At 38.0% G+C, this 968614-nt stretch overlaps 4 protein-coding genes, 1 long non-coding RNA gene, 2 other non-coding genes and 1 pseudogene across 16 annotated transcripts; 4 read left to right on the top strand and 4 right to left on the bottom strand.

Annotated features, from left to right (window-relative positions):
• Window positions 1–20551: 20551 nt before the first annotated feature.
• LOC116591298 lies at window positions 20552–25895 on the top strand. The gene is made up of 3 exons (XR_004285935.1): window positions 20552–20801; window positions 21304–21477; window positions 25604–25895. It is a non-coding gene; the product is annotated as an uncharacterized LOC116591298 (long non-coding RNA).
• Window positions 25896–40125: 14230 nt separating this feature from the next.
• MIPOL1 (mirror-image polydactyly 1) lies at window positions 40126–358906 on the bottom strand. Of its 4 annotated transcripts, none has more exons than XM_032344073.1 (13): window positions 358760–358906; window positions 292734–292872; window positions 292072–292150; window positions 273132–273351; window positions 271190–271325; window positions 269729–269834; window positions 253202–253331; window positions 240645–240678; window positions 240215–240385; window positions 202398–202505; window positions 142661–142755; window positions 86372–86602; window positions 40126–40928 (listed from the first exon to the last, which is right to left on the bottom strand). In XM_032344073.1, the coding sequence occupies exons 3-13, from the start codon at window positions 292088–292090 to the stop codon at window positions 40862–40864; spliced, it is 1317 nt and encodes a 438-aa protein (XP_032199964.1). In that variant the 5' UTR covers window positions 292091–292150; window positions 292734–292872; window positions 358760–358906; the 3' UTR covers window positions 40126–40861. The 4 variants fall into 4 exon arrangements, with proteins under 4 accessions (XP_032199964.1, XP_032199962.1, XP_032199963.1 ...); XM_032344071.1 differs by lacking the exon at window positions 358760–358906 and adding an exon at window positions 343906–344008; XM_032344072.1 differs by lacking the exon at window positions 358760–358906 and adding an exon at window positions 343898–344001.
• Window positions 284473–284625, bottom strand: LOC116592190. Its single transcript, XR_004286363.1, has one exon. It is a non-coding gene; the product is annotated as a small nucleolar RNA SNORA62/SNORA6 family (small nucleolar RNA).
• Window positions 337219–337351, top strand: LOC116592100 (annotated as a pseudogene).
• On the top strand, window positions 358847–852003 carry SLC25A21 (solute carrier family 25 member 21). 4 transcript variants are annotated; one of them, XM_032344079.1, is made up of 11 exons: window positions 358847–358935; window positions 664396–664444; window positions 725956–726039; window positions 799242–799308; window positions 806163–806222; window positions 809585–809692; window positions 823742–823906; window positions 844681–844862; window positions 845865–845917; window positions 848903–848960; window positions 850587–852003. In XM_032344079.1, exons 1-11 carry the CDS (start codon window positions 358866–358868, stop codon window positions 850588–850590), a joined length of 900 nt encoding a protein of 299 aa, XP_032199970.1. In that variant the 5' UTR covers window positions 358847–358865; the 3' UTR covers window positions 850591–852003. The 4 variants fall into 4 exon arrangements, with proteins under 4 accessions (XP_032199970.1, XP_032199972.1, XP_032199971.1 ...); XM_032344081.1 differs by lacking the exon at window positions 850587–852003 and adding an exon at window positions 507664–507708 and having other exon boundaries at window positions 358870–358935; window positions 848903–849742; XM_032344080.1 differs by lacking the exons at window positions 358847–358935; window positions 850587–852003 and adding exons at window positions 503695–507068; window positions 507664–507708 and having other exon boundaries at window positions 848903–849742.
• On the bottom strand, window positions 450498–450605 carry LOC116592117. The gene has a single exon (XR_004286310.1). It is a non-coding gene; the product is annotated as a U6 spliceosomal RNA (small nuclear RNA).
• PAX9 (paired box 9) lies at window positions 851994–883559 on the bottom strand. 4 transcript variants are annotated; one of them, XM_032344075.1, is made up of 6 exons: window positions 883349–883559; window positions 867783–868176; window positions 866399–867025; window positions 863240–863382; window positions 853320–853542; window positions 851994–852541 (listed from the first exon to the last, which is right to left on the bottom strand). In XM_032344075.1, exons 2-6 carry the CDS (start codon window positions 867784–867786, stop codon window positions 852450–852452), a joined length of 1089 nt encoding a protein of 362 aa, XP_032199966.1. In that variant the 5' UTR covers window positions 867787–868176; window positions 883349–883559; the 3' UTR covers window positions 851994–852449. The 4 variants fall into 4 exon arrangements, with proteins under 4 accessions (XP_032199966.1, XP_032199967.1, XP_032199969.1 ...); XM_032344076.1 differs by lacking the exon at window positions 883349–883559 and adding an exon at window positions 872276–872560; XM_032344078.1 differs by having other exon boundaries at window positions 852448–853111.
• A 54808-nt stretch (window positions 883560–938367) lies between these two features.
• NKX2-8 (NK2 homeobox 8) lies at window positions 938368–940407 on the top strand. The gene is made up of 2 exons (XM_032344065.1): window positions 938368–938869; window positions 939535–940407. The coding sequence occupies exons 1-2, from the start codon at window positions 938713–938715 to the stop codon at window positions 940092–940094; spliced, it is 717 nt and encodes a 238-aa protein (XP_032199956.1). The 5' UTR covers window positions 938368–938712; the 3' UTR covers window positions 940095–940407.
• The last annotated feature ends 28207 nt before the right edge of the window (window positions 940408–968614 follow it).

The raw sequence follows: 968614 nt of genomic DNA, 5'->3' as shown, positions 1-968614 counted from the left end.
GCTGGCAGAGGCCACTTTGGAAACCTGCCTGAAAAGCTAGCATGGTGGGTCGCGGGGACCTGGTTTCGTGGGCTTCTCGCGCGCTTTTCTGCCACCTCTGAGCAGTAAAGCACCTCCGGACACCTTGAGCGCGTCCGGCCGCATCTGGGCGACCTGCGCCCGGCGCGTTAGGAAGGACGCCCACGGGGGCCCGGGCGGGCGGTTGCCGGGGAAGAGGAACAGAGCAGGACCACAGGCATCTCGGGGTGACAAGTGCAGTTAGTTCTGTATTGTTTGGGCATTTTCCCCTCCTAGCGAATAAATCTTCTGTCGAGCCCGAGACCTAAAAGTCAACAAAGAAGGCCAGGCGTCGCTTTACCGCTCCCGCGGCCCCAACGCCCGCGTTGCCGCGGCGGCTCCCGCTGCGTAATCCCTTCCTCGGAAACCCGGACACACAAACGCCGCAACGCCCGGGGCTGGGGCGCCGCGCCCCAGGGCCAGGAGGAAAACATCTGTGGTTCCAAGGGAGTGCTGCGACGACCCTCCTCGAGCGCGCCGCCTTCCCTAGCCCCCGCCCACACCCCTTTTCGTCTTCAAATTTCTCTATTTCTTCATCTCAGACACTCGTTCCTGCAGATGAGGGCGAAAAGGGGATGCTGACCGCTCAGCCGCGGTCCACCGGGTTCGCTTCATTGAGGATTTTCCCTCGAGATGGGGGAGGGGTCTTCGGATGGGGAAGGAGGGAGGGGAGAAGAAAAAACCTTCCTTGCAGATCTTGTAGTGCAAAGCTTCCAAGGCTCTCCGATCCAGTGACGACGCCACTACCGAGCACTTTTAGAAAAAAAAAAAAAAAAAAAGAAAAATGTTTTGGGAGTCAATTCCTGGGGAAGAGAACTTCACATGTTAACTTTCACCTTGTTCCGGGACTGACACATTTTTTAAATTGATAAAAAGAGAAGATACCTAGACTCAGCTAGGGGGAAAGCTCACCAGAAACTACACAAGTTAGAAGTGTTCCCAAGTAAAAGGCAGCTCGGTCTGTTTTCTACGTGATGGTTATTACACTGTTTACGTCACAGATAAAATTTAATTTCCATTTGTCCCTTCGTGAACTCTTTATAGCAGAATAAACTGGTGAGCATTATTAAGGGAGGAGGGATTAAACAAACAATCCTATTAATGTTCTTAACTTCTGTTTTCATTTTCTGAAGCCTAGAATACTGGACTTCTTTCACTGAAAGCATAAAAAACATTATTTTTCTCAGGAGTCTAACAGATTTGAATGAGCCATAGCAAAAAAGAATTCCTGGAGTGATAATATTAAAAAATCTTGTTGTTTTAGTACTTTAAAAATGATTTCAATTCCACAAAAATGCTTACTAAGTTTCTTTGCAAAAATTTTCTGCGATCAATACAAATTCTTTTCAATGCAGACCAAAGTAGGAGACCTGTAGCCCAAATTAATTAACCTTTCCTCAAGATCAATTGGTTTTCTGTTGATTTAGCAGTAATATTGTAGAACATTTAGCTATAATGTATTTTAATGTGATACCTCAATATGTCAATATCTCATTGAAAAGATAAAATTGATAAAATTGCTTAAATTATTTAATAGATGTTTAGTAATTTTTCAAAAATCAAATCTTAATTGCTTATTTGTATTGTAGTATAATGTGTTTTGCAACTAAATGGACTTAAGATAATGTCTAATTAGTTCAAGATAATTACATGCAAAAGTTGATTATTCTTAAGCTACCTTGGGATAAATAGGTCATGAAATTATGCTGAAATTTAGAAATAAGATTTTCTCAAACAGAATCATGAACATCAATAGAAACTCATGAGAGTAAGAATGTAATAAAATGAAACAACTTAGAAGACTTCACAACCTTAACCGTTTAGAAATAGAATCTGGGGAGATATAAGTTTTGGTTTTTGTTTTTAAAGCAGCTATTTCTGCAACTTTTATACTCTACCACTGATCCTATTTGGTATATCCAAATAACATTTGATAACAGATTACTTTCAATGTTCTGGTTTTCTTCTTCCAAATACTTACATTTAAGACCATAATAGTTTCATTGGTGTTTCTCTTTTAGCTCCGGGTCAAGCTAGGTTCATTGAACTTTGGACAGCTCAGACTGCAGCACTCACCTTCCCACTGCCCCCTCCAGTCGTCATTCTAGCAAGCAATAGGGAGCTGGAAAATACCCATCCATTTCAACTTTAACTTGTAAAAGGCATGCATTTTCCTACTATAAGCATTTTTTTTAAAAATCTGACAAGGGGGAAATCCTCACTTGCTACCTTTCTTTTTTCTAGCTTCCTCATTTCTCCAATTATGTCAGCTGTGACTACACAGTGTAAGAGCAAAGCTCATGGTGAGCATAAACTTCCCCTTTGTAGTCCCAGAAAGTGAGAAGCATCCCTCCTTCTAGATGCCACTTCATGATATTTTGGGGTTCTCTATGTTCTACTCAATGTAGAGTATACAAGAAGAATATTCTGCCTCAAAATCTGGGAAGAAAAGGGCTTAAGTGGAATAGGTGGTTGAGAACCTCAGAATTCAGGTGGAATGCTGGTCAAGTCACATCAAGATGGAGTTCAGGACCACCAGGACTAGGGCAGGCCTGACTGGGTGTTCTAAGTGTGATGTTTCCTTGGGTTGATTTTCTACCTCTTTCCTCAAGACTACATCGGGGGCTTTTTAAGAAAAATCCCTGAAACCCAGAAGAACAACCTGGAAATACGCACCTCCCGCCAAAAAAAAAAAAAAAAAAAAAAAAAAAAAAAAAAACCACCACCACCAAAGACCTGCTTGGAAATAGGGAACATTGTAATCAACGGGAAATCTCTTTCGTTTCTTTCCCTTCTCTCCCCAAATTTTAGTTACTCCTCTGCTTGTCTAATCATGTCCCAGGTCAGTTTTTGTTTGTTTGTTTGTTTGTTTGTTTTCTCTCACACCAAAGAATGGTTATTTTAAGACATAAAACATAAGCAACTTATGAGAAAAATGTAAGGGGTTTGTGGTGGTTTGTTTCGTTTATGTACTTAATCTAGAGGACCCATTATGCACGAGGGAGGAGGGAGGCTCCCCTCTAGCGCTACACTCAGCTGTGATTTTCCCTGCCCGATGCAGGTGACGGGTGCGTGTTTGGAACGTTCCCCCAGCTCCGAGTCCCACCTGGGAGCCTTGGGCTTCTTCACTCCCATAGCCCGGCTGCAAACGCCAAACCCAACATCAGCTCTGTCCAGTGCGCCAGCTCCCACCGCGTCTTTCACCGATTTTGCCTAGGTGGAGGCCGATTCGAGAGCTCAAACTGCACTGAGCCGTCTCGCAGTGCGGGGCACCGGCCAGGTTTCCTCACCTTTGCCTGGAGTCACACCGCCTTCTGCCGACACGCGCTTCCCTTTGTTATGCCTGGCTAGTGTATTAATGGGGCGGGTAACCCGGATCTTTTGGTGGTTGGGGGGCGGGGTGGGTGGCGGGGGTTGGGGACCAGGCGGGGAACCGAAAGCTGACCCTCCGGCTGATGACTTTAGAGCAGAGAGGCCTGGGGCGGGCGGGCGGGCAGGCGGGGCGGGGTGCGGTGGGGGGGGGGGGAGGAGAAACGTCGCGGGATGTGAATCGAGGTGGGAAAAGTTCATACCGAGGGCACGGAAAGTAAACTTAATTAAATGCGTGCACCAAGTTTTTGGAAAAGGTGATCTGATGCTCATGTTCTGTCCTGGGTTCAGAACTGCGAGGCGGGACGCCGCGCACGCTGGAGAAACTGCCCTGCCGGCGTGCTGCTGAGGGACTGCTACCCTCCGCTGGTGTCCTCACCCCCGCCCGGAGCCCGGTCGCGCTGCGCCGGGTGGAGTCACAGGCGAAAAATCTTAACTGCGTGGGCACGGATGCCCCTCTCGGAGGGGTCCGCCCTCTCAGACTCCTCAAGCTCTAAGCCGGCCACCTTAGCTGCTCGGTTCCAGTGGTTTAAAAATAAAGACTTCCAACCACCCTGGCTGGTGAGCTCGCGAGACCCCTGCCTTCCCCACCGTCACCTCTAAAGGGCTGGGCTCCGGGTCACAGGTCTTAACTGATTAACCACAGACGATGGAGCCCCTGCGTGGAGCCACGAAGTGGGCGCGAGAAACCGAGACCTCGGGCCGGAGGCCTTGGGGCCCCGGGAGGCGCTGCTACAGGGTGCGGCCTGGTGTCTGGTCCCTGCCTCCCAGGCCGATCGCGAGGCGGAGCCCCCTCCCCGCCGGGCCTGCCGCCCCGCCCGCCAGACGGTGCCCGGGCGCCCCGAGACATATGCTGCCCGCAGGCCGCGCGGCCCGACGTGGTGCTCATTGCTGAGGCGGTTCTCAGCCCATCAAAAGCCCAGGCTTTCTTCAGCCGTATGGGCCGCGAGGTGAACAACAATGGCCGGGCCCCTTCACTTCAAAAGCGGCGATCAGGGGAAAGGCTCCCCCAGAGAATTTTTTTTTTCTCTCCACAGCCTTTCATTCCTAGTTTTAAAAAAAAAAAAAAGGCATCAGCAACTCCAGGGCCCGGGCGAGCCTAATGCCCTTTGATGGGGATTGAATTCATTATCTCCAATAACACAATTGTGCTTGGCCAACGAAAAGAGCAAAGCAGAGCTCTATCCCGCCCGAGGGGCCCGGCCGGGCGGGGCGGGAGGGCGAGGCGCGCTCCTGGGACCCGCTCCGAAGCGCGGTCTCCGACCGCCTGGCCCAGGCTGCGGCTCCCTCTGCGCGCCGGGGGCGCGAGGAACGCGGGGGGCGCGGGCCCGGCGGGAGGCTGCAGGACGGGTGGCGCCGCCCGGGGAGACAGCGCCGGGAGGGGGCGGGGCGGCTCTCTCGTTTGATTTATTTTTCGTGTCTCCCTTTGCAATCATTCCCCGAGGGCCGCCCCGAGGGCCGGGTGTTTACTCTCTTCCCTCCCGGCCTCCAGTTGCGGAGCGGTCCCTGGCGCCCGGGGCGTGCGGGCCGCAAGGGTGGAGAAGCGCCCGTGTCTGAGCGCGAAGGGTCCCCAGCATCCCAGCCGCGCCACCCAACTCGGAGAGCCCTCGGTTCGGAGCCAGCTTTGCTCGCACCCTAGGACCGATAAAACGGGACTTTAACTCGCCCCTGCTCTGGAGTCCTTTCTGCTCAGGCTCTCCCGACTTGCTCTCACGCCAGCCATCCGCGAGGACTGCGCGCACAACAGCGCTCCAGGGGCCTGGGCCAGGATGGCGGGGGCACCACGTCCTGCATCCGGACGAAGGGTCCGGGTGCCGCGAGTGCTGTGCCACCCGCTTTGTTTCCCCCTGGGTGGACGCTGTCCCGGACCATGACCTGGACCACGGCGCCTCCTCCCGGGTTCCACCGCCATCCTTGCCCTTTCAGCCACCTCTAGCCCTTGCTTCTCTGCTCTCCTGAGTGAACGGAAGTGAAAAAAGACACTAAAAACAGGCAGTATCACGTGCCTTCACCCCGTCCGTGTGGGGATGTGTGTGTGTGAGAGAGAGAGACAAGAGAGTAGAGAGACAGAGAGACAGAGGGAAATTCTCTAAGAATCATGATCCAAGAAGACCTCTATAGCTTAGTGTCTAAAATACAGGTTTCAGTCATTTCATTACTGGCTCTACCTCCTACACAATCCATTGTGCCTCTCACCCATTACTGAGGAAGTTATGCATTGCGGTTTTATTTCAGTCAGACAAAGAATAATAAGCAATTTAAAGTTTTTTGTTTTTGTTTTGCAACAATACTTATGGAATCTGCTATGGCAGAATTATGGATCAGGACTGGTGGTTCCTTGCCAATTAGTCATGACTATCCCAGTCTTCAAGTGACCAGTTCTTCACCTTTTTCTCCAAAGAATTACACACACACACACACACACACACCCTAGAGTATACATGTGCTGGCTCTGATATACACAGTGTACACATACAATTAGATATCTGATTTAAAGGAGCATCCATGAGACCTTGCCATCTACAAAATGTCCCCAAAGCATGAAAGCAATAAAGTGGTCAATTGATTTGAGGAAATCAAGCAAAGCATTTCAGATTTAAGATATCCACCTATGCATTATTCTCATCACAAAATATAAGAATTTATATTTAATTTATCATCAAGTGGAGTAACCTTTACAAATTTAGCCCCTACAACTCTGATCACTTCAATTTTTAGGCACTTGGGGGAGGGAGAGGAGGAAAAAAATCCAGCGTGGTAGGTAAGATTAAAGAGAAGCCTTCAGTTCTTCCTACCTTCATCTTTTTGTCTTATGGAACAGCATCCTGAATATAACTCATGTTAAAACATATATTTACTTTTGTGAAATCTTTTTCATTTACATCAAAAAGGATATAAAACACTTACCTTGCCGATATTCTGATACTCTAAGGAAGAAGTTCATGGATAGCACTATTCTTTAGATGTCATTAAGCTCCAAATACTTATAACAAGTTATTGAAGAGTGAGTGCCTTCTCTTCTGGACATTTACCCCACTTTTTATTAACCTATTAAAGAAAAGATTTAAATTTCAGTGACCAGTACATTTTGAGTGTGGGTCATCTTTGTCATTAGTTGTGACATGCTCTTCCACATGTGGTGGATAGCTGCTTCCCTCACATGTTTAGAAATGTTGGGGAGAGAAATGCATTTATACAGGGTGAGGAGGGCAATGGTTTATTTAGATTTTACTGATTAACAACTTGAATATGAATTTAAGACAATGTGTATGACCAGAACAAGTTCTGTGTAGGTAGAGATAGCTGGGCATTAATTTTTATGATATTTTGGGTACTTCAGAGTAACTACATTCTGGATGTAGTCTAAGAACCATTCTGTGAATAATAATATGTTCCAAACAACTACCAAAAAGCTTTAATTCTGACATATATCCACCAGACCACAGAAACTACAGGACAGTCCCATGGTTTATCACATAAACAATTTGTCTAGTGCCAGAGCACACATAAAGGATTATGTGACTTCAGGTAAGCAGGGCACCATGGGATGGATGAATTATTAAATAAAAGATACCATGATTTTCATGTGGTTGTCTTTGGCTATGAGACAAAATTGGGAGGGAAGGAAATGTAAAACATCTCAATAGAATTGAGAATTCTGTGTTATCTAAAGTACAACTCCCAAGTACACTTAGCCTTGAGATTCACTGAATCATGGGGCCATAGAATAAGGTGATGGAAAGGACTTGTTTATTATGTTTTCTAGTCCACTCACCTGCAAGATTATCCCCTTCAGCGTTTCTCCAGGCCAGGTCCAGAATAGATTTAAATGTCAAGAATTGAAGGACTCCCATTTCTTATCAGCGTAATGGAGAAGCACTATATTCACAACACAAAACCTTTTGCCAATATTTTCTCTGATATTTAAGTAAAATGCCTCTTTGAGGATACATTTTTATTAGGTCTAAAACCTGTTTCAGACAGCTGAATGCCTATTAGTCAATCTGTATACATTTACTCGCTTTAGTACCTACCTAATATTGATCCAAATTAAGTGCCCTAGGTGGGAAAACACTGTTAGTATGTATAAGCTTTTGATTTTTTTATTCTTAATTCTGAGAAGGGGATAAGAAAGTTAAACCTCATTAATTTACTTAAATTATACCAGATAATTATCAACAGGAAACTTGGTCCATCTGTGAGATACCATCCAATGCTAGGTCATGCAGACTCTTCACATTTTAAGTATGACTATGATAAGTCAATTTCTCAAAATGTGGAAGTGTTTAAACTATATGTAAGTTTTTCCATTTCTCAAAATGTGGGAATTTATGAAATTATAAGAAAAGAACCTAGAAACTAACTTGGCGGGGGTGTTTCATTGAAAGGAAATACTGTTCCTTATACTAGAGTGAGTTTAGAGTATTTGTGAACTTGTGACCCACCGATTTACATGTGGCCTATTAGGAATATATTATGCCAGAGTTTTATATAGTAAAGAGACTGAGGAAGTTCATTAGAAAACTTCTAAAGAGAAGTTAAATTTTTAAATTTCAATTTCAGGGACAGAGGGTAGAGCTTCAAAGTTGTATTATGGTTTGGAATCTTAGACTCAAAACTCTTCTGGGCTTCCATGGCTCTGAAGGATTCACCCACTTTCTCTTCAGTGACCACTGGGCCATGGTATGGTGAGGATTAAGACTCTAGACCACACCTGTGTCTTAAGTTACATCTCTACCGAGTCAGGCAATTAGAAAGGAAATTCTTACAGAATCTGACAAATAATTCACTTTGGAAGTGTAATCACAGTAAGAGGAGACAGAGGTAAGTAGGGAGAACAAATGAGAAATGATCTTCAATGCATTCTACTCATCTATCTTATAAAACAGAAGGGGTGAAAAGGAAAATTGGAATTGTAATCAAAACGAAAAGTTGTAAGGCCTCAGATGACTCAAAGAGTAATATTCAGAAGTTGTGTAATAACATTATAGTCTATAAATGCATTAGATACAAGATTGCAAAGATAACAGTTTCTGCCAAGTAAGATTGTGTGACGGGCAAGTTCCACCCAATTCTTGTTTCATATAGTACAAGTGACGATGCTGGGTTTTATTTATGTCTCTGTATAGTAAGTATAGCATTTTAAATATTCAAGAGCCTTCTTAAATAGAAGGAGGTCTGCGATGTTTCAGGACATATTTCAAAGTCTTACATTCACTTACAGTTGTTACCAGATGAGACTGCTTGAGGAATAACTTGAGATTTTAATAAGCACAAGTTAACAGAATAAACCATAGTCCTTTTTATTTCAGCCTTATCTTCAGCCACAGAAAGAGTGGTGTAGTAGCCAGTGTTAAACCTGGAAAAAAAAAAAAGAACCCAGTGAGATCCTTCTCCATTATACTCAAGACCATTAAAAATGAATTTATCATGAAGGGTAATTAGCAGTGACTCTTATGCTGTAACCCCCGCCCCTTCTCCCATTTTTTAAAAAAATGTTTTCAACTCAGGGGGTAAACTTGTTTTCAAGAGAAACAAGAAAATGGGGATTGGCAAGGGAAGTAATACAGGATGAAATGATGGAAGAGAGTGAGGAAGAGATGCCATGGCAGAAAAAGTAGATAGTACTGGGTCTTCCATAGACTCCCAGACCAAGGGACAGGGGCAGTGAGAGAGGGGATGAAGGCGAATTAATGGCTGGACGGAGCTAGACAGAGTGTGCTGGGGAAGGGCCAGGCGTGAAAAGATTTGGTGTCGTCATAGCAACGGGCTCAGCCCTGCTCCCCCTGAAGCCCATTCAGCTCTGAGCTGCCGGAACACGTTTTTAATTAAAGCGTATAAAAGTTGTTTTGTAAGGACTTCTCCTCATCCGATAGATTTCAAAATGGTTAATCAGGCTTCATCTCCTTTTGATGCTCACAAGAGCATGTGCTCCGGCGGGCACAAAAACTGCCGCGGCCGCTGCCGGGTGAGTTATCTCTCAATCACACCTAATACCAGGAAGGAGCCGGCCAGCTCGTTATTTAGATACACGTAAACAGAATTCAGCGGAAAGTCGGGGGTCCATGTTTGTAAATGAAAGTGGAAACGTTAATTTTCTTTGCTCTAGATATTATGGAATTCACCCTTCTGGAGCGTTATTGTTTCTGGTTGATGTTCTCTCTAGCTTTTGAAAACAGCAGGATTTTTCCCCCCCTTTGGGAGAGACAGTATTCAAAAGCTCCCCAAAAAGTTACAAATTATTTGTGTCAAGTAATATTTAATCTAGCATGGATATACCAATTAAAACGTTTCTTTGGACCACTCTTTTGTCGGGAATAAAAGGGCTCTCACTTCTAAATCCTCTGTAAATTCATAAAATATAGCAACAGTTGCATTTTCTTCTTTAATAAAATGGGTGACTTAATAGAAAAATGGTATCTTTTGTTTATTTACTAAACAACTTCTTAGCAGATGACCGGAACCTTCCTTCTCCAGGCTTTTGTGTCTCCCTTTCTCCTTTGCTAATGATCTTAGTTTCTAATTTCACTGAAAAAGGAAAAGGGAAAAAAGATGATTTTGCTTGTCATCCATTCCCATATCTACCCCATATCCCAACTCAACATTTCTATTTCTCTACCAGTACAATCTCTGCTACATCCAGGATGTGAAGGAGCCCTGCCTTCTCTCCAGGACAGACACACGTCCCAAAGTTCTTAATCTCAGACCCCTCTCTGTTTTCATTGCTTTACTAGCATCTTCACTGTTGCAGTTTCCAATGGCTCCTTCTCCTCAGCTTCAAACATGCAGTGGTCATCTCTATTTTAGGGCGAAAAAACTCCTTTAATTGATTTCACAAAATCTTCTAGTTAACATTCCCTTGCTCTCCTTTTCACTGCCAGACTTTTCAAATGAGTGGTCTTTACCCCCAGTATCTCCTTCTCCAAAGCCTTGCAACTTGATCTGTGGCCCCTTATCTTCTATCTTGAAAAAAAACAACAAAAATCCTCCCCAAATTTCTGTCTTGAAGATCATCAGTGATACCTTGATTCAATGATATTTTTACTCCATTTCCCCCACCGAGTCTCAAATTGTTCTAAATACCCTTAGTAATGTTGACTACCCTCTCACCAAGGACCTCCTGGCACCAGCCTATCCTTGTTCTCTACCTTTTCATGACTGCTTCTCTATCTCCATTACTATCTTTTCTGCCTATTCCAACTTCCACTGCTCTTTCCCAAGGCTATGTCCGTTGGTCTGAGAGAGAAAACCAACCCCTCACATTTGGAAAATAGCTTGACACTTGCAGCTAGGCTATGGTATTTTTAGGAGTAGGCCTGGGATTCACAGGCCTAGGTGTTCTGTCAAATATAAACTATTTTACTGAACACCAACATTAGACAAGGACACTCTAACTGTAGAGAGGTGAGACAAAAGACCCCTATGTAGTTTTGTCTAAGTATAGTTGAAAAGCAAGTCACTGAAAACCACAAAGATAGCAAACATTGCTCATGTTTATTACACTAGTAACTGTTGCTTCTTTACAAATTACAGCTTTAGCTTTATTCCAGTCTTCCCTCTTTCTAGATAAGATTTCTTAAGGTAGGGTGCCTGGATGGCTCAGTGGGTTAAAGCCTCTGCCTTCAGCTCAGGTCATGATTCCAGGGTTCTGGGATCAAGCCCTGCATTGGGCTCTCTGCTCAGCAGGGAGCCTGCTTCTCCCCCACCCCATCTCTGCCTGCCTCTCTGTCTACTTGTGATCTCTATCAAACAAATAAATAAAATCTTAAAAAAAAAAAGATTTCTTAAGATACTCAATCATAGAATTACCCCACATCCTGACAGTAACCATTTCAAAGTTCTACTGTCTTGAATCCTTCCACAAAGCATCTAGCTTAAACCCCAATCCTATAATAAGTCATTTCTAACATCCTCTTAGTCAAATGCCGCACAGTTCCCTATGGTGTGTGGTCTTATTTGCAAATAAGCAATAAAGCCATTTTGCTCAACCACAGATATATTCCTGACAGTCTTTGGCTAGAGCACATTGATAGGCCTTTGTTCCCTTGTCTTATGGCTTGAGCTACCATGTATCAAGCTAAAAGTCCATCCCTGTCCTCCAACAAAATCTCCCATCTTATTTTTATGCCTATCTACAAGTTATTTCTATGAACATCTAATACATTAAATTATAGCAACACATTTCTTTCAGTAACAAGGCATGTGTCCCGGCTTCCATAGTTTTCTTGTTTACTTTGTTACTAAGGCTTGAAAGGTCATAGTCATCATTGACTCATCCTTCTTATGACCCATATGTCCCAAACTAGTTAATATGCCTTATCAATAGCTCCATTACCCCAACCTTTCCTTCTTTGACATCCCAAAGGTCACAATTTTAGGCCATACTACTGTCCACTATTTGTCCAAATAGCCTCCAGAATCCTGTCAACCAAATTTAGTTTGTAAAATTAGGAACTACATGTGAATAAATAGCATGGTTTTCTCCCCTTATAAAAGATACATGTCATTGCTGTACACATGGAGTGGGGAAAGCAAAAATGCCTTGGTAATTATAGGACTTTGTTTCATTTGTTGGGATCTTTTTCAGAGATATCAAGAAAGTGAGGTACATGTAGAAAATTCTGGGTAGAGGAGAACTGGACTACCTCCTGTGAAGGATGGTTTAGACTGGGGATGTTTGGTTACAGAATAAAACATTTCTGTTCCATTGGAGGGTACTATAATTAATTCAAACATATGTGAGAAAAATAAGAATTATTTATGGTATATCATTGTAGAAGGCAGAATTAGGGCCAGAAGGCAGAAATTCAAGAAGATGATAGATTATCACTCAATATAAAGACATTTGTAGCAAAGCTAGAGTAGAAAATAATGAGCATCTCAACATTAAACTCAAGTGTAGACTAGACGAGCACCTGGGTTAAACATTTTTTTCCTCAAATTTGTGCTTTATTTAGCTGTGATTGTTAAACTTTTGATATTAATAGATTTTTTCTTTTGAACAAAATGAAATGTTTATTACATGCATTCTATTTTTCCTTAAATAGTAAATATTCACTTACCTTATCTCACACATTTTCCCTTTCTAGGGTACTATGATTCCATCTGCGATCACATCACTTTCCAGTTGCCTAATAAACTCTCTTTAGGATTTCTTTTAGTGGAGCTCTGCTTATGATATTTTCTTATTTTTTTCTGGATATTTGTTTCTAGGTTGTTGATTAGTTACTCTCAGCACTTTAAGTTTTTCTTTTTCATTTATTTCATTTTATTCCAGTTTCTATTTCTCTGAGAAGTTAACTGTGACTCCTTGTTACTATTCTGAAATTAATGAATTAATATATCTCGGGCGCCTGGATGGCTCTCGGTTGGGAGTCTTCTTTTGGCTTGGGTCATGATCCCAGGGTCCTGGGATTGAGCCCCGCATTGGGCTCCCTGCTTGGCAGAGAGCCTGCTTCTCCCTATCCTTCTGCCTGCTGCTCTGCCTACCTGTGCTTTCTCTCTGTCAAATAAGTAAATAAAATATTTTAAAAGTAAATATATTAATTAATATCTCTCTTTATGCTTCTTTTTTTTAAGTCTGATTATTCTAACATCTGGGTCATCTCTGGGTCTGACTCTATTGACTATCTTATCTTTTCACATGGTCCTTTTTTCTTTTTAAGACTTGTATCTCATTTTTTGTCTGTTTGTTTGTTTGAATTAAATGTCAAATATTCTATATAAAGGAGCAATTTAAACTAAGGTAAATGTCCAAAATGGTAATATCTCTTCTTTCGCAGGTCATTAATGTGGGCATTTGAGCAAACTTAGTCAGCATTTGAGGTGAGTTGGGTCTTGTGGTTGCTATAGTTATCTTTAGTGTACCATAGATTTAAATTTTTTCCAGTAATGAGCTGGGTTGCCACTATTTTGTGTTCAGTGTGAGGCTTGTAGAGCTGGAGGCATTTTTTTCCCCTCAGTTTCTCTGCTCTACCCTCAGATTTTAGCAGGTTCCCTGTGTCTGCAGCCTAGGGGGCGTCTATTCTCATGTTTTTATTTTCCTCAGAAGTACATGGCTTTTACCTGCTACTAGATGAGTGGATCATGGTGGGACAGGGGAGGATTTCTCTCCAGCTCCCATGTTAGTCTTAGGCATGCCCTGTGCACATCCTCCAGTGGCAGGCAGCCTCCTATTCAGTGCAAGGTCTAGAACACAGGCAAATTTCCTTCCCCTTCCTCTAAATTCCACTTTGTATTGGTGGGTGTTTTAGGTGTGAATTTGGGGAGAACACCTTGACATAGTGGAAGTTACTCTATTTACAATTTATCTTTATTCCTGTGGCATAGCTTTTCTAGGATCTGATTCAAAAGCTGAGTCTCTCCTCTTTGATTGCACTTCAGTTTTTGTCTCTCTAGCATTGTGGGACTGGAAAATTAACTTCTTAGTTCTTTATCTTTTTAGTAAATGTTTTTTTACTTGGTTTTTCTGTGAGTTTGTATTTTGTCCAAGTTTTGTAGTTATTCTCAGTGAATGAACTAATCTGATTTTAGCAACTCTATTATAGTCAGAAGCAGAAGACTTTTCCTTATTACATTCTAAACCCTAGCCCCTAACTATCAAATCCTGGCAATTCTTGTGATATCTCCTTATTATCTTGTATTCAAGCCTCAAATTCACTCCCTTACCCATATTTTAGGAACTGGTGTTATGGAAGCATTAATTTTTCTGTAAGTTTTGGTTGATTAGTCAATAAAGATCATTTGGTTATATTGTAATTCTAGAAGAGTTGAATATCAATGTACTATTTAATCCATTATATTTGTTTTACCAAAAGGCCAGAAAACCACACATTAATATCATCACGAAGAGCAAAGCTTCACATTAATAATACAGATCAGTGTATTACACTATTTGGATTAGATACTATCCTTAACAGAGGACTCTGATAGGGAGGCAAGTTGGATAAATATTATTTGATTCAAATTAATTTAGTGACTGAACAATATATAGAAAATCAGTATAGTGATATACAAATCTAGATTAATTTAAAAAGTTCCCTTAAAAACAGATTTTAAGCTGGGTTCTAGAGAGCTGGAGTGATAGTAAACTATGCTGATGGGAGTGAAGAGGTAGAGTGTTCTAGAAGTGAAGCGCATTTTATTTTTATTTTAATTTTTAAAAAAGATTTACTTATTTATTTGAGAATGTGTATCTGTGAGTGCACATGGAGAGAGAAGTGGCAGGGGGAGAGGAAGAAGTTGCAGAGGAAGAGGGAGGGAGGGAATCTTAAGCAGCCTCCACACCCACTGTAGATTCTGTCATGGGGCTCAGTCTCACGACCCTGAGATCATGACCTGAGACAAAACCAGGATGCTGATCCTTAACTGACTGAGTCACCCAGGTGCCCCAGTGAAGCACATTTTAAGCTAAAGATTGTTGGCAAATAGCAAGAAGATGTAAGATTAGGGAAGAAATGGAAGTGTATTAATATTGAACCAGTTTTTTTTTTTTTTATTAATGGCCACAGAAAGAGGAAAGATTTGAAAAGAAATATAATCTGATTTTAAATTCACAGCTAACTTATGTAGGATGGGTTAAAAGAAGGAAGTAACTCTATTTGAGTGACCCTTCTTTTTCTTTTTTTTTTTAAGATTTTATTTATTTATTTGACAGAGATCACAGGTATGCAGGCAAAGAGAGAGAGAGAGAGAGAGAGAGAGAGAGGAAGGGAAGCAGGCTCCCTGCTGAGCAGAGAGCCCGATGCAGGGCTCGATCCCAGGACCCTGAGATCATGACCCGAGCCGAAGGCAGAGGCTTAACCCACTGAGCCACTCAGGTACCCACTCAATGTGGTTTTGATTTGAATCTGCCTGATGGCTAATGATGAGGAAGAAAAAAAATTTTTTTTGAAATATTTAATTTATTTTTTTGAGAGAGAGAGCAAGGGAGAGAGGGAGAGAGAGAAGCAAACTCCCTGCAGGGAAGACAGCCTGACACAGGGCTCAATCCCAGGACTCTGGGATCATGACTTGAGCTGAAGGCAGGCACTTAAGGGACTGAGTCACCCAGGCACCCCCAGTGACCCCTTTAAGAAGGAAGTTATAATATGGTCACCAGCTAAGTGAGGTAGTCAAGGAGGTATAAGTGGAAGGACTTGATTAATATTATAACTTCTGGAATCTTTCAATGGAATATATGGAGCTGAAGATGGAAGAATTTAAGAGAATACAAGGATGCCAAATACCATTTTTTGAAAAATGCCATTTTAAGACAGTTAAGTTGAGGAAGTGACAAATTGCATTCTTGCAGATAACGGTAGGAGAGAACTTCATGGCAGGGGGGATAAAATTCTTGGGTGCTATCTTTGTTTAACAGAATTTCAGGGGATGGATCTCCATTTGAGATTAATTTATTCATTAATGCAATCAACACATTTATTATATAATTACTAGTGTAAAACACTGTATTAGATATTTCCAGAGCTGTATTAGATGATTCTTGATATCAAAGAATTTATAGTCTGATAGGAGTGGTGAGATAAAATAGCGACTCAACTGTGGAAAAGAGTAGAAAATGGTCTTTTCGGTGTCTGGCACATAGTAGGTACTCAGAAAAGTTTTGTTGAATGAATGGCATAGAGACACACATATAAAAACTGAGGTTGAGAAGAAAAGTAGTATTGTGAAGATCCAAAAAGGCTTTTATAGGAAATATGACAACTAAGTAAGACCATAATTATATGTCAGACAGGATTTAGACATGAGGTTGCAGGAAGGGAGCCATTCCAAATGAAGGTAACAGTGTCCGGAAATGGAAGCCAGAACGTTCAGGGTGTACAGAGAGGAAGGTGAAGTTGAAGATGAAAGAGGAGGGTACAGGAAGACAAAGCTAAGAAAGTGGCTGGAACGAAAGTCTGGAGGGCCTTGAACGCTCTAAGAAATTTGGTTTATTCAGTAGTTGGTGTTTGGCGTTAGAAAGATAAGTGTAGATAATAAAATATTTGAATCACTTGAGGATATATGGTTAGAGGTGTAAGAGAAATTATGAGAAAGATGGAAGGGGCACCTGGGTGGCTCAGTGGGTTAAAGCCTCTGCCTTCAGCTCAGGTCATGATCTCAGGGTCCTGGGATGGAGTCCCACATCGGGCTCTCTGCTCAGCGGGGAATCTGCTTCTCCCTCTCTCTCTGCCTGCCTCTCTGCCTATTTGTGATCTCTGTCAAATAAATAAATAAAATCTTAAAAAAAAAAAAAAGAAAGATGGAAGAGAGGGAGGAAAGAGAACATTTCACCTAGGTATACTTGGCAATCGAGACTGAAACTCCAGAATAGAAAGAAGGAACAGAAGAACTGAGAATCAAAGATACCATAATGCAAAGATGTAGATCTGAACCTCCTTTAGGTAAGGCTCTTGCTGGAAGGATTCATGTTACTGAGCTGGTACAAAGGGAGTTCAATTTATTCACAAACACGGAGGGAAAAAAATCCATTATTAGCAATAGCATTAAATTGTGCTGTGCAATGTGAAATTCTTTATTAAATCTATTCACAGGTAGCAAGTAAGAAGTGTTAGAAAGAAATTTCCTGGGAAAAGTAGTCTACACTCATTGTCTCCATTTCTACATTTTTTCATTCACTTCTTAATTATCTGCAATTTGGGTTTTGTGTCTTATTAGAGTAGAAATTGCTCTCATTAAAGTCACCATGGACTCCTTAATTGCCAATCCCAATGGCACCTAACTCAAACACCATCTCCTCTGGGAAGCATTCCTTAATCTCATAGGCAGGGCAAGATGCCCTTTCACCTGTTCTGCTAAAGCATTCTGAGCCTACCTCTATTATGGCACCTACCATACTTTATTCTAATTATTTATAGCTACATCATTCCCTCTGGACTCTGATTTCCTTGAGGGCAGAAACTGTCTGATTCGACTTTGTATCTTTAGCACCCTGGTATGGTTTTGTCTGAATTATTGATAAACACAAACAATAAAACCCTCTCTAGTATCTCTTTCAATCTTCTCATCAAGATGTAGTTTTAGAAAAAACTGAAGACTTCCACATATAAAGATAGAAACATTTCCTCTGAGAACACTACTTTCACCTTCACTTGTATTTTAAGTTATCTGTTAGTCATTAAATGATTAATATATTAATAAGGCTTAGATGTTTTACAATCTCTCTTACTCCCTAACCCTCATCCATTGCCACAGTCTGTTATCCACACTTCTTGTGACTCTATCGCAGTGTTATTTCTTTTGGTAAGCATTATTTTGAATTAGCTAAATATTTCAAGTGTCTCCTATGCTCAATATGTGTTAGTGCCGGTTTCAAAAATAAAAATAAGGATTAATAAAAATAAATACCTTCCATGGGATTTATGGTTTTTTAAAAATTATTTCTAATTTCATTGAACAAAGTTTTATCTAGTAACATAGCTTGTGGTCAATAAGGATGCTTCAATATTTTATTATTCTATTTGTTACATCCTTACACCTTTAAAATTTGATTTGTGAAGACCACCACTGTCTACATTTTTATAAACACACATAATCTCTTTTACTCAATTTTACAAATATTTTGGGATTTTACCAACATTACTTCATGTGGCAGTTTGGAATTATCTTTGCTTCTTTCTCACCCTTTTACTCCTTTATTTCAGTTTTTCCTAAATTGTTTCTTCCCATAATTTACGAAGTCCACACTTCTATTTTTTCCTTTGATTCTGATTAACATCTGCCTTTTCAATCTTATACTTAATTATCATCACTTCTCCCATTATTTTTTTCATCAGTATTTTGACCATTTTACTGCTGTGAAAGATCTTTCTATGGCTATCTTATGGTAAGACCATGGGTGAATGATATAACTATATAGGCATCTATATATATCATGAAGATAGTGATCCAAAATCATCCTCGGAAAAACTGAGGCAGGGCACAGCATTTAGTAAGGCAACAGGGTGTATAGTCCTGTTACCTTTTAAGAAAGTTTTATCAAATCAGCATCTAATTGCAGTGCGAAGTCCAAGAGAACTAAGGAGTTGAGTCTGAGAGGTAAATTAAAGTATTCCGATTGTCAACTCATTGTTCCCTGTGAATTTATAATTTCCATGAAAAATGATACATATTATGAATTTAAACAACTGATGGCGTGTAAAAGTATTGAGTGCTAAAGACTAACCTTCAATCCAGTATGAGGGTTGGTTGGGTTGGAACCAATAAATGTAGCTGGGGCCGAGGTGGAGAGCAATGATGAAATGATTTGATATTACTTGTGATAAATGTTCTAATGTCCTAAATGTATTATATATATTCCATGTTTTTTTTTAAAGGATTTTATTTCTTTGAGAGAGAGAGACAGAGATAGTGAGAGCACAGGCAGGAGGAGAGAGAGAAGCAAGCTCCCAGCTGAGCAGGGAGCCCGATGTGGGTATTGATCCCAGCACCCTGGCATCACGACCTGAGCTGAAGGCAGATGCTTAACTGACTGAGCCACCCAGGCGCCCCTATATTCCGTATTTTTTTAAAAAAGTATCCATCAAACTAATTTCAATATTATAGTTTAAATGAAATATGCTGTGTGATAATGAAATACATGACCAATTCACAAATACGTGAATTTTTTGTTTTGTTAAGAAATTTTCAATTTAAAAATACCGAAGATAGTTATTTTTTTAAGACCATTTTTTTTCAAAGATTTTTGTTTTTTAAGTAATCTCTACATCCAACATGGGGCTCAAACTTACAACCACTAGAGATCAAGAGTTGCATGCTCTACTAACTGAGTCAGTCAGGTGCCTCAAGAACATAGTTGTTTTGAGCAGTGGATGAGTATGTGTCCATTTTATTTATTTATTTATTTATTTATTTATTTTTAAAGATTTTATTTATTTGAGAGAGAGAGAGAGAAAGAGAGAGCATGAGAAGGGAGAGGGTCAGAGGGAGAAGCAGACTCCCTGCCATGCAGGGAGCTCAAAGTGGGACTCGATCCCGTGACTCCAGGATCATGACCTGAGCCAAAGGCAGTCGCTTAACCAACTGAGCCACCCAGGTGCCCATATGTGTCCATTTAAAAAATTATGTTCTTCACTGGGTGTTGTATGCAACCGATGAATTGCTGAATTCTAGCTCTGAAACTAATAATACAGTATATGTTAATTAAATGGAAATTAAATAAAAGATTTAAAGAATAAAAATTATGTTCTTTTAATAAACAAAAATCTAAGTTATATTTAAAATTTAGTTTGTGATTTTTTCCTTAATGTAACAAAAGTCAATGAAAGAAAATCATTTGGACAATTATAAGTTTGTTGGTAGACACTATTAAAGAAACAAGCATTCGTATAAGCAGTATTTTTTTGAATGTCAACTTAAATATTTTTTTTGGAAATAGTTTCCTTGTTGTTTATAAAGAAGTAATCTGTTATGATGGGGAAAGCAGCAATAAAGTTTTTTGCTTTTGCTTTTAATAAAGAGCATTGGGACATCTGCAGATTTAGATACAGTGAAAGCAAAGACTTCGCAAACTGAAAGAAAACAAAGGTCTTGAAAATTAGTTTTTCAAATGTACCTTATTATCATTCCTAATGTGGACTTTCCACTAATTATTTTTAACTTCTAATAAAGTATAAACCATGCAAACATGGCAATGCTAGTAAGAGAATCTTAGAGAAGATTTTCAGGAAATAAGTTTTTTTAGGAAATAAAATATTCCTTACAATATGTCATTTGTTCAAACTACATATGTGAGTATAAACTGGCTATACATGTATTTAATTTCAAAGATCAGAATTAACATGTTACATAAAATCACCTATCCTTAAAACAAAGCATAATTGTTTGCCACGATGATTTTAATACATTTCTCTACTGAGATGAATGTTAACCTCAGGAAAGCAAGGTTTGGAATGGGAAGAGTTAAAAAACACGAAGCAACAGTAACCCCATTTAGATAAGGGATAGATGGGTGGAGCAAGGGAACAATACACTAAAGTGCTTTTCTTTCACAGATCTTGGTTCAAATTAAGGTTAAATTCCAAAGGAGGATGTGTTTTCCCCATATGGAGTCTTAAAGGACATGCCTTTGTTTCCAACTTCCCAGCGAAGATATATGTTAACACAAACAAAGTATTTCATAATAAATTTAACTTTTATAGAGTGACTAATGCCCTGTGAAGATAAGGTAGACTCTCAGTCACCTGTGTTTTAATCCAGGCTGAAGAAATTATGCCAAAGGCACACTGACAAAAACTTGATTCCTTTGGAGAGGATGGCAGTAGCTTGGTGGGGAGCAGAAAGGGTCTTGATTTTAAAAGTCTCATTGGAATGACTCTCCCTTCCTCACTGTGAACACAGTTTAGCATTTATGTACTTTGGAAGGACAAAGAGGTGAGGTAAGCCTGCCAAAATTTGAACCTGTGTTTCTGGGAACCTGTTAGTAGGTCAACTGTTACAAATGTAAGAGAAACTGCAAAGGAGCGGTGGGTGCTAGAAACTTGGCAATTGGACTGCATATAGCTTTATTAAAGCCTGCATGCTGTTCCTTCCAGATCTCAAGGGAGGTGACATGAAGTTAAAATGCCACGGAAGATCACTATTATTCAATCAAATTAGATTTTGGTGGGGAGTAGGGGTAAGAGGTAGGACAGCATAGAAAGAGACAACTCTTTTCAGTTAGAAATATTTACTTTACAGTTAACAGAAAAGGTTATCTTTAAAAATGTACTTGCTAACAATAATTTATTAATCCATCTTTTCCTTTTAAGAAAGATTAGTTATGTATATACCTCTTTTCTTTCCTTTTGCCTTTCTTTTTTCTTTATATTATTCTTTATTAACTAGAGACTGAATTATTAAGTCCTTATTCTTGCAAAATGTCTCTGATTTTGTTTGTAGGTAATTTACTCCTTAAACATATACAACCCTATTCCATGTGCAAATTCTATTAACTTCAGCTGAAGATGTAAAAAATTAGTCCTGCGGCATGTGAAGGGATTCCTTTTTAAGAGAGGGAAACAAAAATGTATTTGTGCCAACTGTGTCAGACATATTTTACTACACAGAACACAGGTGTTTTTTATATTTACAAATTCATCCTTAATGAAAGGCTTACAAAATCTATTTAAAATTTAAATAAGATAGAATACCATTTTCCCTTCTTTCTTCACTCACTAAAAAAGGAGACACTGACATAGAAAAAACTTGATTTTAAGTTGCTCTATGAGAACTTTTGAAACGTGTCTTTACCTTGTCAATCTGCAGGCCACTGATATTGATTCGAGACAAAATTGATTTTCATCACTTATTCCAAGCAACATATTTCTTGCCCAATTTCCTTGTGTGCTGAAACAAAAAATCAAAAAAACTCACTACACTGTTTTCCTCTTCTTGTGTTAGCCAGTGGCTAAGAGAAGAAAACTTTTCTGACTCTAGGCTGCAAGACAAGAGTAATTCTCTTTTCAGGATATTTAATACCAAGTCCAAATTTCAGAAATCAATTAACTATTATTCAGAAAGGAACACCACAAGGGGGCAGGTGAATCCAGGCTAGGTCCTAGGTGAGAGGGTCTTAGTATCGGGAATACTGGTCAAAGGAGGGGAAAGATGAGATGAAATTAGAAATAACACTAAAGATAATAGTTCTTCATGAATGTTAGCACTTATATCTGGACCTTCCAAGTGAAATCTTACTTAGAATATATCCAAAGATATTAATTACAATATACCAAGGAAATAAATGAAAGAGACCAAATCAATATAGTAATACTGAAAGTGATTCTTATATTTACAAAGGCCAATAGCATGGTTTTACCAAGAAGAGAAAGACTGTAGCTGAGAATAAATGTAAAATTTACTACAGAGCAATTAGGGTATTCATTGAAAATAAATTATAACCAGATAGACAAAGAATCAAATAATTAAAAAGATATATGAGAAGATGCCTTGGCTTCAAAGCGATTTTAATAACCAACACTTTCTGTTCGTCTCAGAAACGTAAACTTTGAATAATAGAGCTGTAACATTTTTCCCCCACACAAAAGTTGAGAAATTAATTTCAGGTACTTTAGAAAAAGATAAACGCTGCTTAAAAAGATTATTTAAGAGTCTGCTTTGATTCCCACTGGAAATTAAACTTAGCCTACCAATAGGAGGCGAAAATGGATATTAAAAAATTAGTTCTTCTAAACAAATATTTAAAAATTGACGCCAGACATCCTCTGTGAGAATGTCAATGACAATGTCTTCAACGGCCAACATATATACATACCTACTACGCAAAGTAGCCAGGATTAATTCTATTTGGTAAAGTTGGAAATTACCACCAGCTTCCCTTTCAAGCTTCACTAAGGAAACACATTTAATTATTTGATGTGGTATGATAGTATGTTATTTATCTTTTACAGATTAACAAAATTAAATGCAGAGGCTATTATAGCATAATATGTAGTATAATATAGTATAGTACAATATACAGTATAAAATGGTACAGTACAATAAGAGAATAATATATAACATAATAAAGTATGTACGTTGATCTCTTACTGGTAGTTTTTATTTAGTTTATAATAACAATTAGAACCTTTACAACGAGCGTCCAAGTGTCTTCTCTTACTTATGATCGAATTAACTCCTTACTTAGGATCCTACAACAATTTGCTATAGTTGTAACATAGAAGTCACTTCTACCGTAAATCTATTGATTGAGGAGGTCATCTTCTAATAGATTTTAGGGCAAGCTAGGTTTTAGAACTTCAGTCACCAAGTTGAGTGATCTTTCTGTTATACCATGATACATTTTGGTTTCATTATACCATAAGACTTAGTGTTATGTAACACTAACCAGACGGTTAAGCCTATTTCTAAAGCAAAGCTCTGAACTCAAATGCAAATGCCCATTCTTATGTCACCTTAACAAAGTCTACTTTTCTCAATTCACTCATTCTTCTCCTCGTGTGTATATTAATATACACACACATAAAATACACTCATGCGCTAAGTTCTTACACACTTACATGTATATACACACATACATACATGACGCAATCCATCGGTGATATTTTAGGTTAGTTTTTCTCCTCTTTTCAGCCTGTTAATTAGATTTCTCTTCCTTGTCTTTCTTTATTCCAAGTAATCCGGAGTCGTCATAGCCTTTGTCACCTAAAGGACATGGAGGCAGTTTCTGCAATGCTTGAAATAATAATGCCTGGATTTGTCAATGTGAAAAGTTGGATGGCTTTTAAAAGCTGACCAGTCCAGGGCTATTTGCACATAGTAGACATTCGATAAATATTTGTTGATTTGATTTATTCTAGGGTAAAGAACTGGGTAACAACTCTTTTTTTCTTCACTCATGTACTATGGTTAAGCCTGTGTACAAATGCATTTATGAGTAAATATTAATGGTCATGGTCATTAAAGATGTTTTAGAGAGAAAAAAATCTAGGTCTTCAGGCTTTAAAGAATAGCGATGATTGGGAGTATGTGTGATAAAATACTCTAAGTGGTTATCAAATAATAGATGACAGACACCATAAAGTGGGGGGGTCTAACTAAAGGGAATATTGATAAATTATTTGGAACAAAGTAGGTACTCCATAGCTTTTGAATCAACTACATGTTGAAGGATTAAATTTTTGATTCCGCATACTAAGGCAAAGGACCTTATAATTTAAAAATTTCAGAATAATATTTTTATTATAAATTTAGTGAGCATATGTAAGCCACATAATATTTTCTTTGGATATTCTTCCTTGTGATAGCATGTGTTCTTGTGTTTTATTGACAGTTGAGAGGCCCTGGACATACAAAATGAATATTACTCCTAAATTTCAAGTAATGTATAACACTTAAAGAGTTAAATTCTATACTCCCATCACTTAGAAGAGAATAACTGATTTGTTTCCTTTTCTGGTCACTAACAGTAAAAACTCTGAGCTTACAACATGTTAAATTTTGGCTCAAGGCAAATTTACAACAGCGGGATTTATGATAAAATCTGTCAAAACATTAACCATGATGGCACAAGTTTAAGCTCTTAACAGAAACAGGGAAGCAGGAGCTTAGGAATGGATACACATCTGTACTTGAAAATGCCTGTTGAGGTCACACTATAAAAATTATTCAATTCCTTTGTTCTCATTTTACCCAAATGTGAAAATTCCATGAGGTGACTATGTGTTTTAATTAATTGGCTTCAAAGAGATGGGAGGCTCTTGGGACTAAAAATATACTTCTAAGTAAAAAATTACTAGCTAAGAGAACTTCAGAGATTCAAGATAAAAGCTAAGAATCTATAGCATCTTCCATTTCCTGTCTGATGAATATCAAGGAAGATTAAGTCTTAACATAGCTAGTGTCTTAACCTTTTGCTACTTTTAAGACAAAGATGAACCATCTAGCCGCATGTCAGCATTTGAGCACTATTCATTATGATTTTAGTTTGTCAACATGGCAAACAACATTGGTAGTTTGGGTTTACTGTTGCTTGATGAGTAAAGGAACTGTATTTCCCAGAAAATTACAAACAAGATACTGTTATTGAAAGTGAATTGCTCTGCCAGCAATCCATTATAACCAAGATAGTTAACTTTGTGTGTGAGGTATATACTAAAAACAATTTCAGAGGACATACTTACTTGAAAATGTAATTTGGTTAGGCACAGCCAGGGTAGATTTATGAGAAGAAAGTCTTCTTTAAGGAACTTAAAGATTTTTAGGGTGTTAATGTCGTGGTCATACAAGTAAATGCAGTGACTATTCTATGCTTGAGTGTTTCAAAAAGCCTCGGATATAACTGACCTATTTATTGGAAAATGGTGTGCACTTTTTAAGCTTTAGGATTTTCACTTAACAAGCTGCCTGATGAAAATTGGTGGAGAATAAAGTAGAGATAAAGTAGAATTAGTGACTAAGTATTAATTTTTGAAACTGTAGCTTGATAGGAAGTGTTCATGCCCAATTTATTTGTTCACAAATATTTTAAAATATGGCTTAGGTATTGAAAGAATAATATATAACCAGAAGGTAAAATATCAGGAAAATTTATCTTAATAATCAGAATTCAGAAAATTTTACTTTTCAGAAATGAGAAATCATTGAATTTGAAATCATGATTTAAAGTAGATCACAGCAATATCAGAAGGCATCAGAATATATCACACTGGTTTATACATTGCTTATCTTCTCTCTCTGACAGATTTTTGACACACTTGGCTCCAGAAAGCAATTTAATTATTACTGTTGACCAGTAAAGATTTAAATGGCCTATTTTGGGGTCTGGAAATTTTGTTTCAACTTTCCAAGACAATGGGACCTTGCCTTCACTTTATCACAAAGTGAAACTTCAAACTTTGAACTTTCTAGGACCAACATTTAACAGCTACACAAGAAGTCCTGATTAACAAACGAAACCTATATCAGAATCACACAAACAACAACAAAATCTGCAACTCTTCATTTTAAACTGATTATGGTTAAAAGTCGAAGTCTTCAGGTAATCATGTTTCTTCTGGTGATATGCCAGGTGATAAATAATTTGGCATGCTAGTACATTTTAATACTTAGGAAAGGATACTCAAATCTCCTATCTGAAGGTCATATATATATATATATATATATTTTTTTTTTTTTTTGGAAAGACAGGTCATACAAATGTTTATAAAACAACAATATAGTTGGAAGATTTAGGTTTCATCATTAACTCTTGTTAGTCTTGATAAATGACTATTTATCAGGTTTTACCTGTGCAAAGAAACATGAACAACGTCTGACCTCTGGAAGCTGCACTCTAATGGGAGATAGTACAGGGATACTGAAACAAGGGGAAACCTAGTAAGTGCCCTAATAGAGATGAAGAAAGAGCTATAAGGCCTACAGAAGAGAGATTAGCCGTGGCTTGGTGGTGAGGTGGGGGCGGGGAATTAGGGAAAGCTTCATGAAGGGGGTGGTGCATAAGTATTCTTGAAGGATGAATTGGATTTAAACACATGAAGGTGGATTTGACCGAGTAGAGGATTAAAAACGTAAATGAATTAAACAACGAAAATACAGGGTAGGAACTGAAATGGGAGAGTAATCTTGGAGCATACATAGGTCAGATGTATTAGTATGACAGAAAGTTACTTTTATTAATTTTCTTTAATCCATATGAAAACAAAATAACATGCCAAAATTTCCAAGTATGATTTGTGCATTTTTTCCCCTTAAATCCAATATGGAACCAGAAAACTTTCCTAAAATCTATAAAACAAACACCCAAACAAAACTGTACACATACACTTCATTCTTTGACTCTTGAAATAATAAAACCAGTTTCTCTCACTGTAACTGAAAGACAGTAATATCTGCAGTATTTAAAATTTCAGTCTAGAATATAGCTATATTTCCAGAATGAGTTGTTGCAATTTTATAAAAGCAGAAATAAAGTGATGATTTTGACAAGACTGAAGTTTTGAGACTTGATTTCAAAAGGTTTTCTTCACTTTTTTTGACAAGCAAGATTACATATTCACTTAAATGAAAGTATGTCACTATGTCACCTAAATGAAAGTATTCAGCTCCTCTTTATAATATGACCACAGTTTAAGAAAATAAGATGCAAAAAGCAAATCTAATTTCATAATGTGAAAAGACTCTGATGTAAGACATCAGAAATCAGTGCATACATTCAAGTGTAGAGTAATTCTTCACAGTGATTCTTCAAACTGAGACATTTCATGTCACATTACATATCATTGTTCAAACTATACTTAAATTTTCTCATCCAGAATTATCTTCACAACTAGTTTCTGAGTTGGAGAAGAAATTCAGTCTTCTCTCTTACAGTCACCTGTTTATTTCAAACAGCACGCTTAGAAGCAAAATGAAGCCTAGAGATTTAAAATCAAAACTTGTCTTTAGCGAGCCAGTGTGTACACAATCTATATGGGTCTGAGAAACATTCTTTGTGACGTTATCAAGAGGCTCTCCCTAGGCAACAACAACTGTTGGCATGGAAAAAAAGGGCCACATGAGACAAAGTATACTTGACTGGTGTGTTTGGCAGCACTCACCTTTGCAAATATTATGTAAGTCTGTTTCCTTTATTTTAGGCAAAGTTCCTAAGCTTTAAAACAGGTCTGCATTTTGAAGTTTTCCTAACAGTAGGTGAGGTTTTTGAAATGAAAGTCAGTTCTTAATTTAACTTTCTTAGATGCACCTTGGTTTATTTCTTTATTTTTCACACATATTATGAAGGCTGCTTTTGGGGCAGCAGTTGGGACTCAATAGGCCAGGGCAGCTTACTTCCTAAAACACAGAAATCATATGATTTTAATTATAAAACCCGAAATGTTGATTGCTGCTCTTTTCTAAGTCTTGTTTTACATCCAGCCGGTGTTAAAAGTTCGTTAGCTAGAGCTTAACAACACAATGGCCGAAAGGAATGGAGTTACCACACAAGTGTTTAAATTCCATGCCGGATCCCTAGCTACAACGGAGAAGAAAGTTCAAACAACAAAAACAGAGTTGCAAGGTCTGAACTTGCGTGTCACGGATACCTCTTACTCATCACCAAGCAGCTCTGATTCAGGGCAACCAGGCCCTCCCAAGCAACATGGTTAATTGAATAAGGATTCTAAACCTTTTGGCTGCAGATAAACCAAAGTGGCACATGGCTCATAACTCAAACATTTCATTTTAGGCAGCTGTTAGTTTTCTTGCCCAGGCTAATTTGGATTATTCAATCATTTTCTTTTCTTTAATGAAAAACTGCTTGTAGTTACTGGTGGGGACAAAGAGCTGCAATTACGGATCTTGGAAAGTAAATTTATTATCGACTCATTTTAATCATGTATACAAGTGATGTTAAATTTGGAACTAAATTCAGAACATTTTATTAGTAGTACAGTTTTATCTGTGTGTGTGTGTGTGTGTGTGTACACACATTTAATAGCATTCAGCCCTGACTACTGTTTCCTGCCATGATGAACCTGGAACCTCTCTCAGTAATCAACTAAAAATGCTGGATAGAAAATGACAAACACCCTCTCAAAAGCTATCAGTAACTTTGCTAGTTGGTGAGGAATATTCAGAGGCCAAAACCTAAGGAAAACTTGGAACCTTTGATGGTAAGTAGAGTACAAAAGGCAGTTTTTACCTTGAAAGAATTTGCCTTATGACGGGATGAAGTTGAGCTCTGGTTTTCATGGACCTCCAGGGGAGCAGGGGATAGGAGACAAAGTCCAGAGCCCACACAAGGAAAAAATATTGAACTCAGGCTATGAATGTAGAATAAAAAAGTATTTCCTCTATGAATTTTTTAGGATTCCACATAAGAACAAGACCATACAAATTTGTCTTTCTCTGTCTGACTTATGTCACTTAGCATATTGCCCTCAAGTTTCAACCATGTTATTACAAATGGCAGGATTTCTTTTTTTTTTTTTTTTAACGGCTGAATGATATTCCACTTTATATATATATACCACAGCTTCTCTATTCATCTGCTGATGGACACTTATGTTGTTTCCACGTCTTGGCTATTGTAAATAATCCTGCTAGAAACATGACGGTGCAGCTGTCCTTTTCACATCTTTCAGATATATTTCCATAAGTGGAATTCCTGGATCATACGGTAGTTCTATTTTTAATTTTTTGAGGATCTTCCATATTGTTTTCCATAGTGGCTGTGCCAATTTACAATCATAACGATATATGAGGGACTTCCCTTTTCTCCACAACCAGGCCAGAATTTATTTCTTATCTTTTTGATGATGGCCATTCTAATAGGCATGAGGTGAGATTCTTTTGTGGTTTTGATATGCATTTACCTAATGCCTGGGGATGTTGAGCATCTTTTCATATATCTGTTGGCTCTCCACATATCTTTTTTGGAAAAATGTCTATTTACGTCTTTTGCCCACTTTTAATTAGATTATTTTATGCTATCAATATTTCTTTATATATTTTGTGTATTATCCCTTTATTAGATATATGGCTGCAAATATTTTTTCCCATTATGCAAGCTGTCTTTTCACTGCCAATGGTTTCTTTTTCTGTGCAGATTTTATTTATTTTTAAGATTTTATTTATTTATTTGAAAGACGAAGATCACAAGTAGGCAGAGAAGCAGCCAGAGAGAGAGAGAGGAGGAAGCAGGCTGCCTACTGAGCAGAAAGCACGATGCGGGGCTTGATCCCAGGATCCTGGGATCATGACCTGAGCTGAAGGCAAAGGCTTTAACCCACTGAGCCACCCAGGTGCCCCTCTGTGCAGATTTTTAGTTTGATATAATCCCACTTATTTTTCATTTTATTGCTTGTGTTTTGGGTGTCATATCCAAAAAAACCAGTGCCAAGACCCATGTCAGGGAGCTTTGTTCTTATGTTTTCTTCTATGAGTTTCATGCTTTCAGGTCTTACATTTAAGCCTTTAATCGATTTCAAGTTAATTCTTGTGAGTGGTGCAAGATAGGGGTCGAATTTCATTTTTTTACACGTGAATATCCAGTTTTCCCAGCACCATTATTGAATAGACTGTTTTTTCTTGAGTATTCTTGGCTCCTTTGTCAAATATTAGTTGACAAAATCTGTTCATCTGTTTTTATGCTAGTACTGTACTGTCTTGATGACTATAACTTTATAATATAGCTTGAAATCAGGAAGTGTGATGCCTCCTACTATGTTCTCTCTCAGGATTGCTTTGGCTATGTGAGGTCTTTCGTGGTCCCATATAAATTTTAGAATTGTTTTTGACACTTCTGTAAAAAATGCCATTGGAACTTTGAGAGAAATTGCATTGAATCTATAGACTGCTTTTGGTAGTATGGATATTTAGTGATATTAATTCTTCCAATCCATAAACATGGGACCTGCCATGAGTTTTATAATCCTAACTTAGAACTCAGATGGGCTTCTGACCCAAACCCAAATTACCATCAATAAAACTGGCCCAGTACAATTCAGATTATGTTTTTTTTTTTAAGATTTTATTTATTTGTCAGAGAGAATGAGCACAGGTAGAGGCAGGAGCCCGATGTGGGACTCGATCCCAGGGCATTGGGATCCTGACCTGAGCCAAAGGCAGCTGCTTAACAAACTGAGCCATCCAGGCGTCCCTCAGATTATGTTTTTTTTTTTTTAATTTATTTATTTGACAGACAGATATCACAAGTAGGCAGAGAGGCAGGCAGAGAGAGAGAGGGGGGAAGCAGGCTTCCTGCCAAGCAGAGAGCCGGATGCGGGGCTCGATCCCAGGACCCTGAGATCATGATCCGAGTGGAAGGCAGAGGCTTTAACCCACTGAGCCACCCAGGCGCCCCTCAGATTATGTTTATAAAGTGCTCTAAGGCTGGTACATTCTCCCAGAGGGCATTAACAGAAGCAAATGTGAAGCCTCTGCTGAGGCACTGTCTTCAAACCAGGACTTGAAGAGCCCCACAGATGATAATTCTAAGACAGATAGGCTCACATTCATAAATCACCAAACATCCAAAGAAACAAGATAGCATAAATGTAGCTGGCAGACATAACAGCAAAATTGGAGCTGGAAATACCTGAGCTATAAAATGACTCAGAAGTTAAGTACGGAATAAGCATGTTTAAAATGTGTAAGATCAAAAGGGACTGAAAATATGAGATAGGAACAAGAGACCATAAAAATGACCAACTGGATTTAGGAATGAACAGAATACAATGTGCAGACATGAAAAAATATTACAGAAATGAAAGACTCACTGAAATTCTGCTTCTAGACAGAAGACAGTAGTTTGTGGCAGATAAATGCTCCTGTTGAAAACAAGTAAAGCTGGGTAACTTACAAAAAGTTATTTGCTTAAGGAGTATCAGAGACAGGCTAAAAGAAAGAGGAGAGGGACTAGGATTCTAAAAAGAGAACAACAGAGGTAAACTGATGATCTGCAGCAGCTTTTCCCCTGGAGGCATTTGCTGGGTTTGGGTGAAGGTGAGAGAAAGATAATCTGGGCTTTGTCCTAGCAGAAGACTGCTGCTAGAGACAGAGGAAACAGCTTTTGGCCATCTTGCAAGGCTGGAGGGATAGACCTGGGGAAGCAAAGGGCCTGAAACACACACCCAGTTTCCCTTCAAAATACTCAAAATACTTGGCAAATTCGGAGCTGTCTTAAGTTGATTAAAAAACGCTCAGAAGAGGGGGGCTTGGGTGGCTCAGTCCATTCCGCCTGACTCTGGATCCCAGCTCAGGTCATGACCTCAGGGCTGTGTGTTCAAACTCTGCTATGAGCTCCGTGCTGGGCATGGAGCCTACTTAAACAAACATCCCCACCACCACCCCCCCAAAACTCAAATGAGGCTATCTCAAAGGGCCCCCGTGAAACTATCACTTGCACCACTGAAAGCCTGACTGAGCTATGCCATTGGAAGAGAGGCAAGCCAGAGAAAATGGAGGCTTACTCAGGATATAACCCAGCTACCACTCAGCACAGTACCTGACTGGATTAAGGTGATTAGCTTCCCCTCAATCTTCCTAAGACAGGAAAGGCTAAACCCTCTCCGGAGGAACACAAAATCATCCAGAGGGTCATGATGTCTTATATTGAGTCAACAATTCATAGGCATGCCAAGAGAGAGGACCATGCATCTAGAAAGCAAAAAACAAACAGACCATGGATGATTCAGATACTGGAGTTAGCAGACATGTGGATATAGCCTTTTAAGTATATTCAACTAGCATATTCAAAAAACAGAAGCAGAGGGGGAGACAATATATTTAGAAAGATGAGCATTTCACCAGAGAATTGCAATGTAGCAAAAAAACAAAACAAAAAAACAAAATCAAAACTAAAACCAAAACAAGAGGAAACTGTAAAATTGAAAAGCATAGAATCTAAAATTCAGACCTGAATAGATAGGTTTAATAGCAGCAGACAGGATTAATGAAATAAAAGACAATTTTTAAAACTCACAACTACTGTACCTAGAGGAAAAATAGGAAAATACAGAAGAGGGTTAAAGTGGCATGTGGGAACATAGAGAATAAATATAAAATATATACAATTGGAGTCTCCAAAGGAGGAGAAAAAGATATTCACCAAAGATTTCCTAAAATTAAGAAAAGATACTTAGAGATTTAATAAGATGGATGAAATCAAGCAAGAAATACACAAAGAACACCTCAGCTAGGCACAAAACTGTCAAAAACAAAGAAAAAGATGAAAATGTAAAAAATATAAGAGAAAACAGAGACTTTACTTTCAGGAGAAAAATGTTAAGACTGACAGCTAATTTCTCAATAGAGAAGAGGGCAGCTAGGCATTAAGAAGATGACATTTTAAAAGAGTTACAGGGTGACTTATAGTTTTGGTTATGATGGAGTCACTGGGACTACGTTTATCCCCTAACTTTAAAAAAAAAAAAAATCACACCCCAAACCAACTACGACAACAGCAAACAATGGTGAAAATACATGGATCAATGTTTTTGGACTTTGGACAATAGGCAGCCCAGGACAGTGATCCCTGAGAGAAAGGAAGCGTATGAAGTGAGCTCTACGATTAACCCAGCTTACCATCTGGAGAGATTACAGAGCAGAGGGCAGGGAGGAACAGAACCTGGCAGCCTCCCTGAGTTGAGAACACAGAGCCGAGAATGTGAGGGAGGCCGAGGTGGCTAGGATCTGCAGGTCAGAGTACGGAAGAAGAGGGTCTGCATGCAGTGGGTAACATGACACAGGGAGAGTCCATGAGAGCGGTGGGGTGTAGAGAATGGCCGTGCATACCCTGACTTCCTCTCTGTACTGATCCAGCATAAGTGACAGTAAGCTACCAAGTGAGGGCAAGAACTACCAGAAAGGAGCAGGTAGGATAATAACTAAAACTCACACAAGGTTGTGACCAGTCAAAGAAGAGAAGCTCCATTCTCCACAGGTAGTGCATTCAGAGGGGTGTTGCCTAAATTGTGGGGAAGAATCAGCCTGATATTAAAGGTACCCGATCCTGCTAATAAGCTTAAAAAACCCTTGTAAGGATCAAACTGTTTCCAAGTAGTGTAACTGTATCACTGAACAAAGTTCAAAAAATTTTAATAAAAAACAAAAAAAAACCCCAATGCTCAACAAGTTAAAATACACAATGACTGGCATCCAAAAAAAGTCAGCAGGCATGCAAAGCAGGAAAATATAACTCATGATGAGGGAAAAAAAATCAATAGTGAGAGACCTGGAAATAGATTAACAGACAAGAACATTGTAACAGTTCTTATAAATATTTTCTATATTCCAGAAGATAACATAAGGCATAAATAAATTCAGGAGAGAGATAAGAGAAATTAAAAATACACAAATTTAACTTTTAGAGATAAAAATACACCTGCAATGAATAAGGCTCTGGATGGAATTAAGAACATATTAGACACTACAAAAGAAAAGATTAGTAAATTTGAAAATAAAGCAATAGAAACTATCCAAAATAAAACAGAGGAAAAACAGCCTGAAAAAAGAGTAAATGAAGCATGAAATAGCTTAAGGACAACTTAAAGTGGCCTAATATATATTGAACAGTAGTTCCAGATGGAGAGGAAAAAGACCTGGGGGACAGAAAACTATTAAAAGAAAAATGGCTGAGGGATGCTCGGATGGCTCAGTTGGTTAAGTGTCTGCCTTTGGCTTGGGTCATGATCCTGGGGTCTTGGGATCAAGTCCCACATCAGGGTCTCTGTTCAGCAGGGAGCCTGCTTCTTCCTCTGCCTGCTGCTCCTCCTGCTTGTGCTCTCTCAGACAAATAAATAAATGAAATCTTCAAAAAATGGTTGAAATTTTTTAAAAGTTAGACTACAAACCCACACGCCAAGAAACTGAACAAACCATGAGCACAGAAGCATGCAGAAATCTATACCATAATATATCCTTTGGTTGAAAGAAATGACAAAGGGAAAAGTCTTTAAAGCAGCTAGAGGACATTATTATATAGAAAATAAAAATAAAAATGACAGTGGGAACAAAGCAAGCCAGAGACAAAAAAGCAACATCTTGAAAATACTGAAAAAATTTTATCCTAAAATTCTATATTCAGCAAAAAAACTTTTTTCACAAAATGAAGGCAAAGACAGACATTTTTCAGACATGAAAAAGCTAAACGAACTCATCACTCGTAGTCCTGCATTGTATAAACGATAAATGCTTCAGGAAGAAGGAATAGGACAGTGGGTAGAAACTTGGATCTACATAAAGAAGAGCCTTGGAAATGGTAAAAATACAAAATAATGTTCTTACCTTTTAAAATTTCTTAAAGATTGTTCTTTAAAGCAAAAATAATAACGATGTTATTATTGTGTACAAATGTAGACGTAAAATATGTAATAATATCGCAAAGAACACGCATGCTGAGACAATTTCTGTAAACTGTGATGTGACAGTTTAGACATGAACAGTTTATAGAATCTTTGCCTCAAAGATTCTTACTGTCCACCCCACCCTGGTCCTCCTTAGGCCGTGTACTTTAAACTTCCAATTCCAGAGATGCCTGCGTGGCTCAGTGGGTTAAGCCTCTGCCTTCGGCTTGGGTCATGATCTCAGGGTCTCCGGATCGAGCCCCACTTCCGGTTCTCTGGTCAGCGGGGAGACTGCCCCCCCCCACCCCGCCTGCCTCTCTGCCTACTTGTGATCTCTCTCTCTCTCTCTGTGCGTGTCAAATAAATAAATAAATAAAATTAAACTTCCAGTTCCAAGTTCACTACGTTCCCTGCAGGTATTATGTAGTGTATGTAAGGTATTTACATTACCTTACCCTGACTGAACAATTTTTTTTTTTTTTAAAGATTTTATTTATTTATTTGACAGACAGAGATCACAAGTAGGCAGAGACGCAGGCAGAGAGAGAGGAGAAGCAGGCTCCCTGCTGAGCAGAGAGCCCAATTCGGGGCTCGATCCCAGGACCCTGGGTTCATAACCTGAGCTGAAGGCAGAGGCTTTAACCCACTGAGCCACCCAGGTGCCCCCTGACTGAATAATTAAACAGAATAGAAGCAGTTTTTAGATTTCAGCTACTGGTTACAGCAAAATTCCATGTAAAATTACAAAATTAAGTAGAGGTGCTTTGCAGTAGATTTCAACCAGTGTATTATTTTTTCATTACGAGACCTAATCTCGGGGCACCTGGGTGGCTCAGTGGGTTGAAGCCTCTGCCTTCGACTCAGGTCATGATCCCAGGGTCCTGGGATCGAGCCCCACATCCAGCTCTCTGCTCAGCGGGTAGCCTGCTTCCCTTCCCCTCTCTCTGCCTGCGTCTCTGCCTACTTGTGATCTCTGTCTGTCAAATAAATAAATAAAATCTTAAAAAAAAAAAAAAAAGAGAGAGATACCTAATCTCAGGGCGCCTGGGTGGCTCAGTGGGTTAAGCCGCTGCCTTCGGCTCAGGTCATGATCTTAGGGTCCTGGGAACGAGTCCCACATCGGGCTCTCTGCTCAGTGGGGAGCCTGCTTCCCCCTCTCTCTCTCTGCCTACTTGTGATCTCTCTCTGTCAAATGAATAAATAAAATCTTAAAAATTTAAAAAAAAAAAAAGAGAGAGACCTAATCTCCCTTCCTAGGTTCTTTCTTCTCTTCCCTTTCCTCCCTCCCTCCCTCCCTTTCTTCTTTCTTTCCTTCCTGTCTTAAGATTTTATTTATTTATTTGAGAGAGAGAGCACAGGCATGAGACGGGGAGAGGCAGAAGAAGAGGGAGAACCAGACTTCCCTCTGAGCATGGGCCCAATGTGGGGCTTGATCCTAGGACCCCAAGATCAAGGGGTCCTGAGCCAAAGACAGACCCTTAACCAACTGAGCCACCCAGGTGCCCCCTTAGGTTCTTCTAACCATATTACCAAAAGTAATGTTTATCTTTAATATTTTATTGCTATTCTTTTTTTTATATCTAAATAGTTTTTAAAGGTTCTTATGATACCTAAAAATTTGTTCATATCAATTTCTATCTTTATTAAACTTGTTAAGGAAGTCAGACACAGTTTGATGGTGAACCTAATCAGTCTTGCTACTATAGTGTATTTTATAGGCATGTCCAGTATAGGATCTTCGGGATTGTACCACTCTAAGTTTGATTAAGATCAATGTATAATATTTGCATTGAAATGTGTAGGATTTGCAGTAGTGGATTTTATATGAATAAAAAATAAATATATATTTTAGATATTTGAGTTTGTGCATTAAAATGCATCTTTGTTAATAATCAGACAGTAAGAAATTAGTGGCTTCAAAAGTACTAGTGTACTCCAAAACTATGCTTAGATAACTATAAAATTAAAAATAAGTGTATTAAGATGTCTGCAAAGAATTATCAATGGCATACAATATTTTAATGATTCTCAAAAATAAATACTCATCGTTGTCTTCTTCTTTTATGAAATCCTACATTAAAAATAATAACTCCAACCTCTATAAATTTAACTTAAAGTACATAATAAAAAAGAATAGAAAAAACCTTTCAAAAAAGGTTATTCTAGTAAAAGGATTACAAAAAGTTTGGTAACTTGAGAAGTTATTCTGGAACGTATGCTACTAGTTCAAATGTGCAAGCTCCAACTTAACAAATGTTTAAAATATTTGAGTTTTTAAAACAGTGCCAAAATAAACCACATCTTTTCTAGAGATGACATATTTAGCTAAGCATGAGCAATATAAATCTTTCAACCATTCCATGTATTTGTTTAAAGGCCTCAGAAACCATGTGCATTTCTAATAAAACATGAACAAAATACTGAAGTCACTGGAGCCTAACAGTGGACTTATAACACAGATTTTTAAAAAGGAAAATGTATTTGTGTGTGTGTCAGTGTGTATATATCTAACTACATAGAATATACATGTATATAGATATGAATAGGTCAAGAGATAGGTTCGTTGTAAATAATAGTTATCAACAACAAAATAATGTCTTGGGGAAAATCTGGGTTCTATGCAAACATATGTGAGAAGATAAAATGTGTAAGCCATGGTTTTTTTTTTATCACTATAGTGACTAATTAATCATGAGTACTTGAAAATAGAAATATAAAAAATACCTATGATCTTTAAAGATATGACATATGAAAATGCTTTTCTATGCAATTATATCCAATAGTAAAACTACAGATTTTTAATATTCTAACATTTTTGTGAAGTTAACTAATTCTATTAGTAAGTGATTGACAAGATTCCTCAGTTTATTTGAATAAAGATATATACAAAGGATCACGTTTCTTATTGAATAAGGAAAATATTTTATTAGATAAAATACTTCAAATATTTTAAATAATTTTAACATTAATGGCTTAGTCATAAGGGCAGAATTAAAATTTCTCGTATATTAACAGTTAACTAATAACTTTGCTCTAACTGCCCATACCTTGCTTATAACTAGCAACCTTGCTTATAACTTGTCTATAACCAGTTCTGTCTCTAATAGTTGCACTAGGTGGTAAGGTAAGCCTTGAAGTTCAGACCACCATTTGATAAAACTACACTGTCAGGTTTCAGCATCAGGCCAAATTAACAGTAGTACAAAGCAACTCAAGGTTACTTTTTACTAACAATGAGTTGTCACTCTTAATGAGTGAAGCCTCAGGCAAAGTGTGCTGCTACTAGAACACAATAGAGAGGAGGTAATAATGTGAGGCTATTACCCATGCACTTCCCATGATTGTACTTCAGTGAAAGAAATACATACCGTCTCAACTGTTAGCGAATTTATATATATATGTGTGTAGAAAAGAAATGACACAATAACAACAAAAATTGCCAGAGTTAAAATTTTCAACTTTTTTTTTCTTATAGGAAGATTTCAGGAAGTATTGCTGAGTCGAGTTTAGTCGTAGGACCTCAGTTGTAAGTCTTAGCCAGTCCTTGGCGAACTCCTAGCCCCTCTGACTCTATTTCCTCATCTGTAAAATGTAACAATAATAACGATATAATTGCAATTATCATCATCGTTATTATGTGGTTGATATATATGTATATATAATCTACTATTATTACTATTATATGGCTGTTGATAGGATCAAATAAAAAACACTGATGTGAAAGGATTTTATAATAAATCATTAAGTGTTACACATGTTTGTATTATCTTTTCTGCTTTTCTTCTGAACTACTTATTTTTACAATGGTAAGTGAATTCTCATGTTACCATAGGAATTGGACTTGATAATATTCAAGGCAAACTCAAAGCAACATCTCTGGGCAGCATGAAATACATCTGAAATTGCATTATTACCGAATATGTGGAGAACTGATCTTCAGTGAGTTGGGCCATTCCTTCGCGGACCAAAACCAACAAAAAGCCCCACAACAATGTAAAGACTGTTCGCAACACTGTTGGTGGACATTTTTAAGTGTAAGAAGTCAATTGATAAGATCTAGCTGGAATACTTGGCATCTGCAATTTTGTACACAAGTCATTTTCAAGGGGATATGATGTTTTGATGGAGATTACCTGTATTCACAACAGTAAATGTTACAATTGTTTTACAAATACAGCTTCAAAATATCCAATTCTTTAAAAGTTCTGGATATTAATTACAGGAACTGGTTGCCCTAATCTGATCATTTAGGGACAGAAAGAGATGTGTGAAAACTGTAAAATGTCCTTATGTTTACAGTGTGTTTTATCAAACCCCAAGCAGAAAAACACAAGAGACATCGGTCTCTTCTTCAGGACTAAACTGAAAATTCAAGTTTACTTGTGATTTATTTGAAGAGGATTCAGGAGTAGACTATTTTGTGACAGGAACTGTTCCTCTTTACTTACCTGTGTGACTTGAAAGGCACTGTTCCTTCACATAGGGAGCTGCCACATGTTTCGATTAGAGCCCAGAGACCAAATTATTTCAGGTTTCTCTATTTATATAGTCACGGGCCCATGAAAGACTATAATTCTCCTTAGGGCTGTACAGGAAATCCAGTTAGCTTATTTCTAACCCCTGTTGTTGCTTATTTTCTAATTCTAATAGTTTAAAGAAAAATTAAAAGCAGGCAACATGAGTAAATTCTAAATTTGAACTCAATGGGGTTCTAACTGCCAGTTAATTTAATAAATTTAGTGAGGAAGAAGTTGAGTTTGTTAACATCATGATTCTTTTGTCACTCTGTGATAAAGCACTGCACATTTTCCTGCAGAGTTAAAACAACAACAACAACAACAACAAAACACACGAATAATCTCCATTCGTGTATGAAAGAATAGTGCAATAAACTGTCCTGTTTTTGTCCCCAAAACAAGCAATGGTAGTTAACTTAGCTCCATTTCAAAGTTCAATTAAAATACGGTATGGACTTAGAAAAATTTATACTTTCCTACAAAATTTTCACTAATTTGATCGCCACTTGCCTATTTCATCCTGTTCCAGGCATAGTCATCTTCTACTGGCCTCTCACCTATTCAGTCTATAAAAAAAGAAGAAATTTTTCCTATAGCCAAATATATAAATCCTAGTTTTATTCATAATTTCATATGGTTAGAAGTGACTGCCATGCCATAACTATTTCAAATTATCTTTTAAATAAAACAGTAGGTAACCAAATTGCCAGTTTTCTTTTTTCCACATCTTTATATTTTTACATTACAGTTTTATTGAATATTGGGTTCCCTCCCTCCTAACAAAAATTCAAGTGATAATCTAGATAAAGATAACAAAAAATAGTACTTAACATGTTTGATGCCTTCTTGTCTTTCAGAGTCATGCTAGCACATGTTACTTTTCAAGCCAAAGGTGTCCCAGCCCACGAGACAGACTTGGCCATTTCTATAGCTTAAATAAAGTTCAGTTATTCAGTCACAACATTAAAAAGTGTTGACAATATGAATCTAAAAGTAAGCATAAACAATTTCCTCTTTTTTATTGAAAACAGTTTGCATTATTTGTAGTGAAACAAAAATCATGCCTTGATTAATGTAATTTTAAAATATCAAACTCTCGTTAGAGCTAAGTGTACATTTGATTCCTGGTATTTAGACTTAATATTTTTTAATACCGACAAAGATTATGTGAATGCATTGGAGGAAGACTATACACTCTCACGTCTGAGCTCTCATCAGTTAAGAAATAAATTCTATATTGAAAAATGCATGTATTTGAAGTTTTGACCTAACACAGTGGATTACGGTTTAGACAATATTTACTTTGCTGTATTTTGATTCAGAAAGGGCTGTATGCGAAGATATGACCTATAATGGTTTCTCCGTAAAAAGATTTATATTCAATACAGTGAGATATAAAATAGTTACAAAATAAGCTGCAACTTTATAGCTACTCACTGGTAAAAGTCTGTAGTGAATACATTTGGATAAATAACTCAAGTCAGCAGCAAAGTGGTTAAACATTTGTGATTTGATTTTATCTCAGCTTGGAATGTGGTTGGAGTGTCCCACTTCTAACAACTGTTTGCTAAGTTAAGGCTTTAGTGTTTACACAGTGTTGAATGAAGCAGCCTGGTCACCAGATGTGATTGCTTCCCCAGACTGTCGTTTTTTCAGTCAGATCACTGTCCTCATGGTCCCTGTTCCAACCTTCTTCCTCAGGACATCCACCAGCCTTTCCAACCTAAGTCGGGGGCAGGAGGGCGGGAAGGGGAAAAAAAAAAAAGAATACAAAAGGTGCAGTTATTGTCAGGAATGTTTTGGCTGAAAAAGAACAGTTATTTGCCTGTGACCAAGCAGTGCTGGTAGTCACATTAAGAGACAAAGCATTACTGTCAGCAAGACACACTGGTGCAGAGTGCCAAGTATCTGAGGTTAAAAAAACAGTAACAACACAAACTTTAACCTAGATCTTCAGATTATGTCAGCTTTAGAAGCTACATGAAAAATATAACATACTTATTTCAATACATTTACCTGCTTGCGTTAGGTTGCAAATGAATCATTTACTATGCAATGAGAAGACGGCACTTGACATGCACAGCAGTTTCAAACTGATTTTTACCTGAGAAGTACCTATTCCATACAGAAATACCATCGCTCTTACACCTGTTACGTAGCTACATAAGTGATACACTGGTATGTTACACACTTCTGACACATTACATTTCTTCCTTCCTCATAAAGTCAGCTGATGAAAATAATTAGGAATTAGCTAGCTGGAAAAAACCTTTTAGTGGCATGAAAATAATTTAAATATACACAAATGATTTGATGCTAATAAAACCAGACTTTCTGTACTACATTTAAAAAGGAGTTTCTATTCTGATTAACATAAACAGGCAAGAGGGTTTATAGTTTCTAGTCAAAGATATGTGATTTTTTTTAGTTGATTAAAAACCCACGAATTATACTGAAAATAAAGTCAAAAGTTCAGAAGTCCATTTCGTAGTGTTCTTAGGCTACTCTACGGGTGGGAGATGACATTCATGTGGATCAGTGAGATTTTGCTTGACAGGAGATGATGGAATCCGACCATTAAATTTTTTTTTTTTTGCTGAAAACATAAAACCTCAACAAAAAAATCCTGTTTGATGTTACACACAGAGAAATCTTCCAGTTTTCATATATACAATCTTCCTCCTGAAAGACTGGTGAGCGACATAGTCTAGTCTGCTCCAGCTCTGCCTCATTTATATGGATCCAAGCATGAGGGTCCTTTGCAAATAAACACAGCACAGAGCTAGACACTAAAGGAATGAGGGTATTCTTAGCGTCATACACACTGGTTTACACGGCTAATCAGCTGCACGCAACACTGAAAGCTAGCTCTAGTTTATTGGATGATTTTGTGTATGCTGAGTTCTGTTCCCAGAAAACAAGAGGATGAAACAAAATAATTCAGTGCATCAAAAATCTTTGCTTTGAGAAATGGTAGTCATTAGAACAGATTCAGCTACTGAATAAGAAGATTCACTAGACAATTCACGATGTTCACAGGTCAGTCTGTATTAGTTGATTTTTCCCTAATGACAAAAGCTAGTGCTACCTTATATACTCTGAAAATGGTGACTTATAGGATTAATAAATTCTTATTTTATTTTTTAAAGATTTTATTTATTTACTTGACAGACAGAGATCACAAGTAGGCAGAGAGGCAGACAGAGAGAGAGAGGAGGAAGCAGGCTCCCCGCTGAGCAGAGAGCCGGATGCGGGGCTCGATCCCAGGACCCTGGGATCATGACCTGAGCCAAGGCAGAGGCTTTAACCTACTGAGCCACCCAGGTGCCCCTATAAATTCTTTTTTTAAAAAAAATTTTATTTACTTATTTGACAGAGAGAGATCACAAGCAGGCAGAGAGGCAGGCAGAGAGGGGAGGAAGCAGGCTCCCTGCTGAGCAGAGAGCCCGATGTGGGGCTGGATCCCAGGACCCTGAGATCATGACCTAAGCGGAAGGCAGAGGCTTAACCTGCTGAGTCACCCAGGCACCCCAGGATTACATAAATTCTTTTTTTAATTAATTTTTTTTAACATAAATTCTTTAAGACAAAGTTTCACTGACCTAAATTTTGGAGGAGGGGCAAGAAAACTATCAGTCTGAAAATTTGAATGTATTTTTAAAATATGATAATCACCTCAATTAACTGTTAAAAAAGGACTCGACTACTAAAGGAAATATTGACAGGCCACTTAAGAGCTTTTTTTAAAATTTTGGCATACATTGTAAAAAAGCCAGAAAACATTACTTTTAAGTTGGTTAGCTTTATCCCAGCACCATAGTATCACTTATACTACAATAAAAAACAAACAAACAAACAAACAAACACCTTCTTCATATTGTTAAGGTAAGATGTACTCTGCAGAGTTACTATTATTACTACGAATTCAGAATCAATGGAACCCCAAATTACTGAGATGAATCGGTGTGCCTCTTTTGACTTCTGCTTCACTAATAGGCTCACCTACTTTAGTTTCCTTTTTATACATTAGGACATACTTCCACTTAGAACTTTTATATCTTGCTAAGGTAAGAGGTTAGAAGGAAATACTTAAATATCACATCTTACGCTCTCTTTCCTATGTTTCAACAATTACGAGATCAACCACATTCTCAGTTTATCCAGGTTGAATGATGTATGAAAATTTGATCTCAGAAATGAAAAAAAATGTCAATTACTTGGTTCTGTAAAAGCTTACTGACTTCTGAAACACAATGAAGCACCTATTCCTTCCTGTAAGGAATGGAATACACCTGCCAAAGGTGGACGGTGCCAACAGGAAGGGAGCTGTGTGCGGCTGTTGAAGCACCTTGCAGGATTCGCCCGCAGGCAATTCTTTACCATCCAAATCGACACTAGCCTTTAAAAAAGTATGTAGCTTACTCAGTTGGTTCCAACTGCTTTACATGTTGCTCAACGATAATTTCCCAAGGCTTCATGAAATCGGAAAGGGGTTAGAGCTGGGAGTAGGATCTCTCCATTTTATTTTTATTTATTTATTTATTTATTTATTTATTTATAAAAAGATTTATTTATTTATTTATTTGACAGGCAGAGATCACAAGTAGGTAGAGAAGCAGGCAGAGGGAGAGGAGGAAGCAGACTCTCTGCTGAGCAGAGAGCCCGATGTGGGGCTCGATCCCAGGACTCTGGGATCATGACCCGAGCCGAAGGCAGAGGCTTTAACCCACTGAGCCACCCAGGCGCCCCAGGATCTCTCCATTTTAAATATGAAGAAACAGAAGCACAAGTAAACCCTTCTACGGGACCTGCAGTAAAACAGTAACACCTCTGGGCCTGGTTTCCTTGTTTGGAATTCAAAGCTACTTCCAAGAGGGCTTTGGGTCACTGGGAGAGCCACAGGTTTCAGACTATAGTTTAATGGATTATTTGGCTTCATTAAAAATTTTCTCAAGTTCTGGGCGCCTGGGTGGCTCAGTGGGTTAAGCCTCTGCTTTCGGCTTGGGTCATGATCTCAGGGTCCTGGAATCAAGGCCCGCATCCGGCTCGCCTCTCAGCGGGGAGCCTGCTTCCCCCACAACCCCGCACCTGCCTCTCTGCCTACTTGTGATCTCGCTCTGTCACATAAATAAATAAAATCTTTTTTTTTTTTAAAGATTTTATTTATTTATGTGACAGAGAGAAATCACAAGTAGTTGGAGAGGCAGGCAGAGAGAGAGAGAGGGAAGCAGGCTCCCTGCTGAGCAGAGAGCCCGATGCGGGACTCGATCCCAGGACCCTGAGATCATGACCTGAGCCGAAGGCAGCGGCTTAACCCACTGAGCCATCCAGGAGCCCAATAAATAAAATCTTAAAAAAAAATTTTTTTTTTCTCAAGTTCTTACTGAAGTCAAATTGGGAAGGCATTTGTCAGTGTATTTCTTTCTTTCTTTTTTTTTTTTTTTAAGATTTTATTTATTTATTTGACAGACAGAGATCACAAGTAGGCAGAGAGAGAGAGAGAGAGGGAAGCAGGCTCCCTGCTGAGCAGAGAGCCCAACACGGAACTCGATCCCAGGACCCTGAATCATGACCTGAGCGGAAGGCAGTGGCTTAACCCACTGAGCCACCCAGGCGCCCTGTCAGTGTATTTCACCTGCTATTTTAGTAACACATTAAGAAAGTAAAGTAATGACAGTGCACAGAATAAGAAATAATAGTTACAAACTAACTTCTGCTATGGTACAATTTCTATATAAACTTAAGAAATACACTTAAAGCTGTATTTTTAGAAAACTTATTTTTAAATTAACATTATTTTTATATTTTCTAGGTATTTAGATAATATACATGTACTACAATGGAATATATACTTTTCCAATAGGTAGATGAACATAGTTATTTACCAATTTTCCTAATCAGTGTACTTATATTTTTCACTCTTAATGAATAATGTGATCTATTTTAAGTGGTAACTCTTTTTTTAAAAATTATTTCTTAACATCAATTAATTAATTTAATTTTTAAAGAAAGAGATTGCATGAGTGAAGTGGGGGAGGGGTGGAGGGAGAGGGGGAGAGAAAATCTTGAGCAGGCTCCAGACCTAGTGTGGAGCCTGATGTGGGACTCGATCTCCCCACCCTGAGATGATAACGTGCTGAAATCAAGAGTGGGATGCTTAACTGAGCTGCCCAGGAGCCCCAAACGGTAAGTAATTCTTAATACTGACCGTGTGCCAGGAATTATAAGTAAATTATGCACACACTTTATTTGCATGATAACTCCATGGAGTAGACAAAATTGGCTGACAAAACCAAAACACAGAGACAGTAATTTGATCAGAGCCCCACTTTTAGTGAGTTTTGGAGCTATGACGTGATACTAACTCTAATTACAACCTCCCTGATCTCTCTGATGTGCTATACTGCTTCCAAAAGCACTACAACATTTAAGGCTTATTTCTAAATTTTGGTAGGCTTGAATTATTCTTGCTGATTTTATATATATATATATATATATATATATATATATATATTCCCCCCCCCAACAGAAAAGTACCAAAGAAGTCTCACTGTATGTTCCACTTTTGAGAGTAATTTTTATATCTGTTAATGTGAGAGTGGAAATTCTTCTTGGCTTGACGATTTTCACTCCAGAAAAATTATACCTGCTATTTTAGGCAATGAGGTTATCCCATCAAACATATTTGCCTTTAAAATTTTTTTTGTTCAAGGAGAAAGAAATAGGGAAATCCAAGAGAGATAGATAACAACCTCCATCCAGCAAAGGAGATAGAAAAACCACTTGAAATGTGGGGTTACCATTAGTATCAAAGATCTTGCCTGCTTTCAACCATGGCAGCAGGGTGAGAAAAAGACTTTAAATGTAGTTTTTTTCTTTTAGGATTATGGCTGTTCTTCCTCTACTGGTCATTTTAATGTGGATTTATTTTATCATCTTTTTCTTTATGCTTTCCATACTTTCCTCAAAAAATGTTATTCGGGGGTGCCTGGGTGGCTCAGAGGGTTAAGCCTCTGCCTTCGGCTCAGGTCATGGTCTTAAGGTCCTGGGATCGAGCCCCGCATCAGGCTCTCTGCTCGGCCGGGAGCCTGCTTCCCCCCCTCTCTCTGCCTGCCTCTCTGCCTACTTGTGTTCTCTCTCTCTGTGTCAAATAAATTCAAAAACAAAACAAAACAAAAAAATGTTATTTGTTTCCTTGATTCCATCTACATGCTTTTACTTCCAAATACATAGCCCCCATCCCAAAACTCCCTTCTGAATTTCAGACTCACATACCCTACCGCCCTCAAGACGTCTCCTTTTGCTTATTGCACTGGCATATGACACTTAGCATATCTAAAACAAAATTAATTTTGCTTCCCCTCAATGTTTCAGTATTTATCTTGATTAATGTTGTCTTTCATGAAGTTGAAAAAAATCAGAAAAACTTTGTCTATTTTATGTATGTATGTATGAATGTATGCATGTATGTATTTTTCTCATTTCAGTGTGGACCTGTGAAAACTTTGTGATGAAACCACTAATGCAGACAGTAGGAAGTAATGAATAGATTTTAACTCATTTAGTAACATCATTTGCACTTTAGGAAGATTACACAGGCAAAAATGTAGGGATGGGATGGAGGCAGGTTACTCTATAGGTAGGAAGCCCAGATAGTTCCTGATTAAAATAATCCTAGTGAGCACAACATGAGAATGTATTTAAGGCCATACAACTGTGCACTTAAAAATGGCTTAAATGGTAAAATTTTATGTTATGAAGATTGGCCATAATAAAAAAAATTCCTTGTAAAACTGGAAGCCTTGAACTAGAACTGCAGCAGTGCAAATGGAAAGAAGGGGATAAGTTTGAAAGATATCTAGGATATGGAATCCAAAGGACTTAGTGACTTTTGAGGGTAGGGTGGGGGGAAATGGGGTGGGCAAGGATGTCTGGTTTTGGTTATTAAATGGATAGTGGTAACCAAGACAGTGTAGAGGAAGATTAGAAGAATTTGGTGTGTGTGTGTGTGTGTTCAGCTTAGTACATATAAATTTGAAGTGTTGGTGGGACATATGAATGGGAATGTTAAGTAGATACCTGGATGTAAGAGTCTGTGTTAGAGAATTCCAGCTTTATGATATGGATTTCAGTTCAATCAATAAGTACTTGTTTGGTAACTCCTATGTACCAGGTATTGCTCTAGACATTGATTATTCAAAAAACAGGACATGGTCCCTCCTTATAACCATAATCTGGGGAAGTAGATCTTTACATAGGTAACTCAAATAAGTTATTAGTAGATGCTGTAATAAAACACAGATATTAAACAGAACGTAGTTTGGGTAGGGGAGGATAAGGGAAGGCACATGAAGTCTTCCTGATTTTGTCTGAGTTAAGTCTTGAAGAATGAGAAGGAGACAGACATCTTGAGAAGGGTGGGAGTGGAGAGGGGGAAGGATGGGCATTAAAGACAGAGGAAATAATATCTGTGAAGGCACAGAATTATGAAAAGCATGATATGGGTCAAGTCCTATCGGGAGTAAGTTTTCTCAGGATCATGAAGTAAGAGGTGGAGAACGGTAGGAAATGAGGCTGAAGAGGCGGGTCACAACTAGATTGCTCTAGGTTGTAACTGAAGCCATGGGAGTAGATGGAAATGCTTAGAAAGATAAATAAAAAAGAAGAGAGGTGGGAATAAGAAAGAAACTAAATGAAAACAAATATTTAGAGTAAAGAGATTGGCAAAAGAATTTGAGGAAATAGGGAGTAAAGATGAATCAAGAACAGGTAATTGTTACAGAATCCAAAGGGCATTTGAAGAAGGCAGTGATCAACAGGGTTAAGTACTTAAACAAGATCAAAGTGAAAAGTGCCCATTTGATTTGGGAATTGGGAAAAATGACAACTTTTGGGGTCAGTTTTAATGGCATGATGGAAGTAGGAGGAAGCCTGAGAGGAATGTGAAAATTGAAGGCCAGGGGTGCCTGGGTGGCTCAGTCAGTTAAAGCATCTGACTCTTGGTTTTGGCTCAGGTCGTGACCTCAGGGTCATGGGATCATAAGCACAACTTATAGCATTATCTTAAAAAATACAACTGGACACCTTTTCTTGGAGATTAAGGGGAAAGAGGTGGGAAGAATACAGCCGTGGATAATTTAGGTATGGAGGAAGTTAACCAATAGAACTTAAGTCTGCTAGATTCAACTTTCCCCATAGAGTAGGAGGCAGAGTTCTCTGCTGAAAGCAAGGGTAAAGAAAAAAGGTAGAGGAAGATGCTAAAGTTTAATGTGACAAGAAAGGGAGGTGACTTGGAATATATAAAAGAAATATTAGGTGAGATTAATGATATAGCTACAGCTAGAGACTACAAATTTGTAGGAGGTACTGGTCATCATAGTATGATGTCATCATGACTTTTGTTTTCCACATCAGGTCTACACTTTGGGGATAAATTTGGAGAGGACAAATAATAGAAGTAATTGAGAGTTTATGACTTGTAAGACAAAACAAGAGTATAACAAGACTGTGTCCTTGAGAGAAAGTGATTAAACTTAGAATTGAGATTGGGTAGAGAAGAAAAGTGAGTCTGTAAGGGACTGTTAGTTCAGAAAAAAAAAAAAAAAAAAAAGTGAAAGGAGCAAGGGACCAGATGTCTTGATCTGTGATGAAGCTAAAAAGCATGAGTAGTTGGAATAAGTCTGTGGTTATTGTGAAAGAGGCAACTTTGATCTTAGGATTTCAGATGTAGAAAATTCTGCCTACATCCATTGTAGCTGAAGTGGATAAGAGATAAAAGTCATTAGCATTCAAGAGACAAAAGAATAGGGTACATTACTGACATGGATATTGAAGTTTCTTAGCGCGAATGTAGAAGTTGGAGTAGAGAGGAAGACACTGAGTCAGATGCCTGAAACATATTTTAAGGGAATATCACTGATCAGATCAGTAGATAACACTAAAGAGGGAGACAGTGGGTGAGAAAGCTGGATGGTGTAAATCTCAAAGGAGGGAGGGTTTTTACATCATTGCAGGTCTGAAAGCAGCAAAGGGGAACCAGAAGAACTCTCCTTCATAGAATCTGGGTATGGGAAAAAGACTGGTGTTCAGTGGGCTGCCAGAAAACAAGTGTCCTCAGTAAATTCAAGTTTCAGGTAGAATGTGTGTGTGAAACACTCAGTGTAGAAGTTGTGGATAGATGCGAGGTAGTAACAATGGAAGGAAGGTTCCAGAAAGCAGACTAAAAAGAGCTAAGATAAGAGGAATAAAAAGAAGGAGAGAAAGATGGGGAGGGAGGAAACACAGAGCTATGAAAGAGAAGAGCTGAGGGGCGCCTGGGTGGCTCAGTGGATTAAGCTGCTGCCTTCGGCTTGGGTCATGATCTCGGGGTCCTGGGATCGAGTCTCGCATCGGGCTCTCTGCTCAGCAGGGACCCTGCTTCCCTCTCTCTCTGCCTGCCTCTCTGTCTATTGTGATCTCTCTCTGTCAAATAAATAAATAAAATCTTTAAAAAAAAAGAAAGAGAAGAGCTGATGGTCTGAGTGTGTGCACTCTCCCATGTATAAATTATAACTGATAAAGTAAGAAGTTCTCTGTTTTAGCTACAAAATGTAACCGAGGAATACAGATTAAGATACACTGATGCTAATAAAAATGGACATATACACATGTATTTGTAAATATAGAGAGACATGCTCATATCAATATGGATCATCAATTTCATTTTTCTTCACAAAAGAACACATAAGAAATAAGTAAATAGCCTATGAAGAAAGAATGAAGTTGAAAAAAGACGACTATTTACATTTGAAATACACGGAAGAAAGTTTGTAAGTGAAAAGGTGAGGATAGGAGTAGATAAGAGAGCAGATTGAAAAATCATGGTGAGGAAGGTAATAATAAGACTTGGTAGACAGTAGTAAGAATGGGGAATTAAATAATTATATGGTCAAAAATCATTCCTTATTTTAACTGGAAACTGCCTCCTTGAATCTTCTACTCATCTACCCAGACCTACCCTTTAAATTGTTGCCCTATTTGATTTCTGTAGGAGGTGCCGTCAAAATGTTAAGAGAGCTGTCATGTCCTTACGATATTTTATTTACACTTCCAGTCTTCAGATGGCTGGTATCTTAAAGTTAGTAGACGACTCACTATTATTCATATTTTTTGTGCATGTTCTCTAGTATGTCCAGTTTCTTTAAAAATATTGGACATGCGGTGCCTGGGTGGCGTGGTCAGTTGAATGTTCAACTCTTCATTTCAGCTTGGGTAGTGACCTGAGGGTCATGGGATCAAGTCCCATGTCAGGCTCCACACTCAGTAGACTCTCTGCTTGAGATTCTCTCTCTCCCTCTGCCTCCCCCCTCCACACTCTTTCTAAAAGAAATAAATAAAATCTTTAAAAATTTTGCCCCTATGTAATAACCCAGTTTAATCATTATAGAGGGAAGTTGGACTGATATCTTCCTTGATTTAGACTTTTACTTCTGTTTCACTACCCCTACTTATACTAATACTCTAACACTAATACTGATATCACCAATACCTAGCCTGCTTTGTCTCCCATGCCACGCCAAGTGTCTCCTATTTTGGACATATACAATTAATATTTCTTCTCCATTTATTGCTGTACAATAAACCACACAAAACTTGGTGGCTTAAAACAGCAGCTATTTTATTTAATTTTGTCAACTTGGAATTGGAGTAGCTGGGTAATTCTGCTAGCCTTTCCTGGCATCACTCATTCAGCTATAGTCAGTTGGGGTGGGGTGGTCATGTGCCTGACAGGTAGTGCTGACTTCTGCTAGGACTCTCTGTTTCTGTGGTATCTCATTCTCAAACAGATAAGCCCAGACTTATTTACCTAGTGACCACATCGGTAAGAGGGGGATGCTGAAATCACTACGGCCTCTTGAGGCCTTGTTTAGAAGTTGTACATCACTTGGTTTATTTTATTGTTTAAAGGGAGTCACAGGCCAGCCTAGATTTAGAGGGTGGGGGAAAAATTCCACCTTTTGACAGAAGCCGGTGCCAAAAATTCAGGGTCATTTTTTTTTTTTAATTTCTTTTCAGCATAAAAAAAAATTCATTCAGTATTCATTGTTTTTGCACCACACCCAGTGCTCCATTCATGGTCATTTTTATTGCACAATATTGATCTTAAGCAGAAGATTCTATGTTTATCCATGTCAGACTTCATCTTGGTAAATTTATTTATTTATTATGTACTTATTTATTTATTTGGCAGAGAAAGCACACACAAGCAGGGGGAGCGACACACAGAGGGAAAGGGAGAAGTAAGCTCCCTGCTGAGCAGAGTCCAATGCGGGGCTTGATTCTAGGACACTGGGATCATGATCTGAGCCAAAGGCAGATGCTTAATGGCTGAGCCACCCAGGCACCCCTTGAGTTTATTACTTTTTGTACTTATGGTACTTTAACTTAGGTATTAAAAAATGTTGAATAAAAAAGTACTGAAACTCTTAGATATATCCCTACACGTCATAATATGTATTCCTATTAAATTAGCATGAATTCTCTGAAACAGAGAATTGCTAGTTGTGCAGTTAGCAAACTCAGTGTTAATAATAAATTGTGATTAATTTGGAAATGGGCATAATTTATTATCTGGGACAGGATATTATAACATTAACAGTTAAAATAAGATTTCAAATGTAATTATACTAGAGAGAATGAGGTAAAAAATTGATACTGGCAGGAATGTACTAGCCAAAGTAATTATACTCAGGACAATTTACTGAAGGAAAGAAGTTATAGGACAATTATTTACTATTTAAATTTATACAAAATATTTTGAAGAGGACATCACAATACGTCATTATAATTAGATAATAAATAAGAATTCTAGATGAGCACCAATTTTAAGATTTTATTTATTTATTTTAAAGATTTATTTGAGAGAGCACACAGAGGGAGAGGGAGAAGCAGATGCCCTGCTGAGCAAGAAGCCAGACATGGGACTCAATCCCAGTACCCTAGGATCATGACCTGAGCCAAAGGCAGATACTTAACTGACTGAGCCCCTGGACATGCCTTGATTTTAATTATAAAAACAGATTTAAAAGATATTAATCTTTTTCTTAGAAAATATTACCAATGCAAATGACTGGGAAACTTAAAAAATCTTGACAAAAGGTTGTGTTAAAAATCGGCCTGGGGGTTCCTGGGTGACTCAGTCAGTAGAGCAGCTGATTCTTGATTTGGGCTCAGGTCATGATCTCAGGGTGGTGGAACTGAGCCCTGCATTGGGCTCTGTGCTCAGAGGGAGTCTGCTTCTTTCCTGCTCCCTCTGCCCCTCCCCCTCAGTCACCCACCCTCTCAAGTAACTAACTAACTAACTAAATAAATAAATCTTTAAAAACAAAAATCTCAGTTTGGTTACCATGTCATTGATAAGTTTACATGGATATACTGTGACAATTAGAACCAAGCATTTGCCTCCCCTGTTAATCCTCGTAAAATCTTTGAGATTAAGTAGAAACCAAAATATGCATGTAATAAGGGTCTCTTACTACCTACTTCATTCACTGTGTGTTCAGGTCTCTCCAATATTTTATGACTGTCTGAGATTTAAGAATTCCCATCAGAACTGAAATGTTGATAAACTTATAGCCTACGTAGGCTGAAGCAGAGTACGTGCCAAGGTTTTGTTCAAATATATTTAGTAAAAATGCCTACATTCAGCAAAAACTGCATTCTCACTCTAGTTTTGACTTAAAAGTAATTTTCAAATCAGTAATGTAAATTGAGTATACATAGTTTTCACAATCTCCACTATTCCAAACACAAGATGATACACAGGAGATAAACTACCAAATTATTATAGTTCTCAAAATGATTTTGGGTCATGTCTTCCCTACAGGCATGGGTTACAACTGTAAGAGTGGCGAAGTCTGCCTTTATTTCTCAAAGAGCTATGCCTAAAATAATTTGATAGGGGCGCCTGGGTGGCTCAGTGGGTTAAAGCCTCTGCCTTCGGCTCAGGTCATGATCCCAGGGTCCTGGGATAGAGCCCTGTATTAGGCTTCCTACTCAGTGGGGAGTCTGCTTCCTCCAATCTCTCTGCCTGCCTCTCCCTACTTGTGATCTCTCTCTGTCAACTTTTAGTAAGATTTAAATAAAATCTTTAAAAAAATAAAATAATTTGATAATGATAACTATTAAAACAGAATTCCACCAGTAATATAGAACTCTAGAGAGACAATCACAACCAAAACCCAAAATTAAATCCAATGCTGAGCAGATAATGACCCAATGGCACTTCTTTTGCTTCCCATTAAGATCCAGCCTCTATGGGGCACCTGGCGGGCTCAGTTGGTTAGGCAGCTGACTCTTTGGGTTCAGTTCACGATCTCAGGGTCCTGGGACAGAGCTCCAGGCACTCAGCAGGGAGTCCACTTCAGGATTCTCTCTTTCCCTCTGCCTGTACTTCTCTCCCACTTGCTCACTCTCTCTCTCTAAAATAAATAAATAAATCTTTAAAAAAAAGGGGATCTAGTCCTCTCACATTGTCCTCCCTTTGACTCTTAATACTCTAGCCTTAAAAAAAATTTTTTTGAGGGACAACAGGGTGGCTCAGTTGGTTGGACGACTGCCTTAGGCTCAGGTCATGATCCCGGAGTCCCGGGATAGAGTCCTGCATCGGGCTCCCAGCTCAGTGGGGAGTCTGCTTCTCCCTCTGACCTTCTCCTCACTCATGCTCTCTCTCACTGTCCCTCTCTCAAATAAATAAATAAAATCTTTAAAAAAAATATTTTTTGACAACAATGTTATATGATTGAAAAAAAGGCTATAAGAATATCTGCATTTTATTATGAAATAAACCCAAATCTGTGAATTTCTGATACTGAAATTTTAGATATAAAATTATAGACAGGTATCAAAACATATATTTTGGGGATTGCATTATTCCTTAAATGAAAACCAGGATATGTGACTATTATCTCTCAGTCTACATATAAAATTGTCCCTGTTTGTTGTCAAGAGGTATTTTTGGCTGGATCTGTATTACTAAAAAAAAAAAAAAGAAAATGAAAACAACAAATTGGGTACATACAGTCAACAATATTTAGTTTTAAAGCATCATTACTAACCATTTACTAATTAGCTTTTTGATTTCTTGTACAAATTTCAAAATAAATCTGATTTAATCATTTTCTCTAAACTATTTTCCTGTATGAAAACATATTTCAAGTAACTAGAACAAAGGATACAAATAATATGGATAGATTGATTTAGTTCCTCAGATATGTCATTATATAAAGCATTATCATTTAGAAGATACAATTGTCTTTAAAGAATATTATTCATTCACTCAGAAATTAAGCAGTAAATTTGGGATTTATCTCTGAGATTAAATAGAACATAAAAAATCTTAGCACAAGCATACTCAGCTATACTTAAATTAGATATAGGACATTCCTTATTCAATGTCAGTAGTATCTAAGGTAAACAAGGTGTTAAAAGGTTACCTTACTTTTTTTTTTTTTTAAAGTTCTCATTTACTTAGGGGCACTTGGGTGGCTCAGTGGGTTAAGCCTCTGCCTTCCGCTTAGGTCATGGTCTCAGGGTCCTGGGATCAAGCCCCGCATAGGGCTCTCTGCTCAGCGGGGAGCCTGCTTCCCCCTCTCTCTCTGCCTGCCTCTCTGCCTACTTGTGATTTCTCTCTGTCAAATAAATAAATAAAATCTTTTAAAAAAGGTAAAGTATATTAAAAAAATATTTCATTTACTTATTTTGAGAGAAGAGAGAGAGCGAGTATGAGCAGGGGTGGGGCAGAGGCAGAGTGAGAGAAAGAATCTCAAGTAGACTCTGTGCTGAGTGCAGAGCCCTACACAGGGCTCCATTTCATGACCCTGAGATCATGACCTGAACCTAAGTCAAGGGGCAGATGCTCAACTGACTGAGCCACCCAGATGTTCCATACCTCTATTTTAAATCTAGACTTACATTTGCTCTGTTCTACGTAACCCTGAAAATATCAGGCTTGTCAATCAACTATAATATCATTTTATTACTTTAGAAGACTAGTAAAAATAAAAGTTAAACATATAACAAGATATGTAAAACTTTGAATTCTTTACTTTTGTTTCACCTCATTTTAAAATTAGAACATGGAGAAGGAATAGAACTATATTTCCTTTGTTATAGTATCTCTAAGGTAATTTTATTTCACATTTTGGATTTAAAAAAAATAATTTTGGTATAATTTTACCCAGGGCTTAATTAAGACTTTGTTAGTAAATCAGATGTCTAGATAGTCTGTTGGATTCCAATTAGTCTATGGCAGCACTATTAGAGTGGATGATACTATTAGGAAAGTACTTACAGAAGATAATAGAGTATTTCGCTTAAGACTTTAACTTAACATCAGAAAGTGATTGAGATAATAGGATGAATTAAGATCAAGTGACAATTTTATTGGACTCTTTCACTTTGTCTATGAGAGGATATTCAAATCATATGTAAGATTCCCAAGAAAACTCAATACCAGTAACAAGCCCATGAGGCTCCATGAGGGCAAATATAAAATATGTTTATCACTGATACTTGGTAACTAGCAGAACAGGCTCTCAAAAATCAACAGGATGTTATCTGTTTATGAATAGATATTATATACACATGTACACACACAGGGAATGAAGAGTAAAGGAATTTCATTTACAATCTCAATTCTAAAAAATGGATTGAAATTCTGATGACCCCCTAAAAGTAGCTTTCAAGAATAAAAAAGCAAGACTTCTAGTAAAAGTCTAGTAAAAGTTTTCTAGTAAAAGAACCATGAGAGACTATGGACTCTGAAAAACAATCTGAGGGTTTTGAAGGGACGGGGGGTGGGAGGTTGGGGTACCAGGTGGTGGGTATTATAGAGGGCACGGATTGCATGGAGCACGGGGTGTGGTGCAAAAATAATGAATACTGTTATGCTGGAAATAAAAATAAATAAAAAAAAAAAAAGAAAAAAAAAAGTTTTATTTAGTCAAGGCCCTTACAGAAGAACATTAAATAATAAAGCCATTATTTATTTACTTGACAGAGAGAGAAAGCACAAGCAGGGGGAGTGGCAGAGGGAGAGGGAGAAGCAGGCTTCCCGGAGAACAGGAAGCCCAATGCAGGGCTTGATTCTAGGACCTGGAGATCATGATCTGAGCTAAAGGCAGATGCTTAACCTACTGAGCCACTCAGGTGCCCTAATTCCTCCCATTTTAAATGGAGGGAGTTTGGGAGCTTGATGAGAAAGATCTTAGATGAAACTTCACCCTAAGTGAGAACTAAGTTAAGGTTATACTTTCTGCTTCAGGAAGGATTTAGTTAATGTGATAACAACGAATCACTGATTCTGAAAACCAGCATTGTCACCTCTTCTTTTTGATTTCATAACTTTTAAGGAGACAAAAATGAAGCATGTAAAGGAATGAATGAATGAATGAATGAATGAATGAATGAAGTTGCCATGGATGTGGATTACTGACGCATCATCTTTTTTTTTTTTTTTTAAGATTTTTATTTATTTATTTGAGAGAGAGATTGAGAGAGAGAGCATATGAGCAGGGGGAGGGGCAGAGACAGAGGGAGAAGTGGACTCCCCGCGGAGCAGGGAGCCTGATAGAGGCTCCACCCCAGGATCCTGAGATCACAACCTGAGCTGAAGGCAGACACTTAACTGACTGAGTCACCCAGGCATCCCTATTGATGCATCTTCTACAGGAGTAATAAAATTAAGAAAACAAATTGATAACAAGGTGAACCATTTTAATTCATTAAAAACTCTTGATTTCTAAGAATTGAAACAGGGTATGATAGTGGTATATTGAAAAAGGATGCAGATTTGTGTAAAGATTCCTCTTCCTTTTCTTATTCTGGCTTTTGTGTTCTGTCCCTGCTCCCCAGCTTCTAGGACAATCCATATGAACACTTCCTTAAGTTACATCTGAAAGTACAGAGAAGTTTTTTATTTTTTTTAGACTGAAATGGACTGTCTGTTGGTATATCATTGTCATATTTAAAATATCAGTTTCACTATTTCAGAGTGCCTTCTGTTTAAAATTAAGAGCGAGAAGTCATTTTGAAAACTGCTCAATTACATTGTCCTTAAAGTTTTTTTTCCCTATGGACAACTGATCCTTGGTTTAAAAATAAGGATATAGTAAATAGAAGTTGGAGATTTAATCTCATTCATGATATTATTAGGCTGCTAGGTAGTCATTGCTAATTTCTGACAACTTAAAAACACTATGTTATCAGACTCATATCTTCTATATAGAATCCTAAATCCTTATATAAATAAACCAATCTTCCTAAAACATCAAAATTTAGCAAAGTAATATAACCATGAAAAGGCAGATTTCTCTGAGAAATTTATAACACATAATAGTGATAGAACATACATTACTTAACTAAAACTGCCATCAGAACAGCATATAAAAGGCAAAATGTTATAAACATCAACACCACATATATAAAAGAGGTTTAGGGGTGCCTGGGCGGCTCAGTCGTTAGGCTAAGCCTTTGGTTCAGGTCATGATCCCAGGGCTCTAGGATAAAGCCCCACATCAGGCTCCCTGCTTGGTGGGAGGCCTGCTTCTCCCTCTCCCACTTCCCCTGCTTGTATTCTCTTTCTCACTGTCTGTCTCTCTCTGTCAAATAAATAAATAAACCATTTAAAAAAAAATAAAAGAAGTTTATACTTTCATCTATCTCAAAAACAGTGTCTATTCCAAACACATACATTTTGTATTTTATAGATAAGGAATTCTGGATGCACAGAAAGATGAGATTTCTGACCGATTTTCATTTCTTTCTGATTTCTGATTTTTATATGCCACTTGTAAATGTAATTTCCATTATTTAATATCCATTCACTTCACAGTTAATACTTTTCAAGCACCACAGAAGACTTGAAATTAAATCACATACATCTTTCTTATATGTGTTAAAGTATTATATTAGGGATTAATGGGCTTTATTCTCTCTATCAGGATTATTCATTGGTAGTATGTTAGTGACATAGGGACACATTAACTCTTTTGAGCTGACAGGACATTAGCAAACTGCTTCAGAGACTGAATTACAATGATCTTAAATGTGAATTATGCTTATGTTCTAATTTATTTACGGTAACTTATTCACCAGGATAGATTCTTCATAGGATTTCCTTTAGACTTACAGTATTTGCACTGTTAACAATACATACAGATTTTTTAAAAAAGATTTTTATTTATTTATTTGACAGACAGAGATCACAAGTAGGCAGAGAGGAAGGCAGAGAGAGGAGGAAGCAGGCCCCCTGTGGAGCAGAGCCCGATGTGGGGCTTAATCCCAGGACTCTGGGATCATGACCTGAGTGGAAGGCAGAGGCTTTAACCCACTGAGCCACCCAGGCGCCCCCAGATTTTTATATTGTAGAAACTACCGGATATTTGAGAGCAAAGATAATAAATAAGGTCTTATATATTTATAATGATTCTGATTTACTAAGTACCAGAGAGTATTTATTTTTTTTTAAAGATTTTATTTATTTGACAGAGAAGAGAGAGAAAACATGAGCAGTGGGAGGGGCAGAGGGAGAAGCAGCCTCCCTGCTGAGCAGGGAACCAGATGCAGGGCTCCATCCCAGAACCCTGAGATCACGACCCGAGCCAAAGGCAGACTCAACCAACCAAGCTACCCAGGCACCCCACACACAGCAATTTGTAAGGCCAATGAAAACTATTCTTTATCTGATTGGTAGAGCAATTTTCATCTGTGTAAAATCTCCTGGTAAAATCCTAAAAGTTTTCCAAATATTCTATAAAGAATGATACTTAAATTATAATCTATTGTTTTTTTCCTTAGATATATTTAGGTTTGGGCAAAAACCATTTACATCTTTTTGTATGTGTTTTGTTACCTAAATTTGGTAGAAATATTTCTTTGACATGGTTCCTGGGAGGCTCAGTAGGTTAAGCATCTGCCTTCAGCTCAGGTCATGATCCCAACGTCCTGGGATTGAGTCCTGCATCCAGCTCTCTGCTCAACGGGGAGCCTACTTCTCCCTCTCCACCACTTACTTGCGTGCTCTTTCTCAAATAGATAAATAAAATAAAAAAAAAATGAATACTTCCTTGAGTAAGTAACCTAGATGATATGAATGAATAATTTTTGTAAATCTGTGCTAATAGCCTATCTTCACTGTGTGCATTTTGAAGCAAGATAATTATAAAGATTTTTTTCTATATACTGCTCTCAGCTGCTTACATCTGGACTTTGAAATATTTGCCCACCAGCCTGGTTCGGAGAATTCTGACATCACCCATGATATCACCTCAGGAACTGATCTACCGTTTGCCCAGTGGGAGTTACATATTGCTGTTTGAATAATGACACCTCAAACCACAGCCTTGACATTTGGCCTATCTTTGAATGGCTTCTGATACAGCTCTTAAGAATAATCTTTACCATTCAGAATAACTTTGGACATTCTGACTTTTAGCACTAAACTCCACATAAAGAGTTTAATTATGTGGGAAATAGGGTTATATAATCTAAATTGTTATCATTCCAAAGACATTCTCGTGGGTATTTCTATTATTCCCAGAGAAGAATCCTTAGAAGCCTTCCTTTCTTTTGCTTTTCAGTTTCTGGAAGCCAATTTTGATGAGTTTTATATCTGCCATCCTACAGTACTGGTCTCAAACCCAACTTAATATTTTTTCTCATAAGTTTATAAGTTAGGGTTACATAAAAAGAAAATGAAATTAGTTCTTAGCATTGAACTAAAGACATTCTACTGATGGCACTGTGTCGTTCCTATCTCTTAGCCAGAAAATCTTAAAATACCGACTACTTCTTTACCCGTCACATCTCTTTAGTCACCAAATCATAGTTTTTCTCTATAGTGTTCCTGATAGGAATCCCTTTCTTCCGTTCTCCCTGCTACCAGCCTACACCGCACACCAGTTGTCTGTTCTTATTTTACTGTATTATTATCATTGCTTCTTAGCTGGTACTTTAACTTCTAAAACCAGCCTGCTTCAATTCATTTTCCACAGTGCTAAGTGAGCCTGATGTTCCTCAAATGCTATTTCTTTCAAGTAAACGTTGCTGCTTTCAAAACTCTACATTGGTTTCTTACTCCCTATCACATGAAATCAAACTGCCTTTGTATGCCTGAGAAGGCTCTCAGTAATTCAGGCTGCGCTGCCTATCTGATATCCCACAGGGCCTAAGTTCCTGCCGGGTTGACCTCTCTACGATCTCCACTCACAAAATATATTCACATGTGTACTTGTGCTTCATTTATGCTGTTTTTCTCATCTACACTCTCCTTTCCTCTCTGCTTATTCCTATCCCACTCATTCCAGAGGGCCAAGTTCAATTTCTTTGAGGCCTCCCTTTTCCTTGTATTACCTGCACGGAACAATTAATAGGTTATTCACTACCATTCTATTCTAAGAAATGATTTTTTAAATAAAGATTTTATTTATTTATTTGACAGAGTGAGAGATCACAAGTAAGCAGAGAGTCAGGCAGAGAGAGAGAAGGAGAAGCAGGCTCCCTGCTGAACAGAGAGCCTGATGCGGGGCTTGATCCCAGGACCCTGAGATCATGACCTGGGCTAAAGGCAGACACTTAACGCACTGAGCCACCAGGCACCCCCTAAGAAATGATTTTTAAGAAACAAGGCGAAATATATATATATGAATATACGACTAGCATTATATACAGATACAAAATGTCATATTGTTTTGCACCCATCAATTCCACTTCCAAGAATTTGTGCCCTCTCTAAATTTTTAGCTAGAAGTATGTTCACTGCAGCAATATTTGGGAACAACTAAATACCCATGCCCTAAACTACCTATGGGCAGGAGCCTTAGAGCATTCTGTTTATTTACACCACCAAATTTAATAGAGTGCTAAGTACATGATACAACGTTTTTGTATGTGTGTTTGTGTGAGTTTTTACAAAGTCTTTCCCTGTATCTTGTAATAACAGTAATAGATGGAAATAAAACCCAAATTTGTTGCTCCTCCCCACATTTCTAAAATCCCATATCTTTTCAAGAAGAAAGATTTATTTTTTACTCCATGTAGTATGTAGTCAGACCAAGAAACCTTTTAAGGCTGACAATGAAACGGTTAGAAGGAAAGGTATTACCCGCTGTAAAGGAACAGTTGAAGGAGTTCATCTTACTCATGATTGTTAACTTTTTGCCAAAAAGTTTTCATAGGCGACGTGCTTCTAATGCTATGTACATACACCCAAAGTCTTAAATCATTCATATTAACCTGTCAAAAGTGCTGGTCCACTATTTTGACATGCTTACTGAGAACAGCAGATGACTTACTATCCTCAAAGCGAGCTATTAACTCCTGTCTAAACTTTTTCAATTGGAACTATTGTAAGGCAGCTCTTTGATGGGATATGCATCATTCTGCTCTATTAGGCGCCAATGTCTTTGAAGACTATAAAAAAGCCATATTTTGAAAAGTATAGAAATTGCATTTTATTTAAGATTTTATTTATTTATTTGACAGAGAGAAAGAGACAGAGAGAGAGAGGGAATATAAGCAGGGGGGGCAGAAGGAGAAGCAGGCTTCCCGCTGAGCAGGGAGCCCGGTGCGGGGCTCAATCCCAGGACCCTGGGATCATGACCCAAGCTGAAGGCAGCCACTTAATGACTGAGCGAGCCATCCAGGTGCCCCAAAGTGTAGAAATTTTAAAAAAATTTTCTTAGTCCTTGAACCATAAGAAGTATGTCCAAATTAATTTCCTGCTATCACTGTATATCCTTATAAATACAGCTTTTACAATTTAGGTCATTCTTACCATAGGAAGTATTTATGGTAATGTATTTTATTATTAGAGGACAAGATGAAATATTATCTGTCTACTATAAAAAACTCAGCACCATATTTCTCACTTTTCCACGTACCTGAGAGATTTAAAATCTGCAGTTCTTCAATGGCATGTCTAAAAATAGTCTAATTGTTTTTGTAAAATAGAAACCTTTTCTAGCAATCCTAAATACTTTCTAACTCAGTAATTCCACTTTCAGGAATTTGTGTCTCTTGCAATAACTGCAGATATGTGCAAATATTTAGCTGCAAAGATGTTCACTGCAGCAGTATTTTAAATCAACTCAATAGTAATAACAGTGAATTAGTTAATTATGACACAACCATACAGTAGATTTAGAGCCATTTAGACCATATAGTAAAAGATCATACATAAAGTTTAGACATAGTTATTCATCATATATTAAGTGAATTAGGTTATAAAATTGTAATACATCCAAAGAAATGAAATCTTGCCATTTGTGACAATGTGGATGGAACTAGAGGGTATTACGTTTAGCAAAATAAGTCAATCGGAGAAAGACAACTATCATATGATCTCCCTGATATGAGGAAGTGGAGATGCAACATGGGGGGTTTGGGAGGTAGGAAAAGAACAAATGAAACAAGATGGGATTGGGAGGGAGACAAACCATAAGAGACTCTTAATGTCACAAAATAAACTGAGGGTGGTAGGTGGGGGGGAGGTAGGGGGGTAGGGAGAGGGTGGTTGGGTTATGGACATTGGGGAGGGTATGTCATATGGTGAGTGCTGTGATGTGTGTAAACCTGGAGATTCACAGACCTGTACCCCTGGGGCTAATAATACATTATATGTTTATAAAAAAATTATATTAAAAAATTGTATGTAATGTATGAAGACATCTTGTGAAAATGCCAAGTTGCTTAGTGATATTTCAGTTTTTTTAAAAAATTAATGTAAATTGTCTCAGTAATTTGAAAAAATATATATTATGATTAAAAAGCATTTTTAAAATGTGTGGCCTATCAAAACAATATTAATAATATATCTCTTAGTAAAGATGAACACATGCACATGACTATTAAAGTGAACATGGGGACATTTAAAAGAGAAAAATGTAACCTCTTTCTTTCTCGTCCCATTCTCACTTATACTCTCCCCAGGTGTGGGAATTCTATATGACTGACAGAGAGCTTAAAAGTTAATGTGTGGCTGTAAAGTATTTACAGTATTGTAAATTATTCACAATTTTATAATTTTCTCAAAGCTAGAAATCTCCCAGAAAAACAAATTAAGGGGATATATGCTACACAAAGGTTTATTCCCATTGTTTTTAAACATCCCATATCAAGGCTATACAGTTTTGTTAAGTATTTACAATATTGAAAAAGACGATTTGAATTGAAAGAGACAGATCTCCTTACACAGTGAAGGCTCTCTCAGGTACTTCACTTTCATCTCCCACACCCTAATGACGCCAGTCCGGCATCTAAGCGTTCAAGCCTCCCACTGTGTTTTCATCCTGTTTGTTCTAACCATGCAGGATATTTACTTTGCAAGGGGAGATTTATGGCTGAAGAACAGTGACTAAATAGCTTATTTGTGAAGATAAACCAACCTGAATTAGTATTAAGGTATAAAAACCGACTGGACTACTAATTAATAAAAATAATCTTTTGTTTAAAAGAAAAATAAGAACACAAAGATCATGGCTATAAATATTTCTAATGCTTTTTCTAGGCAGATAATCATAAATAATAATAATAAAAAACCTTAAATAAGCAACTCAAGAGAAGGCAAGCTGCCTTAGTTATCATACAATGCCACAATATAAAAAATCTGACACTGTAAAAGAAAAAAAAACACAACTTCTCTGTCTGTTGAAAAAAAAATGTAATAAGCAAAGTTTTAAACAGTACATTAAATAAAAGGCTGATATATTTACTATCCTAAAAGGTCTTAAAAATCAATAAACAATCCAATACAGAAATGGGAAAAAGTCATGAACAGGCAGTTCAAATAAAAATAAAAATATACTGTAAATAAAAATATAAAAATCTGCTTAACTGTATTCATAATTAAAGTAGTGCATATTGAAATAAGATGTAATTTTTTTCTTTCAGATTGGAAGGTTAAAAACCTTAATAATACTAAACAGTAATAAAGCTTGGGGAAATGGCATTCTTATAAATTATTAGTTGTCAATATAACTTTTAAAAACAACAATTCGGCAATCCTTAGACTTAAAAAGGCATACTATTTTGAAACTTACATTTTTCATTTCTAGAAATTTATCCTATCAATCTATTGAAAAACTACATATAAATATGTTTAAAGGAGGCTGCTCACTTGTAACATTGTTTGTAAAAGCAGACTTAAAACAAACAAACCCAAATAAGCAAGATCAAATTCTTTTCTCACAGAATTTACACTCTAGTCTTGTAAAAGATAGATGCATAGAGCAGTTTTTAAAGATTCAAATTGTAACTTTATGTTTTGCATTGGCTGGAAATTAACAATCAGTGTTTATATTTCTAAAAGTCTATAAGGAAGTTGATAATATTTTAGAGACTATACTTTCAAAGTTAATTTTCTTTAGCATTTGAAAACTTACAGGGGCGCCTGGGTGGCTCAGTGGGTTAAGGCCTCTGCCTTCGGCTCGGGTCATGATCCCGGGGTCCTGGAATCGAGCCCCGCATCAGGCTCTCTGCTCAGCAGGGAGCCTGCTTCCTCCTCTCTCTCTGCCTGCCTCTTTGCCTACTTGTGATCTCTGTCTGTCAAATAAATAAATGAAATCTTTAAAAAAAAATAAATTAAAATAAATTAAAAAAAAGAAAACTTACACATTTGCCTTCACTTTTCTTGCACACATTAATATAAATTCTTATTCATGATAGGCAAAATGCTTTGCTTAGAACAGTGATCACATTTACAGAACTGTGAGGAAAAGTCTTTAGGGAGGAGGCCAAAACAGCTTTGCATTTGGGTTCCAATGAAAACTTGATGCTCTAAAAAATAATCTGAATTGTTTCTATAGTTTGTCTTCTCCTTTAGTGGCCCATCCCTGAAAGCTAGCTGCAGCTTGTAATAAAAGGACATCTTTTCCAGATAAAACCACAAAACCACAAATCCCTCTTTAAAAAATCTTTTTTAATGTGTGTTCTTTTTACTTAACCCAACACTAATAGGTGGTTATGCATCTCACTAAACATGGAACTTAACTGACTTATGAAATTCCAGGAAAAAACTTTAACTACAGTGAAATAAAGTTTTGGAGAAAATATTGAAATGTAAAAAAAAAAGAAAAAAAAAGTTCCCAAGTTGTGACAAATTCCTGAAAATAAACTCAGCCTAGTCCATTAAGTTCCTGTACCCACTGGTATTATATAAAACAGCATATATGCTACAATTACTCTGACCAGAGCTTTGGCATAAGTATTAGCTTGGAGACAGTCATATCCAGTAAAATTGTTAAATTCCTATTGAGAAGTATAAAGTAGCTCTCACTCTTTTGTGATTCTTCTGTCCCTAAAAATTAATCAACTTTTGATAGGCCATAATCTCTTAGATATACTCTTTTAAAGAAGCCATTAGAAATATTCTCTTCTTTTTTCCATCGATTCTCCCCACTGCCGAGGGATAGTCAATACACCATCATAGAGGAGTGGTTGAGATCTTTCTCCTTAATTTCAGTGATCGGTATCAAAGGTATAATAATAATGTAAAGTCTTCACCAGGCATTCTTTTTGTTAACTTATCAGGTCTATCTACCTTTTTATGGAAAAGGAAGCTATATTCACATGAAATCCTCTAACGTTTAATTCCAAAATTCATAAAGCTCCTAAAGCCGAAAGATTTTTATAAGTTTGCTGCAAACTCATGTACCAGGAAAACTAATCGAGGGTGACAATTCATATATTTCATTACATTGTGCTTCTCTAGAACAATCAGTGTTACATAATAAAAGAGAAAATATATATCATATTACCTTTATAAAATTTGAAAAATTCTAAATTCTGAAACACAACATATAGCCCCAAGGGCTTTAAATGAAGGATGTGGATCCATTTAAGTTCTGTGTTATTTCTTTAGTCAATGAAACTTCTACATATGCAATAGCATATTTGATACTTCAAAATCATATTTTGGGGAAGAGGCTGAATCTTCAATTTTAGACCATTTTCTATAGCACGTTCTTCTAACTGGTAATCAAGAGTAGAAGCATGGGGGAATCTGGGTGGCTCAGTTGGTTAAGTGCCTGCCTTCAATTCGGGTCATGATCTCAGGGTCCTGGATCGAGTCCCCCATCAGGTTCCCTGCTCAGCAGGGAGTCTGCTTCTCCCCCAGCTTGTGTTCTCTCTCTGTCACATAAGTAAATAAAATCTTAAAGAAAAAAAAAAAAAACAAAAACGATGAGAAACACAACCCACTGAGTTAAAGGAACATTCATGCTTTTTACAACTATAAAACCTTCCCTGACCGACCCAAGTTTTCCCAGTGCCCCTAAAGGACCATATATTTCTCCTACTGTAATTACCATTTACTTGTCAATACCCCTTCCTAGATTTTAAGAAACTCAGTCATGGCAGATGCTGCTGCCTTAATCTTATTTACCTGTGATATCTACTGGGTAGGTATCCATTGTCTATTGCAAGCTTGATGAACAGTATATACTTGATTAAAATAATATTTGAACGGGAGAGCAGAAGAAATAGTTTCAAAAAATTTTCTAAGTACCTTCAGATAATCCAAGGTACATAGAAAAGCACAGGTACTACTCTCTGATTATTTAAAGCTCTTTTAAATATGATTTTACCAAAATATTTTAACAGCTGTCCATTCACTGACATTTCTATTGTGGTAATAATCACGCTTTTTATTATTTCAGTTTATTTTTTGTAATCTTTCACATTAATTACTATAATTCTTTGTCATTTAAAAATAAGCTTCAGTATTTAAATGATTATATTGGATAACTTAATATTTTGCTGAATTTCTATTGCTACTGAATTTTTTAAACTATGCTTAACATCATAGTATCAATATAAAAAACAAATGGATTTGAAGTGCCAATGCAACTGCTACACTTCAACATACATTCAGAGAATAATGACTGGTTTTCTACATTTACCATAGTTGAGTGCTTCCCCTAACCCCTGGTCCATTATTTTTTCTTGTTTTTACTAGTAGGTCTGGCTTAAATCTTGATTCAGATTCTCTGTATTCATTTTCATTTAAAGGAAGTAAATATCTAATTCCTCCTTCCTCGTTTCTTACATCAGCTAGCTGCACTTAGAGTTTTAAACTTATAATTCATAAGTAGGAAGCCATCTAGAACTAAGAACACCACAGACGGATCCAACTAACTGCCCTGTTCATGATCTATGAGTTTCTGAATATGTATGATCCTTGGTACTTAATTTTGGGTCAGACTTTGGTTTATTTAGACAGGCTCTTGTAGATTTTCAGAGGATTGTGATAGTATCCTAAGGTCAGACTGTGGTTGTGCATTTTCCCATAACTGTCCCTGCTCATAAAGCAATATGATTAACTGAGTGTCTTGCAGACCACCAATTTTCAGCTACATAAGGCCCAATAAAAGTAACTTAACTCTTTTTTAAAAATTTATTATGGACTCTGAAAAACAATCTGAGGGTTTTGAAGGGACGGGGGGTGGGAGGTTGGGGTACCAGGTGGTGGGTATTATAGAGGGCACGGATTGCATGGAGCACGGGGTGTGGTGCAAAAATAATGAATACTGTTATGCTGGAAAAAAAAATTTATTATTATTATTTTTTAAAGATTTTATTTATTTTATTCGACAGACAGAGATTACAAGTAGGCAGAGAGGCAGGCAGAGAGAGAGGGGAGGAAGCAGGCTCCCTGCTGAGCAAAGAACCCGACGCGGGGCTCGATCCCAGGACCCTGGGATCATGACCTGAGCCGAAGGCAGAGGTTTTAACCCACTGAGCCACCCAGGCGCCCCAAAGTAACTTAACTCTTAAAAAAACTTTGTGGAAGGCAACTTCTGACACGGCTCTCAATGATTCCTACCTTCTGAAACTCATACCACGGTGTAATATCCTCCCCACTGGTGTGGACTGGACCTCCTGATTTGCTTCTAATGAAAAGAATATGGTGAAAGTGATGGAATATTACTTCTGTGATTAGGTAACAAAAGGCTAGGACTTCCATTCAGTTAACTTACTCTCTTTCTCTCTTGCTCCCTTGCTTGTACTTTTGGATAAAGCTTCCTGTTATGCCGTGAGATGCTCTGTGGAGAGGCCCACATAGCAAGGAGCCAAAGGCCTTGAAGTCTTGAGTGTGGGAGGAACTGAGGCCTTAGTCTAACAGCTTGTGAGACTTGATCTTGACAACAGCCATGTGAATTACCTAGAAAGTAGATCTCTACCAGTCAGGCATTGAGCTGATGGAGTCTTGTGAGGGACTTGGAGTCAGAGGACCCAATTAAGCTGCACTAAGATTCCTGACCCACAGAAATGGTTAAATAGTAATTGTTTTAATCCACTAAATTTTGGGGTAATTTGTTACATAGCAATAGAAAACTAAACGAATATAAATCTCAAAAGCAAAACATTTTTTTTGTTCTGAAAAAAAATTATGGTTTCAAATTACATACCTGTCTGGTTAATATGTACACATTTTATTTTTTAATATGATACCAGTTCATTATTGGCAGGAGATACAAATAGTAAAGAAGATTTCTGGCACAAAATATTGACATATGTGTGAATGACAGAGTTTTAAAAACTAAACTGATTCTTGGCAAGATGGTTCAATGAAAACTTTTAGATAAAAATGATCTATGCCATTGGAAGAAAAAATACACTAATTAGTGTTCTTGGATCATGCCTGGTATTGTAGACATCAAACACATCACAGGACATTGGCTGGCCTTATATAGTCTCAGGGTACAATTAACATACAAGAGAATTGCAGGTTATTCTCTTCTCATTAGAATTTTTTAAATAATAAATATAACTAATATAAATCCCAAGTATTTTCTTAAATGGACTTACACACAATTTGAAGGATTATCTGTTATAAGGGTAAGTCTTTGAGAGAATAAGATATCAATAAGGATACTATTGATACTTACTTGATATCTCACACACAACTCAAACTTGTTAAAAATGTCTTTCCATTTCAACTCTGTTCTTCCTCTAGTCTTTCCAGCCTTAATAAATAGTATTTCCAACTATCAGGTTGCTCAGGACAAAAATTTGGGAGCTCTCCTTGATACCCTGCATCTCATTCAGAAAGGCTACTCTCTGGATGCCATGAAGCTCTCAAGTCCCTCTTCTTTCCGTCTCCAAGGACACTCCCCGGTCCAAGACACTACAGTCTCTCCCCAGTGACTTCCTAATGAGTCTTTCCTAATGAGTCTTTCTTCCTAAGGAGTCTTTCTCATTATTCCTTCCTAATGAGTCTTTCTACTTCCACTTTTGTCCATTGCAATTTATCCTTCACAAAGCAGCCTTTAAATCTTTTAGAAATGCAAATGAAAACATGCCCTCTGATTAAAATCTATCAATGACTTCCACTGCTTGTAAGATGAAATTTAAAGACGGAAACTACTGGGCGCCTGGGTGGCTCAGTGGGTTAAAGCCTCTGCCTTCCGCTCTGGTCATGATCTCAGGGTCCTGGGATGGAGGCATGGATTGGCCTCTCTGCTCAGGAGGGAGCCTGCTTCCTCCTCTCTCTGCCTGCCTCTCTGCCTACTTGTGATCTCTCTCTCTCTCTCTGTCAAATAAATAAATAAATTAAAAAAAAAAAGATGGAAACTACTGGAGAAAAACAAGGGTCTCGAGGTTCTTCAAGCTCTGACTCTGCACAGAACTCCATCCTCCTTTTATGTTCTAAGCTGCCTTCTGGCCGCAAAGATCTTCCTTCAGTGTATAAAAGGTGCCAAGTTCTTTGCTTTGGCTTCCACATGGAAGCTTTTCACCTGGCCAATCCCCACTTATACTTCTGGTCCCATCTTCTTCTCCTAACACTGTCACTGCATGATATATGGTAGCTGTTTAAAAAATATTTGTTGAATAAAATTTGTTGAATATTTGTTGAATAAATAAAATAATAAAATGAAGACATGAACATGAATAGACATAAAGACATGAATAAAATTGTTCAAGATCATGCTATTATAATTGGGAAAATATTTAAATGATGGTCTTTCATTCATTAGGAATATTCTCTTTCTCCTTTTTTATTTTATTTAGAATGAAATACATCAGCTTTGAGATCAGAAAAAAAAAATCCATTTATATTTGGCCTGGCTATAATAACTCATCTGTTTATCTCCTCAACCAACCCAAATATAATGGCTTATATTTAGGTTTTCACTTTATAATAACTAATTAGGACAACTACATCAATTAAACCAATAATAAATACAATCAATCACTAGTTGGCAAAAGGGCTATTTCTGAAAGGAATAAAATTTTTCAGGAAAACAGTATCAAAGCTATGCTTTATCACAGAAGTACAGTCTTAGTCTTGATCAAATTTCATTGAGTAATGAAACATTACATTAAACAGGAATTATTTAAAAATGAACAAGATGACATTATTGCTAAAGTAAATTCTTCAGTGCTTTCATCTTATTCTCTTTCAAACACATTTACCTAATCAAGGTAGAGTTTATAGTGTTTAAGATGTTACTTAAATGTTATCTAAAAGTTTTTAATGCATTTTTGCTATCTATCATAATATGATACAGAAAATATATGAAACTAATATAAAATTCAATTACTAAGGATAAAAATTTTATTAACAGGTCTCAGTTTCATTCCCTAACTAAGAAATATGATTCATATTTATTAATTTGTTCAAAGATACCACTAACATGTTGCTCCTCAGAATAATTAAAGTGTATTCCTAGGATATAAACATTTTTATTGTTTTACTATTCACTGGATTTATTATTAAAAAAAATTATGAGCAACACTATGACCAATTTATACCACATAATAAATGCTGTATTCTACAAAAGACAAATGTTTTCAGAGTCAATATAATCACAGCATACTTTCTTAGACTCATGTGTTCATTTATAGTTTGCTTATAATTGCTTCATGGAGATAGGAGTTTGTACATTACAAAAAGGCTTTATTGATTTATTAGTTACAGAGTATACTAAGCATACTCAGATACTGGAAAAGTTAGCTCTGGGGCTAGTATCACATAACAGCAAGTTGTAGAATACTGCAGAGCAAAAATCAGAGTGTTGGCATAGGAAAGATAAATGGTACAAGCTGGACTAGCAAAGACTAATATTTAGTAAGTCCACTAACACAAGCAAATCAGGTCTTAGAGTTGTATACTTTGCTCATGATGAGAAAAACATTTACTTAATTTTAAAAGCATACAGTTAATTATTCTATAATGAACTATTAAATTTCCTTTTTTGAAAAAGTTCTGGTATTTGAAGATATGTAAAGAAACCATTATCATTTATTTAGTGTGCTCCAACACACTTTTCCAACAAGGAATTCTTTTCTTTCAATAATTTATACCCTAATTTAACTAGTTCAGGTAATGTATTTGACTTTGTGTTGGGGGGACGGTTGATAAATAATGAAAGTATTTTAAAATTATTTTTTGAGAAAATAAATGTTTTGTAAGCAATATAAAGTGTGTTAAAATCGACAAGAATAAAAAAAAGGTGTGCAAATCACTATATAATGAAATTCTCTAAAGCATGATTTGTTCCTTTTGTAATTTAAAAATTCATAGATCATGGAAGTCAAAGGTGGTAATGTCTGAGTTCCATTTTTGAAGTCAAAATATAGAATTATTATTAAACATTTTTGCCTTTTATACTATTTTATTTTGCCTTTTAAAGTGGATTACTTTGGTAACTTGTGAGCACATATGAATGAGCTAGGTGGAGATTAAGCAAAGACCAGCATAGCATGTTCATGACTTAATCCCTCAGTTGAGCACAGCTGGTCAACATGTTGTTTTTGACTCTATTTTTTTCTTCTCAGTTGTAAATTGTTTAATTTCCACCCTTAATGGACAACTGAATACTTAGAGGAAGGAGAAAGTATACTGATGCTGAGACACAAATTAATGTGGGGCACAAATCTATAAATTTACCTCAAGATTCTCTTTACCAGCTCCTTTGATCAAACTACTCATATCACCTTATTTCGTAGGTATGACTTAAAGAAAACAAAGGACAACAAATATTGTTTAACTAATTAAGTTAAACTTAATTAGTCTTTACTTACATGGAAGTAAAGACCAAAATATCTGTAATGTGCTATTTGTGGAAATATTCCAGCAAATGGATGCTGAGAAACCTCTATTATTTCCTTTTAAAGGTAGAATGTTAAGAATTCCAAATATCACCTCACAAGCAGTTATTTAATATTACTAAATTTTAATCTATTTTTAAATATGTATTTATCCTTAAACCAAACAATACACCATAATAAAACTTAATAAATTATGCTATTTCCTATATGGTTGAAGTAAGTCACATATCATGTGGTGATACATATTATGAGTATTAAAGATTGTACTTAAATAAAATTATAAATCAATGCTTATTAACTTCTTTTTCTTATAACAACCAAAAGACATGCACACAATTCTACTTAGAGAATATGTTTTACTACCAAAGGGATTCAAGAGTCAAGAAAGGCTGGGAAACACTGCTGAGTTTTTTTTCATCATTTTAAACCCAGAAAAGTTTCAATTAATGATGGAGGAAGCAAGTCACTGATATTCATACTGCCAACTGAAACATAGCAAGCTAGAATAACTGGTTAGTTTTATTAAGGTATCTTATTAAGATGGCTTATTAAGCTACTCACTATTGTTTTCATAGGGCTTTAGGCTGATACTAAACTTTAAAATGTAGGATTCTTTCCTTCCTAACTTTCATAAAAGTCATATATAATTAGCACTGAATGAAATTTTCTAATGTCAACATTTCAAATTTTGATTAACAGGGAATACAAATCAACCTTATTCAAGTTTAATTCAAAAGACTGGCAACATCCTTTGGGAGACTAGTGGAGATAATATTCAATGCACCTTCAAACTTCACACTAAGCCAAGGGCCTACAAAGTAAAAGTAATATTCAACTTATTAAGCTAGCATCGTCACAGTAATTTTCTCTACCTGAGTTATGTTTGATTCATAAAAGCCATACGTTCCCAGATTGAAATCAACATTTCGGGTCTAGAATCAATCAGGACCACCCCACTGTTGATAGATATGATGACTGATCTACACAGATGATCAAAATAAAGACAAAGCAACAGTTGACAGAAGTGGTGCGGATAGTGACATAAGAAACAGACATTTCAGACAATGGTAGACATTCTGGATAGTATACAGTGAAAAACCTGGTGACATTCCACGGGGTGGAAGAACCACAGTTCTATTACAGAACTATCATTTCTGAATATGAAACATCATTCAGTAGAAATCATACAAGCTAGGGTAACTTAGTAAGTTTTCATTCTTATTTTTTAAATAAAGGTAAACCAGGAGTGTTTTCTTTTTTCCTCCAGCAGTATCTTTTCCCCTTTTATGGACTATTCAGGGCTACAACTAGGATGAGATGAATGAAGCACTCACTTCAGGTGAAAAATTTAAGGGGGTACGAAAAGCCTCACTAATAAAACTGAATAATATTACAATCAATATTTAAAAAAATTAAAGTTAACACAAATTTTTAAAGATTTTATTTATTTGACACAGAAAGAGAGCACAGCAGGGAAGCAGCAGGCAGAGGGAGAGGGAGAAGCTGGCTTTCCACTGAGCAAGGAGCTAGATGCGGGACTTGATCCCACGATCCTGGAATCACGAACTGAGCAAAAGATAGATGCTTAACTGACTGAGCCACCCAGGTCTCCCAACAAAAAAATTTCTTCATAAACAAAATTTCAAAATTTAAATAAAGAAAGGATGAGTGTCCTCTGATACTCATAAAATTTCCAAGGCAAATTTGTGCCAAATTTGGTCAGTGGGAACCTTTCTAAGCTGGCTCCTGTGTCCTTTCGACATGACCCCATTAATCTTGCTTTCTGGTACAAGTACTTGCTTTCTGGTACAAAAGGATATTCTGGACTCATTATACTTTCCCTTCTCCAGACCCAGGAGCTATCTCTTTCCCATCTACCTCCAAAGGCCAATAATTCATTAGTTGTGGGTTTATCTTTCCTATTACTTTTATGCCTATTTTTCATATAAAAGGTAGGATATTATAAGTACTTGATTTTTTTTTCTCAGTTAGGAATATGTGCCCTGAAATCACTCAGTATCAGTTTATAGACCTTCCTTCCTTTCTCTTTTTCACAGTTGTACTGTATCCCACTATACGAATATGTCATAGTTTATTAAACTACTCTCCTATTTGAATTTCTTTTGTTTGCTATTAAAAACAATCCTGGGGCCCCTGGGTGGTTCAGTTGTTATGTGTCTGCCTTCGGCTCAGGTCATGATCCTAGAGTCCTGGGATAGAGGTCCTCCCACTACCCCGCCCCGGGTCCGGCTCCCTGCTCAGCGGGGAGCCTATTTCTTCCTCACCTCCCAGCTCCTCTCACTCGTGCTCTCTGTTGTTATCCTTGTCTCTCTCTCAAATAAATAAAAAATCATGTAGGGATGCTTGGGTGGTACAGTTGGTTGAGCCTAACTCTTGGTTTCAGCTCAGGTCCTGATATCAGGGCCCAGCATCTAGCTCCTCACTCAGCATGGAGTCTGCTTGAGATCGTCTCTCCCTCTCTCTGTCCCACCCCCACTTGTAGTGTCTCTCTCTCAAGTAAATAAATAAATCTTTAAATAGCAAACAAACAAAAAAACCAATCCTGTAATTCCTATGTTGCTTCATATTCATGGAGGAATATATTCAGGATGGATTCCTAGAAGCAATTTTCCTTAGTCAAAGTGTAAGGGCATCAGTAATTTTGTTAGATATTATCAAATTCTCCTCCACAGGGGTTTTGTTATTTTGCATTCTTACTAGTAATGTATGAAAATGCAAAGAATCCTTTTTACTTCCAGTTTCCAAGATCTTTGTGAACAATCTCTTTTTCCAAAGTTACATGGTATTTATTTTATGTCTCTGAGGTTAAATTTATTATTTTTCTCACTTACTATTTCTAGCTCCCCAAAAGGTTTTTATAATTTTTTATTTAAAACATTTTTATAACATTTATTATGAAAACATACTCTTTAGTCAATGTTTTATATTTATAGAGCACATTATACTTTTCAAAATACTTTAATGCACATGCATCTTATTTGAGCCTCACAGCCATATTCTGAAGTATAGGGCAAGTATATTAGTTCTAATTCCAGTTGAGAACACTGAGAAGAAACACAATTTCATGTCTTCTACATCATACTCAGTTAATGACAATTACAGGTCCTGTTAGACACTGATATCTCTACTAGATAATAAGCTGCCTCCCTTTTAACTTTCAATTCTAATGCTTTATTATATATTAGTGTCACTTATTAGATTAAAAAGTATTAGGCATACAGACTTACTAATTATATTTACTTCACAAGTAGTAGAAATATGAAAGCTATTAATGAGTTATTTAAGGTTCATATGTTAAGCTTATTTTGGATAATAAAGCTTAATTTTGGGGGGTTTAGCTCAAGAATTTTATAAACTATAAAGTGCTAATCACCTCTAATAATGTAATTTATTCTGGAAAAATATACCACTTTTTAATTCAAAGTATGATTCAGTTATATAGGCAGTAACAATGCACAATGTATTCCAACAAAGTTGGAATACAGTGAATTACCTTTTCACATATAAGCAATTATTAGGAATTTGTAAAATTGTAGAAAATCAAACACAAAGTAGCAAAAATGTAATTTCAAGGCTGCATTAAAGTTCAAAGGCTTCCTTTGTACTAAACAATGTCTCTTAGAATTCTCTGAAGAGATAGGAAAAAAAGTTCTATTTCAAGTATAAAATATTTTGGCCTAAATTTTTAATTAGATTGATTCATCCTTCAGAATGGTAATATATATTTATCCTATCAAGTGGGCCTCAAGGAAATATTAAAGGATGACCTTAACAGACATTATAAATTGAGAATCCTCAAACAGAAGCAATGAAATCAGTAAATGTAAATATAAACCCTGATTTTGGTCTCTTTTTAATAATGTAAACTCTTTTCCATAAAACACAATCTGTATGTTAAAGATGTCATTTATTTTTGAAGTTGAAAAATAACAAAAAGACTTTAGACCCACATATAAAAGGTACTCTTTTTATCCTTTTCTGAGACATTGACCTGTATACTCATTTAAAAATGAACACCACATCTTTACGTTATTAAATCTTTGTTTTGATCTATTAGTATTCACCAAAGTGCCATTTTATAAAACCTCGCACTGAATAGACAAGGCTGGAGGTGACCATCTGCAGCTTTAGAGTCTGCGTTTGAATTGATGAAAAGAGCTTTGTGTTTTCATTGCCAAGTTTGATTCTTCCAGTCATTAGGCATTCCCCTCAGATCGCATCAATGAAGCCGTGCTCTCTTACACCCATGTGTTAAATTCTCTTCTCCTCATGGTTTCCTTTGCCAGCTCTACTCAAGAATGACTATTGGGTCTTAGCCACATTCTTCTCACAGCTGTGTTAAAAAAGAGCATCAGAAAGTCTTCCTAAAACCCATATGTGTATCTGGTCAGTTCTCTGTCTCAGGGTCACCTCACATTGTGGTGTGATTATACAGAGATTCATTCTTGTTCTTGAACTGTGCTACTCCTACCACTCTGGGAAAGATTAGGCCCTCCAGTCAGTAGTAGAGAACTTCTTGGAAGATTGATGTGAAATATACATGGCTCAGAAGGCAAATTAATTTAAGGAAGAAGATAATTCAAGATTTTAAATGTTTTGCCATTGTGTAGCTTGTCAAATAGCAAAAGGGAACATAAAGAGAAATAATATACACTTTCATACACTTTCAGGATATTGCTAAACGCAGCAAAAGAAATAGTCAAAAGATGATGATGTCCCAAGGACTATTAGTTTGAATGGTATAAATACCAAAACAATTAAAAAATTAAAATTATTAAGTTTAGTAAGTTCCAAAATACTGTTCACTATGTAATTTCTGGAAACATTTTTCTTTCTTTCTTCTTCTTTTTTTTTTTTTGAGTGTATAATTACTTTTTAAAAAATTTTTATTTATTTAAAAAATTTCCTTAATTTCACTTTTAGTCAGTCTTTATAAAGAAACACCTGACAAAGTAATTGATAGTAGTGGAACCCTTTTTTCTTTATACTTAGGTTAAGAACTAAAAAAAACCAGAAACTATTTGTAGAGTTGCCTGAGAATATATAACAATATGAAAAAGAAAGAAGATCAATTCTGCTGCTACTACATAATATATTGTTATAGAATGATTTTTTTTTAACTATAAATGATCAAGAGTGAAGTTTATGTGTGGACAATGTTTATGATTTTACTGCCAGCTAAAGCTCACTGAAATAAGCAAAAGATTCTTTCTTTCTTTTTTTTTTTTTTTTTTAAGTAGGCTTCCCACCCAGTGCGGAACCCAGCGTGGCACCTGAATTCATGACCCTGAGATCAAGACCTGAGCTGAGATCAAGAGTTGGACTCAACTGACCAAGCTGCCCGGGCCCCACAAAAAATCATTTTATTCTGTATTTTTTGAGGGCCAAATATGTACATGGGAAAATCTCTGACTTAGTGGGGAGAAATAACCAAGCATGGAATGTTAAAATCCGAATAAAATTGGCATCTCTACTTATTCTTGGGTTCAACTTGGGTTTTTTCTAATTACATTTTGTGACTAAAAGCTATACCTAGTAAGGAAGTATATACCAGATTTTAGATGAATATACTGAGGACTTATTAAAAAAAACACCAGACCTTGATTTATATAAAAATGTAGACCTTTCTATACTAATAGATACATCACATTAAATTTTTCTATGTGTTTTAGAATAGGGAAAGCAAAGGAGGAGGTTCTGAGTGAGCTGTCAAGCATAATGAGGCTGAGCAACATCCAAGCAGGCATAATGAAAATTTCTTAAAAATCAAATTTTTACAATAGCTTCCCTCTTCCCTTTATTACTACAAGAGTAGACTAAAGTACACTGGTGGTCAGTGCTATTAAGAAAGAAAGTTAAAATCACTTTATATATCTTGTTTTAATCGTTTCTAAAACTATCTCAGGTAAGATGGATGAATGAGTTCTCCTGCCCTCACAGAAGTGCCTGGGAGCGCTGTAGCCTGTCAAGGACTAAACAGTAAGACGGCTTTAACCGGAGCTAGAACAGAACCAAGGAAAAGGATGCTTGTCTGATCATATGCCCATTCTAAGGAACTCACATTTCATATAAATGTGTGAAAATCACATTTGAATGTTTATGGAGCAAAGAACTCCTGTTTTTTGTTTTTATGTTAACCTGTCAAGTTCTGGTTAAAAATATTTGATCATTGTTTAGTGGATCCTATAATTCTCCTAATGTAATAGGGACATTATCTCTTTTAATTACTATAATATTGGGGTTGATGAAAATCATCAAAAATTCCTACATTTTATTTGGCCTTAAACTGAAATGGCATGGATCTCTCCCACATTTTATTCTTTTGTTCTTTTACTTTCATCCCTTTCCATTGTACCCATTTGAAACATGTTTTATTTATCTTACTAGGCAAAAATGTGTATTAGCTCAACTCTAGATCACCTATTTGAAGATAGGTTCTGAAGTGAAGAAGTAAATAAAATCTAAGCAGCTGTGTTGCAATTTCACTTTTTAGTCCTTACTTTCATGATCCTTATGATTCATTCCAAAAAGTTAACTATACAAGGGAACTTACCAGAGAAAATGCAGAATGCAGATTCTTAGGTTTAGAGAATTTCTTTTCTTAGTCTGCATCCTTTACTTTCCACTTCATTAGAATTTCTCAAGTTTTGGGTTAGGCTTCAATTCCAATAATCCTACATTAATCCTCTAGTAGAGAGGAATGCCATAGAAAATTAACACCATATTTCTTTTTTGTTTCAAAGTGAGACTTTCCCTAAAGATAAAGGTGTAATTTCAACTCTTCAGCTTTTATAAAGAAATGGATATAATACTTATCTATCAAATATGACAGGTATCTCTCCCTCTCTCTATATATAATAAAAGTAGCTCTAAAGAAATCTACTTTATGTACTCAATGGATGAGAAAGGTGATCCACTATACAAATATATAATGGAATTAAATTTTTTATAAAATACATACTTATTTGATAGTGTGTAAGAAGACTTGTATTTCATAAGTTAAATATGCATTTAATTTAAAAATGTGTTATGATTTACAAATCCAGAATATTAAATTCTTAAAAAGCAGATTATGTGCTTAAGAATAAAAACTAAGCATGTTAGATGCTGTACATCTTACAATGACTGCTTAGGAGTCATCTGAATCCATCTTCCACATATATATGACAATATCTAACTGGATCTAGATTTGGAAGGTGCTTTCTAGAGCTGATTGAGAAATGATTTGTACATAAACTATCTTCAATAGGGGTGCCTGGGTGGCTTGGTCATTAAGCTTCTGCCTTTAGCTCAGGTCATGATCCCAGAATCCTGGGATTGAGCCCCGCATCAGGCTCCCTATTTGGCGGGAAGCCTGCTTTCCCTCTCCTAGTTCTTTGGCTTGAATTCCCTCTCTCTCTGTGTCTCTGTCAAATAAATAAATAAAATCTTTAAAGAAACAAAAACAAAAACAAATCATCCCAGATAAATTATTTGACTCATTATGTGCTGAGGTATATATGATATTTTACAGAACTTTTAAATCTCGAACACAAAATAAATTTTGAAGAGCAATTTCCAGAAGTTTTAAATCCTCCCATTTATTAATAATATTAATAAAGTCAATTTTCAACTTTATATTAGTGATTTATACCTTATGCTGAGTTGAGAATTGTGAAACTTATTCTTTGATTTAATCAGCATTTATCAAGTGTTCAGACATCTGTACTATTGTCGTGCTACTTAAAGTCCAACCAAGAATTTATTAAAAAAAAAAAAAAAACCACAGGTAAAATTGGCAAAAAGCAGAGTAATTTTAGTGAAAAGGCAATATAATTTTAATACCTTTTGTATTTGACTATGTAAGGATAATTTACCACAATTTGTTTTCATTATGGTTAAAATCAGATTCCAGAGCCAGCAACAAAACTACAAAGTTTAGTGATATCTTTTGATGAAAAGAAGGCAGTTTGTTTTTTTTTAACCAAGAAACTGTGGAAATGCTCTGTTCCCCTTCCCAGCACTCAGAGTCATCTACCCTGTTTTATAATTCAACCTGCAAACAGATTAAGCAGCTGAGTTTGTGGAAAGTATGTTTGCTCTACGCGAAGAAACCCTGCGTGACACTATGGTGACTCCCCTGACACCTCGAAGGGAGCTACAGACAGTCCTCATCAGCAGGGAAACCAGGCTGAGAATTCACAATTTCTTTGTGACCTCAACTTCTTCATAGAAATCAGTATTTGACCAAGAGGCAGGAAAGACCTTCTTGTTAGCTTACATATACTCCTCCTCCTCCTTTTTTTTCCCCTGTTAATACCTCTCAGAAGCTTGGGATACCCTATATTTCAAAAGGAAATGCTTTATGCTGATCTTTGATGTTTTAATTATGCAATTAGAAATGAGAACGCAAGTAAATTTTAAGTAACTGATTTTTTTAAAGTATGAAAAGAAAGAAAATTTTATTTTTTTATTTTTATTTTTTAAAAGATTTTATTTATTTGACAGAGAGAGACACAGTGAGAGAGGGAACACAAGCAGGGGGAGTGGGAGAGGGAGAAACAGGCTTCCTGCTGAGCAGGGCACCCGATGCAGTACTTGAACTCAGGGCCCTGGGATCATGACCTGAACTGAAAGCAGCCACTTAAGCGACTAGCCATCCGGGCACCTTAAGAAAGAAAATTTTAGATAGTGATATATTCTTTCTTGAACATATGTTTAAAAGTTTAGAATTTTTGTCCTTTGTCTTTTTGTCTGATCTACTTATTATACAGTTACGGTTTATGAGGGATTTGAATCATATCAGTATAAATCTGGCCCATAGTAAAGATGGTTATGTGACCCCCCCAAAAAAATCTAGAAGCTTCTGAGAGCTTCTAACCTTATAAGTCTAGTTGTAAATACTTTTAAGTAATTATGTGTAGCTTAGGTACATTAAGTATAGTCAAATATATTTTTAAAATCCTTCAGAAACCTTGTGTTCTAAGCCACAAGAACCATATCTATAGACAGAAAGACAGATGGGAAATAAAATATATCATAAAGAACAACAGAGTTTTAAATCTCTTGTGATGATAAAAATATCCCTTAATGGATTTGTGTGTCAGTTTTCTCTTTAATAAACAAGGATTATGCATGGTCCTTAGCAGAATCATTAAGAGAAGTTTCTCTTACAAGTTCCTATGCTCTTCACCTGCTCTTTAGTTCCCTCTACTTCCACACGGCTCACCAAAACTAAGTGTATCCAGGATCAGCCAAAGAGCAACCTAAAACCGAAAGGACAATGTGTTCTTCCACAAACATACACATTTTTGAAACACAGGTAACTTAACCTTGCTTAACCCAAGGGAATGGATTTCCACTAGTGAAATTTTAGGCTTTTTGACATCTGGACTAAGAAGCAATTTCTGGACAATGAGGTCTGGCATTCTTCACACTTTCTCCTATCAGTGTTTCTACCTATATATATTGGCTAGCTTATGGATGGTAATTCTGCACCTCTTTCTTTTTCAGGAATACTCCCACAGACTAAAAAATTTTAAGAAATTCATTTGACTCGGGGTGCCTGGGTGGCTCAGTGGGTTAAAGCCTCTGCCTTTGGCTTAGGTCATATCCCAGGGTCCTGGGATCGAGCCCCGTGTCAGGCTCTCTGCTCAGCAGGGAGCCTGCTTCCCTTCCTTTCTCTCTGCCTGCCTCTCTGCCTACTTGTGATCTCTGTCAAATAAATAAATAAAATCTTCAAAAAAAATTCATTTGACTCTAAAAGGAAATAAAATATAAATTTAAAATTCTATAATTACTAGACATAGCATATAGTCTCTCCACCATTACTGAAGATTTCAGATCTTTTAAATGTAATTGAACTTGATGGAAGCTGGTGCATAGAAAAAGGGCTAAAAGCCCAATAGAAAGTCAGACACCACAGGAGTCGTGGTGCCAGTGAGGGAGGCAGGCAGGACTGGCCACAAAAGTCATACTTTTCTACGAAATTCTTTTTTTTTTTTTTTTTTTAAGATTTTATTTATTTATTTGTCGGAGAGAGAGAGCACAAGCATGCAGAGTGGCAGGCAGAGGCAGAGAGAGAAGTAGGCTCCCTGCTGAACAAGGAGCCTGATGTGGGACTCGATCCCAGGACCCTGGGATCATGACCCAAGCCGAGGGCAGCGGCTTAACCAACTGAGCCACCCAGGCGTCCCCTTTTCTATGAAATTCTTGTACTAGCATAGGGTACTGGGTTGGGATAAATTTTTTTTTACCTAGGGCCTATAGCAGATCAGAGCAGATTTGAAATTTTCCTGTGTATTCCTGACCTGACCAGCTTTTACTTTATTCTGTTATCCCATCAACCTTTTAAATTGCTCTAGTTTATGTGTTCATAGTATTTACACAGTACCTACTTTATAGCAGGCATCTTAGTGAATATTTGGAGGCGATATGGATACAAAGATGAAGGGAACACTGTTTATGTCTTGAGAATGCTCAATGATGGGTAATTTTGCAGGAAGTAGACAGGAAAACAGATAAAGCAATTGTAACACCTAGATGATTAAGACCTTTAACAAAGATATGGATTAGGTACTATGAAAAAATAAAAACATAAAGAAACATCACAGAAGTGACATTAAGACTAGATTTTAGTGAGTAACAAAAATTTGGTACTAGAAGGGAGGAATATGCTTTAAGAAGAAGAAATAGCTTGTGTAGAGATACTGTGGTTGGGGTGGTGGGAGGAAATGATACCAGGGAATGGGAGAAGGCCAGATAGGTGATAGGCCTCATATACCCTGCTCAGTTGTTTATGCTTTTGCGTGTAGGGATGAAGGGCCCTGAAAGATTTCAAATAGGAAAGTAATAGAACCTGATTTCATTTTAGAAAACTTCCCTCTGGCGGCAGCGAGTAAAACATACCTGAGAGCTAGAGGCAGATAAACTAGTCTTGTGATTATTTCAGATTAGTTGGAGGATGATGAGGTCCTGAAATGATGCAATTAACAAGTGAGGATGGAATAGAGGAAATCAGGTGATTCTTCAGCAGCACAGAAAAACCAGAGACTCACGGCAAAGTGAATGTGAAAAGTCAGAACGAGTGAGGGAATAAAGATGGTGCTGACGCTGCTGAAGACCATTACTGAGATGGGAGATACAGGAGAATGGCGAGGACTTTATTTTCAGGGGAGGAATCCTTAACAAACATACTATGACAACACAGAGAAGAGAGCGATATTTAACTTTCTAGGAAGTTGAAGAAGCCTTTGCAGAGAAGAGATACTTGAACAAGTCTTGTCAGTTGCATGAGTATGATTATACTAATAATTTATAACATACTGAAAATAAAGTAATTGGCACTGAACTAGGTATCTTACATGGTATCCAGTCTATCACTCATATCAAACCTGCCTGTGAAGGCCGTAATACTGTCTGAATTTTTCAACTGAGGAACTTTTGCTTCCGGGGGTTAAGTAACTTGCCCCAAATCTCACAGGTAATAAGTAGGAAAGCAGGGATTGAAATACGGGTCTGTCTGACTTGACTACAAAGCCTGCCTCTATCCTCTCTGCTGCACTGAATCTCATAGGATGAGTAAGTTTTTCATGAGGGAAAGGGTAAAAGGCTCTAAGCAGAGGAACCCACATATATAAAGGTATTTGGTCTGGAAAAGATAGAGCCCTTCTGAAGAATGGGATATTACAGTGTGGAGTGAAATGGCAAGACAAGGAGGGACGATGCAAGCTGCATTGTTCTAAAAGCATTACATGCTTATCTCATCTAATTCTTACAACATTATGAGTGGGAGTATTACTAGCCATGTATTATTATCTGCAGCAGCACAGTGTTTTTAAAATAAAGTGTACAAGTTCACGTACATATATATTTTGCATCCAGATTCTGAGCTTTTAAACCACTATGAGTTAGCAAAGATATGGGAGCATCCTTACCTATTGTTTACCATGATCATATGTTAGTTTTATAATAAAAATATAATTAGAAATGTGCCACTGAATTTAACAGGAAATTGCTGGTAATCTTAAAAAGAACTGTTTCAGTACAAAAGCTAGCCATAGTGTATTGAGTAGCTCTGGAGTAAATGGAATTGAAAAATTAGATGCTGAATATAGATCAGTTATTCAAGAAATTTAGTTGTGAAAGGAAAAGGACAAATATGCACCTTTATAGTTCACCCTGTAGTTACTGCCTGGAATACTGACATATTACAAAGGACCTTCAAAAATAATTGCTACTAAGAGTAATTTCAGATTATATGGAGAATACTAATACCATCTAACAAAGACTTTTAAGCTGGTTTCCTGGAAGGTTAGCCTCTTAAATGCTATAAAGTAGGTTGATGTCCACATTAACTGCAATGAAGGTACACTGCCCCATTGAGGGCAACTAAAAATATAGCGGACTGAATACAAATAGGAGAGCCTCATCGGATTTCATCTAGGTCTTATTGCTGGAAGTAAGAATAAAAGATTCAACATTCAAATTGAAATTTAACATTTAAATGACATAATTGTTTCACTTAAACTCTGTCCGTTGATTGGTGTCATTCCATTAAAACCTTTTGATCTGCCCATGGTTAAATGTGAAGACTAGGAAAATATAGTAAGTTTCTCAAAAGGTTAAACTTATTCAACTTAAAGCATTATCTGAGGTGATCTTTCTACTTCAATATTGATATACTTCTATAACAATACAAAGTATTTTTAAAATTATTTTTTATAAAACAATAATAATAGTTGATGAGATCTAAAAAATAAAAGCTTGACATTTCCAAAGATTTTACAGAAATTTAATTGGTCTCTGGGAAGCACTGTTTTAGGGAATTTTAGTCAGGTATATAAATTTCAAGAATTACATGTAATGAAAATTTGGATATTTGTCATTATTTGTAGACTTTAAGCAAACAGAGCTAACAGACCCTGACTGTCAAAAGGTACTGATTTGTAATTTACAATGCAATGAGACCTACCTGTGTATCTTAGTGTTTTTAGAATGTTAATGTACACTGTAAGTAACTGGATATAGCTTCTGACTGAACATAAACGTAATCTTTAAACCTATAAAAAATAGAATACTTACTATAAATCATAAATTTCAAGATACCCTGATTATATAAAGATTTTAATATGCATAATTCCTGATCTCTTTTAAAAGGGCTCTTAACTACAGATTTACCTGACCTTGGGATACCATTCAAAATGTAATTTCAGGGACACTGGGGAAATGGTTGAGATGATTTATTTTCAAATAAAAAGTGGTAAGAAGTAAGAATTTTGAAGTTAGCACTACTTCATATTGTGAGACTGAAAAAAATTAAGGAAAAAGTATCTCTTAGGAACTAAAGGTAATTAAGTGTATGAATGGCAAAATGCTGTTAACAACACATGAAGATGGGATTATTTAAAATGACAAGTTCCATTCCATTAAAGTTGCCTTAGGAAATTCTGCTACAGTGTTCAAGTCCCTTAAATTAACAAATTATCTCTTTGTATGATATGCCCTAGGACTGATTGTTTTTTGTAGCTTTATTTAAATTTTAACAAAAATGCAAAGATCATCGAAAATAAAGTAATGTAATTATGCACTGTGAAAAGCTGCCCTGAATACTTCAGAAGAACCACACATGCAAATTAAGTCCACTGTAACTATTCCATGTGCCTAGAGGTCTCAGACTGCAAAATCACAGATGATCTCAACTCAAGCAGGATTATCACAAAGCTAAGTGAGTAAAGTTGGTTACTTGACTGCCTCTTCCCCTTGCCAAAACTTTACCTACTACCTATGAAAGGATTTTAATGGTATGGCCTCCAGGAACTAATAAAGATCAGTTATTAAATAAAAGTGGTTTGCTCTCAACAGTAACCACGATTCCCAAGTGAATGACTTTTTTGACCCCCAACTATGGGCACGATAGTCAATCTAAAAAATAAAAAACTCCATTTGGCTCAATCTACTTTTGTCATAACCCATTAACAGCATGAATAATAAATAATCTATTATTTACTGCAAAAAAGGTGTTCTTGTTTTGTTTTGTTTCATGCTTTTGAAACCATGCAAGATCATTTTACTTACTTCTGCACTTTGTCATTGGCTGCTTGTGAGGCCTCCATGGCGTGCTGAAGCTCTAATTCCATGTTTGCTCGATCTGTCAGAGCTTGCTGCAGTTGGGTAGCCAGTTCCTCATTCTCTTGTTGAGTGATGGACACAATGTTCTCTCTACTTTTTAAAGCTTCTTCGTATGTGCTAAGGGTATGGTTAAACTGATCCTTCAGATTTTCTTCTTGGGACAAAGATTTGTGTAAACTGAGAAAAACATAAAAATAAATAATTGAAACATAAATATGCAATATTTATAATCTATTTAACAAAAATCTCCATAAGAAACACCCACTTCTAAAAATCAATGAAGACCCACTTAAGTGGATAAATAAAAATAATTTTTATTATCACAATATTATCCTTGATAATTATTCTATTTCGCTGCTTCTAGGCTGAAAGCTACCCAAATGATTATTGATGTTACCCAAGCAGGCAAGAAGATGCTGCAAGATGTTAAATTAATGACATCAGTGTAAGTATTACATTCAGTTTTCTTTAAAAGGAATAGCAGAGAATTGGAAAAGAAAGCCTCTCTAGGTAAATACAAGAATACGACAAGCTGACTGCGAAGAAGTGAGAAGAGAATGGGCTTTGGTTTAGCAGATCCAGGCTTGCTTCAGCTGAGCACTTAATGAGAATGAATGAGGGCTATACGAGCACTGGTCAGCCCATACACAGATATAAATGAAGTTAAAATCACTAGTCTGACTGCACAGAAATAATACATATTCAGGTACCTTTTCTTTTTGTTAATGAATCTCATGCCAAATATATCCACTCATTAAGTCATACAGAGAAATAGCATATAAATTAAGACTAAATGAATGCAGAAGAAAATGCAGACAAATAGAACCCTAAAATGCTAAAGGTCAAATCTTTGATATGTCATTACACCTACCGCCTGAGGTTATTTTGAAATGGCACCACACACCTCACTCAATTAAATAAAGACATTTTGAAAATATAAATATTTAATAAGGGAAATTTAAAATCCACACAGGAGATGTTCTTTTTTTATTAAATAAAATCATTTCAGTATATGCATACAAAAGAAATGTCGATTGGAGACTTGAAGTAAAACAACCTAACAATATAAAACAGATTGATGATGTGAAAGAAAGTAATATAATTCTGAATGCTTCAAAAAGCTTGTCAGGGAACTTTAGCACTGGCTGAATATCTAGCCTGATACTTTATTTAAAACTGTTCAAACCAAGTAATTATATATTTCTTCTTTCTGTTTAAGTAACCTATAGATCTCTCTAGTGTGCTCACTTTGTGGAAGGTGTCACACAGAAATAAGAAGGACATGAAACAGGGACAGTCAGCACACCAAAAGACATCATTTCAAGATCCAAATTAGTTCTTAGAAAAAAAGACCGCTACTAGACTGCGGCCAGTTGATTACTACGTAAAAATAAGAAAGGTGTTTAGTGCTGTATTTGTAGAGTGCAAAGAAGAATCTTTCTTTGTAGTTTTCACCTTGGTATCTAACCCTTATTTCATTTTTTCTAAGTTCTTTCGACCAATCCATATGCCCAAAGGTTCCCATCTCTTGCCCCTTTTCCGATCCTTTCTATGTTCTTTCACACTTTCTGATTCCTCTTATTCCATGTTCGTTTCCATCAAGCCACCTCTTTGGCTACTTGAAAGATCCAAGAAAGAAAGAAACAAAAAACAAACAAAACAAAAAAGCTTGGGGAAAAAAAGTCTCTTTATGTTCTTTACACTTAAGAGATTATTACTTACATTTTAATTGTTAATTATATTTTAAATTACACAGAGTACACAAATCCAAAGAATTCAGCTTGACAAAATGTAAAGAACAAAATATGTAATAAACCCAGAAGATTCCCCTCTGTTCCCTTTGAGTTAATTCCCCTTTCCCAAAGCAATCACTTATTCAACCTCTATTCAGATTAGTATTGTCTGTTTTTGAACTTTTGGTCTGGCTCATTTTATTTAATAAGGCTTATGAGATTCATCCTACTGTTGCATGTAGTTCACTGCTTTATTGCTATGAAGTATTCTGTTATATAAATATACCACAATTCATTTAATCATTCCACTATTGCTATTAATATTGTTGTATGTTATCTTTTGATGGACCTAAGTACTCATCGCCCCCCCTTCTCTGAAATATAATGGACATAAGTACTCCTTTCTGAAGTAAGAGCTGCTCTATAGGGTGTATGTATGTTCAGATCAAGCAGATGCTGAGCAGAACTTCCCCAAAGTGGTCCTACCGATTTATACTCTCACCAGTAGTATAGGGGAGTCATAATTACTCTACATTCTCCCTTCGAGTATTCTCCCTACTGGTAAACTATAGTCATTCTTACAGGGGTGCAGTGCAATTTCACTCTCTTAATATTGCCTTTCGATGAATATTAAGTTCTTAATGTGAATGAAGTCCAATAAATCATTGTTTCTTTAATGGCAGTGCTTTTTATAACCTATTTAAAAAAATCTTGGCTTAACTCTTCCTTTATGTTTTTCCCTTATGCATTATGGTCTTGTTTAAAGTTCACAGGGGACAGCTTCGTTTGGGAATTCTGCATTTGTCTACCATGTCCATAACACTAATCAGTATACTCTTGCCAATTAAAGAATCAATGACGCGGTTTTTAAAATCTCACCTTTATTAAAACCATGGCATCCATCCCAATTTTAATTTCCTAATCATTCATCACTTTCTGGTTGTCTATCCTTTAATTTTTTTTCAAATTTATATCTCATTTTTCTCTGAGTTGGACCTGTGACTGGGATCCCTAACTCTCAAGCTCAAAACTCTACTCATCATTCAAAATGCCTTGGAAACCTTTAAATACCCATCAAGACTTTCTCAAACAGAAGCAGTAGCTGGAATGATGTTTTAAAACAATAAAACAGATAATGCCACTTAAAATCCTGCAGGGCCATCTCACTGCACTCAGAACAAATCTCTACAAATAACAACAAATTGACTATTTTAACTCAGTAAACCTCACAACAACTTATGAGAGAAGTCCTATCAATATTTTTTTTAATAGATGAGGAAATTGAAGCAAACATAGGGCAGTATTTTAGTTAATCTCACACAGCTAACAGAACCAGAATCTCAACCCACAGTCTTTCTCCTGTGCTGAAAGGTGAAACACTCCTCCCAGCTGGCCATGAACCACAGAGCCCCGTATCATTTGTTCTCTCTTCCTCCTCATCGTCTAGCCAGACATTCAGTTTCTCAAGTACATCAAGCTTTTCCTGCTTGAAGCATTTGTTTGTAATGTCTCTCTCCTCTCCCTGACAAACTTCTCATTCATTTGGTCTCAGCAGGAATACTGCTTTCTCAGATAAAGCTTTTATGACGTTTCAACCTAAATTCTGGTGTTCCTTCTTTGTTATTCTGTCTCAATGACCCTAGTCTTTTTCTTCTTAGAACTTACAATAATTTGTAGTTTTTTTCAGTTTCATCTTGTGATCTACTTCCCAATTTTACACTCTATTTACAAAGGGCAATTTTTAAAAATGGGGACACATTCCTTAGTAACTTCAATAAATCAAAATGCGGATATTTCTAAGGACACTTTCTTATCAGAATAAAGATGAAGCAGAGGGGCTAGATTCCTAGCATATATAAATCTCTACCATTTAAAGTTTATTTTTGTTTTAATACTGTTTTATTTTTCCCTCAGAGTGCTCTTCCCTAGGGCCACCTTGTTTAGCTTCCTTCATAGAGTCAAATCACATTTAACCTCTTTTCAAAGTTATTGATTTTCTGATGCATTTCTAGCAATGGCAGCAGAATTACAGTTTATTGGTCTTAAATGACGTCGTTTTGGAAAATACTTGAATTTTAGTAAGAATAAATGATAAAACAACAGCAGAAAAGAGCCATTAAATCAGTCTCAGAAGTTCCAAAGCCTGTGGCTCATCCAGTATTCACAAAGAATGGCAATTATTTACATTTATCATGAAACTAATGAGGTAATATCTGCAAGGTTTCCACTCACTCTTACAGTTTTCAAGTGATGTAATTATTTTTTAAATTTTTGTTATTATAGAAAGCGAGACTTTGAAGATATTTTTACTTGGTAATTTTTCATATTATAATTCTAATCCAAAGCAAATGAGACCGTACATTGCCTCTTACGCTGCTCACCACATTGAGTCCGACAGCAGGCCAGGGTTGAAAATACCCTTGGATGGGGCACTGTACTAGTAAGCAGCATGTAACAGATTTCCTTTCTGGGGTGGTTTCTTTTTCTTTTCTTTTCTTTTTTTTTTTTAAATTTTATTTTTTCAGTGTTCAAGATTCATTGTTTATGTACCACACCCAGTGCTCCATGCAATACGTGCCCTCCTTAATACCCACCACCAGGTCCTCCAAAGCCCCCCCCCCCCTGGAGTGGTTTCTGTCTTAGTTTCAATTCCCTCAAGTCCGTGGTCGTGACTTTTCTTAGTCCCTGACCCTCTGAACTGCCTCAGCTTAAACTACCTTGGAATTATCAAGCTTATGACCCACTTTTATGTTTTGCTTGCAGATAGTTATGTTCTCCTGAGCTTATCTGCTTTCCTGCTTGCAGAACTTGCTTTCTCTCAATTGTAATGTCACACGTGGATTCAGCTTATTCTTGCAACTAGTACTTTTCCATTTATACCAAGTGTTAATGCTACTTTTCCTGGCTTCCTCTTTTGTCTCCACGATCAGGTATTAACTTAAATCCTTCATGAGTCACTTTACTCAGCATCCTACAATATGCACTCATCTTCTGCTCATTCTTCTTTTATTTACAGTAATTGCTCAATCAATCAAGTGTTTTATATATGTTGCTTTAATTGGATAAATATGTTCAAATTAAAAATTTACAGGTGAGGTACCACTGTATAAACCAACAGTTATTACCTAGGAGTGATCTTGTCCCTCAGGGGCCATTTGCAACATCTGAAGACATTTCTAGTTGTCATGACTTGAGGAGGGGAGTACGACTAGCATTTAGTGGGTAGAGGCCAGAGATGATGCTATGCATCTTCCATTGCAGGAGACAGTCTAATGTGTCAAAAATGCCAAACCTGGAGTACGTGCAAAGATTTTGGCTTTGGACTTTGAAGAAGATTCAAATTTCAGTCCTGTCATTCACTCTGTATGACCTTAGGAAGATACTTTACCTTTCTGAGTATTAATTTCATCAACTCAAGAACAATGAGAAAAATTTCATGGAGTTCACATGAGAACAAAATGACGTGATCTAGCTATGTGAAAATACCTAGCACAACACCTGGTAAAGAACGGGCACTTACCTTGTGTAATTCTTTTTTTTTTTTTTTTTAAGATTTTATTTATTTAATTGACAGAGAGAGAGAGAGGGATCACAAGTAGGCAGAGAGGCAGGCAGAGAGAGACAGGGAAGCAGGCTTCCCGCTGAGCAGAGAGCCAGATGCGGGGTTAGATCCCAGGATCATGACCTGAGCCGAAGGCAGAGGCCCAACCCACAGAGCCACCCAGGTGCCCCTACCTTGAGTAATTTTTAAAAGAAATAATTTATCTCTAATTTTGAATGATATCTTATACAATACTCAGACATTTTACAAATAGTTTGATGAAAAACAACTGCCTGTTTCTACAGGTTTTTCATGAATTGGGAGAAATAACTAGTTTTCTTAACCTTTATCACTTACTGATAACATTCTTAAATCATTCTGAAAAACAAAAAAGAGGCAGGTTTGGCTTGTTTTACCAAATTAAAATAAATAGAGACAAAGCAAGTATGAAAGGCAGAAGTATGTGCTACCCTATCCTAAGTGTACATTTTCTGAGACGATAGTGTCTGTATTTACTTCCTGGTTTACTGCATCAGTTAGTTTGATCTGAATTTCTGACCTGTGATTTGCCTTCTCTCTGAAGAACTTCTTTTAACATTTTCTGCAAACAGGTGCACTGGCGACAAATTCCCTCGATTTTTGTTTATCTGAGAAAGTCTTTATTTTCTTTTACTTTTGAAGGGTAATTTTCTGGGATACAGAATTCTGGGTTGATGTCCCAGGTTTTAGTCTGACATTCAAGGTAGTCCAAAATTCCATTCTACTTTTCAGATTTCATCCTACAAACTCTATCAACATTTTTATTCTCGCCAAATGGAAATATAAATTGTTCTTTGAAAATGCCGTCACACTTTCCCCTTTGCATTATTGCTCACGCTGTTGCCTTCACTTTTCCTTTCCCTCCCCCATCACCACGCTTCAAAATCTAGACTGCAACAGCTGTCACGAAGTTACCCCCCATACCTTCCTGCCCAAGAGGACGCTTCTTCCTCTGAGCTCCCATACCCTTTCTATATTCCTTATATTATATTCATCACTTTCTACTATCCTCTGTAGTTATTATATACTTGTCTTCTTTCCTACTAGGTTCTAATACTATTGAAAGAGGGAATAATGTTTTATTCTTCTTTGTTTCCTTCTAGGGCCTAACTCAGGGGCTTCTCTACAGGAGGCATACAAAAAGTTATTTACTGGATGTTGTTGCTTAAATTCTCTATTTGAACAAGTGGCCTCGAGTATTGTAAAAGGATCACATCAATTTCCTTTCCTTTTCTCTGTATCTTAAGGTATAGCTCCATATGTTCCATAGTTTACCTTTACTCACGCTTCATTCCATTACTTTTTTGGGGATATTTTAAAAATAAACTCTTCGTTTTGAGATCATTGTAGATTCACATGCAGTTGGCAAGAAATACCACAGAAAAATCCCTGTTGTCCTTTACCTACTTTCCCACAATGGTAATATTTTATAAAATTATGGTATAAAAGCACCACCAAGATAGTGACATTGATACAGTAGAGACAAAAAACAGTTACATCACCACAAGGATCCCTCATGTTTCCCCACCACTCCTTCCCCTTCGGAAACGCTAACCTCTAATCTGTTTCCCATTTCTATAATGTTGTTTCAAGAATGTTTTATAAGTGGAAAGGTTGCTTTTGGGACTGTCTTTTTTTATTCAGCATAATTTTCTGGGGATTCATGTATCAAAAATTTTTTGTTGCATGTATCAAAAATTTGGGCATTTTTTTTTGAGGAAATGGTCCATTACTTTAAAGTTGTGCCATTTTTATGTGTGTAGAGTTGTTGACAGTAATCCTTATTTTTATATCTGTAAATTCTATAGTGCTATCCTCTGTTTCATTCCTGATATTGGTGAAGTGTCTTTTTTCTGCTCTTATATGCTTCTTTCTGTTATCTTTATTATTTCTTCCTCCTGCTTATTTTGCATTTATTTTTCTGTTCTCTTTCTAGATTCTTGATGTAGGGGCTTAGATTATTGATTTGATATATTTCCAATTTTCCTTAATGGATTTAGTATTCTCAGCACTAATTTAATTTCATCTCTGCACTGCTTTAGCTGTGTCCCACATATTTTGGTTTGCTGTATTTTTATTTTTACTGACTTCCATGTTTTTAAAAAATTTCCCTTCAAGAGCTTCCCTGTGACCCTGCAATTGCACTACTGGGTATTTACCCCAAAGGTACAGATGTAGTGAAAAGAAGGGCCACCTGTACCCCAATGTTTCTAGCAGCAATGGCCACAGTCGCCAAACTGTGGAAAGAACCAAGATGCCCTTCAACGGACGAATGGATAAGGAAGATGTGGTCCATATACACTATAGAGTATCATGCCTCCATCAGAAAGGATGAATACCCAACTTTTGTAGCAACATGGACGGGACTGGAAGAGATTATGCTGAGTGAAATAAGTCAAGCAGAGAGAATCATTATCATATGGTTCACTTATTTGTGGAGCATAACAAATAGCATGGAGGACAAGGGGAGATGGAGAGGAGAAGGGAGTTGAGGGAAATTGGAAGGGGAGGTGAACCATGAGAGACTATGGACTCTGAAAAACAATCTGAGGGTTTTGAAGGGGTGGGGGGTGGGAGGTTGGGGGAAGGAGGTGGTGGGTATTAGGGAGGGCACAGATTGCATGGAGCACTGGGTGTGGTGCAAAAACAATGAATACTGTTACGCTGAAAAAAAAATTAAAAAATTAAAAAAAATTTCCCTTGAGAATTCCTCTTTGATTCATGGATTATTTAGAAATGCATTGTGTAGTTTTCAAGTGTTTGGAGATCTGTCTTATCTTTCTGTTACCAATATTTGTTCCGATTCTACTGTGGTTAAAGAGCATACACTGTATGATTTTAGTCCTTTTAAGTCAATTGAGGTTGATTTTATGACTTAGAGTATGATCTCTCTTGGTATATGTTTTGTTGGCATTTACAAAGAAATATGTATCCTGCTCTTGTGCAGAATGTCTAAAACTGTTGATTTGATCCTAGTAGTTGATGGTCATGTTGAGTTCTTCTGTATCCCTGGATTTTTTTTTTTTCTGTCTAGTGAGAGGAAGGTGTCAACACCTTCAAACTGTAGTTGTGGGTTTGTCAATTTCTCTTTTCAGTTCCATCAGTTTTTGCTTCACATATTTTCAGTTCTCTTGTTTGGTATAAACATATTTAAGACTGCTATGTATTTTTGGTGGACTCTTTTTATAATTCAATGCCCCTTCCTGATAAATTTTTGTTTTAAAGTCTACTTATAAAATACCAGTATAGCCATTCTTGTTTGCCTTTGAATTGTGTTTTCCTTTCCTTTTCCTTTTCCTTTTACTTTCCTTTTACTATGTTTACCATTACAGAGAAAGCACAAGAAGGGGGAGAGGCAGAGGGAGAGAAAATCAGGCTTCCCAGTAAGCAGGGAGCCTAATGCTGTACTCAATCCCAGGACCTGGAGATCATGACCTGAGCTGAAGACAGACCCTTAACCATGTCAACCACCCAGGCATCCCCCCTTTTGTGTTTTTATCATTTTAATTACATTCTTTTATTTCCACTCAAAGAATTCCATTTTGCATTTCTTGTAAGGTAAGTAATAAACCTGGTAATGAACTCTGTTGTCTTTTTCTTGGGAAAGTCTTTATCCCTCCTTAATTTCTGAAGGAGAGCATATAGAATTCTTTTCAATTCAAGTTATAGAATTCTTGGTTGACATTTATTTTCTTATAATATTTTGAATATGTCATCTCATTCTCTCCTGGCCACAGAAATTTCTGTTGAAAAATCCATCCATAGTTTTATTGGGATTCTTTTGTATATAACTTCTCTCTTTTCTCTTGCTGTTCTTAAAGTTCTTTGTCTTTGACTTTTGACAGTTTAGTTATGTGTCTCCGTGTAGCCCACTTTGGGTTCAACCTAGTTGGGATCATTTGGGCCTCATGGATCTGGATGTCCATTTACTTCCCCAGGGTCAGGAAGTTTTATTATTTATAGTTTTTATTATTTATATGTTATATACAATATATATAATATAGTTTTTATTATTTAAAAATAATTTCTATCTCTTTTTCTTCTTCTGAATTTCCCATAATGTGAATATTTTTTCTTTTCATTGTGTCCTATGATTCCCATAAGCTTTCTTTACTCTTTTCATTTTTTTTTTCTTTTTGCTCCTCTGACTGGGTAATTTCCAACATCCTATCCTCTAGGTCACTGATTTCTTCTTCTTCTTCTTTTTTTAAATGTGTTCTTCCTCATAAGTGAATCTACTTGTGAAACTATTGAATTCTTCAGTTCAGTTATTGTATTTTTCAACTCTAGGATCTCCCTTCTTTCCTTCCTTCCTTTCTCTTCCTTCCTTCCTTATTTCTATCTATCTTTTGTGGTTGCTATTTCCTTGTCCAATTTCTTGTTCTTCTCATGCATTGTTTTCCTAGTTTCATTTAGTTTTCTATGCTTTCTTATAGTTCACTGAACTTCTTTAAGAAGATTATTTTGAACATTTTGCTTGATAGTTCAAAATCTCCACTTCTCTAGGGTCAGTTATTGGAGCTTAATTAGTTTCCTTTGGTGATGTCACATTTACCTGATTTTTTGTGATGCTTGATTCCTTACATTGGTTTTATCCCATTTGAATAATGGGGCTCCTCTTTCAGACTTTACAGGCTTGCTTTGGCAGAGATCTTTATTAGTCAGCTAAGTTTGGGTTCTGGGTGAGTCTGTTGGTAATGTTTTGGGCATGTGGGGTCTGTTATTGCCATCTACTTTTAGGTAACTACTTGAGCTCTGAGGATGGGCATGGAAAGGTAGGTTGTACCATTGGCTGAGACCAGCTGGATAGGACTGCTGCCTTGGTTTCCTACCCAAGTGAGGCTGTTGGGTTGGCTCCATGGTTGCCTGAATTCACTGGTCAGGTTTACCAGATGGTTGGGACTGGGTACTACATTTAGTAGCAGATAAGGCTATGAATTAGCTCCCCAGCCCAGTCAGGGCAGCAGATCGGAACTATATATGTCTTATATAGGGCCTATATAGATCATTTGGGCTCCTTAATCAGGCCTGAGCGTGCATTCAATTCCCTGGTCAGATGAGACTACTGCTTTTGCTCTACAAATGGGGGAAGACATAGGCTGTGCTCTCTGTTCAAGTGCCACTGTGTGCAGGCCTCCTGAATGGGTTACACAGTTTCCCTTGTGCTCTGGTTATGTTCACTGGTTGAACAGACTAAAGGCTGCATTCAGCAGAGCTATAAATTAGATTCCTTGCCTGGGTGCAGCCGTAGAAAGAGCTCTACAACTGGCAAAGCTCTTTATTTTCTTAACTCAAGCTGACCTGCACCCCAAGTTCCCTGGCCATAAAGGGCCACTGGCTTCTCTCTACACTATTAGTTCTGTCTTTTCTTCTCTTGGCTTGCGTGCTGCTGGGATGCACCACTTTCAGGTGTTTTTGCCAGCCCTTCTGGGTCAGGTGGGTCTGGAAGATATTCTCCATAGTCAGTAGCTCTCTGTCTCATCTTCCTTGCTTGGGGAGGAGGACGAAAGGGGCTGCTCTAAGGCTATTCTCAGTTTGGCTATGGATTAACCTCTCTGCCTGTGTATAGCAGGGGGATGTCTCCAAACCCAGTACTGGCTTTGGTTTAGGGTGATCAGTCCCATCCATTTGCTTCTCAGCTCAAATGCTGTTGGGCTACACAGCTTCCAGAAGTTGTTGCCAGCCATTCTGGTCAGGATTGGGGCTGGAAGGGATTCTCTACAGTGGGTGGGGTTGTGATTTCTGCTTGGGTATGGGCAATCTGGACTCTAGGATTGGTATAATTCCTCATTAGAGGATAGGAAACAGGCAGATCTGTACCTCACTGAGTTCTCTGGTCATAATGTGCCCCTGGCTTGGTTCTGTAGATGAGCCAAGGCACTGGTTGGGATTACTATTTGGGCACTGTGGATAGAAACTCAGTCTGCCAACGTCTGTGAGCTGGCTGTTAAAAACCCATCCTCCCGTTTCTGTCAGATTCCCAGTGGCTGTCTCCCAGATAATCTCTGTGGTGTAAGATCAGAGAAGAGGCTCCTACAAAGTGACCTACAATGCTGGGGGAGAGTTGTTGTCTTCCCAGGTTTTCTTTTCCCACTGGAGGAACTGGTGTCTCAGGCGAGACCTCTCTATATGATGCTGTGCTATACTGGGGAAGGGGCAATGCAGCCAATATGTAGCTACTTCAAATCTTCTCACTCAGTCTGTTTTCTTGGTCTTTGAGGTGCAAGGGGGTGCTTCAGCCTCATCCCTGTGTTGTATGATTCTTTCAGTGGTGTCTTATTCTTGAATAGATATTAGCTGTTCCTCTTGTGAAGGAGAGTAGAGAAGGAAATGATCTATGTCACAATCTTGGTGATGGCACTCAATTAAATTTTTTTTTTTTCTAATGGATTTTTAGAGTTAATGGAATGATTGTTACATTTCTAATCAATGAATTCAACAAATACTTAGTGGCCACCAGTTTGTATCATAAAAGGTAGCATCCAGGAGTGTTTCAATAAATATCAATAAATATGTTGATCATACATCAAGTAAAATTCTTGAAAATTTAAGTTCAGAATTAACTGACTTAGTTTATAATAAAGAATTTATTTATTTCTGAAATAACTTTAACAAGTTATTTTATCAAATAAAACCAACTGAGACAACAGAAGTAACAAGTCAGTGGAATCACCTCACTGTCTGATTTACATATTAAATCTCCTCAACCACATTCTTTACTGAATGCATTTCCCTATAATTGTATGTCATTCAGAACTAAGGCCTATTATACCAGAGCATAAGCTGATTTCCTCAAAAATAAGCAAGGAAAGTCAACTATTATTTGCCTGAAGGAGCAAACTGATAGCTGGAAAATCCCAAAGTATCTGGAGATTCAACAACACACCTCTAAATTACACATGTGTCAAAGATGAAGTCTCCAGAGAGTGTGACAAATATTTTGAACTAAATGAAAGTGGAAATACAACTTATCAAAGTTTGTGGGACACAGCAAAAATAGTGCTGAGAGGAAAACTGATAGGACTGAATACATATATTAGAAAAGAAGAAAGATCTAAAATTAGTAACACAAGTTTTACCTTAGGAAATTAGACAAAGAAGAGTAATGTAAATTTAAAGCAAACAGAAGAAAAAAATACAATTTAGGTCAGAAATGAATGCAATTGCAAACGGGAAATCAATAGAGAAAATCATCCATATCAAAAGCTGATTCCTCGAGAACATCAGTGTGTTAGTTTCCCAGGGCTGCCATAACAAATTATCATGAATTGGTGGCTTTAAAAAATGGAAATTTATTGCCGTATTCTGGAGACCAGAAGTTTGAAATTGAGGAGTCAGCAGGACTACAGTCTCTTCAGAGGCTCTATGGAAATTTCTTCCCTTGCCTGTTCTAGCTTCCGACGGCTGTATTTCTTTGCTTATGGCTATATCACTCCAATCTCTTCACAAGGCTTTCTCCTTTGCCTGTCTTTCTCAAAACTCCCTCTGCCACTCTCTGATAAACAGACATCTGATTGTATTTAGGACCACCTTGATTGTATTACGTTCCCCCTTCCAAGTTCCTTTACTTAATCACATCAAAAATTATTAAGGAAAAAAAAAATTGTTAAGGTAACAATTCACAAGACAAAAAAAGGAAATAAAAGGGTATATAGATCAGGAAGTTAGAAATAAAATGTATTTGTTTAGAGATGACATGATTATCTCAAAGACTTATGTATACTTTGAGATATGTAAAAATATCTCAAAGACTTAACAAAAACAAAACACACCAAAACAAACAAACAAACAAACAAACAACCCCCATGGAACTCCTGGAACTAAAGAGCAAGGGTGTAGGGTTACAGGTTAATATAAAGCCAATTGCCTTCCTACAGTAGCAGTGAACAACTTTAGTTTAAAATTAAAACACAATACCATCCCTCCCCTCCGGTGAAATATTTTAGGTATACATCCAACAAAATATGTACAGGATCTATATGAGGAAAATACTGATGAAAGAAATCAAAGACAGCCTAAATAAATGGAGAAATATTCCACATACATGGATAAAAAGACTTAAAATTGCTAAGATGTTAATTTTTGCCAAATTAATCTCTAGAGTCAATGAAATTCCAATCAAAATTCTAGCAAATTATTCTGTATATATTGACAAACTGATGCTAAAGTTTATATGAAGAGACAAAAAATCCAGAATAATCAAGTCAACATAGGAGAACAAAATCAGAGGACTGACTCTACCTAAATGCAAGACTTACTATAAAGTTACAGCAATTAAGACAGCATTATATTGGTAAAAGAACCGACAAATAGATCAAAGGAAGAAAAAGAGAACCCTGAAATAGAGCCACACAAATAAAGTCAACTGATCTTTGACAAAAGAGCAAAAGGCAATTCAATGGAAAACTGACAGCTTTTTTTTTTTTCAACACATGGCACTGGAATTGGATGCCCATATGAGAAAAAAAGTGAATCTAGACAGAGAATTTTCACCCTTCACAGAAAATAACTAAAAATGGATGATAGGCTTAAAAGCAAAACACAAAATACAACTCCTAGAAGATAACACAGAAAAAAACTGAGTTGACCTTGGGTTTGGTGCTGAGCTTTTAGATATAATACCAAAAATATGATCCATAGGGACAATCTGAGTGGCTCAGTAGGTTAAATGTCTGCCTTCAGCTCAGATCATGATCCCAGGGTCCTGGGACTGAGTCCTGCAACAGGCTCCTTGCTCAGCTGGGAACCTGCTTCTCCCTCTGCTAGCTTTTCCCCCAGCTTGTGCACACACTCTCTCTCTTTGACAAATAAAATCTTAAAAAATAATAATAATAAATTAAAAAATGATCCATGAGGAAAGTAGATGTTAGATCTTATTAAAGTTAAAAACTTGTATTAACGCAAGACATGCTGTTAAGAGAATGAAAAATAATCCATAGACTGAGAGAAAATCTTTGCAAATATGTCTGATGAAGGACTAGTATGTAAAACATACAAAGAACACTTAAAACTCAACAATAAATAGACCACTCTATTAAAAAATGGACAAAAGTTCTAAATAGCTATCTCACCAAAGAAGAATTACAGATCATAAATAAACATACAAAAAGATGCTCAACATCACATAATATCAAGGACTTGCAGATTAAAACAATGAGATACAACTATACACACATGGGAATGGTTAAATCCTAAAAAAGTAATACCACCAAATTCTGATATATATACAGAATAGCAGGATTTCTCATTTACTGCTGGTGGAAATGCAAAATGATAGAACCACTCTGAAAGATAATTTGGCAGGTTCTTACAAAGCTGAACATAATCTTACTATTTGATCCAGTGATTGTGCTCCTAAGTATTTACCCTACAGGAACGAAAACCCATGCCTACACAAAAACCTGCATATGAATGTTTATAGACTTATAATTAATTTATAATTAATTTCCCAAATTGGAAGCAACCAAGATATTTTTCAATAGATGAAAAACTAAAACATAAAACTGTGGTAATTCATATAATGGAATAATATTTATTAATAAAAAATGAGCTATCAAGCCATAAAAATATATGGAAAAATATATATCCTTAAATATATATTATGTGGTGAGAGAAACCAGTCTAAAAGAAGCCAGTCTGGAAGACGATACGCTGTATGATCCCAATTGTATGACATCATTGAAAAGGCAAAAACTACAGAGACAATAAAAAGATCAGTAGTTGCCAAGGGTCGGGAGGGAGGTGGACAGGGGTAAAAAGACAAAGTACCTGGGTTTTTATAAGTGCCAAGACTATTCTGTTTGATACTGTTACAGTAAATACGTGACATTTTGAATTTTTCAAAACCCAAAGAACCTTACAACACAAAAAGTGACACTTAATATAAACTACCAACTTTAGGTAATAACAATGTACTGATATGGTGTCATTAATTTTAACAAATGTGCCACACCAATACAGAACATTAATACGGGGCAATCTGTGTGTGTGTGTATGTGTTTGTGTGTGTGTGCGCATGCACATATATAAGGAGGTCTCTACTATTTGCTCAGTTTTATTGTAAATCTAAACTGTTGTAATAAATAGAAGTCTATTAATTACCCTCCCCACCACACCCAACACACACACACACACACAATAGGAATGAAGACAGGCTAAGATTGGTTTGGTAGGAATCAAAAATGACGAGACACAAAGAAACAAGGGCAAGCATACCCAGCAATGATATAGTCTCCATATCAGACCTAATCACACCTGAATTTGGCTGTCTGTAATAATTTATAAGTGAAAAATTAAAGTACCTCCATGGGAGGGCTTATCAGGGAGGATAAACCTTACTTGTGGTCAGGTATCATTATATTTATGTAGTTGCTAGATAACACCTCTTAAAAATGGTATAGAAGAAATCTTTGCACAATGTTGACGCTTGGATTCAATTATCTCTATATAGAAGTGATCTTGCAATGCTGAGGCCTAGTTAAATGCCAGATATTACCTGTCATCCTAACTCTATTGATACGGGGTATTTCATCTAAGAACAGTCCAAAAGGAAGAATATTATCTATATAAGGATCAGTTCTGGAGAAGAAGACTTTTGAGGACCTTTGCACACACTATGCCTAACCAGTTTCCTAGTAAATGGCTGAGAAGTTTGCTCAGCGATTGAAAGTTATGTCTCATACCATCTGCATGAATAAATGATTATCCTAAAAATGTAGGAACGGCAAATAACCAACTATTCTTACATAGGATATATATTTTTCAATTTTATTAAGGATCCTAACTAACCGTCTTTTAAAAAGTTAGGGTCTATGAAGCACAGAGTTTCATTTCACATTATATAATACTGCTTAGGAGATGAACTGAGGCCTATCTCAGATATGAGGTCTAAATAAACTCTACAAGACTACTGCAATGCACACTGCTCGATACACTGCTGTTGCTGAACAGCTATTAGGTTAGCTGAAGTGCTGAATGGAGGGTTCAGTCAGTATATGCGTACTGGAAGCATGTGCTTTGTTTTACTTATGGGGGGTTGCATTGTGAGGCTCAGGGCACTCTTCCCTTCCTCACATGAATGAATGACTACTGAGTGCTGGGCACTTGGCTAGAACTAGAGTGGGGACTACACACACTTGTCAAATTATTACAGATACTGTAAAGGAAGGGATGTGACGTTTCAGTTGAAATGTAAAGCTAAGAGTAGGTATTAATTAGAAGGGCGGAGGAAGAATTTCAGGCACAGGGAAGAACACACACAAAGGCCTTACAAGAAGAGAAAGGATGGCTCAGGGGCCAGAGGAAGCCCAGTTCCGCTAGCATTCATGTTCCATAACCAGTGAAAAAGTGGTTGGGACCAGATCATATTAAAGATGTATTTATTTATTTGACACAGAGAGAGAGAGTGAAAGACCGAGCACAAGCAGGAGGAGCAGCAGGCAGGCAGGCAAGAGGGAGAGGGAGAAGCAGGCTTCCTGCTGGATCCCGGACCCTGAGATCATGACCTGAGCTGAAGGCAGCCACTTAACTGACTGAGCCATCCAGGCGCCCCAGTATTGGGCCTTTTTGGTCTTTGTCCTGAGAACAATGAGAAGTTACTGAAGGACTTTAAAGAGAGGGCAATAAGATCTGCCTTTTAAAAAAACTGCTAGGTCTAGGAGGTGTTTTGTGTGTCTTTATTACCTGATAGGACAAACAGCCTTTAACAGGTAAGACTCACCTTGCTCCCTGTCCAACTGGGTCAGCTCTGGAATTTCAAGAAAACATTGAACTATACTAAGACTCAAATATAGGATATACAATAAAGTTTTAGGACCTGCCTTTTATTTAGTTGGGCCAGATATAATAAAGATTTTTTTGTTTTATTTTCTACTAAGAGATTTTTTAAAAAGATGTATCGATTTATTTGAGAGAGAGAGAGTGAGAATGAGTGTAAGCGGGGGAAAGGGCAAAGAGAGAGAGAGAGAGAGAATCTTTTCTTTTTAATTTAACTTTAATTTTGCAGTGTCCCAAGATTCATTGTTTATGCACCACACCCAGTGCTCCATGCAATACGTGCCTTCCTTAATACCCACCACCAGGCTCACCTATCCCCCCCACCTCAAGTGAGAGAATCTTAAGCAAACTCCCCACTGAGTGGGGAACCCAATGGTGGGGCTGATCTCAGACCCTGAGATTATGACCTTGGCTGAAATCAGGAGTCAGAGGCTTAACCGATTAAGCCACCCAGGCACCCTTCTACTAAGAGATTCTAACTCACTAAGTTCTAAAGATATATTCTAAAGATATATATCTATATCTATTTTATATATATATATATATATAATTCTTATGTATTTACTTGACAGAGAGAGAGAGATGTCACAAGTAGGCAGAGAGGCAGGCAGAGACAGAGAGAGAGAGAGAGAGATGCAGGCTCCCTGCTGAGCAGAGAGTGCAATGTGGGGCTCGATCCCAGGACCCCGAGATCACGACCTGAGCCGAAAGCAGAGGCCCAGCCCACTGAGCCACCCAGGCACCCCTAAGTTCTAAGCTACTAAGTCTGGTAAAAAAGATAGGATTTCTCTTGGATCTAGTTAGGAATCAACTAATTTAGAATTAAATAATCTGTACTTTCTGTCAGTACCTTCTCAACTTCTCTTCAAGGCTCTGCAGTCCACTTCATCTAAAACTGCTTCAACGATCTTGTTAAATGTAAAAGGTACTTTTCAATCTTTGTCTTATTTGACCTATGTGAAGCCAATTCTTTCTGGAAATGCTTTCCATGAAAATACAGTTCTGCTGTTCTGCTTCAATAAAAATATTTCCTGATGCTTCTCAATCTCCTTTGGGGGCTTTTCTTCCTCTACCCAACACTTAACTGGGTGTCTTCTCTTCCTAATCGAACCACTTGATTTCAACCCACTCCTATAGCTTCACTTAATTGTCTATATAGTTTCTTTATAGCTTAGGTTTCTTCCCGATCACCAGATCTCCATAACCACCTAGTACAGACACCCCCACCTGACCATCCTACAAATATCTACAACTCAGTATGTCTAAAACTGAACTCATAATCTCATGGTATGCCCTCTCCAAATCAGCCCTTTCTCTCCCTCTCGCCTCCCTGGATATCAGCGTTCAAGCCCAAATCCTACATATCGTCCTTGACATCTCTCTCTCTCTCTCTCTCACCATAAGATCGAATCGATTCTTTTGGTTTAAACTTAAAATCTCCTTTGCAGCTATCTCCTTCTTTCTAGCCCCATTATCATTATCTTAATTAAGAGTACCTTCTAATATTTTCTTAAGTGGTTTTTCCTTGTCATGAGTGAGTTTTCTAAAGCACAAATACGACTATCACTAACTGGAGTTAAATCTCTTCAACGACGCCTCCCTGCTCCTAGCATAAAGTTCAAATTCCTTAAATATCTTTCACAAAGCTCTTCATGGCTCTCTTTCCAGCTCATCTCTCTTTATTCACACATTTACTTCTCTGCTGCAGGCAGGATGAACAACTTCCACATTCCATAGAACACTGACCCTATCCTCTTTTTTAACTCAACCAGCTCCCATTCATCCTTTAGATCTCCGCTTGGAAGGAGTTTCTCCAAGAAATCAGACTTGTCAAGATTACATGGACCTCTCGTGTGCTCCCACAGTATTCTGACCTCTCAACTGAATAGATGTTAAGCAATTGTTCTTGTTTCACCATCCGATCTCTAGTGTCTAGAAAAGGCTTTAATAAATATTTGTGGAATTGATTAATTACCAGTTCCTTAGTCCTGCTTCTTGTGTGGCTCTTAACTTTTTTCTGTTGTAATGGCTGACTAGAACCTCTGTGATTTGTATGCACCCTGCAGAATATAAGCTATGGATATCTAGTACTGGTTAACCAAAGTGGCTTGCAGACTGAGTACTTTGTGAACACTAAGAGTAATAAAAAGCCTGAGATTTAAAAAGGAAATGAAGAAAAGAAAAGCAAGCAGAAATAACTTCGATGATTTATTCTATTCTGAAGGGGGATTTTAAATGGGCTCTCATTAGCAAAGCATCATTGTGGACTTCAGCAGTTTTCCTGGAACAGGAGGAAAAGTGCTAGTGGAGGCCCCCTGGTGGCTGAGTGAACATTTGTTTTTAGTGACCTAATCCTTGAAAGGAGTCATTCATTTATTGAGCAACTATAGCTATACAGAGTCAAGCAACAGTAAATGGTTGGGGATACAATACTCACCAAACCAGACAGAATGTCTGATCTTACTGAGATTTTGCTCACCATTTTATCTTTAATGCCCAGAATAAGTGCTTAATAAATATGTGAATAAATGAATGAAGTTTTCTTAAGGCCTCCTTCTAGTCTGAACATTCTGTACTTCCTTACAACTTGCTGGCCTTCCACTCAAAGGTGGTGCTGCATGGCAGATCTGTAGATGAAGAAGGAGGGCTGTGACACCATTCTCTTGGGGGTAACCTCTCCATCTCCCGTATTTTACTTCTCTCATTTTAAAATCATTTTACCATTATGTAGTGTCATTGACAATAAATGTTTGTGAAATATAAAGCAGTTCTCTTTATAGTTCTCTTGTGAAATGTTAAGCAGTTTTCTCATAACAGAGTTATGAGAAATAATCTTTTATCATAATTTTATTGATGATTTTGGCTGTGGTAAATTCTAGGGAAACTTAGTCACATGTACCAGGATAATTCCTTAATTTTAGCAAATTATACATGAACTTCTATATATTTGACTGGAAAGGAAATTAGTTTGTTATTTATCTTGTCATTTGTTTTAGCAGTTTCTCTGTATGATATGTGAAAATGGAAAACCTGAATAAAATCAGTGCAAGCTTCTATCAGACGGCTTTATCTACATGTTTTAGGGATTATAAAGATAAAAGTGAGGCTGTTTCTTTAAGAGCTCAAATACTCAGTGAGGCATTCATTCAGCTTTCTTCTAAAGGGAATACCTGGTTTATCAGCAGTCTGATAACACTGAAACACGCCTTACACCACATCCATAGGCGTCAGAAATCTTTTTTAAAAATGTAGCTAATAATCAGGATGAATGTCATTTACTTCTGTTTTGGTCTCCAGGGATTATTGTTTACTTTGCTTTAAAATTTATGTGAGTCATTTTGGTTATATGCCTTTTTTAATTAGCTGCAAGGAAGCAATCACTGGGGAGAAAGCGGAAATCAATTCTGATCCGATATTGATAGCTACTGTGCTGTAAACTGTGTGTCCTTTCTAATTAAATGTAAACATGTGCAGTTCTAAAGTCCAGCAGCAATGACAACAGTCACTAGGAAAGATTGCCTAAGTACCGCTCAACTGATTTGCCTGGCCTTTCTTTCTTTCCTAGCTGTGCTTGTGCAATCATTGCTGGGGTGCATGCTGGTTGTAACTGACTTTTTTTAGGTCATCTTCAGAGAAAAGATTCGACAAGAATGTAGAGTGCTCTGTAATACCTGAAGTTACTTATTAACTATGTCCTTCTGATAACTAATCAATGGCATTGCAGAGAGTCAAATTTGTTGCACTAAACTGCCCCCCCTGCCCAAAGCCAAGTCTTGGTAAATATTTAATGGCAGTAAAGGTGTTTTGCCACTTATCCAACTGATATGTTAAAGGACTCTTAAAAGCAACTTTATCTTGCCTTCCCTCCATACATAATTTGCTCAGCAATATAGTGTGTAGGTGTAAAAGCATTTGGATTTCATCTCATTGAGTATCTTGCTTAGAAGAAGACCAAATGAGAATTAAGATTTTTAAAAAAAATGCTCATTTTCATCAGTACTGTGTCACTTAAATTAACAGGGAAAAACAAACCACTGCCAAACTTCTCTCCTTGGTAAAAGGCCAATTCAAAGCATTAAACAACCCAGCCCCCTTCATTTTATTAAACACTACACCAGACTTGTTCAAAACCCATTGTACAGCTGCCGTCACAAGGAAATGTTATAAAGTTTGTTGTTATAGAGTTGCCACATGCTCTATAAAAATCAGAAGACATATGGATTTTTGCTTTTTATTCAACACAGTAAAGGTTGGGTTTTACATCTTTACCTTTTAAATTATCTATTGAGTTTTAGGCCCTCTTGTTTTCACTTCCTGTAACTCCTGGCTCGGCAGGAAAAAATGACAGCCTTATTTTTTAAATAAGGAAGAAATCTCTTCAGACTTAAGCTTTATTAGAATACTTGTTAATTCCTAGGACCTTTCTAGAAATGAGGCTTATTTCTTTAAAGTTACACTTACACTTATTTCAGGTAACACATTTCTTCTATTCTGGCATGTATTTCAGTCTAGAAATTTAATACTAAATACTGACTTATGAAGTATGAATTTTTATAGCCTAGCTGTAGAAGAGCACAAATTATTTTTTTAAGTATCAAATAAGAGCTGGTGACTTAAAGCACTGTACTGAACTAATGATCCTTCAAGACACATTCTATATCAAAAAGGATAAAACTAAAAAAAGAAAAAAAAGGTCAAAATAAAAAGGTTAAAGTTAGGTTCTCAAAATGGAAAAATATTACAGATGTGCCAGACTTGAGGTAGAAACACTGGATTTTGCAATACTGGGATGATCTGTTTATTTTATTTTGTGGTGGTCTGAAAGGAATGTTTATATATATTTTGCCTGACATAGCTGGTGTATGGAAAAAGAAATAGTCCCCTTACTATCAGTGACATATGAAGTTAATTTTTAAGGTATTACTAATGGTCCCATTGGTGTGAAGGCAAGGTTTCTAAATTTTTCATAAAATCTTCTCTAAGAGTTAGTTAATAATATGGTGTACACTTTCAGAGAGAAAGGTATCATGGTCCAACTTCAAAAGAAGTTTGATGTATACTGCTGTACATTTTAATATATCAATATATCAAAGTTTGAAAGGTTGGCATAGAATATGTATGTTTTCAAATTAGTATCTCGGCTTTATGTTTTGATGACATGCCTGTCTATACTGATTTTGAACTTTGAAATGTTATGTGACACAGTATTTCCCTACTTCTCAAATTTTGGCCAGGGATCCAGGTCATATTAGAACTAGGGACAGGTCAGCAGGTACATGCCTGGGGCCTCAATTTAAAACGGTCACAAAGGAGTGCAATTGCAAAACTAGGTATTTACTAGGTATTTTATTTGCAGATATAGTGAAAAGAAGGGGCACATGCATCCCAATATTCACAGCAGCAACGTCACAACTGTGGAAGGAGCTGAGATGCCCTTCAACAAATGAATGGATAAAGACGTAGTTCATACATACAATGGAATATTACTCAGCCATCAGAAAGGATGAACAGCTACCACTTGCATGGACATGGATGGAACTGGAGGAGATTATGCTAAGCAAAATAAGTCAAGCAGAGCAAGACAATTATCATGTGGTTTCACTCATATGTGGAACATAAGGAATACTGCAGAGAGCCATAGGGAAAGGGAGGGAAAACTGAATGGGAAGAAATCAGAGAGGGAGACAAATTATGAGAGACTCTGGACTCCAGAAAATTGAGATGAGATTTAAGAAGGGATGAGAATAAGAAGGGCACATGCAATGAGCAGCACTGGGTATTATATGCAACTAATGAATTGCTGAACACTACATTAAAAACTAAGGATGTACAATATATGTTGGCTAATTGAACATAATAATTTAAAAAATGCCCAAAAATATGGTCACAAAGGGGCACCTGGGTGACTCAGTTAGGTAAGCATCGCCTTTGGCTCAGGTCATGATCTCAGGATCCTGGGATCAAGCCTGTGTCACGTTCCCTGCTTAGCAGGGAGTCTGCTCCCACCGCAACTCTGTTTCTCTCTCTCTCAAATAAATAAATAAAATATTAAAAAAAAAATGGTCACAAAAACCTCACTGGAATAAATGTAAAATATGGCGTTAGTTAACTCATGTGCATCGGTAACCAGTTACTTATGCAAACAGAAAGATGTAAATTGGATGTACTACTGCTGAAATAGATACTATCTCAACTGGAAACTTAAAACATGCTTTTTTCTGGCTAATACAAAATTGCATATTGTAATATACAATGACAAATTGTATTTTACCACCCAGCTAGCTGGTAAAATAATATCTGGGTCATGCCAGAGGTGATTTAGTTCTTAATCACTTAATATGTTTCTTCAGAAACTGTCTAGTTTGGAAAATTGCAAAAGCCAAGCAGAAGAAGCTATTGGGAATGTACAACAGAGGCACCAAATTCAGATCCAGGGATGGTTGGGGGGTATACGGAGCTTCTTGGAAGACAGGATATGGAAGCTGAGTCTTGAAAAAGGAGTCATAGTTGCTCAATCAAACAAGGATAAATAAAGGGTGTTCCAGTGAAAGAAGGTCACGTGTATCAGCACGGAGGTCTGAGGAAAGCTTTGCTGAAAATATTTAACAATTATGGGCTTGCAAATGTGGCTAGTCCTAAACAGAGGCCTTCAGATTTCGTAAAGTGGTGAAGGGAGAGATTATCTTAAGAGAAAAAGAGTGTTTTCTCTTACTTTCAAGTATTTTCTGACAAGCGAGAGAGAAAGAATAATTGGTGCTCTGACTTCCGGGAGGCCAGTGTGTGGAAACTCTTGGGTCTGGCTGACCACACGCTCATTTTTACTGTCATCATTCACTCATTCAACAAATGTTTACAGAACACCTACTTTGCGCCAGATGGTTCTAGGCACCAGGGATAGAGAACTGAATGAAATAGACCAGGATCTGTACTCTTGTGGACCTTTGAGAAAATGAAGTTGATCTAGCTTTTAGCAAAGACATACCTGACAGGTCTCCCTTTCTGGAGACCTAACCTACAGCCCTAGTCCAAGAGGCTCTATCTCTCACCTATTTTGCATTCTGTCCTCTGTATCTTCCAGACACCAATTCTTTGGTTTTTATAACTAATACTTTATTTCAAATTTTCTATTTGCATGATGAGTCCTTTTTTGCTCTTGTATGTTTCTCTGGAATAAACTTCCTGCCAACAAGTATATATTGCTATAATATATTCTCTTAAGTAGTAAAGATAAATCTAAACACTATGCAAATACCAGAAAGAATATTAGTTACAATTTTTAGGAACTAGTCAATTGTAAAAATAAGTTTTCATAAATCCGTGTTTAGTTTTCAAAAGATCTGATATTCTTATGAGGAAAAACATTAGGATGAACTGAAATATTCTGATATTAAAAGATTTGAAACATAAATACTAGATTTTGTAGTACTTCAATATCTCTATCTACATTCTGGTGATCACTGCCTAGAAGAGGTTTACTTTTGGGAGTGACAAATACAACTATTAGATCTCTCTGAAGCAAGTAAACCATCAAAACAAACAAACCAACCAATCCAACAAACTAACAGCTAAAGGATATAGCAGGGAAATTTTTATTGTCTTTATAGCCCAATATTTAGCTAGCTTTGGATTGAAATAGTGGATTAGGGCAAGATGATACTGCTGCTGAGCTTACTGTAAGAAAGAACGTTAGATTCCTTTCCAATAAGCACAATTCCATTTCCTTTACCTGAAATATTCATAGCTGCAACACGCTTGTTTTTCATTTAATAAGTTCCTATTATGGGTATGTATAGAACTTATCTGTAAGACAAGTACAAACATGGTTCCAACTATAATTTGTTCTTCACTTGGGGAATATACTATGGGTAAATATCACTTACCTATATTTATTTAGGGTGAGGATTAAGCATCTGGTCTTGTTTGCTACTCAAGAAGATATGTGCTAATTGAAAAATAGTTTCAAGTAGGAAAAAATGTAAAAAAAAAAAAAGACTGATTTGGATGGGTAAGGAACTGAAAGCTGGTCTTCAGCTTATTTATTTTATTCCGTTTGTTCCTGCTATGGGTATAATGAATTCACAAATAGAAAGCTACCAATATTATTGTCATGTAGAAAAACCTATATTTTCACCTATATAATATTAATGAGACAGGGCTTCTGCAATAGTTTTGGTAGCATATAATGTTTTTGTTCTTCACTGAAATACAATGCAAAATGCAGTATAATAAATAATTAATTTCAATGAAAAAAATGACAAGAAAACAGGAAAGATCCAATTTAATAAACATGAATCGACCAAGTTTGAGCTATTAAGGAGATCATTGATATCACAATGAAATAAATTAAAAAAATTAATAACATGTTGTTTTCATGAATAAGAGAATTTCTAAAAGTGCATGCATTTCAAAGGTGTCTGTCTATATTACACCAAATGCACTAGCAGTCCTCACATTATAAACTGAGTTAAGAAAGATCATCTCTGCCCTTAAGAAATTCAGAATGCAGTTGAGAAGACAGATAGTTATAGTACAGAGAGGAGGCTAATTTGACTGGTCAGTGGGAGGGAAGGATGGCAATTGGTTATGTAGAAAAGAACAATTCCTGGGGGAGGGGGAAGCACGAGACAGCATAAGCAAAAGCAGAGTCAGAAGAAAAAAGACTAGCCTATGGTGTTTGGTTTGGATGAGGCCCCAAACAAGTGACAGGGAAAGGGCAAAAGATGAAGGTGAAGAGGCAGTCCTGGAGCAGATCATGAAGAGCCTTAAAAAGTGTGCCATTCTCTTGTAGAAATGGAGGACGATTACTGAAAGGTTTTAACGAGGGAAATGGCAGTCGGGAGTGGAGAATGGATCTGAAGAGAACAAAACTGGCTGCAAAGAAGTTATTTAAGAGGCCACTTCAGTAGCTCAATTGAGAAAAAATGAGGATTTGTATAGGTGTTGGTAATAATGATAGAAAAAAGGAAACAGATTCAAGAAATATTTAAGAAGTGAAACAGATTTAATTTGTTGACTCAGGCTTTCAGAAGAAAGCACAGGTTTTTTTTTGTTTTTTGTTTTTTGTTTTTTTAAACAAGCCCCTGCCCTCAGTTTTAGACATTCTGATTTGGGGTACCCATAAAATATCATCTGGAAATGACCAGCATATAGTTTTCATATATAAACTGCATATATATATATATATATATATATATATATATATATATATATATGCAATCTGGGCTGCATATCTGCATTTGGGAGTCATTAGTATATAGGTGGGAGTTAAAATCAGAAGAATGAGTGGAGGCAGTCCAGGGAAAAGACTTATTGAATAATTACTATCATAAAAAATGGGGAAAAAAAACCTGCTAAGATAAAGTTACAATAGTATCATAGTAAAGCTTTTTTTTCCCTAGAGGAGATATTTTCTCATATTCTAAATGAAATAATGAATAAAAAATATTTATCAGCTGCCTCCCAGGTGCTCAGTCCTGACAGAAGTAAGAAAAGTGTAAGACCAATGCCCCAGCACGCACTTGACAATATTTCTCACATGGATTTGTATATAGATGCTCCTTCCACAGAGCTCTCATATTACAGCACAGGACTCTGATATTTTCATGTGTTGTTATCTTAGGACACTTCTGTTATCATTTGTCAGCAAAAGAACTGTGAGTGGTGACTGAGAGATGAAAAGAATGTGGGGTTTGTGGTCCAAGGACCTGTGCTCTTCCATTTATTATCTGTATGACTTCGAGCAAATTATTTAACTTAAGTTTAGATTCCTCAACTGTAAGAGAGATAATATTGCTTACTTCACACAGTTGTTATGAGGATCAACTTAGACGATTATTATGAAAGAGCTCTGCCAAAAGTAAAGCTTTCTGTAAGTATTAGCTAACACCTACTACTATCCCTTCTGAGGCGGATCACCCAGACAGTATGCGAAATGGTGAGAGGCCCACGTGGAGGCCGGTAAAGACTGACTACTGGCCCCAGAGAAGGCCAAACTTGGGAAGCACCCAAAAGCCTATAATTGAGAGGGAATAAGGATCTGATGCTACAAACACAGTTCAGGTCAGGAAGCGCACAGAGTCATAAAGAGAGGCAGCAGACAAAACATAAGGTTCCGGGGATCAGCAGATACTCACACTGAGCCAAGTGTATGACCTAGTGTGGAAATGTCTTCTGTTACTTAGTCTAGGTCATGGTTAACTCAATCGATTTTACAGATTCTGATAAATGGCTATTGAAAAACCTCTCCTGATTATAACAGAGTTTGATAGGATCTCTTTAAAAATAACAGGATCCCTTCAGTCACACATAACATGAAAAAGAAATCTGAGATTCTGACTTCCGTGACATACTCAGATCTTGAATTTGGGGGGGGGGAAGGAAAAGGAAGTGATGATATTATTGAGAATTAGGAGTTTTGCCAATGAACAATTCTTACTAAATAGTGTGGACAATATCAATAATTAAGAGATAACACTGGATATGTGAAAAATACAGGATCTGGATAAAACACAATCCTAATTCCATCCTTGCCAGTAACATGCCATGTTACCTTTGCTAATCCTGTTTAACTATTTTAGGTCTGACTACAAATCTATAGATAAGAAATCTGAGATTCTGACTTCCGTGACATACTCAGATCTTGAATTTGGGGGGGGGGAAGGAAAAGGAAGTGATGATATTATTGAGAATTAGGAGTTTTGCCAATGAACAATTCTTACTAAATAGTGTGGACAATATCAATAATTAAGAGATAACACTGGATATGTGAAAAATACAGGATCTGGATAAAACACAATCCTAATTCCATCCTTGCCAGTAACATGCCATGTTACCTTTGCTAATCCTGTTTAACTATTTTAGGTCTGACTACAAATCTATAGATAATAGTAAAAATGATGCCTATTGTTTTATTGATTAGCCACTCTTTGGGGCACTCTACATATATCACATCTAATCTGTATTATAACCCTGGAAAGTAGTTATCATTTTCATTTAAGATGAGAAAATGGAGGCTAGAGGTTAAATAATTTACCCAAGCAAATAAATGGTTGAGCCAGGCTTCTAATCATAATATATCTTCTTCCAAAAATTACGTCATTTTTGTTTTATAAAGTGTGATTTTCTCAGGACTTTTTTAGCCTTAAAATTTTATAAAACCAATGTTTAACCAAGTATAATGAGTACAAGTACACATTCTAAAATCTGTTACAGAGTATAACAAAGATCAGTTATGGGATCCTAAGAAAACTACTAAGCATCTTCCTGTTTCACTTTTAAAACCATTTTTATGAAGATAATAATTCACACTATTAATGTTCTCACAAGAGGTGGGAAATAAAAAGTGTTAGGACTTTGGTATGGAAGATAAAAAGAATATACATAATAATATTACAATTGCCTATTATATGTCTAAGAAAGCTTTAGAAACTTTTTTCTTTTTCTTTCTATTTATTTATTTGTCAGAGAGAGAGAGAGAGACAGACAGACAGAACAAGCAGAGGGAAGTGCAGAGGCAGAAGGAGAAGCAGGTTCCCTTAACACTTAACTGTCTGAGCCACCCAGGCATCCCTAGAAACTTTTAAAAATAAAACAAATTATAATTCTAGTGCTCTATGCATGACTTAGTAATAAAGATTATCAGATGGGAACTGAAGGAAGTTTCTTCCATTGGTAAATAAAATGTATACACTAACATCATTCATTTTCCAATTGATTACTGCTGCTTTTTAATACCACTGCTGGTTTCTGAAAGGCAATTCCTCAGGAGGTCACTTAACCAAAAATACCTAAGGAATAAAGCTTAAGTAAGAAAGAATGAATATCCTTCTACTTGACATTAATCACATTAACTCAGAGTACCTAACAGACAGCTACATTACTCCTAGCTGGAAGACAATGGAATTAAAGCATAGGGCTTTAAAGTTAATGGGAGTTACATAACTGAAACATTGTACATCAGCTTGATAATATGCCCCTAAGTTACTGTTCATGGGTAGCGCCATTCCTCTGTTTAATCAAGAGTTAAAGCATGAGCAGTAATTCCATATTTTCACAATATTCTTTCTGACAATAAAGATAACAACTACGAGAACAGTTTTTAGCCAGCTAAACCTGATGTACTGGTTTTGTTAATAAAAAATTCATGACAATTAATGAAATGGATCTATTAAGACAGTTCCCCAAAGTAGTACAGCGGCCCCACCTACAAATGAACTTCTCATGACCTATATTATTCAGAAAGAACTGTAGTAACTTGCTCTAAAAACTGTTACATACAAAAAAGGTTCAAACCCAAATCAAAGCATTACTCAGGAGCTGGCAAGATAATTCAAGTGAAGAATGTTTGATATGGCTACCTTTAATCATGTTTTCATTTGCTGTTCATATTCATAAGACTATTTCTGTAATTCATGCTTTACTAGTGTATTAAATTTTAATAAATGCAAATCTACATTTAAAAATCATTTAAGATATTAATAACAGTTGGCTGAGTTCCAGATTTCATACTTTGTTATTTCAACTGCATTGAAGAGACACTATTGAGCAGCCATATCTCTTTCTTTTCATCTCAAGTCCTCAGGGCTCAAGTGCTAGGCAAAGAGAATGGACGAAAGAACTTTACGATTCATAAGGGTTTGTTTGATATGCTTTGATAAATACAACCCAGCAGAACATGTATTTTATATAGTTTTCACCTTAAAAATAATCTTTTGCTTTAACTAAGTTATACTTCGATTTTTAAAATCTATTGGAAGTTAATTCTTTTTCATATGTATGTATATATCCTAACATATATACACACATATTCTTTCATTAAACAAACCCATACCTACCAAGGGAGATAATCAACTCCATTTCCACCTACAAAAATCAGAGTCTACACAGCAAAGCTCATTATTCAAAAATGACAGGCCTGATTAAAAGGCAGGTGAATGTGCTACCCATGATGAGACCATGGTAAACTTACTGAATACAATCTTTCCTAAACCTAAAAATCTCACCATATTTAAATCTAACTTTGAGTAAGCAACTGAAAAATTATTAAAATCTCAAATACACACAAGCAGAAGAAAAAGTGGCCCCTAAGACACTTAATTATCAGGCTATCATAATAACATTTCACAAATGTTAGTTGAACACCTATACCATGTGTAAGACACTGGAGATAAGGTATGGAGATAAATAAGACCCTGTCAAAAAGCTTAAGTCTAGTGAGAGGTGGCAGGAGAACAGTTAAGGAGAAGAACTGTTTTTGTATTGTGACAAAGTGCAGAGTACAATGGTAATGTGTACAAAGCAGCTAATATTACCTTAGGGAAGCGGTGTCAAGAACTCCGCAGAAAATATCTGTTTTGATGACTAATTATGTCATGTCGAATTTAGAAATAAAAATTTTTACAGTAGTTTAAGGAAACAAATCAATATTCTTTTTAAAAACTGTAATTTTATAACCGAATTCATTTGGTAGATATAGTTGTAAATCTATTTTATGAATTCATTTTACATATTGGGTATAAAGCTTCTTAATAAATTCAGGTATAAGTAAAAACCTACATTCAAATCACATATATGTAAAACATATTCAAATGTCTACAGATAATACTTACATGCTTTGATTTTTAAAGCAGTTGGATTATTAATATTTATTTTTTGCTTTTTTCATCATTATTATTACTTTATTATTGCCATTCATATCATTATTAAGAAAGCTCCATGCCCAATATGTGGCTTGAACTCATGAACAGAAGATCAAGAGTCACATGTTCTTGGGAAGCCTGGGTGGTTCAGTTAGTTAGGCGGCTGACTCTTGGTTTCAGCTCAGATTAAAATCTCAGGGTTGTGAGATCAGCACCGAGTCCACTTAACCCTCTCCCTCCCTCTCTGCCCCTCCCTCCCCCACCCTGCACACACACTCTCTCTCTTTCTCTCTCTAAGAAATAAATAAAATTTAAAAAAAAAAAAGTTGCATGATCTACCAACTGAGCCAGCCAGGTGTCCCTATTACTATTTTTTGTTGTTGTTGTTGTTAGGGTAAGAGATGTTCATTCTGCCCTGTAAGCACCTCACTATTTTTAATAAAATAAATCTCAAAGCAACGGAGTCCTTCTTTACCTTAGAAAGAGTGTGTTTTTAATAGAGTGGAGAATATGAATTATCTCTCGAAGTCATTAGTCTATTCATGGAAACTAAAAGATACATATATTACAACATGCATTTATCTCCCATAACATCTAGGATCACACAAAAATAAAAGCACTGCAGTTTAAAAAGATATAAACCCATAAAAGGGAAGAGAAGAGAGGTGGGAATGAGGTGGTAAGTACCCCCAATGAGAAATTTTAATATATTCCAGAAGACAGAAAGTGATGAATATGTCAACAGATGAAACAGACAGAGAAAGAAGCATCTCGGAATATACTACACAAGAACTCTATAGAGGAGGAGGCACTATAGTTCTGGGCTAACAGATAACAATACGAAGGAGGGCGGGAGTGAGAAATGGAGGCTTTAAACAGGAGGGTTAATTGAAAGTCTCTATTTGAGACTTTTTCCCCAAGCAGACAGGGTGGCACCTTGATGTTTACCACCAATAAGCTAAGAGTCTTTCATCTTTAAAGAAAACTACTGAACTGCTTAAAAAAAAAAATGAATTCCCTGGAAGAACCTAATTAGAATATATACTCCCAAGTCAACTATTCCTTGTTTTGTCACAAATATTATTACTTATTTACTGGATCAAAATTAAAGTGAATCCCACTGGTTTATGTACTCTATTCTATCCCATACAATATTCTCCAGCACAATTCCCATGCAGGTGAGATACAGATCATTACATAATAGCAAATGAAATACATATCAGACATCCAGCTTTTTAAAAATGATTTAAACTACTTTTTTAAAACTATAAACGTTTTTAAACCACAGAATGAAAGAGAAAGAAGATGGTTAAGTAACCAGAAAGCTTGATTCCTCCAAAGGAACAGTTAGACAACAATAATTAGAAAAGAAATTAATACACAGAGAAAAGAGACATTGTTGATTATGCAAGACCAGAATGCTCTGAAAAAGGAATAAAAATGAGATAAACATTTTTAGAGAATAAAAATGCCATTGGCTAAGTTAAAAGTTAACAGAAGAAAGACTCAACAGCACAAGTGAATGTACCTAATGCCACTGAGCTGTACACTTAACAATGGTTAAATTGGTAAACTTTGTTATACATTTTACAACTTAAAAAAATGAATGTATGGGCTTTCATGCAACTTGTTAAATGGGAAAATATTTCCAAGAAAAGCTCCTCTTAGCCAATAGCTATGGTGAAAACTTTGTATCTATAGACAACTTATTTTTATTCTTGGAAATGGAAAACTTAAAAGCAACAATGGGAAGGTAGACTTATACAAGTAAATGTTTCAAATCTATTTGACCAAACAAACAAACAAACAAAAACCAAAATTTGAAATGAAGTTGAGAAAATTTCTAAACCACATAACAGAAAGTTAAAGATTTAGAAAATATAGAGAAAAATATGGAAGAATCAGCTGGAAATCAGAAAATCAGAAAGAGGGGCGCCTGGGTGGCTCAGTGGGTTAAGCCTCTGCCTTCGGCTCAGGTCATGATCTCAGGGTTCTGGGATCGAGCCCCACATCGGGCTCTCTGGTCAGTGGGGAGCCTGCTTACCCCTCTTTCTCTCTCTGCCTGCCTCTCTGCCTACTTGTGACCTCTCTCTGTCAAATAAACAAACAAAATCTTAAAAAAAAAAAAAATCAGAAAGAGACACCAGAAAGAAAGAAAAAAGAAAGGAGGAGAGCAAACTAGCAAATAATCTTAAGGAGCATTTCTCGGATACGACAGCAAGAATCTTAAGACTGGAAGCATCTATAAGAATAGAGTGCAATAAATTAAAGAAGATCCACTCTAGGACCCCTCCTCAGGAGACTTCAGAATACCAAGGTAAAAAAGTTTAATATCTCCCAGGAGAAAAAGTCTACAAAGTAAGACTAATTTAAATCATTCTGGGATCAGTTACTCTGGGAGCAGAAAAAGAGAAGAGTAATATCTTGAAAGTTTTGAAGGAATGTACTTTTCAAATCTGAATTCCATGTTCAGAAAACTCCTCTACCATCTACACTTTGTTTGCAGGTTACTTGTAGAGGGAACAAAGCCAGAAAGAAGACACAAGATCCCGAAATAGTGAGACCAAGACCACTGGAGCAGCGGAGAGAAATCCTAGGACGAGCTGTGCAGGACTCCAGAGAGCCGCCAACAGGGCCATAAGAACAGGAGGGACAGAGGGCTCTGGTGAAAAAGGGAAATACATGAAACACAACGTAAGGGTGACAAGATGGAAAAAGCTGAAATAATAAAGCACAAGGTCCAAGAAAAAGAAAGGTAATCAGAAATTTGAGACAAGATAAAACAACTGTATAAGAAAGTCATGGCTCAAGTAAGAAAAGAAACACAAAATACGGTATGATTTTAAGTACTTGATGGAATGAAAAAAAATCCTTTTGTCTTGATCCAAAACATTCTTCTCCTTTGGCACACGGGTTGACAAATTCAATCCTAAGGAAAGGAACTGTAATTCCTGAACTGTACATGGCCAACACAGTCAATTTCAAATAGGAAAAATTATAAATCTTAATAGTAGTCTGTACATAAAGAATAATTTCATTACTAATTCCACTTAACGACATATAAAAAAAGAAAACAAAATTCAAAATTCAAATTCTTTACCTTCATTTAACTTGCTGAATACTATTTAAGACAATTCGAACAATAAGAATTCTTTACAGATCTATGAATTTGCTATTTCAATGTTTTCCAGAAGCCTATATTTAGTTGGTGTTTATACTGATAAACATAATTATTTAAAATATAATCTGAATGTATGTATGCCTCACTTAAGTATTTTGACAATTCTGTGAATTATCTCTGCCAAAGATTTCTTCTATTTTTTAAATTGGTAACATTAGTTGCAGAAGCCATTGATAGGGAGATGAAAAGAAAATGTAATAAAGCTATTGATTCTTAGACATGACTTTAATATGGCCAAAATTTCAGCAACCTGTCTGATCAAGTACTGATATATGCAATGTCAAAAACACTCCCCAGGTGACAGAAGAAGAATGCAATCTTGTGGTATTCCCCTTGTTGTTGGCATATATCAGAAATTATTTTAAGGTAGTCTTTGAGAATGTCTGTAGTGTAAGAGTTATGATTTAAATTAGTCTTACTTTGTAGACTTTTTCTCCTGGGAGATATTAAACTTTTTTACCTTGGTATTCTGAAGTCTCCTGAGGAGGGGTCCTAGAGTGGATCTTCTTTAATTTATAAAGATATAAACCTAAAGAACTTATACTTGAAGGCATAAAGGAACGTGTCTGTCATGGAATTGGAACAACTATTAATGAAAGCAAAATCTCTAAGTGATCTTCATGCATGTGAAAGAGTCAGCAGAATACTGATTTTCCAGTTTGAGAGCCTGCTGTTCTTTTAGTATAATTAACAGTATACAGGAAGACTTTCAGTTTTCTAAGTTCCCTTTAGGAACATTTTTACCCCTTCCGCCCTCTCGCTTAACCCTACCCCACTGACTTTAAAAGGTGGCAGCACAGCATGTAATATTAACTTCCTTGTAAAGATTTTAAGACTATTTAATATTTAAGGAATACAGTGAACTATAAAACTTTGAAAGCTGCTAATGACTTTGCTAGTTACTATTAGTAAGTATTTACTGGCAAATATAACAATCTTTAAGAAAGCTAATATAGTTTAGTCAAATCAAAAGACCTTTGCTATATATTAGAACTTATTTATAAATAATTTCCTACCAGTGACACTGTGGGCACACTGTAAATAAATTGCTACAATGCTAGAACTCAGATGACTTTCGAACTAAGCAGCATATACAAGACCCCTTGCTTCACACTCTCATTTCAGAAAACATGCTGATTTTGCAATGATACTTTCCAGTCTTGTGTTTGGCACACAGTGGCTATTGCTACTACTGCTAGAGTATGGCGACTATTCCTCTTCAAAAGGATGATTAGTAAGGATTGAAGAATTCTAAGAGACAGAACATAACTGGGGCTTTTCTTCTGGTGAGTCATTGAAATAGTATCACAAAACATAAAAGCTTCTAAGAAAAGCATTTTTCTTCTGTTGATCAAATTTGTTTTGTTTTTAACAAAATAGTTTGCAGCTATGTGATAAGGGAGGTATTTATAGTATAGTCTATTCCTTTAAGAATAAAATTAGCCATCAGGAGTCCTGACTTTTTGCTTCCACTCTTGTTCTGCTGTGTCAAGAGTAACCTTACCTCTTTAGTTCAGCCCATCAACATTAATCACTATCTGCCTGTACAATGAAGATCAGCACCAGTATCCTCTAACTTCTTTGAGCAAAATAAAGTCACATTATAACTATGTTAATAAAAAAAGAGAGCTCACTGGAATTAAATATTAGGATAAATGAATATGTCATGTTGACTCTAGCTGCCAGTGGGACCAAAATGCAAATCAGCAGCATCAACAAATAGTATTGAATTATCTACAGACATATATGATTGTTCTGCGTCTTGTTACTCTATTTAAGTTTACCATGTTTTTATTCTTGTAGTTCCTAATATATACAAATGCAGTGACACAAAGAAATATCTATAAAACTATCATGCACTTCAGTGCCAGGTGAGGAATCTGGAAGCTATGACTGAAAAGCTACCCAGACTGACAGTGCAATGAGGGAACCAGAATATCTTATTGAAGTGAAACTGAGGAATTTGTATAGCCTTTTAAATGTGTGATAAGCGGGGCACCTGGGTGGCTCGGTGGGTTAAAGCCTCTGCCTTAGGCTCAGGTCATGATCTCAGGGTCTTGGGATTGAGTCCCGCATCGGGCTCTCTGCTCAGCGGGGAGCCTGCTTCCCTTCCTCTCTCTCTGCCTGCCTCTCTGCCGACTTGGGATCTCTGCCTGTCAAATAAATAAGTAAAAAATCTTAAAAATAAAAAAAAAGTAAAAGTGTGATAAGCATCTCTCACTGAGGCCAGAACCAGAAAACAGAACTAAAATCTAATCATTTTATTTATCATACAAATGATTATTCAGCACCTACTATAAGCTGGACAGTATATTAGATATTGGAAGAAAATTCAATTAGACGAAGTCCCTGTTAATTTTTGTGATTGATTTGAGGTAAGAGTTAAAATTAATTTTTCACAAATAGCTATACAGTTTTTCTATTACTGCTTGTTGAATAGGTTTTACTTTCCCTATGAATTGCTTTGCCCTTGTTGAAAATAAACAGACCATATATGTGTGAGAATCTTTTTTAATCTGATGATATACATGGTCCTTTCACATTACTAGCATGTTGATATTTGTGATTTTATGGACTATACCTTGAAATCAGGTGGTAATTTTCTTCCAACTGTTTCTTTTGTAAAGTTGCACTGGGAATTCTAAATCAATTGCATCTTTATGTAAAATTTAGAATTAGCTTTTCAATGTTGATAATAAAGTGATGTAACTTTTACCATAATGTTAAATCTATAGATCAATTTGGAGAGAATGACTACTTTAGCAATATGTGAGACTTAGAAAAGTCTTCCCATTGATGAGCACTGTGTATTTCTCCATTTACTTAGGTCTTCAATAATAATTTCCAGCAATATTTTGTAGTTTTCTAGGGTACAAGGTTAAACTCATCCTCAAGTTTTTCTTAATTTTGGATGTGACCATAAGAGCAACTGAATTTTTTTATCTCATTTTCCAAATGTCTATTACTAACAGATAAAAATGCAATTGATTTTTGTATAATGACCTGAATTGAGTTATTCTAGTAGCTTTTTTGAAGATTCCTTAGGATTAGTCATAGAGAGAATTATACTGACTGTAAATTCAGGTAGCTCTATTTGCTTTTAGTTTTCAGTAATTATGACTTCCTGTAGGAAGCTGAACTGAAGTGGCAGTTGGACATCCTTGCCTTGTTCCTAAGCTTAAGTTTGCCCCCAGATGTTCTTCGTCAAACTGAGCAACTGAATGTGTTTTGAATTTTATTACAAGCTTCTTCTGTACCCATTGAGATGCTTGTTTCTTCTCTTTTATATTAACATGGTGAATTACACTGATTTTTAAGTGTTAAACCAAATCTGCACTACGACTTGGTCATAACGCAGTATCCTTTTTATATATTCTTGTAATAGACTTCTTAGCTTTGGTTGAGAATTTTTTTTGAGTCTGTGTTCGTGAAGGATGTTTCTTTGTAATTTTTGTTTCTTGTAATGCCTTTGCCTGGTATAAAATCAACCTTATTAACTAAGTTAGGAAGTATTCCTTCCTCCTCTATTTTCTGGGGAGATTGTGTTGATTGTTACTGTGCTCCTTAAATGGTTAACAAATTCACAAGAAGCAACTTAATAATACAGTCTTCTCATCGATGACCATGAGATGTTTTTCTGTTTACTTTGATTTTCTTTAATCTAACACTATATTATAGTTTTCAAAATGTAAACTTGGCACTTATTGTTAAGATTGCAAGACTCCTCAAATTAATTTACAGACTCGGCATAATTCCCGTCAGAATCCTAGCTGTCTTCTTTGTGGAATTACATATGGAATTGCAAGGGACCCAGAATAGCAAAAACAATCTTGAAAAAGAACAAAGTAGGCAGCTAACTTACTACAAAGTATATTAATTGAAACAGTGTGGTAGTAGCATAAGGATAGGCATCTAAATAAATGGAAGAGAATGGAGAGTCTAGAAATAAGCACATACCTGATAAAAAAAAAAAAAGAAATGGAAACTCTGAACAGCCCTATACCCATTAAAGAAATTGAAATAATAATTTAAAACATTAGTCAAAGAAACTCCAGGCGCTGGAAGTCAAAGGTAATTCTGGTGAGAAAGCAGACAGGCAAAACATGTCTTTGGAAACTGGAAGAAACGTGACCTTGCTTTAAAGTGCTAAACAGCATGGATGAATTGTTCTAGTGTTCTGTGGAAAGTAGAAATTGTAAGTGATCAACTTAGATATTTAATGGAAGAGATTTCGAATAAGCAAAGTATTGAAAGTGCCGTCGGGTTTCTTCTTGCTCCTTACAGTAAAATGTGAGACGAGAAAGATAAATTAAATGGATTTTTAAGCAAAAAGGAACTGAAGGAAGATTTGGATAATTCTCAGCCTATCCATATTGCAAAAACTGGGAAACTAAGAGAGAACACTATGAGGAGACAGCAATCCCATAAAAAGAGTATGGGTGTGACCCATGGATCTAATCAGCCATCTCTATAGAAGCTAGAAATAGACCTGGGGTTGTACCAGGAGATATGTTGCCAGTTTGGACTAAAGTGGACAGAGACAAAATGAAATCAGTCTGTTGGACTTCTGGGATCTACAGGACGAGACAATAGAGATACCCATCCTGCTATACCCATGTGTCATCCTTCAAGAAAGAGAAGAATGGCCCTGAAGGTGGCTCAGGGATCTACAGGGTAGCTACTCTCAGCACAGGCCCAATGGGCAAGGCTGTCTCCTCCTTGGTTTCAGGGCAGGAGTGCTTCCCAGAGCCAGTGGGTGACTGCTAACCTGTGGGCCTGGAAGGTGATGCTGCTACCTCAATGGGCCCAGCAGACAGAACACTGAGCCTATGAGGATTATCCTACAGCCTTAAAATCTGACGAGTCTTCTCTGATGGTTTTGGACTTGAGTGGGAACTGTGACCCTTTCTTCTTCCTGATTTCTCCCTTTTGGAATGGAAAGGTCTATCCCATGGCTGTCCCAGCACTGTATTTTGGAAGCAGATAACTTATCTGGTTTCACAGCTGGAGGGGCATTCTACCTCAGAATGACTCATAACTCAAGTTTTATGCATGCTTGATTTAGATGAGACTTTGGACTTGGAGGGGATGCAATAGCGGGTTAAGACTTTTGGGCTGTTGGATTTGTGGTGAATGTGTTTTACATGAGAGGAGGACATGAATTTTGGAGTGTTCTGGACTGAATTGTGTTTCCCCAACCCAATTCACATTGAAGCCCTAACTCCCGGTACCTCAGAATGTGACTGTTTTTGGAGAGAGGGCATTAATGAAGTAATTAAGTTAAACTGAGGGCATCAGTGTAGGCCCTAATTCAACCTGACCGCTGACTTTATAAGAACAGTTGAAGACACATGGAGAGAGACATGAGGGATATGTATACACAGAGGAAAGGCCATGCTGCAACACAGAAAGAAGGTAGCCATCTGAAAATCAAGGAGAAAGATCTGACGCGATACTAGGCATCTTGCTGACACCTTGATCTTGAACTTCCAGTCTCCCAAACTGAGAAAATAAATTTCTATTATTTAAGCCACCTGGTCTCAGGTATTTTGTTATGTCAGCCTTAGCAAACTAACAAAGTATATTCCATTTCTTGATTTTCAGATGTTAATCCAACTTTACATTGTTGGGACAAACCCTGTTTGGTCATGGTAAATAATTCTTTTTCTATGTTGTCGGGTTAAGTTTGCTAGTGTTTTGGGTGTGTGTGTGTGTGTGCTTAAGAATAAACATAACATAAAATATACTTTAGTGACAGTATATTCATAATGTTATACAACTATCATCAATATTTAGTTCCAGAACATTTTCATCATCCACAAAGGAAACCTATGTCCATTAAGTGGTCACTCCCCCATTCCTCAGGACCTCCACCCCTGGAAACCACTAATCTGCTTTCTGTCTATGAGTTTGCTGATCCTAGATATTTCACATTAAAAAAAATCACGCAAAATGAACATCTGTCTCTGGCTTCTTTCATTTAGCATGTTCATCCATGCTGTAGCATGTATCAGTATGTCATTTCTTTCTATGGTTGAGTAATAGTCTGTTGTGTGGATATATCATATTCCGTTTATGTATTCATTAGTTGATGGACATTTTGATTTTTTCCACTTTTTGGCTATTGTGAATAATTCTATTATCAACACTAGTATACAAGTTTTTGTTGGAATACCTGTTTAGAATGAAATGGAATTGCTGGGTAATATGTTAATTTCCAAGACGCTATATCCATAGGCAATTCAGGATCAAACTTAAACACATGCTAGCTTTCAAATTCCTCCAACCTCCTCTCAATTCCATAATGTAACACATTATATGCATTACAACTTTTTCACTTTTGTTTATTCTGTTCTTGCAGACTAGAATGCTCTTCCTTCTCCTCCTCTCTTTCTATCAGAATCCTGTTTGTTCATACTTCAATTCCCAAGCATTTCCTAAAACACCATCTATTTCAGTCTATAATAATTTCTCCCTTCTGTGAGACTGCACTGTCCTTAGTATACAGTAGGCTCTTGATAAATTCATATTAAACTAAACATGGCTATTTGGCTAACAGTTATTTCTAGTATGGTTAATGTTACATTAGTGATTGTGCTAGAGCAGTGATAAAACAATACAATACTACAACATGCAAATAAAATAAATGATTATGTGGATAAAATTACTTTCAGGCACAGTATTTACCTTCTGTAGTCTGACATACGATATAATGCTAGAGCTTAAAGGTTCTAAAAAAACTCAGAGGTAGTCTATTTATAAATCCAGACACTGACTGCGGTTGTAATTTGTATAGTTCAGTTGAACACAGACAAAGACCGTTAAACTCCTAAGCAGGTCAGATTCTTTCACCGTTTTAACTTGTCTTTAACGTGGCCTGAGAGGTGTGTTTAATGTGACAAACCTATCAAGCACATCCAAATCAGGAAAATAATGCTGAAGTACCAGTTTAGCCTCAGCTAAACTCAGTTTTTTTGAGAGAGGCGGGGCTGGGGGAACTGTCCAGTACACAAGTAAAAGGCCCAAGTATTAGATGGGTCAGGTAATAATTTAACTTCTGTTACTGGCCCTGATGTGACCCAGGGTAAGTTCAGGCTCTGTGCTTCAGTTTCCTCATCTCTGAAAAGGGATAATACCTCACAAGGAATGTTGAAGGGATTAAGGAAGATAACATATGTACCAAACTCCAAGATAAAAGATAGAAAAATAGATTTAAAATTCCATATTTATTATTTTCTGGGGTAGTTTTTTATTTTTATTTTTTTAAGATTTTATTTATCTGTGAGAGAGAAAGAGAGATAATGACAGAGAGTACAAGCAGGGAGTGGGGAGAGGGAGAAGCAGGCTTTCCACCAAGCAGGGAGCCTGAAGAGGGCTTTGACCCCAGCACCCTGAGATCATGATCTGAGCCAAAGGCAGATACCCAACTGACTGAGCCACCCAGGCGTCCCTGAGGCAGATGCTTTAATAGAAAACATTGGGAGAAACAGTGTATTTTGAAAGTGAACTTTATAAAAATATTTTTAATAAGGTAGAAAAAAAATTATTAATTTTTCTAATTCTCAATAGATTTCTCACCATTAAAATGTTCCTGTATGAACAAACAACTCCCAAAAACAAACTGTTCATTTAAAAAAAGAGCCAAATCTAAGTTCAAGCACATCGTTTTGACTAAGTATTTTCTTAAAGTATCCCACAACAAGGAAAAAACAAGACCTCTAACTCCAGTGAAAACTTGTTCCTAAAGAAAAACCAAGCAATTCCATATTACAGTCACAATATTGTATTTTGAGTCAAAAAATACTAAAAAAAAAAAAAAAAGTGGAAATATATTAACAGAATTTCAAAGAAAAGTGAATGACAACTCAATATAAACTCAGCATGGAGATTATAATAACAATGGTTCACATTTATTAAATACCTAAGCCTGCACCCAGCAACTGTACAAAGCATTTGGCATGCATTATTTTATTTGATTTTTCTCAAAAATAATATGAGGCAGGTAATATTACAATTTCAGTTTTACAGTTTAGAAACTTGAGGCTCAAACAGGTTAATTACCTGTCAAAGGTCACTTAGAATCTATACCATCTGCCTTACTATAATGTCAGCTCTGAATTAAAACACTGTATAGTACAAAAAATGCAAAATAAACATATAACAAATAAAATAATAAACAAAGATCCAATTAAATCAGATTTAGAATAAATGAAGTTTTCTTCAATGAATTATAACTCAAGTCTATTTGTCACCTTTTCATCATGTTACTAATCATAAATAAAAAGAAGTAGCTATTAAAAAGACTAATACTACTTGACTCCTTGGTTTAACTTTAGTTTTCAGGTAACAGAGTAGAAAAACTAGATAAATGGTTATTTCAATTCTGAATCATATACAACAAAACAAATTCAAAAAAGTGAAATCAAACCAAACAAAATCAGAAAACTTCCATAGCTCAATTATGAACCAATGGTGTATTCAACTTTCAGAACAAAATCTCAATTTTCACATTTTTTCATATAAACAAAGTTTCAGAAAATTTTCATTTTTTGGGGAACAGCTGGCCTAGCTCTATAGGACATCTAAACTTCCCACGGATTAATGTACATTAAAATATTTATCAGATCAACAATGTCAATAACACTAAAGAAAATCCCTAGCATGATTGTTTCCTGTAGTAACAAGTATTGCTTATTTCTGACCTAATGAGAAGCAGTTATTTGGGAAGTGACTGGAAGTATATTAATAGAATACTGACAATCATAAAATAAAACCCTTCCAAGCCCAAAGGAAACAAGATACACGGTACAAGACTTAAAACTTAACAACTAAGCAGAATAGTAAACTATAATAATAAACTCAGGCATTTCATAAATATCTTGAGTTTAGAATTATAAGAGGAACAAAATATTTTTATATTGACCTGAGTTTATAAAACAATTTTTTTTTTTTTTTTGAATAACGGGAAAAATATCCAAGTAAGCCTATGTGGACCTTTGCAAACATTTGGAATACCAATTTAAACCTCAGAGAAAAACTAGTTTGTGATTTAAGGAGTGAAAACTCGAGCTACTTCGTATATAATTGAGACTGGATATTTACACATTTAAATGCCTAACTGCAGGTAAACATTTGTCCTTTTGGGAGAGGCCCAGGTGGAAAGGACCCAAGGCAAATGACAATAGTAAGTCCCGGATCTCGGCCTGGACTGCCAGCGCCACACAGTCTTAAAAAATACTGTGGGATCATCCTCATCCTCAGTCAATATTTACTAAGCTTTTTATGACAACAGTGGCATTAGAAATCAAGAGTAGCTCCAAGATCTCAGTATATTATGTCTTGTTCTATACATTATCAAATCATTATTTATTGTTTTCATGGTTAATGAATCAGAATGTTTCTGAGGAAATGTTTTCGATTATTAGCTATTATTTCCATTTGTCAAATATTTTAAACTAGTTTAGATTGAATAGAACTTAAAAAAAAAGCTTAAAAAATATTGAATAAAATTTTTAAAGTATCCTTTAAAGCATTAAGACTATCCTTTAAAGTTTCCTTTGAAGAATTAATAACATACATATATATGGCATGTATAGGAAGAGAAAAACATTTGTAATTCAAATATGCTAAATTAAGTCTAATTGTACTCAGTGAAGTCTTTTGAAATAGGAAGTAATTCTCTCCTTTCATTGTCAGTTCTGGCCATAGCTAATGTTCATAGGATTGGATTTTTTTTTTTAAGATTTTATTTATTTATTTGACAGAGATTATAAGTAGGCAGAGAGGCAGGCAGAGAGATAGGAGGAAGCAGGCTCCAGGCTGAGCAGAGAGCCCTATGTGGGGCTTGATCCCAGAACCCGGGATCACAACCTGAGCTGAAGGCAGAGGCTTTAACCCACTGAGCGACCTAGGCGCCCCAGGATTGGATTTTTTTTTTTTTTTTTAAAGGCACCTGTTTTCTTACTAACCTGCCATGGGCCCCTGCTGCTACCAAGTGGCAAGAGAATGTTTCAGTTAATACATTTTTTAAAGTTGGTAGTTTTTCAATTTAATATATTATTCTTTAAAAGTGTTTGAATTTCTGGAATGTAAAGTACTTGAAAAATAGTTTGAAATATTTGGCAAACTTAAAACATAAGTGAGGTTAACATTCATAGAAACGTATTCCATAATGTAGATTCATAATGAATTCATAATGAATCTGCTCTGGATTTTCATTCTCTTATATATCTTATCTTTTTGTAAAGCACACCATTAATAACATCTATTAAAGAAAATGAATTCCTGTCACACACACATATGTGGGCATTACAGATCTAGATTTCAGAGATGGATATTTATTTCTAGGTATCAAATTTATATTGTTTAGGTTATAGATAAAGGTGTTTTTTTAAATTAAATTCATTTTTTATGCAAAAGTAATGCATACTCATAAAAGCTTCAAATACTTTATTAGGCCATGAAATGCAATGTAAAATTTCCTCTTCTTTCACTTACCAGAGAATAAATCTGTTACACTTAGTCCCATTTCCTGGATGACCTGTTGTTAAGTTTCTAACATATTACAATGTTTACACATACATTCCTATGTTCAGAAAACTTCTATTGACCATTAAAGATATGCTAAGAACTGATTCAGATGTAAGATACAGTGGTAAGCACACAAAATCCCTGTCTTTGCAGAATTTAATTCTAGAAGACCATCCACAAAGAGAGTATAGGGTCATTTGTGACGGTCTATTACAAAGAAAATCAGTAGAGGGTAATGACATGATACAGAGAGGAGGTAGGCTATTTTAGATGGTCAGGTACATTTATCATTATTTATTTTAAGATTTTATTTATTTGAGAGGGAGAGAGTAACAGAGAGAGAGCACAAGAGGGGCAAGGGTCAGAGGGAGAAGCAGACTCCCTGCTGAGCAGGGAGTCTAAAGTGGGACTGGATCCTGGGATTCCAGGATCATGACTTGAGCTGAAGGCAGACGCTTAACCAACTGAGCCATCCAGGCACCCTGGTCAGGTACATTTAAACAGAAAGCTGAACAAAGTGAAGAAGACTTGCAACATTTGGAGGGTAGATCAGTTGAGGCAAAGAAAAAAGTCAAGGCTCTGAGAGGGCAGTATTCTGAGAAGGTTTATGATAATAAGGGAACTAGGATAGCTACAGCAAGAGTGGAAACATGTTAATAAATGAGGTTAAAGAGGCAGCCAGGAGACAGTGCATTTGTAATAGGTGGACAAATACTCCTTTAAATAAGGAAGATTACAACATACATCTGGGGTCACAAACTTATATACCTATATGAATGTGGCAATAGTCTGAAATGCATGAAGTAGGCATGATCGGAAATATGGTGAAATAGAGAGTGTGTGCTCTTTTTAGTGAAAAGTAGCTTCTACTTAGTCCCAGCTGATTGCTGAATGCACAGGTGTGGTGGTTAATTTTGTCAACTTGGCTAGGCTATGGTACCATACGTTCATTCAAACATCAATCTAGATGTTGCTATAAAGTTTTTCTTTCTTTCATTCTTTTTTTTTTTTTTAACATACGATTACTATTTAAGTCAGTAGACTTTGAGGAAAGCAGATTACTCTTCATAATGTGGTGGATCGGGTGGAAGCTCGTCCAATTAGGTGAAGGCTTTAAGAAAAAGAAAGCGCTTCCCCGAGGAAGAAGGAATTCTGCATCTTCGGATTCATAACAGCAACATCAACTCTACCCAGGCTCTCCAGCCAGCTAGCTTACTTTGCATATTCTAGACTGGCCACCTTCTACAAATGCATGTATGTATACAGTTTCTGGGTTCTCTTGCTCTGGAGCACCCTGACTAATTAATTAATATACACACCATGATATAATCATTAAGGGTCCCATGTTGGCAGATCTTCCAGTTTTTTTGTTTTGTTTTTTTTTTTAAAGATTTTATTTATTTATTTGACAGAGAGAGAGGCAGAGAGGCAGAGAGAGAGAGGAGGAAGCAGGCCCCCTGCTGAGCAGAGAGCCCGATGCATGCGGGACTCGATCCCAGGACCCTGAGATCATGACCTGAGCCGAAGGCAGCGGCTTAACCCACTGAGCCACCCAGGCGCCCGAGATCTTCCAGTTTTTATTTTGACAATTAACTTAATATTTTAAGATAATGTATTGACTAAACAAAATATCCATAGGAAAGATTCTAACTTATTTTTTCACTGTAAGAAACAATATTGGAATGAACATGATATATGATAATAATATTGCTTCTTCAGTTTTTAATTGTAAATTTAAAAAAAAAGTAAAATTCAAACAAGTATTTCTAATAACAGTTTTCAAGTTTGAACACTGTTGGCCTGGGAAAAAATAAACTTTCCTGTCAGATAACATACTCTGTTACATGGAGACCCTGTTTTGCCCCACACAGATGCAGATGATTAATCAAGATGTTGGACTAGGTCCATACTATTTCAAATATTTAATTCATCATTGAATTCTAATTGTATGCATTATACACACACTACTACCCTAAAGAAAATTTTCATCATAAGAAACTCAATCTAGTGTTAAATTTCATTGTTTATTCATTTGTTTGGCAAATATTTACTGAAGGCCTGGGTGTACATAAAGAATAGCAGCCCTGGTAGAGGAATTAAGAGAAATAGTCATAAAACTATGATATAAGTAAGCATGAAGTATGTGTTGTGAGAGCCATTGTGAAGAACTATTAGTTAATTAGTTAATTTTTGGGTAAAATGAGATCATTTCCGGTTGAAAATATAAGAAAAAGATTAATAGAATAATTGGTATTTATATTGTGTTCCAAAAGCTCCATAAGAAGGTCATAGGCAGAGATGGAGTATTCCCGGAGGAATAGGAGACATATGGGAAAGCACTGGAGTGGATGTGTTCAGGAAATAGTGAACAGTTCATTTTGGGAGTGCAAATAATAGTCAATTCAGTACAACAAATATTGATTGGGTTCCTACCATGTGTGAAGCAGTGTACTGGCACTGGTGACCACTGACAGGAATGAAACCAGCAGGCCAAAAGATGATGGGTGAACAGTAAGCCAGACATAGAGGAGGCAGAAATAACAAGGGTTCATGAATGTTAGGTTACAGTTTGGAATTTATTGTATAGCTAATGTGGTATCATTAAATAGTGTTAATGGCTGAGTGAGAGGTTGAAAATAATGTTTCAGGAATCTTAAGAGGAGTAAGGAATGGAGACAAGTAGATGAAGTAGGAAGAAAAGCCTGGCCAGGAGATTGTACAAGCCTTATGTAAGGTAGGAACTGTGGGAAATAAGAAGGCAAAAGTAGTGGACACTGCAAGGAAAAGTGTAGCAGAATTTGGCCACTGATTACATTTGTGAGAAGGGACAAATGAAAGATCACCTATGCATGAGGCAACTGGCACCTGTGGGGCTATAAAATGGTGATTCTGTGCCAAGATCAAGGGAAATACTACTTTTTTATCCAACAAACTCTAAAATTAAAATTTTCTTAAGCTAATAGAAATAATGTTAATAGATGGCAAACACCTGGAGAAAGCCCATTTTAACTCTGGGCCCTTTGCTAACTACGATGATTAAACGACAAAATATTTTGTTAAATGCTCTTAAAAGATGAGTAAAGGTCATTTGGTTGAAAAACAAAGACCAGCAGAATTACACTTGATAAGTAAGTTTTGCTTTTTAACTTGTTAGAATAAGGCCCAGCAAACAGTGAAAACTGACAATGCAAAAAATAGCCTTCTGGATACAGTCACTGAAGCATAAAATATTTCACTAGAAATGGACTTTTACTAATTTATTTTTTAAAGATTTTATTTATTCATTTGACAGAGATCACAAGTAGGCAGAGAGGCAGGCAGAGAGAGAGAGAATGGGAAGCAGGCTCCCTGCTGAGCAGAGAGCAGGATTCAGGGCTCCATCCCAGGACCCTGAGATCATGACCTGAGCCGAAGGCAGAGGCTTTAACCCACTGAGCCAGTCAGGCAGCCCACTTTTGCTAATTTAATAGCTGTCTTACATCTGAGTAAAGCAAAACTTTTAAAGTAATTTTATCAGCAGACTATTAATTTATTTTCTTGAACAGTGCTTTACAGTTTTAAAAAACATCTAAATGGTGGCGCCTGGGTGGCTCAGTGGGTTAACCCACTGCCTTCGGCTCAGGTCATGATCTCAGGGTCCTGGGATCGAGTCCTGCATTGGGCTCTCTGCTCATCAGGGAGCCTGCTTCCCTCTCTCTCTCTTTCTGCCTGCCTCTCCATCTACTTGTGATCTCTCTCTGTCAAATAAATAAATAAAATCTTTAAAAAATCTAAATGTATTTTCTCACTGATTTTCACAGTAAGTAGGTCAGATATCCATTTACAGGTGAAGTAACTGACATTCAGAAATAACTTACTAAATGTCACATTCTATAATTTAAGAGAAGGGAGGAAAAAATCTTTAATAACTATATTCCAAATCACTGGACATACAGAAAATACAAACTTTAAGGTTTTTTGTTTTTCAAACTTCGTTTTAATTTTCCTTTTGTTTTGCATCCAGAGCCACCAACAAATATATATGGTGGTTTGACTAGTAAAGATGAAGCCAACTGTATGTTAAAAAGGCCCTGAAAACAGGTGCAACTTAATAGTATAAGACAGTTTTTGTGTCTTTTTTTTTTTTTAAAGATTTTATTTTTAAGTAATCTCTACACTCAACATGGGGCTTGAACTGACAACCCTGAGATCAAGAGTTGCATGTTCTATTAACTGAACCAGTGCCTCAATAGTTCTTGATTCTAAATAAAGAAACAAACAAATATCACTAAACAAAAATTTAATCTACCTCATATGAAAGGGCGACAAATTTCACAAAATGTTATTATTAACTACAAAAGCCCCTTGTGTCAAAGTTTGAAAATATGAAACACAGGGGCGCCTGGATAGCTCAGTTATTAAGTGTTTGCCTTTCGCTCAGGCCATGATCCCAGGTCCTGGGATCGAGCCCTGCATCAAGCTCCCTGCTCAGAGGGAAGCCGGCTTTTCCCTCTCCCACTTCCCCTGCTTGTGTTACCTCTCTCACTGTGTCTCTGTCAAATAAATAAAACAAAATCTTAAACAACAACAACGACAACAACACCTGAAACACAGAAAGTTTGGGGCTTGTCTATGTTAAAAAAAAAATCTGATTAATGGCAAAAATGGAAGAACTCAGGTCTTTTGCTCTTTTTATTACTGCTTTAGCAGTATGGTACTATAACACAGCTTCATGGATAGTTAATTCTTATCAAAAATACTATGTGACAGAATTTTTTATGTCATTGGGCAGTCCAATTAGCACAACTGATTCGAACGCTGAACAAATGTGATCAGGATCAAGTGTTCAACCCCTCTCATTGAGGGGTTGCATTGAGAAAAATGCCGGTCCTGGCTAGAGCCTGCATGCCATAGTCATCGTCTTATCAATGCATAGTTCTGAGAGTATGTATGGTTCAAGAACACTTATCATCACCACTAAAGAAACAAAACACCAGATCTTAGTGACAGTAATGCTTTTGATTGCTAAGCGTGGCATATACACAGAGAAAAAAACGTAACTAAGAAATAAAAGACTCATACTAAATAAAATTTAGAAAAAGAATGCAGAAAAAATAAAGAATCTCTTTTTATTTTCAGTATATTTTACATGTGCTCTATATTATGGCCTCTAAACTTTGAAATGCATATTACGAACCAGTTAGTAGGGCTCATGTTTAGTCCAGTTTTCACTATGTCAAACATGTAAGTATTCTACTAAGAAATGATTTCGATGATTAAGAAAATACCAGTACAATCATGGGAAACATACCACCTTAAAATATGGAGCATTCTATTCAATATTTTTGGTCTAAATGTGGAATGTAAATTCCACAGGTTCTGAAAGGCATCGCAACTTCCAACACGGAATTACACAAATATAATATAAACTTAAAACATAAACTGCTGTTATTATAAATATTAAATCCTAGTTTACTGGCACTAAACAACAGGATCTAATTCTTATCTATACCTTGAACTTCCACTTTTTTAAGCAAAAGGAAATGTAAGGAAGAACTGTAAAATCAGCAAACACTGAAACTTAGGCATTCTCTCGATCAGAAAGAGGTGGTTATTATTATGCCTCCTGAACTGAGGAATGCAGCTCCACAGGTTTATAATAACAGGAAAGAAATCATTACTAAATACAAATCTAAACCTTACAAGTTTAAGATCATTCCCTGGTGAAGCTGTTTAGACTGAAACTAATGAAGCTGTTGCAAATGAATTTAGCATTTAGCACAGCAATGAGGAGGTACAATGCTTTACTAAAAACTTTTAAAATAAGAGAAATTTGGGTGCCTGGGTGGCTCAGTCATTAAGCATCTGTCTGCCTTTGGCTCAGGTCATGATCTTGGGGTCCAGGGATCGAGCCCCACATAAGACTCTGGGCTCGGCGGGAAGCCTGCTTCTCCCTCTCCCATTACCCCTGCTTGTGTTCCCTCTTTCTCTGTGTCAAATAAATAAATAAAACCTTAAAAAAGATTAAGTGAAATTTATTTTAAGTCTTCCTATTGCTATTCCTCTGTTATGCCTCCTGCTTTAATATGAAAGAGCTGTCAATTATAATGTCTAGGTTGAGTATCTCTATCCAAGGACCTCATTGACCCAGTCCCTAAATGGGCCAAACAAAATGAAAGCCCAACATTTCTCTTCTTAGTACTCAAAATCTTCTAAAACTCAAAGGACAACAGACAGAATAGAGAAGCTCAGAAAAATATAGTTCCAAGTTCCTTATTTCCATTCAGGGAAATGGAATGGTTATCGTAACAGTAGCTCTTAGTGCACATAAAATTTCCAAAATTATTTTTGGAAAAGAACTGAAAGAGAATAAGGTCCTTATCACTAACTGACAGAACTAAAGGAAAGGCAGAATGAAAGTCATCAGCATATTTTAATCTACCTCTAAAACTGATAACTGATCAGCCAAAGACATCCTCCCTGTCTTTGGCTGTTGAAAAGCTGAGAGCCAGACTTACTCTTGAGGTTTATTCATTCTTTTGCTGTTTTGTGGTATAAACATACAAGCTGTACTCAGACTTGCTCCTGACTCCAGCTTACTGTCCAATTTCTTTATTTTTCTTAGCTTATTTTTTCTTGGTTGTTGGTGAATAACTTTGTCTGACATGGTAATATACACATTGTGCATACGTGTGTGTAAAATTGACTTTAGAATAACTGAAATGTACTTTTTCTCAAACTTCGCTACACAAAATTTATTATCTAGGAATTCTTTACACACAGAGATTACAGAATTAGTCTGGGTTTTCTTCACATAAAAATGGAACTTTATCCTATCCTCTATAACATAGGAAAGTGAGAAAGAAACATATCTCTATGAATACTCATTGTGTTTCATGTATGGATTTGTAACCACCATCTATTCAAGTGACTAAGAAATACTGTTTACTTCCATTTGAATCCATTAAATCAGAAGCTCCCATAAAATTTTACCTTTGTTCTTTTTGTAATTGCCTCTCCTTTCCCAGAGTCTAATATCCCAGGGATTTACCCTATTCTATTTTAAATAAATTTCTGTATACCCTCACAGAATGTTCTTTGTTCATTAAAAACAAAACTAAACAAAACAAAAACTGTGGAAAGATAACCTAAAATTTATCATTTTAACCATTTTTAAGTGTACAATTCAGTGGCATGAAGTACATTTACAGTGTTGTGCAACCATTACCACTATCTTATTTCCAGAACATTTTTACCATCCCAAACAGAAACCTCTCTGTACACATTAAACCGCAACTCTCCATTCTCTCCTCCCCTAGCCCCTGGAAACTCCCTATGCCCCCTTCCTGCAGCCAGTGGTAACTCTATTCTACTTTCTGTAGCTATGAATTTACCTATTCTAGATACCTCTGGCTTCTTCTACTTAGCATAATGCGTTTATTCATGTTGTAGCATGTATCAGAATTTCATCTCTTTTTATGGCTGAATAATATTCCACCATATGTATCTAACACATTTTGTTCATGTATTTATCTATTGATGGGCACTTGGCTTGCTTTGTTTTCACCTTTTGGCTAATTTGAACAATACGGTACGGACACTGGTGTGCAAGTATCTGTTTTTTTGAGTCCTTGCTTCCAGTTCTTTTAGGGTATATACCTATGTGTGGAATTGCTAGATCACGTAGGAACTTCATGTCTAATTTCGAGGAACTGCCAAACTGCTTTCCAGAGCACACGCATCATTTTCTATCCCCATCAACAATGCATGAAAGTTCTCTGTACCTTTTTGATAGAAATATGGGTCTTCTTATATTCAAAATATTGTATGTTTCCACTTCTGTGAAATATCTAGAAAGATGCAACTTTCCTCATAGACACACACATTCTCCTGTGCATCACACACCATACAGATTTCTTCATTTGATATGATACAAATAGCTGTTTATTTCAACATGCAGCTTTTATCTCTCTACTTTTCAGTTATTTGGCATTACAGTCATCGGCACTTACAGTGAGTACCCAGTATTTTCAGACAATATCCAAAATGGGTATTCAATACTTTAGTGTCATTAATCTTTCACTTCTTTCTACCTACTGACCCCCTTGCTACTCTCCATTTCATCTACTTCTAAGGCAGTGCTTTTAATACGGTCAGTGCTCAGACTGAGTGCTTCACCTCTGAGATCTTAAACAGCAACATTCCGCTTTCTGCCTACAATCTCTGATCCTTTTAGCTCTTGAATTTTCTAATTCCCACTGCCTTTGCTCTTTGATCTCAAGATTTAGGGTTTCTTGATTCCTCCTTTTTTTCTCTTGGTATATACATGTTCTTTCAGTTTTATTTCCTGCTCTATTTAGTTTAGACTATCATTCATCATTTAAACAACTTTTTGCTGGTTTACTTTCAACCACTCTCCTCTTCACCGTTTCAGTCCTGCAAACTTGTAATCCTGGATCATTTCAATCCTCTCCCTTCTGTGCTACTACACAAGATAGTTGAACTTGTTAAGTTACGCAGCTGTACAAGCTGGAACTCATACTCCTCGGTAGCATCTTTGCCCAGCTGGCTCTTCCAGACTGCTGGTCGTGTTCTTCTTGCCTTAATTCAGTTCTCTTTCCCCCTTCTCTTCAGTAGCTACTCTTTCCCACTCCCTTTCAAAGCCTCCTGCCCTCTGCACAATGAACTTCACTTTACAGGAAAAAGTGAAACTCTTAATTGTGAACTGAAACTTATTTCTATCTCACAGCTTATCTCCTTGAGTCCTGTCTGTGAGCCCAAGGTGACCATCTTCCTGTTCAAGGAAAACGCTTTGGCAGATTCTAAATTCCACCTCTTCCTATTTCTGTAGGAACCCTGTTCCAGCCATAACAATTCTCTCCATTGGCTCTTTCCAATTAATCATATGCAGCCTCAGATATCTGCCATTTTTCAAAAAGAAAAAAACAAAAGTCCTTAGCCTATCTTCCTTTCTTCTAAGCTACCATTAATGTCTTTCTTATTCAAGATTATTCTTCAAGGACCGCTCTATTGTCCAAATTACTATGCTTCTTGATCTCTAATCTTCAGTTCACAGAACACTGTCTTCTGTGTCCATTGCTTTGTTAAAATTCTGTGAAGGTTACTAATGACAACCTAATTTCAATAAAAAGGACACTTTTTCTCCTTATCTTCCTAACCATTTAGCAACCTTTTTTTTTTTTTTTTTAAATCTCCTTTGGCTTCAGTAATATACATTTTGATTCTACTCCTACCTCACTGACATTGTTGTATAAAAGTAAATTTATCTTAACGTTGGTTGAGCACTAACAATAAGCTAAATACTGTGCTAAGAACTGTATATACTTGAAATAACTCTATGAGGTAGGTGCTATAATTCTAATTTCATAAAAGGAAATGGTGTTGGAGAGGTTCATTTATATAAGTCACAAAAGGCAGGACTGTCTTAAGCGCAAATCCCAGTAGCTTTACCACGCTCCTAGCTCTTTTTTTTTTTTTTTTTTTTTTTAAGCAGCAGTGACAGGGGTACATATAAAGTGTATCTTGGAGCCAACAACTGTTAACTCTTTATCTAGAAGAGAATGTTTAACTCTGTTATATTCATGTAGATTAAAAGTCTTTGGAAAACAAGTATTTTAGCATTACAATTTTTAAAAACTCTTTCAGTAATCTTCTGTAATTCAGTAAAAAGAAGGAGCATTAAGAACTGATATCAAGGTTCGTTTTTCAAGAAAAGAATGCCTGTTCATGTAAGATTATCATATGCTTCTCAGAATTATTGGACACTGTCACTTTATCAACAAGAATTTGCTCTCCTATCTCACAAGGATGGCAGGAGAAGGTTCCCTAAAAACCCTCCCTTACCAATAGTGTGAAGCTATTTCATATTGCACTGCAAATATCCAAGGGCACAAACCACACAATATTCATTAAGTCCTAGTAAAGGGTTTAATATATGCCTCTATTATTCTACCAAGACCCTAATTCAATGTAGCTACCTGAAATGCATTTGTAAAGCAACATCCCTCAAACTTGAATACATGTGGGAATTTTTAGGGAACTTAAAACACACTGACAACGTAGTCCTACCTCAGGAGACTGATGTAGTTGGCCTAGGAGGAGATGGGGATTAGGATTTTGAGAGGCTCCTCACGTGCTTCTAATGCACAGCTATAGTTGAGAATCCATTGGTGTAAAGTATGGAGGAAGGGTTTTCATATCCACTGTATAGTTACAAAAAGAAAAGGGTGAGTGGCTGGTATGTCTTCATTAGCCAACAAGCTTCTGTTTACCCACATGATCACACACAGACATTGCTTCTAACTGCAGACAAATGATTCCCCAGTCAGTCATCAATCAAACATACTTCATATTATATAACTGCACTAATTCCCAAGACTACTATAACATGAACCACAAACTGGGAGGATTAAAAGAGAAATTTATTGTCTTACAGTTCTGGAACCTACAAGTCCAAAATCAAGGTGTCGGCTGGGCTATGCTCTCTTTGACAGCTATAGGTGAGAATCCCCCGAGGCCTCTTCTACATTTTGGTGTTTACTGCCAATCTTTGGCATTCCTTGGCTTGTGGATGCCTGGCACAAAGTTGTCTTCTCCCTGTGTCTTTCTATAGACTTCCTCTATGTGTGTGTCTGTGTCGAAATTTCTCGTTACAGAACATCAATCATACTAGGTTAGAGCCCATGCTAATGACCCAATTCTACTTGGTTGCTTCTCTTAAGGACTTACTTCCAAATGGTCACATTCTGAGATTCTAGGGGTTATGACTTCAACATATCTTTTTCGAGGGACAGAATTCAACTCATAATAATAAACCAACTACAATATGCCAGTAACATTGCTTTAAAGCAGGCATTCTCAACTTGGGATGAGGAAAAAAAAATTCAACTTTATTTTTCACTCTTGTGTAAACTGTATTTCTTACAATTATGAACACAGGCAACAAACTATAGCAGTACTGTGTAGCAGTTCTTGAAAATTTGCATGCATTGGAACCACTGGTGTTTTCACATCACATTTCAGGGTTTGCAGTTATCCCAAAAATACCATTACAGTCATCACTACTTTGAAATTATAGTTAATAGACTTGCTGTTAGACATACTAATTTTATGTATTAATAATCATGTGTGAATATAGTAATATATCATGACATAATACTTTCATAACTATTTCAGTAAAACTGATTTTTATTTAATTGCATTTTTTGGTACTTAACAACATTATTCTGAGAAGGGGCAAAATTAAAAGAAAATTTTTCAATAACTCACAGCCCAAGTTAGTGAATTCTTACACTTTAGACTTGAGGGTTTTTTACTCTTATTAAGTATCAGAAAACATACAGGATATTGTATATCATTTTTCAACCCCCCCTTTTTTTTTTTTGCCATGATCCACTGTGAAAATATATATATTTTATACAAAACCCAATACACACAACTCTCACACAACACAAAACCGAAACAAAAGTATCACAAAACAATATTTACCCTTACTGTAGGAGATGCACTCTGACATTTTCTATTCTAGTTCTTTTCATTAAAAAATGTCAGTGTGACCTACTGAATTAATTTCACAACTACTCTTGGAGCATAAATTAAGTAAGTGTTAAAAATCCTTCAGTAGCATTCTTTATAAATTTCTCATATTATATTATAATTGGCAAAAGGCTATTATTACTGTTATTCATGTACTATTTTAAAAATATATACCATTTCAGAGGTGGCATTTAGATGAGGAAATAGTTCAATAGGGCCTGACCAACAACATTTGTTTATGCCCAGGTTAAAAAAGAATTTTACCTGTAGTAAACTCGAAGTGTCTGGATTTCTTCTTCCAGTTTTTTGTACTGTTGAATTGCAGTCTCTCTGGCTTGCTGCATAGCCAACAACTTTGCCTGCAAGTAATTAATACTTTAAGAAATTTAATATTAGTTTTGGTATGTTAGAATACAGTATTGTAGTATAAATAGGAGCCTTAAATTAGTGGTAGTTTTAAAATCTATCAGGTATTTTTAGCAGTGTCTCATAATTTCCCACAAAATAACCAAATTATATTAATAGCAGACATATTGAAGACAAGAACATATTAAATTTACCAAGTTTGCTTATTACTCAACTTCAGCCTTATTCATCTGTACCATCAGATATATGCCCTTCTGCAATGTTTAACTTTATACACAGAATTCAGAATGTGGAACATGGGTTCAGAGCAATATCTATAGCAGAGATAAGCACAATGGGTGTTTCACACACAAACTTAATGTGGCTCTACCACCTGATCACACCAGATTTTCTTTTAACTTTATTAATAGTAAAACCCAGAAAATTCTAAATATGTTGTTAAGCTATCTTTGATATTTAATGTGAAAAAAATACACAGGACTATAATCTGATTCTTACAGATAGGACTTAACCTTTTCAGTTCCTTTTCTACAGGACAAAAATCTCTCAAGGAAGTATGACAACAATCTTTGAATGTTAGAGGTATTTTATTCAAGGGATGTTATTATTTTTCTCTGCCTATAGTACTCAAATTTAAAGGGACTGTAATCAGTTTTTTGATAGAGTTCAAACTTATAGTTTTAAAAGAATTGATAACTTCCATCTTTCCCACTGGGTTTCAGGCATAGCCAAAAAATTTTCAACCGAACTTTTAAAATACAGTATTGGTAAGTCAGTTTTCAGTTTTGTTTATTCAACATTTGATTTGTATGAAAAGACTGTCTTTCACTTCAAGTGGTGTTTGATAGGTAACACAGAGCAAATTGTTATCAAACACCTCACAAATTACACTAATGGCAATAATTAAAAAGTGATTTGAGTTTGGAGGCAGAAATTCACTAATTTTGCTAAACTCATATTATTTCACTGGGATTATTTTCTTGCGTAAGAATAAAGTTATAAGACACATTGAAATCCTGACCACAGGAAATTTAATTAGTGTAATGTAAGTGAACACTGGACAATGCCACTTTACTATTTTAATAATAGAGAATAATAAAAACAATGCAACAATTCATGTCTTTAGATATAACTTTAGGAACGAGGTTAAAATAATTTATTCTCTATCTGGCTAGCAAACCTAACAAAGAGTTACTTCATCATTAAATTTAAGATGTTTGAGTGCTTACTTTAACATGTCACATTTTAGAATTATAGGTAAAACATTCTCAAAAATTATTAAAAAGCATCTGAAAATAGTGGCTGGCTCTTTATGTCAAAAATTGACAGGTTTGTTAATCTTCAATAAAGTATAAAATGTGACTGAAATGGTAACATGGAAGACACAGGTACCCACTGTGACTAATGGTCAAAAAGAACCACACAAAAAGGACCTATCACATTCAACTTAAAAAATGTCAAACATCCTTTTGCATCTATTTAAGGATTATCAAATATGGACAGGTAATAGAGAATTTGATAAATATATGACAATGCTAAGTACCTTAGATGATTATTTTGAAGGTTTTTTTTTGGTTTGTTTGTTTTTAACCTGGTACTTCTGCAAAAAACAAAACAAAACCTCACCTCCCAAACCAAAAACAAAACCAACTATAGTCTGGTAGGAAAACACCATAATGAAGATTTCTGCCTCAGAAATTTCTGCAATAAGCTTTGAAAAAAGCTTCATTTTCACTTTTGTTTCCTTTGCCTTGGGAGACCTATCTTGAAAGAAGTTGCTGTGGCCGATGTTGAAGAGGTGACTGCCTATGTTTTCCTCTAGGACTTTGATTCCTGCCTCACATTTAGGTCTTTTATCCATTTCGAATTTATCTTTTATCCATTTCGAGTTGTTTTTTTTTTTTTTTAAAGATTTTATTTATTTATTTGACAGACAGAAATCACAAGTAGACGGAGAGGCAGGCAGAGAGAGAGAGGGAAGCAGGCTCCCTGCTGAGCAGAGAGCCCAATGCGGGACTCGATCCCAGGACCCTGAGATCATGACCTGAGCCGAAGGCAGCGGCTTAACCCACTGAGCCACCCAGGCGCCCTCGAGTTGTTTTTTGTATGGTGTAAGAGATGGTTGAGTTTCATTCTTCTACACATAGCTGTCCAATTTTCCCAGCACCATTTATTGAAGAGGCTGTCTTTTTTCCACTGTAAATTTTTTCCTGCTTTGTCAAAGATTAGACCATAGAGTTGAGAGTCCATATCTGGGCTCTCTACTCTGTTCCCCTGGTCTATGCACCCGTTTTTGTGCCAGTACTATGCTGTCTTAGTGATCACAGCTTTGTAGTAAAGCCTGACACTTCATCTTAGCCAAAAGGCTGAGAAGTGATTGTAGTAAAACTTGAAATCAGGCAACATGATGCCCCCAGTTTTTTCTTTTTCAACATTTCCTTAGCGATTTGGGGTCTCCTCTGGTTCCATACAAATTTTAGGATTGTTTGTTCCAGCTCTTTGAAAAATGCCAGTGGAATTTTGATCGGGAAGATACTGGAAGTATAGCTTGGTCTAGGCAGTATGGACATTTTAACAATGCTTATTCTTTTGATCCATGAGCATGGAATGGTCTTCCATTTTTTTTGTGTTTTCTTCAATTTCTCTCATAAGTGTTCTGTAGTTCCTTGAGTACAGATCCTTTACCTCTTTCATTAGATTTATTGTTTGGTTTATTATTTGGTTAGGTATCTTATGGTTCTTGGTACTATAGTAAATGGAATTGATTCTCTAATTTCCCTTTCTGTACTTTATGTAAGTTGTACACACTATATTATATATACTACATATATATATATACACACTATATTATAATTTATATACACGATAAATAAGCTGCCAAACTTGCTACTTAAATTGATGTAACTTGAAAGCACCTGTGTTTAACTATAATGCCATTTGTTGAATGCCTACTACAGGTTAGGCATTTTATCAAGTGCTTGAAATCCTATAGTCTATCCACACAATCAACCTATGAGATAACTCCAATTATCCTTATTTTATAGGTGATAAAATTGAAGTTCATGAAAATTAAGCAACTTGCTAGACTATATAACATTCTGGAATATACATATGTAAATATATGTAAACATTTAACAGATATGTTTACACACACATACATACACATATGTGCTAGGCTCACCTGTATTCTCAAGAACAGGACAGACAAAAGTATTTACTTAGGAATTTGATAAATAATACCAATGTGTGGGTTCACAAGCACTTGATTAACTTTCATACATCTTAGCCACACTTGCAGGGAAAAGGACAAGCAGAGATGTACCAGATACTCTTGAGAATGCTGCTTTTTTATGTATCAATCAAGCCTTTCCACATTTAATTGCTCTTTTTGTTCTTTATTCTAATTCCTCCAAAACTTCACCTAAGTTTTTGGCATGGACTCTTGTAACTGGGAATCATGTATGTATTTAGTCTTAGTAATGGGAACAACTGAGAGTTAACATTGTATTTAGTCATTAGCTGGATCTTCTACTTCTTAAACTGTGTTGCTGGTTCATCTCTCCCTAATAGTAGTTAATATAAACATTCTGTTGTTTACTCCACCAAAATTTACCTATTAAAAACACTTGTCTTCTTGACTAAACTATGGCCTCCTAAATCCACTAATTTTACTATTGTAACAAATAATTTTTCTAAGCATATATAATCACAATTATATTTTTACAACTCTCTAAACAAATCTTATGAACTTATCACCAAATTTCATTGAATCTAAGATACTACTGACTTTAAAACACTATAATTTTATGCAGAAAAATCATGCCAATAATGCTTCTAAGACACCATCCATTGTAATAAGCATACAGCAATGTTAAAATGTGAAATGAGTATTTTAAATATTTTATTTATTTTTTTAAAGTAGGCTCCATACCCAGCATGGGGTTGGAAGCCATGATGTTGAGATCAAGACCCTGAGATCAAGAGTTGGATGTTCTACTGACTGAGCCAGTCAGGTGAAATGATTTTTAACCTAATATATTCCCCTGCTCCAAAACAATAAAATTCCCTTCTTAGCAATACCAAAATATCTTTTTCTGGCCTGCGGCATGTGTTTTAGATTTTTTCCTCATCTCCTCACTCCACTCACACACAAAAACCATACCTTGTCCTTTTCTTATGAATAAAGAGAACTCTAACATTCTTGATCCTTTCTTTTGTTTTCTATATAAGGAAAACTTTGAAATTTTCATTGGAATCTTCAATGGTATACTCCAGAATTTTATATGTCCTCCAACTACCTTTCATACTTATTCCCAACCTATAAAAGGTATTGCTTAGAACACCTGGGATAAAAAACTGAACTAATTCCAGGTGAAGCAATGGAATCAAAATATCACTTGATAACAGTTATTGATAATAAATAGAAATTTACAGAAAAATCACTGTGTATTTTATATCTTTAGTATCTTCTCCTTACACCTCTTTTTCCTTGTACCATTATCCTTTTTTTGTTCATTTCCAGTTTTACTGAGATGTAACTGACAGTTAACATTGTGTTAGTTTTAGGTTTACAACATAATGATTTGATGTATGTATATTGTGAAATGATTACCACAATAAATTTCATTACCATCCGTCAACTCAAATAGTTACAGATTTTTTCCTTGTGATGAGAACTTTTTAAGATTTACTCTCTTCGCAATTTTTAAATATATGATACAGTACTGTTAACTTTAGTTACTATGCTGTACATTATATACCCAAAACTTATTTACCTTAAGTGACTGGAAAAAGAGTTGGTTAACTAATGTTAGGTTAGTCTTATAATTGAAAAGCTCATCCTAAAACTATACATTGAGCAATGCCATCTAAATAGGAAAACCATTTGTATTGCTACCAAATTAGAAATGAACTTCATTGTTTCCTTAGACTCTTATCTAGTACTTTAGAATGATAGACAAAACAGTACACCACCTACATCACTGAACAGAATTTGTTATGGATATTGTGGAGAAACCATTTCTATCTTACTTCAAAATCTTAGTGTTTTTTAAATGTGTTTTTAATTGTAACAGTCTAATATAATTAAGCCTTCCTTTGGTAACTCCAAGACCATTAATGGTAATCTGGTTTTATCAGAGAACCAAGGCATTTGATCTTAAGTGTGATATCTGCTAAATAATGAAACAGACTGTACAAATTAAATCACAGAGCCAAATAATTTTAGACCTGAAAAGGATCTTAGAGGTAATACAGTCCCCAACTTTATAGGTGAGAAAATTGTTGTTAATATATATTTAATGAAACATTTGGAAATTGTCCAAGATTTCATAGTTGGTTAGAAGGAAAGCTGAAACTAAATACAAGTATCCAAAAAACACTGGTTATTCTACCATACAAGACCACACTTCAATATGGCATAATTTAATATATGTTAACCATTTTATTTTATTTATTTATTTTTTTAATACTTTTTTTTTTTTTAAGATTTTATTTATTCATTTGACACAGAGAGATCACAAGTAGGCAGAGAGGCAGGCAGAGAGAGAGAGAGGAGGAAGCAGGCTCCCCGCGGAGCAGAGAACCCGATGCGGGACTCGATCCCAGGACCCTGAGATCATGACCTGAGCCGAAGGCAGCGGCTTAACCCACTGAGCCACCCAGGCGCCCCATGTTAACCATTTTAGTAGAATTGTTTTATAGAGTAATGATAACGTATAGACTATGTTACACTATCGGACACATTTGTAAGGAATCTAATTAGATATGTTCCAACAATACATCAAATTAGAAAATTGCTTAATAATATGACTATAGCCATCCTAGTATTTGGCTTTTTACCCTCAGAAGCAGGTTATAAATATAGTAAAGACATGTAACTAATTATCATGCAAAAGGATATAAAAAATTGAAAGGTACTATGAAAAGGATAAAAATGACTGGATTTCAATTACACACTCTCTTCATAGGAAAACTAGGATTGCTTACCACAGTATATTACCGTAGTGTATTGCTCTTTAAAGACAATTCCTAGGGCCGCCTGGGTGGCTCAGTGGGTTAAGCCTCTGCCTTCAGCTCAGGTCATGATCTCAGAGTCCTGGGATTGAGCCCCGCATCGGGCTCTCTGCTCAGCGGGGAGCCTGCTTCTCCCTCTCTTTCTCTGCCTGCCTCTCTGCCCACTTGTGATCTCTCTCTCTCTCTGTCAAATAAATAAATAAAATCTTAAAAAAAAAAAGACAATTCCTAAGATGTTATTACATCTTTGTCTTACTGAGATAACTTTCAGACCAAGGATGATCAGGTTCCAGACTCAAAAGCAGTCTTTCTTATATGCAGTGTCTAGTCATCTATGGTCCGACATGAGAAAGGGAACAAAACAGTTTGTAATTGGAAGCAGAAATCAAAATATTCATAAGCAGACAATGTTCTTTGAGGGGTGAGCTGAGTTCAAAAAACAGAGAAGGGAGGTGGAGAGGAGTATTCCAGAAAGAACGCAGCACAGCTATTATGGCAAAGTTAGGTTTGGCTACCAGTAAGTAGTTCTATGACTCTGAATTAGGGCCTCTGAACGTCAATTTTTTCATTGGTAAAATGGGGTGGATAATATCCATCTCACATGACTATTAGGCAATGATAAAATGAGATAACTGATCATTTGAAATAGCCATATCAGAGTGAACAAGTATGTAAGCTGTATAATAGACTCTATTGAACTATGGATGTAAAACTATTGTGGAAATAACTGATGTCAGTAAGAAATAGCACTGTACCAAGTAACAGGTCAATAAAATGAAAAAAGATTGTGCTTAAAGTATCAGTTCGAGTTATATGGTAGTCTAGAGTATGATCATTGAAGTCCAGTTAATATGTTTTAGACTTGTGGGCCACTTGCAACTACTCAATTGTTGTTGCAGTGTGAGAAGAGCCTTAAACACTATACAAGTGAATGGGCAAGGCTTATTCCAATAAAACTTTATTTACAGAAACAGTCATTTGGTTCAGAGGCCACAGTTTGCAGATTACAGATCTTGAGTGTCAGAGATGACAGGTTTACACAGACCCAGAATACATGTTGGTCTATATAAGTTTTTGGTTAATGTTGTCAGATAATATTGTTAGAATGTCAGATAATGTCAGAAAAAGTGAAAAATGGAAATGCAACAACATGTTCAATACATTTGATCTGTCTAAAATGAATAGTTTCTAAAGACAATGAGACAAAATATCTGAAATCAAGTTTTAGAATAGGTTCTTCAGGGCATATAATGAAAGAAAGGAAAAAAGGAATTAATAGTGGTTAATGGCAACTGTGTGCTTGCATGGTAACATTGCAGAGTACAGGAAACCACCTTGTCAAGGAGGCAGGATTTCACCTATTACATATAAAGCAAAGCAAACAAATAAAAAAACCTTATAGGGACACTTGGGTGGGTCAGTTGGTTGAGCCTCTACCTTTGAGTCAGGTCCTGATCCCAGAGACCTGGGATCAAATCCCACATGGTGGGGGGAGTGGGGAAAAGTCCTTGCTCAGCAGGGAGTCTGCTTCTCCTTCTGCCAACTTTTCCCTCTGCCTGCCACTCCCCTTGCTTGGGTTCTCTCTCTCTCTGACAAGTAAATAAATAAAATCTTAAAAACAAAACCCAAAAAACCTTGTAGTTTTAAATTATATTTTGCCTGATATTAACATAGTTTTAAGAACAATCTTTTGGGGCACCTGGGTGGCTCAGTCAGTTAAGCAGCTGCCTTCAGCTCAGGTCATGACCCAGGGTCTGGTGATCAAGCCCCACATTGGGCTCCCTGCTCTGCAGAAAGCCTGCTTCTCCCTCTCCTTCTGCTTGCTGTGCTGCCTACTTGTGCTCTCTCTCTGTCAAACAAATAAATAAAATCTTTTAAAAAAACAAACAGGAAAAAAAATTTAAAAAAGAGCAATCTTTTTATTAGCTTCGACATGGCATAGCTTTTTAATATCCTTTTGATTTCAATCTCCTTTATATGCCTAGGTTTAGAAGTGACTATTGTAAACAGCATGTATGATTCTTTTTTCTGTCTGACAGACATTTTTTAACTCAAACATTTGATCCCATCACATTTAATGTAATTACTGATAAATTTGTGCTTAAATATGTAATCCCATCATGCTCTTTTTGTTTGATACTTACCTTTTTTCTTTTTATATCACCTTTCCTTATTATCTCTTGGATTCTCTTATTATAATCATCCCATATCCCCCTCTTTACTTTAAATGTTATACTCTCCTTTACATCCTTTTAATGGTTATCCTAGGAACTACAAGAAAAATATGACTTATCAAAAACCTAATATTAACACTCCTGGACAATAAGAGGACCTAAAACCCTTTATTCTCTACTCTCCTCCGAGATTATTTATTACTGTTTATTTCTAATATATTCTAATTTATTTAGGTTTAAACCTCAAAGAATATCAGTATTATATGTTTTTTGAGTCACTGTGCATTTGTCACTTTTCTTTTGTGTTTTATTCCCTTCTGGTTGGAAAAAAAAACAAAAACAAAACAGCTTTTTAAAAAGTTTACTAAAAAGCTTAAATGACTTAATCAATTTTTAGTTGCCTAAAAATATGTTTATTTCATATTCATTCTTTGAGATATTCATTTTGGATATATGATTTTAAATTAGCAGGTATTTTCTTTCAGCACATTGAAAGCATTATTTCAATATCTCCTGAAGTCCACTGCTCTGTTGAGAAGTCATCTGTAAATCTAACTGTTGCTCATTTGAAAGCAATCTTTTTTCCTTTGGCTGGACACTTTTATAAGTGTCTCTTTGATGTCAGAATTCTATTTCATTATAATGTGATTTAGGTGTGGATATCCTTCTTATCTTGCTTTGGAAGAATATCTTTCATCAGCTTTAGAAAAAATCTCAGTCATTTTTCCAGTCTAATAATGCTTTTCCAGGATTGTCTGTATTCTCGCCTTTTGGGAGGAGCCCAATTAAAGGTTTGTAGGACTATCTCACTCTACATCTCTAATATTGGTTTTATTTACTAGTGTTGTATTATGGGTAATTTTTCAGATACATTCCAATTAATATGTCTTCCAGCTCCCTAATTCTTTCTTCAGCTGTATATAATCTGACATTTATCTAGAGAGTTTTACTTCAAAAACTTCTTGTTTTATTTTGAACTTGTGTATGATTCTTTTCCAGATTTGCATGGTATTTCCTAGAAAATGCTTTTGATTTATTCATGGTTGTGATTCATACTCTATCTAAGTATTTACTGAAGCATTTCAAACATGGCTATTCTATATTTTTTAGATGGATTGTCTGTTGTATTTGTGTGTTCTTTTTTGGAAGTTATTGTATCTGCTGACTGTCATTAGCAAGGGTTTTCTTCCTCATGTGTTTAATTAATCTTTGGTTGGGATTTAATGTTTTCCTGGTAATTTGTGGGATCCTACTGGACTAAGTTAAGGATACCTTCCTTTGAGGACTTGTGCCTATTTCATCAGGAAGCCAGGAGAAACAATTCTTAATAAAGTTCAAGAAGCCTGAATTAATGCTGGAATTTCTGGCTCAGTGACCTAGTCTTCCTGCTCTAGGAATCGGGATCCCAGCTAAAGATGAGAGTATTTCTATAGATGTTTGTCCTTAGTGCAGCTGTGGACCAGCTGTTTTCTTACTGTTGGAGAGGGGTTTGTCTCTGGTTCTACTCCCAATTTTTTTGTGAAGTAAAATTTTTGAAACATTTCCTTTATTTTCTGTGAGTCTCGTAATGCACGAAAATTAGAGTTTTTCCAGGACCTGCTAGGTTAACAGCAAAAGTGTCCCCACGCTTTTTGGATACACTGCAGGAAGGATAAGTTTACATTGAAATTTAGCACATCTTATACCATCAAAAATAGACCAATCTGTTTTTTCACAATTTAACATTTAGAATTCTTACATTCAGTATATTAACTGGATTTATTTATTTTCACAATATTCCTGACCTGCTTTTAAATAGAAATAATTGAGGTTTCAGACTGCATTTGCAAGCTTTTCTTTGAAAACAACCTACTGTAGGGTTGTCTAGTCTAAAACCAAATATATAAAGAATAAAGTAAAATTTTGGTTATAACCATTCTTACGGTATTTTTTTTCTTTTAACACTGTTTTATGAAAGTACTGGAAATGTAAAGGTTGTCTATGTAAGAATTTTGATCACATGGCTAGAAGTTAAGATGGGGGTGGGTAGGGGACCCAAATTTTGCCTGGTCCCTGGAATTTAGCTAGTTATCAATCATTCTGAACACCTGCAAAATCAATGGGAGGCCTGAGAAAAGAATTGCTGCAATTCTGCAAGTAGAAAAGCTACCACTTTTTGCAAAATAGGAGGTATGGAGATGTGAATCTGGGGCACTATATTGGAAGATAAACCTCAGTGAGGAGGGAGCTCTTAAGCAGTCTACTATAAAGTATTATAAAGTAGTGGAGCACAAAATTGGACATTTTAGAAGTTTGCTACAGATGGGGATGTCCCTGGCTTAAAGATGCTCAGGTGATGAACCGAGGTAGAATTCTAGACAGGACAGTGTGGTCTCAGGACCCCTAGGGTCACAGAAAGAATGGGGTGCCTGAATGTGGCAGAGTATCAGAGCAGGAAGCAGGCTGAAAGCAGTGAGTCCAGGTGCTTAGGCCCTGGCTTTCCGCTCTATGTTCCCATAAACTGAACCACTACATGGTCCAGTGACTGCTCTCTAGGCAGAGGTCCAGCAAAAGGAAGATGTGTGGCAAGAACCCCTCCTTCCCTGGAAGGAACAGCATGGGTCCATTCCACAGAAGTCTGTAAAGTTTGTAGACTGGAGACTGGTTCACATGCCTGAAATAAAAACACTTGGTCACAGGATGGGTGAACAGAGAGTTAGGATGAAAACCAGGGAGATAAGAGTGATTGACTGCTTTTCTGTGAGGGCTCACTGAAGGGTGGGGGTGGGGGATTGGGAGGTGGGGAGTGGAGTGTGTGTGTGAAACTTCAGCTCCAGGGCTAGAGACTGGCATGCTATCATTTTCATCCCTCCCCCAACCTGGGTGCTGAAAGCCCTCAGGGAGTAAAACAGTGCCACAGAGTGCAATACAGAGCTGCTTACACACAGCCTGGTCCCTGGCGGTGGGGTGGGGGGGGTTGTGTGTGCAATTCCACCAGGGTAAGGAAACCTGAAAATCAATACAATAGGTCCCTCCCCCAGAAGAACAGCAGGAACAACTGGCTAACACCAGGTTTACGGTTCATAGAGAACTGCAAAACTTCAGCTCTTGGGGAAAACAGTATATAGAGTTTGTGGGCTTTTTGTTTTTTTATTCTTTAGTCTTTCAGGTTGTTTCTCTGCTATTTTCTTATTTTATCAATTCCTTTTTAATTTCTTTTTTAATTTTAACTTATATATATATATATATGCCATATATATATATATAATTTTTGTTTCCTTTCATTGTATTTTATTTTATTTTTGTATAAATGTTTTTCATTCTTTCCTATTTAGGGATCTAGTTCCTTTTAATAAACAGACCAAAATACACACAGGCTCTAGTTTATTGTTTTTTCTGTTTGACTTCTTGTTCGATTTTTTTTCCTTATTGTATTTTGTCTGCTTTCTTCTGGTTTGTGTTGTTTGTATTTCCCTGGTGTTGTTGCTTTTTTTTTTTTTTGGTCTTTTCTCTCTCTTTCAGCTGTTCTTTTCTGGACATAATGATGAGATGGAGAAACTCATCCCAAAAGAAAGAATAGGAAGAGGTACTCACTGCCAGGGATTTAGTCAATATGGATATAAGGTAAGATGTCAGAACAAGAATTTAAAATGATTATAAAGATACTAGCTGGGCTTGAAAAAAGCACAGAAGACGGTAGAAAATACCTTACTGTAGAAATAAAAGAGCTAAATCTAATCAGGTCAAAATGTAAAATGCTATTACTGAGATGCAGTAAAAAAATGAAGGCTCTAACTGCTAGGATAAATGAGGCAGAAGACAAAGTCAGTGATATAGAAGACAAAATGATGGAGAATAAAGAAGCTGAGAAAAAGAGGGGGAGAAAACTGCTGGATCATGAAAAGAGAATTCAAAAATCAGCAATACCATAAAGCAAAATAATATTCAAATACAGGGGTCTCAGAAGAGGAGGAGAGAGAGGGGCAGAAGGTTTATTTGAACAAACTATTTTGAGAACTTCCCTAATCTGGGGAAGGAAACAGGCATTCAAGTCCAGGAGGCATGGAGAACCTCCCTCAAAATCAATAAAAATAGGTCAACGCCTCGATATAATGCTTGTAAATTTCAGAGATAAAGAGAAAATCCTGAAAGCAGTCAGGACAAGAGGTCCTTAACCTACAAGGGTAGAAACATAAGGCTGGCAACAGACCTGTCCACAGAGACTTGGCAGGCCAGAAAGAACTGGTATGATACATTCAATGTGCAAAGCGGGAAAAATATGCAGTCAAGAATACTTAATCCAGGAAGACTGTCATTCTCAGCTCAGGTCATGATCCCACAGCCTTGGCATTGAGCCCCATATCAGGCTCCCTGCTCAGCGGGAAGCCTGTTTCTTCCTCTCACTATCTTTCACTCTCTCTCAAATAAATAAATAAAAAGTTAGTGTTAGAAGCAGAACTTGAACTCAGAACTATTAACTACCAGTTTAGTAAATAATCCTGAGTCTGTGCATTAACTACTTCGCCAACCTCTTCAACATTAAACTTGCCATTATATCTTATTGTGATGACTCCAGAGATGACACAATTTACTCCCAACTCCTAGCTCTTTTACCATTCATCATCATTCACTGAGAAAACTGTATTTTCATTTTTAGTTTATGATAGCATTCACTTTTTAAGACATAACTAATTTAACCTATTTGTCTGGAACTATGTCTTTATCCATTAATTCAGACTGCAGAGGCTTTTTCTTTTCTGTTGAATGAATTCTATGTCAGAAGATATTACCTTGACTTAAGATTTGTTGCTAGTTAGATCCAGTTAGATGTTCGATCTCTGAGACTTCCTGACTATACCTCTGAAAGCTATTTATATTAATATATGTGAAACCACTAACTACCTCACTAGCTTCACTAAAACTCTATGCATCATTTAACAAGATTTCTCTCTTCTAACATCCAGAAAACAGGTTCATCATGTAGTAGTTATAGTCTTCAGAGAATACCTATTAATTCACTGAATTTCTGTCTACTACGCCCCTCATTTCTAAGATCATTTCCTCAGGAAGAAAAATCACATGTAGGAAAACACTTAAAGCATCAGCTGGAATGTGAGTTTCCCCCAAAAGTGCATTTTCCTTTCTCGTGGTATGATACATTCCTTTCACTAAGCTTGCTTTCTCTTGAACTACCTAAGAACATGAGCACACAGAGAAAATTAAATTCTTATTTAAATTGAAGAAGCAAACATTTCCCAAAATGACAATATTCCCCTCCATTACACTTGAGTCATAAACATTTCTCTACATGTCAGTTGCCCTCCTATTTGTTAAAATTTTAGTCAGCAGTGTTTTGTTTATTTGTTCAGGATCTTTTTTTTTTTTTTTTTGGTTTTGTTTTTTTACTACATCTATACTATACTTTATCACCTGAACACCTGCTGAACTAAACTTGTCTTGCCAACAAAAAATTTTGAAATTATGCAATCTGCAATTCAGTCCATGGCAAGCACTTGGGTAGAATTTCTTCTATATCTTTCAACATACCTAACAACAATTAAAGAACTGCCTGCACAGAAATATTGCCAACTGAGAAGTAAGTGAAGCAGGATTAATCAAGTGAACTTCACTAACATTTTAGCTAAGGATTTTTCAGACACTAATAAGTACCATAATCATTATGTGTCAAATTAATTTTGACATTAACCTAAAATTTTGTGAATGTATTAAAAGGAAAATCAGTACAATTATGTGATCTTCAATTAATAAAGTTCTCATTCATCAAAAAGTTTTTTAATATAGGCCATAAAGAAAACATAAAAGACTATGAAAAGACCATTACAACTGGGAAAACATTCTTGCAGAAAGGAACATAATTGGTAAATGGAAATTTTCAAAATAAGAGACAAAGAGATCTTTAAAACATGTAAACATATATAACTAGTAAAAATTATAATTATAAAAACATAAAGCTTTATAGCCAAGGCTATATGAAATATATTTTTATTGAAGTAGTTCATAACTAAATAAGAGTGCTAAAAAAAAATCAAATAAATGTTAATTCATAAATTTCCCGTCTGTGAAACCATTTTATTCAGGTTTCTATGACTAATCCAGTAAATTTCCTATTCATTTATTATAAATAATCAACAAGAAATAACTGAAGTCATGTGAACTAAAGGAAAATTTTTAAAAAGACCAAAACACATTCCGAAGAGAAACAGACCAAGAAAGATTTCATAAAAAAGTTTTCCCAAATACTTTAAGTTGACTTACAGGCATTAAGAAAAGCAACTACATTTTAAAGTTTTCTTTTTTCTTTTTCTTCCAGTTTTTAGTTTTCAATCAAAGGAAGAAAGATTGCTAAGTCAAAGGAAGAAGGACTGACTTTATTTGTGGTAATCAATACATGTATATAGTGATTTGAACAAAAATTCTGTGTATGAATGTGGAATTATTTAGGAGCTGTGTCTAAGCATGTGAAAAGCATAAGAAAAGAGAATTCCCTGTTTCCTTTTGGATGCTGCAGACAACAGCAACACAGCCTAGGGCACACTGCTGCGGATTTTAACTGTTGTATGGAACTACTCAAAATGCTTTTGATCCATTTTATCTTGCAAGTTAGCAAAGAAATGTTGCAATAAGAAACACCAACAAAGATCTGAAAAAGTTAAGCTCTGGATTACCATATTGTGTTCTCCTGCCATTCAATGCTTCATACAAAGGCAGTGGTGTTCAAAGTAAGAAAAAAAAAAGTGGAGGGAGAGAAAAAAAAGAGAAACTGGTCTCAGAAAGTGCAAAGCACAAAGTAAATAATATTCTTCTACATCCCTTCTTTTTCACAGATTGGATGTTAAAAGAGTTGCAGCAATTAGGCTCTTGTTAATTACCAGCTGTTGAAACAGATGTGTTGACTATCCTTATTAGTCAACAGCTGGGTGAGGAGAACAATTGATGCTCCCTAAAACCAACAGCCAGCTGCTCTGCAGTAATTATCTCCAATTAATAATACAGGTGATAAAGGCAAAAAGCTCCTATCCCTCTGTTTCAATATCTTTGGCAGTTTCAATAACTATGGCTTTATCATTACAGAGTAATAGAGAATACATTTATTACAACAAGTAAGGTTGTATATTAGAGTTGCATTAACTCTATGGTAGTTTCCATTATGCAATTTCTGAAGAAGGAATCAGAGAAGTGCTAAAAGTAGAAGCAGACGTTCTGTAGGCTTTTATTTATCATATTTCAAATGTCACTGCCAACTTACTTCTCTAGTACTAACAATAACAGCTAAGCACTTAAGTTCTTTGAAAAAGAGAAGCATAACTAAAATCTGTTCTTTTTGATTTCCAGGTGTTTCACTGATCATGTTTTATATTCAGTTCACTGAAGCAATATATTTCCTCTTGGTATGCCTAAGTATCAGTGTCTTGTTCCCTAGCTTACATTTCCTAGGTGACTGGTATAAGCAATTTTACCAAACCCAAAAAGAATTTATTTCATAGCAGTAAACATTATTTTATGTATACAAAGAGATCAGCAAAATAAACAAGCAAGCAGGAAAACAAAAAATAAAACCATATTTTATTTTAGACAGCATTGTATGATATATAATATTCAAGTTTCTAATTATGATGATGTTAAAAACAGAAATAGGACAATGGAGCATATTAATAGCAATAATTATGTGTATAAATTACTTTTACTATTTTCTATTGTTAAATGTTCATATCAAAATTTCACTTAAATGTAAAACAAAGATTTAAACAAGCCAGGCATCTATCTCCGTCCTACAAAAGAGGTATCTACAAGAATTTACAACCATATCTATTCACTAATTAGAGAACACTTAAAGACACTGCCTTTCTGAAAACAAGGATTAGAGCTGGATGAATACACCCCTTTCACAAACCTTCCTCCTGTCTCTGTTGGGTCATCATAAGCAGCTTGTTCTTTCAGCATTAAATAGAAAAGCCTACCGATTATCAGTTCTGAACGCCTCAGTTAGGCATCAGAACAATTAATAGGGACAGCAACTTTAAAAACATGTAAATACATCGTTTCACCGAAAGAGGTTGTAATAAAAAAAAAAAAAAAACTGACAAAAGCAAACTTTCTAAAGCAATACTATTTAGGCTGCCTCTTGTGCACAATGCTTTCTAATATGAAAAATCAGCAGCTAGGAAACTCTACCACGTTCTATTAGATTATGTTTTCTAAAACAGGAATTTGAACATTTACATAATTACAAACAAGACAAATAAGCACCACCAAAAAAATTTTTATCCATTTCAATGAAGCCAACTTCCGATGAGAGTTTGTAACATTTAAAATTCTAAAATTTCTAAGGAACTTCCTGATATATGGAAGCTAGCAAAATGTGTAAATAGTGGAACAAGCTATTAGCTTTTATGTTTGAAAATCTGTATTGGGCCATAGGACTTATTCTGTGATTTCTCAATTCTAAGAGAAGACCTAATTTCTCAGCACAGTAGCAATCAAAGCAAATCTCTTCTACCCTGACACTAGGACGGTCTTTTCCCTGAGCTCTACACAGGAATACCAGAAAACTACACAAGGAATAGCACCTGATCATACTTTTCTCTTCTGTGTGCAAATGGACACGTTATGGGCACCATCTAATAAGTCCATCATGTTGAGTTTCCTTACCCATGAGGGCAGCCATGGCTACTACTGAAGCAAAGGGCTGTAATCCCTTTATGTCTTATGTGACCTAAACCAGGAAGGCAGAAGTGGTTCCTCAGCTCACTGTTTAAAAATATGCCAAGGAATTTATATCCTCTTTCCTTTCCCAAAAAACTAATGGCAATACGTAGTGAACATCTATTGTTGTACACAAATCCTCAAAATATTGTCATTTTTAAATTAAAAAATACCTAGGCATAAATCGTAGGAGTACTGAAGTATGCAGAGTTGCTTTCAACAGGTATTTCATTTTCGCACCAATTTCAATACATTTAAATTTAAGAGTTTCATTGTATGATCTAGTTACCTGGGATGAACACTTGCATTTTCTTATCCATAAGCTATGTTCTCACTGTTCAACATACCTTTCCCACCTTGCTCACTGGCAGACCCAAATTTCCTCTCTGTCAAGTCCTTCACATCTTCCCCAAAGACTCTTCTTTTCCTATGCTTCACTTAACCTTGTATATATATTTATTATAGCTTTCATCTAAATATATCTGCATTTTTCCCAGTAGATGGCAAATTTCCTTTTTGTACTTCCAGCATGTAGTATATAAGCTTTTATTAAACATTTTCAATAAATGAATATTAAAAAATAACACACCTTTCATATCCTACAAAGATTAGTGAATAGATATGGTTGTAAATTCTTTCATTGACTTCATGTATATCCATGAATTGGAAAATCTATCCTTTTTTTTTTTTAAGATTTTATTTATTTATTTGACAGAGAGGGATCACAAGTAGGCAGAGAGGCAGGCAGAGAGAAAGGAGGAAGGAGGCTCCCTGCTGAGCAGAGAGCCCAATGCGGGCCTCGATCCCAGGACCCTGGGATCATGACCTGAGCGGAAGGCAGAGGCTTTAACCCACTGAGCCTGGTGCCCCGGAAAATCTACCCTTTTAATCAAAATAATCAACTTGGCTATACTGATTCTCTTATTCAAGATACTAATTTAAGGTTTATATCACCTCATAACTGACATATCTAATAAATAAAGGAAGAACTTTAAAAGCCAAAATAAGATTTTTTTTTTAAAACCTCTATGTTCTTCACCTACCACTCCTACAGTATACATCGAATAGTTTAAAAGTGTAGCTTCATGCCATATTGGATTTTTCTTGTTATATATAACATATTTTGAGAATCCTTTCTCAACACATCACAATTAAAATTATCACTGCTTTAAAATTATTTATAAATTTTTAAGGTATGCTGGCCTCCACTGATTCTTACATGCTGTCCTTTCCTTTTGGAGTTGTATTTTATTTATTTATTTATTTTGGCTCTAATAATTCTTCAAGTAATTCCTCCAGAAAGTATAAATTGGCACTTTCTTAGCTTTACATGTTAAAAAACAAACGTCTTTGTTTTGCCCTCTTGTGTAAATGATATTTTGGCTACTATAGAATCTTTACTTTTTAAAAATATTTATTTACTTATTTGAGAGAAAGAGAGAAAGAAAGAGAGGGCATGTGCATGTGTGGGGAGGGGCAGAGAGAGAATCTCAAGCAGACTCCTTGTTGAGTGCAGAGTCCCACAGAGGGATCAATCTCACGACCGCAAGATCATGACCCGAGCTGAAATCAAGAGTCATATGTGGAATCGACTAAGCCACGTAGGCACCTGTAGATATAGGATTTTTAAATTGTAGTATTTTTCCATAAGACTTATAAACAGAGTTGCACTGTATTATTTTCCGGTTTTGTGAGAAATTTAATGCCAGTATGATGCTCTTTCCTTTGCAAATAATCAACTTAATACTAGAAAAGCGTTTTCTCTTCATCATTAGATATTTTACCTAGATATGCCTACACAATTAACATGTGTATGTGTCTCTGTATATATAAATATACATATATATAAATTTACATACGTAAGTATGTAATGTTAGAAATTTATTCCCCCCAGTCCTTATTATGTATTTTCATTTTGATAACTTGAGTTTTTCTTTAGTTCAAGTTAGTTTTTTCTATTATTTCTTTGAATGTGGTTTCTCTTTCACCTATTCCTTTCACTTCTAGTTACTCCTGTTTTCACATACTAGGTTTTCTCTATCATTTCACACCATCTCTTTTATTTTTGCTTAGTGTGTCTCTCTTTGTTCTTCCAGGTCACTAGATGTTTGTCCCTGATCATTGTTATTCAAATCACCTATTACATATTCTTAAAATGTTGGTCTATTTTGATCACCCTTTCAAAACATCTCTTTGACTCTCCAGAAGAAGTCTTATTTCAATTTAAAAATTTTTCTACAAGCAATAAAATAGCCTCAATTGGATCCAATTGTGTGAAGAATGTGGTCCTTCTATGCAACCAAATTCCCTGAGTTACACATGGACTCTCAAGCCATTCATATCAGCTGGTGTGGGTTCCCTTAGCACCTTTAAAAACGCAGTATTTGGATAGAGGTGATAAGCACGAGTGAGTAGTACATAGTCGCTTCATTAGGCAGATTAGCATGTTTCTCTCAGGGCACATCACCATTGGGGCAGAGACAGTTTCTTTTCAAGATAAGAGGATCTACTGAACCTCAGGTAGGCAGGGCAGAAACCACCTTTATTTCATCACTTCTTTTCCTGTTATTCATTCAAAATTTTCAAAGTTTTATTTGTTTTACTTTTATTCAAGTGTGGGAGTCCTCCTTTTAGATCATCATATTAACTCCATAAGGAGTTTGTATTGGTCCTACAGTGTTCATTGAAGTTTTTTCTGTCCTTATCAGTGAGCTACAGGCCCAGTATTTTCTACTAATAATCATATATCTACCTTATGCACTTCATTCACGAGATATTCTAACAGCCTCCAAATCAGTGATTTCCTATCTTTGTATGCCTGCCCTAATTAATTCCATTAAAACCTATTAGATTATTTTCTTTCCACTGATATTATTAAGTCATACATTTTATCAGTCCTTAACAAAGAAAAAAATTTTCAGAGCTTCTGTAATTTCTATTTTACCAAGTATAAAATCTCCTTTGTATCACTTTCAATAGCACACTCTACTTTACAACATCAGAGATGTCCACAGAGTGACCAACCATTTTGGAAACTCCTCACCGGGATTAAAGTTCCAGTCTGTGGCAATGGATGCAGAAGGTTGGGGGGAAAGTAAAAATTCATATAACAGCTCAAAAAACAGGGCTAAAAACAACACTGGTTTTAGTGTCTGATGGATATAGAATAGATTACTTGCTTCCTGAAGTTGCTGGTTCTTTCCCCTGGCCACTAATGTTAGCAACCATGACTTGTGCTTCACAATCATAGATTATCCATCGCTGCATCTTTCCTGGTACTGTAACTTAAGTTCAACATAAGTACACAGTCACTGTACTGTTCTTGGTTCATCTTTGCCTTTGTTCATTAACAGCTGCGCTTTGTATCAACATAGTGCTAGTTTAATTTTTAGCATTGTACATATTATGAACATATTTTCTAAGAGCTCAGATAATGGAAATGAGAATGACAGTACCAATGCCAGCATGATCTACACATCGCCAAATATGAAGGCTAAATGGAAGGACACATACAACGGTATTAGGGAGATAATCAAAACAGAGGATATTGCAAAATATGAAGAGAAGAATTTGGGGTTGTAAAAGCTGGAGAAGGAGATATGAAAGCATATATGGAAACTGAATCTCACAATTCTCAATGAGGTAAGCAAGTATTTCTGAAACAATCAAAAGTTTTTATTTTTAATTTTGTCTCCCAAAATTATATCAATAGTAGCTGCTGAATTAGTATAGGCTTATCACACAGAACACATATTATGGCATTATTTCCCTGACTGTTCTATGAAACTGAGTTTCATATATCTTGTTTCATAGATTGCAAATAAAATGTCTTATTGAAAAGATAATGTCTTATTGATAAAGAAAAAAGTAAATTTTTGATAAGAGATGTGCTGGTCCCTTATAGGGTAAAGATGATTCTGTTAGCACTTAATAGCATTGTACTTTCTATAGATAGTATAACAAATAATGCCAGCACTTAGTAACAATCATGACTTTTATAGCGCATCAAGTGATGTGCCAAATCACAGCAGCAAAAATAATTTCTTGTGCCTTTTAGGTACTTTGATTTGAAAAATGGTATTTTCCCTCTATCTCTACTTTGTTGAGGGTTTTAATCCAGAAAGGATGCTGTATTTTGTCAAATGCTATTTCTGTAGCCATTGAGAGGATCATATGGTTCTTTTCCTTTCTTTTATTAATGTGGTATATCACATTGATTGGTTTGTGGATGTTGAACCACCCCTTCAGCTGAGGAATAAATCCCACTTAGTCATCATGGTGAATAATCCTTTTAATATACTGTTAGATCCAATTAGCAAGTATCTTGTTGAGAATTTTTCTATCTATGCTCATCAGGTATATTGGTCTGTAATTTTCAATTTTCGTGGAGTCTTTGTCTGGTTTGGGGATCAAGGTAATACTGGCCTCACCGAAGGAGTTTGTAAGTTTTGTTCCATTTCTATTTTTTGTAACATTTTCAGAAGAATAGGTATTTTTTCTTTAAATGTTTGGTAGAATTCCCCTAGGCAGCCATCTGGTCCTGGACTCTTTGTTTGTTGGGAGATTTTTGATTACTGATTCAATTTCTTTGCTGATTATGGGTCTGTTCAGATTTTGTATTTCTTCCTGTTTCAGTTTTGTTAGTTTATATGTTTCTAGGAATTTGTCCATTTCTTCCAGATTGCCCAGTTTGTTGGCATATACTTGATCATAATATGTTCTTATAATTGCAATTTTTTGGTATTGGTTGTGATGTCTCCTCTTTCATTCATGATTTTATTTATTTGCATCCTTTCTCTTTTCTTTTTGGTAAGTCTGGCTAGGGGTTTATCAATCTTGTTAATTCTTTCAAAGAACTAGTTCCTAGTTTAATTGATATGATCTACTATTTTTCTGATTTCCCTATCATTGATTTCTTCTCTAATCTTTATTTACCTTCTCCTATTGGATTTAGGCTATATTTGCTGTTCTTTTTCCAGCTTCTTTAGATGTAAGGTTCTGTTGTGTACTTGAGATTTTTCTTGCTTCTTGGGGAAGGTCTGTGTTGCTATTACCACCAGGTTTTTGTTGTTGTTGTTTGTTTGTTTGTTTTTTCTTTTTCAGGATTGTTTTGGCTATTCTGGATATTTTCTGATTTCATACAAATTTTAAGATTGCTTGTTCTAATTCCATGAGAAATGCTGTTGGTATCTTGATAGGGATTGTATTAATCTGTATATTGCTTTGGGTGTTACATTTTAACAATACTTATTCTTCCAGTCCATGAGCGTGGATGTCCTTCCATTTGTTTGTGTCATCTTCAATTTCTTTCATCATTGGTTTATAATTTTCAGAGGACAAGTCTTTCACTTCTTTGGTTAAGTCAATTTCTAGGTATTTTACTATTTTTGGTGCAACTGTAAATGGGAGTGTTGTCTTAATTTCTCTGTCTGTTGCTTCATTATTAGAACATAGGAATTCAATACATTTCTGTACATTGACTTTATGTACTTCAACTTCACTGAATTTATTTAACAGTTCTAGTAGTTTTGGTGGGGTCTTTAGGGTTTTCTATATATTGCATCATGTTATCTGTAAATAGTGAGAATTTTACTTTTTCCTTATCAATGTGGATGCCTTTTATCTCTTTCTCTTGACTAAATGCTACAGCTAGGACTTCCAGCACTACATTGATTAAAAGTGCCAAGAGTAGATATTCTTGTCCTGTTCCATACCTTTGGGTATGATGTTAGTTTTCCAAGACTGAGGATGATGTTAGCTGTGGGTTTTTCATATAATGCGTTCATTATGTTGAGTATGTTCCCCTTAGATCTACCTCATTGAAGGTTTGTAGCATGAATGGGTATTGTACTTTGTGAAATGATTTTTCTACACCTATTAAAATGATCACATGGTTTTTACCCTTTCTTTTATTGAATGTGATGCATTACACTGATTGGGCAAATATGGAACTCCTTGCAACCTGGGAATAAATCCTACTTGATAGTAGTCAATTTTTTTTTTTTTTTTTTACTGTATTGTTGGATTTGGTTTTCTGATACTTTGTTTAGGTTTTTTTCTCCTATGTTCATCAGAGATAATTGGCCTGTAGTTCTCTTTTTTTGTGTGGTGGTATTTATCTGGTTTTGGAATGAAGAATGAATTTGGGAGCTTTCCTTCTTTTCTATTGTTTGGAAAAGTTTGAGAAGATTAGGTACTTTAGAAATTTAGTAGAATACACCTTTGAAGCTATCTAGTCTTGCAATTTTTTTTCTTTTAAAAAAAATTTTTATTTATTTATTTGAGAGAGAGAGGCAGGCAGAGAGAGTGGGGGGAAGCAGGCGCCCCACTGAGCAGAGAGCCCCATGTGGGGCTCGATCCCAGGACCTGAGATCATGACCTGAGCCGAAGGCAGAGGCTTAATCCACAGAGCCACCCAACACCCCGCAATTTTGTTTCTTGGGAGTTTTTTTGTTACTGATTTAATTTCATTGTTGGTAATCAGTCTATTCAAATTCTCTATTTCTTCCTGTTTCAGTTTTGGTAGGTTATAAGTTTCTAGAAATTTATCCATTTTCTTCAAGGTTGTCCTGTTTTCTGGCATACAATTTTTTATAATACTTTCTTACAATCCTTTGTATTTTTGTGGTGTCAGTTGGTATTTTTCCTCTTTAATTTCTGATTTTGTTTATTTGACTCTCCCTCCTTAGGATGAGTCTGGCTAGACGTTTATCAATTTTGTTGATCTTTCCAAAGAACAAACTGGTTTCATTGCTCTTGTTTTAGTTTCTCTATCACTTATTTCTGCTCTGATCTTTATTGTTTCCTTCCTTCTGCTGGTTTTGAGGTTTTTCTTCCCTTCTTTCTCTAGTAGGTGTAAGGTTAGGTTGTTCATTTGAGATTTTTTTGTTTTGCTTCTTGAAGTAGGCCTCTTCAAGACTTCCCTCTTTAGAACTGTTTTTGCTTCATCCTGAAGATTTTGTATTGTTTTGTTTTCATTTTCATTTGTCTTCATGTATTTTTTTTAATTTCCTCTTTGATTTCTTATTTGACCCATTCAGTGTTTAGTATCATGTTATTTAACTTTCACATATTTGTGTCCTTTCTAGATTTTTTCTCATGGTTGATTTCTAGTTTCATTACACTGTGGTCAGAAACGATGCATGGTATAACTTTGATCTTTTTGAAATTGTTGAGACTTGTTTTGTGAGTTAATATGTGATCCATTCTGGAGAATGTACCATTAGCACTTGAAAAGAAAGTGTATTCTCCTGTTTTAGGATGGAATGTTCTGAATGTATATATTAAATCTATCTGTTCCAGTGTGTCATTCAATACCAGTTTCCTAGATTTTCTGTTTAGATGATCTGTCCATTAATGTAAGTGGGGGCGTTAAAGTCCGCTATTATTGCTGTGTTACTATAGATTAGTTCCTTTATGTTTGTTAATTAACTGCTTTACTTGGTGTTCCCATAATGGGTATATAAATATTTACAACTGTTATGTCTTCTTGTTGGATTGTTCCTTTAATGATTATAGTGTTCTCATTCATCTCTTGTTACATTCTTTGTTTTAAAGTCAACTTTGGGGGCGCCTGGGTGGCTCAGTGGGTTAAAGCCTCTGCCTTCAGCTCAGGTCATGATCCCAGGGTCCTGGGATTGAGCCCCGTATCGGGCTCTCTGCTCAGCAGGGAGCCTGCCTCCTCCTCTCTCTCTGCCTGCCTCTCTGCCTACTTGTGATCTTTGTCTGTCAAATAAATAAATAAAGTCAACTTTGTCTGATATAAGTATTTTCTTTTCACATCCACTTGCATTAGAACTGTTTCTCTATTCCCTCACTTTCAGTCTGCAGGTGTCTTTAGGGTTGAAGTGAGTCTCTTGAAGACAACATATGGATGGGGTTTGTTTTTTTAATCTATTCCATCACCTTATGTCTTTTTATGGAGTACTTAGTCTATTTAGATTCACAATAATTATTGACAGGTACGTATTTATTGCCATTTTGTTATTTGTTTTGTGTTTGTTTCTGTGGCTCTTCTCTGTTCCTTTCTTCCTTTGCTCTCTTCTCATACCATAAGTTGGTTTTCTTTAGTAATATACTTGGATTCCATTCTCATTTTTTTCATATCTATTACTTTAAAAAAAAAAAAAGGTTTTATTTATTTATTTGACAGAGAAAGAGAGTGAGCACACAACCAGGGGGAGAGGAAGAAGGAGAGGCAGGATCCCCAGTGAGCAGGGGGCCAGATGTGGGGCTCAATCCCAGGACCCTGGATCATGACCTGAGCCGAAGGCAGACATTTAACTGACTGAGCAACTCAGGAACCCCTATTACTGACTTTTTTTTCCCTATTATTGACTTTTGATTTGTTGTGGTCACTAGGTTTGTGTATAGCATCTTCTGCATATAGCAGTCTATTTTAAGTTGATGGTCGCTTAAGTTTTAACCTCTTTTTTTGCTTCTCTCCTTCTCATATTTTAGATATATGGAGTCATATTGCCTTTTATTTTGAGTCTCTTAGCTGAGTTTTACAGAAATACTTATTTTTGAATAATACAGCCTTGCTGGATATAGTGTTCTTGGCCATAGACTTTTTTCCTTTCAGCACTCTGAATACATATCACGTCACTCTATTCTGACCTTACAAAGTTTCTGTTGAAAAATCTGATGATAGCCTTATGGGGTTTCTCTTGTATGTTACAGTTTTCTTTTATCTTGCTCCTTTTAAAATTATTCCTTATTGCTTTTTGCCATTTTAATTACTATGTTCCGGTGTGGACCTCCTTTATTTTTTGGGAGATCTCTGTGCCTCCTGGATCTGAATTTTTTTCCTTCACCAAATTTGCAAAGTTTTCAGCTATTATTTCTTGAAAATATTTTCTGCCCCCTTTCTTATCTCTTATGGAATCCTTATAATGCTAATGTTATTACACTGGATGGCATCACTGAGTTCTCTAAGTTTATTCTCACTGGGCATAGTTTTTTTTTTTTTCCCCTCCCACCTGGTCAGCTTGAGTACTTTCCATTACTGTGTTCTCCAGATTGCTGATTCATTCTTCTGCTTCTTAAATCCTGCTATTTATACCACCTAGTGAATTTTTCAGTTCAATTATTGTATTCTTCAGCTCTGATTGCTTCCTTTTTATCTCTGTGTTAAGGATCTGAATGACATTCACTACTCTTTTCTAAAGTCCAGTGAATATCTTTATGTTATTCACTTTCAATTCTCTATTAGGCATACTACTTCTATTTCACTTAGGTCTCCTGCCTTGATTTTTGTCCTGTTCTTTCATTTGGAACATATTTCTGTCTCTTCATTTTGCCTAATGCTCTGTTTCTGTGTGTTAGGCAAGTCAGTTACGTCTCTTGCTCTTCACAGTAATGGGTGGGGTGTGCACTTTTAAGAAGGCGCTGCTTTCACTCTTCCACAGCGGATGTGCAGCTGCTGTGGAGACTGAGGCCGGCCAGTGCCACTCTGCAAAGTGCATACAGGCAGGAAGTGTGGTTTTAACAAGGTGAGTGTATACCTCATGGGAAGTGAGCAGTCTCCAGGACCAAGGCCCTATAAAGCCTGCAATTGGGAGACAAAGTATTGGCAAGGTTTGTGCTGATCTTCTGGGAGAGGGGACCTGCAGTAGCAGGTCTGAGGTAGGTTCCACCGGAGTAGGCAGAGTGTGTGTTAAAAGTTAGGTAGTGAATGCTGGTGCTGAGGAGGTTTCTGCAGGTGGTGTGTATTTATGTTGTGGTGGGGGAGGAAATGGCACTTACCAGCTCCTTAGTTCCTAGCGAAGTTCCTCTGTGAACTCTGAGCTTAGTGATAATTCTCCTTCCTGTATGTCCCAGGCATTTTTCAAACTGTTGTGTCCATGCTGTATTTCCCTGGGCTGCTTGTTGTGTTGCCTCTTTAAGGGCAGGAATACAGCTTCCTATGGCCCTCCAGGCTCTTCCAGAACCCAAACCAATAATTTTCAAAGTTCCAGGTTTTAAGTTCTATTTGCTGTAAGAACTCATAAAATTTGGTCCCTCTGATTTTCAGAGCCGAATGCTATGGGGACTCATCTTCCTTGTGCGGGCTCCCCAGTACGACAGTCTCTCACCCCTCTCTGTGCCTGTGGCTCACTCTGTCCCTCCAGCAGCCAGATCGGAGAGGTTTAGTTTCTCACCATGTCTGTGACATTCCTATACTCTTTGATAAGACCTCCTCTCTACATTTAGTTGTGGAGTTTGTTCTGCCACTCTTTGGGTAATTTTCTGAGTTATTTACACTAATGTGAGTGTTATCTATTTGTATTCATAGGACAAAGTGAGTTTAGAGTCCTCCTATTTCACCGTCTTCCCTGAAAGTCTGTGGTCTTCTGGTCTTCCTCAGCATAGAAATCCTTGAAAGCTCTGAGTTCAGTAAGTGCTGGGCAGCACCGTGTGGGTTCTCCAGCAAATTATTTTAGTTTTCTTGTTTTTAAAGTTTCTTGAAACTTGCTTTATGCCTAACGTAATTTATTTTTGTAAAATTCCATGTGCATTTTAAAATAATGTTGAGTATAAGTTCCCTCTCTGTGCATCTCTTTCTCTGTGTGTGTATGAATTAGGTTAATTGTAATGTCCATATCTTCTATATCCTTTCTGATTTTGATTGGTTTGTACTATCAATTATTTAGAAGGATGTGTTGTTAAAATCTATCAATGATTATAAAGTCATCTGTTTTTCCTTTCTATTCCATCAATTTTCACTTTATATATTCTGGAGCTACTACTGGGTGCACAGAGATTTAATATTATTATATCTTCCTAATGTTTATTGGTATTAAATACCCTTTATTTGTAATAATGCTACTTGACTTAAAGTTTACTTTGTTTGCTATGAGTATAAATACCTCATTTTCTTAAAAAGACAAACAAAGAAAGACTCAAATAAAACTGGTGGTTCCCAGAGGGGTAGTAGATGGGAAGATGGGTGAAATAGGGGATTAAGAATGTACTTTTTGTGGATGAGCACTGAATAATGCATAGAATTGCTGAATCCTGTATTATACACCTAAAACTAATATGACAATATATGTTAACTATACTGGAATTAAAACATTAAAAAAATTATATTTTTAAAAACAATTGCATAGTATTTCTTTTTTCATCATTAACTTTCAACATTTTGTGCCATTATAATTTAAGATGTATTCTTATAAGCAGTACCTAATTGGGTTTTGTTTTATTATATAGTTTGGCAATTTTTGCTTTTTAATTGGAAGATTTAATTCTTTTGATTAAACAAATTATCCTGTCTTTACAATTATGTTTGCTATTTTAATCTTGGTATCTATCTGACCCATGTTTTTTGTTACCTTTTTCTCTCCTTCATTTTCCTTTGTATTATCTATACATTCTACTATACCACTAAACCCCTCTATCAGTCCCTAAGTATATATATTTTTAACATCCTTTACATGATTTTCTTAGAAATCCTAACTTGTTTTTGTGACTTTTAACCAATATGAATAGTTAATTTTAGCACTTCTTCAGTAATGCTTAAAACATATTAAGTCCATTACACACTTCCAGGCCTTAGGGTGATTTTTTTGCCATGCATTTACATACATTTTAATCTCAGAAGATGCTATCATTATTGTCTTGAATGGGCTACATTAAGTCAAATTTTAATATTTGCCAATACATTTATCTTCTGGTTGCTCTTCACTCCTTCCTACATTTCTGTGTTTATTATCACTTTCCCTTTGAGAAGAACTGCATTCATTATTTCTTTGCATGCACATATGCAAGTTACTAATTCTCTGTGTTTGTTTGTCTGTAATGTATTTATATTTTACTTTCTATCTTGAAGGATATTAAACTGGGTACAGAATTCCACATTGGTGATTTTTCTCCCCAGAGCCTTAAAAATGTCATTCTGCTTTCTTCAGTTTTCCATTGTTTCTATTGAAAATGCAGCAGTTTTACTGTGGTTCTTTGAAAAACCTTTTGTTCTCAGCCTGCTTTTAAGATTTTTCTCTGTATCTCTGAAGTTTATCACTTTTATAATGTTGTGCTTATGTAAGGTTTTGTTAACTTATCCTGCTTGGAGTTCTTAAAACTTCCTGACTTTGTGGTTTACAAGTCTTCCATCAGTTTTGAAAAAATCTAGGCCGTTTTCTCTTTAATTATTGCTACTGTCCCACTGTCTTTCTCATCTCCAATTGCACATGTACTGAACTATTTACATTCCACCTGTCTTCTCAGCTATGGTCCCCCCTCCCCACCACTGCCCAAATACCTTTTTATTTCTGTTTCAGTTTGAAAATTTACTGTCAACCTATTATCTAATTTACCAATCCTATCATTTACTGCTAAACCCATTTTAATAAGTTAGTTATTTTAGATATTGTATTCTTTGGTTTTGGGATTTCCATTTGATTCTTTGTAATTAGAGAGATTCTTTTTTGTGGGTGAAATGCTTAATCTGCTTTTCCATTTTTTTCTTCATGTCTCTTACCTTTTTGAATATTTTAAACATAACTATTACAAAGTCCTTGCCATTCAACTCCCAACATATACATTAACTTTGAGTTGGTTTTGGTTATGGCATCTTATCTTTTCATCTTATCTTATCTTTTTGTGCACCTAGTAATTTTCAGTTGAATGCCTACCATTGTATGTAAAATAATGGTAGAGATTCCACATATTATTAATTCTGATGACTCAGGCTTACCTATCTATGCCAGGCAGACGGAGTAGGGCTAATCACTTCAACTTAAACAAGAACCATGCGATGTAGATGCCAGTTTGTAGGCTCTGGTTCTCATAAAACAGCTGTAAAGTACAGCCTGCTTTTCAGAAACTATTTATATTTTTAACCACCTAAGTTGTGCAACCCCAGATATCCTAAAGGTATTACTGGATGTATGCTTAATGCTCCCCTCCTCTCATATTAACCCCCCAAATCTGCTGATTTTCCTATATTCTAGCAATGACCCTCCATGAGTAAAAAGCTGAAATTTTCAGATTTCTGCCTGTATATAACAAATGCCTATGGGTAAAAGTGGCTGCAAAAATCAGCTCCCTTGGTTTTTAACTTCCACTGTCTTGGACACTCTAGTTCTCATTGCCCCAAAGGCTCTCTGAAATAAATGATTTTCTTAGTTGTTTAAAACAGATGGGTGTGTGTGTGTGTGTGTGAGCAAGAGAGAGAGAGAGAGAATAAAAGGTCAAGGCTCAGAAGACAAGACATAGATTACAACCCATAAAAATACATGGGAAAAAGGATAAAGAAAGACCTGGATTACCAAATTGCCAAAGAATCAAGTTTAAAAAAACACATATATATTCTATATCAACCATGTGAAAGGCCACAATATTCCTGTATATACATAAATATAGGAATGTGTATACACACATACATATGTTAAATTTGAGATTTTCTTTCTTTAAGAGATAAATAAAAACTAAAATCAGTTTTACTACATGCTATCATAAATGTTTTTAGTCATATGTTATTATAGTGGAATCCTGTTTTTTGTTTGTTTTACTGACCCTTAATTCTTTCTTGGTTCTTTTGGTAAAATAATATTTCTTTCTTTTTAACATTTGAAAAAAGTTTTAATTTAAATTCCAGTTAGTTAACATACAGTGTAATACTACTTTCAGGTGTAAAATTTAGTGATTCATCATTTACATACAATACCCAGTGCTCAACATAAGTGTTCTTTAATACAAGTTACCCATTTCATCCATCCCCTACCCATCTCCCCTCCATCAACCCTCAGTTTGTTCTCTATAGTTAAGAGTCTGTTTTATGGCTGTCTCTTTTGTTTAACCCCCTATGTTCGTCTGATATGTTTCTTAAAATTTCACATGAGTGAAATCCTACGGTATTTGTCTTTTTCTGACTGTCTTACCATACTTAGCGGTGAAATAATATTTCAAATATCTTTTGGAAAATCATCTGTATTAGTCCAGGATCTCCAGAGAGGCTGAACCAACAGCATTCTAAGAAATCCCACAATCTGCCACCTGCAAATTGGACACCAAGCAAATCTGATGGAGTAGTTCAGTCTGAGCCTGAAAGCCTGAGAACCAGGGGAGTCAATGTTGTAAGTCCCAGCCTGAGTCTGAAGGCCTAAGACCTAAGAGAGCTAATAGTGTAAATCCCAGTTCAAATGGAGGAGAAGACTGATTGATATCTTAGCTCAAATAGTTAGGCAGAAGGAATGAATTCTCCCTTTCTGCCTTTGGTTCTATTCAGGATCTCAGTGGACTGGATGGTACTCACCCACATTGGGGAGAGCAGTCTGATTACTGAGCTCACAAATTCATATGTTAATCTCCTCTGAAAACATTCGCACAGATGCATTCAGAAATACACTTTAGCCAAATATCTGGGCAGCATGTGACTCACTCAAACTGACACATAAAATTAACCATCACACCATCCTTCCCCACTCACAAACTAACTTTAGGGACTGACCTAGATTGTCCAAAGGAAGTCGGTATACTGCATTCCTTTGTGAATAAGCACATGACGCCTGTAGTACAATCCAAGTTAATAAGACTCAATTCTAGAATTTCTCTTTTTGGTAATTTGTTTCTTCCCCTAGAATTCAATTGGGAAACATACAGGCTGAAATTTCTACCTCCATATAACCTGAAAATTAAGCCAAAACATAAAAGAAAGCAAACAAAAATCCAGAGGCAGAACAAAACCTTGTGGGTCCTAAGCAAGTCTCTTCTGAAGTTAAAAAGAGATGAACTACATACATACCACAGGATGAATCTCAAAATCATCATGCTGAAATAAACCAGATGTAAAAGAATACATACGGTATGATTCTATTAATATAACATTCTAGAAAATACTAATAAATTTATAGTGACAAAAAGCAGATCAGGGGTTACTGGGACCAGTGGTGGAGAGACAGATAGATTGGAAAAAGAGAACAATTTTTTGGCTGGAATGAGTGAAATGCTCTTTATCTTCATTACTGTGTGGACATGTATCTTATCAAAATGCATTGGACTGTATATCTTTGAGGGACACAATTTACTGTACAGAAATTATACCTCAGTAAAGTGGACTGAAATGAAGGTTAACAAATAAATAAAAAGTAATCTCTGGAAGTTAGCCCTATTCTTGGTCTCTCAGTAATGTAAGTAATAAGTTTTATTTTTGTTTAAACAATTTGGGGTATGGTTTTCTTTCCCTTGAAACAAGTAAACCCTCACTGATACAGTTATGTTAGATTTACAAATTTTACTATGGTAAGCAAATGTATTAATACAGTTTTGAAAGACAGTCAATAATGGTTGAACAAAAAGACTTACAGGTGCTTAATGATGCACCTTTCCTTTAAATAAAAAGGATGATTCTCCAATAATGTTGATTAATTCAAGTTTTTTTTATTATTTTTATTTTTTTTTTTTTAGATTAATTCAAGTTTTATTTTTAATCCTTTCTAAGAGGAGCATCCAACATTTCTTAAGGTATTATACTGCTTAGGAATTGTTACTTAATGATTTTCCTGATCCCTGATTTAGTAGTTTTTTCTGTTCATACTTCTTTATAATTGGAATAAAATAACAGATAATTCTTCAAGTTATATTTTCATACACTTGCATAGTTACAGCCTTATCTTCTATTTCTCTCTTCTTGGTTCAGTTATCTTAATTTCTATCTTAAGCCTTAATTGCATTTTTAAAACACCTTTCAGATCTTAACAATTTCTGTATTTCCCCTTTAAAATTCATGGGAAAGTATTAGTTTTAGAGAAATATAAATTTTAAAACACTCAATACTTTAGAATAAAGTAAATACATTCCAAACACAAGACTGATAGTTCAAGATTCAGGAAATATACCATGTATGTATTGAGAATCATGGTTTTATAGCTATGGAAGTTGAAAGTGTGCTTGAGTCACATACACACATTAAATTTTCAGTAAGGAATTAAAAATCTTTCATAATATGTAACTATACATGAATTATGCTGAAAGTTAGGTCACAGAGATATACTACTTACTATCTGAAGACAACTGCCCCCAGGACAAAATCAACACACCCAATACAAATCCTGTATCAAGTTTCATGATTTAAGTTATGCAATTTGAGAATTTCTGGAAGCAAATGTACTAACAGCACTAAACTATCTTTTCTCCCTTTTACTTCCTCATCAGTGGTCACAGAAAATGAAAATAGAAGGCTTTAAATAATTCTTTATCTCAGTAGTTTCATCTGACCAAAATAGTTCTTCTGATGTATGTTAAACTATACATAACATAGTATTATTATAAATCATTGTATAAGTATTTTAGTTATTTGTCATATAATTTATGCCACTTAAAACAATTTTACTGCTGGGGTGCTTGTGTGGTGCAGTTGGCTAAGTGTTGGACTCTTGGTTTCCACTCAGGTTGTGGTCTCAGGATCATGAGCAGGAGCCCTGTGTTGGCTCCCTGCTCAGTGTGGAGTCTGCTTAACACTCTCTCTTTTCCTCTGCCCCTCATCCTCTGCATGTTCTCTCTCTCTCCCAAATAAATATATCTTTAAAAAATTTTTAAAAAAGAATTTAACTGCTTTTCCTATGTTTAAAACACTTTAACTGTTTTTTCCTAAATGCTTCCATATTTTAAAAACTCAATTATTACACTATTTTCCTCAAATTTTCATTATCCAGGTGACACATATTATTATTATATATGATTCCTTTAGGATACTGTCTGTAGCTGAGCATTATCTACCTAGATGGAAGCATACATCAAAATGATTCAGTTTTTGAGATGAATATAATTTTTATAATTTTTTTGTAATAATATTAGCTGACTTTATCTTTCAATAATAAAATAGGTATATAGTGAATTCTTTTTATCTAGAAAATGAGATAATTATCAATTTTATTTCAAATCCACACCAACATATGTGCAGTCATTATAAGATATGAAGTATATTGTTAAAATACTATGCATATTTAAAGCTGATAAAAATCAATTACTGCTCTTTAAAAAAGATTTTATCTGTTTATTTGGCAGAGAGTGATACAGCGAGAAAGGGAACACAAGGAGTGGGAGAGGGAGAAGGAGGCTTCCCGCACAACAGGGAGCCGGATGTGGGGCTTGATCCTAGGACTCTGGGACTGTGAGCTGAGCAGAAGGCCGACACTTAACCGAGCCACCAGGCGCCCCTCAATTACTGCTTTGTGTTACTCAATTCCTACATGATGATTTGTACTAACTTAGCAGTTAAGATTCTGACTCAATGATTCTCTGTGATTTATCAGGTTAACAATTATCTAAACAACTACCTAAAAAATTAACATTTTCTAAACAAAAGAAGACCTAGAATAAGGCTTTTTAACCTGGGGCACACTGATGGGCTTGGAAGGGGAATAAACTCTTTGAAATCATATGCAAATTTCTACGTATATGTGTTTTCCTAGGGAGAACATTCAAAATTAGCACTGGCTTCTATTAAACAATAGATAATATAACTAGTTATACGGAGAAACAAAGACCAGAAATCTCTTAACAAAAAATGAAATTATTCTTTTTACACATCAAACAGGCTTTGACATTAACTATAATCTTACAGAAATATCCTACTACTCTAATTAAGAATTCATTTTAAAAAAGCACAGAATATATGACATTTGGCTTCTACCTACTGTAAGAAACAGGAAGTGTGAAAACAAAAAAAAAATTGAAACAAATCTGCAAAAAGTAAATTTTATTAAACTAAACTGCCATAGCTAGGAATATCTCCATTCTGAGAATAAAGTTTATATAATGGTAGGTGTCATTTGAATATTATGAAATAAGAAATGTACAAAATAATTATTTAAAAATCATATCTATAAATTGGAAACACTGAGCATTAAGTAATGATAGGTAAGTGGAAACATCAACCTATATTGAAATCATTAAAGAATGACCTCGCCTAAAGAAGAAATCACATTTGTCGGTTTACAAAAAATGTTTCAAAAACTAAACCCTCTAAAGCAAAAAATATAAACAAAAATTGAGAAATAGCTACTAGTAGATAATAAATTAACAAAGTAATATAATAATTGTTAGGCCAAATTCATTTCTCTCCAAAAAGGTATTTGAATTTTCATGTTTTCACTGGCTTCAAATTATGAATGAAAACACATTTGTATGAAGTTGAAAACTTATCCATTTTTTGCCAGCTTTTTCTAGTTAGGGAACAACAACAAGGAAAAATCTATACAAATAAATGCCTATGTTATGTTCTAATCTATAGATTATATAAATAATGCATTTTCTAATGTGCACATGAAGTATATAGATGAAGTGTAAAATGTATAAGAGAAGTAAATGCTTGCAATAGAAAACTGAAGTACATGGTTTAGTTCTTCCATGTATTAAAAAAAAAAAAACCCAGCCATCATGAAGGCCTGTGACATTCTTAGGCCACTTTCAGGCAGATTCTGAAAAGCTGGAAAGTAAACACAGGTGTTTTAAAACTAGAGCTGCTGTCACGGACAACCACAGACACTCTTAACTCTGATGTTGCAACGCCTCTTTCCCGCCCTCTGTTTTTTAAAGCAATGCCCGAAAAGAAAATGTCAAATGTTTCACCTTTCAACACCTCAAAATAAGTAAGAGCTTAAAGTATTGTTCCACAAATACCTAACAAATAGATATTTTTTTCACTACTTTTAAGTGTAACCAATTAAATATTACATAAAATAGAAAGTAGAATTTCCTAAAGAATTAGCACCACCTCCAACTTTACAACCCCTCTTCTACTATGTTTTATGGCAGTTTCTTTAGTTTCTGAGAGTAAAATCTTGTATTTGACCACATTTAGTTAGATTATTCTATTATGTAAATTTTAAAGTATCTGATCTATTCCTGTAAGGTTTAACACATAAATCAGAAATGAATAAGAATCTTTTTTTTTTTAAGTAATTAAGTAGCTTTGGTGACCATGCAAGAAAAGATTTAGACTTAGAAAATTCAAAGCTTGAAAATATGTAATTCTCTTTTAGAAAACTGTGTCTTAATGGACACTTAAATAGGAGTAGAAATCGTTTACAGAGAAAAACAAAAAGCAAAATGATTTCCAAAATGCTACAGACGTGGCACCTATATTAAAAAAATAGAATAAATTTTCTAATACTAAAATATTAGTTAGTCTCTACAATTGTATAATATAGTCCCCCAAAGCAAGGATAACATTCATTAATAATTGATGAGCTACTACCTAACTAGTGAATATAAAAACCAAAGTGAATTAATTATTTATGAGCATCAAGAAATAGGTGCTGTTAAGAGAATGGCCAAGTATCTATGAGTTCCCAAATAAAACTTGGAGGTTATTTTGGGAGGTTTAGTCCTATCTTCAGAATTCCACATGTAATTCCTTTGTTCAATTCATATAAGAACTGTCCCATATAGTCATACTTGTGTATTTGATTATTCATAATAAAACACCAAGAGTTTCTCATTGCTCTAAGTTTTTTATAAAAAGAAATGTCTGCCTTTAAAAATAAGAAAGTGATAAAAGTTAATAGGAGTAAAAATTAAGAGTAAATAACATCTTTTTAAATCAGTATCTATACTTCTTCAAAAATTTCTTCAGATATTTTATAATGTTCTCTTGTATTATCTTTATTCAAAATGTAGAGAAACTAATATTAGAGCTGCATGATATTTGCTAATCAGAGGCAATCAACTGTAAATGAGAGAAAAGCAAGTTCAGATCCACGCATGCATAGCTTCATCTCACATGTGAAGTACATTATATAGCATTAAGAGACAAAATAATAATGTTAAGTTGTGACATAAACCAATTAAGTAAAGAAAGAATTAAGTCTGACAGTTTCTAACCGAGTCCACTGTACTTTGGTATTACCATACACATATGATACCTATAGGCACAAAGGAGCAAGGAAAGGGCACTGTGTTAGAAGTTAATTTCCTCGCTTTTGTTGGTTTATATTACCATCTAATATTACGTAAACAATCCGTTTCTAGGCAATTTATTTTCTCCTCTGCCATGATGAGCTGAGCTCATTTGGACACTAAACATCTTTCAACATATAAAATCTAGTCTAACAGCAATGGCAACGAAAGACATAAAAGAATGCCCTTCAAAAATAAAATTTACAAAAATATATGATATAGAATATTTGTTTAACTAGAAAGAACATTATTACTCAAATTTTATCACCTTTAAAATGTGAAGGTAATAGCACAACAGAATTTATTAATGAACAAATTATTTACCTCAGAATACCTAGGGCTTATCAGTAAGTCTTATTTCACTTTCTAAAAATAAAGTGATTACCTGAAAACTTATGGCTCTAGATAAAAATCATCATAAGTGACTAACACAAGTTAAGAGTCCAAGAATTAGAATATTAAGTGAATTTTTGGAAAGGCATCTCTGAGTTCAAAGCTGATCATCATATAATGGGGCAAAAATATAGTGGACAAATGTACTTTTCGATCACTGTGATCATGAGTACATTTCATCATCCTCTTATTCCAGTAAAAACAAATAGTCATTCTAGTATTTAAAATGAATAATCTATGTAATAAGTTCAATCTTAAAAATTAGCATTCCTAATAACGATGGCAATGCTTATATATCTTTAGTGTAATATGTACAAAAATGATTCTGAACTTAAAATATCAAGTACTAAAAGGAAATGAAGACTTACTAAAGATTCATAAACTATATATAATAGTGGAAATAGGATACTGGATTATACTGGAAACACTCCATGGAATATGTAAAACCACACTGTATGATTTTGTAAAATTAAAGAAGTAGAATTACAAGATAATATAAATATCATTTGGATACAATTATGATTGTGCAAGGTTCAAAGTTAACATTTTCTAAAGAAAAGGTTCCAAGTTAGCAAAACTCCTAAAGCTGTGCTCAGAGTTTTTCAAGACTATGAAATATATTCTAAAATACATATTTAACATGGCTGTGAGATAATAAACCTATTAGTGATATGCTTTTTATATTTCATTTTAAATATTAAGCAATAAATTATAGGATCTTTTAAAATGTGTCTATGAGTCACTAGGCAAGAGTGATTTTTCAAGATGCTTTTTTTTTTTTTTTTTTTTTTTTTTTAGTTAAAATTAAAATCCATGCTGTCTAATCCTTGGAGTCAATTTGTAATTAAGGGGATTTGATGAGAGACCAGGCGCTGAATTAATGATAAAATTTAATATCTGTTTTAATGCATCAACATAACAGAAAAACTAACCAACACTGAACAACACAATAAAGTCATTTTGGTATAGAAGACAAACGACAGCTATGTCAATTTGCTAGTATTCATTTTCTTTAATAAAGTGCACATGCTCAAGTTCTGTAGATGCATTACTAAAAACTACGTGTCTAAAAAAAACTCATGTCAAGTATGCTACTAGAACAAGGATTTGCTTGGTACAGGAAACTACATTGTTTAATGTAGTTAATTTTATTGAGAATTTTATGTAATCTCTAATGAAGTATTTAACTGCTTTCCATCATCATGCCTCAAATCACAAATACTTTTACTTAGTAGCCAAAGTAAATTAACTATATATGATAATCTAAAGTTTGTTTTGTAAATATAAATTTTTAGCCTGGAAAGAATATGTAATTTTTAAAAATCAATCAAAACAAATTTCATAGTATTTTAAATAACCATCTGGATTTTTGCACTATATTTTTCAAAGTTTTAGTATACCTCAATTCATGGGAGAATTTAATACGTCCAAATTATTCCAAATCACTACAAGGTATAAACTTGTATAGAATCTGATTACGGGAAACACTAAAAATGAAAAAGAGAACTTTCATTTGGCCAGCACTCCTTATTTAGCTTCATCTAGCTTATCTCTAAAATGCAAGAAAGCACTTCAAAAAGACATAAAATTGAAAATGCCACCAAAATACTAACATTAAGTCAGTAGTGATATAATCAGTAAAAAAAAAATCAAATTAAAAAAAAAATGAAACAACGAAAATTGAAAGCACAGTGGGCAGAAACAAATCATCATTTTCAGAAACAAAAAAATCCAAAGGCCCAAAAAGAGGTTGGGGAAATATTTTGTCTCTATTTTACTTCCAAATACCAAGTTTATCTACGTCAGCTATAATTCAGTGTTAAGATTTTCTAATTCAGAATGCTTTGGGTCAGGCCCAGATTTATTACTTTGCTAACATTCTTTTGATGATTCTAATGCATGCCTCTGTCAAGAACCATTAACCTATATTCATTACCTAACAACCAGTCAAGTGGACCTTTATTGCTTTTAAAGCTACCCAGGGTATCGTTTCCAACTATGTAACATGAATAACTTCTCTTCTATGTCCTGACCCACCGTAATAGCAAAACTCAATAGGCTAGGAAAAAAGGGGAGGAGATACTGAGGTGAGAGTAGGACTGAAGGTACTGTTCATGTGACAGAGATAGGAAAGGTCTGGAGGAAATCCTGGCAGCACTGAGTTTCTCACATACTCCATTTCTTTTCAAATCAGTGCTTATTTTGATATTAAGACAATTTCATCCTACCATCCAAATACCTCTCTGGTTTGATGCCAGAGAAGAGGACTGTGGCCAAACTGAAGACAGGATGAGTAGATATTATCTGGGTAAAGGAGGGAGGGCAATAGGTGATGCAGGACATTTCAGTCAAAGGAAATACCAGTTCCAAAGATAAGGTGATACAAAGATTTAAAAAGGGTGCCCAGATCAATCTAAAGTCAGCTCACGTAATGATAAATCTGCCTGCTGTGCTTAATATTCAGTCCCCTACTGAAAGTTTATGTCATCATTCAAGTATTCATTTTTATTTTTATTTTTTTGTTACATCTTATACATTACAAAATGTACAAGGCAGGAATACACGCAATGTAATTTCTGTAACTATGTATCAAAATAAAATCTGAAAATCCTAAAATAATATTATGAAATTCAAAGTTAGAAAAACACTGGCATCCAATGTTAAAGAGCAATTAAATGTAAGAATTCACAAGTATTGCTTTCGTGATTTGCCAATGATAATCTCCACTGATAATGTACAGTTTCCCAAAGAAATTCAGTATTCCTTCCATGTAAGAGGTTATAGTTCACAGTTGTTTCATCTGAACCTCATCAATTTTTATTGTGTCTTGATGAACTTACACAGACTTTGATGATTTGGCTCTACCTGGTGCTGGAATCCACAGACCCACCCTTCAGCATTAACTGTGGCTTTCAGAGAGGCTGTAATGAATGCTGTCATAGCAATTCCCCATTTGGTATGCAAAGACCGTAAACCTGGTCTAGCTGCCAGTCTTGCGTGTTGTAAGGAAAGGCACTCTCTCAAGGAAAAATGTATTGTGTGAAAAACAAAGTCTGGTATGGGAACAGAATGCTGTTAGGAATCAGTGCACAATTTCTCTCCCCTTCCTTCACTCAGAATGTTGTGTTTTAATACACCGGCTCTGACTTTTCCAACTGGCTGCTTCATAACTTCAGATTCCACACGGCCTATAGCAGGCTACCTGGCCCTAAGGCTACCTGAGGATCACTGGGCTCAGCATTCAAGACCGACTGGCCCATTCCCTCTCAGTTTCCCAATTCCAAATTATTAAATTATTATCTGACTAAGCAATCTTTCTGAACCAGGACATACAGGCTGCCATTAGCTAGCTTGAGGTTAGACAGCCACATATCGGACTTCTGACACAAGGAAAAGAACCGAGAAAATGTTTGCCATAATTTCCATCCTTTAAAACAAATCATCCCGATGTTCCATTCACATTACGTTCTAACCCTTGCACTTTTAGTTCACAAATAAGCACCTCAAAAAATAGTTTATACTTTTTCTGACTTTAAACTTTCCAATTACTTGGCAGTTCACTAGATTCAAGACCACCACCACAACCGCTAAACTGGAACTACAGTGACAAAGCTACCTCTGCCCTCCTAATTGCCAAATCAAATGGATACTTTGATCTTATTTGACCTCTCTGTAGCATTTAACACTGTGAACCACTCCCTTCATGGAGTTTTACTCTATTCTGAATTCTGTCATAACATAATCTCTTGGTCATCTTCTTATCTATTTCTTCTCAGTCTCCTCTGTGAACCTCTTATTTCTGTGTACCAAGAGTCAAATGCTGGAAATCACTATTGTTCTACTTATCTCATGTCTTCTAAATATGACCTCTGAGTATTCCCATATACTTCAATAATTTGAACTACAACTTGTACAAGATCTGGTATCATTCTCTCCCTTCTCAAACTAATTTCCTGCCACTATATTTCTCACTATGTCACTTATGTACCAAGTGATATATTGATAAATCACTCTATTTTTATTTAAAATACACTAATAATAATATATATATATATAAAAAAAAGGGCCTGGAACCACAGGCTTCCAGTGATACATAACCATTCCAATTCAATTTAAACTTGTTAAGACCGCAATTAAAAGTAGAAATTATGGGGCGCCTGGGTGGCTCAGTGGATTAAAGCCTCTGCCTTTGCTCAGGTCATGATCCCAGGGTACTGGGATTGAGCCCCGCATCGGGCTCTCTGCTCGGCAGAGAGCCTGCTTCCCTTCCTCTTTCTCTCCCTGCCTGCTTCTCTGTCTACTCGTGAACTCTCTGTCAAATAAATAAATAAAATATAAAAAAAAGTAGAAATTATGCCATTCATTAAGCTACTAACATTAGCATCAAAAATGACACAGCTAGAACAATCTTTAAAAAACAAAAACAAAGTTGGAATTAGACCCAGAACTAAACTCTCATGTATGTGGTCAAATGACTTTTGAGGAGGGTGTCAAGACAATCCAATAGGGAATCGTTTTTTGTTTTTTGTTTTAAGATTTTATTTATTTATTTGACAGAGAGAGAGAGATCACAAGCAGGCAGAGAGGAAGGGGTAAGCAGGTTCCCTGCTGAGCAGAGAGCCTGATATGGGGCTTGATGCCAGGACCCTGACATCATGACCCAAGCTGAAGGCAGAGGCTTTAACCCACTGAGCCACCTAGGTGCCCCATGGTTTTTTGGTTTGTTTGTTTGTTTGTTTCAGCAAATGGCATAGAGACAACTGGATAGCCACATGTAAAAGAAAGCATTTGAACCCTAACTTATACAATATCTCCTAATTGACTCAAAATTGGTCATAGATGTAAATGTTAAGAGTTAAAACTATAAAACCCCTAGAAGAAAACACAGATATAAATCTTTGTGATTTCAAGTTAGGTAAAGCCTTCTTAGATCAGAACCAAAAGCGTGAACAACCAAAAGAAAGAAATAGATATACTGAATTTAATCAAAATTAAAAGCTTTTGTTTGTTAAAGAACACCATCAAAGAAAGTGAAAAGACAACCCACAGAATGGGAAAACTATTTGCAAATCATACATCTAACAAGGGGCTTGTATCAAAAATATATAAAGGAAGTCTTCTAACTCAACAATGAAAAGACAATAACCCAATTCAAAAATGGGCGTAAGACCTAACAGGTGTATCTCTAAAAATACAAATGGCCAATAGATACATGAAAAGATGGTCAACATCATTACCCATCAGGGAAATGCAAATTAAAACCACAATGAGATACCACCTCACACCCACTAGGATGGCTACAACAGAAGAGACAAGACAATGTTGGTGAGTACATAGAAAATTTATACACGATTGGTAAATATGTAAAATGGTGCAGTCGCTTAAAGAATGGTTTGGAAAAACTTCAAAATGCTAAACACAGAGTTACCGTATGTGACCTAGCTGTTCCACTCTCAGGTATGTAACTAAGAAAAATGAAAACATATGTCCAAATAAAAAATTGTACACAAATGTTCATAACAACATTATTCATAATAGCCCCAAAGTAGAAACAACTAAACGTCTATGAGCTAACAAACTGATAATGGTATATGGTATACAACGAATATCATGTATCAATAGAAAGCAATGAAGTAATGACACGTGCTATGACATGCACAGACCTTGAAAATACTATGCCAAGTCAAGAAGCCAGTCATAAATTATCATATATTGCATGATTTTATTTACAAGAAATATCTACGATAGACTGATCTAAAGAGATAGAAAGCAGATTAGTGGTTGCATAGGACTAGGAGGAGGATGTTGAAAAGAATGGGGAAATGACAGCTAATGTGTGTGAGATGTTATTGGCTTATTTGAAAATTTTCTAAAGTCAGTTTGCAATGATGGAAGAACAACACTGTGAATATACTAAAATAGAACACTTTAAAGTGAATTTTATGACTTATGAAATATGTATCCATAAAGTTGTAAAATGCAAAAAAAAAAACAAAACAAAACTCAGGGACAAAGGACCAAGAAAAAGCAAACAAAAATCAAGAAAAAATGAGGAAAACGTATAAATAGACAAATACATAGACTTATTTATATTCACACACACACACATTCACTGGACATATAAAAAAAAATTCAAACTCATTCTTAACAAAACTCTGACAGCAAAAAACCAAAACAAACAAAGCAAGAAGCTCCAGGTTAATTTAAATTATTCTTCAAGAGTATAAATTCTGGAGAGAGTTCAGATCTGTCGGGGGCTACCAATTATTACTAAATATAATATTGGTTAAGTTAGTTAAACCATATTCCTCAGTTTCTTCACCTATAAAATTAGTAATAGTCATAACACCTATCTCAGAGGATCACTTTGAGGTTTAAGTACTTTAACATATGTATAGTATTATTAAGAGTGCCTGGCACTAAGTGAATGCTACAGGAGGGCAGATGATTATAAATACAATTTTTAAAAATTCTCAAAAAAACAATGACAAATCAAATCCAATAGTTTATTCTTCAAGGAATTGTTCCAACAATTTGAACAATTTGAATGATATGAAAAACAATATGAAACATTGTTTCATATGAAACAATATGAAAAACAATTTGAACAATAAATTTTATTGAGTTTGAATTGTTCAAACTCAATAAAATTTATTATATCCACTAATACAAACTAAAAAAATTCTAGAAAGAAGCTAGTTGAATATGACAAAACAGTATTTATCAAAATCCAAGTAGAGGTAATGCTCATGACTATGATGTAGAAAGCTACAACTGTCATTCTATGTAAACTATAAGAAATGTTGTATAATGCACGGAGTCATAAAGTTTCTAGAGCTTATTAGAGAGCCACGTTCACAAGGTAACCAGACAGTCTTAATTTCAATGAGGGACAAGACTCTAAGGAGAAATAGGATGCAGACTAGCTTACCTTGGGCAGAACCTGGGAAGAATGGCCAGCTATCACAGATAGCCCTCAGAAATCCCTGACAAAAGGGGTTTGGACTTATCAGTAGGCTCTTGCCCACATTGCTCCACTAGGTATACATGGAAAATATCAAGGCCAGGGTAGGAAATCAAAGATAGCTTCCCTCAGTGTTGTACACATGCAAGGTACGTAGGAGCACAGACTGGTTGTAGCTATGGAAGGAGCAAATTCCTTCCCACCCGGCTCCACCTCCTAACTCCACCCACACCTTTCCAAGGACAAAGCGAAAGCCATCTATAGCTGAAAGAGCAGCCAACAGGATACAGGGAAAAAACCACTGCTTGGGAATGGTAAAAGAAAGAACTCCTATTTCTGGGTCAGTGGCTGGAAATAGACCTGCCTCCAGGATTTTACACCAATACCATTAGATAGCTTCTAAAACTTGGTATAGGGCAGGAAGGTCTCTTCTACACAATATCGCCCAGAGATACAAGTCACAGTTTGGCTGCCACAGAAAATAATTCTGAGAAAGCCCCACTCCAAATCCCAAGCATAAAGGGACTGTCTAAAGTTGAAGCAGAGGACTCTGATTCCTCCTACATCAGACTATAAATGGAATTTTACTGCTGGACAAAAGGAAAAAGGGTAGAGTGAGACACTTTCTGAGGTGTAAGCACATAGATTCAACTGAAAACGAAGGGTAGAACATAAACACTGAGAAAAATCCTCCAGCATCTGGGCTTGCATCTTGAGCACCAGGCAGCAGCAACCTGTTACTAGAGCAATTTGAAACCTATGATGCACTAACAGTAACAATGCAACAACAAGCACAAATCTAGCTCAATTTCTGAGTAGATGAACTCAATGCTCATTTTACTGGCCTGAGAGAAAAACTATTATTCTACTGATAATGCCTAGCATTCAGTAAAAAATCATGAGGCACAGGAAAGCAAAAGCAAAGCAAAACAAAACAAAAATGTAAAGCAACAGAAGAATCACAAAACTAGACTCAGAGATGACCTACATTTTGTAACTATCAAACTGAGACTATGAAGGAAAAGGGAAAATCCCAGTGCAAATGTCAAACTAATTTAGCATGATGTAGAATCCATCCCCACTAAACTCAGGTAAAAGACAAGGATATCCACTATTGTAATTCCTGGGATCGAGCCCCATATCGGGCTCTCTGCTTGGCAGGGAGCCTGCTTCCTTCTCTCTCTGCCTGCCTCTCTGCTTGTGATCTCTCTCTCTCGCTGTCAAATAAATAAATAAAATCTTAAAAAAAAAAAATGTTCCTTCTTAAAAAAAAAAAATTGTTCCTTCTTATTGTTGAGTCACAGATGTGTCACAGTTTGTGTCAAGATTAATCTGGCAGGTCTGGGAACCATGAGAGGAAAAGGGGGTTGTTATTAAAGTTTTCTTTATATATTTTAGCATTTATTTCACTGGCTATGGCGAGCGTGTATAACTTTTCAAGTAACTTCCTATTTCTGCAATAATTCAAGGCCCACGAGAACCTGCAAAGAGTACAGAGTTCCTGCATAGCCTTCATCTAACTTCCTTCAGTGATAGCATATACGCACCATACTATATTGTGAAAACCAGGAAACTGACATTGATATAATACTATTAACTCAGATATATTACCTTATGTGGCTTTCACCTGTTTTTGTATCTTCCCTCCCAGCTTACCTTCCTGGTATATAATTCTATGACATTTTAATGTCATAAAATTTGACTACAGAGCTGTTATAATACTACACAGAAACTCCCTGTTAGACTTTAATCGTCATACTAAAGCTCTTCCATCTAACTCCAAGAAACCACTGATCTGTTTTCCATCATAATGATTTTGTCACTTTAGGACTGTTATATAATTGGGATCATACAGATATAACCCTTTGATACTGGCTCTTCTCATTCAACATAATGAGAACCATCAAAGGTGTTGTATGTATCAGTAAGTTGTTCCTTCTTGGGGCGCCTGGGTGGCTCAGTGGGTTAAAACCTCTCCCTTCAGCTCAGGTCATGATCTTAGGGTCCTGGGATCGAGCCTCACATCGCGCTCTCTGTTCGGCAGGGAGCCCGCTTCCCTCTCTCTCTGCCTGCCTCTCATCTCTCTCTCTGTCAAATAAATAAATAAAATCTTAAAAAAAAAAATAAGTTGCTCCTTCTTATTGATGAGTCACAGTTGATTTGTGTGGATACTGATCCACTGACCAACTAAAGGATATTTAGCTTCTTTCTAGTTTTGGTCAATTATAAATAAAGCTGCTGTGAACATTTCTGTACATCATTTTTGTGAATATAAATTTCATTTCTCTAGCATAAGACCCAGGACAGCAATAGCTGGGTAATATGTTAAACATATTTCTTCTTTTAAAAAAAATATTTTATTTATTTATTGGTGAGAGAGAGAAAGAGAGAGAGCACACGAGAGTGCACAAAAGTGGAGGGGAAAGACAGAGGGAAAGGGAGAAGCAGACTCCCCACTAAGCAGGGAGTCTGGCAAGAGACTCGATCCCAGGACCCTGGATCATGACATAAGCTGAGGGCAGATGCTTAACTGACTGAGCCATCCACATGCCCCTGTTAAATACATTTCTATAAGAAACTCATAAACTGTTTCCCAAGATAGCTGTATCATTTTACATTTCTACCAGTAGTGTATGAGAGATTCAGTTTCTGTACATATCATCAACATTTGGTATTATGAGTGTTTTTTTATTTAGCCATTCTAATAGGTATGACACGGTATCTCACTGTGGTTTTAATGGATGTATAAATTTTAGAAGAGAAATTCAATTTTTAGAAGTTTTAAAAACAATAAAAATTTTAAAAAACCAATATAATTAAAGTACAAGCTTTTTGGTCAAATATTATGCTTTGGTAACCCTGAAAGTGAGCCTAGGAATATAAATTTAAATGTTCATCCTGTTTTTCAAATACTCTGCTTCTAGAAATCTGTTTTGAAGAAATACCATAGAGTCTTTAAACATTTCATTCCTATGTATCCTTTCCCAGGAAACTATAAGAAAGTATTCTCCATCAGAATGAAAGAGCATGACAAGCAGGAGAAAAATGAGATATAGGAAAGCAGGTGATCCAACATAGAAGAAACTAAAGGAAGCCACAGAATTACATTGAAGGTAGGTTCCAAGACCAGTAATGTCTTATAGGATAATCAGTTCAGATCATCAAAAAAAAAAAAAAAAAAAAAGTAATTGCTTTAGGTCACCTGAAACATTGAATGTATTAACAAGATATTTATATCTAGTAGAGAATGTGTGGGTGTAATAGTGATGCATAACATACAAAGAAATCCAGACTATAATTCTGAGGAAGACAAAATATTGAAAAAGAAAGGGTGTGAAGGATGAAATATTTTATCCTACTTGGAGGCTAACAAATTCATCTGCCAGTTTCATGTATGTTGGCAGAAGGCAAGAATTCTGCATCCCAAAGAATTTTACTTAGACAACACTTAAGCTTCATGTTTGTATTGGTGGTCTTAGCTTCCCAATTCCCACGGGGGCAATGTGGAAGGGAACAGCTGGATACTGCACACACAGTGAGACTGCATTTCAGCTGAAGAAATCCAAACTCAGGGAAGCCAAAGTTTTTATAATATACTGCAAGCAAACTTACATAACCTCTGCATCAGAGGGAGACTTTGTTTTTATTATATCGGACAGTAAACAAATCTGCCTCTGCTACAGAGGGAGACACTATCTCTATCTTCCAAGACTGTTTGCTAAGCAAATATCCTCTAGAACACGTTTTAGAACTGCACTTCTGCTCACAAAACATGAAGAAACACAAAAAGCCCATGGGAGAACTGTCATTTAGACAGTTCTAAACTTTAATTTAGAAGATCACAACCAGCATTAGGTTTCAAAAACAAGTTAAACATATTTTAAAATGTTTGAATACAAATATGTCAATAGAGTATGTATTATTTCCTTACATTTTACTTTCCTTCAGTTTGATACCTGTATGTTTGCATATTATCTGGGTCATGACATCAAATATAATTCTTGCTGAGATGTCTGAAGAATACTATATAGTCAGTTATGAATATTATTATAATGTAAATCCTAAGCACTAATCTAACAGAAAGTTAAACCTTCATCTGCACAGGAGGGAGTCAATTAATAAAAATAAAAAATGAAAAATAACTATAAGCTTTCCACTTAGAAATAACAGTACAGATACAGAATAAGCAGCTGAAAGAGTTGAAAGTGATTTTTTTTTCCTGTGGAGCAGAAATCAGGAAAGTAATGAAAGACTCCCTTATTTTTTATTAGAAGACTTATAGAATCATTTGGCATTTTTTTAAGGGTGGTGGGCCAGGGAGAAGGGCGGAGAGAGGAGAGAATCTTAAACAGGCTCCATACCCGACGCAGGGCCGGATCTCACGAGTCTGAGGTCATGACCTGAACTGAAATTAAGAGTCAGATGCTTAATTGACTGAGCCACCCAGGTACCCCTAGAATCATCTGGCTTTTAAAACTATCTGCTTTACTGAGGCACCTGGGTGGCTCAGTTGGTTAAGTGTATGCCTTCGGCTCAGGTCATGATCCCAGGGTCCTGGGGTTGGGTTCCCTGCTCAGCAAGGAGACTGCTTCTCCCTCTTCCTCGGCCCCTCCACCTGCTTGTGGTCACTCTCTCTCTCTGTCAAATAAGTAAAATCTTAAAAACAAAACAAAACAAAACTATTCACTTTACTGAAAATCAAAATTTGAAAAATAAATTATTTGCTAAATATGATTAAATATAAAAATACACAAAACATTTAAAATATATGAAAATATTTTTCACAGTGATATTCTGAAGAATGCAAAGCACAAACAACCTAAATATTCAATATTAAGGGAAGAGTTAAAATTATGATGCATCTGTGCACTGCAAATTATGTAGTACATTAAGGTGATATTAATAGAGTGAGTATACTGGAAAATGCCTATGAAGTGGTAAGTAGGGGAAGCCAGATACTAAGTTGCATGTGTGGTATTCATTCACTTAAGAGATATTTATTCAGTGGCTACTATGTATACTTGTAGGAGATCCAATCAGAGGAGGTTTTCAGCTACTATACATGGGAACAGCCATACAAATTATTGACAGTTGGCATCTTTTATGGCTGATCAGTATCTCTGATTTACTGTCAGATATTTTTTACATCATCAATAGATACAGAGGTGTACAATGTAAACAAAAATCCTTGATCATGGAACAGTCATTTCTATCGAGAAAATGCCTAATAAATGTACTAAGCAAAATGTATACTTCCTTGGAAGATAAGTTCTCTGGAGTAAAAGCAGGGAAGGGGACAGAGAAAATGCTTGTAAAGACCTCACTGAAAGGAGGCATTTGAATAGACTTGAAAGAGTTAAAAAGCAAGCCATGTGAACATTTGGGGTGGGGGGGCAAGCAATGCTTGGGAATGGGAACAGCAAGTACAAAGGCCTTCAGATGCAAGCATGCCTGGTATATCTGTGGGACAGCAAGAGAGTAGTGTGACTAAAGTGCAGGGTGGTACCAAGGAGGAGGGCCAAATCAAGAAGTCTTGTAGGTTTATCCTGAGTGAAATGGCAGGCCACTTAAAGGTTCGTAGCAGGGGAGCAATGTAATCTAATTTATATTTTAATAGTATGGTCCTCCAGGCTGTGTTCAGAATGGAGAAGGTAAGGATGGAAATAAGAAATCACTAGTAGGCTTTGCAATAATCCAGACAAGAGATGATGGAAGCCTGAAAGACAGGACTAGCAGTCCTGGGAAGAGACTGATTCTTGATATGTACCAAAAGGAGAGATAAGAGAATTTGTTTACTGATGGAATAGGGGGTGTGTGTGAGAGAGAGAGAAATCAAGGCTAACTCCAGGATCTTGGCCTAAGCCGCCATTAAGGTGAAGATGCTCTTTTCAGATAGAGCCTGCAGAATGAGCAGATTTTCAGGGTAAGATCACGAGTTTGGTTTTGAGCATATTAAACTGTGGTGTTTCCATACATCCAAGCTGTGATAGGCAGCCTTTAACATGGCATCTAACAATCCTCGCCTCCTGGTGTCCATGTCCTCGTGGAATTCCTCTTCTTGAGCATGAGGTGGATTAATGACTCACTTTTTAAAAAATGACTTTTTATTTTGAAATAACTATAAACTCAAAAGAAGTTAAAGAAAAAAGACATATGCACAGATCCCGTGAACCCTGTATCTGACCTCCTCTGATGGTTATTATCTTGCATAATAAGAGTATAATACTTAAACCAGGAAACTCACATTGCAGTACAGCCCGTGCAGCTTATTTAGACTTCACCAGCCTCACATGCACCTGTGTGTGTGTGTAATTCTATGCAATTTTATCACATGCAGATATACCCACCACCAAAAGCAAAGACACAGAACTGTTCCAACACTACAGGATCCATTGTGCCACCCTCCCTTTGTAGCTACAATGCTTTTTTTTTTTTAAGATTTTATTTATTTATTTTACAGACAGAGATCACAAGTAGGCAGAGAGAGAGGAGGAAGCAGGCTCTCTGCTAAGCAGACAGCCCGATATGGGGCTCGATCCCAGGACTCTGGGATCATGACCTCAGCTGAAGGCAGAGGCTTTAACCCACTGAGCCACCCAGGCACTCCATGTGCTGGTATAATTTTTAATGATATTTCTTTTATTCTAAAAGATGTCTTCAGTTAAAGATAAATTATATTGTTCATACTACCTAAGACCATACTAGCTAAAAATGGACTGCTCTTTCCTTAATGCAGACACTGTGTGGGCCTGAATTCATCATCCCATAGATATAGATATATATAGAGAGAGATATAAATGTATACATATATACAATACTACAAATTTATAAAATCACATTTTCTAATTTAAATGACTCTGAATGTTACTTAACCTCCTTGTTTTAAAGATGTAAATTAATTTAAAAATCATACAGTTGGTTTGTGATACAGCAAAGACAAAAAAACAGGTGTCTGACATCTACACAAATGTTCTTTCTACTACCACACCATATGGAATGATGTGTCCTACTTTATAGATTGTCCATACATCTTCTCAATTATACAATATATTTGCTGTCATTATCTTACAAATGTAGAGATCAATGCTCAGACTTTCGCTATGCTATATAGCTAGTAAATGGGGGAAATTTGGGATATTAAATTCAGGATCCATGACTGCATTTTCCACTAGAAAATAATCTAAAGTCGTACCTCACAGACAGTTGAAAGCTAGTATCACCTGGGCATATCAAAGATAGTCCATTAGCATGGCCAATATAGGCACACGACTAATAACTCATCTCATATTTGATTTCATTGTAAGAAATTATATTATTATTTACTATCAAATGTAATTAATAGTGCTTGCTATTTACTTAGTCCTTAAAAGAGCTTATCCTGCAGTGAACTCTAAATAGCAAAGAAAAAAAAAGGCATAAACAAAAATCTCTCCTATTGATATTTTTAAGCCAATAGTGAAAGACTAGAATTCCTGACACTGGATTATTCAATTCATGAATGAAGAAACTTTAGCACAAGACAGAAACCTTTCTAGAGAGTTTTAATTGGGCCCAGTTAGTGACTATGAAGGTATTATTCAGGAATAATTTCATATTCTCTATGTCTTGAACTTATTTTATACTTAATAAATATGTGGACTTCAACTATGATACATTAAAACTAATTTCTAATTTCAAAAACTTATTAATGTAATGAATTCAACAATGTGCTAAATTCCAAGAGAAAAGCAACCTGAAAAGGCTGTAATCCCTATGCTCAAGAAGTTTTTGATTTATCTATCTATTTATTTATTTATTTTTGAGAGACAGAGTGAGAGTGAGAGAGAGAGCATGATCGGGGAGGGAGAGAGAGGGAGAAGCAGACTCACCTGCTGAGCAAGGAGCTTGATCCCAGGACCCTGGAATCCTGACCTGAGCTGAAAGGCAGACACTTAACAGACTGAGCCACCCAGGCACCCTGAAGTTTTTGATTTAGAGATGGCACATAAGCAGTCAACTGATACTAGAGACAGAATTAAATAAAAGTCATAAAAGAAGTAAAGACTAGAGGAAATTAAAGAACCTGACACTTTAGGAAGTAGTGGAAAGATGGTTAGGGTGTATTAAGACTATAAAGAGAGAAATAGTTAAAAAACCAAAAAGTAAAGTAAAAAAGAAAGTAAAACAAAGAAAACAGAAGTAAAAAAACAGGCTAAAATTATAGGGTGGAGTCTTAAATTCTTAAGTCTTTTATTAGGAGGTTTGGATTATACTCTGCACATAACAGAAAGTAACTGAAGTTTTTTTTTTTTAATTTATCTGACCATTATTTCAATCTTGCTCTTGACAATTAATTTCTCTCTGCATATTTAACAAATTATTCCTATTGTTGCTTTCAGGGTATTTAAGAAATTATTCTATTATTATTATTAAGAAGTCAGTGAGTCTAAATGCCATTCCTTTGTTAAATATGTCTTTTCTAATGATTGTTCTTAAGAGCTTTAACTTCAATGTTCTGCAGTTTCTCCTAATTTGTCATAGTTGGAATTCATCCGGTATCCCTAGATCTAAGGCTTTCGTCATTTGACAATTCTGGAAGAAGCTCAGTCATGATTTCTCTGTATATTGTTTTTTCCCTGTTCCTGATATCATCTACTCTAGAATTCTAAACAATTTATTTTAGATCTTTTCACTCTATCATTTGTGTCCTTTTAACATCTATTTTATAAGTCTCATTTCTTCATCTTTCTGGCTTCCATTTCCATAGTTGGTTCGGATCCATCTTCCAGTTCACTAATAGTTTCTTACATTGAATGTAATCTGCTGTTAAATCTATCTGCTGTTTGATTTTAATTATTTTATTAATTTCTGCAAATTCAATCTCATTAGTTTTCCTAAATTCACTTGATCATTTTTGGTCATTTTCCTTGCTGCTATTTTCAAGGATCTATTTTTAAAGATATTACTTAAATACTTGTGTTATATTCTGTGACGAATAATTAAAAAACCTGAACTATTTGTGGTTAAAGTATATGGTTCTGCTGCCTATGTTTTCACTAACTTTCACTAGAAGTCCTTCTATGTGTTTTTTGATAGCTCTGGGTCTTTGAAATTTTATCTATAAGAAATATTAAAGGGTAAATGGAAGGTAATTTGCTTTGGTTTGTTGTCTGTGGGCCCCTCTAGGATAGGACTACTTTAATTAAATCCTCAGCTTTTAGAACTACACATATATCAAGAATTCAGGTAACCTGTGTGGTTCTAAACCTGCCTACCTGAAAGCTGGCCAAGGAAGACAGATGAATTCTCAGCGATTTCACTCCCTTCACAGTCAAGAAAGTCAAAGTCCTTTGTTACCTTATTTTGTAGGAATGGCTTGACTCTTGTTCACCTGAACACTAATGGTGTGGCCATTAAGATACCAGCTTCAAGAAAGGCTATCTTATTACACTCTCTGGCTTAAACAGGCTCCAGGCTCTATCTCTCTTTGTCTTGCCCTTGAAACCATTAAAATGGAAAATTCACCAAGGTTTGACAAATGCTCTCAGGGTGAAAAAAAAACTTCAGGTAATCACTTACTTCTCATGTTCCCCTCCCCCCACCTCACCCCCATTTCTACTTTGTTTTAGGCCTTTGTAAATTCCTTATCTTCTGCCTTCTTTATAATGTTGTTGTAAAATATACTTAAATTGTAAATTTTAGCCATCCTTTTTCATTTTTTTTTAATCAGAAGGATCATTCAGGATATCTCTATTTTCTCATACTGTTGAAAATGCAAGACAGTGAAAGTTTCTGAGTAGCAAAGTGTCACTTTTGTTTTAGAATGATAGCAAATGAAAGTGACAACTGGTTAAAGAGGTAAGAAACTGAGGACAGAGAGTCTAGGAGGGAACAGATAGACTTCAGAAACATTACGTGTTTGGTTCTAGACCTCTGCAATAAAGCGAATATTGCAATAGAGCAACTCAAGTGAATTTTTTTTTTTATCTCCCAGTGCATATAAAAGTTATGTTTAACTATATTATAGTCTATTAAGTGTGCAATAGCATTACGTCTAAAAAGACGAAATGTACATACATACCTTAATTAAAAAATACTTTATTGTTAAAAAATGATAACCATTATCTGAGCTTTCAGTGAGTTGTAATCACTGATCACAGATCACCGAACAAATATAACACTAATGAAAAAGTGAAATATTGCACAACAGTTACCAAAATGTGACTCAGAGACACAATGAGCAAATGCTGTTGAAAAAATGGCTCTGATAGCCTTGCCTGGCATAGGGTTGCCACTAACCTTCACTTTGTAGAAAATGTATTCTATGTTAAGTGCAATAAAGTAAAAGCACAATAAAATGAGCTATGTCTGTACTACTATCATCTAGATCATGAACCCGACATAGGGGAAAGGTAAGATAATAAAAATAGGGAAAATAGAAGAGGAATCATTATTTCAGAATTGAAAATACTGGAAGTTCCACTGATTTATGGTGGCTCACAGCGTAAAAAGAATAAGAAAATTATGTCAACTGTATTGGTCTACATGTGATTATTAATTAATTATTAATCTATTATCATTGATTAATGGATATTAACTGATCAGTTTGGAAGTAAATACTGGAAAACTATTAAGAGCAATTTAAAATATAGGGTATGTCTATCACCAGAAAAAGAAATCAGGGCATGGGTGCTTAATGTTCTCCAAGCGGCTCATTGGCTAAGGGGCTCAACTGATGTTAATGGCCAGCTTCCCTTGGCAATTTCTTCATGGTTATAAAATGGCTACTGCACTTCCCAGCAGCAAGGAAGTGTTCAAGGTAATAAGAAGAAAAGGAATGGTGCCTGCTACACCCATCCTATGTGAGGAAAACAAAAACTTTTCCAGGGACACTCTAACATCTCTCTCCCCTGCTGCAGAATTCCTCTAATGCTACACTGGCAAAAAGAAAGGCTAAAAAAGTGTTTAACTTCTTCTGCTTCTATAATAAAGACAAACAAAGGAGAATATGATTGGGAATAAATGTTAAGTTATAAAGTCAATAGTGTTAGTAGTCTCAGGTCCTTACTTCTTTCCAGGGAGAAAAGGCTTAGGGAGTCAAATTAGGGATTTGTTTTCAAACTCATTGAGGTTAAGGAAACATTAAGATATCTAAGTGGAAGGGCAGAAGAGGTAGTCATTAGGATATAAATAATAGGTGATATTGTAGGAGTGGATGAAATTGGAACAAACAAGTCTACAATAAAAGAAACTCCACAAGCTAATGAGAAAGTGCAACAACAAAAACTCACTCATTACTGGAAGGAATGAAAAATGATACCGCTACTTTGGAAGACAGTTTCGTAATTTCTTACAAAACTAAATATATTCTTATCATACAATCAAGCAACTGCAGTCCTTGGTACTTATGTAAATGAGCTGAAAAGCTATGTCCAAAAAATTCTGCAACTGGATGTTCATAGCAACTTTATTCATATCTCCCCAAATCTGGAAGCAACCAAGATATTCTTCAGTAGGAGAGCAGATAAATAAACTGTGTACACCCAGAAAATGGAATACCAAACATTAAAACAGATGAGCTACAAAACCATCAAAATGTATGGTAAAAGTTTAAATGAATACATACTGTATAAATGAATACATACTGTATAATTCCATGACACTGCATGACATTCTGGAAAAGGCAAAACTATGGAAATGGTAAAAAGATTAATGGCTGGCAGGTATTAGGAGGAGAGGAAATAAATAGGTAGAGCACAGAGGATTTTTAGAGTGAAATGGCTGTGTATGATACTATAATAGTAGATAAATGTCGTGTACATTTGTCAGAATGTGTAAAAGAATGTACAGACTAAGAGTGAACCTTAATGTGAACTATGGACTGTGGGTTATACTGATACAGATTTGTGAACTGAAAACAAATATACCACTCTGGAGTTGGGTGCTGGGGGCATATTCACGTGTGAAGGCAGGAGGTCTGTGGGAACTCTGCACTCTGCTCAATTCTGCTCTGAATCTTCAACTGCTCTAGTTTTGTTGTTGTTGTTGTTTTTTAAAGAATAATAATGGCCTAATCACATAACTTGGGAATAGGTAAAAAGGAGGCACCATCTAAAGCACAACAGTCAAAGAAAAAAATGATGAGTATATAGCAATAAAGAACTATAGGAAAGTTTTCAAAAGAGCAGGGCCAACAAAATGGAAGTGTGTTCTAGTTACATTGACAGAGATACTGAGTAGGAAAGATAAGAAGTTTCACAAGTTTAATCATCAGAGGTCACTTAAAATCTAAGAATGAATGGCTTTCAATGGAATTACAGTAGAGAAGCCCAAATGTAGGAAGTTAAAAATGTATGATAAAGAAGATAAATAAATAATACGAAAAAGGAAAAAAGGCAGTATATGTGAAATTTCTTATTAAGTCTGATGTCTGTATATTTATGATTAATGTAAATTTATTTAAAAACAGTAAATGTCCAAAACTGTGTGCTTCAAGAAACCAATTTTTTAACCTAAATAAGTAAAATTTATTTATTTGTTTGTTTTTAAGATTTTATTTAATTATTTGACAGACAGAGATCACAAGTAGGCAGAGAGGCAGGCAGAGAGAGAGGAGGAAGCAGGCTCTCCGCTGAGCAGAGAGCCCGATGCAGGACTCGATCCCAGGACCCTGAGATCATGACCCGAGCCGAAGGTAGAGGCTTTTAACTCACTGAGCCACCCAGGCGCCCCAGTAAAATTTATTTTAAATGAGACAATAAGCTCTTTTTTTTTTTCTTAAAGTAACTCTCAAGGTATAGACTAGTATCAGTATAAATTTAGTCCTTCATCCCATATGTACCATTGTGTTTTACTTTGTAGAGAAAACTGCAAACATTATAAAAATAGGGGAAAATGCCATGATAGCAAATTTAGCTAGTATAATTCCATGCTACTTCAAAAATAATGTTTACATGATCACCAAAAATCCAAATTTATGCTCAGCCATAAAAATAATTTAGAGTTTCCAGGTGACTAGAATAATTTAAGATTTATTATTTGAACCGCACTATAATATTAAAAAGTATTTCCTTGTATGATAATCAGGTATTTGTCATAATCAATTGGAAAGTTCTATATAATATATGATCATTAGCTTGGATTTTTCCCAAACATTTCTTTTATGAAATGTTTCCTTTATGAATTTCAGCATTATACAATTAAATAAAGCATTAATTTTTCAGCTCTTACCCTAGTCAAATTTACCTTTTACTGATATCAATAACAGTATTATTCATAATAAAATACTAGAAATATTATTGACTGACTGAAAGCTCCTAGAGACAGTGACTCTTTTTAAAATTTCTTCATAAAGCTTATTTAGATACTAACTAAATATTGAATGAGTTAACAAAAAAAAGATAAGTGGACTGTAAAAGACAGGCATACTGCTGAGAAAGGAGACGAAGAGATTCATCAGATAGCTTGGTAATACACTTATTATTCAGAAATTATAAGGCAACTTGAAAATATCAGTGTGCAATAACAGAAGCACCAAATAAAGAACATTATCTCTGGAAGGTAAGAATAATTTTAAAAAAATGATTGAGAATAAAGCAGATATAAATATATAATAAATTTGAGGTTTCTCATGAGAAAGTATAGCGTTAAATAACTAAAAAATGATTCAAAGCCAGTGTTATACAAGACAGACATTTTTAAAGAGCCAAAATGAATACTAGAGCTTTAAAACGGATTAAATTGATGAGTTTTTAAAAATTCTTTCTCCCATCCTTACTCTACAAAAAGCTTAAGTTGGCTAGTGAATGGATAAAGACAACAGGAAAATCTGACCCTTTTGCAGAAAAAGGTGAGATACTAGAAAAGATTTTAAGACAGTATATTTGTCAGGAGTAAAAATTTAGCTTTTCTTATATATTGTCTTATATAGTCTATAGTTTATAGAGATTCCTATTTTACAGGGATTTTGTTTTGTTTGGTTTTGAACTTCCTGGTTTTTTGGTCTACATCTAACCTTCTAATTTTAATGACCTCATAGAAATGTGCATTTCTTTCTCTCCATAAATAGCAGGTGCCATTTAATTCAATTTAACACAAATACACAAAAAAGAAAGTGAGAATAAGGAGTGTGGTATTATCATGTAGTTAACAAACTAGAATTTTAATTCTAGGTCTGTTTTTATATGGAAATAGCCATGTTACATACAGCACATGAAATCTGTCCCCTGATGCTGATAATAAATTGGCACTATTAGTGGAAGCTGCCTTTAAAATAAAGTTACTTTTGATCTGCAAGTATACCTTTGAAAAAAATTATACTAGATTTTAATCATATCATGGTAAATTCCTTATAGTAATTAAAAAGTGATCAAGAACCTTCATTTCCTTTCCTTCCAATTTATTGTTCTAGTCTGTAAATCTGAGAGAAAAGAAGAGAAAGCACATTGAACAATGGTAACAAAGTTACTATACCTTCCTAACTATTCACTGAGAATTTAAAAATGAAGCTAAACACATTTGTAGAAAAATCTGATTTCAACCAAACTTCACACTTTTTGGATAGATGAAAAATATTTTCCACTCCAAAATGTCACCATTATTCTCAATTTTGGTGGGTAATTCTGGTTTAGTGAGTTACACTGCTTATGCCATAATAGTCTCCTGTAATTTGTAGCAAAAACGGATTTAAGGCAACAAAGTACAATACAATATTCTTGATGGCACATTATTTCTTACTGCACAATCACAACAGGGATGAATCTTTTCTGTTTCTTGTGGATATGGCTTTGTTTTTATTTTTAATCAGTTATTGAGAAAGTAAGCACCTTGAGGGCAGGAACCACTACTATGCCACAGGTGCTATGCTAGGAACTGGGACAGAGACAAAGAAGGAGAATAGAAAGTCATAAGTACCATAAGAAAAAATACGTAATTAGTAGAATCAAAGTGATGTTCTTTTTTGTGATTATTGGATTTCTGTTAAAATGAAACAGAATCTCTTGTCATGAAACATACACTTCACTTGTTTCAAGTTCTACCAGACTATATTTTCTTACTTTTCTTGTAATAAGTAACATTTTAAGAACTATTTCAATTCCCAAACATATTCACATACCCTTCAGGGATTGTCAGTTTGTGGGTGAATAATATCACAAGATTAGTGTAATAAATATTGATGTGAAGAAAAGGCTCATGGTTTAATTTTCTTCCCTTTTAGTGTGGCCACTTTTTACTAACTACAAAAGAGTATGGGACATCATAAAATCAGCAACAGAATGAACACATATCCAAAGTATTAATATAGCACCACTCAAAATTCAGAAAATATGTTGTTTTCATGTACACATACACGAAATAAAATAATACCATAACAGAAGGGTGCTGTATCTGTGTTTAAAGAAGGGGTTGTTGGCAAACACCACAGCTCACTTCTGCTGAAATGTACACAACTGATATATGCAGCCCAGAAAGCTGGCACCAAGGGCTTACAACCTTAATTTGCCTGTAAGAAGGAATGGAGATTTACCTTCAGAGCACGTTCCTGATTGTTTTCAGCAGTCAGATGTCTCATGTTGTTTGCTGAAGTCTGGTTCTGCTCTTTCAGATGATGAAGCTCCTGCTCTAGCCGTTTGCACTGCCACAGGGGAAGAATCCCATTAAGTAAAGGAGTTATAGCATTTTTTTTTCAAACAAGCCACATGAATTAATGTAAATAATACCACTGCATTCTCTAAAAGACAAGGTATCTTTTGCAACAAGAATAGTAAGTTAAAAGTAATGATGATTATGAACATAGGTTTATGGTAGTCTGGTAATTCAGCTGCAATTCCATTTGTCTTTTATTAATCTAAATACTACCATAAGATTAGAAAAATTCTTATTTTTTCATAAAATTAAGGTCACCCTACATTGAAAAATATTTTCTTCACTAATCAAATGGTTTTTATTGTATATCTTGGCTGAATAAACCATGCTTCTAAAAAGCAATTGGGTTCCACGTAAACCACATTATGGTATTCCGTGATGAATTTTTATGAAGTTTTTAAAAATAACAATTATCCTAATATATACAGTAAGAGATTTTTCAGATTTTTAGAAACATCCAAAAGCATAATTGTGTACGGAAAAAAGTAATGACTATATAATGTTACAAGGTTTGGAAACAACTAAGGAAATAAGTGTTTTTAATTTCTATTTTGACTAAACCTTGTTTTTAACTAAAACAAGTGATAAGAAACATGAAATGACATTTTGACTTACTGGGAACACATGAAAATATAATTTTAAAAATTTTAAATAAAAGCATAAATGGGCAACTATGTTGAAAAAATAACTAAAATGCCATGCCATTTGAATACAAGATCTTCATAAAAATACAACAAACATTTTATACAATAATTGTACAGCACATAAAGTGATGTGTTGTAAGTCAGACCTACATGAAGATATTTGGGGGATTAGCTAGGAATACAGTACTAAACCCATCTTTCAGGAAAAAGTTAACAATCACTCCTCAAGTCATCTATTTTTAAATTAGAATATTTAAGGACTGCCTGGCCAGCTCAGTTCGATGGAGTATGTAACTCTTGATTTTGGGATCATGAGTTTGAGCCCCAAATTGGATGCAGAGATTATTAAAAAACAAAACTAAACTAAACTAAAAATTAGCATATTTAAGTAACAGCCAATAAGTAAATACACATACTGATTCAAGACCTAGATAAAATTTTAGATGATTTGAAAAATGGCTAGTTGTCCTAATGAATTAAAAATCATTATTATGTCACATTCCGGATACAGTCATAATCCGAATTGGCATCTGACATTGATTTCTTTTGCCTCTGACCTGTATAATATTCTTTAGTCTATATCAGTATTTCTCTTGCTTGAGTAAGATATAAATCCATTTAATAGAAAAAGTTTACCAAACTGGTGATACTGACTTACACAATGATGTTTTAGAACTCTAACACAGAGTATACATGCCTGCACATGTAATTATAAAACCAAAATACATTCATAAATGAAGTAAAATAATCACAAAATGAAGACTTTAAAATATTAATTTAATTTAGCAGATAAAGTTTTATTGAAATTAAGTTCTGTAAATACAATAAAGTATTAACTGATATGGTGGTAGACCATTTCAGGCTGGGTTGCCGTATCTATTCCAACATGTGCTGTGTGACAACTAAATTCACTTACCACATTTTAAAAAATTATTTGAGTGAAACCTTTATCACATGACATCATCTGGCCCTTATTTGGAAGGGACACATTATTTTTTACAAGTTAAACTCTATAGCTCCCTTTTAAGCCTATAACAATTCAAATATTTGGTCAAATGCAGCCAAAATACAAATGTGTTTTGTGAAGACACAAGTTATGAGGCATGAAAATGAATTAAGACATAGCAGTGAGCATCACAATCTAGTAGAAGTATTCTTTGCTAGAATTATCCTCTACATTTTCATTAATTTTAATATGAAATTATTACATATTAAGTACCTAAATGGAATGACTAAACATGACCTATGATGTTACAAAGGTAGGGTAAGTAATTTGGCTATGGAATAAAAGAATGTTTCATGGAGCAGATGACATCTGAGTTGGGCTTATTTGGGGAACATGATTTTATAAGCTGAAAGAGGAGAAACAGGAAGAATACAGGAGAAAATGCAGAAACATCAAGAGTCTATCTGGAGAAAGTGAGAAATCATGGTTACAAGTCATCTGACCATCTATTTTTTATGTTCCTAAGTAAAAGACAAACAACCCAAGGATAGAAACTTTTTTCCTACCTACATATACACAAAATGTGAAATACTATAGCCAAACAGAGAAGTATGGACAATAAAGCTATTTTTGAACCGAGGACATTTGCCCACATTGGATACTTGAGCTCAGTTTTCAAGGCCATGAAGTACAAGAGGGATAGAAAATTAAGGTCCAGGTACCACTCAAACTAGCAAGTGTCCTAAAGGGTTACACATTCAAGTGTTTAGTGATCCTACCTACTTTTATGAATGAAAAGAAACAAGACAAATGCTAGAGAAAATGTATGTCCTTAAATCAAGAAATATATAATTTGGGGGCACTTGGGTGGCTCAGGCATTAAGTGTCTGCCTTTGGCTCAGGTCATGATCCCAGGGTCCGGGGATCGAGCTCCACATTGGGCTGCCTGTTCAGCAGGGAGCCTGCTTCTCCCTCTCTCACTCCCCCTGCTTGTGTTCCCTCTCTCACTGTATCTCTCTCTGACAAATAAATAAATAAAGTCTTTTAAAAAAAAAAAATGTTTTCTTTTTATTTATTTGACAGACAGAGATCACAAGTAGGCAGAGAGGCAGGCAGAGAGAGAGGAGGAAGCAGGCTCCCCGCTGAGCAGAGAGCCCGATGCAGGACTCGATCCCAGGACCCTGAGATCATGACCTGAGCCGAAGGCAGAGGCTTTAACCCGCTGAGCCACCCAGGCGCCCCAAATAAATAAAATCTTAAAAAAAAAAAATATATATATATATATATATATATAATTTGTGCTATGGTTTTAGAGTTTCATTTTGAAGTAACATAATTAAAAGTAACACAATATTTTCCTTGGTCATATTCTGCCAAATATTAATATCCTTAAAAGTTCTAGTGAATAAATTGAGACCTAGGAGGTTTCTGACATTTTTTATATTTTAAAATTTTTTAATTTTTATTTTTTAAAAGATTTATTTATTTTATTTTACAGAGAGGGAGAGGGAGAGAAAGCATGCTTGAGTGGGGGGAGGGATGATAGGACAGGGAGACAAGCAGACTCCCCTCCCTGGCGTGCAGAGAGCCAGATGTGGCTTGATCCCAGGACCCTGAGATCATGACCTAAGCCAAAATCAAGAGTCAGATGCTTAAGCAACTGAGTCACCCAGGTACCCCTTAAAAAATTTTTTTTAACACTCAAATTGAACTTAAGTAAATGCTATCAGTATACTGTAACAGAGTCCTTGAGAACTAGAATTCTTATCATATGAGACCAAAGATAAAGATGAAAGATAAAACACCTTTTAGTTCAGAATTTGAACTGGAAGCGTCAGTACAAGGATACAAAGAATTTTATCTTTAAAAAATGTGTGTTTATGTATTTCCTAGTTTTGCCCATTGAAAAGGGTAGAAATAACAGGTAACCAGTAGCAATGAGCACTCCCAGCACAATATCATGTGGGTCTGAGTACCATTTTTTTTTAAAGATTTTATTTATTTATTTGACAGATACCACAAGTAGGCAGAGAGGCAGGCAGAGAGAGAGAGGAGAAAGCAAGCTCCCCGTGGAGCGGAGAGTCCAATGTGGGGCTCAATCCCAGGACCCTGGGATCATGACCTGAGCTGGAGGCAGAGGCTTTAACCCACTGAGCCACTCAGGCGCCCCATCGAGTACCATTTCTTACTAAAGATATAGGACTGGATATATGGCTGACTCCAGCTCTGGGACAAGAAATGTACAATATGATCCAAGAATACGTGTTCTTAGCAGAAGTTTTGTATTTAAAAATCAGTACAGAGTGCCTGGGTAGCTCAGTGGGTTAAAGCCTCTGCCTTGGGCTCAGGTCATGATCCCAGGGCCCTGGGATCCAGCCCTGCATCGTGCTCTCTGCTCAGCGGGGAGCCTGCTTCCTCCTCTCTCTCTGCCTGCCTCTCTGCCTACTTGTGATCTCTGTCAAATAAATAAAGTCTTTAAAAAAAATCAGTACAAAGGAACTATCAAAGAGACTCAGAAAGGACTCAGGAGACAACCTAAAAAGTCCCCCACCAGCTAAAGAGAAGAGAATATGATCCTATAAGGATAGTAACTGAAATACATTGTAACACAAATTATATGTTTAATTAGAGATCATAATGACAATAAAAATTTTAAAAAGCTAATTATATCACTGTTGGGGAATACTAGTAAGTCAAGAATTTATCTTCTATTTCTTATATAAACATTACCACTAGGTAAACAAACAATAGGTAAGAATATCACTACACAAGTATTCAAGCTAATAAAAAAAAGGGAATGTTAGAATACTACAATTCTGAAATCATTCCTATAATGAGATCATTAATATAACACTGAAACTGCTAGTAACATAGTTCTTTCACAAACCAACATGTATTCCCAGATAAAACTCAAAACCTCCTGCAGTCTTGGTAATAAAAATTAATCTAAATCTGATCAAGCTATAGATCAAATTGCCATACGTATAGAATAGAGAGGAACATATTAAATGACACTAAGGAGATGCAATGAATAAACACAGTAACTCTACAAGAAAAATGACTTGTTTTGTTTAAAAAATAAATTCCAAGGGGGTGTCAGTGTGGCTCAGTCAGTTAAGCATATAGGTCTTTATCTCAGGATTGCGAGTTCAAGCCCTATGCTGGGCTCCATGCTGGGCGAGGAGCCTACTTTAAAAAATAAATAAATAAAATTTTAAAATTTAAGGGAAAAAAGAGATAGAAGGGGAATATATAAATTAAAAATAGTGTTAAGAATCAATTCAATCATCTGCAGTGTGTAGTTCCTATTAAATACAGATTCAAAATAAAGAGGAAAGTTACAGTATTTATGAGATCACTGGAATTTGAAAACTAATTGGATATTTCACAATATTCTTTGTTAATATTTATGTGATAATGAAGTTATATTTTAAGCAACAGTTGATATCTTTTAGAAAGACACAATAAAATTTAGAGACAAAAAGGATATTATGTCTGGTAAAGTTCCTTCGAAACAACTTGAGAAGGAATAAATGAGTGGGGGATAGAAATAAAAAAGCTGGACAGTTGTAGCAGAGTTCAAATATGTCAAGGGCTCGGAGATCTATGGTTACTAAGTTCACTAATAAGAAAAGCATTACATTTTTCTCTACAACCAAAACTAATTCTACAATGCAAGTGAACTAAACATACAAAACATAAAAATTGATAGCAAATTTTTATAAACTGAATTTGGCCCGTATTTAATATAAGATCTGTTTTCAACAGAAATTTCCTCTTACTTGCTATTGTAAATTTTGAAGAAGCAGACAATACATTGCTATGATTGTTTTTACTTTATGTGTACTTTCTGAAAGATTACCATGCCTTAAGTTTTTAACAAAAAGTTCTTTAATATTGTGTAAGTTTTTAACAGCTGCCATTTCTCCTGTGCAATCTGCTTTCAGTCACAGATCATTTTGATTGCACACAATCAAATGTCTTCCCCCCTGGATGCTACGCAATTCTTTCCTTTGCAGACAAAAAATAATACCAGGCTCTTCCAGTCAAAACAGAAACTACACTTTGGTGTCAATGTGAATTATGTACTTTGAACTGCAGATGTTTAGAAGCACTTAGGATTATATAAATAAGTTTTTATTCTTCTTCATTTAGAAGAATCTTTCAAAATCACTTCATTTTAGCTTTAAAAACAATAACTAGAATGCATTTCTCACACTGCAATAACTTGGAATAAAGAGTTTTCAAATTCAAAGAGTAACTTGTTTCTTCAAAGCTCTGGAAAAGTATCAGTAACTTGGTTTAAATGAATATTTATACAATATTCAGAGGTTTTAAAATACCAACGATTAAAAAAGAAAAACAATAATTATGTGAATGAGTCTCTAAAACCACATGTACTGTAGAAGATGTGTACATATATACACAAATGCACACACATGCAAAACATATAGAAAACATAGTTATTCAGCAAATATTCATTGAATACCCACTAGACAATATACCAGCACCCACCAGGCAACATGCCAGGAAATGACATGTTGCTACAGATTTATACATATAAGAACCTTAATTACATATACATATTTCAAAAACACCATAAGAAAGTAAATAACTAGGGATTTAAAAACAAATACACTAATTCATACTCTCTTTTTTTAAAGCAAGCTCCACACCAAGCGTGGAGCTCAACACAGGGCTTGAATTCACTACCTTCAGATGGAGACCTGAGCTAAAATCAATGGTCAGATACTTAACCCACTGAGACACCCAGGTGCCCTCATACTCATTTTGAACTACTGAATTATTTGAAAAAAGATTAAAGAAACATTTTAAGTCACAAAGTAAAAAGATTAGTAAAATGACAATTATTTTCAAAGGTATCAACATGCATGTAGGTATTTATTTAGTATGCTGTTATTAAAATATAATTTTTTAAAAAGGTTTTATTTATTTATTTGACAGAGACACAGTGAGAGAAGGAACACAAATAGGGAGTGAGAGAGGGAGAAGCAGGCTTCCAGCTGAGCATGGAGCCTGGTATGGGGCTCAATTCCAGGACCCTGGGATCATGACCTAAGCTGAAGGCAGATGCCCAATGACTGAGCCACCCAGTTATTGCTAAAATATAATTTTTGTAATATTGTTTATTACATGAGTTATATTCATAAAAAGCTATTCATTTGAAGAAATCATGGTTTGCATCTCTATATCACAATAAAGATTAATACACATAATATTAATGATAGTCACTCAACTCTTAGTGAAAATTAGTATGTGCCAGGCCCTGTCCTAAACACTTCATATGTGTTAATCAGCAAAACTTCATGTGGACCCTCTGAGTTAGATATCATAATAATAGAACAAAAGGAAGTAGAAGCAGAGAGTAAAAATAACTTCTTCAAAGTCATGCAACTAATAAGGATTCAATGTCATGCAGTATAATTCATGCAGTGTAGTTTCTCACAAAAATGTGTAACATGCACACATATGTCCCATAGCAAAAGGACTACAGAAAAAGTTAAAGATGATGACATTTTAAAATTGAACGTTGAACAATTAGAGATACAGATAATTTTTAAAGTAGTACATAGATCTGACATAAGAAAATATTCAATATAGATCAGAATGGAATATGGACTAGCCAGTATGTAGAATTATTATCTTTTTAAAAAAAATTTTATTTATTTATTTGGCAGAGAAAGAGAGAGAGAGAGATCACAAGCAGGCAGAGAGGCAGGCAGAGAGAGAGAGGGAAGCATTCTCCCTGCTGAGCAGAGAGCCTGATGCGGGGCTCGATCCCAGGACCCTGAGATCATGACCCGAGCAGAAGGCAGAGGCTTAACCCACTGAGCCACCCAGGCACCCCTAGAATTATTATCTTTTAACACAATTCATTCATACCTAATGAGTACATGTGTTTTCAGGTTGCATCTCAGAGCTAATAAATATTTCAGAGAGCTATTTCTAGAATACATCTCTGATTAATCACACTAACTCCTACCTAACATTTTGGTATCCTTTATTGGGTCTTCCATTACTTCCAGAATTAAAACCAAGTTTGGAAAATAACAGCAGAATTTCATGGCCCAGATTCATTTAATATTTTCTCATTCCTCACCAACTGCACACTTTGGTCTAATTTGGATATGCTAAATTCTCCATCTGATTGGCACTGTCCCTCACATCCACTTATGATCCTGGGGCAAACCTAACACCTTGTTCATTGAAGCTATCTAATGCATGTTTATTAAATAAATAATGTGAATTTCATTGAAAGAATTCTAATTTTTACATATTAATTTCCTTTCAAAATTAAAGGCATATGCGCTAAACAGTATTTAGGCAATCATATACCTACAAGCATAAATGCAGCATAAAAATATCTGAAAAAATCAAAAAAAGTATATAGAATTTAAAATAACTAATTTCTAAAATATAGAGATAAGAAAAGTAGCATTATTTGTGTTTCCTAAGATGAGAAATTATAAATGTAAGCAATGACTATTTAACAATATGCCTTTCAACTACCTCCCAATTAAGAAGCATAAAGTCAACATCTTTAAAAGTCTGGGATACAGCAGCAGTATGGTAATGCAAGTAGGGTCATAATAAGGAAAGAATAGTAGTAAGAGACCAAGATGCTAGATAGTTAAACAGGGCCAAAAAACCAGAGGAAAAAGGACAGGGTTTTATTTTAGATGAAATTTATATAGAGCAAAATGCACAGATTTCAAGGGAATACTTCATTTATTTTTAGACAGATTTATAAATCTAGACAAATTTCAGCTAATCTACATTGAGAGCCATAAACTACCATTGTTTTGTTTTGAAATACCATGGATCATTTCACCTATTCTTTAACTTCATAAAAAACAATGTAACTTTTAAGTCTGTAACCTTTTGTTTGACTTATTTCAATCAACTATATATTGTTAATTCATATATGTTTGTATGCCTCAATAGTTCATTCTTTTCTTGCAAAACAGTATTCCATTTATGAATATACTATAATCTACTTTTCTGTTAACGAAATGGTACTTGAGTTGTTTTCAGTATTTGGATATTTTGAATGAGCTCCTATAAACATTCCTCTAAAAGTCTTACAATGTACATTTTTTTCATTTTCCTTGGGTAAACATCTAGAAATGGAATTGCTATGTTACAGAGTGGATATTGTTCCACTGTATAAGAGACTGCCGAGCAATTTTCAAAACAGGTTGTACCATCTTATACTCAGATTAGCAATGGTTTAGAATTTGGTTGCTGACATCCTCACCAGTATTTGTTGTCAATTTTTAAATTTCAGATGCCATAGTATATGAGATAGAGTATCACATTTAAATTTATATTTTCCTATTCACAAATTATAATATTTTCATGTGTTTATTGGATATTTGTGAAGTTTCTCCTCTGGTCTTCTGCCCATTTTTTTGGGGGGGGGTTGTTTATCTTCTTATTATCTATTTGTGGGAATTATTTAAAATTTAATATAAGTCCTTTGTCAGATATATGAATTATAAATATTTTCTCCCAGGTATGGCTTACCTTTTCATTTTCTTAAACGTTGGCCTTTGAAGAGTATTAATTTTTAATTTTATTAAAGGCAGAATTATCACATTTTTTCATTATGTTTAGAGCTATTTCCATCTTTTAAAAAATGTCTGGCTATCCCAATGTAATAAAGACATTTTTCTAAAGTTTCTAACTGTATCTCTCAAGTTTTAGCTTTCTTGTTTAGCTCTACAATCTACCTTGACTTTATTTTTGATTACAGCATGAAGAGTCCTTTTTGTTCCATACTGATATCCACCTATTGCACCACTATTTGCTGACTTGCCTCTCCTCAGCAGACTGACCTGATGTCCTGGTCTAAAATCAATCAAGTGCCACAAGCAAAAGAATGAAGTTAGACAACTTCTTAAGACATACAGAAAAATTAACATTGATCACAGAACTGAATGTAAAAGCCAAAACTATAAAAATCTTGGAGAAAACACCTTGAGAGTAAAAATTTATCTTAAGATAAAAAACTTAGGAGTAAATCTTAGTTGACACTGGGTTAACCATAACCTTCTAAGCCCTCAAGTGACATTAAATAAAGAAATATAAAATGGACTTCATCACAATAAAAAACTTTTTGTCTCATATATCATAAAGTGAAAAATTTTACAAATGCTGTATGTGATAAAAAGCTTACATGTATAATATATAACTCAATAACACAAAGAATAAACACATAACTAAATAATGGTCAAAGGATTAGAATACAAACATTTTTCTAAAGAACATATACAAATGGCTAATAATATAAGACAAGACAAGACATCATTAGCTATTAGGGAAATGCAAATAAAAACCACAATGAGAGTGACTTCTGCAAGACGGTGGATTAAGAAGCTCCAGGCCTGAATTCTCCAATGGAATCCAAAACTAAATGTGGGAGTTCCAAAAGCCAGTTAAGGATCAGCAGTTAATGACCAACCAAGAAAAAGACACTCTCAAACTATAGAAGACTTTGTGGCATTTTTACTTGCCTCTCCTGGACTGTTTCTCTGGCACATCACAGTGATGTTAGTCGAGAGGAGACTGCCCAATTCCTAGCTCCTTCCTTGGATGAGACAAAAAAGAGGGACTTTTCCCCAACATTCTGGCTTATCTACAGGCTGTCCAAGGAATTTTCTGCCTTGTCTGATGTGGAGTGCTGATGGGAACAAGGCATAGCTTGGCTATTAAGTTGAAGGTTGCTGAAAACAGTAGTAGACACCATGGCTAATGAGAACTACAGGAGAACTGCAGAGCCTTAGACGTGTGGAATCAAGAAATTATTAGCAGAATACAGCTATAGATATCTAAGGCCCTACAAAGAAGCAAGTGTGAGACTCAAGGAAATTAAGGATGTTTAAAGCAACCAAGTACAGGGAAAAATTGTTGTTGTTTTTTTTAAAAAAAAAAAAAAAAAAAAAAAAGCATATATAGGCCCAGAGAAGAGGCCTCTCCAGAAAAGGCCCAAGAAAACTTGAGACGTCACCTCATCTGATTAGCATAGAGCCAGTCCACAAAGACTGGGAGATATGCATATTTATTCAAATGATCAATTTTCAACAACAAAAAAATCAGAAGGCATTCAAAGAAACAAGGAATCATGGCCTACTTGAAGGAACAAAATAAATCCTTAGAAACCAACCCTAAAGAAACACAGGCCTTAAACTTATTGGGCAAAGACTTTAAACAACTGTCTTAAGTATGCTCAATGACACAGAGGAGAACATGAAAAGAAAACAGTATCAGTACAGCAATATATGAGCAGAATGAGGATACCAACAAATTAAAACAATTACTAAAAACAACAACAAACAACACAAAACAAAACAGACATTATGGAGCTGAAAAACACATTATCTGAATAGAAAAATGCACTAAAAGTGTTCAACTGCATACTCAAACAGACGGAATAAAGAACCAGTGAACCTAAACAAAGTTAATTTGAAATTATTGTCTGAGGAGCAAAAAGAAAAAATAATAAAGCCTAAGGGATTTATGGTCCTATCAAGTGGACTAGTATATTATAGGATTCAAAGAAAGTGGAAGGAGAGAAAGGTGTCAGAGGGTTCATTTGAAAAAATAATGGCTGAAAATCTCCCAAATTTGAGAAAATACAGGATGTTAAAAATTACAGGAAATTCAACAAACTCCAAACAGGAGAACTCTAGAGAGACCCATACTAAGATTCATTATAATCAAGCCACTGAGAGTAAAAAACAATCTTAGAAGCATCAAAAAAAAAAAAAAAAAGAACTCTTTGTGTACAAGAGATGTTTAATAAGATTACCAGTAGGTATTCTTGCAGGCCAGACAGAAAGCAGTGGAATGATATATTTAAACTGGTAAATGGGTGGGGGGGAAAGTCCAATACCCTGTCAAGTAAGAATTCCATATCTGGCAAAAATGTCTGTCAAAAATAAGGACAATAGGGGTGCCTGGGTGGCTCAGTAGGTTAAGCCTCTGCCTTCGGCTCTGGTCATGATCTCAGGGTCCTGGGATCTAGTCCTCCATCAGGCTCTCTGCTCAGCAGGGGGCCTGCTTATCCCTCCCCCTCTGCCTACCTCTCTATTTGTGATCTCTCTCTATTTAAAATAAATAAATAAAATCTTTAAAAAACAAAAAATGAGGACAATCTAAGACATTCTCAGATAAACAAAAACCAAGGAAGTTAATTAACATTAATCTGCCCTAACAAGAAATGCTAAAAGGAGTCCTTCAAGATAAAATGAAAGGACACTAGACAGTAAATAAAAGGCCATATGAAATCATAAGTTCTCTAGTAGAGGTAAACATATGGACAAGTACAAAAATCAGTATTACTGTAATTTTGGTTTGTAAACCTACTTTTTTTTCCTTTTACAGAATTTAAAGACAAAAGCATAAAAATAATTATAAATCTAAAAATAATTATAAATCTACCTTTTATTCTTTTACAGAATTTAAAGGTAAAGCATAAAAATAAATTTTAAAAATTAATGAGTACCTGATATATAAAAATGTAATGTGTGACAACACAAAGTGTGGAGGCAGTAAAAGCATAATTTCTACTGAATGAGGTTATAAATTAAATTGCTATAACTTTTTAGAATACTTTATGTAATCACATGACAAACTAAAAAGAAAATATCTACAGAATTACACACAAAAGGAAATGAGTAGGGAATGATTTATTTTCATTCCCTGAAAACTAAGGCAGGCAGTAAGAGCGGAAATATGGGTTGAAGAAACTATAAGCCTTTTAGAGAACAAGGAACAAAATAGTAACAGTGCGTCCTTCTCTATCAGTCATTAGTTTAAACATAACTGAAATAAATTCCTCAATCAAAGGACATTGACAGAATGGATTTAAAAAAAAAAAAAGAAAAAAAAAAGCGACAGGACCCAACTATGGTCTGTGAGAGATTCACTTTACATCTAAGGACATAAAAAGGCTTAAAGTGAAGATGTAGAAAAAGATATTCCATACAAATAGGAGCCAAAAAAGAAGAGCACTTTATAATGATAAAAGGGTCAATTCACCAATAAGACCTAACATATGCTGATTTCAAAACTCATACAAGGCTACAATAATCCAGAGTGTGGTACTGGCATAAAGGCAGACATGTAGACAGACCATAGAGCAGAATAGAAAGTCCAGGAATAAACCACTGTATATACCATCAAATAATCTTTCATAAGGGTGTTAAGACCATACAGTGGAGGAAAGGAGAGTTTTTTCAAGAAATGGTATTAGGAAGACTGGATATCCACATGCAAAATAATGAAGCTGAACACTTACCTTATACCATATACAAAAATCAACTCAATACAGATCACATACATAAATGTATGTAAGAGCTAAAATTACACAACTCTTAGACAAAAATATAAGGGAAAAGGTTCACATTAGGTTTGGCAATCATTTCCCGGATAGGATACCAAAAGCACATGCAACAAAACACAAAACAGATAAACTGGACTACATCAAAATTAAAAACTTTTCAAAGAACACAATCAACAGACTGAAAAGACACTTCATGGACCAGATGAAAATATCAGTAAATTACATATTTAGTAAGAGATTAGTATGTAGAATATTTCAAGGACTTCTATAACTCAAAAACAAAAAAATACATCTGATTAATAAGTGTGCAAAGAATAGGAAGATATTTCTCCAAAGATGACATACAAATGGCCAATATATGTATGTAAAGATGTTTACCATCAGCAATCATTACAAAATTTCCAAGCAAAACCACAATAAGATACTATCTCACACTCATTAGGATCGTATTATAAAAGAAAAAGAAAGAAGAGAAAGAAAGAAAGAAAGAAAGAAAGAAAGAAAGAAAGAAAGAAAGAAAGAAAGAAAGAAGAGAAAGAGATGAAGGAAAGCGAAGGGAAGGGAAGAGAAGGGAAGGGAGAGAAAGAAAGGGAAAGAAAAGAAGAAAGAGAAAATAAGTGTCACTGATGATGTGGAGATACTGAGAGGCTTGCGCACCGTTCATGAGAATATAAAATGGTGTGGTCATAACAGTACTGCAGTTCCTCAAAAAAGTAAAAACAGAATTACTATATGATGCAGCAGATCCACTTCTGGGTATAAACTCAAAAGAACTAAAAGCACAGTCTCAAAATATATTTGTACACCCATGTTCCTAGCAGCATTTTTCACAATAATCATAGGTAGAGGTAATCCAAGCGTCTACTGGTGGAAAAATAAACACAATGTGTTATGTATTACCAGTGGAATATTATTCAGCCTTAAAGTGGAGGAAATTCTGATTCCTTCTACAGTATTGAGCACATTACAGTAAAAAGTGAAATAAGCCAGGAACATAAAAACAAACAGTAGCTCATCAAAATGTCATACATACATAACTCTTGTTACTGTATGATCCAAAATTTCTACTGCCAGGTATATACACAAAGAAAATATATCTCCACACAAAAACTTGTAAATGGATGTTCATGGTATCATTACTTAAAATAACCACAAAGTATAAGTTCAATTGTTCATCAACTGACCAATGAATAAACAAAATGTGGTATGTCCATTTAATTATTATTCAGCAAAAGTATTAATTTAACAATTAAAGTACTAATACATGTTACCACATGGATGAATTTTAAATACATTATTTAAAGAGAAAGAAGCAAGTCACAAAAACCACATACATGATTCCATTATATAAAATGTCCAGATTAAGCAAATCTATTGGGACAGATAGCAGCTTACTGGTTACATAGGTCTGGGGGAGGAGTAATTGGGGGGAATTAATAGGAGTGACTAACAGTGGGTATGGGGTTTCCTTAGGGATTGATCAAAATATCCTAAAATTGTGGGAATGCACAATTCTGTAAATAAAATAAAAAATATTGAATTGTACATGAAATGTGTAAATGGCATGTGAATCTCAATATAGTTATTAAAATGAAAAAAATTAAGTGATTACATGTGAGTAGTTCTATTTCTGGGCTCTCTACACTGTCGTACTGATTTGTATAGGCACAAGACTCATCTTGATTATTGCATTTTTTTAAAAAGATTTTATTTATTTATTTGACAGACAGAGATCACAAGTAGGCAGAGAGGCAGGCAGAGAGGGGCATGGGGATGGGGGTGGGAAGGGTTGGGAGCAGGCTCCCTGCTGAGCAGAGAGCCCAGGTGCGCTCCTGGATCCTACAACTCTGAGATCATGACCTGAGCTAAAACCAAGAGTCAAACATTCAACTGACTGCGCCATCCAGGTGCCCCTGTAAGCTTGTTTTTACCAAATTTGAAAAGGCTTCAGAAATTTCAAATATTATTCTGCCTCACATTTTCTCTTCTTCAGGGACTCCATCTGCGCACATGTTAGACTGCTTGATATTGTACCACAGACCATTAAGGTTGTGTTCTTTTATTTTCATTTTTTCCTCTTTACTTCAGGTTGGATAATTTCTATTGACTGGTCTTCAAGTTCATTAATCTTTTATTGTACAGTCTATAAATTTCTAAGTTTGTCCACTGAATTTTTTACTTCAGATATTGCAGTTTTTACAGTTAGGTTCTTTCTAGAGTTTGTTTCCTTGCTGATATTTCCCATCAATTCACTCATTAGGATAATCTTTCTTTTCAGTCTTTGAAGAAATATAAAATGAGTACTTGCAATTTTTAACATATTTAAGTACGTCAAGATTTACTTCTATGGACTATTTTCTCTAGATTATGAGTCACATTTTCCTGCTTCTAGTATTTTTAATTTTATGCTAGACATTGTGGATGGTCTATGGTAAGACATCTAAGATATGCAGTTACCTCTCATTTAATATCATCTGCAAATTTCAGGTGCTTCAAGTACATAGATTTAATTTTCTTCCTTAGTGCAGTAATGCCAATGCTCTGCTTGAGCTCTACCTTCCTGAGTCAGGAAGAGTGACTGTAGGCATAATACCAGAGGAATCACTGAGTTCACTCTGTGAATTTCTGTGCTGCCTGTGGTTCAGACATTTTTTCCAATTTTATAATTGTTTTTTGAGGCATGGCAAGATTAGCAATAATGACTCTATCCTGGCAAGAACCCTCTACCATTTTTCAAGACAACAAAAGCAACTTTTCCTATTGAGAGAAAAATTGCTGCAAAAAAGAAACTGAATGATAAGTTTCATTTGTTCCAAATTGACGGCAACCAATGGAATATTTTTTTCCTTTCCAATTTTCTATAACTTTCAATATATCTTTTCTAATATCTGTGAACTTAAATTTCTAGAATGGTTAATAGGAAATGGAAGTGTGTATGCAAATTTCTAAACACTTCCTCAGCAGTGAACTCTTCCTCCACAGTGTGCCACAATGTGTTAGTGATAATAATTACTAAATTACAAGTAAATTAAAAATAAATTAGTGATGGTGTTTAATTACACAGCATCTAACAACTAGACAGTGCTAACCTATCAAATGTAGTTAGTCTGACAAAATACAGTTATTAGAGACTGCTAATTTACCAAATGTAGTTAGTCTAGCAAAGCAGAGAGTTATTAAATCACCATTTTCAGATTTTAATTAGAATACATTTAGAAAGGATTCATAAGATATGAGCTGGTAGTAGCATAAAGAGCTAAAAGAACGTAAAAAATTCAATGTTTCGCAGATATCTGCTCCATTTTAGCTCTTTAAATGCAGCTAACACTTCCCTAATCACAAAATACAGGCAACACTAACTTATCACTTGTCCATTAAACCTACCCCTTTTTGATCTCTCTTTCCTAGTATCTCAGCTAATTCTATGGCTATGTATTATGGCACCTGGCTCTGGGATAAAAGAAAGGAAAGGCAAGGAAATAATCTAAACAGGTTGCCAAAAAAATGAAATAGGGCCCAAAATAAACACCACCACAGTCCCTTGATTTCAGTAGTAGCTATTGTTCTGGCAAGAGGCAACCTTTTCACCATGCCCACATTGTCTCAGGATCTCAGTCTGCTAGGGTCCAAGAAGAAAATGGCAATCTAAACACCAAGATTATATCTCACATCTAATGTATAGCTTGTTAGTTACAAATTATATGAATTCATAATTATACTCAATACATTAAAGCTGAATTAGAAATATGTTTGTATAAAATTTAATACTTGGTAGTATCAAGATGATCAGGATGGCCATCTAAAATCTTAAATAGACTTGAGATTATATAATTCTAATAGTTTAATTAAGACTTGGCAATTCATTAAGAACACTTTCTCTTCTATTTCAGTAACAGTTTCTGTAACTTCTACATTTTTGCTTTGATATGAATTATATCAGAAAAGTACTGAATTTCTGTAGTTTAATATGAGTAACTGGCAAGGAATTAAAATATGTAACAATATTTTATAACTAAAATAATATTAAAAATTACCAAATAAAAGAGGTCTGATTTAAGTTTATTTATTTTCTTTAATCTCTTCAGTGCTATAAAGACATTTATTTCTAAGATGATGACTTTACTTCTCTAGCTAATGCCACGGCTAGGATGTGGTATTTTGATCCTTTTTGTACAGTTATAACCTTGCAATGTTGAGCCCTGTAGTTAGCTAATAGTCAGGAAAACAAAATTCAGTAAATAATACCATTGTAATGAGTTGGTTCTTAAGTAAACTTCAGTAGATTTTCTCAAAATCCATAAACAAACAACAGTATAACCTAAATGTTAAGTTGGCAGTTATTGCACAAAAGGACAGGGATGCTTCTTACACTATTATAAAACACAAAGCAGAGTTCAGGAAATAGTAGTCACTGGATGATAGCCACAGTTTATAATACTTTATTAAGCTCTTTTTCAGTTATTGCATTCCTAGAATTACAGATGCCTCTTGGCTTGCAAACTTTGTTTGCTATTATAAATGCTGTAATCTCACTAGAGCTGTCAATTACTTAAGTGTTCATTCTTACTATTCTTCTATAAAATGCATTGTTCAAACATTTTAAAATTCTAACAGAAGCCAATCCAACTTCTGAGATTACAACAGAATAAAAACTAAAAAATTGTATGACAAATAAAAGTATCAACAAGTTGAATATTCCTTAAGAAATAAGACTTTAATTACCTTTGAGTATGTAAATACAATAACTAGTATTCTCTATAGGACCCAGTAAATACTTGTGGACTAATTTATTAAATACTGTAACAACGGCTTTGGAAACTTGGGACAGTTCTCAGGAGACTCTCTACTTTTTCAATGAAGTCAATCATTTACACGTATTTTTTATTTAAATTTATAAATGTTCTTGTAATTGTTTTATTGATGTGTATATGCAAGGCCAGGAACATCTTCCAAATACAGTGATTAACTTAAGAACAATCTCAGTGAAAAACGGTACTATATTCAACTTACTAAAATCAATGAGACCTCTAATTTTCTATTCGCTTAGCTCTCTCTTACCTACCCTCCTTGCACTTTTGAATCTGTGGCCTTTGGAGGTACCTTTTCATTAACAAGATACTTCCATTACAATCTTAAACTTAATCTCAGCTCAAAATGGAAACCACCCAACTCCCAGTGATGTGTTCCTCTGAACCATCTGAGTGTACTCCTTTCACATACTGTTATTTCAGAGGCAAGAAGAAGGGACTTGCATTTTCCTGGTACCCAACTGTCAGTTCTATTCATATTAAACAATCCTTTCAATTTTTAAGTTTCTGTTATCCAGTTAGAATGTGGGATCCAGGGGCTAGAAGTACTGGTTTGAAACTGACAGCAACATGAAGGTAGCACTAAAATTCAGAGGAAGCAATTAAACATTTTATAGAAAATTCAGAGCAACTGCACGGATGTTTGAATCCAATAACAACAACAAAAAAGGCATGGCTAAATTTTGCATCTATTTACTTTTTCTTTTTGAGTTTTTGGTAATTCATTTTATTATTCATATTTATTATTTTATAAAAGTAATGATACATAACATATTTTAAAATATTTTTTTAAAAAACTGGTCCTTCACCAGACAGTTTGAAAAGCACTGATTTGGATAACTTGCTTCTCAACTGTGATCTTACAAACAAGGTTACCTTCTCACATTTTAAAAGAAAATATCCTTCTAATATTTTAGACAAAAGCAAGAGTCACCCATATAACACTCTTCCCTCACAATTTCTTTACTTGTTTGTTCTAATAATATTTATCTTTAAACAATACCCAAAGCAGTATCTAGTTCGCAGTTCTCTTAAATCTTCTAAAACTCTACTCTTGAATTACAAACTTTTATTTTCTACTTTATTACTAAAACTGCACTTTACTGTTCTTACTGGAATTAACACTTTCTCTGAATATAGATTTGCCTTCCCTGAGTGCAGTGCTTATGCAAAAACAACCATCCATGGACTTAAAGAATACCACATGTACCAGCTCAGTATTCCACACAGCATTGTTCTGGTCAAGGAAATCATTTCACAGAAATCAGCAAATGAAGTACGGCAATATGGGTCCATGCTCATGGAATTCACTGATTTTACCATGTTTCCCCAACAGCTTGACACAGCTGGCTTGATAAAACAGGAATGGATTTTTGAAGACTTGGTTGTCATGTTAGGTGGCAATATCATGTGGAACTAGGGCAAGGTTCTCCATAACAATGTGCATGCTCTATATCAGAGTATTATATATAATGGCTTCTCCCTTCATAGCCAATATTCATGGGTCAGGGAATCAAGGGTAGAAATGGGGGAGGGGCTCATTCACTATTACTCGTAGTGGTCCACTAGCAAAAATTTGCTTCCTATCTCTGCTAACAGAGGTTCTGATAATCCACAGGTTTTAGCTCTAAAAGGAGAAAAACTTCCACTTAATAGACATAACAAGAATTCAATTAAACTGGAAGCTGAAACTGCCACCTGGTTGCGTAGGGCTCCTCATGCCTCTGAATCAGTACGTTAAGGAAAGGCGTTACTGTACTTGCTGGAGTAAGTGATACTGACTACCAAGGGGAAACTGGGTTGCTACTATACAATGAAGGTAAGGAAGAGTATGTATGGAATACAGAGATCCCTTAGGGGATCTCTTATATTTATCTTATAATATTATATCCATCTATATCTAGTGAATATATCCTTAAAAGATGAGGGTGTAATAAAGATATATTCAGATAAATGAGAAATGAGTTCAACAACCGATGTGTATTAAAAGAGGAAAAAAGGGAAAGGAGGAGGGAGGGAGGGAGAGAAAAGAAGAGGAAAAGAAAGAAAATGCTAAAACATTCAAGTTTTTTGTTTGTTTGTTTTCCCCCCTCTTCTGTAGGAAAGAAATAAATGAAACTAAGATTCTTACAATTAAACCATAGTAGTAAGCTTATTAGAAAAAAATATGAACAAATTCAAATGTCGGGAGAATGAATAAGAAGTAAAATATGGAATATTATATGATGGAATATTACTTATCAACAAAAGAACAAACTATTGATACAGAGAACAACATGGATGAATATCACAAATATAATGTGATCACTGTATAACTTGCACTTGTATGAAGTTCTAGAATAAGCAGAATAAATCTATTTTTTAAAATGTCAGAAAAGTGGTTTTGGTGAAGCTGAAGCAGGGATGATTGGCAGGGAAGGGAAATAAATGAGAAGACCGTCTTGGATTATGGAAATGTTATAGGTATTTGTCAAAACTCATCAAATTGCAGATTTAATATTTGTGTATTTTCTGTGTAGGTTTTTATATAAAACCAAAGTTGTCAACAAATAAAAGGTAAACATCAACAGTGGAAAAATTCTCAATTTTCAATGATCACTAAACCAAAACAACACACTCATAAAAATCTATAATATGCATATCTCTAGATATACTTATTGAAAAAGTGTACAGATAAATTACAATTTAAAAGCATATTTTATGATATTTAACCTACTTATAAGATCATAATTTTTTACCAAAATAGAATAAAAAATATTAATGATGACTTAATATATAATTATATAATTTTTCAAGGTATTATAATACTAAAACAGGCTACTAGGAACAATTAAAAGCATTTCCCCCTGAATTTTTCAAGGTATCAACATTAAATATTTAAATTAATTCTGAAAAGTGGTTTGGGAATCTGATCTTTTGTGATCTCAGAGCTTAGTATTATGACAGATGAGTCAAGTAGCAATTAATCAAACAAACCTGTATGCAAATGTACAAGCTCAGTCACAGAGTCACTTTCAGAAGAAGAATGAAGGCCTGCTTTGATATAGTATGTTGACATTGCAAGTTTTATTTTAAAATGTCCCAAAGAAAGTAAGCAAATAAATGAATAAATTAATGAATGAATAAATAATAAAGTGTCCTAGCACTTTGGACTAAAAAGATAAGGACTTTGCTGTAAATGATATATTCAGGTCTTTACATTCCTCCTATAACATCTGTGTGAGCACGGCAGATAAGCTATTTATTTGCATGTACTTCTGTAAAATTTAGCATAAATAAAAGTCCACTACAATGTTAACTGAAAAAATCGTTATGAAATTGGAGATGTACTAAAGAAACAAATCCATGGCAATTTTAATTTTTATGCCCAAATGATAATTCATGAAACCATCAAGTAGTTTTCTAAGGACGCTACTATAAAATTTCAGTTTCCTTTTAAAAAGTCACTCTTTATTATTTTTTTAAGATTTATTTATTTATTTTAGAAGGAGAGAGAGAGAGCATGCGCAGGAGGGGAAGAGGGAGGGGGAGAGAGAATCTCAAGCCGACTCCACATGGTGCCTGACGCAGGGCTTGATCTCACAACCCTGAGGTCACTGCTGGAGACGAAACCAAGAGTTAGATGTTTAACCAACTGCACCACCCAAGTGCCCCTAAAAAGTCACATCTTCAGAATTAAAGGTACTTCCAAACCAAGAAGTTTATAATATAGGTTCCCAAGACTTAGGGACATCTAGAAATTACCAAATGTTTCATAATGAGTTTATGGGTTAAATTCATATTTCTTGTAATCTTGCTACTAGAGAAACACTCCTTCTGGGAAATCAGAATGGGTTCACTATTACACTAAAGAGCAACCTATTAAAAACCATGGTATTATGTACTTAATACAGTTTAATGTATTTTATTTTATTTATTTTTTAAAGATTCTATTTATTTATTTGACAGAGATCACAAGTCGGCAGAGAGGCAGGCAGAGAGAGAGAAAGAAGCAGGCTCTCCGCCCAGCAGAGAGCCCAATGTGGGGCTCGATCCCAGGACCCTGAGATCATGACCTGAGCCAAAGGCAGAGGCTTTAACCCACTGAGCCACCCAGGCGCCCCTTGTTTAATGTATTTTAAATAGTGTTAGTCATAATGCTAGTGAAAATTAACTTTCTGGGAAATAATTTCAGATTCTCATATCTTAAGATGGCAAAATGATAGAAGAACTATAGAAGTAATCATTCTAATCAAATGACCTGCAGGACTTAATACAAAGAAGAATAATAAAACTCCTAGAATACTTAACAAAGAATGAAGAAAATCTTAAAAAAAAAAAAATAGTCCTTAAGGGCAAGGTACACAAGAATGGGATACAAGCTTCAAAAAAGGTACATTTCTTACCTAGAAGAACAGTACACAGGAGTAACTGTGAACATCTTAGATATATTGTATCCCAAACACATGACTTTCTAAAAAAAGTATAACTAATTATTGATGTAAAAATATCAGATCCGTGATTGCTAGTAGGAGGTGGGAACATGAACTAAATAGAAAGAGCATGAAGGATCTTTCTGGGGTGATAGTAGTTACATAGCAGTATGCATTTGTCAAAATTTAGTGAAGGTATAATTGATGATTCTATATTTTGGTATAAGTTTTAAATCACAAGGAAAAACTGTAAAAGTATTGAACTCTAGTTAATGATTTTTTAAAAAGATTTATCTTAGAGAGAGGAAACATGCATAAGTTGTGGGGGGCAGAGGGAGAGCTAATGTCACGCAGACTCTATGCTGAGCACAGAGCCCGACACGAGGCTCAATCACTCGACCCTAAGATCATGACCTGAGCTGAAACCAAGAGCTGATTGCATAATTTGACTGAGCCACCCAGGAGTCCCTCTAGCTATGATAGTCTATGCCAAAGAATTTAGGGACCTTTGTACTTAAGCCTGCATCTACCTGAAATGCATCAAGTAAATGAGATAATTTGATAGAGGGAAGGATGGATAAATGCAGAAATAATGTAATAAGTCAAGTTTAGAAAAATATTAACAATGGATTCCAGGCAGTGGGTAAGTAGATGTTTGTTGTAAAGTTCTTATGACTTTCCAATATGTTAGAAATATTTCATAATAAAATGCTGGAGAAAAAAGTATGAAAGTACAAGTGAAAAAGGTTATAAACTAAGATACTTAAGTAGACTTTAAGGTAAGAAATATAAAAAAGATAACAACATGGATGGATTTAGAGATTATTATTCTAAGTGAAATAAGTCAGTCAGAGAGAGACAAATATCATATGATTTCACTCATAGGTGGAATTCAAGAAATAAAACAAATGAACAAAGGGGGTAAAAAAAAAAAGAGAGAGTGAGAGACAGATCAAGAAACAGACTCTGTTCCCAGAGGGGAAAGGGGTAAAGGGATGGGTGAAATAGGTGGTAGGGATTAAGGAGTGCGCTTGTTGTGATGATCCCAGGTGTTGTACGGAAGCACTGAATCACAAATTATACAACTGAAACTAATATTACACTGTATGTTAACTGTACTGGAATTAAAATTTAAAAACTCAATAATAAAAATGAGATAAAAACAGACATTTCATAATAATAGGAAGAGGAAGATACAGTAATCCTAAAGATTTAAGTACTTAACATGGCTTCAAAATAAGTAGGACAAAAGTTGACAGAATTAAAAAGAGAGAAATTCATCATCGTCACGTGATAGTTTTATTTTTAACATCCTCTTTTTCTTTTTTTAAGTGGGCTCCACATCCAACATTGGGCTTGAACTCATGACCCCAAGATTAAGAGTCACATGCTCTACTGCCAGCCAGGTACCCTACCATTTGATAGTTTTAACATGTACCTCAGAAACTGATAGGACAAGAGACAATGAATCTATAAATACAGAATTGAAATACATGATTAATCTACTTTGCTTAAATAACCTATAGATAACAATACGATTTTCAGCAAATGCAAAATACACATTATTTTAAATAGTACATATCTAACAAACAGCCCATTTTGGGTCCTAATGCAATTGTCAAGTTTCTAAAAATTGAGATCGTTTGGTTTGTTTCCCCACCACCACATAACTAAATTCCAACTCAATGACAGAAAGATAAGCTCAAATTTCCTAATGTTCAAGTATTAAGCAACACATTTCTAAATGATTCATGGGTAAAGGAAGAAATCACAATTGGAAACTAAAAAAAAATATTTTGTGGTATATAATAATGAGACACAACTTATCAAAAACTTGTGTGATGTAGCCAAAGCAGTGTATAAAGAAAAATTAATAGTTTTCATGAAAAGGCCAATGGTTTGGAAGGCTCAATACTGCTAAGATGAGAATCTTCCTTGAATTGATCTTTACAGTTAATGTAATTCCCATCAAAATAGTAGCAGATTTTTTTAATGGAAAAATCACAAGCCGAATAAAGAACACAGAATAAGGAAAAACTGAAGAACAACAACACAGAAATCAAGACTTACTATAATGCTATAGGAATTAAGACACAGTATAGTATTAGTGCAGGTACAGAAAACTATACCAACAGAACAACAGAGTTCAGAAAGAAACCTGCAATTATTTCCTGTAATTCACTGGAGACAGCAGGGCAGTACATGATCTTTTTAATACATGATGTTGGGTCCAGTCAAGTGGGTATCCATATAAAGAAAATTATATACCTTGATCATATGAAAATTAAGTTGAAACAGATCAAAACCTATGTGAAAGCTAAAATCATCAAGCTCCTAGAAGAAAGCATCCCAGAGCACATTCATTACTGCGGGAATAACAAGGGTTTCCTAAACAGACACAAAATGCATTAAGCATAAGAAGAAAAAAATGATAAACTTGATTTCATTAAATTAAGAGCCTAGAATCAATAAGAGAATAAAAATGCAAGCCACAGATGACACAAGTATCTGTATCCAGTTTATATAAACCAATAAGAAAAAACAGACTACAGAATTTAATATTAGGCAAAACCTTGAACAGACAGACACTTCACAAGGAAGGAAATCAAAATGGTCAATAAGTATATGAAAAGGTGTTCAACACCATTAGTCATTAGAGAAATGCAAATTAAAGCCTCAACAAAGACTATGAATCCAATAAAATGACAGAAATTAAAATGAATAAAGATACCAAGTGTTGACTCTCACAACTGAACGCAGCTCTCTAACACTGTTGGTATAAACTGGTATAACATTGGGAAAATGTTTGGAATTACTAGAGCTAAATATATGGAAGATACTCTCCTATGAACATGTCTATATATGTACCAAAAAGATTAAATTTTAACATCCACCAAAAAAATACAAGAACATCCAAAGTACTTCAACCATAATAGGTCAAAATTAAAAACAACCCATATTTCTATCAACTGTTGGATATGTAAATAAATCAGAGTATAATCATACAATGGAACATAACACTGTAATGAAAAAGATAAACTTTGATAATTTTAACAATACAGATAAAAAATACAGGCATAAATATCATTGGGTGAAAGAAGTCAGACACAAAAGAGTACAAGGCATGATTCCTTTCATAAGAAGTTTAAAAACATGTAAAATGACCTATGGTGTTAGAAAAGAATAGTGATTATTCTTGACAACAAATTCTGACAGAGAAGAGATATGAAGGAATCTTTTGGAAAGTTAACAAATGTTCTTTTATATATATATTAAAAAAACATTATATTACATTGTATTTGGTTTTTCAAATTATTTTTTTCTTGTAATGAGCACTTTTAAGATTTACTCTCTTAGGTGCAGAGGGAAGTAGAGTGGAAAGGTAACAGGTGTCTCCTGCCCTGGGGGGGCGGGAGATCCAAGCAAACTGTGTAACAGCTTTTCCGCCTCCCTGTCAGCAAGGGGGCTAGAGACAGACCCAGCACCCAGCTATAGCCCTGCGTTAGCCTCCAAATCCCAGGTGCCAACACAAATCCCAGGTGTGTGACCAGCTAAAACAAAACAGAGCACAGCAGAGTGTGTTCTCTGCAGGGACACTCACTTGAATGGAGGTGAACCAGTAAGCTTAGTTATTACCAAATTTACCAAACAGGCAAATCAGTCCATCTCCCTAGAAATAGTATTTTTAAGTAATCTCTACACCCAACAAAGGGCTTGAATTTACAACCCCAAGATCAAGAGTCACATCCTCTACCAACTGAGCCAGACAGGCATGTGGTAACATATTATCAATACTTCATTTCTTATTGCCAAAAAATATTCCATTGTGTCAACATACCACATTTTATCTGATCATCAGCTGATGGATATTTCAGTTGTTTCTACTTTTTTACTGTTGTGAATAATACCATTGTATAATCATTCCTATACAAGGCTTTTTTTCTTTTTTGGACACCTGCTTTCAATTCTTTTCAGTATATACCTAGAAGGTGGAATTTCTGGGTCGTAAGCATGTTTTTCACAGTTGTCATACCATTCTACATTCCCATGAGCAATGTATAAGGGTTCCAGTTTCTTGGTCTCAAGGTATTAAGTGGTATTTCATTGTGATTTTGATTTGCATTTATTTCCCTGATGGCTAATGAGCATCCTTTCCTGTGTTTATTGTCTGCTTGTATATCTTTTTTGGAGAAATGTCTATTCAGATACTTTGCCTGGTGGTGGATGTTAAGGAGGGCATGTATTGCATGGAGCACTGGGTATGGTATATAAAAATGAATCTTGGAACAGAAAAAATAAAATAAAATTTTAAAAAATATTCAAGAAAAAAAAGATCCTTTTCCCATTTTTAAATTGGATTATTTGTCTTTTCATGGAGTTGTTAGTTGCATTATTTTTATACTCAGAAAAAACTTTAGGGGTGCCTGTCTGGCTCAGTTGGTAGTCAGATATATGATGTGCAAATATCTTCTCCCATTCAGTAGACTGCCTTTTCATTTTGTTGATGCTTTTCATTGCTGTGCAGAAGCTTTTCAGTTTGATGTAATCACACTTGCTTATTTTTGCTTTTGTTGCCTTTGCTTTTGGAGTCAGATCCAAAAATTCATAGCCAAGACCAATGTCAAGGACCTTACTGCCTATGTTTTCTTCTAGGAATTTTATGGTTTCACAATGGTCTTACATTAAAGGCTTCAATCAATTTTGAGTTAATTTTTATGTATGGTATAAAACAGTAGTTCAGATTCATTCTTTATGATGTGATTGCCCAGTTTTCCCTACATCATTTATTTGAAGACACTGTCTTCTCTGCATTATATATTGACTGTTTTAATTGATCATTTATGTGTTGGGGTACTTTTGGGTTCTCTATTCTACTGAGATTGAGCCATTGTGTTCTATGTGTCTATTTTTATACCATTACCATACTGTTTTGAAAAATTGTAGCTTTGTAATATAGTTTGAAATCATGGACCACAAATGTTCTATATCTTAATCTGAGTAATGCTTTCATGGGTATATACATACATAAAAATTAATCAAATCTTTCACTTAAGATTTGTGCACTCTCCATTAACATTTTTTTTAAAATACATGCTTGCTTTTTTTTTAGATTTTATTATTTATTTGAGAGAGAGAGAGAGAGGGAGAGAGAGGGAGAGAGATCACAAGTGAGGGGCAGGAAGAGGGGAAGCAGGCTCCCCACTGAGCAGGGAGCCCGATGTGGGGCTTGATCCCAGGACCCTGAGATCATGACTGGAGCAGAAGGCAGATGCTTAACTGACTGAGCCACCCAGGCACCCCTAAAAATATATGTTTTCCTTCCACTGTGTTCATATCTATTCCTCTCTGATTTTTCTTGTTTAAACCCCCATCATCTCTTGTGTGAATTACTATAATCGATTCCCAACAGTCTCCTCAGCCTTAGACTTAAACCTCTGAAGGTATACACTGGTTAGAGAATAAATTCTAAATTCCTTAGCATTTTATTCACTTAAAGCTCCCTTGAAAGAAACCTCAAGTAACATTTCTAGGTACATTTTTTTATAAAAGGGCAATTTGAAAATATATACTTATTTTTAAATGTTTATGTTTTTTTAATCCAGTATTTCTATTTCTAGGACTTGTCTCTAAGGAAAAAACAGATATGCATAGAAATTTAGCTATAAAAGTTTTCACAGTATCAAAAAATAGAAAAAAAAATACCCAGCCAAACAGCAGATGAGTCTGACAAATCTTAATATATCCAAATTATAAAATTATAAGACTTTCTGACAAAATATAATATCAAAGAGAAAAATTTGGTTATCAAGTAGTATGTATAATATTAATTAGAAAAAGAAAATTCGATATTATTTCTAGGAAATGAGTTTATAAGCAAATTTTACCTTCTTTTCTATCAATACTTTCCAAAGTTATGTACAGTTTGAAAAAGTTTGTAAAAATTTTATAGTAAGAACTAAGCAAAGTTATTGGAATAGATCAAATATAAATAAGATAATTTAGCAAGATCGACTGGAAAGAAAGAAAAAACACGCACAGGCAAATAATTATATGATAAGACAGGGAAGAAAATTAACAAACTGACAGGGGAAAAAATTAATAAAAATTTCCCAGTCACTATAATAAAGAATGTTAAACACGTTTTCTACTTTTCCTGAAAAGTAAAACCCTAAATGTTATGATTTATTTTTTCAAGGATGAGCTTTTTGTCAAACTTCTTTTTATTTGTTTATTTATTTGACAGGCAGCCATCACCAGTAGGCAGAGAGGCAGGCAGAGAGAGAGAGCTGGATGCAGGCTCCCTGCTGAGCAGAGAGCCTGATGCAGGGCTCGATCTCAGAACCCTGGGACCATGACCTGAGCTGAAGGCAGAGGGTTTAAACACTGAGCCACCCAGGCACCCCTTTTTGTCAAATTTCTAATAACAAATCATTATTTTGAATCTATTATATGATAGGCACCATGCCAATCATAAGGAATACAAAGTGAAGGGAACACTGACACCAGACAGGTTAAGAAACAAGGCTATCCTTTCCTCTGTTAATGTGGAAAGTCACCTTTGATGCCTATATCATTGGCCAAGATTTTGGTTGTCCTCTTCAAGAGGATTTGTTAATTTATGCTACATTCCCTAATCCCAGTCTGCTTTTCGCAGTGACTTCTGCTCACACAGAATATCAAGGGATAAACTCATAACCAGGCCAAGATTATTCTAATGTGGACTTCTAGACTATGTGATACAATAAAGGGAGGGAATTCTATTTTCTAAATTACTTATACCTTTCCTTCAAATGTATTCCCATTCTTTTCCTGTTTCTGAATCTGTTTTGCTGTGTGTTTAAAATATCCAACATTTAGGGCGCCTGGGTGGCTCAGTGGGTTAAGCCGCTGCCTTCGGCTCAGGTCATGATCTCAGGGTCCTGGGATCGAGTCCCGCATCAGGCTCTCTGCTCAGCAGGGAGCCTGCTTCCTCCTCTCTCTCTCTCTGCCTGCCTTTGCCTACTTGTGATCTCTCTCTGTCAAATAAATAAATAAATAAGAAAAAAAAAAAGATTTTTTTTTTTTAAATATCCAACATTTAGTCCCCACACCCTCTTAAATCCATATAAAATTACACAGAAAAACATCTGAAATATATTGACTCCACTAACTATAATACCTTCAAAATCTTTATTTCAAGGTTCTTTTTCTCTTGACTGTAACTCATTCCCAGGAACAGCACTCCAAGATGAACAAAGAACTCCGATATATGGACTTAGCAGAATTTTGCAGTTCAGGATCCTGCCTTCTGTGACAATATAGTTTCCTTAGTACCTTTTACATCACTCATAACCCCTCCTCCTCTTTATGGTAGGGATAGTCTATAGGCATCACTGTGGACTTCCTGGTCTCTCACCCATTATAACCCCAACTCTTATTAAATATCAACAATACCACACTGCGCTCAAGATGTGAATATTCCTAGAAGAAATCACACAACTTTCCTGACAGGTTTCCCTTTAAATTCCTTACCTTAATTCTCAAATGGGCATTCTGCTTGCTCTACCTGGCCTTCTACATTTTTCTAGTTATATTTATTCACAAATGGACCAAGGTGACTATTTCAAACTATCTCCTCTTTACAAAAATATTCAGCACCATCCATAGACCCTGAGAATCTAAATTCAGACACGGCCAACCACCCCTAAACTTATCAACTTGCCAGCATGTGCAACCACCCCAGTTTTTTGTTACAGTGTTTTCTGTTACAATGAAAGCAGCTTCCCAGTTTCTAAAGACAACTCTTCCACTTACATTCAATCCCCTCTCAATCGACTTATCTACTCCAGGACCTTCCTACTACAATGATTTTTTTTCTCTCCCTTAAAATCATCTTTTCTTTTTTCGTGGTTCATTTCTATCAACATACCAACAGCATGCCCTAGAATCTCCCATTAAAAAAGAAAAACCCTCCCATGAACTGTAAGCCCCCTCTACATCTACTGCCAATTTCTCTAGCTCCATTACAAGACGTGCATTCACGTCTTCACTTTCACACTCGTAGTCTCTCATCAAACTGCTCCAATGTGGCTTCTGTCCTGGACAAAACTCTTGTTAAAGCCCTCAACATCTTCCATGTGGCCAAATTTGTAAGTAGCCATTCCATCTTCACTTTGCTTGACCTCTCAACACCATTCAAGGGAACTGATCACTCTCATCTTTAACAATTAACAAGCACTTTCTTGCCTTTTCTGGTACCACATTCTCTTCACTGTCCTACCTCATTCACCATCCCTTCCAGTCTTCTATGTGGGCCCCTTCTATTCTGGCCAACTACTAAATGTTGGCACATCAGAGAACATGGTCCTAGGCCCTGTTCTTTCTCAATGATCTTTTCTCTGGGGGAGCCTGGGTGGCTCAGGGGGTTAAAGCCTCTGCCTTTGGCTCAGGTCATGATCTCAGTGTCCTGGGATGGAGCCCCGCATCACATCGGGCTCTCTGCTCAGCGGGGAGCCTGCTTCCCCATACCTCTCTCTGCCTGCCCCTCTGCCTACTTGTGATCTGTCAAATAAATAAATAAAATATATTTTTAAAAAAATGATATTTTCTCTGTTTCATTCAGTCCCAAGCTTTAATTATGTACATGTTGATGGCTACAAGAGTCAAATGCCTGCTCAATATTTCCACGTGATTTTTTTTAGGAATCATCTCAAATAGATCTCCTCTGAGACTATGTAATTTCCTTCCCAAAATATGTGGACTACCTCCCCCAAGTTTGCCCATCACAATAAATGATGCAATATCTATAGTCTTCAAGTCCCAAATATTGGAGTCAGCTTTGATTTTTCCTGCTTCCTTATGCCCCAAAACAATGTGCCTTCAAGTTCTACTCACTGTACTATTGAAATATTTCGCACTGTCCACTTCTCTAAATCTACACTTGTTCATCTGAGCCATTATCAGTTTCACTTTTTGCATGGACTATAGCAACAGCCTTTTTCTTTCAATATTTTCTGCACTTAGATACACTTGTACTCCTTACCATGGCCTACAAGACTTTACAGATTTGTCTGCTGCCTATCTCTTCTACCTCATCACTTGTTACTATCTTTCTTCGCTCACTGTACTTCAATCACATTTAAATCTGGTAGTGTGTTCATATCAGTGTCTAAAGCACACTAAGCTTGTTCTCCCTCTCAGGGCACTACTGATATATTATTTTCAGATGGGACACTCTTTCCATGGTTTTTTGCATAGCTAGATCCTCCTCCTCTTTCATGTCCCAGTTCAACTACATGTTGACAAAAAGGCCTGTCTTGCTCACCGTATTTAAAGTAACAACTCCACTACCAACTGCGGTCACTCTCCACTACATTACTACCACCACATTACTATCTGAAAGCATTTTATTCATTAGGTTACTTACTACCTATAGATTTCCATATTAAGATAAAAATCTCATAAAATAAAGAACCTTCTACTAGGAATTGCTGAATTCCCAATACATGGCACATTACAGGTATGCAATAAAATATGAATGAATGAATATTATTTTACTAAATTCTTTTAGTACTGTGTACCTTGAAATTGATTTTAAATAACTTCAGCTTATTCATTAATTTAACAAACATATATTAAGTGTCTACACTGTCCTAGGAATAAAACTGTGACAGAAAAATATAAAGAAAAATAGTTTTCTATCTTCATGCTAGTAGGGGAGATAGTGTAATGTTGTGTGACAAGTACTTAAGTAGTAGTCTGCTTCAAATAGATGAGTGAGCAACAAGGAGAGAGAAAGCATGTCCCAGTGAGGGGGAAACATACTTAACTGAAGGCAGAAAGAGTCATAAAACAACAGACCAATTATACTTACTGTATGTTGGCCAGCTATCTTCCTAGAATTTTTTTTATTATATTATTGGAATGGATTCATATCTTCATCTTATTTGGTTTATTTTTCATTCTGCTGTAGCTGTAGCTTAGTGCTTAGAATAGTCTACAGACTACAGAGAACAAGGAACCTGACTACTGAAACATTAAATTGAGTTTTTTTTAATTACTCTGATGATTACCCCTTGGTCTTTCCATGCTTTTTGCATTTGTCAGTTTTGGACCTGAAGGACTTCAGGATCTATACTTTTCATTATAGCATGTGATAAAAATGAAAAAGGTGTGCTAAGTATTAAAAGAGGCATATAAATGTTTCAGAAATACTTTCAACAAAAAACAATAAACAAAAGTGAGCAAATTAAAAGGACAGTTATTGATTTTAGATATTTGTAATGACTCAATTACAAAAATAGTGGTGAATTAAGATTCTCTACATGGTGTTCAGGTTATAGAAATTTATGTCACTAATTCAGCCTTGACAGATCAACAACACAGTGAAACCAATATCTAGAAGACAACAAAGAAAAGGAAGCCCACGGAAAAGACAAAGGATATTGCGATGTTTAATCTGGGAGAGACAAAACAGAGCTAGTATCTGCTTTTGCCTGCCTATGCGCTAACCCTAAGTTTTTACTTTACAAGCTCCTTTTTACATAGTTTCATTGATCAAGCCTGGCAATACAAAGTCTGATTCTTATCAGTAGGTGAGAATTAAGTGAGTTCAAGATCCATAAGCATATTATCCATTATGCCTGGAATTGATTCCAAACACCCACATACATAGAGAATTTACCAATTATCTTTGTTATATTCTAACTCTTTATGACAAGTCCTCTGCTTTGGTGTTTTGAATATATTTTGTCAATGCCCCTGGCCCATTTGGCCGAAGTCCATATCCCAACCTCCATACCCATGCCTAATTTATTCAGGGCCCCTCACCTACATCCCAGGTACCAGCTGGGGTCCAATAAATGAAAATCTCTGCAGGATTATCCTATCAACTATAAGTATCAATGAGGCCCAGCGGCCTGATGCTAGGCCCTGCCCATATCTATGCCTGTACTTGGAAATCAAAAGTCTAAACTAGCCCAATTTAGCTAGACTGCCCTCCCCAATGTAAGTGGGCTTCCACATTCAATCCAATTGGAGGCATGAAAAGAATAAAAGATTGAGTAAGAAAGAATTCTTTCTCTCTGATCTTTAATCTGGGATATTGGTCTTCTCTTGCTTTCAAACTTAGACTTGGACTAAAACTTACATCTTCAGTTCTCCTGGTTTCTCAGGCCTTTGGACTCAGACTGGTATTAATCATTGGTTCTCCTGGGTATCTAGCTTACTGACCAAAGATGTCGAGCTCCTCTGTCTCTATAATCGCACAAACCAACTCTTTATAGAAATCTGTTTATATATATGTATGTGTATATATATATACACATATGTATATGTATGTATATGTATATGTATGTGTGTGTGTGTGTGTGTGTGTATATATATATATATATATTTTTTGGGGGGGGGTCTGTTTTCCTGGAGAACCCAAACTAATACAAATGATTATTTGATTTACTCTAGCTTATAATAAGGTCAGGCCTCAAAGCTCATGAGTTGCCAATCCTGGCCAGTTCTATTCTGCTGCTTATTGATGTCCAGCCTGGACTCAACTGTGCCTCTAGCTGTATGTGCCAGACTAGCTGTATGAATTAGGACATTATTGCTCATGTAGATATTTGAATATAGTTGATGCAATATAACTTATCAGTCAAATGTTCTGAGGCTAATATGAGTACCAAAAGCAAGACATGAAGAGGAAATGAATATTTAGCTAAATCAAAAATCAGTCAGAGATAAGATTCCTCAATACTGGGTAGTTTAACTAGATAGCTTCTAGAGTTCTATGAAACTTAAGATCCCAGAAAAGTTAGTGAAGAAATGGAAGTTTCTAGCTTTATCCCATAATAACATGTATTTCTGCTATTTAAATAAACTATATGAGCACTAATGGGCCAAAAAATGATGAAGAAAAAATTAAAGATTGGTTGGTAAGATAATTCTTTAATCAAACAAATGCAAATTACAATTTTAATTTATCCTATAAAAGATTTTAAGGCACTCAGTTCTCAGCTTGTGATAGAAAATATATGGGAGAAGAATTTGAATAAATAAGAGTATTAGGATTTATCAGAAAAAGATAAGATTTTAACAAGGCCAGTTCAAGTAAATAAATGATTTTAACTTGATTTGAAAAACAAAGTAAATTAGATTTTTATATACAAAAATCAAGAAATTCTCACTGAATCTGAAAATTTTTAGTAGCTACATAGAATGGGACTAAGGTAACCCTAGCACTACACAGCAGATAGAGTGTAATTAGAAAAAATTTGATGCCAAATAGCAGCTCTAAAATTAAGGTCAAATCCCTATGGAATTCTTTTCCAAAACTCAAAATCTCAGCCAAATCGTAAGAAAATCATCAGATAAATCAAATTTCAGAGACATTCCACAGAATATCTGGCTAATACCCTCAAAACCGTCAAGGTCTTAAAGGAAAAAACGTTTTAAAAAAAGGAGTCCTAAGCCGTTACAGACTAGAGGAGACTGGAGAGACCTGGCAATTAAATGCAATGTGGTATCTTGGACTGAATCTTTAACAGGACTTTAATGGAAAACTGATAAAATCTGAATAATGTCTGGAGTTCGTGGCAATCTACCAATGTGGGTTTATTCATTCTGACAAACTTACCACAGTCGGGAGCAATGGCAAAAGCAGGGCAAACCAAAACTGGGTCAAAGGTATAGGGGGACTCCACATTACACTACCTTTGAGACATTTCTGCAAATCTAAAACTGTGCCAAAATAAAAAGTTAATTTTTTAAAAATTAAGGAAAAAGTTCCCATTCAAACTATAAGTCAGTAATTCAAAAGTTCAATTTTGGAATGATTATGACATAAAAATTAGGATAAATACTATTGAGGCCAGAAAGCTTAAAAACTATGCAAATTAAGTTAATTAAAATAAACTGCTTCATAAAACAATAACGACATGCAATAGATAAATAGATAAATAATAAATACACTGCAATGATGGATAATATCTATTTATAAATAAAGACATGTTGGTAAATATTGCCAAATGTTGATTTCTTGATGTATCCTGAAAGGCAGCAGGCAAAGGATAGAGAAAGAAGGAATGGGTAGCAGTCAATATTTAATTATGTTCTATGTATTCATTTTTAGTTAACCTAAGAAAATAAATGATTAAAAAAAAAATCAAATGTTTGAGTTCACACTGTAATTGCCTCCAAGCACTAAAAACCAGTTTGGCTATCTCTTCAACAATACACTGAATGACTCAAGATTGCATACTGTTGGTAGGATACAAAATGGTAAAAGAAGTTGCTCATTTTAGAAGCTTAAAGACTTTTTCCAAATCTAACCTGAAAATAAATGTCAGTTCTCCACATCCAGATAGGATGAAATCATTTGTGGCAAAACAGTGCTCCAGCCAAAAACAACAAAAGCCTGATTAAATTTAAAAATCCAGTTTAAAGACATCAGAAGGAGGTGGCTGTGACAATGAATGGAGTGGCCAAGATTCTGAAGAGGGTGGTTTGTAGATCTGGAAGTATTCTTTCCCCCCTTAGTTTTAAAGATCCTGGGCCTGGGCAAGGGCCTGGGAAGCAAGGCTTTGCACACAGGGCTCGTGTCGCAGGACAGAAAAATCATCGAAGATTTAGGTAGCTGTGCAGGGTGGAAGTGACATAATTGGAGGTTTGAGACTTGTATCTATCTCAGATCATTTGATAAATCCCAAGCCTGTACAGGGATTGAAATTAAAAAGCTAAGCCCAAAAACCTTTGAAAAGCATAATGGAGTTTTCTACAGTCTTACAATGTTGAGGACATAAACACTGGAGTACAAGCTTTGCCAGGAATAGGGTGGTATTGAGTATCAGCTCTGTTTGGGAAGTCTTACCAAAAGGACCAGGCTGAGCCACAAGTAGACCAAGACTTATCAAAACTTCTATCCATTCTACATGGGAGACAGTAAAGCATCTTAGAGAGTGATGAAAATGAACTAATAGTAAAAAGTTTATGAAGTAGGAGAGAAAAGGGGCAATGATTAGGTGATAACCTTAAGCAAGCAAGAAAAGACGGGAACTAATACAGAAATACGTTTCCCTTAAACAAGGGCACGTACTAAGTAAGAAATAAAATACAAAAGGCAGAGTATATGGGTACAAATGCAGGTAGGCTGGTAGATTAAAGTGGTCAGAAAAAGCAGAAGTTACTTTTTATACTGGAGAGGAGAGGTTGGATATCTAAGGAGCAAAAAGGGAGATAAAAGAGTCCTTTACAGGGGAGAGTTGAATGGACTAACAAAAGGCCAGAAAAATGGTGGGCAACATCAAGGGCCTACCTGAAGACAGTAGTCATGAATTTAAGGGTTAGCTGGCAAATCTGTGTGATACTCCTCTCTATATAAAGCTGTGAAGGTGTTGAACAGGCAGAAGTTAAATTTATAAGGTTGAGGTTTTGCTTGGTGAGTAGGACAAGGGGCCAAGAGAACTGAGGTTATATTAAATGCAAATTGGTGGTAATTAGGTGAGCCCTGGAATCCAAGCTAGTTAAAAAGGAAAGTGGGAACAGGAGAGGTTTGAGAGAATAGAAAAACAAGCGGCAAAATCAACAGAAATGGGTGCCAGTGGAGCTGAATTTGCTAGTCAGAGTTCTGGAGTTAAGTGGACTGGAAAGACAGCAAGTGCTGGTCAGAAACAGGATATGACCGTAGGGCAGATGGCAGAAGCAGAGCAGAACACAGGATCATGAGAGGAGAGAAATGCAAGAAGATGAAGAGGCCAGAACAGTGAAAGAATCATCTGTAGAGATATTTAAATCACCAAGAATTGTTTTTCATAATTCAAAACCACAAGAGTAGGCTGAAGAAAGAGACCAGGAAATACGTCCTAAGATCTTCAAGAAGTGAGAGAAGCATCACAGAAAGAAGTGTGCACAGGACTGTAACGGGAGGGCCTACTGGGCGGTACAATCGGGTGTGCGAGCTTCAAAACTAGAGGTGTTTAGAGAGGGAAAAGGAACAGTGATGTAGAAACACTAATGCGGAACAATCCTGTAAGCCCACTGGTGTAACTGCTGTGGGAGGGAATACAATCACTACTTGGGAGGACTGTAAGTAGAAGCAGTATCCTCAGGGAGGTAATCAGGTTTCAGGTAGAGCAGGACGGTGTAAGTCATGTTCAGAAAAGAATACACTAATAATTTGACTCATTTATCAGTGTTTACTAAAAGGCACTGAATTAGGCACTGGGAATAAAACAGTAATAAAGACATAATCTCAGCCCTCACAAAACTGCGACTCAAGTAAGGAGTTTCATATAAAAGTGATTACTTTAAAGAATATAACTAAATTATATAACTAAATTTCTATAACAACCTAACAGTTTTATTAAGAAACGAGGATGCATGTATTTGAAGAATGGTCTAACAAAATTTGTGACTATTTTAATGTATCTAATCATCGTGGTATTAATCATATGCTGAAAACTGTTTGAATTAAGACCATGTGGGGAAAAGTCATTTTTTTAACGGTAAAGAAACAGGCGAAAATGCTTTGACAGATACATGCAGTTACCTGAGACAAAGCAGCATCCCGCTCTTCTATCACTGCGTTCATTTCTTCTGCAGTTATTCTCTTTTTACATTCCTTGGTCTTGTAGATTCTATCCACAATTACAGCTCCATTCTTCTGAATAGCTATTCCTGTGTCTGCATTGTTTATTCTGTTCAGTAATTCCTGTAATGTCTACCAACACCATTATATGTTAGTCAGACATGAAGTTTTAATATATTTTATTTAATATAGGGTTTTAATTAATAGGCACATGTGAATTGTAAATTGACTGAGTGAAGTTATTGAATTTTCATATTGCAGCAAAGATGTACATTATTAGTGTGTCAATTCTTCTTTTTCCCACATCTTAGTTCTTGAAACCCACTCAATTGAACTTAAGCCTCTAAGATATAAGACTGACATCAAGAAATCTCCTCAGAGAATGGCTTACCATGTCATTTTCTTCAGGGTTAATATTTTCTAGCCTAGAAAAAAGGGACACAGAAAGCCTGATCAGTAGCATTTCCTTAGTGCAGCAAAATGAGTTCGCTTTTTAAATCTTTAGAACCTCAAGTAATTTCATTCGACTAGTCTTTAGAGTCAACCATGACACTGAACATATTAAAGTGCCACCTGCTCGACTCCATCTTTCAATAATGCTCCATATCTTCTGCACTGACTTCAGACTGTTAAGTTATTAATGTTTACTGCTATATATGACTACAAGGATCAATTGTTCATATGTGCTTAGATGAGGAAAGTTCCCTAGTGATAGAAGCACTACTTCTCATCATTATATTTATTCCTGGACTTTCAATTCTTACCAAAAACTGTATTTCCTCTGGTTTTTTGGACTTCATCACAAATAAAACAAGGCAAGTATTTTTATTGCAAAGTTTAACTATGTTCCCTCAAAAGCAAAGACAAATAATGACCACTAAATTTGAACTGAAAATCTCCTGCTGCTATTTGTTAAAACAAATACACTGTATAGAAAGGCTGACCAAAACTAGAGCACATGTTTTTAGATGACTAATGTTATTTTTCTCTTTCAATACATACTTAGAATTATTCAATCTAAAGCCTAAGGAAGTAAATTCATTCCTCTCATAAATGCATTTTGTCTTAGAAGAGTCATTGTGCTTACTGAAATGTTTTTTGATGTTGGTGAATTGAACAAATGCAGGAACAATAAAGAAAGAAGCTCTAAATGAGTATCTTAGAAAATGCCAATAATGTAATTTAGGCAATCATTAAATTGGGTAAGTTAAATGAAAATCTGTAATGGATATTAATAAAATGATGTCGATTTTAGAAATAGCTCCATTATTTTTAAATTGTACTAAAATGTTTAGATATATAAGTTCCTGTTTTCTCATATCCCCAATTTCTGGGCTCCTACAATTTAATATTTACCACCATAAAAAAAGGTTACTTGGAAAAGATATAGAGAAGCAACAAATTTATTATAAAGTTTCCAAACTATAGTTCAATGAAATTGCTACATTCATGAAGAGAAATTTAGAAGACTGCATTTTTAATAGGAAAAAAATAAACATACATAAAAAACTATTTTTTAAAGAATTAATTTATTTTAGAGACAAAGTGAGAAAGAGCACAAGCAGAGGGAGTGGCAGAGGGAGAGGGAGAAGCAGGCTCCCCACTGGGCAGGGAGCCCAATGCTGGCGCTTGATCCCAGGACTCTGGGATCATGGCCCGAGCTGAAGGCAAACGCTTAACCAACTTGAGCCACCCAGGTGCCCCATCAAAAACTATTTCTACACATTCTTAAGTGGTCTAAATTTACAGTATGACACAGCAATTTTGAATTATATATACTTAATATATCTCAAACTAGTAATGTCCACTTAGATTCACATTTCTTCCAAAATAAATCAACAGTTCTCAAATTCCTGCTTCATAAAAGCTCGTTCTACAAAAACTCTGAAGATAATAATTTTTAATCAATTAAAAAACAGTGAAAAGCACAAGATAACAAAATTCTTACACTTAGGGATGCTCGCGTTAAAGTATCTGAAAAACATCAATAGTACTTAAACATCATTTTTAAGGAAGTCATATGTAGTGAAAAGTATTTACCTTAATGTTGTTCTTTTTAGATGAAATCAGACTAAGAGCTAATTACAGACTAAGAGCTAATTACAGCAGTTTCCAAAGAAGACTCAATTTAAATTCTTATAAATGTCATAATTAACTTATTAAATTCAATAATTTAAAATGAAAAGATACATGAAAGTAAACATTCAGATTAACAGATTACTGGAAATGCTTGCAAAAAAAAAAAGTTTAGATCTCAAGGTTATAAATCTCCTTTTGTTCCAAACAACTTCATATATGATTAGGAAGAAAATAACAGTATAGGAAGGATACCTAATTTGTACATTCAAAATAATCAACACAACAAAGAGTGTATGCAATTTCTATGTGATAACCTGTAAGGTTTTTTTAGGCATTGCAAGGTGAAGAATTATTACTTTAAGGAGAGACGAATGAGTCTGAATGTTTTAAATTATTATCTTTCAAGAGGGTATGGTTAAGAGAGTTATATTAGTTAAGATAGTTGTATTTAGTCTACTAACAAACTTCTCTGCTAACAAATAAAATTTTTTAAAAAATAAAATTTTCTTGTCAAAGGTTATATTAAATCCTTTCCACATAAATTTAGCATTGCAGATATAAATAATGTATATGATTGCCCTTAGAAGTACATAATGTATAGTGATTTATCATTTTGCTGATGAGTGAATTTGAACATGTTTTAGTAGGTGTGCCAGGTTTGACATGCAGGGCATGAGGTTTAAGCCAATCATTTAGCATTTATTTAGATCTCAGTTTTGCTTTACTATTCTTCATAACTTTCTTAAAGATTTTACTATTTTGAATAACACAGAGGACTTTGGGTGAAGGAGAGGAGAAGTGAGTTGGGAGAAATTAGAGGGGGAGACGAACCATGAGAGACTGTGGATTCTGAGAAACAGGGTTTTGGAGGGGATGGGGCTCGGGGGGTTGGGAAGGCTTGGTGGTGGGTATTAAGGAGGGCATGTATTGCATGGAGCACTGGGTGTGGTGCATAAACAATAAATCTTGGAACACTGAAAAAATAAAATAAAATTTAAAAACAAAACAAAACAACAACAAAACTTTTACTTATTTATTTGAAAGAGAGCAAGCACAAACCAGGGCGGGGGAAGCTGAAGAGGGAGAAGCAGGCTCCTGCTGAGCAGGAAGCCCATTGTGGGACTTCATCCCAGAACGCCGAGATCATGACCTGAACTGAAAGCAGACGCTTAAACAACTGAGCCACCCAGGCACCCCTAAACTTTAAAATTGATCTCAATTTTGCTCTATGGTTATCCCTGTAAGTACAGTGATAAATGGTCATTAAGAGAAAACCAAAACTTTAATGAAAATGAGCAAATGGTTAATCTGAGATACGAAAAATTCATACAAACAAGTAACTTTCAATATAAACATGAGTCTGGGAAGAGAAAAGGCTAATATTTATATTTTTCTATTTGTATTTCTTTAAAAGCTTCAGGAAGTACTTGTCATGGATATCAAAGATTAACTGCATCATAATTTAGTCTCAACCAGATTATTTACAGCAGAGATCAGCAAACTTTCTGTAAACAGTCATATAATATTTTAGACTTTGCTGTATGTTCTCTGTTGCAGCTACTAAATGCTGCCTTTGTAGTACAAAAGCATCCAAAGATAATATGTAAATGAACAGGTGTGGCTGTGCTACCATAAAACTTTATTCACAAAAACAACAGGAAGGATGGATGTCCACCACAGGTCTTTACTTTGCACATCCCTGATATAGAGCACTGGAAAATGGGACGAGATCTTTGATGTTAAAACACTGTTTAAGTGCCAACTGTGACATATTTTTCTGAGTTGGATCACTCAATACCCAGTTAAAGACTAATCACCTAAAAATTTGGATTTTACAAAATAAAATTCAGTCTTACTAGTACATCACCTACTGTATTACTTAAGAAAACATAAAAATTAGACAAAAACCTACTTTTAGAAAAAAGAAGATAATTTGAAACAGTTTACCAGGTTTTCTATTTTCTATATAAAATGACTTGTTAGAGGTTTAAGGTTTATTAGCAGCATGTGTAACATATAAGGCTTTACTGGCTTAATAAAGACTTAAAGTAATAGTTGATGTTATATGTAATACAGCTAACAAGCTATAAATTATATATCATTAAATGGAAATTTGCAATTATACAAAAGAATATCATCCTTTTGGAAACTAAATTATGCCTTTAACAGTCTAACCAGACATAGTCATGATAATGAGTAAGAATTTTGCTGAAGTAAATGTCCATGGGCTCAAGTTTCAATTGATTTCCTATACCTTGCATATTCTGACTGACACCCCTGCACGCTAAGTGAAAAGACCCATGCATGAAATGTCACATTTCTTGATTTATCCCTAGATCAGTCGATATCGTGTCTTTCCTTTCTGAATCTATAGTCATTCACCTTGTTCAATGGGAAGAAGTTAAACTTTGAACTCAAATGATAAAAGGAACTAGTGATCACCCTAATCAAAAAACTCTGAATTGTTTATTTTTATTCTCTTTCATTTTTACACAGTATCACCTTAATATGTTAAAAAGAAAAACTGAAGACACTGAGTATCACATGACCTCAAAAGCCGGAATATACATACACAAATGTATCTGTATTAGTAAGTAAATTTTAGTCATTTTAACTTGAATCCTTTTTACTATTTTAAGAATTTATGCAGTTATTTCTTTAATGTCTGTCTTCTCAAGTATACTAGGATCATAATGCTGCATTCTGAGTAACCTGACAGTACACAGTCAATAATTTTTTTTTAAAAGATTTTATTTATTTGACAGACAGAGATCACAAGTAGGCAGAGAGGCAGGCAGAGAAAGGGGGAAGCAGGCTCCCTGCTAAGCAGGAAAGCCCGATGTGGGGCTCGATTCTAGGACCCTGGGATCATGACCTGAGCCGAAGACAGAGGCTTTAACCGACTGAGCCACCAAGGTGCCCCTCAATAAATATTTATTGAATGGATTAAATAAACTAAAAGAAAAGGCTTGGGATTGAGTGTTTTTCTTTTCTCCCTTTCCCACTTCTCCCTTAATACAAATGCTACAAAGAACAAATGATAAAGGGTCTGCCTTGGGGAACCTTAATTTTAACATATTATAATAAAAACTGGAAACAAATGTATGCACAAATTAAAGTAGACAATTGAAGGTTAAAAAAACAGAAAAATAGAAAGAGAGATTCAAATTAAATTGAGCCATCGATTAAAGAGAGAATGAATAAAACTAAGAGACTAAATCAGTAGAGGCTCTAAGGAAAAAGTTTTGATTTGGGTACGTGGGCAGATGGTTGGGACAAGGGATCAAGGCAAAATAAGGTTTTTAAAAATGAATTAATATTTCCATTTGGTAAGTTTGAGTCACCTATGCAAGTCTGAGATAGATAAGTCCTACAATGTGTAATTGACTTTGACTCCTTGGGCAAGTGGTCAACCACTCAAAGTTTTTTCACCTATAAAGTATAAACATCATCCCCTTGAGGAGTTGACATTGTATAAAAAGCTGATTTGTTATCTTTGGGATGTGATTTTGATTTCTGAAAGAAACAAAATCTATTTAGAAGCAAATTTCATGAATAAAATTGGTAATGGGGATGCCTGAGTGGCTCAGTCAGTTAACCATCTGCCTTCAGCTCAGGTCATGATCCCAGAGTCCTGGGATAGAAGCTGAACAGGGAGTCCGCTTCTCCCTTTGCCCCTGCTCCTCTCTCCCACTCATGCTTTCTCTCCCTCCCTCTCTCAAATTAATAAATAAAATCTTTTAAAAAATTGGTAATCAACCGAGGTAACAAGATTCACAGTCATGAATTACATGTAAATACAGCACTGTGCAGCAGGTGATAAACTGAATGTAATAGTATTTCCAAATTTCCAAATTCCCAAAGAAGAGTCGTAAAGATATAATGGAAGTACTGAAATACTGAAAGTACTGAAATAAAAAAGGCGTCTACTTTTTAAAGTTATGTTTAAAAACATTTGGCCCCGGGCTCCTGGGTGGCTCAGTCAGTAAAGCATCTGTCTTTGGCTCAGATCATGATCCTTCTCTCTTTGCCTGCCACTTCCCCCGCTTGTGCTCTGTCAAATAAATAAAATCTTTAAAAAGTAAATAAATAAAAACATCTGACCCCAGCAAGTGTTTTTGTAGATATAAATAAACTGATTTTAAAAGGCATATGGAGGGACGCCTGGGTGGCTCAGTGGGTTAAGCCTCTGCCTTTGGCTCAGGTCATTGTCTCCGGGTCCTGGGATCGAGTCCTGCATCCAGGCTCTCTGCTTGGCAGGGAGCCTGCTTCTTCTCTCTCTCTCTCTCTGCCTGCCTCTCTGCATACTTGTGATCTCTCTCTCTCTTTCTCTCTCTGTCAAATAAATAAATAAATAAATCTAAAAAAAAATAAAAAAATAAAATGCATATGGAAAAGTAAAGGTACTAGAATAGCCAAAACAATTCTGTAATAAAAGAGCAAAATTAGATGGCTCAACATTATCCGATTTCAGACACTATAAAGATTCAATAATCAATACCATGTGGTATTGGCAAAGGAACAGATGCACAGATCAATGGAAGAGAAAATAAAGTCCAGAAATTAATCCATACAAATATAGTCAACTGAGTTTGAAAAAGGTGCAAGGAAACTTAATAGAGAAATGATGGCCTTTCCAACAAATGGTACTGGAATAAATGAATGTCCATATACAAAAAACAAGTACCATCTACCTTACACAAAAATTAACTCAAAATAAATCACAGATCTAAATGTAAAACATGAAACTTATAAGCTATAGAAGGATTTCAAAAAGCCTGTATAACCTTATATATAGCAATGAGTTTTAGATTCAATACAAAAGTACAATACATAAAAGAAAAATAATCAATAAACTGAATTTCGTCAATATTTAAAACTTATGTTCTGCTAAACACATCGTTAAGAGAACAAAAGCATTCACTGTTGATGGGAACACAAAATAGTGTAGTATAGCTACTCTGGAAGATATTGTGGCAGTCTCTTCTAAAGTTAACATAGATTAAATAGAGGCCCCAGGAATTATGTTATTAGGTTTAGCCAACTGATTTGAAAGCATATGTCCACACAAAAACTGTATGCAAATACTTATAGCAACTTTATTCAAATCGTCAAAAATTAGAAAAAAGAAAAGAATCACCAGGAGGTGAGAGGATCGTAGGATAGTATGAAGACTATGAAAAAGTGCCTGAGTTTATTACAAACTATATTACATAACTTCACTGAAGCATGTGGAAGGAAAAAAGAAGAGCCATTCTAAGTAACTTCGGAAAGTGGTACTTTGGAAACTGTAAGATTAAAGACTAAAGGAACTATATATGAACAGTGTACTCTAGGAAGAGAAGTTGTTTCTCATGGGGGTATACGTTAATGATTCTGAAAGAGTTATAACGTATATTGGGGTCGAAGAAATAAGGAAATGATGGATGGTGGAGATGGAAACCAGGTTTCTTATTGTTGGAGGAAATTATGCATAAGAAAAAGGAGAAAGCCAAAATGAACTATGTAGCACTGGATTAGTCAGAGAAGTAAGTATAAACTCAAATTTAGCTTAATAAAGATCCAGATAGATACATAGGTAAATATTTCATATATGTGCATGTATATCAATTAGTATACATATATATAAATTTTGTAGCTCTTTCCACTGATTGGGACTAAAAGTAGTCAGTCACACCAAGTAACAATGAGCATACCTAGCATCCCAATCTTGGTTTCTAATACCATTTTTCAATAAAAGGAATCACAGCCTTTTGAGGAATGGCTGAGTTTATGGATGAGGTACATCCCTATACATCCCTACACATCCCTATAAGACATGACCCCAGGGGCATTCTGTGGTGCCAGAGAAGTAAGTGTTTAAAAATCAAAAGGATGGGGAATGTGTCAAAGGGATATGGAGGTCAACCAGAAGAGCTTCCAATGGCCAAGCTGCAATACTTCAAGCGACAAAATAAACAACACAGTATTAGATTATAATCCAAAGTATTAAATGAGTACCCATGAAGTCTATACTAATACAAACAAACAAACAAAATAAATAAATGAAGGAGAAGAGACAAATCTCTTGTACTGAAGAATTATAAATAATTTGTGTAGATATTTTCCGTGAGGGAAGTAGAGCTCAATTAACATCTCAATCCACACCCCTTATCCCCACCTCAGAGTACAGGCTGCACTTAAGTAATCTGCAATTAAGTAATCTGAAATCTTTCATATTTCAAAGAATATGAAAGGGGAATGTTGGTAAGTAACATGGAGAAACATGGCAAGCACTACCTTGGCTAGGTGACCAAGATTAACATCACTGATGTTAAATCATGTTGATAGCATAATGTTGAAATAATATGATGAGAATGGCACTTTAGTCCTGTACTCTTGGTCTCCCCCAAACCCATACCTCCGTCTAACCATGTGAAAAAAATTCCTAAAAACCCAAATTGAATAATATTCCATCAAATGCCTGACTAATAATCCTGAAAACTGTCCAAGTCATCCAAAACGAGGGAAATCTGAGAAAATATGACTAGACTAGGCAAAGGAGACATAGCAACTAAGTTAATATGGGATCCTGGATGGGATCTTAGAACATAAAAAGGACATGAGAAAAATTAGTGAAATCTAAAGAAAGTGTAGAGCTTTAGTTACTAATTATGTACCACTGTGCTTTCTCAACCCTGTGACATATGTAACCATAATAATGTAAGCCATTAACAAAAAGGAAAACTGGAGAGTGGTTGTATGGAAACTCCCCTGTACTATCTTTGCAAATTTTCTGTAAATCTAAAAGTATTCTAAAATAAAAGTTTATTGGGGAAAAAAAGGAAGTCTAAGTAAAGACTGTGGAGTGAAATCTGAACACAGAAATCTGCCACATGAACAGAAGATAAAAAATTAGTCAAACAGTAAAGGAAGTAAGACATCACATGGTAATTCTTAAAAGTAGGATAGAGAAATGATGATTTGGGCCAAGTTCACCAAACCTCCCCTTTTATACCTAAAAACAGGTATGGAGAAAAGACAATGAGTTCACCAAATCCTGAGAATTTTTCACTAATACCGCACAGCTTAGAAATAACCTGAGAGACCAATGAGTTGTATAGATAGCCCAGAGAAAAGTAAAATCCTTCCTGAACAGAAGAATCCTGTATTGCAGAAGACTCTTTACAAAGGAAGGAAGAAGCATCAGAGTGGACCATTTTACTAATACCGCACAGCTTAGAAATAACTTGAGAGACCAATGAGTTGTATAGATAGCCCAGAGAAAAGTAAAATCCTTCCTGAACAGAAGAATCCTGTATTACAGAAGACTCTTTACAAAGGAAGGAAGAAGCATCAGAGTGGACCATTTTCCACTACACCAGCGGAACAAATAAAAGCCCAAAAGTAATACTCCCCAGAACCTAGATATACACAAGAACAGGTAGAGTGAGCCCGTGGTCCACTGCAAGACACCCCACAAAACCCCTCAGGCAGGGCAGAACCTGCAACAAAAGGGGTATATAGCCTAAGGGAGAGTTTCCCATGCTCTCCACGCATCCCCCAACCCAGCCCATTGCCACAAGGACTGTACAGAAAGGTGACCAAAAGCAATGCCTTGCCAAGAAACTGTAGCTCTGAGGAGAAGGTAAATAGGTTTCAAATAATATGAAACGTTTATCGAGGAAATCTCACTTGCACTATATCAGAACAAAGAAAAGTTCTTGACAATTTACATTATGAGCAAGATGAAGAGAAGTGACAAGGAAATTATGAATACACTACAAACACATGATAAATATAAAAAATAATATAAACCAAAGAAGAAAAATTTCCAATCAGCGGTTGGTATCTTAGAAGAACATAATAAGAACATGAATTCAAGAAAGGAAAGTTCCAAGAGAAGATGCCAAACAAAAAAGTGAATGAAATGGGATGTTGAAAACTTAAGGGAATGTGCTGAGAACCATAAACAAATGAATATATAAAAATTTAATAAATGAACTAGAAAAAAAAGGGACAGGAATAGTGACAATTGGAATTACTAGTATAAAGAAAAGGCCTGAGATGATCACAGTGAATGCAGAGGAAAAGAGAGTGATTCAAATAATTATTGAACAGATAACATATAAAGACAAAAGTGCCCCAATATACAAATAACTAGAGTCTCTAAAACAACCTAACAAATAGAATACAAACTTCACAAATCTAAAATTTCCATAACTAAAAGAAGCATATAGCCCTAGGAGAGGCATGCTGTGGGTTCCAAATATGTTATGAAAGACAAATCAAAACGAATACCATGATTAAGTTCTTCTACTTCAAAAACAAAGAATCCTTCAGGTATCCAGGCAGAAAATAATCAAACACCAAAAACCAAAACAAGTCATGATAAGGGAAAAAAACCTGTGACCTGACTTCTTTTTAGCCAAACTCAATCTCAAAAAATAAAGTAACATTTTTACAATGTTTTTTTTTTTTTAAAGATTTTATTTATTTATTTGACAGAGAGAGATTACAAGTAGGCAGAGAGGCAGGCAGAGAGAGAGAGGAGGAAGCAGGCACCCTGCTGAGCAGAGAGGCCGATGCGGGACTCGATCCCAGGACCCCCAGATCATGACCTGAGCCGAAGGCAGCGGCTTAACCCACTGAGCCACCCAAGCGCCCCCATTTTTACAATGTTTCGAACAAAATACTTAACTCAATAACTTTATTCATAACCAACTTGAATATAGGAATAACACAAAGCCAGTCTGAAGCATGCTAAATCTGAGAATAAAGTATTTATTAGCCTTTCCTCAAAAAACTGAAAATGAAATTCAGTTATCCAGGGATTTCCCAAATAAAGAAATCAGGTATAGGGGCGCCTACATGGCTCAGTTGGTTAAAGCCTCTGCCTTCAACTCAGGTCATGATCTCAGGGTCCTGGGATAGAGCCCCACACAGGGCTCTCTGCTCAGCAGGGAGCCTGCTTCCTCCTCTCTCTCTGCCTGCCTCTCTGCCTACTTGTGATTTCTGTCTGTCAAATAAATAAATAAAATCTTCAAAAAAAAAAAAAAGAAATCAGGTATAAAATTTCATGTATAAAAAAAGTTGCAGATAATAACCATTCAACTATTTTAAATACAAAATCAAAATAAACATCAGGGGGATATTTTGGCTATAGAACCCAATATAATTTCTACAAAGATTTTAAAACTAAAACTTATAAGAAAAAAAGGAGTTTAAAGGTTATTTCATAGGTGAAAGTTATATGATACTGTTTAACTGAAACACTGCATGATTCAGAAAACTGAAAAGAACTAATGATTCCAACACCTTACTGTTTTTCAGTCTCTTTTCTTAAATTCTGAAGGATCTTTGGGGAATTAATACAGTTTACTATAAGAAAACTTTGCATGAAGTTCAAAAATTTCTTCGTTTCATTTCAATTATTACTCCCAAATTCAAGTTAACACACAGTACCAGCTATGAACCAGGTACTTTTCAATATTTATTAAATCATTTAGTCCTCATAACTTATACAAAGCAGGCACTATTTACCCAATTTGTAGGCAAAAAATTGAGTCCCAGGGACTCTGAGTAATTTGTCCACAGCTACACAGCTAGGAAGCAACAAGGTCAAGATTCAAATACAGATGTTTGGATCTGGATTCTGTGCTGTTAACCTCTACATGATATTGCCTCTCAAATAAAACAGCATGTAGAAAATTACATGATTTTTATCAAATTAGTTCTATGTCTACATCCATTCAACCACCAACCATCAACCATCCATTCTGGTAGATAGTAGTATTTAACTATATAAGCAAAGAAAATGTTTGGAATAATGTTTCTCTATTGATAAAGATAGTTATTTGGTAGTAGGTACTGGAGAATTCACGTAAATTGTTTTGCTTTCTTTGTTTCTATTATTCGATGAGTTTAATGCTTTATAATGACTATCAGTCTTCAAAAAAAAAAGGAAGCCATTAATCTAAACAAAAAACAAACCACATTACCTAATCACAACTTGAACACTGTCATGTTAATTATTTAATGACTTTTTGTCTCCCTAATGAGCAATGTTTTAATTAGTACTTTACTATAATCCCCCAAAGAGCCTAGCACAATGTTGGGCAGAGCAAACACTCAATAAATATATTGATGGATCATCATAAAATAATACATTACTTTATTGTACCTATCTTACAAGTAGTATATTTCTAGATGCTCTTGAGTCTTGACCTAAATCTGACTCCTTCGACTAGCATCATTTACATTATCAGGGAGCTTGAAGAAAAAGAGAATCTTAAGCTCCACACCATACTTACTAAATAAGAACGAACATTTTAACAAGATTTCCCAACTGCTTGAAGCCATACTAAAATTTGAGAATTTCTAGAGCATTATTTATCTAAGTGTGGTCCATTATTTACCTAAGTCAGAATCACCTAGGTTGCTTGTTAAAAATGTAGATTCTCGGGCTCTACACTATTTCAAGTATCATTAGAGTTTATGATACACCTAATAAAAGTAAAAAGTAGTAACGAATAGGAATGAGCATATTAAGCAGAGAGCAGTGGTAGAACCCACATAGTTTAAATAAATCAAGAAAGTGATAATAAGAGAGGGAAGAAAAGAGGCATCGCTAAGGAAAGTAGAGTAAAGATATCAAGAGTAGGCTATGAAGAAGTAGAGTCATTGTACAGAGTGCTGTGCATTCCCCTGAACTCCCCTCTTTTTTTAAACTGTTATCCTGACATGCAAACTACTACAGCATGATTGTGGGAATGTGGAATTTACCCATGTATGCAGCAACCAATAACTTTTCTTAATATGTAAACACCACATAACGCATGCACTTATAAATGTTCCAAAAGTCACATATAGTTTTAAATGTATACTTACACTTTCAGAGACATTTCCATATGCTTGGCTCGAGCAATTGCTTCATCTCTCTCCTCATTGGCTAACCGCAGTCGAGACATAATAGCTTCATCACGTTCCTTCTGTGCAAAATACACTTCTTCAACCAGAGCTACCAAAATATATAATCCATAATTAATTAGAGAAAATTTAAAAATGCATACTTTCAGTAAAAATAAAAAGCAAAAACAATTCTTATTTTACTAAATTAAATTAGTTTCAATTAATATTTGGAAAAACATTTTTAAAAGCTACTACAAAATTGAGATACATTTCGTACCCATAAAAACACAAATTAAAAGGCCAAATAATAACAAATACTATTAGCTCATGAAATAAAGAAACTCACGCATACACTGCAGATAGGCATATATATTTCTACAGCCATTTGAAGGGCCATTTGGCAATATTTATTACAGTTAAAGATTTGTCTATAACCTGGCAAATCTCCTCTTTCGTATGAGGCCTAGAGAAATTCTTGCACATGTGCACAAGGAAACGTATATAAAATGCTTATTCAGCATTATATTATAGCGAAAACTGAGAAGTAGCTCAAATGTCCAATAACAGGAGCAAGAATAAATAAATTACTAAACATTCAAAGTGGAATACAATGCAACATTTAAAACGAATTAACTATGGACAAATGGACATATTTCAACAATAAAATTATGGCAAAAATTGCAAGGTACAAGGCAAAACAACTCTACCTATCATTTATGGTCAATTAGTGAAAATACTAAAATAAATATGGCAATGATAATCATCAACTTCGGGACAGTAGTTATGTCCACAGCATAGTGAAAGGAAAGGAAAGAAAATGGGACCAAGGAAAAGGAAATGGGCAGAGCTGACCTCTTTAGCACTGAGCATCTCCAGGAGCATCGTTTATATAGATGGTAATACAAATGGCCTCATCTAAATTTGCACAGCTCTATATAGGGAGATTTGATGTTATCTGAAATTGTCATTGCTCAAGCATAATTTCTACCTGAAATCTTAACATAACTTTTAAAGTATCACTGCAACATTAGACAAAAAGGGGTTCAAATACCTAGGTCACTGAACCAAACTCTATTTACACTGTCAAACCACAAAATAAACATAGGGAAGATGTTTGAAATGTTCTTGCTAACATTTGTCATAGATTATGCATAGCTAATCAAGAGTTATTCTTCTATTATTTAAATTATAACTGGTAGAAAAGAAACCCTGAGAGAAAGTCAACTATATATTTTCCATAGTAGAAGATAAGATGGAACATGTAACACAAAGCTAAAGTCAAAACCATTTCCAAGAAAGTGAGCCTGGGGAAAAGAGATATATTCATTCATTTTTTTACTCATCCATTAATTTATTCTTTCATCAAATATTTTTGAAATTCCTGTGTCAGTCACCTATCCAGTTTAAAGCAGTAGGACTACCGCATTCTAAAAAGTCCTTACCTTCCTGGAGATGTATACATTCTATTATAGAGAGACTGACAGTAGAGAAAGAGCAGAGCCAAAATTAAACAGGAAGATAGATAGAAGTTAAAGTTTTGAAGGAAAATAAGGGTGTGTCAGAGAAAAAAAGAGTAATTTGGAAGGTGGGAAAAGAATAAACTAATTTAGAAAGGTGGCCAGAAAAGGGCTTTTTAAATAAATGACATTTCAATACATGCATGCATGTGTGTGTGTGTGTGTGTGTGTGTGTATTTGAAAGTAGACTAATAAGCAGAATAAAAAGTAATACAAAGGCCCTAAAAGTATTAGACAAACAGCAGTAAGGCCAGGGTGTCTGAAGCACAGTGAGAAAGGGTGAGAGCTCTGGGAGATCAAATATATATGCCATCCTAGACTGGAGGAGATTATGCTGAGTGAAATAAGCCAAGCAGAGAAAGTCAATTATCACATGGTTTCACTTACTTGTGGAACATAAGGAATAGCATGGAGGACATTAGAAGAAAAAAAGGAAAAGTGAATTGGGGGAAATCGGAGGGGGAAACGAACCATGACAGACTGTGGACTCTGAGAAACAAAGAGAGTTTTGGAGGGGAGGTGTGCCTGGTGGTGGGTATTGAGAAGGGCACGTAGTGCATGGAGCACTGGGTGTGGTGCGTAAACAATGAATTTTGGAACACTGAAAAAATAAAATAAAATAATAAAAGTTGAAAAAAAAAGATGACGTAATAGGATCTGGATTTGTCCTTCCACTTAAATCAATTTTTTAAAAAGATTTTACCTATTTATTTGAGAAAGAGAGAGAAAAAGAGAGCGTGCGCACACACTTGGGGATAAGGACAGAGAGAGAGAGAAAAGAAGACTCCACACTGAGCAGGAACCCAATGCAGGGGCTGGATCCCAGGACCCTGGGATTACGACCTGAGCTGAAGGCAGACTCTTAACCAACTGAGTTACCCAGGTGTCCCAAAACAATTTTTAAAAATGGACAAAATATATAGAATGACAGCTTTCAAGACTGTAAGGAAACAAAGAACAGTGAGTGACATGAGGAAACAAATGAGTTGAGCCTATGATTGGCCCTGCTTAATACCCTGAAAGAAATTCCAGAATATGACACAGGAAAAGAAGAATCGAGGACAAGCCCAGCTGATTCCACAATTTTGGAGGGTAGAGATATAATATGGGGAAACCAAAGCAGCTGAAATTCACAAGAGACTATTAGAAGAAAAACAGTGGCAAAGAAAGAAAATTTTGGAGACGTCTTCCTCAAAAAGTCAGCTGAACATGTGTGCACGTGTGTAAGTAAACTACTCCATACAGGGAAAGAGAAACCTGAGAGGATTAGAGGCAACAGTGCGCTGGGTGCCACAAAACTAGATATAAAGTATGTTGTTTCCACCAGCCAGATCAGAAAACTACAAGATTCATGAGGTACTGCATAGAGTACTCAGAAGGGTCTTGCCTCAGTAGTGGGGATTAATTAACCCTAAACACTGCTCTGGTAACTTCTAGCATATCTTTAAAGCAAGACCCAAAAGGAGAGACCTGTTTCCAAAAAACATAAGTACAACTGATAAGAAAGCTCAAAAATATTTTATAAGAATACAAAATAGCTTCCAAAATGTTAAAATTCATCATGGTATCCAAATGCCAGGCATGCAAACAAGCACCAAAATTAGGACAAATGACAAAACAAAAATCAACCAACTAATACATAACCCTGTTTTACATGTGTTTCTGTTTAAAGATACTTGTTTAACATATACTATTGATTTAATAACATTGAATCCAAAGCCAAGAGCACTGTATAACTCATTCCTGAACAAAGCTTACCTATTACATGTTTTCTCCATAACTCACGTCATAGCCTTCTTGTACTCAGGGAACACTAGACAGGATTTCAACACTACACTTGGGGGCTGTTTGAAACTGGGAAATCACCAGGAAAAGGCACAAAAATGAAGTAATTCTAACACTAAATAAGCTTTAAAAAACCCACTAATTTATAGGATAAGAGCTGAAACAAGAAGGTAGCATATGGCTTTGAATGGGATTATAATGGCTTTGCTTTTCTTAGTTTGTTATTTTAGTAATTTTTATTAATTTTAAAAGGTAAAATAACCTTTCATTCCACAAGATGAATACAAAGTCTAAAACTATAAACAGTCTGGGAGAGAACCATGAATTTAGGTAGGTAAAGCTTTCTTGACCATAGTACCAAAGCATAACCCATTTTTAAAAATCGATAAACTGGACTTTAATCTAACTCAATTAAAAATCTCCACTCTTCAAAAAACATGGATAAGAAAGTTAAACAAGCCACAGAAAGAAAAAGATCATTGCAAAGCATATATCTGATAAAAGACTTGCATCCAGTCATAATTTTTAAAACTCTCAAACCTCAGTAATAAGAAAACAACAACAAAAAAAAAACCAAATTAAAAATGGGCAAAAGCCTTAGACACTTTATCAAAGCAGACATACTGATGATAAATAAGCACAAGAAAAGGTGCTCAACATCTTCAGTCATTAGAGAAATGTAAATTAAAACTACAAGATAACTACCACATACCTATTACAAAGGCTAGAATGAAAGCATGATTAAAGCTGCTGGGAAGAAGGGAGAGCAAATGAAATCCTCATTCACTGCCCATGGGAAGACAGGATGGTGCAATCACAGTTGGTCGGCTTCTCAAAAAGTTAAACAGGCACCTACTGAAAGACTCAGCTATTTAACTCACAGGTATTGATCCAAGACAAATTAAAGCATATGTCCATACAAAGACACACAGATATTCACAGTGTCTTTATTTATACTAGCCCCAAACTAGAAACAAAAATTTCTATCCACAGATGACTAGATAAACAAACTCTATGGAAAACTGTGCTAAACTAACTGGATATCCACTTGCATAAAATCAAAAGCTTTTAATCAACAGTTAGATAAGGTTAATAAATACTTGTTATGAACATAGCTTTTAGAAGAACCTGTACTTTCCAGCACAATTTTCATAGGTTTTTTTTTTTTAAAGGTAGTATCATTGATACTATGAGGCTTTCTGTAGCTCTACTCATTCTGCGCCTATGTATGTATTAATTCATCAAACAGAAGTTTCTATTTTGAAAGAAACTTCTGCCCATGATATACTATATAATAATGAGTTTTAATCCTCCCTGATAATTGTATGCAATTTTCTTCCAGGAAGGATACTCATAACAGCCTAGAGAAAGCAACATAGTGTGTTAGGAAGAATGTGGGCTTTGATTCAGATCCAAAGTGTCAACATACTAAAGTTAGGTCACCTGCTTTTGTGTATTTTTAAGTTATTTTAATCTCAAAGCAGGTGCATAAAATGTATATGATACCTCTATTTATGGTTGTTAGGGAAAAATTAAGTGAGATAATATATGAAAGCTCTTGGCCAAATAAGTAGATTCTCAACAAACACTGGTTCCATGCCACCATTACCATTACCACTCTCAATCCACAGATGCACCATGTGGCTCATTTCTAGACATATTAAAGAGATGATTTTGATTAATTTGGACCATCTATATACAGGTATGTATACCTATATATACCCATACACATATGCATATATACATATATGTGCATATTTGTTGGCATTCAAAAATTACACATGGGAACTGAAAGAAAAATTATTTAGAACTCATTCTATATTTTATATTGTGCACTATAATGACATAATAATTTGTACAAAACATCACAATATTCTAAGATATTTCATATTATAAAACACTTCTAATTTCACTCTTATGTTTACTGCAACATTATTTATAAAACCCAAGATATGGAAGCAACCTGTGTCCAGTGATAGATGAATGGGAAGGAAGATGCGTGTATATATATATATATATATATATACACACACACATACACAATGGACTATTACTCAGCTACAGAAAAGAATGAAATCTTGCCATTTGTGACAACATGGATGGACCTAGAGGGTATTATGCTGAGTAAAATAAGTCAGAAAAATAAAGAACAAATATCATATGATTTTACTTATACACAGGATCTAAAAACAAAACAAAATTGGAAAAAAATTAACAAAAACCAGAAATGATTCCATTAACAGAGAATAAACTGGTGGGTACTAAATGGGGATGTCATGGGAGAATGGGCAAAATGGGTGAAGGGGAGTGGGAGATACAGGCTTCCAATTATGGAATGAATATGTCATAAGGATGAAAGATACAGCACAGATAATGTAGTCAATGGTATTAGTGGTATTTAATAGTGTTATATGGTGAAAGATGATAGTCATTACTTGTGGTGAACATAGCATAACATGAAGGGTTGTTGAATCACTATGCTGTACACCTGAAACTAACCTAACATGTGTCAACTACACTGTAATGAAAAAAAAATTTTTTTTAACACTGCCAAAAAAAAAAAAAATCTACTTCTAATTTGTAGGTCAGTTAGGATGGACAAAATGATGCTACACAATGACCTACGTACAGATAAACATGTATGTCATGCCCTGAAATATTCTGACATATCAAAAGGTTAAAATACTAATTACTAAACTTTAAATGCCAACAGGCTTCCTATCGCTTCTGTAGAGTATGATAAGATGTTACAAAGTGACATTTAATGTGAGCTGGGTTCCACTTTATATATAATAACACTTTAATGAAAGAGGTAGGACTAGCAAAGTCAGGGGCTTGAAGAGTAAGTATAGTTATCTCTATGCTTAAACAATTTACACCAAGGTCTTATTTGGTCCTGTGTTAGTCAACAGAAAACATTTTTTCCCTCTATAATGCTATCAACTCTAAAGAGGTAAATAATGTGTATATTAAAGGAGATTGCCCACTGGTTAAGTTTTAAAGTGCCATAAAGCACACACACATAAAATCTGATTACACATTTTATAAATGCTAAGAAGTATTTCCAAAATTAATTTTTTAACATCTATCAGGTTATATGTGAAATTTGATTATGAAAAACCTGATTCTTTCTAGAATTCAGTACTTTTAAAGGATCAATATGCAACTCTCAAACATTTTTAGTAAAGAAAACTTAATTGTAAACACTGAGCTTTTCCAAGGTAGATGACTATTACAAAGTTCACTAGAAAATCAATATAGCATTTTAGTTGGAATTTGCTCATTAAACACCCACAGCTCTAATGCAAATTATGATGGAATGAATAAAGCAAATACGCATGCTTCTTTCTTTTTATTAAATGTAAAATCTACTGTTAATTGCATCTCGTATGTCATACAAACTTTTCTCCTTAACTATTAAATAGAAGCTTTAACAAAAGTCATTAGAGATTCTCTTTCTTTGACTTGAATAAATTTCAATATTTGTTCAGTAAAGGTTCACAGCAGTTAAATTACATTAACAAATATTATTAGCTACTATGTAAGCCAACCAAGTAAAATACTTATATTGTAGGTAAAACAAATCATTGGGTGTTTACAATAATATTTGGATATCTCCATTTTTAAACATGGTTATCAAATATCCTATAATTCTTAGGCAAATTCGAGGAAGATTCAGAGAGGATCACCCCCCCTCAACACCAAATACTCAAATTTGTTTAGTAAGCTAATTGTTTTCTAATATGGGCAAGAGTAAATATGAAGAAGCTGAACCATACCAAGTATGAGTTTATTGAGTCAAGACAGAGTACATATTTTCTTAGTAAAACCCGAGTCTATTGACAATCCTATATTCTACACTTCTCATACTACTTTTAAAATACAATAGAAGTGAGACAGTGTATTGGAAAACATTCTAGTTTAAACACTGGATCATGATTCCCTAAATAACATAATTTGGAGGATAGACATTTACCAAGAAAAAGAATCCATTTGTTAACATCCTCAAGGTAGTTATATAAATAGAGAAAAGGCTGAACTAAAGTGAAGGAAAAAGATATCATCAGGATTTGAAACACAAAATAATCACTCATTATAATTCATGTTGAAAAATTCTAAGCAACAAATACAGACATGTCCTATAAAAGACAGGTTTTTATTATATTTGAAACAATTTCAAATTGGCTGGATATCTATTTCTTTACTTGTTAAATGGATTCCTTGCAAATATGCTTGTGTTTTATGAAACCACCAATATATATTCTAGAACCATAAACATTATACTATGTCTTTTAATTTCCTTAGAAATTATAATTTCTCTCTTTGCATAAATCAGTTATTGGAAATTTAAACATAGATGGTAAATACTCTACAACAATGGAAAATTAACCAACCTACTCCGAGTAGTTTGATGCTTCTATTTTTGATGCCTCTATTAAAACAGACCAGACTATTAAGTTTTTCTAAAACTGTATTTGAATGTTTATATGATATTCTATAAATAACCTTTTCTGATTAAAATAATACAGGCTCACTGTAAAAATATAGAAGACAGAAATAAGTTACATAATCTTGTAACTTTCTGTGTATACTTAAACAGAATATGTTCCTATATTCTTTAGTATTATTTATAAATATGAAATAGTACCTGGGATTTTATCATTTAGACATGCCATATTTGATAGAACTAAGATGCTCCTAGTATTAGATTTTACACTGTTCTCACTTATTCACTATATAAATAAAACTGTAATGAACATCTTTGTACAGAAATTTCTATGTATATACACAGCTAAATACTGAGGAAAATTCCAAGAAGTATGGTTACTGCATTAAATAGCAGCTTCTTAAGCTCCTAACATACACTTTCCAATTTTCCTCTGTAAAGTTGCTAATACGTTTATACTTATCAACAGTACAGAAACTGTTAAAAATTCATTAGAAAAATATACAAGTAAGTTTTATTAGCAAAATTATAAAATAAGAAATTTTTTTGCAAAACACTGAATTATTATATACATGTACTTAGTGCAGAAAACTTAGAGTATATAAAAATACTTTCTAAGAATATCCTATTTACATTTAAACATTAAATATATCTGAAACTAGAGCTAAAATTGTTAATGTGAAAGAGATAAGCTTATTCCAGAAGTATTAAAACCACTATCAATTATTTTATGTACTTCTGAAATACAATTTTAAGAGGTACTTACTTTTTGCATAGAATATCTACTTTAAATTTTAATTAAATACCAATATGAAAATTCTATAAAATATAACTGCTGGAGCCCCTGGGTGGCTCAGTCATTAAGCGTCTGCCTTTGGCTTAGGCTATGATCCCAGGGCCCTGGGATTGGCCCCATATCTGGCTCCCTGCTTGGCAGGAGGCCTGCTTCTCCCTCTCCCAGCCTCCCTGCTTGTGTTCCTCCCTTGCTGTCAAATAAATAAATAAAATTTAAAAAAAAACATATATATATATATCTGCTACCTAAGTTCTTCCGGGGCACCTGGGTGGCTCAGTAGGTTAAGCCGCTGCCTTCGGCTCGGGTCATGATCTCAGGGTCCTGGGATCGAGTCCCGCATCGGGCTCTCTGCTCAGCAGGGAGCCTGCTTCCTCCTCTCTCTCTGCCTGCCTTTCTGCCTGCTTGTGATCTCTCTCTGTCAAATAAATAAATAAAAAATCTTTAACAACAACAAAAAAAGAATCATTTTCTGCAAATTTTTATTACTCTAATTAGATGATATGCTCTCAACTGCTTGACACCACAGTAAATTTCATAGTATACTAGACCTAATTAAATATTTCAATTGTTGGTTCATTGTTATGCATAATGCTTTCTTTGTTCACCCAATGTTTATTTCATTTTTTCTAGAAAAGTACAAACTTTCCTAGGAATAGAGCTTACAAAACTGGCCATATTCTACCCTCAAGCATTATTTCACTTGGCACTCATCATAATCCTGATTCACAACCAAAGGATTCCGCAGCCAAAGATAATATAATGAACACTCTACCCATCAGTATTTCTAATTGCTATATTTCACAGAATTGGGCTTTTTGTTTTTATCTGAAACAATTGGTCATATTTTTGAAATCCTTTTTCCTTCCAAACTAAAAGATGATATGGATATGAAAAAATTGATGTAGGGGCACCTGGTGGCTCAGATGATTAAGCCTCTACCTTTGGCTCAGGTCATGATCTCCAGGTCCTGGGATCAAGACCCATGTTGGGCTCCCAGCTCAGTGGGGAGTCTCCATTTCCTTCTCCCTCTGCCTCTCTCCCTGCTTGTGCTCTCTGTCTCAGTCTCTCTCTCTCTCAAATAAATAAAATCTTAGAACAAGACTGATATATGTGAACTGCTCCATTATAATACTGTTAATACATCTCAGTGTTAAAGGCTATCATATTTTAATAATGCCCATTATATACACAGAAAAATAGTATTCTAACATGTACTTTTTTAAACTACATATTATATTATCTTCCTTTGATATATAAAACTCACTCTTGCTCTTAGTCATTAGATGGTCAATATCATCTGAGTTATGGTATACAGTAATGAATACTTATGAAAAGAGAATAATGTAAATGTTTTCTATGACACAACTTCTATTTTTCAATGTTAACTGGCTGTAATGTCTTAATGTACTTGCTATAATGGTTACATATCTATACTTTTTAACATTTACATGTTAACCTAGAAAAACTTAAGTTGCAGGTTTCACGGATTCTATGTTCTGATGCTTTGGGCAATCACAATTAAACTCCTCTCCTTCCTACCAAAAACAAATGAACACTCTCTGTAATAAGAAGAGCTTGACAATATATTTTTTTTAATTTATAAAATATCAGTCTAAATTTGGGTACAGAGAAAAGAATCTATATTTAAAGAGATAAGCTGTAAAAAGCAGATTAAATGCCTGCAGAATCAGTATAGCAAGATAAGCAAATTATGTAGCCATTGAATTATATGTAAAATGTAACTAAGATAGATAGATGGACGGAGAGAGAGAGACAGAGAGAGAGAGAGAGATTTATAAACACAAGACTTAGGAACTAAGGCGTTCTTTTGGCTAAAACCCAATATTGGCCTTATTTCAGTTTAATTGGAAGAGGATCTCAAATTCATCTTCTCCATGAGATATCAGGAACCTGGATTTCTCTTTGTACCAAAGGTTAATAAGAAATGTGTCTGCAAAAGTCAAACAGCATTAAATACCAAAAACTGATTATTATTCTACAGGAGTTGTTCTGTCATTCATAATCTCTCCATGCTCCAACCTTCCACAGCTAATCTTTAATGGATGACATGCAAGAAAGAAAAATAACTAACATATAAAGCAGACTCTAAAGTGAGCATTTAAGAAATAGAAAAAATAAGGCTTTTAAAGAAATATATTTTAAATATCGCAAAATTACATAAAAAACTAAATATTCTTATGTATAAAATTTAAACATCATCTGTATTCTGTAAATGGAATACAGTAATAAAAATTAAGAGACATTACACTACATAATGCCCACTGAGCCTATTTAGGAAAACTGAAAGATTTAACTAAACAAGCTATTTATAAACTTATAACTACATTCCTGACCTAAGAGTAAATTAATGGTTGCAACAGGCCAGGCAATACTATCTGTCACTGTCAAACTCAAAACAAATTTTGAAGTATTTGTGATCTAAATATTCTATTTAGATGAAAAGAAATAGAAAAAAACAGACAGTCAATATTTCTGCTGTGCTTCTCTAAAATATCCCGTAGTATTTAAAGGTCATATATATCAATAATTTTCAAATACTCTTATCCACATGTACAATTTGGTGAGTTAAACACAGTAAAAAGTCCTAAATAGCTCCAATGAGATAAATTTTTCCCAGTGTTAATAAATAAGGAATGACGTGGTCATTTCATCTTTTGTTAAGTAATTAAGACTCACTTACTATATATTTTTCCTTTCTTTTCTTTTTTAAAAATATTTTATTTATTTATTTGACAGACAGAGATCACAAGTAGGCAGAGAGGCAGCAGAGAGGTGGGGGAAGCAGGCTCCCCACCGAGCAGAGAGCACGATACGGGGCTCAATTCCAGGCCCCTGAGCCGAAGGTGAAGGCAGAGGGTTTAACCCACTGAGCCACCCAGGTTTCCTTTTTTCCTTTATTTTCTTTTTCGTAAAGATTAAAAAAATTTTCATATTCTCAAACTTTTTAAGTAAGGTTAAATCTTAAGATCAAGAGAAATTTGAAAACTGTGGGGATAAATGAAATAAAAATACTTGGTAAATTTAAAAAAAGAAGTATTTATCAATCCTTTGAGAAACAAAACCATATATAAATAGTTGTAAGTATATAAGTAACTCCTTATATAACTACCTATATAACCGTATAAGTAACAACTTATATTGGGTACATTTGAATATATCCCCTATTAAATCAAGGAGTCTTGAAAAAACAAGATGACGGCATCATCATCTTATCTATTGAGTGCCCTCTATGGGTTAAATGCTTCATAAACATCATCTCACTTAAATGTCACAGTAACCTACAAAATAAGCTTTAACCAAAGCTTAGAGAGGCTGTCACTTACACATGATAAGTGGTAAAAAGATTAGAACAAAGGTCTGAATCCAAAGTCTGAACAATTAACCACTACCTATCTCAATAGTGTATTATGAAGGAAAAGTGACTGCAGTCTAAAAGAAACCTCTGAAATCCCAAATCTTTCTTATTTGCAGGGCCTAACACAATACCTAGTACATAACGACCCTTCAATAAATATTTCTTGTTTGACTTTTAAAGAAGCTAGTTTAGTTCCTATAAAGTGCCTAATAAAAATAGTAATGATGGTAATGGTGATATCAAAAAAGAAGAGGAGGGTAAAGGGTCAACCATTTGAGATTTTATCACAATAGAGGAAACAACTGAGTTTCAAACCCTCCTGGGATTACATCAGAATGACAGTATTCCCATTATGTAAAACCAACAGGGAAGTAAAGGAAATAGGCATAACACTATTTTAACAGATTGCCTGAAAGTTTATTATAGGTATACATTAGATTAAAGCCCAAATCATTTGTATCCCATTTCTTTTATTTTGGATTTACATTTAAGTAAAATGTATTTTAATTAAAAGCCACAGAACAAAAATCTTTTCATGACTTCTTTTTTTTTCCTTTATTTTATTTATTTTTTTATTATAAATTTTTTTCATTTTATTTTATTTCTTTTCAGTGTTCCAGAATTCATTGTTTATGTACCACACCCAGTGCTCCAATGACTTATGATTATTATTAAAGATTTAAGAATTTTATAAAGCTAGAAATAACCAGTATTACTATTAGCTGCAACTTACTGAGTACCAGTTATATATTAGGTGCTTTTATAAATTATCTATAATCCTTAAAATTATCTGGTAAATTAGTTAACATTTACATCTTACATGGGAGAAAATAAACCTGATGAAGCTAGTAAGTAACTTGCCCAAAGGCACAAAACTGGTATTAAGTATCAAAGCTGTGATTTGAACCTCGGTCAATTTGACTCCAAGACTTTTGGATTTCCCATTATTTCAACGTGTCTTACAGACAACTGGGCACCTTGTTTTATGTGGTTTTGACTATGCCAGATTTTTTTTTTTTTTAAGACTTTATTTGTCAGGAAGAGAGAGAGAGCACAAGCTGGGGAGCGGCAGGCAGAGGTAGAAGTAGGCTTCCCACTGAGCAGAGAGCCCAATGTGACACTCAATCCCAGGACCCTGGAATCATGACCTGAGCCAAAGGCAGACGCTTAACCACTTAACCGACCAAGCCACCCCAAGGAACCCGACAACACCAGATTCATATTCTTACATTCAATCAGGTGAGAAGAAAAGATGGACTAATACATACATAAGTTACATAATACACATATAGACAAAAACAAATGAGAAAATCTGAAAGACAACAAAAATGGCATAGGTAAAATGATAAGATTTGATCACAGCCATCATATTAGATTTCATAAAACTTTGGTTTATGTGGTCTTTATATATCAAACCTATCACAGGAGTCATTTTTAGATTAGAAAGCAAGTAACTTTTTAAAAAAAAATCATATCTTTAGTGATTAGTAATACTAATCTCTAATCATAGTAGTACTACTAAATCTAATCCACAATCATTCTAGAAAACCTGAAAGGGCAGAAAACTTAATCGAAACATTAATATATCCATTAATACTACCAAAATTTGCCTTTGGTTTCATATAACACACATGTATAGATATATTTAACAAAATTAAATTATAGTTTTCCTCTACTTTTCACTTAATGTTGTCATGAAGATTTTCTCATTGCACCAATTATTCAGAAATGGTTTTTAGTTACTTCATGATGTCTGACAGTATAAACATATCTTAATTTATTTAATCATTCTCTTAGTGTTTGATTTTAACTTTTGGCTATCATAACCAATACTGATATAAATATTCTTATATAGAAATGGCTCCTAATTCTTTTGAGTACCTCATATATTAATTAGTATTTTATTTGAAAAAATCTATGAACATACATTTTGTATCTTATTTGCAATTTCCAATGTTTAGTTTAGAGGTTTTTTTTTTAAATTTTATTTATTTATTTGACACAGAGAGAGAGATGACAAGTAGGCAGAGAGGCAGGCAGAGGGGGGCGGGGAAGCAGGTTCCCTGCTGAGCAGAGAGCCTGATGCAGGGCTCATCCCAGGACCCTGAGATCATGACCCGAGCCGAAGGCAGAGCCTTTACCCCACTGAGCCACCCAGGCGCCCAAGTTTAGAGATGTTTTTGCATGTATTTCTTTTTATGTGGGATATCTTCATTTTTTTAAACATTTATATTCTGCTTAAGTACATTATAATACATAAATGTGGTACATATTCATAATATACTTAACTAAGTACACTTTTTATTTTGAATACAAAAATGAGCAAATGATAGAAACAAACATTACTATTTATGTGGATTTCTTTGTTCTTGTTATATGGATTATTATCCTTCCATATGATACTAAATAAAACATTTTTCACATGTAATCATATTCCTGTAATGTCCCTCTTTCTATTAAGGTACTGGCATAGTTGTTTTTGTTACTGTGTTTTGCTTTTTGACTACACTTATAACCAGTCAGGAAATAAGCTATTTAAGACTGTATGTATGAAAAAATATGAAAGAATCATGAGTCTATCAAGAATCACTTAATAAATTTCTTGTAGTTTCAAACTAATGGATTTCTTTTTTTTATTTTTTTATAAACATATATTTTTATCCCCAGGGTACAGGTCTGTGAATCGCCAGGTTTACATACTAAACCAATGGATTTCTTAAGCAATTCAGTTTTATAAAAAAATTTGACATATTACAATGATTCTCTCTAATGTCATATGTAAAATATCTTTAATCTTTTTTAAAAGGTAGAACTGAAACATTTAAAAGATACACACTGAAAATTTATACTTTCAAAAAACTTCAGAGGATTTTCATTTTTGTCATTTTTGTAACTAAGAGGTTGGATGTATCTCTTTTAACTAGATTGCTTTGTTCCAGAGAAACTATAGCACTGCTATTTTCATCAACTTAGAAGGCTGCAAAAAAATACTACACATTTCAAACATTTACTAAAATAATATTGTATAATTAATGAGAAATACGTGATTAACAAGAATCATAAAGTGATCAAATTCTTTCCAATTTATGTATGCATGATTCATACTATTTAGTCAAGGGGAAGTCTTAAATATATACAAATAAGTAAATATTTGAAGTAGATGATTAGCTATATCATACAGTAGTTTTAAGAGTAGATAACACTATTTAATGACTTTTCCCCTCCAACACATAAATGATCTATGCAGACATAACAATTCATGCTTTTCACCAGTGAAATGGCCTAACTGGCCTAAATCTTACCGAATTCCTCCTATAAGACGCATGCAAAGTCATATTATGACACAAACACCTTCAAACAAATGTACTTCTTATAATACCTTCTTAGCAGTTAGTATATACATATTTGATTATAAAAAAACCAAGACACTTCCAAATTGTTCCAAATTTATATCTGAATTATTCATTTTTAATGTATGTTTAATTTCCCTTAAAATATATTAGCCTCATATTTCTCTACTAAATAAGAAACAAAACATCCATGGTTCTTGAACATTAACTGAAAAGCAACCATTTGTTATTTTAGCTCGAGTATTTATTTATGGTAATTTTGGTTATATTTTCATAGTGATGTTTAGCTGTATTTTGCATAGTGATATTCTAAAGACAGGCTCTACCAGTGAATGTCTCTGACCTAAGATACCAGAATTCTTCCATATATGCAACCAGCTTAATGTAGCTCATAAAATATGACTATAGCTTCAAACTAATCATGAAATACAATTTTTCTTAAAATCATTCCAATTGATAAAAAACACTAAAATAAATAGCCTTTAAAATGCCTCTGCATGTTAATTTCTATTATACTGTGAGATTTCTATCCTTAACATAAAACAGTGTGAGGAAGAGAGTAACAGACTATTGACAATCATCTGATCTGATCTGTAATATATCACAGATACATTAAAAAATATTTCTCCTTGCAAATACCTGTGAGTAAAGATAGACTCCAAAACATATTTAAGGCAGTCATTTATATTCTTAAACTCTGGCAACCTTTCATTTTAATATTCTCAGTGAAAATACTAACTCCATCATCCACATCATCAGATGAAAATTTATTAATTGCACAAAACAGATTTTTGAATCAAATATAGGTTTCTATTGGTAATGAATATATGACTATCTTCACACAGAACAGAAGTATTTCCTCTCAACGAGCTAAAACAATAAGTGGTATTTGAACTGCTGGTTGAAAGGTAGAGGCACTGGTAATCATTATTTCCCCTTGTTTGTTCAGGCCCTTCCAACAAAACAAACAACCTTTTTGTGATTGGATTGACATGGTGTTAACAATGCATTTAATGCCCAAATCAGTATGAATACAGGTAAAGCTCTCACTAATACCAGTACCAGGATGTTAAAGCCACCTATTTTCTATGCAGCCAAAAAAAAAAAAAAAAAAAAAGACGGAGCCTCCCCTCCTTTGGCAAATAAGCTAGTATGCTAGTATTCACCAAAGCCACCTCATATAATAACCTCATGTATGATTCTTAAGACTGTATGTTAATAACCATCTACTATACCTGCTGTCTTTTCAGCAATATGAGCTTCTGTTGCTTTCTCCTGGAGTTCCAGCTTAAGCTTTAGTTTTCTCTGTTCCTTATCTTCTTTAGTCAATTTTTCCTGAAGCTGAAACACATTGAAAAAACACAGATTCCTATTTGATAAATTTCCTGCAGAAATAGAATTAATCCCAAAGTAGAAATTATTTTTTTTCTAAGCCCTTCTATATTACATGTAATTGCCTAAATACATAACTCTGAGGTTGGGGGGGAAGAGAACCCCATAATATTTAAAATTTTAAGACATCTCATAAAGTAATAATTACCTATAATGATATAGAAATTATAAAAACATTATGATATACACTTAATTTGTATGTGTGTGTAGAGGCCAATGAAATTAAAGAAGTAATGACATAATTATTAAAAATAATTATTGCAAAAAGCAATCTGATCTGTTCTTTTGTCTTAAAGCAAAGGACTTGGAAGGCACTATCTTAATAAAATAACGAACAGCACAGCTTTACAGCTTCTCTTAGTAATTCTAATATTTTGAAACAAAATTAATTAAGATAATAATCTTAATATGTGAAACAAATCTCCTTTGAGAATGCTATCCCATCATATTCCATTTAAATTGGCGTTGGTACCTGATTTATAACGGGCATATAATAAATAATCGCTAAATGAAAATACAGAAAATATCTCCTACTTTCATACAGAACCCCTCAACTGTTTTTTGTTTTTTTTTCTTTCAATTCCTCCCTTGGCTTCTGTCATTTGTGTTCTTTTCTGTCAGGCATGATCAATATTCCTAACATCGCGCTTCAGTATGATTAGGTCAAAAAACTAGAATATTAAAATCAGAAAGGTATGTAGAGGTATGCAGAGGTTAAAAAAACAGAAAACATAAAATATGAACATTATTTAATAACATTATTTAAAGCTCAAAGAAATGCAACTAGAAAGAGTCCGGAAAGATAAAACATGACATGACAAAATGGACTGGACAAATGCGATGGTACATAACAACACAAGGAACGTGACAATAATGCCAAGCCTTATGACTTTAAATTACATATATTATTGAAGTAAAATATAGGGCACCAATACTAAAAAAAAAAGAAAAAAAGTTAAGTAACACAAAATCAGTACATTGTATTTCTCACTTTCCATAATACTGAAGTAAACTTTTACTACAATAAAACTTGAATCTTCTTTTTAGGTACCTACTCCAGGTACCATAGTTCTATGAAAAAGGAAGTGATATCACGGGCCAGCCAGGGAGGAAATAAAAGAATCTGCTTTTCATAGCCACTGTCTCAGTCATTATCTGATGCCATGGTATAGCAACAATATAGAGCTATACCATTAAAGGATGAATATACAGCATGAAACTGAATTATGATGGGCAACAAAGCAAACTTAGAAGGTCAACAGCTAAATGCACACTGTACAATGATCAGACTTCCTATATTGTACCTTTTTATTGCTCGCTCTGAGAATGTCCAATTCTTTTAGAAGAAATGCTATTTTCTTCTCTTTATCTAAGTCTGAAGTTACTTGACAAGGGATCGTACATTCACACTGCAAATCATTTTCTCTATGTTCCATAATGCTGTAATAAAAAAACTATTAACAATATATACATATAATTTCTACTATACAGGATCTATAAATTTTAGAATGCGAATGAGGGAGAAAAATTTAACAAAAAATAAGTAAAGTTACTTAATTTTAAATCTCTCTTGTTATGCACCGTTAAGACAATACTATGGATCAAAAAGAATAAATACATCAATTTTACAGAGGTTCTAATTTATCAACTAAGAGAACTAAATCTGTGGAAAGCATTTAATAACTTCTACAGAGATTCATGGTTCAGTACACGTAAAGAATTCAGGTTTCAAGGGTTGTGAATAATTCAATTTAGACTTTTGGTCAGGATTCTAGAAACATAACTCACTTTTTGGAAAATGGGAACAACATTCATACTTTTTTTTCAATTCGGTTGACAGAACATTATTTTTTCATTATTAAACTCAAAACAAATTAAAAATGAAAACCTACTCCTGTGACATTTAATGGTAAGTAATCTTTTTTGACATTTTGTATGCTATTTGAGAACAATATCGACTTGTTAGCATGTTGTATAAAGAAGGGAAGGGAAGGGAGGGGTGCCTGGGTGGCTCAGTCAGTTGGGCAATTGCCTTCAGCTCGGGTCATGATCCCAGGGTCCTGGGATCGAGCCCCGCGTCAGGCTCCCTGCTCAGCAGGGAGTCTGCTTATCCAGCTGTCTCTCCCTATTCCTTGTGCTCTCTCTCACTCTCTCAGTCTCTTTCACATTAATAAATAAATCTTTTTAAAATTTAAAAAAAAAAGGGAAAGGAAAAGAGATGGATCATTTTTGAAGGCATCATATTAAAGTTGTAAACATAGGTAAATCTTAGAGTTTCTAAGAAGTTAATCAGTGAGGTCTGGGACAGTCCCTGCAGCTCTACCTACCATGTATTTCTTCTGTTGCAATTACATTAGATATTTCATACTGAGGTTTTAGCCCAATCTCTACTATTTGTCCCATGTGGTTAAAAAATGTTTATCACTTCTTCATTCATCCCTACTCTTATTCCCCAAAAGTATATTCAAAATCTGCACTTTAGTAATGATCTATTTGCCAAGAAGTAGAAACACATTAATAATACATAAATTACATATTAATGTTCATTAATATAGCTACTAAATAATTTTTAAATAATCATTTTACTTATTTAGCTGTTCTTATGCAAAACTATTAAAATATATAGGATTTTGTTTGGACTGAATATATAAGTGTCATTGAAATTTTTACAATTCTGCAGTATTTTCAAAATACAAGACTAATTATCAAAATACTTTAATCCATAGAGCTAAAAGTCACAGGTGTCACAAAATCAAATCTCTTCCTGGGATAAGTAGGTAAGGTGAATGTTAAAAGCTGCAGAAAAGAAAATAATAAGGAAGACAAATGGGAGCGAGTACAAGGCCTTTCTAGAAGCATTCAAATTCACTTAAACAATAAATCATGCTAACCAAAACCAAAACACACCTTTGAGCTTATTTTGTCCTAGAACTGCCAGTTTAGGGTTCTGATGAATAATTTCCCTTTTGTGTCACCTTAACAGTTATTTCCAGATCCAAAATGAAAGGACACAGGCAATAATATTCAACTTTGCCTTCATTAAAACTCACCTTGTGCTTTTTAGCACACCCATGTAAAGAAAACAGTAGAAAACTCCAGTAGGTTGCCTAAATTCCAGTAAGTTAATGATATGTCCAATTTAGCCCACGCCAAAAAGAAACGGAGGGATGAATGGAGGAAGGAGGAAGGGAAGAAGAAAGAGTTTTCTCAATCTTATTTCCTAAATTTAAGTCTGCCAGCACTCACTTGGATTTTTTAGTAGTGCAGTCAGCTCTCTCATCACCTGGATAAGGGAAATTCCTTGATCTCTGCCCTGGCAGTTCTGTGTCCTCATGGGTGTCTTCATTGACTAATTCATTGGATTTCTGATGCATGCCTTCCTTGGAATTCACAGTTGGTAGTTCCTCCGACTCTGTACTTTTATTTCTCCCTGTAGTCTTTTGTTCAAGATAACTATGAGCTATCTCTGTATTTAAAACAAAACAAAAACAAATGATATGTGAAATGCCATAGCTACATATTAAATCATTCAAATGAAAGTTTTTGTGGAAATAGGTGCTCTCATAGCTTTAAACATGTACTTACTATTCTTACTCCTACTGTAATCAGCTAAGCATGTACGGTATAGTTTTTCCACTTCTGGTAGGTACTCAGGGCAATGGTTTACAACCTTGACTGCAGGTTGAAATAACCTGAGGAGTTTCTGGAAATTCTTAGTCCAGAACACATCTTATACTAATTAAATCAAGATCTGTCAGAGTGTCCAAATAACTCCAGCATAAAATTAAAGCTGAGAAACACAGGTGTAGGAACATTATTTTCTAGATTCCAAAAAATAGGATACAATAAGTTAATAATTATAGGGAAGTGATAATATGCATGCAACTCTGGTATCAGACTGCCTGGGTTAGAATTTCAGCTTTGCCAAGGGCGTAACTTTGGTCAAGTTACTTACTCATCCAAGCCTAAGTTTCTTTTTTGTAAAATGAGAACATAGTAACACCTTTGCTTGAGTTATTTTGATGCAAAGTACTTGGCCTAGTGTTTGGCACATCAGTAAATGTTAGATATTATTTTTATCATCAGAATATTAAAATTAACATAATATAGGCATTATTTTTAACTCCCATTTTTATCAGATATATATTATACATTAGAAAATCTATTTTGTAAAGCCTGGCTATCTCATAAAAGTTATTTTAAGCTTTAACTAATAAATAATAGCTATTTCAAAGGAAAAGTGTATCTGATGATTTAGTGAAATTTTTGGAAGTAAACGACACACACACACAAGTACCTAAAATAAACTCCCTTACCAGTAAATCACACCAACAGACAAATACTGATTGTAACAAATACTTTATTATTTCCAGCATCAATAATGGTTGAACTTTAAAAAGCAGGTGAATCTCACCTGTCTGTTGATGATGCCTTTTCCAACCTGTCAAACTTAAAATCCTTTTAAGAAGAAAAGCAGAGGACATAGGGTTTGGTTTTTTTTTTTTAAAGATTTATTTATTTATTTATTTATTTGACAGACCGAGATCACAAGTAGGCAGAGAGGCAGGCAGAGAGAGAGGGTGAAGCAGGCTCCCAGCTGAGCAGAGAGCCAGGTGTGGGGCTCGATCCTAGGACCCTGGGATCATGACCGGAGCTGAAGGCAGAGGCTTTAACGCACTGAGCCACCCTGGCGCCCCAAGGACAGTAGTTTTAGAATAAAAACAAAATACGGGCACTTATAAATAAGTGATCTTTCACAAAGTATCCATTCCTTAAGGTGAAATCCTTTGCCTGTATATATGCTAAAATTAGGTGTGACCAGTTATAAACTCCAAGTCCTGGACATGATCATGGTGGCTGAAGCTAAATCAGAAACCACTTGTTTTTAGCAAATTCCTCTCAAATTCATTTTGTTTGAGTAAACAAATAGGGAGAATGTGCTATCATAATTATATACTGTAAGCTATGAAATTTCAACATCATATTGTTTTGGTTTAAACTCTAACAATTCCAGGTATCTGAAGATTATTTGTTGGTTTTTGACATTTCAAAATGTCTACATCGTGTGCTTCAGACATTCATCATGCTACTTTTTTTTTTTAAGATTTTATTTTTATTTATTTATTTGACAGAGAGACTAAGAGAGCACAAGCAGGGGGAGCAGAGAGGGAGTGAAAAGCAGACTCCCTGCTGAGCAGAGAGCCCGATGTGGAATCATATGAGGACCCTGGATCATGACCTGAGCTGAAGGCAGACATTTAACCATCTGAGACACCCAGGTGCCCATCATGCTACTTTTCTACAAGAGGCAGGTATTAGTAGAATGGAAACTCCAAAATCTAAATTAGGGAATTTTAAAAATGGACATTAAAGAATACCACTATATCATCAATAAACCATGCTTTCTAACACTACCATGTAACTTTAAAAGTATGGTTGACCCTTGAACACATAGCTCTGAACTGCACAGTTCCACTTACCCATGAATTTTTTTCGATAAGTACAGTAGAGTACTGTAAAGGTATTTTTTCTTATGATTTTCTTAGCAACATTTTCTTTCCCTAGCTTACTTTATTGTAAGAATGCATATAACATGCAAAATACATGTTAATCGACTATATTACTGGTAAGTCTTCTCCGCTATTTAGTAGTTACATTTTGGGGGAGTCAACAGTTATATGTGAATTTTTGACCTAGGGTTGATGCCCTTAACTCCCAGATTGTTCAAGGATCAATCGTAACGAAAATGTAAGAGAATTAAAAGTAGTTACTGATAGCAATATCAAAATAACAAAACTTGTGCCTAGGAATATATCAGAAAGTTACTATTAAGGCCTATATTATTCTCCAGTTTATGAGGTACAAAGATTCCCCAAAAGGTAAAAACATGAGCCATGGAGCACTTGCAGCTATAAAAAGTTCCCAGTGTTTTATGACAATACCATACCAACTGCTTCAGAATCTTAAGTCTTGACTCTCTGATCTGTTTCCCATCACATACATTACCATTATCTTACCACTACATACATCTTGTCCCATATTTTTACCTCTCTATTTCTGGGTCTAGTTCAGCATCTTTCTGCTTTCAGTTTTTTATTTCTAACCTCCTAGTGTTTACTCTCCTCCATCCCTGGTATCTATACTTGCTATCTGCTTAATATATTTATAGCACTCTTCCTTATTTCAGCTTATCAGATGTCAAGTTTTAAGATCTGCTGAGCTCTTGGTAAATCAGTGCCTTTTCACCTGGAACTGTCCAATCTTCCTCAAACTCAGAGCAGATGTGTGACCTTCCCAATAAAAGGACCCTTTATAGATCCCTCCTGGATTATAGTAATTATAATCCCTTACAGTATTATTGAAATAAACTCAGCAAGTCCTAATGTACTTCTGGTTTTGAAGTCAAAATGTTTGATATTTTTGAAGAACCCCATACTGTGTGACTTGGCTCTGATTAATTCTAGATCTTTCTAATCTTGCTCTGTACTAAAAGCTTTTAGATTCTCAACTGTAACTGTCTACATTTGGACCCTCCTCTGCAAATTAATATCTATACTCTTCTACTAAGAATTTAATTTTATTTTAAGGCAACAAGGCTGATGTATAAAATTTTCCTTTCGTCTATGTTCTTGACCAACTATCATAGTAAATGTTGCTTAAATCCTCTCTCAATGCTTTTCTACTCTACCACGTTGCATTATCCTATATCAAAATTCAACCTCTGTATAGAAAATTTGACCCCTCGGGGCACCTGGGTGGCTCAGTGGGTTAAGCCTCTGCCTTCGGCTCAGGTCATGATCTCAGGGTCCTGGAATCGAGCCCCACATCTGGCTCTCTGCTTGGTAGGGAGCCTGCTTCCTCCTCTCTCTCTGCCTGCCTCTCTGCCTACTTGTGATCTCTCTCTCTCCCTGTCAAATAAATAAATAAAATATTAAAAAAAAAGAAAATTTGACCCCTCTAATTAACCTATTTATTCATTAATTTAATAATCCATGGAAAACCTCCAATGTGATATGCTGGATGAAAGTATTGGGAAAAACAAAGACAAGTGGGAAATGACTCTCCCTTCAAGGACTCTATAGTACAGTGAGGAAGGCAGACTGGTCTAATGATTTGAATACAATATAAAAGGACTCTACTAGAGCTATAGAGACCAAATATAAGACATGTTAGACATAGTGATGCTCAACTAGAAGACTCTGGGATGATTTCACAAAGACATTTGTTATAATAAAAGACAAGTAGGGATATGGAAGGCCATCAACCACCAAAGGGTTCAAGTTAGATGATATAAAGAAAAAGTTGACAGACTGTAAGAATAAGAGAACAGGGGGGGAAAAAAAAGCATGGATACAGAAAAGGAATAGCTTTTGGAAAAACAAAACATTTCTTGTATGTCTTTCTTGCAATGACAAGATGTTATAGTGAGGGAGTAAAAATCTTTAAAGATGTGGCTCATCTGGGAATGGATTAATGAAACAGACTGATGGTGAAGGTACTTGGAGAAGAAAAAAATCAAGGAATCAAGGTACTAAAAGTGTCACCTATTAAGACACAGAAATCATTCAGAAAAAAAGGCAAGAAAAGAAAGGAGAAATGAGAGTCCAGACTTCACTGACTGCATGAACATGCTGAAGACAGAGACAGGTGAGAGAGCTGAGAGGAACTGATTGTAGGGAAGTCATTTTTTTTTCAGTCTTATAAAAAAGTTGCAAAAACAGTACAAAGAATTCCTTTATACTGGACGAAGGCACCCAGATTCTCTAGATGTTAACATTTTACCACATTTGCTTTATTATTCATTCTCTCCAACTCTACCTACCTGCCCATCTACACGTGTACTTTTTCCCATAACACTTGAGAGTAACTTACAGGCATGATGTACTTTTAACTTTTCAAGTCAGAATTTAAGAAACTGCTATACCATATTGCATTTTGCCATTTTCTTTACCTTTTTCAAAGTTTTCTTTACCTTTTTCAAAGCCTGACTTAAATTCAGTTTCTGAGTTAGTACTGTCTCCAATCAAGAGAAGATGATATCACTTACTGACTCTACCTCAATCTTCAGTTGTCTTTCCTAAACTCTCCAGCCCAGAAGAAAGGCCATTCATTATGAAGTGATAAGTGGGTGACGCTACTAAAAGCTTCAGTTGAGCTATTCGGATTGCCCCATCACCTGAGGGTGATGCATAGAAAGGCACTGCATATAGAAATATAAGTATCTAAGGCAATACAGTGCAACAAAAAGGGAAGTTATAGGTCTGTATTGCACAACAGTCAATTAGAAAGATAAATGTTTAAAAGAAAAAAACATATTCACTTCTGATTCAAACTCTTATCTCTAGGCAGATGAAAGCTTAAAACTAAAATTATCCTATTAATTCCTCTCTTCCACATGGTTTAAATGGAAACTCTATAACTTTCTTTAGTAATCTGCTTCAGCGTTTAATCAATGTCCTTGTTAACTGTTCCACTGTTATGATGAACATAATTAATACTATTTAAATACATTTCTCCATATGGACTTAGAGAATAAATTATCAATCTCTTCTTCATACTTCATAAGATGCTGAAGTCTTTCTTTCCTAAGAGTTAACTGACAGGGAATTTTTAACTACTATCAATTCCTTTATTTACTTTATTTGCTCTTCTGTGAGCACACTATATTACTGGACATGAGAAAATGACTACTTCAAACCAAATATATTTCCTAATTTTTGCTATTAATATCACCACCATATAAACTTATCCTATGGCCATTTGAAAATTATGTTACAGAGGATCACTACTATGTATTCCTCAAATTGCTGTTGTTTGTTAAAGACAGTTTATTCATCTGGGCAAAATGGGTGGATTTCATTAAGATTTGGGGGGAATGTTAATACTTAATACATGTGCCCGGCTACCTGCAACATATATTTGAAGACATTGTGTCACTCCAGTGACTTTCATGCTGTCCAATGGATGATTTTCATGATCTAACAAATTCTCTTTATTTCTGGAGGTATTAGTATCGTCAACTCTCTCAATGCTAGCATTGCTATTAAATTCTCAATTCCTTAGTCTAAAAAAATTGACAATATTATACCATTTCCTACCCTAGTAAAGAAATCTCTAAGATCCCCCTTGAGTTCGATTCTCTAGACAACTGTACATTAGTTAATGTATAATACACTCAGTTAAACTGATGCTACTCAACAAATCATGACTCATGGCCAAAAATAACTGTTATTTCCCAACTACTACACAGAAGGGAGGAGGTGGCTAGAATCAAATAGGGATTCTTAAAGGCTGGGAAATTCTGTTCTGTCTGGCTTTGTAAATAGTTTGTGACAACTGGTATCTGTGTAAACGGATTTGATGGTCCCCTGGGGGGGTCAATACTGTTTACAGAGCTGTTTCTTCAGAGTGGTTGAGCTAGAATTGTCTCTAGGGATCCCTACCAGGGTTACTCAGAATAGCAACATGCCAGCTACCTTAGAGCTCAGGGACAGAAAAGAAAAAAGGCAACAGAAATATTATAAGCAAGTATATTCAAAGAAATGGATCTGTTGCACCTTCAGAGGCAGGTGTTACTTAGGGAAATTTATACCTGACATGAACCATAAAGGAGGCACTCTGCTAATGTGCTCTCTGATGCTTGCTCACATAATTGGTCCCACTGCTTTAAACACTTTTTTTGGAGAGGACAGATGATTACTTATACTATAGCATGTAATTTTATAAATTTAAAAAGAACAAAAATCTCATGCTTATTGCCTCTTTCTTCTGTATACTGTCCATTACCACCATATGTAACAACATCAAAATGACATGACACTTTTTTTGCTACTAAATAAGACTGTAAAATTGATGTAATGATGTAATTACTATGGTAGCCCCATATTTTAAACAAAACATGTTGTCTTTTTTCAATGGTTAAGGATTTCTCTAAGTGAACATTAGTTTCAACATAATCAGAACAAAAGTATCAGTTAGTGGCTCCAAATAACTTCTACCAATCCCTTAAGTAAGTTAAATGTAGGTTATCTGTGTGTGTGTGTGTGTGTGTGTGTGTGTGTGTGTGTACAAATACTATTTATTTCCTTTACTAAATAATGCTGTTTCCTTTTTTATGCAGAGAAGGGTTAGTTTTCCACCCAGATGCATACAAGTGCTTTTCTGCTCCCCACCAAACATAAAAGAAAAAGACATCAGAAAATTGGGCCATATCAAAGTGGTCTCACCTACTCTGAGTGCGTACAAGAGAAAAGGTTAGACCCTCCAAGTAGAACACTGGTGTATTTAGATCTTCCAAGCAAAACCACAGTGCATGAGCTAAAGACAAACGGCAGGGTTTAAATTCTGGCTCCACCACATGGCTGTATGACCTTTAGCAAATTACTTCCCTACCAATAAAAGTATATAATAACAGCACCTATCTCAAAAGGTTGTTATAAGGATTAAATTATTTAAATTATATAATCTCTTGGAAAAGTGTCAGCACAGAGTACACACTCAATAAATGTTAGCTATTATTATCTGCAAAATTCTGCTTGGCTAAAAGCAAAAGTCTTTTTTTTTTTTTTAAGCAAAAGATTTTTAAATTAAAATACAAAAAGAATAAATAAAATATAATTTAAAATTTCTTATTAAAATATCCAAAGACATGGATATAAAAATAAATATAATGCTAGCTCATTGTATGAGAAATATACAATATAATGAGAAAATATTTAATGAGGTTAAAACTTATAGTTAACACCTACTGATTTAACAAAGCACATATCAGATTATAAAACTAGTAAGTTACAGGAGTAATAGGACTGTGAAATTTAGAAATCCTGACACTAGGAAAAGATCCTGAAAGAAAACTCATTGTACAGAAAGAAAATTCAACAGTATATTTCTGTAGATTCAATCCCATAGCAAGAAAATAAGAAATTTTGGGTGCCTGGATGGCTCAGTGGGTTAAAGCCCCTGCCTTCAGCTCAGGTCATGGTCTCAGGGTTCTGGGATCGAGCCCCGCATCAGACTCTCTGCTCAGCAGGGAGCCTGCTTCCTCCTCTCTCTCTGCCTGCTTCTCTGCCTACTTGTGATCTTTGTCTGTCAAATAAATGAATAAAATCCTTAAAAAAAATAGTGGGTTAAACATACATTTTAAAAAAATGAGAAATTTAAATAGCCTGTTTCTGCAACACAACTTAAGCATTCACTATATTGGCACAATATTAGATATAATCAGGACTATAGCTAGTAGTGCACAGGCAGTTATCCTTCAGAAATTCTAACTTGGGAGTCACAAGAAATTAGATAACTTCTGGATCTCTCTGGCTTAAAAAAATGCAAATCTGTCAAACTGTATACTCTCTCAGGTTTTAATATAATTTGGCTTGAGCAGCAATATGAAGTAAAAGGAAGTATAACTTTCATTTTTCATTGGTCTACATAAACACTGCCCACATTTCAAGTGCTCATAGCCACACACAGCCAGTGGCTACCATGTTGGAAAGCACAGATACAAAGTCTTATGTAGTTCTATTAAGGGTGTAATATATATAATGAGAAGTCAAAAACATATCAGGGGCAGAGGCAGCATATAGCTATCGGATTTTGAAGTAAGAGTTTACAAAGGTTTATAAAGTCGGAAAATCATGACACCTGCCAATATCACATAATTTATTCATTTGCACATGAAGGTTCAACATTCAAAATGAGCTACATCTTTTATATTCCTATATGTGGTTACATATGTAGAATAAATATCAAAAAGAATTGGTGAGGTTGAGGTTATTTAATCTTTGATTAAGACAACTGATGATTTATTTCAAATTATCCACTGGCTAGAGCCTGAAAATTATTTTACTGGAATTTTGTTATTTGTTTTATTATGAAAAGGCTATTTTAAGTGGTGATACTATACCAAATTTTAAAAAGTGTTTGCTTTATCAAGTCCAAATAGTCAAAAGCACATCAAAATTCATTCTATTGGAGAAGAGATCAGATTTCTGTGTAAGAACTAAATTCTATTACAATGTTTCAGATTCTAAATTTTAACATCCTTCACTGTGTGAAAACCATGAACACAGTATAATAGTGTAATCTCCTAAAGCTTAGGCTACCTAATTAACTTATGAACATATCACATAAATTAAAGCTCTGTAAACTTGTACCATCTTATTGAAACCACTGCAAATACTATCTAGGTTGAAATAATTGTGAAAACTGTCCTAAAATTTTATTAATTAACACAAGTGGTATTTATCCCTTTTTTGCCTCAATGATATGAATTATTTTGCTACCTACTATACATTTCTAACCCTTTCGGTCTTTCTAAATTTGTGTTATAAGAATAATTTATATAAAGCAATAAAAAATATGAACAAACTAGGTAAAGTCTTAAATTTCCACAACTGCAAGTAAAATAGGTTTCATAATTACCTAGTTTTTGTTTGTTAAGTATGAACACATACCTACTGTCCATGAATTCAACAATTTCATAAAACACTTACGGATGCTAACTTTTCCAATAACCAAAACAGATTTTCTTCACTTGTGCTTTTCATTTTATTTAAGAGCATTTTTAGACTTGAAAAACAAAACAGAAGAATCACCCGTCAGACACTAAGTGGAAATCACTGAAACACAATGTTAGTTCTAATGGATGGATGATTGTGTTTGGTCTTTTGAAACTTTGAAGTATAGGTAAGTCTTGATCACACAAATTAATAAATCCTAAAGCTGGAGTTAACAATAACCATTACACCCAAATTCTGCAGCTTAGCCCAGCCAATTTTTCAAAAGGTCAGGTTGTGAACTGGAGAAGATCAGGGAGGTCCACCGCATAGCTTTGTTGCCAGGCATCTCTCGTCTGGATTGTTGCAGGCATTTATTAGTATTCGTCAGCAGACTCAACAGAGCAAACAAGAAATTCAAGCACGAATAATAAAATGAAATGCTGCTATATAACCCTTTGTCATTCAGCAAATATGGGACTTTTTAGCTACATTGTTCCTAAACCTGGGTTACTACTTTAATTTTTCTCCACAGTGCTGACTGAATGAGTATGCGTGTGTGTTAAATGCAGAGCTCCCCTAACAACTGCAGGACTGCCATTTAATCTGTTGGTAGATGGACCATTTCCTGTGGGAACCCTAGCTATGATTTCCAGATCCACCAAATAAATCTCAGATTAAGATTCCAAATGAAACCTGCCTTTGGCAGATAAAAAATGTCAAGATGGATATAAACAGTAAAATTATAAATTATCTAGGTGTTGCATGACAAACCAATGTTCAATTTTTTTTGTTGACATGTGCCCAGATATCAAAACTATATGAGACATTCATCAAATGTCACACTTTCATAATATTGGAGGCATCATTAAAACTGTTTGACTAAGGACCTCAAAGTGTTTAAGCAGTAGCTCAAAAGTATATTTGTGCAAAGTAGAAGAATAAATTTACATATCAGCAGCAGCTCATAAGGGATGGGTAAATATTCTGTTTATCTCTCATTGTAATTCAGGTTACTTTAAATACAAGGTTTTAGGAAATCATTATACTCTATATGGCATCATTACATAACTTTCTATGCAAATGATGTGTGTTTTATTCAAATTTACCATTTGTTTCTCCAGGAAAAAAACAAAACAAAACAAAACCCAAAGCACGAAAGGAAAAGGTAGGGGACTCCCATTTCATCAGTCAACCATGACTACTGTAGTAGTGCCCTGTTAGTCAGTTATACTATAGTGTCATCAGCCCCATACCAGAGTTAACATTCGTAACTTTAAAAAGAAAAAAAAAAAAAAGGCACTAAATATCTAAGCAAAAAAAAAAAAGCTCGAGAAAAGTAAAAAAAAAATTATATTTTCATTTCAAATGACTTAAGGAAGAAGAGACTTCAAAAAAACAAAACAAAACAAAACAACCTAATAAAAGACCAATACAGAACATCTTAGAGAGCAAATAGCCTATTAAAAATGCAGAGGAAGTCTCTATTGCATTCTCAGGAGATCAAGTATTGGCGTTTTAATGAAAATTTTTGTTTTATCTTTGGTCTTCTTACCTGGACTAATGCAGCCTGTCCTGGTCTATACTCTATACTGGTTGACTACAATATATGGACACTGAAGAGTTCTAAAAGGAAACAGATTTGCTAAAACGAAATCATTACTTAACTTTACACACTTAAAAACGATTGTGTAAAAGGCTTCAGTGACTCCAAATTTGCAACATTTGATTTTTAAGCAAAAATTCAAAAATATCTAATCTACTTAAAATAGGAATTCTTTCCATAAATTCATTAATCTGTGGAAAGAATCCAGAACACTCTATACTCCATATTCCAAATGCTTATACACAAGCCTGAATCCTTAAAGATTATGTGTTTGTTCTATCTTTCTTACCATATTTCCCCTAATACATATTGTTGGTTCAAGAAAACTAATGCTTAATAAAACCTATCTATCCTAATCTGATCAATATTAATCTGAAAATTTTGAATGGGGGGAGAAATAAAAAAGATATTAAAGAAAGAAATCAGGTGTATCTTGCTTAATTTTTATTTATTTATTTATTTATTTATTTATTTATTTATGTTTAATACTTGTAGCAAGAATTACTATCAAACTCTACTCATTAGGCCAGAGACCCTTGTGGAATTAGCGAAAGACGGGACTGTACGTAGCACACTACCTACACTTCCCAGTTCATCGGCCAACCAGAGGCCTCAACTCTAAGCTCTAATAATGTGCATGTGCTCAATTTTTATTATATTTCTATGCTAAAATTGCTCAAAATCCATAAACATTACTGTGTTTTGGCATATGTCAAATTATCCTAGGTACAGCCAGTGAAACGACATTAAAAAAGAGAATTTAATTTTAATTTAAAAAATGCTTAATTAGCAAAAACTAATATACTCTGTATCTATTTAACAAGTATAATTATATAATAATATATAATTCAATATGAAATGATCACTTTGAATTTTTCACCCATTAGCAGCATCCTGATTGTAAAGTACCAGAAAGTTTCCATATGTGAAGACTAGACTCTCAAAAATGAAAAATGAAAGTCAAACAGGATTTTTTAAAAATAATTACTTTTAATTTACATCTTATTAGCACAGTTTTACTCTTTGGCAAAGAATTATTGAATTTACCCCAAAGCTACAAATTAGAATATTTTTAATTAGTCATTTAGACTATGAAATTTCAAAATTTTGTGGCCTGATTTGTTGTTTGCTTTTCATATTCCCTGAGAAAAAACAAAAAACACAAAAGGCAAAAACGCAAAGAAAACCTGCATCTGAAGCTACTCCCCAAAAGATAATAATGTCCCATATGGTAGGTTGTTCTGAATTACACACACACACACAGTTGGAGTATTTAGTGACCCCCCCAATTTTTTATTCAATTACCAGATTTATTGATAACCAAAACTAGTGAGTAAATGTAGTCACATCAGTGCTACTCTATAAATAGCCAGTCAACCTGGACCCACTGTGTAAATGGCTATAATTTCAGTCTATACACCAATGTGTATTGATTCAGATCTCCAAAATCAACAAAATGCCAATATACACCCAGGACTTTATAATGATCACACTAAAGGTGAAAAATACAGCCACTAGGAAGACCACAATGGTTATCTTAAATACGATAAGCTAAAATCTTAATTTCTAAAAAAAAAAATTAAAGATTCAGTAACATTGTATTAAGATACGTGTTGTAACTGTGTATTCCAAAAAGTCCTTTAGCATGAAAGGGCCGTAACCAGAAATCAATGAGGATTTTTATCAAAGACCTCAGAATCTTAAGGATGGAGAATTCAAAACAAAGCAAAAAACTTTTGAAAAATTCAGGTAATTTTTTCTATTTCAAAAAAAATTCATATTTTCATGGCCACAAATAAATCTGATAGTACTTACACATAAAAGTAGAATTGGATTTCCTTAAATCAAAGAAATAGTTACAAGTCGTACAAAGAGAGGATCATACCAATAGTACAGAAATAATGGGGGAGAATGAAACTTATTAAAAAAAAGAAATTTACCACTTGTTGTGCTTAATCTTAATAATTACCATTTTTAAAAATGAAGGACCAAAGGTGTAATGAGAATTCCACATGAAGAGTATTGCCTGAACTGATTTAAAACACTTGAATAAAAACAAAACAAAACAAAACAAAACAAAAGATGAGACTTCCACCATCCCGCAAACTTTTTCCCTTATTCAGAATTTATAGGTAGGTTCAATTGTAGCAAATGTTCCACTGCAGTGGGGATGTTGATGGTGGGAAAGGTCGTCTGTGTATGTGTGTGTGTGTGTGTGTTGGGGGATAGAGGGATAAGGAGTAGGGGGTATAGAGGGAACTCTGCATTTTCTTCTCAATTTTGTTGCGAACCTAAAACTCCTCTACAAAATAAAGTCTATTTAAAAACTGCAAAAAAATAAAGGAAAAAAATACAACTTAAGGCATAAATTCACAAATGTGAATAATTCATATCATAAACAGTGATTCTCAAAATACCATACGTAACCTTATAACCAGTTAGAAAACTTAAGTTGCTCTTGTAAACGTTTTTTTTTATTCCGTTTTTCAACGGAGGCCAATACTAGTTAATGGAATCATTCATATCAAACTTAAAAATAAAGACACAAAGAATCGCATTTATTTAAATAAAGTTATTTAAAATAAGAGAAAAAAAATTGTTTTATGGAAGAGTAGAGCCTCAATCATTCTTTTAAGAGTAGCCTTAGCATTTCCTCTGTAAATGAATCAGTCCTTGTTGACCAGCTGTCAATTGTCCTAAAACCACTCTTTGAAAATATTCTAGATGGTCATGTGTGAGAAGCTACCACACTCTACTACCTTAGGTCCTACAGAGTTAAGTAATAAATTTAATCAGACCAAGAACATGTTCTTTTTTAACTCTTCTACAGCATACGGAAAATAAAAAATGCATTCTTAAATTCACACTTGCCAAAAGGAAACAGAAGGTACGTTGTGTGGTGCCACTAGTCTGAAGATTTTTATTGCAATTCGGATTTCAATAGAGATAAAATTAGACTCAACCCTAAATGAAGATTATTGATTTTATATTCTATTCTAACAAACATAAACATACCAATATAAGCTATGCTACTTTGAAAAATCAAGTTTCTAGTGGTATTGTGGACATGATATTTGAAAAGAATATTTTTATAAAACTAATAATAACTATTTCAAATACCATTGTTTCTGTTTCTTAATAGTTGTGAAATTTTTTAATAGACCTGCCTTTGACAGCTGGGTAGAATAACAATGAAAACAATTACCACCATTTATTTAGGTCCTGTTAAGTATGCTATCAATCTTTTTTTTTTTTTTTAAGCATCTGTAAAAAACCATCACCATCACACTGGTGAAAATAATCATTCTGGTACATGAAATACGGATTAGATAAATTCATCTTTTTCAGGTGTTGTAGTAGCGCTTTTACATACATAATCCCTAATCTCCCAAATAGTCCTAAAGAAATCATCTCCCTATTCCATACACAGGAAAACTCAGGCTTAAAATTATGAAATTTTTGCTCAAGTCCAGGAGGTAGCAAGTAGAAGATCAAAAACCTGAAACCCAGCTCTGTCTAGCTCCAAAATTTGTGTTCCTTCTACTTTAACATTTTATTGAAATTATTAAACACACTGGTTCTCCATAACATTTACCTTCTGCTATGAAACAAACAAAAACATGTAATACTTTTTAAGGAAAATATGTCATTACTTAATAGAAAGCCAATTATTAAATATAATTCAAGTTCTGTAATTTAACAAGGAATGATTATCTAGATTTTAAAACTCTGAGTTTCAAATAGTGTCTAATCATATTGCCTAGGAATCTCATTTTTTTTTTCCTACCAGCTACTTTGCTGGTAGAAATGGATGGCCATTCTATGCAACTCACCATTTTCTTCTTCTCTGCTTTAAAAAGAAAGTTTATGAAAATGATGTGAGATTCTATACTCATATTTAAGTCAAATGATCAGACATTTAAAATCATGCTAGATGTTCTTCTATAGTATTTCTAAAGATGTCTCCCTTTATAAAATACTTACAAATCACGCAATAGTTTTAGTATAATTCAATTACAGAACAACAGATGGACAAAAGGTAAAAAGAATACGTACTTTGTGAAAAGACAGAAAGAAAGATGAACCAATAATAAAAGAGGCTGATGGTGACACACAGGTTCCAAGTGCCAAGCAAAAATAAACAGTATTGTGACTCAATAAGAAACTAACAAATCACTGACAAGTTACCTTTTGCTGGGTTTTACTTGTTTATTTTGCTTTGTAGAGAAACCATCAGAATCATGGATATAAAAGATAATTGTTAGCCTAATTCTAAAGTAAAGAGGACAGTTGCTTTTTACTTAAATTCAGTAAGTTAAGATTTTTAAAAATTTGCTGGCCTCCAGTAAACTACAATATGAAAGGACTCGAAGCACTTCTAGCAGTGGCTTTTTATCTCAAGTTTCAAATGACAAAGTTTCCACAACAATTTAGAATCATGTTGGCTTTGTAAGCTTAAAAGAAAATAGTTTAAAAACACATGATTCATATCTAAATTGAGATAATACATATAAGTAAAAATAACTATGCATAAACTACATATTAAATACAATTACCTAAAATAGTAAACCTAAAAATCATATTGAAGAAACCTGTAAAATTCAAAGGTTTTTGTCTGAAGCTTCTTCAAGCTATATGATTCTTACCATTTCTTGCCTTCATTTGGTAAGAAATATTTAAAATACAGTAGACTTAATATTTAATTTGGGTAGGCACAGTAACCTTTTTTAACCTTTCTTAGGGAACACTGACCCCTAAAGGTTTTAAATTTAAATAAGTTTCACCATATTCTAAATTTAAATGGCGTCCAGATGTCATTTTTCCCTATATTATTATAGATACGTATGCTTATGGCAGACAAATTTGTTTATAAATATGTAAGCTATTTTCCATGGACTGTTGTGCACTCTAAATAAACAACTAAACCATGTGTCTGCTAATTGAATAAAAAACAACAAAATGTAATAAGAAACATCCAGAAATTTATCATACTATTCCAAAAAGTTACAAAGATTTCTGACTCTCGTGCCTTTTTTCTAACATAGTTAAGTAAATAAATAAGTAAATGCTTAAAAGGGTGCAACAACCAATCAAAAGAATCACATAACAACTCACTCTAGGGATCAAACTTTACATACATCCTTTGATTTTAACATTCCATTTTTTTTTTCTTCCTGAAAAAGCAGAAACAAGAAAAACCCTGACAAACAGAAAGTTTTCATAAAAGGGCAAGACATCATTTATTTCTTAAGAAACCAGAAGACGTTACCAATGCTCACTTGGCAACACATGCTGATTCACTCACGCGTTGCTTCCAACACCACCAAACATCCTCCACCTGGACACGTTCTGTAGATGCCCTCACCCATTCTACCTACCAACCACAGCTTTATATTTTCTAAACTGTCAATACTGACAAAAACAGTAAACGGTTTCATCTGTTCACATTATATACCGCATCAACTGGCACGTCAAATATTTCAGCAATGTTTCTACAATAGAGCTAGGAAAAGAAGATATACTGTAGCATTCCTTATAATAAAAAGAATAAGGTAACATGAAGACATATCGGTGTAATACAAGTTTTTAGTTGGCTCCATTTCTTTAAAAAAAAAAAACACAAGTAAAATAATATTAAATAAAATAACTAATTACCCAAGCAGACTATGAATACTAGTTTAAGAAACAGCTTTGAAGCAATCTGTGCTTTGTAACTCCTGTGAATCTTAATGTCAAGGCAATGACCATGTTAGATTTTAAATATATCAATTATATCACAAAATGCAAAAGATATTACATTTACCTATTTAATTTTATTCCTCAGTAATGTTTCATTAATAGGCCTTTATATAAAGGAATGCCTTATTCCTATTTCTGATGTTAAAAAAAAAACTGTAAAAATGCAAATTTTCTTAATGATGTTTCAGTCACATCTATTGTGGTCTGTGTCTTCTGCAAACTATTTATGAATCTATATCTTTAGCCCTAAAACCTTCCTTTCTGTAGGTGTCCTACAGCTTTAGTGGTTCCCTTCCTTAACTTCTTTCCTGGTTATTCTATACTTATGAGAAGTATTCCCTCCACAGTCTGTAGCTTTAGATATAGTAAAAATAATTCCTTTCGTTCCGTAGAGATCCTTTTGTCTATAATGTGAACAACATGACTTCCACAGCAATGTGACCTCTGAATAGGGAACATAAATAACAGGGGCATCATTATTTACTTCCTCTTTCCTTATTATTGTACATAAATTGAGTAAAACTGCTTTGAGCCCTTGAAAAGAAGAATGTTTCTTGTTTATTTGCATAAATGAATAAAAACAGCTACCAAAAATTAGTTCCCTGCTTCACACCAGCACAAACTTGAATATAAAGAAAACAGATGGAAATTAAGTGTCATAAATCCCATTCTCTAAAACCATAAACTTTGAATTAAATACCTATAACTACCTCACCCAGATATTACTTGTTATTACTTTGTACACAATTCAATCAGCTACCTGGATTCTAAAATCATAACAAACAGTCTAGAGAAAGCTTGTTAATGGTAGGTAGAAACTGCAAAAAAAATTTGTAAGTGTGGAAATCAAAAACAAGTGCAGAAATCAGAAAAAATTATACTCAGAAAGCAGAGCATCTTCCTATAATTCAAAGGAATATGTAACTATTAACATATATAATAAAATGGTAATAGAATAGTACCCCCAAATGGCCTTTAACCTTCTGAAAAAGGTAACTGTGTGGTTGATATATGGTGGAAGAAGACCCCTGTTGGGGGAGGGGAATCAAAAAAGGGAGACATGTATGCAATGTTTCAGTAATAATCTAATTTTTTAATAGAAAATTAAGAGGAAATAAAAACAATGTACACAGAGCTTTAAGTCTTCAACTACATGCAACACTATATTCAGAATGATTTCGTTTCCTAGGGATTCCAGATTTGCAATATTTTACTATAAGAGATCTCAGTTAAAAAATATAACATTTAAAAAAAAAAAACTAACATTTTTTAAACCTCTCTCTTCATGGCTCTCTGTATATTGCTCTTTAGGGAGACAGCTGTGCCTTACCAGCCTGCCCTGCTTACCTATGTGTGTGTCTGTCCGTCTTCTGTCTGTCTATCTATCTATCATCTCTCTTTGCTTTTCAGACCGTCTTTCAGTCTGTGTGTCTTTTAAACTGTGTTTCCATCTCTGGCTGTTCTCTCCCTCTGCCTGTGCATCTTCTGTCTCTCTTCTTGTCTGGGATTCTGTCTTCCCGTCTCTCTCTGTCTCTGTCTGGGAGGGTCTTTCGGTCTCCATCTGCACATCTCTGCATGTCTCTGTTGGCTCTACCTCAGGCCCCTTGAGTCCATCTCTCTTTGGGTGTCTCTTTCTGAGTGCATTTTTCAGTGCACACCTATCTCCACATGTCTCTGTATCTGAACGTGTCTTGCTCTGTTTCTCTGAGTGCAGCTGTCTTTCTCCACATATATGTGTCTCTTTCTATCTGTGTGCATCTTCATCTTTCACTGTGTGTCTGTCTTTCTGTGTGTGTATGTGTGTTTTCCCTTGTCTCTCTCACTGTATGTCTCTCTTTCTACTGTGTTCTTTTACCCTGCTGTCTTCCTCTGTGCATCTCCGTGTGTGTATCCTTGTGTTTGTGCTTCCACATGTGTGTCTGTGCCTCCCTCTTTGACTTTTGTATCTCCCTCCCTGTGTCTATGTCTCTTTGTTTGTGTTTCTTTCTCTGAGGGTGGCCCTCTATATCAGTCCTTCTCTCAGTCTCCTCTCTCCATCACTTTGTGTGTATGTGTGTTTCTTTCTCTCTCCCTGCGTCTGTTTCCCTCTTTCTCTCTCAGTATCTCTTCCTCTGTGTATTTCTCTTTCTCTGTGTGTTTTTCTTTGTGTCTCTTTTACAGTATGTGGGTCTCTTTGTATATGCCTCCTTCTTTGTATGTGTGTGTGTGTGTGTGTGTATGTGTGTGTGCACGCCTGCACGCTTGTCTGCCTCCATCTAATATATTGGTTAGAACAAACACACTTCATTCAGTGCCTTGAACTCGCACAACACCTGGGGTTTGGTATTAATACCTTAAAAGTCCTTACCTTTTGACCAGTCCTCCATTTGTACTTCTGTTCTTGTTTGCTCTGGCAATGTCTCTGGTTTTTGCTCCAAGATTTGAAGCTAAAATAAAGCCAACTCTAGATAAATAAACTTAAAACAATATATCAGAACACACCTAAACCTTGCCTTTGTTTAACAGAGAATTTACAGGATAAATGGTTTTCTAAAACATTTATAATGGGACTATTAACTGTATATTTCAACAGGTGAAATTAAATCTTTTTTCTCAGAGAAAGGTTCTTTCTTTCACACTTACATTTTGGTAAATACAGTTCAGGTTAAGCTTCTAGACATTCTTGCTCCTTTGGTTAGAGAACCATTTATTTTCTCTAACTTGAGCTTTTTCTAACTCCAACAATTTAAGAAAAATAAAATGTATACTCTAAATGTCACAAACTTCATACCAAAAATTTCCAAAATTTATTGATTTGAATTTACAATGTATATTTTGAAATGAAACATTTTATACTTGTAAAAATAATTTAAGACTACTATTCGAATTTTTTTAAACATAATGACTTATTCTTATGGAATTATTGATATTTGTCTTGCATTTGTTTTCATAATAAACATGACAAAGGGTATGCAAGGGTTTTTTTTTTTCCCTTGGCATGCTTTTTAAGGAGAATAAAATATGATTTACCTCAGAGCTAGAACTCTGCGTTCTTTTAAAAAGTCCTCAAATAAAGCTGTAGTAAGCTTCTCCTTTTCCAATTTTCTCTAAATATGTTGATCTGGAGTTGGCAATCTTTTTCTAAGTTCCTCATTTACTTTTGGATTAGCTGAAAATATAGGAAGTTATTAATATCAAAGAAATATGTCCCAGTCAATGAAGCCATTTCCCTACATATTGCCCAAAAAGGTTAATAATAATTGCAGTCTTTTAATAAGAGATTCATATAGCAAGACATGTAGAAAATACAGTCTTTAATAACCTCTGGAGTATTTTAAAACATGTCTTACAGGCCTTAATGTGCTTAGTAATATACTATTTAAAACCATAATTTTATCCCTCTGCAATATACAGTCACTCTTCCTCATCATTTACCCAGCTAATGAATGCCAGCAATTAGTAAAATGTAATCCCACTGCACAATCATTTTAATGCTTTTAGCACTCAGAAAAGTAAACACCAAATTAATACTGCTCAAGCCATATCAGATCCTAGTTGGAAGCAAGCAATTATAGTTCAGCTCCTCAGGTGTAATTAAATGATTGAAATGATTTAGTTCCATAAATGCAAGTTAATTCATAAGCAAGCAACAAATATACTGGGAGTAATTACAAGAAACATTGACAGTCTAAGCAGGGCTAATTTTTTATGAGCCTGAGATAGTAAAATGCTGCCCTCTCCTGGACATGTAAGTGAATATCTCAGAGCCAAAAAACAAAACAAAAACTACTTGCCAAAACCTACTACCTTTTAAAAAGCTACTAGAAGAAATAATAATAACGAATATATCAATCAATTTGATTTCACTCCTTACACAGAAAAATTAGCATATAGTTTATACTGTGATCATTTCTGGTTATTAATGCTTTTTCTAATCAAACTCTGAATATGAGTCCTAAAACATACTAGGCAATTCCTGTTATGTCTAATGAAACAAAATCACTCATATATAACACTGACAGGCTACAAGTGAAACTTCTGGTATCCGTCTGAACTGCCAGGCGAATGCCTGTATTCTCTCATTTGTAAACCTTAAGTGGACTGTTGCAGATAATAACTATGGTTTTTATAAGTACTAAAATTTTCATGAAAAATAATCTCTGAAAAATAGAAAACAAAAATACTGTGTGATTATAATTATACATAATTATACATAATGTCTAAAATTAATTGTTTTTAACGAAAGTTAATAATAAAATAAAAACTAGAGAGCTGGTATAATGCCACTAGAAGCACATTTGAAAACAAAGAGTAACAGGTGCTACACAAAATCAAATGCATTCCACTTTTACTTAACACCATTCCCAATTTTTTACTTCTGCAGGCTAAAATTCAGAACAAATTCATTCGTACACTACTCAAAAGGATCTTGGCTAAATTTCTCACACTAAACTCTAAGAAGTTTATTTATTATACATTTAAGTTATGTTATAATCAACAAATCGGTGTTAACACATAAGTATTTGAATCACTAAACCCAATCAGAATCATCGCTTTGACTGTCTATAAAATTGAATATATTCTTGGATATTACCAATAGCACAACAAATGCTTAATTCTCTATGAAATGCAAATAATACCTGCAGAGGGTAATGTTTAATACTACCAATATTTTTGTGGAGGGAGGAAGCATCATTGTTCTACTAATACGTTTTCGAATGTGTTAAAATAACCATATTCTAAGTCACATCCTATCTAAACTATAAAAATAAAATAAACCAAAATATTAAAAAGTCCTGCCACTAAGTTTAAAATGTACAGCACATTTTCTTTGCCCTTGATGTCACAGTCTTATTTTTCAATTCATATCTTGTACACTGTAAGTTAATTGCTTTTGGAAAGTACTTATTATTCATGTAAAAATTAATGTGCCAATGTGTTTAAATCCTCTTAAATGACCATTCATGCATCTTTCTTCTTTAAGTACCAATGAAATCTGTCAAAAGACATCAATGCAAAATGGTCTTAAAGAAAGTTCTAATAGAGATTTTTTTTCTGCTAACACAAGATTTTCATATTCACCAACTTTACTTAAATTCCATTAATTTTTTAAGCTACTTTTAATAAATTCACCAAGTAAAATTTTTAGGCCCCATAGTCTGTCATTTGTGTTCCAGCTGACATTATGAATATTAATAACAGTGTTATCCTGATTAAATAGGCTTCATATGAAATCCCTGTGAATCCTATAGCTCAGACATCTCATTTTTCCAACTCTTTATGAATTTGGATTCAGACATTAAACTGGAAAAATCTTAAAAAACAGATTTAATGGCATATTTGCATATCGTCAAGCAAAAATTAGATGTTCTAATGATTCAAACAATTACAACTTATATATCTACATATTGTAAAAGGAATAGAAGATTTCTGTAAACATGCAACATATTTTATATTTCTATTCATTTTAGGACAAAAGATAAGACTAATAAAATACTAATTCCTTTCCTGACACTCACCTTAAAGGTTTGGTATCAAGAATTTATCTCAATTAAAAATTATATATTTCTGTTAAAACTAGCTGGATGAGTTTACAGTAGACACCAGATAAATTAGCCTCCTTAATCAAAATATTAACTTATCATACCACATACAAAATATGTTAACTGCTTTATCATTACTAATGTATACCAGGTTCAAGGAGCACAATAAAAATGATTTCCAACTAGAGTTCATTTATAAGTTTTGTTGGGAAAAATTACTTAGGTTAAAAAAAGATTTTAAAAATCTTTAATAGAACAGACCGCATTGGTATCTGTTAAGATTTTTCCATCACAGATTCCTAAACTCATTCCTTTAAGTTCTTTCTAACTTTCAAAGGAAATGGTCTTATTACATAGAAAAGAGGAAAAATAAATCATAATTAAGGAAACTGCATACCCCCTTCTCTCTCTAGGTACATGGTAATCTGGATGTACCTGCCAGAATTTCCTAACTTCAGCCTATCAAAAAAATAAAGATTGAAAAAACTTAAACATCTCTATGATCTCAAATGTGACTTGACCCTGTTTACTCAACAGCAAAACACCTCATGAAACAAAAATGTGTTCTTTGACAGTCTAAAATTTCTAATCTGACCCCAAAATTATGTGATTCTGACATTTCTCCTTTAAAATTAAAACAATGCCTTTTTGATAGAGAGGTATTTTATTTAAAAATGGGATTCACCAATGTAACAATACCCAGGATTTTTAAAAACTTATTTTAAATAGGAGAAGCTCTTCCTGCCTTCTTCCATAAAAGCCATATTATAGCAAAGATTTTTTTTACCGACTTTGGTTAATGGCATAACACATCTTTAATTTAATCACAAATTTTTGTAAATTGAATCCAATAGTGTCAAAGTAGGAAATCATTTGTAATACTGCCTCGTATCCAATAATAACTGAAAAAACTCAGAATTTTTTATTTCCTAGTTGTGAAAGTAGAGATAATTTCTGTATTGAAATGATTTCTGTATTGAATGTATTGAAATGATTTCATTAAAAGGCAAAAAGAGAGCCCTGTTATTTCTAAGAGCCAAATATTTTATCACAGAACTCAACATACACAATTTATGCATATGTTCCACTACTGGATTTTCATCGTATCAGACAAAAGTCTCTCAAACATTCACAGTTCCCAGCACATTCTCTTCTAAAAGGAATTCCTTTCACTCTCTGTGCCTCATGTCACAGTCCATTCCCTATCAAGCTGTAGACAACCCAAGCTCTTCAGTGCCAGGGAGAGTAAGAAAAGGTTTAGGGAGAAAGGATAAGAGAGAAGAGAGGTCCCACCCCACAGTTATCAAAATGTAAAATGCATATATACTATTTAATCCCTCAGTTTTACCACTAAGAGGATTTAGAAAAATATATACAATATATCTTTATGTACAAAGACACTCACTGAACCAGTATTTATTTGTAAGAGAAAATATACTCTAGTCATACTGGATTTCTTTCTGTTTCTTGAACTTACCAAGCTTATTCTTACCTCAGAGCTTTTACACTTACTAGTTCCTCTGACTAGAATTCTCTTCTCTAGCTCTTTGAACTATTTTTTCTCATATTTTAGTCTGCCTGTCTTTGTTTATTTCATTTGCCTGGCCATCCTACCTAAAGTAGAAACTTCTCTCTCATCATATTACCAATGCCACTGCCTTCATGAAACTAATTTGTTTAGGTTTTATTTCATTGTTTTTGACATATCTCAACCAACTATGCATATGTTAGTTATAAGCAAGCAGAGCTCAGGATTTATTATTCCTTCATCTGCATCCCTACAAGGTGTGTGGCATACAGTAAGTACTCAGTATATATCTGATGAACAGGCAGGCGCACGGATGGATGAATGGATGGATGTATGGATCACTGACTGGAAGAAAACAGACCTAACATAAATGTTCATCAACAGAAAATTGGTAATATAAAATGTGGTATAATGATAAAACAAATCTATAAAGTCTGTACTATGTAAATACATACACGTACTATGTGTGGAAGATTCTTTCAACAAGCATTTGTTAAGCACTAATATATTATGTGTCAGACATTATTCTAGGAGATAGCTATAAAATGATGAGTAGGACAAATAACTTTGCTACCCAGAATATGTCTTTAGCCAAAATAATGCAGGCATAAACATAAATACAGTGAAATAGAGAGAATTGTAAAATTATACTTACATATGCATACATGCTTGAATGGGCGTAGCAAACACATAGGAAGTTATTACCAGTGGTTACTCTAAAAAAAGGACCTAAGAGTTGAGGTGGGGGGACTGAGGAATGAGAGAAGGAAGTATTTTATTTCATTTAATATCTATCTGTATAATTTGATGTTTTTAATATGCACATGTATTATTTTTAACTTAGTAAATATTTATTAATAACCTTTGAATTAAACAAGAAACTTTGAAACTATTTGTACCTATTACTCCTGAGAGATCTCAAATGAATAAAGGACATAATCCTTATGACTCCCTTGAAACTTTGAAAAAATTATTATTGGCTAATTAATCTTTTATAATTATACTTTATTATGGTTGCTTACTTGGTTTAAGTGAAAAGTTAAAATTTAATATAGGAATTTTTTTGAAAAGTTTAAAATAAATGAGTTTCTAAGAGTTAGGCAAACAGTGTTCAGGATTTTTTTTTTTTAAATATTTTATTTATTTATTTGTCAGAGAGAGAGAGAGAGAGCAAGCGAGCACAGGCAGACAGAATGGCAGGCAGAGGCAGAGAGAGAAGCAGGCTCCCTGCCAAGCAAGGAGCCCAATGTGGGACTCGATCCCAGGACGCCGGGATCATGACCTGAGCTGAAGGCAGCTGCTTAACCAACTGAGCCACCCAGGCGTCCCCAGTGTTCAGGATTTTAAAGTTTAAAAGTTTATAATAAAAACAACTTTTTCTATATTATGAATATTATATGTTTGTTTCACATAGTTCCCCCATGTTAAATACTTTAGTAATCAAGAAATTACAATTACTCCTCATCATTGAAGATCGCAGAAGGACATCAAATTAAGAAGAAATAACTATTTGGTTTAAATAATGGCTCTCAAATAAAATTAAAATAAAATAAAAAATAGGGCTCTCACGTTTTTGAAACTTGGAGGGCAAAACAATATACCACTTGGAACACTGCGATTATTCTCAGTGCCAGTTACAAATGACACTTTGATAATAGAAATGGCATTGCATAGCCTACTGATAAATTTTTAAAAAGCAAAACTTAAAAACTAGTATTATTTTCAGAGAGCTAATCACATCTAGGATTTTCTAAAATATCCTGAAACGTTTTGCCCTAGGCTAAACTAAACTTAATCTAGCACAGAACAGAATATAAAAACAAAGTCAGCTTATAGAATAGTTTCTCTAGGGAACAAACAGCTTGTTTTCATAAGATTCATGTGGGTGCCAAATTCTGATGCAATTACCTACTGCTTCACACAAAGGCTTGCATTTCCACACAACCAATTGAAGTTCTTGGCATATCAAAGGTAAAAAGTATAAGAGCAAGTTAAATCAATCCACAATGACAACTGGTAAGAGCAGCCCCTTGAAATCAAATGAAATAACAGCTATCAGAAAATGTCTTTCTAAAATAAAGTAAAAGTAACCACATAAACTCTTAATTAATTCATTAGGCATCATAATGATTACTAACAGATTGTATCAAAAAGTTATTTAATAATTTGTACTAAGACATTAACAAATAGAGGCACACATATGAGAATCAACATATTTCAATAACAACAGCTGTACTCTGGTGTTTTGAACACTTAAGAGCAATTCACACATTGTATAATTAGTAAATGTTTACTCCATTTGCTAAAATTATACTACCTTATCTTTCTCAGTGACAGTGATGCATGCAAACTGTGTATTTTGCTTTTTTAAATTGGGATGTTAAAGACTTCTAGGCTGCAAAATACAATTACTAGGACAGAATCTTTAAATAGTAAAATAAACGTTAGGCTTAGAGCTCTAACTTCTTGTTCAATATCTAGGAAATCACAGCTTCCTTTTGCACAACTGCAAAAGCTCAGGTAATTTCTTAAGAGTCATTCTTACTAAATGTTTTCATTAATGATAAAACTATGGTCCTAAAATAGATATTTCATAGTTAAAATAATAAATACACATAAAATACATAAATAATACATAAATAAAATACATAATACATAAATAAAATACATAAAAACACATAAATATACATAAAATAAAAATACAGCATGAAAAGAAAAAAATAAGACAAACTATATGTAGCAATTTCCTTCAAGAAACACTTTTGTTCTTCTTCCATTTAAAATTATAATTTCCACTATAAATTATATATAAGTATTGCACTATCTCTTTTCATCACCATACTATAAAGAGTTTCTTAGGATCAGAAGTCCACGTTCACTATCTGTTTTAGAAAACACATTTAAAAAAAAAATCCCAAATGGCAAATCAACTGAATTAAAAATATTACTTACAAAATTAATAGTAATACAGTTGTACAGTGGTCTAAACCATTAAATAAATTAAGCAGTGTGATTTTAATTTTTAAAGACATTTTTCAAGGGGGTGCCTGGGTGGCTCAGTGGGTTAAAGCCTCTGCCTTCAGCTCAGGTCATGATCCCAGGGTTCTAGGATCGAACCTCTCATTGGGCTCTCTGCAGCAAGGAGCCTGCTTCCTCTTCTCTCTCTGCCTGCCTCTCGGCCTACTTGTGATCTTTGTTTATCAAATAAATAAATAAGATCTTTTAAAAAAAAAGACATTTTTTTCAAAAAACACTGATGATCTTACATTTTAAAATGTAAGACTTCCACTTCTTTCAAGAAAAATGCATCTCTACAATGTGTTGATTACTAAAAAATAGTTATATAAATAATTTGATATTTTACACCATTATATAAAAACTTTTATAAACTGAGAAGAAAATGAAGAGAATCCCAAAACTGCCAAAAATATTCAAAGTATTACAAAACAACAGCCAAACATAAGCCTACTAGTGAAAGTATGTAACACAAACTCGTATGTATCATCTTGGGGTGGGGGAAGGGAAGGTAGAGACTGGGGAGCAATGGGAGCAGGATTCATAGGACAGGAAGAATAAGATGGAACAAGATAAACGAAAATCAACAAGAAGGACAACTGTTGAAGTTGTGTAGTGCGTACATAGGAGTTCACTGTTTCTCTACACTTGTAGCATAGCAGTTTAAAACATACATTCATAATACAAAAGAGAATATACAGCATTTTTTACTTCCTAGCAAAAGCCATTAAACAATCTTTCACAGGATCAGCAATAAGTATTTCATTTTATATAAGTGTTATCAAAACCCCATCAATCTCATGCCTGATATATATGCATACACTATATCATGCAACAGAACTGCACATTTTTCACAAACATATATACTCACACCCCATATACTATATTGCATGTTATCTAGAGAAAAGTGTACAAATTTCATCTCAGTATGCAGGAACTGAAAAGAAAATATTATCAGCTAAGGAATATGTACTTTATTTATTAAAATGCTTTGGAATTACTACCTGACCTTAAATTTAACAACTTCCTGAAGCTAAGACCTTATGTTACCAATGACCTAGTGCATATGGGAAATAGGGTAGGTACACTCTGTCACCTTTAGCAAACATTTTCCTCACCAAGCTACTTACAGGCCATCTGCCATACCCTGAAGCAACATCCTAGTTAGCTACTGCTACTTACTGACTTGCAGTATAAGTAACCAAGTTTATGATTTGCTAAAGTCATAATTATATAAATTTGAAATTTTCTATAGTTTTACTTTACAGAATATTTATTTCTATTCCTGGGAATGTTTCCCATTTGTAGAATAGTCATATTTCTTTGTAAAGGCATAATAATTTCAACAAAGAAGGTGACTTATACAGACGACTCATAAGCAGAAATAGAGATAATGACTATAACACCATGTCTCAAAATTTCAACACTTGTCACCATTGAAGAGGTGTTAAGTCTACACTTGAACAAATAAATTTAGGTAAATTTTATACATCACAATGTTTAAAATAAAATTATTTTACTAAATAATAACTTCATATCGGTGAAATAAATAAATATATCTGTAATCTTTAAGCTGAAATGACAGCTAGTTACAGATCAGGTCCTACAACCAGTTTAATTCTTTGTTGACCCTGTATTTTGAGGAACTGCAAACCCAAATTCATCCTGATTGAAATAATTAAGTATCTGCTGGAATGCCTTCTGTTACCTACCATTCCAAACTTCAAAATACTAAAACTTTTTTTTTTTTAAAAGGGAGATGGAGAGTACAAGTGGCGGGGGGTGGATAAGCAGGCTCCACGCCTGGCATGGGGCTGGACATGGGGCTTGATCTCACAACCCTGAGATCATGGCCTAAGCAAAAAATCAAGAGTCAGACGCTTAACCAACTGAGCCACCCAGGCGCCCTATGACTAAAATATTTTTAAATAAATATGTTAAACCACAGATGAGCTCAAAAGGAAGAAAGATAAACATTTCACACGTCAAAATCAAACCATAAATTAGAGTAGAACTTGAAGCCAAGTAGTCCATGAAAATGTTGAGACCAAATTGGCTTAAAGGCTAAAGTTCAACTACAACGACTTTCCCCTTCCATAAATAGCAATCAGATAATCTCCAGCCACCTGCTCAATACCTTAGCCAGACTCAAGGCACCTGCCAAACTGGGTGAAAAAGTTAACTAACTACCCAAGATCAAAACCAAAAGCCTTCACCTACGTGGGTAAGGAATCCAAATCTGCACTTAAAACCAAGTAACTAACCTAACAACTTGACATCATATAGTCCAGACAGAAATTTAAAAGGAAAAAAAAAGTAGGTCATGATCTAGATTCATTTACAAGATAAAATCTTTTGAAAATAAGCTTACAGACATTAAAACAACAACAACAACAACAAAAACACAAACTATGAAATACACAAAAGAATCTGTTGTTAAGAAAAAATAGTACAGGGGCACCTGGGTGGCTCAGTGGGTTAAAGCCTCTGCCTTCAGCTCAGGTCGTGATCCCAGGTTTTGAGTAGAACTCAAAAAGCAAACATCACCTCACCCTACCTTTACATTCCTTCTCAGGAAGCTGGTAGAGACTGTGCTCCACCAAAACAAGGGAGTAAAACATGAATGAAGCAGACCCTGATTTTAGAAAACAGAGGTCCATCTCAGGAAAGAGATAAAAAGACTACATAAGGTCACAGTGATGGAAATACCAGACATGAAGGAATTCATTCAAAGTTGACAGCATTAAGAAAATTCCAGGCATCCGAAGAGATTCAAATAAACATGTCACACAGAAATATGGAAGTATATTTCAAAAGAATTGAACAAAAGACTTCATAACAAACCTTAGAGAAATTAGATTCTTTAAGTAAAAAGCAAGTAAAACACTCTGGAGATGCATAGGGGTGACAGTTCCATAACAATGTGAATGCACTTAATGACACTGAACTACCCACTAGAAATGGTTAAAATCCTACGTACATTTTACTATAGTATAAAAAACAATGGCATATTTTTAAGACACAAGAGTTTTATTGCTTCATGACACTGTATGACAAAGTTTTAAAACACAGTAATGAACCGTGAACTAAGTATAAAAAGAACATCAGTTTAATAAAAAAACATATCTCAGAGAGTCGTCAAGACTCTTTGTGTTATCACTTTCTTTTCAGCTTCCTGGATAAAATCATGCTTATAACATACCCTGACCCAACCCATATAGTTTCACATTTTAGTTACACTCTAGTCCTATTCCTAATTTATAGTTAAAAATCATGAGTAAGAGTAAACATATAAATATTTTCACCAGTATACTCTGGATTCAACTAAACCATTTTTAAAGGTTTTTTTTTTACTTTTAAAATAAAATTTGAGATATAATTTGCATCATGCAAAACTGCAGCTACTTTAGGGGTGCCTGGGTGGCTCAGTGGGTTAAAGCCTCTGCCTCCCGCTCAGGTCATGATCCTGGGTCCTGGGATCGAGCCCAGCATGGAGTTCTCTGCTCGGCAGGGAGCCTGCTTCCCTCTCTCTCTCTTTCTCTGCCTGCCTCTCTGCCTACTTGTAATCTCTGTCTTTCAAATAAATAAATAAAATAAAACTAAATAAATAAATAAATAAATAAATGAAAACAAAAACAAAAACTGCAGCTACTTTAAGTGGCTTTAAGTGTGTTTTGACAATTGTCTACAATGGTGTAACAATAAACCCTATTAGAAAGTTACCTTATGCCCCTTTGCAATCTACCCCACTCCTCAATCCCAGGCAACCACTAATGTGTGTTCCTTTACTATATAAATTAGATGCAACTTCCAGAGTTTTGTGAAATTGGCTCATACAATGAATACTTGAGGAGTCCAGCTCCTGGCCAAAAACCAGTGTGTGATTTTGTAAACCCAACCCAACAGGCAATTACAAAGCCTTCATCTGGCAGTCCTCACAGGAAGAAGCTGCTCTCCCCACAGGAGACTTTGCACCACCAACGCACTGCAGAATCCAAAGGGAGTTGCAGTCAAGAACTCAGTCTGCTGTGGCCGGCCATGCTCTTAGGCACACCTGCATCTCTAGTCATTCAGAGAGTCTTTATTCGGAGTCATTCAGAGTCTTTACTCGGACCCTCCCTCAGGAGACCTCCCTAGGGCTAGGGAGAGAGGATGCTTCTCTCCACTTTGGCTTACAGAACAGTACTTTTCCACTTCTAGTCTTTCACTCTTTCCTTTTTCCCTGTGCCCCACCTCTACTCCCTGAATCTCCCACTGGCCAACCTGGGCCCAAAAAAGTACAGGAGCTTTTCTTTCGGGTCTCCCTAGGCAGTGAGATGATCCCCATGTCTGTGCTGGTCCACCTGACCCTCAAACTGGTGCATCATTCCATGGAAAAAATGGAATAATGAAGAGGTTAGTATTTTCTCCATTTTTTTTAAAGATTTTATTTGTTTATTTGTCAGAGAGAGAGAGAGAGAGAGCACAAGCAGGAGGAGTAGCAGGGAGAGGGAGAGGCAGGCTTCCCACTGGGCAAGGAGCCTAATGCAGGACTTGATCCCAGGATCCTGGGATCGTAACCTGAGCCGAAGGCAGATGTTTAACCGACTGAGCCACCCAGGTGTCCTGAGTGCTTTCTCCATTTAGTCTCTTGCTTATACTATCATAGAAGTGATTAAAGACTTGACAGTTAATTTCATTTTGGCTTATTGTTTTAAACTGCAACTCTGACACTGAGCCAATCAGCTTTCTCCAGCTCAGCTGAGCCCCTAACAATACTCTTCTGTATCTGAATAATTTCACTTAGCACAAATTTTTGAGATTCATGTTGTATAAAACAGTAGTTCCTTTCTATTGCTCAGTAATATTTTATTGTACTGTGTGAACATACTGTAATTTGTTTATCCATTCACCTATAAACTGGTACTTGGGTTGTTTCTAATTGCTGGCCATTATGAATAAAATAGTAATGTGCTGGTACAAACCTTCTTATAGACATAGGTTTTCGAATTCTCTTGGATAAATATCAAGAGTGGAATTGTTGGATCCTACTAACTTTGAAAGTAATAGCCAAACTGTTTCCTAAAGTGGTTAAGTATTTTACACATCTACCAGCTGTGTGTGAGAATTCCAGATGCTCCACAGTCTAACATTTAGTATGGACAAACTTTCAACAAATATAAATATGTAAATTTATATATATATATATATATATATATCTTTTATTATTCATTGTAGCTGATATGGAACAACCTGTAAAAGACAAAAAAGAGAATGTGTTTTGTTTAACCAGTTTTTTTTTTTTGAGATATAATTGACATATAAAATTATATTAGTTTCAGGTATACAATATAATGATTTGAAGTTTGTGTATATCGTTAAATGATCACAATGCCTAGTTAACATCCATCACCAAATGTAGTTATAAAATTTTTTGTTGCTGTGATGAGAACTTCTAAGATCTAATCTTTGTAGCTTTCAAATATACAATACAGTATTATTAACTACAGTCACCATGCTGTATATTATACCCCATGACTTATTTCAGTCTTCTTGATTTTAGTCATTTTCTTGCAGATGCAGTTATAGCCTATGATTTTAATCTGCATAACTTGTTTAATGATGATATGCATCATTTCAAATGTGTATTGATTGGTCATTCATACATCTTTTCACGTGAGGCATCTGTTTAACTCTTTTCTTTTGCTCATTTTATTTTTTTAAGATTTTATTTATTTATTTGACAGAGATCACAAGTAGGCAGAGAGGCAGGCAGAGAGAGAGAGGGGGAAGCAGGCTCCCTGCTGAGCAGGGAGCCCGATGCGGGGCTCCATCCTATGACTCTGAGATCATGACCTGAGCCGAAGGCAGAGGCTCTAAGTGGTAAGAATTCTTACCACTTACCAGTCTGAAAACAAGTCCTCTGCCAGACATATGTATTGTAAATATTTTCTTCCAGCCTGTGGCTTGTCTGTTCATTTTAGTTAATAGTATCATATGGGGAAATATTTTTATCTTAATAAAGTCCAATTTGTCATCTTTCTTCTTTCGAGCTTAACATTTTTTATGGTCTAAGAAATATTTACCAACTCTAAGATTCACAGCTATTTTCTTTTCTGTTTTCTCCTATAAATTCTATAGTCATAGGCTTTATATTTAGATCAACAATTTATTTCAAATTTTGTATAGAGTCGTAAGGCAAAGCTCAAAGTTCACTTTTTTCCTGTTATTCCAGTACCATTTGAAAAGACTTTCTTTTCTCCATCGAGTTACATTGGCACCTATTTGAAAATCAGTTGACTATATATGTGTGGGTATATCTTTGGGCTCTTTTAGTATTCCATGTCTAACCTTTTACTAATACCAAATTGCCTTCATTACATGAGATTTGCAGTAAGTCTTGAAAGTAGGTAGTGTAAGTCCTACAACTTTGTTATTCTTTTAAAGTATTACTTGGCTAGGCCCTGAGCATTTTCATGTAAATATTGGAATTGGTTTGTAAATTTCTTTCTAAAGAGCATGCTGGAATTTTTGATGGAGATAAATGAATTAAGAAGGAATTAAAAGTTTAATCATCTAATTCATGAATATGGCACACTTCTTTATTCATGTCGTCTTTAATTTCTCTCAGCCAATGCTTTGCAATTTTCAGTATAAAGGTCTTGTACATATTTTGTAAAGTTTAACCCCAGTATTTAATGCTTTATGATGCTACTATAAATGTAATTGTTTTATTTCACCTTTTCAATGTTCTTTGCTATATACAGAAATACAATTGATTTTTGTATTGGACTTGAATCTTACAATCTCACCAAATTCACTTATAAACTCTGCTCATCTTAGTGTAGAGGCTTCAGGATGTGCTGCATGTATGGTTGTTATTTGCTAATAAAGACATTTTTAATTTTTCTTCCCAGTACATATGCTTTTATTTCTATTAAATCAAGTAATTAAGGGAGTGTGATACTGGTGCAAGAATAAGGAAAAACTGAGTGGAACAGAATACAGAAACAGACCCTCACCACACACAACCACACGTACCTGCACACACACACACAAACAAACACTTATACATATACCTGATTTATAGCAAATAATCCACAGTAGTGAAAAAAGCTAATCTTTTCAGTAAATGATGCAGAATCAAGTGGATATCCAGACAGAAGAAATTACCTCAGTCCCTACTTCATACTGTACTAAAAACTTAATCTGAGCTAGATCACAGATCTAAAAGCAGACTCTTTTTTTAAACATTTAGAGAGAGATTATTCAAGAGTGGAGTGGGGATGGGGGAGGGGCAGGAGAGGGAGAGGGAGAATCTCAAGCAGACTCCCCACTGAGTGCAGAGCCTGAGATGGGACTCGATCTGAAGACCCTGAGATCATGACCTGAGCTGAAATCAAGAGATGGCAGCTTAACCAAGTGAGCCACCCAAGTGCACTAAAAGTAGAACCTAAAACAATCAAGCTTCTAAAAGAAAACAGGGAAGAACATCTAAATGACCTTGGAATGAACATAGATTATTTTAAAAGCACACATAAAACACTAATTACAAATGATTGACAAATTAGACTTCATTAAAATTAAGATTTTCCTCCTCATCAAAAGATTGCATTATGGGAACGAAAAGGCAAATAACACACTGTGAGAAGTTCGCAACATGTTTAATGATAACAGACTCATATTCAAAAAAAATGTTTTTAAAAGCTCCTACAAATCTATACAAGAAAGACAGTACTTTGTTTTAAATGGGCAAATAAACAGAACATCCATTTGACAAGAGTTTTTTGTTTTGTTTTGTTTTGTTTCGTTTGAAGTGTTAGAAGCATGTAAGTATTCCCAGAATTACTGGTCATCAAAGTATAAATTAAAGCCAAATCAGATTTCACACATTACACATCCATTGGCGTGGCCCATAACTAAGAGCTCTAACAAGGCAAATTGGCGGAGAAGATGTGAAACAATGGAATTCTTCTGCATTCTCATTCATGGGACATAAATCTTGGCTAATAAAACCTAACTAAACCTCAAGGCCAGGCCCAACCTGTGAAATTTTGGGGAATAACGTTTGCGAGAAACACCAAGGCCATCCTTAGTCTTGGAAAAAAAATTTTCCTATTCCTTATGACCCTTCCCTAGACAGACACCCCACACTAGTGGGACTATCTGGGCTTCGGCCAAGCAATGTCTTTCATTTAAACATACTGCTGAGCCTCTTTGTTAAGTCAGGAAAAAGAAATCTGAATATGAGGAAGGCCCTCGGCCAAAGTAATCAATAAAAGATTTACAAAGGATTGTCTTCCAGGCAGTGCCTCTAGGTCCTAGAGTCTAGAACATTACGATCTCAGTGCTCAAACTATTTTAGGAATATCTTCAAAACTGACACATGAAGGAAGACAGGAGCCTTGGGCGGAAACGGATGATCACACCTCAGAAACTCTCAGGAGATCACTAAAGACTGGAAAGCTACCAGAAGCGACTGTTAAAGATAGATCTTTTTAAAGACTACAGCTATCTTATTATTGGATGTTGGTAGACAGTGCACCTATCATCGAAGGTCATCAAACAGTCCTGAGGTAGGAAATACCCATGATGTCCTAGATGCTGTAAAGAATCATTCAAATAAGCAGAAGGCTGCTCGGAGAGAGGGGTGAGGACAGAAATGTCCTGTGCAAGACTGTATTCTAGGGGTAAGTTCAGGAGGAGTTCACTGCTTTCACATGTGGGCCTATTCACCATTTTGAAGCCACTGACATAAATGTCCCCTCAGGACCTCCCAGTTTGGATTGCTGTACAATGTGAACCCTACGATTCTCAGCCAAAGCAAAATATACCACTTGTTTTAACAACGCAAGTTCCTTAACTGTAATGGAATCCATTACAGCCTGCAAGAGGAATTTTTCTCTATCCAACTCTAAGGTCAGAGATGCCATGTTTTTAGCCCGAAATGCAGTATTTAAACAGAAAAGAAGAAGAAGAAGAAGAAGAAGAAGAAGCAGCAGCAGCAGCAGCAGCAGCAGCAGCAGCAGCAGCAGCAGGAGCAGCAGCAGCAATAAATAAGGATTTTTTTTTTTTTTTTTTTGCCAGAGAGTCCATCCCTTACCGTTACTAGCACACCACTGTGGGCTTGAGAGTTGCAGTGTTTTTGAAAATCAACCATATATAGCCTGCAGATAGTAAAACCATGGTAGAGGGTAGTAAAGGAAAATCTGTTAAATGGGCCTCTGGGGTTAAAATCTGGATATTCACAAAATCTTGGGTCATTCTAGTACAGTATGGCAAAAGGCCCTAGATGACTGGGCAATTAAGTATATATGGAGTCTTTGGCTATCTCTACAAAACCTTATCAAAAAAGTAAAGTGCTAGCTCAGAGTAGGGCTGAAATGCTGAGGCAAATGCCCCAGACCTCTAGAACTAGCCTCCTGCATTCATGGAATGAGCAAGCACTGGATAACACATGTAAAACAAAGATAGAACAAATGATATTATTTGTTCTGCACTGAATAAAACTACATTAAAAATCAGTAGGCAGAGTGACAGCAAAATGGCAAACTAGAAAGCTCCAAGCTCTCATTACCCAAAAGAAACAACAAAAAAACCAAGCAGGAACTGTCTAAACCAACTTCGCTGGAACTCTAGAAAACGGCCAAAAGTTAACAGCAACCAAACAAACCCCTAATCAAGAAAAAGCCATCTTCAAAATGTTAAGAGAGCTTTGTGGCATTTTCTCCTTACTGTTCCCCTGCCCACTCCTTAGTGCAATGGTGGTCTTGTTCTTAAAGCAGTGGCAGCATGGTTCCCAACTTCCTCCTCCTACTAGAGGACAAGAGGGAAGATCTGACATGCAAACTATTGTATATAATCTGTTCTAACCTGTCTGGGGGATACCTGAAGAACTGATACAAGGCACCTGCCTCCATGTCACCTAACTTGGAACTCAGGTAGGTAAAGGAGCAAACATTGCTTGTAAAAGTTGCAAGGCAAGTACAGACCCACTGACACCCAGGGTAAGAAGAATGGAGATGCACAAGAGACCATCTAAAGCCTAGAGGAGAAGCTTAGGGGAGACTCCGGGAAATTAAGACATGCATAGCATCTAAGTATACAGGGGGAATTTAGAAAGCCACCTGCATGTTCAAGAAAGACCCAAGATCACCTTAAGCTTTCATTTCAGGCTGATCACTAGGCTCAGAGCAAGTCTAACTAAGGGTTAAAGGAGTACTTTGAGAACAGACACAATATGCAAGGATGGGAAGTGTTTCTAACATTCAAGGCAACTGTAAAAATACTAGCTGAACATGAGCTAAAGGGACAGGGACAACAGTGATCACACACAACAAAGAATAGTCTACAACAATAATCTGGAAAAGTCTCAAAACAAACGGGCTACAACAGCCTTCAACAGTTTAAAAAAAAAAAAAGACATAGGACTTGAATAGATATTTCTTCTAAGGATACATACAAAGAACTTATAAACACATGAAAAAATGATCAACATCACTAGCCATTAGTACATTCCAAATGAAAGCCACTCACTTCATACCCTACAGGGTATGTATGTACCCTACGTACACCCTTTGTACCCCTATAGGGTAAATATTTTCAAAAACTAAAAATACAAATGTAGAGGAATTAAAACCCATGTGCACTGCTGATAGGAATGTAAAAATTATGCAGCTGCTGTAGAAAATAATTTGGCAGTTCCTCAAAGAGTTACACATAGAGCCCGCAGGGACGCCTGGGAGGCTGAGCCTTTGGCTCAGGTCATGATCCCAGCGTCCTGGGATCAAGTCCCACATCAGGCTCCTTGCTCAGCAAGGAGTCTGCTTCTCCCTCTGCCTCTGTCTGCCACTCTGCCTGCCTATGCTCTCACTCTCACTCTCTCTCTCTCTGACAAATAAATAAATAAAACCTTAAAAAAAAAATAAAAATAAAGCCTGCAATTCCACTGCCAGGTGCCAAAAGAATTGACAGCAGGGACTCAAACATTGATGCCTATAAGTGAATGTTCCTAACATTATTCACAATACCAAAAAGTGCAAACAAACCAAGCGTCATCTCAATGGCAAACAAAATGTGTTACATACATCCAATGGAATATTATTCAACCTTAAAAAAAAGGAAATTCTGACACATGAAAAACATGAATGAACCTGAGGACACTACGCTAAAAGTAAAATAAACCAGACACAAAAGGACAAATATTGTATGGTTCCACTTATATAAGACACCTGGAAGAGGCAAATTCAGAGACAGAACGAATAGAGGTTACTGGGGGTTGGGGAACGAGAGAATGGGGAGCTATTATCTAATGGGTACAGAGTTTCTATTTGAGATAATGATACAATCTGGAAATGCAGAGTAGTAATGGTTATATAACACTGAGTATACTTAATACCACTTAAAAATGACTAACATGCAAAATTTTATGTTATGTGTCCCCATGCGCGCGCGCACAGACACACACACAGACACACGTAGAATGAATGGATGTTATCTATGATTAATGAATAATCCTCTAATTATAACACACACACATACAGAGTCAACATTAATGCTTAAAAATGGTTTTAGAACTATTGTTCCCAAATTGAGACCCAAAGTATCCAAACACTACAACAAATACTGACGGGTTCCATGAATATTTTAAATTTTCAAAGAAATTAGCAACATCTGTTGAATAACTTATGAACTAGTTCCAGGAGTTTCATTGTTAGAAGATTAGATCTCACTACATTCTTTTCAATGATTTCGTATGTTTGCATTGCTGGGATAAAAAGCAAATACCACGCAAAAATCAATGTGGAGGAACAGAAGGGGGCAGCTTAGAAGCACCATGAACGGGCGCCTGAGTGGCTCAGTAAGCTGGGCGTTTGCTTGGCTTAGGTCGTGATCCCAAGATCCTGGAATCGAGCCCCGGTTCAGGCTCCCTGCTCAGTAAGGAGCCTGCTTCTCCCTCTCTGCTGCTCCTCACTCCTTGTGCTCTCTTTGTCAAATAAATAAAAATCTTAGTAAAAAAAGACACCATGAAAATATTATTAAGGCACTAAAGACATCATGAAAAAATGTGGGGGGCAAATGGGGGTGTGTGGTTGGCTCAGTAGACGGCAGAGCATGCAACTCTTGATCACGGGGTCATGAGTTTAAGCCTGGAGTTAAGTATAGAGCCCACTTTAAAACAAAAAAAAGCAAAAACAAAAAGCAGCAAGTGGACCATATTAGACCTCTACCAGTACTGCAGGGACTTAACAAATGAGTAGTGATTAGAACTGACCCCTACTGTATTCTAGGCTCTGCTCATACTATAAAGAAAGCAACTGCCAAGAATTCAATTAAAGGAAGAGAATCACATCAGTTTCAACACCTGCATATGTTTCCTCTGACTGCTACCTATTTACAAAAATGGGCAAGGAAATAAAATATTATCACCCTCACAGTAATGATCTCATTAAAAGTTGGAATTGCAATGAAAATACCTATTACTTAAATGATGGGTGTATGGGCATCAAGGACTGGCTAACTTGACTGAGGAACTGTATTCTAAAATTAAATATGAGAGGCAGTAAGAGGGGACTCTTACTGGAAAAGTTTCTAGGAACCAGAATAGCAGTGAGGGGATGAACATGATGCAGTTCACAATTTTATCTTTTCTACCTCACAAATGTTTCTTTCAACTTCCCAGACCAATATACACCAACAAAAGGATAGCAGTCCCAGATGGGGGAGAGATCGCTGCACAAGAAAAGTTATTCATATCCCAGGGTCCTGGGATTGAGCCCCGCATCGGGCTCTCTGCTCAACGGGGAGCCTGCTTCCTCCTCTCTCTCTGCCTGCCTCTCTGCCTGCTTGTGATCTCTGTCAAATAAATAAATAAAATCTTTAAAAAAAAAGTTATTCATATCACACAATTTGTATCTGTTCCTGAGGAAACTTTGCAGTGGCTCATGATTTCACCCCACAAAGCTAAATTAAGATTAATCATAAGTACTACTTCATTACCAAATAAGAGATAGTCCTATAATTCTTGATTCATCAAATTGTATAAAATCTTCCCAGGAACAAACTTTCTGAGAAAGGTCTCAGCAAGTCTGCTTTAACTGTCTGCTGTACAGACAGGCAGCGTGACCAAATCAGAGCATTCCACAGGGGAGGAAAAGTACAGGCTAAAATAATAAGAACTGGTAACAGAAATAAACAGTGCCAATAGTAAGGGAGTGGAGAAATGGGCTATGACACAAGAAAGGATGCTATTATTCTTTTGCCAACAAGAACTTCTCAGAGCAAGAAAATCAGGTGCCTAAGGCTGGGAGAAAGTGTTTGACCTATAATCTCTAGCAAATGCTGACTTACGACAACAACGTTAAGTGATGTAGAGAGAAGATATCAAGGAAAATCCTCTTAATGACTCATCTAAATGGTAGTAAATTAGAATTGTCATTTGAGTCATGTTTGTGTTGGTTATGTTTGTCACGATGGTTCCTTTGTGGTACTTAACAAAGATTTTACCTTGGGTTCAGGTGGGATGACTGTAAGAGGTAGCAGCTGGTGTACCATATTGCCACCAATCAAGATCACTCCCTCCTAAGAAAGTAACTGGATTATGAGGGCAAAAATATTGCTGCAGCTTAGTTACTGTGTAAATAGTCAGCTGCTTTGTTCTTTTTATTATAAAAGGTGTGAATGCAAATGGAACAGCATTCATGCAATAAAAATGGTCTCTAAAAGAGTGAATATGATACAATATGGTGGCTACATATCACACACAGATGCACGCCCAGAATTCAGAAAAGGGCTGCTGTAGTGAACCCGGGGCTTACACAGACTAAACTTAATCTGAAAGTGAAACACATCCAATTGACTAGTTCTTGGGGCACAAAATATATTTGGATGTGTATATTATATTTAAATTACACTCAAGCCACAGGCACTCAATGCCAACGGATTTGTAATAGCTCTGTCAACACTGGCCCCAACAATCAAGGAGCAATTGAAGAGCCCTAGGGATGGATTCAGATTATTGAACCAAGCCCAAACGGTGTTCTGAGAAGCACCTCTTCAGGATGAAATACTTGTTACACCAAATAGGAACACTAGAGGGTGCTCTCTTCTAGAAGAGTGGTCAAGACTGGCAGTCACCAAGAGTGGACTGGATACCTCACTAGTGTAGTAAAACAGTACACACCTCCACTACACTAAAGACTTATATCTTTACTCAGGGAGGACTACTGAATATTTTAATCACCATGGAACCCACAGTGTTAAACTGGTCATAAGATTTTAATCTTTCTGCCATTATGTTATGATGCAACACTGGGATTATAGGTTCATTAAAAGAATTAAATGAAAACTAAACTCACTTGATCTCCAGGATTTTAAAAAATGGGACAGTTAAAGGAAATACTCTAAAAGAAAATATAAAAATCAGACTGGAACACTAAAAACTGTCTAAAGTTCACTCTATAAGAAATGGCTAAATGAAGTTTGATACATCCAGACCATATTAGCAGCCAATATTTTCTGAGTGCCTATTATATATTAAGTAATATGCTAATATAAAAATATTTAAAAAGTCATTCACTAAATGAGGTAAATCAATATGGACTGACATAAAGGGATATTCTATAATACACACAAAAAATGAAAGAAATATCAGAAAAACATGTACAGAAGCCTGAAAACTGCACATTTTTTTGACATCTGGACATGTGTTTATAAAACTGAATACATAGAAATGAGTCTGGTAAAATTCACAGATACTTTTAACAGTGGTTAACACAGAAAAGACAAATGAGATTAAGAGTGGGGTAAAACAGAAAACATTTATGCCAAATCTGGGTAGCTCAATAAGATTTATTATTCTCTGTATTTTTCTGGATATGTGATACATTTCATAACACAAGATGCTATTAATGGGTACATAAATGTAAATGCCTAATAAATAATGGTAATTATTAATTGCAAAAGATGAACTAAAGGCTTCTTAGGTGCTTGAGGTTCTACGGAAAAGAAAAATGTCTGCTGATATCTTCATCTCCATTTCCTACTCCACGTGAAATATCAGAAGCCCAGGCTGGGGAAGACAAAATTAAGAGCAATATTGCTAAAGAAAATAAAAGTTTAAAAAGTTACACACTGGGGTGCCCAGGTGGCTCAGCAGGTTAAAGCTTCTGCCTTCGGCTCAGGTCATGATCTCAGGGTCCTGGGATGGAGCCCTGCATCAGGCTCTCTGCTCGGCAGGGAGCCTGCTTCCTCCTCTCTCTGCCTGCCTCTTTGACTACTTGTGATCTCTATCTGTCAAATAAATAAATAAAAATCCTTAAAAAAATAAAGAATAAATCAAAAAAAGTTATACACTATAACTGGTATTGTAACTACATGTTAGAGAGACAGGCTACTGGGTTCTTGGTTGCTTAACAATACTTAATGAAAATGCTGGAGAATTAGTAACTGATAGTTGCTAGATCTGACAGGCTATCTGTTACCATTCACAAGAACTTATCTAGAATGTTCTGACAGTTGAGTTTTTCATTATTTTGAATATGCTAAATTCCTCCTAATTCATTATGACAATGATCCAGCTTATATCACTTTCATATTGAGAAATTAAGAGAAATAACCTAAAGTAAAATGTTACTAATTCTCTGCATAATAAATGGACTTCATTGAGAATTTCTTAATAACTTCCGTTTTTGTTTTGAAATTTATTTGAGAGGGAGAGCGTGCAAACGAGAGCATGAGCTGAGGGTGGAAAAGAGAGGGAGAAGTTGATTCCCTGCTGGAACAGGGAGCCCGACAGAGGGCTTGATTCCAGGACCTCAGAACCTGAGCAGACAGCACACACATAACCGACTGAGTCATGCGGGTGCCCCAATAACTGTCCTTTTACAAAAAAATGGATTACTGGGTTTCTTTCTAAATTACCATACTTTTCAGAATCATTTCATAAGAAACTGACTGACCATAGAGAAACAAAGAACAAAAAGCTTAAGTCAAAGTATTAATCATCAGTGGCAAAGTAAAATCTATTAAGACAGTTCTACTCATTTCACAATGTATGTGTATATAAAATCATCACTTGTACACCTTAAAAAACATTCACATTGTACAACCTAAATATATACAATATTTATTAGTCAACCATACATCAATAAAGCTGGGAAAATATAAATGTAATTTACAACACAGTAAAGCAAAGCTGGAAAAAGGAGTTCTGTCTTACATAAGAAGTTAATCCAAGTTGGTCCTCATAATATAACAAACAGCAGCATTTGGACTAACCTTGAAAACAAGAACAAAAATACTGGATAAAACAAAAATAAAAAGAACCTATGATCTGAAAAGAAATTATAAGGCCAGTAAATAGCTAAAGCAAGAATTCAGGGGCACCTGGGTGGCTCAGTGGGTTAAAGCCTCTGCCTTCAACTCAGGTCATGATCCCAGGGTCCTGGGATCAAGCCCCACATCGGGCTCTCTGCTCAGCAGGGAGCCTGATTCCTCCTCTCTCTGCCTGCCTCTCTGCCTACTGGTGCTCTCTGTCAAATAAATAAATAAAATCTTAAAAAAAAAAAAAAAAAAGAATTCAGAGGAGAAACTACAGTGGATGCTATAGTACATAACCCAAATCTCTTTCAGTATTGAGGCTATAATTCCCCCAGTTGGTTAAGAGTGAGGCTGCTGAAGGCTCCCAGCTAAGTCCTTTACAAAGACCAGCCCTCAGACAAAAAGAGTAACCTCATCCAGAATCATGCCTCCTCCCTCAGAGCGGCCTGCATTCAGTGTGGAGGTCGATTTGGGCTTATAAAAGTCAACCCCTTTGCTCAAGATGAGATACCTCCAAAGGACAAAAAGACTGACTGAAATCTTTCCTGTGACTGACTACAGTTCAACTTTTCCTTCTGCTCACTCCTGCTTCTCTCATTCCTCACAGCTGTGTTCCTGACAATTCCTCCAGCAAAAGTCCTACACACAAATCTCAAGGTCTCAAAGTTTGTTTCACAGAGAATCTAACCTACGAGAGAAGCTAAGCACAAAAATCTGATTTAGTCTACGGATATTAGCCAAATATAAGTAACTGAGCTACAGATTTTTCTATCTTTTTGAGGATCTATAAAGGACAAATCCCAAGGTAAAATATACTGGACCATTGCTTCCATACAGCTATGACCCCAAATGTTATAAAGTTCCAAAGAAGGAAAAAAATGCAAAGACATCACAGAAATAAACTTAATCCATCACTCAGAGGACTGCAGGGAAATCTTCCCTGGTATTGATCAGAGCAAGAAAAAGGGTCCTTAAGAAATTTTTACAACGAGCCAGGCCTTTCAAAGGTCTGCAACTCAAATTCACATCAGCTGGGTGGTCCAAAAAATGTCAAACACTGAATTTCGATTCAAATAGAGCAGAATGGTAGGTTCTCTGGCACCTGGTAGAAGTAAAAGCAAATCTTCTCTGGAGAAAGGTAATTTCATTCCAGGAATCCAAGTCCCACATACAAAAATGAATAAATAAATAAATAAATAAATAAATAAATAAAATATTTTGAAATAAGTAGCACACAAAAATACCCAAGCACACAAAGAAGTAATGAACTAAAATGAAGAGTCACCATTTTAAAAAGGGGTTGCACAAACAAACCACAAATACTTCAGCCTTCGGGGTTGTTAGTCACAAATAACAAAACCATTCATATTAAATTTTAATAAATAAGAACAGGTTTGAAATATATGCAGAGAACATGCAGTAACAAAAAGTGAACTGTGAATTAACATATATGAAATGGAAATAAATGAAGATTCTATAAATAAAACATAACTGAAACGTAAAATTTAATGTGTGCTAACTTCTGGTAACGGCAACACAGTGAAGTACTTAAATGAGCCTTCCCATGGATAATAACTATGAAATCTAGACAAAATTAAGTCAATGGGAAGCAGCCTGACATAGAAAAAAGAGGAACCTGAGTGACTCAGTCGGTTGAGCATCCGTCTTTGATTTTGGCTCACGATCTTGGGATCCTGGGATCGAGCCCTGCATCAAGCTCCATGCTCAGCTTGGAGTCTGCTTGTCCCTCTCCCTTTGCTCCTCCCCCTGCTTGTGCCTGCTCATGTGCTCTTCTCTTTCTCTAAAATAAATAAATAAAATCTTTAAAAAGAAAAAAAAAAAAAGACAAGAATTTCTTCTTGAAAAATTGAAACTTCAAAGAAAATTCCCCAATCCCCACAACTCCATCAACAGAACATTGATCACAGCTGGCTTGAGATGGTAGAGAACAGAGGTCAGAACTAGAAGATGAGATGGAAATACAAGGGTAAGATTCTGAAATAAGAGTATCAGAGAGCCAGTAAAGCCCAAAAATCTGAGTATAAATACTTCCAAAGCTCTGGTGCACCACAAAACTGTGCATGCTCAGGGGGAAACCCCAGCATGTTCATCAAACAAAAAACAACACACCAGAAGCAGTCTACCCTTGAAAGACAAAGATGAAATATGTGAATTTTATGACTCTGCTGTTGTATTAAGTGAATGTGTTCCCCAAACAGTAGGCAGTAAGGGCACCAAAGAGCTGAGGCCTCTCATATGTCCTATGAGAGCCCATAGGTTAACGTATGTCAGAATGTGGAAAATTAATGAAAAGGTTCCCAGAAACAAGGAAGATACAAAAACCATAAGCCCCCAACTCTGATTATAAGTGCTACCCAAATCCTTGGCTGACCATCAAACTATACAGGCATACCAGAGAATGCGGCTATCAAAAAAGCAGAAAGTGAAAGATTAAAAATGATAGCAGCTAATGTGATGTTGGAAAGCCAAGGTTTATAATTTATGTTTATATAAGTTAACTGTCTCTGAAGAAAAAATAAGGATGATAACCTATAAAAGAATAAAACAGGGGCTCCCGCTGGCTCAGTCAGTAGAGCATGTGACTCTTGATCTCAGGGTCATGAGTTCAAGCACCACGCTGGGTATGGAGCCTACTTAAAATACAGATAATAAATAAATAAATATGTAAATAAATAAAAGAATAAATAATAAAAGAATAAAACATAATTCTTAAACATGCAAAGAAACAGTACCCCAAGCAAATAAAAACTAAAACCCCATAGATCCAGAAAGCTCAAAAAACTACAAGCCTTTAGAAATGGCACCAAAAGCACGATCCATAAATGAAAAAAATGATAACATGGATCTTACCAAAATTTAAAACTTCTGCTCTGTCAACGGACTGACAAATTTTTTATAAGACAAGTTACAAACTGGGAAAAAATATGTGGAAATTACATATCTGACAGAGGACTTGTATCCAGAATATATCCAGAACCATCAAAATTCAACAATAAAATGGACTTGAATAGACACCAGTCTAATGAGAATATAGGGACGGCAAATAAGCATATACAGATAATTCAACATAATGACTAATTAGTGAAATACTAATTAAAACCATGATAACTACTATACACATTTGAAAGACTGAATTAAAAAATGCTGACAGTGTCAGGGCACCTGAATGGCTCAGTTGTTAAGCGGCTGCCTTTGGCTCAGGTCATGATCCCAGGGTCCTGGAATCAAGCCCCGCATAGGGCTCTCAGCAGAAAGCCTGCTTCTCCCTCCCCGCTCCCGGTGCTTATTAGTCCCTCTCTCGCTGTGTCTCTCTGTCAAATAAATAAATAAATTTTTAAAAGATTTTATTTATTTATTTGACACAGAAAGAGAGATCACAAGTAGGCAGAGAGGCAGGCAGAGAGAGGGAGAGAAGTAGGCTCCCTGCTGAGCAGAGAGCCTGATGCAGGGCTCGATCCCAGGAACCTGAGATCAGGACCCGAGCCGAAGACATAGGCCTAACCCACTGAGTCACCCAGGTGCCCCAATAAATAAAATCTTAAAAATACTGACAGTATCAAATGCTAATGAGGAACAACTAGAATTCTCACCCATTGCTAGTGGACATGCATAACAGCAGTCACTCTGGAAAATGGCCTGGCAATTTATTACAGAGTTAAACACTCAGCATCTGACCCAGCAATCTCACTGCTGCATATTTACCCTTAACATGAAAATTCATGTCCACACAAATATCTCCAGCCCAAAACTCAAAACAACTGTATTAGCCTTCAACCCATGAATGGCAAACAAACTGCTATATACATAACAAACAAACATACATACATACATACATACACTACTTACCAATAAAAAAGAACAAACTTGATCCAACAACTTGGATGAATCTTAAAGACATTAAGCTGATTGGAAGCTGCCAGTTTCAAAAAACTGCACATGTATGATTCCATTTATATAACCTTCTTAGAATGACATGACTATAGCCAAGGACAAGAGATCAGAGCTTGCCAAGGAGAGTCAGTAGAGGGAACATACAACTAAAAAAACAGCACCAGGGTTTTTTTGAGGTGATAGAAAATTGCTCTGTATTCTGATATGGAGGTAATGATATGAATCTTTACTTGTGTTAAAATTCATAGGACTGTACAAGTTCATAGCAGCTTTATTCATAATAGTGACAAGATGGGAACAATTCTACTGTCCATCAAGAGATGGAGGGATAAAAAAATGCAGGAAGAAGATACAAGGTAATATTATTCAGTTTTGAAAATGAATGAAATTTTGATAGATGCTACAAATTGGATGAACCTTAAAAATATTATGCTAAGAGAAATTAAGCCAGAAACAAAAGAAGAATATTGTATGATTCCACTTAGGTGAGGCCAAATGCATAAAGAAAGTCACATTCATAAAGAATGTCAGAATATTCAAATTCAGGGCGCCCGGGTGGCTCAGTGGGTTAAGCTTCTGCCTTCGCCTCAGGTCCTGGTCTCGTGGTCCTAGGATCGAGCCCCGCATCAGGTTCTCTGCTTGGAGGGAGCCTGCTTCCCCCTGTCTCTCTCTCTGCCTGTCTCTCTGTCTGTTTATGATCTCTCTGTCAAATAAATAAAATCTTAAAAAAAAAAAAAAAAGAATAGTCAAACTCATAAAGAAAGAAAGCAGAACAGTTACTAGCCAGGGCTGAGGGCAGGAAGAGTAAGACGTTATTGTTTAATGGGTACAAAGTTTCTGTTTGGGATGAATAAAAAACTGTAGAGATGGATCATGGTCATGGGGTACAACAATGTGCAAGTAGTTCTGTTTAGCTTTTTTTTTTTTTTTTTAAAGATTTTATTCATTTATTTAGCAGAGAGAGAAACAGTGAGAGAGGGAACACAAGCCTGGGAGTGGGAGAGGGAGAAGCAGGCTTCCCTCAGAGCAGGGAGCCCAACATGGGACTTGATATTGAGCTTGATCCTGGGACCCTGGGATCATGACTTGAGCCAAAGGCTGGCGTCTAACGACTGAGCCACCCAGGTGAGCCAATGTTAATGTAGTTAATGCCACAAAATTGTATACTTAAAAAATGGTGAACAATAAAATGTTATGTATACTTTACCACAACATAAAATATTCATAGGGACATATACCAAATGAAAAAGAAGTCAATCTACGTAATTCAGAAGGTAAATTTAAAAAGAAATTGTCAGGATGCTTGGGCGGCTCAGGGGGTTAAACCTCTGCCTTCAGCTCAGGTCAAGATCTTAGGGTCCTGGGATCGAGTCTCTGCTCAGCAGGGAGCCGGCTTCCCCCCGACCCCCGTCTGCGTCTCTGCGTCTCTCTGATCTCTCTCTGTCAAATAAATAAATAAAATCTTTTATTAAAAAAATAAATAAAAAGAAATTGTCAGACTAGATTTTAAAAAATTCATCTACATGTTTACAACAGACTCATCTAAAGTGAAAAAAACAGGGGTGCCTGGATGGCTTCATCAGTGAAGCCTCCAATTCTTGGTTTCAGCTCAGGTCTTGATCTCAGGGTCATGGGATCAAGCGTAGCGTCAGGGTCCACATTCAGCAAGGAAGTCGGCTTAAGACTCTCCCACTCTCCCTCTGCCTCTCTCCCCACTCACACATATGTGTGTATGTCTGCATGTGTACTCCCTCTCTATGTCTCTAAAATAAAATAAAATCTTTAAAAATAAAATAATCAGAAAAGTTGAACAAAAAAGGGTATAAAAATGTATACCATGCAAATATTAAGCAAGAACCATTAAGTTATATTAACATGAGGAGAAAACAAATTTTAAGGCAGAAAAAGGGTCACATTATAATGATAAGAGTGTTAATTCACAAGGAAAATACAAAAGTTTTAAATGTATACAAACCTAATAAATAGGCTTTATATAGGTATAATAGAAACCAACAAAACCATGAGGAGAAACTGGATAACCCACAATGATGGAACAAAACAAAAAAAAAACTCAGTAAGTATAAAGATGATTTATAGAATGCCATTAACAAACTTGATCAAACAAATCTGAACATAACCTAATGTTCTACCCAACCTCCAGAATACATTCTTTTTAAGCACATGCACTATTACAATATTGACCATATTCTGGGATACAAAGCAAGTAGAATCAAATTTCAAAGAATTAAAACTTGATGGAGCATCTTCTCTAACAACAATGTAAAGTTAGAAATTGATAACAAAAAGAAAATCATCATTAAGAAATTAAAATATCCATATGTTCAGAAATTAAAAGTTCCCATTGCTTAGAAATTAATAACTCAAGTCAATGAAAACAAAACAATCTTTTTTAAATTTTTTTTTTAATTTTTAGGGAGGGTGGAGGAGAGGAACAAAAAATGAGCATGGAAATTGACATGGGGCTTGATCTCATGACCCAGAGAACAAGACCTGAGCTAAAATCAAGAGTCAGATGCTTAACCAACCAAGTCAGTCAGGTGCCCCACAAAGTTAATGAAAAAAATCTTAATGACAATTAGAAAATATTTTGGGGCGCCTGGGTGGCTCAGTGGGTTAAGCCGCTGCCTTCGGCTCGGGTCATGATCTCAGGGTCCTGGGATCGAGTCCCACATCGGGCTCTCTGCTCAGCAGGGAGCCTGCTTCCTCATCTCTCTCTCTGCCTACCTCTCTGACTACTTGTGATCTCTCTCTGTCAAATAAATAAATAAATAAAATCTTAAAAAAAAAAAAGATTTAAAAAATAAAAATAAAAAAAAGAAAATATTTTGAATTCCATAATAACAACTTCCACAAAGCAAAACTCGTGCAATGCAGCTAAATTACTACTTAGAGGCAAATTTATATCCTTCTATACATACATTAGAAAAGAAAACTGAAAATTAATGAGCTAAGCACCCATCATATGAAATCAGATCTAAAGCAAAATAAGACCAAAAGACTAGAAGAGAAAAAAATTAAGAGAAATTAATTAAATAGGCAAGTAAAAGCCAAAAGTTGGTTCTTTAAAAATATTGAAAAACTGACAAGTTGAGAAAACTGATCAAAAAGAAAAGAGAAAAATATACAAACAATATGAAGAATAGTAAGAGGATATTACTAACATCTTTATGGCAATATATTTGAAAATGGAGCTGTAACAGAAACATTCCCAGAAAAAATACATTTTACCAAAACTGATTTGGTACACATAAAAAACTTGAATAAGCCTGTAATTTTCAAAGAAATTAACCAGGAGTAAAAAATATTCCTGGGAAGTAGCACATTCCAGAAATTATTATTACTCCAGTCTCATTTGGAATTAGTCTAATGTTACCTTAAGATCTCCAGAGAGTAAAAGATAGCAAAATCTTTAGAAAGATAGCAAACCTATGTGAGAATAGCATAAGAAGTAAATTTTATTAGTGAACACACATGTAAAAATCCTAAAATATTAGCAGGCAGAAAAGTAGCAATGTATTGTAACTAAACTGTATTATCTCATTGTAGGTTTATTCAATATTTGAAAAGAAATGAATATTCACTACTTTAACATAAAAAAATTAAAAAATCTAGAGATGAAGCAGCTGATAAAATTCAACATGTATTTCTTTTAAAAAGTCTTTGCATTCTAAAAATACAATAATCTGATAACAGGTAAAACAAACAAATAAGAAAAATCCTGTAAGAACGGTAAAACACTTAAATATGTTCCTTTGATACTGGAACAAATCAAGAATCTTGGCTATTCACACTTCTTTCACCCTACATTTGAGGTCTTTGCATAAGAATTACAACAATGCAAAACCCCTAGGGAAAAATAATACTACTTCACTGAGAGTTATAAAGAAGACCTAAATAAAAGGAAATATTTACTGTGGTCACAGACTGGAAAACTCAAAATTATAAAAGTGTCAGTTCTGTTCATGGTGACTGTAGGCAAGCCAGCTGGGATTCAGGAATAGAGCTGGAGAGTACAGCAATCTGTGAGGGTCATTAAAACACCATTGGAATAAATCAGAAGTATGATCTCAGTTAACTAAGGTTTCTGTATGTTGCTCTTAACTGGAAATTTAAAAGCACTCCTCAACAATATCTACCACACATGTAGTTTCACTGAATTAAAATTCAGAAAATAATCCATGGCACTTCTCTGGCAACTTACATTATTATCTAATTTTGAAATTTATAAATGTGCTTTCCATGAAACTGTGGAGAAGTGAAAACAGAAGCCACAAAAAACTGAAAAAGATTTTTGCAGAACTTTTTCAGAACTGTTTTACTCAACTAGTGAGAGAAAATTAATTTTTAATCAGTTTCTGCATAATAATTTTAAAAATAAAATCTGTTTCTTCCTATCTCCACCAAATAAAAGTTTGACCCAGATTTCCAGGTTTAAAGGGGCATTCATTTGTTTCTGTCCAGGCCTGCTTCTATCGGACACTTGTCACAGTATATTTTAATTATTTACTTATCTGTTCCTTCGAATTAGGCAACCTGAATGAAAGGAGGCTTATAGTTCTCATTGTTGTGCCTCACTTATAACACTCAAGAAATGTGTGTAGAAAGAAAAAAAAAAAGTGTGTTGGATTAATAAAATCTCATAGATAGGGTTCTAAGAGAAATTAATTGACCAGGTTATATATTCAAAACTAATAAGCAGAAAATTACTCATTCATTTATTTATTTGGCAATTATTTATTGTTCTAGGTCCCAGATTCCAGGATTAAAACCTAGGCCTTCTGATTCCTTCCTGTTCTTTTTATAAAAGTAGAAGAAAAATTCTTTTGCCTTTTTTTAATTATAAAATTTCTCTCATAGGATTATAACAGAGGAAGAGAAACTCTTATTAGAGAGGAAATCACTACTGAACCCCAAATCGCCAGTTTTATATATGTGGAGGAAGACAATCCATTGCTAGCTCAACATGAAGAGGTCAGACAAACTAGGGACCAAATTTCAAACTTTTGGCTAAAAAAACAATTCAAGAAATCATAAAATCTGGAATAACAGAAAGATAAAAATCACTACATTCACTCAAAAGTAAGACTGAAAAAGCTACAATATTTGATAAACTGTGCATTTGGAGTCTTTCATAAACCACTAGTTTTATTTTCTTCTATCTAAATATATTCTGTACTCTAATTAATACTTTTTATTTGGATGGATAATAATCAGCTAAAACAATCATAGAAAGCTATAGCAAGATAGTCTAACATTAAGAAAGAAGCGAATTCTAAAGTCATTAAGCACTTAAGTAAAAAAAACTTTCAGGACATTTGGCATTTTCAAGTAAAAGTTGCTTGGAGAATTATTTCTCAATTGTAACTTTCAAAATGTGAAACTTGTACATTTGTAATCACAGCGTTAAATAACAGCACCTTTTGTACAGAACTTACAGAATTCCAAGCATTTTGGCCCCACAAACATGCAAAAGCTAGTTTTTTTTTTTTCACAGCTTTTTCATTCAAATTCAAAAATCACTATCTCATTGATAGTATTTTTTTTTTTTAAGCAATTCACCTTTCTTGCAAATCATTCACCTTAAGTTTTCACAGGAGGAACATTTTCTACAAATATTTTCATTAGCTTACACAGATTTTATTTAAATTATAGAATTACGACCACAGATACAACCGGTATATACAGGTTTGGGGACAAACACTAGTGATTCTTGGTAAGTATATAGAAGCATCTACAAGAGATCAAGGTACTAACCTAAGCATTGAGCATACCATAGGCATCAGTCAGTATGTTTACACCAAAAGAAATGCAGAACTTTAGTTACGCTGGAAAATCATTAAGTGGAAGCCATTTAAAGTAATTTTAACTATACTGAAAATTTTTATTATTTTTGGCCATTAGGATATCAGCAAAGTATAAGAATAGACCAAGAGAAACAACAACTATCAGAAAAATCAGGTGTATACATTCCCCAGAATGACTGGAAAACATTTTTATATGTAAGGGATAAAATTATAATTTACCTTTATTTATGCAATAAAGACACCAATTATTTAGCTGTTTTAATATATGGGTTACTTAAGTTTAACCTTAGTATTACCTGATGAGATACACGCCCTTGCTTGCTATAGCACAATATCTAGTGTACAGCTCCATCTAGTGGAGAAATAGACAAACATTTCCAGAGCATTTTCAGTCCTAAAAAATTTCACATTAAACCAAACAAAACTGACTTATAAAAAGGCCAGCTTTTCACTCATACTGTGTAATTATGACATTTTATGTAATCAATATTCTAACCAACATTTTCTATTTGAACAGTGATATTTTTGAATATTTGGGATTTCTTCAACATCTTCTAACCGTTTTTTCATATGACAAAAATTATAGAAGTTGGTTTTGCAAAAAAAAAAAAAAAAAAAAACCTTAGTATTCATACTGCTCATTTAAAGAGGATAAAAAACACAAAAGTCACTCCATAAGGATGAAGCGACATTCTGCAAGCAAATGTCAATGTAAAACTCTCTTCAAAGTTCCTATGGTCATGATAAACAGCTAGGGAGATAAAGACAAAACATAAGCAGGGTTTATAAATACTTCATTGACATTTCCCCAATGATAAATAACAATGAAAAATTTTTGTATTTTTAAAAAAATTTGTGAAATTCTTCAATGTTACAGCAGACTTTGAAAATGACAATTTCCCCTTTAATATTTTAAAATTCATTTTTAAAACAATATAAAAACATTTATGAAACGCCTGGGTGGCTCAGTTGGTTAAGCAGCTGCCTTCGGCTCAGGTCATGATCCCAGCATTCTGGGATTGAGTCCCACCCACATTAGGCTCCTCGCTCGGCAGGGAGCCTGCTTCTCCCTCTGCATCTGCCTATCACTCTGCCTGTGCTCAGGTGTTCTCTCTCTAACAAATAAATAAATAAAATCTTTAAAAAAAATACAACAACATTTTAATCATTGATGTAACTAAATTTCAAATCAAACTTATTTTTAAATCATGATACAAAACATACAACTTTAACTTAATAAAAACTCACTAAAATCAGGCACCAACATGAAGAGGGATACAATCAGTAGTAACATTGAAAGATTATTTCCTCTTATTACAATTTCCATATGTCTGCATAAACTCAATACAGAATTTAAGTGTATTTTTCTAAGTGGTTAATTTACTCAAAATTAGTGTTAGTCTACAACTCTGTAACATTAATTCATATGAATAGAGTTATCATACATTAATCTTTTAACAATGTCTAAGGATTTAATATTGCAGTAATTCCTATCTCTAATGCCTGTTGAGCACAGAACTGAGCAGAGGAATATATACGTATTAAATGAATAATCCAATGTAAATAGTTTTAATGAGACTGCCAGCTTATTTTGAAAACCTAACAAAAATGTTCAACTTTGTATCTCTTCTTTACTGGTCAAGGTGCTCATTTTATCAAATCTAATTCTTTTATATTTTTCTTCCTTTTATATGCCATGAGAGGCTAAAATTTGATGCAATGTTCTTACTTTGATGAAATGGTTTATAAATTATTATTTGAAACCTTCAACCTGACCTGAGGAGAGTAGCTGAGAATACCATCAACAGTTGGGAGGGAATCTACTTGCTAAACAAGAATCATGACCCCAAGTATCCAATGGTCACTATCAAATACTTGAAATTACCAGTTTATCAAAATTATCACCACATCCCTGGGTGGCTCAGTTGGTTAAGTGTCTGCCTTCGGCTCAGGTCATGAGCCAGTCCAGGCTCCCTGCTCAGTAGGGAGTCTGCTTTTCCCTCTGCCCCTTCCCATGACTGTGCTCACGCACTTGCTCTGTCTCTCTCTCTCTCTCCCTCTCACACTATAAAAAAATAAAACAAAAGTCATCATCTTACCCTGGCCCTATGGACTGTTTATTCTATTTATTGGGACAAGAAATGAAACTGCTTCCTTCCCAGTTAAAAACCAGAAAAGTGAAAGGGAATATGGGACCTGGGGAACTCATCAAAATTTCATGGAGGGGAGGGGGGTAGGGAGAGGGTGGTGGGATTATAGACATTGGGGAGGGTATGTGTTATGGTAAGTGCTGTGAAGTCTGTAAACCTGGTGATTCACAGACCTATACCCCATGGGGCTAATAATACATTATATGTTTATAAAAAAATTTTTAAATTATTTTAAAAAATTCATGTCATCCATGTTTCAGAGAAAGTTGCATGGCTCTTACTCTCCCTGTCTCTCCCACCAATACAGAAATCGGTAGCAATAACCCAAGCTGCAAGTGCCATCGGGTAATGTCAAGGCAGGGCAAAAGTCCTATTAGGAAATGAAAAGGAGTAAGATTTTAGACCATTTGGGCTGCTTTAATAAAAATACCATAGACGGAATGGTATTGTCACAAACAACAGAAATTTATTTCTCACAGTTCTGGAAGCTACAAGTCTGAGATCAGGCTTGAATCAGCAAAGTTGAATTCCGGTGAGAGTCCTTTCCTGGGTTGCAGACTACCAACTTCTTACTGTATTCTTGCATGGCAGGAACAGATAGGGGAAGCAAACTCCTTCATGACTCTTATAAAGACACTTACCCCATTCAATGAGAGCAGAGCCCTCATGACATTTATTGCATTCTAATTACCTCCTAAAGGCCTCACCTCTCATAACATCATATTGACGGGTAGGGTTTCAACATTTAGGCAGTGGGGGGGATACACAAACATTTAGTTCATAAAAGATGTAACCATCATCTACTCTTCTATCTCTTCTCCAAAACCTAGGCTTGTTCGATTATAATCATAGCAGCTCCTATTCCCAAGTGTGAAGGAAAAATGAATTTTCTAATCTTCTTAACATCTGGGTCAGGTTATGGGGTTAAAGCCACAGCCATATAAGCAGAAGTGACATAAGTCAATTTCTGGACTCACCCTTAGAGGAATTCTGTGAGATCCTCCAGCCCTCTCTTCCCCTCTTGTAACAACCTTGAAAACCCCAATATAAGATGGTGGTATCACAAGAATAAAGGGATGCTGACCTCTAAGCCAACCACTGTATGAGTGAGAAATAAATTAGTGTTGTATTAAGTCATGACATAGGGAGTTATTAGTGCACCATAGCCTCTCTTAACCTAATATACAACTTAGAGAGTTCCACTCTCCCACCTCCAATCCTGACCAGAGAAGCTCCCTGGTGCAGTAACAACAAATGTCAACAGTGATTCTGTGGTTCCTAAAATTCTAACCCCAAGCTCACCCCACCCATCCCCTTCTGAAAATACACACACGCACACACACACACTCTTTCACACACACACATTCACACACATTTCATTTTTTTAGACCGTGTGTATGTCTCAATTCAGTTCCATCACCAATGCCAAATCCCAGAAATGGTAAGAGATGGTAGACACTGACCAAGTACTGGTTGAATAAAATAACTACAGCTGACCCTGAACAATACAAGTTTAAACATAAGCAGATGTTTTTATAAATATAGTACAGTCCTATAAATGTATTTTCTCTTATGATTTTTTCTTTTTTTAAAGATTTTATTTTTAAGTAATCTCTACATCCATAGAACACATAAAATGAGTATCTGGATACAGGTATTGGCATTTATCAACTCTGATTATAGTAATCAATCTTGAACTAGTTACAGGAAGTGACTGAGGGAAAGAGAGCTCTGTTTTAAAAATGTTTAAATCCTTCATCTAATACATGGCTCGTCTGGGTTAGGTCTCTCTCCTGGGTAGTATGAGAAATAATCCTTCTAGGGAGAGTGAAGATAAACTTTAGGGCAGGTTCCTGATCAACAAGAATAATTGACTTAAAAAAAACAGAAGGAACCACCTTCGATAATCATAAAATAAAGAACATTTCAGCAGAACATACCTTCAAAAAAGACAACCCTTTAAACTGAGTAAATTTAACTTTGTAAAAAAGCCAGGAAGATTCTGGGAAGACTGTGGTGGAATCAGCAGTTTTTTAATCTCCCCAACCATTTTCATAAAAACAGAGCAACCAGGAGAGCAAAATGAAGCCATAAACAAAATATCTACCAGAAAACTAGGTAAATATCAACATGCAATACCAACAACGATGACACCTGAATGATATCCAGCATCTGTGCAGGAAGGAGGAGAGGGAAAACAGGGAGCAACGTGATATCGAAAAGTCATGAAAATCCCTATAAGTAGCAGGTATGCTCTCAGCAAGCAAATAAGGGTGTAAAAGGTTTGAAGTGAAGCAGCTGAACAATCCAGCCTTATGAACTGTCCAAACGTTTGAACAAAGTTTCTTATATGCTGAAGAGAAACTGGAAATAGAGTCTAAATTTGTAGGGAAGACAATATGGTCAAAATAAAAATAAAGTCCAGGTAAAAACCAGGGAAGGGAACGTGATACAGCCAAAAGATCTTAAAGTTACTGGTAATTCTTTAAAACTTCTCAAATACAACAGGAAACATTTTTCTAACTAATTACGTACATTTAAGTAAGTACATTCCTTAAGTATGTAAGTTAAGTAATAGGTACATTACATTATCTTTTGAAAACTCACTTGGAAGGTTTCAAAAGGCATAAAAATCATTATAGTCTGGTACAAGCAGATTACAATTAATCCATAGTCATCAGGAGAAGTCGGAGCTGATCCAATGTTAAATGTTAAATGATGCTGAGTTGCTGATTTGGTAAAAAAATTCACTGATAATAGAAAAAAAGTCCCACTGAGATCATTCTAGGCACTGCCCAAATGACCTCATCTCTAGCAAAACAGTCCAACATACACTAAAACAAAAATAGAAAGAAGGAAAAAAGATCACCCATTACATTCACCACCAAAATATAAAATACTCTTAAAGTCCTAGTATGTTCCCCTTTGACATTCTTTACATATTTATATGTGTAATCCATAGCTACACATATTTAATTTTTTCACAATAAAATATCACAGGCATTTTTCTTCAAAACACATCAATAACCACTGACTTTAATATTCCACTGGATGGCACATCATTATTTTCTGTTACAAAAAGCACTGGAAGGAACATCTTTGTGGCAGCTTTTTTTTAAAGATGTTATTTATTCATCCGACAGAGAGATCACAAGTAGGCAGAGAGGCAGGTTGGGGGGGGGGGTGCGGGGAGCAGGCGCCCTGCTGAGCAGAGAGCCCAATGTGGTACTCGATCCCAGGACCCTGGGATCATGACCTGAGCCAAAGGCAGAGGCTTTAACCCACTGAGCCACCCAGGTGCCCCTTTTTGAAAACTTATTATTAAATGTGGCAGTGTTAAATACTAGTCTAAATTTTTATCGAATAATAGGCAAAACAACTTTTTGCTTTTTCATAAAGTAATTCCTAAAAGTAGGAACACATTCTAGAAGAAAAACTATTCCAAAAAACTTTAGTGAAGAAAATAATTTCTCTAATTCTTAAGGTATATTTGCATAACAAACATGAGCCTTCAGAATCAACTGGTTAGTAATCATGAGACCAACTATTTTGAGATTTTAATTCTAAAACGACTAACAAAAATATAGGCATTTTAAAGATGTGTACATAGGTTTTACTTTAAACTAAGATGGAAATTAGTCACCTGCATGAAATAAAGACAGGAGAAATAAGCCAATGAAATACTAAACTGAGTTTCTTACCAGTCAAGAATCACAAAGAAACTCACAGCAAGTTTTTGTATGTGAACTTCCTAAATTACTGTTCACCTACCCAAGTGAATTAAAATAATCTTGCCCACTGTGCCAGCTCATGCCACTGAATAAAATGTTCTACTTTGGGATATCGTATGCTATATCACACAGCATCTGTAGCTCCCATGCTGGTAATAAGCTGTTTGACATAAATTAAGGAAATGGTTTTGATTTACATTAAATTTAAAAGATAATAAAAGTATTAGAGTACTAATTAGTATCAAGACATGCTGCTTAAAGAAGAGGTATGTCATAATTCAGAAAATACTTCATTAAAATGAATAAATTGAAAAGTTTAAATTTTGGGGGGTTATATGTATATGGTTGAGACTTAATGCAAAACAGCATTTGAACATCTGAATGCAAATAGAATCTGTAAAAAAATTACCTTTCAAATTCCCCCCAAGAAGTAGAGTAAGAATGCAAAAATTTTTCTAATTTTGTGATGATCTTTGCATCTTAACACAAAATTACATGATATTAGGTCACACTTGCTAAGAAATTACTCGCTAAAATCAAAACATTATTTAAAATAAAAATAAATAATGAAATAGACACTGTAGGGGAGGGAAAACTTTTCCTCCATCCTCTTAGGGTTCCTGGCTGGATCTGAATAGTAAACTGACAAAGACTGATTAATAGGAGAAAAGCAGACAAATTCATTTAATGTAAGTTTTATGTGATATGGGAACCTTCACAAGGAAATGAAGACCTGAAGAAAGAGTGAGCCTGAGCATTTTTATACTAGATATGATGAAGAGTAGAAAGTCATGGAAAAATGGGAAGGACAAAAAGGTATATACCAAGGACAATAAAATAAGGAAAACTCAGCAAGCCACATTCACTTGGATTCCTCTTGGTAGCTCCCCATCTTTGGAGATAAGGATGTTCTTTTCCTCCAGGTACAGGGAGAGCACCTCTCACATGAAGATCTTATGACCCATTTCTGGGGAGAAGGGGGATGCACCTGCTATTTCTCAAAATCCTTCAGCTTAAAATATTCAATATGCCAAAATGCCATATTTGGGGGTAGCTTGTTCTAAACCCCACCAACACAAAATGAAAATATCTTATAAATTACCCTTTACTAACTTTTTATTTCTTAGGATAACAGAACGCAGTAAAAAAAAAAATGCATATCCTAGTCAAAAGAAAGTAGCAGTGGCTATATCAACTCCAAACAAAACAAGAAATATTACTGAGACTAAGTACATTTAGGGGTTTATTTAACAAGTCCTAAACAATCCTAAATATGTAAGCAATTCACAACAGTGTCAACATACCTGCGGTAAAAACTGATGAAAGGAGCAATAGACAAATCCATAATTATAGCTGGATATTTCACTACACCCTTCTCAATAATCAGAATAAGAACTCAGAGACTCAGCAATGTAGAAGATTCAGCACTATCAACAAACTTCACCTAATTGACACTTATAGAAAACCCCAACCAACATGGCAGAATACACAATCTTTTCAAGTACACATGGCACATTTACCAAAAAAGATCCTATCCTGGTCCATTAAACAAACAAACAAACAAAAATCAAAAAAACCCTTTAACACATAAGAATTGAAACCATACAGGGGTGCCTGAGTAGCTCAGTGGGTTAAAGCCTCTGCCTCTGGCTCAGGTCATGATCTCAGGGTCCTGGGATCGAGCCCCTCATAGGGCTCTCTGCTTAGCAGGGTGCCTGCTTCCCCCCCCCCATCCCCCCCCCCCCCCCGTCTACTTGTGATCTCTGTCAAATAAATAAATAAAATCTTTAAAAACAACAACAACAACAAAGAACTCAAACCATACAAATCATGTTATTTTACTACAACGGAAATAAACTTGAAATCAGTTAACAGAAAGGGAACTCAAAAATTCCCAAACACTTTGCAACAATCCATGGTTCAAAAAAGAAGGAATTAAGGGAGATTTTTAAATATTCTGAACTGTATAACAGAAACACAATATGTGGGATGTAACTAGATTAGCGCTTAGAGGGATATTTATAGTACCAAATGCATATTTAAAAAAAAATTTTTTTGGGGGGGGCATTTAAAAAACACTATTGCTTTATTAACTACCAGCAGGACTGGCCTGCACAGAGGCAGAGAGGCAGGCAGAGAGAGAAGGGGGGAAGCAGGCTCCCTGACGAGCAGAGAGCCCGATGCGGAACTCGATTCCAGGACCCTGAGATCATGACCTGAGCCGAAGGCAGAGGCTTAACCCACTGAGCCACCCAGGCGACCAAAAAAAATTTTTTTAAAGGGAGGAAGACCTCTTATTAATACCTATGCATCTACTTTTAAAAAATACAAAATTAAGAAAAAATTAAATCTGAAATAAGCAGTATGAAAGAAACCGTAAACAGCAAAAATCAATGAAACTGGAAATATAAAGTCAACATAGAAAATCAATGAAACCAGGGTGCCTCAGTGGCACAGTCACTTAAATGTCCAAATCTTGATTTCAGTTCAGGTCAGCGTCATGAGATCAAGCCCTGTCAGGCTCCACGCTGAGTGTGGAGTCTGCCTGTGATTCTTCCTCTCCCTCTGGCCCCTCCTCATACTCGCTCTCTCTCGCTCTTAAATAAATAAATCTAAATAACAACAACAACAAACCAATGAAACCCAAAGTGGTTGGGGGGGGGCAGGGGGAGTGGTGGTGGTGAATCAAAGGAATTGGTAAGCTTCTTGCCAGACTGGTCAAAATAAAAATAAAGAAGACATAAGTTGTCAGTATCAGGAAGAAGAGGACATTAAAGTAATCCCAAAGGCATGAAAAAGATAAAAAGGGAATAAATATGACAAACAAATTCATACCTACAAATCTGACAAAATCCTTGAAAGACACAATCTACCAAAGTTAATGCAGTGAGAGTAGATACTCAGAAAAGTCCTGTTTTTATTAAAGAAATTGAATTCATAGTTTTAAAAAACCTCCCAACAGAGAAAACTCCAGGCTTTCACAATATGTATCTCTGAAATCGTCTTTCTCTCCTGAAAACCTCCTTCCTAAGTGGACTTTTCTCCTTAAATCTGCACTGTATGTTCTCCAGGCCAGCTATACAGCTGTGCCTCCTAGAGAACATCATTTCACTGTGCTCCCCCGTTAGATTTACTGTTTCCTATATTCCACACCTTTCTTTCACTTCTTCATTTTGCTTGAGCATAACTTCTGAGGCTTTCCAGGTTTGAAAATATCTTGCTTTTATTTTTTATTTTTATTTTTTTAAAGATTTTATTTATTTACTTGACAGACAGAGATCACAAGTAGGCGTGGGGCTCGAGATCACCTGACGTGGGGCTCGATCCCAGGACCTTAGGATCATGACCTGAGCCGAAGGCAGAGGCTTTAACCCCTGAGCCACCCAGGTGCCCCAGAAAATATCTTGTTTTTAAAGATTCTTTTATTTGAGAGGGAAAGAGAGAGCATGCACGCATAAGCAGGAAGGGCAGAGGGAGAGAGAAACCCAAGCAGATTCCACTCTGAGTGCCAAACCCCATGTGGAGCTCCATCTCACGACCCTGAGATCACGACCTGAGCCAAAACCAAGAGTGTGATGCTTAACTGACTGTGCCACCCAGGCACCCCTAAAAACACCTTTGTTCTATTTCCATACGTCATTGTTAAATAGCCATAATTCTGTCAAGACTGATGTTCATATGTTCAATTCTTTTTTCTATTTTTCTATTTTTGTTTTCTCTGGAAACCTTCAAGATTTCTGTTTTGTATTTTTTTTCATTCTTGGTGCTATAAAATTTCACAAACATGTGCTTACAGGTAGGCTTTTTTGTTTGTTTTTCAATATGATCACTCTTAGGAACAGAAACAGAATGCTATACACCTGATTTTTAACGAAGGTTGCTTTGGTTGGGTGATAGAATTGGGGGTAATGTTTCAGTCACCTTTTTATGTTGGTTGAAAGAGTTTATAATAACCATAAATTTTTATAAAAGCTGTTCCATTAAAAAATAACAAGAACATCCCACAATGTCAATGAAAGCTTTAAATGTTGCAAACTCTGATTCCACAATTCTACTTCTAGAACTCTATGTTCTAGCAAAGGGTTCAAAATGTCCAAAATATGTATGACAGTGCTGTTTAATACCATTAAAAAATTGGAAACAGCATATATATCTACCAGTTAGGGTCTAGTTAAACAAACTATGGTGTACACACACACACACACACACTATCAACACTATGTGTGTGTTATACACTGACATAAAAAGATGTATAAAATCTTACTAAATGAAAGGGCTGCTATAAAATAATAAAGCATTACCATTGTCATATTAAAATAAAAAAGCAAACAAGCAAAACCATGTGTTTGGGTACACACACACACACACGCATGCACATGCATGTAAGGAAATGCAAAAAGGTCTGAAAAGATACATTCCAAGATTCAGTAGCTTCTACAAAAGAACGGTAAAGCATATATAATTTCCATAGCTGAAAATTGAAAATGGAATAATATAAAATACAAATGGATTTAATGATCCAGTTACCAAATGCTCCACTGTCAGACAAAGATGTCCCACCGAATTTTCAAAAATCCAATTCTATGCACACATTAACCAAAAGAAGGCTGTCACAGCTATATCAAAATTCATAAGAGGTCATGGATGGGAGAAGACTCAGGAAACGCGATAACTAAATGCAACATAGGATCTGGATTGGGTCCTAGAACAAGAAAAAATTAATGGAAAAAATAGTAATACTTGGATAAAGTGTATAATTTAGTGAATAATATTATAGCAATATTAATTTCTTGGCTTTGATCATTATAGTATGATCATGCATTGTGTTAACATTAGTAGCAGGGTGAAGAGTCTACAGGAAATCTCTACTATTTCTGCAACTTTTCAGTAAGTCTAAAACTGTTTCAAAATAAGGTTTTTTTTTTAAAAAAAAACAGACTAGACTTTTTAGTCTAGTAATTTAGTAATTTAGTAATTTGTCTCGGCATTTAGTAATGCCTAGACAAAGGCATTACTAGAGATAAAAAGGAACACCTTTATGTGGAGGGAAAAATAGTTCAATTCATAAGAAGACAGACCAGCTATAAAGTTGCATGTTTCTAATAACATAACTTCAAAATAAATAAATCAAAAATGACAGACCTACTAGGAAGAAATAAATCTATGATTACACAAAGATTTAATACACTGCAAATTCTCAGTATTCACCAATCACATGAACATGCATACACGCACAGACACATACACATAAAAATCAGTAAGGAAAGAGATTTTAACAATGGCATTAACAAATTTCACCTAACAGACATATAAAGCATTGCACCAGACCACAGTATTCACATCTCTCTGTCTTTCTCTCTCACACACATGCCCATTCATATTCAGAAGCATTATGAAAAAAACAAAACCGTATACAAAGCAAGGACTTAAACATTTCAATGATTATTCAATTCAAGATATTTTGATGGTAGTCACATGGCTGTTAACTTTTTAATTATTCACTTAACTGTCCAGCTTAGCACAGTGGCAGTATCGTAGCCAATGAGGTTTATCCGAGTCACAATTATTGCTGTTATTACATTTCACAAAAAAGTTTTTAAAGTTCACTGATCTATATCAGTTATTTATCTAAGTCATTTATTTATTATAAATAATATATTATTTACTTATTTCTCCCTAGTAGTTTCTATCATTTTTTTTTTCAGTTTTTCAACCTTTAATTCCGCAGCAGCAAAATTCCCAAGATAAAATTATGAAGAGGGGACATTGGTATACTTCAATAGAAAACAAAACAAGATTCAGAATTAAGGATTCCAGCAAAATAATCCCTGTTGTACTCCAGCAGCTTCCAAAATTTATAAATCCAGGAATATTAAAGGCAATTCTCAAAATAGTATATATACAATCAAATCACCATAATGCAAAATTACAGATAAATAAGAGTAGATGGCCTGAGTATATACATCCTAAACAGTAAGCAATATAAGTGAAAAATACCTTCAATACAGACAGTACCTGAATCAAAGGTGTTCGTGTCAACTGCCAAAAGCAGTTCTATGGTAACTTTGTCTCATCAATCATCCACTTTAATGAAACCTTGAACGAAAGTAGTAATTCTCAACTTTCAAAGTATTATCATCTCTTTATTGTTGCCAGTTTTGAGATCAAACAAATACACAGCAATTACGTTATAACTAAAACAAATACAGAACAGTTAAGTGATTAATATTTTAATTTTTAGAAAGTAAAAATAACATATTCCCAAATATGTTTAAAATGACAAAAACTGAAGTTATGTTCACAAAAACTTCAGGGTGAATTATTTCTTTTATTAAAAATGTTCTTTTTGTTAAAAATTTGTTAAAAATTAAAAATTACTAAGAGCAGTTTATTACTTATTTGTTGCTGCTAAACAAATTACCCCAAAACTTAGCAGGTTAAAACAACACACATCTGTTATTTCAGATCCTGAGGAATCTTAGGTGTTGGCTTTGCTAGGTCCTCCAATTCATGTTTTCCTCAGGCAGGGCTATAGTCATTTCAAGGTTTAACTGGGACAACATCTAACTTCACTCAGTGGTTGTTGGTAGGATTCAGTTCCCAGAGGGTTACTAAACTTTCTCTGTGGACTATTGGCCAAAGGCTCCCCTCAATTCTTGACGGGTGAGTCCTTCTAAATCAGCTCATGATATAGCAGATAGGTTTCATCAAGGTAAGCAAGCAAGAAAGGGCCAGCAAAAAGAAAGTTATAGTTTCTTATAACATAATCTCTTAAGTGACATCCTACTACTTCTGCCATATCCTATTAGAAGTGAGCCTCTTGGTAGTCCCCCTTAAGGGAAAAGGATTACACAAGAGGATGAACACTAGGGTTATCTTAGAAGGCTGACTCTTTCAAGTAGCTTAGGGAAAAGGCAAGTGGAACATATCAAGAGAACCGGATTCTAGTAACTATGTGACTAAATATAATCTCTGAAGGCCTCAGTGTTCTCACAGAGCAAAACTGAGAGAATAGCCTAAATGACCTCTAGGAACATTTAAATTCTAAATCCTGTGCTTCTTTACCATGTCTTTTGGAAAGAATTACCAAGGATTAGAGCTATTTGGTGAAAATGCCTCCTTTTACAAAAGACAGCCGAATTCCAGGAAAGGTTAATACAGACAGGCAGGAAACCACACTTACTCTGTTCTTATGCCCAGGGCTCTTTCCACTATATAGCATGTTGCTTTTGCAATAAATGCCCTTAAAAAGTCCTATCCCCTCTTTATAATAGTGTCAAAATCCAAGAAACAGAAAAGGAATTTGAGAGTACTCAAATACTCTAAAAGAGCAGTAAAAATTGATGTTACGCATTACCTTTTCCTTTCATAAACCCTAAAGCTATCTCTGTAGGTGGCCTATGAGATGAAAATGAGCCATCTTCTGCCCATCCCCAGTCCCAGATATTTAAACAGACTAGTAATGAATCTGCTGAAAGGGAAGTATAAAAGCAATAAATGACAGGTTGTAGCAGAGAAATACAGTGACCTTAAAGAAAAGAAGATTAAATATAACCTAATTGAAGTGTCTAAAAATAGAAACTGCACCCAGAAAAGGCAAGGTTTGTCCCCACTGGAATACTGGAAAATACAGAGTCCCAGAGGTCAACAATAACAATATAATACAGGCAATGTCCAGGGGAGTAGGTACTCTAGGAAGCTAATGACAACCTCTGCACTGATAGACATATCGTACCATTAAATATTTGTACTACATAAATACCCTACTTGTTCCCTATGAGGTCTACTTTATAACCTTTACCAACATAATAACTTGTAATGACTCCAACCCTGGTTCAAGGAGCATGGTGAAAACAGTGCATATAAGTACAATTGTTTTGTGTGGCAGTCATAAAGCAGTAAGATATTTGTATTTGTCAAGATATGTGTGAATATGTGTATCTAAACAAATGTATATAAATGCATAACTGGATGGAGAATTTCTATGTAAGAAAGGCTTCAGGACAGCAGTGGTGGAAGCTAGGCCTAATGGCTTATCATAAATCTGTGTTTGCATAACAATCAAGTAAGAATGACCAAAGAATGACCAAAACTCAATTATCTATCTCAAAGAAAAGATCGAGTTGATGGAGATTACCCTTAAGTCTCTCATTAGTATTAGTGTATATCTAAATATATTCCTAAATTCACTTCTATAAAACACCTAAAAAAAACTGTTAGCTAAAAATGTTAACATAGACTGAAATAGTAGTCAAAGAAAGTTCTGACATTTTCAAAAGTTTTTTTTATATTTTTTAGTACTGAGTGAAGGACAGGGGGCCCAAAGTAAGAGAAGATGAACTGGACAGCCCCATGAGGCATCTAAAAGAGAGAGGATCCCCACAATAGGCAGGGATGCCGCAACTGAGTTTCATGGCCCAAGCCACTGGCTATTATTACCTTCCAAATTATGAGTATATTCAATCAGGTAGATATAAATTTTAATCAAGCCATCCCACAATAGAACAGTTCAAAAGACAGTACTCAGGGGTGCCTGGGTGGTTCAGTGGGTTAAGAGTCTGCCTTCGGCCCAGGTAATGATCTCAGGGTCCTGGGATCAAGCCCTGCATCAGGCTCTCTGCTTCTCAGGGATCCTGCTTCCCCCTCTCTCTCTGCCTTATGATCTCTCTCTCTCCCTGTCAAATAAAGAAAATATTTAAAAAAAAAAAAAAAAAAAAGACAGGGCACCTGGGTGGCTCAGTGGGTTAAAGCTTCTGCCCTCAGCTCAGGTCATGATCTCAGGGTCCTGGGATCAAGCCCCACATGGGACTCTCTGTTCAGCAGGGAGTCTGCTTCCCCCTCTCTCTCTGCCTGCCTCTCTGCCTATTTGTGATCTCTCTCTGTCAAATAAATAAATAAAACTTTTTTTAAAAAAAACACTATCTCAAAGCATTGCAGAAGGAATTTATTGCTTTTTATACTTGTTTACTCATGTCCAGAATTGTTTGGATATTCAAACCTTCCCTGCCTTTAGGGACTATCAGAATATCAAAATATCAGAAAAGAGTTGTATCTCCTTTCTTTTCTCACCTACTTAACTCTCTTTTGTTCATCCGCTTTAAAGGGATGGGGAAAAGTAAGAGTAATAAGAACAGTTTAGAGAAGCCTGAAAATAGCCTTAAGGTAAAACTGGTAAGAAGCAAAGGAAGTATGCTTAGAGATCTCAAATTTAACTCCAAAATGGTATACCACATGCTGCTTAATACTATTATTTAACCTCAAAACACTACAGCACACAACACTTAACACTATTATGTATTTAGATTTCTTCCAATTAATAATTTCACTACCACCAATGGGCTGAAGATTGAGCTTTTTAAAAAAATTAATTTATTTATTTGAGAGAGAGAGAATGCGCAAGAGTGCACATGCCGGGGGAGGGGCAGAGGGAGAGAGAGTTTCTTGAGCAGATTGTCTGCTGAGCAGCAGCCTGATAGGGGGCTTGATCTCACCACCCTGAGATCATGACCTGAACTGAAATCAAGAGCTGAACGCTTAACTGACCGAGCCTCCCAGGTGCCCCTGAACTGCCATTTTTAAAGAGTCATTTTTCAACATAGTAGGTTTTAGCAATCTATGAAACAAGAATGAAAGGCAGGTGGAAGGGAGGGAGGAAGGGAGGAAGAGGCAGAAGGAGGGAAGGCAAGCAAATAACCAGGCAGGCAAAAAACAAAGAAAAAAAGGAAGAAAGCAGCAAGGAAAGGAAGGAAGGAAGAAAATACAACAGAGACTGTATACGATCTGCAAAGTCTAAATTATAAGCTGTCCTAGCTTTACACAGTACTGCATTAAATGAAACTCCACAAAAGCAAGGACTGCCTATATTTATTATCTAGCCCCTTACAGAAAAATTTAATGACCTCTGAAATAGAGGTTACCTAAATAAGCAAACATGAAGAGGTTTAAATATTACTAGTCATTAGGGAAATGAGGGAAAAACCCCAATGTGGTATCACTATAAATCCACCAGAATGGTTAAAATGAAAAAGACAACACTATGTGTTGCAAGTTTTTGGAGGAGCCAGAATTCTTAAGCAATGCTGATAGGAGTGCTGACACAACAAATTTGAAAAAATTTTTGGTAGTGTATAACAAAAATAAAAAACCTGTATACCCTATAATATAGCCATTTCACCAATAGGTATATGTATATCCAACAGAAATGTACATATATATTCACCAAAATACAACTGACTCTTGAATAATGCAGGAGTTAGAAGCACCAATCCCACACAGCGAAAAATCCAAATTTAACTTTTGACTCCCTAAGAATTTGATTACTAATAGCCTACTGTTGACTAGAAGCCTTATCAATAACAGAAATTCTATTTATACACACTTTATATTATGTATTATATACTATATTTTTATAATGAAACATCCTAGACTAAAGAAAATGTTCAGAAAATCATAAGGAAGAGCATATACATTTTCAGTAGTGTTCTGTATTTATTGTAAAAAAAAATCTATGCATAAGTGGACTCCTACAGTACAAATGCATGTTGTTCAAGGGTCAAACAGTACTTATAAAATGTTCATAGAAGCTCTATTCATAATAACCAGAAACTGATGGAATACTATACAGCATAAGAACTACTGCTACAGAACTTGTATAAATCTCACAAATACAATATTGAGCAAAAGTGAGGCTCAAGGACTATTTACTGTATGATTCCATTTATATAGAGTCAGTAACAGGTAAATTCATAGATGACTTTAGAACGCGACATAATAGTTACCTGTGGAAATAGGTCATACAAAGTGGGGTTTCTAAGATGCAAGTAATGCTTTTTTTTTTTTTTAAGATTTTATTTTATTCATTTGACAGACAGAGATCACAAGTAGGCAGAGAGGCAGGCAGAGAGAGAGGAAGAGAAGCAGGCTCTCTGCTGAGCAGAGAGCCCAATGCAGCTCCTGATGATGAGGGGCTTGATTCCAGGACCCCAGGATCATGACCTGAGCTGAAGGCAGAGGCTTTAACCCACTGAGCCACTCAGGCACCCCAGTAATGCTCCTTCTTGATCTATGTACTGGAAACATGAGTTTATACACTGTGAAAACTCAATGAGCTGTACACTTAAGGTTTATGTGATTTTCTCTAAGTCCATTATACCCTAAAAATTAACACACTAAAAATATTTTTATAAAATCTATGCTTTTAAAAGAAAATTGTGTACACCCCCCCTTTCATTTTTCTGACTTGCCGTCATTAATTACTTTTCATCAATGGGGTACTTAATTTGTTATCTTATGTAGAAGTCATCTTCATTTTAATTAATTTCCTTGGTATACTATTGCACAGGACACCCAAATGATTACATAACTGTCACCTTCAGTTAGTACCACACTAGATCCCAAGGAGAAACTGTGAAAAGCCAATTATTTATGATAATATGGTAGAGTCACCTGGAGGGCGGGGGCAGGGGGGGTTGAAATGTGATTTCGTTTGGCCCCTTTGTTTTGGTTTACCTTTGTCTACTTCCACAGTGATGTACTCTGCATAACATGCTCAAAGGAGCTTTTCAAAAAAGCCTGTTCTTGTGGAGGAAAAAAATTTTTTTCTACCATCCTGTCTAATAATGCTGCTGCTACCTTGTGTTATCCAGTTCCTTCCATCCCTGGAACTTAAAATACTTCACAAATACTGTTGCGTGGTGTCACCTTCCAGAGAAATGTGGGCTCAGAGACACTGTGAACCTCAAAACTAATAGTATCTTTCTACAGCACGGCCCTCTGCGAAGCATCGCACTCTGCTGAAACTTACCAGCACGAGAACTGAAACACACAATTATTAAGTGACTCTCAAGGACAGTCAATCACAGCTTGAGCCAGGACCTGAATGAACTCTTCCACTAACCGACCCTTAAGGAAAAAACAAAAATCTGCACCCTTGAATAAATGCTCAGCTGCTGAACCCTTGTCATAGGAAACGGGAGGATGCCGAAATAATCCCAGAAAGAGGACCTGCGGGTTCCACGACGCTGACCTTTGCGTGAGCCCCCGCACTCCCCACCGTGCGGGGCCGACATTCACTGGGTGCAAATTCCGCGTAGCCCCTTCTCTTGCGCCAAGGAGGCTAAGGCCGGATATTCCAGGGCTGAATCTAAGCCCACCCCTCCTTTTCTCCGGCCACCCACAACCTCCCAGCCTACCTGTTTACCTGAGATGCGCCTGGCACTCCTGGAGAGCTGACTCTGCGCGCTCGCCCAGAGTTTCTGAGGCCGGACGCGCGGCCACCACGTCAGCCAATCGACTTTCGCTCGAAGCCTCCTGACCCTGAGGCCCACCCGCCTGAGGAGGTGCGCGCGCCCGCAAACGACCGGGAGGGGGGCCGTGAGGGAGGAAGCCAGCCGCACGCAGCGCGCCCGTGCCACTGGGAACCGAGGCGGAACGGGCGCCCGGCTGGGGTCGGCGGCGCGCACCGGGCATGCGCAAACCGCGGCGCCAAAGGCGCGGGGCGGGGCTTCTAGACAACCCGGGAGCTTGCAAAGTACTTGTGGAAGTTCCGAGGAAAAAGAACGCTGTTTTAGTGATTTTCGGTGGCTGCAGCGGGAGGACGCTATGGTAGTCGGCTCCGAGACGACGGGCGCGTTTTGCCAGAGCGAAATATTGTCCGGACAAAACGTAATCGAGCTAGAGGAAGGAAACCATGTGGTTAAAAATGTGTTTTGTGGCCTCAGAGTTGGGGTTGCACTCTCCAAGAAGCTGGAGGAACTGTGGTTTCCTGGTTGGTTTGTCTGTGGTCTGGGATAGAAGGACACTGGGGAGAGGGGGGCATGTCGTGAAGTGATGGTTGAATGGAAAGAGCTGAAGTGGATTCCAGTTGGGTGAGCAAAAAGCAATACGTTAACTCCTGGCCTGGGAACGTTTACAAACCAAAACTTGGAGGTAGTAAACTTTTTGACTGAAGTGCTAGAGAACGAGATCTGGATGCTTATGTTCAATCAATGAATTTTTTAAGACACAATGTTGAATCTTCCAGAATTAAACAAAGAATTCAGTCCTCAATTCGTGTACCTCTGTGTTGAAACAAGAAAGGACTGGCATAATTAAATAGCAGCTAGTAATTCAAACGTGGCTTTCTTGTTCCACATAACGGTATTGCTTTTATAAATGTCACCTTAACTCCTTCAGACACCCAATAATTACTGAGTACATACTATATGCCTGGTACTCTTCTGGGTGTTTGTTAAGCAATGATAATGGTTTTCTGGGTTTGGGGTTTTTGTTTTTTTTACACATCCCTAGAGAATAGGAATACTATGAAGTGTTGACAGTTCCCCAAGTTAATTGAAGGAATTTACACTTTAGTAAGTGCAAAAAAAAAAAAAAATGAAAAAGACAAAAAAATTGAATATAAATTGGTTGGAACAGGGGTGACTGCTGGCTCAGTTGGTTCAGCGGTGTGGTGATCTTAGGTCCTGAGATCAAGTCCCCCGTGGGGCCCCCATACTCAGAAGGGGTCTGCTTAGGATTCTGTCTCTCCTTCTGCCCCTCCCCTTGCCCCCTCTTTCTCTCTAAAATAAATAAATAAAATCCTCTTTAAAAATGGTCAGAACAAAATAGATTATAATATTCCCAAACTCTTAGCTATTATAGTGTAACGAACAGAGAGTGCTCTAAAGAGGTTTGTTACAGATTCAAAAATGAAATACATTTTTTCCTTACTTCAGTCAAGGTCTGAATCAGTATTTACAGACACAAAGTACCACTGAATATATTGAGACAAAAAGAGGAGTGGTATAATTTGTTAGAGTAGGTGGGAAGCGCACTCCAATCAAGAATGTCCTCTGAAGAGGCGCCTGGGTGGCTCAGTTGGTTAAGTGACTGCCTTCGGCTCAGGTCATGATCCTGGAGTCCTGGGATCAAGTCCCACATCAGACTCCCTTCTCAGCAGGGAGTCTGCTTCTCCTGCTGACCTCTCTCCTCTCATGCTTGCTCTCTCTCTCTCTCTCAAATAAATAAATAAAATCATTTTAAAAATTATTAAAAAAAAATGTCCTCTGAAAAGGTTTAGGGCCAACTCAGCATGTGCAAAAGGAAGGAAAGAAAGTTGCTTTTCCTAGCTAAGGATAAGAAACCGGGGAGAGTGACCACAACATTGAGAAAACTCAAACCTAATAATGGATTCATAGCTTAAATTTAAAGAAAGTGATTATACTATTTTTCTCTAGGTAAAGGTACATTAACCCTAGTTTTTAAAAGCTCATCTGGGTGCTAAAAGTCTCCCACGTAATAAGAAAACCCCACGTTTTCTTTCCCTTCAGTAACTTGTTTTTTCTTCCACCTTTGGTATCCAGTGAGTTCAAACATTAGGACTTTTCTCCCTAGCCCCTCCTCTAACTTACCTGAAGTAACTCTTTAATGTTCTTTTCCTGAATGTTTCAGGCCTCAATAGCTAATTTTTCCCCAAATCTCTTCCACACCACAGTCACTCATATACACTTTTTTTTTATGATTTTATTTATTTATTTGACATAGACCGCGAGAGAGGGAATACAAGAGTGGGAGAGGGAGAAGCAGGCTTCCCTCCGAGCAGGGAACCCAGTGTGGGCCAATCCCAGGACTCGGGGATCACAACCTGAGCCAAAGGCAGACACAATGAGTGAGCCACCCAGGTGCCCCCATATACACATTTCTTTATTCTTTATCCTAACAGTTGCGAGCCTATAGGAAATCAAAGAGACCAATTAGAGCCTTCTTTAATGTTCTCGAGCTAATTATCAAAGATGCCTATGCCTTCGTCCCTCTTATAAGTTGGGCTTTTGCAGAAATTTGGCTAAGGATGAGAAGGAAAAGAAAATGAACTCTTTCTTTACAGAGAATAAAAGAATGTCTGATCATGAATGCTTTCAAGTCCCCAAGTGTCTTAAGCCTCTTGCAGTGTGCCAGGTACTCCACAATCAGTTCTGGAAATAAAATAATGAATAAAAATTATGCTTACAAGTACCTGAGGATGTCATGTGTGTTTAGTCAGGGTTCTTTAGAGAAACAGAGCAAGATTTTACATCTTTATAAATCAATTGTGTTTCTATACACTAACAATAACCAATCTGAAAAGGAAATCAAGGAAATCCATTCACGTTATCATCAAGGATGAAAGGAAGAAAGGCTCAGCATTAAACTGAGGAGGTAACTTTTACACTGAAAACTATAACACATTGCTAAAAGAAGATACAAATAAATGGAAAAACATCACATTTGTGAATTGGAAGACAATATTCTTAAAATGTCTATACTACCCAAAGTGATCTACAGATTTAGTGTAATCCCTATCAAAATCCCAGTCGTATTTTTTGCAGAAATAGAAAAGGAAAATCCTAAAATTCACATGGAACCATGAAACACCCTGGATAGCCAAAGCAAACTTGATAAAGAACAAAGTGGAGGCCTTACAGCTCCTGATTTCAAAACATGCTATAGACCATAATGGTCAAGTGGTATTTTCATGTCTCTTCATATAGTCTTCCTTCTGTGCATGCCTGTCTCTGTCTCTAAATTTCCCCTTTTTTATAAAGATATAATCATATTGGATTAGGATCACCCTAGTGACTTCATTATAATTTTTCTGTAAAGACCTTATTTCTAAATAAAGTCTTATTCTGATGTCTTGGGGGCTAGACTTTGCATCTTTTTTGAGGGGACACAATCCAACCCATAACAACACCTCGAGAAACATGAATATGAAAACACAACATACCAAAAGTAATGGAATGGAGTGAAAGCAGTGCTAAGAGGGAAATGCATAGTTGTGGATGATTATACTAAAAAAGACTTCTGAAATCAACAATCAACAATCTTAAGGAAGTAGAAAAAGAGCAAATAAAACCCCAAACCAGCAGAAGGAAGGAAATAATAAAGATTACAGCCGAGAGACCTAAATATTTAAAAATTCTCATAACTTTAAGTAGATTGATTTAAAATAAAAAGTGAAGATATAAATAAAATTAGAAGTGAAAGTAAGGACATTACTAGGGACCTTACAGAAATTAAAAGACTTATAAGAGAATATTAACATTTGCATACCAACAAGTAATGAGGCGGAATGGACACATTCCTGAAACACACACATTACCAAAACTTACTCTAGAAGAAATAGAAAAATCTGAATAGACTTATAACAAGTAGAAATTGAATCCGTAATTAAAATAAAAATAAATCCAGGACCAACTGGCTTCACTGGGAAATCCTACATTAAAAGAAGAATTAACAGTTTTACTCAAAATTTTTCAAAAAACAGAAGAGGAGGAAATGCTTCCTGATATACTCTATGAGTTCAGCATTATCCTGTCACCAAAGTCAGACAAAGCTATCACAAGAAAACTACAGACAAGTATCCCTTATGATGCAAAATTCCCCCCAAATTACTATCAAGCCAAATTCAAAAGCACATTAAAAGGATTAAACAGGGGGGCACCTGGGTAGCTCAGTCTTGCCCATCCTCTTGATTTTGGTTGTGATGTCTGGGTGGGATCAGGCCCAGTGGCAGGCTCCCAGCTCAGCACGGAGTCTAATCTCTCTCTCCCTTTGCTCCTCTCCTTGCCCCTGCTCAGACACTCTCTCTTTCTGTCTCTCTTTTTCCTTAATTAAATAAATAAATACAATATTTTTTAAAAGGATTAAATACCATGAATAAAGTGGGATTTATTCCAGAAATACAAGGGTGGTTCAACATAATCCATGTAACACATTATATTAATATAACAAAGGAAAAATACTCACATGACCATTTCAATAGATTATAGAAAAAGCAAAATTGACAAAATTCAACTTCCTTTTATGATAAAATACTTAGCAAAACAGGAATAGATGAGAACTGCCTTGACATGATAAAAAAAAAATTCATGAAAAATCCACATATAACATTCAATGATAAAAGACTGAAAGCTTTTCCTCTAAGGTCAAGAACAAGACAATGATGCCTAATATCATCACTGCTATTCATCATTGTACTGGAAATCCTAGACAGAGCAATTATGCAAGAAAAAGAAATAAAGGCATCCATATTGGAAGGGAAGAAGTAAAACTATCCTTATTTGAAATGGCATGATTCTATATAGAGAAAATCCCCAAAAATCTGCCAAAAAAATTAACACATGAATTCAACAGAGCTGTAAGCTGTAAAAATCAATTGTTTCTGTATATCAGCAATAAATAATCTAAAAAGGAAGTAAAACAATTACTTTACTACAACACACAAAAGAATAAAATGAGTAATAAATTTAATCAAGGTTTGTACAAGGAGATTTGTACACTAAAAACTACAGAAACAATGCTGAAATTAAAGACCTAATTAAATGGAAAGGGTATTCTTAGTTCACAGATTAAAAGACCACACAACTGGGGCGCCTGGGTGGCTTAGCGGGTTAAGCCGCTGCCTTCGGCTCAGGTCATGAACTCGGAGTCCTGGGATCGAGCCCCACATCTGGCTCTCTGCTTGGCAGGGAGCCTGCTTCCTCCTCTCTCTCTGCCTGCCTCTCTGTCTGCTTGTGATCTCTCTCAAATAAATAAATAAAATCTTTAAAAAAAAAAAAAATAAAATAAAATAAAATAAAAGACCACACAACTAAAATGCACTGCTCTCTAAAGTGATCTACAAATTGATTGCAATCCCTATAAAAATTCTAATGTCCTTTCTCTCATAAATCATTAAACTAATCCTCAAGTTCATATGGAATTGCAAGAGGCCTCAAATAGTCAAGACATTACAGAAAAAGTTAAAGCTGGAGGATATACATGTTCTGATTTCAAAATTTACTACAAAGTGACATTAAAGTGGGGTACAAACATAAGAGTAAACACATAGACCAATGGAAAGAATAGAAAGCCCTTGAAGAAACCCAAATACCTATGGCCAGTTGATTTTTGACAAGGATACCAAGACCATTCAATGGGGAAAAAAACAGTCTCTTTAACAGATGGTGCTGGGATAGCTGGATAATATATGCAAATGAATGAGTTTGATGCCTGTTTCACTCTATATGCAGGCATACTTCATTTTGTTGCACTTTTGCTTTATTGCATTTCACAGATAGTGTGTTTTTTACAAATTGAAGATTTGTGGCAACTCTACATCACGTAAGTATATTGGTGCCATTTTCCCAACAACATTTGCTCACTTTGTGTCTCTGTCATATTTTGGTAATTCTTGCAATATTTCAAACTTTTTCATTATTTGTCATTCAGATCTGTGATCGATGATCTTTGATGTTACCACTGTAATTATTTTGGAGGCACCATGAAACATGCCCATGTAAGATAACAAATTTAATCATTAAATGTTGTATATGTTCTGACTAGTCCACCAACCAGCCATTCTTCCATCTCTATCCCTCTTTCTAGGCCTCCCTATTTCCTAAGAGACAACAATATTTAAATTATACCAATTAATAGCGTTATAATCTCCTCTAAGTGTTCAAGTGGAATGAAGAGTCACATGCCTCTCACTTTAAAACAAAGGCTAGAAATGATTAAGCTTAGTGAGGAAGACATGATGAAAAGCCAACATCAGCTGAAAGCTAGGACTCTAGAGCCAAAAGGCCAAGTTGTGAATACAAAGGAAAAGTTCTTGAAAGAAATAAAAGCTCTACTCCAGGGAACATAGGAACAAAAGCAAAGCAGTCTTATCTCTGAAATGAAAAAAATTGTAGTGGTCTGGATAGAAGATCAAATCAGACAATATTCCTTTAAGCCAAAGCCTAATCCAGAACAAGACCCTAACTCTCTTCAGTTCTATGAAGCCTGAGAGACATGAGGAAGCTGCAGAAGAAAAGCCTGAGTATAAGAAAAAAAGATATTGGGGCACCTGACTACCTCAGATGGTACCTTTGGCTCAGGTCATGATCTTCAGGTCCTGGGATCTAGCCCCATGTTGAGCTTCCAGCTCATTGGGGATTCTGCTTCTTTCTCTCCCTCAGCCTCTCCCCCTGCTTCCGCTCTCTCTGTCTCTCTTTCACTCTCTCTCAAATGGATAAATAAGATCTTTGAAGAAGGTGGAGGAGGTGGAGGAGGAGGAGGAGGAGGAGGAGGAGGAAGAAGGAGGAGGAGGAAGAAGAAGAAGAAGAAGGAGGAGGAGGAGGAAGGGGAGGAGGAGGAGGAGGAGGAGGAAGGAAGAAGAAGAAGAAGGAGGAGGAGGAGGAGGAGGAGGAGGAAGGAAGAAGAAGAAGAAGGAGGAGGAGGAGGAAGAAGGAGGAGGAGGAGGAGGAGGAAGGGGAGGAGGAAGGGGAGGAGGAGGAGGAGGAAGGAAGAAGAAGAAGAAGAAGGAGGAGGAGGGGGAGGAAGAAGGAGGAGGAGGAGGAAGAAGAAGAAGAAGGAGGAGGAGGAGGAGAAGGAGGAGGAGGAGGAAGGAGGAGGAGGAGGAGGAAGGAAGAAGAAGGAAGAAGAAGAAGAAGGAGGAAGAAGGAGGAAGAAGGAGGCGGCGGCGGCGGCAGCGGCATCTCCATAACATAAAAGCACATGGTGAAGCAGCAACATATCCAGAAGATCTAGCTAATTAATGAAGGTAGCTGCACTAAACAAATATTCAAGGCAAATGAAACAACCTGTTGGAAGAAGATACCACCTAGGATTTTCATAGATAGAAGTCAATGCCTAGCTTCTAAAGCTTCAAAGAACAGGCTAACTCTCTTATTAGGGTCTAATGCAGCTGGTGACATTAAACTGAAGCTAAAGCTCACTCAGCATTCTACAGTTCCTAGAGCCCTTAAGAATTAAGCTGTATCTACGCTGCCTGTGCTTTAGAATGTAGCAACAAAACCTGGCTGATAGTGCATCTGTTTATAACATGGTTTACTGAATATTTTAAGCCCACCGTTGAGACCTGCTGCCCAGAAAAAAGAATTTCTTTTAAAATATTATAACTCATTCACAATGCACCTGGTTGCCTTAGAGCTCTGATGGAGATATACAGTGAGATTAATGTTGTTGGTTTTTGTCATGCCTAACACAACATCTATTTTGTAGCCCACAGATCAAGAAGTATTTTTAACTTTCAAGTCTTACTATTTAAGAAATACATTTTATAAGGCCATAGAAGCCATAGGTAGTGACTCCTTTGATGGATCTGGGCAAAGTAAATTGAAAACTTTTTGGAAAGGAGTCACCGGTCTGGATGTCATTAAGAATATTTGTGATTCATGGGAAGAGGTCAAAATATAAACATTAACAGGAGCTTGGAAGAAGTTGATTTCAACCCTCAATGATAACTTTGAAGGATTTAAGACCTCAGTGGAAGAAGTAACTATAGATGTGGTGGACAGATGTTTGTGACATTGAAGTTAGTGCTTTTCTAACTTCAGATAGAATTCAAAGTGGAGCCTGATGATGTGACTGACTTGTTGCAATCTTGTGATCAAACTTTATCAGATAAGTTACTTCTTACAGATGAAAAAGAAAAAAAAAGAAGAGGCTTCTTGAGATGGAATCTACTCCTAATAAAGATGCTGTGAAGATTGTTGAAGTGAAAAACAAAGGATTTAACATAGGACACAAACTTAGTTGATAAAGCAGTAGCAGGGTTTGAGAAGATTGACTTTAATCTGCTGTGGTTAAAATGCTGTCAAAGAACTTTGCATGCTACAGAGAAATCATTTGTGAGAGGAGGAGTCACTAGATGTGGCAAATGTCATTATCTTATTTTAAGAAATTGCCACAACCACCCAATCTTCAGCAAACAAGGTCCTAATCAGTCGGCAGCCATTAACACTGAGGCAGGATCCTCTACCAACAAAGAGATTAAGACTTGCTGAAAGCATAGATGATGGTTAGCATTTTTAGCAATAAAGTATTTTTCAATGAATGCATGTACGTTGTTTTTTAGACATAATGCTATTGCACATTTAATAGAGTATAGTATAATGTAAACATAACTTTTCCATGCACTGGGTGACCAAAAAATTCATTTAACTTTATTGTGACATTTGCTTTATTATGTTGGTCTGGAAATGAACCCACAATATCTCAGTGGTATGACTGTACAAAAATTAACACAGAATTGACCAACAAACTAAATAAAGGCTAAAATTATAAAGCTATTACAAGCAAATATCAGATTAAGTCTTTACTACCTTGGATTTGGCAGCAGATTCTTTGTTTGGCACCAAAAGCATAAAGAACAAAAGAACAAATAGATAAATTGGATTTCATCAAAATCAAAAACTTTTGTGCATCAAAGGACATTATCAAGAAAGACAGCTCACAGAATTGGAGAAACATTGGCTAAATATATATCTGATAAGAGTTTAATATCCAGAATATATAAAGAATTCTTACAATACAGTAATAAAGACAACCCAATGAAAAAATGAGCAATAGACTGGAATAGATATCTCACCAAAGAAGATATATAAATGGTCAACAAGCATGTGAAAAAGATAGCCAACTTCATTGGTCATTGAGGAAATATAAATTAAAGCCACAAATGTGATACCACCTCCTCACACAGACTAGGATGGCTATAATTAAAAAAAAAAAAAAAAAAAAGGACGTAAGTTTGAGAGAAATGTGGAGAAGTAGGAAGGCTTTACATTTCTTTGGATATATAAAATAGTATAGTCACTGCTGGGGCACCTGTGTGGCTCTGTTGGTTAAATGTCTGACTCTTGATTTCAACTCAGGTCATGATCTCAGGGTTTTAGGGTCAGGCCTTGCATAGAGCCTGCTTAAAATTCTCTCTCTTCCTCTGCTCTTCCCACCTCAGTCTCCTAAACTGTCAAATAAGGTATCGATTAAAGTCTTCCAGGTTTGTCATCTTATGATTCTAAAAAGTTAAAATAGGCTTCACTTACATGAGTTCTTTTTTACTTAAACCCATGATTCTCCACTAAGGACATTTTTGCCCTGAAGGGAACATTTAGCAATGTCTGGAGACATTTCTGTTTGTCACAACTGGGGATAGAGTTGCTACTGGCAGCTAATGCGTACAGGCTAGGGATGCTGCTAAAAATACTGCACTGCACAGGACAGTCTCCCGCAGCAAAGAATTATGTGGCCCAAAATGTTAATGGTGCCATTGCTGAGATACCCTGACTAAACGAACAGAAAATTCATACCAGTCTCACATATGCAATTTGTGACACTGAAGTTAGTGCTTTTCTAACTTCAGATATATAAAATTCCGAATCCAGCTAATCAATTCCTTGTTTGCCAAAGTCAAGGATGCTACAAGCTACTTACTCTGAATGATTTTACATTTTGATTTTTTCATATGGGTAGAAAAGCTAAAATTAAAATTAGAACATAATAACAACATAACTAGTAATTCAGAAAGAGGTGCTCTAAATTGTACTTAGGTTCAAATAATACCTCAAATTCTCAGTATGACTTCAGGCAAGTTACTTAACTAACCAATATAAGAATATTTCTGTCACAGGGATATTGTGAATGAGATAATGGGTTATAAGTAAGCATTAAATGAAGGTTTTTGTTATTCCAATTTGCTAGGCAGGCTAAATATGGCTGGAAAGTTGCAGGCTGCTCTTTACTTTTCAAGAATTTCCCTGATATCCCTCTTCCCAATTCTCTTTTAAGTTCTTCTTTCTAATCTGCTGTGAACCAAGATATTAGACTTCTACGCTACCAACCTTTTTAGAACTGGGTCTAAGCTCTATGTGAAGTCCTAGAATGCTCCTAAGAGCAAAGTGCATGGCTTTCTGCATGTTGACTGATTAGAGGCCTTAACTTCTAGGTTCCCAGCTATGTCCCAAATAATAGAAGTCTGTTATATATATGACCTATTATATCACAATAAAATATTGAAAAAGTTCCCCAAATAATTATTTTGTTTATTCTGTCCAGCAAAGTCCCTTGGAATTTAGAAATGAAAATCTAATGCACCAGAACCTAAGATCTGTCCTAAAAGTACAATACCTTGGTGTTTGTAAGGTATAAACCACTGAGAGCTTAAAGCGCTGATAATCAGACCTACAAATTTTAAAACCTGTCTTTCACTTACAAAGAGCATTGCTTCAATATTTGTAATACTTCTGTAAAAGAATATTATGGAATAATAGATCTTTTCACTAGTTTGAGTTACAATTTCGTCTATCCATCAAGATTTCTTAATCTTGTGTCCATAAACATTCTTTCCAACTTTCCACTCTATTCTATGGATGGACTCCATGTGTGTCAAATTCTACATTTGTGTGACTGTGTTTTGACACCTAAATAAAAGAATCTATGGATGGGGCACCTGGGTGGATCAGTGGGTTAAGCCTCTGCCTTTGGCTCAGGTCATGATCCCAGGGTCCTGGGATCGAGCCCAGCATCTGGCTCTCTGCTCCGCGGGGAGCCTGCTTCCCCCTCTCTCTCTGCCTGCTTGTGATCTCTGTCAAATAAATAAATAAAATCTTAAAAAAAAAAAAAAAAGAATCTATGGGCCTACAGTGGCTATGTATCTTTCAAGGAATGGTATTTTAAAATGTGGGTCCAGTCATAGTACAAGTATCATGGGGTTATACTGTATTTTCTAGTTAGACACTAATGAAGTAAACTTTAAGTTTGAGGAAAACAAAATTTTTCAAATGAGCAAATATTGTCATTTTATTTATTTATCTATTTAATTTATTTTTCTGTGACTCCACATTTATTAGTTAAAGCGCTGCCATTTTAAATATAATTCTTCATTCCTTAACCTATCCCCCAAATGGCAGACACTGATGATTTTTTCCCAATATGTTCTCCCCTTCTTCCATGATGTTTTTGTTTTTTCCCTAGACTTACTGCCACACAGCATAATACTACTTCCCAATTTCCCTTGTATCCCTTATGTCCAAGTTCTGACCAATGAGATCTATGTAATTTCCAGCGCTTTCCTTTTTTTTTCTTTTTAAAGATTTTATTTATTTATTTGACAGAGACCACAAGTAGGCAGACAGAGAGAGAGGGAGAAGCAGACTCCCTGCTGGGCAGAGAGCCTGACCCTGACGCGGGGCTCTATCCCAGGACCCTGAGATCATGACCTGAACTGAAGGCAGAAGCTTAACTCACAGAGCCACCCCGGCACCCCAATTTCCAGGGCTTTCTTTACCCTTATCTTTCTCCTCTTTCTGCTGGCTGGAACCTTATTCATGGGTTACAACTGGGCTTGCATAAGAAGGAAAATAAATTTCTATCTTATTTAAGCCACTATTAGTTTGGTCTTAAATAGTAGTAATCTAATGACCTAATACAAAAACATAATCCCAAAAAAACACTGAACAATTTGTCAGATATTTAAGTTCAGTGAGGATTTTAAGGCTCCTGACAGTTTGGTTTCTAGCCATTCTACAAACTGATAGATAAATCAATACTTTAATTACATAGTTCTCAACAAAGATTAGATGATCAATAATGTAAAAATATAAGCTTGGGGTGCCTCAGTGGTAGAGTTGGTTAAACATCCAATTCTTGGTTTGGGCTCAGGTCACGATCTCAGGGTCGTGAAACCAGCTCTGCCTCAGGGGAGTCTGCCTAAGAATCTCTTCCTTTCCACTTACCCCACCTTTTTACCCTCCCCCCATCCAAGAGATCCTAAAAAAATAATAATAAAATAAAAATATAAGCTTGATACTTCAGCAGTTTTGCTCTAATATCAGGACATTACAGCTTTATATAAAATAACAATAGAAAGAATAATTGTGATGGATTAAGCCTAGGGTATCCGAGTCTAGGTCAAATAAATTTTACCTTTTTTTTTTTTTTCCTTAGTGCTAAACTTCGCAGCATTCTGATCCCTGGCCATAGACAAATTGGGCTGCAGATAAGAGATACATCCCATAATAAGAGCTCTCAGAATAATGGGTATTTGTTGACTCTGGATGGACACTGGCTAACTTCCAAGCTTCAGAATATTTTTACACCTAGACCCTATACCCTCAACTACTCTAGAGGCATAGGACTAGATTACATGTGACATCAGGCTTTGCTTTTCTTTTTAAACTCAATAAAATCAGTTCAAAGAGGCTAAAAATTGGTAGCAATTTTCTAACGGTATTTGGAACTCTGTCTAGGAGAGTCTTCTCACTAAATTTACAGGTATTGAGAGACAAAGGTCTTAGTGAGGCCACAAATCTGCATCCACCTCCCCAGGATAAGATATTCAGAGATCAATGCACTGACAGAATTGGTTCAAAGTCTATCTTTACACTGATACAACTGTAAAAAAAAAAAAAATATATATATATATATATATATATAATATATATATATATATATATAATATCTTTAAATCTTGACCTGGGACTATTATTGTATTTCCTAAATTATGGCCTGTGGCCAATATTTAAATCTATAATCCCACTGCAGTTAGAAGAGGGAATCCTGGAATCAAATCCCAGCAATATTATTAACTCATTTATGATGCTGGGAAACTCAGTTTCCACATTGGAAAATGAGAGAAACATTTTCTGAGGTCTGAAATTCTAATTTTAGTGCCCACTATCTAATAGGTTCTCAAAATTTGTTAAGTGACTCTATATTGCACTCCGGACCGCAAATTTAATTAGTCAAAAGCTGAAACATTCCTCAAAAGCTTTTATTTTAGTTAAACCGCAAAAATTTCTCTAAACTATTTCTTTGTAAACATTTCAAACTCAGCTATTTAGTCAAATATTTAATCAAATATGAGAAAATTTATTTTGGTATTAACTGATCCATAAACAGCAAATCTACCCAACATCTTACTTTTAACAATTTGCCCATCAGATATCTAATATTAACAGCTTTTAATTGCTCAGACTCAGAAATAAAAACAAAATACGAAACTATTGTATTTTGCATTTAATTGGAAAGCAATATATTAAGTTTTAACCATATTACACCCCCGATATTCAACTGTTTTTGGTTTTCAAAATTGGCAATATTATATGGTTCAAACTGAATATATTTAGTATTAAGTACAACGTTTAAGAAAAAATATGACAATAGGAGTTCCAAATCTTCTCACTCTGCCTTTTACTAGGATTATTTCCTACCTGTTAGGGGTGGGGCAGGTATTTTTCTAAAATTTCATAATAGGCTCAGCACGCTTCTGCTGCGCAACTCTGCTTCTAAAATTTCATAACATTGTGTCTCTTCTGCATAGCATTTGTAGCTTGTGGTTTAAAAAATAGTATAAATTATTACGTTTTGCCAAATATTCCAAAGGGCTGGTACGAATAATTAAATGTTTTAGAGAAAGAAAATACTGATAGTTGCTTAATATTCCTTGATTATTTAGCTCTGTGGTTCACAACCTTTAACATTCCTAAGCCCGGGAGAACTTACTAAAACACAGGTTTCTGAGCCCTATAACCAGAGATTCTGATTCAGTACACTGGGGTTGGCCATGAATTTGCCTTTCTTACAAACTCTCCCGTTAGGCTTACATTGCCGGATCTTAAGCTCATACTTCCAGAAACACTGATGTGGAGTCCTGAAGACACTTCTTTGTAACAAGGCCTCTTCTTTATTTTGGTCATTCAGTAAATAAAACTCAAGCTGATTAGGTGTGATAAATTCCCTTACGCCAGAACCCTTTCTTTGTAAAGGGTTACTTAATTGTAAGGTAATTATGAATTGATGTGCTCTGACCCAGTCTCTACAGCCCACAGCTGCAGGACGGCTAACTCCGAAAGACGCATTCACCTGTCCGGCCTTGAGAACCTCCCAGAGCGCTGGCTTGCGGGGAGGGCAAGGGTCGCCCCAGCGCCGCTGCAAGGCCAGGCTCGCTTCTTTGCAAGCTTTATCAGAGGCCGCCCGTCCAGCTAGACAAACTGCAGGAGAGTCCTGATAGGGAAGCGCGTGGGAGCCAATCTAGAAGACCAAACCCGACCCACCGCGGGCGGCCCACCCAACCCCATCCGGGAGTCTTCTCTCCGCCACGGTCCTTCTTGGAGCCCACGGAGCCTCGCAGGGGTGACAGAGAGCTCCTCGAAGCGGTGCAGCGGGCAGGTGCCGACCCGCCGGAGATCACGCAGGGAGCCTGCGCCTTGAGCCGCCACCTCCGAGCAGTCGCCGGATTGCCGCTTCACCGGGAGCCACTTGGCGCTAGGACCTACCCAGAGTCGGCTCTGTCCGGATCCGAGGAATTCCTACAGGCCCGCACAGAGGCCGGCGAGCTCGCCCACTCCTCGCGGCCCACTCCCTCCTGCCCCGCTAGTGAAGATGTCCGCCAAGCCCGACGCCGGCTTCGTGAAAGAGGCTTCACGCCAGATCCTGGCCGGTGGTTCCGCTGGTAAGGTCGCCCCGCCCCGCCGCGGGCCTGTTGCTTTTCCCTTCGCGTGTCCCAAAAACTTGACTCAGGCCAGTCTCCCTAGAGAAGTTTCTCCCCTGAATTCCGCGCTGCGCCGAGGCAGCGCGGAGCCCGCCGTGGGCAAAAGCAAAGGAGGCCGGGAGGGGGCGGTGGACGCTGGGCGCCCCAGGTCAAGCCCCCTCCGCCCCGCGCCGCCGCTCTCCGGGGCCCCGCCCCCCGGGTCGTGAGCGGGGCAAACAGGCGAGGTAGCCTCAAGGCCTGTAGCGTGGAGGAGGCCTTTCTGCCTGCCTGGTTACTTTACTTGAAAAGATCCAGTTGCGCTCAGACTTCCTCTTGCTCTCAGTTGTAGGAGCTTTTTTGTTCTGGGTAATTCAGGTCTTACATAACTCCTGTCTCCCTCATTCAGTACCCGCCTCAGGACTCCACAGGTCTTCTCCTTGCAGGGGTGCTTGTTGGGGGGGAGGGGGGGAGGAGGGGGCTCTTTGCGCCTGAAATGGGCATATTAAAATTAAATGCATATGTTAACACAGATAAACACGTTTGGTATAATCGGCTCACGTTAATTTATGGAGAGTTATGCTGTGGGGAAAAAACCTTCAGAAAACGTTTGTTAGAACGAATCGTGGAAATAGTTACTAAGTGTGGCTAGAGAAAGTCACCAACCCATGAGATTATGTTGTGTGAATGTGTGTTAAAGATATTTTAAAACAAATTAGGAGTTAATTGAAAAATTAATTTTTCCTAACTCTGCATTTTATTATAAATTTATAAAGTAATTACTGTAATTCACTCATCACCATAAAACATTTTTATAAATGTAGAGAGTCTGTTAATAATTTGTACTGTGGCAACTGTAGTAAATCATATTAAGAGAGTGACTAGATATCCACTGTTTAACATCAGCTAGTAAAATTTATTTTCAAACTTGGACTTTTTATAAAGGCCTATTATAAATTATGACTAGTTATCAGTATGTCATGGACTGCTTGCATCTCAGGAGTACCACAGGCAGCCAGATGTTTCAGTTACCGTCTGTATACTTTCCTAAAGATATTTCATTAATATGACAGTTAAGGCATTCATATCTTATATGTGTCTACTTTTTTAGTTGTTTCCCCAGAGGGTTGTTGAATTTTCACCAATTTACTCACCATTTGGCCAATTTCACAATGTCCAAGACTCTGCCAGCTGTTCCCAACTTAGTTGATTTAAAGTCCACAACCCTGATCAAAGAAAACTTAGCTGTCCCAACAGGACAATAAGGCTAATTGGTGAACATCCTACCCTATGACTAATGATTCAGAAACATCTGTAATTGGCTTGGATGATCATACTCTATTTTGGACACAGCTAAATTCAGGGGAGAAGTGTAGATCAAACTGTAATCCTGCTTATACTGTTTTGGATGATAAACATCTGGCACAAATATGTGTGATTCCATCATGTTCTTACAGTTGTAACTAATCTGAATGAAAATTAATACATTTCTAAGAGAGTAAACATAGTATAGTTGATTTATATATTTTGTACTATGTAATTTTGATAAATGACAATAATTTATACTTACATCATAGTGTAGAAAAAGAGTCATGTTTTCTTCTATTTGGACAATATCATTTCATAAAATTTTATATTTATCGGACTTTAATAAATGCATACTGATCATATTATATATACTAGGCCAAGGGCCAAAAAGAAATTAATATACAAGAGAGGTGGAATTTTAATAAATACAGAAAATGCATTTGAATCTCTAGGGCTGGGGTTCTGATGACTGATAATGTCATCAAAAGCAACACCTCTATGTATGCATTATATAACCTTTTGAGGGTTAAGGTTAACAACGCATTCTGGTTTTCTTAAGGGGGAAGAAAAAAGCTGGGAAGGTTTATTGGAGAAGTACCATATCTTATGGAATTCAGGGTCTTGATGCTTTCCTGGAAGAGACTGCCATCAGGAGCTAGAGCGCTGAGGGGAACACAGGAAGTCAACTCTTGCCATCTCTTACCCTTCCTCACTTTGTCAAGGGGTTAAGCATTTCCAAGGCAGCAGAGTGGTGGTTAATAATAGGGTCACGGGTAATACTAATAGTTGTTGGGATGGCTTGCCATACTTCCAAAGATTTGCCTGTTAAGGAGTAAATATGCCCAAATGGATTCAGGCAGTTAATTACTTATAAAGACAGGAAAAGCAAATCATTATGGTGTCAGTTCCCTGGTGGTAGGTCACTCTGGTGTTGGGAAAGCGCCTTAACCACAGCCAGTCTTACCCACTTACGCTGAAGGCTGCAGCTTTCCCTAAGTGCAAGTGTGGTGACAAGCCTTGTATTCAACTGACACTAGGGAGATGGACGAGAAATGGCCTTCTGACAGTCTTCGATGAGATAACGGGAGAAACCGCTTCTCAGCTCTTCCCCACCCATCTGCTTATCTTCCCTTAGGGCAGAGGAAATCACAGGGCATTCTGCCAAGAATCAGGTCAGACCATGGCTTACCCTTCCTGTAGGGTTATTTGGACATGTGCAAGGTTGTCAGCATGCTAGGCTGTGGAACTCTTTCCCTGTGCTCTTCCGGTGCCTTCGTTAGTCTTTTTTTCTTAAAATTGACTGCTCTTTCCCATTCTCCCATCTACAGGACAGAGTGTGGTTCCTAACAGCTCTTGAATTTACATGCTCTTGACTTCCATTCTGCAGAGACAGTGAGGGACCAACTTGCTTTTTTTTTTTTTTTTTTTTTTCCAGTGTTTGAGTAAAAGCATGGGAAAGACTAAATATAACCTAATTTTGGACATGGACCCACCTTTGCCACCAATCTGTTGTGCTGCCCATGCAGATGAGTGGGGCAGCAGTGGGCAGGGAGACTTCAGGGGAGATTTATCTTACAGAGAAGCCAGACACATCATGAGATGGATAATAGATGTCTTTCATCACGATATACATCTGTCTTTCATTATAAGATGGTTTGTGATATTTGTATTTAAAAGACCAAAGAGATCAAATCACTGACAGTTGCTTGGACAGTATACATCTAAAGACTGGCCTTGAACTTGTAGCTATAGGTAATATATAAAGTTATTTTTAACCAATGGCAATTTTGTTTTATAGTTTTATATGATACAAGCTGTGCTCAAGACAAGTCAATATGAATTGAAGTTTTACAGAGCAGGCTTCTAGTCTGTATTTTCAGCTTCAGGTAATCACTTAAGATTCACGTGAAAGAATAGAACCCAATGATGAGAGCTTCAGGAAGATCAGCAAGGCCAAACACTGCAGAAGGGGTAAGGATGTGAACGAGAAGAGGCCATTGTATTACACCCTGAGTGCTCAAAGTATGGTCTGTGGATGAGCAGCTACAGGCACATGGTAGCACCTGGAAGCTTGCCTAAAAAGTAAGATCTCAGGCATCACTCCAGACCTACCATCTCAGAATCTGCATTATAGGAAGGACTCCCAGTCACTGGTCTGCTCTTTCCAGTTTTAGAAGCACTGCATTAGAAGACCTTTGAGGAAGAGAGATTTTATAGAGGGGAACCAGATTGGCAGAGGATTACAAGTTAAAGCATTCTTGGTTTTCATTGCTGACCAGAGAGAGAAGACTGAATTCTGTATACCTTATTATATGCTCCCAATTTAGCTGTCAGTCTTATTTTCCTCCTCGCCTACACATGCTATTCAGTTTCTGCTAAATAGATCTGTTCACTGTACTTGAATGTTACCTGTACCTTTGCACTTTAAGTCACAATGCCTGGAATGTCTTCCTCTTATTTTCTCTACCTATTGAAATCCTATCTATTTTCCAAGGTCTAACTTGAATATGATTTTCTGCATGAATGTTTCCCAGATGTCCTCTACAGCCTCATCCAGCTTAACATTCTCATTAACATGTGAATGGCACAAGTAATCAAAATAACTAACATTTATTGAGTCAATACTAACTGGTAGACTCAGTTCTAAGCTTTACATGTATCAACATGTTTAATCCTCATCACAACTCCAGGATGAAGAAACTGATGCACAGGGGCTTAATTAATTCACCATTGGCTGCATAAGCATGCAACCATTTCTGTAGGAAATCAGGATAGGGGAGGGATGAGAAAGATGTTTTTTCCATCGTCAGACATTTTTAGAATTTGGAGAGATCAATTCAAGTCTATCCCTTACTATTTCTATATTTCTTAATAGTTTACATCCCTTAAAAGAGCTATTTTATCTACAAATAAAATTCTTACAGACTTTCTGCTAAATAGTGTATTTCTCTTTCTAAATAATTTCAGGTGTATGGGTGCAAAATTAGCTTTTAGCCAAGAGAAAATTCTCAATCCATCTAGGGCCTAAATGTGCAGTTGGGCGTGTTACATACTGAAAAAGGGCTCTGGCCACTGGAGCAAGTGGGAGCTGAAATCTGATTCATAATCCATGTATCTTAGAGTTATAGGTGAATCCTTCTGGGGAGTAGGGACATCTTTTTCTTTTTAAAAAAGTTTACTTATTTTTAAATTTAAATTCGATTAATATATAATATACTAGTTTCAGAGGTAGAGTTCAGTGATTGATCAGTCTTATATAGTACCCAGTGCTCATTAAGTCACATGCCCTCCTTAATGTCTATCACCCAGTTACCCCAACCCCCAACCCCTCACCTCCAGGAACCCTCAGTTTGTTTTCCAAGATTAAGAGTCTCTTACGGTTTGTCTCCCTCTTTGATTTCATCAGTTTTATTTTTCCCTCCCTTCCCCTATGATCCTCTGTTTTGCTTCTTATTCCACATATGAGTGAGATCATATGATAATTGTCTTTCTCTGACTGACTTATTTCACTCAGCTTAATATCCTCTAGTTCCATCAATGTCATTGCAAATGGCAAGATTTCATATTTTTTGTTGGCTGAATAGTATTCCATTGTATATACACATACCACATCTTCTTTATTCATTTATCTGACGATGGACATCTGGGCTCTTTCTATAGTTTGGCTATTGCAGACATTGCTGCTATAAACATTGGGGAGCAGGTACCTCTTCTGATCACTACATTTTTATCTTTGGGATAAATACCCAGCAGTGCAGTTGCTGTGTTGTAGGGTAGCTCTGTTTCCAACTTTTTGAGGAACCTCCATCTGTTTTCCAGAGGGGTTGTACCAGCTTGCATTTCCCCCACAGTGTAAGAAGGTTCCCCTTTTTTTGCATCCTTGTCAACATCTGTTGTTTCCTGACTTGTTGATTTTAGCCATTCTGATTGGTGTGAGATGGTATCTCATTGTGGTTTTGATTTGCATTTCTCTTGATGCTGAGTAATGTTGAACATTTTTTTCATGTGTCTGTTGATCTTTTTGTAGGTCTTCTTTGGAGAAATATCTGTTCATGTCTTCTCTCCATTTCTTGATTATTTGTTCTTTGGATGTTGAGTTTGATCAGTTCTTTATAGATCTTGGATACTAGCCCTTTATCTGATAAATACCTTCTCCCATCTGCAAATACCTTCTCCCATTCTGTGGGTTGTCTTTTGGTTTTGTTGACTGTTTCCTTTGCTGTGCAAAATCTTTTTATCTTGATGATGTCCCAGTAGTTCATTTTTGTCTTTGTTTCCCTTACCTTTGGAGACATGTCTAGCAAGAAGTTGCTGCAGTTCTCCTCTAGGATTTTGATGGATTCCTGTCTCATTTAGGTCTTATATGCATTTTGAATCTATTTTTGTGTGTAGTGTAAGGAAATGGTCCAGTTTCATTCTTCTTCACGTGACCATCCAATTTTTCCAACACCATTTGTTGAAGAGATTGTCTCTTGTCCATTGGACATTCTTTCTTCTTTTGTCAAAGATTAGTTGACCATAGAGCTGAAGGTCCATTTCTGGGTTCTCTATTCTATTCCATTGATCTATGTGTCTGTTTTTGTGCCAGTACCATATCATCTTGATGATGACAGCTTTGTAATAGAGCTTGAAGTCTGGAATTGGTTTTGGTTTTCTTTTTCAACATTCCCCTGGCTATTTGGGGTCTTTTCTGTTTCCATACACATTTTAGGATTATTTGTTCCAGCTCTGTGAACAAAGTTGATGGTATTTTGATAAGGATTTTACTTGAATGTACAGATTGCTCTAGGTAGCAAAGACATTTTAGCAATATTTGTTCTTTGTGTTGTGATGGGCACTGGGTATTATACACAATTAATGAATCATTGAACACTACATCAAAAACTAATACATAGTATATGTTGGCTAATTTAAGAATATAATTGAAAAAAAAACCCATGAATATTTGTTCTTCTAATCCACGAACATTATTTTTTTTTCATTTCTTTGTGTCTTCCTCAATTTTTTTAATGAGTGTTCTGTAATTTTCTGAGTACAGCTCCTTTGCCTCTTTGGTTATGTTTACTCCTAGATATCTTATGGGTTTTGGCACAATTGTAAATGGGATCGATTCCTTCATTTCTTTTTCTTCTATCTCATTGTTAGTGTATAGAAATGCAACTGATTTCTGTGCATTAATTTTATATCCTTTCACTTTGCTGAATTCCTGTATGAGTTCTAGCAATTTTGGGGTAGAGTCTTTTGGGTTTTCCGCATAGTATCATGTCATCTGGGAAGAATGAGAATTTGACTTCTTCTTTGCCCCTTTTATTTATTTATTTGTTGTTGTTGTTGTCTGATTGCTGAGGCTAGGACTTCTAGTACTGTGTTGAACAGCAGTGGTGATAGTGGACATTCCTGCCATGTTCCTGACCTTAGGGGAAAAGCTCTCAGTTTTTCCTCATTGGGAATGATATTTGCGGTGGGCTTTTCCTATATGGCTTTTATGATATTGAGTTATGTTCCCGCTATGCCTACACTGGTGAGAGTTTTAATGAGGAAAGGATGCTCTACTTTGTCAAAGGCTTTTCCTGCATCTGTTGAGAGGACAAGATGGTGCTGAGACATCTTTTTCTGTTTCTCACAATGACCAACGGGATTGGTAGCAACCTGACAGCAATACTGATAGACTGCCCCCACAAAACTCGCTAGAGTTCCAAGGTCTCATAGGCCTCAGTATTTCACGTCATTACCTGTCTGCTCACCAGTAGGGCTCCAGGAAGTTTCCCTTCTATGAACATCTCTTCCTTGGAGCCAGGAACTTAGCTTTACCTCAGATCTTCCCATTCTTCCTAATAACCAGTTTGGATTCTTCCATGTGTTTCCAAAGCTCATGGGGTTCTTATTTCCCAAGTCATATAGAAGTCTTTAAGATTCACTCAGATGAGTATTCTCTCCAACTTCTCAATGGGCTTTTGCCTCTAACTTCAGAGTTTTCCAGAGTCCCTGGCAGGTCCTCTTGGATCCCTGAGAGACCTTCTCTCACCAGAGCCTGTCAGGGTCCCTCCTGAGGCCTTGCATAGGCCTTGTCCACACTGAATTCCCTTGCACAGTGGTGTCTCTAAGACCCTTCCTGTCCTGTCTCCCTGAATCCCATACTTATATTCCCAGAAGTCTTCCAGTGCCACTAGGAGAACTTCCTAGAGCATTTCCCCTCCTTATATCTTTTACATGATCACCGTTCATGCAGGACACCGATTTAGACACAGTTGCAGTACTTTGTGCAGCTTCTCTCATTAATCACCTTTGAGGGATCAAATGAGAAAGTGGAATGAAAAACGCTTTTTAAGGGGTACCTGGGTGGCACAGTGGGTTAAAGCCTCTGCCTTCGGCTCAGGTCATGATCCCAGGGTCCTGGGATTGAGCCCCACATTGGGCTCTCTGCTCAGCAGGGAGCCTGCTTCTCTTCCTCTCCCTCTGCCTGTGTCTCTGCTGACTTGTGATCTCTGTCTTTCAAATAAATAAATAAAATCTTTAAAAAAAAAAAAAAGAAAAACCCTTTTTAAGGGGAAAGAAACCTGGGATTCATGGATAGATTTCTGGGAAATTGACTATTGAAAGTATATGTAAAAAGCACATTATACTTATGAAAGAGAGTCAAGACTTTCAACCTAAAAAGTTAACTAAAATGGTACTAGATAATTTCAAGTCCTTTAAAAACTCTGGATCTTTTGATCTTATATATCGTAATGCATCTTCATTTTTATAAGATTTCTACCTTTTTTTTTTTTTTTTTGCTTTAACCCATCATAGTTAAAATACAGTTAAAAGAAGTACTTTAACAGGCAGTATGTATACCAGTAGTCCTCTGGACTTTAATTTGAGCTAAGTAATAAAAGGGTCAATGCATGGGGGGTAATCAAGGTTAAAATTTTGATCAAGGAAAAGGCTTTTTCAGAATGGGTGCAAAGGAGACACACATGTGATTTGGATAAATGGCTCCTTTGGAACTTCAGGATTTGGGAAACTGCAATTGTTTGATAATAAGTAGCAGGTTGTAGTCAAACAGGTGAGCCTTTATGACACATCAAAGGGAGGCTGGAACCCATTATCTGGGTATAATTAGGGCAGAAAAATTCCCCTTATTTCAACCACATAGGAGGAAGCAACTCTACTGGTCAAAATAATTATAAAATAGCTTTAAGGGATGCATTTTAATTAAAATATAGTCTTGTCTCTTTAAAATTTTAATTTAAACTTGATTTAATTAACATGCTGTATTATTAGTTTCAGAGATAAAACTTAGGGATTCATCAGTTGCTTGTAACACTCAGTGCTCATTACATCATGTGCCCTCCTTAATGTCCATCACCCAGTTACCCCATCTCCTCACTCCCCTCCCCTCCAACAACCTTCAGTTTGTTTCCTGTAGTTCAGAGTCTCTTATAACTTGCCTCCTCTATTTTCATCTTATTTTATTTTTTTCTTCCCTTCCCCTATGTTCATCGGTTTTGTTTCTTAAATTCCACATATGAGTGAGATTGCATGGCATTTGTCTTTCTCTGGTTGTTTCACTTAGCATGATACCCCCTAGTTCCATCCATGTCATTGCAAATGGCAAGATTTCATTCTTTTTGATGGTCAAGTAATATTCCTGTGTGTGTGTGTGTGCACGCCCGTGCACGCGTGTGTTTGTGTACAGCACATCTTCTTTATTCATTCATCCATCAGTGGACATCTAGGCTCTTTCCATAGTTTGGCCATTGTGGACATTGCTGCTATAAACAATGGGGAGCAGGTGCTCCTTCAAATTACTATGTTTGTATCCTTTGGATAAATACTTAGTAGGGCAATTCCTGGGTTGTAGGATAGCTCAATCTTGTCTCTCTTAAAGAAAATCTAGTTCTTGGGGCTCCTGGGTGGCTGAGTCTGCTTTGGCTCTGCCTTTGGCTCAGGTCATGATCCCAGGCTTCTGGGATTGAGCCCTGCATTGGGCTCCCTGCTCAGCAGGAAGCTTGCTTCTCCCTCTCCACTGTCCCTGCTTGTATTCCCTCTTCCACTGTGTCTCTGTCTGTCAAATAAATAAATAAAATATTTTTTAAAAACCAACAAAAAAAGAAATTCTAGTTCTCAAAAATGTGAATTTAAGAACAAAATATGAATTGCATAATCATATTTCAAAGGATTTCTTATTTTACTGTCCTTCAGTGAAAGACATTTTAAAAGCGTAAGTATAATATGTGGCACACAATTCAGTTGCCATAAAAACATAATCAACTTTAACAGTACATTTTAGGAACACTTTGTTAAACCAGCACTGCCTCATCTCCTTTGTCTGTGCACTGCCTTCCCCTCTCAGTCTTGACTGTAGCATTTCAGAGCACTGAGAAACTGGTGTTTTAGGTAGAGCATAGTAGATGCTCAGGAATGGATGTTGACTGTATTAATGAATAAATATCAGAAGCATAAGCCACAGAATATAGTCTCCAAGTCCTACTCTGAAGAAAGAAGAGTATGCTGAGGTTCAAGTCATTAGATAATGAATATTTGCCACAGTACTTAACTTTAACAGTATTTTCTTGTATTGTAACCACTTGGTAAATGAAGTGAAAAGATTATCCTCAGGTCTAAAATGTGTGGCACCTTATGAGTGAGAGGTCTATGATGATTTTTTAAATTTGTGTATCACCTTTTGTTCCAGGACCTCAAAGTGAAAAGAGGTACACAAATCATTTTCAAACATCTTTATGATTTAAGTAGGTGGTATCTTACAACTGCAATAAATGAAACCAGGTCAAGGAACGTCTAGGAGATTCTTTTTTTTTTTTTTTTTTTAAAGATTTCATTTATTTATTTGACAGAGAGAGAGGTTACAAGTAGGCAGACAGAGATAGAGAGAGGAAGCAGGCTCCCTGCTGAGCACAGAGCCCGAAGCGGGCCTCGATCCCAGAACCCTGAGATCACGACCTGAGCTGAAGGCAGAGGCTTAACCCACTGAGCCACCCAGGCGCCCTAGGAGATTCTTAATTGCTCTAGATTTTAACTGATTTTTCTTACCATTTTTTTTCTTTTGGTTTTAAATTATTATGTTTGTGTCACTTATTTCCAAACTTGGATGTGATGATGGCTTACGCACATTCTGAGTATTCTATTAGATCTGTATCTTTTGATCCCTTGTATCAGTTTGCAAGGGCTATCTGAACAATGTACCACAAACTGATGGCTTAAAAAAACAGTAATTTATTGTCTCACAGTACTGGTGGTTCGGAGTCTGAAATCAAAGTGTGGGTAGGGCTGGTTCCTTCTGGAGGCAGCAAAGGAGAATTTGGCCCATGCCTGTCTCAGTTTCTGGCAGTTGCTGACCATCACCGTGTTCTTTCCCTGTCATCACATGGCTTTCTTCCTGTCTGTCTCTGTGTCTGTCCAATTTTCCCTCTTTTTATAAGGATATCATTGGATTAGGTCCCACTTCAATCTGGTATGACCTCACCTTCACTTGATTACATCTCTAAAGATCCTATTTCTAAATAAGATCACATACCAGAGTTTAGAACTTTTTTGGGGGGGAGGGCACAGTTTAACCCAGAACAGGCATTTGATTGTATTTTTTTCTTTATATTATGGTTCTTAAGTTTGTGTTCCATATCTCAAGCTATTGTCCTATGTTTCCCTGCCTTTCATTGTCAACTGTGAAAAATTGTTCACTCAGTTTCCAACTTACCATAATTGGCATATCTGTCTTTACCTTTCTGCTCAAACTGTTAACTACCGGTTTTCATTCTTAATTTTGCCTAAGCTTTGTAAAATTTCACATTCCCTCACCAGTGTTTCTCTTTAAAGTTGTCTCTACTGTTGATTGTTACTCTCCTCTTCATATCCAATCACTTCTTTACCATTTCTTTTGCTGGTTCCGCTTCTTTCCCTTTCCTCAAGAATTGGCCTTCTGCAGGGTTCTAAGTTCTCTGCTGCACACACTCTTACCTCCTGGAGCAAACCCATCTACTCTCTGGCTTCAGTATTATCAATTAGCATGTAACTCCCGAATCTGTATTACCAACTTCTCTGTGTCCTACAGATTCAGATTTCTAACTTATACAGTAGAAATAACATGGGAACAAGAGTTTGCTGATTTTTAGTGATTTTCAAAGGTAATGTTTCAGAGGTAAAATTTGAAACTAGTATCAGACCATCAAATACCACTTTTTCTTTGTTGTCTCATCTTTATTTTGAGTTGCCTTTCTCATTCATTCTTTTTGTGAACTTAGCAAGTTACAAGTGACTCTCTCTGGGTGTGTGTTTGGGTTTAGATGGATCCTCCTTAATTATCTAGTCAATAATTAAGATCAGACAAACAGGAAGCATTAAGATAAATCTTAAATACTCACATTAATTGAATGATTACTATGTATAAAGCATCTTGCTTTGCTTACCTTATTGACAATAATTTGTAATTTCTTGAGGATGAGGGAAGTGAAGTTCAGAGAAATTAAGGAACTTGCTCGAGGCCAGTAACAGAACATGAACTCAAACTCTGTCTTCTTTGCTTTCAGAATTTTTACTCCTCCCCACTATCCTACCCCGCCTCCTACTGTGCAAAGAAATCAGGCTAGCAGCCCCATGCAAGGTATTGCCTTCACAAGACCTCTTTTCCTTCAGGCTGGTTTAAATATTGCAGCTGCTCTGGAAACTCGCACGTTGATGAACCAGCAAGGTCTGCCTTTGGTGTAACCAGCCATTTCTTATTTTTGCCAGACCTCTAAATGCCAGCCGTAGTACAAGTATAAAATTCTCCATATCAGAGTGCCTGGGTGGCTCAGTGGGTTGGGTCACTGCCTTCAGCTCGGGTCATGATCTCGGGGTCCTGGGGTCGAGTCCCGCATCGGGCTCTCTGCTCAGCGGGGAGCCTGCTTCCTCCTCTCTCTCTCTCTGCCTCTCTGCCTACTTGTGATCTCTGTCTGTCAAATAAATAAATAAAATCTTGAAAAAAAAAATTCTCCATATCACCCATCAGGGGACTCTGTCAGCATTGACAGAGCTACCTCTTTCCTGTCATTCCATACAGGCGATTGATTAGGAGTGAGTTGAGCCCCAAACCTTGGGTAATTGTTAAATAAGCCTTATACATAGGTAAGATACCGGAATGACTCACTGGAGTGAGAGCAACCCCAGAGTAGACTGGGTGAGCCTGGCTGTGAAAAAAGGGAATTTGGGGTGCCTGGGTGGCTCAGTGGGTTAAGCATCTGTGTTCAGCTCAGGTCATGATCTCAGGGTCCTGGAATTGAACCCCCACATCAGGCTCTCTGCTCAGTGGGGAGCCTGCTTACCCCTCCTTCTCTGCCTACTTGTGATCTCTCTCTCTCTGTGTCAAAAATAAATAAATAAAATCTTAAAAAAAAAAGATGGAATTTAAGTTGCATGAAATAGGTTTGTTTTGAGCTTTTTCATTTGCACAAATTTGGTAGCTTTAGGTGAGACCCAGGGTGAATTTAGTTGAATGTTTAATCTAGACATTCTAGAATGTAAAATCTAGAATGAGCTATTATGGGGGGAAATATAACTTTGGAGAAATAATAATTTATGTTTCAGTAGAATTGAATGACACCTAAAATAGAATTAAGCTCAAAAGTTTTACATTGTGAAAAGGAGAGAGTTAGAGAGAGAGAGAGAGAAGAAATGCCAATGAGCTAATATTTCTTGAAAAATTATCAATATTTATGGATCATCAAATGTGCCAAAATTAGATTAATACAGTTATAGGAAGTATTATTTTGTTCTTGTTGATATGGCTGCTGTTGTTATTACTATCTGGAGAATGATTGTAGAGGTAAGTTAAAATACTTTGGAATAAATTATCGGTACCTCTCCGGAGATTCAATAAGGAGCAAAGTTATTTCGGAGCTTCCTTCTTGGGCAATACATTTGGTCGGCTACGACATCACGGAGGACAGTCACATTTGAATAGAAGAACACCATTCTGTCCGTGTGCAGACCTATAGATGGCACTGTCTTCCTATAATTTTGATGATTTGCTTTAAAAAAACCCCACGCTTTCTGCAGACAGAATTAGATGTAGAAGTGTGTTAGCTTCGAATTAGAGCCTACCATTATAAAACATTTGGAACAGGTGCCTGGCATAGATCAGAAAGAATTACACATTTGAAAAATGTAGATGACTGGACTTTGGAATTAGTTTTTCTATTTAAGTATGGTTATTAACTATGTATGGAAAAATAAGTTTATATAAGTAAGAGAGGTGGGAGCAACTATTTTTGTTGCTATAATATTTATTTTCTCTGTGGTGGGTGGTCTTATTTTTGAATTTAGAGTTTTGGATCAAACAAAAATTGTTGATAAGTTTAACATAAATGTCATTCATTCCTTTTAGGTCTTGGAGATTATCTTGTGGAAATAAAACTCCTTGATTCCATAACTTTTTTCTCTAAATTGTCAGGGTTAGACTGCGTATACACTAATAGTAAATTATACACTTCTGTGAGCAAGATCTAGAGTGCCAAATGCATAGTTCTTTTTATTTATCTATCTGGGGCAGCCACTCAGAATGCCATTTCTTGTTTTAATATGAGTTTTAACATAAGAAAGTGAGGGAAGTGTATAAAGAATGTATTTTCTTAAGCTCCAAACAGGATTTTTTTTTTTTTTTTTAGGTTAATACATACTGTGTGTGGAATTAATGGAAATACCACAAGTCCTTGCTATTGTAAATGAACTTCTAACCACAAGATGGCAGCGTAACTTGCCCATGTTTTTTAAAATTTTTTTAGAAAAATGGTTAGTAGATTAAACACATTATTTCGTTCTCTGTTAAAGAGAAATGTATACAGCTATGAAACTTTAAGAAAATTATAAAGAAAATGAGTACTGAGAATACTTAATACAGGAAGTACTATAGACCCCTTAGTGATTTATTTTGATTAGCAGGGGCTTTTTTAGTTGAGCTTAAAAAACATTTATTTCATATTCTTTTAAGATGGAAGTAGGAATGTGATCATATCAAAATTGGAAAGCATGTCAGCCACTTTCTTTTACAGAGCATTATAATGTCATGTTTGATCGAGAGTTAAGGAAGGATAAGACTTTCTGTTTCCTTCATGTTTTTGTAAAGATCTGCATTGGCCTGTACCTTCTATTCTTTGGAGCGCACAAATGCTAGAGGTTAGAAGGTCAACAGAGAAGCTAAAAAGGGAAAGAAAAGAATAATAGAGACACTGGCATATAAATTATATGGAAAGAAGACAGGGATGATGATGTTTATGTGACCTTTGCTAGATTTATGTAATTGTATACTTTAAAAGTGTATCATCTGTCCATTCAATAGGGGTCTTTAAACAGGCATTACCTACTATTGTTTGTACTTACAATGTTTTCGTTGATATGCTTACATATTAGGTGGTATTATGTTTTACTCTACATGGATGCTTTTCACAATTTAGTTTTCTTTTGTGTAATTAATTTAAAAGATTACACTGGATTTAATTCTTGTTTTTTAAGTCTTGCAAAGAGTGAGCCCCTTTTAGGTAGAGACCAAGTCTTATTTATTTTATGTCTCCAGGGCTTGCACAGTGCTTAGAATATATCTACTCATTAAGTCTATTTTTATTCAAATTGCATTTGCCACAGAATGATACAATTCTTTTGAGACATATTTTGCTTATGTGCCTCTCTCTGATCAGCCTAAATGTGGCAGAGACAGGGAAAACATCTTTTATATTAGAAGCCAAGTGCTTTGAACTCATTTGTAACATCTTATTTTGGTGATAGTGAGGGAGTGTTCCTTGTAGGAGTGATAGTTTCTCAGAGCTCCACTGAAAATAAAACTTTCATTTTCTGACTTAAGGTATACAGAAATGCTAAACAGTATGATTTGCTTCCTATAATAGAATATTTGATATATATTCAATATAAGATGCACAGTTTCTTCTTGTAAGCAGCTATACACAGAAATGTTTTATAAATTCAAAAAGGCGGTCTCTTACTCTTCTTTATTCATGTAAGTTAGAAATCGATGGTAAGTTTTTTTTGCGGGTAAGTTAAAATTTAAGAAAGATGATTTACCCTTACCATGTATAGGAAAAACATACAAGACAAATATAGAAGTGCAGTTACCATGTATGGGAAAAAATATCATTTCATATAATGCCTAAATGTATAGGTCATGTTCCAAAAATCTGTAATTTTAGGTTAGTTGTTTGCAATCAGAGTGCATTTCCCCCAGAACAGTATTCTGTAATTTGTGGGTGAGCCACAAAAATCTGTATTTAACCCCTAATAAGTGTGAAATACCACTAATAGCCCTGAACGCTGGGACATTTAGGACTCTTATGCCCAAATATAGGGTCCTGTGCCCTTCTGAGTTTAGCTTCCCTGCAGGTTTCAAGGGCTGTAAGTAGTGGGGGAATAAGAATGAGACGCTCCTATCATGCTTAGCGAAATAAGTCAAGCGGAGAAAGACAACTATCATATGATCTCCCTGATATGAGGAAGTGGTATGCAACATGGGGGCTTAAGTGGGTAGGAGAAGAATCAATGAAACAAGATGGAATTGGGAGGGAGACAAACCATAAGTGACTCTTAATCTCACAAAACAAACTGAGGGTTGCTGGGGGGAGGGGGTTTGGGAGAAGGGGGTGGGATTATGGACAATTGGGGAGGGTATGTGCTTTGGTGAGTGCTGTGAAGTGTGTAAACCTGGTGATTCACAGACCTGTACCCCTGGGGATAAAAATATATGTTTATAAAAAATAAAAAATTAAAAAAAAATAAATTAAATAAATAAAGAAAGAAAGAAAGAAAGAAAAAAAGAATGAGACGCTTCTATGTGGAGACAGCTTAGTAGCTTCTCTTTGGCAGTGAGCCAAGAGGGGGCAGTGCCAGCAGGACCAGCAGTGCCATTTGAATGGGGCCACACATTCACAGAAGACCTCCTAACTTAAACTTTTGACATTTCTTTCAAATAAAGCTAGACATAAAGTCAGTGCCTTTCTCATTGCAATTGTGTGTGTTAAAGCATGAGTAAGTGATATGTAAGCATTTAAAATAAGCTACATTTTAATAACTGTCCGTTGGCATTTCTTTACTTTTTAATATATCAAGTCTCATGTCTGTTTCAACTTCTGAGAGACTCTCATCCTGAGGGAAGAGTGTAATGGATTCTAGAGTTCTTACTCCAATTGTTCCTGGTACATAGTTGTGTAATAACTAGATAGATGATTGGATGGATGGATGTTGAATAGTCAGACAGCGGAAGAGGAGCACAGAGGAAGTGTGTAATAAAGGAAGCATCAAGGTTGGAGTAGATGGGGGTCACAGCGGTTATTGGTATATATAGGTTTTTAGCAAATTAAAACTTTCTACAGTGGAAACTATCTGTATTTTTTGTTATGATTTGTGCAGTTTATATAAATTTAGGTATTCTTCCATTTGAACATACATGAGGGCAGTAACACTTTTAATGTATGTTTTATTAACATTGCAGAACTGAGAAAATAGCCATATACCAATACCAATACATTTTTAAAGAAAACTTAGATCTATCATTGTTATGAGTCAATAAAATATAAACACTATTTAAATGTAAGAATGCATATTAATTGTTAACTAAAGCAGAGGTATAATAGGGACAGATATTAAAACATGCTGTTGTTTCTATCAGTTGGTGACAAGCTCCTTGAGGATAAGAATCCTAGTCTGTTTGGTACCTGGCTATATCCGTTAGTGCCTAAAACAGAAAATGGCACAGGTTAGGTACTGAATAAACATTTGTTGAATGAGTAGATGACTGATTGAATGTTAAGTTTGTTTTGGTTCCCAATTTTGAATGTTAATTAATTTAAAAAATTCTAAATCTTTCAGCAAGATACTAGAGCACATATTGCTCTCTAAATTATTTAAAGGAGTTGGTGCAGTTTCATCCTCATACCAATACATGTCATTTGTAGTGTTCACCTGTCACCAAATTCAGACATGACTCCAGGAACCATACACTGTCTCAGATGCATTATTCAATTTTATTCCTAATAGTGGCAAAGGAAGAAAAGGGAAATCCAAAGAGTCCTACTTTTCCTGCCCTGATTGCCCTGAGAAGGAGTCAATCTTGGAGGGACTGTAATCCTACGTAGTCTAAAAACCATTGATTGTGCAAACCTGGGTCTTGACTGTGCATGGATGTAGACCCGTTTCTCCCTAATACCTGCATTTTCATGAATGGTTATGAGAAGCATATATAGACTATTTGATTGTTGAGTTGCTTACTGCTTGGGGGTAGGTTTATTTTCCCAAGCTCAAAGTCCATTGTGCTGGTTGTAGTTTTTTCCAGTCATTTATCATATATATACACATACATGTATTTCATGAAATATGTATGTATATGAATATGATTTCATATGAAAACATTGATCTACCTAATGTTTGTTCTCAGATCTTTGTTTTGGAATTAAATAGTTACATAGATGGCAAAGTACTTTTGAGTGCACTGTGGGAGCTAAGCAATGAAATACTTACAATTGAGATCCCTCAAGAAGACAATGGAACTTCTCATGGAAAGGCATCCATGCTTTGATAGTGAACTTTGCCTTATCAAGCAAGTAGAGATAATATAGGGAGGTGGCATCCTGTAGGGATTCTGATGCTTTACTGACTGGCATTAGATCCCAGCTTTGATATTCACTAAATGTGTTACTTTGGGCAGGCAGCTTAACATTTCTGTGGTTTATCCATAGGTTACATTGCAATCTACTTCATGAGGTCGTTAGAAGGATCAGATGGGTTAATGCATGTAAAGGCTTACCATTGTGGCTAGCACTTAATAAGCACTCAGTAAATGTTAGTTACTAACAGAGAGGGAAAATGTGAAAGTATTTGGGCATATCATTAACAGGATCTTATTTTTTACCAGAAATTTTAATTTTTTATTCCCAAAATGAAGTCATTAGGTTTCATTTTCAGTATTCCATAGTGGACCTATAGGAATGATTCCCAGTTCATGGCCCAGTGGTCACCCTATCAAATAACTTGGGTCTCTCCATTCCCCCAAAGCCTACTTTAAAAAAAAAAAAAGTAGGGCTTTTATATTTTTTGAGATATTTTATTGAATTTATCATTCATAATAACTTTGGCTAGCTGAAAATCATAAAGTATCACCTGGGTCAAATATATCAAATCTTATTAATCAATACAAGTAGTAAAGACCTTTTCTTAAATGTGGTTATTTCTGTCTCCCATGCCAGTGAGAAATAGACTGACCGCGTGAATGACAACTACTGATTTATAGATTAACAAGGGTCTGTTAGTACTTGAAGGCAAAATTATTACCCAAGTTTGTAATCAGCCATTCTCATCAGTTTCTTTATTTTTTCTAGTCCCTCAACCCTAAGGTTTAGTGTTCTCAGGGGCTGGTCCAATGCTTCCCACCAAAGCGCCCCATGCCTTTCTGACTCTCTTAAATAGCTTCCTAATCTGACATTTTAAAACCCATTTTGTCCTAGAAAAATTTTATTCTAGTAGCTAAATTGATAAATGGAATGAATTGTATTTTATTGCCTGGGATAGGCTCCAAACTGTGCCTTTTCCCCAGAAAAAGTTTAATAAGTTCTGGTAGGCCAATCAGGAAGAAGGTTTCGAGCAACCAACCAAATAAACTGGCATTGTCTGCTTCATTGTCCCAAATGTAGAGGAAAGCCCAACAGATACCTTTCGTCAAACCCCAAGTATCTGAGCCTTGCTGCTAATGGTTATGGAATTATTAGTCAAATGCCTTCTCTTTTCATTCTGGTTTCTTCCAAGCAAACAACACACACACACACACACACACACACACACACACACGCACACACACACGGAAATACTTTCTGGCTGGATTTTAAGCGGCTATCCTATTATTTACATGCTGACATTATTATTATGTTTCTGTGGATACAATCTTCTATTAAAAATATTTTAAAATTAGTTCTTCCAACATCCATGAATTCATGCAGAAAACATTTCTTACATGTCTTGTATATATCAGGCCCTGTCATAAGTGTGGCCGATCTGATTTTAACCATGAGGAATGTTCAGCACAGAAAGGGTGGTAATAGTTAACTGAGTCTGTTTGCCAGAGGCGGGTGCTTAGTTCACCAAGCTTCACTAAAATTTGATATTTTGCTTTCGCAAGCTGGTTAGAAACATTGCATTAAAATACTGCCAAATTTTGTCCCTTTTTGTCCAAACTTTTTTAACTTGAAAAAGGAATTTCAGTGTGTAAAAATTTCCATTATAAGGCCACCTGTAAACTTAAAACAGTCAAACTGTTTTTTCAGCTGCCTGCAGCTCTGTTTCTCAACTGACTAATACTGACAGATAAAGATGGCTTCCCCCAGAAGGATTGTTTTGTTTGTGGTTATTCTGTCACTACAAGGAGGGACAGCTCCCCTGATCCATAGGGAATGCAGAGATGCAGTTTACAGACAGACTCATATGCTGACTAGCAACTAAAAAATAATACTCAAATAATGATTTCATTGTTCCTTCCTGTGTCCATGACAACCGAGAGGTATGCAGCTAGACCAGGACACTGCCTGGGAATGTTCTTTTCCTCAAATACTACTATTTTGAGAAAGTTAACCATTTATTCTGACAATCAGGCTAAGGAGAAAAATGGGCATTTCCAATCTCTTGCTAATTTTAGTGTTTTTATATCCCCGAAATTAATTCTTTTTTTAAAAAAATATTTTATTTATTTATTTGAGAGAGAGAGAGAGCATGAGAGGGGATAAGTCAGAGGGAGAAGCAGACTCCCTACCAAGTAGGGAGCCCGATGTGGGACTTGATCCTGATACTCTAGGATGGGACTTGATCCTGGGACTCCAGGATCATGACCTGAGCCAAAGGCAGATGCTTAAACCAACTGAGCCACTCAGGTGCCCCGCAAAGCTAATTATTCTGTCACTTTTATTCACTGGTGCTATGACTTGCCTTTTTATGAAAATCTAGCTTAGGGGCACCTGGGTGGCTCCGTCGGTTTTAAGTAACTGCCTTCAGCTCGGCTTGTGATCTCAGGGTCCCAGCATTGAGCCTGGCATCAGGCTTCTTGCTTGGCGGGGAGTGCACTTCTCCCTCTGCCTTCTCTGCCTGCCTCTGCTCGTACTCTCTCTCTTTCTGACAAATAAATAAATAGGAAGGAAGGAAGGGGGGGAGGGAGGGAGAAAGAAAGAAAGAATGAAAGAAAGAAAGAAAATCTGGCTTATGGCTTAGTTTCTACTGTGATGGTAGTCAGTGATGAAGAGTTCCTCTTTTGGAGTTGGACAGAGCTGTCTATAACTCCCTCAGCCAGTTAACAGCGGACCTTGGCAGAGTTTCTTAAACTTTCTAATCTTCATGTCTTTGTTGATAAAGTAAGAATTAGTAACAGAATTTTTCTTCATAAGGTTGTTGTGAATTAAATGAGATAATGCACAGAAAGTGCTTAGCCTGCTGCTTGGCACAAGTAAGCCCTCCATAAATTGAAGGTTTGTTGCTGTTACTAACAGCCTCCTGTACAAGACTGTAACCGCAATGGTTCTCAGCCTTGACTGCACACTGAAATCAACTGGGTAATTTTAAAAGCTTCTCATAGCAGGGCTGCAGACCAGATCAACTAAATCAGCATCGTGGGGGTGGGTCCAGGACTTGGCATTTTTAAAGTGGTTCAGTTGATTCCAGTGGGCAGGCGAGGTTGAGAAATCTGTCCCTGAAGTTGGGACCTATATAATATTAAAGTACTCAGAAAAGGGGTGCGTGGGTGGCTCAGTTGTTAAGCAGCTGCCTTCAGCTCAGGTTTTGATCCCAGGGTCCTGGGATCGAGTCCCACATCAGGCTCCCTGCTCGATGGGGAGCCTGCTTCTCCCTTTGCCTGCTACTTCTCTTATTTGTGTTCTCTTTCTCTGTGTCAAATGAATAAATAAAATCTTTAAAAAAATAAAGCAGTTGGATAAAAAATGTATGAAAAACTTGCTAATATGGATATTTTGAAAAATAAGTCACTATGATCTAGAAAAAAATAGAGTGACACAGAGGACTTAGCCTGTTTTGTTGTAAGTATTTTGAGTAACTGAATGGGGCAAAGCTAAATTGAGTGATTTTTCAAGGGGCCTCTTTTTATCATCATCATAGTAGAATGAATCTAAGAAAGAAATGGAAAATTATAAAATATGTGGGAACCCAAAGTCTGAGTGTGAGAAAATTATACAAGTGGAATACTGTACTAAAGCAAAATTATTTTCATATTTTAGTGTTTTTGAAAAAAAGAGATAATTGACAATCATAAAGACAAATCTGTACTATTTCAACACAAAAATCAGTATGATTCAAATATATCCAACTTAGTTCATATCCATGTTTGAATTTGAGGGAAAACTAATGGCAACACGAGAAAATACTTTTATATTGCTTATGGTGAATCAGCATCTTTAGCCATTCATTGTAGTATTAAACCTTTTGGAATGGGAAGGCAAAGATTCAGACAAAACTCAATTGTATTAACTACATAAGAAAGCTTGAATTTCTTCCTGGTAATCTGAAAGACATTAATTACTAAGTTTTCAAGATCTTAAAAACTTAACTAAAATGAAATCACAAGACTTAACTTTTCTAAAGGAATTTCTTAGCCCCTCAGTTCTTTAACTGTATTTCCAAAGTGAATTTCTCTGTATTTCAACATATCACATTATTTTGATAAGCATGTTATTTTTTAAGCTTCTTCAAAAGAACTTTTTCAAATAAATACTTCATCTCACACTCAATATCTGTTTCTCTGTGTATGCAGTTTTAACCCATATATATTGTTGATACTTATCAAAATAATCACACTTGTGTACTGCTGCTAGTTTTCCAGATAGTTCTGTATGTATGTTTTCTTTCAGTTCTCACAGTACCTCAGTACTGTGACAATCAGGCTAAGGAGAAAAATGGGCATGGGAAAATGGGAATTCAAGATACAGGTTCAAGAATTAGCCTCATTTTATAGGTGGGAAAACTAAGGCAGCTTATCAGTAGGCAGTTTCAACTCAACTAGGGCATAGATTCCTGTTTTCTAGTCAGATATTCCTTTCATTAACTCATTCATATATTTATCAAGCGCTAATGTGTCAGATGGAGTTCTAGGCAATGGGCATGAGATGAGTAAGGCATATTTGTTGCCTTTAAAGAGTTGTGTACACAGTGTCATGAGTGGACTTTGAAATTCTTACCCTGTGTCTACTAAGGCAGAATCCATGACCTGAAATTGCCAAGGCTAAAGCTGTCAAGTCTTCCAAGGCATAGGCTGATAGAAGAGAAGAGTTGAGGTAGTTCAGAAATCCATAATGACCAGTTTTTACAGTTATATTTTGTGACAACCTACTAGATGCAACACCAACTTGGACACTAATATCCCTTACAGCTGAATTTTCTGGTGATTTCTGCCGTAGTAGGGAGTGCTGTGGTGTTTTTCTAAGAATATATTATTCAGTGATGCTTTAATTTGTTTTTCTCCAGCTTTTCAACAGCTAATGTTCATTTTAGTTTTGGCAGAAACTTTTGAAGCTTAAGCATTTTGGCTTATTTTTAATGCTAATTCATCTCAAGTAGTTAACTGGTAGTTAACAAGTAGTAATCCTGTTACTGAATTTAAAGTACTCACACTTACTAGACACAAATTAAATTCTACAGTAAGATATAGAGTTTAAATGTAATTAAATTCTCCTCAAAATACATCCATTTTTTAAAAAAGTGTAATGTCTTGGAGTAAAGCAATTTCCATAACTGTCTTTTCTAATTATCCATATTCATACTACTTTAAAGCATAAAGTAGGAGTCAGTTAAATGGAGATAGACAATTTTAGTTCTTGTTGAGGATTCATAGTTGCCCTAAAGGAAGGAAAGCTCAGAACAAATATTACTAGTTCTCAGTTACCAAGTGGAAATATTTTATGTCTTGAAAATTTCCTTGACTATTTTGCAAAGATAGAGAATATTATGAAGAGGTAAAAGAATAGTGTTTAAGGGGCGCCTGGGTAGGCTTGGTGGGTTAAAGCCTCTGCCTTCGGCTCAGGTCATGATCTCAGGGTCTTGGGATCGAGCCCCATGTGGGGCTCTCTGCTCGGCAGGGAGCCTGCTTCCCCCCCTCTCTCTGCCTGCCTCTCTGCCTACTTGTGATCTCTTGCTCTCTGTCAAATAAATAAATAAAATCTTTAAAAAAAATAGTGTTTAATGTTGAAAAGTTAAAATACAAGTATTGTTAAGCAACAAATAAATGAAATATATCTCTTAGTCTTGTATGAAACTATTTTAAGTTAATGTCAATAAAGTTTAAATTAGTTCAGACTTTTCTTATTAGAATAAATGTTTCCTTTTAAAATGCATGATAATCATAATCAAGACAAAATTTGTCCTGTTATTTATTTTCAAAATGATTGTACATGTTTAGCAGACTTTTGATTTAAATCCCCAGTGATATATTGGAGACAGATGTTTAGATGACCTCATGTTTAAAGTAATGTTATATTTGGACACAAGATTAAATTTTCCTTAAAATCTTTCCTTATAAGTTAAACTGTGTGGTAGTATACAAAAACTAATCAATGATTTGCAGTGGATTAATGCAATTCTTGTATTTTAAATAAAATTTTCTATTTTTTATGGAGCTCCACATAGTACAAAAGAGCTGATTATGAAACAGCTGTTTACAAATGAAAATATTGTTTTTGGCTGGCTAGGTAAATGGGAAACAGATTTGAAAAGTTCCATGAATTTGAATGCAAATTTACCATATCATTTATACTGAACCAAAGAACGTTGGTAAAAGACTGCAACAGTTTACCAAAAAAATTCAGTTGAAGACTGTTTTGTAAGATATAATATAAGCATTTTAAATAGTTTTTCCTTTTTCAAAAACTTATTTTTCCTTATGAGAATCAATATAACTATAATACGTAGTCAGTGTATTGACAAGGTTTTAAAGGAGCCCATAAATGATATTTGACATTTCAGTGAGGAGAAATTAGCAGATGGAGCAATTAGAAGCATATAGGTAACTGAGTAGAGTGAAATAGATAAAAATAAGAGATATTATCCAAAGACAGTAAATTATTGTATTGTGACAAAGGTGTTTAAGTCAGAGCTACATAGCTATTAGTATATTGTCATTTTCATCAGTAGCTTGAATTTTTTTTTTAAGATTTTATTTATTTATTTGACAGACAGAGATCACAAGTAAGCAGAGAGGCAGGCAGGGAGAGAGGAGGAAGCAGGTTCCCCGCTGAGCAGAGAGCCCATGCGGGGCTAGATCCCAGGACCCTGGGATCATGACCTGAGCTGAAGGCAGAGGCTTTAACCCACTGAGCCACCCAGGCCCCCCATCAATAGTTTGAATGTTTTATAGGATATTACATTGCTGTGGAATTATAGATCAACTGAATTTTTCAATTTTATCCAGTTTTTCTGACATTAGCTAGACAGGTAAATTCACTAGTCATTGTTTTTGTTTGTTTTTATTTTTTCTTTTAAGCAAGCTTTATGCCCAATAGTCTTGAACTCTGTGACCTCAAGATCAAGAGTCACATGCTCTAGTGACTGAGCCAGCCAGGTCCCCTTGCTGTGGAAATTATAATTTAAAAAACATAGTCTGCAAGGAAAACCTACACATTTAAAATTATTAAATTTTAATGTTATTAAAAATTATTTATTTTGGAAATTAGTTTACATAAAAATAAATAAGACAGAAAGGCCGTATCCTTTGAACTTTGAATGACTCCTTTGAATGCCAAAGTACATAATTTACTTGAAGTGGTAGTTCATGAGTTAAAACTTCTATGAGACAGTTGTTTTTTTGTTTTTGTTTTTTTTTGCCTTATATATTCTGTTGTCTTTCTCCTTGTCTCCATGTTCAGAAAGTGAGACTGTGTTTCTTCAATAGCTTTTTAAAAATCACCTGGGGCATAAATGCCTTTGGTGGATGGGATATTACATCTGGTTCTATTGTCACTTTAATAGAGTAACTCTTAACTCTCTAAGAGGTAGATAATCACTCAAGAAAGAAGCAAGTGGAATATATGCAAAATACTTTAAGAAACAAGTTTTGGGGCAAAATCAAGACAAAAAGAATCTTAAGAATCCAAGCAACATAACTAAAATCTTTTTCAATGGAATTCCATTTTATAGAAATTGATGAGTGTGTCCTTAATGAATGATGCACCTTTAGCATACTTGACTCGTTTTATACATTTTCCATTGAGAGTCAATAGTTAAGGAAGCCCTATAAACCTGAGACTTTAATATAGGCCATATATATATATATATATATATATATATATATATAGCCTTATAGGAAGACCGATAAAACTAATTCATTGATAGACGTGCTAAATGGTATTGTAGACTATAACTTTTAAAGAAGTGTTGATGCCTTTTGGCTACTTTAGTGGTATATCATTTACCTTAGAGAGTAACAGAGATAACTGCCAGATTAATTCGTAGATAAAGCAGACTATATAGTAGAAATGGACTATAGCACATCATCCAATTCTTTTTGTTTTTACTCGAAATCCTATGATGTAGCAATGTATAAAAATCAGACAGCTGGCACAAATAAAGATCCATTTGGGAGCCACTGAAGGAGGTTTCCTTATTTACTTATATGTCAGCCCAATATATTTACATACTTGACATAAACAATAAGAAGGTTTTAAAATCAGCTGATGCTTAATTCTTCCAACATGGAACTAAAACTGGGATTTTTGCATATGGGCAAAATTAAATTTTGGAAAGAAATGTGATTGATAGCAATTAATAAGAAGCAATACTTATACATAAATGTAACACTTTAATATACTGGTTTTTAAAAATCAGCATCATACTGATTTTGCCAAATGTGTAAGCCATTTATCTGCCATTACAGAATGTTACAAAATAGTTTCACTCCTTGAAAATCCCTTGTGTTCCACGTATTCCTCCCTGCCCCCAGAACTTGGACAATCATGGCTTTTTTTTAACCCCCTCTATACTTCTTCCTTTTTCAGAATGTTATATAGTTGGAATCATATAGTATATAACCTTTTCAGACTGGCTTCTTTACTAAAAAAAATGCATTTAAGGCTCCCCAGGTCTTTTCATGGCTGAATAGCATTCTGTTGTATGGGATATATGAGTATTTATTGATTGATTTATGTATTGAAGGGCATCTTGTTTGCTTTCAAGTTTTAACAATTATGAGGAAAGCTTCTATGACCATTTCTGTGTAGATTTTTGTGTGGATGTAAGCTTTTCAACCATTTGGGTAAATACCCAGGAGTGTGATTGCTGGATTGTTGAAATACTTTTATATAATTGTAATGGTGTCTCTGGTTCATAGGAATATCCACATCTTCAGTGAATCATAAGAGAGTCAAATTTTGTTTCCTGGATTAATACAGTTGAATTCTGGATAAATAAATAGACACTTTCTGTTTCTTCCTTGTTAGTATACATAGGCATGAAGGGCTATTCCAATTCTTGCTTTTCTACTATTTGTTTTTGATGAGATTTCAAGGTGAGATAAACATAATTTGATAAGACCATCACAATTAATATTGAAGGTGGGTAATCTTAAAGACAGTGTATAACATAGCTCAGAGTAAGATGACTAGAGTATAGTCAGGAGATTGGAGTGTCTCCTTAGGTTACTGAAATTTTTTTTTTCTAAGTTAGTTGTAATAGAATTTTCTAAGTTAGTTGTAGAATCCTTCTACTCCCCTCAACAGCCAAGGAGTTTTTAAGCTCAGACAGATAACAGCAATGCAGATATTCAAGATAGACTAGTCACTGAACTATCACAACTATGTAAATGATAGTAATAGTTACTGTCATGGTGCCTAACATTTATTGAGCACTTATTATGTGTCAGGTATTTTCTAAGATTAGAGCAGGACCATGTTTGTGTGTGTGTGTGTGTGTGTGTGTGTGTGTGTGTGTGTGTGTGTGTATGTATGTGTGTGTGTGTTTTACAAATAAGGAAATATTTTGTAAAATACAAATATTTTACAAATGAGGAAACTGAGGAAGAGAGAAGTAGCTTTTGCTCATGTTGTAAGTGGCAAACCCTGGGTTTGATTCCAGAGATTTCACTCAAAATCATGAAATTTCACTATTTCACCTGTTAAGCTAAATATTAAATTTTGTGCAGAAAGAGTTAAGTCTACTTTTCAGATCATTGAAGAGGGTGCCATAAGATTCAAACTTAGAGAAGACTTGAAAGTGGGGCAGAGGAGATCCAATAAAATAATGAGTAAGTTTACCAAGGGCCAGGAGGCAGGAATCGTGGAAGAGACATAGAATATTAAACTTGATTATGAGTGTCTCTTACAAGAGAATCCTGTCTTAAGATATTTTTTTCCTGGAGTATTAAGTTTTCAAGTGCAGAACATTAAATCTAATCTAAAAAAGTCAGTATGCTACAGTGGGGAAAGTACTGAATGTCAGCATGCCTGGTTTTCAGTAATAATTTTGCCATTAAAGATGTCGGGCAAATTGTATTACCCAAAAGTTCTTTTTTTTTTTTCCTAGATTTAAAATTTGAAACTTTTGACACTTGAAAAAATTTTCACATATTTTTGACATAAACTAAAGTTGGGTTTGGTATAATAGGACCCATCATAGGGAAAAGAAAAATTATTTTATCTCCAAATTTTTCTACTACTACCCATGAAACATCAACCTTCAAATCTCCCCCACACAAAAACATTGGGTTATTCTGATCCTCATTCTGTTTGATGTACCTCTCATCCAAACTGTCATTAATCTCTGTGGCCTACCTTCTTCTCTCTATTTTGACGAGCACTGTTTTGGTTTCTTAAAGTTTTTTGACTAAATGACTGCAATAATTATTCAACTTCTGGGTCAAGTTTTTTGTTTGTTTGTTTGTTTTTAAAGATTCTATTTATTTATTTGAGAGACAGATATCACAAGTAGGCAGAGAGGCAGGCAGAGAGAGAGGAAGGGAAGCAGGCTCCCCACTGAGCAGAGAGCCTGATGTGGGCCTTGATCCCAGGACCCTGGGATTGTGACCTGAGCCAAAAGCAGAGGCTTTAACCCACTGAGCCACCCAGACGCCCCTGGGTCAAGTTTTTTAGTCCTTCCTTTAATAAGCATTGTTTGCATTGAGTGTCTAAGGGTGCTGGATGCCTAAGTATGGACATGAGAAGACAGCATGGAATAAAGTTGGTCGTGGGCCCAGAGGTGTCTACCAGTACTAAAAGCAAAAGAGGGGGCCAGCAACAGTGTTACTGAGGAAGTAAATAATAGTGGTGGGCATTGAAGTGTGAATTTCCTGAGTGAACTAGGACATTGTAAGCTGAAGAAGTAGCACTTGCCATGACTTGGAAGCATGCAGGCTTATGGTCAGCTCATGGAAGGACGAGAAGTTTAGTGTAATTGGAGTTTAGGGTTTAGAGGAGGAGAAAGAGGCAAGAAATGGTGAGAGAAGAAGTTAGAGAGGTGGGTTGGGGTGGGAGTTGTGGTTCTTCTATGCTGCGTGAGGTTTCTACATTTATCCTGTAGGCATTGGGGCTGTGAAAGGTGTTTACGAAGTGGGGGAGGAGGGTGTATGTGCATTTTCTGGTGAGTGAACAATATTGGTGGTAATGCAGAGGTTGAGTTCATATAAAGTGCCTGTTTGGAAGGTGGTTGCCGTTATTCAGAGGAGAGAGGATGGAAATTTGGGGCAGTGGCAGTGGAAAAGAGAAGACTGGCTCTGGGGAAGAACCAACTTTGGGAAGTTGAGTGAGAAAAATTTTCACAGTTGGAGACTGGGTGAAGATGTGTCCGATGCCATTAAACGTGGTAGTGGGGAATATCCAAGAGGGACTGAGGAATAGTGACTTCTGTTTTATGTATATGAGGTTTGAATTATTCAGTAGGGGGTTGGAAAATAGGTGGGCTGTCCACGAAGGTTTGAGAGTCACCAGCATATTTGTCAGTGAGTCTTACATTTTGTGAGTGTGTTGGGATGGGGTGTGTGTATCATGGTCACCTGAGGGGATTTTAAAAAGTATGCCCATACTTGGGCTAGGTAAACATATCCCTCTCACACCCTCCATAGCCCTGTGAAGAATCATAGCTATAGAGAAGCCAGAGGAAGAACACCAGGGTAAGTGGAGGAGTTAAAAAAAAGGAAGAGGAGGAGGTGGAGGAGGCAGCAGATGCTTTAGTCTGAAAACAGGATCACCAGGGAGGTGGAAAGAGAACCAGAAAAGGGTATTCTGAAAGTTAAAGTAAAGAGAATTTCAAGGAAATCAGTAGTGTCAGATGCCCTTCTAATCCAAAACAGATGCCTGAAACGTATTTCTTTTCCATTTCACCCCATAAGCATCCATCACCCACAAGTTAAAATGTCCTGTCTTGGTGTTTAAAGCTCCCACCTTTAAGTTGTACCTCCTGTCTATGCTGTCCTTTTCTGCCTTACCTGCGAGTATAGTGGCATGGAAGACGACCAAACTGCCAGCCTTTGAATCCCACCTCCTCCACTTAATGAGTGACCTTGTCAAGTTCTGTTAACCATGGTTAATTTCTTATGTTTGGGATTAATAAAAGAATCAGTCTCCCAGGGATGCTATGAGGGTTACATGAGTTAATATGAATAATGTGTCTGACTCAATTATTTTTATGTGTTGAAACTAAAAACGTCAGTAGTACAATATTGTCCTAAGTACTGTTAGCATGTTTATCCTTAGCATGTAATATCCTTATCTTTTATCCTTATCCTTGATCTTAGCATGTAATATCCTTAGTTATCTTCCTCCTTCAAGGTGGGGAAGAGAATATAAGGGCTATTCTGCAGTGAAGAACTTACTCTGCCTTACAAAATCACAGAAGTCAGTCAGTTCACAGAAGTCAGTCAGTCATAAATACGGATAACTACAATCAGGATGAGTAATCCTGGCCTTCCTGAACTTAAATGGAGACTCCAAAACAAACAAAAATGAGTTCTTGTTTTTGTTACCCTGGAGTGGAAACCGCCTGAGACTTTGGGAACCACTGATCTAACCTAACTTCTCAGTTTGACCCTTTGCCTCTGGTCAAACATTCTAGCTCTTCTTAGTCATAGGACCTTTCTACTCATCCTCGTTTTTTCTTCCTGATGTTATTCTTACCTGAAGTAGCTTTGCAATAGGCTGTCAACCTAAGTCCCAGTCTGAGCAGTGGTTCTCATCCTTGGTTGCAGGTTGCACATTAGAATCATCTGGAGAACTTAAAAAAAAAAAAAAAAAAAAGACCAGGTTGCACCCCACACTAATTAAATCAGAATCTCTGAACATGGAACCCAAGTATCAGTGCTTTTCAAAGCTGCCACATGATTTTACTGAGCCAGCCAAGGTTAAAACCAGTTACCTATGCTCAGAGAGTTTCTTTGATTAATCTGAATGGTTAGTCATTCTCCGTTTAGCACTTAACGATCTTAGTATGAATTGTATTATTCTACCCTTCCTGATATGTTGTTGCTTATGGGGGAAAAAAATCATTTTTATGTCACTGTGTGCAGAATACTTCTCTCGCCACACTGGCCAGTGCGGATAGCCTACCCATCTACAGGGGACCCTGCATATGTCTGCTGGCTGACAACTGCATTGGTTAGTACAACAGTCAGACATAAAACATTTTGTTTAGTGTGCATCAATGGACTTGGACTAATGCCACGCCAGAATGTTCACAAAGGGACCTCATAAGATGAAATGTCACCACAACATGTGTCTGACTCAATGACATGCCCTAGTGTTACATTAAACAAATTCCTTTTTATTGCTTCTTTCACAGAAACCCACAAAGATTCTGAGGTTAGTCTGTGTGACTTTCTGTGGGGAAGGCAGGGGTTCCTTTACATTAAAAAAAAAAAAAATAAGTGCAACATGCATATAAAAATACACAAATTTTAAGTATAGAGTTTGACAAATTATTCAAAATGTACAAACTTTGTAGCCACGGTCCCACTCAAGCAACAGATTATTACCAGTAACCGAGAAGGCCCTCTGGTCCCTCCCCTCTATCATTATCTTCTCTCCCCTCCAGCGGTATGGTATTTAAGTTGAGCTTTTTTCTTTTAGTGACCAGATCCCATGAAACTTCTTTTGCAATGAGGTGTATTTTGCTTGCGCATTAGGAGAAATCGTTTACAGTCTGGCCAAAGCCAGCAGCCCTTTTCTCTGGTTATTTTCCCCATCTGTTTAGAATTCACATCGACATTGTATTGTTACCTCAACTAATCAAGCAAGGGAATGTCTCCAGAGTATGTGTTCCATAAATGACTTAATTTTCATTTCACTCACTTCCAGGGGCTTCATGAGGAACCACCAGATCTTCTTTGGTTAGAAGTCTCTCTCAGGGCCATATTTCTCAAAAGAGCCACACCGTGCCCATGAACTGCTGTGAATGTTTAAAAATAGTTTCTTCTAATATTTTGCTTCGATCAGAGTTCGGATCATATTTGTAGCTGTGGTAGTATGCTTTATTATTTTCCTTTAGGTTTACGCTCTAAACAGCATAACATGTTGCATATGCTTGTTATAGTAGGAGTTAAAAATAGTAAGAGTATAGATCCAATTTGCATGTTAATGTGGAGCAAACATGTCTTTCTGCTATCTCAGAGGTCTTTGTCAAGATACCTCTCTGGACTCAAACTGGTCATTGTTTTCATTAAGTGAGGACAATCTGTTACAGAATGGATCTAGGCTGCCTTAACAGGAGGGCTCAGTTTTATTTTTACTCTTTGTCATTCTTACAGGGTGCTACTGATATAGAGTACTTGTTTTTAAAAAAGAAAAATCTTTTAAAAGTTTTTGGTAATGCCAAAGACATTGGTCTTGAAAGAAATTATTGCAATAATTCTCAAATGTATTTAGAGACTTTAAGGTAAGAAATATAGATTCCTTAATTATATTTATGAGAACTTTGGACCCCTATAATATAATTAGAAAAGACTCTAAACCAATTTTGAGAACTCTAGGCACACTTTGGAATATCGACCGTCTGCCTTGTGAGTGGATTGTTCTGAGCAGTCTTATTTAAAATGGACTTAATACAGTGTTTCTGTATCCATGATAGAATATGGGATCTGGGAAATGCACAGCTTTCCTCAATCCAGGATCAATGCTTTCATTATCTTGAGGGCTTATTATGATTTTTGAAAGGTGCAGGATTGCTCTTGGTGTAAAATATGCTTCATGGTCACTTAGGAACAATCCTGAAAGGAGCAGTGGGTATATTTGGGTCATTGCTGAAGGGGGAGCATCATGTTTTCCATTTCCTCACCCCCCCACTCTGTTCTAATCCAAACAAATTGAACTGCACAAGATAATTCTTGTCAGCAGAAAGGTCAGGACAATAGCATCTCCAGAGCAGATGCTGATCTGCCGCTGTGTGTAACAAGGCACCAGTTCTTAGTTTCTCTAGGTTGTAAATCCAAGAAAGTGATATTTATGGGACTGTGGAGTACAGCTGTCATTGCATGAGTATAATGAAGTCAGTGTTGGATGAGAAGCCAGGAATTTCCTTAAAGAGAAGCGGTGGTTGTGGCAGTGGCTATTCTGTATCTCGTCCTCCCACATCGGCAGGTCTTTTTCCAGTAGGTCTTTCGACATTGGTGGAAATAGCCTTTATCTCTTCTGTCCAATGTAGTAGCTATTGAGCAATTGAAATGTGGCTGGTGGGACTGAGGAAATTAATTTTTAATTTTATTTAATCATAATTTAAATTTAAATAGCCACATAAGCCAAGTGACTACTGTATTGGATGGTACTCTTAGATTACGCATTTGTATCAACCAAGAAATAATGTTTAAATTGTAGGATAATGGACCCTATTGACTTGTATATTTACTTTGGGGGGATTCTTTTGTATTAACACCTCAAAATAACATAATTTAATCTAATTCATGCTTCACTTTAAGAGATAAAATTCTTGCTAAGCAACATAATGGGGGATGGGGAGCTTAAAGCAACAGATATTTATTGTCTGCCATTTCCGGAGGCTAGAAGTCCAAAATCAATGTGCCAACAGAGTTGGTTCCATCTAGAGGCGTTGAGGGAGAATCTATTCTGTACCTCTCTTTCCCCCTTCCCACCTTTTGGTGGTGCTGGTCATGCTAGGCGTTACCATTTTTTGGCGTAAACAATGTAGTATTTTTTTTTAATTTTTATTATTATTATTATTTTTTTAACGTAGTATTTTTAAACCGTTGTAGTGTGGGCATTTCTTAAAGAATGTCTGTTCACCTGAAAGTGAGGAGATGAGGACGGACATTCCTATTTTAGGCATGGGTGTATTTAGCACATAATAAACAAGGAAACTAGTTTCTGACTGTTAAATATAGATTGTAACATAACTTTTCTCTTGTTAAGTTTGTTTCTTGAAATCTAAAGTCTCTTCCTGTAGAATCCCATTCTCATGGTTCTTTGGCTGGTAACAAAATATTTGGTTTCTTCTCCTCCTTAAATTTTTTTTATAACCTCTTCTTTGCCAACTTGACCTGACCTTTACCAAGTGTCAGTCTATCCCATCTTTACTAAAATAGTTTAACCACCATTCAAAACTAGAGTAAGAAATTATGTTGGATTTAGTCCACTCCCAGCTTCCTGACCTTCCAGAACTAGTTTTGAGTTTTCCATATGCCAGTGTGTATTGAGACAGGATAATTGAATGTAGCTGTCAGCTAGAGAAGTGGTCTCTATGCTCTTGAAAAGTTACTTTGCATTCCATCAATGAAAGTTTTTTATTTTAGGATTGATACTGGTAAAAAAAGTACAATCTGAGACCAGTCTGACTCTGTGCCAGCAGTTGGTAATTCCTGCACACTCTTTCAAGTTTTCACCATTGAGGAGACAGAAAAGCAGTAGAAGTCAATGGCAAGGATCCAACTTACAGAGCTAGTAAAAACAGAGAGGGTGCTGGACTACATTATGTAGCATTGAGATTCAAGTCAGAGAAATTTGTTTTGGCCAAATGGTAGGTATACACATAGGTATTCATAGAGAGACAAGAAGCTGATGAGTGGAAATTTCTGCTGGCTGGAGTGACATATTCCTGGATTAGAATTCTGGTTCTGCCACACATTGCTGTGTGACCTCAGGCAAATTTCCAAAGCTCACTGGACCTCAGTTTCTTCATTTGAACAACAAGGGTAAAAATACTTACTCTGGAGGGTTAATAGGATAATTTTTTTTTTTCTGGGACTGCTTATTGTAGTATAGTTAACATATAGTGTTATATTAGTTTCAAGTGTACAGTATAATGATTTAACAATCCTATACATTACTCAGTGCTCATCAGGAGAAGTGTACTCCCCATCCCCTCCACCTATTTCATTCATCCCCCCATCCACCTCTCCCTCCTCTCACAACCAGCAGTTTGTTCCCCGTTTTTAAGAGTCTGTTTCTTTAATTTGTCTCCTTTTTCCTTTGTTCATTTGTTTTATTTCTTAAATTCCACATATGAATAAAATCAATTAGGATAATGTCTGTAACATGCCTGGGCCTTAGTTGGCACTCAGTAAATGGTAGTTATTACTAGTCCTTCTTAACCTAGGGCTATATAACAATAACAAGTGCTACCTCTATCACATTTTTGTTTTACCTTAGTGGAACCTACTGTCTCAGAACCAGGAGGGGCAAGCAGTTTCCTTTTAGTATGTGTTTCAGTAGTTTCCAGTAGACCCTGGCTATTTTCTTTCAAATCAGATCAGTTCCATAGTCTTTCTCCCAAACAGAAAACTGTAACATAAATATAATTAATTCACTTTCAGCAAACCCTTTTTCTGGGAACTCTATTAAGGAAAAAAAAAAAAGAACAACAAATTGACAAATTGATTTTCTAAGATTTTCTTTGTAAGGGAGACTAAAATATCTTTGTAAGTTCCTTGAGGGTAGGAAGGTGATCACATCCTGAATATCTCTTTGTGTTCTTTATCTAGCAGCCACCTCCTAAATGCTTGTTAAATTGGATTAGACTGACATGTTTGTATAAACTTTTTGCTATAATTGAACTATACATGGTAAATTTGTGGAAATCAATGTGGTGACAAATAGCCTCTTATTTTTATGTTGCATTGCAAGTGTTATATGATTCTGCCAAAAATGTAAAATTGTACACATGTATGGTTCTTCCTTTCTACAAGTTCTTCTTGAGGTCTCCATAACTTGGAATGTGAAATGTACAGTTACAGTGGTAATCTGGCATCATCAACAGAAAGTGAAGGAAAAATACGGTATGTATAATTAAATTAATTTTAAAAATGAGTCTCCTCCCTTATTTTAGGGAGGAAACTCATAATGATAAGGGCATTGATATTGGTCATATTTTGTTTTCAGTGGCTCCAGTTTCAGTGGCTCCAGCACCAATGCTGTCAAACCTTGACTGATGTTTACGTAATGGTATCTTATTGATCCAGTGTTACTGAATTGCCACTTTCGTGACAGCGCAACTAATGATAATTATAGTCCGTATTAATGGCAAAGCTATTCAGCTCCTAATTGCAGTGTACACATAGCATGTGTGCAAGGAGAAAAGCCATCAGCCAGGGCACAGTAGAGCAATGCCTTGACTTAGAATTAAAATAAAAATGCGTGGGCAGAGAACTTGAATAGACATTTTTCTTAAGAAGTCATAGAGATGGCCAAAGTTTTCATTGAGGGGTGAATGGATAGAGAAGAATGGATAAACACACACACACACACACACACACACACACCATTATTTAGCCATAAAAAAGAATGAAATCTTGCCATTTGTAATAACAAGGACAGAAAGCAAAACAAAACAAAACACAAACAGAGTCACAGAAACAGGAAATAAGACTCTAGGTTACCAGAGCAGGAAGGGGATCAGGGGGCAGGTGAAATCGCTGAAAGGGATTAAGAGGTACAACTTGCAGTTATAAAATAACATGAAAAGATGCTCAACATCACTGTCATCAGGAAAATACAAATCAAAACTGCAATGGGATATCACCTCAGACCAGTCAAGAATGGCTAAAACCAACAACACAAGAAAAAGTGTTGGCAAGGATATGGAGAAAGGGAAGCGCTTTGCACTGTTAGTGGGAATGGAAATTGGTGCAGCCATTCTGGAAAACAGTATGGAGTTTCCTCAGAAAGCTAGAAATAGAACTGCCCTATAATCCAGCAATTGCACTACTAGGTATTTACTCAAAGGTTACAAAAATATTGATTCAAAAGGTTATATGTACCCTGATGTTTATGGCAACATTATCCGTAAATGGTGTCCATCAGCTGATGAAGGGATAAAGAAGATGTGGTATGTATATAAATGGAATATTACTCAGACATAAAAAGAGTAAAATCTTGTCATTTGCAACAACATGGATGGAGCTAGAATGTATTGTGCATAGCGAAATAGTCACAGAAAAACAATACCATATGATTTCACACACATGTGGAATTTAAGAAACAAAACAAATGAGCAGAGGGGAAAAAAAGAGAGGCAAACCAAGAAACAGACTCTTAACTTTAGAGAACAACTGATGGTTACCAGAGAGGAGGTGGATGGGAGGAGGGGTTAAATAGGTGGTAATTATTAAGGAGAGTACTTGTGTGATAAGCACAGGGTGCTATATGGAAGTGTTAAGTCACTATATTTGATACCTGAAACCAATATTACATTGTATGTTAACTAACTAGAATTTAAAAAAAAAACTTTAAAAATTTTAATTAAATAAAAACACTGTCTATGAAAAAATGGTATTATACAGTTGAATAAAACAGAATTATTTCTCTTTGAAGCAGAAAAATAAGCCATGGGGTTGTAATGTGTAGCATAGGGAATATAGTCAATATATTGTAATAAATTGATATGTGACAGATGGTAACTAGACTTATCACGGGGATCATTTTGTAATGTGTAAAGATATTGAATACTATGATGTGTACCTGAAAATAATAGGGTATTGTGTGTCAATTATACTTAAGTAATAAAATTTTTGAAATAAATATAGAAAAGTTTTTAGTTTAAGTTGTGTGTAGGGTAAAAAGAGATGTGATGAAAGACTTTGGGGCCACAACCCTAAATATTATCCAGATTTTTTAAAGTAATGATATCATGTGTCATAGGTTGAAAAACAAAATTGCTCCTAATTTATATGAGTAAAAAATATCTCTCTTAAACTGTTAGGTATTTTCAGTATCTTTTGACAGTTACTCAATACAATGATGTCTTGGCACAATGTTTGGACAGCCTTCAAAGCAACTGAAATACCGTATATCCCAGTTGACTCCTTCTCACGGTGTTAGACCATAAACACATAATGATGTTTAATGGGTCCGTAGACTTGGAGTCTTTTAAAACAGAAAGGAAAAGGATTTCTAAATACCAGAATCTTTCATTGAGAACTGGCTGTTCCTAGTCCATCCTCATTCAAATAGAACAACAATAATCATAAGTTATAAAGTAAATATTAACTTACTAGTTGCCAAAAAGTTCTAGGTGGTTCCACCTTCTGGAGCTAGTTAATTCTATGTAAACTGATAGCATGTGGGTGTCTGATTTTCTGTGTCTTAACCTAATCATAATGGTTTTCTTTTGTTTTTTTAAGTAATTGCTATCCTACCATCAACTGGAATGCAGGAGTTACCATCATTTATCCCTCCACCAAGTAATACAATTAAAGAAAATCTAACCCATTATAAAAACAAGGAAGCCAGGGAATTTCATGTTTATTGCACTCCTTTTTTACTTTATCTTCATCTTCTCTAGACTTCTATTTTAGTTCCAAATCATAGATGTAGAGGTAGGATGGAACTTAGGAATCATCTAATTCACCTGCCTTCTTTTACAGTGGCCTAAGGAGATCAAATGATTTTCTGAAAATCATATAGCTAGCTAGTGGCAGACCAAGGGCTTGTAGATGATAGATTCTGGACTCTTGGAGAATCTTTTTTAAGCTGTTACACTGACCTAAGTATCACCCTATTTTGTATGTGAATCTCTAATATTTATGTATTTGCAGCCCTCTTATTGGTAGAGTCTAATTTACTTGGACAAGTAAATTGTCTGATTCCACAATTTTAACATATGGAAACTGACCCTCTAAGAAGATGTGACTCATCTAAGGGTCACACAGTCTTTTAGCAGCATAACTAGGACTAGAGCTTTGGTGGCCTTTTACTTAGTGCAGAGCTCTTTCTTTTGGATGGCCATCCATTCAGATACCATTTACCGTCTACCCTACATTTGCATATAGGTGACATCTGTAACCAAAAGTGGTATTACTGATGTATTCAGCCTTGGAAATCAAACCCTCCAGTTTAATAAAGGAATCATTATAACACAGCCATATGTTCAGGAACAGATTTTTTCATCTTTGCTATAGGTCGCAATAAGATATTGGGAAAACCTGTTAGTGTCATAATATGCCTTGTAATACCTTATTAGCCAAAGGTGATATGAAATTAAAAATTCTGTTATTATTCAGTGTCCTAAGTCAGTGCCCCTTGAAGGAAAAATAAAATAAGAACATCATTTTATTTATTTATTTATTTGAGAGAGAGAGTGTGAGACAGAGAGACCATAAGCAAGGAGGACAGGTAGAGGAAGAAGCAGACTCCCTCCTGAGCAGGGAGCCTGATGCGGGCCTCGAGGGGCTCTATCTCAGGACCCTTGATCATGACCTGAGCTGAAGGCAGATGCTTAACTGACAAGCAACCCAAGTGCCCAAAAAGATTATTTTAAAACTTCATTTTATTATGTTCAGTTAGCCACTGTATCATACATCATTAGTTTTTTTTAAATTTTATTCATTTATTTGAGAGAGAGAGCATGAGAGGGGAGGTCAGAGGGAGAAGCAGACTCCCCACCATGCTGGGAGACCGATACGGGACTCGATCCCATGACTCCGGGATCATGACCTGAGCCGAAGGCAGTTGCTTAATGAACTGAGCCAACCATGCGCCCCATCATTAGTTTTTGATGTAGTGTTCAGTGATTGATTAGTTATGTATAACACCCAGTGCTCATCACAACCCATGCCCTCCTTAATACCCATCACCCCATAAGGGAACATAATTTAAAAAATCATAATTTTATTAAATAGGAAATATTGAGGGCCTAGTTAGAGGGAGTCGTGTGGTGGGGCACATGGCATTAAGGAGAATATTGGCTTGTAATATTTTTGTTCTTAGTTTTAAAAATTGCTCTGTATCAAGGAAAATCACATTTTTTACTTTCTGTAGACCTGAACATTCTTATCTTGTCAGTTATACATGCTTGTTTTCATTGTTGATGATTAAAATAGAGGAATTGGAAGGACAATTACTCCAAAGCAGGCTCACTCAGTCTGGCTCCATTTCAGTGTTCCTCCTTTTCAGTTCCTTCCCCCAAGCACCCCAGATTAAGTTAGTCCAAGATGTTGCTTAGGGGGCTTTGCAACAATCTTGGTCTTTTCTTTGTGCAAATGAAGTTTTTCAGGTACTAAAATGCTCTAGAAAACAACTGATTTATATTTTTAATATTCTTCTTCTTCTTTTTTAAAATATTTTTATTTATTTGACAGACAGAGATCACAAGTATGCAGAAAGGCAGGCAGAGAGAGAGAGGGAAGTAGGCTTCCTGCTGAGCAGAGAACCCCGTATATGGCTTGATCCCAGGACCCTGGGATCATGACCCGAGCCAAAGGCAGAGGCTTTAACCCACTGAGCCACCCAGGCACCCCTATTTTTGACATTTTTCTGACTCATGATATTATATGAGTAATTTCTCATTATCTGTAAATATAAGTCCTAAGGATTGATAGGGCCCAGTTTTACCCCACAATTATCCACTAGAGAAGAAAGTATCTATTTGATATGGATTTCAAATACCGAAGACAGAGTAGCAAATTGTCTGCAGGTATATGGACCTATATACTTAAGGATTCACACTGTTTTGTAAAAAAAAAAAAAAAAAACACTTTTTGAGTAATTTTGAGATTAGTGACACTTTCATTTGTGGTATTTTGGAAAATAAGTTCTCTGTCACTGGGGGAGAAGAAAGTCAATGAAGCCTTTGGACTGCTGTTGGCCTTCAGGGCAAAGAGAAGGAGGGCGCAGCCCTTCTTTAGTGAAGTCTTCCCTGATAGATTCAAATGGAATTATATTCCCTTTTGTACAGAGTCTAAACTGTTTAGGATTCAAATATTGTACTCAAATCATGCCATATAGTAGCATTTCTTTGAATGTGTCCATTCGCTTTTACATGAGGCTACTCCGTACACACAATGTGTAATGTGCGTCATACCCCTGGAAATGGGTAGTGTGTCCCCATCTACATCCTCCACAAAACAGGAACTGGGTTCCTACCATTTTCATGTGCCTTGTACTTAGCATAGAGCCTAGTTCATGGCAGCTGTTCCTTACTTTCTTTTGAATGAAGAAAGCATAGAATGAGCTACTGTCAAGCCACATTCCTCTCTATTCCCCAAACTATATTTAGGTAGTTAGTTGCCCAAGTTAAAAATTTAGTTATGAAAATTCACTTGCACAAGCACTAGAGAATAGATTCAGAACTGATTGAAAAATGTACTGGAAAAATTGTAAAAGAGTTGTTCTTAATCTAACACAGCATTTTCCAAAATGTGTACTGTAAAACACTAGTCCTGCAAGACACATCTTAGGAAAACAATGTTTCTAGTTAAATAAACTTGGGAAACATACTATATAAAATTTGTCACACTACATCCCTCCTTTGGGGATCAACAATGTAAATTAGCATTTTAAAAGTTTTGAGAAATCAACCAGTTCAGTTCCCTGTTTCTTTATATAATTTGAGTTTTCTAAATTTATGTGACTACCTCTACTTTTTAATTTTCCATCCATCTGTCTGCCTTTCTGTCTACCTACCTTCCTATCTATTTATTTTAAGAGTAAGCTGTGTAGTGTGACATTTAAAAGCATGGGCTTTGGAAACAGGTACACCCAAGTGGGGTCCTGGTTCTGCCATTTACTTGTTGTTACCAACAGCAAATAATTGTTTAAAGTTTCAGTTTCTTCACCTCTAAACTGATGGAATGACAATGTCTACCTTCAAAGATTATTGTGAGGATTGAATAACCTAATATGTGAAAAGTACATGCAGGATGCCTGGTATGTGCTCTATGTTCAATTAACGTTAGCTGTTACTAGTTTGGTTTACTATTTGCTATATACCCTGGCCCAGAGACAGGCATTTGAAGTGGAGTTCCGGGATCCTCTGACCTTGATTTAGTCTTATTCAATTATTTCACTGATTGTTATTGGATGACTTCTCAAGCCTGCTGATTGTTCCTTCCACTGTGCTTCTTTAGTCCTTTTCACTTCACATATTAGTTACTGTACTCCTCTTAGTTGTCTGTTATATATCTTTCCTGTTTCTGATGGGGAGATTTGAAGGGTATTGATGAAATGCAAGATACATTTAAATAGATGGCAAAGATGATAAAAGGTCTAGAAGCGGGGCACCTGGGTGGCTCAGTGGGTTAAAGCCTCTGCCTTTAGCTCAGGTCATGATCCCAGGGTCCTGGGATCACGCCCTGCATCAGGCGCTCTGCTCAGCAGGGAGCCTGCTTCCTCTTCTCTCTCTCTCTGCCTGCCTCTCTGCCTACTTGTGATCTCTGTCTGTCAAATAAATAAATAAAATCTTAAAAAAAAAAAAAAGGTCTAGAAGCCATTTCTTATGGGGGTGTTTAGTCTGGAAAATAAAACAGAATGAAAGATTGTACAATGGAAGTTAGGTTAGATTGATGTGTAACTCTAGAATGCAGAATTTAGATCTGTGGGTAAGAGTTATAAACAGAGGAATTCAACAAGAAAAAAAGAATTATTTCTTGTACAAGAGACCTTCTCAGAAATGTCAGGAAGAAGTTGGGGGGCTTTTTAGGAGAAGGCATCATCCTAGTTTTTCTGGAGATAATCAAAATGGTTCAGGAAAGAAAAACATTCTCATAACAAGAAAAAAACCATTCTCATCAAAAGAAAAAAATGTAACTATGTGAAATAATGGATGTTAACTAACTAAACTTACTGTGTAATCACTTCACAATGTATACAAATACTGAATCAGTATGTCGTACTATGTCCTACACCTTGAACTAATACAGTGTTATTTGTCGATTATATTGTGGTAAAAATAGGGGGAAAAAAAGAAGAAAAAGGTAAAATGGAACATAAGAAGAGGGATAGAGAGAGTCTATTGTCTGTTTAGATCAGAAGAATTTATTTCCACCTTGGGACACTGGGGAACACCTGATGAAGGATATGACTTTTGAGCTGGTTCCTGAAAGAGAGAAAGATTGTGAGCTGGTTCCTGAAAGAGAGAAAGATTGGAGTATTAGATGAGATGCCATCCAAGGAAGGGATCCGTTTCCTCAGCATGAATTCCCCACAACACTCATGGTATTTAGTGAAGTCAGCACTGTTTAGTTAAAATAGGTTACACGCTAGGATCCATACATTGCTAAATTGTTACTTGCTTCTCTCTATTTACATTTCCCTTCTCTCACTTGCAAATGCAAGTGAGAGATGCCATTTTATTCCCACCCAACAGGTCATTGAGATTAGGAAATTAAATTAATTGCACTCATGTTCACACAATTTACCTCTGGGTAAAAATCATGTCCTTTCCTATAATCAATCAAAAGACCAAGTAACTGAAGACATGATCACTCCAATAGGATATCCTGAAAACCAGCTCTACTTTTTTTCAGGAATTTAAATAAGCTGTATCTAGAAGCAAGTGGGGTTGTCAAACTGTTTGCCCTGCACAAGTGTTCTGGAGTTCTGAAAAAGTTTCAAAGTCATTTTTAAAGGGTGTGTGGTCAGACTCAGTATGCCTTTTGGACATTTCTTGAAGTCATGAAAGGTAAAAGGCCTTGGCCATGATACTCTTTGCAAAGAGAAGTGTATTTGGAACTTTTATTAGCCTTAGACTGTCCTGTCCTCATTGAGCAAGGGACCTCAATTCTATAATATCTACAACAGTGCTTTCAATTTTCCCTTCATAGGAGGAACTAATAGAAGTTTGTAACTGGCAGTGCTTATACTGGTTAGAATATGTTCACTCTTCAAGGTGCAGAATATGTTTTTTTCTACTGACTTATATATGGAAAAACTATTCTGTGGTATTCTGTTATTGCTGGGCCTGCCCGTGGGTATGCTGCCACTTACTAACACCAAGAAGCAGCCACTATGTAAATCAGCCCAGTTCTGGATGTTTTCCCTTGACATTTTTTGTTCCCCTCCAGCTGAGCCAACATGCCTGGTAATGAACCTTGAGGAATGATAGACACATAGCAGAGTGCAACATCTTTATTCAAGGGACGAAGGAGAAGTCACCAGATGTGCTGCTTGTGTGACATCAGTAGCCTCACCTACGTCCTGCAGTTTGGCAGCAGTGCTTGGTGTCCTTAGTTTCTAACTCTGAATAAAAGACATAGAGGACTTCTGGGCGCCTGAGTGGCCCAGTTGGTTAAATGACTGCCTCTGGGATCGAGTCCTGTATCAGGCTTCTCCTGCTCTGCAGGGAGCCTGCTTCTCCCTCTCCCTCTGCCTGCCACTCCCCTTGCTTGTGCTCTCTCTCTCTGTCAAATAAATAAATAAAATCTTTTAAAAATATATTTTAAAAAAAGACAGAGAGGACTGCAAATCAGCACTGCTTTCTCAGAGAACTCAAGGCAAAATTGAGGAGCATAAAGTAAGTTCTCTTTGGTCATTTAAACACATCTGTCATTTTTTAATTTTTTTGTAATGCATTTTAAAATAAAATGTTGAGATGTCCTTTCAGATGACATTAAATGCAAAGTAAAATATATACTTCTCAAGAAAAGGTCTAAAGACCAAATATTTAATACAGATTGGTTAAACTTGGAGCTGGTAAGTGAAGAGATAATTTGCTCCAGTAACTTTTATGTAAAACTTCCCAGTGATTAGAGGAAGGGGAAACTTTTCTTGAGGAAAAGTCATTTCATAGTTAGTTTACTTAAAAATTTTTTTGAAGTTTTGAATTACTGAATTTAAAAAGTGTGAAAACATCATATCGTTATATTTTTGTGGTTAAGTTTTTTGTAGCTTATGTGAAGTGTGTCCTTCATTTGATAGATTCACAAAAATGTTTCTTACTTCTTATTTCTAGAGTCTGAATCTCCTTCTGCCATTCATGTTGTTTGAGAATTGGTCTGTTATGATGGCTTCCGTAAGAGTGAGCACATCCTCTTTTCTCCCCTTGGGTCAATGGCCCTTCTTGAATTTGAACCCTGCCTTGAAAGTAATGAGCATTTTGTTTATCAGCCAGGGTAGTAGAGTTGTTCTGGTCAATGAGTAACCTGTCCAATGGCTAACATGGGGGTAGCTGCCCTTGTTTCTTCTAAGTTTCTCTCATAGATCTCAAGGTATTAGAGGGAGAAAAGGTGCTTTGCTAAACAGGGTGAGAATGGTTATGGTGGAGTAGTGCGTCCCTCGAACCTCTCATTCTCTCAGGCTGATTCTGAGTATGTTCATTGCTTTGGATCTGAAAAATAACCACAGTAGCAGTGACCTATTCAGTTTAGGAATGAGAAATTACAAGTCAGCGTTTTTGTTCTTTTGGAAAAGACATATTGCTCAAGAAATTAGTGCTAAAACAAATCTGGTGCTTTAATATTTAATATTCAGCTAAGTGCATTTTTTACTACTTTCAATTAAGAGTGTGTTGCATTTCATGCTATGTGGGTTTTTTTTTTTTTTTACCTGAAGTCCTAGAAATATAATAACTAAATAATTCCCCCCACCTTCCCAGTCTGCTTCTAACCTTCCACCCACTTACTTTGGTAGGGACCCCCTACTTGTCACAGTGGTTCCTCTCTTTTGCTAAATTCTTCCCTCAAGAAGGACTTAAGACTAGGAAAATCAAAGAATTTATCAGACTGATAAAATGTAGTTTTTAGTAATTATTCTGGGACAAGAGGCATCAACTGGCACTGTCCAGGAACTTAACTGTCCCCCTCCTGGTGAACAATCCACCATAAGATCCTTGTAGTTGATAGCACATTATAAATTTACCTCTCAGTGAGCTATTTGAATTTTAATAGAGCTCAAAGCTTTACAGAAAGAAACGTTTAAAGAAAACATTCTAATGGCGGATTTTCAGGTATCAGTTACTTGGTAAGGAAATTATTAGAGTCAGAGTCAGAGAATGAGAGCCCTAAAATTATACTTCAGTGAATCCTCTGCCTAAATTTAAGGCTGGCTTTATCAACTACCTTATCTCAATGCTGAAATATCATCAAAATAAGAAAATAAGTTGCACTAGTATCAGTAAGATGATGAATAAACTAAAAGTTATCCCTATATATTTTGCCTTTTTTGGGAGGGAAGAATCTACAAAAAAAAATAGTAGTCATTTTATTGGTAAATTGGTAAAAATATTTGTTAATTTAATATAATGTATATACTATCTTTAGTGATTGGACCTTCCTTCCAAAATGACAAACATAAAAATTCTGTGTTTGGTGTGTTTTATATGTCCAGTAGCTACTTTTTGTTATCCTATATTTTTTGTCTTGAGATTGCTTCTTGTATTTCAGCATTTAAGAAGGAGATGGCAGTGTTGAGCCTCAGCTCGGACTTGACACTAAAGTAGCTTAAGATTTTTCATAAAGAAGTATTACCCTAAGTCAACGCAGTTTCATCTCTTGGGATTTTATTTTATTTCTCACTCCCTTTGTAATCCCATATGGAGATTGAAAGAGTGTGCTAATATATGTTATATTAGATCTGTCATACAAAGATACTATTAAATTACTTACTCATTTCTGCACATCTAAGAATGCCATTTTATGGACCCATAGAAATACCCTTCTAAAATAAAATGAGGACCAGCTCTAAAATGCTAAAGTGTGTTTACGATATGCCCGTTTGCCTAAGGCTTTGGCAGGAAGAATTAACTTGACTTTTCCAGAACACAAAGCACCACATCTTATTGTGATGCTGCTCTCTGGGAATAAATTTTTTACTATTTCTTTTTTGGGGGCAGTAGGCTACTGCTAAGAAAATGACTTTTTCTAAGGCTGATGCCCTGAAAAAAAATTAGGTGATGGGAGAAATTGTTTACTTAGGCTCCATTCACATCCTCTGTTTTGCCTGCGTTCCTAGTTTCAAAAGGATGATTCATATACCTTTTAGGTCTATGTTGAAAAACAAAATAAGTAACGGTGCCCTTTGTCAATATCAAAAGCAATTTAACGGTACATTTTTTAGGTTATAAACCATGAGAAAGATAGAATGCTACCACGTAAAGTTGTAGTAAGTTGTTTTTAAAAATATAAGCCAAGATTAGCAAACTAAGCCGCCATGTCAAAGGATCTGAAACAGCCGTTGGAATGGCCCCCAACACTACAAGTTATATTTTGAAAAGCCATCCTGCCATGCTTAAAATATGTAAAAGCAATATTTTAACACGTGAGAGTATGTGGTTTTCTTTGAAATCTGGGCAGTTAAATCACATGCAAAAAGATATGTAATTGTTTAGCTTGATTATCATTGATAGTGGGATTTTCTTTTGTACCTTAATTTTTATATGTTTAAAATTATTGTTGAAATGTTATGGGAAGAATAATTTATGGCTTTAACAAAGCCAACAAGCCTATTTGGTTTCCATTATAAGAGAAGGACCCAACAACAACATCTTCATTTCATATTGTTCCGATAAATTTAATGACATTTTTTTTTTTGAACTAAAAGGAAATTTCTTCTCAGCTGGATTCTTTCACTGTAGGTTTTAATCGCAAACTTTGAAAATGAGAACATAGCTATTATTTTTTATTAAAAGGATATGTTCTGGTTAGTTTGGAAAGGTTTGACTAGCAAGGGCTTCCAATAGCATGTCTAAGGACTTAAAATGCAATGCTGAATTTAGAGAATGTAACATATGCCTTTAGTACCATCGCATCTTATGTGTTGTCAGACACATGCATGGCGAATGTATAGGCATGGTGAGGCAGTTCTTACTTCTCTCAAAACTCCAATTAAGAGTAGGCTACTTAAAAGTTGGCTATGCTGGGGGGTGCCTGGGTGGCTCAGTGGGTTAAGCAGCTGCCTTCAGCTCAGGTCATGATCCCGGGGTCCTGGGATCGAGCCCCACATTGGGCTCTCTGCTCAGCAGGGAGCCTGCTTCCCCCACCCCGCCTACCTCTCTTCCTACTTGTGATCTCTCTGTCAAATAAATAAATAAAATCTTAAAAAAAAAGTTGGCTATGCTGGGTAGGACATAGGTGTATACATTCACTACTAGGCTCATCCTGTGAGGTGGGTAGAAGTGAGAGGTTGTATGTTGTCTGTCATGATACTTGAAACACAGTGTCTTATTCATAACATGTGCTCACTTAATGTTTGCTGGCTGATTGAAGTTCTATGACTATCCCTTTTAATAATTTCAACTTTTTTTAAAAATAACTCATCCTTTAAAAGTCTTTTTGAACTTTCTTATACTTTGTATTAGAGTAGGATTAGTTCTTCTGGACAAGTTCTAGTTTACACGAATCCATAATGTAAATTTCTTTAAAAGACAAATAGATAGATAGATAGATATAGATATAGATATATTTAATATATATAGATCTTTTTAAAAGATTATTTATTTATTTATTTGACAAAGAGAGAGACAGAGAGAGAGACAGCGAGAGAGGAACACAAGCAGGGGGAGTGGGAGAAGGAGAAGCAGACTTCCCGCGGAGCAAGGAGCCCAATGTGGGGCTCAGGGATCATGACCTGAGCTGAAGGCAGACACTTAACGACTGAGCCACCCAGTCACCCCTAAAATATATTTTTATTACACATATTTTTGTATTTTAATTTTTATGTACTTTTTAAGTAGAAGAAACATTTGAAATCTTTAAATATTTTAGCTAAAGTGCTGAATAATTACAATTCAGTATCAAGCATTTATTGGCTAATTTTATTAGCATTCATTGAACTAATTTTAGTTCAATTAGAATGTGCTTTAGACTTGCTAGATATGAGATATTACACTGGTGTAAAATGAAGCAATTCATTAGACTTGACTCTGTCATGCATTTGTTGTCTTAGCAGTATTCTAACCTGCTAAATATCTTTGAGGCTTAATGCTCTGATAAGCAGAATCTCCTTAACTCTTTTTTCAGCAGCTTGAAAAGGCACAATATCAAAGTTACACACTCTCCTAACCCTCATGGGTTTCTAAGGAGGCACAACTTACCTTAGGAAAATGCTGTGCACTTGAATTTCTAGTGTTTCTAGGTAAAGTAATTAAGCCCCAAGCAGAGTATTTTGAAGTTCTGAAGTAATGAGACTAAAAAATTAGTGAATTTTTTCTTCTCTTTCCCACTAGTCCTTCTTGTGTCTTCCATGCAAGGGGCAAGCTTTATATACTTTTGTTCAGTGATATGTGATCCTTGATGCTTATGGAAGAAAATTCCTCTTGGTATGTATTCATTCAAATGTGCGTTGGACTTCTGCAAGCTAGTGATGCAGAGGAGAACCAAAAAAGAACTCTGTCCTGTTTCCAATACTCTGTAGTATCAGTTTTTGGCAAACTTCAATAGGGCCTTGGCAGTCCTACCCTCCCAGACCTGTACTTCATTATAGTGTGCTAAGAGCCACCTTTTTAAGCCAGGCTTGACAGGATATAGCCCAAGGGAAAAGACGCCAGAGAGTCTAGGACACTTGGTCTTCAAGAAACTCTGCTTGATTGAGTGGTCAGGGCACATATATTAGCCAAAGACTTGATGATATGCTGGTGTCTGGCCATCCCGCATTTGGAGCAGGATATTCTTCTGGATAGAAACGTCATTTTTTCAATCTCTGTGGAGCCAGAACAATTGTTCTGTTCAGCTGAAGTGCCTAGTGTGTCTAGATATATACCCAAAAGAACTCACATGACATGATTTTACCAGAATACCATAAAACTTGATTTGAATACAAAAGGGAAACATTGAGAGTCATCTTTTCTGAAAAAAAAAAATGAGATGAACAATATCCCCCTGAAAAAATGACGTTCAGTTGTTATACAGTTCCTCTCCAGCTATGTTCTTTCATGGACTGCTAATTAGAATGAAACACTATGATAAACAGATAATGTGAAATTAAACAGATTATTTGTTCACTCTTAAAAATAGCTTGTTTTATTAGAAAAACCACAGAGGAGTATTAAAGAAAATGATTTAAGTATTGCACAGCAACAAATAATAGTGTCTAGTGAAATTGTTTTTTTCTTTTCTTTCAAAGCTTCTGATATACTTGGTCTATTTAGAAAACAAACGCATTTAATTGTTTCCATCTCTTAAATATGCCTAGTGAGTTCAGTTTTTAGTTGTTGTACAAATAAATTGGTCCTAGTTGCGTTGCTTTCTTTCAAACATCATTTCAAATTAGGGCTTAATGTGGTTTGAACATTTTGCCAGAATAGTCATCCTACTTTTGTCTGAGGGTGGTTGATTACATCTATCTTTTCCAGCTTACGGATGCCAATGTAATTAGAAGAATGCAAACCCAACCCTGAGACCATTTGTCATCACACATTGATTGTAGCTCTATGTTTTATTATGGGACGTAGGAGGAAAAGCAAACAATTTAAAGTCTGAAGAAAAGGAAGACATGCTAAACATTTTTATTACATCATCGTGCTTGACCAGTTTTTCCCCTACCACTTTTAATGCTTAATTACCTGGATTATTATAATACATATAAATACTTTTACATGTGGGACTCAAAAATAGCTTTCAAATATCTTAGTTGCAAATATATGAACGGCTATAAAATACACAGAATGGAAGAGGGTTTAGCATAATTATTTCAAAGTATAAATTTTAATAATTTACAGCATATAGTATTCTCCAAATAACCAGAGAAAAGGCTCTAAGGAAATAAGGCAATCTCAATGATAAAATAATTGGTTTGTGCCTCTATATATGTATTATGTACTGTGTCTGTGTTTGTCCCACTTATGTACACTATTACTCGTTATTTTATTGTCATGAGGGATGGAATTAAAGAGCGAAGAGACTAGAAATATTTGTCAGTTCTACTCCAGATCCATCCCTTTAAATGAAATTGCAAGGTAGAGATGTTTGTGTGATGGGAAATAAAGGTGTACTTTTAAGCTCCATTCAATAGGAAACTCATAGATAGCCGTAGCTAATGTGAGTGTGGAGAATGATTGCAGCCTTTGATGAGATTCCTTTTGGTCTGTTGAAATCTGACCTACCTGAAGTGTCTGTGGAAGCCCTCAGAATCACTCTACAAAGCTTTCTTAGTGGACTTGACACTTTAAAAACTAAGCTTTTAGTTAAGCTTTAATGTTCAGCTAAATTCAGATTTTAGCCTTCGTAACATCAAGGCAGAGGCACTTTTTGGGTTTTGTCTATTTGCATCTACCCCTGTGTTTTTATTTATTTATTTATCTTTAAAGATTTATTTATTTATTTATTTATTTGACACACACACACACACACACACACACACACACACACAGAGAAAGAGAGAGGGAACACAAGCAGAGGGAGTGGGAGAAGAAGCAGGTTTCCTGCCAAACAGGGAGCCTGATGCGGGGCTCCATCCCAGGACCCCAAGATCCTGACCTGAGCTGAAGGCAGAGGCTATAACCCACTGAGCCACCCAGGTGCCCCAAGACAGGGATTTTTGTCTCTTTTGTTCCTAGCTATGTCTCCAACATCTAGAATATTACTAAGCTCATTTTGGTGCTCAAATTTTATTTGTTAAATGAGTAAATAATTGAATTTATTTTTCCATCTCAATATTTATCCTTGAATTGGTTTCAAACTTCCAGCTCATCCACAATTCTGATTTTCCATTAGAAAAGTCTTTCATGAATGCAAAATAGTGGGAATTTGCTCTGTACAAATTCAAGTTACTATTTTCTCAAAGTGGCTCATAATTACAGACTTAAATTTGTTTTATTTTGGATTTCATCTTTGAATAGATGGTAATAGTTTCTTTAAGGTATGTTTGACATAGAATTATTATGTACAAGAGAAAATGCTCAGGAGGCAACCTATACCTTAAACATAATTTGGCTCTCTTTGAGGAAAGTGAACTGGTACAGATAAGAAATATGACATTCGCTGCAATAAAATTCTTTGTAATTGACTCCATTATTTGACTGCTTTGGCTTTTCAAACCAGAAATGAATGATAGAAAGAGAAAAGGGGTTCTCTTAAAAAAAGGGGGGCCCCACTAGCCAGAATCTAGAATCACTGAAAGATGGCCATCAATTTCTTCCTTCTCCATCTTTCTCTCTCTCTTTTTTTTTTTTTTTTTAAGATTTTACTTATTTATTTATTTGACAGACAGAGATCATAAGTAGGTGAGGGGCAGGCAGAGAGAGAGGAGGAAGCAGGCTTCCCGCTGAGCAGAGAGCCCGATGTGGGGCGTGATCCCAGGACCCTGGGATCATGACCTGAGCCGAAGACAGAGGCTCTAACCCACTGAGCCACCCAGGCTGTCCCTCCATCTTTCTCTTAAACTCTTTTCTAGAACCTCAGACAGCTCACTATCAGTCTTTAAAAATTAATATCTGCTGTATTTATTCTCTTTGTTCCACATGGAGTCACTGAAGGGACCTTAGAGATTCTAGTGGTTTGGAGTCTGAATGGGGTTGGGGATGTTTAGACAGGAGGGTGATTGGTGAAGCTTGGGTTTTCTACCCTCTTTTCTACCAGAGCAGGTTCGTTCTTATAATAGCAGGTGGGGCTCATTAATGAAATTTGTTTTATAAAGCCGGTTTTATTCTAACAAAAGTTGAGAAGCCTCCTGTTGAACACAGCTTCCTTAATTTGTATATGAAAATGCTAAGGCTTAGAGAGAAGCAATTTTTAAAAGATACCAAGGCAAGACCAGATCCAGAATTCATATCTCCTTACTTCTGGGATGGATAGCTTAGCACTACCCTATGCTGTGCACTGGCTCCAAAGCATTCTTATATCAATAATTTGTGATTGTTATTTAAAAAATGTGTAGTTTTCTTTTTTGGGATTATATAGTGAGGTTTGGCATAAAATAGACACCAAGGGAACACCTGGGTGGCTCAGTCGGTGAGGTGTCTTCGTTCAGTTCAGGTCATGATCCTAGGGTCCTGGGATGGAACCCTGTATCAGGCTTTTTGCTCAGCATGGAGTCTGCTTGTCCCTCTCCCTCTGCCACTCTCTCCTGCTTATACATTCTCTTTCTCTCTCAAATAAATAAATAAAATCTTAAAAAAAAAAAAAAAGGAAACCAAGTTCTCCCAGCAGTTTATAGTCTCTTAAAAAACCAAGTAACATGTACAGATGTTGGTTCAAACAAGCTGTTGCTCCATTGTGAATATTATATTATCAATTATCGATAAACAGTTGTTTGGTACTGAAATATTTTCATTGCCATGGATTTGGCTGACAGTGAGTAAGCACCATATGGTAGGGTTCCTTTCATACCTGAATGATGGTGCCCAGAGCTTGTGTTGGTGGAGTTGACCCTGGCTCATCATAGGAGTGGTCTAGAGAGAAACAGGTTAGGAGAGACACTCTCATCCTTTCTACTATGCTCTTTACCCCAAGCACGTTGTACTTTCTTTGTACCTCTGTCGTGTTGCTCCTGTACATGTTCTGCTTTAGGCTCTGAGATATAAAAAGAGGATGATTCTAACATGCTTAGGAGAGCCTGTGTGTGCCGTATCTCAAATAGATGTGTTTAATACTCCAGAATCACATCATACTCACCTGTTCTCTGCAAGGTAATTTTGGTAAATGTGAAAGATGCCTTCGTCCTGCTATTTAGTATCTTATTTTACATTTAATAATGAAGCAAATCTCTGGGGACTAGTTTTCTGGCTAACTAATGCCTTTGCAAACCAATATAACCTCTTAACATAAAACATAAGTAATAGAAGTTTAGAGGAAATGAGCTCTTGGATTCCCTAAAGCATGGTTAGAAAGTCTGAAGTAGTGTTCACAAGCTATTGTTTTACAGCAGTTATACAATTTTTTTTTTCACAAAGTATGAAAATATTCTTCATGGAAAGCACAGGTCAACTTAAAGTCAGAAGCTCTGGTTCTTGGAATACTATGACGTTATAAAGAATACTTATAAAATATTTTCATAATATTGTAATAGTTTACTTTCATTATATACATTTAAGCTATTTTGGTTTTAGACATGCAGTATAAATAATTTTCACATCTCTATGAGAAATCTAGTGAGCAAAACATTATTTACTAAGTTTCTGTTTTTATTTTCTTGCCTAAAGACCTCAAATTATCTATAAACAAGAATTAGTCAACCATACGGCATTTTTGCAATGTGAAAAAGTTGTGAAGGGACTGAAGGTATAATCCCTACCATTACTTCCCATTCTGAAAGATGCCTCAGAAACTGTGACAAAAGCCAGGACTCTGAAAAACCAAGTGACTTTATTTGCTCTCGGGCAGTTAATTAAAGGTAGAGCTAAGCTAGCACATAAGTTCCTGACTGTACGACGACATCATTCACTTTCACAACTGCTCTTTATGACAGATGAAGATAAAGAGATTTTTCAGAAAGCCAAATTGCATGTATATGTCTTGGCTTCCTATATCACATTCTAATGACTAACAGATCAAGACATTAAGGGAATGCCACAGATCTGACAGAACTGTGTTTTTATATACCAAGAGGTTTTATTCTTCTCTCCCTCCCTCCTTTCTCTCCTCTCTCTCTCCTTCTCTTCCCTCCTTTTCCCCTTCTTTTCCTTCCTTGGTCTTTTGTTTTCACATTTGAGCAGAGCTTTGTTGCTTAATTGAAGCAGAGTTCATTGTTATGGTGATGTTTCTCCCCAAGGCAAGATAGACTCATTCCCACCATCATAATCTCTCTGTCTCATTCAGCGTTTTTTCATCTCCTCCATCACACGATATATTGTGATCTACAAAGCTGTGAATTTTGTGGGGATCTACAGATTAAAATTGCTTGATTTATAGGCAAGGAAACCATGACCCAAACTCCCCTTTTGCACAGTGGGAAAGAATTTAAGAAAAACATTAATAAGATTAACATATTTAGATTTGTTTTCTTATTTTCAATCAAAGAGATGGGTACATTTAGTGAGATGACAAATTAAAGGAATAAAGGATGTGTTAAACTGCTATGATATAATGGCCAGTATGTCAGAAAGTAGTGTGGAGGGTGCCTGGGTGGCTTCGTCAGGTAAGCAGTCGACTCTTGAATTTGGCTCAGGTCATGATCCCACAGTTGTGGTATGAAGCCCTGCATCAGGCTCCACACTCAGCTCAGAGTCTACTTGAGATTCTCTCTTTCTCTCTTTCCCCTCTGCCCTTCCCCCAACTTGCACTCTTTCCCTCTCAAAAATAAATAAATAAAATCTTAAAAAAAATTTGTGTGAGGGAGTGAATGGATGGAAAGCAGGAGCAAAAGTTGAGAACTGAGGAAAGTTACAAAAAGATATGGAGGATATAATCCTTTTACACATTTTAGATGTTCTTCCTTCTCCTATTTTTATGAATATTCATACCAAAAAGCCAGAATACAAAGAGATTCTCTATCTCTCTCTCTCTCTCTCACACACACACACCCAGATACACCGCAGTGATAGAGCTTATACCTTTTAAATCTCAATAAATAGGTTATTTTCTTGAATATCAACTAACTGCTATAGCAGCAATGTCTCTGCACTTTTTCTTTTATAAAATGAATCCGTAGTTTTTCTTTCTGATGAGTTACTTAGTAGTCCTAGCCTTATAAACTGTCTTTTTAATTAACAAAACATTTTTTTCTTTTTTATTCTCATTTTTCTTGCTTATGTGGAAATAAATAATGAGTCAACCATAAAGTGGATATTATATAATGAAATTAGCAAACTTCCTTTTCAAATTTCTTGACATAGTTTCTGGTTCAGTAATGATGGTTAAGAGTGGCTCAGTCATTTGTTTGTACTCTATCCTGAAACTAAGGTTTCTATCACAAATACTTGTTCTGTAAGAATAAAAAACACATTATGTACTCACGGGGAATGAGACCATTAACAAATGTAAAGCATCCACCTTCAGGCACTGCACATGATGGGAACCCAGCATTATGGAAGTTCCCCATACAGCTACCTGACATTTCTAATATGTCCAGATGTCTTAAATCTAGATTCTTCTGCATAATGCCACAGTAATATCGTCTTGGAAGGCAGAAAGAGAGCAAACATTAACACTCTCATTTTATAGGTAGAGAAATTTATGGATAACAAGTCCTAAGAGCCTCACCATGGCAGTAGAATAGGGCATTTCTAACGGGTCACCCCTATTATTTATTGCCCAAATTTGGACACTATTGGGAGTGACAAATGATGCTATTAGTAATTACACTGGGACAATGGATGTGAATTTGGACTGTACCCAGGAAACTTGGACTTGTTGTCACTTTTACTAGGATCTACAACTAACTCTCATGTATTTCCATTTCTCTGTAGTTCTCAGACTTCCCCTGTGGTCTTTCTAAGTATATATGAATACATACAATAATCATAGGAGAGGGAATGGCTAGGTTTGAATCCCGGAAACTTCACTTATTAGCTATGTGCTCTTAGGTACACCTCACGCACTTTAACCTCTCTCTGCTTCAGTTTCTTTCTTGGTGAAATAGGGATGATAATACTAATATATTATAGAGATGCTCTATGGATGGAATGAGTAACATTCTTGGAATAGTGTCTAGCACTTTGTAGGAACCATATGTACTTGGTAAATGAAAATATGAATATTGACCCTGATAACTAAAGGAAAAGTTAGAAGCTATTTAGCTAAAAACATTTTGTTTCCAGAGTACATTTTCTGGATCAATTCTCAGACTATTGTGTACTTTTTTTTTTTTTTAAGGATTTTATTTATTTATTTGACAGAGAGAGAGATCACAAGTAGGCAGAGCAGCAGGCAGAGAGAGGGGGGAAGCAGGCTCCATGCTGAGCAGAGAGCCCGATGTGGGGCTCGATCCCAGGAAACTGGGATCATGACCTGAGCTGAAGGCAGAGGCTTAACCCACTGAGCTACACGGGCCACCCCTATTGTGTACTTTTTGCAATACTTTGAATATCTATACCTGAAGTTACTAATGATATGTGAGTGCTATAGAATGGCATGATCTCATTATTGTTGTTGTGTTTAGCACTATTAACACCTACATGGCAACACAGCATTAATAAGTTAATTCCATCTTGGAGGATTTTGGCTTTGTGGTGAAATGAGCCTTCATAATAGTCTACCGCTTTTTTTGATTCATGCTGATAGAATCTGATTAATTCTATTCTATTCTCCTAGTAGACCTTTATGTCTTTCATTAGGATAAGTAATCTGTGTTCTGCTTGAGATCACATGGTTTCTTCATTTTAATAATTGAAGATATCTGGTTTGTTTGTTTGTTTGTTTGTTTCCCCTTTTGGAATGGGTAGCTTGATTTATTCCCACACTGACTCTCTTCATTCTTTCTTAAAATTAAACATAATACTAAAAACACAGTCTAAGGTGGAAAACATGCAGAAAAACATTTCCTGTGCAGTTTGGTTTGCATGGTGGTGATTTGACTCTGAGAAAAAAGACCCACCCCTCTAGCCCCACAGGGGCAAGCTAGGCTTCTGTTTTGTATTCAGGATCAGACATCTCATTTCCTTTTAGTCCTTTAGGCACTTTTTCAGTCAGACCGCCTCTGACTAAAGTCATTGCTGATGTGATGTTCAGAAAACTGAGATATTCATTATCTGTTTTGTTTGGTGCATGAGTGATTCCAAATCTAACTCTTTCCTGTGCTTCAGGATTTGGCCTCACTCTCCATTATTTGGCTAAAATGGTGGCATCCAGTTCTGAACTTTTTATTTGATCCTTCTTCAATATCCTGCCTTAAACTACCATCCTTTTAAATATTCCCCAGCATTCCCATTGACAACAACGTACAGCTAGGGGAGGTAAAGAAGGAGGAAATCCTAAGGGACTTGGCAAAAATCCAAAAAGAAAGAGCCACACACATATTACAATTTTTTATACTTTTTTAAAAAGTGAATTTTCTAGTCCTAACTACTGTAATTCATATATATAATAAAGTTATATTGTTTTCTAATAAGTTAATATTTAAATATACTTTAAAAATTTTCAATTATTTTTCTATATGTTATCTCAACTGATACATTATAATACTTGTGAAACAGGTATTCTCATTGTCCTTATTTTACAGAGGAGGAAACTAAAATATGAGGGAATTCACAGAAGACATTTAACACAGTCAATAAAAGTCAAAACTGGTGATAAAAAAGAAAATAAAAATCACCCATAGGTTATTTCATTACTCAGATATAAGCATTGTTAACATTTTAGTGCATTGTCTTCTTTTGCTTTTTCTGTACATATGTGGATTTTTGTATAAACATATTTAAATGCATAATTTAATATCATTAAATGAATTTCTGTATTCTGCTTTTTAAAATTATCATTATATTGTAATGTTACTTAGAAATCTTTTCAAGCCATCACTTAAAATCCATTATACAGGGCGCCTGGGTGGCCTAGTTGTTAAGCATCTGCCTTCAGCTCAGGTCATGATCCCGGAGTTCTGGGATTGAGTCCCGCATCGGTCTCCCTGCTCCATGGGCAGTTTGCTTCTCCCTCTGACCTTCTCCCTTCTCATGTTGTCTCTCACTGTCTCTCTGTCAAATAAACAAGTAAAAAAAAATTTTTTTTAAGATTTTATTCATTTATTTGACAGAGCAAGATCACAAGTAGGCAGAGAGGCAGGCGGGGGTGGGGGGGAAGCAGGCTCCCTGCCAAGCCGAGACTCGATCCCAGGACCCTGAGATCATGACCTGAGCCGAAGGCAGAGGCTTAACCCACTGAGCCACCCAGGTGCCCCTAAGTAAAATCTTTAAAAAAAAAAAAATCCGTTATACAACTGCACAGTTTATTGGACCATTCTTCTACTATTGAATATTTATTTTTTTTTTCAAAATTTTATCAATTAAAAATAATGGCTTTGTTTGCAAAATGCTTCCATTTACCTACCTATTATATTTTAATAGATACCCAATGGTCTTAAAGGTGACATCCTTACTCACTGGGCTCTCTTGTGATACATTATTTTTATTAGTAACACTGGCCAAGAATTGGGGTATATCATGCAGCCATTAAACAGGGAACAATTTGATTTACAAAGGGAATGAGTTTATGACCTTGGCCTCATCAACATTTGTGTGTTCACACACGGTCAGAGAAGAAAACTAAGAGGAAATAAGCAAGGAGAAAAATAAAAGCAAAAACATACAGTGTACATTGTGGAGGTTTTAGAAGTGAAAGAAGGAGGTATATCTGTGGTCAATTAATAATTGTGCTTGTATAAGAATTCACACACTTGTTTAGTCTGTGCCTTTTTATGTAGAATCAACACATTAGTTTGTATTAAGCAATAAAAGCCTTTCACCACAAAGGTATATTTATGAAATCATCACATTAGATTGTTTTATTTAATTTCTTAGTTTATAATGGCTGACTAGATTGGGTATCAGTGAAAGCAGAACAAATGGGCTGGGTGATACAGAGAATGATAACAAATAGCTAATATTTACTGAACGCTGTTTTTTAGGCACCGTTCTAAGTTTACATGTAATGTCTATAATATAAATTGTGTTTCGCAACCACCCAATAACACATTCCATTCATGTAGAAACTGAGGTTAAGTAAATTGCTTAAAGTTAGATGGGCTGACTGCAGAGTCCATTCACTTGACAGCTGTATTATACTGTCTCCAGTATACAGCTATACTCTACCGATCTGGGCTCTGGAGGGAATATACAGATACAGTCAATAGGGAGTGGAGAAGTAGGCTTCCAACCTGAGTAGTGTTGAGTGGAAGAGGTCATCCGCATGTTTTAACTTGCCCTATTTCCAGTACCTAGAATGAATAATGAATCAATGAATGGCACTTCCACCTCAATCTTAAGTGAGAGCTATCCAATTTGACAGACATCCATTAAGCATCTACTCTGGGTTGAGCTCTGGGAAGACAAAAATGAATGAGACATAACCCTGAACTCAAGAAATGCGCAATCTAAAAGGAAAATGGACATGTAAAGTGATAATACTACAGAGTGATATGACAAAGAAGGATGTGTAAGACAGCAAGAAGATTGAAACCTTCAAAGAGGTTACAAAATTTGAATTGGGATGAATAAATATTGCCAGGGAAACCAGAGTATAGGGGCTCTGTACTCTTTTGGGTATAACAAAGCCTCTAGCTATGGAAGCTGGACCATCACCCACTGTTTATTTTTAATCTAACTTAGAAAGAATGCAGTGCCATGTTTGCAGTAAATCACACCTCAGTTCTTATCAGTTATGTGATTGTAGGCCAATTACTTAATCTCTCAGAGCTTTGGGTTCTAAATCTGGAAAAGTAGGGAAAATTATGCTTATCTCAATGGGAAGACTAAGGAAGATACATGTAAGTTCCTAGAACCGAGCATGTTTTTGATGTCTGCAAATAGTAATTATTTACATCCTGAGTATGTAACTAAAAGAATGTAAGAAGCATCTTGGAACAAAGACTTTCTTACCTAAGGTGGAGGAAAAGAAAGCCTGGCAAGGTCTACCAAATGAATGAGGAATAATGAGAAAGAACTATCCTTCTGGAGTTCAAATTCCATTTATAACTGCTAAACTGAGACTGCTAAGAATAAAAGGCCTTAACAAGACTCAAGAGGATTCTTGGGACAACAAATGACTGTTACAACGGAATATTTTGATGTGTTAAGTGTAAATTACTCAGAAGCATATGGATTAAATTTCCTTTCAGCAATGCATGGGTTTAAACGTTAAGGGGAAAGAGACGTGAGAACAGGGCTCTACTGGGTTAGGAACTCTCTGATGTTTGCCCCAGGAGGGTTTTAGGTAGACTCACAGAGAAAGGCTGAGAAATGCTCCCTGGGGAAGGCAGGGAGGAGAAGGAACAGCGAAAGGATATCATACCATCCGCGCCAGCTTTGGTGAAGTCCAAGTTATTACGAATCAGTGTGGCCTCAACACCAAAGGTTTAAAAAACATTTTAAGTCCTCTTAGAAATTAGGTTATAGTCATCCGCCCAAAGAATGGTTGATCATCTTTTATTCACATGAATGAAAAAAATTAGAACTCTTTCTATTTAGGAGATAATATCCTGGGAAACAACCTTCTTTTGCTGGACAAATGGACTTGAAGAGAAATCATGGCTGTGTTTTCTCATTCTATAGGCAAAAGACTTAGGTCCAGGTCTGTGAAACGACCTGTCTAATATTCCCCAATGGGTTTGTGGCAGAGCTAGGACGGGAAACCAGGTCATCTAAGAAATTTCACACTCAAGGAAATTACTTGACTTGGTCAAGGCCACACCTTGAGTAAAGTGGGCACTGATGGGATTTCAGCCAAGGTCTGTCTGACTCTAAAGGCCACACACTTCCTATGACTGACTGCAAGCTGCTGCTTTAAAATTACTTAGGTATTCTTCTTATGAAGGTAGCATATGTTTGTGTTAAATTACAAGATATAAAAAGATATAAAATAAAAGCTATGGGTCCTTCTCCCTCCGAACAATCTTATCTCCCTTTGCCCCCAAGAATCCCTCTATTTCCACTCCCTAGAAGTAAATACCATGAACATTTTTGTTGGTATTTACTTGCAGAAAGTATAGAAGTTCTTATGTAGAAAAAAATCAAACTTACAAAAAAATTGCAAGAATTTTAGAAAGAACTTCTACCTAAATTTACTGCTGACATTTTGCCCAGTTTGTTTTATTGTTTGTTCTCTATAGTTGCCTGTCTGTTTATCACTCCTTCCATGCATTCATCCGTCCATCCACCCACCCATCCACTGTTACTATTTTTGTCCGAACCAATTGAGAGTAAACTGTAGACATTGTGGCCCTGTATTTTCTGTCTTAGTCCATTCGGGTTGCTCTAAAAGAATGCCATGGACAGGTAGGTGGCTTTTAAACAACAGAAATTTATTTCTTACAATTCTAGAATCTGGGAAGTTCTAGAGCAAGACACCAGTAGATTCACTGGCTGGTGAGTGCCTGCTTCAAGGCTCAAAGACGGCTGTCTTGTCTCCTTGCTCTGTCATCGTATGGGAAGGTTTGAGAGAGCTCTCTGATTTATTTACTTATTAAAGATTTATTCATTTATTTGAGAGAGAGAGTGCACATGTGAATTGGGGGAAGGTAAAGGGAGAATGAGAGAGAGAATCTCAAGAAGACTCCCCACTGAGTGTGGAGCTTGACCTTAATGACCCTAAAATCATGACCTGAACTGAATCAAGAGTCCAACTGCTTAACTGACTGAGCCACACAGGCAACCTATCGGGGATCTCTTTTATAAGAAGAGCTCTAATCCTATTCATGGGCAGGCCACCTTCATGACCTAATCACCTTGCAAAGGGCCCACCTCCTAATATCCTTAGGATTGGCATTAGGATTTAACATAAGAATTTAGGGAGGGCGTAATCATTACTTCTATAGCAACCTCTAAATATTTCAGTGTACATTTCCAAAGAATAAGGATATGCATAAGTATAATGCAGTCATCAGTTTTGATAAAACTTTAATAAATTTGTCACTGATTCATTATTTTTAATGAAATTTATCCAACAATGTACTTTATAGAATTTCCCCCCTTTAATATCAGATCTAGTTTAGGACCATGTATTACACTATCTTGTTACATCTCATTGGTCTCTGTTAATCTGAAGCCAATTCTTCAACTATTCCTTGGTATTTATAACACTGACATTTTTGAAGAATTTAATAGAACGTTTCTCATTTTGGGTTTGCCTGATGTTTCTTTACATCATTGCGACTGGCTATGCCCTCTTGGGTGGAATACTATGTAAGTGATACTGTATTCTTCTAGGATATTACAAACACAGGTTCACATGTTGATGTATCTCGCTGGAGATGCTAATTTTCAGCACCGGGTCGAGGTGTTGTTCATAGGTATCTTTTTTTTTAAGATTTTATTTATTGATTTGAGACAGAGTAAGTGAGAGAGAACACAAGAAGGGGGAGGGGCAGAGGGAGAGGGAGAAGACGAATCCCCTCTGAGCAGAGAGCCCAAAATAGGGTGTGATCCCAGGACCCCGGGATCATGACCTAAGCCAAAGGCAGACACTTAACCAACTGAGCCACCAAAGTGCCCCATAGGTATCTTTTTTTTATTCATGCCCTTTCTTCAGTATGTTTTTACTGAATAACAGTTATTTCAATATTTCAATATTCAGTTTGAGAGAGCTCTCTGATTTATTTACTTATTAAAGATTTATTCGTTTATTTGAGAGAGAGAGAGTACACACGTGAGTTGGGGGAAGGGTAAAGGGAGAGTGAGAGAGAGAATCTCAAGAAGACTCCCCACTGAGTGCAGAGCTTGATCTTAATACAATATTGATCTTAAACAATATTTATTGTGTACATATGTGGCAAAAACTATTCTAAAACCTAGGGATATAGCACTGATCAAAACAGACAAAATTCGTGCTCTGATAGAGTCTGTATTGCGTGTTGGACATATATTTTGTGTTTCCATATGTAGAGATATTTCATTTCTTTTAAAACAAGACACTAGTACTCTGCTTTGTTGTACTTATGTACCATAGTTTATTCAAGCAGTCACCACTGATGATACTGAGCTTGTTTCCATTTTTTATTTTTTGCTACTACCAACCATGCTTCAATAAGCACACTGCAAATATAGGATATTCATCTGTATGTGTATGTGTGTGAATGTATATCTGTGTATAGGTGTGGATGTAACTATATATGATTGTATTTTGTGTATGTGTGAATGTTTGTGTAAGTATGTGGGTGTGTTTACAAACTCATTTACTATAGGATAATTCCCTAAAAGTGAATTTATGGGTCAAAAATTTGGTTTATATATTCTGAAAAATGCTATCATTTTGCTCTGATTTTTGTTCTCAGTACAGTGTTTCTGTCTCCCCATTCTCACCAAAATGGACTCTATGAGGGTTTTCATCTTCTCTATACTAACAGGCATTATATTACCTGAATGGTAATGAGTCTAGTTTTTGCCACATCTGGTGCGTATAGTGCCTGTTTGTGTTTGAATGCTTCAGCTCTACTAGTCTTGTTCTCAAGGAGATCCACTGTGAGTGAACAGAGAGACTAATCTGAGTTGCTTTTATGTCTTTAGAAAAACTGCCTAATTCTTTTTCTTCCTTCCAGCTTGACTGAGATATAATTGACAAATAAAAATTGTATGTACTTCAACTATACAACATAATGGGATGCCTGGGTGGCTCAATCAGTTAAGCATCTGCCTTCAGCTCAGGTCATGATCTCAAGGTCCTGGAATCGAGTCTGGTGCCAGGCTCCTTGCTCAGCAGGGAACCTGCTTCTCCCTCTGCCTGCCACTCCCCCTATTTGTGCTCTTTATCTTTCTCTCTCTTGGGCAAATGAATAAATAAAATTTTCAAAAAATTTAAAAAAAATACAACATTTTGTTTTCCGATATGAATTCATTATGAAATGGTTACCACAGTCAAGCTAATTAGTATATCCACACCTCACATAATTACCCTTTTTTGGTGTGAGAACACTTAAGATCTACACTCTTAGCAAATTCTTAGTATACAGTATAATAGTATTAACTATAATCACCATGCAGTACATTGGATCTCTAGAACTTGTCCTGTGTATCTGAACCTTTGTACCCTTTGACCAACATTTCCCCATTCTCCTACCCCCCAATAAGAGTTTAGCTTTTTTAGATACCACATATTAGTGAGAACATATAGTATTTGGCTTTATAGTATCTAGTTTATTTTACATAATGTAATGTCCTCTAGGTTCAACTATGTAACCAAAAAAGACAAGATATCCTCTTTTTCAAAGCTGAATAGTATTCCTGTGTGTGTGTGTGTGTGTGTATGTGTGTGCATGTACCACATTTTCTTTATCCATTCATCCATTATCCACATAGGTTGTTTCCATATCTTAGCTATTGTGAATAATGCTGCAGTGAACATGGAAATACAGATACCTCTTTAAGGTACTGATTTCATTTACTTTGGATATTTACCCAGTACTGGGATTGCTGGATCATTTAGTAGTTCTATTTTTAATTATTTGAGGAATCACCTTACTCTTTTCTATAGTAGTTGCAGTTTTATATTCCCATCAACAGTTCACAAGTATTCCTATTTCACCACAACCTTGCCAACACTTATCTCTTGTGGTTTTTTTTTTGTTTTTTTTTTTTACCTAATAGGTGTGAAGTGATATTGTACATTGTAGTTTTGATTTATATTTCCTTAATGATTAGTGATGTTGATCCCCTTTGTATCTTCTTTTGAAAAATACCTATTCATGTCCTTTGCCAATTTTAAATTGGGTTACTTTTTTTTTTTCTCTGCTATTGAGTGATTTGAATTCCTTATATATTGTGGATATTAACCTCTTATGAGATGGTTTGCAAATATTTTCTCCATTCTGCAGGTTATCTCTTCACCCTGTTGATTGTTTTCTTTGCTGTGCAGAAGCTTTTTCATTTGATGTGATACCATTTGTCTATTTTTACTTTTGTTAATGCGGTTCAGGGTTCGTAGTGAAAAAAAAAAATAATCATTACCCAGACCAATGTTGAGAAGCTTTTCTCCTGCATTTTCTTCTAATAGTTTTATAGTTTCGGGTCTTATATTTAAGTCTTTAATCCATTTTGAATTGATTCTTGTATGTGGTATGAGATATGGGTCTGGCTTTATTCTTCTGTATGTTACTGTCCAATTTTATGAACAACATTTATTGAAGAGACTCCTTTCTCCTTCGTTTATCCTTGGCACCTTTGTCAAAAATCAGGCGATTATCATTGCGATTATTTCTGTGCTCTCTATTCTGTTCTTTTGGTTTACATATCTGTTTTTATGCCAGTGCCATACTGTTTTAATTACTGTAGCTTTGTAGTATATTTTAAAATCAAGCAGTGTAATGACTCCAGCTTTGTACATTTTGCTTAAGATGCTTTGGCCACTTAGGGTCTTTTTGGCCTCATATGAATTTTAGGATTGATTTTTCTATTTTTGTAAAAAAAAATGCCATTGGAATTTTGATAGGAATTACATTGAATATTTAGATTGTTTTGGGTAGTATGGACATTTTAATGCCTAATTCTCAATTAAAGTCTGTTATGGAAAAAACTTTTTAAATTCTAAATTCTACACTTGACTATATTGCTGTAATGTAGGAACGTTACCTAGGACTGGAAACATTTTAGCAGGAAGCTAATGAAATAGTATAATTATAGATAAGTAACTGAAAAACATACATTTAGACACAACACTATTAGGCTATTTGCTATGTGCATTGAAGAATGGCCTCTAATAGTCTCCAAAATTGCTAGAGTATCACTCAAAGATTTCTGAAATATATAATAAACTAAAGAGAAAATATTTATTCATGGTAGATGACCTTAGAATTATTTGAAATGTTTAGCTAGATGACCTGAACTCTCTGGAAGGTTATTACTGAGGTATTTTTGGTAGGACGTGGTTGGATAGAATTCCACCACCTTGGAAGAAAAATTCAGGTTAAATGGTTTGTTTACTGAAGAAACCATTAATTTTTCCATCTACCCATTATCCCTTCATCCCCTCCCCACTTTTTCCTCTGTAAGTCCTCTCCTCTCCATTCATCCTCCAAAAAGGAGGAGTGGGTATTTTGAAAAGGAAGCCTCTTTCTTACACGCAATGAATTTTGCCCACAATGGGCTAATTGCCAAAGCAGTTGGCCACCTGTGGGAGTAATTAGTCACTTGTCACTCGTTCTGAGGTTAGTCAATGGCAGTTGCAATTTATTATACACACAGTTTTGCATCCACAAATACCCCTGGCTGTTAAAACCACCCATAGAGAAAGAAAAGGCTAGACAGAAACTTTAAAAAGTGGCATATTAGTTTACGTTTATGAATGCTTGGGTAACATTCAGCTCTATTCATTTCATGCCAATTTAGAGATACTGGAGTTAGGAATCCTGAAGAAAAAGTATTCCTAAGTTATCTTACTTTGGGGAGTGGGCTGGAGATAAGATCGTGCTATTTTGTAATTTCACTTGATAAAGTGAAAAATGATTCTTGATCAGTTATATTAAGGTTTTGGTCTTCTACAATACAGAGGTGTATAATATAAATGTATATCTAAGGTAATCATAAGAAGAACTTTGTTCTCCTGGGCAAGCAGCCATATGATAGCAGCCATTTGGTTAACCATTCTAACATGGTATGCTGTTTATGGTTATATCCACAGAAGGCATTCTCCCTTCTACTAATTAGGTCAATATATTTACCAGTGGCTACTGTTATTACTCGTGAATGCCAAAAGGTAAAGAGTATATAAAAAGATGAGCAAAAGATAATTCAAGTAGTTGCTGTGCGTGTGTGTGTGTGTGTGTGTGTGTGTGTGTGTGTGTTAGGAGGAACAGGGGTAAAAACTAGCCCATAAATATATCAGAATTCTCTTATGTACAAGAAAAACAGAATCTTACCCAAGTTGCCTTAAACAATGAAGGGTATTATGAGTTACTGAACTGAAAACTTTTAAAAATGGAGTGGAGATAGATAGGAGACTTTTCCCAGTAGTTCAATAGTATCCCCAAGGACTCCTATTTACAATTCTCTGCTCTACTTTCCATAGTTCCTTAGTTTTCCTGAGGCTGGTTCTTACCATGGCTGTTGCGGGGATGAATCATTTTTGCTATACATGCTAAGCAGATATCTCCTTGTGTGTCACTAGCCCAAGCTGAATCATGTACTCATCCCTGAAGGAGTCACTGTGGCTAAGGGGACAGCATGCACTAATTGGCTTAAAGGCCAAGAGATTACTACTCCTGGAGATGACCCTACATAAACAGCATGCTGAGGAATCTGAGACCTACTTAGGTAGGGGGACTGGGAAGAAGGCTATTAGCAAGAACAACTATTCAGTACAGCAAATAACAGTAACTCAAGTGCTGTAATAAGGTAAAGACACAGTACGCAGTATTGTATAGGATGGGCTGGGTATGGGTCGATGCTGTTATTGCAGTAGTTATAGGTGCCATCAATGTTCACGTTCCTGGGATGCTAAAAATCAGAAATGTATTTACAGTGCTTTCTGGCTTATCATGCCACTAGGAAGTTTGTGGCCACCCATTTTATCAGTTAACTCTTGAAGGCTTGGCTTTATCTTTAGTCTATGACCTTTGCTTACAGAGAGAAGAAATCCGAAGTCTTTGTTGGGAAATCTGACGGCAGAACATATGTATAAATGCATGTATGGTAGGTCCTTGTTATTTGCAGATTTAGTGTTTGTGAATTTGCCTACTTGATAAAATTTATTTGTAATCTCAAAATCAGTGCTCATGGTGCTTTCATGGAATTCACGGACATGTGCAGAGTGGTGAAAAAATTGAGTCATCTGAAGCACTGAGGTCTCCTTGGTTGAACAAGATGATGCTCTGCTTTCCTGTGTCAGCTCTCAGACCAATAACAAGTGAACCTTTCATGGTTTATTTAGTGCCACATTTTTCATATTTGTGCTTTTTGGTTGGTGATTTCACTGTTAAAATGGCCCCAAGCATAGTGCTGAAGTGCTGTCTGGTGTTTCTTTTCTTTTCTTTTTTTTTTTAATGTTATGTTAGTCCCCATACAGTACATCATTAGTTTTTAATGTGGCGTTTCGTGACTCATTGTTTGCGTATAACACCCAGTGCTCCATGCAATCCATGCCCTCCTTAATACCCATCACCAGGCCCACCCATCCTCCCATCCCCCTCCCCACTGAAACCCTCAGTTTGTTTCCTGTAGCCCATAGTCCCTCATGGTTCATATCCTCCTCTGATTCCCCCCCCCCTTCATTTTTCCCTTATCCTAATGTCCTCCATGCTATTCCCTATGTTCCACAAATAAATGAAACCATATGATAATTGACTTTCTTTTCTTGACTTATTTCATTCAGCATACTCTCCTCCAGTTTCATCCATGTTGATGCAATGTTGGGTATTCACCCTTTCTGATGGCTGAGTAGTACTCCATTATGTATATGGACCACATCTTTATCCATTTTTCTGTTGAAGGGCATCTTGGCTCTTTCCACATTTTGGCTATTTTGGATATTGCTCCTATGAATATTGGGGTATATATGGCCCTTCTTTTCACTACATCTGTATATTTGGGGTATATACCCAATAGTGTAATTGCTGGGTTATAGGATAGCTCTATTTTTAATTTTTTGAGGAACCTCCACACTGTTTTCCAAGTGGCTACACCAGTTTGCATTCCCACCAGTAGTGTAAGAGGGTTCCCCTTTCTCCACAATTTCTCCAACATTTGTTGTTTTTTGCCTTGCTGATTTTTGCCATTCTAACTGGTGTAAGGTATCCAGTGTCTCTAAATGCAAGAAGACTGTCATGTGCCATTTGAGAAAATACACATTAGACAAACCTCCTTCGGCATGAGTTACAACGTTGTTGGTTTTGAGTTCGGTATCAACAGATCAACAATATATCTTAAATATGGTGTATTTAAATGAAAACACATACAAAATAGGTTACATATTGGGATGCCTGGGTGGCTCAGTCAGTTAAGCATCTGCCTTCTACTCAGGTCATGATCCCAGGGTCCTGGGGTCAAGTCCTGCATCAGGCTCCCAGCTCAGTGGGGAGCCTGCATCCCCCTCTCCCTCTGCTGCTCCCCCTGCTTGTGCTCTCTCTCTTTCTCTGACAAATAAATAAATAAATATTTTTAAAAAATCAAATAAAAATCTTTAAAAAAATAGGTTACATGTTGATTGGCTGATGAAAAGGTTATGACTAGGGGCTTGCAGGAACTTAATCTTGTATTTCCTGTAGGAACAGTAGGTTCAGTATTTGCTCATTCCACGTGCACAGTGACTGTATAGAACATAACTACTGCAAATAATAAGAATCAACTGTATGTGTATGTGATCGCATTTAAGCAAATTAAAGACAAAATTAGCTTGGTCCAAATCCAGGCAGGTATTTAGCCACAGAGTTCTAATATTTAAAGGGTAAATGCTTTTTATATTCCTGTTAGTTAAAAGGAAGGAGTTCAGAGTTTTTAAGTCCATTTGAGGAGACATAGGTAATCTATTGCAAGCTAGATTTCTTTCCATTTGGACCCTTATAACTACATCCTCTCTATCTTCTCCGAAATGATAAGCAACAGTTTACAGCTGTCTACTGAATACAGAAATGAAAAATAACACATGATGAAATCCACTTCCTTGTCAAAGACCATATTTGGTAGCTTCCCCTCTCCCGATTGACCCCAAAGCAAATGTAGCAAAACTTTCAGCTGCCACAGGACATTGTTAAGACTTGAGACCTGCTAACTAAATAGTGATGGGTAGTACGACAAGGTGTTCTGCATCTAGGGTTCTGCATGCATCATTCTATTTGACTTTTGTTTCACTGGAGCTTGGGGCTGTGCTGCCAGCAGCAAGTATGCTGACTGAAAACTGTCACAACAGCGATCATTACAATCCGGGAGTTGAGTTTGACTGGAACATATGTCTTCAATTTTGATAGCTCAGCTTCCCAGATGCCCTAAAGGAGAATATTGCCTGAGAAGGAGCTTTTCATGTAAGAATAATTTGTGTTAAGTAGCTCAGTGATCTGTTTGTTAGGTTAGAGCTGACAGTTTGTTTATATTTCTAAAGGGGTATGATGAATGGGGGAGAAGTTGATGCTAATTAGCCTAAATTGTTCCTAAGAATGTAGAGGGCTTTGCCAGTTTCATTGTTTCTGTTTCTTTGCACATTTTAAATAATTGAATGGAGCTCAGACCATTCATCATAATTTCAGGCAAGATAGAAATAAATGAATTTAGCACGGGTCTGCATGTGTGATGGAAGATGTCACTTTAAAAGGCAATTAGGTAAGACATCAACTTGGGGCTAATGCAGACTATTCTAATCTATTTGCATAAAAATATCAAACTCGAACGTTTTCATTTACTCCATTAATTATCTCTGTCATTGTAGGAGGATACAGCCCTTCTTTTTGAAATTTCATCTATCTCTGTTACAGAAATAATACTGTGGTATAAAATCTGGACCTGTGCTTCTGGACAAAAGATCTGTATCCTTACACTTTAAGAAAGTTCTTTCCCCACCCCTTGATGTCATCAGATGCCTCGAGGAAAGCTGTTTGAGGATAGGCTGAAGCTCTTGGCCAGCTAGATAATGAAAAAGGCATCAGAGAAACATTTTGAAAGTTAGGAATCATAAAATGGTGTGAATTCTACAATAAGAGCTAATGTACCAGTGAAGGCAGATTTTAGTTATTTCTCAAGAGTTCTTACATATTTATTTCTCATAGATGCTGAGTTACACAGAGATATGATACTAAGCCTACAATATAGCTTCCTATCTAAGTTGAGCCAGCATTTCCTCTAGGTAATAAAGTTAACATAAATGGATTATTTTATGAGTATAGGAAAATATATATGTTTTGTTAACACACATATTTTGACAGTTAAAATAAGAAAAATGAAACTAAATTTAGAAAGTCCATGATTTTTTTTTCAACCTTTTAATCCTCATTGCAGGCCATTCTTTTTTAATTTATGCACATAAAATACCACAGGAAGAGATGGTATAAATTTGTGGACTGTGGAGAATGAGTGAACATTTTTGAATCAGGATCTTTAAAAGGGGTGAAATTTGAGTATGATTAAGTTAGGAAAAAGCCTCGCTTACGGCGGAAGTCGGAGACTCTGTATACATTATGGGCATGTCATGGCTTTTAAAAAGTTATGTTAGACTTCTATACAAATTGTGAAGGAATTTGTATAACCCCAAACAAAATTCTGTGTGGTTCTGAACTTTTCCAAAGAGAGAGAAGTAATGCTGGTTAGTATTCCAATCAGGAGCAAACCTTACTGTCGGGTGGGCTGGTTGCTTACACTGCCTGGGTGTTTTCTTGGTCACTAGTTTTCTCGGAAGGAAATGATCCCATGGCTTATGCTTGCCACATTTGTGCATATATGCGCTATAATTGGCATTTATTAAGGAGACCTTCAGTTTGATGGATGACTGTCAGAGCCGAGCCTGCTGGCTTTGAAGAGGGTTGACTGCTCAAGTTTTGTTACATTAGCTCGTTAGAACTCTGCAAAACTTCAACCGGCTCTGTGTTTACTTTCTTATAATTAAGATTTTTGAACAATCGATTTTCAGAGACTTGACAGGGCCCATTCCCAACTTGGAGACTTTGCCTGACAGAAAAGTATGCAACAGAACAAATATTCACAATAGAACCTGTGAGTATTAAAAATAAGGGTTTTGTACTCTCTTTAGGTAGCTGCCCACTTAATTAATTGCTTTTAAACATTAAATGGTTTAATTATCTTTACCTTTTATATCATTAGCTGCATTATTCCTCAACTTTTTTAAAAAAGTGAATTCTATAAAAACAACAGCTGTAGAAATATTTTCAAATCAGGGTATTTAACATTAGACCTTGTATGTATTATACTTTAGCAACAATGTAAACAAATAATTAGAAAAATGAAACACCATCTGAATCTATAGTTACCTAGTCAAAAGAAAAAAAATTCTTTAATCTGTGCATTTAAACATTCAACTATGAATAATCAGTAAATCCCAACTGATTTGTTAATTTTGTAATATGAAAATCTCCAAAGCTGCGGTGACACATTTAAAGTTAAAACTGATACTTCACTTTCTCTTTTGTAACCTCACAGAAAGTGCACATAAAAATGCTGAAAATGAGTCTCTTTTCCCATATGCTTTGGTGGGACAAACTGTATTTCCTGTTTTGCTCAATGTACCTCTCGCACTACCTAGAGAGGCACAAAATGTTGATGTTGTGTTTGGTGTGTGTATTTTTGAAATATTCTTAGTTGATAGCTACAAAAACTAAGTGTTTGAAGGGAAGGGATGTGCTTTTATAAAGACCAACTATGGCTGGAGACTGCACTAAGATTACAGACTTGCTCGTGGTTGTCTCTTTTCTGACTTGTTGTGACTAGTTGATGAGTTGATTATCTGTGAGGTATATTTACCAACTGTGGGAGCTCGGTGAGTAGATGCATTCATCACGTTGTCCCACTATCTAAATAAGTGGGGAAAGGAAATAAAGAATGAATGGTAAAGGAAAAATATACTGCATCTATTTATGAAAATGAATACTGTACAGGGTCTTCATTTATAAGCAGTGCTCTAAGTAATGAGTTCTTACAGTAATTTTATGGGGACGGCTACTGTAGGACAGTACTAGATCACTTGCCTTCACAGAGAGGGGGAAAGGGAAAACGAAACTTCGTTGTTTTCAGGTCACAGATATTTCAACTTTCCTTATTCTCTGAAAGGAACTTGAGTTGGCAGAACAATATTTAGACTTCTTTGCCCATGAAGACAGCCTTTTAAGTTTAGTGATGAAGTCGATGCATTCGTATTTCATTCAGATGATGGAAAATACAACTAATTGGCTCCTTATTTGGTCCACGATGCTCAGTTAATGTATTCAAAGTTATTACTAGATTAAAAAAATGAATTCACAGGTCAAAACTTCTTTTATTGTGGAGGAAACTGGCAGTCATCAAAAGGGCCATTAAAAAACAGTTTAATGAAGAAATATGTGACTATTTAAGAAAAGCGTCTAGTCTAAACTTAGCAGGAGGGCCATGGATCCTTTTTTCTGCTAGGCTGCAACAGTATAAGAAAATATTCTTGCATTTTTTAGGCTTCTGCATAAATTTTTTTTTAAGAAAGCCATTACTTTAGCTGCACAAATGAAATATAATCACACATGGGAAGCCTGAACCTAAGATCAAGTCTTCCTATTAATTTTATATTAAAATGTGTGAAATGTTATCTCTTTATTTTTAATAAAATAATATTTTAATGTATTAATTATTAACTAAGACTTTAATTTAAATGTCTTTTTCCTTTCAACCTAAAAACAGTGGCCAGTACTTTTGGATAGTGTCCTATGTAACAAGCACTGTTCAAAATAGTCTACATGGATTAATTTATGTATTCGCCACAATCCCCTGTCATGGGTACTATTATTATCTTCACTTTAAAGTTACCTAAAACTGAGGTATAGAGAAGACAAGTAATTTGGTCAATGTCATGCAGCTAGTAAATGGTAGGTTAGAGATTTAAGCATAGGCATTCTGACTCCAGATTTAAGGCAGTTAATCATTCTGCAGTGCAGGATTTGGTTTGGTTAAGTAGCTGAGGATCTACACACAAACATCTAAATCCACCAAATTTATTATTCAAGAGATTTTTTGGAACAGTATTCCAAAGATTATTTCATTATGTTTAGAAGCTTTTTTCTAGAAGGAATAGTATATTAATGTACCTATACACTTAGAAATATCTTCTTTTTTTCTAAACATTTATATCCCAGCACATGACTAACAAAAGGTTTATAGGCTAGCAGTGTGGTCAGATTTGACCTGTGGCCTACTTAGACAGTTATAATATTGAACCATATTGTAACAGAGTTCTCTTTTGTTTTAAAAATACGATGATTATTTTGAAAAGGGGATAAAGCAGCAATAGGAAAGAAATAGTTTCTATAAAAATTTGTCATGTTTTCAGAAGTAAATGTTCTAACATTTGTCTAACAAAATACAGCATTTTCTAGGTTCAATGAAAGAGACTGGTTTTTATCACTAGACTGGAGTAATGAATTCTGGGATAATCTAAGCTGATTAATCTTTTTAAATTATGTGGGTTTTTTTGGTAACATTAAGAAAGAGACATTGCAAAGTTGAGTGAATTATAGTTTATAAACCTCATTGAAGATAATGCAAAAGCATAAAATGTCATACATATTTTAGTGGTGTTTCAAACTCCTAGACAAAGAAATTTTGAATGTCCAGACATCTTTGAAGTATCTAGCAGAATATAATGTGCATACAGGAAATGCTCTGATGAGAAGAGTGCACAAAGATAAAACTAAATTTTTCATCTTTTATGTGAAGAAATTTAAGTGGTAGATATATTTTTTGAGCATTTTTTTATTCACCAAAAATTGATTGAATATGTACAATGCATTGAGGGCACAGGAATGAGTAAGATAGATAACCCTTTAATGAACTAACAACATTCCAGTGGCAGAGATGGGAATAAACAAACAAATAATATGATATCAGATAATCATTAGAGTTTCAAAGAGAGTAAAACTGAGTAAGGGGATAGAAAGTGATGTTACTGAGGGACATGGAGTTGTGTCTATTTTAAACAGAATATTTAGGGATGGCTTCTATAAAATGCTGAGTAAAAATCTAGCTAATAGTATTGAGTACCAATGACATTTCTAGTATATTTGCCAGCTAGGATAAAAAAAATTTTAACATTACCCTCCTCTTGGAAAAAATTGGTTTTAATAATAATCTTTCAATGAAAAGAATGGCATTGATGGCCAGAAAAAACACAATGAAAAACTGTTATTCAACTTCATGTGTTATCATGAATCTAAAAAATATCATTTTTTATGATTAAATATCATTTAATCATTATCATCATTAATCTAAAAAATAAACATTACTGTACCCCCCAAAAGGGAAAAAGTAATGGATTAGTATTATTAATTGCATCAGCTTTTAATTTAAAAAAAGGAAAAATAACATACCTACATAGCGTGCAGTTTGCGCCATGTTTCACTATTTTAAATCTTTTGAGGGGAGCAGCTTTATTAAGATACACATACCGTATAATTCACCTATTTAAATTGTATGATCCAGTGGGTTTTAGTGTACACATAGAGTTATGTAATTATCATCATAATCAATTTTAGAACATTTCATCCTGGGGCTCCTGGGTGGCCCACTCTGTTGTATGTCTTACTCTTGATCTCAGCTCAGGTCTTGATCTCAGGGTCATGAGTTCAAGCCCCATGTTTTTAAAAAAAAAAAAAAAAAGAATATTTTATCACCCCAAAAAAGAAACCCCATGTTCTTTATCACTCACTCCTGTTTCCTCATACTACCACCTCTGCCCCTGGCCTTAGGAAACCATTTTCTGGGTCTAAGGATTTGCTTATTTTGTACAGCTAAGATAAATGGAATCATGAATATGTTCTCATTTGTGACTAGCTTCTTTCACTTATCTTATTCTTAATGTTCATCCATGTTGTAGCATATATCATTAATTCTTTTCATTGTTGACTGATATTCCATTATATGGATGTACCATATTTTATTTATCCATTCATCACTTGACGGAAATTGGATTGTTTCCAAAGTTTTGCTATTATGAATAATTCTGTTATGAACATTCCTGTACAAGTTTTTATGTGAACATTTGTTTATATTTTGGCAAGTATATACAAGTATATACCTAGGAGTGGAATTATCTGGTCATATGGCAACTCTATGTTAAAATCTTTTAAGGAACTGCCAAACTGTTTTCCAAAGTGGCTGCAGCATTTACATTCTAACCAGCAAAGTATGAGGGTTGTAACTTCTTCATGTCCCTGCCAATATTTGTTATTATCTGACAGTTTGATTCTATCCATGCTAATGGGTACAGAGTGGTAATTTATTGTGATTTTGGTTTGTATTTCCCTCGTGGCTAATGATGCTGAGCACCTTTTCATTTTCTTACTGGCCATTTCTATGTCAATTTTTAATTGCCTTTTTGTTTTTTTATTATTGAGTTATAAGAATTCCTTATATATTCCAGATACAAATCCTTTGTCAGACATAGGATTTGCAAGTATTTTCTCACACTCTGTATGTTATCTTTCATTTTCTTTTTTTTTTTTAATTTATTTATTTGTCAGAGAGAGAGTGCACAAGCAGGGAGAGCAGTGGGCAAAGCAGGCAGAGGGAGAAGCAGGCTCCTCACTGAGCAAAGAGCCTGATGCAGGGCTCCATCCCAGGACCCTGGGATCATGACCTGAGCTAAAGATAGACACTTAACCAACTAAGCCACTCAGGTGTCTTATGTCTTTCATTTTCATGATGGTGTCCTTTGAAGCACGAAATGTTTTTAATTTTGATGAAGCCAGATATCTATTTTTCTTTTGTCGTTGATGCTGTTGTCACATTTAAGACACTGTAGCCTAATCCAAAGTCACAAAGATTCACACCCATGTCTTTTTTTTTTTATTGTTTAAAACTTTTATAGTTTTAGCTATTGCTTTAGGTCTTTGGTCCGTTTTGAGCTGATGTGAGATGAGAGTCCAACTGTATGCTTTTGCATGTAGATATCCAGGTGTCCTGGTACCTTGTGTTGAAATGACTTTTTCCCCATTGAATTGTTTTGGCACTTCTGTCAAAAATTAATTGATTATAAATATGAATTTAATTTCATGTTAATTTCTGGACTCTTAAGTATATTCCACTGACATATGTTACTGTCCTTATGCCAGTACCACACTGTCTTAATTACTGTAGCTTTGCGTTATGCTTAGAAATTAAGAAATGTGAGGGGCACCTGGGTGGCTCAGTCATTAAGCATCTGCCTTTGGCCCAGGTCATAATCCCAGGGTCCTGGAATTGAGCCCCGCATAGGACTCCCTGCTCCATGGAAAGTCTGCTTCTCCCTCTCCCACTCCCTCTGTGTGTGTTCCCTCTCTCACTGTGTCTTTCTCTGTCAAATAAATAAATAAAATCTTTAAAAAAAAAAGAAATTAAGAAATGTGAATCCTCAAGAAGTGGGCAGAAGACATGAACAGATATTTCTCCAAAGAAGACATACGAATAGCTAACAAACAAATGAAAAAATGCTCAATATCACTTGGCATTAAGGAGATACAAATCAAAATCCCAATGAGATACCACCTCATACCAGTCAGAATGGCTAAAATTAACAAGTCAGGAAATAACAGATGATGGCAAGAATGCAGAGAAAGGGAAACCCTCTTACATTGTTGACTGGAATGCAAGCTGTTGCAGCCACTCTGGAAAACATTCCTCCAAAAGTTGAAAATAGAACTACCCTAAGACCCAGCAATTGCACTACTAGGTATTTTTCCAAAGGATACAAAAAAAGGGGATTTGAAGCAGTGTTTATAGCAGCAGTGTCCATAATAGCCAAACTGTGGAAAGAGCCTAGATGTCCATTGACATATATCTGGATAAAGAAGACTTATGCATGTATATATACACACATACATATATATATAATGGAATATTATATATATTTTATATATATTTTTACATATTACACATATAATTAAATATTACCCAATCATCAGAAAGAATGGAATCTTGCCATTTGCCATCACATGGATGGAACTAGAGTGTATTATGCTAAGTGAAATAGGTCAGAGAAAGACAAATACTATATGATTTCACTCATGTGGCAATTAAGAAATGAAACAGATGAACAGATGAACATGGGTGAAGGGTTAGAAAAGTAAAATAAGATAGAAACAGAAAGGGAGACAAACCATAAGAGACTCTTAACTATAGGAAACAAACTTAGGGTTGCTGGAGGGGAGGTGAATGGGGGAATGGAGTAATTGGGTGCTGGGCATTAAGGAGAGCACTTGATGTAATGAGTGCTGGGAGTTATATGCAACTGAATCAACGTGCATGCAAGATGAATCTCTGAATCACTAAATCTCTGTCCCCACCAAAACTAACAATACACTATACATTAACTAAATTAAATTTAAAGAAAAAATATTTTTAAAAATGTGAATTCTCCAACTTAGTTCTTTTTTTTTTTTTTTGGAGACTGTTTTGGCTATTCTGGCTCCCTTGAATTTCCCTATGTTTTAAATAATTTTTTAAAGTTTATTTATTGATTTATTGATTTATTTATATAAGTAATCTCTACCCAACATGCAGTTCAAACTCACGACTTTAAGATCAGCAGTCACATGCTGTTCCCACTGAGCCAGCCAGGTGCCCCTTGTGTTTTAAATATTAAATACAAATCACATTTCAAGAAGCCAAATAAAATGACAGAACTGAAGCAAGTCAAGTTCTATTTCTTCATCTTTACAATTACCAAATTGATTTTAAGTCTGTTGTTTAAACTCAGGAATATGTGGTGACACAGAGGTTGGAGAGAGGAAGTACCCAAAATAAGCTCTAACTGTTCTGTAGCTATAACTGTTCTGTAGCTATTGGGAATTTTCTCTTGAGCTGAATTCAAGTATCTATGTGTCTGTTGGGGGCCACCTATGTATTTGGAAGATCTCCATATTAACTTTCCTCTGGAATACAATGTTTATTAAGGGACAATTAACAAAACATTTGTCAAGGAGGAGCAGTATTGTATCACTAACATTGTTTAACCACGCTGGTGCATGGTAATAAATAAAAAGTAAGACATAGTTTTCGTTTCTTTTACTGTTACTTTAAAATATTCAAAATTGCCTGTATACAGGACAGATTGCTCCTACCAGCCTACCCTTGAAATGCCAGTGAGGAGGAGCATATCATTCTGTGATCAAGAGAAAGAGCTTTCCAGGAAGAGGGAACAGAAGTAGTAAACCCTTACATGAGTTTGAGATTTTTAATGAACTGAAAGGTGGCCATTATCGTAGCTAGGACATAGAGGTGGGGGGTGAGTGGTAGGACATGATGTTGGAGAGACTGACAGCCAGGCCCTCCAGCTAGGGCCACCATATGAATTTTGGTCTAAATTATAGCACTTCTGAGAGTGAAAGAGGCCACTGTTGATTATATGATGGACTTAATGGGACTGTCCCTGGAGAATTAAGATGAGTAGTCACCCTATTTAAAGGATATGGCACAGAATTGTATTTTAAGTACCCATAGAATCCAACTTAAGGACAACTATTATGAAGGCTAACAGTTCTTTAAGGCAGGTGAGCAGTAATCTGACCTGACACCATTAATATATTACAAATTAGGAGAACTAAACAGTGTGTATACTGAGTGGTTTAGAGTTATGCTTTTCAAACTTTAGCACACATAAGAATCATGTGTAAGCCTCATTAAAACATATCACTGGCCCCACTCCCCAGAATTATGATTGAGTCCGTTTTGTATTTCTAGCAGATTTCCAGGTATTGCTGATACTGCCAGTCCCTGAAGGACCAGACTTTGAGTAGCACTGGTTTAGAATTTAGAGAGTGGACTATAGAGTCATACAGACACGATTTGAATTTCAGCTTTCTTGGTTACTAGCTAGGTGGCCTTGGCAAGTTAAGTACTCTTTCCACAGCTCTTTTCTTCATCAGGTAAAATGTGATTATAATAATCCCTGCCTTATATAAATGTTGTGAAGAGTGAATGGGATAAAGCACTTGGCATTGTTCCAGGCATTATTGTAAGCATCTAGCATGTGTTAATTTTTTTATTATCATACTTAGGAAGAAGAAGAATCATGGTGGATTAGCAATAGCTATAAGTACAGGCCCCAGGAGGGTGTTCGGTGCCTGGTACATAGCAGGTCTTAATATTTGTTGACTAAATAAACAAAGTTGTGAGTTCATTAAATAGGGCTATGTGGACTGAAAAAGTTGATTCTGATTTCAATATACCTCTTTTATTCTCAAAGCATACCTTACCTTCTGACATTCAACATAGACCAGAGCATAAGAAAATCTTGCCCATCACCTGCAAACAATTTGATGTGCTAAGCCAGTTAGGATACATTTAAACTTGAAATTAATGAGACAGTTACATTGTGAGTTTCTTGGTGTTTGGGTATACAACGAACTTTAAACTTAATATATTGTCACCAAATAAAGGTAGAGTAGTTGTAGAATTATACACTTAAAAATGAATTTCATTTAGATTACTGTGCTGAATTATGACTGTGTTAAACACAAAGCTACAAAATGCCCTTTATTCATTATCATGGAAGAAATACTACAAAAACAACTCTAATTTCTTTTTTTTTTAAGATTTTATTTTTTTATTTGGCAGAGATCACAAGTAGTCAGAAAGACAGGCAGAGAGAGAGAGAAAGGAGGAACAGGCTCCCAGAGAGCCCGTTGTGGGACTTGATCCCAGGACCCTGAGATCATGACCTGAGCCGAAGGCAGAGGCTTAGCCCACTGAGCCACCCAGGTGCCCCAACTCTAATTTCTATAGGAAAAATGATAGACCAAACTACTGTAAAGAGAGGCCAACAGAATGGGACCAGCTAATATGAGATCTGAATGGTTTCTCTTTGGTCCAGTGGTTGTGTGATTGCCACAGCATGAAGTAGTATTTGAGAGTAGGTGGGGAAGGGAAGAAGGAAGAGGACTAACTTTGAAAAATATTGTACTGCATGGAGTTATATGCAAACAATGAATCATGGAACACTACATCAAAAATAATGATGTACTGTATGGCAACTAACATAACATAATAAAAACATAAGAAAATAAATATCCATTATGGGTTAGGTACTTCATCATGTGCTAGGGAATTTACATTCCTTAATTCCTTGCTCAGAGCTATCCTATGAGATAGTTATCTCACTCTCTTTTCACTTCTGAGGATTAAAGCTTTAGGAGACAAAGGATAAACAGATGGAGCCAAGTTTTTTCTCTAGGTATCCCTATAAAGGTCCCTCTCCTTTTTACTATCTTTGGAAAGCGCATTAAATAGAAAGCCACTATGTAGTTTTCCAGCAGTCTGGCAGAGTTGCTATATTATCAGTTTCCTAGTTCATTAGTAATGGCAACTTAGGTACTGAAGAGATTCTAATGTAATTGAACTGTTCTTGCTGAGTTTATCCAGGGTTGATCTAATTTACTCCGTAACTTTCTCTTATATGCAGCATCTTAATTTATAATTTCTGGTACTAGGATTTGAAGCATCAGTAGTTGAGGGGTAGAATTAAAGAGAACACTGACAATGTTTTAATTCCTACTTGTTATTATGTTTTATCACTCTAAGCAATACAGAACAATAAAACTATTACGTTAGTAATGACTTTGGTTTAATAATGTAGTCCTGTATTAGGAAGCCCTAATAGTCCTGTATTAGGAAGCATAACTAAGACATAGAAAATTCTTTAATATAACACTCTTGGGACCATTTGGAGATGGTCATATTCTGATGGGCAATAGCAAGGAGCAGAACATTAAGTTGCCTGAGTGCCGATTGTGAAGGGAGAACAATGCAGGTGGCATGCCTTTTGTTTGGATCATGTCTTGTGATTTAGCTTTGGCACAACTGAGTCATTCTCCATACTGTAGAACTAACATTACATCTTCTGTCAGTTACAACTATCTCAAGGGTTGCATCTAATGTTACATCTAACATCAGGAAAACATAACCAAGGGTTAGAGAGAGTTAAAATAAGTTTTTTGTTTGTTTGTTTTTGTTTTTAACTCTTCCAACTAACTTAGGTGCTCTTGTAATGCTTGTATAAACTCGTGACTTTTCTCATGTTCTTAAAGTTGGAAAAGTTCACCAAAGCACTTTACTGCCAACATGATCAGGATATAAGTAGGTCACTGATGGTAGCTATCCTTACAATTAGATTCAGGGATCAAGAAGAGTAGATAGAGGCCATAAGTAGCCATTTAATAGCTTAATTTCTTTATTCTACCCATGACTTTTAGATTGCCAAACGCAAGTCTGTCTTAGACCCTGGCCAAGCTTAGTTGACCCTGATACCATCCTGCAACTAGGCAGAATTTGGGACAAGTGATGCTTATAAATTCTATGAGCTGTCTTGATTATGGAGCATCCAGAATCTTAATTTCTATCTGGGTTGGCTCATATTTCCTCTGTGGTAAATGAATCAATCATTGATAACTATACAGGATATCATGTGACCTCTTATGCTGGTGAAGGAAGAAATAAACAAATACATTCATTTGTTCAATGGGTATTTATTTATTTTAAAGATAGATTTATTTATTTATTTATTTATTTATTTATTTATTTATTTTAGAAGTGAGGACAGGGCAGAGAGAGAGGGAAAGTGAGAGAAGCAGATTCCCCACTGAGTGCAGAGCCTGGTGGTGTGGGACTCGAAGCAGGGCTCAGTCTCATGACCCTGAGATCACGACCTGGAGATCACAGCATGAGCTGAAATCAAGTTTGAACACTTAACTGACTGAGCCACCCAGGTGCCCCCAGTGCTGATGGGGATAAATGGTTATTAAAGTGACATTGAGGACACAGACTGACAGGACTTGGTCATTAATTAGATGAGTCAGAAAAGTCAAAGAGATCCTTGGATTAATGATTTTGGCTACATTGAGTAGACACCGAAGACAAGCAACATAGGGGAAATGCCTAGATAGGGAGAGAGCAAAGAAAGACATGAGCTCCCTTCTGAACATGATGCCTCAGAGGGCTTATGAGCTATCAAGTAGGCTATTGTTCATTAGGCAGTAGGACAAGCAAGTTGAAATAGCAGCAGAACCGGACTGGAGATAAAAGATAGGAGGGTGACCAGTGCATGGATACTCACTGAGGTTCTGCAAGTCACTGTAGTAACATGAAGTGCATAGAATGAGGAATAATGGTGGACTTATGGCAGACCCTCCAGAGAAGTATTGACATTTAAAGGATCATTTTCAAAGTGAAGATTTAAAGATAATATTAGGTGAAAGCATCTTTAAAATGTTTTGAAGGAGAAGAGGAAGGCATGCAAGTCTGAGCGTTTCCTTTCTTTTTCAGCACTGATTTGCCATTTTCTCCACCTCAAGTGAAGTCATACACATTCTGAATCAGAGTCTCTTTTGTTGTGGTTAAATTGATTCTTGAACACAAACCATTTTAAAACATGCAATGAAAAAAATGGAGAATAAAGGAAAACCAAAGCATCAAATTATCCATGGCTAAAACTTTTTGAATTTAGTGCATAATCAAAGCAACCATAAATGGCATGGCTGCCAACATTCAAGATGGCCAAAGAAGGACTTTGCTTCTTTTCCCTCTTACCTCTTACTTCCAATATCTTAACATTTTTTAAATCCTTTAGAGATTCAGATCTCTTTGTATTCTCTCTCCTATCTTGATCTCACAGGTGTGTGGCAGAAACCAAGAATAATGGCTCCCAACTTGTTCTTGAACTGCTTGTAAGGGACCTTTCACTAAATGCAAAGCCATTCTTCTTTTTATGTGGACAAATCCATGTCCACAAAACCTTGATTTTTGGTATGATTACAGTGGAACTCTTCCTCCTCCTTAAACACATGGTGGACCTATTCCTTATCCTGACATATCATCCAGCTTTGTTTCTGTTTTCCCCTCTGGGGAAGATAATGTGGTTTACATTCTTTTAGAAGTCTTGGACACCAAGAATGTTGAGGTCAGCCCAACTGGGGAAGTGAAGGAAAGAATGTCAGTTAACCCACTGGTGAAACCTCAGGAGTGTGCTTTGTAAGGGCCATTTTCTCCCTGTTTTTCTTTTTACCCCTTTGTATATTAACCACAAATAACCATCAGCCTTTAAATCAGCTTCACAAGAAGCCACCAACAAATGTTTAAAGCATCTCAACAACGTTTCCAAGAAAGTCCTGAATAAAATTGTTTTTGTATTGTTTTGTTTTTGTATTATTATTATTTTTTTACCCACTGTTCCCTGCCGATGCAAAATTTACTGAAATCTCAAATTTTAAGAAATCAGGAAATGTAGCAGAAGGAATGGTGGTGTTTTTCTAAGGTAACTTATTTTAAATGGAATAAATGGGTGCTTGGTGAGACAGAGAAAGGTCAAGGAATGAGAGACTTCATGCCCTCCAGAGTAATTGGATATTAGTGTGTTTTAGGAGCAATTCTCACTGAGTATAGAGAAATATCTTTCTTTTAAAAAATTTAGAAAACGTTTTTAAAATTTCTTTGGATTTAAAGCTTTATGAGATTTGGGAAGAAGAGAAGCAAAAGCCCAACAGAGAAGATTAACAAACATTGAGGATGTTGTTCCCAGCAGATTTTTTGGTGGATTTTTGTTTGTTTGGTTGGTTGTTTTTTGGTTTTCTGATTTTGTTTTTTGTGGGGTTTTGGGGTCAGAACCTGGGTATTTACTCAACATAACATTAAAACTCTCATTCAGATTTGAACAAAACAGACAAATGTACTCACATATACGCATGCATGTAAAAGTCCTTTCTTTTCCTTTGGGAGATAGTTTTAATGCTATCCAGCAAAGATTGTGAATAACACATAAATAAACAGCATAAGATGGGATGAGAAAAAAATGACAGAGGATTTTGAGTGTTTTTATAGAGGAATCTTCTTCTTCTATGGCCTTTCTTTTGAGGCATATTTCCATGTATTGTGTCACATGTTCTAGAATTCTTTTGTTATTCATGCCATAGAGATTTTCATGGGTTCACAGATTGTGCCTGGGTGTATAAGTTAGTGTGAAGATAGTTAAGTAAAGGAATAGACAAAGGGAAAGCAAAGTAATTCACTTGAAATCCAGAGACCTTTACAATGCTGAAAAGTAAGTAAAAGCAGATGTTGCAAAGTTTAGAAAATCAAGACATTATTTTCCTGTTTCCATTGAATTTTTTCTAAACACATTATAAATAAGCTTTGAAGTAATACAAAGTCCTCTGTTTGTTTTGCTGATAGCATCTTTTGTGAAAAACTTTATCAATGCTTGTTTAACTTATAGACTAAATGATATCTTAGTTGGTGAAAGAACTGACTGTATCTGCTGGCAAAGACAATGCTACAATGCTGAAATTATTTACAATGTCTGAGTCACTTAGATACCTATTTGATTAGATCTTTGGGGTTTAATGTTAAACAGCTCAAATATTTTATGCTATGCAAATTCAAACATGGAAAACCCCAATATTTCATTATCCACACACTTTACATTTAATTTTATATTTTATGAAGACTTTATGTTGCTCTGCAATAGAGAGACTTTGGTTTATTAATCTTCAGAATTAATCGAAAAAGAATAGCCTGTGAATTTGAAAATAAGGCTATTACTGCTTCATTCTTCCTTCCCCCATCCTCTAATATACACTCATGTTAAACTTCTAAAAGTCTTACATTGCGGCCTCTAGATATGAAGGCTATTTCAAATGAACTGTCATTCTTCAGATTTACTTCTAAAACTTAATACCTAAGAGAGCCCAGGGGAGAGTTCATTGCCAGAGCAAGGTGTTTGCTCGCTCAGGGAAGCTCTAGGACAGGTGCCCATCCTCACATGCTCCCTCTGGCCCTCATCATTTGGAGTCACTGAATGTCTTCCAGCTGTTAGAGAATGTCCCAGGCTCAAAACTGCATCCCTGCTGAGGATATGTTCAGGGTCTAAGCCAATTCTGGAAATGATTGGCTGCTAAAATATGGAACGAGGGAAATCAGTTCCTATCAACGACATAAACCATCATCTGTCTGTTATTACATTCACTCAGCTGGGTCACATATGACTCAATAATCAAATTACCACCCTATATATCTTAAATCTGCATGTTCACTTGACCACCATGTGGATGTGGAAAAACAAAGATAATCTAGGCTGTCTTCTCTTTATTTTGTTTATTTTAAATATGTCTTTTCCCCCTTGCATCTACAAGTAAAAAGCTTATAAAATTTTGAAAATTATATATCATAGAAAGCTAAAGTTCCCCGTGGTGGCCTTCTGCCCTCTCCACTGCTTGATACATTGTGAACAATTTGGTATGTATCAATTATGTCTTAATCATTAATGGGATTTTCTGTTATTAATACTGTACTAATACAACTGTGGCCTTTTAAACTTAATTTAAGTGAAAAATTAGCTGGATCAAAAAAATCTCTAAAGGTAGATAAAATTTAAGTGGGGGAAAAAATAAATCAGTCTTTTTCTGTTGTAATTTGTTTCAACTTCTTTCAAGAAGCATTGAAACAGCTTACAATAAAAACTAGGGCAGAGGAAAAATACAACTAAGAACCATTTGTAAAGTGTAAACGAGAGAAAGGGGAATTATTCAGAGAAGAGGAGAAATGTTAAAATCAATACATGCTAGTGGCAGAAAGTTATACCATTTGATATAAAACATTGCACAAAGTTTCAAATAGTCCTATTGAGATGCAAACACAAAACAACAAAACAAAAATGGGAAAAAAAAGTTAGTTTAAAAAGAATTTGCAGAGGAAACATTATCTGTGCTCAAAATGTGTCCTGCCTGGTGTCCATATATTTAACAATGCTGCTTTCAGGCAGGCACGATGGTCACATAACTTTGTGTTTCTCAGACCTAGTGTCATGCTGCCCAGTAGCAGGCCCTAAACACATTTTGTAGAATGGCAAGTGAATAAAACAGTGAATGAAGGAATGAGTGACACAGTTTTTGTTAGCCGTTTATTTATAACGCATATGTAAGTGCTTCCTTGCCTACCAGCTTCAAGGGCATGATGTTCAGTTCATTCACTTTTTTTTTTTTTTAAAGATTTTATTTATTTATTTGACAGACGGAGATCAGAAGTAGGCAGAGAGGCAGGCAGAGAGAGAGAGAGAGAGGAGGAAGGAGGCTCCCCGCAGAGCAGAGACCCTGATGTGGGGCTTGATCCCAGAACCCTGGGATCATGACCTGAGCCGAAGGCAGAGGCTTTAACCCACTGAGCCACCCAGGTGCCCCAGTTCATTCACTTTTTAAAAACAAATACTGAATGCCTTGTGGCACAGTTTTAAGTGTTATAAATACTGATGTGTGTAAGACAGTTTGTGCCTTCATAGAGCTTCTGCTCTAGTGGGGCAGAAGGAGAAGTGGAGAAAGCAGCTATGCTATGGAAAATCAGATAGACAAGTTCATGGTGCCGAGAGAGCTCAGAGGCAGAGAAGCTAATGCAGGGTAAGGGGAGAGCTGCAGCCCTTCATCGGGAAGCAACTGTGCAGGGTGCAGACAGAGAGACACAGTTGTGGTACGTAGCTTCCTGGTGATCGATCTGGCCTAAAATAGGGATAATGCTTGGGCTCTTAAAGAGTGGCATATATGATCCTCTTGACTATCTGATGTTTCGGGCAGGATTTGAACCGTTAGCAGAATAGTTATAGTTCTTTTAACTCTGTAACACTGAACTTACTAGTAAGGATCTGAGGAAGAAGTGTTCTGACCTTTAGACTGAAGGAAAGTTCCATGCTAAGCATTAGGTAATACAGTACATCCGACGTTCAGTCTGGTCCCAGCTGGACAGGGCACATTTGAAACAGCAAAACTGAAGAGAGACTGATGGAAAAACTACTGGCAAAATTGGACATATTTTTTCATGAGCATGAAAAGAGTGCTTATCCCGGACCAGGCAACAATAGGAAGCCATTATCATCGTGGGAGTAGTTGAAGCAGGAAGAGAAGGCTGCCTTTCAGGAGCCATGGCCGTAACTAGCAGAAAACAGTTAGAAGCCATGCCTGGAGAGGAAAGAGCTGGGTAAATGAATACTCAACCCTCTCTTTCCTCTTCCCTTAATTCTTTTGGACACTTTCCATTGGTTGAACCCAACTGGCAGTCAGAAGGCAATAGGGAGTGCAATTGATTCAGTCCTTAGAAATCAGCCTCCTGGGACGCCTGGGTGGCTCAGTGGGTTAAGCCTCTGCCTTCAGCTCAGGTCATGATCTCAGGGTCCTGGGATCGAGCCCCACATCGAGCTCTCTGCTTGGCAGGGAGCCTGCTTCCTCCTCTCTCTCTCTCTCTCTCTCTCTCTCTGCCTGCCTCTCTGCCTACTTACGATCTCTCTCTGTCAAATAAATAAATAAATTCTTAAAAAAAAAAAAAAAAGAAAGAAAGAAATCAGCCTCCTGGGAAGAAAGCAAGGGAAAACGTGGAGAAGAGTGGATCTAGAGGGGCAAATGAAGAATAGCTAGCATAATTGAGGATCTGATTTCTGATTCCATTAGTGGAGAGCTGTCCAATTTCATTCAATAAAGGTTGTAAGTTATAGGCTATGAAATACAGAATACATTGTTTTTGACTCTAGAAAACAGTACTGAATCATAAGAAACAACCTTCTTGTGTGTCTGTTGGAGGGGGAGGCTGGGTGGCTCAGTCAGTTAAGTGTCCAGTTCTTGATTTCAGCTCAGGTCATGTTCTCAGAGTCATGAGATCAAACCTGGTGTCGGTTTCGCATTGGGCATGCAGCCTGCTTAAGATTCCTTCTCTTCTTCCCACATCCTCCCCCCCCCCCAAAAAAAAAAACCAAACCCAAACCGAAATAGCCCTCTTTTCCTTTTTACCCCTCCTACTCTCCTTCCCTCTTTCCCTCCCTCCCTTCCTTTCTTTCTTTTTAGAGCGAGGGACAGGAAGGGGGGGAGGGGCAGAGGGAATGGAAGAGAGAGAATCTCATGCAGGCTTCACGCTCCAGCACAGAGCCCAGTGCAGGGTTCGATCGCATGACCCTGAGATCATGTCCTGAGATACAACCAAAATCAAGTCAGACGCTTAACTAACTGAGCGCAGGAGCCCTGTACTTATTTCTTGTTTTAGTAATATCTCCAGAACAGATTACTCTTACGACTCTCTTTGGTTTATAGACAACCAGAAGACTTACTTCAGACAAATCCCCACTCACCCCCTGTTTCTGACCGAGCATGGGAAGTATTGACAGTGATGCAATTTTCCAAAATACATCACTTATTTGAAGCGGCCTTTGGACAGCCTGAGAATATGTGGAAATCAGATCATGGACCCTAGATGAAGAGTGATCTGTAAATTTGGGATGGATCTGAGAAAAATATGAGAATGAAAATACTTTATTTCATAGATTTTGAGATACATTTTCACCCATCCTTTAACATCTCTGGAATCAGGATGTATTTTACAATTGCTGTAGTCTTAAAATAACTAGCAGCATTTTTCTTCTTTAGTGACACATGAAAAGAGTGGTACATTTAATGGTCCATGGCCTCTTCGAATAGTTAAAAAACTGAATGTCGAAAAGACATGTGTAAATATAATTCAGGTATTTCTCTATCTTGAGCAACCAGAATGTATCTCTGGCACTAGCTTATAACCCAAGGAAGCTGAAAACTAGTTAATTACTAGTTAATGTAATGATGATTTTGTAATGAGTACCAAAAATACTGAATTAAAAAAACATTCTGAAGCTGCATTCTGCCTTAGGAGTTTATTTTTTCCATTTATGAAGTCTTTAATGGATAGAGAAATAGAATAATGGCTGCATGTGAGCCAGCCATTTACCCTCTTTCCTATAAAGTAATTGAAAAGGAATTGTCTACATGGAGTTTATATAAAAACAGGAATCGTAAATTGATAACATAATTGTTTAGCATTGTCCAGGTCTTTGAAAAGTAGTATCTGATAGACACGTGTTGTCTTCTAAGGACACTGATGTGTTCTGCAGTAGGATTAATGTAGCACATTTTTTTATTATCAATACCATGTAAACATCGTTGCTTTTATTCTATACTTGCCAAGAAACCTTCGAATTAGCTCTCTGGGGCATTTGTGGCCTTGAAGATCTATTAGATGTTTTGTAAATGGTTAATCACTTTGGAATGTGGCTTAATATGAGCACAAACAGACAAATATCCTAGCCTCTTTCTTCTTTACCATGTGTATGGTCACTGTACTTTAGCTTGTCTTATAAAATTATTTCACAATTCTCCTTGCATCAGAGCCTTTTTTGAAGAGGCCTTCCCCTGAAAAGACTGTTGTGGCAGATAGCTTGTCCAGTGGGGAAGGCAGTCTGGGATTAAGAGGTGAATCCGATGAGGGCAACTTACTTCTGACCTCTATACCCTATCTTCACTGACGGGCACTTGTTTCACCCAAAGCCCTTGATTCCAGTGTATGCGGTGCTTTCACAAGTATCCTAATCATTTCCAGGCTTGCTTATAAATTGTTTTAGAATAAACAATCTTTGGACCTCATTAGTCACTGCACCAGGAACATGGTGTGCACTTCTGGTCAGCCGCCCTCAGTGAAGACATGATTAAAGTGAGGGTCCAGAGAAAGTTAGCTGATATGGACAAAAGAATAGGTTTCTATATTGATTAATTGGCTTAAATTGGTGAATTCATTAATTAAGTATTTTTTTCTGAGTGAAGCATAAAAAGAGAAGGGCTCTATAAAGGAAGAAGGCTGAAAGAGGAGATATGATTAAAAAAAAGCTATGCTTTTCTTGTTTATCGAATCCTGGTGTACCAGAGCTCAAGGCACTCTCAGAAGCTTGAAAGAGGTCTACAATGAATAGAATCTTGTGGAATACATTATCCAGGATGTGGTGCAGATTGAAAATATAAGTAGATTTATTTAAAGTTTAGATTAGCTCATAAACAGGTTAGGGAAACAGTAACACTTCGGGGTATGTCTACAACTCTAGAAGGAAATTAGACATATTCCTCCACCATATTTGCTTTGCTGTGCCCATCAGAGAAAGATTATTACGGTGAATGGGTCACAGGTAGGATATATATCGTAGTCACTCTAGGCAGGTAAGACAAGTGCCAAAATGTGGAAAAAAATTGGACTCACTGAATTAGCCAAGTTCCAAGGCCATGTAAGTAAAATAACTGCATGTGAATTCTTGGGGCATTAGTGGTGGACAGCCTCTGGAAGAGTGTACCTTGTACACTAGAAGCATCCAATCTTGTTACCAGAGGACCATACAATAAAGTGCATATGTTGGATACAGTCAGAATCGGGGGTCATGTAACCTTCTGTTTCATAGACCACCATGTTGCTTGTGTCAAGCCTTTTTTGTACAGAGAACCAAGGTTTTGTCTGCAATTAATGCATAATAAATGAGACCCAGCCATATATATAAAAAAAGAAATAAAAGTTTCCTTTAAGCTATATCCTTTTAAAATGTTCCTGGAAAAGGGCCTCTATTCTTTTATTTAAAACAAAACTGGAAATGTGGTAGAAATATTTTTGTAGTAATTTTTTTTTTTTTTACAAATAAGTTTTATTGGCATTCTTTGTTGTCTCTCCCAGTATGAATTAGTTCCTTACATAATTTACTTCTGTTTTCAACGAAGAAGGCTGAAACTCACTTAAATTAAAACAGCCTGCAGTTCTATTAGGATGCATGTGGTACTGTTTCCCACCTTTTATCTTCACTGATGATAATAATATATTTTTTCTTTCACAAATTTGCTGGCGTGTTTTAAAAGGATATCTCCAGATGTGTTCATAAGCACACATTTGTACACACATGAGGGACAGAGGCATTTACAAATTATGAGGCCTGATCTATTGTTGTCACAGATTCTTTAGAGTAGATCACAACCAAGTAATGCTCTCAGCATTTTATCTAAGGGGTTGGTGGATACATATGGGTGATTTCTTAAAACCATGGCCTGAATTCTAAAAAAGGATCAACTAATATGGTTATATGTTTAAGTATCATAAATTGAAATGAGAAATACTTTGTTTTTTTTTTTCTTTTTTAAAAAAATAAGGAACACTTCACGAATTTTGCGTGTCATCCTTGCGCAGGGGCCAGGCTAATCTTCTCTCTATCGTTCCAATTTTTGTATATGTGCTGCCGAAACGAGCACAAGAAATACCTTAAGTTGTCCTTTGGGTTTTGTTTTTTGTTTTAAGAAGACTTGAATTGCCTTAGTTAGCTCCTAAAGTTTTGGAAGTTCAAGAATTATAAAAATACAAGTTTGTGCTTATAGATCTTTTTCTGCACATTATTTCTTTATGGCTTTTACATGGGGTATACATATAATAAAAAAATCAATGCCTATCCAATACATTTTTCAACTGGGGACCACATTTTGTGACTAAACAGGCAAATAAGTTACACTGAATATTAGCATCTGGAAGCATTTTTGTCCAGTGAGTGACTACATGGGTTTAAAATCAATTAACACAATTAAATCACACCTAAAATTTGATACTAAATGATTTAAGTTCAGCTATGTGTTCAGCAATTATACAAGGTGTATTAGTATGAAAGAATGCAACCAAAACTGAGAGAGCAGAATATACAGTTGGCTTTTGAATAACATGGGTTTGAACTGCGTATGTCCACTTACACATAGAGTGTTTTCAGTAAATACAACACTGTGCTGTAAATGTATTTTTCTCTTCCTTATGATTTTCTTAATAACATTTTCTATTCCCTAGCTTACTTTAGTTTAAGAATATAGTATATAATACGTATAACATACAAAGTATGTGTTAATTGACTGTTTATGTTCTTGGTGAGGTTTTCAGTCAACAGTAGTTAAGTTTTTGGGAAATCAGTTATACATGGATTTTCAACTGCGTGGGGTGGGGGTGGGGCACTCATTGGCACTTCTAACCCTTGTGTTGTTCAAGGTCAGCTGTATAACTCCTTCTAAACATTCATTTAATGAAAATTCTACTGCAAGTGAAATCATACCGTAATTTGTTGTAATGCTTTTATAGTTTAAGAAACATTTTATTGGGGCGCCTGGGTGGCTCAGTGGGTTAAGCCTCTGCCTTAGGCTCAGGTCATGATCCCAGGGTCCTGGGATCCAGCCCCGCATCAGTCTCTCTTCTCAGCGGGGAGCCTGCTTCCTCCTCTCTCTCTGCCTGCCTCTCTGCCTGCTTGTGATCTCTCTCTGTCAAATAAATAAATAAAATCTTAAAAAAAAAAAAGAAACACTTTATTGCACATTATTTCATTTGGCCCACAGAGAACTCTGTGTGAAGTATCACTCCCACTTTATAGACAAAGAAAAGCATTTCCATCAGCATGACAAAAAAATTCTAGTATCTCCCTTTTCTCAGGCTCTCTTCTCTATTCCATTTACCACATGGCTACCAGAGTAAGCTTTCTCTTGCTGCAAATCCTTTAACGATGCCCCATTGCAGGTATATTCATGTCCTCTAAGTGGTAACTTTTGAGCCCTTTATTTTCCTGCGCCTACCCATGTTCAAGCTCAGGGGTTGGAAACTTCTGTCAGGCACCAAATAGCAAATATTTTAAACTTATGCACTATATGTTTCTGCCACAGCTACATAACTGTTGCTGTAGCATGAAAGCAGTTATAGATAATACTTAAACAAATGAGAATCACTCTGTGGTCAGGCCAGATTTACAGAAACAGGTGGTCAGCGAGATTTTTCCTGCAGGTTGTTTGCCAACCACTAGTTTTATAATACAGTCTCCTAGAATGTGGGGGAAAAACTGTCAGAAATTGTATTCATATATATATATATATTTTAAAGATTTTATTTATTTATTTGACAGACAGAGATTACAAGTAGGCAGAGAGGCAGTCAGAGAGAGAGAGAGAGGAGAAAGCAGGCTCCCTGCTAAGCAGAGAGCCCGATGAAGGGCTCGATCCCAGGACCCTGGGATCATGACCTGAGCCGAAGGCAGAGGCTTTAACCCACTGAGCCACCCAAGTGCCCTATGTATTCATATATTTTTAATCCCATCCTTTTTTAAATTTAATTTTTGTGTATATTTTATATTATATATAATTATATTCGCTATACTTTATGTGTATTTAGAGCACATAATTAATTTAATTATTACTAATAGGATTTTATTTTATAAAGTTGAGGGATTAACTCTCTGTTCCACCAACCCACACCTGAGCTTCTGGCAATTCTCTGGACATACCAGACTATTTCTTGCCTCTGTGCCTTTGCTCATGCTTTCCTTTCATGTATTTAACACTGTTTTTGCTTGTTATTCTTTCTTGCATCTCAGACCTTCCTCTCTGAAATCCCTTTCCTTGAAGTATATCACTTTGAAATTCCTTTAGTTAGGGTTTACTAGAGGAAAAAAATATCTTTCTTTTCCCGAAGACATCATTATAACAATGATACTTTTGCTGGGTATAGAATTCTAGGTATAGAATTCTATGCAGCACATTGAGACTGTAATTCCACTGTCTTTTGGCTTTCATTATTGTTTTTGTCAGCTGTCAAATTTCTGTTGTGGAAGTAATCTGTTCTTTATTCTCTGGCTGTCTTTTTTTTGGGGGGGGGGTGTAATGCAGTTTTACAATGCAATTTCTTTATGTGTATTTCATTTTATTTGCCTGTGCAAGATTCATTGCAATTCATGAGTTTGATTTGGTGTCCTTTTTTTCAGTTCTAAAAAAATGTTTGTCATTACTTCAAATGTTGCCCCGTTCCTGCCTCATTATTTTTCTCCTCTCCTTTTGGAACTCCAATTGAACACAAGTTAGCCCTCATTCTTTAGCCAATATATCCCAATTTCTCTTCTATATTTCTTTTTCCACTGTGCTGCATTCTGAATAATTTCTTCTACCCTATTTTCTAGTGTACTAATTTCCCCCTCATTTATGTCTATATTGATGTTGAATCCATTTATTGGGATTATTTTTTAGTCTTTTTATTTGGAAATAACAAAACATTTAGAACTCATGGATAAGTTGCAAAAATAAGAATAGTACAAAGAACACTTGCATACGTTTTGCCCTGATATACCTATTATCAAGATTGTACTCCATCTGCTTTATCATTTGTGCTCTCTCTCCCTGTCTATGAATAACTTTAATATATTACACAAGCTTTTTGTGATAATTTATACATATGTACACACATATATATACTTTATATATATGCATCCATATCATATATATTATATACATAAATAATTTTTTTCTGAAGCATTTGTAGGTAAATGAAATACATCATGGCCCTTTACCTGTGAGTACTTCAATATTTAGTTCTGAAGAATAAGGATATTTTCATGTAATTACAAAAAGTTACCAATTTCAAAAATTTTTATGGAATAAATTTAACAATTAGAAAGCATTGGTACAGGGCGTTTATTTAATCTCCTGCCAAATTTAATTTTTTGGTTGACTCAGTAATGTCTTTTATAGTATTTCCCCCCCTCCTATACAGGAGAGTTAGATACTATATAAGCCTCTTTTAATCTGGAACATTTCCTTAGTTTTTCTTTGGGTTTTTATTTGTTGTTGTTGTTGTTGTTTTAATTATTATTATATGTACATCCTGGAAGACCATAGCCCTTATACTCAACTTTTAAAAATAGAATATTCCTAACTTGTGGTTTCCTGTTTCCTCATGATTAGATCCAACTTATGCATTTTTGGCAAGAATACTAAATCAAGGATACCATGTCTTTCTCAGGGTATGACATCTGTAGGTGGCAATATTAATTTTGATCAGTCAATTTATCCAATTTCTCTTCTGTTTACTTACCTTTTTTTTCCTCTTCTTTTGCAACCAATAAGCAGTTTGTGAGGTAGTATTTTAAGCCCTACAAATAGCCTGCTCCTATGAGAGGGAAATGAGGAGTTGCCATTCAGCTGTTATAGTTTCAGTTATTTGAGACAAATAACTTCTAGAGATCTGCTGTACAACATTATACCTATGGTTAACGATATTGAATTGTAAACTTAAAAATTTTTGAAGAGGTTAAATCTCATGTTAAGTGTTCTTACCTCAATTAAAAAAAATCTGTGTATACAGAAGATAAAATCAGGTAAATAAGTTAGCTGGCATGCAAAAACAAATAGACAAAAATAATAAACCCAAATATCCTGTTTCTTCTAAAAAGTCTCCCTAGATTTAGCATTCAGTGATGATTCTTACCAGCTCTAGTCTTTACAATTGTTGCAAAAATTATTCATTTAAAATTAATTTTATTTTTTAATTCCAAAGATCTGATTCTTTTCAAATTTGCTAAAGGTGCATTTTTATATTTTCCCTTTCCTTTTAAATTTTATCCCATTTTTATTTATTTCTTTAAGTACACTAGGAATAACTATTTTATAATCTATGTCTAAAGATTCAATATCTTGAATCTTTGAAGCTCTTTTTCTGCATTCCACAGTTTCTGCTGGACCTTGCTTCATGGTACCTTTTCTCAGTGATATGGATTTGGTCTTCACATTCACTCAAAGGCCATTGTATGGTTAAACATCTCAGGGACTATTCCTGCTAATCTGTTCAGGAAGAGACACATTTTCTTACAGTCCTCTGGGGCAGGGGATAGGATAAGGTGAGTTTACTTCTAGATCATCCTTTCCCTGCAGGTGTAGTCCTTTGGAGAAAGAGTTTAATATAGGAATCTCTTCAATTTGTCTTTCCACCTTATGGGACCTGGGCTTTCATTTTGTTTTCTCTCACCCTGAGAGGTCTACAAATGAAAACTCAGACTTCCCTAACTGACAAAGTCCTGGAGCAAAAGCAACTACAGAGCTGTGCTCCTCCTCTAAGCTCCTGCTTGACTTAGATTTTAGCCTGATTATCCCATACTTTTATTCTCAGCTTTTTAATGGTGTTAAAATGTTTTTGTACATTATCCAGTATTGTTTTCATTGAGAAGACTAGTTTGAATAACTTGGGCTTCGATATTCCCCCATGCTATAATTTCTAGATTAAATGTTTTCTTTTATCTGTTCTGTCTCTCAGAAACACTCTTAAATTTAATCTTAGTTCAAGTGTCATCTCCTCCATAAAGACATTTCTGAACAAATCCCTCCTCCAAGATACAATGGGTTATTTTTCTATTCCAGCATGCCCCAGCAAATATAGTGCTTTGTTACTTGGTTGCTTTCTTTTGCTTTTCCGTCTGTCTCTTCCAAAGATACTGTAAATTCTTAGAGAGTAGATACCAAATCTTACTCATTTTTGTGTTCTCAGGACCTGGTATTATGCTTGGCTTGTAATGGACCCATAAAAGATATTTGTCAAATGAAAGAATGAAAGCAGATCCAACTTTCCAGTGGACTGTACTCTTTGAAAACTGGTGTGTCTTGTTTGTTTTTGTGTTTTCAGTGTTGAGTACAGTATCTGTCCTGTGCTAGTTGTCTTATAACTATTTGTTGTTGACAGAACTTTTTTTTGTCCAAATGGAATTGAGATAGGCTAAGGGACAGAAGCCAGGGGACACAAGCAGGCTAATTCATAGAATGGGGTATTTGTGATGATGGTAGCAATGGTAGTAGAGTTACTGTGAGTCCTGAAGGGACATTATCTGGTTTGTCTAACCAAAGAGATGGAAATTTTGAATTCTAGGGAATTTGTAATTCACAATTATTCAGAGATAATAGGCTAGAGAGGCAGATCCAGACAGAAGGCATAATTGAAGCAGCTCCAGCATTAGAAAAGGTAGTGGCACAAGTAGAGGTGTGTCAGGAGAGGTCTTCTTTGGCTTGCATTCTGGTCTTTTGGGGGAGGGTATGTGTAGAGCACAAACCAGGGGTTGGAGGAAGGGCAGAAGGAGAGGGAGAAAGAAAATCTTATGCAGGCTTCACGATCAGGGCGGAGCCTGATGTCACGACCCTGAGATCATGACCTGAGCTGAAATCAGGAGTTGGACACTTAGCCACTGAGCCACCCAGGCACCCTGCATTTTGGTCTTAAGATTTGATTGCCGCATGGGACTGTTGTGTGCTTTGAGCAATACATGGGCCAGTTTTTAGGGTGAGCAAACTTCTTTTGGGCTAGCTATTACAATGAGGACAAAATTTTATGGCTAGAGATTCTATTTCCACCAGGTCTGCTTTTAAAACTTCAGAATTTGGTCCTCTTAGCTTGAGTCACCTGACTGCCCCTTTCCAGTAAGTGCCAATCAAGCTTCAGCATCCCCAGATCCACAGTAATTGCTGCTCCTGGGCCTCCCTCCAAAACACGGTCCCCAATGTGTGCCTCTGTTGTAATGTTTCCAGTTGTAATGATTCCAGTATGCCTTTGTTGTGTCTACTCAGAGTTCAAGGCTCAACTAAAATTCTAACTCTGCTAAGATACCCTCTATTACTCCATCCCATTGACCAAACTCCTATAGATTATCTGAACGCTCAACATTCTGCATTTAATTATATTTAGTTTTATCATGCTCCTTAATTATTTCCTCAGGGCTACTTCTCTGTCCCAGTGTTGATTGTTGGCTCTCTAAAGACTCTTGTGTTCACCCTGGCCATTGATCTAGTTAGGGCACTGGTTATACACTGAAGAAGTACTTGTTGACACACTGAATATAGAGAGAGAACATTCCCACACCTTTTAAATCATCCTGTCTCATGTGATAAAATCTCGGAGAATTCTAGGAGTTGGATTGAATGAGGGTCCTTTTTGCTTTGTTTTATAATCTTTGTTTTCTAGAAATATGAGAGGATATCATGTGGTTTGCCCAACTTCAGGCATTTAGAGATTTAAGTCTGGGAGCGGGACCGCCAGAATTACAATCTAAGCATGACGACTGCAGTTGAGGACTTAATCTTCTCATGACTCTTCTGCGAAAACACAGGCATAGCACCATTTACCCTATACTAGGTAACATACCATGGGGATGTGGTATTGGTTTCCTTTCCTAACTTCCAGTGCCTATAGAATTTGGTTTAAATCAACACATTGGTGTAAGTTATACCAATTGGATTTGTTTAATTCATATGTAGTTAAAATTAAAGAATCACCAAAACAAAGTATTTCATTACTGCTGTTTTGTTTACAGGTTCTTTTCAGTGTTTTATTTAGACTGTCACAGCTACTCTGTTCATAGCAAAACCTATCAGTGGATTACTGTATATGGAGTTTCTGCAGGGGGCCATGGTGTTCGGACCATTTTCCCATGGAAAGCTCTGCCAGCCCTTACAGTGCCCTGGTGCTTTAAGTCTTCTTTTGGAGGTGGCCTTCCCTTAGGCGGTCATTCTGAAGAGCCTTTCAAGAACCTGAAATATTGCCATTGGAGCGTTTCCCAGAAGGAAATTGAACCACAAATTTTTGAAGTGCAGAGAACTCTCTACCAGGAGTATGTCATGTGTCTAGACATATTCTGATGTGTTTTTCATTACAATAATGCAATAATATGGGCTGCACCAAATGATAGGGTAAATTCATTAAGACTGTTTTCTTGTCCATTTCTTTCACAACACTCAGTGAAAAGGACACTATGAACTATGAGCTACCTATGTGTAGCATCTGCCTTGTTTTCTTTTCCTTCTAATCTCTTTATACTTTTTTCTTTCTGTTTTTGTTTTGTTTTGCTCTTCACTTTTCTCTGAGTAGAAAAATAAGAGTTTATCAGTCCTACTATATTTCTCAGCTGATTGGAGAGGGAAAAAAATCAACCTGAGCTGACTAATAGAGAGCCAGGGAATTACACATAAATCAGCAGTTACATAAGGGAAGGAATGAAATTTAGCTAAGGAAATTGGGATCTCGGCTGCCATGAAGAAAATAAATGAGACAATGTAGAATCATTATAAGAAGACTGGGTGGTCTACAAGGAAGAGGGCAGATTGTGCAAACTGACATTTGAGGAATCAGCCTGAATGTTGTTGCTTGGGACTAGTGCTGTTCATTGGTGTCATAGCAAAATGTGCTTTATGTGTGGAAGAATTGAGGAGCCGTGGCTGATAGGAAAGGCTCTGAAATACAGGAGGGGGCTTAACCTCCTTGTCTCTGAGGTGTGCTTTCTCTTTCGAGTGGAAAGTCCAGAGGCCCTCCCATTAGAATCCCTCTGGAATCCCAGCTGGACTGTCTTTGCTCCTGCAGGGACCAGAGCACACCTGCAGAGAGAGGGCTTTCTCTTCCAACCACCTGCATTCACTTCCTTGAGTGTGCTGTGGTTCCAAGGATGGCCATTACCCACTACCAGCTTCAGTTACAGTGAGAAGTGAGGGCTCTCTTGGGCACAATGTCCCCTGGCTTAGGCTGCTCTCTGTGGTTTGGATTTCTGGGACCATTGTCTTAACCCACTGAACTTCCTGGTTTCTGGGCTATCTCCTATTCTTTTACCTCAGGATCCTTTGCTTCTCCTCACTTTGTCTAACTTGCTGAATTCTACTCTCTGTTTTTATTTCTGACCACGAGTAATCATGTTTGCCCATGTAATTGTTTCCTGTTTTCTAAATGTTGGGGATGTGGGGCCTGTATTCCAAGGATGCAGACTGGTGGGCCGTGGGCCCAGTCTGACCTGCAGCTATGTTTCATTTGCCCCATCCCGAGTTTATTTACATTGTGTGTGTGTGTGTGTGTGTGTGTGTGTGTGTGTGTGTAACTGAATCAGTTGCTAATATTTTAAAAATTGGAAGATTTCACATGAAAGTCTGGATTTCTGACGTCCCTGAAAAACAGATTTGGCAACCATTGCCTGGAACAACAGTGTATCAGTCTCTCTTTTTAGTTCTTCGTAGTTTATACCATGCCCTATTTTTCTTGTGGTTATTTTTTTTTTAATAGAGGAAAGAGAGAAATGAAAGATTTCTTTTATCCCAGTATTTGTAAATGTTTTTCTAACAAGATTTCCTTCAGTCTTGTTAGCTGCCTGATTCCCTTCAAAGGACTTCAGTTTGTGACCACTACTTAGACCTTGTGCTTTGGAGCGTGCTAGGTGTTGGCCCCAAGTTTGGATCCCAACTCTTGCTTGTTGCTCCTCTAATTTCTATCCCCATGCCATCAATGCCCTCCCTTGGCCATCCCAGCCAAGCTAATAATGGCCATACCTTGGGAGTGGCAGTACTGGAAGATGGCATTTTAGAGGCCAGATTGCATCTACACAGGATCGTATTTATCCTTGTTGATTCTATGACAAATTCCCTTAAAGAAGATGATGCTTGCACGTGTGCCTTCATAGTCATTTTCTCCCAGTAGTAAACACCAAAGAATCTATTCCTCATGCTTTGTTTTTTGTTTGTTTGTTTGTTTGTTTTGCTTGTTTGCTTGCTTGTATGTTTCAGTCAGTCTCTCCCAAATGAAACTATTACTATTTTTAAAAATACAATTCTGCTTTATATCACTCCACTTGTTATCTGGAAGCCTGCTCTAGAAACAATATGCTTTGCCTCAGAAGGAGAGGAAGAATAATTTGAGTGATAATATGTATCACAGTAACATATTAAAAGCTAATGTATGTATGTCATATAGTAATTAACCAATACATAGTAGTTAATACTGCAGACTCTGGGGCCAGACTCTTTGGATTCATATGGTTACTCTCTCACTGTCTCATTGAACGTAACCATGGACAAGATACTTAACCTTTGTACTCAGTTTCTTTATAAAATGGTGCTAATGACAGTGTATACTTCATGCGCTTGGCATAAGGGTTAAAGCTGTTATTTATAAAATGTTTGCTACTTAGTGTATACTCTATAAATGTTGGCTATTGCCTTTATTTCAGGGTCCCCTATATGGTAGGCTCTTGTGTTAGATACAGAGATAAGTAAAACATGATCTTTACCCTGAAGAAGCTCATGGTTTACTATATGAGGAGATACTTAATATGGGAATAATCATAGATGCATTCAAGTTACAGTAGCGACCATGGAAGAAGGGACTCTTATCTGGACAGATCATGGAAATGTTCAACCTCTTTTGAGAGAAGAATTCTTGAGAGAATAATTTGAAGGAGAGGTAAGGTGTCCCCACTAGTTCAGATACCATTTGCATTTATTTGATCTAGGAGTGCAAGGCCAAGCAAGGCTTTCAGGAACAGACCACTAACTGGTGCCAGTTTTTACATTCCTCAGAGTGGCAAAGATTGGTGTCCCAGAACAGCTATCAGCCTCCGCAGAATTTGACTGCAAATGTGACAGGCCCTCAAATGACCTTGCTGTGGCCTTTAAACTCTCCTGTCCCCAAATCCAATCAGAACTTCAGGTATTGTTACTGTGCATATCAAAGCAGCATCTGTCTAGACCTGGTAATGCTCCTTCCCACCAGTGACAGCATACATGTAACCTAAAAATGGAGGAAGCCTTTGATATCATCTGGTTCAATCCCTTCATCCTACAGCTGAGCACAGTAAAACTCATAGAGGGAAAGCAACTTTTATGAAATGATTGATTACCATATCTGACAGGCCTAGACCCAAAAGACATATTGAGCAGCTTTTATTATTTCATATTATTTCATGGAAACGATATAAAACAGATTGCACCTGAAGGTCTACTTTAACAATAGCATACACAGGTTGGTCAAAGGAGTTGTATCTTCATGAACTTAAAAGTCTACCAAAAAGTGAGATTCACCCTATTGGTAGTTGAGATATAAGGGTTTTGTTAGGTAGCATAGATTATGTTTTTCATCATTAAATTTCTCACCCTTAATAAATATTGCTGATTGACTTTGAAAGGTTTGGTTGAATTGTTTGGATATTTTAGTAAGTATGGAGAATAATTTGTCATTGATTCGCTTCATTTGTCAAATTATTTAATAAAATTTTTAAAGTTTTAGATGAATAGACTGTAGTTTTACTGTGATTTGAGTCTGGGAAAGTTCTGGCCATAAGATCTCATGAACACATTCCAAATTCAAACTGCATGGATATGATCATTGCCGCATGGGCAGAAAGCTGTTCATATGCCAAACATAAAATGCAGACCATTCCAGGCACTATGAGGGTTGGCTGAAGGTTCCTCTGTGCAGTCTGTGTGGGTCTCTGGGTTCTCAGTGTTAATTTGTTAAGATGTTAGTGTTCTAGATCATAATATGTATCTGTTGTTAAAATGGATAATGTGTTCAAAATACTGAAGGAAGTGGGGCACCTGGGTGGCTCAGTGGGTTAAAGCCTCTGCCTTCGGCTCGGGTCATGATCCTGGGGTCCTGGGATCGAGCCCCGCATCGGGCTCTCTGCTCAGCGGGGAGCCTGCTTCCTCCTCTCTCTCTGCCTGCCTTTCTGCCTCCTTATGATCTGTCTGTCAAATAAATAAATAAATATTTTTAAAAAAAAATACTGAAGGAAGCATCCACTGTCATGACAGAGCTAAAAATCCAGCAATTAAATATTTTACCAAGGGAAAGATTTTACTTATATGAAAACTCAAGTTAGCATAATGAAATGAAAAGTGACATTATAATTCATCAATAGAGAACAAAAGAGAATAAGATTGGGTTTAGTTCTAATTGGACAGAAATTTTCATGAGAATGAGTCAGTGCTATAAGCCTTTTATTTTTATTTGATCTTATTGTTGCTAAGTGTCTGTTGACTTAACTGGGAGAATTTCAGATCCAGTCATTAACTTTTTGTTTGAGGATGTGAAAAGGGGCTAGAAAAATCAAAGGAAATTGCACAGTTCACTATGAAAATTCCTCTACTTATAACTGTATTTGTTCTTTTTGTAGCTGAAGTTGCTAAAATTTTCCTAACCTAAATTTATAATAAAATTGATTGGCTAGAGGAAAAATATACTTTATAAAAGACAAGGAACTCAGGACCCACCTGGAATACTGCTTTAGGTTCCAACTGTCATTGTATCACAGATGAAAGCAAAACAAAATTGTTTCCAAAAAATGAGCTGGGGTGAGAAATGTCAAGACTGCAAAAGCTAAAAATAGTTAGGGAGTCTGTGACTAAAGAAAGGTTATTGTAGCCATGTACACATATTGAAAGTTCTAAATCCAAAGATGAGAAATAATACTGCATTACTTTAGATATAATAGTAAAAATATAGAGGAGGATATACATTAAATCTCAAATAAAAAATAAGACATTTCTGACATCCAAAATTGTCTTTGACTTTCTTTTGAGATGTGGTTTAAAAAAAATCCAACTCTCAGCATGTGGAAATTTATTTAAACTTCCAAGGAGGGGGAATGAGAAGATTTTAACATGTTTCTAGTCTTTATGGATCCAGGATTAAAGTCAATACCATGTCTAGATAAAGATTTTCGGAAGTTTATGTGGGGGAAAGAAAAGCCTGATGGTTTGGAAAGGTGTGATGGATATGGATGAGTGCTTGCCCCTTGTATGTAAAAATAAATTATCTTTTAGTGTTGACCTGGCTACAGACTCCAAGTCTGTAGTTGGAGGTCAGTGCACAGCAGGGTGGTCAGAAAGTAAGGAAGAAAACTAGAGCAGGTCCATCATGTGTGGACCTGATGGAAAACGGTGTGAGTCATTTCACAGACTTTAAAGAATGTGTGAGTTATGAAGGGGTGTGTGTGTGTCATTTTATGGATGTACATATTGGGTATATTATTTTATAAACTTTATAATATTTGTGAAGTTTTATGGTGTCTTCTCTTAGGCCATTGCCTAATCTTTTAAAGATCAGAGTGAGATAGGATTCTTTACCTTTAGTGTACAATTCTGGATGTTATTCATATGTCTGGCACCTTGATGGGGGTGATAGAAAGACTAGGCTCAGCTAGAACTGTCACCTGGAGAACCCACCCCTTGCCTGCCCAGCAGAAAGTTCTCAAGAGTTGTTGGATTTCCATGTATGCCAGATCGGATCTACTAGAAAAAATGTTTGATAAGGGCTAGGTGGAAGCTTCAAGTCTTCAAGGTTTTAAGAAATCCTATGATACCACTTTCTACTATATTCTTTGATCAAGGAAGTCACTCAGAATAGCCCAGATTCAAGGGGAAGGAAGCACAATTTCACTGGGAGGACCAGTGAATAATTTGTGGCTATATATAACCTACTTGAGACTGCCTCCGGTCATAGAGTATTTACATTCCCATATTTCCTACTAAGCGCAAAATATAGTTATCTCCTTCCCATTTCTCCCAAACTTTGATTAGATTATGGCATCTTCCTGAAATCTGCCACTCATTATCTGCCATTGACTGAATGCCAATGACCTTCACAGTTCATATGTTGAAATCCTAACCCCAATGTGATAGTATTATGAGTTGGAGCCTTTGGGAGGTAATTAGGTCAAAAGGGTGAAGCCATCATGGATGAGATTAGTGCCCTTAGGAGAAAAGAGAATAGAGAGATTATGTCCTCTTTTTCTGCTCTCTGTCATGTGATGACACAGAGAGAAAATGGTCATCTGCAAACCATGAAGTGGGTTCTCAGCAGCATCAAATATCCCAACTTCCTAGCATCCAGAGGTGTGAGAAATAAATGTTTGTTATATTAGCCACCCAGTCTTTGGTAATTTGTTACAACAGCCTGGACTCAGACATTATCTAAATCAAGTCCAGATGCTAATGAAGGTCCTGGGGTGTGGTTCCTCAGGGCTAGTATTCTCTAGCATAATTCCTTTTAATCTGAAGGTCTATAAGTTAGAGACAAGTTTATCTGTCACCCACTTCCTCCCCATACACCTAACATACAATGGTGACAAAGGTATAAGATAGCTAGGACATACATTTCTATTATCAAAGGGGTAAAACAGGAGGCACATAGCTACAAAGATTCTATAGCAATTTGGATTTCTAGCTGTGCAGACATCACCAAATCCTTGATTGGGGACCAATCCTTCTCCCCAGAAATGACTTTCTGTGGCTTTTGGTATTGCCATTTGGGCGGGCAGGCAGACTGGCTGGCTTTCTTTCTTTCTTTCTTTCTTTCTTTCTTTCTTTCTTTCTTTCTTGACATTCTGAGTCATTCTTCCTTTTTCTTTCTATGTCTGCAAAGAAATAACCTTCCTGGTCTGATTCCTGCTAGTAAAAGTTGGGAAATCAAGTTTCTCTTTTCTTTTTGGATTGTCTTTCTGTCTTTCAGTCAAAGGTGATATAATTTCCTTTAAAAGTGTGTGGGCTGGGGCGCCTGGGTGGCTCAGTGGGTTAAAGCCTCTGCCTTCGGCTCAGGTTGTGATCCCAGGGTCCTGGGATCGAGCCCCGCATCAGGCTCTCTGCTCAGCAGGGAGCCTGCTTCCTCCTCTCTCTCTGTCTGCCTCTCTGCCTACTTGTGATCTCTGTCTGTCAAATAAATAAATAAAATATTTAAAAAAAAAAAAAAGGAAAAAAAAAGTGTGTGGGTTTCCAGGGGCACTTGTGTGGCTTAGTCGGTTAAATGTACAACTCTCTTTGGTTCAGGTTTTGATCTCAGTGTGGTGAGATCAAACTCCACATCTTCAAGCCCCTCATTGGGCTCTCCACTCAGCTTGGAGTCTGCTTGTTTCTCTCCCTCCCACTCTGTCCCTTCCCACGGTCATGCTCACATGTGTGCTCTCTCTTTTTCTTTCTTTCTCTCTCTTTCAAATAAATAAATAAAATTTTTTTGGGGGGGGAAAGTGTGGGCTTCCTGTGTATCAGATTAAAATCCACTTATTTAGACAAAAACTACATCTTACATTTTATTCCAAAAACTTGCCCTTCTCAACCTTGATCTGAGTGTCTGGGCACTGTGGGATAATGTCTTTAAAATTCTTACAAGCTCATTTTTCAGTTGAAAAGATCTATGAGGGACACTCTTAAGATTCTTGGAGGCTTAATTATCTAGCAGAGAAGGCTTAAGAGGCATACCAGTATGATTCTTAGAGACTCTACTGCGCATACCCTCAAATGTTTTTGAGATCTCACCAAAGGGCTCTGGAGCTACACTTGACATCTTAGGGCATATCACTTGATTCTAGGGCATCTTTGCCCCAAAGCCATTTCTAACTGGATAATATTTTGTTGGGAGAGAGTAGAGATGAAAAACTGTTTTATTTAAACATAGAAAGTCCTAGATCTTTATCCTCCCTCTAAATTCTACTATAAAACTGAATAATTCTTTTTAAAATTTATCTTTCTTCTGTTTTCCAAATTTCTAAAAGCCACAATCTTGTCAAGTTTTCTGCCACTGTATAAGACTGCCCCTTTCTCCAAACTCCATTAACATCTTCTTTACTGCCCTTCAGGTACCTCACTGACAGTGCCTCAACTACTAGACTCTAGTACTACTAGTCACTACTAGTCCCCTTGAGGGTCTTCCTGCTTCTGCTCACCAGCTAGTCCTAGAACCAATGTTACTTGTTTTAGGGTTTTGTTACTATAGAGCTCTACTTCTGGATATAGTAAATCTGTTCCAATTCTCTCTCTCTCTCTTTTTTTTTTTTAAAGTAAAGATTTATTTATTTGAGAAAGAAAATGGGGAGGAGGGGCAAGGGGAGAGGGGAAGAGAAAATCCTCAAGCAGACTCCCCGCTGAGCATAGAGCCCAACATTGGGCTCCATCACAGGACCCTGAGCTCATGACTTGAGCTGAAATTAAGAATCAGACAACCAACTGAGCAACCCAGGTGCCCCCCTTCACTTATCTCTTAGGGCATAACAAGCTATTCTAAAATTTAATGGTATAAAACAAAAACCATTTTATTATATCACATGATTTTGTAGGTCAGGACTCTGGGCAGGGCTTCCTTGGTGATTATTTTACTCCATGTGGCATCAACTGCGGTCACTCCATTGGTTTGAGAAATGAGATGGTTTGAGAGATCCAAAATGGTGTTACTCACATGTCTGCTGAGCTGGTGAAGACAGCTGGGAGGCTAGATTCTGTTAAACTGTCAACTAGAACTCTGTTATAAGGATATCGCAGGTTCCCAAAGAAAAGGTTCTGAGAGGACCAGATGGAAGTTGCAAGGCTTGTTATGATCTTGGTTTTGAAGGCCCAGAGTGCTACTTCCACTTCATTCTGCTGTTTAGGCATGTCCCTAAAGCCAGCCTGCATCCAAGAAAGGGAATTAGATTTCATGTCTCAACTGGAATATATCAGTCCTGGTGTACAGTATTAAAAAAAAAAAAAGAGTCTGTTGTCATCTTTAACCTATCACACTTATTATTCTAAGGTGACCTTTTTTAAAAGAAGGATCATTATCGATTCATGGATTTCAATATATCTGATGTGCTTCAGTGTATTGCAGCCATTATTTTGTGTTGGTCCTCAAACTGTCTTATCCTTGGCGAAGATGAGCTTCCTGAAGTTCTGAATCCTTCTGACCTGACCCTAATCACATTTGATAGCTTCTTTGTTATCTAGTATGACAAAACATTTCAGGCTTTCTTTTGCACATTTCTACCCTAAACCTAGAGTCGGCCATTTATTCAAGAAGCTTCAGTATCTTTTAGTGAGAAATAGTATTTTGAGACCACCAAAAGGATTATAAAAACAGTTAAGCAACTGATTTTTGCACATGCTTTCCCTATTTCCTTGATTTTAAAAAATAATTGTACTGTAGCTGTATTGTCAGAGTGTACAGACATTACATACATTTTAAACTTCCTCTTAATTCTTACTTGATCTTAATTCTAAAAATAACTACAAAACTATTTAACTGTATCAATATTTAACTAAACAATTTTAATGCCATCAGAGAAGGCAAGTTCAGGAATCTCTTTGTTGCCATCTTGGACCAGAATTCCCAGAAGTCTTTTATTAAGTATCTGTGTTTATTAATGCTTTTACTGATTGGTTTTAGAAATTTGAATAACAAATTATGTCTGATGCATATTTAATTTAAAACAGCATAAAAACAAGCATGGAAAAAATAAAAACGTTTTTTTAAAGAACCAAGATATTTAACATTTAAAAGGGAAATTCTAAAACAGAAGTTCCAAAATCTGTGTGTCATAATCCCTGTGCCTTTCCTCTGAAGAGTCAGAGTCAGGGTGGATAGTGTGGGAAGATCCTCCTAAACTCTTTAGGTTTAAAACATTCTTCAGGAGATTTTTTTTCTTTTTTTTTTTTTAATTTAAATTTAAATTTTTTAAAAATGCAGTTAATTAACATATAATATATTATTGGTTCCAGAGGTAGAGTTCAGTGAGTCATCTGCCTTATATCATACCCAGTGCTCGTTACAATACATACCCTCCCCAGTGTCCAACACCAATTACCCCATCTCTCCATCCCCTGCCCTTCCAGCAACCCTCAGTTTGTTTCCTGTGATTAAGAGTCTCTTAAGATTTGTCTCCCTCTCTGGTTTCAGCTTGTTTCATTTTTTCCTCCCTTCCTCTATGATCCTCTATCTTGTTTCTTAAATTCCTCATATCAGTGAGATAATATGATAATTGTCTTTCTCTGACTGACTTACTTCCCTCAGCATACTATCTTCTAGTTCCATCCACGTCATTGCAAATGGCAAGATTTCTTTTCTTTTGATGGCTGAGTAATATTCTTTTGTATGTATAGATATATACCACATCTTTATCCATTCATCTGTCGATGGACATCTGGGGTCTTTCCATGGTTTGACTGTTATGGACATTGCTGCTACAACCATTGGGGTCCCCGTGTCCCTTCAGATCACTACATTTGTATCTTTGGGGTAAATACACAGTAGTGTGATTGCGTATCACAATCACAGGGTCATAGGGTAGCTCTATTTTCAGCTTTTCGGGGAAACTTCCATACTGTTTTCCAGAGTGGCTGCGCCAGTTGTTTTCATTCCCATCAGCACTGTAGAAGGATTCCCCTTTCTCCACATCTTCACCAACATCTGTCATCTCTTGACTTGCTAATTTTAGCCATTTTAACAGTGTGCTTTCAGGTGATTTTGATGCTTTGCCATGTTTGGACCCACAGGCCTAAAGTTCATAGTGGCAGTCTTAAATGTTTTATTACTCCATCTCTGTATCAAGTCATATGATCAAAATGGCATTTTTTTTTTATTGTGAGTACTAGAAAATTACAAATGACACATATGACTCAGTGTTGTGATTTGTCATCTGTCCTCTGCACAACATTGGTCTAAAGTGTGTGCCTTTTAATTATTATTTTAATAATTCTTGGATCCTTTGTGATCTGTGGTGGCTCTCAATCTTTTCTCATTTGTGATTTTTTTTTTCTTTTTTGACTAGAATTGTTGACTTGATTTATTCAATTACTTTGTACTGGAATATTGGTAGTCTTGGCAGGTTATGTCAATAGTTCTTAACCATGGTTGCTTTATAACCTTCTGTAAAGATTAAAAATAAATAAGGATTACCTTAAACCTACCCCTGCAATTTCTGATTAAGGAGGTTTTTGGGTGGGTGGGAGGAGTGGTCCAGTTTTTTTTGTTTTTGTTTTTGTTTTTTTTTAACTTAGGTTAGTACCTTTACATTTATCTAATACTAGAGTGCAGTTTTGGATCTTTCTATTGAAATTTATAATTAGGTGCCTGTCAGCTGTCACATATCATAGGCAGATAGCCAATGACCTCTATGGTTACAGACAAGCTTTGTATTTTTGAGTCTGTTGCATAATGTAGATCTTTTGAGGTGGTGCCATCTCCTCATTGGAGTATAGAGGTACAGATTTTACTGCACAAGCAGGAAGGTACAGAAATTTAGTACTGCCTTGTCGTCTGCCCCCCCCATCCCGTAAGTTTCCTTAGGTAATAGTGGATTGAGACACATGACCCAGCATACGATGACAGTAGTTTCCTACCTATGTGTTATTAGATAGTGGTGGCTAACATATGAAAAATGACATGGCCACTGGGAGAAATATGTATTTGTATGGTCTGCATTAATCTTGCAAAATCTAAATGTGTTACTGTTCTCATGAGTTCTCGGGAGACAGCATTTTTCCTGAAGGTTTTTCTTGGCTTCCTTTCAGATGCTATGTTGAGGGAGGAATGGAAGTAGTAGTCATTTTTCAAAAGAACCTAAATAAATACATAAACATTGTAAACAATGGAAGAACTTTACAGATGGACCTGGAAAGGAGCTTTTGTTTTTTTTTTTTTTAAGATTTTATTTATTTGAGAGAGAGAGGAAAGAGAGCGTGCACAAGCAGTGGTGGGGAGGGGCAGAGGGAGCGAGAGAAGCTGGCTTCCCGCTGAACAGGGATCCTGATGTGGGGCTCGATCCCAGGACCCCAGGATCGCGACCTGAACTGAAGGCAGACACTTAACTGACTGAGCCACCCAGGCACCCTTGGAAAGCTTTTAAAGAGTACTAATGAACTGTTGAATACTACATCAAAATCTAGTGATGTATTACTATATGTTGGCTAACAGAACATAATAAAGATAAATAAACACACACACAAAAGAGTCATTTTCTGTCTAAAATATAAGAAGAGTCCTCATTTCTTGCATAATTACAGTGAGTTCCATATTAATTGTAAAGTTTCCTTTTTTTCTTCCTAAAAATATGGTCAAACCTACACACACACACACACACACACACACGGTATATACCTTTATATATTTATATATATAATACCTTAAGAATGGTATGAAATCCAAAACCTACAGTTCTGTACTGCTAATATAGTTTTCTTTTCCCTAATATGCCTAGTAGAGATAACTTGAAACCTGGCATGGAGTGGGTGATGATACCCTGGGAAACACATCTACTTTGCATGAAATTCAAAAAAGGTTTGCTCACTGTCGCCACATATGGATATTGATAAAACACCTCCCCCCCCCCCAAGAGCCAAGCAAATCAAAAGCACAAAAATTGCTTTTGGTCTTTAATCAATGGGAACTTCTTTCCTGCCCCATTTCATAACTCTGCTGCTGGGACTAATTTAATAGTTTTTGTTATGATACATATTTTCTGTTTTTCTGGAATGATTGAGCTGTTTGATAAATAATTATTCAGCAGTCATTATTTATTTTCTCATTACCATTCGGGTTTGGTGAGACCCAGGGCCTCCTGCTTTTGCCTCTTAGCTAGTTTCCAGCAATGGACCATAGTCTGCTCTTTTCTACATTGCCCCTTCAGGTCTTGTTTTTCTTATTGCTCTCATACTTCTAACTTTGTTCCGGTTTCACAGCAGTTGATTAGTATCAGTTATCCTTGTATTAGTGCACAAATGTACACTTCAAAAGGTGTCTCCATTGCCTGGACCGTGTCTTATTTGCATGTTCCAAGGGTCTGGACTTGACACCCAGGCTTCATTTCCTCTAGCCTGAGTGTGCCCTTCTTAATCTCACGAGAATTGATTTCCAGATTGGTTTGGGATTAATACAGCCCCACCAGTGTGCATGTCTTTAGCCTCAGTGCCTTTCTAAATCCTTTGGCTCACTGTGACTTTTAGAAGTTATTGAAGTCTTGGGAGGAAGACTCTGGTTAAATTATTTCATAGTTCCTGGATGAGAGTTTTTTTGTGATTAGTGCAACTCAGTGGTTGCTTAGAGGCTTTTGAACTATAACATCTTAAAACGGTCTATAATAAGGCCAGATATTCCAGATCCCACTGTCCTATTTGGCTCCTATTTAAGACAGACCCAGGGAATCTTTGGGGAGAAAGAGCCAGGTGCATCGTGGGGAGCGTCAACATTTGCAGCAGCCTTCGATAGCCCAATACACTTTCAATTGTTTTCTTGCTTCTGCTGGGACCTAAGAAGCCCCGATCCTGTACAGTCTGATGATAGAACTTCTAACTGGTGGGGTGGAGGTAAGAGGAGTAAAGGCAGAACATAATTAGTAGTATATACAGACTTTAGAAATCAAAGCGACACCTACTTCCTGGAAACTTGATCAGAGAATGGTCTGCAAGGGGTTTTACTCTGTAAGCTGTTACCTTGTTTTCACTTTGATATTAATTGCAGTGTCTCTAACAGAAATTTTAGGATTTTCCATTATTATTAAAATAATTGTATGGAGTAATATTTAACAAGATTTTCAAATCCTTTTCCATTCTAAATGCGTGCATATTGAGAGATCGTTCATTTCAGTTTAGTGCCATTCTGAAGCTGTTTCATCCTCTTGCTTCTCCAAATACCTGGACCCAGAAAAGCAGTAACATCCCTCTTTGGGGGAGAAAAGATAGATAAGGCCAAGATATGCCCTAGTCTCTATGATTGTGGGAGAGAAAACCTAGTAAATGTGATTAGACAGGCAATTAAGAAATTAGATATGTTCTAGCCTTCCTGCTCAGAGCACCAGATCTGGGAAAACCTGACAGCTTCTCTGGAGAGATAGTACAGCATGGTGAAGAGCCAGGACTCGAGCCAGACTGCTTGTTAGAGCTCTGGCTGTGCTACTTACTAGCTGTGTGACTTTAGACAAATTACACAGCTTCTTTGTAATTTTGTTGCCTCTTTTGCAAAATGAGGATTATGATATACTTAACTAATAGGGTTGTTGTGGGAATTAAGGAAGTTCATTTATGTGAAGCATTGAGAACAGTTTTGGGCACAAAATCATCCCTCAGAGATGTAATAACTGTTGTTGTTTTCAGGTATTGAAATGAACAACATTGGTAAATGTCAGCATTAACTTTCTTTAGCACATTTCCCAGTACCAGTAGATAACATAATCCCTATAACCCCTCCATCATCCAGAGGGGCAAGATCACAGTCTAGAGTGGATGAATTGTGACTCTTTAAAAACCCCGCAGTGAGTCAATCAGAGAATCAGATCAAGAACCCAGGTTTGCTAATTCCCAGTCAGGTGCTGGACCCTGATCCGGATGAATGATGTCGAACAATGGCTTCGCTGTTCAGAGCCTGACCTTCCAGGTCCAAATGGAGACTCCAAAACAAACAAACACGAGTTCTTGTTTTTGTTACCCTGGGGTGGAAACTGCTTGAGACTTTGGGGAATTCAACTCATTACTTTGAGTTTCTGAATGTCTTGGGGTTTCTTCAAATGGAGTTCCTGTCATTATTTTGTGGTTCTCGATGAAACCTAGTTTTTTCACTTTCCAGTTCTGAAATATTAGTGAAGTTTTTCCCAGCAGTTTGTCTTTTTACTCCACTGTCCGTGTTCTCACAGACTCCCTTAAATGATGGAAAGTATAGGTTAAAGAAATAATTACAGAAGCATTATAGAATCCATTAATTCTAGAATGGCTCCCAGAGATCTCTCCTTCGTAATTACAGTAATTTAAAACACACCTGTATTACACTACATACTTTCATGTTCCCTAGAAATCTTCGATATAGGGATTTGATTATTTAGCCTCTCTTCTCTAGATAACTGCATCCACAGAAATGTTTGTGAATTTTAGAACCATGTAACTTCAGATTTGAAAGGGGTCCTTGGAGATCTCACACACAAGTGGTTTTAAAGATCTGTTCCACTGAATTCTTAGCACTTTGGAATCAACATGTTGTGGGGCAAAGGGAGGAGGAAGAAAAAGTGTCTTCCTTTTTCATTTCCCCCACTATTTTTTAAATGTTTTAGATATTGGTCATCTCCATGATATATTTATTTTAAAGAGGAAAGTTTTTTTCACTTGGAGTAATGTTTAAGAAACAATGATGTAGACCAATTTTCTCTTTTTGCCTGGTAGGAAACAAATGGCAAGTAACACTTTAATCTTTACAGTTGGGATTTTGCCACAAATTAAAAAACTAAAAAAGTTGGAGATCATGCTCCTTAATTTAGGTTTAGGAGACTATCCATCTTCACTATTGTAGTCATTCGGTATTCATTATATAGTGTAATGTTTTACCTTCCTTTTCTCTACAAGCCTGAAGTCTCTCTTGGTTTTTAGTGCTCCATGACTGTACCCTACTTTAAGAAAGCCCAAGGCTATTCATAGAAATTCAAGTTTCTAAAACTAAAGAGAATGATTAGTCACTTTATATAAAATCAGTGTTCCTATAAATATTGAGGCACAAGTTCCAATGGTATGTCCAAAGTTGGTATTATTTCTAAAATCTGCTTACCTATAAACTTTAATGTTCTCCTGTATGTTATATATCAAAGTATGCTTGCATTGAAATTTCTGTGAATAGGTAAGTGTATTTTTAATCTAAAATAATTAAGGATCTGCCTTCAGCTCAGGTCATGATCCCAAGGTCCTGGGATCAAGTCCCTCATTGGACTCCTCACTCAGCGGGGAGGGAGCCTGCTTCTCCCTCTGCCTGCCGCTCCCCCTGCTTGTGCTCTCACTCTCTGTCTCTCTGACAAATAAGTAAATAAAGTCTTAAAAAAAAAAAAAGACTAAGGGAGAATAAATATAACATATTCTATAGAACTTCTATTAAAAAATTAATAGCCTACTATTACTTTTCAAAGAGGCATGCTTAAATTTGCATTTATTATTTTTTTTAAAGATTTTATTTATTTATTTGACAGACAGAGATCACAAGTAGGCAGAGAGGCAGGCAGAGAGAGAGGAGGAAACAGGCTCCCTGCTGAGAGCCCAACTCAGGGCTTTATCCCAGGACCCTGGGATCATGACCTGAGCCCAAGGCAGAGGCTCTAACCCACTGAGCCACCCAGGTGCCCCTTAAATTTGCATTTAAATAAGAAAAATAAACATTTTATATTTTTGTTTTTGTTTTTTAAATATTGGGAAATATTATAACCAAGATTATAAAAAAAGAAAAACCTAACATATTAAGAGTTTAAAATATCATTAACATTAAATGAGAGAAACTGTCTTTAATATTTGGCTCATTTTTAAAATCTATTTTTATTCATGCCTCTATCTACTGAGTGTCCACTATGTGCTAGATTTTGCTTTTAGCACTGGTGATGTGATGGAAAGCAAGACATAGTCTCAAGGAGCTTGTGTTCTGGAAGAGGAGACAGGCAAATGAATAAGCAATTATAATAAGGGGTGATAAGTGCTGTGGTCCTGGTAAGAGCAGGGAACTTCCAGGACACGCAGGCGGGCACTATCTTCTCTATGGCAGGGGTAAAGATTAGCCAGGGGAAGCTGCTTCCGAGAAAGGTAACAGCCTAAAATGAGACATCAAAGGCTAGTACCAGAGGCAATTGGGAAAGAGCTTAAGAGGGTGGAAAATTCATGCTAGGTAGAACAAATGAAGTGACAGTAAGGGAACACATGGGATTGCAGGTGACTTGAATGATGGTGGGAGGAGTGGAAAGGGGTTTATCTTGAAGTGTCTCTTATGCCAGGCTAAAGGGTTGGGCCTTTTCCTGGAAAATTCCTTAAGAATTTAGGCAGGGAATGGGGTGCCTGGGTAGGTCAGTCAGTTAAGCATCTGCCTTTGGTTCAGGTCATGATCCGGGGGTCCTGGGACGGAGCCCTGCAGCATCAGACTTCCTGCTCAGCGGGGAGTCTGTCTCTCTGCTCCTTCCTCCCCTCACCCGTGCTTCTGCTCTTTCTCACTTGTTCTCTCAAATAAATAAATAAAATCTTGGGGGAAAAAAAAAGAATTTAGGCAGTGAAGACTTTAACTTAGATTTGTAGTTTTATAGGATCATTGGCTATGGTGAATAAATTAGAGAAAGGTACAACTGGATAGTTGTTAAGGGAAGCGGAAAATGGGGTTGGTCTAAACCAAGTTGAAAAAGTGGAGAGGAAGAGAAGTGGATGCATTTAAGTAGTATTAAGAAAGTGGAAACAGGGGCACCTGGGTGGCTCAGTGGGTTAAGCCTCTGCCTTCAGCTCAGGTCATGATCTCAGGGTCCTGGGATGGAGCCCCACGTCAGGCTCTCTACTCAGCAGGGAGCCTGCTTCTCCCTCTCTCTCTGCCTGCCTCTCTGCCTACTTCTGATCTCTCTATCAAATAAATAAATAAAATCTTAAGAAAAAAAAAGTGGAAACAAGAGAACTTTGGTCATATTTATGGCTAAAAGTGGGGAGGATTTGAGAATGTCTGCAGTGCGCTGACTTGGGCTGTTGAGTGGCTAGTTCATCAGTTTCCTGGAAGAGGGAATTGGAAGAAGAGGACGATTTGGAAGATGGAGTGATGCCGTCAGTCCTGAATGTATTGGGTTTGGATTTCCATGGGTTAAGCAAGTGCAAATGTCTAATAAGAAGTGTAATATATAAATCTGGAGTGTTGGAAAAATATCTGACTTGGTGATATAGAGTTGGTATTCTCTGGCATGCGAGGAGGAAATTGAATCTGTAAAGGAATCAGAAGAGACTAATAGCTTAGTATCATGGACCCATTGTTATAAAAGGAAAATTCCCACATGCCTTGTTTGCACCATAAATCCATTTGCCCAAAGGAAACTTTCTAAACTTTCATAAATTATTTTTTTAGGTTCACTGAAGAAATTAGTATGTTAATGAATCTTGTAATGTAAATAATGCTTTTAAAATATAATTAAATGTGATGTGATGAGCACTGGGTGTTATACACAATTGATAAATTGTTGAACACTACAAAAAATGAAAAACAAAGTACAATTAATATCTGCTTGATTTATCTTTTTAAAAAAATTTTATATATTTGGTTTTCTTAAATCAAGTTATATCTAAATGATATTTCTGTAAGGAGGTAGGGAATGTACCTGGAATTCAAACTACACTGTTGTTTTCTAATTTAAAAAAGAAACTTCAAAAAAATGAGAATCTAAGAAATTCCTTTGGACATTGTTAGACATCTTTGGGAAATGGTAAAATTAAGCTTGTTGTTTTTATTTCATTTGTAAGGTTCTTTACCTAGAAGAAATTGGAGGGTATTTTGGAAACAAGGTTGATGATATCTAGAATAAGAATTTTTTTCCCTCAACATAACTTGATATTTTTGCTGTTCTTGGAAATCAGAACAGACAGTTTGCTATGTCCTGAACTCGGCTTCCAGCTAGCCATGTGGCAGTTGAAGCAAAAAATTTCACATTCTGCACTCTATTTGCTCGCCAGCTTTAAAAACATATCAACAAAGTGAGAGTATCGAATTCACATGTCTGTTTTTCTATGGCAAGTAAAGGTTACCCCTTAATGTATTAAGGGGGAGAGATCATGGAGGAAAAAAGTTACACGGGAAGCACTTTCCTTAGCAGAAAATTGTGTAAATCGCAGCTTCTCTACTTGATGTGGTGAGAAAAATGAGGATTGATTCACTGAAGTTTTCCTGACCTCTTTACACTCATTTACCTCTAGTTAATCTAGTTTAAAGGTAGAATAATATTTACAGTCTTTAGATTTAATTCGGATTAGGAAAGCTTTCCTAGTTTTGGTGGGAATGCTGTTGAGTGAATTGAAATTCTTAATCACTTAAGCAAAAATTTATCCAAGTTGTCACCTACTAAATAATGCATGATGTAAAGAAAAAAAAAATTGATGTTCATCATGTTGTCTTAATTGTTATTTAGTTGTATATTTCAGGCCACTGCTGGATTTGACTGTCCTGCATTATGCTAAAGTGGTATTACTGGATTTGGAACTGGAAGCACCTTTCTCTCTTATATATTTAGTTAAATATCAGAAAAATCTGTAACTAGCAATTGTTGTTCCTACTCAACAGAAATAGATCAGATCCAAAAAAAAGAAAGAAAGAAAATAGAAACAAAAAATAGATCTACGTGGTGGTAATAACTTATGTCCTAGTACTCACAAACTGATTGTTTTGTATTTTAGTACAGCATGTGGGTTGGTTTATCAGAAACAGCTAGTTATAGACCCAGATTCACCATATTCCCAATTTGCAAATATACAAATAATGAATTAATTTTGAACCCCTTCTCTGTGAAAGGCACTGAATTACTGAAAAGCTTAAGGCAAAGCCCCTTCCTTCAGGGATTTACAAACTACGTAAGGAGCAAAATAAATATATAAGATACATAAGCTAATTTTTCCCCACAAAGGCAGTGTTTCCAAGAACTGCATTTTAAGCCTTTTGCTCTTTTTTCTGTCTCTATCCTTTTCTTTCTTCAGGCCGATAAATATAAGAAAAAGTGTATTTCCATCTCCAAACTCCTGCATAATCTAAACCCACGTTAATATCCGTCTAAATTCTGGACTTTTCCCTTCAAATGTCCCACACAACCTTGAACTCAGAATGTTAGAATGAATTCATCTTTCCCAGCCCTACTTTCATTTCCTGATCCATTGTCTATTTACCTAGTTGCTTAAGCCTTAAATATGGGAATTGCTTGACTCTTCACATATTAAATCAATCAGTGAATACTTAGAATTCCATTTCCTCTGTCTCTCTCACTTTCCTTCTGGTCTGTCCACTTGCCCCAGTTTCTACATCCACAATCTGAGCCTAAGCCTTTACTCCCCCACCGCCCCCCTCGTTGGGCTACTTTGATCACCTTTTAATTGGTCTTCCTATCCCTGGTCATCTTTCAATTCATTCAACATGGTTAAAAGTAAATTCAATTATGTCACTCAATTGCTATTTAAATGCTTTTAATAAGTCCCAAGATATAATTTAAGCTTCTTACCCAGTGTAAAAGGTCCTTCTCACTAGCTTCACCTGTCTCCACCATGCCAGGCATATAAAATAACTTGTAGTTATTTGACTCATCCTGCAACAAACTACTGCACATCCACCAAAATCTTCCTCAAGCACTAGTTCCTCCAAGAGGTTTTGCTGAACCTCCCTTCTTGTCTGATTTACAGAGTCTTTGCTGAGGTTCCAAAAGCTTACCAAACTTTACTATAATCTTCAAATTACTTATCTGTCTCTATATAAGATGGCATTTTTAATTTGTTTTATTAATTGCAATTAATGATTAATTGCAATTATTAATAATAATGGATTAATTGCAAATAATAATGATTAATTGCAATTAATAATGGATTTCACATTAAAATCCAGTTTCTCTCAAGAAACTGGAGCCTGACAACAATGAGCATCAAGGCCCCAATTACCAAGAGTAGAGTTGCATTTCCCCCTTTAGATGTCTGCCCTTCCCTAATGCCACAGTCTCCACTGGGCAACTTCTGGCCGTGAGGCTATGAGTTCGCCTTCTAATTGAGCTTGGAACCCCATCCTGGAGTGTCCGGCTATGACATTCTGAGATTCTAAATTGAGAGCATATATTCCCAATACAAACTCACTTCCAATATTGCTCTTCAAGCAGTCTGCGTGTTTGGCAGTGTGCAAGTTTGGGGAGACTTTCTAACTACAACTTTTGCCTTGCACAGAAAATCTATTTCTCATACTCTTTATTTACAGTCAGAAGGGAATGCCTCCTGAGTAACCAATGCCCCAGGTTTCCACGTAGGAATGTTCTCTTGAGGGTTGAAAGCCATGTTAGATCACTGAGGGTTGGGACTGCGCCTTTAGTGCCTGTATATTCCAGTGTCTGGAATAGCACCTCCCACACCAAAGAGGCTCATTACATTCCTCTCAGATAGGCATACCTACATAGTCGAATAGTACTCAGCAATGAAAGCAAACATTCTAGTCATCCATTCAACCACATCAATGAATCCCCAAATAATTATGCTGGATAAAAGAAGCCAGACAAAAAAAAAGAGCACAGACTGTATAATTCCACTTATGTAAACTCCTAAAAAGTACAAGTTTATCTATTGGGATGAAGAATAGATTAGGGATTGCCTAGAAAGAGGCAGGAATGGGAGGGAGGGATAATTAAGGGGGACAAAGACACTTTTGGGGTTGATGAATATATTCCTTAGTACCTTGAATTGTGCTAATGGCTTTACAAGTGTATGCAAATGTCAAAAATTATCAAGTTGTACATTTTTAAATAATATGGTTTCTTGCATGCCAGTTATACCTCAGGTAAAAGTAATGCCAACAAGAAGGAGGGATGAATGTGTCAATGAATGTTTTTAAACTTTCCTGCTGTCAGGGCCTCCAGCCAAGAGGCAGGATCCTATCTGCTCGTAACCATGGGGCTTTAATGGTGACATCTCACAGCGTGCTTGAGCTGGTGGTTCCCATCCCCTCTTTACCATCATTGTCCCTCCCTGATGACTACTGAGCAACTGTACTGTGTTCTAAGGCAGGGTCAGATTCAGCTGTTTGGGGGGTATTGGAAGTAACTAAAATTTTGGATGATGGGATTATGGATTATATTCTAGAATAAGCAAAGATGGGTTTAGGGAGGGGCATACCCCTTGTCCATATGGTGATAGTGGAAGTGAGGGAGGCCTATGAATGGCAGAAATGCTAGGAGACCCAGGCTAGTTTGGGGACACAGAACCCCTGGCATTTGTGAGACTTGGGGCACAGGAATATTTGTATTAAGGAAAACATTTGTATTAATCTCCAAGAAAAGTACCCCCAAACAACTGAAGCAAGTTCAGTCTGCAGTCTGTAAGACCAGAATTAAATGCAGCACAATTCTGGAGCCAAGGAGACTATTCTAAACCTCTTCCTCCAGCATTCTTCTCACTTTGTGAATATTCTCTAAACTCTTCTTTCAGGACACACTTATTCCATAATAGGAAATAAAACTAATAAAATTCAAAAGAATGAATGAGTATATTTGTGATGATTAATTTCAGTTAAAAGGATAAATAGCATCACATCTTGCTGTCTTCACTTGGAGAAGTTAGAAATTAAGAAGACACATAATATCTGGGTTGGAGAAAGGAGAGGACCCTCACAAAATGCTGAATGCTGTGAAGACACACTTTGCAGATGTAATAATTTTGTCGGTTTTATTATTATTCATTTTTGTACTGACAAATAGAAGGTGGTTATACCCTATGTCTCTCAGAAATCTTGAGCCCAATGGATGGGACTAATATATTTAGATTACAAAAGACAGGGAATGGTTATTATGATATACTTAGCTATCACAAGTCAAAGAACATGACAGCCAAAAAAGCAATTTCAGACTTTGGGCAGGTAGCCGTATTTCTTGTTTTTTTTTTTTTCTTCCATGTAATATAGTGAGCACTGAGCCGAAAACTCTAGAAACACACAAAAAGTGTTTGATTATAAGATCATTCCATACTCACAAGGAGCTTTAAGTTTAAATAAAGGCAAGAAGATATATGCAAATGAAATAAGAAAAGAACAGAAGCAGAAGAATCATGGGGGAAAATATAAACATCTGCAGAATATAGAAACGTCTTCCTAAGTGATTTCTCCTGTCAGTGTGCAAACAGGATTGTTGAAGTGATTTGGTTGAGCAGAGCCATATGGGCTTAGTTTGGAAGATGATTCCTGGCAGCATTCTGAAGGAGGAGCGACATGATTTGACAAAGATGATCTATGACGACTTTTGGGCTGGGGGAATGTAGTTAGGAACAAGAGACTCTAAAGTTCTCTTGAAATGTGAAATATGACAAGAATCAGATACTGCTGAAATGTAAGCTAGAAATGTGCCAGGAGCATAAGGTCAGAACACACGCAAGAAAAAAGGGAAAGAAATCACCAAAATCACCACTGAAATTTAGTGGAAAACGTTAAATAATGGGACAAAAGAAAAAGAGGAATATAAGCATGAAAAAGCAAGGAAAAAGGAGATGGAACTCTAGCCTTGGTTGATAAATTATCAGGTAATGGCTTCTTTCATAAGGAAGTAATGCTGGTGATTCTAGGGTTTCCTTGTGTAGAGGATTCAGGTAAAACTCAGAATCAAGTTCACTGATCATTAGTAGCAGAAGATCATGGTGATGGTACATTATGAGAATAGTCAGAATTCAAAAATCCTGTCAGAGGGGGCTCATGGGTGGCTCAGTTGGCTAACCATCTGCCTTCAGCTCAGGTCATGATCTCAGGGTCCTGGGATTGAGCCCCACTCCTGGCCCTCCATTGGGCTTCCTGCTCAGCAGGGAGCCTACTTCTCCCTTTCCCTCTGGCCCTCCCCCACCTTGTGCTCTCTCTTGTGCATGCTGCATCTCAAATAAAATCTTAAAAAAAAAAAAAATCTTGTCAAGGAAGGGAAGTAGGAAGGGTATGTATGCCATGCTAGTCATATACCAGCAAAATGACTTAACTGTTAGGAAAATATTTGAAAATTTTTAACTAATTCTGTTTCACAAAAACTCTGAAACAAAGTTCCTCAAAGCACCCCACTCAACACTCAGCTCTCTGCCCCATTCCATCCTCTCCCTGACCCACTGCCCTCCCTTCTGCTTAAAGATTGTCTTTGGCTTCCAATATGTTACGATGCATGTACCAGGGCACATTGTAAAATAATTTGATGTTCATTTATGGAGAGAGAAAACATTTCCTAAATCTTCTTTCCAGGCCACCAGTAAACCAGTGACAGGGCTAGCTAAGTAAACAGGAAAGCCAGCATCCTCTGCTTCAGAAACCAAACACTCACACAAGGACTGATTCTCTGGGTAGGTGGGTCAGTCATGTCTGAACATCTGCTTTTCTTAGCCTTTCCTCTGCTTTCCTCTCCCTTGGTGTATAAAGTCCTTTCTTTATTCATGTGAAAAAAGGTTCCCTTTGTTAATAATGGAACTGAAGCAGATTTGGATGACTTAAGCTTTAAAATTTTAGAAAATATGGGGAAGGGGTAGAAAAAGAAACCACCCTGATTCATTGATTAAGGATCATGAAAAAGATATAAGGAGGCATTTTGGAATTTTTTCAAGATAAGAAAATATTTTTAAAAAAGAAAAATAAGAAAATATTTTATCCCATTGGTAATTGTTAGATGTTACGATAAAGGAGTTAACAGAGCAGGTATATTTTAAAACTACCGCAGCCATCAGAAAGGAAGGTGGAAATCCACATACTGCATGGGAAGAGTTGGCTTGAACCTCTGGATTCCACTCCATATCCCTGATCTGCAGTTACTTTTTGATTATAGCACAGCCTTGGCAGAAGAATCCAACTTGCTAAAAGTGTTCAAAAAAAAAAAAAAATCTCTGGCATTTCCTGTTGGTTGGAAGCTGTTTGGCTTTCTGCATTACTATTTAGTGTTATCATTGGCCAAGTACCTTTGCTGGGTAGAAAAATACTGGTGCAAATTTTACTGGCAAGGTGGGAGTAGAAGCCATAAAAATTCTCAATTTCCCTTTAAAAAACTTAACTCATTTGTCCAAGAGGAATGAATACAGAAGGACAAGAGATTTTAAACTTCCCGTACATCTGGGTACAGCAGTGTATTTTGACTCCAAGCACAATAAAACAACCTTACTTGCTGGAGGTATATGACATAATGACCCAAATATGTTTTTAAAAAATCATTTATTGCTGTACATAAACAGCGAAGTTAGCGCAAGGGATGATAAAATAACACGGGTAATTCTTCCTTTAGCTGGGAACCATCGGCGGCCCATTAGGATTCCAGATGTAGCTGTGTGTGCTTTTCCATTTGTTTTCCAATGTCTAGTGCTTATGCCCTTGGTACCTTGACGGTGCTTGTCAGGCATGTTGGCTTTTCAGCTTGAGGTCTTCCTTGGAGAAACACACTGATCGGGCTCTGGGCTATAAAGCACACTATTGTCTTGGGCCCAGTTTGTTGAGAATATAAGACCCAGGGCAGCCTCCTGCCAAAGGTCAAATACCAGCTTGACCGAAGTTCCTCAAGTCAACACTGGACCTCCCCAGACAAGAGACACTTCAGCTCTTCCTGAAGAAAAAAGTGTTTTTATGTTTTTATCACTCTGTAATAACAGTGATTGTTATGTAGTACAAATAAGCTGGAATGCATTTTGATAACTTATTTATTATAGTTATTCTCATGAAAAACAGCTGACATGGCCAGAAGCTAATGGATGAAATAAAAAATATATATATATTCAACATTTAGGGCATTTAAAAAAGAAGCAATCTCTCAGTCCAAGAAACAGTCTAATACGCAGTAGTGGAGAGTCGAGTTGTAAAACTGTACAGATAGAATCATTGTATTTCAGGCAGAGAGAGAAAGCAGCTAAAAATAGAACCATGGCTAATTTAGCGAGCTCCCTGACTGCCAAAAATGCATGTCTGAAATCAGGTGGGTGTTTCTTTATGAGTCACTTAGCCAAATGTAAAATTTATAGCCCAGTCTTGTACAGAGTCTAACAAAGATTCGGAGCATCAGTTTATTACGGGGCTACTATTAAGGATGCTTAAAATTCCCCAGCTTTACACTCCTCACCCCAGGGTCTAGCCTTAGCTAGTTATGATTGGGCCTGGCCCAAATGCTCCTATTAGACAGGGATTTAAGTATTCAACAATACAGTTAGGCTCTTTCTGTTGAGCTCAATGCTCTTCCTCCTGGGGAGCTCAGCTCACCCCTTCCGTGTCCAACAACAGCAACTTCCCTTCACTTCTTACCAATTTTCACCTGTGCCCTAGCTTAGCCAATTGAGGGAAATAATGCTTAAAGAAAACAAAATAAATAGCAGATGGCTGAGTGTACTCGGGGATGAATAAATTACGACTGCAAAGGGAGAAAGTGAGTTGGTGGATGCACACTGCTGTATTTGTCGCTGACATACAGATGCTCGGCATGCTGACCTCAACGTGTATCAGGCCCTCCGCCATTAATCACTCCACATAATCTAAGCCAGAACTTTAAGGAGCCCAAGGAATTGGTGACTCCTTGGAGTGGGAGCTGAGAAAGCTAACGAGAGGCAAAATGTAAAGTGTGAAAGTGGATCCAGATAAGATGATGGTGGCTTCCTGGTGCCCCAGAAACTCAAGTGATTTGGGGTAGACTTCATTTCCTGTGGACTCAGATGTAGCGCCATCATCCAAAGAGCTGCTTCTTCGGGTTGGTTCATACTCTCAGATAAATAGGATGATTATCTACCCCCCCTGATATCACAGTGCCATCCAGGAAACTTTTCTAAATGGAACACAGTGCTCAGCCTTCTAGAAATCAAATGGATTATCAAATTCGTCATCAATAATAAGGCATGAGATACTTGTAACACCAAGTTTCTTTGACAAATTTGGGATTTAAATGTAATTTTTGTTAATAAAATTTTTTTTTTAATCTGAAAAATTTGACATGCTCCCAATGTTTATCTAGCCATCCATGGTATGTTTCTCTCAGTCAGGCTGCATCTCTCACAGCTATATTTCCAGACTAAGGGAGTAAAAGTATATTTCTATTACCCTTTCAATAGCTTCATCAAGAAAGGATACCAAGATAAAAGGGGGTTCAAAAACAAAAGTAGATAAATAATAAATTTAGCTTCTTTCAGATCCACGTCTAATTTCTATTAGGTGTGCCCAGTTTCTTGTAGGTCCTGGAGTGATAAATGTCAAGTGCACAGCCTTTCTTCCTTTTTAAGTTTGAATAAGATACTATTGTATGGATAGGCTACATTTTTTTGGTCCATTCATCTGTTCATGGACATTTGCATTACTCATATCTTAAAGGGTTCATCTTAATGTATTTTCTGAGGAAACTGAAATAAAAGATGCTATGAGGAAAACTCAGCTAAGCAACAAGGAGAACGAATGGGTGTGTAATGGCTGAAATGAAGAAAATCCTGTCCTGTGCTAGAGCATAGATGAACCTTTAGGACATTTTGCTAAGGGAAATAAGCCAATTACAAAAAGACAAACACTGTATGATTCCACTTATACAAGATATCTAAAGTAATCAAATTCACAGAAACAGAAAGTAGTGGTTACCAGGGGCTGAGTGAAGGGTTAAAAGGGGAGTTGTGTCCTGGGCAAAGAGCACCCATCTTACAAGTTGCAAAATTTCCAGAAAACCATTGCATAATAATGTGAATATACTTAACACTACTGAACTGGTCATTCAAAAGTAGTTACGATGGTTAATTTCATCTTGTGTATTTTTTTAACACAATTAAAAGAAAAGATAGACATGAGTTGCATTCTCTTTTACCTTTTTACTATTCGTTAGAACAGTCCACTGGTGTATGTTGGGATTTGGTAACGAATTCAAGTTTTCACAAAAGGCAGTTTATAGATTCATTTTTTTAAAGTGAATTCCTGTTACAATTTTATAACAGTTACAATTATAATGAAAGATAATTACAATTATAATTTTGCCAATCTTGTTTCATTTCTCTGTCTTTTAGGGGGAGTTTTTTAAAACAATGAACAGGCTCATTTTTAGTTATAGACTTAGCACTTGTTTCAGAAACTCAGAATGCTTTGTTTCAAGACTCTGTCACGTAAAAATTTTATGATTCAGTTATAATACTTTCTATAGTACCTTAAGTTCTTCAAATGTAAAATTTAAATAACTGTATAGGAAAGATGGGGAATGTCTGATTAAGGATTAGGAATGTTGAATGGGAATGATTGAAGCCTTATGACTAAATTTGGTACCAATTAGAAAGTGCTGAAGAGTAAAGGAATAAACTATTTAATTTTAGGAATAGAGAATTCTCTAAAGAGAATATTTTTGTTTCTTCTGGATACAATGTGAGATAAAAAATTTAGAAAAATATGTTTGCTTTACCACTACTGCCTGGAGAAGAAGAAAGAGCTAGTCTGGGCTCTTCAACTGAGACCTGTGACATTGGATGAGTTGCTTCATCTTTTTTTTTTTTTTTTTAAGATTTTATGTATTTATTTGAGACGGAGTGGAGTGGGGAAAAGCATGAGCGGGGTAGAGGGGCAGAGGGAGAAAAGAAGCAGGCTTCCTGCTAAGCAAGGAGCCCAACATAAGGCTTGATCCCAGGGCCCTGGGATCCTGACCTGAGCTGAAGGCAGACGCTTAACGGACTGAGCCACACAGACATCCCAAGTTGCTTTATCTTTCAGGGCCTTAATACCCTCATATATGACATGATGGCTTTGGAAAGGATACTTGCTAAGATCCTTTTCAATTCAAGAATCCTGTGATTTGAGAGTAGGAGTAAATATTTTACTACGAAAGATTTCATGGTTAATTCATGGCTAAATTAACTTTAGTAAAGGCCCTAACTTTTGATATGGTTGTCATTCTTCACAGGTCATGAAAGTTGAGATATCATCTCATATTTTAGCCAACATCAAATGAAGAAGTACCTACCATACAAAGTAATATGTAAGTTAGTATAAAATTGTTGCCAAAGTGTCTTTGTAAGTCTTCTATTCAAGTTTTAAGGAAATTGGTATGATATACAGTATTTTATATTCTTATACTCATTTTGTATCCTAAATTTTTAAAACTTAAAATGAAAAAAAAAAAAAACCCACATATATAATGAAATAATTTGAACTAAGAAGCTACTTGGTTATTTTGAACCAAGGACTTTTTAAAAAGAAATTTCTTCCTTAGAAAATTTAAGAGGAAAAGGAAAACTGTGTGGTAAATATGCTTTGAAATGGTTGGCTGCAAGGTTGTAAAACTTTGTGATTGCACAGAACGCTATTCATTTTAAATGCAAATGTTCTTCAGGGTGGTCTGTGTATTCTGTGTAGTCTTTCTATCTGATCTCATATCTTGTCTCTATACAAAGTATCATTCCTTTTTTTCTTTTCTTTTTTTTTAAGATTTTATTTATTTTATTTGAGAGAGAGAGAGTGAGTGCAAGCAGGGGAAGAGTAAAGGAAGAGGAAGAAGCCGACTACCGCTAAGCAGGGAGCCTGACGTGGGGCTTGATGCCAGGATCCTGGGATCATGACCTGAGCCAAAGGCAGATGCTTAACTGACTGAGCCACCCAGGTACTCCCAAAGTGTCATTCCTTTAATAAGCATGTGTAAAAAGGCTTGCTGCCTTGGAAGGTGGTTTGAACATGACTCTATGTTAGAGTCTTGAGGAAAATGGGGAAGAAGGTGAGGGAGGATTCTGAAGAATGCCAGTCTTTCAAAAATCAACAGTGTTCTGCTCATCCTCAGGGTAAAGGTAAATTGTTGAGGAAACAAAAGAAGTAGAAAAGTACCATTTGGGGTGGGTTATGCTTCTAACAGAGAGCTCCCTGGCTGAATAAATTCTTCAAAACAAAGTTGGATCAAAGTTCCAGTCTCTACTTACCCATGCTGAAATGTTGATAGTTGATTCTGACTACCTTTGGCCACCTAGTCCTAAATTTGGGATTTAGAGATTGTTGACCAAACTCAAAAAATCCAGGACCTTGAACTATATTCAACTTGACAACTAGGAGTCTCTGTGGTTGTAGGAACACTTATCGAAAAATATACACCGGGTCTCCTGGGTGGCTCAGTGGGTTGGGCTGCCGCCTTTGGCTCAGGTCCTAGTCTCAGGGTCTTGGGATTGAGTCCTGCATTGGGCGGGCTCTCTGCTCAGCGGGGAGCCTGCTTCCCTCTCTCTCTGCCTGCCTCTCTGCCTACTTGTGATCTCTCTCTGTCAAATAAATAAATAAAATCTTAAAATATATATATATACACTAAAGATATGAGGTCCTCAGTCTGTCACATCAGTCACCATGGATGTCCATTTCCTCCAGTCCTGGTATGCCCTTTCTGAAGCTGAGCACTGAATCAGAAACATCATCTTTTAAGACCAACAAATTCATCATTGGTGCTCATTTCTTAAATTCTACCAGATTTATTCCTGGAATTTTTTCAAGCAGAGAGGGGAAAATAGCAGTATTTTATAGGAGACTAATCCAGAAAAAAAAAAAAAAGAAAAGAAAAGAAAAAAAGAAAAAAAAAATACAGGGCAAGACTTTTTCATTGTGGATTCTAGAAACATTTGTTCCCAAGGTGGAATTCATGAAGATGTGACAACTAAAGGTTTATTCAAGGGGCGATATCCCGGGTGAAAGAATGTCAGCAGTAATAGAACTAGAGACAGATCAGAGACTCAAAAAAAGTATTGGGGAACAAGACTGATTTTTGGAGAAGTCTCTCCTTTCAGCACACAACATATACAGCATCTACATCTGGATGTACTGTTCGGACACTACTGATAGAAACATGTCTAGAGAAAACTGAATAGTTTGACTTTACACTTTGACTCAGCAATTAAAGGTGCACTGTTTAAGTGACTCTTAACTGTGCTCCGTTTTCTTTATAAATTTGACTTAATGACATTTACCTATTCACTAAGATTTATGCAGTAACAACAGTAGGCTTTGTGTTTCTCGAAAGGAAAACACTGACTGTGCAAAATGGTGGGACCATTCCTCTGTGTTATCCTCCTCAGATTGCAGACAGCTAAGAATGTAGACTGGCTTCTCGTGCCCTATCATTTTTGAAGATCTCAGTTAGTAGAATTTACATTAACTGTCTGAAAGGGAAAAATTAAACCTTCCTTTTAAATATTGCTTTTCACTGAGTTCTCCCTCTAATCCTTAGGTAAATTGTACACTGTTGATCTAATTCTACAACACAATTTCTGAATGGAAACCCCAGACATGATATATTCTTCTATTTAGGGAATATTGACCCCTAAGAAAGATCATAATGTGGAAACATTTTGGAGAAATAACACATGTAACTCTGTTGTTTCTCTTATTCTGATGTGCTGGCAAGCACTAGTTAGACTAATTGGCAAGGACTAGCAAGAAATACAATTTAGACTTAGGAAAGCTACAAAACTGTCCCACTGGAAAGGTAAATATGTCATGTCTTGCAGCCAGCAATAATAATTATAACAAGAACATCTGAGATTTTTCCCTGGGTTTTACACCACCCTAAGTAATTTTCTATAAAATATTAATTTTCTGAGGCAATCTTTTTCCTCTTTGTTCCTTTTTCCCTGTGTCCTTTTTGGGGGGGCACCAAATTATACCTAAGGGAATTAAAATGCTCTAAAAATGTCAATTTATTGAAGAAATGTTATTCTATATTTTACATAGTTGTTAGTGTTAGAAAATATTTTAATGTTATTGTTTATTCATGGATTTAAGTATCCTTATGGTGATATAATGGAGACAAACTTAAAAATTAACAAGGGCCAGGACTTTCAGTCTTTGTTCTCTTCAAGAAGTTAACATCTTGTGCCAAGATAATAGTTTTAATATTTTTATTTTTTTAAAATTTTTTAGAATAGATTTTATTAATTTATTTGACAGACAGAGATCACAAGTAGGCAGAGAGGCAGGCAGAGAGAGAGGGAAAAGCAGGCTCCCTGCCAAGAAGAGAGCCTGATGCGGGGCTCCATCCCAGGACCCTGGGATCATGACCTGAACCGAAGGCAGAGGCTTTAACCCACTGAGCTACCCAGGCACCCCAATAGTTTTAATTTTTTTAAACCATTTTTAAAAATAATTACCCGGGCATCATTAAACAACCACCACCACCAACCACCCACACTTGATTTGTCCTTTGTTATCATAGGCAAAAAAAACAAATAAAGGCTCAGATAAGAGCAGAATAACGTGAATGATGATGACAGAATAAAAAATCCACAAACAAGAATGAAATTTGAAGTTTCTTGATTAATTTAATTTACTCTGAATGGTGTAAAACATGGAAACCTCTTTCTCAAGAATGGCATTACTATGATTCTTCATTATAATTTTTTTCCTTCTCAACCACTATTATTTGACAATTAAAAATTTTTTAAAAAAAGATTTACACTATTAAAATAGGCTTGTTTGGGGGCTCAAGAAGTAGCTCTTTATTGGTTACTCTTCATAAGAAAATCTCTATATACAAAAAATTGGTCTTTACAGTTATTTAGAATTTGGGATATAATATATGACTCCAGTTAAACTTGAAAAGCTTAGCATTTTAAAGGTAAAATATTAAAATATTTTGTCAGCATAGTTACTAAAGGTTATTACTATAATGTAATTATGTATTGTGTAATTATGCCTCGTAAGATTTAATCAATTGGTATTTGAAAAGGTTTATAGGTAAAGTTTTTAGAAGATTACGTTTCTGGAATTTTTTATACAGTGGAATTTCTGATGCTACAGTAAATTAAAAAGTTGGATGATTTTCATGTGATATCCTGTTTCACTAATACAGAACAACCTTGAACCACACTAGAGCAATAATTACTTAACCTAAATCAGAGACCAAGCCAGGCCAAACAGCTGTTTTCATTTTGTTAGGAGATCCATTTGATTTACTCTTTTCGTCAGCTTTCATTACTGTAGAAGACAAAACTTCACTTGAGTTTTTAACCCTGAATTCTCTGCCTTGTTTGCTGCCTGCTATGAAATTGCATGGTTGAGCTGCCACAGCCTGAACATGCTCCGGAGCTAGGAGCTACCGTAGTGTTGTGGGAGGCTCCCCTGGAGCCCAGGGAAAGAGAAGCTTCAGGAAAAGAGATAAAATCTAGGTCCTTCCCACTGCCCTGTTTAAAAATAAAGAAAGAAAGAAAGAAGAAGAACAACAACAAAAAAACTGGTCATCATTATTTTGATTTCAAGAAGAGCCTTCTGGACTGAATACTTGATTTGAGTTCCTATAGTAGCAGAAAGTCATCTAACAGTTGTGACCAACTGTGTCAGAGCTCAACCATCTTGGCAACTAGAGAAAGGAATGTCAGAGATGAAGAGATAGGAAATTTGAATTCAGATACGAGTTACTGGTAGCTAGATACAGATGTATTTGGTATTAAGTCATACCCCTAAAACTTATCTCTTGCCTGCTATAGAATGCCTTCTTTTAAACTGGGAAACCAGTTTTCCTAGAATTTCTAGAAATGGGGATGCACCGGTATTTTTGTGGTTTTTATTATGGTTTTTGTAATTTCATAAATGTGTTGTCCCCACTCTCTCCAGTGAAAATCTGGTGAAATAATATTAGGACCTTGTGAGTTCATGGAAATGATAGCTTAAACGCTTTCTTAAGATTGCTGTCACTTGGGGGGAAAAATCCTTGGCATTGTTCGTGTTAATTAAGTCTGTTATTTTCTTTCCTCAAAGCAATCTGTATCTACTCCTTAAACAACAGAATCTGACCAGACAATAGGTTGTCTGTGGCTACAGGGATTGTCATAAGCAGATTCACCCACAACTCATACAAGGTCATGATGAACTCTGACAGATTTCTGCCATGTTATAGATCGACATTTCTTAACTACATCTTTCCCAAATTTTTATAGAATTTCCTGAAAAAGAGTTTCCTGGTCAAATAAATTTTGTAAATACTTTCTTAGAACATCACAATACATGATAGCATTTTGTAGCTGAGAAATCCAGCAGAAAATATGTCATTTAAGTGTAGTTCATTTCATTTTTTCTCAAACTTATTTGGATATGAAACCCTCTTTTTTTTTTTTTTTTCCGCATGACAGCATAATATCCCACACAAGTTTTACTTTGGATGCTAGTTTAGGTTGGTGCATATCCTATGCAAATATTATCTAATTTAATTATTTCTCCAAGTGCAAAAATATGTGGAATTTAAAGTTGGGAGAGCAAGGAGCTCCTTTTGGTGCCTATTTTTTAAAAATAACAAAATAATTTAGAAGCTTTCCTAGCTAAGAAAGACACTTAGGAGATTACCAGTTTGACCAAGGCTCTTCATAAACATATTTATTAAAGGGTAATCATTTTGACAAAACCCAGGGAACTACAATGATACCCACTTTTTCTAGCCAACTCACAATAGTTTTGGGGAAGCATCTTATTGAAAATAATTGAGGACTAATAATGTGCAGAAAAACAAAGATTATTTCCTGTGGTGTAAAAGAATCTTTACAAAGAGTCCTGGATTGCATTTTGGATGTTAGCAATCTGCAAAGAGGGAAAGCTAGTTGGAGATTGCTTCTTTACTTAGGAAGTCTAGTCTTTAGGAAGATGACTGGTATTCTTTGGGTGCTTTCTTGTTGCCTTAGACATAGTGGGTTATATTTGGGTAGGCTCCTAAGCGCATGGTGAAGTGTAAATGACTGAATGCCTGCTCTAGGGAATTTCTCCTTTGTTGCCCATTTTAGTATTTACCACATGGTTTTGTCCACACCAGTTTCAATTTATGTATTAGCCTCTATCTCCCCTCTTTTCTTCTTTTCCTCCTTTTTCTTTTCTTCCCTTCCCTTCCCTTCTCTTCGCTGCCTTCCTTCCCCTCCCTTTCCCCTCCTGTCCTCTCTTCTCCTCTCCTCTCCCTCTCTTTCTCTTTCTTCCTTCTTTTTTTTTCTTCTTAAGAAGCTTGGACAGGAGTTGCTAAAATGGCATCTGCAACAAGCATATCAAGGAAGCCTAGGGCTGAAAATCTTGGTCTGAAGTTCGCCCTTTCACAGTCAATTTAATAAAATATGATTGACCTTTGCAAACAAGTCTGTCCTATAGGAGGAGGAGGAAGCCACATGAGACAAGGACTCCTTAATCTGAAGGAATATGAACTAGTCTTTTTCGGACAGAGCTGTTTATGTGTTTATTATGCTCTATTTAAACTAAGACACATTGTTTTCCTCTTGGTGTTGAAACAAATATTTCCACCTTGCAGATGGCTGAGTCTGAACAAAAAGTAATTTGTTCTTGTAATAATTGTGTTAACTAATAGCAGAGCATTAGCAATGCATCTGATGGCAAACATCAGGCCATTACTGGCATCCATCACCATCAATAGCCTTATGCCAAAATAATAATAATAATGTCTTGTGTAGCTTTCCATAGTTTCAAAAATACTCAAATTTGTTATCTAATGTTTTTCTCAAAACTATGTCAAGACTTAGATTAGGGTGGAACTATTATTCTATTTAAGAAATGAGGGACTCCTGGGTGGCTCAGTTGGTTAAGCTGCTGCCTTCGGCTCAGGTCATGATCCCAGGGTCCTGGGATGGAGTCCCGTATCGGGCTCCTTGCTCAGTGGGGAGCCTGTTTCTCTCTCTTCCTTTGCCTGCCGCTCTGCCTACTTGTGTTCTCTCTCTCTCTGACAAATAAATAAATGAATAAAATCTTAGGAAAAAAAAAAAAAAGGAAATGAGCAAGTGAGGTTCAGAAGTTTCCATGACTTGCCCAATGTCACAGAGTTCATGACTGGTGAAGCTGAGATTCAAACTAGGATTTTTCTGATATCCAGTTTCTTTCTACTTCTCTCTGCTGTCTAAATTGTAGTTCATTGTAGTTTTCATTAAATATTTTGTCTGCCATGAATTTAAAAAAAAAAACCTCATCCTACTTTTAAGCCTTTATGGTGTAAAAAAAATTCCTATAAATTTGACAGTGCTGATTTCAAATATAGTTATATAGTCAATAGTTTTTCTGTTATTTGCAGAGTGAATAACTGGTTTGTTAGTTGAAAGATTGAAATTTCAAAGGCAAAGTATTTTCTGAAATTTATGCTTCTTTACGAAACACAATAAAAACTTTTATCCCATTTCTGAAACTACGTAAGGAAATTAATTATAATCACAGAATGACAAAAGATTAAGTATTTAAATTTCTTGTCTGTTGTTTGGTTTCTTAGATAACTTTACTTTTCCTGCTTAGATCAAGCACAGATGAACTAGAAAAGGAAAGATGCCAACAGATATTTGCATTATAAATATCAAAGCTGTTGGTTTAAAAAGCTGCATTCTTGGGTCACCTGGGTGGCTCAGTCAATTAAGTGTATTCTTGATTTCTGCTCAGGTCATTCTCAGGGTTGTGAGACAGCCTGTGTCAGGCTTTGTGCTGGGTGTGGAGCCTTCTTAAGATACTTTCTCTCCCTCTCCCTCTAACTCTACCCCCAACTGCCTCCCTCCCCCACAGCTAACACTCCTGTCTCACCCTCTCTCTCTTAAAAAAAAAAAAAAAAAAAAAAAAAAAAAAAGGGCAGCATTCTTTTCTTCCTCTAATAATCCTTAGAATTCAGTAAAGATTTATCTTGTTCCCAAAGGGTAATTGTATTGATTCACCTTAGTGTGTGTTTGGGTGTGTATAATGTGTACATATTTAAAATTATAGATTTTTTTTTTTACTCAAAGTATAGTTGACATACAATATTGCACTGATTTCAGGTGTACAATATAGTGATTTTACAAGTTTACCCCTTATGCTGTGTTCACCACAAGTGTATCTACTGCTGTCACCACACAATGCTATTACAATACCATGTACTATATTCCCTACACTGTGCCTTTCTTGCCTGTGACTTATTCATTCCATAGCTAGAAGCCTGTATCTCCTCCCCTTTACCCATTCTGCTCATCTCCCCAACCCCTCTGGCAGCCATCTATTTGTTCTTCGTATTTATAGGTCTAATTCTGCTTTCTGTTTATTCATTTGTTTTGTTCGGCAGATTCCATGTGTAAGTGAAATCATGCTATTTGTCTTTGTCTGACTTATTTCACTGAGTGTAGTACCTGCTAGGTCTGTCCCTGTTGTCTCAAATGGCAAGATCTCATCCTTTCTCTGGCTGGGTAGTATTGTATATTGTGTATGTGTGCTTCTGCTTGCATGCCTGTGCATATACTACAGCTCCTTTATCCACTCATATAACAATGGACACTTGGGTTGCTTTTATATCTTAGTTATTGCAAATAATGCTGCAGTTATTCTTCTCCTACCCACTTAAGCCCCCATGTTGCATCACCACTTCCTCATATCAGGGAGATCATATGATAGTTGTCTTTCTCTGCTTGACTTATTTCGCTAAGCATGATACGCTCTAGTTCCATCCATGTTGTCGCAAATGGCAAGATTTCATTTCTTTTGATGGCTGCATAGTATTCCATTGTGTATATATACCACATCTTCTTGATCCATTCATCTGTTGATGGACATCTAGGTTCTTTCCATAGTTTGGCTATTGTGGACATTGCTGCTATAAACATTCGGGTGCACGTGCCCCTTTGGATCACTACGTTTGTATCTTTAGGGTAAATACCCAATAGTGCAATTGCTGGGTCATAGGGCAGTTCTATTTTCAACATTTTGAGGAACCTCCATGCTGGGAGGGAGACAAACCATAAGTGACTCTTAATCTCACAAAACAAACTGAGGGTTGCTGGGGGGAGGGGGTTTGGGAGAAGGGGGGTGGGATTATGGACATTGGGGAGGGTATGTGCTTGGGTGAGTGCTGTGAAGTGTGTAAACCTGGTGATTCACAGACCTGTACCCCTGGGGATAAAAATATATGTTTATAAAAAATAAAAAATTAAAAAAAAATAATGCTGCAGTTATCAGGAGGTGCATTTATCTTTTCAAATTAGTGTTTTCATCTTCCTTGGATAATTACTCTGAAGTGTGATTGCTGGATCATAGGTAGTTCTATTTTTAATTTTTTGAGGAACCTCCATACTGTTTCCCATGGTAGCAGCACCAAATTATATTCTTACTGATGTATACGAGGGTTTCCTTTTCTCCAAACCTTCTCCAACACCTGTTATTTCTTGCCTTTTGATTCTAATCATTCTGACTGGTGTTAGGTGATTTTTCATGTAGTTTTGATTTGCATTTCTCTGATAATCAGTGATGTTGAACATTTGTGCATGTGTGTTTGTGACCTGTATGTCTTTGGAAAAATGTCTCTTCAGGTCCTCTGCTCATTTTCTAATGGGATTATTTGGAGGTTTTTGGTGTTAAGTTGTGTAAGTTCTTCATATATTTTGTATCCTAACCCTCTATCAGATGTATCATTTGTGAAAATCTTCTTCCATTTAGTAGGTTATCTTTTTATTTTGTTGAATGGTTTCCTTCACTGTGCAAAAGTCTTTCATTTCGGTGTAGTTCCTGATAGTTTAGTTTTGCTTCTGTTTCCCTTGTCTGAGGAGACATATCTAGAAAAATGTTGCTAAGTTCAATGTCAAAGAAATTACTGCCCGTGTCTTCTAGGAGTTTTGAGGTTTCACATGAGAGAGCCATCTTACTTTTTGTCTAGAGGATTATGCTGACTTCATGTAGAGAAACCATGGTGCTAAAAGTTGAATTTGTTATGCAACTTGCTGACTTTGGTGTAAAAAGAAGATACCAGTGACTCAATATATTAGTGACGTGTGGTCTTAAAATGTGGGTCCAGTCTTGAGTTTCATAGGACCATCTACACACTGCCTCCACTGATCCTGCTTGGAACCAATGGCATGCCATGATAGGTGACAGGGATTAGGATGCAATTTTTGTCCTATGCATAAGATGTGTAGGGTATGTTCAGCATCAATGTAAAACAGATGACGCAAATTATAACACAAAGCACAGGAGAGAATAGGACTGATCTATGAGATCAGATTTCCATTAGCAAAGCTAAGCATCAGAATGAAATGATGGATTAGTCTGGTTAGGCAAGATCTTGCTTACTCACTTTGCCCAAATTAGCACATTTTTTTGTCCTCAGTGATCTGGATAATTACCTCATTTCACTGCTATCCCCTGTTTGTGGAGGCCTGGCCTTAACCAGTAATTAACATGGCCTGAATTGCAATTTGTCAGTCTAATTCAATTCAGCAAATACATTTAAGGACTATCTAGTATATGTTAATTGCTGTGCTATGTTTTGAGACTCAAAGGTGTGTAAAACATGGTCCCTGTCTCTCAGGAGCTCTCAGTCTGTGTAGGCAGGGAGAAAGCAAACTCATACCATTACTGTAATACAATATGGTTAAGTGCCAGATCAGTGATGGGGGTGGGCAGGGAGGCAGGAAGACAGTGTTTTGTGAGAGTACACATAAAAGAATTGTTAATTGGAAGTCAGGGAAGTACTGTTTGAAGTAAGTGTAAGCAGAAGTAAAAGAGTATTTGGAAGGGCATTCTGGAGTTTTGGCATTTGTTATTTACATTTGAGATTGTAAGTGCCAAATAAGTAGAGAATTAAAGCTCTTGCATACAAAGGCAAAATAGTTTTAGAGGAAAGTTAATTTACTGATGAATCAATAGATGGAGAAAAGAGAACCCATTGGTTTTAAATTTCTTTGCTATTGCTAAGGTAAGTTAGTGCTGCTTCTAACAGAGGAAGTAACTGTGAACTCTTGACCAAAGGTGCAAGGAAATTGGATCTTTTTAAACATTGATTTTTTTTTTTTAAAGGTCCCTCCTGAACTTCAGAGATGGAGCACCAATTTAAAACAAACACACCATTCTTAAACATGGGTGCCCAGTTGTGCCCTAAGGCTTTTTTCTTCCATTCAAAAGTTCAGTCTGAAGTTTCCTGGCAGCACAGGAAAGTCCCTACATAATAATCCATGCTAAAGAAAATGTTGACTTCGGAACACTTTTGGAATAAAGATTGACAGTGAGATCCCTTCCAAAAAACCAGCTGCAGCAAAGATTGTTAGAGAAAGTCCCTCAGGTTTACACTAGAGGAGCAAAACTGTCCTGGAAGTGGTTCAGCCTGTCGGTAGTCACAGTAATCAAAAGCAATGTTTGAAAGTTAGGGTGGTAGCCTGGAGAAGTGATACTGGAAAAGAAAAAGGACCTTATAGAGAATTACATAAAATTGATAATCATACCTGTATTAAGTGTTCCATTAGGCTATCTTCTAAAACCTTTTTTAGTTTAATAATCATGTGCTATTATTTTTATACTCAGGGGAAAATAATGACTAACAAAAGCATTTGCTGAGAGTAGTTTGTCTAGAAGTGACTTGTCCCAATCCATTCATTTTCCTCCTTCCTTTAGGATGAGTTTGTTTTCAGAATAATTGGTCATAGTCATCAGGTTATTCCCTGAGACCATAGAACTAAGTAAAGGCAAGTATCATTCCAGATTTTATTAATTCATGATTAGAGTAACATTTTAGGAGGATTAATTGGCCAAAGATCTGGGGGAAAACTCAAAATGTTTAGACAGAATGAAATAGTAGTAAGCTAGGGTAGAGGAGATAAATCCTGTTACTAGAATCCTGTGATGGTGTCTTACATAAAATTGATTCTTAGAAACATTCTGGTTTGGAATATTGAATTACCTTCCCTATCCCTATTTTTCTTACTATTGTATTTCAATAAACATTTGGTTCAACTTGAACATAATGTTATTTTTTTTATGAGGAACATTTAAAACCACATCATGTTGATTTTTAATAATGGAAATAAGCCAGAGTAAATTTCTTAATGTGATCAGTGTTGGTGTAGTATGTGTAATATTCTTATTAAAATATAAGTTTTTATATAATTAATATGCCTTACATTCTCCTTCGTATCATTTTTAATGATTATTTTAAGTGAGACCTGTGCTATACAAAAAGTAATGGCAATTTCTCAAAATCCTTTTACATCATCCATGGATTTCTAGAGGATTTTTTTTTTTTTTGAGTAATAAGGGCAAATAAAGTTCTGTAAGTAAATAAATTCTCATGAGCCATCTAATTCTCAGAGGTTTATTTTAAAAATACCACCCCTACCTTTGTCATACAACTTTATCTTTTTTTTTAACTTTTTAATTTTTTTATTTTTAAAGATTTTTGTTTATTTGACAGAGAGAGAGAGAGAGATCACAAGTAGGCAGAGAGACAGGCAGAGAGAGAGGGGAATCAGGCTCCCCGCCAAGCAGACAGCCCAATGTGGGACTCGATTCCAGGACCCTGAGATCATGCCTGAGCTGAAGGCAGAGGCTTAACCCACTGAGCCACCCAGGTGCCCCCAACTTTATCTTTTTTAGGGTACTCTATTCCATTTAGAAATCTTATCTCCAATGAGGCATTAGCCCAGCTTATTATTGCTTCTGATACACTCTGCTGGGCTTGTTAAAATCCCTTGAGAATGTTCTTCTGAGGAGAAAATCTCCTTTGGAGGTACTTTCTCAGTTTTTACTATTTCTGGACCTCCCTATTCTGTATCAGGGCACAGTAGTTACTGGAGAAGTTAACAAAAACACAAACTGTGTTATAAGCTCTTTTCCTGGAATTTACTTTGGTATCAAACTTTCCTTCCTCCTCCTACTTCCAGCCCCACCAATTTACAGGTTGTCCCAGTCTGACTCAAGCAGGGATTTAAAATCTGTTAGAGAGCTCAGCCTGTTGATTTATAGAGTTGAAGTCTGCACAGAGGAATCATCTGTAATGGGATTCTTTGCTCCCTGGAGAGACATTACATAGCAAAGCTGTAAATTACTGAAGAAATAGAGGAGGAGGAAGGGGGGCAGTATGCTCAGTAAAAATAGGATATACTATTGATCAGAGCAGTTGTCTTTTAACTTTTTATTTTTCACCATAAAATTAAGTGGGAAAAAGGAGAATAAGTATTTAAGAAATTGAGTGTACTGTATTTATTGTCCCATTTATTTACTTAGTACAGGATAGTTTGTATAAGATTTGTTTGGTTTACCAGTTGTCTCCAAGTAAATTCTTGATTTTTTTCACCAGGGATTTATTTATAAGGCATTAATTCCTTTAAGTCTATGGGACCATGTATTTGAATCTAATTTGTGACCAGGAATCATCACAATCAGTCCTTTGCCCTCTGCATTATCCCTGAAGCTAACTACAATACTGGCTTGATCAGAGTGATGTAAAAGGTATAGGTAGTAATAGAAAGTTCTAAGTGAAAATGTCCTAAATACATTGCCAGTCAATGAGACTAGCCAACAGAGAAATAGATGACCTCAGGAAATGTCTGGCTTAACAAATGTATATCTTTAAATTGGAAATCTAATTATTTGCCTTAGATTTGTACTGCTGGGAACCTAATGCAAGACCATGTTAAATAAACTTATTATTTCCGTTTTTCATTTAACCTGTGGGTTATAGTATGACCAATCTGTTTTATATCCTCAATCAACAGATGATTGTATTTGGTAATAATTTATCAAGAATAAAAATCTGTTTTTGAAACTAATCACCTCATGTTAGGTCTGCCCTTTTTCAAAACCACCATCTGATATTCATTTTGTCTGCAAGACAAACATACTGATGAAAATGCATATACCACAGGATACAGCCAGTGGAATGAAGCATTTCCACTCTTTGTATATATTTAGAACATTTTCTGTTTTCCCAACAGATGGACCAAATTTTAGTATTAAAGAAAAAAATCAATTTTACATAGTACAAACAAATTGAACAAGCACACTGTAGAGTTCTAATTACTTGGTAACGGAATGTCCAGTGGAATTTGGGGTCAAATCAGGTCATATATAAATTCTGATTTTTTTTTAAAGTGACTTTTTCATATTTACTGGGTTTTTTTTCCAGATTATTGGATGAATTTCTAAATGGAAAATACTGAATTTCATGTATTTTCTAAGTCTTTTAAAAATCTGTCAGTTTAAGGGCTTTTCTTTATATACAAGTGTCTTGAAATGTTTTTGTTTTTCTCTAAATCATAGAACTTACTGTGTAAAGTTTACCAAAGTGACACATGGATTATAAGTCTCAAATCTTTTTCTATTATTATTTAGGGCAAATGACTCTGCTCCAGGCTCTGTAAACTAGCTACATTGCTAGTAAAAGTCAGTCACAATTTTGTTTCCAGTTCCTTTGGAAAGTTCCTAAAACTACATTATTTTTAAAAAGTTAACCTCTTAAAATGTAATAGAATGTATACGTATTTACATGTATTTTTGCCTATATATTCATCTTTAATTAAAAACTAATTTATCCCATATTTTGGATGGTATTGTGTATCTTTACTAATGAGGGGACTTAGGGCTATAATTTGTTTATTAGAAGGTAGTCTAATATTTTCTCCTCTTCCTCCATCTGAATTATAAATCTAGTATTTCTTCATTTAAGTTGTCTGTGGCTCTCCAGTGTTCATAGGACAAAAGTCTCCTTAGTCCTTTACCACCTGGTTGTATCTATCTTTCCAGCCTCATGTCCCCATTTGGCTAAATAACCCTTTCTTGTTTCCCTCCTCAAACCCCAAATATTACAGTCTTTTGGAATTTGACATTCTTTTACATGCTTCTGTCTAGCTTCACCAATTGTCCCCTTAACCTGAAATGGCCTTCCTCATTTCCTTTCCTTGCTCTTTCCTTTAAGTTCAGGACTTAATGCTATATTCTAAGAGGTCTTCCTGACTTTGCAGGCATGATTCATAGTTTCCACTAGCAATGCTATCACTACGCTTTCACTATGGCTGTGTTGCATAGAACTTGCAGATTATTAGGAAGATAAATGCAAATAAGTAAAAAACCAACCTCAACTTGTGTCAAGGGATATAAAGGAAATGAGTAAGGCACAATGAGAAAGAAAGGTAGGAGTAGGTTACTTACTGGTCAAGGAAGGACTCTTTGAAAATGGCATTTAAGCTGAGACTGAAAATATAGAAGGAGCCAGCCATATAAACATAGAAGGAAAAATGTTTCAGGCAGAGAGGCACATACAAAGTTCCAAGATGAAGAAGAGACTGATGAAGAGATTGGTGTATTTGAGCACTAAGAAGGGTTCACTTAGCACAAGTATATTAATCGAGGTATAGTGGCATGAGATAAGGTTGGAGAGCTAAGTGGAGACCAGATCAGGTCAGTCTGTACCACTGAAGGCTTTTAAGCAATGGAATGTCTTGAGTATATTACCTCTTGATTATGTTTCCTGAGGCTGTGTGGAGAATAGATTGGAGGGGAGCAAGATCTGGGCAAGAGATAACTTTCAAATGGTTCATCCTGGGATAAACCCATGACTGTCTTCAGTGTAGTTACTAATAGCTGTATTTCTTAAACAGTTCTTTTGAAATCTAAGTGAGGAAATGTTTGACAATAATATTACTATTGCTGTTACAATAATAATGCCATTGGTTGGAGAAGTAGTCATTGTTGAGATAATGCATATTGTGTAGGCTGAAGAAAGGAGATAGTTTTTTTGTTTTTGTTTTTGTTTTTGTTTTTTAAGGAGATAGATTTTAAGTGCAAAGTGATACCACGAGGGTTTTAGACATGGAGAGACATAATCCCAGTTGTGTTTGCTGGAGTGGAAGAGGGTGACAGTGATGGCGTGGGGGTGATCTACATTGGGGTGGGTATGTGGTATGGTGAGCACTGTGAATTGTGTAAGACTGAAGAATCATAGACTTATACCGCTGAAACAAATAATATATGTTAATTTTAAAAAGGAGTATAAAAATAGATTAGGAAATTGCAAGAGTAGAGGACAACAAATTAATAGGAAGCTATTGTCAAAATCAGGCGAAACTGATGGAAACTTAGAAGGGGTAATGGCGGTGGTGACAATGAGAAGTACACAGATTTGAAGATTAGGATTGGATTGGAGGTAAAGAATACAAAAGAGGAAGATGTCCTCGTTTCTTGAATGAGCAAGTGATAGAGGTGTTGTTTAGTAAGATAGTGGACAGTGTTGGGGAAAAGAGAAGTAGTTCAATTTTATAGACATTAAATTTGAGGTATTGGGGAACCTCGTGGCTCAATCAGTTAAGTGTCCAACTCTTGATTTTTGCTCAGGTCATGATCCCCAGGTTGTGGGATTGAGCCCCAGCATCCAGCTCCGCAATTATTTAAGAGCCTGTTTCAGATTCTCTCTCTCCATCCCCCTCTGCTCTCTCTCTCTTTCTCAAATAAATAAATGAATCTAAAAATAAATAAATTTGAGATATTTGTGCTTAAATATACCTATGCATATATGTATTTGTAAATTAGTGAAAGAGTATGCTATAGATAATTCACTAAAAACAAATTTTGGGAATTCTTCCATATCTGCAATATAGGTTTACTTCATTATTTTTTAAAATTGCATGATACTATAGCTATACAATAATTTAATCAACAGATTCTATATATGGTCATTATTATGGATATGATTACATAGTTTTACAAGTATTTCTGTAGGATACATTTTAAAAAGTAGAATTGCTGGATCAAAAGCTATGCACATTTTGGTTTCAGAAAGAAATTGCCACCCTTGAAAATAACTGCACTATTAACCATACATTAGAATGTCAGTTTCCCTACCATTGGGGTCTGTCAACTTATGTTATATTTTTCAGTTTGGAAGGGAATGTGTTATCTTTTTTTTTTTTTTTTTTTTTTTAAAGATTTTATTTATTTATTTGACAGAGAGAAATCACAAGTAGATGGAGAGGCAGGCAGAGAGAGAGAGAGGGAAGCAGGCTCTCCGCTGAGCAGAGAGCCCGATGCGGGACTCGATCCCAGGACTCTGAGATCATGACCTGAGCCGAAGGCAGCGGCTTAACCCACTGAGCCACCCAGGCGCCCAGGGAATGTGTTATCTTGGTGTTACTTTCTTTTACCTTCTCCTGATCCATGATGTTGAGCATGTTTTCGTATGTTTATTAGCCATTCCATTTTTTTTTTTTGGTTTTATGCGAAAAACAAATGAAATGGTTCTAGAAATGGAAAAGCAAATAACGTTCAGATATTCAAGAGAAAGAAAATGAGAAAGTAAAAAATGAAGGAAAGAAGATAGATAATGGGAAAAAATAAAGGAAAGAAATGGAGACCTAATTATTATTTATCTGTCTGTTTGCTATTGGATGACTTACAAGATTTTGGAGAGTGGTTGGTGGGGTGAGGGTTAAATAATAAAAATTACCAGTTACGCTTTTTGTTTGGGAAAGTTATATGTTAGCAAAATATTAAAGATAGCTTTGGGGGAGGTATTTTAGAGATTGTTGTTTATATATCTTTTTATTGTGTTCAGTTAGCCAACATATAGTTCATCATTGGTTCTTGAGGTAGAGTTCAAGGGATTCATTAGGTATGTATAATACCCAAGATCCAGGACACCTGGGTGGCTCAGTGGGTTAAAACCTCTGCCTTTGGCTCAGGTCAAGACACCAGGGTCCCTGGATGGAGACTTGCATAGGTCTCTCTGCTCAGCGGGGAGCCTGCTTCCCCCTCTTTCTCTCTGCCTGCCTTTCTGCCTCTCCGTCTGTCAAATGAATAAATAAAATCTTTAAAAAATAATAATAATAATGCCCAAGATCCATGTTTAACATCTGGTTTTGTTATTTAGATATTAAAAGACTTTTGAGAAATCTGCAAATGCTCAAGAAACATCAATGTTTAAAATAAAGAAAGCTAACAAGGAGGCTGGCAAAGTTTTCTTTCCCTTGGAGCAGCCCAGTTTACTTCACAGAGAAGCTGTACTTTGCAGGCAGCTACAACAGTCACAACAGACCCAGTAAGAGGTTGCACACAGCCATGTGTATCCTGTTCTATTAATAAAGGAAATGTCAACTAAGACACTGGGGATTAGACACAACTAATTTTCTAAAATGCCATTGAGTTGATCTTTATCTGTAAAGCCAACACAGACGTATGAATAGTTAAAACGAGCTCTTTGCCTCTCATATTTCAGTGGGATGAAGCCTGGTGTTTTATTTCACACCCGTAGAACAGCAGGTCTGAATGGCCAGAAATCTTTAGAAATCATATTTGTTGAAGCTGTTATTTTCAAATACTACCCAAATTATTAGGGTTTCTGGAGTGTATATATTTTTAATTAAAAAGCAATTTAACTTTTGTTTAACTGGACTCTGAGGTCCACATTCTGCCACTACCCTCCTTAAGAAGTTTGATACCGTGCTCTCAGAGTTGCAGGTTCACAGTGGTTGGACCAAGTTGGCATTTCCCCAAAGCACACTGGCATTTTTGAGACTGTTTATGATCAAATCAGTTTTGTCATTCTGACATTAGGAGTGACAAGCTAAACACAGCCCAACACTGTGGATTCTTTTTGGTGACCCTTCTAACTTCAAGAACCAACTCTTTTGAGGACATTTTACACTGAATGTCCTAAGTGGTTGGTCTGTTATGAAAATTGAGTCCTTTAAGCCAAATAACTATTATTAAAATGGGGAAAGTTGGCTACCACACATATGCAGACACTATTCTAAAAATGTTACATGTATTAAATGATGTAATCATTTCATGACAAAAGAAGATGGAATCATGAAATAGCTTTTGACTAAAATTTATCAAAATTCTAAAAAGTATTAAAATTCTTTCTGTTGATGCTTTAAAATTGAGATTAACTTTTCTGTGATAATCAAGAGTTTTTTACTATTTCTGCATGTATAGTTTATACTATTTGTAGGCATGTTAGTACTCAGACATATAATTTAGCTTCTGATTTCCTAATCATCTCATTTTAAGGGTGGTAGATGTAGAAGTTGCAGTGTTAAATTTTTCTCATAGTAGGTTATTTGCAGGCATAGGGAAATATGGGAGTTCTATGTGAAAAGTACACATTTGAGGCATCAAGGTAATATAAAAAAGAAATTTGGTAGTAGTGGCTTTTAAACTTTATTCCTAAATATTACTGCTATATTCTCATTATATAGACTACACATTGTGCTGTCTTCTAACCTCAGCAGTCATGTAAAATAATAGACTTTTGGATTTAGTGTTTTTGATTTCACTCTTTGTACATGGTCTCAAAGTCCAGACAGGTACATGGTGGTCATTTTACTGAAGCAGGGACCTGAAGTGCTTGTATGGCACAGGAGCAAATCACTTTACTCAGGGAGTAAGTCCAACAGCTACTCGGCCACAGCTTCTCAGGAGACTTGATTGTTCCTATCAAGGTATCACTATATCATAACTCTTGTGAAGAGTAGAAATTTGGTTTATTTGTGAAAAGTAGTTTGGAGAAAAAGCTAAGAGCTAGGTAGTGAGTATGAGAAGAAGTGAAAATGTAAAAGCCTATGAAGAGTGATGTTTATTTATTTAGCCACGATTAAGGTATATGACCAAGCCTGTCATATGCCTCACAGAGAAATAAGAAATGGTATCTAAATCTGTGCTGGGAATGTTCTAGCCAAAGGAAAATTGCTCAGTAAGTAAGAAATTTTTAACAAAATTGAAAAGGCAATGGGATTTTGGGGGGGGTCATTTTTGAGAATAAATGGGTTTCTACCGATCAAGCCCTTGCAACAGTGTCTAGTACATAAACACCATAGAAGTATTGGCTGCTGTGATGATTGTGATGATAGTGATGATCATGATATGACCCTAGATGGCACCATGGTTTGAAAGAAAACCAAGGACCACACTACATGCATTTCCACACAGCAAATATCAAGGGTCTCCCAGTTAGCTCAACTGTTATCTCCCAGTTAAAACAAGTATGTAAAAGTAGAATGTTTGATGTGGTTGTTGTTGTTGTTGTTTTTAAAGATTTTTTATGTAATCTCTACATGCAGCATGGGGCTTGAACCCACAACTCTGAGATCAAGAGTCACATGCTCTACTGACTGGTCAGCTAGGTGCCCCCTTTGATTGGTTTTATCAATTTATTCCTATAGAAGTTCTCATAACCTAAGAAGACAAATATCTCTCTTACTTTTTTTAATTAAAGATTATTTATTTATTTATTTATTTATTTATTTATTTATTTGACAGAGAGAGAGAGAGCAAGCCCAAGCAAGGGGAACTGCAGAGGCAAAAGGAAGAAGCAGGCTCCCCACTGATCAGGAAGACTGACACGGGGCCCAGGACCCTAGGATCATGCCCTGTGCTGAAGCCAGATGCTTAATTAACTGACTGAGCTACCCAAGCACCCCTCTTTTACTTTTAAGTTATCTAAGTTAGAGTCACTGGGAAAATATGTGTACAATTATAAATAACTTACTATGGGTATATAAACCAAATGAATTTAGAATGTAGGTGTATTTAAAAAGAGCTTTTTACATATTTTAAAATATTTTAGAGTTTGGTTATTTCTTTAGGTTCTGTCTGGAAAAACCCCCTCTCTCTCACACACACAGAGAAGGCAAATTCCTTCTCTGACCCCTAAGCCTGAGTCCATGTTCTCTTCCTCACCAAAGCCTCCCTGGTTCTCTCAGACCCTTACACTCTTCCTTTCCCCTGCTTCTGCCACTGTACCAGAGCCTGCTTTGTTGTGGCAATTATACATATACCCAAGATTGAAAAAAAATTGTATTTCTCTCTTACTGCTAGACTGCAAGCCTGTTGAGGAAGAAAGTAGGTCCTCAATAAATTATGTGAATGAATTTTATATCATTTCACATCTGACAGTAGAAGTTAAGAGAGACCTAATGTTTCACACAATGCAGATGTCAGCCAATGGCCGTATCAGAAAGAAAAGGTTTCTTTTCCCACCTCAAAATGGATTTTAAGTTCTGAGTTGATAGCACACAGCTACAGCAGAGGAAAATTGTTTCTGTAAAATGTTTATTGAGTATCTATTGCATGTCAGGTACTATGCTATTAGCTTTCGCATATTTTATATTGTTAAATCCTCACAATAACTAACACCTTCATGTATGCTCTTGAATTTTCCCAATTTTCAGATATTGAAATTCAGGGTAAGAGCTGCAGTATGTTGAAAGTCACAGGTAATAAATGGCGGAGTAAAATTGGAACCAGATGTTATGATTCTAAGTTGAGTTTTCTCCCCACCATTGTACTCAAACCAGAATTTTAATTCTTATTTCACTTAGACTAGACAATTATTTGAGCTCTAGAGACAGTTTTCACACTGTGTCAAAATTTCTTAAGTTGTTAAAACCTACAAAGCTATGATATATTTCCTGAGCCCTGTCTCTTCCCATGATCTATAACTTGGATTTATGGTTGATTTTGCCAGTCCTATCCTGTCTTTTAAACAGTAATGCCTGAACTAGTTGGACCACTGAGAGTGTAATGTCAGGACATCAATCTACTGGTAACATTAATTGAACAGTCTGTGGTGAGGCTGTTGCTTTGACTGGAGTGAAAATAAGCTGCTTAGAGGGTAACAGATGAGTCAGAGGATTTTCATTACATTTATACACTGATTCAGAGATGTCACTCATTATGGTAAGGTAACATTTGGGGACAAAGGGAAGCTTCCCCTTTTGTTCTTTTCTCCCTTTTACAGATCTTTCCACATTAAGATTTTTCTTATTAAGCCAAACTAAGTTTTTTTTTTTTTTTTTTTTAATCCTTTAGCATCCCTCCTTAATTCCAAGGAAAAGCATTAAGACTGCCATTGGGGTAAGTGAAAATATTGGCTCTGAGCAGCTGGTGGTGTGAAATTAAGGAATAGGGGAGAGAAACAAGAGTGGGTGTGGTAGAAAAGGAAAGAGTTAAGAGAAGGCTTGTGTTTGCCCTACTGTGCTCATGCTTTCCTGGGCCCTGGATTCCTGTTGCATGTTTATCTCCATTTGTCGTTCACTGGATTTCTTTGGTCACACAAAACAAATACTGTTTTAGAAACAGTGAAATACATATACAGCCTTTTCATATAAAATTATTTTGTTTTGTAAAGTTCTTTACCTAAATTCACCATAAAATAATTTCTTTGAGAGAGAAACTTTAAAGAAGGAGAAAAAATAGTATTTAACCAAAGCATCTCTCTTCTTTAGCATCATCTTCTAATTGATGATGAACTGTACCTCTTTATGAACCCTCTGTATTACACCAGGTAGTTAAAATTGTGGGATGTTGTTCTAGCAGGTGGATTGGGTGGTTGTAGTAAACTGTCATGAGATGAAGTTAAAAATCAATAGCAGGTTCAACTGTAGGAATATCCTAAACTTACTTCCTCCCATATACAAACACCAAATCTACAGCTATATATGAATCAATCCTCTTCGAAAAAGACCTAAAAACTAGTTGAAGAGGTCTTCCACAACAAAAAATAAAAGGGCTATATTGATGTGGATATTAGAGGCAGAGGGGGGTTTTCTGGAGGGATATCACAAGTATAGAGATTCTCTCTAGAGAGTGAGGAGTTTGCATCCCACATCAGATACCAAGACCCTTGGGACCTACCCTGGAAAAATAGCTCCCCAAAACACCTGGCTCCAAAATCTAATGGGGCTTATTCAGGAGACCCCAAAGGCTATGGGGAACAAAGTCTGTTCATAAAGGGGTTGTATGCAGGATCACTTACCCTGGGAGCCAGTATAAAGGCAGCAGTTTGAAAAGTGCCTTGACTGTTTGTTAAGGAGATTCATTAGCTGATCTCCAAACATCTATGGGAGATGCAGGGATCTGGTAGGACTTCCTTTGAGGAAAGAGGTGTTGATGGATGCCATTTTTGCATGCTTACTTCACTTTGCTAGTGCCAGTAGCCTTGCCTCATCCCCACACTCTCCTCCAGCCCTACTAAAGGCAAAACAAAAACAAAACAAAACAAATACAAAACAAACAAAAAAGCAAAACAAAACAAAACCCATCTTCCAACCAGGAATACTCTTATCATTTATAATTGAAGGAGACATAAAGACTTTTCCAGATAAGTAAAAGCTGAGAGTTTATCACCACCAAGCCAACCTTACAGTAAATGTTAAAAGGGACTTCTTTAAGCTGAAAAAAAAAGGCACTAACTAAAAATTTAAAAAAAAAAAAAGTGAAAATAAAAATCTCACTGGAAAAGGCAAACATACAGTAAAGGTAATAGATTAGCCATTTATTAACCTAGTATGAAAATTAAAAAAACAAAATTAATAAAATTAACTATAACAATAAGTTAAGTGATACAGAAAATAAAAGGATTTAATATATGACACCAAAAATGTAAAACATGGATGGGGAGGTGAGGATGAAAAATGTAGTTGTTAGAATGTGTTCAAATTTAAGTTGCTGTCAACTTAAAATAAACTACTATATAAAGAGACCATTATATGTGTACCTTATGATAATCACTAAGTAAAAACCTATAACAGATACACAAAAGATAATAAGAAAAGGATCTAAACATAACACTAAAGACAGTCATCAAACCACAAGGGAAGAGAGCAAGAGAAGAAGAAGGTACAGAGGAGAACTACAAAAACAGCCAAGACAAACAAACAAACAAAAACCAGTTCACAGAATGCCAGTAAGTACCTACCTATTGATAATTACTTTAAATGTAAATGGACTAAATTCTCCAACCAAAAGACAGAGTGGCTGAATGGATTAAAAGAAAAAAAAAAAAAAGACCCATCTATGTCTGTCTACAAGAGACTCACTTCAGAGCTAAGGACACACAAAGACTAAAAATGAAGGGATAGAAGAAATTCCATGTATATGGAAACGAAAAGGAAGCTGGTATATCTGTACTTATATCAGACAAAATAGACTTTATGACAAAGACTAAGAAAAGACAAAGAAGGACATTACATAATAATAAAGGGCCCAATCCAACAAAAGAATATATAACGTTTGTAAATACTTCTGTACCTCACATAGGCGCACCTAAATATATAAAGCAAATGTTAACAGACCAAAAGGGAGAAATTAACAGCAATATAATAATAGTAGTGGACTTTAATACCCCACTTATACCAATAGATAGATCATTGAGACAGAAAATCAGTAAGAAGTCTTGGCCTTAAAGGACACATTAGGCTAGATGGACTTAATATGTATAGAATATTCCATTCAAAAGCAGCAGAATACACATCTTCTCAAGTACACATTCTCCCAGATAGATCACAAGTTAGGGCATAAAACAAATCTCTGTAAACTTTAGAAGACTGAAATAATACCAATTATTTTTTCCAATAACAGTGGCCTGAAATTAGAAATCAATTACAAGGGCACCTGGGTGGCTCTGTTGTTAGGTGTCTACCTTCAGTTCAGGTCATAATCCCAGGACCCTGGGACTGAGCCCTGCATGAGGCTTCCTGCTCAGCAGAAAGCCTGTTTCTCCCTCTCCCACCCCCACTGCTTGTATTCCCTCTCTTTCTCTCTCTCTCTCTGTCAAATAAATAAATAAATTCTTTGAAGAATAAAGAAATCGATTACAGTGAACTGGAAATGTCACAGATATGTGGAAATTAAACAATATGCTAGTGACAAACCATGGGGTCAATAAATATCAAAGGGAAAATAAAAAATACTTTGAGACAAATAAAAATTAAAATATAACATTCCAGGGCGCCTGGGTGGCTCAGTCATTAAGCATCTGCCTTCAGCTCAGGTCATGATCCCAGGGTCCTGGGATGGAGCCCCATATCGGGCTCCCTGCCTGGCGGGAAGCCTGCTTCTCCCTCTCCCACTCCTCTGCTGCGCTCCCTCTCTCTTGCTGTGTCACTCTCTGTCAAAAAAAAAAATTCCAAAATTTATATAGGATGTAGCAAAAGCAGTTTAAAGACGGAAGACATAGCAATACAGTCCTAACTCAAGACCTCAAGAAACAAGAAAAATATCAAATAAACAATCTAACTGTATATCTAAGGAAATTGAAAAAAAAAAAAGCCAAATTTAGAAGGGAAGAAATAATAAGGATCAAAGTGGAAATAAACAAAATAGAGACAAAAAAAAACCAATATAAATGATCAATGAAACTGTTGAACTCTATTTTAAAATATTTTAAAATATTTTAAAAAATGAGAAACTTCTAACTAGACTCACCAATAAAAACGAGAGGCCTCAGATAAAGTCAGAATCGAAAGAGAAGTTATAACTCATACCACAGAAATATAAAGGATCATGAGACTACTATGAACAATTATATGCCAACAAGTTAAACAGCCTAGAAGACATGAATAAATTTCTAGAAACTCTTCCAAGATTGGATCATAAAGAAACAGAAAATCTAAATAAACTATTGCTAATAAGGAGATTGAATCAGAATTAAAAAGCCCCCCAACAAAGAAAAGTCTAGGACCAGATGGCTTCACTGATGAATTCAAAGAAGATTTAATACCTGTCCTTCTCAACTCTTCCAGAAAACTAAAGAGAAGGGAACCCTTCCAAATGCATTTTATGAAAAATGAGGCCAGCATTACTTGGTATGAAATCCAGACAGGGACACCAAAATACAGAGAAAATTGTGGACCAGTATCCTTGATGAATATAGATGCAAAATCCTCAAAAAAATATTAACAAACTGAATTCAGTAATACATTAAGAAGATTATACACCATGATCAAATAGGGTTTATTCTAGGGATATAAGTATGTTCAACATCAGCAAATCAAGCACTGTAGTATGCTACATTAACAAAATGATGAATAGAAATCATATGATCATCTCAATAGATGCAGAAAAAGCTTTTGACAAAATCCATTTATGGATTATCCGTTTATGATAAAACCTTTCTACAAATGAGTATAGAGGGAAACTACCTTGACATAATAACATAATAAAGACTATATGTGAGAAACCCACAGCTAACTTTATACTCAGTGGTGGGTATAAGGAATAAAAGAAGGATGCTCACTCTCACTACTTTTATGCAATGTAGTATTGGAAGTCCTAGCCACAGAATTAGGGGAAAAAGGGAATGAGAGGGATCCCAATTGGAAAGGAAATAAAACTGTCAATATTTACAGATGCCATGATCCTCTATGTAGAAGAAAGACCTTAAATACTCCATATACACACCAAAAACAACCCTGTTAGAATAAATAAACTCAGTGAAGTAGCAGGATACTAAATCAATATACAAAAATCTGTTGCATTTTTACACACTAATAACTATCAGAAAGAGAAATTAAGAAAAGAATCCTTTTACAATTGCATCAAAAGAATAAAATTCTTGGGAATAAATTTAACCAAGGATGTGAAAGACCTATACACTAAAAACTATGAAACATTTATGAAAGAAACTGAAGAAGTGGGGCACCTGGGTGGCTCAGTGGGTTAAAGCCTCTGCCTTCGGCTCAGGTCATGATCCCAGTGTCCTGGGATGAAGCCCCACATTGGGCTCTCTGCTCAGTGGGGAGCCTGCTTCCTCCTCTATCTCTCTGCCCACCTCTCTGCCTACTTGTAATCTCTGCCTGTCAAGTAAATAAATAATAAATCTTAAAAAAAAAAAGAAAAGAGCTGTGGGTGTTCTCCACTGATATTAAAAAAAAAAAAAAAGAAAGAAAGAAACTGAAGAAGACACAAATAAATGAGAAAATAGTCCATGCTTATGGATTGGAAGAATTAATATTGTTAAAATGTCCATACTACCCAAAGCAATCTACAGATTCAGTATAATCCCTATCAAAATCCCAATGGCATTTTTCACAGAGCTAGAACAAAGGATCTTAAAATTAGTATGGAACCATGGAAGACACCAAATAGCCAAAGCAGTCTTGAAAGGGAGAACAAAGTTGGAATTATCACACTTCCTGATTTCAAACTATACTACAAACCTATGATTATCAAAACATTATAGTATTGGCATAGAAACACACATAGAAAACAGAACTAAATAGAGTTCAAAACTAAACCCACACATATGTAATCATTAAATTACAACAAAGGAGCCAAGAATACACAATGGGGAAAGGACAGTCTCTTCAGTAAATGGTGTTGAGAAAACTGTACAGTGACATGGAAAACAATGAAACCAGACACTGTCTTATACCATACACAAAAATTAACTCAAAATGGATTAAAAACTTAAATGTAAGATCTGAAAACATAGATCTCCTAGAAGACATAGGCTCCTTGACATTGGTCTTGGGATTGAATTTCTAGATCCAACTCCAAAAGCAAGGGCAACAAAAGTGAAAATATATAGTGGGACTACATAAAACTAAAAAACTAAAACTAAAAATCTTCTGCACAACAAAGGAAACCATTAACAAAATGAAAAGGCAACCAGAGCTCCTGGCTGGATCATTAAGTGGAGCATGTGATGACTCTTGATCATGGGGATATGAGTTCAAGCCCCACATTAGGTACAGAGATTACTTAAAATCTTTAAAAAAAATGAAGAGGCAACCTACTAAGTGGAAGAAGATTTTCAAAAATGATGTATCTGATAAGGGTTTAATATATAAATATATAAAGGACTTATATTAGTCAACACCAAAACCCCCAAATAATCCAATTTAAAAATGGGCAGAAGACCTGATGAGGCATTTTTCCAAGGAAGTCATACAGATGACAAACACACATGAAAAGGTGCTCAACAGCCCTAATCATCAGGGAAATGCAAATCAAAACCACATTTAAATATCACCTTATACCTGTCAGAATGGCTAGAATCAAGAAGACAAGAAATAACAAGTGTTGTAGAAGATGTGGAGAAAAGGAACACTAGTATACTGTCAGTGGAAATGTAAATTGGTTCTGCCACTACAGAAAATAATATGGAGGTTCTTTAAAAAATTAAAAATAGAACTACATATAATCCAGCACTTATACATCTGAGTATCTATCCAAGGAAAACTAGAACACTAATTTTCAAAGATATATGCACCTCCATGTTTATTGCAGCATTATTTACAATAGCCAAGATATAGAAATAACCTAAGTGTTCATGGATGAATGGATAAAAAAATGTGTGAGTTGATATATATGTATGGTATACATATCATATATGTAATGGCATATGTGTGTGTGTGTGTGTGTGTGTGTGTGTAAAACAGAGTACTACTTAGCCATCAAAAAAGAAGAAAACCTTATTATTTGCAACAACATGGGTGGAGTTTGAGGTATTATGCTAAGTGAAGTAAGTCTAATAAGTCAGAGAAAGACAGTGCTGAATGATTTCACTTATATATGGAATCTAAAAAAAAATGAACAAAACGCATAGATACAAGAACAGATTGGTTGTTATCAGAGGGAAGCGGGATTGAGGGTGGGCAAAATGGTTAATGTGAGTCAATTGTATGGTGATACATGGTTATTTAGACTTATGGTGATGACCACTTTGTAGTATATACAAAAATTGAATTACGTGGTATACCTGGAACTAATATAATGTTGTAAACCAATTTTATCCTAATAACAATAATAATAATAATAATAATAATAATAAATCAATGGCAGAGAAAGTGCCTTTATACTGCTGTGGTTTCAGTTGTTGCAGTAGATTATATGAGTTTTGGGCACCATATCCTCTATTCCAATGACTGGACACCTCCCCTCTCAATCTCCTTTGCCAGGTTCTGCGGGGTTAGGGTAGCATCAGGACTATTTATCTAACCTGTAAGCTTTTTTTTTTTTAATTAACATATAATGTATTATTTGTTTCGAGGTACAGGTCTATGATTCATCAGTCTTACACTAGTCACAGCACCCACCATAGTACATATCCTCCCCAATGTCCATCACCCAGCCACCCCATCTTCCCCCTCCCACCTTCCCCTCCAGCAACCCTCAGTTTGTTTCCTGAGATTAAGAGTTTTTTATGGTTTCTCTCCCTCTCTGGTTTCATCTTGTTTCATTTTTCCCTCCCTTCCCCTATGATCTTCTGTCTTATTTCTCAAATTCTTCATATCAGTGAGATCATATGATAACTGTCTTTCTCTGATTGACTTATTTCACTTAAGCATAATACCCTCTAGTTCCATCCACATTGTTACAAATGGCAAAATTCTATTTTTGATGGCTGCATAATATTCCACATATATATATACATATATATATACACACACACACACACACACACACACACACACACACACACTACATATTCTTTATCCATTCATCTATTGGTGGACATCTAGGCTCTTTATTTTGTTTGGCTATTGTGGACATTGCTGCTATAAACATTGGGGTGAATGTGCCCTTTCAGATCCCTACATTTGTATCTTTGGGGTAAATACCCAGTAGTTCACTTGCTGGTCATAGGGTAGCTCTATTTTCAACCTTTTCAGGAACGAACATAACTGTTTTCCAGAGTGGAAAACAGCTTGCCTTCCCACCAACAGTATAGGAGGGTTCCTCTTTCTCCACATCCTCACCAATATCTGTCATTTCCACACTTGTTAATTTTAGCCATTCTGACTGATGTGAGGTGGTATCTCATTGAGGTTTTGATTTGTATTTCCCTGGTGCTGAGTGATGTTGAGCACTTTTTCATGTGTCTATTGTTCATTTGGATGTCTTCTTTGCAAAAATGTCTGTTCATGTCTTCTGCCAATTTCTTGATTAGATTATTTGTTCTTTGGGTGTTGAGTTTGATAAGTTCTTTATAGATTTTGGATACTAGCCCTTTATCTGATATGTCATTTGCAAATATCTTCTCCCATTCTGTCAGTTGTCTTTTGGTTTTGCTGACAGTTTCCTTTGCTGTGCAAAAGCTTTTTATCTTGATGAAGTCCCACTAGTTTGTTTTTGCCCTTGCTTCCCTTGCTTTTGGTGATGTTTCTAGGAAGAAGTTGCTATGGCTGAGGTTGAAAAGGTTGCCTATGTTCTTCTCAAGGATTGTGATGGATTCCTGTCTTACATTAAGGTCTTTCATCCATTTTGAGTCTATTTTTGTGTATGCTGTAAGAAAATGGTCCAGTTTCATTCTTCTGCATGTGGCTATCCAATTTTCCCAACACCATTCATTGAAGAGATGGTCTTTTTTTCCCATTGGACTTTCTTTCCTGCTTTGTTGAAGATTGATATACCATAGAGTTAAGGGTCCATTTCTGGGTTCTCTATTCTGTTCCATTGATCTCTGTGTCTGTGTTTGTGCTAGTACCATGCTGTCTTGATGATTACAGCTTTGTAATAGAGCTTGAAGTCGGGAATTGTCAGCTTTGGTTTTCTTTTTCAACATTCCTCTGGCTATTTGGGGTCTTTTCTGGTTACATACAAATTTTAGGATTATTTGTTCCAGCTCTGTGAAAAATCCTGATGGTATTTTAATAGGGATTGCTATTAACTCTGTAGATTACTCTAGGGAGCATAGGTATTTTCACAATATTTGTTCTTCCAATCCATGAGCATAGAACGTTTTTCCATTTCTTTGTGTATTCTTCCATTTCTTTCATGAGTACTTTATAGTTTTCTGAGTACAGATTCTTTGCCTCTTTGGTAGATTTATTCCTAGATATCTTATGTTTTTTTAATTGTAAATGGGATCAACTCCTTAATTTCTCTTTCTTCTGTCTTGCTGTTGGTGTATAGAAATGCAACTGATTTCTGTGCATTGATTTTATATCCTGACACTTTACTCAATTCCTGTATGAATTCTAGCAGTTGTGGAGTGGAGTCTTTTGGGTTTTCCACATAAAGTATCATATCATCTGCCAAGAGTGAGAGTTTGACTTCTTCTTTACTTATTCAGATGACTTTTATTTCTTTTTGTTGTCTGATAGCTGAGGGAGGACTTCTAGTACTATGTTGGATAGCAGTGGTGATAGTGGACACCCCTGCTATGTTCCTGAACTTAGGGGGAAAACTCAGGCTTTCCCCATTTGGAATGATATTTGCTGTGGGTTTTTCATAGATGGCTTTTATGATATTGAGGTATATAACCTCTTTCCCTACACTGTGAAGAGTTTTGATCAAGAAAGGATGATCTACTTTGTCAAATGCTTTTTCAGTCTCTATTGAGAGTATCATATGGTTCTTGTTCTTTCTTTTACCAATGTGTTGTATCACATTGATTTGCAGATGTTGAACCAACCTTGCAGCCTAGGACTAAATCCCACCTAGTTGTAGTGAATAATCCTTTTAATGTACTGTTGGATCCTATTGGTTAGTATTTTGGTAAGAATTTTGCATCCATGTTCATCAGGGATATTAGTCTGTAATTCTCCTTTTTGATGGAGTCCTTGGTTTTGGGATGAAGGCAATGCTGGCCTCATGAAACAAGTTTAGAAGTTTTTCTTCCATTTCTATTTTTTGAAACAGTTTCAGGAGAATAGGTATTAATTCCTCTTTAAATGTTTAGTAGAAATCGCCTGGGAAGCTGTCTGTCCCTGGGCTCTTGTTTTTTGGGAGATTTTTGATGACTACTTCAATCTCCTTACTGGTTATGGGTCTGTTCAGGTTTTCTATTTCTTCCTGGTTCTGTTTTTGTAGTTTATAGTCTCTAGGAATGCATCCATTTCTTCCAGATTGTCAAATTTCCTGGCTTATAGTTGCTCATAATATATTCTTATAATTGTTGGTATTTCTTTGGGATCTCTTATTTTTCATTAATGATTTTACTCATTTGGACCCTTTCTCTTTTATTTTTGATAAGTCTGGCCAGGAGTTTATCAATCTTATTAATTCAATGAACCAGCTCCTAGTTTCATTGATTTGTTCTATTGTTCTTTTGGTTTCTATTTCATTGATTTCTGCTCTGATCTTTATTATTTATCTTCTCCTGCTGGGTTTAGGCTTTCTTTGCTGTTCTTTCTCCAGCTCCTTTAGATGTAGTGTTAGGTTGTGTATTTGAGACTTCTCTTGTTTCTTGAGAAAGGCTTGTATTGCTATATACTTTCCTCTTAGGACTGTCTTTGCTGCATCTCAAGATTCTGAACAGTTGTATTTTCATTTTCATTTGTTTCCATGATTTTTTTTCAATTTAATTTCCTGGTTGACCCATTCATTCTTTAATAGGGTGCTCTTTAGCCTCCATGTATTAGAGTACTTTCCAACTTTCATCTTGTGATTGAGTTCTAGATTGAGTATGGTCTGAAAATATGCAGGGAATGATCACAGTCTTTTGGTACCAGTTAATACCTCGTGATCCAGGATGTTATCTATTCTGGAGAATGTTCCATGTGCACTGGAGAAGAATGTGTATTCTGTTACTTTGGGATAGAATGTTCTGAATATATCTATGATGTCCATCTGGTCCAGTGTGTCATTTAAAGCCTCTATTTCCGTGTTGGTTTTTTGTTTAGATGATCTGTCCATTTCAGTGAGGAGGGTGTTAAAGTAACTTACTATTATTGTATTATTGTCAGTGTATTTCTTTGATTTTGTTGTTAATTGGCTTATATAATTGGCTGCTTCCATATTAGGGGCATAGATATTTAAAATTGTTAGATCTCTTGTTGGATAGACTCTTTTAAGTATAATATAGTATCCTTCCTCATCTCTTATTATAGTCTTTGGTTTAAAATCTAATTTGTCGGGCGCCTGGGTGGCTCAGTGGGTTAAGCCGCTGCCTTTGGCTCAGGTCATGATCTCAGGGTCCTGGGATCGAGTCCCGCATTGGGCTCTCTGCTCAGCAGGGAGCCTGCTTCCCTCTCTCTCTCTGCCTGCCTCTCTGCCTACTTGTGATCTCTGTCTGTCAAATAAACAAATAAAATCTTTAAAAAAAAATCTAATTTGTCTGATATAAAGATTGCCATCCCAGCTTTCTCTTGATGTCCATTAGCATGGTAAATTGTTTTCTCACTTAAAATCTGGAGGTGTCTTTGGTTCTAAAATGAGTCTCTTGCAGATAGAATATTGATGGGACTTATTTTTTTATCCCGTCTGATACCCTCTCTATTGTTTTAAAAATATTTTATTCATTTATTTGACAGAGAGAGGTACAGCAAGAGAGGGAACACAAGCAGAGGTAGTGGGAGAGGGAGAAGCAGGCTTCCCACCAAGCAAGGAGCCCAATGTGGGGCTCGATCCCAGGACCCTGAGGTCATGACCTGAGCTGAAGGCTGGTGCTTAACGACTGAAACCACCCAGGCACTCACCCTATATCTTTTGATTAGGGCATTTGGCCCATTTACGTTCAGGGTAACTATTGAAAAATACTAATTAAATGCCATTGTATTACCTGTAAGGTGTCTGTTACTGTATATTGTCTCTGTTCCTTTCTGATCTATATTACTTTTAGCTTCTCTCTTTGCTTAGAAGACCTAAGCAAAGGGTTCCTGTAGGGCTAGTTTGGTGTTTGCAAATTCTTTAATTTTTGTTTGTCCTGGAATCTTTTTATCTCTCCTTCTATTTTCATTGACAGCCTAGCTGGTTATAGTATTTTTGGATGCATATTTTTCTCATTTAGCACTCTGAATATATCATGCTTGTCCTTTCTGACCTGCCAGGTCTCTGTAGTAGGTCTGCTGCTAATCTGATGTTTCTACCATTGTAGCTTATAGACCTCTTGTTCCAAGGTGCTTTCAGGATTTTCTGTCTGTGAGACTTGCAAGTTTTACTATTAGATGATGGGTTATTGATAGATTTTTATTGATTTTGAGGTGGGGCTCTCTCTGCTTCCTGGATTTTGATGCCTGTTACAGTCCCCAAATTAGGGAAGTTCTCCCCTATAATTTGTTCTAATATACCTTCTGTCCCCCTTTCTCTTTTTTCTTCTTTTGGGATCCCAGTTATTTAATATTGTTTCATCTTATGGTATCCCTTTTCTCTCGAATTCTCCGTTTTTGATTGAGTAGTTTATCTCTCTTTTTCTCAGCTCCTTTATTCCCCATCATTTTGTCTTCTATATCACTAATTTTCTCTTCTGACTAATTTACCCTAGCAGCTAGAGCCTCCTTTTTTTTTTTTTTTATTGCACCTCATTAATAGCCTTTTTGGTTTTGACTTGGTTAGATTTCAGTTCTTTTATTTCTCCAGAAAGGGATTCTCTGGTATCTTCTATGTTTTTTTTCAAGCCTGGTTAGTGTCTTTATAATCATCATTCTGAACTGTAGTTCTGACATCTTACTAATGTCCATATTGATTAGGTCCCTGGTAGTCTGTACTGCCTTTTGTTCTTTTTTTTTTTTTTTTGAGTTGAGTTTTTCTGCTTTGTCCTTTTTTCCAGAGAAGATGAATGAGAGAACAAAAGAGTAACAACAACATCAGAAAAATATACACCAAAAAAATCAGAAGAGCCCTAAAAATCAGGGGGTGGGATGTGAATAAAGGGGGGGGGAGAATATGATCAGGCTGGTAAAAGAACAGAGCCACACACTAGATTTTGGGTGTATTTTGGTCTGTTAGAAGAAAGTGCCTCCCAAAATTTTAAAGAAAGAAAATCTTACATATATATACAAAAATAAGGGTAAATACAATGAATGAATGGAATATGATTTTAAAGAGGAAAATTTTAAAAAGATTTTAATTTAACTTTTTAAAATCTAATAAGATGTTGGTTTGAAAAAGGAAAGAAGGAAAATTCATAAAAAAAATAGAAAAAGAAAAAATAAAGAAAATTTTAGAAATTAACTATAAAAAAACAAGGAATCATGGAGAAAAAACCATGAATTCTATGTGCTGTATTCCCTTACTGCTGGAGTTTTGCAGTTTCCTTGACTGGTAAACTTCTTGACTGGATGTTCTTGCTGATCTTCTGGGGGAGGGACCTGTTGCAGTGATTCTCAAATGTCTTTGAATGAGGCAAAATTGCACCACCCTTGCCAGAGTCTGCTCAGTTTTACTCTCGGTAGCTTTTGTTCCCTGAAAGCATTTCCTACACCTTTGGAGGATAAGAATGAAAATAGTGGCCTCCCAATCTCCAGCTCCAGAGGAGCTGAGAGCTGGAGGCCTCACTCCGCCATGAGCACTCAGTGAAAAGCAGTCAATCCCTCCTGTCTCCCTGGTCTCCGGCATTCTGTGCTCACCTGGCCTGTGACCGAGCATTTCTATCTCTAGCACATGGCCCCATTTAGAGTTCCCAATCCGAGCAGATTCCTGTGGTGTGCTTCCATGCCCCTCCTCCTGGGGTTGGAAAGGGAGACTCTCCAGATCTACTGCTTGTTGGGTCCCTACTCGAACAGTTGTGGTCCAGCTGTGCCATGGATTGTGGTTTATGGCAACCCCAAGCTGAGAGCCCACTCCTCAGCTCCATCTTTGCAGCTGGCTTCCTTGCTCTATATCTGGGAGCTCTGCTGCACTTAGGCACGCTCAGTCTTTCTGTGACCCTGAGGGAATCTGAGACCACATTGTCCCAATGAGGGTTCCACCCACCACTTAGCCACTGGAACAACATCCCTCTGTGGAGCAGACTTGTAAAAGTTCTGATTTTATGCTCTGCTGCTCTATCACATGGTGGGACCTGGCTGACAGAGGCTCCCTCCCCCTGCAGTCTGTCTTCCCAAATATTGCCTCGGATTCACTTCTTCACATGTCCTACCTTCCAGAAAGTGATGACTTTTCTGTTCATAGAATTGCAGCTATTCTTTTCTTCAATCTACTGTTGAGTTTATAGATGTTCAGAATGGTTTGATAACTATATAGCTGAATTCCTGGGGCCAGACAAAATTTAAGTTTCCTACTCTTCTGCCATCTTGCTTCTCCCTCTAACCTGTAAACCTTTTTTTAATTTTTAAAAAAAATTTTAGAGATTTTATTTATTTATTTGACAGAAAGAGATACCACAAGTAGGCAGAGAGGCAGAGAGAGGGAGGGAAGCAGGCTCCCCACTGAGCAGAGAGCCTGATGTGGGACTCAATCCTAGGAGTCTGGGATTGTGACCTGAGTGGGAGGCAGAGGCTTTAACCCACTGAGCCACCCAGGTGCCCCATAACCTGTAAACTTTTTAAATAAATCTGAACAAAGATAGTTAAGGCAGATTTCAAGAATTTGGTTCAGTAATTCAGAATAAACTCTTGTTCTGGAGCAAAGAATACATGCAGTGATATTTGGAACACCAAGAAGCCTGGCAAATCGGTTTCTTAGTATCTTCCAGTTAGGCTGCTTTTGGATCCTAATCTTCCAGTTTTAAGCTATCTGAAAATCTGCACAGTCCTTTTAGCCTGATGGTTCACTTGATAGTGGTTTGTGACAAATTAAAATAATCAGAAGTAAATGCAGAATCTTCGAGATAATAAAGGTTTTATTTATTTTTAAGATGATGTAAATTAAATTTGGAATATTTTTAAATGTGCCTCTCATATTTCTTTTGTTGAAAAGATGAATGATTATATATATGAATTAACTATCAATAATTTCTTCCCTTGAAGTGTGCCAGTAAAATCAAGATAGAATAACTTTTCTTAACTGAGAAATAGATTCCTTGGGCAAGTTACGCTGAGTGGCCTGAAAGTTCTGGGTTTTTAATGCCAAAATAAGTTCCAAGTGATCAGAGGTAACTTTCAGCCAAGGCTGCTGCATGAGTAGTTTCTGGCAGTGCTACATGTAGTCTGGCCAAGGTAATTTCATGGCCAATTCTTTGAATAATAATGTGTCATCTCTTAAGAGAGACCCTCTACAACAGATAATTCATACTGTCAATTTGGCAACTAACCTCATTATTTCCTAGTAAGTTTTTGTCTCTATTAATCTAGCTTCTTAATCTCCAAATCACTCTCTGGTGTCTTCACACTTAAGTGATTAAACTACTTGGCCTTAGTTGCCATTGTCAAAAAAAAAAAAAAGTAAATGAATTGATTAGTTTCAGGATTATGTCATTTCTTTGTTTCAGGAAATTGTAAAGGGTAGTGTGAATAGTAACCGTAAGAAGTCTTACTGGAAGAAATGGCAAATTATAAAGTATTTAATTTAGAGTTTCCTTTTATGAGTAGTACCATACTTATTTTATTTCTGTGATTCTAAGTCTCCTCACTTGTAAGATCTGACACCAATTTAGTATAGCCCATTTCTTAAAGGGGAACTCTACCATAAAAGATACATACATTCTTTGTAAAATAAACCTGATTTTAGAAATGTTAAAATGTGGGGGGAAATAGAAAGTAACCAGATTAAGGAAATAATTTTGTCTGTTTGTGTGAGATTCTGAGGAAGTGTATTAGGAAATTAACGTTGATGAACAGTAGGAATTTTGCAGGCCGTCTTGTTTTTCCCAGTCAGTATAGTTAATTGTTGAATAGCTGTGCTAAAGGTTCTCTTGTTGTCAGTCCTAGTTTTGCACAATTTTAGTAAATCTTTTCATGGGGACCTTTTTAGCAATTTGCTTAATAAATACATGAATATATATGCTATTATACACATATAAAACATTTTAAGATTGGGTTATAGCTGGAGGTAAAGGGAAAAATCAGGCTGTTATACTTCAAGATAAAATGTCAAAATGCAATTTTTACTGAACATTTTAAGAGTTTAAAAAGTTTAGAAAATGAGGCTGATGACTATTGTTCATCATTAATAAGACATATCAGTAATGGGAAAAGCCCACACTTCCCCAATGTGGTACTGTTTATTATTCAGATATTTAAACATGAGCATGTTTGTTTAAACAATTTACATTGTATTTTATGCCATGGTGTTTATTTTTTTAATTAAATATATTTAGAATAGCGGTGGGCTGAAGCCAAGAAGACAATAAAGTTACCATTGCCTAGCAAATTTTTTTGGAAAACTGCATTGTTATGTACTCAACGAGTAGATAATTGTTTAAGAGAAAAAAAAGAAAAAGTGTTCTAGGGATACAATGACCATATGCTGTGTTAGCTAAGTTAGTTCTGTCTTTGTTTTATGCTATAGTTCTTTTCATTTTGTGTGTAATGTGCTTTAATTTCACATGCACTGATTCTGTATGTGTAGCTTTAAAAGTCTTAACTTTGAATCACATATGTGTGTGTGTATGTGTATATATATATATTTATATATATATGCATGAAAGTATACAATATATTGATTCATAAGGGAATGTAAACTGCAAAATATACATAAAACAAATCTAATCCATAAGTGCAGTATTTAAAAACTAAAATGTATGATAACTAGGTAAGTGAACTCAATTCTTAACAGATGCAGTATTATGTTTCATAGTTTGTAACATGCCTTGTTTTTTTTAACTTTTGTGTATCATTATACTATCCAATCATGGCTATTTAATAAAGCACAATGGATGGATATTGACATAGTACTTAGAGAATAAATAAGGGAAACCAAACAAGATACCACATTGGCTGCAGATGGGAACTAAGAACCAAAAGCAAGAGGTTAATTCTGAAGAGCTGGCTGAGCTTCCCGTGGAAGTCAGTCAGAATGAGATTGAACCCGAAGACTTCTTCTCTGACCTTTGTGCCTCCAAAATGCTTTTTGTCATGGTGTGTGTGTGTGTGTGTGTGTGTGTGTGAGCACGTGCACAAGGACACAGGAGGTGCAGATATATGGACAGCTACCTAGGTGGAATAATTTGGAAGGTAACATTCTGGAAATCAGTATCCTTAGGAGATTCAGTGATTTCGGAAAATGTGTCACCTGGAGCTCTGCGTCGCATTGAATTGCTGATTAAGACCCAGAGCAGGGATTTGAAAATTTGGGGATGGATCCTATTGAATTCCTTGGTTTTCCTCCTTTTCTTATTCCTTTTTTTTTTTTTTTTCAGAAGGTGCACCTACAAGGTGTCTTAAAATGAGGAAGCAATATAGTGTAATACTTAATGAGATTGGACCTTGGACTCAGCAAACTTGGCTTGAGTCCTGGCTCTGCCCACATCAGTTTCTCCTCAGCAGGTGCCTCCAACTAATGAGCTATTAAGTAGGCTCTAAAGGGTAGGAGGGAGGATGTGACCTCCTGGGGACTCTGCAGCTGGTCTGTCTTCTGGAGGAGCCCTCAGCAGGCTAATAGCTGCTCGTACCAGAGGAGAGAGGTGATCAGAGAATGGTTGAAACAGTTCTGGAGTTTGTTTTTCTCAAAGGTGTTTACCTGATCGTTAGCCATTTGGTAGCACAGAAAATGTTCAGTCCATCCATCTTCCTGTCTAGTGGCTTTTTCAGTTACCCTGTGAATTACACATTTTCACTGACTTAACACATAACACTGGCCCAGGTGCCCTCAAATGCAGCACTAACATGAAATACATGTGTTGACTCTGCAGCCATTTTTATTTCTGTCTGAGACAGGTTTCAGGTCAGTAGATAAAACACTCTTGACATCTTTAATACCCTTTATAGGACCTTTTATAAATAATAGTTGTCAGCTGATAGATTTTTTTTCTTCCCCCCAAGCACTGATGAGATTTCAAAATAGAATTTGGTGGGTGGCTGCAGGTTGTTTCTGGAAAATAAAGACAAGCTATTTACTTATTTTAGCTTCAAATGCCTCTTTCATTATTTTGCCATTTTAAAAATGTTGTCTTAATGCCCCATAGAACATGTGGCACCAGTGAGCTAATCAGAGTCAAAGAAAACATTGATTCAAGGAGTGGTTTGCAGCAATGCTCTGTACTGGCATTATGCTCACAGAAGGAAAGATTGTTAACACTTAAATTGGGTGGGTTCTCAGAGTGGTTGGCCTCGGGGGAGGGGACACACGGAGCTAAGAAACATGCACCCTGGGTGTCAGGACAATGAAGAGCACCATAGCATTGGAGAGGAGTGTTTTATTAAAAATATAACCTGAGTAGGGGTGCCTGGGTGGCTCAGTAGGTTAAGCCTGTGCCCTTGGCTCAGGTCATGATTTCAGGGTCTTGGGATCGAGTCCTACATCGGGCTCTCTGCTCGGTGGGGAGCCTTCTCCCCCACCCCCCGCCTGCCTCTCTGCCTACTTGTGATCTATCTCTGTAAATAAATAAATAAAATCTTTAAAAAATACATATACACTAGGTATATTTTATAGTGTAAAAGTATATACACTAAATACATATCTTAATTTTACAGTTCGATGAAATTTTACCAACTGCATGCACCTACCGGCCCAGTACTCCGAGCGAGAAGCAGATATCATGAGAACCTCAAAAGTCCCCCCGCCCGTAACTCTTAGTTATTACACCCCCTAAGAAGCCTTTATCCTAACTTCTAACATCACATTAGTTTTTTCTGTTTTTGAACTTTATTTAGATACAGTCATAGGATGTGTGCACTTTTGTATCTGGCTTCTTTGCTCAACATTGTTTCTGTGAGATTCATCCATGTTGTTCCAAGCAGTTGTGACTTGTTCATTGTAACCGCTGTCTAAGAATAAGAATGTTCCCCTTTAGTAGATACTGCCGGTTTTTCATCTTATCTGTTACCTTTTAAAAATGCAAGTAATCAGGGCACCTGGGTGGCTTACTCAGTTAAGTGTCTGCCTTCAGCTCAGATCATGATCCCAGGGTCCTGCAATCCAGACCTGCTTTGGGTTCCCTACTCTGCTTCTCCCTCCCCCTCCACCCTTCACCCCTGCTGTTTAAACAGGGGTGAAGGGCAGAGAGGGAGGGAGAAGCAGACTCCCCACTGTGCTCTCTCTCAAGTAAGTAAATAAAATCATTTTTTAAAAAATGCAGGTAATCACAGAAGCTCTGTTGCTTTACCATGGTTTCTGAAGTATAAACTGAAGAGAAAGACTTCATCAGGATCATGGACTAGCCCTTATCTCTAAAAAAGACACACATTTGTATACACACTATAGTTCCTAACACTGTTACGTACAGTTTTCAGTTTTACCTCAGTGTTATTGTATTTTAACTAACTGCTCTTAGGGTTTTTTTTTTTTTCTTGTTTTTTAATCAACTCTGTAATCTTAGCACCAATCACTGTACTGTAGATGCTCCTGTTAATCCCATTTTACAGATAAGGTACAGACAAGTAACTTGATCTAAATTATATATTAGGAAGTAGGGAAGAATGTGTGTACCTCCTTTACATGTAAGTCATATAGGATTTTTATAAAAGTCAGACAAGGACACAGTTGTGAAGACCAGACTTCTTTTTTTTTAATTTAATTTTTTTCAGTGGTCCAGAATTCATTGTTTATGCACCAGACTTCTATGCAGAGAAAGCTCAAAGGGTTGATAGAGCCCTTAATAATTGCACAGAAGCATTTAGATAGTTTACATGAAAGTAGATGAGATGAACTTTCTACCTTAATATATTTACCAATGCTAAAATTCATACAAACCTTATAGTAGAGAGACAGGGTTGAGAATAAAATCCCTAGAACCAGAATATCTGTTCTTAAATCCCCAGCACTCCACCCAGAATCTAGTTCTCTGCAGAAAACACATCAGATCCTATCCTTTTCTTCTTGATGGGGTCTTGCATTGAGTTTATTTCTTCTGTGTCCCTCTGCTTGGTTGGAAACTCACTGAGGAGCTGGTGCCAGGTCATTTGTAATCCTTTACAGTGCCTAGTGCTATGTTTTGATGACAAATATCAAAAATATATAAGGAATAATAAAATACTTAGATTTTACACCACTTACTATTTATACTGCATCTACTTCCCAAAGAACCAGAAACAACTTGCAAGGAGAAAAAAAAAATGCAAAATATGGTATTTACATATTTTGGGGCAATGGAGATAAACAGATCACAACATTTAAGTAATGACTTTGACTAAAATTTTTGCAGTCTAATGCAAATGGCAAAATATTTTGAGTGAAATAATTTCTATTTTCTGAGAAAAAATAAATATGTATCTTGGATTTATTTATTTATATGTCTGCCTTCCCCTCTAGACAGGGAAGCCTTTATGAGTAGGGAATGTATCTTATTTAAATTTGTATCCCCAAAGCCAATCACATGCTTAACATGTGGGCACATGAATGAATGAATGAATGAATGAAAGAACAAAAGAAAAAGAGGAAGGAAGGAAGAGAGAAAATACATTTCTGGGAACTATCATGATAACAAAACTACTAGAATGACTGTACATATTTGCCATAGCAACATAAGCAGAATATAGAGCACAGAAGTGCGACCAGAGTTGGTTTGCTTGGGTTTAAAACCAGACTCCTTTACTTGCTACCTGTATGCCCTTGAGCAAATTACTTCTCTGGGTATCAGTTTCTTCAGCTGTAAAGTAAGTTAATAATACCAACTGCCTCTTAACAATTATATGAAATAACATTATTATTATTATTATTATTATAAGGTAACATTTAAAGGTCCTAGCATTTAATAAGCATTTGACACACATTAGTAATTCATTAATTTAGCACTTTTTTTTTTTTAATTCAGGAGCTATAGCATGACAGGTACTGTTCTAAAATTGCTAAATGCTAAAACTACAGAATTTAGCTAAACAAAGTCCCTAATATTATGGAGCTTGTTTTCTTGTGGTGTATAGGGACAGAAAACAAATAGCTATCTATAAAGTGGCAAGTGCTATGAAAAAAATAAAGTACCAAAGTGGTAAAATGTAAAGTACCAAGTGGTGTAAATGACCTCCTGCAGGAAGTCACCCTCTGCTTGGCCTCCTCCCTTCCCTCTTACTCTTTCAGTGACTCGCCGAGAAAGTCTGCCTCTCCTCTGGTACATAGCTCTGCAAGGGCAAGAACACGTCCTCAGTGCCTGGCACATCGCAGAGGTTCAGTTAATACTGAGCTGAATCCTAAATTGTTCAATTTCTATGAATTACATCATCCTGTTTTCAATTTTTGTACCCACAAAACTGGGGAAGGGAGCTCTTATTCCTTCATCTTGAGTGTGTTTATCATCAGGGTTCCCACAACATAATCCTTCACGGACTTTGCTTTGGTTCTTGTTCTGAGAACAAATTGCCCTGCGGTTCAGGGCACTGCCTGCTCTCCTACTGAGATTTGGGCTGTTTCTTCTCTTTTTTCCTTCCTTATCCCATAGTGAAGTCAATCACTATTCTGTAGAAGTAGGAACAATTCCAAGGCTTCCTTCTCTCTTCTTTCCTTTGAGTTCATTGCTCCTCATGTTGAACATCTTTATTATGCCTTCATTTCATATACTCTGTACTTGTCACCCCATTTCTGTTTGAAGACACTTTAAGGGGACAGAGCCCATAACCTGGTCATTTACCTGTGGGTCTTGAGCAAATTCTGACTTTCTGACTAATTTCTCATACCACTCTCCCTCTTCATCCTACTGTTCTCTCCTTTATTTCTTCAATTAATTGTTTTGGTTTCATTGCTTATAAGTTCTCTATAAGACCATCTCCTCATAGATGCAGTAACCTATGGGAACTTGACAGGAAACATTCAAACAGTATAAAGGAGAACAAAGAGTATGTGTCATAGCTAATGCAACTAAATCAACAACTTTTATTTGCTGCTCCCAACAATGTATTATTACCCCTGTTTTGCAGATGAGGAAACAGAGTCACAAACAGGTTAAATAACTTGGTGTAAGCTAGAAAGTAGAGAATCTAGGCTTTGAAATCTGGACATCTGGCTCCAGAGGCTCTTTTTTAAAACCACTATATTATGTATTACCAAATGCAGTAGGAAATCCTTAATATCTGACACTAAGCATCTGTGAGGACCCGATCAAGGCTGGCTAGCATGACTTCAATACTATGCTCAAGTGAAACCAGTGAACTAAGATGATGAAGATTTGGTGGACCAGGAGACGGCAGTTAACCAACGGAACAAGAATTCTAGATACAAAGATTTCTGGTGTTAATGAACACATTGATAAAGGGAAGACACAGGGATGTGGTACACTGTGAGGGCAAAGGGAGTGGAAATCAGCTATGGTAATGACAGAGTAGTTGGAGAGGTAGTCTGTAGAATGTTTAAGAACCTTGAAGATCTGGGCGGATGTGGGTGGCTCATCAGGTAAGTGTCTGGCTCTTGATTTCTACTCAGGTCAAGATCTCAGGATCAAGGGATGGAGCCCCACATCAGGCTCCATGCCTGCTTAAGATTCTCTCTTCTCCTTCTCCCCACCACTCCCTCCCACCTATGCCCATGTGAGCTCTTAAAAACAAACAAACAAGAAACCAAAAACAAACAAACACCTTTGAGACCTGGATTAGAAACAAAGGTGTGCTAACTTTAGCTGACTTTGTACATGGCTTACTTACAATAATGCTCAAAATGCAGTAGTTGCGTATTCCAAGATCTGAATAGCATGTTGAATCTGTAGCATATACTGCTTTTTAAAAGATTTTTTCCAAATATTTAGAGTCCCTATACATTTTTCTGATAAACTCAGCAAGTTTGGGACAGGTTCATTGCTAATAAAGTATCTTCATTCCCACTGAGGAGAAAAGAGGTTTGGCCCAATTTTCAGTGACTGGCGTGGACCCTACAAAAAAATTAAGTGTCCTATGTCTCTGTAAGTATTCCTAAGCCAGGCAATGCTAAGTAGTTTCAAAATCTGATTTTCAAGACCTTCTCTTTCTGCAGTCTTCAAATCAACAAATGGGATTTTTAAAAAAAATAATACTGTATATATAGTCTTGTTTACATTTGACCTGAGAGGTTTTATTTTGTTTTGTTTTACTCAAAGAGACATAGGAGTTCTCTCCACAGCTAGATCTCTGTGATGACAAATTACTTGGATAAAGAGAAAAACCAGAAGCAGATTTTCAAAATTCACATTGGACTTACAATGTAGGAGCCATCATTTCAGCCCTAATTATTGCTTCAGATTATAAAAAGGAAAGGAGAACTTGTTATATAACATCAAAATTGATTAAGAGCAGGATCAGTTAGATGGTTACCCGGGACACCAATGCTTTACACCCAAGGTCACCTCTGTGGGAGAGTTGCTTAGGTGGGACCGCAAGAGGTACATACCATAATAGCAATAGGATGTCCAATGACAGTGTGTCCTGTCACTTGTAGGCCTTCTGGTGTATAAATTGGTATTGGTTGGTCCTTCTCCCCCTAGTCTCTTCCTCTACCCCAGTGCTTAGTTCACATCAGTGAACTAAGTATTTAAACAACATCAGTTTGTCGTGAGTTCAAGTTCCACATTGGGCGGTAGAGCTTAATTTACAAAAAAAAAAAAAAAAAAAGAGCTAAACAACAACAGTTTGAAGGGACCAAATTATTAGCCTGTGTGGGGACCTGGGAAATCCAGTGTTTTGGCCGCATGTCTGCATTGTATAAGGGAATATATTAAATGGGTAAATGTTAATCTATTAATTTGATATTGTAAAAATGCAAAATCTAACAAGTTGGCTCTTTATGATGATCTTCCTTGCTCAGACAAGAAAATAGGATGAGTAGTCTAAAGACTCATGTTCCAGTCCAGAACTCCTCCCTAAAGAACTCCAGGTACTTGGGCTAGTCATGTAAATATTCCATCAATCGCATTTTCCATTTCAGTTCCTTTGTCTCACCTATAATGCCTTAACAAATCTTAATGATGGGAGTACTAAGGAAATATGTTGTTTTGGAAAATCCTGAAAAGACAGACACCTCCAAGTAGAATATATACTGAGGAAGATTATATGACAGTGTTATAAAAACTCACAGCCTTGACTAGAGCATATGTTTTTCATGAATCCAAAACATTTTATTGCTGAAAGGGATTTCAGAGAATATGTAGGATCCACTTTGCTTATTACACTGAGGCCTAGAGAGGTTGCTAAAGGTCACAGAGCTTTGCCCTTATATTTAACAATGCCAAATGTCTGGAGACCACCTTCTCAAAAAAAAAAAAAAAAAAAAAAAAAAAAAAAAAGATTGCACCTGGATTTGCAAATAGGAACAGAAGGAGGGAATTTTAGTCCTTTCCCCCAAGTAGCCTTTTGGTTGTTTCCAGCTCCTTTTCTTTAACTACGAAATGAAGGAATACGTTTATGAGTTTTGCTGCCTAAATTTTAACTTGGTGTTTATTTCAAACTACATTTTCTCCCCAGTGAATTTGGCTCAAAAAAAAAAAAAAAAGAAAAGAAAAGAAAAGAAAAGCCCACACTACTTCTTAAACATTACATATTATTATAGAAAAAGGAAACCTCAAAACTGAACAGAAAACTAGCACCTGGGTGGCTCAGTCAGTTAAGTGTCTGCCTTCAGCTCAGGTCATGATCCCAGGGTCCTGGGTTAGGGTTAGGGTTAGGGTTGGGTGCCCTGCTCAGTGGAGAGTCTGCTTCTCCCTCTGATGCTGCTCCCCCTGCTTGTGCTCATATGCGATCTCTCTCTCTTGTTCTCTATGTCAAACAAATAAATAAAGTCTTAAAAAAAAAAAAAGAAAGAAAACTAGCTTGAATCAATAAAATTAAATTTAAAACCATATCAGAGGCTTGGGAAGTTAAAACTGACAACCGCTCTTTGATTATAGCTGGGTTAGATGCCAAAGGAGTTAATTTTGGGGGAAGTCAGCAAAATGTTCTCTTAGTGTCTTCCCAGCAGACACCAAACTAGGATTAGATACACAAGCATTTTACTAAAAGATACCAGTGCCAGCCTCATGGGGGAGCTACCCGAGGAGTGGCACAAGACCTTGCATTTAGAACACTTAGTTGGTGTAATGGCTTGTTATCCCAGGCTTAAAATTCTTAATGATTTTTGAATGGAGAGCCGTACGTTTTTATTTTGTACTCAACTTATGTAACTGGTCCTGGAGGAAATGCCTGTGCTAGAAAATGGGGGAGGAGCCAGGAAAGGTATAATAGCTGCATCTGACCTCCGTGCCAGTTTGACCCTGAATGAAAGTGAGAGGAAGGGAAGATGAGGCGGAAGTGTCCTAGACTGCAGTGCAATTGAAGGAATGCTCAGTGAGACCATCACAGGATGGAGTCCTTACCAAACTGGTAAAGTCAGAGGAGCTCTGGGTCTCCTGGGAACCTGGCTGCCTCCACATTGCTGCTCAGTCATTGGCTGGGAGCAGCTGAGGGAGTCATGGTCTCTGCACACACACCAGGGGGAGTTCAGAGCAGCAGCTGGGGCCCTGGGGATGCAATCTCAGGACTCCCTGTTGGATGCAATCTCAGGACGCCACATAACATTCCCTGTTGCCCCTACCTTTGCCTGAGGCTTCAGGGAGATTCAAAATTAGCAACTGTATCTGCATTTTCCTATTGCTGCCCTAAAAAACTGCCACAAACTTGGTCATTTAAAACAACACATTTTTTTTTTAACTGTTCTGTAGGTCAGAAGTCTAACATGGGTCTCATTGGGTCAAACTCAGGGTGTCAGCAAAGCTGTCTCTCTGGTAGCTTCTAGGGAAGATTTTTTCTTTGTCTTTTTTCACCTTCTAGAGGTCTCCTGCAGTCCTTGGCTCATGGCCTGGTTCCTTTATCTTCAAAGGCAACACGGCTACATCTCTCTGGGCCTTTATTCTGTAGTCAGGACTTCCTCTGACCACAACTACAAAGTGTTCTCTGATTTTAAGACTCCATGTGATTAGATTGGGTCCACCTGTATGATCCAGGATACCATCCCTATCTCAAGGTCTTTCACTTAATTTTATCTGCAAACATTGCTTTTTTCATGTTAAGAAATATATTCAGACTTCGGGGGTTAGGGTGGGACCTCTCAAGGAGCTATTATTTTGCCAACCACATTACTTTTCCCTTTAAACTAGTTTTTCTTCACCAGTTTCTCTCTCTTCTCTCTTTTTTGCAAGGGGTGTTTCGATTTTGTGGCGAGTTAGGTAATGAGAAAGGTGTCATTCCATATGTAGTGAGTGTACGAACAACGGCAGCACTCTGTTTCCCCTCCAGCTAATGGTGGGACTCTTAAGGGACAAATCACAAATCCAGGATCTGTGCAGGCATATGTGTTTGTAAACTTTTGTTCCAAAGCAGCGGTTCACAACCTTGGACTTCTAGCAGAATCATCTAGGGGTGCTGTAAAGTCCTGATACCCAGGCACATGACATTCAGATTAAATCAAAATCTCTGGGGCCATAGGTGGCCTGAAAAAGCTTCCAGGTAATTCCAGGATGTAGCCAGAGTTATGATGCTTTACAAGCCTTAAGTTGTGTAACATATTCTTGGGCAATGACAAGTGAAGAGCTTTTAACATTAGACTTTTCCATGGTAGGTGGTCTTTGCTTAAATAACTTTGACTTGTAAGATCTTAATAGATGGATGAAAAGCAGATAGTTTCATTTATCACAGGCAACCCATGTCAAACACCAATAATTTATTTGCATTTTTAAAATAATAGAGGATAAATTATCTTGTTCATGTTCTTTCTGCCAGAGCCTATTTAAGATTATAAAAACCTGAAAAGCATTACTATTGTAGGCCTTAGAACCAAAATAACTAATGAACCAATCTGATATTAAAAGTGCTTCAAATAGGGGCTTCTGGGTGGCTCAGTTGGTTAAGCATCTGACTTTGGCTCAGGTCATGATCTCAGGGTTTTGGGGTGGAGCCCCAAGTTGGGCTCAGTGTTCAGCAGGGAGTCTGCTTCTTCCTCTTCCTATGCCCCTCCCCCTGCTTGTTCCCTCTCTCCCTGTCTCAAATAAATAAAAATATTTTTAAAACGTACAAACTAGAAAACTCACAAATAGAAAAGTTAGAATAAACCTATATATAGAATCCACAATTATAATTAGGAAACTGTGGGATACTTACCTTTTCTAGTGTTAAATTTGTATTATCCTAAAATTTGCCAGCCAGTATTGCTTAAAACCGGATAAAATAGCACCACTTCAACACACTGGGAGGAATAATGGGACAACATAAAAGTAATTTCGAAAGATTCTGGCCAGACATGCAAGGGTCTCATTTCAGAACAACTTGAGGAGCCATTTGACCCAGCATCGGGGAAAACAGAAAGAGAGCTTCAGTCATTTGCTTATTTAGCTATTTTTAAAGACGTAATTAGTTCTATTGAATTATTGCAGCGGAGGAAGGATGGAAATACGAGAACCAGTGCAAAGTAGGAGGGAAATAAAGGCAGTGGGAACTCCACTTGAAAATTTCAAAAGATAAATAATGTTGAAAACAAGGACCACGTTGGTTTAATATCTTGTTTCCTTTTGTTTATTCCTGAGCGTTAGAAGGTTTGTGGACCCATGTACGGAAGCAGTATTTGGAGGTTCCATGTTCCCGCCTTTCACTGATCTGGTGCTGCCGAGGGCAGGTCTAGACAGATGGTTGATTGAGCCCGTCTCTATGTTCGTTCTCAGATGATGGGTTCGCCTGCTTCCCCAGACTCTCGCTCTGCCTGATGCAAAATGGATTTAGACCCCATCTAGAGTATGCAGAGCTGCGTGGAGAGAGAACCGCAGGAATGAGAGGATTGAGACTTACTTGTCCTCTCCAGTGAATGCTCACGTGAAGAAACAAAATCCATTTTCCAACCGTTTTTATTTAATAGACTTCACAAACTTTCATGTCCCTAAATAAGGACCCATGAAAGGGAAATGTCTGATTATTTATTCTCGCCAATCTGGCAAAGAGAGTGGTCTCTCTCCTTTTGTCTCCTTTTTGGTCTTGCCCTCCTCTCCTGAAAGCACAGAATGCAGAATCTTTGGGACCACCTTTAAGATATAATGCATTTTTGTTTTTAAAGACTTCTTTTCCATCCTGAGAAGCAGATAACATAACAGGGTTTTGAGAATGACCTCTTCGCCACTCCCAATATCTAGCCACTCGGGCTTAACTTATTAATCAATCATCACTCAGGGTATACCTTAGATAAATCAGTTATTAGAAACTGAAGTGGTTTTTGTTTTGGGGGTTGGTTTTTGGGGGGGTTGTTGTAGATACCTCATTATCTTTGAGGTTACTAATATTGTGTATGGCTCATTCATCATTATGTGTAAGCAAAAAAAAAAGTTCTTCCCTTTACCAACAACACAGTGCCAAACCTCTCAACTTCTTCCAGTAAATGGAATGTTTTCCTTGTAGACTGATTTTGTTGTTGTTGCAGTTCTCACTGAGTGTAGTCGTTTTCGGGTTTTATGATAAACTTAGGTGAAGGATTGTCAAGTGCCTGCATTTGTGGGATTAATGAGGTGTTCCTTTCCCTCCCTATAAATTCACCCAGAAGTACACAAATTTTCTGGGGGTGTTTTTCCATGCAGAGGACTGAATTAGTCCCACATTAGCTAACATTTAAGATAATAATAATGATAAAATTTATTGTCTGGAAATGAAAATATCAATCCCTCATACCCAATTTGTCCGCTGTGCTTTGGTACAACCTCAATCCAAATTGAGTTAATCAGGAGTGACCTCATAGGGTCACTAACTCTAAAATTAATTCTGGTTTTAATGATATATGCCTCTAATTTATACCTAAAAAGTGTGGACCACCTGTGTTGTTGACTGGCTGTGATCATCTTGAGACCTAAGGGATTTGTATCAAGAGAAAGCCCAGACATGCAGGGTACGTGTTTCTTTAAAGTGATGCTGTAAAAATTATTTTCTCGATTAAATCTGTTATTCATTTTTTATTTGGTAAAGCCATAAAACTCATGGCTTTGAAATGATTGAATATATGCTTGTGATTTGTTTTCACTAGCCTCCTTCCTTATTCCCCTTCTCCAATGACACCATTCATGTAGCATAACCACACATCTTTTAAAGCACATTTCTCAGACAAGGCTATATTTGGCACCAGCCTGTGGCTTACAGTGATACAATTTTATAGAAAATAGCAGTATTAATTAGATAGATGCTGGTGAGCTAGAAGTAAATGTTTGTGATCATCGTCCAAAGCCAAACAGGAAAATGTAAAAGCAATAATAAATATGTTCTCCCTCATTCCAATATACCAGCTTAGGCAAATTTTTGGCTGGAAAAGCACAAGTGAGTAATTAGATAATTGCTGCCTTGATTGAGCTTAATAGGAAACATTTCAATTAGGCTAAAACTACACAGAAAGGAAGTGGGTTTTTTACAAAGGGAAACATTCCTTGTCATGCAACTGTCAGCTTGTGCCCACACTAAGAGATGGGATTAAGTGGATCTCTGCAAAGGAAACAAAAAAGAAATGATTGCCGTAATTAGACCTATACTTAAACATTGTGTCTTCTGATAGAATTTCTTGATGATTCTAGCCTCGATAACGCAGCCCCTATAAATGTCTTGCCTGTAACAAATTACTGCCTTAAGTCTATGGCAAAACAAGTTCCTGGAAAAAAAGAAAGTTATGATTTTCTCATACTACAAAAACTAACATTCTAGAATTGCAGGCCTCTTCATGAAGCCACCTGCATGCTAGCAAATAATCAGAAAAGCCATTTGGGGCTAGTTTACATGGTTAATAGTTTCTCCTTAACATACCTTGAGTGTGTGTATCCAGTTCTTGACTCAGAGCTGGAGCCAGATGTAAAAATGCTCCTTTCCGAGAATAAATGTCCAAAGAACAGTGCTATGCCTAATGTCCTGGGAGCTGAAGCAGTGATATGACCCTCTTGACCTGTCAGCATCGGCGTTTTATCCATTGCAAGGACACATGGTTCTCCCCACGGGTGGTTAAATTCATGGGAATGATGTCATATAGATGCCATTTCATGGCCCTCAGCAAGTTGAAATTGCTCAGCCTGAGGCCTCACACATATAGACCCTGAGTAAATCATTAATGTTGTTTTAATATTTGCTTTATATGAAAAAGAGAATAGCTTGAGCTCTTGCTAAGTGAGCAGTGGAGAAGCCACTGATAGAACACCAAATTACTATACCACCTCTGTAGAAATAGGATATGGCATCCAAATCTTGGAAGAATCTTATTAAGACAAACATAGGTCCTTTTTAAGGTCTGCCATGGCACTGATGCATCTGAAATAGCCCAAAAGCTATTGATTCTTTCCATCTTTCTGAGGTCCTTCTCTCTCAGTGTCTCTGCTGTACAATGTAGCAATGTGAAGAACAGCCCTCAGAGGCAGCAGCATCGGCAAGGCTCCTTGACTTCCTGGTATCCTGCTGAGGTTAAGAGCGTGGACTTTAAATCGGTTAAGCCTGATTTTAAATTTGGGCTCTGTTACTAGCTATGTAACCTCTGGCCAGTTACTTAACTTTTTCAAACCTCAGTTTCTTCATCTATGAAATAGGAATGTTAATATTGTCCCACCCCGTTGGAATCGATGTGAGAAATTGATAATGTAATGCTGGTAGACCTTAGCGCAATTAAGCACTCAAACATTCTTGGCTCCAATTATTACTAGAGGGCGCGAGTTCTCATAATAGAGCACAGTGCTTACAAAGTGCTTTTTGGGGGCGCCTGGGTGGCTCAGTGGGTTAAAGCCTCTGCCTTTGCCTCAGGTCATGGATCCCAGGGTCCTGGGATCGAGCCCCGCATTGGGCTCTCTGGTCAGTGGGGAGCCTGCTTCCTCCTCTCTCTCTCTGCCTGCTTCTCTGCCTACTTGTGATCTCTCTCTGTCAAGTGAGTAAATATAATCTTTGAAAAAAAAAAAAAAAGAAGTGCTTTTTGAAGTCAGTCATGCCAAGGATTTGCTTCTCCATCCTCTTTTCCAAACAGCAGCCCAAGTCCAAAGTTTTGAAGAGGTGTCAAGACCACCTCTGGTCTGCTTTAGTTTGCCAGAACGTAAAGCTAGTGCAAAGTTTGAGGAGCCAAAACCGAGATGAACTGAAGCCTTGCATCAGGGGGTCCCCATTAACAGTCCTCCCCCTTCTGGCCAGTGTTACCCAGCAGTGGGACAGATGGGCGATCTCTTATTGTGGTAAGCGGCTTTGAACAGAAAGCAGCACTCCTCGCTCTTCCCCAGGTGACCCAGTTGGGTGTATGATGTTCTTTCAGTGCTAATGACTAAACACGGTGTATTTGACTATTTACATTATTAGGATTTTAACATAGAACAGGCTTCAGTTGTTGTTAATTTTTTAGAGGCCATTTGAAGGGAAAACTGGAAGCCGTTGAATAGAATGATTTGCACTGATTAGTTTCCCAGCACATAGGATAGGAACTTCAAGCCTATGACCATAAAGTTAAAGAGCTTGGGAGATGGCTGGGTTTAGATTGTTAAAATTAGATTGTGAAAAAACACTACTTTGTAGTTTGGAGAGTAGACTTGTTAGTGAAGGTTTCTTTGGGAGATAAATTTATAAGCATTTCATGTGCCCCGTACAAAACTGTTTCTAGTTCTTTTTTCAGGTTCCTCAAAACCAACCATGGTAGGTTAAATGAGAAAGATTTTCAAGCTCTCATTTAGTGGGTAAAACCTGAGTTTGTTTTTCTGCCTTTGGGGCAGGTGGTCCACTAAATGAGGAAGTAGGAAGAAAACCCCCAGATCAATTCTGTGGAGAAAGCTAGAAACAGTGCTTTTGGGGGCTGGGAGTTATATAGCTTCATTGGCCTTTGCTTTTCATGATGAGCTGATAGAGATTCCCATATGCCCTGTCTCCATTTGTCCTTAGGCTGTTTACGACCAATTTTCCTATAGGGAAATGTCACCCTGGAATCTCAGATGGCAGACTCCACTTCTGTGGCAGGACTTAGGTGTTGTGTGCCTAAAGGACAGAGAAATGCTCATCTTTTCTGTTAAACTCTTTTTTATGTGCCTTTGCATTCAGAAATGTGGCCTTTCCCTAGGAACCCTTTTTACTGAGAGTTCTGCATTATGACAGCAGCTTGACTTGCTGCCAGAGAAGCTGGAAATGAAGGAAGTTTAAGATAAATATCAATGGTGATTTTTTTTTTTTCTTGGTCACTCTCTCTCTCTCTCTCTCTGTCTTTTTTTTTTTTTTTTTTTTTTTACAGAAAAGTCATATGCTCATATCCTAACTTGTCCCAATAGAGGGTCAATTACAACCAGTTGGCTGTAAATCCAATCCAAGAAAAACACTGAGAGAAGGAACTGTAGCAACAGATACTGAGGGTCTCTAGAATCACTATAAATGTTAAGAATATGTCAGCTGTGAACTCAGGGCCTTCAAGCGATATTTTAGGACCCACCGCTTCCCAACATGGCCCCCAATGAATAAAAGTTATCTAGGCATTTTTGTATGGTTGGGTTTTTTCATTTGTTTGTTTTTTTAAGAAATCTTTTAAAGTTAAAGTGAAGTCATAGTTAAAATTTCGTGAGTAACATGATTTTTAAAAGTTCATTAGCAGGCTGTCATAGTCAAAATTGAACTGTAGAAGGTAGGTTTGGTTAAGCCCTTTTTGCACCCAAGACTTTAAGACCATTTTACCTCTACTGTTGTCTGCCTAAGCAACTTCTTTTTTTTTTTTTTAATTTTTTTTTAAAGATTTTATTTATTTATTTGTAAGAGAGAGAGAGAGAGTGAGAGCGAGCACAGGCAGACAGAGTGGAAGGCAGAGTCAGAGGGAGAAGCAGGCTCCCTGCAGAGCAAGGAGCCCGATGTGGGACTCGATCCCAGGACGCTGGGATCATGACCTGAGCCGAAGGCAGCCGCTTAACCAACTGAGCCACCCAGGCGTCCCTGCCTAAGCAACTTCTAAATTTACTCCCTTCCCTCTTATATCTGAAGAAGAAGCATTGTTATATTAAGAAAGGGATGTTCACAAAGTACATTGCAATAAGAATTACGTTTTAGGAATCAAAAAGAATTTTGGAGGTGGCAAGCGTTGGAGAACGTTTTTGACTTCTGTGCCTTGACTGGTATCCTCCTAAACAGTTTTAAAAACCAGAAAAGTTAAGAGGACTTGATGTGCCGAGGAGAACAAAGATTCCACATTACCACAACAGTTGCTCACTTCCTGGGGGAAAGAAAATAGCAAAGCAAGCATTTTTTGGCCTTTCATCTAGGTGAGAACTGAAATCCAATTTCTTCATCCTGCATATACTTACAGTATGAAATATGATCATTTAGAAACAAAAGCAGTAAGGACCCCTTGTCATATGGCAGTCATTTCTTTCAAAAAATTGATTTTTGCATTTTATGAGATGTTTGTCTTCTATCTAATAAGCTTCTTGAAGACATTCTGGCAATGTGCTAGAATTGTAGGCTTTCATCCTGTTATTACCAAACTATGTGATATTTAGCAAGTAATTAAACCTCTATAGTCCTTGGTTCCTAATCTATAAATCAAGGTTGTTTAATTAAAGGTTTAGATGACCATTTCCAGCTCTTACATTCCAGAATCTATGAACCACGTTATCCATTAAACCTCAACCTTGGCAGTGAATCAGAATCAGCTAGGGAGCCTTAAAAATTACAGATACCTTGGCCCCATCCCACAGAGGTTCCAATGCAGTATATCCAATTCCACTCAGGTTCTGAGTGAAGCTCTTAAAAGTTTTTTTAAAAAGTAGATGTATAACCAGAGGTGAGACTGCAATAAACAGTTCACTCCTGGCTGGGTACTTCTGTGTTCCTTGAAAGAGGAGCCTGATCTAATCAGTTGGAATTTGATAAAATATATCTCATGAAACCTTCCCATTTAGGCTTCTGTATCCCGGCTGCCAGTCCTTTGGAAGCCCCATTCTTCCTTGATGCTGCATTACAAACATGTAAACATCTATATATCAACTCACCTGTCAGATAAATGGTAGAAGCGTGCACATGCTAACTCAGTATGACCTGTAAATACTGTGACTATGAAAGAAGCAGATCCTATTATATCTAGCTTATGAGACCATCTTAGGTGTAGAGATTTCTTAATAGGAAGGACTAATTATAAGATAAAGAAGTATCAGGGCACCTGGGTGGCTCAGTGGGTTAAGCCACTGCCTTCGGCTCGGGTCATGATCCCAGGGTCCTGGGATCGAGCCCCGCATCTGGCTCTCTGCTCAGCAGGGAGCCTGCTTCCCCCCTCTCTCTGCCTGCCTCTCTGCCTACTATGTGATCTCTGTCAATTAAATAAATAAAATCTTAAAAAAAAAACTTTCTTAAAAAAAAAAAGATAAAGAAGTATCAGGCAATTTTCATTTAATCCTTGTAACCAGAGAGGCATCAGTATTTCATTTTACAGATAAAGTAAATAAGTCTCAGTGAGGCTTACCTCTCTTACCAGACACTGTATAATAATAGGTGGACGGATAACATCTAATGTAGAAGCCTATGACCCCCAAAAGGCCATGTTACCACAGGGAAGGGAAGGACCATTCTGCATAGCAGGGCTTTTCCGATGCTCCTGTGATCATCCTTACACAGTCCTTATCTAGTTGGAGGGCTGACTTTAGTAGCCCCAGGCTCTACTCCATAATTCAAGAGCCCCTTAACTTGGAACTTTAGGAAAATAAAGAAAAGGAATACTTGAGAATCGTCAAATCCATATGGAAGATCCATGGTAAAGACCAGTTGAGACCAGCTCTCTTCAACCCAGCTGGAAGTAGCATAAATTGGTACTATCTTTCCGAAAAGTAATTTGGTATTATATATCGGGAATTTTAACTAGATTCACATCCTTTGACCTAGTACATCTAATTCTAGGAAGCTGTTCTAGGGAATAATTATAGGTGTGGACTAACATTGAATAAAAACAATAGAACTTCTTTAGACCATTATGTATAATAGGAAAAAAGAAAAATCTAAATATTTACTGAAGGTGAATAGTTCACTATACTTAAGTACAACCATATGATGAAATATTGTATGGCATCAAAAATAATGCTTCTGAAGAGATTTTAATGAGGTGTGGAAATATTAATGCTATTATATGAAAAAAAGATACAAAACTATATGGTATGATCTCAACTATAAAAATAAAGGATGTAAGCATTAAAAACTCTAAAACGTTAACAGTAGTTATCTCCAAGTAGTAAGATTATAAATACAGTTCATTTGCTTTAACTTCAGTGTATTTCAATTTTTTCTGAAATGATCATGAGTTATTTTAAGAAGTGGAAAACATTAAAATATACTTGTGAAAAAAATGAATCATAGAGTTTGGCTAGAAAAAGAATATTGGACAGAAATAAATTAGGAATAGTAGACCAGAGACCCCAGTTCTAAATAATCTAAGCAAGCCCACTGAATGCTATTTACTTGGTAGGAATCCATCTTCTCTGGGCCATGTTTTCCTCATGTGTCAAATTAGGGGACAGGATCAAAGGAATGTTAATGACCTTTTTATCTTTAAGATTAAAAAAAGACTTATCACAACCTTGCTATAAAGAGTCCATATTTTCTGATAAGAACAAAATAGAAGGGTTACCCAGTAATTTCTCTAGTCTCACTTTTTTTTTTCCTGCATTGAAACAATAACCAGACTATAGCAGAGATTCCCATGGTGTTTCAAGGGTATTAATAATTTTGGTATATAGACAAGATCAATGTAGATAAGCATATAGACACATAAAGAATGGCTGATAAGATACTCTGAAAGGCTCCATTACTTAGTACAACTAAATCTGGATAAATTAGAAACCTAATTCTCAAAGCCTTCCCAGGACTGAAAGAAGCTAAGTCTTTAAGGGCAAACACAAAGAAATGAAGAAACAACACCAAACAAACAGAACCATACAAAATAATAATAATAATAATAATAATCAAAACAATAAAACAGAGAACACCCCACCCTTCAAATAATCTCTCCCCAAACACCTGAGAACTGAAATCAGAAAGGGGAACAATAAATGATTGGATTAGGAGACTTAGACTGAGGCTTGCTATAATATCAGATTGCTAACCTAAAATTTCTGAATTATCCTTGATCCTCTGTAGGGGAGTTTACATGATCTCACACTGGTTGTGCCATAGTCTCATGGTAGAAAGAAATATAAATCCTTTTTATAGGAAAGCAGCCTCACTGTAGCTATTTGGGATTCCCACAGATAAATTCCAGTTAAATGAATTTATAAATATCAGCCAAGCAGCCAGGTGGGTGGAGTCCCAATAGGGTCAGGTCATAGCCAATGACATACAGACATACAGACATACAGAGGGATTGAGCAAATAAGTGAATGGACTGAGGAAAATGGGAATAAAATTTGTCACTTTTGGTGATGGTTGATAAGGGCAAACACAGAACATACCCTTTGGCATTGGATTGGAACTGCAGATATTGGTGTGAACTCATGACTTCCGATATATAGATAGATCTAGAAATAACTATAAAAGTAAAAATGTGTGTAGATAAATTTATGTATATGTATTTACAGGAATATATTTTATTATTCTGTCCACTTGAAAGTGCCTAAAAGATCTCTGTAGTAAAGAGCATATTTAATACTGAGACCAAGTTTCTAAATACCATTATTTTCCACTAAAAGGAACTAGAGCTCCTTGGAGAAAGGGCTGATTTCAGGGTTGGGACAAGGATAGTATAAGATAAGCTTGGAGGTCTTCTGCCAGAAAGTAAGGATGCAAAGAATGATGGGCGCATGGAAAAGGACATATAAAATAGTCTGAAAGGACTCTTAATGGCCAAATCTGGGCCAATTTGAGCACTAAAATAATACTAATAGCTTATATCACATTGAATAAAATAGGAATCCAGAGTCCTCACTTTATAAATAAATACTTTAATAAATAAAAAATAGAGATAAAAGAAAGTTTTTTATGTAGAATGCTACTAAATGTAGAAATAACATAATTAGAAAATTATAGTAGCTATTATAATAATAATTCAGTCAAGAAATATAAATATATGCTAACATTTGACATCAAGTGCCTCCTGATATATTGCCCTGAGGTAACAACGTAATTGTTTTAGAATCTGATTCTTATGAAGAAGCATCATGAAAACCCAAATTGAAACATGCTCTACAAAACCCCCTGACCTGTAATCTTAAAAAATGATAACAGCATGAAGGTTAAGAAAGAACTGAAGAACTACTTGAGATTGAAGGACCTGAAGAAACACAAGAACTAAGTGCATTGTGTGATCCTTGATTGTATGCTTTGCTATACAGTACATAGTTGGAATACTTGAAGAAACTATTGGAATTTGGGGTGAGGGGTTTAAGGAAATTCTTTGTATTATTCTTACAGTTCTTCTCTAAGTTTGCATTTATTTCAAAGTAAAACATTTTTAAAATTATTGCACAGCTTTATAAATTCACCAAATAAGGAATGGGAGTCAGTAGAAACAAACAAACAAAAAGACTTAAACCTACAAAGATTTTAGATATCTGAATGATAAGATAAAGAATTTAAAATACTGTTATACACTTTTTAATGAACTAAAAGGTGTAATTTAAGAAGTACCCAAGGAGCAAGAGACTTTTAAAAACTACTATTCAGGTTAGAAAAAGAACGAAATTTAACTTATAAAAGTGAAAAAAAATGTTGATGTTAGAAATCCAAAGTACAAGCCAAACAGAAGGTCAAAAAATTGAAAAGAACGTAGTGAACTAGAAGAAAGAGCTAAAGAAATGATCAGAATATGGCTCAACGAGACAAAAAGGATTGAAAGTAGAATTGAGAAGTTAAGCGACATCAAAAATGCAATGCAAAGATCCACTATTGATCTGTAATAGAATGTCCAAATGATATACGAAGGAGAATGAAGGATCATTAATATTTAAAAAAAAAAAAAACCTGATGTTTAAAACAAATGAAATATAAAATTCCAAAAGTAGAGTGCCTGGGTGGCTCAGTCAGTTAAGCACCTGCTTTCAGCTCAGGTCATGATCTCAGGATCCTGGGATAGAGCCCTGCTTGGGGCTCTATCTAAAACAGAACACCAAAGGGCTTGGACTCCTTGCTCAGTGGGGAGTTTGCTTCCTCTTCTCCCTTTGCCCCTCTCCCCACCTCTCCACTTGTGCTCTTTCCCTCTCTCTCAAATAAATAATAAAGTTTGGGGATGCCTGGGTGGCTTAGTTAAGTGTCTGCTTTCGGCTCAGGTCATGATCCCAGGGGCCTGGGATCAAGCCCTGCACTGAGGCCACTGCCTAGCGCCAAGCCTGCTTCTCCTTATCTCTCTTCCTTTCCGCCTGCTTGTGCTCTCTGGCTCTCTCTTTCCCTCTGTCAAATAAATAAAATCTTTAAAGTAAAATTAAATAAATAAATAAAACCTTTAAAAAAAAAAATTCCGTAAGTAAAGGTAGCACTACCATATCCCAAGCGGAAATTTTTTGAAAATCTGTACACAGACATAACAATTAAACTACAGAACACCAAAGACAAAGAGAAGATCATATTCTAATTCTATTTTTAATTTTTTGAGGAACCTCCATACTGTTTTCCACAGTGGCTGCACCAGTTTGCATTCCTTCTAATAGCACAATATCATATGATCCAGTAATTGCACTACAGGGTATTTACCCAAAGAATATGAAAACACCAATTTGAAAAGATATATGCACCGCTCTGTCTCTTGCAGCATTATTTACAACAGCCAAATTATGGAAGCAGCCCAAGCGTCCATTGACAGATGTGTGGATAAAGATGTGATGCACACACACAAACAATGGAATTTATCCCACCATAGAAAAGAATGAAATCTTGCCATTTGCAACAACGTGGATTGATCAACAGAGTATTATGCTAAGTAAACTAACTCAGTCAGAGAAAATCAAATATCATACGATTTCACTTGAATATGGAATTTAAGAAACAATACAAACAAGGAAAAAGTGAAGAAACAAACCAAAAAACAAAACTCTTAACTAAAGAGAAAAAACAGAAGGTTACCAGAGGGGACTGAGGGTTGGGTGGGATTGAATGAAAAGGTGGAGGGAATTAAGGGTGCATTTATTTTGATGAGCACTGAGTAATATATAGAGTTGTGGAATCACTATATTGTACACATGAAATCAACATAACAATGTATGTTAATTATACTGGAATTATAAATGAGTAAATAAATAAGTAAGCAAATAAATAAAGATTTAAAAAGGACAAAGAAAGGAACCTAAAAACAGCCAAAAAGAGAAAAGATGAATCATCTAAAAAGAAATAATAGTTGGATAACAATAGATTTCTCAACAGCAGCAGTGGAGGCCAGGAAACAATGGAAAACATTTTTTACGGTGTTGTCAACCTAGAATTTTGTAACCACCAAACTATATTTTAATAATGAGCACAGGATAAAGATATTTTCAGATGAAAAACAGGGTTTATCTCTACTAGTATTGTGGCTGACTTGTGCACTCCCAAAATTTATATATGAAAGCCCTAACCGCAGTACTTCAGAATGTAACTATACTTGGAGATGGGACCTTTAAAGAGGTAGTTAAGTTAAAATGAGTCCATTAGGGTGAGCCCTACAACAAACTGTTTGGTATCCTGCTAAGAAGAAGAGATAAAGATATATAAAGAGAGGACACCAGGGTGCATGTGTGCACAGTAGTATAACCATTTGAGGACAAAACAATCAGAGAGTGGTCATCTGCAAATCAAGGAGAGACCTCAGAAGAAATCAACCCTGCCAGTACTTTGCTTTTGAACCACCAGCCTCCAGAACTGGGACGAAATAAAATTCTGTTGTTTAAGCTACCGATTCCTGGATATTTTGTTATGGCAACTCCGGCAAACTAATATGTCTTTCCATTTACCAAAAGAACTTTAAGAAAAACAATTTACACGTGAAAGAAGAAAATGACCTTATCAGAAAGGTTAGAGATGAAAGAAAGAATGGTGAGCAAAAAACCTGGTAAATATTTAAATAAACATTGTATAAAATAATAGTAGGAATAGGTTCTGAACACCAGGATTGGCAAACCATGACTTGAAAACCAGATTCTCTAGTTGTCTCTGTTTTATTTCCTTGGGTATCTGGTCTACCTTTGCTGCAATGTGGAGTGTTAAGGGTATTTCTCCGTTGTTTTCTGTGAGTACTAAGGGGACTACAGTAACTCTGTAGCCAGTGTAATAATGTTGGTGGTGCTATATAGCAAGTCATTCAAAAGTCAGGACCATTTAGTGGGACAAGAGACAGGGTTCTGGGTCAAATACTCCTCCCCAAGGGAAAAGTCCCTCTTCATTGTGAACCTTGGAGGATTTGGGTTTGATTTTCTCGAGTGAATCCAGTTTTTCTATTATACTCTTTGACAGTATGTCAATTTTAACTTGATCAGCTTTATCTAAAGTTGTAATGACACAAGCTGACAAACAAACATAAATAGGAAATTGTTCTCTTTTCATTTTTTTTAAAGGGAACATTAAGCTAGGCCAGGCTTTATTCTTTCTCTTACCTCTCTCAAGCTTGATGTATAGGTAAATGAGAATATTTCCACTGGACAAGTCCCATTTGGGTGCAGGCAAGTGTGATTTCTTTGAGTATATTAGGACCTTCATCTGTGTTTGAACTATATAGTCATCACTTACTTGCATTGGTGTTAAAATGTCTGGGCAGCCCTGATGGGATCCCAGAGAGGAAAGGAAATTCTGAAATGTAATACCCCCCTTTTGGAGGGCACATTATTTTATAGTCTTTTCCTTAGTCTCTGTCTTTCAAACAGTATCATAAGTAATTTAATATAATACCAGAGTCTTTGCAGTTCTTTGTTTATAAAGTCCCTTAGATAGCCTTGATGGGACAAATGAAAAGAAAGACAATAGATTATACAGAATTCAGTTGATTTTGCCACTATTCTTGGGTTACCTGGAGTGTATTTCTCTTAAAGTATGGGGTAAGAAAGGCAGAGAATATTAACCTATGAGGATAGGATTTTTTGTCTGTCTTGTTTACTGCTGTATACTATCCCCCTGCATACACACACACACACACACACACACACTAGCCCCATGCCTACACACACACACACACACAGCTAAAAATATATCTGGCAAAAGGAGGCATTCCCCCGAAATTTGTGAAATAAATAAATCAGACTATAATAGCTGGGCAATGATTTTTCTCTCCCATATCTAATTTTAGATTTAAAATAAGAGAAAGATGCAAAACTATGAAAATGTACCCAGCCATATAAACTATGCACTGAAAATGCACCCAATAAGTATACGATGTCTAGAAGACCTTTATACCATGTTTGAGTCTTATATTCAAGACTCTTGAAAGTCAAGTGAAGAGAAAAATAACTCTTTTAAGAAGCTTTGTGGATATTAAATTCCACAAATACTTAATATGAAATGAAAGCCCAAATGTTTGTTTTGGAGCATTATTCAGTCATACTTTATGATGGTTATTAGTGATTCCTTTGGCCTATTTTGAAAAAAAAAAAATTCAGAGGCAATTGGCATCTTTAATGCAGACTTGGAAAAGGGAAGCACACAAATATATTCCCTTAAATAAGGAGAACATTACTCATTTGACTTAGCCAATGTAAAAAACTCCTTAAAAATGTGCTGGAATCTCTAAATGTTAAAAAATTCTATTATTCACACATTTCTGTGTTTTTTTTTTTTAATTTTGTTCTTAGTGTCATGTAAGCAAGACCAACAGGGTGAAAATAAGGTTACTGTGTTGTGATATTTGAGTAATATTTTTCTGTTTTTGTACACTTGAGTCAATTCATTAAGGAGTGTCCACACTGGGGATGATACTATGAATAATACACAATGAATAATTTTAATTATTAAATGAGTCACACTTTCTGTGACAGTATATTTTAAAACAACTTCTTAACGTGATACATTTTTTTAAAAGGAGTTTAAAAGATTCTAAAATCAGTTGTAAAGTTCAGTTTGGTGCTGAACTTTTACTATTGCTTCTAAGCACTAAGATCACATAGTATTGATGGTAACAGATATTCTCCCATGTTTTGCAAGCACTTTCCAGAATATACAATTATATAGGATCGCTACATTCATATTGTAAAGGGCACATCATCATAGGGATGGCCAGCTGAAAACTTACAGAGTGTTGTTTGCATTACACCAAAACAGTCATTCAGTTCAGTCAAAATGCAAGAGGTGAATTCAGTTAATAAATTAGCCTGTTGGGTATTCAGTAGAGCAAATATTCAGTTCAGTGTTTTTTTGAATAGTTGTTTGTCATTGTATATACCCAGCTTATGCTTTAATAAAAAACGAAAGACAAAGAACAACCTCTTCTTCTATGATGGTCTCAGCCAGGAAAAAATGTCAGTGACGTTAGAGCTGCTGTGTACGTAACTACTGTTAGGTTAAAGCTCTGAGCACTGAACAAGGTCTGGAAATACACTCCAAGGATACCCTGTGCCTGCATTTGAATGTTCATTTTGTTTGTTTGTTTGTTTGTTTTTAGGAAATCTCATTGTTTAATTGAGAAAGAATTAGCTTCCAGGAAGCAGATTAGGAATGTATGTTTCCTTTAAATTTGAGTCTCTGTAGCCTTTGAATTTGCTGGATTATAGGTCTGCAGATCCTTTGCCATACACAGAATTCTCTCTCTGTACAGAAAATCAAACATGAAGACATTAGCACCATATTTAATTTACACACAAAAATTTTTGAAGTGGTTTTTGATGGCCTCAGTTTTTCTCCATGATTTGTTGTTTATTTAACCAAACAAAAGATTGTTTACCTTTAGACAGTATGAGCAAGTTTTAAAAAGTACTACCTCAGCTAGTTGTTTAGATTACCTCACAGTCCCCTCTGCATTAACTTTCACCGAAATTTCTGGTTGACTTGTTTTCTTGTGTAGTAATGTAAGCTCTAAGGAAATAGACCCCATATTCTACTTTGTTGAGTACCTCAAAGAACCAGGTACTTGGCAAATACTTGGGTTTTGCAAGTACCAGCATCATGACATCTAAACTGTTACGGTATATTGTGGTCTTATGGCCAACTGTCTTTTAAAGGTTAAAAATAGTTGCTTGATAGTAATGACTGCGGTAACTTATCCAGCAATGCAGTGAGCCTCCCAGTGTGTCTGATATACAGGCAGTGAATGGCCCAAGTGCTGACATCACCTCACTCTCCGGGGAAAGGACATTCACTTCCAATCCAGCTGAGAATAATTAAGTCTAAACAGGAAATGATGGACAATCTGCAAAACTCAGTCTTCCAAGCCAAATAACTGGAATATTCTAGAGCATACTAAAAGTGTGTGGGTATTAGGTTTTATAATTTTACATCGTATTAGATTTTATACTCTGTTTTGAAGTATGAGTATCATTATGAAATAGAATTTATTTATATACATTGATTTATTTATATGCATTTGTTATTTATATACAGATCAGTATTAGCCATCAAAATTGTCATCTTAGAATTGTTGCAACAGTTCTGCAGCTGCCCAGAAAATCTTTGTTATACTTTTAGAGGCAGTTTGAGTTACAAAAGAAAACAACTAATCACTCATTTAGTAACTTTATAATCACATCTTGATTTTACCCACATTGTATCTAGCTTGATCACATCATTGCCCATGGTTGTCTCCAAATGACACTCGAATATTTACAAAATTCCAATTCATTCTCAAAAGAAAAAAACTTTATGACCACTGAGGAGAGTGTGAAAGGAAAAGGAGAAGAAAAGAAGAACCTCTGAGGGCATGTGCAAAATAATTCCTTAACTGACAAGTGCAAAGAGAACGATTTGCTAATGATTTGCATTTGTCTTAACAAGACTACAACTTTAGGGGCACCTGGGGGGCTCCGTGGGTTAAGCCTCTGCCTTCTGCTCAGGTCATGATCTCAGGGTCCTGGGATCGAGCCCCACATGGGGCTCTCTGCTCAGCAGGGTGCCTACTTCCCCCACCCCTGCCTGCCTCTCTGCCTACTTGTGATCTCTCTCTGTCAAATAAATAAATAAAATCTTAAAAATAAATTTTTAAAAAGATTACAACTCTAAATGGAACAAAATATATTTCAATGTTTTAAATTAAGCAATATAGTTATATTTTAACTACTATCTTCTCTCTTTGGAAATAATGTGTGGTATAGATAGCAGTGTCATTTGCTGTGCTATATAGTTCATAGGATCTAAGAAAACAAATTTTATTCAAAGGCTCCTCTTGAGTCAAAACATACAGAAAATTATGTTGTAACAATTTTCTTCAAAGGTTGTCTTGATGAAAAAGAGGAGAGGTAGTAACAATTGTTTCCCTCAGAGTTTGGGAGGAGGCAATGGTGGCTATTATAGATATTGAGGCCCCCACAAGTGTTTTGGTGTCATTTTTAGGGAGAATCTATATTATTTCTGTTATGATACTGTAGACATTTTCAGTCAGACCTTTACTGAAGACTTTTTTTTCAGATTCATTAAAAACACTTGAGCATTTACTGTGTGCCAGTGGGTCTCCAAAGAAAGTAAGACTGAGTCTTCCCTCTCTGATCAATTAAAAAAAAAAAAAAAAAATGGCTCCTTCATATCAGGAAAAGGAAGGAAGTGTTCATTTAAAAATGAGCCAAATCTCCTTCTTCCAGATTACAAAACCAAAATGTTAAGGACATATTAGTGGATCACTAGATCAGAAAAATAAACTAAAGAAGGAGGATGGAACAAATAATTAAATGAATTTAGAAAAAAATGTAGTGCCTTGAAATCAAACTCCTAAGCAGAAAAGTGTAACATGTTTTAGAGGAAATGCAGGTCAGGTAAACATTTTGTCCTCCATGTACAGAAAGGGAAAACTTCTGATCTGAACAATTCTGAATAACATTTACTCCCAAGTACATGTGTTCTGGCTGAGAAAATGACTTGAGAGGCTGCAACGAATGGGAGATGAAGCCGAAGGACTTTCATCCAGCAGGGAGGCAAGAAGAGATGACTAGTGCTTTTCACACAAGGCTCTGAGAGCAAGAGGACCAACCCTCATAGAGTGGCAGGTGTGGCAGCAAAGTACGGAGAGCGTACATGAGGTGCAAATCCTGAATGAAACTTGGTTCTTTCTGAGGCCAAGCATCTGCTGGCCCACCCGGTACCTGGTGAGTGACTCAGCAATTTCCAAGAGCCAGGAGTTTGACTCAGCCTCACCCTGAGGGTGAGGGCCTCCAGGAGCTTGGTGTAGCAGGATGGCTGAGATGCAAATTCTCTCACCCCGCCGTGACCCCACACTGCACAGATCTTTTGCATTTGAGGGTTTTTTTTTTCAGCGACAGGCCATGGCTTGTTCTTTAGGAACTGCTAATTATTTAATTTCAGTGCTGCCTAAAATACAGGCTATGCAAAAATCAAATGATATTCTTTGCAACAACAGAAGTCTGAGAAGTGACCGAGTAGCTATGGGCCTCGTGAAGATATTTGACATGGGTTAGTGTTTGCTCACCAAAATTACTCGGGTCCTTGGGAGACGTTCTGACCATTCCTAGCCCCAAACTTATCTCTACCTTTATGTGTTCTCACGTACCATGTACACATGAGGGGGCCCCTGCCACTTGTTGGGGACCTGCCTACGGCCTTTTCATGGACTCACTGCCTGTTCCTTCCCTCCTGTGCCGCGTGATTGGTGGTCTGCTGTACACTGTGCAGATGTTCTCCTGTGCTATTTCATGATTATTTTTCAAGTGGCCTCTTAGTCAAGGGATGGCAGGTCAGCACGGGGAAACATCTGCTCTTACCATTTTTCTAAGCAAACAGCAGATGGCATTGCTGCTGTCCTTTTGATCTGGAGCAAAAATTCCCATGGCTGAGGTGTTGGTTTACACTGATGCTGCCTGGCAAGGGGCTGCCTGAGGGGCTGCCTCCCCCAACAGTAGCACTGCTTACAGATGTCTTCTCTGCAACTTACATTTTTAGTTTGTTTCTTCCTGTGACTCTACTTCTGCAGGGTGTCTTGAACTTTGATTCTTCCTCCTGTGACTGTTGCTTGATCGCTTCACTGCCACCAACTGTGGTCTCCCCAGATTTCCCTCCCTTTGTCACCTGTTGGGGCTGTACTGGTGTTGCCGGAAAAGACACAGTAAAGCTGTCTGTGTCACCTCGGGATTTGGGCACTGGCTGTGTGTACGCTATGCACTGAACAAGGTTATCTAGAAAATAGTTGGACCACGAAGCTTTTTCTAGGTGCTTCCTTAGCCAAACAAAACCATCTTAAAATTACATTTTTTTAACAGTTGGGTTTGTAAAGCTGTAATGTGTGTGTTAAGTTTATACTCACTGAACAGCTGTTATCTTTATAAACAGTGCAAATATATAAAGACATTTCTTTGACTTTATTTTCAGGATGGAGTGTAAGTATGTTGAAAGAAGAAAATTATTCCTTACGTTTCTCCTTGATTTATGTTTGATTTCTAATGTATATTTCATTGAATTATAAGCTTTAGTCATCTGCTGTCTTCCTCATTCTCTAGCATCTTTCTCTGTTAGGTGGTTCTTCTCTGATGTCCTTAATTAAGTTCTTTACGTATGTCTTTACTTCTTCTGCCTAGTCTCGTATATCCTGTCAGGAGTCCCAGGAAGCTTCTATTTCCTCATCTGTAAAATGGCATAATTATTTTCCTTATAAGAGTAAATGAGATAGGATTAAATGAGATAATATGTGCCTCAAAAGTGCTTTTAAATGGCAGTCATCATCATCTTCATCCTCAGTCAAGGAGTCACCTTGATCATTTCCTTGCTGAAATGTTGGGTACTATTACTACTTCTTCTTTCTCACTACAGGTCCTAGTTTGGATGCCTTTTATTATACTACTTGGTTGCTTGTTTTATGTATTACAACTCTGCATTAGTTTTTTATATCCCTAGAGAACTAACTATACTCAGATATAGTTCTTGAACTTTGTTCATTTTACTTTGTATAAATGTTACAACTTTTTGGCTCAAAAATCCCTAGGTTCATACGTGTAACTTGTACATGGTATAGGAATCATACATTTAAAGATTTATTCTAATCTTGGCCGTTGTTTATTGGCAAACAAATAAATGAAAGGCCAAATTGTTACAAACTCTCACAGAGAGACAGAAATATATTGAAGCATGCTGCAGAGAGTCCCATGCCTTTCCGTATATTCCCAGTTTGTTCACTCTCTGGTCAGAGTTCCACCCCATCTGATCTGCACATCCCTATAATGGTACAAAATGGTGGGTGTGCCTATACGCTGCATTGCTTCTGTGTATCAGATGGCCAGGCTATGGTAGCTCCTCTGAATTTAAGTTTTATGCAGCTACTGATGTCTGTTTATATTCTCACAAAATTAGACTTCAAAAATGGCCCAATTTTTTAGGGAATGTAATTTTCATAGCAATGTATTTGGAAGCTCAGGAGATGTAAGCTTTCAGAATATTCAGCAGCCACCTAAAGTGATTAGAAAAAAAGAAATAGTATATGTGCCTTCTGTTTTTGTTTTTGGTTTTTTTTTTCTTTCCTTCTTTCTTCTTTTCTGGCACCAGACTTTAGAACTTTTGATTTGTCCCAGTGGCTGAAGCAAAAATCATAATAAAACAACTCTGCTTTCCTTTACACCCATCAATGCAAAAACAAAAACAAAACTATTTGTAAGGAAAAACAATGGTTTTGTACATAGAAAGAAACAATAGAAATTCAAAACTTACAGATAAGGATTAGCTCTATCTCCCATCTCTTTAAAAAGTTTATATGAGTATCCAGTCAAAACCAACAAGGTATCTTTCTTGAAATGTTATCTCTATGAATTTCCGAGTAGACTACAGGACCATATACTGTTTTGGAATGTCCTCAGAGGGCTCTGTCATTGATTATGTAACAGAGTAAAAACCCCAAAGTCCCTTTTTTTTTTTTTTTTCTTTTTCAAAGGAAAAGACAGCAGGATGGAAAAAGCTATTCAAACTTTGTCTTCTTTACATGTGCCTTCTGTTTTTTAAGACAGGTTCTCAAATGCAGAAGTTGTCAAAGTGAAGGTCTTGGTACATGCCACTCTTTCAGAATTATATTACCAAATAAAAAGGGAGGAGTAGAGGGGATATTTAAGAGAAAGTGTGACTCATGTTCCTAACAAGAATAGGCAGTCACCAACTTTGTGTGGAAACAATGCAGGAGCACGTCTGTTAACATCTAAGTCATTCTAGAAGTTGGGATTACCAAGAGTCAGTAAACTTTAAATACCAGTGATTAGTTTACGTAACACTGGAAAAACAAATCTCCTTCTATCTTTCAGGCAAATATTTCTGGTGAGCCCATCCCAGTGTCCTTTTATTTCACTTCCACTCAGCTCTTCTGGAATTTGTCAAATTCTCTTATTGAAATGTTGCTCTCCCCCCCCACCCCTTATGTGTAGCCTTAGGTATAAAGCAGTCCCAAGCAGTTTTACCCGTTCTTAACTAATATTTTTCTTAATTTAGCACATTTAATTTCATCGTTGCAAATTTGGACTGAGAATTTGATTTGCCATACTTCCTTTTTCTGCCCTAGTTAGGGTCCTGACCTTTATTCTTGAAGTGTGTTCTCTTGGCCTATTTCCTTTTCCCCCTTCCCTGTGAATTCTGTTTATTTCTCCATTTACTTTGTTTCTTTGATCTTAGTTTACAATCCAATTGGATCTATTTAACAGTATGTTATAATTTATCTTATTTTAGTCCTCCTAGTGAAAACCTTTTTTCTTATTCGTTATATAATATTTTCTGAATCAGTAAATCAGTCACTTTTCGGTTCTAAGAGTTGGACTCCTGAATTGGCCCTGGCCTCTCTCCTGAACCCAAATCTGTCTTCCTCATCCCCTGCTGTACATTCTATCCCTCCAACACTATAAACTCACCGTGTTCCTATGTTTGGTAATGGAACCGCCCAGTCATTCTACCCTGCGAATTTGGTATTTTCTTCACCTTCTACCTCCTCCACTTATCCCGCATTCAAGTGGTCACCACAACCCATTACATCGGCCTCGGGGTGTTTTTTATATTGATTTGCTCAGTTCCATGTTCATGTCACTGCACTCACCGCTCCTCTTGGCCTCTGCTGTTCCTGACTTAGAACCCAGTTCCCTGCTATTATCGTCACCCCCACTACATGAGCCGCCATGAGCCGCTCTCAGCTTCCCTGCCTCCTACCACATCCAAAACATTTTACACATGACCGCCAGACTTCCCTTCTTAAAATGTGGCTCTTATGGTTTATTTGTGCCCCAAACCTTTCAGTGCCTCTCTACAGTCTACGGAATTAATTTGACTCCTTTTTATAATGGTTAAAATCTTTCACACTTTTGCCCCATTTATTCTCCCATCCTCTCCTTCATGCCTTCCATACTCACAAACTCCAGGCATTTTTGGATTTCCCTTAACGTTTCCTTCCAATGCATCTTTCTCGTGTTCCTTTTGTTCAGGACTCTTTAATCCTCCCCAATTTCTGCCTGCCAAGATACAGGTCATTCTTCAAAGCCTACTCAAATACCACTTCTCCATAAAGCCATCCTTTTTTTTTTTTTTTTTTAATTTTTTAATTTTTTCAATTTATTTATTTTCAGAAAAACAGTATTCATTATTTTTTCACCACACCCAGTGCTCCATGCAATCCATGCCCTCTAGAATACCCAACATGTGGTACCCCAACCTCCCACACCCACGCCACTTCAAACCCCTGATTGTTTTTTCAGAGTCCATAGTCTCTCATGGTTCACCTCCCCTTCTAATTTCCCCCAACTCCCTTCTCCTCTCTAACTCCCCATGTCCTCCATGTCCATAAAGCCATCCTTGACTCTGGGCTATGTTGCCTCCCATGTCTGCTGGCCAGTCTTCATTTTACTCATTCCTTTTTTTCTAGTCTGTCAGCCATTGCCTACCCTTATAGCTTATTGTGTTTCTTTCTTTTTTTGGGAGAAGAATTTAAGATTCATAATGGATCCATGGGGATCCTTCCATGAGGACCATTGCTTTCATTAATCTTGTGTTCTCCATGGTGCCCAGAATAATGCCTTATATATATGCTTGGTACTTAGTAAATATATGTATACATTTACACAAACATATATAATTAAAAACTAATCCCAATATCCCCATATGTTTCCTTTTTTTAATTTTTTTAAAAGATATTATATATTTTTATTTGAGAGAGAGAAAGCATGAGTCAAGGGAGGGGTATAGGGAGAGGGAGAAGCAGATTTCTCCCTGTGCAGGGAGCCCAATGTGGGGCTCAGTCCCAGGACTCTGAGATCACGATCTGAGCCGAAGGCAGATGGTTAACCTAGTAAGTCATGGCTATTTGTTTCCATTTTTAAAACTTTTTTTTTTTTTTTAAGATTTTATTTATTTGTCAGAGAGAGAGAGTGAGTGCAAGCACAGGCAGAGAGAGTGGCAGGCAGAGTCAGAGGGAGAAGCAGGCTCCCTCCGGAGCAAGGAGCCCGATGTGGCACTCGGTCCCAGGACGCTGGGATCATGACCCGAGCCGAAGGCAGCTGCTTAACCAACTGAGCCACCCAGGCGTCCCTATTTGTTTCCATTTTTAAACACAGCCACTGTTACTTTACTTTTGCAAAATTTCAAGACTCAGGACCTCCCTTTCTCAATCGGGACTTGTACTTGGAGGAAGAAAGTGGGAAAGAATCCCTTAAAAGGGATTAATGGAGAATGCTGAAAGAACTGGGAAGTTTCGTTTCAGCTTGCCTTGCCTAATGAGCTTACTTATTTACCTGAAGCTTAAAAATCCTGAAGAACTTTATTTGCTTATATATGTATCTCCTCTGTAAAGATGTCTTGAGTACCTATGGGCAGGGACTGATTGAATATATTCAATGTGTGAATGTCGAAAGTACAAATGAATATATAAATACAGAATATATAATGTAAAGAAGCTGGAAATCTTAACATAATTACTTTTAAATCTCTTTAGAGAGTGATATATTAGCAACATGCTTAACCTATTCTAATGTATTACCTTTACTTTTAGTTCAATACAAGGATACCTATATGAAAAAATTATGTTGTGCCATATGAAACTGATGATGTTTGAACATTTTAACAAAAACAGTATTTTCACATGGCTCAATCTACATGGCATGGAGTGGCTTCTGTCTTGAATCTCTAGAACTTAATGTTAGTGCTTAGGATCTATGTACATCTGGTTCTTTCTTTACCCTAACGTGGTTTGTTATTTTACTTTTGACTGAGCCTGTGGGGAGAGAGTACTAATTAGTGATGCTGTACTAATGCTTTAGTCATTACTAGTAATTGTTGGCTTAATTCCCTGATAGTTATTGGCTCATATTAGTGCATTAATCAGTTGAGTTTATTATACTACTAATTAAAACATAAAATTAATTGAGTATGTCCTTTACTTTGAAGCTGGCCTAAAGGTATATTCATGCCATGTCATGATCTTGACTCAGTAACTTCTGTGCTTGTTAGGGAATTATGCTCCTAGGCTCATCCATTTATTCATGATTCCGTCAGCAAATGTTTCTTGAGCACCTGCTCTGGGCATACCATCCTGAACAACATAGGGCTTTTGGCCTCAAGGAGAGAAGGTGTGAAAGTGTTTGATATATGATCTTTGCTCAACTGACATTCACTGTGATGATCATTATTATGATGATGGTGACAGCCTACTGATAGTTAGCTATATTTTAAGAATTTCTCTTCAAAATAAAAAAAAAATCATCGATACATCTTTTTTTTATCTTTCTGAGATTTTCATGACTAAGAACAATGATAAGAATCAAAAGGAGATGGCTTCATTAAGTAAATGCTCAATTTGTGTGACTGTCTAGGAATTTATGTGGACCTTTGCTCAAGGTAATCAGGAACAATGGAATCCAGAAACTTGACCCCTTATGTTTCTTCTGTCTGAAGACTTTAAAACACTGAGAAGCATTTCACCTGTGAGAACATGATTTAAAACTGGCACCACCCAGCCCTCTTGCTTGCATCTGCCTCTGTTGCCGGCTTGGGATGGAAGAATCAATGTATAAAAGTGTGGGTCTAGGGCTTCCTTGGTCCCTAATATTCAGCTCAATTGGTGATACTAAAAACCAGAGTGTGATATCAAGTCCCCAAGTGTCAAGTAGATTCACTGTGGGGTACAGCCTCACAAAGCCTTCCTTAGCCCTCAGCGAGAACCAGATTGTAAGATAGGATAGAGAGGGCTGAGCACAACCATTCCCAGCCCAGAAAAGTAGCTCCGCATATAAGCTCTATTAGCAAGGGCTGGAACTTCAAGCTTGGGCATCGAAGGCCACATAGGTATTTACCTAATTGATTTATCTGTTTTATACATAAGAATCATATTGTCCAAACTTTAATTGGAACTCTTATAAAAATTATTCAGTAGAGGAAAAAGCCAAATTTTCAGATTTACTCTTATTTTCCATACCACTTTTTCTGAAACCATCCTTTGATTTTTATGTTTCTGTAACTTCATAATTTAAAAAAAAAAAAGTCAGAATGAACTCTAAAGGGCTTTGTTCTTATTAGACTTATTAATTCTGCTTTATTGAGAAGACTTGACCCCTTGGCTGCATTATCTTGGGATTGGGTTGTATTTCACTGTATTTCCTTTGATATATGTACAGTGAAATACCAGACCCTAAAATAAAATCCCTTGCTGGGTTCCTTCTCCCTGGGAAAGAATACACTTTATGGCCAGATGGAATGGCATCATGTCTCACTGTTGGGGTAGCACAGAAAAGACAACATCGCTGAACGCTTTCCATTCTCATACAGTGGAGGCTCCTTAGTTTTGTCAGGTGCTCTGACTTGGACCCAACACTGAGCTGCAGCTCAGGAGACAAAACAGTTGGAAAACTTGGGGAAAGGCTCTAAGGGTCAGTGAAATTTACTGTGGGCAGCTGCTGCTTCAAAGCCACTCTCTGTGCAGAAGCCTATTAAGAAGTAGTAGGTTACGTTCCTGCCATTTCCCCCAGCATGATGGATGATGCTCTGAAAAGAGAAAAGACTTCCTGTTCCATGGAGGTGGTTTTCCTCTAGGCTGCCTCACCGTGTTTCTCAGGCGCTCTCCGTTCCGTTTCTAGCCATTGAATTCACTGCTCCACTACATTTAATAATAACCTGGGTTTGTCGGGAATGACTGACTGTGTCTCACCAGTGACTGCTTGTCAATCATCAGGACCTCCCACCTCAGACCAGGGGCTTAGCTGTGCTGTCGGTGCTGGAAAAGGGCTGTGAGAGAAGAGCATCAGGTTGCAGATGGGTGAAGAGCAGAAGAAGTAGCTTCAAAGTTTGCTTGACCTTTTTTGCCTTCAGAAACATTTTCACTTTACCTCATGTTAAGAAATTATTCCTCCCCGGCCTTCTCTCAGGCCCTGGTGCTTTCCAGGCTCCCTTCTGCTATAGAACTTCTGTATACACTTTTCCCTCAGCCATGCATGCTCGTCCCTCCTTACTTTGCTTTCTTAGCTGCTTCCTCATTTTTGGAGAAGCCCCTCAGCCTTCTAGCTTGGGTCAGAGCTGCCAACTCAATGTGCTCATAGGACAGTGTCCCTCCCCTGATAGCACTCGTTTGAGTGACTGTTTGATGGACATTTTTCTCATGCTCGACATAATGAAGGACTATGTCACACACACACACTCATATCCACATACACATATCACATTGTACACTATTGTACAAATTCTGTCCTCCCCACCCCAACTGTGAGTTTCTCAAGGGCAGGGACAATGGCTATCAGTCCTTCTCATTGTATTCCCAATGCCCATCTCTCAATGCATATTTGTTGCTGCTGGATACAGTAGATATTTAATTTATATATCATTAGGAAAGCAGAAACTTGTTGTTATATCCTTTTCCAAAGCATAAATAGACATATAACATTCAGAGTATAACATATCTTTTAAGAGCAAGTCTAGCGGCCTACTTAGTAACAAGCGTAGCCACTCCTCCCCTTGTGTGTGGGGAGAGGTTGTTCACAATTAATGGATATTTAAAATCTCAGCATTTTCAGAACAAATGAGTGTACATATTTCAAATAAAGTTCTCTCTTATTGACCTTATCAAACAGTGGTTACAAGGTGCCAGTGCGTGTTTAGGACAGTCGTTTGATGTTGTGTAGAGATGACTCACAAAGACAAGATCCCTACCCTCCTGACACTTACCCTCTGAGGGAACATCAGATAAAAACAAGAGAAGGAAGAGTTCACATTGTGGAAATGTGGGAGAATCACAGAGGAAAGGAAAGTCTCATTCCCTTTCATTTCAGGAATCATGAAAGACAAAAAATGTAACAGACCCTCAGTTAACGGTGATTTAAATAATGCAGTTATATATATAGATCTACAGCCCCTAAATCTTGTGATTACATTTTAAAATTACCACACTCTCCAAAGGGAAGAAAAAAAATCAGGGTTTTTGTTTGTTTGTTTTGTTTTTAATAAGATTTGGGAGTGGCAGTAGGTGCATTTTAATGACTGTTGTGTTTAGGTGGAGCTAAGGAATTAAATATTTAGGGAAATAAAAATTCATATTAGAGTTTCCTCTTACTGCCAGATTTAGAGATTTTTCCTTCCCTGTGAAATCCTTATAAGGGCTTCTGAAGGAGATGCCAGGAAAGAAGGAACTTGGGGATAAAACTCTGGTCCTGCCAATCCTCCAACCAGAAGGGCTCCATGTTGAAACATTTGTTCCAGAATTTCAGGATCTCATTCAAGGGAAGAGCTCTGTTGCTGTGATTTGCTAACTTTTTTTTAAACTGCAGATTTTAAGAATTCTTGCTCAGGGCAAATGACAATGGTTTGTTTGAATGTCGGAGGAGCACACAATGTTAGTAAGTATGAGGGTATATAGACAGGAAGAGAAGCAGTAACATTTCCTATAAGGAAAGCAAGAATTGGTAAGATTTTGAGACTAATCTATTGATCAATTAGGACATTAGGTCAGGCTGTGCTGAACCTACTGTAGGACATACAAGAACTCTTCTTCTTAGCTGAACAGAAAAAAAGGCTCCTAAACAATTTCTCCAATCAACTCAGGAATGTTCTCTAGTTTGCTTTCACATTGCTTAGAGAGTCCATTCTCTGTGATGGAAATAGTGAGAAGTTGTTGGAATGTCTGTGAAGTCATAGATCACTGTGTTGATGGGCAACCTCCTCCCTCTTTTTTGGACACTTTCTTGAAATGTTTCTTTGGAGTAGCAGATGAAGCAGAAGAGCAGAGGGAAGAGAGAAGCCACCTTGAGAATGGTGATTTGGCTTGTTCCTCATGACTGACATTTCTGAGCCATCCACTTTCTTATGTTCTATGTCTTTCTTATCTCCAGCCAAAAGCATATGTACAAATGCTTTCAGAGAGTTAGTGCTTTCTTATAGATTGTGATTTCTTTTTATTTTCAAATTTCATATGAAAAATATATTTTCACTTATTAAAATATATTTTTATAAGAATATGAAAATTAATTGTCATCATTTAATGAGATTCTATCAAAGCAACACAGTAGGGAATAAATCCCAAAGGAAACTATTTTTGGTCTAGTGCACTCTAAGAAATATTGGACTTGATCCAGAATATTCTGCTTTTGTTTCTGATAGGGATAAATAGGAATGCTGTAGTTCTTATTTGGATAGTATGTCTATATTTAGTTTATGTGTATTTAGATACCAAAACCAAAATGAGATTATTTAAACATTGGAATGCTAGAAATTATAAGATACTCTTTAAATATCACTATTTCATGTGTTCTTCGTCTTTTGTTAAAAATTGAGAAATTTAGATGTCTATTGACAATCCTTAAAAATAATAAAAATCTGAATTTTATACTATCAAATATCATAATGAAGATACACTGATCTAGCTGAAAGGAAATTTATTTTTAAAAAGAACGTAGCTTAAGATTTTAAGTTTAATGGAGTGGAAAAGTTGGACAATAACTGTGTAATTGTGAATTTATTATGTTTATAGGGAAAGTTGTGGTGATTGTGATATGCAATAGGATGTCCTTTGATTAAACTATAATTCTCTTCCATAGGGCAGGACCGAAAGGGAGGCGTTACAGTTTACCTTCAATGTGATCAATTCTGGGCATTCCAAAAGGGAAGCAAAGCTAACAAATATTTGTAAAAAGAATCAAATTAGTACACCTGCTAGCATCGATCCATATCCTTTAAAAGGAACCACAAACAGTTTTTTAAAGATTTTATTTATTTATTTGAGAGAGAGTATGCCTGAGAGCGGGGAGGGTCAGAGAGAGAAATAGACTCCCCACTGAGCAGGGACCCCCAATGTGGGATTCCAGCCCAGGACTCTAGGATCATGACCTGAGCCGAAGGTAGTTGCCCATCCAACTGAGCCACCTAGGTGCCCTAACCACAAACATCTAAAATTGAACATAGTAGATAATTGGAAGACAAAGTCAGAGCCCATCCAGGATCATTCATTCCTTAAAGTAACTTAGAAAAGCCTTTCTCAAGTTACAGAAACATCCATGTGGATAGAAAAAACAAACTAAACTAATAAGCCAAATAAGAACTAAACTAATGAGACAGATATAAGAGATCACGACCCTCCCCATCACAAGCAAGTTTATAATTCTGATATCAAAAAGCTGAAGAGGGGAGCACCTGGATGGCTCAGTGGGTTAAAGCCTCTGCTTTCGGCTCAGGTCATGATCCCAGGACCCTGGGATCGAGCCCCACATCCGCATAGGGCTTTCTGCTCAGCAGGGAGCCTGCTTCCTCCTCTCTCTCTGCCTGCCTCTGCCTACTTGTGATCTCTGTCAAATAAATAAATAAAATCTTAAAAAAAAGAAGTTGAAGAGGTATGCTTATGTCAAATGTCCACCTTGAAATGTGTAATTAAATTAAAATTGTGGGTGAGCACCCTCAGTGGGTTTATGTGAATACACTGCGAGTACTGATTCTACTTTTATTTATATTCATTCATTTGGTTATTTATTTATTTATTTATTTACTTATTTTTATTAACATATAATGTATTATTTGCTTCAGGGGTACAGGTCTGTGAATCTTCAGTCTTACACATTTCACAGCACTCAGGGTAGCACATACCCTCCCCAATGTCCATCCCCCACCCACCCCATCTCTCCCACCCCCCCCTTCTCTCCAGCAACCCTCAGTCTGCTTTCTGGGATTAAGAGTCTCTTACGGTTGATCTCCCTCCGGTCCCATCTTGTTTCATCTTTTTCCTCCCTTCACCCCACAATCCACCACCCTACCTCTCAAATTCCTCATATCAGAGAGATCATATATATTCACTTTTTCTTAACACCTAAGCATGTTGTTTGAGTGTTGACAAGGTACCAATGATATTACTTTGTCCTTTTACTACACCTCTCACGAGAGGATCTTTAAGAGCTTAACTCACATTAGTGTGTTATTCCCGGGATTATTCTTCCTGTTTTACAACTAAGGAAACTGCTTCCCATGGATATAAGTAACTTGTTCAAAGGCTGCGAAACCCAGTCTCTAATGTGGCTACAAAGCCACTCCTGATTCCAGGGCTTGACTGTTCCTCCTCAAGATTAGCACTTGAAGGAGGCATTCTGAGATGGCTCTCACCCAGAGAATGGTCATGTGAACCCCATTAAATTAAGAATTTGTGAACATACATGAGGGACCCACTGTGTAGACTCCATACGGGAAGGGTTTGCTGAGCAAATGAAGTAATACAAACAGAGGACTTGCTACATGGAAAGGTTGCCGAACACTTCATCTGCATTGGCTTATACCCAATATGCTGATTATAAATAAGCTATCGATTCACAAATTAGGATGCATAAACTTGGAAACTTTTTTTTTTTTTTGGTGTTTGGTTTGAGTCCATGATAATTAGTATTTATGAGAAAGCAGTAAAACCATATTCATTTAAAAATATTTTTTCCCATTTTGGTTTTTCATGGATTTAGACTAGGAAATTATATAGGTGTGTAAGAAGCCTTGAGAAATGAAAGCACTAAGTAGCCTTTGCATTTATAGCAAAAGTGCAATTTCAAAAAGAGGCTTCCAGGGAGAGATGGAGAAGAGTATTGTGGAATTTTGAAGGCAGCAAACCCACAAAACAGGAGAAGCCATTATTCACCAAGACTTTTGGGTGTCCCTTCACTTCAGTTAGCTACTTTCTTCATAGACAGAATTCAGTGATGTTCCATCTGTAGTCCCCTTTGGGTTGCAACAAGTAACAGGGAGTAACCCAAGCTCCTGGCACTCTCCAAGCAGATTTGTGAGGCTAGAACAAGACTGGCTTGGCTTGCAATGAGGTTAGATGCACTTTTCTGCATGAACCATTGGTAGCTCATTTTGCAGTCATGGTTAAAAGTTGTGGCAACCTCATTTTTCATTAACAAAGAGTCAAAGCATGCCTTCTACCATGAGGATGCAGAATCCAGGTAGAATGGCCTGCATAATCACACAGGATGTGTCAGCTGTCTGTTTTTATCACAACCCCATGTGTGGTCTTCCATCTCTTTGTGCTGAAGGAAGATACAGCTATTATGCTCCCTGCATGAATATTCTATTATTTTAAAATGTAAATTTTCTCGTTACTCCATCAGCCATAAATACCTTCTTCACTAGCATGCTGTTTAGAATCACCATCATCTGGGGAGGGCCATTTTACATCCTTCGGTCACATGATTTTCAAAGCCATTTTCATGACTTTGGGGAATAAAACAGGAAAGGGGGAAATTTTTAAAATAGAATAAGCTTAATGGCTTTTTCACTTATAGTTTCTTTAACTACTTTAATATACTATGAGGGGATATGTACTAACCTTTGATGGAAAAGGGGGCCTATTTTGTAACCAAAAGAAAGTGGAAAATATTTCTGGAACATTTTGACTTTCTTTCAAACCTCTTAAATAACTTTTAAAAAAAAGTGTGGAATAATAAAATAAAAACTTGAAGGCTGCCAACGCAGATCTCACAATAATTTTTCTGCCAAAAACTAAAATTACTGCTATTTGTACTAATAGTTCTGCCCCACTACCAAAAAGAAAATTTCTGGCTCAGTCAAAACAACATATCTACTACCTTTACCCAACATTCTAGAATCAAGGAAAGCAATAAAATGATAATTGTTAAATAAAAGCAAATTTGTGTTTGGTATGTCTGACTCCTAAAAGACACTGTTATCCTTAGAAGCAAGATAGGCTGGATGGGTACATATCATACGGTTATCTTTCATAAACTGGGGAATAATTTCCAGATTCCTTTTTGGATAAGACATACACTATTACTACTTTTTTTGGTTATTATCCAGATATTTCATCTACTGATTTAAATGTGATGCTATTTGATTGTGTTTTAAAAAAACATTATCCTAAAGAATAGCATGGAGCCAAGTAGACGGAAACAAGGATATTGACACTAATAAACAATTCATATGTGAGAAAGGTTAATTTTGCTAACAGGCTAGAGAAAGGATGAGTGGTAGCAGAGAGTGGAGGAAATTGTCCAGACAAAAGATGGGAGATCTCAGCCTGGAGCTGTGGATATGGAGTTGAAATACTTCTCTTTTGGAAGGCGCCTGGGTGGCTCAGTTAGATAAGCATCTGCTTTCAGCTCAGGTCATGGTCCCAGGGTCCTGGGATTGAGCCCCACATCAGGCTCCCTGCTCAGCAGGGAGTTTGCTTCTCCCTCTCCCTCTGCTGCTCCCCCTGTTTGTGCTCATTTCCTCTCTCCCTCCTGTCATATAAATAAATAAAATCTTTAAAATAAAGATTTATTTATTTTGGAGAAAAAGAGAGCATGTGTGAGCCGGGGGGTGAGGGGGTGTGGAAAATCTCAAGGAGACTCCCTACTGCTCACAGAACCTGATGTGGGGCTTGGTCTTACCACCCTGAGGACATGACCTGAGCTGAAATCAAGAGTCAGACACTTAAAGGACTGGCCACCTAGGCCCCCCAAGAGCTGAAATACTTCTAAGCAATGGCATCATCTGTACGCTGGCCTGAGGCTCTAATTCTCCTTCCGTTATTGTTTCTATGGGAAATTATGTTGTGAGACATACAGGAAGGAGGGAACATGTCTGTCCTGAAAATAGCTCTCACCACTGCTTTGACATCTGGTCGATTCAAGGAGTTCAGGGAATTGTTATCTGTTCAACTATAGAGAGGTGTTGTGCCTGTCCCCTTCTGGTACAGTACTCATGTGTGAAGGACTTTGGAAGGCACTGTTTCATCACCCTGGAAGGGCCTATATTTCCCTGGTCCTCCCCTACATAGACTGTAGCTTTGGGCGTCAAATGATGAGCTGTCTGTCATCTACCCCTCACCAGCATGGATGGTCAGGAATAGGTATGGCCTATGAGCTTGTGGGACAGGACTGATAGCACCAGGCCTGGAGCCAAAGGGACTCCCTTACAACTGTCTTGTCTTAGAAGATCTTCCAGCCCTTATAAAAAAGCAGCCACTTTCTCAGCAAAGCCTCAGAGCAGTGTTTTCTGAAGTATGCCCCTTAGACTTCCCTTATCAGGAACAGAAGCTTGCTAAATCTGTAGATGCCCAGCTTTTACCCCAGACCTTCAGGATCTGATCCTCTGGCATTGGGCTTTTACAAGCTCACACAGGTAATTCTGCACATGGAAGTTTAAGAACCACCCTCTTAAACCTCCTCACCTTAACAGATTGTGATGAGTTTAAAAACTAGTAAGGTGATGACGGCGTTAGTGCTCTCTGAAATCCACATGAGCAGTTAGGTATTGTGTTCTAGACTGTGTGAACCTTCCTTTTTTCTGATCACTGGCAAAGAGCAGGGGTTGCGTATAATGACAGTGGCTCCGTGCTCAGGTGGCCTGGAGAGTAGAATCACCACTGCTGTTTAGATAGGTGTTCCCACGGACTTGCTTGCTTATTTTGGCCGTAACCGTGTTGGTGTTGCTCAGCGGAGTTGTGCGTGTAACTACAGCCGGTGCCTTTCCGTTTCTCACTCTAGAGGGATTTGCTATAATGGTGCAGGCCAGAAGAGAAACCAGAGAATAACTGTGAGGCCGTCTTCAAGGAGAGTGGGTCAGGGAAGGGAGGGATGGAAAGATCTGAGGTGCAGGTTGGGGTAATGATGACCGAGGACAAAAGAAAAGAGATGATAAGAGAATGGCATCAGCCCAGAGTCTGGATGATAAGATAGGAAATTTATCCCCGCCCCCCCCCCCCCCCCCCCCCCCCCCCCCCCCCCCCCCCCCCCCCCCCCCCCCCCCGCCAAAGACACTCTTGAGAAATAGAAACAATGATTACGATGATTTGAAAAACACGGGAATTTATCTAGCATTATCTCTACTTTTCCTCCTCTTCCATCTCCACTCATCACCTCTAGCCCCAAACATAAAAGTCTAGTTCTGTTTTATGAAAGCAAATTTTCTCCATCCTGGTTTGTTCTCCATGGTGATACTAGATATTCCAGCAAGCTTTCTGAGTCACAAACACATGTCCGTTTGCAGTTAAGAGGTCAAATTTCCAAAATGAACAAGGTGTAAATTAGATAGGAATAGGATTCAAAAGTTTCAAAAGGGGAATGACATACATTGGCCAATGAAAATAGATCATGGTCATATAAACACTTATCCGTATTTTGGATTAAATGATTAGTTTCCAATTTTTTCTTCTCAAATATCAAAACAAAACAGAGGCACCTGGGTGGTTCTTTTGGTTAAGCATCCAGCTCTATCTCAGCTCAGGTCATGATCTCCCAGTCACTAGATCGAGCCTGTCATGGGCTCCATGCTCAGTGCAGAGCCTGCTTGGGACTACCCACCCTCTCCCTTTGCCCCTGCCCCACCTTGGGCACATGATTTCTCTCTCTCTCTCTCTCTCTCTCTCAAATCAGTCAGTCAATCTTTAAAAACAAAAGAAAATAAAAACAAAAAGGCACACCTATGGACCTCTCCACTTTAGGCTTTTTGTGAGTTTCACACACATCTCATCTCATAGGATGCTTAGGTGGTCCTGCAGGGAAGCAGGGAGAATATTCTTGTCCTAATTAGACAGACAGGAAACCTAATGGCCAGAGAAGTTAAGTGATCTGCTAGAATTTTACGATCAGCAAATGGTAGAAGGATTCCAGCCCATTTCTTCTGGCTCTGAGTCCAACAGTCTTTTCTCCAATATGCTGTCTTTTCTCTTGTCTTACTATTCCAGGAGAAGATAGACATTTGTACTGCTTCGTGGTCACTGATTCTGTTATTACTAATTAGATGCTAGAACATCCGTCACGTATTGGTCTGTCTACTAGCACCTCACTGAGGAATTGTGAGGTCTAAATTGTGAAATCTAGATTCAGAAAATTCAAATATCTAAAGATGAAAATGAGCAAAAAATTGGGTTACCCTTCCTTCCTTTTTTTTCTGTAGGTGTTTCATGTCAGTTAGGGGCATACACCTTTTATTATCCATCTCTTCAGCTTTGTGGAGAGTTTACCGGGCTCCTAAGCCTTGGTACAGGCAAAGCCTGGGCATGCCCAGGTTTAGAGACCTTATTCTCAGGTTATAAAAGCAGGTGAAGCATCACCTCCTCCACTTGCAGTCAGTGGGGGATTACAGGGGATTAGAATATTTAAAGACAGTTCTTGAGGTTTGTGTTTAGGAACTGTGGAGAGGAGGGTGCCCCGATTTGAGGGAGCAGGTTCTAATACGAAGGGCTTGGACCCCGGCAGTCAAGCCAGTCAACTCTGCTGGCTTTCACTCCATCATAGGTTTCTGGTGGAGGAAAGGAAGGGAGAAGGCAGAGGTGGGGGGGGGGCAGTTGGAAGAGGAAGTCTTGTTCTGCTGCCCTCGGTTGGTGTACCATGGAAAAGTGGGGGATGTTTGTTGTGGCAGCAATACCCACTGAAAGCAAAACAAAACCTTGAATTCATGGCACATGCTCTGGGCTCGCTTATAAGATGTTTTCAACTGATAGAGCAACCACCAGAAGCACATGGTAGTGTTTCCCTCACTCCATGTTTGTGTTTGGTGGAATCATTTATTTACTGGGCAACTAAAAGGCCAAGACTTTGTGGGGTCCATATGCACAGTTTAGCAAGATAGTTTAAACAAACAGACCTGAAGAAGTGTGTCTATCTAACAAGAACAAGTTCTATGTAATAAAGCTGTTTTCATGACCTCGCCACAAACGTATATTAATGCTAATTGTTAAGGTGAGCATAATGAATTTGTTGAAAGAGAAATGGTATGTTGTTTTTTGTTTTAAAACGGAACAAAAACAAAACCATGAGATCAAGACCTAAGTTGAGCTCAAGAGTCGGATGATGCTTAACCGTCTGAGCCACCAAGGCACCCCAGAAATATTGCTGTATTAATGTGATATTTATGCTGGCAGTTGCCTTTGAAATCCTAATCAAAGTTAAATTTTGTTCAGGCAATGTAATTGGCTTCTCAAATTTGGGGGCTTTATGTCATTTTAGTTGTGGTTGATGGAAGATTCATTCTGACTATTGCTGGTTGTCTGGGATGGGGACTGTAAGGTCATAGAAATGTGGAGCAGGGGGCACCTGGGTGGCTCAGTGGGTTAAAGCCTCTGCCTTTGGCTCAGGTCATGATCCCAGGGTCCTGGGATCGAGCCCCGCATCGGGCTCTCTGCTCAGCAGGGAGCCTGCTTCCTCCTCTCTCTCTGTCTACTTGTGATCTCTCTCTCTGTCAAATAAATAAATAAAATCTTTTTTAAAAAAAGAAAAGAAAGAAAGAAATGGGGAGCAGGAAGGATGGATAGAGATCACCTGTGTTACCCAATCCCCTGTCCAACCAGTTTATGTTATAGGTGAGGAGCTTAAAATTCAGAGAGGGGGATTCCTTTATCCACAGTCACATAACATGTTAGTGAGTGAACCTAGACAGGAACTCTGTGTTCCAATCTGAGGTCAGCTAGTTCTGCTACCCCGCAAGCACCAGCTTTGAACAGTGCACACAGGTATCCTGGGGTGAATGCTGAGGAAGGTACCTCTTGCTCAGTAGGGCCTGTTTCAGCTTGTAATGCCCCTTCCTTGGGTCTCTGGATCTTTGCCAGAAGTAGGAGGCCCTAGGGCAAGAAGAAAGCAAGAAGTAAGATGAGAAAGGAGGGGAGGGGAATGATGACCATAGAAAAGTGTCCTGTGTCTCTAAAGTAATGAGATAGACTTTTGTGACCTGCAGAGGCTCTCTGATGGCCATTTCAAAAGCAAGGGTCAGAAATGCTTTGGGCAACAGATAGCATCACTTAAATATGCATTCAGCCTTTCACTGTGATGCCTTTGTAAAACAATGCAAATTTGGATGAAAAACTCTTATTTCATTTCTGTTTGTATGCATCAGAGACATGAACTTGAGAGTGCTTAAGAATTGTGACCTTTTATTTTTGGTATTATATATACATACTGCTTATGTCACCATGGCCAACCTACATGGCATTATATATAAATGAAGAGCTCTATTTTGTCATTCTAGAAAATAATTGTTAGATAATAAGGCATTTAACACAAAAGTTTCATAAAACCAAATTTCAGGTTTTTTATTTTCTTTCAGCTTTGATGGATATCCCTGTGATTAGTGAGTTGCTTCCCCTGAGACCTTTAGGGGAACTCATAAATGTTGATAAAAAAGTTTTGAGGTTCCATATATCTAAAAACTAACATGATTCCTCCCTAGCCACATGAAGTAGATATGTGATAATTACTCTATTTGCTAAAAGAGCAAATGAATGAATGAATGAATGAATGGGAGAATGAGGGAGTGCTCAGGAGTTAAAAGTGGCTGACTAAATTAACAGAGATTGGGTTGCTTTGAAAAAAAAAAAAAAAAAGCATTTGGCAACATTAGCCTGATGTTATTTGGTAGACACAGTAAGGTATAGTATGCATTACTAACCTCATTAAGTTCCAAATAAAACTCTATACTTTACACCATTTCTACAAGAGGTTTTATTAGATTTCTTTAACTGGTGTCATATTTTTTGGCCAGGGCATTTTTAACCAGCTTCACATAAATAAAGTTCTATTTTGTCACCATGTCATAGTAAAATAAACTGCTTGTACTATGCATCCCTGCCAAAGCCAGAGCAGACGGGGAAAGGATATAAATGTGTCAGTATTCAGGGAGAGAAAACACATAAATGCACATGGCGACTCTCTTAACTCTAAGGCTCAGCGTGATACTAATTCATTTGGGTGACATTTAGAAAGCTACTCCCAACATAAATAATATATATATGGTGGGGGGGATCTCTGACAGACACAAAGTTGAAAAAAAAATGGCCTGAAAGAACGCACATCAGATTTTACAGGTGCTCAGAACATTAATGTACGGTGATGGATGACCTTTTCGCTGAAGGTTGACATAATGTTGAATGGAATGTTTTGTTTATATCTGGTACCAAGTTTATTGACCAGCACCAAAGGGTAGAAATGAGATGGGATTTGAACAGTCTCTACTTTTTTTTTTTTTTTTTTTTTTTTTGGTATGGAAACTGTTTTCTGTGTCCCACTCCCTTACAGGCAACGGTTCTTAAGTTGTTTCACAGAGATCACTCCACAAGATGGATTACTCTCTTTAAAAAAAAAAAAAAAAAAAAAAGAATCTTAAACCTAAGTATTCATTACCAGAGGTGTAATTTTTGATGGGTAAATATGAAAAATTAAGCAGAAGAGGGGTTTTTTTCCACATTTATCACACATCTTTAATCTTGGTTTGTCATCTCTAATGTGTCTACACTTAAAATTCCCATGATTAGTAGTGAGTTGCTACAGAGAGTGCCTATAGAAAAAAATCACAAAATCCAGAAATGTAAGCGACTAACAATTCAGCCAGGCCATCTGAATAACAGCATAGACTTGTCCCCACAGTGCCCTTTCCAGTATGTAGAAAACAGAGTTACAGTGAAAATAGGAAAAACTTGTAGTATCAATCCAAATGTTAATTTCCTTTCATCACTAAATAGGAAGTTGTCACAATACAAAAGTAATCCCTTTGGGAGTATTTTCCAGGTACTTAGCATAAACTATTTCTTTCATAATAATGTAAGCCATTATACCTAGTTATTATAAACTCTTGAACAATGCTTGATGGTTACACCTTACAAGTTAATTTTACCGTATCCATCTTTAGTCACTTTTTGTTTGCCCATTTGTTTATTCTTCCATTTTTATTCGTTCATTTAGTAAGTATTTTTTTGAATGCCTGCACTGTGCCAAGTTTTGAGGCAGATACAAAGATGCACCAGACAAGGAACTTTCAAATGGCTTAAAAAGTAGTACTGTAGATAAAACAGGTGCAAAATGCCACAAACATCAGGTAGAGTGTGATCAATATCCTTGGAAAGTTACCGATGGTGTTGGGTGAGGCAGGTACCGAAAGGTCCTTAGTTGTTGCTAGAGGGCTCTGGAAAAACTTCTTGGAAAGGTCTGTATTTGAGGCTGCTCTTAAAGGATACCGAGGTTTTGTACCTCCAGAGAATAGGATAAAGTAGAGCAAAGCCATTGCAGGCATAAGGAAAATGAAAGAAGGCAGAGGAAGGGAAGAAAGGGACAAGTGAAGGAATCAGAAAATAATGGAAACATAGGTTGGGGCCAGAGCAACAAGGACCTTGAGAGGCCAGCTGAAGAGTTGAAGCCTTCTTCCCTGATTGGTAAGGGAGAACTTAAAGTCTGTAGCATACAAAACAGACTTGATCAGAACTGTGCTAAGGAACAGCTCTCTAGAATGAGGTGGAGGATTAAGAGACCAAAGATGTACTTGGGAAGCCTTGATGAGAGGGGAGAATCCCTATAAAAGAACACGGAGAAAGAGGAAGCTAGTGAGTAGAAACGTGAGACATAGGTCAAATCAGAGGATCAGAGACCTTTTGTATTGGGGATGATGCATCGACTCTCAGACTTCTGCTCTGTGACTGGGACAGTCAGTTAAAAATGGGAGAGGGTTTAGCAGGGATGGAATGACAGATTTGGTTCTGGATACCAGTATGATAATCTGGTTCTACAAGAATCATTTTGTATACATTTTTGAATCCCTAATTTCTAACTAAGTGTGGATGCTGAATAAAGTTGGGATATTATTTAACGAATTACCCCAAGTGAAGATGTTCAGTAGGCAGTTGGAAAATCGAGCAATGAACAATCTGTTTTCTCTCTTCATAGTGTTTGGTACATAAGAGACACTTATACATGTATTAAATATCTAATAACTTTTTTTTTCATTTTCTTTTCAGTGTTCCAAAATTTATTGTTGATGCACCACACCCAGTGCTCCATGCAATCTGTGCCTAATAGCTTTTAATTTTTGGTCATAGATTAGTTAAAATGCTTAAATGGTAAATAAATATTTCTTAATAAATTCCTCTATCATGATCATTTCCAAAGTGATAGATTTATACCCTCTATTCTCAGTCAGTACTGAACACAATATTTGAACTGTATGGTCTTATGCTGAGAAAATTTTTATGCCAAAAAACTTTGTGCCAAAATTAGTTTCTGCTAGTAAAGAACACTAACATTTAGCTATTTGCTTGCAATACAAAATGAAGAAAATTATCTAAAAGTTTTTTCTGTGTTAGCTCTGTCATCTATTGAATTTTAGTTTTCATTAAGCGAGGATTCACATTTTTCAGTTTGGAGCTAACAACTTACAAACTTTTATATCCTGTTGTGTTTTATTTTGACTTTTCTTTTGTATTCTCTATTTCTGACTTTACATAGGCTTTAAGGTTTGTGACTCAGTTTTATCAGTTGTTTACACCATATTCATGTTATGAACAATACAAATGTATGGGTTACAAAACAGAGATATTAATGCAATCTTTGTTATTTAGTCTAGTTGCTATTTATACAAAGTAGCCCCAAAATATCCTGCTGTGTTTATATGAAGTTCAAAAGATGATTAAGAAACATCTTAAAGTTGAACACATTGCTGATTAGTAATAGCTTATAGTATATCTTGTTATCATTAACCAAATATTTTCTGACATTCAACCCTTGACAACCAAGAGTAGTGTTTAGACATGGACCATAATACAGTAAGTTGACACTTCAAAACTAAAAGGTAGAGGCAGAGAAAGAATAGCAAAATGATAAAAATCAAATTCCACAGCACCGCTGAAGGATCCAGAGAACACTGGGTAGCCACAGCTTGGTGATAGATGAGTAACCAGATCTAAACGTTCTGTAAATACTGTCATTTCAGAGAAGTATTTTTTTTTTTTTTAAATATCCTTTTCTTCATACCTGAAACATGACAACTTGGAGACTGAGTCCAAACTATAGAAGGTCTAGTCTTTTTGCCCAAGGCCATGCACTTGTAGACTGGATAAAAATGGGATTCATGGGGCGCCTGGGTGGCTCAGTGGGTTAAGCCTCTGCCTTCAGCTCAGGTCATGATCCCAGGGTCCTGGAATCGAGCCCCGCATTGGTCTCTCTGCTCAGCGGGGAGCCTGCTTCCTCCTCTCTCTCTGCCTGCCTCTCCACCTACTTGTGATCTCTGTCTGTGAAATAAATAAATAAATAAAATCTTTTTTAAAAAATGGGATTCAATTGTTTTGTATTTTTGGAATTTGTCTTTTTGGGATTTGTTGTTATGATGTTAAGGAATCTCTGTTTGTTATTTTGTTTTGCTTCTACCCTTAATTATTGTAGCATAGACTTTCCAAAGAATTGTCAGTTTGAACTCCCAATAGCCAGGAAATGGTAGGACTTCCTAAGGTCCAAACTTCTTTAGTCTACAGTTTCTAAGCCTGATGTTGCTTCTAATTATTTAGGATGAAAATTCTGCCATTTATTTAGTGAATATTTGCATGTGATCATATAAAAGTTAAATTAAGAAAGAATTCCAACTTTTAAGCAATGTATCCAAAGAACTGATAGACACAGAGACATGGAAATATGGGAATCTTTAAGAACATCGAATAATAGACTCCCCCAATTGATACTCTCTTTCCTGCTTCAGTAGCTGTACAGATAAGAACTGAAAGGAGGAAGACAATTGCTCATTTCATCGTGGTTCTCTATTATTGTCCACATTTACCCTCATTCATTGTACCTGCAGTAGGACCATGTAAAGCATGGGCAAAAATGAGGCCATTGCAGGTTCCCCTGACTACATTGTATGGAATCAGTGAAGCACTTTGTGGAATTCTAGAATGCAGTCTTAGGTGATGAAATCTGGATAACTCAAAAGCCCATACCAGAAGCTCCAAATTGATTCTATTTACGCATGTAAAAGTGTGCTAGGTATGTACAATGGCAGATTGAGATTGATCTCTCAGCCAATGTACTGCCTTTTTTTAGGAAGTATCGGGCTCCCTCAACCACCTATTTCCACAGTAGGGAAAATCAGGCTAATACATAGAATTGAATAAGTGTGTTTGGAGTGCCTGGGTTTCATTCATTTATTCATTTATTCCTTCACTGACATATCCTCCCATTTATCCAGAGGTATCCAGAATTTATATTCTGGATATAAAAAGGTATCCAGAATTTATTATGATAGGACTCAGAAAATGAGTAAGATAATTCTTATTCTTGTCTACTGGGACACACATAAATGAATTTTCTTGTTTGGCAATAAAAAGTTTGCAACTCTATGTTAATCTTCAAGATTTTTTAAAAAGACTTTACTTATTTATTTATTTAATTTAAGAGAGAGTGTGTATGCTCGAGCTGGGGAGGTGTAGAGGGGAAAAGGGGGGGGGGGTAGAATTTCAAGCAGAATCCATGCTGAACATGAAGCCCAGTGCAGGGCTTAATCTCATGACCCTGAGATCATGACCTGAGCCAAAACCAAGAGTAGGATGCCCAACTGACCGGGCCACCCGAACACCCTTGTTAATCTTTAAGATTAAAAAAAATTTACTCATCTATGAAATCTGATAGTTTAAAAACCATGTGGACAATATTTGTGGTGGGCCTTTGCTTTGATTTCCATGTTTTCCAGGTTCTGGGAATAATTAGAAACTACTAAATCCAGGCAGCTTTTTTTCCCCAAGAAGTAAGACAATCTGAGAGTCTAATTAGGTTTAAAGAATGGAAAGTACCTTCCCAAAGTCACCATTGAACAGACCTTTTGGCAAGCATTTTACTTGTCTTCTTTGTCAACCTGGGGGCCTTACCAAAGAATTGATCTTGGTTAAATATCAGGAGCAGAAAATTTTGCAACATGGACTAATTCCTGCCTCAGTGAGATATGTTTCTGCAATAAGTGCATTTGTTTGTGCTTTTATCATAATCATTAAAAAACTCCAAATTCATCTGCTTTATTGATAAAAAAAATCATTGGCCTAGAGGGGTTTCCTAACATCTACCACTCATCTGAAAAGCCAGGAGTTTCCCTCATTGTGATCTGTACCCACTGTGGAACTCTGGAAATGTAAGAAGTTGATTACAAATCCCACATCCAGGACTGTAGTGTATGTGGGCAGTAAACATTCAAATGAAAAGGCTAGGCCCATAGCCCCACTGCCACAGGGTCCTACGCATGTCCAGTATAGACTGGAATTAAGAGCAATATGTATATCATGAATGGGATCATTTACCCTGCACTGAACCAAAATGCCTATTTTAGCATAATCACAAGACAGAGTATTTTAAAATAGTGTGAGCAAGTATGGTAATATTAAAAAATTTTGTTAACTTTTTTTTTTTTGCAAGCACACACATAGTTTATTTGTATAAATCTCAGACTCATTCCTTCCAAGGGACTGGCCTTGTCTCTAAAAATAGTAGCACACAGTTGGCATTGTTTTGCTTTTTCATGCTTGAAATAAAGGCCATAGCTCCACTGGATAGTTTTGCAATGGCTAAATTTTAAGTAGAACTAGCCTGTTTTCCTAGTGTACCACGATTTACCTAAAATTTAGAATAACAAAATATTGTTAAGAAGGGATGGGATTTTAAAGGTAGCTTTACAGTTAATTTAAGTTTCAAGAAATAATTTTTCATTCAGTCATGGCTTTTGGGGGTATCTTAGAGATCAAATAAACTTTTCCCTTCATTTCAACTTTGAGGAAATTGAGGCCTAGAGAAGGGAAGTGATTATTTTTCAAGAAGATATAATGAGTTTTAGACTACATCATTTTTTAAAAAAGATTTAATTATTTCTTTTGAGAGAGAAAGAGTGCATGCAGGGTGTGGGGAGGGAGAGGGTGAGAGAGAATCTGAATAGACTCCCTGCTGAGCACTGAGCCTTACCGCATGGCCCTGAGATCATGGCCTGAGAGTTGGACGAAACCAAGATTTGGATGCTCAACCAATGAGCCTTCCCGGCACCACATACACTGTATCATTTTAATAGCAATTGAGTCGCTTTAATATTACTACATTTTAATTGTTTTGATACTTTTGCAAAACAATTCTTTGTAAGAAAACTTTCTTTCTTGCACATATATTCGAACAAAATTAATGACTGTTTAATGAACAGGTTTGTGGATAGAGAGAGGAAAGTCCTATTTCTTTTATTTGTTCTACTAACATAGCTAAAGTAATCCATAGGGTCTATATGTTAATAGACAGCTTGACATCTGAGATGCAGACAGTTGCAATAATCCAGAGAGAGTACCCTGGAAAGAGTGTTAGAAATAATGCAACTAGTCAGCAGTTCCCCAATTCCCTAAGTTATTTTTATGTGTTCTCACTCTGTTTTAAGTTATATTGCTTAACCCCTATTTCTGAACACAATTACTGATTGCTTAAAAATAGGCTATCTGTCTTGGTAACAATTAGCTGTTTTTTGTTTGTTTGTTTATTTTTGTTTTTTTGTAATGGCAAGAGATAAAACAAATTAAAGCTCAGCTCTCTGTGCAATTTGAAAGGAGAGGGGGAATATCATGGTGTGCAGCTTTGCCACCAATACATTGTCTCTGAGACCAAGAGAAGGCTGCCTATGTAGTATATGGGTAGATGGGGTTGACTTTGGATTGCCACCATTTTCTTTCTGGACAGTTCAGGAATAGAAAATGCTCATAGTGTGGTTTAAGCAACCAAAGCTGAGGAAATCTTTAGTTTAGGTTATGGAGCCTTGTGTTTGGTCTCCCATAGGGCTGTTGTGGTGGAATTGTCTTTCCTTGCTGTCCAGTTGGAAACTCTTTCCATGCTGTATGACAGTGGTGAACAGACTCAGGCTCTGATTCCTGGAATTCTGAGTTTTTCCAGAAAATGAGAGAGAGGCAGGAGGTCCAATTGGCCCATTTCTTTAAGTAAGGATTTACGAAACAAATAAATTTGACTTTTCCCTACAATGAGAATGTAAATTAGAGTTTAGGTTGTAGGGTAAGTTGTTGCTGACCTTAAGTCAAGCAATTGATTAGTCTAACAGCAGAAAATATTTCCTACGTTACCCTGAACTAGAATGCAAACTCCTAGTGGCTAGGGAATGTGTCTAATCACTATTTGCATCCCTGAAAATATGACAGGATCCATGTATTAGTCTGCTCGGGTGGCAGTTACAAAATACCATAGACGCAGTGGCTTAAACAACTGAAATTTCTTCTTCTTTTTCCTTTTCTTTTCTTCCTTTCTTCTATTTTCTTTTCTTTTCTTTTTTTCCTTTTCGTTTATCCTTTCTTTTCTTTCTTCTTAAGGGAGAAAGAGAGTTCCTTGGGAGAGGGGCCCCAGGGAGAGGGAGAATCTTAAGCAGGCTCCACACCCAACATAGAGCCTAACATGGGGCTCAATCTCAGGATTCTGAGATCGTGACCTGAGCTGAAATCAAGAGTCAGACAATTAACCAACTGAGCCACTTGGGTGTCCCCAGAAATTTATTTTCTGCAGTTTTAGAGGCCAGAAGCCCAAGATCAAGTCCACAGTTGGTTTTGGTGACACCTCCCTTCACTGCTTATAGAGAGCTACCTTCTCACTGTGACCTCACATGTACCTTGGAGAGAGATAATTTCTGGTGTCTTTTCTTCTTACAAGGGTATCAGTCCTATCAGATTAGAGCCCCACCCCATGACCTCATTTAACCCTAAATGCTCTGTGAGAATAGGATTTACATGGTTTATATGGATTTGGAGAACTCTACATACTACATCTGTTTCATGGAGAGTGAGATTTTTCATTAGCATATTAAAGTTTCTGAGATGTACTACAGAAAAGAAAATTTTCTCCCACCTTTTTTTTTTTTTTTTTTTTTTAAGAAACCTGTTGCTATCTATTTGGCCACTTTGGAAAATGCTTCAGCCAGTGCTAAAGGGAAGCGTAGTATCCTCAAGGATGGTGGGTAGATCTCCAGTTTATCCTGTTTTCCATTTAACATCTCAACTCAACTCAGACTCTCAGAACACAGGTATCTAGAATAAGCATTAATATATAAATTTAAACTTGGCATAATGGCAATAACAATTAGAAGTAAAAGTAGAAGTTTTGTTAAGGAAAAAAGTTGATCCCATAGATTATGGAAATGAGGGATGGTAGAGGGGAAAGGGGAAGAGGTGACACATTCCTGAGAAAGATTACTGGAGCTCATGTGAAAGGTGACTTATTAACTTTTACTGTGCTTTAAAGACAAGTTTAAGGGGCGCCTGGGTGGCTCAGTGGTTTGGAATGCTGCCTTCGGCTCGGGTCATGATCTCAGGGTCCTGGGATCGAGCCCCGCATCGGGCTCTCTGCTCCGCAGGAAGCCTGCTTCTCTTTCTCTCTCTCTGCCTGCCTCTCTGCCTACTTGTGATCTCTGTCTGTCAAATAAATAAATAAAATCTTTAAAAAAAAAAAAATAAAGACAAGTTTAAAGCTTGTTTTGTTTATGGTATTGTATTGTATTGTATTCTATTCTATTCTAATTTTTAAGCCAACATGGGACTTGAACTCATAACCCTGAGATCAAGAGTCAGATACCTATGGACTAAGCCACCCCTAAAACTTTTTTTTTTTTAAAGATTTTATTTATTTATTTGACAGACAGAGATCACAAGTAAGCAGAGAAGCAGGTAGAAAGAGAGGAAGGGAAGCAGGCTTCCTGCTGAGCAGAGAGCCCAATGCCGGGCTCCATCCCAGGACCCTCGGACTATGACCTGAGCCGAAGGCAGAGGCTTTAACCCACTGAGCCCCCAGGGGCCCCTAAAACTTGTTTTAAATTTAAACCTGTTTAAATTTAAACTTGTTTGGTTTACACACTTGTTCACTTTCTAACTGATTTATCCTCTTGCATGATATGAATTTTAAAATCTTCCTTGAAATACATACATATAATTTTAACAGTACATACATATAAATTTAACAGTGCATAAAAGGCATGTCTTAGGGTATGTGTCCACCAACAGAATCAAGAGAGTGAAGACAGTTACATAGATGACTTTGGTGAAGATCAAAGTTCTCTCTCTCTCTCTCTCTATATATATATATATGTAAATATATGTATTTACATGTATTTCTCATTTCAAAAGATGAGAAAAGGGTTTTGAAACTGAGAGTTGAGTACTTCTAATTGTGGTGATTGAGACAAATCCCTATCTCTCTTTCATGATAGGCTTATGGAAAGAAAGTTGAATTGATGAACACTGACCTCTGATAGAATCTACAGCAAATTCTGGGCTTAACCAGAACCCATTGCTTTATTTGTCAGTTCTCAACTGTTTTCACATTTTGAGACTTTATACTTTGGGTCAAGTGTTGTCAAACAGATATATAATCCAAAGCACATATGTAAGGTCAAATTTTCAAGTTGCTGCATTAAAAAAAGTAGAAAGGAAAAAGTGATATTGATTATAATGTTTTTTCTTTAATGTAATTAATTCAAAATATTAACTTACCAACATGTAACCAATTTGAAATATTAATGAGATATTTATAATCTGTTTTTAATACCAACTTTTTAATATTGGTGTTTATTTTATACCTACAGCACATCTCAATTCAGACTACCCATATTTCAAGTGTTCAGTTTCCACTTTGGGCTAGTGGCTGCCATATTGGCTGCACAGCTTTAGACCTATAGCATTAGAAAGGCAAGCTTTTCATCACTATTGGATACCTTGGAGTAACTTTACTCTGTCTTTCAATATTGGTTATTAATTACGCTCTACTGTACAAGTTACATCTGTTATCTTCAAGCAGGTTTTTATGAAATGATTCTTTATTAGTTTTTTCCTACCTCTTTTTGTCTCATGATTACAGAATAGTTTTCTTTGAGTGCAGATTTATCACTTATGCCAAACTAGCTGTGATGGATTTGTCACTTATCCTCCCCAAGAATGTCAAGCTTAACTGAATCCAGTTGTATTCTAATTTAGTGTCAGTACTCATGCTACCGTGTAAATCCGAGTAAAGTATACAAATCTATATACCAGATAACTTTAAAACTTTATTGTTTTCTGACTTGCAGCAGCCTAGCTAAATAGGATAGCAAATTTTAAAAATTGAAGCCTTGACTTTAATATGTATTCTGCACATCTTAGATATATCATACATAAGGCATATGTATATGTCATACATAAGGCATATACTTACGGCTGGGTATAGAATTAAATATGTGCATGATATAGATTGGAAGTCATACTTGCACACCTCACAACTGGGATTCCTAGACTGATGTGTTCAAACTTCCAACAGACTTAAATCTCCTTCTCATTAATACTATATATTTTTCAGGGCGCCTGGGTGGCTCAGTGGGTTAAGCCTCTGCCTTTGGCTTAGGTCATGGTCTCAGGGTCCTAGGATCAAGCCTTGAATCGGGCTCTCTGCTCTGTAGGAAGCCTGCTTCCCCCTCTCTCTTTGCCTGCCTCTCTGCCTACTTATGATATCTCTTTGTCAAATAAATAAATAAAATCTTAAAAAATATACTATATGTTTTTTCGGTGCTCTTGTAAAATACTCATACTTTTTTAGTAATGATGGTCTCTTCTTAGAGGAAAACTAAGTATCTAGTTACTAATCCAGCATTCCTTGAGAAACTTTCACTATTTATTTCTACTACATATTATTTGAAATAGAGTAATACTTAAAATGTGTTTTGGGTGTAATACTCCTCGAAGTTTTCAAAACAGTCCCTTCTAAGAGGAAAAATGAATATCAGGTTACTAACCCAATAAAACCTGAGATGCTCTTGCTATATATGTTCAGATATATATCGTTTAAAATAAAGTACCCCCTAAAATGTGTTTTCAGTGTCACAACTGAGAGAGAAAATATGTGCAGGTGACCAAAGCTCTCTGGTTTTACTGGCACAAGAGTAAATCAGACCTAAAATATCATCAGATGTATGTGTCTGTATATGAGAGAGGCCGTTTTGGAACAGTCTGTGTCATGCATTTCAGAGCAGACACGGTAAATCATCATAAGCTGAGGACCACCACTGTGTTTGTGGAGCAAAAACCTAGCCTTTCTTTGCTGGATAATAAATGATTGCGAGACTGGAAAGGAGTCATATGTTTCAGGCCAAAGACAAGCTATCTTTGAATCCAGTCTTCTTAATTCACCTGTACACATCCCACATTATTACTCAGGTGCTAAGCAGAAGTGCCTTTTGTCTTCAAGGCTGAAAGACCCTTTAGTTTAAATTATGAACCTTCTCTGGTTTTCTTTGAGAAAGTAAAATAAATGCTGTAGTGGTTACTAGTTGTAAAAAGTTGTTAAAATACACAAGTTCTGCCCCATTTCCAGTGAAATGCTGTGACTTAAGAATGCCTGTTTATTGTTACTTGGTGTGCAGCTGAGCTATGCAGGTAAATGTAATTGGATTCTCTTTCCCATTCCTTTATGCATTTCATTATCACTTCTGGGCTGTTTCAAAAGGTGAGAGTTCAAACAGCCTAAGAGTAAAGTACTAAGTAACTTTTAGAAACGTTTGTGGAGCACATGGTGCGAAATGGGGAGGGTTGGAGAGAATGGAATAAGTAAGTTGTCAATGTTTAAAAAAAAAATATATATATATATATATATTCTATTATGAAAGCAAAATCATTTTTAGAATGGGGTTATAATGACACAGACTGAAAAAAAAGTTGCAATGTTCTGCCAAATAAACACATATAAAATATTAAAACATGGCCCACGCACAGGTTGGTTTGTGTTAATAGCTCATTTCCATTATCTGTCAGGTTAGATTTCATGCTCAGGCCATGACATGCTGACAACCTAGAGGTATTATTAAGATTACAGGGGTGGCCATCTTTCACTGGGCTGCTAGGCTGGACAGTTGTTGAGCAAAACCAACTGTTACTTGGATTTTAATTAATTAGACATTTGAGAATTGTGACAACACATGTGAAATAATGATTTATGGAAGAAAAATTTCACCTATTCAGTATTCAACAGGTCTTTTTCTTAATACCGATTATACCAGGCAGGCCGATGCATGTATAAAATAGAAGTTTTAGGGGGCCCATTTTAATGTCATTGAAAGATTTAAAAACACAAATGCCAAGCTTTTGCTGGAGTTTTATTGCTACTATTTACCTATGTGGTTATATATTGATTGGCTTTACTAGCTGATAAAATATGAATTTATTTATGGTACCTTTAATTGAACTTAATGAATTACATTTAAAATAACCACACCCACTTCTTCCTCCTACATCAATACTGGCTAGTGGCTAGTAAATACAGATATTATTGAGAAGCAAGAGGACTTGATTCTTGAATTCACCTACAATTTGTAAGATCCCGTTGAAAGCTTTTAACTGGGATTTTAATAAGAAACCTTTATTGTTAGTATAGTGTGAAAATAAAGAAGTAAATTTACATTTGTAAACTCATTTTATATATTATTATTTATAACTTATACCATCACTCTGCTTGTTTCTTGTTCTGAATCTAATATTATTTTTATATTCACAACACCCTGGAGGTATTCACTGTTCACCTGATCCCTTTCTCTGGCACTAACGGAAGCATGAATATTATTCACAGTATAGGTACATCATAGATCTAGAGGCTATATTGCTACTTTGCCTATAGTCATATGTTCAAACTCCTCTTCTAGATTTTGAATGATGAAATTTGGGGATTTTTTTCCAACTTTTTTTCTTATTGAATAATATTTGGTATGTTTTTTATTGTGACAAAATGGATATAACATTTACCATCTTATCCTTATTGGTGTCAAGTTCAGTGGCATTCAGTATATTCACAGTATCATGCAACCATCACCACCATCCATACTGTACTTGTCCTTCTGTGACTGGCTTGTTTCATTTAGCATAATATCCTCAAGATTCATCTGTGTTGTAGCATATATCAGAATCTCCTTCCTTTTTAAGGCTGAATAATATTCAATTATATAGCTATATCGCATTTTGCTTATCAATGAACACATGGGTTGTTTCCTCTCTTCTAGTCCCTGCTCTCCGTTCTTTTGGGTAGATGCCCAGAGGTGGATTTGCTGGATCATATCATTGAAATTTGTTTTAAACAGGCTAAAAATGAGATCTGTCACTTGAGTACCTGATATCAATTCGCATTTCTATTTCCTTTTGTAGCAGTACTCCTAACTCCAATGTCTCTCACTTTCTTCATTAATTGGAGAGAACTTTTCCCCATTATCTAGTAGTTTTGACATCATTATGGGAGTATTTTACAGGGGGGAATGAGTCACTACCTCTGCTTACACTGACAGGTAGCCCTGAAGAACTTAAAAACTAGTAATCTGGGTCAGAGGAAATAAGATTTTTTGTTTGGCTTAGTTTTAGATTTTGGTTTTGGTTGTCCTAGAAGGTTGACTGGTAAAGGCACTCCTAGAAAAATGACTGGAGAAACAAAATGATTTGCATGTATGTAGGAACTATTCCAGGGATAGTTTGAAAAGAAAAAGATGGTGGTAAGGGATAATATATTTTAGTTTGAAAATTAGAATTGATTCACACAACAAAAACATAAGTGGGGTGAATCAGCTTCATGCAGTGGACCTAGTTTGAGGGCACTAAGTCTGGGTTCCATGTTTTGTTGGTTTGGCTTCTGAAGTAATGCTCATGGTACTTGAAAAATGGTGGGAGACCGAATGGGCTGGGACAAAGAGAAAAATGTACAATTTATCATTGCTAGGGAGGCCACGGGTAAATTCTGTGAGCTTAGAAATGCCTTACAAATGTGCAGTGTTTTTCCTGTGTATTATATGGGGTGGTTGTCATCACTTGTTCCTGCCTGCAATGGAGCGGGCCACTTGGAGCCCCACCCTTCTGACAGATGGCTTTCTCTTCAGGCTACATAGCTTGAGCTGGAGAAGAGATCCCGTCTCCATCTGCAGTGTGTCCTTGTACATAGTTTGCTCTTCTCCCATCATGGTTTCTCAAATCATAACTATCTCCTAAGGCACAGTTACCTCCTTTCAGAAGTCTTTCTCAGACCATCTTCAAATCCACATCCCGAGCTGAAGGCATTTTCCTTCTTCTGAAGTCTCATAACTGTCTGAGTGCACTGTGGCTATGGAGTTTTATTTTTCTGCTATTTATCAGCATGTTTTCCCCTTCCACTAATGGCAGGCTCTTGTTCTGGTTCATTCTTGTCCTTGTCCCACAGTACACTGGGCCAAGGTTCTACATGTGGTCAGGGTTCAAGACATGATTCTGGCATTTGGCCCACTGGGAAGGGAATCCTAAACCTCTGATCAGTTTTCAGCAAGATTACCTGAAAAAGTAGAGGTGTACCCTGTGGCTCTATGATGTGACTGGAGTGGGATTAGGGCAGAGGTTGTATTTATGTGAATTTGGGATTCCAGAGGAAATGAATTGGGGTATCCTTTGAAGAAAGCCTTTTCTTGCCAGTGACCTGGACCTATCAGTTTTGTTTTTGCCCTTTTTTTCAGTCTCTTGTAAATTTAGTAATGGTGATTTCATATTTAATATAAAAGCCTGTTACTCTATCTTTTCTCTATCAATTCATCAAGCTGATTACCAAGAGGTTTCTAGCCAGTTTTTTTAAACAAAGATTACTTACTTGCTAACTAGAAAACAGAATCAGGAAGTCTAGGACACAAGTCTGACTTCTTGCTTCTAAGTCCTGGGTTAGGTACTGTGTGAACTGCATGGAAACAAAGGGAACTGTATCACTGGGTTATCCAGCAGTTCCCTAAAACCTCCCCAAAACCAAAGTTACAAGGAACATTTGAGCTTGTTGTATATGCAGCAAAGCAGGAAACTTGACGGACAGAAATAACCTTCCAACAGGGTGATACTTTGGAAAAGTTCATTCATGTACTCTGACATAAATTTCTAGAAGTCTAAAATACAAAATGAAACAAACCAAATTATATTAGATAAAATAATTGTTTTTAAAGTTGAGCAACAGTAAAGTATATAGGATAAGCATTAGGCACATGATTAGGTATAAAATATCAAATTAATGTAATAGGATGAAATCAGGTTATGCTCCATGATTAAAGATAAGAAAAAGCTTATTAATAGACAAGAATGTATATATGAACATCTTTCATCATGAAGTACTTAAAAATTAAACTTGCAGGGCTCCTGGGTGGCTTAGTCAGTAAGCATCTGCCTTTGGCTCAGGTCATGATCTCAGGGTCCTGGAATTAAGCCTGCTCTCTCTCCTCCCTGCTCCTGCTCCCCCTCACTGTCTGTGTCTCTCCCAAATAAATAAATAAATAAATATATTTTTTAAAATTAAACCTGCTATTGAAAACAGTGCAGATGCTTAATCAGGGAAAGCAGTTCTAGAGTAAATAATGGAGTATACTTGTATTTTAGTAAACCATTTCAGTATTCAGTTATGGAAAATTTGACTCTAATATCACAAGATAAGTGTTGGTTTGACCTTGGTATGATTTGACCCTTCTGTGTCTCCATCATAAAAAAAATTACTAATCATTCCAGGAATACCAAGAAATAAAGGTGTAGATACAGTCTTTGTAACACTTAGAGGGATAGTGGACCAAAATCCGTTTCCCAATGTAGAAAATTATTTAGGAAATCATAGAATTTCACAATTGGAAGGGAACATAGAAGTAACTTGGGGAGCCTAAGTGATGAATGACTCTTTCTGGTGACAAGTAGTAATAATTCTGCCTTTACTTGACCACTTTGAATGGGGGACTCATTCCTTCTAAGGTAAACGCTCTCCACCAGAACCATACCTTTCCCCAGTCCCAAAAGGTAAGGAAGGGAGGCAAGGCTCAAATTTAAATTTGCCCTGATACTGAAAAATACAATGCAGAAAAAGCCACCATACCTCTGTGTATAATATCGACATTCGAAAATTCCAAATTTGATGTTAAGAGGTACGTGTGAGTTGTATTTGTGATTTATATCCCAAATACAGACATAACAAATAGCCCGTCACTTGATTTCACAAAGATTCTTTGCTTGACGGAGAATAGATTACTGTGACCAGGTTTGGCAGAACATATCAAGGGAAAAGAAAAATTGCACAATCCTTGTCTTTACTATGTTCTATTTTTCACCACAGCTGGCCTGGTTCTTCTCTACCACCCCCATCTCTCCACATTTTCTTTTTGTCCTTGCAGGAAATGAAAATCATAGCATTTGGTTGTGTACTTAGGATGAATTACCCAAGATACTTTGCATTGATCTTATTTTCAGATGTATGTGATACAAAGCATAGATTAAAATAATTAAAATGTGTTTTGGTTTTTTTTTTTTCCCAACATGTCTCTGAGACCAAGGTAAAGGACTCTTCTACCTCCTTCTCCACTAGGTGCCAGCACAGCTCTGCTCCTTGTTTGTGCTTATTTCTGGAGAGTTAGTTCAGCCAGTTCTCCAGCCTCAATAACGTGGACTTTGCATGTATGGTGTATTTTTGTTTGTTTGGTTGGTTTGGTTTGGTAATTTTGACTAAATTGAACCAAAAATATTCTCATTAGACAGGCTTTCTAAGGCTAGGAATTTCCGTCTCAAAAACTATTCAAGGTACGATGTATTTAAGTCCTTCTAAAAGCAAGATCTTTAATATTTAGTCCAAACTTTTGCTTATAAGCAAATATTAATTGTAAAAAAAAATGAGTAACCGCCAAAATAATATAAATAAATTTAGAGTGAAGTGGTATATATCTAAAAAAATAAGAACAAAATTTTAGATTTTTACCAGTTTTGTTATTCAGGAATTAATTTTTCAACTGATACAGTTAGTTCTCATTCAGTGTTGTAAGTGTAATTTGATGTATCATTTGTTTTGCCTCATCTAATTTTTATGTTTAAACTTTATTTGAAAATACTTGTACATTTCAAAATGAAGATAATTCTACCATATTTGCACTTCTGCCAGCTATAGCATTCTTTGTGTTTAACAGTTCCCAGAAGTTATGCATGTAAGTATTCAGTGCTTACCTACTCTTAAGGTTTTCATTTTTCAATTTATTTCTTAAAATAAAACTTAATTTTTTAAATAATTAGCAGTTAATATTTTAAATACTAATAAAGGATAGCATGTAAAATTATTTTCTGTTATGTTTAATTTTATAAATCCTAAACTGTATAAGAAAATGTAATAAAAATATTACATGCTATAGCTCAACATATACCACAGACCCTCTACCTCAAAAATACCAGCAAAATGCATATTAATGTGGTGAGAGTGTTTATTTAAATGGTGGGAACTGAATGATTCAATATTTATACCAAAATTCTATGAATTTCAAATTTATGTGATATAGTTATCTTAATGTAAGTTTAAGCTACAGTCAGTATTGTTGTTGCTGTTGGTTCCTATTATATAGTCCAATATATAGTCAGAACATTCTCTGTACAATTTTGTGCAGCATGTTTGAAAATGATGAAAGCCATAAAATGTTGACTGTTTAAACTGTATGTTTAGGCTAATGGGAAAGCTTGATTTCTAAAAATGTGAGACAATTTCTTTCCTCTGTTTTATGGCCTGTTATTGGGTAGGATCACTGTTCTTACTGACCACACACATGATCAAAAAGATCACTGTGTGTTCCCAGAATTTGGTGTGATGCTACTTAGTGTCAATATTTTGAGCAAAGCATGGAGTATTCAAATTTTAGTAACTTTTGGGACCTACGTAGATACCATACACACTGCAGAACTCTATTATTTCCACCCTTTTAATCTGCAGAAGTATTTTAGTGTTAAGAAAAAAAGAAAAAGGAAAGCAATGAAGTGCTGTTTAATCTGAAACAGAGGTTTTTAAGTTCAGTCTCAGAAGCAAGATCAAATGACCTATCCAGTCATTCTGTATCTGTAATTCCTTCACAGTACTTCTCTCGAGTTTCTCAGATCAGCCCAAATCCTGGTTGGAATACTGTATTCTGTACTTTGTCCATTTTCAGTATCAGACAATCACAGTATGGTCAGGCTTCTATCCAACTTCAAAGATGGTCATCTGTAAGTTTGAAATTCTTTGTTGCTGTGAAGTTCAATAAAAAGATTTCAGCATTGAATTCAACCCAGACCACAGAATGATTAAATTCATTGTTTCTGATATGTTGCATGGGAAGATATTATGTGATTGAGTTGCTTACAAGTTTGAAACTTATTTTCTTTAAAAAAAAAATAAATAAATAAAGATCAGGCTATTAACTATATATGGCAATTGAAGGAAAGTGCCCTGGATGTCCTGGCAACACATCACTTTTTTCTGTGTTTGATTTAGGCGTCGGTAAAAGGACACCAGTCGTGCACTTATAGTTAAAATGCTGTTGTTTCCACCATAAACTCCTTGGGAAATTTGGGTTATAACTCAACTGATTTTTAAAAATCCCAATATAACACTCAGATTAATAAATTTCTTTTTTCAATCTAGAGAAAATTTGACTACAAAGCTAAAATCAATGTAGTTTCATTCCTTCAAATTTGGAAGAAACCGAATGAAAAAAAATGTCAGTGGTTTCAAATATATTTTTCTTTTTCAACTCCGCACTAGCTTAGCTGTGTGGGAAAACAACGTTTTAATATATTCGTTCAAAGGTACTTCTGAGAGTGTTTGAAGTTGACTGAATTTAAGCGTAATTATGAATCTTTTGCAATAAACAGTTTAGAGTACACATTTTTAAATTTCTTGTTAAATTTTCTTTCTCTATGTGGGAAAGTAGATGTGTACATAGCTAAGGTGATTTTTAAAGTCAACTTCAGTACACAGTGAAGAGCTAAGAGAGGCACAGATCTGTTTTAGGAAAGTCTCAAGTGAGAAAGGACCCCGCATGTAAAAAAGAAATGCAAAATAATCAGACTTCCTTATTTCTTACAGTTCACATTAGGGGCAAAATTGTCCATGTTTTCTACTCATTCACTGAAGATTTTGTTCCTTAAGTGTTGCTAATGGTACCTATTCAAAGTTTTCCCCGTGTCTTTTGAATTCATTTTTTCCCCTTTTGTGAGATTAATAAAACACAAGTAGAACTGTATGTATACAACTTGTTTATATATATTTATAAATATTGAAAGCTTTTAAAATAATTCATTGATCTTTTTTAATATAAAATACACTTTTTTAAAGAAGGCTTTTTCTTCACACAGGACAGTAAGAGGCAGATTGTTAGGAAGAAGGTGTGAGAAAGCAGACGAGCGAGCGGGGGTTTGGGAGACTTGACAGACCTCCAGGTAACCTAGAGGGACTAGGTCAAAAAGATTTAGGTGGACAACAAGAAAAGTATGGGTATGAGAAAGAGGGAGGTAAGTTGTATATACCTGACAGAGCCCTTTGACAGAAATGCTGTCCTAACAAGCAGTGCTCCTGAATATATTCTTTTCAGTCACATTGCAGTCAAACCCCTCATGAAAGGAAATATGCATGAAAAAGAACTATTTACATTTTCCCCCTCTGGTTCCAACTTACTGGATTAAAAAAAAGAACAAGATGTCCCCCTCTTTTCTTTTAAATAAGGAAACATTGCTTTCTTGTGTTTTTCCATAAGTGAGTCTGACCACAAATTTAGGTTTACTAAAAATTGTTACAAATTATCCGGGAAACACAGAATTTTGCAATGAAACCTCACTTGAAGCAAAAATCTGTTGTATGAAATTCCAGCTCTACATGAAAGATGAGTTTGAGAGTACTTCATTGATTACTGATTGATACTTTAAATAGTAAATTCTGTTAATGTATTTAAATCTGATTAGACTTGTAAAATTTTGGTTTACATAAAACTTTTTAGAAACACAAACTGAAAGTAGCAAATAACTATTATCTAAAGCACAAGAAACTTAAATGTGTATATATTACAGGTAGTTCTACTTCAACAGTGCAATGAGAAAAATAGATTTCTGATGTATGTTTTATAAATTTGTGTTCTATTCATCATATAAGCCATACTGAATAGACACATCCCAGCTTGACTGTTTTTCATCAGGTTTTTGTTTAGAAGTTTATGAGATTAACTGATTGCTAAGGAACCAAAATTTTTTTCAGGGTTGATCCTGTTTGGTCATTACAATGAGTAGAATAACCAGATGTGATCTTGGCGATCAAGTTGAATCACCTGAGCAGTGATCCAGTTGATTGTTTGGCAATCGTTTGTTATTATGTATTGGAAAAAATCAATCAAGCAGAAGAAAGCCTATTTGATTCCATGTATAGACGAAGGCTTAGTGGGCTGCAGGCTGAGTAGAGGGTGACACAGAAATAAAAAGAATCCTCATCCCGCTGCCCCTCTAACGCTGTCCAGAGCTGGACAGTCTCCAACAATGCTGCATCCCAACCCACAGTGATCTTTCCCTTGGGAAGAGTGTCTGGCATCAAGTAAACCCACCTAATGAGAGTCCTAGGTCGGGAGACTTGGTCAGAGACCTGTGCGCCATCCAGCCTGGGCCACAGGGACTTGGTTTGTTGGCATCCGTGGGTCAATTTTAATCGTCTAGGTGTCCCTGGGAGAAGGCCTCTCTAAGAAAAATGAAGGAAGAAAGGGTGCCATAGTGGGTATGTAGCTAAGAACATGCTTTCAATAGGGATGTCTGAGGAAATAATCTAAATCAAGAATAACAATGTAGACCTCATCATACATTTTCCTGAGCACTCAAGGGAAAAACAAGCCAAACCTTATATTGAGTCCTCACCAAAATAATAACAATAACAATAGTAATAATAATAATAATAATGTGTTCTTTCCAGAAGATGTCTGAAATAATAGGTGATTTTTAAAATCAAATATATTTAGGGGCGCCTGGGTGGCTCAGTGTGTTTAAAGCCTCTGCCTTCGGCTCAGGTCATGATCCCGGGGTCCGCATCGGGCTCTCTGCTCAGCAGGGAACCTGCTTCCTCCTCTCTCTCTGCCTGCTTCTCTGCCTACTTGTGATCTCCGTCTGTCAAATAAATAAAAATCTTTTAAAAAAATCAAATCAAATCAAATATATTTAGTGAACCTGTACTTTCTTATTATATACTTTCGTTTCTTTTTTTTTCTTATGTTCGGTTAGCCACTGTATAGTACATCATTATACTTTTGTTTCTTTATTTCTCAGCTATCCATTAGAAACTCAGTCATCAAAACAACAACAAAGAAACCCTTTCCTCTGTGCCATGAGTTTTGTTTTTGAGCATTCTCTATTCTTTCTTACCTCATGGCCTTTCCGTTTGTGGTGCCCTGTGCCTGGATGGCTCTGCTGGTTCCTTGCACAACCAGTACTTTTTCCATTTGATAGAGTACCTTGTCTATAATGGGCTGTCCTCTCTCTGCCCTGTTACTCTATCCTGTCATTTTCGCTGTTTCCTTCATGATCCAAAATTATGTTGACATAGTTTCCTTTCTGTTCTATTCTCCACCACTGTATTTCCTTCATCCTGAGTAGTGCCAAATACTAAGTAGATGTAGAAAGAATTGGATGACTGAGTGCTGTCCTTGAACATTTACACACTGCGATTGCCAGTGGGCAGCCCATGTCCAAGGGACACCAGTGTCAGTCTCCACTCCACTGCCCCAACAAGTCTGTTCCAGTCATTGGTTTTTTTAGTGTTGGCAAGCAAATGTATTTTTGTTTATCCTTTTGCTTTATTTGTGTCTGCATTCTTAACTGCAGTCACAGTTGGAAAGGAAAAAAAAAAAAAAAAGGTCAGTCAGGGAACTCCTGTCCACTCCAAAGTGACCCAAGTGGGTACAGTACTTCTGGGGACTTTTCATTGGCATTATTCCTTCTGGGCGCCCAAGACAATGTAGAACAGTGTGCCTCCAGCATCATTCGGTATAACTGGGTGGAAGTTTCTACAGTGCAGCTACAGGACTGTTGTTCAGGCAATCAATCGGCAAGAGGAAACTTAGCAATGCTTTGAACAGAAACAAATATTTAGCGAACCCTCTTGCTTTATTTTTTCTTTTGTCTCTTGATCTGAAATGTCATATCTATCTGTCCTTGATGTACAATATGAAGAGTTCTGGCAGTGTCCTTGTACCTCCAGTTACATTATTATAAATGAACCTCGAGAAGCATGAATACGGCAGGATGGAGAGAAAAACGTTAGGCTCTGGTCTCCCCCTGCATAAGTATATATTAGGAGCCTAAGTGAAAATCAAAGTTTGTAATTCTTCTAGCCTATCAAATTGAGAGATTATATGATTTTCTTTTGGATAATCTAAAAGGAAAAAGTAGAAAAAAAAAATTTGTTTCAAAACTATCATATTGAAATTAAACAAACAAACAAGAAAACTGGTATGTATACCTATATAACTATTCTTGGTATTCCTTTGGGTTAAAGAACAATGAAAATAGGTCTAGTCTTACAAATCACCTATGCTCTGAACCAGATCTATGGGTGAAATCCTTAGGAAAATGTTCCCAGAGAACTTTGGGGTGATTTCCATTTATTCTGAGTTCTGCTCTCTGATTTAGTTATCACTCTACGTTGTCAACACTTCTATCACAAATCAATTACCAAACATGGAAAAATTGTCAGTGGCTTTGAAGGCTAATGCAGAGTGGTGCTAATCATTTAAAGGGCTTATCTATGTGCCTTGAGCAACACAGAAACTGAGAAAAGGCAAACAGTACAAAAGGTGGCCGGGTCTGGGAAATGGAGTAGGGATGAGGGAGGGGGTGGGGGGTGGAGAGGGGCTCATGAAAAGCATTCCAGTCTGTTTGGGTCCTTCAGAAATCCTAATGAGATAATAGCTCATCCAGTCAAGCCCATTCCTTCTGTTCAGGAAGTGCCACACAGGTAAATGAAGAAATTATTTGAAGAGGGATCTTGATGGGTGTGGACTGTTTGTGATTCAGCTTGGAAGAAATGCAGATGTGAGTTTCTTTAGCCTGACTAGGATTGATTTTCCCTGTTGGGGTTTTCTCAATGTCGGTGATTGTAGGCCTGTGGTTTGCAAAACTGATAGTACTCTTAGATAAAAACCCAGAACCAGTAGCTGAAGGAAATGTGAAATGATTTACCCTGGAGTGACTATCCCATTATTTAGAAACCAATTGTTTCTTCTTGACATGGAAACCCTGCAGAATTTCTACTCTTTAAATTTTTACGATTCTATAAGGTAGCCCTTGAGTATCCAAATACATGTGTCTTTTAAAAGAAAATTTAAGATGATGTTATTTTACAGACATTCCAAAATTTAAAATTGAGAAGATGAAAAATATGTAACCATACATACTTGTTTTTTTGTTGTGGTGGTGGTTTTGGTTTGGTTTTTGGTTTTTGGTTGTTTTGGGGGTTTTTGTCTGTTTGTTTGGTTTTGGTTTTTTGTTTTTTGCCAAAATCTCCGAATTAGATATTAAAGACATTTACCATGAGAGTGCTGGAGGGTTCCCCGCTCCCCAGGTGTCTTTGCTAGATTTGCACAGTGTTTTATACTGTTTCAAATATGCTACAGCCTGGTATATTCAACGAGATGTCAGTGAGGAAAACTTAAACCATCTAATAAGTCATATGTATATATATATATATATTTTTTTTTTTTTTTAAGATTTTATTTATTTATTTGTCAGAGACAGAGAGAGGAGCAAGAGTGAGCACAAGCAGACAGAGGGGTAGGCAGAGGCAGAGAGAGAAGCGGGCTCCCTGCTGAGCAAAGAGCCCGATGCAGGACTCGATCCAAGGACGCTGGGATTATGACCGAAGGCAGCCACTTAACCAGCTGAGCCACCCAGACGTCCCTAATAAGTCATATATTAAACAACAACAATGAAATAATTTGGATCTATCCACTAAAACATCATGGCGAATGTAGATATTCAGTTGCTCCCATATGAACCTGTTTACTCCTAAAAAATAATGTAGTTCTCAGAACTAACCTAGAAAGAGAATTAGAGTGTGCAACATAGCATCACCTTTCACGTAGTCCAGGCAAGAGAACCCCCTCCAAAGTGGTTACCATATTCGAGTCAGGATTGCCGAACAGGGAGACCTCTCAAGTCAAGCTATGAGTCAGTCTCCTGCCTGGCCACAGCTTGCTCCATACCAGAATAAGTTGAAATAGAAAGATGTAAGGGATAGAGAAATTTAATTATGACTCAGAATTATCCTGTTAGGAGATTCCTCTGAAACATTATAAGGCTTAACCAGAACAGTGTTCTGGATATTGTACGGGCAGTTAGAAAATCTACAGCAGCTCAAAGGTTTAGGATCCTGGATAGACATTTGGAGGTGGCAGTGGTAAAAGAAGGAATTAAGACTGGATTGAGAGCATTCTGGAATCTCTTAAATTATCTTCCCCACTTAAAATATACTGATAGAATTACTGAGAATCCTGCTGACAGCCCTCAGGAGAAAAATGAGGAACCACCAGGTTTCAGCTGCTAGGTCTGGCTTGCTTGCTTGTTTTCTCACTTTTTTGCTTTTGCAGGGGTAGTGCTGGGTAGGCTGTTTGAAGTATTTTGTGGAATGAAAGTCATAAAAATGAAAACACAGGCTACTAAAATGGAAATAGTTTATAGAAAGCATAATAGGTGCTTAACAAATCTTAATAAATGTATCTTGATGGGTGCCTGGGTGGCTCAGTTGGTTAAGCGACTGCCTTCAGATCGGGTTATGATCTTGGAGTCTCAAGTTCGAATCCCGCATCCGACTCCCTGCTCAGCAGGGAGTCTGCTTCTCCCTCTGTCCCTCCCCCTTCTCATGCTCTCTCTTTCTCTCTCTCTCTCTCTCAAATAAATAAATAAATAAATAAATAAAATCTTTAAAAAAATGTATCTTAAACAAAGTATTGGAAATAGAAGAACTAAGCTTATGAAAAATTTCAAAATCTCAGCTGAGGGGTGTGTGTGTGTGTGTGTGTGTGTGTGTGTGTAAAATCTAATTAGAGAGAGGAGTGAGGATTTTAACAAGTATATTTTATAAACTAAAAGCAGAGAGTTCTGCCACCTTCTTTTTACCCTGTGAGTCTGGGAGAATTAGAAGTTAAGTGGAAATGGCATAGGAACTAGGATCATTAATTTCAGTCAGTGGCTGGTGGTTGGTGATTTATAGCTTTAATATAAATGAAGAGTTAATTCTCAAGGGATGACATACTTTTAAGTTTTTTTTATCTCCCAAGACAAAATAGATACAGATTTGGTATAAGGAAGAATTTGAGTCTTAAGAATTTTAAGGCACTGGAAGGTATTGTTCAGAAAGTTGTATAACTTACTAGAATTTGTGGGCTTACTTTTGCTTAAATACTTTAATTATAGAGAGATTCACCTGCCTAAAGAGCTTTATTCACCTTTCAACAAAAGTATGTGAGGTCTCCTGGATTATAATCAATAGTAAAAAGTATTTGCTTTGCCTGAGAGTCAGAGAACAGTTCTCTAGTCCAGTCCTAAAAGATTAATAATAATGTAATTTCCACTTGTTATCCAAATAAGCCTCTTTTTAAAACAATTTGGGTTTAACCACATATGGATTTTTAAAACACTGTTTTGGAACTTAAAAATCTAGTTAAAGTTTGTTACTTTTCTAACTAATCTTTTCCCTTTATCCATTCTCCCTGAACACTGGCTTGTAGTTAAAAGTGGTTCCTGAAGGCTTGCTTTCAACTTTCAGCTATGCTTAGCATCAGAGAACCTTCTGGTAGTAGATTATTGGATCCAAAAATCTCTGCACCCACCCTCCATTCATTCCCTCTTTTGGTAACCAAAAGAATTGTCATGAAAAAGGTGAAAAGAAAAAGGAAACCTCACTCTGTTTTCCTTTATCCTCTTATCTACAGTGCTGACTCTGAAAGAGAAAGCAATACATGATATTGCTGTCTGTTAGTTCCCTAATCAGGAAGATTTCCATCCTGGGACCTAGGGGAAGGGACTGAACAGCTTCCTGATTCTTCTTGCTGAGCTTAGATATAGTTTTAATGTGGGGGCAGGTGGAGGTTTTATTTGTTTAGTTTCTCTGTTTGGTGATAGTATCTGCTTTAACTTTGAGTATCTTAGCAAGAACATTTCGTGAGGAATTTTCTTTAATAATAAAAGTAAAATACATAAAAATAAATATAATTTAAAAATCTGGGTATTTTGTAACAGAACACTGGATAAAAACCTATGCAGAGTTTTTGAGAAGAGACAAAGGGATTTGGGGGCGCCTGGGTGCTCAGTCGGTTAAGCGTCTGACTCTTGATTTCAGCTCAGGTTGTGATCTTGGGGTGGTGAGATTGAGCCCTGCATTGAACTCTGAGCTGGGCACGGAGCCTGCTAAAGATTCTCTCCCTCTCCCCTCACCATCCCCTCCCCCTTTATCTAAAAATAAATAAAAAATGTTTTAAAAAGACACAAAGGGATTTCATTACAGCTGACCTCTCAGGATTAACCCTTGAGATTAATCTTGATTAACCTCTGCTGTTGAGGCTGACGTGCATCAAATATCCTGGTATTGGAAATATCCCTGCCTTGGCACTAGAGAGTTGGCAATAGAACCTTCAAAGAAGGCATGATTCCCACCAATTAGGAGTTTCTCCCTGAAAGCTATAAACCAGATGAAGGCTCGTTTTTTAGAATCCAAGAGTGGTCAACCCAGGTGGGGCTCTTGTTCACCTTCCTAACTTTATAGGCACAAACTAGATATGTTGTAAGTTGTCCTGTATGAGAAACCATTGCTCAGTCATGCAGCTAATTCCAGTTTTAATTTTAGTTCTAATTAGAGCTAATTAGGGGTGTATCCTGGTTTTAGTTATTCAACTCCTGCTGCTTTCATCTTGGGATTTAAATTTCCATTAGAATAGCTACACTAGGCTTTTGACTTTAACGTGATTTTATGTAATGCTACCAAAGAACAATAGCTAATATTTATTTAGTGCTTTTTTTTTTAGCTCAGAGTATTTCATGTGCTTTTACTGATTTAATCCTTATAATATCCTATGAGGAATATTAGAAGTAGGCCTTATTATCTCCGTTTTATGGGTAAAGAAATGGAGTCACAAAGTAGTCAGGGAGCTTATGAATGTTCTGTGAGTTCCAAGTACACTCATGATGATTTTTCAGTTTTCCTGCCTCCCCTTCTCCGGGGACCTTGTTGCCTTGCTATATACTATAAATACATTATACAGAGTATAGTTTTACTATTCTCAGGCCCATCAAGTTTAATGGGGTAGCCTGGCATGGTTCCTAGAGCAGGATCATGTACATGATAAATATTACTTTATAAGATGATGTATTTTGGCTTGAATATGGTTTACAGTTTTTAAAAAATGCAACAAAAGGAAGCATGTCTCATTTTATTTCTTTTTTTTCCTCCAGCACCTAATGTGGTACCTGGCGCATAGTAGGCACTCAATAAATATTTGTTAAACAAATGAAAACACCTCATTAAAAACTAGCACAATAAAGAACAGAGGACTATTAAGACAAATAAAAGGAAGTACTACTTCACTCAGCAGGAAGTGCTTAAATAGGACAACCTACCTCCACCATAAATCCCTTGGTTCTTGTTGAGGATCAACCACTGATCTTGGTTGAGTGTAGCTCCAACCAAGTGTTCTGACTTATGGAGCTATTGATCTTTAGAGCTGAAAGGGCCATTTGAAATCATTTAAACCTTCTGCTTTAAAAAAATTATTTAACAGAGGAAGAAATTAAGATCGTATTTCATTTTACCTTTAGGAAACAGAAATTGCCACACAGACAAATTGACTTCTAAATTGCTTCATTGAATTATCTAGGAGGCACATATTTTTTATTTGTATGGAAGAATTTGCAAGACCAAAGCATAGAAAGTTTAAATGATACTTTGGGATCCCATGGAGAATTCATGGCATAACCCCCAAAATCAAATTTCATGATTATTTAATGGCAAATGGACACCAGTGTCAGAATCATCTCTTTGAAAACATGAAATTTTTCATTTCATCATCATGAAATGATGCCCCTTGTATTACAAAATGTTTCTAATTAGCTCAAAATGCATGATTAAAGTCTCAGAAATTCTTGGAAATTAATTTAACTTTATTTTAATTTGGCATTACCATCCACAAAAGGACTCAGAGTAAAATTCTGAGAGGCATTTTAGTTGCCCATCCCTTATAGCCAGTCAGTTAACAAATCCTGTCATTTCTAATACCATGTCTTTTGTATTTACCTGAATTACTGAATTAGACTCCTGAGGGCTCCTCTCTGCTTTCTGTCCCTCCTTTAATCAATTTTCCATACTTCTGCTTTCTAAAATGTAACCCCAATGTTTCTCTTCTGCTTAAAATCTTTTAATGGCTCCCCAATTGCCTACACAATAAAGTATATCCTTCTCAGAGCCTCCCATCTTCTGGCTTCTGCCCATCATACCAACCTCACATTTTGCTCTTCGGAATATGAAGCATTTGCTGTTCTGATCTATTTATGCTTCCTGAACTCTCTGTTTCTCTGTCACCTCTACACTTTTGGGAGGGCTCTTCTTTATGCAAGGACACCCTTGCTCTCCGCTCCACCTAGCAAGCTATCTCATCCTTGCTAAGGGGACCGCTTCTGAGAAGTGGTCGCATTTGACTTTAATTTGAATTACATGTCCCTCCTCAGAAAAACAATTTCTTATTCACAATTAGAAGTGTTATTTATGATTTTTTCATTGCATAATTGAGAATATCATGTCTTTCAATAATCCATGTATTCTTTAAAGGAATATTTATTGAGGGCCTAATACTAGCCTCCCTTACTTTTTAAAAAATTATTTATTTATTTATTTAGCAAGAGCGCCAGCCTGATGAGGAGACTCCATCTCACCACCCAGAGATCATGACTTGGGCTGAAATCAAGAGTTGGACTCTTAACCAACTGAGCCACCCAGGTGCCCCTAGCTTCCCTTACTTTAAATAGGAAGAGCAAGAAAGTAACTCAGGGTTCACTGAACTAACAAGTAGAAAAGCAGATGAGTACACTGGAACCCAAAGAAGAGGTGTCAAAATAGATGGACCAGTTCAGGGAAATTTTCCTGGAAGAGGTGATTTTTTTTTTTTTTTTAGATTAATTTTGAAAAATGGGGATGAAACTTGAGAAGTAGGAGGATGCTTGATCATGAAGGCCCTCATGTGTTAGACTGAGGAGGCTAAACTTCATTGTAACAGTTATTGAGGGCCATTGAAGGATTTTAGGGAGAAAGATGAGAGGCTTGAGTTTGGTGTGAAAATGTCATTATGGTGGTGGTGTGCAGGACAAATATAGGGTTGGGTTACCGATGATAGAATGAGGATTTCAAGGTTTAGATGGTCTGAGGGAGGAATACCAGTTGTGTAATTTAAACAAGAAGTTCAAATCTGGGATGCCTGGGTGGCTCAGTGGGTTAAGCGTCTGCTTTTGGCTCAGGTCATGATCCCAGGGTCCTGGGATCGAGTCCTGCATTGGGCTCCTTGCTTAGCAAGACCTTGCTTCTCCCTCTGCCTGCCGTTCCCCACTGCTTGTGCTCTCTCTCTCTGACAAATAAATAAAATTAAAAAAAAAAAAGTTCAAATCTGATACAAGGCCGTGGCAATGTGGATGAGGAGGTGTGGATAGAATCAAGCAATGTTAGGAAGGTGGACTATAGAGAATTTGAGGATTGGTTAGATGAGGGGACTGAATGAAAAGGGAGAGTTTAATGTGACTCTTAGTTTTCTAATTTTAGCAACTTGTGGAATAGTCAACATTAGGTTCCTACCTTACTTTATTCTAAAAGCTCACCAGGTTTCAAAACATTCAGTAATAGAAGAATGTTAAATATTATTCTGAAATTTCACAAATACTGGTTTTGTTTGGTGTCCAGAATTAGTGGCTTTAAACAGCCATTTATTAATATATCTCCTTTTTCTGGGGATTGATAGTCTAGGCAAGGCAAGTCTCACTTGGAGGGCAGCTGAATGCAATTGAGGCTAGAGCCATCAGAAGATTTCTTAGCTCACATGTCTAGAGCCAGGCTATAATGAGTGGTTAACATTTCTCTCTCGAGAGGCCTCTTCACATGGCTGTCTTGGGTTTCCTCACAGCATGGCATTCTCAGAGTAGTTGGAGTTCTCACATGGTGCTTGGCTTCGGCCAGAGAGAATGTTCCAAGAGACCAGGAAGTTACAAGTCTTCTTACAACCAAATCTTGGAAGTCAAAAGGTATCATGTTCTATTGATCAAAGCAGTCATAGACCAGCCCAGATTCAAGAGTATGAAAGAATAGACTGCAGCTCTCGAAGGAGGAATGATTGTGCATATATAGGAAGAAAGAATTGATGGTGGAAGAGCCATATTAATTACAACCTCATGTTATAGTTCCTTTTAAGTGAATCAAGGTGAGTTTCTCAAAGACAAGTTTTTCTATATCTTAATGATAAAAGAATTATAGAAACATTTTTTATTTAAGAGAACAGAGTTTTCCAACATCCCATATATACATGATGTTTATTCTATTTAATATTATAGCCAAGTCAGTGACTTCCAACCCATACAATTCCTATCACTTTTTCATTATCATACACATGAAATCTTCTTATATCCAATATTCTCTAATTGGAAACAGACTTATTTTTTTACGAAGAAAAAAATAATTGCAATGTTTACGTTTCCCATTCTTCTCCAAGTCAGGGATAGCCAATGAACTAAAGCAATGAAAAACACATTAAAATATTATTAACCCAAATAAAGTACATCCATAAAAGGCCCTGTTAAAAACTACTTAAGGTGGGAAGCTAATTCTCTACCTTTTTGTTGGGAACAGAAGTCCCATGAACTAAGAGTGGGCCATTCCAGTCTTCATCTGACAACTGTTTATTACAGACTGCTGAATCCCAGACATCGTGCAGGTAGTTTATTCTTTTCCAGGAACCTCAATATATGCTTTCTTGTTTAGAGCACATTTTTGTTTTCAGTTAGTTTCTTTTTCTTTCTTTCTTTCTTTTTTCTTTTTGGAGGCCTTACATAGATGTTAGGTACTAAATTGCCATTACTTTGAATTTTTCCTTTAGAACATGACAGTATTAATGTCGCTGTTCCTTCTGTGTCAATAGAGTTATTTGAGATTGTTCTATGTGACTTGAAGTTCTCAAATAATAATAAGTTCTCAAATAATAATAATAAAAATAATAAGTGCAACAGTTCCATTTTCCATGTGTAACCATTTCTAACAAGCCTGCCATTATGCAGAAGGAGGGAATTCTTTCTTCACTTCCCTTTAAGTGCTGTTGATATTTATAGTGTTAGTTTTTCCTGCAAATAAACTTTTTGAACAACCAGGCAAACTGTTCACATTTCTCCGGAATGATTCTTAGCCAGGGAAATGGGGTGCCTTTAGGAAGAGGATTTTCTTTGCAGGGATTTTCTTCTGATTGAATAACCAGATGGAGAGTCACGGATTTGAAAATGTTTAGCTGAGCATTTCGGCATTCTCTACTGGGTTCCACAGTAGGATGCCAAATAAAAATCACAATTTAAGCTGTTATGAATTAATGAGAGTCTGCAATACACATACCTAGTCATTCTACCCCAGACCTAAATGTGCACGCATTTTGGATAAATACGTCTGAGGATCAACACAGATCCGAAATCTACAACGCTAACCTCCCATTAGTTAACCATGGTAAAGGTTGAAAAAGTGCTTCCATTATTTAAACACACACTCACACACATACATACAAACAACACTCCACTTCGAAGCTTAATCCTGCCATAAAAATTGATTGAGATCTGGCAAAAACTAAAATAAATAGTAATCAAATTAACCACATTTTATTTAAAAGCAAAACTCTCACGTTTAATGTTTCCGGCATTATTCCTTAAGTAAATTAGTCTTGGAGTACCTGTTTATTTTTCACACGTGACTATTATAAAATCTTCTGTTGTGACTATTACCAGGACTTGTGAATTAGTCTTAGTTGTTTTAAAGATAAGGGCATCAGCTGGTATATCAGGAGGGAAAACCTCTCCCTGGGAAAGATTAGGTACCTTAGGAAGTCAACATTAATGCCTTTGGGCCTCCAAGGTATTAAGAAATCACTGTTTGGCAGCCCTCGCTTCCAGTGCCTCGTGTTATATGCTAGGTACCAAGAATACCCAATGAAGGCTGTTTGACATAGAATAAAGGGAGTAGGAAGATTTTTTTTTCCCCCCATCAGTTGTTCATTCCTTACTACAAAGGCTATTAGTTGTGGGTACTGTGATTACAGACAGCACAGAGCCGATACTTCCTTATTCATATTTTTGGGGACATGTACAAACTGGATTCCAGTCAGCGTCAGTTGCTGTCTCCATGCTTGGATTAGATGAGAGCACTGTGGATATCATGAATTTGCTTTAAAAAGATGAAGTTTTCTCATACAAACTACATACTGTGCCAATTAGATACTGGACTGACTTTCTTTATTAATAAAGTTGCCTATTTTCTGGTCATGAAGACAGAGGTAGGAGGAGAATCTGTATTAAGGGTCACCTGGGTAAGTGGTTAAGAGTCTGACTCTTGATTTCACCTCAGATCACAATCTTGGGGTCATGAGGTGGAGCCCCATGATGGGACTCTGCACTGGTGTGGAGCCTGCTTAAAATTCTGTCTCTCCCTCTGCCTCTTCCTGCCACCCCCCATCATGCTCTCTCTCTCCTTCTCTCTTTAAAAAAAAAAAAAAGAAGAAGGAGAAGGAGAAGAAGAAGAAGAAGAAGAAAAGAATCTATATTAAGTAAAATAGGGACACAGTCAAAAATTTCACCTTCATGCTGTTGCTGTAGACTCCCATGGGAAATGCCTAGCCTTGTTGCAGACCTGTCAATACCCTTGTCTGCTTGGAAAACAAAATAGGAGAGAAGCCCCTTTGTCCATTCATCTTTTAGTCTTTAACCAAACATAGATGTGACTCTTGGAAGAAAGAATAACTGATAACAGATTCAGACTATCTCTGGATTGAAATAACTAAAGATTTATTGAAAATGTTCAGTTTTGTTCGAATGTCTAAAATATCTTTCCATTAATTCAGTAATTTGACTTTTTTTTTAATCCCTCAGCAGCATCAGTACAACCTAGAAATACTTCTAATGTGCCACATTGAAGGAGTGAGACGTATTCTACAAGGACTTGGTTATTCTAACTTTTCAGTGATAGAGAATCACTATGTAAATGCCCTCTTTAGATTTAGTTGAAAGCAGAGAAGATTATTTTTGTTTTGTTTTGTTTTGTTTTTTACCATTCATTCTTTTGGCTGGGGCAGCGATGGGCAGCATACAAAGAATCAGAATGTATTTCCACATATTTCTGCAAGTGCCAGTGTAAATACCCGAACTACTATAGGACCAGTGTTCCAACTAATGATCTCTTCCAAACCCACTGAGCTGGACCTCACCCTGGAGCTCTTTAACACACTCATTTTAGTGAGTTTCATTATCTTTGTTGCCTACCCTGTCTACTTGCTCTTTTACCGGACCTCTTAGTTTTATTTGGCAATTCAAGGTAAATGCACTCTATCTGTATCCTTAGATGGTTCTTAGAAGTTCCCTCCTAATGTCCCACCTACCTTTATTGACTTATCTTTCTTCTTCCTCTTCCAAGGGTTTTCTTCCTCTGCTCTCCCTCAAATGTCTTTGTTTAAATTAATCCCTGGTTCTTTCTTATATCCTTAATGCTTTTTGTGTGTTAGCTGAGAAATTGTTCCCTAACCAAGGTCAAATTTTGATAGGCTGCATTATCATTATTGTTCAGATAAAAATATTTTCTAATTTTTGTTATGATTTCTTCTTTGTGATAGGAGCTATTTTAAATTGTGTTCTTTAATTTCCAGATAATTAGGGATTTTCCAATATTTATTGTTTTTTAATTTAATTCAGTTATACTTAGAGAACATACTTTCTCTGATTTCAATTTTAATGCATTTATTAAAACTAATCTTGTGGCCCAGGATATGGTCTGTTTTGGTAAATGTTTCATGTATACTTAAAAGAATATGTATTCTGCCATTGTTGAGTGGAGGGTTTTATAAATGTCAGTATAGTCAGGTTGGTGGGTAATGGTCTACTCTTCTGTATACTTGCTGATTTTCTATTTTCAATTAAATGTATTTGTGAGTCCATTTTTATCTGCTATTCATGTATTTTTAATCTCTGTTATTAGGTGAATGCCCATTTAGGGTTATTGTGGGGCTTTTTTTTAGGAATTGGTCCTTTTATCGTTATAAAATATCTCTTTCTGGTAATATTTCTTATTCAATGAAGTCTACATTGTCTATTGGTAACATACTCTTTTCTGTTTGTTTGTTTGTTTTTTAAATAATTAGTGTTTGCACAGTGTGTCTTTTTGTCCTTTTAGCCTACCAGAGTTTTTGTATTTAGAGTGGATTTCCACTAGATAGCATATAATTGGGGCTTACATTTTTATTAAATCTAATTAAATAATCTCTGCTATGTAGTGGTTTAAATCTTTTACATTTACTCTAAGTATTAATGTGGTTGGATTAAGAATTATTATTCTGCCTTTTTTTCCTCTGTCCTACTTTTTGTTCCTTATTTCTCTATTCTTGCATTCTTTTGGACGATGGGTTTTTTACTATTTTGTTTTACTGTATTTATTACTTATAACTATACATCTTTTATTTCTTATAATGCTATTCAGTTTTAACTGATGTACAAAAAACTGTATACATTTAATATATATAATTTGATGAGCTTGAACATATGCATATATCCATGATACTTTCACTACAATCAAGATAAACACCTCCAAAATTTTCCCTGTGTTCTTCTGCCTGTGTGTGTGTGTGTATGTGTGTGTGGTAAGAACACTTAACATGAAATGTACACTCATCAAATTGCTAAGTGCGCAATACCACATTGCTAAATATAGGTACAATGTTGTATGACAGATCTCTAGTAGAACTTATTTATCAAGCGTAACTGAAACTTTATATCCATTGAACAACTCTCCATTTCCTCCTGCCCCCATCTCCTGGCATCCCCCAATCTATTTTCTGATTCTGTAAGTTTGACCATTTTATATATATTTGTTCTTCTGTGTAACTGACTTATTTCACTTAGCATAATGTCTTCCATGTCCACATACGTTCTAATAAATGGTAGGATTTCCTTCTTTTTTAAGCCTGAATAATATTCCATTGTTTGTATATCCCACATTTTCTTTACTCATTTATCTGTTGATGGATATTTGGGTTGTTTTCATATTTTAGCTATTCTTAATAATGGTACAGTGAATATGAGGGTGAAAATATGTCTTGATTTCAATTCTTTTGGTGCCTAATCGTAAGTGGGATTGGTAGATCATATGGTAATTATATTAAAAATGTTTTGAGGAACCTCTATACTATTTTCCATAGCTGCTACAACATCATTTTGCATTCCTACCAACAGTGCACAAGAGATCCAGTTTCTCCTCAGCCTCACCCAAATTGCCTTTTGTTTTGTTTTGGTTTGGTTTGATAATAGCCATCCTAACAAATAGGAGGTGATACCTTATTGTTAATTTGAATTGCCTGACCCTGACAATTAGTGATGTTGAGCACCTTTTTATATATCTATTGGCCATTTCTATGTGTTCTTTGGAGAAATGTCTATCCAAAGTCCTTTAGTCATTTTTTCAGTTGGGTTGTGGTTTTTTGTTTGGCTTGGTTTGGTTAGGTTTTTGTTTGTTTGTTTTTCTATTGAATTGTAAATTTATATATATATATATATATATATATATATAGGAAATTAAACCCCTACCAGATGTGTGGTTTACAAACATTTTCTCCCATTCTTAGGTTGCCTTATCACTGTGTTGATGGTTTCTTTTGCTGTGCAGAAACTTTTTAATTTGATGTCATCCCGGTTGCCTAGTTTTGCTTTTGCTATTTGTATTTTTGGTGTTATATCCATGAAACCATTGCCAAGAACAGTGTCATGAAGCTTTCCCACTGTTCTTCTAGGAATTTTTAACTCCTCTAAGTTTAACTTCTAAAACTTTAACTTTTAACTTCCAGGAATTTTTAACTCCTTTAAGGAGTTAAAAGGAATTTAACTCCTTAATCCATTTCAAGTTGACTTTTGTATATTATATAAGATAAATATTCCATTTAATTCTTTTGTGTTTGGATATTCAGTTTTCCAAACACCATTTATTATAGAGACTCTCCTTTCTCCATTGTGTATTCTTTGCATCCTTGTTCAAAATTAAATATATGGGTTTATTTATACATTGAATAATAATAGCATTGAATCTGTAGATTGCTTTGAGTAGTATGGACATTTTAACAATATTGAGTGTTCAATTCATAGAACATGGGATTTCTTTCCATTTATTTGTTTCTTCTTTAATTTGTTTCATTAGTGCAACGCCAGACAAAGATGGTATAACAACCACAACAAAAACTGTCCGCCAATATTCCTGATTAACAGAGATGCCAAATTTTTCAACAAAATAATAGCAAACCAAATTCAACAGTACATTAAAAGCATCGTTTACCATGATCAGGAAGGATTTATCCCTGGGAGGCATGAATGCTACAATATATGCAAATCAGTAACTGTGATATACCACATTAACAAGATGAAGAATAAACATCATGCAGTTATCTCAATAGATGCAATAAAAACATTTGACAAAACTCAATACCTTTTCTGGTTAAAAATGCTGAGCAAACATTCAGAGAATGTCCCTTAACATAATGCAGGTCATATGTGACAAACCTACCCAGGTAACATCATATTCAGTGGTGAAAACCCAAAAGCTTTTCTTCAAAAGCAGGAACAAGAAAAGACATTTATTCTTACCACTTCTATTCCACATAGTATTGGAAGTACTGAATAGAGCAGTTAGGCAAGAAAAAAAAAAAGACATCCAAATCTAAAAGGGTGAAATAAAATTATCTGTGTTTGCAGTTGACATGATCTTATACATGGCAAACCCTAAAGACTTCACCAAAAAGCCATTAGAACTAACAAATTCTGTAAGGCTACAGGATACAAAATCAACATACAAAAATCAGTTGCATTTCTGCACAGTAACAATGAACTATCTGAAAAGAAAACTTTAAAACTAATTCCATTTACAGTAGCACCAAAAGAATAAAATAGTTAGGACTAGACTTACACATTGAAAACTTTAATACATTAGTAAAAGAATTAATGAAGACACAAATAAATGGAAAGGCATCCTGTGCTCATGAATTTGCTTTATTTTTAAGTTCTTGCTTAAGAATTCTCAATATGTATTTTTACCTTAATTTAGTCTGCCTTCAACTAATAGTGTACCACATTCCATATTATGTAAGAACCACACCAAAGAATATTTCTATTTTTTCATCCATTCCTTTGTGTTAGTACTGTCATGATCTTTACTTCCACATAGGTTATAAACCATACATTGTACTATTTTTTTGTTTGAAGCTGTCTATTATTAAGTAAAATTTTAAAATAAGAAAAATTTGAATCTCCCTGATGACTAATGATGATGAACATTTTTTCATGTCTCTTTTAGCCAATTGGATGTCTTCTTTGGAGGAGTATCTGTTCATGTCTTCCCATTTTTTTGACATGATTATCTGTTTTTTGAGTGTTGAGTTCGGGGTTTTTTTTTTATAGATCTTGGATAACAGTCCTTTGTCTTTAGTGTCATTTGCGAATATCTTCTCCCATTCCATGGGTTGCCTCTTTGTTTTGTTGACTGTTTACTTTGCTGTGCAGAAGATTTTGATCTTGATGAAGTCCTAAAAGTTCATTTTTGCTTTAGTTTCCTTTGCCTTTGGGGACATGTTTTGAAAGAAGTTGCTGTGGCCAGTGTCGAAGAGGTTACTGCCTATGTTCTCCTCTAAGATTTTGATAGATTCCTGCATCACGTTGAGATCTTTTATTTTGAGTTTATCTTTGTGTATGGTGTAAGAGAATGGCTAAGCTTCATTCCTCTATACATAGCTGTCCAATTTTCCCAGCACCATTTATTGAGGAGACTGTCTTTTTTCCATTGGATATTTTTTCCTGCTTTGTTGAAGATTATTTGACCATAGAGTTGAGCATTCTTGGTGCTATAGTAAATGGAATCGATTCTCTCATTTCCCTTGATATATTTCCTTTGCTATATTTTCCCTTGCTATATTTTCATTGTTAGTGTATAAGAAAGCAGCTGATTTCTGTACATTGATTTTGTATCCTGCCACATTTCTGAATTGCTGTATGAGTTCTAGTAGTTTGGGGATGGAGTCTTTGGGGTTTTCAATAGAAAGTATTATGTCATCTGTGAAGAGAGAGAATTTGACATCTTCTTTGCCAATTTGAATACCTTTTATTTTTGTTGCCTGATTGCTGTTGCTAGGACTTTTAGTACTATGTTAAACAATGGTGGCGAAAGTAGGCATCCTTGTCATGTTCCTGATCTCAAAGGGAAGGCCTTCAGCTTTTCCCCATTGAGAATGATATTTGCTGTGGGTTTTTCATAGATAGATTTTATGAAGTTGAGGAATGTTCCCTCTATCACTATACCTTGAAGCATTTTAAACAGGAACAGAAGCTGTATCTTGTCAAATGCTTTTTCTGCATCAACTGAGAGGACCATGTGGTCCTTCTCTCTTCTCTTATTTATTTGTTCTATCATACTGATTAATTTGTGAATGTTGAACCAGCCTTGCATCCCAGGGATAAATCCCACCTTGTCATGGTGGTTAATATTTTTAATGAACTGTTGGATCCTATTATCTAGGATCTTGTTGAGAATCTTAGCATCCATATTCATCAGGGATATTTGCCTGAAATTCTCCTTTTTGATGGGGTCTTTGCTGGTTGAGGATCAGGGTAATGCTGGCTTCATAGAAAGAGTCTGGGAGTTTTCCTTCTGTTTCTATTTTTTTAAACAGTTTCAGGAGAATAGGTATTATTTCTTCTTTGAATGTTTGGTAGAATTCCCCAGGGAATCCATCAGTCCTGGGCTCTTGTTTTTTGGAAGGTTTTTGATCACTGCTTCAATCTCATTACTAGATATTGGTCTATTCAAGTTGTCGATTTCTTCCTGATTCAATCTTGGAAGTTTATAGGTTTCCAGGAATGTATCCACTTCTTCTAGGTTGCTTAACTTATTGGCATATAACTGTTGATAATAATCTCTGATGATTATTTCTATTTCCTTGGTGTTAGTTATGATCTATCCCCTTTCATTCATAATTTTATTAATTTGAGATACCACCTTATACCAGTTAGAATAGCCAAAATTAACAAGACAGTAAACAGGTGTTGGAGAGGATGTGGCAAAAGGGGAACCCTCTTACAGTGTTAGTGAGAATGCAAGTTGGTACAGCCACTTTGGAAAACAGTGTGGAGATTCCTTAAGAAATTAAAAATAGAGCTACCCTATGACCCTGCAGTTGCACTACGGGTATTTACCCCAAAGATACAGATGTAGTGAAAAGAAGGGCTATCTGTACCCCAGTGTTCATAGCAGCAATGGCCAAAGTCACCAAACTATGGAAAGAGCCAAGGTGTCCTTCAACAGACGAAGGGGCAAAGAAGATATGGTCCATATATACAATGGAATATTATGCCTCCATCAGAAAGGATGAATACCCAACCTTTGTATCAACATGGACAGAACTGAAGGAGTGAAATAAGTCAAGCAGAGAGAGTCAATTATCATATGGTTTCACTTATTTGTGGAGCATAAGAAATAACACGGAGGACATGGGGAGATGGAGAGGAGAAGTGAGTTGGGGGAAATCAGAGGGGAAAACAAAACATGAGAGACTGTGGGCTCTGAGAAACAAACTGAGGGTTTTGAAGGGGAGGTAGGTAGGGTATTGGGTGAGCCTTGTGGTGGAGATTAAGGAGGGCATATATTGCATGGAGCACTGGGTGTGATGCATAAACAATGGATCTTGGAGCAATGAAAAAATAAAGTTTAAATAAATAAATAAATAAGAAAAATTCTTTTACATCTACTCACACATAGATCATTTCTGAGATTCTTCCTTGTGTAGTTACAAATTTACATCTGCTGTCATTTTTCTTATGCCTGCCATATTCCTTCCTTTAACCTTTCTTATTATACATAAGGATCCAGGCAATGAATGCCCTCAAATTTTTTGTGGGAAAAAAAATCTTTACTTTGCTTTTGTAAAAAAAAATACTTTTCTTTGGAAATGGAAATCTATGTTGTTGTTTTTTCTATCAGTACCTTACAGATATTAGTCTATTGATTTTGGCTTATAAATTTCTGATAAGAATTCTATTGTCATTTTCATCTTTCTTCTTCTGTATATATGTCTTTTGGGGAGGGCTCCATGTAAGATTTTTTATTTGTCATTCCTTTATAACAATTTGGATATGATTTGTCTTTCAGTGGATTACATTTTCTTTATTCTACTTGGGATTTTTATGCTTATTAAATATATGATTTATAGTTTTCCTTTAAATCCTTGGTCATGTTTACTTTAGCTGCTTTAAAGTATTTGCTAATGTCATCATCTCTCACTTCTGGGTCTGTTTCTGTGGCCTGATTTTTCTCCTGGATGTGGGTTATGCTTTACAGCATCTTTATTATTTTTGATTGGATGCTGGACATTGTAAATGTCATGTTGTTGAATGGTTGGATTTCAGTGTCCTCCTTTAAAAAAATAATTTTTTAAAATATATATTTGTTTATTTGAGAGAGAGAGAGAAAGAGAGCACCCATGAGTAGGGAGAGGGGCAGAGGGAGTGGAGAGAGAGAATCTCATGCAGACCCCTTGCTGAGCACAGAGCCCACCCAGCACAAGGCTTGATCTCGTGTCCCATGAGATCATGACCTGAGCCAAAATCACAAGTCAGATGCTTAACCAACTGAGAGCCACGTAGACACCCCTAAAAAAGTATTTTTAGTTTTTCAGGCAGTTGTGTTTTTCATTGGTCATCTTTATTGTTTCAAAGCTTGTTTTAAAGTTTTTTGACATGGATCTAGAGTATCTCTTATTCTAGGGCTAGTTTAGTCCTATTGAAAGGTATGACCATTCTGGAGTCTGTACTGAATGTTCCATGTTTTTAATGACATCTTTCTACTCTCGTTATTTAAAATAACACAAGAAAAGATGCACAGCATCACTAATTATCAGGGAAATGCAATTCAAAACCAAAATGAAATATCACCATACATCTGTCAGAATGGCTAGAATCAAATAGACAAGAAATAACAAGTGTTGACAAGAATGTGGAGAAAAAGGGAATCTTTGTGCACTGTTGGTAGGAATGTAAATTGGGGCAGCCATTATGGAAAACAACATGGCTGTTCCTCAAAAAATTGAAAACAGAAATGTTGCATGACCCATTAATTCCACTATTAGGTATTTACCCAAAGCAAACAAAAACACTAATTTGAAAAATATATGCCCCCGTGTTTATTGTAGCTTATTTACAATATCTAAGATATAGAAGCAATTCTAGCACTCATAAATAAATGAATGGATAAAGAAGATTTGGTATACTGAGCCATTAAAAAAAAAAATGAGGTCTTGCTATTTGTGACAATGTGGGTGGACCTAGAGGGTATTATGCTAAGTGAAATAAGTCAAACAGAGAAAGACAAATACCATGTGATTTTACTTTTATGTAGAATCTAAAAAACAAAACAAATGAACAAACACACAAAACTAAAAAAGCAGAAACAGACCTACAAATACAGAGAACAAACTGATGATTACAAGGAGGTGGAGGGAAGGGTGGAATTGGCAAAATGGGTAAAGGGGAATGAGAAGTACAAGCTTCCAGTTATGGAGTGAATAAGTCATGGAGATAAAAGGTACAGTATGAGAATATAGCCAATGGTATTGTAATAGCATTGTATGGTGACAGAAATTAGCTATATTTATAGAAAGCATAACATGAAGTATAGAGTTGTCAAATCACTTATATTATACTTCTGAAAATAATGTAACACCGTTTGTCAGCTATGATTCAATAAAAAATAAAATAAAATAAAATAAAAATCTCCCAGCCCTATGTGAGCTTGAGAATGTGTTAGCTCCAGTTCCTCTATAGTTCTTTGCCGGGTCTTGTAGAATTTTATTACACATAAGTACATCCTACAGTTTATCAAAAAAACAGGGGGACCTGGGGACCAGGGGGATCTGGAACTCCTCCACATAGCTGATTTCTCTCTGGTACTTTGTCTTCTAAATTAGAGCTGGCTTGGCCTTCCTAAACTCTAATATTTGTGTCCTTAATTCAACAAGACCACTGTACCTTGGTTGGATTGCTCCTTCCTGCATGGGGTCTAGAAATTGTTTCCAGGAGAAATTCAGGGGTGATCATAAAGATAATTTCATTTGTTTCCCTTCTTTTAGGGAAAACAGTCCTATACTGCTAGTTATCCATTTTCTGAAAACAGCTGCTCCATATTTTAATCCAGTTTTCTAATTTTTTTCTTGTGGGGGGGCAAGTTTGTTTGCTTATAGTGGGAGATTAAATCATGGCCAGAATTGGAAACTCCATACTATAATTTTTAAAGTGACTTTTAATCAAAGTATAGTATACATAGAGAAAAATGAACAAATCATAAATGTTCAGCCTAAGAAAATTTTCACATGAACTCACCTATCTAATCCATCATCCAGAATATAGTCAGCTCCCAGAAGTCCCCCTTTGTCCCCTTCAAGTTACCACTTTCTCCCTGGGAAGGGTAGCCACTAACCCAATATCTACTACCCTAGATGAGTTTTGCCTTCTTTTGAACTTAATTGAAATGAAATCATGCAGTAGGTGTTCTTCTGAAGCTGTCTTCTTTAGTTCAATATTATATCCATCCATTTTGTATTATGTGGCTATAGTTCATTCATTTTCATTGCAGTATAGTATTACAGTGTACATATTTATTCATTCTACTTCTAATGGTCTGGTTTGAGGATATTACACTTCTTAACATTCTTATACATGTCTTTTGGTGACTCTTACTGTTGGGTGTATTCCTAGAATGGAACGGTTGTTCCACATCCTCAGAGACACTTGGTAGTGTATATATGTTTCCATTTTAGCCGTTCGGTTGGATGTATTGTGAAATTGCATTGTGAGTTTAATTTCAAGGAATTGGAGAATGTTTTCCTAGGTTTGCATATGTGAAATGACTGCTAAGTCATCTGCCCTTCCTCCCTGCCCTGATTTTTTCTTATTGATTTGGAGCCATTAACATATTCAGGATAGGAGTCATTTGTCAATATACATATTTCAAATATCTTCTCGCACCCCATGGCTTTCCCTTTCACTCCCTTAATTGTTCTTTTCATAGAATTTTTTTTAAAAACTTAATGCAAACTAATTTATCTTTTCTTTCCTTTATGTTAGCACTTTCTGTGACCCATTTAATCAGTGTTTGTCTATCTCAAATTTCTGAAGATTGTCTTCTATGGTTTTTCTTTAAAGTTTTATTGTTTTACTTTTGATGTTTAGATGTACAATCCATCTGGTCTTGATTTTTGTATATAGTGTGATGTGAGTCAAGATTCGTTTTTTTGTGTGTGTGGGTATCCAATTGTCCCAGTACCATTTATTGAAAAGACTGTTCTTCAGTGAAATATTAGTTAGAAATCATGTGGTTCTATATGCATAAATTTATTTGTGGATTTTTAAATTCTGTTCCATTGAGTCTATTTCATTTTTATGCCAATATCACACTGTCTTAATTATAATAGCTCTATGATACAGCTTGATATGAAATAATAAGTCCTTTAACTTTGTTCCTTATTAGAATTGCCTTAACTATTTTTGGCTTTTGCTTCTCCATGTAAATTTTGCATTTTCATAACAAGAATTAGTTTGTCAATTTCTATAAGCATATTGTAATTTGTTTCTAATTTAATGTAATTTCACTAAGGGTAAAGGACTCTTTGTTTCTGCATCTGTAGGACCCAGTATCTGCCTTGCATGTAAGCATGGAAAATGTTCTGTATATGTTCTCAGAATGAATAATTGAACTCTTATATACTTAAATGGAAAAAAAATTTTGTTCTACTATTTCCTTCATGAGTATGGTCCAGAATATGACTGGCTGAACTTCATTTAGAAACAAGGTTAATTCATTAGCAGTGTGGGGCAAAGTTCATTGGGTCACAATTTCTAGCTTGTATCTTAGAAGAAGAGGTTGCTAAACAACCTTAAAGGAGGACTCAATTTTTAAGAATTCGTTAGACCTAAAAATCTCAAAGTTGTTTCATGAAACAGTTAAAAGCAAACATATCCACTTTTCCATATGACTGATTGTAAGTCACAAATCAATAATTATCAATAAAATTTATTTTCCTAGTACATGGATAGTATGTGAGCAATATTTATGGAACAAAAAGAAATGATGAGTGAATTAACTTTGGTTAATATTAGAATTTCTTTTGGATTAAGCATCATAACATTTTCCTTAGGTCTGTAGAAGTGCTAGAGCTCCTCCTTTTCTATTTTTGTAGCTTTTATCTACTATAATTATCTATGAAACCCACACTGCAAGAATGGAGGTAAAATAATTAAAATTGTCTTTCTTTGTAGCATCACTATAGAAAACATACTTGCCTTCCCCTTCTTGTGGCATTTGTCCCAGAGACATTTTAAAGAAGTGTGATGGGAAGCCTTTGCTTGGGAATGGTTCAGGGTTTTTTTGTTTGTTTGTTTGCTTGTTTGTTTAAGACACCTTGGGGTGCCCAAGTTACCTTGGGGCACCTGGGTGTTAAGCATCTGACTCTTGATTTTGGCTTAGGTATGACCTCAGAGTCATGAGTTCAAGTCCCAACTTGGGCTCTGTGCTCAGTGCAGGGTCTGCTTGTCCCTCTCCCTCTGCTCCTTCCCCTACTTGTGTGTGCACGCACTCTCTCTCTCTCTCTCTAATAAATAAATAAATAAATAAAGATACTTGGTACTTTCTCTATCAAATAATATTTATATCAAATAATATTTATATGAGTTTTTTTAGAGATTCTTTTAAGGTAACTGTCCTACTTATAAAGAATATTTAACTTGCCAATAATTTAAAAATGATATAAATATAAAATATTTTAGATATAATAATTATATATTAAATTATATGTTTTTAATGTTTAATTTAATTTTATAAAAATAAAATTTTTATTTTATTTATTTTATTTTATTTATTTTATTTTATTTTATTTATTTTTTATATAACAAAATATAAAATATAAAAATTCTAACTCTTTTTAATTCAAGTGACTTGAATTTATACTTAAAATTTTTATTTGGTATAACTGACAGTTAACATTATATTAGTTTCTGCTGTATACCATAGTGATTCAGTATTTTATTCACTGTAAAATGATCACCACAATGAGGCTAGTTACCATCCATCACCATACAATGTTGCAAAATTTTTTTGTTGTAATGAAAACTTGTAAGATTTACTCTTTTGGCAACTTTAAATATGTAATACAGTATTACTGACTATAGTCACCATGCTGTATATTTCATCCCCGTGACATATTTATTTTATAATTGGAAGTTTGTACCTCTTGACTTCCATCACCCATTTCACCCATCCCACAATCCCCCTTCCCCTTGGCAATCACCATTCTGTTCTCTGTATCTGTGAATTTTGTTTTGTTTTATTTTTGTTTTAAAGATTTTATTTATTTATTTGACAAATAGAGATCACGAGTAGGCAGAGAGTCAGGCAGAGAGAGAGAGAGAGAGAAAGAGGGAGAAGCAGGCTTCCCGCTGAGCAGGGAGCCCAATGCGGGGCGATCCCAGGACACTGGGATCATGACCTGAGCCAGAGGCAGAGGCTTTAACCCATTGAACCACCCTAACACCCCTGTTTTGTTTTGTTTTGTTTTTTATATTTCACATGTAAGTGAGATAAAATTTGTCTTTCTCTGACTTATCTCACTTAGTGTAATACCTTCAAGGTCCATTCCTGTTATAACAGATGGGAAGATTTATCCCCCCCCTTTTTTTTTTATTACATAGTATCCCATTATATATAATATATAGTACAAATAGTATAGTAAAATATAGTATAGGTATATATATCACATACCACAAAGTATCCATTCATCTACTGATGAACACTTAGGATGTTTTCTTATCTTGATTATTATAGATAATGCTGCAATAAACATAAAAACATAATGAATTAGTGTTTTTATTTTCTTTGGTAAATACCTAGAAGTAGAATTACTGGATCATATGTAATTCTATTTTTAATTTTTTGAGGGACTTACATATTTTTTTCTGTACTGGATACACCAATTTATATTCCCACCAACAGTGCATGAGGACCCCTTTTACTCCACATCCCTGACAACACTTGTTATTTCTTTTTCTTTTAAGATGTTGTGTGTAAGTAATCTCCACACCCAGTGTGGGGCTCAAACCTACAACCCCAAGATCAAGAGCTGTATACTGTACTGACAGAGCCAGCCAGGTGTCCCAACACTTGTTATTTCTTGTCTTTGTGGTAATGTGGTTTTGATTTGCATTTCCCTAATAATTAGTGATGTTGAGCATCATTTCATGCACTTGTTGGCCATCTTTGTCTTCTTTGGAAAAATGTCTATTGAGGTTCTCTCCCTCCCCTTTAAAAAAAAAAATCAGAATGAATTTTTTTTTTTTTTGCAATTGATGAGTGTATGAGTTCTTCATATATTTTGGATATTAACCCATTATTAGATGTATGATTTACAGATACTTTTTTTCCGTTGAAAGGTTTACTTTTCATTTTGTTGATGGTCTCTTTCGCTGTGCAGAAACTTTTTAGTTTGAGGTAGTCCCCACTTAATTATTTTTGCTTTTGTTGTCTTTGCTTTTGGAGTCAGATCCAAAATCCCATTTCCAAGACCAGTGTCAGGGGGCTGATCATCTGTGTTTTCTTCTAGTAGGTTTTATGATTTCAGGTTTTACATTCAAGTTTTTAACCCATTTTGAGTTAATTTTTGTGTATAGTATAGGACAGTAGCCTTGTTTCAGTCTTTTGCATGTGATGATTCAGTTTTCCCAACACTGTTTATTGAAGAAACTAACCTTTTCCTATTGTATAGTAAATTAAATTTACTTTAAAGTAAATTTAACTTTACTATAAATTAATTGACCTTTACTTTACTATAAATTAACCATATATGCATGGATTTGCTTCTGGGCTCTCTCTTTTGTTTCATTGGACAATATGTCTATCTTTATGCCAGTACCATAATGTTGTAATTAGTATAACTATGAAACATATTTTGAAATCAGGTTGTGTGTTGCTTCCAGCTAAAGACTGCTGTGGCGATTCTGTGTCTTTTGTGGTTTTGTACAAATGTTAGGGTTGTTTGTTCTATTCCTGTGAAGAGTAACTTTGGAATTTTGATAGGGATTGCATTGAATCTGTGGATTATGTTGGGTAATATGGATATTTCAACATTATTAATTCTTCTCATCCATGGCATGGGATATCTTCCCATTTATTTGTGTCTTCAGTTTCTTTCATTATTGTCTCATAGTTTTCAGTGTACTGGTCTTTCATCTCCTTGGTTAAATTTATTCCCAAGTATTTTATTCTTTTTGATGTAATTGTAAAAAGGATTCTTTTTTTTTTTTAAGATTTTATTTATTTATTTGAGAGAGAGAGAGAGAGAGAGTGAGAGAGAACATGAGAGGGGAGAAGGTCAAAGAGAGTAGCAGACTCCCCATGGAGCTGGGAGCCTGAGGCGGGACTTGATCCTAGAACTCCGGGATCATGACCTGAGCCGAAGGCAATCGCCCAACCAACTGAGCCACCCAGGTGCTCCTGTAAATAGGATTCTTAATTTCTCTTTCTGACTGTTCACTATCAGTGTATAAAAATGTATAAAACTTATGTACCCTGAAACTTTACTGAATTTATTGGTTCTAATAGTTTTTTGGTAGAATCTTAAAGGTTTTTTATGTAAACAATTGTGTCATCTGCAAATAGGCCAACATTACCCTGATACAAAACCAGACAAATAATAAATAATAAAGGATAACTTTTATTTCTTTTTCTTGCCTAACTGCTTGGCTAGGATTTCCAATACCATGTTGAATAAAAATGGCAAGAGTGGGACTCCTTGTCTTGTTCCTGATCTTAGAAGAAAAGCTTTCAGTTTTTTGTTATAGCATATGATGTTAGCTGAAGGTTTGTCATACATGACCTTTATTATGTTGAGGTACGTTCCTCTACACCTACTTTTTTGATAGTTTTTATCACAAATGGTTGTTGAATTTTATTAAATGCATCTTCTGCATCTATTGCAATGATCGTATGACTAGTATCCTTCATTTTTGTTAATGTGGTATATCATGTTGATAGATTGGCAGATGTTGAATCATCCTGTATCCCTGGGATAAGTCCCACTTGATGACAGTTTATGGTCCTTTCAGTGTGTTGAATTCAGTTTGCTAATATTGTCTTGAAGAGTTTTGCATCTGTGTTCATCAGGGACACAGTCTGTGACTTTGTGTATTCATGCGTGTGTGTGTGTGTGTCTCTGTGTGTGTGTGTGTGTGTGTGTGTGTGTGTATGTATGGTGTCTTTTTCTGGTTTTGGTATCAGGGTAGTGCTGACCACGTAAAATGAATGTGGAAGCATTACCTCCTTTTCAGTTTTTTGGAAGAGAATGGGAAGGAAATGTTTGGTAGAATTCACCAGTGAAGCTGTTTGGACCTGGACTTTGATTTGTTGGGAGTTTTTAATTCTGATTAAATCTCCTTGTTAGTGACTAGTTTATTCAGATTTTCTATTTTTTTGTGATTTGGTCTTGGAAGACTATGTGTTTCTAGGAATTTATCCATTTCTTCTAGATTGTCCAATTTGTTGGCATGTAATTATTTATAATACTCTCTTAAAATGCTTTTTGTATTTCTGTGGTATAAATTGTAACTTGTTTTTCATTTCTGACTTTATTTTTTAAGCCCAATCTCTTTCTGTCTTGGTGAGTTTAGATAAACATTGCCAGTTTTGCATATCTTTTCAAAGAACCAACTTTCAGTTTCACAGATCTTTTCTGTTATCTTCTTAGTCTCTATTTCATTTATTTCTGCTCTGATCTTCATTATTTACTTCCTTCTACTAACTTTGGGATTTGTTCTTTTTTTTCCTGTGTTCTTTAGTTGTAAGTTAAATTGTTTATATTAGGGTTTTTTGTTCTTTGTTCTTTCTTTTTTGAGGTAGACCTATATCACTCTAAACTTCTTTCTTAGAATTACTTTTGTGGTGTTCCATAGATTGTAGTTTATTTGTCTCAAAGCATTTTTTTTCTTTTTTGATTTCTTCATTGACCCATTGGTTGTTCAGTAACATCATGTTTACTCTCCACATGTTTGTGATTTATTTTTTATTTGTTTGTTTTTGTCTTATAACTGATTTTTAGTTTCATACCATTGTGGTCAGAAAAAATATTTGATATCATTTCAGTATTCTTAAATTTATGAAGACTTTCTTTGTAGCCTAACATTTGATCTATCCTGGAAAATGCTTCATGTGCACTAGAAGAATGTGTATTCTGCTACTTTTGCATGAAATGTTCTGTACACATCTGTTAAGTCCAGCTGGTCTAATGGTCTTTAAAGCCAAGATTTCCATATTGATTTTCTGTCTGGATGATCTGTCTATTGGTATGAGAGGAATATTGAAATCCTACTATTGTGTTGCTGTCAATTTCTCCCCTTAGGTCTGCTAATATTTGGTAATATATATTTAGGTGCTTGTATGTTAGGTGCATCAGTATTTACAAATATTATATCTTCTTGTTGGATAGACCTTTTTTCATTATGTAATGCTCTTCTTTGTCTTTATTTATAATCTTTGTTTTAAAATCTATTTTGTCTGATGTATGTATGGACACACAAGCTTTGTTTGGGTTTCTGTTTACTTGTAATATCTTTTTCAATCTCTGCAATTTCAGTCTGTGTGCATATTTGCATCTAAAGTATCTTATAAGCAGCATATAACTAGGTTTCAATTTTTTTTAATCCATTCAGCCACACTTCTTTTGATTGAAGAATTTAGTTCATTTACATTTAAAGTAATCATTGATAGATATGGGCTTACTACTATTTTATTAATTGTTTTCTGGCTGTTTTATTGTTCCTCTCTGTTGCTTTCTTGTTCTCTTCCTCTTTTTCCTTCTTATTTGATGACTTTTTTTAGTGTTATCCATAGATTCCTTTCTTTTTATCTTTTGTATATCTACTAGAGGTCTTTGCTTTGTGGTTACCATGCAAATCACATATAATATCCTATATATTAACAGTCTATTTTAAGTGGATAGCTAGTTTAAGTTTGAACACTTTCTAAATTCTACATTTTAACCACCCACCTTCTGTGTTTTGTTTTTGATGTTACATTTTACATCTTTTTATTTTGTGTATCTCCCGCTGGCTTTCATGGGGCCATGGTAAGTGCAGGGCCAGGGCATACCTGCCCACTTTCACACAGAGGCAGAAAAGCACAGTGCCAGGACCCATGTGTACAGGGTCCACCTGTGCTATCAAGGTAGAGGAGGAGGGCAAAAATGATAACTACCAGCACCTCTGTTCCCCAGACAGAGTTCCAACAGGCCCTTGCCCCTCTAGCAGACCCTGTAATATTAGCAAATGAATCTTTCCCACATGTAATCTGGGCACTTTTCAAACTGCTGCCTTTGTGCTGGTCTCTTGGGTGAGTGAGTCCATCGGCAAGCCCTTTAAAGAAGTATCTCATCCCTAGAGTCCATTGGTTTTCAAAATCAGGTGTTTTGGGGGCTCATCTTTTTGTTGCAGGTCTCAGGGTTGGAGTACCTGATATGGGGCATGAACCCCTCATTTCTCAGGGAGAAACTCTGGATTTGTGAGATCTTTCCTAATTGTGGGTCACTGCCTCAGGGGTGATATTTTTGGCAAGACCACACACATCTCTGCTTCTCCAACCCATCTCTTTTACTGTTTGCTGTGAAGGAGCTGTTCACCTAGTCTTCTTCAGTGGGGATTGTTTCATATGTAGCTGTATATTCAGTATGTCTGTGGGAGGAGATGAGTTCAGGATCTTCTGTGCCACCATCCCGGATCACCCCTCTCCCATATTTAAAAAAAAATTATATAACATTCCTGCCATGTGTGTATGAACATAAAATTATAAATGGAGCTTGCTTTGTAATTCTAAATTTCCTATTGATATTAAAATTTAATTGATACCAAAAATTATTTTATCTAAATCAATAATTTTTATGGATTATCTCTGTAGTAAGATAGATATATTGCTTAAAGAACATTTGCCCGATCATAAATGGAACAAAAAAATGTGAAGTTTTTAAATTAACAGTATCTGGAAGAAATGTTAACTGGTTTACTTGCCCAATACAACAAAACTTCTAAACTTGCTTATTCAGCCACATTTTGTGTACTTGTATTTATTTGACTGATTTCCAGAGTTGAAATTAGCAATCAGAAAAGAAAAGTTTGCAGAACTGACAAAACAAAATATCTTCAGGACATCTATACAGAATAACAGCTTTTATGGTAGTGTAATTTTACTTACAGATAATGAAATTCATTGGCAAGATCTTTACTTTCATTCATCACTATTATTTGTCTGTCTTTAAGTGTATGATATAATATTTGGTCTGTGGTCTTTAGTAAGGAAACATCCTGATTGCAAATCGAGTATATACCTCTGATTCACTTAAAATTCCTACTATCTGTTCTTTGGCCTCCTGCATAATTACCAAAAATTCAGTACTTAGATATTTCAAGTCTTTGGAGATATATAGATATACATATCCATATATCTCTATATAGTTCTCCCATTGCATGTCAGGAATATCATGAAGGAATTTTAAAATTTCAGGAGATAGAGAAATTGCTTTGAACTTATGAAATGCCACTGTGAAATCCTGACCCTGTAGTGGTATATTATTTCAATGTCAGTTTGATATACCTCTTAGCAAGTATTAATACAAAAGTAAAATTTAGTTAGAATTAATTCAGTATTTCTAAAGATGGATGATAATTTTTATCCAAAAAAATGACTTCATAAATATGTTATGTTTAAACATGGATAAAGAAAGCTAAGGAAGATACAACCTAATAAGTAATTCACTAATTTTTAATAGGGAAGTAGCTGTTTAAATCTCACTCTGAAGCAGTTTAAAGTAAGATATTGTATCTGATGCTAAAGTGGATTTTGTAAAGAATTTTGGTTTAAGAATATTTAGAGAGGACTTTAACATCTGAGGTTTTACAGCTGATAAATTTATCTTCTTTTCTTTTTGAGATAAATATTTCTAGGAGTGATATGAAGAACATGAACTCTGTTTTGGTTTCGATGGTTGGACTCTACCTCTTTTTACCATTGTTTTCCCTCTGTTTTAGTTACTATCTAGATGTTCTGGCTGATCACATAAAACCTTTTTTCACAGAGGAGGGTAGTTAAAAAAAAGAGAAAGAGAAAGAAAAATTTATGTGTCTTACACTTAAAAGGATCTTTTGGCTTTTCCCTTTACAGCTTCTTTTTCTTCCCCACCATTTGGTGTTTCTTTCTTTCTTTCTTTCTTTCTTTTTGGGGGGAATGTTTTTCATTAGTTATTTTTAAAGGTAATAAAGATGTGTGACAAAGTTATAGCTTCTGCATTTTTTTCTATTTTTACAGCTATGTTAGTTTCTGGTCATTTACAATGAGAAAATATGAAATTTATTTATATTAAACTGAAGGTGATTTCTAAAAATGGCTCTAGATTTACACAATTATTGTGGACAGTATTTCCCTGCCCTTGGTGAAATCCCTTTAAAGGATTGGGCTTTCTCATCCTACAGTTCTGAAAACAATTCTGATTCAAGTCCAGCCAATTCCCTAGGTCCAGATCGGGAGTCTGTAGTAAATTTTGTTTTTCAGGAAGGATTTAAATCAACTTGAGGATGATAGCTTTTCAGTAAGTTATTTAGGAAACTGGGGATGTTTGAGAAATAGTTGCTTATCAGGTGGAGTTTGGCATTTTGAAGGAAAACCATGGCATCCCACAATCGTCCCTTGATCTCTATAAAGACATGTGATTCTGGGGTGGGTGACCCATGGGTCTGACTAAGTGTAGCAAGGCTGTTTGTGGACATCTGGAGCTCAAAGTATGTCTAACATCTGCTGTACTGATGTTAAGATTTTTTGCAACTTTTTTTAGCTCAATCTTTATAGTAAATCTTCTGCAATAAGAAAGCTGGCCTGAACTAAGGAACTTGTGGAGCTTCGCATTTTATTTCTTTTTCGAGAATGTACTTCTGCATGACAGTCACATAGTAGTCTTTGTCCCTTCCCCAAAGTCTAGTGCCTTAAACAAAGTAGATGTTCATACACACAAGTGATGCCAAACCACATGCCTCAGACCCTGAAAACACTTATAATCATGAAACGGCAGATAGTAATAGGATGATGATGCCAGTTTCAGTTTTTCAGTGAGAGCATTTAATTTGCTTTTAGTCAGGTTGTCACTGAAAATGAAATCTACATTTCCTGGAACTTTACCTTTATCTGTATTTTTAATTTTTTCTACTAATGATATAATACAAGGTACCTCTCGCCTTTTATATAATTAGCATTATGTTTTCTAGGGACTCAGTTTTCTTCTTTTCTTAATGATTTATTTATTCATTATTTATTCATTTGAGAGAGAGAGGGAGAGAGAGTGTGTGTGAGCAGGGGGAGGGGCAGAGAGAGAGGGAGGAAGAAAGACATTCTCCAGTAGACTCCCCACTGAACACAGAGCCTGACCCAGGGCTTGACCTTACAGCCCTGAGATCATGACCTGAGCTGAAATAAAGAGTCAGAAGTTTAGCCAACTGAGCCACCTGGGCTCACCCCCATTTTCTTCCTTATAAATAATATATAACTAAATAATATTTAACTAACGTTTGACTAGGAACTGTACATAATGCCATTAGTTTTCCTCTGTATTTTCCATCTTATTTGTATGGCTTTGAATCCAAGAAGTAAAGCATCTTTCAGTGCTTTATTGCTTCATTTGTTTATTTACTCTTCAACATTATTAAATTGCCTCCTATGCACTATGCATTATGATAGATGCCAAGGAGAGAGGTATGAACAGTGAATGGATTATTTTTTGAGGAGCTTACATTTTGGTGGGAAAAATATATATATGTGCAAAATTATTTTACAAAACAAGATATAAACAAGAAACTGTGGAAAAGAGGCTCTTCTCTGTTTAGAGATGCCCGGGGACATTCAAAAGACATATAAGGAAAGCAGGGCATCTCGACCCCTGGTGTCCAGAAGGCTAGGGTCAAACAGGTTGTGCAGTTACTTTTCCAGGGTCAGAAAATAGGAAGTACACCAAGGAAAGAGAATTGAAGATTGGAAGTGAAGTTCTGGACAAAAAGAAAGCGTTTAGATGAATTTTTCTCTTCTGGGTAGTGGGCAACCAGTTGAAGCAGTGGACCATCAATATCAGATATGCCTGAAGAGTGAAGAGAAACGTGAGGCAGAAAGAGCCGTGGTAGAAAATACTGTTAAAGTCCAGCCAGGAAACAGGGAAGGCCTGACAATTGATAAAAACACTAAAAATAGAGAAGGGATGAGATTTAAGAGAAATCAAGGAGGAACCCCAAGATTTAGAGACTGCTTGGAAGTGAGGGCTTCTAGGCTAAAGATGAGGCTTCTGATCTATGTTATTGCATGCAGGATGGATGGCGGGAGCCAGAGGAGGAGCCAGTTAGTGGTGGGGTTGGGAAGAGAGATGAGAGATTCTGTTCTGGTCAGCTTGAGATTTAGGTGCCCAAGAACTATTCAGGTGGAACTGCCCAGGAGGTAATTTACAAGCCGACTCTCAGCCATTGAGAGATCAAATCTAGGTATAATAGATCTGGAAGTCAGGAGTTCAGAGGTAGTAATTATAAGGTGATGACCTTAATTTTGTCAGAGTCTGTGCCCATCCTTTCAAAATTAACTGAACTTTAAATTTATATCACTTAAACCAAACTCACAGTTTAAGCCATTATAGCCTACGTTTAGATAGCACCTCTTTATGTGTTTTAGTGGACCCCACCAACATATTCACATCATCCACAGTTGTTAAATGGTGTATTTAAATGGAGCCTCAATCAAAACTATGTTGGAAATACATTGTGTTTTGTTTGTTTTGTGCTAGGACAGTGTGAGGAACTTTGAACTGTACATGTGCAAGAAAGAATGAGGAATTCTTATATTTATTCTCCCTGATGGTGGGGTTTAAAATACATTAATTTATGAGAGGACAAAGGATAAACATCTTGAATGAGAAGTGATTTCATGAGACAACATCTGAGCTCTTTTTCATGTCATTTTATGATCCCCAGGATGCTATTAGCATTGTCAGAGGCCACTTGTATTGACAGTAGTCCAGAATTTAAATCTGTGTTCTTTTCTTGGTAAAATTTTCTCATACTGCTGAGAATCAGGAAATGCTTTCATCAATTGTTTTAAATCTGAAAACCACCTTTTATTTTTTTTTTTTGTTTTCTCAAATCTTACTAAAGTTTTTAACATTTCTTTTTTTATTTCCATAGTCTTTCCACAGATATCCTTATAAATCCACTTCTTATCCAAGAAAGGTTTTAGATATACAGGCAGTAGTGTCTTCTGAGTATGTGACTCTCAACTTGAGTCTGACAAATTATTTAGAGATGCTGATTAGGTTACACAGGGGCCATGACCTTCAGGGGTTTTGCTGATTTGTCTGATGGTTACCAGTCATTTTTCAAGGTCAACAGGCATGGGGCAGTGCTAAGAGAAGCCATCATATAATGTATAACTTGGTTTGAGATAGAATGTTGACCTCTTGTCATTAAAAGGGATAAGGGGCAGATCACAGCCAAGGCTGCCTCCTTAAAGTGTGATGATACTTCTAGGATGTCACAGCAGGAATCTCAATAGCTGTTCAATTAAAGTCAGATGTTTCACAGAAGAAGGGACATGGTATGCATTACAATAAGCTGAAGGACATGATCCTTTCACTTTGGAGAGATAGTCTTACTCAGATGGCCATGTGGTTCTTAATTAGAAGAGCTTGTTCTCTGACAAGTTGAACCATATTATTTTCTAGTTCCATAAGAAAATGTTCATGGTGGATTTTGCATGATATATCTTATCTTTGGGTTATAGAATTGTCTCTAGCATCTTATCATCCAACTGTCTCCACCCCTTCTTCTGTACTTCTGCTGTAATTAAGTTTTGAGAGAGAAGAGAGTGTGGGAGTTTGCCCTCGTTAAAGACAGGTTAATTCTAGACATGGCTTTACATGTTGACATTTCCCAGTTAGCTCACAGCTCATAGTAGAATTCTGTTGAAACTGTGCCATGATATACTGCCAGCAAGTGGGAGTGGTGAAAAATACTAGGAAGGCTAGTGACGGCTAAAATAACACAAAATAGTACTGCTGTCATCACCTGTTTCGGCAACACAGACCTTACCAACAGTGCAGCAAGGAGACCCTTAACATATTGGATAGTATATTGAGGAATAGTTAGCTTGCATCATTGTGATCATTTCTAGAGTGAAAAAATAGTAAGTTTTTTTTAAAAAGAGAACATAAATCATCTTCTTACATTAAACAAGCTGGCCACTGGATGGTTTCCCTACCCCCTTTATTTATTTTGTTTAAAATGTTTTGTCTCTATTATTCCTTTCAGTTTGAAATCAACTTTCAGTTTCTTTCCTTCGGGGAGAAGACAATCATTTAGTCCTTTAAAGTACTTGCTTTGTGTAATAGCCAAATTTTAGGGAAATATAAATGAAAACCACTTGCTGTGATTAAATTTGAAACTAACAAATACTTCCATGCATGCTACATAGCCATTTTTTTTTCCTGACATGATTATTTGGTGCAAGATACCCTATTTGTAAAATGTTTGCGTTTGGCTCATCATAAAAGGTGTTTTCTTTTTTTTTTTTCCTCTGAAAAATACCAATTAGCCCTGATTATGTGTTGTCACTCACTTTATGTTCTTTTTCCAATGCAAAGAAAAAATAAACAAAACACAGAAGTTGGTCTTAAATATCAAAGATCAAACAAGAAGAAGAAAAAAATCCATTACCCTATGGACTCTTGGAAATTAAAATATAAAAGTCTCCTGAAATAGCACTGCTTAATGTAATGAGGCCGTGAAGCCCAGGCAGAGCCTGTTTATATCAATCATCCTTTTCTGTAGCTTCCATCAGTAATCAACTGCTGCATGTCAGCTCCAAGAGCTTACCTTACCAGTGTTTTCTGTCACTGGGTAGTGCTGGAAAATGTTTTCACAAGCCTCCAATATACCAGATGGAGACGATACTGTCTCCTAAACACTGACAAATCATTTATTAATTTTCGTCATGGTGATTAAAACCAGTCAAGTAGAAGGGAATCTGGAAGCAAATTAAACACGTATTTATTCTAAGCTGGAAGTTTTCCTTAAAGTCTTTCTGATTTTCAGAAAGTTTACATTCATTTGTTCTTGTTCACCTTCTGCCAGTGTCAAGGTATTTAGCATTTAGCTTTTAGGTAGAAGATCTGCCTTGGAAAGGTTGCTTATTAAAGGAAATCTTTACATAATTACAACCGTCCCATATTACTGTGACTTCTTATTATGTGACTTAGCAGGATTTTGCATAATCATATATCGTAAAAGCCTAATATTTCTTGGAGTCTGTTGGTCCTTCTTAGAATACCCCTCAAGCTTTCCTTTATTGTGATAATTCATAATATTCTCACCTATCTGATTCTGAATTTCCATGTTCATCAAAGACATACCCATGTGGTGTTTTCCGTTCATGTTTAAATACTGAGCTTAGTATATAAGATCATTAATACTTAATATGTGCTGTTAAGCACTCTGATGTCTTAACCCCTATTTTTCTACCATTAATAATGGAAAGGATTATAAACATCTACTCAGACAACTCATTCTTATCATTCATAAGTCAGTTCAGACATCACTACTTCTGCCTCTACTGTGAGGGGTTTATTCTTCCCAAGATATGCTTTGGATGTTAACTATCAAAAAAATATAGAGGCTTATACAGCACTTTTGTGTTAGGAATTTCTCTTTCTTTTTGTATCATTTTCTGGTCCTTAAACCCACATTATATAAGTCAAATGTTTTTTGCAATGGAAAAGGAAAAAAGTAACTTAAGATAGCAAAAACGTTGTTTCATAATTACTTAAAATTACATTATTACTTAAAGTTACATCATCATTATTATCTCTCAGTAGAATGAATGGGTTTTCTCACCCAGTGGCTGGGTTTATGCTTTCACCAAAGATGCTATATGACAGCATAGATTTTTTTTTTTAAATAATTCTTGTTCTGAAAGTCCGTATGGTCTAGTGTGAGTGGAAAAGAATGAGGAGGTAGATTGGTGAATAAAACGTTAGAATTCACTGTGATACATTACATGAAAACTAACCTGTGCACCCAGCTTGACTAGGATAGTCCAAGGGGGATTCCTGCCTGAGGAGAGGATTGAGCTAATAATTTAAGTATTAACTTTAGCTAAGCAGAGGCTTAAAATCTTTGCAACTTAACATATAGGCAAGCTTTCACCCACAAAAAAAGAATTTTATGCACTAAACATTAATCTGCATTCATAAGTTAATTTTAAAATAATCTATATATTTATCTTAAATTTACACTATATAAATTCAAATTGAACCTAGAAATGGGCATTTTTGAATGCCTTTTTAATGAGACTATATATTCATTCAGTAATGCTTTCAGTCGGATTCTAGGGCCTTAACTGCCATAATCCACGAGGATTTGATTAGTGCCTGCTGCTTATATGGTGATACCAAGTGCAACAGAATGTGGGGAAGAGCTTGGATTCAAGTTAGATGAACTTGAGCCTGGCCAGGCTCTGCCACTTACCAGCTGTGGCCTCTGGCATGGTTTCTGATATATTCCGATCCCTTGTTCAGCCTTGAGGTTGTGAGGAGCAAATATATGTAGACTGCTTAACATGGTTACTGGCATATAGTATTTGTGCAATAAATGTTAATTATTTGTTGAATGATTGAAGAAGTGAGTGAACAGTACTGTTATAAATCCTCAGCAGAGTTAGTGAAATAGGTCTAATCCTTTCTACAAATTGGTTATTGTGATAAAAACTGAGCTTTCTAGGCAATGGATAAGTAGTTTGTTAGCTTTTAATTCCCTGGATATATTTTGGATTTAAGGTGGAAATTTATAATTATAAGTAATGTACTATACCAGACAAGAGATTTAAAATCATAAAAAGCCACAATAATCACTCAGTACAGAAGTACTCAATAAGATATATATATATGTATATCTATTTATCTATCTATCTACAGTGATTATTTAGGATAAGATTCCTCAGGATAGCAAAGTGGCTAAGAGCATAATCTAATTGGGGTTTATTTTGTGGTTTTTTTTTTTTTCCACTACTGTATAACAACTCATCTCAATAAACTTTTTCATCACCTCTCACGATTCTGTGGGTTGCTTGGACTCACTTGGGCAGTTCTTCCACTGGGTTTGATTGGAGTCTTTCCGGCAGTCACAGTCTGATGGTGGCGGGCTGCCATGGCGGAGAGGACTCCCTCACGTGGCTAGCTATTGGTACAGGCTCTTGGCAGAGACTAGAGGGCCTCAGTTCTCCTTCAAGTGCCTCTCCAGGTGGCTTAGCCTTTTAGCACATGGCAGCTGGATCCCAAAAATAGCAAACACTAGTGGGGAAGTGACTTCTCAAGCCTCTGCTTACATAACACATATTAATATCTCATCATCCAAAATAAGTCATGTGGCCAAGCTTAGAGTCAATGTAAAAGGGCATTCCACTGGGGAAAGAAATAGTGGGAGGTGTGGTTTATTGGTAACCACCAAAGTAACAGTCTGCAACAGGACTGCAGTGCGGTAAGTTGGATCCCAACTCTGCTCCTTCTTTAATAATTGTGGGAGCTTGGGCAACTGATTTCTCCTCCCTGTGTCTCAGTCTTCTCATTAATAAAGTAGGGAAAATGTGACTATTGTGAATATGATCATTGACAAGGAATTGATGAATTAATACACATAAAATGTGCAACAGTTTCCAATATAGAAGAGCAGTTAATAAAGTAAGCCAGTTTTAACAGTAGTGGTGATGATAGTTATAGTTAAGAGTAATAGTGGAATTATTATTAGTAAAAGTAATAAGAGCAGTAATAGGGAAAATATCATCTTAGGAATAGAGTTTCATGACAGCTGCTAACTTAGTTTTACTAGAGCTTTTAAAATCTCTAGTATAGTATAGGATATTGATATTTAGAAAGCTAACAGGTTGAGTTTGGTTTCCCCTTGATCATATTGAAAACTAATAATATTTTCCTCACAGTTCTGGGAGTAGAAAACACACACTGAAAGATAGGTATGATTCATTTAGAAAAGCAAATCAGAATTTACAAAATACAATAAAAGGATCTTTGATTTAAGGATCTTTGATTTAATTTAAAGAGCTCTTTCCAGTTCAGAGTTTTACAGATCATTAACTATTTGACAGGGCTGTTCAGTAAAAGAAATTACTGTAATTCCAAAATAAGCCACTAATGAGTTTTTAACAGTTCCAGGATACTTCTAGGAGAGTACCATAAAAAGAGGCTAAGAAATAATATTTTTAGAGCTACCTTCTGGGATCAAAAATATCTACTCAGTTCCTCCCAGCTAATAATCTCCGATTATTTCTCAATTCCCAGTCGGCTTCTAAATATCTTTAATCCCTCTCTCTCTATCACCAGTACCAATTCCCAGTTTCATGCTCTAATCCATTCTCATCCACGTTACTGTAAGAGTCTTCTAACTGGGCTCATGAATTCAGTCTTTCCGCATTGCAATTCTGCCGCCATATTCTCTCTCTGAAAACATAGATGAGATCCTTTTACTACCCCCACCATATCTCTTCTCCCAACACTTTGAAACCTTCTTTTTCATAACTGTAAAGTCAGCAGGAAACTGAAAACGCTATTTCGATACTTGGTAAATGCTTAATAAGGGGCTGTTAAATGAAAGAATGACCCCAAACAAGATCTATCATAATTTATAGGGAAGTATCTATTGGGCTCTGGAAAGAAGGACCCTGTGGTCTCTAGACTTATACTTGGATTGCCTGCTGTTTTTTTGATGATTTAAAGTGCGGTAAGTAATATATCAGTTAATCTATTAGCTGTGCTTCCTCAAATAAGAGCATTTGACAATCTGATACACCTCAAGAATTGAGACTAGTGCTTGCATACCTTTACCTGCATGATCTCAAGTTCTGGATCACAAGTAGGAGCAATGGCATCCTCCATGAAGGCTCTGATTTGCATATTAAAAACTGTTGATAAAGCAGACTGTGGTTTCCTGGAATGGGGTGTCATCATCCTTTATATCTAGCTAAGAGAGTTTGAATTATGCTTCCACTTTTAAAAAAATCAGTATATTCCCTCATTTTGTGATGTGATTGTTAGTAATTTACTTCATGGCTTGCCAGATATAGTAAGGAGAGAGAAACACTTATGGGTTTGTTTGTTTTTTTCTTTTTGACGACTGTGTTCTTATTAACTTCTAAAACGTGATTAACGAGTGCAGTCTCTTACCAACAGTTTTTCTTGTTTGCATTAGAGTTCACTCTATTGTATCTGAAATTGTGCCCTGAATGAAAAAATGTAAAAATGTAAAATAACATTTTTCATGTGTCAGTGTGTCCTAAAAATGGGGCTGGGTTGGGGGAGATTAGCAAATACTGTGGGGGGCTGAGACTGTGAGCTTGGGTTTTTTTATTTAAAAGATAACATGTGCAGATTAATATGGTTTGCTACAATATGTAGGAATGAATATAAAACTGACTTAAAAGCAGAAGAATCCTGTCAGGGTATTGGTATTCTTTGGAGTTTTGTCCTAGTCCCTCTTCTCACTTTAAGATTCACCCTGGATGGTGCCATCCCCTCCCATGGCTTCAGGGACAGTCCACATGTGTGTAGCTCGCAAATGTGTATCATCCCCCTTGGATGCCTAGCAGGCCTCTCACTTTCTCACATTCACTGTGTCTTTAACTGGACTGTTCAAGTCCTCAGGCCTGTTCTTCAGTGCATCGTACCACCACCCATCATGCTCAGGTCTCATATATCTCTCCCTCTCCCATGTTAGGAATAACATGCAAGCTATCCTTTTCCTAACATGCAAGCTATCCTTTTCTTCACTTTCTAAATATCCCTCAGGTTCCTCTATTTCCATCTTTTGGGATCATAGCGTCTGTTGCCTGGATGATCCAGCAGCCTTTTCCGTGGTGCCCCTGCCTCTATGCAAACCATCATCCTAACCCTAATCCATCCTTTTCATGTAGCCTGATGCCAAAAAGCAAATAAATTGATGACGTTACTTACTCCCCCTCTTAGATCTTTTCATTGGCGTCTCATGTTCCTTGGGATAAATCTAATGCTCCTCCAGTGTCTAGCTGTATCCTATGGAACTCTGCATCTCTGTCTCACAGGATCCCCACTCCATGCTCTATCCTGCACTAGCCAGAACGGTATCTGCTATCCACATGTGGCTATTTGGATTCAATTTAATTTAAAGTAAATAAAAACAAAATAATCATTTTTTCAGTCATAGTAGCCACATTTCATGTGCTCAGTAGCACATGAGGCTAGTGGCTACCATACTGGATAGCACAAATTATAGGGTATTTCCATAATTGCAGAAAGTTTTATTCGATAGCACTGTGCTGAAAGCCTTTCATTTCCTGCAACTTTGCCTTCTCTCATGTATAGTCTTTTTTATTCTTTGCCTGAAATGCCTTCTAATGCTTTGCTCTCATCAATGCCAGTGTTTTCCCACTATCATTTTTTAATAGACTTTATTTTTTAGAGTATAAAGGAGGAAAAGGTACAGAATTCCTCTATACCTTTCACCCCTACACACACACCACGCACACACACAGCACCTCCCATTATCAACATATCCCACCGAAGCAGTGCATTTGTTACAACTGATGAACCTACCTTGATGCATCATTATCACCCAAAGTCCGTAGTTTTATATTAGGGTTCAGTCTTGATGAGATACATTCTTTGAGTTATAACAGGCGTATGGTGACATGTATCCATCATTATAGTATCACAAGAAATACTTTCACTGCCCTAAAAGTTCTCTATGCACCCACCATCATTTTTTAAAAATTTATTTGAGAAAGAGACAGAGAGAGGGAGAGAGCATAAGCAGGAGAGTCACAGGGAGAGAGAAACTCAAGAAGATTCCATACTGAGTGCGGAGCCCGACACGGGCTCGACCTCACGACCCTGAGATCATAACCTGAGCCAAAATCCAGAGTCGATGTTTAACTGACTGGGCCACCCAGACAACCCCCATCATTTTTTACATATCATTCTACTTCCCTAAAATTCACTCTCCCAACCATATCTTGTCTATCCTTCAATAACAAATCAAATCCAAATTAGGCTGCAAAGCTTTCTCATATCTCTGTACTCTGAAGTTGAATATAAAGTAACCAATACTTTTTAAAATGAAGAATAAATTGAAATTTATTCACTCAGTTGAATATTGCCCTTTTAACTAGTAGCTTATTTCAGGACTGCCTTAATTGAAATATTTTATGGATACCCACTTTTGGAATTCTCTTCAGAAATAATTTGTCTTATATAAAATGATTTATTTAATTTCATGTGGCCACATTGCTTTTGGTATCAGCCTCTGCATTCACCATTCTTAGCTCCACCTGGTACTCAGTTCTTTCCAGAAACTGAATCTGTCTTCAAAATTATAACTTCTGATCTTTAAAAATTATACACCAAAGGTACAAGGGAATCTCATACAGTTCAAAAATGCTTTAAACCATGGCAGTACCTTTTTAGCATTTCTAGACAGTGAAGGCAACAATTTTGAAAAGGATAACATTCATTTGTGTTTGTTAATTCTGACATGTTTGTTCAAAACAAATCAAAAACCTTTAGTCTACTGTATCATTCCTTCTCAAATGTTTGTTAATCTGATGATTATATGATACATTGCTTGCATTGTAAAGTTGAACCTATTTTCAAATTTTAATTAATTTTTTTCAAATGTCTTTACTTGGTAGCTTAGTGTAAGTATGAATTATAAACTGCCTTAAAAAGAAATACACACCTTTTCCCAATCAAAGGCTAATAAATCTTCATGAAAATCTTGATAATAGCATACTTAATGTTTAAGAAATCTGGAATAAAGAGTAAGTTAAGGAAAGTGAGCATAGATTTTTAAATTCAATGAATTTTTTCTGGTGGGATAATGTTAGCATTTTATTTTAAAATTTCTTTTAGCTATTATATTTCTTTTTTTAAATTTTTTATTATGTTCAGTGCTATATGTTGACTAACATTTTTTTGTTTTATTTTACCTCCAAGTACATAATAAATACTCATTGAAGGTAGATTTTTTTTAATTTTTTATTTTTTATAAACATATATTTTTATCCCCAGGGGTACAGGTCTGTGAATCACCAGGTTTACACACTTCACAGCACTCACCAAAGCACATACCCTCCCCAATGTCCATAATCCCACCCCCTTCTCCCAAACCCCCTCCCCCCAACAACCCTCAGTTTGTTTTGTGAGATTAAGAGTCACTTATGGTTTGTCTCCCTCCCAATCCCATCTTGTTTCATTTATTCTTCTCCTACCCACGAAGGTAGATTTTTTTAAAAATATTTTTTAAATTAACATATAATGTATTATTTGTTTCAAGGGTACAGGTCTATGAATCATCAGTCTTTTTTTTTTTTTAAGATTTTATTTGTTTATTTGACAGACAGAGATCACAAGTAGGCAGAGAGGCAGGCAGAGAGAGAGGAGGAAGCGGGCTCCCTGCTCAGCAGAGAGCCCAATGCGGGGCTCGATCCCAGGACCCTGAGATCATGACCTGAGCCGAAGGCAGTGGCTTAACCCACTGAGCCACCAAGGCGCCCTGACTCATCAGTCTTACACACTTCACAGCACTCACCAGAGCACACACCGTCCCCAGTGTCCATCACCCAGCCACCCCATCCCTCCCACCTCCCTTCCCTCCAGCAACCCTCAAGTTTGTTTCCTGAGATTGAGAGCTCTTATGGTTTGTCTCCCTGTCTGGTTTTGTCTTGCTTCAATTTTCCCTCCCTATAAAGGTAGATTCTTAATTATTTTAAAAATATTTTATTTATGTATTTATTGAGAGAGAGAGAGAACAGGGGAGGGGGCAGAGGGAGAGACAGAGAGAGAGAGAGATCCCAAGCAGACTCCACACTGAGCACAGAGCCAGTGCTGGACCCTGAGATCATGACTTGAACTGAAATCAAGAGTCAGATGCCCAACTGACTGAGCCATCTAGGCACCATGATTCTTTCCTATAATCCCCAACCTTCAGTCAAGAGAAAGTGGAAGTTGGGGCAAGAACTGTGCCATTCTGGGTCTACAGCAAATAAGCTAACAGGCAGAAACACAAGCTATCTGATCCAAAGAGGATGCAGTGGCTTTTCTTTTATCCGTGTGGGCAGTGCATTTTTAAGGAGCCAGTGCAGGCCCTGACAGCCATTTCCCAGATGCCAATAGAGCTCATTGACTTGCCAGAACCCACACCTTCCATTCCATCACCCATGCTCTTGTAGGCATGTTGGCCATCCACAAACAGGCACTGTGCAACTTCACTGATTTTTTGGTTTTTTTACTCAACTTTTTTTCTTTTGATTTAAATATAAATCTTAACAGGATTCTCTCAAGAGGCTGGATTTGGGGGTAATTTTATTTTTTTTTCTTAGATGTCTCTGGGACTTTCAAGTATTTAGAATGAACATGTATTGCTTTCAAAATTAGAAAAAAATAGTTTTATTTGCATTATTTAAATTTTAGTCACATTTAAGAAATAAAAACAATTACAAATTTTTACAAAGTCAAATAGTGGATACCAAAAGATTATATTTAGCTCATTCTCTCTCAAATTGTAGCAGAATAAGTATTGCATTTCACCTCTCAAATGTTACCTTCTATAATCTGATTATCTACCTCTATGTCTTTATAACACTTGAGTTTTCAGTGTGGGAAAAGACTTCCCTCTTACAAGGGAGACTCCAGGTGGCTTCTCCCTACCCCAGGTGACTCCACTTTCGTGTGTTCTTCCACATCCCTTACTCCTTCCTAAGTCACACCCTGAACATTCCTCCCATTTTTTTAATTCGTATATAATTCAAGACATAACCATTTCTCAGGTTTGGCGACAGTTCAGGACCAAGGGACAAGGTCAGAGAGATTATAGACTGTTGAATGTGTGACAAGGCGGCTCATAAAGAATCTGGTCAGATGTCCTTCATTTGCCTTTAATTAACTACAGCTGCTTTTTATGTTGCGAGCTGATCTTTGATCTGCTTTCCCCTTCAGACCTCTGTGCACAAGGTAGTTAAAAACAAACTAGGAGGCCAATTTTAAAGACAAAAAGAAAAAAAAAGAAAAAGAAAAGAAAATCCCTCCGGGGTAGTCAAGTGACAGTTGAAGCAGCCATAGCTGTTAGCTTTATTCATTAGAGAACTTTAAACATGTCAAGAAATAGACTAATGTCCCTGCTATTAGAACAGCCTTGACAATGAAGATTACAACAGCTTTGGGACACATGAGTGGGCAAACTTTTTGTGAAAACAAGTTTATTGAGGAGCATTTTACTATAGTGTCACAGAATCTAGCTTACACGGTTTCATAGCAAGAATATTGGTTCAATATGCATCGAGAAAGTTGGCCCTCTAAGAATGGCAGATTTACAGTGCAACCTTGCTCTAACCCAAATGGCCCCTGCAATTAGGTTTAGAAAAACTTCCTACAGGCCATACTATTCAAATGGATAGCCTGTTACACCACATTGCATTTGCCGAAACATTTACGATGGTGCATGATCCAACATTAATTTTAGTTTGGTAATGACTATATAAATCTTGAAATCTTACACAGGTCTCTGTAGCTGATACAGAGTTCTTTAAACCAAAATTCTAATGTCAATATCAACACTTTCAAAGAATAGAGCATTCCTTAGAGCAAATAATCTTGGACCAGCGTCTAAGAATGGTTTTGAAAAGCAGTCCATTCTAATCCTATCTAAGTGGGTTTCCTGGTAGCATTTTTTCCCCTTCTTTATTGTAATCTATAGCAGCCTATTCATTATTTGGAGGCCCTTAAAAACATAACAGAATATTTTGTTTAGAAAGGAGAATATCAAGGGGCATCTGGGTGGCTCAGTCAGTTAAGCGTCTGCCTTCTGCTCAGGTCATGATCTCAGGGTCCTGGAATCCAGGGCTGTATACGGCTCCTTGCTCCCAGGGAGTATGCTCTTTCCCCCCGCCCATACTCCCTTGCTCTCTCCCTCTCTTTCTCTCTCTCAAATAAATAAATACACAAATCTTAAAAAAAAAAAAAATCAAGAATTTCCCAATCCTTAATTTTTCACCATGCATCTTCTTCTTTTTTAAATGTTTTATTTAAATTCAATTTGGGTAACATATACTGTATCATTAGTTTCCAGGGTAGAATTTAGTGACTCATCAGTTGCATATAACACCCAGTGCTCATTATATCAACTGCCCTCCTTAATGCCCATCACCCAGTTGCCCCCTCCCCCAGCCACCTCCCTTCCAGCAACCCTTGGTTTTTTTCCTACTGTTAAGAATCTCTTATGGTTTGCCTCTTTCTGTTTTCATCTTATTTTTCCTTCACTTTTCCTGTGTTCATCTGTTTTGTTTCTTTAATTCTACATATGAGTGAAATCATATGGTATTTGTCCTTCTCTGTCTTAATTTCCCTTGGCATAATACCCTATAGTTCCATTCACATTGTTGCAAATGGCAAGGTTCCACTCTTTTTGATGGCTGGGTAATATTCAGTTGTATATATTTGTAAGATCTGATACATTATCAGATCTTCTTTATCCATTCATCTGTTGATTCACCATGCACTTTTAACTTTCCTAGTGGCTCTTCCTCCTTGTAAGTTCCAGAGGAAAGTCAGCCTTATGAAATTTCTTGTAACCTATGAAATTTAAGGGAAACAAACACCTTCCTATATTTCACAATTTTCTTATTCTTAGAACTGACATTTTTGCTCAGGTCAAAATTAAGAGGCTCTTTGAGCTGATGATTCATTTCAAGTTCTCCCACATGATAGGTTAGCAGTCCATTTATTGCTCCATACTTATTGATTTGTGGAAGCTCAAATTATGACTCAGGGTCATGATTTTCCATTGGTAAACTTAACAGCTTTTCTCCAGTCACATCACTTGCCTCTCTTGGATCTTATGATCATGTCATGGGTCTTGCTTGCCCTTCAGTATTCCTGTTAGAGAATGTTCTTTCAAAGGGTAAGAATTTGCTAACAGAAAGAGCAACATATGTGAGAAATATAGATACTTTCTTCTTAATTGCTTGAAGGTGTATTCTAAATATTCTACATTTGAAGTTTAAAAGATCTTTCTAAGAAAAAAGAGGAGAGGTGACACCCTATTTTATATATTTCCAAAGCAGATTGATTATACTCAATTAAGATTTAGACTTCACATGGATAGGCTAGGGACACTTGTGTGGCCAGAGGAGGAAAGTAGGAAAGCCAGATTGACTTTGGGAGTACAGGAAGCACTCATGTCCCTGAACTCAGCTCAAGCTGGTTGTTGTCTTCCAGAAAGGTGACTCAGGGATGCCAGATAGTTCTGTTTTAAAAGTAACCTAAAATATGATTTTTTTAAGTGAAAACTCCTGATGTCTAAATGTTGACAACCCATTCATTTCTGAAAGAACACTATGTGAACTGAACAAAACACATCTGCAGACTATTTTCTGGAGGTAGTGCTTCAATCTTCTTTTCAATGCTTACTGCTTGGGCAAGCTATGGCATGGTTTTCAAAAAGTAGATAGAACATTTTGAGTTCCTTATGGATGACACTGTGTAATCAGAACTGTCCACATAAACTGATTTAAAAAAAAAAAAGGCAGCAAAGTTAGGAATAGCAAATGTTTCTACAATGATGACTTATGGTTTTTCAGACTCTATTTACATGGACCCTCAGAACAACCCTGTAAGGCCAGTAGGGCCATTACTTTTACTCCCATTTCATAGAGGAAGAAATTGAAGCTCGATGAGTGTGGTTCCTGATTATTTTAAGGACACAGAACCTTTGGAGTTGTTGAAAGTCATGGATTTCTCTTGCCATAAAAATGAACACTAAAAAAGAAAAATTTAGCATATCATTTCTAGGAATTCATGGACATCTTACTCTTTCCAAAGTTCAACCACAGGTTAAGAACCCCTGGAATCAGTGATCTGTGAAACTTGATACAGAACTCAAACAGAGATTTCCACAGGAGTGTGTGTGTGTGTGTGTGTGTGTGTGTGTTTCTACTACATGACACTTCCTTCTTTAGAGAAGGGCACAGTTGAAACAGCAGCCAACAGAGCAGTGTGTTCTCAGGCTGAAGAGTCATCTGCTATCCCAACCATGCCATCATCCCTAGGATGGCTGGCCTCTAAGATGTGGCTGGGACTGGGGAGGATGACCTCAGCAGTGCAGCTGGAACCCTCGTCACCATAGTCTCTGGAAGTCTCTTCTCAGGGTTATCTGAGAAATCTCAGAGTTACAAATAGTAATAGCAGCAATATTTCGTATGTCAGGCATTGTGCTAAGCGCTGAAGTCAATACAGTTTTTACCTCCCATCACACAGATAAGGACGTTGCTAAGTCAAGATTATCATTCTGGGGGCACCTGCGTGGCTCAGTGGGTTAAGCCACTGCCTTCGGCTCAGGTCATGATCTCAGGGTCCTGGGATGGAGTCCCGCATCGGGCTCTCTGCTCAGCAGGGAGCCTGCTTCCCTCTCTCTCTCTCTGCCTGTCTCTCTGCCTACTTGTGATCTCTCTCTGTCAAATAAACAAATAAAATCTTAAAAAAAAAAAAAAAAGATTATCATTCTGACTCTGCATCCAACACTGTTAGCCACTCTGTTGTTCTGCTTTTCGTTCTGAGCGAGCTTATCGGGGAGATGAACATGTAGAGGAGGATCCTTTATTCTATCATCATTCTTATTATAAAAATAAACATATGTGATAGTACTAAAATTCCTGAAAAGCCAATTGATTTTCCTTCTAAGACACAGGGATTTTTTTTTTTTTCAGGTAGCATGGCTTTAAAAAAAAAAAAATACCATATACATAAGATGATATAGGAAATGGGTGCCTGGGTGGCTCAGTCAGTTAAGCATCTGCCTCGGCCTCACTGGGGTCCTGGGATCAAGCCCCACATTGGGCTCCCTGCTCAGCGGGGGCCTGCTTTTCCCTCTCCTCCCTACTCTTGCTCTCTGTCTCTATCTCTGTCTCTCTCAAATAATAAATAAAATTTAAAAAAGAAAGAAAGTAAAGGAAAACCTAATCATACCAGGTTTAGTGAGATCTTCATGCATAGCAATCATTAATAAACCCCTCTTACACTGCCAAAATCAATGATCATCTGTGTAATCTTCCATGTCCTTTAAAGGCCAGACATACCAAATTTGCTTATAACCCAACTGAGTATACAGTGTTTCCAGATATTTTGGGAAATAATACATCACGGATTTGATTTCTTCACTTTTCATACGTAGCGTTATATGCGTCATGTAAAATGTGATACCTGCCAAATTAAAATGAGCAGATGCCAAACATGAATAGCTTACACGAGATACAGACTTAATCATATTTTTATGTGGAAAACTCCAGTACTCAAGAGACTATCCCCTTAACAGAAGTGCATAGCTTGTAATGAGTTATGTAAACCTGTTGTTAAATGGATAATCTTGGAGTTCATGGAACTTAAATAATGTTCTTGATGCGCACAGTGTATGGAAGCTAATTTGCTGTCTGGATGACACCTGAAATAGAAACTTAATTAAGCTTCAAGCGAACACCCAAAATGGATAATTTGAATTTTTAAAAATATTTAAATGTTATTTAAATGATAGGAAATATAAATAGCAAAAAAAAAAAATTCTTGAGAGTCATTCTACATAAAAATTTTTATATAGTTTAAAAGCAGAATTTTGTATTAGGAATCCAGTTTAAGTACAGCAGTCTCTCTGTCATCCTTTGTTAAATACATTTCGCTACGAGCTGTTACTTCTAGGACTCAAAGATAAAAATTAACATTTTAGGGTTTCTTAAAGCCGGGCAAGATTCTGAAAGAATGTAACCTAATTGGTTTGACTCTGTATTAAGCATATTTTATAAAATTCTGTTTACTTTAAAATGCACAATTTATGTATAGTGTTTATGCATTTGAAATAGCTTTCACAGTACATCTCATCCCCTAACATTTTCAGGTAATAGTTTACCATAATCCAGGTTATCTCGAACTATATCATTTTTTTGCCTTTATCCCATAATGTTGAAATTACTGATCCTACGTAATTATACTGCTACGTGAAAGTTTTTCAGCTTTCACTTCATAATTTTTTTGTTTAACTTCTGCCATTACTCCTTTGGATCATGTAAAAGATTGTCTCACCCTCGATTTTTTTTTCAGGGAAGAAGTGCATGATGTCTCTTAAGCTTATCACAGATTCATTTTTAAATTTTGCAAATTTATGTGTTTCCTTTCCTATCATTATTTCCTCTCTCCCTCCTTTCTGCCCTTCTGGTCCATGCCTCCTACGTTCTCCTTTGGATTTTCATCTCATGACCTAATGCCTTGAGTTTTTTTCTTCCCCCCATGAGGCAATGTTTGCACACAGCTGTTCTGTAATGTATAGCATATATTGGCTTGAGAATGGAAATTTCACTTCTGTAAAGTGGTTTGGGATATAGTTTTGTGCAAGATGTGATGCCAAACTGAACTGTGGACTGTAACATGCAGCCAGTTACCTCTGTTTGCCCCTCCAGGAAGCAGTTTACAGTTTTAATAATCATGATGCCCTGTTGCAATGGCTTCCAGAGTTATTATATAAACCTTTCAAGCAGGGATTATGTCTTCCCTATTTCTGCACACCTTTCCTGATACAATAAATATTTTATAAATGACAGGTTTAGGTGAGCCAGGGCCTTATCCACAACTTAACATAACATCTCATGCAGTATATGTATATTTAAAACTTGAGCCATTTCATTTCCTTTCCAAGTTTGCTAATCTCACAGGAATATAGAATAACCAAACTATAAACTAGAGACCCTAGTAGGAAAGAATTTTTTTAGATGAAGTGCGATTAATTAGTCCCAGTACCGTTGTCGTTGGATGGTTAGCAGTATAGAAAAAGAGTCAGTTAATTAGGATTAAAACTTAATTATTTAGAGAAGGAAGCAGCAAGAATATTGTTTAAGTATTTCAAACCCAGTATTACATTTCAAATTACAAGATGTTACAAAAATATTTAGCACTCTGAAACTCTCTTTTCTGAAGTCTTTCATCCAAGGGTGCACATGTGACTAAAACCCAACCAATCAAATGTCCACACCTCCTGCCTGCATGATTGGCCCAGAGATTCACAGGGGACCAAAGTGAGGCCAATCAAAGCCCTGCCAGGAATTTTTCTGTTGTTGCCAGCAGAGGAGAGTTCTGCTTACCTCTTGCATTTTCGAGGTTACTGAGCAGGAATAGGGGGCGCTCCCAGGCAGTATACCTCTCTGTCTTGGGAAATCTCCATAGCAAGTGTGGATAAAGACAAGCAGAGACAAGCAGATGAGAGAAGGGAAGATAAAGCCTCTGAGCCAAGCATCCCAGCCATTTCCGTCTTTTCAATTAAGAGCCAAGAAATGCCCCTTTTGTGCTGAAACTGATTTGTGTTGAATTTGTCTCAAACAACCAAAGAAACCCTGACAAATTATTTTTGTTGGAATTGACTTCCTGCATGAAAAAGAAAGCATTGTTTCTCTTCCACGGATTTCTCCAGCTTTTCACTGGTAGAGTAAAATAGAAAACATGAAATATGTGTTCATTCTGGAAAACACCATTTTAAAACACCAACAGCTCCTTTTAAGAGTATCTTTCAAGTTGCATGAAACAAATAGTGAATAACTTAAACTCTGCAATGGAATAGACAGTATTGTTTCACTTTTCTAGACAATGACATGTTAGACTTTTTGCTCATTTTAATAATTGTATTGTGGTCCAACCTGAGCCATAGCTTCCACATCAAGTTTAAATCTCTTTTACTTAAATTCAGTTTTCAATTACTGGTGCTACAAAACCCTAAGAGAAGCCTTTGGGATAGCTTAGTGAACCAAGTGAAACTTCATAGTCCTGATCTCGGCACACTTCATAGTCCTGATCTCGGCACACTTCATGAGGTCACCTTCTTTTTGAGAGAGAAGGGAATTCTCTTTCCTCCTGAATGGCAGGTTGAATTTAATTCAGAAAAGTTACCATTTATGAATTCATAATATAGTTGACAACTGTGTGATGGTACTACTTGATTTGGCATTTGTATGTGTCAGGGTAAAGGTTAACTACTGTATCAAAGAGACCCAACAATACAGTGGCTCAAGAACGAAAAGTTTATTTATCTTTTATATAAAGTCCTGACAGTAATAGTTCAGTTTAGTACAGACCTCTGATCCTCATAGTTACTCAGGGACACAGGTCCCTTCCACTGGTTGCTTCACCATCCCCTGGGTCCTGTCTTGTCACCTGTAACATACAACTTGAGTCAATACCACACCGAAGTTCCAGTTGATGGGGAGGGGAAATTAGGTCTGAAAGATGTAGACTCATAGTCTTAGGCTCTCTGCTTCTCACCTTCCATGGGTGAAAACTTACATGGTCCCACACAAGAAATTATGCAAAATGCCATCTTTCTAAGATATCATGGCCATCTATGAAAGACAAAATGGATTTTAGTGGAGCCCTAGTATTGTTCCAAGGATTATAAATACCCAGAATTATAAGAAACTACAAGTTTCTGCCATTGTTTCACAGGTCCTCTATATTACTTTTGTGTGTAAGAGGAAAATGAAGAAATTGATCCTTATATCATCAAAGTAGTACATGAAGAAATTAGAGTTATAAACATTACTCTTCACTTTTTGTTTATTCAAAAACTATCTAAATTGGTCCAGCCACTGTGGGGAAAATTATGGAGGTTCTTCAAAAAATTAAAAATAAAAATGTCATCTGATCCAATAATTCCACCATTGAGTATTTACCCAAAGAGAGCAAAAACATAAATTTGAAAAGATACATGCACCCCTGTGTTTATTGCAGCATTGTTTACAATAGGCAAGATATGGAAGCAACTCATATCCATCAATAGATAAATGGATAATGAATGGAATATTGTACAGCCATAAAAATGAGATTATGCCATTAGAGACAATATGGATGGACCTAGAGGGTATTATGCTAAGTGAAATAAGTCAGACTGAGGAAGACAAACACCATATGATTTCACATATAAGTGAAAATAAATAAACAAGCAAACAGCAGAATCAGACTTATAAAAACAGAGAACAAACTAATGGTTGCTGGGTGTGTGTGGCGGGGTGGGGGGGGAGTTGGGCAAAATACGTGAAGGGGACTGGGAGATACAGGCTTCCAGATAATGAATAAATCACATGCATAAAAGGCATAACACAGAGATCATAGCCAATGATACAGTAATAGTGATGTATCCATAGCACAAGCTACACTTGTAGTGAACATAGCATAATGTATAAACTTGTTGAATTACTCTGTTGTATACCTGAAACTATTGTAACAAAGTGTGAAAACTATACTTAAAACAATTATCTGGCAGCTGAATGTAGTCCTTGAGTGAATACAGAAATCACATCTCTCCTATGAAATCACCAACAGAGTATAAAGTCTGAAAAATAGGTAATATTAATTTACCTTTTTATGGACTGACAATGCCCTTCACAACATTATGTTTACTGTTCTCTGTTTTCAGACTTGTGGGCACCCTGTAGAATTCCAGGGTAAATTGTCTTAGCTTTAATCTTCATCTACCAAGAGATTTTTTGAGTGAGGACAAATTTTAAGTTGCTTGATAAAAAGTTAGGGCTGATTTCCCTACAGAAGATGAGAGAGTCTTTTAAAATATGTGTTCCATTAATTATTATGTAAGCTTTCCTCAGCATACAAATATGAATATATCGTGTTTGAGAAATTTAATACTGCAGATTCAAAATTTTTTGAAGTAGTTTTTTTTTATTCTTAAATAACTCATCTTTGGAAGACCATGTTTTTTGTATAATTATTTTAATTAGCATTTCAATTTTTTTACATTTCTATGTGATGTACATTGGCCAACAAACGTATTAGCTTCCTGAGGTGCACACATTCGGCTGATTGTCAGATCTTAGTTTAATATTTGTCGAACCATAATCTCAATGGAACCTTGGAAATCAAATCGAAACAAAGAGCGAATGTGCTGAATCTAGTCCAGGAAATGGAGAATGTACTATCCATTTATGTAGTTGTTCTTCACATACTTGGTATTACTCGATTACAGGATCAGAGTTTTGTTCATTCAGAATTTTTATTCAATGTACAGATGATGTACCATACCTTGTGCTAGACACTGAAAATACAGAGAAAAAAACCCAAATTTTAGTTGAGTTTAAAAATGGGACTTAGTAGATATCCTAATATTAACTCCATCTCTTATCTTTCCAGCTTTCTCTTTTAGTATCCTGACTCCAACAAAACCAACAAGCCACTGCTCTTACTGATGAGGATATCCTCATCCCCGTCATGTCATCACTTCCCTCCTTCCTACTTTAAAATCCATGGTCAACCATTGCAATCACTTTTGGGCACACGTTCTTTCCTTTGCCCTTTCTCATTTCGTATTCATTTGGCAAAACCCCATCTTGGTTAAATCTTACTCTTCCTGCACCCACACAGCTGAATGGGGCTACAGAAAAGACACTTATTTTTCATAGCTGCTGGCTTCAAGTGGACTCAATGCTACCCAGTAATCCTATTACACTTTCCAGGTCCATCCTTTCCTTCAGAATCCCATAGATGACTATTTCACATCTTTTCTCTAATCTCTCCAATGTTCCCTTCCTCATTCTCACTCTTAGTTGATGATCTTGCTTCTTATTCTGAGAAAATGGAAGCAAGCAGAAGAGAAACAGCATCTAGAACTGTGCTGGAAAACCTATGTATATAGTAGGCACTCAAAAAAAAAATTTTGGTCAATAAAAGCCCTCCTGGATGTGAACATGTCCAGTAGATTTAATATACAGTAGCAAAGACATATCCCATAGTGCTCACTGGGATGGAAGCCATGGAGGCAAGTATCATTTCTAGTGTGTTAGTGAATTAAGAATTATAACTGAAATCAAACATTAATTATTATTTGGATAATGTTTCTATGACTAGTAATATATTCAGTGCTATTACAACTAAATATCTGTGATCTGAAATCTATCTTTGTATCCAAATATTGTTTTTATTGGTACTTAATTTTATAGAAACTACAGTTTCATTTTTGCAAATTTTTCATGTGGAAATAAAGATTAATTTAATTTATATTTAGTAGAAATCCTGTGTGATGGATCTGTGTAAATGCCACATGGCTGAAAGAGGAGTTCTATAAGATACCTAGGAATAAACTAACCAAAGAGGCAAAGGATCTGTACACAGATAACTATAGAACACTTATTAAAGAAATTGAGAAAGACACAAAAAATTAAAAACTCATTTCCATGCTCATGGATTGGAAGAACAAACATTGTTAATTCTCTGCTTCCCAAAGCAATTTACATATTCATTGAAATCCCTATCAAAATACTATCAGTGGGGCACCTGAGTGGCTCATTGGGTTAAGCCTCTGCCTTTGGCTCAGGTCATGATCTCAGGGTGCTAGGATCAAGTCCCGCATCAGGCTCTCTGCTCAGCAGGGAGCCTGCTTCCCCCTACCCCCGCCACCTGCTGCTCTGCCTACTTGTGATCTCTCTCTCTCTCTCTGTCAAATAAATAAATAAAATCTTAAAAAAAAAACAAAAACCACCATCAGCATTTTTCACAGAGCTGGAACAAATAATCCTAAAATTAGTATGAAACCAGAAAAAAACTCCAAATAACCAAAGTAACTAAGAAAGAAAACCAAAGCTAGTGGCATCACGATTCCAGACTTCAAGGCCTATTACAAAGCTGTAATCATCAAGACAGTATGGTACTGGCACAAACACAGACACATAGATTAATGGAATAGAGAACCCAGAGATGGGTCCTCAACTCTATGGTCAACTAATCTTCGACAAAAGAGGAAGGAATATCTAATGGAAAAATGACAGTCTCTTCAAAAAATGGTATTGGAAAAATTGGACATCCACATGCAGAAGAATAAAACTGGACCACCACTTTCTTACACCACATAAAAATAGACTCAAATGGATGAAAGATTAAATGTGAGACAGGAAACCATCAAAATCTTAGAGGAGAACACAGGCAGCAACCTCTTTGACCTCGGCTGCAGCAACTCTTGGCCAAAAATATCTCCAAAGGCAAGGGAAGCAAGGGCAAAAATAAACCATTGGGACTTCATCAAGATAAAAAGCTTTTCCACAGCAAAGTAAAGCATTATAACTTCATCCCGCTCTTTTTTTAACGGTAACTAGTGTTTGTGACATAGAGATGAGAAAGAACTAGCTACTTGTGAACTAAAAATCTGAATTCTTCTCTTAGAAAGATGCTATGTATTTGCCTGAGACCTTCTTCCTATTTCTAGACTTCTGTCCAATGACCAAGGATGAAGCTGGCTTTGTAGCCACATTTCCTCTTTTTAAGGTGCTCATACTTTGGGCAGAGGAAGGAAGCTGTTTTATTCACATTTCCTTTTCCTTAAAGGCATTTTATATACTTCGGAAAGTATTCTCCCATCTTCCAACTTAATCCACACCTCTTTTTCCCTGGTGTTTCTCTTTGCATTACCAGATGTGTTAAGGACCACATATAGCACTTAGCTTTCCACAAAAGACCAACGTATCTGAGAATTGATCCACTTACCCAAGTGCACTTTGAGCTTGCTTGGAGTCATATGTAGACATAAATATAATGAAAAAGAAAGAGAAAAGGATCATTTCCTTTGAGTTAAAACACCAAACAGTAGTTTTTAAAGATGGTACATTGAGCTGAAATTGAGTTTAAAAAGTTAATATAGCAACTTTGTTTAGAAGTGAGATTCTCATTAGTTTCATAAGTTTGAGTCTTTCTCTGCATGTGAAGTGTAATAAAAACTCACTTATTTTTAAACACTGCCTCAACTTCTCTTCCTCCTTTGTACATGTTCTATCTACTTTGATCTTTAGACCTCAATGTATACATCTGTTATGCCTCTAAAATGTATCTTTCTAAATTCTGAAGTCAATTAGATAATCAACTCTATACAAATAAGGGATATGCATGGGGGAAATTATTATACTTCCTTCAGATACCTGCTAACAGCCACTGCTTAGTTTCTTTAGAAAAATACATGCTAACAGTAAACTTCTATGAAAATATTCACTTCACATTTTTCAGGGAAGGCTGTGTCTTGCCCAAAAGCATAACTTTTAACAACATCTTTCAAACCTGCCAAATCACATTGCCTATTTGGCCAATTCAGTGTGCAGAATATTAATTTACTGTGCCACAAAGGTAGTGCGCCTTAACTGTTATTAGGGGAAAGCATAATATATTTGATTTCCCTTTATGAGTCTCACATTGCTTATAATTCAGTGGGGCTACCACATTTTCTGGGCAGGCTATCAAATAGGATGTTGTAATGATTTGCTTGACTAGTAGAGTAGATGAAAAAATATCAGTTCTGTCTATAGCAGTTCTATTTTTGAATTTCAGATTTGCACAGTTTGAAACCATTTATTCCTCTGTGGTTCTCTTCCAAAAAAAAAAAAAGATTCTTTTATATTTTAAAGAGTTAAACACGTTACACAAAATCATTTAGGGTAGTGGTTAGATTAGGGTAAAACTGAGAGAACAAAAGAGAAGTCTTCGATTTGAAAATGCCAAGAAAGGGGCTACAGTACAATGTGAAGACTTGAGCTTGTTGAAAGGAAAACATAGGCTTTACTTGTAACTGACATCCTGGGGATACTTGACAACCTCAATTTTGGTCTGCACTGCTATTCCTTTGCAGTTCACAGAGATGTTGAGATGCTTTCTGCTTTGCAGAATGTTACTTACCAGAATTATATTTGGAATAATCCAGTTCTACTTGGAGAATAGCTATGGACTCAGAACCTATCAGTGGACTTGCTATTTTAAACATTATTATGGATTCCTTGAATGACTCAGTGAGTTCTTGTTCAGTATACTAAATTCTTAAAACTTTATCTCTTTATACCCGAGAAAGGAATCTTGTTGTAGCAAGCTTATTTTTTTATATATATAGTTTGGTTTCTTTTTTCAACAAATATTTATTGAGCAACTTCTAGGTGTCAGGCATGTTCTGAGTATTTAGTGCATATGAGTGGACAATATAGGCAAAGATTTCTACCTTGGTAAAGCTTTTATTCTGCTGGGAGAGATGGACAGGAAAGAATAAATGTAATAAGTAAGTAAACAATGTACTATGTTAGAAGTTGATACAGCCTATGGAAAAAGGCAAAAACTGAGCTGCATGAAGAGTTTCATCAGTGCTGGGGTGAGGAAGGACAGACCTCCATGGTAGTGGTCAGGGTTACTCACTAACCATGCAAAGCCAGTTGGGCAAGTAGAGACTTGGGGAAGAGCTTTCCAAGCAGAGGAAATGGGTAGTACAAAGGCTAAAAGCTGAAGTGGTCCTGGCAAGTTTGGAAAACAGTGATGAAGCCAGTGCGGCCAGAGTGGAACGAGTGAGGCGGGGGAGTAGTAAGAGAATTGGTGAGAGAAGGAGTGCAGACCAGGATGGTATCTGGCTTTTCTCTGGGTAAAATGGGGAGCCATTGCTAACCAGAGGAATGGCATGAAATGACTTCCACTTTAAAAGGACCACTCAGGCTGCTGGGTGAAAACAGATGGAAAGGGTCAAAGGTGGATGGAGGGAGAGCTGTTAATGAGGTGCTGCAGTTAATCCGCTGAGAAATGATGATCATGACGTGGACCAAGTGGGCACAGTAGAGGAAGTGAGAGAAGGTGGAAGTCTGGATATATTTTGAAGGAGAGCCAAAGGGATTTCCTGATAAGTTGAAATAGGGTTTTGAGAGAAAGAGGAATCCAGGGTGAGTCTAAGGTAGAATAGGCTGGTCTTCGCTTTGTTTTGTTTTGTTTTGTTTCGTTTTTTGTATTTTTTTTTAAAGATTTTATTTATTTATTTGACAGAGAGAGATCACAAGCAGGCAGAGAGACAGGCAGAGAGAGAGGAGGAAGCAGGCTGTCCGCAGAGCAGAGAGCCCGATGCGGGACTTGATCCCAGGGCTCTGAGATCATGACCTGAGCCGAAGGCAGCAGCTTAACCCACTGAGCCACCCAGGTGCCCCTGGTTTTGTTTTTGCTCTAGTTTTTTGTTTTTGTTTTGTTTGGAGTAGGGCTAGAGAGGAAGAGAGAACAGAGTCCAGTTTTAGGTATATGAATTTTGACATGTCTGTTAGATATCCAATCACAGATGCCAAATAGGCAATTGGATATATAAGTCTGATTTGCAAAGAGAAGTCTGGACTGGAAATGTAAATTGCTAAGTTGTTAGCAGCTATCCTAGACAGTAAGGTGACTTTGAGAGTGGAGGGCACACAAAACTCACCAATAAGACACAGGTAGTCTTTAACGTTGTTGAGATCTGATCTATCTCAAGGCATTCATGTTGGAGAAAATGTCCATCTCTTTTAAACTACTGCTATTTGGGTTTTTTGCTGTTGTACCTGAACCTGAATCTAACTGATACATGTGCCCTTTGTTGTGCTCCCACAATGTTATTATATGGCACTGCAAACATCTGTTTTCTTGCCTAAAAGCTCCATGAGGACGGAGACTCCACTTGCCTTATTCACCTTTGCATCCCGTCACTTCACATAATGGCTGGCACTCAACTCAGTAAGCTCAATAAAAATTTGTTGAATAAATGAATTAAAGCTGATTAGGACTAAGGCACCTACCATTGTGTCCACTAATTCTCAAGATAAACTGAACTGGCAGCTATTTATTCTGCATTTATTTCATTGGTCTGAGTATTATATGAATAAGCAAGTAAGGCCAAGAAATATTGGTAAAAATTATATGAAACAAGGTACACTTAGTACATGAATACAGAATTGCAATATTGTTAATCACATACCCACATGTTCAGGTGCTACGTAAATGTGAGAAGGCAACCAGTCGATCAGCACCTGATTGATTACCAAGGGATTCTTAAGGTTTTTTTTGCACGCAGGGTATTGTGCTAGGCGCTGGGGACATAGGCTGAAGCAGCATCAAGGGTGTCTGAAAGGCTGATGGATTTCAAAGGTGGGCACAGATAAGACATATTGAGAAGGGACTTACACTAAATGGAAAACTTTAACAATTCAGTTTGTGGGGGTCACGTCCAGGCCTATGGCAACATGATTCATCCTGTTCTATTTTTATGCCTATCTCCATAAAAAACAACCAGGAGTTGTTAAGATGGCAGAGGAGTAGGAGAGCCTAAGTCCCTTGAATACAGGTAGTTACTAAATCATTCTGAATACCTATGAAATCAGAGATCTGAGAAAAGAATTGCTGCAGTTCTACAAATAGCAAAGCGACCACTTTTTGGAAGGTAGAAGGTTTGGAGACTTGAATTTGGGGTGATTATCAGAGGATACGGTGAAGGGGAGGGAGCCCACTTAAGGAGTGGGGTGTGAATTTGGGACTTTCAGAAGTCTGCTACAGTGGGGGACATCCCTGGCCTTAAGGTGCTCAGTTGGTGAAGGGGGATAGAAACCCAGGTGGAACATCGTAGCCTCAGGATCCCTGGGGTCACAAGAAAACGGGAGTGCCTGAGTGTAGCAGAGTTCCCAGTCATCGAAGAGGGAAGCCAGCTGCACACAGTGAGTCTAGGTGCAGCTTTCTGCTGGGTTTTTGCTATAAACCACAAACCACTGCATGGTCCTGCAACCGCTTTCAGGGCAGGGGCCCAGCAAGAGGCAGAAGCACGGTGAGATCTCCCTCCCGCACTGCAGGAGTCAGTAAAATTTGGAGTTTTGAAGCTCAGTCGGGTGCCCAAGATAAAAATACGTGATCGCAGCCTGGGTGAACTCAGAGTTCGGACAGAAACCAGGAGACAAGAGTGGTTGCTTTTCTGTGAGGGCTCACTGAAGAGTGGGGGGCCCCCAAACTTTAGCTCCAGTTAGCTGCCATTTTCATCCCACTCAATGGTGCTGAAAGCCTTCAGGGAGCAAAACAGCACCACCTTGCCCAATCCAGAGCGGCTTACAGTGAGCCCGGCCCCCTGGTGAGGGAGGTACATTTCTGCAAGGGCAAGGGCACCTGAGAATCTGCGCAACTTCCTCCCCTCGCTGCCCCCCAGGAAGACCAGCAGGAACAACTGGCCAGCACCAAGTATACTGATCATAGAGAGCTGCAAAGCTTCACCTCTTGGGGAAGGCAGGATAAAGCATCTGTGGGATTTTTATTCTTAAATCTTTCAGTATGATTTTTTTCAGTTATTTTATTTTTTCAATTCTTCCTTTTTAAATTTTTATTTTTCTATATGTTATGTATATTTTTATTTGTTTCATTTCATTGTATTTTATTTTATTTTATTTTGTACAGATATAATTTTTTTTTCCTTTCTTATTTTGGGATCTAGTTTCTTTTAAGAAGCAGACCAAAACACACCCAGGGTCTAGTTTTTTGTTTTGCTTTTTTTCTTGTTTTGTTTTTGTTTTTTTCTGGTTTGTTTTTTGTTTCTGTTTTGGTTATTGTTGTGTTTTCTCTTTCTCTCTTCTGTTCTCTTCTGGACAAACAGAGAGATGAGACAAAGAAATTCACCCCCAAAGAAAAACAGGAGGTATTACGCACTGCAAGAGATTTAATAAGGGTAAAAGTAAGATGTCTGAACTAGAATTTAAAACAACAATTATAAAGATACTAGCTGGGCTTGAAAAAAGCATAGAAGATGCTAGAGAATCCCTTCCTAGAGAAATAAAAGAATTAAAATCCAGTCAGGCTGAAATTAAAAATGCTATTACTGAGATGCAGTCCCAAATGGAGGTTCTGAACATGAAGATAAACAAGGCAGAAGAAAGTCAGTGATACAGAAGATAAAATGATGGAAAATGAGGAAACAGAAAAGAAGAGAAAAAGAGAACTACAGGATTACAATGGGGAACTTAGAAAACCCTGCAATTCCATGAAGTGAAATATCCAGATAATAGGAGTCCCAGAAGAGGAAGAAAGGGAGAGAGGGACAGAGAGGTTTATTTAGATAAATTATAGCTGAGAACTTTAGTAATCTGAGAAAGGAAATAAGCATTCAAGTCCAGGAAGTACAGAGAACCCCCTCAAATAAATAAAAATAAGTCAACACCTCAGCATAGAATACTGAAGCTTGCAATTTTCAGAGAAAAAGAATTCTGAAAGCAGGTCAGGACAAGAGATCCTTAACCTACAAGGGTAAAAACCTAAGGCTGGCAGCAGACCCATCCACAGAGACCTGGCAGGCAGAAAATACTGGCATTATATATTCAGGATTCTAAATGGGAAACTGTACAGCCAAGAATACTTTATCTAGCAAGGCTGTCATTCAGAATAGAATGTGAGAAAAAGAGTTCCCAGGACAAACAAAATCTAAAGGAATTTGTACACACTAAACCAGCCCTGCTAGAAATATTAAATTCCTTTAAGTGAAGAAAGAGCTCAAAGGTAACATAGGCCAGAAAGGAAGAGAGACAATCTACAGGAACAGAGACTTTGTAGGTAATATGAGGGCACTAAATTCTTATTTTTCAACAATTTCTCTGAATGTAAATGAATTAAATTCCTCAATCAAAAGACATAGGAATCAGAATGGATTAAAAAAAAAAAGACACATTGACATGCTTTTTACAAGAGAGTCACAATAGACACAAAGACACCTTCAGATTGAAAGTGAGGAGCTGGAGAACCATTTATCATGCCAGTGGATGTCAAAAGAAAGCTAGAGTATCAATCCTTTTATCAGACAAACTGGGTTTTAAACCAAAGACTGTAAGAGATGTAAGAGATGAAAAAGCGCACTATATCATAATAAAAGTGTCTATGCAACAAAAAGATCTAACAATTGTATTTACGCCCTTAACTTGGGAGCAGACAAGTATATAAACCAATTAATAACAAACATAAAGGAACTCATTGATAATAATACAATAACAGTAGGGGACTTTAACACCCCACTCAGCAATGGACAGATCATCTAAATAGAAGATCAACAAGGGAAGAAGGGTTTTGAATGACACTGTGGACCAGGTGGATTTCACAGATATATTCATAACATTTCATCCTAAAGCAACAGAATACACATTCTTCTTGAATGCACATGGACCATTCTCCACAATAGATCAGGTACTGGGTCACAAATCAGGTCTCAACTGGTGCAAAAAGATTTAAATTACACCTTGCATGTTTTCAGACTACAGCTCTTTAAAATGTGAAGTCAATGGCAGGAAAAATTTTGTAAAGACCACAAATACATGGAGTTAAAGAATATCCTACTAAAGAATGAGTGGGTCAACCAGGAAATTAAAAAACAATTAAAAAATACTTGGAAACAAATGATAATGAAAACATGACAGTTCAGAACATTTGGGGTGCAGGAAAGGTGGTTCTAAGAGGGAAGTATATTGCAATACAGACTTTTCTCAAGAAACAAGAAAAGTCTCAAAAATGTAATCTAACATTACACCTAAAGGAGGTGGAAGAGAACAGCAAAAAAGCCTAAATCCAAACTGAATAAAGCCTAAATATCCTTAAATAAAGCCTAAATATCAACTCCAATGATACAGAAATTAAAAAAAAAAAAGGCAGTAGAACAGATCAATGAAACTAGAAGCTGGTTCTTTGAAAAATTTAATAAGATTGACAAACCCCTAGCCAGACTTATCAAAGAGAAAAAAGAAAAGACCCAAATAAATAAAATCATGAATAAAAGAGGAGAGATCACAACCAACACTGAAAATATAAAAACAATTATAAGAACATATTATGTGCAATTATATACCAATAAATTAGGCAATCTGGAAGAAATGGGTACATTTTGATATTAACTATCAAAACTGAAACAGAAGAAATAGAAAACCTGAACAGACCCATAACCAGTAAAGAAATTGAATCAGTAATCAAAAATCCCACAAGAAAAACCAGAGTCTAGGGCTGGATGGTTTCCCAGCAGAATTTTACCAAACATTTAAAGAAGAATCAGTACCTATTGTTCTGAAATTGTTTCAAAAAATAGAAATAGAAGAAAAACTTCCAAACTCATTCTATGAGGCCAACATTACCTTGATCCCAAAACCAAAGACCCCAACAAAAAGGAGAATTACAGATCAATATTCCTGATGAACATGGATGCAAAAATTCTCACCAAAATACTAGCTCATAGGATCTGATCATTAAAGGATCTAATCACTCAAAGGATTATTCACCACGACCAAGTGGGATTTCTGGTCTGCAAGGGTGTTTAACATCCACAAATCAATCAGTGTGACACACAACATTAATAAAGGAAAGGACAGGAGCCAATGTGTCTTTCAATAGATGCATGAAAGAATTTGACAAAATGCAGCATCCTTTCTTGATAAAAACTCTCTGAAGTGTAGGGATAGAAGGAACATATTTCAATATCATAAAAGCCATGTGTGGAAAAACCCACAGTAAATATCATCCTCAATGGAGAAAAACTGAGAGCTTTTCCCCTAAGGTCAGAAACACAACAGGGATGTCTACTCTCGCCATGTTGTTCAACATAGTACTATAAGTCCTAGCCTCAACAATCAGACAACAAAAAAGAAATAAAAGGCATCGAAATTGGCAAAGAAGAAGTCAAACTTTCACTCTTAAGTGACAACATGATACTCTATGTAGAAAATCCAAAGGACTCCAGCAAAAAATTGCTAGAACTGATGCAAGAATTCAGCAAAGTTGCAGAATATAAAACCAATGCACAGAGTCAGTTGCATTTCTACACATTAACAATGAGGCAGGGGAAAGAAATCAAGGAATTGGTCCCATTTACAATTGCAGGGAAAACCATAAAATATGAGTATTTATATGAATAAACCTAACCAAAATGATAAAGAATCTGTATTCTGAAAACCATAGAACACTTATTAAAGAAATTGAGGAAGACACAAAGAAATGGAAAAACATTCTATGCTTGTAGATTGGAAGAACAAATAGTGTTAAAATATCATTGCTAACCAAAGCAATTTACACATTCACTAAAATCCCTATCAAAATACCATCAGCATTTTTCACAGAGCTGGAAAAAATAATCCTTAAATTGGTATGGAACCAAGAAAAAATCCCAAATAACCAACAGAACTGAAAAAGAAAACCAAAGCTAGTGGCATCACAATTCCAAACTTCAAGGTCTATTACAAAGCTATAATCATCAAGACAGTATGGTACTGGCACAAACACTGGCACATAGATCAATGGAACATAATAGAGAGCCTAGAAATGGACCCTCAATGCTATGGTCAACTAATCTTCAACAAAGCAGGAAAGAATGTCCAATGAATGGTGTTGGGAAAATTGAATAGCCACATGCAGAAGAATGAAACTGGACCACTTTCTTACACCATACACAAAAATAGACCCAAATGAATGAAAGACCTAAATATAAGACAATAATCCATCAAAATCTTAGAGGAGAAAACAGGCAGCAACCTCTTGACACTGGCCGCAGCAATTTCCCCCTAGATGCATCTCCAAAGGGAAGAAAAAAGCAAAAATCAACTATTGGAACTTCATCAAGATCAAAAGCTTTTGCACAGCAAAGGAAATAGTCAACAAAACGAAAAGACCACTGACAGAATGATAGAATATATTTGCATATGACATATTAGATAAGGGGCTAGTTTCCAAAATCTATAAAGAACTTATCAGACTCTACCCCCAAAACACAAATAATCCAGTCAGGAAATGGACAGAATACATGAACAGACCTTTCTCCAAACAAGACATACAAATGGCCAACAGACACATGAAAAAATGTTCCACACCACTCAGCATCAGGGAAATACAAATCAAAACCACAATGAGATACCACCTCACACCAATCAGAATGGTGAAAATTAACAAGTCAGGAAATGACAGATGTTGGTGAGGATGTGGAGAAGGGGGAACCCTCTTCCACTGTTGGTGGGAATGCAAACTGGTGCAGCCACTCTGGAGAAAACAGTATGGAGGTTCCTGAAAAGGTTGAAAATAGAGCTACCCTATGACCCAGCAATTGCCCTACTATGTATTTATCCAAAGGATACAAACATAGTGATTTGAAGGGGCATATGCACCCCAATGTTTATAGCAGCAATGTCCAGAATAGCCAAAATGTGGAAAGAGCCCAGATGTCCATTGACAAATGAATGGATAGAGAAGAGGTGACTATGTATATATATATACACATATGTGTGTGTGTGTGTGTGTGTGTGTGTATGAATACTACTGAGCCATCAAAAAGAATGAACTTTTGCCATTTGCATCAATGTGGAAAGAACTAGAGGATATTATGCTCATGGAAATTAGTCAGTCAGAGAAGACAAATACCATATGATTTCACTCATATGTGGAATTTAAGAAATATAACTGATGAACATAGGGGAAGGGAAGGAAAAATAAGATGAACATAGAGAAGGAGGCAAACCATAAGAGATGCGGAACTCTAGGAAACAGAGGTTTGCTGGAAGAGCAGTGGGAGGAGAAAAGGGATAATTGGGTGATGGGCTTTAAGAAGGCACTTGATGTGATGAGCACTGGGTGTTATATGCAACTGAAGAATCACTAAATTCTACCCCGTGAAACTAATAATAGTTTATGTTCACTAAATTGAACTTAAAGAATCACAAAATAAATAAAGAAACATGGTTTAAAGCAAAAAATAGTAATCATCATCACCATCATCATCATCATCATCATCAGAGTCTCATAGACCTTAGATACCCAGTAGAGGACAACAAGCAGCCATTCTCACCCTGAGCTGATCTGGATTTAACTCTGAACTCTGACTGAAAATCAAAACCTCTTTCATTCTTTCTGATGCAGAAAGATGCTGCTAACTTGAATTCTACAAAATTATTTCTTTTGCTTAAAAGCAACAGTGAATGAATAACTATGGGGTTCTGGACTAAACACATTGTATTTGGCAATGTAAGTTATACTTTCCTATGGGCCAATTTATCTTTTAGCAGGTAGTTTCATAGATGGGCATTGACTCATTCAGACTTAGAGGTACATGGGACATCAGGCCATCTATGCTGTCATGATGAGAGGTGGGGCTTTTACTGGTAACCAAAGGGTAAGGGTTGGAGCCTCAGTGCTCACAGGTTTACACGTGACTGTGTAACTGAGAGTAGTGGGAGGATTACTGGATATATTACTAATTTGTGGGTGATCGTGTTAACAGAGGCTAATATCTCACTTCTGCTTAAAATCTCTCAGAATGTCTTCAATGAAGATGGAATACAATAAGAGTAAGAAAAAACAACCAAGAAGCTATTTTTTTTTAATATCTTTTACTGGCTCCTCATGGACTCTGGGTTGAATTACAAGTGCCTGAGCATGAATCTGACCATGACCAACATATATACATACACTTAGAGCCTCATCTCTTGCTGTGTCCTGCCCTTAACCCTCAGCTACTGCAATGTTCATCATGTTCTTTCTTATTTCCTTCTCTTTGTGTGTAGTGTCCCCTCCATGCTTGATACTTATTCTGTCCTCTTTCAGCCTCGAGGCCCTTTTCCCCACTTCACCCAACCCCAGGCTGGCTTGGGGACCTCTCTACTGTGTCTCCATAAACTCTGAACATTGCACCTCCTCCCATGAATTACTGTTCTTATGCATCTGTTCCCCTCACTAGACTCCATTCTCAACACTAGACACCAGTGTAAGTTTGTTAGATAAAATGGATAAAATGAATGTTTCAGGGCATTCTAGAAGTTAGAAAATAATTTTAAGTAACCCGAAAACTCTACCAACCTAATGTAGTATCTACTTACTACTGGAAATGCCTATTGGCAAACAGGAAAGTAGAATAATTTTGCAAATACGTATAGGTAAATGTGAACAGATTCTTTGAATTCTGCTATTACTTTTAATAAGTTGTTGGAATTGTTGGTTCTTTTGGTAAATTTCTTGAGAGATACAACAACTGGGGCTATTTGGTGTTTAATATTTTCTTTGTACTCTAATGCCACATCAGTGAAGAAACTGTGTACTCCTTTGGCAAACTGATTCTGAGTGTCTTATTCCTTTATGTTCATGAGATGCACTTAAGTGCACTTAATAGGGGAGCCTGAGTGGCTCGGTCAGGTAAGTGGCCAACTCTTGCTTTTGGCTCAGGCCATGATCTCAGGGTTGTGGGATCAAGCCCCACATGCAGCTCCATGCTCAGAGGGTCTGCTTCCCTCCCGCTCCCTCTGCCCTACCCCTCACTCATACTCACTCTCTCTCAAATAAATAAGTTTTTTTTAAAAAAGTACACTTGATAGATGTTTCTTGCAGTGCTTGGTAAGAAGGTATTTTACAAGTCTGAGTTTCCAGGGCAAATCCTATTTATGGGATTAGAGCTTTATCCTCTTCTAGCTAATATATTAAAGTTTAAGTTAGAACGATAAGTAAAACTTACAGGGGTGCCTGGTTGGCTCTGTTAGGTAAGTGTCTGACTCTTCATTTCAGCACAGGTCATGATTTCAGGGTTTGGAGATCAAAGCCCACTGAGTGTGGAGCCTGCTTAAGAGTCTCTCTCTCTCCCTCTCCCTTTGCCCTCTGCCCCTGCCCTCCTCTCTCTCTCTCTCCCTCTCCAATAAATAAATAACATATATAAATACATGTGTATTTATATATACATAATTCAAGAATAATTACATATAGAATATGAGACCTTAAGGTTCTATAGACCATTTACCTTTGCACTTTACAGATAAGGAACTGATGCCCTCAGGGGTAAATTATCATTCCCTGAAAGCATCAGGATAAGAATCTTATTTCAAGGGGAATGTGTATTTTAAAGCAAGAGGAAGTGCATTGAGACTTTACCAGTTTCAAGGAAGAAACCCACCCATGCAGTCTTATTCCTAAAGTTAGAGCAGTGCACAGAGGCTCTTGGTTATGCCTAGCGATTATGTTGCCCCCCACCCTCCCCCGACCCCCCCCACCCAATGCCTTCCTCTTCCCATCTCTAGGCAATGAGACTCTGATTGGGTCAGTGATTTGGTTACCAACGACTAAGGAGCATTCCTGCTGGGAAACCTGTGGTACAGACGTTAATATTGGATCCTGTTAGTTTTAGTTAAAGTGAGACAGTTGTTTCGGGTCAATACCTAAGGCTTTGTAAACTGTATAACAGGCTTAAGCAGGAAGAATCCCCTAAACTTCTGTGGAAGGAAATCAGGATTTCAGGTAGGTGTGGGACCTTTGTGCTTCCTGGACCTTACCAGTATGAGGCTATTAAAGACACTCATACGTGTAAGTATGGAATGGGAGAGGGGAACTAAGTCACAGCTAAGCTCAAATTGAGTTAGTTTGCAAATGGAAAGAGTGGTAAATGATCTGCCCTTAAGAAACTATCCACAAATACTATGGCTTTGAGGCAAATCAACAAACACTATCAACCTCTGTTTGCTTATCTTCAAGTAAAGATGATGATAATACACACTTGCCTGGGGTCCCTGGGTGGCTCAGTCAGTTAAGCATCTGCCTTGGGCTCAGGTCATGATCCCAGGGTCCTCGATTGGGACTCAGGCTCCATGCTCCGGGGGGAGCCTACTTCTCCCACTGCCTGCAGCTCCCTCTGCTTATGTGCTCTGGCTCTCTCTCAAATAAACAAATAAAAAAAATTTTTTTTAATACATACTTACCAGGTACCTGGTGGCTCGGTTGGTTAAGCAACTGCCTTCACGGCTCAGGTCATGATCCTGGAGTCCAGGGGTTCAGTCCTGCATCCGGCTCCCAGCTGCACAGGGAGTTTGCTTCTCCCTCTGACCTCCTTCCCTCTCATGCTCTCTCACTGTCTCTCTCTCTCTCTCTCTCAAATAAATAAAATCTTTAAAAAAAAAATGCATACTTACCTTGCCTAGTGGCTTTGCATACTAATGATGACATGTGTTAAATGACCATCAGTGTGTAGGGGCTGAAAGTATGGTAACTACTATGATTATTACTACTGCAAGACTAAAATTATGCTATAATCATTTGTACTACCCCAGTACATAAAACCACTTTTGCTGTTAATGTTGTTACGTGCCCGTAGTTTGTAACTGAGCAGTCTTCTCTGCTCAGACAACAAGAGAGAGGGCTTTACAAATGATTTGCAAAAAGGTATAGAAATTCTTTCTTGGTGTGCAATGGTTAAGATCATGGGCTTTATGGGGCTACTATGTACTTCTTAGCTGTGAGATCTTAGACAAATTATTTAACCTTGTGTGCCTTGGTGATCTCCTCTGTAAAATGGGGATAATAATACCTTCTATCACAATAAGCTCTTGTGAAGATTAAATGAGATAGATTTACTCTAAGTACTGCTTAGAATACTGTCCAGCATGCAATGAACACTTAATACACGTTCTCTATTAGGCTATTAATGTATTAAATATGTGTGGGGTCCTCATAACTACCTCTTGAGATAACAGACCTCATTATCTTTAGTTCAGGCCTTCAAACACTGAGGCTACGATTTATCCTAAGTGGCAGTGGTGGGGTTGCTGAGAGAGCTTCTCTCCCCTCTTTCCTCCTTTTCTTACCTCCTTTCCTTTGACATGTATTTATCTATCCGACTGGAAGGGTACACAATAATTCCCGTCTACGTGATTAGAATTTTGGACATCTGATTCCTTTTTCATTTTCTTTTTCCCTACAGCCTCACCTCCATGCCCATGGAGAGTATGTCTTTTGCTACTAGTCTCTAACTATGAGCTGTCATTACCAAAGCCCCAAGTGTTCGTTTGAATCTTTATACTTGAGAAATCAATGGGGGTCAAGGAAACAAGAACCAGTGTTTACATAAGTGTTTATTGGACTTTTCTTTATCATCTTTCAGGTCTTGTAGAAATTTGCCTGATGCACCCCCTCGATGTGGTGAAAACCAGGTAAGGTTCTGCATGAACAAGTTTTATTGACTTTGGCTGATATCCAAATTTAGATCTGTCAGAACACTAAATGCTAGAACTTGTCCTAGGCCGGTAGCTTCTCCCAATAATGGCATTTATATTTACTTCTTAAAGAAAATGCTATTTGACAGATAAAATGTGAAAAGGGAAAAGCATTTTTGGATAGAGGTCATCTGAAGGTATACGATATTTTACTGCTTCACACGACAACCATAAAGGATGATTTGTGGCTAAGTTGGTAAACGAAGCAAATATATCAAAATGACGCAAAAACTAAACTTTAGTGAATTATGACAGCAGACTTTCATTTGGCGTTGCATGTAACAGATTGTTATTTAGTATTCAGCATTTTGGTGTGAGACTCCAAAATTTCAAGTAAACTCTTCAAATGGTGCTTGAAGAATTTATTCCTACAACTGTTTGGCAATGCAAAATGCCATGTTTCTAGGAAAATGCATTTGATCTTGCAGAAAGACACACATCAGGGCAATGCTTTAAATCTATTTACCAAGTGAAAAAAAAATAATGTGGGTTTTAATATGATCTTGAGCATTTTTTAAAAAGCTAAATCTGTGGCTGAATTATTGAACTCTCTATTTTCTAAAATTAGAAGCTGTTAGAGTTGAGTCAAAGTTTCCATTTGTTTGCATTGTGTAAAACCCCCGCCAACCTAGGTTGGCGCTCCATAGCAAATAGTGCCTTGCAACAATGGCGGTGGAACAACCAAAGTTAGAAAATGCTTAAAGTGTCAGGCTTATCATTGAATGGACATGTTGCTTAATTTGCCTAAAGAGGCAGCAGAATCTTAAGCTGGATGCTGAAAGCAAGGGAAAGTGGCTTGCAAATAGTATCATGCAAATAATATTACATTTCTTTTTTTTTTTTTTTAAGATTTTATTTATTTATTTGACAGACAGAGATTACAAGTAGGCAGAGAAGCAGTCAGAGAGAGGAGGAAGCGGGCTCCCTGCCCAGCAGAGAGCCCAATGCGGAGCTTGATCCCAGGACCCTGGGATCATGACCTGAGCCGCAGGCAGAGGCTTTAACCCACTGAGCCACCCAGGTGCCCCTAATATTACATTTCTTTTTTTTTTCATTTATTTATTTTCAGCACAACAGTATCATTATTTTTTTCACCACACCCAGTGCTCCATGCAATCCGTGCCCTCTATAATACACACCACCTGGTACCCCAACCTGCCACTCCCCCGCCACTTCAAACCCCTCAGATTGTTTTTCAGAGTCCATAGCCTCTCATGATTCACCTCCCCTTCCAATTTACCCCAACCCCCTTCTCTCTAACTCCCCATGTCCTCCATGCTTTTTGTTATGCTCCACAAATAAGTGAAACCATATGATAATTGACTCTCTCTGCTTGACTTATTTCTAAAAGAGCTAGAGGAGATGAGAAGTTGGCCCCTGTCTTAGTCAGCTCAGGCAACTGTAACAAAATACTATAGACTAGGTGGCTTAAGCAACAGACATTGATTATAGTTCTGGAGGCTGGGAAGTCAAGGATCAAAGTGCTGGTCAGTTTGGTTCTTGGTGAGGGCCTACTACCTGACTTATAAACAGCCCGCCTTCTTGTTTTATCTTCACACGAGGGAGAGAGGCAGCTCTGCTATATCTCCCTCTACTTGTAAGAGTACTAATCCCATCACTGGGGCTCCACCTCATCTAACCTCATGACATCATCTAATTACCTCATGACATCATCTAATTACCTCTCCCAAGGCCCCACCCCCAAATACCATCACACTGGGGTGAGGGCTCCAATATATGAATTTGGGGAGACACAAATGTTTAGTCCAAAACAACCTCAAATTACCAAACCCACACAGAGAAAGAAAACTATAAACTACTTTCAAATGTAAAATTGCATGTACTCCCTGGATCATCTTTGTGTAGGGTTCAAAAACAAAAAGCAAAACTCACTGGCATGTCCTTCTTAGATTCCATGCTAACTTTGAAAAGCCAGAATAGTATTGCTAGCCTCGTTGAGGAATAAATTGTCTTTCTTAAGGGTCATTTTCTAAGTTCTAAAGTGTTCAAGTGAGCATACAGGAAAAGTAAGAATGATTTAAATAAGATAAGATATTGAAAGTACAGTTATTCATTCGGTCAATCATTCATTCATTCGCTTGTTAAGTATTTAGTGTCTTTGGGTTCCAAGCAAGCTCTGTCCTCAAAGGACAGATGAGTTGGTATAAATTTTTAATGAGTTCATATAAATTTTAAAAACTGTATTATTTCATGGTGCTGGATTTGAATAGAATATTTCTTAGAGTGGATGTGCCAAGTTACTGGGGCTTTATATCTTCTTAGTTACATGGATATTTTCAAGAAAATGGCATTCATTGATTGGAATTAGTCATATGCTCTTGTCTTACTTCAGTGGGGGCGGGAGCGGGGGGTGGAATATAATTCTTCCAGATGCCCTAAAAAAGAAGGGACTTGGATATGGGATTATGTTTGGCCTGCATAACAATAAAAAGCATATTGAATAAGACTTATAATCATAGAGTAAACTGAAAGTCCAAAATAATGTGCATTGACTTTGCAACAGAAGTAGAATGTGCGAAGATTACGAGTGTTTATCACTGGGTACAAACACACGGGTGATAGGGAATGGACAGGACAGACTAGATGCTGAAATCTCTTCATTATGATGTTGGACAGGAGATAACTGTATTTCTAAATAAGATAAACTGTAAACTATAAAAGATAATATAAGAAACCTTGTAACAGTCATTTTAGCAGGTTACTTTCCTTAATGACATCAAGGGCCCTGGACTCTAAACTCTTGCCGGCATTGTCAAAGTTGGGGGGGGACGCCATACACCAGACCAAACCTCACTTCCTTCATGGTTTCTTTGTGGGCTATTTTTGCCTCTCCTTGGATATTATTACTTGAAAGGTAGTACAGTGAATGAATCCGAGTATGGAAATGGGTCATTTTCAACAATATCTCATGTGCTGAAGTATATAGCAAAATAAGTGTTTACTTTTTAGAGTTCAGTCATTTTAGGGGGGGTTCTATTTGTGCCTGATTCTTTTCTTTGTTGAATGAAAGAGAACAGATTCTAAAAATTCATTTCCAAAGTCATACTTTTCAGGGATTTCTTTCTTTCTTTTTTAACTTTGTAATGATCAGTTCTGTTACCCCAGGCTGAGGGCAGAGGGAGGTGGTGGTGACCTGAGCCCAAAGGTCAAGGCTACCCGGTGGAAGGTAGAACCGTCTGTCTACTGGTAGCCGGAGCCCCAGCCATTGTCTGTTCACTGCCTGAGGCACCCAGGGAGGGAGAAAAATCCTCCACTTTATCCTTTCTCCCCAGTCTTCAATCTCCCACCAGTGTTTCTATTTGCTGAGCTATGGAAGCCAAGAAACCCAGCCTAGCAGAGGGCAGGCTTTCTGCATCATAAAGCAGAGCAGAACAAGGAGGGAACTAGAAATGTGTCTGAAGACAAACAGAACCAGGACTGAAAAGCTGTCATTTTAGTGAGATTGGAGAAAGAGCTGACATAACCATGCATTTTCTTTTCTTTATTTTTCTTATTGAGATATAATTGACATTCCATTATATTGGTGGTAGGTGTACAACATAATAATTTGGTATTTTTTTAAGTTTTTAAAAAATTTATGTGTCAGAGAGAGAGAGCACAAGCAAGCAGAGTGGCAGGCAGAGGCAGAGAGAGAAGCAGGCTCCCGCTGAGCAAGGTATCTAACACAGAACTCTATCCCAGGACCCTGGGATCATGACCTGAGCCAAAGACAGCTGCTTAACCAACTGAGCCACCCAGGCATCCCAATAATTCAATGTTTTTATATATTGCAAAATGATTTCCACAATAAGTCTAGTTAACATCTGACACCATACATAGTTACACTTTTTTTTTCTTGTGATAAGGGCTTTCAAGATTTATTCTCTTAGCGACATTCAGATATGCAATATAGTATTATTAACTATATCATCATGCTCTGCATTACATCCCCAGGACTTGTTTATCTTATAACTCAAAGTTTGTACCATTTGACCCCCTTTGTGCATTTCACTCATCCCCCCACCCCCAGGCTCTGGCAACCACCAGTCTGTTCTTTTTATCTATAAATTACTCTTTTTTTCTTTCATTTTCTTTTTTTTTTCCCCAGATTTCCCACATAAGTGAGATCATATGGTAGTTGTTTTTTCTGTCTGACTGATTTCACTTAGCATAATGCCGTCAAGGGCCCATCCATGTTGTTGCAAATGGTAGGATTTCCTTCCTTTTATGACTGCATAATATCCATTGTGTATAGTGTATATTGCGGATATATATATATTTATATACAAAATATATACACATATATGTATGTACACACACATATACGTACCACATTTTCTTTACCCATTCATTCACTGGTGGACGCTTATGTTTCAAGCATGCATTTTCAATTTAGCAAGGTTAATATGCACTTACTCTGCATTTTAGAAGATGATTAGAAGTTACAATTGATTAATTTTTTATGAAAAGATTTTAGGCACTGTGGCACTTGCCTTTCTCTAAGAAATAGTGTATTCTGCCTCACATAAGTGTAGCTCCAGGGATAGACCTAACGTAAGCATAGTCTAGCCACATGCCAACTGCCTTGCAAATGTCCCCACCTTATCATAGCAGAGGAGATTTGGCTAAGATGCTATATACGTGGCAGTCACGTAGAATCAGGTTCTCCTTTGAGATTCTTCCTAGAAACATGTGCCTACACTCTCTTGTAGTTCTTTTATAGTTTATAGACAAAGGACGCTCTGGTTAAGAACACGTGACTATAGATCACAAAAGGCTCTATGCACTTGTATAGCCAGGAAGACCGAAGGTAGTTTCTGGTTTTGGACTCCAGGGATTCAAATAAAATAATCAGTCATATCTCGTATCTGTCTCATATTCTCTCTCTCTTTCTCTCTCCCTTCAGCTTTCCTTTTCCTATAAAGGCTTCATTTGGGGGTCAGGTGCTTCTCTTACTTGGCACCAGGTGGCCCCGGCAGCTTCCAGCTTACATGGGCTTTGGCATTTGTGTGCGCTCTCTGAGACAGGATAGCCTGGAGTTATCCTCCAGGTTAAGAACTCCGGCTGTAGGATTAGGCAACCTGGTTTCAAATCCAGCTTCTTCGGTTGTTATCGGCGTAACATCAGGTAAGTTACTAAACTTCCCTGTGCCTAAGTTTCCCAAGCTTTAAATGGGAACAATAATGGCGTCTATATCACCATGAGAAATAAATGAGAGTATATACGTCTATGGTGTTTATATATACATATGCCTACATGGTGTTTTATACTATGTCAGCAAAGGAAAGGGGACTGCAGAGACAAATGGAGTCTGTAAGGCAGTCAGGGAAACACGCAAGGGAGAATAAAAAGTGTGGGAGAGGGGAAATGTTTAATACGGAATCAGGCGGTTTCAAGTTTCCAAGCCGGAAGACTTGTGTTATATGAGCACTACATTTAAATCTTTTCTCGGAATGGTGTTTGCAAGTAGATAGTCCTTATGGGTCTGAGGGCAGGAGAGCATCAGTTTCATCTATGTGTTTCTGTTGACATCATTCCACATATCATTTTAGGGCTACGTGGTGACATTGTTTAGGGCTGCACACCACAACTGGCCTAGTGCCTAGCCTCCAGGTGGTGCCCAGCAAATGCCGATGCATTAAATTAATGCAGATTAATGTAGATTTCATTAAAGAGGTGGGAAGTGAGAATCTTTTGAAATGAAAGAGGAGAAATTACTTGATAGGATGGTAGGCAGAAACATCTCAAGCTTGCAGTGGAGTTCCAGAGCCTGGATTAGGGCAGAGTGAGGGGACAGGGTTTCCAGCAGGGGTGCCAAAAGGCAAGCAGGACGGATTCAACCAGCACAGGGACTGAAGGTGCCCAGAGAGCAGGTGTGACAAGCTTTGAGATGGAAAGCAAACCGCTGGACTTCATCTAGGACAGTGCCATAAACAAAATTAAATGAACAACACATAGGCAATATTAAGTTTTCTAATAGCCACATTTTAAAAAGTGGAAAGAAACAGTAAATTCATTTTAACAATATATTCAGTTCAACCTCATATGTCCAAATCACTGCCATCACTGCATGTTAATCAATATAAAAATTATTAGTGAGCGGTTTACATTCTTTTTGGAAATATTCAGTTCTTGAAATCTGGTGCCTGTTTTACATTTGGAGCACACAGCAACACCGATGAGTCCATTACATCTTGAATGCTCCATAGCCGTGTGTGCCTGTGGTTCTTGGATTAGACAGCACAGGCCTAGAATGCAATGGGAAAGGAATGCTATAAGGGGAAAGAGAGTGGCCCTGTGATTCCTTAGTAAGAAAAGTCTCGCTTAGAATGGAATGACGGTTGCAAATGAGCAGGGTCCTAGTGGAAGGGAATTTTACTGCATACACATTTGTACCTATGTGGGGAAAGTGGCAATTAGAAGCCCCGAAGATTTATCCCCATCACAGTCCGAGGGGGTTTTAGCTTATATCCCTTTCACACTTTCATTCCGGGAAGGGAACTGGTTCGTTTGCTGTGCTTCCGGAGGAAGAGAGAATTACTGAGGTGCTCATTCTGTTTCACTCCCAGTCATTTTTAATCATTTTTGTTTTGTTTCGTTTTCGAATGAGGCATAAATCAGGTGCAAACTAAATAAATTACCGATCCTGTGAGGACTGATCTTTCGAAAGCGTGTCCTGTCAAAGAGCCGCGAGGCACATTTTCTGGGGGGTGCGGGGGAAGGCGAGAAGGGGAGGGACATCGCATCTCCTTACAGAGACACAGTTAGAAGCTGCTGGTGAGTGGACAGGCCGGTACATACCTCGCCTTTCATCCTCCCTCCCATCAGGACTTGACTTGCACTAAAAAGTCTTATCATCCTTCTCTCCAAACATATTAATCACTGTGTGAATTCTAAAGACTCACATGGGTTGAAAACTTGGCATCCACACACTATAATATGTGCTTATGGGCTTTTACTCAAGTTTTTGAGATTGATTTACACTCACTGTTGGTGGCTCCCACCTCTCAGACCTGCTGAATGCCAAACGCCTGGGGAGGGGGGGCGCTACCGACATTTATGTTTAACACCCTCCTGGGTGAATCTTAAGCAAGGAGCCTAGACTGCTCGCTAGGTCAGCCTTTGGGAAACATTGCTAAATATCCTCATAGGCTGTTCTGTGAAAAGTCTTCATGGAAAGATTTCCTTTTCTCTCTCTCTCTCTCTCTCTCTCTGTATGTGTGTTAAACACTTCATTTACCTGTGGTTCTCCTTGGTTTCCTTTATGTAAACTGCTTTGTTAGTAATGAGTGGAATTGGAAGGACAGAGCTTCCCTCGTGGAGCTCACTCTGCGGTCTGTGAGAGTGCTAAGGGAGGGTATCATCTACAGCCAGGAAAAGCATTTAATGTCTTACTGAGTGAGGTGACAGAGGCAAAAATCAATGCCAGAAGATGGGCGAGGAGTGAGCATTGGTTGTTAGGGAGGGAAAGTAAATGGCTGTGATGGGTAAAAATGATTTAGAGGCATTAGCCCACCACAAACTTTATTAAAAAGAGAAATCTGAGGACAGCTGTGGAGAGAGGCTGCTTTGTGGGGAGCCCAGTAGAGAGCGAAGGGCTAAGAGCTGGGGAGGAGGACCCACAGCTTCCCTTTATGGGGGGAGAATGGGGCCAGCTGTGAACTTGAAAATGAACACTTAATTTAGAGGTTGGGGAAGGAACATTGAGCAGCCACTGGGGCCAACAGAACAGCAGGGTGGAAACAAGGAACGAAGAATGTTTTTTTCCCCAATAGATCCTTTTAAACAAAGAAGAGAGGAATCCTTTCAAAATGGGAAGAGAGCAGTGGGAAAAGTTACGATGGAGTATAGAGGGGAAGCGGGAGAGTCTATAAGATTAAAAAAATTAACAGAGCAGTCGAGTGGGGTTATTTCCATATGTTAACGATTTGTCCGTGGTATGAAACATTAAGATCACATTCAGGGTTAGACCATGGTTATGCCTGATTTCTCATGATCCGTAGAAATTCAGGGCTAGACCACTGTCATGGCTTATTTCTAACCATGGAGAGAATGTGTCTGAGGTAAAGTAAGCAAGGAGTAGAACCACATTTTTACAAACTGTATTTTTATTGGGACTTTGTCATTGTAGCTAAATCAATCAATGGCAACATATAATGGTAAGAAATGGTCACAATATCCCTGAATACATGTGAGTATAAGTAACTCCAACTTTGCTTTTGAGGTTGCACGACCATACTAGGATTTCTTTGGGATTTGTTTTATTGAACTGAAATGTCTTTTTTTGTAGTTACTGAAAGCAAGGAAGTACTAGGCAGTGAGCACACCGCAACCCTGCATTGGCTGTCATTCTTCTCCATGCCATCATCATTAAAGCTTTTATTTATTAAAATAATCAAATCAAAAATGGTGCACAAGATAGACAATATATTTGGGAAGGATAGAAGTGAAAATTAACTGTGCTCTGCTTATTATATCATAGAACTGCTGTAAATACATAAGTGGATAAATATGTGCTTTATAATGCCATTTGCAGGATATCGGTTACCATACCTGGTTAAGCGTCCAACTCTTGGTTTCAGCTCAGGTCATGATCTCAGGGTCATGGGGTCAAGCCCTGCATCAAGCTCCACGATGAGCACAGAGTCTGCTTGAGATTCTCTTTCCTTATCCCTGTGCCTCTCCGACTTGTGCTCTCTCTCTCATATTAATAAGTCTTTAAAAGTAAAATGCCATTTACTCCCACCTAAGTGCTTTATTACAGATCAAATTCATCATTGCCATTGAGTGCCTGACAGACATTGAAAGGCCCCACATTTGCATAGTGATTTAATTAAAAGGTGACTATAACCTAAGGGCGACCTTAAAACTAGAGAAAATTATCCTATTTTGTGCATGTCTATATTCTAGACTAGTGTTGACTTTCTGGAGAAAAGCAGAGAGTTTAGGGATAATAAGCCATGACACCATGAAGAGATATTACTGCTGGGATTTTTTTTTTTTTCTTTGAGAGAGCAAGCAGAGGAGAAGGACATGGGGAAGAGGTTTTGTTGGGGGTCTCCATCTCAGGACCCTAAGATCATGACCTGAGCCAAAATCAAGAGTCAGTTGTTTAAATGATTAAGCCACCCAGGTGCCCCTACTCAAGGGATTGTTACTGTAACAATGTTCTGCCTCTCTTTGGGATGACAAGGGTTGTATCAGAACACCCACAAGGGTTCAGAGTCGAAAGTCTTTCCCTCCCTCACATTTGGTGGTCCTTCCCAGTGGACATAAAGCCAGGCCCTAGGCTGTGTTGTAATCAACACAGCCTAGTTTCCTTACTCATAGTACTAGGTGCATCAGTCTTTGCTGTTACTAAGTAGTTTTAATCATTTCTTTATTTCATTTATGTAACCTGCTTTGTTTATGAGTGGAAGTGGAAGGACAGAGGTTCCCTTGCAGAGCTCAGAGCAATGATGAGGAGATAGAATGAAAGGACACCTAGAGACCTGTCTCTCTGAGATATTGGGAGGAAAATTGGTCCCAGAGATCTTATGCAGAATAATCTTGCTACCGTACACTAAAATTATTTTTCAGATTTATTAATAAGGAGAAAATCCTTTCTTTAAAAAAAAATCCAAGCCGCAGCAACTTCTTCCTAGGAACATCGCCAAAGGCAAAGGAAGCAAGGGCAAAAATGAACAATTGGGACTTCATCAAGATCAAAAGCTTTTGCACAGCAAAGAAAACAGTTAACAAAACCAAAAGACAACTGACATAATGGGAGAAGATATTTGCAAATGACACATCAGATAAAAGGCTAGTATCCAAAATCTATAAAGAATTTATCAAACTCAACACCCAAAGAACAAATAATCCAATTAAGAAATGGGCAGAGGACATGAACAGACATTTCTGCAAAGAAGACATACAAATGGCCAACAGACACATGAAAAAGTGCTCCACATCACTCGGCATCAGGAAAATACAAATTAAAACCACAATGAGATACCACCTCACACCAGTAAGAACGGCTAAAATTAACAAGTCAGGAAATGACAGATGCTGGCGAGGATGCAGAGAAAGGGGAACCCTCCTACACTGTTGGTGGGAATGCAAGCTGGTGCAACCACTCTGGAAAACAGCATGGAGGTTCCTCAAAAAGTTGAAAATAGAGCTACCTTATGACCCAGCAATTGCACTACTGGGTATTTACCTTAAAGATACAAACGTAGTGATCCGAAGGGGCACGTGCATCTGAATGTTTAATAGCATCAATGTCCACAATAGCCAAACTATGGAAAGAACCTAGATGTCCATCAACAGATGAATGGATAAAGGAGATATGGTGTGTATATATACAATGGAATACTATGCACCCATCAAAAGAAATAAAATCTTGCCATTTGTGATGACGTGGATGGAACTAGAAGGTATTATGCTTAGCAAAATAAGTCAATCGGAGAAAGACAACTTTCATATGATCTCCCTGATATGAGGAAGTGGAGAAGCAACATGTGGGGTTTGGGGGGTAGGAAAAGAATAAATGAAACAAGATGGGATTGGGAGGGAGACAAACCATAAGAGACTCTTAATCTCACAAAACAAACTGAGGGTTGCTGGGGGGAGGCGGGGAGGGAGAGAGTGGTGGGGTAATGGACATTGGGGAGGGTATGTGCTGTGGTGAGTGCTGTGAAATGTGTAAACCTGGCGATTCACAGACCTATACCCCTGGGGCTAATAATACATTATATGTTTATAAAAATAAATAAATAAATAAATAAATAAATAAATAAATACATGTAAAGAGATATCCATAAAAAAAAAAAAAATCCAGTCGGTTCCCTCCACATAAAATAACAAAGCTCAATTATATTAACTCAACTGTAACTCAACTTTAAAATCTGGAACTCTAGTTTCTAATTTTTTTCTTTCCTTCCTTTTTCTTGTTTTTTCTTTTTTCTTCCTTTCTTTCTTTTCTTTCTTTTCTTTTCTTTTATTTTTCTTTTTTGTAAATGGAATTCTTTTTTTAAATTACTCCCTAAGGAAGCATATTGTTTTTATGACTCACATTGTAGAACCTTTGTAAAGTGTTTAATCTCCTTCATTTGTGTTTTTGTCTAAATTTTTAGAATAAAGATTTGGTGTTTAAAGTACAGTAGCTATTATTCCCCAACTAATTAAATGGGCTTAGAAGATTCTCCCTTAGGTCATAATGTAACATGTGTTCTGTTTTGATACCTCTCTCTTCCTTCTGCTTAACTGCAAAAGCTTATCCTATGATCCCAGCCTAGAGGACGAGAAGGGAAAGCGCCTAGAGGATGAGAAGGGAAAGCGCCTATGCATTCTTCATGCCTGTCAATGGGCTTCTCCAGACATCTTCTTTCTATTTTCTTTTTAAACTGAAAGGTAAATAACTCTTAAATGGCTTTCTTATCTTTGTCATGGGAAAGTGAATTACTTCTAAAATGAGCATCAGCATGAAAACTATTTCCTCTGTTTCTCCCTGCAACCCCAGCCCCCATCCAGAGTTTTATCCAGTTATTTTTAAATTTTCAGCAGTTTCATTAAGCTACTTATTTAGCCAATGTCCTACACACTTTCCCCTATAATGATGTATTTTGCCTTAGCCATCTTAAACTCCAATTTTTGGTTGTTAGAATTCAATAAGACTATAAAATAGTAATAGAATAAACTGATTTGCGATTACTTTGATTTAAAAATGGGATATTTTTCTAATTGTTTTTTTTTTAAATACAATCAAGTTTTCTCAGATAATCTTCTATTTTAAGTATAAGTTTTGGGGGGTAGAGAACTTGGAACTCATTCCATGTCTATTTTCAGTGGCTATTCAAAGCCTTTTGGAGATAAGCCCTAGCTCTAAATTCAAGAGTAAAGCAAAAGTTCAAACCGTTCAAAAAGTTCAAAGCTTGGATTTGGCTATCGTACTTATTTTAAATGATTTTAGTCAAGCTTTAAGCAATCTGCCACCAGCAAAAATAAAATTGTCTTATTAAGGGTGTTTCTTCTCATCTGCATCTATTCAAAAGAGCAGGTGCTTATCTCAGAAGGACTGGAATATTCCTTAAATGTTCTTGTGCCATGGAGGAAGCTCTTCCTATAGCGTGAGAAAACTTGAAAGTGTTGAGAAAGAAGCTGCTTGAGAAGAGAAGGCTCTAACTGTGGGCTGAACCCTAGAACCTCAAGCCAGGCCCATGGGAAAGCTGCTTTGGAGTTGAGTATAGAGTGGGAATCAAGCCTAATGAAATCTGAATTGTTGGGATTGTAGTCCAGCTGAAAGCTATGGTTATGGATACTCTAGAAGACTGTTTTTCCTTTTTGTGACGCAAGAATAAAAATCATAAATTTCTTTAGACAAACAAATTCAAGGCTGATAATGTAGTATCTTAACTGTGAACCTTGACCAAAAATTGATAAAATTGTTTAATGTTCCTGGAAAATCAATTAATTCTCAAAATATTCTTTGAGATGGCTAAAATAGCTCCTTTGCAGTCAAGGCACAGCTGAGATTTAGTTTTGACATAATGAAGTTTGCAAGATGATAAATAGAGCTGTATATTCTCTGGATGCAATTCTGCGTACTCTGCGCCAAGTTCCTGCTGAATAAAATTTTCCCATTTGGGGGCTATTGAATAATATTTTCTCCGGTAAAACTTTTGTGAGTACCTAAAAGGTCACATACTTTCCTTTTATAGCAAAAACGATTGAAAAGTAAACTGAATGTCCTCAACCTTGAGTAATCAAAATCTATCTGGGATATTCATTTCTCTTTTTTATGAAAAAACCCAACACATGATGGTAAAGGTCTCATTTTCAGATCTAATCCAAAAACTGCTAAATACCCAAAGAAAAAAATGGGCTCTGGAATGTAAATCATCTATTTATGTCCTTTTAAATTCAGAAAATTAACAAGTAGATGCAAGAAAAAAAAAAAGATTGATTTTTTGTTTTTGGATGCTCTGAAGTGGGAGCTGGTTAGAACTCTGATCCATTATCATTCTGAAAGGACAGGCTAGCAGAGATGGTCCCTTCATACACAGGCTTTCCAGCCTTTGCAGACGGTGTCAAAGGAGAATGTCACTACCACGTAACAACTCAGAGAGGCAACAAATCATGAAGGAAGATGAAGATAGGAGATCAGCATACTAGTTCCAGGCTGTTGGCCCCAGATGTGTGAGTCAATGGAATTGCTCTGGAACTTGATTCTTTACCTGGAAATTAAGGGTATACCCCTAGTGATCCAATGTGATGTTCTTCCAATGTGATGTTCTATGTTTCCAAGGCCATGTTTTCAACTGCTTAAAAATGTGATCTTAGTACATAGCTAGCAGTGGGATTTCTACATTCCCTGAACACACCAAGCTCTCTCCTGTCTCAGGACCTGTGTGCCTGATAGCCTTTCTTCCTGAAATAACTAGCTCCTTCTCAACCTAGGCTCAGTTGTCATCTCTGAGAATCTTCTCTGGCCGTCTCATCTCACATAGCCTCCTGTGTTTCTCTTTCTCATTTATCTTTGCTCTCATCTTCTGATTTCATCAAGTAGATTTCTTTGTGTCCGCATTACTTGTAAGCCCACCTCCCTCAGAATGTAGGCTTCTATAAGCAAAGCCCCTTCTTTCTCTGTTCACTGATGCAGGCACACAGCGTCTAGAGGAGTGTTGGCACAAAGTAGGTCCATGGTAAATACTTACTGAATGACTGTAGTTGAAAAATTGACACTACATATATAGATTTTAAATTGTACCTTTGGAAAAATAAAACAAACAAAAGTGCTAAGACTGACTTTTGCTCTAATCATGAGCCAGGCTTCACACAAGGGCAATTCACATACTTTATGGAATTCACATATTTCTTTGGCTACATAATCTGGGCATTTCATAGAACCTAAGCTGTTCTTTCTTTAGTGCTTAACTTGTGGTTTATAGTTTTATACCACAGAGAATTAGAAATGATATTCATATATTTGCTCAGTGCCAGTGAATTTTCCAGGACCTCTATACCAGCTGCTCCTTTGCTAATCCTGGCATGGAAAAGCTGTCATCTGGATTCAGGATAGTTGAGCCTCCCTCAGTCCTGTGTATTCTCTTCTGCCAAGGTTTAAGCATCTTTCTTCCAGTCTAGTGCATGCATGACCCCCCATCCACTAAGCTAGGAAGAGAAGACCTCAACCCCCACCCCTGGGTGGTGTGCATGCAGATCAGTGGCTATGATGCTGGTGACAGGTGGGCTCCACGAAGTTACCCTGGACCCTCCTTAAGGAAATGTTTTTCGTGATACAATCTCATTTTTACTTCTACAACTTACTGAGGCTGATCTATGTGTGTGTGTATGTCTGTGTTTTAATGAATAATGCCAGATGGAGTAAGTAAAGCCTGTTGCACTCCTCAAGGTAGCTCTTTTTGTTAGTTCAGTAATTGGTTCCTTAATGAATCAAAAGATATAGACATCTCTCTTTATCAAGATTTATTAGGTATCTTGAGCTTTTTCCTCTTTCAGAGACAACCAGGATGAATAGAATAGTAGTGTCAAATAGGGCCCTAACTTCATTGCAAAACAAAAACAACTCATGACTTCCAAAAGTGATATTTTCTAGTCTCTTCTGGAATTGGGGGCGGGGGAAGGGAGAGCGAGAAACAGATATTTATTGAGAAAATATTAAGCACTGCTTCTGAAGCAAGGATTTGGGGGTCATTTTGGGATTTAGGCTGATGTTTGGTCCTAAAGAATTCCAGAGTAGCATTTCGGTTTCCTTGTCATACACTGAAAAGTTATATAGATTGTTTATTTGATTTCCTTTTCGTACTGAAACAGAGAAACTATCAGGTTTGATAGAAAAGAAAAAGAAAAAGAAATGGCCCTGAAATTAATCTCAGGTTAAAGAATTGGTATAAAGAACTATTGCTGCACATTTTGATTTCCCAGAGTGTGAGAAAACTGTCCCTGTCCAGATGCTTGCCAAGTTCTGAGAGAACATTTAAAAGTGTTTTTTAGGTAGCACGGGGAGATAGGGTCTTGTATGCGGGTGTTCCAGGTTTCAAACTGTAACAAGGGAATGGAAGAAAAGAGAGAAGCATTCCCAAATCAAACATAACTCTCAGGAAATGAGCCAGAACACCTGTGAGAGGTCAGGGGTCAGAAAATACAAACTCAGGGTTCGATATTTTGATCACATTACACAAAAGAAAATGGTCTCAGATAGCAGACAGAAGAAAATCTGGAATTTTATGGAGAAGTTAGGAGCTAAGGAGTCTGTCATTCTAAAACTCCTTTCTCCCATGACTCTATGATGTTTCAGAAAATATTTTCTGAATTGACACTGGAACTTTCTGGTGGTCTCTTGTTGCTTACGCATCAGATCGAGAAGTTATTTATCTCTTTTCCCTTAACTCCCAGAGGTTCACTTCTGGGAACCTTCTGAGCTGGATTCTTTGGCCGGTTCCTCCAAGGCTCAGGGGGGGTGGGTGTCCAGCAGGCAGAGATGGAGAGACATCACAGCCCTGAATCACAGGCAGTTCACTTCTGTGGAGAGAGAAGCGGTTTGCAAACGTTACTTCATGGGACCTCCTAGGGAAAAAGAGGGTGTTTTTTCCATCTCATTTCCCAGTTCCAAATTCTCTGAAATGTGCTTGATTTTTGCCAGGTGTCAAATTATAACCCTCCTTGTCAACCACAAATGACTAATGATTAGCCTAATGACTATGCAAAGTTTGAAACTCACATTTACATCTTAACTTACTGGCTACATTGTGTTTTCATACATTGTGAAAAAAAAATTTTTTTTTCCTCAAAAAGCCAATAAAAACAAAGTTTTAGAGTCTTAATTGCCACGTTCATTTGCAGTTGTTGACCCCGTAGGTGCTCAAGGAGAAACAGAATGGGAGCTGGGGCCGGCCCATCTTCAGGCCTGCGCTGGCCCGCCCAGCCAATGACGCCAGTGCCCCTCTCCTGGGGAGAGTTAAGTGATGTCAGCACCGCTGGGCAGAGCAGTATTTGACCCTTAAACTGCTTCATATACAAGCAGCTGTTTTCCTCTCTCCTCCATTTCCTGAAGGAAGCCGGAGGGCTGAAATGTCTGATATTCTTTTTTCTCCCCCTAGATGATGTGTATTTAAAACTTTAATGGAACGATAACCACTTTGCTCACTGACCCTCTGCTCCTGAGCAGTTAGTCTTGAAATGTGCGTAAGTTTCTTTTCTTTATAATACGTGTAAGAGTAGCGAGGTAAGAGTAGCGAGGTCTCAGCGAGTTTTCTCCATATTTACGCCGGGCCCCCGATGTGTGCCTTGAGAGCTCATAAAAACAAATCTGCCTCTCGGCCGGGCAGTCGGTAATGGGATCTGGAGCCTCTCTCCGCAAGGTCACCTGTTTAAATAGAGACTCCCGTGGTGCTGCCTGAAAGGTGTTTCCATCTGACGGCCTCTAGCTCGCTCCATGTCTTTTAGGAAGTGAGACTTCCAGTGTGGGTACAGTGTTGGCTGTCCAGAATAGTCTTCCTATTGCTGACCTCCACTGCAGCTGATGACAGGGAAACCTGGAGACCCGATCCCAGGCAGATCCAGACCTCAGGCATAAGAAGAAGCTTGCTTTGGACTTTAAATACAAAGAATTTCCTTGAAAATTCAAAGAGAACCATATTCAGTATGCCATTTGGCTGTTGGAGTGCATTGTGGAATTATCAAACAGTGGTACATTTTAAAAGACCCCATGGGGAGTGCCTGGGTGACTCAGCCATTAAGCATCTGCTTCTGGCTCAGTTCATGATCCCAGAGTCCTGGGATCAAGCCCCACATTGGGTGCCCTGCTCTGAGAAAGCCTGCTTCTCCCTTGCTTCTTTTCCCTTTCTCGCTGTATCTCTCTCTGTCAAATAAACAGGTAAAATCTTAAAAACAAACAAACAAACAAACAAAGATCCCACAGAAATGTGGTGTAAAATCAATGTGTAAAAAGATGGCAAGAGCTGTTTATGGGAATTAAATGTCCTTTTGCACCAGCAACAAGCTTCCTTGAACAGCACAGTAGACAAGCCTCCTCCAAATTACTTGAGGAAAAAAAAATAAGCCAAATATTTGTGACTCTTATTTGTTCTTTCCATCTGAGCCCACATTTTCCAGTGCCCAGCCTCCAGTTTCCACAGATCTGTCTCCTTCCTGTCCTTCTGCCCCACAATAAAGCCCAATTCTTGCCTCCTTCAGATTCTAGTTGAATTCATTTGGTGAACAGCCCTGTGTGCCCACCTCTGCTGTATCAGCAGTATGCCAGGAGGTGGAGGTCCCAGGACTTCCACAGGTCGGTCACCCCCCATACCTAGCACAGCCCTCCCTAGCTGTGGATCTCTCCAACATGGTGCCAATGGCCCCCTTGTCACTGGCCTCCCCCAATTTAAGGAAGGGAGGGGTGCAGGGTGGGGGTGGGGAAGATCTTGGCTTCAGCATTTCAGTGAAGTTGTCTCCGCAGTGCCCACTGCCAGAATTAGCAACCTCCCAAATACCCCCTCTTACAAGCCCTATCTGAGCAGCCAGGACTCAAGCCTTCACCCGAGATCCAGATCAGGACTGGCCTGACTGCTTTAGAATCAAAGAATGAAGTCAGGGTAGAAACAATATACAGAAGGACAGCTCAAGAGAGGGAGAGCAAACAAAGCCGGCAGTTCCTGGTTAGGGTCATAAAGCTCCTACTTCCTTTACAGACCAACAATAAACAGAGTCAGTCACCAATCAGTAAACATTCCTCACCGCACGAGTGGAGATTTGTGTTCAAAGACAGCAGATTGGATGCCGACTTCCCCGCGTAGCCTTTTCCTTCCCCCAACGTAATAGGGATCCTAAAGAAACCTCTTTCTTTGTGAGGTTAACCAAGGATTCTCAACCCCAGCTCTGTTGACACTTTGGGTTGGTTAATTCTTTGTTGTAGGGGATCTGTCCTGGGCATTGTAGAATGTTTAGTACCCAGTAGCCTCTACTTGCATCTTCCTCCCAATGTGACAACCAAAAATGTCATCAGACATTGCCCAATATTCCTTAGGGGACAAAATCACTCTCCACTCCCCTGGAGAACCACTAGATCCAACAGAAGAATGAATGCACTGATCTTATGTCTAATAGGCGTAAATATTGACGTGTAACAAATATCGCAGATACCAGTGAGGCACCAGAAGAACACAGTCCTGTGTTCAGGGAGCTGCTGCACGGATGGGGGATCTGTGATTCTCAAACTTCGTAGGTGTCAGAATCACGTGGAGGAGTGGTTAAAGCATGAATGGCCAGGCCTTACCCCAGATTCAACCAGTCAGGGTGGAAGCCAATAATGCGCATCTTTGAGAAGGTGATGCTGATTCCTGAAGTGGCTCCTGGAAACCCCTGGGCCAGACCTTCCTGGGTTGACTCTTGACTTACCAGTGGCCAGGTCACCACAGATGAGGCAACTGGATTGTTTTAAGCCTTTCTCTGTGCTGTAACTACCTTTTCCTCACCTACTGCCCAGTGTCGTTTGGCCTCTTTTTCCCAGGACCTCCTTAATGGTGCCTTCTCCTTAGACTTTTCTCTTTGGGAGATGTTCTAAACATTTCCCAACTCCACAGCCCCACTAGAATTTTCTGTCTGGCTGTTTGTTCCTCGGGTTCATTTCCTGCTCCTGAGTTAGTGCACGCCTATGTCAGGAAATACTAATGGGCACCTAGTTTCCGGGTGTTTGGCAATCCTCCTTGGATTTCACAAAACAAACCAGCAGACTGTGGCCTACCAAAGAGGTGGCTCGCTTAGCAGGGACGAACACAGTTTATTACTGACATTGCTCATAGTCGCCAGGGCCTGGTGATAATAAACATTATGTCGAAGTTCATTATTGTTAAAAAGCTCTGTACAGACAATGCATCCTCTTACTGTCTGCGCCTTGGGCAGACTGCTGCCCTGACTCCCCTGTGATAGCTTCAGGGGATGGCCGAATGCCTTCCCTGCATCAGCCCAAGGCAAGTACGAAAGACACGGATCATTCTCCTCCACTTCAGGTTTCCGTATACTGAGTTTCTTATCGAGGGCTTTATTGAACTCTGTGACCATCTACCGTTCAGTTCTGTTGATGAGATTAAGTGCAGACTCCTCTGCATGACCTAAGAGGCCTTTCTTGGAGGACCCCCACCTATATTTTTCAGAATCTGCTGTATCTGCTCCCTCTGATGTGAATATATTCCATCCAGAATATTATTTACTATTCCCCCAAACATGACCTGTGGCTACACATAATAATGGTAAGAGTAGGAAAAATGATTAGGGGCTATCTTATCGAGCACTTAACTATGTGCCTTGTAGAATTCTGGACCATGTTGTCTATTTTAATCTTTCCAAAAGCCCACAAAACAAACACTATGATCCCCATTTTGCAGATAAGGAACTTAGAACTTGGAGAGGACAAGAAGGAAAGAACCAGGATTTGAACCCAGGTGGGGTGGCTCTACACATTGGACCTTTCTAGATTTGTACTTGACCTAGCAGTAGTGAGGTAGTTACAGAGGAGGAAGCTATATTGTGTCAATCCTTGTTTCTTCCATCTTTAGTTTTCTGGGTTACACATTGTAGACACTATATTTATAATGTAATGTTTGGGGGGATTCTCTCATGTTTCAAGAATCAATTCAAATATAACTACCTCTATGAGTACTTCTCTACCCTTGAGGTGGAGTGACATTGGATGAAACTCTGTGTGTCCGCGTGTGTGCAAACGTGTCCTATGCATGTGCGGGGGTATATAATGTATATAATAGGCATGTTTTAGATCATAATATTATTAGATTTGTGCACTCTCCTCTGTCAAAATATGAAATCGTGTCACGTTTATATTTGTACTGGTATCATATGGCCCTGTGCCTGGTACCAAAGAGATAACATCTGAGTGCTAACGGAAGGGAGGAGTCAAGGAGTGATTTAGCCCAACTTGAAATATTGCTCTAAATATAAACAGGCCACATCCACCTACCACTTATCAGCCCTGAGTTGAAACAAACAGTTAAACCTATACTTCTGATTTCTATAATTTAAAAGATTTTCACCCTACCTACTTTTGTAAAAAAGAGAAAGAAAAAAAAAAGACAATCTATGGACTGTGCTCTCTAACCCAAGTGGAACAAAAGCACTAGAGGCATAATGCAGCAGTGTTGGTTGGAGGGTCTCAGAGGACACTTAGGGCCTCTGAAAAATAGGGTGTTGGCAGATGAGAGTCTCAGGGATCAGACCATTAAAAAGCTGTGGCATTTGTCACTGGTCCAGCAGAACCCAGAGTAGCCATGCAGGAGAAACTGCAGTCATCAAGGTGCGTTTCCCTCCCATACAACCAGTGATTTAGGGGGATTGAGGGTCTGTTTGGTGTCTGCGGAGCGGAGGAAGGGCTTCCCGGGAGCAAGATGGCGCTTCTCTGCCGGGGGGCGTTCAGTGCGCTGTGAAACGCTTTTCTTGAAGACAACATTGACTCAGACAGCTTCTCAGATTTTGCAATTTCAGAGTTGTCCTTGGGAGATCTTAATGGAAGCAGAGCTCTGCCAAAACATTTATCTGGACCGTGTGATTCATATCTTATCATTACAGTTTTCAAACGCGTAATTTAATTATACCATTTCCCCTTGAACAATTGTTATTTTGGTTTTGGTGCCAAATTCTTTTGTAATATTCTATTTTATTTTGGCTACCAAGACAGTCTTATAGTATAAGTACTTCGCTGCACTCCCGGTTTTCACAATAAGAATGTCACAATTTATTACCAGGGATATATGTTCTAAGAGATTTACAATTTTCCTTTTTCAGTGCATGGAAGCAATTTGATCCCACTTCAGGTTTATGATAGTCATTATATTCAAATTCAGTATATTTGGTTTCCATGTAAAATTTTAGCAGTGTTTCCTATATGGGTTTTTAATATATATATATATATATATATATTTAAAGCTGAATATGGTTAAGCTGTATGTTTGTCTTGGAAATACTAGAGTGACAATTTTCTTATCCAAAATTTTATGTCTTATGCTAACACATGATGGTAGACTCTCAAAGAATACTATGACCATACTCTAAACACACAAACCAAAAAGCCATTGGAATTTGTGAGTTTATGTGAATGTACACTTCCATTTTTCTGAGTTTTTATAATCTTGTAAAAATTACATTCTCATGTGATATATGAATTTTTAGCACTCTAAATGAGTCAATTCAGTTCCATAATGCTAGCAGCTTTAATTGTACTTTCAGCTGTTATAGCTACCATAATGCACAGGAATTACACTGACGTTTTAATATGCTGTCACTTTAAGATACACCATGAAGTGTGAACAGGGCGCAGGGCGCTTTAAGCAGGTGTGTCTAATTGTTAGGGGATTTTGTTGTTGTTGTGTATGTGGTTTGGTTTTTCCTGAAATAGCAATAGTATAGTTAAGAAAAGGTGTAGAATCTAGAAAGAGTGTTTCAGCGCTAAAGCAAACCAGCCAGGCTCACTTTTGCTGGCTGGAGGAAACAGCTTGGACTTGATCACTGTTTTTGTTGTTCTGCGTATAGGAAGGACCTACCTTCCTTCTCATGCGCTACATGAAAGGATACATAGCTCATTCGGATAGCAGTGACTGTGTTTCCAGGACTTTTTGGCTTCAAGTTAAAATCTGCAACTGCAAAAATCATCATAAGTTTTGGGGGAGGTAGATCTATTTTATTATTTTAAAAATATGTAACTGTTTTCACTAACTCTTCCAAATGTTTAAAGTGCTTGGTATCCTTCCAGAGTACCATGTTCATTATATGGGAATTAGGGAAACCTCCTTAAAAGTAGCTGATCTACCCCAGGAAAAGACTTTTTTTGGACAAGGTCACCAGGTTGGCAAGCAAGCCAGTATATATAAAGCAACCCTTCGTAACTCACAGAAGACTCTTAGCTGTTCATTTGGAGAACACACATTAAAATGGAAGTCTTTTTTTTTTTTTATAGGAGACACAACATTTTGAATACAAGATATTATGACATCAAGAGTGATAATTTCCGTAGTTTTTCTAGTCCCATTTTTTTTCTAGTTTGTCAATTTATTTTGTAATCAGACACATTCAGCTGATTAATTTTCCTGACACCCCGGTACAACATTTTGTTCCCCAGAAGATGATACTTTTCATAAAAAATACCTGCCTTATCCCAAGCTAGTAGGTGTCCCTGCTCCTTAAAATGACATAGGTTAGAGCTATTGAATATTACAGTGCCTTTCTGGGTTCTAAAATTTTTGCTCCTTGATTATAGAAACTCATGGGTATCCACTTGTTAGTTGGCTCTAGTTAAGGTAAAGGAATTCTGATCAGTTCGCTCAGAATTGTCTCCAGCTGTGCAGGTTTCCGTCCTTGGTTGAACAGAAGCTGACCAAACTCTCTCTTAATTGCTTGCCTCTTTTTCTTCAGCCACTGAAATTAGGTGTGATTGGGCCCTAACAAATCATGTGACACATATGGCTCCCAGGTTATCCTTACATACTTTGTTTTGTGCATAGGAAAAACTCACTTTAATAAACTATTGATGACTCCAGCATCTGTTAGCTTGTTCTTAGTAAGAATATTTTCCTTTAGATAGAGATACCAAGTAAACCCTCTGCTGGGCAAATGCATGGTGAAGGTCTTATTTAAAGAGACTATAGAATGTCGTAATCTTTAATCACCATTTCCACCACTAACATTTTTTAGCAGAGGGAAAGAATAGGTAGAAAACAAGATTCTCTCTCACCTGCCATGGTCCCTGTATTATGCATTAGGTCTGAATTTCTAGTAGTAAATGAAGGAGTCCCATGGAGCATAATCAAGACCAAAATATTGCTTCCTAAATAGATGCGTAATCCCTGCCCTCCTCTTTGGCTGAATGGTGCTAAAAGCCATTCAAAGACTTTAGTAGGCCTTTGTGCCCTGTGCTATGACTCTGTTAGAATGCAGGTAATATGGAGAAAGTAATATGTTATAACAAAACAATGAACTATCAGTCAGTATTCCAAGGTGGTTACCTCAGTGAACATAATTTTTGAGGGACTGGGAAGAAACGGTAGTCAAACCTGAGTTCTGACTGAGAAGTTTCTGTGATTATAAGCTTTTTTTCTTAACCGAGACTGCAGAAGCCACCTTTCTTTCAAAATCTGCTAATGCTTTCTATAACTGGTGAGCTAAGGTATGGAAAGAATTTTAGTGTTAGAGCAAGACAGGCTTGGGTTTGAATCCTGACTCTGTGACTTAGTTGACCAATTACTTAACCGATCCTCATTTTCTTAATCTGTGAAATAGAGGTCACAACACCCAAGTAGAATGGTTGTATTAGATGCTTTCATATATGTAAAATGTCATGCAATTTCTGGCAAAGAGTCAGTCCTTAGTAGCAATCACTACTTCCCTGCGAACATGGGTTGGTGTGATTGGAAGCATGTGTCAATATCTCGCTCTCTTTCTGAGCCAGAGGTTTAGGATAATGTCTGTTTGGATAAATTTTAGGCTCCTTTCGCATCTTTGGAGCTCACATCTCCTTTGCTCTCAGGATAAAGCCCACAGTCCTCAGCTCTTTTCATGGAGCTGTCACATCTGGTCCCTACATGGTTTATCCTACTCCTCTCCTATCATTCTCCCACCTGAACTCTGTGCCCCCAAACACCACTCTCTTGTTTCATTCTGCTTTTGCCCATGCTGTTCCTCTGTCTCGTACAGTCTCTCTCCACCTCATTCCTTCCCCCCCGTCCCCTGGCTGACTCCTCATCCTTTAGTCCTTTGTTTACCCATCACTCCCCCCGGCAGATCTTCTCCCCCTTCTCGGTTAGGGTCAGGTACCCACCCGCTACTGTGTGCCCTCCTCTAACTTTCTCTTGATCATAGCACTTTGTGCACAAAGTATTGCTAATTACCTGTTTACTTACCTGTATCCGCACAAGACTGAAACTTCCATGGCTCTAAGAGCTGTCTGTCATTCACTTGATCCCCAAAGACTGGCACATACCTAGAAAACAATAAAGATTTGAACTAATGGGCAGATGAATTACTTAAACAGCAAATTAACAAGAAACTTAAAGTAAAATAAGTTCAACTTTTTAATAAGTCCAAGCCCTTGATTCTGAAATATTAACTCAACATGATAACAGATCCTGATAACATGTCTGGCTGAGTTTTAGTGGGAAATAAGTTCTGGGTAACTGATTTTCAAGATCCACCAGACATAAGGATAGATCCTCCCAACGAGTAGCATAGCCCAAAACTTTGGAAATGCTGTTTCTATCTCATTTCACTTTGTATCACTTAGAGTGATTAGCTGAGTTTCTGCGCAGGATAGGCAATCCAGAAATTATCGCGTTGGACTGATGGAAGAATTTCTTTTAGAATGGCGTTGGTAAAATAATTTGTGTCTACCGGACTTTAGGTTGTTTTGAATTATTCTCAGACTAGTAGTGATAGTTTTTGCTTATTAAGAAACATAAGTAGGGTGCCTGGGTGGCTCAGTGGGTTAAGCCACTGCATTCGGCTCAGGTCATGATCTCGGGGTCCTGGGATCGAGTCCCGCATCGGGCTCTCTGCTCAGCCGGGAGCCTGCTTCCTCCTCTCTCTCTCCCTGCCTGCCTCTCTGCCTACTTGTGATCTCTGTCAAATAAATAAATAAAATCTTAAAAAAAAAAAAAAAAAGAAACATAAGTATACAGGCTCTTTTCATCACTATTTCCTTTAATATCAGATTTCCTTTTTTTAATATCAGATACCTTGAATCAAGGTATCAAAATTGTGTGATTCATCCCCCTGCAGCCCAGAAAAGCCATGCTTTAAAAATAAAAGCACTTCTTACGGTCATGTCTCATCAGTTCATTCCCCGTAGTCCTCTCCATATCAAATGAAAAGGGAACAACTATACATGAGCAGATGAGGACAGGGAGGGAATAAGAGAACTGTCAGGGGAGGCACCTGAGTAGTCCAAAGAAAGCTCAAATTCTCATATATTATCTTTAAAATTTATTTTAGTCTTCTATTACAGATCATACTATATCAATTTTTATATTTAACCCAAATCATAGAATAAATGAGAAGCTCCAAATTATATTCACTATGTTAATTTTGCAACTCTGTAAGTCCCCTGCCTTCTTTAGTTGGAAAAACACAAAATTAAGAGAATATTCTAGGCGGCTTTCTATGATGGGCTGGGCCTGAATGAACAGGGAGAGAGATGAAAAGTCAGACTTCAGTCAGATTACAAAATGGCCCCTCAAAACCCAAACTTAAAAACAAACAAACAGAAAGAAAAAAACAAAGTGGATTTGAGCACAGGAAATTCTAGACAGACTGTTTTGATTCAATTTCATAGTCGTTTATTGATCTCTTAATATGCGAAAAAGAAAAGACGCTTCACTCAAAACAACCATGCCCTGATCAACCAGGAAGGAATCCATTACCAAAATAAGAAATGTGATTTGAAATATATAACTGATTTCTCAGGCAAAGGACTGATATTGATTCCATTCACAGGTATCTTTTGTAAAAAAAAAAAAAAAAAAAAAAAAAAGAGCAATCGGTTGACTCTTTGGCAATAAGAATGGCTTTACTGCATTTCTACCAAGAGTAGATGAGACCCTGTTCTGAGCCAAGTTCCGCTTTGGGGACCTGCATTCCACAAACCTAAATACTGCACGGAGCTCCCTGGAGATTCTGCATCCTACCTCTCGTTCTCTCCCCACTGCAGAGTGCTGCTGACAGCTGTTGGACAGCCGAGGCAATTCACCTCCAGAGTTGCATAATTTGGAAAGTGCTTTGGGATCCATTTGGTCGAAAGGTTGTTAATTATGATGATTTATGACACTGGAAACGAATCTGGGCCTTGACAGTATGGAGAATATACTTAATGCCTAATTCTTTTGCTTCTCCCACTGGAAAGTCCCTAGGTACAAGAAAAAAATTTCTAATCTTGTTGTGCCTTGTGAATAGGGTCCACAGTTGTGTAAAACAGGGTATTATTGACCTTCTGAGGTAAGGCGAGAACTTGAAAGGGGGAACTCTGAGGGTTGTTGGATAATATTTAGCAATGCCTTATGATTATCTCATTTCGTGGTGTTTTTATCTACCTGGTTTTCTCTACCTGGTCACCCAGGTTCAACACCCTGACTCTTCCCTCTCCCTCGCTGCACATATCCATTGGTCATCATACCCTTTTGTGTCCCCTTGGAAATGTCTCTGAACTCTGCTCCCATGCCCCCACTGCCCTTGCCCCAGTTCAGCCTTTGTCACCAATTCCCAAGGGCCTGCCTTCCATTCTTGGTTGCTATTCAAACCTAACCTTCATTTACTGCTCCCAGTATTATCTTCCTGAAACGATAAATGAAAGGAAGCAAAAATATGTATGCTTCATTCACTTTCATGCCTGAAAATTCCTATAAAAATCATCTAACCTCCTTTGCAAAGCCACAGCCAGGCCTTCTTTGGACTCTAGTCTTTCTACCTCCTAGCTGCTTAACCCCCATGCACCTTCTTCTACCACCACAGTGACCTTCTCACCTTTTCTTCAAACATCCCATGCTATTCTTAAATTCTAGGAGCCTTTAAACAGAGAAATCTACCTCCTGGAGGGTCCTCTCTTACCTTCTTTGCCTGGTGAACATATACTCATCTTTCAACACTTCTGAAATGTCACCCCCTCTCCCCCGTTCTCCGAGGCAGTGTCAGGTGGTAGTGGCATTCATCACAGTGTGGGACATTCTATTTTCATATCTGTGTCGCTTGCTAGATTGTAGTTTACAAAGATAGGGACTAAGCCTTACTACTTTTAGTCTCCTCAGTAGACAAAGTAGGTACCAGTAAATGAATCAATGAATGTTTGGGCCAAGATCTATCAAATATCCTGATATTAGGTCGCCGACATTGCAAAATGTATAGATCTACTGATGGCTATATATTTTAATAGAATTATCAGATTCTAATAATAATAATCTAAACATCTATTTATTCATCCATTCATCCATGCATCTATTCATTCATTCACTTTCTGATGTTATGACACACAAATCTAAATTCCTTAACTAAAACTCTTATGCGCTGTTGGTAGGAATCATAACACGGCGCAGCCATAATGGAGAACAGTGTGGGGGTTCCTCAAAAAAATAAAAATAGACAGCCATATGGCCTGCCAATCCCTTTTATATATTCAAAAGAATTGAAATCAGAATCCCAAAGCAATGTCAGCACTCCCTTTATTGCAACATCACTCACAATAGCCAAGATATGGAAACCACCCAAGCGACGACCAACAGATGAATGAATAAAGAAGATGTGATATATACGTACAGTAGAATATAATATTCAACATTAAAAAAAGAAGGCAGTCCTACCGTTTGCAACAACATGGATGAACCTGAATGATATTATGCTAAATGAGATTAGCCAGTCACAGAAGGACAAATCACTGCATGATTTCACTTATATGAAGTATTTAAATAGCTAAAATAGACTCACAGAAGCAGAGAATATAATAGTGGTTGCCAGGGACTGGGGGCTGGAAGAAATGGGAGTTTTTGTTCAACGGGCATACAGCTTCTGTTAAACTAGATGAGTTAGTGCTGGAGAGCTGCTGTACAAAGTGACATCTATGGTTAACTGAATGGTCTTCTGCTTTTCAAACATTGTTAAGTGGGAAGATCTCATGTTTTGTGTTCTTACCATGAAAACAAAAACAAAGGGGCACAAGGAAATTCTAGAAAGTGTTGGCTTTGTCTGTTACCTTGGTTGTGTTGGTGGTATCATGGGTGTTCACATATGTCCGAACTCATCAGTTTGTACACATTAATTATATGCAGTTCTTTGTACATTGATGATACCTCAGTAAAACTGATTTTTTAAAAACCTCTTGAAGATAGATATTTTATAATTCAGAAATTTTTGTATTTTATAAGAGGACGTAGGGTGCACTAGGTGTATTACAAACACTACAGTGGGGTCTGGGACAGCGTTCCATAATCAAATGTAATAATTCTGCAATTAAACGTGTGCCCATTCACACTAAATGTAATGAAAGCTACAGAGAGCCTCACTTTCTCTCAGATAAGGTTTTGCCACCAGATGAGTTTGCCATAAACTTAGGGGGAAATCGTGGTTTTTGGATGGTTTGAGCATTTGGATTTGGGAGTTGTGGAAAGAGACTAGGGCCCTTAGATGTATTAGTCTCTTTGTTTATTGTTAATCTCCCTCCTAGAATGTAAACTCCTTGGGGCTACAGATTTTTCTCTTGTTCACTCCTGTATCACAAGCATTAGAACTAAGTCTGACATTTAGTATGTGTTCAATAAACTTTTGTTGAGTGAATGGATGGATAGACGGATACATGAATCAAACAAAAGTTTGCCTTACTGTGGAGATAATCTGGATAACAGAGACTATTAGATTTCTCAGCATTATTTTTTCATGGACTGTAAAGGTCTTATAGGTCAGGGTACTTTGTTTTGATCTCGGTTTGCTCTCTGGTGCTTTATATAGAATTAGTGTTGTCTACATATAAGGAATTATGAATTCCTTTCACAACTAGAAAGTAGTAGTTTGTATTTTTGAGAAAATTTAAATTCCTTCTAGAACACTGCAAAGCAGAGTAATGGGGTTCAGGGGTTTAAAAGTAAACACAACCAGTCACTCTTCACTGGAGCCCTGGGTATAAAGGAGCAAATAAATACCCTAATCACCATGTTTTAGAAATATATTGCCTTACACTCCAGTTTACTATCCATGTCCAGTGCTGAACTATAAACTTTTATTTCCCTCAAACAAACCCCCAAACATTTATCACATTAAAAATGAATCATCTGTTATGCTCCAACCATAAACTGAATAATAAACAGAGGCAGGAATTATGATCTCTGGAAACCTGGAGAAGCGCCGTTGTGTGATCACAATATTCCGCCCCATAAATCTTCAAATCCATATTTACATTGAATTCCCAGTCTTGCCTGCCAAGAGAATGTCTACAATCCCAGCTAATTGTTTTACAAGAATAGGTAAAAGACAATAGCAAGTCCTGTTAACTGAAAAGAGGAGATTGAGGCAAATACGATAAATGAGCCAGTTGGATTATATTCTTCTACAGAAGTTTTATGCAAAAGACTCCAGTGTGAGGCTCTTTTAAATTTGGAAAAGTTCTCTGCATTCCTGAAAATCCCAGTGCCTCATATATGGCTTGGCACATTTTAGACTTCTGCTGTGTGCAAGCAAGAACATTTTTAGACTGTGGTTTGACTTACGGCATATCTGAGTCCATGTAGTAGGTAACTGGAATCTGATCTCTACTATATTTAAAAATCAATTTCAAAGACATAAAGGTGTGCATCCATCCTCATGAAAGTAGCATTTGATCTTTGCCTTTTTCTATATGGCTTTTTCATGCACTCTGATGATGTTGTTTTCAGAAAGCCATCCATCTCTATGTTGCTATTCTAAGCAATTTAGTCAGATTTTAAAATTAATAAAAGCAAATTCATGCTTGATTCTCCAGGAGATGGGAACTTTTCCAGGGTCGGTTTCCGTTAAATTGTTAGCCTGCCTTACATGCATACGCCCCTAGAAAGGTGGAGAAGCTACTTTGCAGGCCAGCTTTATACAACATTACATGATTGCAATAGGTCAAATCTGACGTGGCGTTGAAAGAAAGTTCCTTTTGCAGATAATGAATGAAATGCAGCTCAAAGCATGCCATCACCTAATAAAAACATCAGCTTGTGAGAAATGTTTACTGCCCTTTTCAAAAACTTCCCCTTGGATTTGGGCATATGGAATATTACATTTCATGTGCGACTCGGCCTTCCCAGGCAGCTTTCAAGTACTTGCTGTGTCCCCGCTAAAGAAGAGATTCTGTAAGGAAACTATTAGCCGCTGGCCAGTCTTACAGGCTCATGATTCAAAATGACCAGCATTCATTAAACTTTATTACTGAGCTGCATGAAGTTTCTTTGGATTAGGAGGCAGCATGACCCTCTGTCCAGATTTTTGAATGGTGCTGAAGCTTTTCATTAACCTGGAAGCCTTCTATTTACATGGTTCACAGCCTGGTCTCAGCTCACTTGGAGGTAACAAAGGGTGTCGGGACAGGAGGGCAGTGGGGGTCCCGCTCCTGTAAGGCTTCCATCTGACTCTGATCAGGTCGACATTTTTAACTCCTGCCTCATTAGGTAAAATAAAATGGAAATGATTGAGTGCTCAGGGATCATATTTCAGATCTGAGTTTTTCTCTTCCAGACACCTTCTCTGGGCAGCACAGTTTAATGTGATCTCTTTGCTGGTTTTCCCCTCTAAGTTGCTGGCATCTCTGGGACCCACCTGTACCCAACTTCTAGCAAGGGCGCTTGGAAAGTAATAGAGCGAGATGCTGTGTCCACATTTTATCTGGAGCAGAAACAATTCACCTTGACAGAAAACTTGTCAGAAGAGAGAAAACACTTTTATTTCTCTAATTGAATGATATATTAGGAAGGATGTGTTCTTAAGGTGTGAAAAGAAAGTGAATGTGGGCTTAATTGTTACTCACCTGTTTAATGCTGGGCTGGTGTGCTAATCAATTAGGTGCCTTTGAAGGAAGTGGACTTCTTTAGTAAACGTAAAGCATCAAAATCTATAGTTATGCCCACCTACAATGACATAGACAGATATTGTGTGTCTCCTCATGTGACACATGAAAAGGATACAACATCACCTATGTAGTATTTTTTTTTTTACCAAAAATATTAATGTTTAACCTACAAAACAGGAACGTCAATCAGTCAAATTCAAATTGTGGGACATTCTAGAAACAACTGGGTCTGTATACTTCAGGGAAGTCTTGTAAGACCAAATCAAAGGTCAGGGAACTCTATTAGATTAATGGATACTAAAGAGACATGACAATTGAATATAATATGTAGTATGGTGTGCAGGAAAGTACAAGGGATGTTATTTGGACAGGTAGAGAAATAGGAATGTGGACTGAAGTCTAGATAATATGATTTTACTGATGCTAAATTTTTTAAGTGAAATGGTGGCATGTTGTTATATTGAACAATGTCCTTGTTCTTAGGGGATATTCTGAAGCATTTAAGGATGAAGTGTCATGATGTCTTCAACTTAATATCAAGTGACTCAGCAAAATACTCATGTTCTATAGCCATTGACATATATATATATACACACATGCAGAGTGAGAGGGGGGAAGGAAAAACATGTGACAAAATGTTAAAAACTGAGGACCCTAGATGAGTTTTACAAGTGAGATTTATAATATTTACCTTGTTACACTATTTTAATAATTAAATAAAAATTGTACAGGCCGAGTGAATAGTACACCGGTTATCAGGGCGTATTCTCTGCTGCCCCTCCCGCTCAGGGTCACAGTAAAACTGATATCCTCACCTTCCAGAAGGCAGCCACGGAGTTTCCATCCTGCAACATCCTAGCTGATTAGGATTCTAACACTGAATTGACAGCTGTTGTGAATGTCATTACTTGACATGTGAATTTTTTAACCAAGGATTTCTTTATAGTATTAACCAAACTCTAGTCCGTATGGTGCCAAACATGTCCCCTAGCAATTTCTTTCCTCATAATGTCCAGGGCCAACCCCCAGAGAGTAATGGACGCAGGAGCACTGGTCTCCTAGACCCACATCTTTCTCCCTCCCCCAGCCCAGGTTTCTTTCTGTAGCACCAGGATGAGTGCCATGTGGATACACCCCTTGATAAGCCATGTTTTCTACCCAGTTTTCAAGCCTTTCCTACTTTATTCTTTTTCTGTTTATGCCAAGGGTTATGATTTTCTCATTTTATGTCACCTTACACGCAAGCTTCTTTCTCCCTTATTGACACCAGTGTAAGTTAGGAATTGTATTTAGCTGTAATCGTCCTCCTTCCCAAATATGTCAGGAGCAGAGTAATATGATATCATCTATGACCCAAGCTCCTTTAGTCTTTTGACTCCTTTATTCCTTGTCTGTGCCTTCCATCCTTTTGCGAAGTTACTTCACAATGCAAAATGGCTGCCAGACCTCCAACTGTACATCCAGCTTCTGGGCAAAAAGAACATGCTCTCCAGCTGAGTCAACCACCTTTAGAGTTGTCTCCTGGGAGCCTCACCTAGTACTACTTCCTACTCGCACCTCACCAAGTAGCTCGGAAGGTTGACAAATACAGTGTTTCCCCTGGGCACACTGCTGCTCCAAGTAAGTCAGGGAATTTTATTAGAAGAAGAGGAGAAAGAACACCAGCTAACAACAAGAAATCTGGTGCTATAGCATCTGTTAGTATATCTTTGGTTCATGTATTTGAGTATAGACTCTGAGCTGAGGGGGAATGCATTAAAAAAAAAAAAAAATAGAACATGTCTCCCTAGCAGCTCACAACTTATTTAAGGAGGCAAAATATGTGGAAAAATTAGAAGAAATTTGGTGCTAATCTAATGGTATTCAGAGAAAAAAGAGAGTGTAGGTCTCTAGGTAAGGCTTCCGGCTTGGCATAAGATTTAGGTGAGAGATATAGTAACAGAATTTTACGAGGAGAAGAAAGAGTACAGGTAAAGCTCAGAGGAAGAAATGAGCAAGTAGTCAGGGGTCAGTGCCCTGGCCTCACCAGGACAGAAGAGATGCTTTGAAGAAAAGTGGAAACGAAAATGACAGTTAGAATGAGGATGGATTATGGAGGATATTGAACCCAAGACACATGTGTTTGGTCCTGATGGACTGGGCTCCAGGAAGCCATTAGAAATTCTTGAGCAGGGTATTAATTAGGTGAACGTGGCATTTTTAGGAAGACTGCCAGTTACAAGTAAGTTACAAGTAAAAGTAAGAAAAGAGGTTGGGCTTAATAAATGGATACATTTGTGAGGTTATACAAACCTGTGTCAAGAAATCAGTGGAAATGGAGAGGAAAAGACAATGCTGAAAGATGTTTGAAAGGAAAATTGAGGGGGAATATGATCAGGGAATGGAAGGGAAGGAAAAAAAAATAGAAGATGATTCCAAGGTTTCTAGCCCTGGAGACTAGTGGAGCCTTTAGCCTAAGGGGACAGTTGTGGGTTCTGGAGGACTCTGGAAGAGCTATAAAAATATTAACAAAAGTCATTAAGTAATTCTTATAAAATTGAAAGCCCCAAAGTTATTTCTACCAAGTTAATTGAGACCTGAACTATGCTTTGCATTCAGCCCTCTCTATTTTCCAGTTGCTACATACCCAGTAGTTTGGGTTTTAGAGTGTGTGTGTCTGTGTGTGTGTATGTGTTTAAGAAGAATAATGTCTTTTTTTTTTTTAAGATTTTATTTATTTACTTGACAGACAGAGATCACAAGTAGGCAGAGAGACAGGCAGAGAAAGAGAGAAGGAAGCAAGCTCCCCGCAGAGCAGAGAGCCTGGTGTGGGGCTTGATCCCAGGACTCTGGGGTCATGACCTGAGCTGAAGGTGAAGGCTTTAACCCTCTGAGCCACCCAGGTGCCCCAAGAATAATGTCTTTTTTTAGGAGAGGTGGCTGATATTTTTGAAGCTCCTATGCGCTACATATAGTAGACAAAATAAGGATATGTTGACACTGTTATTATATTTCAAGAAATTCAAGGCTTACTGTGTTAATTCTTACAAAAAGAAAAATCTTGTTTATCCAGAGTTCCTAAAGGGAAAATAATTATTGTTTAATTATTGCCATAATAACAAAAGGTAAAATAATTAACATTTAATTTAACACCAGACGTAAAGTTATTTTTAGACCCAGAGCAGGTACATGCTCAGTTATACAACTACATGGTAGAACTAGCACCCAGACCTCAAGATACTGATCTCAAAGTTGCTGCTCTTTTGTCTTTTTCATTCTCCCTCCCTTCTCTGTGACTCATCAGATGTCAGACCTATTGAAGATTTGCTCATCTACAATTTTTGGAAATCACAGCATGTTGAAATTTAGAAAGACTTTAAGAACCTTGTGTATCACATAATTCTATTTTATAATAGTGAGTGGGAAAAATTTTGGAGAGCACCATTTGGTTGCTTAGAGCCTAATCTAAGGAAATTGATGTTATCAAGCCATTTGAAGGACAATACTTTTCAAGAAAATTTATATGAATAAAGTCTGTCCAAAACAAACTGATTTTTCTTTTCTCATTAGTGAAGCTAGTAAGGAATTTGCTTAGGTTACCCATTTGGAGAGTTGTTGTTGTTTTTTTTTTTTTTTTTTTTTTAAATGATGTTGAGAACACTGCAATATTTGTTAGATAAAAGATAACTCCAAGAAGGATAGCATAACAGTTATTTTGCTTCAGAAATTCAAAAGATAAAGGCAAGCAAATATATTTGTGGTTGAAAGAAACTATTCCTTTTGTTATCCATCACAGACGTTTCTTGTTTCTCATCACAGAGGATCGACTCTCAGAGGTTTTCCCCAGTGAGTTCGTAGATGAGAATTTTTCTGGAAAAACCCCGGCTTTCATTCTTGATGGTGAATTCAGTTCTACTCTGCTTGTGACCGGGGAGCCTAGCAGACAAGGTTCTTGTGGAGTTGTGTCTGTGAACCCCAACATCCCTCTGGAAGGTCAACTCTGGGGCGCTGCTGTGGGTGGTTGGGGCTTGGGTCATTCTCTTGCCTCTGAGGTCCCAGCCCACTCCTCACCAGCTTTGAACCATCCCCCAGAAGTGAGCTAGAGCCTCTGAATCTCCAGAATGTGTTTCTTTTGCTTCTTGTCCCAGGAGCTTCCTGTTCCAGTTGTATTTGTGTTTGACCAGCTTCAGGGGCAGACAGGAAATCGGTTTAAGATACATCAAATTAACTTTTCAGAGCAAAGGGGTGTCCTTTAGTGTTCCATTGTGGTCTTTTATGAAACTGAACCGTAGAAAAGTTAATCTAGTTCCCTTTGGCCAGTCCTACTTTAGCTGTGGAGATGATTTACCCGCCAGGGTAGTCATTATTTAAATAAAACTGGTTCTTTGCATTCCTGATGCTGTGTTCTCTCGGAAAGATAACCCATCTCATAGTAAATACTCAAAGAATGTTTATTATTTTTCCCCTGGCACGTACAAATGCAAGTGCTATCTGTTTCTGAAATTTGGTTTGAGAGACAAGTTAATGTGTTAAGACTGTGGGGCTGTATAATAAAATTTGTCAATATAATTTGAATGAGAGCCTCTTATGGTTGACTGCAAATGCACTTTAATTAAGATTTAATAACCTTCATATGGGAAATGAAAAATTATTATAAGTAAGTGATCTTGGATAAACTCCAGTGACTCCTTTAAAGGGAACATTAAATAAAAATGTAGTAAATATATTTTATGTAGTGATTATGTAGATTACCGAACTTCATTCAGCTAAATGCTTTTTGGCAGATTACAGAATACACACTCCATAGCAAGTGAGATGTTGAAATCGGTACAAACCTGTAATAACTTGACACTTCCAGTAAGAGACTAGTAGATGGACTGGTATAATACACTTAACCAACTAAAATGCTGACTGAAAGAGAAAGTTGTGTTTCTTCTGGGTGCTACCGACGACCAACAAATAAAGCAGACTTCCCACTCCACTCTGGAGAGAAGCGTCACTGTTTCGTGCCGCCGTGAGCAGGAATGCCGCCTAATGTGGCAAATCATGTCTCCCTGATCCGGTAGCCTAGAATATCAGAGGAATGTAACTTGCTTCTAACAGTGCTCTTCTCCCATCTTCCAGCATCCCTGAAGTTTTCTTTTTCCTGTCTCTGAAGTTGACACGGCCATCTTTCTGGGGTGTCGGGCTTATGATATCACATCCTGTTCTTTACACCCCACCTACATTACCTCAGGTAGGCTCAAGTTTGGCAGGAAGAGGCCATTCAGTCATGCTCTGAAAGTCTTTACTACAGTCCTTGATTTATTTAGCAAAAGCTAAATAGCAAATAGTCTTAATAGAGACGAGGTGGCCACCCAGAGAAGGTGCAGGTGCAGCACGTCCCCCGGTGGCGTTGGGCTCCCGAAGACCCCATAGACCCCGCCGGGGCTGTGCAGCTGCCAGTTCCAGGGTGGGAGAAGGTCCTGTTGTGCAGGACTATAGCTCTTTCATAGCTCTCTGTAATTTGCATTTACTTCTCTCTTCCAGAAGAAGGTAAGAAATCTTTACAGACATCAAGGCTCCTTTATTTTCCCTCCGAACTCCACATCAGCGAGCCCCAGTCCTCCCCCAGAGGCAGAAAGCAGAGCGAGAGCCCTGGCAGCTGGGAGCACTTTGCCCACCTCCCATTGGCTCCATCTCTTCACAGTCTACCTCTTGACTCTGACTTAATTCTTTCCATTCCTGAACTACTAGTTTCGCGTGAGGACTGGAACCATAAAATCACTGGCCTACATCGTGGTTCCATAGGGAAAGCAAAGCTGTGGCACACGTTGACCTAGAATCTCTTCCACTGACTCTGGGATGATGGCTTAGTTCCCAGTGCTCATTGCAGACCTGCAGCCTGTCTATGGGCCCCCCTGTCCCAGACGGGGTGGTGGAGATGACAGTGGACACTGGGTCGCAGGATAGAAGAGCTCATTCACCAGAACAACTGGAAGGACGAGTCAGCAACAAGGCAAATCTTGAGGTCCTGGTAGCGGGGAGTCTTCCAATGGGACACGGGCCAGTTTTAGCTAGATCAGTGAGTCATGGGAGTGTCATGGGGACAGAGACCACTGGAGCTGAGAAAACCAAGGAACTGCAAAGCCGGGGGGTGTCCACTGCTGCCTCGTGCTCTCTGACCCCAGCCCAGGTCAGCCCGAGGTCTCCCTAAGCTTGCTCTGCCATAACCACCCCTCACCAGCCCTGTGCGCCTCTGCCTCTCACTTGGCCTCGTCCTCTCCTTCTGCCCCTTCACCTGACTTTCTCTGATACTCTTCATAGCCCCCCCGGGAGCAGGCTGCTGCTTTTCCTCTTCTCTGTTCACACCAGGGGCCCACATATTCATCACTTGCCTCTGCCATTGTCCTTGACCCTCACCCTCACTTTCTCTTTCATCACTCGGCCGTTTACCAACTGTCCGCACATGACCCCACAACCCTGCAGCACTCTAGGGCCTCGTCCCTGATGGCATTATTGGCCCTTCAACCTCATTGTGGCCAAGCATTTCACCTCTTGTCCCTACAGCTCCTGCACCAGCCCTGGTCTTTCTCTCCCTGCAGGCTGCTCCCCTCCCCAATGTCAAATCTGAAATTCCCCCTTTTCTCACTCCTCCATGGCTCCCCTCTCTTGTGTGTGCCGCACCTACTCCTCATTCCCAGCAAAACTATTATCCTTCGACTCCTTCTTCTCCCCCTCCTCCACTGTGAGGCCTTCTCACTGTCCTTCTGACTCGGCCTGACTCTCAGGCCGGACGCCCACAGTCACCCATTCCAGCCACAGGAGAGCCCAGCCCCGAGTTCTCTGGTCCCACGGAAACTTGTCCGTCCTTCCGATGCATTCCTTCCTGAGCTCCCACGGCACTCCCCAAGCCAGCAGCCTCTCTGGGCCCCTCTCATGGTACAGGCCTCCAGTCACATCGCTTCCCACCACGCTCTGCAGATGAACTTGCCTCTCTTTCTACTGAGGAAACTGGGGACCCCTGACATGATTCTCTTCAAAACCCTTCTACTCTCGCTTAAAACTGCCTTGCTTCTCTTATCTTTCTTTAGCCTTGAGGTAAAGAGGAAATATCCAGTCTCTTTTTCTACCCTCAGATCCTCCTAATTCTGTTCCTCTGGGACCCACTCTGTGCCCGCTTTCTTTTGCTCCCTCCATTTCCCACTCTAATCTGAGTTTTCTAACTACAAATATGCTCCTCTCCAGCATCCTTTAAAAACAAAACAAAACAAAAAACCCTTCCTATTAATTCCTCTTGTTTATGGTCCCTCCCTCCTTTCCTTAACTGCCAAACCGTTGGATGAGGAGCACTGTTACTGTCTGCATCCATTTTCTCTGCCACCTGCTCTTTCTTTGTGCAAGTGCTGTGATGCCCATGTCCGCCAGTCTACCGAAACTGCCTTGCAAACAGGGTTCATGTAGCGCTTCAGTCTAACAGAGCTCAGAAGTCAAAGCTTAGATGCCACCATCTTCATCACCCAATGCTTCAATGTAAGCATCCAACACATCTGTGTTTAAGAGTTACACATTTTGTTAGCCTGAGGATATACGTGAAATGCGATGAGACCATTACGGGCCCAACGGTAAAGCCTTCAAGCTGGCAAATAAGAATTTGAATTTATAGAAACATCATGGACTGTACACAGGACAATATCTTGAATAGTGGTACACTGATATATCATAGAACTACAGTATGGTTTCCCATAATACCCATGGTCTGAACCAAGTGGGGCTGTAGCAAATCTCAATGGATATCCTAAACATTCTGCATTTCTCCTCCTGCTGCTTATTGGCAAATTAAAGAAGTTGCTGGTCTCACTTTGGCAGCAGTTGGTCCATTCAATAACGGATCAGCTTTTTCACAAAAGCACTTCTAATTTTTACTAAACACGCCTAAATTATAACATCGTATATAGAAGCCACATACTCTGTTTATCTGTTAGATTTCCTTTCCTCCAGACGTTGTGCCAAGGGATCAGGATGTGGCCAATGGTAGAGGCTGGTTGGATTCTATCCTGCCAATACTAGCTGAGTATCCACTCCTTAACGTTATTGGTCTGAACCCAGAGGGATGCGATAAGGTAAGATGCCCTCAGAGAGGTCACAGTCAAGTAGTGGAAACATGACAAGTGCCTAGAGACCACAGCTGGAGGGAGACAATTGGGTCGCTCACTGGGGTTCCTCTCCAGCCACCAGCAGGAGATGATCTTCTGGGAATGAAATCTGAGTAAAGGCCAACAGATTTGAGGTCTGTGAACATAGCTATTACGTAAGAAGGGGTCTCTTGAGTAAAGGATATTTTCATCTGAAAAATCAGAAATCTCTCTGAACACATACTTTAGCAAATGCTAAGCCACTGAATTCTTACTTAAAAGATATTAAGTCCTTGCAAGTTTGTCAGAAATAAATTGTGTCATTTGTGTTTTCTGGAGAGTGCCTTTTCTGTAGGCTAAATATTTTTGTTAAAGACATTCCTACCTCTTGGCATTGTGTCCACTTAGAGGCTTTATGACCAAGAAAGGTTTCTGCAGGGGAGGCAGGGGCCCTATGGAGATAAAATGCCTTGTGTTTCCCTGCAGGAGGTCTAGCTCTCACAGACGAGTTTAATAGCCATTCATGCGCTGAGAAGATCTTATCTCATGTCCTATTGGTTCAGGGTCACTTGTTGGCTCACATTATATTGAAATGTGGGCAGAGAGAGGGAGTAATTTGTTAATGTCATGTAGGATGAACTTGGTTAGAAAGGGAAGTGTACCCGCTTTATAATAACACAAGTGTTTCCTTGCTAATCCCTTGGCAGGTTCATTATCTGTACAGCCCCAGGCAATGGTTAGCCTATCACGAAAGTGAAATTTAACCCTCAGCGTGAAATTAATCCTCAAAGACTTAAGTCTGCTCAGTCTAGAAATAATACATTCTAAGCAATCGTATAATCCCTGACTCTTTCTTTTTGCAAAAGTGTTAAATTGTTATCGAGATGTTATAGAGCATGCTAGGAAATCGATTTTTGTTTACTGGATCAAACTGGACAAATCTTTAAGAACCAAGTCACTGATATCCTCAGTGAAGGTTGTAGTTGTAAAGCTGACCTAGTGGATTGGCTTTTTTTAAGCCTTCATAGGGCTCCCATTTCCTGGTGGTCATACTTGTGTTTGCGCTGCGTTTTACGTGATATATGTATAGAGCTGTAGCATAGATCTACATATATATGAATAAAGAATTTTTTTTAAAAAATATCACTTGGCAAGGAGGCTATTTCCGTCAGCTTCTTGACATTTGACAAGGGAAAACTGGGAAGCACTGTGAGAATGCCAAATGGGTATAAATGGTTCCTTGTAGAGCCAGGAAACCTGTAACAAGAATTTAAGAGTAAAAGGAAATGGGACTGTGTCCCTTTTCCTGTTTTCACAGGGCTTTATTCTTAGCCTTTTCATGAATCTTTCTTTCCCAGGTGTATGGGCAATTAGAGAAAGAGAAGGGAGAAGAGGATGGATTGAGAAGGGTGGAAGGAAGCCAATATTTACCGGGAAATATAGGTACCAAGCACTTTGTCTTATTTATTCCTCGCCGCAGATGGCAAGGGTTGGTATCACTTTTCCAGATAAACAGAAAGATTTAAATTTTCTGTCCGAGTTCATGCAGTAGACTCAGGATTTGAATCTAGGTCTGTCTCTACCTACGTGTATCCCTACCTTGCCAGACGCCTTTACCAGATTTGTGTTCCAGATTTCGGTTCTCTCATGCCTGGCCTATTTTAACATCCTTTTTAGCTATTGCTTCCTGTCCGTTGACATTGCCTGTCACTCTTCTGTGGGAGGAAATTAAAATGGTCTGGCACAATTGTCCCTTTGCAGAGCCAAGTTCGGTGGATGCCGATGCCCTTTCCTAAATAGATACAAATCGACTATTGGATAATTTACACTCACTTCTGCTTATTGTCAGGTACTTACTTCCTTTCGACTTTATATGTGCCTTTTTTCCCTAAACTTCTATAACAGTCCTCCTAAGCTTTCAAAAATCATATGTTTACTACTTAGGAAAAGGTTTTATCAGCCCTCAGTGATATACACATATCTCCTTTTAAAACTCTCTAATAAGACTCTTTTCTGTGCTGGCTTAGCTTCCCATCCAGCCATGAAAACACTCTGCTCACTGCCCCAGAACCGTCCTTCCTGGCATCCCAAGTTAACTGCTTCAGATAAGTTTTCTCCATTTAACCCCATCTAGTCTCCAATCCGTCAACTCAATTTGTATATCCTCTCTCCTTTAAGCGTTTATTTATTTTCTCTCTGTGTGTGTATAACATTTATTTTAATAGTATTGTATATTTACTTTGAATTCCCTTCTCACTGACTCTGAGTTTTAAACTTCCTGGCATGTCATGTTTTTTAGTATTCTTATGCCTGCCTGGTAGAATTTTCTATAGAATTTATAGATGGCTTGAAAAATTGACTTTAATGGACTTATATGGAAGTTTTACATTCTGGTGAAATATTCGTATTTTCCCAATTTTAAGAAAACTGAAGTTATTCAAATGCTGGCAAACAATGAACATTTGTAACATAAGTAAAAGTAGATTTTGATAAAAAAGGTCTCTATCGTTTAATGGCACAAGAAAGGGTCACATCCACTTTGTCTCTGAGGTTTACTTAGTTATTGTGCAATGCCAAAGACTTTCCTTTGAAGTGCTGATTTTCAAAAGGGGCACAAGGGTACAAATAGCCATTTATAGTGTTTGAAAAAATAATCTTAAAGAGGCATAAAGCTGCAAACATGCAGTAAAAACCTGTTGCAGAGTAGATTTCTTTTAAGTACCCAACAATGCCCTCCTGTTGTTGTTGTTTATGATTTTGTTGTTGTTGCTGTTGTTTTAATTACTTCCAAATTGTCAGCTCACAGAAAAGCATGAAAAGGTGTAATGATCACACTTTGGATTTGTTAATACGGAATATTCTAGAAAATTGTTTTAGCTCTTGAAAATCCCTCCACAACTATAAAAGTGCAAATGAGATTGTCCCTGCTGTTTTAGCCAGGCCTGTGAGGCTCAGAGCAATAGGATATTTATAAGAAAATTCCAGACATAGCAGTGCTGCCATGATCCATATGACCCAAACTTTCCAGTTTTTGTCTCTTGTCCTATCTAAGGAAAAACAAAAGGACATACCATTTAAATTAGAAGATCTCAAATCATTGTTGGGACTCATCATAATGGAGATATGTATATTATTTCATAGAGTCATTAGGTTGATGTGGAAGAAGAAAGTACTTTTTAATTTTCATTACACACTGGTGATTTTCAAGTCACTGTCTCTCCATAAACAGGTCCAGCCTCTCTACAACACTGTCCTGAGGAGAACTGGCTCTTTCTGTTTTCCAGCAAGAGATTTGATTTTCTTTAAGATGATGCTGATGATCCCTTCTGTTTGGAAGATACTACTTAATTGCTAGTTTTATCAAACTAGCAAAGACACAAGCACGGAAAGGCCTTCTGCGTATCTATGTATTGATCTTCCTCATATTTTGTACTTGGAAAAGATCACACGGGTTTCTTCAGCTGCAACTCTCAAATAGCTTGAAGGAAAAGAACATTGTGTATTTAAGAGGGTTTTCAATGTTCCTAATTTGGTTTGGAATTTAATCCAGTAGATTCCATTTTGGATTTCCCAGAAAACATTTTTGTCTGCCTTACAGGCACTCTGGCTTCATTCTAAGTTGATGCATCTTATAAAAGATTGTTCAAGGAGCATCAAAGAGATAGTTTCATCTTTTATCAGTTCAAAACTGATTAAAGGTTATCTTGGAATGAAACTTCTTTTATTTTAAACCTATATAAACAATGAAATAATGAGGCTATGCAATAAGTAACACTAAGCTTATAGGAGGGGAACTGAATTTGAAATTCAGGATGGTTTCCTAACTCTTGGATTACTCTGTTTATTAGAGATGTTTCCCCACAAACTTTGATAATGCCACATATATGACGGGGAAACCATATGCAAAATACACACACACACACACACACACACACACATATATATACTTATTTCAGTCTCAGATCTTAGTTTTAAGCCAGAACGTTCCAATTAAAATATAACGTGAGACATACACATAGTTTGCAATTTGCTCTTAGCCACATAATAGAAAGTAAAAAGTACATGCTTGCTACAAAACATCTGTGGAATGCAACAGGTAGTGTAGTCCTAGGAAAACAACGAAGTGATATTTAATGGAAAAATGTTTTACAGTTCTTTGGCTCTTAAATTTAAATCTAAAGTGAGTTAAATAAAAAAAGTTTATTTCCTCAGTTGCACCAGGCACATCTCAACTGCTCCAAAGCCACATGTGACTAGTGGTTTCCATACTAGATGGTGCAAATTTAGGCCTTTGAGGAGTTTACTTAAACAGTAGTGCTATTTTAATGGTTTCTTTGTAGGTAGTTCCTCTTTAGAAGAACTATGATAACATAAAGATAATCTACTTTTTATATATGCACTAGAAACCAGTGTAAATAAAATGCTTTCATGGTAAACTAATTTCTAAGCTGATTTCCCTGGTTTTAGCTATGCGTGTGTGTGTGCGTGTATGTGTGTGTGCTGGGCGGTTCCAGGAGGTGGGCGGTGCTGTGTCTATATGGTCAATCTATGACTTTTGAAAACAGATAACCATCTCCTGCTTTGAATCCCATTATAAAGTCCTAGTAAATCTAAGCTTTTGCTTATATCCCAATCATGAAATTGATGATGTGGGGTATCAAGGAGCAGATGGTATGGATTTCCTGTGTATGGTGAAGGGCGGTGATAATGATATTCCTTAAGAATATGTTAAGTTGGTAAAATAACTATCTTGCAATATTAGGCTTGTTTCAATTTATACAAAACATGTGACTTTAAGTAGAACGAAAAATGTATTTTCTTCCATTTCATCTTCTCCCAGGGGAGGCAGGTGAGTGCTTTTTAGTTTCCCTTTTCCTAAAATAAGAGAAAGGACACAACTGGTACTACCAAAGACTTAAAATAAAATATTTAGAAAAAAATAAACCCAGGGCGCCTGGGTGGCTCAGTCAATTAAGCGTCTGCATTTGGCTCAGGTCATGATCCCAGGGTCCTAGAATCAAGTCCTGTGTTGGGTTACTTGCTCAGTGGGGAGCCTGCTTCTCCTGCGGCTCCTTTCCCTGCTTGTGCTCTCTTGCTCTCTTTGTCAAATACATAAATAAAATTTAAAATATAAATAAATAAACCCTTAAAATGTAATGTTTGGATTCTGTACCTGGATATTCACACAATTTTTATAGTGCCTTAAGTTAGGTATTTCATTAACACCGCTTGGCTCCCCAAGTGTAAGGCACTTTTTAAAAAAAAATTTTTATTAATGTATAATGTATTATTTATTTCAGAGGTACAGGTCTGTGATTCATCAGCCTTACACAATTCATAGCATTCACCATAGCCCATACCCTCCCCAGTGTCCATCAGCCAGCCACCCTATCGTGTAATGCACTTTTTACATTGAATGAAAGTGTTGAGATATTTGGTATGATAATAATTCCTGATTCCATTGTGTGCCCGTGTAGCATCTTTTGCTAGATACCAATGGCAGCAAAAAGAATGTGAATCATACAAAAAAAAAAAAAAAAAAAGTCCAAGAGAAAATCGATGAGCTCTTTGGATGCAAATATCATGACATATCCATGGCATATCCCGGCTGGTACAAAGATGTTTCTCTACCTAAAAAATAACATAGCAATAACAACTAGTCTATGGTTATTTCTACTTCTTTCTCCTATTTTTTTTTAAAGATTTATTTATTTATTTATTTGACAAAGAGAGAGAGATCGAGAGAGGGAACACAGCAGGGGAGTGGGAGAGGGAGAAGCAGGCCTCCTGCTGGGCAGGAAACCTGATGCGGGGCTCGATCCCAGAACCCTGGGATCATGACCTGGGCTGAAGGCAGACATTTAGTGACTGAGTCACCCAGGCGCCCCTCCTATTTTGTTTTTATAAACTTTTCCATTTTGAAATCTAAAGGCTTGGATTCTAAATGGCATACTGGTAAATGACACTGTTTACAATATACGATCCTATAAAAAGTAATGATGTGCTCTGTCTGTGATAAGGCAGAACACTAGAGGAAAAAAAAATACAGTGGAGATGATGGCAATTAGCTAAAAGCAGGAGTGAAAAAAAAAAGGAAACTTTAGAAGATATGAAGATGTATTGTTTGATAGACGTGTTTTGAGATGCCTGCAAACTTCCTCTTTCTCTGCACGTTGCCGCCACTCACAGGCTTTGCTGCAGGTATGGGCTTGAGGCCACGTTTGCAGAATAACTCTATCCCATGGACATGGCTAAGAGAGCCAGTGGTAGACAACTGACTCTTAGAGAATTTTAACTGGGATATGATTTTGCAGTGAAAGGGAGACAAGTAGTTCTCTCAAATTAGGATGACTAGAAGCGGTTTGTAAATGGATTCACGGGGTGCCTGGGTGGCTCAGTGGGTTAAAGCCTCTGCCTTCAACTCAGACTCAGGTCCTGATCCCCGGGTCCTGGGATCAAACCCCACATTGGGCTCTCTGCTCGACAGGGAGCCTGCTTACCTCGCTCCCCCACTCTCTCTGCCTGCTTGTGATCTCTGACTGTCAAATAAATAAATAAAATATTTTTTTAAATAAATGAATAAATAAATAAATGGATTCATGACAAAAGTATGGGCAAGGTATAAAGAAATCATCAGGAAGAACTCGGGATCCTTAGGCTATCGGCAGCAGGAGGTAAAGCTGTCACTATCTCTAAGCTCAAAGACATGCGTGAAGGGAAAGGTTACAAAAACTTGAAAGACCAAAGTCGTGAAGAGAGGGCTTCCTGAGAGGAGCAGGGAACTTCTGTTGACAGAGACAAGCCTGAGGAAACCTCACAGGAAGGAACCAGACAAATAAATACCCCAAATTCATCTTCCTCCCTTCCTCCTGTCACCTGCCGGGGCTTCTCATTGACCAGATCCAACTGGAAGACAGAGAACATAGGATTCTTTGATGTAATCAATTTGGATCACCTCTCGGGGCAACAAACAGGAAGGAAGAGGGTGGAGAGTGTGTCAGGAGGAACAAACCAAAGAGATTTGGTACGTGTAGTGGCAGAAAGGCGTTAGTGGTGGACACCAGGTCTGTGTCGTATGAAACCATGGCTGGATACCTTTATCAAAGTCAATGCAGGCTGTTGGGGAGCAGGAAAGGTGACTAACCAGAAGGAACCGGTCTACAGAGAGGACACAGAGAGAAACAGAGACATGGTACATGCTTGGTTCTTGGATCAGTTAAGGCAAATCTACTTGCAGTAACAAGTAAACCCCTGATGTCAGTGTTTATCCCAAGAAAGTGTGTGTGAGACGGATCCAGGCTCCTCCCATCTTGTGGCCGTGTACCCACCCACTACAGCTTCGGAGTCCTCTGCTTCCTTCTTGCAGGTCAGACAGATTTGATGTGTAACTAGTGTTGATGTTAAGATGCGTCTTGCCAAGTACATTGGGTGAGACAGGAGAGAGAATGAAGAAGTACCACTCCTAAGAATCTCAGTCTGAAAGTGACACGTTACATCACTTTGATTCCATTCAAAAAAACTAGTCACATGATGTACAGGGCGCTAGGGATGGACTTACTATCTATGTAGACATCTCCCCAAATAAACTTTGCACAATGAAAAAGGGAGCAGAAGGTTTTCGTGGGCTGCTTATCGCTTCCACCACAATCCCTGATGGATTTCCCTGTCTCGGTCACGGTTGCCAGGAGACCTTATTACACTATTTTGTCACACGCGGTGTCTGTAATAACCACTTCCTCCTTGATGTGAGTTACTTTGAGACACGTCAGTTCTAGCAGCCAAAGTCCTTGATGAAACCATGTTCGGTTAGGATTGGTGTTGCAACATCATAAAAGGCCATCTGTTTATGCCTTTAAATTTCTAGCATGTTTAAACTTGAGATTTTTAAGAAAATTTTCTTTATCTTATTTGTATCTAAAAGTGCAGTGTGTTCCATTGTGTATTTATTTTTCTGTGGTAAATTTTTGTCTTCGGTCCTACAAACTTTCAGAAATTGTACAGCTTTTTACTTCTCCTGATAGTTAGCTGAAACTGAATCTGACACAAGTAATATTGCTAAAAATATATACACACCCAAACCAATCTTCATTGCAAAAAGGCCTCTTGGCATCACATTTTTAATGTTGTGAATATACTAACTTCACCATTGAAAATACTCATTTCTCTCCTTCCTTTATTCCAAAAGGGAATGAGAAAAAAACAGGGAATATCTGCCAACTATTCTATAAATTATATCAAGATTTTTTAATAGACATTTCAAAATATGGAATTGCAGCTGTCTTGTGTTTTCTGCCAGAATTTGACCTAACACACATGAATGAAGAGTGGCCTTAGCAGTTCCAAAAGTGTTTGTACTGGGAAGTAGAATCCTTTGCAAGTGGTTCTTTCTCCTTCTTTCGGTCTCCCTTTCTTTTCATTCTCTTTCCTTCCTTCTTTTATTCTTTCTTCTTCCTTCCTCCTTCTTTCCCTCGCCCCCCTCTCTTTCTATCTTCTTTCCTTTTCTTTTCTCTTCTATATTTCTGTCTCTTCTCTCTCCCAAAAGGGGTAGCGCAATATCATCAGCGCCAAGAGAAAACCACAGTGATTTGGTCAGAATTCAGAAAAATATAGGTTTTTTTCAAAAGGATATTTTCCTCAAATTTTCAAACTAAACATGCGTTTGTGAGAATCTAAATAACAGACACCGCATGGTTCATAATGCAAAAATGGAAAACATACCAAGAAAAAGGAAGGGCACTTTATTGGAAGAAACAAACAGGAACAGAACCCATAAAACAAAGAGGGGAACAGGATGAGGGAATCATTATGGCTGGCATCAGCTGTGCTCTGTGTCATTCTTATCATCCTTATTGTAAGTTATAAATTAGTTCTTCAGCGCCTAGGAGTGATGGGACGCTTTGTTAAAGCCATGGAGTGGACAGATCTCAAAGGGATAGGAGCGCGTGGTGGCAGGACTGTCTTCCTAAGAGCCGGAGAGCCTGTCCCTGCCTGGGGTACTCTACCTGAGCATGACCACAGAGCCTAGGGAAGAGGATATTAGAGGAACATGGAGACTCTCTCCTCCTTCTCTCCTCTCAGGACAGCCCATTCTCAGGGAAAATTCAAACTCAGCCCGAGGCCCACTTATCTCAGAACCTCGGCTCTGGCGCGGAACTGAGAAACAAAACACATGCAGAAAATGGTCTCTGAACAGCCAGAATAGTTGTTACAAGAGCCAGGCCCTGATGCTCATGGACATGACTCACGGCATGGCCCCTGCAGCCCTCACTAAGAGCCGTGACCAAGCTGAGTCATCTCGTCCTTCATTCACTGCTGGTTTTAAGCGGTGAGTGAAAGGTCACGGGAGGAATGCAGGAGAGAAAAGGGGAAGGAGGAGATGGAATCAGGGAGAGTGGCTTTGAGGCAGACACGGTGATGTGCGAGAGAAGATAGCTCATTGCTTGGCAATGAGGGATAGAACAAACCCATAGAGAGAAAACAAAGAGCCAGAAAAGCACTGTGAGGCCATTAGTTTAGGGAGGCTTGAACAGTGTCACAGCACAAAAGGATAATATCCATCCAGAAGGCCCCCGCTAACCCCAGGCACTGCGAATATGCTATGTTGGGTTTCCTGGGTCCTATTTAAGGAGGGGGGAGCAAGAATATGACAAATCTAGTAAGACTTACCTGTTATTCATGTTTTCATGCCACATGTTGGTCTCCTATTAGAATGAAAACTTCTTTTTTAAAAAGATTGATTTATTTATTTGAGGGAGAGTATGTGTGTGTGTGTGTGTGTGTGTGTGTGTGTGTGTGTGTGTGCGCGCGCTCAAGGAGCGGTGGGGAGCAGAGGGAGAAGGAGAGAGAAACCTAAGCAGACTCCAGCTTAGCATGCAGCCGGATGCCAGGCTTAGTCTCACGACCCTGAGATCATGACCTGAGCCGAAACCAAGAGTCGGATGCTCAACTGACTGAGCCACCCAGACGCCCCTGGAATGCAAACTTCTGTAACAGGGTCAGTGTCTGAGTTGAGCAATCTTAACATGTGAGTGCCCTGTACAGAGTAGGCACTCAGCAAATATTTATTGGCATGAATTCTTTATAAATTTCACTGTTCCAGAACACTTCTTTGCTCTTCTCTACTCAATGATAAGGTTCTACTTGTGGAGGGAGGAGCTGAAACTCCCAGTGTTAAAATCTGATCTTCAGCAATGTCTCCTCCAAGTGACCTTCCACACCTCCTACCTTCCGAAAGGCGGTTGCTTTATTACTTGTAGCCTTTCAGTTTTGTTCTCTCAGACCTCTGATTGATTTCTTGGGTGTTTAGAATAATTTAATAACTATCCAGCTGTGTTCCAGGGGCAAGACAAGCGCGGGGTCCTCCAGGAGTCTTCCACACTAAATTTTTTTCGTCAATCACTTTCCCTTTTCCTGGCTCACCTCTACCCCACCCCTACCCCACCCCCTCCAAAACCTTCCTTCAGCACTACCATCTTCTTGAGCTAATCCTTTTTTTTTTTTTAAGATTTTATTTATTTATTTGACAGAGAGAGATCCCAAGTAGGCAGAAAGAGAGAGGGGAGCAGGCTCCCAGCTGAGCAGAGAGCCTGATGCGGGACTCAATCCCAGGACCCTGAGATCATGACCTGAGCCGAAGGCAGAGGCTTAACCCACTGAGCCACCCAGGTGCCCCTTGAGTAATCATTCTGTGGTGCTCCCGACCAAACTGGTTTTTGCGAGATCAGCTTGGGGACATGGAGAAAGGGCTATAACATATCCCTAAATTGAATGAGGCTTTTTTTTTTAATTGTGGTAAAATATGCATTAAACTTACTCTCTTAACCATTAAAAAAAAAAAGCTGATTGTCATACTTGGAACTCATGATAATTAATTGACTGAAAATGAGCAGAGTTTCATTGGACACAATCAGAACTCAGCCTAGGAGAAGTTTGAAGGAGAACATTTAACTCTTATATGTTCACTATAGGTTTCTCAACATGGGTCTCATTTTAAGTGAATGTCTTACGTTCAGTCCTTTAGATTTTAAGGAACCTACATTGACCAAGATATCCAGTTAATCTGGGTCTTAATTTGTAAAATAAAGAGCTAGTTTTTTTGGGGGGGAGGTAATTATTTTAAAATGCAAATTTCTATATGTAAAAACTGCTAGTTGGAATAAGTTCATCATCTTATGAGTTTAAATGAACGGTCTTGAAGTGCTTTGTTACCCATCAAACTACCCACCTGTAATTTGGCTAAATGTATCAGTTGTGTTTTATTAAATATTTGGTTAGTTGGTAAAACAGAGTTTCCTGTATGAGTTCTGTTGCCAAGTTTGGCTGGCTCCTGAGTGGGAATAATTCATGCATCTCTTGTGTTGTCAGTGTTCTAAGTGATTTTTGATTATTTTTCACATGTTATTTGATGATAATCATGAAACCACACCCTTCCACTGGGCTCTCTTTCATTTTGGTTTTTTTTTTTAAGATTTTTTTATTTATTTGTTTGACAGATAGAGATCACAGGTAGGCAGAGAGAGAAAGGAGGAAGCAGGTTCCCCACTGAGCAGAGAGCCCGAAGTGGGGCTCGATTCCAGGACCCTGGGACCATGACCTAAGCCGAAGGCAGAGGCTTTAACCCACTGAGCCACCCAGGCGCCCCTCCACTGGGCTCTCTTGAGCATGGGCTTCTGTCATACTGGAATCTTCATTATTATAACAAGCATATAGTTGAGAAAAAGAGAGTGAGTTAGAGAGAGGGAGGAGAAAGAGGGAAGTTACAGAGTTAGTTGATATTGGTCTTGACAGTGTTCCCCAGGAAGACAGTAGGCTTGGAAATAAAATCCATAGAATAGATGTTAAATAAATATGGAAAGGTCAGGGGTTTGGGGGTTTTTTTGTTTTGTTTTGTTTGGTTTGGTTTGGTTTGGTTTGGTTTACAAAAATGTATCAGTCCAGTTGTCTTCAATGAGAGGTCTGGGAGGAATCACCTGATGTCTTGCTGTTCAATTAGGACTGTGCCCAAATTCTTCTGTAAAGATGGCCATCCCACCTCCCTGTGAGTGATCCCTCTCCATGCACAGTCTATACTCCAGATAATGAGGAATCAAATCAAATTAACACAATCAATTCATCTCTAAAACCTGGCTCTCCCCAGAGCAGTTAATTTAGGGCTGATTTTTCTTTCAGAGTTCCAGAGATAAACTTCAAAGTCAGTTGGGTGGCATGCAAGCAACATTATTCCCTCTTTAACAAAGGAAAAAAGCTTGGTTTTAGAGAAGTAATTTTACTGGACATTCTCAGGTCATGATCCCAGGATCCTGGGCTCCTGGGGTCCCACACTGGGCTCCATGGGGAGCCTGCTTCTCCTTCTGTCTGCTGCTCTGCCTGCTTGTATCCTGTCTCTCTCTCTCTCTCTCTCAAATAAATAAAATCTAACCCAAAAAATTAAAAATAAATAAAAATAAAAATGCTCTCAAAGTTGAAAGTGATTTATAAGCAAGCAGTATGATCACCACTGTTTTGATCATCTGGGGGTCCTGTCCACCTACAAAATGCTTTGGAAAACTCTGTTCTCATTTGGAATCAATAATAACTGATCCAAATCTTGGTAACATATGAGGTCAATCTTGGTATAAAAATAAAAATGTCCCTTGAAATTTTCCTCAACTCCGATAAGCATAAGCATGTTTTCTTCCTTACTTGCCAAGTTTCTTACCTCCATTCCCCAAATTTCTTTCTAGCATAAGCATTTATGCTTATGAATGCAAAAAAAAAATCACCCTTTCTCCTAATCTTTCTCTCTTTGACATTGTTGAAAAACATCCTTCCTTATCAGTGCTAAATAAACCATAAAATAGGCACATTTAATCAGTAAAAATAAAATGGAATGGTATATTAGGTGTCTAGAAACTCTGTATTCTCTGACATTCTCCCTCACTGGGACCCCAGCTTACAGTCTCTTGTGCATAATTAGTTTATGTGAAGTGGCTCAGTTCCCAGGGCCAGTAAGAGGATTCAAGTAGATTTGACTGCTTTCGATTTCCCTGTTCTGGAAATCTTTTATGGAGGCTGGAAACCAAGAACTTCAGTCTCACCCTGGGCAATGAGCTGGATGGAGTTCAGCAGGTAAGAATGGCATTCTGTGGTTCTCTGTCGCCAGGCCGTAGGTGCTACTGATGAACATTAAGAAAACCTGTTGACCCAGGGAGGTAGGTGGGGAGGATCAGAGAAGGAAGAATATAGCTGACTTTGGGGGGGAGGGGGGGTGGATCAAGTTTTTTAAAACTCTAATTATTCTGGGAATATGTGAAAACAATATTTGTCATGACCGTGGTAATTTTAGTATTTGACTCTTAAAGCTGATGTCACCCTCTCTACTCCCATTACCTTGCGAGTGGGTTATTTTCCAACCTGTGATCCCGCCTTCCCTCCCTTCCCACATATAATTTGATTTCATGCTAATTAACCACTGTAATGGCCAGTCTACATCAGCGCACGTGGGAAAATGGAGGTAGGTGCGTCTGGTCATTTGTTGACGCTAAACACTAAGTTGAGTTAAATACATGCATACATACACAGATATGTATAGTCAAGAAGTGGCAGCCCTATATTATTATATTATAAGCATAATTTTATATTGTGACATGTATCTTACAAAGCAAAATACGGAAAGTCATGCCAGTCAGGCTTTTCTTTAATTGAGACCAGTTTATGCTTGGAGCACTTTAATTATACAGCCATGTCAATTAGCCTGTTTTATTGCTTGTGGTTTAACATTATTAGATTTAGGTTATAATTTCTAATGATCATTTGTCTCTGACTTGTTAACTAGAATATTGTCATTAAAATAAATTGTAGAATTATATTGTCGGCGTTCTTAGCTGTTATCCCATAAGTAATATAAACAACTGGAAGAACGTGTGCCAGACGGTAGAATCAACTGTCTTATCATGATTCATCTTACAAGGTCAAATTTTGCACAGACTCTACATGCTAGGAATACGATATGCCTTATAATTGTGTAAGATGCACAAAACTCGATCTATTTCATCACACTAGTCAGGGACACACAGGTAAATGTTTATCGTAGCAAAACTTGCGTTTGGCAAAACGATGAACCATTTATAGGATATTTAGGTGTATAGTTAAAGTGTGAATTGTAAAATGTACAGTCACAGAATATCAGACTTTAAATCTCCCAGGCTTGTGAAAGGAGACCGCAATTAGACGTGTCTAGGATCACAGGAAATTACTTAAAGTATAATCAGGCTATCGGGGTTGATCTGATATTTCAGAGAGATAATATTTTTGAGGCTCTGTTCAAAAGCGTGTTCAGAATTACATGGCACAGAAGATTTCCCTTGCTTTTGTGGCTTTGCCAAGATGTGTTACTTTATCTGTAGCAATTATCTAGGCTGACTGAACACTCCAGGTTACATATTTCTTCAAATTATAAACTGTTTTAAAATAACATGGAGAAATTTATTGGTCTCCTTTACAATATCATAAACACTAAGCCAAAGCATAGCCTGGCCCACCTACACCTAGTAAAGACATTCAGACTTTAAAAAGGCAAAAACCTTCATTTTTACCAGGCATAGATCTTTATTTCTTTTATAAAGAGGCTCTCTCAGAGCAATGACTGAGCACATTCAGGAAAGATATCTTTCTTTTCCCTGAATTTTTAGAATACTTTGATAAGCAGCCAAATTCATAAGGGCACAGCTTTTGAACTTTGGTCGGTGGTCACTGCACAGACAGAGCCAAACTCATGACCCTTGTGGATTTGTTAGCATTAGTTTAGGGTGCTAATTGATGCCAGGCCTAAGTCGTGAACCCAGCAAGCAAAAACAATGCTTAAATTGCAGACAAACCTAGTTCCCAGAATCTTTAACACTTGTTTTTGCCTTATTTTTTTTTTAAGATTTTATTTATTTGTTAGAGAGAGAAATCACAAGCAGGGGAGGGGCGGCGGGGGGGGGGGTAGGTAAGGGCATAGGGAGAAGAATAAGCAGACTCCCCACTGAGCAGGGAGCCCAGACTGGGCTGGAGCCCAGGACCCTGGGATCATAACCTGAGGCAAAGACAGATACTTAACCGACTGAGGCACCCAGGCACCCTTGTATTCTGCCTTATTTTATAATTAACTACAAACATCTCCCCGAGCTCCACCTTTTTTTTTCCATTCTAGAGGACAAGGTCTGTGGCTTATTACCTTTTGTGTCCCCAGAACTCTTAACTTTGCCTCTTGTACAGATGAGGATCTCAGGAAATGTTGGGGCAGAAATCTGTCTAGAACCGTAAACCGCACCCTTCCAACATGATTAAAGGACTCTCGTGCTTGGTCACTGCCAAGGCAGTGTTACGTGGATTACTGTTATATTTAATCTAAAGTAAAACAGAATACCCATAGCCAACATTTTTTTTTTGAGCCATGTTCAAAGAAAATTGTTCTCCCCAGCATTTTCTAAAGAAAACTGATGGGATCATCTCCCAAGATGCGGCCTCATCTCCTCACCATCGGACATGGTCTTTCTGAAGGGATGACAGATGCAGAGGCCCCATCCCCCCTCAGTTCAGTGGTTAACCTTTCATGGAAAGTGGATATCTCTTCTCTTGGGGCAGCCTCAGTGGAAGGTGATTTTTCAGAGTACAGGAAACAAGTAGACATGGTGGGAATTTTTCTCAAGATGTGCTTCTTTGGGTCTTTTCCCAAAGATTGTAAGGTTTAGGTGTGGACAACTAAATTTCAAAACCTCATACATGTCTTCACATGTTTGGTGTGACTTTGGCCACGCTCAACCAACCAGTAAGAAATCAAACATACTCCATAAGAGAAACATCTTATTTCAGTAAGATGGGCTAATTATGGTGAATTAAAATCTTTACTTAATCTTCCTATAGTTATCCTTTTAATGTGTTCTGTAATTGCTATCCTTTAGTCTGTTAATCTCTGATTCATTAGTGGGTTTCTTAAGTGTTTATTAAGGAGCATGTGTAACATTCTGGTAATTACTAATAATCTTGGTTCATACCACCACATCTGCAAAGATCTTGGCAGGGGATTTCATTAGATTCATCACGACTTACTGTCAGTGTACAATTTTTTTTTAAGATTTTATTTATTTATTTGACAGAGAGAGATCACAAGTAGTCAGAGAGGCAGGCAGAGAGAGAGGAGGAAGCAGGCTCCCCACTGAGCAGAGAGCCCGATGCGGGACTCGATCCCAAAACCCTGAGATCACCACCTGAGCCGAAGGTAGCGGCTTAACCCACTGAGCCACCCAGGCGCCCTCAGTGTACAATTTTTATTAGCTGTCTCCCACCTCTATAAAATATGGAATTTGGGGCTTTACAAAACAATGAAATGCTTCCTCTTTCTTATGGCTAATCAACTCATAAAATATAGGTCTGTGTGTCACTGTCCCTTCTAAATCAAAGTGTCCTGTAACATCTCCTCTCCCATTTTACTGCTGAGGAGAAAGGCCAAGAAGGATTACGCTACAAATCTCACTAGTTTTCACTGCTTGGTCGTGGCTACACTTAAATTGTAACTGGTGGCTCCTGGTCTGTGTCTCATTTCCCCCAAATCCCTCACCTCTGACAGAAAGGTGTAATTTTTATGTAACCTACAGCTTGATAGTAGCATACAGTTCCACTCAGGAAATACGTACCACTCAGGACTATCTTTGGTGCCGTAGGTACCCTGCATCTCCATCTGAAACAAAACACACCTTTCTCTCTCGCCTCTGACAGCTGAAATCCCTTTTACGGGGGACAGGATCTGAGAGACAGCATCTCAGTTGAAAAACTACATTAAGGATAAAGGGTGTGAATGCTTTTCTGAGAATGGAGTTGAAGAAGGGAAGGTAGCAGAGAGCACAAGAATATTGTTGAAAATGGCCTGGAGATGTTGCTAGAGCTAAACTTCACCCATCTCACTGCTCTGCTCAGGGTCAATGGCAGTACCAAAGGGATGGTTCTGATGGCTCTCACCCCCTTCCTAATCTCCCATCAATTCCCTACCCCTAAGCACCACAAACAATCGTATGGTCGAACTAAAAAGCAGAGTGTGTGCTATGTGAACATAGCTCCAAGACAAATGTCATCATCTACCCCAATCTGACTCTTTGCAACTCAACTGCCACCCTTCATACAAATACACTATAAATTACATATACACATATATATATATATATATGCATATACGTGTACCTGTATGTGTGTGACCTGAAGCCTCCTCTCCCCGGGACCGATGCCATCAGCCATCAGTATTTCTTTAAGATGAAAGGTAAGGGGCATCTGGGTGGCTCAGTCATTGAGCATCTTCCTTCGGCTCAGGTCATGATCCCAGAGTCCGGGGATTAAACCCCGCATCAGGCTCCCTGATCAACAGGAAACCCGCTTCTCCCTCTCCTACTCTCCCTACTTATGTTCCGTCTCTCACTGTCTCTCTCTCTGTCAAATAAATACATAAAATCTTTTTTAAAAAGATGATAGATTTAAAAAATTACTTTGCAAACAAAGGCACCACAAAAATTTGAGATTTTGAAATTTTCAAACAACCTTGTCCTACAGCATTTAAGGCAAGCAAAGTCATTTTATTTCTTAAAGACAGATCTTTTTTATGACCGTGTCTTAGGAAGCACCCAGACCAGCTGAATGCCTAACCTGGCGTTCCTAGCTGTGCAGAAAACCAGCAGCAGACTAGTCTGAAAGTGGGTATCCCTGGCTAAGTACACAATGAAGCCAGTGGGAAACACTGCAGTAATGGTTCTCAACCCGTTCCGAGAAAAATAAATAGTTTAGTGAGTGAGAACATTCTTCAGCTTTTAAAAATACGCTTGTACATTTGTTTGTGAACATTGAGCAGCCCTTCTTTGCCCTGGTGGGTTACCACAGTAACTCACTTCATGTTTATGGCATGGTGGATGATAGGGCTGTTCCCTCCGCTCAGAGGAGTGTGTCCGACTGTGCTCCCTGGAACCCCAGCAGACAGGCTTGCTGCCTCCCGGGCAATGAGGCGTATGGAGGGTTTGAGCCACACGTCTTTGTGGTTCATCCTGATTGCATGTCAGGCACTGACTGAATGCTTCTCGAGTGTTACTCCCCTGTCCCGTTTGCCAGTTTGGCAGCACGTTTTCATTCTAATAAGAGAAGTTTCTCAGATGGAGATTCCAGATGTGTCTAAGCTGCTTTTATTAGGACAATGGAAAGGTCCAACCTTTTCTTCTAAATACAATCAAGAGTAGTGTGGCTTTGCCTGGGTAATTTTACAAAGAGTTATATTACGTAACTGGAAGATTGTCTCCCCGGGCATAGAGAGAATTTGTTAGCCCAGAATGCAGCTTGCAATAATGCTGACGTAAAGCTTCAATCCAAGAGAGAAACCTTTTAAGTTGCTGAAATGAGTGGAGAGGAAGAAGGAAATTGCTGTTTTACATGATTGACCAAAATGCACTGTAATTATATCAACTTGAAACAGATTCCTTAGAAGAACTGATAACTCTATGATCCGAACAAGTCATGTGTAGTAGAATTAAATACTGCATGTGCTTTCTCTGCAACGTGCAGACACGCCGTATTAGCGATGTGCTGTAGAAGAGACAGACGTGCTTGCTTTAGCCTGCTTAAGGAGACCTCCAGTGAAGAATGGTGGGTGGCTTTACTGAGGAATTAGTATTTACCCTGCCTGCCCGTCCTTTTGCACTGCTTTACAGCATAGCTTGTGGACTCTCCTCATGGAATGTTATTTTGATGTTGCCACTCCTGTTTATAATTAACACAGCATCACTCATCAGTCAGTTTCTAAGTGGAACACTCCTTAAGGATTCCACTCACTGTTCTTGTTGCCTGTTTTAGGGGGCGTGGGTAAAATGTAATCACTGGTCTTTAGCCCAAAGTTAGCCTTCACATTTTCCTTCTTCCCGTCAATGTCTCCTCACAGTACAATTTTCTGTCAGCTACAGTCCACCATAGATAGGAGATCATCTCCAAGAAGAGTAATAATGGTATTTACTGAGTGCCAGGAAAACTCCTTGGCTGACACTGGATACTCTGAAACACTATCATTACTTGCATATGGAAATCATCTGTTTGCATAGTTCCTTCACCTAAACTAGAAACTTCTAAAGGGCAGGATTATGTCTTACTTCTTTGTAATACCCCAAATAGTGGAATTCTTGATACATACTAAGTGTTCAAGAACTCTTAGTAGCTGAATGAATGGCGGATTAGAAATAGCATCCGTCAGATTCTACAAAAAGAAAGAAATTGCTAATAGCAAATAAAGTGCCTAGACTTCCAATACAAGGTTAGGTGATATAGTTAATTAAGTTAATTATGAAATAATAATTTCATATAATAATAATTTCAAATAATAATATAATTATGAAATAATAATATTTAGTCTGTATTCGTCTTGGTGTAAGCTGACGAAAGACCTGCCTCAGTGTTACCCAGGCACACAGACATCATAGACAACGTCGACATCTTGAGCTTCAGCAGTGGAAGAGGGGCTAAGGTCATTTTTCTAAGCATTGGGATGTACTTGCTTTGGTCCCTCTGCTGACTTTCCTAGGACCAGAGTCCCATCACTGGGAGATGGCCATGATGATTCCACTGAAGTACTCCACTGAGGAGCAGGAAGAAGTCACATGGTCTCTACTGGGATTTTCAACTTTATCTCATTCATTTCCTCCCCCAACCCACTCAGGTCTCCACGCACCCTGAGCAACTGAATGCCACAGCAGGTTTTCTTCACACCTGAAGGAAATGTGGGGGGCTGCCATGGTGGGGGATCTCTTTCTTCACTTCTCTTCAAAGGACAACTTTTCCTCCCTGGACTTTGTTTCTCTCATTTCCCCACCTGGAATGCTTTCTCCTGTGTACTCTTTTTGCCTCTGAATCCTACAGGACCAGCTCAAATCCCTTCTCCTTCCTGAAGTCTTTCCTGACCCTCTGCAGAGAGCAGTAATTGCTCCCTCTGATGAACACCTGGGCAATTTGGTACCGGTGCTACTTGACATTGTGGATCTTTTTCTTTATATTGTAAATTATTGTTCTCATTTACTTATTTATTGCAACTCTTGATAGTGAAGATAATGCTCTGAGCTTTTTTTTTAAACCTGTAGATCTCATTTCATATGACAATTATTTTAAAAAATACTTGGTAATTTGGGGAAAAAGTGTCTAGAAAGGAATTTGATGGAGGTAAGTGAACTTAATGAAAATTTTACAGATATTATGAGAAAAATCTATGACCATGTAATACTTTGATAATATATAAAACTATTTTAAATTATTTTCGTAAAAGAACAGTTAGAGCATAATTTTGGACTTCCCAACTAAGAACGTACAAAAATGTTTCTTCCTTAGCAATGAATATAGCTTACAAATATGGAAATGCAGAGTTGGAGATTCTTTTTCTCACGAGAATCAGCATCATATTTTGGAAATCACTCCCTATGCTGTTTGTTATTTGTAGTATAAACAAATTTTATGCAAAGTTATTTGTTGTGTAGGTGTACATGTCATTTTCTCATTGTACTCTTTTGGGTTTAGTGTTAAGTCATTTGTAGTCAAAGTACCAAGTTATCTCATCTATATGCAGTAGTCCAGAAATACCAAACATGGTCCATCTACCTGACCATCAAATCATGTTCTTGGTTCTAGACAGAACTGCTTACTCAGCCTTCTGGGCCAGTGGTTATGCCAACACCAAATGTACCTCTAGATCTGGAACAGTTTAAATGAGTGAGCTGTATTGGTCCATGATCTTCTGATGAGTTCAGTACCATTCAAATCTTAGAGATACAGTTCTTATCTAAAAACTAACCTTCAAAAAATGATCATGCTAATGGAGTTTTAAATTTGATGAACAAAACCATTGTGAAGATGAGCATTTATGACATTTTAAATTTTGGCAATAATAGAATATTGCTTGGTGGGTTGAAGAGGATCAAGAAGGTATCGTGTTGAATGTATCATAAAACACACACACGCGCGCGCGTGCACGCACACACACCCATATATTTAAAGAGAAAAGGAATTACCCAACAAGCTCACCCCTTTCTTTATATTCCTGTTGCCTCCCCTGATGTTCAGGCATTATCTTCACCAGGATTATTATATCGCCTTCATGGATATTCCGCCCTCCAGACTCCCATTCCAATCCACCCAATCAGGCAGTAAATACTTTTGTAGGTATTTGTGTGCGTTCTGCTGAAAGAACTGTGCTGGGATCCTCAACTTCCTCTTCTCAGAATGGCTACCCTCCTGCACAGTTATGTTCGGCAACTCCCTACAAAATCAAATATAATCCAGCCTCACTTTCCAGTTTTATAATATACTCGTTTCATATGCCCAACTGCCTTCAATCAAAGCAAAATAGTCACTCTTTTCTGTGATATATATGTCAGTTTTCAGCATAATTCCCTGGGGCCTAGAACCCATAAAACACATCATTCTTAGAGGTAGAAGTGTTTGTATTATAAATCCAACAATCTGAGAAAAGCATCTTTTTTTTTTTTTTAAAGATTTTATTTATTTATTTGATAGAGAGAGATCACAAGTAGACGGAGAGGCAGGCAGAGAGAGAGAGAGGGAAGCAGGCTCCCTGCTGAACAGAGAGCCCGATGCGGGACTCGATCCCAGGACCTGAGATCATGACCTGAGCCGAAGGCAGTGGCTTAACCCACTGAGCCACCCGGGTGCCCTGAGAAAAGCATCTTAACGTGGATGATAGAAGAGGTGTTTTTGGAAATGTTCTTTTAAAAATTTTTGGTAAAACTGTGGAAGGAAGAACAGAGGGCCTTAACTCAGAATTGGGACAAGGGAGTTAAACACAAGTAGACTAAAGAGACTACAAGTAGTCTCAACACAAGTAGACACAAGAGACACAAGGAGACTAAAGAAACCCCAAAATGGAGAACACCTGGGGTGTAGAGGCATGAGAGTCCTTGTCATATATCTCATTAGAAACAAACCCCGGAGTAAAAATACACGATGAGCAAGTTAAGACCCTCATGTTGGGAAACTCCCAAATGTTAAAGGCCAAAGTCCTTAGATGCATGCTCCTAACCAAAAAGAAGAAGAAGAAGAAAAAAAGAACTTTGCTTTCTAAAATGTGGTACATTTTTACTGAGCACCAAACTATATGCTTCTGTGAAAATTCAGGAAGCCTGAACGTAATGACCAGCTCCGCTCCATCATGAAGGAGAAGTAGGGACTGTAAACTGTACCACAACACAGCTGCAACTCTTGCTCTAAGCACAGGTTCCTGTGTGCCAGGATGAATTCCAAATTCACAATCACGATCAAAGTTAGGCCATATTAGCTGCTCTGTATTTTTAACCTTTGTATTAAATTACCATCAAGGGGGCACTAATTAAGATAAGAAATAGAGCTACTTATTTGTTTCATATGCACCTTCAGATTTCTGAATTATACAGTAAAACAATCTATGACATCTGTGTATGCTTTTCATAAAAAGAAAAAGGCACACATGCCTCAGGGTGCATCTGCCTGGCTAAGAAACAGATGAAAAAACTCTTTCTATACTTACCAAAAAAAAACAAAAAAAAAACTCTTTCTATAGTTTCTATTAAAGTACAGAAGAATATAATTTTAAAGTCTACAAAAATAAAGTTAAGATTATATAAGGCAAATAAATCAATAGACTCTATAGCAAAACCCAGAATATTTTAAGTTAACCTGAAAAGGCTAAGTGTCCTAAGACTGAAAAATGGGGAAAGACATTTGGCAAAATCCTTAACTTGGATCTTTTTGTTGTTGATTTTTTTCTTTTTCTCTAGGTTCCAGATTCAGAGATGTGCAACTGATCCAAACAGTTATAAAAGCTTGGGAGACAGCTTTCGAACGATTTTCCGAATAGAAGGGTATGTATGGTTCTTTGTGTATGAACTCTATGTTGATTTAGGCATTTGACATGTTATTACATAGCTCATTTTTCTCATTTTGAATGGCTCGTTTTCCTACTGTTATTAGAGAAAAGTATTTAAAAGGGTGCCTTTCCACTTTTTGGTGTGTTTTTCCTGATAATACAATTGAAAATTAAGTATGTATATATAAGAACTACCACAAATGATATTAATAATCAGTTTGCTGGTTAGAAGATGATTTCTATTTTGTGCCATTGATATTTTTTTAAAGTTCTCATAACAGCAGCTATCTAAAGGTAATAGTTCTTTATTTTGATTCTTGACTATAGTGTCCAAATGTGTTCCTTATTTGCATTGTGGCTTATGAATATTCAGTCAAAACAGAACTATGTTAAAAATTGATGTGTCAGACTTGTTATCCTATCTACTAGATGATCAGATAAACAGAATTTTTTTTTTATATAAGCTAAAAGTGTCTTTGATGTATAGTTTTAGTTAAAGATTCTTTCTGGCACAATTTTCCAAAGGATATTAGATTTGTTTTTTGAAGTTGCTTTCATAAGAGAATTGGTTGGAAATATTAAGTATGTAAAAAATGGTAACAGTAATAATTATAACTAGTATATACTTAGCCTCTACTGTGTGCTAGAAATTCTCCTTATGACTCTGTGGGGTAGGCTCTATTAGAATCCACTCCAGTTGGACAAATGAAGAAACCAAATGAAGACTCAGAGGAATTAGTCATTTTCACATATCTGATATATAATGGAACTGGGACTCAAATCCAGGTTTGTTTGACCTCAAAGCCCATCCTCCTCGCCTCTGTAGTTCACTACCTCTCTTGGAAGATTATACTATGAATGTTATTCTACCAGTTGTTTATTTCAGCTAAACATATGTTATGGATTTGTTTCCATGACAGTATATATATTTTTAATACCATAGTAATTTTTGTATCTACATGCTGCAGTCTATTAAATTAATCCTTTTGGCAGACCACTAGGTTGTTTGCAGGTTTTCACTATTACAAATGATGGTGCAATAAATATCATTATACTATTTTTTCATATTTATGTGCATATAGATTTTTTTCTAGAAAATAACTTGCTAGCTATGGACATACAGGATCAAATGATATGCACATCTTATATTATAAATGTTAACCAACTGTCTTCTAGAAAGTATCAGTTTTTGAGAGTTCTCATTCCTCCACACCCTCACAAACACTGGACATTATCAATCATTATTTGGTATAGCTGTCACCCATATGTGTCTCCTATTAATAATCTAACAGGTGAAAAATAAAATTGTCTACAAGCATTCTTTTGATTATAACTGGGAATGAACATACTTTTGTAACCATGAGGTATCATTTCTTTTGTGAATTTTTTTTTGTGCTCTTTGCCCGTTTTTCTTGGGTTAGGTTTTTTAGATTTGTAGGAGCTCAGTATATATTGTAGGTACTAATTTTTTAACTGTGACATAGATTTACAAATATTTTTCCCACCTGTCATTTATCTTAGAGCTGTAGTACCTTACACCTTTCAGAACCTTGTCATTTTTGAAGATTGTGGTTTGGTGATCGTATCTGTCTTTTCCTTTGTGATATCTGACCTTGTTGTACATTAAAAAGAAGGATATCTTTTAACCCCAAGATTATAAACATTTTCTTCTGGTATGTTCTACATTTAAATCTTTAGCCCATCTGAGAATTTTAATAATGCACTGTGCGGCATATAGGAATTAAATTTTATTTTCAAATGGTCAATCAGTTGTCCAAATACCACTTGTCAAAATATCTCTTTTACTCCCTTATTGGCAATGCTAGCTTTTTGTATATTAAACTTCCACAAATAGATCATTGAAATTTTCTACTCTGTTTCTCCATTTCTTACTCTGTTTCATTGGTTTATCTATCTCTATGCCATATCGTACTGTTTTAAAACATTCACTTTTGGAGTATTTGGGTAATATATAAAAATATGCCCTGCAGTTGAAAGCCTAAACTTCTGGGGCACCTGGGTGGCTCAGTGGGTTAAAGCCTCTGCCTTTGGCTCAGGTCATGGTCCCAGGGTCCTGGGATTGAGTCCTGCATCGGGCTCTCTGCTCAGTGGGGAGCTTGCTTCCCCCTCTCTCTCTGCCTGCTTCTCTGCCTGATTGTGATCTCTGTCAAATAAATAAATAAAATCTTAAAAAAAAAAAAAGCCTAAACTTCTTTTCTTTCTTTCGTTTTTTAAAAAGACTTTATTTATTTATTTGAGAGAGAGAGCATGAGCAGGAGGAGGGGCAAAGGCAGAGGGAGAAGCAGGCTGCCTGCTAGCAGGGAGCCCGATGTGGGACTCAGTCCCAGGATCCTGAGATCATGACCTGGCAGAAGGCAGACGCTTAACTGAGCCACTCAGGCACCCAGAAAGCCTAAACTTCTTATTGTGGGACAGGACCCGTCCTGCTATGGCCCTCCCTTCTTCTCCAGGCTCATTTGCCGTACACAGATCTATTCTAAGACCAACGGATCTGCTCACATTCTCATACCTTTGCGTATTGGTCGTTATCTTAGGAACGACGCCTTCATCATAACAGGAACAACCCCTTCATCCACACAGGAAACCATCTCTCCTCTTTCAAGGATGTCCTCACATTTCTCTCTCTCTCTGTCTCTCTGACCATCTTTTCTCTACCACAAGCTTTTTAAGCATTCTTACATGCTATGCAAAATATGGTGTGCATCTATCTCTCAATCTACTGTGGCTATTTTCTGTCTGTCTCCTCTCTCCCACCCCAAGAACATATTCTCCTAAAGGCCGTTTTTCATTTAGCTCTGTCTCTCCTGTGACTGTGTTTAGCACTGAGTAGAAATAGTAAGTGCACGTTAAATGAATGCAAGTCATCACGTCAAAATCATAATGAGGCAAAATGAAACAGAGATGATAATTCTTGTATTGACCACCCCCTCTGAAGTTATGATAATAATCATGATAATCGTGATTAAATATTTTCAGGTGGGTAATGACAAAGAATCAGCAAATTCTTGCTATTACTCTGATGATACGGTACCTAAATGCCATCCATTAAGGTTATACCTGCATCTATGACAACTGGGATCAAAATCATGCTCATTTTACCCAAAATATATATAAAGTTAGAGAAATCATAGTGTAGGGGCACCTGGGTGGCTCAGTGGGTTAAGCCGCTGCCTTCGGCTCAGGTCATGATCTCGGGGTCCTGGGGTCGAGCCCCGCATCGGGCTCTCTGCTCAATGGGGAGCCTGCTTCCCTCTCTCTCTCTGCCTGCCTTTCTGCCTACTAGTGATCTCTACCTGTCAAATAAATAAATAAATAAAATCTTTGGGGAAAAAAAAAAAAAAGAAATCATAGTGCATTATATAGTCAATCGCAGTGTCCCTTTCCAGTAAAATGGTAGTAGCAGCATTGCCAAGTTCTGTACGCTGTAACAGATACCTCTGAATTGGATGTGGGAGTTCCTTAGCCAGGCTCTTTATTTCATGTGTGTTAGGAAGAATTTGATGTTTCTGCTTTGATATCAAGTAATACAACAAACATACAGCATGGGTGGTCCTTGCTTAGTAAAACTGGCCTTTTCCTAGACTGTATGTATAATTGCTTCTAGAGAAAATTGACTTTCTTTCTGTAATGCCTTTTGATCTGGACATGTTATTAGCCCAAAGCTGGAGAGCTCTAGTCTCAGAGATGGAAGTACTTGTAAAAATACAAAAGAAAAATCTCCCATTATTTTTGATACAGAGCAAGAATATTTCGTATGTTAAAAAAAAATGTTAAAAATTCCATAGTGTTAAGAAGAAAAAAGAAAAGGAATCCTTTTAGAACATGTTGTGTTAAATTTTTTTTTCCTAGTGAAAGTGGTTCCTTTTGATTTTCTTATGTAGCTTTTAGAGTACCCTCTGCTTTCAAAGATATTTTTCTCACTCAGGTGCATCCAGGCCAGTCTGGTCTGCGGCAGCAGGAACACAGTGCAAGTCAGTTTGACTCTTAGCATAGTTAAGACAATTCATCTCTCCTGGTTTTTCCTATATCCCCCAAGCTAAAGGTTTTGAAAGCTATTTCTTTTCTGTTGTTTAAGAACATTAAAGTCCGATCATACTCTTACCGTCCGCACAGTCTCCCATTCCCTCCCTGCTGTAAGAAAGTGAAGGGTGCTCCTCACCATTCTGAGAAATGCAGTTCCCCACTTCTCTGCCCAGAATTCATGTTTACAAGAGACAGTGACTCAAATACATGGGTCCAAGTTTCTTAACCACTTTTAAGATTCTTTTAAGAAGCAAAAGCCTAAAAAAAAAAAATTTTTTCAAAGTAAAAAGAAGCAAAAGCATCGATATATTTTACTTAATGAAAGACAACTTTACCCCCAACCCCCCCACCCCACCCCCAAAAAAAGGCCTCCTAAATGCTTAGCAAGGATTTCTATTATATGGAATCTTCATACTTAGTTAACTTTTACCAAAGAGGCCATCGTTGTTTTGTCTAATGGAGAAGAGAGAACTCAGAGGCAAAGTATTTGTCACTGTTAAGAGTCCTCCATTGTCACCATGATTTTTTCATCTTATTCTGATTTAGCAAAAATAAACCCATAGGTCCATCTACTGAAACAGTGAGCCCAGAAGACATATTTAGCCTAGCTGATCAGGTGCCTTTAAAAGCAATTAGTTTCATTTTGTAAACTCTCCCGTCAGGTAGCAGCTGCTATCTCCACTTACCCTGCGTTTCTGCATCGCATCTTCCTTCCTCCTGCTTCAGAGTATCTCCTGAAAGTTTTTCTAGTCTCTTTTGTACCTGTTGCTCTAAAGAGAGTGATGGAGATGGACACAGATGGGTGAGGGGTTGTAAATGATGCTAATGTATAACCAAGGCTGCCTGTCCCCTCACTCTCCCGACACTGAAAGCACCTAGTGACCATTCTTGCTGAAACAAAGAGGAAAAAGAATAAAACAGAACTTAAGATATTCTAGTGACATAGGTAAAGAAAGATGTAAAACTATTTTTTTTTTAGTGTAATAAGCATGATGCTGGGGACCTTTGCATACATTATTTCCAACATAACACTATTCTCAGTACAACATAACATTATGTGTCTATTTTGTATGAGGAAATGGAAGATCAGAGAAGTTAAATCACTTGCCCAAAGTCACACGGGTACTAGTGGCATATCATGGTTTTCCTATTATATTATATCACCTTGTACTAAACACCAAATTTTGTTATATATTAAATGAAAAGAAGACAACGTGAGAGTAGTGACTGCAAGCCCCTAATTTTTAACTATTCTAAAACTTGCGGTATTCCTACCCTCAATCACATAGCACTTTAAAGCAGCTTTCATCTCTTCCTGCAAATAAAATATGAAAGTCCTGGGAGACCATATATGTTCAGCTAACCCAAATCTTGTCAACTCCAAGACAGCACCCCAAACCTCAGAGAAGTCAAGACCCTTAATCTGGTGATTGTCCCATCCTTTACAGAGGGCTCCATATCTCTGATAAGTTCATGATTTTCCATCAGTCTGCTCTCGTTTTGCATGTTTCTCAGTTTTCTTAGGAGAAAAATTCATGGGCATTGGTTTGCCCAAGGCAAATAACTCGGAAACAACTAGGTCGGATGAGACTTAGTCTCAAATGAGAAACATGTTGATTGCTGGTGCCTTCAGAAATATGGTATTCTTCAGAAAGTATTACTGTAGAAAATATGTGGTTGCATTTGGGGGGTATTTGAACTGTGTTTTTTGTTTCACGATTTGTTTTCTGTAACCACTGATGCTGCCCCAAGTATCATCTTACAATCAGACCACTTGGTGATTATAATATTTTCTAGTTAAATGACATTTAAGGCCTCGTTTTATGAGCTCCAGCATAATTGGCTAATTTGGTAAACTCCAGATGTGTGAGATAATGTGCCACTCGTTTAAGTGCCTTTCAGACGGCATAAATGGCACAGCCCCAGGAGGTATAATCACTCCCTCTTGTTTTCATTAAGAAGGGGAATGAGTGGCTTGTGACACAAACAAAGGAAACTGGACGTCTACAACTGAAAATCAACAACAACCTGGTAAGATTTGGTCATTTTCTTTTTACAGGTGGACCGACTCCAAGATCCTTGGCTTAATTTGGTCTCTTAGTGGGTCCACTTTTTTAAAACATGGTTTACCTAATGTAACCTGGCCAGGCGATTCGAAAGCACCCTTGCCCCTAAATAGAAAGACTTTTGCCCCTAAAGGAGACCCCCTAGGCGGCCTCTGGAAAGCCCCTCACTTTCACATGGAAGCACTGGACTTGAAGAGACAGTGGAGATGCTGACTTGTCCCAGGAATGGCGCTTCCTTGAGCAGTCAGCTTCCTCTCCACCTAAGCCAGGTTCCAACTTCAAAAGGCCCCATACTTGCTGCTGCTTTTTCTCTCTTCTCTCTTCCCCACTTCTCATCCAACAGAAACCCACTCATCTACCCAGTATTGCCAAGCTGGAGCGGAGTGGATGGTTCTCAGCACGACTGTTCCCTGCATCCTGGGGCTGGTCCCTCTTATCTGATATATAGACCCAGCGGAGTTCACATACAACTGAGTGGTGGGTCCCTGTGTACTCACTGCTACTTAACCAGCACAGAGTTTTCGCCCAGATGGATGATTACGGACTGTATCCCAGGTCCCAAAGCAGATAATTTGCAGTGCAAATCAGCTTATGTAAATCACTGGGTATTGATTAGGTTTCCAAGCCTGGGGGACCCAAGTGAATCCATTCTTTGGTGGGTGCCAGATGTCCGTTGTGCCTTCTATGTGAGTGTCCTGGTACCTTGAGTGTCTTCTCTCTCCTCCTTTTTGTTTTACCAAAGAGGCCCCTCCTGGTACCTGCTGGACCTGCCTTGAGTGCCTCCTTGTTTGGGATTGCTTTCAACTTTATTGAGATATAACATTGTGAAGGTTTAGGTGTACTATGTGATGATTTGATACACATACATATTCAAACTGATTACCACCAGAAGTTTAGTGAACGCATCCCTCACAGAATTACCGTGTGTGTGTGTGTGTGTGTGTGTGTGTGTGTGTGTGTTAGGAACACTCATGATCTACTCTCTTGGCAGCTCTCAAATATCCAGGGGAGTTTGAGGAACTATGGCTACCATGCTCTGCATTAGATCCCTTCTCCCTTGCTTTCCTGCAGTGGTAAGGAGGAACGCAAACCACCCCAGCTGCTCTTGCTCCCACACTACGGAGCTCTACCCTGGCCTGCCTGGGCTTCTTCATGATGGCACGACAAATGTCTTCCATTTAGGTGGGGGAGAGAAAAAGAATAAGGAAATAGGTAACACAAGTTTGGAGAATAAACTCTAGGAAATCCTTCCAGCAGGTCTTACACATGGTGGGCCCGGGTCCAGATGATGGCATCCCATAAACTGAGCCATTTTCTTCTTCCAAATCTTCTTCTGTTTTGCAAAGAGGAAGGAAAAAAAAAAAAAAAAAGAGATGATCTCAATCCAGGCATGGGTATATGGTTATTATTCCTGAATGATCTGTGTTCCTTTTAAAAGTGGCTTACCAATGCCTGAGTATAATATACTCATAAAATTTTAGACATGAAATGTATGTAATTAAGCTTTTCTTTTATTTTTTTTAAGATTTTATTTATTTATTTGAGAAAGACAGTGAGAGAGAACATGAGCGAGGAGAAGGTCAGAGAGAGAAGCAGACCCCCCCCCATGAAGCTGGGAGCCTGATGCGGGACTTGATCCCAGGACTCCAGGATCATGACCTGAGCTGAAGGTAGTCGTCCAACCAACTGAGCCATCCAGGTGCCCCTGTAATTAAGCTTTTCACAGAAAGTATGCGGCTAAGCACTTTAAACTCTGATTATTTAGCAATTCAAGGTGGAAAATGAAAGAATGTAGGGTAAGGAGAAAATACTAAAGAAGAATTTTTTTTTTTTAAAGCAGAAAGTTGAACCATTGGCACATTATTTGGCATTCCTGTTTTACCAGATTATTCCATACCTCTGCAAAGGCAAATAGCTGCTGGTTTAAGCTGTATCGGGTTGTGAAGTGGTCTTTACTATCAGGGAGAGGATAATGAATTTCCCGAGTGCTCAGATAGCAGCATCCTTATGTTTCCAGTGTCCCAGAGCTCTGTCAGAGGTCTTTTGTTCTGCCCACAGAGTGACCTTTAAAATGGTTTCAGCTCCTAGATTTCCCTCCTGTCATCACCATAGATTGCTAGCTGACAGTCACACTCTGACTCCCCCAGCCTCTCACTAACAAGACTTTCTGACTTACTGACTGGCCTTTGGCAAGGATTTAAGTGTTGCCAAAGAATAAGTGAAAACGTTTGCAGTGATGTCAGCTCGTCAGCAAGGCCTGATTAAGAGACCAAACACAGCTTCTCCCAGCACGCAGTGCTGACAAGAAGGAAAGGAGGACCAGTTGTTTGGGGGGAAGTAGTTGTCTTTAGGGAACGTTAGTGTCTCAATTCAGAGCCCGAGGAGATATTCCCCATGTTTTATAGAGTGTTAATGGGAGTTGAGGGGATTCTATGGTCAATGGGAGATGTCCACTTGGAAATATTTTCAAGCCTTTATTTTAACTAACTCTGGATTTCTGATGAACTAGATGCAGTCACCTTGGGGAAGAAAAATGTCTTTCCCAAAACCCTAGTCCTTTTTCTAGTGGTTGTTAAACCGAATGTTTTCAGATGAAAATGAAAAAGACAAGAAAATCTCCTAAAAACTCTTATACTTTTCTCTGATTCTCTTATTGTAGAAAATAAATTAAGGGCGCCTGGGTGGCTCAGTGGGTTAAGCATCCCATTCAATTTCAGCTCAGGTCATGATCTCAGGTTGTGTCATCAAGCCCCATGTGGGGCTCCACGCTGGGTGTGGAGCCTGCTTAAAATTCTGTCTCTGCCCTTCCCCCCCCACCATGGTTTATGCACCCACTCTCTCTGTGTCTGTCTTTTAAAAAAAAGAAAGAAAGAAAGAAAAAGAAAAAGAAAAGAAAGAAAAAATAAATTAGGTATGATTTAACATAAGTTAAAGAACTAAATTTTTATTGGGGGGGTGGTGGTTTGCAGAGTGAGAGAGTCCCAAGTAGACCATGCTGAGCACAGAGTCAGACCCAGGGCTTGATCTTGCAACCCTGAGATCATGAACTGAACTGAAACCAAGAGTCAGGCACCTAACCAACTGTGCCATCCAGGTGCCCCAGGAGATAATATTTCATCATCGTCATTGATTTCAGCCAGCGTCTCTGATTTCATGGAATTCCATCTTTCTGTCTTCTGTCGGAACATCTTCTATTCCTGGCCATAATGAGATTTGATCTCATTTTATTTTCCTTGGAAAGAAAAGGTCATATGGGTTGTTAATATTCTAGAAAACTGTTAAGAAGATAAAAGCATTGACAAAACCCATCATCCATACATGCACATATACGTGTATTTAAACTAAATTGAATTGCTTATAGTTTAAATTGCTACATTTTCTAAGTGCCATGAGTCAGATATTACCAGAGAAGCTGACCATTAATTATGATTAAGTTTCTACTCAGTTCCCACTTGGAAATCTATTTCATCACCCAATTACAATGCTCTTGTCACTAGTTCATGAATTTTTTGTCTATAGTCTCGTGACTTTAGCTTCACCTTTCCTCCAGGTATTTCAGGTGGTTTGAAAGTGGAGGAAAGGAAAAGGTTCGGACAGACTTATTATAACAGTGATTGTATTCAAAACCATTGGTACCATTTTGACCCTTTACTGTTGGTAAAGTGTGTCCACATGTCTTACCTCACTTGCTGCTCACAGGGACCCTGGCAGTAAGGTTGGCAGTATGGGGAGTATGATCTCCAGTTTTCTGGTCAGGAAACTGATAAGAATGTTAAGGCACTTGCCCAGCATCCCACAGCCGGTGTTTGTTGGGGTGAATGTTTATCCGAGGTCTTCTGCATCCTGTATCATGCTCCCTGCTCTGTCAATAACTTCATAGTGGCATTAGTAATAATAGAAGCAACCCTCAGATTTACACTGTTCCCAGTAAGTGTTCAAAGCACATCCTATATGTCTTCTCACTTGGCTGAACAGCATCTGGAGGAGGTGGGAGGCAGAGAGAGGTAACATCTGGTATAGTTGATTACATTCTGCAAACCAGCAAACTTCAGCAGGGACAGGGGGGTTTGTGAGAGTCAGAATAATAGATGGGTTCCTGAGATTAGCACTCGAAGAAGACAAAGGTGCACTTTTTCTTAAAATGACATCTTGAACAAATGAAGTTGGGCTAAAAATGTATGGCGAAGTGTGGCACCATCCTTCCATGAGACCAAGATAGAGGTCCATAATCCTTTGGGCATAGCCCTGTTCAAAAGAAGTTAAGGATGCAGTTTTAGGTTAAGACTCGCTGAATGAACTTATTTATTTGACCTGTCAGTGCCTTTGCCTAACTCAACTTGAATATTGAGTAAGAACCAGGAAAACCTCATGAAACGTGAGATAAGGCATTTAACTAAAGTTTCTTGGATGAATTGTCAGATGGGGTGAAAATCATCATATGACTATAATAAATGTTAAACTATGTGGTCATCAAAATCTAAATGAGATGGCAGTCATATTCAGTGGCCTTGTTCTCCTGCTGATAAACACTGTTTGTAAATGTCTTTGGCCACAGAGAATTTACAGGAAAACAACGCCCTGGGTACCAGGAATTCTAATGTAGACCCAGTCTTAGTGGTAACAAAATAGACTAAGTTTGAGATGAGTTTTGGAAACTGTCAAAGAGAATTTGTAAGTTTGTGTTAGATGAATGAGTTCTTTGATTTTGTTACAGAAAGCTTTAACTAAATCAGAAGAGTCAAGAACCAAAATGAGACAAAGGACATGCTCTGGTGTCATTACCACTTTGTATTCTAACAGTTTTCGGTGAACAGGTCAACATGCATTTCAAAATTCAAATAATAAAATTTCCAGAAATTGGCACTATTTATTAAGGAACTAAAATCAAAAGAATATTGCAATGTAATCCATTAAGCAACGGATCAAGGACATAGCAATTACTAGAGATCTGGCTTCATGTGTAAAGACATATCTGTGTTAGATTACAAAGATGTTTCTTGACCACTTGTTCACTCCCTAATCCCCATGGTCTGCCTTCTGTCTACACCATGTATTTACAAACTGCTGTCTCAGAAGTCACCACAGGGCTCCTATCCTTTTCCATGGGATCTGAGATACTGGGGATTATAAGATGTGCTATTATTTTATGTACCATTAGAAAGAGGAAATGCTGACAACTGAACTCCTTGGAGTGATTCAATAATGGATACTGGTGTTGAGTGAGGAGAAATTTTGTATGACTTTCTAGTCTTCTGTGTGAATGACTGCTGATAGCCAAATTACGTCACTTACACATTCATAAAAATCTTTGATAATTTCCTATTGACCCATGTTGTAGGGTGCCGCTAAGATGGCCCTGATGATCCCTGCCCCCTTGGATTTATGTCCTTGTATAATCCCCTTCTTTTAAGCATAGACTAAGCTTATTTTTTTTATTATGTTATGTTAGTCACCATAAAGTATATCATTAGTTTTTGAAGTAGTGTTCCATGATTCATCATTTGCGTATAACACCCAGTGCTCATTACAACATATGCCCTCCTTAATAACTATTACTGGGCTACCCTATCCCCCTCACCCCACCCCCTGAAACCCTCAGATTGTTTCCCAGAGTCCATAGTCTCTTATGGTTCTAAACTAGGCTTATTGACTTTCTTCCAATGAAGAGAATATGGCAGAAGTGATGAGGTGTAACCTTTGACATTAGTATATAAAAAAACTGACTTCCATCTTGGTAGACCTTTCCTATTCTTCTTGCTCTTTTGGTTTCTTGGAATTTTATTCCTTTTGAGTAAGCTCCCCTACAGAGGAGCCCAAGTGGCAAGGAAGTTAAGGTAGCTCTGATTATATATATATATATATATATATATTTATTTATTTATTTATTTATATGCATATATATGTGCACATATATATGTGCATATATAATATTAAAATATAAATATATAAATTATATGTATAAAAACAAATATATATTATATACCTAAATATAAATGTTTTATAATATTTTATATTATATTAAATTTTATATTTTTTATATATATATAGGCGATATATATATATCTCCAATGAGAAATTGAGAGCCTCTGTTTAACAACCCAGAACTGAATCCTACCAACAACCACCTAAGTGCGCCAGATAAGACCACAGGCCCAGCTGAGTGTTTGATTGCAATCCAATGAGACCTTGAGTCAGGGACACATACTAACCTATGCCCAGGTGCTTGACCCATAGAAATTGTAATTAAAAATACACAAAAACACATCTGAGACTCTTGACATGGTATTTATTTGGAGCGCTCCTTATCTGCTTTTTGAATCTTTCAAGCTTTGTCTTACCTAGAGTCATCAACATACATGTTACGGTGAAGCCCTTCTGGACCAATTTTAACTCCTGAAACCATTTTTCTGTGCTTTTTCTCATGCATATTCATCAGCCCAGGATGGCATTTTTTTTTTCCTTTTGCCCAGCTCTGTTAATTCTGATCATCCATAAATAACCAATTTTCATGCTACCTTCTCTTTAAGGCCTCCTCTCATTACCCGAAATGGAAATAATTTTCTCTATCTGTTCTCTTATGGAATCGTCTTCCTCCATAACAACATTTCTCTTCAAAGAGACCTGGCTTAGAATCCAACATATAAATTTGGAGACCTTGGGCAAATTACTTAATGTCATTATACTTCAGTTTTTTTATTTGTTACATGGGCTAGTAGTATATACAGTACTGTCTTGCTAACATTTAGTATAATAGGTGGTGTATAAGTATGCACACAGTACTGGTTCCATTATTATTACTTTATATTATAGCTCATTATTTGTAACTATTCACCATTATTTCAATGTGTGGAGCTCTAATAAAATCTCTTTGGGGCTTCTAAAGTGTATCACACGGTTCTTTGTATATAATCATCATCCAAGTTATGTTTTTTGAATTTCATTGAATGATGACTAGTTTCACATTTCAAGCTATTCTGGCCACATTAGTATAGAAAAAAATATATAGTCAAATCTAAATAAATCTAAATCTAAATAAATACCAAGACAAATTTATGATTTTGATGGTATCATTAAGACAAAAATTCTAAAGATGATAGTTTGCCTCTATCCCCTGAAGAGTAACATCTTCATAACAATCTCACAAGATAGTAGAATATTTTTAAGGGCCACGAAGGTGTCTGAAGGCGGTGAGTTGGCTTTTGACATTGAGTTTTTAGATTCAGGGGACTCACCATTGACAAGTGTTGTCAGGTGGTATTGAGAGGTTTAGACAGGGAAACTGGAAGGGCTGATGAAGACCCAAGGGAAGACAATCTACCCCCGTTGCTTAGAAAATGTTCTATCTTCACTACTGTACTTATGACACTTGCCTGCCTGGGGTTTAATAAGCACAGGGACCCAGAACAGTATAAATAAAAACTAAATATTCTGGTCAGTAAAAAGGTGAATTAAAGTAAAAGCAAGCAAATGTTTAAAACATAATCAGACGTAAATGAAGAGTTAGAATCTTAAAAGACTCTATTAACAAACCTTTGGTTCTAGCAATCAGAGTAGTTTGTATCAGAACAACTGTCCTGCTGAAAGCAGCTATAAACATTGGACAAAATACACAAAACTACTTTTGAAGGCATTAGAGAGTCATCAAAGGAGGCAGAACTTGCAAAGAGCTACAAGACCTGAGGGAAGGAAGCCTACTTCAGTGAGCTGTATATTTACCCAGGCTTTTTCCATACTTTGCTAAGTCTTCTGGGATAGGTTGGGAGAGGGAGTTCAGACCAAGTCTTAGTTGAGGAGAGGAGTGGGAGATTGGCTTGCAGACCAACATCTGCCTGGGACATGAGAAGCAAAAGTTCCCAAAGAGGGAAACTAGAGAGAAGTGAACTTTGGGTTCATATATAGTTTCCCCTTGATGCATTTGCCAACTCCTAAGCTACATGTGAACAGGAAAAAAACTCCCACAAACCCAGCAAAAAGCAGAACAAAACCAAACCCCAGAAGCTGAGAGGCTATAGAGAGGAACAGAAAGTTCAGCAGTCCCATGATGCTGGGGAGACAAGCTGGTTAGACTTCAAACCCAGCCAGGTAGAGGTGTTCTGGTTAACACAACAGGTTTTCATTTGACACTCGGAATGTCCACATCCAAGAGGAATAATTTGCCCTAGGAATGAGGGCAAAATATAAACACATTGTTTCTTTTTATTCTTTTTTTTTTAATTTAATTTTTTTTAATTTTTTTATTTTTTATAAACATATATTTTTATCCCCAGGGGTACAGGTCTGTGAATCGCCAGATTTACACACTTCACAGCACTCACCAAAGCACATACCCTCCCCAATGTCCATAACCCCACCCCCCTTTTCCCAACCCCCCTCTAACATAGCCTAAGTCCAACCTTCAACAAGATAGAAGTTTTCTTCCATATTCCATCTCTTTGTTAGGAGAATGTTTATTCCTCTTTGAGGGGAAAATACTATCATCCAGGGGATCTTTGAACTGTTTTATGCCAGTTAAAAAAATCACAGGGTCTTAGGAAAGAAAAGACAAAAGAACCAAATATTAAGGCAAACAAAAACAATAAGTGACTCAAATTTGGGGATTATCAGATGGTGATTTTTAAATTTACTTAATTTTTATTGTTGTAACATAACATAAAATCTACCATTTTAACCACGTTTAAGTATACAATTCTGTGACATTAAGTACTTTAATGTTGTTGTGAAATCATCACCACTATCCATCTCCAAAATGTTTTCAGCTTCCCAAATTAAACTCTGTTCTCACTAAACAGTAACTCCCCATTATTTCTTCTGTGCTCCCCAGCCCCTGAAAGCCATTATTCTACTTTTCTGTGTCTCTGAATTTGACCGCTCTAGGTACTTTGTACAAGGGAATCACTCCTGTCTTTTTGTGGTTGGCTTATTTCACTTAGTATAATGTCTGCAGGTTTCATCCGTGCTGTTGTGTGTGTCCGAATTTCTTCCCTTGTTAAGACTGACTAATATTCTGTCATATGTATATACCATATTGTGTTTATCCATCATATGTCGGTGGACAGTTGGGTTGTTTTCACGCTTTGGCTCTTGTGAACAGTGTTACTATGAGCATGGGTGTACAAATATTTCTTCAAATCCCTGCTTTCAACTTTTTTGAGTATATAGGCAGAAATGAAATTTCTGGATCATATATAATTATGTTTGATGGATAAGAACTTTTTAAAAATGTTTTAAAAAGAACTTTTTAAAAAAGTACATAAATATGTCCAAAACAGTAAAAGATGGGGAATTTCACTAGAGGTATAAATCTTTCAGTTTTTAAAGACTTAAATGGAAATCTTGAAAAATACTATAACTAAAAATAAGAATTCAGTCAGTGGATTTTTTTGTCAGCATGTAACTTGTTATTTGTCTTATAAATATTTAAATATGATGGAACATGTTTTGTCCAACTACGTTGTGGTAGGTACTCCATATTGTAATTCACTGACTGAATAAGTACAAAAATAATAATAATAACAAAAATTTTTGCTGAGAGAAATCATAAAAGTTTTTTTTAAATTCACTTTAAGCAATTAAAATAATCATAATTTGCCAGGGGCCAGATGCTTTGCTAAGTGCTTTACATATACAAACTCCATGTATTCTCACAACAACCTATGGGGGAGGAGCCATCATTCTTCCCATTTTATTGATGCATCAATCAAGGCCAAAACATTTATGTAACTTGTCTAATGTTTCATAGGTTGTAGGAATTTGAACCCTTGAGATCTGTGTCTAGATCTTTACCCCTACATTACTTTAAAAGAAATACTCTTTTAAGAAACATAAATTGTTCTGTTTTGGCCAACTGGCCAGTTGCAAATCTTAGAAAATAAATGAAAAGTTGAGAAGCCAGATTGTTTGGTGTCATATGCGCAGGCACTAAACTTCTCTTGTAATGTGACCTTTCCATCTTTGCAGATGTTCCTTCTGGACAATGGGATATTACTTGATGTATTTGGCATGGGCTCTGTTATGTATGTTTGACATATAAGAAACAACACCATGATAAACAGAGTGTCCCATCTTTCTCCTTGAACTCCAAATTGCCCAAGGCCACAAGATACAAAACGTAGGTTTAAAGTTGACACTCTCCGTTTCCTCTTCTCATGTTTGTGGATCTCATTCTCAGGGTGCTGACATTTTACTTTTTCTACATCCCTGTCTTCATTTCTTCCTTTACCCCATCATTTGTTTTAAATGTTTAATCTTTTTTGCTACTCCTCCTCAGAGCATGATGGCTTTTGATGGCAGATCTCTTCTCCAGTGATGGGACATTCCTTGGGAAATCCATTTCTTTCAGCCTTGGCAGGGAAGATCATACATTTATTACACAGAACAAAGGGTGTATTCATCAGGGCCTTAAGATTCCCAATATATTTGCCTTCAGCTCTCTTTTCCTCAAACTCTTTGTTCAACCAGGTTACGTTTCTAAGTGCCCCACATACTATTTTAGTCTCTTGTTTTGGACCCTTCGATATAAAGGACACTTTCATTGTTTCTTTGCTTACTTGTTTGTTCCTTTTCTTTCTAGAAAGAAAAGCTACTTGTTCCAGACAGAATTAAAATGCACAGAATTAAGAGCTCCTTTTGTGATAGTGGGCACTTTACTATTTCTTAATTTCTTTTTGGTTTTAGACCCAATTCCCTAAAAAGTTTACATAGCTTTTGGATATAAGAGATGAAGGGCAAACAACATTATCCCAGCTAAGAACAGATTTCTGAATCCTTTCTGTATTTATGCTGTTTTGTTACTAGCCTTAAAAGAAGACTTGTAACTCACCAAGCAAATGGTATGTAGTGACTGCCTGTATACGCACAGCCTTCTGGGAAGCAACACAGAGAGTACATTAAAAAGGCACGGCTTTGACCTTCTAAAAGCTTAATTCTGCAACGAAATAACTGCATGAGAAAGAATTATTGTCTCAGTCACACGATCCTATTAGCCCTGGTGGAAAAAAATCCTTTGAAAAGCAACTGAGAAAATGGTAGAGATTTGACCAGAAAATAGATTTGTATTTTCCCCATACCTCTGTATCTCCTAACTTCTCTTGTATAATCATTCTCAATCATAGGACAACAAACCACAAAAACTCTGAAGGGACTTTCCAGACAGAAGTCAACTGTCCCCATAGGAAATACAAATCTTCAAAGTGTCCCTTTCATTGAGCTTGTTTCTTTTTCTACAACAAATGGACACATCGGACATAAAATTTAATTGAGACACACTGAAGAGGGGGTCTGGCTTACCTGAGTTGGCGAGATTACAGCATTCCATTAAGGAGACAGCAAGGCGCTAACAACGCGTTGACCATATCACAGAATCCTGGGCTTCTTTTAATCACCATCCTCTCTTTGGACTATCGTTTAGTTAGGATCTCAGCAGCCTCCTGTTACTCTGCTGCTTCTATTTTACACATCTTTTCCTGTGTGTTTGTTTTAATTTGAGAGCCAGTATGCCTATTGACAATTCTTTGACAGCAAAGGTAAAACCACCAGGAGTGTATCTGTTTATTGAGGACTGACAGCTTTATAGCTAACATAAAAATAATCTAATGTTTATTGGGGCAAATGTTTGGACTGAGGATTAAGAGAAACTAGTGAATAGAGAAAACCTTTTCATCCTATCCAGACTTTTCAAATAAGGTTTGGGATCAACTACATTAAAACGTTTTGTGTTGATTTCTTTAACGCGCTTCCCTTAATTTGTGCCCCTGCTCACTCCCTTCTCCTTTGCTCCCCCAAATTATGTTTAACGACAGGGGTTTTGAAGGAAGTAAATCCTTGAAGAGGAAGATGCTACTGTTCAGAGATTTGTTGCTATAGAATTTACACAGGCCATGCAAACTTTCTGGATAACAGTAAAGCAAAATCTAAACCACATTGCTTACCACATCAACTGTCTTTTCTGCCGTTTCCTATAACTTACCTGTAGTAAGAGCTCTTAAATTTCTTTGGTCTTGTTTCTTGTTTTTTGTTATTCCTCATCATTGTTGGTGGGGAGGAGAGACAGACTGCTCTAAACTGTTTTAGAACTGGTTTTAAGCTGTTACATTCTTCGTTTTTCAGTTTCTCCTATAGCTAAATATCAACAGCATTAGATTTTTGTCTTTATTTTAAATGAGACGTTTGAAAGGTTTCGAAAAACAGGCAATTCTTTCTGTAAGTAGAGATAGTACCCATTTGGAAGTGGTCTGTTAGATTAAAAATAGTTCACCAAATTATCGTGAGAATAGTGGGACTTCCCTTTACTTTTTTAAACTTGATATTAGCTATAATTCCCACTCATAACTCTTTTTCTACATCTTTCCTCCAAAAAAAAAAAAAGAATTCTATACTCCTCTAACTTATCCTAGCTATCGCTTCTCCTCTCTTTACCACACTTCCCCACCCCCACTGGGTCCTGATCCTATTTTAGGTTGATTAAAATAAATGGGAGGAAAAAATTAGGCAACTTGTTAAAGGTTGCTTGCTAAGGAGTGGCTGCACAGCTAGAAATGCAAACCAGGTTTACTGGCTGCCTCCAGCGCCCCAAGGCAGTTATCTAAAGCGCACTAGCTCTTTCCCTTTGAAAAAAAAAAAAAATTGTGTATCTCCTGACAAAGCTGATATGTGAACATTCACATTACTCAGTTCTCAGTTTCACCACCAGAACTAAATGTCCCTGTGGAGATGCAAAGGTTTTTGTGAGAGTGTGCTGTGTATCATACATGTGCATAGACCAGAGAAATTCTAGGGCTATCAGAATCTTGCAGCAGCTGTGGCTTTTACACCAAGTATGTATATAAAGCTAATTAGCAGGTCGCCACCAGGCAGTAGTGAGCTATTCAAGGGTCAGGATCCTTTCACAGCTATCTTGATGTCCCTGGGACCCTACGTAGCACTTGAGTCTTTGATCAGATTCAATAAATGTTTGTTGAAGTCAGCTAAACTAGATTAAAAATTTTAACCTGTTCAAAAATGGACTTGGTCCTTTTTTTAAAAAAGAAAATAACATTATTTATTTATTTACTAAGAGGAACTCCTATTTTATTCCTCAACAGATTTAATTTATTCTTAATTCCTTTCTGCATCATGTCCATGGTGGTGATGATTGTCCACATTTTATTTATTTATTTATTTAGGTTCCTACGAGTTTATTGTCTTTGATTCCACATATAAGTGAGATTACACAGTATTTGTCATTCTCTGACTTAATTTTTTTATTATGTTCAGTTTTAAAGTCTTACAATATGTTATCCTGCAGAGATTGCTAGTAAATTGGCAGTTACGGTGTCTGTGGCATTTTCATTGTGTTCCTAGAGCATTAGCTTACTACCTCTTCCTGAGAGCTAACCTAGAGACTTGCAGGCCCTTCTTTGATTTACATGGTGCTAACCCTACTTAAAGAAGGAAGAACATCTCCTCCCTTGATCAGTAGCCACTGTCCTCCTTTGTTCTGTTTCCCGTGACTCCTTGGCATTCAGGCTACCTTTGTTCTGAGGGTATTACGTACGTACCGTGCCACATCTGTGGAGATCTGCTCTTCTTCCCCACACCCTCCAGGCCAGTCTGCATGAACTGCCTCCTGAGTTTTCAGCCAGAGTTTATGGCACCGCCGTGGCTGTCTGGATTACTCTGTGAGTTTGCCTCCTGCTTGCTCCTCTGTGTTGGTGACAGGAGTCTTGGAGTGGCAAATGGCGGCTACCGTTGTCCCAAGAAGGGCTCCATTCGGGCATGTGACTCACACTGCACAGACGCTTCATGCATCCACACTGTCTGTCTCAGACCTACACCAGCCCTGGTTTTAGAAATCAAATCTTCCTCAGTCTTGGGCTTCTCTGACTAGAAATCTAGAGGTAACAAGTAACCCCTCATAAATCCATCCTTCTTTTGAAACAAAAACTGAAGTCCTCTGATGACACGCTAAGTCTCATTTTATTTTACACTTTCTTTAAGATGCCTGGACCTTTGTTAAGCTCTGCCAGGTAAACAGCATGTGGTACAGGTATGCTGTACTCTCACCCCAAGGAGCTGAACTCAGAACTTGACCTACGGAATCATGTAACACAACAAAACCCTGCCCCAAGCAAAATTTTGCTCAGAATGGAATTGGTTTACTTGTAGCTTAAATTGACCAAACTGATCACGTATTTACGATCCTTAGGACTTAAGAACAAAGTTAAAATCATTTTCTAAGCTATATACCACTCAGCAGCATTTTAAAATCATGTTCTAATTTTATTTATAAAAAGGCAGTTTCCCTCAAAGCCCCTGTAACAAAAAACAATTTAAATAGATTATTTTTATTGTATATTTAAAGTGATTATAATAAGCTATAGTCATATACGGTGACCTGGGAATTCGCTCATTTCCCCTTGATTCACAAAGTCATAGTAAATAAAGTTTTCACCAGAAAGGTCTAGTGGCCTCCAATAATACAAGCACGGTGTATGCTAAAGACAAATGCAGTGAATGCATAAATTCTTGCTGTGAGTAAAATTTAGATTATTTGAAATTTATGAGATTCTTATATTGTTGATTTTTTTTAGTCAATTTCATGTACTGAGTCATTGACATAAACAGACCTTTAGTTTTTATTACCTGAACAAGAGCCTTATTTTCTTTTTTTTTAAGAGCCTTATTTTCTGAGATGTTTACAAACATCATCAATAAGTAGCTCTTCAATTAAATTTTTAATTCATTACATAATCATACTTTCCAATCACCCTGAAACAAGCGTATTACATACTAGTGTTGTGTGTCCATTAAAAGATTCCTTGCAATTCATGTTATTAAAACTTTATTGAAAGTAAGGGTTATTTTTTTTCTTCTTTTGTGAAAATAAAAACACTCATGGAGAGAAATGAAAAAGTGAACGGCCCTAACAAGGAAACAACTTCCTACTCATTTCTACTCTCTCGTTAACGCTTTATGCACCTGCCTCTAACTGTATGCATTCATTGCCTGTGTGGTATTTTATCTACACTTGCCTTGGCCATGAAATTTTTTTACTCCTTTGCCTCGATGCTTGCTGATTGACACTTCCATCTCTGTCAACCATTTATTTTCCTTTGAGATTACATCATATTCACTTTCCGAGTCTGTATTTTTTTTCATAGCCCAATAAAATAAATATGTTTCATGACCTTCTTTGATTTGCTGCTTCTTGCCAAGTTTTTTCTAGTTCTTTACTGATCCCCACAACGAGTATTTTACTCTGGTTCTCTCGAAGGTGTGTGTGAGTTGATGAAGTTCCACTGCATAAATAAAACCAAGCCAAAACTTGCCATTCAGGAGATAGAGCCAGAAGAGAATAAAGACCATGTGTCAATACAGAGAAAAAGACGGACTGCAGCTATTTCCCCCCTGCTTAGTATTTATAGTTATTTCTATGGAAACTGCACGTGGACTTCTGAGTACTGAATTTGACCCTGGGGATGTACACAAGTAACTCTGAAAACATTTGGTCCATTAACTTTGGGTTCATCATATACTTCTGCTCACGCTTCGCCCTCACTTCTAACTGCAGATAACATGGAGTGTGAGACCATCGTGTTATTCACTGAGGGACTTTTGTGTTCTTCTGGGGTTGGGGAGGGGGACAGAGGGTAAAGAGGGGTGGGAACAGGCTCCTTCTTCAGGATGACCGTGAGGTAGAAAATAGCACATTGGCCTTCTGGCTGCTTGGAAGTAAGTGTGAACCCGAGGTTCTTGCACTGACTCTGTTTATTCAGATTTTCCCATCAGTGACTTTGCTGGACCAAAAAAAATGTACTTATCTTTCTCTGCTGCCCCCATTCCTTCCCACACTCTGCCTCTCTTTTCCCTCAGAATAGAGCTGTTTCAGAGATTTCAAATTACAGTGGAATTCTTTTGCGTTCCCCACACAGTACAAAGAACTAGTCACGGTATCTTCACCTGCTGCCTGTTTGTATCCAGACCTTTCAGTTTTATTTGAGCTGAACACGCATACGTATGTGTATGCTTAACGATGCTGTTTTTACTTTGCTCAGACTTGAAAAAAAAGAAGTAAATAAAGCCAGTATAAGACCCCACTTCAGAGGGTAAGGACACCACAGAGGCAAGGGTTAGTAAACCAGAACGTGAAAGAGGAGTTCTAGAAGGAGAGAACTGGTGGCAACTGCCTGTAAACTGTGGGGTGTGAGATACGGTGGGAGCTGCGATTGTGGTTAAAAATCTTTTTTCCTTGATGGAAGTGCTGGTGGTAGAGGACAACTGAGAATTCTCTCAGAATGCACGAGACCACAGATTAATCCTACACATTGCTTTCCATTTTTTAATGACAGAAGAAATACTACATTGAGAAAATGGAAAGAGTAAACATTTGGGTGCTGATGGCTTAAACGTCAAAGTTTTAAATACTAGAATCACAGAGTGGATGTACTAAGTAAACGTTTGCGATATAAAGGTATTCACTTCATCTGTCCGATTCTAGATTTTTTTTCAGGGGATCACTAGCTGGATGGTGTCCTCGGCTTGCCTTGCCGTTGCCTGCACTTTGGACATTTCACAGTTTATTAGCAATTCAAACAGAGACCAATTTTTCTATTTATTTAATACTTGACCCCCATTTTGATGGAGGAGGGGTATGTTCCAGCCCTTGACTGTGGGTTTTCAATTACCCGTGTGGCCTGCCTCCCATTAACAGGAATAATTGGGAACTGGATGTACAAAATACAGACTCACAGCCATTGCACAATTCTGCTAGAAACATGAATTTTACAGGCCTCCATTAAAGTCTCTTCAAAAAGATCATGTTTTTGTGGAGATTGAAGCTAGGAGCCCTCAGATACATTCTTTCTCTCTCACGCATATTTCTCTCTCCTAAAGTGTAAAATATGACACTCTTCTTTGCTTCTTTAGGGCTAGCATGGGACTCATCACATGAGCCACCAGCATGATTTTTTGGTTCTCTGATAATAGAGTTCCATGGGGGGGACTAGCTGATGGTCCCACCCTACCTCAGCGTATTTATAAGTACTTACCTAGTTATGCTATTTTTTTTTCATACTATCATTTAAAAATATACGTAATCTCTTTTTAAAAAGTTCTCATTGAAGTACAGTATCATACAGAAAGTACACATAAGCGTACAGTTGCAGTGAACTTTCACAAGCTAGATACCCATGTATCCAGCACTCAGATCAAAAACCAGAACATTTTCAGCTCCCAGAAGCCACCTGGTCCCTCCCTCTATTCACCACCTCACCTGGCCCCCACCAAAGGCAAGGACCATCCTGATGTTGACTCTTTTTAATTTTTAAATATCACATGGTTTTCTCACCAGGTTTATTGGCTGATTTTTGTGGGAGAGCAAAGGGGGGTGGTTAATCCCCTATAGTTGACTTCTTTGCATTGTGGGATTTTCCTAGCTGTTAATTATTAACTTTTCCTTAAAATAAAACTTCCATTGTGTAAGGAGAAAAACTCCACGAGCACAGTACATGTGATATAAATCACTTTTATGTCTGTGAAACAGCTGAGTTTACATTTTTATTACATTGTTTGAAAAAGTATCTTTTCATCTGGAAAGAATCAGTTTAAAATGTGATTGTCAACACAACTAAACCAGTTTTCTGTTTAAAATGGCTGCTGCTGGAGCGAAGAGCCATAATTAAGCCAGGTTTTTCTCCATAGATATTAGTTACTAAAACCCAGAGGCTTTCAGTGAGATTTTTAAAAGAAATTTCTAGACTTTAAAAGGTGGGTAAAGTGTTTTTGTTTAGATGGAGGAAGTAAAAAAGTAGTGAACAAGAATCTTATTGTAAAGTACAGAGTGTTTCCCTGTGAAAGGTGATTTAGTGGTATAGTTTTAAGTTACATCCAAAGTAATGCGTGTATTTATAAAGTGTTACCTAATCAGAATACCTTGGCTTGAACAAGATGTTTACTTGTTAATTAGCAACTTATAGCATAATTTTCTCTCTAAAAATTTTTAGATTTAAATAATTCTGGGAGGATCCGCTTAGAAATATACTGTGGTTCAATTAGATTAATCATTCCAATATAAGCATAAACAGTAGTTTTAAAGCCTGCAGTCGTTTGCTTATGTTTGTTAATTTCTTGCTATTTATTTTGAATTTTTTTAAAAAGGGAAGGACAGATCTTTTGTTGGCATTGCTTGCTGCATTGAATTTTAAACTCTTATTATTTAATGAAAATTGATATAACATGTTCCTTTTATTACTAAAATACTGTCTCTGGAACATGTAATACAGAATTTGACTATACACATCGCCTTTTTCCAGTACCGTGATACTATGATATATGTAGTTTTATAATAGTCCAACTTTCCCAGATTCCTGCTTTGAAAAGTTTATTTTTCAAAACATAGGGCAGTCATCACTGTGCATTTGTGTGTGCTAGCTAACTTTTCATCCTAAACCAGATTTCTCAAATCCCATGATTTTGTGGCTTTTCTAACAGAGGACTTATTTTTGCACCCTCAGAAGTGTTGCAGGCTTCTGGGAAACCAAAATTCTCAATAATCCATTACTGAGTGAACTGTCTGTTTAAATATGGGCAGAACAGAAACCATTTTAAATATCCAGTGTGGACTCATGTGCAAAAGAATTTTGGGAAATCACAGTGCCTAATCCATACCTTTCTGTTGTTGTTTTTTTTCCCCCTTTTTTGTGAATTAAAGCAGAATAAATTCAACATTTTACCCGGCAAGAGCAGATGTGACAGAATTTCAAAGGCCGAAGGAGAAATATAGATAATTTATACACGTAAACAGAATAATGCACCAAAACCCTCAAAAATTAGGTTTAGAAATAACTGAAATTTTTGCACAGATTTGAAACTTTGATGGCGATGATTTATTTTGGCTTAGACATTTCCTTTGAGCTAGCCCCAATGATTATTATACTTATTACCTTAGAATTGTCACTGTAAATATACTGATACTCTAAGATGCCACCACACTTCAAAAAGAAAATTTAACTTTGACAAAAACACTTCTAGGTGCTAAGGCCAGTGGATTTTAAATGCCACCCTATGAAGTTGTGGATCTCATATTTAAACCTCGGATATAGTACTTTGCACATGCCTTTACTTTTTTTTTTTTTTTTTTTAATCAACCATTTGATAGTTTCTTTGACGAAGACTGATAAATTTTTTCAGGAGGAAAGGTGCTAACAAAATGAAAGTATAATGACCGCATATGAGCATCAAATTCCCACCGGTTTTCTTAAAAAGACAAGTCATGTTTCTTCATTCTAAGTTTTGTCCTTTTTTCCCTGAAGATACTTGCTCCACTCACCCTCCCCTCCTCCAAGAAAACAACTATGAAATAGTTTAAGCGAAACATTATCAGCATGTTTTCATGAACTTCAACATCAAATGACTATTATTCATTTCACTGGATTTAACTATTGATGAAAGATTATCACAGTGATACAGTATCAGTATTTAATTCCAAATATTTCAACTTCCTGTAAATTTTTTTATTTCTGCTATGAAGTTGGTATTTGTATGTATTATACTTATCAGCTCATAAATGAAATTGAGCAGGCCTTACCAAATAAGCCAAATGTTAATATGTAATTGAAATAAAATCCCACAAGGAAACAACAATAACAACAAGGCAACATTAGGCAAATGTCTTTTCCTGGGAAAGCTGTAGATATTTTATTTGGTTGCAGGCACAGTAAAAGGAAAAAAAAACCCAAATTCCAAAAATCCTGTTTTCCCCTGGAATTTATAATTTGACAAGTCCATTAAGCCATAAACCCCCTGGTTGGAAAACTGATCTTTTCTAGGTAAGTAAAACAACTAAAGAGAAAGCAGTGACTTACTTCTCATGAGGGTCAAACCAGTGTGACAAGTTTAGTTCTCAAGGATATGAGGTCCTCTTAGGGAAGGAGAAGAAAGACAGATGACAGCAAAGCACGTACTTTCAATATTGATAGAATCCAAAGATTTCCATCACGGTTTTAACCGTATGCAGGGACACATTCCTTAGTCAGTTGTGAGATTAAAGAGTACTTTAAATACTAAGTATATTACAGCATTAGAAAGAGAATGTTTGGAGCCTTTCTGTTTTTCAACACACACAGACGTGAGGTGCCTGTCCTCCGTTGCTGTGGCCATCGAACTCAGAGGCGGGGTGGGGCTGGGGCTCAGGTGACCCATCACGGGGGTGCGCTCCAGGAAGGGGGTGCCCCCAGCCTCCCCGGCCTCCGTGGCTCAGCCTTCCCTAACCGCCGCTCTTTGTTGAGAATTGTTGGCAGTGACAGCCGTTCGCAGCCTCAGATAAGAGCCGCTGTTCTCAGGTAATGCCCTCGATCAGAGCCCCGATGACAGACTGTGGAGTGCAAGTTTTTTCAGGTGCTCTGTTTGCTCAGTAATCCTTCAGTGCCAATCTCCCCCGAAGAGTGAGCAGGACCCATTGGTAATGGACATCGCCATTAAGCTCGTAATATTTGTCATATATCAGGTTACTGCTTTGTTACTCTCAAGTGATGAATGGATGCTGTTATGCTTTAAGAAAATAAAGCAATGCTGTAAATATGTCCAAACTTATAAAAGTGGCCACTTTATTTCTTGCATTTCTTGAAAAATAAGTGCAGAGTGCCCAGGAAATGCTAGTCTTTTCCTTCCCAAGTACAGACAGCAATGTGCTTTAAGTTAGCTTCTGCAGTTGCTCAGGGTCCACATCAAACAAATTACTCGGAGTGTCTACACCACATGTCGCCTTGGTTTGATACCTAACCTAAGTTTACGCATTGCTCAAGCGTTCTGATTAAAACAGGCATGCTTGCAAAGAACTATTCAAAGAAACCATTTGTCCCTGCCTAAGAAAATCCAAACAGGGAATTCAGGTGTTAAAAATAGCATGAGACCAAAGTAATTCTTCATCCTACTTGTTCCTATGTTAACTAGACATGTTTCTGCATCAGAGGAGGAAGTATAATTTCTTAATTACTTCTTAATTTTTGATGTAAGAAAATCTTTCAGTAAGAGAATGTTCCTAGAAAATGATACTGTACTTATTATTATTTTGTACACAACATTTGCATCTATTTTGTTCATATATTTGTATGGTTATTTGGAATAATATTAATTTGGTGTTTAGTATAAAATGGACTGTGCATTCATTCTTTTCATCTTTTCTAAATTAATGTCAGTGTCAACATTCGTTTTGGTTTTTTTTTTTTCATTTTCACAAAAGTGTGTCCTTTTTGAAAATACCCAGAAATGGATTTCTAGAACTTGCATGCTAAGTATGTTTTGAAACTCTTTGAATTTTTATCTATTGTTTTTAGAAATTTTTTCTTAACTGCCATTGGCCCTGTTGTAAGAAAAGGAAAAAATTAATGGTGAAATTAATCTGTATCATCTCAGAGTTCTGAGATAATATAATAAGTGAGGACCCTAGCCAGGGTAGAAAAAAATGACTGCTCCCCTACCCCACCATAGTTTCCATAACTTCTCAGGATATTCTAAGAATATATTTGAACGGCCATTTCCCTGACTCTGTCTTAATGGCCTCTGTTTCCCCACACCTTTCTGCTGTTCCTTCCAACTAATACAAAACTCCTTCAAGTCACTGAGAGATGGGGGCCTTGTGTTCTACAGAAATCCGACTCATCTGGGGCCACCACATAAATATTAAAGAACACACTGCCATGATACTATAACTTTCATTATCAAGGCTTCCAGGGTTGATTCTGCAACCCTCGGGCAAGAAAATTTAGGAAGGACACTGACTTATCATTACCAAAGAGGTGAGAGGCTCTCCCAAAGAGGTTCTATGGAGGCCCACGGCGTGCATGGCCCAGAACATTTCCTGTATGACTCTGGAGTCTGGGGAGCAGGGATATGCCAAGCCCTTCCAGAGTTTCCCCACCAGACCCCACCCCCATTCTTCATGCCGTTTTTTCCCCTTCTTTTCTAGATGGCCCTTAGAAGGAGTCTTAAAGTCCAGGTCCATCCAATAGGATGAAAGGAACAGAAATTGTACAGGACCTCTGTGGTCCAAGAGAAGAGAATTAGAATGATCTCAGGACTCAGAGAAAGAACTTCACAGAGACACTGTTGGAGGGATTGAACTAAGCATTTGAACTCTGCCTGCAGAGCGATGTCCCCGGGAATTTAGACACCATTTAGGGATGTCCCGGCTTCATTTTGTGACATTTCTCCTGACTAGTTTTCAGATGGAGCTCTTCTAAATAGCCTGTTCTGAATAGGCCTGTCCTAATTGCAAGAATATTACAGAATATCTTTTTTAGTGCGTTGTCTATAGAAAAGAAAATTACCTCCGTTCTGTGTAGCATTTAGATTCAAGTGTTCAAAACCAGGTATTTTTTAAATGCCAGTCTATCGACTATATTTGAAGAACAATATAGACGCTTAAAACGTGCCAAACAGCAGGGAACAGGAATAATTTTTAATGAGTGCCTACTCTGGTTCTGGGTTCTTTATACACATTACATTATGTGATCTTCACAACAACCTTTGAGGTAGATTTTATTGTCCCCATTTTATAGGTGGAAACCAAGGTGCCTGAGGTCCCACAGCTAATAAATAAATCCAGGCGTGTCTGATTGCAGAGCCCACGCTCTTGCCTGTACTCCAGGGTGCCTCCCAAGCATCAAACCCATGAGCAGGATCCTAAATGACTAGAAGGATCACATTTGTCCCCCAGAAATAATGTTCATTGATACCACATTTTTGTTTCTAACAAAATGCTTCCATTACCAAAGCAAAACGTCAGTATCTGTTTCCAGCTAGTCTCAAGTCACATAAATCTGTACATTCAGCACTTAATAAAGACTTGTAAGAGTCCCCCAACTTCACCACGGTGGGACTTTGTAATATAAACATGCATTAGAGAAATGAGAGCTCCAACATCCATTTTCCACAGGTGTTACCTGTGCGTGTCTGTTCTTGCCCCTTCATTATTCTTCTTGCTGGGTGACTACATCTGGCCTCTTGAAAGTGCTTTCATCAAAAGAATGCTTTCATATAGAACCCGAGCATGCAAAGACAACTAACTTCAAATTGAACTTCAATTATGCAGGATGCTGACATACTGATCTATATGCCCTGCTTCTCACATTGTAGTTTTAAACCGTTTAACAGTGGCGATGCTAATAATCATTTGTATTCCAGTAGCATCATTTGGTAAGAAGCTCAAATAGCTTAAAAGCTCTTGTCTCATTTATCCTCCGGGGTAGACGAGGGAAAATATACACACACCTCCACTTCTCACGTGCAGAAAGCCAAGCACAGCAAGGTTGCTTTCTAGACCACTGGCAAAGGGATGTTTCAGACTATTAAATGCCTTAAATGCTGATGAAACCACCAAATGCGTGTGTGTGTGTGTGTGTGTGTGTGTGTCTGTCTGTCTGTGTCTGTGTGGTGTTTGTTTGTTTGCTAGTTGGTTTGGTTTAACTGGGTTTTGTTGTCAAACCCAAGATTCATACAGAATCAGATTCCAGTAAAGACCAAAGGATCCCGAGGGCAACCTCCTTTATGTCAGAGAGGAATGTGCAGGTCTTAAAGGTCTTAAAGGATTTCCTGCCCGTAGGAAAATTGACCGCATGTTCTTGACCCACTTCTGTACTCCATGAGGGCACAGTACTCATTCAGACATTGTATTGGTCCACCTTTCCCTGGCAGCCACCCTTAGGCAGAGAGCCTGTCAGGTCAAGGACTTAGCAGCAGAGTAATTGATTTCTTCTTGCGTCATTTCATGTGAGAACTGGGAACAGTCAAGAGAGGATATTCACAGAGCATCCAAGAATTCATTTTAGGTACCAGTTCGATGCGGTACATTTTTGCTCCCTCCAGAAAACATGTTTAAGAAGCAAACTGCCTAACAGGTGGTGTATAGTAAGCAAACAGAACCCTGGGACTCTGTTTCCTTCTCTGCAAAATGAAATCATGAGAGCTGGCTTGTGGGGTGAGACCAAAAGTGGCGCATAGTAAGTGATCCGTCAGTGTTTCTTTTCCCGCTTGTCTTCCCCTCTTGTGGAAGGAAGGGAGACAGCTGAGCCTGCGTATGTTTGGCCCCTTACTTCCGCTACTCCCACTCTTGTCTCTAGAGGTCTGGTTGGCCTTAGCTTGCTGGTCTGCTTCTAAAAGGAAGGGCTGGGTTCCCACCTAGGGACACCTGAGTTCACTAACTCAGTCTAGCTCTCTCCAGCCCTGAAAGACTTTAAGCCGACAAGGGAGGTGAGGTTAGCTCCCGAAATGACAGTGTGCTGCTTCGAGAGTCTCAAGTCGTTCTCTGTAGAACCATCGTCACCCGTGGGCTAATTCTCAAGATCTTTCGAGCCCAGAGAATACAAACAACTGAGACCAACATTCTGATGGCACACGGGTCATCCAGACTGCAGGAGTGTGAAAGTCTCTCTCAGGAACTATTGAACTTCTTGTATAACAGGCCTGATTTAAAACACTATCTCTTGTGCTAATAAATCATGGAGATCAAGTGTATCTACCAAATGCCAGGATGGAAAATGCCTCAAACCACGACTTGATTTAAACATTCCTCAGATCTGCCATTAAGAACTCATCTACAGTGCCTGGGCTTCTCTGCCACAGACTAGTAACTTTCATCAGCGGTACCTGACAACCTGAGTAATTTATTTTTGAGGATGCAAAGAGACTTTTCACAAAGACTTTTCACAAAAAAAGTGAAAAGAATATCCAAGCCTTTGAATTTTCTTTCATAATTTGATTATTTAAAAAAAATTTTTTTTTAAATGTGTTTGTCCCAGAAACAGCAGAACAAGTTTGGGCGGTGTGTCTCACTGACTGGTGAAGGCTCTGGGGTTGGAGGTGGGGAACAGAATCCACCATGTAGTTCCGATTTGCATTAATTCACACTGACACCTCCAGCCTCGGGCTGGTGCCGGGCATGGCCATCCTTCCTAATGCCAAGACTGCCCCCGGCTCTAGCTCCAGCCTCACTGTGAAAGTGTCTTTATTGAATCTGGCCTTCCTCTGAACAGTTAGAATTCATTGTTCTAATTGCTCCCAATTAGAGAGTTGATCTAACCGAGTGGGCGATTTGATCGCCCCACCCACCACCTACCCCAAATGTAAGTTCATGCCCAGTTTCACTTCAAATGATGGAGCACCGTGCAGAATGCTTCAGAATCTGAAAGAGTTAGTGTCATCCCAGAGTCAGTATCATTACCTAGTCACTTAGTTTCTACCTGCAGCTGTCACCAGGCACAACCTGTGTAAGGCTTGGTCCTGAGGACAGTTTTGAGGTGGGGGAATCTGGATGAGTTGTGGGGCTGTAGCTGCTGCTGCCTTGTGCCCTTGCGAAGGCTTGTGACCAGCGACTCCTGTACGAGGCTCCTTAGATGCAGGTGCGCTCCTTTACTCGGTGCCGAGATCCACAGGAACCCCCTGGTATGGCTTCCTTAGACAGTGAAGTGGAGCTGTGCAAAGCCATTAGCCATGCTGGTTGGTGTTATCAGTGCCGCTGTTGTTGAGGGGAAATGTAACTAACGATCAGATGATGCATTTGCATTAAAAGCAGCTTCCACACAGGGCACCAGCAGCTATAAGAGAGCTTCTCTGAGATGTTTTCCACGTGGGCATTTTGATATACTTCCTAAAAACATGACACGTGGGTTTATTTCACTTCCTAGAATTTGGTAGCCCTCACTGCAGGTTTTCTGGGAAACGTGTTGAATATGTACATTGGTGCCGTGTTGTAGGCTCAAAGCTGGTGAAGGGAACAACTGTGCTGATTTTAGTCTAGTGCATGACCCACCATCCTATGAGGAACATACGAATGATGGTTTTGTCCCCTGCTTCGCCGGTCATCCCATCTCCCCAGCTCTTTCCAACACTAGATCCCTTAATCTGTCCTCACCAAATGCTGGTTCTTCCTTTGGAACATTTCTCTGCTTCTTTTCCGCCTTTCCATTCATAACTGCTGCCATCTTAGCCACTTCGGCCAGGCTTTCTGCTTCCTGGCCCCTTCTCTCTTCTCTTCTTTGTGTCCCCTTGTCTGAACACCACTGTCCTCACATCTTTCCTCTGCTCAGAAAGGTATAGAGCCTTGTCATTGCCTCCTATGCTAGGTCGGGTCTTCTATTCCCTACCTTATACTCCCGCCTACTTCTCCATTCTCTCAAGCATGCTCTTAGAATGGGTCATCTGAACATCCTCCGCCTCATGCCTTTATTCATGCTTTTTCTCTTACCTTGAATCCCCTTTTCCCTCTCCTGTGTATTCAATCCTACCCATACTTGAACATCTAGATCAAGCCCCACCTGAACCTAGCCTTGCCAAGTTACCTTCACTAACCTTCACAGATGAAGTATTGCTTCAGTTGCAGGGAGTCAGTGCACACATTCCGACTGTCCTGCCTCATGATCAGCATTCAGAGGGCAGACATCTAAACGTAGCATTCACAGACCTCAAGAAGTATGAAGCTAGCAGACATTTTGTTGTGACTACACGTGTTTTTCTGGGGAGAGTTCATAATCTTCGTTAGATTTGCAAAAAAGTCCTTGGCAAGAAGGGGAAGACATAAGGTTAGAGCCACTACTGCTGTTAGAAGGGACAGAAGACATGTTAGAGTGTGGCGGCTGCCCTCGGTGCTTTTGGGAGTTTTAATGAGAACCAAACTGGACCCCTCATGGAACACGTGAAGGGAGTTTGAATTAAGTGCTAGACTGGGTGGCGCTAAAGACAGGGCTACGGGTTTGGAGGCATTTGTAGTACCTAGGAGAGGGGTCATGTAGGCTCCAGTGGGTCCAGTGACCACCCGACATAGATTACTTCCTTCTTTTTCCATCTCCTTAGTTCAAGTGGTCACGCACTCATTCCTTCTCTCTGTAAACAATCCTGTTCTGGGTACACCAAACAGATAAGGTAGCTTACATTCTCATGAAAGGGAAAGAAAATGAACACATAAATGCAAAAGACCATTTCAGATAGTGATGACTTCTATTAGAAAAACAAAAATAGACAGATGAACAGGAAGGGGGCTGGGCAACCTAGCTACGATGGTCAGGGGAAACCTCTCTGAAAAGACTACTTTTGAGCTGAATACTAAGTGATGAGAAGCCAGCCCTGCAAAGAGCTGGGAGAAAGAACATTCTGGGTTGTAGGAACTACAAGTGCAAAGGGAAAAAGTAGGAATGAGCTCGGTTGGGTGGAGAATAGGAAGGAGGCCACAGTGTCTGGGACATAGTGAGCGTACAGGGAAGGACCACAGTCTCAAACCCGGATGACTGCATTTGCTTCCTGAGAGAGCTGTCCTCTGAGCCTCTTTCCACCCTGAGTGCTTCCTGTGCTGCCACAGTACTCATTAAAATAATGATACCAAAGAACGTTCATGGAACATATCAAGTGTGTCAGACACTGAGTGCTTTACATACAATGAACTATCTAATCACATCCCAGCAACCCTCTGAGGTTGTAGTGTTATCTGTTTTCTCCACTTACCAGATGGGAAAATAAGACACAAAGAGATTAAGTGATTTTCATTGAGTCCCAAAGACAGTAAGTGATGGAGCCATTTTTTTTTTTTTACCACAAGAAGTAGTGTTTGAATATAAATCTGAATGTGTCACCCTTCTGCCTTAAATTCCTCAATGGCTCCCCCAGACTTTCAGGATTAGAGTGTGAACTGTTTCATCATCTGTCCTTGTCTCTCTCTCCAGGTTTGATTCCCCCACACACACACACGCACTGTACTCTGGACACACCAGATCACGCACTGTCCCAGAACATGCCATGGACTCTCATAGATGCCTTTGCCCGTGGTGTTCCCTCTGCCTGGAATACTGTTCCAACCTGGCTGTTTCTACCATTTGGTCAAGACTCAGCTGAAGTGTCATCTGTTCCTTACCACTCCTTCACCCACCTTTCCACCCTCTGGAGAGATCGACCCCTGACTCATTATCAGTTAATGAATCTACCCCCTGATTAGACTGGGAATGACTTAAAGGTGAACATTCTGTCAGATTTACATTTTTATCCCAGCTCTTAACATATTCCCACACTCTCACCAAAACACTGTTGAGTGAACGAGTGAATGGCAGTGAGGAACCTGCCATACTTGGAGCGTTACTTCATGCGAGGAACGGAGTCTTTTGCACCTTGTTACAGAATGAACGCTTGTGTCCCCCCACCCTAAACTGATATGTGGAATCCTTCGTTGCCCCCCAGTGTGATGATATTTGGAGATAGGGACTTTAGGGGGGTGATCAAGGTTACATAAGATCATAAGGGTAGGTGTTGGAAGATGATGACTGTGGTGATCACACTTTCAGTGACACAGTCAAGGTAAGAGAGCAGAGTCTCTTCTCTCAGGGAATAAAAAGATTGAAATCATTGATAAGTAAAAAGGCTTTATGGAACAGAGGGTGTATCTGTTTCCAGGTCCTGCTGTAATAAATTACCACAGACGCATGGCTTAAAACAACAGAAATGCATTTATCTTGTAGTCTGAGAGCTGGACGTCCAAAATCAAGGTGTCTGCAGAAGTGGTTCCTTCAGGTGGCTGAGGGAGAATCTGTTCCATGCCTCTCTCCTAGCTCCTGGTGGCTGCTGGCAATCCGTAGCATTCCTTGGCTTGTGGCAGTATAACCCCGACCTCTGTCTCCATCTTCACATGACCTTCTCCTTTTCTCATGTCTTCTCCTTTTCTCTCTTTTATAAGAACACCTGTCATTAGATTTAGAACCCACTCTAACCCAGGACAATCTCATCCCGAGACCCTTAAGTTAATTACATCTGCAAAGACCCTATTTCCAAATAAGGTCACATTCATACGTGCCTCGGGTTAGGACTTGGACATATCTCTTGGGATCCCTGTTAAACCTACTACAAAGGTGAGGGGGTTTTTGGTTTTGGTTTTGGTCGTTTTTTTGTTTTTTGTTTTTTTTTTAAGATGAGAGGGATTTAAGCTAGGTTTTATGTGAGAAAGGGAATGATTGACAGATCAAAACCTTTAAAGAGGCATGAGCCAAAGGTGTCACTGGAGAAATACACTCTAACAGGAGGAGGTATCTCTAATTCTCTGAGACAAGATGTGTGAAGGTAAATAGATTCAAAGGTGGGGAGCTGGATGTTGACAGATATCCTCTGTGATAACCATTATTTACTCTGTGAAATAGAAGGCCAGATTATCTTCTAAGAGTGAAGAGGGAACTTGAGAAGAGTGGTGTGAAGGTTAGAAATAGCACCTGTGATACTGGAAGAGAGAAAGGGCCAGGAACTTACAGCAGGGTTGTCAAGAATCATCTTGAGCTCCCATTTGGCCTTGGCCACTGTACATTTGGGGTGGCACCAATCTTTAGGTCAGGTGATAGAGTGATACTAAAACCTAAGGATAGGAGCAATTGATGGAAAGAAAGCAGCTGGAAATTTTTAAGAATCGATGGATTGAGTGCGGTTGCAAATAATAATAATAATAATAAAAGAATATATTAAGAATAAGGAAAGAGGAGAATCCAAGAACCCAAGAGAAGTCTATTAGAAGAAGTCTGTTAGAGAAGTGTATTAGACTGAGACAAGTGGGAAAGATGGAAGAAGCAGGTCCAAATGAGGTTGAAAGGCAGATACTGTAAAAGCGAGGCAGTAAGAGGGTGAGGCGAGGGCAGAAGGATGAGCTGGTGGTCTTTCGCGTCTCGGAGTGTCTCAATTCCAGGTTATGCAATGCCATACCTTGGGAACAGGATGCTACATTGAGGTGGTGGTAAAGAATTTTGAAAATAAGAAGTCAATGAACTATCGGGCTAGGGTGCTTGGGTGGGGTTGAGTAGGATGGCTGGTATTCATGAGCACAAAGCAAAAGAACTTCAATCCTCACGAAATGTGAGCAACCGGCACAAGGTCACTCATAGCTCTGAACAACGGAATAGAGCAGACCAAATACCCCTCTGTTGGGGACAGTCAAAAAATGGTTATTTATTGGTTACTTGGTTACAAAATAAGAATGGCTTTTTCTCTTTCAGTGGGTTTTATTCACACACAGTCTTCCAAACTTGACTTTCAACGTCTGCCACCCAATGCCGAACGGGTATCTCTTTTCCCACAATGTGGGTTGACTGTTTCTGACTTGGGAAGCTCATAGGTATTTGTCAACTTGTAAAATGATATAAATTAGCAGGATAAAGATCTTTTCTAGAGAGCTACACAGACTTCATATCCCTGGTTACTTTAAGTGGTTCTTAGACGTAGCTCCTAGGGATTGTATGTAAGTATTCTGAGAACTAAACTTAAACATAGGACTGAGTTTGTACTCTTCCCTTTTTTTGCTGATGGTTTCCTGAGTGGCAATCATTTACCTGTCACTAAAGCTGACATACTTCTTTTTACAAGTCCTATGGGAATTAATGTCCACTCAAACAGTTCTTGGGCAAAGAGCAATTACAGAATGCTCCGTGTGCAGCTCTCGAATGAGGGAGGTAAATCTCATGGATGATAAGAATGAAATATGTGTTTAATGTTGTTACATTATCAATAGTATAATGCTGCAGAAGTGGTTAAAATCATATTACAGGTCCATACCCTTGGGATCAATTTTAAATTATTTTAAGTTTTCATTCAAATATTTTAAGTAATGGTTATTTCTAAAATAGAAACATCAGCTTTTTCCTTTAATTTGCAACAATTTGTTTAAATAAAATGACAAGATAATTGACACAACTGACATCACTAAGGAGAGAAAAGCTTCTAAAATTAGTCGATGTCCTCATGGGCCAACCATTAATGAGTTCTTCCTGTAACTTTTTGTTTTTCATTTAAAACTAGTCCCTGGGGGTACCTGGGTGGCTCAGTCGTTAAGAGACTGCCTTTGGCTCTGGTCATGATCCTGGGGTCCTGGGATCGAGCCCCATATCAGGCTCCCTGCTCGGCGAGAAGCTTGCCTCTCCCTCTCCCCTGTCTCACCTCTCCCTCTCCCACTCCCCCTGCTTGTGTTCCCTCTCTCGCTGCCTCTCTCTCTCAAATAAATAAAATAAAATCTTTTTAAAAAAAACTAGCCCCTAAAATGAATCAACTTTTATTAATAAGATGGATATAGAGCTTTCCATTCCTTTTAGAATTTGAAGTCCAGAATATCTTGTTTTCAAAATCTATCTAGCAAACTATCAGTTCTTTTCCTCTTACTGGCACTACTGGAATAATCTCAGAAAAAATACTGAGAAAAACAGTTTATTTTTGTCTGCCTTTTGAGTATTTCCTCCAGTGTCCTATGGAATAATGCCTGCTAACACACAAGCCAAATGAATTGCGGAGACTCACAATATAACCAAGGAGATCAAGGACACGTATTAGGTGATGGCTCCCCGTATCTGCTGATTAATTCATTAGACTATTAGAATTTACAAATGTCTAGTTGCTATTAGACATAAAACAATCACTAAATATTGAGAAAGCAACCAAATCCTTTTTTGTTCCAGAGCTTCTAGCCTAGTAGAGAATTATTTTTTTTTTTAAAGATTTTACTTATTTATCTGACAGACAGAGATCACAAGCAGGCAGAGAGGCAGGCAGAGAGAGGGGGGAAAGCAGGCTCTCCGCCAAACAGAGAGCCCGATGCGGGACTTGATCCCAGGACCCTGAGATCACGACCCGAGCCGAAGGCAGAGGCTTAACCCACTGCGCCACCCAGGCGCCCCCTAGTAGAGAGTTATAACGCCTACACAAATCACTACAATAAATGGCAAAAGGTGACATGTGCTCTTAGATAGAAGAGTACAAAGAAAGCCCTCCTAGAAATTCCTTTCACCAAGGAGAGAAGGAATTTGAGCTCATAGCTGGCCTTCCCCTCAACTACTAGGTAGAGGTAGACATATTAGCCTAAGACACCCACAAATATCCTTCAAATGCACATTTAATATAACTCATGTTTATTCATTATATAAAGCATCAATAAATACCACTGAACCTTCCCCTTGTTTAAATGTTTCCCCACTGTCATATATATATGTACGTATGTATTTATATATGTATGTACACATGAATATATACATGATGGAACAGTTAAAAGCATGTGCTTTCGAGTCAGAGAGACTTAGTCGGGTAGGTTATTTAACTTCTGTAAGCTTCAGTTTTCTCATCTATAACCTACCGACAACCTTGGAATTCGACACATAAGATTATCAAGAGGATTAAATGAAATTGCAGAGTGGCGGGCATCTGGGAAGCATTCAGTCAGTGTTACTACTATATTTGCTATTATTTGCTCTTTCTTCTCAGTATGAAATTTTGAGCTCCTTTAGGACAGGGACCATTTATTTTTCCTCTTTAAAACTTATTCAAAACAGAATTCTAGATTTTGACTAAATACTCGGTAGTTGTATGTTGCTTCGACTTTTTTTTTAATTAAATTTATTTATTTTCAGCATAACAGTATTCATTATTTTTGCACCACACCCAGTGCTTCATGCAATCCGTGCCCTCTATAATACCCACCACCTGGTACCCCAACCTCCCACCCCCCTGCCACTTCAACTTTTAAACTTTTGAACATATTCCCTCTGAGAGCGCTGAAATCTGAGGATAAGCCCAGGACAGAATATTTTTCTGTCACATATTCTGTTTCTGACTTTTCCCGTATAGGCCCGTTAGGGGATCTTTCCAAACGAGGGTTAATTGGTACGGCTCTTGGTGACTTGGGCACCTTAGCTGGGGAGCCGTGTATCACAGCAGCGTCTGGGAGGCTAACTCATCACTCACAGCTGAGGAGGCACAAACATTCCACATTATTGTTTAGCCACCCAGTGGCTGGTAGGTGTTTTTTTTTTTTTTCCCTCTCAAAATCTGTCATCAGGCGTCCAACCAGGCAAAGTATTTTAAGTTTATTTTGAAAGAACATCAAATCCTCAAGAATGCTGGTAAATGTGAGATATTTTTCTTTAGCATAGGAGTTCAGTAATAAAGCCATCTTTAACCAGCTTTTTCTCCTGAACAATGTTTAGCGATCTCCCAATTTCTTAATTCATAAGATCCATTGACTCCATGCCAGGGCATAGTGAAAACAAGAGAAATTGATGTAGGTGATTGGTATGTTCAGTTTTAAAAATGGATTTTGCTTTTTTTTTTTTTTTATTGTGCTTTTGAATCGGAACAAAAGAAGATGTAGTTAGTGATTGTTACCATTCCCCGCAGCAGCGTGGGTTTCTCACCCTAAATTATATAACACTGAGCTGCCAGAGAACTATGCAGGAGACCCTTGGTATACGCAGATTTAACACTCCAGGTTTTGAATATTTGCAATCGACCATGAAGGTTTGTGATGTGTTAATTGGCAGTTTTGCTGAGGTTCAAATTTGAATCACATGTACTTTGAAGCTAGCGTTAGGGAGTGATTGAGGAGCTCGTGGGTTAACCTAGTCAGCCACTCAGCATCCCTCTCCAATCAAATGTTTTTGTTTCCAATTCCTGACCTAGGAAGTAATTCTTGGAGTGATGGAAAACCTGGTTTCTGTGAAAAAGAAAAAATAGTCCTCATATGAAAAAGAAAATGAATATATCTTTCAAAAACAGTTGCTTGGTTTGGGGAGATAGTATGTTTTGGAAATCCACATCTCAAGAGGAGAAAAACAACAACCACCACCTAATTTCTTAAAAAATGAGTAGGCTATGTAAGTATCTCCATATTCACATATTTGGAGACTTTTCATATCTCAGGATTTATCCCTTATAAATACCAAGGATTTCCAGACACGTAGTTTAAAGGATCTGGATGAGATTTTAAAATACAAAAAGCTTTCCCTTGCTTTAACTCTAATGCTGTTGCAATATGGTGGCTAAGTGCCGGGCTACAAGGATTCTATCTTCTTAGGAAGGCTCTCCATGGCTTTACTTGCTCCTCAAGGAGCCTGTGCAGCCTGTGAGCAGTCCCTTGTGGCCAAGCTGTGGCCTGGAAGTGGCACATTCTGGAAATGTGAAATCTTCAGGTGTGGCAAGCTCTTCTGTCATTGGGCCCTGAGGAAGATGGTGCTCCCCCCTATACTGCCCGTGAGCTCGGATCTCTGGGCATCAGCACTGATCAGACAGGGCCGGGGCCGGGGGGCCCTAACACTGCACTGTGTGTAACAAAGCCTTCTCTGATTCACTGTAAACTAAGAAGGCAGCAGGTTTTATAAAGCTTAAATGTGTTGAATTTAAAAGGATATTCTTTATTAATTTTTTATGTTAAAATGTCCTTTTTAATAAAATGATGGAGAGAGTAGCTGATGGGAATTTTTTTGTCTGATTCTCTTGCACATTAAGACTAAAAGGTGGCAACTTTCTGTAAGTTCCCCCAATGTGTTTGAAATTTTGCATATCTGGGAACTCTGAGAGACTGTATCTAGTTGGAAGGTTCTTTTTTTTTTTTTAAGATTTTATTTATTTATTTGACAGACAGAGATCACAAGTAGGCAGAGATGCAAGCAGAGAGAAAGGAGGAAGCAGGCTCACCCCTGAGCAGAGAGCCCAATGCGGGGCTTGATCTCAGGGCCCTGAGATCATGACCTGAACCCAAGGCAGAGGCTTAACCCACTGGGCCTAGCCAGGCGCCCCTAGTTGGAAGGTTCTAAGCTCAGCAAGGGAGAAACTCCTCTAGAGAGCATAAGTTACTGCTCTGGATCAGAAAGAGACATAGTACGGCCTCTGGGCTTTTTGCACAAGTGCATCTGAGTCCTCGGGTCACACCTGAAACCAGCTCTTCTGTGGCAGTGTGTTTCATTGCCACTCAAGCTATTGGACCAGCTGTGTTTACATATATTGAGCCATTCAAAGTAAGTGATCTTTGTTCTGATAACAATGGAGGGAGTTGTACTCTGCATTCATAAGCTGCTTCAAAAAAATCCATTCTTGGCTATCATCCAAAAATGACAATTGCAAAAATAAGATTGAATCAGTGATTTATTTTGTATCTTTTCTTTTTTTTTTTTTTAGTTGTGGTATTTCTGTTTTTATAAGACTCAACACAGTTCTTGAAGAATGCTGAGATTTACAAATTAAGGGAAATCTTAGGCAATAATTTTTTAAAGCATATTTAAGATGTAAATAAGCAGTCAGGCTGAAGACCAGATGGGCTGTCAGATAACAAAACTTGAGCTCATAAGAGATGATTCTTAAAAACTTACATCTTCACCTGCTGTTTACCGCAGTGGAATGTTGACACATCAGTCACCGTGCTGTGGAGTCAGAATGCAGCACCTTAGACCCGATCCCCAGGAAGGGCCTTTAAATTTAGACTTCCTTGATAAAGAAGAGACATAGACTAGGATTACATGAGAGCATAAGGTGGACATCGGCATATACGTTAAACAATATCTAAATAAAACAGGCAGAAAATCAGCAGGGTTACAAGAGTAACAGTATATAGCCAACACATTTTTAAGACTGATTATACATATAACATAATTACATATGGCAAAATGAAATACAGGCAGCCTCCAAATCTACCTACATTCCCAGTAAAGGTTACATAAGTAAGAAAGACATAAGTCAAATCTGATTTCCTCATAGAAAGAGTTATAATAGGGGATTATATGCCTCACCAAGAGCATGATGCTTAACGTTTTCTAGAAATCACCAGAAATCATAAATAATCAACAACAAATGCTGTGTATACTTAGTGTAATGCTTTCTGAAATGGATATAAACCAAGAGGGCAGTCCATCAGGTCCCAGTCTTAGAGACAAGCTCTGTCTAGACTGGAGTCCCTGACTGAGACGGGGATGGGTTCTGGACAAGCTCTTTGAAGGTGTGTGGCCGCCACCATCGAAGATGCCAGTAACTCTCTGACGTGACAGGAAATGTAGATTGTCCTTCTTCAAACAAGACCCTATGCCAGGCCCTGTGAGGACGTGATAGTAAGTAAGGTAGACAACAATGGTCATCCCAGAAGCATAAAAGTAAGAAATCTTAGTTACAGAAATGTAAAAATAGAAATGACACAACAATTTAAGTATTTCCGTGCCACTTGAGGTTTCATGTTCTGAGAGATGTCTTCGGTTTCTTTGTCACGGATTCTATCTTTGTAGCAAAAACATGGGTCTACATATTTTAAAAAGAATTTCAAGCAACTAAGAAAGTTAAAACCCTAATATGCCCTTGGGAAAAGAAGTATGTAAACATAAGCCATCCAAAGATAAATTGCCATCCTTGTTAAGCATTTGGATAATATGGAAATAATATGATGAGAGTAGACTCTCCCTGGGATTTTTACAAATCTAGCTCTGTTTAGTGATCACTAGTATTTTATTTTAAAACCCTTTTCCAATGTCGATAAGTGAAAAACTCCTAAATTGGGAATGACCTTCAAAACTGATACCATTTTAAAAACAATAATTCTTTGGGACGCCTGGGTGGCTCAGTTGGTTAAGCAGCTGCCTTCGGCTCAGGTCATGATCCCAGCGTCCTGGGATCGAGTCCCACATCGGGCTCCTTGCCCTGCAGGGAGCCTGCCTCTCCCTCTGACTCTGCCTGCCACTCTGCCTGTATGCACTCGCTCTCTCTCTCTCTCTCTCTCTCTGACAAATAAATTAAAAAAAAAAAAAAATTAAAAAAATAAATAAATAAATAAAATAAAAAAAAAACAATAATTCTTTAAGGGCTATTGAAAACTCCTTCAAAATAATAATATTAGCAATAATAATAATAAATAAAGAGGACAAGAGGAAACTTTTGGAGCGATGCATATATTTAAGGGATAGATTGTGGTAATGTTTTCACAGGTACGTACTTGTTTCCAAACTCATCAAGTCATATATATCAGAATACATACAGCTATCTGCAAGTCACACCTCGACAAAATGGTTTGGAAAAAAAAGGAAAGAAGAAAGAAGTCTCCTTCAAGAACAAACTCTTCCAGGGATGCCTGGGTGGCTCAGTTGGTGAAGCAGCTGCCTTCGGCTCAGGTCATGATCCCAGCGTCCTGGGATCGAGTCCCACATCGGGCTCCTTGCTTGGCAGGGAGCCAGCTTCTCCCTCTGCCTCTGCCTGCCATTCTGTCTGCCTGTGCTCGCTCTCTCCCCCTCTCTCTCTCTGATAAATAAATAAAATCTATAAAAAAAAAAAAAAAGAACAAACTCTTCCATTCATGAGACTATTGAAGGGAGAGGGAGAAGCTGTGCCTACCCTGACAATTCCCAGAGAGAGGAAGAATTTGTCATTGTTGGAAATAGGACAGAAACGCTAAAAAGAACCAAGATAGAAAACCAAGACAAGGAAACTTGAATTGTGTTATCTGGAGAAGAGCCCCACTATTGCATTTCCAAATAAATTCGTGTCACTGCAGACCTTTCAGTAACACCCAATTATCTGTGTTCCTGTCTCTTCAGCTTCAACAATACCAGGTGATGTCACAAGTGACATCATATTGCTTTGTAAAGGAACAATACAATAGAGACAATCTAGCGGTTGGATTTTTATCACCTTTAATTGTAACTATCATTTGCCGGTACTTAGCCAGGCATTGTGCTAGCCTCGTGCATGCATTACGCATCTTCTAAACAACCGTAAAATCCGACTTCTGTGGCTGTCTCAACTGACGAACATGGAAGCTAAGATTCAGAGCAGTTGAGTAACCCCCCTCCACCCCGCCCTGTCACAGGGTCTGGATTGACTGGGACCCAGGTCTATCTGAAAGCAACATTAGGTCAGCGTCAAGCAGTTGGTGTGCTTTTTTTTTATCCTAGCCACGTGGATTACAGATGTAGTTTCAAAAGTGAATTAATTGGTATTTAAGCCCAAGTCGCCGTCAGTTTACTGATGTGGGTTTTCCGTCTGTGCTTTCAGGCTGTCAGTGCTAATAGGAAGTGACCCAGTTGCTTCCCTCCTTGTTTCTTTCAACACTAGCATTGATACTGGGTACATCTCTCTTGCTTGCTGGTTCTGCAAAGCCCACGGCAAATGCACGAAGCCGGTAAACAAAGGCTCTTGCCAGTAGGCGATTCCACAGCCACAGAAATGTGACGAGCCAATTGGAATCCTAAAAATTCTTAGAGTAAGGGAGCTGCAGGCAGCTACGCGCCTTTCCACGCTCCAAAATTCAGTGAGACGATTTCACAGGAGTTGGCCCAGATGTGTGTCCGGATTACAGCACCCACGTCACAGCAGTGTTCACGGCACCAGATGTCCAGTAAAAAAGGGTTAAAACCCCAGATCTGAAGCCTGTTTTGCCACCTCCTCAACAAGTGCCCTAGTGAGACAATCCTCTGTGATTACCTCATTATTCATCACCTCCCAGCAGATACCAGTGGGCTTGATTTGCTGGGCTGGAAATCCTTTCGGGTGTCATGTGTCAGCTGAACAGGCTTAGTCACAATAGAGCCTGATTAGTTTTCACCTTGGCCTCATAAAATGTGGCATATGTAGTAGCATAATGGATTAGGAGGAAAAGAGCATTCACTACAAGAAGTGAGTAAGTGTAGTCCTGGGATTTATACATTTGATCTTGGGTGTATTTGACTCATTCCAACTTTTCAAGATTTGATGCCTCCTTTCCGCCCTAAAATAACTCGTTCAAATTCTCACTTTTTACTTGTATGCTGATTTTGCCTGGGTGCTGCACCAAATGTATGGACTTAAGCTTCATAGCCTCTCTCTAAGGCAAATCTTCATACCCCAATCTGTTCTCCGCTCTAAGAGGAGATACTTGTGAACACAGACCTTAAGTGATAAACATGCAGCTATTCTGTGAATGCAAAACAAAATCAAAATAAGAAGTCAGGATTTTCTCTCAGTTGGTATATACGGGGCCCACAGAGGTGGAACTTTGCTCTTGCCGGAATCCAGTATGGCAGCATTTCTGTCTCCAACTCCATTCCATTTTTTAAACTCACCTCTTATATCAAAGTCGTATTACCAAGCACTAGGAGAGAGATCAGACAGATTGAATTTAAAATCCCTAACCTGGGAGTATCAAGTCCACTAAAAAATTAATAAGCGTAGAAGTCACTGAATATAAAATAGAACAAAATTAGAAAGCTTAGAGTAAGACCGAAGAAAGAAATACTTCAGCATCTCTGACATGCCTGATATTAGGCATCATTGATTATACTTATGACAGTATAAGTGGTAGCTACATCCTTCTGAACAGAAATGTCTTCGCACAGTATCGGCATGTTGAAGACAGTGGTTCCTGATTATAGATACCTACTGGAGGGCCCACATTGGGCTAAATACATTATATATATTGCTTCAGGTGATCGTCATGCCAACAGGACCCTTCTTAGAGATACAGAAATTCTGTCGAGATACAGAAATAACTTGTCAAGGGAGTAAGTGATGGAGCCTAGAGTTGACTTGTTGATGGGACTCCAAGGCCTGACCCCACCATGCAAGAGTTCAGCGGAGTCAGTATATGGAGTATTGGGAGAACAGGACAGGCAAAGGAAACAACATGAGCAAAGTCCCAGAGAGAAAACATGGGAAATGCGCAGAGAATAGAGAGCAGCCCACTCTGGTTAGGAGCTTGTGTACAAAAAGAGCGGGAGATAGAGGCACCTAGGTGGCTCAGTCAGTTAAGAGTCTGCCTTTGGCTCAAGTCATGATCTCAGGGTCCTGGGATCAAGTCCCAGATCAGCCTCCCTGCTCAGCAGGAAGCCTGCTTCTTCCTCTCCTGTGCCTCCCCCACTCCACTTGTGCTCCCACTTGCTTGCTCGCCCTCTCTAATAAATAAATAAAATCTTTAAAAAAAAAATAGTACAAGATAAACTAGAAAGGAAATTAAGCCAAGTCAAAAAAGTCATGGAATCCAGAGTAAGAGTGGGCACTTCCTTTAGTTGCTATAGTTAACCACTGAAGACATTTGAGCAAGAGAGCAATATGACAGGATTATACTTTGGGAATATCCGTTGGACAGGAATGTACAACTCAGACCAGTATTTTGCCAACTTTCTTTGATCACAACCAAAAGTAAGAAATACATTTTTCATTGGAACTTGGTACATGCATATTTAAAACATGCATTTCTAATTGAAACAAAATTTGTCAGGCGCCTGGTTGGCTCAGTTGTTAAGCATCCGCCTTTTGCTCAGGTTATGATCCCAGGGTCGCAGAATCGAGGCCCACATCAGGCTCTCTGCTCAGCTGCGAGCCTGCTTTCCGCCCCCCCTTACTCTGCCTATCTCTCTGCCTACTTGTGATCTCTCTCTATCAAATAAATAAATAATATCTTTAACAACAACAACAACAACACTTGAGGAGCACTAGCTCCCTGACCGTGAAAGCAGTTTCTGTCCTCAGCCACCCCTGCTGGTGAGTGCTTCATCTGGGGTCAGTTCCTGAAGTTAGGGAGCTCTGGGTCCCACAAAGCCATGCTGGGTGTTGTGCCGGCATAAGTATATATATATGTATGTGTTTCAGTGTAAGTTTAGAATCCCTTTCATTATGTTATCTCAGTCTCCAATCAAAAGCAGCTTGTGCTTTAATGTCTCATGGGATGATATACCAAAACCACTCTTCTTAGACTTATTTTTTTTCCTCCATCGATTCTGTTTTTAGCAGGAGTTCCCAGGACTCGGACTCAGCTTCTGTGGCCAGAGGAGCGATCTCAATGAGAGCCAGCCCCCAGAGCCAGGGCTGAGACATTGTTCTTAGAACAAGGAGCCTCTCTGGCTCCTCCCTTGGGATGCAGTTGTCCTGGGAGGCCAGGACAGTGTCTGTGCTAATGGATTTGATAGGACTGCTTTTTTCTGGTCTTCCCATGGTGCCCTAATGTGTCTGGCTCCTGTGTGAGCACCACTTCAAATCAAGCAGGGATCCCACACCAGCAGTGAACATCTATTTCAAGCCCAACACCCCCACCCAAATACCTGGGGCAGTCCAGCAAGCATTTCTTCTCCAGCCCCAGAATCTCGGGGTTCTTCTTGGTCTCATCTCCAGTGGTGGAGTGACTAAGAGACACATAGTTCTCCTTGAAAGCATTCATCACCTTTGTATTCATTAGTTATTTTCTACCAGTGTAATATCCTCTCTCTCCCCCACGGACTATAAACTCCATAAGGACAGGGAAGAGCTCGTGTGATTCACCCCAGTATCTCCAGCACCACCCAAGCACAGCTTAGCAACACTCCCTAAATATTTGTCACATTGTCACATGGACAAAAGAGAATGAGAGAATGAGCAAATAAACAAATGAGTGTTCTCTCTGCCCTAAATCTTTCCAGAGAAAAACCTTAATCTGGGGCTCTGTGGTACTATTCAATCCCATCCTGGAATCGGTGTATCAGTTTTTTACTGAGTGTTTAGAAGTCTGCACTAAATATTACCTAATTAGCATGTTTCTCTTGTTTTATGAAATTACGGTGTCACTCTTTGAAATTCTGAAACCTAATCTCTTTGCTCTGCATGGTTTAATTCAGGCTTTTAAATTTTTCTTAAAGATTTTATTTATTGGGGTGCCTGGGTGGCTCAGTGGGTTAAGCCTCTGCCTTTGGCTCAGGTCATGATCCCAGGGTCCTGGAATCAAGCCCCGCATTGGGCTCTCTGCTCTGCAGGGAGCCTGCTTCCCCCTCTCTCTCTGCCTGCCTCTCTGCTTGCTTGTGATCTCTGTCAAATAAAATAAATAAAATCTTAAAAAAAAAAAGATTTTATTTATTTATTTGACACACAGAGAAAGAGCACAAGCAGGAGGAGTGGCAGGCAGAGCAAGAGGGAGAAGCAGGCTCCCTGAGAGGCAGGGAGCCCGATTTGGGGCTCGATCCCAGGATTCTGGGATCATGACCCAAGCCGAAGGCAGTGCCTTAAGCAGCTGAGCCACCTAGATGCCCCTAATGCAGGCTCTTTAAACTAGAAGGAGAGAATCATGACATGATGTTTACCTTCTTACAGGAGTCATAAGGTCATGTATCCACGTAACTACAGGTCTGTATAATTTAGGTAATGGGCCTATTTTTGCCAAATTATCTGAGAAAGTATGTTGGGTTAATTCAATGCCATATTTTTCACTTCTGCTTTGTGCTGCAGAGATGCAGTAATACTAACATTTATTGACCGCTAGCTATGCTCCATACACAGATGTAAGTTCTTTACAAACACTATCTCAGTCTCTATACCAACTCAAAGAGAGCAGCATAACATCTCATTTTACAGATGAAGAAACTAAAACTTAGAGAGATCCATGCATAGGGTCCCACAGTTACTAAGTGCCAGAGCCTGGATTTGAACTAGGATTCAATTTCAGCTTTAAATGCTGGATAACCACATTGCATGATACAGAATCGATTACAGTTCATACTTCCAAATTCAGATGAATTTGCAATATTCAGGGAAGGCTCCACTTTATAAATGCCCCCCCCCATGAATCTGGTTACTCACTTAGTTTCAAATTCTTGCTATCTGTGTGACTTTGAATAAATCTCACAGCTGCCTTTCTCAAGAGCCAGACACAGTTTCCACTGAGGGCCAGGCCAGGGGAGTATCTTAGTGAAAAGCAGTCCCATGACCCAGAGCTGCTTCTCCCCTCTTTTGGATCTATACTCACCTCAGTTTCCTCATGTGAAAAAATGGAATTAAGAAAATCTACTTCGGGGATGCCTGGGCGGCTGGGTGGGTTAAGCCTCTGCCTTTGGCTCAGGTCATGATCTCAGGGTCCAGGGATCAAGACCCGCATCTCACTGGGCTCTCTGCTCAGCAGGGAGCCTGCTTCCCTCTCTCTCTCTCTGCCTGCTGCTCTGCCTACTTATGATCTCTCTCTCTCTCTGTGTGTATGTCAAATAAATAAATAAAATCTGTTTTTAAAAATTTAATAAAAAAAAGAAAATCTACTTCAGAATTATCATGAGAATTAGATGAAATCATATGTAGAAAATAACTAACTCAGTACCTGATAGGTAATAAGCACCCCAATCTGGATTGGTATTGATGTGATTTTGCTGTTGAGATTAAAGTCTTCTGACTACATGACAGATCCCTTCCGTACGACCTCTAGAGGAGAGAGCACCTCAGGTCTGTAAGAAGTCTAACCAGAATTGTTGATATTGTCTTCACTAAGTTTATTGCCACATGGTATCTTCTTACATATGAAAATATAGTTAATCAAAATCTACCTATAATCCCTCATGATTCCCTGTATTTTGAAACATTGGACTGGATAAAAATGGGATTTGAGCTATAATTTTCTCCTCTCTTGTCTATAGCCCACTCTTGAGCAATAATATAAACAGAAATCTGGCAGCAGGCAGGAAAAAAGAACAAAAATAAAACTGACCTCAAATACTACCCATACAAGGTGAATAATTAAACCTCATAACGGGAGTTAACTATGGTTTTGAAGTCACTCAACCTGTTGTGCATTAATTTACATATCTTTGTAACTGATTTGATAATTCAGTTAAATTTTTCTAAATGTCGTAATAGCCCACATTCTTATGTATCATCTTTTTATTATCCAGACCAATCCCATGTTAATTTTTAAGTTGTTTCTATGCAAGTATATCTTAATGCCAGGAGAGCAGACAAGTGATTCACAAACTGAGCTCTTAAATGGGCTTTTTCCCAACTTGCTGTGTGGCCTCTGACAAGTCAGTTAAGACTATTGGTTTGTTACTTTATATACAAAACGCAATGTATGATCCTCCATGAAAATTTGTGCAGGTTAACTGATTCTCAGTAATTGCTACAAATCATTTAAAAATTCTCTTCAGCAGGCTCTGCACCTTGATTGTGTCAGCTTGAGGAGCACAGTTCCTGCCCCTTCAAGGAAGTTGTCTGAAGGGAAGGCTGTGGTGAGGGACACATCTGGCACAGAGCAGGACACTAATGTGATAGGCACTCAAAAGGGAAAACAAAAAAATGGACAAGAGAGTAGCAAAGTCACACCCCCAGGGGCTGGTCGTGCCAACCTAAGCAAGGGAAAAATGCTCCCAGGCTTCCGTGTGGATGCACAAACTGAATGGTGATGTGGCACGTATAATGGCGACATTTCAGGAGATAATGGCGAGGGCCAGAGCTGAGCCCCACAAGGCCTGAGATGAAAGGGAAGAAGAACATCTCTGTGGCTTTAATTAAAGAGATGCCTTTAAGCCCGGTCTAGACAACCAGTTGGTTTCAAGGAACGGCTCTGCCGTCTCTGAGAATCTGCCAGACAACTTTGGCAGAAAGGAAAAGTAATAACGAAGCAGAAACCACTTGATACCCTTTTTTTTCCCTTTTCCTCTCTTTCCTCATTTGTCCTTCCCTTCCTTCTTTTCTCTTCTCTTGGGATCGACGTTCCTCCCTTCCTGTTTTCCTCTCTCTCTCTCTCTCTCTGGAAAGGAACATTCTCCTGACCGAGCGTTCCTGAAGGGAATCCTCCCAAACACACTGGCTGGCATTCCATGTCATCAGTAGGGGTGGGAATGAATGAGGGAGGTGAACACGGGCAGAAACTACATGTGAGAGAGCTTTTCCCGCGCTCAGACATCTCTGACTAAGCCATTCCCTTCAGCACGGAAAAATCTCGAGTGACTAGACAGACTCTGGGTGTGCCAGTGTGTGGCAGGCCGTCCCTTCCCTGTGACAGGCAGCGGATGGCACTTCGTTCTCGTTTCGTTCTCTTCATGTCTCATTTTTCACTCCCACTAGGTTTGAGAGGGCTTGGTCGGTAGGGACCAAGCTTTTCCTTGCCTACCCCTCAGATGATGCCGTCAACATGGCGGTAATGTAGACACGCCTAGTAAAGTGTGATTTGGGTCAGCTTTGCCGGGGCGTGTGATGATGCAGAACAAAGCAGTCCAAGTGTTCCGTCACAGAGGAGGCAGCCCTCGCTGCCCTTGGGGTTCCAGCATCCGCAAGTCATCGACAAGCTAGCTGCCAGGGAGCAGCGGGGTTCGCGCCTCACTCACCGAGAGAGAACACATGCGCGAGAAGATGCACACTGAATTGTTTACTCAGATGATGTGAGGAAAAAATTGCCCAGGGACTTAGCAGTTTACTTTTGTAACTGCTTTAGTCATCATCTGGAGATGAGAGCTCTGACCTGTAAGGGGGGACGTGGGCCACCTTTTCCTGCCCGTATTAACTGAATTATTCTGTGGTCCTGGTCTTTCCCCCCTCCGGAGGTGTGGTTGTCTCAGGTTAGGGCATAAAGGAGGTCATTTCAGGCCACACAGCAGGGACAGAGTGTGAAGGCTCCGAGGGCCCCTTGTAACCCAGGCCTCTTCTCGGCGACAAAAACATTTAGAGCCTGTCTGGAGAGAGTTTGTAAAATCAGGGGGACTGAAGACAGAATAAGCATTTCCATGTCAGCACAACAAAGTGTCCCTCTAAGAACTGTGAAATGGAGAAGATGTTTACTGGGAAAGGGTGTCCTGGTTTTCTGAGAAGGAAACTAGATACATATATAAGAATACTTTCCTTGGATCTAGATGACAACTTTGCTTTTGCACAAAAGAGGCCAAGATAGTAGGAAGGGTGCCCACGCAGAAAAGCATATTCAGAAGAAAAAAGAAAACGTTTCCGAGGGGATGTGTAAGGCAGGCCTGCTGGGGCACGTTTCCTCTCAAAGACCTCTTGGCCAGTGTTTTTTTAAAAAAATCCTGCAGGACGCGAGATGCTGAGCCTCGAGTCCTCTCCCCATGCAGACCAGGCCTGTGACTCAGGGTGCCATCTCAGCCCAGTCCGAGAGTGCGATGAAGAGCAAAAACACCCACTCGTGTCTGGGTTGTCTGCCAGACCTCTGTTGAGCCTTCTTCCTTCCCACCGATAAAGCGCGCTCCCGAAGCGAAGCTGACTCAGCCTGGAGGAAGCTCATCCTTTCCCGTTGTGGCTCCACCTCGGTCGTTAGCCTCGATGCTCCTACTCAGAGCCGCTCTCTTCAGGACCGCTTGAAGTTCTAGCAAGACCAAAGAACTGGTTTCCTCACTGCCCGTCTGAATAGGCCTAATTCTCACGCAAGAGAACCTCAGGTTCTTTATAAGCCTTTGGGGTGACTGAGACTATTTCTCTTCTCAGCTGAAAACGCAGATGGGACTTACTGCTGGTTTCCCTCCGTCTGGGCGAACCAAACCCAAGTACATAGTACTTCATCGTACAAACCTAGAACCTTCTCTTTCTCTTGGCCAGGCTAACCCAGTAGAAAGGAAAACTTGTCTTTCTGCTTGACCATTTTGCTTTCAACACAAAATCCCCTCCAGTATTTCCATACAGGCCCAGGGACCTGACATAACTGACTGCTTTGGGGACATCTGAAATATAAACATTAGAAACACTCCGCCCCTCTCCTGGGTCGTGCCCTGTGCCTGGAGCAAGTCTGCCGGGGCCAATTGCTCAGGTTCATCCTGACTAGACCTGCCTGGCTGGGAGTGTAGTTTACACATACAAAGCTAACTGCTTCCACAAAGGGCCACCGGAGGCCCTAACAGAAATGTGAAAAATCGCGCAGGTAATTGTGTAGAGCCCCAAATTTACTGCTTCAGCAAAAATACTGTCAGAGAGGAATTGGGCACCGAGCTGAGGTTAAGCACCAGGCTGACCTTGCCTTCATGCAAGCTCTTCGGGAAGGTCTGAGTCAGCCTAATCAGAGCTTGCCGCGGAATGGCTGTGGTGTGTGGGACCCCCCCTAGGCAGCCTGCATCCATTGTGGCACAGTCACTTTTCTGCTACTAAGGGAAAAGGCAAAGCCTGTTGTTAAAGGATCCATCCAAACCGCCTAGCTGTGGATATCCAGCCCTCTCCTCTGGAGGAGGTTGTGCCATTTACTGGACGTGGTGACAGAAGCTTAGCCCAATCTTTTCACCACTAACCACTCTCAGAATGGTCAACAAGCTGGTTTGAAGGTAAAGAGCCTTTGGACTGCAAAATATTTTGCTTTTGCTCACAAAGCAGAAATTCTAACAGGTGCTAGTGGTGACTTTGGCATCAAAAGGCATATAGAATCAGGGCACCTGGGTGGCTCCATCAGTTAAGCATCTGACTCTTAGATTTCAACTCAGGTCATCATCTCAGGGTTGTGAGATCTAGATCCATGTCAGGCTCCACACTGGGCGTGGAGCCTGCTTAAATTCTGTGTCTCCTTCTGTTCCTCCCTCCCAATGCTCCCCCACCCCACTCTCTCTCTAAAATAATAATAATAATAATTAAAATGTTAATTTTTAAAGGCTTATAGAGTTAATAACAGTCCATTTATAGAGCTCATGCCATCAAATTTTGACTACAAGCAAGATCTAGAAACCATCTGCATACCCCTAAATATTGAGACCAGTTTTTTAAAAAAATGTAGTACATTCAGACTGTGGAGAGCCAGGCAGCCACAAAAAACTGTGATGTAGATCTTCAAGGGCTAATATGAAAGCTGTCAAAATATATTAAGTCAAAGGCAAGTTATAGACCAATATGTGTAGTACAATTACTCTTATGTTTAAAACAATTATCTGTATGTTCATATGTTTGATATGTATAGAAATTTTTGAAAATCTCCAGAAGAAAATGAATGATCAATGTGTGGACTACAATAAGGACAGAAATTAGGGTGTTTAGAATGGTTATAGCAATTTGATATGACCACTACATCCAAATCTGTGATCTGTTGAACTTAATTTTTTTAATTTTTTAAAGATTTTATTTATTTATCTGTCAGAAAGAGAGAATGAGAGAGAGCACAAGCAGGAGGACCAGCAGAGGAAGAAGAGGAAGCAATATCTCCACTGAGCAAGGAGCCCAATGTGGGGCTCGATCCCAGGACCCTGGGATCATGACCTAAGCCAAAGGCAGATGCTTAGCAGGCTGAGCCACCCAGGCATCCCTGAACTTAATTGTTTTTTAAATTGGTTGGCATTCTACATGCTTTTGGGTCCTTTTTTGTAATTGTCCTGATAATTAATTTTTATGGTATTTTATGAAAGTATTGGTTTGTGAGGACTGAAAATAAGGAAAAAGTATTTTTACCAAAGCACATTTAAGATGTTCTAGGAACACAAGCAAAGAATCCTGTTTACACTTTAACTTCATGCTTTCCATGCTTTATGTACTATTTGAATGTTTACTTTGGATATGTGTTACTTTTATGATTAAATATTTTAAAATGTTTAAGTTTGGGTGTAAGAAATGATACTGGGTTATTGGTTTTCTCTAGCACGTCCTCTCTGACTCATTTGTCCTAAAGCCTCAATCACAGCACCTTTTGTGCCTCCCTCATGCTGAGAATAGCCCAAGCTTCAAGAAGAAGCATTTCTCTGGGAGGAAGGCCAAAGGGTGCCAAGAGAAATGGGCAGGCAGTGACCAGTTGAGAAAGACTCCCCGTATTCTGAAAAAAAAAAAAAAAAAAGTTTTCCACATCCTTAAACACAGCTGGACTAAGATTGTCTCTCAGATGAGAGCGCTAGGCTCATGTCTCATTAAAATCTCCTCACTGGATTACAGATCCAAAATCCTCTGGGGAGCCCTGTGAACCACGTAATGTTTCTCGCTTTGCATCTTCAATTATGCAACTTTGATTTAGCTGACAGATGTGAAGCAGTGTGCATAGCCAGGCAATCCCCTTGTGGCCACACATGTGCAGAGGGAAGCAACAGAGCACCGTCTTCCAGCTCCATCTGGCACAAGCTTCCAATCACTCAGAACCTTTCTTCTCCGTCCACCTTCCCTCAGCCTGCACCCTCCCCTCCTCCACCCCAGCCCTGGCAAGGACTGGCTGGACACACCCACTTTTACTCAAGCACCTCTTCCCTTTGGAGGGACTCCCAAGGCAGATGGGAGTGGTGTGCCAATGTGAGAGACCACCTCTTTTATTATGGGATGGCACCACCCCAGCATTCCATCAAGCTTTTCAGTATAGGAATCAGGCCAAATTCTGGCTCTGTCCCAAGCTATGACTGCCAGGACCATATAGAGAAACATCTGGCTGGACGGTTGGAAGCACTTGGCTCAGCTGTGCAGGAAATCCACTTTCGGCCCTGAATCCCAGGCTCTCGTTTGCAGTCTTGGTAGAAATGCCAGGCCTCTACACAGAATCCACTCCGCCTCAAGCAGGGGAGGGACAGCTCTGAGCTCATGACCAGGAATGTCAACTGGTGGCTCAGTAGGACAGATACGTTGCCAAGCCCCATGGGAGTGTGGCTCTCAAAGGAATGAATGACACCACCACGGGGCACTGACAGAGGTGGAGGGGAAAAACCACCATGTGCGTGAGTGTGCTGTGTGTGTGCATAGATGAGTCATTCATGGGATTGTTCAATGTGCAGAGTACCCACTTTCTGAATACAGGGCTGGTCTTTCAGGGTGGGCGGTAACCACACATTTTTCTCAGATATCACACTGTTGCTTTCTTCAGTGAATAGGGAGGGAACCTCTGTACTTATGGCAAGATGAAAACTGTTTGGTGTCTGATTTTTCTAAAATGTGGTCAGATAGCAGATTTTCCCCCTTTCATTATTATTTAATATAAGTGGGAGTATGGTTTGGACCATGGTTGCCAAGGGTTGAGACTAAATGTATGTTAACAGTCATATTACTGAGGGTGTATTGTTGTTTTTAAATTCCATTTCCTCACTCCTTAGCACACCTGAAAAACTGGTACTTATTCCTTCTTTGCCATATATTCTGGTTATGGCTGGTGAAAATTTTTTCTGTGAGAATTCTTGAATTCTGTAGGAAGGTATAAAAGGAACAACGATGTGAATTAATAATACCTTTGATATTAAATTTGATTTTTCCTTGTATTAATAGTTTTTTCCCTTGTTTTCCTCTTGGACACCATCTCTCTCTCTCTCTCTTTTTATTACTCTGGAAATTATTTTAAATGCCCACAGTGCATATGCTGTGTGGTGTGGGGTAGTGGACAGACCACAGGCTTCAAGATCAGAGGCAACTGGGTTTCATCCCAGTCCCATCCCAACGACTTCTTAACTATGATGATATGGGTAAGTTACATAGGGTCCCAGAGTCTTTCTTTCCACATCTGTAAATAAAGATGAAGTAAGAATATATATGTGAAGCAACCCTCATTAAATCTTTTTTCCCTCCCCTTTCATGTACTTGGAATGTATTTACTCATACCCATCCCCTTTTGTTCTATGATAGCCTTGAAGTAGAAGAGGGGTAGGTCACAGCAGGAGGTCACGTACATGTGCGTGTGCATTACACATAGACATAACAGAATGGTGTGAATGAACCAAGCTAAATTGGTCTTTAGCCACATGAGTAGAAATACATTTAGAATGTAGAGGCAATGGTCTTGCTCTACTGTGCCCAGATCAGCCCATTCTAACTGTGGATTTTGGTCCAGGGACTCCAAATGATGTGAGGTATGAGCCCCTGTCATACAAAGAGCTGAGGGTTTAACTTATAGAAAAGAGGCATCGGGGTGCTCAATAACCATCTTCAAACATTTTGTAGCTCCTCAAGGGGACGGAATTAGACATATTCTGTATTTCCTGGTGTATTAGTCTGGGTCCTCCAGAGAAGCAGAACCCATAGAATATGCACATATACACGTCCATACATACGTCCACATGTAGATCATAAAGAATTGGCTCATGAGCTTATGGAGGCTGGCAAGCCCCAAATCTGCAGAGCTGCCATCCCACTTCAAGTCCAAAAAGTATGGAACCAGGAAGAACTGAAGCTCCAGTTCAAAGGCCATGAGACAGAAGAATTCCCTTCTGTTTGGGGAGGGTCAGCCTTTTGTTCCGTTCAGGCCTGTGAGTGATTAGATAATGCCCACCAGCGTTATGGAGCGTAATCTGCTTCACGTGGTATTCTGATTCAAATGTTAACATCATCCGGAAACATCCCCACAGAAACACTCAGAATAGTGGTTGGCCAAATTTGTGGCCCAGTCAAGCTGACACATAAAATTAACTATCCCACCTAATGACCAGAATCTAATGAAAGTCACCTGAAAACAGAACTGGGATCAAGGCAGGAGGGGGTCTCTCTCTTCAGCAACAAAGTTATCCAGGTCAAAGGGGTGCTCAGAAAGGATGTGGGGTCCTGGCATCTAGCATCTGATCAGAAGCCAGGTGATATCATGCCAGGGACATTATAAAGAGACATCAAGCTTCAGAAGAGAGGACTAAGGACACTAGAGGGTCCTTCCTAGTCCAAAGATGTTGTGGTCATATAATTCTATATTTAATAGTGGCGTTGCTTCTTGTTGGTCTTGACAAATGACTTGGTTTTAAATCTTCAGTTACAATAAGCAACTTCTATGCATTGAGTTCCCTATAGGAAGAAGAATGAGTCTGGAAAACATGAACAAATCTTTTTTTTTTTTAAGATTTTATTTATTCATTTTACAGAGATCACAAGTAGGGAGAGAGGCAGACAGGTGGGGGGTGGGCGGGACAGGCTCCCTGCTGAGCAGAGAGCCCGATGTGGGGCTCAGTCTCAGGACCCTGGGATCATGACCTGAGCCGAAGGCAGAGGCTTAACCCACTGAGCCATCCAGGCACCCCAAGCATGAACAAACCTTATGATTAGTTTTTAGAACATCCCAAGAGACTACCTTGGAAATCATGGTATCTCTATCCTCCTTATGTGAAGAACAAAGGGAAAACTTAGAAACTGCTGCCTTGGATTCTCCCTCATTGTAATTTTTCCCCAAAGTTCTCCATTTCTAAATTTTATTTCCCCTTTCCGTAGATTTCCTCTTCTAAAATACAAGTCCTCAGCTCAGCGGTATCTTTCCAATGAGGCCTTCCCTGGAGATCCAAAGGGAATTAGTAGCCTTCTCCCAGCCCTCACAGCAGCCAGGTACCCTCCTGCTTAATTTTCCTTATAACTTCTCACTCTTTGACATAAATTGTTTTAGTTGTGGCAAAACGGACACAACATAAACTTCACCACTTTAGTCATGTTTCAGTGTACAGTGCAGGGGCAATAAGTACCTTCACGTTGTTGGGCAACCATCACTCCCATCCATCTCCAGAGCTCTTTTCACATTGCAAAACTGGAACTCGGTACCCATTAAATACTAACTCCCCCATTCCCTCCCCCCACAGCCCCTGACAACCATCCTCCTACTTTCTGTCCCTATGAATTTGACTATTCTAAGTATCTCATAGAAGTAGACTCATGTGATACATGCCCTTTTGTTTCTGGATCAATTCACTTAGCACAATAATGTCTTCAAGATTTATTCACGTTGGGATGCATGGGTGGTGCAGTCGGTTAAGCATCTGACTTTGGCTCAGGCTGTGATCTCAGGGTTGTGGGATGCAGCCCTACATCCAGCCTCGCTTGTCCCTCTCCCTCTGCTTCTCCCCCTGCTCACACACACTCTCTCTCAAATAAATAAATAAAACCATCCTAATAGGTGTGAAGTGGTATCTCATCACTTTTTATTTGCATTTCCCTAATGATCAGTGATATTGATTTGACATAATTTTATTTACTTGTTTGTGGCCTGTTCATTGTCTGGCTTCCCAAATAGGTTGTAGACTCTGTGCTAATGGGAAGTATGTCTAACTGGTCATGACTGATCTCTAACCCAGAGAGCCATGACGGGCACATAGCAGATACTCAGTTATTTGTTGAATGAATGGATGGATGATGAATTTATTGGAGAGAAAAATTCAAAGTCCAAATATGGAATCCAAATTAACTTTCAGGCAATCAATTCTTTTGCCTGGGATAATAAGCAAATGTAACCTTTCCATTACTTAGCGTTCCTTGGAAAATGAGAGAAAAATACACTTGTGCGTTTTGTGCCTCATGTACAAACTACGCAGACTAATAAAACATTGTGGCTGGATCATCCTAGTGTACAGACTTGATAATTGACAAGATTATGGCATGTTTGCTATTTCAATGACAAATTATATGTACTGTTGGTCATTAGTACCAGGCATACAGTAGGTGCTCAATAAATATTTGCTGATAATTAGTACCAGGCATACAGTAGGTGCTCAATAAATACTTGCTGATAAATAAGTGAAGGGTCCTGATAATGGTAACTAAAGCCATTGGTAACTAAAACTAGAGACTGTGTGTAAGAGACTGGAAACCTCTCAGGACAGAGCCCCACATGGTGGCTTTGGTGGGAAGAAGAAATGATGAGTGGGTAATTCATAGGTCTTTTTTCTTCAAACAAGTAATCCATTGAGAAGCTAACCCTATAGCCACCCTCTCCGTGCACTGTCACTTCTCTAAAACTCAGTCTCCTGCAGAACGTTAGAGACACCTGAGCTCTCTATTGGTTCATTCCATAAAGCGTAAGGGAAGTGTTTTCCTACACTGTGCAGCTCCAGCAGCCGTAGGTGTGGTCCTGCTTGCTTTACAGCAGGGGCTGCTTCCTGTTGTACCTGTTCCACAAAGCACACGACTCTTAAGAGAATGAGTGAAGGGTGCCCTCATGTAAATTTCCTTCTAGTGAAAATGTGCTTTCTGCCCACCACAATTTCTGCTTGTCTTCATAGACAGAGGGCGGAATGAAATCTTAATTTCTTTTGAAAAGATGTAGGCAAGCTAATAGTCTGTCTTTGGTGTGTCTCTGTGTGGTTCTAAATAAGCCAAAGAGGAAACCAAGAAGTAGCCCTCAGAGGAGCAAAGCCACCGGCAGGTGTGGGGGTTGGGGAGGTGGGAGTTCTATTCAGCAGTGACCGATGGAAAGAATATCCAAAGCTTCCTCATCTCAGGCCAGAGAGATGGCCATGTCAGAGGCACGGAGCACACTTGCAGTTAGCGGTTTTTCACTGAAAAAGTCAAATCCCTCTAGACTAGGAAATGGAAGAAAATGAGGACAATTTCTTAAAGTTTCTAGAGGAATTACCTGGTCCAAGGGTACTGAGTACTCTGGCCTGATTCCTAACTGATAGACATCTAGGTAAGAGCAGCCGTAGGTCATTAACCTTGATAAGCAAGTTTGTTTGTTTTTTTTTTTAATTTTTCAATGTGTAGTTCCTGGACCTTCAACATCAGAATTAGGAGCAGTATTAAAAATACAAATTATTGGGGCACCTGGGTGCCTCAGTGGGTTAAGCCTCTGCCTTCGGTTCAGGTCATGATTTCAGGGTCCTGAGATAGAGCCCCTCATCGGGTTTTCTGCTCAGCAGAGAGCCTGCTTTCTCTTCTGTCTCTGTCTGCCTCTCTGTGTACTTGTGATCGCTCTCTGTCAAATAAAAAAATAAGATCTTTAAAAAAAAATACAAGTTATTGAACATGCACTCAGATCTACCAAATCCAAATTTCTGGAGGTAAGGCACAAGGATCCTTTTTTTCAGGAAGGGGGAAAAAAAACCTCTCTCAAAATCCCCCTCAAATGTCATTGGTGAGAATTCAGTTGCATGCTCACATCTCATACAAGTACAAGCTAGGAGAATAAGACCAGGTGATTCAATGAATCATGCCAGGGCTGGAGAGATTTCTACTTCCCTGAGTACATGGCCTCGAGGGTGCCAACACAAGAGTTAGGTTCTGACAGCATGCAGAAGAGGTGAAACCTATTGGGTGGGTAAAAATGAAGTTTTCAGCCATATCTTGGTCACTGATGAGGAATAATAACTCACATGAAGCCTGGGTTTCTTCGGTTGCCATTTCCTAAAGTCTGCTCATGTTTGCTGGATCAAGTATCCAAACCTTTCCTCATTAATAGCCATTATCAATAGGTGATTCCGAAGAAACCGAGAATTGACATTTGGTAGGAAAGTGAAGAAGATTGATCTTGGAATAATTCAGAATGCCAGCTACAAGTTTCTATTCACAACACTGCCAGACTGAGTCAATGGGAATACAGTGCATTTGTTCTTCGGTTCAACAAATATTTGCTGAGCACCTATTATTTCACCGGGTCCTGTATTTAACCCTGGGGATACATCATCAAATAAAATAAACAAAAGCCCCTGCCCTTTCCTCATAAAGCTTACATCCTAGTGACAGCAACAGAGAATAAATAAAACAAGTAGGTAAACAATAAAGCACATTCGAAGGGGATCATTTCTATAAAGGAAAAGAAATCAGGCAGAGAGGATGGGTAGTACTTAAGGAAGTATGTTCAAATTCTAAATAGAAGAGAAAGAAGGTCAGGCTTCACTGAGAAGGTAATTTGGTACAGAATGTAAGGAAATGAGCTGTGAGCCATAGGGATATGTGGGAGGAAAGATCCCAGACCAAAGGCATCAAGTGCACAGGTCCTGGGACGGGAGTGGGCCTGGGCCAAGGAACAAGTGGATCAGTAGATTTGGAGGCGAGTGAACCAAGGAAGAGGTGAATGTATAGTGCAAAATGGTAGAAGCACATTGCCCGGGGCCTTTGAAGGGACTTGGGTTTTTCTCTGAGGGACATGGGAAGACACTGGAAGGTTGGAAACAGAGGAAGGATACCATCTATCTCTTATTTTAATGGGATTATTCTGTCACTGCTTTGAGAATAGAGTGTAAGGAAACTGGTTAAGAACCCTTCACAATGGTTCAAGAGAGATAGGATTAGGGCTTGGATCAGAAAAATCGAGATGAATAGGAGAAAGCAAGAACTCATGTAAATGCATTCTAAGTTTCTGGATTTAGTGACTAGAAAGATGGAGTTGCTGCTAACTGACCTGGAGAATATTGAGGGTAGACCAAGTTTGTAGAGCAAGGAATTCATTTGAACATGATAATTTTGACATCTCGTTTACATATCCAAGTGGAGATGTTGAGTAGGTGACTAGAAGAACTGGAGATGTATGACAGTTATCTCCATAAGGAGGATAATTAAATTTGTAGGAATGGATGAGATCACCAGAAAGAAGTAGACAAGGTCCAGAAGTCCTAGGATTGTCTTCTGCATTGTTTTTTTAAATGATTTGAGTTCTATGTAACTTACCCAACTTGTAGTTTCCGAGGTCACCGACTGCAGGAGTTAGGAAAATAGTTAACCCTTAATTACTCACTGACGATAATGTGATACAAAGGGCAATTTCTTCAAAGTTATCTGAGAGACTGTGTACATCCATGAGTCCCTAAAGTACATATGGACTTTTACTTATTGCATCCAGAAAGCTTGGTGACTACCCATTTAACTTGTGTTTTAATAAGTTAAGTAAGAATTCAAGGACTGCGGATGACAAACCCTGGCTCAGCTATTCCTCCACCCAAATCCCAGCATTTAGCCAAGTAGGCAGACACGGGGGCCCGAGCGCTAGAGACACAGTCACAGAAGGAACCCTGGAGCAGAGGTGGAGCCACATTTCCCAGTGGATTTGACCCTGACTCAACCCGAGAACACAGAACCATGCAGAGTGCTCAAGAGCAGAGGTCTGGGAGACAAGTAGACTTGTGTTCTTATCCCAGCTCTTCCAGCTGTTGGGCTAGTGGGAAAGTGGCTAACGTCTGTAGGTCTCGCTGGTTTTGACTATGAAATGGAAAGAGTGGGATCTGTTTCAGGTAAAAATTGAATAGGATGAGAATTGTAAAGCATTTAGCACGATTGCTGTTTTTGTTTCTAAATTTCTCTCTGTAGTCTCAATTCCATTAGAATTCCATGCTGTTATAATACTACTGCTTTGGAGCCTAATGCAATGAAATGAAGGTCCATTAAATCAGATTATAGGGGCACCTATAAGGCATCTGCCTTCAGCTCAGGTCATGATACCAGAGTCCTGGGATGGAGCCCCACATGGGGCTCCATGCTCAGCAGGAGGCCTGCTTCTCTCTCTCCCACTCCCCATGCTTGTGTTCCCTCTCACTTTCTGTTGAATAAGTACATAAATTCTTTAAAAAAGAGAAAAGAATATCTTTTTTTTTTAAATAAGGTTATAATTTGTAACCTACAAAATGCTCTGGTCCAAGGCTTTTATTCATTAGGGTTGAGACAGTTGTTGAGTTGCATTTAACTCCAATACCACTAGGGGGCAACTCAAGAAATTAATTTTGGAGCCTACTGTACTAACTGGCAGCCATGATGAGTTAATGAATTTCTAAATGAGACTTTACACTTTGGGAGTAGCCTGCGCACTGCATTTAGTGCACAACATCTTTGGCCTCAAACGTGTATAAATTGATTGTAGCAGAATTCCACAACAGAGTGTGAATTCCTAAGGTACTGGGTCATACACTTACGTAAGGTTCTGTTTGTGAAGGACATCTCTGAATGCTGAGGCTTTCTGCCCCAGATGTGGTCATACATAGCCCTACCAGGTCAAGCTGTTAAATTGGTCTCCTTATTATAACAATATACCAACTCATTTTCATAAGCGCTTGTAGAGAGAGCTGACATACCAAAAAACAAAAACAAAAACAAAAACCTCTATTCTGGCAGTAGTGCTTTGGAATTCATTTGCTCACCTTTTGTGCCAGTGGTTTTTCATGCTGGGTAAACAGCTAATGCATGGTTGAGCCAGAATTCAAACCCAAGGAGTATGTCTCCAGAGCCCACACTCCTGCCCACTATATCATATTGCTTTACTGACAGGTAGCCTTGAATTAATGCTAAAAGACAGAGGGCAGTGATAAAGAACAGGAGTGGCCATTGCCAAACAATTTACAACCTGGATTAAATATGGTAATCATGTGTATAATGCATACTCTATTCAGTTAAAAATATACAAGTCATTCAGACTATTCATATGGGTCATGTCTGGGTCATGTCTGTGTACATGGATCTATATACATACTTGTATATATGTACAAGTGTATATGCATATAAGTATATACAGTTCTCATTTGAATATAGTTGTAGTCAACATATATTATCTGATATGTTATAGTCAACATATATTATTATGTGCTAAGCACATAATGTAAGATGAAAAGCAACATCTTAGTCAAGTGTTGGGGGCAACTACAATATCAAGATTTTACCTACCATCTCAGAGAAGACTTCTTGGACAAAATTAAGGTATTAATTGGTAGGGGGACAGTGGGACTGCGATATCAACATTTGACCCTAGAAACACATGTTTAGCCTCGTGCTTGGAACAGAGTATGTTGAATGAATGAGTGAGTGAATAAATGAATGATAGTTATTTCACGAATGGGAAGAGCAGAAATTAGAAAGAGAAGAGGTAAAAAAAAAAAAAAAAAAATGGGGATTCATGAGAAGATGGGGTAAGTAGGATGAAGCAAGGAATCCCTTCAGCGGGCCATGTGTAGCAGAGAGCTGGCTGGTGAAGAACTTTTGACTCCCCGATCAGGACTTCTTTCCTGGCTTTCGGTCTCTCTCCAAGAAATAGTGTTGCTTCGGTTGGTTTGGGGGTTTTGTCTGTTCATTCATTCGTTTGTTTTTTAAGTTCACTTCCTCCTACTTGCCATCTACATGAGTGAAAGACTGCCCTTAAATGATTCTTCTTTCCTAGTGGAAACATGTTTATCTTTATAAGCAAGACAATCCACTGTCACTGAATATTAATACACTTCTTGTACAGTCACTCCTAAGTAGTTGTCTTCACTTAGAGATTAATGGAGCAATTAACACCACACTGTGCCCATATTATTTACTTCGGTCACTTCCCAAATATCTTTTTTGCTTTCGCTTTCCTTAGCATTTTCCATCAGGGTTCTGGTTCTTATATCATGCTAATGCCTTCCCTGGGCTGAGCTGTGCAACATGTTTAGTGCATCGAGCACCCAGCCAACTTTCCAGGGAATCGAGCCATAGACCTACCTCCTAAATGATACTGACAGCTAAACTAATTTTTCTGTGTCTTAGAAAATCAAAGTTGTAGTTTACTTTAGACATAGTAACAAAGTTTAATTGACATGCTAGAATCCCACTAAAAGTTCAGTGAAAAATGGGTGTTCAGGAGAAATTTAAAGAATCCCTCCATATAGCATACAATGAAAGTGGCATGGTTTGAGCTAACAAGTATATCCAAGGACCATGTGCAGAAACTTAGTTCAATTAATTCCCTGTAATGAAAAATAATAGCTATATTGTTTGTGCCTGAAGACCTGATAGGAGTTGAAGAAGGAAAAACTTGTGTTAGGCTTGTGTCACAACGTTAGCTGAAACTTTTGTTGGGTTGCACTTCCTTGAATTTCAGTGGCTGGTTTTAAAAGCCGATTCGGTGTCACTTGTCTTTTTAAGCTGTTTTTCCTCTCCTTTGAAGGATGCCTAGTTTTCCCTCTCTCCTTTGCTTAAATGGAAATGGCCCCAAGATGCATGCAATTTTGTGAACTTCAGATTGTAGATTCTACGTAATTCAAATAACAGAGCTATGAAACCACTCTTTCATTTGGATTCCTTGAACCACTGAGACTTGTGGGGTAGAAATAATGTCAGAATAATGCCCTAAAGGTGTAGTGTCAAGGCCAGAACTCTGCCCTGGGGTACCACGACTGATGGAGCAGTAGAAGCCTTGCACTCAGAAGCCAGGGCTGAGCGCCACCCTCATTGTTTTAATTACAGAGCTACGGCATGTGGGTAAGAAACTTGGACTTGACAACAGCAGAAGAAAGAGGATATTGTATGCCTTCAATCAGCTTTGTATTAGGAGATCCTTAAAGGGAAAATTATGTAAAAGAAAGAAGGAGGAAGAAAACAAACTAGCAGGATCCCCATTTCAATGTAATTTGGAGAAAATGACTGATTTGGGTTGGTCATGTTGCCAGAGCAGATGACTCAAGGCTTCCAAACAAGAAATGGAAATCAGGAGGATGCCTGAAGCCTGAAAGAAGAACAAATTGTGACGATATGATTGACTGTAAGGCTTCAAAATCAACTGTACCAAAGATGAGCTTGGATCATTGCCCAGAACAGAAATGAATGGTGATGTTCATTTAGGTTCTGACTGTTGAAACAAAATAAAAATGTAGTAATTGTGCTCTGTTAGGTACACAGACGTGTTAATGCTTTCCAATTTCCCCAACTGGGGATCTGGTGTCACTTTCCCTGTCGTTCCTATTTCATGCTTCAACGGTGAGTATTATTGCTGCTCTGAACACTTATTGAATGCCAGGTTTTTGGCAAAGAACTGGGATCCAGGTGAAAGCATCCTTCTCAGGCTGCGTGGGAGTGTGCTGCAGGTGGCTTTGAAAATGCCCTTAAAACTTGGAAATCATTTCTTTAATTGGCCTTTTCAGGCTTGGATGATGTGCACCTTGATCCTGGTATTTGGTGTTATCGTTGCTGGACCTCAGTTATGAGTCTCAGCAATTTGGCCCCAAAGCTCTTCATCTCCGACAACCAGGAAAAGCCTTTTTCCATTGGCAGCAGAGTTGACTAGAAGACATTTTATTTACGGTTTTCTTATACTCATTTTCACAGTAACCTATCAGTTGAGTTTTCTGACGACCTTTCTGATGGACAACAGGGCTTAACTCCCTCCCAAGGATGGTTTAGAAGGAGCTACATCCTTCCCTTTCTCCTTGGGGGCCACAAAGAAAAGATTCCATGTTGTTTTTCCTAACACCGAAATCCTGCTTACTAGCCCAGCGACTTCGGAAATTTCCCAGCCTGCCCGAAGGAGCAGTCCAACTGCACGGTACAAATGACTTCCAAACAAACATTTTCTACATACTAAATTGGAAAAAAAACAGCAAGACAAACAAGGGGGTGACTCAGAAGGAAGAAAGGAGGGGCAGACAGAATATGCGATTTTTCCACTCCTTTTTGGTTTCTTTACCTGAGTCAAATTTTGAGAATGTTAAGCCCTGTCCTGTCTCCCCGCTATTTACCACAAAATCTTCAAGTTTCAGTAGCTGACTGAAAGCCAGTAACTTTTATTCAGCCATCCAAATGGACTAAAGATGTTGTCAGGTACAAGATGTTTAATTAAGGATCTGTCTAGTTTCTTTGGGCGTCTGAAGTTTGGACCTTGAACAAGGTAACCTAAAATTAGACCCTACTAATGAGAGACAGCAGGAAGGCTTCTTCAAGGGTTCGACTTGCCGTAAGTGAACCACCAAGAAGGGACACAAACTGGAACTCAAAGGAAATTCCACGTCTCCTTCCTTCATACAATCAGCATCTTTTCATTGATTGGTCTGTGACTTTGGAGCCACCCAATACGTTAAAATAGTTTCACACTTTAAAAAATGGGGGTGGGGGGGATTGAGGGGTAAAATTATTTTGTGGGGTTTGGCACAAGTGTGTATTTTAAATAAGCTATGTATGAGCTGTGTCTTTGAGCGAAGGACATGTGCAATGCAGTTTTGATCTTCATTTTATAGATGAACATAAGTAATACAAGGCCTGTTTTGATTATACAATGAAAAACAAATGTGACCCAATATTGTAATACTCTGTATCTACTTATGTTTCTGAATCACAACTCTCATTAGTATATGAACCACCATTAATGGCTTTGGAGACCTGGAACCCCATCCTGATATTTGCTTTGAGCTATTCCATGTGTGGTATGGGGTTCTCTCATAGGTAATCATCCTAATAGGACAGGGATTGAATGTGCGATGGGCTCCTGAAAGAAATAATCTAAAAGCATTTCTCAAAATGGTTCTCACAGTCTGCTTCTAAATGCTTTGCTTAACATTCAACAACTCCCTTCATTGTAATTGTGATGGAAGATTTCTCATTTAAGGCTTTTTCAGAATTGGGGGTGTTAAAGGCTATTTGCTAATGAAGATCAAAACTACATTGGGGTGCGTGGGTGGCTCAGTTGTTAAGCCTCTGCCTTCGGCTCAGGTCATGATCCCAGGGTCCTAGGATGGAACCCCGCATCGGGCTCCCTGCTCCGCAGGAAGCCTGCTCTCCCTCTCCCACTCCCCCTGCTCTCGTGTGCTCCTGCTCTCGCCCCTTCTCTGTCAAATAAGTAAATAAAATCTTTAAAAAAGAAAAAAAAAAGCTACATGTGCGTGTTCTTCTCAAGTTCTTTTAGCTAGAGGTTAACAGAAGACATAGTTGAAAGCAACTGAGATAGTAAAGATGTATTTTTTTTTTAAAGATTTTATTTATGTATTTGACAGAGAGAAATCACAAGTAGATGGAGAGGCAGGCAGAGAGAGAGAGAGAGGGAAGCGGGCTCCCTGCTGAGCAGAGAGCCCGATGTGGGACTTGATCCGAGGACCCTGAGATCATGACCTGAGCTGAAGGCAGCAGCCTAACCCACTGAGCCACCCAGGCGCCCCTAAAGATGTATTTTTAATTTCACCTAACCAGAAATCTGGAGGCAAGATTGCTAGGATTGACTAATTCAACAGCCCAATAATGTCATTGAGATCCAGGTCCTTCCCATCTTTGTGCCGGCCTTCTTCGGTTTGTGGGTATTGATATCTCATTTGATTCCAGTATACAGGCATTTCATGCAGATAGCACAACAACTAGCAAAAAAGAAGGACTTTTCCTTCCACCTGCCTGTTTTCCTTAGGCTGGAAATTGGGGTCTTCCAACATGTATTCCCCCTCTTCCCACCACTGGTCTCATGGGCTAGGTTTGGATCATGTGTCCGTGCATGGGACAGGATTCACCAGCAAGGGAATGGGACCACCATGATTGGCTTGAAGAATGCTGCTTCACCTCTGGACTGGAGAAGGGGTTTCTTCCCTACGTATGGGGCATGGTGACTACCTGCATCCCAAAGAACAAAAAGGGATATCTGTTGGGTGAGCAACCAGCAGTGCTCCCCACTGGCTTTAATAACAGTTTTTCCTTTAATATATGTATTAATATTTCAGTGCTTTATCATATTACTGAAGTATTATCTTTCTCCCACACTGACAGTATTATCCTGGTATTTTTAAGGACAAAATATCCTGGGGGGAAAAACATTTATCCTTGAGCCCACTTTTTTTTTCTCATTCTGATACAGTTAGAAAATACTTAAGAACCCAAAAGCTTTCACAAAAAAATGATCTTGTTCATCTCAGCCCTGATCAATCGGTTACTTTAAAATAGAACTGAATGGAAATGGGACTACGATACTGAATTTTGATTGCCATTTCTGACTTTTCCTAAAATAAGAAGTAATAAGACATTTTTGCAACATAAAATAACTTTTCAAAAGTGTTTATGGAAATAAATTTATTTCAAGAAAAATTACAATAGAGCATAGCCCAGCAGTCAAGGACGTGGACCGTGAGGACAAGGGAACTTGATTTGAGTCATTGTCCCTTGTTTAGCAGTGATGTGACAGTAGGTCTCACCTGCAAAATGAAGAAAATAATCACGCCTTCTTCCAAGATTGTTGTGAAAGTTGAAGGAGATTAAAATATGTCCATATGCCTACATACATTTATTCTTAACAGAGTGGCTAGTACGTTGTAAGCTTTCGACAACTTGTGACAATTTTTACTTACACCAATATCAACAAAAGTCCATAAACATCCAAGTTAACATTTTCTTACATAGAATAATTAAAATCAAATTGGCAATTTTTAGAAGTAACAATCTTGAGAAACAAGCTGTGAGGGCTGCCATATAGGTCATACCACCTTATTATGGGAGGTCTTGCATTGGTTCTTGTGCCTCTTCCAAAGAGTTCTCCAGTTGGCTTGTTGTTGGTCAAAACTTAAAGCCAGAATCATGGCCTTACTGCCTTTTCAGGGAAAACAACTGCTCTTAATGCCTCATACACTTTAGAATTCTTTTCCATTCATCTAGGGAGTAGACCGGATGTGTCAGTCTGCTTCTTGAGAAGTAAGCAGGATAAAGCATGTTGATATGGGTGTCACAAATCTCTTAACTTCTCTAGTTATTGTCCTCCTAAGCCATATGCTCTGTATTTCAAGCCAAAGCTACATGAAGGCAGAAAAATTTGGCAGAGTGAACAGTGCATGTGGGTATAAACATTAGTTCTCTAGTAGAAAAAAAAAGTATTTCCTTCATAAAACGTTACAATTCCTTTTTGTTTTTAAGAAACTGTATGTCATACTCCACCTTCAGAAAGCCTCCAGTAATTATCTAATCAAGTCAGAAAAGTAGCTAGTCAGCTTGCGCCCTTCCCCACCACATTCTTTTTCTCTAATTCTGTGTGTGACTCTTCTGATTGACCAAAATGCCGATCTTCACTGACAAAAAGCCTCTTCGTGGGAGAGGGCATGGCACGGAGGTCCTGTGGCAGGCATTTTGACTGTAGGGACCATGAAACTTACTTTCTGGATCCAGGACCTTGGGTTGTTAAGTAATAAACCAAACTCAGAATTATTTAGGTTAAAAAAAAAAAAGGAATTTATTCTAAATGATACTCAGTATCTCAAAGAACAAAAAGCAAAGGGAAATGCCAATATTCAAGAAGGGTTGAGATGTAACTAAGTATAAAAAATTGCTGACAACAGGGTCATACACCCAGTACGAGAAATGCTTTTTTCCATCTTGCTTTTGTGTTTCCCTGGATGGTATCTTCCTTTTTTTTTTTTTCTTTAAATCACTACAGGTTAACCTTCTCCAAATAACAGAAAAAGTGACGGTCACTGACATGCTAGCTTTCTGTCTTATAGCTTGAACCACACAGAGCAAGACTTGACCTTTTCAGTTCTAATTCTCAAATCCTGGAGAAAAACTCTGCTAGGTCTAGCTTGGATTAGATTAACTGAGGCAAAGAGACAGAATACCATTTGGATCCCTTTGGTGAGTTGCCCAATCAACCAACTGCCTACAAGGAGTATCATATTGTACTCACGTGTTGTCACCAGTGTTTTTAAAAAATTGGGTGGGGCAGTTCTCAACAGAAGAAGTGCTGGCCTAACTCTTCTGTAGATGTCCACTATTGCAAAGATATACTGTGGAAACAATGCAAGGAAGTAGATCTAGCTTCCCATTTTCCAGCAAAGCCTGCCTATGGTCCTTGAGAATTTCCCATTAAAGCTGTTCATTCACTGTTAGAAAGTTCAGGATGGTGGGATGGCTGGAGGCAGTGGCAGAGAGTTGGGGAGGGTGGTGATTACACATGAAAGGAGCCAAGCAGAGAGAAGGGAAGGAGGTTCACATCAAGGAAGCATCGCCAACTTGAAGCAGAGGGCTCTGGACCTCCCCGCTCTTTTCAGATTAAATCCTTATGGTTCTCCCAGCTGCCTCGCTTCCCTCCTGCCTTACACCTCTTTTTAATATTTTCTCCCATCATTTTTAAAATGAAGACCTTCTGCGTTACTTAAAAGATTTCTGTCCTCCTCCAGAGAAGCAGTGCTCTACTTCAGGCAAAAGTTTGAAGTTAAGATTTTGTCTCTTCAGGAGAGCACATTCCCATATCCGCCTGTTACATTTCTCAGAACAACAAAATCTGAGGGTTGGAGTAGACCGATCTTGAGGCCATTAAGTTCATCCATTGCCGTATATATCCCATCTCTGACATCCATGACAAGTGGCCATCCACACTGCTTGACCATGTTCCAGGAAGGAGAACTCATCATTTTTTAGGACAGCCCATTCTATCTGTAGATGGTTCTATTAGGAGTACTTCCTTATGTTAAGCTCCTGCAAGACCAATGTGTCTTTTTTTTGTTGCTTCCACCTGTTGGTCCTAGTTCTACCACCTGGAAATGAACAGAGAAGTCGAAGCTCTTTCCTACATGTTCATCTTTCAAGAGATTGATCACATCCATCATGTTTCTCCCTATGATTGTTCTCCAGGCTGAGCGACTGTTCTTCCTCTAACTGTTCTCTGCTGTATGAGATTTCAAGTACCTCTGTTATTAACAGGGACACTCTGTTCTAGAAGCTTTAGTTATTTAAATGTTCTTCTTAACATTTTCCCCCAAAACCAGACATAATCTTCCAGATAAGGAAAAATCAGCACAGAAAGAACAGAACTAATAAATCTTTCATTATAAATATAGAACTTCTATTCAGATAATCACATTTATCTTCTGGGAATACCGAGCCTATGCTCACTCTGAGTCACTCTTGTGCTGAAAATTATGTTATGATTAATTTATAATGAAATTTAAATGATAAAGAGTGGTGGTATTTGAATTTTATAAGTGAATTTCAGGCATTCGTAGTTGAAATTGGAATGGAAAAGAGGAGCATGAATTCCCATAATTCTTCAAATCATATGTCTGCTAGCACGTAGAGTAAGCTCATCTCAGGGGATCATTTGATTCCTCTCTTCCCCTTTGCGAAATCCATATGCTTAACAAAGTTTGTGTCCTGGTTACATAGCCACACACAGAGAAGCCCCTCGGGTAAGCACACTAATGCACACTCAGCCCTCAAGGAGCTAACAATGTAGAAGCTATAAAACAAGCCCTTTGCTTCCTTAACTGAAGTGTGCTTTGTACACCTATGAATCCAGGAAGAGCGAGAAATCACCATGTCGGACTGGGTGGCACAGTGAATTAGTATTCGTAAATTCTCAACTTGTTCTAGAAGCAGAACCCAACTTAAGGAAGTTGGAGTGAAGTTTGAGAGGTCAATGGGAAAAGCTCCAGCCCCGTGTTAAGTGGACATCCTAAAATACAGACATGTTGTGTCCTGCCTTCTTCTGTAGTCACTTATGGGTTCATCAGGAAAACCAATGATCTCGGAAAATAATAAGGAATATTCTATTTATGTATTTCAGGTTTAAAATGAGTGTGTGGCATATATTTTTTTCCAGGGTAGACAAATTTAAAATTTTGAATCTTAAAATCTAATATGAAATAAGTGGTGACATTTTATGAACCTTATCATAAGCATATGGCTCTCATTCTCAGTTTTGTCTTTTGTTTTTGTTTTTGTTTCTAAAAACATTTGAGTATGTGACAAGTCCCTCAACATTGGCAGCGACAGTCGTCCCAGGCCTCGTAAGACTGCATATCAGCAAGGAAGCTTGACATTTCTTCTGTCAGCAACATATGCCCCTGACCTTCTATCTCCATCAAGGAAGTTAAAAAAAATCATGACTAACTCAGGACAGAGGTGGTAGCCCAGTTTCCATAGTCATAGAGCTTGTTAGTCCTTTGTGTTAGCAAAGCTGGAATTGAGGATTTGTGCCCCTTGTTAGCTCAGAAAGTTCCAGTCTAGTGGGCTTAGGTATAACCCTAACCTCATTTGTTTACAAGGGAAGAAGTGCAAAACTGTGGACTACCTACCACACAACTGAGGGAAAAAATTCAAGATCCCTCAAAGTGAGAAATGTCAAGTTCATTCTTAAGGTACAACTCATTGTTGTGTTTAGCAACAGGGGATTCCAGTCTCTGGTGCCATTTATTCTTCTGAATTTCATAGAGCTGATAAGTATAGAATTCATAATCTCTGCACTTTATAATTAAAACAAAGGAAGACTTCATGATTGGTGTGCTCCATTGAGTAACTGGGAATACTTTAAGATTAGTTGCTTTATCCATAACAAAGGCAGAATTACCTATTTCCTGATTCCTTTACATGAAATCTTTTATTTCTCCAATAGATTGTTTGGTTTCTACAAGGGGATTCTGCCACCAATCTTGGCTGAAACACCAAAAAGAGCAGTGAAGGTAAGCATTGCATACCTTTCCACCAAGTGAAAACAGACATCCCGCAACAAACGTTGCGGGACGTTCATGTGAATTAAAGATAAAATAGTAAAAAATTGAATGTGAAAATTATAGCATGACTATTACAATTATTAGGGCAGGTCACTCTCTCACGTATTGGTTTATGGATTTTTTTTTTTTTTCTGGATAAAGGCGCTTCCTTCTGATAAGGAAATTATACAAAAAGTATGGTGGTGAATGAAATTCATGTAATTGAACCACAGCAGCCACAAAATAACTTGCTCCTTTTTCTCAAAGCAATTCATCAGTTTTCCTTGGGAGCAAGAATTATTAAGAAGAAAGTGAGAGGACAGGAGGGAATCATGGTAGAAAAACCCTTTTCCCTAAATCAGTTCCATTTTGTGAACACAACGAACTAATACACTGTATTTCTTTGTGTATGATTCTCATATAACACATTTATTCGGCACACTAACTTCATTTCCTTCCCTGCCCCTCCACCCAGGGCTCTTCTGTTAAAATTCTCTATTCTGGTTTTTACAAAATTATTACTTCCACTATGCTGATTTCCATTCTTTAACCACATAACTATGGGAGTTTATGTACTGCTTGCTGCTTCAGTATCTGGATAGGAACACGGAGATCTGGCAGGACCTCCGGGGAAGAAAGAGCTAAATCTGATTACTCTTTTCTATGTTTTCTTGGACAGAAGTCCTGATCACAGTGACTCTGGCTGGCAGTGCCCCCTACCCTCCCCACCTGACTTCACCAAATATGGCTTTGTCTTTTCCATAAGAAGGATGACATACACTTAGGCCAAAAGACTTCCTTTCCAACTAATGACGTAAAGCTTTTTTCAGATATATTACTCAATTTGTATTCCCAATATTCCTGAAAGGTAAAATGGGACAATTTCTACACTTTTGCTCAGTAAATTAAGAGGTTAACTAAGTTAATATTTGTGATAAAGAAAACGAACATGCACAGACAACCATACTTTTACATTATGTCAAATAGTAATTTAATAGAATTTAAGTTAGGTCTAGAATTTAGAACACAAAGTTTTAGGGGCGCCTGGGTGACTCAGTGGGTTAAAGCCTCTGCCTTCAGCTCAGGTCATGATCTCAGGGTCCTGGGATTGAGCCCCACATCAGGCTATCTGCTCAGCAGGGAGTCTGCTTCCCCCACCCCCACCCCTCTGCCTTCCTCTCTGCCTATTTGAGATCTCTGTCTGTCGAATAAATAAATAAAATCTTAAAAAAAAAAAAAAGAACACAAAGCTTTAAAACATACTTTCTCTATAAATTCATCCCCTTTGTTGCCATAGTTTTTGTGATTTTATATTATTACTTCAATACAAATTTCATTAGAAGGATCTGAATCGCAGTAGAGAATCTGGAAAAAGTTCACCAAAGTACACAAGAGAGCTGAATTGAATTATGAAATGGCTTCACTTGATAAAAGATTGCCCAAGTAAACAAACAGAGCAGAGTTCCTTTTCAAAAGGAAAGTCACTTTGTCTCCATGGAATAATATATTCATTTGTTCAGTGTTTTTACATGGATAAATAGAGTCAATTGTAATTAAAGTTTTTCCCAGAGTATTTTTCCTTAATACTACACATTGGAGACGATTTCATTTAAATTTGAAGAGGATTAAAGTTTATCAGTGTTGAACAGTCTTTTATGTAAGGGAAAAAAAAAAGTTGAGCTTTACAAAACTGAGTTAGTCTCTACTTAAGAAAAAAAGCAATGCTCGCTGCCAGAGCAATGGTTAACAGATGAACTTTTGGGCAACTGGATATGGTGTATGTGTCCCAGACATCTTGTTTCAAGTTGATTTTACCTTAAAATTATTGAGACATATGGTAAGTGCCTTGGCTTTTTAAGTCCAACTTGGAGTTAAGTATATCTTTGCCAGATGGATAGCACTACTTTTTCTATACAATTTATAAAAATATTCATTTTATAGATATTTACCTTGGAATTTGTGAGGAAGGCGATCATTGGATTGTAACAATACCTTACGTCTTAAGTGCTTCATTGTATGGCATCAAAGTTTACTTCTGAAGAAATATTCAGAGACCATATATACATATATATATAAATAGACACACACATACATACATATACATGAATAAATGTGAATATGTGTGTGTGTGTGTATTCCTTGGGACTGACACTTCGATTACAATCATCATTATAATCAGAAACAGACAATGTGAAGTTTTTCTGCACTTTAGTCTTCAAAATAAGATCATTAAAGTAAGACTCATCAATGCTAGATAAATGAAACTTCCCCCTTCACAGATTAAGACAGAATTAGTATTGCAGTTAGCAAAAGGAAATAAAGACCTCAGAAAAGGGACCAACTGATCTTTCAGACATGGGAGGCACCATGTTCCAGTTTCTAGAATCTGGTCTTGAGATTCATAGGTCCAGAAATACCATTTTTCCATGGACAGACTCTCAAGGACCATCTGATGCTAACCAGACCCACAACAGAGTAGGAACTATGATGGCTATTTGTTTGTCACGATCCCTACACCTGTCATGGTGTCTACACCTACTAGATGCTCAATCAGTGTTCGATATACAAATGAAACAGAGAGAAACAGAAAGAAAGTGTATTGATTTATCACAGGAGACATTCCTATCCTATTCCCCCAAATTCCCACATCTACTCTTCAGTTTTGGGAAGACCAAGACTTCCATTTCCAGCCAAGATAGAGTAACAGAGACCAGATTTACTCTCCTGCCGGAAACAGCAACAACAATGAACAAAATATATGAAACCAGTTTTCAGGACACTGGACATCAGACAAGGAAGGGCAGGGACGGGAAACAAGTGAGATGAGCTTTATGATTTGCCCCCAGATGACTGCCTGGAGAGGTTTTTCCAGACCCCAGGCACGCTGGGGAGATGTAAGCAGAGCCCGCTCTACCCCCTGGGTTGAGATGGAGCTGACAGGCTGGAGAGGGCAAGGCAGCTAGAGTTCACAAGACAGAGGTATCAGAAAAGAGAAAACTGCACAGAGAGCTCCTAAGCTCTTCAGAGGGACCCCATAAATATTCAGCGGAGAACTGCCGAGTGCATGCATATGAAGAAACTAGCAAAACCTGCAAAAGAGCTGTCCAGAGCATTTGGGGGAACAGGGCATGGCAAGCCCACAGGGCCAGGAATAGTCCCTGCTCCCACCAGCGGAACTGGAGGGCCTCAACATGCACAGGGCATTGACAGGAGTCTGCAGAAAGGGTCTGCCTTGGTAGTGGGTAGGGTCTGCCTAGCTAGTCTGAGTGCTGCTTAGGTAGTTAAAAGCAAGACCCAAGTGGACCAGACCATTTCCATGTAATTTAACTGCATCCCAGAACAGAACACCTGGAGGTCACCTTAGTCATCAGATTGCTAAGTGAGCATGAATGGAAGCAAAGGGGAAAACGGTGGAGGACTGTGTCTCCCAGGCAAACTGTACTGACCTCCCCTGCCCAGCCACAGCCCGACACTTCTCTGGAGACCACACGGCAGCCACTTCCCCTAGGTGAGACTACCAGTTTCTAGATTCTAGTAGATAGGTTATATATGACATGATTCATTTGGGTTCCAGATTTTATATTCAGGATTCCCAAAACCTTAATTGAATATGAATGTTTTTAAAACTCTATAGTCACATATCAGTAAGACTTTGGGGAGGCAACCTGATTACATGTTGACCCTCCCAATTTTATCCTTAGAATGTAATCTTGTATCTTATATGATAGGGTACTTATATCATCTCTGCATTGGTCACGTTGTGGCTGAGGAACTACTGAGAAATACCATGAAAGACATGAAGGAGTAGTGCTGTATAGAGAGGAAATAAAATAACAGCTCATCTACTTAAGAATATAGTTCTGGGATAATGTCTTCTAAGCATTGAACATGAGAGACATTCAGTAAATATTTGTTGAATGAATGAATGAATGTTTTTTAGTAAATAGTGGTGTCAAACTAAAACATTGACATTTACATTATTTTACTATTACTGAAACTCCATTTTAAAAGATCTTACCTTTTCCTTCCTCGAGATAGTGTCTTCTTTATTTGAAGCACTATTTGCTTATTGGAATATATAGTAATATATTTTTCATTACCTTTGAATTCAATACCCTAATAATTCATCACTGTAGCTTATGGGGCTCCTTCCTTCCCAGGAAGCTGAATCATTTATTTCCTCCTCGCCATTCACTAAAAGCTTCCAACAACACTGCTGATGAGTACCAGTCAGCTAATGGTAGTTTGGTTTTCTCACAATTTTAGAGATGGGATAGGAAAAGCCTGGAATTGCCCCAACACAGGGACTTAGAATTCCCTGTGGGAATTGCTACAATGACAGGCCAAGTGCCTGTCCCTAGACTTCTCCCTTGAGATCCTAGTTTGGTCTAAGACCTTGGAACTATAGAAAATCAGAAGTCAAAACAGAAGTCAAAACCGCATCCTCACACTGGAAGAGAACAAGGTAGTGAGGGCTTTTGTGAGGTCCATCCATCCCAGAACTTCCCTGAACCCAGTGTTTCCAAATGTAGGTCATAACCTATGAGTCATAAAATCAATTTAGTGGGTCACTAGATGTAATGGGTCATGACCAGAATTTTTTTCACGAGACAGAATAGAAACATACTGCCTTACACATAGTGAGGGAGGAAACTGTTTTACAGCAATGTTTTGTTTCTGTTATAAATAAACATAAAGGGACACTGCATTCGTGCATGCATGTGTGAGTGCGTGTGTATGTGTGTTACATGAACACTTTTTACATAGATTGTGCTCAAAAGGTTTGAAACCTTCTGCCTTGAGGGACTCTGGGCCTCCAAGGTCAGGGAAGGCAAGAAGACCTCAGCAGCAAGAAAACTCTAGGGCAGAGAATCCCACACTGTTAACAGTCACGGCTCAGTGGTGAGCAAGCGTATGTTGTGGTTAAGAGCATACTCAGGCTTTGCCGTCAGTCCTTCCACTCACTAACTGCAGGATATATATCTACAAAATGAGAGTCATGGTTGTACTAGGGTTGTACTATAACCTGATGTTTATAAGCGGGATGGTGTTGTATGGATTTAGTGCAGTCGCACATGCAAAGATCTTAGCATGTTTTCTGGACCACAGCAAGCTACCATGGAGGGATAGAGTAACTGTGGTTCCTCTATTAGCCAAAGTGAAGAAAGAGAATGAAAACCAAGGTTTCCTGAAAGTCCTATCTGTGTCGGGCATGTCAAAAAAATCTTACTTAAATTCCATTATTTAAGGTATATTTTAGAAGGTTAAGTTTTGTGTTGTTGAGGGCTAGAAATGTCCGAAGCCTTGCCCATGCTTTCACAACTAAGTAGCATAACCAGAATTCAGTCCTGGGACTGCTCCTATCGAAACCCCAGCAAGGAAATTATCAAAGGATACTGAGGACAGTGACCATAAAAATGAAGAGAAAAGCTTATCTGTCAAGCTTAAGACAATAACACTTGTCCTTCTATGGTTAATGGTTTCACCAAAACAGCGGTAGCTGCTGGTGCTGTTTTTTTTAATACCAGGAAAGTTACAAGGTTGACACCACCCGCTAGAACATTCGATCAAAGAGGCAGGGGTTTCTCTATCTTTACTTTTGCAGGAGGCATCCAATAAATATTTGTTGAATGAGTAAATGAATGAATCCCTGATCTAGAAAAGCTTATAACTGTAGTTGAGTTAAAGAAGGATGGCACAAATGTATTCCTGGGTCTCTAAAAGAATCAAAATCTCTCTGGTGATAGAATGGCTTTGGGGCTGTCCAAAGACTCACAGAGCCGTGTCTACCTAGAACTACTTCTTTCTAACAACAGAGTATTATTTGATCTCCACATCTGCTTTTTTTCGTCCCATCTTATTGGGTTATAAAGTAATAGAATAGAAGACATTCGAGACCATAAAGTACCTATGCCTTTTCTGGGGTCTTAAAAATCGGGCCCTCGCAGGACCTAAGAATGTGCCTTATCAGCACTATTAGCAGCTTCTACTAACAGAGCTCCCAGGAGCAAAACATCATGATCAAGCAGATGTATTTTGTTTCCCAAAATACAGCGTACAGAAAGAGAGAAGAGAAATGTAGTGGGGGCACATTACATGACGTCTGATGAGATTTGCCTTCATAGAAATTTATTTGCAGAGAAAATTATATGAAATGTTAACCTCATGAAAGGAACCTACAAAATCTCCCTCATCAGATATTAAAGGAAGGAACAAACAACTCTCTTCATGAAAGGAAAAAGGTTGAAGACACTCTTGCTTTTAAATCAGGGGGGACTGGATGACCTCATTGGGTTCTTCTCTGTGTTACCATGGCGCCTTCATTATCAGTGAGTGTTCGGAAACCGTGAAACAATAGAGATACACAAGAAAGAGCATATGCGCATGTTCAAGACGAGAACGGGGTATGGGTTAGAAAACTGGACATTCACTGGGAAAGCTGTTCACAGAGAAAACATAGGAGACCAGAGATTTTGGGTCTCTCTGCCTATAATTTTGAATCACTGCCATAAAAAAGAAGTCTATTGATGTCTGGGGAAACTGAAAATGGTCATGGTAAATGGAAGCTGTATGGTTCATTTACTGCCATAAAGGATTCCTTCCATCAGCTCTTCTGTAGGCCATTATAGTTGCATTGGAAAATGCGAATGTTGAAGTAGGGTCCGCCAGCAGCTACCCGAGACCAGATTCAAAACTGTGCCTGATGGTTTATCATCTTTCTAAAATGCTGGTTAATATCATGATTTACTAAAGACATTTGACTGAATTAAAGGGTTTGTTGCAGGAAATGGTTATAAATCTCTGGGTTTGGTTTTGTTTCACAGTTTTTCACCTTTGAGCAGTACAAGAAATTGCTAGGATACATGTCACTGTCGCCAGCATTGGTAAGTGAGAATATTTATTATACTTAAGTGTGTGAGTTATTTCATAAAGCGAAATCTAGAAACAAAAACCCTTTTGATTCCCCAAGCCCAACTACGCAAATATGAATTCGAGTTATTCAATGTTCAGCTACTTGTTGAAAGCCATCTTCCTAATAACTCACAATTTGGCTATTTTATAGCTCCCAGTGATGAATTTATGATAACAGTGATATGTGTGGAAAGACCCATATGAGATATGGTCAAGAATATAAAATAAAGAGTACATTTGTCAAAGATTCTGTGAAAGCCAAAACGTGCATATGTTTACATACTACGTCCTGCACATATCTGTTTATGCAACAGTCAGTCTGCCTAAGAAATTTCCTAACAGGTCACTCTTCCAGCTTTTGCTCAAGCTGTAGGAGATGCAGGACTTCAGGTCACCCTGTAGGCAGCTGCAGACTGAAGGACCTGTAGTTGTTGAGGAGAACAGTGATGCTACGATGCCACATCTCAGCTGTTCCATGGAAATCACGTGGTGACGCGGACATCTCTCAGTGCCTCTCCTCTCCTCCCTGGTGACCTTGCTGCTTCGCAATTGCAAATTAGAGTGACCAGATGGGTTCTACAAGGATGTGTGCAGCAAGAGCCCAAAAGAGAGAAAGTGCACTGATTCCTCCCTCCAAACCTGAAAAACAAAACGAAGCAAAACTACCGATACATTGACCCTCCAATTGACAGGGGGGCCCCCAGCCCCCCAAAAGTCCTCTGGTGTACCTGCTGCAGTGAGCCTCAAAACTCATGTTCTGAGCTTCGGCTCTTCTGTTATTTAACTTGTAAAGTTTTACTTCAGAATACTTACTCTGCCCAATAGAATGTCCAAGAAGAAATAGCGGTTATGTCTTAAATGGTACGTGTCCCTTCTCTAGGAAGGATCCTCTAAGAAACTTCTTGCCCAGCCTCCTGCCTAAACAAGGTACTGTGAAATAACCTTGTATGGTAGAAGTGGCAGCCTGAGTCCTAATATTAGCTTAGATTTTTTTTTTTAATGCCTCGCTGTCTTCTCTTAATGTCATTCTCAACTTTGGAAACATTTTGGTAAAGAGAGGATTAAAAACTTCCTAGCAAAAGACAATAAAATATGGTCTCCAGAGGGCCAGCTGGCAGTTCCTGTGTCGAGCATTGGTACCATGTGAGAGGCTGCAGTCACTTGGACTCCTGAGAATTAAAACAGAAAAGCGTTTGGCCACTCCAGCTACTCTAACTGAATGCATGCAAACTGTAGACAGTGTTCTCTTTCCTTGAACTCATTTATTCCAGTGTCTTTTTGATATGGCTAGACACTTAAACAGCCCTTAAATGTCCCCCGGCGCTCACACACGAAAAGCCTAGGAGGCTGGGAACCCAACTGTTCCCACTGGTCTCTGGAATCATCTAAGTAACGTGATCTGCTGATAGCTGATCAATTCTTTTGACAAGGGACTGCTGAACACTAGTTCTGACAGCAAATGTAGCTCAGTTTTATAGAAGAACAAAAAAGTGAATTACTTGGAAGATTGCATATAGTAAGTAATAAAAACCTGAACATCTGGATTTTAGCTTTCCCAGTCAGAAGAGTTTGGGACTAGTATCTATGTGTGTGTGTGTGTGTGTGTGTGTGTGTGTGTGCGCACACTCATGTACACACACATGTTTTGGCTTCCATGATAGAAGTCTGAGATAAATGAATAAAATATCTGGTATGTTACCCTATGCAAATGTGTTTAAATAGTAATGAAGGGGCATGAAAGGAAAACGTGACTAATTATTCCCTCTCCTTGAATCTGTATACTATCCCATTCTTCCTCTGCATTTTTATGTGCAACAGGAACAATGATTTTTGTAAAGTACTTTACAAAGGGCTTCACACATTGTTTTGATCCTCATATGAGGTAGGGAGATTAGATAACATTGTCTCCATTATACAGATGAAAAAACTGTGGCTTATAAAAGGTCCTGTGATTTAGACACTGAGCTGCAGCTCACACTTGTGGTGCCTTCGTGTGAATTAGGCAAAGTTGCCCTTTCTCCTGGCAGATGCTTCTCCAGGGCTCCAGCCTGGCAAGTGGGGTGCAGGCTGGATCTCAGCCTAAACACAACAATTAAAATATATACACACACACACACCTTGTTCTGTGCTCAAACTAATGCACATGGCAGCCCCGGTCACACAGCCAAGAAGGGGCAGAACCAGAACCCAGACCTCCCTCTAGCTCCTCCCTTGTTCCACCTTGCCTTTTCTTCCAAAGTTAGGGAATATTCATTTCTCTTTTCTCTTTTTGTTTTCTACTTTGAAGAAATTAGAGACTCTTAGCAAGAGTTCTCTGTTCTTTGTTCTTCTTTGTCTTTTATCTTCTTTTGGTTGTATATAGCGTTCCCTCTTCTCCTGGAATTAGAGCTTCAACACTAAAGAGTTACTGTTTTCCAGCATCTGGTTTGAAGATTTGAGGCTTTGTTTCATTTTGTTTTACTGGGGTGTGTGTGTGTGTGTGTGTGTGTGTGTGTGTGTGTATTTTAATTGTTGTGGTTATTTTTGATACACATCTTCTGAAAAACCCTTAAACATTCTACTTTGAGGAGAAGTCAAGAAAGCTGTAGTTCCTTACTGCAGAAACTCTTAACTCAGAGCAAATAAGAACTTCACCTCATCGTTTGAGAGATGTTGTAGATTTTAGCTGAGCCTTGCAGAACAGCCTCGCCATTTCTGATGTCAACTTTTATTCCTCATTTTCTGCATCCAGAAGAATAGGGCAGTTACTGGGAGTTTTGTTTTGTTTTGTTTTGTTTTAAATAAGGAAAGGATGAATAAAAATTCTTTTGGTTTGCCAATTGTCTAGAATAGTGACTCTAACAAGCGGGCTATACATTTAAATGTTTTCAGCTGCACTGTTTGGTTACCTGAAATTTAGTTATAAACTTTTTATTTTTGGTTCTGCTACTTGAAGTTTTTGAGATGCTCAGTAATGATTTAAGTAGATGTTTTAAAAAAGAAGCTCTCCTTTTACAAGTCAAACTCTCTTAATTGTTGCATGTGCAGATGTTTTAGTATCCACCTTAAATCACTAAAACCACCTTTCTTTTCATTAAAGGAAAAAGTTGCTGTTGATGGGGCTTTGACATTTTATTTTGAATTGTTAGGATGCGGTTTGTGGCTTCTGTAATTTCTTCTTCATGAATTGTCAGCATCCAATCAAGAACTAAAGCTGTTTAGTAATGGTATATGGTGCATTTTTGTGCGTTTCTCCATTCTCCCCGTAACATTCAGCTGCAGAGTATAATGAGTAAGATGTTTAACCCAGTGCACATAACTTGTTTTAAAGTATTGATTGATTTAACTTTTCTAGACGTTTGCCATTGCTGGATTAGGATCTGGACTAACAGAAGCTATCGTGGTTAACCCTTTTGAGGTAGTAAAAGTTGGCTTGCAAGCGAATCGGAACAAATTTACGGAGGTAATCATTTGATGTTTTCCTGTTGGTGAGGGAATGTAAAAAATTATTTTTAATATATGTACATGCTATATATATAATTATGAACCCAGCTCTTAGTCACTTGTTAAAACCATAGCAAATTATTCTTTTTTTTTTATAGCAAACTATTCTTAAGGAAGTAGCATAAGAAAAAAGTAAAATTTCTTCCACAAGGGAAGTGTGAACAAAAATGTTCTAAAGTCCAACAGACAAATGCATGCTTACAAGTTTTTACTTTAGATTGGGAATGTAATCTATAATGACTTATTTGGAAATGTTTCCCCTACTTTTAGCAAAACTTCTACTTCACATTATGCTTCTACTTCACATTACGCTTCTACTTCACATTACGCTAGAAGAGACGGAAGCAAAAACCACAGAGGTGATAAAATTGTGCTTTTAAAAAAATATATTATGAAGTCATTTTTTAAAATTGCCTTACTCCTTTCTCCACTCCACCCACTGCCCTCCCCCAAAGAGTCTGATAGTCTGTCAAGCTTGTCTTTTGGTTTAACCTGAATGAAGCAAGTTACTAAACCTGGGTAGACATCACCACTCGGGCAATGATGGGTCCTGACATTTAATCAGTGGTACCCGGTGTTCCATGAAGACAGGTGCCCTTGGCGTGTGCTGCCTTCACTTCCTCCCAGTTGCCTAATGATTCCTTTGAAACCACCAAGTCCAACGGTTCTTCTTTCATTCTTTTGGGTGCCAAGCACCAGTTAGGGAGAAAATAAGGAGACTGGCATTCCAGGTCCTTCCTTCCTTAGCATTTTAAGTTAATTCCCCCAACTGGGTAGCATGTGGTATAAATTGCTTTGGAGTATCTGCTGACCTGAAGTTCTCTGTAGAATAGTTCCCCTGCCTACTACTTAAGCAGCTGCTAATGGGTGGAGACCCCCCTGGCTCCCACCCCACTTCCTGCCTGCTGGTACTGTTTGAGAGCTCCCTGGCAGCTTCTCGAACAGGGGTGTGGGAAAGGAGAAGGGGGCCCGACTCACCTGAGGCTGCCAAGACCCAGGGAGCACAGGGTTGGGCTGCTAGAGCAGATGGTATCCGCTCAGATGAAGTCAATCCTAATTAAGGGAAAAAATTTTTTTTTCAAATTTCAAAAAGTTGCCTTAACTGCAGTGATATTCGGCACTTGGGTAAAGATTGAACATCCTTGCATGGCCCTAGTCTTTGTTTTGTTTCCTATTTCCTTGAACGAAGGAAAAAGATGGTGAGGAATAGGAAGAAAAGAGAAGAAACACTTTTCAAATGCCCTGCTGAAATGGAGAAGCTCCCATGGAATCTGTTCAAGGGAATTTTGATTTATTAGACTGGCAGAGTTACCAATTAGAAGAAAATTGTGGAGCTCCTCCTCTTCCGTGGCCTCCTCTTTATCATGGTGAAGCTGGCCAGGGCAGCAAGGTAGGGACAACGGAAAACAGATATTCAGCAGCCGTCCTTTATCAAGGTAGCACGTAACCTGAAGGACGAGACTGGGACAGAGCACCACAGAGCACGGGTGGTGGGGGGTGAAAATAGTGAGTTATCACAACGCCCCTGCTCACGCCTAATGTTCTTTGTCTCTCCTCTGCCCTCAAGGAGCTTCCCCACTGAGGCCAAGTAAGAGCTGCTAATGGGTTGCATGTGCTAAAGCCTGTCTAGAACACGGGAAACACCCTGCCAGCCTAACCCAAGACTGCCCTGTGTGTGCGTGGTCCCCGTTCACTGACAGGAGTGCGCCGTGTGTCAACTGTGTGCGTCTATGCAGGCAGGCAGTTTTTAAGTGGGGGGAAGAACAGGAGCTTGTCTGGGGTTATTTCCTTTGCAGAATCCACTGAACTGGACTCATTTTTAGGTATTTAGACAAAACAAAAATGTTCAGTACATTACAACTTTCGAGGAGTCAGATGTGATCACACACGTCAGCATTTATTGACGGCAACGATCAAGATTCAGTTGCTGAACTGAGGTGGCACTTAATAGGCAGTACTGATCAAGGGAAAAGGTGTTAGTGGTACATAGTCACCCAACATGAAGTAACAGAACTGTGCTTTCTGAAAAAACAAAAACAAAAAAAAACCTGAAAGGAACAGATGACATGCTGAGAATTTGGATCTAGTTCTTGAAAAATAACTGGTAGTCATTTTTGGCAATTGTAGCTATTTCCTATTTCTTTTGTCTAGGACCCACTAACTCCAATGTCTTCCTCCACTGACTAGCACTTTGTTTTATCCAAAAAGGAGACACCTTTTTGTTAATCTGTGCCTGGGTTGGAATAATCCAACTGTTAGGTGTGTTCACTTCAGCATTTGGATGGCCAAAAATAATGATTACTTTTCTTCACTCTGAGGCCTTGTCAGCTTGTCAAGAAGTGTGTGCATTGGAGGTGGTGGATGGGGTGGGGAAGAGGAGGAGAAAGGAAAGAAGAAAGGAATTAATACAATGATCAATGCATTTAAAGGTTATACATTTAAAAAAAAGTTTGAGTCCAGGTTTAAAAGTAGTGCATATGTATGTTAAAAAGCACAAAAAATACTTATTTTATATAAATAAGTGTGTAAACATATTAAAAATGGTCTAGACTCCAGAGCAATACTGATATAATGGCTAATACCGATATAATGTAAGCTACATTTTATAGTACCATATTTAAAAAGGCAAAAAGAAATGTGAAATTAATTTAATACTGTATTTCATTTATTTTTAATTCTCTAACCCAATACATCCCAAATATGGTCATTTCTTTTTTTCTTTTTTAAAGATTTTATTTATTTACTTGACAGAGAGCGATCACAAGTAGGCAGAGAGGCAGGCAGAGAGAGAGAGGAGGAAGCAGGCTCACTGCCGAGCAGAGAGCCCGATGTGGGACTCGATCCCAGGACCCTGAGATCATGACCTGAGCCGAAGGCAGCGACTTAACCCACTGAGCCACCCAGGCACCCCAAATATGGTCATTTCAGAATGTAGTTAATATACAAGTTAGATGAGATATTTTACACTCTTCAGATTTGGTCTTTAAATCTCGTGTGTATTTTATGCTTACAAGCACACTTCGGTTTGAACCAGGCCGTTTCAAGCGTTCAATAACCACGTATGGATCGTGATTTCCTTATTGGCCTGTGCAGGTCTGTCATGCAGAGGAATGCATAGAAACTTCTAAATTGTGATTGCCTCTGGAAAGGAGACTAGAATAGGGGGTGTGGAAGGTAAGCGTTTAAGGGAAGGGTTTTGTGTAGTTAAATGTTAAACATGAGAATGTATTCAGCATTACCTGTGAATATTTACTTTAAAAAGTAGCACTTTCATCATAGAAAATTCAGGAAATACAAAACAGTATAAAGAAGAGTATGTAATCCAAAAGAAATGTTCTATGGCTTTGCCAGGATCAAGTCTCCCTTTAAGGAGAGGGTTCTCAGCTGATTTGGGTAGAAATGACTTGCTGGCCCATCTTAAGGCTCAATGTTGCACAATTCAGTTTCTATTACTTCTTTTTTTTTTTTTTTTAATTTATTTGACACACAGAGAGAGCACAAGTAGGCAGAGAGGCAGGCAGAGAGAGAGGGGGAAGCACGCTCCCTGCCAAGCAGAAAGCCCGATGCGGGACTCGATCCCAGGACCCTGAGATCATGACCTGAGCCGAAGGCAGCGGCTTTACCCACTGAGCCACCCAGGCGCCCCTCTATTACTTCTTTTATAGTAGTTTTTTTTTTTCCTGCTCTGATTTGTTAAAAAAAAAAAAAAGTTTAAACCTTATACGCAGACTATCGAAGAACGTATATGAACAGAGCTGTCTGAACAGGAAGGCCACTGGTGAACTGGCAAATCTGGCCCAGGGCTGGAGAGAGAGAAACCTCTTTACCATTCTTTTACATGGCCTTGAACAAGTTTCGTGCAGTTCCCTTGGTGATGAAACGATGGCTGTCAGTCAGCTGTCTTACAGCAAGGCATTTTTTTTTTCTTTTAAAGATTTTATTTATTATTTATTTGACAGACAGAGATCACAAGTAGGCAGAGAGGCAGACAGAGAGAGGAAGGGAAGCAGGCTCACCGCTGAGCAGAGAGCCTGATGCGGGGCTCGATCCCAGGACTCTGGGATCATGCCCTGAGCCGAAGGCAGAGGCTTTAACCCCCTGAGCCACCCAGGTGCCCCACAGCAGAGCGTTTGTATGAAGTGGCCAGTAGCACAAGCTCCAGAGGCCCATCTCTGTCATTGACTATGTGGCAAGTTCATGGTTCCCACTCTGACCATAGTTCTTTCCTATTTTGTTAGAGAAAAATAATAGTAATAAGGTTGAGATGTGTATGCAAAGCTGTCAACGCAGCCTATGTGATGGTTTAATGTGTCAGTAGTTGTTATTACACATTTTTATGAGAATTTAAATATAATATATGCAAAGATCTTAACATAGAACCTGGTACATGGTAGGAAGTCAACCAATGGTAACTATTTCAAGATGCAAGTTGATATTACAAATGCTTAAAGTTGCCTAAAGACCTTTATCTTGAGCTAGTATCCCAATTAATATTGAGTGGCCACAGCTGACACCAGCTGAGGGCACGTGGACAGCTTACTGAGCGCGGTCAATTTCTCCCTCAGTCCCCACTAGGCAGTACTCAGGTAGGTGCCAGTAGGATCTATTCAGCCAGAATACCTTATCAAGGTTTAAGGTCTGGCAGCCTAGTTATAGCACCTACGGACAAGGTCTTTAAACTCGGATGCAGGTCTGCTGTCATGAACAGAAGTATCCGGATCTCTGTCAGCTGTAAATAGCCAGCAGATAGCAGCAGAAGCCAGAGACTCACACACACACACACACACACACACACACACACACACACACATTTGAAGCCACTTTGGAAAGATTCCCATCACAATCGAGATATGCTTCCTCTGGAATAGTTGTACAAAATTCATGTGTATTTTTATTTTGAGGGGAGTGGGAACGGGAGAGAAAGAATCTTAAGCAGGCTCCACGCCCAGCACTGAGCCCAACAAGGGCATCGATCTCAAGACACTGCAATCACGACCTGAAGCCAAAATCAGGAGTCTGACGCCTTACTGACTGAGCTACCCAGGTGCCCAAACATGTATTCCTCATCAAACCTGCTTAATCACTTCACCTGGAGGTTGTGAATGAAGCTCATTTCCAGCCTTTTCAGTTAATTATAGCTACCAGTTGTGGGGGAGCCCTGAATGGATGGGCTGCAGGCAGAATTGCCACCTTTAAGAAAGCAGAGCGGTTTTCCCCGAGGCTGGTTCTGCAGTGAGATCACTGTGGTTTCCGCCAGTAGCCAGGTTTCCAGGCAGCCGGTCTACTCTTCAGCCCTTCTACCCTCACGCTTTAGAGACGAACCACTCCAGAGTCCTACACGGGAATTGTGGATTTTCCTATTTCCGCAGCCAGGGGAGGCAAGTCAACATGGTCCTTTAAAGACGAACATCTCCCAGAAAGTTGCTGCAGCGGGGAGAAGCTCAGCGAGGGAGACCATCAGCCTAGGGCGACCGTCGTCGACAGAAGTCTTAATAATCCATTTAACGGGGGGCACCTGGGAGGCTCAGTCAGTGAAGCATCCGACTCTTGATTTTTTGGCTCAGGATGTGATCTTGGGTCCTGGGATGGAGCCCCAAGTTGGGCTCCGTCCAGGCAGAGAGTCTACTTCAGGAATCTGGCTTTTCCTCTGCCCCTCCCCCCCACCCATTCATGAGGTTGTGCGTTCACTCTCTCTCTCTCTCTGAAATAAATAAATCTGTAGAAAAATATTACACATAATGTCTTGTAGGCAATGATAAGGTGGGAAAGATGAAGTGTGGGGACTGCCGCAGTCTCAGGGAGCACAGCAAAGTCTCGAAGGAGGTTGTGGGAAGTAGGCAGATATCCCCCTTGGTCCTACGGGGGAGGGCATGGCTGGCAAAGGACCAGAATGGGGTCCTCTGAAGAATGGGTTCCTGAACGGGGGCCCCTCTGGCAGGGGTCCAGGAGCAGGACTGGCTGAGAGCAGAGGCTGTGCCTGTGATATTCTTGGAGCCCCAAGTGCAATTCCCATGAGGATTTCCAGGAATGGCAGGTGAATCGCTGGCTTGGGCTGCTTGGGTTCTCCCCTCTGTGGTCTAGGCTTGATTCTCTTGCCAGTCAGAAGTCTGTTACCCATAAAATATGCCTTCCCACTCAGTGTAGCCATAAACTCTTCTAAAAATACAAAGAAACTGTGGTTCATTTGGTTCCTGATACTTCCCTCATCTCCTTCCAGCTTCTGTGTAAAGTATTTCAATAGGTACGCTTGTCTTGCCTCCACTTTTTAAATTACCACCATATCAGTCAAAGACTATAATCCCTGCCACACTTCCTCCAATTCCAATACCAGAATCTTGGCCAGCATCTTAAAATTCACAGTGAATAAAGAAAACCGGTCTCTAATTTAAATATGCTTGACCTTCTGTGGGGAGCAAAGTAATCACAGCTTTGTCATGCTCTGGTTTGGTTCAGTGGGTGTAAAAACATGTTCAAATAAAATCGGGATAGACCCAAATTTCCCCCCGTCCTTCAAACTAAACCCGAGCAAAGTGTTGTTCTGGTTTGTAGTCTCTTTGGCTTAGGGCTAGGCTTGCCCGAGGATTATTCTACTGGAGATGGTTTGCAGATCCAGTCTCGCCAAAAGCGTGACTTTATAGCTTGTTGTCCTTATAGGACCTTTCTCCCCTCCAACTGGGTGCATCGTTTTTAAGCTATAGATTTATAAGACCTAGAAGTCCCCTATCACTTGTGCTTAGCCAAGTGCTGCTTGGCTGGTATGCTGTCTCCAAGCCTGGAAAATGTGAATTTCTCCCCAGGAGCAAAATCTTGGATGAATTGTTTCCCAGTTTTTCTCTCGACTTTGAAATGCACTTCAAAGTTATTATTTGGCTAACGGGTTATGTTTTCCTTCCCTTGAGGTCTATAGGATTTGCCTCTGATGTGTGGATGGGGGACAGGTTTTCCTTCTACTCATTTTTATCTACATTACATATGAACATAATCATTCTCACCCCCAAACATGAAACTAAGGCTTAAGTGAATTGCAAAAGCCTGTTTCCCCTCTACTTAGTCTTTAAAGACGTTCAACCCAAGAAAGGAATAATTAGTCTTCTACCTTTATAATTGTCATTTTTAGGTTCAGTGAACAGATAGTGAATGTGTCATTGATAGTAGAATCTTTAAAGATAGGGTTATTGGTTTTTTTGTTGTTGTTGTTTTTAAATTAGTTCAGGGTTTGATTCTGGTTTTGGATAAACACCACTAGATATAATTCCAAACACTTTCTTCTGGCAGTTCAGTAATCTAGTAGAGATCAGTTAGATCATTTAGGAGTTCACAAAGCTTAGTGATTGTTTTCTCCACAGGCAATCGACAAGTGTTTAAACTTAGTTATAGTACCTGGAGTCAACATAAAGTAAATAGAAGGACTGCATTTTGTGATTATCTCTTTCAAGAAAGAGGGAAGTCGAGTTAGAGAGTGAGCGTGTGGCTCTGTTTACAGATAGTGTGAGAAGCCAGCTTCAAGGGCATGTCAACATTCTTGATGATGTACTGAGTTAAGTTCAAATTTTTCCTGCATTACCATGTGAAACATTGCCTGGAAACTCTTCAGTATCTAAATTATTTCTTTCCAGTCTATGATTCTTGTGGGCAGAAAAGTGAATTATGTATATGAATCCATTCCTATAGTTATCTTTCAACAATACCTAAGGCAGCAGCCAAGTTGTCTCTCTATTATCATTTACAGAAAATAGACTTCAGTCTTCCATTCAGCTGTGCCAGGAACGCTAGAGTTTTGCTTTCAGAACTGAGACTTTGAAGTAATGATAATAGCTACCATTTACAGAACATCTACTATATGCCAGATACTGTGTAAGATGCCTTACATGGTTTTTCCTCTATTTGATTTTTTTCAATTTATATAGTTTTTAAAATTGCAAAAGTATTACATTGGTTTGTCTTCCCCTACAAATCAAGTAATACAGAGCTATATAAAGAAAAACCAGTTGGGGTGCCTGCGTGGCTCAGTGGGTTATGCCTCTGCCTTCAGCTCAGGTCTTGATCTCAGGGTCCTGGGATGGAATCCCACATCAGGCTCTCTGCTCAGTGGGGAGCCTGCTTCTCCCACCCCACCCCCAGGCCCCTGCCTGCCTCTCTGCCTACTTGTGATCTCTGTTTGTCAAATAAGTAAATAAAATCTTAAAAAAAAAAAAAAAAAGAAAGAAAGAAAGAGAGAGAGAAAGAAAAACCAGTCAGTGATTTCCACCAACACTAACCTCTGATCCCAGGGCTTCTGTAACTGCCTGTGCTTCCTTCCACTTTTCCAATGCCCACACATACTTGGTATTTCAAATTCCCCCACTATCCCTATAAGGTGGATGGCTTTCTCTCGGTGTTATAGATAGGGGAAAATAAGGCCTAATGAAACTAGCAGCTCTTAGGAACCCAACGTTAACATAGAGTTCTCTTTCTAAGCAACCACACTGCTTTTATTGGGATCAAGAAATATGGGTGATCATGACACTGAAGGGAAAGTCAGAAGTATTTCTGGAACCAGGAAAAAGCAAAGGCTCCTTCCGTGGTCCCACTTTTTTCTGAGCAGTCCCTACAGTGTGGTCCCCCTCCCCCCTGCTCTGACAGCGGTGGCAGGGGCGAGGCTCGGCGGCAGCATCTCTTCACCTAGGTATTCCTCCGGGGACCATTAGCAAGCGGCAGCTTGGTGTCTAAGGAGGTTTGTGGCACAGCATCTGGGAAAGTTTGTTTATGGCAAATTACTATCCACTCACAGACGGTTTAAAAAATAGACCCATTCATCAAACAAAACTCCAGATAGAACCTAATTGTATCTGGCGTGACTTTTTGCCATAATCCTGCCCTATTAAAATAAGCTATAATGATAACTTAGCGAAATATCTCAGCAAAAGCGAAGTTTAAGTGTGGGATTTTGAGCCCAATTCCTCTTCTTTCACTTACAGCTTGTTCTCAAATAAAAGGAAGGGATTATTTTTTCCTTTTTGTCCCCCCAAATTTATAAAAATGCTTCAAGACTTTATTTGAGTAATGAAAAACATAAGTGATCATCGATCTCCTGAGGAACCAAGGTATTTTCCTGCCTAAATGCAGCAACTGGATCTCCTCTTTTGGAACAAAGCAGTGTTTCTCCAGACATGGACACTCGCTCCATTGTGCGAGGGTCTCATCCGGTTTGCGTTCCAGCTGTGTGACGAAATTCAATGTAACCCTCTATTGCATTGGCTCTAAAATACAACAGAATTCACCTTGTCCTGGGAAGCAAGTAAAGGAATGCATGCGGAGCATGCCGCCTTTTGACATGGTGTGCCTAGAGCTCTTCTCTGGCTTCAGGGGTGGAGGAAATTCATGGACACACACCCCATGTCTCTACCCATTGGCCGCACTCTGACAGCTATTCACCCAGAGAACAATGCCTGCTGCCTGCACCTCAGTCTGTGATCTCACAAGCTGATCAGAGCCAGCTATGGTCAGTAGTTGGATGGAAGACCTCCAGGCAAAATAGCTCAAGCTGCCATAAGTCAGGATATTAACTCTGTGATTTGTTGGTAATCCTGGACTCTCCGTGAGTAAGGAAATCAGTGCCCTAGAGTGGTACAAAGAATCTTATTAATCAAGCCTCTTAAGGACTTTTAAAACAGAAATTTGAGCCCATATTTCATAACCATCGTGGAATACGCTCAGGGGGGCCTAAAAATTATCGGCCTGGGGTGCCTGGGTGGCTCAGTGGGTTAAAGCCTCTGCCTTCTGCTCAGGTCATGGTCCCAGGTCCTGGGATGGAGCCTCGCATTGGACTCTCTGCTCAGCTGGGAGCCTGCTTCCTCCTCTCTCTCTGCCTGATTCTCTGCCTACTTGTAATCTCCGTCTGTCAAATAAATAAATAAATAAATAAATAAATAAATAAATAAATAAAAGAAATAAATTATCGGCCTACCTCCCCAAATAAAAACCCAAGCAAATGTATTTAAATTTCTAGAATAGGAGCGAAGTCCTGCATGAGACCTTTACACAGTATGCGGCACCTCGTAGGCACACAACGGGTCTTCGGTGAAGAAACGAACGCATGAGAGAACAGAGAGTTCCCAGAATTAACAGTTGGCAATAGCTAAAATGAAGCCTAAAGACTCTGAGTTACGTCAAGTGGAAATACTCTGGCAGGTACTAGTGCCCGGAGGATTTCAATAACCAGTGTGGAGAACAGTGTGATATCACAGTCTTAGCCACATTCCAATCTACTTATGCTCCCCTGCTTGCATTCTGGTGCAGTCGACAAGGAGTATGTCTAGGAAAGTTAGAATGCCATTTGGCTCGCAACTGGTAACTAAATATGAAAATTGCAGTGACTCTAAATGTTGGAAGGAAACTGAACTGGTAGGTGACCCGCCAGGCTGGATAATATTGGAATCACTTGGCTGATGATGCTGGTCAGTCACCATTTTTGTTTTGAAATGGAAGCCCAGTAATCAAATAAGTTTAGTAAAATTTTTTGTGTTTACAGAGATCTAGTCAAAATGATTCTATATTTTCCTATTTAAGCATCCCAGTGGAAATCATGTTTTGCCTTTCTAATTAAATATTTGCTTACATGTGTGTGACACGATGTTGCACACTTCTACTCTTTGTGGGAAGTTAGGGAACTCTGGTTATTCTCCATCGCAAGGTCCCAAGAAGAATATATTGGAGTTAGGATGCATCTGCTACCTGTATCCGTTGGGTGATCCAACTCTGAAGCTCTTACCACAAATTCAGAACAAGACTGAGCCCACAGAATGAGAACCACACTGGATTAGATGCAGAATTCTGGTTAAGCTATTTACCAGCATTTTTACTTTGGGCCTGCTATTTAACAATCCTTGTTTTCTCACCTGCAAAATAAGGGAAATAGACCCACTGGACACCCTACAAATTGAGAAAAGCAGTCAGATATGTTACAACGGCAAAACCATGCAGAGTATAAAAGCACGGACTTGGAGTGGGAGAGGCACTACTTCTGGGATCTTGAGCAAGTAACACAACCTTAGTTTCCCCATCTGCCAAATGGGAATAATGATAATACCTATCTCACACCCTCGCTGGGAGGATAAATTGTGGGATATATGTGAAGTACCAGACCTCTGTGATAATGGTTAACACTGATGAGCACGTACTGTGTTCCAGGTGCCTGGTGACACACATGAATGTGCTCTCCAGGCTGTAAGCTGTGTGAGGTGTGAGGTGGAGGTCCAGTGGGTGACTTTTTCATTCCCAAACTTTGCTCCCCTGCGGCCTTGCTTCTATAGCCCACAGACTTACCCACGGGAGAATTCTTACCAAGGATATTAACTCTGAGAGGTAGGGAAGAAACCATTCTTCTTCCCTACAGGATCTGCTGCTCCAGAGAAGAAAGCCCCTGGGGTGCGGAAGCTCCCTGGAGAAGCACTCTCGCCCCGAAGCTGGATTTGATCAGGCTCGGAGGAAGCAGACCTTTTTGTGTTGCATGAGGCATTTCTGGTAGACACAAGGGTCCAGGGCTCTCGGAAAAGGAAGGGATGGCCAGAAGGAATGAAAAGGAAGAGCCTCGTTGTGCACGCCCTTCGTCCCCCTCAAATCAGCCTCCACCCTTTTGAAGGCCCTTGCCTCAGCTCACAAAGAAATTACCTGTTATTTTATTATTCAAACTATTTTTGTTATTCTCAGCACAATTGCCATCATTATTAACAGCTAATATGTAGTGAATGCTTACAGAGGACAAAAAATCCACTGACTTAGTTGTATCATCACAGCTTGTTTTCTTATTATTGTTACTTTACAGATGAGTAAAGTGAGGATAAATCAGAGCAGATAAAATCCGTGCCCAAACTAGCAAGTGGGATTGCTGAGACTCTAACCTGGGACTCTCTGGCTCCAACCCGCTCACTATCTATCTATCTATCTATCTATCTATCATCTGTCTATTTACTTATATATTTTATGTCTTCTCATTTTTTTCTTTCCAAATTATTATACTTTTTTGCCTTTTTTTTTTTTTTTTTACTGTTCGGTAATTCATTAGTTGCGTGTGACACCCAGTGCTCATCACAAAACTTGCCCTCCTTAGTACCCATCACCTGATTACCCCCTCCCCCAACCTCTCCCTTCTGTAACCCTCCAGTTTGTTTCCTGGAGTCCAGAGTCTCTCATGGTTTGTCTCTGATTTCTTCCCATTCAGTTTTCCCTCCCTTCCTCTGTGGTCCTCCATGCTATTCCTTATGTTCCACATATAAAGAAGATGTGGTTCATATACACAATGGAATATGACTCAGCCATCAGAAAGGATGACTACCCACCATTTGCATCCACATGGATGGAACTGGAGAGGATTACGCTAAGTGAAATTAGTCAAGCAGAGAAAGACAACCCACTATTTCTAACTACTGTGCTGCTCTCTGATTTTACTTAATGACGCACAACTAGAGTTCAAGCTCAACCAGGCACTTGAGTTCAAAATCTGCCCTCTGGCTGCCTTCCTCAGAGCAGGAGAGCAGAGCCCAGGCGGTTTGCTTAGCATTTCCAGAGTCTTTCCAAAAGAAATGAACTTCTGCTCAACTTGTCCTCAAGCCTCTTCTGAAAACCAAAATAAATAATTTGTGTTGATAGTCAATGTGCCAGAACACAAACAAAAACGTCCCATTTTGTAGAGCAGGGAGCGAACTTTAACCTTTTGAGAATTTTTGGTTTTCCTATATGAAATGTTTTTTATTATTTTAAGATACATTCTCATGTGTCTTTTTTCCTTAAGCTTAATACAATGTATTGTAATTAATCTTAAGTGAAAAGATGAAGTTGAATGTAGTATTATAGTTAAGAGTTTTTAAAACATTTATCAGCAAAAACTGTAGGATTTACTATATAAACAAGCTCATATAAATGTATCTTGTTAATTACCCAGCTATAAATACAAGTTGGATGAAAAGCCCTGATTGGATTTGTTCTACTCTGTTCTGCTGATACAACCTGAATCGCACATGATAAAAAACCACTTCTAGTCAGAGAGCACATCAGACTGCAGACCACTCCAGCAACCTGCTCCAGTGAAAAAACAAACAAATGTCACATCAGTGCTTGCTTCATGGGGGAAAAAAAAAAAATTTAAATACTGAGCATTTCCCCCATTTCCTATCCAGTCAAAATTTAACAAGGGGAGATATCCTTTGTACTGTACCTCCGAAAGGAAGCAATCACTCAACTTTTCGTTGAAGCCCACGTGAATTGTTGTTCTTGTATCATAAGGAATTATAAACCTCAGGGTAAACTCCAGTGAGCACTGTAGCATGCTCCAAAGGTAGTGATAGACTGGAGGGCAGTCAGGGTATTTCAAGATTGGGTCCTCAGTCGGAGGGCTGGAAGGAAGGAAGTTAAAGGTAACCCACCACTCCCAGTGACACTGATTTATCATTTACCACAACAAGTGATAAACATGCCAATTGCCCACCCTCTTGAGGAAAGCTACAAACGTCTGCTCTTTGTGCATGCTCGATTTCTAACCTAGTGCCAGCTTAAACTGTAGAGGCAGCGGGATCAAGACTACTTGTAACATTTGCTCCAGAAAATCATAATTAGAAAAGTAAATATGCTGGATTCAGGAACAAAAGGTAAATTCCTTTTGGATTATGCAGTTACGGATTACCAGTTTACCTGGATGGCTAATCCTCCCATTACTTTGGATAATCCAGAACTGGATGCAGCTATTTACATGTAGGCAGTGATGATAGGTATTACATGACATTAGTTTCACTAATTCAAAGATGTGGGGTTTTTTTTGCCAGCAATCTTCCCTTGAAGGCCTTGTATGCATGCAATTTTGTTTACTTATGGAGCTTCCTAATTGTAAAAGCATGGATCTAGGCATGATTATTCATGTTGGGGTGGGGGAGGGAAATCCCTAATAATTCTGGCTCGAGGGGAAGCTCAAAGGGTAATTTACTTTATTTCACGGTCTCAATGATGGTCTCTCTGGCTCTGCTTCTTTCTCCTGCAGCAACCATCCACGATGAGTTATGCAAGACACATCATTAAGAAGGAAGGCTTGGGACTCCAGGGCCTCAACAAAGGATTTACAGCAACTTTGGGACGTCACGGAGTTTTCAACATGGTTTATTTTGGCTTCTACTACAATGTCAAAAACATTATTCCTGTCAATAAGGTAACTATTTAATAGATTAAAATCCTGGAGAAAGAAGCTCATCCGTGATGATAGCTACATCTGTAGAGTGCTTATCATGTGCTAGTCGCTGTGCTGAACACTCACATCGAATCTGATCCCCACGTTAGCCTTGTTCATGGGGTGTTGTCATCCCTATTTAGGAACTGGGAACTGAGGCTTAGAAAGATCAAGTCCTTTTTTAGGTAGTTAAGAACAAAGTAGAGACTTGAACCCAATTCTGACACCAAAATTCATCTCCTTGAGATATGCATCATGACCCCTGAATGCTTCCTCTTTATCACTAACAGAAGCTTCTAGAAACTAGAAAAAAAAAAAAAAAGCTTTTTTTTTATCTCAAAAGCATAACTTTCCCAAGAAGTTTGAAATTTTCATGTTCTAAATAAATTTTGAGCTCTGGAGGGAAATTGTCAGCCTAAAATTTAAGTTTTACCTAGATACTAATTTTTAAATCCACCAAAGTTAACTAGGGTAAGCAGGAAACCAACTCTTCAAGGATCATTCACTTTTCATGCAAAGTAGTAATAATTATAAATATATTTTAATGGTAATTTACAGATGCTAGCAGCCTTTCAACTTGTACAAGATAAAAGGAGCACACGATGTGCTGTAAGCTCAGCGTCTTTTCATTTATAACAGCACACTTTTCCCACACCATCATATTGCCTGCTTGCATTGAAAATTTCTGATCCCGGAAGCACCCCCTGGGGACGCATTTTGCACATGCAGACAATTTCCCCCAGGGGTTCAGTTTTTTATTTTGCTTTGTACAAAACTGTTGATGGACTTTTATAAACCATAAAATGATTTCTAATATGGCTATCACCAGACTGTTCAGTAAAGTTGATTATACCCACCTTTGCCCAGTGATGCCCCATGTTCCGGGTCAGGACTTATCTTAAGTAGCAGCTGCAGCCAAGGGGTGTTCCACATTAACTGTCTGATGGTTTGGCCTAATTCACTTGCCAAAATAGTTAACCACATTTTACTGTATTTGGAAATCTCAGTTATTGAGTAGAAGCTCAGGTTTGGTTGGCCTGAAATCTGTGATTGTACAGTATATAGACACCCTTCCCCCACTGACTGACAATTCTGACTCCAGTGTTCCTCAGAGCCCTCCTTCCATCGAGAACCACAGAAATCGAACACAATGGACACTTTGGGCTGAGTAACATGAGGGAGTTCGACTCTTACACACTGAGATTCTTTTTGGCAGGAATGAGCTAAACAATTTGTGGTACCCAGGACAAAATGAAAATGTAGTACCCTTGTTCAAAAATTAGTAAGAATTTCAAGACCAAATATATATAGTAAGGCAACAAACCAAGCTCTTCTACGCGCAGGCCCTGGGTGACTACATAGGTCACAAATATATGAAGTTGACCCCGTTTTTTAGACTCTGAGATGAGTACTCCTTACCACACAAAGAGAAGAGAAGAGTCCCTGCCTCCATCTCTCCAGCTATCCACTTTTGAGACAGAAGTCACACACAATGAAATAAATTATACCAATGATTATATATTTTATTACATATATTTGAGCATGTATTTTAATTTCTATAGTATTATAAAATGAATTTGGTCTATTTAAGAAAGAAGTCACCAAGATCTACATATAGTCATATGTTAATAATGTTTTTTTAAAAATCCACAAGTGTAAATTTCATCCTACAGTTAATCTGTGCACTTAATTCATTAAATGTTATGCATTATATAAACACAGAAGCTTAACTATTCACTTATTTTTTTAAATACATCATGATATCCTGAAAGCATGGAACGCACTCCCTGATCTTGCCAGATGGCAGGGTCAGACCATACCACCTCTCACAGGACACACTGAGGTTTCTCACCTTTATCTGAAAAGAACTAGGAAGCCAACAAAAGATTTTAAGCCGAGGAATTACCTGATCAGTCTGGCCGCCAAGTGGAGGGGAGGTGGTGAGGGAAGGGCAGGGGGTAACATGAAAATGATTTCCAAGCGAGATGCTAGGGCCTCAGATTGTGTTGTTCACGGTGGAGACAAGGAGAAGTGGACAGATTTGAGAAATTTTCAGGAGGCAAAATGTTCAGCATATATATAGGTGTGTTGAGAAAAGGAGTGGTGGGTAGAGATGCTGCCTAGGTTCTTGGCTTGAGCAACTGGAAGGGTACGGGTGCCATTTACTGAGAAAGAAAACAAGTTTACGGGAGAATATTATGGGCTCAGCCTGGAAACTGAATTTAACTGCACTTGGAACGAAAATGCAGATGTGTTGGCGATTGGAGCTTTAGAGGAGAGATCTGAGTTGGAGATACACACTTAGATGTCTTCACAAATCTGGGCAGCTCAGTTGGTTAAGTGTCTGCCTTCCACTAGGGTCACGATCTCAGGGTCCTGGGATGAAGCCTGCGTTGGACTCCTGCTCAGAGGGGAGTCTGCTTGTCCCTCTCCCTCTCCCCTCTCCTCCCTGCTCACTCACTCACACATGTGCTCTCTTTCTCAAATAAATACATAAAATCTTGAAGAAAAAAAAAAAGTCATCATACACCTGGGAGAGTGTCCCTTTTACGAGGTGAAAGATCTTGAGCCAATCACATCACTGCTCTGAGTTTCAGCTTTTCTTATTGTATGTTGAAAAAGCTACCCAACAATATTATTTTGAGGACTGGCAAAAGGAATCATGAAGTTGTGTGTGAAGTTTAGGGGTGCTGGTACAGATGACAGCGGTGAGGGGAGGAGAGAGAGGCGGGAGGCGGATGGTGCAAACAGGGAGCACGTAGAGCGAGCGTGAAGAATTTTTCCCCAGGACTGTTCCTTTTACACTTAAATGAACACAGTGTTTTTTCTTGCCTAGAACAAAGTCATTGATTTTATGTGTTCTGTAATCTAAGCCTGATTCAAAACTGGGAAACCAGTATTCTTTCAATTTAAACCATCATAAATCAATCCTTTGTGAAGAGGAAGGTATGATAATCATTAAAACATGTTGAAGAACGTCATCAAGTTGTTAACCATGAGGAGGAGGCGGTGTTCCTTGAAGGCTTTATTCCATCTTTGCCGTGGGCTGTCTCTAGCCATACACTTCGGACGATTTGTTTACAGGATTATGGTTTCAGCTCCCTCACCCAGCAACTGGTTGGTCATTCTGTTGTTCTGAGGGAATTTGAGATTTCCCCAGTCCTGACTGGCATGAAATAATTTTGGAATTTTTTTCTTTAATGTGTTTTTTTTTAAATCCATAAATGGTCTTTCAATGTTTTCCATTTTCAAAGTATTTTGTTTTAAAAGAAACTTCATAATGATTATCTCTGGGGAGTGGAAATGGAAATGGGGGGGTGTATGGGGGGGCATGTGTGTGTTTGTGTGAGTGAGAGAAAGAGAAACAAAGCAAGCAGCAGTGGAAGGAAAGTCATTTTCTATATACCATTCTGAGCTGTTGGAAGCGTCTGTAATAAGCATGTATTAATTTTATAATAGGAAATAAATCAGTGAAAAGTTTAATAGAGTCTCATAAACTAGAGTACCTAGTTAACTTTTTCACATTTTATACACCTCTGAGGCTGTCTAGAGAGGTAAAAAAAAGAACTTTAAATGGTAAGCGGGAAGAACTCCGGTCAGACATCCACCCCTGAAGTTTTAACTCTTCAGATTGGTGATGCCCATTCGATATATTTTTCAAGTGATCTCAGAAGTATCCCGACTTTCTGTGCCATGTCAGACTATTAAAACCATTTTTGTAGACTCCACAGTTTTGCCTGATCCCCGTCATGATAACTGCCATTTTCAGATAAGAAAACCAAATGAGAAGTTACGGCCCAGCGCTGAAAGTTACTGAAATCATTTATTTGAGGTTACACAGCAAGGGGGAGGGAGAGAACTAGAGGCCAGAACTCTTTCCACTAAACCATGCAATGCTTTAACTCTGTATTTTACCTTGTGTTTTGTCACACATAAATGACCGCTTAAAAATGATTACTGACATTTAAATACGTGGAATAGCTAGAACATTTAGATAATAGGGCCAAATTCCTCTTCTGTCTCCTTCAGTCCTGTAACCTGGCCCTCCCTTTCCATAGCCTTAGTCTGTAATCTGTAGGAACAAAGAATGAGAAGTCCCGGCCCTGGAAGAAGAGGGCATTAGCAGTTTGAAAATGGTGCCCTGGGTTAGATTCCTTCCGATTTATTTGTAGGCTCTGGCTGCTCCTTTGGTAAGTGGCTACAGTAGAGCAAAGATTGCCCTGGATATTAACTGACCATGGAATCCATTTACTGGAGGCATTCATTTACATCTTGCAGTAAATGGAATGGAATGTCAGCATAAAGAATTATCCCTTCTCCCCAGAAAGAGGCATCACTTCTCCAAGCAAAGCCCACTGGAAGCAGGTATTGATTAACTTAAATGCTGACATCTTTTTCAAATATCCATGGGAGTAAGCTTTCATTGCAAAGATAATTTCTTTCATTCCCATTACAAGGTGGGGCTGTTCGAAGCCTATCGTTTGTGATGCTGACACAAAAATGAGCATCGTAAAATTCAAATGTTACATCTCTTGAATAACCTTGTCCTCTAGTTCCATATTTACTGCTTTTCAAGTGTTTCCATAAGTAAAATAATAATAATAGCAGAAATCACCATCTGAGGCTCATGGTTGTCAACAGTATTAAGCTATGCTTTTAGTTTGTAGCCTAATTAAGCATGTTTGCAAGTTATTTTGCCAAAAACAATACATCTTTTGTGTTGAATTTTGCCATGATATAAATTACATGTGTGGGTTAGAGATATTCTAGGAGAGAACAATTTTTCACATGTTCAATTTTTCTTACTTAATAAACCATTTAGACCTGTCCCTGTGGTCATTTTACTATGGACTGTATTAAGGCAAACATATTTTATTTTCTCCTAAGGTAATATTTATAAAAGCTTGCCTTTTAGAAATGCAAGTGTTTTTCTTTTGCTTTTTGATTTTTAATATTTTCTTCATTTTGTAAATTCTGTAGAAAGTCAGAGGGCGATGTCAGACACGCTTCAGTTTATCAGAAGAAATGTGGAAATGTGTTCGTTTCATGATTTAAAGCTATGTCTTTCCCTAAGGTGTGCACTAAGCTGGATGAAAAATGCACCTTTGGGTTCAAGTGAAGAACTTAGACAGAGCTGTTTGTATTTTGGAAAGAAGAATCTCAGTAGAATTAGATCATAGTAAGATTTAATTTATGGCCATTTATTTTTCTGATTCTCTCTTACTCAATCATTAGTCTTACCAATCATCCGGTAATGGGAAGGGCAGGAGCATTAAAGTTTCATTAAGAACAGCTCTCCTTTCTGGGAACCACTGGGGTAAAACTACAAGTATATATTATCTATAAAATTCCAGGATATGAGACCAGATTCTGTGGTAAAAAGCAGTATCTTTCATGGGCAGTTTTCACAGACTCCCTGGGGTATGTTGTGTTGGGGAGAAAGAAGGCATAGGGGAGGGCAGAGAGAAGGGGGCAGGGATTCAGACACTTATAAACTTTAAGCCAAAAGTTTCCGATCAGGTACCACCCAAGTGGATGGAAGTGTGGTACCAGTAGCTTTAGATTCTCAGTGGGTCCCTTCTATTCCTTCATTCCAAAAGTGTTCATGGCACATCTACGATGTCTGGGGCCTTGCCTCACTGAGTGTCAGCACTGTCCCTGCCTTACCGGGGTCGACGAGAGGAGACCCACAATAAACAAGTCATCGCGCAGGGCACTGGACTGTGACAGTCGTGATGAGGGCCATGAAAAGACAACTACCAATCTGTGGGAATTTATAAACCAGGATCCTACTCTAGACCGATGGCAGAGGCAGGCCAAGGACATAGGAAAGACCTGCCTTCACAAACAACGTTGAGGCTGAGGCTGGACATTGAGGATTAGCCAGGCCGAGAGGAAGAGGATGAGCAGAGACCAGACAGATCTTCAGTTGCAGAGGAGAGGGTGAATGATTGCCGTGAAGCAGAGGCTTGAGGAACCGGGGAGAAGTCAAAGAATGAGGATAGCTGGTGTATGGTGAGCCAGAGGGTCGGGAGGTGGTGGAGGCTGCAGAGGGGAACTGGGCCAGATTGTTGGAGGCATGAAATAAGTCACTTGACTCCTCTTAAATGATGTAACCGAGGAGGGGATGTCAAACAAACATATTGCATAAGCAGGACTAGACGGGCATGGGAAAGTTTCATTAATAGAAACAGTTCAGAAGTAGAATCTCGTGACATAAACTTGGTTCAAAGACTTCTTCTTGATCATATGCCTACCTCCATATCAGAGCATCTCAGTGTGTCCTTGTCCTAACTTCCCAACCTTTAGAATTTTGTTTTGGAAACCTGGTTTGTTAGTTTTCCTTGGGGTCAGTGCCTTTATTGAGGCAAGGAATAAACAGAGCACACCAAAACAGAAAAATCTTACTGAGTTCCCAAGGAAATATATTAATATATTCCTGCATTCTATATGGTAATACTCAGTGATACAATTGATTCTTAGAAGAAATCATCTACCCATGTAAATATTTATAGAGAGATATTTAAGGAGAGGGTGTTTGTGTGTGTGTGTGTGTGTGTGTGTGTGTATATATATATGAAATAATCAAGTGATAACTCTTATGCTTAAGCCCTAACCCATTTTGACATTGTATGTGTTTTATAATTTGACCTAAGTGGGTAAGACGTTTAAAATTATTTTACATTTCACAACACTTTAAAAAACAGCTAGCTCGGGGAAAAAAGGAATTTTCATGGCTATTTTCTGAATGGCTACATTTAGATGCTGAGCTTTTAACAAGACTTTGATTTCATTCCAAAGCCCAGAGCCCTGCAAGGATAGGATCTTGGGAATACTCTACATTCCTTAAAGAATGCTTATCAATTAAACCATCTCATTTTAGTTAGTGACCTTCTGTGGACTGGGGAGCTAGCATTTCCCCCAAATTATCTCACATAAAGAGAAAACAAACACTGTGATAGATTCTTCTGATAGCTGTCAAGTGGAAACAACTGTATTTTTTAATTAAGCTTCAATAGCAGGTATTTTCATTGGAGGACAAAACAGCAGGATACCATGACATCAGGGCAAAAACTGCTTTTGTCAAAGTTTGTGAACAAAACAACAAAAGAGGGGTGCCTGGGTGGCTCAGTGGGTTAAGCCTCTGCCTTCAGCTCAGATGATGATCTAGGGTCCTGCCTGGGATCGAGCCCCGCATCGGGCTCTCTGCTCAGCGGGGAGGCTGTTCCTCCCCCAACCCCCACCGCCTACTTGTGACCTCTCTCTGTGTATCAAATAAATAAATAAAATCTTAAAAAAAAAAAAAAAAAAGAGCCAACAGTAGAGGAAACGAAAGATACGATCTGGGGCTGCCTCTGCTCCTCATTGACTTGGACCTACTGAAATTAACAATATCAAAAACGCAAATTTCTTCTTAAAATAATAAAAGGCAGTTGGCAATCCCTCAAGCTGCCTCCTTGCTCGGTTACTAGGAGGCAACCATGATTACAGCTCACCACATCATTTTCATGACAACCGTTGCCAGCTGTAGGGAGGGCGGTGAGAGCTGCTGTTATTTGCCTTCCAGTTGCTACCAGGTGCTTGAGCGGTGTGTGTACATCCCACCTTTGTCATACGCTTCTTAGTTCTTTGTGCGGTGCGTCCTTCTAAAGGAACAATAAAATATTCATTAAACCCCAATGATGTGCCAGCCCGTTATACCTACAAAATGAATATGACATGGCACAGTCGTCCCCTCTGAGAGGCTTTGAAGGATTCTTCCCAAAGAACGTCAAAGTCCGGTGCCCTTCTCCACTAGATCCTGTGGATGACAGAGCCCAGGCCGACGGAGCCCAGGCCATCAGACCCCAGAGTCCATATCGTAACTGCTATACTGTACTTCTTCAAATGTATGGATAGGTGAGCCTTGGAGTCTTTCTGTCTTGAGGACATATCCATAGTTCCTCAACTCCTCTTCAAATGACATGGTTTCTGATCCTCTGTATGGTCTGTCTCCCCATTATAGATGCATCCGATTTGTCAATGTCAGTGTCAAAACCGGACATAACACTATAGTTGTCAGTCAGCTCAGAACACAGTAGCCTCACCCCTTCCTGGGATCTGAATACAGGCCTTTCTTAATGCACCCAAAGATTGTACAGAGATGAGTTCTTAGTTTTGTCAGGGTGTAGAGGAAAGAATAGGTGTTGCTTTTACATCAAGATGTTGCTATGTATAAAACTCTGTGGTCCGCTAAAATCCCCAGATTACATGAAGTGCAGTCAAGTCAGGTCTCCCTCATCTTGAACTTGTGCAGTTTGTATTTGCTATGCTTAAATGTAATCCTGTGGGTTCGGTCCATAGCTAGAGCTTAGGATGACACATTTTAATGTTGAGGGCCTCATCTGTCATTGTAGCTCCCAGCCTGGGTCATCCACAGCTCCCAGAGCTGGCCTTCCACATCGTCCCGCAAGTTCATCCAGCCCGTCTTCAGGCTGTCTCCTGGATGTCTTTTTTCACAGATGCGGACCTCCAACTGTCCATCTTCCTTTCAGTTCTTATTAATTCAGTGTCTTATTAATCAGGATAATGTGGGAGACTTTTTCTAAAATCAAAGCGTGCAGGGTGATTTAAAAGGAAATTTAACTTTCAAAAGGGTTGCCTCTCACGTGTCTCATATGAGAATACATCACAAACTTCATGTTTGTATCACCTCTTGCTTGGCAGCCTTGAGAAGATGAAAGGCTGAGTGACAACAGCCCCTTCAGGTATTGATGGTGATGTGCTACAGAAGGAATAAAGTGAACCAAAGTGTAGAATGTGTGCTGTTAGCACAGACTGACCATTTGTAAAATTATGGAAATAACTGTGAGGGAGCCCATTAAAATTGGTTTTGACCACATGTTTACTATAATCTAGTAACTGAGTAATAGATTTATTAAAATGTTCATTCCCTTTTGAGATATCCTGTCATGGTAGTGACTTTCCCACCATCGAACAGTTTATTAGCCTACTTGGGGGAAGAGGAAGCAGAATGAAAGATTTCTGTCAAGAAGTAATTTGTGATGCCCTGAAAATCATGTGACTCTTTGGAGGACTGCCATATTGTCTTTGTCTTACCCAAAGCAATTTATAGCAATCTCTTTCCGTCACTTCTGAGCAGTAATTTTCGTTCTTCAAATGGCAAGAGTATTTTAGCAATTTTTGGCAAGCAACAATAAATCCAGTCTAGCATCAACCAAGGCCAATCCTGAATTGAGTACATTCTTCTCCTTATGTTTACTGAAGACTGTCTAAGGCAGCCAGGGTATACTGACTTCAAGTTAGGTCAACGCTGGTCAGAGAGGATCTCAAATGCAGTGTGATACCAGGAGAAATTAACGGGTATGTGAATTGCAGGGAGCAAAGGAAATTTAATTTGGGCTGACAAGGGAGGAAGAGTTTGTGACTAGACTTTAATGTCAATATTCGTGCTGAGCTCCTTGAAGTGAAAAGCCCATTGCTACACTCTGCTCAACCTTGCTTTGTGGGGAGCAGCATGCTTCCTGGCCAGTCTCCCTTACCACCCCTAGTCCTCGCTAGCTAGCAAATCTTCTTTCCCCCATCTTCCTTACCCCTCCTCCTCGCATGTCTCTGTGTGGAATGTCTTCTTAAGGACGCCAGACCCTAATCACAAAGGCCTGTGAGATGGGCAAAGGTTCTCTGTTTATCAAGCTAGCAGCCAGCTGGCCAGTCACTAAACAAGGCATCAAAGCCCATGCCAGGGAAGGTAAAAGGAGAGGCATATGCTTCTTTTGATCAAGACATTTTGCTTCTCTGCATATTAACTTTTTAAGTACCATTGCTTAAATTACTGGTACAGTCTTTAGCTGTGGATATAATGTTTGCATGAGTTGGTTAAATTAGTTACAAGTATGTAGTGTGTTGATTGTTAACTATTTTGAGTCCCATGATCTCATTTTTGATGACTTGGCACTTTTGTTGAATTTTAAATGTTGTGGGACATCATGGCCACCAGTGTTTTGGGATCACTTATTAGTATTTCTCATTAAGCTGTGAAGAGCCTATAAATAATATGTCCTGTCAGGGAAACTCATTGATCTTCCTAAGGAGGGAAGGCAAACACATCTCTGCAGCTCACACAAGATCGCAGTGTGATGAAAGCAGCCAGAGGGAGTTCTAGTAAGAGACATGGTATTAATACCAAATTCTGTTTCTTACCAGTTAGCTATGTCTCTTTGGCAAGTTATTTATTTTCTCCATCTCTGTTTTCTCATTTCTGAGATGAAATGTTAACACCAGCCTTAAAAATATCTACAAGGGAATTAAATAATTTTTTAAAACTATGACTATTGGCTTTTGTATTGCTATCACAAAATAAGGTTATGCGTGTAAAATACATTAACATTTCAGGCCACTTAGCTCCAGTTTAAAGTACCATAATTTAGAAGAAAAATTGGAAAATATTTAGAGGAAAAGAGTAAAGCTCATCTGTAGGTGGGGAAATAATACATACTACTTATAAATATTTTTAAGGTACTGTGTTTTTAAGCATGAGGAAGAAAAGGTTATTCAATAACAGTTTTTAAATCATGATGAATTACATCAAGAATGGTGACAGTTGATTGCCCTTGCAATTGAGCAAAAAATTGGAGTAAAATAGTTTAGGCTTATGCGTTAGGAATGTGGGTTACGAACACAGGAAGTTTCCTGATTGATGACAGTTGGAACAAATTATGGGAGTAAGTTCAGAATTTTTAATAACAAGATAGATTTTTTATCAACACTAATATCCATTTACACAATTAAGGTGTGATCCGTCCTAAATATTTTACTTAGGCTAAGTGACGTATTTTTCCCTCAAATTTTTAAAATTTTTATTTTACTATGGTAAAAACACTTATACGAGATCTACCCTTTGCAAATTTTTAAATGCACAATACATTATTGTCAACTCTATGTACCGTGTTGTAAAGCAGACGTCTAGAGCTTACTCATCTTGCTTAACTGAAACTTGATTAGTAACTCCCCATTTCCCTGTCCCCCAAGCCCCCGACAACCACCGTACCAGTCTTCGATTCTATGACTTTGACTATTTCAGGTACCTCATATAAGTGGAATCATGAAGTATTTGTCTTTCTGTGACTGGCTCATTTCACTGCAATAGCATCCTCAGCTTCCACACATGTTGTCACATATGGCAAATTGTCCTTCTTAAAGGTGAACAGTATTTCATTGTATGCACAGGCCATGTTTGTTTTATCTGTTCTTCTGTCGATGATGTTTAGGTTGTTTCCATATCTTGCTTATTGTGACTAGTGCTGCCGTAAACATAGCAGTGATATCTCTTTGACATCCTGATTTCAATTCTGTTGGATAAATATCCAAAAGTGGGATTGCTAGGCCATATCATGGTTCTATTTTTAATTTTGGAAGAATTCGATACTGTTTTCCATAAAGGCTACACTATTTTGAACCCCTGCCAGTAGTGTATGAGGATTCCAGTTTCTCCCCATCCTTGCCAAAACTTGTTGCCTTTTACTTTTTTAATAATAGCCATTCTGACAGAAATGAAGTGATGTCTCATTTTGGTTTTGATCTGCATTTCCCAGATAATTAGTGACGTTGAGCATTTCTTCATATGCCTGTTGGCCATTTGTCTGTCTTCTTTGGAAGAATGTCTATTCAAGTCCTTTGCCCATTGGTTTTTTTTTTTTAATTTAATTTAATTTAATTTAATTTTTGAGAGAGCAAGTGTGGGCACAGGGTGTTGGGGAAAGGTATAGAGGAGAAGGAGAGAAAGAATCTTTTTTTTTTTTTTTTAAAGATTTTATTTATTTATTTGACAGAGAGAAATCACAAGTAGACGGAGAGGCAGGCAGAGAGAGAGAGAGAGAGGGGGGAAGCAGGCTCCCCGCCGAGCAGAGAGCCCGACACGGGACTCGATCCCAGGACCCCGAGATCATGACCCGAGCCGAAGGCAGCAGCTTAACCCACTGAGCCACCCAGGCGCCCCAGGAGAGAGAGAATCTTAAGTAGGCTCCATGCCCAGTGCAGAACCAGACTCAGGGCTCGATCCCACAACCCCAAGATCATGACCTGAGCTGAAATCAAGAGTCAGACGCTTAACTAACTGAGCTACCCAGGTGCCCCTGCCCATTTTTTAATCAGGTTATTAGTTTTCTTGGTATTGAGTTATAGGAGTTCCTTATATATTTTACATATGAATTCTCTATCAGCTACATGGTTTGCAAATATTTTCTCCAATTCCATAGCTTGCCTTTTTGATCTTTTGTTTCCTTTGCTGTTCAGAAGCTTTTTAGTTTAACATAATCCTACCTGTCTGTTTTTGGTTTTGTTGCCTGTGCTTTTGGTATCAAATCATTGCTAATACCAATGTCATGAAGCTTTTCTCATATGTCTTCTCCTAGGATTTTTATGGTTTCAGGTCTCATATTTAAGTCTTTAATCCATTTTTTATTTATTTTTGAGTATGGGATAATACCTGGGTTCAATTTCATTCCTTTGCATGTGGATTTTCAGTTTTTTCAGCACCATTTGTCAAAGATGATTCTTTCCTGATTGTCTTGACAACCTTGTTGAATATTAGTCAGCCATATATGCTTGGATTTATTTCTGGGGCTCACTGTTACATCCCACTGGTCTATGCCTGTCTTTATGCCTGCCCCATACTGTTTTGATTCCTATAGCTTTGTGATACACTTTGAAATCATGAAGTGTGATGCCTCCAGCTTTATTCTTCTTTCTCAGGATTGATTTGGCTATTTGTAGTCTTTTGTGATTTCATATGAATTATAGAATTTTTTTCTATTTCTATGAAAAATGCCATTGGATTTTTATAAGGATTGCATTGATTCTGTAGATCACTTTGGGTATTATGGAAATTTTAGCAATACTAAGTATTCCAATCCGTGAACGTGGGATGTCTGCATTTGTGTCTTCTTTAATTTTTTTCACTGATGTTTTATAGTTTTCAGTATATAAGACCTTCACCTCCTTAGTTAGTTGAATTTATTTCTAATTTATTTATTTCTATTTTGTTCATTTTAGTGCATTTTAAATGGGATTATTTTCCTAATTTCTTTAATAGATAGTTGGTTGTTAATGTACAGAAACATGGGAGATTTCTGTATGTTGATTTTGTATCCTGCAACTTTACTAAATTTGTTTATTAGTTCTAAATATTTTTTATGGGATCTTTAGATTTTTCTATACATAAGTCCTTGCTGTCTGTAACAGGGACAATTTTACTTCTGATTTCAATGTCTTTTATTTTCTTATCTAATTGCCCTGTCTAGGACTTTAGTCCTATGGTGAAGAGAAGTGATGAGAGCAGGCATCTTTGCCTTGGTAACTAATCATAGAGGAAAAGCTTTCAGTTTTTCACTGGTATGATAACTGGGCTGTTCATACATGGATTTTATTATGTTGGGGACGTTCCTCTGTTCCTACTTCGTTGAGGGTATTGACCGTGCAGCATATTAAATTTTGTCAAATGCATTTTCTGCACCTACTGAGAAGATCTTGTGATTTTTTTTTAAATCTTTCATTCTGTTAATGTGGTTTATCACACTAGCTGATTCTTTTTATGATAAAAAATCTTTGCATCCCAGAAATAAATCCCACTTCATCATGGTGTGTGATCCTTTTAATGTGCTGTTGATTTCAATTTGCTACTATTTTATTGAGGGTTTTTACATCTGTATTTATCAGGAATCTTGGCCTATAGTGTTTTGTATTTTGCTTTTCATTTTTGTTTTTGTTTTTCCCCCCTTGTGGTGTCTTTGGCTTTTGTATCAGGATTATGCTAGCCTCATAAAATGAGTTGGAAGTGTTCTTTCCTCTGTAATTTTTTGGAAGAGTTTGAGAAGCATTGATATCAATTCTTCTTTATATATTTGGTAGCAACAATGTGAAACCATCTGGCCCTAGGCTCTCCTTTTTTCTGAAGTTCTTGATTGCTGATTAAATCTCCATACTACTTATAGGTCTATTCAGATTTTCTGTTTCTTCATGATTTAGGCTTGGTAAGTTGTATGTTCTCTAGGAATTTATCCACTTTTTCTAGGTTGTCCAGTTTATTGACATATAATTATTCTTAGTCATCTCATCTTTTCTAATTCTGTGATGTCAGTTATAATGTCTCTTCTTTCACTTCTACTGTATTTAAGTCCTCTTTTTCATTTTAATTAGTCTTGCTAAGTGTCATTTTTACCTTTTCAAAAAAAATGAACTCAATATCATTTTTTAAATTTTTTTTCTAGTCTCTGTTTATCCCTGCTTTAATATTTATTATCTCCTCCCTTCTGCTAATTTTTGGACCGAGTTTTTCTTTTTTTTTCTAGCTCCTTGAGCTGTAAAATTAGATTATTTAAGATTTTTTTTTAAATGTAGGTATTTATCACTATGAAATTACCTCTGAATACTTCTTTTATTGCATTCCATAGGTTTTGTATTTTCATTTTATCTATATTATCTTTTCATTTATATTTATCTGAGGTATTTTCTAGTCTCCTTTTTAACCAATTGGTTGTTAATTTCTTTTCTTTTAGTTTTTTTTAAGATTTTATCAATTTGAGAGAGAGAGTGAGAGAAAGAGTACACAAGCAGGGGGAAGGGGCAGAGGGAGAAGAAGAACCAGACTCACTGTTGAGCAGGGAGCCCAAAAACGTGGGGCTCAATCCCAGGACCCTGAGATCAGACCTGAGCTGATGGCGGGTGCTTAATCAACTGAGCCACCCAGGTGCTCCTCAGCTGGTTGTTTTAGTACATGGTTTACTCAGGAAGAAGCAGGCAACTGCCACTTTTGTCTTCTCCTTCTGTGCTGAGGGCAATGATACCTCAGTTCTCCCTCAGGTAGCTAGATTATACTGGACCTGTCAGAGCTCCACGACTGGCAAGAAAGATGCCAGTTTTTTGCCCCCCTCCAAAGAAGTTGGGGTGTTGGACACATACATCAAGAAGTGATTACATTTTTAAGAGGCAGAGAAGCTAGATACTATCTCACAGGACTTTATTTTTTTATTTTTTTTAAGATTTTATTTATTTATTTGACAGAGAAAGATGACAAGCAGGCAGAGAGAGGAGGAAGCAGGCTCCCTGCTGAGCAGAGAGCCCAATGTGGGGCTCAATCCCAGGAGACCTGAGATCATGACCTGAGCCGAAGGCGGCGGCTTAACCCACTGAGCCACTCAGGCACAGGACTATCAGGCACAGGACTCTCACAGGACTATAATAGTGAAAGCCAGGAATAACTTCCTTCTCCCCTACTGCATATTTCACACTCACACTTCATTACTTATCACACTGTACTGTGATACTTAATCACACACCCGCCCCCAACCCTTCTCTGGATCATTTATCTTCACACTCAACTCTAGCACCCGTGTAGGACTAAGCATATATAGACATCCAACAAATATTTGTTGAATGAATAAACAAAAAAAAGAATGATGGATAGAAACAATATGATATAATAGTTAAGGGCATATGATTGCAAATCAGAAGAACCTGAGTTCAAGTCCAGGCTCTACCTCTTACAAGCAGTGTGATCCTGGACAACCAACTTAGCTTCCTCAGTCGTGTGTCCTTATCTGTAAAATGGTGTTACATACCTAATCCATGGGGTTCTTACATAATATATATGTTTTGTATATATTTTTTGCATATAAGATGGCATCTAGTAGTAAGTAACTATTATTAATAGTGTCATTAGTTCTCATAATGAAAGTTATGAGAAATAATATATTATAAAACATATATATTATATGTTTCTATTTATTTTTACTATTAATTTCATGGTGACGTGTTTTTTATCATTAGTGACAGGAATGCAAGAGTGATTCACTGATAGCCAGTACAGAATAACTAGGTGACAGGTATCACTGGTACCCCAAAACCTCACAAGTGTGCATTCTTGCTTTGGACTGAGCAGGTTGGAACACAGGTAACAGCATCACTTTTAGTTCCGCAGCTTTAAAGAAACAAAGCTCTGTTTCCACCAAAGAAAGCTTTATTTTTTTTTAAGATTTTATTTATTTATTTGACAGACAGAGATCATAAGTAGGCAGAGAGGGAGGCAGAGAGAGGGGGAAGCAGGCTCCCCACTGAGCGGAGACCCCCCCGCCCCATGAGGGCTCAATCCCAGGACCCTGAGATCATGATCTGTGAGCCGAAGGCAGAGACTCAACCTACTGAGCCACCCAGGCGCCCCAAAGAAAGCTTTAAAATCCCTCCCAGCATGTCCAGAACAACCCAGTGCATCACTTACCCAACCCAAAGATACAAAGAGATGAACCATCTCAGACTTTCTTAGACTTTCATATCCATCAGACTAAATTTGGAGGACAGTTTAAACAGATTGCTGGGCTCCATCCCCATATAGGCCTGGGCTAGAATGCCAATTTGTATTTCTAATAAGTTGCCACATGCTACTGATGATGGTGGTTCAAACACCACACTTTGAGAACCACTGAGTTCATAGAAATGGTTGAAGTATGAGCAACGTGTGCAGAAATCTTTCCTCAAAGTTGAATCGCCTGATAACCCCTGTGAAAATGAGGACTTTCTTTTTTCAGCCCTAGCGTTTTCAACCCTGAACTCCCCTCTTCCTTATGAATTTACTGGTAGGGGAAATAGTTTCATGAAGTTATTTTTAAGCTTCTTTGAGCGTGATAAAATCTATAGACACTCTCTGCAGAAGGGTCCGTATACACATATACAGAAGCATTGCTCACGATTTCAGGAGGTGCTGGGACCCTTCTCCCACCAGCCCACCCACTAGCCCTAAGGAGTATCAGTATAAAAACTATGACCTGAAGTAAAGTCGTAGGCTCACGTGGATGTAACAAAAATTCCCTTCTCATACTTAACCTTTCAGTTAATTCATTTTTAAAGCAGGAATAATAATAATGTTCTTCCATCAGTTTGTGAAGATTAGCTGATGTAATACATGAAAAGGCATAATTTGAAAACCAGAAACACTAAGTATTGCCTTTTTTGTCTCTCCATACTCTTGCTACAATAAACTCTCATTCTTGAAGCAAGTGGGTGCCTCTCCCTACTAAGGAAAGATCGGGAAGTATAAGAAAGAAGAGCCCAAAGTGTACCATTTCAAGACCTTACTTACTCTACTCCCATCACAGTCTTCTGCTAAAATCTGGTCACAGGCTGCCAAAGCATGGTTCTGTCTGTGAGTCACTGAGCAGTGCGGCCTAGGCCTGACTCTATGACCCGAGAGTCTCAATTTACTTGCCCTGAAATACTCCACTTTGGAAATGTCCAATGCCTTGTTAAGTCCCCATGTTAATACCTCCTGGCAGACAGATACAAATGTAAAGTTGTTAACAGAGGTTTTTTCGAGGCTAGAAGATGTTGAGTCTTGAGAAGTAGTGATTAAGGGTTAAGCCTGATTCTCATTATTTCTACAAAAGTAAATAAATACACTGATAGACCAAGCAGGAGACATTTATTTAGCACCTACTGTGTACACTGTGTAACAGATGACACTGAGAGGAGTAACACATAATATGTGTTCCGATGCTATGCCAAGTCACAATCCAGCAGGGAAAATAAATACATGCAAAAATAAACCAAACATACAGTAAGCCTTGGCCAGGGCAAAGACTGGTTCATACAGAGATTCAAGAGTACAGGAGGAGGGAGAAATCAGTTTTTACAGGGATGCATTAAAGTGTCCTGGACGCAGTGGGATTTAAGCTTGTCCCTAAAGGAGGAGTAGGACTGTGTTAGGTGACTATAATGGAGAAGGACTTTATAGGCTATGGAAGTAGTTTGAAGAAAAGAGGTAGAAAAGTACTTGGTTAGTTTGCATAATTATGATTTAACCAGTGTGACTCTAGAATGGGGGTGGGGTGGAGGTATCAAACTGGAGGCCAGAGATGTAAGTTGGAAACATGTTGTGGGAAAGAAACCAAAGGCCAAGTGAGGAGCTTTGGCTTTACCCACCATGCAGTGCAGGATTGAGGGTCTTTGAAACCACAGGCAGATCTGTTTTCCAAGAAGAGAGCTGGTGCACTGTGAACAGACGAGAGAGAGCAAAAAGCAAACACGCCCTGGTAAGGTGAGGGGAGCCTGAGCTAAAGCTAGAGCAGGGGGAGTAGCCAGGGGGGCACACAGGGGAGAAGTGTGTGAGAGGCTGCATTTTGAGAATGGTTGATGACACGTAGTGAGGGGGACAAAAAAAAAGGGCAGAGGCAAGCTGAGAGGGCTCTCCTTAGCACGCCCAACCCCAAGCGGGTTTGCTGCATAGAGTAGACCATGGGCTCTGAGGAAGAAACTGGCTGAGACGCTGGGGACCAGGTGGTGAGGAATACCTCCTTGCTGTTCCAAGAAGAATTTTGTCCTTCCTAGAATGCCCAGAAGGGTAGCAAGTGACCATCTGGTTGGCCCGCACGGAATACCAAAATCACTAATGCCTGGACATGGGTCCCCAGCCTGGCAGCTTCGGAAGTCCTGGAGATCTTTTAAAATAACTTTCAGGCCCTTTCCCATGTGACTTTGATCTGGAAACCTGAGGTGGGGGCCCAGGCATGCATATTTTGTAAAGCTCTCAGGTGACTGTGATGCACATCTGGTTTGGGGAACTGCTGTGGTACCTATTAGTTAAGAGAAGTGTCTAGAGACCCTGGTTCGGTCCATACTTGTGCAGATGGAGACTGTGATGAGCTGAAGACCGTAGGCTTCATTCTCCAGTGGTGTCTCAAGCACAGTGAGCTCCATTGAATGTCTTGGGAGGGAAACCCGCTCTCCAGCTCTGGGCTCCAGTGAACACATCGGGAGATAGGACAAGCTGCATGCTTGATGGGGTCCTTTGTCTCAAAAGGACAAGGTGCATACAAGTCATCCTTTTCACCCTTGTCTTCAACTGAAAAAGAAGCATTTGGCTATGTCACAGGGACACCATCAGAGAATCTTATTACGGGATGCTTTGAGACTTTGGAAGACAGGCTACATAATAATGCTATCCATTTTCTGCCAGGCTTATACAACATTCGTAGTACTTTCACTGCTTTTAATGTTTTTTGTTTCTCAGAAAAACAATGCAGGACAAAGGTAAGGCGGGTGTTAAACTTCTGGACATGGACTTGTGTGATTTGGTGCCTTGTGCGAGGTCACACAAACCAGAGCCAGTCCTGAACCTGCCATCCTCCTGTGCTCCAGCTCTGCTTCTGGGCCCTAACGGAGAAGGGTAACATAAAGGCATTTTTCTCTCCTTGTAAAAGAGAAAAAAATGGGGGGAGGGGGAATTATTTAAACACACCTCACTCATACTGCAATCACTGCATTGTTTTTCCTGTTGAAACACCCTGTTGGTTTTTAAATCCCTTTAAACCTACCCGGCACCTGTATGGCCCAGATCCAAGATTATTACCGAACCTTTCACTTTTTATATTTAGCCACATAGGGGTTTCTGTGATGGTATCTGGCTCTTGGTTCAATTGAAAATTTCAGAGCTTCCAGAAGTTTTCTTCTTCCATAGAAGCTAGAAGCATGCAAAATGCTCAGACATGATTTCATAATTTTTTTATTTTTATTTTAATCAAGTATGTCTCTCCACTTCCCTTCTCCTGCTGGGCAAAATGGTATCTTGGCACCACCCTGTATTGTTCCTGTGTGAAGATGGTCCTGAAATATTGACCGAAAGAAAGAAAGGGCCGAGGAGGGATGGGGGAGGGGTGGGTGGTCTCCATCAGCAACTTATGGTTTGTGGGATGACCTCTCTTCAGGGCAAGAACCAAGGCTGAAAACGTAATGAGAACTTCCCTGAATATTCATTATAACAAAGCATAATGTGGGCTCACTGGGCACAAAAATAGGCGAAAGGAAAGTGACTCCCACATAAGACCTAATTAAATACTTTGATGTCAGAAAGCAGAGCAGGGAGGGGTGGAAAAAATCAAATCAGACCAAAGTGAAGGATAGAAATTCAAAGGAAAAGAAGAAAGATTTCGCTTTCTCTCTCCCCCTTCCATTTCCCCTACCTCACCCCCCCCCCAACCCATGGCCTCTGTCTCTATGCCTCTGTCTCTCTCTCTCTCTTCTTCCTTTGCCATGAAGGAAGAATAAGATTCGGGAACAATAGGTTGTAAATTCTTCAGCCAATTAGTCCCGTAACTTACTACTGTTTATAATGCACAGAATGTCACAGGCTGTTTTGCAAACTCCCCGAGTTGGTTTGTTAATAACAGGAAGCTAGCACTTCTCAGTACAGTGGATCAGCTACACGTGAAAATAAATGCAAAAAACCTGGAGGGGAATAGCAGCAGACCAAGAGTAGCCTTGATTTAATTTAACATTTGGGGGTCCGCACACAAATGAGCATTTTAGTAGGCTTCATGGTGGAAGTTGCTGTCATTTGTAAAATATTCTGGCCAATTAGCTAATAGTGTGCTTGGATTTCTCCTGTTTTGATACAGTAATACTAAGTACATTGTGAAGCCCAATTATACAAATCATCCCCATATGCTATACCAGTCTTTCTTTATGAACTGTGTTTATAAATCCTGTGTGAGGAAATGTGTACTTCAGCAATTTAGACCATGTGTAAAAACATAGCCAATGGGATTGTCAAGAAAACAAGTTCCAGCCTAGGAAATCCTAATGTGTTCCGCTGGAATAACAGGAGGGTGCCGGGGAGTGCACTGCTCTGCTTAAATACATATTGCTTTATAGTGTTTAGCCAATTTAGGGGCTTCCGCTTCCCTCTCTGTTACTTTATTCTTCTTTTCTTTTAGGATCCAACCTTGGAGTTTTTGAGAAAATTTGGGATTGGTCTTCTCTCAGGCACAATAGCCTCAGTCATTAACATCCCTTTTGATGTTGCCAAAAGTAGGATTCAAGGGCCTCAGCCAGTTCCTGGAGAGATCAAGTACAGAACCTGTTTTCAAACAATGGCAACAGTCTACCGGGAAGAAGGGTAACATTCTTATTTTAATAAATGTGCAGGACTCGAGTACAGTTAAAAGCCTAGCCTATTAACATTTTGCTGAGAGCCATTAAGATCTCCTAAATCGTGTGTGTGTGTGTGTGTGTGTGTGTGAGAGAGAGAGAGAGAGAGAGAGAGAAAAGCTATCAAGAATGACAAACTTCGAGAGATAATTCAATGATGAAAGTTTGGCAGCATGTTCCTACACCATCCAGAACCTCCAGCCACCATCATACAACCTACTGCGTGTTTGTCCTGGAGCGCCCGGATGAACCTTTTCCTGGGCAGTTTGCATAATATGCTGTAATACACCCTGTTCACGCGTGGGCAGGAGAAGGATTGTCATCTAACTGTAAACCCACTCAAAATGTTGCCTTATTAGAGTCTCCTGGGAGAATTAAACATGAGAGTTCTGTGGAGTCATTTTCTTTATCCGAAGTACATGCTTCTTTCTGCTCGTCTTTAAGTGTTATGTCCATCTCTTCAGCCCTCTTCACTCAGATCTTATTCTCAAGTAAACGAAGAATCTTCTGTTATTTTGATCTACACTATGTCATATTTCCTTTTGTGAAGACCGAGTCTGTGGTCTTTTAAATTCAATTACAAAAGTCATTTTGCCTATACACACAGCTGTCATGAAAGTAGGACCTATGTTCAAAGCAAAAGCCATCTCACTGAGGAAAGTCATATTTCTGGTTGGACATGATCAGCATAGCTTCGGCAATATTCATTAACCCTTTCCTTTTGTCCAGTCTGCTGCAGAAAATATATAGCCACATATTGCCTGGTTTGAGATAGATGTGATTTCAAATAAATTTTCTTAGAGACCCTGGGTCAACATCTCAATGAAGCTGGTCCATTCTACTTTCAAAATTCAGAATTCAGAATTCAGAATTAATTTAAGAATTAAGAATTCGGAATTCAGAATTAATTTAAGAATTAAGAATTCGGAATTCAGAATTAATGAATGTTCTCTTTCCCTTGCTATTATAGGATTTTCGCTTTGTACAAAGGCCTGCTTCCCAAGATTATGAGGCTTGGACCAGGTAAGGATGTTTTTATTACTTCTATCCTTCTTTCCTTCTTTGTTGTTCTAGTGCCTCTTTTTTTATTCGTGTAGATCAGCAACATGATGGGTTGATTGCACTGTGAAAGATGGAAACCTTGCGGATAAAAAGTTGTCAACAAGTATTCAAGACACTGAAGGCAACCATTAGAAATGTTTTCCACCTTTGTTTATGAGGTACTATTTAAGACTTTGCTGGAGGCTGATAGAAGCCAAAGCCCAGCTTAAGTCAATAGGAAGGGATCCACAGCCAGTTGGAGTTTGAGTGAGCAAGGAGGCTGTGGGGGGAGGATTTTCACTGAGGGAGGGATCAGCCGGATAAAACTCTCCTGGTGCCCTCCCCCCTCATCCCCGAAGTTCATTCTTGTTCCTGCCTCAACTTCATTTCAAAAACAAAAAGGAAGTGTAACTTACCTCCATGAAGCAGGAGCCACTTCTCACTGTCACCTGGGAGGCCTGTGGTGAGTGCTGCAACCTGGCACTCACCTTCCGGGCCTCTGTGGCCATGATGGTGGAGGCTCCTGGCTTGGGACCTTACCTCCAGATGCCAGCCCACAAAAAAAACTGGCTGCTGTTCGCACAGGGAGAGTCAGCTGCCTCTGTGTCAATAGATAAGAACATAACTACGGCAGACCCAACCGCCTGGGCAAACAGTCTTGGATTATAAGCAACCCCATGTCTAAGCACAGAAGTAGGCACCAGCCCTCGCCTGTCTTTTTACCAGGCCACACTCACCTATGTAGGTGTCCTGGTATCCTCTCCCAGAAGCTTCCCCTGCTCCTCTCCCCTCCCCATTCCTCCCTTTTAATACCCCCAGTCCTCCTGCCCTACCACACTTACACACAGGCACATTTACCATCATTGAACCTCAGCCCAGTGAGCCAGCATTTCTACCAACCTGAGGCAGAGGATAGCTCACCCTTTCATGGATTTACAGAACACTTCCACAATTCCCAGTCCATCTAGCCCCACCTTTCTAGGCATTTAAGCACAGATTTTGCTTCACATTTGAGATTGAGACTTGCCCCCTGTTAGTCATGGGCCCATGTGTAAAAACAAAGCCAATGACAAAGAATATTGGTGATTTGGGGCAACTCACTCTGTGAGCATGTGGTGTTTTCCCTTCACCACACAGTAAAAACCCTGCTGGTAGACCTAGTATTAGAGGAAATCATAGGAATGACCCTAACCCAGCTTTGTCAGGAGGGGATGGGCCTGAAAAGAGTGGTGATCAGGAGAGTTTACCTAAAACAGTAATTGACTGGAACCTTAATCCAAAACTCTTAAATAATCTGACCCCAAGTTTTGTTAGAGGCTTGCAAATGTTTGGTTGGCTTTTTAAATGTTTTTGCATGAGGTGTCCTTAGATGCTGTGGTGTTAAATACAATGAAAAGGGTTGTTGTGAATGGACTGTCCAGGCTAAACAAAACTGTGAATGACTGGAAATCTCCCTCAGGGACCTGGCCTCCACTCAGATGGAAGTCCCCCAAACACGCAAGTCCCAGCAGCTTTAAAGGAAAGAAAGGTAGAGAGGAAAGTATGGCATTTGACTTAAGGATAAGATTGGTTTTTTTCAGAGAGAGTAAAAAAGTGAAAGAAAGGGTATATCTGGGATTTTCATCCTTCGTTGTAGGAAGCATCCCATCTTCTTTTTGTAACAGCCTAAGCCGCTCCATGTGGTTCACAACGAGTTACCTCCCATGAAAGGAGGCTCTTGAAGTCTGTGGTTTAAACTCCAAGTATCACCAGGCAGAAAACTAACCCACTTCTGCATGTTCTTGTCCTACGCTGAGAACAGTTAATAAGAGTAAATACAGCAATTACATAGGTATTAACAACCCTCTCTTAGTGGGTCTTTTCTTGTTTGCCAGAGTGCCAAGAGAGCTTCAGAAGCTGAGAGGGCTCTCACAGAGTATCTTCATGGGTTAAAAATGAAAATTACAGGCAGATAATTATCTTTGGTATAAGGTTACACAAACATGTGTGGCCTGTATATTAAAACACACATACACACACACACACAGAGCAGTGTGTACACAAGAACGAAGATCAAAATCGAGTTATATTTCTTTTCCTCAGAAGTCAATCTTCTATTCATGCAGCCCAATCTTCTTAAGGTAGAGCTCAGGATATATGTTCACATCTTGATTTTGTAGTATTTTTCACACAGACATGAGAGGATAGGTAGATTTAAGAGCATGGGATTTGTGTCATTTATTGCATCAGGTAGAACACAAAATCATCCACATGCAAAGGCCTTTCCTGATTTGTAGGTAACATCAGTGTTTGTTTTTCTGTATCATAGTCCTGTTGACCTTTCAAGACAAATAGTGGTCTGTGACACTCAAACCCCACCACCAAATTTTCAAGTCTCTGAGGCAGAGAAAATAAAAGCAAAAGGAGGTTAAAAGCTAGCTATATTTTGTAATATGTACATTTTCAAATATTCAGAAGCTATTTTTCACACTGCAATACAATTTGAAGGCCATAAGAGAAAACTAGAATCATCTATCAAGCACCCTCTTAGAGCTTTCCTTCTAGAATGCAATTAAGACTGCTAATTATGGACTGAAAAAGATAAATCCTTTGCCTACATATGAAAAATATTAATGGTTTCTGTTTGCAGGAATACTACATGCCCTTACATGACTAAATGTATCTATATTTATTTACTTAAAAAAAATTAAAAGTGCCTGAAAAAGAATCTGATCAGAAATGATGAAAGTTACAGAAACTCATAGAGAAAAAATGTGTTTGGGTATTTGGAGACTCAAGATGGTCTTGATTTTGCTCTGAGAATTTTCCATAATAGCCTTCTATTGATGTATTAGAACCCAAGGACTGAAGTCTACACAGCCTCTGCCTGATAGGCTGCATGGGACTTCACAGATTCAGAAACCCACTGGGGGCAAGTGATACTACTTTGCCAGATTTGAAATAAAAACCAGCTCTTTTCTTTTCTAGGTGGTGCAGTGATGCTGCTGGTTTATGAATACACCTATTTATGGCTTCAGGAGAACTGGTGATTGCCTAGCAAGTGTTGAGATCATGGATATTTGCCCTGCAGCACTGTGAGGAGAGACTATCAGCTCAGTTGATATGATTATAAATTATAATTATACAAATACGTACAGTCATTAAGGGGAAACAATTTAATCAAGAACAAAACCTATTTTGATACTTCAGAAATTATCTCTAGACAATTTGAGACTGGTTTTGGCCATATCCATAAATCTGTGAGAAGAAAAATAGTATGAAGTAATGAGGTATGTAAATTGAATATAGAAAATAGCATAGAAATTAGATATATTTCATAAAAGCTATATAAATCTCATGCTCTGTATTCCTCTTACACTGATTCACAGTGAAAATCCATTGTATTGATAATTTTTTCCCATGAGGTCAAGAAATGCTTAAAGTAATAAAAAAATTAAGCCAAAATTTGAACAGTTTTTATAAGGAATTAAATTCTCCCATAAATAATATTTAAAAGGCACAGGAAAATGTTTTTAAAGTACACTAAAATGGCATTTTTAAAAGGTTGAATTTTATGTTAAAATTTAAAGCTGGTGGTGGTCTTTAGAGTAATAATACACATCACAACTATATTTTCCCAAAACTACTTTATATTTTGCACTGTTGTTTAAAGCAGGTCATATTTTAAAATCCAGATACATGAAGGTTTTTGTGGCAAATAGAACACGTGAAAATTTCCTTCACATAATTCCCTTTGAAAATAGTTTTTCTTGCTGAAATAGTTTCATGTTAAAACACAGTTGGAGGGGCGCCTGGGTGGCTCAGTGGGTTAAGCCGCTGCCTTCGGCTCAGGTCATGATCTCGGGGTCCCGGGATCGAGTCCCGCATTGGGCTCTCTGCTCAGCAGGGAGCCTGCTTCCTCCTCTCTCTCTCTCTGCCTCTCTGCCTACTTGTGATCTCTGTCTGTCAAATAAATAAATAAAATCTTTAAAAAAAAACCCAGTTGGAACTACTCCTTGGACCCATTTTTGCTGTCTGTATTTGCATCCAGGTATTTTTGTTCAGACCTCTTACCTTTGCCATTCTTAAAAAGAAGAACTACATTTCCAAGTTATCCATTTTAAGTGACAGCTTCAGGTGTGAAGTCAACGGTGTAAAAATGTGTACTATGAAGGGGAAAATGTTTCAAAATAGAAGTACATTCTTAGCATTTCCAAAGATTCCTGTACTAACATGCACTCTAAGAAACAGCTCCTTGGCACTGATATAACCAGATTCGATTTTATATTTGCATCCTGAAATGATGCTACTTCAGTAGCTACAGTCAACCAAAATATCTGCCCATTCTAGATGACACCTGTTCTTAACTACTACTGAGGCAGATTTCTACCGTGAGGCTCTGTCACTAAAGCATTTTGAAAATAAAAAAATAAAAGATAACATGATAATTATTACTTTTTATTAATTTAGAGCATTTGAAGTATAAAAATAAAGGCTTTTTGACATACTGTATATACATACACAGCCTTCGGTTGTACATCCTTTCCAACGTGGTTTTTTAATTTATATTTCAGCCCATTATTCCAGAAGAGGGTCATTAAAAGTAGGGGGGAAAAAAGAAACAAGAGAAATAAGAATGTGTCTGTTGTACAACTGTGTTCTATCCTTGCAGGTAACGCTCTTGCGTCTTGTGAGGGAGAGAAATGCCTGCAGAGAGGCCATGAAATTGAACCTTGAACCTCTCCCTGTGAATGGGATGGAAAAGGATCTCTGAAGAGTGCATTTGCCAGTTTAAAAACAACACTTTGACCCCCTAAAAAACAAAGGAAATATGTCAACATTAGCCAGTCATAATAGCATTTATAAATCAAACAATCCCAATCCCCCAACCCATCCCTTTTTTCTTCTTTGATTTTTAGAAGTAGCTTTAAATCATATTTTGCTTTGAATAGCAAATCGCATTTTAACTTTCTGTTGTCTTTCTTAAGTTACTCCATGTGAATTCACTGTTGCTAAGAAAAGACCTGGGGGAAAAAGGGGGAAAAAAAATCTTGATATCATTAACAATAGATTTTTTAAAATAAAAGAACCAGAAAAAATTATAAATAGCATTAACAAGAGAGTTCTTAATTTAGATAAAGAAAATAATATTTCATTGTGTTTCCATACAAATGATTGGTTTTTTTTTTTTTAAAGACTCCTAGTAGCCATCTAAAAAAAATATCTGATAAGGGATAATTCTATACCTTATGTCAGTTTTTCTGGACGGCAGGAGAGTCCCTGTATGGTATGGTTTTAAAGTCTCCACCAAGATATTGGACTGGTATCTTCGTTCCATTCGGTTTATAGTCTATTTTCTCACCAGACTGGGAACTCCAGATGTCAACAGGAGTTTTAGAAGATCAAAGGAAGACTATGGCCCTGAGAGTTCATCTGCTCCTTCTGCTTATTCTTCTCCTGAAGTTATAATCCTCTGTTTGTAGCACTGAATTTTGCTTTAGAAATAAATGCAGTTTAAAGCTCTCTCTATAAGATAGCTGTTGCTTGAAGCAAGCAATTCCTCAAATATAACTTCTGTGTCAGAAATCTGCTTACTGTTTATATGCTAGGGATCTGAAACCTCGCATCTGAGTTTTACGTGAAGCCATGAAACCGATGTGGCGGAACTGGACTGCCGTGTGGACTGTGCACAGCACAGACAGGAAGCAATCAGGATCACCTCACGAATGCCTCTTTAACATCCACATCTAGTGATGTGCCCTTTTAGTTATTGCACAGAATTAATACCAACAGAAGAAAACCCCACAATATATTAATTTTCCAATAGATGAATTGTACCAATGTTTTAAAAATGTAGTTTCAAGCCTACATATTGCCAAGCTGGAAGAACTTTCTAAACAGAAGAGAAAAACTGTAGAATTTTGCCCAAGAAAAGCAGTTGTTTTAAACTACAACACATAGCACACGCTCACACACACGTATACCCCACAGCTCTGAGATTAACATTGAAGTGAAAACCCAACTGTTCTAGAAAGATGGAAAAACTATGTCCTGTAACTCCAGAAATGAATAAAAGGAATTTAAAACAATTAAATAGCATTTGTATTTCTAATACCACCACCAGTCTACCTCGACGTGAACCATGCTTCTGTACAACAATGTAAACTTCACAGCAAGCTGTTTTTACATTCATTAGAGCAGAATTTTCCATTTTCTTTAAATTACAACATAATTTTGGGCTGAGATTGCTGAACACACAGGTAAGCCAACAATAACAGTACAATTTAGTTTCACAGTGGTTTTCTTAACATAAAGTTCATTTTAAGTGTCTTTGCAAAGCATTTCACATTAAACTTAAGTTTCTAAGTGACTTCCTTAAAAGCCTTCTTGTCCAGATATTTTCCACCCTCATGTCTTTATATGCTTGGCATGTGTGTTGTTTGATTAGGATACAAAACGGGAGACTGGCTTGTTTAATCTGTTTTTGAGTCCTCTGCTGTAGAAAGAAAATGTCCTTCATAAGATGTTGAAGCCTTCACTGCACACACAAAATTTGGGGCAAGTCCAGGTCCAGGAGCCCGAGCAGCCCACCACCAAACAGAGACAAAGACGCTGCCAGAAAGTCACCTTTGCAAAAAGAAAGAAAAAAATAGATAGGGGTGGGAGGGAGGGGGAATATCCCATGGAATGAAAACACAAATGCACCATCCAGAGTCCATATTTACAAACTAATAGAAAATATAAACATTATTGTATTTGGAACCAAGTCAAAACACCAGGAGCAGCTAAATTCAGATATTGCTTGTGTTACAATTATATTTTCCAACATAATAGGTCATCTCTTAAGAATAAACAAAGCATCACTCAAGTCAATTATTGATTAGTTTCCTAATGATGAATTAAGGCTTATTTGGTCACCTTATTTGATTAGAGGGTGTAGCATAACTTCTTTTCTCTATGTATTTTCCTTTATTGATTTTGCAAAATCTCAACAATTGCACGTTTCAAAAGTTCAGGTTGATTTAGAATAAATATACACATGTGGTTTTACCAAAGACTAGTTTTTAAAAGTTCCTTAAGCCCTTTGAGGGGTGCAGGTTTCTTTGCTACGTTAAAACAGTGTGTGGGCAACACAAATGTCTCATTCAATCCTTAAGATTGCTTTTGTTTTCAAATCCTAAAGTCATGTCAGGCTTTCTGTAAGAGAGAAGTTATGGCAAGAAATATTTAAGTGTCATCAGCACAATGGATTTGAGTCCGTAAGCCAGCTTTGGGGGGCGGAGGGCAGGAGGGCTGGGATCTGAGACCAGGGAAGAGGGGGAGGGTAGGCTGAGGGAGACGGGTTGAAGCTGCGGTGCGGACAGAATTTCCCATCAGAGTGCAGAAGCCGTGACAGAGTGACTACCTTCTCTGGCTGCCTGCATTCCCTTGAACGCCAGCGATGCGGGAATGTCACAGTTGTGGGGAGACAGTGGGGTGCCGCTGGCATGTTGCCACCCGTGTCCAGCCACATAACCGGAAGGAGCGGCGCTGTAGGTCATGTAAGGCGACACTTGGGCCGGGGTAGGGTAAGGAGCCATGCTGGATGCCGACACAAAACTGCTGACAGCTGGTAGACCATTTGGTGCCTGAGAGTAGGAAAAGAGAAGAGGGGAAGGTAATCACATTGTAGCAGCTGACATGGCACCGGTTTTCAGAAAGTGGCAGAATGTAAGTTTGGAGTAGCAGTAGCAATTTTCTGACTACTGTCTGATTTTTTTTTTTTTTTTTAAAGATTCGATCTCTTTAGTCTACACGCAGTATGTTTGAGCAGCAAGACTGGTACTACCCAAACATAATGCCAAAAGACATTATTCCTTCCACAGAGGTTTTTGAGGAGGCTACAACCCGAAAATTCACAATATTTGCTTTGCTATTTGGAATTATAGGGAGGAAATAGAGGGGGAGGAAAGAATTAATGGTGATTAAATACTCTCAGAAGCTGTTCAGCTATCCGAAATGCCTTTGTCAACCTTCCCTTGTACTTTGGTTTTGTTTGGCTCTTTTGTTGAAGCATTTGTGAAGGGCCTGGTTGGTGTAGCTTTCATTTCCAGTAAAGAAGGCCACAGAGTGTAGGCTGTCACTTTAGAAACTCAAAATGAGCACGACCTTTGTTAAATAAAACATGGGCCGTATTTTAAAATGTCATGTTGAAAATGCCTGTTGGACAAAGGACATGCAAAATCAGGCAGTTGTAAGAGTTCTTAAATGGAAATTGGAGGTATTTTTTTTCCCAGAGCTGTTTTATCAAAAAGGAAACAGTCTATTGGAATATAAAAGAATTGCATATGTGTGGTTTAAAACTGGAAAATTGGTTTGCAAAGTTTTGGGGTCCTGTGATAGGAATTTTTAAAAGCCACATGGATAAATCTCTTGAAATGAATTTAAATGTAAAATCTGAGTTTGCAAACAAAATGCAGCAGCCCTGGCAAGCGATTTTGCCTAGAAACCAGTGCTCTCCTGGCATCCAATAAATTGTTGGTATTGTTACTATTAACAACAACAAAAACACCCTGATTTATAATCCTGATTCTGGCATGAACACTTGGCATCCTCCTTCAAGTAACTTATTTTTTCCCCTCAATTTCTACATTATTTAGAAATAAGGAGTAAATCTGTTTCCTGGTAGTGATGTGAATGCATTAACATATCAACATATCTCCTAGTGAGAGTGTAGTGTAAATACTAGAATTACAGGTAGTAAAACTGATTCAGTCCTTAGAGGTAAGAAAAGCAGACATATGTTAATTAGATGCTTTCTCCAATTTAATTGCAACATAGAAATTATTTTCCAATTTAATTCATTTGGTTATTATTTTCACTTCCACATCTATGAGAATGTAATGATGGGCTCTCAAAAAGGATTTTGTCGATTTAGAGTAATACACAGAGTAGAATAAACACGGGTATGACTTAACACTGCTCATGGATTTCTGACTAAAGAAGAATTCAAATAGAGGGGTTATCCTCGTGTACTTGGTCTGTAAGAACACATACCTCCTGTTCTGGTTGTCAAAGTGCCTATTCTCTGAAAAATGAGGAAGGGGAAAGGACACTAAGGCTTTTTTGAATATGTCCTATGTTCCAGGCATGAAGAAATATCCAGCATATTTTATGGAATAATGAAGATTGGTAAATTGTAGCTCATTATAAACTACTGGGTTTATAATGATAATATGTAATGGTTACAACACAATATTCAATCAAAATTAAAATGTATTTCAAGGGTCCCCTGAGATGGTCCTCTGTTTTTTTTTTTAACAAAGAAATCACTGCACATCACTTTAAAATATAAATGAAATCTTAACCTCTTTTTATACACAAGAATGTAGATCAAGGAATTTAGCCATTTACCCCAGGCCAATTGGCAAGTCAATGGTCATGTCTTAAAAGAAGTTATTACCCCTGTCTGACATGGGAACTTCTGTGACAAATCTTTTCTTGCTTTTTCCAGGACAATTAATAGACAGACACAATTTAAGATCAAACAGGGCATCTTTTGAAAAAAGATGTAAAAGATTATTTCTCCTTCTAGAACCCTATTCTCATTGTTAGATCCTCATTCTGTTTCTTAACTTCTAAAATAAAATAAAATAAAATAAAATAAAATAAAATAAAATAAAATAAAAAAACTTTCCCCCCTTTCTGAGGCTGGCTCATCAGAGAACGGCTCAAAGAGGACACACTCTAAGGCTCTCCGAAGGTGAGTAAGATAATTCTAAAACTGTGGAAGAAATCTAGCATTGCATAGAGATTATAGCTCCAATCATGTTTGTGGACGATTTTCCCAAATAATACATAAGAAATGCGTTTCAAAAGGAATCATTCCAGTCCACTTATAGAAATGTATTTGCATCTGTATTGGCCTCTTTCATTCTAGATTAATTAATATCTTATACTGTTGACACCAGTGTCACTAAGAATCATAAAATAAGAATGTTAAGGTTAAAATTATTTTTAAAATAGTGAAAATCTTTGCCCAACCCTTTACAAGGATAGAAGGTTAAACTATGTGATATTATACATGACAGAAATAATGCTCTAGTGAGCCACAAAATGTGTTGATGAATTCTAATTTTCATGACAGCTAAGTGTTTCCTTACTCATTCTTTATCCTTTGAATTTTTTACCCATCATGCACAATTACAGTTTCCTCTGAAACACCTGCTTCATCATCTTCCCCCTCCTCCCCTTACACCCTTGCCCTTGGAACCTTGATCAATAGAACCACCTATTCCTTGATGGGAATAGCCTTTTCTTTGGGGCTCTCCACCTGTTATGTTGCAATGTCTATAATCCCCTTACATGGACCCACTTCTTTTTTCCCTGAAACATCCCCCCTGAGAAATTGGGCCTGACTGGACTCTCATCTTACATAATGCTCCTGGGATTCACTGCAAGGAAGAACACTGGATATAGGCCTGTGTTACCTTCAGGTGCCTTACTTATTCTGTGACCACATTGTTTGTCGAGCATAAAATAAATACTATTAATTTGTTCCATATTTGTCCAATTGCTCATACTTAAGGCACCAAATTTGCTTTTATGTTGGTATTACTATTAGTATTAAATATTTCAAAATTCTCCAAAATCCATAACATATTTAGGGTCATTTTAGTGATGCAGTGCCCTCTGTATTGCAGAAATTGAGTAAGAAGGGAAGCACAAAGTGGTTCGATCCCATCTTGTTTGGAAAGGCAAGAGGAGGCAAAAGTGTTTGCTTAAAAGAAAAAAAAGAAAACCACAGAAATCTCTGAACAGCATAAAAATAACTCTCAGCTTTCCCTCAGGTTAAATCATGACCCAGATTTGGGGTTAAAAAGCTTTGTCTTAATTTTCCTTTTTACTTTTAAAGGTCAGATTTAGCAATTTAGAAAAAAGCAGCATAAGAAAGATGAGATGACAAACATGCTTTAAAATGTACCTGCCACCTTCACTATTCATTCATTCAGTAACTCAGTAAACCTATTGATTTTCTCACTATTAATTCTGAAACATGACATCAGTAAAAGATATAAATCTCTACTGGATAAAATAATTGTTATTTATGAAGCAATCACTGAATAAGTAAAATTTTCCACCACAAAGCAAAACAACTACAGGTAGCACTGGTGTTTGTTTATTCTTTCCAGTAGAAGAGTACATGACTTAAACTTCCCAAATCTGTTTAATGTTTTCAGTGAAGGGCATGTAATTAATCTGAAAAGCTAGTTAGGCTGAGTAGAGACTACCAAATGTACACCATAAATATAATGGGAGCAAACATGCCAAATTACTCTATTTAATTGGATTGTAAATATGATTTATAAATCAACCAACATATGGAATCCCCAGAGAAGAGTAAACAAATTTTTCAAATGAAACCCCAGCAATGGGCACGTAATGGAAATCTCATTTTTTAATTTTTTATTTTTTATAAACATATATTTTTATCCCCAGGGGTACAGGTCTGTGAATTGCCAGGTTTACACACTTCACAGCACTCTGGAAATCTCATTTTTGAAAATGACTTTACCTACAGATTTCATAAATAAGACCTCAGTCCATCAACCCCTTTTTTTTATGTGGATCTGCCATAAAAGCCATGAGAATCCTCTCCTCCAGGGAACTGTACAAGGATCCTCCCTGAAGCAAACGCTCTTCTACCTAATTTTGAGAATGAGATTAACTAATTCAAAGTAAAATATACCAAATTGCATGCCCTAAAAAAAGTAAATTTCTTGCTTTGTTGAATGTTTTGAGAAGAAGACAGATTTTTATCTCACTGGCATTAAAGGAAATAGTCTAGGGAAAAAAAAACACAATGTCCAGTTAAGGTTTGAATGAAAGCATGAGTTTTCATTTTACTTGTTTCAAAATGTTAGAAATATAGATTTGTCAGTTTTTAAAAATGTGTTTTTAAATTTGTATGTTGAGAAGCTATATGGGGAGAGAGCTGGACTACAAACAGTTTGAGGACAGGAGCTTGCCTTAGTCACTTCAGTAGCCTCAGAAAACAGGACACATCATAGGTGTTTCATAATCATGTGCATACCTAAGTTAGTGCAGCCTTTTGAAAGCAGAAGATGCAATAGTCTTGCTTTAAAAACAAAACAAAACAACAACAACAGGTAAACTAGGCACTCTTTATCACAGAACTGGCGGTACACTTTAAGTAAGCAACATGAATAAAGCTGTTGAAAAAAGTAAATAAAAGTTCTAACGTAGCCATTCACTATTTGATTTATGCTTGTTCCATCTACACACACACACACACACACACACACACACACACGGAAAATGGAAATGCATTAATATCCAAACACTTTTGACCACAAAAAAAAAATTAAATTAAAATAAAAAACAAAACAAAACTAGTATGACAACTGTCTGGCAATTACAAGTTATAGACCAGTAGTCTTCACATTCAGGGAATTGTCTACTCAACATTTTCTCTCTTGAAGAAAATGCAGATAATAGTGTCAGGTCCTGTACCCACAATCTTTCATCCACTCATCAGTTCTACCTGGTCCTCCCCTTATGATAAAATGGGTTTACTTTGGCTTTATAGGAAAGTAGATTTAGCCACAAATAGAGATGTGCTTCACCTAGAATTTAGCCTCCATATCATAAGCAAAAAAAGTTTCAGATCTGAGAATAAACAAGATTTTCTCTTTCGGGTATAATCTTTTTTGACTGTTGTTCTACCCACCTTTCTTAATTCACTATGCAATGGTCTAGTAAAACAAGTCCGATAAAGTGAAATGATGGTTGTAAATATGGTTTCAACATTCATTGAAAAAGATCTTAATTATGCTGAGTTATCACACTGCAGATCTAAAAGTCTTTAGGTAATGCAAAGCCGCTATTTAAATTTTTTTCCTAAATTTTATGTTTCCAAAATATGAAAATTAAGGTAGCCTTGAAAAAATTTCAAATTACTTTTTTTTTGTATTTTATATGACACATTTTACTACTACATAATCATTAATCTTGTTTTAAGGCATGAATAGTTAAAAGCAACCCAGGTCAAGGAATGTTTTTCATAATAGATAATATCATGAATTTCAAAGTCTCTCTATTGGTATTTGCCTATAGTTGGATTCTCTACAAACTTATAAATTATTTAAGACAAATTTAACTTTATTTCATAAGATGAAAAATCCAGTGCAACTTCATTTATATTTTCATGAATACATTATGTCTGCAAGGACAACCAGTGTTTAAAACAATGCACTAGAAAATTATATTCACGATTCTGAAATACTATATTTCAAATGCAATATACAAATGAATGATCTATAAGAATTTCAGATTAATTTCCCTCGAAATCCAACGATTTTCACAACTCATTTAACTTTTTAAACTCTAAACTTCTTAAGTTCATGTTTGTATAGACTATTCCCCATCTCTGACATCTCAATTTGTTGCTAATGTTATATTAAACTTGCTGAGTTAACATACACTACCCAAAATTAGACATACTCAAAGCTTGTTAATCTAACATTCAGATTACTTCAGAGTACCAGATATGCAATATATTTTTTATGAGAAAGTATGCCCAATTGTAGAAAATGTTTCAAGAACTATACAACTATTTATAAACTCTAGGAGCACCTGGGTGGCTCAGTGGGTTAAGCCTCTGCCTTCTGCTCGGGTCATGATCCCAGGGTCCTGGGATGGAGCCCCGCATCGGGCTCTCTGCTTGGCAGGGAGCCTGCTTCCTCCTCTCTCTCTCTGCCTGCCTCTCTGCCTACTTGTGATCTCTGTCTGTCAAATAAATAAAAACTTTAAAAAAAATTATAAACTCTTTAAGATGAAGTGTCGTTTCACTAAGTGCCATGTAAAAGGGCAGATATATTCAAACTCCCCCCACCCTTTTCTTTGCCATACAATTGCATTCAGTAGAGATTTTATGTTTTCAACAGAAGAGAACCAGCATTAGGAACCAGAGAACATGGTTGCCATTCAGAATTAGAGGAGACTAAGGATTTCTAGCCCAATATTAATTGCAAGTGAAAAAAGCCAAAACAAATAAATATTCTTCCTCTTCTATCTTCAAGGATAGATAATAAGGACTTCTGAATGGTAATAAAAAATATTGACTTTAATATAATATCAATAAGACAAATTTGAATATTCTATAGTAGTATTTTAAAAAACAAAAGGTAGGTGTGTATATAGCAGAAATGTGCCTAAGCTTCTAATTACTAGCGATCAGGCATCTTTTCTTTTTTTTTTTTTTTTTTTCAGTTTAAACTGAAAATAGAAACTCTAGCTTACAGTAATCACTAGTACCTACCATCAGTTGTCAGTTCAGTTCCTTTAGTAATCTTACAGGTGTCTTCGTGGAAAAGATTATGCTCTAATTCCTATGATCCTGAATTCTCAATTTCCTCTTCTATATACTAAAATGAAACTGGGGTCATATAATATTGCTCTATTTAATAAAAAATATAAGTGCCCTGAAATTATATTTAATGCTCGATTTAATAAAAATTATAAGTGCCCTGCATTATGTGCATAATTTGAGAATTTTTTTTGTCAAAACCTTTCAAAATTTTTTGATAATAAAAATAGAGGAGAAATGTTACTTAAGTTTACGTTTTTGTTGTAAAAGTGTACTTACGCTGATAACATTTTGAAAAATAAAATTTAAAACTAAAGCTGCCATTTGAATATTGGTAAGAGAAATGCACACATATTTACATATATATATACACACACACAAAAGACACCTTACTATTGCTTTTTTGTTTATGAGCAAGTATTAGTATAGAATTTTACCCTCAAGAAAATCAATGCCTAAATTCCAAAACTGCTCACAAAATGACACAGCCTAAATTTCTGTGCCTACATAGCACACCCTCATCATTAAGCACTGTATTGATAATTATAACAGAGTAACCACTGATTTAATTGTGCCTAGAAACTTCTCAAGCTTTGACATTTTACATCATCTGAATTATATTACTACATGGCAATGCAGAAGATTAACATACTGCAATTAAGAATTTTCCAAATTCGAGGCACCTGGGTGGCTCAGTTGGTCTGCCTTCAGCTCAGGTCATGATCTCAGGGTCCTGGGATTGAGTCCCCAGGCAGGCTCCCTGCTCAGCAGGGAGTCTGCTTCTAGCTCTGCCCCTCCCTCTGCTAGTAGTCTCTCCTTTTCACTCTCAAACAAATAAATAAAGTCTTTAATTTAAAAAAAAAAAAGAAGTTTCCAAATTTAAGATATAAATATTTTTTTCTTCTGGAAAAAAAAAATTAACTTGTCCTCTTATGTATTTAGAACAATACTTATTTGGCCACATGTCTTTCATTTACTTGCTTTTATAAATCTCATAATTTAGTGATATAATATCCAGTGTTCAAATGTAATCAATTTTAATATTCACAATATACAGAGACGATTATTTGAATCAGTGCTCTATTTTTATTTTAAATTGGTCAGTGTTGTTTTGATATGTGTGTATAAATTAACCATTTCTAAATGAGTATGAACATTAGATCTATAATTCAAGGGAGAAAAAAATGAAATAACCAAAGATTTTTGAATTATGACACTGCTTTATATAAGCTGGGTTTATCAACTATTTGTGAGAATTAAAAACTATTTTTCAACTCTTTACTTCCTGATGTTATTATAACAAATGATGACCCAATAAAAACTACTGAGCTCCTTTTAAATGCTTGCTATTACGCTAGATGCTTTAAAAACACTCCTTCTAATGTTTGGAACAAAATGCCTTGACACTTTTTTACTGTGATATCTTTGAACAAAGTATACTTGCACCAAAAGAAAAAAAAATTGCTTGTTTTTAAGAGTCAGTCTCTAACCGCCACTTATAACCTCCACTTAAAACCACAGGTACTATTAAAGGGATGCTTACTGTGGGCCATATGGCTGCATTATCTCACTGAATCTTCACAACATCTCCTGAGGTTGGGGCTATTATTTCCCCGTTTTACAGATGAAGAAATACAGGTGTTAAAAGGTTAAATAACTTGCTTTAGTGACAACTGACGCCAGAAGCTCTGAGTTCCCGACCATTGTATGTTCTGCCTCTTCTTTATGAATGAGGGGCTTTTTATAAAAGAAAATGGCAAGCTTTCATATCATTTCTCCTTGGCATTCTTTACCGGTAGAAACAGACTCAGGAAAGGGACTCTCATTCTTCGCTGCTATTTTCTGGGATGTTTGTCATGGGACAGCTACTAAATGTATCTGACAGTTTTAGCAAAATAAGGGAGAGAAAAGGAAGTGGAGATGGTTTTTGTTTTTTGTTTTTTTTTGAGAAAACAAGGATTAGGATTTTTTCCCAAGTGAATAAAAGTAACAAGTAAAACGCTGATTTTTGACAGATAAGAAAACCCTAAGAGTTTTAGGACTTCAAAATAATAAAACGAAAACTGGGTATTTTGAGGCTTTGGCATTGGAATTTGGTATTAGGAAATTTGCAGATCTACCCAAATCTGCTCTAAGAAACCTTAAGGTCCGCGTTTGTTTGTTTGTTTTTCAGAGCTTTGCGCCTCGGACTCCATCCTGGTGATGAATTTAGACTCAAAACTCTAGGGTTTTTGTGGTGGTGGTTTCTAAGTTTTTCTCGGGGGAAGAAAAAAAAAAAACACGAGTGTTTTAATTTTTCTTTTGCAGAGTCGGGGGAGGGACAGAGGGAAAGAAAAATTAAACGGTCCACAGCCAGTCCGTATAATTTGAGGTTTTCTCACAAACCTCCCTTGGGAGATTACACCGTGACCTTTAATCGGGAAATGGTAACTTTATTACGTTTATCTGGTTGCCCTCTCCTCACTCTCGCAGGTTGAGCCACGTTTGTTTTCGGGGAGCCACGGCCGGAGAACGGTCCGAGCGTGAGGACCCCGCAGCCCGCAGCGCCGCAGGCCGCGACCTCGGGCGTGCGCTGGGCGGGCGCCGCCCCGACAACCCCGCCGCGTCGCCGGGCCCCGCGGACGCGCCTCGCAGGGGTCCCCAGCCCCTGTGCCAGCAGCGCGGGGGGCTCCGGGCGCGCCCCCCACCCCCCACGCCTGCAGAGGCCACGCGGGCCTGGAACCGCTTCCACCGCCCCAGACCCCCGGGGCTCCTGGCGGGGACTCGAGGCCTCCACTCCGCCCTGGAAGATCCGCGGCCCCGGGCCCGCCTCACCCGCCCGGGCTAGGACCCCCGGCAGGGACGGACGGTCGGCCTGGGCTTCCCCTCGGTCGAGGCTCCAGACCTCGACCTGGGTCCCCCGTCGCGCAAACCCCCGCCGCCTCGCGGCCCACCCGGCGGGGCCCTCGCCTCCTCACCTGACCGTACTTGGCTTCCTGCTCCAGGGCTCCCTTCTCCAGCCCGTTCACCGCGTGCGGGGCGGCGGCGGGGAAGTTGTTCCGGCCCAGGCTGCTCCACTCCTCCACCTTGGGGCTGTGGTAGGGGGAGCTGTCGCTCACGCCTGGGGAGGAGGAGAAGGCGTCAAGCTGGAGCGCCAACCCGCGCGCCCCCTCCTGAGACGCGGCCTGAAGCCGCGAGCGCCGAGCGCGGGGGCTCCGACCCCTGCCCTCGACCTAGCCGGGGGCGCTGGGCCCAGGCGCGGCCTCGCCGGCTTCCAGCCCGGGGCCCGGCGGAGCTCACGCTCCTCAGAGTAGGCCTCTCCCAGCTCTTAAACCCACGCCTGCGGGAAGATTTTTTTTTTTCCCCCTTTTTCAACTGCCTTCGATTTCCTCCTCCCCTCCTCATTCCCCCGGGGAATCAAATGGAAAGAACCTGAACGTTTTCCTAAATCGAGGAATGAGAGACGTGAAGCTGGATGCGCTCGCTCATCATCCCAGGCCTAACCCAGGGTCGACTCGGGATTGACGAAAACGGGGACTGGTGCGGACTGAAAAGGGAGAGAGGAGCGTCCTTGGCCTAACCGTCCTTGGCCTGTGCCGGTGCTCAGAGACAACCAGAAAAGTGCTCACCGTGCTGTGAGGATCTAGTACTTATGTCAATAGATGAGACAAAAGATCTGCAAAGTCCTTTGCAAACAAATAACTGCAAGTTGCCCACAACACACATGCAAAATATACACGCATAGTTTGCCATGTGTGTGCATAATTCGTGAGTATCCTTGATGTTCTATGTCTACACATTAAATATGTGAGGTTATGTGCATATAACTTAAAAAATAAATAATAAAATTACCACTGTAAATGGTACCAGCATCAGTAGTAAGGTCACAGAGAGAGGGTTTTGTGGGGGTTTTTTTGTTTGTTTTGGGGGTTTTTTGTTGTTGTTGTTGTTTTTTTAATGAAATAAAAAGTTAAGGAAATGAAGGTAGAATTTTTTTTTTAAAGAGTAAAGCTGTCAGTTATCCTTTATGTTCTTAATACAGATACAAAGAAAATTATATGCCGTAAACTGATTACCACAATACCTACAAGTGTGCCTACTGAATCACTGCCATCTTTAAATGACTAAGTGAAGTTTTAAAAGAAAAGATATTTGAAGACTATGAGCGATGTGTTTTTGTCTTTGGAACCTATAGGTGGAGGACTGAAATTTTGACAAAGCCACTACAACTTGATTTTAAATACTTCCATCTGGCACAGTGCTTTGAAGGGGCAATTGTTTTGCAGAAATGATCACTTACAGAAATAATCATTTTATAGTCACAGATTTGTCAGAAAACAGGTTGTTTAAAGCTGGCATCCAGAATCAACAACATCTAGAATGAAAAGTTGCTCCTCTCCATATAATCCATTACTTTTCCAACTGATATTTGGTCTGATTGTAGGATCCCCAGGGAAGAGCAACTCTGTCAGTCTTTTTTCACTGTTCCTCCCCCTCTCCAAAGAATTAGACTGTATTCCAGTTTGCACCAGGAAACCGTGTTTTGGCAAAGAACTGCCAGTCTCTCTTTGCCTTCCCAGACAAAAGGCAATCGGTGGGCACAAGACTGAAGTTATCTTAAGAAATTGAGATCCCCCTGTGAGCCCCCATTTCTGCTGATCTCACACTTTCCCATGAACAGGGGCTTCCTTTAAATGTCAGTAAGGTCAGTTTATCCTATAAATCAAGGGCAAACTCTCTCCAACTAAAGCGCCAACCAGCTCCAAATAAGATAAAACTGAGCTCCTAGAAAAATCTTGTAAATTCACAGTCAGCAAACAAGAAGACAAGAAATCAGGGCTCTGCTTTAATTACTTAAAAAGATAATTGTGCCAATGTGGTGGCAACAGAGAAAGGCAGGAAATAATTAAAGGAACTATTCCCCGCCTTTCCTACTTAATTTTTCCCCTGCACTTTTTAAACTTTCGGCCAAGAAATTAAAACGGTAGGCTCTTATCTCTGCATTATTTAAATTCTGTGCCTAGGACATGTTGACTTTTTCCTCCTACCCAGAAAGAATTCAATGCCAGTTTCCTTGCTGTTGTTGTTTTGTCCCATTATGAAGTAAAGGAAAACAAAGTCTGGCCTGTGGAAGCCCAACTGTGCAGTAAGGCTGGAGAATCCTTCTTGCCAAGCAGAAAAGACACTCGATAGACGGCAAGGTCAAGGGTGAGAAAGGAAAGGAGCAATAGGATGGCACCGCTGAAAATGTGCAGGTACTAGGTGTCCACTGGCATTCCTAAGGACCGGGGGTGGGGCGGGTGGGGGGAGACCATAAAGGGAAGCCGCAGGCTTGGGTAAACTGAGAAAGAAGAGAGGACATGATGAAATCACCGCACATTTTGTTCCCATCATAGCAGTGGTTGGTGCCAGTTCTTAAGACACATATAGTGAACTCTACTAAGGTAAAGGCTGGAGGTGGGGCAGTAGGAAAAGAGAGAAGGAGAGAGAGAGAAATAAAGCAGAAAATTAGTCCCAGAATGAGCAATGCAGTAACATGCAAGTTACTAGTAGTAACTTCGGGACCTCCGTTTCCGAGGAAAATGAAGTGAAGCATAAGAATGAAACCAATTAGGTGACATTTGAACTTCCTGCCTGAGCAAATTTGGCCTGATTGCCAGAATCCAAGAATACTGCAATTTCCACAGGGTGCCCGACTCCTCGAGGCCGCATCCGATCCCCAAACAAGCTGCCCGCAGCGGTGTCTGCAGCCAGCAGCCCCACGCCCGCTCAGGCCTCCCGGGCTGCGCCCCAAGTCCGACCTGGGCCGCGCTCTCCGAGTGAGCGAGCGGGTTTGAGGCTGCAGCGGCGCGAGAGGCGGGGGAGGGTGGAAAATGCGAACCATGTGTTGGGGATGGGGGGATGTTATGGGTCTGGTAGTTTGAGATGAGGCAGGAGACTGTGTGTGGCAAGGAAGCAGAGGGCATGAATTTCAAGTTAATGAGATCAGGACACCCCCTGGGAGGACTCCTTAGTTTCGAAAGGAAAAAGCCTCAGGTGGTGGCACAGACGCGGCCCGGAGGCCGCAGATACAGAGACACCCGAGAGGGTGCAGAGGGAGGGTCTGCACACCCACACCACCCGGCCCCTGACCTTACCTTGGTCGGTGATAGAGCGAATGCCCAGGATGTCGGTGACGGAATGGGAGGAGGGCCAGGTACGGGGCATGGCCACCGAGCCGGGGATGGCAGGCACCCCGGGCGGCGTGGGCACCTTAGCTGCGGCCGCCGTGATGGGGCTGGGGTACGAGTAGATGTGGTTATAGGGCAGCGCCGGCTGTGGCGCGGGCTGGTGCTGCTTGTATGAGTCGTAATGGCCCTGTTGAGCCAAGTTGCCGATCTTGTTGCGCAGGATGCGGCTGATGGAGCTCACCGAGGGCACGTTGTACTTGTCACACACGCCGTCCGCCAGCAGGCGGTCCCGGATTTCCCAGGCAAAGATGCCAGGGTCCCTTTGCTTGTAGGTCCGGATGTGCTTCACCACGGTAGGGGTGGTAACTCGGGGCTTGCTGCCCCCAATGGCTCCTGGCAAGATCGAACCAGTCTCGTTGTAGCGCGCCAGAATCTTGCTGACGCAGCCGTGCGAGACCCGTAGCTGGCGGCTGATGTCACAGGGTCTGATGCCCAGTTGGGCCAGTTCCACGATACGAAGCCGGATGGCGTTGGGCAGCGGCCTCCCGTTCACGAATACTCCTCCCAGCTGGTTCACCTCCCCAAAGGCTGGCTCTGCAAAAGGAACACACGGCGCGCGGGGACGCGCACCGGCAGTTTGGGACAGCCGTTTTCCACTCGGCCTCCGCCCACATCAGAAGTCCGGGCAAATGCACCCACCCGGGACTGGGGACCTGGGCTTTCCCCAAACCCTACTGTCCCCGAGCCTTGCCCAATGGCCGCAAACCACTAAGGTCTAGTCGCACCCCCCACCCCATTCCCAGTGGTGCCTGCGGCCACTACAAGCAAATAAAGTGGTGAGACGCAGGGCCGCTCCAAGTGTTCAAAAAGCCTCCGAAGCAGGCGGGGAGATCGGTCTTGACTCCTGCAACTAGCTCCTTCTCGTCTGCTCCGGTCTAAAGTCTCTGGGCTGCTACCCCTGGAGCCCCAGCGCCCCGCCTGGGGACCGGCGCAATTAGTCTAGGAGTAACTACAGTTCGTTTGGATTTTCCCCCCTGTTCTCAGTGTGTGAGTTTGTGTGAAACAAAACTTGGTCCGCACTGAGGCTACGGAGCTTGCCGATGCCACCGCTCCCTTCTTTTAATATCAGAAAATGACATCAACAGCAACCCAGTAGCCAGCGTTCATACTGAACTGCTGAGTGCCCTGACCTTTAGCGTGTTTCTAACAACTTGTAGGAACAGGAGCAAAGTCAATAAGAAGAGTGTGAGCGCTCAGTGGTGCGCGCCCTCGCGCTCCCTCCCTCCCTCCCTCGCCCTCTCGTTCCCTCCCTCCCTTCCCCGCTCTGACAGCGTCCCCCGCCGCCACTCACCCATTGCTCCGAGCAGTACACCAACCGGGCCCCAATTCCGAACTCCCAAAAAGAAACTTTTCGCACAGCTTCAGTGGCCCGGCTTGTCGCTGCCCCAGGCAGCCGGTACCTCCGCTTCTTCCCGGGAGGAGGCGGCGAGGGCGCAGAAGGAAGGAGTAAAAGGAAGTCTGTGCCCCGATGAAAGAGGCTAGAGTTCTGCATTTCAATCTAAGCAGCAACGTGGGCTGGCCTGAGCCGGGCCGGGCGGCTCCGTCTATCACTCACTGGGGCCACGCCCTCGAAGAGGAGGGCCCGAGGTCAATCTGCGTGGTGATTGGTGCGAGCCGCTGAGCGACAGCGCAGTCCGGGAAAGCTCTTCCGCTGTCTCTTGCAAGCTTGCAGTGCACCTGGGTGACTAAATACAATGAAAATGGGTGTTTGACACCTTCCTAGGGTCAACTCAAACAGACAACAAAATCAAGCTGATAAATTTGCTGAATAAGCAAATGAAAGCATTTGGTCGGAATATGAGAAACTCTAAGGGGGAAGAAGTTGAGACGGGGGCAGGGAGAAACAGACCCCTCAGAATTTAAATTAAAACTCTAGGTGGGAGGTGGGGGCCACCGTCAGGTGGGTGGCTGGGGTGTTTCTTAGAATAGCCGGTCTTGCAGGTCTCCAGGGGTTGTCTGGAGAAGAACATTTTAACCGGGATGATACCAACTCCAGCCTATGCCAGGTGGCGAGAGCGCAGGTGTGAGACGATAGGCCGATCGAAGAGACCAGGAGGTTGAGGGGAGACCAAGCCAGAGGTGGAGGCCACTGTGACCCAGGTGGAGACCCCTCTCCTGCCTCCAGAACTAGCTCCCCAATGCAGTTTCTGGTGGTTTCATCCAGGAGCGCGGGGCCAAACCTTAGCTACGCAGGCTCCAGGCTGCGGCCGCGCGCGGTATGCGGAGGACTTGCACACGCGGCTAAAGCTAGCTCACAGCCAGCGTAGACGATTGCCTGTGCGTGAGGCACTTTCCTTGGAGGCCAGCGCGCCACTGCACTCAGCCTGGTTGCTGGTCTGCGGGTACTCGAAGCCAAGGTTTGCCCACCCACCGCCCCCGCAAGAGTTTTGTTTAATCGAAGAGACTTGGCCCCAAGAAAGTTGAACACCGAGCCTGCACATATATGTAATTCTCCTCTCTGTTTAGCTACTAGGGGCCTTGAAAGTCAGCCCACTTCTGAATTTTCACTTTCGATCACTCTAAGTCTAATCTAAAGTGTATAGTACTCTTTTTGGCGGCCAAAGTTAATTACATTTTGAGTATGGGTTATGGAGAATGCTAATCAAAATTAAAAACAAGATGGGGAGCATCTTTAATGAACTTGGGTGTTTGGACTTCTTCAGGTCGAGGATGTTGATATTGCTACTTGACCGTCATAACACTACTACTTGTGCACACAGGATTCCTGTTGATCTTCCCACAATCCTGAGGGATGTGTGTAGCTCCAGTCTACTACATACAGGAAAGCTGACCAGGCCGGGATTCCGGGCCACTAAGTGACAAGAAGCCAGAAAAACGAATGATCATCTGTGTTTTTTGAAACGAAGAGCCACCCCCAGATGCTCATGCTCCTGTGGTTGGGGCCACAGTCTGATTTCAAATTTATAGGTAAGAAGAATGAAAAGATACGGATGCGTTCAAAGACCCTTAATTTTTTATTATCGGGTTCTTTTTTTTTTTCAAGATTTTATTTATGTATTTGACAGAGATCATAAGTAGGCAGAGAGGCAGACAGAGAGGGAGGGGGGAAACAGGCTCCCTGCTGAGCAGAGATCCCGATGCAGGGCTCGATCCTAGGAGCCTGAAATCATGACCCCAGCCAAAGTCAGAGGCTTAACCCACTGAGTCACCCAGGCGCCCCTATAATAGCCGGGTTCTTGCGAAAATTCTCACAACTAGAAATACTTGAACTTGTCTCTTTATTTGTTTGTTTCAATTGTTTGAAATCTCCAGTTTGACTAGATAGCGATTTTATCCTGGTCTGACCCCAAATACTTATTGTTTGGCATCGCCTGGTATTTTACCATGCGGAGGTCTTTGAAGAATCCAAGATTTTTAATGCAGCAATTCCTTCCTGGAGATTGGGTGCAAGTTAATTGAGAGACTGAGATATCAGAGAAGAGCCTACGACGGAGATTTGTGTGAAAGATGGAACATGCCGGACTTCTAGATCAAGAAGCTAGCTCCCTGACTCCTCCCCCGACAGACACGGACTCAACTCTGCTCCAGCGCCCTGTGAGCGCCTTGCGGACTTTGCTGGGCGGCAGTGTCGGTAAAGGGCTGTTCCACCTTCTGGCTGACAAGACCCGATGCCCGGATGTGGATCTGTGCGCTCTATGAGGGTTTTAGTGGTTCTACAGCACCAACCCGGAGTGATCCAAAGACTCATTGTTTAGAGCTTCGGCTAGGTGGACCTAAACACAAATCCCTCCCGTTTGCCCCTAAACTCCTTCAGCTACCTGACATGTCCCGTGCTCTAGAACAGGTCTGCTACTATCTCTTCATTTCCACCTGTTGGACTTGGCCGCGGCCGCGCGTTATCTTTGTGGCGCACCCTTTCTCCCCGCTCCTTGGAGCGGAGCAGGCGGTCACCACACCAGCGGGTGCGGGTGTTCGGTGCTCTCAGCTCGGCGCATTCCCAACACCCCGCGAAGAATCGTCGGTGTTTAGGGACGCTAAGTACCCGTAGCAAAGTGAGGCCCGAGATTGGGCGGCAAAAGGAGTGGAAACTTCAAGGGACAGATCGAAGCGAGGGATCCTAGAGGAAGATGCTGATGCTGAATGCTGAACCCTCCCGGGGCCGCACCCTGAGTACTATGGTCAGGTAACAGGCAAATCAAAGAGCCTGAGCGAGAGATAAGTGACTTGAAAAAGGGAAAGAGGACTCGAGGGCTAGAGGCGGGCAGGCGAGAGGGAGAGAGAAACCTAAAGGGCCGGTAAGCCTCGACAGTGGGAGTAGGGAGGCAGGACTTCGAGAAAGAACCAAGGGGCAGCTGGGGTCAGCGCTCCCTGATTACTGCCCGCTGTGGACCTGGGAGATTACAAAGAGATGGGGGGGGCAATCTACCAAAAGAATTTCTTCTAAAAGACTAAAACCAAAACACAACCAGTAAGGCCTTCAGCTGACACAGGCCAGGAAGAAGCCAAAAGCCCTTCCCAGGGTGCTTTCGAGGCCTCCTCCAAGGGGCTACCCGTTCTCTGGGTAAATATTTACTCAGTGGGAGACTGGAAGCTAGCGGGGGAGGGTGGGAAGGAGAGGGCTACGCGGGGTGGAGAGAATCCCTACGCTCGACACCGGCGGGGACAGATGTGTCCACCGGCCAGAGGGGAGCCAGGGCCCGGGACTGCAGGGGCGGCTCGGCTCGGGCCCGCCGCCGGGGGAACTTCAGCCCACGGCGCACCTCTTGGGCTGGACTCCTGCCCTGCCGCTGCGGGCCCAGGCCAGATGCTGTGAAGTCTTCATAAATCTGTCAGCGGTCGCAGTGCCGCGGACGGTAATCTGTGGCGCCCCCCCTCTAGGCATTAGCTGGATCTGAGGAGAGACGACCAGAAGGAAGAGGAATCTAGCGAGGCCGTCCTCGCGCAGCCTGGCAGACGGCGCCTGCCCGGGGACCGCGGGGGACAGCCGAGGTGGGACCCCGGCGCTACAGGCTGTTGAGGGAGAACTCTTCCCTATAGCTCTGCAACCCTGACCGACGCCCTGGGCTGCTACCCGGGGTCTGCATGTCAGCTTCGCCTGAGGCTGGGGGATAGAATGAGAGACGCTATGCGTGCGCGCGTGAGAGGGGTCCTGCTGTTCTCGGTGGCATTTATGAAGAGCAGAGCTGGCAGAGAACATTAAGGGGCAACTTGCCCTCCTGCTGGGGACAGGATCCCGGGCAGGCGCAGGCGACGATGCCCGCTTCTCGTCCTGCCCAGGGAGTTCCAGGGAAGGAGAGGAGGCAAGGGTCTGAGCTCCGCGACGGGTTTTCGGAGCACAGCGACTTCTTGCAGCCTTGTGAGGAGGGAATGAGATAGAAACAAGATCTCGAATCCGGTTCTCCCAAGGGAGCGCCTCTTTCAGGGTAAGTGGAAGATTGAGCGCGGCGCAGAGAAAAAGAGGCCAGACTTCAGTCCTCGCCAGACTGCGCGGCTAACGCCGGGACCACGGGTTCCAACCCCGATCTGGCCACGGCTCTGTCCCGGCCGCTCGGGGTCAGCTGCGGCTCCGCCGCCTACTCGACCTCCCAGCGCCTGCTGCGGCACGTGGCAGCCGGAAGCGCACCCTGTGCCCCAGGCGAGGGAGGGCCACCCTGAGTGCGGACCAGGCGGGAACCGCGCGCCGAGCCGCGGGCTGAGTGGGGGACGGGGTGGGGGTGAGGCGCTAGAGAGAAAAGCTTTGGGGCGAGGGAGAGACAGACCACCAGAGCCCTCAGCCCCAGCCAGGCCCCCGGGGTTGGGGGGTGGGGGTGCTCACACACTGACCTGCAGGCCGGGACTTAGCCCGGCTGCGGACGCCGCCGGACGTACCAGCCCCAGTGGAGGCTGGGGGATGGGGGAGGCGGCCCCCAGAAAGAGCCCTGAAGATTCTCCGAGAATCGCCAAAGCCTCCCTGCTGCCTCTCCGCCTAACTGCCGACGATGCTTAGGATTCAAGACGCTTTCCCCCAGAGGACCGCAGTATGCAGGGTCCCGCCGGAGCGCGGAAATCCCGCTGCGGGCCGTGGGATGGGCCCCCGGGGCTGAGAGCGCTCCTCACTCGCTTACTCCTTCCAAGGGCAGGGGAGGGGCCTGTTGTCGCCTGAAACCCGCTTTTAATTCCCCGCCTGCCTGTTTCCGTTCACCCGGGGTTGGTTTTTCTGTTTGTTCACTCCTTCTGTTACAATAAAAACAATCGACATTTCTTTTCAGTTTCCCCATATTAGCGTCACTCAGTAATTGTTCTCCACCCCTCCCCCCGCGCTGAAGGCGAACTGGATTGCTGGTACCCTCGCATTGGAAGGTTTCCGAGTATATAAGCAAATCTTCCCTAAAGACTTTAAAGTAAAAATAAATAACGGCCCGGGAAATTGCCATGACCTTAACATCACTTTCTGAACGCAAATTACACCCATTTTTCAGTTTTCAACAGCAGAATTGCTTTCAGAAGGACGGCGCGAGGCCCCACGTTATAACCATGTTTTATGGTTACATTTGTTTTTTAAATCCGCAAATGAAAGAGAACACATTTTTTGTGCAAGGGGCAAAACTTGTGGCTGAGGTCCCGCAAGTGCGATCAAGGATGGATCCCGGTTGGGGGCAGGGGCAGGAATGATTCCTTCGGGGAAGCCAGGCTGAACCTTTAGGGAGGAGGCACTTCGCCCTGCCTGGGTCTAAGAATCTGTAGAAGACACACCACCGCTCGGTGAGGAGAGAAGGACACCGCCCGCGGTCGCTCTACAGCCTTGAGCTGAAGCAGCTCAAGAAAGTAGCAGCTGCGTGTGAGGAAAGCAGGTTTTGGGGGCTCTTAAAGACCCTGCCCTCAGGGTCCCTGTGAGGGCAGTGGGGCTGTCTCCTTCCGAAGACCCGATTGGCCCAAAGGCTGTCTGGAAAAGATAAATGCGAACCAGGCCGCCCCTCTAAGCCTTGGTTTCGGCTCTGAAGCACACTCTTCAGGGTCCCCATCTCGGGCAGGTTACGTTGAATGCAGCTTTCTTGGGAGGCTGGGGTTGTCTGCTGGCTTCAAGCAGCCGGAATCAACCTGTGGGCCAAACTCGGAGCTAAGCAAAAGCTTTCCTCCCATTTTCAGTGATGCAGAGAACAGGCTGGCGCACTTCGCGGTTGCGTCCAGGGAGTCCTCGCACCTGGGCAATGGACAGGGAGTGGTGGAGCTGCCCTGCTCCGGGCGGTCGAGGCGCGGGATTTCCAGGCTGTCTTTTCTCTGGACGAATTTCTCAAGCACCACCAACTAGCCCTGCGCTGACCGTGAAAGCAGATAATCTTGCTGCACTGTCCTCACCATCCCTCCGAAAACAGGAGTGGGGGCGGGGGTAGTGTTGCAAGCAGAGTCAGGGTCGGAATCACGGAAAATTTGCTGCGGTCTGGGGAGTCCCGGGCTACCTCTCTCCGGGCCGAGTCACCTCGTCATAGCGACACCTATAGGTGTCAGATTTGATCGCTCTCCCACAGTAATGTTTGCAAAGGTTCGGAAAGGCCTTTGAAAATCCGCAGAACTTTTGATAGCCCAAAATTTTTAGTTTCCTTTTCCAATTTCACCTCCACCCTCCACTGGGCTCCAAATCCCCATACCGTTCTCTACCACTCTCCAAGGCAAAATCGACCATCTGTCTTTTCATGATCGACCCAAAGCTCATATTCGAAGCACTGCAAGGCTGGATCCTTTTGGAATCCCTAGGGCATCCTCAAGGCCAGGTTCTGTGACAGGTCCCTGCTTTGGGGAGGGAAAACCCGAAAGGCAAAGATGATCCCTGAAGGTAAAGGGAATGATGAGACCACGGTTCTTTTTATTATTATTATTATTATTATTATTATTATTATTATTTGACACAACAGAGAGAGATCACAAGTAGGCAGAGCAGCAAGCAGAGAGAGGGGGGAAGCAGGCTCCCTGCTGAGCAGAGAGCCCAACCCGTGTCTATCCCAGGATCCTGAGATCATGACCTGAGCCTAAGGCAGAGGCTTAACCCACTGAGCCCCCCAGGTGCCCAGAGACAACGCTTCTCCAGCTTATCCTACCATATGCTGAGGGCTCACAACTTCCAAACACCACAATAACCATACAAAGGTTAACTTCCCAGTGCTACAAGAGATAAAACGGAGGCTTACATTAAATAAGAGCCCACAAAATGGATTAAATGAGATGACATGGTTAATTAAGTAGATGGGAATGTGAAGCCCACCATGCTCCCAGTGTCGCTGTTCTCCCCATGTCCCTATTCTGCAGGAAGAGCTCTTGCTGAAACATCAAGAGAAGCCCCCTTACCGCACGTGTCAGTCCGGAAATTGGGTGCTCCCTTTACCCCCTCCATCACAGGGTGAGTGTGGGGTGGGGGAGACAGTGACAGTCTGCGGGGGGGGGGGGGGGCCTGTACTCTGAGCTTCCTCACTAAAGACATAGACTCCAAGGGGCACCTGGGTGGCTCAGTGGGTTAAAGCCTCTGCCTTTGGCTCAGGTCATGATCCCAGGGTCCTGCTCAGCAGGGAGCCTGCTTCCTCCTCTCTCTCCGCCTGCTTCTCTGCCTACTTGTGATCTTTGTCTGTCAAATAAATAAATAAAATCTTAAAAAAAAAAAAGACATAGACTCTAAGATACTCCAAGCTACCGCCGAGGATGTCTGACAGACCAGGTGAGGACAGGAAATTGAGACCAGGCTCTGGCTTCAAGCACTGTCTTCTGACCCAGGCTACTCCATGGCATCCGGGTGCGAACCACCGCTACTGTGAGTATCCGAATCGTCCCTCGAGAGCCCTGCCGCCAAACTGCAGGTAGAGGGGCGGTGTGAGGACCAAAAAGAACCCGGAATGAGCTGCTCTTCACTGCGATCACCAGCCCCCAGCAGAAAAATCTACCTTTGTCGTTCCTGGGGATTCACTGTGGTTTGTGCCTGTGGGTCTTTCTTTTTAAGACCATTATAGTGGGGACAAACCAGGAGGAGCTGAGCTGCAATAAAATTAGAACCCATAATTAACACCGTGGCTGAGCCCAGGTGGCTCTGAAGTGTACGTGGTAGCTAGCCATGCTCTCCCTGGAGTCCGGACTATAGAGTCAACGTTTTTCTTGCTCCTTGTGTGCATCTTGTAGTCTAGCTCAACTCTTTTCGTTATCCTAGATATAGAGGAGAAATAAATCATCTCACTTTAAAAACTATAAAGTTAAAGGGATTTCAGTGCACTCTGCGAGCAGTAGTAGCCAGGGTAAGAGAAAAATCACGAAGTTATTAGGAGCAGGGCTCACTTGTAGGGTCTTCAAAAAATGTTCTCTACCTGTGGTCCTTGAGGAATTCACTCGGTCGTTTTGAGTAGGGAGGGATTGGGTAAGGGGCGCCTCCCAGTAGGGACTGAGAACCGGGTCTATGAAATTCCAAGCCGGTGTTTTCAGATTTCAGAGAGAAACTGTGGGTCCACACCAGAATCTGGCCACTCCCAGCTTGGCTGGGGTCACAGAGCTCTGCAGACCAAGAGGAGTCTGACTGTATTCTTGCAGCAAGGGTCTGTGTCCTGGCAATCTACAGCACTGGGCAGCGAGTTACACACCACAATTCTTCTTCCTGCTGGGCCCAGCCCTCCCTCCGACTGGATAGTCTCTGGTAAGTCCCTCTGCAGAAGGCCCACTTGTTGCGTCTAGGGGCCCACCCTCTCCTCTTCCTGCCAGTGCAAAATCCTGTCAAGTCTAAAAACTCTACCCCCACCATGACCAGTGAAAGAGCCAGCAACCCATCTCCTCCTCTATCAGCCACATTCGAGTCAAGCTGTGTGTCACAGCCAGTGGGACACAGACTGTAACCACTTCTCCACAGACATGACTGGAGGGTAGTTCTAGAAAAATTGCCAAGATTCAACAGTGTGGTTTTCAGTGGGAGCATAGACTCTAAGGAAGAGAAATGTGAAAAAGAAATGTAACCTCTCAAAAGAGTCATTTTTCTAAGCCTAGAGAGATAAAACAGGTCCATCTTTGCAGAATAAGCAAATCACACACACACACACACACACACACACACACACAACACACACACACACACACACACACACACACAATCTGAAGAGAGAAAGAGGGAAAAAAATGATGGCCTCTTTACGATTCCCCCCCTTTTTTCCCCAAATGAATAGTTTCAAAATTGATATGAATGATTCCAAATTCTTTTTCAGGAAAACCCAAGTAACTGCTACTGGTTTTGTTCAGTACATGTATTTCCTTTGTGCAAATGTGAAAAAAAATAATTTTAAAAGGCTTGTTTATGCTATAAAAGAATTTGCACATCCAAAAGCTCTTGACATTTTAAAATATCTACAAAGATGTTTAAGTACATATCTTAATAATATATATCTCTTTAGGTAGTGCATTTCATTAAAAAACAATTGGGGGGAGAGCATTTAACAAAAACCATTATAATTAGTAAGGATGGATAGTGGAAACAAAGAAAAAAGAAATTTCCTGAGGGGAAAACAAAAAAAGGGGGGTTTTAGACAATACCAATGCTTTGTATTTTACCCCAATTTCTACGATTCTGTGTTATCACAGTTCTTACATATTAAGGTACTGTTGTCTTGCTATATCATATCCAGCCTGTAAGGTTTAATGGCTGCAGGGGGCAGAGAGAGGGTTGGCAACAAGAGATTAGCACCAGAAATGCTGGGCCAGGGTTTTATGTATGATGTGGAGGCTACAACCACCGTGTGGCTGCCATTCTTGAAAGGCTCCCAGGGTAGATAGAGGATTGAGAGAACAAGGCTGGTTCTGTTTCCTGCAGGATCAAAAGGCTAGCCCATGACAGTGGCTGACCGGTGAGCCATTTCTTACAAGGATGGAAAGCCAAGGTCAGGGCCAGAGGGGACCTTTTAAAACTCCCCTAGCACCTTCCTGCAGAATCAGAGGTGTGAATCTGATGTTCTGGCAAGCTGACAATACAAATTCCCTAAGTAGTTTTTATTGCCTGGGCGATTTCTATGCAATTCCCTTTGGGATTGAATTCTGCTTGGCCACATGGTTCTGTTCTTGGAGGAACCCCTTTCAGTGGGGAGAGAAATAATGATCCCATTACTCAATGTAAAAAACCTTCAATAATGACAGTTTAGGGCTAAAATTTTAGACCCCTGAAAGCCAGGAAATAGAAAAGTTAAAATTCTTTCAGTTGGGTTAAATCACCCTCTCTACCTAGGCTGTATAATACATGGAACATTTACAAGCCTCCCCAGCATGGCCATTCTAGCAGCCAGGCACTGCTGCTGCCGCTGCTGCTGCTGCTACTGCTGCTGTGTTTCGAGGGAGAGCACTGCAGTTCCACTTGACTGGGTAGATTTTCCTTTTGCGTTTGAACGTCTCACACCAGTAGATTTCAGTGGTTACTTGCTAGGTGAAAGTTATTGCACTGCTTGTATGGGTAAATGGGTTTAAATATTAAAGAAAGCAAATTTACTTGTAGGTAACAAAAAGCCAATTCAAAATAAGATAGAAATGTGCTGTGGGTAATTACATATGTCCCAGATCTTCCAGATACTAAATCCAGATACCAACCCTTTATCATTCAAAGCCAGCTTCTATACATTCCTCAACTAGGACAAAAAATGAAATCCTCAAATGATAATTGATGTGAGTGAGTGCCTGTATTTTCCTCGTTTCCTTATTTTATTTTATTTTTTTTTAGAACTAAACGAATGTATCTATACATTCCCCAAGAGGAGAAAACATGGTAGAAAAATGTGTTGTTATTTAAGTTCTGCACTGGAAGTCAGACATTACTAAGTTACATACAAATTATTACTTCCAAAGTCACCTCCAAATTGCCCTCTTTCAGCGAATGGAAGGGTAGACAAAAAGTGTACATAAGTTTTCCTTTAGAACCAGACTTGTTTACATTTTAGCTGTGAAACAAAATCACCTTAACATTTAACAAAAGACTTTTTGTTTCTCAAGGGTGCTCAATACTGAAGAGAACCAGATAAATAAATAAATAAATAAATAGATAAATAAATAAAAGCAGAAACCAGAGAGTTAAATTTGTAGAGTTGTGTGTAAGATGAACTATAGCTTCTGGCCACACATGCACATGATCTGTGTGTCTCATCATGGAACTACTAAGTCACATGAGAGTTTTTTGGGATAAAGGTATTAGGTGCAGGGAGGCATTATTATTCCTGTTAGAGCAAATTAGTCTCATTGAGGAAAATATACCCTTGGGGTACAATATATATTGAATTCTATAGAAGGAATGAATAACATACACTTGGACAACGCTACATAAAAGCTGTATTTTTTTCCCTCATTTGGGAGAGTTTCTTGTGTCAATAGAAATGATGAGGGCAAAATGATGCAGTCTGTACATGTCATCTGTACAGAACTCAAGGCATAATTTGGGATTTCACTCTATCACCCAGCTGCCCCCCAAAACTTCAAAGATATTTGTAAGCCTACCCCTCCAAGACATGCTTTCTTGCCATGTGTTAAGCCTTAATGAATCTCATCACCCACGAAAGCAAGAGTGAATGAAGTATTGGGGAATGTCTTCTAATAACCTGCACAACTCTAAACAGAGGAGAATATAATAAAAAGAAGCATGAGTTTGATGTGTTGCCCTTTCACAACTTTTTGACATGAAAAGTATTTTAAAAATTTACTTAGGTAATTTCCATGTCTTTTTTAGAATATGGTGTAAGGGAGAGCTCTGACAGGTGAATCCAAACAGATGTTTCCTTGGCAACCAAGCCTTCCCAGTAAACACACTTAAATAGAGCTGAATGGGGATCATTTAGGTGAAGGCAAATTACAGAATATCTGTATATAGGCTAAGTGACCTTTTTAGGGTGAAGAATAGGTATTTTTAGGAAGAAGGATGGAAGAAGAATAAAATATTTTTGTTGCCGATTAAAATAAAGACACTTTTCTCCTTTATACCATACCCTTAAGGCATCTAGTAAAGTAAAATGAATGTTGGAATTAATAGCAGAAGGAATACAAACAGTATAAATTTACTGCTGCTGTTGTTGCCACAACACATATCCTAACACATCCTGGCATGTATGTATGTATCCCAATAAATAAATTTAATGACATCAATTAGAAAAACAATTTGCTAACTTATCTCTGAATAAGTTCTCTCTCAGAACTGTGTGAGCTTCTCCAAAGTGTCCTAATCCCAAAAGACTCAATTTAGATCCTTCATTTGTTTCTAAAGTCGAGTAAATACACTGTGTTCAGCCAATGAGCCCCTCCATAGATCACAAGCACCTGCCCCTCTATCCTTCCTGGAAGTCAGTGCTAAATCAGAGAAACACAGAATGTCTTGGTGCATGGCATCACTGTGCCTAAAAACATGAAAGTATGAAATGGCAAGTCAAATTATTGCAATTTGTACCCACCAACGAGTAAAAGCTATGGACACCAGGAGAGTTTGCCCTTTAATTAGTTCTGTGTCATAAACATCTCTCTTCCTTTAGCTCCCTCTCTACCCCTTTTTTCTGATATAGTACTTTTCCCTCTCAAACACATGCACACACCCTTGTACACTCCCTGGAAAAAGCAGCATTTTACATAAGTTTTTGCTTTTTTAAATGTTCTTTTCTATTTGAAATTCCATGAAATCCCTGAAATCCTTTAAGGCACACAAGGAAACTAAGCATAACATTACCAAGATGAGTTCCAGTGAGGTCATAGAGCACTTAGCATTCTTCATATTAAAATTCCCAAACTATTAAAAATGGATATATGCCTGGATCTATCTTAAAGCTTATATTTTTAAATAATCAGTGAAAAGTATATCCAGACCTTTACATGTTTGGGAGAAATTAGCAGGCAGCTAACACAAGGTCAGCCTTTGCCATTTGTACTTGCTCACAAATCTCTGCCCTAAAAGCAGGTAGTCTGATCTTAGTTGTAGTATTAGGGGAACGTGAGCCTTGGTTAATCCAAAGAGCATAGGATGAGAATCTACTCCAAGTCATCAGTGTTTTGTTGCCGGTTCTTTCTGTCATCAGGGGTTCAAGTCCCTACATATAGTTGTACCAAAAACGATGATTTTGACAGTGCTCAGACTAGTTTTCTCCTGGAGCTTTCTTGGAACATCAGTTTGGCTTCTTTTCTGCATTACAATTCCAAGTTATCTCAATTAAGACAGCTGCATTTCTTGATGGTAGGTGTGGAGGGGATGAACTAGTCATCTGACTTCTCAATAGCTATAAGCACCAATGAATATTTTAAAGAATTCATTTCTCAGATCACATACCAAATAATGTGTAGCTATTTGCTTCTTAGACTTCTTATGCATGGCTCAGGAAGCCAGTACTCTTCAACAACTGTTAAAGATATCCTGCAAGATCTTCCAAAGAGGAAAAACTCCCCATCCAAATTCAAACCCAGGTTATGTGTTAAAAATGGACGATTGGACCAAAACGCAGCTATTATTATTATTCTCTTTTCTATAAGAATATTTACAGAAAAAAAACAGAAATGTGGATTTCACTGTTTTATTTGTAGGGATGAAGGTCAGAGTGTCAAACTGCAGATCTTGGGTTTTCAATAATAGGCCACTGTGTCTGACCTCCTCAATTTCTTTTCTCCACTTCTAGGAAGGAACAAAATAAAATGTTTTGTGGAAGTTTATATTGAAATGAGGTCAGGTAAACTAATGACTGCTTGGTATTTTATGACAAGTTTTATAACCTTGGAGTTGCCATAACTTTCAAACGATCATCAATAAAGTTTTATTGCGAATGGGTCGCCATGTGTCTGAATGCTTTTGCACATAGTAAAGGTCTGCTGCCCCATTGGCTTAGCTCACCAGCCCCTTTTCACCCCAGTCATAAAGTCTTCTTCTTTTTATTGAAGGTTGAAAAGTCTTCAACTCTTCTCTTCTATTAGGTTGGCAATTCCGGGACTACATGGAAATTATTTCTTCATAATTAAATGATGTGTACAACTAAATTTGCAAGAATATATGATGACATTTAAAACAGATTTTAAATGGACTCTAAAATAAATAATATGGGGGGGTGTCTGACAATAGTGTATTCCAAAAACACGTGTTTGGATGCTAGGCTATATTGATCTGTGTGCTCTAGAGGGCGGCGATTGCATAATTAGGCGCTGAGGGACGATTAATGGTCTCAAAGATAAAACAAGTTACTTAAGGCTTTTCTTGCTGACCAGAGGATCTTAACGATTTAGGAGACCTCACATTTCGTTCCAGCCTGAATCGTCCCAAAGGAAGAAAGTTGGATTGGACCGGGCCTCTTGCTTGCTGGATTGTCCCCACATTTCTATAAACTCTCCCCAAGGCTGAACCATGAGTTCCCATGTGCCTAATTCATAGTGTCAGCTCTCGGGTTCCGATTCAAGTCTGCATACACAAGTACTTTTTCGTCTGCTGTCAAATATGTGGAAATGAAGCCGAGAAAAAATGTCCTGCGAGTTGGATGAACAAAGCTGCAACGAAAAATTGTACAAAAACGAAGCCTCTGCTGTCTGCGCTTTAGACAACTACTCTCCGTCAGGCGAAGGTTGTGACCCGGCGACGAGAGTGGCAAGAGTGCGGTCAGAGTGGCGCATGGAGACCGAGAGGCAAGACGAAACTGCGAAAACTGGGCGCGCCCCCTCGTCTCATCCCCCGACCGGAGTTAAAGAGCCTGCCGTGCTGCCCGGCAGGCCCCCGGGTAGGAAGGCCCTCGATTCTCAACTTTCTCCTACCAACTCGTGCAAATCCGTCCCCCCTAACCATCCCGTTTACAAGGCTGCTCTAGGGGGAGGCACTGGTAAATACCGCCCTCTCTCGGATCTCCCGTAACTCTCCCCAGCGCGCCGAATTCGCTCCTTCCCAGGCTCGGCGTCCAGTACCCGCAGCGGTGCGGGACCTCCGGCTCCATGCGAAGGTGCCGGCTGCGCGTCTCCTTCCCACGGACCGAGGCCTCCAGAGCCCCGAATCGGAAACCCGAGCGCTGAGCCGGATCGGCGGAGCTAAAGGGCCCGAGCCGCAGCCGGACGCCTCAGCCCGGCGGCGGAGAGAGCGCTGCCACGCGCGCGGTTTTTCCCGGGCAGTGCGCCCCGGACCCTGCGTGGCTTTGCTAGGGCGGCTGCGTCCGTAAGCCTCGGCCGCCGAGTTCTCCCCAAGCGGGAAACCCGCAGACCTTCTGGGACATACGAACTGCCTACTCTGAATCCCTAAAGAGCTCAGACCTGAGGGTCTCTTTATATGGGGGCCCCCGCGAACGGGTTTGGGGTTCCCCACGGCGAAGATGTAGCGGGGAAACTGGCTCCCAGCTCACCCCTCATCTCCTATCAGTCACCAGCCGAGGCCTGCCTGACCGCTCTCACTGAGGCACCAGGGGCAGCCATAGCCCCATAAATGCCTCCTGGGTCATCACGGCGGGCCCAGGTCGAGGGCGCGCAGGTGCAGGGAGCCCGGCGCATGTCCTGTGCGCCCCGAGAGCCGCGGGGTCGGGCTCCGAGGCCGGCGTCAGGCTTCCAGACCTGCACGCGCGCTAGCACGGAGCGCCACGAAGCAGTGCTGCCGGGGTCCCGGCCGCCGCGCAGGCGGGGGCACCGACTCGCTCCATCGGGTGTTTGCGGAGCCGGAGTTCGCGGGGAAGGCGGGCAGCGGGGCGCAGCCACGGGCTGTGGCGCCATCTCCCGAGGAAACCTCGCAGGAAGTGCGACTCCACAGGTGGCCCTCGCCGCGGCTTCTTCCGGGTGGCGCAAATGCCCTGCGAACGCATTTCCCCTAATAACGCCCCAAAGTGCCAGTGGTAACATTGACTTAACCGAAGGTCGGTGTCCTCCCCAAGTGATGAAAGGTCCTTGCTTCCCGAAAGTCTACACACACACACACACACACACACACAGGCACGCACGTACCTGCTCCTAGGTCCCCTTTTCCTGGGGAAAGGGTAGGAGCCTGCAGCTTCCCCAGGACGAGACTGCCTTCTGTCACCTGCGAAAGGATCTCGGACCCTCCTCACGTCCACTACAGCCAGGTGCCCAAGTCTCCAGCAACAAGTAGGAAGCGATGACTCGAGGTGAAAGGTAGTTGTGGCCCCGAGGCAGGCTTCAGGTTGCAGTGGGATCGAGTCTTCCGGAAGGTATGCAGCTCAGCTCCCCGACTCGAACAGAGCCAACCTGTCTGCGGTCACTTCCACGCCCTCACGCGGGATGCACCCAGCCGCTCTCTGCGCCACCACAGAGAGAAAGCTTTTCCTGTTCCCACCATCAAGGTTAGAGATTTTCGGAAGTAACGTTTTTAAAAAAAGATATTGTCAGAAGGTGGGAGCAAAAGATACAGCAAGAAGCAATTGTTTTCAGAGTTAAGTTCCTGGTGTTAATTACAGTCGAATCCCCTCACCCTTCACCCCTTCAGGGACACACCATTCTTGGGTTCCTTTCTCTGGCTTCATTCTTGGACGCGGACTTCTCTGTTGGTGAGCACCATTCACTTGAGTCTAACAACAGAGTAGTAGATCACTTCTCTTTAAACATTAGTAGCTACTGTAAGCCCACCTGATTAAAATCAGTTGTGAAGGGAGATATGCAAGAGCTAGATCCCCCCCCACCCCCCCCACCCCCCCCCCCCCCCCACCCCCGCCACCCCGTCCAATTATCTCTGGTGACCTGCTCTGGGCCATGCTCTTGCTGTAACTATCCTGCCATCTTAACATGAACCTGGGGAGGTATATGCTGCCCTTTAAAAACTCTGGCCAAGGGACCATAAGTGCCTATCCTCATTAGTCTACAATGGCACACTCATATATTCAACACCTTTTTATTGAGCACCTGCTATGTGTTAAGGTTAAGCATTGTGCTAACTGCTGGGGGTACAAGACAAAGAAGGAAGAAGACATGGCCTTACAGAGGAGCTGGACCTTTTGGCTAATAAATTACTGCCCTCAGCTTGGGATTTGCTGTGGGACTGGCTATTTTCCTCCTGGCAAAGGCCAATTTTTTCTGTCTTTAAGTGTTCTCAAATACAGTTATACTGTTTGTAAGTCAAGGAGATTGGTGCCAACAAGAAAACTGAATTCTTCAGCCAATCTGAAACCTAGCTTCAAAATTCAGGAATCTGAGTGGCTCGGGACCTCCCTCTTGTTTGGATCATTCACCCAATGTTGTGTGGTCTTTACAGCTTCAGTTAAGACAATAGTATCAAAGGTAGGGAAATGCTGACAGAAAACCCATTAATAGTGGCAGGCAGCTGGTTCCTCACAATGATATCCTATTGGAACAGAGCAAACCCTAAAAATGGGGCTATCCAGTCAGCAGGGCAGAGGCACCTCTCTGCTTATCTCCTGGCCTTTCTCCCTTCTTTCTGAGGGCAAAGGAAAATTCCCCTATTCACATGGTGTAAACTTGATAGTCTACTAAAGATGTTCCACGGCCCACACAAAAATCTGGAGACCCTCTCTAGACCCTATAGCATGGAATTTGGAAAACCCCTGAAGGCCAGCCAAGAGAGAAGGCCCTGTATGGGAGTCATAAGCTTTCCATCAGAGCCCTCCTCTACCTGGAGCCAGAGAGGGGTGGATTTGGCTCCAGGCTTCATCCCTTGAAACTTTCCCCGCTCTTTTCAGAGCTCGCTTCTAAATAGAAGCCACAAGCCACAAGCTCTTGCAAGGTCAATAAACATAATTTCCTTTTTTTTTTTTTTGATAAGGCTGCTAGAATGAGGGAAAACTTACATCTTACATTTGTACATTGTACAGTTTTTTTATTGTACAATCTTATTTTTTTTAAGATTTTATTTAGTTATTTGACAGACAGAGATCACAAGTAGGCAGAGAGGCAGGCAGAGAGAGAGAGGAGGAAGCAGGCTCCCCTCAGAGTGAGGAAAGTGACACGTTAAAATAACAATAATGATAGTAAGGTGATAATACAGTGTGGTAATGGAGTTAGACCCAAAATGCTATAGAAATGCAAAGGGCTCCAGAGGGTGGTCTTCAAGCCGAAGCCAGCCTACTGGCATGCTCTCATATTTGTGGAAAACATGGCACTTAGAGAGGGTAAGAAATTTGAAGGAGGACCTGATCAGTATACAGAAATACCTTAAATAGACAGGAGTACTTGACCATAACTCATGCTAATCAGTATATGGTAAATACAAAATTCTACATTCAGGTTCAAAATAATTATATGAATATATGAAGGCACTGTCAGGGATAGCAGCATAGTCAAGCTCAAAGGCTTCCATTTGACTGCAAACTTAACATAATCCTAGAATGTTAAAGTCCTTAGCTTGTGCTAAATGTCCAGCATAAGGGTGGTGATTCTGCTCCCCTGGGGTTGGACCATGTCTCAGTTTTGGTTTCCAGACATGGTATGGTGGAAGACCCTCAACCAAGTCTAGTAATCTGACTGACAGAACTGAGACTGTGGATAGAGACCAGAAGACTCAGGGAGGACAGTGGAGCTGTTTTCAAATACTGGAAAGGCTCTCATCTATGAAAGTTGTGTGTGTGTGTGTGTTTGTGTGTGTCTCTCTCTGTGTCTCTTTAAAATAAATAAAGCTTTAAAAACAAACATGGGGACACCTGGGTGGTCTAGTCATTTAAGCCTCCGACTCTTTTTTTTTTAAAGATTTTATTTATTTATTTATTTGACAGACCGAAATCACAAGTAGGCAGAGAGGCAAGCAGAGAGAGAGGGGGAAGCAGGCTCCCCACTGAGCAGAGAGCCCATGCGGGGCTCGATCCCTGGACCCTGGGATTATGACCTGAGCCAAAGGCAGAGGCTTTAACCCACTGAGCTACCCAGGTGCCCCAAGCCTCTGACTCTTGATTTCTGCTCAGGTCATGATCTCAGGGTCCTGGCATCCAGCCCTACATAGGGCTCCCCAGTAAGTAGGGGGTCTCCTTGAGATTCTCTCCCTCTCCCTCTGCCTCCCACCACATGCTTCCTTTCTCTGTCTTTCTGAAATCAATCAATCACTCAATCTTTTTTTTTTTTTAATGTTTTCTCAGTTTGTAATCCAGAGGTTGATGGAGCAAGGCATGCTCTACAAGCCTGACTGTCCTTTCTTGGTAGATGCTCCATGAATATAGGGCCCATGTCTGTCTTGTTCATTTGGTAACCTCAGTGCTTTGCTCATAGAAGGCAGCCAATAAAATTTTGTTGTAGGAATGCAGAAAAGAATTATTCCTTGTGGCTCCAAAGAACAGGGCTGAGGCTCAAGGGCCAAAGTGCGAAGCTGGATGACAAATGAAGTCAATTAATTTGCCCATTAATTAGGAATCTGGTGTAAGAAAAGATGCATGAATCGCATTTTTAATTTCAATCATCACTCACCTAATTGCATTTACTACTACTATTATATTTTACTCTTATCTAGTTATATCTACTATTATATCTACTATTATTCTTGAGGTTATTTGTGTCTCCTGTATGCATGATGGAAATGCCATATAACTTATATTAGTAAAATAGTGTGTTACTATGTATCTCTTTCCAACTCTGTATTTAGTGACAACAAGTTAGTAGCTTTAAATATGCTATAATGAAGAATTTATATCACAGAATCAGAAATTGCTCCAAACAGGGCTCTTTCTTTCCCCCAGAGAGCTGGTTGTTAAACATTGACACACCATTGGGCAGAAGTCTAGGCTCACACAGTAAGCATGGAACCTGAAGAACCTAGGGAGAGTTGAAGTGAAAAATATATTTATTTTATTTTATTTTTAAATTATTTTAAAGATTATATTTATTTATTTGAGAAAGAGCATGGGGGGGGCAGGGGCAGAGGGAGAAGGACAAACAGACTCCCTGCTGAGCTTGGAGCCCAGTGTGGGACTTGATCCCAGGACCCCATGATCATGACCTGAGCAGAAATCAGATGCTTAATGGACTGAGCCACCCAGGCACCCAGAAAATATTTTTAAAGAATGGTTCTGGAAGATTGTTCTGGAGACAGACTGCTTGATTTGAATTATGGTTTGTTCACTTATTGGCTATTAAAAAAAAACTCTAATGTATTGCCTCAGCATTTTGAGCTCCTACCCTTTGCTAGATTCTAGGCAGAGTAAAAGTTCAATTCCGGTTGTTTTAAAAACATAGTTTACAAGATAGAAAAGACTCTCAGGAGATAGTTAACTACACCATTTTTTTAAAATTGCTGGTAGTTGTAAAATCTCTAAGTTTTACCTGTTTTAGGATTTAGTGGCAAAATGTAAGCTTCTATACTGGCGTTGTATGTGATGCAATTCATTGATGATCACATTAGATTATCTTTTTTTTTTTAAAGATTTTATTTATTTATTTGACAGAGAGAGAGAAATCACAAGTAGGCAGAGAGGCAGGCAGAGAGAGAGGAGGATGCAGGCTCCCCGCCGAGCAGAGAGCCTGATGCGAGACTCGATCCCAGGGCACTGGGACCGTGACCTGAGCCAAAGGCAGAGGCTTTAACCCACTGAGCCACCCAGGCACCCCTAGATTATCTTTTTGAGAGGGGAGGAAGAGCAGTCCAAGAGATGTGACTTTGCCATTTTATTCACTGATCTCATTCATTCAGTCAGCTATGTGCCAAGTATAAGAGGGCAAGGAAATGAATTTGACAGATGCCTGTGATTAAGGTTCTTACAACACACGAGAAGAGAGCCACTCAAACAACTAATTACAATAACATAATTATGGTAATACAATAATAAAGTGCAAAACTTCAGGATTATAAAGAACACAATGATTATCCTGAGGAGAAAAACAATAAGCTAAATGAGAGGATATAGGAAGACATGATTAATTCTGACAGGCTAAAACCAGAGGCCTCTTGTACATTAATCTAAGGATGTTCTCAGGGTTAAGTATTTGTTGTAGCACCGTCTTATGGCTGTTCTTAAGGGAAAGATGGGCGTATGGGGGAGGGGTGGTTCTTGGGATCTGTTTTGTTTTGTGCTGCTTTACTGAGAAGAGCATGAAATTAAGCCCGATGGAAGATAGCCTGTCTGCAAGTGATCATGAAGTGCATGGAGCTCTTTTAAAGAGCTATGGATTTAGGAGATTTAAGGGAGAGCTGGACTCAGGTCTGGTTTGTGTCACCAATTACTTTGGGAAATCATTTTCCCTCTCTGTGTCATCTATAAAATCTGGAGCTTAAATTAATGATCCATAAGCTCCAAGGCCCTGGGATTATCTGGGGAAGAAAGGTAGGGGGAAAAGGAAGATTTGCACTGAGACTTTTTTTTTTTTTTTTGTCTTGTAAGGTTCCTAGACTTGACTGCTCATGTTGAGAATGGAAGAAAAGATGGACATGCCAGAGATCAGGATTACTGTCTATACTGCTGATGAACTGTTCTATCAGAATCTTTCCTGGATCTAGTTGCAATAGCCTGGCTCAAGACACACCTGAATTATGGTAAGACAAGTGAAATTCTAGGAGAATCTCAGGATTAAGTCTATTTCAGGTTGGTCTTAATGCTTTGGAACTGCACATGACATTTGCAGAAGAGTGCTATGGTGCTGAAGTTCTTCTCAATGTGAGGATTGGGAAAATCTATTCAGTGCTTTTCTCTCACTATCTCTCTTTCTCATGTGGGGCATCTATCATCACCTAAATCTGAATTCCCTTAAAATACTTTGTTGTTTCTTACCCACTGTATCTCTTCCAGCCTCCCCACAATCCAGCACACATCTCCCGGGACATATTAATGCATTGCTGCTTCTAGCTATGTGACTTGACTTACACAGATTCCCAGAACACCAAACATTGGTATGGATAACATGATAGATTATTGATTAATTTTGCAATTTTTTCCCCTGTCTTTTTCCTTCCCATGTGGAACTCTCATTGGTTTCAAAGAGTTATAAACACACTTTTGTTCTTTAGTTTTTCAGTGAATACTTGGGAATGAGCTGTTTCCGAAAAAGCATACCATTCACATCGCTGGTGTTGGAAATGCTTAGGGGTCAGAGTCAAGTGGGTGTGGGTGCACATGTGCAGCTCACATTGTGAGGCGAGAGGGGCCTCTTGCTAAGTCTCATGTGCCATTCAGAACTAGTTATTTTCTCTGGCAGAGGAAGACTTAAGGTTTCCATCAGCTATTTGTGAGCAATAGCACCAGAGATGTTAAAGTCCTTCTTAATTTGGATGCATTGTTATGATCCGAGGAATGAATGTGCTGTGTCTGAACCCTCATATTCATGCATCTCCCATGGTGAGGCTGAGAAATTAAAAACACAAGGTGTACACATGAAGTCTGAGTCTACCAAGATCAGTGTGAATTTCAGAAGACTCCCAGTGGTGGGAATTCCCATACTTAATTACCCAGATTATTTATCTCTATAGCCTCTCTATTTCTAAGAGTAAAATATTGAGGAGGAGGAGGGAAAATATTCATGGAAGGGAGGGAAAATGTTGATGGAGAGGAGGACCCATTCTGTTGTTCATCGTTTAGATGTGGACAGAGGAAGAAGGGATCCAAGATCCAGGCAAAGTAGTGTTCATAAAGTAAAGTTTGGGGGAGTTTTATAGCCTTTTACTATTACAAAGGCAATACATATAGTAGCAAATCAGAAAATAAAAACAAGCATACATTTTTAAAAATTAAAACATACTCCTGTCAACAAGAGACAACCATTGCCAATTTTTAGTGTATATTCTTCCAGAGCTCTCTCTCTTTCTCTATGTGTGTGTGTGTATTTGTGTGTGTGTGTGTGTGTGTGCAAGTGTGTGTGTGTTAAATGAGATCCCACTGTACTTTTTTATTTTTTTAATTTTAATTTTTATTTATTTATTTATTTATTTATTTTTTAAAGTTTGGGCCCTCTTTTTTTTTTTTAAGATTTTATTTATTTATTTGACAGAGATCACAAGTAGGCAGAGAAGCAGGCAGAGATAGAGGAAGGGAAGCAGGCTTCCTGCTGAGCAGAGAGCCTGACGCGGGGCTCGATAAATTTTTTAAAAATCATACTGTTTAGGAATACATAAAATAAAAAGTAAATTCTCACTTGCCCTGATCCCACTGCCCCCCAACCATACTAATAGTTCTGCTTTTGCTTCTACCAGTTATTATTGTAATTTTTTAAAAATATAATTATTCTTCTATTTCTTATTTTTATCAAATTTAGATATACATTGCCTTTGGGTACAAAATGTGAGGAACTTGAAACTTGCAGGGCTTCTCCTTTCTCCTCCTGTTTAACTTCCTTTTTTTATTGCATTAGCACTTATAATGATTACAAGCTTCTTAAACCATAACTTCACCTTCTTTCCTTTGTCTATAGGTTGGTTCTAATAATTAAAAGACAACATGAAACACTTATAAAATTATTATTACATGAATATAAATCTTTCTAGAGAAGAAAATGTAATTATCAATCTTGAATATTTTGCCCCTAAAACAATAATCTTCCACACACCCCAATCTAAAGATTGCCTTTGATTTCCTTTCTCACATCTATAAATCTTCCTGGGTCATATCAGGGAGCTGCACCTTCTTATATCTCGTCTTTTCTTCTTTCTTGGCTTACTTTTAGGTTTTTCTGTGTTACTTCTGAAGTAATTTCTTCTTACTGAATGTGTGGTTACCAACCTTAACTGAAATCTTATGAGTCTGCAAGTGCCTTATGTGTCTGCAAGTGCCTTCTTTTAACTCTCACACTGGACATTTGGCTGGGTATAGAAAACGGGTTTCAAAATAGCTTCCCCTCAGAACTTTGGAGACGCTGCTCCATTGCCTCCTGGAGTTCCCTGACTTCAGTGTGAGTCAGCTGTCAGGCTCAAGTTCCTCAACAATTGCCCACATCAGGAGGGCTTTTCTCTGGGGTCAAGGTCTTCAGGGTTATTCAGTTCTGGGTGGCTCTGCCATTTTTTTCCTGAGCTGATGTGTGAGTCCAGATTATCTCAGACTTGGTGTTGCTTTTCTCTCAGAGGAAGAGAGAGTGGGCCCCACTCAGCCCAGCTCTCCCGAAGGCAATTCTTCAACATCTCAGACTAATTTGTAAATTGGTAGCTGGAATCATGTGGAGGACTTCTCTGCAAAAGCCAACCTTTATCTCTGGAGTCTGAGCTCCCGGCATTTCTACTGTAACTTCTCCACTTCCTGGATACCTTTATGTTCCTATTGATTTGAATCCTTCACCTTTTCTGACTCACTGAAGACTCTTAGTCTTGTTTTCTATTGCTGTAATGGCTTGAATTTTAAAATCTTTCTTTTTTTTAATCATTTTAAATCATTTCAGTGGGGCCTTTGGAGACAGAGTGTGTAGATGTGTGCAGAAATGCAAGACACATGGTTAACTGAAAAGTATGAAACAGTATGCGCACCTGCATGTACACACAGAGAAATACTGGGACGATAGTGTGACCAAAACATAACACTAGTCATGCTGGGTTGTAGGAAAATGCTTATTCATGTTTACTAAATTTTTTCTTACAATGAGTATATTTTACTTTTATAATGATAAAGAGGACAAGGTATGAGTGTGTGTGTGTGTGTGTGTGTGCGCGCGCAAGCACATTTTAAAGAAGGAAATGATGCTTTGTCCCGTAGAGATAGGGAGCAAGAGTATAAATCCACAGGAACGGAGTTTTCAGTTGGTCTGTGTTGTCCTCCTCCCTTACAATGCAGCGTACTGCAGACTGTTTAATGGACACTGATTTTCCATGAGCACCTCACCGATATCAAATCAAGAATATGAAATGTTTCCTGAGTACGACTATGTACAGCGTTGGCCAATGCAGTCTCAGGGGGCTGCTCCAGATGAGAGTAGATCTCAGGAGGGGCCAGCAGCTGAAGGTCCGCTCCGAGTTAGATCTGCCCAACAGCAAGGTCCAGTCCCCAAGAGACTGGGTAAGTTCTGGGCCTCCTTCCAGGTATTCTGGTCTCTGAGACTATAAATGTCATGTTACCCATTTAATCGGATTCCAAAAGGGCTTCTTGGCAGAAAAATATGGGAACTACCGTGGCAGATCAACTACAAAGACAAAGCGGTTTATTGGTTCAGGCTTCAGAAGAAACACTAGATGAAACTAAAATTTGCTGTAAGAAAAATGTGATAAATCTAGTATTACTTAAAAGCTTCTAAAGCAATGGCAAATAATGATAATAATAAGTTGCATACCTTCTCCACGTGCACAGCTTCTGCCCTGGGACTTCAAAGAAAGCTCCTTGAGTCCAGAGGGAGATGCACAGCTCTGCCGAGGAGATATTTATGGGGCTGTTATGGCGCCTGGGATGTTCCTATTATACTCACCATTCGAACCTCCAGATTCCCAGGACCACAGAAAACAAAAGACCTGAGACATTTTAAAAGGGGGAGTGCTTTCTCTTCTAAAACAAATGATCAGGTTTGCATTGTTATCAGTTTTGAACTTTTGGCATTATTTCTACTTGCAGACTGCTTCACCCATTTTAATATGGAGAGACAGAACTGGAAAAGCCCCTAGAACAGTGTTAAGTGGAGTAGAGAGCTGCTAGCTCTCTGGTTAATTTAGTAAATGTCACCAGATAAAGAATAACATGCAGAGGTTGCACCTACCCCCAATTTTGCAACCATATTCAAGCCAGGCATGGGGCTAGAAGTACCCAAGTGTTCTTAGTTGTGCAGTTTGAGTCTCGCCTCCGTGAGTTTAATGACACCCATCACAGAGAAATAAGTTTGGATGCTTCCTTTCCTATATTCTTTCCCCACCCCAAAATGAATTCAGGTAATTAGAAACAATGTTTCCACTTTGAAGAGTTTTGTAGCCTATTTTGTGTATCAGCAGAGAGGGGGGGAAAACGTGTGTGTGAGTAATGATGGCTTTAAGATATGGCTGTAAGCTGTGTCTTTATATGCACATGTTTGTTATAGAATTATCCTTTTGTTATTTAGTATTTTATTTTCTTAAGTTTGCATTTAAATTCCAGTTGGTTAACATACAGCGTAATACAAGTTTCGGGTGTACAATATAGTGATTCCACACGCCCATGCAATACCCGGTGCTCATCACAACAGGTCCCCTCCTTCATCGCCCTCCCCTATTTAACCCATCCCCCACCCACCTCCCTTAGTATTTTCTGTTATAGCAGTCAGACATTAAGTCATTCATTTCTACATATGCCAGAAAAGTATGGGACATTTCTTATAAACTCATGTTGCTATAATCATAGATAACAAGAATCATCCTTAGTATCATTCAAAACTCAGGGAATATTCAAATTTCCATGTTTATCTCAAAAATGTCTGCTACAGGTGGTCGTTTATCCCAAAGTCTACACATTATCTGGTTGTATCTCTCAGTGTCCTCTAATTCTTTCCCTTCTTCATGCCATTGACTTGTTAAAGAAATCAGATCAATTGTCCAGTAATCCCACCTTCCAGCATCTTTTCAATCAATCAGATTTAGAACAAGGGCACCCATCCACTTAAGATAAATCCTTCGAAGCATATAAGACTTGTGTTAGCCCATTCTTATTGATGAAGAAACAGGGGTACAAAGACTGAGTCAAGTGCCTAAGAAAGTCTGAAAGCGAATCTTCATCTCCTAATTTCTCATTTAGCTCTTTTTCCACTAAACTTTCTTGATGGTGCACTTGGGTGGTTCAGTCGGTTAGGTGTCTGCCTTTGGCTTAGGTCATGATCCCGGGGCCCTGGGATCAAGCCCCATGTTGGGCTCCCTGCTCAGCACAGAGACTGCTTTTCACTCTCCCTCTGCCCTCTTCCCCTGCTTGTGCTCGCTCTCTTTCTCTCTCTCTCTCAAATGAATAAATAAAATCTTAAAAAAATAAACTTTCTTGATTCTGTGTTTTTGTGTTAAAGGGTAGGTATGGCAGAATGTTGTGAATATATGTGGTTTCAAAAAATCAGCTTACCTAGTTCATTTGCAAGTAACTTGTTAACAAACTTGACTATAAGTTCCAAGAGGACAAGGTCAAGTCCATCTTCGCCATTAGTATTCCTAGGGTTGTGGCAGAGCCTGGCATAGTTTAATGCTCAGAGATGGTAGAACCAATGAATGGATGAATGAGCATGGGTTGTGGTTTTTTTTTTTTTAAGATTGATTGATTGATTGATTGATTTGACAGACAGAGATCACAAGTAGGCAGAGAGGCAGGCAGAGACAGGAGGAAGCAGGCACCCTGCTGAGCAGAGAGCCCGATGCGGGGCTGGATCCCAGGACCCTGGAATCATGACCTGAGCCGAAGGCAGAGGCTTTAACCCACTGAGCCACCCAGGTGCCCCGGGTTGTGTTTTACCAAAGTGTGACAATGCCTTAAGTTTGAATAGTGCCTCACCCTTTACACATCTCCGGTTTTTAGACTCTCATCTGATCATGAAACAACAGCATAAGACAAATACTGCAATGCCCATTTACCAGGTAAAGGAATGAGATGAAAAGCATCCCTCAAGCATGTGTTAGGCGTAAATAAAAGCAAAGCCAGTTTCCAGGGTCTTTCCATTTCATCAGCTGTCTAACTTTTCAGGCAACTGTTTTTTTTTTAAGTTTATTTATTTTTAGTAATCTCTACACTGAGTGTGGGGCTCGAACTCATGACTCCAAGATCAAGAGTCACATGCTCATCTGAGCCAGCCAGCCATGTGCCCTCTTTATGCAACTTCATCCTCCCTAATAAGGGAGACAAGTGTAATACTTTATACAACCTGCAAAGCCTCTTAGCTCCCATGGTCTCTTCAGCAACCCTGCAGGGTATGAGTGATTATCTCAGCTTTATGGCTGAGGAGACTACACCCGAGCCGCATGATTACCAAGAGAAAAAGCCTAACTTGACCTTAAACTTTCTGACTTTGAATACAGTTTTGTTTCTTCAATACAACCAGTTACACTCCTTCCCTGGCTGTCCCCTGCCTTATTCCACTGCCAGACACAAATCCTTCATGGACTTTTCCCAGGTCCTTGAATGCATTTCTATCCATACTTCTCTGAATAGCTGTCGCGTGTTATGGACATGGGGTATAACATGGTATATGTTACATCTTCCTCCTGCTGACATCACACCAACCAATTTGCTATCATTGCCCCATTCCTTCTCTTGACACAGAGCTGCTTCTGTTTTCTCCTTCACATCCCTATTTCTCTCCTCTTAGTAGATGATACTGACTGACAAGACATCTAACTGGTCAGTATTTTGGATGCCTCATATTTCTAATGGGAATCTAGAAAAATGAACTAGGGAATTTTGCTATCAGCCAGCATAAAGAATTCTGTATCTAAGATGAGAGATTGTTTGAAAGGCTGATATAAAATAATTTATGTTTCCAAAACCAAATAGGGAATTAAAAACCCCTCAACCTTAGCAAATGGTTGAAGAAGGAGGAGTTGCTTAGATGTTAACTGGATGGTGAAAATCGGGCCATTTGGAGAATATGTTCATCACTTGGGGCATATGCTCCCATACATACATACCCAACGCTTTTATTTTTCCTTAAAGTAAAACAAACTGTTCACCAGCCGTTTAAAATTTATTTTTTCCCCTGGGCTCCCTTTTAAGAGATTCTTTTTAAAGGTGCTAGATACTTATACTTCTTCCATCTGATCTTGAACCCAGGTCTCAGTGATATGAGAATATAAGATTTGGGGTACCTACCCCCCCACTACACCTTTGGAAAATTACTTTGAAACATTTGGAAGGTTTGCATGGGAAGGAGGTTTGAGGGGTGGGAGCAGTTTTATTATGCACGTTCGTTTATGGGTTGTGGCCAGATATTTTCAATGTGCTATTATTCTGGTTTTATGGAGTTCTTGGACCCTGTGGATATAAACATCTGGGAATAAACGGTTGAGTGAGAGCTATATGCTATTCTGCCTGGGAAGAAATACATTTGTGTTGCATTTAAAATTTAATGAATTATTCACAAGGGAAGTAATAACTTAATAAGTATACTAACTATACATAAGCGAATTAAGAAAGACTTTCTTTGAAAAGTCTTCCTACTGGCTGTATGCAAATGTTTTATTTGCATTTTATCTTCATGTACATGATCAAATCGTACTGACTCTTGTCTTCACAAATGGCCATGTCTATCCACCACAGGAGCCTTGGTGAAGGAGACTACGAAGCAAATGAAGGAAAGATTCTGACACTAAGTCCTTCCAGGGACTGGGCTGAGAAAGGGAGCCTGAAACTGGATTTCACAGTACTCACTTTGTGAGGGCAGAGAATCAGTAGGTCAATGATGCATTCCTCTTTTGAAAGTCCTTTTGAGCCTATTTTTCCTCAGACTCCCATACTAGAGTCAAAGACCTTTAAAAATGTCCCGTTAGTATTAAGTCCTTTTCTTCCTCTAGCGGTGCTGTATGTTCTTCATCTCTCCCTCGCTACCTTCTTTCCTCCTTTTTCCCACACTCTCTGTGAGGAGCTGACACATCTCAGCATGTAGGGATCCAAAGGACAGGTGTCCCCTGTCACCGCTGAGCCCCACATATCCCATCAGTGTGAGTCCCAGCTACATCAGCCTGGCTCATTTCTGCGCCAATTTTTAAAAAATATTTTATTTATTTATTTGACAGACAGAGATCACAAGCAGGCAGAGAGGCAGGCAGAGAGAGAGAGGAGGAAACAGGCTACCCGCTGAGCAGAGAGCCCAATATGGGGCTCAATCCCAGGTCCCTGGGATCATGATCCAAGCCAAAGGCAGAGGCTTGAACCCACGGAGCCACCCAGGTGCTCCTTCTGTGCCAATTCTGAGTTGAGTGTGGGCAGTATCCTTTCTCTGCAGGTGGGACAATCCCTCTGGTCACGTTACCAACTTCTCGAGAACCAGTGACTTGTGTGTGTGCACTTTGCCCGGGACAGGCTTTCTAGGAGCCCGTGAGGATGGAGCTAGAAGAAGCCATCCCCCTTCTAGTGGCTGCAGCTCTAACAGGGAGCGATCATCATCTAATAGTTCCCAGGATAACAGCAGCTCAGATGCTTAGGGGAGAGGTGAGACTGGGTTATATCCAACTTCGATTTTGCTCTTTACATTAAAATTGATCCAAGTTGAGCAATGCAAGGGATGATGGAAAAGGGGGGAAAAAACAGGAGAAAAGGGAGAGAAAGAAAAGGAGGTTGAGAACCGTGTACATGTTCAAACCCTAATAGGATTGGGTGCGAGCCATCAAATACCTGGTCCGCTGTGATTGTAAAGTCTGCTTTCACCATCAGGAGTGGGGTTTGGCATCTGGAAGTGATTTCGTTCTGTGATTACCTTTGGGCTGCAATGCTTGTTGGTTCTTTACTAACAAGCAAGCACAGACCCAGAGCAAACCTTTCATGCTAACAAGCAAACAAGCCATCAGCCTGCAGATTTCAAAACCAGAGGCAGGAGGCGGATATGAAGTGGGTCAAAATTCTGTGGCTTCTCGGGGAAAAAAAAAAAAATTGAGAGAGAAAGCGGGGGCGGAAAGGGCCTTTGTCCTCCTTAGCTCCTTCTGAAAACACATGGAAAAGTCAACAATTATTTCCTAGATCATATGTCCACTCGTATATTTCTAAACTTTTGGAATTCAACTAATATTGCCTGAGGTAAGCAATAAAAGACGTTCAACTCTGCTTCCCTCCAGAATGTAATAGTGGTGAGCAAAGTGTCCGAGGGCCATCTCTCCCCTGAAACGCTTGAGGCCTCCAACCCCCGAGAGAGGATCTGAGCCCACCTTCTCCTTCCCTACACAGATTCCCTGAGAACTCACCCATTCAAAACGTGGACAAAGATCAAGGAGGTGGGATGTGAAGAAAGATCCACTTCCTTCTCCCAGCCTATAACATTTTGTCCCCTGCCAACTTCTGTGATAACCTGTTCTAATTCTGAGATGCCTCATTTTGATGGAAGCCAGCTACCAACATAAGATCTCTGAAAACTATGATTATAATTTCCAAACATTACCAAAAAAACCCCCAAAAAACCCACTGTCCATGAGTTTTTAGCACTGACCCATTTTTATGGATCCTAAGGGGAAGCACGCCAGGCTTTAGGAGCAGAAGGTTTGGAAGAAAATACATTAAAGAAAAATCATGGAACAATAATAATAACAATAATGATAGGCACCAAATTTTCTTCAGTACTTGTAGGTACAATGCTAGGTCTTTATATATGTAATTTTTAAATTTAATCCCACCCAAAACCCAGTGGCATGAATTCTGTTATTACCCCCTCCAGTTTATGGATGAGGAACTAGAACTTTAGGGAAGTTTCTTGCCCAAAGTCACACAGCTAGTAAAAGGCAGAACCAGAATTTGAACCCAAAGATCACAGGAAAATGTTGATAAAATATGCTGGATTTATGTTTTAGACTCACCGTCTTCAACAAACTACAATATAAGCCAACTTGTCCCAGGATCAGTATAGGATGTTTGCCCATGGTGCATGCATGACTTATGTCAGTGTTCGACTTTTGTAGGGAGATGGTTGAAGGGGGACAGTTATGTGTATGCCTCAGATTATTCAGAGAGATGAGCCTGAGTTATGTCCAGAAGAATAGGACCATTGCATCACTGCCCTGAGTTTCAAGGCTGGATTAAAACCTCCAAGGATTCCCACCTCCTGGCATTCAAGCCCTATGGATTGCCTCCTCCTTGAGCATGGGCTGGACCCAGTGACTTACTTCTAATAAACAAAGTAGGGCAGAAGTGATGGGATGTCTCTGCTGAGATTAGGTTAAAAAAGACTCACTCTCTCACCAGTTTGCTTTGAAGAAGCCCACTGCCATTTTGTGAGCTGCCCTGTGGAGAGACACACTTGGCAAGGAAGTGATGTTTCTGGCCAATAGCCAGCAAGGACCTAGGCTTGCCAACAGCTAAGAAAATCAGCTTGGAAGTGAACCCTCCCCCAGTTGAGCCCTGAGATGACTGCCGCCTCACGAGAGACCTGATGTTGGGGGCGCCCAGCTAAGCTGTGCCCAGATTCCTGACAGTCAGAAATAAAGACAAACATTTCCTTGGTTCAGATCACTACATTTTGGCAGGGTGGTTCTTTTTTTCACAGCATCAATAAATAATATGCTTCCTAAGGGTGAAGGGAAGAGAGTAGCACCAGAAGCACCACGAGCAGTCCGCTCTCCCTTTCCTCATCAGTGGATGTCTCTGCTTCCTCCCACTCCGCTTATTATATTGTGATTGATTATGTTGATTGGCCCAGAGGAAAGTGAAAGCGAATTTAAATTCAGTTTCTACCTCTTAATAAAAGAATCAAGTCTACAACAGAGGCATTCATTCAACAAATAGAAGCAAAAGAGGCCGCCGTCCCGCCCTCAAGGGGCTCACCGTGTGGTAGTGGTCACAGCCCAGACCCACTGTCTGTATTTACTGCATCTTCTTCATCCGTTCATCCGTCAGTGGACACTTGGGCTGCGTCCGTAGTGTGGCCATTGTAAATAATGCTGCAATAAACATAGGGGTGCCTGTATTCTTTTGAATTCATGTTTTTGCATTCTTTTGGTAAAAATCCGTAGTGGAATTACTGGATCCTGTGGTAATTCCGTTTTTAACTTCTTGAGGAACCTCCTGTTTTCCACAGCGGCTACAGCAATTTGCATTCCCACCAACAGGGCTCGAGGGCTCGTTTTACTCCACAACCTCGCTGACACTTGTTTCTTGTGCTGTTGAGTTTAGCCCTTCTAACCGGTGGGAGCTGGGATCTCCTTGTAGTTTCGATGTGGATTTCCCTGAGGATGAGTGATGCTGAGCATCCTCTCAGGTGTCTGTGGACCATCTGGATGTCTTCTCTGGGGAAATGTCATGAAGGAATTAAAATCTTTATTCAGTTTCTCAAGGTAATATCCAAGTGGGCAGCCCATCAATGCCTCGTGGAATGTCTTTAAAATCACCTCTCTCAGTTTCAGCTGCTCTCCAAACCCTCCTCACTATTAGAAGTTCTCAACTCCCCACTGAGAATACTTTTTTCTTTTTTTTTTTTTTTTTAAGATTTTATCTATTTATTTGACAGAGAAAGAGAGAAATCACATGTAGGCAGAGCAGCAGGCAGAGAGAGAAGGGCGAAGCAGCCTCCCTGCTGAGCAGAGAGACTGATGCGGGGCTTGATCCCAGGACCCTGAGATCACGACCTGAGCTGAAGGCAGAGGCTTAACCCCCTGAACCCCCAAGCACCCCCCATTGAGGGTACTTTTAAATCTAACTTTATACTCTGTTGTGCCTCTCCACCTCCTTCCTGTTCCTTTTCAGTGCACCTCATCTCACTCTGGTGTCACACACCAACAGGCAGGGGTCACATCAGCCTCAATGGTTTCTTGGTCCCACAACGGTCAAGACATTTTGCGCAGAAAGCCAAATCTGGAGCTTGCCTTGAAGAATGGTATTCCAGCAACAGCTGGCTGAGCTGCCAAGTTCAGGGCTTCACCCACTTTGGTCTTACAGGCTCCAGCTCTCTGCTGCTTGTGCACTCTCCCTGCACCGCTGTCCCCTACAAGTGTGCCATCTTGTGACTCCTGTCCTGACGTCAGGTCAAGCTCCCCACACTGGTCCCAAGAGGGAAGGGAAAGGAGTGGGCCAAGAGAGCCAAGTGGACAGCACCAGGATGGTCTTTAGGGGGCAGAGTGGAGGCAGAGAGCACAAAGAGGGTAACAATATCTGTCACTGTTACATGACCACTTGCAAACTTCCATGAGGTGCTGTGAAAGAAAAATATAGATTCTTGCTCTGTTTCTGCAAACACCATGACTGTGGTAGCAAAACCCTCGTTGGTAAGCAGCAGGCGGCCCGGCCTTAGTGGGCGGCGACCTGGTGGCCTGGGCCGCGGCCAGAGACTGAAGGACTCTTAGGGTCTGCTGTGCCCTCGCCAACACTGTCATGGGCCCTGAGAGCTGTTCCAGGAGCCTGGAAAGAGCCATCCGAGAGTATTTGCTCTGTGGAGTGTCATGGCCCTGCTCTGTTTTAAGAAGGAAACCAGGAATGAGCTGTCGGGTTTTCTCTGGCAGCGAGATGCGGAGCTTGCTTAGGAAAGGAAGACTTAGGTTTATTATGATTGGGTAAAGCCCTTAATTGCCACTTCGGAGGGAGCTTCATTTTAAAATTCATATTCTGTAGCCAAAGGGCCTCTCCTCACACAGAAAGACTGCAGCTAATTAGTGGCTGGGCATCTTGTAAGAAATGGCTATTTACTTTATTTTTAGTAAAAGCGTCTTGGAATTTTCCTGACTCCTGACTTCCTTCAGAGCCCCTGGCCGTGAGAGGATGTTAACAGGAACAAACAGGGTTGAACTTTACTCATGGCCAACCAGGCCCTTTCAGGGACCTGTTTCTTCTCTTTGGGGGAAAAAGCATGGCTCCTGGCCACCAACCTTTTGGCAGGTTTCACAAGCTCTTCCAGTCCGTCCTCCCTGGTGGCCTAGCTGCCGTGCCAAGAGTGATGGGCCCCTGGGTTCTACTCCAGAGATGGTGAGCCTTGGAGCTTTTCCTCCTAGGGAACAGATGTCAGGAAGAGTGTGGAAAGATACAGTTGCTCTGTCAGCAGGGCTTGGGTGTGTGGGAAAGGCTCTGATGTACATAGCCACTCACTGGAGACCTTCCCTTAGTTCCTCCAGATTCTACCTTCTTCCACCCTGCTTTGGACCCCAGGAAGCTCACCTGTGTGGACCACATCTACCTGCTTCCTGGCCCTCTGGTTTCCCCTTTGGTTCCACCAGTGTGGAACATCAGAAGGAGACCGAGGCATGCGGGGGCTGTCATTCCCTGGCCACCATCCTGTGGGGTAGCAGCTCTTTTCAGGAGGCCCTCTTCATACAGTCTGCTCCATTGAGATTCTGGAAGTCATGTCCTCCTCTCTTCCCTTCAGACTTGGGACAGTAATGGAGCCCCATTACAGATTAGCCTAGAGGGTGGTCCTAATTGTAGTGCGCCATCTGTTTTTCTGCAAGAACCTTGACCATATCTTCAAGAACAAAGTTGCCTTTCCTCGGGATCAGGGAGGAAACTAGCCAGGATCAAGATCCAGCTTGCAGTGTGTAGAGACATGCCAGAGGGAAGGGATGGACCCCACTTTTCATTAGTAAAATTGAGTAGACCCGGATTCCTTTAGTCTGGCAGGACACATCTTCCTCAAACTCAGATGAGAGCCATTCTGGCACTGGACACCAAATCCTCTGACTTGCATGCAAATTCTCTTTCCATGATCTGAGCCCTAAGTCTGGTGCTGGTGAAGGTTTAGAAGGGTGAAGAAGGTTTAGACATAGCCCAGCAAGGAGCCGAAGTCACATGTCCTTACTGAGTCTTCTCCCTGCTCTTCTGTCTTCATTAAGCAGGGGTGAATATGTCCATTTATGTAGTAATTTTCTTCCTACAGGAATCTCAGCTGGGCTCCCAAGTGCTCCCCAATAAATCTCCAAAAAGCAAATGTCACTGTATGTAGCCTTTCTCCAGCACTTTCCTCTGTGCAATGGAGAGAAAAGTTGGAAGGTGAAAGAGGGTGAAGTCCCAGACTCACCCAAAGCCCTTTCTCCCTCCCTCCTCTTCAACGGCTGCCTGTCACTTGTTAGTCTCTAGCAGCTTAGGAGGCAATAGCAAAACGTATGGATTCTCTAAGAACTCACCTGTGTGTTTAACCCATGTTCAAATGTAGGTTTGTTTCAGGCCTGAAGGATTGGGGCTCACTAAGAGTTTTTGATTTCAAGGGAGCAGGCTCTGGAGGGAAATATGAGTTGACAAAACCACACTTAGAAAGCAGAGAGAAAGGATTTGCTTCGGCATTACATGCCCTCATCTTGCTTAAAGGAGCGGATTTTGATATAATGTCCTTCTCCTCTGATAAGAAGTAGGCATTGGCCTTGTGAGGCTGTGACACATGGTGACTTACGTTAGTTTCCTCCAAGGTTTAAAACGCTCTTCCCTGTTTCTCTCCTGTTATACAATAATTCTTAGAGAGAAGCACAGGAACACACACGGACACGCAGACACACGCAGGGACACAGACTACACAGCCTTTTCAAGGTATTTGTATTTCTCGTCTGTATAGGAAATCCTTGTCTTCTTGGTTCAACAAAGAGAACTTTAAAGTATTTCAAAGAATCATGTACAGAGGTCCTGAGGTGAGGTTGGAAGTTCAAGGGCAAAATGAGTAGAAATAGATGAATTTAAAAATGCAGGTTTTGCAAACTCTTCCAGAAAATAGAAGAGGAAAGAAATACTCTCCAACTAATTTTGTGAGGCCAGTATTACCCTGATACCCAAACTAGACATGGATATTGTAAGAACACTACTGAACAAAATCCTCATAAATATATATGTCAAATCCTCAAAATATATTATTAAATGGAATCCAGTAAAACATAAAAGTGATAATATATCAGGGCCATCAATAAAATAAGTTTCGTTACAGGTGGGACACCTGGGTGGCTCAGTCAGTTAAGTGTCTGCCTTCGGCTCAGGTCATGATCCCAGGGTCCTGGGATGGAGCCCTAGGTAGGCCTCCCTGCTTAGCGGGGAGTCTGCTTCTCCCTCTGCCTTCCGCTCCCCCTGCTTGTGCACTCTTTCCCTCTCTGACAAATAAAATCTTAAAAAAAAAAAAAAAAAAAGATTCATCAAAGGTATGCAAAATTGGTTTCACATTTGAAAATCAATCACCACATTTACCACATCAACAACATCAAAAAGAAAAATCAGGGGGCCCCTGGGTGGCTCAGCCAGTTAAACATATGACTCCTGATTTCACCTCAGGTCATGATCTCAGGGCTGTGAGATAAAGCCTCGTCAGGCTTCACACTGACATGTGATTCTCTCTCTCCCTCTTCCTCTGACCTGCCTGCCTCCCTCTCTAATTAAAAAAAGATAAAGAAAAATCATACCATCATCTGAAAAGATGCAGGAAAAAATTTTTTTATAAAGTCCAAAATTCATTCATAATAGAAACTTTAAATAAACTAGCAATAGAAGGACATATCTAAACCTGAAAAAGGCCATCCACAGAAGTGTACCATTAACATCATATTTGGATGCCTGGGTGACTCACTTGGTTAGGCATCTGCCTTCAGCTCAGGTCATGATCTCAGGGTCCTGGGATCAAGTCCCACATCAGGCTCCCTTCCGCGGAGAATCTGCTTCTCCCTCTGCCCTGTCTCCCCACCCCACCCCCATTCTCTCAATCTCTCTCGCTCTCTGACTCTTTCTCTCAAATAAATAAATAAAATCTTTAAAAAATTTAAAATCATACTTAATAGTGAAATAATGAATGCTTTATCACTAAAGTTGCGAATAGGGCAGGGTTGTCTAAAGTTATACTGGCCATCTTAGACACTGCAGTAAGACAATAAAATTAAAGAAGAGTCATATATTTTGTTTGTTTTTTTTTTCTTTAAGTAATCTGTACACTTAACATGGGGCTTAAACTCATGATCCCAAGATCAAGTCGCCTGCTCTCCAGACTGAGCCAGGCATGTTCCCCATTTTTTCTTTTTTCCCTTTTTTTAAAAATTTTTTTAATTTTTTATTTTTTATAAACATATATTTTTATCCCCAGGGGTACAGATCTGTGAATCGCCAGGTTTACACACTTCACAGCACTCACCAAAGCACATACCCTCCCCAATGTCCATAACCCCACCCCCTTCTCCCATCCCCCCCCAGCAACCCTCAGTTTGTTTTGTGAGATTAAGAGTCACTTATGGTTTGTCTCCCTTTCAATCCCATCTTCTTTTATTGATTCTTCTCCTACCCACTTAAGCCCCCATGTTGCATCACCACTTCCTCATATGAGGGAGATCATATGATAGTTGTCTTTCTCTGCTTGACTTATTTCGCTAAGCATGATATGTTCTAGTTCCATCTATGTTGTCGCAAATGGCAAGATTTCATTTCTTTTGATGGCTGCATAGTATTCCATTGTGTATATATACCACATCTTCTTGATCCATTCATCTGTTGATGGACATCTAGGTTCTTTCCATAGTTTGGCTATTGTGGACATTGCTGCTATAAACATTCGGGTGCACGTGCCCCTTTGGATCACTACGTTAGTATCTTTAGGGTAAATACCCAGTAGTGCAATTGCTGGGTCATAGGGCAGTTCTATTTTCAACATTTTGAGGAACCTCCATGCTGTTTTCCAGAATGGTTGCACCAGCTTGCATTCCCACCAACAGTGTAGGAGGGTTTCCCTTTCTTCGCATCCTCGCCAGCATCTGTCATTTCCTGACTTGTTGATTTTAGCCATTCTGACTGGTGTGAGGTGATATCTCATTGTGGTTTTGATTTGTATTTCCCTGATGCTGAGTGATATGGAACACTTTTTCATGTGTCTGTTGGCCATCTGGATGTCTTCTTTGCAGAAATGTCTGTTCATGTCCTCTGCCCATTTCTTGATTGGATTATTTGTTCTTTGGGTGTTGAGTTTGCTAAGTTCTTTATAGATTTTGGACACTAGTCCTTTATCTGATATGTCATTTGCAAATATCTTCTCCCATTCTGTCAGTTGTCTTTTGATTTTGTTAACTGTTTCCTTTGCTGTGCAAAAGCTTTTGATCTTGATGAAATCCCAATAGTTCATTTTTGCCCTTGCTTCCCTTGCCTTTGGCGATGTTCCTAGGAAGATGTTGCTGTGGCTGAGGTCGAAGAGGTTGCTGCCTGTGTTCTCCTCAAGGATTTTGATGGATTCCTTTCTCACATTGAGGTCCTTCATCCATTTTGAGTCTATTTTCATGTGTGGTGTAAGGAAATGGTCCAATTTCATTTTTCTGCATGTGGCTGTCCAATTTTCCCAACACCATTTACTGAAGAGGCTGTCTTTTTTCCATTGGACATTCTTTCCTGCTTTGTCGAAGATGAGTTGACCATAGAGTTGAGGGTCTATTTCTGGGCTCTCTATTCTGTTCCATTGATCTATGTGTCTGTTTTTGTGCCAGTACCATGCTGTCTTGATGATGACAGCTTTGTAATAGAGCTTGAAGTCCGGAATTGTGATGCCACCAACTTTGGCTTTCTTTTTCAATATCCCTTTGTCTATTCGAGGTCTTTTCTGGTTCCATATAAATTTTAGAATTATTTGCTCCATTTCTTTGAAAAAGATGGATGGTACTTTGATAGGAATTGCATTAAATGTGTAGATTGCTTTAGGTAGCATAGACATTTTCACAATATTTATTCTTCCAATCCATGAGCATGGAACATTTTTCCATTTCTTTGTGTCTTCCTCAATTTCTTTCATGAGTACTTTATAGTTTTCTGAGTATAGATTCTGTGCCTCTTTGGTTAGGTTTATTCCTAGGTATCTTATGGTTTGGGGTGCAATTGTAAATGGGATGGACTCCTTAATTTCTCTTTCTTCTGTCTTGTTGTTGGTGTAGAGAAATGCAACTGATTTCTGTGCATTGCTTTTATATCCTGACACTTTACTGAATTCCTGTATAAGTTCTAGCAGTTTTGGAGTGGAGTCTTTTGGGTTTTCCACATATAGTATCATATCATCTGCGAAGAGTGATAATTTGACTTCTTCTTTGCTGATTTGGATGCCTTTAATTTCCTTTTGTTGTCTGATTGCTGAGGCTAGGACTTCTAGTACTATGTTGAATAGCAGTGGTGATAATGGACATCCCTGCTGTGTTCCTGACCTTAGCGGAAAAGATTTCAGTTTTTCTCCATTGAGAATGATATTTGCGGTAGGTTTTTCATAGATGGCTTTGATGATATTGAGGTATGTGCCCTCTATCCCTACACTTTGAAGAGTGTTGATCAGGAAGGGATGCTGTACTTTGTCAAATGCTTTTTCAGCATCTATTGAGAGTATCATATGGTTCTTGTTCTTTCTTTTATTGATGTGTTGTATCACATTGACTGATTTGCGGATGTTGAACCAACCTTGCAGCCCTGGAATAAATCCCACTTGGTCGTGGTGAATAATCCTTTTAATGTACTGTTGAATCCTATTGGCTAGTATTTTGGTGAGAATTTTTAGATAGGCTATCTAGCTGATCTCCTGCTAGCTGAAGTAGTCTCAGCCTGCTACTTCTCTGCCATCTTGACCCCTTCTCCTCTTTTTTTTTTCCCTTTTTTTAAGTAATCTCTACACCCAACATGGGGCTTGAACTCATGACTCCTAGATCAGGAGGCACATGTCCTACTAATTGAACCAGCCAGGGACCCCTTAGAGTCATACATCTTGGAAAGGAAGAAGTCAAACTGTCTTGTTTAGTAGAAGACATGATCATCTACATGGAAAATCCCAAGCAACTACAGCAATTACTGAACTGCTATGTGAGTTTAGCAAAGTCAAAGGATACAAAGTCAAAATAAAAAATGGATTATATTTTTATGTACTATCAGTGAACAACTGGCATTTGATATAAAAATATCATTTATAATAGTGTCAAAATGAAGTTCTCAAAGATTAATTTAATAAACTACATGCATAACCTGCAAGCTATATATTGCTGGAAAAAAAAAAACAGAGAAGACCTAAATAGAGTTATACACTGTATTTATGAATTGGAAGCCTCAATATTGTTAAGATATCGGTTCTTCCCCAGATTGATCAATAGTTTCAACAAATCCCAATAAAAATCCCAGAGGCTATTCTTTTTTAGGAATTGAAAAGCAGATCCTAAAATTTATATGGAATGCAAAGCATCTAGGTCTCCAAAACAGTTTTGAAAAGGAGTACAAAGACATGGGATTCATTAATACCTGATTTCAACATTTAATGGAAAGTTACAGTAATAAAGACAGTATGCTATTCGTGTAAGAATAGACATACACATCCACAGAGAGCTCCGAAATAGATCCACATATATGCGGTCAACTGATTTTTGAAAAGGTGCTAAGGTAATTGAAGGAAAGAAAGTATAGGTATTGTAAAAAGTGGTGCTTCTTAAAAGAACAATTGGAATAATTAGATATCCATGTGCAGGGAAAAAAAAAAGAACCTCAATCCTTACCTTGCCTTATACACAAAAACTAATTTGAAGTGGATCATAGCCCCGAACTTAGGAGCGAAAACTCTAAACGACTTCATCAAAACTAACAACTCCCATGGGGCGCCTGTGTGGCTCAGTGGGTTGGGGCCTCTGCCTTCGGCTCAGGTCATGATCCTGGGGTTCTGGGATCGAGCCCCGAATCGGGCTCTCTGCTCAGCGGGGAGCCTGCTTCCCTTCCTCTCTCTCTGCCTGCCTCTCTGCCTACTTGTGATCTCTGCCTGTCAAATAGATAAATGAAAAAAATCTTAAAAACACACACACGCACACCAAAAAACCTAACAACTCCCCTTTAAAGGACACTATCGGGTGCCTGGGTGGCTCAGTGGGTTAAGCTGCTGCCTTTGGCTCAGGTCATGATCTCAGGGTCCTGGGATCAAGTCCCATATCAGGCTCTCTGCTCAGCAGGGAGCTTGCTTCCCTCTCTCTCTCTCGCTCTGCTTGCCGCTCTGCCTACCTGTGATCTCGGTCAAATAAATAAATAAAATCTTAAAAAAAAAAGACACTATCAAGGGAAAGAAAAGGAAAACCACAAACTAGGAGAAAATGTTTTCAAAACATAAGTCTGATGAAGGACTTGTATCCTAAATATAAGAGCACTTGTAAGTCAATAATAAAAAGGCAAACCGTCCAAAAAAAAAAAATGGAAAAGATTTTAAAATACATTTAACCAAAAGAAAACATGAATGCAAATAAGTTTATGAAAAAGTACTCAACATCATTAGTGTTTCGGGACGTGCAAATTAAAATTACAGTAAGACTGACAATAGCAAGCGTATACAAGAATGTGGTACAATTAGAAATCCTGTCCATTGCTGGTGTGAACACAGAAGGGTTTAACCACTTAAAAAACAATTCAGTAGCTTTTTGTACAGTTAACATCCACTCACCATACAACCCAGCAAAACCCTTCCTGGGTATTTTCCTATAAATACCTGCAGGCACACATTCATAACAGCTTTATTCATAAAACCACAAATCAAATGTTCATCAGCTGGTGAGCAGGTAAACAAGCTTTGGTATATCTACAAATGTGAATTCCATCCACAATGGCATTTTACTCAGCAATAAAAAGGAATGAACTCTTGATATTTGCAACACCATAGATGAATTCTAAAAGCATTGTGCTAAGTCAAACAAGACAGACACAAAAGATTACATACTGTATGAGTCCATTCATATGACAGTCTAGAAAAGGCAATACTGTGTATTTGCCAGGGATTAGTGGGTCAAGAGGAAGAGATTCACTGCAAAAGACCAGGAGAACAACTTTCTGGGGTGATAGTAATATTCTGCATCTTGCATGATGGTGGCTGTGGAAATGTACACATCGATCAAAACTCATCCAACTCCATATTTTAAAGGGGTAAATTTTATTACATATAAATTACTCCTCAATAAACCTAACTTTTAAAAAAAATAGTAGAGTACAGATATCTGGTTGTTACTCACCTAAAATCTAGTCAAACTGGCTTGTCTTACAAGTTAATGAAAACACAACCCTCAGTTCCTTTCACTTACTTCAGCCCTGGGTTGGGAATCCAGTGAAATACTTCTTTTTAGATCTTGTCTGCTTTCTTCTTCTACTTCCCTCTCCACCTGTGGTCTAAACTGTAGCTTATGCCTCTTTCAAAAAGGAGAAGGAATGATGGTGGAGTTCTGTTCACTCATTTAGCAAAGCAGGACAATGTCCTGTTAAATGGCTAAGAGATCCTACCCACCCCCATGTCCCATCTCTATTAGAGAAAGGAAGGGTTGGGGTTTTACTGGTACATGTCATTGTATCAGATCAAAGCCATAGAATGATGACTCTTCTAAAGAGTGAAAGAGAAGATAAAATAAAATAAAATAAAATAAAATAGTGAAAGAGCATAATTTCACAGAGTGGGCAAATTGGCATAACGAAAAGAAAAGGAGTTTTGGAGAATTCCAGTTTTGGGTCTGTCATTTACTGATGTTGCCTTTAAGCAATACTTTAAACATTCTGAGCCTTGTTTTTCTTTTCTATAAAACAAGGAACTAATACTTGCCTTGAGAGGGGGCTTAAAGATTAAATGAGACCCATGTTAATATGTCAAGAATCTCATACATAGAATCTCTCAACCAACAGTTATTTTGTTGTTGTTATTGTCATCATCATGATTAATGATTTAATCAGCCTTGAAAAAAGAATGTTCAAGAATTCAAATGAAACATATGGTCAGGCAAGGAAGGGGTGGAACTGGACTTGAGATGGCTCTTTTGTTTTATTTACAACCAAGCCCTGTTCTATGAAAAATGTAAGGTAAATTATAAAACACATACAAATAAAAACATTAGAAATATATAATTTAGGGTGCCTGGGTGGCTCAGTCATGAAGCGTCTTCCTTTGGCTCAGGTCATGATCCCAGTGTCCTGGAATCAAGCCCTGCATCGGGCTCCCTGCTCGACAGGAAGCCTGCTTCCCCTCTCCTAGTCCCCCTGCTTGTGTTCCCTCCCTCTCTTACTGTGTCTCTCTCTGTCAAATAAATAAAATCTTTAAATATATATATGTACACACACACACACACACACACACACATATAATTTAAGGGGACTATGACAAAGAAATGAGCAAAAAAAATAGTAATATTAATACTAAGAAATGGATGGCTGAAGATCTTAACAGTTGCTATGGATGAGTCACAAATTTGTCATTGACCTGTTTTCATAATTCAGTATAAAGAGAAAGATAACACTGAGCTTCAAGATTCACACTTCCCCACCAGCTACCAATAAGCTAGGTCATGAGGAAAAGTACCTATTTTCCTTACACCCAACAGATGTCATAGAGAGGAAGCACAGTCCTGGACAGGAGGGTTTCTCAACCACAGGCCCTTCCCCCAATAAATTCAAAAGTGACTCTTTTATAAAATCCTTCAGTATAGGCCAAAATACCCATCCACAGTTCTACAAAAAGCATGAGATCATATGGTCTAGGATAATGCTAAGGTAAATTTACAAAATATTTAGAGGATTGTCTGCCTGTCTTTTTAGCCAGCTCCTATAAATACATCTTGAAACTTTTGATAACAGTTGCAGAGCAGGGAGTTCAAAATTGTAATGTCTGGCAAGAATCTGAAGGGTGAATATTTTGAATGGCTAATTAAAGGAAAAGACAGTCACTGGCTAAGAGTAGATTTAAGATCCTTTGAAAATGAAGGAGTCTAACCAAAACCCACCTCTGCATGGCAGTGGGAATAGAAACAAACTATGAGCAGGGTCGGAAATACTCCTAAGAAACAGTCCTGGGGCCTGCTCTGACACACTGAGGAACAGGCAATTGAGATCCAAAGTTCTAAGCTATAGCATAAGGCCATAATGATTTTAGCCTGGACATTTTTCAAAGCAGATGTTAGCAATCACCGACCATGGGCACTGAAAAAAATCTCAATAAAATACACATAGCATTTCTAATTTTAAGCACTGTAGGTTCTGGTCAAACACTTCAAGATGAATTAGTTGCAAATCATATTCTCAGATAGTGAAATGATTTGACCAGTGGTACAGAATTGTTGGATATAAGCCACACGAAACACAGAGCACATCTGCCAAGGATCATGAATTCGGTTCAGAGAAGTTGATCTTTCTTTCTGGTAACATTTAGATAACAGGGTCCACAGAATTTTTTTGAGACCACTTCTATTATAGGCTAGAAAAGTCCTGGAAGGAGCTGGTCTGAGTCATCTTGAAAGCAGCTCAGTCTCAGAGGGCTGCCTGGAGGGGTGAGAAGACCCCAACAGAGATGCAGACTGGGAAACTGGGAACTGAAAGGAAAGTTGTCAGGCCACTTCAGCCAGAGGAGACAGCACCCAAGTCAACATGTCCGGTGTTGATTGGTTTCCAATGAGTCAAGAGGCTCTGTGCGAGAGAAACAATTAGCATTTGGAACCTACCACACGCAGAAGGTACTAGTGCTGCATCACAAGTGTGCCAATTGAACGATGCTGTTGAACACTGCTCTGATCCTCCTTTTAGGACCAAGACAGTCATTCCCCAGCTCACAGTCAAGTCCTCTCCCAGGAATTGCTCTTGGAAGAAGATGATGTCCTCTTGCCTGGACCCTGTGGCATACCTGAAGACCATCCCAGCTTCAGAACTCCCTGTGGCATTGCTGAGACCTCTGGGGCCACCAGTGCAGTTTACCCACTTCCTCTGCATATGGGCCCAAAATGTGACATAGAATCATGAAGGGTCTCTTGACCCCCTCAAGGTGAACTAAAGGTTTGGAACTTCTGTCCCACGGAGGGGAAGGATGATTAAGTCCCCTGATACAATGGCCCTTACTAGTTCTACCAGCAAGTGGGAATTACTGGCAGAGTAGAAGTTATGGAAACATTCAGAGAAGATGAATATTTTGAATGGCTAATTAAATTCATATATATATATATGAATTTTATCTCAATGATATGTTATATCATACATATCATATATATATAACTAATTGAGATAAAATAACATAACATAAATTATATAACATGGAATTAACCATAAGCCATTTTAAAGTATGTGCGATTCAGTGATAGGTGGTCATGATATTGTGCAAGCATCACCTCTATCTAGGTACAAAAAATTTTCATTATGCCAAAAATAAATTCTGTATCCATTAAGCAGTCATTCCCTATTCCTTCTTTCTCAGCCCTTGGCAACCACTAGTCTGCTCTCTATCTTTATAGATACACCTATGCTGGATATTTCCTATAAGGGGAATCATACAACATGTGACCTTATGTGTCTAGCTTTTTTCACATAGCACAATGTTTTTGAGGTTCATCTATGCTGTATCATGTATCAGTATTTTATTCCTTTTTTTGTCTGAATAATATTCCATTGTATGGATATACCACATTTGTTTATCCATTTGTCAGTTGATGGGCGTTTGGGTTTCCACCTTTTGGCCACTGTGAATAGTAAAGCTATAAACATTTATGTCCAGGATTTGTTTGAATACCTGTATTAATTCCTTTGGGGTATCTATCTAGGAGTAGAATTGCTAGATTGTTTACTAATTCTATGCTTACCTTTCTGAGGAATCACTAAACTGTTTTTTTTTTTTTCCACAGTTGCTGCACCATTTTACATCCTACCAGCAATGAACATGTTTTCCAGTTTCCCATGTCTCCACCAATTCTTGTTATTTTCTATTTTTATTGTGGCCAAAACTTGTGGGTATGAGGTAGTGTTTCCTTGGGTTTTGATGTGACTTTTCCTAATAACAAGTGATATGATGGCAACAGAAAGAATGTAATACGTTCTAACACTGAAATTATAAACTGTCTTGAGCTAGTAGCTGGTAGAGGTTGGATATTCTTGTATTTTCCTCAGGAGTTTAAAATACTCTGCAATGAGCCTGTGTGTTTGCTGTCGTGTTCAGGGAATCCCAGGACACAGTTTGAGAACCTAGAGTTGTGGGAAATTGATTTTAAAGCACAAAGCAAAAGAGACATAGTACCACTACAGGAAACTCCAGAAGGGAAGGCCACGTAAGAATGCCGAGGAAGCATCTGACAGGCTCAGTTGGAGGAACGTGTGACTCTTGATCTTGGGGTCATGAGTTTGAACCCAACATTAGGTGTAGAGATTACTAAAAACATAAGTGACCTAAAAAAAAAAAAAGAAGAAGAAGAAGAATGTTGAGAACTCTGCAAAATGCTAATAAGCCCAGACTTAAAAATAGTATGTATAGATGATGGAAATGTCAGGGTGAGGGGGTGGCATGGCACAGGGAAGGAGACATAATGTTAAATACAAACACAGGAGGGTAGTACAGATACGGAATGGCAGGGCTGGAAAAGCTGATGACCCAAGTGAGGCAAATCTGGCAAAAAGCATTAAAGAGAGCTAAAGGGGAATTTAAATTTTAAAATAAGAAAATTGCTTTTAGAGTAAGAAAGATCAAAGCAGGAGCAGGCCAAATACTTTGGCTTTTGTCATAATGCAATGTCGTTTTGAGGATTTAATAATCAGAGAGAAATATGAGCTTCTGATTCTTCTCTCTTAGCAAGGTAAACAACATTGAAAAGAGGCAACTTACAGTAGTAGGTAAGCATGGATATGATGCAGTAACAAACAACTCTAAACAAACAAACAAACAAAAAAACCAGTGGCTTAAATGACAAAGGTTTGGTTCTCACTCATGTAAAGTTCTTTACAGGTTCAATCAATTTTCCAGGTAGCTGTCCTTCATATACTGGCTCAACATTCCAGGTTACTTTTGTCTGGTGGCACTATGACATTGACACCTATTTCCATGCAAGGGATGAAGGCCATGGAGAATTTCATACACTCTTAAATGTTTCCCTTCAGAAGTGGTAAATTTCACTTCCTTTCACATTTCACTGGGCAAAGGAAGTTACAGAGTCACTTGCTTGTAGGGAGTGGAAGGGGCAGCCTTCGTGAGCCCACTGAAAGAGAGGGCTTGGAAACAGCTGTAAGCAGCAGTCACACCCAGCATAAGCTAGCCCTGCCTCCTTTCTCCATTTTGGAATACTTTCTCAGGTCACATACAGAAAGAGGTACAGGAAACAAAGGGCTCTAATTCATCCCCTCATTTTGAGTGGCAGAAACTATTCTGGAGCCTCTGTGGTTTGATGACTCCTCCACTCAGTCCTCCCTAGTCATCTGGCCGAGGTGGGTAGAACAAAGGATGCCCCCTAGAGCACGCCAGGGTGAAGGCAGAAGGACTCCCGGCCAGGAAATAGATTCTGGAAGCTTAAAAAGCAGAACACATGGCCAGCAACAGACAGCAGCTTCTTGCAAACAGGCGAGATTATTTACTGTTGTCTGCTTCCTGGGGCTTAAGGGTGTCACACCTGGGGCTAAGCCATGGAAACTGTTATGTTGCTGGGTTTCCCAGTAGCTGCTTGTTGGAGAAGCAGAAAAACCCAATTTCTGGGCAGACCCTTTAGAGTTATCATAAGCACTAATGACCCTTTAACTACTGGAAGATCCTTTTATAACTAGGAACAGTGAAGAATATTTGAAACTCTGCAAATCTCTCTCTGATGCTTCATCCACTCCCTGATAAACTAGAGTCTCAAAAGCTTTGCGTAGTCCCTACTGCGTCTGACTTCACACCCTGCAGGAGGCTGGACCCGGGAGTGCACTAGACTTTGAATGAGGCTATAGATCAAGTGAGGAGGGGTCTTGGGTGTCCCTTTAGCAGTAACCCTGAAGGCCATTGCATATCCTCTAGGTATTCTAGAACGGGTCTTAGGAAGCGTTTGAGTTCATAATAAGTCACTATCAACACTTTAATTTCTGGCATAAATTTTGATCTATATCACTGCTGTTCTACTAACAGCAGCAGTCCTGCTCCGAGTAAAAAATCCCAACTGAACTGGAATGCTCTTGCTTTACATGGAGATGTTCCCGATGTTAAGAAAGTTGCAATTAGAGAGAGGCCTTGTTTCCACTGTTCTCTACACTGTCCTTCATGCATACCCCATCAATTAGCAGACCGGATGGATCCAAGACTGGCTATAGTGCTGAGAAAATTCAGAACTGAATTATAATTTCAGATCAAGGTGGAAAGTAAGCCTCCTGTGCTGACTCAGCCAATGGTCCACCCAGTGGTCCCTTGTTTCTTTGGTGGTTTCAGAGCAGTTCTTACGTTGTCAGTGCCGTGGGGGTTTTGGTGCACACATTTCTTGGACGTGATACAAGAAAAGAGCCTCGGATTCTTTTTATAATCGTTGGGTCCATAAATTAGAACAGATAATCCTCCCTGGTGCCACTGTACAACTTACTCAGAGGAGTCGTATTTATAGAGCACAGAATCCTTTGGAAAAATTGGCCCCTTCTTCCAAGTAAATGATGTAGCTTAATATCCAACAGCCAAAAGCCATAAACAGGAAGAGTTGAGAGAGAATTCTAGAATAAATGGTTGAATTGCACTGAATTGTATCAGAAGATGTGTATGAGCAAGAATGGAAAGAAGGAGTAATATATTGCAGAAAAAATGTGCCTGAGACTGCAGGCCCCTGCTATGCTCTAAGACTTAATCAAGGAGGGCACCTGGATTCCTCAGATGGTTAAGCCTCTGCCTTTGGGGGCGGGGGTATGATCCCAGGGTCCTGAGATGGAGTCCCACATTGGACTCACGGCTCAGTGAGGAGACTGCTTCTCCCTCTGCCTCTCTCTCTCTCCCCGTCCCTCATGAATAAATTTTTTTAAAAAATCAAGTAAGCCAATTTCTCTGTTGGAAGATCTTTATATTAAATTCATGCAGATTTCAGGCAGAGCTCTAGAGGGCAGCAAAGACATAGTTTCCTTGTTGAAGGAGGTTCTTTTAAGGAATGCAGGGTACCAACTTTTTTATATAATGGTGCCAATTTTTTTTTTTTTTTTGACTGAGGTCTGGGTTAAAATAGAATCTAGTGATTAAGAAATGCAGAGTTTCAGGGCTTAGAAGTCTTGTAGTGTTGTCAAGTCAGTTGAGTCCTCTCATTTAAGTAAAAGGAATGGCCCTAAGGGATTAGTGATCTTACTAAGACCATCTGGTTAGATGGTGGCTGTTAAAACCTCACCTAACTCCCTTACACTCACACACAGATAGACTCTCTCACATTTAATTGAGATTCTAGAAATTCTTTCTATCCTGAAATTATTTGGGCGTTACGAAGGATTGAGTTCACACACTTAACTCATGCCCTATGGGGGGAAAAGGAATGATTGACATTCTTAAGGCTGAAGCTGGTGGTTTTTAAGTGCTGTAATTAAACTGGGACACAGAATTTTCCAGAGTCAAATCGATTTAAATTTCCTCAGCCAATACTTCCAGGCTTTGGACTCTAGGTGGCAACATAGGACCTTTGGTTTGCTTTCTGGAAGCTGCTGCAATCTGGACAAATCTTTCAGGAGGAAACCAGTTTATTGAGGTTCTTCTTGACCCCAGTGGACGAATAGTCCTTTCTCTTAGCTAAGCTAATGACTAGAACCTGGGTGCTCACTTCTTAGACGCTGTAATTATTTTTACTATAATCCTCTGACAACAACTGTTATTTGGCAAGTCAGACCCTTTTATGTCATATGTTTGGCAGGGTCATGTCTAGAGAGAAGAGCATTTTTATTCATTTTTAAACTTCATAGCGTTTATGCAGCTGCTGCCTCTCTTCTTCAGTGAGCCACCCCTGCCTCCCCCAACTCTCCCCAGCCCACTCATGGTGTACAATTCTCCCTACCCCTAACTTTACCCTTGTGCCACTCACCCGCCCACCAATATTCTAATTCAGTGGAATCAGCTTTAAATGGGGATAAAGGACCACCTGAAAGAAAAAAAAAAAAGGATTCAGAGGATGCTCTGGTAAGTTGGGAAGGGAAAGGATGACACTTCATGCTTTTGTTTTCTGTATCTCTCTGCCATAGTATCTCTAGGGCAGGGTTTCTCAAGAAATGGTCTAAAAACTATGTAGGGGGGCACCTGGGTGGCTCAGTGGGTTAAGCCTCTGCCTTCGGCTCAGGTCATGATCCCAGGGTCCTGGGATCCAGCCCCACATCGGGCTCTCTGCTCAGCGGGGAGCCTGCTTCCCACCCCCCCGCCTCTCTCTGCCTGCCTCTCTGCCTACTTGTGATCTTTCTCTGTAAAATAAATAAATAAAATCTTAAAAAAAATAAATTAAATAAAATAAAAACTATGTAGGATATTTGTGAAAATGCAGGATTCTTGAGCCACACTTGAGACCTACGGGGCACAGTCTCTGGGGTTGCGTCCCAGAATCTCTCTGCTAAGCTCCTAAAAAGACTATGAGGTGAACCACAGCTGGAAAGAAGCTGCATTTTTTTTTTTTTTTAAATCAGCTGCTGGTGCCATTTTCATCTCCCTCCCAGAGTCTGATTTACTGGCCCAGTGTCTGATTTCCATCGCTGAACTCAGAGCCTTAAAGCTCATAAAGAAAGACAACCACCCATTTCCCTCATGAAGAAAGACAACCACCCATTTCCCAGTGCCTGCTTGTTCCTCTTTTCCCCCTAACTCTGACCTGTCCCCAGAACCCCTAAGGACACAGGACTGGAAAGGTGATATGGAATGGAAAGAACCTGAACTTTGGAGTCACAGAAAAACCACAATCAAATCTTGTCAAGTGATTTAGCCCACAAGGGCTTCAGTTTCATCAAATAACTACAATCACACTATTAAGAGATAGTCTATTATTATTATATCTCTTCTTCCCCTACTTAAAAATTTTAAAACATGATTTTAAATTATATGACATATGAGTATATTCTCTTCAACCTGGGACTTGAACTCATGACTCCGAGATCAAGACCTAATCTGAGATCAAGAAAGATATTTAACTAACTGAGTCACCCAGGCATCCCTACAAATACGTTCTTATTACAGAAACTCAAATGATACAGATGAAACATGCTTTGATGATGTGATGTCACATTTTAGGAATCTTTCCATATTAGTGCATTTAAATCCATTTCATTGTTTTGAACTGCTGTAGGACAGACACAGTCTTTTCTGTAAGACTACAGATTCTCAACAAATTGTACATACAGTTTTACACCCTGTTTTTTCATTTCACATATGTGAATATTTTCCTGTCTCATTACACATTCTTCAGAAAACGTGATTTTAATTATTTTATCATTTTCCAGCATACAAATATACTAAAATAGGTTTAATAATTTATTTAGTAATTCTCTGACTGCTGGATATTTAGGTTGCTTTCAATTTTTGATTATTGTTCCTATTAAATAATTAACACCTCCTTACACTCCCCATTCCCATGGCTCTCTTACTTAGGGAATATATATATATATATATATATATATATATATATATATATATAATAACCAAGTAATTAAGGTCCTTGAAAAGTGGGTGATGGGATTGAGGTTGATTTGTAGTTTCTGCATTTACCTTAAGCACAAATCGCTCTATGAGCGAGAAAGGGTGTTGCATTCTTACTTCTTAAACTTCCATTGAAACTCCACTCCTCTCAGCCAAATAACTGAAGCAAAACGAAGGTATCTTTCCAGAACTGTTTACTTTGAGCAGGTGAGCATTTTCACAATTAGAAGGGAAGTTTGCAATCAGTTTCTTTAATGGAAAAGGCACTCTTATAGAATTAATCCATGCATGGCACAGAGGAAGTTAGACTCTCTGAAATTGATTGGATTAAAGCGCTCCTTAAAATCAGAAATACTTGGGCACTCATCTGCTCTGCTAGGTGATTGACAGAGGTCTTCAAGCCATCATCCTTCATGGGAGGTACTTGGTGTAGAATCGTGATTTCCGAGCCTGCTGCTGGATTAGGATCAATTAAACCCATAAATAGAAATGAGCTGCCATTATTATCCCTAAAATTGATCCCCAGCATGTTCACCTGGCCCACGCCTGTGTCATGCAGGAGTTACAAACAGACTCGCTGCACCTGACGGGGCACAGCTCAATGCAAATGCCAGGAGTAACCGCCATGGGAAGGATGTGCTGGGTTTTAAGTGACACATGAATTTGACTATCTCTCTTGCCCCTCTAAGAATACAAGAGGAGCAGAAGACATAGCCTTTATCCTTGAGGACATGTTAATCAAATACTACTACACTACCAGCAACATTGAAAGCACTAAACTTGAAGGCTTTACAGGCCAAATAAAATGCAACCGTGACTCGTGGCAGTTGCAGATTTAAAACACCATTGAGAAGGAAATGGATAGCATCACTCCACAAAAGTTATGTGGATATTCCAAGGCTTCAGTGTTTCTTCTAGAATGACAATGCCCTTTGACTCAAAAACTTGAGTAATTTGGGGTTCTATTTAGGCACTACAGTTTTCATCATTTAACATCTGCTATCTTTGGGAGTGTGATTAAAAGGATGGTTCCATACCTGAGAGGAAGCTCATCTCTCTCTCCTCCTTTGTATCTCTCTCTCTCTCTCTCCCTTCTCCCCTACCCCTTGCCAGACTCATCCGGTCCAAGTAGTGAGAAAATAAGGACTCTGGACTTACACAGCACCATCTGTCATTTGTGGCATCTGCGATTTCTTAACACCTTCCATGATGCTGGGAACAGGAATTGTTGTCTCCATCTAACTGAGAGAAAGTGAGGCAGGAAAAGGCGAGTGGCCTATTGGCCACCCAGCAAGGCTGCGGCACAGAATCCTTAAGACACAGGACTTTTGAACTCCAGAGGATTCCTCCTTCCTCTTTACCACTCCTTTACATTTTGGACCAAATGTTTGCATGCTTGATCTCTGGTTAAAATCACTTCTTTCACTTGGCCCTTTGGCCATCTCCTGGGTGGAACTTTGTTTTCAGGCATTCAGTTCTAACTCCGCAGGGCAGTAAGACACTGGGTCTTCAGGGAATTTGCGCTGGGAGCCCAAGGGTGAAAGGTCATCCCCCTCACCACCCCTGTTCTTCCTTTGGCGAGTTGTCAAGCAGCCTCTCAACCATTGATCAATCAACCCTAACCACAGCCTTCCATGCAGCTATCAGGGATTCTGTCACACAGGCATCTTCCTTCCCAGCCCAGCCGACCTCTCCCATCACCGCTTCGTCTTCTCCACCATTCTCTGCCTATCTTATCTTTCTCCTTTCAACATCTTGGTCCTCACAGCTGTATTGACTCTAACCTCAGGAATTAGTCACCACACTCTGCTGACTGGGAGAGGTTTCTGTGAATCTGCACTCGGCACCTCATTAGAGCGATCAAATCACCCATAAATGCGGGGGTTTGTGCATAGGAGAGAACTAGTGGATGAATTAATAGCTAAACACCAGAGGCTTCGTTAGAGGAAAGTTGAAGCTCATCGTTTCAACCAATTAATTTTTATAAGTGAAGAAACTTAAAAAGAGGTTAAGTGACTCTCTTGGGTTATGCTGTTACTGACATGAATACTATTAACCAGAACTTCTGACCCCCAAACTGCTTTTTTCCCCCTGTGAAACCATCCAGCGTCTACTTACTATAATTCTTATTCTTTGTTTGTCTGATTCCATTCATTTTTGTTATTTCAGAGATAATGCTGTATTTTTCATTTAATGAAGAATTTGCATATTAACTCTCAACTTTATTCATTGTTGATAATAATGTGTCACATCCCACGCAGTATTTTAAAAACTCAAAATTTTTTCCTAAAAATTAAAGTCATACATGCTTAAGGTATAAAAGCTGGGAAGAAATGGAATCTATAAAGAAAAAAATAATGATGACCCAATTCACCAGTCAGACATAATCATTCTTAATGCTTTAGTATAATTCCCTCTAGTTTTCATATACTTTTTATACTGTTGAAATCATGCTATTTATAGAATTTTATATTCTAGAGTGTTTGTTTGGTTACTTAACATACCATGAGCCTTTACTATGTCATGATAAATTCTTTGTACACATGATATAAATATAGCTGGGTATTGTAATCCATCATCTGATGATAACACCATCCTCCTAACCCACCCCTAACTCTGGGCACTTAGGTCACTTACAACTTTCCATTTCTTAAGGCAATGCTGCAATAATACTTATGCATACATATTTCTATATATTTCTGATCTTTTCTTGAAAAAAAGTCCTGAGAGTAAATGAGGCAAAAGCTGTTCATCTTTTTAAAGTTTTGAGACATTTTACTAGTAAAAACTGCTGGGTAGGCAATGCCAACTGACACACCTACCAATATGCTTCATAGTAACCTTGCAAGTAGTTTTTCAAAAATACTGTCTCATTTTTGTCATTGATTCAGGTTTGACTGGCTCATGGTTTAAGATGGGTGCTTCCAAACGCCAGTTCCAAACCAGATTCACCAGCCCCTCTGTGAAACTGTGTCCTTCGCTTGTTAGTGCTCCATGTGGGGTAGCCCTGTCCCCACGGGGACACTGTGAAGGGAAGGTGGCCACTCTTCTTCATCTGCTTTCTGACTATGCGTATTTAACTGTGTTAAATGTATTTGAAAGCCACAGACTGTGGATCCTGTGCTAGAAACCAGAGACACAAGAGTTTCTAGCCTCAAGTCGTCCTTGATATAGACTGGGAGACAGTCACAAAAGCCAGCAGGAATGCCAGATTGCGGCGGCTGTAACAGATGTCTGCACAGAGTATGAGGGTGCCCGGACCAGGCCCTCAGAGCTCAGCCCCTGGAGACGCTGGCAGCTTTTAAGGAGAAACAGCCCTCAAGCTGCATTTTCAAGGGCGAGGAGTGTGCCAGATAGAAGACCTGAGATGACAACCGTCTACACAGGGGGGACGTACTTGCACACTGTAGACGGCAGCCTCAGGCTCTAGCCCCTTTGGAGACTTGCGATCTTGGGACAGTTGCTTAACTTCTCTACTTTCGATTCCTCATCTATAGCAATACTACTAAAATAAACCACTTCAGAGGGCTGTGAGGAATAACAGAGACTACTAGGGCAAAGTACTTAGAAAACAGCTTAGTACCTCTCAGGAGCTCCAAAGATGTCCGATACCAAAGTTGTCATCATCGGTGTGGTGGTCGTCGCCATCACTGCTGAAGCACTGAATTCCTTGAAGGAGGTGGTGGGAGATGTGGGCTCGGCAGGAGACAAGTCAGTGCCCGGAGGCCCTCTGCCGCATCGTGAGAGTGATATGCTTTTGCCCTGATAGCCATCATTCCCTTTGGGGTGTTTGCAGTTTTGGAGTTAATTGTCCAGAGGCAAGAGGCTGAACCGATAATCTCCTCAGACTCCTTCCAGCCCTGAGATGTGATTCCCACCCGTGAGCAAACAAACTCAGTTTCGATCTCGGGAACACAGTCTTACAGAACACAGCTCCTTCCATTTAGCTTTGAGCCAATAACCAAACGGAGGGATCATCCCCCACACTCTGGGGTTTGTAATGGCAAATACTTACCCAGTTCAAGTGATTCTTTTATTAATATCAAACCATTTAGTTAGAGAATAAATTCGGGGGCGGGGAGGAGGCGGGGAGGGAGTCTACAAAAGGGCTCCCAACCAAAAGAAAAAGATCTTGGGAATTTTCACCTCCTGTGGGGCTTGATTTTCCTGGATGGGAATGTGAAAGAAGACGGACTGATTTTTTCCAATGAATAGACTCCCTGTTCCCTTTCCTTCTCTCTTGTAGCTTAAAACACTGCCGCAGGAGGGCGGCTGGACCACTGTAGCCTCTGCCCACCCACCAGTCTGGCTTCATTTCTTTTCTTTCTTTCTTTCTTTCTTTTTTTTTTTTTTAAAGATTTTATTTATTTATTTGACAGAGAGAGAGAGAGACCACAAGTAGGCAGAGCAGCAGGCAGAGATAGAGGGAGAAGCAGGCTCCCCGCTGAGCAAAGAGCCCCATGTGGGGCTTGATCCCAGGACGCTGAGATCATGACCTGAGCTGAAGGCAGAGACTTAACCCACTGAGCCACCCAGGCGCCCCTGGCTTCATTTCTGCCTACCTGATTGGTACATGAAGTACCCCCTGACCCGTGCTGCTCCCTACCCCCTCCCTCCTGCCTTTCTGCCTTACTCTGCCCATCCCCAGCTTCATACTCCTCAGCTACTCCTAGCTTCTAAGAAAGCAAATATGTCCCTAGAGATGCATTGTTTTCTCCTGGGACAGACAGGCTGGGAGAAAGGGAGTAACTATCCCCCCTTAGTTTGCACATTGTCATGGCATAAACATCCGAGTGCCTCTTTTCCCTCTCTAAAGTGTCCTGTTTGGATAAGACATTATGTGTAAACTCTATGGTCACACCTATATTAAACGCTTATCCTATCAAGGCCAGGGACTGGGTCGTCTCTTATTATCAAACCACCAGCACGGAGCCACAAAAAGCCATCTGGTAGTCTCCTGGACTCGGTAGTTTAACCAGGGCTAATAGTCCCGCCCCCATAAAGTCTCTGGGGTCCAAGGATCAGTTTTCACACCCGTAAAGGAGCTGGTAGCACTCACCTTCTGTAACAACAAACAAAGCAAAGTGACTACTGACCTGACCGTCTGGAAATTGTAAGGCCCTATGGAAATGCCCTGTTCCCAAACTTAACCCAACAACTGTCCCATGCTAAGCCTTCCATAATTGCTTGTCGGTTCGATGACTACATGAGTACACTAGTAATGGTGAATTAACGACCTTCAGTGGGGAAATGATTGATTCTCCTAAAACTGGAATGCTATACTTAGCAATAAAAATGGATTTAGAATCTTATCCTAAAGCTAATTTATAGATAAGAGAGCAAAACAAACCTCTCCCACCGGCTTGCCGTGAACACGAGAGGATGTAAGAGAGGAAATAAGTAATCGAGAACTACTAGGGCAAGGGGCAGATGAAGCCACAGAGCAGCTAACGATGACACGGGAGGCGGGTCCCTACAAGCTGGCTCTTACTGTACCTCGGGACTGGCAGGGGCAAGACCTACCCTACCTGATGCTCTGGTAAAGCCCGTCACCCCTAGACTGTGCGCAGCCAGGATGGTGATCTGAGCTGAATCTCTTGATTCTTGTTTAACTTGGGAGCTTAATAAGGGAAGTGCCTTGCTTATACCAGGGTGGAAATTCCACTCCCCATTGCGCTTTTATGACCTGACGGGTCCCTCACTAAAAAGCACCATAAAATGCTAATTCATCTTCTTTTCTGATTGGAAAGGGAAAGTTCAATTAGAAAACAAAGCACTGACGTGAATTTGTTTTCAGCCTGGGGGTTAGAATGTATGATTGTGGGATCATAGAAGTCTGACGTTCACGTCAGATGGCTTTTTGATAGCACTGACAAAAAAGAGATCCTGACAAAGGCAGGAAGCTCAACTACATAGCACTCCATACTGATTCTGCATATTTCTCTTAACCCTGGAACTGGCCCTGACCCCGTCATTTGGCATTTTGTGGCATTTGGGCCCCACATAAATTATAAAGGCTATGGAATCTTGTATGGAGTGATAGGATGTGGATGTGTGCAAAACATGCCTTTGTTTTTATTTTTTTTTTAAGATTTTATTTATTGATTTGACAGAGAGAGACACAGCCAGAGAGAGAACACAAGCAGGGGGAGTGGGAGAGGTTCCCAGAGCAAGGAGCCCGATACAGGGCTCAATCCCAGGACCTTGGGATCACGACCTGAGCCAAAGGCAGATGCTTAACGACTTGAGCCACATAGACACTCTGACTTTTCCTTTAGAAGCAAAATGTTTAACTTGGAAAAATTAAAACTCAGCTCATCAATGAGTGCATTTCCCATTTCTTTATGCTTATCATATGTGATCCTCTCTGAATGTCAATGACTGGAGATTGGATGAGGACTTAGAGCACCCATGGGCACCACTGGTCCCACAAGGATAGCAAGAGAGAAAGACCCTTTCCTCAACAAGCTTGCTGTCTAATTGGGCTGACAGGACAGGTACATGAGAAATAAGTAGTGACATGAGGCAGAAACGACAACCATTCCACTGCTCTGGAAACCCTAGTGAGAAGCAGAGAAATGACTAGCTAGAAGATAGAGGAATGAAGCCCTATCCAAACAAGCCAAGAGAAAGTGTGGTACTTTGGGACCATGATAGTCAGAAATTTAGGTATGAGTTTTCCGTAGTTCTTTCCTGCTTGGTCAATACCATTAGACACCCCCTGTTGTGGGATAGACTCCTTACCTGCCACTTCATCTCAGTTCCGGTGATCTCATTCATATTTTTCACCCTGCTCACGGAAGTATATGACCAACTCCTGTGCCTGTGCTAGGAACCTAGGGCCGGTTTTCTCATCTCCAAATCACTGCAGTGACTAATCACTGATTTATCCTGCTTTGATTTCCTCAGGAGGTCCATAGATCAGGTCTTTTAAGAGATGATCTCTACTTCCCCCTCCTGATCAGTTCAGGTTTCCAGGTTCCTTCCCCAGTTGCGTGGACAGTGAGTGCATCTTCCTAGGAACGAGAAGCCACTCAGAAGAGTAGCAACAAGGCAAAACCAGCAGCGTTGATAAGGAGACATAGCCAAGCAAGTGATGGCATGTGGCCAACCACACTGGGGTACCTTCCGAAGATACGTGCCAATGACGCAAGTTTCAGAGGTGGGAAGATTTGGATCCATATCCTGGTTCTGTCATGTAGTAAAAGGGGAGTGTCATAAAACACAACTCCCAGGTTGATGAGGTCTGATGGAGCTACATTTTATAATTTTATAAATTATATTTGGTATATGCAGCTTCTTTTCTGGGAGCTTCTTCCAGAAAAGACTCGCATAAAGGACGCATAGGCCCCTCAACCCAGTGGAGAGCTGCTGAGAGAGATTTAACTCCCCTGGGGAGACTCATCTCTACTTAGTAGCACAGTAATTCATTAATGCCAATTAATTAATTAATTAATGCAAAGGAATCCAAAGTATTAATTATTAATACCCAGGAAAGGTCATGAACTCCTGCTTGTCAAAAATAGTGGATGCACCATTAACTGGCTAGTTTGGTTAAGAGAGAGTTCCCATCACATCATTTTTCACATAAAGAGAACTGAATAAATATTTCTTGAATATACTATATAATAATATGATATATTCTATATCAGATGTAAATTCTCAATTTTTCAAATAACATCATACACTGGTGATAATGTCAAAACCATGCAAAATACAGGTTACTCTAGGGAGACGCATAATTCAGATATTCCAGGCTATTTTAGTGCTCAGAGACGTTACTTTGCATAGTGGCTCTCACTGAGTGTAGTAGGCTGAATTCTGTCCTCCCGAAAGATAGGTTTCAACCTTGGGTACCTGTGAATGTGACATTGTTTGGAAATAGAGTCTTTGCAAACTTTCTTAAGAGGAAGTCATATAGAAGTAAGATGGGGCCTAAATCCAATGACTGGTGTCCTTCTAAGAAGGAAAGAAGGCGCACAGACAGACAGGGAAGAAGACTACAGAGGCAGAGCCTGGAGTGTTACGCTGCAAGCCAGGGAACACCACCAGATGCTGGGAAGAGATGGGGAAGGACCCTTCCTCAGGGCCCTCAGAGGCAGTGTGGCCCTGCCAAATGTTGATTTCACATCTAGATTTCACCTCCAGATCTTTGAGAGAATCCGTCTCTGGTTGTAGGAGGCCACTGAGGCTATGGTGATTGTTTGTGGCAGCCCTGGAAAACAAACACACCAGGATATACCTGACTGGACGTTTCGATGCCCACATTTTATTAGTAGTCCTCATAGAAGCAGAAGTTAGATTTTAATATGAGAAATATTCCTTAGTATATTTGAAGCATCTCATTTAATAATCGTATACTTTAAAAAATAATGATACATTACTGAAAAATTATGTGTATATCAAATTGTAGCACCTGAAATAATATGCTAAGTACCCTGAAAGCTTTCACCATTAAACATTCATGTGCAGGGAAAACACTGGTAAGGCAATTCACCATCCCTACAGAGCAAATTTTCAGGAGTAATAGTAGCAGAGTAGTGTGACTTCTTTCATTACCTCTAAGCCAGCCCTGTTTACTTTAAAACTCTTGCTCTTTTCTTATTAAATTAGCAATTACCTGGACCTGCTAAAATTAACAAAATTAAGTACCATTTTGAACAAAATGCTGTTTTTCCCTGTTAGATTAAAAACTTAGCATAAAACTCTCAGCCTAGGAAAGTTCAGGTTGCCTTTTATTTACAGTCTTTATCAAGCAAATAATATTCATATTTTGAATTATGCAAATAAGCATTTACATGATAAATCGTAATTGCTCTCAGACAGCTGTTTATAATTGGGTAAATGAGACACACTTTTAAATTGTCTAAATACATACTCCCATGTTTACATATTTATACACTAGACTGTAACTGTTCTGAATCAGCTGTTAGCATCTATTGTGCCTTATGCAGACCAAGGGAAGAGAACTTTTCACTAAAAACAGCAAAATCCCTTTTTACTTGCTCCAAGATGGAAGGATTTGGTAAGACGGCTGAGTCCTTCTCGTCTTGTCAATTAAGGGGTGACCTCACTCAGCATACCCTTTGCCTGTGGCATTGCACACTACTTCAAGCAGGAAATGATTTTATACCACTTTAGCTGGGTGGGGAATTAACTCTAATTCATATTCTTATCTGATTAGGTGCACCGGTGATGAAGGAAACAGGTTCCTTCTAATGGAATGTTTTTATATCTTAAAAGTCCAATTGTCTTATATTTAACAATGTACTCCATGTCAATCAAAAAATATCAACAAGTATTTCTTTTGAAAACACAGAAGAAAATATAGAGCACCAGCGCCTGTCCTGGAAAAGCACCTGGCATGAGCACGTCTGAAATGTTCAGAAAGCAATTAAAAGGAAAAGCAGATGGTCCAGTCTCCCAGAGCTAAGGGAACTTAGAAAACAAAAGAAGGGGTAGGATGCACGATCTCGGACAAAGCGGCCTGAGTTTCGAGGACTCTGGGAGCTAGCTCACTTCTCCCTATAGAGTAAGGACCGGGGGCGGGGGGGGGGGTGCTGCCGTAAGGCAGCCTGGATGAGGACCGCAGGGCCTGTGGAATCGAACACACAACCCTCTTCCCTGCACACGTGCCCCACCCCCACGCCCTCCCCTGGAAATCCAAGAGCTGGGTGTTGAGTAACACAGATTTACCATTCCCTGACCATTCCCTGTTCTCCATTTTTCCCAGTAGGCAAAGAATCCTCCCCTTGACCCTGGCCTTAAAAAATGAATAAATAAATAAATAAATAATCTTAATGCAGTTCCCTTTGCTTTCTTAAAGCAGTCAATATTTGCCTTGTTCTGCTTCCCTCTAGGCAAATGCATTTGTTTCTAATTCACCTGACTCTGTTCTTACCTGGTGTCTTATATGGGCTAGAGAGAGAGAAGTTTTACAAGATGCTCCGGCTGAATTGAGAGGATTCAAATGCTACTTCAGGGATTCACACACGGGGAAGAATGAATCCTGAAGCTCAGACACTAGCGGGGAGAACACCTTGAGACAGCTGTAGAGGCACCAAGAAATGAAAACATTAGGGCTTGGAAGGCTGAGCCTCTATCCTTCCATTAAGTGCAGTGAGAGCCTTTGCATTGCGAGCAGAGATTTAGCCATAGCAGCAAGTGGGCTGAGGCCAGAGCTCTGAAACAAGAGGGTCTGAGTAATGCTGCTGCGTTTTAAGGAAATCTCTTCTACAGGCAACTTTTTCCTAACTCTGTCAGAAGAAAAGCTACTTCAGGGACTAGTAGCACAGAGCACGGTGAAGTAGAAAGATGCCTAGATTAGGAAAATCAGGTCTTGAAGCCAAACTGGGAGATGCTAGGCAGGTCACCCAAACTCTCTGTGCCTCAGTTTCTTCTTCTGTGAATTGGATGAAATTCAACTCCGCTCTGTGACCGCCAATCTGAAACTTAGGATAGCACAGCTTCCAGCTGCTGCGTGAATATATTAAACTCTCCGGCCCCATCCTACATTATTAGCATAGCAACAATTGCCGTGATGGACGCCTACTAACCATGGGTAAGTACCGTGCCAAGCACTTTACATGACAAATCTCAGGAATCCTCAGGTATGAATGGCGATTTCTAGAAAAATGACTGTTTCTGTCTTATAGGTGAGGAAACTGTGACTCCAAGAAATGACAAAAGTAGATCCAGGTTACCTAGGTTATTCAGAGACTCAGACTTCGAATCCGGATCTGTTGCTGTCGGTCTGATCCCCAAAGGTGGTGCGTGTTGGAAAGAAAAACCAGGTGTTCCTTCCAGACTCTGGCTTTGCTTGAGTCAATCAGCCTCCGTGCCTGCAGAGCACTTGGCGTTCAGAGTTCCTCATATATTTGTGGATTGCAATTTTCTCAAAAATGGTGCCCCCAGAGGGACTTGCATGCTACTGATTATAAGGCTGGGTGGGTGGGCAGCCTTGTGGTAGAGGGTGGAGGGAGGGTTATATTTGTGTAATTCAGTTGACACTAGTTAGTATTAGGTCATTATCCTTGACAGCCTTCTAAATCTACCAGGAGTGTGACTACTGGCCACAGAAGCCAGAGCGCAGACCTCCTGCCTTGTGGGGTACGTTTGGAGGCAAAAAATTGGCATCTGATAAAAGTGTGGCGTGGAACAGCAATATGACAATTCCTCACCACCTTGGATCCCTCCTGAGCAGGACCCTGGGTGGCTGGCCTGTCCCCGCCCCTTCTCTGGCTCCAGGTCTCTGTCTGTCTCCAGAATTGACTCAGATCACCTTGGGTGGTCGCTCCCATGGCCATTATGCACGTGCAGCTCTCTGCCTATTGACATTAGGGGATGTGCCCCCACCTTCCCTTTGTTTCATCCTCCATTTAAGACACATTTGTTCTCACTGGCTTTTAACTGGTTTTCAATCTATGTTCATTGCTAGGGTGAGTTATCTTTTTTAAAAAACACAACTTGCAATGGGTTTCTATGCTGTCCAATTAGTATTGTTAAGCTGTTTGGAAACAAATACAACTTAGAGCAGATGAAATCACACTCTGCTAGTCACTGAGATGCTGCTAAAAAGCAAATCACAACAGGATTCCTAGAAATTAGCCTTAGTTCCCAACAAGGACTTTTAAAATGCTGTAGGCCTTCAGGTCTTAATTGGTATCTGAACAAAACCATCCGTTCTCCTCTGTACTTCTCCGTGTATTGCTCCAGGGCTGATCAAATCAACTCCCTGCCTTCCTTTTACCGACTTCCAGCTGGTAAGCCATAGCTGGATGGAGATGGGTGATCACCAAGGCGAAATGGGCACCACTCTTCCACTTTCTCTTACCTTCCTTTACCCAGTCCCTTTACCCAGTCCATTTCACCTCCATTCCGTGTGGACACCTTGGATTTGCTTAGAGACATTATCAGGTTTTCTCCCCTATTCTGCCTACCCCTTGGGAAGCTCCTCTGACCCATCAGCTATGGAGAATCAGTATCCCACTAGGAAGTGAATAATAGAAAATCTCAACAATGGATAAACAAGTGTGCATCATGGAAGGAGGTACTCATATACTTTTCCTAATTGTTCCATAAAAGAAATCACTAAGATTATAATTCATGAAAACTGGGTGGTTTTTATTTTTAGTATAGAAGAAACCAGAAGGCTAAATTTACTACAGATGACCTGCTAATTATATGGTCTAACCCCTGGCATTCTGACATCTTGAGTTTACACAAAGTTCATCCTTTGATAATCATTTCAATAATATGTAAGAAATAAAATGTCTAACGTTAAGCACAATATTATTTCTCAGATCTCCCCCTTCGAAATTTGTTTTACGGCCCAATCCTTTTGCTTAAGGAGAAAGGATTGTTGTTGGTTTGTTGTTGTTGTTTTTTCTTTCTCTTGGTTAGTAGTCAAAAACAAAGAAGCAACTAAATCCTATGTATAGTCATCCATTTCTTTTTTCATGCTACCCACCATCCAAATATACGCAGACCTCCAGTGCCTAAGAACTAAGTTTCAACTATGTATCCTGACGCCAAAACCATCCAGAAATATATCAATCTAATTTTTTATAAATTGTCTTGATTTGAGGAGCTGGTAATGAAAATGAGCAATAGACACATGCCGTGTCAGACACAGTCTTTACAGTTAGTTCATGTGGACCATGGACAGAAGGCTGCAAACAGAGTTGGTGGAAATGGAGGGGTTGTTTGTAAGTTAAATGAGAACTTGACAAGCAGGTGAAATAAAGAAAAAGACAATACAGGTTTTGTGAAGCACTGTCTTAAATTTCTTCAGGCTCATATTACAAAGCAAACTATTTTAAGGCTAAGAAAAAAAAAACAGTTTAGGATAGATCTTGTTAAAAAAAGAAACATTCAGTAGGAGAATTTTTTTTTTTCTGTCACTTAATTGAAGTTCCTAACCAGTTAAAAAATACACACATGTATTAAAGGTGAACCTCTCATCTTGAAGATACTCAAGCTATTATTTAAAAAGCCACCTAAAAAAGTACAGCTTCATCGTACATCGTGGTGTTAAATACATAGCATATATGTGCTAGCATCAGAATGTATTTAAAGTCATTTCTTAGTTGTTTCCCAACTTGAATAAGTCCAATTTTGGGGTTTTAGGATTCAGAGCAAGGCAAATACAACAATAAATTTCTCAAGAAATCCTAAACACCCTTCTTCATACCCTGTTGTTGAGTTAAAGTTAAACCCAAAATGCCCAGTGTTGAGTTTTGTCGTTTATATATTTGTCTGATGGCTCCAGAGGTAGTTTCCATGGTAAGTTCCCTGTGCACAAGAAGCAGGGTGAGTGGAATGTCTCCTTCCAATGAAGAACTTTTCACTGACAGTGATAAAGGCCAAGAACCTCCTTCACACAAACGATTGAAAAACAGAACACGAAGGACATTTTTATTTTGTTTTGTTTCCTTTGTGTGGTATGTGACTTCAGTGCAAATACCCATTTAATCAAGAACACAAAGACAGCCACCTTTGCTGGCAAGGGATTTCCAGAGACTGCAGTAAACATAGAGCTCTTTTACTTTTGTGTGTGTGTCTGTGAGGAAATTCCCGTAGCTTGTCATTTCATGCTCTTGTTATACATTTTTGCCTTCTCTTGGCAAAAAGATTTTTTCCCAAAGAAATCTTTAAAAATAAACTCAATAGAATCTAGAAAAACTTGAATGCTTTAGAGGGTGAATTTTATGTATTTTTTAAATTTTCTTACTGAGATATGATGGACATATAATATTGTATTAACTTAAGGGGTACAACATAATGATTAGATAATTGTATATGCTGCAAAATGATTACAGCTTAAGTTTAGTAATTATCCATCACCACACTTAGGTACAGATTTTTTTTTTTCTTGTGATGAGAACTTTTAAGGTCTTCCCTCTTAGCAAGTGTTAAGTACATCATACAGGGTTGTTAATAATAGTCACCACGCTGTGCATTACATCCCCAGGACTTACTTATCTCATAACTGGAAGCTATTGTAATTAATTTTTAGAAATATAAATACTTGTGGAAAGCACATAGAAGCCACTGTCGGCTGGAAATTTCTCATTCATGCATTTTTGTTTTCGTCTGAGTCGATGAGATCAAATTGAACCCATTGCTCTAAGCCAGCCCACACTCACTTTTTCTTTCACCTCTTAATCATTCTTTTCTAATACCTTCTATTACAATGGACTTTCTTTCTCCTCTTTACATCCTCTTCATCCCCCTCCCCTCCACACAATTTCTTCAATTCTAGGGCTCTCACAGTCTATCTGCCTTCAAGCCTCTCCTTAAGCTTTGCTTCTCTTGGGTCATCTATCCTGACTCAGGATGCAGTAACAAATGCGAGTGTACGTTGTAACATTCTCAAATGTATAAAATGTAAAGTAATATTTTATTACTACTGCTGTCATCATCACTGTAAAAAAATGGAATATCTGATTCCTTAGACCTCTGACAGATGATGGTCCCTGTCTTCAACAGAGATTACCAAATACTCCTCTAGCCTAATGGTTGGTTTAGTACTGAAACTGCTGCCAAATAAGGCAGAAATAATATCTCATTTTAATAATGCAACCCTTTTAAAATGCCAAAGTTACCTCAAAGTAAAGGTACATAAAAAAGAGACCTTGTTATAACACTTGGGTGAGAAAAAGTACCTAATTTGAAATGCAGTGGTGGTGGTAAGAGCATGCACTGAAGGCAGGCCTGTGGGAGGTACTAGGGCAAAATCACAAAATGTGTTCCTGGGGTCAGTCTACTCTGCCGGTGTCTGTATGTGACATTACATGTGACGTAGGGCCTGGACCTTTATTGTGTAAACATCAACTAGGATACTGTCTTATATAAACTATATCCGTATCAGTCAAGCACAGGAGTATAAAGTACCATCTTTCAAAAAGGATTAGACAAAAACGAAGACGTTCAGCTCTGAACAAATTAAGATTCGTCACCCTCTCCAAGGTGTGTGTGTTATTATGTCTATTCTGACAGCTTACATTCCATGCTAGCATTATATGAAAGCATCGCAAAGTATGGGAAAGACCAGAAATACTTAACAAACTAGTTTAAAATTTTATTAAGTTATTTGTTGGCTCTTTAGGAAATGGAGACTATAGATATTTCATTAAATATCTTTATAATTCATTGAACTCTATTACTCCCTATATATATTTTTTTCATTATATATCTAAACAACTAGATAAGCATAGTCGGAAGGAAAAACTTTTCTCCTGGAGATCAACAATGACAACAAAAAGTCCCTGGAAAGTCAGTATTTCAAGGAACTGAAGATGGGATCTTTCAAATCTTGTCGTTTGACATTGGGCAATAAAATCTGAAGCCCATTCCAAAGATGCCCTAAGTCCTCAGTCTGAAAGTAATTGCCCTTCCTTGTCCTGTATGTATATATCATCAGTACAGCCAAGAATGAGTTGCAGCGAGGCCTGGACCACCGCCAAGCAATTGATTATTAGCCATTAAAAAGGAAATGTTTACTTATTCATGGCAACTTGGTTGCAGAAGGAAAGGCAGAGAGGTCTGATTTTAAATGCTGCTTTTTCTTTCTATCCTAAGTCTGATCAGGATCATTCACTTCTTGGAGGTATCAAAAGCCCATTTTTATTTTTCCTTTTGCTATTTTAACCAGAATACTGATAAAAAGGGGAGAGCAGTTGCTGTGAGGCAAAGAAAAATGTCCTGGCAGTTGAGGGCCCTCCATCTATCAAGGGGAATTTGCAATGTTGCCTCTCTTCAATACTGTATAGATTTGCAGGATTTTGTGAAACACTTAACCAAAATGGAAGGATTTAAAAACGGAATGCAAGATATAGATGCAATCATTTCTTTTAAAAATCAAGATACTTTAGTTTTATTTCAGAATTTTCTAGTCTTAAATTCTTAAGCACGCAGCAGTGGTGATCATCTTGGATAATACTTCTGAAAAGGCGATTAATGCAGACTGCTTAAATACATTCACTATAGCGCAGATGCCTAACGATTAAAAACTCTTATTAGGATTGAGATGCACTACATCTAATTACAGGGAAACAAATACTTACCTAATTAAATAATACTATTCCTAAGCCATGTTGAGTTGCAAAATTAGTTCAAATGTCCAGAACACCAAACAATATTTTAAAATCTAGAAAGGATATTCAGTTAGATTGTTTACTTGTGATACTAAGAATCTCTTATGAATTGGAGGCAATTTATATAAAGATTTCCAATATGTGTAAAACTCATTTTGCCTAGTTTTTCCAATTGACCCCATTTCAAAATAATTTTCTCCTTCCACGTCTTTGAGTCTATCTGATATGATGAGGTGATAAAGAAAGCATCTTTCACTAATAATTCTGGCTGTTTACCTCCTTTCCTCCATTACTTCAGAAGGCACAGTTTGCATGGAACAAACTCCTGGAGTCCCCAGGCTCTGGCTCTTAGAGGTAATTTAGATAAAGTCCCAGAGCCCAGTTGAGAGGAAGATTGGACTAGCCTGCAGAGGCATTGAGGAACCAATGACACAGGGAAGTTGCAATGCTTTCTAGAACCAGGAGGTACAGAGTTCTCCTGGGATATTTAGAACACAGACTGGGACCCGGGAACACTGTAGCCAGGCCCAGAAATCTAAGGCTAGAAGTAATATTTGGAGCTAATCCCAGAGCTAGCTCCTTCTCAGAGCACCACTGCTAGATGTGTGTGTGTGTTGGGGGGGGGGGATATCTCTTCTTTGGGAGCCAAATACTAAGAGTAAAAGCAAATATTTGATGCTGAAGAGCTCTTAAGAATTGAAGAGTGCCATTTACTTATTTCTACATGTCAGTGTGGGCTTAGGATGTTAAATAGATTAAAAGGCTAAGAGAGGTCAGTCACTCTGGGAAAGACTCTTCTTCTGCATCTCCCGACTTGGTTCTCTGGTTCTCTTTCCAAAACTGTTATCAAGCTCACTCCTACTCTTGTGGCGGGTCCTTTGGAAACTCAGAAGATGGCATGTCCTCTCCTAGAACATTCTGGAGAATGCGGAGTCAAGAGTCCTGGGGATGAGTGCCAGAAAGGTGGGGGGAAGGGGACTTGTGTGGGTGGATGGGGACCAAAGTTGCTGGTTAATTCAACAAAGATAGTTTTAGAAAAATTCCAGAGGTATGCAATCATAAAACTGTCAGGGTCCTTAGAAGTTACTATATCTATTGTCTTCTGTTTCATATGGTGGTGGTGGGGGGGTAGTGTTCAGAGTGATGAGGCCATTAGAGCTAGTTAAGAGCTGGGCTGGGATACCAACTGACTCCCAGGCCAGAGCTCCTGCTCCCTGACACAGCCATGAAGCTCAGACCCCAAGTGAGAGTCTATACTAATGCTTCCTTAGGATGGTCTTTGCCATGCCCTCCTTCCATCTGTCTGAGAAAATGGGCTAGCAAGGGGTTGCCAGCCATCCGACTACCTGGAGAGAAGTCCAAAAAGCCCTGGGCTAGTCTGTGACCTGCCCCATCTCTGGGACTCTGGAGTTTAGGTGCTGGGGCGCAGTGGGCACGGAGTTTGGGTTCCTGCCACGCCCTGTCTACTCCTGGCTCCCTCTGCCGCCCATCTCAGAGAGGACAGCCAGGTCATTTCAATTTAATCTTATTTAAAAAGACATAACTAATAAATCTATTGCCGGGGCGGCAGAGAGACGGCCAGCAGAGTCGATCGTGCTCCCAATCCCATTGAACCCCATTGAAAACCATGACAACACGGGACAAGCTCGGATTTATCCCGGCGTGCTAAAGAGCTTTGTGAGCAGGCGTCAATCACCCATTATTTCGGACTGAACAAATGCAAAATCTTGACTGGAACAAATGCTTCCAACAGGTCCGGGCGTCGAGCTCCATTTCCCCTTTGTCCGCGGCCTAGCAGTTGGCCTGTATTGGGGTTGCCTCCGCCCGACCACCCAGCGCGCTGCGCAGCCCAGGGCGCCTTGGGCACGCTTGACAGGGAGGCTGATGGGGAGGGTGCACCGGACCAGCGAGCCCGGGGCCCCTTGCACAGGAGCCAGGTCCCAATTAAGCTCAGGTGGAGCTAGGATTTCGGGTTCGGCCACCCAAGAGCCGCGTCCCTCACTAGAATTTAGCAAGCAAATACCCAAACCATGGCTTCAGAGAAGAGGCCTCTGAAAGTGCCCCCCAATGAGTCCTAGACCGAAGCGGGACCACGAGGGGAGCCATGGGCCAACAAAATGTATCCGCGCCGGCTGGCTCCCTGCGCCTTCTACCTGGATCATTCTCTCCGGCTGGGGCTGTGGGAACCAGATCCGAGATCGCAAAGAAACCCCGGGCAGGCTAGGCTGTCTTTTCTGCCGGGCGGGCCAGTCCTAATTCTCCAAATCGGTCCAGTACCGGACCAGTCCCAGCGGCTGCCTGGAGCGGGAAGCCCAGGCCAGAGGCCTGCCCTGGGGCAGAGGCCGTATCCCCGGGTACTAGGCCTGACGTTGAGGCCACATAGCTGAAGCTCACAAGTGGCGCCAGAGGGTCTGGCGACGCCGAGGAGGCCGCAAGGCCCTCACGGGCTCCGGGTGAGACGCCGCCGCCCGTGAGCTCCAGAACCGGCCTGGGCTGGGCTCTGAGGAGCGCCGCCTCTGGGGCTGAGCCCACGACCCGCAGCAGCCGGGCGGGGCTGGGCTAAGGAGGGTGGAACGAAGATCGTGAACAGCTTGGCCCGATTCTGCCTCCGTTTTGCCAGTCTGGGGAAAGGGGCGCAGAGCTGGGGCTCCTGTACTATTGCCAGCCCTTCCCCAGTACCCCTTGAAGTGGGGGGGGAGGGGGGCGTTTGGGATGTGGTTCCTACAGGCTTTCAATAACCCTCGGCCCAGAGGCCGGCGGGACCAGGCCACTCCTCTGTGCCCGCCTGCAATTTCTCGCCTCTGAATCCTTAGAGGGGCCCAAACCAAAAAGAGAAAGAGCGCGCCGGAGTTTAACGCCGCCTTGTAAATCACTTTACGGATAATTGCGGGAAACGAACACTCTAGCAAACAAGCTCGAGAAATAAAGCAAACAGGGAATAAATTCCTGGGTGCTCATAAACCCACCCATGCCGCCCCCACCCTGGCCGGCGCTCCTGCGGGGCCAGGTCCCGTGTCAGCCCAGGAGGAGGAGGAAGCTGGGGCTGAGACAGGCGGGTGGTGACCACCGCTCGCCACCCAAGATGTTATTCATTGGTAACAATCCCCATTATCTGTCCCCACTTTGGGCTAATCAGACAGAATCGCTAATGCCGTAGAGCTGCTTCCTGCCGCCTCTGGGAGGTAACGGGGCGCCGAGGGGCGGGGGACGGGACGGGGCGGGGGCGGGGGCGGAGGTTGCACCTTCCGGGCTCGCTCAGTCTTTGGTCCAGCACTCATTCAGGTACTTAACACCCTGCATACCCGGACCTCGGCTTTCAAAGCATCCCGGGTGGGAAGAGTTGTTTATATAAACAGAGATTCCGCTGTAAGCGCGCTAATATCCCGGCAGCCAGCGCATGGCGTGCGCCTCTGGCTCCCACCCGTAGCCGCGGCGTCCCCGGCCGCCCCTCAGTTCCCAGCCTGCCCCGCCCCCGCCTCCATCCCCTCCTTGGCCATGGCCACCTCTGGACGCCTCAGCTTCACCGTGCGCAGCCTCCTGGATTTACCCGAGCAGGACGCACAACACCTGAGAAGGCGGGAGCCGGAGCTACGCGCTCCCGGGCCCGGCCCCTGCGCCACCTGGTTGGAATCCGAGCGCAGCCACTACCCCCGTGAGTAAGCCGAGGACCACTGCGGGAGCGGGGAGAGGGGAGCAGAACCACGCGCCCGACCGATGCGGGACTGGGAAGTCGAAAACAGTCTTTGCCCCTACCAAAAACCCCTGTGCCATTGGTGACCTCAGCACATCCTGAGAGCAGATCCTTGCGCCTGGTACTGACGCCCGGGATCTGGGTTTCTGTTTCTAGAGGTCACAATATTTAAATATTAAAGAAATGGCCTTTACATGTCTGAAATGCGGCTACGTTCCCAGGCCTCGGTCAGGGATGGGCAGCAGTGGCGAACCTAGCTCTCCAAGCCTTTGCAAACCTCGGCAAACTATTGCAATAGACCTGGAGGTGGCCTGCGTTGGTGACCCAGCTTGCGGTAAATTCGTCTGCTAGCAAGCGACCAGTGTGGACTTGTTTTAAGAGGGTCCTGGTGAGCTTCTTAGGAGGCGCGGTCTCCGGTTATGGTATAAATGAGGTCCCTGAATTTGGAGAGGTGGGTGTCCGGATGTGGGCCCAGGGAAGGAAATGGTCGCAGCCCTAAAGCCGCGGGCGAGTGGCGGCGCCCTCCCGCCGGTGGCTCCACGCGCGCGCGCGCGCGCGCGCGAGAAGCAGCCGGCGCGCGGAGGGGCCAGCGTCTCATCAGGCCGTGTCTCCCTTGCCGCCCCCAGTCTCGGACGAGAGCAGCCCTGAGACCAGCCCGCCCGACTCGTCGCAGCAGCCGTCTACTGGGCCGGTGTCTCCCGGCTCAGACGCTGAAAAGAGGAAGAAGCGTCGGGTGCTGTTCTCCAAGGCGCAAACGCTGGAGTTGGAGCGACGCTTTCGGCAGCAGCGCTACCTGTCTGCGCCCGAGCGCGAGCAGCTGGCGCGCCTGCTTCGCCTCACGCCCACACAGGTCAAAATCTGGTTCCAGAATCATCGCTACAAGCTGAAGCGCGCGCGCGCCCCTGGAGCGCCAGGGGCGGCGGAGTCGCCGGACCTGGCAGCCGCCGCCGAGCTGCGCGCCGCACCGGGCCTGCTGCGCCGCGTGGTGGTCCCTGTGCTGGTGCGCGACGGGCAGCCTTGCGGCACCGGCGATCTGAGCACGGCCTCCGCCCAGGACAAGAGCGGCGCCTCCCCAACCGCCTGCCCTTCGCCAGGCTACGCCGCCTTCGGGCCTTGCTCGGCTCTCGGCCTCTTCCCGGCCTATCAGCACTTAGTGCCCCCAGCCCTGGTCTCCTGGAACTGGTGAGGCCATTGCGGGGCGCGGGCACCTGGGGCTATCCCGGACTTTGGAGTGGCTCTGCGGCCGAAGCACGGCTGGAAGCGGAGATCCGGACAGTTTTCCCGGCCCCACCTCTCTGCGGGCCCCACCTCCTTCGGCGCTGGGGTCCCTAACCCCGCCCTCCCCAGCCGCTGAGCAGGGAATTTCAGCCAGCATTCCCCTCTTTCCTCTTTCTTCGACGCCAACCCCAGAGCTAGATTTTATTGCTTAAAACCTTATTTGTATATTTTAAAATAGCTATTTGTATGGGAAACAACGTATTTTTAAAGAAATAGAATATTTTTCCTCTTTGTGGTACGAGAATAAAATGTGGAGGGTTGGGTCCCCCGAGCGCCTGCCGGCGCTGTGCTTTCCGGACCCGAGTCAAGGACTCTAGTCCACTCTTCCCACCCCGGGTTGGTTGGAAGGGCAGGTCCCAGGCCCGATGCAGCTTTAGGAAGATACTGGGGAAAGGGGTGGAGGGAGGCAGGTGCGGGGAAGAAGCCAAGGGAACCCTGAGATCCCTGACAGCGGGGAGGTGGCGGGGAGATCAGTTGGAGGCCCCTCTGGACTCCCGAATCTGCTGGTGTTTCAGACACCAAAAGTCAACCGAGTTGGCCAGGGTAGGACATGATAAGCTTCCCCACAAGGACTCTCTGGAGACGTGCCAGGTGAGCTGGGGGTAGAGCGTACTGCTTTGGAACAGCTCAGGCCTGGTGGCAAGCTGTCCTTTTCTGGACCCAAAGAGCACCCACCCGAGCACCCAGAGAATTCGTAAATCCCAATTAAGCCTGCGAGTGCCTCACTTGGCATCTGTGATTTCCCCCCCTCTTAGTTCTACACCTGGCTGAGGTGGCATGGGATAGCTTGATGAAGAAATCAAAGAGTGGTGGGGGAAATGACCCTCCTCAGGGCTGCCAGCTGAGGGAAGACGGCTTTGGAGACCCCGGATGGGACAACATCTGTGTGGGATCTCCTGGTGGGTCTCATTTCACCGGAGGTCCCGATGCACTCTAAGCTCCGGAATCTGGGGTTCCACCCTTGGAATTTGGAACTCGCCTTGGGCTCAGTATGCGGATCCGCAGAGGTCCCTATGCAAGTGTTTACCCCTCAGAGAAGTTAGGGCCTGCCTCCTCAGCGAGGAGATGTGCTTGAGGAGAGTAGGTTCAGGCATCCCATCCAGAGAAGGGAGCAAAGGCTCAGTGAGGTCTGTGAGGCAGACACTGGGCCAGTTCCAGACCCCCTTTTTCTCCCCCCGCCCCCGGAGGTAGGGTAGCTGAGGCAGGGTTATCACCTGAAATTTTGTGGGGTGGGGAGATAGAAGACAGAGGGGGAAGGGAGTGGGGTGTTTTGGTCTCAGCTGCTGGCCACCTTGCCTTCCATATGGATGCGGTTATCTCGGAAGAATCTCGATCCTTAAACCTCCTTTTGTCTTGGAAACTGAAAAGGGCATTGTCAGGCCTGAAAAGGACCTAGACAAAATCCGCACTGTTTCAATTCAGGACTCTGTTTAATCAGTCCCTGGTGACAATGTCGTGGGTGTTAGAGAGGACAATAGTATCTTTTTAAACCTTTTTAAACCTTGTGGCCTTCAGGAAGACAAAGGGCTTGAATTTTATGGGCTTACAACTTCAATTAGAACAGTGCCAGTGTGCATGGGAGATTATCAAATTTGTATCATAAAACCTCTTTCTAATAAATGATTGCCAGGGACGGAGCCTGGACATTTTAAGACATATATTGAAAACCACTATGGGGGCTTCCCAGTTAGCCCTGGCAGAGCAGATGAGAAAGAGAAGGGGGGAAAGTTTTCTGAAGAAGGCCCTGGCTGGGACTTGCCCCTGTGTTTAGCTGGCTGGGTGCTTGGCTCTTCCGTGCTCTTCCTCCAGAAGGAGTGTTTTCTCCAAGATTGGAGGTAAAGATCTGTAACTTTGCTTTCTGCTCTTGGCAGTGGCAAAGACCCGCACATTTGGGAGAAAGTGCAAACTCATCAGCTGTTGTGTCTTGCCTCTTCTTTTCCTGGAGTTACAGAGGAAGTGGGTCTTGGGGTGTGCAAAGTGGTGAGAGCCTATTGAATATGAGGTCCATACTGAGGGGTCTGAATCATGAGGTTCTTTTGGAAATCATATCCTCAGCCAAATTCATCTAGAGGTCCACTCTGATCAGAAAGTCAAGCTTCCCAGTGAAGTGGTCAAAGCCGTAGCAGGACGCCCACCAGCAAGCCAGCTGATGTCCTGGGCAGGAAGGGGTCAGAACTCTCCTATGACATTAGCATTAAGAGCCATTGTGTAGAAACTGTTACTTGCTTCCTCTTGCTCCTTTTCTTTAGGCCTGGCCTTTTAGAGAGGAAAAACTGCAGGGAAGAGTTAAAAATATATTCCCATCACCACTGACCCATTTTAGAGACTCAGGCTGTCATTTTTCTTCTGTTCTTACCTGAGATCAGCTGTGAAAGATAAACTTCAGTTTTCTGTGTGACCTAAAAGAGCAGTTCTTCTAGGTGCCGACAAGAGAAGCTAAACCCAAGGCTTCTTTACAGGCAGCTGGGAGAACAGTTAGGATCTCGCTCCCTAGATGAGAGTATTTTAAAGCTGCCGCCCATCACCCATATCACAAATGGGATTCACACTCAGTGTTGAAACTTACTGTGTTCCAGGTATTGTTCTAGACACTTTCACGTTCATCTCACAGAAACCTTACATATTGTATATGTAATATGCCCATTTTACAGATAGAAGCAGAGGCTCAATGAGTGGGAGTAAGTGACTTGTCGATAGCAGTTGTAAACCTCATAAAATGTCATCATCATCCTTTGTTTAACCCACATTTGGGCATCCTGCAAACTGCCCTTAAGGAAGACAATTGTAATTTTGATGTGACAATGTATATACTACCCAACCATCATAAAATAGTCCTTTTTTTATTTAAAGATTTTATTTATTTATTTGAGAGAGAGCAAGAGAGGGAGAGAGAGCCCAAAGAGAGAGGGAAAGGGAGAAGCAGACTCCCCACTGAGCAGAGAGCCCATGTAGGGCTCCATCCCAGCAATGCCCCCCCCATCTGAGATCATGACCTGAGCTGAAGGCAGACACTTAACCCACTGATCCACCCAGGTGCCCCCATAAACTAGTCTTACAGATCCTTCAGGGCCACTCTCAGAAACTGATCACATGATGTGACAGCAGTTTCTAAAACTTACTTATGTTTCCTGGATACCAGGCAATAGTCTAAGTTCTTTTACTCATTAAACTTGTTCAGTTTTCACAACGACCCCGTGAGATGGTACTGCTAGTCCCACTTCACGGATGAGGAAACTAAAGGCCAAGGGGTTATGAGTAACCTGTCCAGGGTCACACAGCTAGGAACTGACAGAGCCAGCAAGGAACACAGGCGTTACAGCTCCGGATCCCACATGTTTCACCACATGGTGGGAACGATTTCCCATTCTTTACGTTTTATTTCTCCCAGTTGGTAGTCCTGGTTACGTTACAAATGCCGGTCTGAGAGATATGGTCTCCGTTTTCCCCTTCCTCCCTCCTCTCTTCCCTTCCCTTGGCCTTCTCCCCTCGTCTGCCGAACTTCTGGCTTGCTCACACAGCCTCTGTGTTGCCGCTCTGTGTGCCTTCTTGTCCAGCGTCTTGTCAGTGAAACACAGCTCTTGCTGCAGGCCACAGTATTTTCCCGTGACTATCATTCCACCATTCTCCTTCCAGAAAAACATCTGCTGCGGCTGCCTTGACACCAATTGTCCACGGGGCTTTTGGCAGAGTCGCTGCTGACTCCGATAAGCTCCTCTAAGCTTTCCCAACCCCCAGGCCCAGACCCCTGTGGAGCTTTATGACTTTGGCTTTGCTGGCCCTTTCCCCAGTCATCTTCCTCCTTCCTGGGTCTCCAGTGTTATCTTTATTATTAAATATCATCCTCTTCACATTTTCCCTCTTTCCTTCCATTGTAAACACTTTTCACTTCATCTCACTTAAGTCTCTTGTGGGTGGAGATTGCAATTTTCACTTCAATTTTCTTTCCTCATTGTTCAGAGGATCTTACATCTTAGCAAGTCTCTTATCTGACCAATTTAGCACTTTAGAATCTTAGATAATGTGTTACTGATGGGTTAGAGGGAAGTTATTTGAGCCCAGGTTAACCTATACCTTCCCTTCTAACAATGGTGTTTAGGTGTTTCTTGTTCCCTTGCTTCTTACACACACAATTAACTTGCCTCTTACACACACACACACACACACACACACACACACACACACACGCTTTACAACTTTAAACCATTTTAGACTTAGGAATAAAATGTTCAGGCAGGATACTTTGGGGCTTAGCATAGTTAAATAGTTTGTTAACCAAGTTTATCTGTTTTGTGCAGGTAATATGTAGACATGAACAATAGAGTCAGAGGAGCTTTTGGAATGCTCAGAAAGTAGTCTCCTGCCCCCAGGCATGACCATTTCTATGGAAGGGATTGCATCACTTACTCTTCAAGACCTGCCGGAGAGGTTTTACTGCTCCAGGTCACTCGTCATTTTTCCAAGCCATATGTGGGAGGAGACTTACTAAATGGTTTCTTAATTACTTTTAGAATTCCAATTTGTATCTTTTAACTCATCTCAGACCCCCAACTCCAGACTCACGACTGAAGGTATATGATATTCCTCTTTCTCCTTTTTACCCAGTGTTTGTGCTACTCAGTTCTCACCAAAGAAACAAACAGTATTCCCTTCAATGCTGCCCCACAGAGTGGTGATTTAACCAGGAAGAATTGAGGAGACTATTAAAACAGTCACATACATATCCCCAAATTTCAAAAACATGGGGTTTTTAATTTTTTCCAACCATGTTCAACAGAAAATTTTTATTCTTTATCCAGAAAAGTAACATCATCATATACAGGTAAAAGAACATTTTCTCTTCAATGCCCTGTCCTATGGGCCAATAAAAGTCTTGAGGTCTTATTGAGATCATGTGATTTCAGAAGCTGCTATAGCTTCACTCTAGCTTCTGTGAGTTGAATGTTATGGGAAGAACATTTGAGGGGACCTTGGTCATGCTTAATTTCCTTCTGCATTCTGACTGGGTGGTCCTTTATGAGTCAACAGGTTTTCAAATGGATTTCCTAGCTAAGAGCTCTGAATTGGACTGTCTCTTTTCTCTCCTTCCAATACCAACTGCCCCCGCCCCCTTTCCTAGGGGCTGGATAGCATCCTTGGCAGAATTCACTCAGAGGGGAATGGAGGCTGTTTGCAAATTAAACTAGAGAAAAAAGTACCAGTCCATTAAAATGGCCCTTGACTCTCTTACCTGAAATGTTGTTACACCTTCCTCCTCCAGCTTTATTGAAGTATATGTGCTGAGCAGGCAACTCTTCCTGTTAAAGAAGTTATCAGCTTACACTGACATTAAACTTGGGAGGTAAATTCTCACCTAGAGGCAACCTGAATCATCCTATGTCAGGGTCTGAAATTGTCAGAGAAGCATTAGTATAATGACAAGAAAGGTGTTTTTTTGGTTGGTTGTTTGTTTTGTTTTTACCATAAAATTGAAATACAGAGCAAGAAACACAACATGCCAGGAAAAGACAAAAGAAATCTGGTATGGTTAGTAAAGAAGTAACTGCTTTTCCTGGGAAGCTGTTTTTACTGCCTCATCATACTGACAGATTCAGTCATTTGTCGGACCAACTGTCCAACAGTGCTCCTAATTCACAGCAGGAATGTTACATATAAAGTCAAGATATAGAGATAACATAGGGTTTCCTTGTTTTCTGTATTTGTAGAGGAAACTTTACCTTAAGGTAATCATTTTATCAGTTTGGGTGTGGAGGGCACCAGAGGGGACTAAATGAATAAAGTAGAGCTCCCAGAATTGTGTCGTCCTGGAAATATTATAAGAATGTTCTCTTTTCTTCACCTAACTTGTCACTGATGGAGGAACACGAATGTGTACTCGAATACTTGATGTATGCCCAGCAACTGATCAACCCGACTCCACAACTGTCCTATTAACCTTTAAATTTTAAATAGGTAAATATTCTATACATGCATGCGATGCATATATATAAGTGGGCTTGAAGCCCATTTGGGGAATGTTTGGTTCTTTTCTCTTTATGAGAAAGAAAACACCTAATTTATAATCTCACTTGCCAGACCCGTGTAGAAAGGATATTGGCTTTCTCATTCTAAAATCAACGTATTGTCCTTATAAGATAATAGGGAAAATGCAGAAATATATAAACAAGCTGTGCTTTTAAATATAGTTATTTTCATATGACACTTGACCTCTTGTTAATACAGTGGTATAATGAGCAGGAGACTCAAGTAAATGATTAAAAGTGCAGGGCATAAATCGCATTTGTACCATTTGTATAGTTTGTGGCAAATTATAAGCACAAAGAGAAATGACAGAGATCATCTATATTTGGAAAGAACAAGTCCCATTTATCCCTCGGTTTCCTCCTTGCAGCCTCAGTTTTTGTCAGGAGGGTCATGCATTGGGACCCACAACCACTTCTGCTGTTAGCAAGGTAAAGACCAGACTATGAAGCAGGACAAAAGGACATAGAAGAAGCTGACTGTTTGTTTCAAAGTTGGCATGAGTTCAAACAGGGCAGTAATGTTTCCAGGGAAGCGGTCATTCACCAGCTTGTGGTAAATCATGGACTTGTGAAATCTCACCCACTAAAACCCATGTTTGGGAAGTCTGAGAAGGCAGAGGAATGATTTATTCTAAACTGATTTTAGAATGTTTCATTGCTTTCAGTCCCTCTGGAAAGGCACCTCTGCAGACCGTTTAACATGAACTTTCTCCCGTCGTTGTCACTATGTGAGGCCTCAGCCAGCTAATTTGTAGACAAGAGAGGGAGGCTGAGGAACTTAAGTATAGGGATTCCGGTTCCAAAGAAGGTGAGAACTTTAACTTCTTTGCAACTGATGACTCCATAGTTCTGCACAGACAAGATAATAGGTCACCATTGCATGTAAGAAAGACAAAGGCCAAAATATTTACCAAAAAAAACTATATTAATTCTCTTTAAATTGAGCCTTAATTCTGTGAACATAGCTATCTATGGTCGCGTTAGCAAGGTCCTATTTTCCCGTAACCTCATGACTCTTGTTCAGGACTTTCCTTCATCTGTTTCTAGAGGGTCTTCAGCAAGACTGCCTCCCTCCCCATGACGCTAACTTGGACTCCTCAGAGCCCCTCAGAGCGATCTGTTAGGCTTCACATCCACCCATCACATTTCTGCCTTGGAACTTGGTTTTAGATTACGTTTTGCTAGGAAATGCCCTTCTCTACAAGTCGTTAGTTCTTTTTCTTTCTGCAGATGGTTCCAGTTGTAGAACCCTTACCTTGTCTACAAAGTTTTCACTTACTGGTTGGGATACAAATAAAGAATTCAGGGATGCCTGGGTGGCTCAGTTGGTTAAGCAGCTGCCTTTGGCTCAGGTCATGATCCCAGGGTCCTGGGATCGAGTCCCACATCGGGCTCCTTGCTCGGCGGGGAGCCTGCTTCTTCCTCTGCCTCTGCCTGCCTCTTTGTCTGCCTGTGCTCGCTTGCTCTCTCTCCCTCTGTCTCTTACAAATAAATAAATAAAATATTAAAAAAAAAAAAAAAAAAAGAATTCACCCAGGACTATCCTATCCAAACCTGCAACTAAACTCAGGATTCCTTCACTCGGAAGGCGCTGTGAGAGAGTGGAACAAATGTGGACTTGGGAAATTGATTGGTCTTTGATTTGGGAAGAATCAAGGGAATGTTGGCTGTCGTGCGAATTGTGGATATTACTGTTAGCCCTGGTTCCTTCGACCTTCATCTACAGATAATACCATGTATCACATATGGTTAATATGAGTATTAAATGCATGAGTACCATGTGATAGTTAGCACTGAATAAATGCAGTCCGTGCTCCATTCTATGGAACGCACTTAAGGCTTTTCCTTCTGAGACCTGGGCAGAAGAACACTCCCTCATATGATACCTTTTAGAGGAGAAAGAGAACATGGCAGAATCATACAATGGCTGTTAAAGCTTCTGATTGCAATGGGCATATATCACTTCTCACATTTAAGTCTCTAAAGCAGGCTCCCATTCAAGCTTCCTATCAACAGGGAGGGAGGGGCAGCAGATATTTTGAATAATGATACAATCTATCATATTTGTGTTCTTAAATGTCTAATTTATGACCAGTTATTATGAATGCTTACAGATATTATTCCTTTACATTTCTAGAATGTAATTGGGGAGAGTGGTCAACACCCACCTTCACAGGCAGGCAGGAAGGCACCAGAACACCCCAGTGAGCAGTGATCATCGGGAAAGAGAAAGGGCACTGTGTTTACCTGCTGAATTTGAGCGCAATTTCTGTGGAGACTTCTCTTCTGTGGCTGATCTATAGGTGATTAAAAACGACCACAAGGACTAATTGAATTCTCATTTACTTTATTATTTATTTTTCTAGGGAGTCTAGTTATATAATCATAGGGGTGTTAGAGCAATGGAAGGACAAAAAACAGTAATTTGGAATGCCAGAGAATAAATTCATCAATCCAGCTTCCAGCTAAAGCCACAGCACAGCCTTGTATATTGCCTGACAGTTAATCACACAACCACACAAAACCTATCTTTAATTTAGCCCCATGATTTATTTAACCAACTCTCAATTGATAAATATTTATATGATTGTACTATGTAATATAAATTTTACTGTTTGATAAAATACTGAAATGAACATTCTTAACAGCTCTTGTACATCTGCATCAACATTTCTTTTTTTTTTAAGATTTAATTTATTTATTTGACAGACGAAGATCACAAGTAGGCAGAGAGGTGGGCGGGGGGGTGGTGGGGACAGGCTTCCTGCCAAGCAGAGAACCCAATGCAGGGTTGGATCCCAGGATCCCGAGATCATGACCTGAGCTGAAGGCAGGGGCTTAACCCACTGAGCCACCCAGGTGCCCATTGCATTGACATTTCTTAAGGATAAATTCCTAAATATAGATTGTTGACTGAAGTGGTATGTGCATCTTTATGGCTTCTGATTCTAATCCATTGGTCCTTCCACACTTCATTATCCTCCAGTCCTTTGATGCCCTCACTTTCTTCCTTACCCAGCTTAAATTCCTCCACAAGCATTATCATCACTCATATGAACAATCCTCAGCCCCCTGGCCCCTCTCATGTCATTATACTCAAGGAGAAACTGTACCACCTGTCGAACCCAACTCTCCACCTACTCAGCATTTGCAGTCATCACAATATGGCTGGAGAAAAACACAGAACCACATTGATCGAACTCACTTTATGGCCACTAACTTGAAATGAGTCCTTGACGTTTCTAGGCCATCATGCCTGATAACTCTAGACCATTCAGTCTCCCATTATCCTCCTTGACTGTTTCATACCATGTTGTTTCTCGTCAACTTCCCATCTCTCCGTCGACCCCAATTCTTACACTCAGGTTCCTATTTCACTGTGAAAACTGAAATAACCAGAAAAGAGAGAACCCGTAGATTTCTACAACACTGCTTAACAGCAGGTGTTTTCTTATATTCTGTCTTCCCAACTGTTACTAGAGATGAATGGTCTCTGCTCCAATCTACTTGAAGGACATCATCACTCCAGCAACTTTGTTCTTTTGCTTCTCATTATCAATTTTTTTCTCTCAACTGCATCATTTCCACCAGCACATAAACATGCTGCTGCCTCCCCATTTTAAAAATAGAATACACAATGCAATATTACTCGGCCATCAGAAACAATGAATACCCACCATTTGCATCCACATGGATGGAACTGGAGGGGATTATGTTAAGTGAAGTAAGTCAAGCAGAGAAAGACAATTATCATATGGTTTCGCTCATATGTGGAGCATAAGGAATAGCTCGGAGCACCACAGGGGAAGGAAGGGAAATCCAAAGGGGGAGAAATCAGAGAGGGAGATGAACCGTGAGAGACTGTGGATGCTGAGATACAATGGGGGGGGCGGGTTTCAGAGGGGATCAGCGTGTGGGGAGGGGGTAATAAGGTGATGGGTATTGAGGAGGGCATATGCTGTGATAATCGCTGGGTGTTATGTACAACTAATGAATCATTGAACACTACATCAAAAACTAATGTACAACACAGTGGCTAACTGAACATAACAAAATATATATATATATTTTTTCTCTTGACCCTTTTCCCTTGCCAACAATCATCCCCTTTTGGCAAAACTCTTTAAATACTTGAAAACTCACGGTTTTCAATTTCCTCCTCCCATTCTCTCTTGTTATCATCTTCATTGAGGTAGAATTCATCTACAATTAAATTAATCAATTTGTTGAGTTTTGAAAAATGTAAATAGTCATATAACAACCATCACAATTATAATATAGAACATTTCTCTCATCCCCAAAATGTTCACGTATACCTTTAATCCTGCTGTCTTTGGGTTGAATGAAGGTGGTTTTTTTTTTTTTTTTTCAAAGATTTTACTTATTTATTTGACAGAGAGAGATCACAAGTAGACAGAGACATAGGCAGAGAGAGGGGAAAGCAGGCTCCCCGCTGAGCAGTGAGCCCGATGCAGGGCTTGATCCAGGACCCTGGGATCGTGACCTGAGCTGAAGGCAGCTTTAACCCACTGAGCCAACCAGGCACCCCGGTTTTTTTCTTTTTAAATGATTCCAATTTATCTCCATTATTGGTTTGTGAGTTTTTAAAATTAATTGCTGTTCTAGGGATTGCAGTCTATATCTTTAATTTATCACAATTTACTTTTGAAAAATATGATACCATATCACATATAATTTAAGAACCTTACGGTGATATATTTCCAAATTTTTCTTCTTTGGTGCTGTTGTTTTCATGTTTTGCTTCTATGTATGCCATAAATCCTGTAATGCATTGTTGTTAGTTTTGCTCTAAGTGATAAATTATGTTTTAAAGAGTTCTTTAGGGGCACCTGGGTGGCTCAGTCAGTTAAGCAACTGCCTTCAGCTCTACTCCTGGGATCGAGCCCTGCACGGGGCTCCCTGCTCATCAGGGAGTCTGCTTCTCCCTTTCCCTCTGCTGCTCCCCCCATCCATGCTCACTCTCTCCCTCTATCTCTCTCTCTCTCTCAAAATAAATAAAGAAATCTTAACGATTTTTCTAAATAAGAAAAATGTTTTTATTTGTGCACGTATTTACCATTTCTGTCATTCTTCATTGTGTAGATCCAAGAAACCTTTATTATTTCTTTTTGCATAGGACTCCTGCCATAAACTTTCTCAACTTTTGTTGGTCTTAAAATTTTTTTTCAGGGGCGCGTGGGTGGCTCAGTCAGTTAAGCGGCTGTCTGCAGCTCAGGTCATGATCCCAGGATCCTGCACTGGGATCCCTGCTTGGTGATCCTGCTTCTCCCTCCCCCTCTGCTGCTCCCCTGTTTATGCTCGCTCGCTCTCTCTCTCTCTCTCTCTCTCTGTGTCAAATAAATAAATAAATAAGTCTTTAAAAAAACTTTTTTTTTTCAAACAGAATGTCTCACATCATTATTACTGAACCAGTCTACTAGTAGGGAAGCATAGGAACAAAGAGAAAAATTATTTTCTGAATAAAACATGTCCAACTGGGGTGCCTGGGTGGCTCAGTAGGTTAAAGCCTCTGCCTTCAGCTCAGGTCATGATCCCAGGGTCCTGGGACCGAGCCCCGCATCGGGCTCTCTGCTCAGCAGGGAGCCTGCTTCTTCCTCTCTCTGCCTGCCTCTCTGCCTACTCGTGATCTCTGTCAAATAAATAAATAAAATCTTTAAAAAAAGTTGTTTTAAAAAAAACAAACAAAGATATCCAACTGTTCAGGTAGTGGTAATGTTTTTAGCTTGTATGATAAGATACGAGTGATCTTAATACAGCATAAATATGTGTGCCATCTCATGTGTTGTTCCTCAGAGACCCAGATTGGCTCTTCTCCAGTGTTTCCTCTTGGAGTTGTACCTGATTTTATTACCCGTTTTCATCCATATCCATTAGGGGCTGGGATGATTCTGCTTTTGTTTTTTTTTTTTTATCAGAAATTGCTTGATCCTAGAAGTCTTTTGAGAAAACTCTGCTGACGGGCAGTCGGCCGGACTTGAAACAATGGTGGGGTCATTGTGGCGAGCACCATTTAAGAGTTGTCTTCAATTTTTTAAAATTAATTCATTAGTGAGAGAGAGCCCGCGTGAACACGCGCATGTGCACATGGCGAGAGCTAAATTCTAGCTACCCTGATATCCTCAAACTTTGCTCTTAATCTCTTCAATTCAGTAGGCGTGTGCGTTACTTTGGGTTCCTCTTCCTGACAGTATGGTCTGAAAACTGGCTTTAAACAGTAAGCTGGGGGATCATAAAGCTCATCCCATTTGTCTCCCTTCTCTCAGTGTTCACAGTCGCATGCTGCCTTTTGGCCGATGTCTGAAAATCATTGTTTCATCTATTTTATCAAGCACAGAGTTGTTTGTAGTTGAAGGGTAATTCCTGTAGCTGCTAATTCTTTCATGGTCAAAGGAGATACCCTTCTCCCAGTCTCCTTTTTCTTTTCTTTTCTTTTTTTTTTTTTTTTTTTAGATTTATTTATTTATTTTTGAAGATTTTATTTGTTCATTTGAGAGAGAGACAGAAAGAGCAGGAGCAGGGAGAGAGGCAGAAAGAGAGGGAGAAGCAGGCTCCCTGCTGAGCTGGAAGCCGGCCATGCACTTGATCCCAGGAACTGGAGACCATGACCTGAGCTGAAGGTAGACACTCAATCATCTGAGCCACCCAGCCACCCCAAGATTTATTTATTTCAGAGAGAGAGAGAGAGAGCACGCGTGCACGTGCACAAAGAGGGGGAAGGGCAGAGGGAGAAGCAGACTCCCCACTGAGCAGGGGTCCCAATGCAGGGCTCCATCCCAGGACCCTGGGATCATGACCTGAGACAAAGGCAAATGCTTCACCAACTGAGCTACCCGCCCTGCACCCCCCATCTCCTTTAAACTTACTCTAATCATCATTTGCTCTAGCATTCTACTGAAACTCTTTGCATCAAGGCCACCAGTGACCTCCAAATTGTTATACTACGTGTATTTAAGATTCACAGAAGACTGTGAACTTTCTTTCAGAAATGATAAAACTGGTCCATAACACAGTAGGACAGCATATAAGAGCAGTAAAAGAAGACCTTCTTTAGGTCTAAAGAAAAGCAGTCATGCATTCTCAAGACTTTCTTATCCCAAGGCCCACCTACGTGAGATACAACTTGTTTTAAAACACGCCCTGTTTTTATACAGGAAAGATGAAGACAACAAAATCAGGAGGCAATTGCCATTGAAAAGGTGGCTCGTTACTTCCTGGTCTGAAGAGAAGAGGACCATGGGGGGAAGTGCCAGGGTCAGGCAGGAGCAAGAGTAGCAAGGAAAAATGTGGGCCAAAACCACGAATGAATAAGGCAGGAAAATCAACCATTGGGGTCTGGGGTTGGATAGCGTGACCAATTTCAGTAGGCTCTGGGCAGTAGGAGTGGTCCCTGGTTGTCCAGTACTTGGCCCTAGGGTGATGGGGGCAAAGGAATATTGCCTCCAGGGGTCCAAAGTGAGATAAAGGAGGTGGTTTTGGACAACAGGCGCTGGATTGGTTAGTTTGCCTCTGAAAGGTATGCATGGAGGCAAGTTGCTATTACTAGGAATTAGCAAAACCTGGGAAGGGCAGCCCCTCCCCTGTCCACAAGGCCCCCAGATGTCAAAGCATCATAAAATACATAAAACAGCAAACATTAATATACACGGATAACAAATTGACCCCCCCCCCCCCCGAGATTTATGTCCATCAGGGAATGAAAGAGGGAAGACATAATGATTCCCAGAGATTCTGGTCCAGTCATAGGCTACTGCCCTCTCGCGGCTGGGTCACTGCAGTCTCCTCCTTGCTTCTGTGTTTACTTTTCTTCTCCAGGTAGCGCTCACGGTGCTGTTTATATGATACATGTCTGATCACATCGCTCATCTGCTTAACACCCAGCAGTGGCTACCCACTGCTCACGGAGCCGTGCCCTTATCCTTACGTGGGATAAAACTATCCTGACTCATTTCTTGATTGGAACCACCCATTCTTCTCAATGCCCTGTGCTCAGCACACAGCCCCTCCCCTCCACATGGGGATAGTCAGTGACACTGAGCCTCCCCCAGTTCTTTAAAGACATCGAACTCTTTCTAGTTCTTCCCACATTTCCCCTCTTCCAAGGATCTTTCAGACCTGATTCAGACATGCCCTCCTCAGAGACATTTTTCCTGACTGTCCTCCCAACCTAATTCAGCTTCAGAGGATCAGCTCAACGTTTGCATAGCACGCTCTGCTTCCCCACCGCAGTGTAACCTAACTGCATTTCCACAGTGGCCTATTTACTTCTCTCACCTGTCGTGAGGACTGGGACTATATAAATTGGTCACCTCTGTCTTATCAGCACCTAGTACAGCGGTCGACACATGAGTCTCTCAGGAGATTTATGCGAAACGTGTATGCACGCGTGAAGCAACAGTGCTCTAAGACCAGGCCTGGGTGCACTGGGTTTGAACATTCCCAGTGGGGCCTGAGCAGAGACATGGGTTTGAGAAGTTGAGCGTCAGACGTCTAACACTCTTTCCACTGGGATGACGGGGGTTGGGCCTGGTTTTGGGGAGTTCATAAACCTTCATTCCTGGCCCTGAATTAAAACCAAACCCATCTTCAGGGAAGAGGCAAGAGGAAATCTAGCAAATTCTTGGGAAATTTCTTCTCAGTAAGTTTACTCTGAGTCATTTAGTTCTTTATGCCCAGACAGGTTAATGTGTTCATCAGTAACAGTGAGTGCTCTGATCTTATGCTGGTTTCAGATCAGGACAGGGATTACACCTGATGGAAGACGATGAGTCATGAGAAATCCAGTGTTAAGAAACAATAACAATTCTACGATGCCTGGGTGGCTCAGTTGGTTAAGTGTCTGCCTTCGGCTCAGGTCATGATCCTGGAGTCCCCACATCAAGTTTCCTATCAAGCTCCCTGCTCAGCAGAGGGGTCTGCTTCTCCATCTGACCTTCCCCCTCGTCATGCTCTCTCTCTCTCATTCTCTCTCTCTCAAATAAATAAAATCCTCAAAAAAAAAAACAATAAAAATTCAAACACTATATAAACTTCAGGATCTCCCTCTTTAATTTCATCATTAGATAAAGGCGATGAATACTACATCTCCATTTTCCTGAAACCGTATTTCCCAGAAAGATAGTTCAGTTTATAAAAGATTTGGGAATGAAATCTCCAAAGGCTAAGGGAAACTTCCCATAGGAAAAGAAAGTTCCTCAAACACCTACAAAGGAAGAAGAGAAGGGGAGGAGGGTATGAAGGTGGTGTCTGGGTGTGAAGCTGTTCAATGTCTGTCTTCCATTTTGACTGTGATCTGGACTGCAACTAGCCTGAAATTGCACCAGGATGTATTAGATTAAGCAGAAGGGAAAGTGAACAAGTGAGTGACCCAACTCTCTGTTTACACACACACACACACACACACACACACACACACACACAGGCAGATCGATTTGTACCTACTTTGTTTAAAAGCAGCTCGGATTTAAAAAGAAAAGAGGGTATGTCAGACCACTTTCCAAGGCAACTTCAAACATTAAATAACTGGGACTTTTTCTTCTTCCTCTAGTGGTTCTTTTTGCAGAAAGACGGTGACCAGACACAGCTGGATTGCTCTAGTTTAGAGACTTGTCAACCGTGTGTTTTGCACTTTAAGAGATGTTTTAAGAAACTGTGAAGAAAGGGTGACAATCCCTGATAACATCATCACCATCATTGGAAAAACAACCAGGCCGGTATGTTGTGCCCTCTGTCCTGTCAGAGATGCTGGGACAAGAGGACAAGAGGGGCGGGGAGGACCCAGGGTTTCTCCTTGCTATTATGTATTGGGATCCAGGCTTTAGGAAAGATGTATTTTACTGTAAATGTTTGCTATTCAATCTACCAGCACCAGCCAGAGCGAAGACTAATGGATTTCAAGATAAAGGCAGATTTAAGTGAATGTACTTTAGGCAAGGAATTGCTAAAACTTAGAGCTTTCGACCAGGGAAGCTCAGAGGAGAACTTGTGCGTTTTAGACAGCTGGTTTAGGACACCGATTGGAAATGTCCTTTTCAAACCTGAGATTCTGTGATGCTATGATTTCTGTGCGTGTCTGTGGGGCACACTGTGTATACAATGCCGCCGGTGGCTGTTCACTCCTGGGAGAATACCCCTGCCTCCGCCCTCGGCTTTCCACTCCACAAGCTCCTCACTCCGCCAGCACGGCATCGCCCCTGGGAGAAGGGTTTCATAGCCTGCCCTGACCTTTTTGTTACTGATGTTGTTTAGAGTGGGAGGGCGGCAGGGCAGCAGGGGAGAAAGAAGAGAAGTGTCCCAGCTGGGGGCACCTTCATGGAGGGGGCTCTTACTTATCCCACCTAGAAGGGGCCACAGTTCTCTAATTTGTGCATCTGTGATGTAGGAAGCACTCCAGATGCAGAATGCCAGAATTTTATCATTTAACTCTTTTGTGCCCTTTTGGTGTAGTTTACCTGTACCTGCAGTTTTCTTTCCTTTTTAAAGATGTTATTCATTTATTTGACAGAGAGAGCGAGAGAGCACGAGTAGGGGGAGCGGCAGAGGGAGAAGGAGAAGCAGGCTCCCTGATGAGCAGGGAGCTTGAGGCGGGACTCAATCCAGGATCCTGAGATCATGACCGGAGCTAAAGGTAGACGCTTAACTGCTTAACCCACTGAGCCACTTAGGTCCCTGCAGTTTTATTTTCTATTGTTATTGTAAGTTTTTCTGGCCATTCCCTGAATCTTTAGGACCTGAATTTCTCTCTCTGGCCCTTGGCCTCTACTATGATACTCATTTCTTATAACGGGTTTTTCTTTCTAGGGAAAATTGAGGTTTGGGATAAATGTGTCACCAAATGATAATTTGTGGTATATTTATGTCAGTCCTTTCATTTATTTTAACAACAACAACAGTAAAGCCATGACCCTTTTGTGAAAAGAAAAGAGTTAGCAAGTTGTTTAAAAACAAAGTGATGTGGAAGCACCTGGCTGGTTCAGTTGGTTAATCTTCTGCCTTTGGCTCAGGTCATGATCCCAGTGTCCTGGGATCAAGCCCCACATTGCGCTCCCTGCTCAGTGAGGAGCCTGCTTCCCCCTCTTCCCCTCCCCCTGCTCGTGCTTTCTATCTTTCTCTCTCTCATGCTTTCTCTCTCTCTCAAATAAATAAATAAAATCATATATATATATGCAAAGTGATAGCCAGTTGTATTTTTCTGGTGGCAAAAAAGAAAGCGCACTGATCTTGGAATGAGAAAAGTTGGGTTCAAAGAGAGGTTCTGCTGTTTGTTGACTGTGGGTCCTAACAGATCAGTGACATTGAGAGTTACCTGTGTTCACCTGTGGAAAGGCCCACAGGAAGTCGTCACCAATATAGGGTAGAAGACTTCTGCACTGGATAATCAGGGGTAGGGGAATGGTTACGGTATAAAAATGCTTACACAGGGGCATCTGGGTGGCTCAGTGGGTTAAAGCCTCTGCCTTCAGCTCAGGTCATGAGCCTAGGGTCCTGGGATCGAGCCCCTCATCGGGCTCTCTGCTCAGTGGGGAGCCTGCTTCCTTCTCTCTCTCTCCACCTGCCTCTCCACCTACTTGTGATCTCTCTCTCTGTGTCAAACAAATAAATAAATAAAATCTTTAAAAATAAATAAATAAATAAAAATGCCTACACACTTTCTCTTTGTCCCCACCAACACCCTCCCAAATACTAAATCTTAAAAATATCATACTGAATCTTAAAAAAAGAAAAAGATATAAAGGAAAAACCCCAGGAATATATTGAATCTGATGCTGCTTTATTTAAGGCCTTTAGAATAGATGATGCTTTCTATGAAATAAATTTTTTTCTACAACTGAAATGTAAGAACACTGCATCATTTTTATGAAAAATCAAACTCATCTAGGCAAGCTCTTCCTTCCCTCCCACAGGGCCCTCGCCCCTCAGAAATCCTCCCCTCCGCATGTGCTTCCACCCCTAGAGGGCAGCATGCCCTCAAAGAAACTCGCCCAGGGCCCAATTAGAAGCCATTTAAATGACAATTACCTTCTGGAACTGTTTCTTAACAACCTTAGAAAAAGACCTTAAAAAATCTCATTAGAAACACTAAAGAATGAAAGAGAGTATTAGCAATTTTTAATGACTGCCACAGAAGTATGTTTTATTGACACTGGCACATAAATAGTATTTCAGTTCCTGGGAAATTAAGAGACCTCGTGAATCATCCTCACCTTTACTGAGGGAATCCGGCGCAAAAGAAGCACCCCTGTTTTCTCAGATGGGGTTGTTTCTCCTCAAGTGATTTCCTGTCACAGCCTCTTCCCACAGCCTCTCTTCAAAGCTCAGAGTGACGTGGCGAGGATTAGCCATCCCTACTCTTCCTCATCCCACCCACCTGCCTCCTTCACTTTCCTTCATTCTCAACCCATTAAACATACGGGCACTTCATACACTTGACATTGGGTTCTTAGTCACCCTTCCTTGGCTTCTAGGATTCACTTTTGCTCTCCCCTTTGTCACTGCCTCACTCGTGGTAGAGAAGACACAGGCCCCACCACACCCGGACCACAAGCCCCTAGTGATACAACAAAGCCCACTGCACACACCCCTCAGAGACTCCAGACCAAATCCACCCTGTTCTACACCTGGGGCTCCACTCAGCCTCCTGGGCAGGTGCCATGTCTTCAGAAGCCCTAGTTTGTAATCCAGGTTCAAACACTAATCAAGATCTTATGCTTCTAATACACAAAATGAAGGATGAAGTCAAGTGCCTTCACACACCTTCAAGAGAGGCAGATAAGGATTACCAGTTCCTTTGATGCCAACATCATCTTGGAGAACAGGTAACACAATTTCTCCCATTCATGGGAACTTCCCAGTGAAGCATCTCTGCTAATTCTGCTTTGACTTTGGGGTTTTGGGTGACTCTTTTCCATCTTTTGTCAAACAATGGGTGGGCTTTGGCAGATAAAACAGTTTTCATCTATGCATGCGATGTTGTCAAAACAGGACACCAGACGGGTTTTGTTTTTCTTTAAATGAAAAAAATCCCCCCAATATTGAAAGGCAGTATCCATTAATTCAATCGAACATTATTTTCATAAGCAAATGTGTTTGAAAAAATTAGCAAGTAAATGCATAAATAAATTACCTACATTGAAAGCTGTTACTGGCAGATATGATAACATGTTTCCTGTTAACTAGTTTACATTTCTTTTGAAGTGAATTTCTGGCTGACAGTGTTTATGTCACAGATGGTATCCTCACCTGCTTCATTAAGGCCTGTTTAGAATACAGATCTAATGTAGGTTTTATTCCATGTAAAGCCACCTAGAGATAATTTTAAATGATCATATCTACTAACAAACACGTAATCAAGAAGCTCTTAAAATTTTATTAAAATTCAAGTCTTTCACCATTAGCAAACCTGCTTCATTAACATATTAATAGATAATGTTCCTGCTCATAATTAGCGTGCATTTTCTTTGCATCATTGTAGTTGAAAGAATTCAGGTGGAGTTTGATAGAAAAGTTTTTTTTTTTTTTTCCCCTGTCAACAAAGCACCTGGGGGAAACAACAGAGGCTCCTGACCACCATTTCGATTTTAATCATTTGCTTCCTCCTGCTTGTAATTTTCTCTCCTTAAAACCCGGCTTTTCTTCTCATTTATTTTCCCCATATTCAGCCCACTAGGGATTATAGACACAATAAACAATGAACTACTTGCCAATGGGCATGGATTTGGCCCCTTACTGAAGGGTCAATTGCTACCTGTGGGTGAAATCCCAGGTACAAACAGTATTTTCATTTAGAGTTTGAGAGAAGTGGGGAACATTAACCCTGAAAAAAAGTTCACCTTTTTCTAAACCACTTATTCAGAAGGTGAGTGTGTGGAACAGAGAATATAGCCCATGTCTATGCTTCTGTTAGAAGAGTGATCACCATGTCAAGGAATTGTATCTTACAGGGAGGAATGATTCTGGGAGCCTCCTCGGGAGGTTTTGTTTTTGTTTTAATGATCACAAAATAAGATTAAGTCTATCATCTAGATCCTTGTAATACAGCCACAGTATTATTTTTAAATATTCTCAAGTGAGAATATTCTTAAATGAGACTAGTTGCAACACATTAGCAATAAAGATTGGACTTAGTTTCATCTCTTAAAGTCATAATCTCATCTTTAAAGGGAAAATGATATTTATACTAAAAATAGCAATTATGTTCTAATATAGTCTGAACGATTATTACTCCTATTTACCAAAACTGTTCAGAAATCACACCCTTCTGCAACTTGAGAGCTTACCTGTGACATGTGGCAGAAGCTGCGCACACATTCTAGGCATATTGGAATCTCTTGTCTGGGTCAGAGATTCATTTTACCTATCAGGAGTACACATTATAGGCCTGTTGCACTTGGCCTTACGCAACATCCATCTGGTGGCCTCATTCATTTTATCTGGGAGCAAGTGCAGGCCCAGAGAAGTTCAGCCATTCTGTCTAGGTCTCTCAACTTGTTAGGGGTAGAATTGGGGATAAATTTAAGCTCTTTTGATTTTTTTTTTTTTTAAGCCTCATCTCTTTCTTAAAATTTTCTGGCCCTGATTTTCTCAATAATAGAAAAGGTGAAATGACAGCTATGAATTATTAAAGTGATATAGCATGCTGTCTTTGAGAGGACAGTTGATTGAATGTGATCACAAAGAATGTTTTCATCACCTATCAGGGATACCACCTAGACAAAAGAAAGGACTCAAACACACTACTCAAGACCTAGGTGGGACCAGCAAGAGAAGTGCTGCCTCTTTGCCCTTTAACAGTGTGATCTGAGCTAGTATTTCTACCTTGATGATTGAAACTAACAGGATTTGGTCAAGCACTGTCCACTAGAATTTTCTGCTATGTTAGATACTTGAACTGTCTGCTGTGAGAACCATTAGCCACACGTGGCTATTGAGCACTTAAAAATCGGTTGGTGCAACTGAAGAAGTGAATTTTAAATTTTATATAATCTGAACTAATTCAAAATTAAGTAGCCACCTGTGTTTGGTGGCTTTTGTATTGTGTTAGCACTGATTTAGTCTATCCTGGGAGAGTTGAATTCACATAATGTCAGGGAGCTAGAGACCTCTGGTGGAGGGGACTGTTATCTGCAGGACATCAACACAACTTACTAGGAAGGTCGTTGATTTTTTTTTTTTTTTCCTAAGATGCAGATATTTCGGGATTGTTCACATATTTTGATGCTAGGTACCAAATCCTCTAGGCATTACAGGATGGAATAATGAGGAATTCAGGGGCCAATTATTAAATAGGTTGATTTTCACCATGGTCATATCGAGTTCCTGTTACTAGCTTTAGCAGGACACTTGGCAGATAGTGGAAACTGTTTTTTGGGTGTTTGTTTGTTTTAAGATTTTATTTTTCTTAATTTTTGAGAGAGAGAGCAAGAGCTAGAGAACGAGCAGGGGGAGGGGCAGAGGGAGAGGGAGAAGCAGACTCCTTACTGACCAGGGAGCCCGAGGTGGAGCTCGATTCCTAAACCCTGGGATCATGACCTGAGCTGAAGGTAGATGTTTAACCAGGAGAGCCACCCAGGTGCCTTCTGAAAACTGGTTTAAAACACTGCATTTGGGTGTCTGTCGTGAATAACGGAATGTCCTAGGCCCCCAGGAAGGCCAAGAAGCATTCGTCAGGATGGATGGTAGTCTCAAGTTGTATTATATCAATTAAGAGATGATACAGCTTGGCCAAAGTCTGCACTAAATTCAAGATAATGGCTCTTTGATCACTCGACTGGAAAAGAAATGACAAAGTTCTTTCTACCTCCTTACTGACACACAGCCACGCACAGTTGCCCCATAAAGTTAAAGTAACCTGGTGTCTTTGTATCAGGTTAACAAGGGGAGATTTTGGCCTTTTATCTCTCTTAAACTGTGCTCCTTAAAATGGAGTTAACTGATATGTTTGGTTAATTTCTTTTATTTTTATTTTTATTATTTATGTTTTTGTTTGGTTAATTTCTGATCCCACTGCTTTCTATACTGTTTGTTTTTCTCTTTAGCCACCAAAATGCATAATCACCCAAACCATGGTCTCTATATGGTCACCATTAGGGGATGGAGGGCTCCATTTCCTTCCCCTGGCCAGGGTTAGCTCTTCTCACATTCCATCTTTGCTTGGCTTCCATCCTAAGATTCCTGCTTTCTTAACTAAACACTGCCAGGTACCTATGACAAAGACCGCTAGCTGACCCTAATAGTTGCTAAAAGTAATAGAACCAAGTTTTAGCTAGGATATTCTGAGCATTTTCTATGTATAAGCTTCTTGTAAAGATTTTATTTATATGTTTGAGAGAGAGTGGGGGGAGGGGCAGAGATAGAGGAGAGGCAAAGAACTTCAAGCAGGGCTCCTCAGTGAGTGTAGAACCCAACGGGGGGCTCCATCTCACCACCCTGAGATCATGAGCTGAGCGGAAACCAAGTGTTGGACGCTTAATGGACTAAGCCAACCAGGCCCCCCATCTCCGTGTAAACTTCTTACAAATAGTGCTCAGTGTATGCCAGCTGCTATGAATATGTATCCAGGCCCATCGCTTATGGCTTTTGATGTTTTCTAACTTATATAAGCGGTTCTCCCCCAAAGTTGTCCAAATACCTTCTTAAATACCTGCAGATAATTTGATAATATACCTAGAAAGTCAGTGATATTCTATCATAAATAATAAGAATAATTAAATTGGGAAAGTGGCTAGATATACATTTTTTAAAGAAAACATAGTAATAGGGGTACCTGGGTGGTTCAGTCAGTTAAGCCTCTGCCTTCAGCTCAGGTCATGATCTCAGGGTCCTGGGATGAAGCCCCATAGCAGGGTCCCCACTCACTGGGGAGCCTGTTTCTCCCTCTCCCTGCTGCTACCCCCCCTGCTTGTGCTCTCTCTCTCTCTGTCTGTCAAATAAATAAATCCTAAAAAAAAAAAAAAAGAAAAGAAAAAGAAAATATAATAATAACTAAAACTGGAACTGAATTTTAAATTTTATTTACTCTTAACTAATTTAAATTTAGATAGCCACATGTGGCTGGCTGGTGGCCGTTATACTGGACAGCACAGATTTAGCATATGCCCCAGGAGAGTTACATTCAGATAAAGTCAGTGAACTGGACAGTGAGTTAAAACATAGAAAGAATGTATAGAGAAAAATTGTAACATTGTATTAAAGGACATGAACAAGATGGGAATAAATGTAAAAGCACACTGTGTCCTGGATGGGAAGATAACAGTAGGCTTTTCTTAGAGCTAAAAAAATAGATAGATATAGATATAGATATATACACACACACACATATATATGTATATATATATACATACAAACATATATACATGTGGAATAATAATGCATCGTAATTAAAATGGAAGATTTTTGAAGAAAGTAAAATGTGTAGTGGGTATAAACCTTCTATAAAGCTACTGTGATCAAAACTATGATAATGACACGTAACTAGGATAGTTGAACCCTTTAGAAAGTTCAGCCTTAGATCCAAGTTCATGTGATAAATGGATCATTTCAATTCACTAAGAAAAGAGTAGTTTAATAAATGGTCCTAGCAAAAATCATCTCTCATAAAGAAGAAAATGCAGTTAGATCTCCATTATGTACCCCACAAAAATTTTTAAAAATCTGCTTAGGGTTATTTTTATTAATTCTCAATAAATCACTAGGGATCCCCAATTTCAGTGTTTCACTTTTTACTATAGAATATGTATCAATTAAGAGAGGTCATACCTAGGGAAATCCTTTGTATATGATTTTTAATTGAAATTTCTATTTCCCTTAAAAAATATAATATATGTCTTATATCTTATCTTTTTAAAAAAGACAGAAGTACCTGAAACTAATGTAACATTGTGTATTGACTATACCCAAATTTTAAAAATAGATGTGAGATAGATGCTAATAGTCTCACTTTTTAGAGGAAACATTAAATTGCCTTATTCTAAATAACATAAATAATTAGAGACAAAAAATGACATTAGAGACCCAGATTTTAAAAATTCCAGTACTCCATTGTGCAGCCCCTTACTGTTTTAAATTTTCCTCCTGCTCTGGTTTTAGTACCCTAAGTCTTGCGCGCCAGAGAACCCGCAGTCCTGAGCAACTGAACAGTTGATCTTCCTTCAGAATATCTTCTCTTTTATAACCTAAGACAAACCATAATAACAACAGGGATGGGGGGAAAGGGTGAAACTATTGAGCCATACCTTTGAGGAGGCTTTGAATGTGGAAAATCATTATCGGCTTAAAGAATTTTTAGTACTGGGGCGCCTGGGTGGCTCAGTTGGTTAAGCGTCTGTCTGCCTTCAGCTCAGGTCATGATCCCAGGGTCCTGGGATGGAGCTTCACATCAGGATCCCTGCTCAGGGGGAAGCCTGCTTCTCCCTCTCCCACTCCCCCTGCTTGTGTTCCCTCTCTCACTGTGTCTCTTTCTACCAAATAAATAAATAAAATCTTAAAAAAATTTTTTTTAAGAAAGGGTGTCTGGGTGGCTCAGTGGGTTAAAGCCTCTGCCTTCAGCTCAGGTCATGATCCTGGGGTTCTGGGATTGAGCCCCACATCGGGCTTTCTGCTCAGCAGGGAGCCTGCTTCCCCTCCTTCTCTCTCTGCCTGCCTCCCTGCCTACTTGTGATCTCTGTCAAATAAATAAAATCTTTAAAATAAAAAAATAAAAAAATAATAAAAATAAATAAAGAAAAAGAAAATCAATAGCTACACAACTCTGCAAATATACTAAAACCATTGAATTGTGCATTCACAATGGAAATTTTTATGGTGTAGAAATTATATCTCAATAAAGTGTTTACAAAATAAAATCAATGGGAGGTGCCTGGGTGTCTCAGTGGGTTAAGCGTCTGCCTTTGGCTCAGGACATGATTCCAGGGTCCTGGGATTGAGCCCTGCATGCGGTTTCCAGATCAGTGGGGAACCTGCTTCTCCCTTTACCTATGCCTTTTCCCCCAACTCATGCTCGCTCTCTCTCCTTTTTTAAGATTTAATTTATTTAATTGAGAAAGAAAGAGAGCAATTGAGAGAGAAAGCACGAGTTGAGGGCAGAGGGAGAGGGAGAAATAAGATTCCCCACTGAGCAGGGAGTCTGATGCAGGGCTTGAGCCTAGGACTCTGGGACCATGACCTGAGACGAAGGCAGATGCTTAACTGACTGAGCCACCCAGGCGCCCTCATGCTCTTTTTCTCTACTCAGTCTCTCTCTCTCAAATAAACAAATAAAATATTTAAAGATAAATAAATAAAAATATAAAATCAATAGCTATGAGCTTCTGTTGGACTTAAACATCTAATTCCAGATCCTTCTCTTCTTAACCTCTCCTTTTGTTTTCCTTTTTGTCACTTTCTGTTTTTGTTCCTTCTAGAATAACCTTCCAAAACTCATCCTGTCACTTTTGAACCAAGAACATCCAAAGTTTTCTTTTCAAAAGTGTATTAAATACATGAAAAATCTGAATATAGACAATTACAAAAGTATGAAATTATGATTTGTCTTATGATATCTTTCCTAGTTTCCAAAAGTTGGCAAATTTGCCTAAATATATTTTAAATATACCTGTATCTGTGAAAGGTTTATTTAGGCTTTTACGAACATTTGCTCGTTTTATGAAAAAACATCCAGGCAGGGGTGGAGAAGGGAGTTGGCCCCAAATAGGGCTGCTTCTATGGAGTGAATGTTTGTGACCCGCCCCCCCAGATCTATATGTTGAAGCCTAATCCTTAACATGATGGTATTTGGCAGGAAAAGGGGCAGGGCAGGGGGGCTTTGAGAGGTAATTAGGTCAGGAGGGTGGAGTTCCCATGAGTGGGATTTGTGCCCCTTTGGAAGAGTCCCTGTTTCCTCTCTCTCTCTGTTCTCTGACATGTTAGGATACACGGAGAAAATGGCCATCTGTGACCCAGGAAGCAGGTCTCACTAGGCACCGGATCTGCTGGCACCTTGATCTTGGACTCCCTAGCCTCCAGAATGGTGAGAAATGTTTGTTGTTTAAGCCACTCCGTCTATGGTCTGTTTGTTAGAGTAGCTTGAAGAAGACAGGTCCTGAATCTCCCAGAGTTCTCAGCACTGAGGTAAAGTTGCTGCCAATATCAAAACTTTGGCTGCTTCAACCCCTTCGACCTCAGCCGCAGCAACATCTTCCTAGGAACATCGCCAAAAGCAAGGGAAGCAAGGGCAAAAATGAACTATTGGGATTTTATCAAGATCAAAAGCTTTTGCACAGCAAAGGAAACAGTTAACAAAACCAAAAGACAACTGACAGAATGGGAGAAGATATTTGCAAATGACATATCAGATAAAGGGCTAGTGTCCAAAAATCTATAAAGAACTTAGCAAACTCAACACCCAAAGAACAAATAATCCAATCAAGAAATGGGCAGAGAACATGAACAGACATTTCTGCAAAGAAGACATCCAGATGGCCAACAGACACATGAAAAAGTGCTCCATATCACTCAGCATCAGGGAAATACAAATCAAAACCACAATGAGATACCACCTCACACCAGTCAGAATGGCTAAAATTAACAAGTCAGGAAATGACATACTGGCGAGGATGTGGAGAAATGGGAACCCTTCTACACTGTTGGTGGGAATGCAAGCTGGTGCAACCACTCTGGAAAACAGCATGGAGGTTCCTCAAAATGTTGAAAATAGAACTACCCTATGACCCAGCAATTGCACTACTGGATATTTACCCTAAAGATACAAACGTAGTGATCCGAAGGGGCACGTGCACCCAAATGTTTATAGCAGCAATGTCCACAATAGCCAAACTATGGAAAGAACCTAGATGTCCATCAACAGATGAATGGATCAAGAAGATGTGGTATATATACACAATGGAATACTATGCAGCCATCAAAAGAAATGAAATTTTGCCATTTGCGACAACATGGATGGAACTAGAGCGTATCATGCTTAGCGAAATAAGTCAAGCGGATCTCCCTGATATGAGGAAGTGGAGATGCAACATGGGGGGTTAAGGGGGTAGGAGAAGAATAAATGAAACAAGATGGGATTGGGAGGGAGACAATCCATAAGTGACTCTTAATCTCACAAAACAAACTGAGGGTTGTTGGGGGTAGGGGTGTTAGGAGAAGGGGGGTGGGGTTATGGACACTGGGGAGGGTATGTGCTATGGTGAGTGCTGTGAAGTGTGTAAACCTGGCAATTCACATACCTGTACCCCAGGGGTTAAAAATATATTATATGTTTATAAAAAATTAAACATTAAAAAAATTAAAAAAAAAACAAAAACCTTTGGCTGCTTAAATAGCCCGTAACTAGATACTATTTGTGTGGCTGCAGGACCTGAAGTGGGAAAGAGCAGTAGAGGAGAGCTAAATGTATGTTCATACCCACAACTGCCAACTACTAACAACGGCCATTGCCATGCACAGACGCTGTGCTGAGTGCCTCACAGACATTCAGTTACTCCATGCAACAATCGCTCCTATGGGCTATTATTATCTCTAAAATACATATAGAAAAATGGAGACTCAGAGAAGTTAAATAACCTACCCGGGATCTCACAGCTGGTCAGCTAATCTCTGTATATGTAATCAGACCTCTCATTCAGTGAAAGACCCCAGAAAATTACTCGTACAGCCTAAATCCCAGAAAATAGGGGGGACCCAAAATTCCATTTGAGAACCCACTAGTTGTAGGGCATAGAATTATAGCTGGAGTTATCACTCAATGAAGTCGTTGTTTTCTTCACACTGGCCTGTTTTGGGTCTGATTGCTGAGTCTCTTCCCCCAGAGAATAAAAAATGTACTTTAGAACTTTAACTCAACAAAGGAAAATATATCATATTACTACTTATTTTAAAGCCACCCCTGGAGAGCTGTGATTTGTCTATCTTTGATCAAAGGTTCTTCCCAAGCAGGCTGATATTATGAATCTTCCTGAGCTGTGTTAAACGGCATCCCATTAGCATCCGCATGAATGAGGAGCGCGGGGAGGGGCAGGGGCGACTCCGCACAAAAGCATGACCTCTTATTAGTTGCTATTCTGATACTTTGTCAGCACTGATTCAATGGCAGGGAGAGGAGGCTCATAGGAGATTATGTAGAAAGACTATGCTACACTTTATAGCCTTTCTCAAGCCATCAGGGTAAAGAATTGACTGCTACTTACATCCATAATTATATGTGGCATTTTGGCTCTGTAATTAGATTCAAAATAAATCACACGCGGCAATTTGTTAAATTTAAATAATGTTACAAAAAATAAAAAGATCAGTGAATGAGATGAGCTTCTGAACTTAGGGATATGATTTGAGGAAAGACTCATTCACTCAAACTAGCAGGGTTTGTAGCTGCAAAAATAAACTCAGTAACACTTAATTCTGC

The sequence above is a fragment of the Mustela erminea genome, chromosome 5, assembly GCF_009829155.1.
Source record: "Mustela erminea isolate mMusErm1 chromosome 5, mMusErm1.Pri, whole genome shotgun sequence".
NCBI classification, from domain to species: Eukaryota; Metazoa; Chordata; class Mammalia; order Carnivora; family Mustelidae; genus Mustela; species Mustela erminea.
Note: the sequence above shows the minus strand (reverse complement) of the source record. Positions and strands in the feature narration are given on the sequence as shown.

Coding starts and splice junctions, on each gene's coding strand:
- MIPOL1 (XM_032344073.1), bottom strand. Junction 271,326..273,131: donor TGCACTACTAAAAAATCCAA/GTGAGTGCTGGC, acceptor TTTTTATTACAG/CATTATGGAACATAGAGAAA. Junction 240,386..240,644: donor ACCCTGAAGAAAATGACATG/GTAAGCCATTCT, acceptor TGGTGTTGGTAG/ACATTACAGGAATTACTGAA.
- NKX2-8 (XM_032344065.1), top strand. CDS start 938,713: ATGGCCACCTCTGGACGCCTCAGCTTCACCGTGCGCAGCCTCCTGGAT. Junction 938,870..939,534: donor CGAGCGCAGCCACTACCCCC/GTGAGTAAGCCG, acceptor TGCCGCCCCCAG/TCTCGGACGAGAGCAGCCCT.
- PAX9 (XM_032344075.1), bottom strand. Junction 853,543..863,239: donor AGGAAGCCAAGTACGGTCAG/GTGAGGAGGCGA, acceptor TCCTACTCTCAG/GCACCAAATGGTCTACCAGC. Junction 852,542..853,319: donor AATGCAGGCAGCCAGAGAAG/GTAGTCACTCTG, acceptor CTTTTTGCAAAG/GTGACTTTCTGGCAGCGTCT.
- SLC25A21 (XM_032344079.1), top strand. CDS start 358,866: ATGTCCGCCAAGCCCGACGCCGGCTTCGTGAAAGAGGCTTCACGCCAG. Junction 664,445..725,955: donor CTCGATGTGGTGAAAACCAG/GTAAGGTTCTGC, acceptor CTTTTTCTCTAG/GTTCCAGATTCAGAGATGTG. Junction 823,907..844,680: donor ACATTATTCCTGTCAATAAG/GTAACTATTTAA, acceptor CTTTTCTTTTAG/GATCCAACCTTGGAGTTTTT.